The sequence below is a fragment of the Mirounga angustirostris genome, unplaced genomic scaffold (genome assembly GCF_029215605.1).
Source record: "Mirounga angustirostris isolate CCGP_5_RB_7025 unplaced genomic scaffold, mMirAng1.0.hap1 SCAF_6, whole genome shotgun sequence".
NCBI classification, from domain to species: Eukaryota; Metazoa; Chordata; class Mammalia; order Carnivora; family Phocidae; genus Mirounga; species Mirounga angustirostris.
The window spans coordinates 149,194,067-150,195,723 of record NW_026991714.1 but is presented as its reverse complement, the minus strand read 5'-3'; the positions used below and the strand labels follow the sequence as shown (position 1 = coordinate 150,195,723).

The 1,001,657-nt window shown below is 45.4% G+C and overlaps 4 protein-coding genes, 1 non-coding gene and 1 pseudogene across 10 annotated transcripts; 3 read left to right on the top strand and 3 right to left on the bottom strand.

Annotated features, from left to right (window-relative positions):
* The first annotated feature begins 11,555 nt into the window (after positions 1–11,555).
* CLRN3 (clarin 3) lies at positions 11,556–22,809 on the top strand. Its single transcript, XM_045876322.1, has 3 exons — positions 11,556–12,029; positions 18,345–18,524; positions 22,281–22,809. The coding sequence occupies exons 1-3, from the start codon at positions 11,801–11,803 to the stop codon at positions 22,559–22,561; spliced, it is 690 nt and encodes a 229-aa protein (XP_045732278.1). The 5' UTR covers positions 11,556–11,800; the 3' UTR covers positions 22,562–22,809.
* Positions 22,810–117,431: 94,622 nt separating this feature from the next.
* On the bottom strand, positions 117,432–119,133 carry FOXI2 (forkhead box I2). Its single transcript, XM_045876321.1, has 2 exons — positions 118,623–119,133; positions 117,432–117,874 (listed from the first exon to the last, which is right to left on the bottom strand). The coding sequence occupies exons 1-2, from the start codon at positions 119,131–119,133 to the stop codon at positions 117,432–117,434; spliced, it is 954 nt and encodes a 317-aa protein (XP_045732277.1).
* Positions 119,134–352,829: 233,696 nt separating this feature from the next.
* DOCK1 (dedicator of cytokinesis 1) lies at positions 352,830–842,409 on the bottom strand. 6 transcript variants are annotated; one of them, XM_054508462.2, is made up of 53 exons: positions 842,223–842,407; positions 787,289–787,372; positions 780,186–780,226; positions 779,913–779,972; positions 777,608–777,663; positions 773,505–773,601; positions 770,607–770,755; positions 767,108–767,243; positions 765,861–766,018; positions 763,947–764,028; positions 763,420–763,555; positions 759,407–759,479; positions 756,166–756,308; positions 749,881–750,006; positions 745,234–745,358; positions 744,000–744,098; positions 742,964–743,036; positions 737,840–737,943; positions 737,298–737,481; positions 732,770–732,867; positions 728,189–728,278; positions 727,779–727,879; positions 723,612–723,746; positions 714,572–714,680; positions 676,031–676,101; positions 675,160–675,266; positions 658,030–658,157; positions 655,945–656,040; positions 537,390–537,491; positions 531,287–531,381; positions 452,201–452,279; positions 447,270–447,370; positions 437,305–437,363; positions 426,742–426,890; positions 416,555–416,640; positions 416,218–416,374; positions 409,963–410,003; positions 408,442–408,532; positions 405,536–405,655; positions 390,854–390,943; positions 389,983–390,087; positions 385,747–385,888; positions 385,534–385,612; positions 383,905–383,989; positions 380,797–380,883; positions 377,541–377,717; positions 376,456–376,539; positions 371,158–371,295; positions 365,033–365,178; positions 362,217–362,415; positions 359,511–359,664; positions 357,017–357,177; positions 352,830–353,978 (listed from the first exon to the last, which is right to left on the bottom strand). In XM_054508462.2, exons 1-53 carry the CDS (start codon positions 842,266–842,268, stop codon positions 353,883–353,885), a joined length of 5,730 nt encoding a protein of 1,909 aa, XP_054364437.1. In that variant the 5' UTR covers positions 842,269–842,407; the 3' UTR covers positions 352,830–353,882. The 6 variants fall into 6 exon arrangements, with proteins under 6 accessions (XP_054364437.1, XP_054364438.1, XP_064451524.1 ...); XM_054508463.2 differs by having other exon boundaries at positions 756,166–756,245; XM_064595454.1 differs by lacking the exon at positions 842,223–842,407 and adding an exon at positions 793,465–793,597.
* On the top strand, positions 499,836–499,917 carry LOC123847165 (U4 spliceosomal RNA; annotated as a pseudogene).
* Positions 609,233–647,777, top strand: INSYN2A (inhibitory synaptic factor 2A). The gene is made up of 3 exons (XM_064595457.1): positions 609,233–610,470; positions 630,856–630,927; positions 646,459–647,777. Exons 1-3 carry the CDS (start codon positions 609,251–609,253, stop codon positions 646,640–646,642), a joined length of 1,476 nt encoding a protein of 491 aa, XP_064451527.1. The 5' UTR covers positions 609,233–609,250; the 3' UTR covers positions 646,643–647,777.
* A 20,136-nt stretch (positions 842,410–862,545) lies between the features above and the next one.
* On the bottom strand, positions 862,546–862,652 carry LOC123847204 (U6 spliceosomal RNA). The gene has a single exon (XR_006791456.1). It is a non-coding gene; the product is annotated as a U6 spliceosomal RNA (small nuclear RNA).
* Between the last annotated feature and the right edge of the window lie 139,005 nt (positions 862,653–1,001,657).

Genomic DNA, 1,001,657 nt, shown 5'->3' with positions numbered 1-1,001,657 from the left:
CGGTAGATGTCAGTTAAAATTAAAAACACGCAGGCCAGAAATGCTCTCTAGGAGGATAAACAAGAAAGGCAGAATTGGTATATAGAAACCACATCGGAGCTTGCTTGTAAATGTCTTACAGAGACATTAACATAAAATTACACAACTTTAGGTGATAAAATCAGAAGGTCTTTGTGATTGATTGGCTACAGGGCAGGGCAAGCAAGAAAAACTGATTTTAGGACCTATGCCCATAATAAGGAAATGCAGGATGGCTCTTCTGATCTCTAGAATGTGCCAGAATGAATAACTCCAATGGGTATAAAACTTTCTATTTTTACATTACCCAAATATCCTTCCTTGTCCCCTTTTTCCAAGGTATGCCCAAGTAATGACAGTTATTAAGCAATGAAATCAAGAGAAGGGGACTTTTGCAAGGAGATTTCTTTGCTATCCCAGAAAAACAGGTAGTTTTCCCCTCCTTCAGGTGCTCAGAGCATTTTAACTTCTTTCCCTTGCATTACTTTTCATGATTAATAATATACATATATTAAACAGATCCTATGTGTACAGTTTTATGAATAAAGACAAATAGATAAAAAGTGAAATGCATATCCCACTCAATGAACATTTCCATCCCCTAGAATATACCCCTCTATTCCTTCCCAGAAAATCCCCACTCCCACCAAACCAGCCCCTGCTCTGATGCTTATTACCTTAGGTAGTTTCCACTGATCTAGACCTTCATATAAATGGAATCAGACAGCAGGAAATTTTTTTACTTTTAGTTTCTTCACACAGCAAAATTCGGGGGGGCATTCATGCTTTATTACCTGTATCGGTATTTTAGGTAATGTATCTGGTTTCTCTAGTTGCTTTTAAGATATTCTTCTCATTGTTTTTTTAGAAATGTGATTTAAGGGGTGTCTGGGTGGCACAGTCGGTTAAGCGTCCAACTCTTGGTTTAGGCTTAAGTCGTGATCTCGGGGTCTTGAGATCAAGCCCCACGTTGAGCTCCACACTCAGCGGAGAGTCTGCTTGAAGATTCTCTCTCCCTCTGCCCGTCACCCCAAAATAAACAAATAAATCTTTTTAAAAAAAGAAATGTGATTAAAATATGTCTTTGTGTGGTTTTCTTTGTATCTGTCGTACCTGGGATTGTGCTTCTTTGTTTGTAAGTTTATAGTTTTCGTTAAATTTGGAAATTTTTCAGCCATTATTTTTTTTAATGTTTTCCACCTCCTCCCATTTCTGGGACTCCAATAATATGTACATGATATCTCCTGATACTATCCCGCAGGTCACTGAGGCTTTTAAAACATTTAAGTCCTTCCTCCTCTCTGGGTTTCAGTCAGGATAGTTTCTACTGGTGTATCTTTAAGTTTACTGATCTTTTCCTTTGCACTGCCTAATCCTCTCTCTGTTCATGTCCATTCAGTGAATTTCTCATTTCAGATATTGTATTTTTAGGTCATAGAATTTTTATTTGGTTGGTTTTATAGTAATTTTTATTTCTCTGCCAAGATTTCCCACATTCATTCATCTTTTCCTTTAAATCCTCGAATGTACTTCTTTTTTAAAAAAAGATTTATTTATTTGACAGAGAGAGAGAGTGAGCACAAGCAGGGGGAGCTGCAGGCAGAGCGAGAGAGAAGCAGGCTCCCCGCGGAGCAGGGCTGGATCCCAGGACCCCGGGATCGTGAACTGGGCCGAAGGCAGACACTTAACCAACTGAGCCACCCAGGCGCCCCAAGAATGTACTTCTAAGAGGACTTCTAAGTTCTTTGCTAATTTTCACATAGGTGTCATCTTTGCTTCTACTGATGCTTTTTGTCCTGATTATTTTCCTGTTCCTTTACATGTTTAATGTTTTAATTGTCTGCTGGATGCAACATTCTTGAGAGTCTGGATTGGTTTTGCCTTCTGTTAGGATATGCAGATAGAAACCCTTTTGCCAGAGCTTGAGTAGCCCCAGTCCTAAGGCATGGCCTTTTTGAGGTCTGAGCTGAATGCATGAAGCAACGGACAAGGTCGTTCCACTCTAGCTAATTGGAACTCCCAGAATCCCCTCCAATCTCACAGCCCCCTCTAGACGCTTGATGATGCACTGTTTCATCCTGATAATGCACAGCTTGCTATTAGATGGAAGGCGTTAGGGGCTCTTGTGAAGAAGGCTAGAGCTTTATTGAACAGCTTTGTTCTGCTTCGGTACCCTGACTCCAACATTCCAGTCTTTCTGGCTGCAAACTTGGATTTCTGTCCTCTGCTCAGAAACACAGCTGCTCCCTGGGTGAGTTTACTTGTCCATGCGGCCATTCAGAGAGCATCCCTGGCAGCACGCAGGCGTTGATGTGCCCACTTGCATGTTCTGTTCCTCTCAAGGATCATGGCTGTCCATTGACCCCAAAAAACCCTTTACCACATCCTTTTTTCTCCTGTCTTATACTTTTTGACGGCAGGAGGATACATTTGGTGCCCCTCACTTTGTCATGGTTGTAACTGTATTTGCCACCTTTATTTTATTTTTTTAAGATTTTATTTATTTATTTGGGAGAGAGAGAGTGAGAGAGACAGAGCATGAGAAAGGGTGAGGGGTAGAGGGAGAGGAAGAAGCAGACTCCTGCTGAGCAGGGAGCCTGATGTGGGGCTCAGTCCCAGGACTCCAAGGTCATGACCTGAGCTGAAGGCAGACGTTCAACAAACTGAGCCACCCAGGCACCCCATGCCACCTTTATTTTAAATACTTATGACATTTGTCTATAGTTATCAACATGGATCACTTCCCCAGAGGCTGAGTCCTCTTCAGTTTTGCATCTTTAGCACTTGGCAAGCACCTTAAATGGCGCTGAGTGAAAGATTTTTAAATTAATATTATATACGTTAAACATATGTAGCAATTCAAGTTCTGTTATGTGCTATTCCGATTTGCAATTAGTATGTATAGTGAAGTTATGTAGTTATGTTATTTAAATGGCAGTTAACATTATGCTTAAAAAAATAGAGAATACGTACACACAGCTCAAAATACAGAATGTTTTTAAAAATGAAACTGAAAAATGTAAGTCTTGCTTACTTCCTTGTTCCCCAGACAACCAGTTCACCACTCCTGATACACGGTCAGTAGCCAGTTTCTTCTGTATCCTTCCAGAAGAATCCTAGGCATTTACAAACATAGGAATTTTCTGCCACCTAAATTGTTGTTCTATAGATATTTTTCATACTAATGCTCATTTTAGTCACCGAAGTTGATATGCAGGTGCACCAACATTTATTCAAATATGCTTCTGTTGTAAGCCACTTAGGTGATTCCCAACTGTTTTCTAATACAAAGATGCCGTGAGGAATATCCTTGTTCATATGGCATGCCCCACATATGAGAGTACGTGTGAATAGAGAATAGAGGTTGTGTTTTTTTTTAACAGATGCACAATAATTTGTGTGTGTGTGTGTGTGAGAGAGAGAGAGAGATTCTTTTGGAAACAAGTTTTCACATATGTAAGTATGAGGGCAGGTTATTATTCCATTCACAGTAACAAATACCATTAATTACTTTACTTCTTATGTGATTAGGAACCTTCGATTCAATCCCTTAAGTAAACTGATGTCTAAGAATTATGGGTGATACCATTGGAAGACCAAATAATAAAACAGTCCAGCACAGAAGTTCTGTGATCTGTTTCAAGTGATTTTATAATGCATGGAATACCCTTCTATTCCTCACTTAAAGATCACGTCTCTCAGAAATGTTTACACTCTGGCAAAAGTATATTTTTTCCCTCAACCTCTTTGAAAAACCGTGAGACCTGCAACAGATTTTTAACAGAAGGAAATGACTCCATTTCTTTATTTTCACCATGAGATCAGCGTATATAATCCACAGAACATTATCACTTATGAAATAGTTTATGATCCATCTAATTTTTGCCTTGTATATATTTTCACTTTGCTCTAGGAATTGAGGGAAAAGTTGGTGATCAGCTATAAGGCAGCACTGAGGTCCTAGGGAGACACTTTTAGTAAAAAGGTTATAGGTAGCTATTTCTTATCAGTGGTTGAAACAGGATAAAAAATTTTAAATGTTTGATTCCTTAAAGCATTGCAATGTTAAGAAAGGCTTTTATGTATAAAAAAGATTCCCCTTTAATGGAAAATTCAGATCATATCAAGGCAGTGTTTCTACTGAAATATCCCCAAAGTACGTGTATGTATGAACTATATACATTTTATAAGAAAAGCATACATGGACATGAATTAATTAAAAACAGTAAAATAAATCCTATCCCATGTTCCAGAGCTTTGTGCGCCACAAGGTGCATATTTGTGATTTTAAAAAACAACAGCAACAACACTCACATTGAATGACCCCCATGATAAACAGAGAAAGGAATCAGCAGCTTCAAACTGCAGTAAAAAGGAAAAAAACGTAACAGCTTGTCCTGGTGCATTCTGGCCACAAAGAGGGCATTTCCTTCTTCGTATCATCCAGACTAGCCTTTCCTAGAGTAAGATCCTGTATGTGGAGGACATCAGAGATTTCACTTCATGCGCAAATTGCTTATTTATTTTCAGGTATTAGGAAACTCTTACTAGCATACCATTTGAGATTTTGTTACAACTAAGCTCGAGTAAATGGTGTCATAGTCGATTAATTGAGACACAATTCATTTAGATCGAAACGGTAAGGACATAGAGATGCTAGTGTGAAAAATCACAGGAGCAGAGCTGAAATGAGGGACTCAGAGCCACCTGCTGGCTGCTGCCGTGACCTTCCTCTTGGATTTTGGTCTGGCTCTGCCCCCGCCCATGAGGGCTTCAGGCCCGCACTCTGTGCTTTGTGTGCAGTGGTTTCTGTACCTCGGGCTCTGACGTGCCTTCCCCTTGTCCCCTGGCCCAGGCTTGGTCTGCCTTTATGCAGCACCGCCTTCCTGGAGGAGTGCCAGGCCTCCTTGTTCCCAGCAAAGACATGAGGCCTGTGTCCCTGTCACACCCCAGGAGATTCCCAAACCTCTTTGAAAAAGGTTCTGGATTGGCAGCAAGGTCCCAGGCTCGGCCTCATCAAACTCAAAATGAGTCAAAGGCAATTCCCCTAATAAGACCTCTTCCCCTGAACTCCAGGCTTGTGGGTGTCTGACAACATCCAAGCTAATAAAATGCCAATAGATTTCTGGGGTAGAGGTATGAGGGGATGTTGTTGCTGTGTTTGGGGTTTTTTCTGTTTGTTTGTTTTGGTTTTTTTGTTTTGTTTTGTTTGCAATAACTTGAAGCTGACAGGATAGAAGTTCTGGACAAGGATGAGAGCCTGGGAACTCAGGAACAGAGGCTCAAGAAACACAACCAGCAGATGGAAACTGAGCAAGATGAGGTGACCATGATTGGGGCCCTGCGGCAGGTGATGCATGAGGCTGCCGTTGATCCAGATTAACGTGAGCTGAAGCCAACTTGACGTAGGTCAGAGCTCTAGACGTTCTCTCCCTCCTGGATGCATTTGGAGAAAAACAAGATAGAAAGCCATCCAGCCCAAAACTGAAGCTTGGAGAAGATATGAGCAAGTAGGCCCAGACAAGGTGAGCAGGCCCAGATAAGATGTCAGGGAGAAGCACCCAAAATCTATGAGAACAAACCAATGATTGGACAGGACTGCCCACTTTCAGCATAAGCAATGGGAAAAAAAAAAAATGCCAAGGGGACTGTGCAAATACATAGCAAGAGGAAAGACAGAGTAAACCCTCTTTAGGTTGGAAAACACTAAATCCCATGAACAGAAGCAGTTTCTCCTGCATACACTGTGCTATGTAAAAACTTATAATAAGAAGAACTTAATGAAACAAGGGAGTAATAGATAATAAAACAACAGAGATGAGATGAAAAGGAGATTTCAGAGCAAAGAAAACAAATTAGAACTCCAAACCACACAATTTCAGATTTACATATTTCATATTTTTACATGAATTAGAAAAAGACTTGGCTGAAAGACAAGTTATCATTGTGGAGGGAAGTGACAGTGCATTCAGAGGAAAAAGACAAACCACTAAGGCAATCAGAGAGAATGGGTCAAAGATAACCCAACTCAAGAATAACCAGTGTGCCTGTGGTAAGATTTTAGCAAAGGGAGCTCACGACTCACTGAAATGACACAGAAAAATTTCTTTACAATGAACTGCATGGGTAGAGTGAAAATAGAAGCGATGAATACAAAGAAAAAGAAAAAAAAATTACACACAACAATCTATACAAAGCGTATCCAGGTTACCAAGTGACTAGATCTCACAAATGAAGACTTCTGGAGCTATGCTATTGGGACAAGTAAGTCCCAATCAGAAGCAAGAAATAAGGCTGACCTCAGGCTCTTCCACAACAGCATTCAATGTCAAAGGACAACAGACCAACATGTACAAAATTCTGAAGGGAAGACTGTGGGACAGCCATGTCGTCATTCAAAAATAAAGCCTCCTTTGACCACGATGGAGTAACAGGGACCAGACTGGCCCTCCAGGCTTAAGAAATCAATAGAACAAGGTGTCTGGGTGGCTCAGTCGGTTAAGAGTCTGCCTTCCGCTCAGGTCATGATCTCAGGGTCTTGGAATCAAGTCCCGTGTGGGGCTCCCTGCTCAGCGGGGAGTCTGCTTCTCCCTTTCCTTCTACCCCTATCCCCTGCTCACGCTCTCTCTCTCTTTCTCTCAAATAAATAAATAAAATATTTAAATAAAATAAAATAAAAAGAAATCAATAAAATAGAAAATGATATACAAAGGAATGGTCTCTAGACACCTGGCATCAGGTAGCATAGGTCTGTGATTCCTGAGAGAAAAACAAACAAGAGGAGACTGACCACTACCCCAGGTAGTTTCCAAGGAAGAAGGGGAAGCATAAAGAGCCCAAAGAGAGGGAAATGAGAAACTGGGGAGGCAAATGCAACTAAAACTGGTGGTACAGTCCTGGTGGAGAGAGGGAGCTGCATAGGGATCCCTTGAATCTTTGGTTGAGTGCAGATCCACACCTGTAGGAGGAAGCTATCTGGGGCCAGCAAAAGACCCACTGTAAAACAGTGTGACAAACACTTCCTGAAGCTTATACAGAGCTGGGAAGAAAGACCTTGTAACATAGAATCCAGAAAGAGACCCACACAAATGAGGTCATCTGATTTTCAACAAAAATGCCAAGGCAATTCATTAGGAAATAAGCTTTTCATGACATCACACTTGAACAGTTGCACATCCACATGTATAAGGAGGAGCTTTAAACCTTACTTCATACTATATACAAAAAATAACTAAAAATATGCAATAACCATAAATGTAAGAGCTCAAATGATAAAACTTCTAGAAGAAAACATAGAAGAAAAAAAAATCTTTGCAATCTTGGGCTAGAAAAATATTTTCTAAGTATCTCATTGGATCACAATTCATAAAATAGAAAGATTGGTAAATATAACTTCACCAAAATTTTAAAATTTTTCTCTCCAAAGAATAGTGTTAAGAAAATGGAAAGGTAAGCCAGAGACTGGGGGAAAACAGTTACAAAGCATGTATCTAATAAAGGACTTACATGCAGAAAACACAAAGGAAAGAACTCATAGAACTCAACAAGAAGATGAACCAAGTTAAGAAAATGGGCAAAAGATTTACATGGATACTACACCAAAGAAAGTATACAGGTGGCAAATAAGCACATAAAAAATGCTCAATTATTAATATTAGTAAAATGCAAATCAAAACCAGAGTGAGACACTACTAAGCACTCATTATAATGCCCAATTATAAGGGACTGATAACAGCAGGTGTTGGAGAAGATATGGAGCAACTGGAACCACCATGCTCATCGCTCGTGGGAATGCACATTAGCACCACCCCTTTGGAAAACATTCCGTCAGCTTCTTCTAAAGTTAAATGCATTTACCATATGCCCCAGTAGTTTCTTTCCTTGTATATCCAAGAGAAAGGTAAGAAAATATCCACACAAAGACATGTACATAAATTTTCATAATATCATTATTCATAATAGGTGATAACTTGAATAAGTGTCCACCAATGGCTGAATGGATAACAAATTTGTGGGTATTCAGATGAATCTCAAAGCAAGCCAGATACAAAAAATTGCATACTGTAATTTATCATTTCTATGAAATTTTAGGAGAGGCAAAACTGTAGTGATCCAGAAAAGTAGATCACAGAATTATTGCATAGGTAAAATGTATAGGCAATGCAATATTTCCTAAAAGAATGACCAAAAATTAAAACCTTAATAGTCAGCCTTTTCTAGCACTATAGACAAGAGAGCTTTCTCATGCATTGCTGATAGGATTATGAATTGGAGACCAATCTGAAGGCCAATTTGCGTCTGGTATAAAAAAATCCAAAAATGTTTATCTGAACCAGCAGTTCTTCTCCAGGAATTTATCCTGAGGCTATAATTAACAATCTGTAATCAGACAAGTTTATAGGGGAAAAAAAAAAAAAACAATACTCCAAATGTCCAAAATAGAACATCGTTAAATGAATGAGGGTAAATCCATAAAATGGAATAACATCAAGTGACATCAAACGTTATAAACCTTTATAAAAGTGGCTTATAAATTGACTTGCACAGAAAATATCAATAAAATCCAAGAGTAGATATTGTGAGGCTACATTCTCTTATCCAAATTACAGAAAAGTAAAAATAAATAACAAAAAATAGAAACAATATCATAAAATTATTTTACAAACTTATTCTTCAGTAAGGAAGAAAAAAATTACAATATTAAGATGTTACATGTCCATTTACAAGAGACTCTACATAAAACCTGTGGGATGTGGCCAAAGTCCTATACTGAAAGGAAAATTCAGTTTTAAATATTTTCATTATTAATCCCACAACAAAATAATTAAGGAAATAAAATATTTATTTCAGAAAATTTAGAAAGAGAAAAGCAAAATAAATGTAACAACAGAAATTCAATACTGACAGAAACGACTTTTAATGTTAAAAAAATAAACCAAGAAGAATGGAATATATGTAGAAAGGAGCAGAGAAAATGGAAATGGTTAATTCAGGTGACGCCCGGAGTCCTCATTGTCACCCTCCCCTCAGGGACTGTGAAATAACCATGTACCCTTATGGGGTACGTCACTTTTCCATTTTAAAGCAAGCTGGAGCTGGCTTGAATGTGTAGACAGCCTTATGACTTTAGAGTTGAGATACCAAATCCAGGAAGCACAATGTATAAAACTGAAATATTTGACTGATTACATAGACCTTTTTAACTTTACGCAGCAAAACATCCACAAAGATGTAAAAAAACAAAACCCCTACCAATATGTGAAATACAAACCACAAAATGAATATATAGACTTACACATATATATTTGTTAAATTAATATATATATATATCTCACGTGGAGTTGACACAGGTTAATACTCTTATTGTACAATCATACATAAAAGAGCATCTCTATATAATAAATGAACCAACACTGTCAACAGAAACTTACGCAAACAAAAATACCAATGGACAATAAAAATATGAATATAAGTTAACCCTCAATGCTCCTTTTTTAGAAATCATACCAACAACCTATTTCTCCTCTCCCAGCTTGTGAAAGGTGAAAAGGATTTGTAGTAGTATGTGGTGATGGGGTTGTGGGAAAATAAGCTTTCTGCACAAAGTGCTGTTGGCCAGTGTTTAAAGTGGTCCAAACTTTCTGCTGGTCTGCACGCACTTGTTGACTCAACAGTTCTGTGTGTAAGCATTCATCACAAAGAGACACCTGGAAAGACTTACAAAATTGAACATAGAAGAGGCATCATCACACACCATGGGTGCAGCAGTGAAAAAGTAGAAACAATTAAAATGTCCCCCAAAAAGATATGTCGAAGTGAATTATGATTACTTGGCACAATGGCAAACCTGATCGATTGGTGAATTGTCCCATGACAAATTGTGGAGATTTGTGATAGCGCAATTTAGAGTTTAACATAAAGTAGAACTTGGTTTTAATATGAATGTAGGCATAGACATAAAGACGTGGGGATAAAAGTCTCTGCCCAAGTATGAACAGAATTACTTCTTCTAGGGTGATTTTTTAATTATATTTGCTTTTGTCTTTATTTTTGTTAGTTCTATTTGATATATTTTTTGTAATGAGCATATCTCATCTTCCTATCATGATACAAAATTATTTCACTCTGGAAAATGGGCTCAGCAACGCCTGGGTGGCTCAGTTAAGCATCTGCCTTCGACTCAGGTCATGATCCCAGGGTCCTGGGATCGAGTCCTGCATCAGGCTCCTTGCCCAGCGGGAGCCTGTTTCTCCATCTGCCCGCCGCTAGCCCCTGCTCTCTCTCTCTGACAAATAAATAAAATCTTAAAAAAAAAGAAAAAAAAAGAAAATGGGCTCAAAGGAAATAACTACTGAAATAACTATTTAAAAATGTAGTCAAAATACTTACTTGGAAAAAAATCTGTTTTCCCAATAATATACAATGTTGTGAAGATAGAGTAAAACACACCTATTCAACTGTGTAAAGTTGGGTGGTCAGATCCATAAGAATTTTTCTAAAGAGCAGCTGAGCAAGGCGTAGCAACAGCGTCAGCAAAAGTTCATATGCTTTGACTCACTTCCAGAAATCCAAGCCAGGAAATACCCAGAATATGGACAAGGGTTATGTAGAAGGATTTCATGCACGTTTTTTTTTTTAAATCATGAATTAAAAATCAAAAAAGCACACATGTCCTCAATAGTGGAGTATTTGTTCGTATGTCTCCAATAACTCATTTAACAAATATTTGCTGAGTTTCTGCTCTTTGACAGACCCTGGGGTCTAGTGGTCAGCAAAACAAACATGTCCCACCTCCTGAAGCCCATAGTCCAGTTCCTCTAATGGGAAAGACAGATGACCGACTCATTCCACCAAACATAAGTTAGGTGCTATTCAAGAAAAGTACGGGGCACAAATGTGCATATACGCTATTACTTTATAATCAAAGAATATGATAAAAAGAGGAATATAAACATGTTGTGAACATCTATTTACTATCTTGAGAAGTGATGTACTTGCCAGATGGAGGAGTGTCTCTGAGAGACAGACAGAAAGGATCATTTGTAAACCATTAGCCACTCAACAGGGAGGAAGGAAAGGCGGCATAAAGACCTAATGCAAGAATGTTCAGAACCATTTCCATCAGAACACTAAGGACAAATAAAGATGTATCCTCTCAAGTTATAATTTAAATAATGTGCAAATATGATCTAGTTTGGAGGAGGAAATTTGAAAGGTACACCTCTCTAGTAAGGTCTAAAAGTAAGGAGGTTGTCAACTTTGCTCTTTTCATTTCAAAGTGTTTTCAGCAAACGCTTGATCTTCTTAGCATTCCTTTTTGAACTGTTGTTAGGGTCGAGTCCTTAACAGGTAAAGCAAGTCCATGTTGTTGGTTGCTAGAACAACACTGTGGGAGGACAGGCCCTCATGTGTTAGGGATTCTAGTCCTGACATGGTAGGCTGAACTTGCTTCGAGGGCACGTGACAAAGAGTTATAAATTAATTGTGTGATGGAGGAAGTCCTTGGGAATACCGTGCCTGCTTGTTTCTGCTGGTTGGCGGTCACCATGGCAACCCCTAACTGCAGACCAAAGTTCAGCCACTGTAAATCTTTATGACCATACTCATAGTCCAATGTTCCTTGGGGCATTTTGTCCCTTGAAGAGCTAGCTTTTATATTTTACAAGAACTGTTCATTCGGACTCCTTTTCTAAATACTGGACTCCAAATGATAAGGTCCAAACATAGTACAAAAAATCATTGCTTTCTGTGTTAACCATAGGACCCCTACTTTCCTGAGAAGATGCCTACGACGAAGAAAACACTGATGTTCTTATTGAGCTTTTTCACAAGCTTTGGGGCGTTCATCGTAGTCTGCTCTATGCTTGGGACCCAAGAATGGGTCAGCAGCAGAATAGCCATCAGTGACTCTTCTTCAAACGGTAGTCTTGTTGTCGTCTATGGACTCTTTCGTGGTAACAGTCGTCAGGAATTCAGTCATGGACTTGAGGAATCAAAGAAGGACTTTGGAGGTAAATGAGAAATTAATTTGAATGGGTATAGCGAGATTGCATTAACTGGGTAAGACTCATGTCATCCTCTATTTGGGCCAAATAACTGTACAAAAATGATTTCCTTGTAAGCTCTGAGATGGCTTGTAGATATGAACATATATTTTTAATTTTGAAAATTCACCCACATTATTATTTTAGCTTCCTCGGTTCTGGTTGTGTCTGTTAGCACCACAGTCTAAATAATTCTGGCGGAGGCTCTGTTGAACCAGCATTACCAAGTTTACTGACAAGTAATTAATTAAGTAAGTATGTCTAGCAGGAATATGGTATCCAACATAGGAGGATAGTAGGAACAGTATTTTTAGTTGTATTGACTGCAGATTTTTATTCATTTTTTAAGATTTTATTTATGTATTTGAGAGAGAGAGTGAGAGAAAGACAGCATGAGTGGGGTGAGGGGCAAAGGGAGAAGCAGATTCCCTGCCAAGCAGGGAGCCCAACGCGGGGCTTAATCCCAGGACTCCAAGATCATGACCTGAGCAGAAGGCAGATGCTTAACTGACTGAGCCACCCAGGCGCCCCTAAAAGCAACATTTGTAAATCATTTAGCACCTGGGATGGACTCTGCATCGAGCAGTGTTGCATGCAGGTAGACAGGCATTATCAGCCGTGACTCGGCCATTCCCCGCTGACTTAGAAATGGGCATCATTTTCTACCTCATACAAATGTAGTATTTAGTTTGAGTTGAACCTTAAACCCTGAACAATGTAGTTCTATCTCCAAGTTACGAAATTTATCTCTTAGACATTAGCAAAAGCAACGTCTCTTCCAGTGGTCCAGTAACATTACACGCCTCCTCCAGTCCCGGCCTCAGCATCTCAGGAAAGCGAGGAATATTCCCTCTGCAGCAACCCGAAACTAAGACTTGCAAACATGCAGTCACACATTCAGTATGTGAATAGCATTTTCAAAACCAGAATGTGTACCAGTTCCTGAGCCTCCAGACACACTGAAAAAATTTTAAATATGAGATAACAGCCGGTGAATTTTTTGATTTTCATGCTGTCTGTTTGGAACCAGTTGGTTCCCATCTGAGAGACAGGGCTTCAGTGAGAGCCCTGATTACCTGTATCAGGAAAGCCGGGGAGGCCAGGGCAGGTCCGAGCCTGACTCTAAAGCCCTCGCAGGGAGAGGCTTAGTCTAGAACAACCCTGAGGGCACAGGGCCAAGTGCGCACCACGGCGCCATATGGCAGCGTGAAGGAGGCTCACTATTTGCATTTGTTTTGCCTGCGTCTCTGCTTTTACTCTTTGTAACCACAGAGCTATGGTCAACTTTCTCAAGTCACTGCCCAGCGTCCAGGTGCTGTAGATCAGCCGCCCCCCAGTCAGAGAGGGTACAGCACAATTGTTCTGCTGACGTCTGCTGAGGGCCCCCCAGAGCCTCGGGGGTGTTCACTGCTGAGGGTTTTAGCCATCACTGGACTTGGAACATTTGTAAACGGTTCTCCAAGGTAGGGGAAAGTCACATAACTGGAACGTATGTCATGGCGTTCAGCTGCTGCAGACCCATGGATGTTTTCCCTTGAGAGCAGAACTGGAGACCGAGCATAGCTGTTGCCCAGCTGGTTTCTCGGGACCACATGGGGCTCATCTCAATTCAGAAACCAATCGCTGGCAGCAAAATAAAATCTGTATAAATGCCACTTCCTTCCCCAGCAGTGATGCATCAACTTTTCCATTTAAGACGTTAACATTATCAGCTTCTTGCCCAGGATGAGGTCACACTGAAAATCTCCAAAGAGGGGTGAATATTGCAAAGCTCGCCTGTATTTCTGCCTAGGACTTACCACATTGTGCCAATTTGGGCTGTAGATTTTGAGATGACAACACAGTACGAAGTGACAATGGCTGATTTCAACACGCCAAAAGAATCCAGCCGCCAATAGGTCTACTGGTAGGGAAGATAATCCGTCAAGCCTGGCAAGGAGACTCTCCAATACGTGACTAGATTATGTGGCCGGCTCAGCCCAACAGGAGATCTACTAGCTTCATCTGGTGGCCTCTCGGTTTGTCCAATATCCAGATGAAAATTACGGTCCTTGTGTCCACCAGTCAGCACTTTGCTTTTGCTACTCCAAAAGTTCTGGATATTGAATTTCAGTCCAAAACACTTCCCTGAGCAGCTGCTCCGTGAGGGAGGGGCTGGGACACCGAGAGACACTGCACGTGGCTCCTGGGCTTGGTGAACTTGCCATTGCTTCTATCTAGAGAAAGGCCCCCGTCAGTTAACTCAGGCAGTGCAGGTCGCTATGACAGCAAGAGGAAGTTGCACCCAATCTGCCCGCCCGCACCCCTCCCCCAGGTCTCTTTTCTCCATCTACCCCGTTTGTTTTTAGGGGACTCAAAATTGCACTATCGGCCCAAGCTAAAAAATAATTAGAACAGTAAATCTGCTGCAAAAATCAATTAATTGCAAGGAGACAAACCAATGAGGCTTATTTCTTCCTTAGTACTCCTACTCACCAACCCCACCCCCCATATTCTTACACTTTTCCGAGGAGAAGCGACTTACTGTTTGTCCCCAGAGATATGGCCACGTTGGGTGATGGAGTTTAACAGGGCAGAAAAATGCACGCCCCCTCCTTCTCCGTGAGAGAACCCAGATAAATTTCCCAGAGGCTGGGCATGACAGCTGCGACTTCTTGGAAGACCTCAAAGGCTCAGCTTGTCAGGGGTATACTGTGGTCCATGGGTTGAGGAGTCTGCCGGGTAAGGCTCCCTGATGACCAGGTGTCCGAGGAGAGGGTGCGGGCAGTTCCTGACCACCCACAAAGCCACGGGCTCTCCCTCAAGGTCTGAGGACTGATGGGAAACCAGAGCTAGGAAGACCCTATGGCGAGGGGCTCCTGAAGGGTTAAATCTCCATGCACAGAAAGCCCGATGTCCACATGACGCATTTCTGTACACTGCCCACCGCCCCCAGCACATTTTCTGCCTCCCAGCTGTGGGAGCGATGGCCTCTTTCCTGAGGTTGCCAGAATCCGGGCAATTAGTTCCAATTGTGAGGTGGTTTTCCTGATTCCAACGCTTGGCCCTGAAAAAGAAGAGGAAAGAACGGAATGTATTTGCTAATTTTGTAGGCCGAGAGGAGCTGTCAGATGCTGGGGGTGCTTATTCTATTTCATTCTTGCCAACTTTCCCTGAATTTCCAGCTTTCATTGTCTGAGTTCTGAGCCAGGAGGGGGCTGAGGGATATGGCTGTCATACCTGTGAGGCAGGAAATTCAGATGCTGAAATAGAATTTTAAAAGATGGCAGTTAAAATTAAGATAAATTGTTCCATTAATACAAAGAAAAGTATGAGTCAGTAGCCTCCAAATTGATGCCCTTTTGAAAAATTGTGTCTGTTAGATCTTACCAACAGTCAAAAACAAAGCCTAACCTAATTGTCACTTTCTAGTTTACTCTGAAAAAGTGGAACATTCACCATTTGCAAATGAACATCCATTTACAGCTTTTAATAAGTGTATAAAGCAGAAATACTCTCCAGGGCAAGCCAGAGGTGACATTCTCCCCCACACTGAAATGTCTATTTTTTAGTTAAGTATCCAAATTATTTCTCACTGGCTAAACGCAAAGTTTATTTAGTCCCCAGCAAATTTCTGATTAGAGCTTCAGGCTTCCTCCTTGTGGCCTGGGAGGAGCAGGGTGACTGGGATGGGAAGCAATTCTTCCTCAGGGTGAGAGTTGGAAACTCCCCAGCATTCGACCCTGCACCTCCGAACAGGTGCATCCTACTTCCCGTTTTTCCCTAGTCCTACTCTTGCGTCATCATCCACTCGTTTCAAGACAGATGCGCGCTACATTAGAACCATGAGAATCCCCCGACCCCTGCATCTCCACGGGGAGAGTCTCAGCCTGAGCTCAGGGCCTTCAGAACGGCCCAGCCCATGCGGTTCCCCAGAGGGTAGGGGGCTCATGGGACCCCAGCCATCCCCCCACCGGGCCACAGGAGGTGGCAGGCAGGACCACATGTTTTATTTAACCTACACTCCTCACCGAGGAGCAAAATGTTCTCGGGCCAAGGGCAGTGACGTCATTGGGTCCGTCTTGCTGGGCTCACAGCTCCCCTCTTCTGGCCTCTGTGTTCTCCCAGGGGGTTCCCAGGGATGCGTGGCCACACCTGCCTGGGGTGGCTGCAGGTCTCCGACTCCGCTTCTCTTTCCACCAGTTTCGTTTCTGTAGCCTCTCGCTGTGCACTGTCGAGAGGCAGGAAACCTGCCTCCTTCCTAGAGTACTGCCGATTGAAAATAAAAATCAGAATTAACAATCTAGATGCTCAGAACCGGAGAGAGGAGAGATCCGGCACAGGTGGTGCCCGCTCTAAGCCGGGGGGGGGCGGGGGGCGGGGGGCTGTGCCTCTCTGTCCAGTGTGTTGTGGGGCTTTGGAGTCAGGATCAAGTGTGTGCAGAGCAGGGGCCAGGCGGGCAGGAGCTTTGGAATCACGCCTTACAAAGAACATTCTGGAGATGTGGGCTATTAATCACACTGGGGTTTATGTCTCTCTTCAATGACGAGAGAGGCTGCCAGACAGAGAGGAACGAGTAGATTCTGAGTTGCTCCAGAGGAAGCAGAAGGACTCTGGGCAAAAGTCATAGAGACGCATGTTTGGGCCCAACACAATGAAGAGCTTTTGTTTATTTATTTGTGCGTTGTCGTTTTTTTTAAGTCTAAAGTTTAGTTAGTTAACATACAGAGCAATGTCGGTTTCTGGAGTAGAACTCAGTGATTCATCACTTCCCTACGACACCAGTGAAGCGCTTTTAAATAATGAAGGCGACACGGCATGAAAAGGACCACCTTGCAAAGAGTGAGCCCCTTGCTGCCAGGACACTCGTCAGGAGCAGGCTTGGCTGCTCCTTCCCTGGCACGCACCACGTCCTGGGGCCCCTCCAGTTCTCGGGGATCTCGTTTTTTGGAGCTCTGGTTCAGAGAGCGAGATAAGGAGCCCCCAAGCCCTCAAACGATATCTTTCCTGGCTTTTCTGGTTTCTGTTCTTGAAAGCTGCTGTGTGACAAGGCTGGGAGGGGCTCCCCGCTCTCTCCCAGGGGCCTGGGAAACAGGAATGGAAAGAAGACGGTTTTTACTTTCTCTTACCAGACCTCCCCCACCCATCATGGTTCTTACATCTCACAATTCGCAATGACTTTGTTGGCATCTTACAATGAACTCTGAAATCTTTTTCCCAGATTACTTTTTCTGTATATCATTGTGGCTTTCACAGAACATCCTAGTAAACACTTTATTTAATGTGGTGGCAATCACCCAAGGCCCTAAAACACACCCGCAGCCTTTGGGGATGTTTTATAAATGCGTGGCTGGAGTTACAGGTAAGTGTGGGGACAGCATGCCTCTGGGGTCTGGTCATTTTGTGTTGTAAACAAAGGAGCAAGCAGGGGAAACAGATTCATAGGGACAGTGGCTGGTTGTGGTTGGAAACAGGAGGATGGCAAAAGCAGGAACTCATGGCTAATGGCCCAGGGCATCTGTGTTTCATTTGGCACGAATGCATATCCATGTCTGGAGCTCCTTTGCACTTAAGAAAAATGCACATTTTATAAAATGTTGTGTGAGCTCAGAGGAATTGAGCTTGGGAAGAATTCTGATGGCTTACCCAGGGGTCACCTTTTGCATTTAAGCCACATGGGCACTGGGTCCTCTCTAGCTCCAGGGAAGTGACGTCGAGAAGTGTGGCCGACACCTCGGTTGCACCCACACCAGTCTTCTGCCTGTCCCCAAGGCCATCTTTGCCTCCCAGCTACCTGGTCACCTCCATCAGCCCCTCCCCTCCTGGCCTTCTGTGTAATGGGCTCACCTCCGAAATCTCTGGGTGTGCCAGATCCTCTCGGTCACAGGTTTTCAGTAAGTGTCCCCAAGCGGAAGCATAGTAGTGCTGCGAGCAAGAGAACACCGTCCATGAGGAGGTGATGCCCGCTGTCAGGCATCTGAGGCCGGAATGCCCTGAGGAGGGGTATCCAGCCCTGCCGCAGCTTATCAAGGAGGGCACCCTCTTTTCTCGGGGAAATTAAAATTGGGCTGGCTAGCCAGTTATCCAAAGTCCTGTGGTTGCACACATGCAAGCAGGGAATGAGGATCCCGAGGAGCCACCCCTTCCTGCTGGTGCATACTTGGGAGGTGCCCCCTGCAATTCCTACCCCCAGTGCCCGAGAGGAGAGAGTGCGGGGGACTGCCAGGGTGTGGGTGGTGTAGCCCTCGGGTCTACGGCTGGTGTTTGCTTTTTGTGCGACGTGCTTACCACACGCTGCTTTAGTTTTAGAGAAATTGAACAATTCTTCCCAAAGAACGCTGCATTTGGTGGTTATCCTGTTCCTGGTCCTCAGCCTGTGCACTTCGCTGCTCAGCTCTGGGCTCACCTTCTACAACAGCATCAGCAGCCCCTATCAGACGTTCTTGGGGCCGGTGGGCGTGTACACCGGGAGTGGACTTGGTGGTGAGTATCCCCGGGGACACCGGGCGCTCTGCTGACAAGCACGACCTCTGTGTCTCGGTCTCTCTGGTGCTCCGTCCCACGCAAGAACACACGCGATCCCAGGGGACCCGTGGAAATTAGGCAGACCTAGTATGTGCCAAGTTGTGTGCTGGGGCCCGGGGTTTATATCTGTAAGCCTACAGAATTTATGAAGCATCTTGGAAATAAAATTGTTTTAAATGCCCTGGTAGAGAGACAAGGAGTGACACGTGGACAGGGTGTTAGCTGTTGAAATATGTAACATAACGGGCGCCTGGGTGGCTCAGATGGTTGGGCGTCTGCCTTCGGCTCAGGTCATGATCTCAGGGTCCTGGGATCGAGTCCCGCATCGGGCTCCCTGCTCCTTGGGAGCCTGCTTCTCCCTCTGCCTTTCTCTCTCGCTCTGTCTCTCATGAATTAAAAAAAAAAAAAAAAAAAAAAAGTAACATAAGCCAGTCTTTGCTATTGAGTATCAAACGTAAGGAGTTAAACACAATGCTCCTAAATGGACAAAACAGACTGTTGACAACAAAACTCCTGCTATGTGCTTAACTCCGAATTAGGTTCCATATAACGTACGGAAGTACACAAACACACACACGCACACACTTATTTACTCTCCTCACCTCCAAATAACAGCCAGTGTGGGCTAAAATCCAAACATGACACATCTGTATGACTGTCCCACAGAGGACCACAAAGAAGGTCATTTAGAGACTCTGGGGTCAACACCCTTCTCGTGGGTGACCTGGGAGCTCCCGGTGCTTCTGTAGGGTGTGGCTAGGTCACTTTGTTTGTGTATTGTCAACGTTGGGGTCGGGGTGCAGCTCAGATGGGAAGCAGGTCCCAGCTTCGGTCACAGTATGCGTGGCTCTCCCTGGGGCTTCTCGAGGCTCGGCAGCCACTGCGAATGCCCAGGACGGCTGCCAGCCGGCCCACGCCATCCGAACTCTGACTCCCTTCGGTGCTCGTCTCTTGATTTTCCCAATGCTCTCTCTGGTGTTAAGCAGCGAGCTGGTCCCCTTAGAGGCAGGATGGCTGCCAGCAACCCCGGGAGAAAGGACCTCTTTTCCCCTAAATCTGACTCTCCCTCAAATTTTCCTTCCCCACCCCTGGAGCGATCTCCATGGCCACCAGTGGAGCTGACCTCGCCGGCTGCCCCACCCAGTGTCTGGGACCCTGATCCCCTGGGGCTGGGGCTGGGAGCAGCTCCAGGAGGAAAATCAGGGGCCGGTTCCAAAGGGGGTTTGGATGTGGGGCCGCAGGGACAAGACGGGGACCACGTCGCCATGCTGCGGCCCATGGGGCTCAAAGCCCATCGCTTCATCAAGCCTGTTCCTGCAAGGTTGGAGTTTCCAGCTCTTTGTCTCCACAGTTGAGGATAAGCTGACTTTGCACCTGGCAGAGGCCGTTGCGTGTTTGTGGAGGAAAACATGAAAAACACAGGGCCTGCGGCCTTCCCCTCAATCCCCGCCTACTTCTAACAACAAAGAATCCTCTGACAGGGACAGAGCTCCTGCGGCATTCCTTTCCGGCTTGGGGCAAGTTCTAACACACAGAAGGGGCTGTCAGGTGGGCAGAGAAACAACCCGAGACATGGATGTGTAAGGAGGAGCTCTGCTTTCTGGCAGGGGTCACGGGGAGATCTTTGTGGCTTTGGGCTTCACGTCCGGCCTCCTCTGAATGCCCCTCCTGGCCTCTTGATCCCAGTGCTCTGGGAAGCCAGACTTTGGCCCTGAGTTTGCCTCTGGGGACTCCCAATCTTCACGTGAGCTTTGAGTGTGCAGAACGTAGTGGAAACTCTAGGTGAGGCTCGGCCTGCAGAAGGCTTTTATGCACAAGCATGCCATTGACATATCCTTGCTTTGGGTCATCTTGGCAGGAGACTTGGTCCCCTTGGTCTCTTGAGCCAGAGGGAAGTGCCGCAAATCCCCATTGAGGCTGGATTTGAACAAACTCCCCTTGGCTGCAAGGAAGAGGACCTGGGCTTCCTAGCATGGTTTGTGGCTCGGAAGGAACAGGAGCAGATTCTGCTTGGAGGAAAACACAGCAGCATCACAACCTCCCAGGCTCCTGTGCCCTCTGACCCCAGCCTGCCCTTCGCCCCCACAGCGGCCTGGCATGGCCCGACCCTGACCACAGGGGACATAACTGTGGACTGAGAGAATGTCGGGGCCTGACAGAACTTTGCAGATTGTTTGATCCTTAGCCCCGGAGCCCAGAGAGCAGAAAGTGATGGGGCAAGTCATATGGCCTGGTGGGGACAGGCCAGGCCTGGAGCTCCCCCTGCTACCACAGGGCCCCCTTCACCCCTCTGCAAATCCCCTGCCTCAGAGCCGGGGACGCAGACAGGGAGCGGCAGCTCCTTCCTGCCGGGGCTCAGGTCTGCACATGTCAGCAGCGGCCCCTTCCCGATTCAAATCAAAGCCAAGCCCGTCCCACTGCAGAGAAAAGTGTGTGACCCTGTGTTCACCCTGCCTCTTTGTGACTAAGCTTTTATAAGAAACTTCACAAGGGCATAATGAAGGATAATTAGGGAGTGTGAGACGCGTAGAGCTTCAGAGGAGGGGGCTCTTGTATGTCCAAATTACTGAGAAGTAAAACCATCACGCTGAGCATGAAAGTCCATCATCAAGGACAGTCCAAGCGTTCTCCTCACACAAAAGCCCTCGAGTCAGGGCCTTTGGAGGACTGGGAAAAGTTTCTGGGTGTGGGCTACGGCCAGGACACGTTGACCCCGGAACGTCTGTCTAGTTGTGGGTAAATATTCTCAGAGATGGGCAACCGTTCCCTCCGTCAGTCTTGGAACATTCCATCAGCTCAGAGAGCATCCCACACCCTCTGGCCTCTGCCACCTCCCCACTCCCAGCCCAGCCCCATTCCAACCAACCACGAATCTACTCTTGGCCTTGGTCAGGCTGATTCCCTTTGGAAGGTGAATGAGGTCCAGAGAAGCACACAAATCACCCGGGGCTGCGTGGCTGGAGCCTTGGAACCTGGCTCTCTCTGACTCCAGAACTCTGTTCTTCAACTGGGCCAAGGTGACTGTCCAAAGTCACTACCAAGACACACTCTCCAGGGGAGGACATTTGTGAAGAATAAAAAAGGGAAGAGAAGACCATTAACAAGTTCTCTTCTCACATGAGTTTAGCCAGGAGACCCTTCCTGGTTAAACACCATACTCCACTGCAAGCAGAATGAAAGCCCAGCCTCTGAGCCAGTGTCTGAGGCTCTCCGGGGTGGTCTTCCTCTGTAATCGGTGCTCAGGACCCTCAGAGCAGCTCCCCATGGGCCAGGTCCTGTCTCGAGGTCCCAGGGCCCCCGTGTGTCTTCGTGTAGACTGCCTCTTCTGTTTGCAATGCTCTGTCCTTCGCGTCCTTGTCATCCATCCAGTCCTCTCTAGAAAGCTTGACTCTCCTGCCTGCTCATTCTCTGGTTCATTCCACATATCTCTGCCTGCACCGGCCAAGGGAGGGGTCCTCAACAGGCCCTTCGGAAAGGACTTGAACCGAATTTTCGCCCTTGGCCGGACGCTGCCCTCAGTCTTTAGCGGTTCGTGCCTAGAATCTAGCTCAGGTCTTACACTTCTTTTACATTCCAGTACCTAGAAGACTGTAAGCTCCCCCTCCCCGTGTACATGTTCCATACATACCCACAGAGCACAGGTTCCATTAAGAAAGAAAGTGACATTTAAAAAGGTATCACCGTATCATTTATGAGACTGAATCTTCTTTCCAGCCTTCTTCATTTTCGTGACCATGATACTGTTTGTGGGGAACACACAACCCAACCATCTCTCGGAAGCCCTGGCCCAGACGCTGTACCAGCAATATCCAGCAGCTGCCTATGGAAGAACGACCCACAGCTACGGTTACTCGTTTTGGCTAGCACTGCTTGTCATTCTTCTAAGTATTGTCTCTGTGGTCATCATTGTTTTCTACCAGAAGGCCAGATACCAGCGAAAGCAGGAGCAGAGAAAGCCCATGGAATACGCTCCAAGAGATGGAATTTTATTCTGAATTTGATGTTATATTATTTTGTTATTAGGTCTATTCTATTGTACATCAGCTCCCAAGCAGTGACTGACTCACTTGTCTGGGCAATCAGCAAGGTTAAGTGCGGCTCTGGCTGACTGTCATTTTGTGATAGTTGTGTATCTCATGACACTCCATGAATGATGTCACATTGCAAAGGGTTCTTCCCACTAAGGTGGGGACGACGAAGGGGACATCTCTCCAGTCCACGCAGTGTTCAAAGTGGTAGAATGATTACGAGACTATGGACCCTCACTCTCTAAGACAATAAAGGTTTGTGGTATGCACTTTTCCTTTAAGTAGCTCAAAGCACGTTAGCACCTGGGATCTCCTTCTCCTTAGGAGGGACCAGGTATTTTTATTCCACTGTATGACTGAAGACTTCCAGGTACAGAGAGATTCAGAACTCGTCTTTCCAGGACCAGGTATTGGAGGCAAAAGGTGGGCAAAAGTTTGGAATAAATGCCCTGGTCCTGTGGACCCCTGGTTGCTGACATAATTCAAACCCAGTAGTGGGTAGAAGTGCTGATATATGACCTTCAGATCCATTTTTGAGGTTCCAAGGGGCAGTTTTTGTATGGAAGAGACTAGGAAGTGAGAAGATTTAAGAAAGATAAAAATTATAGTCCTATAGCCTCCACACTAGGGAGGCCAAATGTATTTTTGGTTTAAAAGGATTGTGGTGAATTAGTCAAAAGGGAAATGTAACTTTGCAAGAAGTTCTAGGAACCAACCCTTTGCTGTTGACATAGTATAGTTGGTCGGATGTGAGTGGATCAGCCATCAGCAGATTCCGGCCCAGCCAGAGGGTAAGAAATGGCCTAGAGCACTGGGCTTGCAGGCATTTCCAGAGTGAAGTCTGGGCAGATGGAGAACACAGATGTTGGGTTGCCCTCTAAGACCGGGTGGGTAAAATTGGTTCACAGACTCAAAAGAACACAATGGGCCACCAGGAGATTTTTGAAAAGATTCAGAATGGATTAGACCCACTTTGCCAGTAGGATATTCTTCCAGAAAATCCCTTTGAAGATCTTTTGGGCTTGAATATCCCACAAGTCAGCCAGGTTTCACATTGACAGGATTCTGAAATAATGACCCGACATGTCTTGATTGAACCAAAGTCAAATGGAGCAGAAATTTAGTGTAATTTACACTCTTAGTGTAATTTACAAAGCAGCAACTCTTTGGACAGAAAGATCTGCTTTACGAAGCTATTAGGGATTCACGACCTTCTTATCTACTATTTTTTAACAATCTTAGAGTTAATATTTTTCATTCAAGAAACGCCCATTGAATACCTATGATGCGATTAGCAGTGTGCTAACGCGGGTTCCTTCCACGGCAGATTTTACTGTGGAGAAGTCAAGACAGGCATTCCAAGAGCAGCTGTTAAATTCCACATAAAACAGGGACTTAGTCACCAGACTGTGCTCATCCTCGGAAGGTCAGTCCTCTATAACCACCCACCCCAAAGTCAAGGTTACTCTAACAAATTAACTTACTGTGAAACTTTGAACATATTAAAATTATGATTCTCGTGAAAAAAGTTCTAAATTCTTAGACACTAAAAACATTGTTGTTCTTCGAAGTTTGCATTTTATATCAGATTTTGATAATGTGGACAAGTAATGGAAAAAGAAATGGGTATGGGTGACAAATCCATGCAAATGATCGCTGAGTAGGCAGGTGCTCACAACCCGTGTTAGTGCAAAGGACACTACAGGATATAAAGACTGTGCGTACTCACCTCAGAGTTTGAGCAGCACCTGGTTTCTTTAAGGGACAAACTACTCTATCCTTATATCACAGATGACCTTTAAGGAACCATTCAGAACAGGAATCTGATATGGGGAAGTACGTTCAACAGTTCTGGAGATGAACAGCTTGACTCTCTCTTACCGTGTCTGAAGGTAGATGCTAATGACACACTGTGTGTGTGTGTGTATTCCCTAGAAATCCTGTTAGGGAAGAACAAAGTTTGCAGACCACTCACAGACATAGATGTGATTTGCTGTTCTAAAATTACTTCATAGACACGCATTACATTTGTTGTGGTGGAACCACACGAAACACCATTTTCGAAGTCTGAGCTATTCTGTGGAATTAGAAGTTTGAGCGGTCATAATACGACCCCTTAATTAACCCATGTGGTCCTATTTACGATGAGCTGGGTGACAAAGTTCATCCACATCTGCAAAATAAACAAATCATATAGAATATCGTACTCTTCGATTTTACAAGAACACAGGGTCTATGATGATAATTTTAGGGAAATTCATTCTTTACACTAATGTCCAAGTGATTAGTGCCCCCCTCCCTCCCCAGTGAGCTGATGTTTGCAAAGCACAATGGGAGCCAGGGATACCCTCCAGGTAAGCTTTGCTATCACTATTATAATTTTATTTGATCATCTCAACAAACCCTGTGGATTAAGCAGGGCAGGAAGAATTGTCTCCTTGGATATGACACTTTTCAGGGTCTCCATAGCGCTCCAGCAGCCAGCCCCGCACAGCCATACAGTAGTAGTACTCCTGTGAATGCCACATGGCCATATATATAGGCAGATCTACCAGCGGCCTTGCGTCCTCTGGGGCAGCTCGGGCTCTTGGAAGCCCCGGGAGCGTGCAGATGCTGCAGAGGGCAGGCAGGCGCCAAGCAAGCTCCGGAGCGGGCTCTCCTGCCTGTACCTCGCCCGCCCAGTGACCCTCTCCCTCCTTCACTGAAACCCGCCACCGAGTGCAGACGGGGAGCCGGGTTCTTAGTTGCCTGATCCGATGTCTTTCTGCAGCCTGAGTAAGGATGTGGGCATGGCGTGTGTGGAACAGATGGTTCAGAGGCAGGAGCCTTTCTGATTCTGAAATTGCACCTCAGAGAGACTGGTCTTTCATCCCTGAGCCACACTGTGCTCTCCTGACCTCGGCACCCCGCACCCCCCCACCCCTGTGGGGGGGCGGTGGGCACATCAATCCTTCAGCCCGGGGTGTGGAAGGCAGATTCCCTCCAGAGCAGCCCTGTTCCCCGTCCTCACCCCCAAACACCCCACCACCCGGGACACGGAGATGCAGCTAGAGGCTCCATTTGCAAACTGCTCTGGGATCTCAGAGCCGGCCATGTCACGGCCCCTTCTGAGCCTCTGTTTGCTTTCCCATGACTAAAAAATAAAACGTAGATAATAGAAATGCCAATTAGTGTAGGATAGAGAGGGAATTCTGGAGTCAGGCTGCCCGGGGTGGAGAAGCTACTTAACCTCCGAGAGCCTCATTGTAATCACCCGTGAGGTGGGTTGACAAAAGCAGGATTGGCTCTCAGGTTATGGGAAGGGACCCTGCCGAGGCGAGCAAAGGGCTCCTGGCCCTGGAGACCCGGCGGCCACCCTCCTCTGTCACAGACCCTTCGTACGTAAACACTGTAATCAGATCTCAAGGCGAGACATGCCACCACCCTTAGCTGCTGCAGGCCACATAATTCATTTGCTTTGTAAATGAGCAAGCAACAAACCCCTTAGACCCAGGGAAGTTAATAAACTTGACCAAGCATCTGAAGCCGGCAAGTGGCAAAGCAGAAGTCGAAGCAGGCCTCGGACGCTTATTTGTTTTGCCTACATTTGACTCAGTTCCACAAGCGTTGTTTGCGTCAGGCTGGCGGCCCAGGCCTGTGGGGTGGGGGTGGGGCGCACGGGGACGACAGCGGGCAAGGAGCGTGGTCCCCACAGAAAGTGTGGCCTCCTGGGTGTGCCTGGCACATTTCGCCGCATGTGAGTCTCACGGTGGCTCTCGTTCCCTCAGAACCAAAAGGAGCGCCAGGCTCAAGCAGAGGGTGCTAACCTTCAGCCGGGCTGGGTGCTAACCTGAGCTGGAGAGGGTGGGGTCTTAGTGAAAGGACACGCCAGAGAAGCCGGCACATCCTGTGGCCAAGGGACTTTGTGCTCCTAAAAATAGAAAGAGGGCCCGATTACTCATGATGCCCAGGGTCACTGGCTGACTAAGGCTGTGCTCAGGGAGGAACTGAGATACGTGGGAAGCCTGACACATTACATGCCCCGAGTGGGAGGCCCCGAAGAGTGCCCAGATTCTGTTCCTGTTCCGCATGCTCTTCCCACTGTGTGTTCTCACCCCGCCCAGACACTGAAGATGAATTACGCCGGCAGAGATTCCGACAACATCCTAGCTCCTGCTACAAGGAATTCGTGTTTGTGAAGGGCTTCAGATCGCAGCGAAAGCTTTCTTTTCAAAATGTTTCATTGTCTCGTAGGAAAGAAAAATGTAGATAGAAGTGCATTGCATTTTATGCCTCTGAGTTTTAAAGACACTGCTTTGTAAACGAACTCTCCTCCCACCGCCCACCTCACTCCTTACCGAGAGGGTTAGACGTTTAATGTTTAACCATGACCCTTTGTGAAATGCTCCGCTCGTCCGGTTATCTGGAAGCACGAAACTCCAACAAAATGTCCAATGGGCAAATCGCTCTTGCAGAAGGTGGAGTTGCTGCTTTTCTAGTTCCGAGCACAGCGACGGCAGAGCTCGCGGACGGCTGGGTTGTGGGTCTCGGGGCTCTGCCGGGAGGAGAGGCCACAGCAAACATGACCGTCTCTTAGTGTGTCCTCCCCTAAACGCTCTACAGGAGGTTTCATTGGCTCCTCACAGCAGAAGCATGGGCTGGTTTATAATTAATCCCATTTTTTAGGCAATTGGGAGAGACTGAGCAGAGATTCCATCCTAGACCCTCAGCCCAGGCCTCCTGAGAGGTACGTGGCTGGGACCAATAATCTTACAGGGGCACCCTGCATGCATATGAAAGGGTCGTAAAACGTCTCAAGTGCACCTGCAAGCATTAGACCTTGGCCTCCACTGGGCGTCCCCCAGGCATGTGACATTTGGGGTGAACTGAGTTTGCTGGATTTGCCAACATTTTAAATGGGTCATCATTCACCTTTTGGTTAAAACTTTCACCATTTCACCAGACAGTACACATTGCGTGTAATCTTCATGTATTTAAGATAAGACTAACCTCTTGTTGTTGGCCCCGTCACGGTTGTGAGTAGGGATTAAGTATCTATTAAAGCAGGCAGTATAGGACGGAAGGCACATGCTTCTGTGTTAACAGCCTGGGGCTTTAGTGAAGACGCAGCACACGAATATTTACTGAGTGCTTCGTCTACTTAAGACACGAAGCAGGAGCTCAGGACCCTGCAATGCACGATAGGCATGGAGCATCCAGTGTAGCTGGACAGACAGACAAGTCCACCATCCCGAGGTGGCTTTCGAAGCAGAACCTCTGAGTGCTGTGGGAGCATCCGGATGGAGAACCTGAAGGCTTCCCTGAGAAAGACATGGTCTTAGCTCCTCTCCAAACTCTGTGACCTTGAGCAAGGACCACAACAGACTTTGGAGGGGATCTAATCCAACCCACTGGTCACACGGAGGAGTCAGGGAAGTGGAAACACGGTGAGCTAAGGCACGGCTTTCTTGTCTCTGCTTCCTCATTTGAAAAATAAAAATAAAATGGGTAGAAGAAGATTTAGGAACCTCTAAATTCTTTTTTTTTCCTTTTTATTTCATGGAGTTGATTTTTTAAAGAAACACTTACATAAACACCAAATGTGATCGGGTCAAGTTTTCAAGTATGGAGGACACCTGTAACGGGTGTGTTCCAGAGAATGTTCCAATAAAATTTTATTTTCGTGAATGCTTTTATTCTACAAGGGATATAATGAGCCTACTCTGTGGGGATCTTACTTTCCTGCACAGTGTTGTTGAAACATTATCTTCAGCTTTTGCCTAACAAAAGCAATGAATGAATGATGACAATCAATAGCTCATTTCATGCTCTAGACTAGTGGATCTTTTAACAAAAAAAAAAACAAAAAAAAAAACCAAAAAACTATTTTCCAGACTCTTCCGTCATTTTTCACTTATGCCTAGGTGCCAAAGAGCCAGGGGTACATGTGCTGTTGAGAAACTCCAGGGTCATTCCTCTGGGAGCTCCATGGTTTTTACTGAGCATCCCAACCCACGGACATCTCATGTCCCGCTCGAAATGCAGCTCCTCGGCAAGACTTTCATAGCTACTCTCTGACCCGAGTCAATTAATGCCACACCAACTGAGAAACGGCCAACTCCAGTGTCACCCAATGTAAATTGTCTAGTTTAATGCCTCCATGAAAATGTGTCCATCACGGACTTGTCCAATCAAATAAAAACTTGTAAAGAATTTTGATAGCAAAGTAGGTGATACATCACGTTTGGAGAGGGTCGTAGAGGTTGGTGGCATTGAAGACCCTGAAAAGCTTTTGTTTACTTGGGTTGATTCTGCCAATATTTACCACATTAGAAATTAAAATGATTATAAGGGCACCTGGGTGGCTCAGTCAGTTAAGCATCTGCCTTCAGCTCGGGTCATGATCCTGGGGTCCTGGGATCAAGTCCAATGTCAGGCTCCCTGCTCAGCGGGGAGTCTGCTTCTCCCTCTCCCTCTCCCCACTTGTGCTTTCTCTCTCTCTCTCTCATTTACTCTCTCTTTCAAATAAATAAATAAAATCTTTAAAAAAAATAAAAATAAAAATCAATAAACACATTACATGCTAATATAACATTTTAATGAAAAATGTGAAAAATTTTGAAACAAAAAGTATGAATCTCATCAGTACCTGGCATAATAGAAGACAGCTGGATTCTCACGTCTGCTCTGTCTTCCATCTGTCATGGTAAGTTATTTTAAATCCGACCACACACAGAGATATAGTCGGAAAAGGGAGGAGTATTTTAATGGTCTTTTTAGAAAACCATAGATATTCTCCTTTGATACTACACCAAAACTCAACAAGGGCCATTGCTTAAAGGTCAGTTGCGATGTGAAATCTGAAACTATATGAGCAAATTTTTCCTTCTCTGTTACATTAAAACATTGCATTGATCTCTTGTGCTGTGAATGGACCTTTCAGCCATGCATGACTTTGTAATATCAAATATTGGTCACTTAAAAAATACCAGTTCACTGAATTATGTGGCTCTTACAAAAGTTGATAAATTCATTATAAACATTAAAAATTCACTTTTGTAAATACTGCCACCAATTTCATCAGAAAAGTATGTAAGCATTGGGGAGCTAGTGAGCTCAGCTTGGCAGATACTGCAAGTTTTCCAAAATTCCAATCTTCACTTGAAAGCTCAAATTTTATCATTGGCAACCAAGACTGTCAGTTGTTTTCCTTGAAGTGACAGACTCACTTTATTCATTTTGGAGAAAACGTTGCCAACTACCCAATGCTGGATAACCATAGTTGGGTAGTCATTCTTCCAAATAAAGATGGAGTTCCATGAAAAAGGCAGCAGAGCTCATAACTCAATGAATCACACACGTGTTTTTCCTGGAGACGATCATGTACTTCAGTGCGCAGCAAACAAGTTGTATGCGTACCTTTGTTTTGATCAAAAGTGTTCCTAATTAAAACTGGTCATCTTTTTTTCCACCGCAAGCACGTGGTGGTGAAGAACACAATGATGTCTAGTGCAGTTGGATGCAAACACCTTGATTTGTGCTGAGGTGTAAGCAATTTCACCCACCATTGTTTTTTCACCATCAGTTCAAGTATCAACCCAGTAAAAAAAGGAAAATAACGTCTTAGTATTATAATGAAAATAGTTCTGACCTCATAGACCCCACGCAGGAGTCTCAAGAACCCCCAGGCGTCTGGGACCACTCTTTGAGAACTGCCTCTATAGATATTTCCCATCAAAACTCCGCCATTTGAGAACAAGTGAGCTGGCTAAAACTTATTAAAAAGAGGTCACACACCTGATTTTGGTGTTTCCATTGATTAGGTTTCAGTGTAGGATTGATTTCAGAGTTGAAATGTTCTGATCTTTAAGACAATCTTCTATTTAGTTTGTTACTATTCACTTCCCAGTGGGTAAGTGTGTCTGGGCCTTTGAGAAAAGGCCCCTTCCATAAAAGGTGATCCACGAAGACCAGTCAAGAACCCAAGTTAGTTTGATGACCTGGAGTTTATATCTCCATTAAAAAGGATTTGGATGGTTGCTCATTGACTTAGGGAAAATCAACTCATCATTTCACGGGGCCACAACAAGGAAGTTTGAAGTCAACATTTCCGATGGGTCTGGGGTGCATCCAGTCTATGGGTCCCAGACTGTCATCGTGTGGGTCCACCTCCACGACATTGTCAATCTCTGTGTGTTTACCACCCCAAGGCCCCACTCCATAAATTAGAATTAACTTTCTTTTTGAGGGCTTCGTGATGTTTTTACAAAAATTCATATTTTTGCAAAATATTTACAATCATAATCCCTTTGTCTTAAAGAACTTGCCTGGAATTAATGGGAAGTATATCTAGTGATGTAGAAATAAGCTGTGCTCCACATATGGAACCTGATTTTAGGCTCTAAAATCACAAGCCAGGGGCGCCTGGGTGGCTCAGTTGTTGAGCATCTGCCTTCGGCTCAGGTCATGATCCCAGAGTTCTGGGATCGAGCCCCACATCGGGCTCCCCGCTCCACGGGAAGCCTGCTTCTCCCTCTCCCACTCCCTCTGCTTGTGTTCCCTCTCTCGCTGTGTCTCTCTGTCAAAAAATAAATTAAAAATCTTAAATAAATAAATAAATAAATAAAATAAAATAAAATAAAATAAAATCACAAGCCAGTTTCTGTTGGAGTGGATGCTCCCTTTGGGAGGTTCACCCAAAGACCTTCTAGCATGAGATTTTCATTAGATCTTGAGGGAAATCTGCTTCTAGAATGTTCTCTGAAGGCTCTGGCTTCTGTAAGTTTCGTTTTAGGCCAAGATCATCCATAATTTTCTTTATTCTATCTTTAAATGCAGGAAATGAAGAAAACAAAGAAAGGATCATTTTATTGACCCCTCAAAGTGCAGAAAATGTTTTTAACAAATCTGGGCTGGGTTTTGAATCTTTGGCACCTCGATCTTGGATATCTCAGCCTCCAGCTGTGAGAAACAGTGCCTGCTCTTTCAGCCCCCGAGTCTGCAGCTTTTTGTGGCCACAGCCCTAGCTGACTGTGACAGGCTCTTTGGACCCACTCACCTAAGGAGCCATGGGGAACTTGAGCAGAAGGCCAGCCCAGAGGTAACTGTCTTCCATCAGCACCAGGGGTAAGTAGCAGCAGGTGTAGGAAAGCAGTGAACTGGCCAGTGACGCTTGAGTGGGGTGGAGGGAAGAGGCAAGGAGCTAACCCCAAGCGTGTATCCTCCAGGTGAGGACAGATTGTAGCAAAGAAGGAAGAAGAACACTCTGTGCAGGTGGATGGTCAGCAGCATATGCCCTGGATCTGGCACGTACACCCCTGTGTCACTTAGGAGACACCTGGCTGTTGTTATCTGTCCCCAATGACTCACCCGGGTTCAGGGAGGGCAGCTGGTGCCCAGGTCAGGAGGAGAGATAAGGGCTTTCAAAGACCACTGTCTGAGCTGTGAGCATGTGAGTAGAGCAAAGCACAGGGCTTGTGCCTGCCTGGGACCCCACCTGTGAAGAAAGGAAATCCAACAAGAGCTTCCAAAGGAGACTAGGTATCTTGATCACCACCAGCTAGACGTGAGAAGAGATAGCCACAAGTTTTGAGGGACCACGATCCCAAGGGTGGTGGCAGAGGGAAGCATTTTCCACAGGGAAGAGCTTGTTGGTCCCAGATAGGAATGAATGAGAGCATTATTCTGGCTCCTGCAAGTCACCTTAGGAATGTGCGGACCAGAGGTGTGGAAAAGGCCAATTAATCAATGTGCTCCTTATCACTGGGAACACCTGCTCTGAGGAACAGTCTTGCTTCCTTGCCTAAGACTTCACCGTCAGAGAGAGTGGCCAGTTACACTTCGGGGGCTCCCAATCGGCCCAACTTCACCCAGACACATCATGTTCTGATGTCCTTCAAGCCAAGGCAGTAGGAGGCCGAGCTCGAGGGGCAGTTTTAGCATGGCTGTCCGCGGCGGTGACAGATGGTGCCCAGCTCCCCTGCAGGAGGGGCACACAGCTCCCACATGGCCCTGCTGTGCGGGGACTCGGGAGAAGGTGGCAGTGCTGGCCAGCGCCCTCCTTGTAGGACCGGCCTGGCGTGCATTCACTGCATCTCCCCGAGATGACATATCAGCTTCACGTGATTGGAAAAGTGCCAAGGGACAACCTTCACTCTGCTTCCCACACATCCACAGGTGGAGCCCCAGGGCCCACCGAAGTCCCACTCCCAGCGAGATGGAGCAGGAGGGCCCTGCAGTGGGCAGGCTCTTGGGGGGTCTGTGTGCGGCAGGGGGTCTCTGTCCTCTGTCCCCGCCGAGGCGCCTCAGGTGGGAGGTGATGGGCATTGTCAAGCTTCTCCAGCTGAAGGTGGACAGTGGGGCCAAGAGTGTTCTTTGGAACAAATAAATAAAGAGAATGAAGAGAAGCAAGAAATATTTTTTAAAAAGTGTTTTGCCAGCTTTGGCCCTCACATACAGGAATCAGTAAAGTGGGATGTTGACCGCCGGAATTTGGGGTTCCGCAGCCCTGAGTGTGAGCCTGGCTCTGCCTCTGAGAGCCTGGTCCTGACCACATCCCTGCGGCGAGGGGGGCCTGAGGGGTGCCCTGGTGTTCCCTCATTTCTTCATCTGGGAAAAGGTGTTAACAACAGGCCCCCCGCAGGCCATCGTATGTTGTACAAGGTTCCATGGGACGGTCTACGGGCAAGCCTGGCCCATGGCCAGCACCTGATGTGGGCAGGACTACTGTTAACAGCGTCCATGATCATGAGAAACCACAGCAGCTCCTCCTGTGAATCAGCGAGCTCCCCGCCCCCCACCCCGCAGTTGACTCATTTCCAGATGGGTCTCTGTCAGAAGGAAGGAGGGGAGGAGAGGGCTGGACACAGGGCCAGGTAGGGCCAGGGCTCTGAGGGGCTGGGGGTGGGGGTGTTGCTGGGAGCCCAAGGAGGGGCTGATTGAGGAGGGTGGAAAACCATAGTGCTGACTCCTTATTGCTGAAGACACAACCACCGAAGGATTTTCCCTCCCTCCATGCCTATGGTTTGGGCAGGCCGTGGGGAGCGGGGGGGGGGGGGGGGGGGGCCAGGGCAGAGACGCAGCTGGTGGGCACTCTTGGGCCCTGCAAAGCCCTCACTAAACGTCGTTATGTCTGATGATGTCCTCGTGGACTTGTGGGGAAGTCTTGCAACGGGAAAGGAGTGAATGACCTTCCGTCTTGGGAAGACAGTGGCTCAGGGGGCTCTCAGGGCTGGGGACATTGGGAGGAACGGTGCTGGATTTCCTGAGTGAGGAGCAGGCAGAGCTGCTGGGGGCAAGTGTGGGGAGCCTGCTCCCACCCCAACTCCTCCATGGGTAATGCATCATTCCCATTTTCCAGGGTGGGCTGTGCAAAAACGCTCTGTTAAGCAAGATGTAAGCAACCCATTTTTAGACAACATATAAACACACAGAAAATAAAGAGAATAATGTGCCCAAAACCCCTGCTCCCACCACTCCGAATTTGAAATGTTGGAAGTCTTTGCTCGACATCATTAATCATCAGGAAAACCACAATGAAATACCACTTCATACCCCCTAGTCTGGCTGGAATCAAAGGGCCAGATAGTAGGCAGTGCTGGGGAGGATGTGGGAGAATCAGAATCCTTGTGCACTGCTGGTGGGAATGCAAAATGGTGCAGCCACTTTGAGAAACAGTCTGGCTTCTGCTCAAACAATGGAATGGAGTCACGTACAACCCAGCAATTCCAGCACTGTAGAGACACCGGAGAGAATTGAAAACCCACGCCCACATAAAAACTTGTATGTGAATGTCCATGGCAGCATTCTTCGTCATCGCCAAAAAGTGGAAACCATCTAAACCTCCACCAGACGAGGAATATATAAACAAAATGTTGCGTATCCACACAATGGACTGTGACTAGGGCCATAAAAAAGAATGAAGTTCCGACACCTACTACAACATGGATGGATCTTAAAAACGTGATGCTCAGCAAAAGAAGCCAGACACCAAAGCCCACAGATGGTATAATTCCATTCCTATGAGATGTCCAGAATCGGAAAATCAGGGAAAACAGAAAGGGTTTGCTTAGAGCGGGGAAGGGGAGCGGGAGAACCGGGGAGTGATTGCTGAAGGTGCAGGGCTCTTCCTGAGGTGATGAAAATGTTCTAAAATTGACCGTGGTGATGGTTGCACATCTGGGAACATACTAAAAACCGCGGAATTGGGGCACCTGGGGGGCTCAGTCAGTTAAGCATCTGCCTTCGACTCAGGTCATGATCCCAGGGTCCTGGGATGGAGCCTCGCACCGGGCTCCCTGCTCAGGGGGAAGTCTGCTTGTCCCTCTGCCCTTCACCCCGCTTGTGCTCTCTCTCTCTTTCAAATAAATAAATAAAATCTAATAAATAAAAAAATAAAATTAAAACCACTGAATTGAATGCACCTGTGGGTTATATGGTATGTGAATTTTATCTCCAATAAAGCTACTTAAAAGTCTGTGGTATTCTTCTCCAACATTTTTCACATAGAAGAAACAAAATATTATTAACTGTGAGGAAGTCCCCTTCCTGTCCCTCCCTGGCTACACTCCCCTCCCTTGTCCCTGATGCCACCGTGAGCATGGATTCCCTTACAGTCTGCTTTGGATCACTGTTCCATGTGCCTCATGCCCCTTGCTCCCCTTTCTCATTTAACCACCACGAGAGCTCTATGAAACTGTGCCATGACTACCTCCCTTTAACGGATGAGCAAACTGAGGTCATAAAGGTCACAACTGAGCTACCCATGGTCAAAAAGCCAGGTTGACTAGGGTTGATGCTATTGGTCCATCTCTGTGTTACAAACCCAAGCTCCATTCCTTATTTTTCCAGCAAGCTCCTTTGGCCAAACCTCACAAATGATCCCATCGATCTGTGTCCCTGAAAAGAATGTTGCAAATAACATTAACAGTGAATATGTTGCGTGCAGAAATCCCAAAAGCATCTCTGGTATTTTCCAGGAAACATTTTTATCGTCCCAAGGTGACTTTTATAAGTCCTTGTCTAAAAGGTGAAATTGCTACTCTGAACAGCTCAAGCAGACGGTCTAGATTTCTTGAGCAGAACTCAACTAATTCTCATGTCCCAGACCCGCAAATGTCACAAATCTCCCTACAAGCCTCGAAAATGTTACTACTTTTTTCGGCAAAGGATGAAAAACCGAGAGGAGCTGAGATGCTTTGCATTTCAGACACTCCATCATGACAGAAATGGACCTTCTTGGATCCATGAAATAGTTGCCAAAAAAGGGAGAAGTCGACAGATGAATTCTTCTGGGAGGCCAACCACAGGGCCTCAGACCCCTCCCACCCCAGACACCCCACTTCTGCTGCTCGCTTTAAGAAACCAGCCACTGAACGCCTGGGATGAGCAGCTGAGCCCACTGGCTTTTCTGGGGCCCCAGTATCTGCAAAGTATCACGGGAGACACAATGATGAACAAGATCTGGCCCTTGCCTTCAGCGTAATATTACTTATTAACTGATACCAAGTTGTTTCTTACTGAAAGTTGGCCCGTAATAGTGAAACATGGCAGGGTTTTTTAGACACACTTTACACCCAGGAACAGAGACACACAAATTAATTGGTGCATCTCAGGCCATGGTGTTTGGTGGATGAGCTACTGGCCACAGAACCCAGCTTCGCCCAGGGCAATCTAGATGAGAACCTCACTGTTATGGGTTGAATTGTGTCCCCCAGAAAGATATGTTGAATTCCTAACCCCAGTACCTGTGAATGTGGTCTTACTTGGAAATAGGGTCATTACAGGCATAGTTAGTTAAGAGGAGGTCAGACTGGAGGAGGGTGGGCCCTTAGTCCAGTATGACTGGTGTCCTTAGAAGAGAGAGATCTGGACACAGGGACGCATGCAGACCATAATGCCTGAAGGCAAAGACACAGGGAGAAGAGAGCAGGTGGAAACAAGGCAGGGACTGGAGTGACAAGGCCACAGCCGAGGGACACTCGGGCCACCAGGAGCTGGAAGGGCCAAGGAAGGATCCTCCCCTTCTCTTTGTTGAGCATGGAGTCCTGGACCTGGGTCTTGCCCGCCCTTGCTGTTCTAGGTTGCCTCTGCTCCTGAGCCCTGGACTACTCCCTGTCTGCGAGAACCTAGCCTGGCTTCACCCCAGGGTCCCTCGAGAGCCCCCAAGATGGGCTCTTGGGCTTCTGCTACCACAGTCCTCTGTGTTCTCTCTCCGAGAGGCTCTGTCAGTGACAGGACACAGAGTTGAGTCCCCTCTACCTCTTGACTAATCCCAGGGTCTAAGTCGAGGGTCCAGAAAAGTACCCCCAGGCCTGTGGACACTGGTCAGCTCTTTCTAGGACCCCAAGAGACTCGTGGAAGGTGCCCATGCCCTGGCCCCAAAGAGCCCCCTGGCCTCAGCCAGCCCCAGCCCCTACAGGACCATCTCGATGTTTCCTGGTCCCCCGCAGCCTTCTCTTTCCAGAAATCTGGTTCCAGGATGTGCCCAGGCCCCTGAGACGACGAGGGTGTGAGGAGCCAGGCAGCTGGGGGAGATCTGGGCCTCCTGGCCCCTCTGATGATGAGGTCCCTGCCCTTGACGAGCCTGCACCTGGCAGGAAGGTTCCCCACCCTGAACCTGGGTCCTTGCTCAACTTAGTGGTGCCTCTACAGCATGTCCTGAGAGCTCCAGGCACGGGTCTTGCATCCGCGCCCATGGGCAAGCAGCTGCCAGAGGTCCAGGGGTCCCCTGGGGTGTGACTGGAGGGTCCTGGCCCCATGGGGCTCTGTCCTCTGGCCCTGGCGCCGAATGCCCACCACAGGACATAAAGAAGAAAGCAGATGCCCTGGGGAGCCATAGAGACAAATAGGAGAGACCCAGAGCTGCCGGGATGGCTCACTGGCCATGCCCTGGGGAGGCTCCCCATGGCCATGACTGGCTGGCGGGAAGGCTGTGGGGTGGGGCAGACAAGGGGTCAACAATGGTTTGAATGAATGCATGGAGGATGAATGAGTGAGTGAGTGAGTGTTCAGGCAGGAGGGAGGGGAACTGGAGGTGTCAGAGCCGAACACGGATCTTCTCTGTGCACCCCACCACCCCTCACCCATCCCCCTACCCTATCCTCACCCCCCCCCCCCCACACACACATACAGCTGAGGAGTGACAGCCTGGGGACTCGGGAAGGAGCCAGGCAGGGTGGGTGGGTCAGGGAACCTGGCTTTGCTCTCACTTGGTCAGGGTCTCCTGTCCTAGCCTGGGCCCCTCTCTGCCACCGCCTGCACTCCCCAACCCCACTTCGCTTACCTGTGAACTGAAGGGGCTGCCCTAGACCAGGGGTCCACAAACTGCGTTCTGTGCCCAAATCCAACCAGACGCCTGCTTTTGTAAACAGTTTTACTGGAACACAGCCATGCCCGTGCTTCATGCAGGCTGTGGAGATGCTGTGGGCCCCGCAGGGCTGAATAGCTGGTCAGACCGCCTACAGCCAGAAAATCCCGAAGTATTTACTCTGCCCCCTGCTCTAGATGAGCCCTTCTCAACCGGAGCAGCACCGCCTCCTTGCGGGCGATTTGGAAATTGCACGTCTGATGCGTCAAATAAATAGTCATTATAATATCTTCTATAAATACAACTGCGGAATCATTATGTTGTACGCCTGAAATTAATAAAACATTGCATGCCAACTATACGTCAATAATAAAAAATTTTAAATGAAATCTTGCCAAAAAATAAAAATAAACATGAAATCTTGCCATTTGCAACACTATGGATGGGACTAGACAGTATAACGCTAAGTGAATTAAGTCAGATGGAGACAAATGCCATATGATTTCATTCATATGTGGAGTTCAAGAAACAGCAAAAAAGACGAGCAAAGGGAAAAAGAGAGGCAGAGAGAGGCAAACCAAGTAACAGACTCTTAACTCTACAGAACACACTGGTGGTCACAGGAGTTGGGGGGGGGGTCATGGTGGAAATAGGTGATGGGGATGAAGGAGTGCACTCGCCATGATGAGTACGAGTAATATATAAAATTGTTGAATCACTATATCGTGTACCTGAGATTAATACAACGCTGTATGTTAACTGGAATCTAAATAAAAACTTAAAAAAAATTACTTTTCTGGTTCCTGCAGTTCTGCTTTACATAGAGTTAAGCCATCATAACTATCTTTGAGATCTGGAGCACAAGCAGGTGACAGTCTCTATGGACGTCATCGGAGGCACTGAAGAGTGTTTCTTGCCACAGCAGGGCATCTCTTCGCGGCGGGGACAGACTCCACATCAGCAACTGCGCGGCCGTTTCAACGCGACACCACTAGAGGGCAGCATAAGCCCGCGTGCGGCTGGAGCCCTGGCCACGCACCGTGGACCTCGCCGCGCCCAGGAGAACCTGGTGGCCTGGTCCTGAGCTCTCAGCAGGAGTCACGGGCCTCGGAGCGGGGTCCAACCGTGCAGGGGTGATTCTAGTCTATGAGACATATGGGGGAGCAGAGGGTCACCTGCCTGTACTCGGATGTCGCCTCCCCCGCCCCCCCGCTGTGTTTCTGGAGATGCCCTTGTCCTCAGAGATGCTCCTTCCAACGGAGCTCTGCCTTCCCCATTCCCTCCCGCCAAAGAAACCTGCCCATTCAGCTAAACTGACCCTTTCTCCAATTTATTTGACCTTCGGGTTCTTTGTGGAAGCTTGTGTGTGTATAACAATTACTTAACACTATGAAGCGGGCATTGGGGAATGCTGACTTAGCATTTTAGGGGATGCTCCCTTTTTTTTTTAAGTGGGATTTTGTTCATTTTCAAGTCATCTTTCCCCGTGACAGGGTTTGGTTTTCCCCACGCACAGTGCCCCTCCCCTACAGGGCTGAGCAGACTCAGGGCGAAGGGGTGTGTGCCAAGAGGGAGAGTGGGGCTCAGGGATTCTAAGTGCACTGGGACCTCATCTGTCACACCTATGGGCGAGTTCGCTCCTCCTGATCCCTGGGTCTCCCGTGGGCCCCTTGTCTGGGGAAACTGTGAGTTACTGACAAAAGCAGCCGAATGTCGATACCATAACCCAAGCATTATTTAAGAAATGCAGGGGCCCCAAACCTCGGGCTCTTCCTCTCCATCTGAGTGGGTGCGTCTCCCTGCTGGACCATCTGGGCTGGAGGCTGGGAGCCCAATGGGGCGGGGGGGGGGGGTCCTCCTCTCCATCCCCTCCAGCCTGAGAACACAGCCCCCTGCAGTAGGACTAGATTGCTGGTGGATGCAGCTGGGGAAACGCAAGCTGCTGAGCAGCTAGATTAACCTCACAGCTCCATGACACAGAAGGTCACCCAGCCAATGAGAGTCCCCATCATCATTAACGAGTGTCACCACACTGATTTTTGCTGAAATCCTTTTAAGTTCCACGCCTATTACGTCCTTGTGGATTCTGAGTGTTGGAAACCCCCCTCCACCCAACCTCACCCACTGACCCATGACAACCTAAACTACGTAATTCTCCCACTTTGGGATCAGGCCACCTCCTTCATGCAGCCCTCCAGAGCACCCTCTGCTGCACACCCTCAGCATTTTATTTGCATCTCTTGGGCCCTGTCATCCCACCCATCCCACTCCCAGGACAGGCTGGGGGGTTCCGGCACTGGATCCTTCTTGCACAGACTAAGTGGATTAAATTAATCATGCATCAATGAAATTATTTGCTTCCCCTGAAACTAGGTGACCACTGAGCAGAGACATATTCCTCGCAGCTGCCCAAAAGCAGCCAGAGAGTTGATAACTAGCAAGAGGATGGTATTCAGACCCACTTTGGGCAAGCGGTTCTAATGTCCTGTCAAGACTTAGCATCAAGGCACTGGGCTCTCTCCGCCAGGCCCCCTCCCCTTCCCACTTGCCGACCTCCCCTTGGATGGATCCCACCTCATGCAGGGGGGACACAGCTCCTCCTGGCCCTCCTCCCCTCCCTTGGGCAGCTCTCCCCCCTCGGCCTGGCATGTCTCCTGCACTTTCCCATTTGGGGATCCATGCATCCTGGTCCTGCCTGGCCCTCCCTGTGCCTTCCTTGTGGCCTCTCCTGCTGGCCACAGCTTTGTCCCTCCTTCCAGCACCTTCTTGGACATCCCCACCAAAGCAGAGCCTGGTCACCCTTCATTCCTCTGGAAAATCTCCCAGCTTAAAGGGGAAATTATGAAAGGCTCTTCAGAAGGTCTGGTCAGAGTAGTCTTGGAACAGACCCCAGCCTGTCCCACCTGCCTCCTCTCTCCGAAAACAGTCACCTCGGTCTCCTCAAGCCAGCTTTCTGTGTCCTCCAGGCTCCGTTTTCAAGGCAAGTGTCTCAGGCCCTCCCCTCTTCCTCACACCCCCTTGTGTGGCACCTACCTCCCTCCTGCGTTCCCCCTGCCCTGCATGCGCACTGCCCTGCTCTCCCCACAGCCTCCTCATCCCTGCCACTCGCCAGCCACTCTCCTCCCCACCTCCCGCGGGCCCACCCCTGCTTCTGGTTGTCTGGACTCCAGCCACCCAGGAGTCCCCAACACTATACACTGTCCAGGACCAGTTCCCCGTCCTGCCGGCCCGTCCCTCCATCTTCCTGAGCTTTGTTGCTAGAGGCAGCCCCCGGGGTGCCCCCGGGGTCACTCTGGAGCCTGTGGCTGTCCCCCTTGTCTTTCGGTAGGCCGTTCGTCATGGGCAGGCCTGCTCACCCCACAGCTTCCCAAAGTTCTGGCCTTTGGGGTTTACCACCCTCACCCCCCACCAACCAGCCCAGCCCAGGTGCGTCCCCCTGCCTGGCCAAGTCCCACTGTGCCCTGTGGACAGAAAGGCGCAGGGGGTGCCCCCAAATCAGCAGTCAAGGTTCACAGACCACACTTCTGAGTGTGCATGCTCTGAACGCTTGGCTCGATGCTCACACTCAGGTTTGAAGGTTCACTCTGTCCGTCTCAGAGAGGGACATTTATAGCAAACCCCTTTCCTCTATGCCTTGAAGAGGGGCAGCCCCAGCTGGAACCCGGCTTCCTGAGCAGCACATTCACCAGCAACAAAGCCCAAGAGCCCCTGCACACGTACACCCCTGCCTCTGGCCGTCTCTGCCTCATGGGTCTCAGCCCCCCACCCCCCTGCAGAACTCCCCACCACCCCACGCGTTGCCTCAAGAAACAAGCTCTCTGGTGGTGGAAATTGAGATGTAAAAGTTCATTATTTTATTGGGCTTAAAAGAAGAAGAAGAACAACCAGCCAATAGGATTTGTTTTCTGCTTTATTTTCAGAACAGGTTTTCACTTGATTGATTGTCGCCTGCTCTGGGGGGAATCTGTGTCCTGGACCCTCTTGAGGGCTGACCCAGTGAAGGCCACACAGCTTCTTGTTGGATGATTAATTCATTGTTTTTAAAAGAAAGTAATCAGGAAGAATCTCATGAAGCTGGGGGTTTCCCTGAACGAAATACTCTCAAAGGCACTGCCCGTCTTCCCGGAACAGATCACAGCCGCTTTGGGCAGGTGAGTGAGAGCTTTAGGTTAATATGAGGCTTGCTTAATCCTTCCTAGAGTGGAACCTGTTTGCATTTTGAGCAAACTTCCTTCCTGGGCCTGGCGGGGTGGAGGGCAGTCACACCAGCTCCTTCCACCCTCTCCCCTTTGATGGGATTATTGGGGCTGGTGGAGGATCCATTTCACCTAATAGGCTCTGACCGATGGCCTTTGGCAGGGTCAGTTCATAAACATCCCACGGCCTGAGGGAGAAACATTTCTTTCTTCTTCTTGAAAAATTATTTCTCACAGTCCATTTACATTCTTTCTCAATAGGGATTTTCCATAAATTTGCTGCTCTTGGAGATGATCAGTCTCTAAATAAGATTACCCTTCTCTCAAAGAGAACTCTAGAAAGGAAAGTAGATTCTTTTTTTTTTTTTTTTTTTTTTTTTGGTGTGTTGAGTGTTCAATGTCTGTATTTGATTTATTTGAATTAACACGGGTGGGTTAATTCTATTAACAATGACCCCTAAAGAGCCAGCATTGTGGTAACGTAGCAGACCCTTATTGGAACATCGGGCATGGAAATGACGTAGGTTTACCTGTTTCTCACAGTATTCAGAGTACAATGTCTTGTTCGAATCCACGTGTAGTGACTATCAGAGGTTGCTGAGCTGGCCCTGGGACAGACGTGAGGACAGACCCCTACAGAGGCTGTGCATTCATGCTCCCATGGGCTCCGTCCTTCCCCTGGTCAGGCCTCTGAGCAGGGGCCACCTCCTTCCAGACCCCGCTCCTTGCCTCCTCGCCCAAGAGAACCTCCCCTACTTGCTCTGTGTCCCTTACCCCTCTTCTCTGAATCCCTGGTGCTTTATTTGCTGATTTGTCTCATTCCCCATCTCTACCTTCCTTCTCTAAAATCTAAGCTCCGTGAGGGCAGACCCAGGGCTGAATGCACCTGCTACAGGCTCATAGTCGATGCCCACTATGACTGCTGGGGGGGGCAGGTGGGGGTAGAGAGGATGTGGGGTCCGGTTCAGGTTGGCCCTGTATCCTCTGAACCTCGGGTGAACGGTTTGGTATCTCAGCCCTGCCCTGCCGCCCGGGGGTGACTGGTAAGCTGCTCCAGAACCGACTGTGAGCCCTGCCGTATGCTCGGGGGTGACGGATTCCTCCTCCCCGGGTCCTTGTTAAGGCAGCAGGGCAGGGAGGGCAAGGTGAGAGGGGCGCCCGCGCAGCTGCCCTGCTGGAAGGCTTCCGAAGGAGGGAGCATCTGCGCTGGGATCAGATGAGCGAGTCGTTTCTCAGACGCGTGAGCGAAGGCCAGGGCCGGGGAGACCTCTTGAGGAGCCTTCGGCAGGGGTGAGGACTCCTCTCCAGGGACAGCTCTCCATGGATTCCAGCACCTGGCTCACCGCTGGGCATGCTTGTCACACAACAATGTCATCTGTGTTGTCGGTCGGCGCCTGTAACCCCCCACCCTCCGCGAGCACAGGTGTGGGGTCTCATTCATCTCTGTGTCCCTGGTGCCCAGCAGGGTGGGGGGCATGCGGGAGGCCCCTTCAGCCTCTGTTGATTCAGTACGTGTTTGAGTGTGGGGGGTCCTGCGGCAGCCGTGTCTATGCAGAGTGGGGGGAGCAGCGGGGAGACGGGCTGGGCGTCATTTCGAGCACAGCCAGGGACTCCGAGCAGAGCTGAGTCCTCTCACCTCCAATACAGCCCGCAGATCTGCCCGCCGGGCATCTGCCGCTCCAGCCCTCCGGTGGCTCCCAGATGGCGCGCAGCCCGGCGCCGCCCTGCCGTGGGACGGTACCTCCCAGCTTCCCGTACAGCTAAAGCCTAAGTAAAAATCAGTAGAGAGGGAAACAGGCCAAGCATCACTTGCTGAGTGAAGTGTAATTCAGCAAGTGCTGGGAGAAAGTTGTCCGTGCACCTGAGACTGGGGTTTGAGAAGAATATGTGGGATTTCAGGAAGATATGGTGCCACAGACCCTCCCCCACCAATTCCACCCATGAGGAGGGGCTCTACAAAAGAATGCAGATTTTAAAAACACAAAATACAGAACTGTGTTTTTCTTTTTTTTTTTTTTTAAGATTTTATTTATTTATTTGACAGAGAGAGAGAGCGAGAGCAGGAACACAAGCAGGGGGAGTGGGAGAGGGAGAAGCAGGCTCCCCGCAGAGCAGGGAGCCCAATGCGGGACTTGATCTCGGGACTTCAGGATCATGACCCGAGCCGAAGGCAGTCGCTTAACCAACTGAGCCACCCAGGCGCCCCCAGAACTGTGTTTTTCAAAGCCAGAGCTCCTGGCAGCCCATCTTTATCACATACATGTTTTACATTTATATTTGCATATATATAAAATTTACATTATATGTAAGCATATAGGTAATATATATGTGATAAAGATGGGCTATAATAAACCGTTTTTGCATATGTAAATAGATGAGAAAATAACATAGCACACACATATCTACACACACTATACCGTAATCACAGCTATGCTCTTAAATTTGTTTAAATTTGTTTAAAATGTGTAATTAAACATTGATTTGTTTAAAATGTTTAATTTAAAAACACCATTATGCTGTAAGCTGCAGTGATATTAACCCTGGTGATGGGCTCCCTTATGCCCAATCTAAGAACCAGCAGATCTGTGGCCTAGTGTGTAAGCCTCCACTTAGATTAACTTAGTGTTGGGTGGAATCTGTCTGCTACCCTTCAGGGAACAGAAGGCAAAAGTGCAGCATCACTGGGGGACAAGGAGGGCGGGGTGGGATGGAGGGGCCTATCAGAGAAGGCTTCCTGGAGGAGGTGATGTGAAGGCCAATGGGAGCTAGTCAGGCAGTCAAGGGAGGGAAGGACACTCAGGTAGCAGGAGCTGCAGGTGCAGAACCACTGAGGTAAGGGGCTGTGCAGAATTCTGGGGGCTGCACATGGTGGGGACCGGCGGTGGCTGGGCTCAGTGGAGGCTAGATCCTGGAGGCGGGAGATGCTGTGGCGTCTGAGCTGGGAGGGGTGGCTATGAGGGTGGCTTATGACAATGGGCCATCTGGGGTTCTGCACAGATGCTCTGGCCACCATTCAGGGGGGTTCGGGGTGGGCAGAGTGAGCACAGCAAGCTGCCAGGAGGCCGTGGTGGCCATGGGCTCGGGACAGCGGGGGCAGTTGAGCCACAGAGCGACATGGAGGGGGAGGGTAGACCATAAGTCAGCAAAGATAGGAAGATGGAACTGACGGGCTCTGGAGTGGATCAGTGGGGAGAGGCAGGACAGGATCCCCTCCTGGTTTCTGGGGGTGGTGGAGAGGGGTGGGTGGTGGGCCCTTCACTTAGAAGGGGTTGCCCAAGGAGGAGCAGGTCTGGGCCGGGGGGAAGAGCTCACTTTAGGATAGGCAGCATTTAGGTGCATTTGGGGCATGGGAGGACTCTATCCAGGAGCCAGTTGGCTATGCCAGCCAAGAGCCCTGAGTAGCGTCTGGCTGAAGCTTTGGGGGTCATGCATCTGGGGATAGGGAGCAGGGGAAGACATGGGAGGGACCAGATATGCCAGGAAAAGCACGCAGCATGAGAAGGGGTCAGGCTGAGGGCTGAGCCCAGAAATCACGAGACCTCCTCCCCCAGAAGGGCCTTACACTTGGTTCTGGAGTGAAGCTACCAGGAAGCAGTCCCGGGACCCTGTAGCCCTGAGTGGAACAGACAGTGGAAGGCATGCTGTACCCACTCCCCCTGCCCAGGAACTTCCCAGTGCTGGGAGCCTCCTCTCTCCCCTCACCCTCCGACTGCCCTGGAAAGATAAAGCCCGAAAATCTCCCCAGATCAGTTTCAATACCTGGTGAACCGAGTGCCCAGTGGATGAATGACAGGCCTTGATAGAGATCTCTCCTTGTTTACCTGTCAACAGAAACCCGCAGGGACCAGAATACCCCACTAATTTCTTCCTCTGCTGTCCCTTCATTTAAGCAAAAGATAACAGGGATCAAAAGGCCCCAAGAGAGGTGAGAGGCACATGGGCTTTGTTGTTTTCCAAGGGAGACTTGGGTGCCTGGAAACCACCCCCCATGGGGACTTGATTCCAGGCTCTGACCTGCACCTCAGAGCCCCAGCCAGGGTTAGTGCTGAGGCTTCGTTGTGGACAAACAAAGAGGACAAACGCGCACAGACTGTCATGTTTTCCAGAGAATGATGAAGACGTGGCTTAGTTCCCGAGCAATTATAGGACTATGTGTGCATGAGAAACAGTCTACCGGTCAACAAGTAATGAACCTGGAGGTGATACCACTGGAGAAGGTGGGGAAGGAGAAAGCTGGTGGCCTCTTAAGTTGGCAGAATGCCCTGTAGGATGTGGTCAGGGTGGGGACTCCCTCTTGTAGGTCTCCAGGCTCCAGGTGGCCTCCCCAGGTAAACTTCTCTCACCTCCACCAGGTGGGACACCCTCTCTTTCTTCATCAGGGAACAGAGAACACATGCAGAGAGTTTGCAGTATCTCAGGGATGTCTCTGCTGGGCTCCCCACAACATGGTCACACCCCCTTTCACATCCATCCCCTGAAGGGGTCACCCCACTGAGCTGACTGGGGACCACCTCACACAGGGCACTTTGTCTTAATTGGAGATGTATTTCCACAAATGAGCCTGCCGGACACAAGGCCAAGTGTGCTCAGCCAAGGCTTCCCGTGGATGAGTCAGGTCACCCACGACTGGTTACAAACTCTGATAGCTCCTGGTTGGACAGCTCCTTGTCAGGGACCCTGGGGACTTTGTCTGAGGAGCCCTTGTTGGGGGCAGTGGTCGCTGGACACTGGGCACCGCCTGCCATTTTGTGTGTTATGTATGTGTGTTATCTGTGGGTCTGTGGGTGTGATCACCCACACCATCTGTGCTTGGAGGTGGGAAATCTGCTGATGACTGGTTTTATCCCGAGGTTGCCCAGTGTGGGAGAGCTAGAACGTCTGCACTTCTGGGGCAGTGTATTTCTGAAAGGTCAACCAGGGATGATGACCCAACTGCTTATGGGCTTCCAGCCATCATCGGCATCCTGGACCTGAGAAGACATTTCACGTATTCAAAGGAGACGCCCATCACCTCTCCAGAGCTTCATACTCAGGATTCTCACCCTGACTCTACTGCAGAGACCTAAGGAGCCACATCTCCAAGCCCCAAGGGCAAACCCCTACATCCTGCTCACAGCCCTGGTAGCCCATCAGCACCACCAACCCTGCTTTCCTGAAGACATTTTCCAGCTGAGCCCTGGACTCCTGGTCTCTGCAGGGGAGATACCATCCGGGCCCAAAGTGGCTCCCGCAGGAGGGCATTTCATGGGGAGGTGTAGCTGGGGGCCCAGCAGAGCTGGCACTCTCTGGTTGCCAGCTTCCTTCCTACTCCCTAATTCCCTGGCCCCATTGATAAGGCCCACCAAGATCTAGCTTCCCCATGCTTCCCCTCTCATTTCTTATGACTGGACATAGAGCATGTGGGTTGGTAGAATGCATCCACACACTTAGTTTATTATTTCTGTATCATGCACACTGCTGACAACCAGACACCATCCCTAGTCCTCGCTTCAGCCATCTACATTGCCAGACCCATCCAGTGAGCAAGCCAAGATCAGCATTATTTCACCTTACAAGGAAGGCACCGGGCCCAGAGGAGGGAACTGACTTTCTCACACCCACTGGACGGGGGGAGAAGAGCCAGCAGCAGGCTCTGATCTGGGTGCTGAGAGGTCCCGGGCTTTTCCCATCACAGGGTCTAGGAGGGAGCAAAGGAGGGGTGTGGAATTTCCCGAGGACACATTGGGTGGCCCTCAGCCCTGAGCACAGATGAACGGACCCTCCTCTTCTTGTGTCATCTGGACTGGACATACTTCAGAGGAAGGTTGTGCTCACACCCATCATTCATTCCATGAATCTCCCACATACTCATTCATTTATTCACCCTTCGCTGAAGGCCATCTCTCACGTACACAGTGCTAGGGAGGACATCTAAGCACAAAGACACGACTTCTGCTCCAAGGACTCTGCTGGCATCACACAAGTTAGTCTTAATGCCCTACACACTCACTGTCTTTCCAGGATCATGGAGGTAAGCAGAGCTGTGGGAAGAGCACTCTCAAGAGCCAGGACTTGCAAAATTAAACAGAGACACGTACATACGCACTTTGTTTTACAAGTCACTTTGGGGGTCCCCAGAAAACTTAATCGTAAATTCTGTACCTACGTGAAAGAAGATTTCCAAATGCCACATTTATTTCAATCTTGGGACTCTCATCTGTGGTTTTCTTCCTTCTTCCAAAACGCATCTTCATAAAACAGAAAGAGAAAACTTATATTTCAGAGAGAGAAGCACTGCTCAACAGCTAAGACTCGGATTGAGTCAGCACACATCCGAAATCAGGTTCCCGCAGCCAAACCTCAGTTAGGAAAACTCCACGTGCTTCCCGATGGCATCCATGTGCTGCGAAAATACGAAGCCATGGGAGGGTGGTGGGTCACATCGTACTAGATGCTTTCCGTATGTGAGATCCTCAACAGGACCTGCATCCTCGAGTTTCCAAAGTGGCTTCCCCAGATCAGGTTACTCGGCGGCAAGTTATTGCCCTGGAAGGACACTCAAAGATGATGCTTCACCATCTCCCAAAAGCAGGCTTTTTTTTTTTTTTTTCATTTTCATGGGAGATATCACCTTGATGATGAGATGTTATTACCAATCAGGCCCCAACTCCCAAGTTAGCTGTAATAAAATCAGCAGACAGAAACATGTGTTTACAGAATTCCAGGAAGCTATGGGTCATCTACCTGGAAAAGAGTAGTTTATGAATTGAGACTTGGCCTGTGGAGAAGGCATAGTTCTAAAATCACTGTGCTATTTGCCCAGAGATGCTGTCAGCTCCCCACAGAGCCTTCCTATAGACAGAACAACCAGGATAGGGTTTGCGGCACAGAGAAGGAGCCATGCTGGGAAGGTCCAGGACTGTGATTTAGCCTTCCGTCTGGCCTTGCATCTGCCAATGGCCAACCCTGGAACCTTGGACGTGTTAATTCTGTGGCTCCCATATGTTTTCCCTTGGATATAATTAAGGGTCAGTTCCAGCAATGCCATTTTCTCATCTGGTTGACACCAATAAATTAAAATAATGATGATTGACAACAATTCCCCAACACTTCCTAGGTGTCAGCACTGCCCTAAGCATTTTACATATGATGTCATAGATGATACATATGATGCCATAGATGATACATATGATGCCATAGATGATACATATGATGTCATAGATGATATATGATGTCATAGATGATACATATGTCATAGATGATACATATGATGCCATAGATGATATATGATGTCATAGATGATATATGATGTCATAGAAGATACATATGATGTCATAGATGGTGTATATGATGCCATAGATTATACATATGATGTCACAGATGATATATGATGTCATAGATGATACATATGATGTCGTCGATGATACATATGTCATAGGTGATACATATGATGTCAGAGATGGTGCATATGATGTCATAGATGATATATATGATGTCATAGATGATGCATATGATGTCATAGATGATATATATGGTGTCATAGATGATACATATGGTGTCATAGATGATACACATGATGCACATGACACCCAAATGGGTAAATTAAGGCCTGCAGAGGTTAGGTAGCATGCACAAGGTGACAGAGCTCGCTAGGTAGTAGGGGAGTGGAGAAGGACCCAGGCCTTCTGCAGAGATCTCTCTGTAGAAGCCACAATAATGACAGGCAAGGGAGGAATGGCATGGGTGAATCCAAAGGGCACCTGAATCCAGTTTTGAACTTGTGTCTTGTGTGTCCCTCTCCACCCCTGCTCACTGCTCACTCGGGTGCCTGCATTCAGTGTGTAGCCACCGCCCAGGCTCCTGCAGCCCGTGGCCCTTCCCCCATGACTTCCCATTTGCTTTGAAAGCTATTGATCTAAACTGGCTTCATCATCCCAGGGTCTGGTCCAAACTGTGCCTTTGGCAAAACACAACCGAATAAACTCATTCCTTTTTTTCTCCTGTCTTCTAAGGGCAGTGCCCTGAGGCCAGCCACGGGGGTTGGTAGACCTTCAAAGCCAGCTATGTGGTCCCCGTGACAGGGCACACAACTCACACGACACCTTCCAAGGACAATTTCCGCTTGCGGTGAATGCCCTGAGTCAAGCGTTTTCCCAAAATGTCCTCCAGAGCAGGAGATGCCCTTGAGAGAGAGCCGCTCATCCCGAAGGGCTCCCGGGCTCCAGAGCATTCGAACTGCCAGCACAGAGTCAGACCACCACCCAGATGCAGAGCCCTAGTGGGGGGCTGCTCTGCTCTCGAAGGTGTGAGCCCCAGTGCTGGGTGTACACTCTGAACAGACTTCCTTTTCGACGGATCTCAGGTGCCCCTGTGGGGCCGCTTCCCCCTCTGCTCCTCGGGACAGAGCCCTCACCGGCCGAGCCAGGCGGCACGTACTGGCCGGAGGAGGTTGCCAGGGCTCCAGCATTCTTTCCTGGCTTTATGTTCTGGAACAACTCACCTGCCTTCCCCTCGGTCACTTTGCTAAGTTGAGTAAGCCTCGTGCTACAGACCTGGGTGTTGGCTTCCTAATTGTTTAGACACCGACTTGGCAACAGGTGAGTGACCAGCCTAAGAAAACCGTCCATAACCCATCTGCCCACAGGTGCCATTCTAGACTCTTAAAAGGCTTATGGGACTATGCTCCAGCTGAGTCCCCCAGGGAATGAAGTTTTATTTATATAATAAGGTTTAGAAAGCAAACCCAACTTCAGCTGTGTGAACACCTCCCCTAGCACTGACAGACAGTTGCAGTTAGCAGACAAATGGCTTCGGGACCAAGAGCCAGGGAGTCCCTCCAATGTCCTTATCGACCTGTGCTGTTTGATTTACCTGGCCGCCTGGTGAAAGGCCACATCGGGGCACCTTAAATCAGCCCGACAGAGGAAACTGCCAACCCTCCCTCATCAATCTTCATTTGTCTTTCACAAATGCAGGAGAACCACTCAGCTAGCAGGGTCTCTAGCTAATCCTGCCCAACCTGGGTAAGTGATTTTTAGAAGCCCCCCCCCCACCCCGCCCTGCCAAACAAAACAAAACTTTTGATGGTAACTCCTCACGTAATTTCCTGGCTGGTACTCTCCTGCTGACAAGAAACACATTTATCTGAATGTCAGGATTGCTGACACGGTGAAATGAAAATAATCCCTCTTGTTCCAATAATTTCATGCCATTCCTTGTTTTAATCTTCAGGAAATAAACTGCTGTTCCTATTACAAATTGAGAGACTAGGGATCATTTTTTAAACATTTCAATTTATATTTAAGAAATCATAGCTAATATATCCTAAGAGAAAGGTATATGAAGCAAACATACAGAATTCCATGCTCTCCTGAGTAAAGATCATTTGGCTGAGATGTTATGCTAATAAGACTATTTAGTAGGACACAGTAACATCTTTTCTTCAGAACAAGACCAGGTTGTTAGCATTATGAAATTAGTACGACTACTTTAGGGGCTGAGAGCCTGTGGCATGAGGGACGTTTTAAAACAAGAGCAAAAGCTAACATGCCGCGCAGAGCTCAGGATTCCAAGATGCGCGGCCGCACTGGGTGGGCAGGGAGAAGTACCGCGTCCGCCGAAGGCGATGAGCTGATGCACACCCTGCCCACTATGTAACAGGGTTGACTCGTTTTATTCCTCTAAGTGTCAACTTCTGACAACCCAGGCGGGTTCCTTGAGTCCTCTATTTTCCTAAACGGGGATCCAGACAACTCCCTCACAGGAGGCTCAGCTCTGGGGACTGGAGTGCACTCTTCCCATTGAACGGAAGCCATTCCACCCTCCGTCTGGGTCCCAGCCCTCCTGCTCGCCCCACCCCGATGGCTGCACCCCTCATCACCACAGAGGGCACAGAAACTCCCCCCTCAGATGCCCCCTTTGTGGGGCCTGCGCTCCAAGAAAAAGATCCAGCGAAGGAGCCATCTCCTTGCTTAAAAGGGCTTTCGCAGGCAGGTGTCCAAGGACCTCCGTGCTGTGTGATTTCAGGAGGACGACTTCATCAGCATTGCCCGACTGCTGTCTTGAGGATTTGAAAAGCTTGTTAGCAAAGGAAAAGTAGACAAATGATAAAGTTTGGAGGCTCCTTTCTGGTATATCTCCTTCAACAGAAACCAATCATCACTAACCTACATCAGGTCAACTGTGCTTCCGTCCCCAGTCATAACCCACACCGCCAGCCTGCAGAAATGAGGAGGAATCGACTTTCTCTTCCAAACTTCTCCAAGTTAAATGCACTTTTATGATTTGTAAAATATGTCTCCCACTTCAGTGAAGGAAATTGTACGCTGCCTCATCTCGGCTCTTCTCTGGGCTCTCAGACGGATGCGCAGAGGGGAGGTCCTCTAGCGAAGAAGGCAGAATATTTCCCTTTGTGCAGAATTGCTTGGTGTCCTTCCCTAGTACTAAAAGCTAGGGGACCCCTGGGAGAGTCCCCAGGAGAGCAGAGTACGATGGCAGTATAAAATTAGCTTAAGTTACTGAAAAGACACATTTTGCCATCTGTCAAGTGACATTTCAAATGTCTTTACATTATCGTCTGTCTCTTAAAGTTTGGGTGCATCAAACCGAAGCATTGGCGTTGAACACCAAAGAGAAAATGGACTCCAGGATCCTGTCTCCATTCTGCACGAGGGCTGATGGCCGGTATGTCCTCACATAGGGTGCCCCTTATGCGTGTTTCTAGTCTCCTCGGGGAGTGGCAGCTTTTAAGCGTTCCGAAGGTGCCTCTGCTGTCACTCTCCGCCTAGCCCAAACGGCTGTGTGTGTGTGTGTGTGTCCCTACAGGATCTTTACTGACTAAGGAGCTGAGACATGGAGAGCGGCTTCATCAAAAGCAGGCAGCTTTCGTGGGCATCTCCACCACCTGGCCCCAACGGCAGATGGACGGTGCACAGAGCCTTGGAGCTGTCTAGCCAGCAAAGCCAACAGGAAATTCCAAGGTGTTTTCCAGCAGAAGTTTGTGGGCAGCTTCATCATTTTAGAGCATGATTCTCTGCACAACTGACATTTTGGGTCTGAGGATTCTTTGCAGGGGCAATTGCCCTGTGTTACAGGTTGTTTACCAGCATCCCTGAGTTAATACTCACTGGATGCTGGGAGCACTCCCCTGCCACCTAAGTTGTGATGACCAAAGATGTGTCCAGACATTGCCACACGTCCCAGAGGGGCAAACTCACCCCAAGTGAGGTTCACAGTGGAGACCTGTGTGCACGTGTGCACGCGTGTTACTGGTGATGGGAAGTTCCACGGCCACGTGCATATCCCAGAGAGCCCTCCATGGGCTCAATTCCAAGCCATCTGCTACTTGTCTAAGGGACAGTGGTTCTCAGGACAGGGGTTTCTCTTTCCCTGTTTACCTTACAAAACAGGTGGACAGCTGGAGTCTTGAGAAAGATTAATCAGATTCATCTTGAAGAAGCTCTGCTCACTTTGCCTTCAGGGTTCTGCCATCTGCCCTCTCAGTCCCTCTCCTGGACCTCCACCTGGCCCAGGAATCTCTGGGACAATGGTGACAGGAGTGCTGACTTCGGAAGATACATGAGTTCAGGGCCCTCCACGGGCCATTCCCAGGGCTCTGCATCTGGGTCCCCAGCCTCGGCTCTAACCCGCCTGGCCAGTTTCCTGTAGCCCCTGACACCACTTGCCTGATCAATGAGGGAGAGTTTGCCTCAGGGCACGGCTCCTGCCTTCACATCCTACATTCCTCAGGGATGTGGCCGGCTGGCCCCCTCTGCAGACCCAACAAGAAAAGCTCTGGGCCACCATTCTTCAGGCTCCTGGCCCCGAGAGCCACGTGTGCTCTGGCTCCCGAGGGCTGTTACTACAGATTATAAAGCTGTAAAAGGTTAGCACTAAACAGGGAAACTGAGCCTGGGATTCAGTCAGGATCACGCAGCGAATGTGGGCAGGCTTTCCAAGGTAAGCGGCCTGTTGGGTCTCCCGTTGGCCTCCGCAAAGCCAGAAACTCGCCATCTACAGGTGAAGAAACACTGAGTGTTTAGCCTTCCCTCCCTGCTGCATCATCTTTGAGGAGCAGACCCCAGAACGCACAGGGGAGTGAGCCATCCATCCAGGCCTTGAAGACGGAACTTCACAGTGTGCAAATGGGGGTGTGGTGAGGGAAGGAGGTGAGAAGGCCCAGATGTAGCTCCAGAGGCTTTTCTCATTGATCCATCCAGCGCTGAGCTGCAAACCATAGGCTACTTGTCTACCAAGGATTGTGCCAGGCACCGGGATGTGGCGGCTCAGGGACCAGGGGCTCAGGGTGTGGGTGGACCATCACCTCTGCCGCCGCCAGGGGCTGGGCCCCTTGTGGAGGTGGGGAGACAGATAGCACTAGCCTCTCTCTTAGGAGCCCTCCCACAGGGAGACCAGGTCTCCCACCCACTGCCTGGAAGGTAACTCAGAGCCACAACCCCTTGGTGAGGTCAGCCACCTGTCCCTGTCAGGATGAGCTCAGTGGGGCTCTGAGCCTGGTGGGTAGAGACACAGGTCTCTCTCTCTGCTCCCTGGGGGAGGGTTCTGCCGAGAACCTTTGGTGTTGCTGAGGAATGCAAGTGGCTGTTTAAAGAAAGAATTACTAATCTGACTACCAGAGGGCGTGCACATGAGTACAGATGCTATAAATCTTAAATACTTTCATGAAGGTTTTCTCCTTATCCCTGCTCCCTGGGGGCTGCTGTCTGGGTCTCATGTGAGGCATAGTGCCTTGGTCAGGGAACAAAGGACAGTGGAAATGTGACATCCTAAGTGGCTCAAATGGAAAGTCTTTTGCCTCTGGAGGCCTTGGCCAGCCCCTGGCTTGGGCACCAGAATTGCCCAATTGAGCAAATAAAAGTATAGGAGACCAAATTAAATTTGCATTTTAGATAAAAAACAAATAAGACATATTTATACTAAAAATTATTTGTTATTTATCAAAAATTCAAATTTAACCAGGCATCCTGCATTTCATGTAGCACCCCCACCAGGTACCTGGGCTCAGCTGACTCATAGGGAAGCCCCTAATGACACCCTAGGGGACAGCTGAGGGTCCTGGGCTGCAGACTGAGAGGTGGGTGTCCATTTCAACCTCATTCTAACCTGCTGCCGAGGAGCCTGGAATGGGCCACTTCACCTCATGCCTTCTGCTTTTGGACAAGGAAAACCTGCTTGGGCCATCTCCAAAATTATCCAACCACAGTTTAATTTCCCTTTGCTTTTTAAATGTACCTTCCATTTTATTAAAGCCTATATAATTTGATATAAAACAAAATCTTCAGTGAAGCTGCCAAGTGTTTGGATCCAACATCATTTTTCCCCACACTGTGTTCTTTAGGACAACAGCAAGTTAAACAAAACGAAATATATTTTCTTCCCCAAAACTGCACTAAGAACTTGCCAAGAGGAAACTGAAAATGTTCTACAACACTCTTTCCAAAGAAAAACTGCCTATCAACAGTAAGTAATGCTTGCAAACCCCAAATGCATATTCAACCCAAAGTAAACATGCAGTGAATTGTTATTATTAACGGTATTATGTTGTAACACATCAATGTTCTCTGGAATACAGTTTGGTAATGCTGCCCTGTCATATTGCCTCTAATAAAGTTCATTTTTTTTTAACTGAATTAGCCAGTTGTTTGACCAAGATGGGCTTAGTCAACAAGTTCTGATGTGAATATTTTTAATAGTTGAAATTTTAGTCTGTAGAATGTGGAAACCGTGATCATCTTCATTTACGGGATGGAGCAACCAGTCTCCTGCAGCCCCAAATAAGAAGAGAGTGCCAACGGACACAGAGCGGGATTTCCCATGAGCCAGATTCGTCCAATCCCTCCTCGGGTCTGTTAGGTTAGCTTTGTAGTTGTCATGCCTAAAACCCAAGGCATTTGTAAAAACAACGACGACGACGACAATAACAACAACAAAAACCTAAGGCATCTGTGTAAGTTTCTTAGATTATCTCATTTATGCTAATATCAGCATTAACATTCATTTATAGCTTACCTATCCATTGCAAAACCAAAAAAGACCTCATTCCCTAGTCTAATGGGTTCAAACAAGCAAATAAATCACAAATGGGCCTTTTGTACAGGAAGTTGCCTTGGAGAAAGCACTAGGCATGGCACTTCCCTCATTCCGCGGGGGGGAACCAAACCTGTTTTCTCACCCCTCCCCATCATCCTCACCCCCCACCTGGGCCTCACCTGCTCCCTGACCCCCCTCCCACTTTTGCCCTCTCTTGCCTCTTCTCCATCCAGCAGCCACAGGGAGACAGACCTCTAACATGCAAGCCGATCCAGTCAGTCTTCTTCCCTCAAAACACCGGACACACTTCTTAGGAGACACTTCTTTACTAATGCCCCTGGGCCCTGGAGTCAGACCCACCATTTCTCCCTGCCAACTTGTGCTGTAGCCTCCCTTCCTCTCTGTGCCCCAGTTACAGTGCTCTTTGAATCCCTGTATCTTCCCCCTGTCCTCTACCCCAGGGCCTTAGCACATGCTGTTTAATGACCAAGAAGCTCTTCTCTTCCTGCTTCCTTGTGTGTATCAGTTTCCTTGGGCAGCCATAACAAAGTATCAGCGACTGCGTAGCTTAAACAACAGAAATTTATCTCTCCACAGTTCTGAAGGTTAGAAGTCCAAAGTAAGGTGTCAGTAGGGTTAGCTTCTTCTGAAGCTTCTCTTGGCTTATAGATGGCTGCCTTCTCCCTGTGTCCTTACATGATCATCCCTCTGTGTGTGTCTGCATCCTAATCTCCTCTTCTTTAAAGACACCAGCCATGATGTGCTCAAGTCCATCCCTATGACCTAATTCTAACTTAATTACCTCATTAAAGACCCGAGATCCAAATACAGTCACATTCTCAGGAAGAGAGGGTTAAGACTTGAACATACAGATTTGGATTTGATGGGTAAGGACACAATCCAGTCCATCATACACCATAGCACCATGCTAACTGCACTCAGCCTCAGACCTCTGCACACCCCAAGGAGGGCAGATGCCTATTTGGAGGCACCTAGAACACTAAGGTTCTCTCCTTCAAAGCACTTAGCAGGTGCAATTTTTGTGGAGTGGGATTATGTGATCAGGGGTGTCCCCCTTAGACTATATCTCTATGTGGGAAGACATCACATTAGTTTTCCTGTTTGTTTGATTCTTTTGGTGACAGTTGTCAACACATAATAGACACCGAATAAACTGTTGAATGATTTCTTGAAGTTCTCTCCGCCAGGAAGGGCAGACCAGGACTGACTTCTCATCTCCTCCCAGGACACACGCTGCTCCCTGGCTTTATCTTGCAAAAGGAAATTAGTGTACCCATCCTGCTTGCCATGAGCCGAGACCTGGAGCAGCCCAAAGACTTATTCAGAGCATGTGGACTATGATGGAGCTGGGATGTCCATCCACACATTTATTCAACCATTGTTTACTTGGGGTCCATCCTTCTCCCAGGGATTTTCCCATTGGATCAGTGGTTGTCAAACTTGAAGGAAGCAGAAGCAACAAAACTTTCTCACTAAAAAAAAAAAAAAAAAAAAAAAAAGAAAGAAAACAACAACAACAAAAAAGAAAAAAAAAGGAAAGAAAGAAAAAAAGAAAGTATCATGGGTTGAGCTATGTCCCCTGCAGAAAAGGTGTTGAAGTCCCCACCCCCAGGACCTCAGAATGTTACCTTATTTGGAAGCGGTTATTACAGGTGTGATTAGTGAAAATGAGATCCTACTGGAGTAGGGTAGACCCCCTACCACAATATGACTGGTGTCCTTCTAAGAAGGCCATGTGAAGGCAGGACACACACAGGGAGAGTGCCTTGTGGCCGTGCAAGCAGAATCTGGCATTACACAGCTGGAAGCCCCAGAACGCTGGCCTTTCCTAGCAAGCCACGAGAAGCTAGGAACAGGCAAGGAAGGAATTCCCCTACAGACTTCAGAGAGAGCATAGTCCTGCCAACACTTTGATTGCAGACTTCTAGCAACCAGAGCTGTGAGGCAACAAATTTCTGTTGTTTTAAGCCATCCAGTTTGATGACTTTTTTATGGCAGCCCTAGGAAATTAATATAGTCTTTAATTAGAATGCATTTTATAAGCCCTTATTTATTTATGTATGTATTTATTTATTTATTTATTCATTTATTTATTTATTCTTAAATATTTTATTTTTGTTTTTTAGAGAGAGAGATAGAAAGCATGATCAGGGCAGGGGGGAGGGGAGAGAGGCAGAGGCAGAGGGAGAGAGAGAGTCCCAGGCAACTCCATGCCAAACGTTGAGCCCGACACGGGGCTCAATCCCATGACCCTGAGATCACGATCTGTGCCAAAATCAAGAGTTGGACACTCAAGCGACTGAGCCACCCAAGCACCCTGACATTTATTTATTACAAAGTCAAATAATTAGAAAAAAAATGATATTTTGGTTAACACCAATGGGTTAAAATTTGGTGTTGATAAAGGAGTATGCACTTTGTAAACATTACAGCATTTAAAGAGTTAAAATACATTTTAAAATGACATTTGAATACAATTAAGTAGTCTCTAGCAGGCACTTAATTTATGTAAGTTATATGGACTATATGGGCTCAAAAAAAAAAAACATTTTAGCAGAGAAGGATAGTGTGAGTAATGCCTCTTCCAAGGCTCTTCCCAAGTGTGTTCTCCAGAGTGTGGGCAGTGAGACAGCCCAAGGACCTGCAGGACCCTCATTGGGGGAGATCTGTAGGATTCTGGTCTCTGAACGTGAGGATGCATTGTTTTTGATGTGGCACTATGAAACATAAGACAATTACTTCAACCAGTGCTCAGACATCAATCCAGCCCTCTGCCCCGCCTCTAGGGGAATATGGAAATGCAAATTACTTCAGAGAGATGGCATATTAGTATCCAGTATGGTACCTCCCTAGGGAATGTTGAGAGGAATGTTCTAGTCTAATTTTGGCCAGACTTTTCTTAACTTGGTACATATCAATTATTGACCTCAAATTTAGCACCTTAAACCTCAATAAATATCTTTATCTCACATTGTGTCTGTGGGTCAGGAATTTGTTCATTGCTAGCTGGATGGTCCTAACCTGGGGTTTCTCCTGAGGCTACAGTCAAGATTTCTAGAAATTTACAGAGATTGACAGAGATTTCACAGATTGACAGGGGCCTGTAGTCACCTATCTGGGGCTGGAGGAACTGCTTCCAAGAAGGCGCCCTCACATGGCTTTTGGCACGAAGCCTTAGCTCCTCACCTCCTGAAATTCTCCATCAGGCTGCTTGAGTATCCTCACAATATGGCAGTTGCCTTTCCCAGTGTGAGTGCTTCAACAGAGAGTAAAAAGAAAGTCCTTTGGACCCACATCTATATGGTCAACTAATCTTTGACAAGAATATCCAATGGAAAAAAGACAATCTCTTCAACAAATGGTACTGGGAAAACTGGACAACAACATGCAGGAAAATGAAACTGGACCACTTTTTACACCATACACAAAAATAAATTCAAAATGGATGAAGACCTAAATGTGAGACAGGAAACCATCAAAATCCTAGAGGAGAACACAGGCAGCAACCTCTGTGACCTTGGCTGCAGCAACATCTTACTAGACACATCTCCAGAGGCAAGGGAAACAAAAGCAAAAATGAACTATAGGAACTTCATCAAGATAAAAAGCTTCTGCATAGCAAAGGAAATGATCAACAAAACTAAAAGGCAGCCTGTGGAATAAGAGAAGATATTTGCAAATGACATATATGATAAAGGGTTAGTATCCAAAATCTATAAAGAACTTATCAAAGTCAACACCCAAAAACCAAATAATCCAGTTAAGAAATGAGCAGAAGACACAAGTAGACATTTTTCCAAAGAAGACAAACAGATGGCTAATAGACATGTGAAAAGATGCTCAACATCACTCATCTGCAGGGAAATGCAAATCAAAACCATGATGAGATACCACCTCACACCTGTCAGAATGGCTGAAATTAACAACACAGGAAACAGCTGACATTGGCGAGGATGTGGAGAAAGGGGAACCCTCTTGCACTGTTGGTGGGAATGCAAACTGGTGCAGCCACTCTGGAAAACAGTATGGAGGTTCCTCAAAATTAAAAATAGAACTACCCTATGATCTAGCAATTGTACTACTAGGTATATACCCAAAGGATACAAAAATACAGATTCAAAGGGGTATGTGCACCCTAATGTTTTTAGCAGCATTATCAACTATACTCAAACTACTGAAGGAGCCTAAATGTCCATCAACTGATGAATGGATAAAGAAGACGTGCTAGGGGCGCCTGGGTGGCTCAGTTGGTTAAGCGACTGCCTTCGGCTCAGGTCATGATCCTGGAGTCCCTGGATCGAATCCCGCATCGGGCTCCCTGCTCGGCAGGGAGCCTGCTTCTGCCTCTAACCCTCCCCCCTCTCATGTGCTCTCTCTCTCTCTCATTCTCTCTGTCTCAAATAAATAAATAAAATCTTAAAAAAAAAAAAAGACGTGCTTTATATATATATATATACACACACACACACACACACACACATATATATATATAATGGAATATTACTCAGCCATCAAAAAGAATGAAATCTTGCCATTTGCAGTGACGTGGAAGGAGCTAGAGAGTATTATGCTAAGTGAAATAAGTCAGTCAGAGAAAGACAAACATCATATGATTTCACTCATGTGGAATGTAAGAAACAAAACAGATGAATATATGGGAAGGAAAAAAAAAAGAAGAGAGAGAGGGAAGCAAACCATAGGAGACTCTTAACTATAGAGAACAAAATGAGGGTTTGATGGAGGGAGGTCGGTGGGGGATGGGCTGGGTGGGGGCTGGGCATTAAGGAGGGCACTGGTGATGAGCCCTGGGTGTTGTACGTAAGTGATGAATGACTGAATTCTACTCCTGAAACCAATATTGCACTGTATGTTAGTTAATTAGAATTTAAATAAAATTTTTTCATATCTTCTGCCCACTTAGACACTTCTCTGAAGAAGACATACAAATGGCTAACAGACACATGAAAAAATGTTCATCATCATTAGCCATCAGGGAAATCCAAATCAAAACCACACTGAGATACCACCTTACACCAGTTAGAATGGCAAAAATGGACAGGGAAAGAAACAACAAATGTTGGAGAGATTGTGGAGAAAGGGGAACCCTCTTACACTGTTGGTGGAAATGCAAGTTGGTACAGCCACTTTGGAAAACAGTGTGGAGGTGCCTCAAAAATTTAGAGCTACCCTATGACCCAGCAATTGCACTACTGGGTATTTACCCCAAAGACACAGATGTAGTGAAAAGAAGGGCCATATGCACCCCAATGTTCATAGCAGCAATGTCCGCAATAGCCAAACTGTGGAAAGAGCCAAGATGCCCTTCAACAGATGAATGGATAAAGAAGATGTGGTCCATATATACAATAGAATATTACTCAGCCATCAGAAAAGATGAATACCCAACTTTTACATCAACATGGATGGGACTGGAGGAGATTATGCTAAGTGAAATAAGTCAAGCAGAGAAAGTCAATTATCATATGGTTTCACTTATTTGTGGAACATAAAGAATAACATGGAGGACATTAGGAGAAGGAAGGGAAAAATGGGGGGGGGGGAATTGGAGGGAGAGATGAACCATGAAAGACTATGGACTCTGAGAAACAAACAGGGTTTTAGAGGGGAGGGGGGAGGGGGATTGGTTAGCCCGGTGATGGGTATTAAGGAGGGCATGTACTGCATGGAGCACTGGGTGTTATACGAAAACAATGGATTGTGGGTCACTACCTCAAAAACTAATGATGTATTGTATGGTGACTAACATAACATAATAAAATTTCAAAAAAAAAAGAATTTAAATAAAAATTTGAAACAAAAAGAAAAACAACAAAAAAAGAAGTTCTTGATGTCTTTTATAACCTAGTCACATCCACTAGGTCCATTCATTAGAAGCCTATCACTAGGTCCAGCCCACATTCAAGGGAAGAGGAATTAGTCTCCACCTCTTGAAGAAAGGAATGTTAACAAACTTGTGGGCATAGTTTAAAATGATCACAAGGATAACAAATTCTTAAGCTAAAGAAATAAAGCTCAAACCGATGCAGTTTCGGTCTTCAGCCAGACGGAGGGTGCATGTGGGATCAGGATGCCTGAAGCTATGGCTCCCAGGTGGCCGTCCCCCCCTCTCTGAGAGAGAAGGTGCTTTGGGGGTCCTGCAGGGGTGACTCTGGAAACCCTGGACTGGCAGGAGTCTTCCACATTTTGGCTTGGGTGCCTGGGATGTAAGCGGACCTCCCTGCCGAGGGCACTCACCCAGCGGCTACAGGGCTTAAGGCAGTGGTACTGACAGGAAGGACCAGGCTCTTCCACACCTGGGGTCCCCTCCCTTCAGGCTCTGAAGAGCCCACAACAGGGTAGGGGTCCTCAGAGTCCTTGATGTATGTGGGAAAGGACATTTTGAGGGCAGCTAGGGCTTGAGAGAGAGAAAAAGGGAGCAGGAAATTACAGAGCCTGGGCCTGGGGTCAAGTCACAAAGAGGCTTAAGGGAGGATGGAGGAGATGAAGCTGGGGTTCAGGCTCCTCACAGAGACTCCTGGGGAGAACCCAGTCTCTGAAGCCAGTGTGCTCGGGGTGTGCGGAAGGGGGAAGGTGGGAGAAGGTGTTTCAAAGGGCCTTGAAGAAGATAGTATGAGGTTCTGATCCTGCATTCTTTTCCAAGCCTAAGGTTGTCTGCAAAGGCCCTTACATCTGCCTCCCAGGAGAAGTTCTGGGGAGCCCTTCCAGGTTTCACTGCGGGGATTATTATGTTCCCATTTCAGAGACAAGGAAACAAAGGCACCAGAAGCCATGTAACTCCGCTCAAAGATCAATTTCTCAGGGAAGCCTCATCTGACCACCTTCGATTAGGAGAGGTCCCCCATAGGGGCACTGAGGTGGCTCAGTCCATTAAGTGTCCGACTCTTGGTTGCAGCTCAGGTCATGATCTCAGGGTCATGAGATCAAGCCCTGCAACAGGCTCTATGCTCAGTGCGGAGTCTGCTTCATATTCTTTCTCCCTCTCCCTTTCCTTCCCACTCATGCTCTCTCTCTCTCTAAAATAAATAAATATATTTAAAAAATAAAAAAATAAAAATAAAATAAATAGATAAACTCCTAAAAAGAAGGAGAGCCCCCCGCCCATGACAGACAGAGGGAAATAACTAGATGGGGCTGTGTGATGTCAGTGCTAGCATATGGGCCTCGTGGTTCTATGCACCACTGTTGTCCCAGCACCTGGCTCAGGGGGGTGATGGAAAGAATTAAGTAAATGGATGAATGAATGAACAGATGAATGAACAAATGATGCTTTGAGCCAGGGTTGGATGTTGCATTTCTGTACAGCAGAGTAGAAACCTGAGCTGGGAAGCCAGGCCAGCTTGGGTTTGAGTCCTGACTCTTCCACGTTTTAACTGCTTGGCCTGGACCCGGTTGCCTCTCTGAGCTCTGGTTTCCTCGTCTATAAAGCAGGGTCTAAAAACCAACCTGTCGGGTGTTGTGAGGATGAGCAAGAGCGTAGTGACACACTTGACCACCCTGCTTCTTGTTCTGGGTCGGAGGAAGCCCCGCCCTGAGCCCCTCCTCTCTGGGGGTCTGGGTGCTGCTCTTTCCAGACCTCCACCCAGACACCTGGGCACACAGGAGCAGAAGGGCGCCAGGCAAGCAGGTGTGTTTAAGCAGAGCAGAGCCTCCACTGAGGCCTGGCCCACGCAGGAAGGGACCGTGTGTCTCAGAGCACGCGTGTCCCCAGGCTGAGCCCGGCTGATCTGCAGCTGGGGGCGCCAGTCCGGGGCTCTTCTGGACCACGGGGCCCTGGCCTCTCCGACTGGCACCCAGGATGTCTGCGTATTGCCGGAAGCCGGGAACGTCTCAGCGTATGTGACTGATTCTCCAGTGGTCAGCAACTGCTAACTACAGGCCTGTCAGTGTCCTGGTTGGAGAATACAGACTCAAGACCCCTGACCATTAAAAAGCGAGGGAGTCAAATGCCTGGCCTCACCGCGTGGCACTCACCGCGCGCAGCCCGCCAGGAGGTCCGAGCCTCCTTTTGGGGCCTGCAGCACATTGGCAAATCTTTCTTCCCAGCTGACTGCCTCAGACACACCGAAGACCCTGAAGGAAGGGCAGCCTTCTTTCGAGCGATCACCCCTCTCCACGACCTAAAAGCCTTTGAAAGCCACACTACACAGTGAGTCCAGGGGGCTTTTCTCTTTCCCACCAAAGCACACAAATGGTGCTCACTGATTGCACGATGGGTCAAAATCTACAAGCAGGAGGTTTAGGCAGCAGAGCCGAACTGTTTTCCTCAAGCAGTCTGAAAAGCCCAGAGTTGCATGTCAAGTGTGACTATTTTTAAAGGAAAGAGGGATCAGGGGGAGGAAAACACCAATTTCGGCTAAATTAGCAAAATGCGTCTGATTTACAAAACTATGTAAAAATAAAAGCCTTCAATTTCCCTTCCATCAAGGCATATTCTGTACGAAAAAAAAAATCAGATCGCCCCCCACCTCCGCATTTGTGCTATGAGGTGCTGAGGGGTAATTTGGGGTTTTTTGTAGCACTCCGAGCAGCTTCCTCCCAGGATATCCATGAAAACACTCAGGGGTCATCCCTGATGCTGCAAAAGTCATGAACTTCTCTTGGTGATGATTCTCCTTCTTCCGCTCATAGGCTATTCACCTGGCAACCCTCTGCCACCCGGCCCCTCCCCAGGTGACCCCAAAACCAGAGCCCTTTCTCTGGCGCTGACCAGCTTGATGATGGGGCCCCAGCCTAGGAGGATGGAGGGGAAAGGATCTTGCCCCCACTAGCACTCCCACAAGCATCTGCTCCGACGACTAAGCCCCCCTCCACATCCCTTCCCCCAGTGGAAGGCAGCCCTGGCCTCCGCCATCTGGATTTGCAGGCTGGGCCACCACCAAGGCAGAGATGGATGTTGCTTCAGAGAACCAGGGGGACTTGGGTGGCAGAAGCTCTCAGACCGAGAAAAAACTGATTAATTCCTGTCAAATCCTTCCTGTCAAGTGCAACAATGTGGACATTCCGGCATAAAAGAACATCCGTCATCAGCAGTGCCCCCACCCCTACTCTCACCTCTCCTCTTGTCCCATCCCCAGCTCTGCCGGGCCTCACACAGCGGGCACCCACATGTCTACTACTAGGACACATGGCCTCAGCTTTGCTAAAACCACGCTGTTTATGGGGTGCCATTCGAAGGTCATAAATGGTGTTTCGTGCATCTGTCCACAATGGAATATTTTGATAAAGACATATCTAGATATTGATTATGAGACAGAGAAATTGCTTCATTTAATTGCTTAATTACTTAATGATATATATGGTAAATGTAACATATTTTGAGTTTTTTTTTCTGTAACAATCATTTATCGTATGAGACCCCATTATAATTGTTGAGTGTATTGTGTAAAATTTACAGTTCACTTGTGAATTTAAGTATTGCTTAAATTTTTACTGCCATTTCCAATTGTTACTGCCTCAGCAGGGCAGGCTTCCTTGAAATTGAACTTAAGACATAACTAGGAATGACAGTAACTCCAAAAATATTGTCTATTTCGGCATTACTGTCAATAGAATACAAGTGATGGAAAAGTCTTGAAGTAAAATGTAATCTGTGGTTTTCCCGAAGCAAAGGTATTTCCAAAGAAGTGTAATACACTTTTGGATTACATATACATAAAAAAAAATCTATGGATTAAACAGTCATTTTGCCACTCATCCAAATATTGCTAACCTATTAACAGAATACCTAGAGACAGATAACTAAATTCAGGTTATCACCAGTAGTTTGTTGGCTTTCAGATATATATACAACTATAACTTTCCTTTTTTATTATTATTATGTTATGTTAATCACCATACATTACATCATTAGTTTTAGATGTAGTGTTCCATGATTCATTGTTTGCGTATAACACCCAGTGCTCCATGCAGTACGTGCCGTCTTTAATACCTATCACCAGGCCAACCCATCCTCCCACCCCCCTCCCCTCTAGAACCCTCAGTTTGTTTTTCAGAGTCCATAGTCTCTCATGGTTCGTCTCCCCCTCCGATTTCCCCCCCTTCATTCTTCCCCTCCTGCTATCTTCTTTTTTTTTTTTTTCTTTTAACATATAATGTATTATTTGTTCCAGAGGTACAGGTCTGTGATTCAATAGTCTTACACAATTCACAGCACTCACCATAGCACATATCCTCCCCAATGTCTATCACTCAGGCACCCCATCCCTCCCACCCCCACCACTCCAGCAACCCTCAGTTTGTTTCCTGAGATTAAGAATTCCTCATATCAGTGAGATCATATGATACATAACTTTCTCTGATTGACTTATTTCGCTCAGCATAACACCCTCCAGTTCTATCCACGTCGTTGCAAATGGCAAGATTTCATTCCTTTTGATGGCTGCATAATATTCCATTGTATATATATACCACCTCTTCTTTATCCATTCATCTGTCGATGGACATCTTGGCTCTTTCCACAGTTTTGCTATTGTGGACATTGCTGCTATAAATATCGGGGTCCATGTACCCCTTCGGATCCCTATATTTGTATCTTTGGGGTAAATACCCAGTAGTGCAATTGCTGAATCATATGGTAGCTCTATTTTCAACTCTTTGAGGAACCTCCATAGTGTTTTCCAGAGTGGCTGCACCAGCTTGCATTCCCACCAACAGTGTAGGAGGGTTCCCCTTTCTCCACATCCTAGCCAACATCTGTCGTTTCCTGACTTGTTAATTTTAGCCTTAATGACTGGTATGAGGTGGTATCTCACTGAGGTTTTTTTTTTTTTTTTTTTTTTAAAGATTTTATTTATTTATTTGACAGAGAGAGAATGAGAGAGAGAACACATGAGAGGGGATAGGGTCAGAGGACAAAGCAGACTCCCCGCCGAGCAGGGAGTCCAATGCGGGACTCGATCTGGGGACTCCGGGATCATGACCTGAGCCGAAGGCAGTCGCTTAACCAACTGAGCCACCCAGGCGCCCCTCTCACTGAGGTTTTGATTTGGATTTCCCTGATGCCGAGCGATATTGAGCACTTTTTCATGTGTCTTTTGGCCATTTGGATGTCTTCTTTGGAAAAATGTTTGTTCATGTCTTCTACCCATTTCTTGATTGGATCATTTGCTCTTTGGGTGTTGAGTTTGATAAGTTCTTTATAGATTTTGGATACTAGCCCTTTATCTGATATGTCATTTGCAAATATCTTCTCCCATTCTGTCGGTTGTCTTTTGGTTTTGTTGACTGTTTCCTTTGCTGTGCAAAAGCTTTTTATCTTGATGAAGTCCCAATAGTTCATTTTTGCCCTTGCTTCCCATGCCTTTGGCAATGTTTCTAGGAAGAAGTTGCTGCGGCTGAGGTCGAAGAGGTTGCTGCCTGTGTTCTCCTTTAGGATTTTGACGGACTCCTGTCTCATATTGAGGTCTTTCAACCATTTTGAGTCTATTTTTGTGTGTGGTGTAAGGAAATGGTCCAGTTTCATTCTTTGCATGTGGCTGTCCAATTTTCCCAACACCATTTGTTGAAGAGACTGTCTTTTTTCCATTGGACATTCTTCCTGCTTTGTCAAAGATTAGTTGACCATAAAGTTGAGGGTCCATCTCTGGGCTCTCTATTCTGTTCCATTGATCTATGTGTCTGTTTCTGTGCCAGTATCATACTGTCTTGATGACGACAGCTTTGTAATAGAGCTTGAAGTCCGGAATTGTGATGCCACCATCTTTGCTTTTCTTTTTCAACATTCCTCTGGCTATTCGGGGTCTTTTCTCATTCAAATTTTAGGATTATTTGCTCCATTTCTTTGAAAAAAGTTGATGGTATTTTGATAGGGATTGCATTTAATGTGTAGATTGCTCTAGGTAGCATTGACATATTCACAATATTTGTTCTTCCAATCCATGAGCATGGAAAGTTTTTCCATTTCTTTGTGTCTTCCTCAATTTCTTTCATGAGTATTTTATACTTTTTATATAGTTTATGGTTTTCTGAGTACAGATCCTTTGCCTCTTTGGTTAGATTTATTCCTAGGTATCTTATGGTTTTGGGTGCAATTGTAAATGGGATCGACTCCTTAATTTCTCTTTCTTCTGTCTCGTTGTTGGTGTATAGAAATGAAACTGATTTCTGTGCATTGATTTTATATCCTGCCACTTTACTGAATTCCTGTATGAGTTCTAGCAGTTTTGGGGTGGAGTCTGTTATCTTTCCCACATAAAGTATCGTATCATCTGCAAAGAGTGAGAGTTTGACTTCTTCTTTGCCAATTCGGATGCCTTTTATTTCTTTTTGTTGTCTGATTGCTGTGGCTAGGACTTCTAGTACTATGTTGAATAGCAGTGGTGATAGTGGACATCCCTGCCGCGTTCCTGACCTTAGGGGGAAAGCTCTCAGTTTTTCCCCATTGAGAATGATATTCACTGTGGGTTTTTCATAGATGGCTTTTATGATATTGAGGCATGTACCCTCTATCCCTATACTCTGAGTTTTGATCAAGAAAGGATGCTGTACTTTGTCAAATGCTTTTTCTGCATCTATTGAGAGGATCATATGGTTCTTGTTCTTTCTTTTATTAATGTATTGTATCACATTGATTGATCTGTGGATGTTGAGCCACCCTAGCAGCCCAGGGATAAATCCCACTTGGTCGTGGTGAATAATCCTTTTAATGTACTGTTGGATCCTATTGGCTAGTATTTTGGTGAGAATTTTTGCATCCATGTTCATCAAGGATATTGGTCTGTAATTCTCCTTTTTGATGGGGTCTTTGTCTGGTTTGGGGATCAAGGTAATGGTGGCCTCATAAAACGAGTTTGGAAGTTTTCCTTCCATTTCTATTTTTTGGAACAGTTTCAGAAGAATAGGTATTAATTCTTCTTGAAATGTTTGGTAGAATTCCCCTGGGAAGCCATCAGACCCTGGGCTTTTGTTTGTTGGGAGATTTTCAATGACTGCTTCAATTTCCTTAGTGGTTATAGGTCTGCTCAGATTTTCCACTTCTTCCTGGTTCAGTTTTGGTAGTTGATACATCTCTAGGAATGCATCCATTTCTCCTACATTATCTAATTGGCTGGCATATAGTTGCTCATAATATGTTCTTATAATTGTTTGTATTTCTTTGGTGTTGGTTGTGATCTCTCCTTTTTCATTCATGATTTTATTTATTTGGGTCATTTCTCTTTTCTTTTTGGTAAGTCTGGCCAGGGGTTTATCAATCTTGTTAATTCTTTCAAAGAACCAGCTCCTTGTTTCGTTGATCTGTTCTACTGTTCTTTTGGTTTCTATTTCATTGATTTCTGCTCTGATCTTTATTATTTCTCTTCTCCTGTTGGGTTTAGGCTTTATTTGCTGCTCTTTCTCCAGCAACTTTAGGTGTAGGGTTAGGTAGTGTATTTGAGACCTTTCTTGTTTTTTGAGAAAGGCTTGTATTGCTATATACTTTCCTCTTAGGACTGCCTTTGCTGTATCCCAAAGATTTTGAACAGTTGTGTTTTCATTTTCATTTGTTTCCATGAATTTTTTTAATTCTTCTTTAATTTCCTGGTTGACCCATTCATTCTTTAGTAGGATGCTCTTTAGCCTCCATGTATTTGAGTTCTTTCTGACTTTCCTCTTGTGATTGAGTTCTAGTTTCAAAGCATTGTGATCTGAAAATAGGCAGGGAATGATCCCGATCTTCTGGTACCGGTTGAGACCTGATTTGTGACCTAGGATGTGATCTATTCTGGAGAATGTTCCATGGGCACTAGAGAAGAATGTGTGTTCTGTTGCTTTCAGATGGAATGTTCTGAATATATCTGTGAAGTCCATTTGGTCCAGTGTGTCATTTAAAGTCTTTATTTCCTTGTTGATCTTTTGCTTAGATGATCTGTCCATTTCAATGAGGGGGGTGTTAAAGTCCCCCACTATTATTGTATTTTTGTCAATGTGTTTCTTTGCTTTTGTTATTAATTGGGTTATATAAGTGGCTGCTCCCATGTTAGGGGCATAGATATTTACAATTGTTAGATCTTCTTGTTGGATAGACCCTTTAAGTAGGCTATAGTGTCCTTCCTCATCTCTTATTACAGTCTTTGGTTTAAAATCTAATTTGTCTGATATAAGGATTGCCACCCCAGCTTTCTTTTGGTGTCCATTAGCATGGTAAATAGTTTTCCACCCCCTCACTTTCAATCTGGGGGTGTCTTTGGGTCTAAAATGAGTCTCTTACAGACAGCATATCGATGGGTCTTGTTTTTTTTATCCAATCTGATAGCCTGTGTCTTTTGATTGGGGCATTTAGCCCATTTACATTCAGGGTAACTATTGAAAGATAGGAATTTAGTGCCATTGTATTGCATGCAAGGTGACTGTTACTGTATATTGTCTCTGTTCCTTTCTGGTCTATGTTACTTTTAGGCTTTCTCTTTGCTTAGAGGACCCCTTTCAAGATTTCTTGTAGGGCTGGTTTTGTGTTTGCAAATTCCTTTAGTTTTTGTTTGTCCTGGAAGCTTTTTATCTCTCCTTCAATTTTCAATGACAGCCTAGCTGGATATAGTATTCTTGGCCTCATATTTTTCTCATTTAGTGCTCTGAATATATCATGCCAGTCCTTTCTGGCCTGCCAGGTCTCCGTGGATAGGTTTGTTGCCAATCTAATGTTTCTACCATTGTAATTTACATATCTCTTCTCCCGAGCTGCTTTCTGGATTTTCTCTTTGTCTCTGAGACTCATAAGTTTTACTATTAGATGTTGGGTTATTGACCTATTTTTATTGATTTTGAGAGGGGGTTCTCTGTGCCTCCTGGATTTTGAGGCCTGTTTCCTTCCCCAAATTAGGGAAGTTCTCTGCTATCATTTGCTCCAATATACCTTCTGCCCCTCTCTCTCTTTCTTCTTCTTCTGGGATCCCAATTATTCTAATGTTGTTTCGTCTTATGGTATCGCTTATCTCTCGAATTCTGCCCTCGTGATCCAGTAGTTGTTTATCTCTCTTTTTCTCAGCTTCTTTATTCTCCATCATTGGTCTTCTATATCACTAATTCTCTCTTCTGCCTCATTTATCCTAGCAGTTAGAGCCTCCATTTTTTATTGCACCTCATTAATAGCCTTTTTGATTTCGACTTGGTTAGATTTTAGTTCTTTTATTTCTCCAGAAAGGGTTTCTCTAATAACTTCCATGCTTTTTTCAAACCCAACTAGTATCTTTAAAATCATCATTCTGAACTCTAGTTCTGACATCTTACTAATGTCCATATTGATTAGGTCCCTGGCAGTTGGTACTGTCTCTTGTTCTTTTTGTTTAGGTGATTTTTTCCATCTTGCTTTTTGTCCAGAGGAGAATAGGTGAATGAGAGAACAAAATGCTAACAGGGTAACAATGTCCCCAGAAAATATACACTAAACAAATCAGAAAAGACTTGAAACTGGGGGAAAAGAAAGGGAAAGAAAGAAAAAAGAAAAAAGAAAAAGATAAAAACAAAACAAAACAAAACAAAATATGATCAAATATGATCAGGCTGGTGCATAGATCCATGCCACACACTAGATTTTGGGTGTATTTGGGTCTGTTAGAAGAAAGTGCCTCCCAAAATTTTAGAGAAAGAAAAACTTATACATGTACAAAAATAAGGGTTAATACGATGAAGGGATGGAATATGACTGTAAAGATGAAAATTATAAAAGATTTTATAAAAGGAATTGGTAAGATAAGAAGTTGGTTGAAAAAAGAAAGAAGAGGATTTAAAAAAAAAAAAAAGGAGAGAATGTGATCAGGCAGGAGACTAGAACAAAGTCATACACTAGAGACTTAGGGTATATTTTGATCTGTTAGAAGAAACTGTATCCCAAAATTTTAAAGAGAGAACTACTTATATATATACCCAAAATAAGGGTAACTACTATGAAGGGATAGAATATGACTTTAAAAATGAAAATTACAACTATAACTTTCCATATATTTTTCTATTTCATCATCATGAAGGTAAATTTATCATAGCAGGAAGATGGAACATGTTTTATCTAACAATTTGTTAGCTTGACATATCACTTTAAAGGTGAGCGGGGCTTCACCTGGGTGTTTTCCCTGGGCCTCAGGGCTCTCTCTTTCACCAGCAGCCTCACCTCTGGCCCCATGGATCCCATTACCCTCCCCACCCCTACAGGCCCTGGAAGGTTCTGGCTTCCCACCGCTGCTAGTTGCTGGGGCCTCAGCCTCCTTGGTGGTCCCTTCACCCCACCCACACCTCCATACCCCTTCCTTCCTTAGAGGGCTTTCAAATCAATCTTTTTGAGTGCTTTCCAGAACCTTGACAGATACTCCTGATGTGTACACTCCCTTCTCTTTCCAACACGCTTCATTTTCTTTGTAACACTTACTCCCTCTTGACAGCATAGGAACTGCACAGTTTTGCTTGTTTCCTGCTCTAGGCTGGGAGGTCTCTAAGGGTAGAGACTTTGACTTGTCCTCTGCTGGAGCCCCAGGGCTGAAAAGAGCACACCTACTATGTGCTCAATAAATATGTGTTATGTCTGAATGACTTTCAATGGAAGTAACATCTACAAGAACAGCTTGACTCCAGGCCCTGGCCCAGAGCACGCTTCTGTACAATAGTCAGTGAAGGGCAAGTGGAGGAGGGACATATTTCCAAAGGACGTAGACCGGTCACAGTTGACGAGGCTGAGATGACACATCCAAGGTGCCACCCAATGCCGGCTCATGGCGGGCACTCAATCTACATGAGCTCCCTGTGAATCCCTTAGGAAACAGGTGAGACTTCTAAAGACCCCTTCCTGCCCTGAATTACTCTTTGTTAGATCCACTACTTGAAGATGAGGGGCAGGATGTCAAAATCGGCAAGGTTATAAATTAGCTAAGAGGAAGATTATAACCTTCAATGGAGAGAAATAGTTTGTGGATCATGAGTGCTCAATGTGTCAATTAAAATGTGAGTTGCCTGATGTTTGACTCACCCAGATCCTGAGGCTTCTTTTCTTTTTTTTTTTTTTTCCTCCTTCCCATAATGAGCTGCCAAGGACTGTGATATACAATCACACAGCAATTATATGGAACCTGCAGCCCAATGAGCACAGGGTTCATTAGCTGAAGGGATTCTGCAAAAAACCAGATTGGGTTGTGTGAGGGTCAGGCTGGCCGTGTGAGGAACCCCCTGATCTCTTGTCATTCAAAGCAGAGCGAGGTTGGCATCCCCAACGGGGGAAATTGCTACTTGGCCACGTCGGGTGACAGGGACACACTTCACGGCTGTCAGGGCCGGCGTGGAGAATGAATGAGTGTTGTCAAAAGGTGTCAGGAGGTAATTAGTAGCCCCTCGGCTGTCTGTAAACAAACATTTTTGATGCGTGCTACGAAGAGATGAAGCTATTTTGGTGATCAATTTTGCACTCTCAGGAAGCAGAATGTAATTACGGGGTCTGATCTACAGCCCTCATTGTGCCAGCCCCGAGGGGGTGGAATGGGCCCCCCTCCAGAGCTGGCAAGCTCTCTGCTGGCAGGGGCTTGCTGCTGGCTTTCCCTTGCTCTTCCACTGCCAGTCGTCCGTCTCCCCTTGCGCTGTTTTAAGGGCCATTTTAATTTTGTTTCTAAAGTTTGAAAAGCGGCTGCCAAGAGATTTATCTGAGTTGATAAACCTTTATTGAGCACCTGCTATAGCCCATCATCCTGGCCCCATGCAGGGGCTGCAAAGACAGAGCAGGACTGAGGCTCAGCATCCACCCTCGCGGAGCTTCCCGGGGAACGAGGAAGGCAGCTTAGACTTTGCAAGAGACGCAAAGTTTAATGAAAACAAAACAAAAAAGGTTTACATTTATTTAGTGCCAGGCACTAGATCAGCAAATGATAAATATAGAATTGAAGTAATGACTAGGATCTCATTAGCACCCACAAAACCCTACGAAGTAGATACTGAGATTGTCACCATTTGAAAGAAGGGGAAACTGAGCAGGCAACTTGCCCCACGTTCCTCTCACCCTGGTCTGCCTGTTTCCTAGGCCCTGAGGACAAATGGCCTTCTAAATTAGACGCGATCCATCTTATGGTGCTCCCACTCCCCTGCCATGGGAATGCAGAGGGTATGCACATGGGGGTGTAACCCGTCCACAGGAGGGGAGAGTGCCAGGGTGGCCAGGGTGTGACCATCCTTGGCCCATGGGCTCCAGGTTATGGGATGGGGACCCCTCTCCTGGTTGCTCGTGTCTGCTCTGCTCACCTCGGGAGCCGGAGTCCCTCAATGGGAAGACACTCCCGAGCCACATGGGGATCTGAGAAATTGTTTCATCAATAAGGCTTCAACCTTCCCAGGTTATACTCACCTGAATGTTTAGGGGGCACTTAACCTTCCAGCTGGTGCCCCTTTTCCTCCCCTCATCTTAGCAATCCAATATCTCCCAGTGGCATCTAGCTTCCAGAACAGAGGTATTCTGCTTGTAAAAGTTGCCACAATCCCATGCCAGTCCACATTCAAACTGGGGTCTCTCAATGGTCCACAGCAACAGCTCTCCTGTTTCCTGTGTCCACTTTGCCTGTCAAACTAGAGCTCTAAAACTAGCCCACAGTGATATGCGTGGAATTGCAAACAAAGGGGACAGCTGTCTAGTCATGCAGGACCCAGAAGGTCTGTGAGGTCTGTGTGGGGAACAAAGGGTTTTCTTTTTCAAAGATACTTGTGGGCACCTTCCTGGGGCTATTGTCTCTGCACCAGAAGGTGGAACTGAATCCAAGACTCCACGGCCTCCTGGCTGATGGACATCTGAGAAATCCTGCCATCTCAGTGATCAAGGAAGTGAGGTGTATCTGAGAGCCTAGGGTCTCTGTCATGCTCATGGCATGTATATTAACCGGCCACTTTATCATGTGGGATCACGTGGGAAGGGCTGTTTATGAAGATTGAATTTCTCAAAGGAAAGCGACAGCTTCACACGCCCCTGCCCAAGGAGGTTTGGTGACAAGAAACTTCAAAAAGTTAGCATAATTTTCAGCACATAAAGGCTATGTTTCCTGACTGCATGTCACACCCCCCAAATGCAGTAATAAAATGGTTTTCCCCAAAATCTTTCTTGGAAAAAAAAAAAGTTTTTAAATGGTCAGTAGGGAATGGTTAGGATTAGCTTACAGAAACTCTGCTTCCTGGGGGTGACTGAAGGCTGGTTTCACCCCTGGGAGGCATGCCAGGGGCCCCGAGAAAGCAGACACACAGGCCATGGGGTCGGAGGTCAGCCAGATAGGCTTATCAGCCTGGGGTTTCACGTGAAAGGATTCTAGGTTGGAGTCAAGGGCCTTCCTCTCTCCCTCTCCCTCCTTCCCTCCTTCTTCCCTTCTTTCCTTCCTTCCTTCCTAATAATGGTCAGTCTCAAGAATCTTCCAGCAGAGGTCACACTTGCCTTTGTGATGATGGAAGTCATTTGTTATTTTAGAGAATAGAACTGATTGTTCTGGGCTGTAAATTTCCGCATGTTTGGAGAGATGCCACGATGGCACGAGGCCATGGAGAGGTGCGGGACACACCCTCAGAGCCACCGTGCCACCAGTCAGCTGAGCATCACATATCATGACAAAGAGGATGGCAGCCATACTGCCACTGTCCACGTGCCCAGCACCGGTCCCTCACGTGGCCCTTTGTATCTATGATTCGTGATGCAGGCCCCTGAACAATTAGCCTTTCCCTTAGGGGCCTGAGGATCATGAGGGCTTTCTTATCAAAACCTGTCCACAGATTGCAGGGGTTTTGTGAACCCCTCAGGATGATTGCTGCATGGTCGTGCCAGGATTCTGCAGAAGGGTCTAGACTCACCAACAGCTATCCAGGTGCTTCCAGTTGGTGGGTTGTGAAAGCACCATGTGTATGGTTAGAGGGGCTTCATGGACAAAGGGTAAGGCCCAGGCAAGGCTTGAGGAGATGTGTAGAAATGGGACTGGTGGAGGGGAAGAGGAAAGATACCATCACTCAGGAAGAATCTGAGCGATTTGCTTGAGATGTCTTTTCTGGGAGATAGTTCACTGGCTTCCAACACTAAATACAGCCTAGAGAGCTAAGATTCCCTGAGTGCTTCCTAAATCCACTTCTCTGAGCTAAGTGCTTTTCCCGCGTGTCTCATGTTGGTTCTATGGGGGAAATCAAGGTTAAATAGTCCGGCCAAGATTGTGCAGCTTCTAAGAAATAGAGCCTACCCTCAGACCCAGATGTCTAATTGACCAGACTGAACTTGTAACTGTTACCCTAAGTAACCTCCCTCATGATACAACCCGGCTCACAACCCAGTCTCTAACTTCACGGTGGCTGGTATGGCCGACTGGGGTCTCATGTGCAACATTTGTTCATGGTCAGCTCCTTTAAGACCTAGTTCCTTTCAATCCCAAAACAAAACTTGCCTCCTGTGAATTTGTCCTAACAGGGCCCAGGTGTGTCTGAGAAACCACAGATCTTGTGGACAAGATCGAACAGATATTTCTAATCTGTGTGTTTTATGTCTTGTACATATTTTATGGCCCAAATCGCCATCTGGCCTAGGGAAAGAACAAAGATGGGAAAAGTTATTGAAAAGAAGGTGTGAACATTTTTTCATGTGTCTGTTAGCCATTTGTATGTCTTCTTTGGAGAAGTGTCTGTTCATGTCTTCTGCCCATTTTTTGACTAGATTATTTGGTTTTTGGGTGTTGAGTTTAAGAAGTTCTTTATAGATCTTGGATACCAACCCTTTATCTGTAATGTCATTTGTAAATATCTTCTCCCATTCTGTGGGTTGCCTCTTAGTTTTATTGACTATTTCCTTTGCTGTGCAGAAACTTTTTATCTTGATGAAGTCCCAAAAGTTCATTTTGCTTTTGTTTCTCTTGCCTTTGTAGACGTGTCTTGAAAGATGTTGCTGTGGCCAATGTCAAAGAGGTTACTGCCTATGTTCTCCTCTAGGATTTTGATGGATTCCTGTCTCACATTGAGGTCTTTCATCCATTTTAAGTTTACATCTGTGTATGGTGTAAGATAATGGTCCAGTTTCATTCTTCTGCATGAGGCTGTCCAATTTTCCTAGCACCATTACTGAAGAGACTGTCTTTTTCCCATTGGATATTCTTCCCTGATTTGTCGAAGATTAGTTGACCATAGAGTTGAGGGTCCATTTCTGGGCTCTCTATTCTGTTCCATTGATGTTGATGGGAATGCAAGGTGGTATAGCCACTCTGGACAATAGTATGGAGGTTCCTCAAGACATTAAAAATAGAAGTACCCTATGACTCAGCAATTGCACTACTAGGTATTTACCCCAAAGATACAGATGTAGTGAAAAGAAGGGACACATAAACCCCAATGTTCATAGCAGCAATATCTACAATAGCCCAACTGTGGAAGGATCTGGGATGTCCTTCAACAGATGAATGGATAAAGAAGATGTGGTTCATATATACAATGGAATATTACTCAGCCATCAGAAAAGTTGAATACCTACCTACCATTTGCATCGACATGGTTGGAACTGGAGGGGATTATGCTAAGTGAAATAAGCCAAGCAGGGAAAGACAATTATCATATGGTTTCACTCATATGTGGAACATAAGGAATAGCTCAGAGGACCATAGGGGAAGGGAGGGAAAACTGAAGGGGGAGAAATCAGAGAAGGAGACAAATTATAAGAGACTCTTAACCATAGGAACCAAACTGAGGGTTACAAAAGGGAAGGGGGTGGGAGGTTGGGGTAGCCGGGTGATGGGTATTAAGGAGGGCATGTGTGGTGATGAGCACTGGGTATTATACACAACTAATGAATCATTGAACACTACATCAAAAACTAATGATGTCCTTTATGTTGGTTAACTGACATAATAAAAAAAAGGAAAGAAAAGGAATAAAAAAAGTATTCAGTGATTAATAGAGTAAGATAAAGATTTTTTGCATATTGGAAAAAAAAAGAAAGGAGGGTGTGAGTAGATGTGTCTGGAAAATTAGTATCTTGGCCAGTCATGATCAGAGGGAGGTTACATTCATGCAAGGATGTCAACTCTTTACAAAGCTCTAGCCTGTGGTGGACACTTAGTTAACGTTTGCTGAATGAATGACTGAATGAATGAATGAACAAAAATTAGACTTTAATCCTACCTTTAAGGATCCTGTGGTTAATACCTATCCTCCATTATAGATCCTTTGTAAACAGATCCTATACATACAGTTGCCTAATTAATACAGCAATCCCGAGCAAAGTCTGAAATACTGACTAGGAGAGACGGAATGGCCCAATACCCTGAACATGGAGACTCCCACACACCCCCTTTGTGTGGAGAGCGTCCAGTGAACCAAGCCTCAGACTCAAAGGGCCCAGACCCTTTGGAATCATTCATTTAAGTCGCCACGAAGTGGGCAAGGCTGTTCTTCTGGAATAGTCGAGAACCCTGTTCACCTGGAGTGGCTTGAGGAGGCTGTCTTCCATGTTAATCTCCATGGGATGCCAGGTCACTTTCCAGGGACGTGGTTTGCGCTGGAGTCCTTGACCAAATGCGTAATCCTCCCTAAAGCCCCACAGAGACCCCAAACCTCACTCTTTAAATCCTGGGGACCGCATTCTGCGGTGCCAGCTTGTCATTTCTCCTGTGGGCGTTCCATTTTATTATGATGAACACATCCAACACCTTTTTATTAAATGAGAATTTGTTGACTTCCTATGCTCCTGTTCAGTTTGCCACAGAGTGAAGTCTAGGGGATGTTGAAATTCAGTTATTTTCCACAGAAACCCTGCTCCTGGTAAATCACCCTTGCTCTCAGGGCTCAGATCCCATGGCCCTGAGATCCTGCTAAGACATTTGAGAGCTGAGGGCCTGGGGCAGGGGAGGCGAGACAGGAGAAGCCTGGGGTTTAAACTTACATTTTATGTCATGCTGTTGGCGGGAGGTCATGGATGCATCTTTCAGAGATTTTTCGGTCCCCACAGCGGGGTGCATATCAGGCAGAAAATGTTAAAGGAATTATGCTATGTGCTTACAAAGTCATTACATGGATCTTGGGAGAACCAAGAAATTGACTTTTTTCTTCTTTCTTATCCTTCTATCATCAGTGCAAACCTGAGATGACAGTGCAGACAGGTAGAACTATCCCCAGGAAGAGCAAAGCCACAGGACACAGAGATCTGGGTGTGCTCATAAGGGTCTGAAATAGCTTTATCCATCGACTCTTCCAGAAAATGACCAAAGCAGAAAAGGACTCATTTTTCAGTTATTTGTAAGAGTCCAATCACACACTAACTTACTCTATACCTTTTCCCTCCTTTGTATAGATGACTCCAGACTTTTCCAGACTGTTGTTTAGGGAGTAATGGCCATACCACACTGTTCGCTCCACAATCTAATCCCTGAAGGTTGGGCACCTGGGGGCTCAGTTGTTGGGCATCTGCCTTCTGCCCAGGTCATGGTCCCAGGGTCCTGGGATCGAGTCCCATGTTGGGCTCCCTGCTCGGCGGGAAGCCTGCTTCTCCCTCTTCCACTCCCCCTGCTTATGTTCCCTCTCTCGCTGTGTCTTTCTGTCAAATAAATCTTAAAAAAAAAAAAAAAAAAAAAAAACCCCGAAGGTTTTGCTCAGTAACTGATACCATTGAGGTAAAAAATATTTTTTCCTCATCATTTGCTCCTGAGATAAATCAGGTTTTTCAAAGCAGAGGGACATTTCTTCACTCAACAAATGTTTATTGATAACCTACTATGTGCTGGGAACGAGGGTAGGTATAGACAGCTAGTCCTAGCCACCATTAGTCCTTTACCAGGAGGAAAAGACAGTGTATCAGGTGGTGGTAAGTGCTGTGGAGAAAACTAAGCAGAGAAGAGGGTCAGGAGCCTCCTTGAGAAGGTGACATGTGAGTTTCAGTGGCTGATGTCCCCATCAGCATGTCAAAGCTCTTGTGTTGGTGGAGCCTGGGCATTCAGATTTCAGACTGGAGTAGTTGCAGGTCTGGGGTGTAAAACCAATAAAAGGCTAGGGCTAGAAGTGACCTTGCAAACCCTATTGTCCAGCCCCATTCACTCCACTTGTGGGGACACTGACCCCTGAAATGTGAACCGAGCAGCTGTGTCTCCGCTCAGCCTTGGGATCTGAACACCGTGACTCCAACATAGATGCTTCTGTGTAATTACCTCTCCCTGAGCTCCAGAGTCAACCTGCCCCACCTTCATAGTTATGTAGGCTGCTTATAGAGCAATCTCTAACCATCATCACAAAACAAAAGGCAAGCAGGCTCACCCTGAAATGGTGCATTGTCTCAGACCCAGAAGTGGCTGGAATTCTGCACTGGAACATGGGGCCATCTTCCCTGTGACAGTGAACTCCAGGGGTTGTTGGGCAAATTGATTCACCTTTCACAGAAGGTCTAGTGTACCCTCCCCCATGCACTTGTCACATAAACTCCTACTTGTCACATTCAGCATGGACCTTCGAGAGGGAGGAGAATTACAAATAGAAAACCTTGCATACTTCCACTACACCTGCCTACCAGCCCAAGGGTCTGTGGCCAACACAGGTCACGATGCCAAAAGGGCTGGCTCTTCTTTTCTCTTTAGTTGTATCATGCACTTCAAGTATGAATCTGATGCCTTCTTTCCATCTGCTTTGAAAAGAGCAGATGCGGGCGCCTAGGTGGCTCTGTTGGTTAAGCCACTGCCTTCGGCTCAGGTCATGATCCTGGAGTCCCTGGATCGAGTCCCACATGGGGCTCCCTGCTCTGCAGGGAGTCTGCTTCTCCCTTTGACCCTCTCCCTTCTCATGCTCTCTTTCTCTCTCATCCTCTCTCTCAAATAAATAAATAAAATCTTTTAAAAAAAGAAAAAGAAAAGAAAAGAGCAGATGCAGAATTTGATGTGAATACGTAATTGAGATTCTTCTCCTGGAAACGTTAGGTTCTAGACTGGGGAGTCATCAACGTTGTATCAGGCAAGTTCACGGAGCCTGGGGATGGGGAGCTGTCATGATATCTTTGAGCAAAGTAAGAACATGTGATCCCATCCATCCAACCAGACAACTCAGGTGTCAAAAGAAGGCACCCTTCCCTCATATAGTGAGCTCATACGATGATAGTATTAACTGGAATAATAAAGGTAACCTAGCATACTGGTCCAATCATCTTAAAATTCCATATACATCTTCGACACCACCACAGATTGTACAAGGAAGAACAAGATAAAACAAGACCCTCGCCCTCTATGGGGCTTGCCGTCAGTGCGGTGGGGAGGGGGGTCAGGTCTGGGAATAAATAGCTATAGGGCAGCTTGGAAGTGTTAGATCTGTGATAAGACACAAACTCTTCTAGGGATATAGAGGACAGCGGACCAGCCCTGCTGGGCTCAGGGTCAGGGAAGGCTTTTCAGAGGAGGTGAAATTGAAGCTGGTCTTGAGGGATGGGTGGGCACTCATCAGTGGAGAATGAGAGAGAAGGCCCTACAGGCAGCGGGAAGACCAAGCGGGAATGCATCGGGTTGCACAAGAGCAGGGGGTCTGACCCACAAGTCATTGCACGGGGCCGGAGTGTCAAGTTCGGATGGGAAGGTGTGGCAGACGAAGCCACAAGCTGATGGGGCCCCATGGGAAGGGGGAGCTGAGCTCAAGGACCTGGAGTTGGCTCCTGCACACATCCCTCTCTCCAGAAGTGAAGATTGTCTCCGGCTGCTTGTCGGTCAGAGCCAGAACCTGGAAGTCTGTGCTGCGTGCGTACAGATGGCCGGACGTGCCCCTTCTTTCCTAGGATCCTGGTCTTGTTTCCCCACATCAGAGAAGCAGATTCACAGCTGCTCTGGAACTGGGTGCGTTTTCACTCTCTTTCCGAAGACTAGCACTGCACCAGCTCTTCGAGGCATTAACCAGCCAGCCCGGCTCATGGCTAATTGCTGTGATATTTATCATTACAGGAGGGGGATGGCTTCCATCTGAGGATCAGACCGGGCTCTGCAGCTGGGGAAGTCTGCCCAGCCTTGTGCCCGGGTCTCCACATCATCGTCTGCCGTGTCACTGGCAGACGGAGCTAATTGGGAGCCGGCAGTCGTGTCAGCTTTGCTTGGCGCCGAGACACCCCCGGGTCGCTGCAGTAATTTCACATGAGTGAGAAAGGGCAGCGTGGGGTGGTTTTCATCTTCTCTGCAAAACAACGGAGCCGTTTGAATTTGTCTTGGGCAGAAGCAGAGGGTGGGCGAAGCTGCCATAAATGTGACAGGCAGACGTCACTGTGGAGTCCTCCATGTGCTCCTGGCTGCTGTCTGGGTGGGGGACAGTTAGGTATGGGGACACATTCTCCCTTTCCCTCTGCACCTGTCTCCCTTCGTGATTGCACCTTCCATGTGGCAAGGCAGTCAATTAGACCACAGCAGAGAAGCACCCCTGTGCTTATTCCTTCGTAGGAAAACCAAACGTACCTTTAGAGTCCCTTAACGTAAACCTAACTGCAAGTAACTAACCTTGTTGGAGGAAAAAAAAAAAAAATGCTTGTTTACACTATTCAGAGAGCATGGTCACATTAAAATCACAGTCATGGCTGTGATTTTTTTAAAAAAGGAATCTTATTAAAAACTTGAAGTGTAGGGGGCGCCTGGGTATAGCTCAGTTCATTAAGTGTCTGACTTTTGGTTTCGGCTCAGATCATGATCTCAGGGTTGTGAGATCGAGCCCCAAGTCGGGCTCCATGTTCAATGTGGAGTCTGCTTAAGATTCTCTCTCAATCTCTCCCTCTGTACCGCCCCACCTCTAAAATAAATTAAATATATCTTAACACAGAGGATGAACAACCCCACAAACACTGGCTCAAAAAGACAGGGCTGCTTAGCAGGAAGCATGTGTGAAAGAGGGAGGTGCATTTTTAACATGCGCGTGGAGAAAAGCAAATGCGAGTAGTTGTACAGATGTCCCAAATCAGCCAATCAGCTCTGGACCCTTTACTGAGAGCAGAATATGGCATTATTGCTCAGATTAAAATAAAAAGAAAGTATCTCTACCCAGTAAAAGAATAAGCTTTTCTACAGCTGCATGTTCAAGCCCGAACAATAAATCCTATGCAAATAATGGAGTGCAGGGTGGGTCATGCAGTGGGCAGTGTCCAGAAGGGGGCTCTGACTGGGTCCTGGCCACTGGAGACCCGGCATTCTGTGCTTACTGGGAGACAAGTAGACACTGCAGGTAAGAAATGCTCAGAGGCTGGGGAATGAGGCTCCAGGGCTCTGCTAAGGAGTTTGCAGAGGGAAAGAGGAGTCTGGCCAAGCAGGGGCCACGTGGCCGATGAGGAGCAGAACTCATCACAGAGAGATGGCAGGTTTTCGCTGGCCTTACACAGAACCCGGGCTCTGCCGGGCTGTCCATTTCTGCATGTTCTTCCCATCTGTTGGAATCTAGAATAATGGATTCCCAGCTCCCTCCTCTCTCAGAAAAACCACAAGACAGCAATAGTTAACTGTGGTTCCCCTGGCTTCTCCTTGCCTCAGTCCACTTCTGGATTTGGCCCCCCAGATATCTGGGAAGGAAGGCCATCGGACTTTCTAGAACAAAAATCTGTCTTTTTGACTTTTTGACTAAACTGGTGGTCTGAGCACAACCTCTGAAAGCTGAGGTCCTACCTATGCCCACCTGAAGTGACCTTGGGAAGCACCCTTTTGTTTTTGTCCTACTGTATTGACAGTCAATAGTGAGGAGAGTTGTCCCAGCTGTTTAGAATGTCAGTGAAGTTGGTGTTATTTTGGCCAGTGTAAAAATAATATTTACTGTAAATTATTCGGGTTGCTTCATATCTCTTAAACCCACTTGAAAAGGAAATCGGGTTCTCTGCTGGATTACAAGAATTATGTCCCAGATAAGCAACTGTGTGGGTCAAACTCTTCTTTGTCCCAAGAGCTCTTGGCATATGGTTGGAAGAATGGAAGTCAATGGAAATCCCGACTCCAATGTCGTTACAGGAAATCTCAGGGGCTGCCTAGACCAACAGTTCAGTTTCCAGAGAAACACTTTGATGAAGAAGGGAAACCATGTTGACCTGCCTCTTTGTCATATCAGAGTTCACACCGAGGGAGCAGGATGGATTTAGGGAGGGTTGTTTTGTTTCTTCACTGGAAATGTGACAACATATTGGTGTTTACCGGGCTGCAGGCTGTGTCAGAAGCTCAACTGCTGTTACCATGGCAACCAGATGCACTGGCATCTCTCTGCAACACCACCTTGGCTTTGCCTGAACCATTTCCCAAAGTGTCTGGAGAGTTATTTCCCAGTGGACATTTCAACCTGACATTGCACTTGGAGCATCAGCCAGAGCACTCACCCAGAGGATGCATCTTAGATTCAAGAATGCTCAGACTGGGGAATTTTGCCCAAACTAACTCCCCCCCCAAAAAACACACAAAAAAAAACCCCAAAAAGTAATGGTTAGTCAAAAGCCCATGGAAGTCTAACTTAGCAGCCAGGCAGGAAAAAAGGTCAGAACATTCTCCACTGAAAAGGCATGAGTTTGGCCCAAGGAAACAGGGAGCCGTTTGTCATACATCCTAGATGAAGTCAAATATTTTTTAAAGATTTTATTTTTTTCATTAGAGAGAGAGAGAATGAGAGAAAGAGCACAAGCAGGGAAGGGGCAGAGGGAGAGGGAGAAGCAGACTCCCTGCTGAGCAGGGAGCCTGATGCGGGGCTCCACCCCAGGACCCTGTGATCATGACCTGAGCCAAAGGAAGAAGCTTAACCACTGAACCACCCACGCACCTCTAGATGAAGTCAATCTTAAGAGAAATCCAGGAACGAGCACAAATCCTAAAGCCTCTGCCGCAGGATGCAGAAACCCCCAGGGAAAATCAGGAGCAGCTAGAAGACAAAAGAGAAAGCTTTTAGGCAAATAGTGCACAGATGTAGTCTAAGAGGTGGTTTATTTCTTTGTAGAAACTCTAGTTTTGGAAAGACATGGCATAGGCCAGATACAGATTGTGTAAAGTATTAATTCTGTGACTTTGAAGAGGTTACCTGACCTCTCCGAACCTCGGGTATTTTATTGGAAAAGTGTGGTTTATAATGTTAACTCCTGCAGACGCTTGGGCAGATTGAGTACCGCAGCGTGTGTGAGCACTGGATTCTTGTGTCTGACACATGGTAAGTGCTCCGTGACCTCCCTGGCTTTCTCATTCACTGTTTATTGGGCATTGCCGGGTGATGTGGACACTCAGCTGAATGTGTTTCAATTTGTACCTCAAGGAGGTGAGAGCCCAGTGGGGAAGGGTGGTAAATAGGTATTCATCTAGTGGTGACCTGGTGTAACCAGTCTGAGAGCAGAGAATAGACAAGTTGGCCAACCCTGCCGGAAGAGCTGGGTGACTCCAAAACGATGCTCTGCAAAAAGCACTGGAGTTTACCAGAAGGAAACATAGCTGGAAGGACATTCCTGGCTGGAATTGCACCGGAGCAGGGGGTGAGCTGCAGGTGGCTGGATGAGGCCACTGCCCTGAGCAGTCACCCAAAGCCTCCTGGACAGCTCCCTGATCACTGTGGGGGTTTCTGGTGGGGAGGGTTGGAGGGCGCTCAGGGACCACGGACTGTCTTGAGACTATGAGTAGTTTGTCCAAAAAAGTCAACATATACTAACCACTTGCATCTTTTTAAAATAATAGTTTGGTTAAGATAAAATTCACATACCATACAATTCACTCATTTAACATATGCAATTCAATGGCTTATAGTACACTCGCAGACTTATGCAACTATCACCATAGCCAATTTTAGGACATTGTAATCTCCTCAAAAGGAACCTCCCGTACTCATTAGCAGTGACTCTCTATTACCTTCCAACCGCCAGCCCCAGGCAGCCACTAATCTACTTTCCTTCTTTATGAATCTGCCTAGTCTAGATATTTCACATACATGGAATCATATAATATGTGGTCTTTTGTGCCTGGCTTTTGTTACTTACATCATGTAATTGTTTGAGCATGTATCACTATGTTATTCCTGTTTATGGTTGAATTATATTCTATCTTATGGATATACCACATTTATGTATCCATTAATTAGCTGGTGGATACTGGGTTGTTTTGACCTTTTGGCTATGACGAATAATGCAGCAGTAAGTATTCATGTATACGTTTTTATGTGAACATATGTTTTCATGTCTCTTGGATGTGGACTTAAGATAGAATTTCTGGGTCATATAGTAACTCTGTGTTTCACCATTTTAGGAACTGTCAGGCTGTTTTCCAAATTGGATGTTACATTTTACGTTCCCACTCCCAGTATGCAAGGTTCTGTTTTTTACCCCGTCCTTGCCAATGCTTACTAGGCTTCTTTTTTTTTATTTTAGCTAGCCTAGTGGGTGATAAATGGTATCCGATTGTGGTTCTGATTTACATTTCCCTGATAGCTAATGATTCTAAGCATCTTTTCATGTTTTTACGGGACATTTGTACATCTTCCGTGGAGACATGTGTATTCAGATCATTTGCCCATTTTTTTCACAGGGCTGTCTTTTTATTGTTGAGCCACAAGTGCTCTTTATATAATCCAGACACAAGTCCCTTATCAGATATATGGTTTGCAAAACTCTTCTCCCATTCTGTGGGTTCTTTTCATCCTTTAATGGTGTCCTTTGAAGCACAAAAGTCTTTTGTTTTGATGACATCTAATTTATTTGTTCTTTTGTTGCTTGCTTATGTTTTTGAAACCTAATTATAAATGGCTTTGAAATTTCAGGTAATTCAGCCCTCTGCATACTTCTAATGTACATGGTTAACTGACCATATGGTCTGGGGGAGAAAAAAGGGCTCAGAGAATGTTAGCTATAATAATGGACACGATAATAATATAATAATGGAGACAACAGTATTCATTAATAACAATTATAATTACTGTACAATATTAGGCAAATTACTCAGCTTTCAGGACTGTGGTTTTTCTATCTAGAAACGAATAAGTAAAGAGAAAGGAAATTTCAGTTTGAGTGTGTACTATATGTTAGACACTGTGCTAGGTACTTAAAAAGGTAGATGAGAATCATGAGGCTCAGAGACATTAAGCAACCTGCCCAAGGTCACACAGTAAATTGCGGAACTGGGATAAATTTGAATCTGAAGGGATTGGCTCCAATATCTGTGCTTTTCCTGCCATCAATATACTACATCATCATACAGCATAAAAATGTCTTGAGGACAATTTCATTATAATAATATAAATTATTCTACCAACAACACAGAGGGTCAAGTGATTTGGTAGAAACTGAGAACAAAACAATCAAATATAGAGCCTGAAAATGTGAGGTTTGGAGTTTTCTTCTTGTTCTTTGCAAGCTGAGACTTGACGGGATGCCATTTGATTAATGATATAAAATTCACCTATCAATTTAAATTCCAGAAAAGAGCAGTCTAGAGGGGTGGTCAGCCAAGGTGGGAGGGAGGACCCACGGAGGTCCAGATGAAAATGGCATGACATCAGGGGTGGAAATCCCCCCAAAGTGTACAAGTCTTCTGGTACCCCATTTTGCAGAAGGCTGGGTTGGGGGGCAGCCTGGGTGGACTCTCCCGTGCTCCTTTGTCTCTGGTATCAACTTGGTAATTTCTCCACAAGGAATCCATTCTGAGAAGCCATCGCAGTAGTCCCCAGAATAAAAAATAAATTATCTGAAGCACTGGTTGAAATTGCATATTGGCAGGAACCGAGTGCCCGAGGACCGGAGGACCGTGAGTTCGATCGATTCCTAGGGATAGTCTACTTTTGAGATGACGCAATCACCATGCACATCAATTTTGCTGCTGATGCATGTCTGGCGGCGGGATTTGAAAGTGTGAAGAATTTGCACGGCTTGAACCATAAGAACATTCATATAAAGTGATCGATTCCCTCTCCGTCTTGGGGCACTTTCTGTTCTGAGTGATAAGGAAATAGTGAAAGCCCCACAGCCTCCTTAAAAGGTTTTTTGCCAGGATGACACAGGCAATCCCTCCATGGCCTTGAGTTCTGGCCATGCTGCTCTGTCCCTGTCCAGGCTGCCTGCCCATCCTTCCCCCAAGCCAGAGGTGGGAACCAGGGGAGTGGGCTCCTGGGGCTGCCGCCACGGCCTGGTGTTCTGGTACCTAGAGGGTGGAGGTGGGTCGGGCTGGGCTGGCGCTCTCTTCCCAGATGGGCCCCAGTGGAGTGATGCGTTGAGTTCCCTGTGCCTCCAGTACCATCTCCCTGGCTCACTGAGGAGTGAGCCAGCAGCAAAGTTTTGTTTTTCACCTTTCGTTTCCTGTTGAGTTCAAAACCTTGCTTGTGTTTCTGGGGAAGCTGCCAGCTTCTCTAGTGGAACAACCTGCCTCAGCAATTTTGAGTGTGATTTTGGCCTTTGGACAGAATCTCCAAGAAGAAAATCTCCCAGGGCTGCCTTTTTCTTTTGAGAAACAGTAGCAGTTTCTCCACAAAATCAACTTCAGGTAAAACAAAACAAAACAGAAATAGCAACAAAAGTCCAAAAACTGTCATTTTAGACCAATGAATGCCTGTCCCAGGTCCCCAGCTTTCCAAAGGCCACATCCAAGGCATTGCTGAAGGGCTTTGGGGGGGGGGTTCCCTGGTGCTCAAACAGCCTTGGGCCTAGAGGTCCAAGGTGGGATGGGTGGAAGACATGGCCTCCTGCCCATTTGCAGGCAAGGAGGTCCTACTAACCCAAGCCTTCCTTCCACTGGGCAGAGGGAACAGCAGGTGTGTGGCATCCTTGGGCACTTTCCAGTGGGAAGGCTCTGCACTGTCCCTGGAAGATGAGGCTCCCCCAGTCCCTTTTGGGGGCCCACTATCTCCCCACTCCTTCCATTTCTTCACAGCACTGTTTAAAGCAAACATACCTGGTGCCATAATTCAAGACACTTCTTAATCATTGATTATTTTATCAACCAGGTGACATCCTTCAGAGACGAAGGAAACTTACAAATAATATTGTCTAGTTCTCTCGGTTTTAGAAGTAAGACTCAGAGAAGTCGACTTTGGTTCCAGCTACACAGCTAGTGGATGGCAGAGCCAGAAGTAGGCTCCATCTCCTGAGCCTCATCTAAGCCTTGCTAAACCAAGACAGACTGTCTCCATGGTATATTTTAAACAGTGGCTGGTGGAGGTGTGGTTGGGGAGTCGAGAGACACATCGTTTGGACCAAGTGGAGTAACTATCAAAGAGGTCGGAAGTTCAGTGCCAGAAAAGAGAAGGAGCTTTTATACCAACTAGTCTTCTAGAAATTTCTTTGCTCCCAGACCTAGAGGTTGAGCATCTACAGCTTCAGTTATGATTAAAGGAAAATGTAAGCAAGGAAGACTTAGTGTACATTCAAAAGATGCATGGCTTAGCTGACCTTATTCACACGTGTGTTCCCCCTTCCTCACAACCTTGATTCACAGGATCACTAAAATGATCAAAGCCTCTTCCTGGGTGGTATTTGTGAATCTTAAATCATAAAATGAGCATGTGGCTTTAAGGCCTGAGTGGAAATGGTTGCACTGCCATTGCTTGGGCCATTTTTATGGGCACACGAGTTATGGTTTGTGTCTAATTCCCTCATGTTCTGACATTTTCTAGAGCAAGGATGTAGAGTAGGAGTGTTCCTTCATCTTCTGTCACTTTTTCACACTGTTGATTTGGTATGAAAGTTTAAGAAAGAGCAGATACCCACCACTAAGTATGGAAATGTTCTCAGGAGGAAGGATGTCCAATATCTTTGACTTATAGACAACATTATCCATGACAGCAAGAGACTTCTGTTTGTCCTCTAGAAGCCCTAAAACAGGCTAAGCCAAAAGAGAAAGCCAACAGATGGCACTGAAAAATGAAAACTCCAAGTCCTTCAAAGACAAAAGTACTCCTCATTCTTGGCATAAGTGTCTATGGGCATCAAGTTTCAGTTGAAAAGCATCAGTAAATAACATTTGCTTTGTAGGTAAATACTGGGTTAGGAGGCTGACCAACAACAGCTAGTTTGCTCTGGTTATATGCAAATTGCTAATGGAAGTGCAAGCCAAGGGCTGGTCAAACAGGGCTAGCATCCCCGGGCAGAGCTAGCCCAGACGGGCTCTGTGTGTGTGTGTGTGTGTGTGTGTGTGTGTGTGTGTGTGTGTGTGTGGTTGGGAAGAGAGAAGTAGAATTCAAAAGTTATTGTTTCCCTGGAAGATGTAGAGGGCCTTCCTCCCCTGCCCCCTTCTATTTCTCTCCTTTCTTCCTTCCCACATCCCTTCATTAAGCACTATGCAGTATCTCTCCAGGCCTGGCATAAAATAATGACTGCACCATCTTCTCTTTGCCAGTACAAGTTGGATCCAAGCCTGAGTGGTATGGCAGCAGGATTTGCTTGTCACCAAGCAGAGCATTTCATAGGTTAGATACTCACTAAACATTTGTGGAAGGAATGAGTGAATTGTTGAGCCTGTCACTTTCTTGATGATACAATGGAGGTTAAAATGGACAATTTTGCTGTGACCCAGCATCACAGAGTAAGTCAGGCAGAGTTTGGGTGTAAATGGACAGTGTCTTCATCACTTGTCCCCCCTTCTTCCCAGGCAGAAAAAAGAGGACGAAGACAAGGAACAAAAGCAAAAAGGCAGCACACAATCTGAATAGACCCCTTCTTACCCCAATTTTAAGATTTTCCAGATCTTCACCAAACTACTTCTGATCATATTCCATTGGTGGGAACTTAGTTATACCACATTTCCACAGGATGATGGGAAATGTAGGTTTCTTTCTTTTTTTTTTTTTTTAGCCAGGTATATCTCCAGCACCCTCCCACAGAATAATATTGAGATCTTGTAGATAAAGAAGTGAGACTAGATATTATGAAGGCAATTAACTATCTCCACTTTAAAATAAATCATTTAATTGATGAACATTGGAGAATGAAGTTCTATCCAGTATACTCAAGTATATAATCCATGAAATTTAAAAATATATGAAAATAAAACTTTGGGGATTTTTGTCATGATTCAAGTATATATGCAAAGAAAGTTTCCGACCAGTTGAGTAATATTGCTGGGCATTTTTAAAAGGACATATTGACTTAAAAAACAAAGAAGTTAAAAGTTTAGAAGTTCTTCAAATGCATGATGCACGTGCTTTATGTCTAAGATTTATTACATTCCATGTGAGCTCTTGTTAGAAAATTATTAATGAGGGGCGCCTGGATGGCTCAGTCGTTAAGCGTCTGCCTTCCGCTCAGGTCATGGTCCCAGGGTCCTGGGATCGAGCCCCGCATCGGGCTCCCTGCTCCGCGGAAACCCGCTTCTCCCTCTCCCACTCCCGCTGCTTGTGTTCCCTCTCTCGCTGTATCTCTCTCTGTCAAATAAATAAAATCTTTAAAAAAAATTATTAATGAAAAGAAATCTGTACCAGAATGTTGTTGGTTAAAATGGTCACTAAAACTTTAAATCCAAAACCTCAGCCCAAATGTAGAGTGATGTGGCAATGAGTATATGTAACTATTTGAAGAGGGGGTCTCTTAATGTTTGTGTGCTCGCAGCATCATTTATTTTAAAAGTTGTGCTTATTGAAGTTTGTATGTATCATATAGAAAGCCCTGACATAAATTCTCCATCCAGCCATCAGCTATTATTTAGACATAGAATTTACAAAACAGCATAAAAGACTATAATACAATGTTTTAAACAACTCATATTTGCTTTTCTTTCTTGCTAATCTGAGTAAGTGAAGTTTTCTTGTATAGAAAACACATTCTGATGACACACTGTGTTTAAAACTCAACAAGCATGCACTGAGTGCCTACTCTGGGATGGATGTGGCCTGGGTTCTGGGAATATGAACATGACCAAAGAAGGACCCTGCCCTGGAAGAGCTGGTCATGATGTAGGTGGTAATGCAATGAATGGAAGGGCTCTGATAATGGGTAGTATGGCACTGCACAGGAAGGCTCCGTATGGTATTCCAGGAGCCACCAGATGGATGCTAGTAACCTTGCCTTCTGCCCAGGAAGATGGTCCCTAGTGATTCTTCATGGCCTATCTTGTTGTGCTTAATCACCATGTGTGGGTTCTTTCCTGGTACTTTGGCCAAAGCTAATCAAACCAGAAATTGGTGCATGAGCAAGAGGAAACCATCCATGGAGGTTTCCTACCAGAACTCTGCTGAGTTCAAAGCTTCCCTTTGAGAAGTGGAATGAGAGGGAGGAGGGCAGATGGTGGTTAAGAGAGAGGTAGGTGGAGGAGTAAGATAGTCTGAAGTTAAAAGTCTTATCCATCTGGCTGTGACCCTTATGAGTGCATGCATGGCCTAACTGGCAAATAACCTTGAAAATATCTGTACCCTTGGACAAATCAATCTCTAAATCTCAGTATCCTCATCTGTACAACTGATGAGGATAATACTTTTCTCACAGAGTTGTTGCAAGAATTCAGTAATGTTGTAGCATTACAGTGTGTATCATGGCTTCTGGCTTGTAAAAAGGGCTGAGTAAAGGATAACCTGCCTCAAAGTAGGAATGCTGATGGAGAAAGAGAAGATGGGTAATATGAACTCATGTGATGTGCAGTGATGTCAAGTGACTCACTGCTTGGGATATGTGCTGAGACTGATGTACAGTTCAGTCCTGGATACAAGAGAATTTGGAAGGGATGAATAGCTGAAGAGGATATAAAATATTTTCCATCTTGCCAATGTTCCTATAAAATATTGCAGCAAAATTCTACTTAGTGATATTTTTGAATCAGAAAAGGAATGCACAGATTAGTTTTAAACAACTAAAATTATGTCAAATAGGAAGAATATGTAACACAATAAAAAATTTATGATTGAAAAGAATTACTGAGAAGTCTCTTACAACAATAAAGGTACATTGTATAATGAGGGTATAACTACCGTAAGTCTTTATATACCAAATAATATACAATATTATTAGCATTGGCATGCATATAATATACAATAATAATAGCACCACTATGCATAAAATGTAAATTCCAAGAAATAAAAGAAAAAAGTGGACAGAAACTTAATAGCAGTGGGAGGATTCTGTAATTTCTAACAGCCTAACACAGACCTAGAAGACAAAAAACAATAGGTGATACGGACAACATTAAAAACATAATGGATAACATTACCTAATACATATATCAAACTTTACTCCATTCTACCCATGAATACACATATTTCATCCAGTGCTTATGGGGCACCATGAACAAATACTGACTATATTTTACGTTACAAATAACATCTCAATAAATTCCTTCCAAAATGTAGAATGGATTCAGACCCTCTGACATAATGAAATATACCTGTAATCTTTTAACAGAAATCTTAAAAACTCTAGGAAGCAATAATAAATAATAATAAAATAATTAAAACTTCAGAAAAAAATTCTCGATTTCCATTACTGGCAGAGAAATAAAGTGGTCATGTGAATCTCTGCAGATAACAATATAAAAAATGGGTGAAATAAAATAACCAACTATTTAAAGATACTGGAAAGCATCCAAAAGCAAACAGAAGCTAGAGAAGTTTAATTTCAAAAGACTGCAAATGGAAGAGATAAGAATTGTTTGTGGCTCACTGGAACAAGGATGCTGATCCACCCAAGGCTATGGCTGTAAGAAATGGTGGTTGGACAGAATATGATCTTACTTCCAGGGAACAGAGTTCAGAGCTGGCTGGGAAAGCAGCTGAAAATTGTAAGTGGAAATTTTGGCAATATGAGAACTCAGATAGAATAGACCCAAAGTCAGAGAATAAACTCCAAAACTCTGGCTGATAGTTGAACACACAGATGTAGGGGAAAGCCCCTTGAAAGGCAATAAGAGGCCAAAGGAAAATAGATTCTTGAGAGATGTGCTATTCAAAACAGATAAGTGAGTTTGATGCTTTTTCAAAAACAGCATGCATTCTCCAACCATGAAAATACTGAGTGGCAGAAAACTGGAGCTGAATGAACTTAAAGTGTCAGAGTACAGAACTCAAATCCAGCAGAGCAGCTGAAAATTAGAGAATTTCTAAAAGCAAAGAAAACACAGAGAGGTTGGCCCTCTCAGATTCTTGGCTGAGCACCACATTTCACAAGCATGGGGGAGAACTGTAAGGGACCAATCTGTGAAAGGAACAGAGAGCACCATAAGAACAAATACCAGCAGGTGCCTGCTAGTAGGAGACAAGGTTTGCAGCTTGAATCCAGACAAAAGGCCAATAATCCTCAGAAGAATATGGCAGAGTCCAGAGTCATTACCACACATCATTTACATGGTCCAGTTTTTAAACAAAAATGACTAGATGTACAAAGAAACAGGAACGTGTGACCCATACCCTAGAAGAAAAGCAGTCAATAAAAATAAACTTCAAGCAGTATCATTTGTTAGATTTAGCATAAAAAACTTAAAAGTAGTCATTTTAAGTATGTTCAAAGAATTAAAAGAAAAATGTTCAAATACTTGGAGAAAATATACTACCAACAAATGGATTGAGAACCTCAATACAGAAATGAAAACAACAGAAAATATTAGAGGGGCGCCTGGGTACCTCAGTCAGTTAAGTGTCTGCCTTTGGCTCAGGTCATGATCCCAGGGTCCTGGCATTGAGCTTCTCCCTCTCCCTCTTCCCTTCCTCTCTGCTCTTGCTCTCTCTCTCAAATAAATAAAATCTTAAAAAAAAAGAAAATATTGGAGCTAAAAAGTTAAATACTGAAATAAAAATCTCCTAGCTGGCTGCAACATCCATTTGGAGATAGCAGAAGAATTAGTAAACTGGACAGTGGATCAATAAAAATTATTTAATCTGACCAGAAGAGAGAATAATATAAGTAGAAAAATTAACAGAACATCAGAGACATATGGAAAATATGAATTGGCCCAACATAAGTGTAATTAGAATCACAGGAAAGAAGAGAGATAAAAGGGGCAGGAAAAAAATCTTTTTGAAGAAAAAATGGTCTAATTTTCATGTAAAATAATATTTTACAAGTTCGAGGATCTCAATAAACCCCAAGAAGGATAAACACAAAGATATTGATCCTAACCGTGCCATAGACAAATTGCTGAAAGCCAAAGATAAAGGGACAATCTTGAAAACATCTAGAAATGAAGAAACACATCACGTACAGAAGGACAATGGCAAGATTAATGGCTGATTTCTCATTCAAAACCATGGAAACTGGGCGCCTGGGTGGCTCAGTTGGTTAAGCGACTGCCTTCAGCTCAGGTCATGATCCTGGAGTCCCTGGATCGAGCCCCGCATCGGGCTCCCTGCTCGGCGGGGTGCCTGCTTCTCCCTCTGACCCTCCCCCCTCTCATGTGCTCTCTCTCTCTCATTCTCTCTGTCTCAAATAAATAAATAAAATCTTTAAAAAAAAAAAAAAACCATGGAAACTAAAAGATCAGAATAGCCTATTCAAAGGCTGGATAATAATAATAATAAACCCTATCAATTAAGAATTTGATATCCATTGAAGTTATCCTCCAAAAATGAAGGCAAGATAAAAACATTTTCAGATAAAAAACAATAGAGAATCCAACAGAAACAGACATGTTAACAAAAAAATGCTAAGGAAAGTTTTTCAGAGTGAAGGGAAAGAGTGCAAATAACTCAGTTTTATTAGACAAATGGAGAGTACCCGAAATGTTAAATATGTGGGCACATATAAATATTATTCATGTACTTTTTCTCTTAACTTTCTTAAAAGATATGCGACTTCTTAAAGTAAATATGATAATACTGCATTGATGGGTTTATCACATCTATAGAGGTAATCTGTAACAATATCACTGAGAATGTATGTGAGGATAAACAGAAATATACTGTTTTAGGTTTCCTATATTTTACCTGAACTAAATCAATATTAACTCTAAGTAGTGTGATATAAGTTTAAGATGTATGTGGTAATCCTTAGAGTAACCAATAAAACATAATGCAAAGAGATAGCTAGAAAGCCACAAGATGAATAAAAACAGAATATTAAAATATCTGATTAATGGAACACTACATCAAAAACTAATGATGTAATGTATGGTGATTAATATAACATAACAAAAAATAATAAAAAATAAAAAAATAGAATATCTGATTAACATACACATAAACTGACGCACACACCCACACACATTGGCAGGAATGAAGAAGAGAAGGAAAATAAACGGATGAGACAAAAAACAAATAGTAAAATGGAGATCTTAAAACATTATCAATAATTAAGGTAAAAGCAAATGGATTGAACACTCTTATCAAAATGCAGGTTAAAAATTCAAGAACCAGGGGTGCCTGGGTGGCTCAGTTGTTGGGCGTCTGCCTTCCGCTCGGGTCTTGATCCCAGGATCCTGGGATCGAGCCCCGCATTGAGCTCCCTGCTCCGCGGGAAGCCTGCCTCTCCCTCTCCCGCTCCCCCTGCTTGTGTTTCCTCTCACTCTGTGTCTCTCTCTGTCAAATAAATAAATAAAATCTTTTAAAAAAAATTCAAGAGCCAACTATATAACATATGTATTACAAGAGATATGCTTTGAGAAAAACAATGAGAGACTCTTAACTCTAGGAAACAACTGAGGGGTGCTGCAGGGGAGGTGGGTGGGAAGAAGGGGTAATTGGGTATGGGCATTAAATAGGGCATATGATGTGATGAGCACTGGGTGTTATATGCAACTGATAAATTATTGAACACTATATCTGAAACTAATGATGTACTATATGTTGGTTAATTGAATTTAAATAAAAAAATTTTTTAAAAGATATATACTTTGAAAGCATTCAGAACAGACTGAGAGTTAAATACTAAGTAGAGATGTTCTATGAAAACCTTCAGCAGAAGTGGCTACATTAATATCACACAAAATAGATTTAAAGACAAGGAGTATTACTATGAAGGAGAATATTTTGTACATCAAGACAATATAAGGTTACTTTTTTGGCCATGCAAAAACTTTTTTGTGTGTGACATTAAATTTATCAATCTTTTTCCATACTGATTCTGGATTTTGAGTTTTCCCCACTCAACCTGTATCAAACTGCATAGACAAAATCACTCATGTTTTTTGTCTCGTACTTATAAGGTTTCATTTTTTACATTTACATCTCTTATTCATTTTCACAAATATTTAAACACATCCAGTACTCGTGAGACATTTTTGCCTCAAAATGTACAAAAGGTCTTGATTCAGTGTAACTGAATCAAACTGACACTTGATAGTTAAGAATGACTGTATTTTCAGTTGATTTTCTTGTGCATTTAATTGGTAAATAATCAGCATGAAATTCTGAGGGCATAAAAGGAAAATTCTGTGAATACGTTGTCTTTTCAAAAAGCCATCAAAAGGGTGGGAAATTTCACAAGCATGAAATACCTCAGGCTCCTCACAGCTTTCTGCTTGGGTTACTTTAAAGTCGGCAGGAAGCTGCAGGGTTTGGACATAGATCACTTCTGGAAAAGACAGAGCTGTGGTTTTGGTTTCCCGGCATGATCATGGTCATCATGTCCGTCTTTGTTATTAGGAGCTCTCAGAGTGTCTCTCGTAACTGTCCAGCCAGGGTGATGTGTGGCTCTGTGCTAAGCCCAGCCCGAAAGCATGAAGACGGGTCAGGTTATACAGTGGTAATGAGCCAGGCAGACACACCAGCAGGGGGTGAGGAATCTCTGCAGAGGCTCACTTGATTCCAGGGATTTTCCATGCCTGCCTTTGCACCACTATAATTTATTAATGGTATTAGCGGGATCCTGGTTAAGTTTCTCATTTTCTAGAGTTAATATTTTTGTCTTTTCAGAGAACACATTTTCTAAGGTTAGAATACACACATATATGTTGTACATACCTATTCTATCTGTCTTCTGTCTTTGCTCACAAGTCAAGATTTACTGCTGTGTTGTGTCTTTAGAAAACTAGGTTGATTTAGATATTTGCAGTTATTATTAAGCACTATGTATAAGTGGTATGTATAAGTCTATTTGTAATATATGTGTAAATAATAATACATGTATAAATCATATGTATGAACCACAGCTCCTGTGTCTTGCAAGCGTTGGAGCATGTGAGGATCTTGAGGTGTGGCAAGCACCAAGCTTAGAGAGAGATGGTGTTCTTGGAATTTCCTCCAGTTAATATAATGCTTTAGCAGACCAGCACACAGGCGTCTACTCTAGTGATTAAACTGGAAGCTGCTTATGGTTCATCTTTGGGAAGTGGACCTCCCAGGGAGTGAGAAGGGCCCAGGAGTTGTCCTCTGGCTTAGATCAAAGTCCTGGCGTGGCCTCATCACTGCTAAATGGTCAGGTATGGACCAGCCACTGAGACTGTCAGCCTCGACCTCCCCGTATGAAAAGTCGTGATGAAAATAATCTATCTCCCTTAGAGGTTGTTTGTGGGGCTCAGACGGATCATTGATGAACCATAGGCAAACTGGTTTAGCGCTCGTGGGAAGACTCAAGCCAGACTATTTGGGTTCAGATCCCAGCTCTACACTTAGGAGTTGTGTTATTTTGGGCAAGTTACTCAACCCTCCTTGTGACTCAGTATCATCATCTATAAGGAATCAGTAAGTCCTGCTTCATAGGGTGTGAGGGTTTCACAAATTAGTAAAAAAAAAAAAAAAAATAGAATGAAGTCTGGCACCTAGTATGTTAGTTACAATTATTACAAATGGAGGAAGTTTCAGAGATGGTCTGGAACTACAGGATAAATAATGTCCTTACGCCATGCCTCTGCCAGGTGCCAAGCATTTTCCAGGGCCTTTGTGTATAGTTCCCCATTCAGTACCCACAGAAAGCCTGCCAGGGAGCAGGTCCTTTACCTTGGGGGAGCAAGAAGCCAGGGAGCTCATAAACTCAACAATTGCCCCAAAGTCATCCTGATGGTAAACATAGAGCCAATGTCTGAAGTCAACACTCAACACTCTTTCCACTCTACCATAATTGTTTCCAAAAACAAGTAAGCACACTGCTTCCGCATAATCGCCTCCTCACTAGGTCAGTCCCTCTTATTAAATAAGCAACCACTCCTTTGCTAGTTTGCCCTCCAGTCAAGCCCTAACTGTGGGGAGGACTTGGCCCCTGCTTACCCTTCCAGCCTCTTCATGCTACCTCCAAGCTGGGCGCCATGCCCAACGGGCTTTTCACTTCCCTGAAACATGCCAACTTCTCTCCTGCCTCCAAGCCTTTGTGTGCCTCCACTGCCTGAACTATTCTTATATTCTTGTTCAGCTTTTGTTTTTTTGTTTGTTTGTTTGTTTGTTTTAAGTAGGCTCCACACCCAACGTGGAGCCCAACACAGGGCTTGAACTCACAACCCCGAGATCAAGACCTGAGCTGGGATGACAAGTTGGACATTTAACCAACTGAGCCACCCAGGCGCCTCTCCACTTTTTATTTAAACAAAATGATAAGTCACAATGAAACACAGTCAAAAGGCTTGGAAAACTATCTCAAGTACCAAAATTTATTTTGTTTGTTAGTGGGCTGTGCTGAAAAGTATCCCTCTCTCTGCAAAAGAAAAATAGACAAGGAGACAGAATATTCATCACTCAGTAGGCTGAACTCAGTGCTGTTTATCTGACTAATCAGGCTGGAGCAATGGACATAAGAATAAACTTGGCTGTTCTTTGTTCTTTATCATTAATTAGAGATTCTCTTTTGTGTTTCTTGACATTCAGTGTACGGCCAAAATGGTTCCCTGAAATGTCAAATTATTTTACTGCAGAGCCTGTTTTAATTTCTCAGGACTATAACCTTTCAAGCAAAGGCTTATGTTAACTCTAAAGTTGGAAAAACATGTTTTAGAAAAACCATATGTAGTCGTGAAAGTGTTGATTACAGGATCTCAGGATGTATAGATGTAGTTCACAAAGATGCCTGTGATGATGGGTTCAGATTAAAATAAATGCACCAGACCCTTCTCCCTTTCCTCTTTTCCTCTGAAAATGTGACTCTATCCTGGGCAACCCCTACAGACAGGAAAATGCAACCCCCCCAGCAAATTGCCTCAAATGTCTCTGGTGGTTTTGGATGCAAACTTACAAGATAGATGTCTCCCTTCCATCCCCTAAATACTCTCATCCTGTGTCAGGGACAACTTCCTGAAGCTCCCAGCTGTGACTTCTAGAATCGGAAGCTTAATCAGTGCCTATCTGCTAATGAGGACTGCTAATGAGGGTGCCTCCCAACAGCACCCCACATGCATTCAACCCTAGTCACTCGTTGAGCACATACTGGATGAGCAGGCAGTGTCCTTGGCCAAGATTGGCACACTTTTCCTTAAAAGGACCAGGTAGTCAATATTTGAGGCTTTTCAAGCCAGAGTCTCTGCCACACATTCTTCTTTGTTTGTGTTTGCTTGCTTGTTTATTTGTGCTCAGCCCTCTAGAAACTTAAAAGTCATTCTTAGCTCAGGGCTGTACAGAAGCAGGCCATAGACTGGATTGGGCTCATGTGGTATTTCCAGGTGATAATGTGATGCAAGATCCAAGCATGTCCCCACCTTCAAAGAGCAGTGCTCAGGAGTGTGCTGAGTCATCTGCAAGAGGAAGTCAGGGCTGTGAAGATAAAGAACAGGTTAAACCCAGGGGGGCTTCCTGGAGGATGTAAACGTTTATGGAGTGGGGTCATGAGGATGACCACAGCAGGTGCACCAGTGAAAGGCTTTGGGCAGAAAAGACTGTGTGTACAAAGTCGGTGAGGCAGGAGAGAAATGGACTGAGTAGGCCCAGCATGGTCATGTGGATGTGTGGCTGTACCCAGTATGCTGAGGCATGTGAGTGTGACCCGAGGAAAGATAGGGTTTTGTAGGAGGTGTCAGCAAATTGGGTTTAAAAGGAAGAAGAAGCTACTGAAAAGTGTTCAGCCAGGGGCCAGGAGTCCTGAGCCTGGAGCTGCACAGGTAGGTGGGCTGGAGGGAGGTGGGGGAGAGATACAGGAGACAGAAGGTGAAGCTTGCACTTTTCCACTGACCTGGAAGTTTGCCAGCCCCTCTTAGGCAAATTAGAGGCCAGACAGAATGTCTGGGAGGCAGTCCCATCCCAAGCCCTCTCCTTGTAAGAGAATTGTTTGGGGAGGGGGGAGCTTCCAAAGAGGAATCAAGCACCTTCTCTTCCCTATCAGCTTAGAGATGGAAAGCAAGTTTCTGCTGAAACAAAGGGAGTGTCCAGGGCTTCCTCTGGAGTCCAGTTGCTCTTAGCATGAACACTACACAGTGATGCTCCCTTGTCCTGTGTTTACTAAGAATCCACCAACATGCACCATACCTGGGTCTTGGGAATAAGAAGATGAATCGGCCAACTTTGTCTCCAGGGGGGTTGACAATCCAGTTAGGGAGACAGGTAGGCAATGCAGTAAACACATAAAGAATAAAATAAGGGTAATAGTTGGGATGAGGCAGAAAGCCCTGTGGGAAGAGATAGAAAGATGGCTTCATGGGAAAACAACTTCCCAAAGGCCTTGGCACTTGAAGCCGAAAAGGCTTTATTGCTTCTTCTCTTGGAACTTGAGTTCTAGGCAGTTTCTGTTTTCGGGTGCCCCTGGATATTTCCAGAGGTAAATGAGGTGACCTCTGTTTTGGGAAACCAACCTTAGCCATGGCATGCATCATGGGTTGGGAAGAAAAGTGGCTGGTGGGCAGAGAATCCACCTAACCTGAGTTGGTATCTTAGTTGCCTTGATTCATTCAGTTACCTGGCCATCAGTTTGTACCTGAAATGTAAGGTGGCTGAGTGACTGAATCTTCCCTTTTTTGCTCTATTTCTTGCCACGCAGCCTCTGTCCTGAGTGTTGCAGTCATTGGCCAGGCCCAGGCTGGAGAGATGAGAACAATTCAATGATAATGACTCACATTCACTACTGAGAGATAGTAATGATTCAAGGGAAAATAATGACAAATTTCTCTTTCCCTTGAACCAGGAACTTTGTGCCAAACTGGTGTTTGATGGTGCTTGAAAGAAAGCAAGAAGTCATGAAAAATCTTCTCCCAATTTTGTGTTCTTAGTATAAAACTTTTAAAGAATCAGATTTATAATGAATAAAACTACAGATTTCTGGATCTTACATGACATGTGCGGGAATGAGCATGATTCAGCTGAACCTTCCTCTGATTATGCTCTTCAGAAATGTATTCTCTCCAAAATTATAGGGCTGACAGTAGGATGCCAAACTGGGTACAGGAGAAGGACAAAGTCAATACTGTTTCATATTCTATACTCATTAGGCGGCCATTTGCACCCTTCCTGGGAGAACAAAGACCCTGGAGAGAGGCAAATTTTACGGATGACTATATGACCGACTGGAGGAAGTAGGACCTTCTTGTCATTTCACCCTGTGATCCCTATTGGTGGTGGGCCCAGGCTCTTATAGGAAACACTGTTGTCAATCCCATTGTTAGAATGAAATAGTCCTATTTATAAACCACAATGAATTGAAACAGTGCACCCCTGACCCACAGAGCCTTCAGCTGGGGAGGGAAAAGAAATAAAACAGTCCGACACCAGACACCAGCTCTCTGGGGCCTCGCCTGATGGAGGAAATTGGGTTGGAGGGAAGAGAGAAGCAACTTTCAACCTGAGCACAACACCAGTCATGCCCTATCACCAGCACACGGCATTCCCATCAGACTGATCCTCTGGGTACGTGTCATTGCTGTTTAGATAAGCAAGGAGATGGGGAAGACTGCTTTTCAGCCAGTACAGGGGAAGAGTGCTACCCTAAATTCAGCTTAAAAGAGGTTTTTGTAGTTATTTCCACTGTTTATCAACCAATCTCTAAGTAAAAGCTAAGGCTTTTAGAGAAATGACATCGGGAGAAATAGTTTCTCAAAACATTTACATTTTTACTACATTTTATCCCTTCCAATTTCAAGAGAACAATAAAGCTTAGGTAATCTGATCAGGTTTTTCACTGTAAACCTATAGAAGCTTTAAGTTCAACATTATGATTATTTTCAGTTAAATATCTGGAACCAGTAGGGTGCATTTAAGGAAGGAACTTTGCCTATGAAATATCCCTTCAGAAGCTGTGTTGCTCTGTCATCTCCGAATTACTTCTGCTGATATTCAGTGCTTATCATGGTGATGCCACCCATGGCCCGAGTGGAGAGATGTAACAAAAAACAAACAAACAAACAAACAACAACAAAACAGAGCAATATTTATCTGGCATCTAACTATCGGCTCATTATCCATACAAAATCTGGGTATCAGACCATGAACAGAATAAACATACCTGTGAAAATTGCCTAGACCCAGTTGAAACTGAAATCAAATTTAAAAATATGAATGACAGTGGAATTAAAATATTAATTCTCCAGAAAGGTTGTCATGTTGTAAGTAACAGGCTTCTTTGGTGAGGAAAGAATTCTAGCTCTAGGCCTGGAATGAATAGACCCAAGGTGTTTGGCAGGGGCAGAGAAAATACAGCGACGAGTCAGAATCATCTCAGCTTAAGAATAAAAAGGGGGGAGAGGATGGTAGGTAAGGTAAGTACAAAATAAACCCTTCTAGCATCTTCTGGATGCCAGGGACAAAACCACATGCTGGGTGGCAGAGAAGCGTAAGTTCTAGGCTTCTCTTGCAAGAAGGAGATGGCCAACTGGGGAAACAGATTCGTAAACAACTAAGTCTCAGTATGGGGAGACAGGCACATGGGGGCAAAGGGAGTCACTGGGAAGTGAGTGATTGTGTCCCATTGATGGCGGAAGGGGGCCCAGAAAAGGTGACCTGACGTGACATGTGATGTGAACGCATTGTGACCATATGACTTCGGGGGACATTCATTACCTTTTGTGCATGTCACATATCATAGAGATGCTCTTCACCTGGACTCACGTGCCTCAAGCTTCTGGTTGTCTTCCCAGAGACCATAGTGTAGACATTAGAGAGCTTTCCATTAGATAGATGTTTTCATGGAAGGGTTTTTGTTTTGTTTTGTTTTGTTTTGTTTTTGTTTTTGGAAGCCAAAGAAAGTGCCTGTGTTAGAATGCAGAAGAACGGAACCACTGATTGAAACCTGAACTGAGTGACCACTTGACCTGTGGATCTAGGAAGAATAAGTAGGATTCTTGTCACCTCAGCTAAAAAGACAGGGCATTGCATATTTCCAGAGACTGTGACCAGAGTTTGGACCCCAAAGTGGTCTTTTTGAGGTCACAGCAAAAACATGGGAGACACGTTTCACATAGAATAAAATTCTAGCTGCATAAGCCCTTTCCCTGAGAATTTCTCCAGAGCGGTTAACCTGGTTCCTTCTCCCATTGGTCAATATTGGTGCCATCTTTGACTTGATTTCTGGTTCTTTTCAAAATCAAGACTATGACTAAAGCCACCTCCTATTTCAGTCCTCTGCTACACTCTTCTGTGCACCTATTGGAAAATCGCAGTGATGGAGGTCATACCTTTACCCCCACACTCCCTACATCTGTTTGCTGTTTCCAGAATCCCAGGTCTTTGCTCACCTAGTTTCTGCTACCAGAAGTGCCTCCCACTCAGCTCACGTGGAGACTCTCTATTCAACCTTCCAGCATCCATGAGTAGGGGCTCCTCATAATGAAGCGTTCTTGGGCCACGCACTGTCATGAAGATGGATATAACCCCGTGTCCCAAGTCATGGCCCTCCTTGATTTCCTTACTCCCTTTCCTAACTCACCTACAAGCTGTTTTTATACAGTGCCAAGCATATGCTGAGCACCCAGTCATTATTTGCTGAGAGAAGAAATATACAGACCTGTTCATAATTTTGATAAACTTTATTCAAGCCCCTACAATATAATGACATCAATTCAGTCAAAAAGTAATGAATTTGCCTGTTTTTTTCCCTCTCAACTATTTAAAAAATAACGTGACTCCAGCTTAATTAACCAGAAGCTGCTGTCTATTGTTTTATGAGGCGTGTCTGACTCAATTTGAAAACACATTAATGAGAGTTTGTTTATCCCACTATTTTCTTCCTCAGAGTTCCTTCAAGTTGAGTCTTAAACATTTAAGTCAAATAATTTACTCAAGGAATGAAAACATGCAAAATGAGACAAGGAAACATTTAAAGATGCATGGGATTCTGTTTACTTCTCCTAAGCTATATTATAGGTTAACACAACATTTGACTGTTTACCTACTGTGTGTCTGATGAGGCCATGATGAGAACGGCGAGTGAGCAGGGATAGACCTGGAAATCAACCCCAGGTCACCTTTAGGCCTGGATGAAGAAAAAGTCAGTGAGAAGGGCAGATTCTTCCATTCTATAATAGCATCTGTGCAATAAAAATTTTAAATCAAACATTTCAATTTTCAGAGAGGTGCTTTGTGCAGAAACTAATATTTATTCCTTGTTGCGTACTGCCAGCAAGAGGAGGATGAGGGACACATGCTCTCAAAAAATAAATAAATAAATAAATAAATAAATAAATAAAAAACACATCTTTCTCAGTGGAAGAGGGAAACATATTTGAAAATATGAATAACCACTCCTTAGGGTGGGTAGGCTAGCTTTTCCACAGTACGTTAGCATAACAAGATGGCAGACCAAGTTGAGAAACCTAGAATCTAGGCATCGCTCTGCCATTAACGGCAAGTTCCACTTTGAACAAACCACTTGACTTTTTTCAGTTTTCATTCATGTTATCATGGCTGGAAACATATTGAACTCCATGTGTGAATGCTGGAAGACAGATAATGGCTTCTTGAAGGACAATGATGAGAAAGATTCTGAAGATGAGTCAAGATGGAGAAGATAAAAGCCCCGTGATTACTGATGTCTGCCGTGGAAGTAAGGAATAGAGTAACAAGTGCAATGCATTAGCTGTCCTTGGAAGAATGATCTCAAGGGTCTTTCAGGCTCTAAAATGCTTGAATCTTTAAACTAATCCAATGCAACTTTAAGTTTTTCGTTGGAAAAAATTAGTGGAAGATCTTTGACATAGGTTTTTAGGTTGTAGGTGGGGCCTCAATGCTTCTGCCCCCCTGCTTGATGCCAGGATTCAGACCTGAGTAAGGAACCTGTCCCTGCCTTCATCTGGAGTCTTGTTGATAGTCCTCAAAATTTTTTTTTTTTTTTTTTTTTTAGATTTTATTTTTTTGACAGAGAGAGATATAGCGAGAGCAGGAACACAAGCAGGGGGAGTGGGACAGGGAGAAGCAGGCTTCCCGCAGAGCAGGGAGCCTGATGTGGGACTCGATCCCAGGACCCTGGGATCATGACCTGAGCCGAAGGCAGACGCTTAACGACTGAGCCACCCAGGCGCCCATAGTCCTCAAAATTTGAGGGACACTTACTCATCTCCTTTTGTTATTTGCCCCTATAGTCTTCAGCACCTTCCCTTTTAAGACCACTTCCTCCTTAACTCCTTCACTCCTTCACTCCTTCTTTACTTCTACCTCTCGACAGGTTGACTTCACCTTTTGCTTCTCAGAAAAAACAGAGACTCCCATGGGAACTCCCCCCTCCCGCCCCCTCACCCCCCAGCTCCTTCCCTGGAGTCTCAAAGGAGAACGTGGACTTTGTCCCCTCTGGGTCAACCCTTCCCCACTTCTGAGCAGCCTTCTTCTTCCTCTCTCTGCTCTCCCCTCTCTGGCCTCTATTTTTCCCTTTGCCCTTCCTATTGGCCCTTCATCTTCTGCATTTGAACATGCTCCCACTAAACACCAATCAAAATTAAAACCAATTTGACCTCCTCCTCCCCTCTCCTCTTTGGGATCAGTATTTGAAATAGTTGTCCACACCCTCTGACCCCACACTGCTGCCCTGCCTCCCAGTCCTCCCTAACTGTCTGATTCCTGTCTCAGTGCTGAAACTCTTGTCTCTAAGATGAACTCTGCTTGGAACACACTGGACTTGAGGTGCGTGGAGGTCATCCACATGCAGATGTCCACGAAGCAGTTGGATATACATGTTTGGAGTTCCGGAGTGATGTCAAGTGTGAAGACGCAGACTCAGGCACCACGTGACATGTCAGGAGGCAGTGATACAACAGTCACATGCCAGGGAGGTCCCAGGGAGCAGCTGGAGTGAAGGCCTGCAGGATTGGTCCTCAAAGTGCAATCAGCATTGCTGGGTAAGGTGGTGGAAGGGACTGAGGCACCCATCCTTCCTAGGACTGCTTAGGGAGCCACCTCTTCTTTCTTTTCTTCTTGATCTGCTTTGCTAACATTTTGCCCAATTTATTTTTTTTTTTAAAGAGCCCACACTTGTGGGGCACCTGGGTGGCTTGGTTGGTTAAGTGTCTGCCTTCGGCTTAGGTCATGATCCCAGGGTCCTGGGATCGAGCTCTGCATCGGGCTCTCTGCTCAGTGGGGAGCCTGCTTCTCCCTCTGCCTGCCACTATCCTTGCTTGTGCTCTCTCTCTCTCTGTTAAATAAATAAATAAAATCTTTAAAAATAAATAAATTAATTAATTAAATAACAAAAATAAAGAACCCACATTTGGGTTTGTTGATTGTCTCTATTGTTTTGTTATCCTTTTCATTAGTCCATGCTTACTGTTATGAGTTCCTTCCTTCTTGTTTCTTTAACATACTTTCTCTTTGCTAGTTACTTTTATTGAAGATGTAACTCAATTATTTTTTTAAAGACTTTATTTATTTATTTGACAGAGAGAGAGAGAGCACAAGCAGGGAGAGTGGAAGAGGGAGAGGGAGAAGCAGGCTCCCCTCTGAGCAGGGAACCTGACACAGGGCTTGATCCCAGGACCCTGGGATCATGACCTGAGCTGAAGGCAGATGCTTAACTGACTGAGCCACCCAGGTACCCCGTAACTCAATCATTTTTATATCCTTTGTTTTTCTAAATAAATTCATCAAAAATATATAATGCTAAATATTTACCTGAACAACTGTCTCTCAAGCATTTTCATAATTGTTCATTTCAATTTCCTTTTTAAGCCATGAACATTTTTAAGAATTTTAAGAATTTATTTTGATACCCAGATATCTTCTTAATGATCTTTTATTGTTGGTTTCCAATTTAATTGCCTTGAGGTCAGAAAACATGGTCTATGTCACAAAGTTCTTCCATCATTGTTCAAATTCCCCACTGAGATTTAGCCTGTGGTTAATTTATAAAGTAACACTTGCATAAAAAGTGTACCATCATTTTTAGCATATGGTTCTAATTGTATCTGTTATATCAGGTTGGGTAATTTCAATGTTCAAGTCCACAATGTTACTAATCTGTGTGTATGTGTCTGCTTGAGCTAGGTAGAAGTGGGCTCAGATCACTTACTCTGTGAATTTGTCAAATGTGTCTTTTTCTGTCAGTTTTTTTTTTACTGAATTATGAGAAAATATTGTAGGTTGTTTATGTTCCTTATATATTCTTGATGTGAATTTATTACTATGTAGATTTATTTTTTACCCATATCAATATGTTTTCACCTCAATTCTATTTTGTATTAATATTACTATTCCAGTTTTCTCTTGGTTAGAATGTGACTGCTGTGTCTTCTTCTTTCTTCACTTTTAATTTTCCTTGAGGTTTATTCTAGGTATATTTCTAATCAGCAGCAGTAAAAATAAATCAAATCATCTGTCCTTATTAGAGCAGTTTAGCCGTTTACATTTATTATAATTGATCACATATTTGGGCATATTTCTACATCTTATTTTGTGTTCACGCTTAATGATTCTTTTCTAGTCTCCTTTCCTATTATCTGATAAATCAGATGTCAACAACTTTTTTTCTGGAAAGGATTTTTTTTTTGATACTTCTATAACGAGAGAGGAAACAAATTTCCACAAAATTTTTGATGACATTCAAATTATAAAGCATAATTATAATAGAACAAAATTGAGGGCAGAAGCCAATAGTCTTAAGTGAGTTTTTTTTTTTTTCTGGACATTTCCTGGGCACGTTTTTCAACTGCCGCACCAGATCCAGTTTAATTATTTTATCGTGAATTAAAGGCTTTCCTTGCCTACCTGACCAATGAGACACTCGGAAACTTCCCAGGACGGCAGCCTCGTGTTCATCGTCTTATTTTTGTGAAGAAGTTTTGCAGTGCTGATATAGCCTGTTGTAAATGTTCTAATTCTTCTGAGCATCGCTGTCCTGAATGAAGAAGTGCTTAGTCTAGTAATTCTGATGTAGCGCGGCGCCTTTAGCGCTTGCATGGTGTTCCTGCGTGATCCACGCGATGCCTCACCATGGAGCTCAACAGCCAAATAACGCACACTACCATGCCTTAAAATTACAACATTTGAGGTCCACTCTTTTCTTCTTTTGAGATAATGGGTATGCCACTGCTGATGGAAAAAAAAATCTTGGAATGTCGACATCCGTGGTCTTCAAGAGGCTGCCCGGGGGCCACCACTGGGATTGGCGGTGTGGGGCTATGACTGCGGGGATCATAGCCAATGCAGCTGCGCTCTGTGATGGGTCTGCGATGCGCGCCGCGGCCGCGCCAAGGTCGCATGGGCAGCACTTAAACAAATGGGCGTTCTGTGTCCAGTAAATCTGTATTTATGGGCGCTGAGATTTTAATTTCATGTATTTTCACATGTCGCGAAATATCCTTCCTTTGTGTTCTTCTTTAACCAATGGAAAAAACACTCTTAGTCTGTGGGCCACACAAAAACAGCTGGTGGGCGGGATACGATAAATAATTTGGAATTCCCTACTGTAATATTTTTTGTCCCTTCTATCCTATCTGGAAGCTATAGATTATATCTCTATTCATTAAGTGATTTCCCTTAATTTTAAAAATCGTATCTAATAAATTATATAATGCAGAGGAGTTAGTCATATTTAATTTTTTAAAAGAGCTTGCCTACTGAGTTGTGTTCTTACAAGAAAGTCAAAAGTTGGTCATGTTTCTGTTTTTTAAAATAATTTTTACTAAATTATATATATATTTTTATAATGAAGTCCAAAGTTAGTCGTGTTTCTGTCCTGTGCCTGATCTTTCACGGGAATGGGACACAGTGGATTCAGTTCTCAAGAGCCGAGCTTGAGGACCAGAGACACTGAGTTTCTCTGCCATGTCCATCTGCTACAGGAAAAGCCATTCAGGTGATGGGAAGACTATGGACTAGGGTGTCAGATGCCGGTGGCTTTGAACTTTGGTCTCCCACCCCACCCACTTTGGGCAAATCACTGAATCTCTCCAAGCCTTAGTGCTCTCATTTGTAAAGCTTAGTTAACAATACCTCCCCTGCGTATGAACTTTTAGTAGACATAGTGTCTATGAAGCCCCTGTTCACAGAGGCCTCGACAGAAGGTCACCACCACGACCTTCACTCGTGCCCCGGCCGGTGCATCTCAGCTGGCTTCATTTCAACTGCAGGACTCTGCACCTCTAAATTCAAAAGCCCGGCTCTACGCTTTTACTCTCTTATGGAGACTTCACTCAGTCTGTGAGTGTGGTAGCATTTATAAAGCATTAGATTTGGTCACCTCTAAACTCAGTGTGTCCATTTCACAATGGCCACAGCACCGTGTCTCATTTGGTGAAAGCCGGGTCCAGCAGGTGGGGAGCTGGACGATCTGTCTCAGCAAAGGCCCGTCTTTCTACACTCGCTTATGCTGACAGTCCTTTTGACTGAGGATGCCCCATTAGGCTATCAAGGGAGGTTTGAGTTTGCTGTGTGAATGATCCCATGTGAAATCTGAGCTGAAGAGTGGGGTCTCTCCTGAGAGGTCAGAAGAATGTGGTAACATCCATCTTTCTAGTTGCTTGAAAATGTATGACCTTTTCCTGTTATAAATCTCATTTTAATTTTGTGCCTGCAATAAATGCATAATTATGGTTATGTGTACTAACAGACTCACATGCTCAAACCCTGGAAATGAAGAAATATTCCTGGCAATGATGGAAAAGAAATCTTGTTAATAAAAACGTGTTATTGATGTGGATTCTTATATTTCGTATGTCTCTTATATATCTTTCATTCATTATAGATACCAACCAGGGCACAGCAGAAAAAATTAAAGCAATAGTAAATGACCCCCCAAAAAAACAGTTTGGGGGCAATAAATCTCTGAAGAATTGCATAAAGGTGTTTAAAAGTACAAACTCCCAGCTAATAAAATAAGCTATGGGAATGTAACGTACATCATGGTGACTATAGTTAATGATACTGTATTGTATATTTGAAAGTTGCTAAGAGAGTAGATCTTAAAAGTTCTCATCACAGGAGGAAAATGTTAACCATATGAGGTGATGGATGGGAACCAGACTTACTGCATTGATCATTTCACAATATACACAAATATTGAATCATCATGTTATACACCTGAAACTAATATAGTTACATGTCAATTATATCTCAAAAAAAGAATTTTATAACAAATTACTGTTTAAAAGTTTTTCCTTCCTTCCTTTTTGTATAATTTCTTTCTTATGATGTTCTGTTGAATGTGACCAATTGTTTTGAATAGTCCCAATTAAAATATATGATGTGATTTATTCTTTTTAGCAGGAATAAAGGAGGGGATGTAAATAAAGCAATGAAGCAGTCCTGTTCCACTCAGGACCACAAAAAAAAAAAAAAAAAAAAAGACAGCATAGAGAATTAAGCACCATACTTTTCAAGAATCCTGAAACAGAAACCTTTCATTAAAGTATTAATTCTACTCACTCCTGAAGTCCATCTCCCCCTACACTGACCTGCCCTCAGGCTTCCTGGAGTAAAGTGGACCCAGTAAAGTGAGGTCCAATCAAAGGAGCAGGTGGTTTGGTTCAGGTGCAGAAGTTAATGTACGCCTTAGGCAGAGCCAAACCACTGGTGCGTGCACATGTGTGGGCCAGCCACAGTGATGGATTGCTGCAATGGATTAGGGGCCGGGAGACAGACAGACCTCTGAACACTTCCAGAAGTAGACAGTGAAAATTATCTATTGCACACACATTCTTTACCTCTCCCCATCTTTCAGTCTTGTTAAGCCCAGACCCTGTGGAAGGAACCCAGAAGCATGATACAATTCCTGTCTCAGATTCTTCCTGCCACTTCGGGCGCCAAGCCTTGTTTTGGACAAGGGGACTTCACTCGGGGGAGAGCAGAGGTGGAAGGGAAGAGTGGCCTGGAAAATGCCTGGGCGTCACTGGCATATATGGAATCATCCCTCCAATAAAGGACTATGTGTTTAACCTCTCATCAAGGGGTGGCCACCGAGCGTCTGCTTCATTCTCTGGAACATCATTGGTGTTGTTCTGATGGCTTTCATGATCCAAGTGTGAAGCTCATGTGGACTAACCAAACCTTACTGGAGTCTGAACTTTCTTACCCACATGCCCCCAGCTCCACACCTCCTCTGCACTTAGCCCTCCAGCATGGGTCACTCCGCATAATGGCAGTTGTCCCCAGGGTTCTGTCTCAGTTATTTTTGCATCTGGAGGATCCAGAAAAAGACCTGACCCTATGTATGGAGGAATCTGGCCCGTCATAGGGGACAGTGTGTGTGTGTGGGGGGGGGTCCTATGATGAGATGGAGAGTGTATGGAAAACTTAGGGTACAACTATACCCACTCACATACTCATTCACTCACTCATTCATTCATTTATTCACTCAACTGCTACCACCTGGATGTCTACACTGGCAGGCAGGCTGCTCCCCACAAAGATTATAATCCGGGGTGGGAGGGGTGATGGTGATACAGACCATCCAGGAGCTGCAAGAGCAGAACAGAAGGACACCTAACTCTGACTTTGGATGCCAGGGAAAGATTCTTGAAAAGTGAGATCCTTCTGGAACCTGAAGGATGAAGTGATAGGCAGATAAGTCAGGGGCAGAGGGTAGGCAGCTTCCTGATGACTCTGCCCGGTGTTATCTGCAGCCTCTGGGAAATAAGTCACTTAATGGGTCAGTTTCCATATCAGTAAAATGGACATAATAATACTTGTCTCATTGGGTGGTTGTGGGGGCCTCATGAGATAATGTCCGTCAAGCAGTTAACAAAGTCCTTGTCACCTCGATGATCAATCCATGTCTGATGGATGGTTGGGTGATTCTTAGGGGTAGAGAAAGCCTTAATGATTCATCAGTTCAATCTGCCCTATGTTAAAACAGGGGCACAATTCTGATTTTTTAAATGAAAATCCAATTTGATATACTTTTCATTTACCCTCTGTGAGCTGAGTGATACTAAAAATATTGCACGTTCTTTGTGTTCCATCACCAATGATAGCTTATCAAAGAAAGAAGTCAATTTATTGCAGGTGCCAGGCAATTTACCTTGAATAATGTTATATAGCATATTTTATATTAGGTTAGAAGAGGCAGAGTTTCCCAAATTTCAACTAATGGAAGCAGGGATGCACAAAAGAAATTCATCTCCAGGAGCCCTGAGGAAGGACCAGCTCTGGTCACAACAGTTGCTGTCTCTTGTCACTATCAGATGGTAGATCTTCCAGTAAGAGGACAGGTTTTATGTTAAGGCTCCTGAATGATGCTGCGGAGAAAGGAGTGGACTGGACTGGTTCCAGCCTGGGGCAGGGCTCAACTCCTGACCTCAATCACAGTGAAGTTATAAAACCGAGAAATCAAACAAACACATCCTGAGTTAGCAGAGTGTGGCAAACACAGTGAGGTGTATTTAAAGACAAAATGCACTAATTGTGTGTTTGCAAATGAAATGGCTTTTTGACTTGATCACAAAGTCATCATTTTGGAGCCAAATAACCAAGATGCAGGCTGTAATTGCTCCTTCATCTCTGTCTCCCCCACTGGAAGGAGGTCCTGGGAAAGCAGCAACGGGCCGGGGCGATTCCCTGCAAGGATGAACACAAAGCACGGTACATATCTGGCACCTGTAAAGGTTTATTCAAAGCACTGCATTTTATTAGGATGTATGCGACTTGACCCCTACCGCAGTCTGTGATATTCGTACGTGTTCCTCCACATCTGAAGTCAAATCCTGAATGCAAATGTGATATTCTCACAGTATTAGTTGAAAATATTATGCCTTTGCATAAGTGCTGTGATCCATGGCTTTTCTCTTGCGAATCCTAGCCACAGCGTGGCACTATGATGGTGTTTGTGTGTGCGGATATGTGCATATGAAGATGCGTTTCTGAGTATGGGCCAGAGGAAGATTGCATGTCTATCAAGAGTCCTTTCTAGCTCCCATTAGATGAGCTTCAGGAGAAGCTTCAGGAGAAGCTTCAGGATTAGCCCACTGGCTCAGCTTTTCTATCGGCACAATGACAATGAACTTCAGTTTCCCGCTTCACTGAAGAGTTATAATAATTACTGTAATGTTATTTCCTTTTGCCACTTGATTGCAGCGGATACACTTAGGAAATTAAAGACTGGAAGTTGAACATTTATTTGCCAGGGCAGCATTGTTAAAATGCAAGACTGCTGTCCGTCATAAATAAACGTACTCAATGTTTAATCAATATGTGAAATGTAAGCTCGTATCTTGAAATCCAGTGCTCACCTTTTAAAACACTAGTTACATACACTTTTAAAAATACTTTTAACATATTTTTGAGTTTTCATCATGGATCGTTCTTTGCCTGGGGATTCCTCTCCACCCAGGACTAACATGTTCCTGGGGGAGATTATAATTTATTACATTATTACACTCTTTGGTTTTCAATGACCTGAAAATTTCCACTGCTGTCCAGCATCGGAAAGAATTCTAATAACCTGATATCCTGGTAATTTTAGTTGTCTTTCCCTTCTGAATTGGAGACACATTGTTTCTATATTTGCAACTATTTAGCACCAAAATGTTTATTCAGACAAAGAGCAGCGTATTCCAATGACATTCCATCATGTTCCCACCACATCATGCAGAGGTACTTCTTTGGCAAAGTACAGTTATTTTTAAAATATTTTGGAATTTTCCATAGGCTTCTTTACTTTAAAGACCGAAGGGGCAGAGAGGTGGAGAAGATGGGACCTGAGCACTGTGATAGGACCCCAAGTCCCCAGGTGAGGGGGTTCTCCTGGCCTCCGGGCAGCAGCTCCCCATCTGAGGAAGAGGAGTTGGCCCTTCAGTGGCCCAGGGGCAGCTTGCTTTTAGAACCATGGTCAAGTTCGATGAGTCCTGACAGAAGAAAGGATTTAATTATAAACTGACTACAACCTGCTCTGCTCTGTTTATTTATTGTGATTTCAGTACAAGTTTCCTTTCTCTGGGAAAACACCTCTTTGGGGTAACAAGGGGCTCCCAAGCTGATTGTGCCAAGGCCCGGAAACTGCATTTGGGCTGACCCTCCCCCCACCCCCACCTCCCACCCCTTGTGAAAAGACCTCCAGATACTTGGACTGTCACCAAGGAGAGGTGGATTCTGATTTCTGAATGCACCACGGGGCTAGAATTATTTGTAATTGTGCATTTCTCACAAAGATTCCATCTATTTGATTATACAATGACCTATTAATTGTATAAAGCTTGAATACAGATGAACAATTTTCAAAGACCAAAAACTGATTTTGAGTCAAACGAACCAAAAACTGAAAAATATTTCTGAAGGTTTTTTTCCCCTCATTTTAAACAGAAAACCGTTTGTTGGAAGGAAAAAGACCAGCTTTGCACCAATTTCTAGCAGTCACGCAGCTAGGTAGGATACCCAGTGCTTACATATGTATTTCTCAGCCAATTTTCTGAAAGCTCCATTGATTGTCAAATTGTACACTGCATTTTCCCAATGTTGTCAAACTTTTTTTTAAAAAAAAAAAATCTCTTTCTAAGTTTCCTGCAAACTCAGAGTCTCTGGTGGGGATTCTGGGAATAGTGCATATATAAAACAGCGTGTACACTCAAGTTCCATATATTGCTATTTCTTTTTAGCATCGTAGCTTATTAAAACAGGCTTGAGATAAAGTTCTTTTGTTTGTAAGGTAAGGATTTTCTTTCTCTTTTCTGGCCTTCTTTAATCATATTACATTTGGGGAGTGTTTCTCCAAAAGAGATTTTGCCTTGGCTGTAAGTCTGGCTGGGCAACATTGTATCACAAACAGAACTAGCCCGCTGCTTCGCTGCTTACCTTCTTCCTGCGGGTCAGTAGCAGTGAGATGTCTTGCGATGTTGAGAAGCGAGCAAGTTTGTGGCTGCCACCTGGAAGCCTCAGTGACACATGCCCCAGGGTCCAAATTCACCCCAACTCTTGGTTTGCCCTATCCATGCCCCCAGCCGCTCACCTCTTCTCTCCTCTCCTCTTCTCTCTCTCTCTCTCTCTCTCTCTCTCTCACACACACACACACCCCACTGTTCATCAGGACTGCTGCTGGTCAGAACAGACACAAGGTCAACCATTCCTTTCCAGCACCAGCACTGGGATTCTAAATTAGGCATGGAAAACCTGCCCTCACGGTGGCCCTGGCTAGTGGAGGCTGGGGCTCTGGCTGGCTCGCTAATCTGCCCACTGCTTCCCCCCAGGTTAACTCTTCTCTCCCTGTGCTCTTCCAGAGAAGGAGCCTCTCTCGAGTCCCTGGGTACAGGGAAAGAGGGTGAGCCCACCAATCACCCTGAAATGGCTGGTGCCCCTAAGCCACCAGAAACTTGGAGAGGGCCTAAGTTTGGTACCAGGGCTGAACTTTCTCCTCCCGATGGCTGTGGACTCCAAAGGGAATCTTCTGGGTAAATACAAACTAAGAGGGAGGGCTTACATGGACACAGGAACCTGCTGCTTCCCTCTGCATGCAAGGGGCAGCTTGGGCCCGAACTGGGGGTTAAGGAGCAAGAGTGCACAGGGTGTGAGTGTGAATGGGGTGGGGAGCAAACCGGAGCCCATCCTGTGACTCGGGGGTGCCAGGCCCTGCTCCTGTGGTTCCCTGAGGCACCTGGTCCTAGGACAAGGTCAATAGGGCCAGGCACCAACAGGGAAAGGAGCTGCTATCCCCTGGCCTCTGGCAGCCCTCCTTCCTTCTATCACCAGCATCTGCAGCCACAAGTAAGTCCCTCCTACACCCGTTCCAGTCCCAGTCCCTGGAGTCCCAGATCCCCCTCGGTGCCACACTCCCGGTGAGGGTGAAGACAAGCTACCTGGCCCCATGGGGCTGCCGCTGACCCCCCCTGGGACTTCCCTAGAGCACCGAGGGAAGACCCTGAGCCTCCAGGTGTACCAGGCTGGGCTGGAGGAGGAAATGGGCAGCGGGTAGCACGCGGGCTGCCCTCCCACAAGCCCCTAGAAGTCTTTTTGGAATAGGCCAGGCTCCCCTCGAAAAAGCTGGGTCTGGGTGCCAGCCTGTCGCCCCTTGAAGGCGGATGCGGGCAGAGCATAGGTCCAAGGTCCAGAGGAACTGGAAGAACCGGTGGTGCAGGGAGCGGCCCATTGGCTCCATATGAATGGTCACCTGGGTGAGGCAGGACACCGCAGTACGAGGCCATGTCCAGTGGGCCACGGGGGGCGGGGGGCTGAGACACGCTCAACTCAGTCAGTTCTGTGCAGCGACTCCGGAGGGCTCTGCGCTCCCTCCACTCCACCGACTCTGTGGCGCCGAGCAGGCGGGAATCCGGGCTGGAGCTCAGTACCTCTGGACAGCACTTGGGACAATCCCCGCCTCCCCTCAAACTTCGGTCCCTTCCCGACTGTAGAGGAAGTGGCCCACGCGGAAGTCGGTGGCCGCCCTCTGATGGCTAGCGCCGAAGCCGGGTGCGGGGCCTGGGGCCTGGGGCCCTTGGGCGGCGACCGTCGTCGGTCTCCCGAAAGAAAAGTCCCCCGCCAGGCCCGCGGGGAAGGTCCCGAGGCCGCCAGCCAGGGCCCCCATGGCCGAGGTGAAACTGGAGAAGCAGGCGGCGGCGTCGGGCGCCGGCGGGGACGGCGGGGCCTGCAGGTCCGGGGAGGCCGCGCCAAGGGGCTCCAGCTCGGGTGCCTTGGCTCCTCCCGGGCTCCTGGCTCCCGAGGGAGCAGCGGCGCCCACCTCTCCTCTCCTCTTCCTCTTCCGTCGGAAGTTCCCGTTGTCGAACATCTTCTCGCAGTTTGGGTCCAGGGTCCAGTAATTGCCTTTGCCTGCGCAAGAAGAGAGGGCTCAGCTCAAAGGATATGGGGTTTGACCGACCATGGTGTGAACATGACGAATGGAGGTCAACTTCAAGAAGATTCCCCCACCGGTCCCGCCATTAGTCCTCACTCCCACCCTAAACCTTGAAGGTTGTACCTGGGAGGGCCTCCACAGCCAGACCGGGAAGAATGTGGACATCCCAGAAAGGCCGGGGAAGGGCAACAACCAAGAATACCGAGCCCCTCTAAGTTCAAGGCCAGGGAGAAAGCCTACGGGATGCACAGCCACCTGGACTGTGGCAGTCACGCTGCCAGGGGAGCCCAGCGGACCGTGCTTGGCCTCTGGGTTGTCGCCTGCGCTTCTCGAAGCGGCATCTCACTGGCTTTACCAGTTCTTGGGGTAGCCGCTGTCCTCCCCGTTTTACAGCAAAGGACACTGAAGCCCAGAGAAGTAACCCCAAAGGTCGCCCAGCTGAGCCGCTCTCCCGGTTCTTCCTCCGCGGGAGCGCACAGAGATTTCGAGACTCACAGAGTCCTAGACCTGAAATCAGGGTCTGCGGGTCCCTGGGTCGCCTCGGGGCCTGGCCGCTGCCCAGCACGTCTCTCCTCCTCCCTCTCCTCCCGCCTCAGTACCCCGAGCTGTGCAGTGCGGGAGGGACTGGGCTGCCCCAGGCCGCCCCGAGTCCTAGAGTGCCAGCAGCCGGGCTGCGGGAGTCCGCGGAGTCCTGGACGGGGCAGCCGGGCGCGCCCTTTTCACCTGGGTCGTCCTCCTCGCGGGGCACCTTCTTGAAGCAGGCGTTGAGCGACAGGTTGTGGCGGATGGAGTTCTGCCAGCCCGCCTTGCTGCGCTTGTAGAAGGGGAAGTTGCCGGCCACGTACTGGTAGATCTGGCTGAGGGTCAGCTTCCGCAGCGGCGCGCTCTGGATGGCCATGGCGATGAGCGCCGAGTACGAGTAGGGCGGCCGCACCAGCCGCAGCAGCTCCTGCTGGCCCGAGAGGCTCAGCCACGCGAGGTCGGCGCCCGCCAGGCCGCCCGGGGCGCCGAGGAGGGGGCCCGGGGCAGCGTAGCCCGGGGCGGCGTAGGGCGCCGCAGCCCCGGGGCAGGGCGCATAGGGCGCGGGGCTGAGAGCGGGCGGGCTCAGCCACAGGCGCTGGCCGGCGCCCGCCGCGCCCAGATCCCCGAGCGCGTAGCCCGCCGGGGGCGCGGCTGCCCGGGCCTGGCTGTGCGGGGCCGGGCACACACCCGAGCCGTCGCAGTACGAGGCCATGTCCAGTCGCTCCCGGGCCTGGCCGGGAGGCTCGGCGCCGAAGCTCATGGGCGCCCCATCCAGCGTGGCCGCCAGCAGCTCCGGGGTGCGGCCCGCCGGGCCCCGCCCTCCGCCCTTTAAATGCCGTCGGGGCGCCAGCCCGGGGTGAGTGTGGGTGACGAGCCCCCTCCCCCGACAGCGTTGTGAGAGCGTTGTCTCGTCCCCGCCCCGAGGTCAGCTTTCCGCCCCGCCCTGGGCCGGCCGAGAGCCAGACACGCCGCCCCAGTGACTCCCCCACTCGCTGCCGCCTGCGCCCGAGACCAGAGTCCCCAGGAATCTCACCGATCCCGGCCTCATCTGGCCTCTAGGGCCCAGGAGTATCGGCTGTCCTGGACCCTCGCGCAGGTATCACGTCTCCCGCAGGCCCCCAGTGGAACGCACGTCACCTTTGCTCGCCCATGGGGGACCCTGCCTTGCGGAATCTCTCACCACCCAGGGCCACTGTGTGGTTGGGGCCACCGGGAAGGGAGCAGAGGGCCGCTGCGCTGGGTAAGGAGTCTCGATGAAGCCCACGGACGTCGATGGGCTGGGGCCACGAGGAGAGGCAGCACGGTGAAGGACGCGAGTGCCCAAGGCCAGGCCTGGCTGGGCCAAGACAGTGGCACTGGAGTCATACGGAGTCCCCGCGCAATTAATGCGCGAAGGCGGACCAGACCCCTGAGAGAGTACAGACGCTGGAAGCTCGGGCCGCCCCAGCTGTCCAGCGAAGCCTCTTTTTTCCGAAACCCTGCCTGGCGTGTTCCCGCAGTGGCCTCCGCCACGGGGTGCAGGGATTAGCAAAACCCTCCATTGGCTTTCCTGGGACTCCGGAAAGACCGGGACGTCTGTGTGCGCCCCACCCCATGAGCCAGCGCGGTTACCCCGGCTCCCCCAAGCTCGCGGTTCTCCCGGGCTGCGTCTCCCCCTACCTCCGGCTCCCCCTGGTTCCCCAAAGCCCCTGGCTCCTGGCCTCCCTATTCCCCACCGGCTCTACGGGCTCTCTCCCCTCCGCCCCCCCACCCATCCCGTGCGCCTGGTGCCCCAAGGCTGGGTGCCTGGAAAGAGCGCCAGCCTCCAGGACTCCCAAGTTCTTGCCACCTGCCAGCGCGGAGAAAGGAAAATTCTCTGGTGATCAAGGTTCGGAGATGGGTCCCATCCCTACGAAATTCAGCGCCTGCTGTAATAGAACCAGTCTCATTGAAATTGGTTTCCGCCTTGGCTTTGTGGATCCTCAAAGCAAATACATTTAAATTAATTTAACAAACCAAAGTTTCAATCCTATTGCCTGCCTCCCCTCCACTTTTGGTGGTAGAGAGAAGGAGGAGGGCGGTGGATTGGGGCTAAGGATTGGACGGAGGGAAAGATTTGGACTTTGGAATTAAGGGTCCCATCTTGTGTCAGCCATTTATTCTTGGTGTGGCTTAGATCTGTCAAATTGTAATTTCAAATTTTATGTAAAACAACCAATTTGCGGAACAATTTAACAAAGGGCAAGAGGAAGAGTCCCTCCATTGCAATATAGTCCTCTTCCCTTAAAAGTAACTGCCCTTAAGAAGTGCTGGGCGACCTCATGGCGGTTCAGGGGGTGATTCAGGGCTTCTAGAGGGTAGAGGCCAGCTCCTCAGCCAGCCTGTACGCCCCCTGCCCCTCTCCCCCTTCCCCAGAGATTTCTGATTGTGGTTGGAGGAGTACAGGTAGTGGGGATCCCAGGTACCTTTCAGAAGCTCCCCCACCCCATGGCTGCAGGGACAGCTGGGGGGGCGGGGGATGGGAATCCTCAGGATGGAAAACACTAACCTGCTTGTTCTTGCTTCCATCAGCCAGAACCATCTGCCTCTCAGCTAAGCGATTTTCACAATTTTTCCTCACAATTTTAAACACGTGCCGCTCTCTGTAGATGTGACAAACTTTTTGGTAACAGCACCTTAAAGAAAAAGTCTTTCCGTCAGCGAATATGGTTGCAAGCATGACTCAGATGTGTCCATGATGAAGAAGCAAACTGTCTCAGCGCATGCACACCCCTTCTGCCCTCCCTAACTATACTTAGTTTCCTGAGAGTCTAGGCCGATTTCCACACTGACATTTTGCAAAGACTGCTGGTTAGGAGGCAGCTGTCCAGAAACCAGGCTTCATGAGGCTGGGACAGCACAGAGGCCACCCAGCTCAATCTTGACCCAAACCACGGGAGTCATGGAGAAAGAGCATCAGGCTCAGAAACACAGCCATGTGGGCGGGCTTCCCAGCACAGCCCGCATCCGCAGGACCTACAGCCCTTCTTCCTGTGTTCCTGCAGCAGATGTGGGTGGGTAGCTTCTGCAGAGTCAGGGAGCTTTTGCTTCTCCCTTGGGAGGGGTGCGGGGAGGGGGGTTGGATTGCCCAAGGCTCTGAATGTAGAAGACACTTGTCTTGGAGGAGTAACACTGTGATTTGGGAGGAAGCATTAATGTTATCACAGTGAACTGCATTACTGTGATAATAAAAGCAGAGATGCTGAATTTTATAAAAACATCTTGGCTCATCTCTTACAATGAAAAGGAATAAAAAAAAGATGATAGTTCTTTCCAAATCCCCTTTAATTTTAATAGCCTTTCTTTCTGTTAATATTGTAATTCTTTAGCACTTGTGAGTTTCAGGACTTCTAAGAAAATCAGATGAAGCTTCATGTAATTTCTCTCAATTTTGCTTTTATAAAAAGCATTACAATTTGTGCAGGAAGGCCCATATTTTAATCACTGTTCTTTTCTTTCTGAGCCCAATGTCTTGTCTCCCATCTCTGCTGTAATAGTCTCCTTATCTTTCAACAGATTGGACCCTTAAAATGAGTATCAGTAGATGGAGTATAGTCATTTGGGGGAAGAAATGTTTTAACACTTGAGTCAGAGTTGGACGGAACTCTGATGAGCATTTTTTCCAAAAGGGAAAACAAAAACAAAAACAAAAACTCAGGGGGATGAAATAACAAGGAAAAAGACTCCATCTTCAGAGTACCCCAGCTCCCCCTGCACCCTCAGCCCTGCCCAGGCTGAGTTCCTAACAGAACTCCACCCTTTCCTCAAACCTTGTCCCCCTTCCCCTTTATTCTCAAAAGTGACCCCACTGCCTACTTTGAGGATAGTTCTCCCCAACCTTCCTCCACCAAAATTCCAAGCCCCCCTGCAGCCTCACCCACACCTTGTTTTCCTCCCTTCTGGCCATCATGGGAGAGGTGTCCCTCTTTGTCACACCGGTCTATCTCCGAGGCAGGATTGGGACCAGGTAGGGCACAAGGGCCACCCGAGGTGCACCATTTAAGGAGGCACCCCCTGGCAGGGCCCCGAGTGAGAGGTGCAGTGTTCCCAGTTCTTATGCCCACGGTTCTCCCAGGGGCTCCCTCTGTGATCGTCCCCCCACCCCCACCCACCAACTACCACATTACGGATCTCGGATCTCAGTGTCTCCAGCCTGAGTCCCTCTACAGATGCTGCTCCCTCTCTTTGCTTCTCTCCTGCCTCTGCTGGTGTTTGTTCTGTCCTCCCCTCTGGAAAACACACTCAGCCCAAACAGACAGCTGCTCAGGCACAGTCTCTGGTGGCCTCTGTCTCCAGGAATCCAGTGATTACTTCCACTCCTCATTGCTTGACCCTCAGCAGCTCTTGATGCCTTCCAGAATCCACACCCCTTCCTCTCCCTGTCTTTCAGCTCTGTTCTCTGATTTACCTCCCCTTTCCTGGCTTCTTCTCAAGCTCTGGGTTGGCCAGCCCTCCGGTTAGGGCTCTGTTTTCGTACCCCCTTCTCCTCCCTCTGTGGGTTTAGGTACCAACCAGTAACTCACAGTTTCTCAGACTCAGCACTATTGACACTGGGATGGATTAGTCTTCGTTGCCCTGTGTATTGTAGGATGATTAGCGGTGTCCCTGATGTCTGGCTCCTAGATGCTGGCCATACCCCTCCAGTGTGACAACTAAATATATCTTAGAACATTGCCAACCATTCCCTGTGGGGCCAAATCACTTCCAGTTGAGAACTCTGGAATTCACTAAAGATTCTGTCATTTTTTGTCAGCCGTTTGGATGTCCTCTTCTCTAACTTAACATGTGCCAAATTGAATTCATCACCTTTCACACAAGAGCAACAACAGCAGCCTCTAGCAGCTGAGAGTGGGCCCAGGCTGATAGCCACCAGGAAGCAGGAACTCCAGTCCTATAACCACCAGGAACTGAGTCCTGTCAGTAACAGCAATGACCTTGGAAGAGGACAGGTAGCCAACCTTGATTTAAGCCTCAAAAGAAAACCCAGCCCTGCCTTCCAGACGCCTGACCTGCAGAATCATGAGCTAATGAATGGGTATGTTTTAAGTTGCTAAGTTGTGGTAATTTGTCACACAGTAATAGAAAACTTAAACGCAAACAGAGCCATGTCATTCCAGTTCAGTGATCCCCCCTTTGCAGTTAGAACGAGGCTCCCACTTCTCGCTGAGCCTGGGCCTCCCCAGGGCAAGGCCCTCCCCCTGTGCCCTTACTTCTCACTATCTCTTGGGTGGGACTCCAAGAAAGGCACATCCACTGATATTCAAGGCTGATTGGCAGGACCCAACTTGGTTGGAACAGTCTACTTAACTTTTTAAAACATTTGAAATTGGAGAGAACTCAAGCTTTTTGGTCTTTGAATAGACCATTTACAGCATCCACAAAACCTGTCCTTGACTTTTGCAGTTGTTGTCTTCCAAAGAAGGCCCCAAGTTCTGGAATGATATATGGATTTCCAGTTTCTCACTCTAGAAGAGGTCAGGTCAGGGGCCACTGTGGCCAAGAGCTCTGGCGGGAGTCAACCCAACCTTGGCCTCAAGCCACGGATCTTAGGTCAGTGACTCCATCTCTGCCTTCCATGTTTTCCCCATCTGTGAAGTGCTTTGACCTGTTAGGTTTCTTGATTAACACACATAACTGAAATTTGCTTCAAACTCTTATCATTGAGAAAAAAGACTAAAGCAATGTTAGGGTTCTACGGATTGCCAAAACTTTTCTTCAGCTGGAGAGAGTAAAAGGTGAGAGCTTTACCTACAGATAAACTTGGATCCAAGTGTTGGCTCTAGTCCCAAGCACCTGCTAGCCCCCTCCAAGCCTCAGTTTCTCCATCTGCCGAGTAGAGCTAATAGTGCCCATCTCATGGTTATTATGGAGTCTACCTGAGTTGATATATGTAAAATATACATGTGAGTAGTTGCCATCTAGCATCTGTTGGCATTCTCTCTTTTTAATCAATCATCCATTGGCCTAGAAAATGAATCTTGTGTTTAGCATTGGTCTCTCCCTATGAGTTAAATATACTCAAATATGTTCTCTCTATTCTTGATAGATAACTGAGGAAAGGCTTTATTTATGAGATTTTTTTCTCCCAAAGTACTCCAGTTTCCTTTTATTAAGTAAAAACCTAACTATACTTAACTATAATAGTTAAATAGATGACATCTCACTGATTTTTCAACTTTTAAATTTTGTATATTTTAACTTTTATTCTCACCAAGATCAGAAGTTGAATTAAATTTTGTAAGTTCCTGCTGCATTTGCCTCATCTCTGTGCACATGGGTATTTTGTTGTTGAAGCTTTTAAGTGTAAATTATACACCTTTTGATTCTTTGTTCTTAAACATGTCAGCATACATCTTCAAAAAAAAAAAAGACATTGTCTTATACACCATCTCATAATGATAACGAACAAATTGGCAGTAATTCTATAATATTATCTAATACACACTTCATATTGAAATTTCTCCAATTTTTCCTAAATAACTTTTTAACCTTTTTCTTTTCAAATCAGAATCCAATGTACCTATGAGAGCAATCGTGTATTGGTCATGTCCTTTCAGTTTCTTTTATCTTAGAACAGCCCCTACCTTCTGCCCCTACCCCAAAGTTTTTATTTAAGGGTACTGACTCTTTAAAAAAGCAGTCCAGTTGACTTGTGGGAGGTCCCACAATCTGGATTTGTCCAATTGTTCCCTCCGGTGATGTTAACTTTGTTAACGTATCCCCCTGCAATTCTTTTATGCTGGAAGTTAGGTTTCAAGATTGGTATAGATTCTTGTTAAGTGGTTTTACCCCATCACATCAGCAGGCACACAACGCCGGGTTGGTCCCCTCTCACTGACTGAGTGTGGTCATTGGGTTAAGGGAGTGACAGCTAGATCTTTCATTTGTAAAGGCAATTAGGAACTAATCTGTGGCATGATGCTTGAATAGAATAAAAAAAAAAATCTACTCAGCAATTGCACTAGTAGGTATTTATCCAAAGGATACAAACATAGTCATGTGAATGGGCACATGAACCCCAACAGTTATCACAGCAATGTCCACAATAGCCAAAATATGGAAAGAGTCCAGATGTCCATTGACAGATGAATGGATAAAGAAGATGTGGTGTATATATAAAAGGGAATAATACTCAGCCATCAAAAAGAATGAAATCTTGCCATTTGCAATGATGTGGATGGAACTAGGGGGTATTATGCTAAGCGAAATAAGTCAGAGAATGATAAATACCATTTGATTTCACTCATACATGGAATTTAAAAAACAAAACAGAGGAACATAGGAGAAGGGAAGGAAAAGTAAAATAAGATAAAAACAGAGAGGGAGACAAACCATAAGAGACTCTTAACTATGGGAAACAAACTGAGGGTTGTTGGAGGGGAGGTGGCGGGGGGAGGAATAATTGGGTGATGGGCATTAAGGAGGACACTTGATATAATGATCACTAAATTCTTCCCCTGAAACTAATAATGCAGTATATGTTAACCAAATTGAGTTTAAATAAAAGAATTAAAAAAAAAAAATCCAGTTCCCCAGGTAAAAGGATCCCTAGGTAGGAATTGCTACTGATCTTATTTTCAATTGGTGGTTGCTGCCTGAATCAGTCTATTGAGAGTTGCAACCTGGATATTTCCCAATTCCACCACTCCATTAACATTTGTTAATAACTGCCTTTTCTTTCTGTAAAATAGGGCTTTCTGTCATCAGGTGTCATGACTTACCTGGTTTTCCCAAACTGCAATTCCTATTAAAAAGACAAACACAAAAACATGATTCTTTCCCTTTATTGATCAATTATGAGAGTAAGGTGTTGGTAAAACAGTCATCCTAATTGGAAACAATAAGTTTTGTTGGGTCTCTCTTTTTTTTGAGTATCACTGTGGAGTCAGGATTTTTTTATGTATTTAATGTTTTAATAAATTCTCATTATTTTTGTGATGCTTATCTTGTCCCCAAATTGGGGCATTGGGAGTCCCTTTGAGCTGGCCACTGTGTCGCTTTGACATGACCCTGCTAGTATTTGAATGTTTCCTTGCTTTCTGACACAAGATGTCACAGTCATTTTGTACTTTCCCTGACCCGGATCTTGAATCAGCTATTTCTCCCATGGGCCATGGTTCCCTTTTAGAGGGAATAGTATCAGAAACCTAAATATAGGGAGTAGAATGGTTTCCTGGGGAAAGGATAACATTGTTTCTAGACCTTTCAGTGGACAGAGCTAAGAAATATATATATATATAATATAAGATTTATTTATTTGAGAGAGAGAAAACATGAGTGGGGGGAAGGGCAAAGGGGGAGGGAGAGAGAGTCTCAAGCAGCTTCCCCACAGGGCATGGAGCCTGATGAGGGGCTCGACCTCACAACCCTGAGATCATGACTTGAGCCCAGACCAAGAGTCCTACACTTAACCAACTGAGCCACCCAGGCTCTCCTAAGAAATATACTTTTAAAAAATCACAGGTTGGGCGCCTGGGTGGCTCAGTCGGTTAAGCGACTGCCTTCGGCTCAGGTCATGATCCTGGAGTCCCTGGATCGAGTCCCGCATCCGGCTCCCTGCTCAGCAGGGAGTCTGCTTCTCCCTTTGACCCTCCCCCCTCTCACGTGCTCTCTCTCATTCTCTTTCTCTCAAAAAATAAAAAATAAAAAAATAAAAAATCACAGGTTAATATACTTTGTATTTAAATTTAACCTATAGGGTTGTTGGTTTTTTTTCAACTTTTACTCTATACCCATGTGTCATTTCTCTTACGCTGGAAATCTGATTCCTAATAATATCAACATAATTACTTCTTGCTTTATGTTACAGTATATTTCTATGCTTTCAAACAGCCATACTAGTATCATTAGTAACAGAACAACTACTGAATGAGATTTAAGATTTCTTTGCACTTCTTTTTTGTCCTTAAAATAAATCCCAGTAATGAAGTACAGTCAAAGGAGTATGTTATAAAGTCACTTGAAAGGTCTCTTTTCTTTGTGTGGTCCGTTGCTGTTCTGGCAGTTAGTTATATTCCTCTCATTTCATTCCATGCATGTTCAAAGGCTTGAATTCGCTGAGGAGTAAGAAGCTGGAAAACACAGTTGGTAAGGGAATGGTGTAATGTTCCCTTTCTTTCATGCATATATTCAATAAATGGGTGTGGTGGAATTTATATAGTGTTACTTGAATGTTAAAACTTATGGAAACCATTGGGATCATATGAGGGTGTTCCAAGTTTTGTGGTAACCCTTACTGTCTTGCGTCTCTGCAGACAGGCAGACATTTGTAGACACGGAGTAGGACAACATTAACAGTGGCTGGCTTTGGCAATGAGGTTCAGTTTGACAGGCCAGCCTATGTCACATTGAGTCAGGTTTGAGTCTTGGACCTGCCAGTTACTAACTATGTGACCTTGAATGAGTTAACTTGGACCCTCAGTTTACTTATCTCTAATGTAATAGTAACCATGTCCCAGGCCCTCCGCACCCCCTGGGGTAAAATGAAGTCATGCGTATAAAGCCCTTTGCACATTTCCTGGCACAAAACATGTCAAATCGTGGATTTAGAGTGGCAAATAATGGTCATTTTTTTCTCTTCACTAGTCTGGATGTTTTTCCTTTTTTTTTTTTTTTTTTTTTTTAAATAATGAGTGTGGCTTGTCTTCACTGTAGCCGCTCAACAGACCACAAACTCCATTAAGCTGAGTTAAGACACTGAAGTCACCCTCTTCGTAACCACATGGTGGCTTTGCTTGTTGATCATTCCTCTTGGGAGTGTTCCCTTCCTTAATTATGTGACTGTAATGCCATCTAGTGGGAAGTTAGAGTCTATTTCCTCAAGTAGACCCGTTTGATAAGAAAAACCCCACATTTATGTCACATAATAGCTTAAGTTCCATCACTTCCAAGGAACTTAAGCTTAAGTACTGAAACTTAAGTAGTGAAACAGATAAGAGGAAAGAAATATTCAGAAGCCATAGCCATCATAAGGATCTTTTTGAATGAAATTTTTTGAGGATATAATCGTTCCTCAAGAAAGATATCCTACAAAGTAGATAAGTTTGTTTTATCATAAAGTTTTCTTTTATATTTAAATTTTTTTAGAAATCAATTCATTTGACCTTTTTTATTAATTTCAGAGGTAGAATTTAGTGATTCATCAGTTGCCTATAACACCCAGTGCTCAGTCCATCGTGTGCCCTCCTTAATGCCCATCACCCAGTTACCCAGTTACCCCATCCCCCCCACCTCCCCTCCAGCAACCCTCAGTTTGTTTCCTAGAGTTCAGCATTTCTTAGGGTTTGTCTCCCTTTCAATTTTTGTCTTATTTTTCCTTCCCTATATTTTTAAAATTTGAATTAAAAATTGTAATGCCAATTTTCATGATAATTCTGTTGAATTTTTTTTTAACAAAGTGCTATTAAATACACAGGACTTTGTAATAGGCGTGGAAATTTTATTTCAGAGAAGGATCCGTTGAAGTTAAACACCATGAATATCTCCTTGATTTAAAAAAGAAGAAGAAGAAGAATGTATTTGGAATGAATTTAAAGTTTCACTGATTATTAAGCTGAATGCATCCAGTTCGGAGTTGGAGGCAGGAAGTGCCTGGGGGCCAGTGGACTTGAGTTCCCATCTGAGCTGTCCCTTTCCCACCACGGGTGACCTCAGCTGGGCAGAGCCCTCACCCAAGCTTCATGTGTGAATGATCAGGTTTGTAAAAGCGAGACCTGCTTTCTTTTACAACTCTTAACTTGCCAACTGTATGAGCATCTAAATCTTATTTTTACTAGGAAATGTATACGGTAACATGCATGTAATAGACCAGGGTAGAGACTGAGATGCTCTTGACTACTAGAGCTTTTTGATTCTTTGCTTGCAATTCTGGCTACATCCTATAATGACAAAATGTCCGAAAATCGTTTTATTTTCAATTTCTTATCAGTTTTTTTCTTAAGTTTGATCGACATCCCCTGATTCCTGACCATTTTGGTTCAGTCTTGAATTGGGCCAGCACAGGCAGGCGAACAGAAGGGGCTGGGCTCCTGGCTCCTCCCTGCCAGGGATGCAGGCTGATGTGATGTGGAACACGCAGGTGAAGGGCGCAGTTTCTCTGGCCATGTCTGCTCTGTGTAGGTGCCACACAGAGAAACTTGCTGCCCCTCCGGAAATGAGGAAGTCCTGAGTGGTTTTCCAGATCTTGCTGTGGCCCAGACTGCCTCTCACTGTTCTGTCCTGACGCAGAGCATGAGCCAAGAATGCTCATGCCAGGAACCAAAAGGCCACGGGAGCCCACACTTTGCCTAAGTGGCAAGGAAATTAACATTTAGAAGCATGGTTTGTGGAGGTAGGCAATCCTGGCTTGGAATCTACTTCCTGGCTCTATCCCTTTGCCTAAGTTAGCAAACCTCTCTGAGTCTCATTATTCCCATGGGTAACCTAAGTAATAATAGCATCTGCTTCACTGGGTCATGGAGGGTAAGTGAGGTGATGCATGTGAAGCACCTGTTTATGGCTCTATATGTTTTATTTTAAAGAGTAACTATTATAAATATTAAATAATTGTATATTAATAATGTAGCAATCACATTTTATATTTTATCATTATGTTGTTAACGTTACATAACATAATTGTTATAACATAAAATATACATTACTTATATATTTAATAATATATTAAATTAGATTAAAATATTGAATTAAAGATTTACTATATAGTATAATACTAATCTGTTAAATTTTAATTATTTGTTTACTTATTTACTTAATTGGTTTTCTGGGACACCTGGCTGAAGGAAATGATGTTCCTATTTCCACATGATGATTGCCTGTAATTTGGTTCTTAGCTTTTGCCACCTCCACATGTCAGTTAAACAAGTCTGGGTCTTCTTCCTCTTGCTGCATTTTCCAGGGATTTTTCAGGGGTTAACCCCTCGGAGTTTGCTTGTTTATAGTATTTTTTTAAACTTTTGGATTTCTGCAATTTTGTACATTTTGGGGATGATTTCTGGAGCCGACTGGTACCCCTAGATCACACCATCTGATCTCCATGGACTTCACCTAAAAGTTCCCTGTGCCCACATCGGCTCAAGCATTGTCTATGATGATCTGGAATTGATGGAAAGTGCACTGCGTTCAAAGGACTTCCATGCTGAACTCCCTGCCATGCCAGGCACTGCCTTCTTCCCAACCAATGGCTAAGCATTTGCTCAGTTGCCATTAGATTCTCCCGGGGCCTGGTGGAAAAGAAGTAATTTTCTCAGCATTTGATAACTATCCCCTGTGTCTTCAGTTACCTTTAGAAAGCTACTCACAGAACAGCCACTCTGCAGACATGGAGGCAAACACCCAACATCTGTTTAGTTTTGTTACACATCTGTAGAGAATTGCATTAAGGAAAAATGAAACCAATCTAATTACAAGATGATAATTAGCTGTGGGTATCCCCAGGCCCAGTGGACGAGGACATCAGTTCAAGGTTGGCCCATGAACCTTGAGGCATCACCGGGGTGGTGGATTCCACGCACCTACTTAGTTTGAAAAGGGTGGGTCTAGGAGTTGGGCTTCTTTGCCCACCCAGTCTAGCTGCTTCTGTCTACCAGCACCTTGACTACTTCAGAGGTGTTCCTGAGGGAAGAAGACCTCTGGCCAGGGAAGCAGATGAGTCACCATCAACGCTCAGGCCGCCGACCATCCCTGTGCCCTGGACATGCCCCTTAAATTTCCTCAAACCTCAGATTGCTCTATCTATAAAACATGCCATATCTCAGAAAGGTTTTGTGAGGGATTAAAAAAAAGTATTGTAGAAGTATTTACAATGTGCTCTGCAAGATTATGGTAGGTTTTTTTTTTCTCTACAGAAAACACTTTGCTGAGAACCAAATATGTACTCTTTTTAAGAAAAAGTTATGTTCAATGAAGCCTTTACAAAACCAGAAATATCTTCTAACCACTTATTTTTGAAAAAAATATTTTTAAAACGAATTCTAGCCCATTGATCTATTTCTCCTTACATATCGGTGTGGTTACAATGATCTGGGTGGGTTCAGACTTCTGTCCTTCTGCTCTTTTGTTCTGCTAGGGTAAAAGCCTTCGGAAGCAGCGTTCCCACCAGAAGCAGTCTTCCCTCGACTTCTGGCCATGCGAGGTTGCATCCGGCAGGTGCACGTATGAGCCGCTCTCTTTCAGGCGGTGCCTTCAGCTGAGGCACGGCCATAGGCCAAGGGCAGGAATGGGGAACTTTGGGAAGCTGCCGGCTTTGGCAGGAGCACTTGCAGTGCTGGCAGGTGAGCTGAGTTCGTCCCACGGAGGTGGCCACCCACAGGCGATGGCTCCTGGAATCCCGCTCAGGAGAGCAGAGACCGTGGACTGCGGGCTAAGAAGCGTTGGCTCCGGCAGGATGTGGCAGCTTTCTGTGTCATCGTCATACCACCTCTATCCAATAATTTCATCATCAGATTCCCTGTGTGAAATCTTATCTGCTTGTAATGCCTAAAGTAATGTCTGTTTTCTTAATTGGGCAGTGATACTCTGCCTGTTAATTCGGTGCTAATTATTGGATTATTTTGCTGTTGCTGGGTCCCTTTTAATGGTATGATTCAGAATCTGTGCTATCAGCAAAAAAAAACCACTTATAACTCATCCTATCTACCTGTGCTTGGGAGCACACAAAACACCCTTACAGACGTGGTCTCCTTTGCGATTTTCCAGTGGTCCACGAGGTAGGAAAACTGGATCACCGTTATGCAGGTGAGAGCACAGAAAGCAGGAGTGGTTCAGTCCAATGTGAACTATTAAATCTGATTGAAGGTTGACTCCACCTGTTAGAGGTGGACCGATACAGAAAGCACTCCTCCAGAAAGTATTCCCAGAAGGAGAAAGTGACTTCCCCAATTTCCCAATTTCAACTTTACCTCTCTCCTCCACCTTTGATTGTGCAATACCCTTCTGGGTCATTTCTTTTTCTTCAAGGCTTGTTCATGATCATCATTTTAACAAGGTGTCATCTGCATGAAAGTGTGTGGAGCAAGGTTATGCCAATTCCTGTGATTTTTTTCCTTGGCCACACTTCATAGTTCTCATAAGTTACCAGAAGGACGTGTATTAAATGCTTAGTCAACAAGAATTTAATCAACACCTCAACGGTATGCCAGGATCTGTGTTAAGTCATGCAAGCATGAAACTGTCTAGAAGGAAAACACCAGTGAGGAAGGACTGAGGCAAGCGTCTAAGTGCAGCACAGGACATAGAAGGACAGGATGATGCAAAGGCGCCATATTAGTTCACTGTGGAGACATGATGTTGGCAAGGTTGGGAGGGCAAGAAAGTGCATGCTAGGAAGGAGGCAAGCAAAGAGCAAAGGCTAAAAGAGCAAGCTGGAACAAAAATTTAGAGCAGGTAAGGATAACTAAGCTTGTTATAATGATATGTGTATGTAGTATTTTCTCCTCTAAGCCAGGAATTTTATAATGTGCCCAAGTTAAACTGAGGGTACACATACCTCAGAATGTATCAAATGTATCAAGACTTCTTCCCTGGTTCAATTTATTTTTTGTGTGAATGTTATTGATATTTCTACAGAAAAGTCCACAAGTCGGGTATACAAATTGACGAATTTTCATAGTGAATTCATCCATCCATCAGTACCCAGAAGGTTACAGCTCATTAGAGAACTCCAGACGACCCTCCTGTCTTCCCAGCCATGGGCACCCCCTATGCTGATTTCTAACATGGAAGAGTTGTGCTTGGCTTTGAACTTCATATGAATACAGTCATTACTATGTGCTGGTTTTGGTCTAGATCTTTCATTAAACATTTCTTTTGGAACAATTCAGCTATATTGTTGCAAGTACTTATAGTTCCTTTTTTATTTTTTTGCTATAATACATTCTGTTGTATGACCATTTCATCCATCCTTCCTATAGGTGGATATTTGTACCGTTTCCAGTATTTTGGCTATTAGATATAGTGCTGCTATGAATATCCTACACAAATCTTTTGGTGAAGATACAAATGACTTTCTAGGAGTAGAATTACCCACTCATAGGGTATGTATATGTTTAAATTTATTACACACTGATAATTTTATAAAGAGGTTACACCAATCTCCATACTTGACCTGCATAAGAGTTCTGCTCTGGTCCTCACCAACCATTTAGATGTCCAACTTATTCATCTTACTGACTCAGTACACTTTGGGTGGGTGGTAAGTGTAAGGTTTTGTCTTCAGGATTTGTAATAGGTCCATAAACAAAGTATCTCACTCTGAGCCCTAATGGTATTGGCAATGGGCTTTGTTTTGCGAGATGCCACTGAATTTTCAAATCTTGACATTTTCTTCCCTGAGAGCTCATATTTCTGAAACTAGAGCTTCTTTTTATAGCCTAAAACAGCTCTATACTCTAACACAGACCCAAAATCCAGGTTGTAGGGGAAAAAATGTTTCAACATAAATGAGAGATGTGAACAAGAACCTTAGCAAAAGTGAAATGTAAGACTTGAAAATCTAGCCGTAAATGTCTTCCAAACATTACTCACTGCTGCTACCATTTTGACATGAAGAAAAGAAAGGTCGTGAGCACATTTTGGAGACTTCAAATTGCACAGGGGTAATGCAAGTTGGTGGCGAAAAACCATAGTGTTTGAGTTTGGGATTGCTTAGTCTTAAATCTTCTTCCACTATGGTTTGTAAGTAATCAAGTTACCTAACCCTGCTAAACGTTAACTTCTTTATGCGTTAAATCGGGGTTAAGTTGGCTGTGACTACCTCATAGCACTTTAAACACCAAACGTGTTAACTCATATAAAAGAATTTAGCTCAAGTAAACTGGCACTCAGTAGGCTTTCAGTGTTTGTTAGCTAGGACATTTTCCTTTTGGTGGATTACTAGATATTTTGATATCTATTTTTTAAATTACTATAATGAACTTAAATATGTTAATTTTTAATCCTGTAGTTATTTTGTTTTTGTTATTAAAGCAATGTTCATGATGCTAAATGGGTGAAAGCAAAATGTAAAGATCTCCTTCCCCCCATCCTCCTTCCCCACCTCCTTACCTATTCCACAGAGGTGACCACTTTTGATTTCTTCTGTTGGGCATTCTGAAGTTTCCTCCATAATTCTAAAGTACATTTTCTTTTTTTAATTAATATTTTAATCAAAGTAATACAAAGGACTTACAGCAAGAACTTATTTGTTTTCCTATCCCCCTACCTATTTTGCTCCATAGAAGTAATAATTTTTAAACTTTATTGCCTGGTTTTTAAAATTTTTACATGCACATTTAAATAATATGCAGATATTGTTATTGCCCAACTCATCAATTTGAAGCTTTACCTATTGGTTTTATTTTAAAAGATGGATTTTGGTTCACTTATACCTAATCCTCCAACCCATTCTCCCAGTTTAGCATCTTAATTTTTATTTAAATTCATTCTTAGTGTTTTATCTATTTTACTTCTGTAACTATCTTTCACTGCTGACCAAGCAGAATGGTATGATTACATTTTCTTTTATGTAACATGTCATTTTTCCAAGAGCTAATGAATGCCTCAGTTTTTAAAATTTACATTGTTTTCCTTGAACATCTAAGTCTTTCCATACCTTCAATATGTTCTACAAGGCATATAAGTACAATTCTTTACAAAGTCTAACTAGTCTGATGAAAACTACCTAGTTTTGTATATATGTCTGAGAAATCATCTTTCTGAAGTCCTTCTTTTAATTAATTTCTCTAAACCAGTCTTCCGGCTCTCTGTTTTCATAAGGACTTTCCTTTGCAATTATCCAGTGACTTTCTTTTTCCTCTTTCTTTCCTTCTTGAACCTCCTGCTTTCTGGGTCTCATATATTTCTTTTTCTTGGATTATATACTTCTTTTTAAGGTAGAGCACTTCTTGTTGCTTCACAAGAAAGGGTGATTGGGAAGTACATGTTTTTGAGAATTTTATACATTGTACTTTCTACCTTCACTTTGATTAGTAGTCTATCAGGGTATGGATACATAGGTTGGAAATTATTTTTACATAGAATTTTGAAGATATTTTTCCATTATACCCCAGCCTCAAAAGCTGCTGAGAAGTACAAAGTTATTTAAAATTCTCGATTCCTGGATTATGGTCTACTTTTTTCCTCCTTGGAAGTGTTTCAGGTCTTCCCTTGCACGTCCTAGATTGACCCACAATTTTCTTGTCTTCTCTGTCCTATTAATCCTCTCTTCTTACTGTTCTACTTTCTGGGAGAAGTCCTTGACTTTATGTTCCAATTGTTCTATTTTTGTTTTGCTTTAGTTTTCATGGATATTTTCAACATTTTTTTTAACCAGAGTACTTTCTTATTTTTTTGCCTCTTCCTTGTTATAACTTCTTGTTCTTGTTTCATGGTTGCAAAATTCTCTCTTACATCTTTTAGGATATTAGCTATAATTCTTTTGAAATTATCTTCTGCATCCTGTGTTGTCTCTCTTTCCTTTGGGCTCCTTTATACTTTTTTATGTTTTAATCATTTCAATCTTTATCGTTCATGTTGGAGCCTATCATTAAAGATCTAGTGATTCTTGGCTGACCATTCATATTTAGGAGTGAAGCAATAAAAAAGTTGGTTGGTAGCTCATGTGTGTGTGCACGTGCATGGAAAACCAAGGCAACTTTGGAGTTGATCCCTGAATGTCAAGTCAGAAAATAATATGGAGGCAAATTTCTTAGAGGGATGCCCCAGCGCTCTGCCTGGGTACAGAGCCTGCTTATGATATTGTGGGCCTGGGAGATGGAAGGACTACTGCATCACTGTTCATCTTGCAAAATTTCACTCAATCTCCCTGTTTGAGTAATACATTTTATTCCCATCTCCCTCTGTGCCTGATGCTCTTGAGTCTGAAACCCTCTTGTTTAGTAGCTTAAGAAATTAAGTGTTCTTTCTTTTATGGGTATAGAGTCTCAGAAACACTGGATGGGACCAGGAGGTGTAATTACTCTCTAATATGGATTTTCAAGACATTCCTCTATCTTTAGTCCCCTGTGTCATCCCTGCCTTTCTCAGTAATTGGTACTTTCAATTCTCAGGAGGTATTGGCTTGCTCCTAATAACATGATAAATCTAATATTTTGTAAGGATCAGCAAAGTTCACTAATTACCATAAAACCAAAAGTCCTTTATGCATTTGGGGACTCCATTCTCAGCGGTTACTGTACCCTATCCCTGCCTTAATTACCTGCCCCTCCATCCCTGCCTATCTAAGCTTTAAAACCTGTGAGAAGTTACAGTATTTATAAAGCAATTGCTGAAACCAGGTCTTCTGACCCGTTCTTGTAAAATAGCTGATCTTAAGCATTAGATCAAGACCCACCTGAGTTATGACCCAAAGATCATCTTACCATATAATAATTTTGTGTGGGAACCATAAAGTGTATAGACCTGAGTGTCTCTAACCTTCTGTTAGAGGCGGTATAATTCCCAGACACTTGATGTCACAGAAGAGGAAATAGGTGGAAAAAGAATCCCTCTTGTGCTTTAAGGAAAGATTCTTTGTCTAGTTCTATGGCAGGGCACAGCAGGGTGTAGATACCAGAACACCTCCTTGTTTCAAGGAAACAGATGACACCGCCTTCCAAGCACTTAATAGTCCAGTTGGATACTTTGGGGGAGTTATTACAGCATTTGTTCCTAATGGGGAAACCCCTCCCCCTCAGCACAGGCAAGTCAGCCTCAGGTAACTTAATCTGCAAGACACCTTAATTGATGATACAGAAGATGGGAGAATGGAAGGCTTGAACATGGACACAGTTTAATTGCTCACACTAAGAATCACTCTTTGTTGGTGAGCTGACATCCCAGATGGCAGGACTCTTCTTTTCAACAATTAATCACTCAAGGGGGAAAAATAATTAGGACTCTTAACAAGTCAAAGCAAGATGGATACAAAAATTCTTTCAAGAAGTTACCTGGGGTCCAGAATCTGCCTTGAAGGAATCATGGTTTTATTTTCCAAGTACCTTCCTCTAAAAGCAGAGGTGCTCAAGTTACTAAATACAAAAGACAGCCCCAGCTTGGAATGAACAACCCAAACCACCTTTGAACTTTTGCAGTATTAACTTCCTACCATGTGCATGACTGTAATTCTGCCAATAGCTTCAGCAGGCAGAACTTCCCAAACAGACCCTGATCCTCTGAAGAAGACAGCAGCGACAATGGTTTAGTTGACAACAGTGTCATTTCCGAAAGAAAGGTCACAGGCTTCGTCTTTGCTGAAGCAAGGTGGATGTACCTTATTTGGCTCTTTACAAAATTGTGGCTTCCTGGAAAAAATGAACAGCCATATCATGTATCCTATCCAGTAACTGATTGAAGAGCTGTCAAAAACCAGACTGGATCCTTCTGGTTCTGATTTTATCTGAAGCAGGATTGAAAAGCACATATGTTGCCAGACAGAGGGTAGCAGCCCTAAAGTCCTGGGGCAGTATCCCATTCTTTGAAGAGCAGGACAGATCCTACATGTCCCCCACTGCCTTGTGGATGTGGAAAACCAAGTGATTTTTTTTTTTTCTCAAAAAGCTCTTTATTTATTTATGGAGTGTTGTTTTTGCACACCATGTTTCAAAGAAGGGTCCATAAATATTATATAATTCCTTTAAATAACAAGTTACTCTTTTTAAGCAGAAAAAAAGATTTAAAAAGTTGTCCCTCATAGTAATTTTCCTGGTGACTAAATGTATGGAGAATTACGGTGAATGATGATGTAATCAGAATGCATTTTGTGGGTTTAAAGACAAGTGTTAAAATATGTGTTTTCATGGATTAGTCACATTGGATAAAATGATTTTTAAAAACACCTATGATAATTCTTAGTGTAAGTGGTTGTTGCTATTTTTTCTTGGATTGAAGTCACTGGAGAGCAATTTAAATCGAGTTGGTAGATATTTACTCTTTCCCAAAACTGTGGCTTTAAAAAAGACTTGTACATGTTTCTAAAGTGGAGTGGCTTTTCATCGTTGATTGATTTACATGCTGTTAGTGGCTCCTTCGGAAAAGAAATAAAATGTCTCAAACTGTTGGCACACACTTCATCCTCCTCCACTGAAGGTTCAGAGAAAAACAGGAAGTAGAAATATCTACATTAATGTGTACATTCAAAATGAACAGAGAAATCTAATTTTAGGCCTATCAACCTTGATAGCTCCTTCTTAATCATTTGGATTTGAACAAATACGGGGATCAGAAGTAAAGAACTCACAATTTAGAAGTCACATCAGTGCTAAAATTGCTTGAGAGGTGGATAGATTTGTAATTCATTCATTACGCTCTGATCCCAGAAATCTGTGGTTCTATTAAGAACGGAAGCCAGAAATCATCTATAATGTGCAAATCCATATGAATGGCATGCTTATTGGTAAATGTCAAATCTGAGAAGCCACAGATGTCCCCTACACAGCTTCCTAGACTCGCCTGTGAATAGAGCATCACCCACTTTTTGGCACTAGGAAAATGAAGGCTGATAAATACATGAAGCCATGTAGCAACCTCCTACACAAGTATTTGGTGCATGAGATGGGTCTTTTAAAAACTCAGTAACAGAGTTCTTAAAATTTGAACTTCTATCATTTCTCTCATTTCCAGGTCAGAATTGGTCCTGTGCCTTATACCAGTCGGGGAATAATCGAGTTCAACAGTGATGCCAACAGAGGCAGGATGAGTCCAAAATGTATATTCTCTAGGAACCAAATGAAACTTGGGATCCTACAGGCATGTATAATAGTAACGTAAAGATAACAAAGCATGTAGTCAGGTGAGCCCTGCTTTATTTTCTGGATGAAGCAGGACACTGTGTGGCTGGCTATAGTCCAGAGGTGTTTTCATTAAATCACGGCCTCTCTTGGAGCTCTTGATGCCCAGGATATGGCGCCCCACAACTCATCTGTCTTCCTGGCCAGTGAGCCACTGTACGATCAATTTCTCTGCAAAGGATGCTCATAAAATTTTTCAGAGGTAACTGCAGAACTCTCATTCCATGAAACATCATGGGGTGACGCATTATGATCAATGTTTAATCGAAGGCAGGAGTTAAAATACACAGCCAAGGCCTGTCAGGGTGGGAGAGGCGCTTCTGGAATGTCGGTGCAAGGCAGACACAAAGCAGGTCCAGCTGGGTTGCTAATGGTCTTGGCCATTTTCAGCATGTGGCTTCTATGAAATGACTTCAGGCTTCATTTGACACCTCTTCCCCTCGCTCCTCCCACCCTCCCTCCACCCAGCTGGCCCTCATCCTGTGAAGACTTCCCCTTAGTGCTAACTTCTAGCTCAGCTGGAATTCTCTAGCAATCGGGCCTGAACTCACCGGGCAGGAAGGCTCAGCCACCCACAGGAGCAGAGCAGAACAGTTGCTAGATGGCTCAGGAACAGCTGCCCACGAGGATGCTCTGCATCGGCCCCAAGTTCCAGGACAAAGAAGTGGCATTTTTTCCCCCTCTAGGACCTTTAAAATTAGGAGAGGTGTAGGAGTGGCTCACGGGCACTTGGAACATGACTTCAGATTCTGGGACGGTTGATGTCTCTGCTTAGTCATGGAGAACCGCGGGCAGAATTCGAATGCTTCAGTTCTTACCCGGACCCATAGCAGGGGCATAGGTATCATACTCTGTTTGGGGCCAGTTTTTCTTCATGTTTTATGAATAATGCTGCAATATGGGGCAAGTTGGAAACAGTAGCCCAGCAAAGCACTCTGACTTCGAAGGGAATTTAGGGGGACGGAGATCTCGCTTTAAAGGCCAGAACCTGAAAGTACCCAGGGGACAGATCAATACTGTCTATTTTAGAATTTCTCGGTGTCCCCTGCGTGATTCTCCACTAAGCCCTGGATTCGGGTTCTTGCTGCCCATTTCAGGTGGCCATGGTTGGAGTGTTCCTATGGTATGGACTGGCATTCTCTGCCCCTGGTTTCTAATGTTAGCCCATGGAAGTTATAATGGGGTCATTTCTGGCAAGTCAGGGGGCTGGCAAGTCCTCTCATTCACTGCTAGCTGACACTTGCTTTCTCTTTTTCTTTTCCTCACTTTCCTTTTCACTCCCAGGGGCGCACACACACAGAGCTGTACTTTTGATGGGGGCCGTCTGATGCCCCATGTTCGTTTCAACATACAATCCAACAGCTTAATCTCATAGGTACTCAACAGGTGACTCTCAGAATTTTTGGCATCTTATTTTAGCTGGGTGGGTAGGCTGCCGCTCGTACCCAATAGACACCCTTCAGAGTGTTGAATACTTTTTGTGAAGTGCAGGTAAAAACTTGTACAGTGCCTAAATCATTATTTATGAGACCCTTGTGGTCTATCATTTTAGAAAATAACGAAAAGTATTCTATGTGTTAATATTTCAAAGTTGATGAGCCAATAATTTGAATTCCATTTTTGAGGTAAGCTTTTATTTAAAAGGTAAAGAGATCTATATGTAAGCAGTATCTACCACCATCAGTTGTCTTCGAGCCTTTACTTTGTATTTCAGTAATATGGGCATGTTGATAAGTTATGGTAAGTTGTAGTTTTAAAAAGCTAGGTAACATACTTCTTAGTGAAAAACCAAATGAAGTATGAAGTGCCATTTTTAAAAGCAGTAATAAGATAAAACTAAAAATATATGCACATCTATTTATAAATACACATATATGTGTATAAACACATACATATGCATAGACATACATTTGAATAGACATAAATATATTTGTGCACATATAGTTTTTTAAAAAAATTTCTATTGTTTGACATTTCAGTTTCCCGATTTCATAGGGTTTCTGTCATCAATCACCTTGATTGGTGGGTGGATTGGTTTCTTAATATACTCCTATGGGTTTATTACATTTTGTTTGCTGCTACTGAAACCCTGACTTATTTTTCTCTTGGGGCCAGGTTTGAATATAAACTTAAAATATTAACTATCGACAGGAAAAATGGCTCCCACCCCTCTCAGATTTCATATGTACTTTTATTTATTTTGTTTGATCTCTAATTCCTTTTTTTAAATTTTTTATTGTTACGTTAATCACCATACATTACATCATTAATTTTTGATGTAGTGTTCCATGATTCATTGTTTGTGCATAACACCCAGTGCTCCATGCAGAACGTGCCCTCTTTAATACCCATCACCAGGCTAACCCATCCTCCCACCCCCTTCCCCCCCAGAACCCTCCGTTTGTTTTTCAGAGTCCATCGTCTCTCATGGTTCTCGAATTCCTTTTAACTCTCATGTTTTCACTCATCCTATCAAGAAGTAGATTTCATTTAAAAATAAAATTTCTCTGAATGTTTATAGCTAATTTAGCTGTGTCTTTCCCAGCCTCTAGGTTATGCTGCCTAGCGGGAATGCTTCTGCATCTAACTAAATGTCAGCAAACAAACAAACATCTTTTGTTGGAATGAAATAAAGCCTCCTAAAAGCATACAAAACTCAATATTATCTTTAAGTCTGTAATCTGTTAGAAATGCTTTTACTCTATGTTTCTAATTTCTAGCACATTGTAGTTAGATTTACAGGTTTGTAGAGCATTTGTCATATTCATTTACTTAGTGAATGAATTTATTATGGTTACATTAAATTATTTTCAATTGAACTTTGATAATGACCATTTATTATGACTGAAATATACTCAGATCTTGTACTTTTATAATATTAGAATTATTTTTGTTACACTTAAAAAATAGGCTTGGGGAATGTAATCAATGTTTTTTATAAGGGAAGGCAATTGGCTGGGGACTCCAAAATAGTGCTCTTCTCTCCAAAAGTGTCATCATCATCTTTCACTAGCAGAAAGCTCTGAGAGGAGTACCTGTAGCCCATGGCGTGAGGGAGGATGGGGATGTGAGTTGCCCCACGAACATTGTCAGCAGAAAGCAGTGACATCATGCAGCCAGACAACCTTAATGGCCATAATTAAAGTGAAGAAATGGAGAAAAATGTTCACAGAAGTACACTATAAAAGTATAATACATTTAAAGTAATTACTCCTCAAGAGTAGCCCTAATAAATGTTAACGTGTTAAGTGAGGTCCTGATAATGAGTATAGTTTGGTGATGAAAAGGAGAAGGCAGAATGGAGCAGTAGACTAACAAAAGGATCTCACTCAAAAGGTAACTCATGAACCAACAGTCCCCTCTCATCATGGCTCCACTTTCCCACATTTCAGATATCTGGGGTCAACTGAGGTCTGGAACCAGATGACCCTCCTTCTGACATATCCGCAGAAGATCCGTAGTAGCCTCATGCTGTCCCACAGGGCCAGTGTCATTCACTTCCTTCATCTCATCCTGTAGACATTTTATCATCTCATATCATCACAAGAAAAAGAGTAAGGACAGTAAAATAAGATACTCTGGAAGAGAGAGAGACCACATTCACATAACTTTTACTATAGTATATTGTTATAAATTGTTCTATTTTATTATTGTTGTTATAAGTATCTTACTGTGCTTAAATAATAAGTTAAATTTTATCATAGCTATGTATGTATAAGAAAGAACGTAGCATATATAAGGCTTAGTACCATACAGCTTCAAGTATCCACTAGGAATCTTGGAACACATCCCCAGTGGATAAGGGAGGACTACTGTATAATATAGGTAAGCACTTCAAATAAACAGGGAAAAGGAAGATTATTTATTAAAAAGTATTTCTAAATTATAGACTGGCATTTAGAAATAAAGCAAAAGAGAGAGAAAGAGAGAGGGGGAGAGAGAGATTTCTATTTACTTCTTACATCATAATCACTTCTACACAGATTGAAGAGTAAGCTAAATAAAATAAAATAAAATAAAATAAAGCCATAAAAGACAAAAAAACTTACACATGAATTTATTTATACTCTCACAATGCAGAAATCCTTTTTAAGCATGGCACAGAACTCAAAAGCCGTAAAAGAAAATTGAGAGATTTTATTACTTATAAAATTAAAATTTCAGTATGGGTAAAATATCTTAAGTAAAGTCAAAAGACAAATGACAAACTAGGAAGAAATATTTGTGACCCATATGGCAAATTATAGGATAATTTCCTTAATTTACAAAAAGGTCATAAAATAAATGAAAGAAAGACAGACAACCCAATAGAAAATCAAGCAAAGGGAATAAGCATGGAGTCCATGGCAAAGAAAGTCTACTGACTAATTAACTTAAGAATATCTTATGCATAACTAAAGAAATGCAAGTAAAAATAATGATATAACATTTTAAAATCTGAGTGTTAAAAATTTGACAGTATCCAGTGCTAGTCTAAGTGTGAAACCTGAAATTCCAGTTACTAATGGTCAGAATATAAAATATAAAAACATCAACAATCTTCAAAGAAAACTTAGGATAATTTTTAGAGGGCTATGCTCTAATATTTTAAAATTTAAAAAATATGAACCAAAATTTCTGTTTTCAATAATGGTGGGGTAGCTTGTTTTAGACCTAATCCACATATAAAAATTATAAAATATTTGTAAATAACTATTTAAGTATATTAGAAAGTGTTCAAAAAGAAGTCAGAAAATGGGAGAGGGTTGAATGTTAAAATGAAAGAAATGCATTGAGTGAGATTTTCTTTTATGCAGCCTTTTGCTTGAGGGTACTCAACTTCATCATGTGAGGTAGCTAGAAGTGAAACAAAAATCCACAGATTCACTGCCTGAATATTCAAAACATAGAATTTAGGCTTGCAAGGGTAGCTGAAAAGGTAAGAGAGGATATCCTGAAATAGAGAGGGGTACAGAGGGAGGAGACTCAAAATCTGAACATAAACTCTACTCAAATGCTTGACTGACTCCTGGAACTACATATACTTGGGGGAAGACACCAAGATACATGACAGACAGCAACATATGAAAGACTGAAAGAAATGAGTAGGAATTTTAGCTTCTGCCCACCCCAGGACAGAGTTTGGAGTTTAATCTATCCAAGTTTATTGCATGCTGGGAAAAAAACATCAACAATCTTCAAAGAAACATAACAAAATCCAGGGTTTCCACATTGTTTAACATACAATAAAAAATTACTACAGAGAGGAAAGAACAGGAAAACGTGACCCACAATCAAGAGGAAAGAAAGGCAATAGAAATTGACCCTGCCATGTGAGTTAAATGTTGGAATTAGTTTGTAAGGATCTAAAAGCAGTTATTATAGATACATTCAAGGACTTAAAGGAAGATGTGGCATTATGAATGTACTGATAAGGAATCTTGGGAGAGAGATGGAAACTTAAAAAAGGACAAAATTGTAATTTTAGAACTGAAAGTACTACTACCTGAAATAAAAAATTCACAGAAAGGGCTTCACAGCAAATTGGAGACAGCAGAAAAAGAACCACTAAACCTGAAGATAAATGAAGAGAAATTATCAAAGCTGAAGAATTAAAAGACAAAAGGATTAGAAAAAAAATTAACCTGGGGAGCACAGTTGGTTGAACATCTGACTCTTGGTTTCAGCTGAGGTTATGATCTCAGGGTCGTGAGATTGAGCCCAGAGTCAGGCTTCATACCCAGCGTGGAGTCTGCTTGAGATTCTCTCTCCTTCTCCCTCTGCCCTTCCCACTCATGCTCGCTCTCTCTAAAATAAATAAATAAATCTTTAAAAAGAAAAAGAGAGAAATTAAAAAAATTAACGACCTTCAATGACCTTTGGGACAATATCAAGTAATCTAACTGATCTGTAATTGAAGTCCCAAAGAGGAGAGAGAATGGAGCAAAAAGTATTTGAAGAAATAAGGGCTAGCATTTCCTAAATTGGTAAAATTTTAAGCCTATAGATCCGAGGAGATGAACAAATGCCCAGAAGGATACATACAAAAAAAAAAAAAATCATCTAAGTACATCATAGTTAAATTGCAGAAAACCAATATAAAGGGAAAATCTTGAAAGCAGTTAAAGGGGAAAAAAAACCCACATTGCAAGCAAGAGAATAATAATATAAAAACCAACTAACTTTTCATCAGTATCAATGGAAGCAGAGATAATCGGATATTTTTTAAGTACCAAAAAATAAGTCAGTACAGAATTCTGTGAAAATATTCTTCAAAAGGAAAACAAAATAAAGATGTATTTAGATCCATGAAAATTAAGAGAATTTTTCACCATCAAAACTGCAATATAAGAAATGTTAAACGTAATTCTTCAGTTTGAAGGAAATTATCACATGGAAAACTGGGTCTGTGAAAAGGAATAAAGAGCACCGGAAATGGTGAATATGGGGGTAAATTTTGTTTTTAAGATTTTATCTATTTATTCAAGAGAGAAAGAAAGAGAGAGCAAGAGAGAGCACAAGTGGGGAGGAGATGGAGAAACAGGCTCTCTGCTGAGCACAGAGCCCCATGTGGGACTTGACCCCAGGACCCCAAGATCACGACCAGAGCCAAAGGCAGATGCTCAACCATCTGAGCCATCCAGGTGCACCTCTTCTTAACTTCTTTAAAACACATGATGGATTAAAATAATAATTGCAACACTGTGTTTTGTGGTTTATGATATAGTTGGATGTAATACATATATGACAACAGTAGCACAAGGGCTGACAGACCCTGGGCAGGCACAGTCTCCGGATGCAGGTCATTATGAATAATAGGGCTTAAAGCAAAGAAGAAGGCCCCTTCTCCTGCCAGGCCTTCAGAGCTTGGTAAGCAGAGTTTGGGAAGGAACTTAGCCTCCACTGGGCCCCTTGGTTGGGCAAAATTGTCCCCCGTACAAACTGCCCAACTGTACACAGAGATCCTGGAGGAAGTTATAGATTCCTAGAAGATGGGTAGGACTCTGATCAAGAAATTTTTTATTTTTTGGAGTTTTTTTTTTAATTTATTTTTTTAGCTCTCATTCTTTACTCCCCCCTCAGACACTTGGTAGTTATGGGATTTGGAGGAAAATAATTAAAAAGCTCCTTCTTAACTAAAAGAAGAGAAAGTCTAAATATGACTTTTGTGGAGTTATGATCACTGGGTTTCCTGTTGCTTTTCTCTTCTGGTGAAAATGCCTGGAAGCATTTAGGCCTTCATATCTTTTTTTTTTTTTTTTTAAGTAGCAGCTTTATTGAGATATTCTTCACGTATAATTCACCCATTTAAAGTGTACAATTCAATGGTTTTTAGAAAATGCAGGATTGTGCAACCATTGTCACAATTTTAGAACATCGTCATCACCCCCAGAAGAAATCCTATACCCTTTAGCAATCACCTCTCAAGCTCCCAGCTCTACCCCTAGCCCTAGATAACCACTAGTTTACTCTATATCTCTATTTGCTTATTCTGGATGCCTAATATAAATAGAATCGTAAAATATGTGGCCTTTTGTGACTGGCTTCTTACACTTAGCATACCGTTTTCAAGGTTGATCCATGTTGTGACATGAATCAGTACTTCATTCTTTTTTATTGCCAGATAATATTCCACTGAATGGATATACCACATTTATTTATCCATTCGTAAGTTGATGAGCATTTGGTTTGTTTCCACTTTTTGCCTCTTTTGAATAATGTGGCTATAAACATTCATGTACAAGTTTTGTGTGGGCATGCTCTATTTCTCTTGTTTAACTATTTGGGGGATCTCCAGACTGTTCTTCAAAGTGGCTGCACCATTTTACATTCCCACGACCAGTGTACAAGGGTTCCGATTTCTCCACATCCTTGCCAACACTTGTCATATCTGCCTTTTTCATTCTAGCTATCCTAGTGGGGAAATGGTTTTGGTCTGTATTTCCCTAATGACTAATGATGTTGATCATATTTTTACATGCTTGTTGGCCATCTGTCTATCTTCTTTGGAGAAATATCTATTCTGATCCTTTGGCCATTTTTTAAATGGATTCTCTTTTTATTGAGTTGTGAGAGTTCTTTATATACTCTACATACTTAAAGATCTCCTGGAGGCAGGCATATTTACTAGGTAATAAGGAAAAGTAACATTTTATGAATACTATCATCTATCTATCTATCAATCAATCATCTATTCAATCTATATACCTACCTGAAAATGTAGGTATGAATGCACATGCATCTATCTCTACAAAACAATGAACAATATTTAAAAATTTGAACTTAGGGGCTACATTTTGCCAAATGATCATTTGGGACACGGCCAGCAATTGAGCTCTTGTTTCCCAGCCACACACACCCTTTTTTCTCTGGTTTGTGATCTAGGGCTGGGACTCTGCAGATTTGTTTAGCCCACTGCTCCCTGTTGGGAACTGCTCCTAGGTGGTACTAGAGGGAGGCAGCAAGCCTAGGGGATAGAGAAGATACTGTTTCCTGTGCCCACCTGCATAGGAGTAGTTGATTCTGTTGAGTCTGCAGTTTTTCCAGCATCTAGACAATTAGCCTCATCATGCTCCTCTCAGGGACACCTGCCCCACCAACCAGTGATTCCCTTCCTCAAGGGTCGGGGTCCCAGCCCCAAAAGGACCCTCCTCCAAACTTCTAAGACTTGACAATTCCAACAGCTTCCATTTGTTCCCCAAGCTCTATCTTTTAGTGTTTATTTTTTCCCTTTTCAGTTCTACAATGCCTGGCTAACAATGCTTGTGTTAAATTCTCCTGCTAATACAACTGGAATGGTTCCTGCCTCTTGACGAGACACTAGCTGATAGGTAGGCCATCTGAATAGTGGGTTGAATTCTCTGTTTTCATCACAATCCTCAGTCTACTTGCCCTGTTTTCATGGACACCAAGGAGATAAACTGTCTTCTTATTTCTCTTGATTTTGTCAACAATTGTGGAGGGGCGAATCAATGTGAGATTGGGAGTTAGGAACAGAACAGCCATCCCTGAAGAACTCTGTGGATGGTCTCTGACTTGCAAGGGGTTTGGATGTGAGAAACCTCTCAATCCATAAGGGGTTTCAAGGGACTATTTGGGACCTGGTTAGAACGAGATTTGTGGCTCTCTGGAACAGAGGGCCATCTTGATGCTCCTCCCATGTAGTCTGGATGGGGGTTGGACTAAAAATCAAAAATAATAACTAATAATCTGATTCTGTTGCACATTCCCCACCACCTGGATTCCTCTCCCATCTGACCCCCCACCCTTGCTTACCAGCTGCCCCCTTTCACTTACCTTTCAATTAGCTTTCATATAGCCACCAGGGGTCTTCTAAACTGCAGTTCTGATCATGTTATTCTCCTCCTTGAGACTTGTAAGTTGCTTTTCTTGATACTTAAGACAAAACCACCCATGCATGCTGTATCCTCAAGGTTCCTAACCACCACTGTGACTATGAAGGAGCTTGTCTCCAGCTCTTCTTGCTCCCTTTCCAAGCCCCAAACATATTGGCAATCTCCCACCTCCTTAAAGAAAGCCAACAGGTTTTCCACCTGTGAAGGCCATCTGCCCAGCATGTTCTTGCTCCAAGATTTACCTACCCAGTCCTACTCTTTCTTCAGGTCTGTTTAAAAGCCACTCCTCAGGGAGCCTGCGTGGCTCTTGATTTCGGCTCAGGTCATGCTCTCAGGGTCCTGGGATTGAGCCCCACGTCAGGTTCTGCACTCCACGGGGAATTTGCTTGACGATTGAGTCTCTGCTTGAGCTTCTCCCTCTCCCTATGCCCCTCCCCCCTCGAATAAATAAATAAATCTTAAAAAAAAGTCACTCCTTAGAGCAAGCTTCACTGATCTCCTTCAGAAAACAGGCCCCCTACTATCTTCATAACACCTGTCCTTCTTCTTGATAATCTTATTATAATTTATAACCAGATATTTATTTGTGTGATTATTATTTTTGTAATATCAGTCTCCTGAAGGAAGAATCTATCCTCCTGTGGCTGGAGGCCTGGTAGATATGGAGTGAGTGAATGAACAAATGAACGTACACATGAATGTATGAATGCATGAGGAAAACATAGACCCTTAGAAAAATCTAGAAGTGGCCCATCTGCCCGACACTGTCAGGTGTTAAGAACTGACCAAGTCTCGATGGTTTGAGTGTGGACAGAAACGGGTCTGTTGGCTTCAGTCCCTCTGTGGCTCTAAACATTCAGCCCCATTCTCAATCTGGTGGCTTCTGGTGCTTGATTCCTCGAGCAAGGTGATGCAATTCATGTCATGGCCTTGATGTGTCCTTTCTGAGAGAACTAGCAATCAGTTTGTTTCCTGATTACCTTTATCCCCCATGAATAATTATTAATGTTATTATTAGATCTAAAATGTGACTAATAAACATCTCTCTTGAAAGGCCTCTTATGTTACATATAAAGATCCTCAAGGTGCTATTGACATAAGGTTGACAAGGCTAGGAGCACTTCATAGACTTTCTTTCAGGATTGGAGAAGGAACTAGACTCTTTAAAGGGGGTTTCTAAGACATTGGTCCTACAAGGGTGGTTAGTGATAAATTCTGATATCTGAAATAGGGGGTGTTGGACACATGCTGGACAATGGGCCCAACACTTTATAGGTGATTCTTTTTTTTTTTTTTAAGATTTTATTTATTTATTCATGAGAGATAGAGAGAGAGAGGCAGAGGCAGAGGGAGAAGCAGGCTCCCCGCGGAGCAGGGAGCCCAATGCGGGACTCGATCCCAGGACCCTGGGATCATGACCTGAGCTGAAGGCAGACGCTTAACCGACTGAGCCACCCAGGCGTCCCTTATAGGTGATTCTTCATTTAATCTGTACAATAACCTAACAGGATATCAGTGATACCATCATTGCCTCTTTGTAGGTGAGGACATAAGCTGAGTGGAGCTAGATAGTTTGCTGCAGAAAATAAATGGTTGAGCTGGCCAGGTCAAGCATAATCCAGACCACCCTCTCAAAAGCAATCTTACTTGTTGGACTTGAGATAGAATTCCATCCCCTGACACTATGGAAACCCATAAAAAATCTAGACATGATCTTAAGACTCAATAAGGCGATATCCATAAAGTCTCTTCAATCACAGTTCAAAATGTGGGGTGTTGAAGAAGAGTCCAGGCCACACCTGCATCTCCTGCAGTAAAGACCCGTGCATGTTCCCATGAGATGTGCACACAAGACCCTCACTTTTGGCTCAATAGGGTAAACAGTTATTTTCATCAGCATTACTCCTTACAAAGTGCTTAAATGACATAAAATTAAAAACACAATTCTTTTCTTAGATTTTTGTGTTTTATAATCTATTGCTACAGGAAACCATGAAACCTTAATCAAAATAGGTCACTGCTTAAAAGGGGGGAAATGCGAAAACCAAGTATATTAAAGGTAAGATTTCTGTATTTAGAGAAGCACGAATTTCAGTCATGATATAATGAATGAAATGCTCAGGAAACTAATTTTAGTATCAGGGAAGGCAGATTAATTCTTTTCAGAACTGTGAGGACATTAGGGAGTCAAGAGACCTCAGAGCTTAAAGTGACATTAGAGATAATCTCACCCAATATGCTCATTTTACTGATGAAGAACCAAGCGGGATGATTTCCCACTTGGACACCTGATTGTCTCTTTAACACATAGCTCTTCTGCAGATGGCCAATTCTAATTTTTCTCAAGTAACAATAGAATAAAAATGGCAGACAGGAGAAAATTGTCTTGGATTCAATTTCACTGAGCTCATGGCCTGTGTTCAATTCAGCTTTCCCTTACAGGGAAAGGATTCTGGGTTAGTTCTTTTATTATGACTAAAGCGTCGGGCAAGATTTTTATACTGTTTTTGGAAGCATTTTTTTTCAGAAGCAACCATGCACCCTTATCCCGACTCTCCAGTGATTTGTTGAAGGAGAATATATATCTGAGAAGCCAAAGAAAGCAGATCTGAAAAGGCACAAGAGAAATAAATCATTTTTTGCCCAACTGCTACTGATAACTTCAGTAGATAAAATTTATACTACAAGCATTTTTATTTGCAAGGGAGCCACAAAGTCATTTATATATTTTTTCAAGAAAAAATATCTTCCCAGAAAAAGTTGATCAAATATATTACATGCACTGAAGTTAATATTTAGAAACTTTCTATTTTCTGTATTTAAAAACAATTGCCTCACCTACCATCATTTAGAATGATTCATGGGTACAGATAAACATATTAAGTTGTGTGGTTTTTTTTTTTTTTACTGTATATCATAGTGATCGGCACTCTAAGTGCAAAACTGAGTATATAGAAATTCCAAAGCTAGAGTCCACTCTTCTCATTTTTAGTGCTGAAAAAAAAAAATGTTCTCATTTGATGCCATATTTAATTTGAAACATTTTTTGGCTTCATTTTCAATTCCTTGTCAGAACTATGCATTACAGAGTCATTTAAAACAGACCTGAGCTGGGCAATGACCAAATAAATTCATTGCAAGGAAAGAAGATCTATTGTGCTGTGCATTTTGGAATTATACCTTTTAGTTCATATTTTACCACACGCTGCATAACTAGTAACAAGCCGCAAGATGTATTATACTCTTGGGCATTTTTTTGAAGGGAAAAAAAGTCCAAGGACATTACTTTCCAGAAAAATGTTTTTACATGAGCAGAATACATTGGTGAGGTTCCATGGAACCTTCCTTTTCATTAACAGCTTCTCCTAAAAGCACTTTGCAAGAGTGGTGCCTTCTACCTTCCTGCTGGAATGAGTGCCAGGGCTGTGGGTCGTGAGTAATAGCTCTGGGTGCACGGGCCACCTTCGTGAAGACTGAAATGCTGGATATAGGAACTCAAACAGAAGGGCTTTCAGGCTCCATTTCTCCCATATCAAGCTGCCTCAAACCTGCATACCGCAAATGAATTCCAAGGAGAGAAAAAAGCCTGTTGACTCTCTGGTCTCTTTATAAGACCCACCAGTCCTGCAGGAGAGCTTCTTGACAGGCTGGGGGAGTTTTTGGGCATATGGCAGCCCCCTGTCCAATGGATGATGATTAGGTTCAGGAAGGGTTCCTGGTTGTCTACATGAGCAGTGTTCTGTCACTGACAACTTGGGGACCTTTCCAGTAATTAAGAAATTTCAACAAATGCCAGAGAAAGGAAAAATCCAATTTTAATACATTTAAATTTTAGCAGGCTGATGGATAGGAACAAGGGGAACTGGGAAGTGGTTTAGCCCAGAGAATGTTAGATCAGGAGGGGCTTCAGAAAGTACCTAGGGCTTCATGAATTTGTTCATGAATGAACAAATGGATTCCTGCATAGGGAAATGATGAAGGTTACATAGCAAGCTTACCTTTTTGATTATATACTAACTTTGTTCAACACTGAGTATAAAGGCTTGGACCTTTTCCAACTGGTAGGGACTGGATGTATCACATCCAGTCCTGGAGGCACAGGGATAGGGGTCACAAACTTTAATGCCTAACAGAATCTAGCACATAAAGTGAAGGAATGAGTTGGACTGATACAAGCATACCTCAGAGATCTTATGGGTTAAGTTCCAGAATACCGCAATACCATGAAAAAGTGAGTTGAGTGAATTTTTTGTTTCCCAGTACATATAAAAGTTATATTTACACTCTACTATAGTCTACTAAGTGTGTGCCATAGGGTTATGTCTAAAAAAACAATGTACATACCTGAATATGAAAATACCTTATTGTTAAAACATGCTAACCATTGGGGCACCTGGATGGCTCAGTTGGTTGAGCGTCCGGCTCTTGGTTTTGGCTTAGGTCATGATCTCGGGGTCCTGGGATTCAGCCCCAGGTCAGGCTCCACGTTCTGTGGGGAATCTGCTTGAGGAATCTCTTGCTCTTCCTCTCCCTCCGCCCCTCCCCCACCACTCACATGCTTTCTCTCTCTCTAAAATAAATAAATCTTTAAAAAATGCTAACCCTTAAATAAAATCTTTAAAAAAAAAAAAAAAAAAAAAGGAGGGGCGCTTGGGTGGCTCAGTCGTTAAGCGTCTGCCTTCGGCTCGGGTCATGATCCCAGGGTCCTGGGATCGGGTCCCACATGGGGCTCTCTGCTCACCGGGGAGCCTGCTTCTCCCTCTCCCACTCCCCCTGCTTGTGTTCCCTCTCTCGCTATGTCTCTCTCTGTCAAATAAATAAATAAAATCTTTAAAAAAAAATGCTAACCTTCATCTGAGCTTTCAGTCGTAATCACTGATCACAGGTCACCATAACAAATAAAATAGTCATGAAAAAGTTTCAAAATTGCAAAAATTACTGAAATGCAACACAGGCATGAAGTGAGCAAATGCTGTGGGACAAATGGTGCGGACAGACTTGCCCAACGCAGGGTTTCCATAAACCTTCAATTTCTAAAAAATGGAGCATTTAAGAAGTGCTATAAGGCAAAGCACCATAAAGTGAGGTCTGCCGGTATAAGGCAGCTCTTGATATCACATCACCAAGGAATAGGGGCTGGTGAGGATTTGAGCAAAAGGAAATGCTCACACCCTCTCCGAAAAGGACAGCTACCACTGGCCCCAGTCAATCACCGCCCCATAGGAGAGCAGGGCCAGCGTGTGGGTTCTTTCTCCTTTACAAAAGAAGCCAGAAAACCAGATGCATGTGTGAGAGTCTACATTTTAAAATGTCAGTAACTAATTTGATTTTGGAATTTGGTGAAAGTCAATCAAAATGCATCTGCAGGCTAAGTTCCGCTCATGAGCTATAGCTTTAGACTTGTGGTTGAGAGGCTGATCTGAACTTGTATTCCAGAAGCAGCCGGCCTGTGGACTGAGGAACTTTTCAGGCACGGAGATCTTCATCTTCTTGGTTTACCCCCTGCTGCGAGTCGAGTCTCGAGACATGAGTCACAGCTTCTTGGCACTGAGAAGAGCTTTGCTCTGCTGTTCTTCTTCAAGCCGAAAGAGTTGAGCTATGGCCCAGGCCTCTAAGAAAATGTACCTATCACTTGGGCATTGCTTAGCCCAGAGCGGTCTCCATTCACCCATGCTGTGATATGGGCAGACTTCCATCCTCAGTGCTGGATGCAGAGCAGGGGTCTAGTAGGGACCAGCGCTCCGGGCTAGTGCTCAGTCGCCTCCACGTTTCCGGTATCCCTGGGGATCCTTATGCTTTCACATTAAAATGTTTCTGTATTCTATCGAGGAAAAATATAGTGCATTATCCTGCTTCCAAGGAGAAAAGGAACATTCTGTCCTTTTTCTTTGACTCCCAAATAAGGAGATGCCACAGGGTTTTAAATTATAAAAGATACTTTCACATTGTACAGATTCGCAATTATTTTCCTACCCTCCAGACAAAAATAAACAAAGCAATAAATGCTAAATTAGTTACATCCAGTTACTAATGCACGAGAATCCATTGTTTTTCATCTTTCACTGCTTCTCCTGTGCTTTTCCTTTTCTCTCCCCTACATGTGTCTTCCCTTGTAAGCCGTCTCATTTTCCAGCAATTCTGCCCTGGATGACTTGAAATGATGTTCAATAGCCCTTGCCATCGGGAACGGTCCTCGGATCCTAACCCAAGAGTGCCCTTTAAGGTTTAAGCCCTTGCTCACTTTTGCAGAGGGGTGGAGAATGTGTTGAGAGCCGTGGGATTTAATTCCTTGCGTGCTGCCAACCAACTGCACGCCTTTAGGAAATTCCTCAACCTCTCTGGGACCCGTCTGCTCTGTGTAAAAGGGGTGGGTAGGAATGTGTTGGAGGGTGAGCCGATCCCAGAGAGTAGGCAGTTAGTCCAACTATAAGAGCAAACAGTACGAGGTCCTCAGTTAGATCAGTGCATGGAACAGATACTTTCTCATGAATAAACGCTGGAAAAGCAAGTCAGGAGGTACATATGTTGAGAGCCAAGAAGCACAATTTTATATATGAAAGGCAGAATATGATATTAAATGTTTTACAAATATAACTTTTAAACTCAATTACAGCCTGACTCCTCTGGTTAATTTTCCGGTTCACTTGATCATCTTTATGACTTTCGGGTGCAGCCTACCACACATTCTATCTCTTCTCTTATTTTTACCAAAGCAATTTACGTCATCTTTAAATGAAACTTCAAATGGATAAAAAATTTCCACAATTCAAATAATATACCACAACTCAAAAGCAATTATTTTATTTCTCTGTTTACTAATAATATTTATCCATGTATAAAAGCTAATACAGAGAGATGAAATCATGATAAAAATTTTATGTTTGACTTATTGGATCATCATTTAGCAAATAAAACACCTTTTATGCTTTCTCTTCCTTTTTATAAATTTTAATGTCCGCGAAATATCTCCTCAGGTATTTCCTTAGAGTTAATAAGCCATGACTCCCGAAATACACCCCCACTGGTGTGTGCTTAGGTATTCCCCGTATTTTAACCTCATGCAGACTCTGAGAGGGTGACACCAAGTCTAATTTACCACTTGTGACTCAGGGCTTAGTGCAGGAGACAAAAACACTGCAGGTAGTTTAAACAGAGAGAGATTTAGTACAGGGAAGAAGGTGCTTCCACACCTGGGTGTAAAGGCTCACAGAGGAGGAATCCGAGACTGTCACAGGAACTCCTGTTTTCCAGACACTGAGATCGGACAGCTATTGCCGCCCCCACCTCTTAAGCTCTGCGTCTCCACAACCTGGCCTAACTCAGGGAATAACCCAAGAGCAGAACCCCTAGGTGACTTAGGATGATCAAAGCATTGCCTAGGCTTTGCTGTTGTGACACCCATGGGACACAGGACTACTAGACAATTTTGGGTAGAAAACTTTCCTTCTGTTCCTTTGTTATGGGGGGACTGCCAAGGCGAAGGAGGGGAGAGTACTGGATGTGGGGAAAGCTGAGAGAAATGTTTTAACATCCCAGCTTACGGAATCCTCGTGAACGCACACCTCTCTAACATTGGCCCTGGATGGGACATTGCTGGGGAGACACCAACATAAGTGATCAATTCTAAGAGTCTTCCAGTGAAATGCCGGGGTGGGTTACTCCAGTCAGTCATCAATGGAGGAAGCAATATTTGTTCAGGACTTGACATACCTCGAAGGAGTGAACAGCTGGAGCAGCTTGAGCAAACATCCCCTGGCAAGGAAGTCCAGTCTATCTGTGGAGGTACTTGGTTCAATAGGGTTTTGTTTTTTTAAATTGTGGTAACAAGAACACTGCATAAAACTTACCATTTTAACAATTTTTAAGTGTACCTTACAGTAGTATTAACCATGTGTACATTGGTATGCAACAAATCTCTAGAACTTTTTCATCTTGTAAAACAAACTCTACACCCATTGAACAGCAACTCCTTACTTCTCTGTCAACCCAGCCCCTGGTCACTGTATTCTGCTTTCCGCTTCCGTGAGTTTGACCTTTCCTAACATGGGTGGCTAAACTGCTTTCCAAAAGGACTGTACCAATTTATGATGCCACAGACTAGCAGTGCACGAGTCTATCTCTTCCTGTTAGGTTTTTACAATCTCTTTGTGTCCCAGGCTTTGAACCATCCTTGATTTCCTGGGATAAATCTTGCTTCATCAAGACAAATTATTCTTTGAATATATGCCTTAATGTCCTTGATCAGAACTGCACTGTGGCTCACTTCCTTTGTCATTATTTTTGCCATGATCACCATCAGCATCAGCATCAACACTACTGTGTTAGCGGAAGAGTGGGGGTTCACCGAGTCTTCTGCGTCAGGTTGCCAGGGAAGGTCTGCATCCATGGATGCCAAGGACCTTTGTGTATCTGTTCCCTGCTTTTCTCAATCTCTGCTTTATTCAGGGACTAGATGTGACAAGCAGCCTGGAGCAGGACCGGCCACAGGAAAAACTGGAGTGAGTTCAGTTGGGAGCTGAGAAGAGAAGGATGGGAAGCTGAGGCTGCTGGGGGTGGGGGGAAGGAGGCTGGCAGGGAAGCAGTAGGTTATACCAATGATTCCTGAGCACTATCTCACAGTTCTGTAGAACTAGAGTGCCTCTCAGATAAACTGAAGCACCGAAGGGTAGTCCATGGTTATCCTGAGTAAACTCACTTAGAGCATTCTCTGTGATCACTAACCTAAAGCACCGTCCAAGAGGTCAGCCATTCTGGCCTGTTTTCCTTAGAACCCAGTGCAGCTTAGGGATCCTCTGGACTCAAGTGCAGTAAGGGGGCCTGTTTCGTGTGCGCTTGGAGGCAGAGATGGACGCCTGGAGAGAGACAGCACAGACCAGCTCCAGCCACAGAAGCACTCAGAACTTTTAGACCATATGCTTCCTTCTTTACTACTGGATCTTATGTGCAGTGCTTCCTTCACGGCATTATATGCCTAATTCAAGGCCAAAGGGAGATGAATGCCTCTACCCTTATAGATGCCGCCTAAAGTACTCACCTCCACCACAAGAGAAATTACGTCCATAAAGAACAATTTGTATGGTGGACTACTATTCTTCCACTAACTGCACTTCTTATGATGTAAATGCTATGTTTTAATTAATTCTTATATATACGTTAATCCAATTAGCAGCATTTTCACATGAGTGTGATGAGTGGAGTTCAGCTAATGAGGTGCACATGCACACACAAAGCAAGTAGAGATGATCGATGGCCCCACACATGTGGCAAATAAAACATTTGACAAGCAATCTTCTGTTTTTAATAACATGAAACATTTTGAGGGAAGGGAAACAGGGAGGAGGATAAATCTATTTTTACAGAGCAGGAGAAGCAATGAGGTACCCTGTGAGAAGGCCAAGTATGTGTTCAATAAGATTATCATTATAGGTGATTTCAATTATTGCAGAGTAATTGGAAAATCTCTAAGGTATTCTGCTCCACAGCTTTCCTAAGAGAGAGACAGGCAGAAAAGAGCTGGGCCATCTTCTGATTCAGAAACTCCCCGGAGGAAAATTCCACATTCCTCATCACCAATCAAGATGGTGCCTGCAAATTAGAATTAGCCAAGACACCAAGGTCAAATAGGGCTGCAGATTTATTACAAAGATGACAGGAGGTTTAATTTAAAACCGGTATTTCTCTCTGCTCCTGGGAAAGTGCCTTGCTGGGGCTGATTTTAGAATTGGTGGAAGCCTTCCAATCGCCGTCCAGGTTATCCAGGCTCTTCCTGGAGCCTTGCTTTCAAAAGTGGGGCCATCTTGAGTAATACATCATTGGTGTGTCCTGTGCAGGTTATTACACTAATATATCATTAAAGCAACAATTTGCTTTGGTGATGGATGGCATAATAGACCCTGGGAGGCACAATTCACTCAATGATGAACTGCCCCTCATTCTGATATATACTCACAGTACTGCTCAGTGGGTCCTTTGTGAAGGCGAAAGGACAGACTTCAGAGCGGGTTTTGTTTAAGGAAGGACAATTGAAGCTCTTTACAGTGGAGTGTTCCTGGTAGATCAACCCAGAATATGACTTATTCTCTAATTGTCAGGTGGATAAAAGGACAAAAGCATATAAATCTAGCATGTAGTTAGATCCTAAAAAGCCAGGGTCGTGGGTAAGCTGTACTAAAGTTTTAAAGGGAGTGGCCTCTTTAGGACCTATATGTCTCAACCATTTGGGGCAATAATGGATTATCTTTGATTTTCAATGAATGTATTACTCTTGGTGTCCTGTATGTTGTTTTGAGAGCTATAATAGCCCTGTTTTCTAATAGATTAGGTCCACTCTTGAGTTAGTAGGATATTCCTAAAAGTCGGACTCTCCCAATCTTAAGTAGGGTTTGATTTCTGCCTTGCAATCTATGGATTACAGGCAGATCCAGTCGAGTCAAGAAGAGAGGCCCCATATCCATACATGGGCATCATCTCCACCCAGTAAATCTTTGCTACTCATTACCAAATGAACTAGTGGGATTTAATGTATAAACTAATGAGATTTCCTCAAATCTATGCATGAATTTTTTTTTTTTTAAAGCTGGTAGTGCAAAACCAAACCAGGGGGCTTCTTTTTAACTGTCTTTGAATATTGCCCTAGTTTAAGAGTGTTTCAGGGAGTAGCTATAATGAAATATATTAATACATTAACCTGTACCTTTTGAATATATTAATATCTTGAATATATTAATATATTGACCTGCAGTCATTTTGAATCATGATTAAGAACAATGGTGCCTCATATTATTCGAGTGTTTTAAATTCTGAAAAATATTCCCATTACTATCCAGTCCTTCAGGCTCTCCTCACATCAAGTTGTCACATAGGTGGGCAAGTGTTAGAATTCTCCCTTTACAAAGAAGGAAAAAGATATGCGAGGGGTTAAGGGCTTTATACCTAGGGTCAGAGCCACGGTTGGACACATGCCTAGGAGGCGGCACATCCCACCTCTATCATGTACCCTCTGTCTTCACCCCATGAATCACTTCCACATCCCTGCAACCCAGAACATTCCTTCAAAGGGCAGTTCCTGGGAAACCAGCAGCAGCACTGTCTAATAGCCATGTGTAGAGGTATTTGGCTGGAGCTACTTGAGTTACTTCACCTGAAACTGACATTTCTGACGTCTAGTAACCGGGAACCTCAATGGACCTAAAGAACCTCAAAGTCGCCAAAAGCACCATCAGGGCGAAGCACCTGTCGATCTAGAATCCACGTTGAATCCAACTGCAAAAATACTCTTTTTTCACTTAGGAATAGTCTTGAAACTCAACTGGCGAACACAGCCTCATTCTCTGCCCCTCATGAAGAAATAATGCCCGACTCTCACACTGCGGCCGGGCTTCTGTTTAATTAAGGGTGTGTTCCAGGTGCACGGTCCTCCCGTTGTTCTGCGTCTCTACCTGGGGCTGCCGGCCCCTGCTAGGCATCGCTGCCGGGGTAAGCTGCTCCCGCTGGCCCACCACTCCAGCATCTCAGCATGTCTCACTGGAGGTGAGACTTTCCCCTCACAATGTGACAGTTTCATGTCACCCCAGCTACTCCCTGGTTCCCACGTTGACAAGAGTGAGCAGACTGGCCGGCCCCACATCTGCTCATGCCTCCTGGTCTCCTGTCGCGGGCACACTGGCTGCTTGGAATAGGAGGCTCAGAGTCAAGGCCAGCAAAGGCAGCCCACAGCCTGGAACATGGCACTTTCTCGGGAATGACTGTGGAAACCAAAGTTTGGTTCAGGTGGTCGTTTAACTGACGGTCCAACTCCAGTCCCTTAACATGAGATGTCAATGTATCACATGTCCGTAGCCCAAAGTTACAGAATATGCATGAACTGGAAGGGGAAAGGCCCCATCTCTTCATCTCCTCCAGCCCAGTCTCATTTCCCAGGGATGAGCTTGTAATGGTTTCTCTTCTGGTTCTTTCCAAAGTCACCCTCATCACCCTGGATGACACACGCATACCTCTGCTTCCTGACCACATCGCCTTTAAATATTTCGTCTGTTAGATTTTACCTATAAATGCTTTTGTTATTCTATAATGGTTACACCAGAGATCATAATATGCATCATTCATTTGTTACAATCCACCCACACTTGGTGCTTTTAACATGTTGCGGACAACACAATAGCCCTGCAGCTTTTGAGCTCATGCCCCCATGTCCCACCCTTTGTGTTTGTTGTCATCTGCTTTCCTCCTACCTATGCTCTAAATGCCATGTGACGTCCGACGCTGCTTTACACAGGCAATAGCATTTATATTTACCCCATGCTTGCCTTTCTGAAGCTCACCCTTCCTTCCCCAGGTCTTTGCTTCCAACCAACGTCATTTTCCCTGAGCCTGGAGAATTCTCTAGTGTTCTTGGTAGTGTAGATCTGCGAGCCATAGAGTCTTTAATTTTTATTTGTCTGAAAATGTCTTATTTTGCCCGCATTTTCCCCTTTAAGCCAGAAAGCTTTTTCTTTTGTCTTTTAAAAAATTGATTATTTACATACAGTTATGTGCATACATCTTAAATGTATAGCTTGACATTTTTTATATGTGACCCTAATCCAGAATAAAATATAGAATATTTATAGTACCCCAAAAATGTTTCCTCAAGGGCCCTCTTGGTTGCTAGTTCCCCAAAGGACACTGAGACAAGTTTTGTCTGGTTTTGAGCCTCCTAGAAAGAAATCCTATGTCCTTTTATGTCTGGCTTCTTTCTCTCCTATATATCAACATGGATTCTTTCCCTGTTGTTGCCTGGATCTGTAGGTCCTTCTTTTTCATGGCTGTATGGAGTTCCATTGTGTGGGTATTTCTTTATTTATCTGTTTACTCTTGATGAGTAAACTTCTATGATGGTTTCCACTTTTTAGCTATTATGAATACTGTGGCTATACATGTTTCTTTAAGTCTTCTTCCCAATTTTTTTATTGGGATATCTTTTTCTTTTTAGTTTGTAGGAGCTCTTTGTATATTCAGAATGAAAATTCTGTGTCAAAGAGAAGAACTGAAAATATCTTCTCCCAGGTTGTGGGTCTCTTCTACTCTTCTAATATCATCCTTTGATGGGTAACAGTTCTTAATTTTAATGTTAATGCTTTTGTATTATGTTTAAGAAATCTTTACAATATTCCTCTATGTGTTCTTCTAGAAGCTTAATTGCTTTACCTCTCATATCAAGTTTATGATACATCTTGCATTAATTTTATATATAGTATGAGATACAGCTCATTCCTTACTACATGGCTATCCAACTGACATTTTTACCCGCTGAATTACAGCAGAGCCTTTGCCATAACAGATGCATATGGATGTGGATATGGACACACATCTGTTTCTGGACTCTCTGTTCTGTCCCACTGTACTCTTTGTCTGCCTTGCACTGATACTACACTTGTAATGCTTTGTTAGGTTTTGTATCTATGCTATACTGAAAAAGTTTTTGTAAAGTTAATATTTTCCCTCCTATAAATGTTTGAATTGTTCACCAGTAAAACAATCTAGACCTGGAGTCTTCCTTTTGGAAAGGTTTTACATTATGAATCCAGTGTATTTATTATATGAAAGGTTGTTTGAATTTTCTGTTTTATTTTGTGAGTTATGGTAAAGCTTGTTTCGTGAAATTCGTGTACATCATCAAAGTTTTCAAATTTATTGGCATAAATTTATAATATTTTAAACATCCAGAGCATCCCTTATGACATCTTTTTTTGCCTCTGATACTGAAAACTTATGTTCTTTTCTCTTTTTTCCCAGATCAAACTCACTAGAGACTTAAAAACTTATTAAAAGAAGCAGTTTTTTACTTTGTTTATGTTCTCTGTTGTGCATTTGATTTCTATTTTTATTGATTTTCATGCTGATTTTTATTATTTTTCTCCCTCTATTTTCTTTAGGCTTAATTTACTGTACTTCTAGCTTCTTGAGAAGACAATTTATATTATTTATTGTCAGCCTTCTTTCTTTTCTATCATGAGCCTTTGTAGCTAAAACTTTTTCTTTGAACAGTTTTAACTATATTCTACACATTTTGATACATGGTATTTTCATTACAATTTAGTTCAAAATATTTTTCAATTTCCATTGCAACTTCTCTTTGGCCAACGGACAACCCAGAAACAGGGTGCTTAATTTCCAACTCTTTGGAGATTTTTGTAGTTATCTTTCAGTTATGAATTTGGTAAAATCAGCATAGGAGAGTTCTAGATCTTCCACATTCTCACCAACCTTTAGTATTCTTAGTCATTTTTAATTTTAGCCATTCTAGTGGATGTGCAGAAATATCTTATTTCTCTGCTGACTACTAATGTTGAGCATCTTTTTATGTGCTTATTGGCCATTCATATATCTTCCTCGAGACATGTCTATTTAAATGTTTTGCCCATGTTTTAATTGAGTTGTTTTTTAATTATTAAATTGTAAGAGTTCTTTTTAGATTGTGGATATAGCCACTTTACCAGATGTGCGTTGCAAATATTTTCTTTTATTCTGTGACCTGTCTTTTCATTTTCCTAATATCATGTTTTGAAGAGCAGAATCTTTCCATTTTGATGACATCAGATTTACGTAAATTTTTTTAATGATTGTCGCATTTTGATGTATTTACCCCCCGGTCACAAATTTTATAGCTGTAGCTGCTATGATTAGGTCTGTGATGCAATTCAAGTTAATATTTGTGAATATGTGAGATAAGAATGGAGGTTCATATTTTTGCACGTGCATATCCAACTGTTCCAGTACCATTTAAAAAAAATTATCCTTTTCACATTGAATTTCTTTGGAACTTACATCAAAAATCAATTGGATATATACCTGTGGGTCTATCTCTCGACTTTACGCTCTTCCACGCTGGCCACACCCCATCACAATTTCAGTTTGTCTTGATTACTATAGCTTTATAGTAAATCTTAAGATAAGATTCTTCAATTTTGTCCTTTTACAAAATTATTTTAGCTATTCTAGGTCCCTACATTTGGATATAAATTTTAAAATCAGTTTGTCATGTGGCATTATATTTCACAGATTGTTGAATTCAAATTATGAACATTTTATTTAGCAGTTACCAATCTGCATAGATGAGTTACATTGATCTATTTTTTTGTAAAGTCAGGGTTTAGTATTAAAGTTATGCTCGCTTCATAATAAATGAATAAAGATGTGATGTTTCCTCCTGTATTTCTGATAGAATTTGTGTAATATCAGCATAACATTTTTATTAAATGTTTAATGTAAGTCACTTCAGCTTAATTCACTTCAGCTTAATTTTCTTTGTAGAAAAGTTTCCTGTTATAATTCAATTTATTTCATAAAAACAGTTCTGTTTGTGTTTTTAAATTTTCTTCTATGTCAATTTTGGCAAGTCATTTTTTTAAAGAAATTTCATCTAATTGACAAATTTATTGTTACAAAGTTGCTCATAGTATTCCCTTGGTATAATTACTTTCAACTTAGTAATGGATTCTCTTATATTTCTGATATTGTACTTTGTACCATTGTACTACTCTCTTTAAAGGTATTTTAGGTTTGGTAATATTCCCCTAGGAAACCATATGATCCTGGTGCTACTTTGTGAGTTAGTTCTTTGTTGATTTTTTTCTATTACTTCCACAAATATTGGTCAGATTAAGCATTTTTTTCTTAATGGGGTCAATTTTGGCAAACAGTACTTTCCTAGTAGATTACTTATTTCAAACAGGTTTTTAATTCATTTGTATAGAAGTCAGTAAAACAGTATGCTAAACTTCTGTTTCTATGGTTATTTCCATTTGATACTTCTTGTTTTGTAAAGTTCTTTTTTTTCTCTTGATTATATTAGCTAATGGTTTGTCAGTTTTTCTAAAAACAGGATTTTGGTTTATTAATTAGGTATATTGTTTGTTCTCTATTTCAACAATTTCTATTTTTAATCATTATTATGTCCTTCATATTCTTTCTATGGATTGCTTTGTTTTTCTTGGTTTTCAACTTTTTGAGTTAGAAATTTGGGGTAATTTATTTTTATCCTTTAATTTAAAAGTTATAAGTATTTCAGGCTGTATATTTTCTTTTTATCACTGTGGCAAGGTTGCAGAGCTCTTGTCTCATGGAGTCGAAGAATGAACGTAGCGGACAATAGGGTGAACTGAAAGTTTATTAAGGGAAGATGAAAAAGAAAAGAAAGAAAAGGAACTCTCTAGAGTGGGAGAGGTCCCGATTGGGTTTTTATGGTTGGTCCTTTATAGAAAACTGACCAGGGAACTTGGTAAATATCTTATCTATAACATTTAAGACAAACAAGGTGGATTTGTAAATATTATGAAAATATCTCATCTATATTTAGAACAAACAAGGAGGATTTATGTTCCCTTCTCTCTGGTTAATATCTTGTCTGTAACATTTCTCCACATCTGGGATTTCTGTGAGCCTGGTTACATAGCCCCCTACCTGTCTCTCCCTACCTAGCCTCGCCTGTCCCTTACTCATTACCACTTTAAATGTGTTCCATATAAACTGATATGCAGTGTTTTCACAAACATTATTTTTCAGATTCTGGACTTTCTGAGTGTATTTGCATTTCCACTCAATTGTTCTATAGATGACTTCTTAATTTCCAGGTAGAAGGATCTTTTTAAGCTTTGGTATTATTTTTAGTCTTGTTGAACTATGATGACAGTATTGTTTGTAGTATTTCTACTTTTTGGAAATTTTACCGAATCTGTCTTTGTTAACTAATATATGATTAATGTTTGTGGATTATATTAGTCTGATCAGACTGCCATAATAAAATATCACAGACTGGGTAGCATAAATAACAAGTGTATTTTCTCACAGTTCTGGAGCTGAAAGTCTGAGATCAGGGTGCCAACATGGCTGGTTTCTTTTCCTTGCTTGTGGACTGTTGCTTTCTCACTGGGTGCTCACAAGGCCTTTCCTCTGTGGGCAAGGAGAGACCGAGAGCTCTCTGGTGTCTCCTCTTAATAAAGGTACTAATTGTATCAGATTAGGGCCCCACCCTGTGACCTCAGACAATTTGTTTTTAAGATTTTATTTATTTATTTATTTTGGGGAGAGAGGGTGTGCGAGCTGGGGGAGAAGCAAAGGGAGAGGGAGAGAGAATCTGAAGCAGACTCCATGCTGAGTGAAGAGCCTGATGTGGGGCTCAATCTAATGACCGTGAGATCATCATGACCTGAGCTGAAACCAAGAGTCAGACGCTTAAGCAACTGAGCCATCCAGGTGCCCCGACCTCATACAATTGTAATTCCTTCCATAAAGAGTGTATCTCCAAATGCAGCCACATTGGTGGTTAGGGATTCAACACAGGAATTTGGTGGTAACACATTCCACCTCTAAAACAAATATTCTCTGTGCACTTGAGAAGGCATATTTTCTATTTTAATGGATCAAGTTTGATATATGTGCAGAGGATGCACCATTTTATATCCTTACTTATTTTGTCCCCTTGATGTTATTTGTACTGAGAAAGTTTTTGCTATGACTGTGTTTCTATGTCTCCCTACATCTCTTACAGTTTGTGTACTATACCTATGGTTTGTGTTATAGTGCTCTTTTTTACAGCTCTATCATTAATTGGAACTTTTAATACCCGAAAGTATCCTTTGTCACATTTTATGTTTTTAGCTTGAATTCTACATTTTTCAAACATTAGGAGTGCAAACCAATTTCTTATTTCTTCCATTTGCTGGTATTCTTTTGCCCACCCCTCCGTGTTAGCCCTTCCTAAATCCCAGGGCTCTATGTGAGCTGTGTTCTTTATACACATCATTAGGCTGGCTCTTGCTTTGTGAGCAAAATTAAAAAGTTTTATTTAATAGGTGATTTACATCCGTTCACATTTACTGATATGCTTGGTCTCAACTTTATCATATTATGTAATTTCTACATGCATTATGTAATATTTGCTGTGTTTTCTTCTCTATAAATGTGTTTTAATTGCTCTTTTCTTCTGGTATTTAGGAGAGTCTGTATTTTTCTTTGAGTGCTTTCTTTAATGCTCTTAGTTCCCTGCTTTTTCTTAACTTAGGTGTTTGTTCTCTCATTGTTTTTTCTCATAGTATCCTTTGCCTCCCACATAGCATGTACACAATTCTAAATGAGCTTATTCTATTTTTTCTTTCCCTCTTCCCTGTGTCTTCATTTTCCATTGCATTATTTTTACTTCATCCAAACATATAGCGTGTGCATTTTATCTTCCCACCTTTGTTTTGGTCTTAAATCTATGGTTAAATGTTCACAATTAGTGCTCCTGCTGTTTCTCCCCAGTATTCTCTTGGTAGGAAAAAATTCATTCTCTAGTACATTCCTCAGGAAAGACCAATGGGTACAGAATTCTCTGCATTCTTACATGTTTAAAATTGTTTTTCTGTGTTTTTCTTTGATCTGTGAAGGATAGACTCAAATTCTTGGCTCATAATTTCTTTCCTCGAGTTTCTTGAAAATGCTGCTCGATTTTGCTTGGCTTTGCACATTTTTTAGAGCCCTGTCTTACTTGAATTCTTTTGCCCTCTTAAATAGCTTGATCTTTTTGTTTGAAGGCCCTTTGAATGTTTTTCTTTCCCTTTAAAATCTAATCATTTTCCTTAGCTATGTCTCAGAGCCCATCATTCTGGGTGAGTTCTCCTAGGTGCCCATGGAGCTCTTCCATTATGTAGATTCAGGTTTTCTTCTCCTTTCAGAGAGTTGAATTGAATTATAGTTTTAACTATTAGTTCTGGTTCCTTATCAGCTGTCCAACTTTAGGGGCACCAATTATATGTATATTAGATCTTTTTTGCCTGGCTTCCACTTGAACCACTTTCCCTCTGAACATTCCTCCTCCTCCTTCCCTTCCTCTTTTATTCTCATTTTTTCCCCTCTGTATTTTATACTTTAATTTTCCTCTATGCTTACCATCACATTTTTATTCAAATATTTTCTCTCTTGGGTACCATGGTTGTCTTTTCTATCTGATTTGTCTGTGTCTTGCATTTCTTTTCTAAGTTTACTCCATTCTTGTTGTACACCCTTTTTTCTTAAATTTTTTAAAAATTCTGTTTCATGGTGGGTTCCCATATACCCCAAATGCTTGTTTAACGATATTTAATTCAGTTTAGGGCTTTTTCTTACATTTTTTTCCTTCTGTTTTATGGTTGTTTGGGACAGAGAGGAGAACTGTTACCAGCTGAAATGTTGTGCTTTTTATTTTTTTTTTTTTGTTTTCTTCTTAGGGGAGTTTCCAGAGGAAGCTTTCTTATGTTTCCATCCTTTGTGCACACAGTTAGAGGTTTGGGATGATTACAAGAGCAGGTTTTTCTTACATGTACTACAGTGTCTTCAATGGGTGACTTCTTTTTGGAGAGAAGGTGTGCACACTTCGATTTTATTTTTATTTTATTCAGTCATGCAGAACTGCAAACTTCCTCCCTTGCTCCCTTTCTTCCTTCATCAGCCAGTCTCCAGAGTCTCTTCCTTGTCATCTTTTTCCTTCAGAAACACTACTTTTCAAACTGACCATACAAGTCTAGGCAGTGTTCTTATCTACAAGGATTCTTTTTCAGGATTTTCACACTTACTGTGAACTTCCTATTTCTGAGGATAATTTATATCAGCCCCTTTGTTCTTTCCTGTGCAGCTTTTTTTTTTTTTTTCCCCCAGAGCCTTTGCCAGTTCTCTGGCAAAGTTTTGTGGTTGAAAGATTGGTCTGCTGGGGGCGCCTGGGTGGCTCAGTTGGTTAAGTGACTGCCTTCGGCTCAGGTCATGATCCTGGAGTCCCAGGATCGAGTCCCGCATCGGGCTCCCTATTTGGCAGGGAGTCTGCTTCTCCCTCTGACCCTCCTCCCTTTCATGCTCTCTGTCTCTCATTCTCTCTCTCTCACATAAATAAATAAAATCTTTAAAAAAAAAAAAAGAAAGATTGGTCTGCTGGATCTTGATGTTTATTTCTCACATTAATTAGAAGTATTCAGTGTTCTGGGTTTGTGTGTGTGTGTGTGTGTGTTTTCAGAAAGCATGGGATTTATATGGTTTAATTTGGTTTTCTTGTTGACTGGTAAAGTTTGTGGTGAATGTGTGGAGATCCTCGTATTTAAGTAGTCTCCTCGGCTACCTTGGTACCTTGGGTACCAGGAAATCCCCTTGATGCAGTTTTAATTCACCTTTATCCCTTCTTTAGCTTTGTCTCTTAATGCAAGGTCATTATATAAGGGAAAAATTATATTTATAGAATAAGTGAAAATACTTTGCTTCAAAATGTGATTTATGTATTTGTTTAGTAAGACTTAATTAACATATAATATACATTCAAGTGCTAATAAAATTGGAATAGCAGTCAATATTGTGTATCCCTCCATTGAAAACTCAAAATCACACATTTAGTTAAAATTTCTCTATTTCCTGACCTTTGAAATTCTGGATGATGTATGAATCCTCTCTGAAGTAGTTGAACCACATCTCAACACAGGATTCTTAAATATAGTATTCATCATGCTTCCTAGTGATAGGGAGCAGCAACGGAACCAAAGAGGATTAAAGAGAGAGATTTAAACTATACAATCTGCAGGGTTTAACCTTGTTGAGATTTCTTTAGTGTTACATGTTCATAAATAATTTCATAACAGTGATTAGAAGTTTGTTTATACAAAATAATTATGTTGCATAATGAGTCTTCCTGTTATGCAGATAATAAAGACAACGGGATGTGCTTAGGAGAAAATGCTGAAGTTTATTAACGATATAAATTATAGATTCAACAATTGCAAAATAATAAGTTTGAACCATATTGTTTATGTACTCAAGTAATTATTCTATTTTCTTCTAATATCTTGTTGTTATTAGAAATTTTACGCCCTATTAATCTTCCTTGACTTTTTCCCAGAGTGTAACATTACTATTAAATGCACACATATTTTTACATCCACACAGCATCCACACACAAATAGGCACCTTATGAGAATAATTACAAGCACAGGTCGTAATGGTAGTAAAATTGAAACACGATAGAGATAACAGGCATATCTTCCTAACAATATAATAGCCTATGTTCTACTTTTACCATTAAAACATTGCAAATAAGGAAAATTTAAAGTTGAAGGAAGTCCTTGTCCATGTAAAATGTATGACTAGAAGTTAGAGAGATACTTTTCTGTGTGAGTCTTTGAGCTCATGAATTCATGGTAAAGTGATTTTGAGCAACATCTGGCAACTGGAAGGTTTCTGTGGTATTTAATTCATAACCACAGAGAAATCTTGATTAAATGGATCTTCCTTATGGACCTTCGTAATTCCTTGTGATGGGTCTGATTCAAATTAGTTTAATGTCACCTGAGGAAGAAGGTTAAGCTTATTGACAAAAAATCACTATGGATGTGTGACATTTATTCTCTAACTATGAATAATCAAGTGTTGACTACAGATCAGTTCCTCTTCTATTAAATCACACCTTTTTCTGATATTGAGAATATGTGTGACAAAGGTGGGTAGAAAGAAAATATTTAATTGCAAAAATTTTCTGTGATGCTTTAATGTCATAAAGATGCATTTATGTGCAGTCTAAATGAGCCCCCAAAACCTGTTAATTATGCAAAACAGGTATTATCATCTCCCCTTTAATATATAGGGAGCCTAAACTAGGGTGACTTGCTAAAATCAGCTGGCCCGCAAAGATAACTGGGACTAGAACAGAAGTCTTCTGTCTCTCCTCATTCAGTGTCCTCTGAACTACAGATGGTCCCCAACTTACCATGGTTAGACTTAGGAGTTTTCCACCTTATGATGGTGTGAAAGCGATGCACATTCAATAGAAACTATACTTCAAATTTAGAATTCGGACCGTTTCCCAGACTAGCACAATGCAGACAATCCTCCTCATGGTGCTGGCCCGAGCAGCTGCAGCCCCCGGTCAGCCAGTTATCAAGAGAGTCAACAACATTTGAAAAGTGTTGTTTTCACTGTCAATACACCATTCAATAATTAACAGGAAGTATTCAACACTTTATTATACATAGGCTTTGTATAGTGATTTTGCCCAACCGTAGGCTAATGTACATGTTACATGAGTACCTTCACAGTAGGTTAAGCTAAGCTATGAATTTGGGAGGTTAGGTGTATTCAATGCATTTTCAGCTTACCATGGGTTTATTGGTTTGTGACCTTGTCGTATAATGAGGAAGATCTGTATACTCTTGCATTTAATTGCTTGCAAATTGATCCAACATTCTCTATTAGATTGTATTTAGGAAGCTAGGATTAAAGCTTTACTCTCAACCGAGCCATCTTTATTGACTTAGACTTTAAATTGTTTCTATTTCATAGAAAGTTTTGGGAAATGGATGAAGACAAGGGAAAAGGGAACGAAGGAATAGAATCAATTATTGATCACTCAGTTATGGATGAGACATTTAATACTCACACAAACCCAGCAGGGCTCTCTGGGCCGCCCTCCCTTTTCTGACAAAGCCGCGTTTCCATGCTTCATCAATAGAGCACAAGTCCATGTCACACTGGGCCTCCAGAACCATACATGCTTAATCATTTTTCAGTCCACAGAGGGATGGCAATTTCCTATGAAACCTTCAATGTCCGAAGTCATTGGGTGCTTTCTTTCCAATGGAAAGGTCAATTCCACCTCTGCTCATAAGTCTTGATCAGATCAATATGAACCCAATGCTCACACTTTCTGACACATTCATCTAAATCATTTTTTCCTTTTTTCCACTATGGAAAATCCATCTTTAAGACAGGGGTAAAGTATATTTTTCCAAGTCAAAATAGTGCACACAGAAAGTCATATTATTTTTCTGTCATGTGTAATAGACACTTATTATTTTCACCCAGGGAAGAGTCAGATTTGATTCCTATAAAGGAAGGGTCAGTAATAAGAACTTTATGAGTTTCAAATCCCTAGTCAGACTTCTTTAAGCAAGGTCAATGCCTAAAGGTCTGGTCCTAAGGTCTGAAACCCAGCATGTGGGAGAACACGTGCATGCACACACACACCCAGTACATGAGTTAATGAGGATATAAAGATTCTCATGGCATTAGACAGACTCAGTGTTACTCAGCACTTTTATACTGACTTACACAATAATTTGGGCTGTAAAGTCACCATTTCAGAGAAAGTATTCAGAGACGTAAAGTTATATGATGCTTTTCCTTTTACACCATACTAGGAACTGTGTAGTGGAAGTTAAGACCCAATTTTTGATTCATAGCTTACCCATAGGAATATATTTCAGACAGATATTTGACACATGGTATAATCTCTGATTTATTAGAATCTACTTTATGCATTTTTCAAAGACAGTAATTTGGTATCTGAAAATTCTGGGCCAAATACTCTAGGTCACGTTATTGCTTGCTGTGTTATAATGACAGCTATAATTAATATTTTTTAAAATCGGTCTCTCCAGGATGTTTTTAAATAATATTTTGATCTAAGTTTATAAATATAAAAATTCTGTTTTTTCCACTGGTCTGGCAATGAGAATAAATCAGGTGCAGAGATACATTTCTTTCTGCATGCAGCATGCTCATCAGGCAAAAGATATATATGCTTCTTGATAAGCATTAAGTTTACTTTTCTGGAATGGTAGAGCTTTCAATTTATACTTAGATCATAAAATAGCTTTGCTGGCATTCTAAGTAGTTACCCAGGCTAAAATCGAATCACTGAAATTCCAGAATTCTGGCTGAAATTCTTCTAATCAAGGAAATTCATTTCCTGGGGGTTGGACGTAGGCATTATGATATATGTGAGAAGCTAAAACTGGTTAGAAAAAAGTAAGTGGATAGCAGTAGAACTTTGTGCTCCAGCAGGTTGGAAGATTTGGACATTTCATGAGACCCTTTTCTGATTTTAATTTTAATCATTTTAATTTTCATAATCCTTTATTATCTTAATTCACTTTCTTAAATGTAAGGTCTAGCTATGCTTTTTTCATTCAGCCTCTTTTAAAGACTATTATACATTCGGTTGGAATATTTCCAACCTTAACATCTTCCATTTGCTATCACTAGACTTACATCATGCTCTTGAAGTTAGGGACTTCAAATCTTGGTTTTTCTGAGGTCAGTTTTCATCTTTACTGAGTTCAGAGACATGGCCTCTAGCATAAGGTCATCTCTCAAGCTATGAAAACCTACTTTCAGATTTTCTGAGGAATCCTTACATCTCCCACTGCTGCCCCTGGCCCCCTCCCCTGGTACTCATTGTGGCCCCAGCAGCCAGAGGGCAATCTGGGAGCTCTGGACACTGCATCCCTGGCTTCTGATGGTTTTGGCTCATTTGCTCCAAAATAAGAACTTTGAAAACTAGCCAACCCCCTAAAATCCTTTTAATTCAACATCCATTTGTTTTCATCATATGTGTTCAAGATGCAAACAGGTGTAATTTCCAGAATTTTGTATTTACATTGCAGAATCAAAAATAGTCTATCATTCTATGTAATGGATCTAATGGTATCTGATGCTACAGTGATTCAGTATCCATTAACATCTATTTACAAAATACACAACCTAACTTTTAACAGTCAGAAATTTTACATTTTCATTTTTTTTTTCTATTTGAACTTGCATTTCTATAACACTTCTGGCACAGAATTTTCTCTAGGCCTGATATATTCTGTGATTGAAAGTCTTTTATTCATCAATTTAATGCTTCTTTGTGAAAAACAAAAATATACATATACTTACATCTAAATTTTTAAAACACTTTTTGTGATCCTAAAACTGTGTTTAAAAATTTATCATGGTTGAAGCTACTATTAAAAGTGTTATTAATATGCAATTGATCAACACAGCATAACATGTAGTCTGCATTCTCGTAAGTCATAATTAATCACATATAAAATGTTATTGGAAACACATCTTTTGGTAAAATGGGTAGGGATTTTTACAGCTGGTTTAAGTATAAATGAATATGGCTGAAGATGACATTGTTAGAAGTGAGGCAGAGCTCAGCATCTATTTAAAAATAGATATAAATGCTGAGAGAGCTTGTCGACATAAATAAACAGGTAAAGGAGTTTCATGATAGTAATGCATTGAAATGCTTCTGAATTATATGCCAAACATCTTAGTGACCTGAAGTTTAAAAAAATCTCTTAGCAGTCAGCTCTATTAATTTCTCCTTCAGTGTTTTTATAAACAAAGGGTTGGGAAACACCTGAAATGAACAAGGAATTAGTACCCATTCCCTAGACTCATTCATTTCCCCACAGCCACCTGGATATTTTCAGTTGCCCCTTTGTGTAAAGCTGGGTTTCAAAACCAAAGCAAATACTATAGTAAGGGACATGAGGGAAGGGAAGAGAGAAGGTGGTTGAGATAGAAAAGCAAAGAAAAGAGAACCTTCATTCACAGGGCCATCTTGAGGAAAGAGTACGTATGACGTGGAGATCCCCTTCAAACCACTGTTGGTTGTTCATCCCTTGAGGAACCATGAGCCCTAAGTCCCTGTTGAAGATGGGGGAGCTAAGGCAGTATGGTGGGTGTCAAGAGAAACCAGGGTGTCAGCAGAAGTCCTGGGTTTGGGTGAGGAGAGGCAGGTGACACAAGCCTGTGGTCCAGTCCCTTCTTCTTGTCCTCCCCTGTCCCTTATTAGTATTCAGCATACCTGGAAGGTCACCTAGGAGTCTGCAGTTTAGATGAAGCCCCTGAGATTTTGTTGCAGGATGTCACAGGTAAGTCACTCTTTGAGAGACACTGGATCATAGGAAGGAGGATGGACTTTGGCCTTAGCTGTTCTAATCTGTCCCTTCCTTTACCTGAGGCTGGCAACATGTATTTATATTTATACTCTAGTTCTTAGAGTTAGGGACTCAATAGAAATTTCTGAATAAAAGCTGATAAAAATGGATGAAAAAAAAGAAATGATAAATAAAACTGAGGTAAAATCATGAGAAACTTCCTTCTACACAGATCGAGGTCTTTCCTTCAATATTGAAGAGGACAGTATTAAATAAGTCTGATTATTCAAACATCTTACTTAATAAAACTGGTATCCACACCATATTTTTCTACCTTGTCTCCAAGGATATAAGGGTTTGAGACACTGTATCTCTCAGGTTCTCAAATTAGACAGTCTTAAAACAGCCAATGTGTTTTGACAGTCTCCAACAAACTTTCGGTGAGGCCCCAGCATATCATAGGCCACGTTCCAGGCACATGAGATACTGAAGGGGCAAGATACTCTCCCTTTCATGGGGACCTTGTGACTTACCAGTCTCGGAGATTGCATTCTGACTCATATGCGTGAAATCAAGTTGACCTCTTAGTAACACTCTCCAGCATCTCATCAGAGAATAATGTTGAAGTCACCTTTTTTCCACTGTCTGAAAACCTAAGAGAAATTTTTGCCATACTTACTCAAACATGAGGGAGTAACTTCATGGTGGTGAAGCACACAGGCTACAAAGTTGAGCTACACATGGTCAAATCAAATGCTCCCTCTTTCCAGCAGAGTTCTAACTTGGCCTAGATTTTCCAAAAAACAGAGCCTGAGACAAAGGCTTACATGCAGGTGGCTTATTTTGGAAAGTGATCCCATGAAGCAAGAGTAAAGGACCAAGATGGGGCCAGGGAATAAGGATGATTTACTGAGTTGACCACTGTAATGAATGCCAATGCTCCATTCTACTGGGGCTTTCTTCAGAGCCCTAGGAAAGGTGTTTCATAACCACCCAGCTGGGGTCAAATGTGGGAGCCTTCTGTCCCCCATGAGTGTTAACTCCCCATATTTGCAGGGTGAGAGCACCTGGCAGGTTCCCATGAGGATCCCCATCATGGGGATGGATGGAGGGGCCCCAAAGGCAAGAGATGAGGAGTTATGCATGCTCAGTAACTGTCCCTCCACCCAAGATCTTAGTACACAGATGGTCTGGGTAGGAGACTTGGCATTTTTTAAAGCACCTTAGTGTTCTCTTTTTAAGAATAGTAAGTGCTGTCATCTTGACTTTCAGTTCCCTCTGATAAATTTTCATTCTACTCCCTTCAATGAGAAGGTCTCCCTAGAAGGCAGAGAGGAGCTACATGGGACGTAGATCCCCATCATACCACCAGTGGTGAATGGCTGACCATTTTTCTTCTTGCTCATTTTTTTGTTTTCTTTGTAATTCTAAAAGCTCTTACTTGACCTTAACATTGAGTAGGACCCAGGGTTTCCTTCAATTCTTTGCTATTCCTTCTATCTTAGCCCAAGTGTCACCTTCTCATTGAAACAACTCTGACCACCCCATTTAAAATTGCAACCCACACCCTCCCTCTGCTCCTTGTTCCTCTTTAAAAAAAAAAAATAGCATTTAGCACCTTCTAACACACTAAAACTTATTTATTATGTCTATGGTTTATTTCAAGTTCCACAGGACAAGGGACTTTAACTCTTGGTTCACTAATATATCTCCAGCAGCTAGAACAGTGTCTGACATTTAGTAAGTGCTCAATAAACATTGATTGAATGAATAAATTGTGAATGGTGCAGGCATATTCTTTGGTAAATAAAAGCAGGGTTTAACTTTCAACAAGCATGTTGGAATTTTCTATGGATTGAAACTCAATCAATGCACTCACTCCAATCAAGGCAAAAGGCCTTAGTTGAATTAATAAGTTGCCTCGAGAATTAAAAACTTGAAGAGATGCACAGTTAATATTATTTTATAACTGCTCACTATTAGGAAGTGTGGGTTGTTGGCCCCCTTCCCAGTCCAAACTTACAGGTGCCAAAAAAGGAAGAGGATACTATATGACTTCAGAGAAGGAAAATAAAGCCCATGAGGCCCCCTGGGGACTCAGAAGGAGTTGTGACCTGGTTTGGGAGAAAATAATGGTGAAGCAGGGAGGAAGCCGATGGTGGGTTGGGCTGGGGGAGGAACAATGCTGTTCATTGCCTTGCATCCCTTTGCTGCATCACCCTCCCCTTCACCAACGTGGGACTGAAAAACAGCAATAACAGCCCAGCACCATGGAGCTAGGGGTAGGAGCCTAATCTGAGAGCAGCAGAGAGCCCTCCTGTAACAGGTGTGGGCATTTCCACATGTTCACCAGCCTGGGAGCTCTTCAAACCATCCCCGTTGGGGTTTTGATGTAGGCCAATTTGATTAAATCATTGGCCACTGATGATTGAATTCAACTTCCTGGACCTCTTCCCTCCCAGGAGGTCAGGGATAAAAGACTCGACCCTCTAAATCACAGGTTGGGTCCCCTGGCAATCAGCCCCCATCCTTAGGTTTGGTCCCAAATCAACCTCATTAGCATAGCAAAACACGTCTTTACCACTTTTCACAGGGTTTTAGGAGATCTGTGCCAGAAAAAGGGTGAGGACCACATATCTACTTCTTATTTTAATCACAATATCACAGGTGGTCAAGTCTAGATGGTCTCTCTGTGAGCTCTATTCCTTGGGTACCTCCCCCCTTCTTAAACCCACCCAGATCAAGACAAGCGATGACCTTCGTCCCATACTCCAGGGTGAAAGTTACCTTTTTAAGATGCTGGTATTCCCAAGGAAAATGATTCGAAATGGTAAAATTAACCAGATGCCTGAGCAGACCCTCAAATTAAAAGGAAAGGAAAGAAAAACTGAACAACAGGTACTGGACAAACCAGAACTAATGGAGCAGGATAATGAAGACTTAAAATAAATACACTGAGAAGAGAAAAGTGATGTTGGTAACACAAAGCAGGAGCAAGCAATTCTGAACAAGAACCAAGGCACATATTGTGTGTGAAAAATAAAATAATTCAAATAGGGGCACCTGGGTGGCTCAGTCGTTAAGCGTCTGCCTTCAGCTCAGGTCATGATGCCGGGGTCCTGGGATCGAGCCCCGCATTGGGTTCCCTGCTCCGCGGGAAGCCTGCTTCTCCCTCTCCCACTCCCCCTGCTTATGTTCCCTCTCTCACTGTGTCTCTCTCTGTCAAATAAATAAATAAAATCTTAAAAAAATAAATAAATAAAATAAAATAAAATAATTCAAATAAAACAGAAATAAATGGAAGAGTAGGTCTAGACAAACAATGTATTGGTGATCTAGAAAATCAGACTGAGGAAACCCTCCAAAGGCATCAGGAAGGAATACAAAGATGCAAAATTCAACAGAAAAGTTGAGATGTAGAAGATCATTTATATATTAGCACAATCTATATAAAAGATGTCCCAGAGGGGCGCCTGGGTGGCTCAGTCGGTTAAGCGTCTGCCTTCGGCTCAGGTCATGATCCCAGGGTCCTGGGATCGAGCCCCGCATCGGGCTCCCTGCTCCGCGGGAAGCCTGCTTCTCCCTCTCCCACTCCCCCTACTTGTGTTCCCTCTCTCGCTGTGTCTCTCTCTGTCAAATAAATTAATAAAATCTTAAAAAAAAAAAAAAAAAGATGTCCAGGAAAAAAGAGAAAAATCAAAGAGAAAATGTATGCAAAAATAACAAGTAAAAATTTCCTAGAAATAAACAGGTAGTGATCTCAGATTATAAAGGCTCATAGGACGCAAACTGTAAATAAGGAAACCCCCCCCCCACGTGTAATTTAAGACCATCTGAGACAAATACAAAATTCCAAAGGTTTTTAGGTAAGAAGTGCTGATCTCCCACAGGATAATAATGATAAGATATGACTCTAGATTCTCCAACAGTGGTCCTGGAAGCAGGAACATACTTCATATTCAGCTAAATTATAATTTCAGTGTGAGGGCATAGCAAATATATTCTTAGGCACATAAGGGTCAGAAAGCTTATTTCTCCAAGATTTTCTTTGAAAACTCCCTTGAAGGATGTACTCTAGGAAGAAGACAAACCCAGAGCATGCCATGGGAAATAAGGGTGAATAAATAACCAGCTAAAAGAAAAATAAATAACTAGATAAAAACAACTGGGGTATAAAAATGAAGAGACAACAAGGAAGGAAGGAAGGAAGGACAGAAGGGAGGGAGGGAGGGAAAAGGAGAGTGAGAAATATTCATAACCCTTCATAAATAAAAATTTAGAAGACGTTAAATTTCAAAAATGCTTTCATTGTGTTGATTTCAGGTATTAGAGATGATGAACTTGATTAAAATTTCTGATTTCTTTAAAAGGGTCTACAAAAGGCAGTTTTTTTGTGCTCTTGACCCAGGTTTAATGTTTCAGCCTAAACACTCAGGCAGAGCCCCTGGGCATCAGTCAAGGATGTGGATACTTGCTGGTACCTGGTGAATTCTCACATATTGGTCCCTGTTGAGGTGCTGGGCAGAGTGATAAAGGGATTAGAGCAGGGGAAGGGTCTACCAAAATCTGAATGCATGTTCATGGTGATATGTCAGAACGGCTGGCCGCGGGCAGGCCAGACTGATGGTGCAGCTTCCCCTAAGCTCATTTCATTTCTCCCACGTAGTACCACCTGGGAAGTTGTGCATGGATTCAGTTCAAGCACCTCTATGCAGAAGGGGCTCCTGTGGGTGCTCGGCAGAGGATGGTTTATGGGAGTAATTAACGGGCTCTCTGTCAAAGCTAATGAGTCTCTTCAGTCATAGAAAATGTGACCGGCACATCAGTCTAACACTTGATGAAAATCAACATGCAGAGCCTGGCACACTAGGCTGTGAGTCAGCTATCTGGGGCTTAGTCTTGGCTGGCCGGGTGGATTTGGGGTAAACCATATGCCAGTCCAGGTCTAAGTTTACACACCTGCTAAATGAAGGCATTGAATAGTAGAGCTCTCTGATCTCTTCTAACCCAGATCTCCTGGGGCTCCTCAAATTGTGGATGAGATTTTGGGTTAGACTGTATTGAATACTAACAAAAGGACCACACTGAATTTGGCTGAGGTGACAGAAATAAGATTTCCCATCTCTGATGTGACCTATGAACTCAAGTAATAATAGCTATCGGTTATTAAGCACCTACTACAGACCCCATACTTGCCATTCACCATTCCATTTAATGTCAACCACAGCTTTGCAAAATAGATGGCTGTCTTCCCACTTCTCGAAGGGGAATTCTAAGGTTTTGAATAGGACTATAGGTGCTGAGAGTCAGAAAATGATATGAACCCAAGCCAATGAAAAAGGCCTTGCTTTTCTTCTTCCAAGTAACTTACCTTTCCCCTGCCCAGCAGAGGCTACCTACTGCTGTGTAGAAAATCACCTCAAAACTCAATGGCTTATTATCTTTCTGTATAATTCAAGAGTAGGTCAGTGGATTGTTTTGGCTTGGGGTCTCTCATGTGGCTCAGCTGGATGTTGGCCAGGTCTGCAGTCACCGAAAGTCACCTCCAGCTTCACTGGGCTGGAGGATCTGTTTCCAAGATGGTGCATCCCCATGGCCAGCAAGGTGGTGCTGGACTGGTGGAAGGTCTCAGCCCCTCTGTACATGGGCCCCTCCAAGGGCTGCTGAGGGCTTTCACTGCATGACCTTCATCTTCCCTCATAATAAAAGATCCAGGCAGATGGTGTACTGTTTTAATAACTTACCTTGGAAATGACATAGCACCACTCCCCACCACATTCTACTCCTTAGATGTGAGTTACTAGGTCTGGTCCACATTCAAGGGAAGAGAAATCAGACTCCAGCATTTGAAGGGAGGAGTATCAAAGCTTTTGTACCTTTTAAAAATTATTCAATATGTTTTTCTAATATTTTTTAAACTGTGGTTAAGAAAACCATAAAATTTACCACGTTAACCATCTTTAACTGTGCAATTCAGTAGATTGAAGATATTCATATTATTATGCAACAGATCTCCAGAACTGTTTTATCTTGCAAAACCGAAAATCTATACTGTATACATGTTTTGAAACCAGCACAGGTAGACTAGGCTAACGAAAACTAAGAGGCAGAAGGCAGCCTTCTGGCTCATTCACCTGTATAACTCCAGGGCCACAACAGCGCCTGGTCACGGGAAGAGCTCATTATTGCCAGAGGAATAATGAGAATCAGACAGAAGGGGTGAGAGGCACTGGAATTCACAAAGCAGCAGCTGTGTCATGTGTGAAATTCACATTGTGCTCCTGCTTGCCTGCCCCCGGGGTCCAGCCAAGTGCCTGCCCCCGCCCCCCCCCACCCCGGGTCCAGCAAAGGGCCTGCATACTACTTGGTAAACATTTGTAGCATTAAAATAGATCACTTTGACCAGGAGGGACTCCCGACCACTTGAATGGTTTGGTCTTGAATTTTTTTCAAAAAACACTTATAGGGATGCCTGGGTGGCTCAGTCAGTTAAGCGTCTGCGTTCGACCCAGGTCATGATCCCAGAGTCCTGGGAGCCAGCCTCACATCGGGCTCCTTGCTCAGCAGGGAGCCTGCTTCCCCCACCCCCTGCTTGTGCTCTCTCTCTCTCGTTCTCTCTCTCTCTCTCAGACAAATAAATAAATTAAATCTTCAAAAAAAAACAGTTATAAACAGTATTGAAAAATGACTGAGAGAAAAGGGCAGATCTTGCTTCAAACATAAGATGTTACAGTTTCCGACTTGACATCTAGGGCTAGGATACGTGATGTTTTATTTTTTGCCATGTTCTATATATTTGCCCCTAAACCAAATTTAGATTCAAAGCTGCAGTTTTAAACAATAGCTATATTTTTCAGATAATCAAAACAGGAACCAGAGATCAGTATATGTAACTGGCATAAAATGGATATTCTCTCGTATGTGAATATTTCACAGAAATATTTTGGATATATTCTATCTATGTGATTCAGATTTATTTCCGGGGTCTTATTTGATCACATTTTGAGAGTAATCTTTCTATCTACTGTAAGGTAGATTTATATCTGAAGAAGCAGAGCATTTTTTCACAAGGTCCACTTACTAGGTTGTAATTTCTCTCTATATATAGAGAGAAAACTTTTGAAATAATTTTTTAGAAGATTTTATTTATTTGACAGAGAGAGAGAGCACAAGCAGGGGGAGCGGCAGGTAGAGGGAGAGGGAGAAGCAGACTCCCTGCTGAGCAGGGAGCCCAATGTGGGGCTCAATCCCAGGACCCTGAGATCACGACCTGAGTCGAAGGCAGACACTTAACTGACTGAGCCACCCAGGTGCCCCTCGAAGAATTTTTTTAGTTGTTTTCAAATACATACCAAAAACCTCTCTGACTCTCTCTCATTCATTTATCCATTTATATCTATATTGAAAATATTTTGAGTTTATAGTTATAACTTCATAATCTAGGTTTTTTTTTAAATTCGGTTTATCAAACTTTAAATTTGCAGCTGACCATAAATTAAATTTTATTTAATGAAATTTCAAACTTGCTTGTTTCGTATACTTGTAACTGATAAGTCTTATTGGTGAAAATAACTATTTTTAACAAAAATAAGTGGACCAAACATTCTTTATAAGCACATTCTTAGCATCAGCTCCACAATATTCATAAATAGTCACATACACGAACATTCACATCATGAAAAATAAAGCACATCCTCCAGATCTTCTAATGAGCTGACTATTTTAGAGCGTCTCACACCAGTAATGCCTAGTATGTTAACAATCCCCAGGAAAATATCAGGTTCTGGATTTAGGAATACCGGTAGCCTGCTGAGGGCTGCTTCTGCCCTAAAATAAGTGGTCTTGTAATTATTTCTCATGCACAAAGTCCCCAACCTCGTATTTCAAAACACGTTCAAAAAGAGCACTTAACAAGAAAAGAAAATAAACAAGGAGATTATTTAAAACTCTGTAAGTGGTACTAAAATATAGTCCCTTAAGCATTAAACACAGTAAGCAGGTCAGTGTGTAATAAATAGAATATCCTGAACAAGAAGTGGGATCTTTTTTGATAGGGTGAACATTCTGATGCCCCAAAGAAAGGTTATATAAAAGAAAAGCTTCTAAAAATGTGAAGTGTTAGCAGTTCGCCAGGGCCACACTTTCTCTTGACATTATCCTTAAATTTCTAAAAAATCAGAGAAAATGATGGATTTGGGTTTGCTCTAGGTCAGCTCTCTTTTTTTCTCTCTCTTTCCCATTCTCCTTTTCTTTCCTAAATATATTATATATTATATAGTAATATATATATCTTTATTACAAGTATAATCACTTTTAATTAAAAGTTGAAAATAGAGAAAACCATCCAAGGTCCTATGACTCTAACCAAGTAACCTAATCCTGCTTTGCTATATTTTTCTCACTTGTCTTTGTTGCCTAGACTGAAACACACACACACACGCACACTTACACACATGCACACTCACACACACATACACATACAGAGTTAACTACAAATTTTCAAGAGTGCGTAAGTTTATCCAGCTCTTCTCACATTGTCCAACATTCAAGTTATTTTTAGTTCTCCTAAATTCTAAATAATGTTGTATTATATATCCTTATGAATATATCCTCCCATATTTAAAGTTGCTACCTTCAAAAGGCAGAATTATTGGATTAAAGATTTAGTATCTATAGCCAAACTGCTTCCAAAGGAGTTGTACCATTTTACACTGTCTCTACCAAAGTGTGAGTCTCCCTGTGTCACCTCGCCCTTGCCAGCTGAGTAATATTAAGATTTCCCCCTTATTTTTGTGGAGTGAAATGCAGCCCATTCATCTAGCAAACTTTTTGATTACCTGCTGGGGATAGGGATGCTAGAACCCCAGTCCCTGTCCTGGAGGGACTTCCTATCTAGTGGCAAGAAGGCTGCGGGGGAATTCAGATGCAAGGTTCTTTTCTTACCAAGGGCAGCCTTCCTGAGCCTTCGAGGCTAGGCATGATGCTCTGGCTTGTTGTCTCTCTCAAGCCTGCCTTTCTACTGAAAGGTGGATTAGCCTGTGGGATTTTTCCACTGTTCCCAAATCTTTGGGGGAAGAAGGGAGAAGGAGCACCAGTCCTTGTGGTTGAATGCGGATGTGGATTCTCCTGGTCTCCTTCCTTGGCAAAGTTCTCACCAGTGCCTCTGCCTAGGGATGCTGGGTCTTTAGGTGAGATCTGTCTATGAGCATGGGTGGCCCTCTCCAAACCACTCATTCACTTTTAAGAATACTAATTGATAAGGAGCCTGCTTCTTTTTCCTGGTGCCATTGTTCTACAGAGCAGTTCTTTTCTGCTTCTTCAGGATCCTTCCTGATCAAAGAAGGTGAAGGGCAGTGTTGCCAGCATTATGATCATGGGCTTCTCTGTGCCTTGGGTTTCTCATCTGTAGTGTAGGTGTTGTGATCCTGTCCACCTGACAGGTGTGTGATGAGGAATACGCATAAGACACATAAGACTTGTAGCCCAACATTGTCTCAACTACACCCACTCCCCTCACAGATTATTTTTATTTATTTTAGCTCAGTGACGTTGAGGAAGGCAGTCTTAGAGTGGCATGGTGGAAGTGGGTCTCTCCTGCAGTATTGGCAGAGGCCAGGTCCACAAGCTTGGACATCTAACTAGCAGTTCTGTAAGCCAGTTGTTTCCACTGAGAAACTTTGCATCATGCACAGGAGCAAGCAACCCTAAGAATTAGTGATGCATCAAACAAAGAAACCAGAAGGCTTGGCAGAGAATATGATTAAAAATAAACATAACTAAAGAAATATGTCCTCAATTAAGAAAAATCTAATAATATGCAGGTTCACAATAGCCACCATGTTCTAGACAAAATTAGAAAATTATCACATTTTTGACGAAGGTAATCAAAGGAAACATCCTAGAAGTACCTTGGATAGATAGATAAGGCATGTTGCTCCTAGGGACAGAAAACTCAGTTGGTCTGAGACTTCTCCGAAAAACCAGTCCAGAAAACAAAGGATCACTGTCCATAGGTTTTGGGGGAGAAGTATTATTAAGGTCCAATTTTATACCCGCCAAATTTTGTTCATGTGCAGAAATAATACAGGGATGTCCTCACCTGGCCAGGGTCTGAAATATGGTCTTTAAAAAACTCGTGTTGACATACACACTCCTGCTAATGAAGAGATGTGGCCTCATTAAATGCTCCAGGTTGGGTATGTCATTATAAAACAGCTGGCAAGAAGTAAGCCAATTAAATAGCTACATGTGAGTACCTGCCATCATGGTTCTGAAAAGACTGCAAATATAAATAAGCATCCTTGAAACCAGAGAGCTATACCATAAGAAATGCATACATTGATAATAATAATTATGGCCTCAAACCAAGAATATGCTTAATTCTTCCTTTTACCTGGGGCGAGGAGAAATGAAAATAAATCAATTAATTCTTGACGTTGTACCTAGAGAAATGCAGGTTTAAATATCTCTGGGAATGCATAAAGGTAGATTTTATTAGTTTAAAACAACAACAACCACAAATGGAGAAAAACTAACCAAATACAATTAGCCCAGGCTGAAAAACAAAATGAGGTAAAAAAAGCCTAAAATGAAACCATGTATAAAACAGGGTGAAAGAAGCAAAGTGGAAATGATCAGTTGTGGCAAGAGGCAAAATTCTTTAATTCGTGATTACTGAACAATGTTCTGTGGATTGGATGGTTCAGAAACTATTCGCTGCTAGAATGCAGACTCCAGGGCCCTACATGGGCTGTGCTGAATTAGGATCTGCAGCAGTGAGAACAAGATTTTGTAGTTGAATGAATTCCTCCGAATTTCCAAGAGTTGGGATTGGATTTAAGAAAACCCAGCAGCATTAAAAAAAAAAGAAAAAGAAAGAAAGAAAGAAAAAAAGAAAATTCAGCAGCATACTGGCTAAAGACACAGTTGAGATAACACTACAACGCAATGTTAGAAATGAACAGATGAGTAAAAAATTATTAGGAAAATATAATCATAGAAAGGAGCAGGCACCATCAATCTCAAACACAGCAGAAATTTTTTTTAATTGAAGTATAATTAACATACAACGTTGTATTGGTTTCAGGTGTAGAGCATATTGATTCGACGACCCCATATATTACTCAGTGCTCACCACAATAAATGTGTCACCATACAGCATTAAATCTGTCACCATACAGTGCTGTTACAGTATTATTGACTATACTCCTTGCCTACGCTACAAACACAGTAGAGTTTAACCAAAACCATTAAGTAGGAAAAGAGTAATTTGATGTTAATAAAAGGTGTCATTCCCAAGGAATATAATAATTAATGAACTATGTTGAATTACAAATGTGTGTATATAAAACAAAATATTAAGAAATTATGAGGGCCCTTATATTTTCCCTCTTTTTCTCTCCTTTCCAGCATTCTTTCTATCCTAAAATTAGTAAACATTCACAAAATTAGGAGCATATAATATATAATAAAAATGAATAAATGATCAATTCAATAATACCCAGAAAGCAAAAATTATTTTTTTTCACGACATCATAAATACTTATTTTTAAAATGGAACAATCAATAATAACAATAATAACCAACTTTTTAAAATGCTCATATGTGCTAAACCCAACATATTTCATTTCAAGCTCCTACTGGTAGACATTATTTTTAACCCAAAATAGGTTGTGATAAATTGATAATCAGAGTAGTTTAAATTAGTACTTCATTCAGGTCATAGAGTCCTCAGTAGTACAGTATGGATTTCAATAAAGGTCTATCTTAGTAAAAGTCTGCTCTTTTAATAATGTTTCTATATTGAAGCCTTTCTTGAATAATTACTTGAACTGAGCCACTACATCACATAATACCAATCATCCTAGATTTAAAGTAGTTATTTAAACCAGTATTTTTTTTACATTTTAAAAATTTTTTATTGTTATGTTAATCACCGTACATTACATCATTAGTTTTTGATGTAGTGTTCCATGATTCATTGTTTGTGCATAACACCCACTGCTCCATGCAGAACGTGCCCTCTTTAATACCCATCACCAGGCTAACCCATCCTCCCAAACCCCTCCCCTCTAGAACCCTCAGTTTGTTCTTCAGAGTCCATCATCTCTCATGGTTCGCCTCCCCCTCCGATTTCCCCCCCTTCATTCTTCCCCTCCTGCTATCTTTTTCTTTTTCTTTTTTTTTCTTAACATATATTGCATTATTTGTTTCAGAGGTACAGATCTGTGATTCAACAGTCTTGCACAATTCACAGCACTCACCATAGCACATACCCTCCCCAGTGTCTATCACCCAGCCACCCCATCCCTCCCACCCCACCCCCCACTCCAGCAACCCTCAGTTTGTTTCCTGAGATTAAGAATTCCTCATATCAGTGAGGTCATATGATACATGTCTTTCTCTGATTGACTTATTTCGCTCAGCATAACACCCTCCAGTTCCATCCACATCATTGCAAATGGCAAGATCTCATTCCTTTGGATGGCTGCATAATATTCCATTGTATATATATACCACATCTTCTTTATCCATTCATCTGTCAATGGACATCTTGGCTCTTTCCATAGTTTGACTATTGTGGACAAAAATTATTATTATTATTAAAGATTTATTTATTTACTTTAGAGAGAGAGAGAGAGACCACGTGTGCATGTGAATGGGGGTGGGGACTCAGCGGGAGAGGGAGAGAGAGAATCTCAAGCCGACTCCCCTCTGAGCATGAAACCCCAAGCAGGGCTCGATCCCATGACCCTGAAATCATGACCAGAGCTGAAATCAAGAATCAGATGCTTAACCTACTGAGCCACCCAGGTGCCTCAAAGCAAAATTTATTGTCCACGGCATCCAACCATGTTATAATTAAAAGAAAAAACACTAGAAAGATATTTTTAGCTAGCATCTATACTTTTTTAATTTTAATTTTTTTAGTCTAGTTGACACACAGTGTTATCTTAATTTCAGGTATACAACATAGTGATGCAACGTCGCTACACATTAGTCTATGCTCATCACGAGTGTCATTACCTTCTGTCACCATACAACACTATTACAATATCATTGACTATATTCTCTGTGCTGTACCTTTTATTCCTGTGACTTACGCACTCCATAACTGGAAGCTTGGATCTCCCACTGCCCCCCCACCCATTTTTCCATCTCCCCACCCCATCCCTTCTGACAACCACCAGTTTGTTCTCTGTGTTTCTAGGTTTGATTCTTTAACTAGAATCTATTAAATTTCTACAATATAGCCAGGTAGTAGGCTACCTGTATTATACTTCTCATTTCCATCCTTTCCCTAAGTTTTCCAAGAAAAAATATATTTACTTAATAGATTAAGAAACTGTGAATCAGAAACCTTACAAAACGTGTCCAAGATCACTAAGAATAAGAATGAGAACTTAAAACCGGGTTTGGCCTGAGTTCTTTCTCTTATCACTACAGCTCATCCATCCATTAATTCAACACGTATTTCTTGAGCAACTACAATGTACCAGCCATGCTTCTATGTGCTGGAGTCTAGGTAAATAAAACTCACATGGCCTTGCCTAATGGTTTTTACAAGATAGTAAGGAAGACAAACATAAAAATATATATAATTAAAATTTATGATACAGGCTAAGAGCAAAAGTAACTGGAGGAATGCATTTTTAGACCCAGTGAACAAGGAAGACCTCTCTGTTGAGGTGACTTCAAAAGGGAAACTGGAAGGATGAGAAGTCAGCCATGCAGACAGCTGGGGAAAGAGCATCACTACAAGGGGTGCAGTGTGTGGAAGGGCTCTGGGGTTGAGAGGGGGTTTGCTGAAGCAGCTGAAAGACCAGTGCTGAGTTGTGAGCAAGAGGGAGAGAGATGGCCACTGACTTTGAGAGTGGACAAGACCTCAGTCTGCAGAGACCTCAACTGCTCTATTAAGTTGTTGGATTTCATTGCATGAAATTGGGAAGCCTTGGGAGGATCTTAAGTGGGGGTGTAACATCATTCAGTTGTGGCTCTAGCTGCTGCCTAGAGAATTGTTAGGAGGAGAAGTGGGGATAATAATTAGAAATCTATTAATGTAGCTCAGCTGAGAGACGATGGTTATGTGGATGGGGTAATAGGAGTAGAAATGGAGGAAAAATCAATGCATTCAAGATATATGTTGGAGGGTGGAATTCAAAAGAATTGCTGATACATTGAATGTGAAGAAGGATGAAGAAGGTGCTAGAATAGCTCTCAGTTTTCCTGCCTGAGCAATGGATGAATGGTGGTAATATATTTTGAAATAAGAAGATATTATTGTTTTCCAGATACATGTGTATGTGTCTGTCCCAGTCCAGAGAAACTTGGGTCTTTAAAAATAGTAGAGAGCCGTAAGAAGAAATGAGTTAATAAGCCACAAAAAGTATGAATGAATCCTAAATGCATTTTGCTTAGTGAAGTAAGTTAATCTGAAAAGGCTACACACTGTATCATGTCAATTATATGACATTCTGGAAGAGGCAAATCTGGAACAGTAATACCAAGATCAGGGATTGCTAGGAGTTTAGGGGAGAACGGGAGAAGGTTGAGTGGGTGAAGCACAGGGATTTTTTAGGGTGGTGAAATTGTTCTGTATGATACTATAAGGCATTTGTCATAATATTATGTATTTGACAAAACCCTTAGAACTTTACAGAATATGAATGCCAAATTAAAACAAACAAACAAACAAACACTTAGGATATTAGAGGATCCCAGGATGGAATGCAGAATGTGATCAATGAATCTAATTGTTTACAAATATATGAAACAATCTCACTGAAGGGGAACAAGGTTGGAAATGTTACTATAAGAGTAACAGCAAAAGAAATTGTACACAAATGTTACATGCTAGCTGTTCAGGTTGCTACCCGTGGAGGTACATGTTAGCGATCCTGATTGCAGATGGTGGGAGCAGGTTTCTCACTGTGGCTTTCAAGTTGACTGATCTTTTCTCCTCTTGTCTAAACTATTGACAATCTCTTCCAGTGTATTTTTCATTTCGGGTAATGTTTTCTATCTCTGAGGTTTGATCTGGGTCTTTTGATATTTTCCACCCTCCTTGTTGTGTTCATGTTTCCTCTACCTTCTGGAACCAATAGAGAATGTTTATAATAGCTGTTTTAATATCAGTGTTTGCTAATTCTATCATCTTTGTCATTTTGTGTGTGTTACTACTCACTGATTTTTGTTGGGTTATGGACTTCATTTCTTGCTTCTTTGCATGCATGGTGATTTTTGACTGGATGGCAGTCATGAATTTTACATTGTTAAGTGCTTATTTTTGTTTTATTTCTATATGTCTATTTTGACTTTGTTTGGGGATGAGTTAAGTGACATGAAATCAATCTGACACTTTTGAGACTTGCTTTAAAGGGAAACATATCATAATGATAAAGGGTTAACTCATCAAGAAGACATAATGGGAGCAATATACCATGTTCATGGGCCGAGAGATTCAATATTAAGATGTAAATTTTCTTCAAATTTACCTATAGATGCAAGACAATACCAATTTTTTTAAAGAAAAGGACAAGCTAATTCCAAAATTAACCAAAAAATGTTATGAAGAAAAACCAAGTTGAAGAACATACTATCCCTGATATCAGAACTTGCTATAAAGCTACAGTAAATAAGACAGAGTAGCATTGGCAGAAGACAGATATTTAGATCAGTGGAACAGAATAGAGAGTTCAGAAAATAAACACATATAAAATTTGCCAAGGCAATTCAATAATGGAAAAGATAATCCATTCGATATGTAATACCAGAACAATTAGATTGCCATAAGCAAAGAGAAAAAGTTCTTCCACACCACATAATAAAAAGTAACAAAAATAGACATAACTGTACCTTAAATAATAAAACCTCTGGAATAAAATATTTTAAAGAATTCTTAGTGATTTTGGCTTAGGCAAAAATTTCTTCAATAGGACACAAAAACCACCAACTATTTAAAAGATGTATAATTTAGATTTTACTGGAATTTAAAATGTTTGGTCTTGAAAAGACACTTAAGAAAATGAAAATGCAAGCTATAGATTGGGAGAAACTATTTGCAAAACATATATCAGAATGTATAAAGAATTGTTATGATACAGTGATAATGAACAATTCAAATAAAAATGAAAAAAAAAAAAGATTAAGACACTTCACCAAAGAAGATATTTGAGTGGCAAATTAGTACATAAAAAGATGCTCAATCACATTAGTATTAGGTAACTGCAAACTAAAACTATAATGAAATATGACTATATACCTACAGGAACAGCTAAAATGTAAAAAGCCTGAAATTACATTGTTTGTTAGCACGTGGAGAAATGTAACTCTTGTATGTTGCTGGTAGACATGCAAAATGGTACAAACACTTTTGGAAGGGGTTTGACAGTTTCTTATATGGTAAACATACACCTAGCATATGACCCTGCCATTCTTACACTCTTAGATATTTATTTACCTAAGAGAAATGAAAACATATGTCCACACAAATACTTACACTTGGGTATTTCTAGCAGTTTTATGCATAACAGCCAAGAACTATGAAAAATCCAAATGTCCATCAACTGTTGAATAAAACTGACCTAAAAACAAGAACAAAAGCATGTCTATGCAAAATGGCTAAAAAAAAAATACATTAAAAAATTAAAGAGGAAATATTAGAGGTGATTTGAATTTCTATCCTAAATACTAAACTTCACAAATTTACAAAGTTTCTTATATCTTAAATTTACTTGAAATTTACTTGAAAACAAGTAAATTTATGTTATCAGGCTAATGTACAGTAGGTGACTTCATTAATTAGAAGATATTTTAATTAGGGGCACCTGGGTGGCTCAGTTGGTTAAGCATCTGCCTTCGGCTCAGGTCATGATCCCAGAGTCCTGGGATCGAGCCCCGCATCAGGCTCCCTGCTCAGCAGAGAGCCTGCTTCTCCCTCTCCCACTCCCTCTGCTTGTGTTCTCTCTCTCACTGTGTCTCTCCCTGTCAAATAAATAAATAAAATCTTTATTAAAAAAAAGAAGATATTTTAATTAACCTATCAAGTTGGTATGTAAATGAATTCATGAAAACACTGTTCTCTTGAGTGGTTTAAATAATGCCTCTAATCTTATTTATATTCTTAGTTTGCATTGCAAACTCTTCATTACAAAGGTAAAATTCAAGTAGTCACACACTGAGAATAGAAACATCTGAGTTAATGAGGTTTTCTTAGATCTCACTTTTAGATTGTGTTCTTCATGGCTTCTTAAAAGAGGAATTTAGTTGCAAAGTTGCCCCAGGAGCTTGGCAGATTCCACTGGGCCCCATTCTCAGTTCTGGGTGCACATGTCTTTTTTTGTTTCAATTTACATCATTTTTTAAACTTAAAATCAATTAATTAACATTCATGTATTATTAGTTTCAGGGGTAGAGTTTAGTGAATCATCAGTTGCATATAACATCCAGTGCTCATTGCATCACATGCCCCCTTTAGTGCCCGTCACCCAGTTACCCCATCCCCCCACCCGCCTCCCCTCCAGCAACCGTTTGTGTCCTATGTTTAAGACTCTCCAGTGGTTTGTCTCCCCTTCTGATTTCATCTTATTTTATTCTTCTTTCCCTACCCCTATGTTCCTTTTTTGTTTCTTAAATTCCACATATGAGTGAAATCATATGATATTTGTCTTTATATGACTGACTTATTTCCCTTAGCATAATACCCTCTAGTTCCATCCACGTCGTTGCAAATGGCAAGATTTTATGGTTTTTGATGGCTGAGTAATATTCCATTGTATATATGTACCACATCTTCTTTATCCATTCATCAGTCAATGGACACCTGGACTCTTTAAATAGTTTGGCTATTGTGGACATTGCTGCTGTAAACATTAGGGTGCATGTGCCCCTTCGAATCACTATGTTTGTTTCCTGTGGATAAATACCTAGTAGTGCAATTGCTGAATCATAGTGTAGCTCGACTTTTAACTTTTTGAGGAGTCTCCATACTGTTTTCCAGAGTGGCTGCACCAGTTTGCGTTCCCACCAACAGTGTGAGAGGGTTCCCCATTCTCATGTGCCTTTTCCAGGTATATGATCATGGCTTCACCTGCAGACACATCAATTTGACTGTTTTCTCCTTAGAGCTAAAATTGTATGGTATAAAGAATAAAGTAAAACATAAAACTATATTTGGGTAACTTTTCACCCTTAAAATTTTCCAAATAAAGAGCTTTCAGATTAAACTGTGTATAAACATTTATTAATGTCACTAAAATGCTGACTTCCCTTCAAAAGTATCCTTTTGCTTCATAATCTTGGATTCTTTCCCAGCATCTCCACGTCCCCTGCATCCGCTTGCACATAGTAAGGGTGCAGTTGTCTCACTGATTTGAGACACCCGAGTCCCCTTCGCCCCCTCCCCCAGGTCCGAAGGGCCAGCCACCAAACCTGCCCTCCTGGAATCCCCTGTCCTCCACTTGGAAAATTTTAATGGTGAAAAGTTACCCAAATATAGTTTTATGCTTTGCTTTATTCTTTACATCATACAGTTTTAGCTCCAAGGAGAAAACAGTCAAATTGATGTTTTCTGCAGGCGAAGTCTGACGCTCCGGAGGTTTAGCGTCGTTTGGGGGGAGGGTCGCGTGTCTGGGCGTGAGGAGCGGGCGCTCATTCCGAGCGGAACCTTGAATGTGTCCCGATCAGGGGAGGGATGGGGGCTCCCGGGGCTTCCCCCCACCCCGACCCAGGGCTGTGTTCCCTGGCCCCATCGGGGGATGAATGCAAGGGCCCGTTGCAACAGGAAGGTGGCGGTTCCTTCGGGTCGTCTCCGCGATTGCTCAAAGCCCTTCCGACTCAGCCCTACTTGAGAGGGAACAGATTGTGTTGGTGTTGCACGCGCAAAAGCGCGGCCGCCCCGCTGCGCGGAACGGGGTCACGTCGGAGGGCCGCGCCCGGAGCGCCGGGGGCTGGCACGGCCTGAGCTGCTCCCGCCGCTCGCGCACCGAGCCGCCGCGTTCACACGCACGCCGACCCCAAATCCGAAATCCGCAGCGGCAGCTGCGCCGCAAACAGCTGGCCCGGGCCGCGCCTGGAGACGCCCTCGATGCGTTTACCGACAGCCCCTGCCAGGGCTTGGAGAGCAGATTAGACCCCTCGAGGGGGCCGACTCCAAAGCTGTAATTTGAGCCAGGATCTTGTTACACTTGCATGCAGCTGTTGCATTCAGAAATACAATGTGTTTTTTCCCCTTCTGAATAGGCTCTGTTCATCTCAACTGCTTCATTTACTGCCTTTTTCTGCAAAACTGTGGCAGTTGGGTATAATAATGTCACTGTTGAACTCTCTGCGGTTAACAAGCTCCTTTCTGTGGCATTCTTTTGATGCTTTACGCACTTTTGAAGAAAGCCATGTTTCCCCTTTCTGCAGTTCTGTCAATCACGGTTTCTTTCTTTTTTTTTTTTTTTAAGATTTTATTTATTTATTTATTTGACAGAGAAAGACACAGCGAGAGAGGGAACACAAACGGGGAGTGGGAGAGGGAGAAGCAGGCTCCCCGCCGAGCAGGGAGCCCGATGCGGGACTCGATCCAGGGACTCCAGGATCATGACCTGAGCTGAAGGCAGTCGCTTAACCAACTGAGCCACCCAGGCGCCCACGGTTTCTTTTTTTAATGGCATTTCATCTTTCCGCGACTGGTGTAAGATCCCCAGTGCAAGCAGGATAGAACTACCTGCTGCATAGTCTGGATGACTCCATAACAGGGCCAGCTCTGTTCATTAGGATGGTGTTGAGGAGAAATGAAAGCACTTCCATCCTCAAGTGCTACCGTCTGAGAGAGGGAGACCACTCTAGTTTTGCTCTGGGTTTTCTTGTGTTTGTTACTGTGAATTAATTCAAATAATTACCTCTTGTAATAAAAAAGGAACATCTCTAGTGTCTGAACTCTGAAGTGGTTGCAATGTGTTGTTTTTCTTCAGCAAGCTGATTCATCCTATTCAGTGAGTGTTGACCAAGCACCTACTATGTACAAGTCTCTATGTCCCATTGTTGCGGGGGTTCAAAGATGAATCGTTCACCTCCTGCCTGCAAGGAACTTGCTACCCAATAAGAAAGACAGGAAAACAGCTACCCCAAAGCAAAGCAGAACACTCTGAGGGTTATCGACTACAGACAGCCACTGCCCCCACAGACTGGGACACTAGGGGCCAGGCCATGGGGAGGGGTGGCATTATCTGGGCCTTAAAGAGGGAGCAGGATTTAGACGGGCAGAGAAAGGAATGCGTGGGCACAGGCTCAGCAGCACCAAGTTGCTAGTGTTTCCGGGCAACGGTGGGTGGTCAGCCCCATGCTGTGAACAGTGGCGGGGCAGAGATGTGATTACTCAGGTCAGGTTGGGAGAACCTGACACGCCAGCTCGGGAGACTGGACATTTTCTGAAGGCAGTGGGATTCCCCATGCTCGTTTTGGCTCCACTTTGCCTTTTGGAAAAATTGATCCAGTATATCCTTCACTTGATATCTTCATTCTTATGAGGTGGTATTGAGGAATTTTGGAGTGAAGTCTCATAATGTCTGCAATTTATTCCCAAATAGTTCAGCAAAAGCTGTCACACACACACACACACACACACACACACACACACACAAAGAGACAAAACATCAACAAATGACAAATCCAGAGGAAGGATATGTGGGTGTTCATTTTACTCTTTTCACTTTTCTGAAAGTTTGCAAGTTCTCCCAATAAAGATTGTGAATACAAAAGAATAGCCATTCTACCAAAGAGTAGAGACTACTTGGTAATACCTGCCCAGCTCTGTAAGTATCTGGGTCTTAGGATTTAGCTCTCCTAGCAAACGCTCTGCTCTAACTAACTATCCCCACTCTACTACCTACGAACCAGGGAGTCTCAGCAAGACACTGATGCCACTTGACCACTGGTTTCAGCATCTGTCCAACAGATGCAATGGGAGCACCTGCGGGCCCATAGGGCACTGGGAAGATTAAGAAGAGAACTGACATCTGAAGCACTTGACGTGGGGCCTGACCCACGTTATGGCTCAGAAAATGGTGTGGGTTATTATAACCACTGCTTCTATTGTTAACTTTTCTCCTTAAACCTTGCCTAGTCCTATTTCTTCCCAGCACCCATGATCTCTCCTGCAGGCTCAGGGTGGCATGCCAACAGCTCTGCTGATGCCCTATCCTCCCAAAGGGCTGATGGATCACACTCACGGCAACCTGCATTAGAAAATCACAGCATTATCAACAATAGCCAAACTATGGAGAGAGCCCAGATGTCCATCAACAGATAAATGGATATAGAAGATGTGGTGTATATATACAATGGAATATTATGCAGCCATCAAAAAGAATGAAATCTTGCCATTTACAACAACGTGGTTGGAGCTAGAGAGTACAATGCTAAGTGAAGTAAGTCGGAGCAAGACAAACACCATATGATCTGTCTCATATGTGGGATTTAAGAAAGAAAACAGCTGAACATATGGGAAGGTGGAAAAGGAGAAAAGGAGAGAGGGAAAGAAGCCATAGGAGACTCTTAACAATAGAGAACAAACTGAGGGTCCATGGAGGGAGGTGGGTGGGGGATGGGCTGGATGGATGATGGGCATTAAGGAGGGCACTTGCTGTGATGAGCACTGGGTGTTGTATCCCTGGATTCTATTCCAGAAACCAATATTGTACTGTATGTTAACTATCTAAAATGTAAATTAAAAAAAAAAAAAGAAAATTCACTCTGCGGGTCCAACCTTGTATATTGTAAGGACCTCTCAAATTACACTAGGAGCAGAGTTTGAATATTCGGATCAAATGTCAGTGTCTTCAGTGGGGTAATCATTTGGTTAAAAAAATTTTTTTAATTCAAGTAAGGGGTGAAACGGTACTGTTCGTTCAACTGTACCAACAGCACTCCTGTCCTTTTTAGAATTTATTGTCTAAACAAATGAAACATTTCAGTGTGACAATAAATTGTCATGAGTGGGACATGAGTGATTTGAAGATAGCCAGAAAAGCTTAAACATCACTTTTCCCTGTAGCATTCTGGTCTTCTCTCCACACTTGTCCCTGTAAAAATGGCTTTACCTGGAACCAAGAGGCATCCTGCTCTTCACAGAGAACATTCAATCGCTCAACCGATTACAAGCAAGCTTAAAAATTCTGTACATGTGCATAACTGAACTTGAATGTTGGCAACTGTGAACGCCCATAAATGAGCGCAGGTACCTGAAAATAAAACAAGAGCTGCTTAGTGCGTATGTCAGCATTTGCGCGGCTGCAATGCTCCACGGAAACGCACCTCACGCTCTGCAGGTACTAAGTGATGGGAGTAGCCTACCAATGCCTCTTTGGTGCACCTGCACGTGGGGTCTGGACCTCCACAGGGTCTTTCTCATTTTCTCTACTGTTCAATATATTTTATTTTTAGAGCAGCTTTAGACTTACAGAAAAACTGGGAAGACAGGACAAACAGTTACCATATACCTCGCATCCGCTTCCCTGATGAGTAACATCTCACAGGATTCTGGTACCTTTGGTATGGGTAACAAACCAATATTGATATATTATTATTAACCTACTTTCATACCGTATTAAAATTTCCTTCGGTTTCACCCAACGTCTTTTCTCTATTCCAGGATCCCATAGGACATTTAATTGTCTTGTCTCCTCAGACTTGTCTTGAGTGTGGCAGTTTCTCCGATGTCCCTTGTTTTGGGTGACCTTGACAGTTGTGAGGACTCCACATCTTGTTATGGCTTCACTTCTCAGCCTTCCTATTTTCAGCCACCGCTCCTTATAAAATGGTAGCCTCCAACATCGCTAAACATTGTTAAAAGTGCTTTAATAGCCTTTGCAAGAGACGTGTAATATCATGTCAGAGCAACTGTGATCGGCTGGTAGTTACACTTTGAAAATGTGCTTGTGGTTAATAATAGATTAGAACGTTTTATGCAAAACTGCTTCCTGGTAATTAGATATTTGAGATGTTTTGTAGAACACCAATTTTTATTTTACTTAAAATTACAATTTGCTCAATTATAAACATAATCCAGTTATATTGGATTGGTTGGATAGCTATTATATATTGTGGGCATAATTACAACTACCCTGTATTTATGCCCCCCTCACTCTATAAAAATATAACAATTGCCAGAAAGTCAGAGTTGGAAGGAAATTCTTAGAGGCAAGAGCTGATCTGTATCTTTGCTTCCAGGTCACAAAACCCCAAACCCCAAAAGCCTATGCCAAGGGCTTTTTGCCCTAAACCCAGCCCTTAGGTCTTTGACAATCCGTGGGTCTGCTTCTTCCAATTATTTAAAAATATATCCTGAGCAGCTTCTCTGTACCAAGCACTTGGCATGAATAGGACAAATACCTGTCTCTGCCCTCACAGGTCAGTCTGTCCAAGGAGGTGGGCTTACAGCAGATAAATAACTCAGGACTTGGCCCCCCACAAGTTGGGAGAATCTCCAGTCTTGCTGCGACCCTACTCTTTCTTTTTCCCTCTCTGGTATTTCTAATGCTAACCTGTCACCCATGTGTCAGTCTGTCTGTGTGTGTCCTGCACTGCTCAGCACCCTGCCTGTGGCTCCCCTCAGCCTGCCTGGTCATGGGTCAGTCCCATCCATGTCCATCTTGCTGCTCAGTTTTGACGTCCTTGAGATTTCTCAGCTCCGATTGCTGCCCAGCTTGTTGACCAATGCCTGCTGCCTGACCTGTGGCAAGCCACTGGATGGCATTAGTGACAGATCAGACATTGCAGAAGAAAAGAGTGGGGGAAGACATAGCGATCAAAACTACCCAAAATAAAACAGAGCAAAGAAGATGGCAAAATTTAATAATCAGTGAGCTACTAGAAATTTTCCAAGTACCCTACTATATGTGTAACTGGAGTCTGCAAAGAAGAATAGAAAGAGGGGGAAACAGAAAAAATATTTGAAGAAATGATGGCCACTTTTAAAAAAATTTCCAACGACGTAGATTTCAAAGAACATTATCAGAAATAAAGTTATTTCATAATGATATAGGGATTAATTCATCAAGAATACATAACAATCCTAAATATTTATGCACCTGGTAAGAGAGTTTCAAAATATATGAAGCAAAAACTGACAGAATTAGGAAGAGAAATAGACAAAACCGAACTTGTCAGAGATTTCAACCCAACTTTCCAATCACTACCAGAACAAACAGACAGAAAGTCAGTAAGGAAATCTGAAATTAATTTTGATATTTATATAGCTAATTCAGCTTTCTTTTGATCAGGGTAAATAAATATACCTTTTACTATCCTAGGCCTTTAACCTTTGTCTTTATATTTAAAGTAGATTTCTAACATACAACAGAGTTGAGGAGAGTATATTATCATAGAGTCTGTTATCAACCAAATTGACATAATAAAAAATTTTAGAATACTCCACCCAACATTAATACAGAATACACATTCTTTTAAAGGACACACAGAACATATACCAACATTAATCAAATTCTGAGCTATAAAATAATGCATTAATACATTTTAAGGGATTCAATTTATGCAAACTATATTATTTGACTACAGTGGGATTAAGTTGTATTCCAAATATTTGGAAACTAAATAACATATCCTTAAATAACCAATGGGTTCAAGAAGAAATAAAAAAATTAGAAAGTATTTTAAAACAGTATTTTTTCAATAAAAACACAGTATTTTGAAACTGTCTGGAAACACGGCATGCTAAGATTTGTGGGATGCAGCCAATGCCACACTTTGGGGGAAATTTGTAGCACTGAATGTCTACGTTAGAAGAGAAGAAAGAGCATAATATATGACCTCAGATTCTACCTTCAGAAAATTTTTAAAATAGAGCAACTCAAACCCAAAGAAAGCAGAAGAAAATAAATAAAACAAATCAGAGTAGAAACCAATGAAATATAAAATAGGAAATCAAAAGAGAAAACCAACGAACCCAAAAGCTGGTTATTTGAGAAAATCAATAAAATTGATAAATGTCTAGCCAGGCTGATCAAGAAAAAAAAGAGCAGACCAAAATTACCAATGTCAGGCCTGAAATAAATGGCACCACAACAGATTTTACTGATATTAAAAAAACAACACAGGAAATAGTGTAAACAACTTTATGCCAGTACATTTAACAACTGAGATGAAATGGGCAAATTTCTTGAAAGGCACATAAACTATCAAAGCCCACCAAGAGAGAAGTCATATTTATAGATAAAAACCTGACAGAGAAATACCATATTTTTTACTTATATATGGAATCTTAAAATACAAAACAAATAAACATATTTAAAAAGGAGAAATGGACCCATAAATGCAGAGAATAAACTGTTTGCCAGAGGGGAAAAGGGTGGGGGCTGGAAAAAAAAGCGTGAAGGAGGGTGGGGGATACAGGCTTTGAGTTATGGAGTGAGTACGTCATGGGGGTTACTGAATAGGGTCAGAGGCATTGCAGTAGTGTTGTATGGTGACAGCTGATAATGATACCTGTGGGGAGCCCAGCATAACTCATAGAGTGGTGAATCACTTTGTTGTACACCCAAAACTAATGTAACATTATGTGTCAACTAAACTTCAATTAAAAATTAAAAAAAAAATAAAGAAAACAGAAAAACCCTAGGCCCAAATGGCATCACTGATGATCAACCAATCATTTCAGGAAAATATAATACCAATTTTACAAAACCGTTCCAGGAAATTATATAGGAAGGATTAATTCCTAATTCGTTCTATGAATCTAGCTTTTCCATGGTACCGAAACTATACCAAGACATTACAAGAAAAGAAAATGGTATACCAATACCTCTAACGAACACGTATGCAAAAAATAAAGTATTCTGAGGAGGTGAAGTTTTTGTCCCAGAAATGCAATATTGATTTAACAATGGAAAATCAACCAATGTAATTCAATATATTATCATACTATAAAAAAACCACCGTATGATTATCTCAGTAGATGCAGAAATAGCATGTGATAAAATTTAACACCTATTCCTTTTTTAAAAAAAATTCTAAGTAGTCTAGGAAAAGAAGGAACTTCCTCAATCTGATAAACCATACTTAATAGTGGAAGAAAGAACTCACCACTTTCATTCAACATTATTCTGGAGGTTCTAGTCAGTGCAGTAAAGCAAGAATAAATGGAAGTGATCCAAATTGAAAACGAAGATGTAAAAACTGTCCTTAATCATGGACAACATGATCATCTATGTATATAATGCTATAGAATACTATAACAAGTGAGTTTCACAAGATCACAGGATACAATTAGTATACAAAATATACATTGTATAAAATGTGTGTAAATTATACAATTAATATACAGGGTACAGATTAATATACAAAAATTGATTGTAATGCTAATCAGTAACCATGAAAACTTGAGGGTGAAAATAATACCATTTACAATAGCATCAAAAGTGTGAAATACCAAGGAATAAATCTGACACAGGAGTTCAAGACGTTCACCCTGAAAACCGTAAAAGTGGAGGACATTAGAGACCCACACAGCAGAGAGATGTGCCTCAGCCATGGGTGGAGGACTCATGTCACTCAGTGTCATTAAGCTGTAATTCCTCCAAACCAATCTGTAGATTCAACACCATCCCAGTCAAAATTCCAGCAGGCATTTTTTTTTTTTTTGGTAGAAATTGAAAAGTTTACTCTAAAATTATATGGAAATTGCAAAGGCCCTCACAAGGACAAAACAACATTTGGATGAATAATAGCATTTGCAGTTGCTTTATTTGCAATATCCCCAAACCTGAACTAACTCAATATTCAAAAGATGAATGAAGAGACAAATGATGGCGTAACCATACAATGGAATACTACTCAGCAATAAAGAGGAATGTTCTACTGGCACATATAGCAAAATGGATGAATCTCGAAGTAATTATGCTGAGTGAGAGAAGCCACATAAAAAAGGGTGACTACTGTATGATGCCATTCCTGTAAACTTCTAGAAAATGAAGACATTTTATCATGACAGGAAATAGATCAGAGGTTGTCTGAGGACAGGAGAGAGGCGCTAAAGACAAAGGGGGTGGGTGGGATTACAAAAAAACACAAGGGAACTTTTGGGGGTCATGACATATTCTATTTTGATTGTATTGATGGTTGCGTGGATAGGTAGCAAGGTCAAGCCATATCAAGTTGTAGACTTTAAGTAGGTGTAATTTATTGTATGTAAATTATACTCCACCAAAGCCATAAAAAATACCACCTGCACTTAAGTGAGGCCCAGTGGTCCCTATGCTTTAAAAATTTCATCATCTCTAGGTACAAATCATGTAAAGTGATGTTTTTGCAATGTTTATCCTAGTGCTTATTAATAAAATAGGCAGTTAAATAAGTTCTGGTCCCCAGTTGCCTTGAAATTTTATGCAGCTTTTTTAAAAGATTGAACTGGATCTCCAGCAGCTGGGAGCCGATCTACTGCTAAGCAAGAAAACTGAGAAGTAGAGGAGTGCATGCTCTACTTTTGTAAAATAATGACCAAGCTATGTTACATGACTCTGTGTGTGTGTGTGTGTGTGTGTGTGGTATTGTTAATATTGGTTTCAAGTCAGAGAAAGAGGGAGAGGAGGGAAGAGTAGAAGTAAGCAAAAACAAAGTCTACGATTTGTTAAAAGAAGCTCAACTTAGTTTGGATACTAATCCACATAAACTTTAAAATATGAAGTAATCAGAAAAATTTGCATGACAATACTTGATGATATTAGGGCATTACCAGCAGGTTTTTTAGCTGTGCAAATGGTCTTGTAGATTTTTTTCAATGTTCCTTATAGCTTAGAGACCCATACTGACACGTGCATTTCTGAAATGATGCAATCCTGGAATATAATTCAAGGATTTGGAGAGGGGGTGGGAGAGACAAAGCAAGCTTGGGAACACATCGATAATTACTGAAGCTGGGTGATGGGGTTAGGGAGCTTCTCGAATATTATATTGGTTCATTTGATTCACAATAAAATGATTAAAAACTGAGATTTCTGGTCTGACATGTAAGGAGGTTGGAAGTTGTTACATCTGTTCTCACAAGAAGAAGAAAGCTGAACAAACTCTTCTTAGATCCATAAGAGAATTGTGGTCACAGGGCAAACTGCTGCCCCTGACACTGGAGGGAAAGACAGGTGGAAACTGCCAATCACAGCTTCCTGGAACAGACACAGGGCAGGAGCCAGTGCGGGCTAAGAAAACCTACACTGCAATGGCCAAATCACAGGCCATGGAGGTTCCAAGGGCACAGACTTCAAAGTAAAAAATTCCGGGGGCCCAGTTGTAGGAGATCCCCACCTTCACTTGTAGGAATTTTACCTCTAGGAGCCCTACCAGGTTCGCAGGGTGTAGATCAGAGAAAAATAAACCCACTGCTGGCAGGGTTAAGGGAAAAGCAATCAGCTTGAAAATGAATTTTCAGAGCATTCCACTCTCCTTCACGAAAGCCTGCCCTGAAGCAGAGCCTGAAGACCTTGGGGTTTACCGCCAGCTTCACCTACTTGGGGGAAGGGAAATACCCATTGCTGGCCCCATGTAGTCTTCCTGCTCCAGCTGAAGGGGGAAGAACAGAACAAAGCTGAGCGGCACTTGTGAAGGTCACACTCTGGGGACACGGGCTCACTAAAGACCAAAGACGGAGACCAAAGCATGGGGCTACAGGACTTCTTCCCACACCTCACCACTGCATCCCCGGGCTCCTCCTAACCTCAGGGCCCTCCAACCAGAAGAACCACACATCTCAGCCCTCACCAAAGAAGAGATCTCCGGAGAACCCCAAAGACCAAGGGGGACAAGAACGGACACCAAACAAGAGTAGCCTGTGACGCTTGAAGGAAAGGCCAGCTGTAAGCACAGCCAGGACCCACATGAGCCTTGCCTCCTCTTACCCAGGACAGTCTGTCTGCCTTTCAATGAAAGATTGGAAGCTAATTAAGAGCACACAGAAGCTAAAAGAAGTACACTCAAAACCATTCATGTGCATAGAATTGGAACCCCGTGTCTTCCCATTTCTGCAGCTCCCACTCTGGTCCCTGGCCAGTGTCGTCTCCCTGAGCTTGGCCTTCTTCCAGTCCTGACACCAGCCCTCTGTGACAAACTCAGCATCTCATCTTATCTCCCCTGGCTCCATAGGTCTGGAAATCCAAGCACAACTCTATCCCCTGAACACTCTCCCCTAAACCTGACTTATACTCACCCGCCACAAAGGTTTGGCTCACGCAACTCCATCTTTGTGGGGTACCCTCTTCATCTACCTCAGCCCATCCAACGTGCCCTGGAAGATTCGGCATCAGCCAACACCCTCACATCCTTTCCTGCCTCTCCCATCTTCCTCCCACCCTCCAGGTGTGATTCAGCACAAGCGCGCCTGAGGGAGGGCATCCAGGTTCCTCGTGGTGCCACACTCTCACTTGAGCTGACCTTGGACAAAGAAGCCACTTGTTTCCCTCGAGTCCCACTGACTTTAAAATGGAAAAAAAAAAAAAAAACTCTCCCCTTTATCATTACCTCAGGATTGCTGGGCCAGATCTTCTATGAAGAACTTATCAACTCGTATACAGATTTATTCACACAGGACATGGTCATTGAGAAATCTTCAATCCTTATTTCATTTTCCATGCATTTGTCTTTTTTCTCAGGCTCTTTTCAGGGAGGGCCCCTGCCATTGCTTTCTTTGTGCGTGCTGAGCAATTTGTCCTGTAACGTGGACATCACCAGTGCACAGTGAATGCTTTCCAGGACCAATCACCACGTCGGTGGCTCACAGGGGGGACCCCCTTCCCTGTCTGCGGCAGCGATGTTTCTCATCACATGTTATGGGTGGAAATCTCTGCAAACAAAATCCATCTCTGTCATCGACTTAACATTTCATTATTTCCTCAGTGTTTCGTGTTGCTTTACAAGCAAAGCAACATGAAGTGGCTTTTTAAATTTTTTAAAGCCAAATATGAAGTGAAAATCTTCTCTCATCCATAATTGCACCACATTTTGCTGATTTATCAGGTTCTTGCAGGCCTGTTGCTGGTAGTGAGCATGGGGCAAATCCTGAGAGTATGAACAGAGCAGATTTCAAGAAGCTTTAGCTCTCAAGGCATCAGAATTTCAAAAGGTACAGATATCCATGGATGCCTAATAGAATTTCCTAAAATTAACTGTATTTGAGGAAGGTAAGCGGTACGTTTCATATTCACCTGCTACAAAGTGTGAGAAACAGCTATGATTTTTCTTTTTAATCTCTACCTTTATGACCTGAGTGCCGTTGGCCTTATCAGCCCGAATTTTACTTCCAGCCCCTCAGCTTGCTGGCATCGAATTGCCCTTTAAGGCAAACTTTAAAAAGGATGGATTAACTGTGGTATATATCTCTAACAAACTGCTACTTGGCAATAAAAAGGAATGAGCTTTTGATGCATGGAACAGCATGAGCGAATCTCAAAACTGCCGTGTTGCAGAAAAGAAGCCACACACAGTGATGCCTATGATTCCATTTATGTGAATTTTTAAAACTGGCAAAACAGACTAGTGGCCAGCCAGGAGGTGATAGCTACTGACTGTAAAGAGCACAAGAGAACTTTCTGGAATGATGGATCGCGAATTCAATGTCTTGAGCAGAGGGGTGGTCACGATGGGGCATATACATATATGAAATATTAACCAGCTACATGCTTAAAATGTAAGAATTTGTCTGTAGGCAAACTACACCTTAATAAAGTCCGATTAAGCAAGAATTGAGGGAGGACCTCTTCTTCTGGAAGGATGAGGTAGACGTACTTTCCCTATTGCTCCCATTAAGTACAACTATCCGCCCTGGATGTTCCATATATAAAACAAACATAAGGAAACTCTAAAACATGGGACGAAGAGAGTGGACTAGCCAGGGACCTTGGGACCATGAAACAACAGAGCAGGAACTGCCTTGGGTCTAGGCCTGGGGCTGAAGAAAGGGACAACTTGGACCTCACATTCATCACTGGCAGGAACGCAACATGGTACCGTTACTCTGGAAAACAGCTTGGCAGTTTCTTAAAAAAATAAACATTCAAATGCCGCATGGCCCCGCGATGTGCTCCAGTGCGTTAAGCTCAGAGAGATGAGGAGATTGCTTACACAAATCCGAATGTTGATTGCAGTTCCATTTACAGTAACCGAAACGGGAAGCCATCTGTTGGCTGCATCAATGTCAATGTCCCGGTTGTGACATTGGATCTTGTGATATTGTTTTAAAAGATTCTACCATTGGGGGAAACTGTGTCGAAGGTCCACAGTATCTTTCCGTTATTTCTTACAACCACATGTGAATCCATAGTGATCTCAAAATAAAGATTTTAATTAAATATTCAAAACTCATGGCAGAGAAGGGTCTGATTGGGAAAGGGCCTGAGGGAGCCCTGAGGGGCCGTGGCCGTGGTAATGCATCATGTCCTGGTAGGGATTTGGGTTAGAAAGGTCTATGTATGTGTCAGGACACAGCAAATGGTCACTCAGGATCTGGGCGTGTCATTGTATGTCAATTTTACATTAAAAAAAGAATTAAGTGGAAGTGCCCAGCCTGCCCTCCCCCCATGCTGGGGATGGCAGGGAAAGCCACTGTCCTTCCCAGTCCTCTGGTGAAGCCTATGGAAGGCAGGAGCTCTGCTGCTCCTGGTTGCCAGCTTCTAAAACCAGCACTGTTAACCGCGTTCTCAGTGCTAACTCGGCTTCTCGCCTCTGCGTCTGGGTGGCTCCCTCCCCACCCTGCAGGGCTTGGCTGGAGCCCCTACCATTCCACTCAGCTCTGCGTGTGACTGACTTCCAACCTGTCGACCTCCAGTTGGCTGTTAGGCTTCCCTGTGCTTACAAGCCTCCCAGCCATGTCTGACCCCCCTGAACCTCCACCCGTGGCTCCTACTCGGGCTCCTGGGAGTTGCCAAAGCAGCACTGGGAGGGCCTCCTTCCCTCCCCTCTCGCCCCTGCGTCAAGCCCACCTAGAACTGGGATGTGCAGGTGCCCACTGAGGACCACCTTGATGATCTCTTTCCAGAGCCTTGGGCCTCGGGCCGCTTGAGATAGGAAGAGGTTGCAGCTCCTAAGTGTGGAGGTTATCTTCAAAACACACACACACACCAAATTCACTTTCTTCAAACTTGTGTGCTATGGTAGGTGGAATGACGGCCCCCACAGATGACTGCAGCTCAATCCCCCAGGAACCTGTGAATATGTAGGTCACTTAACATGACCATGAGGGATTAGGGTTGCAGGTAGAATTAAGGTTCCTAATCAGCTGATCTGGAGATGGAGAAATTCCCCTGAATTATCCAGGAAGGCCCAGGGTAAGCAGAAGGGTCCTTACACATGGCAGAGGGAGGCAGAAAATGGTAGTGGGGGGGATGTGGTAGGAAAACAGGAGCAGGGACACACACGGTGCCTGGCTTTGAAGATGGAAGAAGGAGCCCTAAGCCATGGAACGTGGATGCCTCTAGAAGCCAGGAAAGCAAGGGAACGGATTCTCCCCTAGAGCCTCCAGAAGGAACACAGCCTGGCACACCCCTTCCTGTTAGCCTAGTGAGATGCTATCACCGATCTATCCTACAGGAGGCAAGCGGGAAGTTGTGGTGACTGCCTACAGTGGCTGTGAAGGAGGCTTACACGGTCGACGACTGTTTGCATGAGGCCTGAGCGGGAGCACGGAGAAAAAGAAAGGACGTCCAGGCTTTGCAAAGAGTGGTTTACTTTAACACTCTTGTCATAACTTTTAACAGTCATCTCTGGACTATCTGAAGCAGATCAACCTCGACAGGGTTTTCATGACCTTTTTTTTCTTTTTTTTTATGAGAGTTACTACAGTCCATTGGGGTCCATTTTACTCTGACCAGGCATTTTTGAAAGAGAAAGAAAAAGAATGAGGAGCGGGGGGGGGAAAAACCCTGAAACTTTATAGCTCATATATTTCAGCTATATTGGGTTAAATGAAACATACAGTTAAAATTACCCTCATTTCCTCCATGTTTACCTTTTTTAAATGTGACCACTAGAAAATTGAAAATTATAAATGTGACTCCCATTTAGGTTTGCAGTGGACACCATTACTTTATAGAAATGATTGCCAAGTTGTTTTTGTATGAAAAGATCATCAGAGTACTCAGCCAAATATACAGGATAATATATTACCTGTTGTGGCTTTTGTAATGTTTGCATATTTTTCAGCTTCCTAAAATTCGTAATTTGTTGTAATATTTATCATTTTAAATAAACATTTACTTTCATACCTATTTTTGTGTTTATGAGTCTGCATTCTTCTCGAAGAAGTACCCCAAATTGTATACATTTCTTTTTTTTTTAATTTTATTATGTTATGTTAGTCACCATACAATACATCATTAGTTTTTGATGTAGTGATCCACGATCCATTGTTTTCATTGTTTTCGTATAACACCCAGTGCTCCATGCAGTGCGTGCCCTCCTTAATACCCATCACCAGGCTAACCCACCTCCCTCCCCCATCCCCTCTAAAACCCTGTTTGTTTCTTAGAGTCCATAGTCTCTCATGGTTCATCTCCCCCTCTGATTTCCCCCTTCATTTTTCCCTTCCCTCTCCTAAAGTCCTCCATGCTATTCCTTATGTTCCGCAAATAAGTGAAACCATATGATAATTGACTTTCTCTGCTTGACTTATTTCACTTAGCATAATCTCCTCCAGTCCCATCCCTGTTGATGTAAAAGTTGGGTATTCATCCTTTCTGATGGCTGAATAATATTCCATTGTATATATGGACCGCATCTTCTTTATCCATTCATCTGTTGAAGGGCATCTCAGCTCTTTCCACGGTTTGGCTATTGCAGACATTGCTGCTATGAACAGTGTGGAGGTTCCTCAAAAATTTAAAAATAGAGCTACCCTATGACCCAGCAATTGCACTCCTGGGTATTTACCCCAAAGACACAGATGTAGTGAAAAGAAGGGCCATATGCACCCCAAATTGTATACATTTCTTGTCCAATCTAACCTGGATCTGCCCTGGAAATCAGGTGCCATTCTTTAAAGAGGGCGTGGGGAACGTTAGCTAGCCCAGGGGTCAGTTCCTGGAAGTTAAAAGATCTTTCAGTGTATTGTTTTCAGTTTGCTCTCAGGAGGTTCAAAGTAGCTGGAGGGTGGGAGCCCTGAGAGAGGAGGGAGAGGTAGTGGGGAGGGGCAGCCGTGGAAGAGGAGGGGAGGGGAGGGGAGAGCCCAGTTCCTGAGGCAACCAGAGAGCTGTGCCTACTCTTCTTTCTGCAGGTCCTCCCCGCAGCCTCAAGTCCTTCCTTTTCATCAGTGGTGACGTTAAAGAATAGGAAAGAATGGGTTAAGAAAATTCAGTTAATGCAAATGGAGTGAGAGCAGAGCACCTCCGGAAAGAAAGGAAAATGTTATTATAGAAAGGGCTGAGCAAATCTGTGGGCAGGAGTAGTAATGAGGAAGTCAAACACAGCTCATTTGTGAATCTAAGTTTATTCCGCAGGACAAATTGGAAATTTTCCAGTAACTAAATTTAAGGACAATGCAGAGCAGGAATTAAGAGAGCCAGGTGACACCGAATCAGAGATGTCCTCAGACTTGAAGTTTGAACACCCTGGTGTTGGGGCTGTGCTTTGGCCCAAGCTGTATAGGAAGTGAGAAACCAGCAAAAATTGACGTGAAGAGTGAGCTCAGGCATTCCTGGCATATTAATTAATTAATCCAGTGACATTGTGTATAGTACACGACAGTGTGTAGTTAAGTGTATGTAGCATAGTGCATAATATATATATATAGCACAGTGTGTAGTAAGCGTATATAACACAGTGTGTAGTATGTGTAGCTAGCACAGTGTGAAGTATGTATATATAGCACAGTGTGCAGTATGTATATATAGCAGATGTGTAGTAAGTGTATATAGCACAGTGTGTAGTAAGTGTATATACCACAGTTTGTGATATGTATATATAGCAGATGTGTAGTAAGTGTATATAGCACAGTGTGTAGTACGTATATATAGCACAGTGTGTAGTAAGTGTATATAGCACAGTGCATAATATGTATATATAGCAGATGTGTAGTGTGTGTAGCTAGCACAGTGTGAAGTATGTATATATAGCACAGTGTGCAGTAAGTGTATATAGCACAGTGCGTAGTATGTTTATATAGCAGATGTGTAGTAAGTGTATATAGCACAGTGTGTAGTACGTATATATAGCACAGTGTGTAGTAAGTGTATATAGCACAGTGCGTAATATGTATATATAGCAGATGTGTAGTAAGTGTATATAGCACAGTGTGTAGTAAGTGTATATACCACAGTTTGTGATATGTATATATAGCAGATGTGTAGTAAGTGTATATAGCACAGTGCGTAGTACATATATATGTGTAGTAAGTGTATATAGCACAGTGTGAAGTATGTATATATAGCACAGTGTGCAGTAAGTGTATATAGCACAGTGTGTAATATGTATATATAGCAGATGTGTAGTAAGTGTATATAGCACAGTGTGTAGTATGTATATATAGCAGATGTGTAGTAAATGTATATAGCACAGTGCATAGTACATATATATAGCAGATGTGTAGTAAGTGTATATAGCACAGTGTGTAATATGTATATATAGCAGATGTGTAGTAAGTGTTTATAGCACAGTGTGTAGTAAGTGTATATAGCACAGTGCATAGTATGTTTATATAGCAGATGTGTAGTAAGTGTATATAGCACAGTGTGTAATATGTATATATAGCACAGTGTGTAATATGTATATATAGCAGATGTGTAGTAAGTGTTTATAGCACAGTGTGTAGTAAGTGTATATAGCACAGTGCGTAGTACGTATATATAGCAGATGTGTAGTAAGTACAGTGTATAGTACGTATATATAGCACAGTGTGTAGTAAGTGTATATACCACAGTGTGTAATATGCATATATAGCAGATGTGTAGTAGGTGTATATAGCACAGTGCGTAATATGTATATATAGCAGATGCGTAGTAAGTGTTTATAGCACAGTGTGTAGTAAGTGTATATAGCACAGTGCGTAATATGTATATATAGCAGATGCGTAGTAAGTGTATATAACACAGTGCATAGTATGCGTATATAGCACAGTGTGTCCTAAGTGTATCTAACATAGTCCTAGTAATGTATACACGATAACATTCGGTATTCCTTTCAAAGCCTGAAGGAAAGGAAGGAGAAGTGATGGACAACTTTATGGCAGATGAATAATCTCTCCAATCTGTGGGGAGAGGCCTCCGAACACTCTGATCACCAGCTTTGTTATACGACTCAGTCAAACAGAACGCGTAGTTAGTGGCCTAGCACGCAGTACCCCAACTGCAGCAATCATGCTTGACCCTGATAATGACTTCTCTCTCAGACACTGAACGTTACCTGGATCCAAACGTGGGCACGTTTTAAAAATTGTTAATGATGAGTGATAAACAGAAGCACAAATGAAGTTACCTGGCAGGTCACGTATAAACAGGGCTTTATTGCCTTTGAAGTGATGAGAGCATAACGAATGAATGCTGGACTCATTAGTCACCATTGACGAGATCTTACGTTTGAGGCAGTTTATTAACTTTAGTGTGCAGTGACACACAGCGGTGGGTAGTTTTACTGACCAGCAGTCCTGAGACATTGTATCTGGCATACTATACCACTGTTTCTGGTATAATAAAAGGAAAATTCAGGACCCAGAGGGGCTCATTACATTACCATTACAAAAAGAAGTAAGTTCACTCTACTTGAAGTGAGTAAGGAGATTGATAAGCAATACTCATTTTGGGGGTTAGGCTGAATGGTAGATTTTATCTTTCTGAAAGTCATGTTTTTAGAGAACATCTACATTGGAAATGTCCGTGGTTGTAGTGTATATAATATCTTCAATAAAGAAATGGCACATCTGAGCTTGAGTAAGCAGGCTGGGTGGGATGGGGCTATGAGGCATAGAGAGAGAAAGATGGAATCAAGGTGCAGGCCCACAGGGCTGCAGAAATCCCTCCACCTGGACGTCCCTCTGGGTTGTCGATTTCCCACTGATTCACCCTCATTGATCCCATTCTCCAGAATAGGTAGTCTTTTGAAATCCTGAGGGCTTGTAATCATTTGAGTTTTTTGGTAAGCATATTACTTTTAAAATGTATTTTACAATGTAGAACACTTCACTTTTGATCATATTATTAATGACTTTATCCAAATTAATTTTAATACAATTGAATGTTATTTATAACATGTCTGACTTTTTTCTACTTAGCAAGAAGTGCATACTCTTTAGTTTACTTTCAATTAATCTGGTAAAGATAAATTTTGAAATTACATATAGCATCATGTTTGGGTTTGGGACCAAAAATGTACACTGAAACAGGGGCTGATTGTTAACTATGTGTGATGAACGAGCTGTTCTGACCTTCCTGCCTGGATGTGGGGTGGAGGAATTGGGAGCGCCTCCCTCCATCTGCAGCAGGGGAAACTCTGGCCACCCAGCCCTGGCCTTCAACCCCACCAAAAACCTTTATACCAGGCTTTGTCAATCCTGCACTACTGATATTCTGGCCTGAATACTTCTTTATTGTGTGGGGCTGTCCCATGCATTACAGGATGTTTAGAAGTCTCTCTGGTCTCCACCCACAAGATGCCAATAGCGCTTCCACACTTAGGTTGTGACCACCAGAAATGTCTCCAGGCATTGCCAACACTCCATGGGGGGCATAATCTCCCTGGTTGAGGACCACTGTTTTATCCCATCACCTCATATGCTCTCCAGTTGTCCCCCAAATTGTGACCCACTGACATCCCTAATGTGGGAGAGACGTCATTTCCAGAAGTTATATAACACAAACATGCTAAAATTTTATTTTAAAAATCATCTGTTTGGGGACACCTGGGTGGCTCAGTTGGTTAAGCATCTGCCTTCAGCTCAGGTCATGATCCCAGGGTCCTGGGATCGAGTCCCACATTGGACTCCCTGCTCAGTGGGAGCCTGCTTCTCTCTCTCCTCCCTGCTCATGCTCTCTTTTCACTATCTCTGTCTCTCTCTCAAATAAATAAATAAAATCTTAAAAAAAAAATCATCTGTTTGAAAGTTTCCCCCACAATATTTTCAAATCTAATGAACAAGTGTTTACTTAACACTCACCTTTTGCAAAGCATTCACTGAGCTGGTCCATTTTTCTCTTTCGGCAGAGTTTTCGAGCTCTTCCCATGTTCCTTAATCAAACAAGCAATTTCTGAGGCCGCAGACAGCTTACGAGAAGGATATCTCATCTTATCTTTAATACCTCAAGTCCTCCTTTGTAAAATCATTCTCTCTGAGAGGAGGGAAGGAACCGAAGCTGCCAAGTTATTTTAACTGCAGTTTGTATTCACACTGACATTATAAACATTGGATTTTGCAAAGTTTGGAGAGACTTTGCTCCACAAATTTCCACTGAAGGTGCATGGCTATAAATCTCAGAGAAGTGTGACATATACACGCATACTTCATTTCGTGCCCTGTGAGTATCACCATAGACAGTGAGAAAAGGGCACGTAGCTAACGATGCAGTAAGCATTCTCAAATAGCCCTTAGACTGAATTTGTCACACACAGGACACTAGATGCATCATCTAACTAATGAGACAAAGAAAGAAATGTCATTTGCTTCAAAATAACCTACAAATTCAGCTTGCCTTCCTTTATGAAATCACAAGTATTAAAATAAAAGCTCTTGGTAGCATTTTTGCTGAAAACAAGTTGGGAATCTTGGAAGTTAAAACTTCTGGGACGCCTGGGTGGCTCAGTCCAGTAAGCTTCTGACTCTTGGTTTTGGCTCAGGTCATGATCTCATGGATTTTGTGAGATCAAGCCCCGCATCAAGCTCCATGCTCAGTGGGGAGCCTGCTTAAAAATGCTCTCCTTCTTCTCCCCCCCATTCGCATGCACATGCTCGATCTCTCTCTATCTCTCTCTCTCTCTAAAATAAATAAATAAATCTTAAAAAATAAAAAAAAAAAAAGAAAGCACATCTTCATAATTAAATCTGCAGAATCAGGAAAGGACCAGTTCATAGAAACATTGTTAATGCAAGAATACTTTCAAACTTGAGCTTTTCCCCACAAGCAAATCGTTCTGGAAATGTCTTCTTTTAACTGGTTGCTTAGCTGGGTCTTTTTTTCTGACCACATGTTTTCCAAGGCTGCTTCGGAGACAGGTTTTCCTCGGGCTATTTAGAACCAACTTAACCAGGGCCATGAAAGCTTAGTTTTGTTTCTTGTTGCTATCTGTCTACCCTTCCATCCACCCATCACCCACCTACCCATCTTATCCGTCCACTCATTGATCTATCCAGCGATTTATAAGAAATTAGTTGAGAGGCTTCTCCATGCCTTTGTGTGATTTCTCTATGCCAGCCACTAACATAGGTCCAGAGATTCAGGGATGAAATAGATCTAGTCCTGTGATGACAGACTTACAGTCTTAGTGAGGGACAGGGTGTGCATGCACTGGCTTCGTAAGACTACTAGAGCTGTGTCTCCCCTAGTGGAATTAGATAAATACATCTAGGGAATGTGGTTTCTGTAGAACTGGATAATTTAGAATCTCTTCTGATGTTGCATTTGGAAGGGGCTAGCTACGCTTAGCCATAATTAGACCTCCACCATCCTCTTGGCTTAAATTAGCAGCAGTAGTAAGTGATTTCTTCTAGACTTAACCCCTAAACCTCATTTGCTTCTGGGCCACTGGCCATGTCCTCCTGACCCATTGTGTGTGGTTCAAGAATCTGTCATTTCAAGATTGGAAAGAATAATATCCATCCCGTCACTTTCCTTGCCACTTAATTTCTCTGACATTCCAATGGCTTACTCAGGGGAATCAAATTTGGCAAAGGGAAGAAAGTATTAGTATTTATTTTCAAAATTCAATTTAACTTTCCAGTCTAGAAGTAGCCCAAACAAGACAACCAATTAAAAGAAAATCTTTATTCTCAAAAAGCTCATCAGAGTTTAGTAGAACTTGAAAACCTAAATCAATGTGAAGACAATTCATCTCATGCAATTTAGTGATTTAACTAGTTTCCAAAGCATTTTCTGAGTTTCTACCAATTAATATCTCCTTAAACAGTCAGTGAAGTTGCCCAGGTAACCACATCCTCACCGGGACTTGATGATATTATTATTATTACTATTACTATGATTATTATTATTTTGTAACTTGGCCAATCAGATGGAAAAGAAATACATGCTCATTAATGTTTTATATACTTTTTTTTATTATAAGAGTTCTTTTTTCCCATTGGTTTATTGTCTATTTATATTTCTCTATCAACTAGTTGCCTGTTAGAGTTCTCTTCCTATTTTTATTTTGGGTTTTTTGGGGGTTTTTTTAATGTGGAGTTTTGTTGTTGTTGTTATACATTTTTGAGGCTTTCCCCCACCTGAATTCCTATTCTCCTGGCTCTGGCCCCCATACTTCCTTTACCCACACTCTTCCCCACCCCGGGGATGACAGCCCATCTTTCCAATTGCTCAGTGAAAGTAATCTAGTGTTTTGTAATCTGTAATGTTACCAGTAGCTTTTCTAAATTTCTCTTAATGGAAACTTTTACTTATTATAAATAAAAAACACACATACTGCAGACGATCCTTCACCCACTCGAGAGGATGCTCTAGCCAGCATCCTCTCTCTCTCTCCTAATCATCAGATCTCTGAGCCATTCCAGAAATATAGACACCAAACACACTAGACTTTCTCTCATTAATAAAACAAAGAAACAGGGGCACCTGGGTGGCTCAGTCGGTTAAACGTCGGACTCTTGGTTTCGGTTCAGGCCATGATCTCAGGGTCCTGAGATGGAGCCCCACGTTGGGCTCTCCACTTGGCATGGAGCCTGCTTGGGATTCTCTCTCCCTCTGCCCCGCCCCCTGTGCTTCCCCCGCCCCCCAGCTCACATGTGCTCTCTCTCTCAATAAATAAATAAAATGTTTTAAAAATAGAAAAAAAAAGAAAACAAAACAACCCGAGCAACAACAAGAACAATAGTAAAACAAACAAAAGAAAACCTTTTTCTTCTCTAACACCATCTGACGCATTCCCTGGACTTTTGGGAACCCTGCCAGTCTTCAGGATGTTGAGATCCCTGGAGGATAAAAAGGACAAACCACAGGCTATCTTGAGACCAACCTCAGTAAGAGAGGCTAAGGCACAAGGAATGTTTTTGTTTTTGCATTTTTCATAGTTTTAGCAACAGGAATTTTAAGTCTCCTTCACATAAAAAGTCGGCACTAAAAAGGCATAGTTGTTTTTCAATCTGCATCTGCCCTGAGACACCCAAACTCCTCTCAGAGGCCCCCCAGGAACCAAAGGAACTGAGAGTTGAGTCTCAGTGGGTGGGAAATGCACTCACCACCCCACCCAGGGCTCTCAGTGAGCATCTCGGAGCATTCTGGCGTATCAGTGTAGGACCAATTCCAAATGTAAAAAATCAATCAAAGGGCTTCTAAAGGTATAATTAATTGTAAGTTCTTGGTTAATCATTATTCATGTCATGGGATGATTTAAGTTGCCTAAAAACAGATGGGCAGAGCACAATTTTCTGTTTTAAGACTCAGTTTTCTAAAGTAAGTTGAGCTTTCTGAACTCTTTGCTGATTGGCATGAACCAGTAACACTTGGCTGCATATAAATTTGGACAGAGAACTTCTTGGCGCATTGACAGTCGTTAAAAAGGTACCTGACAGATGGCCCGATTGGTTCACGTTAGAAATAGATGGTATTTGGAAAGGTTCTCACTGTGTGTCAGTGACTTACCAATCTGAACTCCAGAAGGGTAGAAGGTGGCTTCTAGGGGCTGAATCTGCTCTGCCTGCTCTGTGGGGAGCATAGGATGAAGGAGGAGCCAGCAGAATCAGCTTGTCCCACCTGCTGGGGCTTAGCACATGCCCAACACACAGTAGGTAACGAAAACATGTTTAAAACTGAGCTTCTCCCCAGCTGGTGATTGCTTTGTTAAGGTGGGGAGTCTTAGTCTTGTACTTTGGGGAATACGCTACACAAAACTCACAGGGGAAGCGGGATTAACCTCATGCGCAGACGGTCCTAAACTACCCTTGCCTCCAGATCCTTCCACTGCTGACCTAGATGCTGTCCACTGGGAAAATGCGCTGCTCCTTGATTCCAGTTCCCTCAGTGCATATTCTATGGTGGCTTGGGTCGTCCAGAAGTTCATTGAAGTCTTTGATCCAATGACTATTTCTTATGAGCGTGTCCCTGCTTGTACTCCCTTCCCATGGGCTCAGTATTTTTCCTACCAGCAAAGGTAAATGTGTGGCTCAGGGACCATCTTGAACTGAGAGCTGAGGTTTGGGGAGCAATGAGATCCCTGGTGAGCTGGAGATGAGCTGCTGTTGAATTCAGAGCTTTTGGCTCTGCCTGTCAGTTCACCTCCTTGTAAACACTGCTTACAAACAAAACAAAACAAAACAAAAAAACCAACAACAGTAAAAAACATGACTTATCTAAGGGTCAGCCACAGAGAGTTTCCCTGATGACATAAATGTACTAAAAATTGGTGGATTTTATGAGCTCCTGTCATACCTCATTTGACATTTTAAACTAATATATTTTTTTTTTTACAAATTTCTTCCCTTTTATAGTTTTTGTTTGTTTGTTTGTTTTTCACCGTCGTTGGAGGTTTATTCTGGGGAAGTAAAGACATGTCCTTGGTGCAAAATCTTGAACTGAAAGCCGTTTTTCAAGTGAATGTGTCACTTCCTGAGCCAGTGTTTGATTACAGAAGATAAAATTGGCCCACACAAGCCAGTTTAACTTCCTGCCATTGTTGTGTTGGCTCAAACATTTTGTTTATCAAAATGCAACTTTGCCTGGTTCCAGCTGCAATGAATTCTCATGAAAAGGACTGCAAACTGGCTTTTGCTGCAGTGGCGCCATTCTTCATTTGCTTGGCTAAAGCATGGTAATTTAAGAATTATATTTTCAATCGGGAACTTGAAATGTGTTGCTTTCAAAATGGGAAGTTAGAATCCTAAGCTCGAAATGAGTGAAGGCATGCCAGATAATGAAGACATTAAGAGCCCTCTGGAGTCACTGAAGATTGAATCACACATTGCTTTGTCTCTGAAGATTCTGACCTTGACCTTGACGTGGCGGAGGTTGCTTCCAGCATAGACAGCATACCATAAGTCAGCAGCACCAGCTGAACGTAGAAGGCATCCGTGTTCTTAGAAAGTTATTTCAGAGATGAATTTTATGATTGTGGCAAACAGGTATGCTTAAATCTGATTGTCTCCTGTTCAGGAAAACCGAACATTTAACTACTTGAAGTCAAGACCATGACGGGATATGTGAGGACAAACCTGCAAGCTTTGAGGAAAATCTAAGATCATTTTGCATCTAGAAAGAGTTTGACCAGAAACAATGAATGAAAAGTACAAGTACATAAAACTTGCAGTAAGAAGTTGCTTGGCTCTTCTGTCAAGTGTGGTTTCAGAAATCCCTTGAATGGTGACATTCCCATGCCAGGAGAAAAGTTGGTGAAGTCTTACAAGGTTAGTCTGATTAATCCTAGCCTGGAACCAATACAAGCAGCCTTGCTGGAAAACCTACCCTTTCAAGTAGCATGAGAAGAATGCATTTTATTTCCATTAAAAGTCACCCTTTGCTCAAATAAATGGTTAAGAGACTGAGCTTCACTCAATTCTCTACCTTGCAGCTGGTTAGTCACCTGATATCTACCTGTATTCACCATGCTTGTGGTGGCGATACCTATAAACACAAACTGAGCCACAAAGCACCTGATGGTTGGATCTCGTACAGAAATTTTCAACGTGTGAATATCTTTTTAGTAATTACTGGATAGACTAAGGAAAAAAATGTACATTTGGATGCACCAATGGGACTAAAACGATGACAGTTGATGTTATAGTTTGGGTTCCTGAAGCCGCCACCGAGATGCAGATGTCTGTGAAAGTGGTTTATTAAGAAGGATTCCCAGAAAATCTGACAAAGTATCTCAATGTAGTTTTTATTTGAATTTCCCTGATGGCTAATGATGATGAACATTTTTTCATGTGCCTGTTAGCCATTTGTATATCTTCTTCAGGGAAGTGTCTTTTCATATCTTCTACCCACTTTTTGACCTGATTCAAATCAAAACCACATTGAGATACCACCTTACACCAGTTAGAATGGCAAAAATGGACAGGGAAAGAAATGACAAATGTTGGAGAGGTTGTGGAGAAAGGGGAACCCTCTTACACTGTTGGTGGGAATGCAAATTCATACAGCCACTTTGGAAAACAGTGTGGAGGTTCCTCAAAAATTTAAAAATAGAGCTACCCTATGACCCAGCAATTGCACTTCTGGGTATTTACCCCAAAGACACAGATGTAGTGAAAAGAAGGGCCATATGCACCCCAATGTTCATAGCTGCAATGTCCGCAAGAGCCGAACTGTGGAAAGAGCTGAGATGCCCTTCAACAGATGAATGGATAAAGAAGATGTGGTCCATATATACAATGGAATATTACTCAGCCATCAGAAAGGATGAATACCCAACTTTTACATCAACATGGATGGGACTGGAGGAGATTATGCTAAGTGAAATAAGTCAAGCAGAGAAAGTCAATTATCATATGGTTTCACTTATTTGTGGAACATAAGGAATAGCATGGAGGACATTAGCAGAAGGAAGGGGGGGGATTTGGAGGGAGAGATGAACCATGAGAGACTATGGACTCTGAGAGACAAACAGCGTTTTAGAGAGGAGAGGGGAGGGGGGATTGGTTAGCCTGGTGATGGGTATTAAGGAGGGCATGTACTGCATGGAGCACTGGGTGTTATACGAAAACAGTGCATCGTGGATCACCACATCAAAAACTAATGATGTATTGTATGGTGACTAACATAACATAAGAAAAGAAGAAAAGAAAATCTGACAAAGGATGAGGAGGAGGTGGGACCAGGAAGGCAAGGAGGTGGGCAGCAGGTGGAGCCTCCGGAAGTGTACCTTTGCCCCACCCCCCACCGGGAACTGGGCAAATGAGTAGTTCAAACTATTAATGTAAAGATAGCTGAACTCTAATGTGGGAGGATGCAAATCCCCATGCACTGCTCTTATCTCCCTGTACGTAAGCAAAGTACAGCTCCGGCAGCCAGAGGCAGCCCTCCAGCGAAAAGATGTAGGTGCTGCCAGTGAGGAGTAGGAATAAGTGTGCACGAAAGTGGTAGAGGATCAGGAGGTGCACACATTGCTGGTGCATCTGTTGCAGTCCACTGCACACTCGAAGTATATCAAGCACGAGTCCCCTCAAAGAGCCCGTCCCTTCATTTCTGCATGTTTATGGCGGTCTCCAAGTTGCCAAGCCAGTATCTACACCCTTTTTCCTCTCTGATGGAACTCTTGAGTTCCAGCACAAGGTGTCAGGCTAAATACACACGTTTCTAGACTCCTCGCAGCTAGAAGTGGCTGATGTGATGTTCCTTCAATGCTTCCCCTTGCGTTATTCTTTCTGCTTGATGCTAAGCTGCAGGGATCTTCTTGGGACTGGAGATGGCAAGGCATGATGAGGAGGATGCCGTAAGTGCAGTGGAGTGCAAACATGGAGATGTGGAATGGCCTTCATCTCAGGGGCACGTGTACCAGCCCTACGTGGTCACCTCCTAAATTCTTGTGCTGTGGCTGAAATATATCCCAAGCTAAGTATTGCTAGTCAGAGTGTTATTTGCAGCTGAAACTGTTCCTAACGAATGAAGTATTAAATGTAGGGGTAAAGATGCACCGAATGAAATAGACAGTGGTTTGGTTTTTGTTTCTAGTCAAATTTTAATAAAAATGGGAAGTGCCTCTGAATGTTTGTCCTGTTGCTCCACAGACATAGCTGAGTCCGATGGAAATAGGCCCTGGTCAGGGTTTCCAACTCAAGGTCAAACTGGTGTTTTTCTTCACGGAGGAAAAACAGTAGATATCACTTGCGTAAGGGGAATGAATTCATTGTTCATCCAAATGATAAAGAGTGGCTCACAGATCTGGTTTATTTCAGCAGATGTTTAACATTCTTAATCAACGATTGCAAGACAAAATGGAATATGTTTATTGCACATGACAAGATTGTTGAAATGAAGATAAGCTCGGGAACTGGATGAAGACAATTGATCATGAAGATGATTAATCATTTGGAACTGTTGGCTCATTTACATGTGAGGAGATTTACTGCATTTGCAGCAAAACAAAGTACATCATTAACCATCTTTCCTCACTGAGAAATAGTCGAGGTGACCATGTGAAGGATCGACCAGGGTGCATTCCATGTGTTCAGTCCCCAGAGCCCCCCACCACGTGATAGCAGCAGGTACGATTGCCAGCCTTCTCCATCAAGCCCTGAGCTCCAGGAGGTGAGGAGGCATCTCTGTTCCTTGTCTTATCCCTTTCCCTGGCCACATGATGGACTTGCAAGTATCATGGATGAATAATCACAGAGAGGGCCAGAGACTCCTTCAGTCTGCCACCTGCACAAATAATTAGCCTCCCAATCGGTGTTCACTGAGTGTCCCACCAACGAGAGCCTCGGGGCTGCACGTGACAACTTCCTGCATGGCATTGAGAGCATCTCTCATGAGAATTACTCTCCCAGTGGTGGTAGAAAAGTGATAAACACTGACTCCATTGGTATTTACACATTAGGCTAGCCAGGATTCTTGAAATACTGCACTAATGAGTCAGGAGGTAAAAGGTACTGGATATAGAACCTGATATGCAGAGACAGCTTTTTGTAATTCAGTCCAGTTTTGGGAAATTGGCAGACTCACTGCACCAGCATTTCATCCGCTAAACAACAAAGCAGGAAGGAAATCTTCTGTTCATTCATGGTATATTTAAACTATTATTTTTCATGTTAAACAAACACTGAATCAGAATATATAGTTTACTTGTGGGGCGCCTGGGTGGCTCAGATGGTTAAGCATCTGCCTTCGGCTCAGGTCATGATCCCAGGGTCCTGGGATCGAGTCCCACATCAGGCTCCCTGCTCCTTGGGAGCCTGCTTCTCCCTCTGCCTCTCTCTCTCTCTCTCTGTCTCTCATGAATAAATAAATAAAATCTTTAAAAAAAAAAAAGAATATATAGTTTACTTGTGATTGAATGGCAATGAGAAATTCCTAGGGGGGAAAACAACTGGAAAAGAAAAAATCAAAAGAAGTTTACATTTTTTCCCATCTAATTACCCGTATGGTAGAGAGAATGAACTGGTATCCCCAGGGGTGTGTGGTGAAGTGCAGAGAGGCACTACAGACATAAAATTGTCCTTAAAGTCTAATAATTCTGGAAAACTTACATTTTCAAAAAAAAAATTAACATTTTCTATATATTGTTTCTTTTAGTCTATAAAAACCAGAATATTAGCATAAATATTTTGAAGAAACAGGAGTTAAAGGCTCATTAAAATTTGTTATATAGCATTAAATTCTAGTACTGAGGAGTGGCAATTAAATGCCCTATTTATCCAAACTCTCCTCAAGCAAATGAACACCTAGAAGAATGGACCCTTGGCTCTTAGTCTTATATCCATAACCTTCATCAGTTAGAATTCTAAGTAGTCATTTCCCATGTGTGGACCATGGAGTCTAAGAGTTCTGAGTAGAATCCACTCTTCACATAATCTTTACTCTTGTGTCCTTTGGTTTATAAAGCAGAGCAACCCAGTGGAGAAAGAATACTCTTCAAAAGACAGTGCTGAGTAACTGGACATTTACCTCCAGAACAATAAACACTGATTCATACCTCATACTATATACAAAAATTAACTGTGTGAGTAGTTCTAAATGTAATCTAAAATTTAAAAACTATTAGAAGAGAGACGCCTGGGTGGCCCAGGTTAAGTATCAGTCAGTCAAGTGTCTGCCTTCGGTTCAGGTCATGATCTTGGGGTCCTGGGATCGAGCCCCACGTTGGGTTCCCTGCTCTGCAGGGAGTCTGCTTCTTCATCTCCATCTACCCTCCCGCTGCGTGTGCTCTCTCCCTCAAATAAATAAATAAAAATTAAAAAAAAAACAAAAAATAAAAACTCTTAGAAGAAAACACAGCAGAGAACCTTTGTGACCTTGATCACAATTTATTTCATCATATCACGTCATCACAAGAGGAAGAATGAGTGTAGGACAACGAGGGATTTTGAAAGAGAGAGAGAGACTGCATTCACATCACTTTTGTTACAGTATAGTTAGTCATTCTATTAGTTATTGTTGCCTAATTTATAAATTAAATTTTATCATAGGTGTGTATGTATAGGAAAACACATAGTATATTTCAGGGTCGGTCCTATCTGCAATTTTAGGCATCCCATGAGGGTCCTTATCCTCAATTCCTTGAGGATAAGAGGAGCTACAGTATTAAGAAAATAAGAAGACAAGACACAGACTAGGAAGACATATTTGCAAAACCCATAACTGATAAAGTACTTGTACCAGACTATATAAAGTACACTCAAAACTCAATATTAAGAAAACAAATAACTCCACGGACAAAAATTTTGAAGAGACACTCAGGCACTTAACCAAAGAAGATGGATAATAGAAAGTAAGAATCTGAAAAGATGGCCAACACCATCAGCCATTAGGATTAAAATTAAAATTATAGGATCCATGACATATCTGTTAGAACAGCTTTAAAAAAGGGACAAAATCAAACGTTGACTAGAATACAGAGCAACTGGAACTCTCACACAACAATAGTGCAGACACTTGGAAAAGCAGTTTGGTAACTTTTCATAAAATTAAACACAAACTTAATATTTGACCCAGCAATCCCACTCTGTATATCTACCTAAAAGAAATTAAGTGCACAAAAACCTACACACAGCTCTGTATAGCAGCTTCAATCATCATTGCCCCAAACTGGAAACAGTTCAAACATCCATCAGCTGGTAAATGGATGAAAAAACTGTGCTCATCCGCATTGATGGAATGCTGCTCAGTGACCGACAGGAGCCCGTCACTGACCTGTGCAAGGAGAAGGATAACTCCCAGAAGCGTGATGTTAATTGAGAAAAGTCAAACTCAACAGGCGATGTACCATATGATTCCATTTATAAGACATTCTGGAAAAGGCAAAACCTTGGGAACAGAAATTGGATCAGTGGTTTCCAGGGAGAAGGGGGCCAAGATCATGATGGAAATCCTCTATATCTTGAAACTATCACCAAAGTAGTTTCATTGTTATATAAGTTTGACACAATTTATAAAACTATACACGTAGAAAGAGTGAATTTTACTCAGTGTAAATTCTGCCACAGTAAATCTTCGGGGTGAGGGAGGAATGAGACATGATAACCAAGTATGATGTGTGATCTCAACTGGATGTTGAGCCAAAATATAAACAAACAAACAAATCCACTACATTTTCAAGACCTATGAGGACATTACTGGAACAGTTGGGGGAAAAAGTCAGTATATTGATTAATGTTATTGTATAAGTGGTAAATTTCTTGGACATGGCAAAGCAGCATGATTGTGTAAGAGGAAGTCCTCTCTATGGAGATGCAGGCTGAAGTGTTTATGAGTGAGTGAAATATCATGACTTCTGCAAGTCACTTTCCAAAGCTTCAGATTGTTCAGAGGAAAGCATCTGTTGGGGGGTGGGGGGTGGTGAGAGAGAGAGAATGAACAAAATGTTCACAACTGGTTGCTGAATCTAAGAGAAATGGTGGTTATATCATTCTATTTTTCGGTAGGTTTGCAATTTTTCAAACAAAGAGTTGGCCCCAAAATTGTCAATCCTTTTTTATCCAATGGTGAGTTTGAAGTTTATTCTAATAGAATAATTGAAGCTGTACACAAAGTTGTAAGGAAAATATACTCCACACTATAAAGTTCATAAAACTAAAATGTTACAAAGTGTGGAGATGTCCAACACCTCAGGACCCCTGACTCAGACTGGAACTCAATACATTCTTATTTTTAAAAATGAGCACTTGCATCAAAGGATAATGGGTAAATAAATTACAGGACAATAACATAATGCAATATTATGCAAACATTAAATGTGTTTTGCTAAATATTTAATGAAATGGAAAATGCTTATGCTATGTTAAATAAAAAATCAAGATACAAAACCTATATATATGAGGCTATTTCCTAAAAACATATTTAAAAAAAACATGGAGAGAAAAACCTGGAAGGAAATAAACTAAAAAGTTAAAGGAGGTTGTCTTTGGTAATGGGACTTATTTTTGTTTATATTTTGTCCTATTTTCCAATTTTCTACACCAAATGTATTCTTTTTTTTTCTGCAACATTTGAAAATGTGTTTGAGTTTAGCAATGCAGTGCATTGGAAAGGAAACAAAGTGTATCCAGAAAAATCTCTTAAAACAAGTATCCGTAGGTTATTTGACAATAGGGATGAGACAATAGTAATGCTGAGTTCAGTAAATGCTTGATGGACTGATTGATTTACAATCATTCACCTAATCATGGTAAAGCCTCTGGATTTAAAGTGAGTTATTCACTAAGAAATCATTTTCAAATATGCTTTAATGACATGATAGTAATTTCTAGTTGTGCGTTACTCTTACAACATTAAATAAAATAATACCTTACATCAGATGAAGTAGGAAAAATACAGTTCTTCTGTCTTCTAGAGTTTTCATGTCGACTCCCTTGACCCCTCCATCAGGTTCTGCTCTAAGTTGGGACATGGGGCATCCAAGAAGAGCCCCTTTCCAATTTACTTCCACCTTTAGATTGTTCTTTGCCAGTGGAGTGATGTTCAAATAGTGATGGAGAAGTTTCTTCTTGAAATCATATGGCTTGAGGGAGAGAGCACAAAACAGGAGAAAAACTGTGAAAAGGCCAGGTGGAAAAATGTGTGAAAATGTAGAGCTGTTTGTCAAAATCTTCCAGCCAGAGGCGGCCCTGGCACCAGGATCCTGTCCCTCCAGATCAAGTCTGAGTCATCAAATGGAAGCCCGTGGGCCTTGGATTTCTGGGAGAAGTCCCATTTGTGCAGCTGAGGTTAGCATACCTCCTGGAGGGGGAGCTTGACAGAAGAACCCAGAGCAGTGTGGGGTGAGCAAAGCTGGTAAGATGCTGCTTCTGATTTCCTCAACCTCTGGGGCTGTGTGAAGAGGGTGGTGAAGTAGAGGCTGAGAGCACCCATTTGGGGGAAATTGCTCTTTGGGGAAGTACTGGGGGTATGTTTACTCTGGGGGTTCCTCTTAATGAAGGATTTGATTCCTGGACTGGAGGAAGAGCCCCTGCAGCCCAGATCCAGCAGTCAGGAAAGTCAAGGGCATCCTTCTGCATGTGGGAGAACATGAGAGGAGAGTCAGAGGCTTGTGGCAGAAAGGACCCGGGATGCACGTGGAAGAGCTGGGACATTTAATAATTGATCGCCATTTCTTGCTAAAATCAGTACCATGAATTCCTTTAGGTCTTGGTATCATTAAAGCATCAGGTTGATTGGGTGTTAAGAGTTAAGGTGGGCTGTAGTCCAGCAAGAATTTTTCAAACAAAAAGATTTTTTAAAATTTTCTTTTAAAATTCCCCAAGCCCCATTTTCTGAATAAAAATTTTCAAATAGACATTTTTGAATAAAAAATATTTTTCTCTGCTTTATTTCTGGGGACCACTGTGAAGGCCAGAGGAAAACTAAAAGTATTTGCCTTGCACCTTATTTTAATGTTAACTCTACCGTGGAATGCACGTGCCATCAGGTATTTATAATATCTTGAAATGGGCACTTGTCCTTACATTACATAATAGTGTTGCATAAATACTTTCATGCCTGTGAACTCAATTGAGTTAAGTATTAAGTATAAAGAGTTCTACAAAACCACGCGATTAATAAATGATGTTGCAGCTTAATGTCAGTGCTTAGGAACATTTGAGAGCTTTTATCTTCATATTTTAAATTCTTAATGATCCCTCCCCCTTTCTTATTAAAGCCTGTTGGAGAAATGAATCTTTTTGTCCTGGAAATTCTTAACATTTTCCTCATTAGCTGGAAGGAAAGGGACCCCAGTGAAAGCCACCTCCTCTCTCTCTCTCTCTCTCTCTGGCTTCTATCTGACTGTTCAATTGAAACAACTGGAATTAAATGTCAATGTGAAAATTCAGTTAATATGACCATGGGGTAAAGTTGGGACATCTACATGCTCTCCCCTACTTAGCTCTTACTATAGTGAGCACACACACACACACACACACACACAATCGTGGTTGTGGGTAACCTCAGAAAGTAAGGAAGGCTAAAGTCCCCTAGAGATCATTCTATCTAACTCCTTCATTCTACATGTCAGAAAACTGAAGTCCAGAGAGGGTAAGTAAAGCATTCAAGGTCACCATCAGGTTTTAGGTAGCCCTGAGGTCACTGCCCAGTCTTCTTGTCCTCTGTCCTGCCATGATGTGTGCAAGAAGCAGGAACTCATGAGTTTGAATATCAGCCTGCTGCTTTCCCACTGTGTGAACTTCATCAGATCACTTTCCTTCTTCTTTAAGCCCATTTCCTGTCCCCAAAGCAGGGCTGGCATCACCCACCCCACTGGCGGGGAGGTGTTAGAAGGGATGATGTGTCTTTCAAGCCTCTTATGGTGCCCCATTGGAAGCAGTTTCCTGGAAACATTAGAGTTATTCTCCAGCCCTTGTCCTTTGGGTCCCATGATGGCGATGCCACCCTGAATGTGGAGGCCATGCAGTCAACACTGTCAGGTGTCCAGTGTGTCTTCCTCGGGCACATTTCCTGCCCCACACTTGGTAAAAAAGGACTTTGTAATGCAACAAGTTTGGGTAACACTACATATGGTGCAACTCCAGTTAATTCAGCAGATCTTGAAATGATTGGACCCGTTCACCACCATCTTGCTGAACGAGGGCAGTTATAATATCCCAGACATTGTTAGAATAGTTAAAATCGGGCGCCTGGGTGGCTCAGTTGGTTAAGCGACTGCCTTCGGCTCAGGTCATGATCCTGGAGTCCCTGGATCGAGTCCCGCATCAGGCTCCCTGCTCGGCAGGGAGTCTGCTTCTCCCTCTGACCCTCCCCCCTCTCATGTGCTCTCTCTCATTCTCTCTCAAATAAATAAATAAAATCTTTAAAAAAAAAAAAAAAGAATAGTTAAAATGAAACCAAACCCCAGAAATAAAGCAAAAACCACGTCCATGGCTGACATTCTCCAACATGGGCAACCTTAGATCACCCCCACCCCATTCTATAGTCACTGTGGCTGAGGAACTCCTACATCTTGTTCACACACTTCCTCTGCTTCCAGCCCCCATAGGTGAGTCCCTCCACCCTTCAGTGATCCTGGCTAAAATGGGGGTACTACATCAGAGGGGGCTCCCAATGTGATGTTCCTCACTCCCTTTCCTGGAGCACTTCCTGACCTTGAAAGTCTAACTCTGCCCTCTATGAAGAAGAGCCTGAAATGGACCTGGCACATGGAACATGCTCATTATGTGCTCTATGAACTGTGAGCTTCCCGCAAAGGCTCCCAGCCCTCCTTGGTAAAGGATGTTTCCAAAGTAACAGGCACAACCCCTGATCCTGGTGCCTCATTTGACCTTGACAAATGCATGTAAGTATTGAGATGATGTCTCCGATTTTAGAAAATTTGATCAGGTCTTGAGTTCTATTTCACGCTTGCCAGATGTAACTGTTCTGGATTTTCCCCTTCTCTTCGAGCTGTTGTTTTGTGTCCTAACATTTGAGGAAATCGTAGGTCGCTAAAAGATGTTCTAAAGCCCAAATAAGTTCTTCAGAGCATGTCATGTACAAATGCAGAGATAAAGTTGGACTCCTATTCCTGGAGAATGAAGGACCACCCATCCAGCGTTGAGGTGTTTTGAGGCTACTGGAGGACATTTGCTGTGATGGTCAGGTCCCTAACCCAGGCTCCCTACTTCTATGGAAGTGAGGACAACTGTCCCGTGAACTGGATGAAGTGCACTGTGTGATTCACCATCCAGAAATGAGATTCAACAATCCTCTCTGCAAACCATCAGTGCCCTATAAAACGATTCCTGTTGCTGGAGGAACAGGCCTTTTTCAGAGCATTTTACCCTGGAAATGATTGAAGAATGACAGGCATTATGAGATGCTATTAAATTTCATGAAAAAAAGAAAAATTACTTTTACTAGAAATTGTGATTGTGTTTTAAATGAAGGGAACATGACTTGCTTATTTCACTCAATAAAAAGAGTAGTCAAAACCATTTATTAACCAGATGGTGGCAGTGTTTTCATTAAGAAAAGATAAAGTGTTATTATGCACTCTTCTGATCCATTTTATCAAATGTTTAAGAGGGTGGATTTTTAGGTCCTTCTCACTAAAATGCTTAAAATTCCAACTAAACAATGGGAAGCAGAGTCTCGGATGGTTCCTGATAATTTTTTATAGTTTCTACTACTAAAAAATTACATAGATTTTATGAGGCAAAGTTAAAATGTTTGACCCCTTTGTTAAGGTTTATAGAAATGGACTATGGTACTGATTGGCTAAGGTTATAGTTTCACTGACTGGTTTATCAGTAGATTTGACTTATACGGCTAAGATGCATTTTTGACAACTTAAACAATTCTTTTTCATGTTCTATCAAAGAGGAGGAGAGAGTTGTGTTCTGCTTTCTTCTCTAAAATTACCCAGTGGATCCTTTGCTCATCCACTCCCTGCAGACAGCACAACTGAGTCATACGTCACAGACAAGCAGAGCACCCGAGTTTTATTTCTGTAACACAATCAGGTGATAAACAAGCCAGCATCCTTGCCAACATTTAAATTCCATTATGCCAAAAAGGATTGCCAATCAGGTCTGGGAATAACGTTGTCCTCCTACTGAAAGGTACCAAAAATATCCACAGCCTTGACCTCTCCATCTGGGAATATGATGTTACTCCTCCAAGGGACTAAATCCTCCCACCCATATGTGCTGCTGGCACCATCTGCACCGTCTCCATCTGAGAATCAGATCCTAAACCCACACAGATGTACTCAAAACCAGTGCCTATACCCGGCAGACTCCCTGACCCCTGGGCCTGGTAGGAATTATTGAGCAGCACAGAGCAATTTGTCAGTCTGTACTGAGGCTCCTAATCTAGGATCTGTGCTTTCTTACTCTCCCTGGGACCAGAATTGAGTTATTTTGTGTTCAGAGTTTTATTTCGAAGGGTACATTGTTCTAATTGGCACGGCACTTAGGATGATCTTTGCTGATTGGTATTATAAAGTTCTCTTGCCCTCCCCTGCTGCCATAAGATGCAAAGGCCACCATATGGATGGAGGATCAGGGTCACCTGCCCAGGGTTGCACAGCAGATTATAGAAAGATGAACTTGGCAGATGTAGATTTACAGTTTTCAGTCCGTGAAAAAGATTGTCTGTGAGCGAAATGCACTTTGCTGATTTAAATGAAAAGGAGTATGAAGCCTACTCCAAGAACAAGGATGCCATGGCCAAGAGCAAATGGGCCTTGAACAACTTTCCATTAGGTGGTTACTCCAATCTTCACAGTGTTCAATCTGGCATAAGTTGCAAAGATGACTAAATAAGTCTAATGTTTATAACAAAAGCTGTCACAAAGAGCTTTGTGGTAAGACCATCTGAGAATCTGAGAACCCAGTATCTTGCAGGATTCACAAAATGGTCACCAGGGAGGAGAAACTTTCCAAATGCCCTTGGAAGCCCTGGGTTTTTCCCCATTGAGAATGATATTCGTTGTGGGCTTTTTGTAGATGGCTTTTATGATATTGAGGTAAGTTCCCTCTATCCCTACACTGTGGAGAGTTTTAATCAAGAAAGGATGCTGTAGGGGCGCCTGGGTGGCTCAGTCATTACGCATCTGACTTCAGCTCAGATCATGATCCCAGGGTCCTGGGATCAAGCCCCGCGTCGGGCGCCCTGCTCAGCGGGAAGCCTGCTTCTCCCTCTTCCACTCCCCCTGCTTGTGTTCCCTCTCTCGCTGTCTCTCTCTCTGTCAAATAAATAAATAAAATCTTTAAATGAAAAAAAGGATGCTGTATTTTGTCAAATGCTTTTTCTGCACCAATTGAGAGGATCATATGGTTCTTGTCCTTTCTTTTATTAACGTGATGCATCACGTTGATTGACTTGTGAATGTTGAACCACCCTTGTGGCCCAGGAATAAATCTTACTTGGTAGTGGTGAATAATCCTTTTAATGTACTGTTGGATCCTATTGGTTAGCATCTTGGTGAGAATTTTAGCATCCATGTTCATCAAAGATATTGGTCTGTAATTCTCCTTTTTGATGGAGTCTTTGAGCTTTTCCTCTAAGGTCAGGAACATGACAGGGATGCACACTCTCACCACTGTTGTTCAACATAGTACTAGAAGTCCTAGCCTCAGCAATCAGACAACAAAAAGAAATAAAAGGCATTCAAATTGGCAAAGAAGATGTCAAACTCTCACTCTTCACAGATGACATGATACTTTATGTGGAAAACCCAAAAGACTCCACCCCAAAATTGCTAGAACTCATACAGCAATTCAGCAACATGGCAGGATATAAAATCAATGCACAGAAATCAATTGCATCTCTATACACTAACAATGAAACAGAAGAAAGAGAAATTAAGGAATCGATCCCATCTACAATTGCACCCAAAACCGTAAGATACCTAGGAATAAACCTAACTAAAGAGATAAAGGATCTATATTCTAAAAATTACAGAACACTTATGAAAGAAATTGAGGAAGACACAAAAAAATGGAAAAATATTCCATGCTCAGGGATTGGAAGAATAAATATTGTTAAAATATCTGTGCTACCCAGAGCAATCTACACATTCAGTGCAATCCCTATCAAAATAACACTGACATTTTTCACAGAGCTGGAACAAATAATCTTAAAATTTGTGTGGAACCAGAAAAGACCCTAAACAGCCAGAGGAATGTTGAAAAAGAAAACCAAAGCTGGTGGCCTCACAATGCCAGACTTCAAGCCCTATTACAAAGCTGTAATCATCAAGATAGTATGGTACTGACACAAAAACAGACACAAAGATCAGTGGAACAGAATAGAAAACCCAGAAATGAACCCTCAACTGTATTGTCAACTAATCTTTGACAAAGCAAGAAAGAATATCCAATGGAAAAAGGACAGTCTCTTCAATAAAAGGTGCTGGGAAGATTGGACAGCCACATGTAGAAAATGAAAATGGACCATTTTCTTACACCATACAGAAAGATAAACTAAAAATGGATGAAAGGCCTAACTGTGAGACAGGAATCCATCATAATCCTAGAGGAGAACATAGGCAGTAATCTCTTCAACATCGGCCTCAGCAAATTCTTGCTAGACACGTCTCCATAGGCAATGGAAACAAAAGCAAAAATGAACTATTGGGACTTCATCAAGATAAAAAGCTTCTGCATGGCAAAGGAAACAGTCAACAAAAATAAAAGGCAACCTAGGAAATGGGAGAAGATATTTACAAATGACATATCAGATAAAGGGCTGGTATCCAAGATCTATAAAGAACTTCTCAAACTCAACATCCCCCCAAAATAATCCAGTCAAGAAATGGGCAGAAGACATGAACATACTTTTCTCCAAAGAAGACATACAAATGGCCAACAGACACATGGAAAAATGCTCCACATCACTTGGCATCAGGGAAATACAAATCAAAACCACAATGAGATACCACCTCACACCAGTCAGAATGGCTAAAATTAATAAGACAGGAAACAACAAATGTTGGTGAGGATGCGGAGAAAGGGGAACCCTCTTACACTGTTGGTAGGAATGCAAGCTGGTACAGCCACTCTGGAAAATGATATGGAAGTTCCTTAAGAAGTTAAAAATAGAGCTACCCTACAACCCAGCAGTTGCACTACTAGGTATTTACCCCAAAGATACAAATGTAGTGATCCAAAGGGGCACCTGCACCCCAAAGTTCATAGCAGCAATGTCCACAATAGCCAAACTGTGGAAAGAGCTGAGATGTCCATCAACAGATGAATGGATAAAGAAGATGTGGTATATGTATTATATATTATATTATATATTATAATCTGTATTATATATATATTAGAATATTACTCAGCCATCAGAAAGAATGAATACTTAACCATTTACATCGATGTGGATGGAACTGGAGGGTATTATGCTGAGTGAAATAAGTCAGTCAGAGAAAGACAATTATCATATGGTTTCACTCATATGTGGAATATAAGAAACAGTGCAGAGGATCATAGGGGAACGGAGGTAAAACTGAATGGGAAGTCATCAGAGAGGGAGGAAAAACAATTTATAGGAGACAAACTGAGGGAGGGTTGTTGGAGGGGAAGTGGGGGGGATGGGGTAAGTGGGTGATGGGCATTAAGGAGGGCATGTGATGTGATGAGCACTGGGTGTTAAATGCAACTGATAAATTATCGAACACTACATCTGAAACTATTGATATACTATATGTTGGCTAACTGAACTTAAATAACAAAAAAGGGGGGAAAAAAAGAAAGTGATCTTAGCCAATGATCCAAGATGCTCATGTCTTCATGGGTGCTGGTGCCCGGAGGATACTTAGCATCTGACCTGGAAATGGTGGTAATTGAGTTTTAGCTTCTAACCACTGACTGGGAGGTCGGGAAGCCTGAAAGGGCAGAGTAGCTGTTTTAAAATGTTCTAAGGGTCATCAGATCAAAAAAAGGAGTTGACTTCAAAAGGTAGTTGATTCTAGCTCAGTGCAAGGAAGAGCTCTCTAATAATTCACACCACTCCCCAGAAATTACACTAGTGAGAACATGCCTACATGTGGCATTCAAATGATTCAGAGTCTTGGATTCAACTCTGCTTACCTACTTACCAGTTGGATGGCCAGTTAGAGGTTATTTAACTCCTCTGATCCTTTACTTATCTGCTCATCCTACTTCTTTTTCCTTTTTTAAGATTTTATTTATTTATTTGACAGAGAGAGAGAGCACAAGCAGGGGGAGCAGAAGAGGGAGAAGCGGGCTGCCCACTGAGCAGGGAGCCCGATGCAGGGCTCAATCCCAGGACCCCGAGTTCATGACTTGAGCCAAAGGCAGACGCTTAACTAACTGAGCCATCCAGGCGCCCCTGCTCATCCTACTTCTTAGAGTTGTTATTCTGGCCAAATAAAAGAATGTGTGTGATGGGTCCTAAGTGAAACTATAAATGATACTGCTTGCAGGGGTCATCTTTTTAAAGATGAAGTAGAGCCGGTGGTTACCACGATTAAAGATGAGGCAATTCCTAGGGTAATAAAAATTTCATTCATTGAATACCAAGTACACTAGCCCTGCACTGCTTGTTTACATGACCTCAGATAATCCTCTTAGGAACCTTTGAAAGAATGTTGTAATCCTTATCTCATAAGTAAGAAAATTGGGGCTTGGAGATGGGATGTAAATTGCCCAAATGAATGACAGTGCTGAAATTTGAACCCAAGTCCAAGGGGTCTTTTAGCTGCCCTCCCACTTAGCTGCCCCGTCTCTCAATTGGCCCTTTTAGTCAAGCAAGTGGGTTGATATCCAGTGATTCTGACAGCATCACTTGCAATGCAAAATGGGAGGATGGTACAAAAGTGTGCCTTGTTACAAGTCTCCTCCCACTAAAGTCAAATGACAGCCAGATCAGCATCAGTTTCAAGGTTCTTTGCCTCTTGTTATTCCACAGAGGTTCCTTGCTCCTCTGTCCCACACAGTGGCCAAACCTGCAAATGCATAAAGCTGGAGAAGATCAAAGGGTTATCTTCACAAATCTGTTCTAAAGAGCTGTAAAATTCTCCTTCAATCTGAATTGTAAATTCAACAAACATAGCTGTGATCTCTCGAGTGTACCATGAATGTGTGAACAGCTGGGCAAAGGCAACATTGCTGTTAATTGACTCACCTCAGACATGCCCGTCTTAGCCCAGCCTAAATTGGGAGAATTTTCCTGTGATATCCATTTGATTTGTAAATGAATGATCATGGTCAGTTCAAGAGTGACCTAAAGCCTACAATTAATGTTGTGAAGAAAGGAGGGGAAGTGGGCCAACACACACGGTAGACCAAGTTTTGCATTCTGAAAATTCTGCCGCCCGAGGTCCAGAGCCCTGTACACCAACAAGTTCGTATATTAACCAAAGTGTTGTCTGCCCAGAAAGAAGTCTACATATCCTCTTTCCCTTTCTTTCCTTGACTTTTTTTCATTCTTTCTTTCCTTCCTCCCTTCCTTCCTCCCTTCCTTCCTCCCTTCCTTCCTCCCTTCCTTCCTCCCTCCCTTCCTTCCTTCCTTCCTTCTCTTCCCTCCTCCCTCTTTCTCTCTTCCTTTTTTCCTTTCCATTAGTTTTTAGTTTTGCCAAACTCAAACATGTGTATACATAAAAGAGTCAATTAGTCATACACATTTCCTTATAAAAACAATAATCCCCCACTTCACTGCTATTTCCCCCTTTCCAGAGGCAACCTCTTTCAACACCTTCAGCTAATTATTTTGGTGTTCACCTCCATATCTCCAAATATAAGCTTGTACTCTTCATTTGTCAGTTTTAGGCATTACATAGTTAAATCACAATTTGGGTGAGATCAATCTTTGTTGTTTTCGTCTTGCCACTTGGTGGCACTGTTCACAGGTAAGTCATATAGTAAGCCACGGTTGCACTTGCTTTCTTGCACAATTTTTGTTTTCCCTGAGTTCATATTTTATCTCTCTCATTTGCCTAATTTTCTACACACATTTCATTAATCTCACCAAGGAAGCTTCCTTAGTGGTATAGTCTCTCAAGACATTCAGACACATCAGGATTGTTATCAATTTAAACTTCCTGATGAAGCCTCTCCCAGCGCCTTCTGACTTGCTCCAATCCAGAGCAGCTGCCCCTTATGCCTGCGCATAACTGTCCCCTGGATATCCCTTCCCTGTCCCTGTCAGGGCTCCCTTCATTTATCTTCTCTCTGTATCGCCTGGTCTTTTACCCTGTGTTCCACTTCCTTGGTCTATACTCCCTTCCAGTGAGAAGCACATTTCTGAGACTTACTTCTCTCAAAGTATCTTTATTTTCCTCTCATAATTTTTTGATGTATTAGTTAGGTATGAAATTCTCTGTAGGAAGCCATTTTCTTTAGAATTTTAAAAATCGTACTCCTTTGGCTTTTAGCTATTTGCAGTGTCATCAAGCAGTCTGAAGCCTTTCTGATTCTGGATCTTTCACATGTGACCTTTCTTTCTTTCTCTCTTTCATTGGATTGTAGAATCTTTTTTGTCCTAAATGTTCTGAAATTTCATAATGTGTGTTTTGGCAAGGTCTATTTACAACTCGTGCACTGTATGCTTGCTGTGTTTTTTCAAACTAGAAACTTAGGTCCTTCAGTTATGGGAAATTTTCTTGAATTATTTCATTGATCATTTCTTTCTCTTTGTTCTTTCTTTTGGGGACTATCATTATTTAAATATTGAACCTACTGGAGTGCTCCTCTAATTCTTTTCTCTTATGTTACATTTCCTCATCATTTGGTTCTGCTTTCTCAACTTCTCTTCAAACTTTTCCATTGACTTGTAATCTCTACTGCTGTGGTTTTTGTTCCTGATAATTTTTTGTACTACTTTTGTTCCTTGAATGTTCCTTTCTATAGCATCCAGTTCTTGTTTTGTGGTTTCATTATACCCTCTTACCTATGTAATAATATCACTGATAGTTTGGTTGTTGTTTTGTTTTGTTTTGTTTTTTGATATTGTTGTTTTCTCTTCCTGTATAGTTCTACTTCCTTTCTCCAATCTAGAAACCCTCTTTTTCATCCTTGTCAAAGAATAAATTTCCAGTCTTGGACCATGCAGGATGCAGGTGAGAAGTGGTCACCTAAAATGGGAGAGGAAATCTTGAATGGAGGTCTGTTTCTTTCTTAAACAGACTTCTAAAAATCTTCCTTATTTTAGTCACCTCACTTTAACCTACTTCCAGAGATATCCAGTGCCATCAATTATTAGGCTTTTTGAGGATTATGTGGTATAAGTCAACTTAATTCTAAATTTTTCCCACTGCTATATTAAAATTTAGTTTTCTAGGGCCTACTAGGTTATTTTTCCTTTTCTGTATTCTTTCCAACTTCCCAAATTTGGTTGCTGTTGTTTCCTCTCTCATTCTCCTTAGCCTTGTGGGTTTATGCTTATTTTTAAAATCCCTTTGTTGTGGGGCGCCTGGGTGGCTCAGATGGTTAAGCGTCTGCCTTCGGCTCAGGTCATGATCTCAGGGTCCTGGGATCAAGTCCCGCATCGGGCTCCCTGCTCCTTGGGAGCCTGCTTCTCGCTCTGCCTCTCTCTCTCTCTCATGAATAAATAAATAAAATCTTTAAAAAAAAAAAAAAAACCCTTTGTTGTGATTTCAGTGCAGTTGCTGGAGGATGTAAGCATAGACATATGTGTTCCATCTTCCATGTTTTTTTTTTGTTTTTTTTTTGTTTTTTTTTTTAAAGATTTTATTTATTTATTTGACAGAGAGAGCACAAGTAGGCAGAGTGGTAGAGGAGGGAGAAGGAGAAGCAGGCTCCCCGCTGAGCAGGGAGCCCGATGCGGGGCTCGATCCCAGGACCCTGGGATCATGACCTGAGCCGAAGGCAGACGCTTAATGACTGAGCCACACAGGTGCCCCCATCTTCCATGTTTAACTGGAAGGCCAACCAACATTTCTCTGCTAAAGGTTTTAAAAATCAATGTCATCAGAAATCCCTTTCTTATGTCTACCTCAAATATCACATACTAATGTCTAACTCATTTTCTTTTGTCCCATTTTCCATGAAGATGAAAGACAGCTAATCAATGTCTTCCTTGCTTACATTGTCAAGTACTCTGTTAAGCCACTATCAAACATAAATGGAAGTGACTCCTCCTTTTCATAAAGAATCATCTTAGTTTCTGGGGCACCTGGGTGGCTCAGTTGGTTGGGCATCTGACTCTTGATTTCGGCTCAGGTGATGATCTTAGGGTATGAGATGGAGCCCTGTGTCGAGCTCCATGCTGGGCATGGAGCCTGCTTAGGATTCTCTCTCTCCCTCTCCCTCTGCCCCTCCCCTGTACCCCCCTCTCTCTCAAAAAAAGAATCATCTTAATTTTTAATTTGCATTTAAGTGACCTTTATGATTCATTGTGATTCCTTGGGTCTTTTTCTTTTTTTTAGCTCTATTTATTCTAGCTAGTCATTTCTTAAAATAAAACAAGGTATAGGTAAATAAATAACTTATTCATTTAGTCAACAAGTGGAGTGGTTGTGATTTTCCAGTCACTGTGTTAAGTACAAGGATTGTAACAGGAAATAAGAAAAATATACCTTGTCCCCAAGGACATCACATCCCATTGCATAAGTTCTGGTGGTCATTTTCTAAACTGATCATTGAAATTTGACATCCTAGTGTTCTCCTGACTGGCTATTTCTCAAATGTGTTTGTGGTAACTTTGAATTCTCTTCTGAGATTTTCTTCTTCAGTGTGACAATCCCAGAAACATCTCGAAAAATTCACAAAAAAACTAAATAATCATTTTGGATGACATTTTGCCCGGGAGATAGGATTAGATTTTAGTTCCCTTCAACTCACAATGGGAACATCGCTGGTCTTCTTGGCAAGTTAGTTATCTGTTATATGTGACATGGAAATGCCATTTCACAAATCTTATCTTTTTTCCCAGACCCTAATGGGGACGTCATGGAAAAGTAACAACTCCATTTCCTTCTATTTTCTTATGATATGTAATTTTTTAACTTGAACATTTTACATTTCAATATATTTAGATTTGCCTGCCTTTAAACATGCTAAAATATTTATGTATTTATAAGAACCATGTTTGGGACATGGTTATTAATAAGGACATAAAATAAAAATTGAGAATATGGTGTATGAAACAAATCACTTGCAACTGGTATATTTTTGTATCAGGCTGGAAAACTGGCATAAAACTTACACCTCACCAGAAATAAGAGAACCATATTGAAGCTTAGAAATAAAGTGCACCTATGGAGGCTTTGTGGGCAGATTTAGTTTTAAAAAAATTACCTGAGTGTTTCCTAATCACCCCATGGAAGTGGCTACCCATGCCAAATGGGCTCACTGTTGTACATGGCCAGGAATCCAGGAAAAGTCATATTCTCTGAGGCAAGCAACACTGAGTGCTTCTTCTTCTGCTTGAAACACTCTGAGTTCTCCAGAGAAACAGAACCAATAGGAGATATATATATATATATATATATATATATATATATATATATATATATATATATATATAGGAATTGGCTCACACAGTTATGGAAGCTGAAAAGTCCCACAATCTGCCGTCTGCAAACTGGAGACCCAGGAAAGCAGTGGTATAATTCAATCCAATTCAAAAGGCCTGAGAACCAAGAGCTCTGATGTCTGAAGCCAGGAAACATGGACATCCTAGTTCAAGAAGAGAGAGAGGATTCACTTTTCCACCATTTTTTTTTCTATTTAGACCCTCAACAGATTGGATGATGCCTGCCCATATTGGTGAGGGCAGATTGCTTTACTGGGTCTACTGTTTCAAATGCTAATTTCTTCCAGAAATAATCTTTTACCAGCTATATGTGCATCGCTGAGTTTGTCAAGATGACATAAAATTAACTATCACACAGCCTTTTTCCAGGGAAAGATAGAATGTCTGTGTCTAAGGAAGAGCTAAGAAAGACAGATGGACCAGGGGGATTGTGGAGGTGACATTGTCATGTCTTATCACTCAGGTCACCTGTCCTATTCCAAAAAGCTGAGGGGGGGTGCTTACACATCAAGAATGACCAATTCTGATGACCAAGTTTAGTCTACATAATATCAAAGCAACTGGTTGACTTAATTTTTTTTTCCTACTGATTTGTCCTGATATTTTGATGTTTTGTAGACCCTGTGGAAGACTCAGAGAAATGCTGGCTTGGAATGAAAGACCAATGGACAGTCTACCTTCTGGTGCAGTCCCATGGGATTGTCTTCCCTGAATGACTCCCTTGTAAGAAGGACCCTCCACATCATTGTTTCATGGTTGTTACTCATAAATGAGGTTCATACATACATACATACATGTGGTTCACACATGAGGTTCAACATGATATCACATACTACAGTCATACAAAGGGGTTTTAACTCTTGGTTGCAGCCAGTTGATCCAGGGGAGGGCACCTCTCACTGAAGGGCTGAAGATGTTAGATGAGCTCAAGGTAGCCTCGCATCCAACTCTGTGAGGGAAGCATTTCCACAGAATGAGAGAAGATTGAAGCCAACATGGAGAATGAGGAAAACTGCCAGGACAGAGACCCTCACTGAGGCTCCAGCCACATTCTTTATTCAGTATCCTCCTGACACCCTCCTTCCTTTCTTTCTTTCTTTCTTTCTTTCTTTCTTTCTTTCTTTCTTTCTTTCTTTCTTTCTTTCTTTCTTTCTTTCTTTTCTTTCTTTCTTTCTTTCTTTCTTCTTTCTTTCTTTCTTTTTATTCTTATGTTAATCCCTCCTTTATTTCTGAAGCTCATTTGGGTTGAGTTCTTGCTCAAAAAGGGCTCTCAATCTACACTCCACTGCACCCCAGCAAATGCCATTTGGTGCTCCTGAGAAGCAGGTGTTACTGATTTCCTGTGGTTCTTCCTGCCTCCAGCACATGAAGCCGAAAGTCTCAAGAGGCTCATGTGCCTCTTCCATTGGTGTTGCTCTTTCCCAGCACTCACTTAAAGCAGTGTTTCAAATTAGAGTGAAAAGGGGGAAAAAGAAGGAAAAGAGAGTGTGCTGGGATCAAAGTTGCTTTGAAATACACAGAACACGTTTCTCTGAGCCAGCAACAATGAAGAAATCCAACTGCCGTGAGGGGTCACTCCACCCTCAGAGGGGAAACTTCTTCCTCTGTTTGCAAGAAAATTTCTTCTTGAAGCATGGAGCCAATTGAGGGTGATTTGTCACATTTTTTTCTCCACTGGTTTACTTGCTTACTTACTTGGCTACTGCAATATTTCAGTAAGCCTCCTACTTAATGGCAGGGGCTTGGAGACAGGAAATGCCTCTTCTCCTCCTTCTCCTGCCCTCCCTCCTTCTTCTTTAGCTCCTATGTAGTAGATGAGGTGCACAATAGACCCTTGTACATTAAGAGATTATCAAGAGTCTTCCTTCACCAAGGATCTGATTGCCATGCAGTAAGTCAAATGTTTTTCCTGATGCCCGGTAATATGAAAAATTTCTTATATGATCATGTCTATATCCCAAGAAACCAGAATTATTATGTTTCAGTGTTTTGCATTAGTGGCTTCTCCTGCATCAAACTCTAAAACCAATTACATTACAACCAAAAACAAACAAACAAACCCACAAAAATACCTAACACACAGCTCAGAGGGCTGTGCCTACAGTTTCACAGGGTTAGAATTTTGGATATGATACTCACAAAGAAATGCTGTAAGTGTCAACAGGATTGGGGTTAATAATAGTACAATATATGCTTAGTTTTCTTTGTGTAAATATTTTCTCAAACTTGAGTGTCATCCTAAAATTAAATGTGGAAAACGAAACTTATGCACATAACTTAAGCAAAGAAAATTTAGCTGAAAGTAAATAGACATCCCACACAGCCACTCTACCATAAGTATTCAAAACCCTTGGATTTTTTACAATATGCAGTCTAAATCTTATAATTACTTTTCTTCTTTCCAGAAACTGAACACCTTACTATGGAGGAGAGGAGAGAGGGGGGAGCAAAATTAACTTTTCAAACCTATTTTTCTTAAGTTTTGGTGTATTCTATTCTATCTGTCCCAGATTATTTCACCAAACAGGAAGATTTTCTTTTCTTTCATTACCTCAAATTATATTTTGGAGACTCAAGAGCTTTTAGCAACATTTTTCAGCATAGTAAACATACCCAGATGAAGGGGTTTCTTAATAGCAAATGATTTTCCAAGCCATAGATTTAAAAAATATATATATGTAATATATATATAGTCATTTTATATATATATATATATATATATATATATATATATATATATATATATATAGTTATTGCAAGGTGGCATTAATCAGCAAGACCATGGCAATGAAGTCTTATGATTTAGACCTAGAAGGAGCCCCAAGTAGAATGTATCCCTTACTGTGCAGGTGCCTGATGTGGAGTCCTGAGTTTCCTCTTGGGCTGTGCTTCTGTAAGAAGCAGAGGGAGGGAAAAGTGGAGTGCTGACTACAGACAGGAAGGGATGGTGGTTGCAAGATACTTAGCATCACAGCTGTACAACAGACCCACATGACCCTCTAATCTGTTAGTGCAGGGTTTGTAGAGTAACTGAGCCATTTGGTTTGAATAACATAAAACACAATGTTCGTATAAAAAATTACATGCCTTGTCATATTTTATCCTGACCCTTCTGTGTGATGCTTGAGGTGTGCTATGCAGAGCACATCTCTCCATCATGGGCAGACAGGCAAGGTCATGGACCCTGGTGTCAGGACGATAAACTGCCATCTATCACAAGAAGATGGATAGCTGGTCCCCTGAGAGACCTAACTGAGTTTTGATGTCCCTGATGACAACAATGGTAGTGTTGATGGCAGTGATGCCATGTTGAGTACGATGCTGAGAGTAAAGGTGTTTTCTGAGCACTAATGGAGCATCAGGCCTGGTTCTGGACTTTTATAGGTTTCACCTCATTTAATCCTTACAAAACCCTGTAAAATAGTTACTGTTATCAAGGATGTTTTGCAAATTGGGGAACTAAATCCTAGAGAAATAGGCAATGTGGCAGACTGCAAGTTAAGTCAATGCCACGGTGGGATTGCCAACTGGGGTCTTGATGCAGAGCCCACGACCCTGACGGGTATTGGGTGGAATCCAGTACGTTCTAATCCCACCCGATGATGCTCATTGATCTGAGGCCAGGAGCCCAAGGAGAGCTGCCTGCCCACACTCAATCTGCAATGACATGGTGGTTTCTATTCCATAATTGAGGGACAGTGTACTTTAACTGCCATCTTGCAAACGTCTGTCCCTCCTATCAGATACCACGTGCTGCTCCTGAAATGGTCACCTTCGAGACATTACAAATTAAATAATGATTTAACCTTCGAAAGTTCTTCTAAAATATTGAATGTATCTTTAAAATAAATTAGTTTCACAAGTTACTCATGAAAGTATAACATCAACTGCAATACTGGCCCATCACAAAGTCCTTCTGTGAACCAGAAACTTCCAGGACACATGGCCAACACATTCCATGTGCTCAGTGGTAAGCTTATGTGTCCTCCCCTCAAAATCTAACATGCTAATATCCTCTGTATATTGGAAAACGAGACAGTGCTTATCATGAGAACTCCCAGAGTTAGACTACTCAAAAAGGCTAGATTGATAATTAGCTGTTTTTCCTTGGTTTATTCCTATGGGTATCAGTGTCATCAACTGTAAAATGGAAATTACAGTATCTTTTCTATTATGTCAGTTCAGATATTGATATGAACTCTCTCTGAGGGCAAAAAGAAAAAAAGAAAAAAAGGCTTATCCAAAAGGAAGTCATTGCTTTTTATGGTTCTCTCCACAAAATAACACCAAAGAAATTTTAAAATCTCTTCCTCCTCTTCCTGCTCCTCCGATATATCACCCTTTTTCATGCTCATTGGCAGGAGTTTATAACAGAAGATGCCACCGTCTTTATTGTTCCTCACCCCTCCCAATTTGCACACGGCAGACATTTAGTGCACATTTGAGATGGAGCGTAATTCAAAGCTTTCTCATACCCAGTCTGGCCCTGGGAGTGTTTTAGCATTCACTCTGAAACTGAGGGAAGGAAGTCTCTCACCTAAGAAGAAGATAACTTTATATTAATTTTGCTTGTTGAAAGCTTTATGTAATACTTCTAGTGAAACAACACCCTAAGGCAGGTTCCTCGGGCAAATGAAATGCTATGACCAAGTTATTAGAGAACATCAAAGTTATTTAGTAGAAACCAAGACCTGGGAGGAAGAGCTGACATCTGGCATCAGCAGAAATGAAGAACAACTGCCCTCCTGGTCAGGTGTCCAAGCCACAGAGGTGTACGCAGTGGGATAGAAGTGCTTGTTGGCAAGCTGCAGGAAACTGAGCTCAAAGCTGTTTAAATAAAAGGGGATTTTATTGGTTCACATCGAGGGAAGGGCTAGGGTGGATATGTCTTCAGGCTGACAGACTCCAGGGCCCCAGCCCTAGCCTTCAGAGCCTGACCTCTCCCCACGTCCCCATATCACTCAGCATCATGTAAAGTCTTCCCTCATCATGGAAAGATGGCTGCCAAATGGCACAGCTCTAAGGCATGGAAGAAAGAGAACTGTCCCTCCAGGCAGGTTCAACAAAGTTTTATGCTTCATGTGCTGATTCCTGCAACCATTCCTGGAGGGGAACTAAGTAGCCTAACTGGTCACTTCTGGAACTGGAACCTAGCCCCACTGGGACCACAGGACCCAGCGTAAGCGAGCATGAGTCCACAAAGCACAATCTTCCATTACTGTTATCAGAAGGGGCAATGGATACTGAGGGGTGACAAACAACCAGTGTCCACTACTTGTACCTGGAGAAAGCTTAAGGACCTCATGACCACGTCACTGCACGACAGCCCCTTGATTTCTGGAGGTGAAGTCCAAATTCTGCACTTTGTGGCTAAAAATCAGGTATCCTTCTGTCCCTATGGAAAAGCCCATTTTATCAATTCTGTTGCTACCCATATTTCCGACATTCTCAAATGTCATCTCTTGAAAACTGAAGGAAACTGCCAATAAAAAGAACTTAAAAAAATTTATTTTTATCTGCAGAGATGTATGTTCCCTCCACAGGAGAGCATTTATGTTATCATGACCCTGGTCTGAAGAGTTTGGATGGGGATTTGCATTAAGCCAGGGCCCGGAGCTATGCTGAGTAACTATTTAACCTGCATGTGGTGGTCAAGCAGGCATCCTGAAGTGACCTTTCTGAGAACAAAAAGGTCTACCCCAAAGACTTGTTCTAACTTTTGAGCTATGAGAAGCAAAATTCCAGTTCTTTTCCTGTTTCCAGTAATCAATGATCCATTGCACTCTGCTACCCAATCAAAAAAAAATGTTGCAGGGAGAATGCCTGGCTTTTGTGTCTGGCTTTTATAACTTCTTTTTAGCAGACGAGGAGCTAAGATTGAAGCCTCACTGCTTCAATCTTGGACAAATAGCAGCCCAAATTGAAAGTTGTGTCAGGTCTCCAAAAACCAGTGCAGTGCAGAGTACAGAGAAAATAGAGCCAAGACGCTCAGAGCTAGAAAGAACACAATTTAAACTGTGTCACAGATGAGGAAACTGAGCATAAGTGGTGCAATTGCATGGTCAAGGATCTGCAGCTAATTTGATGAATAAACAAGGTTAAAAAGGGAATCCACAGCTTATCCGGGAAGGCATTGTAAGCACTCACATGTAGAAGGCACTCAGTCAGTGGAAACAGGGCTTGGAGTCAAGCACAGCTGGCTGAAGCCTTGGCTCCTCGTGTTCTCGCTGGTGACCTTGGGGAATTTAATTAGTCACTCTATGCCTCATTGAGATAATACAACTGAGGTCATCGTTCTGTTGTGAGGATTAAGAGATAACTTAGGCTAAATGCCTAAAAAAATATTTGCCATCGTAAGCCCTCAAAATGCATGATTATTCTGAAATTTTATTTTTTTAAAAAAGGAAAAAGAAAAAGAGAGAGGGAATACATATCCCAAAGCAGTCATTTTTGGAAATCAAATAAATCAGGGAATTTTCTTCACATTCTTAGAGGGTAGCAAGGGCAAAAGATAAAAAGTGGAGAAAGATAGCAGAATGAGATTAAAATAGATCTCGCCAGCCCAAATAAAAATAAAGAAACAGTATTATTGCAGAAATTGAAAATGTTTTAGGAGCTTCCATGATCAGAATCGATCCTCTAGAAACCAGCTTAACATTCAGGACAGGAATGCAAAGTCACAGATAGCATCGAAGCCAAAGACAAAGAAACAAAAGAGTGACAGAAAAAATGATTGTACTGGATCCAACATATGAGCCTCCCAGACTCAGGGCTGCATACATCAGGGCCACTTGGGAAGCCTCAGCTAGAGATGCTGCCTTCACCCAGAGCAGACAGACTGGACCAGCAGCCAACACATACACCTGATCCCAGGCCCACCCTCAGCCATTGCTCCCAATGCCGCCAGGTGTGCATCGGCATGCCACCCACCAGGATGAGAAGCTCCCACTCCTCCCACCACTTCCAGGCTCAGAGGAAGCTTCACATGATGGGACAGGGCATACAGTTTCCCAGGCAGCTCCCTGGAGCACCAGCGCAATACAGCCTAGGAGGATGGAGGAGTGAACGCCCTGCCAGGCAAACTTCAATGAATGGAAGCAAGTAAACAAATTTGACCAAAGGCTTGGTAGACACATGATTTGCACTTCCATCTCCTCTCCAATGACCTGTTCCAAGACCCAGTGGCTCCTGTCGCCACAGATACCAGCTGTGTTTTCTGATGCCGCCATGATCAGCTTGTGGCGCACAACCTTGCATTTGTTTTTCCTCCTTCTTTGCCTCACCTCCTTTTAGCTTTACATCCTTGCTGTCCCGGGATTGCTCTCCAAACAAGGGGTTGGAATGAAGTTTTGCCCATTTTCTGTGTCCTGGGGAATTCAGACTAAGACAGTGATCAAAATGTGATTGGCATTGGAGACGATGTGGATACTGGGTTCTACAAGCTGGAGAATAAGCAAGTAGAATTAAACAATTTAAAAATGTAAGAAAAGAGAACTTTTGAAGAAGCACCATAACCTGGAAAATTAATAGAGAATGATAAATACTGAGATTTATCCTGGTAACACTACTGAACTTTAAAGAAACTGGAAGACTCTTACAAATATTCAATAAGAAATAGGTAACTTGCCAGCAAGAAAATTAAAGACTGGCTAGGACTTACCAACAACATAGGATTCCAGGAGAAAATGGAGCAATCAAATGTCTACAAAATTTTGACAGAAAAAAAAAAAAAGCTAACCTCAAAACGCTATACCCAACAAAATGTTATTTGTACAAGAAGTCAGCAGAAGGACATTCTCGATATGCAAAGAGGATTGAAATACCTTTATGAAAATACACTTGAGTATATAATCTAACTCAGCAAGACATGAGGTCCTGGATCAAAGATTTAAATAAAACCTTAAAACTTTTTATTATCTTGGAATGGGAACATTTTCTTTCCTATAACCCAATAGGCAGAAACTGTGAAGGAGAAAAATGAAAGATACTTGGAAGCTAAAAAAAACAAATAAAACAAAAGTGTAATTATGAAATATGACAAAAATGCTTAATATCTTATTACATAAGGAAGCTTTAACATCAGTAAGAAAAGAAATCCAACTGAAAAATGGGCCAAGTACATGATAAGGCAATTCATAAAAGAATTCCAAGTGCACGCATGTGTGTAGAGAAGCAGACAGACAGACCAGATACATAAATGTTTACCCTTACCAGTAATGGAAAAATGAACAATACAATTTTAAACTATGTAACATTGACTTTTACCTATCATATCAGCAAAATTGAAGAACACAGACAATGTCCAGTGTTCCTACAATGATATAAGTGTTCTGGAGGGCAATTTATCAATATATGTGGAAATTTCAAATGTGTATATCTCTTGACCAGCTTTCCCGCTTCTAGCAATTTATCATTATAAAGCAATTGGCCAAATGTATAGAAGCATAAATTGTAGCATTTTTCCCCATTAACACAATATTGAATGATCTAAACGTCCACTAATAGGAAAGGAGATGGTTTAGCTAATTGTGATATATGCACACAATTGAATACTATAGAGACATTAAACCCAATGGTATATTTTAACATTCACAGACATGGAAAGCCCTCCATGCATACTCTGGAATTGCAAAAACAGATTTCGGAACAGGAATTGTGTGATCACATTTATATAAAAATGTGTGTGCACATCCACATCACTTAGGCATCTGAAAATGCTGAGGGGTTACTTATGGTAGTGAGATTAGGATTATATTTTTAGCTTCTTTGTCCTTTTTTTCTAAATTTTCTAGATGTCTAATTTTTTAGTTTATAGTAAGATAAATTAAAATGCCTTTACTTAAAAGAAACACTTAAGGGGCATCTGAGTGGCTCAGTCAGTTAAACGTCCAAGTCTTGGTTTTGACTCAGGTCATGATCTCAGGGTCCTGAGATTGAGCCCTGCATCAGGCTCCATGCTCAGCATGGAGTCTGCTTGTCCCTCTCCCTCTGCTCCTCCCTGCCCTCCCCAAAATAAATCAGAAATCTTAAAAAAAAAGGAAACAAAAAAGTATATGCCAACAGATTTTTACTTTTAATCAATAATGTAGAATTCCTGTGAAGTTTTTCTTGATATATGCCACCTTGGTTGAATCAGTATTATAGAAATGAATAGACAACCCAAATAAGAACAAGCAGGCTATTCGTTCAGAGCTTGCTATAGCAAGGGAGCCAGCCACCATCATTTGCATTTGGCAGAGACTCACAAGGAGGCAGAGGAGCAGGAAAGCTTTAGAGTGGGGAAAGGGAAGGCTTGGGTGTGCCCTAACTGGAGGCTGGGGAAGCTGGAGGCGGACTAACCGGAAATGGGGCATCTTACGTTATTGGTTTGGGAGCATATCTGGCCTTCTCTGCTGGACTTGAGTTGGAAGTTGGGGGCGGGGATAGAGAAACTGGAGGTTGTTGATCAAGTCCTGGATATTCTGGGCCAATTACTGCAAGATTGGCTTCCTGGGCTGGTTGCTGCAAAGGTTGCATTGTTATATGTGGTCTGGCCATTGCTGTCTGTATATTCATTCTCTCAATGTACTTCAATAAATATACATTATTTGGCCACACTATTTCTAAAGAACATAGTAAATTTCCCCTGGACTCAGTCATATCAACTTCTATATTAGCTTAGCAATATACTTGGAATAATATCTGATCTATATTTCCATCATCGACAAAGAATAGCTGCTTCCAATTCTCTATTGACTTAATTTGTAAGGTGAGTTATACACCCAATTTTTTAAAGATTTATTTATTTATTTGAAGGGGAGTGGGCAGAGGGAGAGAGAGAGTCTTAAACAAACTCTGTGTGCTGAGTGTGGAACTGGATGTGAGGCTTGATCTCACAACGCTGAGATCATGACCTGAGCTGAAACCAAGAGTCGGACACTCAACAGACTGAGCCACCCAAGCGCCCCTACACCCAATTTTCTATGCACTGTTAAACTGGAGTCTTCGTCCTTCTGCTGTAGCTGGCTGCCATTTATGGACCATTCACAAGGTTGAGCCTATGTTAGGTGCATCTCATGTACTATTCCACTTTCTCTTACTACAACTCTATTGTAATGTCACTATTGGTTCCATTTTACAGATAAGGAAACTGAGGTTTGGAGGAGTCCAGGATCCTGTCCCAGTCACAGCTTGTTAAGTGGAGTGCTTTTGGGCTCACATATGTCTAAATCCAAAGCCTGTGCTTATAAATCTCAAGCAACATGAGACCCCTTGGAACTGACTTGGCCACATGCCTGGGTTACCAAAGCCCAGAGGAGACTGGAGAGAGGATGCAATGCACCAATATTGAGTTGCAGCTCTAGTTTCTTAAAGGCTATATAAAAAAACTTAACCCATAATTCTTTTATGTACCTGGAGGGTTTCCATCATGGTGGCAGGAAGCAGGATTCTAGCTAATGCCATCCATTGGCAGTGACTATAATTCAGTTTGATAATTACTAACCTCCTTGCCCAAGGATGCAAGAAGTACCGTCACAGATAGGAGGACAAGGGTTACAAACCTCCTGTAAGCTGTCTTCTCCAGTAAAACTTTTAACACTTTTACCATTGGAGATGGAAATACACAGTCTGTCCATCATTTACAGCTAGGTGCCTTTACAATGTTACGTCCGTGTTTACCAAGTACGTAGGCAGCTCCTGCGTAATCTTAAAATTTTCTATTTGAACTGGATCCAGTCATTTCCTAATTGCTTCTTGGTTCTCTCCTTTGGGAACACATTTCCCCATGGGAAACATATCTTGGAAATTTCAAATGTATCTTCATTTTCATTCACTGGGTCCTTTTTCCTTTTTTATGTACTTACTCACTGTAATGTCCATCCCATACTCCAGCTGCAGCCAGTTTTTCTTGACCAGGCTGTGTCATACAAAATGCCTGAAATCTCCCAGGAAATGGCATCTTTTTAAGTCTAATTGGTCAGATGCTGAAGTGGGGAAGTGCTCCCTCTCTGGAGTAAGGCCACCCAGGTTTGCATCTTGGCTCTACTGCTCACAAATTGTATGACCTTGGGCAGGTTACTTAGCCTCTCTGCACCTAATACCTTATCTGTAAAATGGGGTTAAGAAGAGCTCCTACATCAGAGGTATTTGACTGTATTTTTAAAGTTTTTATGGGTATCGAATGAGCTCATACACGCAAACTCTTCAGTCAAGGCCTGGCATATAGTAGGACTCCAATAATGTAATCTTTACTATGTGTTCAAGCCTTAAAATGATTCTAAGTCTTTATTCCAAGGTTGTTTCATAGGACACAAGTGTGCAGGTCAGCCACATGGTGGGGAAAAGAAGCTTGGCTGAGATGCAAAAACTTGTGGTTGAAGCCATCACAGACTCTTCCTACCAGACATTGCCCACGGCCAGTCAGTCACATTTCATATGGTTCCTCCTCTTTCTTAGGGCTCCAGTCTAGAGATAGATGGTTATTTCCCACAGCCAGGATAGTCACCCATAAGTTCTTTGATGAACATACTCTAAAGTAGCCCCATGATCCCCACTTTCTAGTGTTCACATTCTTGTGTAAACCCATCCCCATGAGTGTAGACAGGACACATGACTTTCTTTTAGCCAGTAGAATACAACAAAGGTGTTGGGATGTCAATTTCATGATTACATTGCATAAAATTGCAATGTGAATTTTCTGGAAGACTCTCTCCCTAGCTGGCTTTGATGAAGCTAGAAGCCATGGTGGGGAGACCACCTGGCAAAGAATTGATAGCAGTCTCTATGAACTGAGGGTGGTTTCCCTCCAATAGCCAGCAAGAATTTGAGGTACATAGGTCTTCAGCCACAAAGAACTGAATTCTACCAACGATCGCATGCACATGGAAATGGATCCCTCCCTGTTGAGCCTTGAGACATGGCCTCAGCCCCGGGTGACACTTGGATTGCAGTCTTGTAAAGCCCAGACACTGTTAAGGTATATCTGCATTCCTGTCCCTCAGAACATAACAAATGTATGTTGTTTTCAGTCACTAACTTCCTGGTAATTTGTTATATAACGACAGAAAACAAGTACACTGTATTAGTCAGTGTTCTCCAGAGAAACAGAGCCAATAGAATGTATATGGAGGAGGAGGGAAAAAGAGACAGACAGACAGAGAGAGAGAGACAGACAGAGAGAGTGATAATAAGAGATTAATATAAGCAACTGACTCATGCAAATATGAAGGCTGAAAAGTCCAGATTCAGAAAAGCCAATAATATAGTACCACTCTACGTCTGAATGCCTGAGAAGCAGGAGAGCTCATGGTTTAAGTTCCAGTCTGATCTGAGTCTGAGAGCAGAAGACCTGACGTCCCAGCTCAAAGACAGTGAGGCAGAGAGAGAGAGAGAGAATTCTTTTCTTATTCAGACTTATATTCTATTCAGGGCTTCAACAGATTAAATGAAGCCCATCTACCATGGGGAGGGCAACCTGCTTTACTTAGTCTGAGGATTCAAACGCTAATCTCATCCAGAAACAGATACTCCCAGAAATAATGTTTAGCCAAGTATCTAGGCACCACATGGCCCAGTCAAGTTGGCACATAAAATTAACAATTGCATATGCCTTCTCTGGTTTCTTTTTTCCTTTTCTTCCCTTCATTGCCTGACATTATCTTCTGGGCAATGCAAACCTGCCATTTACCAGGTATTTGACCTTGATCTGCCGTAAGAAAGATCACGATCAGTTTCCTTGTCTATATATGGGAATAACAACGTCCCCGTGTCTTATCACAGGGCTATGGAGGGTGTAAATGGGACAGTATATGGAAAGCACTTGCAAAACCCCAAACCTGGTAAGTGGGAGTTTGTTTATTACTGTGGAGGAGTCTGTAACCACACATTGAGTCCCACTTAGTAAAGATCTCTTTAGATTTGATTTTTTTTGCAAGTTTGCTTCAACTAGAGCTTTAACAGTTGATGGGCAGAGGTCAGCCAGGAAGGGGTCAGCCAAAAGGCCCAGGCTCAGTGTCAACAGCACACCATGGAAGGCAGAGCTCAGGAACAGAAGGCTCAGCAGCTGGACAATGCCTGCAGGACCTGGTGTGGGTCTTCGTTATCCCATGGAGAGGCAGCCTGCACCTGCAAGGCTGGATCCACCACGGTTTGTGCTCCAGAAGAGAGATCCTAGCAGCTGTCTCACATTTTGTAGGGCAAGCAGGAGAATGGATTTGTTAGCCAGGGAGAAACAGACTGAACTGGAGTGTCAGCTGCTCAGGAAAGCTTCATACCCCAGAAAGGGGGTAGTTGAAAGTGGGCACAGCACTCATGAAAAGGAGGAGGCATGGGCTACACAGTCAATCACAGGCAGCTCAGAGGAGCTGTCAGGTCACCCAGAAAGCAATCTTTCGTCACAGAGAGGAAGTAAAGCAACAATTTTCCATTGACAGTGAAACCCACCTCTACCTTAACACATGAGTCCACATGAATATTAGCAGAGAGAAATGAGTCCAGAGGGGAGGGACAGAGAGCAGCCACCTGGATATTTGTTTTTTGCTGTTATTGTCTGACAGTTAAAAAAAGAGTTGAGAATATTGAGTGTAGAAATGGAACTTTGAGTCAAATTGCTATATTCTAAGTCTTACTGTATGTGGGAAATGGAATCCAATTGTTTTCAGATTTTCCTTCCCTAAAATATTGCTCCTCCTTGGGAATGCTCAAAAATGAATGAGGCTAAGTGTTTGGAGTGGAAATTTTGTAGCAGACATCATTTTTTGGTTTTTAATGTTTCTGCATTAGAAATAAATTGCCAGGAGAAAGAAAATGAGATGAGCATCCCAAAATTCATGTATGTGAGTTGAAACCTTAATTCTTGTATTTCTTTGCTTGGGTTTTCTACCCACAAATTCACACACCCATGCATCCCTCCCTCAAAATTTGGGAGGCTTCTATGGAATTCTCAGTAAATGTCTGTAAGAACAAAATGCTCCTCACTCAAACATAAAAGTAGAATTTCACCTTCAAGATAAGTTTTGGTTGAAGGCATGAGAATCGGATCTCTCATCAAGATTCCTTGGAGAGTGTCAGCTCTTCCTTCCCAGGGTCCTTGCCCAACCACAGGCTCCAGCTCACAGTGGAATTATTTCCCAGGGTAGAATTGTGAAACAGGCAGGGAAGGAAGGGAACCTGAGTTCCTTGGTGTCAATCCCAGAAAGAATTACTGCTGCTATTACTGAGACTTCTTAGGTATGCATTTTATTTCTCATGCTTACAAATTAATGATGGCTAAAAGATATATTTGATAATGTCATTTCTCTGCTAAAAACTCGAGTGGCTTTCCCTGCCATTCAGAGGAAAAACAAAAGTTCTGTCAAGACTGCACAAATCCCCTACCCGTCTGGTTCCATCTTTTCCATGCTCTCCGTGATCACTCCACTGTAGAAATTTTAGGATTCTTACTACTCATCCTCAGCAACACCTTCCCTGACAACACTATCTGAAATTATACTGACACTCCTACCCTTCCACCCTCCTTCTCCCCGTTCCTGCTGTTTCCCCTTATCATTTATCACTATCTAACAAAACTATCATTTTTTCTAACTCCCCTCCCACTTCAATAAAAGATCAATGAGAGCAGGAATTTGGTTTGTTTTCTTAAGGATTGCATTCCAATTGCCTAGAACACTCTCCCTGGAATATACTAGGTGCTCAATAAATATCGGTCAAGTGAATGAATCAACAAATGACTAAGCAAATAAATAATCCTATAAGGTCAGTGCTCCTAGCCCTATTTCATAGGTGATGAAACTTGGGCTCAGAAAGATTCTAGAAGCTCAGGCAAGTTTGTGCAACTGAGTAAACCCTGCACTGGATGCAAGCAGGTCCATGTGGCCCAGGGGTCTGTGGCATCCTGCCTACCCAGTCCTGCTCTGTGCGCACCTTCTCCACACCAGCATCCTCCCTCCAGCTGACCATGGACCTCACGAGTCCTTTTCCTTCTCTTTCAAAAAAATCTCTCCAGGTAAGAAATGAAACCTAAGCAGGTTAAGGTACAGCTGACCAGAACTGGCTCACAGTATTACTCGTCCCTTGAGATATGTACATTCTGAGGGCTTTCAAAGCCTTGTCTGAGGCAGCTGGGCCCAAAGGTGAAATTCAGGCCTCCATCAACACTCCCAGATGACAAGGAAAGGGCAAAGGGTCATTAACATCTGGCGACTGACTCATCTCCACCTCCAGTCACTCAAGACCATTTCCATGCAGCCTTGGGAGCAGGCAGCCTCAGGGCCCTGCAGAAATTGTGTCAAGGACTGAATACAGTCCCCTGGCCATGTGGTTTCTACACTGGCTTATGGTTCGCTTTCCCCAAGGTGGACATGGTTAGCCTTTGGTCACCTCTCTAATGACACTATCCAAACACGACTTGGAAGTACTTTTCATCTTAAACACTTTATTCCTAAAATCTTAGCAAGAGGTGCAATTTCTCATCAGAAAGTAAATTTCCCTACTGCCAGCTTTTTATCTAATACAGTTTTTAGAGTGCTGCTTCTTTTCCATAGGCCTTTTTCCCCCTGAGGGTAGAATGATATTTTAGAATCCAGCAGTGGGAAAAAAAAATTTCCAATTATGTTTTTAGTGTTTTATTACTCCAACTAATCCATATAAATGCAGATAGAAAATCCGGACGATTCCTTTGTGATAATAATCTCTTCCCTACACAAGATGCCCAATGGACACCACACTTACCGGGAGCATATTAAGGCAACAACTATTTTTCAACTTCACAGGAGTAAATAACACCTATTGGGCTAGGAAGTTGGCCTCCTTGCCAATAATGCCAGGCAGATAAAAAAAAGATACTAGATTCCTTGACAGTCTGCTGTCGGAATTTCCAGTTTATTGGAAGTACTTCGCATCTCACCCATTAGACCTCGTGGTGCTACAGAGCCTGTGAGCAGACAGGACCTAACTAACAGATGAATTCCTTTGCCACATTTCCAGGTGCTCCGAAAGAAGTTTGGTCATAGCGGGTAGGAAGGGTGGAGCTGTGGCTGGCAGCTGGTTACATTTCTAAAGCTGTCCCCATAGGAACAAAGGCCAGGACCATAGGGATAGAAAGCAAAAGGACATGAGGGTCCCTAGTCCTTTTTTTTTTAAGTGCATGAGGACTTTTTCACCTCACCTGTCTATACACATAGAATGAAGTGGAAAACATAATGACTTCCTTGGTCAGAATGCCCTAATCCGTGTTGCAGAATCCGTTCTGCATGTTGCAGAATCAGACATAAACATACACATTTATTAAAGTTAGACCTTTGAAGAAATAACCCATCAACCAATGTTGCATTATGCTTTTAAAAGAAGTAATGTCAGGGGGCACCTGGGTGACTCAGTTGGTTAAGCATCAGACTCTTGATCTCAACTCAGGTCTTGATCTTGGGGTTGTGGGTTCAAGCCCCATGTCGGGCTCCATGCTGGGCATGGAGTCTACTTAAAAAAAAAAAAGTAATGTCAGGAGTTTCAGTGGTAGGAAAGTCCAGGTCTTCCCTGGAGAGGGAAGGAGTGGGGCATTAATCAGCACAATTTGGGAGAACCAGCTAACAAAGTGCTCCCCCACACCACAGGGCAACCAGCAGTCTCTCTGTTGTCATTATTGTTACTGGCAGTGTTTCTGTGTTTTAAGATAAAAGGAAACAACAAACTTCCAAGACAAAACAAAAATCCATGTCCAAGTATATTTGTGGGAAAGAACAGCAAGAGTTACCCCAGAGAGTACTGGTGATGTTTGTTTCTGGTATCAATCGATTGAGGAAAATACAGTGGTAGCATAAATCTTAACTTTGGCTAATCTCACAAGACTCTCTTAGAAGCTGAAATAGCACATCTCAAAATAATTGGCTGTGCTGAGTCATTTCAGAATGCCATATTTAAAAGAAAAAGAAATCAGAGGAGGGGCAGTGCAAGATGGTGGAGGAGTAGGAGACCTGGATTTCATCTGGTCTCAGGAATTCAGCTGGATGGGGATCAAACCATTCTGAACACCTACAAACTCAACAGGAGATTGAAGAAAAGAATAGCAACAACTCTCTGAACAGAAAAGTGACCACATTCTGGAAGGTAGGACGTGTGGAGAAGTGAATCCGAGGTGATATTCGGGAGAATAGACAGCGGGGGAGGGGGCCTCCGTCCGCCGCTTCTGGCAAGTGATAGAGCCACAGAGCACAAAATCGGAACTTTTAGAAGTCGGCTCCACTGAGGCATGTTGCTCCGGTGGCTAAATTGGGGGTGGAACCCTCGCGGGACAGTGTGTTCTCAGGACCCTCGGGGTCACAGAAAGACCGGGGGTGCCTGAGGGCGGCAGAGCTCCCAGGTAACGGAGCAGGGAAGCCGGCTGCAGAGGCGGAGCCGAGGCGCGGGCTCTCAGCTCGGGGTTGCCATAAACCGTGATCCGCGGCCCAGTCGGGCCCCTGCTCCTCCAGCAGGGACCCCACAAGCGGCAGATCCGGGGAGACTCACCTTCCTCCCCCGGGAGGAGCCGCGCGGGAGGGCACCGCAGGGATCTGCCGGGTTTGGAGACTCCGCCCGGGGTCGGGTGCCGGAGATAGAAACGCGCGGTCACAGGCTGGGCGAGCACGGAGTGCGGCCGGAGACCGGGGAGACGGGAGTGGCTGATGGCTTTTCCCTGGGGGCTCACTGAGGAGCGGGGCCCCGAGTTCTCGGCTCCCCCGGGGCGGAGATTGGGAGGCCGCCATTTTCACTCTCGGCCTCCAAAGCTGTAGGGAAAGCTCACAGGGAACAAAAGCTCCGGAGAACAAACCCGAGCAGATTACTAAGCCCGGACCTGGCAAGGGCGGGGCAATTCCGCCTCCGGCAAAGACATTTGGAAACCACGGCAACAGGCCCCTCCCCCAGAAGATCAGCAAGAACAGCCAGCCAAGACCAAGTTTACCGATCAATGAGAGCGGCAGAACTCCAGCGCTAGGGGAATACTGCACATAGAATTCATGGCTTTTTCCCCATGATTCTTTAGTCTTTCAAAGTTAATTTTTTTAATTGTCTTTTTTTTTTGAATTTTTCTTTTTCCCTTTTGAACCAACATCTTATCAATCCCTTTTCTAAAAAAACATTTTTATTTTTCATTTTTAGAGTCATATTCTATCCCTTCATAGTAGTTACCCTTATTTTTGGCATATGCATATAAGTTGTTCTCTCTTTAAAATTTTGAGATATGGTTTCCTCAACAGATCAAAATATACCCTAAATCTCTAGTGTATGGCTTTGTTCTAGTCTCCTGCCTGATCACATTCTCTCCCTTTTTTTTCCTTTTTTTTTAAAATCCTCTTCTTTCTTTTTTCAAACAACTTCTTATCAATTCCTTTTATAAAATTTTTTATAATTTTCATCTTTACAGTCATATTCCATCCCTTCATCATATCAACCCTTATTTTTGTATATATATAAGTTTTTCTTTCTTTAAAATTTTGAGAGGCACTTTCTTCTAATAAACCAAAATATGCCCAAAATCTAGTGTGTGGCACTGATCTATGCACCAGCCTGATCATATTTGATCATATTCTGGGGGTTTTTTTGTTTTCTTCTTTTTTTGTTTGTTTTTATCTTTTTCTTTTTCTTTTTTTTTTTTTTCTTTCTTTTTTCTTTCTTTCCCTTTCTTTTCCCTGGCTTCATGTCTTTTCTGATTTGTTTAGAGTATATTTTCTGAGGATGTTGTTACCCTGTTAGCATTTTGTTCTCTCATTCACCTATTCTCCTCTGGACAAAATGACAAGATGGAAAAAATCACCTCAACAAAAAGAACAAGAGGTAGTACCGACTGACAGGGACCTACTCAATACGAACATTAGTATGATGTGGGATCTAGAATTCAGAATCATGACTTTAAAGATACTAGCTGGGCTTGAAAAAAGCATGGAAGTTATTAGAGAAACCCTTTCTGGAGAAATAAAAGAACTAAAATCTAACCAAGTCGAAATCAAAAAGGCTATTAATGAGGTGTAATCAAAAATGGGGGCACTAACTGCTAGTATAAATGAGGAAGAAGAGTGAATTAGTGATATAGAAGACCAAATGATGGACAATAAAGAAGCTGAGAGGGCGCCTGGGTGGCTCAGATGGTTAAGCGTCTGCCTTCGGCTCAGGTCATGATCCCAGGGTCCTGGGATTGAGTCCCGCATCGGGCTCTCCGCTCCTTGGGAGCCTGCTTCTCCCTCTGCCTCTCTCTCTGTCTCTCATGAATAAATAAATAAAATCTTTAAAAAAAAAAAAGAAGAAGCTGAGAAAAAGAGAGATAAACAACTACTGGATCACAAGGGCAGAATTCGAGAGATAAGCGATACCATAAGATGAAACAACATTAGAATAATTGGGATCCCAGAAGAAGAAGAAAGAGAGAGAGGGGCAGAAGGTATATTGGAGCAAATGATAGCAGAGAACGTCCCTAATTTGGGGAAGGAAACAGGCATCAAAATCCAGGAGGCACAGAGAACCCCTCTCAAAATCAATAAAAATAGGTCAACACCCTGACACCTAATAGTAAAACTTATGAGTCTCAGAGACAAAGAGAAAATCCGGAAAGCAGCTCGGGAGAAGAGATATGTAACCTACAATGGTAGAAACATTAGATTGGCAACAGACCTATCCACGGAGACCTGGCAGGCCAGAAAGGACTGGCATCATATATTCAGAGCACTAAATGAGAAAAATATGCAGCCAAGAATACTATATCCAGCTAGGCTGTCATTGAAAATTGAAGGAGAGATAAAAAGCTCCCAGGACAAACAAAAACTAAAGGAATTTGCAAACACAAAACCAGCCCTACAAGAAATCTTGAAAGGGGTCCTCTAAGCAAAGAGAGAGCCTAAAAGCAACATAGACCAGAAAGGAACACAGACAATATACAGTAACAGTCACCTTACAGGCAATACAATGGCACTAAATTCATATCTTTCAATAGTTACCCTGAATGTAAATGGGCTAAATGCCCCAATCAAAAGACACAGGCTATCAGATTGGATAAAAAAACAAGACCCATTGATATGCTGTCTGCAAGAGACTCATTTTAGACCCAAAGACACCCGCAGATTGAAAGTGAGGGGGTGAAAAACCATTTACCATGCTAATGGACATAAAAAGAAAGCTGGGTGGCAATCCTTATATCAGACAAATTAGATTTTAAACCAAAGACTGTAATAAGAGATGAGGAAGGACACTATAGCCTACTTAAAGGGTCTATCCAAGAAGAAGATCTAACAATTGTAAATATCTATGCCCCTAACATGGTTCAACATCTGCAAATCAATCAACGTGATACAATACATTAACAAAAGAAAGAACAAGAATTATATGATCCTCTCAATAGATGCAGAAAAAGCATTTGACAAAGAGTATAGGGATAAAGAGTACATACCTCAATATCATAAAAGCCATCTATGAAAAACCTACAGCTTTCCCCCTAAGGTCAGGAACATGGCAGGGATGTCCACTATCACCACTGCTATTCAACGTAGTATTAGAAGTCCTAACCACAGCAGTCAGACAACAAAAAGAAATCAAAGGCATCCAAATCAGCAAAGAAGAAGTCAAAAACTCTCACTCTTTGCAGATGATATGATACTTTATGTGGAAAACCCCAAAGACTCCACCCCAAAACTGCTAGAACTCATACAGGAATTCAGTAAAGTGGCAGGATATAAAATCAATGCACAGAAATCAGTGGCATTCCTATACACCAACAACAAGACAGAAGAAAGAGAAATGAAGGAGTCGATCCCATTTACAATTGCACCCCAAACCATAAGATACCTAGGAATAAATCTAACCAAAGACGCAAAGGATCTGTACTCAGAAAACTATAAAATACTCATGAAACAAATTGAGGAAGACACAAAGAAATGGAAAAACGTTCCATGCTCATGGATTGGAAGAACAAATATTGTCAAGATGTCAATGCTACCTAGAGCAATCTACACATTCAATGCAATCCCCATCAAAATACCATCCACTTTTTTCAAAGAAATGGAACAAATAATCCTAAAATTTGTTTGGAACCAGAAAAGACCCCGAATAGCCAGAGGAATGTTGAAAAAGAAAAGCAAAGCTGGCGGCATCACAATTCCAGACTTCCAGCTCTATTACAAAGCTGTCATCATCAAGACAATACGGTACTGGCACAAAAACAGACATATAGATCAATGGAACAGAATAGAGAGCCCAGAAATGGACCCTCAACTCTATGGTCAACTCATCTTTGACAAAGCAGGAAAGAATGTCCAATGGAAAAAAGACAGTCTCTTCAACAAATGGTGTTGGGAAAATTGGACAGCCACATGCCGAAGAATGAAACTGGACCATTTCCTTACAACCACACACAAAAATAGACTCCAAATGGTTGAAAGACCTAAATGTGAGACAGGAGTCCATCAAAATCCAAGAGGAGAACACAGGCAGCAACCTCTTCAACCTCAGCCGCAGCAGTTTCTTCCTAGAAACATTGCCAAAGGCAAGGGAAGCAAGGGCAAAAACGAACTATTGGAATTTCATCAAGATAAAAAGCTTTTGCACAGCAAAAGAAACAGTCAACAAAACCAAAAGACAACCAACAGAATGAGAGAAGATACTTGCAAATGACATATCAGATAAAGGGCTAGTATCCAAAATCTATAAAGAACTCATCAAACTCAACACACAAAGAACAAATGATCCAATCAAGAAACGGGCAGAAGACATGAACAGACATTTTTCCAAAGAAGACATCCAAATGGCCAACAGACACATGAAAAAGTGCTCAATATCGCTCGGCATCAGGGAAATCCAAATCAAAACCTCAATGAGATACCACCTCACACCAGTCAGAATGGCTAAAATTAACAAGTGAGGAAATGACAGATGTTGGCGGGGATGCGGAGAAAGGGGAACCCTCCTACACTGTTGGTGGGAATGCAAGCTGAGCCAAGATGTCCATTGACAGATGAATGGATAAAGAAGTTGTGAGATATATATATATATATATATATATATATACACACACATACAATGGAATATTATGCAGCCATCAAAAGGAATGAAATCTTGCCATTTGCAACAACGTGGATGGAGCTGGCGGGTGTTATGCTGAGCAAAATAATTCAATCAGAGAAAGACATGTATCATATGACCTCACTGATATGAGGAATTCTTAATCTCAGGAAACAAACTGAGGGTTGCTGGAGTGAGGGGTGGGGTGGGAGGGATGGGGTGACTGGGTGATAGACACTGGAGAGGGTATGTGCTATGGTGAGCGCTGTGAATTGTGCAAGACTATTGAATCACAGATCTGTACCTCTGAAACAAATAATGCAATATATGTTAAGAAAAAAAAAAGAAGAAGATAGCAGGAGGGGAAGAATGAAGGGGGGGAAATCGGAGGGGGAGACGACCCATGAGAGACGATGGACTCTGAAAAACAAACTGAGGGTTCTAGAGGGGAGGTGGGTGGGAGGATGGGTTAGCCTGGTGATGGGTATTAAAGAGGGCACATTCTGCATGGAGCACTGGGTGTTATGCACAAACAATGAATCATGGAACACTACATCAAAAACTAATGATGTAATGTATGGTGATTAACATAACAATAAAAATTTTTTTAAAAAGAAAAAGAAATCAGTATTATGATATTACAGTATTACAGGCAGGAAAGAAATCATACCATTGTCATTAGAGTAAAAAAATGCTCACACTTTCTGGACAATTCAAGATCAAAGCAAATGTGTCCATCCTTAGCCAGGGAAGTTGCTAACTGATCACATAAATAGTTTATTCTCTTGCAGGGGAAGTTTGAGGCAGGTTTACTTTTTTTTTTTTTTTTTTTATGTTATGTTAGTCACCATACAATACATCATTAGTTTTTGATGTAGTGATCCATGACTCATTGTTTTCATATAACACCAGTGCTCCATGCAGAAAGTGCACTCCTTAATACCCATCACCGGGCTAACCCATCCCCCTACCCCCCTCCCTGTTTGTTTCTCAGAGTCCATAGTCTCTCATGGTTCATCTCTCCCTCCAATTTCCCTCCCTTCATTTTTCCCTTCCTTCTCCTAATGTCATCCATGCTATTCCTTATGTTCCACAAATAAGTGAAACCATATGATAATTGACTTTCTCTGCTTGACTTATCTTACATTTTTTTTAAATTCAATTTACTCTCTACCAGCTCAGAGAGAAATGATATTTAAGAACTGAGAGCACACCAATGCTTAATGATAAAGACATAACTGGCTTTTAGCACATTAGTCACACTCTACAAAGTTTGAGATTAATTCCCAGAGTCCTTTGCACACTTATTCATGATTTTGCTCTTTGAAAGGAAGTTTTTGTCATCCCTGTGCCAACTCCATTGCGAAAGGACCTTTTCATAAACGTCTTCTCGAAAATGGGCTTTAGAAAATCTAGTCCCTTGCTCCTATCCATCTTGGTTGGGCAGCTGTTCAACAGGATGAGAAAGTAATCAGATTTTCCAGACACCTGGCAATTCAGAGGGGGGAGGAGGGAGAGAACACAGCTTTAGGATGGAAAGTTTATTTCAATAGTAACAATTTTCAAAATCTTAAGGCTGTAAACCCAATGTCTCCAACCTTTCTGAGGGAGAAATTTTGCTAGCACACAACATATACTTTATCTAAATACAAAATATTATTTAGAGCTATCTACTCTCTAGTCTAATTTTTATACTACTTACGTAATTGCTGTCATTCGGGATTTGCATCATACACCATACATAATCATGTTGTTGCTATTACTTCATAAAGAATCTTTCAAGTGGCACTAATTAGTCCTAGGAAGTTTTTAAAAATTCACTAAGAAAAACAATCCATGATAACCAAACTTCAGATTTCAGCTGGACACACTTTCCCTCTGAGATTTGTCCTGGGTCATTTACCAAGGTTTTCCATAAGGCTATCTTGCTACTTGAACAATAGCATCTTCATCTTTTGACTTTGGTTCAGTTTCTCATTAGTGGTTTGAAGACCCAGAGAGTGTGGGGGTACTTAGTCTTGAAGGAAGTACATGTCTGGAACCAAGAGTTCAAATTGGCCATCGAGTATATGCAGTTCAACCCCATACTTTCCAGATAAAGGAACCAAGTAAAGAGCAAAGGGCCATGTCCCAAGGACCAGGGCTGGCAGTTCCAAAAAGTGGGCCTGACCCAGAGATCGAGTAAGAATTTTCAACATTTGTCCTGTGTCCCCTCCTTTGTGGTTTCAGAGGATGTACACACTGATGACGTATAACTGCAAGTTCTATCAATAAATGGAGCAAAGATTTATCAATGATCTGCTTTGTGGTAAATCCTTTATGTGCATCACCTCATTTTATCCCCTCAGAAAGCTCTATGTATAAAGTGGTATTATCATTTCCTCAGTTTTATTTTTTTCATTAATAAGAAATACATTTATTTATTTTTTATTATGTTCAGTTAGCCACTCTGTAGTACATCATTAGTTTTTGATGTAGTGTTCAATGATTCATGAGTTGCGTATAAATGAGGAAATTAAATGGTCTGTAGGTAGGGCACCTGGGTGGCTCAGTTGGTTGAGCATCCACCTTCAGTTCAGGTCATGATCTCGGGGTCCTGGGATCAAGCCCCGCATCGGGCTCCCTGCTCAGTAGGGCGTCTGCTTCTCCCTCTCCCTCTGCCCCTCCCCCTGCTTGTGCTCTGTCTCTCGCTTTCTCTCTCTCTCTCTCTCTCAAATGAATAAATAAAATCTTTTTTGAAAAATGGCTTGTAGGTGAAGCAGGGATTGGAGTGGAAACACCTGACTCCAAGCCCATTTCTCAACCACATGAGAGCAATAAAAAGAAAAGGGGGCTGAACGGTTTTATTATAAGGAAAGAAACATACTACAGACCTGGGAACAGTCAGACAGAGTTTCAGAAATATTGGTCATGGGAAACCAATCAAAAACTCTTATTTGAACACCCACTATGTGTTTTTCCCTGTGTAAATGGAGGAAATCTAAGCATGGTATAATGCCATCTATTTTAAATCCCCAGCAAGGAGGGGCCTATGAGTCATTTCAGGAAGGGAAGTATTCCAGTTCTTTCCAGAAATACTCATGATACCACCTTTGTATTGCAAAAGAAATGCATCATTTCTGGTTATAAGATGCTGAAAGCATCCCTAAAAAGATACTGATGTACTTTGCTGATCATTGAAGGGAGTCCTTGCCAGAGCTAACTTGTTAACAGAATAATATGGTATACTTGCCTAGTTGATGTACTTTATGAAGTTCACATCAAATATTACAAGAGCCTATACATTGTTTTGTCTGTAATTACTCACCTTAAACAGTCAAATTGGTACCATTGCTACATGATTGAGTTATAATGAGAATGAAATTGTCACATGCAAAAATAGAAATATGGAAAATGCACGGAAAGAAGAAAATTTCATATATGGACAAGCAGATTTGTAAGTACATTCTTAATTTAAAAAAAAAAAAACCGCACACAAATGCCTTTTGTTCAACAGAAATGTCATGAACAAACCTTCAGGAAAAGAATAGAAAGTAATTAGGAAGACACTTGAGAAAATATACCAATTTATGGGTTGTGACTCATCAACTTGATCAATATGGTTGGTGTCTTATAGAATCAATGACTCAATTAGTGTTGAATGCTCATAGGACTAAATCAGGAAAAAAGAAGCTAACTTAAGTAAACAAGTAATGGAAAAATGACAGATGCAAAGAAGACCAATAATATAAACAGCTAGATCATTATGTTTGGACTTTTATCTATTATTTACGATTTATGTAGCATCTCATTATCCTAAAAGTAGTTTCATGAATTACATTGATTCAGTAATTACAGTATGCCAGGTTAAGTTTCAGTGAACACAAAACAGTATCAGTGACAAAAAATATTTTAAAATTTTAAACAAAGCATTGACATTAAAGCAACTGAAATATCAAGTAGAAATAGTATTAAAAATTCCAAAAAAAGACGTTCATTTTCTGAATGTTTTGAACAGTTCAATGATTAACATTAGACAATCAATATTCTTGAATAAACACATGAATTAATATTTTATGTGATATTTCATTGAGATATGGCATTTTATCTATATTCTGTTTCTGAAAAAGTTACCATTTTTATAAAATTGGTAAATTCACTATTTTAAAAAACTGATCCATTGTATTTGTAATATAGTTTCAATGGTTAAATGTTCACTTTGATCATGAGTCCACATGTGAAATAAATAAATTGTCATGGGCAAAACTATGCACATTTTACATTGAAATGCATGTTTTTCTATGCAGGAGCCAACTCTTAAATAATTTAAAACAAATTTTAATAAGTCTAGCATTATTTTTGTCACATAAGCACTTCTTTTTACTAATTTCTTGACTCTACTTATTTTTTTTCATTGAAAGCTCTAATAATAAGAGAAATTACTTTTCTGTCACATATTCCCTGAGATTACTTTGAACTTAAACACTTAAAAGCCATCTAGTCAAGCATCAAAAATAGAGGCAAAACTCTTACCTTAGAAGGTGGAACTGGAAAACACCAGAACACATGCATTGTAGAAATCAATAGAAGTAGAATAAGGCTGAATTTTAATGAGCTGTAGGGTAGGGGGAAAAAAACCCTAAGATTAGTTTCAGTTAGGGTAGTGTAAGTTAAAAAAAAAAGCATATATGAACTCAACAGTTTTCTTTGTGGAAAAAGACAGTGTTTTATCTAATCATTTTGGATTTTCCAAAATTTCTGCAGACCGGTGGTTTTATTGTCAAATTCCTCACACTTACTGTCAGATCCTCCTTGGGTGACCCTTTTATACCAGAAAAGTTCAGGAGTAACAATGTCATCACATCTCATCATATGTGACTAATTGGTTCTTTTTTTGTTCTTGTTAAGTTGGAAAAGGCCAATAACGCACAGGCATTGTCACTGAGCTACCAAGGATTGACTTCATTTAAATTTTGCCATTAAAAATGTCCTTCAAAAGCATTGTCTTCTAAACTGTGTCATTGTGACATAGATAGCTAGAGGTCTCAAAAGAAACCACAAGTTTGTTTTGCTTAGAGTTTAACACTTAAACAGGGATGGCATTATTTCTTTGAATGTCCAGCATCATGTTCCAGAGACGAACACAAAATACTTACAAGAATGAAGAACATCTACCCTCACAATGCACACAGATTATTTAAGTTTTCCACAATGGATTTCCCTCCTTGAGGACTTCTGAGGTGAAAGCAGGGAAACAAGTATCATGTCCCTTTGTCACTGGTCACTCAAATAAAGGAAAGGCACTGCACCTATCCCTTTCCATGTGCATACCCAGAGTCCAAGGCCCAGAGTTCTGAAAAGGCTGCCTGCCATGGCCTCCTTTTTCTCTCCAGGGCATAGAATTTCTCCAGGAAGCCTTTGCTGCCCTTGCAAACCAATGGGCATCCACATTAATAAATTGATTCAGGAGCGCTAAGTGTGAACAGATGTTGCTGGAACTTACAGTGGAGAAAAACATCAAGGGAGGGGCTTTCTGCTTGGATAACTAGTGTTTCTGAGATGGAGCCAACATTTTTTGAATACAAAGCAACCGAGGGAAATCCTTGCTTCCTCAAGATCAGCACCTTTTGGAGGACAAAGCTGCCCCGTGTCTGGGACATTTGTTACCTGTTTGTCAGTGCTACATCCCTTTCTTTAGGGAACTGCTGATGGGTATGATTCTCATATAGTTGTCGATCATATAGTCACCCTTTGTCTACCACGAGGAAGAGCAGGTGACCCAGATTCTCAAGAGAACAAAGGTCACAGGGATTAGTGCCAAGTTGGGAGCTGGGGCATGTTATCCAACATATTTATCATAGTCTTTGGGGATATCACTTGGAGGTTGGGAGATAAACAGCTCTAAGAACACCAAAAACTGAACACACGCATTTACTTTTGGTGTTTCTTTAAACTGGCCATCGTAGATCCTCTCTTTAATCTGACCAAGTAGATCCTGAGAAATGTTCTTATTAAAATAGTTTAGTAACAGACCATTAACAGTCTTAAGTTTTCATGGGACCAGTTGCTTTTGGATGTGGTGGAGGTGGCACTAAAAAGAAGAGGATCAGCTGGAAGTTTAAGACATGACTCAATTCAATCCCACATCCCCTCTCCACTTCCCATGTCCGAACAACTTCTGCCCCAGCAGAGGACTATAGGTCTATTCTATGGAAATGGTAAAGCAGAGTGTCTCCTGACCAAGGGAATCAGGTGTAGTGGTGTTAAGGGGTTACTTTTCTGAAAACAAAGGTTGAACAAGTGTTACACTCAGGACTGAGACCCATGGGTCTCTTTCTTGGCACATTTCCTGAACACTGTTAGACCAGTCTTTATCCTCAAGACAAGAGAATGGAACACCTTCTCTGGGGAATCTGCCCAGCTCAAGATGAAAAACCTAGAGATACAGACAATAGGGTTCCCACATAAAAGCAGCTCAGGCAAGTGAAATCCACTAAAGTCCAGGGCTAACAGTACCCACTAACACACACACACAAAATTATGGATGTTTTAGCACCTATTTTTAATATAAACAGACAATTCAGAGATGCAACTGAAATGAATACAAGATATTTATAAAGGCAGAACTGGTAAGAACAAAGAAAATGGGAGAGAAGTCCATAGCAGCAGTGTTTTATCCTGAAAGATAGAAACCAACAAACAGGAAGTAAGAGTGACTTGAAGGAAACAGGAGAGAATGCAAGAAAAGAAAACTTAAAAAAAAAAAAAAAACACTAATATTCTCCCAGAGAGAAGAGAAAATATTCTATCTATAAAATAAGAAAAGAAAGCTATATAAAGCAAATCTTTTAGAGGACAAAAAGGAGCTCATGAAAATTAAAACTATTAAAAAAAAAAAACTCAGAAGGATTGAAAGATAGGGTTGCATAAATCTCCCAGACATTACAGAAGAAAAGCTAAGGAGAAAAACTAAAATAATTAAAGAATAGTACCCATCCAGTAGTTCCAACATATAAATAATAGGGATTCTAGAAAAGAAAATGGAAAAAAAAAAAAGAGAAGAGAGGGAATCATCAATAAGGAAATTCAAGAACATTTTCCATAACAGACGATACTGACTTTTGGGAAGGAAGAGACTCATCAAGTGTCTGGCACTACAGGTCAATCTGACCCATATTAAGATACATCATCATAAAATTTTCGCAAATTGCAACCTACAACCTCCAAATTAACTACAAAGATTCAGACACCAGAGATATTTTAGAATTCTCGAAAATAATGTAAGAGCTTGGAAGAGAATAGAGCAATGCCTTCAAAATTCTGCAGAAAAATGATATCCAACCTAGAATTTATTCCCAAACTATCCCTTAAGTGGAAGACTACAATAAACATTTTCAGATATGTAAGATCTCCAAATTATATTTCCCCTACACCCTTTGTCAGGAAGCATTTCAGGATATGCCCCACCAAAAATAAGAATATGCACCTATAAAGAAGAAAATGTGAGATACATGTAACAGGAGATCAATACAGGAGACAAAGCAAGAAAATTCCCAGGATGACGGTAAGAAGAGATCCCCAGTGAGACGTGCACACCAGGCCTGAAGGGCAAAAAGTCCAGATTGGTGTAGCTAGATGATTCTGGGAGAGATTTCTGTAAGAAAATGAAAGCCTTAGTATATCTGCATATCTTGAGAGGAGAATTAGACAATGGGAGAATTTGGGATTGACTTAGTGACAAATCTACAGACAAGTAAAGAAAAAGAAAAAGAAAAGCAAAAGTACAGAAAAAGACATTTGTTCCAATTAAACAAAGTTATGTAAGAAACAAAAGTAATCACATTTAACTACTTGACTCAGCAGAGAGTATCATTTGCATAGTTACAGTAATGTAATTATTGAACAATGATCTAACCAAAGGGTAATTTAACTAAATTGGGAGCTAGATTTTGGAAATAGTGCATTTCTGTAGTTGGGTGAATTGTCTAATTTGTACAGAAAAATTCATGCTATAATGCTGAAAAATAAAAAATCAAAACCAATCATGTTATTGAGAGATAAATAGACAATCAGCCAAAAAGCTTGCAAGTGATGACTCTGAGATAGGGAATGGAAGAGAAGGTAGAAAGTGTAGTTTTCATAGAAGTGCCCCCCTTAGAGCTAGTCGATCCTTTAAATCAGGTGCATGTGATAAAACTGTGATAAAAGCAAAACTTTTAAAAAGTATGTACTATGGACCAGATATATCTGGAGATGCCAGAGAACATACTCACTACTATGTATAAAAAGTTTGGCTGATAAGGAGGCCCATGCCAGAAGTCAGAGAAGATGAAGAGGGAGAAAGAGGGAAATAGGAAAGAGGGAGAGAGATTGAGAGAGAGACAAAGGTAGAGAGAGGGGGGAGAGAGAGAGAGAGAGGGAGAGAGAGAGATAGAGACCTGCAGGTATTGTTAAACTTCTGGATCCATACTTGAAAGCAATTTCTCTCCTCTGACACCCCATTTACATAAGCCAAACCTCCCTTTTTGCACAGACTAGTTACTTCACAAGAAAGTCTAACCACTACACCTGAGGATGTGTTCATTTACTAAGCACTTTCTATACGCTGCAGATTGCACAACCTCTTTCTCTGGGTCAGGGCAGTAAGTCTTCATCACCATTCTAAGAAGGCACTATTACCAGCTCCACCCTCGTTGAAGAGACTGAGTCTCATGGAGGTTAAACAGCCTGCCCAACATCACCCTGTTTGTGAAGGGCACAGCCAGGCTTTGATCCCAGTTCTGTGTGACTTTAGAGACCACAGTTCAAACAGTGTGCCGCAGTCCCCACTCATGGACCTACAACATCGTTCATCTACTCAAGTCTGGAGGAGACAGCACTTATGACATTCAAATCCCCTGCCCCTGACCAACCAACACACACACACACATGCGCACACACGTGACCCCTTGAAGTTTAATCTTCTGTGTCTTTGAAGCAAGATGTTAATGGGACTCTCTTGGTACCACTTCCCCATCCCATCACTTGACAATTCTTATATCCTTCATTTCCATCCCCAACCCAGCTCATGACCTGATCCTTCCTCTAGAAATGACAGTGAGTTAGCTGGTTGTCTCTTGTTATCCTACTTTTCCAGGGCAGAGCAGCCCTCCATAATTTTAAGGCCCACATTCCCCTTTGCATCCTCAGAGATTTTGCAAGACAACTGTCTGAGACATATTTTGCACTCACTGCAACGGCGTCATTTGGATGCTTAACCATATAGTGCCTTAAATGGCTTAATGTTTCTCTTCTTTTCCAGTGTTTGCTTTGTCTCCTGGGAACTTCTTGGGAGCTTCACATTTCTGAAGATATTGCTGAGTATATTGCTGGTGCTTTTTTTGTTTGTTGAAATAAATCCATATCACTTGGAAACAGTTCAGTATAGGAGATCCAGGGACAGTATCAAATCTGAAAATCCTGGAGTCCCTCAAGGTCTAATTCTCAGTTAGAACAGACTCCGCATGGAGTCTGATGTCAACACGCTTTCCAGAAGTCCTTCTTGATAACTCAGGCCTGTCCCAACTTCTCTGGGTCTTCCAGTTAGAAGATTTTAAATCAGATGCTCTTGGCTAGACATCCATGAAATCCCAAGGAGATCCATAGATGGGCTTTGAAGCCCTTAACTCCTCTAAAATTATATGTTGCTAACTGTGCTTCTGTGTATGTGGACATTCGTCTGGGAAAATAAAGCAAAGCTTTCATCACATTCTCAGATTTCCTGAGATCCCCCTCCCCTACAGATTAGAATTACTGGCTTAAACATAAATCTATAATAAGTCCAAATTATCTCACCACAGATGAGGTCAAATAGATGGGGGTTCTTCCTTCCTCTGCCATCTACCCTCATGGCACTCATCTACTCATGTGTTTGGACAGCTGGACCTGTAAGAGTACAAAGACTTACTAGTGAGTGAAGCTGATGGGATATTCCTGGTACATGCTTGATACGGTAGATTAGATCTTTGTTCAGATATATCCACTCCCTCTTTTCTCTCTTTTCCATGGACAGAGTGTAAGTCCTGACTCCTTGAATTTGTCATTGGTTCAGAAGACATAGTACAACAAAAACATGAAGAGCACTTCATGGTTGGGCTTGTCCTCCTGCACTTCTGTCCTTGCCCTAAGAAGAGCACACCTGTGTTGGCCTGTGATCCTGGGAGGAAGATGAGAGACCCATGTGGTAGAGCTAGCTCATAGCCTCTGGCCAGCAGTCAGCTGCAGACAAGTGAAAAGCCTAGCTAAGGTTAGTAGAGGTGTCTAGAACCATGAGCTGAGATCAGCCACCCCAGCCTGCAGAAATGTGAGCAATACTAAATAATTATTGTTTTAAGTCAGTGCATTTTGGGGTGTTTTTGATACAGGAAACTAGCACAGTAGCTGTTCAGTAAACATTCATTAAAGGGAATAAATCACAAAAAAAAACCCTTGAATGCTGTGTAAAGGAATCAGGAGTCCTTCTCAAATATAGCCCTGTAATTGTTCCTGGCATACTGGCCTTCCCTCCCTAACTCAAAAGATCACCTGACCCCATGACTGGGGGTGGGGAACTCTCATCCCACACTGACAGCTGGCCAAAGGGCAATCACCTCTCATATGTGCTAACCAAAATTATAGAGTAGGAAGCCTTTTAAATCAATTGTTCAACCCCGGCATATATCCACAGGAAAGACTTCTGCCTTCAAAAGCAACTAGCATGGCATGAATCAATCCCATCAAACAATGTTTCACTTAAGAGGTGTTCCATCTACTCTTCACTGGATATCTATATTTTGGTCACCTGCTCTGTTCTAGGCCCAGGAGACACAAGAGTGAACAAGACAACTTCATCTCTTGTCTTCATTGAATTCTCAGCTAAAGTTCCATTAGCAGGATTTGTGTTTGCATTTCAAGCTTATTAAAAATAGAACCCAAGTATCAGATAGGTAGATCTGGGAGAGGGCAGGGCTGGGGCTCAGGTCATATAAACAGCTCTGACTTCTTTTTTTTAAGATTTTATTTATTTATTTTAGAGAGAGAGGATGAGTTGGGTGGGGAGTGCTGCAGAGGGAGAGGGAGAGAGAAAATCTCAAGCAGACTCTGCGCTGAGCATGGAGCCTGATGCGGGGCTCGAGTTCACGACCCTGAGATCATGACCTGAGCCAAAATCCAAAAGTCAGATGCTTAACAGACTGAGCCACCCAGGCGCCCCAGAACAGCTCTGACTTCTGAGGCAGGGCCAAAGCTCCACCATCTCAGCTTCCTTTCTAAACTATCGATCAAGGCCTGACTTCCTATGAACCAGAGCAGAGCCTTTGGCTGCTTAATTAGAGTCTAGGATCAAAATGTTTGAATCCACAGCATTATCACCAAACTAAATCCATCCTAATCTGTAAATGTCTAGTGCAAGACTCTTCTTTCAGCTGGGTTCTGATTATAGGGAGGAGATAGAATGCCAAGCACTGGCTACCTGAATATGGATGGTGGCTTCTGGGCACGTAATGGAGTGAGAAATGGGACTGGAGTCGGGAGCTCTGCCTGGCACTGGCTCACGAGGGTTTTGCCTGCGACTGGACTGTCTCTTTTGGTGACCAGGCCTGTAGTCAGATGTCTATGACAAGTGCTTATGGTGCAGTTAGAACATGTGAAGACCTATTGTCAACACCTAAAGGGCGGATTAGCACTCGACTCAGCCTTGGAATTTAATGGACTTCTCAGTGAAAGTTTACCTCGTATTTGTCACAAGGTAACTATCTTAGAGACACCCATGCCCTTCTCACAAATGTCCTCTTGACATCAGCGTGAAAGCCAGAGAGAGAAGGAACAAATTCTTTTTGACTTTTGCTTCTCCTTGGTCACCCCTAAAGTTGGGTGACACTTTCTGACTCATGCTTCAGAATTTCAAGCACATCAAGTCAGACAGATCTTGGACTGAAAAGATCAAAGAAGTCTTCTTTTTTATAAGTTCCAGAGCTTCCTGTTATAACACCCGGAAACTTCCCACAAGCACCAACTTTTTTACTACTGGGTTTAGCTCCTTGCTAAGCCTACGATGTGGAACTGTGTTCAAATGATGTTAAGGAGACATGTCACCAGTTGGAAAAAGCTGTCAGCTCAGTGTAATTTAGGGTTTGGGTATCTTTAAAAAAATTCTACAATTGATTCCGTTGTTCACGCATTATAACACACATTAAGGCCTGCATCTTTTGGCATATATGAAAAAATTAATTTAAGTACACTGCTTCTTAATTCATATAACTGTCATACCCTCTGGAAGTATAATTAAAATGCAGAATGTGGCTGAGTGTATTTTCTGGTTTTATATTAGAGTAGGAGAAATAAAGCCTTGTGCAGGGCTTAGGTTAACTTACTGAAATAAATCATTGCTCCAATTCACGGTTGCTCCTAAAATGCTTCTATAGTTTTCATATATGCATGCGGGATAGGCCCAGTGCTTAAGATCCATGTTCTATGGAAATAAAAGGCGAAGGAAATCCAGAAGGTGATAGTGGAATGTAGAAAGCATAAGCAAATCTCCTTGTTTCCTCCTCCTCCTGGTTTTGCCTCATTGGCACTGTTGACATTTTGGGCTGATGATCCTTGGTTGTTGGAAGCTGCCCTGAGCCTGGCAGGATATTTAGCAGGATCCTTGGCCCCTACTCAGTAGATACCAATGGTACCACCACCTTACCTGTGACCACCGAAAATGTCTCTAGGTAGGACCAAATGTCCTGGCGGAGGGAAACTAGATCGCCCCCTGTTGAGAACCACCATTAAGAAATAAGCTCTAAGCTCTTTCTTTCTTCTGCTGGAGGCAGACATTTGGGGCAGGTATACATTTTACAATAAAGGTATCATAGTTAATTGGCAGCCTATTTTTCTTTCTTGGTGATGCATGAAATAGTGGTATATCCTCTAATTGACAGGGTCTTCGATTCAATGAAATACAGTTATTTTTAGAAACCATCAGAAACAGTATTTGAGATAAATGACATATTTTACATGTTGATTTAGATAAGTAGCAATAAAATATGCTACTAGTTTTTTTTCACTAACATATGTTCTTAGTCACAAACTTCTGCACGTAGTTCTATTTTTCTTACACTTTGATTTTATTTTAATGATACTCTGAATTTTTTTAAGAAGGCAGATGTTATATTAGACATAGTTTCCCCATATCATGAATGGCATTTTATTTAATAAACGCATTAATCATTGATGTGCTCTTCACAGTATACTACATGGGTACCCGATGAAAAGTGACTGGAAATGGCCTTTCTAAGGAAAGACCATGAGAGGGAAAAATCCTGTTATAAAACACCGAGCTCTGGGCAGTCTCCTGAAAGCATTTTAGGGAATGTTCTTTGCAGCCGGTCAACATTTCATTTATGGATTCGTCAAAGAATTCAGTAGGGTGCACTATATGCCGGGGACCATGTGAGGCTCTGGGGTGCAGTGATAAGAAAATGCCACAAAGGAGTCAAGGAAGAGAGAAATGGGAACTCCACAGTCAGGATGGGGGTGGTAAAAGCACCTGACAGAGCTCAGTCTTGACGGTGAGGAAGGGACAGGACAGCAGGTGTCCCGATAGGACAGGGAAGGAGTCACAGTCACCTGAGGACCCACCAGTGAATGAGGCTGGCTGATGCAGAGACGCATGTCAGAACATAGAGCAGGATCCCTGCTGCGTAGGCCATGCATGCCCTGGAGTTGATCCACAGATGCCATTAAAGGCCTTTAAGCAGGAGTGATGGCCCAATCAGATCTGTGTTTTAGAAAAATGTCTAGCTGCCGGAAGCAGGCAGAAAGGGAGGGTCAGTGGCTGGGGTGGAGAGGCCCCTCCGTGGGCTGTGGTTAGAGTCCAGAAGAGAAGACGAACCTATGCACTGGGGGGGTGGCCATGGAGGTAGAGAGGTTTGGGAGACAGAAATGAACTGACCCGGTTCCTAGATGGAGGGGTGGGGTGGTGAGATATCAGGGATGATCTTTCTCACCAGCTCAAGTAGCCACGCAGAAATACAGCAGCTCTAGAATGCCGCTCCCCCCAACCATGGCCACTGCCTCCCACCTTCCCGCCCCAGAGACCCCTCAACCACGTGAGGCTTCCAGTCTGTGTTCTTGCCACATCCTCACTAGCCACCACCTACTTGGGGTCCTCCTCCCCACTGACCAGCTCAGAGCCCACAGTCCATCGTCAAAATCATGCCCCTAAAAGTGCTTCTCTCTCCCTCTAACAAACATGACTGGCAAAACTCCAACTTTGAGCAAACCCAAGTGACTCCATCTGTGAGCCTCACTCAGGTTATGACCAAAGGAAAACCCAACAATAATGAGTGCTAGTCTCATGCAAAAACTCATGACCACAAATCCCCAGTGACCTCCGCTTTATCCGAAAAGCATGAACTACCTGGTAAGTAGACCCATCCTCTCAGTAGATGAAAGGGGGGTTTCATACCCTCTCTTCTAACCCTCCTACGGCCCCACTGTACTCTAACCCCCACTCCCTGCCAACCCTGACACGCAAATCTGAGCTCATGGCTTTGCCTCTTACATTGTTGAGAAAGCTGAAGCAATAAGTCAGGTGCTTTGCCATTTTCTCACCATGAAACCTATCAACCCACTCATGTCTGTTCCCATGTACAGCCCCTGCCTGGTTGCTATGGATGAAAGTCCCTGCTCCCATGAGGGGCCAAGCCCCCCAGTTCCCCAAGGACTTTGTGCCCACAGTTATCTCCCTCTCTCCCTTGCGTTCTCTCTCTCCCTCTCTCTCTTTCTCTCAGAGATACTACCATCAGCTTACAAACATGTTGTTATCATTTTATAATTAAAAAAATCTGGATTTTTTAAAAAAAATAGCCCACAGGCTGGTACCTCCACCACTACTTTTTCTGTTAAGGTCACCAAAGATCTTTTCAAACACGTGGTCACCTCTCTGTCCCTATGTCCCCTGATCTTTCAGCAGCACTGGACACAGATTATCAACCTCTTCCCTCCTTGAAGCACTTTCTCCTCTCACCATCCCTGACGCACACCCTCCTGGTTTTTTCCTCCCTTGCTGATTATTCCGTTACCACCTCTTTTCAGCTCTTCTTCCTCTCACCAAACTTTGAATGTTCCAAGTGCCCAGGCTCCATCCTGGACCCTCTTCTCATCTCTCTACACAATCTCCCTCAACAACCTTATAGAGTCCTGACGTTTGCCCCTGACTCCCCGGTTTGAGTCTCTTTCTCTTACACTCCCCAGGGTGCCGTATGGACATAGCCAACATGTGTGATGCAGCCCGCAATGAGCCTGCTGCCTGGCTTCACCATTGCCATTATTTACTCCCTAAAATCTTTGACATACAGTAGCCAGAGTGATTGGTAACAATATCTAACGATGTAAATTGGACACTGAAATGTCTTCCATTGCACTGAGAATAAAGTCCAAGCTCTTGTCCCTAGCCTAAAAGCCCTACTAAAAGCCAGCAGGTGCTGGCCTCCCAGGGGGGCTGGAGGTGAAGAGGTGTGGACTTCCTGTTGTCAATGACTTGCAAGTGCTATTTGCATTTACTGCTCAAAACCCGGATGCAGTCAGGCACAGTGAGGATCCGACCTAGCCAAAGTGCCAACTGTGTCTCACCATGAGAAACGATGCACATGATCTGGACTCAGCCCACCTCCCAGACTCATTTACCCTCCCAGACTCATTTACCCTCTCCTCTCAACCATACCGGCCTTCTCTCTCTCCCTTGAACCTGGAACGCCGTTGTCTACCTGGGATGTAATCCCCTCTGAGTCTGCATGCTTGGCTCCACCTGTATTAGACTTGGTCTAAATATCACTTCTGCAGTGAGGACTTCCCTGAACCCCCACCAAAGCACCAGGGAAGCCTCTACCACATCCCCACAACCATCTGATGCCTTTGTTTCTTTTGTTTGCTTTTGCTACCCTGCCCTAATCCCACCATCAATGGGGAGTTTACTATCCTGTTCACTGCTTCATTATCCCCACAAAGAACAGTAAGGACTCAATAATCATTTGATGAATGAATGAACAAGTGAATGAATGAAGAAATAAAGAAAATGAGCCACTAAACTGCAAATGGACAATGGCAAAAGAGATGCCTGGCTGGCTCAGTCAGTAGAGCATCTGAGTCTTGATCCCAAGGTCTTGCGTTCAAGCCTCATGTTGGGTGTGGAGACTACTTTAAAAAAAAAAAAAAGTGAGGACTATGGCAAAGTCTTGTTTTACAAGGAAAATAACCTGTTCAGTTTTATTCTGGAAAAAGAATGTGTTTATTCAACAAATACTTTATGAGCTCCTCCTCAGGCCACATACTGTTCTCATCAATCACAGGGTGGCCTGTGATTGATGGCCCCATCAGTGGGGAAAGCTTGGGTGATAACAGTGTGCATCAATGTGCAACAGACCCAGTCCCCCCATCACCTTTGCAGGAGAAAGGAAGGACACTGGAGTTGCACCAAGGACACCAAGAGTGCCTGGGTTCCTACCTTGGGAATTAGCAACGGCTGCCCAAGAGTCTTGAGAGGTGATCGAGGGTACCTATGAGGATGGTCCTGGCACAGCTGACCAGACGTCACAGTGCAAGGTGTCATGGCCAAGTGGAGCCAAGAGAGGTTGATTGATTAAGTGTAACCCTGGGCGTGATGAAGAGGAAGACAGTCCGAACTTGAAGAGCAGAAGTGAGGAGGAGGCAGAGGAGGAAGGACAGGAGAAAGGTCAGAGGAGGAAACTTAGGGCCCCTTGTCCGGTGGCTGTGGCAACCCCGGAGAAGCCAAGTGGAGATGAAAGTCTAGAAGCTGAGGAGGGACAGCCAGGATAATCTTTGGCCATCTCTTCCTTCCAACTCTCTCTCTTTCCCACCCCTCCTCCCAGAGGAGACCAGACTAAGGTAATCTCCAGGAAAGAGAACAATGTGTCTCAGGTGCATTCACATGCACCACCTCATTGCCACCCTCTGCACCATCCCTATTAACAGATGGGGACACAGAGACACTGTACGGGCTCTGGTGTGGACATCTTGGGTCCCTCTTGTGATGCTCTAGCCGGGGCGTGATGGCCGCACAGTGGTGCCCAAGGGAGACTAGAGTCTGCAAAGAGATGACCGCCAGCTCTGGGACCCAGCCCTGCCTCTTTTTCCCGCTCCCCTCCTTCACCTGGCAGAGGTTACTTCCCAGACAATCTCTCTGAGTATCATCAAGAAGAAAGCAGATGCAAGGAAGAAGAACAGCCTTTGCCCAGCCATCGAGGTCCCACCATCCCCCATCGTGGAACTGGGGCAGGGACTCACATCCCCTATAGAACTTTGCCTGGGCTCCCCAGTGAAGGCTTAAAGGGGGAAAAAAGTCCTCAGACCCTCCAGGTTCTGAGGGGAGAACCTGCTAGATTTGCCGAGTGTAGGCTTTTCCCTATAGGCAGCCCTCCAGGACCTAGGCATTCCCATAAACCTTATCTCTCGGATGAACCCACTGAATATGTTCTTAATCTTGACCTCTCTCTGCATCTTTTGCCCTGTAAGGTTCAGACCTCTCATCCATGGATTCTACCATCTAGTTTTTATGAGCACCATCGTTGTTTTCCAACTATGTACCCATTTAAACTTTACAGTCTTTTATTAGGGTTGTATTCATGGCCAAATAAATACAAGGCACTTGGAAGTTTATCTACTGGAAGCTTCCACCTTGGCCTACAAAATGATCCTGATCTCCCAGCTAAACTAATTTCGTATCATTATCTCTAAAAGAGGGAGCCTTTTGAACGGCAGATGCCTAAACAGGGTAAAGAAAAATTTCTGCCTAACCAAAATGCTTGTTGTTTCATGGATTTTTTTACCATTAAAAAAATATTTTATTTAGAAATCTGAAGCTATCAATGAATATTAAGTATGCTTCGATTTTCTGCAAAAAGGAGTATTAACCTGATTATAAATATGAAATCCACACTACACATAGTTTGAGTTTGGGGGGGGCACTTACACCCCTGCTGTGGTGTCACTATCTTGACTGTTTAGGCTAATTATTTAAATATGGTTGCCTGTGAACATTTCAAAGGCATCCAACTAATATTCTCACCATACAATTAGTCACAGATAGTACAATTCTCTCCTGAACTAATGAAAGTTTCTGAGCCCACTGAAAGCATCTCACCTGCTCTGTGTGTCATTTCCCCTTATCTTGTCAGATGTTTAGTGGAGAAATGTTTGTAATCGGGGTCAGATGCGGGCCAGAAGGAAAAATTTAATACCTGCGAAGTGTGGGTGTGTGGGAGGAAGGAAGGGAGACCAGGAAGGTTCAGGCAAGGAGCTACTTCATCAGAAAAATCTAATCAAGCTGGACAGCAAAGCCCGAGCACATGACCTCCCAAATGAGGCCAGGAGAAGCACCCCAGCTCTGGGTGCGCCAGGAGACTTACGTGGCTGGCATGGGGGGCTGTTTGTCTTTATCCCCTGCCCCTTCCTTCTGCGGGCTGAGGATCTGTCACTGTGATGATGTGCACATTCACTTTTCCAAAAGTACTGTGAAGAATGCCATCCTTAGGACAACTTTTTAGATACAGGAAAACTCAGTTTTATGTTACAGATGGGGCAGCTGAGCCACAGAGAGGTGGGTGAGCAATAACCCCTGCCTCCTATTTTCTCTATCTGGTGCTTTCTGTGCCTTCAGGATCCATACCCGGATTCGTAGGGCAGGGGAGGGTCTGGAAATGTGTTAAACTTGCCATTTAAACATAACTCGGGGGGCGCCTGGGTGGCTCAGTTGGTTAAGCGACTGCCTTCGGCTCAGGTCATGATCCTGGAGTCCCGCATCGGGCTCCCTGCTCGGCAGGGAGTCTGCTTCTCCCTCTGACCCTCCTCCCTCTCATGCTCTCTGTCTCTCATTCTCTCTCTCAAATAAATAAATAAAATCTTAAAAAAAAAAAAAGATAAACATAACTCGGCTGCTCCGTAAGGATCTCCTTCTATTTAAAGGGGCCCGCTTCAAGTCAGCTGGGAGTATTAAGGTGAGGACTTCGTGTCTGGGATTTCTCCTGCTGCCTCCTGCCCCATCCCAGAGGCATCTGGGTAAGGTGGGAACCGCCTTGTGGCAGCTGGTAGGGAAGGGACTCCTGTAGACACCTGAGCCTACGATGGCTCTCTGCTCTCCGGGTTTTCCCCTGGAGCGCAGAAACTTCTAAATCTCTCCCTCCCCACCCGATGGTTCATGGAGCCCTGAAGGAACTCTCTCTCTTTCTGGCTTGGAAAACACAGCAGCACTCACCTTCTGCGCCCCCATGGTCATCCACAATAAAGTCCTTCCAGAGACTAAGCAGAGAGGTCGGACCTCTCTGCCTCTGTTTTTCACTATTTACCAGAGCTCTTGTGAATGACCCGTCTACACCCAGTTCTCACTGTGGACAGAGTGAGGGGAGGGCTGACATCTTACTCTTGCCTACTTCCTTTCTTGAGGGAACAAGAAAGGTTTTCTTTTACCTCCACTTTCTGAATTGCAAGGAACCTCCTAAACGCTACCATGCTCCTACTTCAGTTGGCACACGTGCTCCCCTTTCCCAGCAGAACGGCACAAAGGAAGCAGGATCGATAGGTTGTACAGGTGATTCTTCGGTTTCCCTTATTTAACATTCTCAAAATAAATACCAGTTGTGCTAGGTTAGAAAGACTAGGGAATGCCCTCTAACTGGGGAGCTTGTGACATTTTCTGTGCATGGGAAGAATCGATGAGTGAGACAAGGGGCCCTGAAATGGGGTCACACTGCCAAAGTTCTTTAAAGCTTGCTTCCATGGCCAGGACATGTAATTTAGGTGCAAAGAACACATGAGGAAGTATTAAGACTCCTTGCTGTGGGTAATGATTCATTCTGAATCATTGATCTTCATCTTGATCAAGTTGGCCTCAAAGATGGGAAGATTAAAAGAAACCTCCTGATGGTCACAGAGGATTTGATTTAGAATTGCTGAGCCTTGCAGGACTTTTTGGGAGTTTCTCTTAGCTTCTTGGAGCTGCTTGCCATTCCTGACTGCTAGGCTGCCCAGAAGAGTCATCGGACCTAAAGTCCTTTTCGTATTTGCCTATTGTCTTCTTTTAAATTTCTGGGTAAATCCTCGAGAACAGGCAGGGTGGAGAAAGGGCGGACTACATTTTGGGGATTTCTAACTAGGACACTGAGTGCTAGAGGTGAGCCAGGTGGGCCCTGCTGCAGTCCCTGGCCCCCGGGCCAGCCCCCACTGGGCAGCGGGAGCTGGGAGGACCTTCCTGCAGTCGACTTCAACCCCAGATATGAATAGCACAAATAATCTGGTTTTGAAAGGTTTATGAGGACTTACGAATTCTACTTCTTTGGAAATTATTGTCCTTATTTTCAATGAAAGCCTATTAAAGACTTGCCCGATTCAGCCTAGAGCATCAATGCATCTCCATGGCAGACCGTTCATTTCCTTTACATTCATATATGCTACTGGTGGAAGGAGAGTGGGGGGGCTTGCAGGCAGAAAATAGGACAATCGTGCAATGTTTTGAATATGACATACCAGACCTCTTCTTGGCAGCCGCTAGAGAAGCTGAAGGGCTGTCTCTGTCTGCCAACATGGATCACCATTCACAAGCTGCTCGCAGAGATTCTAAAGGAAGTTCCTACTTGAGAAAGATGTCAGCATTATGAAAAAGACACCTGTCAAAGATGAAACCTCATTTCACTTTAGAATAAAGAGCTCCTTTGGATTCTCAGCTGAGCGTATGATAAACATGTAATCTCTCCTAGCAGCCACAAGAACAAATTCCCAGGAATACTGTGAGTTTCACGAAGTTGCAGGAACGGGAAGAACGTCTTTCTTAGCTTTCAGCTCGAATGGCTACTACCACCCTTCTCTGAATACCTACTGTGTGTCAGGTCTGTGCCAGGCAGGAAGCAAGCGTCGTTGTTCCCACAACCCAGGGAAGCAGACGTGGTCACGGTGCCGCACCAGTGGTCCTGCCCCCTTAGGGTTCTATGGTTGTAAGACACCGACGAGGGGTGGCTCAGGCTAATCCAGAGCCAGAGGGAGGCACATGGAATTCAAGGAGGAGCTGAACAGGGTGCCTGGGGTGGGGACCAGGCAGACCCAGTGTCCAGCTAGCAGGAACTCATGGTCTGCAACGGGATGTGGGAGACCGCTTGATGACACTGCCCTGGGGGAAGTCTCCTATGGGAGAAAGTTGGATTGACCTGGCTGGGTCAGAAGACCTCCCTCCACTGGGTTCAGGGTATGGGAGAACTGGTGCACCAGAACCATCTGGAAAGGGAGCAGGGCCCTTCCCCGGAGGTGGAGCCCTGGAATGTCTGGCCCCCAGAGGCACAGAGACAGACTCAGGGGAGAGCAAGTTCCTGGCTGGGCAGCAATAGGACATAGGGCCACGAGAACAGAGTCTGGATGGATCCCTGTCCTCCCACATTCTAGCTCTGTGACCTTAGACAAGTGGCCTAACCTCTCTGTGCCTCCATTTCCTCCTGTGTACTATGGAGCTAACAATAAATCCCTCATAGACTTGGTAACTGCCTCATAGACTTGGGGTGAGATGTGTTCACACACCCCGAGGTTAGGACAGGGCCTGGCACTGCTGCATGGAGTTTGCTGTTGTTCCCACGATCTTGCCCGAGATCCAAGCCCCAGTACGTATTTGCAGAGCCCAGAGCAAAGTGAAAATACGGGGCTCCTTGTTCAAAAAGTGGTAGGAGTTTTAGGCCGCAGCAGGAGAGCAGTGCGGACAGCATGGGCCCTCCTGAGCCCCGGGCCCCGGGGGCGGCACAGATGGGCCTGCGTGGAGCAGCCCTGCCAGACCTCACAGCAAGCCCACTCTGGCACTCCGACAGTGCGCCATTGGCCCAGCCCGCCTCTCTAGAAGCTTCATCTTCTCATTCTTAAGATCTGCCTCGAGGAAATAGCTGGGTTCTCTTAGAAGCTCAGGATTAGGCGAAATCAGAGAGGCAGAGCATGAAGCTGACATCTTCCCACTCTTTGGAAGTGAGCAGGCCAATCTGAACAACGAGAACAGACGGTGGCGAGGCTCTAGGAGTCAGAATCAGCCGCCTTGAAATCTCCTAGGACTGTGGTTCTGGGGAGAAAGCTATTGTGGCAGAGTCAGACCTCAATGATGGAAAGAAGGCCAGGTGCAAAGAAGAAAGGGCAGAAGGAGCTCAGCACCATGCCATCTCCGGGTGACATGCTTTACTAAGAAGTGACTGGCCGGGGAGAGCTGCCAGTGAGACTGTAAATGTCAGCGGGAGCCCGGGGGCCCATGCCCATCATCCCTACCATCATCTGCAAGAGCTCCCTCCCAGAGAAAGCAGCTGGCCTGCGTGAGGAGCCTTGTCTGGGTCTGAGCCCCTGCCCCGATTTCCACGCGTGTGCGGACTCTTGAAGGATATTAGACACTCAGGGGAGAGAGTGCTTCACACCTCAGGCCCCTTTGCCCCTGCTTTGCCGGCATCTTCCTCCTGACCCCAGATGGCCTGGCCACATTTCGTCTGCCTTAGTGAGTTGGAACAACACATTGGAAGGCCGGGGAGAACCCATGCATTTCTTTCCCTCTCCCACATCCCTAAATCCACCGTTTTTCAAGAAAGAAAAATCAAAGCGGCTCCCTTCTGAAGTTAAGCCCTGGTTCTCTTTGGTTAAGCTCCCTGGTGTCCACAGCACCCCCTTTTTCCTGCTGTCTTCCCTGATCCCCACCTGACATCTGGGGGCTTCTCTGTCTTTCAACTGCAAACAAGGAGTCAGTTCTCTGCTCAGCAGCTCTCCTGTTCCACTTTGCTGAGTCTGCACTCCAAAGCCTCCAACGAGCTTTTGATGGCCAGCACCCCAGGAGCAAAGGGTTAAGTGCCAGGAACTGTCCCTGCACAAGGGTGCAAATCTGACTGTCCTGTCCCATTTGGGCAACACCGGGACATCTCTTAAGAGAATCAGTCTGAAGCAGGACTACATTACGCCTTTCTGGGGCCCAAGGCACTTTTGCCTTCATAGACCCCTTCCTCCAAAAGGAAGTATAATGATTCCTTTTAAATAAATAGTAAAAGTTATATTTTATGACTGCATTTGTATATAGACAAATAGAATCCAGACTGGCTTACATCCTTCTGATTTTAAAAGAAAACATTTTTGTGAGTCCTGAACATATGGTGGGCCCCAGCCCTGGCCCTTGCTGGGCCTCTTGGATAAACTGCCCAGTCGTCGTTGACTCCATGGCGGGGAGGGGCTTGGCCAGCAAGGGCGGCCCCTTTCCCCTGGCACTGCTTCCTACAGCCGACTGGTCTCTGTGGGAGCCATCCCAGCCCACACTCCCTGCCCCTGCCCGCGATGTCCCAAGCGCATGTCCCACATTGCTTATCCACATGTGGGTCTATCTTCCCATCAGTCTGAGAACTCTGTAAGACCAAAAGCCACTGCTTATCCAACAACGCATCCCAATACCTACCTGGACCCGTAATAAAGGACACATAACAAACACTGAATGCTTGTCAATTTCATCCATTCATTCATTCCCAAATAACCCTTTGTGATAAATCAAAGTCTGCAGGCATGTTTTTAACCCAAGAGCAATTATTTGGAAAAAACCTAAATCTTAATTCCAAGTTTCGGAGGGTAAGAAAAATTATTCCTTTGCACTTCCTTGCTGTTCTCAACCATTTCGCCTTGGATGGTGATGACTTTCAAAAAGAGGAAAAAGTCATTCAGAGCCAGGGCTGTGAATTCGGTAGGGGATCAAACCAAGCACTACTATTAGGGTTAAAAAAAAAAAAAATGAAGCATGGCTGGGAAGCCACAAGAATGATTTTCTGGAGTTTCAAGTAATGTGGCTCTGAACACCAGATCAAACAATTGTTTGAGCAATCACAGAAGCACTGGAAAACATGAGTAGACTCGCAAAGTGATGATTTTGAGAAGGGACGGCACGCTCTTGAACGCATCCATTTAGGGTTATATTAAAAATCACACTCTCATCCCATTGTAATCATGCCTCATTACAGCTCCAAAATGTGGCATGTGCTGATGATCTGCTAGTTCTTTAAAAATGTGACGTACTTTTCAGAGTAAACTAAATCAACAAAATTGCAGTTTATTCAAACACAGCGGCAATCACCAATAAGGACCTGAGACCTCTCCGACTTCTTATTTCTGTGGTAAAGTGGAAATCTGATCACACACACACACACACAAACACGCACACACACTTCACAAGCACCAGTGCCTGGCAGGCAGGGGGTTTTTCCGTTGATATGGCACGCAGGCCATTTTTGATCCAGCAATGACTAAGTCTCCATTCCAGTTTGGCAAATGATTACAACTAAGAATTTCTGCTCTTTCCTCCATTATAGCTATTTGACATTCTAAAGCCTTATTTCCATGTCGGAGTGCTGATTTGTGATGTCGCATAACTGCTGTATTACCTTCTTCTTTGGGTAACACTTCTCTGCTCGCAGGACCACATTTTCCAAGGATCGTCCTGAGGTGTAACGTGCATGCAGTTGGGCTCCTGAAATGTGGCCAATCTGGGGGTTCTGCCCCCCCATTGGCTCCCCTCTCCAGAAAGCCTGGCTGCCTGGGAATACCATGGCTCCTATACCAACTCCCTCTCCCCCAAACATCAGCAGCTTGCACGAGGAAGCAGCCTCCACAGAAAGATGCAAAGCACCTTCTCAGGCACCCTATTTGGCTTTTTCCTGCCCATGCTGATTCTCCTGCAGCCATTTCATCTGCCACAGGTGAACAAAGAGAAAATACTGAGACGGGTTGGCTTCTCAGGAGGCCGTGTGCCTGGTGGGGAAGCCAGCTGTTGGCTGGGCCTCCTCTGTTCTACCCAGAGGGCGTGTGAGCATTGGCGCTCTGTGGCTCACTTGGTGGGACAGCGTCTCTCACTCCTCAATTCCGGTTTGTGCGTTCAGTGTCTTTCCTCTCCCTGAGGAATGTTCTGCACCACCAACCAGTGTTTTTAGGCGTTTGCATTGTGCTGCAGAGTAGGAAAGAGGTGGGACAGGCACAGGGAGAGATGCCAGGGGCCTCGAGCACATGAGGCAACCAGATCGACGGAAGGAGGCACTGGAGAAATGTCCCCACGCACCGTACAGCGCCATCCACAGGAGTGAAGAGTACAAGCAAGGAATCTGGGTGAGTTCAAAATTACTTTCCAGTGGCTGAGCTGATGCTCGATCCTCTGAAATCAGGCTCTGGGGATTGCAGCCTCAAGAGCGCACCCCATGTCCATGCTCAGTTGTCTTTGCCTCCTTGGGTCCTAACCCCAAGACCTGCTGAACCTAGATCCTCCCGCATCTCTGCACCTGTCTTGGCCTCATTGTCTTCCTTTGACACCACCGCACTTCACATGCCCATCACCTTCCCTCTGGATGGAGAGAGCTGCTGCTACACTTGACCTTCCTTGATGTACCTGCTCCATACCTGCCAAGGTGATCTTCCAAAGTCACTGGTGTGAGCCACTCCCTTCCATGTTTTAAGACTGCTGGCTCCTCCTATTTGGCCAGAGGGTCATGTGAAAAATCCTCACCATGGCCAATAGGTTCCTTCACCCTGGGCTCGCCAGGCTTTCCAGCCTCATCCTGTGGCCCTCTTGCACACCCTCATCCCCTTCCCAGCTGCCCCTTTTCCTGGGTGGCCTGGTGCCATCCTGTCCAACAGGCTGTCCTTTACTGGAAATTGCAGCTTTGTCTTGGTTTCAAAGACTCCATGTTGTCCAAATTGCCCTCTCTCTATTTCTCTGTCACCTCTGCTGACTCCACATGCCCGCACATCCTCAGGAGTGAGTGTTCCCCTGGCTGCATCCCGGTCTTTCTTTATTCCACCTGTAGTTTCTCCCTAGGGGATCATGCACTTTCCCATAGGTGGACCTGTGACCCACGTACTGACGGCCTCAAAAGTGCATCAAAAGCCCAAGCCCCCTTCTGAGTTAAAGGCTCATATTTCAAACTACCTCTTTGGCATGTCTACAAGAATATCTCTGAGACATCTTAATTTAATGTGTTTAAAACTGAACTTTGGCTTTCTTCCCACTCTCTCTCTCATTCTCTTTCTCGTAAATAAACCACCTAGCTGTTCATGCTTAAAATCTGAAAGTCATTCTCGTCCCCCCAATTCAATTCATCAACAAGTACTGGCCATTGAACTCCAAGATATAGCTGACTTTTGTCTCTGCTGACAGCGCTGGAGTCTGAGCCCCACCACTGCTCAGCTGGCTCCCTGTAATGTGCTCTGACCTGGAACGTCTATAGTGTTCAGTGGGATACTATCCCAGCCTCTGTGTACTCCTCACAAACCCTCCGTCCTTTCTACCCCTGAGCTTTTACACATACAGTTCTTCCTCCTAGAAACAGTTTTGCTTCTCTCTCCAGAGGTCTGGTTTCTCCCATCATTTAGAGAAGCATAAATACTATTTCTTTGAAAATGCCTTCCCTGAATTCCCCATCTGAGTGCTCTCAGTCTCCATCTGATTCCTTTTATAGCTCTTACAGCAGTTTGTAATGGTTTTTCATTGACATGAGTTTCATCGGACTGCCCCCACATAACTCCCAAGTCCACAGTGACAGAAATTATATCCTCTTTATACGCCAGGTATCCCCAGAACAAATCAAAATAACACTCAACAAACATCTGTTAAGCAAATGCATTTGGATACCACTCACATTTATAAAATGATGTGTATATTCATCAGCTTAGTTTAGGCTACAGTAACAAATAGACCCAAATATGTACCTTGGATCAGATACGACAGATCTTGCTCATGCAATCACCCATAGGGTGATTGGTCAGCAGGTAGCTCTCCTCCATGTGGTGATGAAGGGGCCAATCCCTTTCTGTCCCAGAACTGGTAGTCAGCAATTTGGAGGCACTGGTAGTTAGCAATTTGGGGAACTCCAAAATCCTCTAGAACCTTGTCATTGTATTCAGCTGACAGAAGAGGAAAAGGGCACAGAGGAGCTATTCACCACTTAGAAGTCAGGGTCCTGAACTGGCACTCATCAGGCACTCCCTAGAACCCATCAGGAGGCTGCAAGTGGGCTGGGAGAGGAGCCTAGGAGAGGAAGTGCGTTTGCATAAAGAATAGCCATCTCTGCCCCAAGATGAATTGTAGGTTCGGAGAATTTTACCTTGAGAGATGATGTCTGTGCTTGAAGAAACCATGGTCAATGTTTGGTACACCTCAGAACCAGCCAGAAGGGCTTGGGGCAGTGCTTCTTTAAAGCTGGCCCTTTGACTATCTATTGTCAGGAAATTCCTCTCTCTGGTTATCCCTTTAAAAAAAAAAAAAGAATCTGTGGTTGAAACGGTTAATGAGTAGCATGAATTTTAAAGTTCTTCATTGCTCCTAAATACTCAAGCTCTGCTTGCTATTGCTTCCCCTTATTTTTATACTCATATAACCATTCCCAGTTGGAATTTTAAATATAGGTAATTGAAACTGTATCTTGTAGCTAGGAAATAAGTGGAAGGCTGTCCATTGTTGGAAAAGAAGGTAGGTAATGTTTACCTCTCCACTGAATCTGCCTCCTTTAATTTGGGTTGCAGATGGCACCATCTGGTTCCAAAGTCCACTTACCTATAGTTGACCAAGAGGGTAATAACCTTCCTGGGCTGGATTCAATCCACCCCACACTCTGCGAGAAAGGTGGAGGAGAGATGGCTGGGATCACAGGCCAGCTCAGCCAGGACAGCCCTGAGTTCCCCTCCCCCCCCCACCCCGGAAAGAGGATGTTTCCTGCCCCTGATAAAATCCACAAGTCCGGGGAGGGAAGAGGCTGAGAGAGCACCCTGAACCTGGTGGTAAGCTTGAAAATATTTCTGTTGCCTGGGAAACAGCTCCCTTTGAGTCCTGGGATCGGCAAAGACAAATTCTATACATTTTCCTCTCAATGATATTCTCATCTAGCTGATGTGCAGCATATTGAGAAAACCCTGACATTTGATAAAACTTGGATGGCAATCTACTAAATCTGATTAACCCTTTTTAGAGTTAACTGTCACTTCCTGACACCCACGGCAATGCTAAAAGCTTTAGGCATGAGTACAACTCATTTCGAGAGCTAATACAACATCTTGGTTATAGACCTGACTCCCTCACTTTCCAACTTGTATTGGGTAGGGGGTGGGTGGCTGGGAATAGGGTTTTAAACCATCTGGTATATTCTCAGTAAACCAGAAAGAACTCTATGAGATAAGACAGCTGGTTAGTAGTCACTCCAAAGAAAGGTTGGGGGGAATTAAACTCCATCAATTCATTTAGCTGAGTCATCCGTGAATGATGGTTAAATATGGAAGGATCATTAAGAAGAGAATTTCCTCATTGAAATTTGTATGATAGTCGATTCATTCTTAATCACAACATGGTTAAGAAGTTGGGATCATTATTTCAGCTAAATCCAGAATCACAATTGCCATTTTATCAGCATCCCATTCCACATACTCAATTTGAAAGTATGTAATAAAAAACTCTATTAGTATGTACATAAATTTTCAGCGGTTGTTTCCCCAAATTGCTAACTACCAGTGCCTCTGCCCGATTTAGAGACGTTATCCTAGAAAATTAACCTGTTCACAGCTACTTCCGTGCCAGAATTAGATAACGGCTATTTGTGCATGTCTTAAACCCTAAGAGGAGAGGCTTCTAACTTGTGGAGGGCAGAGTAAAAGGAGCCCAAGTAGGACTGGGAACAATCAGCAGGGAGACATAAGCAACAGTGATCAAGGTGGGTTCACTTACGTGCCTGGGGCTCTCTGCAGGGAAGGGAGGAGAGACATCAGATGAGGCTGCTCTCGTCGGGGCTTAATAACATAGAGTAAGAAATTTTGGCTCTATTTAAGTGAGTATTTCAATATTCTGAGAGCGATAAAACAACATTTGTCTAGAAAAACCCCACTATATGCCAAGCACTATGCCTGGTGCTGGGGACTCAAAGAAGTCTGTGTCCTAATTTCTGTCCACAAAAGGTTTATAATATAGCTGGAGAGAGGCACGCAGTAAGAAAATGGGTGGTTCACACTGCATAGAAATGCCAGCAGGATGGCATAGGAATGGCAAATTCACAATGCCACTACTCCCACCTTTGGTGCTCCCAGCAGGCATCACTAATCGAACACAGTGCTCTTTTTGTCTGAACTGAGATGGAGCCTCAGAATTTTTCCCAGCATGGACCTCTAGGCAACCATTGATCAGTTGCAGTGGCCATGTACAAGGACATCCATATGCCGTCCCTGGTGCAGACGGTCTATGCTGGGGAGAAGGGGGTGCCTCCACGGATGGGTTCATATCTGCTGATATTGCAAAGGCCAGCTTGCCCACCTTTTCAGAGATGAGCCAGAAATTACAGAGAACAGTTGAAGTCCTTAGGAACAAAATACCTGAGTATGGAAGAGTTACCACGACTCCTCTGGATAAGCTCAGATTCCCTGACATTAGGCTTGGGAGGTCTGAGGTGTGGTTCCTGCTTGGTGAGAGATGAGGCCACCTGTTCTAAGCCATTAGTGGGGGATAGAATGTGGGGGTCTTACTTGAGTCCCCATAAATAATTCCAAAGATGGGCAGAGAGTATAGTCTTGCCTGGAAGGGGCATTTTCATTGCCATGTCAAGCATCCCAGTCCTACCACTTGGCTGAGATAAAGCATGATTGGGACAGAAACACGACCTGCAAGGTAAGGCTGACACAGGGGTGTTTGACCTTGAAAAACAGGTAACATAGCAGGAGTAATTTACTGTTACTCATATTGCAGAGACCAGAGGCCAAGAATTGCCAGAGTGAAAAGATAATGGGTCCTTGAGATGGGCAGATGGTTATCTTCAGAGCAGAGGCTTGAAGAAAGGAAAAATTTATTCATTCGTTCGTTCAACAAATACCTTCTGCGTGTCTGCCACAGACCACAATAGCAAGCAAAATAGATTGGGGTTCACTCGTGGGGTTTATGGCGCACTCAAGAGAGATGGCATTCTTCATCCAACCCCACCAATGGTGACAGACCACTGGGCAATATCTTGATATATTATTGTACTAGTTTCTTATTTCTGCTGTAACAAATCACCACAAAAGTAGTGGTTTAATACAATTCAAATTTATTAACTTAAAGTTCAGGAGGCCACAAGTCCAAATTTTAGCCACAAGTCTGGGCTAAAATTAAGGTGTCAGAAGAATGAGAAAGAAGGGAATCCTGCCATTTGCCACGATATGGACGGACCTTGATGGCCTTATGCTAAGTGCAATTAAGTCAGAGAAAGACAAATACTGCATGATATTGCTTCTGTGTGGAATCTACAAAAGCCAGACTCATAGAGACAGAGAGTAGAACAGTACCAAGGCGGGGGCAGGGGGGAGATATTGTTTAAGGGTACAAATTTGCCGCTAGTAGATAAAGAAATCTTGGACAGCAAATGCACAGCATAGTGATTATAGTGAACAATACCGTATTATAAACCTGAAAGTTCTTCATTGTTATCGCCACAAAAAAAGAATGTGATGCGAGAGAGGTGTTAGCGGACACTATAGTGGTAATTATGTTGCAGTAAATAAATGTATCAGGTCAACACATCGCGTATCTTAAACTTACACAATGTTAGATGTCAATTATGTCTCAATAAAAACAAATGCATAAAGAATAAACTAAAACATACTCAATTTTTTAAAGGGCTGTTCTCCTTCTGGAAAATGGAGAGGATCTATTTCCTTGCTTTTAACAGCTTCCAAAGGCGCCTGAATTCCTTAGATCCTGGCTCTTTCTTCCACCCGCAATGCTCATCACTCCCAACTACTGTTTCTCTTGTCACATCTTTTCCTGATTCTGACCCTCCTGTCTCTCCTTTACAAGGACCCTTTGTGATTACATTGGGCCCACCCAGATAGACGAAGATAATCTTCCCATCTCAAGATACCTAGCTTAATCACATCTGCCAAGTCCCTTTTGCCCTCTAGGGTGACATCCCTATTACAGCAAGAAGGATGTGCTCATCTTCAGGGTGCCACTATTCAGCTTACAATAATCATTACCTGTTTTTCCTTTGAATTCCTTTTACTCCTTCCTTAACATTCCAGCAGCAAGAAGGCCTTTCTTTATGAACCCCCTTCCCCGACCCAGAGCAGCCATGAGGTGATGATCTTAAAAGCTATGGTGTTCCGTTGCAAGGACCAGGCTCCTGGAAGAGAAAAGCTGATTTGAATTCTAAAAACCTCCATTTGGAAAATCAAAGCTGAAGTCTGAAGGATGAGGGCAAAAAGTTAATCCATATAAAATAGATTAGAAAGAGAATTCACTGGTTTCTATCCAAAAGGGGAGAAAGCTTTGCCCAGCTGGTTACAAGAGAGAGATCAGAGGCAACTGGTGTGAATTTAGGAATGATGGGTCCCTAAGATGTCTGCAGCCCTGACTCACTGCTAAGATCAAAACTCCAGAAGAAGGGTGAGCAATGTGACCCTTGGGTCTCCAGGGTACCGTGGAGCTGCCCTCAGGCTCCGGAAGGCTCAGGGCAACCAGCTGTGCCTGTGGGTTCTCCCAGCTCTCTTGTCCTCCCTGGGTTCTGCAGTTCCGTGCACCCCTCAGTGGGGCAGGAAGACACCTGAGACATTCTTGTTTCCCTCCAGATGGGAGCAGAAGGCCCTGAAAAGGAACTAATGGGCCCCAAGTTTAGGGACCAGAGGAGCGTGAGGCTTCAAGTGCAGCCACTGATGCACAAGGAATGGACCAGAGCAAGGATGAAGGCAGCCCAGGCCCCAGGTGCCACCTCTGGTTCCAAGTGACATGGAAGCTCCTCCACCCTGATGGCACCTGTGCTGCAAGCCAAGAGAGTGGGGCATAGAGAAGGAAGGAGAGGACCCTGAGTTGCTTAAGCATCAGCCCCGCTTTGACCATATTTTAAGCAAGAGGCAACCCGTTACCTTTACGGGGACTAAGGGGAAATGAGGGAGGCAGGTGGTTGGTTTACAGAAAACACCTAAACCACAGGTAGTAAAGCCACAATTCTTGCGAACTGTGCTGAGTGTTCAGGGGAGATCCTGGTCTACATAGGCCAACAGAGGGTCCCGTGAGAGAAGGGCTATGGGAACCGAGACCTAGGGTCTTCCCTGTGGTCGTGTGATCACAGTTCTTCACATAGTTCTGAAGAGAGCAGCTGGCCAGGACCACATGGGGGCGCCCGGAAGGAGGGCAATGGCCCCAGAGTTGGGGATTCAGGTTTAATTCCCCTCAGTCCTGGTGATGTGAAGCCCCATCTAGCCCTCAGCAATTAGCCGTCTACTCCCTGCTTCTGACATCACTAGGGGGTAGTTCTGAAAGTTTCTGAATAAACATCGCACAACTTCCTCAGCACCAATCTTCCTCCAAGATGTACTAGAGAACAATTAAGTATTTAGTTAGAAAATAATTTCAGTGTTTTCTTAAGAATAAAATCAAGCATACAAGGGCACCTGGGTGGCTCAGTTGGTTAAGCGACTGCCTTCGGCTCAGGTCATGATCCTGGAGTCCTGGGATCGAGTCCCATATCGGGCTCCTTGCTCAGCAGGGGGTCTGCTTCTCCCTCTGACCCTCCCCCCTCTCATGTGCTCTCTCTCTCTCATTCTCTCTCTCAAATAAATAAATAAAATCTTTAAAAAAAAATCAAGCATACAAAAGGTTGGAATAAAATCAACAAATGGAAAAGTGAAATGTCCAAATGAATAACCACCATCTAACTCAACAACCGTCTGTAGTTACCTTTCCAGATAGGAGTTACTGTTGTCGAACCATTAAAAACTATGTCTTGGGGCGCCTGGGTGGTTCAGTCAGTTAAGCATCTGACTCTTGATTTTGGCTCAGGTCATGATCTCAGGTCATGGGTCCTGGGGTCGAGCCCTACATCAAGCCCCATGTTGGGCTCCCTGCTCAGTGGGGAGCCTGCTTCTCTCTCTTCCTCTCCCTTTGCCCCTAACCCCCCTCTAGCTCACACTCTCTCTCTCAAATAAATAAATAAAATATTTAAAAATAAATAAATAAAAAGTATGTCACACACTTCCAGACACTTTATTATTAAATAGTTCAACTTGTATCTCTTAAAAATATAAACAATGAAAATATGAATCATTATCACAGCTGAGAGCATGACTGATAATGTCCTAATCTTGTCCAATGTCCAGTTCATGTTCATATTTAATCTATGGTCTCCAAATGCCTTCTATAGCCGGTCTGTTTTCTAACTGGATTCTACCAAGTTGCATGTACTGCATGTAGTTGTTATGTCTCTAAATTAAAAGTCTTGTCACTTGTTTCTAATGATGTTGACTCTTTGAAAAGACAAGCCCAATTGTCTTGAAGAATGCCCCATGTTCTGGATTTGTTTGTTTTCTTAAAGTGTGGCTTAATTTGTTCCTTATCAATGGATTACCAAGCTTTCATAATTCATATTTTTAAATGTGCATATTTTTCAAATCTACATAATTTATATAGGATTATGATAAGAAGGATAAGAAGTTACATTGAGCCAGATAACTGTGCAAAGTGCATTACATGCATTGTCTTATGGAACCCTCAAGGCAACTTAAAACAAAGACATCCTGACACTTTCATTATATCCATTTTGCAAATGAGGACACTAGCTTTTGAAGTGGTTAGTCATTTTCTCAAGCCTACAGATTGGTGGTTGCACCAGAATTTTTACTCTTTCTGTCTCCAAAGCCCAAAAGCTCTACATCTGATGCCAGTGTTCCCCGCCAGAACCCAGGCTCTTTGAGGATGAGGTCATGTTTTAGCCTCTCGAGACTCCCAGCACATGGCACGATACTTCAGCCCCAGTGCAGACTCAGAAACATGAATACTGAGTGAAGCTAGCCTTCTGCCATAGCCCGTAACGGTGACTGGCACATGGGACACATATATCTTGAATGAATGAATGAATGAATGACCACCATCTTTTGGGTCATTAACTCAGCCTTTGTGCTTCATGAAAACACTAGATTTAGGACCAGTTTTAACACCTGGTCAGCCCAGGTTGTCCTTCAGGAAGACTTGTCTATCCCATGAATGGCAGCACTGAGCTGGCTGTAATCTTGAAATCTTTTTGCAAACATCACAAGACTTTCAAACAATGTATCACAAAGGAGAGAGTAGCTTTGATGCTTAAAGCCTGTCACAGATTCCTACTTACTAAACATTTTCTCTAAAGTAAGATTTTCCTCCCACTGTCCCTTACAACCTTGGCACCTTAAAAGCTGACTTGGAAGAATGAGGACGAGTCAATCCTTCTGCAGCCGGAGCATTTGTAAAAGGAGTGTTGACAAGAAAATAATTCTCCCCTAAATCTCAGGAGGACAGAGGTAGAGGGCACCCACACAGTAATCATGAACCTCTGCCTTCCTGATTGGATGACAGGAAGTGGGTGCTTTGGAATTCAGCAGGGTGGACGTTCTAAGCCACGGTGGCTCAGAGCAATGCCTCCATGCTGCTTTCAATTAGAGACGTAGATAGGCATCAAACAGTGTGCATTTTCAGGACATATTAAAATATTTTACGTGTTTATTTTCTCCTGAGGAGACCAGAAAGCAAAGAAATGCACAAATACTCTCAAAGTTCCTTGATCACTATTTCTCCACCAGGATGCTATAAGGAAAAGTTTATGTCTGATTCATCGGTGTTTCCCAGTAAAGACCCACAAGTTGTCTGCTTGGCATAGGCATTCAGGTGCCTGATAAAGCCACATAATTATAAGTGAAGGTACTTGGGAGAAATCAAGATATAAAAGAATGAGTTAGCAAGGACTCAAATAGACCACTCGATTTCATCCACCTTTTTTGTTTTTTCAAAGGAGAAATCTAGATCCATGCTCATTTTTTTATCCTGATAGGCAATCCCTCCAAGGGTAATACAGCAAGTCCTATTAGCATTCAGATAATCATTTAGAGTTGTGGAACTTTTATTAAAAAGCTCTCATTTCTGGTCTTCTCTCCTAGACATTCTGATTCAGCAAATCTGGGACTTTGCTCAGAAATCTCCACTTTTATTTTTTTTAAGATTATTTATTTATTTGTTTGTTTATTTACTTATTTAAGAGAGAGAGCACACAAGCAGAGGGGAGGAGCAGAGAGAGAGGGAGAAACAGACTCTCCACCTAGCAGGAGCCCAACATGGGGCTCCATCTTATGACCCTGAGATCATGACCTGAGCCAAAGGCAGATGTTTAACCAACTGAGCCACCTAGGTGCTGCATAGAAATCTCCACTTTTAAATACCTTTTAGGTTGGTTCTGAGCAAGCCCATTTTGAGAACCACAAATTTATAATTATTCAAAGCCAGCAGCAGGGTCAGCATACTTTGAAGGAGGATTAATTCATTGCAAGATAAAAGTTAGATCATCTCAGAGGGGGAGTCAAGCAGTTAAAGCGTCTTGGTCCTGCCTGCACAGTCCAGTCACTTGGGAGAGCTTTTTTAAAAACATAATGTTTTGCCCTCTTTCCAGTCCACTTAAGTCAGAATCCCTGTGGTGGGACCTAGGCATCGTTATTTTTTTAGAGCTTCCCCAGAAGATTCTAGAGCAGCCAAGGTTGAGGATGATTGAGTTAAAACCCTGTTCAAATTCATGTCAGTTGGTCCCACTTGCTTGTCAGTTACCTTAATAACAGTCTATACTTTGCAAAGTACACGTTCACACTCTGAATTAGGTAGGGCTAATCTTACCAACTCCAGTTTTCAGATGAAGAGAGAGATGCTTAGAAAGACAGTGCACAAGTTAGCACAGCCTGCGGGCTTATAGCCCCGAGTCTGGGGTCTTGCCATTACACCACATGATCTGCACATGTTTAAAATTTTACTGCCGAGTTTAACCTCCCTCAGGTTATTTGATGATGGTCTTTTAAAGACCATGTAAATCTCTCAGCTTGACTTTGAGTGGCAAGTAAGTGTCCAGGACAGGGGAAGAGGATCAACATAAACACATACCCTCATAGAAGACAGCCAGCCGAGGATGGACTGATTTTCTGTGATGCTCAAAATTTACATCTTATTAAAATATGATATAAAAAGAAAAAATCTTCAAAGACAAGCAGTTAAGTGAATCAAAAGTTTGCAAGGAAAAGACTAAATGACTCAGGGAAAGAGAACGAAAACAAGATAATATATATATTTAGGATCAGGCTTTCTAATTTACTGCAATCTGTAGTACTCTGAATCTGACTACATTGGGTATAATTATTTCTGTCTAAATAATTTTGCAGACTTGCAGCATAATAAGTCAGGATCACAAATAAGAATCAACTCTGCTATGCTCACAACACAGCAATAATTATGTTCTTGAGTTGGTACAGCTCCTTACAGCTTGGTGCAAAGTAATTATGTTTTTTCTTGGTGCAAAGCGTATTAACCTGTGGAAATTACAAACCATGAAGTACAAGAAAGGTCTGTGTTTCTAATGGGAAAATACCAAATTTGGTCTACTAAAAATTCCAATCTAAGTGCATTAGCTGGCACCATAAGGCCTCCCTGAAGGAAACTACAGGTCAGGTCATCAGCTTCCCACATGGCTGGGGAGCACTGTCATTGGAGGAAAGATGTAAACAGCTGCTTCCATGCCCAACAAAGATAGAAACATGGATTTTATTGTGGAAATAGCACCAGAGTACTTGAGCTATATCCAGGTTGATACAATGGTTCAGCCATTCATTTTCATGGCTGTATATTCTATTCTATGAATGTAGAATAATTTATCAGTTAATGGCTGCCTCTGGGGAATGGTGAATCCTCGCATGGGTTGAGTGCCGGGTGCTTGAAGGGGCATACCCAGTGGGTTTCTACTGTATTTGTGATGCTTTACTTCTTGACTTATACCAATAATATTTGTTATATTTTTCTCCATATTTTTGTTCATATGAAATAATTTATAATATAATAATATAATAATTTATAATTAGTGATGGCTAATTTTATGTGTCAATTTGACTGGGCTAAGGGATGCCCAGATAACTGGTAAAACACTATTTCTGGGGCGCCTGGGTGGCTCAGTTGGTTAAGCGACTGCCTTCGGCTCAGGTCATGATCCTGGAGTCCCGGGATCGAGTCCCGCATCGGGCTCCCTGCTCGTTGGGGAGTCTGCTTCTCCCTCTGACCCTCCTCCCTCTCATGCTCTCTCTATCTCATTCTCTCTGTCTCAAATAAATAAATAAAATCTTTAAAAATAAATAAATAAATAAATAATAAAACACTATTTCTGGGGTGTTTGTAGAAGAGATTAGCATTTGAATTGGTGAACTGAGTAAAGCAGATGGCTCTCCCCAATGTGGGTGGACCCCGTCCAATCTGTTGAGGGCCTAAATAGAACAAAAAGGTGGAGGAAGGGTGAGTGCATGCTCTCTCTGCTTGAGCTGAGACATCCATCTTCTCCTGCCCTTGATGCTTCTGGTTCTCAGGCTGACATGGAGACACCAGCAGCCTCCTGCTCTCAGGCCTTTGGACTCAGATGGAATTCTACCACCAGCTTTCCTGGGGATCCAGCTTGCAGATGGCAGATGGTGGGACTTCTCAGCTTCCATAATCATGTGAGCCAATTTCTATAATAAATCTCTCCATATATGTGTGTGTATGTGTGTGTATGAATCTCCTAATGGTTCTGTTTCTCTGAAAACCCTAATACTATTTCTTTTATAAAAAGAAAGAACACAATTCAGGGAAGATGGCAGGAGGTATATTTCTTTGGATTTTCCAGAACCTGTGTATAGACACAGATAGAGCACCTACATTGCAAGTCAAAACGCAGGGACAAAATTCATAACAAAACTAGACAGTGAGATATTCCTGCAAACCCCAAAATGCAAGCAAGTAGAGGAAAATCTCCAAAAGCCAGGCTTTTGGTGTCAGTGTAAAAGAAGCAGAAGACCCGAGAACAAGAAGGCCTCAAAATAGTTAACAGATACTTACTGATAAGCAGTGAGTGCCCATCCTAGAACAACAGCTAGAGGGTGGAGGGGTTTTGACTGTTCTAGTAATGAGTGAGGGCCACATTGAAGTTAAGAAGTTTCGAAGGGCTGATGCTGTCAAGCCGTGTGAACTCTTAAAACTGACAACTAGGACAGAGCTCCAAGTTGAGAAGATGCTGTTAGAAGTGTCATCAAAACTGAGGAAAGGGGTCCCAGGATAGTAGAAATAGAAGGTAAGATAAAGTGTAGGTGCAGGAAATAGCGCCAGAAAAATATCAGAAAGCAAGCAGCCCTATTTTGAACATCATATCTAAACAACAGAAGCAGGAGCTCTGTGAAGCTAGAAAAGCTACATTTGAACCAATCCTCTTTCTAAAAGTTCAGGAAAAGTAATCTCATATATATATATATATATATATATAAACCACAGAAGACAATCATGATCAAACCCCATATGAAGTTACAACAAGGAAAAATATATTATGGAGTAAAATAACATCCCCACAGACAATGAAAGCACTCCCAAAATCCATACTAAGAACAAAGGAAAACAATTTGAAAAGGAGCTAAAACGTACTTTAAAAACAACACAAGACACAAAAGAACAACATAAATCAGAATTAGAAAAACTCAGAATGAGGTTAACAGAACTCAAAACAATTAAAAATAAGAATTTAAAAATATTGTTGGAAAGGAGGATTAAACTAGAAGGAATACAAGCATAAGCAAGCATAAATAATGTCTTAATAAAAATAGTAGGTATAAATAAACAAGATATGAAAAGAGATTTTTTTTTTTAAAGATTTTATTTATTTGACAGAGAGAGACACAGCAAGAGAGGGAACACAAGAATGGAGCGTGGGAGGGGGAGAAGCAGGCTTCCCGCGGAGCAGGGAGCCCGATGCAGGGCTCGATCCCAGGACCCGGATCATGACCCGGGACGAAGGCAACCGCTTAACCGACTGAGCCCCCAAGCGTCCCTGAAAAAAGAGATTTTAAAAAGATGCAAGATAGCATGACAAGTATTGAAGATAGGCAAAGAAGATCCAACATGTAGACCATAGCAGTATCTGAAGGAAAATACTACACAAAGGATGAAGAATAAATAAGACAAACTCAAATGCAAGGTAACCTTCCTGAAATAAAGAAAAAGATAGGAAACTATATATTGAAGCAGGACAACATTAACATAGAACAACCAATAAAAAGATACATTCTAGTAAAATTGCTATATTTATTAAAAGAAAAAGTGTGAAAAAAATCCTTTGGCAAAAAGAAAATGGATTTATAAGGAAAATAAAATTAGATTATTATCAGAGAATTCTTGCAGCACTGTTTTTATGCCAGAAAATGAAGTAGCATATTTAAGATATTTAAGGAAGTATTAATTTGAGCCAGGAGTTTATATCCAGCAAAATTTATCTTCAAGTATCAAAAGCACAGACAAATGGTTACCAAGATAAAAGAACTCAGAGAATAATGTTTGCATGAGATCTTCCTAAGGAATCTAGTAGAAAACAAACTTTAGATAGACAAAATGATCGGAGAATCATGAGCATGAGGACTGGCATGAGCACTACACATATAGTTACTTGTGGAAATAAGAATAAATAAGCAAAAAGGGAAGTATCATGGTATGTAATTCATATATGACCTGAATATATAGCTACGGTAAAAGCATAATGAAAGAATTAAGATGTTTGCAATAATCATAGTTGGTGCTGGTAACATTAGAACTGTCATCAAGAGATGCTAGTGGTCTACATGGGCTGAGCAAGTCGATAATTATGGAGTATTCTACTTTTATGATCCCTGTGTGCTTCAGAACCAAGATTTTTAGTATAAAAAAAAGAGAGATTCAGATATAATACAGTCGAGGTCAAATTAAACCTCTGTAGCTTTGAATATAATTTGGAAATATCAGTATGAACTCACATGTTGTTGCATCTTTATTTTGGGGGAGAAATACACATATCTCCTAACTCTGTCCACTATGACATCCAGTAGCAACGATCATTCCAAGAACACAGACCGTGGTCTTGAAATTTTTCTCAGTGAAAGAAACCATGGTTAGAGAAATGATTGGTTTCAGGTCTGGAATAGAATATGTATAAAATGATTCTGGGACTTGTTGTAATCCCAGGTAGCAAGGAAGCTCCTAAGTCTACTTCCTATTACTGACAACATATGAGACAATTAGAGTGAGCTTCAATAAGAATACAAATGGCAGGGCGCCTGGGTGGCTCAGTCGGTTGAGCGACTGCCTTCGGCTCAGGTCATGATCCTGGAGTCCCGGGATCGAGTCCCGCATCGGGCTCCCTGCTCGGCAGGGAGTCTGCTTCTCCCTCTGACCCTCCTCCCTCTCATTCTCTCTGTCTCAAATAAATAAATAAAATCTTTAAAAAAAAAAAAAGAGGGGCGCCTGGGTGGCTCAGTTGGTTAAGCGACTGCCTTCGGCTCAGGTCATGATCCTGGAGTCCCTGGATCGAGTCCCGCATCGGGCTCCCTGCTCGGCAGGGAGTCTGCTTTGCCCTCTGACCCTATCCCCTCTCATGTGTTCTCTCTCATTCTCTCTCTCTCAAATAAATAAATAAAATCTTAAAAAAAAAAAAAAGAATACAAATGGCAGTGGGTTGAGTAACAAACATGTTTAAATCCGGGAACCAATGACAGGATCTAATTCATTGTCTTGGAAGACAAGAAAAAAAGATAAAAGAATCAAGCATTTATTCTGCTTTTCCTGTAAGAACTATACCACTGAAGACCAAATAGTAGGTGAAAGAAGCATCTCCTTATAAAATTATTCCAGGAAATACATGCAATGAAATGGTAGAGTCAGGACAACCTCCAGTGAATGAATGGATCAATGCACTGAGTATCATGGCTGCTAAATCTGAAAAGAGCATAAACCAGACCCTCTGTTCCTCCTGATGAAAGAATACAACCTGTGGTCCTGCCAAAGGTGTCCAAACTGAGTCTGAACCACCTTTGGGATCCAGGTGCCAAATTCCAGGAGATACAGAGGCTCAGGAGCATGTTGAACCACATTGTGATCAGGAACCCAGCAAAGTCCAACCTATGGGAAAATATAGGGCAAATGGTCACATAAATTATAAGGAAAAAAAAGATGTTGATTACACAAAGCTTTAAAAATATATATTGTTTCAAAATATGGGCAAGATTAAACTGTAATGTCGAAACAACACTTGAATAATAAAAACACAGAGACCTCCAAGGAAGGAATGCAAGCATAAACAAGCATAAGTAATGTCTTAATAAAAATAGTAGGTGTAAATAAACAAGATATGAAAAAAAGATTTTAAAAAGATGCAAGATAGCACAACAAGTATTGAAGATAGGCAATTGAAGATAGGCTGCTATAGAAGTAAGAGGGTCTATGATTGGAATGGGGCATGTGGAGGGATTTCTAAGGTGGCTAGCCAAGTTTTATTTCCTGACTGAGGCAATGGTTGCAGATAATTTGCATTAAAATAATTCACTAAGCTACTCAATCAATCAATAAATGTTAAGAAGAAAGATTGCCAGGTTAGTGATTAGAACCCTCAGGATTGAAATCACACCCCCTGCCCTTGTTAGCTATTTCGCTTGGGCAAGTCACTTAGCTTTGCTGAGACTTACTTTTTCTCATCATCAAAATGGAGTTGAACTTGCAGTGTAGCAGTAAAAAAAAAAAAAAAAAAAAAAAAAAAATGCTCCTACCTCCATATTTTTGTCAAGATGGAATAAAATATGATAACATAAGTAAATTTCACTGAGCCTCGCTGACTAGCACTAAATAAGATCTTGGGAAATGATCTTGAAATATGAATATGGATCTCGAACATCTAGAGGCAGCTTTGCTTTGGAAATAGTTCTGGATTTGCCAGTCATCCCCTTGGTGACCCCAAGGAGAAAAATCACTTGTAAGCTGGGAATAGTACTACCTGTATCCAGGTGATTGTGGCTGGGCGAAAGGATGGGCGTGGACATCTGGTGAACTGGCATTTCCCCCACAGAGAACCAGCTGCTTGTCATCACCCTCCAGTGACCTCAAGGTGTGTACTGCCTAATGGCAGGTGGGAGGATCAGCTGTGTCCCAAGACCATCTAGTCTATGCAAACGTTTTAAGTTCATACTTTTGTTTAACCTAACAGGAGCCTTCTTGAGGGATTGCTATGATTGGGTAGCAACACTAGGCCATTTTCATGAATTACAGCATAAGCAACAGCACCGTTAGCCCCTCCTGTAAACACAGAAAGGTTGAGTCACAAGCTGGAGATGCGGGATGGGGTGAAAGCAGGATTCACCCCCAGGCTGGCTGGCCACAGGACTCAGCACCTCGCTACTCCGAGGCCTCACTGAAGAGTGCAGATGAAAGAGAAAAGCATCAAAATCCTCATCCTCCTGGGGCGCCTGGGTGGCTCAGTCGTTAAGCGTCTGCCTTCGGCTCAGGTCATGATCCCAGGGTCCTGGGATCGAGTCCCACATCGGGCTCCCTGCTCCATTGGAAGCCTGCTTCTCCCTCTCCCACTCCCCCTGCTTGTGTTCCCTCTCGCGCGGTCTCTCTCTCTGTCAAATAAATAAAGAAAATCTTTAAAAAAAAAAAAAAATCCTCATCCTCCTGCCTCCTCACCCCCTCGAGTCAGTGCGGCCCCCGGTCCCAAGCACACCTGTCTCAGGCACACCTTGCTCAGGGAACCCCCAGCCACAGCTGCTCCCCTCAGCCCCATGTCTCTCTGTCATCCTACCATGAGAGCGCTTTTGGACCACGGCCTTTTGTTGACTCTCCAGAGCCTCTGCTCCCTTTTGAATCTCCATGAGGCTCCTCAGCATCAGGGTCACCTTGTCATCTCTTGTGGGCGTCTTCCACCATGATGTTTCAACATCCTGTGCTGCCACATAAGCCCAGATGGACTCTGCACGTCATTTTTATTGGAAAATTGCCACTCACATCTACTATTTCTCTTTAAAAGTAGGAGGAAATAGCCCAGAGGGTAAAGGTTTACATTTGGGGGTTTAAATTAACTGGAGGTTAATATCCTGTCTCCATTGACGCTCCTGGGTGGCTCAGTCGGTTAAGTATCCAACTCAGGTCATGATCTCAGGGTCGTATGATTGAGGCCCTGCATCAGACTCCGTGCTGGGCAGAGCCTGCTTAAGATTCTCTCTCTCCCTCTCCTTTTGCCCTTCCCCCTGCTCTAGTGCTTGCTCACTCTCTCTCTCTCAAATAAAATAAATAGGATGTGAGCGCGATCTGGCTGCGACATCTGTCACCCCATTGATTGCCAGCATTGATCTGGCTGATCTGGTGGCTAGGAGGATGTCCCCTTCCTTACTCACTGCTCCATGTACATCCCTCCCGGAGCTGCGTACTCGGTCGAAGAGGATGACCTTCCCCAATAGGGGAGGACCGCTCTTCGGTCAGGGGTATAGGAGTAGCTGCTCTCCCTGCTAGAACCTCCAAACAAGGTCTCAAATAAAATAAGTAAAATCTTTAAAATCCTGTCTGCATCCAATGCTAGCTAGATGGCCTTGGGTATGTCCCCTAGCTTCTCCTTGTGCCTCAATTCCCTCACTGGCAAAAAGGGAATAGCATGGACCACTTACAAAGTCTCTGGGAGGATGAAAATAAGGTGCTTAGCACAGCAACAGGCTCATAGTCAGTGCTCAGTAATAAAAGGTAGCTATTATGTTATCATTTTGTTATTGGAATGAGGCCCAAGTTGGGAAGTATGACCTACCCTGCCTTTCAAACCCCCCTCCAAAGTGTTGCAAAGAAAGGTGTGTTCCTTAGCATATAAGTCTCATATTTTGTTTTATGTTCAAAACTCATCTGATTTTTATTTATTTATTTATTTTTCATATGATTTCTTAAAATCACCTTTATCCTGGCTTTATTGGAAAAGTTTCTAGTGTCCCCACTAGCTGGATACTAGCTCTTGGCCTTACGTTATAGAAAGAGATGCTATCATTTCCTAGTTCATTAAGATTTTTTGACCCTGGCAAGACTTAATGTGAATTTTCTTAACTTATATATTCTACCACCCATGAAGGTCATTTGATCATACTTCCTTGATCAATGAATATCTTGAATTATAGTAACAGATTTCCTAATGTCATATCATCCATGCATTCCTGGGGGGAACACATTTGATAGTAGTAGATTTAGGTTTTTGTAATACATGGCTGTATTCTTTTGCTAATATTTGATTTTAAATTTACCGCATCAGTTTTCATACCTGAGATTGCCTTAAGTCTTTGTTGTTATGCTCTATGTATCAAGTTCTATTTCCTGTTATTCTTGTTTCAATAAATAATTGAGATTATGTGTACTTTGAAGTTTTGACAGAATTTGTCTCTGAAACTTATTGACAATCGCGTTTCTTTTATGGCAATCTGTCTACTTTGATGTTCTATATGTTTGTATGTGTTCCTTACTGCTGCTGTAACCAATGAGCACAAATATAACAGCTTAAAACCACATCCATTCACCATCTCATAGTTCTGTTCACCAGAACTCTACTTGGTCTTCTGCTAAGGCTGCACAAAGCTGCAATCAAGGTCTCACCTGGCCTGGGCTCTTAACTGGAAACTATAGGGAAGAATCTGCTTCCAAGAATATTCAGGCTGTCAGAAGAATTCAGCCTCTCATGGTTGTAGGACTGCTGCCCACATTTCCTCACTGGCTGTCAGTGGAGGTCCACTCTGTTCCTGGAGGCCACCTGCATTCCTTGTCATGTGGCCCCTCCATCTCCAATCCAACAACAGTGCGCTGAGTCCTTCTCATGGTTCAAATCTTCCTGACTTTCTCTCCCACCACCAGCTGGAGAAACTTTTCTGTTTTAAGGGCTCAGATGACTAGATAAAGTCCACCCACATAATCCTAGTTTAGGGTTAGCTATGCCGTATAGTGATCCTGGCAGCGATACTTCAACATAGTCACAGATTCCAAGTATTAGGGTAGAATATCTTTGGGAGACCATTTTAAATACTCTACCACAATCTTCTAAGGATTAATTATCAAGGTTGGTAATTAATGTTTTCCCATAATAAGTCATCCATTATTCCATCGAGGCACTTAATTATATTTATTTGCCCTAATTTTTCCATCTCTTTTTTGATTTTTTTATATGTATGCTTGTGTCCTTTTCTCTTAATTATGCTAGCTACAATCTCTCCCACTGTAAAGAAGCATCACTTGAAGTAATTTATTAGTTCTACTGCTTTTCTATTTATAATACATTAATTTTTACATTTATCTTTATTAACATTTTAATTTCCTTTTGTCTTACTGTTTGTTTTTACACTTCATTATTTAAGTAATAATTTATTTTCAGTCTTTCTTGTTCATAACATGGGTATTTAAGCTATACATTTATTCATCCTTTAGCTACTTGTAAGTTTTGGTATACAATTCTTTACCTATTATAATTTCCCAAGCCATTTTGGTTATAATCTCCTCTTCCACTTGTGTTTAAGAGAGAGTTTTTAAATACCCAGGTGAGAAATATTTCTTTATTAATGCTTAGTTTTACTTACTTTTCATCAGCATTTGCATTTTGTATAATTTCCACTTTTTTGGAAATTTAATTAGTTATATCGCTTTTTTTAATTCTTTTAGGAGTTACCTATAACCTTAACATGTCTAAACCTTGACTTCCTTATCATCTTTGCTTGATTGATCATCTTTGCGAACATCTATTGAAGAATGAAGAATCCACACATTTACACCTCTCCCACGTCCTCTACACCCTCTACCTCCTGATATTTGTACTTAGATTTTTCTACATTTCAAGATTTGCAATATTTACTTTGTTCTGTACACATAATTATTACATTGACATAGATTCAATGCTCACCCCAATCCCTTCACCACAATTTTTTCATTTTGCTGGATTTTGTTATCGTGTCATATTTTAAAGAGAGGCTCAGATATTCCCTATGTCCTTGTGAACTTGATTTTTATTCCCTTTTGTCTGATACCCACACAATTTATCATTAAAGTTCTGGGCATCTCTCTCAAGATTTCATTCCAGACCAGTTCTTCTTCTTGCTCTTTCCAGGTTCATATGCAGGAATCCCATCATCACAGGGAAGTTTTCTTCTGTTATATCTTTGGATGTGTTTTCAGTTCCATTTCATTTTTTCCCTTCTCCAATGACACCATTTTTGTAGTGTGCATCTCCTCTCCTCTCTCTATCTTCCATTTGTAACATGTTCTCTATGATTTTTAAGCTCTGTTCTTTTCCACTTTATTGCCTCAAGTTTCTCCTTCAAGCCAGTCTCAATCTCCTCTATTTCATTCTAACTTGACATTGATTTCTGTAATTACTTGATTTTCCTTCTCCATTTCTTTCCTAAGCTTTTCCAGTTCAGTCTTTGCCACCTTCTTTTGTCTTATCATCTGCTTTTGAGTTTTTACAGCTCATTTAGGTGTACTTGTTTCAGAGTGACCGTACCATCTTTTATTTGTTTGTTATCATAGAGAAGTGTTTGTCCACAAATGTCTGCCATCCTATGGTCTAACTCCTCTTCAATTGTGTATTTTGGACCTACATTTGATTTAGTATATTTTTGTTTCACTTTATTTTGCACTTTTACTTCTGAGACCCACGTCTGTTCATTTTTGGTTGCTATTCATCTCTAAGTGAGTCTTTTCAAGTCCAGCCACTTGCTCACATACAACATGGAGGGTGGGCTAGGAGAGTGAGTTAGCACAGGAACTGAAGAAAACTGTCCTATCCACCGCGTAATCTGTCTTCAAGACCCATGCCTGCCCTGGGCAAGCAGGAGATTTGCCTGGCTCACAGAGAAGGCAGGATACAGCAGGTCCTTCTGGTGGTGACTTAATGGTTACATCTTTTCTGCTGACTGAAATCAACAGCTGCAGAGCTGATCACCACCAACTGTCTTTCTTAATACCTTATACTTAACACTCAAACAGTCTTCTTGCAGAGATGCTGTGTCTGCATGAGTCCTGCTTCAGTACTGCATCCCCTGGAACTGTACAATGTCACAACATTCTCAGGGATGCTCCACCAGAACCCATTATTCCACAGTTTGGCCACTTGGTCCTGCAGAACCTGGTTCACTGTGCAACATCTGCAGAGTCTATGCTCTTTCTTGGCACCCACATTGCATTCCCCTGCTGCTCAACTAGCAGGCACACAGGTGTGTGCCTCCATAAGCAATGCTTGCATCCTGGCAAAAAGAAAGCCCTATCACCGGAAATCCACTCACTTTACAAAGAACCAAAGGAACACTTCCAAAAACATTGCTTTGAAGCCCAGAATTAACAGGTGAGGCTCTAAGTACTGAAACACAAATGGCATCTGGACGTTTGCTGATGTTTCATTGATGATAAACTGAGTAAGAGTATTAGCACTTTATGTTCTTCCTGAGTTTCCACTTCTATTATTTCCTGTGAGCCAAGGAAATTGGGCCATATGATGTAATAAAAACTCTGCCGTCAGCATGTCTTCCCGCACAGTTACTTTGAAACAGGAGAGCCCTGATAAGACAACTCGGCTGTGATGACAATATGTCTGATTTCAACTTTCCCGGTGTTAATTGGGGAAATTTCCTGACACATGGCATAATGAAGGTGGACATGATGGATGCAGTCAATGATTACATGTCAGAGGCATTATCAAGAATGCTTAATGTCTGGATCTATTTCTAACTAATGACTAAGATGGGCTTAGGAAATTAGTGAGAGCTAAACACAGGGTCAGGCTACTGCACAGTGATGAAATTGATGTAGTGTGAAAATAAAAAAAAAAAAAACATCTATTGGCAAAAATTAAAAAGTGTGACTCCAGCAAACAGGAAGGATGCTGGCAGAACGCACGCGAGTCAGAAGAGTTCAGATCCTGTGAACCACTTTCATCGACAGAAATAGAACAAACAGAGAAGCAAGGGCTTCTCAGAAAGGCTGTGATTTGTTTACCCAAATAGCAATACAAACACAGTCATGAAAACAAGGGCTCATTATAGAGAGGATTTTGCAAGAAATCAAATAAGCAGGGAGCAACATTAAAAAATGGTCGTCTTCAGTCTGAAGTGGGCTTCAGTTCTGGAATTTGATTGAGGAAGATTGGAGCATTGACCCCACTCTTCCACTCTGTTATGGGATGATATGCAGACACAGACAGCGCCATTTCAGTCCCCTCTGGCTGTCAGAGCAATATTCTTCCCCTGCGCATTGTTTTGACCTTGGCCATGTGGGTTAGACTGATGGAGCCGATGGACTGTTGGTTGGTGTAACATGAGCAGAAGCCGCAACTGTGTGTCACCGTTGGCTCTGGGCCCTTGCACTTCTGCCATTTGCCATGCAAGCTCATGCCCCACGTAGCTGCCAGTCCAAGGAGAAACCCGCTAAGAAGACCTGAACCTGACCCATAGCCTGGAGCCATGGACCATCAATCCACCAGTGAGAGAGCTGGCCAGCCATGCCTCATGGAGATTCACCCCTCTGCTCATTTCAAACATTGTTTTTTCAAATGAACCTAAATAAAACTCAAATCTCTGACACCTAGTCTAACGTGCTTTGCCTTTCCCAATGGCGTTACATTTTGTAAAAATTCAAAATCCTAATTTTATGGAAATGTTTAGGACTTTTCATGAGTTACATCTGTATTCGTATCACTTTTCTTAAATTGTGGTAAAATACACATCACATAAGATTTACCATTTTAGTCATTTTTAAGTGTGCAGCTTGGGGACATGAAGTATATTCACACTGTCGTGCATCCACCACTAACCGTCTCCAGAACTCTTTTCAGGTGGCAAAACTGGAACTCTGTGCCCATGAAACCACTCCCCATTCTCCCCTCCCCCAGCTCCTGACAACCACCACTCTGCTTGCTTTCTCTATGAATCAACCAGTAGAAACCCCTCATATAAATATAAGTAGAATCATGCAGTATTTGATTTTGTGATGGGTTTATTTCCCTTAGCATCAGGTCCTCAAGGTTCATCCATATTGTAGCAGGTGTCAGAACCTCTTTCCTTTCCAAGGCTGAATAATATTCCAATGTGCAGTTCTGCCATGTTTCATCTACCCGTTCATCTGCAGATGGACACTTGGGCTGCTTCTGCCTTTTGGCACCTGTGACTAATGCTGCCGTGAACATGGCTGTACACATATCCCTCCAAAACCCTACTTTTAATCTCTTCGGGTATTTGCCAAGAAGTGGAATTAGGGGATCATATGGTAATTCTACTTGAATGTTTTAAGGAACTACCATACTGTTTTCCATATTTCCGAGACTTTTGGAATGCTTGTTGGAGGCAGAAATGCCCGTGTGGAGCATGGGGCAGGCCCTGCATATTTTAAGTGAGGAGACTCAGTCTTCAGAGGGGGGGACACTTGCACACGCTCACCCAGCAAACATCCCTATTACTGGCAGGTCGCCTCGTCAATTCCAGTTTTGCTAGAAATCAGAAACATTCAGCTCAACAGATGCTCCTCTGATTCCCCCAAAGGGAACTTTCTGCCTGAGTGCCATGGCCCCACAGTTCCCTGTGTGCTGGTCTCTCTGTTTTGATGTCTGTCTCTCTGGATATAAGCCCTTGGGAGGCAGGCCCACCATGCATTTATCATCTCCTTTGAATTTGCAGTGATTTGCATAATTCCTAAGTGCTTACTTGACACTCACTGGAGACTCGTGCAACATGTCACCTCTGAACCCCAGTCCCCCGTCCCCAGCCCTCAGTCCACCAGCATTCGGACCCTGACACAGGCTGCAACAGTGTTCTCCATAGCCCCCCATGAGCCTGACTTCCTGACCCACCAAAAACACAGAACACGGCTGAGCCCTCCCTCTTCGGAAGACTCCCTGCCTAGATTCTCCTCCTCTGACTCTGTCCCCCCTTCTCCAGTCATTGTTCCCCCTTCCTGAAGGCCTTCTGTACTTAGTGTCTTTGTCCATCAGCTTTGCTTGCTCACCTACAGTCACCGAAAGTCATATGCCCACCCTCCATTTTCAACCGTGAACTCCGTTCCTCCCTCTGGCACCCACAGGTCCTGCCCCTGACGTGTCTTCTGAGCTCCAGGACCACCTTTCTGGTGGCCTAACCCGGGTTCCCACAAGGAGAGCCTTCAGTCCTTCACTCTTACTACTGCTCTGTCCTATTCCTCCCCTCATCCTGAGCTACGGATTTTGGTCATGGCCTTGCCATCTCCCTCATCAAACTACATGTCCCCATAATATCTGCGAGTGCACTAGAACTGTCCACTGCTCCCCAGGCTGCACCTTCCTTCCCCCTGATGCTGCCCTGCATTTGCTCAGGCATTTAATGTCTGTCTTCCTGCCTCTGACTTATCGGGCATACTGCTACCCGGTGAAATCTCTGGAATGCGTGTAGATTATGCCAACCCCCTGCTCAAATATACCTGCTGGTGTTTGAGTCTTATGGCCCAGGCAGACACCTGAGGAAGGCCCCATACTCTCCCTCACCTGGTCAGCCCTCAGCCAGCTGATGGAAGGAATGTGAAGAATAGGAGTCCTGGTTTCAGCCCTCTCTTAGAATGCCCCTGAGGGGGCGCCTGGGTGGCTCAGTTGGTTAAGCAACTGCCTTCGGCTCAGGTCATGATCCTGGAGTCCCGGGATCGAGTCCCGCATCGGGCTGCCTGCTCTGCGGGGAGCCTGCTTCTCCCTCTGACCCTCCCCCTTCTCATGTACTCTCTCTCATTCTCACTCTCTCAAATGAATAAATAAATCTTTAAAAAATAAAAAAAAAGAATGCCCCTGAGGGAAGAGCTCACACACCCCTGAATCCTTTCCCTGTCATAAAAATGTGTTGGTATTTTCTGGTTTAAAAAAGAGAGATCTCATGGGGCGCCTGGGTGGCTCAGTCGTTAAGCGTCTGCCTTCGGCTCAGATCATAATCCCAGGGTCCTGGGATCGAGCATCGCATCGGGCTCCCTGCTTGGCGGGAAGCCTGCCTCTCCCTCTCCCACTCCCCCTGCTTGTGTTCCTGCTCTCGCTGTCTCTCTCTGTCAAATAAATAAAATCTTTTAAAAAAAAGAGAGAGAGAGATCTCAGCACGTCTTCCATATCAGCTCAGACACCTGCCCTCATTCCTTCACCTGCAGAGTCCTGCGGAGAATGCCTCTTGGCCTCCCACATCTCCCTGACAAGCTGCTTCTGTCCTGCTTTTGGCCCAAAATTTCACCCAAGGAGTGATGAGATGGCAAATCTCCCCACCCCTGAATTCCCCCTTTCCTTGCTGCGACACGTCTACTTGCTTCTGTGCTGCAGCCATCCCCCAGCTCAGGGTTTTTCACGTGGGTGTCTGTGCCCTTGACCGCTGCACCAGCTGCTCCGGCCCCGCGGGGCGTTCCAGAAGGGTCATGGGAAGAGGCTGCTGCTGGTGCCACGAGGATTAGCAAAGAGACCAATGGTGTCCTCTCTGGAAACTTCACATCAGGGCTCAGCAAGCGTGAAGAGGTGAAGTCTGGGCTCGGCCGCTTCCGCTCTCCACTGCGGCCCGGCTGCCTGGGGTCCCACCAGCCGAAGCTCGCAGAAGACATAAGGAAGTTTCCCTAAAGCTGCTGCGATCGTGCCCTGTGCACGGGGACACCGAGCCGCTCGCCGAACCTCCGCAAGCCGCAGATGCTGCAGGTCTGGGAAGCTAGCAAGACTCTCGAAGCAAACAAGATTAGTTTTCAGGAGGAAAAGCCCACTGGGGAAAGAAGGATGCATTCCAGAGCCTACGGCGCTCAGAAGAGCTGATCGATTACAGGGCACAAAGCTTTGTAGGTGCCGAGACCACTCCCAGGGGCCCAACTCCGGACCCCCAGGCCCAGGGCCGTGGCAGATCGGAGTCAGACTCGGACAGCTGGGACCCGGCTGGCTGTGAGGGGAGCCACATCCAGCCACGGCCCCAGTGTGCGCTTCCAGAACACATTCAGGCCCGCCACGGACTTCCCCGCATCATGAAAAAACAATTAAACCCCTCCGGTCTGCTGCAGAGAGCCGGAGAGGGCGTCCGTCTTTGGCCCGCCAGGAAGGGCCCAGCTATGCCCCGAGGCTCCGAAGTGGGCTCTGAGCACGGCAGTGACGACGCATACAGAAGCAGCTATTTTGATTCTTCAGATGAGACCCTGATAGACTGTTCCTCGTGGCAGGCTCCCGCAGTAGAAATGAGCCCGGAGACCCAAGCGGGGACATGAGAGTCGGGAAAGTACCGGTTCATTACAAGAAGCAGATGTTGCTCACTCATGGAGGAGCCCAGTGGAGCTTGGCCGCGGCCACTGCCGGGAGCACCGACGAGGCACGGACAAGAATCAGTGTCAGCAGGCTGTCAGGGCGGGCCAGAGAGAGCAAGCCACCCAGAGACCACGGGTCAGGGGGTGCAGAGCGGCCCGGCGGGGGCCGAAGTAATCAAGGCAGTGCCAGGGAAGGAGAGCGAGGCTCTGGATAATGTGGGGAGCACTAACCCCGAGTGTGACGTGCAAGGACCAAAGAAGGACGGGGACGGGAGAAGAAACAGTAGGGTCCTGAAGGAACAAAGGCCCTGGATGGATGAGCGCCACTAGACTAAGACAAAACAAATAAGGACACTTGCTACTGGGACCCTAAAAAGGGCAGCCCACACAGAGGATTTTTAGGGCAGTGAAGGAATCCAGAGTGATCCTAAAAGGGCAGATACGTGATGTATGCATTTGTCAAAACCCACAGAGCGCACAGCACACAGAAGGACCCTAATGCAAACCATGGACGTGAGTTGCTAAGAACGGGCCAGTGTTGGTTCATCAGCCATACAAACACACCACACCTGTGGAAGGTGGCAGTTAGAGGGGGTGACTTCGGAGAGGGGAGGGCATGTGGGAACTCTCTATACTTTCTGCTTAGATTTTCTGTAAACCCAAAACTGCTCCAAGGAATAAAGTCCAGGGACGCCCGTGTGGCTCATCTAAGGTTAAGCGTCTATCTTCGGCTCAGGTCACAATCTCGAGGTCCTGGGATCAGGCCTCACGTCAGGCTCCCTGCTCCACGGGGAGTCTGTTTCTCCCTCTGCTCCCCCCGCCCCGCTCGCGCACTCTCTCAAATAAATAAATAAAATCTTTTTTTAAAAAAAGAAATAAAGTCTATTAATTCTAAAAAAATGAAACAGGCAGCCTTAAGGGAAGGAAGAGGATCTAATTGATCTCCTGCATGCAGCTGTTAAACATGACAAGGTGATGTGGACATAGAAGCCATGTCCTCAACAAACTGAGGATTGCTGGAGTGGGGGGTGGGGTGGGAGGGATGGGGTGACTGGGTGATAGACACTGGGGAGGGTATGTGCTCTGGTAAGCGCTGTGAATTGTGCAAGACTGTTGAATCTCAGATCTGTACCTCTGAAACAAATAATGCAATATATGTTAAGAAAAAAAAAGAAGAAGAAGAAGAGGGTAGCGGGAGGGGAAGAGTGAAGCGGGGGAATTCAGAGGGGTAGACGAACCATGAGAGACGGTGGACTCTGAAAAACAAACGGGGTTCTAGAGGGGAGGGGGGTGGGAGGATGGGTTAGCTTGGTGGTGGGTATTGAGGAGGGCACATTCTGCATGGAGCACCGGGTGTTATGCACAAACAATGAATCATGGAACACTTCATCTAAAACTAATGATGTAATGTATGGGGATTAACATAGAATAAAAAAAAAAAAAAAGAAGCCATGTCCTCACCCAGCGACCCCCGAGTCATCCCACAGTTCCAGGGGAAACCTCACTCACCACCATCTTATTAGGAAACCTGCCCCATGTTTGAAGACACGAACTTACCTCGGCTTCCTCTCGCAGATTCTGTGAGGCTCACAGAGAGATTTCACATTTGTATTTCCCTGTTCGGTGAAGACCTTCGTTCCCCCGGTATTCACATTGTTGTGGGTTAGAAAACACACAAACAAGGGTGAGTTTCACAAAATAGCAGCATCAGTTTTTCCATCTGCTGGAAGGAGACGGAAGTCTTGCCCAAAAGCACGTGAAATTCCTCCCACCGAGTATCTTGTTGAAACTGTACCTTATTGTGGAACATTTCCTTTGGAATCGTGAACAAGACTAAATAGCAACTTATCAAAATTCTAGAACTTTCATGATGTTAGTTCTGTAGTCAACTCAGAAATGCACGTGGAGAAGACCTGGCATGCTCCAAATTTGCCGAAAACAACTGGAGAGAATGAAAAGCCTGTCTTCTGTCACCGACAACTTCTTTTCAGTGACTGTCTCAAAGGAACAGTTTTATTTCTGGTAACCCATGGTGTGGTTAAATTCACGGCTTTGGTTTTGTGCGTCTGAGCTTAGACTGCACTACCGTTTTCCTTTGTCCTTCACCTCGGACCCGATGGGGGTCGTGGTACCGATGAGAAACGTCTGTGGCAGAGGGAACGTGATTGGAGCCTGACAGCAAGATCTTCTACTTCTCTCAGAGCCCTGGTGAGGAGACAAAGCTCTTCAGGGATGTGCTAAAAATACATCTGGAGCTGCTCAGGACCCTAGCAGGTAGCCCGGTGAAGCAATCCCTCCCTGCCCCCCTCACCCCCCCGTGAAATCTGAGCGCCACAGCTCCTGCACATGGCCTCATTCATGGAAGGAACAAAACTATGGCATTAGCATCCACGCCGACGTGCCCGCCACCATCAGAGGGCATCAGTGGTCGTGCTTTGTCTTTGACCCCTCCTTCCATTGACTTCCTCTTGAGTCGGATGGGTTGGGGCTCCAGTTGGAGGGCTGTTATAACAGTTTTAACTTCCTAGTGTTGGATAAGCACAAAAGCAATCAAAACCTAAGCAAAAGCTGAGATTTGCAATGAGTATGGTTATGATGGAAATAATAGTAGAGATGGTTTTCCAAGTGAACAGTGGTGAGAACAGGGCGTGTTTGTGTATGCGTAGATGCACACGTATACATGACCTTTGTATGGCCGGACATGGCCCAGGGATCCTGGCGACAGTCGTTAGAATGGGCATCTGTGTATATGAATTTACATCTGTTGACTCTTGGGTTATGGCAAGAATTTTGATTCAAGTGTATGAAAACCACAAGAACCTCCTGAGGGGCTTTGTAGAAGAGGACATTGGAATTAGGGACGAGGACTGTGAAGCTGAGTGGAATAAAAAGAAGCAGAATCTGTCTCTTGAAAACTTGCTAAAGAAACAACAGGAACTGCCGCTCTCAGCTGCTCCGGATGCTATGGGGTGGGCACAGGGGCCAGGCCCTCTGCAAAAGAGGGCAGAGCTGACAGAAAACACTGGAGGCCAGAGTCCAGCTTTTCAGGGAATAATGTCAGAAAGGTGATGCATATTTGGATAAAGATGAGAAGCAAAAAACATATCTAGCAAAAGAAAAGAGCCACAAAGTACACGTAGCCCATCAAAACAGCAGAGCGTGAGGCCCCAAAACATTATAGTGAACAAAGGATGGTAAATATATGAGCTAAGTTTCATTCACTTAACACGTAATAATTAATCCTTACAAATCCTTTGCAAGTGCCAGATTCTGAAGTCCTAAGAGCTTTTCATGCGATTCTAGTGAGACAGGAGCTGTGATTGTCACCCCATTCTATAAATTGGGAAACTGAGGCACAAAGGGATTCGATAAATCATTCAAACTGGACAGCCGGTGACTGTGGGAGCTGGGATTCCAACCCCGTGTCTCTGCCCAGCCCTGCATCCTCACCCTCAGCCATCACACCGTGAATCATAGCCCTGTGCCAGGAGCTCAGCACAATGTAATTCTTACCATATTTATTATGCTTTTTTTATTATTTTGTTTTAGCAATTATAGAAATAGTTATATAGTATGGTAGATAGAAGAGCGCCCACCACCCAATATGTCCATGTCCTAATCTCTGGGACTTGTGACCATGTTAGTTTATATGGCTAAAGGAATTAAGGTTGTAGATGGAATTATGGTTGCTAATCAGCTGACCTGAAAATAGGGAAATTAGCTTGGATTATTTGGGAGTGCCAGATGTGATCTCAAGGGTCCTTAAAAGGGGAGGTAGCATCAGAAAAACCTTCACTCCTCCTCCTGTGGTTCTCCCTCAGTCCCACGCCTATCACACTCCACACTTTCGACATCAGATTGGGGGGGGGGTCTCCCCTCACCAAGCAATTCTCTGCAACACCAGCTGGGTAACCTAAATTCAATTCAATTCTGACGTCAACTGGAGTTAGCCCAGACCCCACAGGTGAAGGGCTCAGTCCTCCAAGACTGCCCCCACGTAAGACACCAATTGCAAGTTGCAGGTCCTCAGGTTACCCACAACTTGTAGCAGACTTGGTTACAAATCAGACATTCCCATGACCCTCCCTCAAGTTCAATTAACTTGCTAAATCGGCTCACAGAACTCAAAAGAACAGTTTACTAATTGCCACTTTATTATAAAAAGGATATGACGCAGGAACAACCAGATGGACGAGCTGCAGAGGGTGCGGTATAGGGAGGCCATGGAGCTCCCATGCCCCCTCTGGGCCTCTCCCACACCTCCGTGTGTGCACCAACCCAGAAAATCTCCGAATCCTGTGCTTGGGTGAGTTTTTTTTATGGAGGCTTCATCACGTAGGCATGATTGATCATTAACTCAATCTCCAGCCCTTCTTCCATCCCTGGAGGATGGGGATGGGGCTGAAAGTTCCAAACTTCTCATCAAGGCCTGGTCTTTCTGGTGACCAGCCCCAATCCTGAAGCTATCCACCAAGAGTCACTGCGTTAGAACAAAAGACACTTCCGTCATCCGGAAAATTCCAAGGAACTTAGGAGCTCTGTGTCAGGAACCGGGCCAAAGACCAAATATTAGAACAAAAGATGTTCCCTGTTCTTATCACTAGGAAGTTATGAAGGTGTTCGGAGATCTATGCCAGGAATGGGGGGCCAGAGACCAATATAGGTATCTCCTATTCTTTCATAGAAGAGGCAGAGGAGATCAGAGAAAGTCTTTGAGAAAAACTTGGCCTGTGTTTCTGGCTTTGAAGACGTAGGAAAGGGCCCACGGAATGCAGGCAGTCTCTAAAAAGCTGGAGAAAGCAAGGGTGTGGATTCTCCTCTGGATCGTCCAAAAGGGAATGCATCCCTGCGGACACCTTGGTTTTGGTCTGGTGGGGCTTCTAGCCTACAGGACTGAAAGATAATAAGTGTGTTTTATTTATTTGTTTGTTTTTATGCCACTATGTTGGTGGTACTTTGTTACTGCAACAATAAAAAATGAAGAGACGAGACATGACATTGACCCAACACACATTTATTGAGCACTCTCCAGGTACCAGGCACGAATGTGCCTTCTTATTCCAGCCTTACAACAACCCTAGAAGGAAAGCACCTTTCTTCACCCCATTTTAGAGGTAGAGAAACTGAGTCATAAGCAGGTTATTATTTAAAGTAAAGAGGTGCCAAGACCAGAATCTGAAGGTGGGTTCATGGAGTCTACCTGTTTCCCACCAAGGGTTTGTGGTTAGAGAAAAGGAAGAAGGTGGGAAGGCCTATAGCCATCCCAGGAGCTCTGACGCTTCGGGCAGTGAGACTCGTGGACAGGAGGAAAACAGAGTGTACAGAGCATGCCCGGCCTCCCAGCAGGTCGAGCCCTGGACCCTGGCTCCTGTTTCCCAAGGCCCCTCTCTTAGCTGGCATCTTCTCTTGCTGCCTGATATTTCCAGAGGCCCACAAGCTCACAGCATATCGTCCTTCCTCCAAATCAATTTTCGATCTACATCTCTTAGCTCAGCAGAAGTTCAAGATGCCCCGTCGAAATGGCATGCAGCTGGGGAATCAGGATGCTGCGGTTCCAGTCCCTGCTCTGCCCGTGTGACCATAATCAGTGTACACACACCTTCTTGGGCCTCAGCTGTTATTCCAGGTCAAGGGCTGGTTTGTGCAGCCAGCTGACCTGCATGAAGCCCAAGGCCTGCATCTTTCCAGAAAGCTTTGCCTAAGCTGTTACAGTGACTCACAATGATGAAATAATATTCTGTTCCTCTAATGAAGGAAGTTACAGCACTGATTCCACTGTGAGAGAGAGAGTTTGAAATTGTATTATTTTGCCCCAATTTTTTTCCTATGAAATTTTGAGAACAGTGAAATCATAAGGATACAATTAAAACCTGGGAACCGAAACTCCCATTAGAATCCACCTAGAGGCTCCTTCTTTGTGAATGTGGAACTGCTCGAGAGAATGACTTGTTACCCAAAACCAGTAGGGGAAAAGCATGCACCTACTGAGGAGAGAGAGCAGCCATTGTAAAGGTAAGTAATCTCCTTTTCTGTTTCTATAGATACCACTGTTATTGGATAATGATGAAGAAGAGGTGTAGTTCTGAGTTGGCAGGACAGTGGAGTACCACCGTGCAAAGGGGAACAGGAGCAGTGGGGTGGGAGAAGAAGGAAGAATTGCAGCAGCCCCTACAACACTCTTGAGATGCCCAGGAATACGCTGTGTGAACGCCAGGGAAGGAAATGCCCCCTCCAGCACCCTGTCTGATCTAACTCACAGAAAATGCCTTGAATTTTAAATGATCATCAGTAAAACTCACTTCAACAGACACCAATTGTGAGTCTACTGTGAGCCAGCACACAGATACAGAGATGTCTACACCCTCAAGGATCTCAATTCTCAATGGAGAGATAAAATAAACTGTATACAGACAAGAGCAGAACATCAGGAATCCCATCGCTGCCATTTTTTATATTAAGAGGTCAAATGGGAAAACCATATGGTCATCTATAGGGATGCCAAAAAGACATTTACTAAAATTGCACATCTGCTTCTGATAAAAATTCTAAGTAACTGGAGAGTAGACATAAATTTTCTAAAATTAAGAGTATCTATTAGAAACATTGAGCAGGATATCATACTAATAATAAATCATTAGACATTCCCACTAAAGTCAGAGTGGTAAATGGCTGTAATGGCCACACATTCACCCGACCCCTGTGCACACACTCCTTTATAGTGTTGCTTTCCTCTTGTCCCATAAGCGGTGGAGTCTCAGGCCCCACCTCTTGATATGGGCTGGCCTTGTGACATGTTTTGACAAAGGAACTTGCAGGAAGTGACATGATGGGAGTCCAAACCTAGAACCCTGGAGACCTTGCAGTTCCTGCTCATGCCCCCTGGGGGTGCTGCTCTGAGAACACCATGTGAAGAAGCCCTGTCTCACCTGTAAGAGGTTGTGAGGCCACATGGAACAGAATTGAGCTGTCTCAGCTGAGGGCTAGCACAACCATTCGACACGTGACTGGGCCATCTTGGGCCACTCTGTCTTGGTAGAGCTACAAATGACCACAGCCACATCAAGGATCCTGGGTGAGACTAGCAAGGGACAGTCCAGTTAAGCCAGCCCAACCTGTTGACCCACAACACAGTGAATGAATAAAACAGGGGCTCTTCTAAGCCACTAGGTAGTTGGGATAATTTGCTATACATATTACTTTGCTAGGGCTGCCATAACAAAGTAACCATATTTAGCTTAAACATAAACAACTGAAATGTATTGCCTCACAGTTCTGGAAACTAGAAGTCTGAAGTCAAGGTGTCAGTAGGGTTGATTCCTTCTGAGGACTGGGAGGGAAGGGTTTATCCCAGGCTTCTCCACTTGGCTTGTAGACAGCCATCTTCATGTTCACATCCCTTTCTCCCTGTATGTCTACATCTAAATTTCCCCTTTTTATAAGGACATTAGTCATATTGGATTATTTTTAATGACCTCATTTTAATTTGATGACCTCTGTAAAGACCCTATCTCTAAATAAGGCCACATTCTGAGGGACTGGGAGTTAGGACATCAACATATGACTTTGGGGTGCACACCGTTCAACCTGTAACATTACACAACAATACATGACTTCTACATTTGGGAGCAAGAACAAAGACTATCATTCAACTTTTGTTCTGAAGGTTCTAACTAATGTCATAAGGCAAGACAAAGAAGTAAAATCTTTAAAGATTGGAAAGGAAAAGACAAGATTATTCTCTGAAATAAAAAATAAAAAAGCAAGAGTATTGTCACTGGAACATTATCTCATTTTCTACATAGAAAATCAAAAAGCGTTAACTGAAACACCATCAAAACCAAGAAGAGCATTCCTTAAGATTCCTGCATACACATTAAAATATTTTCCAAAACAGCTTTCCTTGATATCAGTAATAACCAATTAGAATATATAATTTTAAAGACTACATACACAAAAAGACTCATATGTAAACATTCATATCAGCTTTATTAACAATAGCCCCCAAATAGAAACAACTCAAATGTCCATCTTCTGTTGAATGTCTAAAGAGTGGCACAGTCATACGATGGTGGACATGTGTGGCATACATATTCATATATAAAAATATATTCATTAAGAGCATAAAACTCATAAACCTATACTTAATGTGGATGCATTCATTTTACTGTATGTAAATTATACTTAAATAAAAGCACTTAAAAATCCTAATTTTATTCAAGGGAATAAAACTAAAATAAAAGAGGACATTAAAATGCCAAAAGAAAATTTAGGAGAATATTCTTATAACCTTATGGTAAAAAATAATTTAAGTTCATGACAGTTAAGCAAAGGTGTAATTAAAAGATTAAATGTTTATGTTCTATAAAACATTTCAAACAACTTATATATCAAAAGGTGTCATCAAAAAGAGTTTTCAAATAAGCAACAAACTTGGAAAGATTGCAACATAAGTGGCAAACAATGGAACCCCAGGAAAACCACTGCCCAAGGGTTGGGAAGCAAGCAGAGAAAGGGGTGGGAACCGTTGAACTTTAGGATGTCTAGAAACCGAGAAGGTAGGGGTGTGAGCACCATGTGGATGTCGAAATTGCAGGGAAGGAAGACCGGAGGTGGGCAGGCAGAAAGTTTCTGCACTAGCTGCCCACTGTTCAGCCACACGGAGTGGGAGCGGTAGGGAGCATCCTTCCTCTTCTAGTGCATTTAGCTCACCAGGTGGTGACCTGGCTTAGCAGTTAATGTGATGCGATCGGTGGTCTATTAGATTACTGTCTTCCCCTCCTCAGATAAGACTGGGGAATGAGGAGAAAGATGTGTATGCTATCAATTCTCAAGCCTTTCAGTCTCAGAAGCTCTTTACACTCTAAAAAACTATTGAGGGGGCGCCTCGGTGGCTCAGTCGTTAAGCGTCTGCCTTCGGCTCAGGTCATGATCCCAGGGTCCTGGGATCGAGTCCCACATCGGGCTCCCTGCTCCGCGGGAAGCCTGCTTCTCCCTCTCCCACTCCCCCTCTTGTGTTCCTGCTCTCGCTATCTCTCTCTCTCTGTCAAATAAATAAAAAAATTAAAAATTAAAAAAATTAAAAAAATAAAAAACTATTGAGGACCAAACAGCTTTTTTTTTAGAAATCAAAACTAAAAATGCTTCTAAGTGTTTATAATACATTTAAAAAGGAGAATAATAAAGCCATTATCTGTTAACATAAACAAATTATAAAAATTAGCTGTGTTTTTCAAAACAAGAGGGTAATGAGAAGAGTATGTTTCCGTGTATCTCTTTACTGCCTGAATTCCCAGAAGATAGCTGGATTGCTCCTACATGACATCTGTGGTCATATGTTGTTTGGTTGACCTCCCAAAGACATGTAATTAGAGAAAAGAGCAATATTGAACAGCCTTTTCACATAATTATGGATATTCTTGCATATGACACTAAAACGCAAAAAGTTATAGGTTCTTAAAGTTAGTTATAATGTGGAAACAGAAACCCCATCAATGCATCAATGACTTTTTTTACCCCACTAAACTAAACACTTTGGTCCATTTGGTACTTTCAATGGATGTTTTAATCCATACGTGATTTTGTATCATCGTGCATTGGTCATTTGGAAAAACGTGGGTTCACTGAGTCATGCAGATCTTCCAAATGTTGAAACATTTCATTAGACAATGTTAAAAAATTATATTTGTTAAAAATCACCCCCAACCTCATCGATGAAGCCCTTAAGTCCTGGGAAGCTGTCAGGCCCATGGTGGCTGATATAAGTGTTCCAAAATTCCAATTTTCACTTGAAAGCTTGAATTTTATCACTGGCAAAAACATAAAACAAAAAAAACACTGTCAGTCGCTTTCCTCAAAATGACAGGCTCCCTTTGTTCCTTTTTGAGAAGATGTCTAGCAAATACCCCAGTCTGAATAGCCACAGCATGTCTGTCAGTCATCCTTTGAAGTCAAAATGGTGTTCCAAGGAAGAAGTAGCTCACTGGGCTCAAAACAGAAACCATCGCAGACGTGCTGTTCTTCGAGTCAATGCATACACCAGGGTAGGTAGCAGAAGTGCTTGTGCTCGCTCCCCAGAATATGAAAGAGACATGCATCAGGTCGAGATGTAATCAAATTAGACAATATTGAAAAATTATATTTGGTAAAAATCACCCCCAACCTCATCGATGATGTTTTCATCAAGGGGATGATGCGACAGTTTTTGCTGTTTCATCAAGGGGATTCTTCAGTGAACCCGGCTTTTTTTCTTTTAATTGCGAGTACACAGAATGACCACGAGTGAGGGCAGCTTGCTGTCCCTGCTTCCATCCCTGCCAAGGCTCGAGCTGCTTACCTGCTACTACTTTCAGCACCATTTCGCAATGCCAACACAGTGAAGGAGAGAAGTGAAATCTTAGCATAACTCTGAAAACAGTTTTGACCTCACAGATCTCCAGTAGGAGCCTCAGGGACCCTAAGGGTCTACACTCGAAGACACCGCGCTGGCCACTCCAAGGAACTAATCAGAAGTTTGTTCAAAGATGGATGGTCAGGAATGTCAATCTCAGCATTTTTGAAATAGTGGAAAATTGAAACCATCTGAATGTTTCTAAGGAGGACACTGTTTACATGTTGGTGCATCCGTGAAATGAAACATAAAACAGGTTGGGTGTCAGGGGAACCAGACAAGAGAGAGATTTGCACCCTGGAGGTTTGCTGGGAAGTGCGCTCGAGAACAACATCTGTGAGAACATGGAGGAAGCAGGATTGAGTAGATGCTCTTGCAAAAGAGGCTTCAGCTCATCACACCTTTCAGAGGCACCGAAGGGCAAGGGCACCAGGTCTTCCCGCTCTCTCACCCCATGGATCAGTCAGCGGAGTGGGTGGGACAGGACAGCACAGTCCCTCACTCTAAGCCAGTGCTTGGTCGGGCTCCACAGTGTTGTTAGCCGTGGGCAGGCAGCTCTCTGGGCAGCTGGGGGAACAAGTGTCCTGTTTCTGAAGGAGGTTTTGGGGCACAGAGCATGGCTTCCGCTGTGAGCTCTCACAAGAGACAAGACCGTCCCATAAGATCTAACGTGAAAAGCTGGTTTTGACTGAAGGGAAAGGTTCTAGCCTAAGCCCATTTTTTTTGTGTGTTAAAAAATAAAAAGAGAGTTTCGAGGCACATGGGTGGCTCAGTCGGTTAAGCTACTTCAGCTCAGGTCATGATCCCGGAGTCCCAGGATTAAGCCCCTCATTGGGCTCCCTGCTCAGTGGGGAGTCTGCTCCTCCCTCTGCCTCTCACCCCATTCTTGTGCTCTCTCTGTGTCTCTCTCTCTCTTTCAATCTCAAATAAATAAATAAAATCTTTATTAAAAATTAAAAAAAAAATAAAAGGTGAGTTTATGTAGAAAGCCCTAGAAACTGTTCCCAGTAATGACCTGTGGTGGTGGCATTTAAGGGGAATTTCTTCTTTAGAAACTTCTGGATCTTTCTGAATGTTTAAATGAACATATGCTACTTTTATAACCACACAAAACAAGAAAACCTAATGAGAGAAGTGCTCCACTGGCCGCAGTCTCTCGAACACAGATGGAGCCTTGCACCTGATCAGCCCAGCCAGTCCTTCATATAGAAGAAAACCTCACCCTGTGAGGCTAAGGGACTCATCCATGTTGTCAGAAGGGCTCTGAGTGCCCCCCGGCTCTGGAACCCTGTCCTCCCGATTCCCTATTCCCGAAAGCGATATAAACCAAGAGCTGAAGCTTGCCCCTGGAGGGAGCCTGGGAACCAGAGGAGGTGCCCTGTGGAGGATCCGTGGTGTCAGTGACGGAGATGCAGACACAGCCTTTTAAGCAGGGAGACGAGCACAGGCTCAGAGGCTCAGACGAGCACAGGCTCAGAGGCCGGCCTGCAGAGAGAAGTCCCAGGGAATGAGGAGTGGATCTACTGGGCAACGGAGATGAGGAAGGAGCAGGTGGGCTAATGTTGGCGTGGTGGCCCGGGCAAGACCCTATGGCCTCAAGGACTTGTCCCCTGGATCAGGACAAGCAGCTAGGCAGAGAGGCCACTGGGTGCTTGAGTGAGCAATCCTATCATTCTGGGATGGGAGCTGCACTCCAGGAAAATGAATCTGGCAGCTCAATCACCCAAGGAGACAGATGAGAAGCAGAAATACCAAGACAGGAAATAAGTGAAAATATTTGTTACTGGATTTCAAGAACAATAACAGAGTCCTTAGAAATGAAGGATCTTAGAACTGTTTAGTGATATGAATGTGCCCCACGCAGCTGGGGACGCTCAATCCTGGGTGCCGTCATGGTGGTGGCGCTCTGGACACTCCTCAGAAACTATTTATTTCGTCATGAACGGATTTCCTCATTCCCTGCACTCCTGTTTCATGAGGCTTGACCAGGTACCAGGCAGGTGTTTGGTTGTGTACAAGATCTGATTAAACCTCGCACTTCAAGCACGTCTACACTGCCCACAGAGGCTATCTGAGAAGAATCAGGCAGCATGGGAGGACACAGAAAAGCGCTGTCATAAACTTTGAGAAGCATCTGGAATCGTATGATTCAATCCCGGGAACACAAAAAGTCACCTTCGTGAAATTAGTTCACCAAGAGATTCGTGCCAGGAAGTTTAGGACCTACATCTTATGTGCGATTCAGCGTTGGGGGTGTCAGAGATGGGTGGAGGCCACAGGCTCGGGTGATGTACCTGGCATGGCTCAGTGCCGAGGCCAGCCAGGGGGAGGCCGGACAGGCCAGGAGGCCCGAGCACGGAGGTCCCAGTGCTGGGGGAGGAGCACTGTCAAACTGTTCCGAGGAGGAGACACGGGGCCGACTCCCAGGCAGGCTTCGGCTAGTGACACTAACCATAAGCTGTCTGCCCCTTGATGCTTCTTATCCCTTTCTGGAGAGCCCTTTCGAGGCCATCGCTATGCACAGACCCTAACCCTGGGCCGGGCCGGGCACCAGGGACTCAAAAAAGCAGTCCCCATTCTCAAGGAGCTCAGACCAATAGATCCGAAAGCCCCACATCTAACAAGCTCCAGCCCAAGTCAGGAGCTGACAGGTGTGTGACAGGGGCTAAGACAGAGGAGGAGGATGAGTCTGATGGTGACCATGGGCCTCAAGAGACTTTGGGCATTCCAGCTGAGCCCTTGGCCGGTGAGGGTGATTTCAAGTGAAGGGAGGTGTTGCAGGGAGACTTTCTGAAATATGAGATGATTTTCCCTTTCCTCGAGCATGAAATTGTTTTAACACCACTCCCTAAGAACGTGTGATCTTGCATTTCGATAGCCCTTCTGCCTCTCTCTCTGCGGTGAACAATGCATCCTGAATTCCTGGGCTGGTGGAATGAGTTTTCCTAAAACAGTGTTTTCATCGTGCACTCCCAGATCAAAATCCTGCAGTGACTCTGCATTGAAATTTTTTTTGAAATCAATGGAACAGAGAGATATTCTCAAGAAAATGTGGGGGAGTCCTGCTTTCGAAGGACTGGGAATTGCAGAGACGGACTCCATTAGACTAGGAGGCGCCCCTGGGAGAGCTCAGGCAAGGAGCTCATCCAAGGAGAGAAGCAGGACTGCCTCCGGGGTTGGGTTGGTCTAGACCAAGGCATCCCCTGAATCTGGAGGGGTTGTTGAGACAGAGAGAGAGAGAGAGAGAGTGAGTCAGTTTCATTTAAGGGGGCCTTGCCAAATGGGGGACCCCGAGGGACAGGGAGGATGAAGGAGAGTCTGGCCACTGTGGAGATGGAGACCAATGGCAATAGGAGAAGGATCTCCCATCAGAGGTGGGGGGGACTTAGAGCTTCCTGAGAGCCGAGGGAGGACTGGTGAGCAAGAGTCACATGGACTCGCATGGACCTGGGCTCAGTAAAGGGGGGCTTTCTTGGGTGACAATGGCATGCTGAGCAGGGAAATCAGCTTGCCCAGCAATCAGAAACACCTGGTTCTTCCTCATTACTTGTCCCACCCCTAAGTGTCTTCTTGGAAATTATGGCAAAGTACCACGCTGGGGACATGGTGACCAGTGCAGATGCAGTCCCTGTCTTCACAAGTTGTACAGTCTGGAGCAAGGCTCAGCAAACAACAACCCACCCACCCGCTATCTTTGTAAACAGTTTTACTGGCGCAGGGCCATGGTCCTTTCTTTCTGTGTGGTCTGTGTCTACTTTGGGCTGCAGTTGGCGGGGCTGGGAACGTGCAGCAGACACCGTATGGCCCACAGAGTCTGGGGTGCTTACATTTAGGAAAAGCTTGCCAATCCAGGCCCTGTATGAGCAAATGTCTGTTAAAATAGGGCGTACAGGTACCCAGCACCTCTCAGGGAGTCTGTCCATGTTCAGGAGACAATTCACATTGAGTGCTTAGCACAGTTCTTGTCATGGAGTAAGTGTCTGATAAACCACAGCTATTGATGTTGATGATGAGGAGGAGGAGGAGGAGGAGAGAGGAAGGAAGGAAGATGTCCAGGATGCTAAGGGAGCACTGAAATAGCAGCTATAAGGGACATCAGGGAAGGCTTCCAGGAAGAAGTGATGTCTAAGACGTTATCTGACGAATCAGTTGGTACTACCAGGTGAAGTAGAGCTCCCACGCAGTGTAAAAGCCTCACACATGTGAAACCAGTTCAGCATGGCTGGAGTGGTGGACATGAGAAATGATGCTGGGAGGGTCCATCAGACCTGAGAGACACACGACTCATGTGGGGTTCATCCTGAGGCTCATAGGAATTCAATAAGGTTTTCCTGGAGGGGGTGCCATAATCAAGTTTGTATTTTAGCACTAATTGTTCTGGTTGTAACATAAAGAATGCATTAAAAGGATGAGTGTGGAGGGTGGGAGACCGGTCTCCAGCTGGGAGATGGGGAGGTCCAGACAAGGCCAGTGGTAGTGGGGATGGAGCGCTGAAGGGTGTGGAGTCCAGAGGAGCTTGGATAGAATGGATATGGGTGTGAGGGAGAGGGAGACATCAAGGAAGAGCCACAGGGTCCTGGCTGGGCTCCTGGGCGGTGATGCACCATCAGGGTTGGTGGGCAAGGGACAAGGCAGGCAAGGAAATGTAGAGCCAATGGGGAGGGCCATGTTGGCCAGCAGGGAAGAGAAGACACACCCCTCAGGGGAACCGAGGGGATGACAGCAAAGGACTAGTGATCAAAGTGTGGGCAGGATTTAAGGGGCAAGAAGAGATGGTGAAGGTGCCAGAAAATGGGGGTGGGGAGGCCAGCACCACCTCAATGACAGAAGGTAAAGGAGAACATTGGTTACCTGAATCAGAGAGAATGGCTATATGGACAGGGGGCACAAAGTCAATCCTTTGGCCCCACCTCAACCTCCTGAAACCTGACAGCCTCCTAAGGAAGCAGAGGATGAGGGAGCCAGCCGGCACAGTCCATGCCAGCCAGCCTCCTGGGCAGAGGGCGGGTGGAGGCGGGGAGAGAGGCAGCCTGGGATGAGCCAGCAGAGCACAGGATGCTGAAGTCCTTCAAGGCGCGCAGGTGGAGCCCTTCCCAAGTGGCTGAACATGAGCATCTGAAGCTCAGGAGCAGGTCTGAGCTGAAGACATAGAATGGGCGGAGCCATGAGCCTGGACCTGGGATGGGCAGAGGAAGACCCCACAAAGGACCTCAAGAGGAGCCATCAGGGAGACCAAGGAGAAGAGGATGCTCTTCAGAGGGAAAAGTCTACTGTGCAGAATGGTGGTAAGAAGAGAAGCCAGCAGAGACTAACTATAGCCCCCCAACATGACACAGCACCACTGGGGACCTTAGCCCTGGGAACTTTCCTGGCTGGGGAGGGAAAAATTCACCTGCACTCAGTGGCAGTGGGAGGTAACGAAGAACAGGTATCAGGGTGGTTTGGTCTCGAAGGGGGAAGATGGCAGAACTGAATGACAGTGGGTGCTTTCTGGTGCCGAAGCATGAGGCTCCAGTGGTGGGTGGGTGCAGAGTCAGGAATAAGGCTCCTGAATTCACTGGAGAGCTGAGCAAGGCAGAGAAGCCCAACAGACTCCCATTTCCCTGTGAACTGCGAACTCTGTGGGTTTGGGTCCAAATAAAGCACTGGAACCTCACATAAAGGACATTTGAACTTTTCCTTTCTGTCCAGTTCCTTTTATCTATGCTTTGGGGAGCTGGGGTAACAAGGAGCTTCCCTACATGGGCCACAGAGGAAGTGGAGGTGAAGGGGGGCGGTGAACACAGCCTCGCAGAGAACGGTAGGACACTACGTAACCCACAAGATTTTCCGGGGATGCTAGCCACTTATACCTAATATGACCTTGAGAAAACTCCTTGGCCCCTCCAGGTCCTGCCCTGACTTCATCCACTAACTGAAGATCATATTACCCCCTCCATAATGTCATTGTGACAATTCAATGGGATGGTGACTGTCAAATGCCAAGAAGCGACTGGCACATAGTAGGTGCACAATACATTTTAATTGTTTCTCCTCACTCCTGTATGTTTCTGGAAATGCTTACCTTGCCTCTTCCATCAACAAAGAAGACTTAAAACCTGTAAGTTCAAAGGGAACAACCTGAGTATCATGGTAGCGGACAGAGGTAGAGAATAGTTCACCCTCCTTCTAACGCCACAACACATCCAAGTGTCTCTTCTGGAGGGATGTTCTGACTGCAGCCATCCTGAGGGTGGAAATCTTTAATGAGGAACAAAACAAAAGTGCTTTATCAGATAGCATTTCAGCTGGTATTTAAAATAAAAACAGAATAAACCTTTTTGGCAGGTTATTCAATCCTTATTTAATGTTGGTTTTAATTAGTTCAGGCTCTAGCTACCTAAATTCAGAGGAAAAAATTAAACCATGCTTGCTTAAAAAAAATAATGTCTAGCTACTAGCAAGCAATTGAAGAGGGCAGGGAGAGGGCATTCTATTTTTTTTCAGCATCTCTTAACTGTTCTTGTTCGACAGGAATTATTTTATTGTCTACAGATTTGTTACAAATTTATGAACCATTTATCCTCTTTCTGTTGCATGGGGAACATTTTCTGGTGGAAGAATTTGAAGAAATTTTTCAAAGCAGACTCTCACGTGGCAGGCGCCCCCCCCCCGCCCCGCCACCTCCAACCGGAGGGCTCCTAGGAGGATGATGCACTCCACAGAACTTTGCAAGAACTCATCACTTGTGTCTGTAGATGTGAGCATAATATTTAGGACGTTTAGAAGTCATCTTCATAATACAATAAATAGGATGAAGCACCATGAGATTAGTCACGCCTATTGACCCATGAAAGTGAAAGAAATGATGTGACCACATAAAAAAAGGGAGAGTAAATAAAGTTCTCTTTATGGATACATTTTTTAAACACTTTACCTTCCATCATTGGTCAAAACACCCCAAAATTATTATTGGTTAATCTCCTTTTCTTAACCACAATTCACCTCTGGCATTCAATAGAGGGCATCGCTACAACCATTACAAACTTCTAGAAGACAAAATATGTGTCCAACAAGCTGATTACACTGTCCTCTTCGGACAGTAATCCCTGTCTGGGTGGTCTAAAACAGGAGAAGAGGATTATATACCCCACGATGGCTTTATTACACAATGAGGTAAAGTGAAACATTTCCTTTCGCTTGTAAATGTCATCTCTCATATGAGCATTGCGGATGGGAATTAGAATGTGATCATTTAGCCGAAGAGAGGATGAAAGCTCTCAAGTCAAGTTCTTAAGCGATGATTAGATACTTTCCGGGTACAGCACCTCTAATTATGCTTTTCAATTCCTGACAGAGTTGATCCAATGAGCATTCAGGGAGTCAACAGGATATCAGCAACATTTCAACGTTTTGGCCCATGGACGCTTTGCAAATTAAAGCAATCTCAAGGGGTGCCTGGGTGGCTCAGTGGGTTAAGTGTCCAACTCTTAATTTTGGCTCTGGTCCTCATCTCAGGGTTGTGAGATCGAGCCCCTCACTGAGCTCCATACTTAGAGGGCAGTCTGCTTAAGATTCTCTCTCTCCCTCTCCCTCTGCTCCCCCACCTGCTCTCTAAATTAATTAATTAAATCTTAAAAAAATAAAGCAATCTCAAAAAGAAATTCTGAATTTTAAAAATCCTCGATGATGAGTAGTGTAAAGAAGACAAGTTACAACCTAAGCTGTTCCTAATCAAATTAAAATATAATATAAAACGAATTATCCTCATATAACATTTAAGAAAATGGTAAATATTCTTTCTTAGAAAATGTCTTGCATATACCATATGGTATCTTGCATAGAACATATGGAATAACAGTTAGTGCCAGTGGGTAAGCACTGGGTAAATAGTTGCGAACTGAACGCCCTGAGGATGTTAAATCTACTGTGTACATTAGACCTTCTCAGGGAGCAGCTACTCACCCACATTGCCACCTGTAGGAGCCACGTAATTTCCACAAGGCAGTGGATGTCTTCTTAACCTCCAGCTGTCAGACCGGATTGAGAATAATGAAGCTTGACAAGACTGAAGTTGGAAAAGTGTTCATAACAACAGATCTGGGACAAGGGCTGAATCGTAATACAAAAGGTAATATTGTGCGTTGATCGAAAAGGTAACGGGGCACCTGGGTGGCTCAGTTGGTTAAGCGACTGCCTTCGGCTCAGGTCATGATCCTGGAGTCCCGGGATCGAGTCCCATATCAGGCTCCTTGCTCAGCAGGGGGTCTGCTTCTCCCTCTGACCCTCCTCCCTCTCCTGCTCTCTGTCTCTCATTCTCTCTCTCTCAAATAAATAAATAAAATCTTTAAAAACAAAAAAAAAAATAAAAAAAAAAAAAGAAAAGAAAAGGTAGCTAATCTGTGTTCTTCTAGAAAACACGACACTTTGCAGAGAAAATGTATATCCAACTGACACTGGAGTTGGTGGCTTTGGAAATATATTATTCAGTGAACACTGATGTATGTAGAGAATTATACATCGTTCGAAAGATGTTTGCTCCTCTGTACCGGGCACGGTGCTCATGCCCGGGACTGCAAAGAGAGACCTGGCTCTCTGACAGCGGCAGTCTCGGGGCCAACGGATGATCTGGGAGAGCCGTCTCCAGGCCATGGGACCAGGAAAAGCTTTGTAGAGAAGATTACCTCTGGTTCTGTCTCTGGAAACATTGAGACTATGACAGAGTGGGGAGGAGCAGTATTTGAGGTAGGAGGGACAGGGTGGTTATATATATATATGTATATATATATATATATATGTATGTATATATATATACACTATATATTAACTTTGTTAATGTTTTTATATACTTATATTTATATACATGTATGGATATCTAAATATATCAAATAATATATAAACATATAAAACTTGATACTTGCTAGATAATATACATTATTTCGAAATATCCATGGGCCAGCTCTGTGAAAAATGTGGTGGTATTTTGATAGGCATTGCATTGAATGTGTAGATTGCTTTAGGTAGCATAGACATTTTTTTTTTTAATTTTATTATGTTATGTTAGTCACCATACAATACATCATTAGTTTTTGAGGTAGTGATCCACGATCCATTGTTTTCGTATAACACCCAGTGCTCCGTGCAGTACGTGCCCTCCTTAATACCCATCACCGGGCTAACCAATCCCCCCTCCCCCCTCCCCTCTAAAACCCTGTTTGTTTCTCAGGTCCATAGTCTCTCATGGTTCATCTCTCCCTCCAATTCCCCCCCGCCCATTTTTTTCCTTCCTTCTCCTAATGTCCTCCATGTTATTCCTTATGTTCCACAAACAAGTGAAACCATATGATGATTGACTTTCTCTGCTTGACTTATTTCACTTAGCATAATCTCCTCCAGTCCCATCCATGTTGATGTAAAAGTTGGGTATTCATCCTTTCTGATGGCTGAGTAATATTCCATTGTATGTATGGACCACATCTTCTTTATCCATTCATCTGTTGAAGGGCATCTCGGCTCTTTCCACAGTTTGGCTATTGCGGACATGGCTGCTATGAACATTGGGGTGCATATGGCCCTTCTTTTCACTACATCTGTGTCTTTGGGGTAAATACCCAGGAGCGCAATGGTAGCGTAGACATTTTAACTTGTGGAATTTAAGAAACAAAACAGATGAACATAGGGGAAAGGAAGGAAAAATAAAATAAGATGAAAATTGAGAGGGAGGCAAACCGTAAGAGATGGTGAACCCCAGGAAACAAACTGAGGGTTGCTGGAGGGGAGAAGGGTGGGGGGATGGGGTAACTGGGTGATGGGCATTAAGGAGGGCACATGATGTGATTACTGTTATATGTTATATACATGCTCTATTATGTTATATACAACTGATGTTATATGCAACTGATGAATCACTGATCTCTACCTCTGAAACTAATAAAAAAAACCCATAGGCCATGTACAAAAATGAAAAATATTCTAAGAAATAAAGAATGCTTAGGTCACCTTCTCAGACCACAGTGTAATACAATTACAAATGTATAATTTAAAAAATCAACCATTTGGAAGCAAAACCTATCAGTCCTCTAGCTAATACTTGAGACAATAGGATATCAGAACTGCAAGTATAGGATGTTTATGTAATAATGACAATGGGAACTCTAAAGGTAAAAACCCTAGTCATATGTTCATATGCCTTTTATTATTAAGTCACAAAACTTTAAATACACTTAGTATTCAACTAAAGAACTGAAAGAGGCAGGGGAAAACCTGAGGAAAACATAGTAGAGAAATGGATCAAGATAAAAACCAAATAACGGAACTGGAATATATAAAAAAGATATTGATAGGTCCAAGCAATATTCCTATAAAAAACAGTAAAACAAACAAACCTCTAAAAAAATCTAACCAGGGAAAATGATTGACAACAGAAGCACATCATTATGAATGAGAAAGGGATATACATACAACTCTAATAAATTTTAAGGTATAATATAAGCAACTCTAAGATAAAACATTTTAAAACTTAAATGACACAAATAAACCCAAATCACTTTTAAAAGAAGCTGAAATAATTTTTAAATCTATCAAGGAGCCATCAAAAACTCAAAAACCCAAATAAGTCAAAGGGAAAATCTAAAATCTATCAAGGATCTACTTCCAAAATTTAAAAAACACAGCAATAAAGCCTCTTGCAACAAAAGGATTTGTGAGTGACTTCCATTGAATTCCCAAGAAACAGATAATTCTGATGTGCTTTTAACCATCCAGAGCATTGGAAAGTGTTCCAATTTAATTTTCCAGCATAACAGAGCTACATTAGTTATCTATTACTGCTTAATCAATTAGCCCAAGACTTAGGGGCTTTAAACACCAACACTTCTTATCTCACATCTCTGCGAGTCAGGAATTCAAAAGCAATTTGGGTGGGTCGTTCTGTGGCTCAGTCTCTCGTGAAGCCGCAGCCAAGATGTTGGCTGGGGCTCTAGTCCTGGGAAGCCTTCCCTGGCGCTCAGAGGCCCCCTGTTCAAGATGGTTTTCACTTTTCTGGTTCTTCGCTGGTAGCCTCAGCTCCATCAGGCTCTCCATAAGGGTGCTTGAGTGCGTTCATGACAGGGCCGATGGCTTCTAGAATGAGCGATCAGAGAGAGAACAAGGAGGCGGTCTCAGTGACTTGTCGGATGTAGGCTCAGAAGTCACACACTGCCATTTCTGCCTTACTCTATTCCTTCAACAGGAGTCACTGCCCACATTCGAGGGGAGGAGAATTAAGTCTCACATCAGGAAGGAAGGTGCATCAAAGGATTTATGGACGTATTTTAAAACCAACATGGTCTGTCTTCCAGCCCCAAGTTATTTACATTTCTCCCACATGCAAAATACCCTCACCCCTTCCCTAAATCCTTCCCCAAAGCCCATTTTCCTAGAGCATTAGCTCTAAATCCGGAATGTTGTCCTCTGAGTCAGGCTCAGATCCGATAAGGCTCTTCCCATGCAGTTCCTTAAGACAGCTCCTCAAGGACACTTCCTGTTCTTGGAGACTTGTGAACCTGGGACCTGGACAAAGAAGAGCTCTCCAGCCCTCACACGCCCAGCATATAGCAATGGGATGGAAACGTTGCTATTGACACTCTTGTACAAAAGGGGAAAATGGAAGGCACGGAGAAGTCAGCCTACCAATTCTGAAATCCAGCCAGGAAAATGCTGGGAGTTTTTAAAATTAGGACTCAGTTCTACTACTATCTGGGCTGCTGGCTCAATCCTCTGGGCTCTTGGCTCTGCTTTCTGAGTCATCCTTTATTCTTCTATAAAAGGCAACCATGTTTGCAGTCACAAAATTTTCTCAGCTTGCTTCCTGCCAGCGGAACTTTGGGGGTCCTGTTGCCTCTTTTCATTTTGTATTGTCTCTATCCCTTCCAGTCCAGTTGGTGTTATTCTTGCCAAAATACCTTTTTATTTAAGTTTGTAGTTCTCCTACAAATCTTATTGGAGATTTATTCTATTAGACAAAAGCCATAGTCATAAATATCTTTGAGATAAATCCTGCTCTCCTTGAGCTTCTGCTATGGGAAAACTCCCTTAAGATTCTTGTTTATTAAGATTCTCTTTATTAATTGACTACATAATTCTCTGAGGCACCAGATTCCATATTTCTGAGGTCTACCTAAGGATGCTCAGCAATACCCTTGACTTCATCTTGAGGCCATGCTTTCCTAGCAGTGCTCTGAATTTGATCTTTACTTGGCAACCATTTCTTAATTCCAGCATCCTTTGCCATCTGGAGAGACTAAGAAGTTTTGAAAACATGAAATCCTAGCTCCTTTTATGTTTATGATCTTTCTTTAGGTTATTTCTCCTCTCTCATATTTGAGTATAAACAGCAGTAAGAAACTAGACTGCACCTTTCACCACGTGGCCTGGAAATTTCCTTAGCTCGATCATCCAGTTCAGTATTCTACTTTCGACATGACCACGGGCGGCAGTGTTCCTATACAATGATCTACATTGTGTTCACAGTTATATAACTTTCTACCACACTGTAACAGTGATCTCCGTTCCTCCGGCGTTCATAAGATTGTCCTCACTCTCTGTTACGCACTCACCCATCGAAGGCGATCATGCCTCCAACAAGCAGCCCCTTTAAGGCTTTTGAAGCTCTCACCAACTCTCCTCAAAGTCTTTCAGCTTCTGCCCGCTGTCCAGTTCCAAAGCCACTCTGACCTTTTCAAAAGCTTTTGTTATGACAGTACTCTACCCTTGGTACCAAATTTTGTATCAACTATGGTTCAGTCAGAGAAGTGGACCACTAGAACATATATAAAGAGATTTGACCCCACCATTCGGGAAATCCGACTCAACAGTCTCTATATGGACAGACTACTGTTTCCATGGCTGCCGGGGGGAGCCTAAGGTCCACCTCGTGGGCACTTGGGAAGAGCAAATGGGTGTAAGTAAAGTGGAGAACAGCAAAGGTGAGCTTGAGTCCATGAGCACAAGACAGCTCAAATCCATGAGGACAAACTAGAACCCTTGTCAGACTTCCTGCCTTGTCTCTTCCTTTGGGGGAAGCTGGGACCCTGCATCACAAACTTAATCCATCACACTATGGCCCTGGAGTCACAGGGGCCAAGGAGGATTCAAGGGGGAAAGTAGGGAAGCTGCAGGTCCAGCTGCTGCCCTGTACCAATGAGGTGAGTCAGCAGATAATGACAATGAGTGTGAGCCGCAAAAGCACCTGCCTGACCTTCCAAGTACACACACACACACACACACACACACAAGGCTGCTGCTTCATTTCTACCTTCCAAATCTTATACAAAAATATCTTATGGCTTACGTTAGCTCAAAGCATACAAGGAAAAGACTTTTGGAAAACCTGGTTCAACTAGCCAAATTGGTACCAATTAGCCACCAAGTCCTAACACCAACAAAGTGTGAAACGAACAGGACACGGTTCCCCAACACAAGACTGTAAACAAATCTCACTGATAAAGGTAAAATTTAAAATACTCACTACAACATTGACACATGGAATCTGCAAGCGTATTAAATGAATATTAATGCTACTCCATGATCGAGGAAGGTGCATGCAGGAGTGAAATGGTGATTCAATATTAGAAAATTAATGAACATTTTTTTCCCCAACAAATTGACTCCATTATCTCAAAACTGATTTTGAAAAATAAATGAGTGAAAATACATTTGGAAGGCTAAGTTAGCAATAATAGCCAACAACAGAGGTTAAGAGAAGAGCAATGAGAGGGACCCACACTGTAAAATCTCTAAGAAGACAGATTTTTTTTTTTCCTTCAAACATTCAGCAGCCATCAGGCACGCCTTGGGCAATACTGAAAACTGTGCTATAACCATCATTCTGGAATCAACGTGGAGAAACCAGCGTGATGTTTGATGCTTTCTGGAACCCAAGGAACAGTCTTTGAACCCATGGAGCTCAGGTGCTGTCGAGCAAGGTTGTCCATCATGTTTAATTCCATCATTGTCCACCACGATTAATGGTTCCCCACAGATGCAGATGCTCCTCCTCTTGCCTCTCCCCTCCCCTCCCCTCTTCCCCTCCCCCTCCCCTCTTCCCCCCTTCCTCTTTCTTTCCCCTCCCCTCCCCCCTCCCTCCCTTCCCCTCCTCCCTCCCCCCCACCCCATGCTCCCCTCCCCCTCCCCCTTCTCCATCTCTCCTGTGTCCCTCTCCATTCCGGCATCACCACCATCCCTTACCAGAGCCTTTCTCTCAAGCAGTCTCCTTCACAGCCCTGTGGATCCAGCCCCACGTACTTCAACAAGGGAGTGACATTGTGTGTGTGCACCTTCATTTCTTATTTTATAGAAATTCATCTACATTCTTCTTTTTTAGAATTTCATTCTTGTTTTTTTTTTTTGCAGCGAATGAATCATTGTATTGAAATGAGCCAGGGAGATGTATGCAGCCGCGTCGGCGAGCCTGAGGGATGTCCCCACGGCGCTTCACTTACCATTATTTCCATGAACAGACCTGCTTTGATTTATCCAGACTTGCTTTACATGTGGATTTCCAGGAGCACATCTACAGCCAAAAGCTCTTCTCTTAAAACCAGTTGATGAGCACAGAGGAATGTATAGAAATGTCAAATCACCGTATTGTACCCCTAAAACTAATATAACACTGTATGTTAATTATACCTGAATTTAAAAAGGGAGGGGAAACCCCAGTTGTTCAATAAGTACTCATTATCCTCAAAGGAAGTTCTGTGCTTTGGTGCTCTGCCCCCCACACCCCGCATGTGTCAGGGCAGGAGGGGCGTGGCAAGGAGCAGCATTCTGCATCCAGCGCTGCCGCAGACCAGGGAATGGGGCCCCTGCAGCAAGGCATTCCCTGGGTCGTTTCCCTGTGGGCACCGAAGAGGCGAGTTTTGAGTCCAGGTTGTATTAATTCCCAGAACAAAGAATGAGAGCAGGAAGTTCTTCCCAAGTGGCCGTCCATGTGGTCCTTTGACTCGAGCCTGCATTTCTACTCTGCTCATGATTGCTATTTCCTGGGAAGGATTCCTCTTCTCCAACATCTTCCACCTTGAAGGATGCTATTTGACCCGTTGATGCATTCACCCACCCATCCATCATTCTGAAAGCACCCATTATGGGCAGAGAGCCAGGCGCTGGGGAGCTATAAAGACAGACCAGCCCCTGGCCCACCCAGATAGGTAGATCCCGCCCTTGGAGGCCAAAACCAGGCAACTTTGTGCTGTCTGTCCTCTAATAACAGAGTGATACACACTCTGGAGCAACCAAATCCTTTTCTCACTGATAAAGACTACCCAGGACTTAGTACCCAGCACAGCTTCCCTGGAGGTTAGGTCTGTTAATACCCTCTGAGGATACAGTTGCAGACTTCCTAGGAACCCTGCTTTCCTGTTGGGCAGACAGTGCCCTGAATGGTCGGGCAAGTCTCGGGGGGCTATGAGGGAAGGCCGGGTTTGAGATTAGAGACCGTGGGATGCCGGGAAAACTTTGCAGCTTGTGGGACTGAGCTGGTGCATCTGTGCTAGGATCTCCAGGCTGCGGGGGGAGCTCTCTGTGCTGAGCCCACTTGGGGGTGGCTTTCTCTGCAGGATTCTAAACCGCCCCTGAGGTGCTTCCTGACTCAGGGACCAGGCCTCCTGAAGGCCTGCTCTATGACCAGACTGAGATGGATCTGCCTGGGGCCCTGCAGGAGACCTTCAGAGGGAAACAGGAGTCAGTGCACGCAAGCTCAAACAATGGGGATGTGATGGATCCTGGCAGGCATTGGCCAGGACACCTGTCAACAGGCCAGTCGGAAAAGCCCTCCACCCATAGCTCTATCCAGCCTGCTCTGGGTATCCAGCTGTCATCTGCTCAGGCCTTGAAGCAAGACCCCCTCCAGCTAGCAGGTTCTAGGATGGGCAGAGAAAGACCCAGAGCTGGACCTTAACTCAGTTTTTGGATGAAAAGTCTTTAGACCATGAAGTCCAGAGTATTTCCCTGGACACGCGACCATGAATTTCTGCAAGACCCAAATCAGAAGAGCAGACTCTCTGGCCAGTGTATCCCCCCTGTTTGGTAAGACTCACATAAACTGTCATAGCAGGGCAGGGCTCCATACAGATATGTTTTAGGTTCTGAAATTCATTACTAAGGAGCTTAACAGTTTATTATAAGTTCAGCAAGATAGGTTTGCTGGAGGTTTCCAAAGTCGATATGCTTAGAAGAGAGCTATATACTAAAGATTATGTGTTTTAGAAGGTTTTTTTCCTTGTTATTACTCCTGACTCAGGGTTTTGCTGACTTCTTTTTTATACTAGAAACTTAGTGCAGTGGTTTAACTCCTTCAGCCATACTAGCTGTGTGCTTACTGTATAAAGAGCTAGGAACGAGGAACTAAGGGGAGCCCAAGAAAAAGTAATCCAAAGCCAAATCAGAGGAACGTCAAGCAGACTTTAAACAAGAGTGGAGCAGGGACGAGCCACTCATCCAGGGGCAGGCTGGACCGGGGGCTAGGCTCAGTTTGAATCACATTTGAAAGGAAGTCAGGGGTGTGGAGTGATGGACAGAAGATAGAAAGGCATGCCAGGGAAGGGAAGGACGGCATGAGCCAGGGTGTGGAGTAGGGCTGTGTAGGCATGCAGGAGATGGAGGGACATGCATGAGCCCAAGCCCTGAGCCAGGATCCCCATCTTCCACCCAGAACACAGCAACTGTACCTCTCAGGGCCCTGCTGTGTGCTGCAGGGTTATCAGGCTGTGTGACAACTTGCTGGTCTCAGAAGGCAGGCTGACTCGTTCCTCCGTGAAAACCGAAGGCCTTACGGCTATCTGGCCCAGCACGTGGGTGCAGGAGCTCCGAAGTCCCTTCGGCTTGCCAACTGGCACGCTGTTCCATGCTGGTTGCTGGTCCCACCTGCCCCTGATCTGGCTTGGCTGGCCTCAGTTCCCTATACTCTGCCCTCTCTTGGTCGGTCGGGGTCCCACCCTGTGACTCCCATCTACATTTACCCTCTAATTCATCAGACCCACACCCTCTATTTTAGTCCAAGTCTCCCCCCTCCCCCTGCCCCAGAAGCAGAACCTGAGACAGGGAGTTTATCTTGGGAAGTGATCTGTGCACACATAGGAGGTGATGGAGCCAGCCCTCACCTGCCCAGCCTCAGGCACTAGCCCGCGTAAGCCGGGCAGATCACAGACGCTGCATTGCACACTGCGAGCAGGCTGTGTTTTCCTACACTTTGAATTGCTGATGATAAGAGGTCTCCTTCTGTGATGCTGTGTGTAGGGGCCAAGCCCTGGGAGGAGCGGGGAGGGAGGCTGAAATCCCCATTGGGTCCCAGTTGGGTTTAGAACATCTGTATCACCTCCTGAAAACAATCCAGGATGGGGGGTGTATTGGCGGGGGGGTAGGAAGAGTGGAGGGTCCAACTTGAAGCTGGTTAGATCTGGATTGGAGTGCCAGGTCTACACTTAGCTTTTTCCCTGTCAAGTGCATATAATCTTGTCTACTAACATAGAGAAAGTGTCTAGTGTGCCGAGAAACATAAAGTGCGCACTCCACAAATGGCCTTTCTGTTTTAATAGCTATTTGTTATCAGCGATTTCTAAAACATCTTGCACACACACACACACACACACACAATCACACACACTCCCAAACGCTGCAGCGTTTCCCAGGAGCGAAGCCGGGAGAGCCGTGGGTCTACTGGGTCTTCAGCAATAGCTCAAAGCCCCTGCCTCTCTCCTGTCGTCTTGATTTACAACGGAAGTGGACTGGAGATGGTTGAACATTCCAGAAACATTCTGCCTCCTCTGTGCAGGGAGCACAAGCCCTTACTGGCCACACCCCTGGGGCGGAGGCGTACTAGGAATTGTTAGGACAGGTGTCTCTCTGGAGTCCAGAAACATTAACTCGAGCCAAACTTCTTGTGGTCTTTTGATGCATCATGGGGAACGTGTGTGCCCTGCACTGAACACCCAGCATGTTGGCACGTAAAAGGGAACCGTGGCCACATCCCAGTGAAAAATACGATTAAATGAGAGTTAGGGAAGCCCCCAGGGGTTTCCCATGATTTCATGAGTATGCAAATACCAACGATGCAGTGCTGGGAGTTATCATGATAATTTGGGAAAAAATCATTGATATGAGACTCAGTGTTTTCAGGACGAGGGGGGCTGGGCTGTCCCAGACCCAGAGACACCTCTGTCTACCAGCCTGGGTCAGGCGTAGGGCGGCGGCGGCCCTGTAAGAGCCTTGTCCCATCTCAGACAACAGAAGACCTGCAGCCAACCCCCCACATCCTGCTAAGGCAAGTGTGTTCCCTGCATCCCCACATCTGAGAAAGGACCCCCAGTTACACACGGCTGCACGGTGACTAGTCACTTTCAGTTATGGGGCCCCGTCACTTAATGCTCTTTGTCAGGCAGAAATGAGAGCAGTGGAGGCAAGGCAGTTCTAAGAGGAAAATTGTTTCTTTAGTGTGACTATGACCTGAAGAACAAGCAGGGAAGACACATGATGGGTTAGCGAGCGCTGGGGGAAGCTCAGCGGCACTAGGCTTCACCCACGAGGGGCGCTGCCCTCCCATCAGCCGCCCGTCAGCGCCCATCCGCAGGGGAAGCTGTCATCTGGTTCAGGGACACTCTGCCCCTGACAAAGGCAAGTCGGGCGTGGTGCTGCCAGGTCATGGGCCTGGAGAGTCTAACTGAGGAATTCGAACCAGCTGTGAATCCCAGATTTTCCCTAATGAGCTCTAGGATCTTGGCACATCACCTTCCCAGACACAGCTGCCTCCGCTGTAAAGTGGGGTTAATCGTAGCGCCTACTCCCTGGGTGTTGATCTCCAAAGGTAGATAATCACCATGACGGCTGCCATTCATTGTGCCCAGTGCGGACGGGGCACTCCATGTACCTGTCACTTAGACCTCTCAACCGCCACCATGAGGTAGGTGACCAGGGTCATCTCACCACCATAAGTAGCAAACGCCTGGGAGAAGAGCAAACTAAACCCAAAGCAAGCAGAAGGAAGGAGGGAAGGAGAGAAGGAAGGAAGATGAGAGCAGAAATAAATGAAACAGAAAGCAGAAAAACAATAGAGAAAATCACTGAAAACAACTTTGTTCTTTGGGAAGAACAACAAAATGGACAAGCCTTTGGCTAGAATGGACGAATAATGAAAGGGAGAAGGCTCAAACTATTGAAATCAGGAAGCAAAGAGAGGACATTACTAACCTTACAGAAACAAACCCTTGGCTCAAAGAATAAGCAAAAGTATTATTTTGTGGAACTGTTGGTCCAGAGGCAGGGCCAGACACAGGAAGAAGATGACGCTCAGCAAGGCCATCAGGGACCCAGCTTCTCTCTGCTTCTCCACGCCGTGTTTCCCAAGCACTTCTCTGCCCTCTGCCTTCCCAGCACATGGTAGGATTACCCCACCCCCTCCCTGTGACTTGCTTTGGTTGATAAAATGTAAGCAGAGTAGCCTGGGTCACTCCTGGGAGCTTGCGTTAAGAGTCAGAGCCTACTCTCCTCATGCTCTTGTCTTCTGCTCTGACAATTGTGGAAGCTGGTGTTGAAATGGAGCCTTCACCCGCCTGGGCTGCCGAGTGACTGCCATGAGCAGGTCCCCCTCCGGCTCCGGGTGGGTGGGTCATGCAGCACGAGTGAGAAGGATCTGTGTGTAACCTGTGTGTGTGACGGGCACACGTAACTCATACGCTGTCCCAGGGTTGCTTAACCTGCTCAAGGTCAAGAATCTGCACAAATTTGGCAAGTGGTGGAGCCAGAATTCAAAGGAGGCTGCCAGGTTCTAGAGCCTGCGTCCCTATGAAGATGGAAGCCCCAGGTGAAGGCAGGAGCTATCTACTGGGTTGTTACTTTGTCCCCAGCCCCTGCAAAAACAGACAGGTGAATGAGTGAATACACCAAGCTCACCCACTGGAGTGCTGAGAGCATCAGACAAGACACTGTGGGCCCCGGCTTCCCCAGACACCTGGCCGGGCGGGCCCCTCCACGGCGCCTGGGAAGACCCCGGCTGCTGCTGCCCCAGCCACATGCGCTCAGCTTCTTCGGGCCTCAGTTCTGCCTCCATAAAACGGGAGGGGAAGCATGTTACTCTTATTCTAGTACAAGGCAATTTTGAAGGTCTGATGTGATAGTCAATATGAAAGCATTGTGAAAAGTAAAAATCTTAAAGAGAAAAACAAATTACTATTATTATATTTTATTTATGACAATAATTCTCCAACATTATCATTTTCTTGGCCCACTACTAAGTATTTCTGAGAAGCGGGGATTGAAATTGGGTTCAGATTCTTCTCCTTCTCCCCAGACTCAAGATGGCGTTTCCCGTCCTACCAGAGAAATCTCTGAGAGAGGGAGCAGGGCTCGGGAGCCTGTGGGGCTTAGCCTGAGGGAAGGGCTTGGCTGCGCACGCTGGGGACACTGCCCGGGCTTGCTGTTTGCTTGTCCTCCCTGGCGGTTCCTTCTCAGCCTCTGGAAGTCGATGGAATTTCCCCAGGGTGTGCAAATTCGGGAGAGCTGCAGTCCTGCATTTGGGCAAGATGTTCCTTTTCTCTCCTGTTCTGTCCTTCCTCTCCTCCCCCACCCCCTTCTCCCTTCTCAGGTTTCCGCCAATGTCCCTCTGAGGGCCAGTTTGTGGGATTGGGACTTTTTAAAGGAACCCTGCACCCTGCAGACTGCCTGACGTGGACGCCCAGTGGGCCCGTATGCACACACGCTGCCCTCACGCGGCTCCTCGGAGCCCTCCTTCCACCTGTCCGCCTTCCTCACCCCGACCCTGGACTCATACTGGTTCCCCTGCAACCTTCTTGAACGGAACCCCCTTCCCCTCATCTCAGGGCAGAGGCTGGTGTCGGGGCGGACAGGCACTCGCCCTCTGTGCTCCTGGTTGCCACTTCTGGATCATTCCTCCACATCACCCTTCTGGAGTCCAGCCTAGCTGGCCCCCTCAGCTGCAACCCCTTAGCTCTCAGTCATCTGCTAACCTCCTGATCTCATTCCACATCCAGCAGCTCTGGCCATGGCTATGCTGAGTCTCTTGGCTCCTCAGAGCCTGGCCTTACTCTCAGGGGCTGCTGATGCCCTATTCCTCACTCTGCTTGCTCCTAGCCCATGATGGCGCCTCATCCCCCACTGCCAAGGCTGGTGGATGCCCTCAGCCCGCCTTGCTGCCCTATCATGGCCTCTGGGCCCAGCTGGCTAACAGCATCCACCTGCCCGCCCTGTGGTCCTTGGCGTTAATGCCTCAGGGGCATCTCCGAAGCTGCTCAGGCTTTCTCTAAGCCTGGAGGTGTGGGGCAGCAGTAAAAAACAATGGGAACTGCATTCTAAATGCCCCACAGACCCACTCTCAGTTCGGGTGTACCTAAAACTGGGGAGATGAGGAGAAGGCAAATTGCTGACCACCAAAGGGGCGAGACAGCTGGTGCTTGCTGGTCTTACCTGGGGCAGAACAAAGGCCAAGAGGGTTCACCGATTTGGCGAATGGCTACAGGTGACCCAAGCCAGCGCACGTGGATGGAATCTCCCTGCATCCAGTCTGTTCCTACCCCTGGGGAAGGAGCAGGTGGTTTTTGAGAATAGGGGAGGAGAGGCAAAGGCACACAAAGGAAATAGGGTAGGTGGCCACTTGCCATCTCCAGCAGGAGCCTGAGGATTTGTAGAAGGTCCCCTGCCCCAAGTGGAGGGGAGGGATGCCCAGGGGGAGAAGGGCGGTGTCTGGCGGAGGTGGGGGGAGGCGGTGGTCCTTGAAGCAGGTGGGGAAAGCACGATACCTAGCTCCTTCCCCAGAGGCATCATCCCTTCTTCCCTAGGGTTAGGGTTAGGGCACATACGTGCCGTAATCACGTAGCAGGAACCACCACAGTGAGGAATGTACTCTTCCATGCTTCCCCATCCCCAACTGGGAAGGCTCTCTGGTTGTCAGCCTGCCTCTGTGGGCTTCAGGGAGGCTGACAGGAGCCTGCGCACAAATTGCTGAGACCTGGAAGGAGGAGACCCTACCCCCCTCCGAAGTAAGCAGAGTGACAAGCTGAAATACATGGACAAGCAAATGGAACAGCAAGGCGTGGGATTTCCCAGGGGGGTGTGGAGAGAACTGGGAATGGGGAGAGAGTTGGGGGCCCAGCTGCTACTGGGTTGAGGATAAAGACTGACAGGGCTGGGGACAGGGTATTTTTCAAACTGTGCTGTGGGGCTTTCAAAAATATATACCTGTTGCTTCTCCTCTTCCCTTAAATTCAGTGGTTTTCTGCAAGACTGTTGGTTTCAATTCTGTTTTTCTATCCAAATCTTGTTTCTTTGAATCCACTTTTCCCAAAGACTGGCTCACCTAGGGCCTTGGCCAGAGCGTGAAGACCAGCGAAGGGAAGCCATGCCTAGCGTGGGGAAGACCCACACCCACACCTAAGTCTTCTCGGTTTCGACACGGTTCTCCACGAGAGGTGATGTGAAGTGACTGCTTTCCAAATTCTTAGCAGGATAATAACTTTGAGTAATTAATATGTACACGATTTGGGAAGGTACAGGAGCATGAACAGTCATCTCTGAGAGTTGCAACTCTGGCTCCTAATAGCACCGTTGTTCAAAAAGCAACTGAAGCCCCGCGGGCCGTTCTGTCCTACTCGTGCAGAGAGAAATACAGTGGCCAAGAGAGCAGCACGGTCGGCTGCTGAGTTGGGGCACTGAGTTGTGCTCAACCTCCACTTGGGAAGGCTTGGAGCCTTAAGAAAAATATAAGACATGCCTCCTAAACTGTCCATTTCTAATCCAAAGTGAGTTTTAATTTTAAACGTCCCCCGACAGCAAGCCAGCTGAGCGATGTTGGTCAATCGCATGACCATTCTGTGCCCAGCGCTCTGCGCCTGCCGGGCTCGCAGAAAGCGTGCCGACAAGTGAAGAATCTCAAAACTGAGATTTTGAGATTCATCTAATGGAGTACATTTAGGGAGACCCCACAGCCACACCTTCCGGCTCTAAGGGTCTTTCCTGAGACCAGACTCTAGAATTCATTTTCTACTTTTGCAAAACATGAGCCTGTGCAAGTCTTCTCCTGATGGCAATGCTCCCCAGGAGCAGGACCAGGAGCCGGGCATCTTCGAGACGGTCCTCCCGGGCACCGCAGGTTCGGAGGCTCCAGGCTGCCTTGCAGCTGGAGCAGGCTCTGGATGTCCTGTTCCAGCTCCGCTGGCCCATCCCTAACCCTGAGCTGCTGGGCGCTGGCCTGGGATGGTTCCCAGACCGTGCCACGTCCCCCATCGTTCCAGGAGGGACGTCTCTCGTCCCAGCAAGGAGGCCAGAACAGTCCTCGCCTCCAGCCTCCGCAGTTTCTCCCGGGAGTTCCTCCCCGGAGGTGGCGTTATCCCAGGAGTGTTCAGAGGAGGAAAAGCTGCAGCCACCAGCCTCTTCTACCCACTCGGCCTCCAGGCCGAGGCTGAAAGTATATGGTCTTCCTTTGTACAGAAGAACCTTCATTTCCCTAACGTTTCTGAAAAACTGAGGGATGATTCCGATGTTGCTTCTCCACTAGAATTGCTTCACTTTCCAAAATTTACTTTTCATGTGAAAGAGCTTTCACGAGGCCGTGAAAGCCCGTGGAGGTCGTCTGCGCCCCCTGCGGAGAAACCCCCCAATATGTAGGAGCTTAAAAATAACACTGCCATTGGCAGGTAGCTCCTTATCCGATATTAAGTGCGCTCCTCTCCAACGCAAGTGCTCCTAATGCTAAATTAACTGTTAAGAAGTATTTTTAAATAGTTTAATTTATGCTAATTCAGAAATATTCCTTTCTAGAACTGATTATTTTTACCTCCCCAGTTGCTTCCCTTGTGCACTAACAGCTGAGGACTCAGGGAGCTGAAGCGCAGCATCTTTCAGTGGCTTCTAGATTCCTGGCCATTTCCACGGTGGTTTCCGTATGTGCTCTGGCACAGCGGGTGCCGTATGCCACGGATACGACCCGTCGTGATCTGGGTGGGATGAAGGACGCCGCCAGCGCTGGCCGATGGAAGTGTCATCTCTCAGGGTCAGGGCAGCATGGGAGAAAGCCATCTGCTCCTGCCTGATCCGGCTTCATGGGCAGGGAGGGGCTCAGGCTTGCTTGGTGACCCCTCCTGGGAGCGTGTCTCTCTCTCTCCCTGTTCACCCCGGGTGAGAACATCACAGACTCTGCTGGAGCCTCAAGCCCAAAGCCCACCGCTGCGGTGAAGTGTGGCCCCACCTGCTTCATCTAATGGAGTACATTTAGGGAGACCCCACAGCCACACCTTCCGGCTCCCTTTAGTCCTTCCCAGGGACAGCCCTCCCCCTTGGCCCTCACCCAGGGGAAGGCGGGTCATGTCTCCCTCCTGCTGCCTTTGGCTCCACGAACCCCTCCCCCCACCAGCCCCTTCCCCAGCATGGACGCCTGCCTTAGGGCTAAACTGTTCAGGAAGGAAGGGAAGGGGAAAGAAGAGAAAGAGGAGTGGAGCTTTACTTTTTGAGCTGTGAAATTTATGGAAGATCGGAATAAGGAATCCGTGCCCCCAAATAGTCTGTGATGAGGAGGGAGCCTACTTGGTAAGACACCGGGATGGGGAGCGGCGCCAGGAAGCAAGATGGTCCTGCTGCTTCTTGAGGCTTGTGTGACGCCGCCTGAAGGCTCATCAAAGCCAATGAGGGAAAGCGGGGCCATGGCCCAAAGACCCTTTCCTGGAAGTACAGCTGAAGGTTATTTGGACACCACTGACACGGGCAAGACTGACCGGGGGCCCCCTTCACAGGCAGGTCCCCCAGGGCTATGGTATCCATGTGCCCTGGAGCACTCACAGTCCCTGACATGCCCAGGCCACCACGGTCCAGGATGTGCTCTGGAGTGGTTGGCAAGTCCACTTAAACACACAGCAGCCCTGGCTCACACCATCCACGTCAGCTTCCATCAGCCACGCTCCACCATGCTCCCCTTATGCTCTCCATGCTCCACCGTGCTCTTCATGCTCCACACACTCCATTAGGCTCCCCTTATGCCCTTCATGCTCACCATGCTCCATCATGCTCCCTATGCTCTTCATGCCCCGCCATACTCCCTACACTCCAACATGCTCTTCATGCCCCCCCATGCTCCCTACACTCCAACATGCTCTTCATGCCTCCCCATGCTCCCTACACTCCAACATGCTCTTCATGCCTCCCCATGCTCCCTACACTCCAACATGCTCTTCACGCTCCACCATGCTCCCTACGCTCCAACATGCTCTTCATGCCTCCCCATGCTCCCTACACTCCAACATGCTCTTCACGCTCCACCATGCTCCCTACACTCCAACATGCTCTTCATGCCCCCCCATGCTCCCTACACTCCAACATGCTCTTCATGCCTCCCCATGCTCCCTACACTCCAACATGCTCTTCATGCCTCCCCATGCTCCCTACACTCCAACATGCTCTTCATGCCTCCCCATGCTCCCTACGCTCCAACATGCTCTTCACGCTCCACCATGCTCCCTACGCTCCAACATGCTCTTCATGCCTCCCCATGCTCCCTACACTCCAACATGCTCTTCATGCCCCCCATGCTCCCTACACTCCAACATGCTCTTCATGCCTCCCCATGCTCCCTACACTCCAACATGCTCTTCACGCTCCACCATGCTCCCTACACTCCAACATGCTCTTCACGCTCCACCATGCTCCCTACACTCCAACATGCTCTTCACGCTCCACCATGCTCCCTACACTCCAACATGCTCTTCACGCTCCACCATGCTCCCTACACTCCAACATGCTCTTCACGCTCCACCATGCTCCCTACACTCCAACATGCTCTTCATGCCCCCCCATGCTCCCTACACTCCAACATGCTCTTCATGCCCCCCCATGCTCCCTACACTCCAACATGCTCTTCATGCCTCCCCATGCTCCCTACACTCCAACATGCTCTTCATGCTCCACCATGCTCCCTACGCTCCAACATGCTCTTCATGCCTCCCCATGCTCCCTACACTCCAACATGCTCTTCATGCCCCCCATGCTCCCTACACTCCAACATGCTCTTCATGCCTCCCCATGCTCCCTACACTCCAACATGCTCTTCACGCTCCACCATGCTCCCTACACTCCAACATGCTCTTCATGCTCCACCATGCTCCCTACACTCCAACATGCTCTTCATGCTCCACCATGCTCCCTACACTCCAACATGCTCTTCATGCTCCACCATGCTCCCTATGCTCCGTCATGGTCTCCGTGTTCTTCATGCTCCATCATTACCCACCACTGTGCCTGACAAAGTACGCGGCATGTCGCTATAGACACCATCCAAATGAATATAAAATGGCACACCCAGTTAAGAGAAGAGAGGGGATAAACAGCAGATGAAATCCAGCACTTCCCCATGCAGAAAATAAACAGTAGGAGCAACAGCTAGATGGGCGGCCACAGGTGATCAAAACTACAGGAAACCAGGGAGATGCAGAAACGCTGCCCTGGGGCTAGAAAGGGGGATGGGACCCTTCCCCAGGGCGGCAAGGGCAGCAAGATGGCTGGAGGATTACAGGACACGTCGTGGAGACTTCAGACGTCGCAAAGGTAGTGAAGAGAAGAACCTGCAATGGAAGCAGGGCTGCTGTGGGAGGCCATCTGTAGCCCCAGCCAGCTCCAAAGCCGACCTGCAGAGGGTCAGGCAGAATGGCGCCCGGGAGCCCGGGAGAAGCTGGGACTCAGAGGGAAAGCGCAGAACCCGACTGGGTGGGCTTAGCGGCCAGGCCCCCAGTGCCGCTGCTGGGCCACCGGGCAGGTCACGCAACAATCTCACAATGGCTTCGCGGAGAAGGTACAGTCCGTGCAGAGTTTAAACAGGGAGAAACTTGGCCATGCGAAGTCGCCTCCTACAGATAAAACGGCCCTGGAGGATGAGAGACAGCTGGCGTGGGGGTGGGGAGGGGAGACAGAGAGACAGACACAGAGAAAGAGTAGAGAGAGAGAGAGAGGGTGCCCAGGCAGCCCCAGTGCCAGGGCCATGGAGGAAGCCATTGGGACACTCCAGCCCAGGACACAAAAGGACAATGTGGGCAGTTGGGGTTATCATCGTTGGGCTGATGAACTGGAGAGGCTAAGCGGCTGTCTGCGACCTCCAAAGTCTGGGCGTCTCCCCAGGTATTTCTACTCTAAAGCCACTCTGGCTGTCAAAATACCACTTTTCTAGAGGAGTCTGCTGTGCTTCACCTCTTGTCTTTTGCACGAACATTTTTGCTTTGAATATGTCATGATACTCTTGTATCAAGGTTACAGAAACTGAACCAATAGGAGATACGCATACACAGAGACTGAGAGATTTATTTAAAGGAACTGGCACACGTGATTCTAGAGACTGGCAAATCCAACATTCGTAGCACAGGCTGGGAACCCAGGCAGGGTTTCCACACCGTAGACTTGAGGCCAAGTTTCTTCTCCAGGAAACCTCAATTCTTGCTCTTAAGGACTTCAACTGATTGGACGAGGCCCACCCACATTACTGAGGGTGATTTCCTTTACTTCAAGTCAACTGATTGTAGATGTGAAAACCACATCTACCAAATATCTTCAACGCAATAGCTAGATTAGCGTTTGATTCACCGGATGCTAGAGCTTGGCCAAGTTGACACGTACACAAGTCTTTTGCTCGGGGCTGAAACGAACCTACCAGTATTGGCAGAAAGAACTCTGCTGTGCATCACACCCCACACAGTCTCTGCTCCCCTCCTGTGCCTGGGCCGTTGTGTTTAGGTCATCACAGGACGTGGATGGAGCACGGGTTTCTCTGTGTTGGTGGGAGACAAACGAGGAGCCCCAGTTTGGCTTTATTTGGGTGCAAAGGGTTAATGGCTCATCAGGTTCCCTGTTAGGTTTTTTGGAGGCATCACCAACGAAACAGTAGATGTTTAAATAACTCAGAAAAGGCAGATTGAAAAAAAAAACGCATAAAGTCCTGAAAAAGCCCTTAAAAAGTAAGTAAAATGCTAAAAAGTAATCAGAGATAGAACGAAAACACGAGAGCTAAAATCCATGATGTCAGCCAAGACTTCGGGGAACGTGGACCATAATGCCCGACACCATAAAAGAATCAGAGCTGAAGAAATCTGTGAGGACGTGAAATGATCAAATCTTTGCAAGAAAGAATAATCTTAACAGTGATTGAACACAAATTTCTTTAAATACTAGCGAGCACTCTTCAAGCACCAAGGGTGGTTTTTTAAAAAGAAAAAGAGTTTTACACTTGTAAAATACAGCTCATGCACTATCTTCTTTTAATAAAGATTTGAGGAAAATACATATTAAACTGGGTAGTCTCAAATAAAGTTAAATAAGGTTAACTAAAGATGGATTTGTAATAGACTGGAGAACACTTTGCAAGGCAGGAGAATAAAACCAAAATGTAGCTGAATGTGTGAGCTAAATTTGGCTTTGAGCTTCCTGGCACCCAAAGCAAAAACAGAACATAAGATTTCCACCATTCCTGTTTTAGAGCATGCATTCTCAAGGAGGCAATATTACCTGTAAGGGGGTGAAAATCGGTGCTTAGGGAACAAAAAAATCTTACTTGGTTCATGTAAAAAGCATAGATATACATAACATACATAAATCCATACATAGTAAATCTGTACTGTTAAAATTTCTTGATGGGGAAAAGATTAGGAGAAAATGTCTAAAAAGGCTCCTTGGAAGTTAATGATGAAAGAGAGGTTGAGAAAATTTTTTTTTTCTAAGCAAAAAAATGTATCATTGCATCTAGTTGGCAAGCGGTGCCCCTTGTCCTCATCCCAGGAGTGTCCTGAGAAGACGCTCGACACAGGACTCAGCTCTTTCTTCAGTACAGTTTTGTAGTCCAGCCCTTGATTGAAAAGATGAAGACATTTTGTGTCTGCATATTCTCCAGCTCTGGACACCAGCGTGGGGTTCCCAGAAGTTGAGGGGCATCTAGTGGGGAGGGGGTACCCACTGAAGCGTGGAGTCTGGGAATTATCCAGGAAGACTTTTGGGAGGAGGCTGTGTGGGGACAGAACTGGAACCCAGATGCCATTCTCGAAGAAAAAGACCTATTTTTTTGTAGGGCCAGGAATTATTTTTACAATTTGGGGCGACAGCTTCTGCAGTGTGCAATGCTGGCTACCGGACAAGGACCTGCCACCAGGGGCCGGCCTCTCCCGTGCTCCCCTCTCCCAGGTCAGCATGCCCAATGCACTTATTTTAGGATCTCGGATGGTGTGCAGTTTCCAATATACTCAATGGAGGAGGCATATTTCTCTCAGTCAAAGAGTAAGAATTCACAAAGGAAAAAATTCTATATTCACAGGACTCTCACATTTCCTGGGGGTGGACTGGATATTTACAGCAAGGACGAATAAACTGGGAGCGGGGGAGGGGCAGGGGAGGGGCAGCGATCGAGTGAGAGAGTCTCCTGGGTTCTGCAGCAGGTTTCCCGGAGGTCTGGTTAACGGGGCCGTGGGGCACGTCCTAGTGGTTGCACAGAGACATGTGTGGAAGGAACAGGCAAGTGTGCTTTACGTGGAAAAGAGGATCCCACCGCCTTCTTTGTTTCTCGCCACCTAAGATGCAGAGAGCTCTGGAGTCTGATGCCGAATAACGCATCGCACTAAACAAAACCCTCTCTCAAGTCAGCAGCTGCAAGGGGCAGGAACAACGTGCAGCCGCAGAGCGGGGTTGGGCTGAGGGGAGTTAAGTGTCGGCAAGCTGGGCTCTGCTCTGCCCCTCCTGTAAAGGACATGCAGACACAGAGGGACACAGGTGCTGTCGATCTGGGCCCCAAGTGAGAGACAACAGGGGCGATTAAGGAAGATGCACACATACAGAAATTCAGGTCATAAAGCTCTTTAAGAAAGAAAAAGAGCAACAATGGCATTTACAGACACATTTTTTTTACGTCAAGGGATAAAAAACGGTAATATTCAGACACTGAGTCTTTTTAAATGGCTTTTTATTTTTTGTCGTCAATGAACAACTTTTGAGCCTACCAGAAGAGTATCATGATTACAGTGGATAAAAAAATATAGATGGCAGAATAAAAATATTAGGTTATACAAAGTTAGTTGTTTTGTTTTTTTAATCATCGCCCACCAACATTGTCAGGACTTTGGAGCTTAGAAAAAAAAAAATCGACAAAACTTAATTTGTGTTTTTTTTACACTTCTAGCAGTTAAAAATTAAGAACACGTATCGAGAATCATTTGCAGATGCCTATTACAATAAACGGAAGGACCAAAAACATTAAAACTTAAGTTCTAAGAACCATGATATATACAAACTTCTGTACAGAATGAGGACAGAAAGAAGTCACCCAATTAAAGCCATCTCTGTGCTATGGGCCTTCTCTTTTTAAAAAGAAAGAAAAGGGATCTTCCTATACTGGTATTTACTTTCCCACTTGGTCCAGTATTTCTAATGGTGTCTCCACTCCATAAATTAGTAACTGTTCAGTAGCTGAGAAATAATCCTATTTTAAATTATACCAAAGGAAATTAGGAACTGCCTTGAAAGGCTTGACCTTAACTGCCCCATACAGGCTGAAGATACACTTGACCACAAAGTCACACCTGCAGCCTTCGGGGGGAAGCTGGGGGTGGGCGTCGGGGGAAGATGAGCACTCGCTCCCTACACGGTCTCACGGGTGACGGCCCCAGCTCTCCTACTGTGCCAAACCCCGGTCAACCGCGTTCCTTGCTCAGTGTCATTTGGCACAAACGGAGGACTTCTGGGCAAGACTTAGGATCTCTCAAGACAGACATAGTCAGAAGCCCCCAATTTTGAGAAGCACAACAGTACCTTCCAGACCCACATCCACCTTGCTCCCCGGTGCGAAAGGCCACTCACGCCACGGCTGGAAAGAAACTCCTTTTCAGGACAAGCAATTGCATGGCGTGTCCAATAGCTCCACGCGGAGAGAGCAGACCCGGGAGAAGACACAGAGGGAGAGGGAGGGCTGCAGCGGGGCTCTCCACGCGGGCCTGCGGCCTTCACTGCACGATGCCCGAGTCCACCGACGTCTGCTTGCGCGCTGTCTTTGGGGGGGGTGGAGGTGGCGTTTTGCTGGGCAGCGGAGGTGGTACGTGCTGGAAAACACAGACAGAAGGCAGGTGCCGGGTTACTGATGTGCTCTGGCTGGGGGACCCGAGTGGCGGGCATGGGGCAGCCACGGAAAGATGCTCTGCACCCCCGGGGGGTGGGGGGCTGGGCCTCTCTGCGTGACCTGGGGCTGGGCAGCTGGTGGCGATGGGCCTTTCTGGCATCTCCGATCAGCGGCTTTCCACAAAGCGCATCAGACGTCTGCACAGCCCCCTGAGAAGGGAAGGCGCTGCTCTCTGCGTGGCGGTTTTAATTCCCGCTGCTTTGAATCCCCGGGGCCCCTGGAAATGGACTGGTTTCAGAACTGGACAGTTTAAATGGTGAAGAGCCAGGGTACAGGGGCAGAGCAGACCCAGGGCCACCCCGGCGGCCTGGCACTGTCCCAGCTGAGCGCTCCTTGATGAGGATCCACGGGCCTTGGCTCGTGCCCCCTGAAGATGTCCCTCAACTGTTCAGGGACAAACAGGCCCTTGGACAGGCTCTCTGGGGGTGGGCGAGAAGCCCTCCCTTTGCTCTTGGAACTGGAAAAGCCGCATGAGAGAGGGTCAGCTGGGTACCTGTGGCCACTATCCAAGGGACTCATTTAAAGGCAGTTTTTCGTTCAGTCTCTTCCAAAACTGCAATGAGGGGGGATGAGCAACAGTAGGGGATGTTTGAACTCTTCATGAGGGAGTCACAAGATATACAGAATGGGCGCAGCTGTGTCTCAATGAAACTATTTACAAAAAAAGGTAGCAGGTCAGGGCGCCTGGGTGGCTCAGTCAGTTAGGCGTCTGACTCTTGATTTCAGCTCAGGTCATGATCTCAGGGTCATGAGATGGAGCCCGAGTTGGGCTCTGTGCTCAGTGGGGAGTCTGCCCGGGATTCTCTCTCTACCTCTCCCTCTGTCCTCACCCCCACACATTCTCTGTCTCTCTGGACAAGAAAAAAAGAAAAGGCAGCAGGCTGTACTTGGTCCATGGGCCATCGTTTGCCCTTACAGTCCCACGAATGATTTGACAATTGCCAAGGTGCTAGGAACCCCTGTTTAAGGGCCCTGTCAGGGCGGGAGTGACTGAGGACAGCCGGCAGCACCCTCACGACCATCACAGACACCTGCCCCGAAGGAGACGCTCTGTAAATATGTGCGGGTCAAACAAGTAAGTGAATGAGCGAGTGAGTGAATGAATGAATGAATGAACGTGGTGAATAAATGAAGCACCAAATGAACAGATGGATGAATAAATGAGCAGACGGGCCACAGGTCGAATGAATCGGAGGGAGATGGCGGAACACTGTCACCGAAGCGAGGGGGGATCCTGCAGCAGCCTCTCGGGGAGGCTCACGCGTAACGCAACGTGAGGGGAGAAGTTTCAAGGACAGAACGGTGACACAGCAGTCTCTCCTCCGGTGACCAAATTTCCTCCCGATTCGCAGACAAGGAAATACTAAGACGCAGAAGAGAATAAAGAGGGAAACATTGAACTGAGGCACAGTGAGATGACATTGAGACATTATAAAAAATGAAGTAGAAAAATAGACTCTGAGTTTTCCCAAGGTTGGTAAGAACAGTTAAAAACAGGCAAAAGCGAACAGCTATTTCGAGATGTGATAAAATGGTGGCTTCCGTACGTGTGCAAGCCACAGCAGTGGGTCTGAGTGCGCCAGACTGACCCAGCCAGATGCGGGCACGACGCTGCAGACGTCCTTCGTGCCCGCTAGGAAGACGGTGGGTTTATCACGATGAAGCAGAATGACAGGTCGGATTACTGCTTCTAAGAGCCATTTGGAAAGAAATGACAGCTTAACGTGGTGACAACCAGAGACAGGGTTGACCACAAGGCCGAGGCCGATCAATGACAGTGGCAGAGGTATCGATCACCCCCCGAGGCAGACGAGCGATCATTACCCTACAACAGCCCCCCGGGCCTGCACAGAGGGGAGCACCCTGGAATCGCCACCGCCTCCAGTGGATTACGACACGCTAATCCACAGGCCTGTCACTGGAACTCGTGCTCGTGCTGCGGGAAATCAACGAGACTTGGGTAATTAATCCAACTGAATTCACAAAGGCTCGCCCATGTTCCTTCCTGACCCAACAGCACGTGGCATTAGTCGCTTGGAATGATGCAGCAAGAGCATCAGAGATGAGAAAATGCTGCCCCTGCATTGATCTGTAACAAAACAGATTCGGTCATATTTCCAAGTTCAGAACTTTCAGTTCACTGGCGGAGGGAGACCCGGGGGACATTCCTGCTTTTCCAATTATATAAAGGTATGAAAACAAAGGTGTGATCAGTTAACTAAGCTGTTAGGAAAACAACAGCCCAACCAATCAATGTTCTCACTCGACTCCCTGGGCCTCTTTCCTTCTGACTTGGAGTTAAAAGTTGGCGGGAAAGGTCAGACTCCCGTTTCTGTGGTTGCAGCGAACCATTCCAGCCTCCTGCAGAGCCATGACGGGGTAACGCGGCCCCGTCTCCGGGGCCAGTCCCCCATCGTGGCATCTCTGGGGACAGAGGGCCGATCTGAAAGGCTCTGTGGCCTCAGAAGGTCAATCATCCCTTCAGCATCCAAGATGAAGTCCCACTGCTGGTGTGTGTTTTTATAGAAAAGGAAGAATCGAATACGTGTACTGTAAATAAAACCCCTCTCTTCTGCCCTGCTCACAAGAGGAGATAATAACCTTGCAGAACACTCCATAAAAAAGTACCCACAGAAAGAAAGAAAGAGTGAGCACATAGATTTATATTGGTTTTTAGGGGCGAAAGTGTGCACCCTGACCTCAGCCCACGGCCACCCGAGAACAGAGAACCTTGAGAACCAGAAGAAGGACGGGTTGGATCTTTAAGGAATGTTTCCAGAGTGGGATGGATGCCACAGAACCAAGATCCCGTGGACAGAATTCTTATCGCTTTGACCTCTTTTGTCAAAATCAAACGTGGGCTGGCCCAAACCAAGCACGCTAACATCAGCAAGGAGGGATTTCCATTTTGTGGAGGGAACGATTTTAAAAACCCACCTTTCAGGTTCCCAGCTGACTTACCCTCTGGTGAGGAGGAGGGGGCGGGGGCGTGGGCGAGCTGATCAAATCCTGGTTTTCCACCAAGTTCCCATAATCTGCCATGCTGCCTTTGAGAGGCAGGGGGGGCGGGACCTCGGCTGTGTCCATCCCAGTCACGCTGGTCATGCCGTTCAGCTCCAAACCTGGAAAACCGGATCGACTGAGAGTCAAACGTCCCCACCGAGTGCCCAGGCGGCTGCTTCACCTTCTCTCTGGGAGAGGCAGGGGAGGGGGGCGGCAGAAACGCGCGTCGACTGAGAAGAGAGGCGAGCTGGGAGGGGCAGAGAAGGTGAAGGGTCGGATCCTCGCCTAAAGGCATGTTCTAGAACGAGAATACCAAGTGCCACAAAGACATCTAAAATGGGAGTTTAAAGGGGGCATCAATCCACTGTACAAATAGCCACGTCAAGCTTGGGCCCCCGCCAGCCCCTCCCAGGCCTCTGTGTGTTGGGGGCATCTACACAGCGGGGTGTCACAAGGACTGTCTACCCGCGTGTTTTCAGAGCCTTAGCCAGCATCCTGCGGCTGTTACTGGGAGGGCTGCACGAAGCGAAAGCTAACGATGCAGGAGCCGGCCAGTCACCCACCCTTCGAATCTCTCGACAGGGAAACTCACGATGGTACGAAATGAAGTTATTAGCAGTCACGGGCACTGTGGTTGTTACTTTTAAAGAAGCCAAGGGGGAAGTGCAATCGATTTTTAAAGCCAACTGAAAATACAGCCAGGAAATGGCTGGATAATCATTAAGACAGGATACTCTTTCAACCCTCGTGGAGGCTCGTAGGAAAAAAAATTGTTTTTCTTTTATATTAGAGGAAAATTGACATTTTTACTGATGGGTCCCACTGGATGAAAACTCCTTCATTAGGGGAAAGGCTTCCTGGGGGAGTTGTGGGTTTCTGAGGGAGGCTTGCCAGTGAATCCAAGGCATCGAGAGAAAACGAGTCCGATGAACGGGCGCCTGGGTGGCTCAGTCGGTTAAGCCACTGCCTTCGGCTCAGGTCATGATCCTGGAGTCCCGGGATCGAGTGCCGCATCGGGCTCCCTGCTCAGCGGGGAGTCTGCTTCTCCCTCTGACCCTCCCCCTTCTCATGCTTTCTCTCTCTCTCTCTCATTCTCTCTCTCAAATAAATAAATAAAATCTTTAAAAAAAAAACGAGTCCGATGGAATGAACACCCTTGTGACTTCTCACTCGCCTGCTTTCTGTGTTGTGGTAAACTACACAGAACATAGAGTTTGCCATTTTAACCATAATTCATTGTATAAATCAGTGGCACTGGTTACGTTCACAGTGTTGGGCAACCATCACCACTATCCGTTTCCAAACTCTATCATCCCGAACATATTTAGAGGAAATAATAAAATATTTTTAGAAAAAGATTCTGGGGTAATAGTATAAGGATGTGAGGATGTAACACCCAGAGACCGTCTCTTTCCCAGCGGCTGGGAAGCTGCCCCCTCAGTTAGGGTCCTCCACGGCTACAGTGCTGACCCCCCACCTGACAGGCCCCAGAATGGCCACTGCTCCCCTTTCAGCAAGAAGAAAACCAGGTGCAAATGACAATGGTCCGTGCCTTCCAGAGCCTCTGCACAGGGCAGAGGAAGGAAGGTGGGTCCTCCAGAGGAGGAAGGTGGGCCCGCACTCCCTGCCACCTTCCTCCTGCCAAGACCTCTCCTCTCTGGCAGGCCTGGATTTAGTGGGGAAAAGCTGATTGCCACTGGTAGTGGGTTCAATCATGTCCCTCCAAAATACATGTCCACCCAGAACCCCAGACTGTGACCTGATTTGAACATAGGCTCTTTGCAGATGAAATGAGTTAAGGATCTCAAGATGAAATCATCCTTGATTTACAGTGGGCCCTAAAGCCAATAGACACTGCAGTGTGTTTATAAGAAGAGGAGAGGACTCAGGAGGTAGACCACATGAAGAGAGAGGCAGAGATTGAAGGGGTACATCTATAAGCCAAGGAACACTGAGGATTGTCAGAAACTACCAGAAGCTAGGAGAAATGCATGGAACAGAGTCTCTCTCTGAGCCTCTGGCCTCCACAAGGGTGAGGGAATAAATCTCTATTGTTTTACAGGTTTATGGTAATAAGTCACGGCAACCCTAGAAATTGGGAAAAACTAGAAAAATTAGTTATGTGCTTAGCTCTTCAGAACAGTCTGGAAATGTTTCTTCACTTTACGTTCCTCCTGAACACAGGAAGGGCCAAGACCCTCGTGTGGTTCGTATCCTATGACACAAAGAGGGAGGCTGTCCATGCGCCTCCCACGCCTCACTCCCCCCCGCCACCAGGGAACATGGGAAGACCGATTTGCCAAAGCCCGAGGGGGACTCCCTGTACGCTGGGTGCTTGGGGAAACTCCATCTGGGGCAAGGTGAGGAGGCGAGCCTAACCTCACAGCCTCAGGGCAACGAGGAAGTCACAGAGCAATGTCACCAATTCCAACATGGAGAATGTTCCACTCACTCGACTGCAAACTGAAGCTGAGCTTGGCCCTTGGCGTGACCGGAGGGGGTGCTGGCTGGGAGGACGGTGACGACGGGGACACTGAGAAACGTCGTTCACTTCCAGTGACATTGAGCACCTGGCTCTTCGGTCTCTGGGGCCGCAGGGGGCTTATCTACGGTGGAGGAAAGAGCACAGTTAGATTCTGCCATGGCTGAGCTGTGTCCCCCATGACTCACAGGTCGAAGTCCTCACCCTCAGTACCTGTGACCGTGACCTCACCTGGAAATACACTCCTTTGCAGATGAGGCCATTAGGGTGGGCCCTAACCCAGTAGGACTGGTGTCCTTATAAAAAGGGGGGATCTGGACACAGACACATGCACACAGGGAGAACTCCAGGTGAACGTGCAGGCAGAGATCAGGGCGATGCCTCTGTGAGCCAAGGTATGCCGAATATTGCCATGGGGGAGGCCTGGACAGGGCTAATGTGCATGGGGACTGGCGACAGTCCTAGCCCATGAGGCACGTTCTGATGACTCAGGAAACCGAAGGATGCTTTCCTGGTGCGATGCAAAATCGCCCCTGGAGGACCCTCCATGCCGCCCCAGGCTCTGAGTCTCAGCTAAAGGTCATGAGACTGCTGATGATGCCAAATCAAGCAGGAAGCTGAGCCCAGCCCCCCGGAGGGACAGAGGTATAGCCTCTGTCCAGCAGAAGCTTCGGGGGCCAGGTGCAGGGCGAAAAGCTAAGGCCAGCCCGGCAGGCCCAGGGACCACCAGTTGGTGCTGGCCTTGCCCTGGGGCATGGCGCTGCTGCTTCTCGGGCAAACCTGCCCCGACCTGCCCACCTGCTCTGCCCCGCGGCCCCTGGCTCATCCTGGGCACACGGAGGATGGCCTAGGGAACACCTCGCAGACCTCGCTGACCGCTGTCCTCTGGAGGACAAGGCCCCTCTGGGGAGAGACAGGTAGCTGGGCTGGACCGAGAACAGCGAGTCTGCCCCCAGCCAGAGGTCTGTCCCCAGAGCTGCCGCGGCTGCAGTTATTCTGAGAGTCGTCAGAGGCTGACCGGGGGCCGGGTCCTCTGCTCCGAGCCGGATGGTCCCCAGCGTTCGTGTCTGTGCACTTGCCGAGGGCCCTTCAGGCCCACTTTGGCTGAACTCGGCCCACCTCTGCTAGTGTCCCTGGGAGCCAACAGGGCCACGGCGGGGAGGGACAGAACGTGCGTGGGACGGCCAAGTGCCTGGCCCGACCTTCGACCTCTCTTCACACAACCAACCGTGAGCTCTGCCACGTGGTTCAACTTCCCTCAGGCCCCTGGTTTTAACAGCTTAAAAGGGAGCTTAAAGGAAAATACACGAAAGGACATGTGGCGTGTCTGGCCCCTGGTAAATATCTTGTGCTTCTGTTAATTCCCCGACCCAGTTCTGATGTTCTGATGATCTCTCTGCTGGGCTTCAGAGACGGTGACCTTGGCTACGTCAGAAAGGTCACTGTCACCCCAGCTGTCCAGAGTAGTGGACAGAGAACGCTGGGTGGTTCATCAGAGACCTCTTCCTCCCAGCTGCGGGAGGCCCAGTGCCTGCCAGTCCCCTTCCCGCGCTCTGACGCCCCTGGCCACACTCAGGCTGCAGTCAGAGCTGTGTCTAAGGCCTCAGAAGGGCATTCGCCTTCTTGAAGGCCGTGTCGTGGCTCCCGAATCTGCCTTCTGCCTCTAGATAGCCAAGCAACACATGCCTGCCTGTCTGAATGGCACGCAGTGTGGGTGAGTCGTACCCTCTGGCTTTGAGATATAAACACGCCAAGAAACGTGTCTTATTAAAAGGGGGTCCCACGTGAGCTCTTTTGTCAAGCAACCCTTCAATCACAGCCAGGACAGGCCAGAGGCTCCTGCCCGGGGCGGGCACGTTCCTGGCCACCGTCCAGACAAGGGCCCCTCGTTTCTAGGGGGAGGCGGCTCTGGGCCTGACTTAACCTTTGAAGCTGACAGCCTGTGAGAGCCTTCCCTTGATTTCGTTTCCAGCCCACAGACAGCGCTTTCTGAATAAAGTTCACCCGAGAAGCTACCCATGCCTCCTTTGTGACCTCAGCCCCCACCACCGCTGTGTGCTCTGGGAAGCGGCCGTCCCGGGGTCAAGTGCGTGCGGCTCGGGTTCAGGTTAAATCCCAGAAAGTCCTTCTGAAACATGGCAGAGAAGAAAATGTGGGGCAGATGAGGCAGGGAGGCCAACGTGGAGCTGCGTGCTGCAGGCAGATCCCAGCAGGAGGGGCTTTGGGACTCCCGCCGAGCAGATTCTAACTCGGCGGTACCTGGGGCTCAGAGATTTTGGGTCAGGAAGGGGAGAGGCAAAGGCGACAGCCAACCTGGAGGACTGTTTTCAGACAACAGAAGCGTTCCTGTTCATCTTCTGAGATGTCAGGATGTGTCTTGGAAGCAAGTCCTACACTGCTGCCGAGAGCCTAGAACCAGCGGAGTCCCTTTGGGACGGGGGATGAATGCTAAGACAGGCACCTTCCAGAGAAGGGAAGCTCCACTCTGAGCCTCCAGATGCCCTACAGCATTGGGTGATACAAGGAGAGGGTCGAGGGAGACCTCAGATTTGCAAAGTGACTGTTGGATAGAAAACTCAGTGAAATCCAATTGACAGCTCCATTGGCTAAATGCAGAGCAAAGGTAGGTCCCAGAAGCTACCGCAGAGTGGGGAAGAAGGTTCCATGAGGAATTACCGTCTCTGAAAGAATCACAGCCTCAGACTGCTGCCCGGAAATGTCAGTGGGTTTAAATTCCTTATCAAATATCTCTTGATGTTTGCTGTTCCTTTTTTCCTTCTTCTTGTCCTTCTTCTCCTTCTCTGGGTCATCCTTGTCCAGCTTGTCCTGGGACCTGGAGTGCATTTTCTTTGGCAGGAGAGGCTCCAGAGCAAACCTAGAAGAAATGGTTCTTTAAATCACTCATGACTTAAGTGGAGAACAGTTGCTTCTCACCCGGCAGATAAATGGGAGCCCGTTCCCAAGGAATCTTAAGTGCTGCCTGGGAACTGCGCAGGCTTACAGGAAAGGAATGATTTATAAAGAGAGGCCAAGGGGGAATTAAGATACATATTAACCAGCTGTAACAGAGAGACTGTTTGCGACCGAACAAGATCAAACTGGAAAGAAACAGAGACAAAGTGGAAAGAAACAGAACACGCATAGGAGGACGGGGGGGTTGTGAAGTCTGAGCGGATAGGACACGATGACATAAAGAAGATTATCTCAGATTTCTGATGGGAGGATGGTATTTAGGGTATGTTTCAAAAGGGGCGCCCTCGCCTTGTAGAGATTCATACTAAAATATTCACAAATGCAATAAGAAGAAATAGGCAGATGCCAATGCAAAGAAATTTCTGTTATCTTGATTCTGCCCAAGTTCCTACAGCCAGCTCAAGATTACAGATACGTCAGCTCCTTCAATTTGAAAGCCTTTTGGACGACTCCATGAGAAGCAAGCCGATTCCAGCTCATAGGTACATGGAGAGGCCCTGAGTTTTTCAGCACTGAGCACTGAGCGGGAAGACCCGGGTTTTGACTCTGCCACCTACTGGGGAGTCTCCACATGCCCTAATCCCTGTGGGCTGGACATGCCCAGTCTCAAGACGAAAGGAGGACACCACCGCTCTTGTGTCTACTAATACCAACTGGCTGGTATAAAACCATGCTAATGGTTAGTCTGTGGAGTAAGTGGATCTTGGATTAGCTTCTAAGGCACGTGTCAAAGCTGACTATGCAAACACATCTACGTGCAATTGTGGTTTGCTGTTTTAACACAAGACTGGGGCGGTGGTGGTGGTGGGGGGTCCCATCCTGCTTCTGTCCTAGTAAGTCAAATCAGGAGAGAGAAGAAATGACTCAGTTCTAAGGTTGGAGTTACATCCTCTGCAGTAGGAAGGAGTTAGGAGGGAGGGCCAACATGGATAATGGTATGAAGATATCTTAAAAACTTTATAAACTTCCAGTTATAAAATAAATAAGGCACAGGAATGAGAAGTACAGCAGAGGGAATATAGTCAATAAAAATAAAATAATCCTCAAGATTTTATTCTGGGTTTTGTATAACTTGAGACAATTAACGTAGGGAGAAAAAATAAGATCGATGGACAACTTTCAGCTCAGGGGGAACACCTATAAATATCTCAATGAGTACACAAAGAGCCAAGAGAAAGACAGGTTACATTTAAAATTTTTCACATTATGAGAAGCACCTGCTGACAAGATGAACTTTTATTCTGCATGTAACCTGTGCCATTTGGGACCAAAGTCTCATTTTCTCCACATTAATTACACAGCTAAGGGTGGTAACCCTAGAATGAACAAAAATCTGGAGTCTAATAAAGATGCCTCCCAGTTCAAGGTTAAACAATGCCTCCTGGGAGAAGGAGGCGTGTGTTCACACGTGTGATACACCACACCTCTATCTAAGACCTCTAGATCAATTCCCACCCTCACCCCTACGTTCTTGGAAATGTAAAAACCTTTTCATAACTAGCTTGGGGATTTTCCTGGGGAAAAGTTGAATTATATTTCTTTAGCAATCTTGCTCTAAGTGACAAGCACACATGATTTAAATTCCTTTAAATTGAGAATTTCCATATGGATTTGGCTTTATAAGTAGCAGACTATGATAAATATGACTGTTAAGAAAAAAAAATGTGGGTTTAGTTTTCAATCCTCCACTGGGCACACCGGTCATCGGCAACAAAGGGCGCTTAGATTTGAGCTGTTCCTTGGGGTGCTCTGGAAGCATGTATCTGCGTGTGGCGGGGACCGGAAGCCTGTGGGTTTGGTAAAGCAATGGATGGGAAACCCAAGGGGGTTGCACAAACACACCACTGTGCAAACTCCACAGTAAAATAATTAGCAGTTGGTCTCTGGGGTTTTAACTGCATGACACATTTTTCCTTTCTATTTAATAAGAACAAACTTTACATATTTGCTACTCAAAGACACAGAAAAATTACTGATATTTTTTAACACTCAAAGTTAATGCAAGAGACACAGTGGGAACTCCACCAAAATTAACTAGTCTATTAGCTTCTTGTTTGGCTCTAAGGTCACTTTGTGCTATTGAGTGCTCAGCAGCAAAACCGGGGTCTCCAGAGAAGTCTTGTAGAAAGAAGGTGGCCTTGCCAGCCCTCAAGCCTGACAGTGTGAGACAGTTCTGTGCTCGTTGACACCAAGGAAGTGAGCAGGAGATGGAAAGTACAAGCACACAGCCAGCAAGCAACGTATTACACTCCTTCCAGAACTTCCAGAACAGAACTGAACCAACACTCACTGGAGGTTTTAAAATCTGATGGAAACCTTACCCAGAGAATTTTTTCTCAAAAACTCACAAGACCCTGAAAGTCATCCTGGGCACTAGAGTTGCAAAGTCTTGGAGGGTTTCAGTTTCAAAGATAGTTTCGATTTTAAGAAAAATCCTGTTGTGATCAAACAAACCCAGGGTCCTGGGGGCTCCTCACAGGACCCTCTAAACCCCTTCCTTGCTGCTGAGCCGGACTCACCCATCAGAGCCTGGCCTGGAAGGGGTGCTGTCCGATGATAGGGAAGACACAGAGGCCACCGACAGAGGCCGGGATGAAGACGGCATCGTGAAGGATCGGACCATGGACCGGGGACGGCTGCCTCTTCTGTCATCCAGACTTGAGGGCTGACAGTAAGAGAGAGAGAGAGAGAGAGAGAGAGGCTTGTTTGATGCTCTTCTGCCAAAAGATTTCTGGCCCGCCATGGTCAGACCCTTGGGACCAAGTGGTCTTAGCAGCCTAGATTCTAGACCAAAATTGTCCACATTTTTATGAGCAGTGCATATTCTTGTTCAGAGTTAGAGATGAAAATGATGATTATTTCGGGGTTTTTTGAAATCTTACCTGATCTTGTGAAAAATACGCTAACCCTCCTGTTTTTCTAACATTTTAAGCGCAGTTTTCTTTACCAACACCACAATGCATCAGCCTGTTCCAAAGCCAACACAGAATGTAGTGAGCAGAAAATTTATTGAGTAGCATCTAGATTGAAGAAACTGCAAGATCATGAGATGAACTTTGTACCTCTCTGCATGTCGATAAACCATGCAGATCACCAAAATACACGGACATGTCTGACCGAATTTCTCCAGAATGAACTAAGATGCTCCTGCTGCTTAGTTAAAGATGGATTTGCTCCCCTGCCAGTGACTGGTACGGGGGGGGGGGCAGATGAAGCCATGGCTGGAGCTGCTCAAGCTCCTCCTCCCAGCCAGGCCGTGAACCAGAGATGCATTCTGGAGAAAAACAGTCTCTGGATGGAGTCTTCCATCCTCTCTTTGAAACAGGATTTATATCACCCAAACACGAGTCACGGAAATATAGCTCATGTCAATATCCGATTACCTAGAAAATGCTAGTGTACCTGTGCCCGAAGACCAGCTGCCGCAGAGGCTCCTTCCTTGATCCTGAGGATGGAGGGCACTTCCTCTCCGGGTGGCTTTGACCTTCCCACCTCCCAGCCCCACACCAGCGAAGATGGCACCTCGGGCAGTCACCTGTAGAAGATGTGCTTGGGACCATGGCTGATTACACACCGAACACAACTTCCACATCCGAAAAGTGGGCCTGTGTCTTCAACAGGTGTTTTGCACATGAAATACGACTTGATCTGTCTGCTATCTCTTTAGGAGTAAACGGTTCACAACAACAAAAGCACAGTTTAAAGCAGGAGTCGGTAAACTCGTTCTGTGGACGGCCTGATAGTAAGTATCTTAGGCTTTCCGTCCCCCTGCTCAGCTTGGCCACCGTAGCATGAAAACAGCCAGAGATGATACAGAGACGTGTGAGCAGGGATGTATCCTAATAAAACCCGGTTTACAGTAAGGGCAGTGGGCCACAGTTTGCCCACCAACGGTGCAAAGCCACGTGGTGCTGGAATCTGCCCACACGGAGGGGAGGTCTTGGGTTTGGCACCAAGGATGGCGCCGTTGCCCACCCCCAAGGAGACGTCCATTGTCACTAACTGGCCTTTACCTATCAGGAAACTAAAAAGGAACTAAGTACAAACTAGTCCAAGTTGTGGACATGCTTCCTGTACAAAATCTAGCAACTCAAAGTCTACAGAAGGCTCTTCTCAGCCTTTCTGAGACACATGTCGACGCAGCCCAAGGCCTGGCTCTCTGACGCGTGGCTCCCCCGGTCCCCCGCGTCTCGGCTGCGCCCCGGGACTGTTCGGTGTCCCGCTATTCCTGACCCTGCGCCAGGCCCGCCTGACGGCCTCAGCCGCCGCCGCGCTCGGCCACCGCTCCTCTCTGGCGTCTCTGTGGGATTCGAGCCTCTTCGCGCTTCGAATGAGCCCAGCCACCATCCCCTGCCATTTCCTCCAGAGCAGTCGCCTCTGAGGGCGGCTCATGGGGGGCATCTGGGCACCCGCCTACCACCCCTGCAGGGCTGCCTTCCCGCCTCTCCCCTGCAACAGCCTCGGGCTTCACTCCCACCTATCCTTTCTGGACTGGGGTTGCGGGGGGAGAGCAGAAGGGCAGAAAACCAGCGACGTCAGGCTCAGGTGATTCCTGTGGCCGGGAGGATGCTGCCTCCATATCCCACCACTTCTAGGCACAGGGAGACTTGCATTCAAGGAAACGCAGCGGAGCATACAGAGGAGAAGAAATGTGACCCGTCCGACATCCGGGTGCTGTGAGCCCCACTCCTCGCCTGACGGTTTCCGTTTTTCTGGTGAAATGATCCTCACAGCTATGCGAGCAATGCAAGCGTTGAGTGCGCAGGGAAGAGGAGGGAGCCAGTCGTGGACCAGGAGGCGGAGATGGCCAGCGAGAACCACCTCACTCCAGCTCTTAGGAAGGCCCAGAAGACCCTTGAACATCCTACCTCCAACCACAAAGGGCTGGTGATGTCCCTCAAGAGGCAAACTGGAGTCTTGGGCGGATGTACCAGTATGGACTGGAAAGAACAAAGGGAAGGGGGGGATGGCAGGAGCAGGGCTCTGGCCAAGGAGGGACAGAAGCCACTCCTGGGTCCCACACTTGAAGGTCACCCACTGGGTGTGGCCATGGGCCCCACTGGGCCATTTGTCTCACAATTCCTTCTTGACTGAGCAGAGCCTCTAAAAATTAAAGAATTGGGGACTTTTTTTTTTTTTTCATCTGAAGCGACTTGAATTTCTTCCAGCCATGACAGATGTAGCTCCAGCGTCAGGAGAACATGAGTAAACCGATGTCCCCGTGTCCCAACACCAGGGCTGGCAGGGTGGAGGTGGGGCAGTTAGAACTGGGCTAGAATTTTGGCTCTGGTACCGACGATGGGACCTCGTATCACACGTGGAACCACTCTGAGCCTCAGCTTCCTCCAGAGCACGCCGGGAATAATCATCCCACCTCGAGAGGCTGGTGTGAGGATGACATGGGCAGCTGGAGCCCACTGGCCTTGGCACACTCTGAAGGTACCTCCCATCGTCCTTGCTGTTGTCATTATTATGGCTTGAAGCAAACACTCATTTTGGCTCTCTTACCAGAAGCGAGCCCGGCCCTGCTCAAAAGCTCTGACAGGTTTGGTGTCCTTGTCTTCCAGCTGAGCCCAAATGCCTCCCCTTGACCCCCATACGTGCCTACTGCCTGTGTATCAGGGGTGGGGTGAGCAGGGCTGAATTTAATTGCAGCGACCAGTGTTTTATGGGGTAGGGTGAGAAGCAGGTACATTTCTTTTCTGGAAGACACAGCAGGTGCTCGTGGCCCCCTCCTCAGGGACCCCGGCGTCTGCACTCCTCACTCCCTATGCATCTGGAGAAGTGGCGCTGTGAGCTTTTGTCCTGGGAGCAGAGGCCCCCTAGAGCCCCAGCATAGGCAAGGTGAGGGCCAGTGGGGAGGGAGCAGGGGTCTGGAGGAGCCGCCTGTGGATTAAGAAGTCAGAGGGTGTCCAAGTCTTCTATCTATGGCTTTGGCTGGATCAGAAAAATTGACAAAATGGTTTATGTCTCTTCTATGGGGTTTTTATTTTTAAATCCATTTTTTTTTTCAAACAGGATGATACTATATTGCCTTTCCAAGTATTCTGAGATGCTTGCAAGTTTTCAGAGTAGATAAGACAGGAAAGGCTCATACCAGACTGCTTTTTATTGCCGCTTTTCTCAGAGCATGACAGGGGCATCTGCCTGTCTCTCTATCTGCTCAAGGGAGGCAAGCTGCAGAGCCTGCCGCTCGGGTCCCAGGATGGAGGACTCAGGAAGGCAGCTCCAGCAAAGAAAGCATCCAAGGGGAGGAAATGCACCCTTGATTCTATTCCTCAATCCCAATAAGCCTGACCAGCCCCTAGCTGGGCTTGGGTGCGGTGCTGCCCAGGCTGCCCCTAGAGAGAGGTGGGCAGTTTGGTGGGCATGACGTGTCTCAGGATGTGGTGGACACCGCTCATCTCTGGCCAAAGATGGCTGCGTCGGAACAGGGGAAACCTGTCCTGGAGGAGGGGGACACCCCCGCCCCCTACGCAACAGGCCTGCCTCCTGCCCTGGCCTTCCTTCTCCCCTGGGCCCAGCAGCAAGCCCGCACAGACGTAATGAACCCCAGCAGAGAACGGAATAGGAAGGATGTGTGGTGAGCCAGACAGGTTTCTGTCATTTTGAAATACAAGTTATGTGAGTGGTAAAAGAGGAAGCCTTTCACTTTTCAGTATAAAAACTCTTAAGATCTCACACGTGTTTGTTTCTTAGAAAGACTTAAGAGTGGTGTAAGTCTTGGGAAGAGACTCATGACGACGCACCCTGAAATTCTTGCCACTCGACTCTTGACTGCAATGAGTTGCAAGCCCCGAAGTGATCAAGCACTCCTCAAGGGTTCTGCCCGGCACGAGGGGTCCTCCAGTGTAGCCGGCAGGAGGGCACCCCGGCCCCCAAGCCTGGTCCCTGCGAGCAGCTCCCGCTGGGTCGGCCGCCCTGGGTCCCCACGCGCTGAGTTTTCAGACCAGAGCCCCGAGGTTGCGTTCTCTTGGCTTTGCCAGGTTCACACCTGCTGGGGATGCACTGCTGCACCAGAGTCCGGCCACAGCGGGCAAGGGTGGGCAGGCTGGGTCAGCATGGAGTGGAATCAGAGCCAAAGGAGCCCCTTTCCGGGGGGACTCTCAGTCTCTCACAAGAGAAGGAGAAGCTCTGCCGTGTAAACTAAGGGTAGTGGCTAAAAGCACAGACTGGGAGGCAGACCGTTGGGCTTCAAACTCCATCAGTGGCCGGCGTGACCTTGCATCCCCTTTTCCCCATCTGTACAATGAGGATGACCACAGTGCCTCCTTCGCAGTGTTAAGGTGGAGAAGCCAGTTCCTATTTGCAAAACACTTGGAAAGGTCCCTGGCATATGGTAAGCACTAAATTAGTGTTTGCTAAGGGAGCTAAATGTGTGAAAAAAAAGAAGTGAGTTCAACAGCAAGAGCAACAGAGAACTGTAGAGAATGGCAGACAGATGGAATTGGGCCGAAAAAGGACCCAAAATGGTGCCCTACACTGGACACCTGGTTCTTCAGGAAGGACAGAAAAGTGTCGTGCGATGTGAGAAGCAGAGTACCTTCTACAGCATGCCTTTGGTTTGCAGGAAGGTGGAAACCTTGTGTGCCCTCACCCCCTTCATGCCAAGGGCTGGGATTCTAAATCGGAAGCCTCACTGCCTCTTTTTGTCACACTGTTGCTTCCCTCCAAACAACAGGGAAAGGGGGCCTTGAATCATCTGCTGTGTCTGACATTTCCAGAGTCCAGGGACAGTCAAAGTTAGGAACCACCAAGGCTCCCAGAGACCACAGGGCTCACACTGCCAGATACTTTGCCTCATTACATATCACAAGCCACACTTTTATCACGATCTTGATCCCAGCCCCCACTCAGAAACTTCCACAAACTCTTGGCAAAAGCCCAGTTCTGCCCTTCATCCAGAGCAAAGCCTCCTGCCCCACACCGCGCCAATCCAGGCTCTTGGAGGCTGGGCACCTTTCCGGCTTTTCCTATGATTTCTCTTCTTTCCAAGACATGTCTACGTCTGCACGGCCTCCGGCCTGCCATTCGAATTCCGGCCTCCCAGCCTTTGCTGAGTGAACCCTTCCTCCCCACCTCCTCCCCAACTGTCTCCAGCTTACCTTTCTTGGCCCAGACCAATGACCACTCCTTTAAGACGTAAGTCTTTGCTAACAATTTCAGATCTCAGTAAACCATAGCGACTCTCTCCAATGACTTTGACTTTGGACTGGACTTAGGCTCCAGCTCTGCCTTAGGACATCATGAGTTCTGGTGCCCTGTGTGTTACCTAACCCTCTGTATGTGGTGTATGGCTGGAGGTGTGGCCTCTACGGCCAGCCGAAGTTGAGTCCCATGGGCCTCTGGGTGGTTTTTCTGTTGCCCCACCACATTAAGGATAGACTGTGTTCACAGCAGGTGAGCAGGGCGTTTGGTGATCAAGCAAACTCATGAACGCTTACTCACCCTGACACTTCCGATTATTGAAAGGAGCTTGCTGGCTTACTGACGATGGACTTCCGAGGGGGCCGAGGTCCTTCAAATCCCACTTCCCCAGTAGGCATCACACATACATCTTACTCACCCTGCCTGTGAGCCTGTCACAGTTGGACAATTGAACGCAAAGACACCCATCTCCCCTTCTGCAAGTCTACCCACTTACCATGGTTCGGACACCGTATTGCTTTTCCACTTTTTCCTTTAGCTGTTTGAAACAGGCTTCCATTCTCTCATGAAATGGCCTCAGTGCTTCTGTGACTTTGTCTCCGTGAATCCTGATCCCTTCAGCCAAAAACGGAATCTGAAAAACGTAGCAGTCAACACTCCTTATTTCCTGGTTAATGGTCTAGAGAGAGCCACGCACACCAGGCAGAAAGTGGCACTGTGTGCAAAATCCAACTGCTTTGTTTCCAAATCAAACCGTGAATCAAAGTCATCAGCAGGCACATGACCCCCAACAACCAAAATGTTCAAATTACAATCATTTGTGTTTTAAATTGGACACGTCTCGTGCAGTGCTCAGCGCACGACGGCCACTCAGTACCTTGCCTGACTCCCATTGGCCGACCAATCCTAGAATAGACTCATCTGTGCTTTCCTCGTGAATTGGGGAAGAACTGCAGTTTGAATCTGTTTAGCTGTAACTTGATCTATTAGCAAAGGGTCGTGTCACAGTGCAAAGATTTTTTTTTTCTTTTTTAGCCCAGATTATTGCCTCTCTAGGCAATTGAGAACCCTATTCTAAAACTTAAAAATCTAATTACGTGTGATCTATAGTCCTGAAGGATCTTCTTATTTGGAAAGGAAAACCAAATTTATTCTTCCTTAAAACTAAAAATAATCATTTCTCTGCCAACACTGCTGTCACGAAATATCCATGCCAACACTTCACTCCCAAGCGCGGAGATGGAGCTGACCTTTAAAAGCGTCGCAGGGAGACGTTTTCATTCCCCAGCCCCAGAGACCCTCTAGCATCACTGCTGTTGGGGGCTGGAGGGGGTTCCAAGGAGGGCTTTCTTTCCCCAGCTTCTGCTTTCCCCCAGCGCTTGGACCAAGAGTTTGACATTCTTCAGTGCAATCAAGCTAAGAGGCTTCCTCTTAATAATTTATAATTAAATCAAAATACTGATTAAAAACAGATTTCCCTAATATGACAGAACACCAACCTAAATGAGCAGATTTATTAGGAAGCAGGATAAAAGTACACAATTGAATTTCATGTGAACAAATCCGAGAAATCTTACCAAGATGAATCAATGCATAAAATGTATTTGGTTGCCATTTAGAGCACGCAGCTGTTGCCTCTTGTGGTCTCCAGGGAAAGACGAAAGAAGTGAGGGCTCCCATGTCACAGCCCACCCAGCCTGCCCTCGGGCTGCACGGGCACAAAGCTTGTTTCGCTGACAGTTGGGCCTACCCCCAAGGTTTGGGCCAGGCATCCCTTTGCGGCCAGTTACTGCCTAAAGGACAGGGTGCATGCAGGTGAGCCTTCACAATGGATGAGATGTTTTAATATTCCGTATGAATTACTCTTGCAGATGGCAGCTTCCCCAGAGCTAGCCGCAGTGTGGTCAGGTTCAACAGTAGAAAATGCTCACATTAATCCTTTTGCTTCCTGAGTTCTGCCCTGGGGCACGGCACAGGCAGGCTGGGGACAACTTTTGGTGGGATGGTAAACGTGTTGGATCTATTTGGGTACAGAGGCCAGTATGGGGGGGTTGTCTCAAGGTTGAGACACAGCCACTTGAGATCTTGCAAGCATTTAGAATGGACCTTTTTCCAAATATACAAAATGCAGTCTAAATGTCTCTCCTTTTTTTTGTTGGTTTGATTAAAAGCCTTCATTGGCCAGATTCTTTGACCTCAAAGAAGCTACTTGCTGGACTAAAGTTAAGACCATTTGGTTTAAGTCCCTGGGGCTGCGTGAACTGCAATTTGGCAGGTGAAATTTAGGGGGTATGAGAATTGACCACTTCAACAGGTCCCTGACATTGTCAGATACAACCTTCTTTTAGGATGGGATCTGGCCTCTGTTCTACGTCTGACTGGGGCTGAGCCACAGCTCTGCATGAAAAGATGCTCTGTGTAAACACTCCAACATATTGGGTGCTTAACATACAAACACGAGCCATGGAACGAGGCCTGAAGTGATCTCTGGGGACTCTGTGGTTCAGTGGGTTCCAACCTGGATGAGCATCAGAATCTCCCAGGCAGGTTCCTGAACCCCACCCTGGAGCCCTGATTTGCTCTGGGGTAGATCCCAGGAATCTGCATTTCTTAAAAGTTGCCCAGAGCAAGGAGAGGGGAGAGGACATCCCCAAAGTCACACCTTGGGTTGTTCAAAATGAGCATGCAGCCTGCTCTCCAAAGACACCCTCCTGAACAGCGGTGATGCATGTGAAATTCGCTCCTGTGGGTTCCCTGCACAAATGCATGAGCTACCAGCAGCACAGAACATTAGGAGGCACTGCTCAGCGCTCCAGGCACACCAACCCCGAGGACAACGGTCATGCCTGCATCAGCTGGGGATGACGAGTGAGTTTTGTCTTTTATCTCTGTGCGTTTCAAAAGAGAGATATGCACACAACACAGCAGTGTGGTAGGAGTCTGTACAGATTCATCTTTTGGGCATTGGTGGGGATGCTCAATAAAATAGCTGCATTTGGGGAAGGATGGAGCCGTGCCTTTGAGGAAGGGGCTGGAGCTCAGTCGGAGCTGGTGTCCGCTGTAAAACTAGAGGGGGCCCCATGCGACTGCAGCCACGGGCTCCCAGCTGGAGCAGGTCAGCACCGTCCTGGTTTGGGGATGGCAAGAGCAGAGCCAAGAGCTGCCTGGGACTTAACAACCCGCCTTCACAAACGATTTCAGCATTGAAATGTGCTTATTGCATATCAGTGATGGAAACTCTGCCAACAAGTCCTTGGGATTCCCCAGAGGAAACCTCACTCTGCCCTGATGCAGTTTCCAGAAAAAACCAAACCAAACAAACTAACAAACGAAAACAGAAGACAGCATCCTGATAACCCCAAACTTATTTTTAATGACCATATGACTCAATCACTGATACTAAAATATGGGTTTGCAAACATTTGCAAATGAAAGGGAAATCACAGGTAATGTTTTGAATATGTATTTTCATCACTCTTTGATTTAATGAAGTTGCTAGAAAATGGATTCTTTCAGCTTTCCTGTGAGCTGCTTTAAAATTCATCCTTTAATATAGTTATTAGGGGTGATGGACATAGCGCTGACATAAAGTTCTCTCTGGGGAACAAATTATTTTCCTCTGTAGGACTTGAAACTCTTAAAATCCAATTTGCTGTAAAAGCTTACAAGAAAAAAAAAAATCAATACAACTTTTGCAGACCAAACTAGTTTTTGTGTGGCAATGATTTTATAGCCTTCAATGGAGTTGGAATTTTGTACCCTTTGGTTTCTACATCTAAAATGGAATCATTCAGACTTTTAAACTCTCTCTCTTTTTGGAAACAGAGGGAGACGGTCTACATGAGGCTTACATTCCATGCGAAGAACCGTCCTTGGCCACTGAGCCAGCCCCCAGGGTTTGTTATCACAGAATAATTCTAATGCAAACAGATGTCTAGAGATTTGTGGCCAAGTCACACCCAGGAGGATGGCGATTGTAAAAAAACCAAAGCAAAACAAAACCAGAAACTGACAAGTGTTGACAAGGAGGTGGAGGATGTGGCTCCTCAAAAGATTAAAAAATAGAATTACTGTTGGATCCAGAAATCCCACTTCTGGGAATACGCCCAAAATAACTGAAAGCAGGAAAATGAACAGACACGTGTGCGGCCATGTTCGCAGACAAGCAGTGGAAGGAACCTAAGTGTCCACAGATGGATGAATGGACAAACAAAGTGTGGTCCATCCACACAAAGGAATATTATTTAGCCCAAAAAGGAAGGAAATTCTGACTCAGGCTACAACACGGATGAACCCTGAAGACACTGTACTCAGTGAAATAAACCAGGCACAAAAGCCATATGACTCTACTTATGTGAAGTACCTGGAACGATCAAGTTCACAGAGACAGACGGTGGAATGGTGGTTTCCAAGGGTGGGGAGAATGGAGAGTTGGTGCAGAGATTTTTGGCAAGATGGGAAGGTTCTGGAGATGCATGGAGGGGATGGTCACACAACAATGTGAACGTGCTTAATGCCCCTGATCTGTACTCCAAATTGGTTAAGATGTTACATTTTATGTTATGTCTATCTTAGTACCACGGAATATACATAGATTGGAAGTGGGCTTGAAACCAAAGTTCAGCCCCCTCCACCCTACCAGGTCACACTGGTCAACGTGCTGTTGATAATGGAGAAGCCACTGGGGTGAGGCTCTGGGAAGGCCAGGGTCAAAGTGTCTCTTCAGAGGAACAGCCTCACCTACGTCAGGGCCCCAGTGGCAGCCTGGGACCCCCTGGTTCAGCGGAATGGCCTGGGGTACACTACCGCCAGGCACAGGGTGACCCCGGCCTCCACCTCCCTCAGCTCTCTGTGTGGGGATTAGATCAGACAGCACCCTCCTCCCCTCCCACACGAGAAAACAAAGCCTAAAACAGTGAGCTGTCCTCAGGACAGAGCAGGTTAGGCAGAGCTCCAGGAGAACCAGGTCTTGATGTCCCCTCCACCACCAGGCTCACAGAGGCTCTAAGACGCAGACCATGTGAACTAAACAAGTCACTTCCAACTGGACACGAGACGCCCTCCGGACCATGTCCTTCTAACAGCACGTCCCTCTAAGGGAAGACTCAGCGGCCTCAGGAGCACGACTATAGACACACCATAATACACAGAATTACAGCTGGGAAAACACAGATGTGGATGCCCCCAACCCTGGCCACCACCAGGGAGAACGTGGGGGGACGGGGCGCTCTGCCGTGGCCCACCAACGCCTCCCACACGGATGGCACTGACATGAGCGCCTTTCCCACGACAGGCTAGAGCCAGGCTCTCGAAGACATCACAGTTCTCACCTTGCCTCTGATCTTGTCAATACCAGACAGAGACCTGCCGGCAGAGACAGACCAGGCTCATTGGCAAGAGAGGACATCCTGTGTGTGCAACTTCATGACCACAGCCAAGGAGCTGAGTTAATCACGGCAGTGGGGGTGGTTCATCTGGGGACACACGTGGCTACATGCACTGTGGCGGACGTCCCAGGCCCCCGTGCCGGCCGGCATGCATGCTGAGATGGCCCAGGCGGACGTGGGTGTAGCCTCGGATGTGGGTCTAGCCTCGGACGCGGGTCTAGCCTCGGGCGCGGGTCTAGCCTCGGGCGCGGGTCTAGCCTCGGGCGCGGGTCTAGCCTCGGACGAGGGTCTAGCCTCGGATGCGGGTCTAGCCTCGGACGAGGGTCTAGCCTCGGACGCGGGTCTTGCCTCGGATGTGGGTCTAGCCTCCCCGCTCGAGGCCTGCAAGGCTGCCATCTCACACCTACCTGCCACGCAATGAGGTCCTTGAGCTTCTCAATCTTTTCATGGGCCTCTGGGTGCTCCTGCAGGTACCGCTCTGTAAAGAAGGCCTGGTGGAGACAGGAAGGGCCCCTCAGTACACTGCTTCCCCAGCACCATTTCTGCACACTGACTGTGCACCAGACCCGGGGATAGAGCCATGTGTAAAACAGACCCACCCCTAGGGGATGGACCCTCCCCAGCACTCAGGGCTAAAGGTCTGGTTAGCTCAAACACAACAGATGGAGTGAATGGGCAGCCAGGAGGGGCATTTAGGGCGGCACCTCTGTCCTTGGAATCCAGCAAAGCCACAGCTGACCTGGATGACTCAGTCCACTGGGTGGCAGCTCCCTGGTGGCTCACATGCCCTGACTCCCACCCCGCACCCCGCCCCGGGCCAGTCCTACACCTGAAGGCGGCTTACAACGGAGAGCGATCTCTCAGTCCAGGGCAATGACTCCTCCTGGCCTGCTCTCCACCTCAGCTCTTACCCTGTCTGGACAGGGGCTCAGCAAGCTTTTCTGTGAAGGGCTTCAATGTTGACTTTGTTCTATCAGGAAAACAGCCACAGACACTAAGTAATGAATGGTTGCGGCCGAGTTCCAAACTTGGTATCAAAACCAGAGAGCAGACCGGAGCGCAGACCCCTGGCCTAGACCACACCCACGTCCTTCCACTTCTGCCCCTTCCCACTAAGAGATTTTCCGGGGAGACCAGCTGGCCTGCTCCCCGTACCCAGCATGCCTACCTATCCCAAATGTTCTAATTCTTTTGTCTTTCACTACAACTGTATCTCTTGGCCTTTCATGATCCCAGGACTCTTCAGAGCCACCTGAGGGCAGCGCCACAGAGCTCCGTCAGCCCAACCTGCAGGGACGATGCCCAGGGGAGCCATGCCCGGGGTCGGGCCTTGACCTTCCGCAGCCGGCAGGAGCCACCTCTAGGCGGTCCCAGCCTTGGCTCAGTCCCGGCTGAGATCGGCCAGTGAGACCAGCGTAGTTTCTGGCTGGAAGATACATGTCTGGAGACAGTCTGTCCCAGGACAGGGCGGTACCACTGGCATGTCACGTGCCTTCTCATAATTCGCGAAGCCTCCCATGACGGCAGGGTCCACGATGCCATTCAGGAGCATAGAGAGGGGGTTGATGGGGAGGCTGGGGTCGTCCAGGTGCTGCCGTACCATGCTGTTCATCTTGTCGTTGGTCAGCTGCATGGTCTCGATGGCGTTCTCCAGGGGGCTGATCTCCACCTGTGGGCAAGGAAGGAGATGTGACTCCAGGCCATCTGCTGCGTCCATGCACCTGGGCCCCCTGTTCATTGTCTGGCCCGTGGGACCTTGCCAGAAGAGAAGCATTTCCAAGGGGGGCCAGGCTTCCTATTCCTCCAGTGCACCTTTCTTCCCAGGGGGGTTTTCGGGGGTGTTTCTTATCTCCCAAACAAGAGCAGCTGGGTATTTTAGTATCATTGTGCATTTCCAATAGGTGTGGCCCTCACATGCAAATTCCAAAGGGGTAACGCAAGGCTGTCTGTCTCTGAGGTGTGTGTGTGTGTGTGTGTGTGTGCATGCATACACATGTGGTCTGCTTCTTTTAAACTGGGTAAGAGGGGCACCTGGGTGGCTCAGTTGGTTGAGCGACTGCCTTCGGCTCAGGTCATGATCCTGGAGTCCCTGGATCGAGTCCCACATCGGGCTCCCTGCTCGGCAGGGAGCCTGCTTCTGCCTCTGACCCTCCCCCCTCTCATGTGCTCTCTCTCTCTCATTCTCTCTGTCTCAAATAAATAAATAAAATCTTTTAAAAAATAAATAAATAAATAAACTGGGTAAGATTTTGGACGCCTGCGCGGCTCAGTTGGTTAAGCGTTTGCCTTCGGCTCAGGTGAGGACCCCGAGATCCTGGGATCTAGTCCCGTATCGCGTTCCCTGCTTAGCGGGGAGCCTGCTTCTCCCTCTCCCTCTGCCATTCCCCCCACCCCCACCCCACTTGTGCTCTCTGGCTCTCTCCGATCAAATAAATAAATAAAATCTAAAAAAAAAAAAAAAAATGGGCAAGATTTTAAGGAGCAATCCATCCCTGTCCCTGAGGCTGGAGGCCCAGGCACTTTGTAAGACTGCTGTACCTGCTTGGTCAGGGAAAGGCCCTCCTCCCCACATGAGACCACACTCTCTCTCATGAAGGAAGAGCTCCACCACCCAGGGAGAGCACGTCACCGCTGCCAATGGACCTCCCAGGCCTCATCGGAAGGGCTGCCACTGGTCAGCCGGACCCCGTGCAGGAGGCAGGGCACCACCACCCATCCTGCAACTGCCCTCCTTTCTCTGGGGCCCCAAAGCTCCCTGCAAGGCCCAGCCGGGCACGCCTCTCTGGCTCAGCCCTAAGGTGCCACGAAAACATGGCCGGGTTTAAAACAACAGCAACCCCTTCCCACCAGGCCTCACTCTGATAGATGCTGGGCTGGGCCACAAAGCCACGTCCAGGGGTCATCTCAACACACGATCCTTTCCGTCCTCCCAAAGAAGGTGGCAGGGGTCCCTACCCGTGCCTGGGAACCCCAGGGTGTCTGTAGCGAGGGACAAAGCAGAGCAGCCTGCTTTTCTCCTGCTGCAGCCTCTGGGGGTTGTCTGCCGGGCAAAGGGGAGCAGGGGGAGCAGAGACTCGAGAATGGACAACTCTGCTCACGGCTGGCCCCAGGTTCTAGAGCGACGCTTGGAGTCACTGTGGGGGAAGCCACCTGCTCCGCCCGGCCCCTGGCTGGCCCCGCGCCCGATCAGCGTGTACTGCAGGATTGCTGCTCCCACGTGGTCCCATGAGGTCCCTGGCGGGCCCAGAGCCTGGAGCGCAGCATCCCAGGCACACACCTACACCAAATCCACACTCCAGGGCAGTATTCCGTTTTAACTGACTGCTAACTCCCTGCTGCTGATCCCATCTGCCTCAAGAAAGGAGAGTTTCCTCTTTTCATCCAACAAGAGGGCTGGCTGCCACCCCGGGGCATCCCACGGGGGCCTGTCCCGGGAGGCGCGCACAAGGGGAGGGGTGTCGAGAGCAGCCCTTGGTTCCGCGCTCTGGGATTATTCAGCTTCCAGCCCCTTAGTTTGTTACAAATGGCAAACAGTGCCGATGGCAGAACCACATCTTCACAGAAAGTCAGGGCTCACCCCTCTCCACCTCTGAGCTCTTAAGCTCCTTCCTCTAGAAATCTGGCTGGCTCACGAAATCCCAGATTACTGAGGGCTTCGGGCAGAGGCTCATTAGGAAGATTAGTGCCTGTTTACTCGAAGTCCCCCCACTCCACCCTCTCACACACGTACATCCATCACCAGCTCTAAATGGTGCCAGCAAAGGCTTGCATTTCTGCCACCTGCCACGTACTTTCTGAGCCCTCCATCTATCAGGGCTGCCTGGGTGCTAGGGGGGCATGGAGCGGGCGCTCCCAGAGCAGAGAACACAAGTGCCCAAGGCAGGGACAGGCACAGAGACCCAGGGCTTCAGAGAAGCAGGAGGGGGCACTGGGATGTGGGAAGCAGATGTGGCCCTGAGCTCAGATGGGCATGGATGACAGACAAGAGAGGAAACAGGGCTGGGAAGAGAGGTTCCAGGCAGGTTCGGGAACCAAATCAGGAGTTTCCAAGGGGACGCACTGTAAACTAAATGGGAGGCACCACCCCTCTGGATAAGATCCTGCTGGCTGAACACAAAAGGCATTGAGACACACGAATCAACATACATATTTCAATCAGATCTCTTTATACCACTCCCTGATACTTCTGTGTATTCAGTAAGAATCTGCCGCCCAACTCCGGTTCACATAGATGAAACTGTCCCATAGCTCACCATTGAGGCAAAGCAAAGTTTAGCTAATGAGATGCGAGTCATTATTTCTTTAAAAAAGTGCCAGTGAAGGGTATATTCTCAAGCTATTTTTACTTGAAATGAGCAAGTACTATTAATCAAGTTGTTTGTCATGTAAATGGCAATAAAAGCATCAGGAAGAAAGATCTTAAAAAGTGTATGTAAATTGGAACTTGTCTTAAACTTTTCATTTAGTTAACAGAAAGAGCTTTCAAAACAGCACAGCGATGACTAGATTTAAATATTTTGTGAGAAGAAAGGAAATCTTAATTCTGGTTTTCTTGTCAGCCAGCTCTGGTTGTGATTACACAGCATTTCTACGACAATATTCGTGGACCGGGAGAGTTGATGCCCCAGGGAACACGCAGGGTGATGATGGGTTAAGTCTTGTCTGACCTGGGGTCCCAGTGTGCGCGCCGCACCCTGTAACAGAGGGGAAAACACAATGCCTTCTGCGGGGGGTGGGGGGATCCTTACCATGAAAACAGATTTGACCTCAAACCACCTTAAAATTCCAGGTAATTTGTACGCCGTGGTGTATATGGTTCTCTCGATCCACATGTTCTGCAAAGGGAACACACACATGGTACTCGTCAGGAGAAGGATGTCAGCAGGTGGACAGCTTCTGCCCTAACGGGGACTGGCCACTCTCTGTGAGGCGGGTCCTCCAGGAGGACGGGTCTCCCTGGGAGGAGCTGCATGCGGCCCTTTTGTGTGCCGTGCCTTGCATGCCGTGCTCTGCCTGTGAGTCGGACGGTCACACGAGACACAGCAGTGTCCCCTGCTTTTGCTGGCCAGTGGTGCCAGCCTCCCTGGCATGTGGCAAAGAAAATACAACAGGAGAGTCAGGGAGAATTCCATACGTCAAAACCAGGGAAGTTCCCGCTGAGCAAAAAGATGTTTGAAGAGACTCCAAGGAGTTCTTTGCTGGCCTGACTTTGGGTTCAACAGAAGCCCAAAGGTGGAAAGGCATTAAGGAACACCGGGTTTCCTGTAAGTGACCGCTCACATTCTGATACGGATCAATCAGTATTTTAGGCTTCAATTTGTTTCTTGCACAACGGATCTCTATTCCCATTAGAAAATAAAGATGTGGAAAAATCACCCACCACCCAGAGATGGTAACTTAGACACTTCAGTATCTGTTGTTCAAGACTTCTTACTAAGCATTAAAAAGCATGTAGATGCATATTTTCAATAAAATACCACTTTATAATCCATATGCTTCATAGAACAGAACACCATGTGTGGCGGGAAACGGCTCCAAGCCAGTGAGCGTCCCCCTCTGCGCCCTCAGGCTGTGCGGAAGCCCGTGGCGCGCTAGCAAGCGGGGACTCTTTGCCCACCTGTTCCTGCCCAGTGTCAGCTTCTGGCCACCCTCTCCCTGTCCCGGGTCACACTGGGCCGTGCAGATGTGTTGGGAGTGGTCCGGGCACAGTGGACTGTCAGCAATTCCAGGGAGCCGCACTGGATCTTAGAGAAGCATCCATCCCCCACCCCTGAGGCTCCGGAGGGGAGAAGGAAGGGGACCCGGCCGAGGCCTCCTGTCTCCCCAGCTAGAGCTTTTTGCCCCAGGAGGAGGCTCCCCCAGGGGCTTGCCAGAGAAAACAGCAGTGTACCCTTTCAGAGCACTGGGACCGCACCTGCAGGGTCTCCCCAGAGGCCGACACGGCCCGAGCAGGGGCCCTGGGCTCCACCGAGGGCTTTCTGGACAACCAATGCCGGCTGACTCAAGCGCTATCTCTCTGTCTCCTTCCTCCTCAGCTGCTCCTGGGCCCCAGGGCTTCACCCCTTGCCGAGCGACCACGCTGAGTGCTCAGGCTGGCCGGGCAGCCCCCGCAGCGTCCCGTCTGCAGGGCCAGGCCACCTGCAACAGGGCCGAGCCCAGCTTCCCATTGCTGCAAAAAGCCCCACGCTTATCTGGAAGCTTTAGGCTTTGTCAGGCATGGGAAGGACTAAATCCCGTGGCTTCTGAAAGCCTCATCCAAGTGCGAGGGCCTAACGGGGCCATTAGGGGATTTCAGGGCCATTTAGAAGAAGCACAGCCTCCGAGGCTTAGTGCAGCCCCAAACGTCAGGGGTCTCGGTTATTCTTAGCTCTGCCCCAAATGGCTGCACCCCCGGTGGCAATTTGCTTGACCTCCTTGCGTCTCTTTCTTTATGATATGAGAATATACACAGCTGCCGGATGCGAGATGTGTGAGGGAAATTCAAGAACTGCCTATAAATCCCACAGTCCAGAGACGCTATATAAACGGTCATGTTGTTGCCACAAGAGACCGCTCAGAAAGCCGCCCCCTTCGCGCTGCTATCTTGTCCCCTCCCGCACTATTACAGACAACACCGCAGGGACCAGTTACCAAGTAGGGTATCCTGGGATGCTGGCATTAGCCAAGAAATAGGGTCTTCGTTTTGAGACAAGCAGTGTGGGAAGTGGGAACGACTACAGTTCCCAGAATACAAGCTCACAGCAGACACCTAGGAGGTGGCTGAGGCAGGAAGGGCCTTCAGCACTGTGACTGGAGACTCTCAGGCCCCGCCCCGAGGATCAGAAGATTACAGGACACGGAGAGCTTCAAGGGGAGGCTGGACAGAAGCACTGTGGCTGGAAGTGCCCCAAACTTCACTCTGGGTCAGGTCACCTTTGATCTTCTGCACCCCCAGACACCTCCCGACTATAGGCAAGGGGATGCAGTCCCCAGCAGAGCTGCTGGTCCTCCTTGGGGGTCCTTGCGGCTAGTAGGTCCTGGAAACACGGGCCTATCTAGGGATTCCCAGAGGACGTTTGCACGGCAGAAGGAGGGAGAAATTTTAACATTTTTAAAAACTGTGCTTTATTGCAAAGAATTGATTTATTCTTTGCAAATGGAAACCATCAAACCAGTTGTATGTATATTTTTTAAAAAGCTGCAAAAACTTTCGTTAATATTTCTACGACTAATGCAGGGGACAACGTATGATAACCTTTTTTGGTTGGCTGTCACAACTGGGGAGGTGCTACCGGCGTCTAATGGGGAGAGGGTCAGGGATGCTGCCCAATACCCTCTGAGGCATAGGGCGGCTCCATCACAGAGATTCACCCGGCCCGTGACCCCGTGGTGCCCAGGAGCACCTGCTCTGGTGCCCTGAGCCTCAGGGAAATTCAGGCGCTGGACAGTGAGTGTCTGGGTCTCTGCCCTGCTCACCTCTGGCTGCTTGTCATCAGCAGAAAGCCCCTGAAGTGCTCGGTCCCTCTGTGTGTCTATCTGTATTAGACACACCAGTAGGGTGCTCGGGGGCCCGGGACCCAGAGGGAGACAACTCAGAGAAGGTGAGGAAGGAGGCGAGTATGCCCGGAGGGTAAGAAGCAGGGTCTCAGCACTCTGGCCCCTTCTGCTAGCACCTTAAGGCCTCAGCGACATCCTCTATGAGATGTTCACCCTTCACTACAGTTGAAGGGGTTAGGATTTGGTATTTGGATTTCTGCACACAAGGCACAAACGCATCTAATATGCCCTGTGGTCGCCTCTGAGGCCGGTTTTCCACAGGTAGTGTTGTTGGTGGTAAAAGAGTTCTTTGGGGGTTTTTTGGTTGTTGTTTTTTTTACCGCAAATTCATTGTCTGGGTTTTTCTCTCCCTTGCGGATCGGCCGAGAATATTCAAATCGCTGGACCTCGTTCACCCTATAAAAACTGTAGAGAGACAGACAAATCATTAGACGTTTAACCCCAAAGCAGCCGATATGCTTTTAGACGTGGGGTCTGGCCTCCTGATAGGTCCCTGCGTCCCTTAAAATATCCCCAGCCTTGACCCCGAGCGACAGCTGTGGCTTTCTCTCCCCGCCAGCCTCGGGAGAGAGATGCTGGCAGATGGAAACATTACCTTGAGTTTTTGCCTCTTCCCTGTCCCTGCAAACCCTCAGGGGAGAAGAGACCCGGAGTAAGAGCGAAGCAGGCACACGCAGAGAGAAGGTGAAGCGAAGGAGAGCAACAGGCCTGCGTCCCCCACTCCTGTGTTTACTACTTCAAAATCTTCATTTATTTTATCAGTTTAATTCAGTGATTCAACAATTTATTAAAAGAACCCAATAACGTTTTTATTAAATTTTTTAAAAATTATGTGTTTGTTGTTTTTATAAAGACCTTATATACCTTAGCTTCAGCTCTACAGAAGGCAGAGTCTGTAACCACAAAGGGTGGCACACATGACAAGTGTGTCCTTTCTTTCCCTGGGGAAGGGGTGGGTGGCACACATAAGCCAGAGGCAGACTCATTCCTCCTCAGCCCTGAAATGTCGGCCGCCTCCCCACGTCACAGCGAGATCGCCGAGCATCAGCTACGATTCGCTATTGGCTTTAACACCTCTTCCTGAAACAAACTGTTGCAAAACTTGAAACAGGTGCCTTGTGAAAGCAATCGTTCATCAATAAACAGAGTCCTAGCTGACTTCCCATTAGGGCTGATAAAAGGTTAAAGAAAGGAGAGTGAACTTTGAGGAAGAACACAACCCACCAAACTTCAGGATATGAAATAAGCAGATTCTGAGCATTACTAGGCCATGGAACAGGTTAATTTCTTAACCAGAACATGGATCACATAGAAAAGAAAATTCTTGACATCAAAGAAACATCTAAAGCAGACGGTCTCTACAGCATTGCTAGGTCAGGGGCAACTCAATGTAGAGGCATAAACCCTCAAATTCGGAGAGCCGACCAGTGAGTCTAAAAATCTGCCTCATAATCCTATGTTATATAATCGTGGTGTTGCAGGGGTCTAAGGGTTCTCCACCCAAAAAAGCAAATGACCCGATTCCTTTTCCTGCCTTATGGCAGGAAACACATGCAAACACTCTGGTCCTCCTCCCCAGGTGTGGGGACTCAGAAATGCTGGGTTGGGGCTGGGCTGGAGCCCTGCTGAGAAGCTCTGCAGGGAACCCCCACCCTCCCCACCGCCAAGAAGGTCACAAGGAGACCAGAGTGCCCCCTCTGTCCTCCCGAGTTTTCCTCATCTCCCCGCATCAGGAAAGGAATAGCTCTCGTGCCATCCAGCAACACACACTAACTTCTTCCTTCACTGTTTTGATGCTGCAAAGAATTCGCTTCCCTCGCTCTTCTAAGTAAACAGAAAGAGCATCTGGAAAGCTAATCAAAGGCTAAAACCCACCCTTTCAAGAGTGAAATTCTTAGCTCACAGCCCTTCACCGTCCTCACGGTGTGTAGGAGAAATGGGGTGCTTACCTTACAATCTGCTCCGACACAGGCCTGTGAAATTTCGGGGGCAGATCGAGTTTGGGCTTTACGGTGAAGCACTGAATATCTGAGGGTGAAGGGGGTTAAGGATCACCAGGAGGGGTGGACATCAGCCGTGATGGGGCCCCCAGGTCCACCCACCCACCCGGGCGCACAGCATGGTGATGGTGTCACGTTCCATAGGGTTGTCGGAAAGGATACACTGGCCAGGAGAGTTTTTAATATCGTCGCCTGGTGGAGATGTTGTCTTCATTTTCTCAGCATTCGGGAACTGAGTTAACAGCCGAGCTTCAAAATCTTCCCTGCGTTCATACTCTTTCCCTCGGTAAATGAAAACTTTCCCCTGGAAACAATGACATTCATTAAATACCACCACAGCGGAAGGCCAGGACCTGTGCATATACAAATGCATTGGTCTTCAAAATATGCTTGAGAGGTTTTTTGTTTTGTTTTGTTTTGTTTGAAGTCATTGAATTGAAGAACAGCTTGTAATTGCACTGGCCATTATTAATCAAGAAGGCACAGCCACGAGCCACATAAGTTAATAGTATTTAAGAAGCACTGAACACAACATTACTGAGGTCCACTGATGTATTTCAGTCTTAACAGTAACAATCAATTAAAAAAACAGGAAGAACCAAGTGAGCGATCGGGGTCCACCTTCTAGGGGGCATGAGGTGCCCAGAGAGGGTAAAGGCATCAGGGCAAGTGGGTCCTGGTCTCCATGTTTTTCTTTTCGGGTAGGCCCTAATTAAATAGCTTTCATCCTCTGAGAGGAATTTAAGAGAGGACGACATTGAGGTGGGGCCTCAACGTTCAGAGCCTGAGCATGACGTTCTGAGCCGTCTCCGACAGGACACAACCAAGGTAAGAGCTGAACCACAGGGAATGGGGTCGAGACCAAAGGAGAGAGGCGTGAGGGCCGTGGCCTCCCCGGGGGTGAGAGACCGGAGAGGGATGACAGGACTTCCCTCACCGCACGTCAGCCTTGTGTGGAGAATTACCCACTGGTGAGTGACAGGTAGAACATCAGAGTTTTCCTTCTAAAGGCTGGATTTTGTCCATCTTCAATGACGCTTTGTCACCTCCATAAATCTCAAGTTGGAGAGTCCATTGGGGGGTGATTTTCGAGGGCGAGGTGACCTTGGGGTGGGTGTCAGGCTGGCGAGCATTCTTCCTTACACAGGCTGCCCTGTTGAGGCCATTTCTGTCTGGGTACGACACAGTCCCTCCCTAAATGTACCTCTAGGGAATTTTCTGATTCTAAGATATAACAGGTCTCTGTACCTTCACAGATTCAACAGTGTGTTCTGAGCTGTCTACTGAATCACAGAAAGGTGGCAATGGGTAGTATGATGCCACTGCGGGCTCCCGAGCCTTCACCCCCGGCCTCCCAACATCCTGCCCGCCCCACCCTAGGGCTGTCTGATCCTAAAGGAAAACTGCAACAAGGAAAAGACACCACAGTATCCGAGAAATGGGAGGCTGGAGGCTGATGCTTTTCCTCATGGGATCTGTTGTTTCAATCAGGGGACCCTGAGCCAGAGGCCCCAGACTGGCTGGCCATGAGTCAGATGCAGCCCTATTATCTGTCATGACCCCGGCCAGATGCCAGAGAGAAGGAGAGACAGACAGCCAGACAGGATAGTATTCCACTGGCTATTTTTACACTTATCTCCTAGAGACTAGTGTGAAGTCAAATTAAAATTTGTCTAATTAATGAATTTTCAAAAGATAAAGAGAGATCCTGTGGTACTCAATTTATTTCCTTCCCTAGCCCTGACTTATTCTGAGTCCCTATAAATCACTAAAGAAGGAACACTTTAAGAATTGAATATTTTTTTCACTTTGTGCTTAGGTATGTCTTAAAGTACCCATTATGGAAGAAAAATGTTCTCTTTCCCTAAAAAAATAATGTCAAGCAGAAACCAAAGTAATATGTAGTCTTAATTAGGAATATAAATACACAGTGTGGGCATCTTTTAAGGCTACATAAAGCCAAATATTTCAGAAATTCAGGAAGATTTAATGAATAACAGGTTACTATGAACTCGCATGCATTTATTATGCTTTACTCTAGAAGACATAATAATAAAATGTATATAAAGGCTTTAATAGAAAAACACTAGTGGGTTATAGATGAAAACACTACTGACATTTTCTAGAAATGTCTATCATTTTGCATTCTGAAGCAGTCCCTTCAAGCGTGAAAATAAGGGGGAAATGTATATACAGTCAAAGATATTTATTCCTTGTAAGCACCATAAATATTAACATGAAGGCAAAACAAAACAAAACGAAAAAACAACCCACTGAGACCAATTCTTAAAGAAAAACAAAGCAAAAGGGACAGTCAGTTCTCAGAGGCATTAAACAGACAAACACTTCACCCGCTTTTCTGTAACTGCTAATGTCATTGTCAGATTGGCCCCTGACAGGTGATCTGTGAAGCACAATAAATATATTGCTATAGTCCCACGAAATTATTCAGGTGTGGTGGGGACATCAGTTCAATATTAATCAAGCCCGTGAAACTCTTCATTTGCACTTTGCATTTTGTCCTTCTGACGGGGAGATGACCCGGTGCAGTCCCTGAAGCACATGGCATGTGTGCCCTCCCAGCAGACGCCAGGCATCAACTGGCTCGGGGACTGCAACGTGCCTGCCCTGCCCCCAGCACGTTAGGAAGCCAGGGCAGAGCCATGGTTAGTGTCCGTGAGTGACAGCACCATCCAGAGGGCCACATACAGGGTGTAATGCCTCAGCACAGCTCAGGTCCGCCACGATTTAGGGTCAGTCTCTCTGTTTCTTAGAGACACACATGGGGACACGCCTACAGATTCATATGTATTAATCGAAGCCTTCAACAACACCGACTCCAAGCTCCTAATATTCTTCAGCTGGGTTTTTTATTTAAAATAGAGTTAATTTCAAAAATCTTCCCTAATTTAAGGGAAGATTTATAACCTAATTTATAACCAAACGTCCCTATTCATTCTTTGGGAAGAAGATGTTCTCCAGAATCTGGGTTTCTGACTGACCGCTGTCTTAGGCATGTCCTGTCACAGCTGCACAAGGAGAGGACCGACCAGCAGTGACAGGGTGGGGCTGATGCCCCAGTCACCCAGGACCCCGAGGGAGTGCATAAACCAACAGGTCACCTTCTGGAGCAGAGCAGGCCTGCGAGGCTCGCTTGCAGATGTCATATAAACAATGTCGGGTCCTCAGCAAGTAAGTCCTTCCTGCTGGTGGCACCACGAAGGGTGTCTCATCCTGTCAGGGTCTTCTGTGTAATCAGAACCACCAGGCCCAAAGGAACACACTCTGGGACAAGAAAAACCTCCTGACTGGATCTAACTGCCCCAGACAGCTGTGTTCTAGGCAAGAGACCACCTTCCCGGAAACCAGAGGAATCCCGCATGGTCTCCCAGCATAAGAGAAAACCATGTGTCTTAAAAAAAAATGTCATAAGAAATGACAGGAAATCATGACCCACTGGTCAATGGCAACCAAGAGAAACTTTAAACAATTCTACTAGTAGGTCAAACAGCATTTATTTACACGATTTCTCCTCTGGCCTCATGAGTGCTAGGGAATGGGCATCCAGCTGACGATCACGGTATTTCTTCGATTGTGTGTCAAACAACACACACCTGTCTAAGGGATGGAACGTGATTCAGAATCCCCAGCAATGTGGCCATGGAAATCCACTTACAATTGCTCATAGAATTAAAAATATACACATTCATGGCAGTATTATTCACAATAACCAAAACAACCCAAACGTCCATCGAAGGAGAAATGGATAAACAAAATGTGGTATAGCTGTATAATAGAATATTATTCAGCCATAAAAAGGAAGGGAATTCAGATACATGCTCCAACACAGATAAACCTTGAAGACCCTATGCCGAGGGAAATGGGCCAGACACAAAAAGACAAACACCGTGTGATTTTACTTTATGAGATACCGAGAATAGGCAAATTCCTAGAGACATAAAGTAGCATGGTGCTGCCAGGGGCTGGGAGGTGGGGTAATACAGACCTAACTGTTTAACTGGGTATGGAATTACAGTTTGGAGAGATGAAAAAGTTCTGGAGATGGATGATTGCACAACAATATTAATACCACTGAACTGTACACTTAAAACTGGTTAAGATGGTAAATTTTATGTTATCTGTATTTTACCACAATTTAAAAAAACACACGTAAATCTCCAGTTCTGTTTAGGGAAAATCAGATGGGAAGTTTATATGCAATCAAAGAAAATATTATTAGGCCTTCTTTCACACCCTAAGCTAAGCACACAGAGCTATGAAGAGCACAGATTCAGACTCTGACCCACGGATGCAAAGTTCAAATCATCCATCAGAATGGGAAGGAGCTCTCTGGCCATGGAGCAATCCTGGCTCAGATTAAACAGAATCAAAATTTACCCGAAGGAACGTGGGGAATCCTTGTCCGTAGTAGCCAACAGCAAAATAGTCAGGCTTAGGTCTTATCACTTTGACGATGTTTTCATAAAACTGAGCCTGTTTTTTCTGAAAGGAAGAAAGAAAATTTCAGGTTTGAATAGATTATTTGAGCATCCATTCTTCCAGAATCTTCCAGTGGGCTCTTCAAGCTTTGGCAATTCCAGCTGGGTGGGAGGCGCAGTGTGGATACAGGCATACTGGTCATCTTGCCACATGGCTTTGATAGAATTTGTCACCCACTCCCAGTGTTTAGCAGGGAATCTGACCAAAAGAGCCAAATTCAGTAACCAGTAGGATTTACCCATGTTTTCGATAACCAAAGAGGTGCCATAGAAATGGTTTTTCTTATGATTAAATGGCTGGTCTTTATTATTTTAAAAACTGTTATCAATTAGATACTGGCATACATTAAAGAAGAACTTAAAAGGGCAGAATTCTGGTCTAAATTAATGGCGGGAGAAGGGTCTGGGCTACTCTCCCATCACGCACCCCCCTTGTAGACAGGGTCAGTTTTAATCCAGCAGCAATTCTCAGAGACTCTTAGGCCGTCAAGAGCACTGTACACATGGGGTCAGCGGTTGTTTACATACAGAGGCTCAGAGAAATCTTAGAGTCTGGTTTCCAGAGCTCAGGTGGGAATAAAAGTGAGTAGTTGTGGGCCAGAATCAGCCCGCAAATACATGAAGACCTTCCTCCTGGACAAAATGGAGGACCATGGCCAAGGCCGCAGAAGACCTGAAGAGACTCTCCAAGTTAAAACTGAAAGGGAAAGCCCAGAAAGACAAGTGTAGATCGCCTGTGTTCATTTAACTAGAAAGAAAAGGAGACCTACCAGCAATTCGCTGAGTTGTTCGTAATCAAACATCTCGTTTTCATACTGTTCGGCAAGTTCCTTACCAAGAGCAATGGCCTCCTCCCACATCTGTGAAGAAAAAGAAAGAAAAAGGAGAAACAGAAACCCAACGCTGAATGGTGCAGTCAAGGAATGAAATAATAATACAACTGCTCACCATAAAATAATTTGGAAATACACTTGCCGAATCTGAAAACACTACAGAATAATGTTAGAAAAATACAAGTATTTTCTAGAGGCTCATGTCCTTTAGCTCATGACCAGACGCCAGTTGACTAAACGGGTCCACTATTGGCTTGCCAGTCATGTTGGCCTCTGCCCAGGGTCAGAGCAGTCTGGCCGCCAGGTCTGGCCCGCTCCGTCCTCTCTCCTGCTGCCAGGATGGTTGCTGAAGCCCATCCATCGGAGCAGCAGGGGAGCTGGTGGAAGGAACCGCCGTGCACGAAGAGGCTACAAGGAGCCTGGTTTTGCTACCTTCCCAAATCATCCCAGTGAACAAACACTGGACTGTCAGAAAGAACAAGATATATTTCAACTCTAAATTAAAGCTCGCAAGGAGTTGGTTTCTGTGTGCAAATACTGTGAGGCTATAAAGCCTGCCATCATTTTGAAAGGGGGAACTTGTTGGGGTAGTAGTTTGAAAGGGGATTTCCAATCAGGTAACTGATTTATTAGAAAGCTGATAAACTTTGGACATTATGGAATACTTTGTTGATGCATACGGTAAGACCTGAATTTCCCTTATTTTTCTTGGGGAAAAATAAAGTGGTTTACTCGAGAAGAACAGGTCACATATGGAGGAACCATCTCCTCCAGGAAGCCTTTCTGGGTGCCAACTCTCCTTGGGCTCCCATGATGACCCAGGATCCCCTGAGTTCCAACCTTCTGGTTATGTACAGAAACTGGAGTGCTTCTTTGTTATTCCTTCTCAGAGACCACAAACCCCTTGAGGAACTGAGCGTTAATGAAAACAACTAGACCTCAGTCGAGGGCCCGTCAAGAATGTTTATCCAAAGAATTGAAGGTTGTTGACTTCAAATCAGGAAAGCACCACACCATCCCACATACTGTCCCCAGCCAGGAACCATCCATTTCCCGACCGCCACCATTCCCACAAGATGACAGCACTCAAGTCAGGACAAGTGATTCCAAGCTTGCTCTCTGTCCAGCAACTCCCTTGCCTTGTCAGGCGGGACTTCATTATGCCCATTTTGCAGATAAGGAAGCTGGGGATTAGACAGGTCAGTAAGTTGCCCAAGGGCACAGAGAGGTGTACCTGGCCCAGCTTGATCTTTTTCCAAAGTTCTTGCTTTTGATGACTGTCTTAGTTTGGGCTGCTATAATAAAGTACCATAGATGGGGTGGCTTAAAAAGTAGACATTTATTTCTCACAGTTCTGGAGGCTGGGAAGTCTAAGATCAAGGTGCAGGCAGATTCAGTTCTTGGTGAGGGCTCTCTTCCTGACTTGTGGACCAGCACCTTCTCACTGTGTGCTCACAGGGCCTTGGGCGAGCTCTCTTTCTCTTCTTAGAAGAGCAGGAATCCCATCATGGGGGGTCAACCCTATTCATGACCCAGTATGAACGTATTTACCTTGCAAAGGCCCCATCTCCAAATACTATCACGTGATGGATCAACATATGCATTTGGTGGTTAGGGGTGGGAGGTGGGATGCAGACATTCAGCCCATAACAATGATGATGTGCTAGCGCTTGCAGCTTCTCCCACCCCCTCCTACTGAGATGGGTCTGAAAGGATACTAGGCTAGTCAGGAATTCCAGGCTCCCACTGAGAATGCAAGCTGCCGGGCCCCTTCCTGGCACACCCTTATCACTGAGGACTCATCTGCTGGTTGGTCTTTGCTTCTTAGTAGAATGACCCATGGAGGGTCTTACATATTAGTGAACAGCCCAACAGACTTAAAATACTCTTTATAGCTACGACTTAAATAAACCATCTATTTTTTTATGAGGAAAAAAGTTCTGGAATAAGAGTTACACTTTAATAGTCTGCAAGACAAAATAAAAATAAGCCCAGAGTAGAGAAAGATTTCTGAGATGGGACTAGCGCCCAGGGAAGGAAGAGAGTGGCCACGATGCCCTTCCTGGGTCTGAACACCTGTTCTCCCTCCCAGAGCCGCCACAGTCTCCATCCTGCTGGAACTTTCAGAGCTGCCTTGCCTTCTCTGAATATTTTAATCTGCTGCTCGAGATCCTCCCCGGGGTCCTCTGCCGGGGCCCAAGCTCACGTTTCTGGGAAGGGCCTCTCTCACTTCCAATATTTCTTTTAAGCTCCAGTGACCAATTCCTCCTTTAGAGTATTTCCATTTCAAAGAAAACATTACTTTTACTTGTGATTCTCTGTCACAATTTTTCTTTAAGTTTTCTGTAAGCAAACACGCACTCTATTAGCTGCCTAGAGTGTCCGGGTGTCTAATTTATTACTGAGTAAAAGCTTAACCTGTTTTTATCCTAAATGACAGATGAGATGCTTTAGATGCATATCAAAAGTAATTGTTCTTTTTTTTCTTTTTTTTTAAAGTTAGTCTTGAATGGGCGCCTGGGTGGCTCAGTTGGTTAAGCGACTGCCTTGGGCTCAGGTCATGATCCTGGAGTCCCGGGATCGAGTCCCACATCAGGCTCCCTGCTCAGCGGGGGGTCTGCTTCTCCCTCTGACCCTCTTCCCTCTAGTGCTCTCTCTCTCTCATTCTCTCTCTCAAATAAATAAATAAAATCTTTAAAAAAATAAAAAATAAAAAGTTAGTCTTGAATAAATATCTTATCCGACTCACCCTGAGGTGACATGGTTGTGTTTTCCATCAGATTTTCTATAAATAACACCTTCTCCCGGCTTCCCCCACCTCCCCATGGTCTTAAAGGATTCTGCATTAGGGAGATTTTCATCTACTTTTAATTGGATAGGGCTCTAAGGAGTGTGGGCAATTCATATTTCTGATGTGAACACCCTGGAAGATATTTCAGTACCAGGGAGAAGACAGATCCAATGCGATCAAAATTTAGATTACCTCCGTGAATGAACTGCTGTAACCCGTGGGTTTGAACGTCCTGCTTTAGCTCATAGCTAGGCTATGAGGTTTACCACAGCCCTGAATGAAAAAGCACCAGATCCTCACACAACCTTGTTTTCTGATTAAAATCCTTAATCCATTTTATTGCATTCTTGACATTGCTAGTTACTTGAAGCATGATGTGCATCTGTCCCACCACCTCTTTCCATCAGATGATCTTAGCTCCTACATGCTCTTGAGAGAACCATCTTGTCTCCATCATTCTGAACTTCCCAGTTTCAGGAAGTCCCATTTCTTCAAGTTTCATGAATACAAACTTTTGTTTCTTCTTCTTCTTCTTTTTAACAAGATTTACTTATTTGAAAGAGAGAGAGTAAACAAGTGGGAGGGGTTGGGAGAGGGAGAGAGAATCTCAAACAGACCCCCGTGCTCAATGCGAGGCTTGACCTCACGACCCTGAGGTCATGACTCGAGACGAAACCAAGTCGGATGCTCAACTGACTGCACCACCCAGGCGCCCCAAACTTTTTTTTTCTTCTTCTGATGAAACTCTGTCCTTAGTTCCCAGACAGCAGTGGCTATAGAGAGCGGACCAGCTATTGATGATGGGCCAGTCAGATAGGACAACACTGACCTCACTGGACAAGGGAGCATGGCAGATGAGAGAGAAGACACCAGCCAGGACAACTGTCCCTTAGCAATAATTCAGGCTGGCGATGACTCACTGGGACAGGGTGGGCAACTCTGGTTTAATTCACTTACTAGCTGTAAGTGACTCACTGGTGAAGACCTTTTTTTGTTTTTTAAAGATTTTATTTATTTTAACTTATTTGAGAGAGAAAGAGAGCACACGAGCAGGAGCAGAGGAAGACGGAGAAGCAGACTCCTTACTGAGCAGGGAACCTGACGTGGGGCTTGATCCCAGGACCCCAAGACCATGACCTGAGCCGAAGGCAGATGCTTAACCGACTGAGCCACCCAGGCACCCCCAGTGAAGACGTTTTATGGGATGCCTCTACAATTCAGCTGCTTTTCCAGGCAGTTGTTGTGGGAAGACTCATATTCAACGACCTCTGAATTTCCTCTTCCACATAGGTCTTTGATGTTTGAATGGATGAGGATGCTATGGTATGGAAGAATCCAGAGCACCAGTTGAGGCCCCTCAGCACAGAGGGGAGCAAGGTGGACTAGAACTAGCTTTAGGTCTTGTCCAGTGAGCGAGTCCAGGAGCTTGTGAGTGACAGTCCCTTTCCAGTCCCTCTAGCATGAAGACGTATGTCATGAGAAGGGCCATGGTGACTCAAGGGCTGTGGCTCAGTTGAAAAAATAGAGACCCTGCAGTCATCGCCCTCTCTCTAGGCCTCTTGCTTTCCTGAGCCAAGCCCCATCCTTGGTACTCCTGGTGTTTTCAACTGGCGTCGGCTGATCAGATCAAAGGATCCACACTTTTCCAAAGACATTTTTCGGAGAGAGAGTCAGGCCCCACCTTCCCAGCCCAGCAGGTGCACTGTCTCTGTGGTCTGCAGCTCAGAGCCGCCCAATCGGGCAGTAAGAATGTCGTCCTCTCCTCGAGGGTGCACGAGACAGAGCTAGCACCCGAGAAAGCTGGTCAGACGGGGCAAGAAACCAGTGGGACCTGGGACTTGGGCAAGGCTCAGGGAGCCTTTATGACAAGGTTCTCAAACCAAATCAACAATAAACCCTGCCCCTCTGGTGCAGTCAAGTACTCAAGGAATCACTGCCCATCTAAGTCATGTTCATGAACGTGGCTTGTTTTTTCCCCCACAGAAACTCTTTACCTGTCAGAACAGGACCTTATTTGCTCAGCTTTTAACGCCCTGAAAGGAAAAGTGAGGAAGGAAACATATCTTCAAACATAGAGGTTTTGCCTGTTTTCCTCAGGCCAGGACATCTGTAGTTCTGCAAGACTTTGAAAAGCCTAAATCAGGCTGCAAAGAAGGGATATTGCTTCATTCTGCAGGTAGTCATTGGGCACTTATGATGGGAACGGGCTCTAGAGAACAGGGGGAGAGGGACAGAAGTGAATACAGATCGCTCTTTGAGGAACAGTGTAGAAAGGAGGAGACTGACAGTTGCTGGAGAGGAGTCAGAATGAGAGAGACTTCTTTTAAAGATGGGAGAGAAACAAGGTCACGGTTGTAGGTGAATGTGTATTAGTCTATAGAGAGCAAAACACGGACACTGGAGGGGTGGGGCAGGCAGGCAAGGGGCACAGGGTAGGTGCATGGAGAGCCCATCCCTCTGACAGGACAGAAGCAAAATATACAGGGACAGATATTGACCAGTGGATCCGAGGGTATGCCAGGGACGCGGGGAGGGCAAAGTGACATCACATAGCTTTGGTAATGCTAGCCGGAGAATCAACTACTTTGAAAAGAGAATTAACATGTGACAGGAACAGAGCCTCATCACTCGGAACAGCTTTAACTGCCTCGCAGGAAATCAAACCTCACCGGACTTAGCAGAAGCATCTCTTCCAACTTCGCAGCCACGTGAGGACACTGACCCTCGCTCTGCCTCAGGCCACTGGGTTGTGCAGGGCACCCTGGCTCCTCCTGGCATTTGCTCTTCTGACACTGACCCATTTAAGAGGCACCGTGTGATCAGCTGACTTCAAGTCTCTGGAGACATCACCTCCCTTTCCGGATCCCTGCTGCCGGCCACCCTGCCCAGGGCCTCCGCATCCCAGGCCTGGACAACTGCTCTGGCCTCCCCACGGGTCTCCAGCCCCTCCACCCCACCAGCAACACCACCTTCCTCTGCTGGGAAAGAGGAAAATGAAGTCATTGTTGCCTCTTCTCATGAAATCTCAATGGCTCCTTACTCAATGGAGTAAATCCAGTCTTCAGGAGACATACAAGGCCAAGTGCACACTGGCTCTCAAGTCCTCTACATCAGTGTGCCTCAGGATCGCTCACCCCACACCCCGGAGACACATTCCTTGTCACCCCCAGAAAAGCAAGATGGCCTCAGGAGCCCTCCCCCTTACCTGTGCTAATCCCACTCCTTACAATTCCTGCTTCTCCCAGCCATCACCAGGCAAACTTTATCTCATTCCTCAGGAGCCAATCTAAATGTCACCTCCTCCATGAAGCCTTTCCTTTCTCCCCAAAAGAAGTAATCACTCCCAAACTCGTTAGACAGGTAGACCCAGCACCCACCAGCATGACAGATCAGAGGAAGGTTTTGTTATTTATCTGCTTGCACACAAACCCTGGGGTGGACTGCCCGACCTGGAGGCAGGCCTCCATCATTCATGGGTGCCCTCGGCACTAGTACGCTTGGTCGTGGAAACACCTGTCAGGGACCCTGCAGAGAATGGGGAGTAGTGTCGTTACGGACTCTAAGCATTGATTTTGCTCATGATCTGATAAAAAAATGATTCTCTCTTTATAGGAGCAAATCAATATCAACATGTTGGCAGGTCAGATTCTTCCTAACTGAACAGATTCTGGCAAATATCTGGATGTTCAAACATCTGGAAATGCTGAGAATAATCCAGGAAGAGGGTGTCTTTCTGCCTGCCCTGCAGTTCCTCGGAATAACCACCGCACTTTAAAAGGGAAACTCATAGAACGAGAAAACTTCACCCCATATCCTTAAGAGAAGAAATTGAACCATTTCACCAAATGCAGAAACTGACTCTCCAAGTCCCTATTTTTAGTTCACAGGAAGATGCACGATGCCTCATTTTTGACTTGGGTGCAAGGCAAAGTGTGAACTTTGTCAAGGCGAGGTTATTTTAAGGGAAAAGGAAACCGAGCTCCAGTTGGGAACAGTCACGGAGCCTCACACAGCACGCGGGCCAGCAGTCATGCTGTCCCTCTCTAGGCGCCGCCAGGCTGCTTCCTGGTTTCAGAGGTGGCTTAACGCCACTTAATACCCACACCCCCACTCCTCCGACTCCATTTTCCCGATAGCAGGCCTTCTATTTTTGACTCATCCTCCATAGAGAAGCCTGGTAATTTTCAGTGAAGCACTTGGATTAAGGGCTTTATTGAAAATTACTAGGCCTCAACCAAACACAATGAGAAAGACAATGCAGAGCATGTTCGGGAAAGAACGCCCGCCTGCCAGGATGAAACCCGACAGAAGGCTTTCAGGGGGACGCTCAAACGGGTGGTAAAAACAGAACGGAAAAGGAGCTAGGAGTGGTTATTAGCCCAGGAAGGAAGAACTGTAAAAGAATGAAAGGGGAAACAGATGGAAATGACGTTTTATGGAGAGAAAGAAAAAGATGAAAAGCCCAAGAGCTTGGCTGAAAGACATTCAAAACTTTTTAAAATGATAGAAAGGCAAAAATAGAAAAATGACTTCGTGTGGAAGAAATACAGAAAGATAACAGGACATAATTCAAAAGCCGGAGTGTCGGGTATAAAGCAGAAAATCCATTCAGCGTTGCAGCATTCAGAGCACAAAGGCAGAGAAACTTTTAATACACTCTGACCCCGGTCCCTTGTCCTCCGCTGTCCCCGCGGCCTCTGGGACGCCTTCCACGGGCCCGCCAAGGTCTTTGGGGCAGTAATCCCCCTGCCTTGGATTCTCTAAGTCCCTGCATCCCCTAGGAAGATGAATAAATTTAAAACAGTGAAATGAGCTCTAGAATGTGAAAAGTTTCCACACATTAAGGACATAATGAAGATTTCCTTAATTACACAAGGATACAGCCACATGGTGACAGCCTGCATCGATGAAGCTTTAAGTGCGTCATACTTTTGCCAGACTGAGGCCCTGTTTAGTTTCCATTTTAGAATTTCGTGATCCCCAGCCTTCAAATTCAACTGAGCCGTTAGGTCCCCTTACCCGGATATATGTTTTTAAATCAGAACTGTAATGTTTTCCCCTTAAAATGAAATAAATGCAAGATCAAACCAAATTCTTGTGATTTAAATGATCCTGTGCTGGAGGATCATGCACAGATCATGGGGTTGGGGATGGAACCTGGGTCAGCTGTAAATCGGAGACCGTGGCCCATACCAGATGCCCCCCAGTGTGGCGGTCCTGCCCACTCACTGATGAGCTCCTGCAACCATCCTGACTGAGGACTGTCATCTCGAAAAGATGCACAGAATCAAGGAGGGAAAAGCCGGCCCAGGTGTTGCAAGACTGTCTTTGTCTGATCTATAGGCTCTGCAAGGAACGTGGTACTGAAGTAGAGTTTAGCGTCAGGCTCGGGGAAGGAGCCTGGGGAACCCCCACCTCCCCTCCCCAAACCCCACACACTGCAGAAGTGAGGGCAGAGACCTGCCCCTTTAGACCTCTTAGGGACTCAGAGTCTGGGCCAGGAAGCAAGACCACAGAGAGGAGACAAACATGCCTAACAGAAGGTACTTTGTGGCATGTCTGAGTGATGGTGCCCTTTCCAAGTGTTTTACTCAAGCGCTGGCCAGAAGGTGCTCCACTGAATAGAAGATGAACCCGAATGGCAGTCTGATGGCGGGGGAGGCTGTGGCTGCATCGGGGTGGGGCTGTGTGGGGACTCCCTGCACTTTCCATTCAATTTTGTTGTAAACCTGAAACTGCTCTCAAACATAAAGTTTACTAAAAACGTTTTCTGACCGAGTGTCCAGTTTCTATGCAGCACTAGTCCTCCTGAGAGGGACACAGAAGCTCAAGTAGCTTCAGCCCAAGCAGGGCCTGGTGACTGGGGTGGTCCCTGGACCAGCTCCCTTGTCATTACGGGGAGCTGCTTAGAAATACAGAGCCTCGGGCCCCACCCAAACCTGCTGAATCACAATCTGCATTTTACCAGGATCCCCCCCGGGGGTACTTAGGGGGGCCTGAAAAGGGTGAGATATTCAAAGTAGGGAGATATAGGATACACATAAATAGTTCTAAGGCCAGAGCAAAGAGTGCCTAGGACGACATCTTCCTGGATGGTGGGGCAGGGACGCTCCAAGGTAGAGAGAGCGTGGGAATGTGACAGCAGGTGACAAAGGGACCTTCCACACCCAGGGAAGACCCAGGTGGTTGGGAATCAGAGCGCATGTTCTCAAAAAAGGCAAGATGTTGTGGGTAGAGAGAGGGTTGATGGGCAGGGTGGAGCCCTACAACCCTAGGAAGGTGAGCTGAGGGTCCTCACCTGCCAGGTGAGAGGCCTGGATCTATCTATGGAGGAAGTGGGGGGACCCCAGAGGTCTGGGCATCTTTGAAGTGATTCAAGCCATGACAGATACTGTGGCCACTTTGTGAGAACAGAGAGTGGTCGGGAAGACGGAGCTCCCGAGGAAGAGGACACTGGATCAGCTGGCTCTAGCAGCAGCTTTTCTGTCCAAAGACCCGAATTGTTCAGCAGTGCCTCAGGTAGGATCCCGGCCAAGCCAGCGCGCAGATACGAGCTCAGCTGTCAGGAACTCTCATTCCTGAAGGCACTTAGATACACAAATCACAATGAGGGAACGTGACTCATCCTTAAGAGCTTGGGAAACCGATAATGAGATTATAATTGACTTTGGTCAAAGCACGAAAGAAAACAACATACCTGAGGAGCATAATGCTACATTTTAATAATAAAATAAGTACCAGAAAGCTGCATCTTGCTCCAACAAAGCTATGTTGCTTTTTCTTGGTTTCTTACACTGTATCTTCATTCATAACTCCCTCTGTTTCTGCCTCTTTCTTCCCTAACATTTGCCCTGTGTGTTTTCCCCTCCGAGAATCCTCTGCCATAAAAGAGCCCCTAACTCACCCATCCCTCCAAATTCCCTAATGTGAATAACTACCACACTCCCGACAGTTTTCTTCCAAATTTTAGGAATGACATTGGGTCACAAGAAAAAAAATACCTAACGTTGATGCTTGTTATCATGCTTTCCCTTGTCGTTCTGACATAAATTCTATTATTTCCTGGCTTTGGTCCCATGTTCTAATTCTTCCAGATATTACTTAGTTTTTCAAATATTCACTCAGCATGAGTGCCAACAGGCATGTAAGCAATCCTAGCCGCCTGAGATGGCCTTGGAGGCTGAATGGTAAAGCCTCTATTCACACCAGCATGTGGACAGATGTGCCAATAGGACCAGGGTCTGGATGCTCAAGAACAAAGTCTTTGGCTCAGATCAGCACCGTCCAGTAGAAACATAATGCAAGGCATGTATGTCATTTTAAATTACCAGTAGCCACATTTTTAAAAAGTGGAATTAGTTTCAGTAAAATTTAGTAGTATCTGCAGTATTATCATTTCGGCATGTAATCAGCAACACAAAAATTAGTGAGATACTTGACATTTGCATTAGTCACTCTGGTGGCTGTAACCAAGTACCACGGACTGGGTCCCCTCAATTCATGTGTTCCCTCATAGTTCTGGAGGCTGGAAGTCCAAGATCAAGTCACCGGCTGGATGGTTTCTTTAGAGCCTCTGTCCTTGGCTTGCAGATGGACCTCTTCTCACTCCACCCTCACGCAGTCCTTACTGTTGTGTCTGTGTCCTAATGTCTTCTTAGAAGTACACTAGTCTGATTGGATCAGGGCCCATCCCAGTGACTTCACTTTACCTTAATCACCTCTAAAGCACGAAACACAGTCACATCCTGAGGTCCTAGAGATTAGGACTTGAACATGTGAGTTTCTGGCAGAAACAACTCAGCCCTCAACAACATTCTTTACACTAAGTCTTAAAATTCCCGTGTGTATTGTATGCTGACAGCCCATCTCGGTTTGGACCGGCCACACTTCAGGTGCCAATGACCACATGTTCCTTGTGACTCCAGGATCAGAACGCTTAGGTTACAGTCCCACCCACTGCCTGAGCGCTGGCTTCCCCAGTGCACATGCTCAGGGGTCCCCCCGCATTAACTGAGGCCCTTCTCAGGTTCCCATGGCCTAGAACACTTGCTACCCATCACCCAGGAGCCACTGTGAGGTAGGTTCCCCCAAGGTGATTGCAATCTGGGAATGGAGTATGGAAATGTGTACGTTGAGGCCCTCTCAAAGTCAAATTTGGTAATCTGCAGCAATGAGCATAGCCATTTGTCTCATTCCATTGTATTCCAAAAAGGCACAGAGGACATTCTTTCTCAAATACTGCACAGACCCCCACCTGGCAGGGACACCCATGTCTCAGTCTTATTTCCTAAATGAAAATGATCACCTCTGGCACAAAGTGCCCAACTCTGATACCTTCTGCTGTGACCTCCCACCTCCCTCACTCCCTGGCTGGGTAGGTTTCCAGCGTCCTAGCCACAGGGAACAGGAGCCCATTTTCTCCTGCTACACACACCATGCCCAGCCCCCATGGGAGAAGGAAATGGGGATCAAGGCCCAACACCAAGTTCTGTGAGCTATCTCTATTTTCACATGTCCAGTTGTGGGAAGCTGTACTAGAGCTGGGGAATTTGTGTGAATATCATCTTTTCTAGAACATAGACCTACTTAGGTAATTTCCACGTGTCTTGAGAGCCCTCCGTTAGAAGCCCGACTCACATGTCTACTTAAATGCCCTCAGAGAGGGAGACGCTGCCCGTCTGCCTCCCCTTCTGGGCACTTCTACCCCCTGGGGCCCACTGTGGCCCCGTGACTTGCTTTAGCCAACGGCATGAGCAGAAATGCATGGGTCATTTCTGGACAGTGCGTGCAAGGGCCAGGCTGGTGACTCGCTGTCCCTTCGTGGCTGCATTCCTTTGTTGGCGGAACCCATGCCCATCTGGGCTCTGGGACAGCAGGACGGACTGGTGGCATGAGTGAAAAATACCTCCGGGTGGCCCAGAGCCACTGAGACTTCGGAAGGCTGAAACTCCAGCATATTCCTGCCCATCGGGACTGATGGAGGTGATGAGCAATACTTGCTTCTGTTCTCTTCTTCCCAGGAAATGTCATGCTTGTTGATGTCAGAATGAGTTTTTGTGCATCGAAGCTAATCACCCGGGTACTTCAGATCTCATCTGATGAATTTTCTCCCTCACCTGTGCTCATTCTCAAAATGAGCTTTCGACGGATGAGGGGACTTTGGTTCTTTGAACATTCTTGTGGAAAAGTGACAAATCCTCAGGAAAGGCTTTTCACTCTGTTTTGCCAAGACAAGTCTAACAGCTACTGTGGAGACAAGCCTCCTTAACTGTGATTAACAAGTACACTCTTCCGGACTCCAGGTTAGCCAGCTGGTCACTTTACCATAACCACCTCTGTGTCTCCTCCAGAAAATGGGAACACATGAGAATGGTCCCTCTGCTTCTCTGTCTCTAATACTTTGTCACTTGAGCTTTTTCAAAACCAGGATTTCTCAACTTTGGCAATATTGACATTCTGGGCTGGAGGATTCTTTGTTGTGTGTCCGTACGTCGTTCTAGGATGTTCAGCAGCATCCCTGATCTTCACCCACTAGATGCCAGGGCTGTCCATGCCCCCCAGTCATGCCAACCTCAAATGTCTCCTGAGGGTCCCGGTTGAGAACCCCTCTATTCTAAACTGAACACATTCCTTCCCCCCCGGCCCCATACGAGGCTACCTTTGCTAAGAATGAAAAGGACTCTCTTTGACTTATGATTTATTGAAGGCCACTGTCCTGTTATAGATGAACATTTCCAACTATCAGAAGTCACTCTCCAATGCTGAGTATTCATTCACTATTCTGCTGATTTCTCCGTTCCTCCAACAAATGCCCACCAGGTTACGTGCCAGGCATCATTTTGAGAATTAGACACTCAAGGGGAAGAAAATGTGTGGCTACTACGTTCATGGCGCTGAGAGACTATTGAGAGACCTGCTGAGGACCTACACATGCAAACCTATCGCTGCAAACTGTAGAGTGCTGTAGAGGAGGAGAGGACACTGCGGGCGTCAGAGAAGAGGTGACATTCAAGCTAAGATGGGAAGAAACCAGCCAAGGGCAGGAGCAGCAGAAGCCTGCTGGGCAGAGGCAGGAAGGGCTGATGCGTGTGAGGCCCCCCCGTTTGGGCGACGTGGCCGGAGTGCAGGGTGTGAGGGAGGGAACGAGGGTGACGTGGTGAGAGAAGTCTCAGGGACCGATGCTGTCGGAGGACACACTGCCACCGTGAGAGCCCAGAATGGCCACAGGAGCAAAGGCACACGTTCCTTCGGCCCCGATGACATCTGGCCCTCCCCAGCCCCCCTCCTGCTCTGCCCACCCCATAGCCCAGAACACAGCAAGCCAGGAAGTCATCAGGGCAAGGAATGGCTGAATCAGCCCCATTTCCTCTAGCACTTTGCTGAGAAATAGGGTTCCCCTGGCTAAACTAAGAAAATTCTAGGAATTGGCCTTAATTGTGAAAGTGTCTCATTGCTATGAAGAAATACGTTCTGTTCCCCTACAGGACCAGGTGTAATCTGTAGAACATTTCCAAGTGGTCTCTGGGCAATTTCCATGCTATTCTGAATCCTTTGATTCTTTGTCCCTGTGACAAGGACAGTAGGGGATGAATAAAACACACATTTATCTTTTCAATAGGGTTTGATCTGTACTGACAGCCACAAAAAGAGGTGGCCATCATCCTTTCCCACTGTAAGTGTTGTTTTGGGTAGAATTGTGTGTGTGTGCGTCCCACCCCCCCACCCCCCCAAAATCCCTGGTTTCTATGAATAGGACCTTATTTGGAAATAGGGTCTTTGGATGTGATCAGTGAAGAGGAGGTCATACCGGATTGGGTGGTAAATCCAATGACCGGTGGGCTTGGGAGAGGGAAATCTGGACACGGAGACACACACAGGGTGGGTGCCATGTGCTGTCAAAGGTGGAGCCATGGGACGCCGAGGGTGGCCAGCAACCCCAGGAACTAAGAGCAAGGCACGGAACAGATTCTCCCTTTCGTCATTCTGACACAGAGAGCACGGCCCTGCCGACATGTTCGCGTCCAGCTTAGAGCCTCTAGGATGGGGAGAGAACCCATTTCTGTCATTTAAGGCCAATCGGTTGGTAGTGTTTTATTACAGAAGCCCTAGGAGACTCACACGGTACCTCCACGGATTCTCTGGTCACCTTCCTCTGAGTGAGAAAGAAAAAGCAGGTAACCAAGATGAGTTATGAATCCTGATGAAGTCACAGAAGGAGGTCCGAAGTCCCTTTGGTGGCAGATTTTCAAAACTTCCAAAAAGCTCAAGTAGCTCCTTTTTTTCCCCCCCCGAATAGTTACAGCTTATGTGAATCACACAAACTATACTGATGAGATCTATTATTGGCTGATTAAAATGATGGCAGGTTTCCTTCCCTTGGAGTCAATGGAATAAATAATTTGTGGGAGCCAATTAATCTAGAATCCGCCAAAATGGAGCACAACTGGTCTTACCACAGGACTCATTTCTCAGGGGTCATAGAAAAATGCCAACTGTCAAAGGAATCCATTCGTTCTAAGTGCTCAGAAGTGCCTCCAAATCAGGGTCCCGGACATGGTTTTCTCCAGCAAGGACTAGTAAAATACTTGTGCTTTTTAGTCTTTACTTTCAGAGCACGTATAAAGGGAAGAACTGCAGGGGTTTTTTTGGTAGGATTTCTACTTAGAAGTGCCAATGGGTGGACCATGCATAAAACCTTCCAATACACAATCTGTTAACAAATGTCTGGTTCTACAAACATTGTGTGTTACAAAATGTGTGCTATAGGAAGGTACGCATAAAGAGGAAAACACAGGAAAAAAAAAAAAATGACTTTTTTTTTTTTTTACCTTGCCTTTGTCGAAGTAGTGGATGATTTCCTGGTAGAGCTGTTCCTTCAGCTGGCCCTGTGTTGTCGCCTGGTACCCATCCCGCTGGGTGAGGTGGGCCGCGCACACATCCTCCGACCACTGAGACAAAAGCCAAGCATGAGACATGTCAGGTGAGGGTGTGTCCAGTGTCACCAGTGGCCCACCCTTGGTCATAAGGCACCAGAGTGAGCCCCGCATGCTCTGCATGCATGCTTGCCAAGGTCCCAAGGACACTCGGGGCTGCTGGGGCCTGGAAATGAGAGTAGAACCTCTGTGTAGAACTCCCACGAGGAAAGAAAGACTAGAGGGAGGCAAAGCTGGGCCTGGATTCATACAGAGAGAAACCCAGCAGGTTCTGGAAAGCACAGAACCGTCAGCTTGCTGATAACGTCTTGTAACTCCCAAGGTGAATTATGAGCCAGGCGATTTGGGCTGTCTCAAGTGAGGCATCCCGGGGTGCTGGCCTCTGTCCTGAGATGCTCAACGTTTTAGTCAACAGCGAAGAAGATACACGGATCTCACATATCAATCACACCTTTAAGCTTTGCCTTAAAATTAGACTTGCGTATCCTGACTACAACCAGTTGTTATGAAATGATTAATTATGGAGTTCTCACGGCATAGCTAGATTTCTACCTTCACGGGGGATGAATGTAAACTTTTAGGTGATTCTGGCATGTAACTACAATAAAATAAATAAGAAAGTTCCGATCTCGAATAACTTCCTTGCAGTTTAAAATCACTTAGGAAAACATTGAATAAGGGAGTAAAAGTCCCTCTACACCTTCCAATTAAACACTCACATGATTTCACTTGATTACTAGGGCTCAAGGCTAACGGTTTTATCGCTCTTGTTTTTGACAAAATAACCAAAAAAGATTATATTTAAAAATTTTTAGTTAATGGACAAGAATATATTTGTCACGTTGAAGAACAATTTTCATAACAATACAAATAATGCCTTTTGTAAGTTGATTAACCAGCATGAGTTCACGCTGAATGCAATATCAAAACATATTTAGGGAAAATTGTGAAACGTCACGGTGTAAAATATATGGAGAGAAATTACAGAGCATTTGCCACTTAACTGGAAAATCCAGAGTCCCAGTGGAAAAGATAATGCATCCAGGCCTACGGTTTGGGATGTGAAACGCCCTCGTATGGTCCGTGACGAACCCATCTGTGCTCAATAAATGTTTGTGTACTATGAGGGAGGGTAAGTGAGCACTTTGTCAACCCCATTTCAATTTCCCTGGTGAAAATGAATACCTTCGTATTGGCGAGAACGCCTTATTACTGAAATTTGGGTTTCTAGCAAATGAAGACCGTTAGAATTCCTAGTGATACGGCTGGTGTCAGGTGTACCAACGGAAATCTCTATCATCCTAAATCACATTCCTTGGGAGAGCTTTACTGGTGTGAAGCCAAAGGGGGTCTATTGATGACTACTGATGAGGCTCCCAGATGGAGCCTCCTCCTGTTTTCTTTGTAATGGACCCTTTTGTGTTCAGGCAAAGATAAATGTCCATACTCCAGTGTCTCTATACCACACTCCTGTGTAGATTTGTAGCATAAAGAGATGCTGGAGATTTTAGGGTTGGGCCAAAGGCTGGAAGATTCTTGCTGGAGTTTCACTCCAAACACAGTGTCCTCCTTAATGCTTGTCATCACCCACAGACATTGCTTAACGCCCATTTTAATGTAATCTTTTCGGGTTTTTGGTGCTCAAGGGGCTGGCCTGATTTTGAAAACAGGACTCCTTGAATGAATGGTCTTTATGTTGGGTCACTCAACTAAATTCTAATTCTCCTAACTGTTGGTATTTATCCAGTTTATAATTTTTCAATTTTTTACAAGGATGTAATGGGAAAGATGATCTATGATTAGCTAAGGTTTTAAAACGTAAAACTAGAGGTTGTGTAGCATCTCCTTCATCCATCCACTCATTCATCCATCTGCCACTTAGCTACCTACCTATACATTTGGATCAATCTATTTACCCACCCACTCATCCATCCATTCATCCATCTACCCATCTATCCACCTACCTACCCATACTTCCATCCTTCCTTCCATGCATCTATCCATCCACACATCTATCCATCTAGCCATCCACACTTCCATCCATCCATTCATCCAACCATCCATCTACTTATCCATCCATCCACACACGCACCTCCATTCTTCAATCCATCCAACCATCCAACCACCCAAACATCCATCCATCCAACCGCCCAATTACTTACTGAGGGTCTACTCTGTATGATTAACTGGGCTAGAATTGGATATGAGGGAAGAACATTAATGTATTACTGCAAACAAACAAGCCAATGCCAAAAGATATATGCATAACAAAAGAATCACTGGAGCTGAAAGTTGTCATGCCAGACCTGTGCTCAGGAGCAACACTCCAGGAGAATCAGGTAGGAGATCTCACCTGAACTGATGGACTAATACAAGATCTCAATGTGAACTCTTTGCTAAGATAATCAGGGATATGTTTCATCCTATCTCTTAGCTATCTACCTCAGAAATTCCTTCTTATTGAGGACATTCTCCTCTACTACTGAGTCTTGCTGGCATGAATAAGGATCTGTAGAATCTCTAACTCATGGCTAGACAACAGCTCAATGATGGGTGTTTATGATGCTTAGTGATGATCTGCTAGGACATCTTGTTAAATCTGCATTCAGTAGGGCAAAGTCTGTCATCAAAGTACCTTCTAAATGTCTTCGTTTATGTCACTGCATTTAGTCAAAATCAGTAAGATCTTAAATTATAGGTTTATTAAAATTTATCATGGAAAAATAAAATTTTAAATCATCTTAGAATTTATAACAACAGAATCATGAAGGTATGTAGTAATTTCTATTAATTTCTATTACCTTCAGAAGCTTTGCGTGGAGAAGCAAGGTGTAGGCCGCCTCCGTGTAGTTGTCACACTCTCTGTGCAGGTCACACAGCTTGTACAGGTACCTGAGACAATGAAACACAGCGATATTCTTTTTTTTTTTTAAGATTTTATTTATTTATTTGACAGAGAGAGAGACCGCGAGAGCAGGAACACAAGCAGGGGGAGTGGGAGAGCGAGAAGCAGGCTTCCCGCCGAGCAGGGAGCCCGATGCGGGGCTCGATCCCAGGACCCTGAGACCATGACCTGAGCCAAAGGCAGACGCTTAACGACTGAGCCACCCAGGCACCCAACACAGCGATATTCTTAAGATGTCAACAAATCATTTGTGTTGAGGACTGCAAGATCTGAAATCTACCTTCAACAGGAAATTGTATCTATACTTTCTCTTCATAATGTTCACAATTCCCAATGCCTCGAATGCTTCCAGTGCAGAAAGCACTAAGGAAAACCAACAAGAGTAATATACAATAATATTTTGTAAAAAAATTTTAAGTCCTCCCTTTTCAGGTTGAAAATGAAGACAGCCCAAGAATGCAGAATTGTACTTCAAGGGTCTCTCACTCCTTTTCATCTTTTCCAGAGTTTTCTTCTTATATTTGAAATGAGATCATGAAGTTTGCTTGTGATTTCTCACATTTCTATTGAATCCAAATGCACACACCCTCAAAAATCCATAAAAATACAAATCCATAAAAATAAAGAGCTCCAATGATCACGGTGAATGTGAGCAAAAGAATTTCTCTGCCATAAAGATATAAAGGTTGCTTTTTAATATACAGTAAACTACATTTTGGATAAAAGAATCTGGTTGCTTTTGCAAAAGTTTATTAAGTTTATGTGATATATTTTTATAAAGGAGAAACAAAAAAAATTCTTAGAAATCAAGTTAGAAAATCATGCTTGATGTAAACACTAAGCCACATTAAACACTAAGCCACATGGACATACCCTTATTCTATTCTGCCAAGTTATAATCTTGCTAAATACTGACAGTGGCCCTTAGAAGTGACCAAGAGAGGGGTCCATCACACCCCACCCCTCTAGAAAAAAAGGCAAATGAAGGAGAAAAATCCAGCAAATAATATAAAACATCAGAATATAGTGTCAAAGGAAGAATAGACTGAAAAATTATACTGTTGTCTATTTCTGATAAAATTAAAACTGATTTCTCATTTGATTTTATGGTTTACTGCAAAACATGAAAATTATGCTGTTGTCTCTTTTCCAAAGCGCCACATGAGTCAGTCAAGAGATACAAAAACCCTGTGAAATAATAATTTATGGCTTTACTCTAAGCTGGCTAAATATGACCCCCGAAATGTCTGTGTTGGCATCTGCACAAGGAGTCAGAATACACCAAACTGAACTTCTAGGATTCACGATTCCTACAAGATAAACCCCTGTTGCCATAAAACAGTTGTTAGCATGCACTTGACAAACAGCAATTATCATAAAAGCGCAGAGGGCACGGACAAGCGGGATGCCTACATACCTTATATACATTTCTTCTCTTTCAATTTCTTTGTAGAAATTCTGAAAAATAAACCACAACACTGTTTTAAGAAACCTGTTTTACAAAAGGTGTCACATGAGCACTAAACACTCACAGTTCTTCCATTGGTGTCCAGCACAGCCAAAGGGACCCAGCTCTTTGGTTTAGAACCATAAATTCACATAAAGTACAAAGATGTCTTACACTGGTCTTCGCCTTTTTTGGGGGGCGGGGGGCACGACGCTAATGATTCCATTCCTACACCGTGAGGACTAAAACCTACTTTTGTCATTTGAAAGTCACCAGTCTTTAGCTAAATGAAGGTATTACCCCAAAGATATGACGCCTTAGCCATTCTTACCATTGTAAAGTCATTAGAAGATGAAAAAAACATGAAAGATCCCAAATTTGGGAATAAACATCATCAACATGATTTAAAACATGCTGGGCCCAGCCTTGGCTAGAGCTGCAAGAAGGCAATGTGGGATTCTAGACCTGAGGTGTCCAATACAGTAGCCATAGCCACATGTATGCAAATGTAAATGTAATTAAAATTAAATAAAGTTAGGGCCACCTGGTTGGCTCAGTCAGTTAAGCAACCAACTCTTGACTTGGGCTCAGGTCATGATCTCAGGGTCGTGGGATCCAGCCCTGTGTCGCGCTCCCCGCTCAGCAGGGAGTCTGTTTGAGATTCTCTGATTCTCTCTCTCTCCCTCTCCCTCTGCCCCTCCCCACTGCTCTCCTCTCTCTCTCTCTCTCTCAAATAAATAAATAAGTCTTTAAAAAAATTAAATAAAGTTAAACATTCGCTTCCCCTGGGAAGCCATCTGGCCCTGGACTCTTGTTTGTTGGGAGATTTTTTATTACTGCTTCAATTTCTTTGCTGGTTATGGGTCTGTTTAGATTTTCTATTTCTTCCTGTTTCAGTCTTGGGAGTTTATACATTTCTAGGAATTTATCCATTTTTTCCAGATTGCCTAATTTGTTGGCATACGATTGCTCATAGTATTCTCTTAAAATTGTTTGTATTTCTGCAGTATTGGTTATGATCTCTCCTCTTTCATTCATGATTTTATTTATTTGGGTCCTTTCTCTTTTCTTTTTGATAAGTTTGGCTAGGGGTTTATCAATCTTGTTAATTCTTTCAAAGAACCAGTTCCCAGTTTTGTTGATCTGTTCTACTGTTTTGTTTTGTTTTTTAATTTCTACGTCATTGATTTCTGCTCTAATTTTTATTATTTCCCTCCTTCTACTGGACTTAGGCTTTATTTGCTGTTCTTTTTCCAGCTCCTTTAGGTGTAGGGTTAGGTTGTGTATTTGAGACTTTTCTTGCTTCTTGAGGAAGGCCTGTATTGCTATATACTTCCCTCTTAGGGCCGTCTTTGCTGCATCCCAAAGGTTTTGGACTGTCGTGTAATTCATTTTACATTCATTCATCTTATGTGCTTCCATGCTTCCTCTGTTACGCTTGCCATACCCTGAGTGCTCAGTAGCCACGTGGGGCTAGTGTTACTGTACCAAACTGTGCAGACAGAGAACATTTCCATCATCACAGAAATTTTTATTGGACAGTGCTGTTCCAGACAGATTGACCTTGCGAACCACAGTAAACCATGGAACTGGTTGCCACTTGAAAGCACCTTCTGTACTTCAACGCTCTCTGACGAAGAAAGATTAATTAGCAGGTTATAAGCAATGGGCTCTTTCTACATACTGTAAAATATCTTCTGGGTGAACATGAAAATTCCTATAAAAATTGTATTTCTTGGGGTGCCCAGGTGGCTCAGTTAAGCGTCTGCCTTGGGCTCAGGTCATGATCTCAGGGTCCTGGGATCGAGCCCCACATTGGGCTCCCTGCTCAGCGGGGAGTCTGCTTCTCCCTCTCTCTCTGCTGTGCGCTCTCTCTCTCTCAAATAAATAAATAAAATCTTTTTTTAAAAAAAGAAAAAAATTGTATTTCTTAATGTAAACATCTCTATAAACACTTTAAAATCTTTACCATACGCAGGGCCCCAAAAAGGTGCAGAACACTCACCTAACCAGGCCAAAGGTATGGCAGGAACCACCACAGCCACTTTCAGTGTGAAATTTAGCACCTTTACAACGTGAGGACTCTAGGATTAGGGCCTAAGATCATTATAAAGGACTCCAATTATCCCCTAAGATGGAAAAAGTTGTTTAATTTCATGAGCAAAAAAAGATACTGCTTCTGAAATCGATCTCTCTGAAAAGAAGTGATAAACAAATATAGAAAGTAAGAGGGGGCACCTTTAGAAAAATGCTCCAAGATTTTCATATTTTGCTGCATCTGAGATTTTAATCTCCTCTGGTTCATATGCTATGGTTCAGTAATGAGGATATTTTCAGCCGACAACTCAGAGGGATGTAACAAAGAGAATCCGCATCAAAGGGAGAGGATGAGCCCTTCACTTCCAGCTCTCACCAGTATTTACAGGCTATGATTTTATACCATCCTATTTTGCACTGGTATTTTTAATCTTTCCCCAAGCTTTTGATCATTCTCCTTTATAATTTCGCAATGAGGATATCATGCGACCTTTATTCCTCTCTCATGGATATGGAAATGTCTTCTACGTCCTGCCTGTGCTTAGTTCTGTTCCCTTCCTAGGACTTCAAAACACCTCTACAACTGAAGGACGCTCATCTCAAACCCCAGTTTCTATATAAAACTGTGGGTTTCTTACGTAAAAGTTCACATTGCTCTTGGTGCTCCACTTGTGGGCTCTGCAGGCAGCACCCCTCCCCCTCCCCATCATCGCCCCTTCTGAAGTCCCTTCTGCACCAGTGTGGAGTCTGTGCCAGGCTCAAGCTCTGCAGATCTCTGCAACCCTTTCTGGACTAGACCCCCATGCTAATGCACCACAAAGCACCAATCTTCCAGAACTTACACATTTGCCTTATACTCCAGATCTGTATTCCTTCACGATGACAACAAGTACTGAGATTTTTAGAATTCTCGTGAGAACCACCTTAATTAGCCTTGTAAAGGGGCCATGAAAAAAGCAACTGATGTCTAAAAAATAACAAGGAGTCTATCACGCCTGAGAGAGGGCTATCTTGATGACCGCGTAGAAAAAAGGGGTGACACACAACAAAATTACCAACCAGTCATGACAGACTGCACGACTGTGAGGGGACAATGAAATTCTACTTCATTACAAATGTGCATTCTGTCCAGGGGGAACCATGATCCAATGTAATGCAGACGTGCTTCAGGGATGGGTATGTGTAGGGGACTTAGGTCACTGCACAGTGACTGCTCGTCAATTATTAAAAACAATTTTTTTTAAATGCAAGGAACAGTAACACGTTAGTGAACCCACACAACTTAGAATGTTCAGCGATTCCATTTAAAAAAAAAAAAAAAAAAACAAGAGCACTGGTTCTAAAGGAAATTTGGCAATGGGCTTAAAGGGCATCAATAAATCCTATGTTCTTGATTCTGTTTTTTAACTTTAGGATTTCAAGGTTAGTGATAAATAGAGTGCATTTTATACATCACTAATGTATGCTTACACGTCTATATTCATCTAGAGATGGATATACATATTCATCTCTATGAAACTCTATTTGTTTCATAAGAAAAGTACCAGGAGAAAAAGTGAAAATGGACTGGGAGATTAAAAATATATTTATGTTTTTTGGGCGCCTGGGTGGCTCAGTTGGTTAAGCGACTGCCTTCGGCTGAGGTCATGATCCTGGAGTCCCAGGATCGAGTCCCACATCGGGCTCCCTGCTCAGCAGGGAGTCTGCTTCTCCCTCTGACCCTCCTCCCTCTCGTGCTCTCTCTCATTCTCTCTCTCGCAAAAAAAAAATAAAAATTAAAAAATTTTAAAAATTTAAAAAAAATAAAAATATATTTATGTTTTTATTTATATGACTAAATATGAGTTGGGTAGTGAATATTAAGAGGCAGAACATCGGTCTGTACAAACCCAGTTTTCTTGTTTCCCTTTAATCCATAGATCTATCTTACTTTTTAAATGAAAGGCCTGTGAAAGGCTGGGATCCATCTTATGATCCCCAGGAAATGGTTAAGAATGGAACTCCTGACTCTTCGTGGACTGATCTGGGATGTTCCAAGTTCAAAGATGTTAATGATGTCAGGTAATTTCAGGAATCCTGGGCATGTTTCTTGGTCAGAGCCTGGCTAGTACCGACTGCAGTAACAGTAGGTAGGTACTGAGTGAGCCTCAGTATGACGGAGGAACACAGTTTAACATCAGAAACTGCGACTGCAGGTGGCCTTTCAAGAGCTGATTTTCCGACCCTGGGTTCTGATGATAAAAGGCCACATTCAGAGCACATCTCCACTAGGTTTCACGTCCTGGTGAGCATGAGAGATCTTGCTTAAAAAAAACAATATTCTCAAACATCAAAGTTGGAAAGTGAATAAACATATTAATAATTCTTCCCTCTGGACACAAATCAGCTTCTTAGATCCCCTTAAAAATCCGAGGGAGCACTAGAAAAGTATGTCCATAGTAGGAAAGTAAGCTGTGATTCACTGGATCCTTTTGTCTCTCCAATTTTGGGGGGAGCAGTTTTCCCTGTAGATCTGAGAAGATGGATCTAAGAAGAGTTGTTGATTTTTGGTTTTCCAGCTTTTTTCTTACGGCGAGGAGTCCAAGCTCCTTTTAAACTGGAAACCAGAAGTCCCCCATATTTAGATGTTTAGGGAAAAAGAAAACCTGCTATAGAAGTTTTTTATCATTCGTCAAAACAGGCTGCCAATCCACAGAAGGCAGGTGCTGAGGTGGCTCATGAGCTTTCAGCTGCCAACTCCTCATGCAAAGCACAAATGCAGTATCGACAATACACTGGATGGGAGGTGAAAATATCCCCTTTTGCTTTTAAACCTATTGCATCTCTAGTGGTTTTCTAAAGACTGAATGATGGGTCCTATTCCTCTTGGCACAAAAGTCCATTTCCACGAGTTCAAAGTGCCTACAGGTCCATTCCAGTTGGGGTTGGGGTATGGAAGTGAAGGCAGAGCATCTACGTGTCATCTAATGACCAGATGATGATATACAAACTCGAGAGAAGTGAAGTAGGTAGCACGAAGCAGGAATAGTGTTTTCTCGAATTCTTGCTTTGGGACAGGCAGGGGCAATTGAGGCAAACCCTCTAAGCACCAAGAGTCTGCTTTTCTGGCTCCTTCTGGGAGTGACCGAGGAGGATGACACAGAGAGAGGAAGAGAGCTCTGAAGGCAGATGTGGGAGTCACAATGCTCCTGACAGTGACGAGACTGGCCAGCCACTCCCTGCAGCTGAGGTAGTCAAGCTTCCTGAAAGCGCCGTGCCCCGATCTCTGCACCACAACTACACCAGGAAGGGGGTGTCCAGGGGACCTGGACATGTCACAGTGACAGGAGGTGTGCAAGAGGCCTGTGGATGGCAGCGGCCACATTTACCCAAGCCCCCTGCTCTCCATGAGGCCATGAGCCAGCTCCTCGTGGCTGCTGTAACAAATCACCGTAACCCTGGTGGCTTACAACGATATGGATTCTCTCAGAGCTCTGGAGGCCAGGACTTGAAATCTAGGCGTCAGCAGGGCCACAATCCCTCTCAAGGCTCCAGGCGAGAATCCTACCAGCCCCTCCTCACTTTTGATGGTTCCAAGTGCCCCTCGGCTGGTGGTCACATCACTCCAGTCTCTGCCTGCACCTTCACATGCTCTTCTGTGTGTCTCCTTTCCTGTCTCTTGTAAGGACACTTGTTGCTGTTACTGGCGTTAGGGCCCACCTGGAGAGTAATTCAGGACAATCGCCTCTCGACACCCTTAACTAAATCACATCGGCAAGGAACCTTTTTGTCCAAGTACAGTCACATTCACAGGTTCTGAGGATTGGGAGCTGGAGCTACCTCTTGGGGGCCACCACTCAACCCACTACAGGACATGTCTGCAACCTCCTAATGACGAAGCAGTAGAGATCTCTCATCAACGATGGTGCTACCCTGGCGAACAAATAGGATGGCTCATCATTCTCAGCCCCAGGAAGAAGAACCTGGAAACCCCCAGAGGGGAGATGATTTTGAAGACTTGTTTACGGCAGAACTGCAAAACTCTTCTTCATTTGTCCTTCCCCACAACACACAAGGAAACGAGCAAAGGAGGCTGCGTTCTGCCTTGGAAAGTTCCGAGATCAGCAGCCAGGAGGCTTTTGAACTTCCTGGTTCAGTTTCTGGCTCACCGTGAAGACTGGAAATTTAATTAACTTGCATTTCACTCACCAGCACGTTGACAGTGCAGCTCATGCGATTTTCTTTGTTCTCATCATGCATGATGGTTCTATAATCCAGAAGTCTTTCCATCAGGCGCACAACGAGTTTGACGAAAGTTTCTCCTGTTTTGGCGAGGTATTTGTGCTTCCTGCAGTGCTCCAGGAGGCTGAAAAGTAATTATGCACACCTTGTTAATCACGCTCAGAAAGTTGACTGAGGTGCAATTTAAAATATTTTCCATTATTAACACATTTTAATTATTTCTGGGCTACAAAGTTCATTGTAGTCTAATTACAGTCTCTCTGTCTCTATTCTGACATAATTCCTACTGTTAATCAACACTTACATTTTATCAAATAACACTTTGTACTGTTCATCTCCTCTGCCTCCTTCCACTTCATGATCCAGTTTGGTGATGATCTCATTTTCAAACTATAATTAAACACAGGAAGCGTAAATAATCAGCATGGCGGATATTTCATTTTAAAAATGAGCATCAGTAGTACGTAAATCGGTGAGAGAGCATCATCAGATAGTTAGTTACCCTAAGCCTTTGAAGCCTGATTTCATTTAAGAATTGCCATCCCTGGACCTCTGGAGATGTCTGGTGATCCCCTGCCACAGGGGAATCTTTCATTTCCTTCCCTGGTTAATGGAGCCTAAACGTGTATATTCTGATAGCAGGAGCAAGAACCAGAGAAAGAAAGACGACGGAACATGAAAAAGTGTCTCAAACTTCATCTCCACGAACAAGTAACATCTAAAATAGCTCGGTGGTTCCTGGAAAAGAACAGATGGCATTTCACTTGCCAGCAAAGAGTTCCCTGCAATCGCAAAACATCCAAGGGGCCACTTCACTGCCATTTCTTGATGGATCTAGTGAAATATCGCACTGCGGTTGAAAAAAATATTATAAAATGCAGGAGAGACAATATCCCTAAAACACCAGCAGACATCTCAAGAAGGTCCATCTCCAGGCCTTCTCCTTGAACACCCCAAAGCTTCTGATCAGATTTCCAGAGCACAGCGGTGGGAAAGGATCCCCAGAACTGTCTCTCGGACCCAAACCCTATCTCTTTGGAGTTTTGGGAAAAACTCTAAATTCTGGAGAGGTACAAATCTCCAGGCTGTTTTCACAAGGGTCATGAGCCTCATGGTTGATGAGGCTGGAAATAACCACCTCGCTAATGACGGATCCGAGTGCCCATCCTTGCTGCCCGGTCCCCCATCCCTGGCAGGATTCAGGGCCACCTCTGTATGGGATTCTCCATAGTTGACCACCATGTTGCAGGGGCCCCGAAATTACCCATCGACTTGGGGCAGGGAGGAAGGAGGCCGGTGAGAGAGTTACTCCCACAGAGCGGAAGACAACCACACCAAACTGAAAGAAGACAGGTATAGGAGGAATTGAGGGAAACAACAGCTAAATTTGGGGTTCAGAAAGCAAGAACACCCTGCATGTAGGCAGGGGTCTCTAGGATCCCCTTATTTTACTTTTTAAAGATTTTAAGTGTTTATTAAGAGAGAGCACGCATAAGCAGGGGCAGGGGGAGAGCTGAGGAAAAGGGAGAAGCAGACTCCCCGCTGAGCAGGGAGCCTGACATGGGGCTCAATCCTAGTACCCTGGGATCATGACCTGAGCTGAAGGTAGACACTTAACTGACTGAGCCACCCAGGTGCCCTAGGATCCCTTTAAAATACATGCTCAGACAATGCTTTCCCAGGGAAGAATCTCCAAGTCTTCCACTATTACTAGGATCCTACAATTATTTAAGCTGTGTGATAGAAAGAACTTTTGTGTCTCTGGGTCTCTCCTAGAACAATGCCTGGTGTTGATGTTCTAAGGGCATGAATGTGCTATGTGCACATGAATCACTGGGGTATTAGTGCTACATTGGAGCTGGGGAGAGCTTCATAGGTCAGCAGAGGCATGGTCCAGCAGGTTGCTAAGACACAGGCTGGGCTCTTGGCCACGCAAGCCAAGGGGTGGACACACTCATCTGACGGCTGGCAACAGGCGCTGCCGGCATCCGGTCCACACTGGGCACTCAGGGTTCTGCTGCGGCCGTGGTAGGCAGCTGACTGTGGCCCCCGTGAGGCAGAGGGCGAGGGGTCTGGGGAGACCCAGGGAGGAGCCTCACACCGGCACAGAGCTGCCTGACCTTGATCAGGACTTGCTGCCTGAAGTCACAATTTTATCACAGTACAGATGAAGTGGAGGCTTAAACAGGACGAGAGAGGAGTATTGATTCCCGCTTGACATCAAGGACTCAGCCACAGCACAGATCCCAGACCTCCGTGCATCCTGTAGTTCTCTCCTTGATCTTCCCCCATTGTCTCCTCCCCAAATAAACACCCTCTGTTTGGCCTGAAAAGTTCAGGGATTTTTAGGAACATAGAAAAAAAGGCAGCTCTAGTGAAGAAGAAAAAAGAACTCGTTTTATTGTTTTTACCTGAAGCCTCATGATAACGACTCTCCTGTACAGTAAGAACCTTTCGATACGAACACACTCGTACTTTGTTCTTTACAGTAAAGAACTCTGCAGAAGGTGGGCCTTTTGGGGATCAGATACGAGGCCGATCAGCTGCCAGTAGCCCAACCACGGATGCTTCAAGCCAGTCCCATTTCCTGGAGGGTACCGTGATAGGAGCACCACAGAGAGAGCCTGGTGAGTGCCCGTTCTTCAGAACAAAGGACTGAGGCACAAAGTAAGACTCAACTTAATCAAAACACACGACTGCACACCACACATGTTTAATGAACATACAATGAGGAAGGCACAGAGAATGCGGGAAAACATGCTTTATCCTAACGCGGGCAAACACACACAGGCATTTCAACTGCTCTTCACTAGTTAATCAGGCGTATTTGAACTTGGGAGTCTACTTTATGGAAATGGCATGTTTTCTCTGCTTCCACGTAAACCTAGCTGTCGCAAACAGGAGCAATAAGGAAACTCCAGCTCCCTAAGTATGCTGCTTATCAAATTTTGACTGATGAATTTAATGTTTCCTAAAATGAGCGGATGAATAAGTAAATCAGAAGAACACAGCTGATTCTAATTTTACTAACCTCTAAACTAAGTAATTTGCACAAACACCTGGCAACCCTATTCTGTTTATCAGCAAGGATTCAATACCCCAGATCTGCAGCCAGCCTCTCATTCCAGGGTCTGCATTATTTTTTGCAGAATATACTAGAATCAATTTGTTAGTGCGCTGTGAACCATCATCATCATCAGAACTAAACGATCCTGTCCAAATAAACTGGAGAAAGTCCATTTGCTGATAGAGCAGAGCTGGTTTTATAAAGAAGTATGTTGATTATCTGACTCGTAAATGCACGCTGTCTGGTAATGCGCAGCGGGGTTCTCTATGGTTAGGTTAAAATTAGCAAGGGTTGACTGTGTTGCTCAAAAGGTGGCAGAGGCTCACTCATGTGATGAGCAAAATCATTATACTTCTTCTCTTTTCGGAATCACCAGTGTCACTACAAAAATGTCCACAGGGTGTCCAACTTAAAATGCTGCACAGAGCATCTCTAAGCATACAATACCAGCGGCCCTCCAAGAGTATGAAAGAGCCCCCGTATAAATTCAGGGCTTTTTGGAAGGTTGCTATAAAGCCAAATGTGGTGAAGCAGGGGGCTACGCTCACAAGGGTACTGACAGCGTTGTTAATTCAATTAACTTTGAAAGGAATGACTGCTTTCGCCACTCGACGCCACAGTTAACCACGGGTTATTGGCTCCAATTTAAGGGATCATGGAGCGAAGGATCTCAGCAGTGGATAATCCAAAAGCCAATTCTGTTTCGCTTAGAATGCATCATTTTTGTTGGGAGCTAGACTGACCATTCCCGCTATGATGCATTTATACATGTCTAGAACCAGGCCTGCATTTCCCAGGCATCCAGGAACACATTTATACAAGAGATTGGAGCTTATGTCAGAGCAAGGAAGGGGGCTGGACCCAGATGGAAGGGTCTGCACAAATAATTCACCACATCGATAAAGCGTTCGGAGGTTATCAAGAACGGGGTGAAATCTGAAATCTAGGCCAATGGTCTTCTACGTACATTCGAAAAAGCGCTTCTTCGACTTTTCTACAAATAAGCCTTAGTGAATGTGCTCTTTGTCCAAAGGTGCTCTGCTTTCTCCTGTTGTTCAAGAAAATGTGCTCCCAGGTGCTGGAGGCAGGATCATGATTTGAGAGCACTCCCTGGTCTCAGAGACTCCAAGGAATCAGATTCTCAATGTCTGAACTTCCAGAAGGAACTGGGCCAATCCATCAGTCCATTAGGATTGCAGAACCATGTCCCTTCTCATTACGGTGGACAGGAGGGGCGGGCGGGAGAACATCACTGAACTGTACCTTCAGGGAAAACAGGACCGAGGGACGAAGGAGCCAGCATGGCTGGGCAGGGAGCCGCCTAGCACTCCCACACCCTCCGGGCTCTGGGCTCACACGGCAACATCCTAGAAGTCACTGAGTCCCCCCAGCCTGTCACAGCCTTTAATCCCTCTGCTCAGACACATGAATATTTTTATGTATATTGCGTTCCTCTTGCTTAACCGCTCTGTAAACTTAATTACACAGTTAATCTCCGGCACTCCATATCTCACATTCTAAAATCCCCACATCCTTCCAAGTCCAACAAGAAGGCTGTTCGCTGACCTTGAAGCTTCTGCCTAGAGCCCAAGGGCCCCACGGCTGGGGAACTGTGCACGGCCTGGCTGGCTGGCAGCACCTCAGACAAGTATGGCCGCTCCCCACGTCAACACCACACACACCGGGAAGTGGCTTTTGGGCCCTATTCAATGACCCTGGACTCCAGGAACATGCTCTCAGAGTGAGTCCTGTTTAATTTGGTTAAAAGAGGTATAGGAGTGTGGGCGTCTCTCTGCTGGAGGGCTTGTAAGAACAGAATTCAATGTCATCGGAACTCTTAGACTGAAGGGCATTCATTTCCATGATCTCTCAGGCGCTTGGGTCTGGGATTCAATGAAATAAAAGCCTAGTTCTTGTGCTGTATGTTCCCTTTCAGGGTCCAAAACAATAAAATCAAGTAATATTTTGAAATCGAAAGCAAAAGTAACCAACAAACAAAACCCCAAAGAATTAAAGAATAAACAGGATAAAATTGCCGCCAAACTCACATCCAAAGGACTGGGCAAAATGTCCTGGCTATCCCACCAAGTGGCAGAAGCAGCCAACCACTTGGGTTATTCAGTTATTTGCTTAGGATTACCAGCATGGGCTGGAGAAGGAGATTATTCAAACAGGACCTCAAAAACATCGAAGACGCCAAGATTACTCATGTTCTAGTACTGTTACAACTAAATGGGAATTTCCGGAAGTTGTGGAGCATTTTACTGACCCTCACAAAGATGACAGAAAATAACTCCATGATTGAAACTATGATTTTGCTGTGAAGACTTTAACACCCTGTTTTTATTAACAGTATACAGCCCATGCAGTCATTTGCCGCAATTCTCAGCTGTTAGTTCCGTTTCTCCCAAAGACCTAACAAATGGAATTCTTTAAAAAGGTGCCAGAAGGGAATTTAAAAGTATGCTTTTTTTTTCTGAAGCAAAATCCAGTGAGGCTGAGACTCAGAGCGTTCCCGATTTGGGGGCAGGGGTGTCCGGGACACAGGGAAGAGGTTCGTCTCAGGCCTGGTGCAGGCCCATCTCGTGGTAACGTAGCTCAGCCAGTGCACAAGCCGGTGGAAGGGGCACCAAGATGCCGATGCCTCCAAATCCCTGCCCCCTAGCCAAGCAGATCCTGAAGGCTTCACACGTAGGAGCACTCCTTTGAAAAAGGTCAAGATCTCCCGAAGTCCCCAGTTCAAGAGTAATAAACATGCTACTCCGGGACTGGGGTCAGGGTGAGGGCAGGTGCGCATGGGGGACAGTGAACACACTGTTGGGATGACTTGAGGAGCAGGCAAGTGGCAAGGAGAGAGACCAGAGAATACATCCTCCAGGACTAATGGGCAGGGGAGAAGCAGTAGAAGGGGACAACTGAGGAGAATAGATGTGGCATGCACATCATAAAAGATTCTTAGAAAGGGCTGGAAGAACCAGGAATTGCTGTGAGCCGGCCTTCGCAGAGCTTCTTCATCACCTGTGAAGATCTGCCCATAACATGTTGACAAAAGGCAATGCCTGAGGCGCTGGAAAGCGTGTCCCAGGCCAGCAAGAGGACAGAACACGTGAAAGGTAACTCCATGCCACCCCATCCCACAGCCGGGCAAACCCATTCAGTGCCTGGACCTGGAAGAGGCAGGGTCGGTAACACCAAGGATGAGGACAAGGACACACTTCTTTTGGATGAAAATTCACGCTCTTTCTTGCAAAAGTAGAGGAAAGAAGTAGACTTTTGGGGAAATGTATGTGTAAGAACATTCTAACGCAAGTCCCTCCACTACAGTGGAAGAATACAGGAGCTGCAACTCTGGGAAACCGGAGAAAAGTAAATCTGTAATACATGCTTTGGAAATTCCAATAATGGTTTGATGCAGTTTAATCTTGAGTAAAATGGCAGGTCCTTCTTCTGCATCCAGCGGGTTCGCTGTCCACTCCAGCTGGAAGAGCACACTACTCCCCAGACAGAATGCATATTTCACAAACGACAGCACGTTAACAGCCCCGCTCAGAAAGAAATAGCACACTTATAAAAAATAAGCTACAACATAGGTTCAAAACACGAATGTTTTGTAAAAATGAAAAACCCTAATGTCTTCCCCTCACTTCATTAGGTTTGCACATCTGTTATAAAAGTGAAGCCAATTTAAGCCCTTGTTGATGTGACTAATAAGGTTAGGTAATTGGATTGGTGGCGGATTAGTTAAACAGCAACCAGCCAGCCCCAACCTGGAGGCTCCCTGGGAGGGGGGAGGGAATGCCTGTGCCCTGCTGTTCTGTGCACATGCCCACTCGCTGCAATAGCCCAACACCCCCACCAAGGACAGAGGGCATGCCTCGTGCATCAGGAAGGGGAGCCCCTAGGAGACGAGAGTGGATCTGAGAATAGGAAAGAGTTAGAAAAGATAGAGCAAGTCAAGAGACAGATGCTGTGGTCCAGAAGAGCCCTGGGCGAGGGCCCAAGAGAAGTAGCTGGATGTTGGAGATGAGACAGAGGAAGGATGGACAAGTCACCACAACCCACCATGGAGGACAGAAGAGCAAACAAAGACAAGCCACTGTAACCTGCACCCATCAAACCAAATGACGAGGAGCCTGGCAAAACCGGGCATGATAGGGGAGCAGCAGGCCCAGGAAGGATGATACTCTGTGTGACAGTCCACCTGGGAGGCTGAGACAGACCAAGAGAAAAAATAAATGGAGGTACTGCAAGAGAAAAGGAGATTGATCTTTCTCCCAATTCACAAGAACAGATTAATAGAGCAGAGAGTTTTTTTTTTTCTCAAGTTTTAGTTTTTCTGCCTTTATTTTAAAAACCTCTGGTATGTCCTACCACTTGCCTTTGAAAGTACAAGTAGATGCCAACACAGATGAACAAATGGTCAACAATTATTGATCAACAAATCCAAGTAGCAGACCATGCTTAGCCTGACAGCAGGTTTTGGGGACTTACGTCTTCATGTTTATGCTTTTATTCATTTATATCCAAGCGAGACATGTTTTAGGGACATGAAACTGTGAAGTAGAATTAAATGTGCATAACTGCTTCTTGGTATTACTCAGTTTGGTTTTCTGGAAAGATGGCTCCTGATATTAGACAGTTTTTGAACCCACCACTGGGGGCAGCATTGAGAACAAAGGCAGAAACACCATGACTCTCCTTCATTAACTTTGTGCCCTTTATTGACAAACCAGGGACCCTGTGAATTGGAGGAAATGAAGCACTTCCACAGATGATTGTGTAAGATGTTTTAAAGATGCAGGAGGGCGCCTGGGTGGCTCAGTTGGTTAAGCGACTGCCTTCGGCTCAGGTCATGATCCTGGAGTCCCGGGATCGAGTCCCGCATCGGGCTCCCTGCTCGGCAGGGAGTCTGCTTCTCCCTCTGATCCTCCTCCCTCTCATGCTCTCTGTCTCTCATTCTCTCTGTCTCAAATAAATAAATAAAATCTTTAAAAATAAATAAATAAATAAAGATGCAGGAATAAGAACCACAAGGATGGAAGGAAGAAGAGGAACAATTCAGAAGCCAAATTCTTATTCACGCCCTTGTCCTTCCTCCAACTGCTGCTGACCTTATTTTGACCCGAAGTTGCCTTCAAAGAATGACAAATGACACTGTTTTAAAGGCCTTTGATCTCAGTTTCCTGGGCGCATAACACTTATTCATATAAATATATTTTCTCCTTTACCTGATTCTTTTTTTTTTTAATAAGAATTATTTATTTCAGAGAGAGAGAGGGCACATGCCAGGGGTTGGGGGGCAGAGACAGAGGGAGAAAGGGAAAGCGACTCTCCAGCAGTCTCCTCACTGAGCGTGGAGCCCAACGCGGGGCTCGATTTCACGACCCTGAGATCATGACCTGAGCTGAAATCAAGAGTTGGATGCTTAGCAGACTGAGCCGTCCAGGCGTGCCTACCTGACTCTTTAATAGCATTTTTTCATAAGGTCCTTCTTTGGGGCTTGATTCATATAAAACTCAAAAAGTCAGATGTATTTTCAGCCTAGGAAAAGGCATTTTTAAACTACAAATCCTAGTTGTGGTGAGTTGGCAATGAGCTGGGACCATGATTTATGCCAGTGGCAGTGGAGATGGGTCAAATCTTATGGTAACGACATAAAAAAAAATTGGCGATGTCAAAACTTAGAAAAATATTTTGAATCGGCAATTCCATTTTTGAGAATGCATACCAGGAAAACTTTCAAAAGAAAGTCAAGCTATATGCATGCATGTGTTCACTGCACATTTACTCACAGTAGTGAGAATGTGCAAACCACCTAAATGCTCAGCTAAAGGGATGGGTAAGAGAAGATTACCCATTTCATTTTATGAAATGTTATGCCATCATAAAAATCATGGTTACTACGTTGTAATCAAGAAAGATGTCTGTGATAGATTGCCAAACAAAAAGAACCAAAAAAATGTGGACAATGTTTACAACATTACATTACATGTGTACAAAGACTGATTGTAAACCAGAGGAATAAAAATAGCTGTTCTTTTAAAACGGTCTCTTTAATTTTATAAATAAATAAATAAGTGTAAGGAAGTCCTCTTCCCTATGGAAAGAAAGAAAGAGCAAAACAAAGAAAGGAAGTGAGAAGCAAAGGAAGGGAGGGAGGGAGGGAGGGAAGGAGGTGGGCAGGTGGGCAGGTGGGTGGGCAGGCAGGTGGTCTCCACAGGTTTATTTTATTCACTTCTTACAACATCCCTTCGGAGTAGATTCCTTTACATACCACATTACAGCTCTGAATCAAAGACTAAAGACGTTCAGTCATCTTCTGGAGATCCAGGTAGTACTGGGAGTCATGGTCTACCTGACTTCATTGTGCAAACTCAACTGGTACTCACAGAGGTTCTTTGGGCTTCGTATCTGTTTTTGGCTCTAGAAAATACCAAAATTATTCTTCATGGCTACTAGCTTTGTGCCATAATAATGAGGACTGGCCAGTGGAAATCTATAAACAATTCACAATCTATGAACTAAAAAGTATAAAGATGGGGAAGGAAAAATCTACACTTTAAATAATAGGCCCCACTACAATCATGCCACTCTGATGCAGTTTTAGTTTCCTTCCAATATAGGAATCTTTCTTAAAATTCCTCAAAACTCTATGTGGAAATAGATACTCACTTACTTGAATTATTATAATATTTAAGCAAAGGTTGCTTTCAATGTGGAGGACCCACTACCATTTGGGTTCTTCTCATGCCTCTTGCAAAGCATCATAGCCAACCCAGTAGCCCATTGGGGAGAAAGCCATTGTACGTTCGTGCATGTGAGTGTGTATCCAACCGTGAATATGTAAACACCATACTTATTTTCATGGAATCCAGGGAAGGAGATTTTGTTAATCCTCCAACATAAATATTCAGATTTTGTCTTTCCTATTGATACCGTATGTTCTGAGCACATTATGCAGACTTTCTTCGAGGAGTTCTTATCAGTTCTGCTGCACAAGTAAAAGACCGAGACAGATGTGAAAGAGGAAAAGCAAAGACTTTTGACTTGAAAATAACACACGTTGGCAAGAAGCAGCCAGTCTGAGAATGTGGTAACATCTGGTTAAACATTCTGAGGGGATGTACCAAGGAGAGGGGAAGAGACTTTTATCCAGGGTTGAATGTGTAAGTAAATCCAGATAAAAATAAGTAAGTAAAAGCTAATAATAATTGGGAATATTTCTCCTTAAAGATGAAGGCAAAGGATGATAGGCTTTTTCAAGAAGGGAAGTCCTGAGGCTTTTCTCTTTTAAACTGTAGGGAATTAGGTTTTTCATGTTCAATACCTTTACCTCCAGAGCCACTTATAAAGCCTTTTTCAAGGTTTTCAGGCTTGTGTGCCTTCTCTCCAAGCCACTTACCGCACACCCACTACACCCTTACCATCTGGAAGCTTCGCGTCGAATGGAATTCACACTGCATCATATCGAAGAAGATAGGGATGGTGGCTTTACGCAGTTCTGTCTCAGGAATTAGCGTCATTTCTAATATTGGGCCGACCATTTCTGGAATGAACTTTATCTTGTGTTGACCTTAAATACAGAAAGACATTATTCAGAATTTTTTTTTTTAAAGGTTTTTAAATGAGCTTCAATGTACCCAACCTGAACAACACAGATCAGTGTGACTTTGAATGCTAGGATATTGGGGACATGCATCCATTTCTCATCCACAGGCATTTTGAATGTGTCCAGCCTTTAGCATAAGAAGTGGACTGTAGGGGCGCCTAGTGGCTCAGTCTGTTAAGTATCTGATTCTTGATTTTAGCTCAGGTCGTGACCTCAGGGTCCTGGGATCGAGCCCCACGTCAGCCTCTGTGCTCAGCATGGAGTCTGCTTGTCCTTCTTCCTCTGCTCCTCCCCTGCTCTCTGTTTCTTTCTCTCTCTCAAATAAATACATAAACTCTTAAAAATAAAATAAAAAAAAAAGAAGTGGATATTCTAAATGTTGTAAGAGCAGCTATTAAAGTATCCACCCAATATAAGACCTGTAGTCATGTCCTATCTGTTATTATTTCACAAACAGACAATTATATCATATAAATCAAGGACATGAGTGGGGATCTACAGCAGAGCTGGGAGACAAAATACCTGGTATCTCATTTGTGACATTTTGTTATTAACACTAGCAATTTATCCAGAGTTAATCGATCTTACTCATATTTCTATACAATCAGAAAAGAGAATGGATCCTCTAAAGAATTTAGGGGTTTTTTTTTATTACTCAGCTAATAAGGATTTCTGTAAAGAGAGCCATAAAACAAATTTGGCTATTATAAATAACCACACTTAACAAAGTACATAACCCTCCTAATAAACCTAAATTAATAGATTTCTAAAATTTATATTAAGTGGACACATATGCAAAATGTAACCTTCAGTAAGGAATCTGAATATAATGAAAATCTTGTTTTCAACTTTTACTAAATATGTAATACTTTGACTAAGGCTATAAAAAACGTGATTCTCATCACTTCCCCAAATGCTTAATGTCTCTGATAGGCATGTAACTGTGGCAAAGCATTCTCTTAAAAATGCTATTATATTCAGTCTCTCAGATGACACTTTCCTTGTATTATGCCTAAAAAATGTCAGAGTCAATATTTCAGAAGACAGATGATAGTGACACCAAATGGTTCATCAACACAATCTGAGTGTCACAGAGTGCTCGGTCTGTCACTGACAGCTTTTACTGTTCCAAGCTGGGAGGAACATTTAAGGCAGGAGCAAGTGGTTGTAGGTGCAAGGATTGGATTATAAGGTATAAGCAGGTTATAAGAATGATGGTTTTCTAATCTTTGATTATTGACCTTCCTTCCCATTAGTACAGGAACCTGGCCAGGGGCCAGTGCTGAGCTCTACCTATAGTGATAACCCTGGGGATTTAACCTCTGCAAACAAATGGTCCTCAAGGTGAGCAAGGCCTGGGTGTTCTCCAGGAATCGTCTTTACTTTCTTGTTTTTCCTTTTTTCCCTTTTTTTTTTTTTTGGCATTTGCATTATGGATTTCCCCTGGAGCATATCTTGCTCAAATTTAATGATAAACTCAGGTTTGGAATCAATGAGGATCAAGGTGACTCTTGCAGAAGATACACTTTTCTTTCCCCTTTTGAGACAAAGGAAGAACGAGCTAATTATCAGATCACAATAAGAATCCTTTACCTCCGGTCACCTTGCCAATCTCCTAGTTACAACTCCCCAGTTTTTTAAAACCCACCAAGAGTCTTTCTTCTGAGTTACAAAACATGGAGCCAACCCATCCCCTCTGGACAGTGGGCTGTGTTCTCTCAGGGGAGGCAAGTTCTCACCCATCAGTAGCCTCTCCCTGGGTGTTTGGATGATCTCCGCAATCAAGAGGGTCCAAAAATCCAGGACATTAAACGCAGTCTTACCCAGGAAAATCTCCATGTACACACAGGGAGACCGAGCAAAAATGTCCATCATCCATGCACACTGAGGTCTTCTATGGGGCTTTTAATGAACGCACATAATTTGTCCAGTCCCCAAAATCATCCACGAAGGGACCCCCTGAATGAAAACTACCCTGGCCCAAACCAGGCCAATGAAGATCTTGCTGAGAGCACGCTGGCTCTGGCGGGACCGTCCCCGCCGTGCCCGGCCGGCTGGCATGCCTTGTGTAATAAACAAAACTGACGTGGAGGCGGCGCAGGCTGAGGTGAGAGCAGGTGCTCTGGGGCTGCGCTTTGATAAATAACTGAAGAGCTTGGGAAAGAAGCACATTCCCCCTCCCCCTCCTTTTTTGGGAGAGAGTGTGCTTTTGATTTCTCCTTTCGGACTCAAAACGTGACAGGTTTGGGAGGGGAAAACCTGCTGCTCTGTCCCACGGGGCAACGCCGTATTTGCACTTGCATTAGATCGAGCAGAACAGACCCTGAATCCTTGCTCTGAAGCTCTGCTTGGAGGGGAGATCTGAGACATTCATCTCAATCACACATATGATTGGAAAAACTCAGGGGAGAAATAGTCTCGTGAAGCATTCAGCTTGTTAAAATCAAAAACAAATGGAGACCAGCGTTGAAAATTCTCTGGGCAGACAAAACAGGTTAGTCCTACAAGCAAAGCTTCATTTAGCTTATTTTGCAAGGCTAACCTGACCGGAGGCACTTCTTGCTTCTGCCTCTGGAAATTGTAAGCAAAAAACAAAAAGAAAAACATTTTCCAAAGGTTGATATGAGGTAACCACTAACCAACTCCCCCTCATTTAATGAGAATTCTAAAATTATAACCAATCACTGATATTATAACCAATAAACAGTCACCGCTTTCTCACGACAAGCTGCTTTGTAAGGATACACCTCTGAGCCTCCTTCCATGCATTGGTTTGAGTGCTCTAGGCCTGCTAATTGTCTTCTTGGTGTGTGCACAATAAACCTTTACTACTTCAGTGATGTGTTGGTTTTGCTTGTTATTTGTGACCTTTGACAGGATAAAGTCCCGATCGAGTGATAGGTGACTAACTGTAAGATTTACCTGACTTCCATTTTTATTTTGTGGACAGAGCTGGCTAGATCAACCTGCCAGTATGTTCCCAAACCTGAGCCCATTAAAAAAAAAAAAAAAAAAGCTGTGTAGAAAATAGGTTGTGTACATTTTGGGGAACTGAGACGTGCTGTCAAGAGTGGGGGCCTTGACAGTGACACTTGGGGCAGGCTCCAACACCTGAGATTCGCAGCAGAAAAAAGAGCCAGGTGGCCCGAGGTGACCCCATGGAGCCATTCTTAGCTGTTTTGAGGGGCTGCTCGGGGCAGATCCTTTGGGCAGCCGATGCTTTTATTGTATGTTTTTAATTTGCAAAAACTAATGTAATTATTTTACAAGCAAGGAGCCCAATCATGCTGGTTGGTGGTTATTTCTTGCTGTTACCAGATTCCTACCCTTCACGGACCAAGGTCATGGTTTACGTTTGACCTCTTGGCCCTCTCTCAGGCCAGAGTCCACATTCTTGGCTGCAAAGCTGCAAAGCACAGATCTTACCCATTCAGCACCCTATTCAAAGCAGCAACTGCCAGGAAACAATGGGACATTTGCTCTCCTAACTGCATCCTTTACCTTGCAAATCAAAGATCTCCCGCTTGACTCAGCCTATTTGGAGCATAATGAGCGATAATGTAGAGGGAACCAACTACTCCAAAACAGCTTTAAAGATCTGATTTACACCTAAGGGTGCATCCTCAGAAGGTCTAGCCTTTCCCAGAGCCTGGAAGTGAGCATCACAACGCAGCTCACATTACCCTGGGCCCTTCGTACCTTCACGACAATCATGGAGACAGGGCCAGTTGCAAATGGTGGTCAGTCTCAGGCACTGCAGAGGTGACCACGAACATAATTTTTATAGAAAGAAAGAAAAGCCAGAAAGGCAGGCGTGTCCATCAGTCAGGCCAGTCGTGGCTTGAGCTCAGTTCTGCAGCCTTCGTCCATGCCAGGCAGTGACCCTTCAGGGACCCTCACAGAGGAGGGGAGGGTCCTGGCGGAGCACTAAGGGGCCCGGATGGGCTGAGTTGGGGCAACAACTATTTATCAAGCAAGAAAAAAGCATTTTATTTATTTTCCTTTTTTTAAAAGATTTTTTAATTTATTTTTGTGTGAGAGAGAGAGCGTGCAGGAGCAGGGGAGGGGCAAAAGGAGAAGCAGACTCCCCACTGAGCTGGGAACCAGATGTGGGACTGGATCGTGACCTGAGCAGAAGGCAGACGCTCAACCAACTGAGCCCCCCCAGGCACCCAAGAAAACAGCATTTTAGTATGTTAATCATCAGTCTGAATATCTGCCAGGGTGGATGCCTCTAGTTAGCCTAAATGATGCACAAAATATCAAGCCATTTCAGAATGAAGCACTGTCATTTTAAATTTAAATTTAATTCTCCTTTGGGGGGAAACACACAACTCACAGTGTGTACTTGAGAAATGACACGAAAAACTTACAAGAAGGTGTTGCCACTCTCTTGGGAAGGGCCAGCAGGTGAGAGATGGCCTGGGGACTCTCATGCGGGGGGTGGGGGGGGGGGCAGGTGGAGCCCACAGCACCTGCCTGGTGGATGCTGGCAGCTAGGAGAGCCCCAGACTCCCTCTCAGCCAGCAGAGAGCAATTCTCTCCATGCCACTCTCTGAATGTCCCTCTCTGCCTTGTTCTGTGCTCTCTAATGGGGATGGATTTGGTCCCTTCCTGGCATGAGTTCGTCAGTGTCTGGCCTACCAGGGCAAATGACAAATGCATTTGTCAGAGCATGATCAATTAAAATGAATCATGAATGGCCCTCCTCCCTGTTCTAGAAGACTTGGCATTTCATTACAGAGATCATCATACATATATAAAGAATTATGGAGTGTCAGGATTGGGAGGCTCTTGAAAACTTTAGTCCAACCTCTCCTGTAAGAGAGGACGGAAGCCCAGAAAGACTGGGTCATGGGGGAGGCCACACAGCCAGGCAGAGGCAAGGTAGGAAGAAAATTCCAGTAGGATTCAAGTCTCTTCACTGGAGCCAGGGCTCCTCCTTTCCCCTCCCCCCTGGGGGGGGGGATGCGGCAGGAAGACCAATGACCCAGGGTGGCACCAGGAAGGCTCAGTGTTGGAGATTCATGAAGCCCTTTGACAGCCTGGAGCCATAACTCAGATTCTGGGCAATTAAGCTGCTACAGGAAAGTCACTTCCAATGACCCAGCAAAGAGTTTCCTTAAGGGGTCCTCAAGTACCTGAGAACCGAACAGCATGCAGGGTTCAGGTTACTTGTCCGTGGAGAACGTGAGCAGACGGAGCCATTCCAACCAGCTCGTCATCACCACCTGGGAGCTTCTGCGCTGGATTCTGACTCCTGAGAACCCAGCTGGTGCCTCTCCTTAAATCATACTTCTTAATTTCTATGTTATTAGTATTATCCATAGAATATCTTATAGTATTTTCTCCCAAGGCCTTCTGCATTTATTTTTCATGTAACACCCATTTGAAAAAGACTCCATCCTTCATATAAACAGATGGACAAAGGACATTTAGAAATTCTAACTTTCCCTAGAGAAGTGATAGGGCCTGCCTTTACACGTTTGCTGACATCCGGGAACTCAAGGAGGATGAGCCAGCAACCCCCCTGTGAGGAAATCTGGCTCGGGCTGAAAACAGGCAGCCTTGAACTTGCTGACCACAAAGGCGGACTGTAGGCGAGGTCCCCAAACCCCCACCCCTGCCCGCTCGGAGGGTCCTTGGGAGGGCGATGGAGTCCAGTTCCCCACCTTCAGGAAAAACCATGTTCTGTTTTTATAACCGTTTCATTCCTCCCAAGGAATATAGATAGGCCAGGGCGTCTTTCTAGCCACGGTCTCTAGCCACAACACAGACAGCAAGAATCTATTCAAGAACCAAGCAGGGAGGGGTGCAACTAAGTTGCTCCAGTCATGGGGAAACAAATTTAACCCAGGTGCTGTGGGGTAACTAGAAGGAGAAGTGGAAAGATACCTGCCTCCTTGGAGAGGAGAACAGAGTCACTGGGGAGAGGGGAGAGGGGAGGCCCTCTGTAGCCACTCCAGGCTTCATGGGCCAACCTAAGCAAAACAAACAGGGCCCTGGAGGCTCAGGGAGGAAATGCCACAGAAGTCTTGCACAGGACCCTCCATGAGGCTGAAGAAAGGTGCCTGGACGTCTCGGTACAAAGCGAGCTGACAGTGGAGACCAGGTGCTAGGAGAGAGGCGGGTTCATCGAGGACCCATTCAAGATGGTAACAGGATGCCCAATTATCAGTTCTTTACTCCTTTAAGGAGCTTACCTAACAGAATTACATGGCATAGTGACTAACATTTTAATAGAGAATTCCATGTTATTTTAATTAATAAAATTTTATTGGGGCAGCTGGGTGGCTCAGTTGGTTGAGTACCTGCCTTCGGCTCAGGTCATGATCCTGGGGTCCTGGGATCGAGTCCTGCATCCCTACCCCCTGAGCAGGGAGCCTGTTTGTCCCTCTCTCTCTGACCTTCCCCCCTGCTCATGCTCTCGTTCACTCTCTCTCTCTCAAATAAGTAAATAAAAAAATCTTTAAAGAAAATTTTTTTTATTAATTATATTCTTTATCCTCTTTATTGTTTATTGTCGTAAGAACACTTAAGATGAGATCTACCCTCTTAACAAATTTTTAAATGTAGGACACAGTATTGTTAACTTTGGGTGTTCTGTTCTACAGCAGATCTCTAGACTTACCCACCTTGCATAACTGAAAGTTTGTACCCTTTGACCAATACCTCCCCATTCCCTCCTCCCCGCCCCATTCACCCCTACCCCTGGCAACCACCGTTCTACTCTCGGCTTCTAAGAGTATGACTCTTTAGAAACTTCATGTAAGTGGAATGTTTTTGCATTTGGCAAGATTTCCTTTTTCCTAAAAAAATAAAGCTGAATAATATTCCATTGAATATACATATACCACATTTTCTTTATCCATCCATCCATCAATGGGCATTTAGGTCGTTTCCATTTCTTGGCTATTATGAATAATGCTGCCATGAACTGGGTGTACAAATACCTCATCAAGATCCTGATTTCAATTCCTTTGGATGTACACCCAGAAGGGAGATGGCTGGATCATATGGGAGTTCTATTTTTAACTTTTTGAGAAACCTCCATGCCGTTTCCCACATTCCCATCGACCCCGTGCAGGTGTTCAAACTTCTGTACACCTGGCTGACACTTATCTTTTACTTTTTTTGTAATAGCCATCCTAACAGGTGTGAGGGGACATCTCACTGTGGTTTTGATTTGCACTTCCCTGATGGTCAGTGATGTTGCATGTTTTCATAAATCTATTGGCCATTTCTTCCTTGGAGAAATGTCAATGCAAGTCCTTTGCCCATCTTTTAATTGGTGGGGTTTTTTGCTATTGAGTTGTAGGATTTCCTTACACATTTTGTAAATTAACCTTTTAGCAGATATATGGTTTACAGGTGTCTTCTCCCATTCCACGGGGTGTCTTTTATTTTGTTGTTTCCTTTACTGTGCAGGCGCTTTTTAGTTTGATGGAGTCCTACTTGTCTATGTTTGCTTTTGTTGCCTGTGCTTTTGCTGGAATTTCCGAGAAATCATTGCCAAGACCAACATCAAGAAGCTTTTCAAATCCTATGGTTTCTTTTAGAGTTTTGCAGTTTGGGGGTCTTATGTTTAAGTCTTTAGTTGAGTTAGTTTTGGGGTATGATGTTAGACAAGGGTCCAGTTTCATTCTTTTGCATGTGGGTATCCAGTTTTCACAACATTTATTAAAGTGGTGATCCTTTCCCCATTGCGTGGTCTTGGCTCTCTTGTCTAAGATCAGTTGGCTATATATGTGCAGGTTTACTTCTGGGCTCTCCTGTTCCATTGATCTCTATGTCTGCCTTTATGTCAGTACTAGAGTGTTTTGACTCCTGTAGCTTTGTAATCTGTTTTGAAGTCAGGAAGTATGATGCCTCCACTTTTGTTCTTTGTCAGGACTGCTTTGGTGACTTAGGGTCTTTTGTGGTTCCATGCGAATTTTAGAATCATTTTTTCATTGTCTGTGAAAAATGCCATTGGAATTTTGATGGAGATAGCACTGAACCTACAGACTGCTTGGGGTAATACGGACATTTTAACACTATCAAGTCTTCTAATCTACAAAGATGAGATGCCTTTATATATATTTGTTTCTTCCTTCATTTCTGTCATAGACTCTGTACCTTTCACTATTCAGGTCTTTCACCTCCTTGTTTTAAGTTTACTTTTAAGTATTTTATTCATTTTGATGCTACTGTAAACGGGATTATTTTCTTAATTTCCTTTTCAGATAGTTGTTAGTGTATAGAAATGCAACTGGTTTTTCCACGTTCATTTTGTATCCTGCAAGTTTTCTTAATCTATTATTTCTAACAGCATTTTTGATGAAGTCTTTAGAGTTTTCTATATAAAAGATCATGCCTTCTGCAAACATAATTTCACTTCTTCCTTTGTGGTCTTGTTGGCTTTTATTGCTTTTTCTTGCCTAATTGCTATGGCTGAGACTTCCAGTACTATGCTGAATAGGAGTGAGAGAGTGGGGCCCCTTGTGTTCCAGATCTTACAGGAAAAGCTTTCAGTTCTTCACTCCTGAACATCTTAGCTGTGGGTTTGTCATATGTGGCCTTTATTACATTAAGGTACATTATTTCTATACCTAATTTGTTGAGTTTCTAACATGAAAGGGTATTAAATTTCATCAAATGCTTTTTCTGTATCTATTGAAATAATCATATGACTTTTATACTTCAATCTGTTAATGCAGTGTATCACCTTTGTTAACTTCTGTATGTGGAACCATCCTTGTATCCCAGGGATAAATCCCACTTGACCATGGGGTATGATCCAATTGATGCGCTGCTGAATTTAGTTTGCTAGTATTTTCTTGCAGATTTTTACATCTATGTTCATCAGAGACAGTGGCCTATAGTTTTCTTTTCTTGTAGTGCTTTATCTGGCTTTGGTATCATGGTAAAGCTTGCCTCATAAAATGAGTTTGGAAGTGTTCACTTCTCTTCAATGTTTTGGAAGAGTCTGAGAAGGACTGGCATTAATTCTTTAAATGTTGGGTAGAATTCATCATTGAAGCTATCTGGTCCTGGGCTATTCTTTGTTGGGAAGTTTTAGATTGCTAATTGCTTACCATCTGTCTGTTCAGATTTTCTATATCTTCATAATCCAGTCCTGGTAGGCTGCATGTTTCTAGGAATTTGCCCATTTCTTCAAGGTTGGTTGACATACGATTATTCATAATAGCCTCTTTTGATCCTTTTTATTTCTGTGCCATCGGTTGTAAAGGCTCTGCTTACATTTCTGATTTTATTTACCTATGTCTCCTCGGTTCCTAGTTAACCTAGCTAAAGGCTGGTCAATTTTGTTTATCTTTTCAAAAAACCAACTCTAGTTGTGTTGAATTTTTCTATTGTTTTTTCATTCTCGATTTCATTTATTTCTGTTCTAATCTTTATTATTTTCTTCCCTCGTCTGGCTTAAGGCTTTGTGCTTTTTCTAGTTCCTGTGGTGTAAAGTTAGGTTGTTTATATTTACTGATCAAGGCAATATTATAGACCAAATGGACCTAACAGATACATAGAACATTCCACTCAGCAGCAACAGAATAACGTTTTTCTCAAGGGCACATGGAGTGTCCCTCAGATATGTCACATCTTAGGTCATGAAACAATTCTTAACCAATTTAAGGAGACTGAAATCATACCAAGTATCTTTCCCAACGACAATGGAATGAAATCAGAAATCAAAAACAGAAGGAAAACTGGGAAATTCACAAATAGAGGAAATTATAAAGCCTGCTCCTCAACAGTCAATGGGTCAAAGACATCAAATGGGAAATCAGAAAATATATTGAGTCAAATGAAAATGAAAACAAAATAACTACCAAAATGTTTGAGATGCAGCAAAAGCAGCAGTAAGAGGGACGTTTGCAGTGGCAAACACCTATGTGAATTTCTCATCTTAACACATGAAGCCCCTAGTGTGATTTCAGCGTGTAAGCATGTTCTACTACCACCACCCAATTGGCAGTGTACCTAGATACAGGGCCCAGTTTTGAGTAGGCAAAAAAACCCCCTTTGAGGGTAGAATGGGTTAAGCTGAAGACAGTAAGCAGTGAGCCTTGTGACAGTGGGATGAACTACCTGGTCTGATGCCTGAGAAACTGGGGGAATGTTAGTGATGCCCGGAAGCAAAGAAATTTCAAGGCAGAGCTGTGTTCACCTGACATAAGGGGGCACTCTACTGATTTTTCTATTTGCCCCACCGATCGGATTTTCTTCCTACCTCTTACTTACGGAAAACAACTATTGCAAAGGTAGCAATCGCTCTCTGAGGAAGAGAAGCAATTCAGGTTTTCAAGACGCCCCGGCACCACTGACAGCCAGGGCCAGTGACAGTCACCACGATTCCCCGGAAATCCCAGCTACTCACCAAGGTTGTACCACATGTCTCTGATTTCGAAGCCAATCTGCCTCCTCATATCTCCATACCTGAGAACCGAGGACAGGGGAAATGCTGAGTCACTCTTTTGAGCAGTTGGAAATCAGACTTAGATTATTTTTAAGTGCAATGAAAGTCTCCCAGCACGGAGACAAACAAAGAGAGTATCAAAGCTTCTCTTGCCACCAAAGAGAACTGAAGGAGGAAGAATCCAGCAGAGGGAGCGTCACCTACCCATCACCCCATCACCCCAGATTATGTAACACTCTTCCCACCCCCCCCACCCCGTGGGAACATGAGCGAGGTGGTAGAAAGTAAGGGCAGTATTTTCCTTCTTCAGTCTCTAATGGCAAGAGAAGGAGGACCTGGATCCCTGGCCTGAGGGGGAGCTCATTTTCAGAGCATGCTCTTAGCATCCAGCTCTGCAGACACCAAATGACATCCTCCAACCCTGCTCACAAAAGCAGCTTTCACATGTTAAAATTAAGCCCTGGAGTGGACAATCAGAGCTGGGAAGGCCTCTTTCAAATATCTCCCATCCTTCTTTAGTATTTTCAATGTAAGGAAGAGCTCTGCACCAAAGGATGTCAACAAACATTCCCCTGTTTTTGTTTATCAGGGAAAATAATGTTAATTTTCCTCCCACAGGGTCAGCAGAGGAGGTGTGTGTTTCATGAGTAAACAATTTGATGCTTCAGAAGATAAACGTTTATTAGTTTGTGAGCAATTTAACTTTTTCCTCTATTGCCTAAGGAAAAAACTGATTATATTAAAAATAATAATTTGCACAATTATCGTACAGGATTACAGTTTAGCAGCTGGGTCATCAAGCTGCTCTGTTCGTCCTCACGTCAGCTGATGTGGAAAGGGAAGCTGCTTACAGATGACCTGGCTGTGGCTTTCAAGGCAAAGAGCCTCCTGGTAAACCAACAACCATAGCTGGCTGCCACCTTATAAAAGTCTCTAGGGCCCTAAGCACCCGTCTGTCACTTTCGGCAGGAGAGGGCTGCAGACCAACATGCTCTCCACCAGGGAAACCCGCCTGGCAACCCTGTCACAGAGGTCACCACGGGGCTGCTGCACCTGCATGGACCCACGGCCCCGTGTACAGACAGAGAAACTGACCTGGGAGCGTCAGCCCCTTCCTGTGAGGACAAGCTTGTCCTCGGGGGTAAACGAGTTACCTTCCAGCCCAGCCTGACAACCAGGTGAGTGCTGATGTGGGTCAACTGGGTGAGTGAGAGAGGGGGGATCTCGGCCAGGGAATGCACCCATCACCAGTGCCACAGTGAGGAGAGGCCTGTCCACTCAGCAAAGCTACTGGACCAAGCCCGTGGGTGAGAGGAGAGCACCCTCCAATGTCTAAGTGGCACCCCACATCGCCCACGGTCCGTATCATCAAAGCCCTCTTTAGTTGTGCACCCTTCCTGGGCTTGTTGATCCAGTTTCCCAATTCCCATTTTGCTCCCGCACAAATGACAGAGGGTCTCCAGCAGCCCAGACGGGGAGAGGATACGGCAGGCCTCCTCCCAGCATCCACCGGGGAAAAGCACCACGGAGCACACAGCCACGCTCACACCTAGTGCTGGTGCTCACTGCGCAGGTGGATGAGTCGTCTCTCAGGAGAGTGGGTGTCTGGTGAGCCAGGGAGCTCTGTATCACAGGCAGGACCCCCCAGGGCCTGCCAGTACGTGTTCAGATCTCGGCACACAGAGCCGGCCAGAGCCCCCCCAACGGAGCTGGGGCGAACTGGTCACAGCCGTTGGCCTGCCACTGACTGACTAACTCAAGTTTTAAATACTCTTTCAATAGCCAAGCCATTCCTTCTCATCCTGGAAGAATCTCTCACAAAAGAAAAATGGCTAAAATGCTAGGCGGTTTGGGTCATGCCGGAGTGACCCAATGTCTGCTGACCTGCAGTGATTTGCCATTTCTCCAGAGCTGGGGTTGACACCTGGATGCCAGGAGGCCCACGTGGACAGGGAACCTCCACCACTCCTGCCTCTCCCTGGACGTCCCCTTTCCTTACGGTGCTGACAGAGGGTGAGATGCTCATGGGTGTCGGATCGCGTTTTCTAGTTACGCTATCCTGTCCCAGATATGGAAAATGACATGCCTTCACAGTATTTTGAGGACAGGGGTATCAGCAAAGATCCGAGAGCACATCCCTCACTAGAGTCAGGCCTGTTGTAGCAAGGGGCTAAAAATGCCATTTTCATACCCAAATAAGACAAAGGTGCTTAGGGCCAGAACAAAGGTAACAACAAGGGGAGCAAGGAGCTAGAAGGTGAGGGGCAAGACTGACTCTCTGGCAGCGAGACTGATCTTTAGTTTTAATAAGACAGCAGCTCTACTCAATCTATACATGTCTCAGCGTAATCCCCCAGTAAGGTTACAGCTATCACCAGAACTCAAGAGGGATTCCCGAACTGTTCATACCTTCTTGCTGGGGAGGAGAGGGCAGCAGTGATGGAGAGTGTCGGGGCTCATGCTCGTTACCTGGTCACAGGCTCCCAGGGCTGGTGGCAGCCTTACAGAGCAGAGCTAAGTTCAACTCTCACAACTTACACTTGAGGGAACGGAACCAGTCCTAGAGGGAGAAGCCAAAGGACTCGGCCAAGTCACAGGCAAGGAGAGAAGAAAGAGAACCCAAGTCTTCAGACCCCAAGGCCCATGCCCTGCCCCAAGGCACATGCCTCAGGGCCTGGCAAGTCCGGATCTCCCCGACGGCACAGCGCCGTGTCCCATCTCTCAAAGGGCACTGGTCTCATCTGACTCTGGCAACAAGACCACCGGGTGAGCAGAGAGAAGCTGTCGTGGCCCTCTCTCCACTGAGGATGCAGAGTCCCGGTGGTGAACCGCCGTGCCTGACCCCACAAAGCTATAGCAGCAGGGAGCTGGAGTCACCTGGCGTTTCCCATCACACCCCGCCCACCGTGCCCACACACAAGTCAGAGAGCACCTGCAAAATGGGGGCCAAGGGGGCCTCAAGGAGGCAAGCTTCCCATAGCCCAAGTGAATATAGGATCCCACAACCAGGTCTGTAACTCTGAGCTAAAATAGCATGAATCTGGTCTCCAGGGCCTCTCTCAGCACCTGGTTTCGTGAATCTTCACCCAAGAAGCAGAAAACCCATGTCCACCAGAGATAACCCAGGCTTGGGGATAAGGCTTGACCTGAGCCCAAATCTAAGCACTCTGGGCAAGTCACCTGGCCACTCTGACCCTCAGTCTCCTCATATGTAGTACTGGGATAATGATGTATGATGTTCATCTCCCAGGAGTTTTTGAAAATGAGAGAGATGATGTCCTCGTATGTCCTAGTGAGCACTCGAGCCAGGCTAGGTGCTTCCTTTAAAGCTCACACTAGGCCTCATCACAGCAACCCATGGTTACGATGGTCATTTACATTGATTCATTCAGGGAACATTACTCACTGATTCGTTAATTACTGAATACTCACTAGAGGCCAGGCTCAGAGCTAATATGGAAATATTAATATAACATGGAGAACAAAGTCCACAGACCTTGGGGGGCTATTAGCATGGTAGCAGAGATGGACATTAAACAAATAATCACACTAGATCAACACACATATGTACATACAACAGTTCTATGAAGGCTGTGATCATGGTCCTTTAGGAAAAACAGAGGAGTGAGAGTTGAACAGTGGGCCTAGGCTGGCCATGGCAATTCTCTGGGACAATAATTTACCCTCAGATTTGAAGAAGGAAAGACGTAATCCAGGCAGAAGGGAAGGAAGAGCATTCCAGGCAGCTGGACCAGCAGGTGCAAAGGCCCCGAGGCAGGGAGTGGGTAAGTAAGGATATGGACCAAAAGAGGACGTGTGGTAGGAGGACAGAGAGCCTGCTCCTTCCTCTTAAGAGACCAAGGGGGATGCAGTGTGAACAAAGGCCACAGAGGCAGCTTTTAAAGTTTAAGTTTCAAAATGCTTTTGAAATAAGAAATACATTTTACTTTACTAACCAGCACACATATAAGTATCTGTGTACAACTGTTTTATGAAATAACACTTAACCTCACTACCTTCAGTAAATTCTGATGCTTTCTTATATTCTATTTCACTGAAAAAAAAAAAAAAAAAGTATGTTGGGCATGACTCTTGTGGGTTGAATTGTGTCCTCCACAATAACATGTTCAAGTCCTAAGCCCCAGGACCCGTGAAGGTGACCCTATCTGGAAATAGGGTCTTTGCAGGTGTCACCAGGTTAAGATGATGTCATACTGGATTGCAGAGGTTGGAGGGGAGTTGAGTCCAAGGACTGGTGTCCTTACAAGGGGAGGAAGATTTGGAGACATGGGAAAGAAGGCCCCATGAGGCCACAAGAAGAGCGTGGAGGGATGCAGCCAGAAACCAGGAGCGCCAAGGCCTGGGGACAACCACCAGCCGAGGGAGGCACAGAACAGTTCTCCCTTTGAGCCTGCAGAAGGAACCACCTCTGCCCACACTTTGATTTGGATTCCTGGCCCCCTGAACTGTAGTTTTTAGACACCCAGGGTGTGTTAACTGTGAGGGCAGATGATTGTAGGGAACAAATACAAACACCCATTAAACTGCCATCGTGACCCAAGGAAGGGCTGAGATGCAGAGCTGAAACACGCCATCTGAAGGAGGGAGGATGGAACGAGAAGACCCAAGACCAAGGCGTGAGGAGCGCCCCCACTGAAAGGTCTGATGGAGGATTATGGGCCTGACAAGGGAACAGAGAGGCCAAAAAGGAGGAGGAAAATCTCCACGGGGTTCTGGGAACAGAGGAAAGAGGGAGACCTTGTGGGGAGTGGGTGGAGGCTGAGGGATGCAGACAGATGCAGAGGTCACTGGAGGGACTTGATGGGTGAAGTGAGACACGTTTGGTTTAATGGCAAGTCCCTGGGGGAGGTGAGAGGAGGTGGGACCCCATCTGTGACCCCGGGAATAAAGTTTATTACACACAGGGCTTGGATGTGCCATGGTGTCCTGTGCTGCCTGAGGTTTACCACGTTGGACGGGGCACAGGGTCGCCCAGGCACACGGGACACTTACCTTTGCCAACAGCGACTTGCCGTGGGTCACCGTTGGCTAAACCTGTCTCCCTGGGAGCCCTGCTAATTCTGGGTTTAGACTGAACTTACTTTGAATAATTGGAGTCTCTTAAACAATGTGCATAAACATGAGCTCTACTTTTTCTAAACTACTTCTTGTTATAATCTGGGGTCCACAATCCCAGCTTCGGATCATCCCACACTGCAAAGCAGGGCTTGTGGCAGCTTTATTTCTTTCAGTTTCCCTAAAAGCAATGTCTTTAGTTCGACTTAATGCACAAACACCTCAGAACCCTGCACTCGGAAAGATGGAGATCTCTGTTTATGTGGAATTTCGACCTGGTTGTGAAACCTGTCCTCTCAGAAGGTGTGAATTCTACACGAAAAAATACATATAAATAAGTAAATAAAGATGAGAAATAGCATGGAGACCAACTGAGGAGAGGGTCTGCATGGAGGGTGGTCTCTGCACATAGGTTCAAATGCACTAACCTGGGGTTGGCACTTAAACTTGATTCTCGGGCTGAAAATTTTAAGTGAGCCTTTTATGCTTGGATATGCTGGACGCCCAGGGCCTGAAACCCCCTTTCTCTTCCAGGACTAAGTCTGGTCCTGAACACAGAAGCCTGTTTGCAGTCATGGGTCACATTGTCCCAACTAGGACACACATGTCCTGCATACTAACATGGTCAAGCTGCCTGCTAATGAAAAGCCAACTTTTTTATATCTGACTCACATTTCCTAAGTCCCCGTAATGTCAAAGGCTGGGGGTGGGGGTGGGGGGATGGGGCGGGGAGAAGTGATGGTCAGTTTTCAAACGCCAGCGACACCTCTGTCCTTTGCTGGGAGTCCTAGCACCAAGGATGTCTGAAGGCTGAGTCAGATATATTTTCTTATTATAGACTTTGATTCCTGGTGGTTATTTATTTTGTGGTTCATTGGAAAATCTTATACTCAATTTGGGTTTGACATAATCAGTTCTCTGCACGGTATGGCCCATTATTTTATGTTACTCCCATGCATGTTGGGCAAAGTCTCTGGGATGAATATCCTAATTACCTCCCCAACCCAGGCCATCAGGAGGACGGGGAGCGTCACAAGAAGGAATGAACAGGCAGATCTTCTGACACTGGGATTTTCTCATTGTCTGGGGCCACCGTGCTGTCAGCCAGGCAGACAGGTGTTGCTGCAGGCTTGGCAGAGAGGAAGAGAAGGGTAGGCAGGGGTGTGAAGGGTGTGGGGGGAGGGGGATTCCTCAGTGAAGCCCTCAAGCAGATGCATTTGGTTGGCTTCAGGAACCCTAGAGCAGTAGACTGGCCCAAAGGGAGGCAGCCAGAGGCTCCGCAATGGGTGTGGCATGGCTCTGCTTTCAGAGCCTGCAGGCTTTCTATCTAGAAAAAGACAACCGAGTGAATTATCCTCCACTGTGCTCTGCGTCAGCACCCAGCCCTTTGCTGAGACCATGGGGTCAATTCCCAGATCACTGGGCCTCCCGCTCTGCCCATGCCAAGCCCTCAGGGTCTAGCCACTCACTCACGCTTCAACAATCCAGAGCATCTCTCTGCTCAAGGAGCAGGCCATGTCCTCTGGGACTTGATGTCCCCTTTGGGGACTGGTGGTCTGTTGACTGTGGCTCAGTCAACCAACCTGGTAACCTCCCTGCTCCTTCCCCACCCACCCTGGAAGCCCCTCCCACCAGAGGCCTTGGGGCTCCCCGCGTTCACTCCCGAACGTCCATCTGCAGTCTGCCGAGGCGCCCGGTGAGCACTGATACCTCAGGCGATTGCTGTTACTGTTGCACACCTACCTGCCTGAGACCGTGAACTTCTCACCTCTGCATCCCGAGCACCAAGACCCTGAGCACAGAGCAGGCACCCAGGCCCTTTTCACTAGCACCATTTTAAGCAAATTAAAACCTTTCTAGGCACTGGGAAAATTTAAGCATTTGGGTAGGATGACCTCAAGTATGTCTTATGTAGATTTTGGTATTTAGAAATAAAGCAGCAAATAAAAAGTGTTTAAGGTAGAGACAGAGGCGCGACGAATACAAGCACGTCTTGTTGTATCGTATTGTTGAACCTGCCATGCATCTTAGCCACACGGCCTCCCGGGCCACAAGCACTGGTCTTAGACCCGGAGAACACTTCTCCCTGGTGGCCGGTCACGGCCACACACTGAGCCTAGGTCCCTGGGAGAGGGCCCCTCAGGCTGCACAGGAGCTGAGGCCGTCCTGCCAGAGTCCTGCAAAGACAACTTCTAAAACACTTAGGAGGTTTTTTTTTTTCCCCTTGGGGAATCCATGAGAAAATTTCAAAGGGAAAATCTGGAGCCTCTTATTGCGACGGTTATGAGGAAGAGAAGACCCAGAGCTCAATTTAGAAGCCCTGCGGCTCTGGAAGGGGAGACACCAGCTGGCCGTGTTACATTTTCCTTGGCTTTGAAGCCTCTGAAAGCACAGGGCTATGTGGGAAGCAAATGTTTTCTTTGGCGGTCAAGGGCCTCTGTGGTTAATGCGTGTATCGACGTGGCTTTAGCTTAGACTGTTAACATTCACGTGACAAAAGAAGGCCCAGTGCAGAGCCACCCGGCCCTGGCCTGGAAAAATGCTCAGAATCAATGGTTCTACTCTAAAAACCTCACAGGAGATGCCAGCTCTTTTAAGACAGATTTCTGGTTTAAATTCTCTTGTCCTGCAGGCATCTTGAAGGGTTGGCCGTGCTGTGTGCTTGGCAGAGAACGGGCTGTTCTGTCGGCTGGAGCCGGGTCTGGATTCCCCCGCAGTGACCCCCGCGCACACGTAGGTTATTGAATCCACCTGCTATGGCCCAGCTGTCCTTCCACGGGGCTGGATAACAAGGCGTCCCAGGCATCCGGGGCTGGCTGTGAGAAAGTTGCACGGTGCTCAGAGTGTGCCAGTTATTTCTGCTTCTACTATGGAAATTTCCACCATGGGCGCATTGAAACAAGAAGGACAGCAACCACCACCAGTCACCACCCCTCACTTCATGTGAGCCCTGAGAAGATGTAAATGTGGCAAAGCGGAAGCTTCCCTATGGAGCCAGTCCCCAGAAGGTGCCACCTGGCGTCTGTCTCTTGAGCCGGGGCTGGCAGTCAGACCCCAGTGGGCTGTGCGAAGGCCGGCTCTGCCTTCCCAGCAGTCACCGGCGGGCGCCTGCTTGGCCGGAGCCTTCTGGTGCATTCCCCTTTTCTGAACAATGGACAGTTGTCTGCATCCACGGCCAACCCACTGGAACCACCCCAATGGAGGAAGCATGAAGGAATATGACCGGGTGGAGGCTGACCTTGAGGTAGACAGGACCATGGAAGGACTTAAGGTTTTAAGAGCAGCGCGGGTGAACATCTAGGGTTCTGAACTGCCTGGGTTAGAATGACCGGGTGTGTGGCATTGGTCATGTGACTTGTTTAGAACATGTTTCACCTTCCTCTTCTGGAAAGTAAGGGTGAGAAGGAGACCCAATGAACAGTTTCTGTTTTGGTTTTAATGACCATGTATGAAAAATGCACTCGGAGTGCTTGGAAAGTCACTGGCATACCTGTTTGATAAATATTTGCTGACACAATTCTTACTCTGCGGGGATGATGTGCTTTGATGTGGCAAGTGAGAGACGCGCTCACAAAACACGAGGGGCGCTGAGCAGTGCTTCTGTCACCTTCTGAGACTCCCTCTGGAGTCGCTAACGTCAGGGAGGGGCAAAGCCTTGGAAAAGTCAACGTAAGGCAGAGGAATTATGAAATGACACACAGGGACCGGGGACACAGAGATGTGGGAGCAATAAGAGAACTCTTCTCTAAAGTCTTTATAGGGGTGCCTGGGTGGCTCAGTCGTTAAGCATCTGCCTTCAGCTCAGGTCGTGATCCCGGGGTCCTGGGATCGAGCCCCAAGTCGGGCGCCCTGCTCGGCAGGAAGCCTGCTTCTCCCTCTCTCACTCCCCCCACTTGTGTTCCCTCTCTCACTGTGTCTCTCTCTGTCAAATAAATAAATAAAATCTTTAAAGCCTTTATAAAAGGGGCGCTCAGAGAAGAGAGAAGTCAGGGAAACCGAGGCAGAAAGAGAGGCGGCAAAACCCTCCAGGGCACCTAAAGTGTGGAAAGAAAGCATGCAAGCGTTCTTTTCTTTCTTTCTTTCTTTTTTTTTAAAGATTTTATTTATTTATTTGAGAGAGAGAGAATGAGAGACAGAGAGCACGAGAGGGAAGAGGGCAGAGGGAGAAGCAGACCCCCTGCCGAGCAGGGAGCCCGATGCGGGACTCGATCCCGGGACTCCAGGATCATGACCCGAGCCGAAGGCAGGTGCCCCGCAAGCGTTCTTTTCTTTGTCCTGGGCCAGGAGCCATGCAGGACACAGAGCTGAAGGACCCAGGCAGGGACGCGGGGCTTCCGAGAGGTTTGTTAGGATCATCCAAGGACTAGTCCAGCCCTTCGGATCTCCCACATAGAGCATGACATGGGTGGCCTCTCACAAAGGAGGAAACCCCAGGCAGCTCTCACTCTGAAGGAGTTCTTCAACAATCCCAACTGTGCCAACAGCTTGCACGAGATGCTTCCTTTCTCGAAGGAGCACTGCACAAGCAGACGATAAAGAATAGCACATGTGGAAAGACATCAGAATGGTGCAGGGCAGAGGCAATTATCCTCCTGAAACTCCCATTCTGGGTGGTGCTAATGGTGAACTACACAGACTCGGAACTCACCAGAACGAACCCTGCAGTTTGAGGTCCTGATTCGTGGGTTAGAAAAGGCAACACCAGATTCGGGACTTGAAACCAACCGTTCTTGACACCATGATTATTACATCTCAATTTGCATACCAAGTTGGCTCAGAGACTACGCAGAAATGATGCTAACAGAATTGCAGGCTCCTGCCCGTGATTTCGGGACTGGACGCAGACTTACTTGTTAAGGATTTTGCCTCTCTTCGCGCTTGAGAAATTCTCCAGTTGCAAGGACTCCTGAGTGAGGAAAGCGACAGCCAGGTGAAAGTAGTTGTTCCAAAGCTGAAAACCAAAAAGGGGGAGATGCTGAGGTGCTGAACAGCTTAATAGTGGGTCTCAAAACGCTCTGAGGCATTCCTCATTTGCTCTGCACACACTTCTGAAATGTTTAGAAATCCACACTCACTCCATGCAGGTGGCTGGCCAGCCAGCCACGGTGTGGTTCAGGGCTGGGGTGGGCGCCAAGGTCACAGTGCACGTGCTCAAATTCTACCTCTGCCACTTCCTCGGGCAACTAATCTAACCTCCTGGTGCCTCGGTTTCCTGAGAGGTAAAGGGGGAGTCTTACAGTGCCTGTCTCCTGGGGCTGTCAGAGGATCACAGGAGTGAATGGGGGCAGAGGCTTCTGGGGGTTGCCGAGCGTGCGGAAAGGACACGAGAATGTTGGCTCCTGTTACTAGTGCATCATGGAGCCCCTTCTTTACTAGTACATAATTTCTGTAATTTATGACTTTTTCAGATACCAAAAATGTACATAAACACTAGGTAACTAAGGAAAAGAGTTGTAAAAACATCAAACATTTTATATTTCAAAGACTTATAGACGATATGTGCTTAACAGACAATTTACTATGAAATGACTTTGTTATAAAGCTCTGCACCGTGGAAGCTCTGTCTCCTTAAACACGGTAACCCAGACACGCTGCTATAAAAATGTCATTATGGAGGTGCCTGGGTAGCTCAGTGGGTTGAGCGTCCGACTCCTGGTCAGGGCTCAGGTTGTGATCTCAGTGTCCCGAGATCGAGCCCTGCGTCGGGCTCCATGCTCACGGGGAGTCTGCTTAAGATTCTCTCCCTCTCCCTCTGCCCCTCCCCCCAAAATCAATCAATCAATCAATTAATTAATTAAAAACATCATATGCATAGATTCCTAAAGTCACAGAACTAATACCCCTGGTTATGTCAGTGTTTATGACCAGGTCGAGAACATCAAGATGCAGGAAGAATTCTTGGATCACCAATGGGAATGATTTGGACATACTCCTGGCCTTTACGCATAACTCCTACACCCACCATGTTTGTGTGCCAGAGGACGGTCTGGGGGGCTTCCACCTGCTCCTGGAGGGAAAGAGCCTGGACAGAGTTCCCATCATACATCCAAGCTCAAAAGGCCTTCCACAGTCTTTAGAAGAAATCTGGGGGTGTTGGTTTTCTCCTTTACAGGAATACTATTTATTATATCAAATGAGATAGCTGCAAAAGACTATGTAAAAATAAGGTGTTAACAGTAGCGACTTTATTTTTAGTCACCCGTGAAGTAAGTGGGAATTTTAGAGCAGAGTTGTAAGAGTGTGTGCTCTTCCATTTACCTAACACTTTTCATGAACTGGGCACTTTCTTTAGTAACACAGCAGCTCATTTGATCGCTGCAGGATTACCCAGGTAAGCGCTGTGCCCCTGATGCTCAGATGCGGTGCAGAGACTCGCCCAAAGCCATGGGTTATGTGTGAAGCGGATGGACAGTCTCGAGTCAGGTGTCCTGGGATTGACCCCATGTTGGGCTTCCTGCTCAGCGGAGAGTCTGCTTCTCTCTCTTTCTCTCCCTCCCTCTGCCCTTCCCCTGCTCATGCTCACTCTCTCGTGCACTCTCTCTTCTTAAATAAAATGTTAAAAAAAAAAGTCTTTAAAAAAATCACATAAAAATATAAGCCAAAAAATAGTACTCAATGCATGATTTGAGGTATGCCCAGTGACCCCACCTGTCTGGTGCTGAGCCATGACAGCTGTATTGGGATGTCTGAACTTGAACGGGGTCTGAGGACTAGATGGTAGTACTACTGTTAAGCTTGGTTTGGGTAGCTTTACTGTAGTTATGCAGGGGAAAGTTCCTGTTTGTAGGAATACACACTACAACACTGGGGGTTGGGGGGGTGGGCTTAGGTAAAGACTCCTTTGTGCTGTATTGCCAGGCCTGGGAGGCAGCCTGGGCTGGAGCACAAGGACGCAGAAGGGGAAGTGGCAGGCAGCCCTCAGGGTTGATGAGTTCAGGGAGAAGGAGGCGTCAGTAGACAGAACTGTGCGGTGAAGAACAGGATGTAAGAACATAAAAATGTGACTGGTCGGAGCAGCCCTGGAGCTCACACTGAAGGCTGTCTTCGCCATGTGGCACCCAAGCCAGCCACCGAGGGTGGGAGGGTGGGGGCGTCTCAGGGTGGAACAGTAATCCCTATGCACTGCACACTTGCCAAGGGCCAAGGTGCTATGTTGGCCCAAAGAGCACATGGCTGCTGAGGTGTGTGGGCATGAGGGAAGCAGCCTCGGGACCTTCCTCATGAAACAGTGAACAAGAGCAGCGATACGGGACATGCTGGGAAAAAGGAGCCCCACACTCGCAGCAGCTACTCTTCACATCCATGACAACCTACCCAGCGGGTACCGGGTGAGGCTCAGATGGATAAAATGGAAAACTCTAATGAAGGACACAAAAAGAAGACCTAAATATTCCGGTATGGGATGGGAAAAAAAGAAATACTGCAAAGTATTCCCCCCAATTCTGTAACATATCCCCTACATTTATTTATAAACTCAATGGATTCCCAATTAAAATAAATGCAGCATTTTTAAAAAGTAAGGTTAACAAGCTGATCTTGCATTTCATATGGAAAAGGAAATACAAAGGGGCGCCTGGGTGGCTCAGTGTGGTTAAGCATCTGCCTTCAGCTCAGGTCATGATCTCAGAGTCCTGGGATGGAGCCCCGTGTCAGGCTCCCTGCTCAGTGGGGAGCCTGCTTCTCCCTCTCCCTCTGCCTGCCACTCCTCCTGCTTGTGCTCTCTCTCCGTCAAATAAGCAAATAAAATCTTTTTTTTTTTTAATTTTATTATGTTATGTTAGTCACCATACAATACATCATTAGTTTTTGATGTAGTGATCCATAAACAAATAAAATCTTAAAAAATTTTAAAAATTTAAAAAAGGAAAGGAAATACAAAAGAAGAGCCAAGATAATTTTGCAGTGGCACTCTATAAGGAAGTTCTGGCTCTGCTAGCAGGGTATAAAACCAGAAGGTCATGACACAGGAAGTAGAATGGATACACACACTGATACATTTGCAATTATGTTTTCTGTGGTGGCATTTTAAATCATGGGGAAAGACGAATCTATTCATGAAATGATATGGGAAAAAGTTAAGTTCAAACTCCTAGCCCTAACACTAAATAGAAAAATCCCAGATAGAGTAATCATCAGGAAGTTAAAAAAAAAAAAAAAAAAGGCAGAATTATAAAGGTATTAGCACATACTAACTACGTAAAAAAAAAAAAAGCTACATTTATAACACTGAGGCAAAGAAGGATTTGCCAAGCAAAACATAAAACCCAAGAGGCATAGAAGAAATGACAGATTCAACTGCAGAAAAATTAAAAATTTCTGTGTGATAAGCCTAAACCCATGAATAGGCTATATTATGAATTTCAACTTAGAGAAAAGTATGACAAATAGCCCAATAGAAAAATGAGTACAGGAAATGATCAGATGGTTCACAGTAGAAATCACACAGCCAGTAAGTATTCTCAGCCTAAGTAGCAATCAGAGAAATTCCAACAAAAATAAGAGACAACGTTTTTAAAGAAATTGGTCCTAGAGATGGTTTTAGACAGTGGCTGCTCTCAGAGAAGGTTGGTGGGATTGCAAAACGCTACAGGAGGATAATTTATCAATGCCCATTCACGTGCACTTTCTTACTACTTGGCCTGGCAGTTACGCTTCCAGGAGCCTGTCTACAGTAATGCAGCACCGAGATGCATTGCTTGTAACACGGACAGACTGGAACAGCCTGGAGGTCCTCCTCAGTGCAGGAGGGCCTCCCGAATGTCGGTACATGTCTATTGCTAAATGTGATGGAATAGAAAAAAAAAATACAGGATATAATCCAATTTGTGTTAAAAGCCAAAAGAAAGCATGCACAGGTCTGGATAAACTTGCCTAAGCAGGCATCAGGCAGAGAAAATGATAAAATCTTAAAAACTGTAAAAAATAGTAACACTTCGAGATCTACAGTTCCTGATATATTAATATATACTTATATTCCACAGTGCAGATAAAACAGACATTTACCATTTAAAAATTATAAAAGAAATACAGCATAGGTCCTGTCTCAGTGAACAGTCCTGCCCAGGAAACTTTAGTAAGCTAAGTAATAAAAAAAATCATTATTAGCAGAAATACACCCAGAGTGCAATTAAACTGAAAGCCACAAACACCAGATGTGTGGTAAATCATGCCAGGCAGCATCAATCGTTATCACACACACACACCCTTCCTCTCCCTCCCCTGCCTCTCTCTGCAAGGCCTGAAGAAACAGGGCGCAAACTGACAGATCAGCTGACCCAGCCCAGAGCCATGTGGGGTAGGGTCTGTGCCCTGACAGATCAGCTGACCCAGCCCAGAGCCATGTGGGGTAGGGTCTGTGCCCGGTAAAGGCCACCAGAGGTAGCACCAGCGGAGAACCAAGTTCTCAAAGCCAGCAGAGCTCAGGGATGCAAATCCGCCTGGCCGCCTCTGCCGGTCCCTCCCTCCGCACATTGGGTCTGAGACAGTCTCTTCCGCTATAGCAGATAGGGGTGGCCTCCCAGCTAACTCCCTATTTGTCACTCTGATTCCGCACATTTGCTCTGAAACTGCTCCATCGCTCTCCGTGCTAAATTGAGCAAATACTCCAAAGGCATGATTTTCAATCCTCGGGTTCCAGTAGTACATCTTGTAAATTCCATTTCCATACCTTGCATGGGAAACCAATTAAGTTCGAGAATTGGAAATCTAAGATATTGGCTCCGACCGGCGATTTGTTTTAGCATGATCTCCCAACAAAGGGCATGTCTACCTCTTCTCTTACCTGCAGCTCAAAGTTGGCTTGATCCAGAAATTTTTTGTTCAGCATGTCTGCATACTGATTAATCGCTCGCAGGAAGACTCTGAAAGATCAAGAGAAAATTACATAATTACACACTTAGGCTCTGGCACCTTTGTAGGTTTGGCATTTCAATTAGATACAGCCCGAGTCTGTCTGGAAAGTGAACTCTCGAAGTCCTGTGAAAAGCCATGAGGTTGTGCCAATAAAAAGCCCAGAGAATTATATGCAGATTTGCTCCAAATTAACCAAGAAAATTAGCACATGCAGAATAAAACAGACCAAAATACCAGCATCTGAAAGTAACATATGAAAAGTATCACTAAAAAGACCTAATTTTTTCTTTTTTTTTTTATTATGTTATGTTAGTCACCATATAGTCCATCATTAGTTTTTGATGTAGTGATCCACGATTCACTGTTTGCGTATGACACCCAGTGCTCCATGCAGAACGTGCCCTCCTTAATACCCATCACCGGGCTAACCCATTCCCCCACCCCCCTCCCCTCTAGAACCCTCAGTTTGTTTCTCAGAGTCTGTAGTCTCTCATGGTTCGTCTCCCCCTCTGATTCCCCTTCATTTTTCCCTTCCTCCTCCTAATGTCCTCCATGCTATTCCTTATGTTCGACAAGTAAGTGAAACCGTATGATAATTGACTTTCTCTGCTTGACTTAAATCACTTAGCACCATCTGCTCCAGTGCCATCCATGTTGATGTAAAAGTTGGGTATTCATCCTTTCTGATGGCTGAGTAATATTCCATTGTATATATGGACCACATCTTCTTTATCCTAATTTTTTTTTTTTTAAAAAAAGGAAAAGGTGCTAATTAAATCCTCTTCCCAAGTCACCATGTCTTCATGGAACATTATTAAACTGGCCTTTGCTTATAGCTGGCTTTTTACAGGTAAGCATTTAAACATGCTGTTATACACCATCTATCGGGCGTGGAGTGGTCTGGTGACATATTCTGGAGGTATGGCTTACTTGGTGTCATTCGTCCTCTGTTGGAAATGTTGATTTTGGTAACTAATGACTTGTTCAAATAAAAAAGCTATAGTAGATGCGTAAGTGATCTGACAAGAAGGTTAACAGGAATTGTAATTCATTGATCCATTGATGATGTACAATTGTTAAGCACCCACAGCAAAATATCACATCCTTTAATACCTGGACTTTCACTTTTCCATGTTGGGATATGTAATTTGAGAGGTTATAAATGACTCCAGAGGATTAACCCTTCCACCAGCTTCATCCTGCAAATGTTTTATTGCCCTTGAGAGTGTTCACAATAATAAAGCTCAGTCCAGATACTTCTCTTTAAGTGACCCTTCTCCCTCTGCATAAAGGCAGGATGCAAGGAGAATTAGCATTGGGTCACAGATAGTAAACTTAATTACACTTCCCCTGTTTAGACAGCAGGAAGCAGCCAGAGAGTGTAAGAAAAATCCAGGTTACTTTCCAGGAACCGGTGCTCTCCGAAAGCGTGGTCTCTTAGCAGTGCATGCCTGGAGAAGCTGCCCACCTCAGACTGTCCCAGAGCCCCTGAAGGCCAGGCAGCCTGGGAGGAGGAAGAAAGGGACTCTCTCCTTGGGGCTTTAAGGAGGTCTCGATCCCCACCTCCTGCCCAACATTGCAGCTTCTTGAACACTCAGACAGCTCTAAGAAAAGGGGTTTGCAGACAGCATCTCATTAAGGAACCTATGGTTGGATCCGGGGCCGAAACAGGTGTGACAAATGGCCTGTGATGGAGTGTGCCATCTCAGTTGCTGACAAAAACTGTGGCCAGACTTATCTAATTCTTCCCTGGTGACATTCAAAAGAACCAAAAAGGAGGCATCCGTGCTTTAAGTGACTATCAGTGGAGGGACGTGGGGATCCTGGCCTTGTCCATAAGCCAGGGGGCACAGAATGGGCAGCAGCATCCATCAGCCAGAGAGTTGCCAGATATTACGACTACAGGCGGCCCAGTTCAATTTGAAAAGTAGCTCTTATGGCTGAAATTTTGGGATTTATTGAGAAAAGCTGAACAAGGGCGTCTTGACAAATTAATACAGGACCAGGATGAAAATCACTCAATTTAGGACATGTCTTGTATCGTAGCACACCTTGCAAGCCTCATCAGCTCTCCAGGCCTGGGCTGGGGTCTCCTGTGCCAGGTTTAGCCCTCGAAGTGCAAGATGCAAGCCTAAAGAGAAAAGGTCTGCCTTGCCCCTCTGACCCTTGGCAACCGTGTTCAGAGAGCATCTGGGGACCTGTACTTGCATTAAGCCCAGCAGCCAGAGAAAGTCTCCTGATTGTCAGTGGAGCGAGACCACTCCGTCATTAGAGGGTGGGGCTCTCATGCAGCACAAAACCCTGGGCTACTGACCACCCCGTAATTTTTCCTTCAGTTTTAGAACTCAGCTTTTGACTAGGGTCCCCTCAGGGTCCTTCTGAGCTTGAAGGAAGACCCTCCCTCCAGCCCTCTATGACAATAAAGGCAAGTTTACTAGAACATGCATTATTATTACATGGTAATCATTCTGCCTCAAGATAGCATCCAAACAGTTGCAATATGCTACTTCTAATTAAGCTCTGGAACAATTTCAGCCAGTTAAATAAAGATATTTCTCAAAATGACTTTTTTTTTTAAATATGCCATGCTGAAATAATATGAAGGCCAAATAAAAACTTTTTAATGAACTGACAACTGAGAAAGCGAGGGGCTGAGAGAGATTTTATAATTTAGATTCACTATAAATTTTTTAAAAAGCAAGGACAGAAAGCAAATAACACAGAATGTGAGTTGCAGCAGGATAACTAAAGGGAAGATCAAATGAAGACTGTCACTAGGGCCATCAAGGGTGAGCTGCTCAAGCTCAGCGCACCCAGGCCCACACACCTTCTATAGAACCAGCCAGGACACACATAAATTATATATACCCAAGAGCCCACACTTGATGGGATTAAAAACTGAGCAATGCCAAGGCCATCTGAGGATGACTCAATGCTCTAACTAGGGAAGAAGAAGCAAACAGGGGTTAACTTTTACATGAGAACATCTACTATCTGCTATAATTCATGGGTTATTTTTAATAAATGTCAAACTAGAGAAAATAAATAAGAAAATCACATCAAAAGCTTTTGCATAAAAATCTGCTTTCAGTATGGAAAGATCGCGAGTTAAGCTGAGCGACTGGACAACAGGACACCTTCCCAGGCTGAAATGAAGAGTTCAGGCAGGTTCGACACAGTTCAAGATCAAGTCCTTTTTTTCAAGAGGCAACGAGAGGGAGGGCAGTGTGAATGGGCTGGCTCTGCGGCCCTGGTGACTGCTAGAGCTGGGCTCAGGGACAAGGAAGCCCTCCAGACTGTTCCCAAATAATCCTGTCTGCTTATTCACTCATGTGCCTGCAATGCTAAGTCAGGATCCAGCACAGTTTCATATGCCCCCTAGGTGTCAGTCACTGGAATGGATGGATGGACGGATGGATGGATGCATGATGGATGGATGGATGGATGATGGATGGATGGATGGATGGATGGATGATGGATGGATGGATGGATGGATGGATGGATGATGGATGGATGATGGATGGATGGATGGATGGATGACAGATGGATGATGGATGGATGGATGGATGGATGGATGGATGGATGGATGACAGATGGATGGATGATGGATGGATGGATGGATGTGTAGCCCAGAAGATCAGGCTCTGACCCGAATCAGAGGGCACAGAGAGGCTAGAATATTTGGTAGCCCCTGATCTCCATGGAGTCCTTACATTCTGACTAGGTTGTCCACAGTGGGGTTCAGCTATTTTGAGTTTCTTGTTAACCAAATTTCTCATTAGGCATTTGGCATTTATGGTTGGGCATTGTTCCCTCATTTTCCTCTCCGCATCCAGAGCTGGTCCCTCATTCTCCTCTCCACCTCCAGAGCTGGTCCCTCATTTTCCTTTCCACCTCCTGAGCTGGTCCCCTCATTCTCCTCTCCACCTCCAGAGCTGGTCCCTCATTCTCCTCTCCACCTCTGGAACTTGTTCCTGATGACAGGAACCTTGTCATTTACATATCAGGATCCCCCAAATCATTTAAAAGGACCCCTCGGCACCATGAATATTCTGAAGTGTTCTGATCTAAGGAATCTTTGGCCTCTCCCTGCACTAACAGATCTCTCACAGCCAGTGGTGTGTCCAGGCCTGGTACCAGGCAAACACAACAAAACAAAAACAAGTAAACAAACAAACAAACCCCGAGCCTAATGCAGAGAGAGAATCCACCCTCCCCCACTCAACATTACTGTACAGGAGCACAGGACACAATGAAGAGAGCTCACGCCCAATGTTCCCCACAGTCCCAGCTCCCAGAAGCACGAGAGTGAGATGCTGCAGGGGTAGAGCCTGTGGGCAGTGGAAGGTGGGCAACAGTACAGACTGGCACTACTTCTCCTCTGCCAGAAAAGTGACGGACTCGGGGGAAAAAGATTCATAACTCTGTGAGCCAAACAAGTTATGTCTATTCATAGCCGGGAGGATTAAGTAATTTCTAAAAACAAAGCTAATGGCGTAAGAATGAAATGCTTTCATGGATGCAAAAGTGGTCAAAACCATTAAGAAAAAGTGTGAGCCCATATTTAATAGAGTTATTTTCAATCATTTTTAACCTTTGAATGGCTTTATTTATAACCTAAAATCTTGGAAGATAAAACCAAATACACAAATAAATAATGTAGAGACCCACAGGCAAACTATGTCATCTCAAAAAGATTTAAAAAGCCATAAGGTCTAGATGCACTTTCTCAAATTATTCAAAGCAAATGACTGCAAATTTTATTTTTAATGGCCGCAAGGAGAGGACTTGATTTCATGCTTCTTGGTAACCGATTCCTGTCTCCCTGATGTCAGAGTCATCATCTTTACAAATCCTGTTACAATATTCCCCAATTTCGATCATTTAGGGGTCAGTGTCAGATAGAGTTCATTCCCAAACCTCATACAACCAAAACAAACAAACAAACAAACAGGAAGTTTTCCTGACTTCCTTCTCTTCTACCTGGATACTTAACCACAGTGAGCTCCCACTAGAAACAAAATGCCTACTATAATTCCTAATGGTGTCAGATATGTGATGGATTGTTGTCCACACACCCCCCACACATCCAATTACAGTCTGGATCCACTTCTTTCTATGCATTTTCTATCATCTCTCCATTATCTCTCTAGCTCTCTTTTTCCTTCCCTACCAATCAATCCAATCAATCAATCTACCTATCTTTTCACATCCGTGTAAACATTTAGCTACCAGACCTTCAGGAAGTCTTTCTAACCATCTCTCATCTACCTGTCAATCATCTATCTATCTATTGACGTATCTTCTTCACGTCCATGTAAACACTGAGCTACAGGACCTCCAGAAAGTGGCTCAAGTTTTTGAGATTCTCCTATTTTCAACCAGCAAAGCAAAATACTAACTGTGAGCCCTCTGAACTGTGAACTTAGGACGTAGGGGTCTTGTTTTTGTTAACACTGAGATTAAAGGTAACACAGAGATATCACCACGTAGTCCGGAGTCATTTTAACACGATGACCTCCACAGACACTTTACAGAATGTTAAGTAGCATTTGGTATAAAGGAGAAGACTTGCTGTAGAGTCCTACACTTGGGCACACGTCTTTAGGAGACAGGCTGGGGGCGCCTGGGTGGCTCAGTCAGTTAAGCATCTGCCTTCAGCTCAGGTCATGATCCCAGGGTCCTGGGATCAAGTCCTGCATCGGGCTCCTTACTCCGCGGGAAGCCTGCTTCTCCCTCTCCCTCTGCTCCTGCACTCTCTCTCTCCCTCAAATAAATAAAATCTTTAAAAAAAAAAAAAAAAGGCGACAGGCTGGGCATGAGGAGCGAGGCTCAGTGGCAGGAGGCACCTTCGGGATTCCAAGCCCCTCAACCACGAGCATTTCACCGAGAGAGTCCTTCAGGCCTTGCCTCTGGGACCACATCCCGGCTCTGTCCTTGCACGGAAAGGGACTTGGATGCTGCGTGGGCTCCAATCGGACACCTTCCCAGTAAGCTGCCTATTGGAAAGCAGTATGTGCAGAGCAAAAAAGTAGCAGAGTCCTAAATAATTATGTGTTAATTGAATGGAGGGGAACTTAGCAAGTGGAACATAATCAGGAACCAATTTAACTATTAGAAGTTCCTGGCACAATTACAGTCGCTAAAATGACTTTATCATGATGGAGCCTCGGGCTTTTCTAGCATCTCTGTTACCCAGTATTTGCTGCCAATAAAACTGGAAGATGAGGTGCCTCATTACGACACAGGGAAAAATAGCAAGAAAGCCACTGAACTTCCAGTGGAATACAAAACCCTATTTCTCAGACGGTGAAGCTGCGGGGTATTTCATTCCTTCCCTAAACTTACTTTAAGTTACATAATTAGATTGTACAGTTCACTATGAGGGCATTTAAATACCTCTGGCATTAAGACAAGAGATGATTTGGCGGGGGGGAACCACATCTTTTAACGAAATATTTTGCCCAAAATGAGTGGAAGAAAGGCAAATTAAAAGTGACAGATTCTATACCTGCAGAACAAGGACTAGGAGCTGGAAAACTACCTTAAATGATTTCCGCAGAATTCAGGAACACTGGGAAGGAGGGGAGACTTGGGGAGATGTGATAAGAAGGTGCAGAGAACATCACTTCATTTAGCCGGCACGGAGAGAGAAGAACTGTTACCACCGCTGACCGGTCTGTGAGCACAGCCCACACTCAGCAGAGGCTTTGATCAAGGCCACGACCAAACAGGATCAGCAGCTTCCTCTCATGGGACCCAGGGGTGGGGTGCGGGGGGGCAGTGAGGACCACACACGCACAAAGAAGTGACTTTCTAGCAAGACCCAGGATCTGATGTGTGGAGTGATCCACAGGAGGGGGGCCTCGCTGGGACCTCCTCCCACATTTGCGATTTGGGAGATAATGGGAAGACCACTGTGAGGAGAGCCTCCTGGGAATGAGGCCTGAAGGGTCGGCGGGGGTCAGACTGCAGGAGGCTGCAGATGCGGGGGTCCAGTCCACAGCAGTGACTTAAAGCAGGGAAGAAGCAGTAGAGTCAAAAGATGCAACTGCCACGGTTTCTTTTTGTCGAGATTGCCGGATTTCTTTTTCAAATCGGGCTTTAGCATCTGTCAAACTCGGAACTAAAATCCAAAGTGCTGTGAACAATCGCGCCGGCCAGCCCTGGTCAAAGCGGGCTCAGTCCGCGGTGCAGAGAGGATTCCAGGGAGTGGCCGTTCCGGCCTGAGGCCATGTGGTCCTTGCTGTGTGGGCTCCACGGGCCAGCAGCCGTCTGTGGCCTGGGCCCACCTTCCCACCACTCTGGGGGCTGTCTCCGGGTCCCACCAAAACAGGACTGTGGCTAAGGAGCCACCACGGTGGGCTGAAGGCAAGAACCCCTGATGGTGGCCGGGCCCCACCCAGCTCTGTGAGTCCAGCTGGGCTCAGCCACCCCTCACCTCTGTCGCTTAGCTAGTGAGCATTTACCGAGCACCCCGTATATTCCCAGTGACTTCTTCCATTACTTCCATAAAAACCATGCCATTTAACGCACACAAGTCCTGTGGGGTATGAATGACCTCGTGTTTTATACAAAAGACTCCAAGAGGCAGAAGCACATGCTCCCAGAAGGGCAGAGCAGGCTTAGACCAAGCCCATGACCAGTCCCCACACCACGCAGCCTTCCTTAGGAAGCTCAGCCGGCATGGTCAGCGTAGTACAAATAAATCCCTGAGATCATTTTGCTTTTACAATGTATTAAGGAAAATTTCCAGCCCATACAATAGTAGACCCCATAAGGGACTCATGTCCCCTTCCCTGGGCTTCAATGATTATCACCTTCTGCACGTTTCATCTCTACCCCATTCCAAAGCCCCTCACATTATTGTTATTATTATTGTTTCCTTAAGGGACTTGAATGTCAGAGCGGTTGTAGGTTCACAGCAAAAGGGAGCATAAAGTATACAGGTTCCCATATGCTCCCTGCCTCCCCCATTATCAGCATCCTGCCCCAGGGGGGACACAGCCTACACTGGATGAACCCACACTGACATGTCATCATCTCCCAAAGTCCGTGGTTTACAGGAGGGCACACTCCTGGGGGATGTTCTGTGGGTTGGGAGAAACCTGTAACAACGGGAACGCACCATTACAGCATCATACATCCTCTGAGCGCCACTACTCATCCCTCCCTCCCGCTGAGCCCCTGGCCACCGCTCATCCTTGTACCGTCTTCACAGTTCCGCTTTTTCCAGGATATTCCATAGTTGGTATCGTACAGTAAGTAGTCTTTTCAGACTGGCTTATATCGTTATTACAGTATTTCCTAAGTCCCTTTTTGCCAGGTTTCAGACCTTTAATGCTTAAGGCGCTTTACAGCAAGAGCGTGCAACACGACATTCTCTCATGAGGGTTTTTACCTACACATCTTGGCAGTGGAGAGCGCCTGCCTCCCAAAGGATTTATGGGTCATTCACAGCACCAGGGTACACAGTACCCCCTACCGCTATCTAATGCTCAGGACGCACCCCTGCCACTAACGAGCTGAATGGTTTTGAGTAGGTCACTCTGCCCTCCGAGCCTTGGTCTTCGCCTACGTAAAACGGGCCGTTAACACCAGCCACACTGGGCTTTCTCGCAGTCCTGCGTCTGCAGCGTAGCCGGTGTCCCGTGAATGGCACTGACAACTACCGTTAACTCACACAGGAGGCTCTCTCTCCGTATCGACCAGCTGGGAAACAAATCCCACTTCAGCTGTTGCTCACCAAGCTCGCTGCTGGAACCGTGTTTCCTACACTGGCTACAGGCCTCACCCGTCCCATCCTTCAAAGCAGCGGACCAAGCCTCACAGCCTGTTTTTGCAAATAAAGTACTTTTTAGTAAAAAAAACTTCTAGGGCGCCTGGGTGGCTCAGTTGGTTAAGCGACTGCCTTCAGCTCGGGTCATGATCCTGGAGTCCCTGGATCGAGTCCCACATCGGGCTCCCTGCTCAGCAAGGGGTCTGCTTCTCCCTCTGACCCTCCCCCCTCTCATGTGCTCTCTCTCTCAAATAAATAAATAAAATCTTAAAAAAAAAAATAAACTTCTAAAAAACTGTGGTAAAATGCATATAACATAAATTTAGCATCTTAACCATTTTAAAGTGGATGTTTCAGTACCACTGAGCACATTCACACTGTTGTGCAACCATCCACACCATCCACCTCCAGAACCCTTCCATCTTTCCCAACAGAAACTCTGAGCCCATTAAACAACAACTCCCCGTTCTCCCCACCCCCGAGCCCTGGACCGCCATCCTACTTCCTTTGTCCGGAGTCTGCCTACTCTAGGTACCTCACGTAAGCGGAATCATACAATAGTTGTCCTGTTATGACTGGCTTATTTCAGTGAGTGTCATGTCCTCCAGGTCCATCCAAGCTGCTGCAGCTGTCACATCGTCCTTCCTCTAAAGACTGACTAATAGTCCATTGTACAGATGGACCACATTTCATTTATCCGCTCATCTGCAGATGGACACTTGGGTGCCTTCCATCTTTGGCTACCGTGAATCCTGCTGCGGTGAACACGGGTGCACAAATATGTGTTCACGTCCCCGCTTTCAATTCTTTTGGGTATATTCCCACAGGGGGAGTTGCTGGATCATGCGGGAATTCTCTTTCTAATGTTCTGAGGAGCCATCACATTGTCTCTCCCAGCGGCTGCACTACTTTACATTCAACCAATGACGCGCAAGGATGCCAACGCGTCCACATCCACAGCAACGCTTGTTAGCTTTTGCTTTGGGTGACGGTAGCCATCCTCATGGGTGTTCAGTGCTATGAATAAAGTTTTATTAGAACACAGCCACACCCGCTCATTTAGGGATTTGCTGTGGCTGTTTTCCTACAAGAGCAGTGTTGAGTAGTTGTGCCTGCCACGTTATCTGGCCCTTGATAGAACATTCTGCCATCCCTGGGAAGCTGTGATTCTATTCTGATCATCCTCTAAAGAGTTTTAGAGTTTTTCACCTGTACACGGTTGGGAAATGGGGCTCATACCTATTTTTTTGGTCATCAGAAATGAAGATGTGTTGATCAAAAAGGCCTTAGACAACGCCCTCGAATGTTTAGAAGAGGTTACTTCACACTTTGAGCTCCGAAGTGGAGTTACAAAGTTTGGGGATACAAGGGATTTAGAAACCAAAGCAGGCAGGGGCCTGCCACTTACATATCTAGCGCACCGAGTGTGTCTCAACCAGCAGTCTTATTTCAGGGTCAAGTTTTAAAAATTCAGGAAAGCCATCCTTTCCCTCTACTCTCTTATTTCATCTTTCTTCTTACCATCCTCTTCCTCCCAACCCTGCCTGGCTTACCTACGTCCACATCACAAAGTAAGTGTTGACGGATTTAGGAGCACCATGGGCACAGGAAAAAACTCCCAAGACCATGGGAACCATGCATGGGTGGGTCTGCCACACAGGCGAGAGGGCAGAAGAAGCAGAGCAAGGGGTGACCACTACCCCGTCCTTTGGGCCTAGGCCCACACAGCCTATGTAAGAGTGTGTGAGAGATTATCCATCACTGGAGTATTTTTCGAGCTCCAAATATGGGAATGGGGAGGGAAGGGTAGGAATGAGGAATTAAGAGTTTCTGTTTGGTGATAAAGCATTTTGGAAATAAGTCGCGGTGATGGTTGTATAACATTGTGAATGTAATTAATGCCAATGAATGGTACCTGTATAAACGGTTAAAATGGCAAATTTAAGTTATATATATTTTACCACAGGAAAGAAGAAAAACATGAGAAGGAAAGGGAACCAGACATTTCCAGAAATTGCAGCAGTGGGAATCATGATTTCTCTGTCCATAACTCTACCATCAGTGGGATTCAGCTCCACAATTTCACACACATACATACACACACACACACACACACGTGCATGCACTCTTAGAAACTAGAAACTCTGGCCTCTGCATCCCAAAGAATAAGGTTGCTCAGATCTGTTCTGGGAGTAGATGGGTCATTAATAAATAAGCATAAACATAAATAAGCAGGAATAATAACGGCAACAACCATCCACCCAGAGTCCTTTATGACCTGGTATGTCACTTCTCACTTAACTCCACACATGACAGTGGTCACAGATATGGTGTGTCCCGGTTCTACTGTGAGTCCACTGATGGCCCATCTGTGCTGAGTTTTTATTCCCTACAGCACTAAGCAATGTATCTTGTATAAAATAAAATACAGTATAATTAAATCCACCTAGCGAGCCCAGGGAAAAATTGAGTGGTCAGAGGCCTTGAGCCAACTGTAGGGTTCAAGGCAGAAATTCTAAAGAGAATCTAGGATAATTACAAAGGGAAATGCTTCTTTCCAATTATTTCATGCTTGGAATATCCCAGCCATGTGAAGAATTTATTCGGTTCATTTTCAAGACTTGCTAAAGGGCACTGCTGTCATTTAGCAAACGAATGTAATTTGCTTTAGGCTCATTTGTAAAAATTGGGTCACATTTTTTGCCCTGTCGGGGGCCTAGGGACTCAAGAATGTTCTGAACATGGGAGTGCGTAACATTTTACACCTTTCCCCATCTTTGTTGGTGTTTGGCTACTTCTATTCACCACTGGTTTAGTTTCCCTCTCATGAGGCCAGGTGGGCCTCTCTCTGTGGTGTAGCTCCATGGAGAAACGCACAAGGAGGTGGGGAAGTGGAGAGAAACAGGATCCTCGGGATCTGTGTCTAAGTCATGTTCCTCATTTACAGGGTGTTTAACCTCGGGCAAGTAAACGAACAACTCTGAACTCCCTTTTTCTGGTGGGTAGGGGGGATTAGAGGAGTCCATGTTTGTAATGGGCCTGGGTTGTACCAGCTGTTCCGTGACTGGCAGCTACTATTGGGAGTATGATAATCATACTAAAGACAAAGGCCTCAACTTCTTCTTTCCTGTTTAGTTCAGAAGAGGTGTCCGAAGGAAGGTAAAGGAAAAATTCGGAGATCAATGTTCATGAAAGCTTAGCTGTTGTCAAGATCTTAGGAAAAGATCAAGTCTTACAACTGGGAGCTTCCAGCTCTTTGATTTTACTGTGGCTCAGAATTATCATCACTCAGGTATTGAGTGTATGGCGATTTCTTCAACCATCTTTGTTCATGGAGAGTAGCTCTGAGACTTTCATGGAAGAGGTTAACTTCCCCAGGTGGATGGAAATGGGTGGCCTGGTGAGGTTTGTGCTCAGATCCTGAGATCATTTTCTTAACGGTACCAGAGACAGGGTATTGGTGCAGGACTGCAGATCACCCCTGGCTCCTGGTTTGACAGGTATCAGGTGAAGGTTACCTACTCTGGGGAAGGCCACCATCTTAGTAGGTTTTCTGCTGGTGCATAATAAATGACCACAAACCTGGTGTTTAAAACAATGCCCATTGATTATCTCACTGTTCCATGGGTCAGAATTCCCTTGAGGGTCAGTGGGATTTTTCTGCTTAAGCTCAAAGAGGGCCCAGGTGAAGGTGTGGACCAGGCTGGGTTCTGACCCCAAGGTTCTTATCTTCCCAGCTTATCCAGGTTGTAGGCAGAAGCCAGTTCCTTGTGGTCTGAGGTCCCTGTGCATGTGAGGTCCTTGTTTCCTTGTTGACTCTCAGCTGGGATCCACTCTCTGCTCTTAGGGGCTGCCTGCATTCCTTCTCCCATGGTCCCTTCATCTTCAAATCAGCAAGGGCATGTGGTATGCTTCTCATGCTTCAAATCTCTTGCTTCCTTCTTTTGCTACAAGCCAGAGAAATCTCTTTCTTTTTGAAGAGCTCTCGTGATTACACGAGGCCCTCCTGGATAATCCCTATCTTAAGGCTAATTATTACTGTTAATGGTATCTGCAGGACCCCTTTGTCCATAACAAAATCATAGAGGGGATAACTCGTGCTATTCATGGTTCCACCTACCTTCCGGCAGAGGAGATCCTGTAAGGAGGAGGGTCCTGGAGACCCTCATGGATCCGTTAGAGCCACAGGCCTCAGAGTCAAGCTGGTTTTCCTGGGCCCTACTGCCATTCTCTTGCAGCCTGAGACTAAGCCCAGAGGGAAAGGCTGTACTCATGGAATCCTTGCCTTTGTGCTGTTGGCCCCTGTGCTGTTCTGAGTATCTGTGACAAGGTGAAAGACTCGGCGTAGGGAAGGGAGGGTAGAAGACAGAGCTAGAAATACGAACCCGAACCAGGTCTTGCGAGAATGAAGTGGTTGTTTCAGGAGGCCACTTGTCTGCAATCCATTGAGTGACACTTTCCATTAACAGGTATAACCTTATTCTAAGCCGTGATGTCATCTGATGCCAAGCTTATTTGTTCCCTGGATTCAGTGTAGCACCCCAGACTGTGAAGAGCTCAAGAACCGAATAATGATTTTCTTCTCCATACAGTCCATAATATGCACCTAAATAGTCCTTCACATTTACATAATTCCTCTGATCCACACTAAAGAGATGAGGCTGTCTTTTTACTGAGAGGAGCATGGTCCTGCACACTAAATAATGGAACCACATCTTCCACACCTGTGTTATCCAAACAGGGACATACAAAATTGAACAGTGTCCTAGCCAACGTTGGACAGTATCATATCTCAGAGGTGGGCAGACTATAGCCTCTGGGCCAAGTCTGGCCTGCTGCCTGTTTCTGCAAATAAAGTTTTATCGGCACACAGCCATGCCCATTCGTTTACATACTGCAACACAGAAGGCATGGTCCACCAAGATGAGAATACGATCTACACACAGCCATGCCCATTCGTTTACATACTGCAACACAGAAGGCATGGTCCACCAAGATGAGAATACGATCTACACACAGCCATGCCCATTCGTTTACATACTGCAACACAGAAGGCATGGTCCACCAAGATGAGAATACGATCTACACACAGCCATGCCCATTCGTTTACATACTGCAACACAGAAGGCATGGTCCACCAAGATGAGAATACGATCTACACACAGCCCTGCCCATTCGTTTACATACTGCAACACAGAAGGCATGGTCCACCAAGATGAGAATACGATCTACGACTCCCTCAAATAATATTCAAGGAGAATAGATATCACTACCTATTCCTACCTCTAACAACAGTTTCTCTAATTAACGCTTCCCTATTTTTTAATTAAAATCTATTCCTTTCACTATTAAGACCATTTGATCTTGTTTATTATTTCCTGGATATAAGAGTCAGCATTTCCATAACCTTGGTCACAGCTATCAAGCAACCCTGCGCTTTCCCCACAAAGGAAGCCCCGGAATGACATTTGGAAGGCTGGGATTCCAGCCTCGTTTGGTTTGGGAGGCAGCTGAGGGCGCCACTTAGAGCAGGAGCACCAGGGATAAACAGCCTGAGAAGAAAACTAGGCTCTACCATTGACCATCTCCGGAAACCTTGAGCAGGTTTCCTTAGTTCCCTCATCTGTGAAATGGGTATCAAGAGTACATTTACTGGCTTGGTGGTGAAGATTCAATGAGCTAAAATGTGCGTAGTGTCTAGAACAGTTCCTGCAAACAGTAAGCACCAAGTGTTAGGAGGTCTGCAAATCACTCTCGAGCACTTTAGTGGAGAGCATGAGTTAAAGGGATATGCTCTAGTAATCAGTCGGCCGCCAACCTTTAATTGGAAAACCACATTCCAGAGGAGCGTGCTTTGGCTCTCCTTATCTTGATCAAAAGTAGAAACATGAGAATAACAATGGTTAGAAATTACTTTCTTTTGTGAAATTTCTGCCTTCTTAATGAGGATAATGGGTAATAGATATGGGCTCTCCCAGTCAAAACCAATGCTAGGCAAGTTATGCAGATGAGCTGAAATATTTTAGGGACTTTCCCCTATGGATCTAAAGAGCCTGGTGTCAAGAGACGGGGCCTAAAGCTGGAGCTTTAGTTCATGTTCTGGTTCATGTCACTGCTTTGAGAACCCTGGTCGCCTGATGATGACTATAAGCTTCAGTAGATTCTGCCCCCAGAATAGTTGCTCAGCACCTAAAATTACAGAGAAGTGGGGCTTCATGATCATACCAGCTGGTGAAGAAGTGTTTTTTAACGGTGTGGCTCACTTTGATCTGAGACTTGCTTTCATTATAAGCTGGTAGCAAAGAGAACAGGTAACTTTCCCCCATTTTTAATGAGGAACGACTACTAATATCTAAAAGAAAAAAAGAAAAAAGAAAAAGAAAAAACCCCAAACAACCCTAAGACTTGCCTTGGGCCATTTCCCAACAGTGTGGCTGTGCCCCTTACAGACATGTGACTTGGGAGTGGACTGGACTTGAGCTGCCACATCTGCAAAATGGGCAGGTGCATGAGTCGCCCCAGTGGGGGCCAGACACGTGCTGTCTTCTCAAGCTGCCCCTTGGGAAATCAACTTTCCGGGCATTTCTGAATTGTAATATTGGCATGCTGTTTAATGAATGCCCAATTAATGGCAAGTATGAGATGACGGGCAGATGACAGGGCCGCCTCATGTTTCCCAGGAGATGTGGCTGGTGCTAGGTTGTCAACTGAATCTGAGATGGGTTATTTCTGCTCAGCCTGTCTCTTTGTCATTTCAGAGCCACGGGTTGAAGGCATCAGAAGCCGATCTCCCTTCCCACAAGGGTCTACTCTCAGTCAGCATCTACATTACACTTCTTCTCGATGGCCTTGAGTACCTTTGTTTTCCGGCTGCTTCCTGATCCCATGACAACAAGGACAAAGCTGGGGAGAGCTGAGGACCCCTCCCGCCTCCTCAAGAATCAAGAACCAGCTTTGTGTGAGCGGCTCCTTCCTCCAGCGGCTCCCTTCACCTCTGCTGCGATACCTCAACTTAGAGGGACTGCTCGGGAGTCAGACGCACAGTGACGGATTTCACAGTCGACCCTGACACCACCCAGCAGCGAGAGAAACAGTGGACACGGGCTGAGCGCTGAAGTGCACGGGAGGGGAAAAGCAGGCTCCCAAGCAAGGTCTGGGATCGGAGACAAGGTCAATGTGTCAGGAGAGCCGACATGTCAAACAACTCTGGCAGGGGCCCGGCAGGCAAGGGGCTCCCATGTGCTCTCATTCGCTCTCTGCAATGGACAGGTGGGACTCGAAGGATGCTTGCGGCTAGCTCTGGCTGCCCAGCAGGAAGGCACAGAGCAGCAGGAAGAAACCAAGCTGCTGCCCGTCCTTGTGCCCTGCCACGGCTCGCCGGCCACGTGGTGTGACGGTGGAGGCTGGTGGCAGACCCAGGCACCCTCGGCCGGAAGCCCCCCAGATGTGACTGAGCTGCTTGGGGTCACCACCAAAGCACCCTCTAGAGATCGCAGCGTTGGTGTGGGAAGATTCGTCAGGGAAACCAGTTAAACAGCTGCCTTCCTGTGAGCACATGGGCTGAAGGGAAATACTTGTACTTGCTCCGGCCCCAAGCATCCACGGACGAGACACTCCCACTGGCCCCAGGCATCCACGCACGAGACCCCCCCACCGGCCCCAGGCATCCACGGACGAGACCCCCCCACCGGCCCCAGGCATCCACAGACGAGACCCCCCCACCGGCCCCAGGCATCCACGGACGAGACCCCCCCACCGGCCCCAGGCATCCACGCACGAGACCCCCCCACCGGCCCCAGGCATCCACAGACGAGACCCCCCCACCGGCCCCAGGCATCCACAGACGAGACACCCCCACCGGCCCCAGGCATCCACGCGTGAGACACCCCCACCGGCCCCAGGCATCATGGACAGACACCCCACCAGCCCCAGGCATCCATGGACGAGACCCCCCCACCGGCCCCAGGCATCCATGCGGGAGACACCCCCGCCGCAGGGGAGCTTGCGGGGAGACCAGGAAGCGGGCGAGGAGCAAGGCTGCACATGAGAGCGGGCGCCCTACAGCACCGTCACTCTGGCTGTAGACCAAGGTCATGCCTCCTGCCTCCCGGAGACAAGAGCTGCCCCCCGGCTGCAGCAGCCCTTCCCTGGGTGCAGCTGCTGATCTCCAGGTGAGCTGTGCCTGGGGCGGGGCCGCCGAGCTCCAGAAGGTTAGCGGGAAAGCCTACGCGGACACTGTGTCCCCCCGTTTACGCCCGCGTGTGGCCGGGCTTGGAGAGAAGGGATGTGTGCGGAGAAGGCGGGACCTGCTACCTGTGGGAAGTGACTGCAGTTCACCCTGGGAGTTAAGTGCTCCACGGGATTATTCTTTGGGATTCCTGGGGCTGTGACATGGGGTGACCAGATGACATCTGGAGCACCCAGAATTTGAGAAATGGACTGTGAAGGGCACCAGGGAAGCTCTCATTGAGGACCGGAGCACGGGCTCTACCAGACCCTTCCCCGGGGCCATGAGCAGGACACTGCCAACAGGGATGGAGGGCGCAGGGGGCCAGGGGGCTCTGCAGAGAGGAGCAGGGCCTTTTCAAGAACTTGGGCGGCGGGGGGCAAGAGCAGAATAAACACCAAGCGGTCCCACCTGTCCAAGGTGTTAAGCAGCATTAGAACTGCAATGAGTCTAATGACTTTTTACACTGAAGTAAGAAAATCTTTATAAACTGCTACTTAGAACAAATGTCGTCACATCAAGGGGACTCTGCAGCCCTCCAGCTTTGTGCTGATTTTCTTCTCAGGGCCACAGCCAGTCAGCACCTGGAATCCCGGATCCCTACCTGACCCAGCTTGGAAAGACGGAAGGCCCAGGACAGGAAGAGCCAAGCTGACGTGTGATCGACAGAAGGGAGACCAGAAGGAGTCCCAGCACTTGGTTTTTAAGTAGGAAATTCAAATGGGATGTTCCTGAGCGTACGAGCTTCCTAAGGTTGCTGTAACATGTTATTATAACTCAGCGGCTTGAAACAACCCAAATGCATTATCTTACAGCTCTGGCGGTCAGACGTCCAGAACGGGTCTCCCTGGGCTAAAGCCCAAGCGTCAGAAGAGCTGCACGCTTTCGGGAAGCTCTAGAGAAGGTTCCAGAGAATTCCATGTTTTTGCCTTTTCTGGCTTCTCACATCCATCTGTAGCTGTAACAGGTAGCCCTTTGTCATGTAGCATGACACAGTCCCAGGATCTGGGGATTAGGCTATGGACACCCCTGGGGACTCTTACTCTGCCTCCCACACTGCGGCAGTCAGTCGGGCAACTGCAGCACCTGCGTGGACGCAGCCCGTCAGCATGGTGCATGCCTGCGGCTACAGCCCCCCGCAGAACTGCCCGAGGTTTGTGCTTTTCACTCCTCCTTCCATGGTAACGATCCAATCTCCTGGCAGGCAGAATCCACATGGAAGCCACCTTCTATGTCCTTCATCCCACCTGGTACATAACAGGTTCCCTGTTAACATCAGAATTACTGATTATTGATTACTGTTGACAGCATGTGAATAACTGTGTCCGTTATTGACATGGCACGTTACACACTAAATGGTTCAGTCCAGGGATCAGCAACCTTGTTCTGTAAAGAGCAGGGTAAGTAAGTTAGGCTTTGCAGACCATATGGTCTCGGCTGCAACTACTTGAGTATGCTGTTTTAGCAAAAACAGCCAAAGGCAAAAATCAAATGAGCAGGGAAATGGCTATGTGCCAATAAAACTTTATTTATGGACACTGAAATCTGACTTTCATATAATTTGTGTGTGTCATGAAATATTATTTTTCCTTTGACTTTTTGTTTTCAACCCCTTAAAAATGTAACAATTAAGCTTGTGGGTCGCAAACAACAACAACAAAAACCAGTGGCAGGACCACTTTGGTCTATTATGGTTTGCCAACCTATGGTTTAGAAAATTATGTTTGGGGGGCGCCTGGGTGGCTCAGTCGTTAGGCGTCTGCCTTCAGCTCGGGTCATGATCCCAGGGTCCTGGGATCGAGCCCCGCATCGGGCTCCCTGCTCCGCGGGAAGCCTGCTTCTCCCTCTCCCACTCCCGCTGCTTGTGTTCCCTCTCTCGCTGTCAAACAAATAAAATCTTTAAAAAAAAAAAAAGAAAGAAAGAAAATTATGTTTGGGCCCACCTCCCACTGCCCCACTCTCACCCACTCATTCTTTATCAAGATGGAGCGCCCACACTGTGCCAGGGCCTGAGCGGGTCAGGAAGAGGTGACAGGCTGGATTTGGGGTCATGGGAGAACAACTAGGCAAAGCAACAAGACAGAAGGCGGGCGCCACATCAGCGGTATTTATGGAGGTGGGCAATGCGCTCAGAGTGCTCCTGCAGGAGGGAGACCCTGGCTTCAGGCTTCGGTACCCCAAGTGTCAGCAAGGTCTGGGATCAGAGAAAAGGTCAATGGTGGGATGTATATTTGGAACAGGATCTGAGTCCACGTATAAACAAATCCTTGAGAATGGATGAGAGTCCAAGGAAGAGAGATGTTAGAACAAGAAAGAAAAAAAAAAAAAGGAAGGTCAAGCACAGAGACATGGGGAACTCCACCAGTTCTTCTGGGCAGAAGAGGATGAACCTGTGAGGGAGACTTGGGGAGAGAGGGGACAGAAGGGGTTGGGAGGGGAGGTAGGAGAGGGGAAGGGAGGAGAGAAGAGGGGAGAGGGTAGGGAAGGAAGGGGTGGGGTAGGTTAAAGAAAAGGGGAGGGAAGGGGAGGTATTGGGAGGGGAGGGGAGGGGAGGAAAGGGGAGAGGGGAGGGAAGGAACGGGTGGGGCAGGGAAAAGAGAGAGGGGAGAGAAGGGGAGGGATTGGGAGGGGAGGGTGGGGAGGGAAGGGGAAGAGAGGGGAGAGGAGCAGGGTTCCTATGGGCTGGGCCTGGGGCTGACTATTTCCACACAAGAAGGGGGCTGCTCCACGAATATTTCTAGAACAAATGCCCAAAGGCACACGGGAACCCAGAGTTTGAACCTGGGATCTGACATCCTTTTCTCTTCCCTTTGGCTGAGCTTCCCACGCATGTCCTGGTGTTGGGCTCCTTACACCTGCTGCTCACAACCTCTGCCTTTGGCCCATTTCTCACGTCGCCTCTGGTTTACAAGCCCTAGCCCCACTTGGTGGCTCTGACCTCATTTCCCGTCCTTCATCCCGCTCCGTGGTGCCCGATTTGATGCTATTAAACCCGATGTGATCCAGCCACGTGGCCGTGCAGGAGGGAGTCCTGGGCATCTCGTGCCACTTACACAATTGTGCTCTGGCTGCACCAGCCCCTGTGTGTCCACGGCCCCAGCCTTCCCAGCCAGCCTTCTGGAAAGGCTAGAAATAGATTATTAAAAAAAAAAAAAAAACAACCCACGAACTCCACATCTGCCTCTGCTCTTCCTGCCAGATTCCTTCTCTCTCTCTCTCTTTTTTAAATGACCTCTTTATTTCTTTCCTGCACTTCTCCTAATCCTATGTATCTGTGCTAAAGAGGGGAGGTGGTCCGTCAAAGTGCGAGTCTGCAGAGTCAGGCCCCAGAATCTTCTGCTCAGTAGATGGTAACAGGCAGAAGGAGACTGATGAGGAACCGTGAGCAAGGGGGAGGCGCAGAAGGATGCTGGCTGCCGGCTCATCTACTCTTATACTCTTGTACTATCTTCCCAGACTCCACCGCATATAAAATACGAATGACTGTGGCTTTACCTCACAGGTTTGACTTCAGATTAGATGAGATCCGAGACAAGTGGCCAGGGCCAGCAACCTCACTTCCCCTTTGCCTAGGAGGAGTCCATGAGGCTGAGAGGTGGGGAGCCACGCCAAGGACGGGGAGGGGAACCAAGCAAGCCATGGAGCCAAGACCAGTCTGTCTGCTTCCAAGCCCATGTTCCTTAGACACAATAAATAAAGCTGTGTAGACACAAGGCCATGCTCTGCTCTGTTCCGGAGAGGCTGGCAGTGATGATCCAAAGGCCGCCTTCCCACCTGACTGGGATTATAGGGACCCCGACATTGCTTGGGCTGAAGGGGGCGGGAGGAAGGATTCCTTTGTTCTGTGGAGCTCTGTCACATTCACCAACACAACAGTTTCATTTTCCATGCTACTCCACTTTTTACCACCCGAATGCGGCCTGGCGACGGTGCACATCGACTTTGCTATTAACGGAAGCAATTGGGTGATCATGGGCTAATGATCGTCTACCTTCTTAATGCTAAGCGACTTATTACCCATAAACACACACAGAAAGTGCTCTGGGAAGCACCCGCCAGCCGAACACACGCAAGTTGAGCTTCTTAATTGAAAATATAATCTGTATTGCAGAGATTAAAATATATTGGATTCATTTTGGCTCTATTCTTCCCTATTGTCCCACATACATTTTCTTTATGCTACACAATCAAATTAGTTCCCCTGCTACGGAAATTATTTCCACACAATAAATCAATTTTATGGTGAAGCTATGACTGAATGTCCTATTTAAAGGAAAAGCAAATCAGGGATGGAAACAATTTTCTTACTGATGTGATCAGTGTTCGTGCCACATGCTTTTGGCGATCTCTATTGGTTTTATCCCTTTTCATTTCTTAGTTCTCCTTCCCTCCCCTCCATTGTCCTTGGGGAAGCTTTGGTTTTGTGGGTGCAGAAGAGGCAGGTGGGAGCAAGCCGGCGAGGGGAACCCCTAGCAAGGCAGCGTCAGCATCCCAGTCCCTGGTGGAGGACAGCGCATCCCCCCGCCCCCCTCCCAGGAAGCTATCCCAACCTCCCTCCCAGGAGCAACCCGGCTACCGGGTGCTCCAGCCCTGGCCATGTCTGTCTCCTATCACTGACGCTGTGCGGTCTCACCGTCCGCTTGCTGGATGATCATCTGAGCCCTCGCCCAAGCAGAAGGCAACCTCCATAAAGGCAAGGGCCCCATCGGTCATTCAGCATTAGATGCCCATGTCTACAACAGGGCCTGGCACAAATGTATGTAAATAGTCAAAACACCTTATCAACTGAGATGATGCCACCATCTTGAGTTCAAAGCATGGTGAGTTTCATTCTAGCTGGAAGGTTCAGGGAGGGAAACTGTTTATCGAAGGTGGCCTTGGGGACTTGATCTGTGACTTCAACTCGTAGGATGAACACAGTGCTAGGCCCAGCTGACCTTTATTCGGTGCTTCCCACTTGCAGGGCCTTTGCAAATGCCGTTCCCTCTCCCTGGAGGGCTTCGTTTCCTGCCTTGACACTCCTGGCTAGCTTCTTTCACCGTTTCCTTTTCCAGCCTCCCCAGACCCACTCGTCCCTCACGAACCGCCCCTACAGACCCATGTGCCTCTCGGTCAGAGCGCTTGGGCCGCATTTGTCAGTATGGGTTCTCTCCTTTGGTAGTCTGAGCAACGTCCCTCATCTCCCCTGGGACTCTCGGCTCCCTGACAGCAGGCTCCGCATCTGCTTTTGCTCACGTTTATCCCCAGCAGCTAGCACTCGGAGTCGCCCCTAGTAGGCATGGAGTAAACACTTGATCGGAGCAAGAATAAGCATGTGTTGCCATGAAAATGATCCCTAAGCTCATTCACTTGAAATCTGAATGTCGCTGAATTGAGCACGTCGCTTTCCGGTTGTGTCCTTATATACGTTTCTACGTTAAGGTGGGAAAAGCGAAGGTGAGTAATAGCTGAGCAGGGTCTGTACCCCAGTCACGCGGCGCACGAGAGACCCTGCCTGCCTTCAATCTACCGCTCAAAGGCCGCTGTGCTCCGTGCCCCTGAGCACAGCCGAGGCAGAGTCGATGGGGCTAGAACAGCAAGTATTCCCCTCGTGGTGGCTACTGCTGTCCAAACACTTCGGGGTGTCCACGGGAGAACCTCAGGGGTCCTCCAGGAACGCACACAGCAGGAAAGGGGTCCCCGGCCGCGCGTGAGCACAGAATATGCAGGCATGTTCGGAAGTTTGCAAGGCTTAACGCAAGGTTTCCAAAGCCTGCCGAATTCATTCCCTCCACGGACCAAACCCCATGAGATGGCTCCAGGACACGTCACTGTGTTAACCGCCAACCTGGACGCTGCAGCATGAGGAGGCGTTAGTGAGTGACCTTCCTGAGGGCACCAGTGAGCGGATTTGATCTAGAACCCCCAGCGCCTACCCTGGACAACATGTGTTCTCGATACCGCACTGTCAATTCCTTAATTATTAGTCATGTTGGGTGACCAGAGGAGCAGGGCCCCGTGTGTGGAGAAGACACCTGGGTCTGGGGTTGGACGTCTGAGAATTACCCCTCTGTGAACCGCAAGCAACTGTAGAGTGAAAAGCCTGCATGACTTCAACAAATCAAAGGATTCCACGTTATATGAAATTCTAGGAGAAAAAAAAAAGAAACATCATTTCTATGCTTCTTTTTTTGTAAAAGGTTGTAGTGGACTAAGCATTTCTCTCCTGGCCGAAACGCAAATGCACAGGGTGCACGAAAAGAGCAGGGTTGTTTTTAACTTGGGATTCTTGAATAAGAACTCGGCGCGTGTCCCTGCATCCGTACCCACAGGCTTACAAAAATACACATTTAATGAGGTCACAGAGTTAAGACTGAAATGGCTGAAATACATAGTGTGGGCCCAGAAAAACTGTCAGCAAAGTCTCAAAATAGCTTCACTAAGGTCTGTCAAATGTTGGGAAATCATCCAGGAAAAGGATACAAGAATGTGCATAGAAGCATCCGCTCATTTTAGCTAATGACAGCAGTGAACAAGATTTAAGTGCAACGTGTCATTATTTAAGGGGACTTTCTATGTTCCATGCTGCTGTGTTTTTCATGGCCTAGCCGGGGGTGGGCAGGGGTCTTCATTCTTGGTCGGGGGCGGGGGGTGGTGGCTATTTCCAAGTCCGTCCACAGGTGTGCCATACAGGTGTATGGGAGGCGGGGCTGGGGGGAGGGGTGAGCTGCAGGGGGAGGGTGGCTCCCCATCGCCGCTTCGGCTTTTCTGGAGGAGGATGCTGTGTCCTAGGCCCACCTTCAGTTATCTTGTTACCACTGCCATTTGGAGCTAAAAGTCATCCTTCTTGGCTCAAAGCACCCATGGTCCAAAAAAAATAAGCCCAAGGTGTCACAAAAATAACAACGCAGACAGTACTTTGAAATATGAGGAAGAGAGAAGAAAGGAAGCAAAGCTTTTCATTTTTAATGCTCGATTCAAAATGAATAATAAAAAAACAAAGCCAAACAGAACACAGATGGCTTTTCTTTTCTCTCAACATAATTTTGAGTTCTAAACACAAGAATCCAATAGTACCTCCTACCTTCTCACCAATATTGTGGAGTTCTACCATTGGATCAGTAGAGTCTGTCATTTGCCTTTCCCCCAAATTCTAAGAGGGTTCACTCTAATGATCTCATTCTAACTTTACTTATCATTGTAAAGGCCTTATGTCCAAATACAGTCACATTCTGGAGGTACCGGGGATTAGGATTTCAATAAATGAATTTGGGAGGAGAGCACATAATTCAGTCTGTGACAGGTTCATTCCTATGGACTCTTTCACATTTGTTTTTAGGAGACTACGGACAGGTCTCCCGTGACGTACCTACGTGTATGTGCAGTGTTCTTTTTCCTTGCCAACAAGCCAGGCCACCGTACTCCAGTCCTCTCATGGAGGGGAGGACAGCTCTCCACTGGGCCAACCGGATAACCCCAAGGGGCGTAAGGGAAAAGGAGCTGGCCCAGGAGCAGCTGGGGGGGGGGGGGGGCAGGGGACTGTGTCTCGCTGGCACTGCTCACACCCTACATGGTCACTGTTTCACAACCACTACTGTCTACACTGTTTACCTATGTCGATCTGCCCACCTAAATAGCAAGTGTCTTCAAAGTAGAGCCCAGCTGGTTCATCTCCGAATCCCCAATGCACAAAGCAGAGACATAACACACGTTTTCCTAACACAACACACCCTACAGTGTATGTATTCATACATGCTGGTGCTGGGCCCCTCGGCTGAGCCAGGCCAGGGCTCACACATGAGACAGACTGACAGACAGACAAGGTTCCTGACCCCACAGCCCTTTCTAAGGGGAACCTGGGGAGACTTTGAAAACCAGCCTCTCTCATATGCTTCTGTGGCCCAGGGGACCCCTCTCAGTTGGAGAGCAAGAGGATTTAGTCACATCCTAGTTTCCTAATTTTCAACAGAAACCTAACGGAGACAGTACGTGTGGTTTGCCTACATACACACATGTATTCAAAACTTCATACAGAGGCAGCAGCTTTGGAGCTGGAGAGCATTCAAACTAACTCACAACTGAATGAAACCCATTTATAATGGAAGTTGCTAAAGCTGTTTTGGACCTTCCCCAATACCAATGTGATGCTCATCTCGAAAACTAGCAGGTAGGGATGCCTAGGTGGCTCAGATGGTTGAGCGACTACCTTTGGCTCAGGTCAGGATCCTGGAGTACTGGGATCAAGTCCATCATCCTGCTCCCTGCTCAGCGGGGCACCTGCTTCTCCCTCTCCCTCTGCCGCTCCCCCTGCTTGTGCCTAATCTCTCTCTCTCTGACAAATAAATAAATAAAATCTTAAAAAAAAAAAGTAATTAGCAGGTAAAGCTTATCCACAGCTTGCCCAGAACCCACCCCATGGAACCATCATTCATTTCCAAGTGGCTGTTGGCTTTGGCCCCTTGTTATTCTTTTTTCCTTTCTTTACCTCATCGTGACAAAAATGATCTATCAAAGCGAACATACACATGTCCCCACAATCTCACCAACTCTACACATTCCTACTCCAAAGGAAAGCATTTCTATGGTCTGCCCTTTCTTGTTTTTAGGATCCACTAAATATAGTCATCAGTACAATAACCCAGGTCTCTGAAGGAATTTCAAGTCATGAGCAGACTCATCAGCCAAAGTGTAAAAACAGGTGTGTGCAAGATGCCTCTAAGTCAAGAGAAATAGTCCCAGTTTCAGTATTTGTGGGCATGAAAAGTCATTTTCTTTAAAGGGTACAAGGTTTCAAAAACTACCATATAAAATCTGTTGCACACAAAGTCTTCACAAAACAAATCAATTGTGTACATCACAGGGAGCTGCTATACAAAAATAACACACACACACACACACACAGACCCAGATCGAATGCAAACATGTACAAACTCAGAACTGCACAGATGGGAGCACGTGGGAGCCAAGAGTCCCTGGAGTGGCAGGGTATTTAGTTCTAGATTAGGTCCCTCCACCCACAGGTGAATGGGTCTCAAGAAGGAGCACTGGGAGGCATCTCTGAAGGGAAGAGAGAAGAGCAGGGGTGAGAGAGCTAGGTGAGGATGGCGGGGAGGAAGGCCAGAGAGGGAGAGGTCAAGACTGGACAGGGTGGAGGACGGGGTATGATTGGGTCCTAAGCAAACCCACAACATCAGACAATGAGAAATGAGCTCATTGACTCAAGGAGGAATATTTCATTTGAGAAAGTCTCTGAAAACATACAGGGATTTTGGAAACATCGTTGGTCACTTTCTTGACTTCAAAAAAACTCAGACGTGAGCAGTCAATAGATGACCGCCCTTTTAGGCCCTTTGAGGTCTCCTTAGGTTCACTTCCTAGTGGACTTCCGGGGCCAGTGCCGCCACCATGCTCCATGGGGAGAAAGACAGAGACCGAGGTCCAGCTCCATCCCAGCCCATCCCTGCTTCTGGTTCCCTTGGACACATTTCTTAGCACCTCAGAGACTCTTTTTCTGTAAAACGAGTACAGACTGAGGAGTTGTGTGAGGATTATAATGGGAAGCCAATATATTTAAATAAAAAACAAAACACACCTCATGCCCATAAGGATGTCTACTATAAAAAACAAACCAAAGGGGAAAAAACAAGTGTTGGCAAGCACTTGTAGAGAAATTGGAATCTCTGTGCACCATTGGTGGGGGCGTAAGATGCAACAGGTGCTATGAAAAACATGTTGGCTGTTCCTCGAAAACTAAAAATAGAATGACCATGTGACCCAGCAGTCTCACTTCTGGGGATATAGTCCCCAAAATTAAAAAGTAGGGCCACAAACTGTATTAGCACACTCCTGTTCACAGCAGCATTATTGACGACAGCCAAAACATGCAAGCAACCCAAGTGTCCATCCACGATGGAATGGTTAAACAAAATAGGGTCCATCCGTACAAGGGACTATGATTCGGCCAACAAGAAGAAACCTGCTCCAATATGCTTGAACCTTGGGATAGTATACTCAGAGAAATGAGCCAGTCACAAAAGGACAAATACTGGGGCGCCTGGGTGGCTCAGTCCTTAAGCATCTGCTTTTGGCTCAGGTCATGATCCCAGGGTCCTGGGATCGAGTCCCACATCGGGCTCCCTGCTCGGCGGGAAGCCTGCTTCTCCCTCTCCCATTCCCCCTGCTTGTGTTCCTGCTCTTGCTCTCTCTCTCTCTGTCAAATAAATAAATAAAATCTTTAAAAAAAAAAAAAAAGGACAAATACTGTAGGATTCCACTTATATGAGATATCAAGAGTAGTTGAATTCATAGAAAAAGAAAGTAGGATGGTGGATGCCAGGGGCTAGGGGGAGAAGAAAATGGATAGTGTTTAGTGGGGAAAAAGTTTCAGTTTTATGAGATAAAAAAAGCTCTGGAACAGCAATGCTAATATTCTTAACACTAGTGAACCATGCACTTAAAAATGTTTCAGATTTAAGTCCTAGGTACTGTGTCACAATTAAAAAATTAAACACACACACACACACACACACACAGAGTTGGGGGTGCCTGGGTGGCTCAGTTGGTTAAGCGTCCGACTCTTGATTTCAGCTCAGGTCATGATCTCAGGGTTGTGAGATTTAGCCTTGCGTTGCTCTGTGCTAAGTGTGGAACTTGCTTGGGATTCCCTCTTTTCCTCTCCCTCTGCCCCCCCTCACCTCCTCTCTCTTAAAAAAACAAAATAGGGGCGCCTGGATGGCTCAGATGGTTAAGCGTCTGCCTTCGGCTCAGGTCATGATCCCAGGGTCCTGGGATCAAGCCCCACATCGGGCTCCTGGCTCAGCGGGGAGCCTGCTTCTCCCTCTCCCTCTGCCTCTCTCCCTGCTCATGCTCTCTCTCTGTGTATCTCTGTGTCTCAAATGAATAAATAAAATCTTTAAAAAAATAAAACAAAATAAAACAAAAACACACACAGTCAACGTGCTTATGATTACAGGAAAGGCTCAGCACATTGCTTTGTTCTTTTCAGCACATGGATTTTGGTGCAGTACCAAAAAGTCCATTACGGCTGATCTCCACTGGCTACTTTTCTAGGTGAGTGAACAGCAGGTGAATTGGCCTCTTTTTTGTGTTGTTAAACTGGGAAAGCCTTATCTGCTGTGGGTGCCAGAGGCACCGGGAAAGATTAAATAAGATAGGTGGCTCATCCAGGTTGTAAAATGGCAAGACCATTCCAAATATCCAGAGAAAACCCAAGACCACCTTGTCCAGAGTGATTCAAACAAGGCCCAGGACCCTCGAGGGAAGGAGCAAGGCTGACTCAGGCCTGAGGGAGCTTGGAAAGGAGACAATACTTTCAATCACTTAAGTAAATCCTGGGCCTGCTCTGTGATAGGCGGGGACCCTCTTTCCCTTCACTGAGGAGGATACAGGAAGGGAACAGACCTCACTGAAGAGAAGCAGGAAGTCCGGTCTCCGGGAGGAATGGCCAACCTGCAGGACAGTGTGCTGACCGCAGGAGGGGAGGGCTCCCTGCTCATCACAGGTGCACGGGGAGGGCGCTCTGAAGAGCATGACAGACAGCTGGCTTGGCATCAGCAAGGTGGATTAGGAGCATAACCCCTCCAACTGTGGCCTCTCCAAGAGCTGCCTTCGAAGCTCCTGGGAACTCGCTGGAAAGGCCGAGTGCAAGGCTCCTTCCCAGATCTTTCAGATTTGAATCTGCATTTTAATAAGATCTTCAGGAGAGTCCTGTGCACAAGAGAGTCTGGGAAGCACAGGGTAGAGGTCCTCCCAGCCCACTCTTAGGCCCATTGTACCGTATCTCCTGTGTGACTACAAGAAATAAAATGTACTCCAGGAGCGTTAGGTCCAAGCTTGATTCGAACTTAAGAACAATACCCTCGTGTTGTTCTGAATCACACTCGTTTCAGATTAATTTTCTGCCACTGGCTCTGGTTGTCCCTTTTTTTCTCTTCGTCCGATTGCCATCTAATAAGACGTAACGGGAGATAAATCAGCCTCCTAGTTTGGGGCATTAAGAGATCGTAGTGATGTGTTCTGGCAGCCTACTGGAGTTTATTTTCTTCTATTTCATGACAACTGAGGCATTAAATAGTTTTAAATCATCGCCTTGTCCCTTGCCTGCTCTGTGACCACTCCTGCAGCTTCAGAAATCCAATATGAGAAATCATTCTTTATAGCAGCGTCCATAGCTGCAAGCAAAGCAATTTAGAGAACACTTTTATGAGAACAGTTTCTACATACTCTGCTTCTGTTACAAATTACTCCCTCGCTTTGACAACACTTACAAAATATGCAGTTTAAGTAATACAAATGGGTTATCAAATTTCCATGACGTAAACAGTCGGAAAAGTTGTTCCCTATCAACAACCCCAGCATCAGGCGGCGATGAGGCTCAACTATTTCCTTGCCATCCGGTTGTTCCAGCGAATTTAGCACTCAGCTCCTGGAGGACAGCATTATACCCATTTCCTTCATTTCCCAGGGTGACTGCTTAATGCTGGATGGGCTGCTTCATCTCTTCTGGATATTAGCCAGGTGGGGTGGGGGCGTGTGGGATGCAACATGCAACGGGCTCCCATTCATAAGCACATCCCAAGTCCTAGTCCTCAATTTTAATTATCACCAGGAATTTAATAAGAAATACAAAACACGGAATTCCTCTGACCTAGGACATAGGAAATGAAAGGGATTTTTCTACATTGTGAGCGATCTCGTTGATTAAAAAGTGCTAACACAGAGAATTAAGAAAGTTCTCCATGAGGTTCGTACCAACAAGCCTTGGAAATGCTCAGAGAACCAGAGAAACATGGTTGCAGCTGCATCATTACTAAGATGACGCAGCTAAGCCCAAACTGAGATCAAAGAGAGAGTGGGCTCAGCATCCCCGCTCACCTCCACCGAGACTGAAGGAGCAGGAGACAGGATCCCACAGCACAGAGGCGATGGCTAGCTGCCTGGCAAAACAAGCTTGTCCCACTCAGGGACACAAATACTTGTGAGGATTAACAAAAGTAAACGTAAGCTCACAGCGCTGCCAGGCTGGGACAGAAAGTCAAGTGGGGTTTTAATTTCCACAAACCACAAAACCAGTAGGACGGGATCAAGAAACACAGTCTGAGACTCATCCCGTGGCGCAGCTCGAAACATAGCCACTTCATCCACCACGTCGATATGACAACTCCAGCCACTTCCCCACGGATTTCTTCCTGGTTCAAAAGGCAGCCTTAAATGGAACCAGCCCAGCAGGTGGGTGTCCTATCACCATACAGCGGTCATTACCCGGACAACCAGAGGGCTACCTGACCGACCCCCAGCCCCTCACCACAGAGCCTCACCTGGGCTGTGACAACTCCGGAGAGACAGGTGGCAGAAAAGGTAAGAGATCTCCTGCAAGGAGCAGCTCCCAAGCAAAGACAAAGAGACAGAGAGGTCTGGACAGCAGGATGCCCCAGGGACAGTGGCATTTTTATCGTCATGTGCTCAGATACTCAGAGGGTGGGGAGACCACGCATACATGTGGACGCCTGTAACACCCGCGATGGGGCCGGGAACTCTACTGTGGAAGCGATCCAAGCAGTACCAGGCTCAGAGCACGGCCTTACCCAGGAGAAGACATGACCCCCACCCCCACCCCCCGAGGGCAGGACTCTCCCACCAGGGGCCTCAGGGTTGTCTGGCTTCTGCTTCTGTCCCAGGCCAGGGCCGGGGAAGGGCCACCCCATGCCCACCACCCCCCGAGGATCTGGGAAGGGCGCAGCAGCCTGCAGATAGCAGAGCACATTTGTCCCCCAACTGGGCTCTCGTAGCCAAGACACGGTGCACTGAACACCGTAATATCTTCTGGGGATCTGGTGTCCAGTTTTAGAGACCCAGTGAAGATCTAAATCATCTCGGAGAGAGGAGGGTGGGAGGGGAGAGGGGCCAGTCCCACAGAGAAAAGTGCAGACCCTGAAAACGTACGATGGTGAACTGTGCCAAGGGCCTCGCTGCCCTAATGTGTGCGTCTGAGGAAGGCGTTTCATCTACCTTTCATCGAACGATGGAACGGTCAACACAGAGACTGAAATGTTCAAACAAAGCAAGGCAGGGCCAGAGGCGCCCTCTATCTAATGAGCACGCTCACCTTCCTCACCCACTTTCTTTTTTTTTTTTTTTAAAGATTTTATTTATTTATTTGACAGAGACAGAGATAGCGAGAGCAGGAACACAAGCAGTGGGAGGGGGAGAGGGAGAAACAGGCTTCCCCCCGAGGAGGGAGCCCGATGTGAGACTCGATCCCAGGACCCTGGGATCATGACCTGAGCCGAAGGCAGACGCTTAACGACTGAGCCACCCAGGCGCCCCCCTCACCCACTTTCAAAGCAATATATTGAACTTACCAAATTGACATTACAAAAACCAAATGAAAACATTTTCTTATAAATAGATCCTACTTTTAATACTAAAGCAGTTCCAAATTATTGTCAGCATTATTACGTCTTTTCAATTATGGCTAATTTAACTCTTATACTCTGCATATAATACATGTAAATATTTTTCTTAATTCTTATCCAGAGAGAGATTACGGCAAAATTCCTTTTAAGAAATCAAGACATTCAGATTTTCAAACTTCAATTTTAATGCTCCCCATTGCTTTACTTTTGGTTTAATTTTATGATAGCTAAAAACCTAGCACATAGAGATAAATTTAAAAGCCCCCCGAACAGTTATCCATGCTTCCCATAATATAGTCACTATAAACAAAACACATTTCCCTGATAAATTCCTAAGACCATAAAATGTCAGAGTCAGAGAAAGTAGGCCCTATACTGAATTTGGGAAAAATCTCTACACGAAAGAAAAAAGTTCTCATTATCATCAACACAAACATGTTTTCAAATGCCCTGAAGAGCCCCTATGATACCAAACATTTTGATTCTACAGGCAGTTATAAACCAGGGTTCTTTTTATTATTATTATTTATTGTGAAAGTACAGTCGACAACACTATGTTAAATTAGTCTCAGGTGTACAACATAGTGATTCGACCCTTCTATACATTACTCAGAGCACCCCCACCCCCACGGTGAGTGTAGTCACCATCTGTCCCCAGACGACGTTATTACAGTATCACTGACTATATTCCCTCTGCTGTGCTTTTCCTCTCTGTGACTAATTTACTTTATAAATGGAAGTCTGTACCTCTTACTGCCCTTCATCGGTTTCAACCATACCCCACCCTCCTCCCCTCTGGCGACCACCTGTTTGTCCTCTGTATTTAAGAGCCCATTTGTTTGGGCGCCTGGGTGGCTCAGTTGGTTGGGCGACTGCCTTCGGCTCAGGTCATGATCCTGGAGTCCCGGGATCGAGTCCCGCATCGGGCTCCCTGCTTGGCGGGGAGTCTGCTTCTCCCTCTGACCCTCCCCCCTCTCATGTGCTTGCTCTCTCTCATTCTCTCTCTCTCAAATAAATAAATAAAATCTTAAAAAAAAAAAAAGAGCCCATTTGTTTGTTTGTTGTGTGTTTGTTCACTTGTTTATGAACCAGGTTTTAGATGAACACCTCTAGATCCTTCGCTGCTCCTGAATGTGTGGACCAGGGATACAGCAACAGAACCAAACATCAAGAGTCTACTGTGATGAGTAAGTGAACATGGAGACGTGTCCCTAAGAAGTTCCCGTGTTTCTCACAAGTACTTTTGAGGTTTCCAAGTTCATATACCAACTCAAAATCAAATATATGTCTAAAATACACTTGAAAGAAACACAAAAAACATTCAACCACCCATTACCTTGATTTGAATACATAGATGACACAGACCAGGGTTTAGGCCATCTGGTCAACCAGGTCCTGTAAAGGTCAGGAGCCTGGTCTACAACATACATGAACAGATGAAATGAATGCAGGTCTGGAAAAACCACCTCTGAGATCGACTAGAAGAGACAAATCAGGAAATTTCTACCTTAGTAGAGAGATGCCAGAGCAAACCCACCTCTCAATTCCGGTCTTAAATGCACTCCCTCTGGAATCTTTTCCAATGGCAAACAGACTGTCTGTCTAATGTAAGATTTTGTTCCGGAGGATCAGTTGTTGATGCTTACACATGTTCACCGCTACTCCCTGTCTGTCCCCAGGAACATCTTGTCTTGTCTCCCTGAGGGCACATCTCATTCTCTGCACCGTGTTACCAGACTGCCATCCTGCCTCCTAAACTGTATGTCCCAAGGGCAGGACCCAGTCATATAGATTATGGGTGTTATTCTCAAAACCTTGCACAAGGCACCACAGGTGTTGGGCACTCAAATACTGTAGAAATCCTCTAAAATTATTTTTGGGGAAACAAATTCCCAAGCTCACAGACACTTTGCGGAGCCTCAGTACAATATGCTGGCCAGTCTCCATGGCACGCTAACCATTGAAGCCAGAGGCTCCTTTCTAGACATCTGGGCTCTTCTGCCTGCATGCATCCACCAGAGCTCACCGTCCCAAGGTCAGATGGGCAATTAAATACAATATGAAAGGATGCATTAGGAGTGCCCAAAAGGAAGAACCATTTTTGGAAAACTAAATTGAATCTTTTAGAAAGATTATAAATATAAACAGCTTTACAAATACCGCAAAATTAGGCAGGGTGGAGACAAGTGGAAAAACTAGAAAATGTGAAAATCTCCTAACTCCACGTGAAAGGAATCGTACGTGAAAGTTAATCAGTGGAACCACATTAAAAACAGGCATTGGCCCTACATGAAAAGATCAGCAAAAAGAAAAAAAAAGGAAAAGTGAAAAAAGTTTAAGGTGTACGATAATCATAAAAAACCTTCCACCTTTTTCTTTTCTTTTTTATTTTAAGATGTATTTATTTATTTAGCTGAGAGAGAGAGAGAATATGCGGGGAGAGGCAGAGGGAGAGGGAGAAGCAGGGTCCCTGCTGAGCAGGGAGCCCAATGCAGGGCTCCATCCCAGGACCCTGAGATCATGGCCTGAGCTAAAGTCAGATGCTTAACTGACTGAACCACCCAGATGCCCCCCAAATCCTTCCACTTTTTCAATTAATCACCTAACTTCTGGTTTAACTACACTGTGGAAGACTTCCTCCTAGTCTGGAAGGCTTTAAAATTTAACTGAATGTCATAAGTGGGCATAAGAGACTTTAGGGAAAGGCATGACAGTTTTCTCTTTGGTATAAATGCAAAAATACGCTAGAATGTTGCTCATCACTAAAGAGGAAATTTATTTTCTGAAGGCCCACTGAGATGGTCTCAAGTCACCGGGCTATGAGAAACAAGTTGCTGGGGTAGAACCTCATAGAATAGCATGGTTGGGACTCATTTATGAATGATGAAGAAATGTTCCCTCTGCCTAGTTTCCTGTCTCAGCTCCTGACTGTCCAGGACCCCTTGGGCCCATTTGGGCCTCTGCATCCGGAGAAGCAAGGAGACGCGTATGCTCCTCACTGCTTTGCAAATGATGTTCCTTTACCCTACGCCCTTCTCATTCTCAAATACTCCCAACCCTAGCAAACTGTTAAAAATCTTGTGAGGACAATCCCTAAAATAGCTTCTTTGTTGAACTCCAATAGCGTCAGGCTGGAGAGTGAACGCTTCCAGCAGAGGAATGCATGCTACACTTTTCAATGCCCTGTGATTGTATGACACTCACTTTCTCATCCTCCACTAAAAACTGTTTAAACCCCAATGCCTAGCCTAGAAAACGTCAGTTACTATTGAGTAACAAGACTTTAAATCAAGTGCCAACAGAGAGACTCTCTCATTGACCAAACTTAAGGCAGGCTCTCCTGGTCCCCCTTCTCAACGAGGCCTTGACTTTCACCTGCAACCTTGCTGGGCCTTCACAGGCTAGTTTCATCAAGAATCCTGCAGAGTCAGTGTAGAGAGAATCTCCCACACTCAAGATCTGATCCTCCTCCCCAAGGAGGATGTATGAGCCCCTGGCTTACCTTCAGCAGGAACGCGTTAAGCTGGTGTCCAAGAATGCCCAACTCTTAGTAATTATCCATCCACTGACCCCCACACCTGCTCCTTGACCACACCTCTCCAGTTGTTCTTGTATTCGGAGTTGAGCCTGATCTCCCTCCTGACGCCTATCACAATAGTCCCGAATAAAGTCAGTCATCCCCACCCTCTTAACAAGTGTCAGGATAATGTTGTTGTTGTTGTTTTTTAAACAACGTAGAGTGGTTTTGATTTTAATCCCAAACTTAAACACAGGACTTAATCATGCTACATTTTGGTTAAAAAAAAAAAAAAAATTACGCTGGAGTTTCAAGGAGCTAGAAATTTAAAGAACAATGCAGCTTTTCTAGTGACCTCGAACCTGCCTCTTCACTGCACACAAAGCTGGCACCTCATGTACAGTGTGATATTAAACCTCCCATCCTCAAATTAACTTAAACTATGGGGAGCAGGCAAGCTTTTATGCAGAGGCAGGCAGAGCCAACAGAGAATTGCAGAGCAGCCCCAGAGTTCCCCAGACAGGAGCTCTGGCCCTCCGGGAACCGAATCTTGGTGCCTGCCCTTCAGCTCAGCGCCCATCGGTCTCTTCAGTGATGCCTGAGCAGCTTCCTCACCCACTTGCGGTGCCTCCTCCCTCGCAGGTGGGTGCAGAGGGGGCAGGCACCCTGGGGCCTCAGGGGCATGGCGGGCTCAGGTGGGCCAAGCAGAGAGGTCAAGGCTCATCTGACATCCTCCAGGGCAGACTGAGAGGAGGAAACACAGACGGTGGGCGACAGCTGGGCCTGAAGGGGGCCCGATCGGCATTCGAGGCTCCGCTGTATGCCAAACGGGGCGTGGAATCTGAAGCCTTTCACTGAAAATCCCTGCCATGCTAACAACCCACAGGGCCACCAGAAGGAAAGAGGCCCAGGAGACCATCACAAAACTGAAACACAGAGTCAGGTGGCAGTGGGCTCCAGGTGTTCTTTCATGTCCAAGGATCCTCAAGTCCTCAGTATAAACCCCTGCTCGCAACACATTCAGGTCTTTTTTTTTATTTTTATTTTTTACCAATACTGAAACCTGGATGTGCATATTCATGGGTGACCTCAAAGCCTTGAGAAATGATCATCCCGCCCTGATGAAAATTATTATTCCATACCATGAAAGTGAGGCTGTTTTGCAAACGGCCATCTTCCTCCTAGCCCTACAAAAAAAAAAAAGTTGTTCGTACTCATTAAAGTTAGTTTTGCAAACTGATATTTGTTAAATCAACCAAACATTTGGGTCATTTTGCTAGAATCAATACATGTGTCGAGAAGCTCAAACAAAGAAAGCAAAATTTACTTATCAAAGCTTTTGTTGAATCATGCCACTGTGTGAAACCACCTAGGAGAAACGCAATCATTAACCCTCTGATCTAGAACGAAACCTGCACTCTGGCCCTGCATACAGCGGTGCAGAAACCAAGGCCCAGGCCATGCTCACAAGTGGACTTCAGCCTCTCACAGTAAATGGAAAAAGCATCAAGCCCCACCCCCCCCTTTCTCGATCTTGGCTTCTTTTTACAGAGATTCCATGGCACAGATGCGAGTTGTTGTGGCTAAGACAGAAACATCAGCTCCTCTTCCCAGGGGAGGTATGATTCTGACATCTCTCCAACAGTTCAAGGATCTGAATGAGATGAGGGAGCTGAGGGAAAACTGGTGTCTGTTGGGGAGACTGCAATGAGTGGGTGCCTCCAACCTGGCTTCGTTGGGGGGGGCGGGGGGGGGCGAAAGCGGCTGTCAGGGCCTTCGGCATGACCAAGAGGAAGAAATGGAACAAGTTTAAGCACAAACACAAAGGAAAGGAAGTTAGGTGGTACCCAGGGAGGACAGGCAGGCCAGCCTGGAGAAGGAAGGAAGGAGGAAGCCTGGAGCAGCCATCCCCATGACCAGCGTGCAGCCCGAAGGCCCCCCAAAGTGAACAATCACAAGAGAACTCAAAGTAGATAGATAAGGAATCGCAGGGCCTGTAAAGGAAAAGGGAAAACACACCAGAATATAATTCCTGGCACCAGCCGTGACGGGTAAAATTCACAACACTAAGGCAGGAGGCAACCCTTCTCTGTTTTGTGGCCGATCGACCCTCCTAGCGGGTAGTCCCTGATGCTCTACACATCTCCCTAGGTCCTGGCTGCCTTGTCTGGGGTCCTCCAATCTAGAACATACCGACCTTTACTACTTCGGCTCAGTGGCTCATTTCCTGTTTGATTTTCTCCAGGTAGTTCAGAAACGAGTCAGAATTACCAGGAAAGCACAGGCCGATGGGGACAGGCACGGGACCGAGATGCAGAGGAGCACCTGTGAGACAGGCCTTCTGGTTTCATCTCTCAACGTCTCCTCACACTGTGACCTCTAGCTTGCCATTCCCAAAGCTCAGGTGGAGCAGGTGCTCCCGGGCTGCTAAGGCCACCAGCGGCTGCCACCAGGGGAGGGTGCCCGCTCCCCTCTACAGGCTGGGCTGGCCTGTGGGGTGTTCCGGGGAGGAGAGCAGAGCTTGCTGAGCCCCTGGAGGCCGCCGGCCACCCTTCCCTTCCATGGTTCTCACGGTCTTCGTGCCTGGCTCACCTCCTCTCAGCACATGACTGACATGGGGGAAAGCGTCAGCTCCCGAAGGCCAGGATGCTCTGAGAAAGGATACAGAGTCTGGGATACCACACACCACAAAGACCCTTTTCTTTTTTCAAACCCTATCTCCAGACAGGCAGGAGAAAACAGCCAGGAGGTCAGGTTTGAGGTGAGGATGGGCTGTAAGACCTTAGTTGAACCGACTAAGTCCTCCCTTCCAGAGTGGCCACAAAGGATTGGTTAGGCCATACCAGGACTCATCCAGACGTGCTGACAGATGATGTTCTCGTGTCCCAGGACTGCAGTAGCAAATGACGACAAATGGGTGACGAGAGACAACAGGAATTTTGTCCTTCACACGGGCAAAAATCAAGGTGCCGGTGGGGCCATGCTCTCTATGTAGCCTGTGTGGGAGACTCTGTTCCTTGCCTTTCCCTTAGTTTCTCTCTGGTATAGTTGACATCCCTTGTGGATACGTCACTTGGACCTCTGTCCTCATCGTCACAATGTGTGACAATGTGTGTCTGTGTCTGGCCCGGTGTTCTCTTCTTATAAGGACACCAGTCATTGGATTTGGGTCCACCCTACTTCAGTATGACCTCATCTTAACATGATTATGTCTGCAAAGACCCTATTTCCAAATAATGTCATATCCATGGGTACCAGGGGTTAGGAACTCCACCTGTCTTTTGAGGGACATAATTCAGCACAAAACAGTTACCCTGGCCGGCTGTCTCACACCTCCCCTGAACACCTCCAGATCATCCGAGTTCGGTAGATTTTCCCTTGTCTCTCACAAGCGGGGCCTTCATGTCCCTTCCACAATCAAAATGTAGGAAAGTTCTGACAAATGTGACCAGTGGATTTTCAAAAGTGATGCTCTAACTGTAGCCTTGGGCCTCGTGATATAAACCCAGATAAGTTTGCTAGGTGTTTCTCTTGAAATCAACCAATAGCAGTTTTGATGCGTCTTCGTAAGGTGTAACAAGAACCAGCTCTGAGCAGATCGTCCGCCTCCACACTCTGTGGAAGCAGACAGCAATCTCAGCTGTGAGACAATTTATGGCCCAGTTGGGAAAGAGAGAATGCTGAAGGGAAATGCTTTCTGGTTGACAATGGTCAAAGCAATTGCTTGGTTCACTCAAGGAGAACTGAAGGATACTCTAGTAAATTTAAAAAGAAAGGAAAACTCTCTATTAACTCAACCACGAGAGGTAATTTAATGAAAAGATTTCATTTCAGTTAATGAATGATTTATTGAAAATGCAAACAAATTCACCTTCTGCTACAATTATCACTAGAATTTCAAAACAGGGGTATCTAATTAGTCACAGATTTAAATTAACCCTAAACAAAGGGATTCATCTGTGAAACATTTGATTGGCTTACCTGTGATTTTTAACACTAATTACCATATAGACATTATTTGTATGGGTATTAAGTTTTAGGGTCACAGAACATGGTGTCACAAAGTACGCATGAGCAAATACTAAAATTATGGTGCTCATAACTGGGAACCAATCCGATCTTAATAATAGTTTTTAAATTCACATTGATTCACACTTAATGGATTATTTTCCCTACAGATGGGTTATTACACGTGGTAGGAATAATACTGTTTTTCCAACAGTAGGTTTGGTGGGGTTAATTAAGTCGTGTTTGTTTCTCCTCAAGATAATATCAACAAAACTTTGAAAGGAGCACTGTCCAGACCAGGCAGTAGAGAAGAAGGTACCCGATAGGTTATGGGTGGTGAGCTCATGCCCTGACTCCAACATGATGCCCACGGCTGTCAACACTTTCCTATAAAAACACTCCCCTCATTTCCTCCCTCACTGAGCTGTCATTGCAAGGGCCTCCCAAGCCAATGCCATGAGAGTTTGCTTTATGTTTTCAATAGTCCAAGATTCTCAAACGTAACTGCAGAGTTACTAAAATTTGTACCTGTAAAATTGGGGAGGGACACAGAGTCAGAGACACTCTGAATTTCTGAGGAATATCACTCTGTTGCCTGATGACAAAACCTTGATCAGAACAATCCCACTGAATGCTTCCTTCTTTGGGGTAAGTTGCACACTGCCAGGATGGTCCTCCTTCCGTGCTCAATGCCCATCTGTCCTTGCCGTCCCCTTCTGTGAAGATGGCCCCCATGACAGTGCCCTACGTCTCCTATCCCTCTGCTCACTGCCAGCACGATTGTTCTCGTGACCCATCGCCTCTCTACCACCCACCGGGACTAGGTCCTCCGGACGCCTCTTGCTTCTGAGCCTCAGACCTGCGCTTCCGAGTTCTCCTGGCCAGCCCATCCTCCCAGAGGCTTCTCAAACGAAGCAAACCCCACATCAAATCTGCGATGGCCTTCTTCCCTTCGAACCAACTTAGCTCTGGTCGTAGCATCCAGCCTTGTCCTCTGTCAGCACCTTCCTTGCCTTCCAAAGCCGGGCAGCTGCCGAAACAACAGACTCCCTCCCTCGCGTGCGCTCCCCAGCCGCTGATGGCCTGCATGCTGTGATTGGCTGCCGCGTCCTGTCCACTGGCCTCCGTGTCCCACAGTCATCCTCACCTGATGCTACAGCAAGTGCACCCGACTCCCTGCCCCAGGACTTCTCCCGGTGAAAGACATGGACGTCTCTACCTCGAGCCACTGATGGGCCACAGCTCATTCTCATATCACAAGGTGGACAAGGCCCTCCAGGACACTTCCCCAGGCTGCCCTCTCCCTCGCCGTGCCCCCGAGAGCCAGGAGTTGAGGGCCAGCTCCTCTCCTCACATCAATCTCATCCCTGAGCGGCGTGCCTCCTCCTTTCCTTGTATGCACGCCACAGAAAGGCCACGTCTGCTGGCCTCACTCCTCATGCCCACAGCACCTTGTCCAGAATTGGCTGTGCACAGGCCTGCACCTTCCAAGGGACCTGGGGTTTGCAGGTGTTCGGTACTGAAGGGGATGAGTAGAGACTACTCGAGACAGCAACCACTTTGCAGATACGCTGAATGAGAGCGGGGTGGGGTGTGCACAGGACGAGGACAACCTCAGCTCCTGCGAACAGGGCCTCAGTGGCAAGGACAGAGAACAGCAGGTTTCTGACTTGCCTGCTGTAACAGCCTGGTAAAGAGACAAAAGCAAACTCAACTGCTAGATAATGCGTTTTGCAAATCAGAGCACAGTTAGCCTGGGTCAGTTCGCAGGGCACCGATGTGCCAAGAACAGGCCTGTGCACTCGGGTGCTGGGAGGAGTGTGGGGACCTTCCAGGAGCTGGCAGGTACGGCCGCCCTGCTCAGGGAAGGTTCGTGCTGCAGGCACCACATGTCCCTCTTCTTCCACCTTCCCTTGTAAGTAACTCATGTTTCAGTGGTTTGCAAAGGTCTATGTGAAAAATAATTGGCTAGTCTGTTTCTATAATGGAAACTGGTGCTCCATGGCATATAATCAGTCACGTATAGCGAGGTAATCCACTTTTTTGAAGTAGAGTCAGAATTTTTGAGTGAGCAGGGCCCTCAGAAATCATACAGCAAGTAAAACATCTGCTCATTTCAGAGATGAGGAAAAATCCTAGAGAGGTTAAGAAACTTGCCCCAAACCACAGGGCATGCTGTAAGGAAGACAGAACCTGTCCACACCCAAAGAGGACCCTTGTATTTAACTTAACTTAAAAGACCAATTATCAATATCCAATGGAGAAGGTTTAAGTATTGTTCACAAACCTGATTTAGGCTTGTCATATTGCCAAGACCTTAGTTACACCTATAAATGTTTTTTTTTTTTTTTAAGATTTTATTTATTTATTTGAGAGAGAGAGAGAATGAGAGAGAGCACATGAGAGGGGGGAGGGTCAGAGGGAGAAGCAGACTCCCTGCCGAGCAGGGAGCCCGATGCGGGACTCGATCCAGGGACTCCAGGATCATGACCTGAGCTGAAGGCAGTTGCTTAACCAACTGAGCCACCCAGGCGCCCACACCTATAAATGTTTTTAAGAAGAAAAAGAATATATTATAACCAACTGATTTCATAATCTGAAACTCTGAGCCTCCGTTAGCATACAACTATAAATAGGTTGTGTTTGTTAAAGGGGCTCCTTTCCCCAGCCCAAAATTCCCCCCATCACACTTCTATCATCCTATTCAAGAATAGGACAATTCACATAAGATACAACCCTTAGGAGGTGAAAGACCTGTACTCTTAAAACTACAGAACATTGAGGAAGGAAATTGAAGATGACACAAACAAGTAGAAAGATACTCCATGCTCATGGATTGCAAGAAGTATTGTTCAAATATCCAAACCACGTAAGACAAACAACAGATTTAATGCAGTCCCTATCAAAATACCAACATTTTTCAGAGAACTAGAACAAACCACCCTAAAATTTGCATGGAACCAAAGATCCCCAAATACCAAAACAGTCCTGAAAAAGACAAACAAACCTGGAGGCCTCACAATTCCAAATTTCAAGTTATATTACAAAGTTACAGTAATCAAATCAGTATGGTACTGGCACAAAAACAGACACATAGATCAATGGAACAGAACAGAAAGCCCAGAAATAACCCATGTTTATGTGGTCAATTCATCTTTGACAAAGGAGGCAAAAATATGCAATGGGAAAAAGTCTCTGGAACAAACGGTGTGGGAAAAACTGGACAGCTACCTGCAAAAGAATGAAACTGGACCACTGGCTTACACCACACACAAAGATATATTCAAAATGGATTAAGGACCTATATGTGAGATTTAGAACTATAAAAATCCTAGAAGAGAACACAGGCAGTAATTTCTCCGACATTGGCCATAGCCACGTTTTTTTCTAAATATATCTCCTGAGGCAGGGGAAACAAAAGCAAAAATATGGAGACTTCATCAAAATAAAAAGCTTCTGCACAGCAAAGGAAACAATCAACAAAACTAAAAGACAACCTACGGAATGGGAGAAGATATTTACAAATGACATCTCATAAAGGGTTAGAATCCAAAATATGTAAAGAACTTACACAACACCCAAAAAACAAATAATCCAATTAAAAAATGGGCAGAAGACATGAACAGACATTTCTCCAAAGAAGACATACAGATGGTTGGGACGCCTGGGTGGCTCAGTTGGTTAAGCGTCTGCCTTCAGCTCAGGTCATGATCCCAGGGTCCTGGGATCGAGTCCCGCATCGGGCTCCCTGCTCCACGGGGAGCCTGCTTCTCCCTCTGCCTCTGCCTCTCTCTCTCTATCTCTCATGAATAAATAAATAAAATCTTTAAAAAAAAAGAAGACATACAGATGGCCACCAGACACATGAAAAGATGCTCAACATCACTCATCCTCTGGGAAATGCAAATCAAAACTATAATGAGATATCACTTCACCCCTGTCAAAATGGCTAAAATCAGGAGAGAGGAAACAACAGGCGTTGGCGACGATGTAGAGAAAAAGGAACCCTCATGCACTGTTGGTGGGAATGCAAACTGGTGAAGCCACTGTAGCCTCCCTGAGAACTGAAGTGGCTCAGCACTTGCATGCTTGAGGTAGACCAGGTGACCAGGAAGGTTCTAAGGGCAAGTCGGAGGTAAGAAGTCTGGCAGGGGAGGGGCTCTGGGGGAGGAGGACTCCTAGATGTTCTCACTGGGTTTTTTAGTAAATGAAGAACCCTCCTGTTTCTGCTGGTTTCCTTTTCTTTGTGTAGTCATTCCACAACTATATCCTGGGTGCCACCTCCAATGCTAGGTCTTATGCAGTATCTAAGGGCAATCTGGTCACAGAATCTGTTGCCAGGTTCAGAGGCGCTGAGCACCTGGCTCATCTGGCAGGCGAGTACGCTTCCCCTCTCTCACCCTCTGGCCCTGCACTCAACCCTCCCAGAGCTGTCAGCAGGTTGAAGAGGATGACCTGCCCGTAATGGGGGTCGGGAGGGAGAAGTGTGCCTTGGTGAAGGACCTATATCCACCTCAGCAGCAAAGCACTGCTCCCCTCACTGAGACTGGCCCGTGCACCCGACCCAGGCTGGGCGCACCGAAGGAGGATGCCAGTGACACATGAAACTCGGTCCTGGCCCTTCAGTGTCCAGACCTGGGCGCCAAGCCATAGGTCAGGGAAAGCCACAGCAACCTCAGACCACCAGTGTCCTCTCTTCAGAGAGAGGCATTTTTTCTTTCTCACCTGTATTAATGTCTCCTTGCAAAGGCCGCTCCCACCGAGTCTGCGCTTCCCTGAAGTCTCCTGCCCTGGGCAGCCGTCCACCCTCCTCCCAGTGCTGTAGGGAAGCCCTCCCGGCATCCCACAGGAGGCACTCTTCCACTAGACCCCTTCTCATGGTCCTGCTGAGCTCCTGGTCAGCAGGTTCGGCGGGGCACTGCCGGGGACCTTGTTTGGTTTTTCCCCAGTCTTTCAGAGTACAAATTGAAACCTGTCAAACTGGGACTTCCCATCTGGGTTTTTGATATCCCCAATGACTACAAGGCAGCAAAGGAGCGGCCAGAGACAGGCCATGAGATTCGTCTGCCAATATCAACTCTCAGCTGGTCAGATGTCACTCCACGTCATCAGCAGGTTTTCCTCGGCAAGTGCAAAACATAACACCCATTGCTGTGGATGAGCGACATGAATAACCTCATTCCCTCTTAAGTCAACGTGGTCAACAGTGTACCTGACGAGCAGGAAGCGGAGACATGCGCACTTTTAATCAAGCGACAGGGATGCAAGAGCGTACAAAGCTGTATGCGACAAAGCACCCGAAAACAAGTGAGTCAGGCAGTAATGACACACCCAGGATCTGTCCATTACCAATTTTCTTTTCTTCCCAACATTATCCCACTGTTACCCTGAAGCCCTGTGACACACGCTGGTGGCCCCTCTCTCTTGTGAAGACACACAAGAGACCCACAGCACGGCTTCACGCTCCCAGGTCCTATGAAGCAACACGGGAGAGCTCTGCAGCAGAGGCGGCCAGTGACTCACCTGTAGCAGTGAGGGTCCCCCCCGGAAAAGCCCCCCGGGTCCCTGAGGTCCCGGAGCCTGGAGCACTCGCAGCTGCCTTCCTAGAGGCTGGAGTTAGGGGTTCACAGAGCCCACAGTGTCTGGAAATATCCCATCTTGGGTGACACAGGTTCCCCAGCAAACATTTTACAGAGGATTTAAAAGGAAAAAGAGAGAGAGAGAGAGAGCCCGACCTGGAGTGGTCACATTGGAAATGCACATAATGAAAACTGTCCAAATTCAGAGTGGTCAATTAGAAATGCTGTCAGAGGCCAACCGTGACAGCTCAGACAAATCGATGAAATGTATCTGGAGGCACTTGGGACACGCAGACTTTCCAAGGATCCGCTGGAGCTCACGCCTTGTGAGGCTGCAGATCCTTGCTCCAGAGCGGTACTGGGCGCCGAGCCTGACGGTGCAGGTCAGTGAGCACACCTTGGGGACGGAGGGAGCCCACGGAGTCCAGCTGCACCTGCCTCCTCACACACACAGTAGTGCTGCTAACGACCCCTTATTTAACCATTTATGGCCAGCACCTCACTCCACTTGGCTCATGAGCGGAAATGCCGTCTGTCCCTGAGTTCTATCTAGTTAGGCTTATAACAAACAGTCGAGCAGGGAGGTTGAGGTTCTGCGTCCTGAACAAGGAGAAGACAAATACCAGGCAACTGTAGGTTGGCTGCTGAGCCCTGTCTGACCTAGAGCAAGCCCCCACCCCCCTCACGTTCTCACAGGGGACTGACCCAACTGGGGGGGGGGAGGTGTCCTTCTCACTTACAATAATCCCCCATCTCCAGCACTTGGTTGATACCTGGACTGATATGAGGCATCTGAATCCCCTGGGGATTCCATCCAGGATTTCTAGAACTGAAACAAGGGTCAGGTATGATCTCTGAGCACAGGAGCTATGGGGGCTGGACTGAGCATGGTGAGTGGCCATATTCTCTGCCTGCCACGAGGATGAAGGGACAAGGCAAGAGGGAATGCAGCACTCAGGGGCAAAGAGGAAAGACAACATTCAAGCCACTAGTTCTGATCATCCCCAGATGCCCATCTAAATACTGCCTTACACATGCCTCAACAATCCTTTCAGTAAACCTATGTTGTACCTAAGCTACTCTGAGCCTGTGTCCTGATCCTTGTAACCAAGAGCCTTGAGTAACAACAGATTCAAAGGAGAAGACACCCGTTGGCTTCCCAATCTCTTCCCTAAACCAGGAGCAGTCAGATTCTAGATATGTGTCCATGGTTGAAGCAGAAGGAGAGGCAAAGTCTCAGTTATGACATCCATCCCCAAGGCCCAGCAACCTTGGAACACTGACTCCCAGGTTCTTATAAAACTAAACATGTGATTACCATATGACTCAGCTACTCTTTAGGCATAAACCCCTCTACACAAATGACCATAGCAGCTTTATTCATTACAGCCCCTAGGCTGGTCATGACCCAGATGTCCTGTAATGGTTAAAAGTGTGCTACATCCATACTATGCAAGAGTACTTAGCAATCAAAGGAAAATCTAACAATACATACAACAACTCAAGTGGATCTCAAGGGAATTAGGCTGAGTGAAAAACTCTCCACTCTCAAAGGTTATGCACCATATGATCCCCATCTACACAACACGCCTCAAGTGAAAAAGAAGTAGAGACAAGGAAGAGACTGGATTTGGCAGGAGTTAGGGAGGGCGAGGAGAAGGGGAGTGATTGTGGCTATCCCAGGGGGACAGGAAGGATCCTGGGGTGGAAGTATTCACATCTTGATCGTGGTGTTGGTCACATGAATCTATATGTGGGACAAACTGCACAGAACTAAATACACACACCATACACACAAACGAATGAGCTCATGTAAAACTAGTAAAATCTAAATAAAGTCCATGAATTGCATCAATGTCGAGTTTCTTGGTTGTGATACAACATCATTCTGTAAGATGTTACCAATGGGAGAAATTGGGTGAAGGGTACGTGGATCTCTTCACAGTATTTTTTAATGCTGCAGGGAAATCTGTAATTATCTGAAAGTAACAAGCTAAAGAAATGCAATAAAAAAATCTGTTTTCTACTACAAAGTACTCTTACCTTCATTGTGAATATCACAGAAAAGAGGTTTGATCACACTATCTAAATAAACATACTATAAAAACACATGAAATGAGGAAAAAAAGTAAATCCTATCTGAAGCAACATCATCCAGATCCAATTAACTCTAATATTTTTCACATGTGATCTCTGGCATTAATTTAAAAACTCCAGGCATACAAGAAATCAAGATACAACCACAGACCAAGACCCCTTTCCCCACAAAAAAAAAAAAAAAAAAGACAATAGAAACAGACCTGCCAATAGTGTTTCAGTGATTAAAAACATGGATAAATAATTTTATTTTGGGTTAGCAAAAATAACCAAATGGAAATTCCATAACAGAAATTTAGAACATAATACGTAAGTTTACCAGCATAATACAAGAGAGAGAAAAGAAATACGGAACTGGAAGATACTTCAGAAAAAGAAATCTAGACTAAAGCACAGATAGAAAATGGATGGAAAGCCTAACTAAAAAAAGAGCGTAAGAGATATATGTAATATGATGCAAAAGTCTTAAGAAGTATATAACTGAGTGTCAGAAAAAGGAAAGAAAGACAACGAGAGAAGCAATAACAATAGAGAGACTGAAGATTTTCCAAAACATTATGAATTCAAAGCACTGTAGAAAACAAGCAAATAATCCCCCCCACACACACACATACACCTAGACGTACAAAACGACACTGAGATGCCATCTCTTACTTGATTAATTGGCAAAAATATAAAAGTCTGGCAACCTAATATGTTGGAAAGACTGGGGAATTAAGCATGGCCATTTATTTCTGGTGGGAATGGACAACTGAATGATCCTATGACGTGGAATTGGGATTTATTGACCAAAATTACACATCTTTCATCTAACCAACCCACTGCAAAGAATCTTTCAGAAAGATACACTGGCAAAACTATGAGAAGATGTGGGCACAAGGACATTACTTGAAGCACGATCTCTAGAGCAAAGAATAAGAACAATCAAATGTCCATTAATAGGAGCTTTGCGCAGTGGCAGTATTGTAGCCAAGGAGGTTTATCCGAGGCGCGATTAGTGCTAATTGAAAATGTCCATTAACAGGGACTGAATGAACTACAGTACACTTATACAATGGAGTACAATGCAGTGGTAAACAGTGATGAGCAATATTTCTACGTACTGCTCCTGACTAATTTCCAAATGCAAAGTTAGATGGAAAGAGCAAGGTAGAAAACTTTATATAACATGCCACCATTTAATTAAGAATAGGAATGGAGAGGAATATATATATCTGTGTATTTACTTACATTAAAAATTAAGTAACAATGTATAGATAAGCAACAAATTAATGTTTTCCTGTAGAGAAAAAGAGGGGCAGAAATGAAAGTGACCTAAACACGTCTGTTTAGTATATTTGATACACATAATTATAAAACAAAATAAAAGGGCAACCAATAAAAGTCAAGAATAAAATGAAATTATCCTAAATATCAAACTGATGACTTTAGCCACACAGGGGAATCACTTCAAGTGTGCGCAAAACAAAATAATTCGACTGTTTACTTCTTGTGGGATACATCCAAAAAAAAAAAAAAGAAGAAGTAATCACATTGTTAGCAATAATATTGGTATTTCTATTCTGAAACTATTTTACACACTTATATGTGTGTGCGCGATAAATAAATGTTATACGTTATTATTCTCTATTATATACTATGTATTATAAATTACGTATTATTCACACACACACCTATACACATATAATTACACACAGATATGGATAAAGGAAAAAGTCATTATGCTAGCATAATTAGGAACCAAGATTTTTGTGGAAGAAAAAGAAATTGACAAATAAATACAACAACAAAAAAGGTAAGTAAAAACTCCATAATCGTAACGTGGAATTGGAAATATCAGTCAGATTTCATGCTGTTGCTTTTTCTATTGAAAATGTATTGCCCAGTCCTGCCTACTAAAAGGCGTGGAAGCAACGACAAACTCAAGTTGTAATGAGCACCCTTATTGCCCAGCTTATGATCTCTAAATACCAAATCCCATGAAAAGCAACTACAGTTCACTGGCTGATTCCAGGTACGGAGCAAAAAATGTACCAGATCAGCCAGGGAAATTTTGTCATATCAGAAAGCCAAGCCAGGATGCAGACGGATACATACAAGCTTAGCCATGGGTTATGATGTTACAGTTGAACGACGGCCGTAACAGTGTCACTACACTATTCTACTTTTGCATACATACAAAAGCTCCCATAATAAAAAGTTAAAAATGAATAAATAAGTAAATAAATAAACAAACACACTGGGATGAAAACCCCACCAGAGGAAAAGGCACATCCCCTTCCGAGCAGCAACAAGACTCAATAGAAAGAATGAAAGCCAAACCATAGCAAAATTATCAAGTTGCCGAAAAAAAGTAACAGCCAGTCTAAAATTCTTTACCTAAAACAGTCCTTAAAAATGAAGTCAAACCGAAGACATTTTAGACAAATAATTAAAGAATTCAAAATCAACAGGTTCAAGTGTTCTTGGAGCAGGGGGAAAAAGAAGTTCCGGAGGGAAAGTAAGGGGTACATGAAGGGATCATTTAATTACCATGGAAAGGGAGTCAGGTAGAGGCCTACCCTGGAAGTTACCTGAAGGGAAGGCAGGAAATGGAGACCTGGAGAGAGGCAGGCGGGCAGCTGAGTCTGGGGGCCAAGTGGCCTGGGAAGTCCACCAGAAAAGGCACATGCCAGGACACCACGCCTGCTCTGGCATCTGACAGATGATTTGAGAGGGAGTGGCGACCCTAGGTTCCCCGGAGCCCAAGTCTATCAAATCAGCTCACTGAATCGTCGGCTCAGATAGTTCCACTGAGGCTAGAGGGAGGGCTTCCAGGTAACCTCTGGCTACAAAGCCATTTTCACAGGCTGTAAAGCACCATGGTGAGGTTGCTGAAGCATGTTTTGAAACGCATCCTCAGATGGCCCACACTCCACCCTGCCCCAGCAGCAGTTTATAAAGACCACCAAGACCTCAAGGACAGCTTGACCTTCACCAAGTGAGTGTGCCTGCACTCCTCACTCCCAAAGCCCGGCCCCCTGCAGATGGGACAGATGGCATCTGGGTTGCTCCGCATGGACACCTTGTGTGACCTCCACACTGATGGGGAAGCAGGGTGGGGAACCCCCACCGCCAAAGCCAGTAAAGAGGAAACAGACGAATAAACCAGAAAGTTCTACGTAAAATGGTCAGCAAGGTCATTAGTGAGTGACAAGCCATTTTACTTTTTTTCTTTTTTTAAAGATTTTATTTCTTTATTTGACAGAGAGAGGGAACACAAGCAGGGGGAGGGGGAGAGGGAGAAGCAAGCCTCCCGTGGAGCAGGGAGCCCGATGCGGGGCTCGATCCTAGAACCCTGGGCTCATGACCTGAGCCGAAGGCAGATGCTTAACAACTGAGCCACCCAGGCACCCCAGTTTCACTTTCTATCTTCCAATGTTTTCCATAAATAAACATGGATCTCCTTGATGAAATAAACAAAATACACCAAGCACGAAATTCAGCACCATAAAATGTGCCTGTTTCACACTCAGATCTAATACAAATCCAATCAGAACTTGAAAATAGTTATTTTTGAGAGGAGATTAGACAATATCATTTTATTTTACTTTATTTTTTTTAGACAATGTGACTTTAAATCTCATTTGTTAGAACAATAGTTTAGAATAATGAAGAAGAAACAAAGAAGGGTAAGAGAGCTTCTAGAGCTGCCAGATATTAAAACATGCCTTTACAGTAATAATCAAAATAATGTGGTCCTGACCCAAGAATTAAAGATGATATCACTGAAGCAACAGATCACCCAGAAATGACCAATAACATTACCTAAAAAATTTAACTGAAAGATCATTTTTAAACTATAAGAAGATTATTTAATAAATGGTGTCATAGTAACTATTTGCAATTTCAAAATCAATTCAGATACATTTAGCACAGAGTCAAATTCCAAATTAAACTAAAAATGTAAATATAAAATAATAAAATAAATATAAACCCTAGAATTGAATGTCAAATTTGTGGACAGAGGGTGCTAAAATAGAGAAATGATAAAAAGACACATAGAAAGATGTGAGAAGTTAGTATTTGTATGTAAAGTAACATAAACATGTTAAGCATTAAATATATATATATATATATATACACATTCATATACATATAACCAAGTGAGATGGCAAACAACAACACAGAAAAAAGCATTCGTGAAAAATTAAATGGGTTCCTTTGAGCACGGTCTAAAAATGCTAATAAAATTCTTAAGAAAAAACATTGAAACCCAATACATAAATAGGCAAAACATGTGAACAGTTTATAGAACAGAAACTACAGTTAGAAAGAAAATGGATAGGGGAGCCTGGGTGGCTCAGTCGTTAAGCATCTGCCTTCGGCTCAGGTCATGATCCCAGAGTCGTGGGATCAAGCCCTGCACTAGGCTCCCTGCGCAGCAGGAAGCCTGCCTTTCCCTCTCCCACTCCCCCTGCTTGTGTCCCCTCTCTTGCTGTGTCTCTCTCTGTCATATAAATAAATAAATCTTTAAAAAAAAAAGAAAATGGATAGAAACTATATTAACCTGCAAAAAAAAAAAGAAAGAAAAAATATAGTTATAAACAAAATAAGGCAACTGTTTACCTGTTAAATTAACAAAACTTTCACTTTGAGGATAATACTGAATTCTGACAAGGGCGCAATAAAATTGGTAAAAATCCTCTTGGAAAGCAATTTGACAATATGTATCAGGCCCCAGTAATCCCATTTCTGGGAATGCATCCTAGGAAATAATCCAAAATACAGAAACCATATGCATGAAGACACTCACCACAATGTTATCAGTAACAGAAACAACTTGAGAGCAACCTAAAAGTATACAACATGAGAGACTGTGCTGGCAAATCACTGGACTGATTCGCATGCAGCCAGTAAGAAAGTTGCTGACGATGGGTCTGTAGTAAGATGGGAAATCCTTGTGATAGACTGGTGCGTAAAAAAATGCAGTGCACAGATGATATTTCTACTACGATCACGAGAAAGTAAAATAAACACGCATAACGATCTGCAGGAATCCAAACTAAGAAGAGCTGCGTGGTAGGGGAGTCTATGTACTTTTCTTACTCCTTTCCGGGTAGGTAGAGGATGGTTCTCTTCCTTCCATAATTAATGAATATAATGATGTGAAAGGAGCACTCTTTCATGCTCTTTGCCCTGGGAGGTTGCTATGGGAGACAGCGTGCCTTCTGGAGCCTTCTGTGAACACCGTGCTGAGAAATCAGGTCAAGGCTGCACAACTGGGCTCAGCGCATGCTAAGGGCTTTGCCCCCATCTCACCGGCTTGCTTGGCTATGAAGTCTACTTCCCTCCCTCCCCTGCCCTGCTACTTGGAACGATGATGGCCTGTGGCCAACCAGGAGCCCAGCAGTTCCATCCAAGGGTGCAGGCATGAGAGAACAGCTGGTGGAGACAAACTGATGAGTCATGACTTGATGCCCCGAGCAGCACCCCGAAGCCACGCTCCTTGAACTCCACAACTGGCCTTCAAGGCCTGCTTCTGCAGCCAAGCGAAGGGCACCGTGGGCCGACACGGACCCAGCGACACTCGGTCCCCCGCTTTCTTTGGTCCCCCAGGTCCCCCACAAGGCCCCGCTCGTCTACCGCACTTTGAGCTCACAGGACACATCGCCCTTGTTTGGAGAACTCTGCCCATGTACCTGTTCTCATGTGGCAGGAGGAAAGAAAACAGAGAAGTCGCTGACAATCCACGAGTTGCATTGGTTTGCCCCTCTGACAGGTCCACAGTATCACCCTGCAGAGACTGCCCTTTCTTCCTGTGTTTCTTTTATAAAAAGTCTGCCACTAAGAAATGACAACTGTATGTCACCAAAACAGAGCCTGCTCTCAAGACTCAGTGTAACTCTGGAAGATGCTGAAGTAAAGAGAATACAGAGCCAATCGCCCACTTATTGCTGCTGAATAAGCATGGGAAAAATGGCCAAGAGGAGAGAGAAAAAAACAATGGGTGGGAGAGTATGGTATGGAAATTGAAAGGTGGAGGGTGACTGCCTTGTGGGTTTACACTGGCTTCTTTAAATTAATCTCGGCAACTGAATTCTGACCACCGTTCGTTCTGGGCAGACCCCCATCTGGTGGCTAAGGCCTCAAGGAGTCTACGCACAACTCAGCCAGAGGGTGGCGGCTTGCGGTCACCTGCACAGGACCCAGGTGCTGGCTCTGCTCTCTCTCCCACTCTCTAGGATTCAACTACCTGCCAGAAGTCCCTGCCTGTTCCTCAGGCTCACAGACTCCATGGAGGAACCACGGAGCTCTGTGCAAGTCACATCAGTCTGTGCCTTTGACTTCTCTTCCATAAAGAGGGAACAATGAAGCAGAAGAGGAAAGAGGCCCTGGGATCTTCCATGCTTAAAACAAAGGCCCAGAAACCTGGAGCCTTCTGGAAGATTCTGTGACCCTGTATGCCCGAAGCCCTGAAGAATGGGACATCACCGAAAGACAAAGTAACAGCTGTATTTTCAAGCATATGTGATGTTGCTGATCCAAGGAATCAGAATCATGGCTAATAAAGGTGCTCCTCAGGACCGTAGTCATGAACTACCAACCTTTCCACAAAGCCATGCAGAAGGGTAGCAGCAGTTCAAACTCATTCTCCCAACAGGATCTCAGAATCAAGTAGGTTTTGAAAACAATCTAAACACTTAAAATGGGTGAACTGCCCTACACGTAGACTATACCTCCATAACCCTGATGAAAGAAGAAGTCACTTAAAGAAAACCAGCTCAAAGTCCTTTGCAATAATGATGCTGCCGTAAGCAATGATTGAGGATTTTCCCCTTTGGGAGTAGGGATACCTGCTTCTTCCCCTCAGGTTTTCCTCCAAGAAACTGGTAACCCCCCCCATAAAAAATAAAAGAAAGAAGATTAAAAACCACCAAAACATTACACTTACTTATATACATAAAATTTCACATACTGTAACCAATTCTGAAGATAATACTGTTTTTGCTTGGTAAAAGTCTTACAACAGACAAAGCAATTGAGTCTTTCCTGATATTCCTGGGTTTTTTTTTTTTTGCCAATGTGATGGTGTGATAAGATGTAATAGGTACGGAAAAGTCTACATTTGTTTAAATTTTAGTTGATTAGAAACTCTGACTCAGCTGAGCCAAAGGAGACAGCTCACTTTTCCCTGAGTGGGAGACCCGGAGGACCACCCCCACTTAGGATCCAATTGTCTATAATTTGTACAAAAGGACAAAATTCAGTCAGTGCCCCCATAAACCTTGTAGAGAACTTCCTACAGCAAAAAGCACACATATCTCCCTAAGTACATCTGGTGGTGGGAAGGAGAAAAGAGGAAAGGAAAATGTGTGGTAAACGAACTATGCATTCCAGGATAATTTTGAGCACCTAGTAGGTGTTAAGCCCTATTCTAGAATTCACGTATCAGGACAAAAAAGAAAATCCATGCCTGTTTCGGTAGGCAAAATAATAGCCCCCACCCCATGATGTCTGCCATACTCCGCAGAAGCTGTGAATGTGGGTTATGTTACATGCAAGGGGATTAGAAGGTTGCAGGTTGCTGACCTTGAGATGGGAGCTTAGCCTGGATTATCCGGGCGGGCCCAGTATAATCACAACAGTCTTTCTAAGTGGGAGAGGGAGGCAGAGGGGTCGATGTCAGACTTCTAGAGTATGAGCAGGATTCTTCTGGTCCCTGCTGTCTTTGAAGATGCAAGCGGACCATGCACCAAGAAAGGCGGGCACGCCCCCAGAACTGGAAAAGGCAAGAAAACGGATTCTCCAGAAAAGACTGCAGCCCTACGGACAACTGATTTTTGCGCAGGAGACCCTTTTGGACTCCTGACCCCCCGAACTGTGAGATCATGACTGTGCTGTGAGCCACTCTGCTTGTGGTCATTTGCTGTAGCAGCCGCGGGGCGCGACCACGCCTGCCCTCACGCATGAGAAACCCCTTGGCGGTTCCTATGGAAACAATACATCCTGAGGCTACCGTTCGGGAATCCTGTGATCTGGCCTGAGAGCCTCTCTCCACGGCCCTAGCCTGCTAAATCCCGTGGTCCTCTCCGCTCAGCCATCCTGGGTTACCAGGTGATCCCCCAACAAAGGCCCTGGGGCAGCCCTCCGTTTGTGCACACTCTTTGCCCCAAGGCACCGGGACTGCCCCCAACACACACACCTTGTGCCAATCAAATCCTACTCTCCCTTTAAAATAGGTACCCAACTCTTGCGATGAGAATGTGTGGGCGCTGGATGAGGTCGGGTGGCTTCTGCTGGCCTCTGACTGCCGCAGGCTCTCTGGGTCCCTGAGCCACGAGACAAGAAGGACAGAACATGTGCCTTCCAGGGGCATCACACGCTCAAGCAGCACCTGCTATACCAATTTCCAAGGACCAGAACCGAAGCCTGGCAAACAACGAAAGACTCCTCCTAACCCTTTCTGGAATGATATGTCCTTTTATGTTCCTCCAGGAGGGGCGAGAACCGTCCTATTACAAATTGTCCCAGCAAAGGCGGTCTCTATGTCAATACCTGGGTGCTTACACATACTAACCCATGTATCATTTCCCAACAAGCCACAAAACTACTCGAGACCATGACAATTTGCTCTGCCATGGCTCAACGAGCTAATCCCTCTCTCTTGCTAACTTTCTACCAATTATGACTTTGGCAAAGCATTTTAGGAATGCCACGGCTTTATGAATTTGCTTCTTGAAGAACATTAAACAAATCCACTTTTCAATTTAAAAATAAAACTGTATCAGTGTGGCAAAGCCCTTGGGCCTCCCTTTCCAGCCACGTTGGAAAGACAGAGACAAAGTCTCCAGCCCAAACCAAACAAGGAAGCCAAGGCGGTTATTGAAAACAAATACTCACTAAATGGAAATATATTAAATAAGGCTGTACTGTAAATTCCAACAGAATAACTTGCTAAACTAAACAGTGTCAGCAATTCGCTAACTCAAGGAATAAAATGAGGGCCATGACCCTGAACTGATCTTTTGTTTCCTCTGTACCATTTTGCAGCCGGAAAGTGGAAAACAAGTCTTTGATTTTCCCGAGCTTGGAGCATAAAACCCAGAAGGGCATCCTGGATTGGACGTGAGCCGGGTCATCTCTCAGCCAATGTTGGAGAAGCATGGTGTCCTGCATTCCTGCTCTAAGCCCCGAACTTGCCCGCACGTCCTGCCTCTCTGCAGTCACTGACCTACGCCTGGAGCGCGCCGATGTCAGAGCACTCCGGGGGAGGCCAAGTGCCTGCAAGAATGGCGAACAAATTGCCAGCCTTGTCCCCAGCAGCTGTCAGGGCTGAGGGGGTCCCCCTCATTTTGGCCTTCGATTTTCCAAGTGTCTGAAAGCTGAATGCAGGGTGAGGAGAAAGGTGAGGATATGCTCGGTGAAATGTGTGGCAGTTTTGTCTACGTTTAAAAAAAAAAAAAGAGCGAGAGAGATGTTCACTCTCAGGGCATTTTCCTCAAAGAACAAAGGTTTCTCCCTGTTTAAAAAATAAAACAAAAAAAATAAAACATAAAACATAATACACGAAATTCATTTTGAAAACCACAAAAATTTCTAAACAAATGAATGTGTTCTCCAAGTAGGACATCTGACCCAATTGTAAGGTCACTTTTCTACAGTTCAGTTAGAGGGAGGTATTCCGTGGGAAAAGCCCTGCTGTGATGAGTGACAAATGGTGGAGTCAAAGAGACCCTCCCTCAGCCCCGCAGCCTCTCCCATGCTTCCCAAGCTCACAAGCACATGCACGTGACCTGCGGGGGTCCCGCGGGGAAGCGGCCCAGGCCAGAGGGGCCTTCTGTCTGTGCTGTCCTTGCACAGCACATTGCAGAAGGATGAGAGCAGGCTCTGCAGGGAACACTAATACTTTTATTTGAATTCCTGCCCTGTCTCTGTCCCCTGACAAAGATCCTCTCCTCGACCAAACTCAGGCTCTCCTGAACTCTCCCCTCAACAGGCCCTGACTTTTAGGCTTCTGTGTTCATCTCCACATTGACCACTAGCAAGAACCCCACTCAGTTTAGCCAGAATCCCCCACCCTCGATATGGGATGGCGCGCCTCACCCCTACCATCCCCCTGGTGATGTCTGACCACGCTGGCCTGCCTTCAGCAGGAATCCTGTTAGGTCGGTTTAGCCAGGATATCCCCCTAGCCACGATGTTTCTTCAGTGATCTTCCATCCACAGACCCTCACCTGCTCTGTGCTATAAATCCCCACTTGCCCAGGCTGCGCTTGGAGTGGAGCCCCGTCTCTCTCTCCCACTGCAAAACCTGCTTTACTGATCTTTGACAAGTGTCATGAACAACTTTTTTTCTTTAGGGTCCCTAACATGTGCTTAGCTAGCAGAGGGTTAGCACTGGTGCAGTAAGTTCTACATCAAAACAATGGGGGGAAGGTTTGTCCAAGCAGTTACAATCCTGGATGATCGCATGCCTTTACACCCCGCTCACCCCTACAGGGGAAAAGAAGGTACAATGGAGGTGAAAAGTCACAAGATTAAAAATTTAGAACAGCTAATTAGAACAGCCATGTTTTGGGGCCAGGCAAACCTGGGTCTGAATTTGGTCTTCTCTGTTTAGTCGTACGACCTCATGTTAACCCCTAAGTCAGTATCAACTTGGCTTGCAAAATAAGGACCATATGACCGGCCTTCTTCGACTGAGAGGATTAAATAAAATGATGCGAGTACAGCTCAGACTAACGGCTTAATGAAGATTAAAGATGATGATTTTTGTCATCCTTGATAATAATTCCTGCAAAACACACCTGGAATTCTAAGAAACGATCTGAGCCTTTGCAAGCTGTCTCAAAGCATCATGAACACTACTTTATTGCGAAAAAGCCATGCCTACGGATTTACACCCCTCTGCAGGAGACACTACATGGAAAAATTATTAATTAAATATGTCACAGGAACAACAGGTTCATCAATTCATCAAATACTTCCTGGGAACCCAGATGTCCCTAGTGCAGGTGGTGGGTCCCATGCTGGAGTTTCTAGGGGTTCATATCTCAAGAGTCCATTTAAGAACTCATTTCTTATTTAGGTGCTCATTTCTGCCCCCATCATCTTAGAAGCAGCAAACATTCTGTCTTATAAAAGGAAACGTGCTATTTTGGTAAAAAATGCTACGAGCGTCTCATGAGCCTGATAAGATGGGTGATTACCTTTTGCTAAGAAAGAGCACACCTTTTTGAAGGAAAACAAAATAAATTTCCCTCCTCTCCTCTCTCCACATCCCTGTGCCCAGCGCCCCCCCACCCCGCCCCCGCCATCTCACATCCTGGATGGTGCTTTTCCATGTGACCTCAGTCACCCTGTCATCAGGCACCACGTGTCACATCAATTACCACGTGATCAGCTGGTGCTTCACATCATGATGAAGTTCAGTACTCAGGGTCAGAGAAGAACATAAACCTTTAAAGTTAAATCAACCTTCCTTTATAACTTTCCAAATTCAGTTTGCTGGAACTCCCTCACCCTCACCCAATTCTCCCCAGGATGGGATGAGGGATATTTAGGAGAAAAGTGAGAACAAAACCCTCTGGTCCACTGACTTCCAGTTCTACCTCCTTTATGACTTTTCCCTCAGATCTTCATAAAACTTGGTCTCGGGGGCGCCTGGGTGGCTCAGTTGGTTAAGCGACTGCCTTCGGCTCAGGTCATGATTCTGGAGTCCCGGGATCGAGTCCCGCATCGGACTCCCTGCTCGGCAGGGAGTCTGCTTCTCCCTCTGACCCTCCTCCCTCTCATGCTCTCTGTCTCTCATTCTCTCTCTCTCAAATTAAAAAATAATAATAATAATAAATAAATAAATAAAAAATAAATAAATAAAACTTGGTCTCACTTTCGGAGGATCTAACCCGCCACCCCAGAGGTCAGTGCACAGCTAGTTAGTGAGAGCAGACACCCCGGCTGTGTCACCAACAGGACTGACTTAATGCTAGTTTAAGTGTGTTGTGTCTCTCCATGGGAAGGTCCAACACAATCTAGTGCAGGCCTCTGTTCTAACGTCCATGGACTGGAGAGACATCCGTAAGCAGAAATGCCTTACCCCCAACACTCACCAAGGAAGATCTAACTTCTACTTTAACAGAGTTGTTGGATTTTTTTTTTTTGAATCTGTACAACAATGACTACAGGTTCCATTCAGGAGCTCCCCTGTGGTTGGGAGCTAAGAACAAAGCACACACACATATGTCCACACGGTTGTACGTGCTCTCCACCTGGTTTCTGCCCGTTAAACCTGTGAGCATAACCACCTGGTGGATATTATATAAAATGATAAAGTAGGACTATGAAAGGAAAGTTGACTTTTATGTGAAAATGAAGTTGAAGCTTTGAAAAGAGTAAAAAGATGAGTCACTTTAAAAATCGCTGTCAAATCAGGTGGCCATGAGACACCTGGGAGAGCCCTAGCAATCCAAAAATAGTCCGCGCTGCTGTACAAGCTGGCTTCCATCCCTCAGTTGGAAGGGATGAAGGGTTGTTACCAGAGGTGCTCTCTGCCAGAAAGCCGATGTGAGAGGCTCAGCAGGAGACCCACCTGCATTCCACCGAAGTAAAACAGCATGATGAGCATAGCTTGTGACTTGAATGTAGGTTGACCACTCATAAGTTAAGTGTGGGTGGTCTACGTATATTATGTTTTCAATGATTCACTACCTGACCACATTTTTCAATTAACAACCAATTATGTTATGATTGAATTGGATGAGATGCTTCTGCAGGATTGAAAACAGAACAAATGTTCAAGTTAAAAGGCCATCAGGATCATTGGTGCTCAACAGGTATTTCTACAGTTCCATCTTTTCTAACAGGGAAACTGATCCAGTGGTGCTCGCTCCCAACCCTCAACACTGCGGCAGCTATGACAGGAATCCCTTCGTCACGGCTGCCCACGTGGCATTAAGTTTCCACTGGACCAAGAGAGGAGACACTTCTGTAGGAACGTGCTTGGTAAAATACATCTAGGCCATTAGCTTTCTGAGCTCGGCACGTGCTGACCAGCTGCTCGCGGGCACCGGGGACATCGGTCTTCTGTCCTGGAGGAACTAGGGAGGTGAAGTCAGCACCAGGAAATGGCCCAGAACGCTTACCATGTGATTTCTAAAGTCCCTTCATGCCTTCTGCTGTGGAGAAGCAGGGACAGTAGTGGCCTCGTGGAGACCAAAGAGCAGCTGGGGTGACTGAGGAAGAATTTGATTCTCAGAATGTTTGCGGCATCCAAGATTCCCGGGGCCTGATAAGGAAGCTCTGCACAGAGCTGTATATTCTGTACTTGTCAACAAACAGACAAAGAACTGAAGCACACACCACAGCTGGGACCTGAAATGTCCATCAGGCCAGAGTATGTCCTGTTTTGTTGTCCTTAAGGAGTGGAGGTGAGGAAGATACGAGGCATGGGACGGAAGCAGCAGAGGAAAGTGGTCATGGAAGGCACCCGAGCATCACAGAACTCACCGCCAAGGGAAGGGAAGGCAGTGGGCAGGGCCAAGGCACCTGCCAACACAGGTTTAAGGCTGCCCATTCCCAAAGACAAAAGTCCTCAGCTGAGTCCAACAGAGGAGACACACACAGCCTCAGAGAGTCCACACTCCAGACACCAGGAGGCCCCTGAGTACGGGACAGCTGCAGAATGGTGGTGGCCCAACGCCACGCATCGCCTCCCCCATGGGCCCCAGTCCCTACCTGCACAGCCAGCATCCCGCCCCAGCTTCTCCAGTGGCCATGCAGCCATGGTGCAGGTGTGTGGGACGAAGCTGGAGGAGGGCTATTTTGAGAGTCTGGACGGTTTGGAGGGCTAATAGGGTTCGCTGAAGCTTAAAAGGCAAGATCCATCTAGAAATGTTCGCGGAAGGATGATTTCATGTGAGTTATTTAAAGCAGTGCATCCTTTTAGACTCGTCTACTTAGGAGGCCTCTCCCAGGCTTACGTAAGAGGGTGGCAGGAGCTATGGGACCTCACTCTTGCTCAGTACCCATGAATGTGCTCCAGGAGGACCCAGATACGGATGGAAGACTCACGTGGTCACCATATAGATATGGGTGCACTTTAACCTTTGTTCCCTAAACCCTTTCCCGCTTCATACTTCAGGGAGAAAATAGGAAGAAACCACAGAGTTCTCATCATCCAACCCCCACATCAAACCCTGTGCTGACATCTGTACCCACTCTGCCTTGTCTCCTGTCCCAGTGGATCAGCTGTCCTCGTTTCCATCAGTGCCAACCCTTCCTCTTCCAGATCTTCCACTCTGGACCTCACGGCTCCCACTGGCTCCTCGATGACCCCTGACTGTGTCTCTCCCAACATGCCCCAAATCAACAGCAACAAGAGAAATATCACATCTCCCTCCAGACACCATCTCTCTGAGCCCAGGCATCTCCAAATCCTGAAAGAGGTGCCCACTTCTTCACATTCCACTCTCTGTGTGACCCCTGCAGGCTGCTGTCCTTGCCAGGCCAAGGGCGCTGCTCTCGTCCACAATGCCAGGGACCCGTGTGGCAGAAACCACGGGCGGCTTCCCTGTAACACCATCTTCTTGTCCCTGACTTTTCTCCCGATACCGGCAACTGCTTTGCTGACTTATCTGTAACTGGTAAGCCCCTAAAAATGAGGGTGACCCGGGGCTTCACCTGGTCTGCTTCTCTTCTCCAGCTACCGTCACTCGCCAGGTGGCCTCCAAGTCATCGTCTCAATGCCAGTGACACCCCACACTGGACCTTCTAACATTAGCGTTCTTCTGAACTTCGGGCTGAAATTTCCACATGTTCCCCAACTTCTGCCTCCCACTACCCCCCAGGCACCTCATAATTCACAGGGCCATGCATTTTCCGTGGGGGCAACACCTCCCCCGGGGGGGTGAAAATGGGTTCGAGGGGAAGGCGAAGAACCCTTTAGACATTATATTGGCCTGCGGCCCTCCAAAGCAAACCCTCCCCTACTAAAGCTTACGTCTTAGTATTTAATGTCCCTTAATTAAATGTAAATCGAATCGAATCCTTCTCCTTAGGACAGTGATAATGAAAAACAGGCTGCGAAACACGGAGCTAGTCCGGGACAGAGCGAGTGAGCCCCACCCCCAAACCCGAGGCTCTCACTGAAAGCGCCACCAATCCCGTGGCTCCAGCCAAACACCCAGGACTTCTCCCTGATTGTTCCTTTTCCTTCCTTCCCTCCCTGCATATAGCCTGTAACAGTCTGCTTGACCTGCCCCCGAAACATGCCCCAAATCTTCCATCTCTTTCTCTCCCCAAAGCCCACCTGAGCGCTGGCCACAGCCTCCCCTGGATTATTCCATGGGCTCCTAACTGGCTCTCCAGTTCAGTTTCTGCCTGTGCTCTGTGCTCTGAACTGCAGACCAAACAGTTATGTGAAAACACAGGTCAGGGATGCCACTTCTCTGTTTGAAACTGTCCATGTTTGAAACTGTCCATCGTTGGGGCGCCTACTGGCGCCGTCGGTTAAACGTCTGACTCTTGATTTCAGCTCAGGTCATGATCTCGGGCTCCTGGGATGGAGCCCCATGTCGGGCTCCGCACTCAGCAGGGAGTCTGCTGGAGATTCTCTCTCCCTCCCCCTCTCCCCCAAGCCCCACCCCCTCCCTCAAATAAGTAAATAAAATCTTTACAAAAATAAAAATAAAGAGTCCATCAACTTTCCACCTCAAAATAAACCCCGCTATGACAGTCAGTCGGGCTTCTTTCCGCTCCTTCTACCTGAGAGCTTTGTGGTACCTCCTCTGCCTGGAACATTCTGCCGTCTACTTATCATTTAGATTCCAGCTTAACTGCCACTCCCCTGGGAGCCCTTCTCAGGCATGTCCCCCAGTCTTTTACAGCCACGGACTCAAATCCTCTGAGTGATCCTCATCACCACCCGATACTTGCCAACTTGCTCCCTTGCTTTTTCTTTAATTTGAAATAAACATAAATCTTAGAATAGTTGTAGATTTATAGAAAAGTTGCACAGAGCTCCAGGATACGCTCCTCATTCAGTTTCCCTGGTCGCTGTGGTACGTTTGTCCCCATCAAGAAACCAGCATTGCCTCACTGCTATTTTTTTTTTAAGATTTATTTATTTATTTGATAGAGAGAGCATGCATGGGGGGGAGGGGCAGAGGGAGAGGGAGAGAATCGCAAGCAGACTCTCTGCTGAGCACGACCCTGAGATCATGACCTGAGCCACCCAGGTGTCCCTGCCTCATTGCTATTAACTAAAACCTCACAACTTACTCAGATTTCACTGGTTTCCCCTTAATGTCCTTCTCCTGTTCCAGGATCTCACCTAGGACACCACGTCATCTGTAGTCTTCATGTCTCCTCAGGCCCCTTTGGTTGTGACAGTTTCTTAGACAGTTTCTCCGTCTTTGATGACCTTGATAGTTTTTAAGAAGCCAGTCAGGTACTTTGTAGAAGGTCCCTCTATCTGGGTTTGTCAGAAGTTTTTCTCGTGGTTAGACTCAGGTTTATTAATTTGCTTGTCAGTTTGTTTCTTGTCTGTCCTTCCCAAATACCCCGAACTCTAAAACACCTGGAGCTGCTGGAGGCTGGGTCTGCTCTGCCTTGTTCTTTTTGTGTCCCCAGAGCCAGAACCATACCTTACCCACAGTAAACTATCAGTCGATACACACTGACACATGAGCAAGAATATATGCACATATCACCATTTTTGCCGTGCACGTGAAATAGCAAAGTGAAATTTTCTCACGTTACATAGTATCACACAAAATGGCATATACATCTGTGCCTGAGGATGTCACGCTGGGTTAAAGATGTTCGAATGTAGTTAAGACAAAAGCTCCATCTTTTGTTTATTTGCACCATCTTTCTGTCTTCTCTTGCAGCGAGGACCAGTGTGCCTTTAGAAAAGTCTTTATTCTTACAGACATCAAATTCTTGGCTATTTCCCTTAAGATACTGTGTGTCTGCTGCAGGTCAGTTTTCAGCTTTACAACATCTTCTGAAATGCTCATTGCAAAACATTATTTTCTCGACTTCAGGAATGATGAAGCTGAATCTCCCGAATTAATGGGAGTCACCTGAGACGATGTGCCTTCTATGTGAGCCTAGACCCGGGGCCTGGGGCTGATCCCTCCACCTGTTTTGAGCCCACCCACTGCCTCTTGGTTTCCCCCCATGAGCAGCTGCGCAGCTGAGGAGTTACAATGTTCACTTAAACATGATATGTGTCAAATATCTCAGATGGAGGAAAGGTGCACAAAGTGCAAAGGGAAAACACTAGGTGAGAGTCCAGTGAAGGTATGAAAACAATGAAGTCTGGGACGGAAAGATTTCAGCAACTGGAAGAGCACGAGCGACATGAGGACAACAGGGAGGAGATGGAGTAAGGCTGGTAAGCCCTGGCTGGACAGAGGGAACGCAGGGGGAGGGACACAGCCATCCAATGGCCAATGTTTATGGAATGAAAACAAGGTCACCCCAAGCAGTTTATGGAAAGTGTAATTTCTACAAATAGATTGCCAATGATAAAGGGTGGGAATTGGCAAACTTGAAAGTTTCATGCTATTTTCATCCCTTATTTGTTCTCTTTGCAGAGGATTTCAAGAAGACTGGAGAAACTTCTAGATCCCCTTTTATCCCTACATCCGTTCAATAACAAGTATGTGTGCAGCCCTGCATTAGGGAGAAGACCTGTCCTTGAATAGCTCAATGAGAAGCAGAAATTGCTTTCCAAGAAGATGAATCTAGAAATCCAAAGGGAATTACTTGAAAGAAACAAAGACCCAAGAAAAATGAAATTCAGCAGAGGCAGACCAGGGTATGTTTGTGTAAAAGAGATGCCGTCGTGTACTCAACACCCTCATGATAGGACTTAAAGACGTTCTCTTGCTACCTACGGGGCTGAATGCACCAACCACCACGAGCTTCCCACGGCACCCTAACACAATCAGAAGTTAAATAACTAAATTGGCAAATATTCTCTTTTTATGAGCAGCAGAATATTAAAACAATTGACAGAAAAGGAAGCACATCCCTGAAATGGCCAGGATACAGGACAGTGTGACACCTTGCTCCTCCGTCTCCCCCCTCATCACAACGATGCCACGTGACCAAGGGTGCAAAGTTCTGTCCTTGCCTCCCAAACCACCACCCCCGCCCCGCCTCGGACACGCCCTCACTCTGGGAGTCCGTGATCCTGACTCCCCCTTCACAGAACAAATCAGAAACCCCATCAAATAAAAAGAGTTCCCCTTAAGTCTCAACTCAAGACTTTGACTAGTCTTAAGGCAACCACTGCAAAACCTGCCTTGAACTGCATCACTGGGGGTCACAGCCAGGTGATTTTATGCAGCTGGTCCCGCAAGTAGCTGAGGGGAGGCCGATCTGAAGCAACCAGATCCTTCTTCCTCTTTGTCGCGCCCAGAACCCCGAAACGCTCCCAGCCCTGGCGGCCTCCCTGGGCCCAACCCCGGGCACACTTGCGGCCGCTTGTTCCAAGGGCGTGCTGAGCAGCGGACCTCAGCATACCCATGTGGAAGACCACAACTCCTGCGCTAGAGGAGCGTTTCCACAGCCACCGGGGACCCGGTCACTCGCGTTTTGGCTCGGACTCCCCGCAGCTCTGTAAATGAGGCTCGAGCAGCCAGGAGGGGCATTCTTTCGTCAAAGCTGCACGGGCTGGGCAGGGAGACAGGTGCTGCCCCGTGAGGGCCCCACAGTCTGCAGCACAGGAAGCAAGCTCTCCTGTGGGGACCCCTGTCAGCATGGGTCTGATTTGGCTGGGGCGACAGAGAACTCAGGTTCAAGGCCCCCAACACTGCAGGCAAGAAGAGGTTGGGGCAATCATAAAACACAGGCTTCATTAACCCTGGGAAATGCGCCACAAGGACTGCAGAGAACTGTCTCCTGGAGTCTCAGAGGCGCGCACAGCCGTGGCCGGAGGCCACCCGCCCGCCTCTGCGTCCTCACTCGCCCGCCGCCAGGACCAGACTCAGGGCGAAAGCGAAGGCTGATACCCTCTGAGGTCAGTGGCACTGGATGTGCACAGCGCTTAAAACACAAAGCGGTTCCAGTGCATCCAGACACGGTGGGGTTGGGCTCTGCCAGGGTAGGAACACACTGAACCACAGAAGTTTACCACTTGCGGTTCACAGCTTGGGCTGATCTCCATCCACTAACTGGGATCACTGGTGCTGTAGAGCTCGAGGCAGACAGCTCTGTGTGCAGCCCCTCCTGCAAGGGCAGCTCAACTGACAATGGAAAGGAAGAGCCCAGAGCCTCAGGAGCCACCTGCTCTCCAGGCTCCCAAAGCTTGGCCCCTGCATCCCCCTAATGCGAGAACAATACAGTAGTGATGATCATGGGCATGGGGACGTCACTCCCTCCAGCACTTGGGGAGTATCACTCTTTGATGGGCACTTGGCATGCACCACCATGAATCTTCCCAGGCTGTTCTTCGCCCATAGGCGTCCCAGGGAGCTCAAACCACTTTCCCACGGCCATGCAACTCACAGGGTGTGTTGGAAACAAAATGCGACCCGCGGTAGAGTGGGCATGCTTCCCCATGGACAAAGTGAGCTCCTTTATGCCTCAGCCTTAGCAGCCGTGGAAAGATCATCACAGGAGAGCCTTCACTTTTCCGTCCGGACTCTGACCAGGTGACCACCACAAACAGCGCACAGAGAAGGTCTGTACCACTTCTTCAAATCGGCCACTGAGGACATCTTCTACTATGTATAATAAAACCAAACAACTCCTGTCCGGCCTCCAAGGACAACATTAAGAAATTTCCCTAGAAATTAGTGTCCGGGAGGCGCCTGGGTGGCTCAGTCGTTAAGCGTCTGCCTTCAGCTCAGGTCATGATCCCAGGGTCCTGGGATCGAGCGCCCTGCTCAGCAGGAAGCCTGCTTCTCCCTCTCCCACTCCCCCTGCTTGTGTTCCCTCTCTCACTGTGTCTCTCTCTGTCAAATAAATAAATAAAATCTTTAAATAAAAAAAAATTTTTAAAAAGAAATTAAGTGTCCGGGATTTGGCTCAGGTCATGAGCTCACGGTAATGGAATCCAGCCCTGAGTCTAGGCTCCCTGCTCAGTGGGGAGTCCGCTTGTCCCTCTCCCTCTGCCCCTCCCCCTGCTTGTGTGTGCTCTCTCGCTCTCTCTCTCTCTCAAATAAATAAATAAAATCTTAAAAAAAAAAAAAAAAGAGGGGCACCTGGTGGCTCAGATGGTTAAGCGTCTGCCTTGGGCTCAGGTCACGATCCCAGGGTCCTGGGGTGGAGTCCGCATTGGGCTCCCTACTCAGTGGGGAGCCTGCTTCTCCCTCTGCCTCTGCCCCTCCCCTGCTACTTGTGCACTTGCTCGTTTTCTCTCACAAAAAAAATAAATAAAATCTTAAAAACAAAAAAAGAAATTAGTGTCAGGGAAAAGTGGGAGGAAGTCAACCATTCTGGTCAGACCCCATGAATGATGGAATTCACAGTGTCTCATGGGGCTGGGCTTGGCAAGGCTTGGGGGCAAAATGGGGTGCTTCACAACGTGCTGGGTTCCCATATGGTTCCCTCGGGTCCATTCTTCCCCCAATGATCCCCATCTCACTACATGGTTACTTTTAGGTGCCGTGTTGTATGTATGGTTTCTTTAAATTGGAAAATAACCCCAATTCATCGTGTAGGCAGAATATAAAGAACAAGTGGGACATTTCCCTTCTCTTGCATTTTTTTCAGTATTAGAAACTTACTTCATAATGCACTGCATATTGGAGACCTCAGGGTCCAAGAGAGAATACCCAACTGCCTGACAGATACCACTCAGAAAAGCCGGGCCCCCATAAATGACATGCAGAACGTGTTTACCTCCAGGTGTCTCACAAAAAAGAAGCACTCGATTCTCCTTAAATCAAGCTTAATTCTTAGGTTTAATATAAAAAATAATCTGTCCAATATTCAGCTTGACTCCTATTTTCCATTTCCAAATCACGTGCAGGTTAATGGCTAATTAAAAATGCCGTCCCCACAGTAAGCTGCAGCATCAGATGGGAATTGAGATGGCCATTTACTTTAGTCAAGCAATAACATTCCGTTTGAAGAATCAAATCAGATTTCTGACCCCTTAATCCCCTGGAGGCTGGGGGAAGCAGCGAGGGAACTAGTTCCCACATGGCAGGGACCGGAGTGCTGGGGCCTCCCACCTGTCAAACACTTCCACTTTCCAGACCACTGAAGGTACAGGAAGTGCCCCGAAGCTAACCCAAACTGGGGGGTATTAATAGTTCAGCCATGGTCAAAGCAGCGCAGCCGAACAAAACATTCACCCACCTTTACAAAATATATCCCATCCCGCTCCATCACAGGAGAGGAACTCCCTCTGACCACTGAGGATTTTCTAGTTCTCGCAGGAAACCTCAGTGATCTTCCCCTGAATGCAATGCATCAGGAGAGAAGACAGGCTGTCAAGAAGAATCACAGAAAAGGAGAAATGGGAGGGGCTTCCTCTAACGGACTCTCCCCAACCTCTGCATCCCAAGCAGCCCCGTGTTCCTGCTACAAGGGCAACGCATCCCACAGAATGGGGGAAAGATCGTTCCTGCTTGAAAAAGAGATTGCATGCTAAGAAAAGTGTCAAGTGCTAAAAAGCTGCCCAGACTGCCAGACAGCTAACGCGGTCCTTCCCCTGCTGGGCATGGTTAATATTTATATTCACAAATAGTCACGCTTAGCACTGCCTGTCCCTTCCCCGGGTCCTCTGTGTCCGTGACATGGAGTTGCGGGGCATTGGGTCTTGAGCACGGAGAGAGAATCGGAGCGTCTCTGATACAGCAATGTGGGAAGAGGCTTTCGGTCCAGGGCTTTTGTTTTTGAACCATTAGAATCCAGTGAACTGAAAAGACCAGGCTGTCAGTGTTCATTTTCTTCCTAAATCAACCAAACTAGAATAACACGAGATATTTCACTTTACAATATAATTTGTATCTTCGATTTACTTGCAGCTCTGGGAATTTGACAGGTACAGTATTAAGTAAAAACCCTCTTGTGAAGTCTCAATGGAAAGGGCAACAGGAAACGGCGGACAGCAACCTCCCTGCGGTTTCCAGATGCTGGCACGTCGGGACGGCCGCGCGTCACCCTCACACGTCTGTGGCCAGTGTGGGACAACTTTCCATTAAGGAAGTTCATTAAGAGATCTTCAAGATAGTAAGAAGTAGTCTGTTGTTCACCGGATACCTATACCTTTGTGGACCCAAATGTAAAATGGGTAACTGCATTTTATTCCCGGAAAAGCACTGCTACAAAAATATGCCATGTACTTTATTGGTTGACTTTGTACTTAAAAAACAAACACACACACACACACACACACACAAACCCAAAACAAACAAACAAAAAAACATTTCCCGCTGACATTCTTTCAGTCGGGTAGTTACTGTCTGTTGAGCACCTGCTCTGCACCAGGCAGGGTCACTGGGCACCACAGGGATGCCACCACAATGACAAGGAGGGATTTTCCCCCACAAGGCATCAAAGATCCACGCACAAAGGCACAGAATGCCATGAAAACGGAGCAAGGGACGTGGAAAAGCATCTACTATGAGCAGACATGTATAGAAGATGCCACAATCCTGCTGACATTTTGATTCTACGGAGAAATTATATTAAATATTATAATCTTCCTTATAAATCTGAAAAATGTGTTACATATGTGATTTTAGAAAAAAAGTTTAAATAGTCCACTCTGAGAGAAATTACTCAATTTCATTTCTGATTTCCTGTCTAGAAAATAGGAAGAGTTTGGAGATGAATGGTGTAACTCCATGTTCAGTCTTCAAGATAATTTTATTTCAGAAACTGTATTTCATGGGGCTTCTATACCACAATACCAGACAGCAGCCTCCCTTACTACTGGGACAGTCACCACGCTGGTTACGGATAACTCGCCAGCAGGAAGTCCACTCCGTTTCTTTCTTCAAGAGTCTTTGAAGACCTTTTTTTTTTTTTAATGAAAATGATTAACGTCAACCAACAAAAACCACCATTAAGACAAAGAAAAAAAAGCAGTCACTGAACAGGAAAACCTGTCTGTAAGACATATATCTCAACAAGGTTCTTATCCTGCAGACACGGAAGAAACGTGGGATAAGGCGTTAATATCCAAAAATAAGGAGATAATATCCGAAATATATATAAAGAACCCATATAACCCAATCGCAAAAACAATCCAGTTAAAAAACGGGTGTTTTCCCAAAGAAGAGACATTCCTCCAAAGAAGATATACAAATGGCCAACAGGTATATGAAAAGATGTTCAACATCACTCATCATCAGGGAAACACAAATCAAACAACAGTGAAATATCACCTTGCACCTGTTAGGATGGATATTATCAAAAATATAAGAGATAAATACTGGTGAGTTTGTGGAGAAAAGGAAACTCTCGAGTACTATTGCTGGGATTGTAACCTGGAGCAGCCACTGTGGAAAAGAGTACAGAGGCTCCTCAAAAAAATTAAAAATAGAATTAGCATCCGATCCAGCAAGTCTCCCACCGGGTGTATTTCCAAAGGAAACAAAAACACTATCTTGAAAAGATATCTACGCCCCCACATTCGTTGCAACATTGTTTACAAAGACCAAGGCACAGAAACAACCTAAGTACTTGTCCATCAATGGGTAAATAGATAAAGAATATGTGATACAGAAAGAGAAAATGGAATACTATTGAGCCAGAATGAAATCTTGCCATTTGTGACAACACAGATGGACCTTGAGGGCGTTAGGCTGAGTGAGACAAGTCAGACAGAGAAAGACAAACAGTTACGGGATCTCATGGATTTATGGGCTCTTTCTTATTTATCTATAATTTATATACGAATATATTTTATATATCACATATTATCAATTAATATAATTATATATATTATATACAATAATGTTTTCTAAAATGCACACACACAAACTCCCTCAGAAGAGATACGTGCTAATATTTTGTCACACATGCTACGGGCCAGGTACTGGCAAGGGCAGGCTGGGATCTAACTTCGAGTCAGTGCGACTCTAAGCCCCGCACCCTCCTCGCTCCCATGGCCAGGAGATCCTGGGCCACACCCACAGGGATTCGCTGTGAAGCTGGAGCACCTGACCGGGCATCTCGGAGAAAACCACCTCCAGTTCAGAGGCACTTCCTTGACAGGTGAAAGGTCAGTCCCGGCATCTTCAGGGATGGCCGCTAGTGTTCATTACAAGGGCCACTGTCTTTGCTGCAACAGGGAAGGGGGCTGAGAAATGTGCAAGTAAAGAGATCACACATATTTCTATTAATTACTTCACATCACTGAAACTCAGCTTTTTTCCATCCATAAAATGGGGTTATTATTGACATTTTTGAGTGGAATGTTCTTTGAGGGGGGCCGTCCTGTACATGGAAGGATGTGTGGCAGCATCCCTGTGTGCCCTAGATGCCAACAGCCTTCATTCCCCCAGCCGGGACAACAAACGTGTGCCTGGACACGGCCACGTTCCATGGCGGGGGGACAATGACAAAATCCCCCCAGGTTAAGAGCCACGAGAAGGGTGCCAAGACCATGCTGGCAACTCAGCAGGCATTCACTTCACCTTGGCCATCTCCTCCTCCTCCCATCCTAGCCTTAAAATAAAAGCGCTCCAGCCCAGGGTCTCACAGGGCACACAATTTCTTCAAAGTCCCAGGAGCGCTGGAGGTAAACATTTAGGACAGAGGGATCTGGAGAATGACCTTAATAAGATGTTTTCCTCCATTTTGATTTGCGCATCGAGAAAAGTTTCATGCATCAAACAGAGAGCTCACTTGGCTTCGTTGCCCATAAAGGGAAGTACGTCCTCCAGGATTAAGTGCCACCAGACGGCCTCATCAACACCAGCCATGAGCTCCCAGTAAGGTGTGCACCGGCTCTGGGAAGTCTTAAACAGACTTTGCCCTTTCAAAACTTTCCTCTGAAGCAAGCTTCCCTAAATAAGAGTCCTGGCTAAGGGCTCTTCATCACTGCCACTCCTTTGAGAGTAGCTTGAGTTTTCATCTCCGAATTAAGTAAAGAGGCAATCTGAACAAAACCCAACTGGATAAAAGATCTAAGTTACGTGCAATAAATTGGTTATACCTAACTAGGGAAGATCTGGAATTATTTGTTTTAATATCAGGCCAAGCTTAATTACGAAGCACAGAGCAAAAGCACGTATGCCATAGAATAACTATATGGAGAATTCAAAAATAATTTATGAAAATGCCATAAAGGATAAATGGAACTCCCACTGGTAGCCAAGTACCATGCGGGTGGGGACACTTCCCTGCTGGGAGATCCAGGGTGCTATTACTAGATGCGAGTCAATATCCATCCTGAAATCCCAGCACTTAAGGTGGCCAACTCGGCCCCAGAGAAACACCTCACGTGTTTCTCCAGGAGACTTGCCAGCAATGTGCTCAGGTCTAGCCTGGCTTGGTCCAACCAAGGATGCAGGTGTGTGCCTCAGTGTCTGCAGACTGGGGTCTGAGCAGCAAAACATCTCAGGTTAGGCCAATTTCTTTGGAGAGCAGAAAGGTTCAAAGATGGATATTATTAAGTGTGTGGGCTGGGTAAAACGTGGGCACACTGGGCTCTGGGGAAATTTTCATCCCGGAATGTTTTCATTATACTGACTTTGAATTCCTATTTCTTCCCTGAAAAACAATATTTTTTTTTCCTGTGGTCCTCAGCAAGTCGTGTTGTGACAGTGTTTATGTCAACAGCCGCCGTATACAGTTTCAAAGGGAAAAATGATTCTTAGGTATGCTTAAAATCTTCAAGCCATTGGATATGCAAAACCTCTATAGGAAACCAGTAAGTTGAAAAAGTAAATTAAAAGGAACAACATCAACTAAAACCCCAGGCTTCAAAGGAAAGAAAAAAGTCAAGAAGAAATAATCCAAGAGTCCCTTGAGCCCAAAATGCTTTCTATTTGTGCTTTCAACTTGCACAGAGATTTTAGCCGCGTGCCCTTCCACGGGAGAGGTTTTTCTTGAGGAGGAAGTTGAGCAGGAAAACACAGTCCTCCCAGACGCCACCATTTTCAGCTACCTGGTATCACAGACCCTGAGGCAGGTTGCCAGTGAGGCGGGGGGTTCCGCCATAAGACAAATGGCACATTTTTTCTGCTCTGAGCCCAATGCATAGTGCTAGCAAGGACAAAAATTCTTCCACAACACTGGAACCAAATGGCGCTGTCCCTGCAAACAGCCTACCCTGCAAATTTGCTTTCTGAGTATTATCATGATTTACCCTTAAGAAGCCTGGCATCTCCAAGTTAGAGTACCTTTTTAAGGCTTAAGGCCCTTTCTTGTCCTGATTACATGCCAAATTAATCTTGGCAGAAACATCCATGAGCTTGCCATCTTGGACATCTGATGGATACTGCTTCTGAGTGGGGGAAATGTGCTCTATTGAAAAGGAGAGAAATGGCTACGTTATAAAACTATGCATGGGAAATTTACCACATGCAAGGAACTACATGTGATTATCAGTATGTGAATATGCACCGTGCACGTTAGGTTAGTGGAAACATAATGCGCTGTATTAATGGACTGAGGCAAACACATCCTGGTCACAAGATGCCTGAATCACAGGGGAGAAAAGGAGGAACGGAAGAGGCCACATTCAAATGCACCAACACTGTAGCCAAAAGAAAGGTGATCAAAAATGCAGATGGTACAAACATCGGCCTGGATGGTCCTGGGACAGTCCCCACATGGCCATGATCAAAACCATGACCTAGACCCATGAAATAAGTAGCAATGATGATCTCACAAATTTTGAATAGAGACACATCTTCAGGGTTTCTAAAGACAAATATAAGATTAACTTGATTCCAGATAAAATAAAACCAGGCCATCATTTCTGACTGATGGTCTTCAACTTTTAAATGGTCAACAACGAGACAAGACTTTATTTGGCAAGTCAACAAAATCTGCTGTATTTGATAAGCTAGTCTTTCAGACAGGTCCAATTATGACCGGGCTCTGTTATGGCCAATATATGCCAACTGGCAAGATCCTAAGCATTTCAAAATTGAAATGAGAATCTCTTCCATTTTCTGTGGGCAGAATTTTGAGTTCTCGTCTGATTCCTTAACTGTGATATCCTCTTGCCCCATGTGTCATTTAAGAATCTACATCATAAATTGTCAGTCTCCGCTGACAAATGGCAAGGAACTTTTTTATCATCCAGTGAAAATTTTGCAACCCATTATATTTTCCTTTTTGCTTTGTCTTCTAGGCAGTTTTGAGTCTCTCGGCTTCTAGAGAGTTTCGTGTTTTCTCTATGGTTTTCCATCTTCTATTTTATATTCAGGGTCTACGAATCCTTACTTGTAAAACAGATCAAGTCCTATAAGAAAGTGTGTAGGATATAAATCACAAATCATAAATAGGCCCCAGCTTAACATGTAAGAAAGCAAAAAGCACCAGATACCAAATCTGCGCTAATACGGAGGAACACTTAAAAATGATGGATAATCACTGTTCCAAGCTTTGAGTGATCTGAGGAAGTAAAAATGTTGGTTTCATTTATTTTTTTATCCGGAGAGAGGGACACAAGCAACAAAGCCTAGTGAGAATCCAAATCGGGGTAGCTGAATTTTTTTAAAATTCTGTTGCAAGATGAAATGATTGACAAATGTAGGACGGGTTTTGGTCCATGTTATACACAGTATGAGTTAGAAAGTCTAATCTTAAAAATCTGAAAATTAAACTCCGTACTGCCCTTTTTCTTCACCCAACGTACATTGTAGAAGTGCCTTTCTCGAGTGAAATTATGGCAGTTAACAAAAGCTTTCTTCAAGGTGAAAAAGGAATTCAGTCAAACCAATGAGTAGACTCATGGCCTCCCAGATCACGCCTATGCCTTAAAATTCTAGTCTGGGATTTTTAGTGTACAAACACACTACTGGGATGAATTCAAGTGCTAAGACTAGAAGAAAGACACAGAAACGCAACCAAGTGGTCACACTTCTGCCAACAAGCAAAGAGAACTCTGTAACAGCCACCGTATAAGTCTTCAGTGTTAGACTCTGCTGCGCACACCACGAAGCATAAATCTGAGAAAGTTGGCTCCTAGGAGTTCAAGGATGGGTACTAGCACTTAAAGGCTAACAGAGAAGGTCTCTGCTTCCAATGCAGATCAGATCTTACATGAAGACTTAGCCTTTGCTTCCCTCGGGGAAGATTATAAAGCACTTCTGGAAGATAACACGCAAGCACACTTCTACACGATGTGAACTGTGCTCATCTTAAATGTCATCTTACCATCTGGCACCATCATATCCAAGAGCAGAGCTATGTCAGGCCATCACCGTTCAGTTACTACCCTGAACACAGCATCCAAGTAACTCCTGTCCTGGTGACATTCACTGGATCCTCTAACTTTGACTCCTGATTTACAAGTGGTTGCTCCAGAACTGACAGGCGCCATCTTTAATTACACTGGACAAGCCCCACGTACTGAAGGACGGTACACTGGACAAGCCCCACGTACTGAAGGATGGTACACTTGCAGACACAAAGAAGAACAAGCACACAAATATTTAAGAGACCATAGGGGCTGAGTCTGTCGATTTCGAAGCTGTGGATGGTAAAACTGCATGTCCAGCTGTGCCATTAAAACTAAAATACAGGCTCCTGGAAGCTTCTGGGAATCACTGCTTATCCTATGGAAGCAAGGAGGTCTCCGACACATGCCAGGAAGAGGAAGAGCATGGAAGTCTGGCGACACGTAAAGTATTGAGCAATGAAGTTAATAGATTTAAAAAAAAAAAACGGATAACAGCACAGAGACAATGCTATATGGTATCTATGTAATTTCTATAGGAAATTATTTTATTACACTGATAGTGAGCTTTTGTTCTTCTAGAAGTTTACAGCAGGACTCTATTATAATTTCAGCAATAAATGATATCCTCTTTAACAGCATATACTTTTCACGGCAAAGAAAGCCGAGTAAGATTTTGACTTCCACGCTTAACATTCAGTAGGGAAGCAGGAAATCTCCCAGGAAAGGTGCACTCGAAGGACACCAGGGTTAAAAACAACAACACTCTCTATGAAGAACAGGAGACATATTCAAGGCAGCAGGATGGTTTAGAGGGTTTAAAGACTGGCTCATCTTAATGATTTAAAGACTGGCCCTATCACTGGCCTTATCACTGCCCAGCTGTGTGTCTTTTGGCAAGTTACCAAATCTTGAGGCTTCAATCTCCCCATCTGTAAAATGGGCATAAAAACCCAGCTGTCTCAGAGTACAGCTGCAGGGATTATGGGCATGATTCCAGAGCTATCCCCACGGCAGCGCCGGGCACACAGCAAGTGTGTCAAATGCTCATCTGTAGTCCTCGGATGCAAACACAGAACACATTGCAAAGAATGACTGCATTCACTAAAAAATGAAATAAACTCTTCATTCTGAAGGTGGCACTTAAGCAAGAACTTTAAAGAAAACTGAAGGGTCACGACCCCAGATGTCTTGGGATGGCTTTAAGTTTTAGCTGGTTGCTGGCACAGAGGTAAAAGCTTTTCTTCCAAGACCCAACTGATTCAGCTTCTAAAAACCAATATTGTTCACTCAGCAGAGGGGGCAGCATTTTGGGGCAGTGGGATTCCAGAATGAAGCTCACAGTCACTGCTGCGCGAATGTTGACCTACACGCGCCCTTCGCGGCTCACTCGTCTGCTACACACGTTGGCTTGGGACCCTGTTCCTACGGAATGTGTCACCTGTGACAGGAACCTGGGTGGCTCTGAACCTCGCACAGCCAGAATCTCCGCAAATCCAAGTGCCTTCACTTGGTGCCAACACTCCCCCACGCGCATGGACGCGTACACACGGGCACCACGCGTGTATTTACACACACAAACACACACACCACGCAGCCTCGAAAAGCTCTTGCAGAGGAAAGCAGTGTCGGCTGGATGGCTCGGCCCCAGAGCACTAGGACTTTAGCTGAGACACGTCTGTACCACATTTTATGTACGACATAGACCACAGGGAGTTTATATTCACAGTGTGTCCCTCAGCAAGCTGGCGCTTGGAGCTGCAGCCTCCAGACAAGAGAACAGGATGGACTCCCTGCTTCAGACCTGAATTCTATTATCACCGACACCAGACTTCATCCTCAGAAGTGGCCATCCTAGTGCTTGCAATGAGGACACAGCGGATGTGTCTTCTCCCTCGTAGAGGTTCCCTGCCCCCCAAACAAGAATTCTCCTCCCTGTGGCGAGATGCAAAGGCTTGGGTCCCAGATGCCACCACACACCTGTGTCTCGGTAACACGGCGAGGCCCTGCAGACGTGCACTAGTGAGCCGGGACACAGGGACAAGGCTGGCTTGACGTGCAGGGAACACGCAATTCTGGAGACCACAGGTCAAGCCACCTTCTCACTGAAGGAACAATAGAACACTTTGGGAGAAGCTGGACAGAATGTCCAGAGAAGGGGACCCTGAGCACAGTACTCCACACTTTGAACCAAAGGCCACGTGGCTTTCACCCACATGCGGGTCTGGGGTGATGCTCAGACACATCAGGGTTGGTAGCAGGAGGCCGATGATGGAATAGAAGGAAGAAGGAATAAGGCGATCATCATGTCAAAACTGAAAACAGACTCTCACTCATCATAATATAGCATAAATCAACAGGTTGTAGCTGTATGTTCCTTGGGACCCCTGGGATCAGAGGCACAGAGTCAAACCACTTGGAGGTGTGAATCACATCTGACCTTTGAAGGTCCCCCCCCAGGGTGTGGAATGGACAGGCTGGGTGCCAGGCCGCAGCGGCCACTCTGTCAGAAAGATGCAGGTCAAGTTCACATGTGGTGTCACAAGGTAGAGAACAGAGTCCGCACCCTGCACCAGGGCCTGCCTTTCGTTCTGGTCAGCACTGTGACCAGGACTATGATTTCTTTAATGACATGGCAAGTCATCGTTTGCTGCATCAGGGAAAATGCAAACCAAGACCACAGTGAGACACACAACACCTCTACCACCAGGGCTAAAATGAAAAATAGTGACCATGGCAAATGCTGGCATGGATGCGGAAGAACAGGATCACTCTCAAACTGCTGGTGAGAATGTAAAATGATACAGCCGTAGTCAGGCAGTTTCTATAAACCTAAACGTGGAGCGAGCATACAACCCTAGAATTCTACCCCAGGGCATTTATGCCAGAGAAATGAACTTATGTTCACACAAAACTCTGTATGCAAATGTTCGTGGCAGCTTTATTCATAATAGCCCCAAAGTGGAAAGAGCCCAGATGTCCTTCGGCAGGTGAATGGTTAAACCATCCGTAGCACATCCATACCATGGAACGCCTCTCAGCAATCAAAAGGAACAAACTAGCGATGCACCCAGCAACCTGAATGAATCTCCAGGGAATGCAGCAGAGTGAAAAAAGCCAACGCTGAAATGTTACATTCGGTATAATTCCACTTATACATCACATTTGAGATGACAAAATTTTAGAAGTGGAGGAAAAATTAATGGCTGCCCGGGTTTCTCGAGGGTAGAGGTGTAGGGGCGAGGAGGAGGTATTATACATGGACAACAAGAGGGACCCTTGTGTTGGTGGATTCAAGAAGAGGAGCCATGGCCAAGCACAAATACAGCAGGAAGATCTGTGTAATCCCCATGAATCCTACTGACACCGAGCCCCTGGCTGCAACATGGAGCTCTACTTTTGCAAAATGTTATCACTAAGGGAACCTGGGTAAAGTGTATACAGATCTCTCTGTATTTCTTTCTATAACCGCAATGCCTATGAATCTACAATTATCTCCATAAAAAATGCAATAAGGAAGGAGAGGGGAAAAAAAGGAGGTCAACGGGAATTTTTCCAGGAATCACATGTGATTGAGAACCCAATGATCGTTGTTGGTGCTTACCGAAATTATAGAACACAAGTGCTGGAAAGTTAACCAATAGCCTTCACAGGGAAATGATAAACAAGGCACAAGATTAATAAGTACGAAGAAAATGCTCACCTTTTAAAGCTGAAATAGGAGAAATGCAAATACCTTTCAAAAACTGAGAGAGAGTGAGAATCACTTGGGCTAATAAAAACATGTGGTTAAAATGAGACAGCAAATTGATGGCAAACTGTGCCCTTGACAGAGGCTGTCCCAGACCAAGGCTAAGGGGAGCTAGGGCTCAGCTCGGTGTTTCTCCAGGAGGCAGAGCCCCACGGTGGCATAAGGAAATCACCCAATCTCCAGGTCTGTTTCTCCAAACAACTGTTTGCATCACAGAATGGCAGGATGTGTTCTTTGTAGGAGAGCCCCCATGGTATCCAGGCAACACCACTGTTCCCAGCAGACATGAATTAGACACCTTGTAAAAGGTGGGAGCTTTTCTCCCTATACTCACTTATTCTGCATCATGTTCATTATCACCCAGTCGAAAGGGTAGACGTTCTTCCCAATGAGGTTCTTAAACATGATGAATGTTTCCATCAGGAAATCCTGAAATAAAAAACAAAAACAAAACAGAACATTGCAACAGCCCACCAAGAAAAAGGAGAAAACCAATCCCCTCTTGAATAATTACAGTATAAATGACCTCATTTTTTTTAGCGGAATGAAAACATTCTAAAAAGTAATGAAGATGTATTTTACAGGAGCTTTTTTCTTTCTGTCTGCCGGAGCCCCTTCTGCCTGTGATAACTTTTTCAGGGATATATTCGGGAACAGGACCTGGGCGGGTCTCTGTCATAGTCATAAAGAGGAGATCTCCAGATTATAAACAGGCATTCTTTCTGCTTATAGGAAAACATACATTTTGCAAACAGAACACGTAGGCTATACTCTAAACTTATTTTTCATTAGGAACAGGGCATAGCAGGTTGAATATGGGGTAGTAACATCCATTCCATTTTCTTACGTAATTTACAAATAAAAGGCTCAAGCGGGAACTCCTGAGCATCTGCACCAGCTCTGTCCATCATAACCATCGGAGCACACGGTCATGTGACCGCTTTTAGACGGCAGCGACGACCCCACCCCATATGCAGTTATGCTTATGCCAACCTTGGGCGTGATCCTCTGCACGTCATGGGTCATTCCCTGCCGTCCTGTGCTCCTTCCATGCTGCTAAGACTGCTCGTGGCATCAGGAAGGGGTACCCATTTCCTAGGGGCTCCACCCTGTGCCTGTCAGAATTTGGAGAATTTCTTGAACCTGCCGGCTTGGCCCTTGCTCTGAGCTGAGCAGAACAAAACTCGCGGTTACCCTGAAAAGCACACCTCCCCGGGAGTCTGCATGCGCCCTCCCGTTGTGGGGTGGGCAGGGGAAAAGCCACAGAGGATTCACTTAGAAAAATGAGGCCATGGTCAGAGATTGCCAAATGAGTGGTTATTTCTCATTTATTTAATCTACGGAATCATAATTAGGTGCGACGGCTCTGAAGCCCAAGGTGGGGTGCAGAACTTAAGCAGCCAAGAAAGCAACTCTCAGCAAAGTCGTGAACAAGTGCTTCTCGCAAAAAGGCAGCAGCTAAATTTGATGGCATCAGTAAGCCGATGGGCCAACTTAAATACTTTCTTTGCAACCTGACCAGCCATGCCGGGTTCTGGCAAGTCATGCCTACTGTGTGCCCCCTACCATGAATAAAAACTCAGGGAGCAACCGTGATCCCCGTTTTACAGCAGAGGCCCCCAGTCAAAGAGAAGATCAGGACCTGGGGCCTCTTCAAGAGAGAAAAGTCAGCCCCATGTCCTCCAGACTCTGCTCATACCAGCTCTGACCGCCAAGCCCGAGTTCACGGAGGGCAGGAGCACTCCGGGAGCCCCCAGACATGATGAACGGGGGGGGGGGGGTGTCCCTCCCCAAGGCTAATAACTGCAATTCATATTTCTCCACTTAAGTTTTCCCACTTTGTCAAGAGTTTCACATTTTAATGACCAGGTTGCATATTTGGCCGGCTGAGTGCCATAATTTAGCCACATCTCTATTTGCATGAAATTGCTGCCTTTCTTGCTGATCACTCCTCAAAGCCTAATAATTGAGATACAGGGTCTGGGTTTTATTATTCTGGAAGAGAAGCATATTTTCCCAACTCCCTTATTTTTTTTTTTTTCTAGGAAACACAGTCCCATACTTCATTAGTATGGCTCAGCTGTTAAATTTTGGTACTTTGCTGATCAGACAAAACGCTGCATATTGTGCAGGATGAGGTTTTGTAAGGCGTCCTTGTCCGTCTGCATAATTTACTAGCCATGGAGATGGTCCTCACCACGGTCGATGAGACTCAGCAGACTATTACACTGGTATCTCCAAGTCAACAAGGGGACACAGAGGACTAATAAAAGATCTTCTGTGAAAATTTCCTCTTTCAGCGCCATTCCATTCCTGCTGTATTTTTCAGTTTGATTATTCACAAGATGCCCCATATAATAAGTGGGCAGCTCTAACAATAGCCATCAATCCATAGGCACAATCTTCTTGTCGTGAATCCATCTGCTTCTGTCCATCCCCATCCACCTAAATAAATGGTCATCCTCTCTCACCTGGACTGTTGAGGGGAATCCTGGCCTGTCTGCCCATGTCCACTCTTGTCCCTTTTGACCCCCACCCTTGACCCAGAATGCCTTTTCAAACTGCAAATCTGGCCAAGGCACCAACACTTCACAACCTCCCATTTAACCCACAACCCCAGGGGCTTCCCAATGTTCGTAGATTAAAGACAAAGTGTCCCGATGATCTGAAGGAAATCCTGCTATGCCAAAGGAGAAAGTGTTTCAGACAAGGACCCTCAATAGATACTAAAGCCATCAGATGAAGAATGGTCAGGGGATTGGACACTGGCCAACGTTTTGTGGATACCAAAGCATGAGCCAAAGATCACATGACAATTGTGAAGGGGTACGTATCTTCACAATGGGGAGATCAGGCTGGTAGCCACTCTCAAACAAGCTACCAAACTGTCAGCTCAGCATTCCCACCCTCCCAGTGGGCAAAACAGGGAGCACTTAACACCAGCTCTGAAGCTCTCCTGACAAAAGGATGAGCTTGAACATTAGGCCAAGCTTCCAGTTTGTAGGACATATGGAGGAATAGAGGAACACGCCGAAAGCCATTACAAAGCAGCACGAAGAAAGACAAGACAGGGTGAGGGACTTGTCCTAGAAAAAACAGATTTGGTTGTGGAGACACAACCAAACGCAATGAGGGAATCTGGACTGGATCCTGATTTGAGGAAGACCCTCATGAAAGACAAGAAAGACTGGGAAGAATGGAGAAAAATCTGAGTGTGGATGATTATGTGTGTTATGTTCTGGAAAGGCAATGAGGCCATTGGGGAAGGTCTTAATTCTTGAGAGAGGTTTGCTGAACCACTAAGGGAGAGGCATGTTTCTCACACATTTAGGGGATTTGGCTGCACAGTGAGTGAAAAAGAGAGATACAGAGGAGGCAGGTATGCCGAAGTGCTCGCAATTGGTGGATTTGGGTGGCAGGAATCGTAGTTTCCAGCGTACTGTTCTTTCAGGTTCTCTGTACAGTTGAAGTTTTTCATGACAAATAGGGGAAGGAGTACAAGTAAAATTGGGGGAATGCACATGAGATCCATGGACCATAGCGATGTCAGCATTCGGTTTGGATCCAGCGCTAGAGTTCCGCAAGACGTTTCCCCTGGGGAAACTGGATATGATATTACTTTGTACAGCCACATGTGACCACAGTTATCTCAAAAAGTTCATTCAAAAAAACAAATGCTTGAAAAAATCATTTTAAAACAAGGAGGAGCAAACAAATGGTGTAAAAAGCTGAAAACGAACAAGCGAAGAACACAGTTTCTCAGCATGGCGTACGGGGTCCTGTGTGGTGTGACGGCCCCGTCCAGGCTCATCCCATCCTTGGTCCTCTCACTGCCCCTCCAACCCCCCACCCCCTGCACAGCCACCTGTCCATGACACCCCACCTCCTACCTGCATGGCTCTTCCTTCTATTCCTCGATATCCCACAACCCTTTCCTCCGCAAAGGCTTTCTCACCAGCTGACTCAGTCCAGTCTGGCTACTTTATGAGGACCATTCCTTTGCAACACGGGCAGTGGGGGTTGGTTGGAAGGACTCCCTGATTAACTGTGATGTTCTCCACCAGACTACAGGGTCACAAGAGCAGGCCTGTCTGCTTTGCCCACTGCGTCCTCCATTGTGCGACGATAAAGCTGATGCTCAGTAAGTAATTACTGAGTGACTTCACTGAGAAAGGATTCTGCGCTCCCCAGACTCATCATCCAGGGACAGTACCTTCGCTGTGGCTTCATTTACAAGGAAATGGTCACAAGAAATAGACGTGTTCAGCACAAGGCTCCTCCTCCCACTGAGGATGCAGCAGGTCACCCTGAGGCGCGCTCTGTCCTGAGAGTCTGGAACCATACATGTCCATTCTTTTTCTTTTTTGGATCATTCTGCCTTACGCTGTGCTCCCTCCTCTCCCTGGCCCGGGGTCCAAGGGGCCATTTGAGAGACTGTAAAAGTAACAGCACTGAGGCGTATGACTTTGGCATTGACAGTAACTGCAGTTTTCTATGGGAATCGCTCATCCAACCAAACAAGCGCTGAATTTGAAAACCTGAAACAGCGCTTGTTACAAGGACGTAGTCCCGAGAAAATGGGCTGGGCCATTTTCATATCGCAGTACTAACTAACTTTCAATTATTTAACACAAAATGATCTCTCATTTTTGCGAGTGCTTGTCAGAGTAGAAAAATAGTCAAATACTTTCTATGTACAGTTAATGGATAGGAACACATTTTACAAAGGTTCTGACAGATTAACAACAATGAAAAAGGTCTACAATCCTTGCAATGTGAACTCATGATATCCAAACCACAAATGCCATTTTATAATGGAGATCAAATCGTCTACAAATAACTGATCTTCTGAACTGCTGTGTCTAAAGAAAAAATCCCTCGGGAAATCAGGACCACAACATGGAGTAAGTATCTGATCATCTGTGCCAAGCAAGGAGAGAGGGCACACACTTGGAATTCAGCAAATTATAGTCATTTTTAAAAATCATGCTGTAGAACCACGTTTCATAAGGCACTAAAGCTTCCCTACCAACGGGACCTCTTAATAGTTCAGATGAAATATTTTTCACGGTGTGCACGTGTGGATTTGGATCATAGGACTATTCTGATAAAGAGTAAATGATTAATTGGAGCCCTAAGTATTCAGGATGGGTAATGCTTCTCATTCTGAAAACTGTATTATTCAGCCTGGAATGCCATCTAGGAAATTGTTCATAAAAGTTCAGCTACAACTCCCCTTCCACTGACCCAAACAGGGCTGAGGGATAGAGTTAAGATTTCATTGGTTGCATGCAACGTTCCACGTATCAAATGTGATTTCACTGCGCTGTAACAGCTGAGGAATGATAGGATACAGTGTAATGCAGATCATATACCTGAGCAACCCCTCCTTTAAGCTGCAAGTCCAGATTTTTGAAAAGAACTGAACACCCAGAGACACAAACACATATACATTCTTGTTCCTTCACTTTCATTTAAGAAAAACTGCTATGATATTAAGGTGTAGACCCATTTTTGTCTCCTTAGAAATTTAAGGAAAACTGCTATGATATTAAGGGTAGACCCATTTTTGTCTCCTTAGAAATTTAAATACACATACACACACACACACACACACACGCTCAGAGTGGCAACAATTAATAAGGATACCTTTTATTAGAAATAATCCTTTGGAAAATAATCATTAAATGCATTCTTCTTCCCCTCCCTTAGTAAGGTAGATATAATGATGTAAAGTGTCACCAATGTTGTTCTGGAAACACTAGTAGCATTTGCTGGATCCTATAGGAATCTAAGGGTCTCAGAAATGAAATCTGTGTTACTAGACCCCAGACTTTAGGTCAACAGCTTTACGGACGACATCTGCCGTCTGGCCATGGGATTTCAGGTCGTTAGGCAGGTGGTTCCTAAGCACTAACTTCCCCTCTATTATGCTTCTCCTAATTAAGCTGTATCATAGTTGTACTGAGGATGACTGGAGAATTATTTGGAGAAATGCTGATGAGCTCCCATGATTAGAGCTAATTAATACTAGAGTATAATTTAAAGCTGAAAAGACTCTCTGGCTTCTGCTATTGAGAAGCCAATCAATAAGTGAACAGGAGTTACTAGAAGACACTCCATGGGTAGGGTCTCCACACCTCCAGCGATCCCAGAGCGTAAGGAAGCTCTTTCTTGGCTGACACGCTGAGTCACTGCCCAGTTCAGCGTTGGGAATAAGTCCATGTGTCGGGACCCTCATCTTCTTAGAAACATGGCTTCCCTTGCCATGTGGTTTCTCAAACCAATTGGAGCCAAATCCCCATTCAAAATCATACTTAAAATGGAAATACCAACACCAGTGTTTTGCCTAAAATGCTGGCCCCTAAACACGGTTATATGAAAAGGGTCATATGAAAAGGGCTACACTATGAAAAAGTGTAACGTCTTACACTCACCACAACATCAGTCCTCATTTTTCCGAAAGTCTTGATCAAATGGGCGTAATGATAATCTTCCATTTGTCGTAAAATAGCTGTCATACAAGCCACAAAGTTTCCCTGTAGAGGAATCAAAAGAAACAATTAGATGGGGAGAGAACACCACTCAGGCAACATTGGTATCAACTAACAGTCTGTCGTGGAAAGGGCCAAGGATTCTGGGCCCCGGGCTGGTTGGCCAGCATAAGAGGACCGGTCCTCCCGACCTCACGATCTTAGGCTTTGCTATACCTCCTTCTCTCTAACTGTGTTAAATGCTTCCTGACACATGGTTGTCTAGGCTGAAAAAAACAAGCTCTAAGTATTTTTGCATTAAATACGCAAAAATTAAAGACAGGATTGAAACCACTGACACTCTTGCTTTGTGCTCCATGGAAAGTTGCTGTTCTTATTACCAGGCGAAATGTGTCTGCAACCCTTCTTCTTGGGCCGTGGCAAAGAGAGGCCTTTTATTTCTCAAAATCTGCCCGTGTCCCCCTTGGCCAATTTGGAGGCAATCACCACCGATTCCACAATGAGTTATGGTCCAATTCTTTTCCACAAGAAGAATGTGAGGAGGCATGCAGGCTCATCAGAATGTAAAGTGGGCGAGAGAAGGGTTTCTCTAGCAGACAGAGCAGGGAGAAAAAGAAGAGGAGGAGGGAAAACAGAAACCAACCAACAGAATCAAGACATGGAAAAAACAACAGGCCAAAGCAGCTAATGAAGAGGCAGCCAGGATGTGTGCAGCTGGGGGTATGCACGGGCAGGTGTCCACGCAGGTGTGTGTGCGCTCCCGCGCACTGAAGGGGGAGTGAGCTTGCTGGGTGGGCGGAGAGTCAAGTGGTCCTGTTGCCACTGTCCTCAATTTATCCCTTCTGTGAAGGACATCTTAAAAGCCATCCTTGCTTTTCTGTATTTTCCCCTAAATTGATGACATTTTAAGAAACACGGGACATATATTTTCTCCCATTAAATCAGTACAAGTCCAGTCCAATTACAGGATGAGACATACATTCAGACACATCCCCAATTTTACCCTCTTCAGTGTGTGCCCAAATCGCATACGGTTATGGACCCCACTCTTTCAAGCAGTGTATTTGATACCTCCACGGCCTCTGCATTAATCTGGAACACACACTCGACAGCAAAATGTCACAGTCCAATATTTCTCCCAATCCATTTGATTTCTCTAGTATAGCTGTGTGCTTCCAAGTGAGTCCTCAAAGGGCGCATTATGCAGATTGAGCAAATACAAGAATGACAATATGGTACGTTCCGCCTGCACAGAAATGTAGATTATTTGTGAATGATGATAATTGCCCAGATTTGGATTCCAAGTTGGTATTCGGAGGAAGAGTTAAAGAATGCTGTTTTTCCGCTGGAGGAATGATTTGTAAAATGGTACAATGTCTATGAATATGAACTTCTGAAACATGTAAATATCTGGCATCCCCAGGAGCTCAGAAGAAGCTGCCTTTGTATCTCTACTCTTGATGAGATGCAAGCTTTCGGATGAGGGTCTTCGTAATACTACATGTTGATCGACCACCATGCGTGGAGTGCAGTGCTGAGGCCCCATTCAACCCCACCACTGATTCTCTTCTTGTCCCATTTTACAGGCCATGAGGCAGAGGCTGAGTGCTTCCCCTCAATGAGTAAGCCACAAAAACTGGGAGTGAACGCAGGGCTGCAAGGTGGGCGCCTAGTAGCTGAGCTAATGTCTTTCCCCTTGTCCAGATGTGCATTTTAATTCTTTTTTCTGAGAAATCTGAGGCCCCTGCTGATGGCCAACGGGAGGTGGAGACTCATTGCCTGCAGGCTTCAGAGAAAGTTGCAGGAAGTTGAGAAAAGGGCACCACAGATGGCGCCCCAGTCCCCTCCCTGAGGTAGCCTTCTGTGGCCGGGGCTCCTCAGGAGAGCAGGAGTTTTCTGGAGCAAGAAGAGGCCTGTATCGGCCAAGACACACCTGGCAGTGGCTCAAGTTAATTTTCAGCAGGTCAGAACAGTTTAAAAATGGGGGCTTCCACATTAGAATCGCCAAAAATCCCAAAGCTGGCTATGTGTAACTAGATGCAGTATATTTAGGTGCTTAAATATCACGTCGAAAGAAAGAAAAGCAAGACCCCAGAGCAGGTTTGAGAATGCCAAGAGCGGGAGCGCTGAGTGGCACGGATGAGAAAATGCAGCCCAACAGGAATCGGGGCAGATACTCAAACAAGGTGATATGGAGATACTCAATTTAGGGAGCAGATTGCCACATAATGCTGCAAACTTCATGCAACAAGGCTGGGCTAGCTGGCATGATGCAGAAAATGAAGAATTCAGGAGAACGTAGCTATCTCCACAAAGCCAGTCCCGGGACCATGCAAATGGCCAATCGGGAAGACATCGCGTGGGATGAGAAGGTCACAGAGAAGGCAAGCCAGCGGCCTCTTATTTTACAATGATGAGGACTAATCAGGAGGACTCCCAGGGAAGGAGACAGAGGCAGGGCACCACCTTGAGTTAGAGGTCAAAAGGCCAGGGAGTGCAAATGCGCTATTCACTTCACCTACAGAAATGTTCAAGAACATGTGTGCTGTTGAGACTTTCTTTCTTAGAGGAAGCAAATCTTGCTATTTTACTACTCTTTACTACACTGAAGCTTTGAACCCCAATAGGAATGGGGTAACATGCCTGTTGAAATCCATAGCAATGCTCCCCCTTCCCTTTGGAATGGAGCCCCATGCATGGGGTGCCCGTATTTCCAGAGGGAAGCGATGCGGTGACCATGAAGCTTTATTGCTCCCACGAACCGAGCAGAACTCCTCTGTACAGCACACTGGGGGGGGTGGTTCTGGTTCTGGGGGCGGACACAGTGGGTCATTACAGAAGCTGTATTTGAACCCAGTCCATACACAAGAAGCAGCAATGGGGGAGAACTGTGAAAACTTTCATTCTGCAGGCTCTAAAGAAAATTACTCTGCTATGCTTTTTAACGGATTTATTTGAAATGCTTCTAGAAGTCCTAGGAAGCTTTTGCTTTTGAACAATGGGTGGGTTGGCAGGTAGGCTGGTGGTAACTGTGCAGAACTTGTCCTGAATCCTGAGCATGGGGACCAGGCTGAGCATAGTGCCAGAGGAAAAACAAGGAAATAAATAAACATCATATTCCTCAGAGTTCAAAGCAATGCAAAGCAGGGGCAGAGAAGTCAGGATACAGTTGCAGGAAACTTAAAAATCAGGACACAAAATGCCTAATAAACAAAAAAATGCGAACTTCATTAGTAATCACAGACGAAAATGGTGTGTCACTATTTGCCTGCCAAAATAGCAAAGGAGTATTTAAGTGAGGATAATGTTAGCAAGGGGACAGGGGATGAGCACTCTTACACGCTGCTGGTGGGAGCATAAATTGCTATAACCTTTTTAAAAAGCAATTTGGCAATAGCTTTGAAAAGTCTTGGAAAAAATACTCATCTCCTTGGTAATTCTGTGGGTAACAATCCACCTAAGGAAGTTAATTCAAAATATGAAATTTTATGCCTAAAGATGTCCGTCGCATTGCTGAAAACATCTGCATTGTGTTGAACAATAAGCGACTGTGTTAAAGAATACGACGTTTTATAGGATTGCGGGATAAAATACAGGATGCCCAGTTCAATCAGAATCTCAGATGAACAACAACAAAAATATGTCCCAAATATTGCAATGGAAAATATTACATGGGACATCCATACACGAACGCATCCATTTATCGTTTAGCTGAAGCTCAGGTTGAACCAGGTCCCCTGTATTGCTGTTTGCTACATCAGGCAACCCTCCCAGAGTGTGATCATGAAATATTATGCAACCACTAAAACATTAAACATTAACTACGCAAATCTGAACTATTTTAATAACATGAGAAAATGCTTGAGGAACAAACATGGAGATAATTACATATCCATAGTTCAGCAATATAAAGGATATAGCAGAAAAAAGAAAATAAACATAAAGAAGGAACAAGGAAAAGAAAGAAGAAAAAACACAGTCATCAGGGGTTCGAGGACAAAACTAGATTATTTTTATAAACTAAAAATATATTAATATTTTAGAAGATGGGCCTGAGAGAAAAAGGATGTCATCTGGCAGCAGGGACCAACTCTCCCTGTCCCTGAGTTCTGTGTTTCCGGCTCCCCTCTCGTCAAAAATCGCATCCATGGACCACCCTGTCCAGGCAGATGTGGTTACTGCTCTGCATTGCTCCTCAAGCCCTGGGCTGCTTTTGCCTCTGAAACTCCTAGAACCACCCTCAGTGTTCAAGTGTTAAAGCTGCTTGGGCTCCCAGGGTACTAGGCAGGTGGACAGGTAGGAGAGGGAGTAGGCAGAATGAGAGACGGGTAGAACCAACAACAGGCAGAATGAAACACAGCTGGTGGAAGAGGGGACATCTTGCAGGAGGCAAATGAATCTAAGATGTCACTGCAGGATATAGACGCAAAAGATTTTTAAAAAGAAAAGATATGGGAGAATGGGAATTGAGGACGAGACCTACCTACTCTTTAAACAGTATCTTTGTCCGCTTTGCCTAGTGTAAGGGCTAAAGGTGAGTGCATGAATTAGAAAGAGCAATCCCAAGGGTTCTAATGCCTGGTGTCGAGGAGTTGTGAGGGTGTGCACCTCCTCTATGTAATAAAGACAGACTTAGCCATGTGACTTGAAGGTGGGGTATGAACTTGCTCGTGGTGGTTCCATCAGTGAGATGAAGATAGGACCCTGGAGCTCACACTTTGCATGCAGCACAGCTCTTCTCTCCGGGACTCATGGCACAGGCAGAAATTTTAACTCCCTTCGAAGTGTTCTAAATGGCAAGGGACTTGGGAGCAGCTCCAAATTACAGAAGCCGGGGGAGCTGTGAACAGTGACCCAGGAGCAGCAAGCGTGGAGGGCAGGCTCCAGGTCTGAATGATGGGAGAATTCCACTTAAATCTGGGATTACACTTCATGACTTCCAGGGATGACTTGTTGAAGATTTTGAACACGTTCTCACCGAGGTAAGTACTTTGAAGAGAAACTCATTTAGATGTTGAAGTTCCAAATATGGTGATGAAGACAAACCTCATAATCATCACTGAAGAGGAAAGAAAAGGGAACCCTCCAGCGACAGGCATGATATACTGCTCAGGGGCACTGGGCAAGAATCGTGGTAAAGGTGGGAAGATGGATGGCATGGCAAATTCCGAACTGATTTTCATTTGGGGGGTCATTCAAGCCAAAGAACCAATACTGTAAAGCAACATTATGAGCACAGAATGTATGGAAAGGGAAGTAACTGAGAGCGGCGTTCACCATTTCAAAGGTAGGCAAGACTTGGATGGATGAGTTCTTGGTACAGGGAAGGTGAAAGCTCTAGGGCTCTTGAAGGCTTTCTGTTTTCAAAAAGAGAAAGCCACAAGTGAGAAGTGTAAGGGTTCTATTTGCTATGAGGAAATTTAAAAAAGGAAAATAGAGAGTCCAAAACGTTAACACCAGGAATACCTCAAAATGTTCCCTGGCCCAAAGATTCCTCCGAAGACTCTATAGACATGATGTTTGTGAAAATATTACTTCAGGGCTTCTGCATGAAGAATTAAGAATAATCCAAAACATGCTTTCACCTCTGTTTCCTCACATTAAGCTGACAATAAAGAACACCGTTTAATTCACAAACGCTTAAGGACAAAGGGAATGAGGAGAGACACAACTAAAGACAAGAGAATTCTGGAAGCCGACAAAGGAGTCACGAATGGTTATGGAGCGCCCCGGACGCAGGAAGGCAGGGATCATCTAACTGGAACCTGCTGATTCCAGGCACAGAACCCTAGGAAGACTCAGAAAGCAAGGCTACATTGTGAGGTGGAAATCAAGAGCACTGATGTGTTTAACATGTGGCCTATCTGCCCACTCCCAGCATGTCCACGGAGGGGATGCTCCCACTCACTCCCAGGCAGGGGACCACATGTTTATTGTTGGCGAGGCGGGGGGGGTGCCTGACAAAGCAGAAGAGAAAGAGGGGAAGGAGCCACCTGGCTCAAAGTATCTAGTGATAAGCAACCAAAAACTCCACTCTCTGTTCTGCCCAGGTCCCAGCATATCAGCAAGGATGTTTAACCCCTTCCACCAGTCTTAGCCCCACATCAAACTGGAACAAGCCTATGCACTGTCTGCCCACAGAGGTTCAGCCCATCCAGGCTTGCTGCACCTCTAAGCTCTGTACACACATGGGAAACAGATAGTCTGATCGAGACTGCACAGCCTCCTGAGTAAAGTCAATCAAGCATGAGTAAGAGAAACCAAAACGAACAAGCAAAAACAGACCAAGAGGAAGGAAAAAAACTGGGGATGTATTAGAGAATTCAAAGATCTATAATAATTATTATAGATAGATTAGATAGATTATATTCATAAAACAAGAACATAATGTTATAAAAAAGGAACAAAGACCAAGAAAGGATTCTGGAATATTCAAACTATGATAGAAATAAACATTTTAATAGAAGTGTGGGGAGGTGGGCACCTGGGTGGCTCAGTCATTAAGCGTCTGCCTTCAGCTCGGGTCATGATCCCGGGGTCCTGGGATCAAGCCCTGCATCGGGCTCCCTGCTCAGCAGGAAGCCTGCTTCTCCCTCTCCCTCTCCCTCTGCCCCTGCTTGTGTTCCCTCTCTCACTGTATCTCTCTCTGCCAAATAAATAAATAAAATCATAAAAAAAAAAAAAGAAGTGTGGGGAGGTAAAACTCACAAAATCCTCCAGAGCGTGGAACAAAAAGACACACACACATGCGCGCGCACGTAAGCACAGAGTAAGAACATCAGAGAATCCATTCAAGAAACTCAATATCTGGGGCACACAGGTGGCTTGATCAGTTGAGTGTCCAACTCTTGATGTGGGCTTAGGTCATGTGATCTTGGGGTCATGGGGTTGAGCCCTGCCTGGGGCTGCGCACTCAGCACACAGAGTCTGATGCCCCTCTCCCTCTGCTCCTCCCCCCGCTTTCTCTCTCTTTTTCTCTTTCTCTCAAATAAATAAATAAAATCTAAAAACAAAAACAACAACAAAAAACATTCAATATCTGATAGGCAGGGATTCCAGAAAGAAAGAACACAGAAAATGGAGAGACAAAAGCTGTGTTTATAAAATGATAAGGATATCCACATAAAAACTATTAGAATAAATGAGTTCAGCTCATTGCAGGATACAAGATCAAAATACAAAAATCAATTGCTTTTCTATACCCTAGCAATGAACAATCCAAAAATTAAATTCAGAAAATAACTCTACTTACAAAATCTTAAAAAAAAAAAAAAAAAATTTAATGGAAATATACCCCGTGTTCATGGATTGGAAGACTTAATATTGCTATGATGGCGGTATCCCCCAAACTAGTGTACAGATTCCATGCAATCCCTATCAAAATCCTAGCCAGCAACTTTGTACAAATTGACAAGCCAATCACCGATAACCCCAAACTGCATGATTCCATTGCTAGAAAATATCCAGAATAGGCAAACCTATAAAGGCAGAAAGTAATTAGTGATTGGCAAGAGCTGAAGGTTGGGGGTAAATGGGGAGTGACTGCTCATGGGTACAGATTTCTTGTGGGTATGATGACAATATTCTAAAATTGATTATGGTAGTAAACAACTCTGTGATTATACTAAACACTTCAATTGTTCACTTTAAATAGATGAATTTTAGAGTATGTGAATTATATCTCCATAAAGCTGTCAAAAACTTTTTAAAAATAGAAAATAATTAAATGATATAATTTTTCTCAAATGGCATGCACTGAGTGTCCAGCATGACCAAGACTCATCGTCATGAGATTTCACAATACTAGGGATAAAACAACGATTCTAAAACATTAAAGAGGAAAGGAAAGTGAAAAGCTGCATAGTGCATTGGGAATTGCTAACAGAGAGGATGGGGTGGGGAACAGCTAATTCTCAGGACAAGTAAACTATTTGCCCTGATCAATCCAGGAAGTATACTACTTAGATGTAAAATAATAGTAACATACTTGGAAAAACATTTTCAAATTCTATAATCCTTGTAAAGTTGTTCTTTCTCCTTAGATTTTTTTTTAAATAGACGGATGACAGTTCTTCCCCTTTGCTTTGATTTCCTCACTTATGTGTTTCCATGTCATATGAAACATCTTAAGCCTTTTAGAACTGGAGGGGAACTACAGAGAAGAAATGAACATTGAAAATGCAGGTGGAACAATGCTGTAAAATGAAAGAAAGGAAAAGTGCACCATGCAAAATACATCAGAAGGCACATGTCATTGCTGTACTTGTGTAAAGGTATTTCATGTGTTGTTAACTGAGTATTTGATGAAGCATAAGATATAACTGAAAGACTGAATCAGGTACTATTTTAAAATGAAGGTTCTCAGAAAAATGAGTATTCACTCACATCATTTGAACTTAGTCCATTTTCCCAGGAATACAATCCATGGTAAAACTGAGGACTGTGTTATGTTCCTTTTCTCATTTCAAGATCAATTCAGTCCCACGAAGCCTTTATCCAATGTATGGGGGTCTTTTTATTCATTTAGCTTCCAAAATATTGCAATTCCTTATTTATCAAGGACCATAAAGTGAGGAAAGTTTGTAAAAAGGAACTACACAAAATTAAAAATAATACGGTTGAGAGACTACGCTAATGTTACCTATTAGCTTTTTACAACTCCTAGCAACAAAATTACACCTGTATCTTAAATTTAAATTGAGTGTCTGGCTGAGTTCATAGAGTACTGGTATTTCATATTATCACAGACACTATAAGGAAAGAAATCTAATTTTAAAAACAAAATCAATTTCAATTTTACAGCAGCAGTAATTATAGGAAAACATTTATAGTCCAAATATACCGAAAGGGACTATCTGGATCTTAAGCTACCCGTAACAATTATCTGCTACTTATTCAATGCAATAAATTAAACACATAAATATTCATATTTGTTACACAGGATAAAAATAAATTACAATAAAATTTTACATATACAATTATACTTTAGGATACAACGAGGAATACATACTTTGTATACAACTTCTTAACATAATCCATTTGTTGCTAACACAAGTCAGAGAGTAAAGCAGAAAATTTGTATTTATTTTCACGAACTCGGCAAATCAGGTAATATTAAAGCCTTAGAGAGCTTAGGATTTTCCAAATCTTCTCCCATTATATATAGCATCTTTATACACACGTAGTAGAAACAATAATTCAGTCATAATAAAATTTTACCATTGAAGGGAGGATCAATATTCCTACATATTTTTTTTAATTGACTTCTGTCCATAAAGGACACTATCACCATCCTAGTTACAGATTACAGTTGAAACTTTCTTGGATAAAATGAAATTCCTCTTCATGAATCATAAGGATATTATCTTCAATATTATTTATATTGGTTGGATGTGTGGGTAAAGAGGAAACTATGTCACATACCAAGTGTTAAAAAAATTAAGTTCATGAATCATAAGGAGACAAAATGTATTTGGAAATATGAGATTATTATATAATAGAAACAGACAATCTTAATTATAACAATATCATTTCTAAGGAAATACCTATTTATACATAAGCAGATATATACTCAAATACTATACATCATGATACAGCACTCATAGCTTATCCACTTATGAATCTGTATGCCCCCCAAGGGATATTGAAGCTAAAGGCCCTTGATGTTTATTTTCAAAGTCTCCTGCTGTGGGGACGTGTGACAGAATCCTGGGGTACCCAAGAGGAATTTTGCAGAGCAATGTACCTGTCTAGCAGGTATGTAAAGGAGAACACATCCCATTGGGGCTCCATGCTGACCCGTCTCCACCTCACCACAGCCCTGAGGAAATCAAAGGTTCCCGAGAGTCTCAGGAAATGAGGATACTTAGAATATACCAGAAGAAATTGAAGGAATAAGGCCAAAATGATGGGAAGATTCAAAGTGGTGCAGGGTATTAACAAGTGCAACAGTTAATGAACATTAAAGAGTGAGCATGTGTTGGCAGCATGGGGCTCCTGGGGGGAGGTCAGAGGGGACTAAAAAGAGCCCTGCCCAGATCAGCACACATGGGGCCAGAGAAACAACCCTCTTCCACACCAGTGGAACCAAGTCAAAAGGACACAGAAGGATGCTTGAGGAGGCTCCCTTGGCCACAAGTGAGACAATCAGGGACTGAGTTTCAAAAAGAATAGTAAGAGAGAAGGATTATAAACATTAAATTTTAAAAACATGAATCTACACTGATAGACCAATACACAAGTGAGGGGAGTCAGGGGATGAGAAGCAAAGGCAAAGCGCTTCCTTATAGAAGACTAAAAAACATAGATGGATAGAAGATTTTAGATAGAAGAATGGAAGAATTCAAAGATCGCCACTTTCGACCCCAAAAGGACTGGTTGATTCCAGCCAGGGTCTCCCATGGGTACTGAAACCAGCAGGTCAAGGTCATTGGAAAGGAAGATATTTGCTCAATTTGAAAGTACTGTATCCTGCCCACAGATTCTTCTGTGCCTCCTAGTATGATGGCATGCTAAGGACACATTATCACCTAGGTAGTGTTTTGTGCCAAAAACCTTTGCTCATGACGAAATGCACAGATCCAGAAATGGGACATTTGGCAAGACAACTGGCTTAGGCCTTCAAAAGAATCAATGAGGAAATTTCATTTGGGTCATGTATGATATATTAGGGGATCATGGTTAATTTTTATAGATGTCATAATCTTATTGACTATGTAGCAGAGTTACTCTTAGAAGATACACGAAACAATTAAGGATGATGAGTCCTGTCATCTGTGGTGAACTTTTGGTCTAGTAAAAAACAGGTTTACATTACACAATATACAACACAATGGAGGAAGGGCAGAGATAATGCATTTGGGCAAAATGTCCATAAAGGGTGGGTCTAGTTAATGAGACTACTATTTTTACTATAATATTTTTTTTCAAATTTCTTTATCTAAGAAAAAATTTCAAAATAAAAAGCTGAGGGAATACAGAGTCTACCCAGTCTAGTGGAGAAGACACACATGACAACAATTAAGACACAATGTCACAAATATTAGAAAAGAGGGTTATTACAGACTGACAAGGGAATTCTAAGAAGGAAGCATTTCTTTTCCAATCACAGGAACTATTACTCAATATAATAACAGGAACACAAGCAATGATTTAGCTATTTTAAGATATGCTTGGGGAGGGGAGATAGGAGAAGTGAAGAGCTTTAAGCAACCCAAATTCAGGAATATTCACTCAGGAAAATGAGGAGCTGAAGTATAACTAAATGGGGGTGTACTGCTTTTGCATATATAAAGCTCCACCATATGCATTCTTCTCAAATGTAGGGATGGCTGATTGGAGCATGCACTGAACATATGTATTCTCCCCTTAACAAAACAGTCCACAGTGAAAGCAAAAGGGAAGAGCAGAAATATCCTGTTTCCCTACCAAATAGGGATCTTCATATCACTCAGACTCCTTCCGATATTTTACAATATTGTTCTCTTTGTGATAAAAGTTATACAGCTGTGTCATCAAAAAGTAGTTTAGGGGGCACCTGGGTGGCTCAGTCATTAAGCGTCTGCCCTCAGCTCAGGTCATGATCCCACGGTCCTGGGATCGAGCCCCACATTGGACTCCCTGCTCCGCGGGAAGCCTGCTTCTCCCTCTCCCGCTCCCCCTGCTTGTGTTCCCTCTCTCGCTGTGTCTCTCTCTGCCAAATAAATAAATAAATAAAATCTTAAAAAAAAAAAAAGTAGTTTAGGAGTCAATGTTTCAGAGGCAGACATTTTGGAATAACCACCTGAGATCAAGAATGCCGTGCAAAGCAGAACAGGCTATTTCACCTTTCTGAGCTTCAGTTTACACATCTGTACAATGGCAACAATGATTTAAAAATCCGGGCTTCTTGAAAGGTTTAAATTGGTCATATACGTAAAATTATTAGCACAGCTGGTTGGCTATGTAACGAGTAATGGCTCTCATGGGGGCGGTGACGGGTGCTGGTGATGAGGAATAAAATACAGAAACATACACAGAAGATTATTTTAAAGCCACTGAGTTTATATACTAAAACTCACAAAACATTCGAGACAGCATCAAAGACCCAGAAAAAACTGAAGAGATATATTCATGGTTTAGAAGAATCAACATAGTTTAGCTGCCGCCAATTATCTAGTTACAAACGGGTGTTTACTGTAGAAATCAACGACCTAATTCTAAACTTCATACAGAAAAACAAATGACATGAAACAGCCAAAGAAACACTGAACCAAGTAGGACACTACCAGAGTTAAGACTTATTATAAAACTACAGATACCAAAGGGGCAGCTTTACTGGTGAAAGAGCACATCAGTGAAACGAACTGACCACATATCGGGCTCACCGAGTCTCAAAACAAGTGCCAAGGAAACTCAATGAGAAAGCAAAGTATTTTCAAAAAGCGGTATTTCCAAAAGGTACATTGAGACAGGAAGGAAAGGGAGGGAAGGACGGCCGATCCATATCCTACACCATATACAAAAATCAACTCAAAACAGATCATACACCTAAATGCAAAAGTTAAAATAACAAAACTTCTACAGGAACACACAGGAGAAAACCTTCATGAGCTTGGGTTAGGCAAATCTTTCTTAGGATACAAAAAGCATAAGACAAAAGAAAAAAAAGAATCGGACTTTGTCAAATTAAAGACGTTTGCTCTTTGAAAGATTTTGCAAAGAGAGTAAAAAGGCAGGCTGTGGAATTGGAGAAGATATTTGCAAAATGCATACCCGACAGAAAGCTTGTACCCAGAATATATAAAAACTCTGAAAAACTCAATAATAAAAACAACCCATCAAAAAACTGTCAAAAAAACATTTACATGGATACTTCACCTAAAAAGAGATACAAATGGCCAAGACACACAAGAAAACGCATTCAGTGTCACTAGTCAATAGGAAAATGCAAATTAAAACCACAAGGAGATACCACGACACACCTATTAGAATGGCTGAAAAAAAAAAAAGCAGGAAGATGCAGAGGAACTGAAATTCTCCTGTATTGTGGTCTGAAGGCAAAATGATACAGCCATTCTAGAAAACACTTCGGCAGTTTCTTATCATTAATCACATACTTACCTGATGAAATGACACAACCATCCTGCTTTTAGGTATTTACCCAAGAGAAATGAAAACACAGGTCCATACAAAGACCTCTACACAAATATTTATAGACAGTTCTACTCATAATTCCACACAGGGAGATATCCAACACATCTCCTATCAGTAGGTGAGTAAACAAATTGTGGTACATTCATAGGATAGAATAGTACTGAGCATGATAGTGACAGTGGGAGAAGAAGGGCCCCAGAGGGGCAGCAGGGACTTTTGGAGGAGAATGGAAATGCTCTTAAGTCTTGCACTTGGTCTTTTTTTTTTTTAATATTTTATTTATTTATTTGACAGAGAGAGACACAGCGAGAGAGGGAACACAAGCAGGGGAAGCGGAAGAGGGAGAAGCAGGCTCTCCGCTGAGCAGGGAGCCCGATGCGGGGCTCGATCCCAGGACTCTGGGATCATGACCCGAGCCGAAGGCAGATGCTTAACGACTGAGCCACCCAGGCGCCCCTTGCACTTGGTCTTGATGATGCAACTGTACATATCTGTCAAAATGCAGAACTAGACAGTATGGATGTTACTGTATTACCTTGAAAATATATGCAAAGAGGAAAATTGGATCATCATAAAATTCCCTGTAAATGATATGTAACAAATCCTGATATTATAGCGGATTCTTTCTTGCTCTTACACATAGAGAAACAGACTACTTTTAATAAAAGCGGGATCACACTTTAATTATTGTCACTTGCAAATGGCTTTGTTATTCGGTGGTGCAAGCCCCACATCATTACTCATGTTTTTCACATCATTCTGGAGTAGCCATGCCAATTTATTCTTGCACATGAATGTTACAACCACATGATTGAGTTTGAAACAGGTCCCAATGGAATTTAAATTGAGATTCCACAGAATTTTTTAATTAATTGAGGAGGCTTAGGGTGTCAGCCTTCTCATTTCCGCAAATATAATGTGTGTCCATTTGTTCGAGTCTATTTTTATGCCATTCAAGAGTATTTTGCAGTTTTCATCATACTGATCATAAACAGCTCTTATTACTGTCGCTCCTACTGGGAGGGGCGCTTTTTCAAAAACCTTTTAAATTTTCTCTTTATTTGTATATTTGGGAAGTGACCGAATTTAATGTGTATATTTTGTGACTGAATTTACAGAATTCGGTTATTATTCCCAACAGTTTTTGTTATGGGGGAGGGGGGCTCTAAAGAAATCAAGTATCTGTCAATAATTTTGTGCTGTCCTTTGTCATTGCTGTGCTTCTGTTTTCTTATTCAAATTTCTAGACTTATGACACAGCCCATCATCACCAAGACAATGTCAAGTTGTACTAATAACCGCTGGTGTCTCTGTTTTCTTAGAGATTTTAGTCGGCATGCTTTTAGGGTCTGATTCTTTATTTCTATTTTTCTTTTGAGGTGTAACAGACATATAACATGGTATAAGTTTAAGGTGCACGATGAGTTGATTTGATATATTACACACTTTTTTTTATTTTTTAAAGATTTTATTCATTTGACAGAGACAGACACAGCGAGAGAGGGAACACAAGCAGGGGTCGTGGGAGAGGGAGAAGCAGGCTTCCCGGCAAGCATGGAGTCTGATGCGGGGCTCGATCCCAGGACCCTGGGATCATGACCTGAGCCGAAGGCAGACTCTTAACAACTGAGCCACCCAGGCACCCCTATATTATACACTTTTTGCAATACAATTACCACCATACCATTAGGGACTCCTCAATCAGGTCCATAATTACCACTTCTTTTATATGGTGGGAATATTTAAGATCTCGTCTCTTGGATATTAGCTGAAGACAGACCCTGTGTATCATGTTAAGAAGTATTCCTAACTTAAGAGATCACCTGTAACAAAACATGTGAGGCTACAGGCGCCTGGGTGGCTCAGTCGTTAAGCGTCTGCCTTCGGCTCAGGTCATGATCCTGGGGTCCTGGGATCGAGTCCCACATCGGGCTCCCTGCTCGGCAGGAAGCCTGCCTCTCCCTCTCCCACTCCCCCTGCTTGTGTTCCTGCTCTAGCTATCTCTCTCTCTGTCAAATAAATAAATAAAATCTTTAAAAAAAAAACAAAAAAAACCATGTGAGGCTAAACAAATACGGTTATGGTATTACTACAGTGGAAAAGTTTGACCATTGAAGAGTGAATGGATCAGCAATAAAATTAAGCATAGGGGAAGGGAGGGGAAAATAAAACAAGGAGTAATCAGAGACGGAGACAAACCATAAGAGACTCTTAATCATAGGAAACAAACTGAGAGCTGCTGGAGGGGAGGGCGGGTAGAGGGATGGGGTACGTGGGTGATGGGGCATTAAGGAGGGCACATGATGTAATGAGCACTGGATGTTATATGCAACTGATGAATCACTGAACTCTATCTCTGAAACTAATAATGCACGAAATGTTAATTGAATTTAAATAAAAACAATTAAAAAAAAATAAAGCATCCAAAAAAGCACATAGGTAAGCTTGTAAATTCTTACTAATGGGTAAAAATGGGACTTCCTAGGAAATATAAATATGTAAGGACAAGCTATAATAAAACAAAACTTAGAACAGCAACACTTTTCACAAATCTCATTTCCCAGGAGGGTAATGGAGCCACTTTATTAATTAATTCATTTAACAGGCATTCCCAGAGGCCTGCTGTATGTGCAGTCCATTCTGGGGCTGCACGAAGCTCACATTCTGCTGGACAGAGTGCGTTCACAGGGAGCCTACTGGCAGTGAAATTGAAACATTAGCTTCACTTGCCAGAGTGGAGGTAAACAAGCATGTTAATAACGGAGACTCTCTGGTACCTGGAGTAAGGTGACGTCACGCACTTGATAAGCACACACTGCAGGCGTCTTCATAACAAATTTTGCAAAAACAAAACAAAAGAACCCTCTTGGATGTCCTCTTGGTGAAAACAGTCAAGGAAATATCAATTAAAATATATAGCAATTACCCAGAGTTAAGTAAATATTTTTCATATTTCCTATTTATTTCCACATACACATAATGAGAATACTAGAAGAAGCCATTCCATCAATCTGATTAAAATTTAGAGCCGCATTTTATAATTACCAAATTACTTAGCTTTGATCGTGACCATCATGATTTTAAATTAGGGAGTACAAAATAATGGTTTATCGAGATTAATCTTGAACAAAAGTCATGTATTTTTAAGATTAATGTTTTTACCTTATGACAATCATGGGCATTGCAGTTATTTGCCAAGCACATAAAATTTAAAAAGAAAGCGTCACAAATCAAATTGGCTTTCCATTACCTGAACCCAACACTCTAATCACAAGTCACATAGAGAAGATGCAAATTGGAAGTCACTTTCCAACAGATGCTCCGTCAAGATTTCTTTATTTTTTACTAATCTTGCTTAGGCAAGATCTTAACAGCAGCATGTAGTGGAAGGTAAATCCATAAAGTGGTACTGTAATGACTAATTTTAATTATTTTCCAGAATCACTACTTGTTTTCAAAATTGAGTATGTTTTTCACAAACTATCTGGCTACACAGTTAAAAGTTTGCAAAATAGAATGCTCCTAGTTCCTGTCTGAACAAAAAGCAGGGCGCCTGGGTGGCTCAGTCCTTAAGCGTCTGCCTTCGGCTCAGGTCACGATCCCAGGATCCTGGGATCAGGCTCCCTGCTCGACGGGAAGCCTGCTTCTCCCTCCCCCACTCCCCCTGCTTGTGTTCCTTCTCTCACTGTGTCTCTCTCTGTCAAATAAATAAATAAAATCTTTAAAAAAAATAAACAAAAAGCATACAGGATAATGAGGCCCACTTGTTTTGAATTTAAATCAACTGTTTAGGTGTCAGGAAGAGGCAAAAAGCAGAAATCTAGGTTGATCAATTAAAAAGCACAGTCAATAGGAGGCATTTGTTGGAGAGAATCACAAACCTCAAATGCAACTACAGGCAAATTCTGGTAAGGCAGTCACCATTATTTGGGATAAAACCGTTACCACACATAAAAAGCAAAACTGCAGTATTAATGTGGACGAAGGTATGGGCCTCCGAGACTGTCCCTGAGTCACTCCACCCCTGCCCAACTCCAGCTGTTTTGCAGGCTGAATTGGGGCCCCTCCCAAATTCATATGTTGAAGTCCTAACCCTCAGCACCTCAGAACATGACTGTATTTGGAGAGAGGGCCTTAAAAGAGGTACTTAAGGTTAAATGAAGTCATAGGGCCGGCGGCTAATCCAATATATCATTATAAGGAGAGAAGATGCACAAAGCCATGCAGAGGAGGAGACATATAAAGAAGAAAAGGAGGGAGCCATTGGAAGAAAGCACCCCTGCCCAAAGCCTTGATCCAGGAGTTCTGGATTTCCTCCAGAAAGGTGGGGAAATGAATTTCTAGAGGGTAGGCCACCCACTCTGCCTTATTTTGATATGGCAGCACCAGCAAGCTCCCTCACTGCTCAAAACACACTTCCACGGGGTCCTAGAACCTTCCCTAGCGCCCTCCCCCTGTACACACTGCCTGCCCCTGCCCTCTGAAGAATGCTCCTGATGCCCTCCCTCCCCTTCCTCAGAGCTTGGCTTCAGGGCCTCCTTTTCTAGGAGCTAAGCCTTAGAACAACTTAGAAGTTGTAGCCCAGCTCCGCGTCAGCACACCTGATCCCCATACCCTGTCTATTTCAGGAACCTTATATGATCCACTTACTATCATCATTGTCTATCAACTCTCCTCGTTAGAATATAAACTCCAGGGGCGCCGGGGTGGCTCAGTCGTTGAGCATCTGCCTTCGGTCGTGGTCCCAGAGTCCTGGGATCGAGCCCCGCATCGGGCTCCCTGCTCAGCGGGAAGCCTGCTTCTCCCTCCCCAACTCCCTCTGCTTGTGTTCCCTCTCTCGCTGTATCTCTCTCTGTCAAATAAATAAAATCTTTAAAAAAACAAAAACAAAAAACTCCACAAGGGTAGGGATCTTTGGCTACCAACAGACCCCTCTTGTCTCTAGAAAAGAACAAAGAATCCGTGTATGCATTCGGTTGTCATTTTCAAAAAATAATGTTTAAAGTCAGAGAAAAGGACAAGGCCTAATACAAACAAGTACAAGGTAAAATTGTTCCATCCCGCAAAGGTCATGACTTGAAATAAGGAGAGACCAATTCTACCAGTGGATAGGAAAATGACTTCTGACGAAGTTACCCACAGCTTTTCCAATCCGTTTAAAGATTTAAACCAGGGCGCCTGGGGTGGCTCAGTTGCTTAAGCGTCTGCCTTCAGCTTAGGTCATGATCCCAGAGTCCTGGGATCAAGCCCCACGTAGTCGGGCTCCGTGCTCAGCGTGGAGTCTGCTTCTCCCTCTGCCTGCCGCTCCCCCTGCTTGTGCTCTCTCTCTCTGTCAAATAAATAAAATCTTAAAGAAAAAAAAAAAGATCCCTAAACAGATAGCTAATGGGTACCATTCTAAAGAAATTCATGTACCAAAGCAATTTTTACAATGAACTCAAAATGCATGTTCTGAGATAACGGTGCTTCTAGAGTTGCACTGAATTCATGTTTTCAACACATCTGCATGCTGGGGTTTGCCAGGAGGGCACCTGAATGCTAGAATCTACCTTGGAGCTACAGGTATTCCCAGGTGTTCTCCTTCCTCTCAAGTGCATGCTCTTACCCATTTTATCGTTTTCAAAGCAAATTAAAGCCTGCCCAGGAAAAAAGAATCACCCGATGAGTTTTAGAGAAAACTGCCTGCTCACTGAATGGAAATCGCATTAATAACGACAATCCGATATGCTGGAGAATTTGTGCAATTCTGTACGTAGAGCAAAAGCATGAGGCTCTGTTGTAAGACAAAAGTACAGTCTGCGAGTCTATTCACTAGGCAGTAACGAGGTTCTGCTCCAGCGTCCAAGGGCGGCCTGTGGTTTCTCTCCGAGGCAAAGCTTCCCCTCGGGGCTCAGCCACATCGGATCACGATAAGCCTCCATCAAAACATCCCGCAAAGGCTAAGACCAAAAGGCGGGTGCTGATGCCCACCCAGCCATCACAATTCAGGCATGTAATCCAGGAAAAACGAGGAAGCGGAAAGCCTCATTCTGCCAAAGGGCTTTGCTTGCATTTGAGAGAACCTCACGCCCAGTGCACTGTGCTGGTCACTGCCCAGCAGATGAGAAACAAAGTGAGCCTTTCCGCCCCCGTGGGGCCCAGGCAGCGAGGATGGGACCCAGACACAACTTTCTGGAGGGTTTCCTGGGCAAGCTGCCTCTGTATGGATCAGCACGCAGTGAGGTCGTGCAGCCAAATGACTCAACTCCCCTCACTCTACCACCTGAGAGCCTCATCTTTTCATAAGGAAAGCAGGCAAGGGCAAATGTGGCTTGTTTTGAAATATTAAAATTATCTTCAAATTGCTAACATTTTTGTGATTTTGCCAGATGGACAATCTACTTGATTACTAACATCAGTTATGAGTCAGGCCATAAAATTTCAAGTGAAGGGTTATGAAGGTAATGGGGAAGAAACAGCCAGAGCTCAGAAAAATTCAATATGCCAGGTTTTAGAAAGGCTCGAAAAGTCCTCCCTTATCACATGGCTGTGAGTGGGATCGCTGAGAATCCATTCTCAGGCCAGCCTGAAAGTCGCTCTGAGACATGGCTTCCAGAGTTGACTGTGTCTGAGCCACAATGAAAACCTCAATGTCAATGCCCCAACATTAGGGTCACGAGTCAAAGATGGCCTCATTCTAACTCCCGCCAGGCTTGGCGTGACCGTGAAGTTCTTCCTGCCTTGGAGGAGGAGGCCGGGAGGCCACGGGGCCGAGCTGAACATCACTGTGGCTTCACTCCTTTCTACGCACTACGTTCCGCTTAGAACTAGCATGATCTAAGCCTTTTACAATCAGAGGGCAACATTTCAGGTCCAGGAAGAATAGGGTCCTTTCTATGAGAACCAGAATCTGTGCAGTGTTCAGACCACCCACTGTAGCCAGACATTTTGGTAAACGGCTGCTGACAGGTGGCTCAGAATGAAGACAGCAGGGGACTAGAGAGGCCAGCTCACACCCATTTGGTGTCTCCTTCCTGACAGTCAGATGGGTGCTCAGGACATATTGAGGATACGAGAGCAGAGGCATTAGGAACACGGCTTATAAAACGTATTGCTCAGAAACAGTTGCCAACTAGGCCCAGAGCTACGGGAGCTGACGTTGACAGAGCCTGACAAGTCTAGCCTCACCTCCCTCTGCCCCAGGGCTCTCAGCGATGGCCAGGTGGCTCCACCTGTCTCGTGGACGCATGCTGCCCTGGCCCTGAACACAGGGTGTCCAGGACAGAAGCTCTGGAGCAACAGCACCAAGGACTAGGACAAGCAGGGTCAAAGAAGACGACAGAAGAGACCGCTGGGATATCCGAGGTCCTTGGGGTGGTCCACTCACTGCTACCCACAAATGTGAGTGTCATCCCTTGCTACAGGCCAGGCCCTGTGCTGGGGCTTGGAACGTGAATGGAAATGAACCAACATGGTGTCTGCCCGTGTCCAGTGAGAAACGACCATTAAGGGAACAATCTCTGCATTGGGACAGGGCCAGGATGGGTGACATGGTGCTATAGGGGAATGAAACGGGTAACCTAGCCAGGTAGAGGCAGGGATTGGGGGGGGGGGGGGGGGGGGGGCGGGGCAGTGGATAAATTCAGTCCAGGCAAAGGGGCTGCTTAATCACAGTAGTGAACGCATCAGGAGCCCAAGATCTGGGAGCCCAACAGGCCTCGTTATGGTAGGCGGTCAGAGAGGTAGAAAGAGGACAGCAAAGGAAAGGCCATGAGCACCAGGCACGGGATACAAGAGGCTGTGCAGAGCCAGAAGGCCAAGGCACCTGGCTGGCAGCATCCACTAACCCTGTTCTTATATGCGAGACTTCATCAGAAGCCAAGAAATAATGGGGAGAGGGGCTCAATCGTATTTGCCTTCAAATTGCTGTCTAACAGCTAATCATTCCCAGAGCAGACTGGACACTACTCCAGTCCAGAAGTACAGCAACATGATAGGGAAAGAAGGTTGCCTATTATGGAAACTTGAAAACACCAACAACTTGGATGTTCACTTTGAAATGAGCATACTCCATTAACTACTTCGTATTTGGCTTGCTGTTTACACACTCTTATGCACAAATGCCATTCCTTTCCTGACAAGTACAGAGTGAAAAGGGGGAAAAGATTCCTTTGGAACAGCTCCTAATTTTCTGGACTATGTATCCAACAGTTAGAAGGCTAACTCCACGGAAAGACACAAGTGATGAAGCCCTGCCTTTGGTGGTTGGCCGTGTGGAAGGACACGAGGCAGAGAAGATTATCAACAGGAGAAGGTTTGGGGGCACTCTGTGGTCATTTCTCTGGAATCTAAAACGAAAAAACAATAATCAGAGAAAATGTCAAAATGAGAAACCAGAGGGCACACCAGATGTTCCCTGCTTCTCCTTGGGACGCACCTGTAGACGCCCTTCTTTGCCTACAGCGTGGAAAGAGCGGGGGGGGCGACTGTGCTTGACTGAGTAAAATTCTTCCTTTCCTGTCGTTGCCAATAAAACACTCAATTATTAAGAAAAAAAAATGTCAGCTTAGTACTTAGAAAATTCAGTTACAAGGGGCCTGCTTGTTAGCACAATTCTTATTCTCCTCCCCAGTAATTATTTTTTTATATTTTTGACATATAATAACATGACTTCCAAATCTCTCTAATTCAGATTTACTGGCAAAGGGAGAATACTTATTGGTGGGAAATGTGAATTTCAGCATATAGTTTGTAAAAACAGATTTTATGTATATATAGTAACTTACTCAAAAATCGACTGCCGAAGTATAGACAGTGATTTTTCAGATACCTACTTCCGGTCTGATGGTTATGTATAGCTTTTTCTTTCTATTCCAACAGCCCTGTTAACATATTTAGGTTCATTAAAACATATGTGAACTATCTACTATTTTGAGTTTAGGAATTTTTATTATATAATCACTCCTCTCTGCCCTTCTTGAAACTCCTGCTTCAAATCTTTGTTTATTTTTATTCGAAATTATTTATTTCAAATAATATAAGCCATGGTAAAAAAAAAACAAAAAACCATATATATATACACACAGATGCATTTTAAAACATTAGTATTTCTTAATAGTCTTTCTCCATTCTGAAAAGCATGGTCCAAAGTTGTCTTTGTATGTAATAAAAAAGGGTATCTTTTCTTAATAAATAATTAATGGCTCGTAAAAAAAAAAAAAAAAAAGAAAAGAAAACTGATTTTCCAGGGACAGAAAGTAAATACATGAATTTTTAAGAAGGAGCATGTAAGCCCAAAGCATGGTTATAAACATATACCCAAGAAGACATCAGTATCTTCCTGTTGTTTCGAGTCTCCAACTCATTTTGATATGCAGAGTAGCAGAAAACGACCCACAGCGATGGCCCTCTTTTTTTTTTTTTTAAAGATTTTATTTATTTATTTGATAGAGAGAGAGACAGCGAGAGGGGGAACACAAGCAGGGGGAGTGGAGAGGGAGAAGCAGGCCTCCTGCCGAGCAGGGAGCCCGATGTGGGGCTCGATCCCAGGACTCTGGGATCATGACCCGAGCCGAAGGCAGACGCTCAACGACTGAGCCACCCAGGTGCCCCAGCAATGGCTCTCTTGCAGGGTTACATTAACCCATTCCTCCCTCCACAGCCACTCAGCACTGTCTCACTTTCCCCTTGCACCACGGGGGGACCAAGAAGCAGAGCTCCTCCGGAACTTCACCATCCAGGAAGATTTCCAGGGCTCCATTGCAACAAGGAGAGGGAGAGTGAAGGAGGATGGACCAATGCCATTACAAATGCCACTGCTTTAGAGAGACAGACATCACTCCCAGAGGAGCGAAGCACTCATTAGCAGCTCGATTCTGATGCTCTGTCTTCTCCATTGGTTCCTTGGTGGAGAATATTATTAGTATTCTATCAAAGAAGTAGGAATTGAAGGTATATTAGCAAAATGAAATAATCAGGCTCAAAAAATTGTGAGTTAAGTAACATGTTATTAAATTAAAGGGCATTAAAAGATCATTTTGCTAGGACTAATTGATTTTTAGCTTTCTAAACAATAAGCCACACAAAATTTAATAGTTCATTTGTTTCTGTATAGATTCTTAAACTATTTTTATTCAAAAATATCCTCAAAAGATACTGATTGGCATTGTTCATAAGATGAAATGATCAAACATCTTCATGAACTCAGAGTGGTTGGGAGGGTTGACTGCTGAGCTGGGACACGGGTCCCACAGTGATGGAAGATGCTAACACTGGGTAAGGGGTACCTTTGAACACACTGTAGGATCTTTGCAACTTGTCCATAAGTCTAACTATTCCAAATTATAAAGCTCCTTAAAAAAAAATAGGAGAAATGCAACACCCCCAAAAAGGGGATCTCTCTTTCTAGAAAAACTATAAAACTCATCTAGTGAGAAAACTTGTTTATGATGTAAAGTTGCTGGGTTTTTTTTTTTTTACTTATGTAAAGATGTCTAATCAAAAAGCTTGAACAAAAAGAACCCTGCATGAGTCTGCTACTGCCACCCAGGGAGGTCCATCCTGCTCGTCAACGTGACACACTCTGATTTAAGCCATTTTTTTATATTGGACACAACAAAGGGACTGAGACTTGAAGAGAGATATTTGAATCTCACAAACGCAGTATTTGTGGGCATGCTAAATACTTCTTCCTAGAAGCTGATCGTAAAAGAAGGTAAAACTACATTGATGGATGGGGTGCCTCGAGGATGGGGTTTATTTTTCAGAGATAGGGAGATGCTAATGACAAAAAAGGTGATTTAGGAAGCTAATTATGCAATTACTTTCCAGCCGGCCATTTGTAAGCACAAATCCTGATTAAAAATGAATGCAGGTAATATCAGCATGTAGAAAGTTGGAGGTCTGAACCCCTGTGCGGCTCCTGGAAGCTCAGATACAGCAATGCACAACTCCCCCCCCCACGCCCACGTCCAAGACTACAAAGACAAAACCACCAGACTATGCTATTAGAACTGCATCCTGATGGAATGTCATCGAATTAACAGCCTCGGTCAGACACTCACCGTGTTAGTACTCAGCTACGCAGCAGGCCCGTCTACACACAGCACCGTGCTTTACTCTCCTCTGAGGGAGGACGATACCTCTGCTGCTTGTCAGAACGGAAGAAGCTGAATGAACATCCAAAGATGCAGAATGTCCTCCCGAATGTTTAACTTCCATACTTTTTTTTTTTAAAGATTTTATTTATTTATTTATTTGACAGAGAGAGAGAGCACAAGTAGGCAGAGTGGCAGGCAGAGGGAGAGGGAGAAGCAGGCTCCCTGCTGAGCAAGGAGCCAGACGTGGGGCTCGATCCCAGGACCCCAGGATCATGACCTGAGCCGAAGGCAGCCGCTTAACTGACTGAGCCACCCAGGCGCCCCTAACTCCCATACTTTTTAATTAAAATAGCACTAAGCTCTCTATTAAATTAAGGAAATGACTAAAGAAGACCCAGTATAGGAAAGATAAGCCATTAATGCGCAGGTTCCACACTCGAGATCATCATTTCGAGACACATTCTGACTCTAAGCACTGCCCAGGATACTACTTCCCTAAGACGGATTGGTGAACGGTGCCAGGAAGCCCTGTGGAAGCTGTTATTTACAGCAGAGGCCAAATTCACTCAGTCCTCCCATTTCACACTGACACCTCAAAGAAAGGGACATTGGTCCTTGAGAGCGGACAGCCTTGCTGGGCATCCCCACTTTCAACCATGTATCGTGAGCACTGAAGCAGCGAGTCCAAGGATGGGAATAGTTGCTGCCGAAGGGAAGCTGAAAGGGCTCTGGATGGTCACTCAAGGCACACAGGAGAACTCTCTTAGCTGCTCCCATCCAACAACCAAACCACAGCTCAAAGCAGGGAGGCACTGCACACAATGGACACGTGCCTTTCACTGTAACTCACCTACGTGTTACCAGGATGTTCAGGTGGACCTGTCCACCAAGGGCTGCTGTTACAAAATACCAGAGTGGGAGCTCAGAGAGCAGAAGTTTATTTTCTCAGTTTGGAAGCCTGGATGTCCAAGATCAAGGGATCAGCAGAGTTCTTCTCTCCTGAGGCCTCCGTCCTGGGCTGGCCAAGGCCACCCCTGCCGCCTCTTCACGTGGCCCCTCGAGCCCCTGCTCCCCTTCTTCTGTGTCCTCATCTCTTCTTACCAGGACACCAGTCAGATTGGATTAGCCTTGGTTTAACTTAATTACCTCTTTAAAGACCTGATCTCCAAATAAGGTTGCATCCTGAGGAGCTGGGGGTTTGACACTTCACGTCTGCATTTCAGGGAAGACACATTTCGGGGAAGACACAGACAGACCTCCTTTTTCCTGCGTGTGGGTCCAGGGAGTGAAACACCGGCTCATCTCTGTCTCATACATCCTAACCCCAGTACATTTTCTACAATTTTCAGTTTCAGTTCCTTTAAAAAACTTGATGACATAAGAAAAATGACCTGAATATAAAAGTTTCCTTGGTTCTTCTGATTTTCCCCAACCTCTGTCAGTGGTCTCACTGCACCCAATTCAACAATTGTTCAGTGACTGACTTTTCTTGGCCTTTTTGTGGCTTGTGGAAAAGAAAGTATCTTCCGATGACAGGTAACAAAACTAAATAATTTTAACAGGGACAGGTATTATCAACAAGTTTAGAAATAAACACCAGGGACGCTTGGCAAACACGCGTCTTGAAGGACTGAGCACAGCTCTCCTTAAAACCCCCGCCCGCCAGCTGCTGTCCTGGGGACACTGAGGGCATCAACCCAGAGGACATAAGGCACCAAGGAGAGGGCAGGTAAGAGGAGTTGCTTGGGTTTACGAATATTCAAAAGAAAATAGCTCAAAACAGACCATGACAAAAGGGGGGGGAGGCAAATCCCTAAAAGGTGGGAAGAGAGTTTCACATCCCCCCCCCTTGTGCCTCCCTGGAATCCCCACCCCGCCTCACCTCCCGCAGCTGAGCTGGGGGCTCTTCTGCTCATGCATTGCCCCAGAGCCTCTCCCTCTGCAGCTAGGGCTGCCACAGGAAATGCAGGACACGCTGCTGGATGTTAATTTCAGACAAAAAGCATGTCACTTTTAATGTACATATTTCATGCAATATGTGGGACATATTTATACTTAAAAAATCATTGCTTATCTGAAATTTCAATTTAATGGGATGTCCCGTATTTTTACTTGCTAAATGCGGCAGCCCCACCTGCGGCTCGCTCCTGCCCAATCAAGTCAAAGCTGCTTTGATGGTACACTTCCCTGAGCCTCCCCCATTCTCAGACTGGGCTCCTCCTCTTCCCCATCCCATCTGCTCAGTCTGGGTGCTCCCCAAGGCCCCTTTCTGAGCTTCTGTTCATTCTCTCTGGGCAAACTTTAAAATTTTGTACATTTAAATACTGTTTCTACAGAGAAAGACAATTGTTCATTTACCCAGGAAGATACAAGGAAGTCCACTCCAGGACCCAAGAGAGGAAAGATCTTTAACCAAATGAAATCTTTGAACTGTTTGTCCTGTAATTTATCCCTAATGCTCTCGGTATCTGTTCTGTGCCAAAGGCTAAGCGAGCGGCTAAGGACACTGAAAGATGAAGGCACAGTCTCAAGATGTGAGAATCTCAATCTGTAAGGTAGAGGACAGCGTGACCACGGGACAGTGCTGCGTGAGTGGAAGTCAGAATGGTAAGGGCCAGCCTACACCTCCCATGGGTGTGGGCTGGGGCGTGGGGACTATGACGGAGGGCAGGAGCTGGGGACGGAGGTGACGCAGCCTGTAAGGGGCTCCACAGATGGATCCCGCTCGGCACTGAATGGGATTCCACACCCAGAAATGCTGTCAAAATCAGCTCCATATCCAGAGTAGTCAATCCATAGAGACAGGGGAAGAATGGCACCAGAAGGGGAGAAGGGAGACTTATTAATTAATGGGTAGTTAAGAGTTTCCCTTTCGGATGATAAAATGAATTCTGCAGATGGATGGAGGTGAAGGTTGCACAAAAATGTGAATGTACTCACCGCCATTCAACAGTGCACTTAAAAAAGGTTAAGGTGGCGGGGCTCCTGGGGTGGTTCAGTCAGTTAAGTGTCTGACTCTGGATGTCAGCTCAAGTCATGATCTCGGCGTCCTGAAGTCAAGCCCCACGCCACACTCTGCACTGGGTGTGGAACTTGTTTAAGATTCTCTCAATCCCTGTCCTTCTGCCCTTACCCACCCCTCCCCGCACCTCTCTCTCTCTCTCAAAAAAAAAAAAAAAAAAAAAGTTAAGGTGGTAAATTTTGTATTATGTATATTTTACCACAATTAATTTTTTTTAATTTTTAAAAAATCATCCTTGACATGATCTAGCACCCCTATACGCACCAAATGGCCAAGAGGGGAGCAAGTAAAATGACAAGAGGTAGAAGAACCTAGCAAAAAGCTAAGTAAGTAACCATGAAACACCAGGCAGCTTTAACCAAAATCTTTACATCTTTAGGTCTGCTCTGAACAGATAATGCATCTACATGTTCACACTTGTTAGGACCTGCGGAGTATTCCAGCAAGTCTAGTTCAACCACAGTGAATTAATGGTTTCTGCTTTACGCCTTGATGTGTTTTCACCTAAAAGGAAAACTCCAGAACAAATCCATAAGCCCAATTCTGAATTTGCAGAATTAAGCAAACACTATCCTATAAGTTGAACCTCAATAACACGGTTGTCCTTCGCTTGGAAAATAACAGCAGAACGTCAGAAGAAAAAGGGGAAAGGACCCTGAATTTTAATAGGGCACAGACTATGGGTATCAGTGGTGCAGAGGACAGAAACGTGAACTTTGGAAAAACACAGCTTTATCTCAGTACAAACCGCAGGAGGTCACTGCCAAGAGAGCATTGTTGGCTGGTGAACCGGGAGAAGTATGAGAAGCCCAACTCTGGGCAGGGGATTGGACCAGACAGAAGTCAGATGCTGTCTGTCCTAGGCACTGGCCGGCAAGCTACACCAGGCACCTATTTTTCTCATTTAAAGAAGACTCTCGTACCTCCTACCTCCAACCGAAAAACAGATTCATAAATACTGAAAACAAACTGGTGGTTGTGTGTGTATGTGGAGGGGCGGGGGTTGAAATAGCTGAAGGGGATTAAGAGCTACAAACTTCCGGTTATAAAATAAGTAAGCCATGAGGATGGAAAGCACAGCCTAGGGAATAAAGTGAGGAATATTGTAATGACGTTGTACGGTGACAGATGGCAGCCAGACTTACTGTGGTGAGCACTGCGTAACGTACAGAACCATCGTGTCACTGTGCGTGTGCCTAAAATTAATGTAACGTCATATGTCAACAGTACGTCGATTAAAATAAAACAAATAAAAAAGAGTCTTCCAGCTCAAAATGCTATGACTTGACGAGTCCATTTTGAACCGATGTTATTTACCGGGCTCTACCATTAGCGATACCTGCAGAACATTAGCAGATTCTCCTTGGACACGACGAGATTTTCAGTTCTGCAGTCTTACCTACGCAACAACATACTACGTCAGACGATGCTTCTTAAATTTCCAAAAGGGAAAACCCCAAATATCTTGATGGAGATTCTCTCAGATTAATGAAAGCATTCCTATTCCATGGTTTTTGAATCTCATAAAAATCTTCTCCATATGGCATTTTCTCCTCAGATCAAGGCTACCAGCGCGCAGGAAAACGTCACTCCTCCAGATGCAGAAGCCTATCTGAGCTGGCCCGGATTACCTGTACGTTGGCATTACGTGTCCGAAGCATGACTTTACAATTATGTCCTTGAAGATCTCCAAACAGACAAGAAACTGTTATGTGGACTTAAAATGTATTAACTAGAAATATTTTTAAAAATATGTCTTTTTTTTTTTTTAAGACGACGACGAGAAATCCGTAGGAGCTCAGAATCTCCTGGAGAAGGACAGTACCCGCCACAGACGGCCAATACACACAGTAGGCTTCTCATCATTTTGGCTTCTGGCAAATCAGTGTATTAACATTTTATGAGAATTATAATCCATACATAGTGTAACTAATGAAATAAAACCCAGCATGAAACTGCCTAAACGGCTTACACTATGCAGTTTCATCAAGTAATGTACAGAATCCAATTAAAAAACCAGTTTTCCTCTCTTAAAGCTGGAATCAAGGACACAGCTGAGGCACCGCGAAAGAAGGTGTTCGCAGGGATCCCATTTGCAGACACTCACTCTAGGTGCACTGTCCCGAGATGCATGTCTCTGGAAGTTCTCTTGCGTTTCCTGCCCACGCCCCCTCCCTCCCCCACCCCCTTCCTCTTTGTTATACCACAGCGTCCACAAGGGTAGGGACAGGGCTACAGGGTGCAGGACTGAAGGCTCAGAACTGAGAATGTGGGCACGTGATAATACCTATCTATCTATAAAGATATGGTGGACCAGTGGATGAACTAACCATGCCCCTCTCTACAGTCCTGGCCAGCTGACAGATGGAGTAAAGAGGAGAAACAATGGCCAGTGTCCACCCCTCTTTGGACTTGACCAGACCAGAGCTACAAGACCAACCACGCCAACACAGCAAACCCTGCCCCTTGCCCAGACACCATGATGGAAAGGCTACAATGCCGCCAGCCGCTGGGAGCCCACTGCCTGGGGGGAGTACGGTTTTCCCTCCCAACGAGTCCAAGGCAATCCTCCCTTCAAGAGCAGCTCAAATCCCCACCTGCCTCACCATTCCCCGGAGAGCTCTTCCCTCTGACAACTGCAGGCCTCTAGCCTCTGTCAGACTGCAGCTATGAAAGCATTGTTCTGAAGGCCAAAATCCTTGTAGTGGCAGGCAAGAATTCATTGATGAAATGAACGAACCAGAATCCCATTACCAGTAAAACCTTGCTTTTGTATAAGGCCCAATCTGGGTGTCCACGGTGGGATTTGGGACCTCAACAGCTGACAGAATGGAATGTGGATGATTACCAGGAGGACAAGTGATGGATTCAAACATGTTTGTAGAAACGCAAGCCCCTGACCATTTACAGAGATCCATAAACAGCTTAAAGCCAGAGCAACACGCGGCTCATGAACATGATCAACGATACTATTTGATATATAAATAAGCATTTAAATGCTTTCTGATTTACAGATACCATTTCATTGTAAGCTTTTAAGCTTTGCAGTCTCCATTTGTTTTTCTGTTTTGCTCATGCAATCTCTCACGTTGACATCTTTAAGTACTCCTTTCAAATGCTTTTGACTCAGCAAGCCTGTTTGTGGGAACAGATCCTAAGGAAACAATCCTAAACAGAGAAATGTTTGAGGTAGAAAGATGGTAGAGGCAGCATTCCTTATCCCTGGAAATAACCTAAATATTTCAGTTACAAAATAGTGAAGAAAAACAAGGAACGCTCTTTTTGGCTGATAAAATTCACAAAGTGATGTTAGGAAGGCAAAGTAATCACATAGAGCCAAGAGCCAGTCATAGGATATTCAGTATGAACCCAGTGAGGACCTCCAGCAGATGGTGGGGAACAAAGATGCAGAACGTGGAAGTTTGCATGGAAGGCCAAGGTTCATGCAGGGAGAGAGGGAAATTGAAAGAGAAAATTATTACAGGAGTGACCAGGATGGAGGCAGGCAGACCAAGCGATGCCATAAAAAGACAGGGAGGAAAAAGTGCTCAGAGAGGTGAAAGAAATAAGGACTCAAGGTCATAAATAAGGGATTGCAGTGTATTTCAAACACACATACACACATTTTAGTAGCACAATTCCAGTAATTGCATATATCACATAACATAAGGAAATTACTTAATCTCTCTGAGTTACCAACATATTCATATATAAATTTAGGATAACTGTTCTACCCTCAAGTGTTGTCTTGAAAATGTCTTGAAAAACCTAATGAATCTTCAAACGTGTCCATAGCAAGAAGGAAAAACCAAATGCCCATGAGAGACCCAGAGGAGGACAGCTGGGCTCAGGGCATCGGATGCGGCTGTCAGGAAGCTGTCAGGGTCCCCAAGGCGGAATCGTTTCACCAGTGAGAGGGGAGAAGGCCGGAGGTGCGGCTAGAAATGGAGGCGGCAGCACCTAGATGTTCTCTAGGGGCCACTGAGTGGTGACGGAACAGGAAAGAACAACCAGTCTGGCCTGGGATGAAGGAAGCGTTTGAGGGTAGGAGAGTTCGCAGCTCGAGCAAGACTAGATAGAGGATGCGAGAGGACGTGCGGATGGTGAATGCAGCAAGTCCCAAAAAGGTGAGGGAGTGAAAACAAGGATTAAGTGCAACTAGCTTTGGATGGGAGAGGACCCATTTGTCTCCAATTCAGGAGAGACCTGTAGACAGGACTGCAATAACAGGCACGTCATTCTCAACCGACAGTGAAGGGAAAAGAGCCCGAGGCCACTCCCATCTTGATGGCTCGTACAAAACGCGCAGAGGAAGCACAACCTCCGGGCAAGGGCTCGAGGTGGCCATTGCGCCATCGACAAGGCAGCCTGTCGGGGACACAGCCGGATGCTAGAACAGCAAACAGAAAAAACAGAAGTCCTATCTTGCGAACCTCTGTATCCTGCAGTGCCACCTCGGAAAGCAGAGCTAAGGGACTGACGGGCATGGGCCAACCTCTCAAATGCAAGGGTCGCGGGCCCTGGTCCCAAGGCAGGATCCCAAGGCTGTGCTCTTCACCGAAGAGAAAGGATGCCAGTCCCAAGAGTCACCTCCACCGCAGGGGACGTGCACCCATTCCAAGAGGGAGCACAAAGCCACAGCTGTCAACCAAGCCCTTTCTAGTCAGGGCTGAATCTTTTGTCACATTAGCAAGTTGGCTTTTTTTTTTTTTTTTTTCTAAATAAAGTTTCAAAACTTCACCGACATTGAAAAGGAAGGAGAAAAGACAAGACTTCTGCAACTGGAGGAGGAGGGTACGGGGACATACGGCCCCGTTTCCCCAGCTGCAGAGCTCAGCGGCAGATGAGGGTGGGGCACGTATTTATTAATAAGCTGCTGAAATTCTGAATTACCAACAGCAGCCTTTTGCTCATGCATGAGTGTGATTTTTAGCCTCTTCATTCTTCAACAGATGGAACAGTGAGGTCGCCCAGCCCGGAGACTGCCACACACAGGGTCATACAGAACACTTCCAGGGTGGTGGCTCCTGGGACATGCCGACTTGGAAAGAATAACAGGTTTCCACTAAGTCGCAAGTGGTTTTCCCTTTAAAAGTTGGCAGTGCTTCTGAAGACACACGCTGACCGCTCTTGCGTTTGCCTCTGCCCAGTGACTGTCTATACTATGCAGCGAAGACTGCTTCCAATGCCTTGTTTCTTTCTTTCTGGACCAAGTATGCACTTCCACGTGAAGTTTAATAGAAAAGCTCAAAGAAAGTACTTCCAAACTTGGGAACTGAGGAGTCCATATAATGAATGATACCTTCAAACCCAGGTTCCAATAAGTGACTCACCAGTGACTCCAAAGGGGAGCTTTTGTTCTTAGTTTTCCCTGATGCAGCCCAAGGACCTGGCAGATGATACACCTTCTAGAAAATCTTTCATTCATGAACAGCACAACCAGTCCCTTCCCTGACTCCCAGGTACCAAGGATCCTGTGATGCCAACCCCTGGGAGTAAATCCTCCTATGACAGCTAAGATACACTGACTGAGGAGCTAACGTCTCCATGAGCTTCCAAGTGAGACGTAAAGGTGCAATCAGACAATTCAACGCAGAAACACAGCCGAATATGCAGAGCCACGTTGGAACAGACAGAGCAGTTCCTTTAGGCCGGAGGTATAGGGCAGTAAAAGGGAAGTCTGGCTCTCACTGCCCATGCTATTTAGATGTTTTTGGGGATTGGTTTGTTTGTTTGCATCTACAACAACAACCACAAAAAGTTGGCTTTGACTATTTTGAAAATGTCCGTAAGTTATCTCGTGTGTACGTAGGGTTTTTCTGCCTTTTCTTCTTTAGCTCTGCATAATTTATCCCGAAACCAACCTTGTGGAAGCATATTTTAAGCCTCTGAATGAGCTGTAGTTACAAAAAGTGCTCATCAGTCAAAGAGCATTACCGAAGCCATCCTGTCTGTTTCAGAGTCTAAAAAAACAAGGCAGACCCATTTGTCCACAATCCATCACTGTTCATCCCTGCGAGCAGGAACTCAAGATAAACAGGGCACAGACGTGAACGGAGGCTTCTGTTCACACTGTCTTCACCGTGGCCCTGGGCTTCCAGGGGGGCTGGGAGCAAGAAATGGCAGGACAGTGCTCGGGTTCAGGCCACCAATATGTCCCCCTCACACAGAACGGTGCACGCATACACTTAAATATAATACCACAAATATAACTCCGGATTGGAAAAAGAGAATGAGGAGTAGCCTAAGGGAGGATCACAGAGGCAGAGAGCAAGTGCCCCACTTACAGAAGAGGTTAGATCTGGGGGGGCCAAGAAGCACTGGGGACTCCTTGCCTAGGTATGCATTTGCCTTAAGAAGATACTGATCCCCCTCCCCATTCCACTGTAGGGTCTGTAACCTAGAGGAACCTTGGCTCAGGGGTGCCAGGGCATGGTCAGATGGCTGATCTTAACAGCACTGTTCCAATGACACACGCTGACACCACCCACATGTCCGTGCAGGAAGAAGGGATAACCCGGCCGTGACATCATCCTCCACTTGCAATTGTATTTTGTAAAAAAAAGGAAGGAGCCACAGCGGTACTCGTCAACCTGGATAGATTACAAAACCATAACGTCACAGGAAAATGTGTATTATATGATTCCATTTCGGTGAAAGGCTAAAGCAGGCAAAAGAGAAGAAAATACTGTTAAGGAATACGTAAACATGTGATGCAACTATGCAGAAAAACAAGGAGACAAGTAACCCAAAAGCCTGACTAAAGACTACACCAGAAAAAGGAAGAGGCATATAGTTGAGGGACGAGAGAACATCTGAGGACCTTGAACTGGAGGCGGCACACGGCCCATTTTATTATTTTTTAAATTGTACACACTCGTATGGAAGTGTTGAATCACTGCGTAGTACACCGAAATGAACAGAACACTGTACGTTAACTAACTGGAATTAAAATAAAAACTTAAATAAATAAACAAACTGTACATACTTGTATTTATTCTCTTGTGTGAACAACAAATATTGATTTAAAAGGAAGGGAGGATGCTGATGAGCACTGACGATGGGGTGGAAAAAAGCAGAACGCTCTGCAGTAGGAAGACTCTAGGCTCTACATGCAAACCACGGAGCGTCATTTCCCAAAGCATATTCCCTGGAACACGGCCCTGGCATGCTTCACCAAAATACATAAATAAAGAGTTCCCGGGGAAGGAAAGTCAGGAAAACGTTGTAATGCTGAGCTCTGTATCAGCCTTTACAAATTCACAATGTACATTAACATATTACAGTCTCTGCAAACATTGCTGTCGGGAAACATTTTCATTTGGTTCAGCCTGGTATTACACAATCTTATGTGACCAATCCATTAAGTAGAACTGATCACAATCGCCCAGGAAATGTTTGACAACACCCCCAAATAGGACTCCAAATCATATACATTCTACCCTAGCCCAGAAGTTGACAAGAATACCTCATGAAGCATAAATCAGATCGTTCATAGGAATGTTCTAGATAGATCACCTTTTGAAGCATTAGAAAATATCATTGATTTCGTTGAATAAAAAGAAAATTATGTCGTGTTCTTTATCTAGGATCCTACCTACTGCTTAGGACGCTACCCCAAAACGCTCATCTTGTAAGAAGTATGTTAAAATCAGGAATTCCACCAGGAAGAACAAATATGAATGTATTTGCAGCAAAGATAATTAGTACTAATACATTTGTCCTGAAAAATTAGGGGAGAAATGATAGCCTTCAGTTCATTACAGATGAAAAACGTTTAAAGAATATTCTGGTGGAATAAAACAGAACACTCAGACCCCTATCTACGGACTGCAGGAATGTGCGTGCTTATTGTCAAATGAAAAAAAGCAACTTGACAAATCTTAACACACTCTTACAATTAGATCCAGCAATTGTGGTCCTTGGTATTTACCAAAGTGAATGAAAACTTATATCCAAACAAAAGCCTGTACATAGATGTTCATAGGAGTTTTACTCATTGTGGCCAAAACTTAGAAGTAAGCAAGATGTCCTTCAGTCGAAGGATGTCTAAGCTATGTTACACCCGGGCAATGGAATATTATTCAGCACTAAACAGAAATGAGCTATCAAGCCACGAAAAGAGAAGTAGGAACCCTAAATGCATATTAGTAAGTGAAAGAAGCCAATCTGAAAAGGCCACATACTCTATGATTCCAAGTATATGACATTTTGGAAAAGGAAAACTCTGGAGACAGTAAAAAGCTCAGTAGTCACCAAGGATTGGAATCCTGGGGACAGATGAGCAGGAGAGGACACACAGTATTTTTAGGGCAATGATACTATTCTGTATAATATTATAGTGGTGGATGTGTGCCATTATATATTTTTTCAAACCCACAGAATATCCAACACCAAGAGTAAACCCTAAACTTTGGTAAACTTTGGTAGACTTTGGGTAATGATGCCAAGTCAGTGTGAGTTCAGCAACCGTAACAAATGTACCTCTCTGGTGGGGAAATGTTGACAGTCAGGGAGGCTGGGCATATGTGGGGACAGGGTGTACATAGAAATCTCCGTGCTTGCCCCGTGCACACAATTTTGCTGTGAGTCTAAAACTGCTCTAAAAGAATCTCAAAAAATGCAGAGTAATGTGAATAGGTTGATTCTACTTTGTAAAAACAAAACTAAACAAAGAAAACACCTCCCTCCCACTCTCAATAATAACCTGAGCTCAAATATGTAAATAAAAATATTGCCTAAGTACTCATGAACAAGAAGACAGGTGTGTGAAGATAAAAAGCCAAGCTGTCCGCATTGCTAACTACCTGAGTGGGCGGGAAGGGGGACTGGGCAGAGAAGTGAGGAAATTTGATTTCATGCACCCTTTCATCGTGTGATTATCACATATTACAAAAAGCACATGCTATAGCTAAAAGTAAATATATATATAATAAAGTGAAAACACTTCTCCAAAGTTAAATTTAAGAAGCAGACATCATCTGTTTTGTTTCTTAAATTCCACGTGTGAGTGAAATCATATGGTATTTGTCTTTCTCTAACTGACTTATTTCACATAGCATAATACATAAGAGACTCTTAACTATCAGAACAAACCGAGGGTTGCTGGAAGGGAGGTGGGTGGAGGGATGGCGTAACTGGGCGACGGGCATTAAGGAGGGCCCTTGATATAAGGAGAACTGGGTGTTAAATGCAACTGAGGAATCACTAAGTTCTACCCCTGAACTAATACTACACCATATGCGAACTAACTTGAATTTAAATAAAATCTTGAAAAGAAAAAAGAAAAAAAAAAAGCAGCAGCAGCAGAAGAACATCATCATGGAACTGAGATGGCAGGAACTCAGCCTGGAAGTAAACGTGATCTTCTCCATCCTTTGGGGGGCAGCATGGGGGGTGGGGAATGAAGAAGCACTGACAAGACAAGACAACTGATGAGGCCATTCAGAGTCCTTCTGCCATTTCGGTCAGGCACATTATAGACCCGGTAAACTTCAGAGTAAAAAGTCTGCACAAATACTCAAACCATTCATACAGGACATGAGAGGCTCTGAGTGACTGGGCTTCAGGGAAGCCCCACAGGGAAAGGCTTAACTCCACCAGATGATCCGGAAGCACAAAGGGGTGAACAGAACGTGAAGTGAGGTTCTTTTTTTTTTTTTTAAGATTTTATTTATTTATTTGAGACAGAGAGAATGAGAGAGAGAGAGAGCACATGAGAAGGGGGAGGGCCAGAGGGAGAAGCAAGCTCCCCGCCGAGCAGGGAGCCCGATGCGGGACTCGATCCAGGGATTCCAGGATCATGACCTGAGCCGAAGGCAGTCGCTTAACCAACTGAGCCACCCAGGCGCCCTGAAGTGACGTTCTTGGAAGCAAGGGGCCGGGTTCTCCACAGTCAGCATGGGCCTGAATCGAAAGTTTGTAAGAGTAAAGTCTTTTTACCTCTTAACGGAAACTCATTTCCAAATTCCATCTGGATTCTATCACATGCTTCTGTATCCCCTCAAGCATACAAACATAGAAAATAACTAATAAAAATAAAGTCTCACTTTTCTTGAAATGCAACCAGCGTCATCACAGAGTGGCCTGGCGTACGTCTGCTTGTAAAGACATTTTTTACGTGAGTACAGAGACCAGAGAGTTGAAATAATTTCATGCTTGATCCAAGCAGACACACAGGTAGAGGCAGCAGGTAGAAAACTGAGGAATCAGCGGAGGGATTACATGATGCTTCTTCCTTCAGGACATTAACCTCCAAGTCATTGAAAAACTGCCCATAATCAAAATCATACACCCACTTGTGATGGGTATTTCTTAAAAGCTAAATGAGATAAAACTGATTTTCAAACAGGGCCAAAACAAAAACTAGTTCTGAATAATTTTGTAATAAATGCTGCTTTTCCAAAGCATCGACTTCTTCAAGGAGGAAAACACACTGTATTCTCAAAAGTAAATGTACTTTTGTTTGCAGGTTTCAGTCTTTTTAAATGGCAGTGTTTTCAAACCTGGGAACGACCACGCTTGGCAGTGCTCTGGCGCGTGCCAGGCGGTTCGCGATGACTGGAAATGACCTGCAAGGTTCGAGGCTACGTGGAAAGGGTGAGGGACCCAAGTCAGGAAAAGGGTGAGTGCTCCCGGCCACAGTGTGCATCTCAGGGCACGTCCCTGGGAGGACTCAGGGCCCCACCCAGGGGTGGCTGGTACGAAGAGAACCCCCCGCAACCCCTAGCAACACCACCTTCATGTGTCACCAACTAACTGCATTACTTTTGAATATGTTCTTACAGAAATTACGGTGTTGGAACTTTTCTTATTTGACCAATTATGTAATTTCCACTAGGAAACAATTTTTACTAGGAAAAAAAAAATCAGTGTATTAAAAATTCAATAATAAAAGCTGTTAAATGTCAGAAACAAATAAGACGATAATAAAACTGTCCTCTAAGGAGGACCAGATGCTGGTCAGAGTGTATCTCGAGACCCCAAATTCACAAAGAGGGGGAGGCAGTCACTCCGTATACCTCTGTAAAGACAGAAAAATGGGAGACACGGATGTTGGTTTTGCTAAGGTCCGCGAGTGAGGCTTCAGAACACCCTGACTGGAGCGTTTCTCCTCTTAAAGCATCCGATACCATCTGCCTATAACCATAGACTATTAACCCACCGAGTAAATTAAGAGAAAAGCCCTGCCCAACAGAGGAGACACACAACCCCTTCTGTCCAGGGAAGGTGCACTTGGCCTTCCCCAGCTGCCGTCCCTGCAATGGGTGTGCAGGGCTCAGCAGCTCAGCTGGGGCTCTGAGGAGAGATACCAAGAGGGGCTGGCTGGCATGCATTAACTCATGAAGCCCTTGTCACATTCAGAAATCAGCCACAAGAATCATCCGAGCTTTTAGTTCACTCTTTAAAAAAAAAAAAGGCAAAAAAAAATTAGCAATGCCCAGGATGATGCAGCAGAGGGAGAGGATTTGCATTAGGCTTTCAATTTCATGTACCAAGGAATCCTTGGGGAAGAAAACAAAGAGAGAGACCAGCAGAGGTCATCCTGCTCCCAACCTCAACCAGCCTCAGCTCCTGCGGGGAGGGGCAGAGCAAAGAGCTCTCTGGGCCCTGTGGATTCCCTGGCCTGCGCCATCAGCTTCTAGAGGTGCCCGATGACAGACAGCAGAAAGAAGGGCCAAGGAAGCAGAGGAGGATGGAAAAGCAGCAGCCTAACTTGGCTCCCGGTAGGTTTGCACGTCTGGACTCCTGAGCTCAAGCTGCTGTAAAGGGGCTGTGCACTAAGGCCTCCGTCACCTCCTTGGTGCTCCACGGCGTCCATGGGAGCCGTTTGCAGAGCCAAGCAGGGGCCGTTCTTCCCAGGGTGATGCTGGGGCCCCGTTATGGGCACTGATGGTGCCCACAGCACGTGTTGATGGCAGCAGAATGGAGTCTTTACAGGAGTTTCTATAGGTAATGGGACAATAACCACCGAATTTAAGACTTCATAAAAAATTTCATTCTCACTGTGAGGGAACCAAGAAACTGATACAGAACTCTTCTCTTTTTTTTTTTTTTCCTGATTGAAAACATAACAATAAGACTGGCACAGCAGGGTGATGTGTCCGAGGGATGCCAGGGAGGGACTGAGGACTTCCACCAGCCATGCAGCAGCCAAGTCTTGCATTTCCTGAGCCAAGTCCCCTTGTCCTTGGAAAAGAGCAGAGCAGATGTGGAAACCCTGCAGCCTGACTACGGCGAACTACAACTAAAATGACATGTCCCAGGAAGTGGGCCCTAGGTGAAGTCAGGTGCTCAGGGGTTGTGCTATCTGGGAGCACAGGGGAACCGAAGTGCACACCCACTCACGAGTGTTGTTGCGACCCTGGGGTCTCGGCAAAGTTCTTTCAAGAAATTCTATGTGTAAGACTTAATTGCCCAATTGTGGGACATATTTATTTTTACAGCTTATCTGATGGAGCACTTGGGGTAGGAATCACTCTTTTTCCATTTTCCAGATCCATCATTTAAAAATGCAAGGCAGCTCTGACCAAGGGAAAAAGGAAGGATGGATTTGGTGAGCCCTGTGAAGCCCTCCCCCTCCACTGGGGCGCTGCAGGACGCACCGTATCATACTGTCAGTCCTGACAAGGGGATGACACCCACCCTCACCCTCGCGTCCAGCAAATCATGAAGCCACCAGGGAGACAAAGACAATGCAGAATCCACCCAATCCCCAGTTCTGCTCTCCTCCAGGCTTCAACCTGCCCTTGCTCCTTTCTCCAACCTACAGAAAATCTTATGCAAAATGACGAGTTTTTCTTTTATGAAATCCAAATGAAGCCCTAAAACACACGCATCCACATCCACACACACGCCTGTTTGTTCTTAACTCCAAAGGCAACTTCACCCTTCTCCTACCTTCTGTGAGTTCAACATTCTGACTCATCTGTTCTCAAAGCCAATACTCGTTGTCAGCTCAAGCAAAGTATAAAACCAAAGAATTGCCTCTGGATATTCAAGGGAATTTCAGCGCTTCCAAGAGTTATGCAGTGAAAAGATAAATTTTAAAATACTTCCTTCAGTTAAACACACTTGAGAGAAATTAAGGTAGGCTAGGCTTCTTGTTGCTAGGTAAACACGTGGCCATCGCCGAAGAGAGATTATACTAACCACCACGAGGCAAATTACAGCACCATGCACAAGGAACTAATTTTATTTTTTTTTTTTTCAAGATTTTATTACTCATCTGAGATACAGAGATACAGAGAGAGCATGAGCAGGGGGAGAAGCAGAGGGAGAGGGAGAAGCAGACTCCCCGCTGAGCCAGGAGCCCGACGAGGGGCTCGATCCCAAGACCCTGGGATCATGACCTGAGCTGAAGGCAGACGCGTAACCATCTGAGCCACCCAGGCGCCCCAAGGAACTAATTTTAATCAATAAAGGAGCTCCACAGTCCTCATGACAGGCAACACAAAAATGCTGCTATGTGAAAGTCAGAAGTTTTATCTTATGTCTTTAGAGAATTTGCAAAGTACTAACCAATGATATAGTACTGACAAAAATTAAAGTGGGTGGCAACACACAACAAAGTTTATGGAATTAAACGATCACTAGGTCACATCTTTGGCATGCTGAAAAAAGTAGTATAGGCCATTGAATCATTGCTCTCTAATGATACTCAAATTCAATATAACATTAATAATGTTTATCTCAATTGCTTAGAAGCTATCAAAACAACAACAACAAAAAAAACCATCAGTCCCTATAAAAGCTCTAGTATGAAAAGCCTACAGCAAAGATATCCCATTTGGTTTCACGAAGCACTTAAATAAATCAGCCAGAGATGAAAATCCAATACTAACTGTCCGGTATTGTCTCATCGTGACTGATACAGTGTTCTCTCAGGGGGAGTGTGGAAGGACAAAGGCCCCCAACATACATGGCTTTCCCATTGAAGAGATGACTGCATTTTACTTCCAATAACTGGAGTATTCTCATAACGAGCAGAGCAAAATTATTCTAGCGCACGATGACAAAGATGTTGCCATTCCCTGTTTTAGTTTTCTTCTATTTTTCCAAAAATGTGAATCTCAAATACACACAAATAGCTCCATCACCGTACTCTTCACCAGAAGTAATCCTTCATAGAATATACTGATCTAATTCTGCTCAAATCTCAAATGAGGCAGGTTTCCTAGAATCCAGCATAGATGAGAAGCAAAAGGGAAAAAAGTTTCCTGTAATGAATCAAATGCTTTATTAATTCATCCTTAAAACTGGGGGTCTATATATGGCATCAAAATTCTTACAAAAGGACTTATGCTATAAACCAGGGATCAGCAAACTACAGCATGGGGCAAATCTGGCCCACCTCCTGGTTTTACGAATAAAGTTTTATTGGCACTCAGCCATATTCACTGTTTACCTATTTTCTACAGCTGTTTCCTGCTTCAACAGTAGAGATGAGTTTCACGACAGGGAATAGTATGACCCACAAAATTGAAAATATTTATTATGGAACTCTCTAAGAAAAAGTTTATAACCACTGCTATAAACTATTCCTCCCATCAATAATCAGGTAGTAAAGTCAGTTGTCTATGAAGGCAATCCCAAAATGTGACACTCATCCACGTCCTCAACATGTGTAAGAATGAATGCTATTCTGTTTTCCTGGAAAGAAGAGACAGTAATTCCAGGTCTCCCAAAAGTGGCACTGGTCCATTCAGGTACAAGTTAAAAACAAACCAGGCCAAAATATGTCTACATTTTGCCTCATTGGAAGTTGAATTGTTATCTGATACTTCCAGAGACTATTTCTAATCCTCCACAACTTCTAGTGGTTTCTAAGGAAGATTCCTGGCTTACTTCGTCACATGTATTGACCTCCCTGTGCTTCTTTCTTCATCTGACAAATGGTGCTGATAACAGTACTCAGATTTACAGAGATTTTAGGATGATTAAAGTGCTGACCCACGACCAGCATAGAAGAACGAACTGGCATAAACGGAGTTAGCTCAATGAAGACCAGAGAATGAGGGTAGTAGTGTTTTTCTATTTCCCCATGAAGGTCCAGAGTATAATAACAGTTATGGAGGAAAGATTGTACCCAAAACCAGCATGCACTTCATGGAGAATAGGACCTGAAATGCCAAGACTTGTCCTTTATTCAGAAGAAATTAGCACACATTTTAAAGAAAATACTTAATAAGCCACTAAGTCTGCAGGTGAACCTTGAACAATGTGGGGATGAGGGAGAGTGATGCCCATGCAGAGGAAAGTCTGCATGTAACTTTTGGCCTCCAGAAAACTCACCTACCAAGGACCTACTGTTGACTTACCAATAACAGAAACATCCAGTTAACACATATTTTATATGTTATATGTATTAGCTAATGTAGTCTTACACTAAAGTAAGCTAAAGGAAAGAAAATGTTAAAAAAAATCCGAAGAGAAAATATATTTACAGTACTGTATTTATATAATAGAAATCCACATATAAGGGGACCCATGCAGTTCACACCCATGTTGTCTAAGGATCTACTATAGTTAGATTAGGGAGAGCAGAGTGTTGGCTATCGTAAAAACAGGAATAAACTGAGTCAAACTGGACAAGATCTATAGAAGAACTAAGAAAAGCACATCAGTAAGTTCCAATTTACTGCAACTTTGACAAGAGGTATTGGCAAGGAATCTTCCACGATTCCTTCACACAACCTATACAACCAGCCCTCCAGTTTACATATCACACGAACATGTCATGTGTTAGTGCTTCCTAACATTGCTGAGGGGTTGAACACAAGAGAAAACTGTCTAAAGCACCAAGCACGGTGCCTGGCCCCATGGGAGACACGTTGGCTTCTTTATTGTTTGAGTTCTGGTTTCTCCTGAGGAAATGCCACCCAGAAGTTAGAGGGGGACTTTAGGGAACTTAGTGAGTCCACATCCTGCTCTGCCCTAGTCATGCCCAAACCATCTTCCTCATGGAACATGTGCAGGAACCCAGCACAAACAATTTCGGAAACTGCCCAGCGTACACATGCATTCATACGTGCGTGTATGCGAGAACATATGGAAGATCACACTTGACGAAAGACATGCAATGCTACACAGGCATGAAGTAAATAATTTTTGGCAAACCGAAACCCTGTAAGTGCATGGGAGGCAGTGGTTCTTTGACAGGAGCCTTACTGAAAAAGAGCATTTGTTACAGGGAAACCTCACAGCGGACCTGTTGCCACGCCTTACTTTCATTCAAGGGGTCTGTTTAAGGTGAGTTAACACCCATGAATGAATAACTTCAAAAATACTGAATCTATTCTGTATGCAAATGTAGAGATTATGCATGCTTGTCAAGAAATAAAGAATAGGCAAGTCTACAGGAGATCTTTGCATTTTACATGGTACAGAGATATTATTTCTGCTTTAGCAGAGCTTGTTTAAATTTCATGCCGAATATCAGCCACGTTTCAACACTTGTCATATGCCTCACACCTTAAGCTGATTTCACTTCGGCAATGTTTTAAAATTTCCTTCAAGTACTAACAAAGTATGTACTTCCATCAAGAAAGCAAGAATTCAACAAAGAACTCTGTATGTGCCTAAGGTACAAAAGGAAACCATTTCTTTGGAAAGCCACATGCTCTAGGGTGTGGGCATCAGCCTCAGTCCGCTTACAGAACCAGGAGGGGGTACCCTATTTTCTTATGAAAAGCTGGCCAAAATTTCAAATGGAATTCCTCCCCTTTGCCCACAACAGTGGAGCATGAACCTGGAATTCCCGGGGCTGAGCCCCAGATCCTGCACCAGATAGCCAGAACTTTAATTCCTCGTCCTTGCTGGAGTCGGAAGCAGAGAAAGCTCCAGAAGTGAAAATGTTCATTAACACCCAGGGACCAAAAAGGAAAGAGCCAGTAACTTATGAACCCGAAGGTGAAGCTGTTGGCTCTTTACTATTTTCATGGTGTGAATGAATCATAAGTCTTATTTTAAGGGACTCGGAAGTATCATCAGCAATTTCATGTGACAATATTTACTCTGCTGGGAAGTGGGGGAAAAGGTACCATTAAAATGAATTTCTTCATTTTCAGACTTGGATTCAGTGAATAAAATAAATCATCAATAAATTTCATCTTCTACTAGAACTTGAGGGCACAATGCTCACAGCCCAAGACATCCTAATAAAAGGGTAATTTTACATTTGCTCATGCTGATCAAACGGAGCAGAGCGATCCACATCTGAACAGGCAGAGAGATCTCACTCACAAGATGGGCCGAGGGGGGACAAATCACGGGGAATGACGGCATGCTGAGCTGTGGCCAAAAGCGGCCTCTTCGGTCCTCACCTGTCACAGCTTCTGGAACCCTCACTGAGGGCTTAACTGCCTAACCCCAGGTGAACCTTTGCAATATCCACCAAATTCTGTTTGGGGCTCAGGTTGAGAACACACATAAAGTGAATTAAGATAACCTTTAAATTTCATACTGATTTTTCTGCTAATGCTATTTCATCTCACTGGTGACAATCTCCAAATTCACATCTCAAATTTATTTTTTAAGAAACACACTAATTTTCAAGTGTCTTCTTTTAATCCACCAAAACAGCCAACCAATGAGCACAAGTGGGAAAAAGCTTTGCATGATTTGCCTCCCTCTCTTGAAAGCAATGCATGCTCTGGGATATCGAGATGCTTCCGTCTTCCGACTTCGGGAGGACTGGGGACCACTTGGGGTTCTCCTTCCAGGGAAGGGAGAGGACCTGCCATAGAGCCATGATCGCTGGGATACCGGGATCGGAGAAAACTGTGACATCTACACATCTAACCATGTGAACACTGACCAGTGAGCACTGGATTTGTGTTTAAGAAAGACTACTGAGGGCGCCTGGGTGGCTCAGTCGTTAAGCGTCTGCCTTGGGCTCGGGTTATGATCCCAGGGTCCTGGGATCGAGCCCCACGTCAGGCTCCCTGCTCCGCGGGAAGCCTGCTTCTCCCTCTCCCACTCCCCCTGCTTGTGTTCCCTCTCTTGCTGTGTCTCTCTGTCAAATAAATAAATACAATCTTTAAAAAAAAAAAAAAGAAAGACTACTGAGGGTGCCTGGGTGGGTCAGTCGTTAAGCGTCTGCCTTCGGCGCAGGTCATGATCCCAGGGTCCTGGGATCGAGCCCCACATCGGGCTCCCTGCTCAGCGGGAAGCCTGCTTCTCCCTCTGCCACTCCCCCTGCTTGTGTTCCCTCTCTCGCTATGTCTCTGTCAAATAAATAAATAAAATCTTAAAAAAAAAAATAAAAGGGGCGCTTGGGTGGCTCAGTCGTTAAGCGTCTGCCTTCGGCTCAGGTCATGATCCCAGGATCCTGGGATCGAGCCCCGCATCGGGCTCCCTGCTCAGCGGGAAGCCTGCTTCTCCCTCTCCCACTCCCCCTGCTATCTCTGTCTCTGTCAAATAAATAAATAAAATCTTTAAAAAAAAAAAAAAGAAAGAAAGACTACTGAGCAACATTTACAATCAAAATGTCTCACTTTTCTTGAAAACCCAGAGACAATTAAAACTGTGCAAGAAATGGGTTAAAATACGTTTTTGATGCTTGCTTGAACATCAGTTAAAGGTACACTAGTATTCATGAATGGCAACCCAGAAGTGAGTGCGTAAGGCAGTGAATGCATTTAGAGCTCAACAAAGTTCCAGAATGTGCCAAACCACAAATCAGGCAAATAGGAACCGGGAGACCTGCAACCCTACAGTGCAGTGGAATTAAAGTAATGACCTATTTAATTCTCCAAGGATTCAATGATATGGAAAAAAAAAAAAAAAAGAATTGTTTATAAAAAAAACATGAAACTGAAAATCCGTGTGTGACCTCAGAGGTCATCAAACGTAACTGGAGATTTTTAGACAATTCTGTACTCTTCCCATTTGGAACCTGGCATTTAAAAGCAAAATGCCTGTTTTCCAAAACACAGTAGCTTGCTACCGTGTCGCCCACGATCCACAATCCTGAGCAATACATCTGAAGTCAGGTGACAAGACCACCAATGGGTTGTTTAGGACGAATCCAAGATCACAGTAAGACCACGTCACCACAACGGGCACCCAAAGAATCTGAAACGGTCTTTTGTGGTATATATGGAATAGACATATAGAGTGATGGACAACTGTTGTCATTCAAGGAAGAAAAAGCGTCCTGATACCGAGATTCTATTGGACAACGGTAAGGTGCTATCCAAATGTGCCAGGATTATGGTACACAGCTGTTCCAGGGACAGTTTTGACTTCAAAGTGTAACTGATACAATGATAAGATGAGGTAGAGCTAGTAAAGGTAAAAAAATACCCGCTCAAAGACACTCCGCAGTCAGCCTCGACGTGTCATCTGCTTAATGAGACAGTGGTCTTAGCAGTTAAACATCCCGAGTCAGAATCTGTCCCATGAGAGAGCCCAGCTAATACCACAAGAGCCTGGACACAGGCACCCGGTGTTGCTCAGGGCCAGGTGGGTACCAAGAGAGCATGCCACTGGTGAACGACCTCCTCAGTCAGGGCCATAACGTCCGAGGGGCACACAGTCATTTAGAGTAACACTAAATTATAATGTGTGCTCTTGAACGCTGCTCAAGTTCATATCGCAATAATGAACCTGAGCAGGCAGTTGCATTGTGGCATCCGGCAGAACTGGATTTGCATCTAGGCTTCCTCATTCCCGAGCTGTGTGACCTTGGAGAAATTACTTAATGTCTCTGTTCTTTATCTGTGAAAAGAATTTAACAGTATCCAGTTCAGGGTTGTCCTGTGAGGAGAAAAAGAGACACTGCGCAGGGTACCTGACACTGCGTGGACAACCAAAGTGCCCGTCACCGTCAGACAGGTTCTGTGGAAGGAAAGGAGTAGAACAGGAGGGTTCCGCTTTCTTCTCCCTCCTCCCCCCCCATCCCGCCTTCAGGTCTATGAAAGCTCAGGAGCGAACAGAGGGCAGACAGAAAGACCCACAGCAGACGGCCCACAGGAAGCACTGCGCTAAACCTCAGGCCTCCCCGCGGAGCCCGCCTAAACCGGCAGAGGCCTTGCGAGCGCGGGGCAGACGGCTGCTGAAGGGCCGTCCACGGTCTTGACACCAGCGAAGTACAATAGCAGAGCAGGCACTGAAATCGGAAAGCAATTTTTACCCCTTCTTGACCTAATTCTGGCCCAAGGTATCGTTCTCTGACCTGGCACATGACCTGCTGTATGAGAAGCTGCCTTCCGGAGGCTCACAGAGACACTGGTGTTACCAGAAGGGATTCGGAAAAGCCCCTTAGCCTTCTCCTCCTGCAGAGGGGGTCTGCTCCCCAACAGGTCAGACTTGGACAATTAAAAAGCCCCCACTGACAAAACAAAGGTCGGCAAAACACAGTCTATGTGCTTCCCTCGCACCATGTCCACCTGAAGGCAAGGAGGGGCAGTTACTGACTTAGTGGGGGGCCAAAGCATTTGAAAGCCTTTGGGTTTGATCAGAGCCCTACTCAACAGGGGCTTAATGGTAGAAGGGGGCAAGCCAGAAGCACATGGCCCCCCTTCATTTTCTCTAAATACTGCTGCCCCTGTTGTATGATGTGTTAAAGGAAACCTAGAGCCACCTTTGTTCTCCTGAAAAATAAAACCATTCCATTTCCCATAGATACATTAGATTCACAATGATGCATGACAGAAAACAGGGGATTTCAACTAATCTGTACGATGTTCAGTTTTTCCAAACCAAACTGTATTCCAGGCCAATAAACCATCTCTAGTTGCTCATCATGGAAGGAAAAGAAATTCAGGGTGGGGAGAGTCCCTGGAACATGGGCCAGCACTTTAGAAACACAGCTCTGCTTCCCAACAGGAGGAAACACAGCTTTGTTGCCAGGACAATGAAGAGCCACAGGCATGGGGCTTCACACAGAGGGAAGAAAGTCAGTCCAGAAAGCGAGCGTAAATGTTTGAGCAGAAGAGGACAAAGGAAATGATTCAGAAGGGCTTCTCTCAAGTCTTCCAGGCAAAAGATGAGGTCTGCCTGGAGCCCCTTTGAGCAGGATGGCTTGTTCTTGAAAGAGAAAAGAGAAGCCCCCAAGTGTTACTGATCTCTCCCCTCCAGGTTCAGGCCAACCTGAGTTCCCTCTCCTTTGTAGGGGTGCAAAGCAGCTGATCTATGACCACAGCTTCTGAGCTAGAGGATGGAACCTGCCATCACAGACACCGGCTCACCTGACAGTCACTCAGAAGAGTAAAGGACAAGGTAGGAGCCTCCTTTCCAGAGTGAACTCCATCACAGTTGTGTGCAAGAGTCGGGCAGGTGCTCGGCGGCCTCCCAAAGAAGGAAGTTCCAGTACACAGCTAGACAAGAAGTCTCATCGATAGCAGCAGGGCATGTGCAGACAACCTCTCTTCTCTTATCTTGGGTTTTGGAGAGAAAGTGGCTTTAGCGATTCTATGAATTAGCAATAAAGCAAGCCAACTTCATTGACCGATAAGCCGGTTCCTTTAAAGGGGTACATTACTGGGGAGCACGTGTGTCGATGCTGCAAAGACAGTGAGTGGGTCTGCCCAGACAGAAAGGAGGCGTCCTAAAAAGACGAGAACATCTCAATGAATTGCCCCATATGAATAAGGTGTGCAACCACCTAGTTCAATATACAGACAACCCAGCACCACATGAGATAGTGTGGCCCGGGGCAATGGTGACCACCATTCTTACATTTTACTTTTTTGCATTCTTGCACTTCACTGAAATGGAATCCTAGGACACGTACTCTCATGTCTGGCTGCTTCTGCGTAACGTTTGTGAACATGATTCGTGTTGCTGAGCGCATCAGCCACTGGTCCTTGTCCTTGCTGTTTGTGACTCCACCAAAGGAGTAAACCCAGAAATCTGTATCCCTTCTATGGTTGATACATACTGGAGTTATTTCCAGTTTGGAACTCAGGTGGGCAAGACTGTTATGAACATCCTTACCCATCTCTGATTTGTATATTCTTGTCTTTTTTAAGGTGGAAATTGAGACCTCATAACTTAACTCAATAGTAGGGGTGGCATCCGGCAAATGTCTGCAAGACACCTGCACACAGCCAAGAAGGAGGCAACAGAAGAGAGGCTCGGCTATTTTCCTAGTCATCTCTCTCATACTTTCTTGTCTCTTTAATTTTTAGGGCCTTCTGCTTTTAGGAAATCCCACTTTAAAAGTAGTGACTTCTCCCTTTCCAAGCAGTCCATCTTTTTTTTTTTTTTAATTTTTTTTTATTCTTATGTTAATCCCCATACATTACATCATTCGTTTTAGATGAAGTGTTCCCTGATTCGTTGTTTGTGCATAACACCCAGTGCTCCATGCAGAATGTGCCCTCCTCAATACCCATCACCAGCCTAACCCATCCTCCCACCCCCCTCCCCTCTAGAACCCTCAGTTTGTTTCTCAGAGTCCATAGTCTGTCATGGTTCGTCTACCCCTCCGATTTCCCCCCCTTCATTCTTCCCCTCCTGCTACCTTCTTCTTCTTCTTTTTTTTCTTAACATATATTGCATTATTTGTTTCAGAGGTACAGATCTGAGATTCAACAGTCTTGCACAATTCACAGCGCTTACCAGAGCACATACCCTCCCCAGCGTCTATCACCCAGTCACCCCATCCCTCCCACCCCACCCCCCACTCCATCCAAGCAGTCCATCTTTTCCAGCAAAAATCTGAAGCAAAACTCAAGAAACCAATTTTTACCTGACTCCTATAATGAATCTACTCTCTACCAACTTTAACTCTTTTTCTGTGGAAACGGAACATAACAATTCATCCTAGACCCTAAAAACATGCACATGTCTCGTCTGTAAAAAATAATAATAATGCAGCGGGGAGTCTGCAGGCAGGAAGATGGCATTCATGACTCCCGTCTCCCTAGCCAGCCCCTCGCAGTGTTGGCTTTCAAGATGAGAACAGGACAGACATGACAGCTCATCAGCCTCGCCCATGTGGAATACCCCTCCACAGGCAAAGTTATGGTGAAACAAGTTTTCACCAGTATTTACCCTTATGATGTGAAGATTTGCGAGGAAACACAGGAGACAAAAGATTTCTTATTTCAGAAAAGAAGGAGGATACCAATGACCTGGATAACTGAAAAACAACTATGAGTCCAGGAGACAACTGAACACCTAAAGATAGTCTTGATAATGCTAAGAAGTTCACTAAAATCTTCTCTTCCTATAAGTGGGTTTTCTAACCTGCCACTTAGTTTTTCTTCCTACAATTACACATCATGTGGATCTCAAATAACACCATCCCTGGAGCCATTTTCCTGACAGCTCACACTGCCCCCCAAGGCTCTGCTCTGTCCTGCTGTGCATGCATTTATGTTTATCTGCTTTTACTTCGGGCCCCTAAAAACGTAGCTGTCCATTACCACCAGCACAATTTCAGTATTTCCTGGCAGTTTTATTTATAGTGACATGTTTAAGGGATGGAAGGCAGATTTCGATTTTATGGATTAGCAATAAAGCAAGATTTGCAGAAAGCTGGGAGAAACACTGGGCCCGCAGTACCAACAGCACATCCCCAGGGGAATTATCTTGGAGCGATCCGTGGCCATGATCCCTCCCACCTGGCATCAAATGTCCCCAAGTCCAACACATCCCCAACACGAGGTCCCTTCCAAGCAGAACAAGGGATTACAGGTCTTCAGACTCATCTGCTAGCATACGTCTCCAGCCAGCTCTCACCAGCACCGTGGGCCAGCCAGAGAAGAAAACAGGCTAAAAATTAGACTCCGGGATCTGGAGTAACAAAAGGAGTGAGTAGACAAGAGTTTAGAGGCCCGGGTTCAGGACTCCCTTCCTGGGCACGTCTTGATGCCAGAGGACGGCAGCCTTGTGTCCCAAAGGAGACTGAGAGGTAAGAGGGGAAAGGAGGAGGTTTTAGGATGCTTTTCTTCTGGAACGTCTGGACACGACGCCCCAAGTACCACATAAAGACAAATAAAGCATTACATATAAAGTTAATTTATAAAGAATAGATATTGTATTGTGCACCATGCTGGGCTCAGTTGAGCTCAGTGAACAAGGAACTAGCAATGGCTGGGTCCCGGGCACAGGGCTGCAGCAGGGACCCCAGGGGAGGCAGGCACAGGTGTGTGCACCTGCCGTTCTGTCTGAAGACGTGGTGATGGTACTTTCCCTCTTGTCCTCCCATTTCATCCCCCAAAGTATGCCACTGACCTTGGATCCACCATTCCTCTGTCCTTTCTTGGGAAATATTCAAACTAATGAGTGTGGCCACTTTCAAGTGTGTTCAAGAAGAATGAACTCCAAGCCTGAGAAAATTTAGGGAGACAGGAGACCTGTAGCCAGCTGCCTGCTTAGTCCCAGGCCCAGACACCAGGGTCTGCCGGGAATCAGGGAGGCCAGTGGCCCAACTGCTTTGAGCTCAGAGGACCCACTACCCATTGGTGGATTGGGTGGATTTGTTGAGGGGGTGGGGTATAGCTCCTTGTGCATCCCAGATCTGCTCCTCCCCAAGTGAGCTCAACTCTGCCCTGCAACAAAAAGGACACATACCCTGTGGCGTCTGCAGGTGGATGGTGTGTGTGTGACGGTGGGGGGGTGGGGGGGTCTTGATTAGGAGCAGCGGTGACGCCTGCTCTAGAGTGTTCCTAATGTCAGCGGGCAACAGACCCAGGGGGCACTCCCACTTCTGTCCTCACCACTCACAGCCGGCCTGCCTGTCAGCCTCCACTTAGAGAGGCTGACCCTGGGCTGGACTCCGCACAGAAACACGCCCCTGACCCTGGCCTCCACTAGGCAGCAATCCGCAGGTGAGGGGGCAGATGCCTAAGTCCAGGATTTCAAAGCCACGCCGGGCTGGGCCGGCGGGCAAGCAGGCAGCCATCGTTCGGCGACCCCAGCGACCCCTCCCGAGAGAAAAACGCCGGGTCCTCCGCCCTCCAGCTGCTCCAGAGGCGGCTTGAGGGCAGACTCAACAAGTTCCCGGGCCGCGCAGCGCCGCCTGCAGCCCAGACACCCCGAGGACGCGCGGCGGTGGAGCCCCGCGCGCAGGCGGCAGCAGCCGGCGGCTCCTTCCACCTCCTCCTCCAGCTCGGGCTCCGGCGTCGGCGGGCGGGGGCCCCCCCGCTGCCTCCCGCTCCGCTCCCTCCAGCTCGCCCACCCCGCGCACGCGGCCCGCCGGGCCCCGCACCGCCCCCACCCCCGCCCCGCGGGGCCCGGGGCTCCGCCCGCCTCGCTGCCGGCCGGGCGCACAGGCGGCGGGCGCGCGGCTCCGGCGCCCTCTCCTCCGGCCGCCCGGCTCCGCGGAGTGGCGGGGACCCGGGGGCGGCTGCAAGGACTTCCCCCCCGCTCCCTCCCCCACTCCGCCCCCGCCTCCCGGCCCGGGCTCCGAAACCTCGCCGAAGACAACTGCAGTAAATGAGGACATCGGAGGAGCACGGAGCCGGGTGGCTGTGGCTGGCTCCGCCGCGCCGCCGGCGAGCGAACGCGCGGGCGTCCCCGGAGCCGGCCGAACCGCTGCCTCCCCGAGCGCGTCGCTGAGCCGGGCCGGCCGCGAGCTGCGGCGCGGGGGCCGGCCGGCGGGCCGGCGGAGGTGGAGGGGGCGGGCGGCGGGCGCGCAGCCGGCCAAGTCCCCGGAACCGAGACTTCCTCCGCGCGAGCCCGGCGAGCCTCGCCGCGGATGCCCTGCCCGGGGTGCTCCGCGCCGCGCCAGGCTTGCCCGGGTGCGCGGCGAGACATGCCCGAGCCGGGCGCCGCACCGACCTCGACTTATCTGTAAGCAGCCGAAGGTAAGCGTAGCCCCGCGCGCCCTCCTCCCGCGCGCCGGCGCCCGCTGCACTTGGCCGCGGGCGGAGCCCCGCTCGGACGGGCGCCGACCCCGGTCGGGCGCGCCCACTCGCCCGCAGACAGGCTTCGCAGGGGACTCGGCGGCTCCCGGGGCCAGGACGCGCCGGTGGAGCCAGGAGCGGACCGGGCGGCGGGCGAGGTTATGCAACTGCATCTGGCGCGGCCGGGTCGCCGAGGGGCGTCTGGCAACTTTGGCGACGGCCTGGGAGGAGTGGGGCTGCATGCCTACGCTTCTGGTTCTGGACAAACGCCACAGCCTCGTGAGCGCTCCAGAGCCCTAGGTCGGCAGAACTGGGGAATCGCGGGCGGCCGAGTCTCCGGAACGTTTCGAGGTGTTTAAGTATTTTCCAAACTAGAGCGAACTGGCAAGTACGGCAGATTAACTTCGGGGGGGATAAGTCCGAGCAGAGGGGCCCTGACGCCGGCCGCGAAGGAGAGGCGCGAGCAGGAGCAAAGGCAGATGCCCACGTGAAATGAAAAGCCCATTTCCTCCCGTGGCACCAGGGCTCGCTCGGGTTGGCACTCTCCCTGGGCTGCGGGCCGGGGTCGGCGCCCGCGGGGCTTCGGAGTGCGTGGCATCCCCTGTCAGCCCGGGACAGGCGTGGGAAACCAACCAACGCTGCAGAGGGAGCGAGTGAGCTTGCTGGAGGGCGAGGGCAGGAGGGAGGAGGGTGCCCCCGGGCCGGCGCAGCGCCTGGAGCCCAAAGTCAAGAGCGAGAGTCTGCGTCTTGCTGGTTCATGCTCAGGGTTCCCAGCATCGCTGGAATAAAGAACCTGTCCCTGTGACCTCAGCATTGTACTACCCAGAAATATGCCACAGGGAGATGGAGCTAGCGATAAGGGGATGCCAGGAGTGGGGGAGGAGAGATGCCTCTGGAGTCAATAGGGGAGAAAATCGGTGCTTTTGGCTCATCTACAGAGCAGAGCTTCTACCCTGACCCTTTTCCCTCTGCAGGTCTGTGCCTGGGGGCTGGAAGCCGGGTTGGGCCCCTGAGCCAGAGGCGGCAATGAAGCAGTTTAATTTGACCTTGTCTGCTTAGGCGCTTAACGTTCTGCAGAAGCATCCCGAGGTGAACTGGCCAGAGTGGGAAGGAACTTTGGGCTAGCCCTGCCTTGGCTAGGAAGCCACGCTATCATTTCCCAGGACTACAGCTCAGACTAGCAGAGGGTCGAGGTCAGTGCACTTGGAGGTTTTCCCTTGGACCAGGGCTTGCTAGGGGTTACCTTTCCATTTGCCAGTGGGGGCCTGTCAAGGTTACAGCGATGGGGACTTGATTGAAAAATACCACCCAAATCACCTGACCTGGGCCATTCCCAACCAGTCGGACACGTATGAAAATGCTCTGACATTATTAAGCTTATGCTACAGATGGAGCAGAAAGTAACCACCATTTCACTTTGCGGAGGCGGAAAGCGCTGGTTTTTACTATTCACATTGTGCTATTTATTGCATTCATATCCTGTTGAATGTTACTTTCCAAAGAAAAGTTCATATTTATCTTTGCCATTTTTTTTTTTGCAAGAAGGATTAGCAAATGGGCACAGGCAGCTCAAAGGAAAATGGAAGCCCTGCCATCTGCATGCCTCACCAGATATTAATAATTTACTACCCATGTTTACTACTTACATTAGATGGCACTGCTCCTCATGATGGTTTTATTAGAGGCGCATTTGGATAAAAAATGTCTAGCACAGCTATCACTAATTGCATGATTTTGCATAAATTATGTTAGCTACAGAGAGTCTGTGCTTTTCTTCACTAAATTCATCATTTCCTTAAAGATAGAAGGATTCTGTTTAATTTCTTTAGCTAAATGAAAGACCTCTACTTAAAGACAGGATGCCCTTGAAACTCAAAGTATATGCCTTTGAACTTACTACAGTTGTCAAGACTTCATCTTTTATTATTGTGATTAAGACCTGGAGCTTTTACTTAAATCAGGCCCATTATCCTACTGAGAAGCACAACTACTGGTTAAGAAACTGGCTAATAAGGCAAAAGCTGGAAAGCTCCATGTTTGCACAAAGAGCTATCAAAAAACCCTATGAAAAGTTGGCTACTCTCATCTGCCTGTTTACTTGGGGCTTCTCTGTTCTGCCACAGTTGTTTTCCCCTGGCAGCATAGAGAATGTCTGTCGTGTTTCTCCCTCTATAGAGGAAAAAAAAATTTAAATAAGCACATAAGTGAAAGGCTTGTGCACGAAAGGCATCAGTCGACCAGGAACACTCCTACACACTGAAATAAGCATTCAGAAAATAAAAATGATTCTCAGAGCTAACAGCTGATCACAGCCGAGGAGCTGGACAGATGCGTTCACTTAGCTAGGCATTTGTATTCTCCCGGCTGTTCTAACCCATGGCTGTCTCATTTAGAGCAACAACTACTGAACTCTCTTGTGTGAGGAGCAGATTAGTTACTGTTGAGGACAGGCTGCTTCTCAGGGAATAATGATAAAGAAATCACAGCTACATCGCAAAGCGACAGTCTATGGACCAGCATCCAGGTAGGAAGGCAAAGGCAGGGCTGGTGGGAATGTTGGATTCTAAAGCTCTGGACCAGCCCACCAGACACCTGAGCAGGTGCGGGTCAAGGCTGCTGCTTAACCAGTCAGTGCTTAACCAAAAACAGCAGGCCTCTTTGAGGCAAACCACAGCCATCTGGGGAAAGTGAGGTTATTAGGGTTCCCAAGACAAAACCGGCAGCTTTATTTTAAACAATTCCTTCATAAATGTGAAGAACCCTTCCCCACCGTAATTCCACTGAGACCTTCATTTCCAGCCCAAAATTAGCTGACATAATTTATGAGGCAGATCCTTTTCAGTCTCCTCACATATTTGATTTTAATATTTCATAACATTATGGGGTGACTTCAATATTTTAAAGGAAAATTTAATATGATTGATATTACATGACAACACTTTTATTTGTCATTTCATTATCCATTTGTCATTATCCAAATTCGCATACAAACATTTGGATAAGTCTTTCTCCAGTATGTGAGCTAACCTACAGCATAAATGTAGTAAAACATCATAATTTTTAATCCATTTATTTTAAAAGTTAATTTATCTTATAGATTAAGGACAGACTAGAGGATTGGTATCGAGTTGTAGGGACCTCACCGGGATTCCTACAAACAAGTTGTTGAGGGGTCGTCTCATGTTAAACAGCCATACAAAGTACAGGTTTGAACCTCTGGACCATGTATGATACTGTATCTGCTTCAGATCCAGAGGTACTGAGGTGTCTCCAAGCAACAAGAATCCTACCTCTCCAAGTAAGAGAAACCATAACTTCAGAGACATCTCTTGGTTCCAGATTCAATTCCTGATATGAACTCAGTCAGAGGTTCCTCTACCATAAGTTACCAGTGTAGGTGTGAGTCATATGCACTTTAGGCATCATTCATACCATAATGAATGAGTTGAGGGACTTGGAGGTATACAAAGATATTATCAAGAGACAAACCTCTGATCTAAATAAAAACAGAACACTCTAACCTGATAGCTCGGTGTCTTTCTGCTCAGTGCATAGTCCCAGTGCTAATTGGGGAGTAACTTGAATACAGAAAAGCAGACATTAGGGGCAAGAAGGAATCACGTTTCCAAAGTATAAACCTTTTAGCTGATACCATATTTCAAAGGAATTTGGAAAGAAATATCTCCAAAGTCATTATTCGTGAATACTGCTCTTATACACTATTGCTCGGATTATCCAAAGTACTGTACATCCACAGACTCTCTTTACCACATCCTCTTGCTGTCAGGGAAGTCTGAGCAAGATCAGAGAGGGGATCACATGGGCACGTTGCATGTTCCCGAGCTACGCTATCAGAGCCATGACAGGGGCAAAGAATTTTTTAAAAACCGTCACAGCATGGCAAAATGCTAAGCAAAGTTTATGTTGCAGTTACTATGGAAAATTCCAATTCAATCCTTAATAATCTAGCCTTGGGCATAAATGAAATGCAGTAAACTACAGCATACGAGAGACATGAGGAGGAGGCTGTGCGCTGCCACAAGTAAAGCAGCTCTCTGCTCAGAACTCCAGAGGAAACGACGAGGGAGCGGAGGCTCGTGGTCTGGGGCCTCCTTTCAGCTGCCCCGCTGCGGAACGACCATGGAGATACACCACATTCACAGTCAACCTTCACGGAACTGACCAGTCTCTGTTCGTGTTTCTGGGTCATTCCAGTGGTGATGTGGGTTGCTCCACACTGGTTCTCATTTCTCTGTCTTTTGCCTGTGTCCTTCGTGGTTAGACGAAAGCCCTCAAATCATCTGTAATGTACTTCCGTGGTAAGCGATGTTCATGTCCTGCAACTATAAAGTCCAGGTTCTGAACGTGGGCAAACACAGGGAAGGCAGACTGACGTGAAGATGGTTTTGTCAACAAAGGACTGGTGGTTCATGGAAATGTACTGAGAAGTAGCAGCAGTGGCCAAGGCAATGTGTGAGTGTCCAAAACCAAGTGACAGGTCCTCAAGAAGCTCCAGGCCAGGAGGACAGAAGGAGGTGGGAGGTCGAATCAGGAGAGGACAAACAGCACTCTTGGAGGTCCCCAAGAGAAAGGGACACCCTGCCTGGGGCCGAAGATTGAGCCTGGACTCCTGAACCCAGCACACGCAATCCTGGAGCTGACGCCCAGTCGCCGGGTGTTGAGTGCAAGAGATTGGTATGGGAAGAGTGAGAAGTGACACTGGGCAAAGGTGCAGGAGTGGGGGTCAGAGAGTGAAGGAGCAGTGTGAAGCCAGTTTGAGGAAGAACCAGCAGGACAGGAGGGGCCTCCGTTCACTGCCTGTGGGTGACCACTGAGTACTTGGAACAATAACGTGCATGTCCAGAAGACTGAGTCTTGCTAGCTAGAGATAAACCAGAGATGAGGAACTGGAGACCAGTTGAGAGGATGTAACAGGTGACAATTAATTGGTACCAAGGGTGACTGGTGGCACTAGGAACAGGGGGCAGCTGTGAGAGAAACATCCCGCGTGGCAAATCTTTGTAACATGGCAATATGAGTAAGGGATTAAAGATGGCGACACGATGGTGGGTGATCTAAATGGAAACAGAGAAGTCAGGGAAGCAGCAGGTTTTGGGGAAAAGATAGGATTACCATTAGAAAGTTGCGTTTGAGTTTCCAACCACAAATACTATTTTAAAAAATAGTCTAATAGTAAAAAAATAAAAATTTTTTCATCTTTTTCTTCTTAGAACATGAGATATAATTTCAAAGAAGAGAATAATGGACCAAAGGATTCAACACACCAAGACATTCTTAAAGGACTAAGAGTAGTACTATCTAATAACAGATGCTTAATAAATATTTAATGAGGTCATTAGCAATAAACCTAGTCAATGATTTTGCTAGAAATTCGGAGAATCCAGATTGGTCAATAATTTGTCTCTTCCACTTCAAGTTGTACCTTTTTTGTAGCAGAAATTAAGAGGAAACACCTAAGAAGGTGGTAAAAAGGAAGCCTGCTTCTAGAAATGAACAGTCCTTACGTGTGGCCAGACGGTGGTGATGAAAGAAAAAGGTATCAAAGATTTGGGTTTTTTTACCATCAAACTTCGCCTTAGATTTTTCTTTGGTAAAAATTCACTTGGGTAGAAGTTGAGTCTATAAAGTAAGAATGTCTTTGAGCTTAATGGCCTAGTATTAGAGTAAAAGAAACAAACAAGGAGAAATGAGAGATTGTAACTTGCCTCAATCAGACAGATTCAACCCTCTTATACCCCAAATGCTGACATTTTTGGTTGGAAGGAATTTTCACCAGAGCTTTACCAAAATACTGGAGGGTTCACTGGGTCAACTCCAGATGACCAGAAGACATCTGTCTGCCTCTCGGCCTTGACCTCACAACTCAATTTGACATCATGACATCAACTCCATTGATCTTTGGGGTAGGCTCATCAATTTATCACTTATTGTTTATCAGTACCACCGTGGTGCATAAAGACTTGGTCTTTGTCTTTTTTCTTTGTTGAAATCACATGGCACAAATGACCAGTTCCTGTTAATCATGCTCATGAGACTCACACAGCTCCGAGAAGCGTGGACAGGAATCAGTCTCCAGAAAAGTGCATGCCACATTGCAACTGTAGAGAATTTGAAATTTAAAAAATGCTGAAAAGGATAAGTTCCTCAACTTTCCAATCATATTTTTCATTTGACTTTTCCGGTCACTGAAGAGCCCAATGGTAACTGCTTTTTTTCTCGATCACGTGCTGTGTTTGTTTTAATGGTAGTTGTCAGCACAGTGGCTTTAACAGAAGTGGTTTCCAGCCTTGCTTAAGTTGCTTTGTTCTTGCTATTTATATTTGCCTCCACATATGAAGTTAACTCTCCTTTAAGTGTATCTCCACTTTATTTATTATGTCTATCAGATTTGCTAATGTTCCAAAAATACCCAGGGTGGAGGCTGAATGATGGAATTTATCACGTGGTTGCAACACTGGGTCTATGAAAACACCACCTGGTCTTACTGGGCAGGGGGAGTGCGAGGGGCCAGCACGCAGCAAGGTCAGCTGCGGAGTGAGTGGTGGAGAATGGACTGTCGTCCAGGGCTCTGGGCTCTCAAGTCACACCTAACGATCATTAACTGCTACATCGAAGCACCAGTTCTAAGTCTAGACCTGAAGACTCAGTGAGGATGACCAAGGGCATGCCCAGCTTTAAGTAAAAACCTAGGACAACTGTATACTCTTAACTGGCCATTCAAGGCTGAAACCTGCCAGCCGGTTTTCAAGCATGTTTCTGTCCGGGAACATATGGTATCCAGTGTCATCCACACACAGAACGTGTTCTAAGCATGCCTGTCCTTGTGAGCATCCCCTTTGTCTCCAGCAGGACCACAGACTGAGGGTTTTCAAGGCACCGACCTCCCGTGCCCTCGTCACAGATCAGAGCGGTGAGAACAGCGTCCAAGCGACGCCGCCTACATGTGCATGCCCAGTTCGGCCAGGCGCTGTCTGTGTGGCCACGGGCGCGGACTCGCCTATCCGTGCCTCGATTTCCCCCCCTTCATAAAAAATGGCACCCTTTCCTTCACAGGGTGTTTGGAGACTGTAATGCGAGAACACACATGGAGTGCGAGATGGTACCCAAGCTGTACCAAGCACCACAGAAGGATCAGCTCTTTACCTTCATCCCCCCTCCAGAGTGTATAACGAGCTCCAGATTCTGGGCTGAGTCAAGGAAGGGCCAGAACCCAAAATCAGGCAGTCCGTCTCTGCACTGTAGTTCTTAAGGATCGTATGAGACTGTGCCACCAGGAATTGATACGTCCAGAAAAGCCTACAGAGTGTGACAATGCCAAACAGGTCATCTTGAGTACCCAACCCCCCCCACTCACCAATTGATAAAATCCTACATGGAAAACCCAAAAGTAATCATCCTCTGAAAAGACTGGCAATGTGCTAGTAACTGATCTCAAACCCCAGATCCGTGGTTCAGAAGAGCTGCCCCCAGCCACGGAAATCCTAGGAAGGGGCAGAATTCTAGATATTTTGCATCCCGCAGCAGAAACATCCAAAGAACAGAGGTGTGAAGATGCCTTACTATTTCTGGTCTTACTGCTATTAACCTGCCAGGTGACAATTTATTTGGACTCTGCCATCCAATAATCAGTCCACGTGGCAAAAAAACCAAAAACAAAACAAAGCCAAAAACCTGTATTTTAAACACTGACAATGACTGGTCACTAACTGTCCCTCTGTAGAATGTGAACCTACCCCCACTGCTGCCCCACAAGCAAGGCCATGGAAAAGGCACCCTGCTGGTCATGGCCTGGGCAGTGGTGGTGATCAGCCCAACACCTGGCTGAGCCCCAGGTTCATTCTGGACAAAATGGAAGGGGCTGGCGCTCCTTGCCCCCCTGGGAGATCACTCATTCTTCCCTTCATTCAATAAATATTTATGGGTACCTTTCTGTACCACGTATTACTCTGTGCTTTAGCAATACAGCAGAAAAGAGAAGAGAATCAGGGGTGCCTAGTGGTTCTTCAGCACGGATGAATTATTACACTGATCTCTGCTGTCCTGTCTCCCTGTTTGCATCCCCAGAAATTCTGACTGACCTGGACTGGGGTGGGGACTAATCTATGTTTTCTAGAAAGCCGGGCTCAAGGGTAGAGTCCCTCAGGAAGATCGCATCTCCCTGCTTCCAGGGACTTGCCTCCAGAGTCTCTTCTCCTACGTAACTGGAAATGCTTTGAGAGAAAAAAACAAAACAAAACTTATAAAATGTTCCACTTCTTTAACACCTATATGCTCCTGCCCACAGCTTCAAGAAGGCCAAGGCCTAGAGGGGTCACTTCAGGTTTTGGAAAGATTTAAGTTTTCCTTTAGAAAAGTACTTTTAGGGTTCTGATGTACGCAGAGACTCGCTTCCTGATCATCAGTACTGCTTACTCACTATGCTGCTAACTCCTCTTCATGAACCTACACAATCCGTTCCCATTGGCCTTTCACTCCCTTTCCCACACTCCTGGTGAAGGAAGGGGCCATCTGATCCAAGGAGGTACTGGAGAGATTAAAATGTAGAAGGAGAACACAGAAATATAAACTTAAAATGGGATTACTCATTAAATGTAATACATGCCCTTACTGAGTTGGGGGCTTCCTAGAGCATGAAGCCAAATGATGTCCTGCCTCGGAGGCCTGTCCTAGCCCTGATGAGCTGTCAGGCTCCATCCTGGATTGGGCCAGAAGGGGCTGCTCCGACAGCCCTTAGAGAATCCAAAAGCTGACAGCAGAGGCTCTAAGTCAGTAACAGCAAGCAGGATGTGATGCGATTTACTGCAGCTAACTCTCTTGAGGACCACCCTTCCTCTCCTGTGTCTGTCTGTCTGTCTGTGTGGTTCTCACCCTCCCGTTCCCCTCTTGCTCCCTCGTTCTTCCCATTTCTCCATTCTCCTTTTCCTTCTTGTCTACGTTCATTACGAACAAGACGTAATGTAGAATTCTAAGTATTGATCTTATTTATTGAATATAATTTTAGATAGCATGTACTCAATTCAAAGTAAAGAGAAACGGAAGTTATTGATTATTCAAAAGCTGTGCGCCGAACACTTCCCCCTGAAGTAACCGGACTCACCAGCGTGCTACAGACCCTCCGTGCCCTCCCCCCCACTCCCCCCCGCCCCGGCTCCACCCCATCCCGCAGGTCAATGGCTCCTTCTCGGTAGCAAAAACCAGAGTCCAATTAGAAGGCGAGATTAGCAAAGACTCCACACTTTAAAATGTTTTTGTCATTCCAAGCTCTTGAAGTTTTTGAATTGAATTCTTTGTGAATTTTGCCCCTACCACGTCCCACTCTCGAGCACAGAGCTGGATAATATAAGACCTGATGGACTGGTACTCCCCAGCAAGTCCTTTCTGCTACAGTACAGATGTCATAAGGGCCCCACCGTCCTGCATGATTAAATATACAGTTGGCCCTTGAACAACGTGGATTTGAACTGTGCGAGTCCATTTATAGGCGAGTGCTTGGGTTTTGTTTTTCACTCCAGTACTGTAAATGTATTTTTTTCTTTCTTATAATTTCCTTTCTCCAGCTTGCTTTATTGTAATAATATAGTATATAATATATATAACATACAAAATGTGTTTATCGACGTTATCGGTAAGGCTTCTGGTCAGCAGAAGGCTATGAGTAGTTAAGTTTTGAGGAAGTTAAAAGTTATAAGCACATTTTTGACTACGCAGGGTTTAGCATTCCTAAGCCTCATGTTGTTCATAGGTCAGCTGTATACATCATTTCTGAACCATATACTCATTTTTGTGAGTGTATGGGTCATCTCTTTCTCTTCCATAAGCACAGAAAAAAAAGTTTAAGGTAATACTGTATAACACTCCAACTCAAGATGGTTTTGCCAAGATTCACAAGATCAGAATCTCTGGACATGGTTTTACTTATTAACCTCAGAAAACCATACCCCTCTCCCTTCCACTCATCTGATTCCTACCCAGATTTCAGAAAACAGCCACATTCCCCCTAATCTGAAGATCCAGGTAACACAGAAAGAATCCTTGGACACCGCGAATATGGTACACCCATCGTAAGCCTTCTAAAAATACCATGGGTCCATGGGTAAGGCCCCAGCTGTGAGGATACTGTGATATATATATCATTATATTCTTATACCAATTAGCAAGTATCAAAGCTGACCAAGCTCAGGGGAAAGGAGGTGCTTCGAGGGACCTCTTCTATAATCACATATATTTGTGTAGAGAGAACTGATGCACATCAAAGAAGACTGACTCATGCATTAGGCCTGCTCTTCCAAGTCCCCCGGGGAGGTGCAGTGGGCTGGTGTGATCCAGAGATGCATGTTTTTCCCCCAGCACCTGGTATGGTGCCAGGTCAGCCCAGACACGCAGGTGCTCTTGTTCATGTCAGTGAAGGCAGTAGGAGGACTGGAGTAGACCTGGACTATCACAGAGGCCACCCAGGGAGAAGAGGCTAGGGCCACCGTCCTAGAACATGGACCGCGGGAACTGAAGATCCAAAGCAGGGATAGACCATGGCATGTTCTAGAGACAGAGCAGGAACTTGAAGCCTGGACGAGCAGGACCTGCAGGATGGGGGATGGAGAGCTGAGGGCAGGGGATGTGAGAATGCCAAGGTCAGGGTGGGAGCAGTGGGAACACAAAGGAAGAAGCCAAGAGGTAAAGCAATAGGAAGGAAAAACAAAAACCAGTGAGACCTAGAGAAGACTGGCTTTGAAGAATTAAACTAGAGAATTAATTAGACAAAGCATTCCCAGCACCCGCTAGGGTGCCCTCCCAACAGAGCGCAAGGGACTCTCCACCATCCTAAGCTGGGGCATGGGTCTTTGTACCCCACTGCAAGCCAAGTTCAGTCCTGCATGTAATCGTGGGTGCCCCTGCTCCACGCGTGGCCAAAGGGAGCACAGCAGCTCTATGTTTCTAGGTTGAGTACGGTCCACCTCAGGGTTTCAGGTCACGGCCCATGGCCTCATGTTAGGATTCTGTACCTAGGCTCCTGGGGCAGTAATTTTTCTACATTTTGCTGTCCACTTATAAATAGAAGCTGATTATAGGAAATGCTCATTTCTCCCTGTCTTGCTTGGCTTAGCTACCTCTGCAGTAAACTCAAGACCTTGCAAAGTCTATGGTTTGGTTAGACCAAGGAAACACAGGAGATGCACTATAGTGAAAAATACAAGGGGGATCCATTTTGATGGTAATCGATGGGCACTCACATAGTCTTGCCAGAAAGACAGATTGCATCTTCAACTCTAAATCATTGCAATTGCAGTGACTGGTTACCTCCACGGCAGAAATCCTGCCCTGGGTGTTCCCAAATGGTATCCTGAGATTCGACTTCGAGAAACAGCAGGGAAAACATAGACTCTTTTGACAGTTATTTTTTGGAAAAATCCATGTTCTAGTTTTAGCTCAAGGATATATCATGAGTGAAAACATGCCGTTTAGTAAAAAAAACATACAGATTCGTCATAATCAGTAAAGCAAAACATTCCGCAACGTACATGTTTTCATTCGAGAATCCCATAAAGCCTAAGTAAGGGAGACCACCTCTTCCACAGCCTATCAACTCCAACTTCCTAGCGCTAGGCTCCAAACTACCAGCTGGTTGTTGCTTAATTACCTCCAGGAAGCAGAGTAGGTGGGACATTTGCTACAATAATCTCTACGTACCTATCAAAGCAAGAGCGCTCACATTTAACATCTTTTCTAGCTGTCCTGCCTCCTGGGGAGGAGAGGAGCAGGGAAATTAGGCCTTTTTACTAATCTTACATATGATTTTGGTGGGTTGCTGGAACCAGTTTCTCTGGACTCTCCATGGACATTATTAGTTCGCAAAGCTAACTGCCACAAATAAAAGTCGTTTCCTTCGCTGATGCAACATCTCACTTGGAGGAGGCATTTATCCCAGTTGATTTTCACCAACATCAGAAAATTTTGCTAATTCATTTCTACTCATTTAGATTCCATTTGGACAGAGGATGAGCAGAGGTTAACATCCGTATAAGCTGAAGATCAAAGAACTAAGTAAATAGTGAAACAAATGAAGAAGGAAGTCTGATTTGTTGAAGAGGGCCATTTTCTCGTTTCTCTAAACCTCAATGCCAAACCCCAAGCATCTGTGTAATAACATGGCTGGTTCACTTCCCCTCATTAGATGGTTCCCCACTCATTAGAAACAGGCCAGTGTGAATCTGTGCGGCAACAGTGATTTACACTATGCGGCTGAAGTAACCGACAGGTTTTCTGTTGGTGGCAATGTGTTTTCTGAAATCACGGATATGCATGAATTGGGGGGGAGGGCACCTAGGGTGGTTTTCCTTCTGCCTCAAGCCTGCATCGAAACTCCACGAATGCCCCTTCTCCCTACTTCTGACTGGACGCTCGTCCGTTCCTAATGATGGAGGTCTGACTGCAGTCTTCCACAAATCAAGGGAACGGGGCATGACTTGGCTGTGCTTCCTCCCACACCGCAGGAGGATGGAAGCACCTCCTCCCTCGGTGCGCAGTCTCAGAGGGGTGTTTGTTTTCATTTCGTTACCCCATTCCAGTCCTCTTGAATCAGTGACCTTTGAAGAAGTGAACAAATGTCTGGAAAAATATCATTTCAGTGTATTAAAGGAAATTAAACGGGATAATGAATCTAACTAAGGCACCGTCCAAAATCTATAGCAGTTAGCTTTGCCCTGAGGAAGCAAGGACTTCCATTTTGGAAGAATCAATCAGCGCCTATAAAACAGGCCTTAAAGTTAACTGTTTCACAGCACAAATGAGTTCATTTGATGGGTGAGATGCCGTCTTCCTTTCCTTTCCCTCCGGGAAGCTGAGTGTTAAAAAGAAGGGTAGGTTCACTGTCCGCCCCCCACCCCCGTCCTGACTAGCCTAATGCTCAGGCATTCCCTCAGCATATGGAATAAAATGCTGACCCAATTAATTTTGAATTCCAGCCAGCATCTGTGACTCCAAGGTGTCTCAACAGCGGGAAAGCCGCTAGAAAAACCAATAATATCATTCAGTCCCCTTCCAGACTCATCGGATTGCCTGCCTAGCTCTTCTGTTCTCTCCCCTGACTGATGGGGCATTAGGGGGTGTCTTGGCAAGGCCAGTGCCCTCACCAGCCTCCACGGTCAGTCAGCTGCACCACGCCACGGCATGGGGGCCAAACCGGAAACCCCTCAGTTGTGCAGACACGTGAAGAATGGAGCTCATCCAGTGAGTCTCCTGTCAGCTGTGGAGATCCCAGATCACTTCAGAAAATAAACGCAGAGGATACGTCACATCCATTTTATTTCTAATTAAGACAGATGGCAGATCTCCTCCCAGCAGTGAGTCTGCTCATGTACTGACATCTCTTCGACTCAACACCCCTTCTCCTAAGCTCCTGGTGCACATGTATGTACACGTATGTACACACAGACACGTACGCATCTGCATATATACCACTCAGTGGTGGTCTGCAAACACCATCAATCCTCTGAAATTCATTTTCTTTCTTTATTCAAAGCGTCCTCAAAACAATAAAAGATGACCTTTGGGAGACGGCGTGTACCCAAATCTAATCATTTCTGGGTTTTTCTTCTTCTGATCCAAGTGTTTATACTTTCTAGCGGCCTGATCCTGTCATCCTGCCTAAGGTATGACCTGACTTTGCCCTGTGGTTTTTTTAATTGGCAAACAATAATATCGCAGCTCCCCCAACAAAAACTGGAAAACAGAAGGGAAGATAAATCTCCCAAAAAGCACTATCTTAACACCACAATGATGACCATGTGGGTTCATTTTCTTCCAGTACAATTTGGGAGACTGCTTGCTTTCACTTAACATGATTTCATAAGTGTTCTTCTATGATACTAAATAATCTTTATAATTATCATTTTAATGGCCACACTGGATGTACACCATCATTTACTTAACCGTTTAACTATTGTTGGGTATTTAGTTGCTTCCATTTTTCACTCCTTTAAGCTGGAAAAAACATTTTTATATAAGCTATTAATTTAAAGCTGCACGCAGACAGGACTCTCCATCACTAATCTAAAAGTACAGGGTTTAGGGGCGCCTGGGTGGCTCAGATGGTTAAGCGTCTGCCTTCGGCTCAGGTCATGATCCCAGGGTCCTGGGATCGAGCCCCGCGTCGGGCTCCCTGCTCGGCGGGGGGCCTGCTTCTCCCCCTCCCTCTGCTTCTCCCCCTACTCATGTTCTCTTTCTCTCTCTGTATCTCTGTGTCTGGAATGAATAAATAAAAAAATCTTAAAAAAAAAAAATAAAAGTACAGGGTTTATATATTTACAACTCACATTTGATTATACACTTTAATTGGAGGGTAATTAAGACATTTGCATTCCGAACAGCTCCCCAACACCAGCTCTCCCCAAGCCAGACGCGCTCCACCATGACTCGCCAGATTCACCTCAAGACGGCACAGTCCGATGAATTCCAGAACACCATTTTCGTATAAAAAATAAACTTTATGAACTCCTGCTGCTTTGGAGCCAAGAGATTAACTCCAAGAACCAGAGCCCACGGTCCTCGGAGGTGACAAGGCCAAGGCGAGCTGTCCCCGAAAATGCCACTGTGGCTTCCGGAGGGGTCCAGCACTCCCGACAGCCCTCACTCACTCTGTGCCCAGGTGCTCTGCATAACCTGCACCCGGATACCTCATGACAAACAGGTCAAGGAAATTGCTCGACGAGTTCCAGCCACTGGATGCCTTCTGACGTTCATTACAGGACACAGCCTGCAGGCTACAGGTTTCCCTGGGCAGGGGAGGGGTTCAGTGCCTGGGATTTAGAGGGATGCAGGGAGCAGCCTTCGAGCTGGGTGACTCCCAGCGAATTACAAAAAAAAAAAAAAAAAATCTGGAGCCTCAATTTCTCGATCTGCAGCTTGAGGCTGGCAAGAGTGCCTCCCCTGTGAGGCTGTCCTGAGGGTCAAGGAGGAAATCCAAGTGCAGCGCCGAGGATATGCTGCATTTGGTGAGGAACAGAAGTACGTATGGACTGCACGTTGACATCACACTGGGACATATGCACACTCATTTGCTGAATGGATGCATGAAGGGATGATGGATGAATGAAGGGAGCCGGAAGGTTCGACTTGTGGGACGTCTTCTGTTAGAATACCCATCTCCTTTCATGACAAAACCATTTTCTTAATAATCACTACCAGCCCCCCCACCCCAATAAACAGTAAGTGAACACCCTGGAAAGGTATAACCATTTAATAGGAAAGTAATTCCTAATGTCCAGGAAAATTCCATTCTACGGTTTTAGAAAACGCCACCCAGCCACCAAAAGGAGCGCAGATCTCCATCTGAAGTCCAAATAAGTCAACTACAAGAATCCCTTGACGTCTTTCTTATCAGTGGGATGAGGACAATTCACTTTCTACTACTTGAAAAATGAATTCACCAGCAGACTACCCCGAGAAAAAAAAGTCCTCTGGGCGCCTGGGTGGCTCAGTTGGTTAAGCGACTGCCTTCAGCTCAGGTCATGATCCTGGAGTCCTGGGATCGAGTCCCACATCGGGCTCCCTGCTCAGTGGGGGTCTGCTTCTCCCTCTGACCCTCTTCCCTCTCTTGCTATCTGTCTCTCATTCTCTCTCTCTCAAATAAATAAATAAAATCTTTAAAAAAAAAAAGAAAAAAAAGTCCTCTAAGTATCACCATCATTTTTTACTAATAAGAAAATGATTTTTATATACTTATTAAGTCCCTGTAAAACAGATAAGAGCTTAGAATTGCTTTATTTTTATTATTTTGCCACTGGCAATTAATTTTTCTGATTTGTTTTATTAGTTTGATGGTTGAGTCCAAGATTCAGAGTATCCTTCCAAACCAGCAGACTGATGTAAGAAAATTATTTCAGTGCAGTTCCTGGCAAATCGCAATGATGAATAGCACGGTAGGACAAACTTATTCAGACGCACATTTTTCAGGAGTGGCAGGGAAAAGGCTGAAAAATTACTAGTAAATTGCTTTTTGTAAAAATGCTCTCCCTTTCAAATTTTCCTTGGTAGGAAGGTCTTCTGCAGAATGATGGCACAGTATCATCTGGCATAGCTGGACAGCAAAGGCAGTTCGAGAATGATTGTGAGAGAGGAGAGTTAAGATTTAACTTTCTCATTATGCCCCCACCGCCCCCATACCCTCCCCACACCACGTCCTTTTGTGTACATCATTTTAACCTATTGGGATGAGTGTCTGTAAAAGATATATATTATCCATCCTTAGCAGGCATGTTCTATCCCACCCACTCTCCAAAATCTAGTCCTCCCAACACAAAGCCAAGAGATGATACGGCTCCGGTCTGTTCCTTTCCTTTCCTGGTCTCTCCAAAACTGCCCAGTGTTTCCAGTTCCAAATTACAAAGCCGTCCAGCTATCCTCAGCACCCAGGAAAGCTCTAAAAGCCAAAGAAGGCTGCTTCTCTGTCTTCTCCAGACTACCTACGAGAGCGACCGTTGGGACTAATTCTTTTGTCAGAGGACAGACACACAGTGGTACACAGTGGCTTGAGGATGGGGCTCCCTCCTGGCTCAGCACGGAGCTAGGGCATTTCCAGATCAGCCCTTCAGAACAAGCACCTTCCCGACCACCCATGCCCCCAGGTGCCCGGACATACCATCTGTTCCTGGCCATTCGCTCTGCTCTCCCAGGCCTTCCCTTTCAGGGACACACTCCAGCCACCCAAGATGAAAGGTCTAGTGTGGTAGATCTTCCCCATGGATGGCTGTGCCCCTCCCCCACACCCACGGCCATTTGGCAATGTCTGGAGACATTTCTAGCTGGCACACTGGGAGGATGCTCCTTACATCTAGCGGGTAGAAGCTGGGATGCTGCTAAACATTTCTCCATGCACAGGAGAGCAAACGGTCAGCCAGCCCAAAATGCCAGGAGCACCAAGGCTGAGAAACCCTGGCCCTCTGACCTAAACCAAATTCTGCAGAGCTGACTGCTGGCCTCCAACAAGATTGCCCGTTCATGGTCATGGCATAAGTGATGAAATAATTCAGTTTTCTCTAAGTCTTTTGTTCAGGAACTCCAGTGGAGACCTGCAAAGTGCCAGCACCATGCTGGCCTGTGATGAAAGGCCAGGCTAATGGGGTCCCCGGACTGCAGGGAGAGGAAGTTCTAGAACACACTCTCACATGAGGACTCTGGGCTTCTCCCCACTTTTTTCCTTCACCGGACCACCATGCCCACTGGCCTGCAATCTTAACCCAGTAAGAACTAAGGATATGGGGAGGTGTCTTGCCTGTTTGTTGGACATCTGACATTATGAGAAACAGCATGAACTCAGGATCCTGCTCCTGCCTGTATGTCCTACTTGCTGTGTGATATTAACGAGTGACATCATCTCTCTGAACCCCACTTTGCTCCTTCAAATGGGACTGAATGGCACTGAAGGTGTTAGGTGTAGCCTTCACACATCAGCGGAGCTCCCGGTGGCCCACACACTCAATGACATCTGGAGTGGCCGCCACCAGTCACCCGGTTCCTTGTCCGGAGAAGTGCTCCTGGAGGTTTCAGTCCTGGGTCCACGGGCCCCGTAGGTCTGTCGACGGGGGGACTGGGCAGTGCAGCCTGGGCCTGTTCCTGTTCAGCTAGCTCATGCCTGTGACCTTGCCTCTCTCGACAGGGAGCTCCAACGCCAGGCCCCTGCACACCCCAGTCCCTCCCATCTGACTATCTTCTTCTCAAACACTAACTCACAAGCAACATAACTATATTTTCTTCCTTTAAGTTCAGCCTGCAAGAAAATTCTTCCACGTGCAATGAGCAGCTGTGAATCTGCCTGATAAAGTGAAGGCATTTACCCCACTGGTATTCCCCAGAGGGATCATCGGCCACCTGCACCTTTTTAGATGCATTTAATAATTCAGCCCAAGATGAATTTGCATGATTAACATAAAGCCTTGTGATTTTATTTTCTTTCAGGATTTAAATACTGAAACAACCACCATTGTTTTCATTTTCAGAGGTTGTGATCAAAACACAAAATTTGATTCTAGAATGAATAATTTCTTTAAAAAAAAAAGTATTTTCAAATACCACTCTCCATAAAATGCAAAGAAAAGAGTGATAGATGCAGGGAAACCCATGTTCTCTCTAGGGCTAGTGTTAACCCATTAGAAGCAAGGCACACCACAAAGATTAATCCTTTCCAGTCCTCCCATCGAGCAGTATGCCCCACTGTCCCATGACATCTGTAATGGCTAAGACAAATACATTTATGTCAGTCCCTCATGCAGGGCTCTCCATATTTATCTGATCAGGACCTAGAATCACCAATAAGAAAACAGCAGTTCTCTTGGATTCCAATAATAGATTAATCACGTCATCCTCAAAAACTTAGTAAAAACCCAAACCGAGTAAGATGCATTTGGAAAACCATCTGCCTATGAAGTGGGGACGTGTATGTGAAATGATAATTTGCAAAGCGGAAGAGGCAGCGTCGTTGGGCTTCTTGATGAATATAGTAAAACAGGTTTGTCTAATGGGGAAACATGCATTACTATCAAAAGAAACGAGTGTATCCCACATGGAAAAGCAAGCAGGCTTTAATATCTGAGAAGCATTTCAAGCTGTGCCTGCCAGCAATTCTCCGCCTGTCTGATTTTCCTTAACATAAAGGCCAACCTCACCTGTTTAAAAATAATTAGGAAGCAGGCAGTAGTAACGTTCGCTCAAAGTTTGTGCTGCCTGTGGGTTCGCGTGTGGGTTTCTATTTCACTGATGCCTGTGTTGATGTTTCTGAACGCAGGAATCATGGTCAGTAAGGAAAGCGGCAAATGTGTCCTCACGGCATCAGAGAGTGAGGTGGAGCCTGCCGCCGGCCTGGCCCTGGAGATGAAGTATGCCCTGGATCCCAACCGGCAGATTAAAAAACGGAATAAAGCCCTCCAGGTGCGGTTTAAGGATATCTGCGAGGCGCAGAATGAGCAGAGGGACACGCAGCTCTCGGCGGGACAGCCAGGCGAGAAGCGGGAGGCCAAGCCCGTATCCTACAGGGCAGCCTACCGCAAGTACATGACCGTGCCCGCTCGGAGGTCCATCCCCAATGTCACCAAGAGCACAGGCGTGCAGACCTCGCCAGACCTGAAAAAGTGTTACCAGACCTTCCCTCTGGACCGCAAGAAAGGGACTCTCAAAAGCATCCCCGCTGCGGATGCCTTTAAAAGTCACAACAATGGGTTTGCGGTGGATGCGAAGGAGAAGCCCGAGGAAGGACCCGGGGAGGAGGCCCGGCCGTGCGGTGCCGGCCGGGTGCACAGGACGGCAGCCTTGGTTTTCCACTCCGATGAACACATGAACGCGCTGGACCAGCCTGCTGGGCTCAACTGTGCAGAGCCATGCAGAAACCCTGACGTGCACAGCTGCCGAGATGAGCCTCTCCAAAACTCCGCCCGGCCTCCCTCCCAGGAGCCTGATTACCAGCTGCACGGGAAAGCAAAGCACGACAGGGCGACACCGGACACCGAGGAAGCCGCTCTGTCGGCCCACGGGACCGTGTTTAAAACCGAGGTGGCCACCGTTTATGCACCTGCCTCCAGCGCAAAGGCCCCCGAGGCTGCCTTGTCAAACTCTGCCGCCACGAGCGAGTGGCCCCTCTGCCCGGCGGCCGACCAGGAGCGGAGGAGAGCCTCGCGTCTCAATGCGCTCCAGGGTCCCCAGGGCCCCGAGGCGGCCTGCTTGCCCCCGATGCAGTGCCTGTCCCCCGAATGTAGCGAGCAGCCCCCGCAGACTCGAGCCCCGCCGGGGGAGGAGAGCCAGCCTTGTCCCACGGCCGCCGCTGTGGGTGAAGAATGCCGACAAATCGTGCCTCACACGGAAGTCGTCGATCTGAAAGCACAGCTACAGGTGATGGAGGACCTGATCAGCTCCAGCCAAGAAACCATCAAAGTGCTCTTGGGGGTCATTCAGGAGTTGGAGAAAGGAGAGGCCCATCGGGAAGGGTATGTATGCCCACGTTTCTCATGAAGCTGGGCGGGCTCACCACCCCCAGGGTCCCTCCGTAGCCTCCAATGCCCAGATGCGTAGCAAGACTAATGCCAGCATTTCTGTGAACAGTTGATAGTCTGAGGGCAGCGCAAGCTCAGAGGCTCCCAGTTTACTTTATAAGGCTAGGCTTCACTGCAAACTCGCCGTAAAGATTCACTTGGTGGTTGGCATTCATCTGCCTGGCCTGGAATTCAAGTCCTATACCTCTCTTTTGAATGCATGAATTGATGGGTCTTAACTTTGTATGCCCTAGGACGAAAGGTTTAGGATATGAAGTATAATAGGTACGCCAGCCCAAAATATCTAAGTAAGAAACCACTCGCCTCTTAGGATTCATATTTCGGAAGAGAAAAGAAAGAACTGAAATGGCATTCTGCAAAGCAGATGCTGACTTGGTTATATTAAATCATTAGAATAACATTGATATTCAGGACTGTACAAGGTTTCGCACAATAGAGGGTATGTTTCTCTGTCCCGCCGTGGAGCTCCTAGAAGCAATGTGTACCCTCAGGCAAGCCCTCTGTGTGTGTGATTAGGAGACAGTACTTTCCTCCCGAGGGTCTCATGCGTGGAGCTGGGCTACAGACAGAATCATATCCAGTCGGCAGCCAACACCGTCCAGCCTTGGTAACAGATTGCTAAACTGTGTTTCCCATCTTTTGAACTTAAAATTGTGCAGCGGCAAATTTAAAAGCAAATGGCCTAATGGTAGGATGCTAGCCTTGAGCCCCTCAGCCAGGAAGGCTCGTGGGGGCCTGGCAGTGTTCTTCGCTGAAACCAGGGTGCCAGGAGTACTCTAGTTCCAAGCTTCTCAAAACAGTACACACGGCTTACTGGCCTTCATCTTGACTGCCAGGTTTTCTGTCTCCCATTTCCCCTTGACACTGTCTGGATTCCCTGCAGCCCATGATCTGGAGGTGGGATCTGAGGGAGGGCCCTACTGCCTCATGGGGTTAGTTCCCCACCCTGGGGGTCCTACCCCTGGTGAAGTGAGCTAGCAGCCAGTATGAAGGGAAGCCAAGAAATGCATCGTCAGGGAAGCAGACCATCGGTAAACAGAAGTTTCCTCAAGAGGACTTCCGTGGTTCAGTTATACGGTGTTTGCGTATTGCAAACAAGGGGGAGGAAACAGTCTCCACGGTCGAAGGTAGCAGGTGAGGCTTAGGCCCTGGCTCCAGAGGCAAGGTGCCCGGTGCGGGCTCTGGACCTGGTTTCCGGCTTCTCCAGCATAGTGCAGGTGGCCCATCTACAAGAGGAGCTGATCCCCAATAACTCAACCCCCCCATACAGAGTATCGTTTCCAGTCGATGGTGTTCAGCTGCTGGCCATCAGTGGTAACCTAACATTACAGAATGTTTTCAAAAGGCCTCTTTCAGTCTTGGGTGTACATTTCCATTTTCATCCCATTTCGGTCATTTGGACTTGAATACGTACACATCCCGAAACCACACACTCAGGTGGGTCTACAAGGGATTGGTCAATCAGGAGACCACAATCCCACAGGAGAATTAAAAGCCCAAACAGGGACCAGATCATCACTGACTTCGATATGGCTTGTAGCGACTGAAATCAGACAGCAAAACAGAAGATATCAACATTACTCGCTGGGGGGGGGGGGGGGGAAGTCATCGAATGGTATAAAGCCAAACACATATGCTAAATAAATGTGTATGCTCACCAGGGTAGGTGCCGAACTAAAACCCTGCCAAGGCTGAACACCCACGAACACCCCAGGAAAGGAGAACCATGTTGAGCTGCAGGCTCCTTACACTGTAACAACTGTAGAGATTTGTTTTAAATGGGATCCTCCGAGTTCTCTGCAACCCTGCCAGGCGACACAGTGCTCCTGCACTTAGTGAGACATCTTTAGGTGGGAATTCTGACTCCGAGGATGTGGGGCAAGGGCTACACCCCTCTGTGCCCCATTGCTTCACCTGTAAGTGGGAGATCATCATTCATCCTACAGATGGAGGGAGAGGATGACTTGGGGTGACCCTCTAATGCAGTCAGCCCAGTGCCAGGTGCATCTGAATGGGCTGAGATCTGCAGTGGCATGAGTATTGATTGGTCTGGCTGGTCAAAGATGCTGGGGTTTGGGGAACACTTAGCAGCCCCACATCTGAGTCCAGTGTGACGAATGTACCTCCACACTCCCAGCACACAGGCTGCCATCACTATTCTTCCTACAAGCCCTGAGCTGCTCGGTCCAGTGCAGTACCCACCAGCCACGAGTGGCTACTGAAATTCAAATTCAGATTAATTATAATTGCAAATTCAGTTCTTCGGTCATACTGCCAACATCTCAGGTGCCCGAGAGCCAATGTGATGACTGGTCACTGCATAGCACACAGAGCATTGCCGTAGTCACAAGAAGTCCTTCAGCCTGGTCTCCCCAAAACGGGGCACAGTGCCTGGCTCCTAACCGTGTTAGGACTGAGCACCAGAGATCAAGGCAAACGGTGAGCTGACTTTAAATAAAATCAATCCCTAGTTCAGCTGCTGCCTGCTCAGGATGAGCTCGCTGCAGAAAGGCAGTCCCGTATCCCACATCTGTCCCAGAGCCTTCCTTCTCACCTCTGTCTCTGAGCCCTCTGGACTCAGATCACAGTGAGTCAAGTAGTTTCAAACCCCAAGGCCACCCTGAAGGTGGCCCCTCTTGCCAATGCCCAAGGCCATTAATTTGGTCAAAACTCCCATTTCCACCATTTTTCAATGTCAGGATGTGAGGGGATGTGAGCCTCGCAGGTGCGCAGAGAAGGGGCAACCTCCTTTCCCGGGTGTCTGAGGCCAGCACAGAGCGGAGGGTGGAAGACAGGTGTGCTGGTACATCTTTATCAACTGGTTTGGTAGGGGGTGGATAGCATTTGCTGATTTCCATGGTGTAAATATTGCTACCATGGCCAATTTCAACCAGCTCACAAAATCCTGAAACTTGACCATTCTGCCCCTACAAGGGCATGATGGGCATGCCCCAGGATGGTCACTCTAAAGGAGGACTTACTTTATGTACCCCATCTGAGCCAGGGAATAAGGTGTTCTCCTTGCATCTCATGGTAAAAAAAGAAAAAGAAAAAAAAAAAACAACAGGAAAACTTACTCTACTTTCCACAATTATATAGTCATTATGTAACATGACAAAGAATTTCATGACCAAGTTAAAAAGATCTGTACAGTTTTCCTTGGAAAATATTCTAGAGTTTAAAAAGTCATCAACAGTAGAGAATGCTCAGAAGCTGGGTAAAATTTCTCTGCTCACCTTCTACCCTCAATTAAGCAAGGAGAACCTACTCTGTCAAGAATTTACCTGCATCGGAAGGGGACCCAGTGAGGACAGGCATCTTACGTGCACTGTGGAGCCCAGGACTTTGAATCCCACTGACAGATTCTGCCTCTACACCCACGTTGCATGGGGAGGCCACGGGCTTGCTCTGGTGTAGGATGTTAGGACAAAGCCAGGGAAGGCAATACTCTTTGCACTTGGCTAGGTTCCATGGGCCAACTTATGTTTCTTGAATTACACTGAATGTATAACCTTTTTTTGTAGGACTTCCTTTCACTAGTGAGTCTGGACAAACTGCATATTGAGTCTGTCAGACAAGCCTATTGAAAGAGTTGTTTAGTGCATGGGAATTCCGGGGTCACCAACCCCAACCACATTCAGGAGCTTCCAAATTATTTTTCATGCGATTCATTCATCTCATTTGCTTATGTCAGTTTCCAAAAGGCCTTGGCAGAGTGTTTTCAGCTTAGGGAAGCTCCAGGTTCATCTTATACAAAACAAGGCTACTAGAAGCTTAAAGACGATGTCTGCAAAGCTAGTCACAGAGAGCAACAAACAGCAGGCATCGAGGAAAGGCCATGTCCTAATGTGAGCACTGCATTCCAGAAGGAGGTAGCTGTGCAAAAAGTATCCAAAATCATGCCTTTCGGGCCCTTGTAAAACGTTGGGCCGCTCACTAACATCGCTCGCTTCATGCAGTGAGGGCAGCATTTGGTCACTGTGCTGGTATGAATGTCAGGCATGATCCTGCTTATTTCAGAGCTCTCAGTATTATTCTTGTCTCTTCCCAGGAAGATCAGGGTCACACAGGCTGCCTCAGTAGGCCACTAATGTAGTCGCTGAAGGCTGCAAACCAGGCAAACGGGGCACTGAATTTAAAACCCAAGTACTTCTTATAACAGCCATAATTCCCCAGAACAGCCAGCAGCTGCTGGGCAGGAGACCCTCTGACCCACGGGCTGCAGGTCCAAAGTGCTCCCCGTGTGCACTCACCAGCAACTGCATGGGCACTCCATGGGAAGATGGTTATTTACTTCTAAGACTGCACCCCAACACTCTGAGTGTCTTCATGGGTTCCGTGGTCGGTGACAGCCTAATGAGACTCAGCTATTCGGAGAAGACCCAAAAACTACATGAGAAGCTTTAGTCGAACTGTCATGCATGAGGGCAGGATCTGCTGTTGCCCAGAGTCAACTAGGCTCGCTCACTGGTCACATCTCTCCCGGCGTCAGCTAGGTGTTACCTGCAGGCTTGGGTATTGGGAGAGGCAGGGAGAGAGCAGAACCCACGCCATTCTGGGCCATCAAGTGTGATGGATTGGCAGAGATGAAATCTGAAAGCCCGGAGGCTTTGCAGCTGTACTGAATCAGAGCAAATGTGAGACCATCACTATAAAGAAGCAAAACCTCAACAACAAACCGGCCCAAGGACTCCAGCAGCTTGCAAGGAGGGCTGTAAACCCAGCGATCCAGTCTCCCATTCATCCCTGCTATGGCTCCCGGAGTCCTGTCCAGCCGCTTCAGCCTCACTGAGGAGGAGTATTTATTTCTCTGTGACATGAGGTCCAGGGCACACACGGATAGCAAAGAAAAATAAGCCAACGGAATCCCCCCAGAGATCAGGGGCCCTTTGAGGGCAGTGCTCACAGCAGCTTTGAAGACAAAGGAGGTAGGAGTAAAGACCTGAGGGCAGCAACAAGTTAATGTAAACCCAGTGTGGAATCCTGTGTTGTGGGCCCAGCTTTGCTTTTCTTTTAATCACTAAAGCAAGGGGGCCGGCCACGCGGCGGGTGAAGGTATGTGCAGATACTCACATCCAGAGGGGGGAAAAAAAATCAGGCTTGCAGGATCTATGGTTATTTGAAGACCTCAGCATCACCTTTTGGCCTGGCAGATGTTGGCACGCCTCTGGGCCAGAGAGCAAATGTTTTTGGATTTGAAGGCCATACCGCCTATGTTCAAACGATTCAGCTCTGCCACCGTATTGTGAATGCAGCCAGAGACAGTATGTGCACAAATGAGGATATGCAGCCAGGAGCCAGGTCCAGGCCACAGGCAGAGTGCGCCGACTTGTGCCACACGGTCGTATAGAAAACCAGGTCAGGGCGCCTGGGTGGCTCAGTCGTTAAGCGTCTGCCTTCGGCTCAGGTCATGATCCCAGGGTCCTGGGATCGAGTCCCGCACCGGGCTCCCTGCTCTGCGGGAAGCCTGCTTCTCCCTCTCCCACTCCCCCTGCTTGTGTTCCTGCTCTCGCTATGTCTCTGTCAAAAAAATAAATAAAATCTTTAAAAAAAAAAAAGGAAACCAGGTCAGAAGATGGGGAGGGACGATCCCAGGTGCGTGACTGCCAGACTGACAGGCGTACCATTCACTCACCTGTTCAGAGGGCCTCTACCAAGAGTCTCCTTGTGTTGAGCCCTGTGCCAGGCAAGGAGGGTTGATACAAGTCAGATGAGCTCAGGGCCCCACTCTGACGCCAGGTCACTGATGATCAGTCCCCAGGTCACTGATGATCACTTTGTTCAAGCCTCCACCTGACTGTTCATCCTCAGCCCACACAGCCTTCAGCATTCTGCCTGCGGACTCCGTGCGTGTTAGTCACATCTGTGTAATTTGTATGTATGATACATACATGACGGCATGTCTTTAAAACATGAGAAAGGTCTCACTCTCCCACCAGCAGGAAGAAGAGGTCATCACAGCACATAATTGTGCACCGTGACTTGCTGTCACCCCGATAAGCTACGTGGACAGAAATGATACACTTGCTTTATCTTATGTCCCTGTACTGACAAATCACTCGGAAATCAGGCACGCTTCAGAAGGACCTGTCAGGGAAGGAGAAATCTCTCCGATTTTTCCTTAATTATCTATGCCCAAACAGAATAAATACTGCATCACAATTACAGAGGAAGCATAAGGGGACAACTGAAGTCGCAGAGCAGAAAGACCCAACACGGAAACCCCCGCGCACCACTGTGGCGGCAGCCAGGGCACGAACACGGGAATCACGAAGGTCTCCACGTGAGATTCGGACTAGGAACTTCCCAGCACCGCCCTCCAAGAGCCAAAGGAAAGGCTGGGCACAGTAAGGCAGGTCCAACTCAGTGTGATCGGGCCCCCTCGGGAGGGATGCTTAGCTTGTTCTGGCCAAAACCCACCCACTGACTGAGATGGACGTCTTCCACCTGGTTAGCTGGCGGGCCCCGATGTGAAGAGGGCAGGTGGGTGGAATTTGTGGCTCTGCAAACACCCCTTGTGGGTCTCCTCTGGAAGGAATGCCGTGTGCTGCCTTCCCGGGCGGCTGGCACGATGCATCACAAAAACGCAGGGCACTGTGAGCAGCAAAGGGAAAGCAGCACCCAGCATGGAGACCAGGAGCAAAAAGGTCCTATTCCCTGCCAAAGGCACTCCTGCCCCTCGGCGCTCCCTATCTGAACAGGAGGAAAATGTCAGCACTTCGTTTTCTAATCTTGATAAATCCGTTTCGGTGTCTCTGCACATTTGTCGTCACCCAAACATTCCAGCCAGCCGACTGAGGTCTGCCTCCCGCTCAGTCCGTTTTCCCGTTTTCCGGGAGTGAGATCCAGGAGGGGAGCCGAGTGGAACGACCCGGGCTCTGCAGTCAGCCAGTCCTGAGTTGGCAACTTTGCTCTGCCCCTCTCTGCCCCAGCTGTGCTTAGGTACGGTCATTAACCTCTCTGAACTTCAGCTTCTTCCTCTATAAAAGGGAGCTAAGAATACCTGCCCGTGGGCTTCTTCAAATACAGAGGACAAGGCTCTCAATCCAGGGTTGTGTCTGCACTCAGTAGAAGTTACCTCCTTCCAAGTTACTTTGTTACTGAGAAGCAGCCTTCCAAGAGCTCAAGTGGGGGAGGTTGAGCAAGGGGCAAGCCTAAACGCTTTCAAGCGAGATCTTCCTGCTTCATGATACAGGCTGGTTTCTTTCTGAGGTTAGGAGGGAGGGAGAATTACTAAGGGAGACATCAGCTCTGTGTTCGTTTTCAGGGACACGCACAGGCCACGCGGATCTGGTGTCATGGTCAAGGCAGGGTGCGGAGTTGGGAAACACAGTTGGTCCTAGCTCATCTCCCAGCTACCTGTTCCCCTATGAAAGGACAGTCCGGATGAGTCAAGGGACCTCAGAGCTCCTTTCTGCTCTAAGAACAAATCCTCCAGAGAGGCCTAACAACATCATCATTTCAGCCACTGCCTTATATAAAAGTTGACAGAGAGAGAGAAAGAATAAAGCAACAGAACCCTCTCTACGGACGTCCTTCAATAAATGCATCCAGGGATCCCACTGTCGTTATTTTCTTGTCTACTGACACTTTACTTCTTATCTCTTCAGCTACTACACATGCTCGAATTGGCTTCTGTCCTTTTTGGGTGCCATCCTTTGAACAGATTTCAGAAACACCTTTCCGTTTTCCTTTTCTGTTGCAACTAATGGCTTTTATATACCTGTGATCAAATATTCAAGTTTAAAGTCTCCAGTATAAGTTATGTTTTATGATTTTGCAGTGGAAGCACAGATCATGTACTCTCCAGCATTCTCTTCGCTTAATGCACAGGGCCGTGGTCTTTTCTACTTTTTTTTAACTTCTTGAAAAATAATAAGCCTTTCCATCCTTAATATGAAAAATGAAGCAAATATATTTGTAAGAATATAAAACACATTCCAAATTCTTGCTTTGGGCTTCATGTAGGTATCACACATACTTGAAAATGTAATTTAAATAATCTTCCTGTGCAGAATGCCAAAATAGATTTCAAATACCTCCCGGCCTTTTAAGTTGGTAGGTGAATAAATGCCTCACCACAGAGTTACTAGGCAATCCAGACACTCCATTTGCAGATAAAATGAGCAATTCAAGGCATAACATGAACATTTATGGATTTGTATCCCAGAATTCGGGTTTTTTGGGTTTTTTTAAGAGATGAAATGCAAGTTCTAGTTTTCAAAACTTTTTAAAATCTGATACAAATTCTGCTAGGCTATGCAAAAATGGCTTGAGCTCTGTAGCCCATTGGATCTGTGGAAGAGTTCAGGGAAGTGGGCACAACACCCATAAAGTCCATCCATTTTGAGCACCTCCAACATGCAAGCATTCTGCGAGGATTTCACTGAATCCTCAAAATAACACTGAAGGTAGGAATTATCTGCACCAGAAAACTAAAGCCTGGCTATGCTCAGTGACATCCCCAAGGTCAGAAGGCGGTGAGAGATGGCAAAGGCAGACATTACATCTAGATCTCTGTCAGGCCCGAGCACTCGCCATCTCATCCTCTGAAAATGGCAAACCTGCTATATCCACACAGAATTAAAAAGCAGGCATTTTTGTTGCTACTGCAAACCCGGATTCTTCCTCTAACTTGAAGGGACTAAGAGGCTCTCGTGCCCAGAGCTGGTGAGATTTTTGCAAGCTTACATTCTGGAGAAAGCAGAAAACACCTTTTAAAGGGATCCCAGTACTAAGGCATGTATTTAAGGATTCATAATCAGTAAGAGGAATGTCCTCTGTGAGGTAATTAAAAAAAAAAAAAAAATCAAAGCCACTGATATTGAAGTCCAGGGACCTGAGTGCCAAGCACAAAATCTATCCATAGGCAACCTTCCTGGGGAGAACTCTTCAAAGCCTTCAGGTACCATCTGTCACGTCAGAGGCTCAGCACATGCCCTCCTGGCTCTACCTTCCTCAAATGTATGTCTAAATTCATGTGAACCACAAGCTGGAGGAAAGTTTTCAATGCAACAAAAAGAAGCATGAGTGGATTCTAAAGGCCAGATCTGAAAGGACATTTGTGAGAATCGAGCTCCTAGGCACCAAAAATGGACTAAATTTTTTCTCTCGACATCTCATTGGTTACAGCACTAGACTATCCCCCCAGATAAAAGTCTCATAATTGGACATCAAGAATCTTACAAATGATGACACCAAAAGTTAAAGATTTTAATCTTCAACTGCAAGATCTCTGAAGCGATTGTTTAAAGAAAACCAGCACAAGGTCAGACTTTTGAAACAAAGCACAGATGCTTCACAAAGAGTAAGTTCTGATTCAAAATTAACTGCTCTAATATATATATATTATATATATATATATTATATATATATCTCAAAAGAAACTGTAAATCAAACATGAAGGGCTCTGTGGATATTTATGACCAGAACTACTAGCAAATGCACATTAATGCTTTCAAATTAAAACCTTTGGAAGTCAGACTCTATGGAAGAGAACTAGTACACCAGAAACATGGCAAGCCACAGAAAGCTCTGCTTTAGTACAACGTACCCAGATCCCTATTCTCATTCTAGCTCAGTAGCCACTGCCACCATAATTCATTTTCATTAATTTTCAATAAATTATAGCTTAAGCTTTATCTGTCTTCCAGGAAAACAAGTTAATCAACTCAGCCTCAGCTCAGCCCTAAAAAGTTGTTTTCCTTATTAATAGCTATTCCTGGTGCCCTTTGGGGTGAGGGACTTGTTTGTCATCACGGTTACCGTTTTGCAATTTAGGACTGTAGAAAGAAAATGCAAGCTTTGCCCTGTTTGTAACATAACCAGGCAGTCCTCGCACGAAATAATAATTACTATCTTCCCCAATTTTTACCTATGATGATTTTACATTATGGAAATATGATGATAAAACTCTAAAGAGAGAAGGCCTGCCCTAATAATAGTGTTTATCTCTGTGTCTGTCTCTGTCCAAGTCTGCATGTATTTCTGACAGTAATAATAATGGATATGCAATAATAATAATAGTATATCCTGTTTCTTCATCAAGCATGGCTCTGTGTGGAGGCAAGTGAGCAGGGAGATGAGGCAGAGCCTTAGGGAGATGCAGAGAGGCACTGCTGGCGGTGAGGCAGAGGGCTGAGGCAGAAGCAAGAGACACCAGCTGGCTCCCAGAGACCCCTGCATGCTCAAAGCATCACACCAGCTGCCATGCACCTCCAATGGCCACCACTTTGTTTCACTTCAGAATGAAAACAAGCATTGCAAGCTTCCTTAAAAGCCAGAGCCTCCTGAGAATTATAGGATCACCACATTTGGGGAGCTACTAGGCTAATAAAATTTAATTTGTCAATACCACATAAAGCACCTGCATTCATTATTAATCAGGTGTTTGTTTCTCACTGAAACTCGTTCACCAGGACTGCTTCTGAGATAAAGAAATGACATTTCCCAGGGATGAGGAGGGGGCTGGTTGAGGTGTAGGCTGGGCCATTTATTTTAATATCTGGGTGTGGGAAGCAGAAGATGACTGACCTTTTCCACTTGTTGGGGAAATTTAAGATGGGATAATGTTAATACTTTGAGACAGATGTTCTCACCTGATCCAGCTGGAAACATCACAAAGCTGACCGTCCTATTTTCATTTCAGAAGCACAGGGTATGATGTCAGTTAACCCAGCAGGATACTCAGACACATTCTTTATTCATTCATTCATTCATTTATTCACTTATTCCCTCATTTTCTCATTCATTATTCAAAAAAATATTTCTTGAGCATCCACCATACTTCACGCCCCAGTGCAAGCACTGAACGTTCATCAGGGAACAGACAGAAAAAAAATCTCTGCCCTCATGGTGCTGACATTGTCAGGGGGGAGACAGACTGAAAGCAAAATAAGAACTAAAATGTATGGCACGTTCCATCTGATAAGTGTTGTGGAAAGGTTGAAAGCAGAGAAGGAGGTACAGCACTTTCTGAGTCACAAAAGAAACAGGTATTTATGATGGACACCTCAAGCCCTGCTCTACGGAAAGTGCTTGTGAGCTCAGTGCCAGGACTGGGAAGATAAATCTGTGGCCACCAAGATGCTCTCAGCCACGTGGGACAAAAACACCTCATCACATCATTAGCATACACCGAAAAATGGCTGCAAGAAAGCCACAGGCAGGGTGCTGGGAACCTGTCAGCAGATATGCTGAATTGCCTATGAGGGAACAGAGCATCTGGGCCAGAACAAGGATGTGCGTTTGAATGAGCGCAGAAACTGTCCCCAGCAACAGTTCTACATCTCTACTCGGTCAGCACAGAAGCAGCTCCTTCATATTGGAAACATATGTGCTCTAGATGTTCAGTGTCTTGAGGGTAAGGGCTATGTTTTATTCACCCAAGCAACTGCCCCCCCAGGAAAAGGCCAAGCACCACGCTGGTGCTGAGGAAGCACTTGATGAGCTGTGACCATGCAAACAGGCTGAAGGCCAGCTAGTGGTCTGGTCTCATCTACGGCCAAACCCTTTAAGGTCTCTTAACTAGAAGATGAAACGGAAATAACCAGGATTAGGTTACTAGGATGTGTTTACTAAGATGACATGGGGCTTGCATGGGGAGATAGTTCTTCAAGGATTAACATCTCCATTCCTGGCTCTGAGAGAACAGGCTATGAAAAACTTTGAGAACTTTACCCTGTGGAATTTAAGAAACAAAACAGACGATCATAGGGGAAGAGAGGAAGAAATAAAACAAGACAAAATCAGAGAAGAAGACAAACCATAAGAGACTCTTAATCATAGGAAACAAACTGAGGGTTGCTGGAGGGGAGGTGGATGAAGGGATGGGGTAATTGGGTGACGGAATTAAGGAGGGCAGGTGATGGAATGAGCACTGGGTGTTACACAATACTGATGAATCACTGACCTCTACCTCTGAAACTAATAATACATTATATGTTAATTAATTTAAAAAATAAAGAGATCAACTTATACATACTTATTACCTTAAAAGTGTTTATAAATACTTATTCACTGTAATTTTGATTAACGGAGAAAACATTTAATCAGTTGAAAGTACAGAAAGGCAGTATTTGTATATAAATAAATACCCCTATTTAAAAAATAAAAGGTATTTCAGAGCAGCAAGAAGGAAGGGAGGGAGGGAAAGAGAAAGAGAAAGGAAAGGAAAGGAAGAAAGAAATTAAGGTTAAGACAAACAGGAAGAACAAAGAACTACCTCAACCTATGAATGGGTTACGCTATAAAACATCATTTCTAAGTAATCTGACCACAACACACTTTCCAACAAGCCGAAATTATACATGGTGTTGGGATTCCCAGGCTCCAGTTTTTTTTCAGCTGTACTGCAACTCAACTAGAGAGTGCTACAAAATCTAACCATGAGCTTGGTAATAGGATATCCCTTCTCCGTTCCAACGTCAAACTACAAAAATAGATCTCCCTTAGGGGAGTCAGCCAGGACAACTCTATTTTTTACACAAGGGATATTTGGAACATACATATTCATATTCAGGAAGATCACATGAGTGTGTGTGGAAAAGAAGAGTTTGATGTACTTCAATGTCAACGAGACCTCTTTTCTCCAAAAAGAAGCCCTAGATGAACAGAGGAAACCAGCAGTATAATAGGATTGGCCTTATTTAATATCTACAGGCAAGAGAGCAGGAGAAGAGAGAAACCAGGGTTATATAATAACTAATAACTGATGGTTAAAATTCTCAAAACACAAATAATTTGGTGATCATGCCATATTTAAGATACTGAACAGAGAGCATGGACATGAGTCTTTCTGAGTTTTATTTAAATCAGGTTAAGAGCTGGTAAGTTTCACTGGAACTGAGATCAATCCAACCCTCATAGATCTGCTGAATCAAAGTCACCTTCCCAATCAATTTTGTTATTTGTCTTCCATTCATCATTCCATGTAGCCACAAACGTTTATTGCCACCTCTCCTGTGACTGGCATGCAGGCTGTTGGCTGAGCAAACAGGAAACTATGAAGGGTACCAAGACAATACCGAATGGCAGACGCTGTGGTAGAGGAAAGGTACTGGGAGCTGCCCAAAGGCACCTGGGGCTCAGCTGAATGTGCCATTCCTACAGAACCTAAGAAGGCTTCCAACTAGTCAGCCCTCTTAGCCTGGAGGCAGGAGGGAAACAGGAGTGCCACAAAGAGTGGGGATCACTTATTTTACATTCTTGAAAACACCACCTCACTTTCTAAAAGACATAAAATGCTTAGCCACCTGGGCATCCCAGGCCACTGATGAACACAGGACTGCACAGCCTAACACAGCAAGCCAGCCACTGGCTAACAGACAGCTCCTCTCGGCTTCTGGGGAAATGGGAACAGGTCATACCATTGCTAGTGGAAGCCAGCACTGCCTTCTATTGATCAACGGATGACCTTGGGAGTTTGTTAGGAAAATGGACTTTGCGTTCTTTTAACACACTTAAATAGGATGCTCCTCCAATTCTGGCATTCAATAGCTTAGATGCAAATCACAGATACAGTTGAGTTTACACGGATATATAGGGAAAGTCTAAATTCACTTTTACTATGGAACAGCTAATAGATGAAGTAACTGTGCTTCCAGGGTATAATCTGGCAAATTCCTAGTGAGAACTCAGCCTTAGGAATAAGCCAAACCCACTGCCAGGGGTGGTCTTAAAACACAGTAGGGGGTTACTGAAAACAGCTGCCTTTGACTACTTTTTGAAGTTTAGTTTCTCCCAACAATAGTTGTGGTATCACTTTATGCCTCTAATTAAAGTCACTTGGAGGCTATTAAGTGAAAAAGCCCTTTAAGATGCTGACGTAAGTGATGGCTCAGTTATCATGAAGGGACAGCTGGAGCACAAACCTGGTCTAGAATGTGGTAGAAAAAACACTTCTTGGCACCCAGTGAGAAAGCCAAAAGAACAAGAAGGATCAAAATAAGAATAAATTAAACAAGTGCATAAAATTATCACCGAGAGTAGAGATCGTGCCATTTTCTTTTCTACAGCAACCACCCTCTCTAGCTAAGGGCCTAATACATACCTTTGAGTTAACTCAAAGTGACCAATCCAATATCCTATGTGATGTACGTGTCTTGAAGACCACAATTAAAGGATCATACCCTGGGTTTAGCATCACCTAAGACACCATCTGCTTGCATGCCAGAAATTCTGAACTTGCTGTAAATCACCATGCCATTTAAAAGACCAGCAATTCAGCAACAGGGTCTCGTGCACTGTGTGCCAACTCGGAGCTCTGGGGGACAGGCCCACAGCACGCTGCATGCTAACGCACTTGTGACATTAGTTGAGAGGAGAATGTTTTTCTGAAGTCAAGAACCATCCGCAGTCACCCAGGAATGAAAGAAGAAAATTTTTGATTGGAAAATTAAGATCATAGGGAGAAAACTGTGTTGTGGTATGTGGCAGGAGGAACGGCAGAGTTAGAGTCAATACAATAATCCAGTGCTAGTAATTACTACTAAATATCACAGGATTATTTTCTACTTGCCAACCATTCTTCTCTGAGATGCTTAGGACTTTGTTGGACTTTGCTTCTGATAACAGACACAGTGAGAGGCATTTTTTTTTTTTCCATTTCTGACCTTTTAACCAAACAATTAATTTTGGGGGCGGGGGCGCTGGGAGGGGGTCAGAGTTGTTTGTCCTACTTCTCAGGCTTCATCTTTAAGGTCTCAGAGACACTGAGCAGCTTGTGTATGTGGCCAAGAAGAAAGGTTTCAGTAACCTTTCTATGACATTTCTCAGCACCCTTTCCTACCACCTAGGGCTCTGCTATCTTAGATCTCTCTGTGATGCAGTCTCGAGAAAGCAGATGCTGTCTGTCACTGCCACCCCTGCTCTTGGCCCCTGCCTCCCAGGGCACAGCTCAGGCTGACACCGGCAGCCATCCTTCCTCCAGCATCCCCATGGCTTTGTTATAAAAGCGGCCACACAGGCTCTGCCATGGGCCTTACTTTGTTTGTTGCTGTTGCTGTTGATTCTATTTTCCATTACCTCTTGTTGTTGATCTGCAACAGGAATGACCAAAGACTTGCTAACCCCAAATTCATGACCATTCTTCTCCTTTTTATATAAGCATACAAAAGTATATATTTGAAAATGATAACTAAAAATTGGAGCAGATTACTGCAGAAGCCTGAGGTAGCTAGAGAAACTGGTGAACTGCATCCAGAGTTAAACTTTGAATTCTAGGCCACTCCAGAAAGGAAGTCCCAGTGTGGTGTTTGAATGGGGGTGCCCCAACTAGAGTTCCACACTGTCTTCTATAAAGGACACTCATCTTGCTTTCTGTAAAGCAGAGCAAGTTCTTATAAAGAAATCCACAAAGCAGAAGTGGAAATGGCTCTACACCTGGACTCCACCAGAACTACATTGTAAAATTCACTTGTCCACATCCCTCTGCTTTAACAAATCTGGAGCAACCCTTACCTCCTCCATGTGTTTTCACGACGTCCATGCTCTTTACATCCCTAATCATCTCATGACTCATGCCTAGTCTCCTTTAGCTTTCAGCGAAGCCCTCCATGACCGTAAGTGTCAAAAGGGCATCAAGCGAGGAGAGGCTCCAGATTCTGGAATCGTTCCTCAGTTAGAACTGTGCTCTGGAGGGATGGGGGCAAGAGAATCAAGGGAACAGAAGAGAAAAAGTTCTGGACAACTCAGCAGCTTGGTGCTGTCCTTGGTGCTGAATGTTAGGTTCTCTCCAAGTTTCATACATTGCTACGACCAGAAAATACTGGCAAATGGCAAATAACTGCAGTGGACAATAGTGAATGCAAAAAAGATCAGTGTATTAAAAAATCCTTATTTACAGTGAGCATGCTTATCACAAGGGTACAAAGGGGTTCCTATTGGGAAAAAAGGTGGGACCAGAGCTTTTCACAATGTATACTTTTCGTTAGCATTTTGTACTTGGTTGGAATTTTCTCAGTAGATTTGTCTATTACTGAACTTCAATATGAGAACCAAAAGAGTAACTGTATTATTTGGTCACATTACTATTAACCAAATACTCAATGTACTGGGCACTGTGACAGGCATAGGATTATAAACCCATATAAGGTATAACTCCTCAAAACAAAAGGAAAGAGAGCTTTACAAAGATAGCAATTAACTTTCAAGACGGAAAACTTAATATTTTTTTTTTACATTCTTCCTCTGCAGCTTTTACATCAATAATCTAAGCTCTTTCTTCTCCAAACTTAAAATTGCACAAGACCTCTAGCCCTCCTGTCACTGGAGAAGCATCTGCTCCAGCAGTCCAGAGTCTGGATTGCTCCTCTTCACAGCAATGGTGATCTAGAAAGATAATCATTTCAAGTATTGGTTTTATGACTTGCTTCCAAGTGAGAAGGAAAAATTAGGGAAATTCCATAACAGCACTTTGTGTTCCCTGTCCTATAGAAAGAATTTATCTGTTTCATCTATATTTAGAGAACACATTCATTTAGATGCTGTAACACAATTATTAATGTGACCATAAAATTATCAGTGAAGCCAAACCCTACAGCTTGAAAGCTCCAAGGACAATTAGATGGATTATCAAAGCAATAAGCACAATGGATTACATAGTTTAAGCCCTCTACTGAAAACACCCTCAGCCTTAATAAAATTTTTGCAGGCATACCTTGATTGACATTAGCTGCTGGAGGCAGCCTATGACTTAACTGCATGATACAAGGGCAACACTTTAAATTTTATCCACAAATTAATTTCTCATTGACCTCTACTTCTATAAACTGCCTTTATGGACTCCAAACACTTGAATCCTTTCAACAAAATAAAGGTCCTTAAAAAAACAGAATCTTAGAAACATACTGAGGGGTCTCTCTAAGAAAAGTTCATGGCAATGAGATCCTGAAAATACTTCTCAGACACGGTGGAAACAGGACTGACCACCTGTTTTTCTTCTAAATTAGCTAAAAACCAATGACCACAAATACATCTCCATATAAAGCAGGCATGATGACTCATTTGCTTCTTATCAGTAGACATCAGCCAAACCATACTGTATCTCAGTGAATGAGGTTGTGTTGTAAATAAAAGAAGCAAGAGAAAAGAAACTGGATGAAAGTGATGTTGGAGGCGTGGGTGAGAGTAAGTCAAAAAGTGTTTTCCACGTCACTCTTTCATCCAAAAATAAGAAAAAGTCTAGAGTGGTTTTCCATTTAATTTAAAATAATGTCCAAAGTGTTTCCTATTTTACATGATCTGATCTCATCTCCTCCCCAACTCCTGTATGCAACATCTGTTCTAGCCACACTGGCCATTTTTTTCCTGACATGCAAACATGCCAACGTCATTCCCCCACTGTAGGATATTCACATGTGATGGTCCCCCTGCTTGCACCACTCAACCCTGGATCTTCAGATGACTCATTTCTTTTTTTTTTATTTATCATCAAGGTCCCACTTCAGAATCTGTGTCCTCAGTGTGCTAGCTAAAGCCACCTCTTCACAACCTTTCCTTAACACGTGTCATCAAAACTTATCCATGCATCTGTCCATCCATCCATCCATGTGTTTATGTATTCCTTGCCTGCCTCTGCCACTCTACTGCAAGCTCTGTGAGGACAAAGACTCTGTCTTATCCAAAAATGTCTCCTCGGTAGCCAAATAATGCCCAACATTTAATAGGCACTTAATAACTATTTGCTACTGACCGTAACAGTTAAAAAAAAAAAAGTGTGTGATTTTTAGAAGGGGATAAGAATAGAGTCTTTTCAGAAAATGCTTTTAAAAAGCAATTTCTAACTGAAAAATGCCAAGGTCCTGGAAGAGAGCCCTCTAGTACATTTCTGGTACCTGAAGCCCTTGTCCTATCATTGCTGGATTCATTGACTATCCCAAGCTGCCAATTACACATACTGCAGAATACCAGTCCCAAGGTAGAAGGAAGGCATCACAGAGAATCAGAAGCCTGGGGTCTAATAATGAGATCCTGGATGCGAAATGTTACTGTATGCTCCTCTTTAAAATGAGGATACCATAATTAATTTGAGGGCTCAAGGATCTAATGTGAGACGCTTGGAACTCTACGATATTGGGCAAGTAAAGGGTGTTGGTGTTGATGAGGCTTGATCGAGATTTTACCTAGGGTCTAAGACTGGAAGGTTCTACAAGCTTGGAATTAATATTTCCTCAGAACCCAGAAAGAGTGCCCCTCAGATAAGGGCTAAGAAATGTCCCTGATTTTGCCTGCTTTCTTTTAAAAGCCTCACCTTTGGAATGTGACTAACTCCTATAAACAGCCGCCCTGGTTGGTGGTTAGCACATGCTCGTGCAACAAAAAAGCAGAACTACCTCATCTGCAACCCAACCTAAGAGTGTGACAACACGTTCCACACCAGCCATGTCACTGCTAGGACATGGGCTCAAGTGTTGTGCATAATACTGTACAAAATGACCTCAATCAGAAATGAGCTTAGGGCAAGCTCTAGTAGAATATGCCGAATAGAGAAAGTCCCTTTATATATACATCAGGCATGGAAGAATGGAGAAGGTCGATGTCTTGACACAGGGGTACCCTGGAATGGGTCTGACCGATCTGGAGCCAGGTGGGAGGTTCATGAGGAATTTACTCTTGGGGTCGGTCTGTCAACAAGAGGAAAAGTCTAAGTAAGAAAGTGGCCATGTCCGGTGAATAAAAAGGGGAGGTTGTGATACACAGGCTCTTGACTATTCCTCTCTACTGACTAAGCTGAGGGGAGAGTAAAACAGCAAATGTGCATATCCAAAGGAGCCCAATACAGAAAGTGATGGTGGACAAAGGTCAACACACATGCCGCCACACAACGATTCCAGGCCTAGCCCAAATACATTGAGGTCACAGGCAATGATCAGCAGCACTTTAGGGCAGAATATGGTCACTTGATTAATAGGTAAAATACACAGAATTCAAAGGGCAAGTCCCGAGTTTACCAAAGCTCACTGAGACAACGTGACATTGAGTAGGAAATCTTTTTGTCAAATGTTCATGTAACACAAAATATAATGAGGAAAACAATAGTTATTTTCAATTCGAAATCCACAATGCATACAAGAGTTTACACAGCGAAGGTGATAAAAATATTGACTATCGATGTTGACAGAAAACCTTCTGTGCACACTATTACTATATTGTGTGATTATATAAATGTAAGTTTAGCCCCTAAGTGTACATAAAGCAATTCAGATGGAAGCTTTTCTTCTGCCACAAATTTAACAGACTGTGGTTATCATGTTTGCCCCTGGGTATAAAGGAATATTTGGAAAAACTACACCTGGCTGTTAAAAATATCAGAGAAGAAAGGTCAGCTGAATTCGTTAGAAGAAACAGCATGAAAGCACCCTTAATGCTAATTTCCTGAGGCGACCGGGCCAAGAAATAGTCAAGGCCTGGTCAAGAAAACCCTGCTTATCGACCTTTTATTCAACCTTCCACAGTAGGCTCCAAAAAATACTCTAAGGTTATTTTTTTTAAAGAGGAAGAGAGTTACCAACCTTGCCACCACCACCCCCCCCCGCCCACCATAAAAACAAAACTGTGTGGCCTCATAGGGCTGACAGAATAGGCAGAAAAGGTCAGCGGATGGCATGACAGCAACATTAGGAGACTCTTCCACAAGGCTGAGCAAATTGTTTTCTCTCTAGAGCCAGAGAATAAATATTCTGGAGCCTGGAAACCAATAAGCAAAATGGAAGATACTTAAGAAAAAATGTTCACTATTTTTTTACTCTCAAAATCTTTATGGACACTGTAATTTAAATGTCATTAATTTGCACAGTTTCCAAATATTATTATTCTTTCTCCCCTTTTTCCTCAACCATTTAAAATATAAAACCCAATCTTAGATTGCTGGACAAAATCAGACCAGGGATGGGTGTCAGCCCGGGAACTGTAGTTTGCAGACTTGTACTCCAGCAAGCCAAGAGGTTGTGGGGCAGAGTTAAGCCACAGAGTCAGCATATCCGGCATTGCATTTCCCTCCACGTTTCTTTAAAACACCATAAACCTAAAGCTGCACTGAAACATCCCCAATTCCCTTTTAGCAAAATTAGATTATCTACTTCATCCAGTAGCTTATATTCACATTCTGGACTTATTTTAACTATCATCTTAGCTGTGGACGTTGCATTGGTTTTGTATGATAAATACAGACAGGAGCCAAATGGGAAACACACAAGAATCAGTTTGCATTACCATGACGAGCAATGGCATTGGGAAAGCATCTGATGTGAGGTGTCTGCTCTGTAATAGCCAGCAACCACCAGCCACCACTTGTAATGCTCTCCTGTTCTTATCTTGTAGGCTTTCATATCGGACTGGGCAAGACACAGCTAATTGTGACACATGCAGGAACAGTGCATGTATTATCTATAGGTATGTTAACCTCCTCCTCCCACTTTTCTATTATGAGTGACAAATGATGTTTACCCACGAATGCAAGAATCATCGGGGGCCATGCTGGGATGATTATATCAGACACAAAGTAAAGGGCCTTATTTGACCATAATTCTAAGCTCCTTCTAAATACTCAACCCCAGGTGTATGATCCCAGGATGAGGGAGAGCTTGAGCTCATTTATCTTGCAAATGCATCTTAGTGTTTTCAAAAACTGGTATAAGTTTGATGGCTTGTTCCCTCAGAATCGCTAGTGATGAGCACTGTACTATGTGTTCAGGAAAAGCTCTGAAAGCTAAGCCCTTCAGATGGTATAGAATCAAAGACGGCAAACCACACTCAAGGTGCTAGGAATACCACAGAAGAACCCAGGCTGCTTGCACCAAATATGAAATTTATACAAAGATTGTGGCACTGGCATCCCTTGGGACATAATCCCCTGTCTAGAATCCGTACCGCTGTTCATCATGTTTTTTAATTTAAAGTTTGTTTAGATTATTCACATCAACAAGAATACAGCAGAAATTTTCAATAGGGAAAAACCATATTAGGCTTCTCTCGGAAAGGTAGAATTTTCAGACATGGTCACAACCTGCAGGGAGGTTACTGTCTGTTTTCTTTTCGGAAATGTAATTTTCACAAACAAGATATGAGAGCAGTAAGAGATGTTATGATTTAGTTCATTGTTGAAAGTTAAGCCTGAAGGACAATTTTAGCGGACTTGCCAAATAATCAAAAACTATTCTCGCTGAATAGTTATGTATCTAGACGTGTGTACAAGAACTTCCATCTCTTCCTGTCCCCCACGAATACACCTTCTAAAAAGATCTTCAAAGTCACCACCCTCTCATCAAAAAGATGGAGACAGGGAGATCGTGTAAATGTCTTCAATGTAGCAAAAAGCTTAAAGCCACACCTTGGGCCCATCACACATCTCCATCCGAGGCGGAACATCCCACATGGGACTCAGACTCTTTAAAAGCAGAGTTGGGTCACTTGGTGACCTTCTCTGGGGCCAGGCAGAAGAACCCAAAGGCAGACATGAGCACCAGGTGTCACCCTAGCACATTCCTTACTGCAGAAGTCCACAAAGAGCAATTTTGCCTCCAACGGGACATCTGGCAAGGTCTGGAGGGAGACGTTTTCAGCTGTCACAATGAAGGAGGTGCCATGGGCATTGAGTAGGTAGAGGCCAGGGATGCTGCTAACGTCCTATAAAGCAGAGGACAGCCCCGCAACAAGAATTCATCAAGGCTGACAAAGCCTGCCCGGCTGGAACCATCCCCAAGTTAAGGACTATAAAAGGCACACACCAGCTGCTAAGGCCTCCTGGCAGTACACAGGGGGCCTGGACCCCACAGCAGCCCTGGGCCAGCATGCCAAGCCGCCTGACTGTCCTCCCACTTCTAATAAAGAAGAGGTGAAAAGCAAGCATCCAGGCAAATTTTGTTTGTCAGAACTCCCACAAATTGCAAATTACCTCCTCAGAGACAGCTCCCTATCAGAGAAGCTTGGTTAGAGGGAATATTCTCACTACATTCATGTTGTGGAAGAGAATTTAGAGTCAACAGTGAAGGGATATAACTCTGACATAAAGTAACCTTCGCTAATATTAGTCATTAGGAAAAGAAGTGGGGAATGTAAAGCGCCTGGCATCTACCCTCACCGTTTAGCTTTTGTTACTTTGGGAGCTGTGGCTCACCCAGTCTTTTAAGGCGACAGAGCAGAAGTGAGCAAAGATCTTCAGAGAAGGCTCAGAGTGAGCTTGATGAGCACAAATCCATTTAACATTTTGTGGGTGATTGGAAAAAGAATTTATTAGGGCACTCTCCAGTGTAACTGAAGTAATTTAAGTAAATTTAGCTCTAAATCCAGAAGTAACTTACACTAAAAGTGATATTAAAAGTGATTTAACAAGCCCGGGAAGGACAGAAATTTGTCTTTTTCAGGAATTAGCATTGAGTGGTTGCTATTTAGAATTGGCTCAACCAACATTCTGCATGAATCCCAATACACCAGCTACTGGCCCACTTTCTCAAAGAATTTTGTCTCGGAACCACAGGAAATTGCCCAAACTGAGCAAAGATTGACCAGTGAGAAGGACCTCTGGTCGCCTCCTACAAAATGGAGGGAAATGCACATCCACTCAGAGACCTTGTCATCAGAGAGGCGACCCCAGGGACTGCTGCGTGCATCCTCAAGAGCTGCACATCAGGACCCTCCAGAGCCAGGCACTTCCCCCACCAGTCCTCCCTCTAATTGAGCCAAGCATCCCTGGAGAGGTGGTGCTAGAAAAACTGGAATGTTCGATCTGTTTTTCGGGAAAGTATTTTAAACTCTCTCCCTTCGGAGGGACGACAACACCAATTCCCCAACCCCCAAACCTGTGCAGCAAACAGAAGTTATCTTAGAAGGGCTTACGAGCAACATTTCAGCTGGACTCCCACTCTCTCTAGACTTCGAGTTGTTAAGAAGGATCTCGGTATCACTACCTAGTTGAACACACACAGTGCATCAGGCTCCGTTCCCAATTCTCCTATCACTTTACGTTAGAAATCATGAAAATTTAACTGTTACTAACTTACAGAAGGTTACAGGTCAACAATAAAATGCAACACTCTGTACCCTGGTTATTGACGCTGGACCGGGGTTTTCTGAGCTCCTCCGTGGATGCTAAGACAGGTGAAAGCTCACATCTAGTCAGCTAACTAAAAAACCAGTCAAAAGGGAACTCAGACAATTAACCTGTTAACTGAATCTGAATCATAGAAATTGAGATCTTCCATGTAGCTGACTTAAAGTTATGCCAGGCTTTTGAGGGGCAGCCCTGATGTTTTCTGTGACTGTGGGCACCATGCTCAAGTTCCAAGTGATTTCCCATGAACTGCCTTGTGAGGGAATCTGAGTTCAGAACACGGTTCTAGATCCTGATTTGCCTCTACCTTTTTCACACTTGATATCTGGCCACACCCTACTCTGTCCAAGGCCTGTAACTCACAGAAGGAATTCTCTCTTGCCTGAGTTCTATTACGTTGGTTTACGCAGCATTCAAAAAAATCACATCATTTCAATGATGGGTACAAATGGCATGAACAGATCCCAACACAATATCCTCTTGGGGAGCATACAGCTGCAGAATAAGGACAGAGGGTTGTGGGTCAGCCACAGAGAAACTTGTTCACCAGGAGCAATGGCCTGTGTGGGCATCGGTTACGTCATGGGGGAAGCACATGGTGGCTAACTCAGGACAGCCAGTAAGGGGGTTCCCGTCATACTGTCTGAAAACCAAAGACTAACAGAACAAGACAAAAGGATACTGGTCTGACTCTTGGAAGACTTGCATCTCTCTGAGTCTGCCCCCATGGCTGGCCGTTGTTGACACACCTAGATCCATAACTTACCGCATGTCAGGGTTCCCTTTCGTCAAAAGAGAAAGGACAGCAAGGGGGAATTCAGCCAGGTGATTTCTCAGTTTCCGGTCAGCCCTAGGATTTAATCCTCAAATGCCAAATGCTTCACGAAGAATAGAGGTTTCTTTGGTAGAAAAGCATTCAGAACTCATTAGTCCTTTTGCAGAAGAAATCACCTGTTTGGGGGACCTGCAGCAGTGTACTGGGCAGCCCCAGCATCTCAGAAGCAAGCCAAAGGAAGTGTCCAGATTTCAGAGGCTTTATGACTTAGGTCCATTTCTTCTCACCGAGGAAACACGCAAGCAAGTCCTCCTTTAATTCCCGCACACAGCTCTACAGAGGGAGGGTCCCGTCACCAAGGGCAAGTTAGCTCAAGGTCATGATCCTTGCAGTTGGTTCCAAGGGTGTCTCTGGCACCCACGCTCTCAGATAGCAGAGGCTGCATCCTAGACTTCAGGACTATTCCTAGCAGTCCCCATACCACCCTCTCAGCCACTGTTCTTGGTCTTTCCCATGGGATGCCTCGAGTACCTCGAGACTGAACAGGTTAAAGGAGTCCCCAAATCAAGAAATTTTTAAATCCCAAAATACTGTGGGCATCGCAGAAACTGGGAGAACACAAGGGGCCATCACAGCTGCCGTATTGACACGTTGCAATTCGTCATACCTATTTGCTGGCAGGCAGAGAGCCCCTGGAGGTCAATGAATCTGACCCCGCCTGTCTTGCGTGTACACACTGCTTTTCACTCCAAACCCAAATACCCTCTCTGAGCAGCATAAGAATCCACTGTATTTCCAGTAACCCTTAGCCCAGGGAGATGCCAAGGTGCCGTGTTCAAGACCCGGCTGCCGGCAGTTTTATCAGCACGGTCCTGTGATAAATAGGTCATTGCTACAGGGAGCAGTACCTGTTTCTCCATAAAATGTAAGTCTGTTGTGGAAATACGCAGGACTTGGAAGAAACCTCAAAAGGACAAAAGGTCTTGAAGCAATTTCAGGGAAAAAGGCTGCCAGTACCACAAGCCAGAGGTCGGCAATATCAGCCTGCCAGAGCCAGGCGCCCCAGAGGTTGGGGCCGTACCCCACTCTCCCCACTCTCTCTCTTTGGCGGGGTGTCCACTACACCTCCAACGTCACGTGGGGCAGCAGGAAGGGATCAGATAGGGCCCTTCCAGCTCTGAAAGCTCACTGACTCTCATTTACAAGTGATTCACTGCAGAAGCGAGGCTGAGCGTCCACAGAAAGTAGACACGGAGGGAAGAGTGAGGACAGGCACAAGGCATTTCTCAACCAAGTACCATCCGTTCCTGCATCAGCAAATCGATTTATCCAGAGCCAAACGACTATTCCTGGGCAGCGAATCGATTGCCCTGCTCCCTCGTCCACTGAAACCGCAAACATCAAAAGTAGTATTTCCCGTAACTGGGAATTCTGAGGTGGTTGACATCATTACATGTTTTCCTAAGATAACATCCCTTACATTGTGATCTGGACCAATCGTGAAATTCTAATTAAAGACCATCTCAGCATGAAAAAAGATTAAAAGAGATACAAGTTTCAGTTTTCGTTAGTAAAACTTTTCTGGCTAATCATCCATATTTCCTGTCACAATATGCTGTAATTATTTCAGACAATGTTTTAAGGATAAATTACTAATATAATCTTTGCTCATAAGCAGTTCAAATCCTTTGTACCCAACCTATCTTGGTTAATTCTCTTGTCAGACGAATCTGATGAGTCACACTACTGATGATTCACCTTTTGTTCAGATTGTGTTTCAGAAAGGAACAATGAAATACACCATTTCCCTCCTTTACTGAAGTGGTTAATTTGTAAAATACCACCAACAAAATGGCATGAATTCAAATTTGTACATTTTTATGAAAATAGCATGTGCCAGCCTTCATTCAAAGGCTTGTGGGAATGAAAGCAAGATTTGAAAGGCAATAGTGATGCTGATTCACATTCATTAAATAGAATCTTTACCAGAATTTAGAACTCTCCTCTAAGTGTTCTAATTTCCACCGTTAGAAGACCTGAGGCTGCTGTGCCCCCCAGAAGGACACTGCCCACACCTGCCCCATTTCCACACATCAAGGCCACCACACAGCTGGCCTCCAGGGACACTCATTATGTGGTGGACCAGGAAGAGGGCAGGAATCTGGATGGACAGGAATGCTGAGGGTCTGCTTTGTTTTCAGCACCACTGAGGGAGGGGTCTTGCAGAAGGCCATGTTGACTACGTCCTGTTTTTGTCATCTGATATGATTCACTGATGGTCAAGCATGGGCAGGACTTCAAACAACCATTTTGATGAAATACCCAAGCCGTTTCCATGTGGTGCTTACATGCATTTCTGCAGCAAGCATTTTCAGTGGGACTCCTGGGAAATAACAGGCTCCCTCCTCCCCCCACTCACTGGGAGACAGGCAGGAGTCTGTAATCTAGCTGAAGATAACCCTACGTGCACCCCCTACCCTTACACTCTGCAACAACAGAGCTCTGACAAAGGGGAACCTTCTGTTGGATAGGTGTGTGCCACAGACACAAGGACCAAAGACAGATAAGGAGAAGCTGAAGGAAGCAGAGATGCTTGGCCTGCGAGGGGGCTGACTCACAGGAGGCGGGATCATCTTGGAAAGACAGCATGCTGGGGAGGGTTCAGATGTGTGCTCTAGAGCCTACCCCCCAGGCTAGAGAGTCAGGAACCACGGGCAGGAACTAGGGACAGAAACAGCCAGAGCTTCTCCAAAGGTGGAAGGGAATGCCTCCCTGCACGTGTACACTCATCTTTACAGCAGGTGGGAACTTTCTAGTACCTCGCAATCTCTGACTGCTCATCCAGTAGGAAGTTCCTAAATTCGCACGTTCATTTCCAAAATGACTGGAGGATTTCGGGGAAGATAAGCCAATGACCCTTCTATGAGATGGAAGGAGGAATTCACAGAATCAATGGGTGGCATTTTCTCAAATCATCCTTGGTAATTCATTGCATTGCCAGTAAGAGCACAAAATATAAGGACGCAAAGAGTCCAGATAAAACGGTGCGTGGAAATTTTAGCGATTCTGGTATACTGCACTAACTGCAAAGAGCTGGAGAGGGTGACGCAGGATCAGGAGAGCCACCAGCATTGAAAGACTCACGACTAATGAAGTCTTATTGTTAAGAGAGGTAATTGCATCTGTATGCAGAAATGGTGCCAAGTCTAGCCTGTCCAGAGCCCGCTTGGAGTGGGATCTCTGCAGCCTTTGTCATATAGTGATTATCTCTTAGTGGAAGTGCTCTTTCCAGTCCTGCTCTAATTACCGCCACTTGTGCATATTAAGTTCTTCAACAACATGAACTGATGTGGAAGAAATTAGCCTTTTGTCTAATATTTAGCGCTCTGTTCTTACTATTTACAGTGAATGATGGGTTGGGAGGGGGAGGAAGATGACAGAAAGGAGTCCCAGGATGATACCTTACGTAGTGACTCTGGCATAAGGAAGCATTTTTTTAATAAAGTAAATTAAAAGTCAGAACAAAAGATTTAACAGACCTCAGAATTCTCCTTGAAAATTCCCAAAGCCAACAATCCAAGTTTTTTCTATTCTATAAGAATTTTAAATATATATTATTTATTTTTCCCCAATATATAAGGATTTAGGCTTTTATACTACCTTAGTTCTAACATGTAACTCTGATACGTGTTAGATGCTGGAAAACTAAAAACTGATTATTCATCTCAACATATTGTTTGTAAAGCAATTAGTTAAAACATACTTAGCAGAGAAAGGTTGATTACACTGATGACCCTCCTCTTAACAACCCTCCCTTTTGCTTATGCCCAGAGGTAATAGTTAAGCAGGCATTCACCGATGTCCAGAACCATTGAGACGAGGCTGTTCTGTCAATATCAAGAGAGAATGGATGTGATTCATTTTTACATGAATACAGATTTTCTTTTCAGGGGCCAGATGCAGGACTCGGTCCCTATCACAATGCCCTGAGTTAGATCATTTGAAATTCCACAGGGAACGTGGTGACTAGAGAAGGGGGTGGTTGCTAGGGCCACATGAAGGACTCTCCTGTCTGCCATTTTAAAAGAGCTCCTCCTTTTTTTTTTTTTTTAAGATTCTATTTATTTGAGAGAAAGCGAGAGAGAGAGCGTGTGCAAGCGCACGAGTAGGGGGGAGGGGCAAAGGCAGAGGGAGAAGGGAGCCCGATGTGGGACACGATTCCAGGACCCTGGGATCGTGACTGAGCCGAAGGCAGACGCTTAACCGACTGAACCACCCAGGTGCCCTGAAAAAGCTCCTCTCTTACACATAGTATCCCTGGGAGTAGAATGGGGAGCCTGGGATTTAGATGATCACTGGTGACACCAGAGGACATGTACAAAAAGCTAATGGTTTTCTGGTCTGTGTGATGAGACTTTCACTGTTTTCTATCAGGGCAGATGGTATTCCTCAGCTCAGATCAGATTCGAGGGAGAGCTCCTTGGAGCATCTAGGACTCGAGTCCTGGGTTGGTGGCTCAGGGGGTCAGCTACTTTGCATACTACCCCAGCACCGTAACCCAAGGAAATCATTTGCCTCTCTGGGCAGACAAGTGCCCATCCTCAAAATGATAAGAGCGAATGAAGTGACGGCCAAGTTGTTGTCCACCCCTCAGTAACCTAACATGGTATTCTATCGCAGCACCTGCCAGACTCACTACAACCAATTTTGGAGAATTGTGTGTTTTCTCCTTTTAACTGCAGTTACAATGTACTTCCTGCCCAAAAATTTAAAAACAAAACAAAAAACTCATGCTCTTCAGTGAGTCCAGGGACAGCAGCATAGTGGCAAGCTACATTTAATAATTATCATTCCCGGGCGCCTGGGTGGCTCAGTTGGTTAAGCGACTGCCTTCGGCTCAGGTCATGATCCTGGAGTCCCTGGATCGAGTCCCGCATCGGGCTCCCTGCTCGGCGGGGAGTCTGCTTCTCCCTCTGACCCTCCCCCCTCTCATGTGCTCTCTCTCTCTCATTCTGTCTCAAATAAATAAATAAAATCTTTAAAAATAAATAAATAAATAAAAAATAAAATAATAATAATTATCATTCCCTTGTAATTACAATGTATGATCTCTGTGGCTTGCTAGGAGTATGGCATAAATTTGCCTAATGCACATGTGACACTCTTGTTAGTGATCTGGTCCCTTTCCTACTTGATAAATTATTATGGGTAGAGGTTATAAATAGAGCTAGAGTCTTTGCACTTTGACCTCTCTGTGGCACCATTTATGGGAAGCTAACACGTGGTTCCTTGATCCTGGTGCATCTGGCCAGCCCATAACTCAGGCACTTGGATGAGGACTAGGTGCCAGATCAGTATTTGTACTCCAGAGGAACTCAACGATAAGATGTAGATCAAGGACGGAGCTTAGCCAAGCACCAAGGGAAGAGGACTGTTCTCCAGTACGGCCAGGATAAATAACCATTTAGAAAAGTCAGTAACAATAGCTTTGGCGATCCTAGTATAATTATGGCTAGGATAATAGGCTAGTGTTTTGGTTTTTATAACTGTAATCATAATTTCCGTGCCATAGCATACCAGGAAAGGGGGACAGATCTTAAGTTTGGGTATAATATTATTGAATACTCATCTATTTCTGGTATTTTACATCTTACAGTGATTCTATAAACTTGAATTATGTACCTACTATGTGAAATAACGGTGAGAGAAGGATCCAAAGTTATGATAAATCATTTCTATGTTCAAAGTGTTAAAAGCTGATAGTACAAATTATTAATATTTGAAACTACTGGAATGGGATCCACAGATAATATATAATATAGGTATATAACACATAGGCATATTTTACATACATATATTCATTTTGAGGATAAATTATAAATTTAAAATAAAAAATAGAACAGCAGCATTCTGCAGAGATTAGAAGTGAGGGGATTTGGGTTCAGTTCATCCGTTTACTCCAATTCAGTAACAAAGCATGTTCTGAGCCTGACACTGGACTAAATGCACCTTGGACATAAAATGAATTAAATAGGGTCCATCCCTCAATGAGTTCAGAGTCATGAGAAAAAAGAGCTACAATCCAGTGTGAGACAGACTTGCTTTAGTAAAGATGTGGAGACAACCATGCCTGAGGGGCAACCTGTGCTGGGGGATTTTGGACAGGACAGAGGGTGGGACAGATGTGGTTATTCTGGAAATTCCACAGAAAGAAGAGGTGACATGTAGCTAGGCTGAAGGATGAACAGAGACTTTGCCAAGGGGTTTCAGGATTTCTGAAGGTGACTCTGGAAGGTAACTGGGAAATGGATTAGGGAGGAGAGAGGGAGGGGAGAGATGGAGGTGTGGAATGAGGGGGGAGGGGAGAGAGTGGGGGAGAGAGGGAGGGGGAGAAGAAGTGGGAGAGAATGAAGGAGAGCTGAGGGGGGAGATAGAGGAGGGAGAGAGGGAGAAAGCAAGCCTGCTGCTTGGCTATTTCAGTGGTCAGAGGGAAAACTTCTGAAAGTTTCAACAAGGGTAGTGGAAAGTGGCCCAAGAGGAAGGACGGTGGAGCCTGCTGAGGGCAAATCCACTGACCCAGCTGGTGGGACCAAGCAGAAAGGACTAGTGGAGCTTAAGGCCAAGGTGCACGGCTTGGCCACCTGGATGAATGCCGGCCGTAGGCTGTATTTGGAAAGACAGAGCAGAAGGCTGGAGAAAAGATATGATTTAGAACAAGCTGGATGTATGGTGCCCCTCAGATATTCAAGTGGAGATGCATTTGGGAGAATATGTGGATATTTTGGGTCCTGGTTCTTTAACTACCTGGAGTCAGGGCTAGCGACATGTACAGAAACCAAGGCCCAGGAGGAAGAGACTTGCCTAAATTCACCCAGCTCGCAAGGGAGACAGCCAGCCTGAAACTCAGAGCCTAACCTCAGGTTCCCTCTGAACAATGCTGGAGTTGTCCATGGTGCTGACATGGAGCCGGCCAGATTCTAGCCCTAGACATAGAGCACTGCACTTTGGGAAACACAGCCTGTCCCATCCAGATCTACACAGCAAGAGCCATCACATCCCCCAACGTGCTGCATTTCCCTGCACTCGAGGGAGTGCAGGGAAATGTGGGGTGAGAGCGCATCTCCACCATTGTTTCACGACCCAGCAAGCTCAGGTCCCCATAAGTGAGATGATTTATCCACAGTGGCAGAGCGTGAGTCAGTCAGAGCCACAGAGAGCACCAGGGGAACTCGGTGATCTAATTCAGGGAGAATTAAAAACAGATGCTTCTGCTCTGCAGTCTGCGGAGCCCCCCGACACTGCCGAGGACGGAGACATCCGAGATTTCAGGTTTTCCTCCGCTCCAGGAAACACAAGTGCTTGGGAGCCAAACTCACTTGCTTTTAACTCCTAACGGCTACACACAGAGGACTGAAGAAAGGGATGTTTTAACTACATTCCCCTTAAATTAACTTGATGAGTTGGCGACAGCGTGCTAAAGAAACTGTGGCAAGGTCCAAGTATTTATAGGAGCATCAGCCGAGCTGAGCTCCGACTGGAGAAGCTACAACCACGCTCCTCTGCAAAAGCACAGGGAGTGGGGGGGAGAGGTGTTACTACAAAGCCTAGCAGAGTCTCCGGGAAGAGAACAAAGCTTGTGTGCCAACTGACGAAGCAGCTTGAGATTTAGGACAGACTTTTATTTCTTTGGAAATGTACAGAACAATAATTTTGCAAGAAAAGTCCCCATACTTAAAACTCCCATTTTTAAGAGAAAAAGACTAACCAAAGGAATTGAATCTACAGCTTTAATCGTTTACCACAGTTGAGTCACGTGGAGCACGGAAAAGGGTTTTGCACCAGCACCATGGCACACCGTCAGGTCACGTGATGGTCTCAACGCAAAGCATTTGGTCACATGGCTCAGCTCTCTGACGGAGAAGGGGATGCAGGCAGGGAAAGGAGAGATGTCGAGGTAAATGTAACAGGAGCTCCTGGGGACTCAGGTCTCATACACAGCCCTGGTACTTCTGGGCACTGAGTCTCACCCAGCACAAGCTATAGCCTATGTTTTGTTCAGAGAACACCTAGCGTGGGTCAGCCTGGCCTGGCTCCAGCCCTCTCACGTTCATGCTTTGAAACTCAAGAGTCAGGACTTTTTCCAGACTGCTTTCCTCCTGACAAATAGCATTCAGCATGGTGTGCATCTCCCCAGGACAGCGCTTCACAAACACCAGACCCAGCCTGCAGGAGATGGGTGGCGCCACCAGCAGCCTCCTGTCTCGTGTGTTTTGCCGGGCACACAAGCCCCAGGGGGTCCAGGGAGCTGTTTAAACCCCCACCAGAGTCCTAAATGACCATGATGAGGTCTACAACCCAGACTTGGAATACAAACATTCTCATGTGCTCGTTCCACCAGGGGTAAGTCTCTGAGCTGGGACTGCTCTGGGGAAGCAGGACTGAACTGCACGGTGGAGGAGGGTCACCTCTGACAGAGTGGAAGACACCATCAGGGTCTCCAACTCAGGCCCAGGCCCTCCTCCAGCCCACAGGAATAAAATGCTACTCCTGAGTTCCCTGGAGCAGAGCACGGGAACTCCTGGCCACTCATGAGCACCCTACTGACCCCATCCATTCTTTCCAAGATCTTACTGCAGACTCTTCCAGAAAAAGGGAAGTAGAAGTGCAGGGACCAAGCTCCAAGAAGATCTTGTGTGCTTTGCAGAAAATGTTTCACCATCTTCTTAAGTTCTAATAGAATGGAGGTGGAGATTCCACCTGGAGTGGACCCACCAGCTTCTTCCAAGAGAAGCCCTGTTTGACTGGGCAAGGAGTGGGCTCAGTGTGGGAGGAGATGGGGGCACGGGCCACGGCGCTGACCCAGATAGAGCAGCCCAGGGCAACTGGGACTAAAGCCAAGGTGAATTTGTCTTTTAAGGCTCTGTGCTCATTTGTTTAATTCAGTAAATACTACACAGTCAACTACCAGGATCCAGCTCCTGCTGTAGGTCCTGGGAATGGAGATGGGACAGCATCCCCCCTAGTCCTGGCACCTACATCTGGGGGTTAAAGGCAACATAATACAGAAACAAATAAGCAATTATTCATGGTGAGGACAGAGAAGGAGAAAAGAAAGGAGCGGTGGTAGGTGACCTGTCAGAATGGCTAGAGAATGAGGAGGTAATGTGTACCTGGGGGACAGAGGGACGAGGAGTGGCCAGCCATGCCAGGAGCAAGGACATGTGTTTCGGGCAGGGAGAAAGTAAAAGCCATGAAGACCAGAGCAATGGTGACCACTCCCACAGCACACCGTCTGCCGGGCAGCCTGCAGGGCCCCATCACCACACCTGGTGTCACTCAGGTATCAGTGCCGGCGCTGATGAGGGCAGTACCTCTCCCCCAGGCAGCCCCCCCACCCCAGGCACGATCTGGATAATCACAGGCACAGGGGTCTGTGCGCAGAGTCCCAGTGCCCTGTGTCCATCGGTGGCTTCTGTCCAGGTCCTCTGCTCTAGCCAGGACAGCAGGTGCTGCTTTCTTCTGGCCACTTGGCTAAGACTAAGGAGTCCTTTGCTCTGTGTCAGCCAGAGTTGGCCAGACGACTAACCTTCAGACACTGCCCTCTCCGGCGAGTTGTCTGCTTCAGATCAACCCGGTGACTTGGTGTGTTCCTTCCACAACAAGGCACCCCAGAGGAAAACCGTGTACGCAGGGATACACACCATGTGTCTGCCAGCCAGGGCACACCATTCCACAGGCAGATGCCCCAGCACTCGGGGGCCACACACACTCCCTCCATACGAAGCCTGCTCATACTCCAGCTCCTGAGGGCAGCTTCTCAGTAGTGGCAGAGGGCAAACAGGAATCAACTTGACAGAGTCGAGTCATTTTGTTAACAAGAACTCAGATTAGATTAATCTGTGATTACATGGTTCCGCAGTGTGATAAATTGGTTAATAACAGGATTCCCAATGTAGCGGCTTAACGGGAATTCAATAATTACAGGTACCCAGAATTGTACTGTTAGCCTAGGAAACGCGAGCACCCGCCTGCCAATCTAATAACTCAAAACCTATCTGGGACCGTTGAAGTGGTTATGATCTGGAGAGCATGCTTTCAGTATTAACCAAGCACCTGATAAAATTACCCCTTTGAACCTAACACACCATGTTGGATACCACAGTATCTCACAAACTCAGCTGCAAGGTCCTCGTTTTCCTTGTGAAAGGTCCAAGCTGAAGAATTCTTCCATAGGTATCTTTGTCACTGGTAGCTCTGTTTCCCACGATAAAATGAGTGATCAACAGTTAATAAGGATTACATGATATCTGAATTGCCTCTTAGGAAACTTTTTCACTGATTTGTCTTTGTGGGGGAGAGGGGGGTTGGAAATCCTCACCATAATTCAGGGAGACTGTCAGGCAGGGACTCGCCCAAGCCCACACGGCCCCCGCAACAACAAGAGGAAAAGGCAGGATGTTGGTCCCTATTCTTCCTACCACAGCACATAGCTGTGCTCATGGTTCATAAAAGCAGATTGCCACTTTCCACAACTGCCCTTAAGGGGAAGCATGCCTTCATCATCACGCGCTCTAGATTAGCAAGGTACGAGCTCACGAGGTTTCATTCTGCCTCCTATAAACTGCAGCGTAACTCAAAAAGGCCCTGTGAAATGAAGGGAAAAAAGAATTCTTGTTTTGGGAGCAGGGGTTAACTAGCCATAAACTTCCCTGACAATATTTTTAATTTTTCCAGTACTATTATAGTCTTCGATGGTAAGAAAAATGGAACAGTGCATTTAAAACATAAAAGGGTCCATTAGATGGGTCTTGAACTTGTTTTTAAAACTCCGGATAGTACAGCCTTGCTGTTTTGTCTTTCCAAAATGTCAAAATTTGGCTAGGATTAATGGTTCTCTAAATCAATAGGATTTCACGTTTATAAATGGTTTACGGCTCTACTGGATATAAAATGTTATGAGCTCATGTATTATCATCATCGCTGAGCCTTTACTGAAATCTACTGACATTTAGTTGGCCTCCAGACCAGACATGGAAGGAGCACAGGATGGAATTCTCCAGAAGCCTGGCGTGACGCAGCGCCCACGTTCAAATAATCGGGGTACAGGGACAGTGAGAAGGGGGGCAAGGCTCATCACTGCCATGACAGAAAAGTGTCACTGGACCAGGGCATCCCTTCCCCAAGGCCAAGGGAACCCCCTAGAAGTTAGTTAGTTAGGAGATCTACAATGGGCTTCCCAAAGCCATGAAGGGAAGGAAGGACCCCAGGCAGGCCGCAGTATTCTGTGGATAAATTTCTTAAGAAAAAACTGCCCTGAATCCTATCAGTCTAACACAAACATCGTCACTACTGTCAAAGGTCCTTCCTCATGGCTACACGTCTGCACACTTTGGCTTCAGCAATATAATCACAATTTTGGGTTATTTTCACCAAACACCTGCTCTTGCCTGAAAAACGGTCTTTGATCACCACTGAGTGACGTTCAATGGCATTGACTCCATAAACACACTGTTTTCTCCGAGGCTGGATATCGTGGCTCTGACCATGTTGGTAGGCAATGAGATTTCGTAAGGAGAACAGAAGCCAAGGTCATGTTATGCCACGACCATCTGAGGTGAGATCCATGGATTTCTCTGATCTTGTGAAAAGGTGCATGGGCACAGGGCTTTCACACCCCTGCTCTATATGTGCTGGGATGGCCCCTGAACACCCACACTTCTGGTTCCCTGTTTATTCTGTGAAGCACGTGTGCAGTCTATGGACAAGCAAAAGGGTTATGTGGATGTCACCTTTCTCATTACAACAAACACATGACATACCCTGACACCAGCTGAGTACGTTAATAAAACTTCAAAGGCTCCCCACAAAAACAAGTAAGTGATTTTCGAAGAAAATGAACCTATCTGAGACAGTTCCCAGGGACACAGAGCTAAAATAGATCAGAGCCGACTGCTTACTACCAAGCCATAAAATTACACAATACATATAACGCAAACCGATCACCACCCTGGTAGGATGTCACCACATTTTGCTGTCACTAAGGGGGATCTTTATATATGAAAGATCAAGCACTAAATTCTCCCCTCTCTCTTCTTCCCAGTGTGGAGCTGGACTTTAAGCAGCAAGAAGACAAGCTCCAGCCAGTTCTGAAGAAACTCCATCCTTTTGAGGAGACTCAGGTTGCACCTTCGCCTTACTCTCAGGAGCCCTACTCCGCTACTCCCAAACAAAAATCCAAACCCGAATCTAAAAAGCACGGAAGATGGAAACTCTGGTTTCTTTAAAACTCATGGTGTGTGGAGCCTAAAGGCCGTCTTTAAAACCCACTGGAGTTAAGTAAATCCTTTTCCAAAACGAATAGGATCGAGTGAGCCGTGGCTGGCTCGGGCGCCTCCCACTTCCCACCCTGCTTACCAAAAAGGCCTTTGTACCAACAGATAATGACCAGAAGCAAGGTAGTAAACGTCATACCTTGCCTGCTGTTCTTTGCCGTTCACGGATGTGGGATGTAAATTCTGAAATGAAGCTTAGGTAGTCAAAGATGATAAGTAAAAAATTCTATGACCCCAGCCCCACCCCAGATCGGCAAGTGTGTTATGTTATCAGCCTGCGACACGGTGGGCTGTCACTCTGTACACAGCTAAAACTCATAATTATTTTCAAGCCTTTACTTTTTCTTTTCTTTTTTTTAAATAATGAGAAGAAAAAGCAAGCCTTACGTTTGCAAAGGACTTCATTTTTATGTTTAATTTTGCAAATAAGCAGGGGGCGAGTGCCATTTTCAGCACATCAAATTCTGGAGAAAGCACAATTTTTTCAAGTGGTCGGAGACCATACTCTCTAAAATGTGACTATATGTGTATTTGCCTTCACGTGCTATAGCGCTAAGCCAAGTGACCACATCTCAGTGTCACACTGACACCTCAAACTTAGCATTCTCTTCATCTCCAGACCTGCGACATGTTTACTGCTCACTTTCCATATGGCCAGCAGCCAGGAGTCGCCCAAAGTCAGGACATGCCTTTAATCACTGAAGTTGACAGGGTCAGAGCTATTGGACACTAAGCTTTCTTAGATCTCATTTTTAATCTTTTGGTACCCAAAGGCCAAATGATAAATTCTGGGAAGAATTTGAAAACACACACAGAGATACACAATGGATAATACAGTCACCAATAAATCACAGGTGTTCTCTGCCACTGGAAAGTGTTTCCGTGGATCAGTCCTTGAGACACTGTTCATCGCCAAAAGCGCAGCCAGACGTTTCATACAATTCATTCTGCTCTGTAACCACCGTGGAAGACCGACCATCTCAAAGAGAAACCGCGTGTTTAGTTTAGCTGCTACCAACAAACAAACTTAATGTCACCTACATCTAACCTATTAGTCAGTTGTACTCAGTAACATACCTAGGGGAAAGCTGTGAGTCAAATGTTTTTAGGTATTTTTTAAATAAACAGTGACACTGAGAGTTCTCTTTTGATTACACATTGCAATATAAATCTTAGTTCCTTTATTTTTCCACTCATTCTTTTGCACCTTTCCAAGTATCTTTTTATAGAAACCAAAAGCCCCTCGTCTACAAATGACTCAGTCTGTCAATTTTCTGCTTTTCACGATAGGAAGTAGAGAATCTTATTCTGCCTGTTTTTGTACAACTTAAATTTTGAATAGTTTGTCAACATACAAGAAAACCTAGTCTTCAAGTTTCTGTCCAAAAGTTTCACATCTAATCTCATGCTGACATGGACACCTCACTGATTCGATGCCAATAGCGAAGTGGCTACCCTTGGTAAAAGGATCTCTACCCGCATTTTTCACATCAGAGCTATTTTTTGCCGTGCGTTTTCCTCCTCACTCAACAGCAAATCTATTTTAGTTCTAAGTGTTTCAATTCTACAAGGACTTAGTGATCAGACATCAGACCTGGAATTGATAAAAATGAAGAGTGTATACTGTAAGCATTCTTTGGGGACTACTCATGCTATAGTGCAGATGTAGGCTTTAATTAAAAGAAAAACACACATCTTTTGTGGAAGCACTACGTGAAGATAGAAATCCTTATCAGTAAGCAGAACTGAGAAATATTTTTGTGCAAGGAAAAGGACAGACATGTTAATCCTGTACCATGAAGGAAGTGCAATTGTTTCATGTAGACAAAAATTCAAAAAAAAAAAAAAAATGTGTTTCATGTATTTTATACTGTTTTTAACTAAAGTTATAAAAATGTTTGCAACAAGTTATATCCCCTTGTGTTTTAAGAATCCCGACTATCCTGGTGAATTGAAATAAGGGTGTTAGCAGCTTTCTAATTAGTGCTATACATCTGTCTCAACAAGAGGGCATCCTAGTAAACAGAATGACATCATTGTTTGAAAGCAGTCTAGACCCCCCCCCCAAAAAAAACCGAATTTTTTTTTCAGAGTCAAAAAGGAAACTGAAGATAAACTAATTCCTATTTAAAACTAAAAGTATCTTCAGAATAGAAAAAAAATATTTTCCAAAATCATTTCATAATTTAATTGCAATGTGTCACGAACAGATGCCGATTCTTCTCTTAGAAAGATTTAAGTAAAAACTTTGATACAAAACCAAGGTAAAAAGTACAGTGTTCCCTCATATGTATATGTACACATGGCATTACGTATAGAGATTAAATTATTATACTTGTCACTAAGTTCTTTATTAATTTTTAAATAAAAAATCAAAGGTAATATTTTGTGTGGCTCTTAAACTTATTTCATGGTCTCGATAATTTGGGGAAATACAAGTAATCTAAGAAAGTAATAATAAAGGAAGGATACTGGGGCTAAAAAGAACTTCCTCCAGTCTTCAGGAGAGGAAATGATGGTCAGGCGGCCGCCGGCTCATCTGGCCTGGCTGGAGGGGGCAGCGCTGAAATGCAGCTCAGACGGTACTTACGAGACCCCGGAGGCTGGCAGGGGCTTCAGCCACCAGAACAGGGCACTAAGCACAATACAAGCTCACAGCAGGATCTAGCTAACTCGTGTAATTTTTAAAGAACCTCAAGGAGACAAGTGAACTCATCAGTGTTTCCAAGCCAAATCCTGTAATGGCCCCATGGAGACAGCTTTTCTCTAAATCATCCACCAAGCAGCTCCCAGCCCCAGGGAATTGGCCACCGCCTTCTTTTCTTCTTCTTTGGGGGAGGAAGGGAGGGTGAGTGAAAGATCGACACCCCAGCTGGGCTGAGCACCCTGTCCCTCCAGCAGAGACCAACCCAATACTCGTGCCCTCTCTCAAGGGAGAGGTCCGCCTGGAAGGAAGCCTGGGAGCAGAGAGGTCCCCACCCCCTTCCCTGCTGTCTGCACTAACAGAGTCCACCTGCCAGGATGGTGGGACCACTGAAGCTGAGACAGAGGCTTTGCTGACCTCACACGCTCACCAGGGAAAAGAAGAGATGGGTGTAACCTGTGTGCAGGGTGTGGAGGAAGACCCAGTGTGCCAGCCTGGGGCATCTGGGGAAAAATCCTCCAGGTCCCAGTCCCTGCTCACTGAGCCACCTACAGGTGCTGCATCGACAAAGCAGATACAGCAAAGGGCATTCCCTCGTGGGTACTTTCCTAGTGACTGGTTTGTGACTGGCCTCCAAGGAGGGGTCCCAGGGCCTCTGCATCTGCTCCTTGGATCTCAGGCCCTCCCCCAACCCCAGCAGAGTATAAATGGGGAGGAAATCGAGGTGTGGGAAAACCTTCCTAATTCGCAAAGGGCATAGGACGTGGGCAGGGTGAGGAACACAATCATGGATTACAACTCAGATGACGCACCATCAAATCAGAGTGCCTGCTTTGTGCCTTTCGGAGAAGAGCCAACCAGGTCATGAGCGTGTCCATTCCAAGCCGCCTGGAAGAGCACGGCTCCTTTACGAAGCCCACCACCAGAGGACTGACCCTTCCGGAGCACTTTTATCAGCGAGTAAAATCTGACTTGATTACTAAGCGAGGCAGTTTTGTTGGTGCAGGGTCACCTAAAGATTTCAGCAGCCGCTTTCCATACTGACACATCTCCTTTCATCTAGAAAAGCTCTATCACTGGCACATTTGGTCTGAGATAAGTGTGTGACCAATTTATTTACTGGAAGAGCTATAGGACTCAGAAGAGAGCGTTCCATGTTGTGGCTTGGTGTTAACTAATCATGCGATCATGTGCAGCATACATTTTGGCAGATGAGAAGGTCACGTGAGAGCAGCATACTGCCTTTTAAGTAGCTTGATAATTAGCTGAAGATACCTTTGTGGTTCAGTATGAATATGCAAGGACTGCATAGAATATTTTACCCAGGCAGTGACATGGTGTTCCTTCCTCTGCGGTAAATCCACAGTCAGGGACCAACCTCGAGAAAACACTAGAAATGTGAGAAAGCCAGGAAGAATTGCTGTACCAATACCAAATAAAAATGAATATACATAAAGCCATCACAGCTCCCACGCGCACGCACGTCAGGCTACGCTTTTCTGAAAGCCACAAGTCTTCAAGGTAGATTTATTGGCAAACATACCATGAGAGACACTTTTTATGACACTCGTATAGAAGAGAGAGGTACCATCCACTTGGAACTTTTATAACGTATTACTTTCTTTTGCAAATGAAGATGAAGAACAGAATTTTTTAAGAACGACATTCATACCTTAACTCCTTTAGAACAAACATCGCAAAAATGAATGTTCATGCATAGGGACGAAACACATCTTGGTGAAAATACTGGGTCAGGAGTCTTGGTAAAAGGGCTCTCTTCACTGGGAGGCCAGTTCTAGGACACTCTTTTCCAAGTGCAGAAACAGGCCAGATCCTTATAAGTTACCGAGGCTCAAAGAAAGCACTGGGTTCTCACTAACAGCATCTCCCTGACCAGCGATGCTGATCTCACGATGAAACACAACCGGGGCCCGTCCGTGTCACCCCCAGTTGGTGCTCAGAGCAGGAGACAGAATAACTTCCACCAGGGAGTGTAGTGACTCAGGAGGTGTGCTGGTCACAAGAGCACAGAGACGATCCAGGCACCATTTTCCCCATTCCGAAGGCCTCCGGGTGCATTTTGCAAGGGACTCTTTCCTTAGAAAAGGCCCACAGTTTCATTTAAGTGAATTAGCAATTGCCAGGCTTCTGGTGGGTATCCAGGCCATAGAAAAGTCTTTAAAGGTCCTTCTTCTCACTCGATTACATTTTTAAAGGACCCATGAACAGTGTGTAAATCTGATCACCGGCAAGAAGCAAAAGCACCTAATATCACAGGGGGAGGCAACAGCCCTGTGGATGACTCCTCTGGTCCTCTCTCAACCCAGCGGTGTGTACAGTGCTGTATTCCAGCAAAGACACACGTGAATGGGGGGAGGTGCAAGGTGGGGGGTGGGTACCAGTCACCCAGCAAAAGGCTGGTCAGGGCGCCGGTCCACAAACAAGAGCACTTAACCCAGCACGGCTTAGACCCATATACCACGACGAGGAACACTGCCTGACACTGAGGGCCTCAGAAACTCCCAAAAAGGAAGAGAAAAATAAAATCTGAAATTGGACAATATAAAACTAAGCATGGGATGCCTGGGTGGCTCAGTCGGTTAAGCATCTGCCTTCGGCTCAGGTCATGATTCCAGGGTCCTGGGATCGAGTCCCGCATCGGGCTCCCTGCTCCACGGGGAGCCTGCTTCTCCCTCTGCCTCTGCCTCTCTCTCTCTGTCTCTCATGAATAAACAAATAAAATCTTTAAAAAAAATAAAACTAAGCATGTCACTCAATTATCCTACAGTATCAGACCCCAATGGAATAAAGATAAAATGGCATCTCAATTCTGCAGCAAGGTGACCCCAAGGCTTCTGGGTCAGGGCCTCTTTCAGGCATCTACAAGATCTACGATTCTGTACTTGCCAAATGCAATTTTATTTGTTAAAAAAGTACGATACTTAGGATTATGGCACATTTTTATCCTATGCATGAGATGAATTCCAATAGCTCATTTCACACAGAATGCTGAAAGGTATAAAATGAACTACAACAAACAATACACAATCAACTGTACAGTGTTTAGGAAACACCACAGACACAGATAAAAGAAAAGGCTCAGGGCACCTGGGTGGCTCAGTTGGTTAAGTGTCTGCCTTCGGCTCAGGTCATGATCCCAGGGTCTTGGGATCGAGTCCCACACTGGGCTCCCTGCTCAGCAGGGAGTCTGCTTAACCCTCTGCCCCTCCCCCTCCCCCTACACTCTCTCTCCAATAATTTTTTTTTAAAAAAGGCTCACACTGTATGTCACAGATTCTCCAGTGACATGGGAAGTCCCTCATTTCTCAGTTCCATACATAAATAGATGGGAAAACTGTCAGCCCACGACAGCATTCCCAACTAATAACATTCCAATGGAAACAAGGCCACATTCCAGGTATTATTGTTGACAGTATCGTGGAATAAATCATTACACGAAGCATAATTATTCAACACTTCTTTAATCACTTTAATTTTTAAATCCATTTCCAGTGATTACTTAGAAACCTTAAGCTGATTTACAGTTACACCACTGACATTCCACTTATGCAAAAACGAGTAGCAAACACACAAGGACTGAAATCTCTGTGATACACTGGAATATTACAGCGTACCCATGACAGGTCTGGAAACCATTCTCTGCTCTTCCTCTACTCTAAAAGGTCCACTGACTGAGTTTTTTGTCCACCCTGTCAGGGATATTTTTCTCCCCAGATCTTCCTCTAATCTAAATTCACAGATGACATTAAGAAGCTAATGCATCTGAGCAATCAAAAAAGCAAGGTCAAGTACACAGAGCAGGACAGCATTTCCGTCTTCCCACTCTGTGGACATCACAAGGGCTCACGGTTCCTTGATGACTTAAAGAGTCTTCCAAAGAACTCATTTTAAAAGGTAATCGTCCTTCATGAAAATATCTTGATGCTGTTGTTGCTCATTGAGTAATTACAGCTTATTCAGAATCTATTTTGTCTTTTGAGATTCTTTCCATGACGGCCTCGTTGGTTTCACAAAAGGAATCTCCGGACTCTTTTTATAGATATTAAAGATGTTGGAATTGGGAAGGGTCAGCTTAGGGCCTAAATCCCCTTCCTGCTTCTAAAGACTCCTGTCGGAGAAAGACAGGATGGTGGGGAATGGGCCTGGACGTGAGTGGTTTGCTCTGCACCCCTGTTCCCAGACAAGGCCTTGAACCCTTGCTGACTGCTCAATAGGAACAGATCCCCAGCTGGCTAAGACTGAGCGAGGGTTCTCACTGTCATCCCCCATTCTTAGAACATGCATGGGCTCTTCCTCAGGAACTCCTGAGGGGTCCTTCAAGCCCTTCAGGAAAGGGGCAACCGACCCTCCCTTCTACCTCCAGGGGATTCTAGCGTGTGGCCCATGGAAATGACTGAAAGGGGCTAAAAGGAAAGGTGCTTGCTTACTTCGCTGGTCAGCTGTCTCCCTACCGAGGATGAAGACCTAGGAGCAATTCACAGTCCCCTTCGATACCTCCTGGACACTACGGAGATGAGCAAAACCAGTATCAGTCTTACAGAAAAGACTAGAGAAACCAGCTCTGGCACCAAACCAGGGTGCCAAATCACAGTTTCCATGCCATCTGTGAGATCTAGAACTATTTCTTATGTCTCTGTAGGACATTTTCTGCAGTCACATAAGCACGGTAAAGTTGAGAATCAACTGAGAACCTTCCCACTCGTTACACAGTGGCCGGCACAGAAATTAAGTGTCAGTAACGTGCTGCTATCATGATCACCATTATGGGCATCATGCCCGAGATGAGAACTTTCCCAAAGGCATCCGGAACCACATGGTCTGAGAGAAGACATCACACTCCACCTGCTCTGTTCAACCTTCGCTAGATCCATTGATTGAAAGCACCTTACAATCTCTCCACATTCCAAGCACCATCCAAACTTCTATGAGCTCCTTCTTGTCCTCCTCATCCCAGCTTAACTGCTTGCCAGCAGGGGATGGCCCAAGTGAACACCCTGCTAGGGTCAGGCCCCTAACCCTAGAACTATCTCTTCAGTTCACTGGCCCCGACCCTGGCCACCACCCCCATCTGCCCATCACTCACTCCCTGCAACCCCACAGTACCATCATGTCACCCCCACCTCTGTAATCCAGCCCATTCCAACAGTTCAACCAGTTGAACTTGGTTTAACTTCAAGCCACACATCACCCATCCCATCTCAGGGCCCCTCAGAGGTCCACAACATGAGAGTGTTCCAAGGTCACCCATGGCACAGCCCCAGGAAGGCAGGAGCACCAGCCCACAGGGGTGATCCTGGAGTCACCTCAATCTTAATCCATGGGGCCCCGTCTCCACCCACCTATACAAAGGTGTTAAGATTAGAGAAAAGAACAGGATAAGGTAGACAAATCTACTACTGCAGAATAATGGAAAAGTCCACTGCAAATAAAGCCAACACACAGGGAAATGTTTTATTTCCTAATTTATACATGTGATCGTCCAAACCTAAATGAGACATACCTTAAAAAGGGAAATCTGAACCTAACACATGTTGAAACTCTGAAGCATAAAGTAGGCTGTTTTACTGGATGGAAACATACTAAGACAGCAATTGTCCCACTTCTCTGCTACCCAACTGTGACTTCACCCAAAACCGCATCCTTTACTCATGCCAGCCACAGAGAAACCAAACAGATCCAATGCTACCTATGTTCTTGGCTTGCTGCCTGGACAGTCATGTATGTCACCTTACTTGTCCCCTCCCAGGATAAGCAGAAAGAACTATGGTCACACAAGAAAGACCAATGTATCTAGTCTGGTTGCCAATGAAAACTCTTTAACTGGATGTTTTGCTCCTGGATTTGAAAAATTATTTTTTTTGAAATGCCATCAACCAAACTTAGTGAAATGATAACGTGTACTAGAAATGAGGGGAAATAAAAGGGATCTATGTGTGCATCTTTTGCCTAAGAAACCAAACTTAAGAATAATGGTTGGGAAGGAGAATGCTAAAATCTGGCGGGGGGCTGGGGGAGGGGGGGGTCCCATAATACAAAACTTGAAAAACTGTCTAAATTATTATTAAAACTTTCTTGAGAAAAAAAATCACAGATGCAATTGCATACCTCAGTCATCTGTAGAAGAGAAACATCTACAATATATCAGAGTAGACAATAAAATAGCTGGGTTGGAGCACCTCAATTACTCTTTAAGGTCCTTCATAAAATTTTATTAATGGCATCTTAAATGTAAATACGTAGCAAGAAATCACCAGGAGAATAAAGACTTAGAAGAAAATACATATCCTTTGCTAGAAGTAAATTATAAGTAAACTAGAATCAAATGTTTCTGTCTCCAAAATGTTGTTTTGCTGACCCTTCAACTTGGACACTTGCTTCTAGAATCATAGAAAAATCAGCCTGTTCTATAAACCAGACTGTATATAAATGCATGTCAGTGGCTTGTTACAATGCAGTGAAAGTAGCTTACCGTCAAAAGGCAGCTGGAAAAGGACCAGGTGGATTTTCGGGCCTGAGAGTAAGTGACATGCCTGAGAAGGATGGTCTTGGCCACCATTACACACCCAAGCACACGTCACTGAGCACTTACAATGAGTTCGGAATCCCGTCCCATGGAAATGACGGTTCGGTTGACTGTCCGGAGAAGTTTCTCCATGATTATCTGGACATGCCTCTGAGTTGGCCCCTGGAGGAAGACACACCAGTGAAAACCAACACCTAAGACAATCGTTAGCATGCAAGCCTTGGCGGTTGTCACTGAATCCATTTACCCTGTAAAAAGTAAATCAATTATAACCCTTAACGAGATGAAGAATGGCCCTTGTCAAAGGCAAAAGCCTTCACAAAGAAAACACAAGGCATCTTATTAATTATAGTCCATTAATGGTAATTTGTTATATAATCATAGTAATTTAATTTAAGCAAACCTTAAAAATAAAACAAATCTGTTTAAACAATATAATGTTTATAATCCGTAATTAGCCCACCAATTAGTTTTCTAGAGACACTTGTCCATCTGTAAATGGGAAGCAGGCAGATAGCACACCACAGATTATTTGCACCAACAATCACGTAGAATACACTGTATTTATTTTAGCACGCTATCTAAAATTATCATAGTGTGCCACAGATTTTTTTCCATCAGTAGAAATTTGCTCTGTTATTTTGTGTGTGATGGGATTCTTGATTCTTCGTCATGAACTTGGAAGTTGTTTAGATATGTCCCCTAGGTGCTCACATACAAGGCTCAGGCAGGCACCACCTCCACGACGAGGCTGGGCCATACAAGCTTCTTCACTCCCAACCTTCTCCCCTTTAAGAAAGGGGAAGGCCCTGGAATGGGGTCGCTGGCTGTTGGATCAAGGCTTCTAAAACCTTTCAAAGGCAACTCCCCCGGAAGTTATAGACACCCTTGCTATGAAGTGATTTCATCTGATCTCTTTCTTCAATGGCACTAACAAGGCTCTGAGAGCATGAGCCCGTGCAGGAAGGAAGTGGGCAGGACAGGTAAGTGCATGTGTTGACTGGGAAGGTGTCCAGAGGTCATGTGGGGGAGAGCACAGATTAAGCCCTGCTGACCTTAAAAAGCTGGCCCATCTGTCTCCTGCTAGAGGCACAGATGGATGGACAAGGACCTATATGCCTTTCCAGACACACCCCGAGAATCAGGAGGATGTGTGCACGGGTACACAAATGTGTATTGGGCGGGGGAGGGTAGTGTTGGGGATAGGAAGCCGTAGGGTCAGATTTTCCATATGCACTTGCACCAACTTCTGATTAAGAAAAAAGGTCAGTGGACTAGGCATACAATTTACAAATACAAAAGGAAATACCATTTAAAAAGAGAGAAAAAGCTAAAAAAGCACAGAAGGAAATTACTTGTGGGGAGAGGAAGGTGGGAAAGGAGGCAGAGAGCCATTCTTCTCAAAACTCTCAGAAGCACCAACAACTTAAAAACAAAAACAAAAAAACCCCCAAAAACTCTGTGCATGCATTACTTTAAAGTAAGAATTGACAAAAAGAATATAGATAAATTAGCCTCCATTTGTTTATTTCTACTTTTTAATATCAAAGCCGTTTTCTGACCTTAAGGATCAAAATCTGTCTTGGGGAGGCATTCACTTGATTCAGTCAGGGGAAAAACTTAAAGATTTTTAACTTAGAAGAATACACATTTTAATATTAGTATCTCACTTTATACATAAATAAGAACCATTGAAGGGTACCACTCAACAGAGAGAGAGAGGCTAACCCTTAAAATTAAGGTCATTTCTTTTTAAACGAGTCCTTTGTGCCTTTGTTAACTTTAAACAAAGTTAAAAATTAACTTTAAACAAGTTAAAAATTAACTTTAGGGCGCCTGGGTGGCTCAGTCGTTAAGCGTCTGCCTTCGACTCAGGTCATGATCCCAGGGTCCTGGGATCGAGTCCCACATCGGGCTCCCTGCTCCGTGGGAAGCCTGCTTCTCCCTCTCCCACTCCCCCTGCTTGTGTTCCTGCTCTCGCTATCTCTCTCTCTGTCAAATAAATAAATAAAAATCTTAAAAAAAAAAAAATTAACTTTAAACGAGTTAAATGTGCTTTTGTGCAGTGAGGCAGGGGCTCTTGGGGATTATAGGGGGACCCCTGCTGCCGGGTGCGTGAAGACAGCCTGAGTAAGCACAGCCATTACTCACCACGTCCTTCCTGTACAGAACCTCCAGGATGTTGCTGAGCAGGTGGCAACAGGCCTCCAGGTCTTCCTGTCTCTCCAGATGGTACTTGAGCTGATCCGTCATCATGGGAAGCAGGATCTCTCTGCAGTCTGCAGGGGACATGGGGCTGCCAGTCAGCAGGAGACCCACCAAGATACAACTCTATTTGCTAGAAGCTTGTTTTCCTAGCATGTTACATTGTTTTCAAGCATGTTATATTTACTTTCTTCCAAATGTGAAACTGACATCTGGAGGGGGTCAGATGGCCTGATATGAGGAAATCACTTATCCTCCTCTGTAAATACTTTACACAGAAGCAGGCATGCACACATCTATGTGTGTGTCTCCTTGTAAATATACAGTAACAATCCACAAACATATATAAACACATTGACATATACATCCCCTAGTGTGCAGATAGATATAAACACAAACACACCAGCTGGGGCTTTGACTAGTTTCCTGTGCTGAACTATAAATTCACTGACTTACAACTTTTAAAGAAATATTAGTTACAACAAAAATTATCTGAATTACAGCTACTCTTATTTTTTCCCAGGAGGACCAAAGCATGGTTTCGTTCTGCTCCCATATGCCTCATAAATAAAGGTTTCTGAGCTCAGCCGAGTCATAACCCACTAAATTCCCCACTTGATCTTTGCTCACTCCGGGACAACTTTCTGGTAGGCTCACACCTGCAGAGACAGTTTGCAGAAAGCTCAGGACTCAGATTCTGGAAAGAGGTTATCGGAGTTGCAGGTCTCCTCCCTTCCTAGCAGGGACATCTTGAGCAGCTCACGTTAGCTCTGAGTCTCAGATTCCTCATCTCTAACATGGACACACGGCACTAGCTACTCACAGATTTGGGGTACAATACTCCTACATGGTTAAGTTCGAAGGCCTGGGCCTCATTAGATGCTCAGGACAAGGTACTTGTTCTTATGACATAACACAGATACAAGAGAGGAGCGACAGCCTCTCTCTGGCGTACCAGACCCCTGCGCTAATGCACGGGCATGTGAAGGGGGGGAGCCATGGGGAACGAGCCCTGAGCCTGGAGATGAGAGTCAGGGTGGCCTCCTCCAGGGGAGCACTGCCTTCATGTGCTGGCAAGAGGAACAGTAATTTCTCACATGGGGCAGGAAACCAAAGAATGGGAAACCTGTACACAAAGTCAGGCAGGAAGGCGCATAGGGCACATTTAGGAGGCACATGAACAGACACTTCCCCAAAGAAGACATACAAATGGCTACAGACACATGAAAAGATGTTTCATCATCATTAGCCATCAGGGAAATTCAAATCAAAACCACATTGAGATACCACCTTACACCAGTTAGAATGGCAAAAACTGACAAGGCAAGAAACAACAAATGTTGGAGAGGTTGTGGGGAAAGGAGAACCCTCTTACACTGTTGGTGGGAATGCAAGTTCATACAGCCACTTTGGAAAACAGTGTGGAGGTTTCTCAAAAAATTAAAAATAGAACTACCCTATGACCCAGCAATTGCACTACTGGGTATGTACCCCAAAGATACAGATGTGGTAAAAAGAAGGGCCCTATGCACCCCAATTTTCATAGCAGCAATGTCCACAATAGCCAAACTGTGGAAAGAGCCGAGATGCCCTTCAACAGACGAATGGATAAAAAAGATGCGGTCCATATATACAATGGAATATTACTCAGCCATCAGAAGGATGAACACCCAACTTTTACATCAACATGGATGGGACTGGAGGAAATTATGCTAAGTGAAATAGGTCAAGCAAACAAAGTCAATGATCATATGGTTTCACTTATTTGTGGAACATAAGGAATAACATGGAGGACATTAGGAGAAGGAAGGGAGAAATGAAGGGGGGTAAATTGGAGGGAGAGATGAACCATGGGAGACTATGTATTCTGAGAAACAAACTGAGGGTTTTAGAGGAGAGGGGGGTGGGGGGATGGGTTAGTCCGATGATGGGCATTAAGGAGGGCACGTACTGCAGGGAGCACTGGGTGATATACGCAAACAATGAATCATGGAACACTACATCAAAAACTAATGATGTACTGTATGGTAACTAACATAACATAATAAAATAAAAATTAAAAAAAAAAAAAGAGGCACATGCACAGAAGAGGGGGTGGGGGAGAAGAGGGGGGACATAAGGACCAAAGAACGTCCAGGTTTTCATTTGTCTTTTAGATAGGATCAGAGAAAAGGATGTTCAGAAAATTAAAGAACAATAAGGCAACAAACACAAAGGAGAGTAAAAAAAAATGTAATTATTAATTGTCTCTTCCAGTTGGGAAATCCCATTTAACTCCAGTATCTTCTTACCACCCTCGCTCTGCTTGTGACACCAGCCCAGCCACCACTGTTCCCTTTAAAGTGTGGAGCACGAGAGAGAAGACAGCAGAGCTCTGGAACATGAGAGAGCCTTAGCTTGTTTTTAGGATTGTACATTTTAGGGCTTACGTTAATGACACATAAAAACATGTTTTGCGCTGTTTTCTGAATTTAAAAAAAAAAAAAAAATGGAGCAGGCAACATTGAAATGGTTCTTGCAAGTATGCTGAGACCCACTTAGAAGACTTCCCCAAGGACCACACGGTAATAGATGCCCAAGAGTGCAGGCGGGAGCCACAAGGACGAAGAAATAGCACAAACCCTTCTGTTCCACCTACTTCCAGGGAACTGCATGTAGGAAGCTCATGCTAAGACTTTTTCAAATCCCATTTTGATTGATCCCCTGAAAAGGACTAACAGCAGCTCCGTTTTTCCAGAAAGAGTTTGGTCCAGTGATTATATGATTTCACTTGTTGACAATGAGTCGTCAGTACTTAATGCGTGAGGTGCTGACATGCTATGCATCTTCAAGACAGAGGCCAGGCCCACCCTCCCGGCTGTAATGTTGGGAATCACCGGAGGCCAGGGAGCAAGACACATAGCACGTGGAGAGATGCTATCCTGTGGGGACCATGAAGGACCCTCCATGTTTGTGTTCACGGATGTCAGGGGCCCTCACGTGATTCCCTTACCTTCTCAGCCAACAGCCCCGTAAACGCACAAGGGAAGCGCTCCAAAGAGTCAAGGCCTGCGGTCCAGGTAGGAACATGCAGAGGTGTCAGAGAGCAGCCCGAGACCAAACCAGTCCAAGGGAAATGCCCCAAGAAAATTACCCATGTCAGCAAAGGCAGCCTGGAAATGATTCAGTTCCAAATGCTGACCCACTGGACACATGAATCCCAGAAGCACCCCAAGCCTAGTGTCTTTCCTACAGAATCTCAACACTCACAAATGACATCTGCCCCCAGTAGGTCTTGACGTGCTGACCTGAACCACACGGCCACATCCAGTGTAAAGACTACATACCAACCTCCTCGAACCCGATAGGCTGGGAAGGTCTTCTGGCAAACCTGTCCGGGTCCAACTCTACTTGCGTCCATCCCCACGGACCCTGGCGGGACATCTCCAGGATGATGGTCTTCCTTCCCTTCTGTCTAAAACACACCACCCAGCTTGACCACCCTCACCAGGGGGCCGAGACGCTGGTCGCCCCGTCCACTGGTTCATCCTTCCCACGGCCACCATCGTGGAGGGAAGTCATATGTCCAGGACAGCTCAGAGGGAGAAGTTGGAGCCATAAAGCCCTGGACCCCACAACACGATAAAGGAAAACAAATGATGTCAGCTGGACAAAACAAGCGTAGGAGGAACCCAACAGAAGTAGAAGGCCAGCCCAGGGTGGGAGGAGGAGTGTGTCCGTGAACAGTCTCAGAAAATCAGAGGAACACAGTCCTGGACTCAGAGACGGCAGAAATGTCCCTCCAGGCACGGGGACCCAGGTGCCCTAGCCGAAATCCATCTCTTCCCACCCCATTTATCTGTCATGCTGGGCAAGCAGTTGCTGACTGCCCCGTTCTCAGAGGTAATTGAGTGTGTTAGTGTCATTTGTCAGAATTACTCCAGGGTGAGGAAGTCACGGCTGCCCTGTTCATCTTCGGCAGGACACGCTGTCAGCCACCTCCCGCTACCCGGGCGGATCGCCCACCTTCTCCCCAAGCCAGGGGTCTGCGTGTTAGCTGCACCTGTTTGTTATCCAGCTTCTCTTGATGAGAAATGACAACACTTTTCGGAAACGTCACTGCCATTCTGTCACCGAGAAAGACATTTCATTCTCTTAGCCACCCGAGAACATAAAAATCATCCTCCTGATGGACCCATAACCACAAGCTGGATGTTTCTAGTAGCCACAGGAGAATATAGCTCATCTTTCCTTCGTCATTCTCCCCACCCGAAGCTGGTCACAGTAAAATGGGGAAGGGGAGCAGCACCGTTCACTGGAAGGAGGAGAGGAGCCCATGCTGCCAGAAGGATGGTCCAAGGACAGACCGGGGTACAGGATGGCCCCAGACACCCGGTGCATGGACCACCGCAAATGACCACTGGTTCTACAATCCCTGCAGGGATCCAATCTCCATGAGAGAAGAGGGCTTGTTCTCACCCAAGGGGAGTAGCGCCCCACGTACACTAAGACCTGATTGTGTGTGTGTGTGTGCTCCTCTTAGCAGGAAGCTGTCACACGTGTCCCTTGTTCTTGGTCTGTAAACCACCTCGCTCGCCTCCTGTTTGGTGAGAAGGAGGGACCTGTGGTCAGAGCCGCCCTGCCCTGTCCTTGGAAGACATCAGAGGGAAGAGGCATCATAACAAGATCTCTCCCATTTCTGGTGACCCAGTTTCACGGGACGGCCTCCGAGCCAGCCCAGACGGGAGTGTGCAGGTACACGTGTGCATGTGCGGACACATGTGGGAGAGCTGGTATGGGTCATCTGCCGTTCCAGGTGCACCGGATCGAGTGACAGGTGTGTGGCAAGAAGCCGGTGTGCCTGCCAGTGCTGTCTCAGCTCCTCAGCTGCCCCCGCCAGGCCCAAGGGACCCAGGGTCCCCAACCTCATCTCTCAAAGGGTGTCTCTTACTCCACATTTCAGTGATTTCCAGCTTCTTCAAGAAGTGGTGGGCACAAGTTCCAAGTGACATACAAGTCTCTCAAATTTTACCAACGGGTCAAAACAAAAACTGTAGAGCACAGAGCAAAGTACCCCCTACACACTCACACACACAGCACATACACACCACACATAAGCCTCACTCACACCACACCCATACACACCACACTCCCAGCACTCACTACACACACACACCACACATACACACTACATGCACACTGAGCAAACACCCATTCATGCCTGCAATGAAGAATTTTAAAGCATCAGAGGCAGTCTCTGACAGCTGAGAAAGAAGAATCTCCTTTCATATTCTGAATGTCCCAACTCGGTGTCCTGCATACCCTTCCCCATGAACAGAGTGCCATTTCTCTACCATGATTGATGCCAATAGTCCAATTTAGGTTCAAGGCAGATGCCCTGGGAAACTGACAACCCCCCCCCCCCAAAATAAACAAACCTTTACATTTTAACAGGAAACATATTTTAACCAACTACCCACACATAACCATTTGGAAAACAGCTACAATAAATATTTGACTGGAAGCCTCGGAACCTGGATCACTCTTCAATTTTGGGAAAGGCTTTACTCTGATTAAGGTTCAGCTTACCCACACACATTAGGAAATTATAAAATCCACCCTGCTTACTCTTTGCTTTGGATCTTGGGCAAGTTACCTCTACTCTCTAAGCCTTAATTTTTTTATATGCAAAATGGGGCTGTGTTTATCTCTGAGGTTCGCTGTGAGAATCACATGATATAATGTGTGCATTTGGCAAATAGGAGCGTTCGATAAATGGGAGCTGCCAATAACAATAACAGAAAAAATATCATTATACAAAGTCAGCCTTTTCAACAAAAAGTACACAAAGACAAATGCCTCAGAGCTGCACTATCTAACAGGGTAGCCAGTGCGCACTTGAAATACAGCTGGTGCCACAGAGGAATAGAACTCAAATTTAGTTAATTTTTAAGTAATTAAAACGTAAACCTAAAAAAATGATACTTGCTTATTGGCAACATCAGCATGGAAGATTGGAACAACTTGAGTATGGGAATTTACTTTTCAGGGGAAAATTTTATGAAATGTTCAAAACACAGATTAAGTATCTGTGATGAAAATTTAGCATCCAAATTGAGATGCACTATTGATGTCAAAAACACACCGGATTTCAGAGACTCAGTTTGGAAATAAACGAATGGAAACCAGGTCATTAGTAATATTTAGATTGAAGTCATGTTGAGATGGTATTTTAGATAAATCATTAAAATTAATTTCAGCAATTACATTGTACTTTGTTTTTAATGCAGCCTCTAGAAAATTATAAATTGCATTTGTGCCTCACACTGTATTTTGTTGGACAGCCTGGTCTCAGAGTATGCCAGGAAGCAGATGTTAAAGACCTCCTGTGTGATTTCTCATTTTAATGAACTGGTGTGCAACACTGAAAGGAGAATGAAGGCCACCGCAGATCTCTCCTATCAGATCTCTTTTCACATGGATGGGACCACAGGGCTTGGGAGCGCCGGATAGCTGGAGTCGAAGCAGAGACAGAACCCACAGGGAAGCAGAACTAGCTAGCACAGTTCTGATTTTCCCTGCCGGACGAGGGAAATGCAGGCAGCCCAGCGGACAATGACTCCACACAAATCAGCTGTGGGGATCGGAGGTCCCAGCCACCCTCCACAACCCCCTCTCCCAGTGAGATCCACTATGATTACAGACAGCAATAATTCGACATCTGTTCATCCTCAGCTGTGCGGGCTGAAGCCATGATGATTAATGCTCTGGTAATGGGCACAAAGTAAAAAATATTAATCTTTATAAAAGGTATTCAACAGGCATCATCAGCTTATAAATGTCCAAGTAGAATATCCGTCTATAACCCCATTATGGCTCTACATTAAAGCAAGATGCAAATACGAGAATGAATTTGTCCATTTAAAACATTCGTATTATGAACACTGAGTAATGTGCTGCTTAATTTTTAGTTTGGTCACATTAAACAAATGATCCATAAAGTGCATTTAATAACCTTGAGCCTGTTACACAGAACTGAGATCCAGATTAACACTTTTAATGAGAATTAAACAGTAGGAGCTATATAAATGGGGGATGCTTGTTACTCATTTGTTATAGACACTCATCTTATTTTTCAACTATCTAAGAACTCTGTACCCACATGATTCAATTTGTTCAAATGATTTTCTCCCTCAAGTCTTCAAACAACAGAAAAATGGGAGTCAGCAATGGAAGGGATCACAGGAGCCATCTACTTATGTCCAGACTGACAGATGGGGGTACCAGGAGCCACAGAGAAAGGACGTGCAGGGATTGCACCACTAAGCAGCCAAGCCAGAATTAGGTGCCTGATCCCAAAGCCAGAGCTCCTTCGGATAAATGATACATGCATGTACCCACATGTAGTTCAGGAATCTTCACATGTCAAATGCAGATTACATTTCTCCAAGTATTATTTTAATGTAACATGTCATAATCATTGGTAGTACCAGGAGAATCAATTCAAATTGAGCAACCCTACGTATGTCATTTTTCCTTTTTTGATTTCCTTTCTCATTTCCTTTTCCATTTTTCCTCCTTGTCTGTGAAATTAAGTAAATCCAACTGCCCTGCACCATATTTCTATTCCTATCATCTGGTAACACCTTCATAAATATTTTGGTCAAAGGCTCCTCAGTGCCACTTGGCTGAGTGCTGAAATGATCAGAAATAAGATAATCTGCATGTCGGCTTTGAGGTACCCAATGTCATGGAATTTTAATTGACAGGATGACATTAAAAGAATCCGTGGGGTGCCTGGGTGGCACAGTCGGTTGAGCGTCTGACTCTTGGTTTCTGCTCAGGTCATGATCTCAGGGTCATGAGATCGAGCCCCATGGCAGGCTCCACGCTCATGGAGTCTGCTTGAGATTCTCTACCACTCCCTCTGCCCCTCCTGCTCATGTTGTCTCTCTCTCTTTCTCTGTCTCACTCAAGTAAATAAAATCTTTTAAAAAAAAAAGAATCTTGGAAATTGGAAGGAGAACGTGGTAGCACATAGATTGTATAGCAATGGGAAAAGAAGCTGATCAAAGATATCTTCTGGATGAAGCCACTGGACCTAGTGTGTCATCTTTTTGGAGGAAGGAATGGGACAGCAGATTATTTTGTATCCCTCGGTTTTGAGAAGTTTAATAATAGGAGTTAAACATTCATTTGTATTGTAGTAATAAATAATTTTTCAGAAGAAAGAAATGAACGAACAACCAGCGGAGAAAAATCACAGATGAGTCCCATTTACAAGTAGATGAAAAAACTAGATGAAAAAATTAGAGTCAAGTAAAATCCTGGGGAAGATTATGTGGAAGTGCCAGTCAGGCCAGGAATCTAGTCTGTAGGTAGATGGAAGTGCATTAAGGAGGTGGCTTGGTAAGTTCAGAAGGAATTCTACAGGTCTGCCAGTCCTTAGGCAGAATCTTACCACGTAGAGGATGAGAAAACAAAGAGACAATATACAGAGCTGGGGTGTGGTGTGCATTATTTTAACCAGGAGAGTGAAGGTAGCCAAGAACATAGGTCTTGGTCAATGTACTCCAGCACACACACAGTGTTCTGTTACTACGCACATTTGTTCAGATCACTTTCTGCCACCTGTCACTCTATATATTCCTAAAAACTCTCTAGATCATTCTAGCCTTCCTTACATAAAAATGTACTTCATTTCAAGGACCACTATCCTCTGTCAAACTTGTATCTTATTCACTTTATGGAAAAGACGAGAGTTGCTTAGCATCAGAGCCACATTTGTTGCACCTAAGTGGAGCTTCTGAACTTTGTACTGATTAAAATTTTCATAAATGTTTTCTCTTGGTGGTAGATTCTTTGTAAATAAATTGGATTCCAAGACTGAGTTGACCAGCTAAGATCAAAAAAAAAAAACAAACCCACAAACAGCAACAACAACAAAAAGCCCACAAACTCCTGTTTGCCCTGACAATGAAATGTATATGTTAAAAACAGTGTCAAAACCCTATAGTCCAATCCACTCCATCTTGAGGGACGGTCTGTGCACTCAGGGATGGGTTTATGCAACAGAAAAAGAATGGGGTCTTCAAGGAGAACCTGGGAGATGACAGACTGACCTGGGGCTCCCCCCAACTGTCCCAAGCAAGTTACTGTAGGTAACCTATCATGCGGGTACAGAACTAATCTCATATAGCTTGGAAGGAATCATGAACTGGGGAGACTCAAAGACTTGCCGTCCTGATGCCCTGTGTGAGCATGAACAGATACAGGACAATAGAGGCAGCCTCTTCTAAGGTTGCTCTTCTTGCTCCCAACATCAAGCAACAGGGATAGGAGCCCACCCAGAGGTGGGTACAGAACCAGGGATCAACAGACTATGATAAAGGTCAGACCAAATACAAGCTGAGGAACTACCCGTTTGATCACAGATATGAGTCCCAACACACACACACAAAAAAGAAAAGTATGACAACTCCATGAGCACAACACTGCAATTTTGCTTATTTATTTTTGCATAGTTTTACATTTATTTATATGTTTGTTTATTCATATATTTGTATCTTATCTTGTTCCATATGGCATTTGAAGTGAGTTCTGTATTCAGAATGTATTATTCATACAGTGGATGTGAAATAGTTTCAGAACAGAGTGGGCGATGGATTTCTAACAAGGCAACTCCTTAATCAGCACCACAGTGGTGGACAGCTCCCTGCCTGGGATTTTGCTTACAAATTAGTAGGACTTGTTGCTTAACTCCTGGGCCCTTACCTGTAAATTAAGAGAATTACTTTTTCCAATTATACGTTTTTAAGCTGATGGCTCTGAAGCCTCTCAGAGGAATCAAACTTGCTAACCAACAGTCCTGAGCACATGGTAGGTGCTCAACAAATTATAATGGAATGGAAATGGATATAATTAAGAAAATGAAATTGAGTTCACCCTCCTAGATTCAATAAGCCCTTTCTAAAAAGGCTGCACTGTTTTAACAGATAGTCTTTTCAAACACTCATAATGAATGATATAGAGTGATATACAGAATGAGGTATGAAAAAGGTACAGTACTTTACAGATAAAGATTAAAATTGTCTCAAAAATAGAAGAGGAGAAAATGATTTCACATTCCACCATTATTTCAAGAACTGGTCTTTGGGGTTCAAAGCTAGTAACATTCCATAGAAGTCATCAGCACGACTAACTAATTAAAGTATCCCAGAATGCTATACATGTGGAACGTTACATGACTGTGTCACATGACGGCCCCAACCCCAATTTTCCTTTCTGTACAATATCCCTCAAGTTAACAAAACTACTGCAGAGTAGCTCTAGGTTTAAGATCCCCTCAATCAAGAGAAATAGCTCTCCATTTTTCACAGTGGAGAAGCTCAAGAGATTTTATTTTGATTTGTTTATGGATCGAAGCATTAAGAAGGTATATTTTATTATAAATCTGTATTAAACATGTAGCTGTTCTTTCTACAATTTAAAGCAGAAGAAGTTGATTGATAGAGTGATTTTAAGAAATAAAAATTTTATATCTGGGATTAATCACAACAAAAATAGTCAGGAAATCTGACTTCAATATTTCCTAATAGCTAGCCCCATTGGTCTCTGAGCCTTTGCCCTCAGATTTCAAAGGGCTGCTGTAATTAATGTTTCTAACATTAAAAAGGAGAGTATCACTCTGCTTGATAACTGGAAGAATCATTCACCTTGAAAATAAGCATGAGGAAAATAATTTAAGCTCTCTAGGCCTACATTTTGAAGAAGCTCTGTATTGTTCAAAAATGGAACACAAGTAAGTTTTCTGAGGCTGACGAACACGGTCTAAAAGGAGCCTGTTTGCTACACTGAAAGAAAAAGCCATGGGAATGGCCAGAAAACGAGGGGATGGCACACTTCCCATTCCTACTCACTGCTAGATTCCAACCATCAGGGGAAAAAAACAAACCCAAAAATGAAAAACAAACAAAGGGGTGCCAATGAATAGCGAGCTTAAAACAACGTAATCCACCAAGAGTATTAAACTCCTGCCAAGACTATAAAGGGATTATCATGCCACTAAGTCTTCACATCTTTACTCTTTAAATCTTATCCTACCTTGCAAAACCCAAAAAATTTAAGACACAATGGTAAGTATATAATAAGCTCTAAAGAAAGTCTTCGGGTTGGTTTGGTCACTTTCAGTATGGGAATATGGAAAGGTCAGTTCCTGAAAGACAAAGATGATACAGCGTTAACTGGCATGAGTTCTCTCAAAGGTCTCCGGTTCAGAGCCACGGTGGAAAGGAGCCCATGTGGGTGAGAGCGTGTGTTCCAGAAGCTCTCTCGGCTTAACTCAGAGGCATCTTGCAAGTATGTCCAATGCTCTTGACTAATTTGAAAGTTAATGCTATCTCAGGTTGATTCCTTTTTTCCCCAATTGCTATAACATTAACGTAAAACGTTTTTGTGGGCATAAATCCTAAACCTTGGTGTCCCAGTGTTTATTTTAATTTAATTACTCTGAAACTTTTCATTTCTATAATAGGATTTAAGCTTTAATTTTCACAGCTTTTGTCAGATATGTGGGCAACACTATAATCACAGGGGAACAAAGCTACAAATGCACAAATCATGAAGCTCTGACCTTTCTATCTCTTTGTATCTTGCTTTGAAAATCTGCTCACTCCACACCACAGATTATATGCAAGAGTCATCTTTTTGTGAAGCACATAATCTATTTAACCAGCTTTCAAGTAGTCAAGTCACATCGCGGGACAACGCTTGGAAGCCATTACCGCCCATTCATTGGCTCTTGTGCACAGCATGCTAAGGAGTCGGACGCCCTTCGCCTCCGCTCAGGAGCAGGAACATCCAAGGTGGAGTGCAGATGCCAGCCTGGGGACGAGCCCCTTTGCACATCCTCCCTTTCCCAAAACAAAGTCATTCGTTCTTTAAATACCACCGTACTTGTGAAAAGCCATCCTAAATGACATGCTGTGGTGGCTAGGATTTGCTTCAAAATATCTGGGGGAGGAGCACAGAGATAAAAACAAGACCAACCAGGACTTGATACGTCTGGAAGCCCAGTGAGGAGGCCGCAGGCATGTTACATTCTTCTTTCCATTTTTCTCTATGATTAAAACTTTCCATAATTTTAACAAAATCTATCTTGAATCCAGAAGTAGAGCTGAACTGTCCCCCTCCCCCACCTCACATTTCCACAAAACTGAGAAAGAACTAAATCAGGAGCAAAAAGATGATCTTGATTTTACAAAACTTCTCACGGATGACCCTCCACAGCTTAAGTCCCTCAGGAGTCTTCGTTTTCCATCTCTCCTTATGTTATTCCTCCTCAAAGACAACTCCTTCCTCCTCCATGATCAATCCATTCAGAGCCAAGAGTACGAGAGACAGCCAGCTTCCCTGTGCAAACACACAACCTCTCCTCCCCTAAATCAAATGCACTACATATGTATGCAACAGATCACCCTTCCTTCTCTGTGCTGCTCCCTGAGAAGAAGTGCTGGATGTGGACATCCAAGTCCATTTTTGTTCATGCAAAAATACGCCCTGAGGACATCCCTGACGCCAGGCACTATCCTAGGAGCCAGCGATCAAGCAGCTACAATGTGAACAAGAAGGCCATGCTCAGGGATCTCTCATGCGAGGGCGAGACCACGGATAAAAAGCAAGCCAAAAAGAAAAACTATGCCATGATTTCAGTTGGTGGGGAGTGGCAGGAGCAGGCTTGGGGTGGAGTGGCTGGGGGTGTTCTGTGCAGAGTGATCAGAGCACCTCTCGGAGGAAGCTCCCTATAACCCTTTTCTTTATTTGATCCAGGTCTATTGACTTTTAGCTCGTATTTGACATGATAATACCCTCCCCGATGAGGGCAAGATCTTAATTGCCATCTTTTACTGAATCCCCCACAAAAATGAGAGACATAGCTAAAGCTGATCGACTGTGCCTAAATGAGAGATGCAAATCACAGCACTATACATACATTCATCTTCAAAATGTAGGATATAGGCAACAAGAACAGGGCAGGTGAGGAAGCTGAAGCCAGGAGGGTAACTTGTCGAAGGTCAGTGAGTTAGCAGGTACTAGAGGCAGGATTCGAAGCCAGGCAGTGTGACCATGAAGCCCACGCACTCAGTCCTGTTGTGTACCCCCCGCCCTCATCACAGAGAGGCCTTCAGAAATACACAGTTCTTGATTAATGAGGAAGTAAAATCATTGGTAGGAGAAATGATGCAAACAAGTCATTCATTCATTTATTTATTTATTTTTACAAATCGAAGTTAAAGGAGAGGGCCACGGGCTCAGGTCAAGGCTGATGGCGCTGACAGGCAACCGCGCGCTGTGAGTAGTCGAGTCTCCGGGCCCTGGCGCTGGCTTTATCAGCACGCTATGGGGCAGACATCTGCCGGGGCCACCGGGCACACCCCAGCTCCTGAAGAGCCTTCTCACACCCGGGAGAGGTCTCTCTATTACGAGCCGTGCCTCCCCCGTACAGAAGTCGGGACAAGGCCACGGCCACTCTTGCAACAACTGTAAGGCAGACTATGTTCCAGGTTCTGCCGGGAGCCCTGATGCAACTGGAAACAAGCCGTGGGCGGGACAGCTCTGTGCAGAGCTCCCATTTCCTTTGACCAGGGTGGCGGCTGCAGAAGAAGCAGGAGTCGCAAGGCCCTGATCCAGAAGGAGCACGGCGGCTGGGACACCTGTTCGTGGACAGTGACAGTGAGAGCAGCTAAGGTGTCCACACCCACTGGGGTCAAACGACCCTCTCTGTCAAAACACACATCTCCTGCCATAGCCTAGCAAACTCAGCTGGATCATCCATCCTCCGTTTCTGTGTCCTTCAGAGGACAGAGAAGCAGCAGTTGGGAAAACAAGGCTGAAACAAGAGGGCACTGCAAGCCGCAGCTTACTGGGACCCGCACCTGGCAAAGGAAGGCCTCTCCGCAGAACAGCAATCCCAGTGTCAGTGTTCCCAGCCAGTCCTGCTGCACACACATCAGCCTGGCTCTCCCACTGAAGGGACACACCTCCAACTACAGAATGTATTCGATATTGGGGGGAGGAGGAAAGCAACGTTTTAGAGCAAAGCAACTAAGTGAGCCCCTTCTATGAGTAAGGCAACGCACATGCCGGTGAGCAAAGACAGGGCCTGGAGCCCCCGCTGGGGAACCTGGAGGAGCCACAGGGTCATGCACCCGGACCACATCCTCAAGAGAACATTTACTACGGGCCAGCAGCTTCGGTGGCTTAGGCAGCTAACTCTGGTTATATCCGGTTCTAGAACTCTGGACACGTGGGGTGATAGGCTGACTGGCTCCACTGGGATCAGGAAGAGCACACGGACCAGGACCATTGTTACAAATTAACAAGAACTGGAACAAAGCAGGAAAATCAGGGCCATCACATCTCATCAGAAAATACTGTAGCTTCAATGATTTATACCAAATGTGGCAGAGGATATTTTACAAAGTAATGACATCTTTGTGAGAACAGACCAACCGGACGACTTCCACTGATTCATCTTTCCTGACAAGGAGGGAAGACGGCTGTAGGCCGCCTTGAAGAAGCAGGGAGCCTGCAGATGAGAAAAATCAGGGTTGTCTTCGGGATCCCTTCCCAGAAAGATTCTTTTTTTTTTTTTTTTTAAAGATTTTATTTATTTATTTTGACAGAGAGAGAGAGACAGCGAGAGAGGGAACACAAGCAGGGGGGAATGGAAGAGGGAGAAGCAGGCTTCCTGCAGAGCAGAGAGCCCGATGCGGGGCTCGATCCCAGGACCCTGGGATCATGACCTGAGCCGAAGGCAGACGCTTAACAACTGAGCCACCCAGGCGCCCCCCCAGAAAGATTCTTAACACTTAAAGCCTGCAGGCAGGCAGGGGGGCGGGCGTGGGGCTTTTTCACATTGAACATAGGACAACGTGTTCTAAAACACTTCCGGATCACCCGTGAGCATCTGGAAGTGAGTCTGGGCTGTGAGTGGTGGCTTAAGACAAGGCTACTGACTGGGCAGCTGGGAGGCTGCTTCTAAGACATGAGGCTTCAGGTGAACGGTGGCTCTCAGAGCTCCTGCTCAGTCTCGATTCACATATTTCACACAACCTGACAATCACCAAATACCACAGCTGAAAAAATTACCAAAAATAAATAGAAGGGTCCCTTCCAGCTTTCTACTAGCTAAGGAAATAAAGATAAGTTTCACTAGAAAAAAACATTCCCTTGAAATGTTTTCTTAAAAGAATTTCTATTTTAAGTATTCTTTTTTTTTTTTTTAAGATTTTATTTATTTATTTTTTTGACAGAGAGAGACAGCAAGGGAGGGAACACAAGCAGGGGGAGTGGGAGAAAGAGAAGCAGGCTTCCCGCTGAGCAGGGAGCCCGATGTGGGACTCGATCCCAGGACCCTGGGATCATGACCTGAGCCGAAGGCAGACGCTTAACAACTGAGCCACCCAGGCGCCCCTATTTTAAATATTCTTAATTGAACCATTTATGTTTTAGGTCCTTATTCGAAGACAGCGAAGTGATACGTGGCACAAAGTTTTGCAACAGAAATTATGCAATACGGGGAAGAAGGACTTCCCTATATCAACAGTCAGTAAAAGTATAATCAATCCATTGATAATTGTTCGTTCAGTGAAGTGGTTTGTGGTGGTGGTGGTGGTGGTGGTGTGTGTCTTGGGGTTGGATGGTTAGAAGAAGGGACATCAATAACCTACCTAATATAATCCAAATAGAAAACTTCCACGGGATTTTACTTGTCCTGGTATAAAATGTCATCAATATGGAAAGAAACAACGAAGCAGAAGTCCCCATGCATCACCCCCATCATCATGCCCTCTTGAACCCCATAGTTTCACCAAACTTTAGAAGACACCTGGAGAATGAATAATTCAAGACCCGGCCCTCCAATGAGACCCTAAAGTATGGACAGTCGGGAATGGTAGCTTAAAGAGATTTTTGTGCTTTTGAATCCCAACCTATGGCAATCGAGCTGACTTTCATTTATGCAAGTGAGCAATGGGCTTGTGGCCCAGACACAGAGGTTTGGAGGGGATGCAGAAACCCACTCACTTCTTGGTTTGCTGGTTTCTCTCAAAAAGAAACACTCCCACTCAAATGAAGTCTTAACATTTTTGCTTCACAGAAGCCTTAGCAGTAAGCGTAAACTCCAGTGCAGTGATAAAGTTCAATCAAGAAATCAGGTTAAAACCAGCAGGAAAGCACAGGGTACAGGAGCCCAGAAGATACAAAAGACTAATCTAGACATACACTGAGTTCTCGGCGCAGCCAAGAGCTCAACAGGAAATCCCCGGCCAGGCTGCTCCATCCCTGAAACACCACACACGGGGACAAAAGAAAACTAATGCAATAGCCAAATATCTGGAAACAAACAGAAGAGTAGAAATCTGTGCCTCTCAGTCAGAATGTCACTCAACGGTCCCCACATCTGCCTCTACTAAATGAGAAAGGTTGTGGAATTATGCATAGGTTTTAAGCTTTCAAAAAAAAACTGCTTGACAAGTGTAAAATATTAATTCAATCTGTCCAAATAGAAAGAAAATGATTAATAAAAAGGGTAGGGAGATAACGTGGGGAAATAGAAGGTGTTCCTCAGGATAAATGAGTTGAGGAATCATTAAAATTCTTATTACTTTGAGCAGGGTTTGAGGAAACCCTGTCAAAGAATGCAAAATTGAGGAAAGACAACCATTATTTCTAAATTTAAAGAAAACTTGACATTTTTCTTTGCAATCATCTGAATGGAAGCAGGTGATTGCCTCCCCAGGATAGACAATCACACATCTTAAAGGCTACAATGTAAGCTGATTATTTTAGGGCTTTGGTGTACACCTAAATTACAGACTACGAGGTTTTCCCCTTCATCTTTCAATGATCTATTACTCCACTGTGTGTCAATTACCATTCTTCTTGTAGGGGCTAAATCTTCCTGTCTTGTAATGGAGCTGTTTTAATTGGTTGCAGCCTCCACTCCTGTTGGCATGGAGGAGAGAATTCAGAAGGGACAAGGCCTTTAGACAATGAATGATGTGACAATTTCATGATTCTCAGGGTTCGACTCACCATGGTGTGTGAAGAGGTCACTGTGAATGATTTCAATCAAGCAATACAGCTTCTGAATGGTCAGCAAACCCATGGGAACATTTAGGATGAAATCAGTAAACATTTTGCTATAATGAAAAACACAAGTGAAAAGAGTTTAGGGATATACAGCAAAATGATCCACTGTGTTCAAGACGGTACCAAGATGCAAGGTTAGTAAATGGTGATTAAGCTCTACCAGAATGTTGGAGATTGCCCATTATCCAATATGGGCCAACATCTCATCCAACAAAATGATGCTTTAAAATGTTATTTTTCACTTCGTACCCACTCAAAGGGCTATAATCCAAAAGAGAGACAACAACAAGTGTTGGCTAGGATATGAAGAAATTGAGGTTTGCTGTGGTTTTGTTAATATTATTAATATTATCTTAAGTGACAACTCCTGACCATTCTGCCTGAGGCTTGCAGTCCGTCAGTTAGGAGCTCATGAAGAGCGGTTGTGCATGCTGAGGGGCAGGGGAGGGGAGTGCATAGTAAATCTCCAGTGTCAGATATTTTAGGTGCTGAAGACAAAACAAAAACCCAACCACCACATTGTGAAATTCAACCTCAAAAGAACACAAAATGCCAAATTTGTATGATCTACCCATTGGCCTACAAGCAATCCTCTAAAGAAAATATTGTGTTGACAGATGATGTCTTTTCCATATAAAGTCACAATTAGGGAAGTGTCATAGACACCACAACCAGCATGTGTTTGTTCTAGAATGATCCAGGGCACTGATGTCTGCCAGCATGAGACTGAGCCTCGAGCCTCTCATAAGCTCCCTGCAGGGAAAGGAGGCAGAGTGAAAGATGTGGGAAGCCTGCCCCTCAGGTGCTTCCTTACCTGAGCTCTTTGGGATCGAACACCAACTTCACATCGTTGACAATAGTTGGCAAGTACTTCAACGCCGCCCCCTGCAAACCAAGAGCAAAGAATGCTGAGCCTAGTGCAGTCTGGCAAATGTTAATACAAATCTGTAATTACAAGGAAGAACCACAGACATAGCAAGAAGGGAAAGATCAGTTTCTAGATGAGACGATGAGATTACCAAACACAACAAAAATAGAGCAAAGAAAAAAACCTGTGATCCACAAACAATGGTGATTTGTTACCTGGTTATCTTGACACATAATAATTCCACAGAGGCCAACAGTTATTGCCTGTTGACTGAATGTCTATACTGCGCTAAGCTTTTGTGTGATTTTCTCCTTAACCCTAATGAAGCTATGGCGGATGAAGATCTGTGTCTTCACAGATTCCCTACCATTCAAATCACTGCAGCTCCTTCACATTCAACATCTAAAATGATTGTCTTTGTTCCACTCCAAAACTGTTTTCTATATGTCCGTGCATCCCTTAATTAGGAATCTGTGCTTTTTCTCTAGTAACTTTATCTCTTATGTTCATATCTTGTATCATCCAGAAAATCTACAGTCTCAAAAAATAAGAGTGATGGTAATCATGATGGATCCTACTACATGCTATGTGCTGCGCTAGGACCCTTGTATATTTTATCTTTCATTCCAACAGACATCTGACAGGGAGCTGGCTGTTGGACAGCAAGGAACCTGCCAATGGAGAAGATAATTCCTCTGCCCCTGATCACACCGTGAGAACTGAACAGAGACAGAATCCAAACTCAGTTTAGTGGGCAGCCTGAGCCCCAGCTACACCCTGATGGGAAAAGTTCGTGGATTTTCAAGTGTTCTGACCATGGTGGGCCCCCCTCTAGAATCTATGACTCTGTGTAACTCCTTGTACCAGGCTGGGCTCCACCTCCCAGAATGAAATGGGGGAAATAATGCTCATGCCAAGGATATCCAGAGGTTGTATTAAAGTTCAAAATCAAGCTGAAAAGAAAACAGGATAACACTTTGAACACTGGAAAATACTACACTTACTGCATAAACAACTGTTAGCATTATTTTCTGAAAGCAAAAAAGTAGTGTTTAAAAAAATAAATCAGACGAACCATGAGAGACGATGGACTCTGAAAAACAAACTGAGGGTTCTAGAGAGGAGGGAGGTGGGAGGATGGGTTAGCCTGGTGATGGGTATTAAAGAGGGCACGTTCTGCATGGAGCACTGGGTGTTATGTACAAACAATGAATCATGGAACACTACATCTAAAACTAATGATGTAATGTATGGTGATTAACATAACAATTAAAAAATAAATAAATCAGTCAAAATGGAGTCACTTGTGCTAACCTCCATGTCAGCAAACCAAGGCTTCATACCTAAACAAACTGCAGTTTCAGCCTCTCCCAGGAACATAAGATTAAACTACTCAATCTGGAGGGGCGCCTGGGTGGCCCAGTCGGTTAAGCATCTGCCTTCAGCTCAGGTCACGTGATCCCAGGGTCCTGGGATCGAGCCCCAACCATGTCAGGCTCCTTGCTCAGCAGGAAGCCTGCTTCTCCCTCTCCCTGTGCCCCTCCCCCTGCTTGTGTGCTCTCTCTCAAATAAATAAATACCTTAAAAAAAAAAAAAAACTAGTCAATCTGGAACTTTCTGGTCAGTACTACTGAGGTAATCCACCTGACAACCCCTTCCATCCCTCGAAGAAGGAAGAGGTAGCCTGCTCTTTCCTTGTCCCTGTCTCCTTCTGCCTATAAAAGTCTCATTTTGTCTAGCTCTTCAGAGCTCCTTTCTACTTGCTAGATGGGATGCTGTCCAATTCGTAAATCATTGAATAAGGCCAATTATATCTTCAAATTTACTCAGCTGAATTTTGTTTTTTGACAGCAAAAGCCCACTTTAACATAATACCCTGAATATATATGGTCAACTGTTTGCAACAAAGGAACACAGGCCCCTCCCCTACCCCACCAAGTGAAACTGGTTCCATACCTCACACCCTATACAAAAATTAACTTTAAGTGGATCATACATCTTAAACATAAAACTTAAAAACTACACAACTTCTAGAAGATACTTGTGATGGGCTAAACAGCGATTTCTTAGGTAGGATACCAAAAGCACAATTTGTAAAAGAAAAAAATAAACTGTAGTTCATCAAAATAAAAACTTCTGCTCTTTAAAACACACTGCAAAGATAATAAAAGATGAGTCACCACACACTAAGAGAAAGTAACTGCAAACACGTATCTGATCAAGATTTGTATACAGCATATCCAAAGAACACTTAAAACTCAATAATGAGAAAACAGTCTTCCCCCCAAATAGGCCAAAGATTTGAAAAGACACTTTGCCGAAGAAGATATATGGATGGCAAATAAGCCCTTGAAAAGATGCTCAGCATCGTTAGTCACCAGGGAAATGCAAATTAAAACCACAGTGAAATATCACTAACACCTATTAGAATTGCAAAAAAAAAAAAAAGACCTGACAATCTCAAGTGCTGTTGCGTAGGCTGCTGGGCTGAATGCAAAACAAGGTCAGCAACTGCAGAAAAGCACAAGACAGTTTCTCATGAAGTCAGAAATGCACTCCCCATACAGCCGAGCGACTGTACTCCTGAGTCTTGACCCAATGAACTGCAAACCTAACGCTCCCACGAAACCCTGCATGTGCATGTTTTTTTTTTTTTTTTTTTTTTTTTTTGACAGAGAGAGACAGCGAGAGAGGGAACACAAGCAGGGGGAGGGGGAGAGGGAGAAGCAGGCTTCCCGCGGAGCAGGGAGCCCGATGCGGGGCTCAATCCCAGGACCCTGGGATCATGACCTGAGCCGAAGGCAGACGCTTAACGGCTGAGCCACCCAGGCGCCCCTGCATGTGCATGTTTACAGTAGTTTTATTTGTAATCATCAAAAAGTAGAAACTACTCAAGTCCCTCAAGAGGTGAATCCATACAATGCAACACTACTCGGTAATAAAAAAAAAAAAAAATCAAGCTCCTGTTACACACTACATGGATGAATCTCAAATGCGCTCTGAGAAGTAAAACAAGACAAACTCAAAAGGCTACATACCGTGTGATTCCATCTTCAAAACACTCTGGAAAAGGCACACCTATAGGTTGGAGGTGGAGGAGGGCTTGTCTACACTGGGGGAAGCAGGAATGCAGGCGGTGATGGCACTCTACTATATGACTCTACGCAAACAGAACCTTAATTTTCAAAATGAATAAAACTATATTTATTGCCTGGGTAGCCAGGCATGGAAAAGGCCTGAGAGAATGTTCTTGAATCTCAACACTGGTGCCTAAGAGGTAAGTGGTCGATTCCCATTGCTTCAAATGAGTTCACGTTTCCTAATTTGTAGCTTGGGAATATTCTGTCCGTGCCTCAGGCTCTTCTAGATGCTCCACTCTATGGACACAATACATCCTCAGAAGAACATGGGAAAGGTCTGCTATCCCCTTTCACAGATGACAGAGCAGAGGCACGCAGAGAAGTCATGTGTCCAGATTCACACTGCTGGGATCTGGAGCAAGGCTGAGCACGTCCACGGTGAGCGCGAAGCCAGCACACGACTCATCACCGCCTACCTCTGTGCCGCACTGGCTCGATGAGATGGGGCAGGAAAGCAGTGTTCTGCACTGCACATTCACCAAGGCTTGCTTTCTAGGTGTTGACCCTGTCCTTCAAAGCCAGCCAGATCAAGGGATCCCAACTCCCTCCTATGAGATTCAACTTGGCAATGTATCGAGTTACTGCAGGTTACCCCCATTTCACGAGGGCGAAGCAGACGGAGACAAACAGGACGGGCCTTTATGGGACGGCCGGGCGCCGCATTACCCAGGCAGACTGAGCTCCAGGGCAGGGCCAGGGCTCCCTAGGGCTTCCGCCCAACCAGAGGTCACAGTGACGCCCACCAAAAGGGACATGTGCCCACTGTGACCCCAAAATACTGTCTAACACAGAAGTTTGCCTAACAGAACAAGATCCTACAGCCAGTACTACAGGTACTTGGGTTTAGAGAGAACAGAGATGACCACGCACCTGCCATCAAGCCCGGCTTAAGTAACCAAGGACGGAACAGAGGGAATGAAGAGAATGGGACGAGCAGGCTCCAACCAGGAGCGCCCACACATCTGTGCACCACCCAGGCTGAGAGAGGGGGCGTCCACCTCCAACGGACTGAATCCTGCCCCTGGGCTCAGCGCAGACCCTCTGCCCTCTGTCACCCCTCCTCCTTCCAGGTGACTCAGTCCTCACATCAGCTGGCTCCTTCCCTCTGCATGTGAGCTCACGCCGGTCCCTCCGGAGGATAGCCCCAGGCGCCTCCCTCCCATCCTGCACCAGCAGTGTCCGCTGCCCAGCATACTCCCACCTCTGCCCTCCATAGCCCCTCTGCAGCCCCACCTCGTCTCCATTCCCGCCAAGGAGGCCAGTGGCCTCGGCCTAGGTGAGCCTTCCCTCACCTGCCTGGCCTTCCTCCGTGCTCACTCCTCCCCTGCTTTCTTGCAGGGCCCTGTCCCCACCATCCCTTTGAAGGTGGGTGTCCTTGGAGTCCCATTCTAGACTTCTGTCCTTCCTCCACACAGCCCTGAGGGACCCCACCTTCCTCCTGCGCGTCACACCCACACACAACGGCCACTGCGCTTCTGCGCGTGGCTGTCCCACAGAAGCTGCAGGCTCCACCTGCCACAGGCCAGTCCGCCACCTGGCCTTCCCGGGACGCCGCAGCTCAGGGCACCGCACGGCGGAGTCCCCAGGTCACAGCCTCACCAGGATGCTCCCTCTGCTTCATAGCCGCTCCAGACCAATCACAAAGCGCGGTGGAGCCTTACCATTACGTGCCGTGGTTCTACCACCTTCTCCACTCCTACGGTTTCTACGACCTGGTCCAGGTCCATCTGTCTCTGTCACTGCTGCTGCAGCCTCCCGTCTGACCTCCCACCTCTACGTGGACCCCCTCAAGCTCACGCCTCAGGCTGCAGCCAGAGCAGCTTTCCTGAGATCAGATGCACTTCTCACGTAGAGACTTTGATGCATCCCCCAAGTCTTGGGATACCAGCCTGACTAGCGAGCACCGTCCGAGGCTCTGCCTCCACCTCCCTGGGGTCTCTGCTCAGAGGCCTCCACCTGCCTCTGACCCTCTCCAACCGGTGGAGCCCCTTCCAGACAGCAGGCGGTGCACGAGAGTTCCCTCTCCCTGGACCACTGCTTCCCTGAACGCTACTCCCTCTGTCGCCCCAAAACACTCAGCGTTAACCCCTGATTACTCCTCCATCTGTCGCTTAGACATCGTTTTCTTCAAGACACATGGATTCCGGCTGGGCGTCCAGAGAGACTCCTACTCCGGGCTGGAAAAGAAGGCTGGTGTGTCTGTGTCCCCAGAACAGAGCTGCTGAGGTAACGGCAGGGCTAGTTCTCCTCTCTCGGCTCGCTCAAGCCCTGCCGAGGCTCTTACACACAGCAGACACCCCATGACATCCAGACTGACAGAGCTCTATATAAAATCACCTCTTAATTCTCAAGAGACACTCCACCTGTTTGCTTTGGGCCCACAGAAATCCCCATCCTCAGCCAAGAGAAACAACTCTATGCCCTCCAGTCTGATGAGCCGGACAGAAGAGGCAGGGACGCTGATGTCCGCGCCACCGTGGGCTCTGACTTTCCCAACCGAAAAACTAGCTCTGCCTGTTTCTAATATTGGTTATTTGTCAAGAACCTCAAGTGTTTGGGTTTCTGCTCATGCTTGCAGCAAAAGGCTTCGTTTTCTCTGTGGAGTTAGGCTGCTTCACTAAATTCAGGTCTCCTTCAAGGAGAAGGAGCAGCTGCTCTGAGAGCTTTCCAAGGTGTAGAGCACAGGACAAACAAGAGTGAGGGCTCCTGCACGGACGAGAGACAGTGCTGGGTGGCATCTCATCGGCAGAAAGACCCCCCCCCGCCCCCGGACAGAAAGTCCCGGATGCAGGCAAGAGAACCCACACCGGCGTGACACACAGGAGGCAGCGCCGTACCTGGGACACGGACACAGGTCCCAGAGCCAAGCCGTGTGCACACAAAGCCTGCCTCCGCCACTCGCTGCGGGAACCTAGGAAGACGGCACGTCCTGTGAGTGGTTCTCACTGGTAAAACGTGCTGGTTACTAGCGCCGGCGTCCAGAGACTGTTGGCAGGATGGAATGACGCTGCGTGCATGATACGCTCAGCATGCTCTCCCAAACACATCGCGGGCGTTCAACAGATGGTGGCCACTGCTGCCGACCCATGGTGGGGTGGGAGAACACGGGATGTGTGCGATGCTGGCATGAAAACCCTCTTGAGCGTGTACAACTCTCAATGTGACTTCACATTCGGTGGAAACTTTCATTTATAAAGTCCTATACAAAGTGGTAAATACGGAGGAGAATAATTTGCCGTATCACAGAACTCAGGATGATAGGAATAGGAGGCATTTGAGGACTTTTTTTCTTCTCTTATCCTATTTCTATTATTTTTTAAAAATTGGTTTGTTATTTAAACAAAATCTTGCTCAGAATATGCGGGGCCAGCACGCCAACAAGGCCCCCGGCCCACAGCGCCTTAGCGGGGCTCCATGCACCAGGGTGACAATCACTAATCAGTTCACTGGGGTGTGGTCTGGGGGACAGGAGTGGAGGGGCACAAGGTCTACAGGATGCATCGGGAGACAGAGTTGAGGGGCGCCTGGGGGGCTCAGTCCATTGAGCATCTGACTCTTGATTTTGGCTCAGGTCATGATCTCAGATCATGAGATCGAGCCCCACCCCAGTCGGATTCTATGCCCAGCGCTGTGTCCGCTTGAGATTCTCTCTTCCTCTCCCTCTGGCCCTCTCCCCATTCGAGGATGCACTCTCTCTAAATAAATTGCCACATAACCCGTCAGAGTACCCCCATTCTGACACGGCCTAGCCAGGAAGAGAACAGCACAATATAGGAATTTAGATGACTTCACTGTGTTTAGCTTTGTTTACTCATCTCCTGTCTTTTAAGACATAACTGTACTTATCAAATCAATGTTTGCTTTCTAAGAAAGTTATTTCTTCAGGTTTGACTTTAAACCTAAGCAAATTAATGTAATGGCATTTTAAGTCCTAGCTTGCTTTTCTCTTTGAACTTGGCAAAGCTTTCATCTGCCCACCTGAGGATGGACCAGTCCAATTCTAAATGTACTTGGACCTCTGGGGAACAGACACGTTTATATTGGCATGCTGGGGACACACGCCTGAGTCCCCTGCACACCCTGGCCCACGAAGCTTTAGGTAAAACTGAAATCACCTCCAAATACAACAGGGCTCCCCACCACTGAGCACTGATTGAAAGCCAGTGAGCGGCGCAAAGATACCAGAAACAAAATTAGAAAGAACCACGGCCAGCAGTAAAGCTATTTCTATTTCTCTTAAAAGACAGGCAAGTTGCTAAGGGCCCCTCCTAAAAGTGAGTCCATCACCTAATATCCTGGCAATCAAGAACTCATGATATCCAGCAATGGCAGCTCGGGTGCGGGGAGTAAGGTCAGACCTAAATCAAACAGACAAGAAGCATCTTGAAACTACAGTTTCAGAGGGAAAGAAAGATTAAATATATAGAAAGGATTATGAAGTGGCAGAAAATGCTAGAAGTTTTCTAACCGCTGAAATAGTTCAGGTTGAAGAAATTAAATAAATTGCATACTCTCCTCTAAGCAAATTTAATCATCATGCAGCTCGTGAGAATGCCAACTTAATCCAAGCCATAAAACAAAATAGAAAATGCACCTTCTACCCAGTATCAGTTCAATGTTGTAAGTGTCTCTCTGGCTAAAACTGTTACTACTGATGATGATTAATAGACACTATTTTAGGGTAAAGTTCAGGCTACATTATTCAGTATAATTATTTTAATTAAATCCATTAGCATATCTTTATATAAGATTACAAGAGCTATCAGTGATACAAAATAAGTTTTCCTTGAATAATGTATGAAGCAATTATTAATTTACATATTTCTCAAGAAAACGCATATTAAAATGATTCCATTTGGAGGTTCTGAGCTCAAATATATAAGACCCACAAGTTCTCCCTTCAGACTTAAGAGCTGCATCTTTGGAAGATTTGGGGCATAGCCGAACAACCTCCAAAGAACCAGGGCATTTCTGATACAGGAACGCGGAGCCAGACCAGTTCGGCCAACAGGAGCCCCTAGACCTGAGCTTGTGCCTTTCGGGAGGAATGGAAGAAACAGGGCAGATGGCTGGACAGAAACACAGAGCACTTTGGAGTCACCCTGCTGCCCGTGTTGCTGTAATCCAGAACAACAACCAAAAAGAGGATGACAGTGATTGCTTCTACTTCTTATACCCTATTATTAAAAAAGACTACCTACATATAATGTAGCTCAAATCTAAAAGTAACTCTTCTTTTTTATAATCAAGATTCCTTTAAGAAGACAAGACACTGGTCTTTAAAATAGCATTCCCCATCTCTACCGCCAACGTTGGTTCATTCAATCCCAACTGACAACTTAGCAGTTGAAAGAAATCATTCCTAGGAGTAGTTTCATGTTTAAATATCACCAAGTCCAAACCAAAAATAAATTAAATAATGAAAGACGTACACATTTACTAAGATTCTTCAATAAATCCAATATAAGCTCCTACACTTAAAAATCCATGTTACGGCCAACAAATATATGGGAAGATGCACTAACCATTAATGCAAATCAAAACCGCAATGAGCTATCATCTTATATCCATTAAGATAGCTGCTAGGAAAGAAGGAAGGGAGGGGTGTTGGGCAAAGAAACAGGAACCCTTGCACGCTGTTGGTGGGAATGCAAACCGGTACAGCCACCAAGGAAAACAGGATGGAGTTTCCTCAAAAATTAAAAATAGAATTATCATATGATCCAGCAATTTCACATCCGGGAATATAACCAAAAGCCATGGAAGCAGGATCCTGAAGAGTGATGCGCACACCCATGTTCATTGTAGCACTATTCACGACAGCCAAGAGGTAAAAGCAACCCAATGTCCATCAGTGGATGAATAAAGAAAGAAGAAGCGGTATATATATCCGATGGAGTGTAATTCAGGCTTAAGAAAGAAAGGGATTCTGACATGTGCAGCACCATCAATGAACCTTGAGGACATGACCCTCAGTGAAATAAGCCAGGCACAAAAAGACACATTCTGCACGATCCCACTTATCCAAGATATCTCAAGTTGTCACGGTCACAGAGACAGAAAGCAGAATGGTGGCTGCCTGGGCTGGGGGCTTCGGGGATGGGATGCTGTTGTCTAATGGGGACAGAGTTTAAGTTGTGCAAGACGAAAAAGTTCCAGAGATGTCCACAGCAATATGAACACAGTTAATACTACTGAACTGTGAAAACTGTTTAGGGAATGTTTTATTATGAGGCTTTTACCTCAATTAAAAACACACAGGGAAACAAAACAACAATCTGTCATGCCTTCCTGGGAGAATAACAACAACTTCGGGTCAAGGGTCTCACCTGGGCGGGAGTGTCTTTAGCAAAGTTGCACCACTGGCTCCTGCCCATTAAACGTCAGATACACACACACACACCAAACACAACACAACACACACACACACACACAGAGTCACTGTCCCAAGCAAACGATGCCCAGATATTCTCAAACAGCTCCTGGCTGAGAACCACTAGGTCAGACGAAAACATTCCCAGCCATGCAGCTGTGTCACAAACAGGTCCCCAGCAGGCAGAAGCTCTCAGCCCTTGGGTCAGCCTGGCGTGACCTGGACCACCGGGTCTACTCTGGCCACAAGAAGCCGCACCAACCTACAATGACCCGTCTATGAAAACACGGGGGAGCCCCCTGCTCCAGCTACCTTCTCTCTGTTGTAAGGCACACTACCGCAACAAGGGCCTGGGGCCTGCACCTGTTTCACCCCTCGTCCCCCGGCACTGGACACACGGGACACCAGAGGGCATATGGTCAAGAACGGAATGAATCATGAGACAATAAAGGGCCAGGGTGGGGCCGCCATGACTCAGGGAGTGAGGCCGAGCACCCGTGCCTGCAGATGTGGGGCGAAGTGGCAGGATCCTGTAGCAAAAAGCGCAAGGCAAGAGACTGAGAAAGGGACAAATTAACTAACCACGACACACGCGAGGATAAACCCTCTTCTTTGGAGACACTGTGCTCTCCTTAACCTCCGAAAACGCACTTGCCAGGAATTAAGACATGCTAAAGAGGGGTATTAGCCGTAATCTAGGCAAGAACAAATCTGAATTAAATTACTGAGCTTGTATTGTGTCACATTTTACCAGCACAGCCGTGTAGCCAAGGAGGCTCAGGGAGACGGGGAGAAGGGGAGCGAACCTTTGAACTGGCCTCCACAGCTCCAAATTGGTGAAAATTGGTTACCAGTCTAGACAGCTTCCAAGAGCAAAGCGTAACTTACAAATAATGGCGATTTTCTAAAAAATTACTTGAAATTCAGAAGTCGACAGGCAGGAAAATGGTCCAGTTCAGAAGCATCTTAAGGGCCTGAAAAAGCGAAGCGCTTTTGAAAACAGCAACTAGAGAAGGCAACACCTCACACTTGTGTTTTCCTTCCTCATGGTCTGAACAATCTCATCAAACAGAGCCTTCCAGGAACAGCAATGGGTGAGAGAAGGGCCCCTGCAGGGGACAGAAGGTCGGAGATGCAGGAGGAGGGTGGGGGGAGCATTTACCCCTGCCCCTCCCCCCTCAGCCCACACCAACCCTGAGGCAAAGCACTGGAGATGAATATCGAGGGGGGAGACACTCACCAGGCAGAAGCAGCTGAACAGGGTGAAGAAGGGCCCCCTGCAGACAGAAGCAGTGAAAGCAAGGGGGGGCCCTGCCCTCCCACTCCAACCCCAACCCCAAGCCACGCGCACAATGGCTGCCCAGCATCCCATACACAAATCCACCCACAGTGGGTGGAACTGTGTCTTCCCCCAAAATGTGTTCAAGTCCTAACCCCAGGTAGCCGTGAATACGAACTTAATCGGAAAGAGGGTCTTTGCAGATGAAACCAAATTCAGCAGAGGTCACACTAGATGAGGGCAGGCCTTGAATCCAATGCTGGTGCCTTTATAAAAGAAGGGGAGGGGGGAGACAGGGCACAGAGGCACACACGTGTGAGGCGAAGGCAGGGTGTAAGCCAGGAACAAATACTGATTTTGCTGTTATTAGGAATGCCGTATTTTGACATAAAATACTCCTGGAAAAGGTGCCTATCTATCATGGTTTCTAAAATCTCAAGATGGATTTGCCATCCCAGGACTCTGACCCTAAGTGTTCTTCTCTTCCCGCTACACAGCCCTCTCTCCTGCTCAGGGAACAACACAGCATGAGCTTGGATTCCTTGAATCTTGACTCAGGGAAGATCCTAGATACCTGAAAATATAATGCACAGCTCCGCAAGTGTCCTACAGAGTAATATTTAATATAAAAGGGGGGAAGGGATCTTTACAGATCAACTTGCATGTGCAACTCAGGAGTCCAGCCAAAGAAAGCAAGAAAAAGAATGTCTATTCCTCAATAAATTAAAGAGAATAGACACACAACACCCTGGTTCCACTCCTAGGTCTGTCCCCAAACAACTGAAAGCAGGTTTTCAGAGAAAAACTTGGTACACAAACATTCATGGCAACACTATGGACAATACTAAAAAAATGGGAACACTCAAATGTCCATCAACTGATGAACGGACACACAAACTGTACATATGGAATAGAATGCCCATATAATGGTATAGGATTCCCCATAAAACAGCCCATACAATGGAATAGGATTCCCTATAAAACAGTCCACGCAATGGAATAGGATTCCCCATCAAACAGTCCACACAATGGAATAGGATTCCCCATAAAACAGAAAGATGTACTGAGACATGCCACAACACGGATGAACCTTGAAAACGTGCTGAGAAGCCAGACACAAAGGCCACGTATCTTACGCCGTCGCGTATATGACATATCCAAAACAGGCAAACTCACAGAAACAGAAAACAGATGAATGATACCAGAAGACACAGGAGGGAATTCTGGGCAGTGACGGTAACGGGAACAGGGCCTCCTTTCGGGATGACAAAAATGTTTTCAAACCAGAGAGTGGTGACGGTTGCACAATGTTGTGAATGTACTAAATGGTTGCTTTAAAACGGTTGAGATGGTGAATTTTATGTATGTATATGTCACCACAAAAGTTTAATTAATGGGCGCCTGGGTGGCTCAGTTCATTAAGCGACTGCCTTCGGCTCAGGTCATGATCCTGGAGTCCCGGGATCGAGTCCCGCATCGGGCTCCCTGCTCGGCGGGGAGCCTGCTTCTCCCTCTGACCCTCCCCATTCTCATGTGCACATCTGTCTCTTTCATTCTCTCTGTCTCAAATAAATAAATAAATCTTTTTTTTTTAAAGTTTAATTAATTTAAAAAATAATGTCCTGGGGGGCCTGGGTGGCTCAGTTGGTTAAGCGACTGCCTTCGGCTCAGGTCATGATCCTGGAGTCCCGGGATCAAGTCCTGCATCGGGCTCCCTGCTCAGCGGGGAGTCTGCTCCTCCCTCTGACCCTCCCCCATCTCATGCTCTCTCTCTCTGTCTCATTCTCTCTCTCAAATAAATAAATAAAATCTTTTAAAAATAAATAAATAAATAAATAAATAATGTCCTGCCCTCAACTATAAAAGGGCACTTTTCATTAAAATAATCACAGGACTGCTCTTAGCAACTCAGAATCACTGTCATGCGCGCTGTAACACATGTGACTGACCCACACGGTGGCTTCTAGCAGCGACAGACCAACACCTTGGAAACAGCGTGGTGCCTCCAGCTATTTCTAAAATGAGGCATGAAATTAGTCATCATCATAATGATCCCAGTGTCACTGGGTCACTGGGACAGCTTCGCCTCGCTTGAGGCGGCCACTAGCAATGCCAATGTTTTAATTAAGCAAGATGTAATACAACCCACCAGGCAGAAACCTAAGGAAACCAGAAAAGAGAGCCAGCCCAGTGTCCCCAATACCCATCACTGTCCCAGAGGTCACCCCCCTAAACACCCTTTCATAGGGTTCTATCGCTGTATCTCTCATTTGTGCCCCAGCAAGCAGTTACTACACAGGTCAGAGGATTTAAAACATGAACATCCAAATTCATGACTTTTGAAAAATGTACTAAAGACACAGAATGGGTAATTTTTATAAATGCTGCCAAAAGAAAGACAAGGCTTCGGTTAAGGTGATTAAAAATACTTCCGTGGTCAGACTCTTCTCCTCCAAAGGAAAAGCTGGTCAGGACGACTAATTATCACGGAGCCCAGACACCAGCACCTGGCAACTCGGGTGTGCGGGCCAAATGTTATGGCTCTTGTTCTGGTTCCGTGGCGACGTACAGAGCCAGCCCACCACGGATAAGGAAATGCGTGAGCAGGGAAGCTGGTCTCGTGCACACCCACGCTCAGCCCACCGTGTTCCCCTCCACCCTCCACGCCAGCTCACGGAGCTCAGGAGCTGAGATTCGCTTCCTTCAAAGCCCACCCCCCCTTGTGCCCAGGCCACCTCCGCACATGTGGGCACACTGCTTCCAGGCAAAAGGTTCTTCCTCTCCATACTCCTCTGCCACCCACACCCCACGCTCCTCCTGGCGGAACAGGGAGCAGTGCTATACTTCCCACGTGGCACTGAGAGCCTCAAAGTGCTCCCTGTGGGGACGGCTGCCATAACCCCACAGAGAAATCCACCTGGCAAGCCAGACCAGCCCAGTCACCTCCCTGCTGAGGGCCTCGGGGGGATTGCCACCCCAAGAAGCCCAAATCCCGGCTTCTTTCCCTGACACGTGAGACCATCCACAGCCAAATACAGGGATTTTCTTCTTCTTTTTAGCAAAAGTTCTGAGGTGCAGTTCATGGACCACTCGGCAGGGAGTGGATTCTCAGCCCCCTTCAGGCCTGCGTGCCTCGAGAGTAGGCCAGAGGCAAACGTGAGATTCACAGAAGAGGCAACCTAAATCTCATCAAATTCACTTAAATTGACTCCCAAAGCCTGGCTTCAAGTATGTTCTTCCAGTAACACTAGAAGGAATCAACTGCACCTCTCGCATTTCCTTTCCTAGATACAACTCAAATAAATAGCGGAGAATTATCTGGAAAGCACCATCATCACTGTCGCGTTCAGATGCAAGAACAGAAACGACAGAAACAAGAGTTACCATGAATACATAAAACCAGAGCAAATAAAAACACAATGTGAGGTGTCTCCTGGGCACATAAACAGCAGTCAACTTAATAGCTTTTAATAATTTCTGATGAGTATGTTCAACACAGACATGAGAGTGAGGACCCTGTCTGCAATCTGGGGGGAAAGCGGTATTTTGCTCCAGAAGAGGACAATGCTGCTCCCACAACTGACTGAAGGATAGAGCAAATGCCAGAGGAAATGACAGCAAACAGCACAATAATAAGTGAAAAGGACAAAAGCACCAACTTCCAATTTATAAAAGGTTTGTTATTCGAAGACTCCGGAAACATGCCCGAACATATGACAAAGAAAAATATGAGGCACTTGTTGGCAGCTAACTGGTCATCGAGTGAAATAAAATTCAGAATAAATTTTACAATTACACTTCTAATTACCACCATCCAACTAGAAAGCCAGCTAGCTTTCACTCTGCATTTGTAAAGGATGATTCAGAGTAAATCCGAGAAAACTCTGAAATTACGAAAGCAACGGCAAGAAAATAATTCTATTTGTTGGAAAATGAAGTGATGTGACCATCCAAGAATATTCAATAATTCAGCTCAGGATCTGGAAAAGTCTAGAATTTGACAAACACAACAGTGTGTTAAAAAACAAAGCTAAGGAGAAAAAGCTCAGGTGAAATGCTATTACACTGTATGTTAACCAACTGAAATTTAAGTAAAAACAAACAAACAAAAAACAAAACAAGAAAAAGCTCAGGATGAGATTCCTCATTTATTTCCAACATTTATATTTGTCATTAAAGCATCACTTATCTCTTTAAAGACGAGCATCAAAATTATTTCGATTCTACTTTATATAGACGGCCCTAAAGGATGCAACCTCCTAGCATTCCATCAGAGTAAGCTCCAAAAGGCTTACTGCAATCCAAAACCCCACAGAACACTTGAGAAAGAGGAGGGGACCTGCAATGTTTCTTGAGAACGAAGTCTGTGAACTAACATTCTTCCAATGCCCTCACACTTGAGAAGGCCCCATTCCCATCCAAGGCTAATCCTTGACTGGTTTCTGGAAGAGTGACCAGATTTCTCAGGGAGCCCCTGGACCACAACCCATCCTAATAGCCCCAGGGATCAACCCCCCACTCAACAGTCTCCCCAAGGTCCATGGAGCAGCCACCACTCCCCCACCACATGACCACCACGGACTGAGCCGAGCATGAACTACTGGACTTGGTCAACGTCAGGTTAAATCTTATAAAAGCAATGACCCATCTTTCTTACTCGTTGCTCTGAACACTACAGAAATTCTCAGCATCCACTTGAGAAGTCAATGTGTCATATGCTCTGCTTGGGAAATTACAAAGCCCATATTCTGAAAACTCTTACTACTTTGACAAGCGTGGTATGAATCTAAGCACACGCACAGTGTGAATAAAAGCCCCTGTGTAACGGATACTGTTCTAAGTACAAGCTGCAGAGGGCCTTTCCTTCCACACAAACCCCATCATGTACCTTCACCTTCTGGAACCTTCTGGAGCCCATCACAAATGTCTCTTGCCACATCTGCTCCCATCTACCAGCTGCCTTTTGTCCCTACAAATCAGGTGACCCTGGACATAAAATAGTCTCTCATTTTCTCAGTGAGAGAATTTTTTATCTGTCCACTTAAAATATATCTACTTCTACGGATATAAATAAAAGCCAAGAGTCCACCCAAAACACTTCATTAATGTTAACTATGCATTCCTATTTAACATCACAGTATATAAATATTAATTTAGAAATATTTTTGCCCATGCTCACATTTCACGCAACTGTTTTATAAACTTTTTACTTGTGTCTTTGATATCATTACCTTAATTACCACCAACACCCATTTTTTTGGTCATCATTTTACAACAATCTAAAATGTTTACAAGATGGCATTTTTTATGAACGACAGTAAATTGTTTCCCAAGCCAAGGTCCCCATGTATATAGTATCAGCAGGGTTTTACTTGATGTTAGGTTCATATTCATGATCTGTCATGATCTCTGCAATGTGACCAATTATTCTATTTTAAATGATCTTAGAAAGGTTTATTATAATGATATCCAACACTTGTGTTCATGTAAGCAGGAAAATGCCAAAGATACATTAAATTTCTTTGGTCCTTTTTCATCAGTTCTGCTAGGTAACCTCCAAAATCACGGCAAACTAACATCGTGTTTTTAAGCTAATGCGTTTTAGTGGGGTTTTAACAAAAAATACTGAGAAAGAAGGTGTCATAGGGTCTCAAAAAGAAGGCTGCTTAGCCTTAGAGGCCTACCATGGGAGGCAGCCCGGGGGCGTGCAGGAACTGGGCCATTGCCTCGTGGAGATCAGGTCCAGTCTCCCTCCCTGCACATGGGGATTTCTCCACACCCGGTTGGTAAGACTTGACAGCAATTTCCACCAATTTCCACAGGCCCCAGGACTGGTGGGCCCACGTCCTTCTCACTGAGGGTCCTCTTGCATCCCCTCGCTCACTCGGGACCTCCCCATGAGCTGAGATGAACATCTTTCCACATCCACAGCACCTTCCATAGTATCTGGCCTAGAGCTGGTGCTGGCAAACATTTGTGGAATGAATCATGAATGAATAAAATGACTAAAATGCTTTCCAAAAGAAAAAAATGGCGGGGGGGACATAGCACCCAGAGGCGAAATTTGGGGAAGACAAAGTCATGAGTCCTAATTACCTGTGTGCAACATGGCATGATCGATCAGTTTCCCCACCTGACTGTGATAAAATAAGAAAAATGGAAGAAAAGAAGTAATTTTATAACAGCCAGAAGTTTTAAAAATTTAGACCCGTTTCCTATTATGAGATTGGCTTCCTCTCACTCTAAGAAGGTGAGGGGGGTTCTTAAATAAAATGATAGTGAGGATAAATGGCAGTTAATTTTTATTGTCATTTATCACCGATGGATGGATGACACCATTGTCTCCATGACAAGAACATAACCTCAGCTTACACATCCCCTCCGCACGCTCTGACCACTGACAGACCTCCATGCCTAGAACAGTGCCTGGCAAACACAGAGGGGCTCAAACATAACTCATGAATACAATTTTTTTGTGGGTGGCCATATGTTCTCACTGGCCCATGAGCATCTGTTGAAGGCTGTATAAGTAGATCCAGGAAGTCCACAAAGTACAGATGGCCAAGGGTAAGAAGGGCTCTTAACCTCCCTTTCTTCCCGCATCCTACCCCAGACTCCAGGCCCAAGGCTTTTCTCCATGCTGCAGAGGCCAGGCATTGAGGGAGTAAGAATTAGGTTTGGGCTAAAATCCAGAGATTGGACTAGGGAATGATGAACAAACCAGAAATCAAAGAGCAGTGGATTCTAGTCTTGCATGCCAGCTTGGGCTAAGGAGGTCTCTGCCTCCCTAATGGGCCGCCCCAGGTCCACACGTCCCCAGGTGTTCGGCAGGATGCCCCTAACCAACCCCCTTTCTCAGAAGCAATCCCCCATCAAGCACTGCTCTACCCTCTGCCTCACCTTTGCAAGATTCTGCATCCCCACGCTGAGTGTGCCAGGGAGGAACAGGGGGCATCCCTGGGGGCACATGTACTTGGCATAGAATCTACTGCAATGTTTGAGCTCTACCCCTTGACTATGGAATTCCTTGTGGAAACTCATTGAACAATAGAGCAAACTACTGTTTTGTTGAGACAGTAACTTGTGTTTTGTTCTCACTGACACGACACAGGAAACGGTGGTACGCTGCCCACCCCACCGTGTCAGGAAGGCAGTCCTGCAACACTGTACCCGTGGGGGCCTCAGCAACATTTGTTTCCTTTTGGGCTCCCAGGAAGTAGGTGCTGGACAACGAGAGGATGGCCCCAACTCCATTACTGTGCGGAGGCCGATCTGGGAAGAGGGTCTTCTGCACCACGACTCAATTTAACGTCTTGCCATGCTGGTGAGAGAGATACTGTGAAACAGATGTCTATGCTTCACAAAAATAAAACAGGAGATAATTATAATGAGGCAACCAGACGCCTCTGGAACCCAAGTGTGACAGAGAACATACACATACTTAGCTTACGATGGCTTCATAGATTATCTTCCTAATCGCAATGTGCAACAATCACTGGCCAACAAACAACTAATTAATTGCAACCCATGAAACACCCACGATATGGCCAGGAGATTATGGGAGGAAGGATTTAAGGATAAAGAAGTTTAAAAAAAATAGCATCCTTTAGTCATCCAATGAGGAGACAATATTAAGTAATAAGGTTTAGAAAAGATTTAGTCTCATGAAGAATACTAATATTTTAGAGGCAATACAATAAAAGAGAGAAAGTATAAGTATCTGCTAAAGCTACAATCTCATCATTCCTCTGATGACAAGAGCCAGCAGCCCAATATTGTGATCAGAAGAACATCTAGCGGGTGCCTGGGTGGCTCAGTCGTTAAGCGTCTGCCTTCAGCTCAGGTCATGATCCCAGGGTCCTGGGATCGAGCCCCACATCAGGCTTCCTGTGCAGTGGGAAGCCTGCTTCTCCCTCTCCCACTCCCCCTGCTTGTGTTCCTCTCTCGCTGTCTCTGTCTCTGTCAAATAAATAAGTAAAATCTCTCTAAAAAAAAAAGAAGAACATCTAGCAATTTTGACCATAGGTTAACGAAGTGCAGCAAAATGGTTGCCGAGAATATATTTTTCCCTCCTGTGTCACAACATAGTAAGGGACAGAAAAATAACTCCACGGTCTAAAACTTTAAAAAAGCTTCTTAAGATTTTAAGTAAAGTTTAATGGGTTTTTCTTTTTCTTCTATGTACCACAGGTATTTGTTTGGAAGATTAAGAAATCACCTTAGGAAAAACAGAAAACAGAACTCACTAATCATCTTCCATTTAGTCTTTTACATGAATAAATAGGGAAATCATTTATAATCACATCCATTATAAAGACTTCAAATTATTCCACTCTGTTTTATTATCTATCAACAGGAAGCATCCTTCCTCACCAGGACGTTCAGTTAGTGAGTTTCTTGTATGATTAACTCCTATTTTAATAGCCAAAGCGTCTCTCCAATCTGTGCAGCGAAGTCAGGAGTGCAAACCCACAGCGGCACAAGGAGGTGAGAAGGTCCTGGCACCGGGCCACACGGGAGGACGCCCCACGGAGGACTGGCGCTGTCCAGGCAGCCGGGAGGTGGCCCGGACGGTGAGGCTCCAGGTGCTTTACGTCTCCCTGAATGCCGATGGCAGGTGCATCTTCAGAGTACCTTTCCCATCTCCAATTCATGTACTCATCTGTTCCTAAGGTGCTGGCGCCCATGGCATGCCAGGCCAAGTGCTCAACTGCCAAGACACTGGATCTGAGGGAGAAGCCAAGACACCTGCTCGCCGAGGTTCGATAACATCAGAGAGCCCTTTGCAGAGGACTCTGGAGACAACAGCATGATGCACAGGATGCCAGCGCAAACCGGAACAAGCAGCTTGCACACTGAGTTTCGGAGGAGACTGGAGGGTCCCCCGGAGAGAGGAGGGGGGCACATGTTCCAGGCAGAGAGGCTTTGCAGGCAAAGATGGGAAGACAGGCCAAAGTGCAGCAGGCAAGAAACGAGCAGAACCTTCTGGGGCCACAAAAGGAAACAAGAGGGAGCAAAGGGAAAGCAAGGGAGGAGGGGAGCTGATGGGTGTTTGGGTCCAGTCGGGAGGGGACACGCATGGGGTGGAGGGGACAGGAGCCCAGGGCACATTCCAGCTCCTTCTGCTCCAGCCAGCCAGACGCTGTCACTTCTTCTCCCACTTAAGCCTCTATTTGTCCCCTCCCCTGCAAGCAGACCCAGGCAGACACCAACTCCCCAGGCCTAGAAGGGCTCTTCTGCCTGGGGTGAGAACTGATATGATACCTGGTGGGAAAGCTCCTCCTCCTCCTCGTTCCTACAACTGCTCTCCACTGGCCTGAGGTGTCAGTAGCCGCTCTGGGTCATGGAGAGGAGAGAAACTAAACAGCAAAACCCCGTGGCTTAGCCGAGGCTTGCAGTAGAAGCCAAAGGGAAGAGAGATCGGGGCACTCGTCACCCTAGCTGGGTTCAGCTGCATTCCTGGGAACAAGTGTCATGTGCACGAGAGTCGGGGGCTGGCCAAAGGGCTCATGGGGGTCGTGAGATGCTTGGACTCTGGGCTGTGGTGTGATGAGAGGATCACGCACTCACAGGCTGTTCTTGTAAACCTCAATAAACTTGATTTTAAAAAGAACCCACAGAGCCTGGGTGGCTCAGTCGGATTAAGCGTCTGCCTTCGGCTCATGTCCTGATCCCAGGGTCCTGGGATTCAGCCCCGAGTGGGGTTCCCTGCTCGGTAGGGAGTCTGCTTCTCCCTCTCCTCCCTGCTTTTGCTCTCTCCCTATCTCTGTCTCTTGCTCTCGAATAAATAAACAAAATCTTAAAAAAAAAAACTACAGGGACCCTGATTCTGCTTGTCCACAGCAGGGCAGAGCCGAAGAGACTGCTGAAAATTCTGAACTGGGACCCAGGCATTCCTCCCCAGGCTTGGATTGTGGCCGCGGGGCAGCTGTCCCTGGCAGGTAGCAACGAAAGCTAGCTCCATGTCACAGCACAGAGACCTACCACTAAAGAGACGAAAGCAGAAGACAAGGAGTGAAGTCAGGCAGGAGACAAAAACCATGCTGGTCCCTTGGGTTTGGCCCAATGTACAGAGAGCACCCGGGGCACCCCGCTCAGATCTGGGGACCACGGAGCACCAAGCAGTATGAAAAGTCATTATCTACTCCTCAAAGTAGAAGTCTCAAATGAACAAAAATGTCCCACCCTTAGGGTCCACACAAGTGCAAATCAGTGAGCAAGAACGGTCACACACACCAATCGAAAAACCACCCAGAAGGTTAATGTCAGCTGATAGTTACATAGCTATGAAACCATGATATCTCCTAATAAAAGGAAATATAAATGGATAGGTTTTTAATTCTCTGAAAATAGTATTTTTTTGCCAAAAATATAGCACCATGGGTTCAGGAACATTTCAAAAAGAGATGACATATTTAATTCATAGAGATAGCAAAAACTCACTTAACTACCTCGGGGGGTCACAAAGGGTTGAGAGTGAGCTCACAGGAGACTCGGAGGAGGTTATGAAAACAATTAGGAGCTAATGAGTAGACACTGGTAAGGCGAGAGGCAAAATTGCAGGCTGGCTGACTCTATCCTCACTCATGACAAGTAAAAAACCAAAGGTGTCATTTAAAAAATATTAAATTATTGGGTAGGAAACTTCAAATTCAAACACAGAATAAATAAAACCGATTTTTAATAGCCTGGCATTAATGACAGGCTGGTAGAGACAGACTCAGTGTCAACTGTGATACATAATTTTAAGTACCCACTTAGGGTTCCTTCCAGGAGGAATGTGCATGCTCAGCTCTGAGACCCAGCAGCCAGAGATGCCAGCAAAAAGTAAGAGGACAAGCAGAGTAACCCCAGCACCTTCAGGGGACGTGGCATCCCCCAGATCCAATGGAAAGAGGCTGCAGAGAAGAGAACCTCAGGATGGCTGGATATTAGGTAGTAATTATAATACAAAAGCAATCGTCAATCAAACCCTGGAATGGGGGGGGGCAGGGATTAGTAGAAAGTCTGTGAAGTGAGAGTGATAAATTTTCAAAAGATGAAATGCTGTCACTTTCAAGTTTTCAAAGGAAATTAACAACCCAGCTTAGCATGGTTTCTGAGCTGGGGGGAAAAGGGGAGACTGGGAATTCATCACTTCTAAACTCCTTGGAAGCGACCTGGTGGAAACAAGACTTGAGAATGCCTCCTGTATTCTAGGATACCTGAAGAGGTTATTCTCTTCTGAAGTTTAAGTGCACTGGCAATGACTTAACCCCGCTTATGCTATGTATTTGCCTGGCGAAGCCTCATTTTCCTAACCAGAGAGGTGAATGGCAGCCCAGACACTACAATAATTATCCGAAACTATAAATAAGTGGGGGGTGTGAATGAGACTATGCTCCACTGAACTTAACACAGTGCCAAAAAAAAAAAAAAAAAAAGATGAACTAGGGAAAAGATCTGAAATATCACACAGCTAGCGTGCTAATTTTGGGAGCTACAATTAGTTTAAAACACAAAGACACATCACTCTTACAGGATTGACAACTGCATTACACACTCAACGGATTTCTTTTAAAAATCCGTCTCTGTGCACACTTTGAAAAAATTACTTCTGGGAAGCAATGCAAGCAAATGATGGCATTTTGTCCTTTTCAGCCTATGCAAAGTTTCCTTTGCTGTTCACTCTCTGTTTTCAAGAGGTGACCGTTTCATTTCCAGAGAGCGGATCACAGAGCGTCAATGCAGAGAGAGGCTCAGAATCCAGTCAAACCCTTTTCTTTCTTTTACAGATGGGAACAAGCAGACTCAGTGGAGTAAAAAAGTTTCTGTCTAGAGGAACTGGGGTTCAGAGACTCAGATTCCAGACAGAAGAACAGAACAGGTACCCCGGACAAGCCAAAGCCCAGGGACCGGCAGCGGGCACGTTTTACACTTTGACGGAGGGACACGCACATGACGTAAGCATCTGACAATACGGAGGAAGCCGTATGCATCACATTTGGGCATTTCAATGTCTATGAATTACCCCTCGATTTAAAATTCCACTTTTTGATAAGGAGATCTTAAACAAAAATAAAGTAAGTACATTACATTCTCCAAATAAAAGATGAAGGTTGTCAGCTCGGGAAAAACAGCCCCAATATGCTGCTTACAATGTGCTGTCCTCGAACAAAGGAATGATGCAATGTTGAAAATAAAGGAGGAAGGAGATGCTCCATGCGAACAAACACGAGCCCACAGACGCGGGAGACTGTGGCCAATCAGAAGTCACCAAACTTTCACGCCCCAATAATACCACCTGCACACGTTTTCCAGGTGAGACCGTGAGGAAGGGACTTGCTCAGTGTCTCCTATGCCCTGATCCAGTGCTTTCCACCCTGCGGAGAAGGAGGCTTGGCAGCGAGGCAGGAGTGGGTGCAGAAGGAGTGGAAAGCCCACAGGGCAGAGTAAGGAGCAACAAGAATCCCACAAGTGAAGGGAAGCCAATGCAGGGGACAGAGTCATCTTCTCGTCAGACAGTGACTCAGGACATATCATATCCTCCACAGAAGAGGACGGACACACTTGGAAAATGATCACTCTTTTCTACAAGTATTTCACAAGCACAGCACAGCACTTGTATGCTATAACACCTCTCCAGCCGATCGGGGCAGCCTGCGTGAAAGCAGGTGCAGCCCACACATTCTCCCAAAGTGGCTGCACGGGGACAGATCATCAGGAGTCCCTGGCAGGGCACTCACTGGCCAGGCACCCCAGGAAGGGGCTCCTAATCACAGCCACAAAACTCTGAAAGAGGACGTGCCAGATTCCAGGAAAACTTTTTTCAATTAAAAACATATTTTACTTAAAAATGTAAATGAAAATAGTTATCCCATGATAAAAATAAAAGAACTAATAAAGAATATCATAAGATAAAATTTCTAAGAACTCATGTAATTTTCATATTGAGAGATCCCTGGGGGAAAAGTCCATTTCCCGCCTCCCCCCCCCCCCCATTTCTTCCCTGGGAGATCCTGTCCTTTTCTAAAAATGTAATTTTAGATTAAAAAAATAAACCCATATGTCAGTTCTCAGTGAGTCAGTCCAGGATCTCAGATATTACATCTGATGATCAGAACATATCGTGCTCCCCTTCTCAGCTCTGAGGACACAGGGTAGGACCAAGAATGACCCCAGCCCCATGCTTCCTCCTGCTGATGCAATTCTCCACTCCGGCCCCTGGATTCCTGTCTTCCAAAAAAACCAATTGACTCCTGCTACCCCCACTCTTTTCTTTTCCTTCTTCCTGTCTTGCCCATCCCCCTCCTGTCCATTCCCTGGAACATGCCTCCTCTGGACTCCCTCCCACCCCTCAGAGCTCAGAGCCAGTCTCTCTGCTTGCACCAACACTGACCTAAGGATTTCGGTCCACTTGCCACTTTCTGTAGGTCCTTGTCTTACCTGCAGTCTCTCATTTGGATGCCCCAAGATATCATGATGCACCACCTCATCTGTTACCTATTTTGGGAACCAAATACCTGGTTTCTCCTCCTGCAGAGAGAAGGCTACACCTTTATATATTCCTGATGGCCTCGGGCCAGTACGACTCCATGGCTGGCACAAGATGAGTACATAATAGACTACGAAGTCATAGAATCCAATCCATGTTATCTTTGCATACATGTTAAGAGTACAGATATATAAAAATGCAAAACCTGACAATAACATCCACAAAGATTTCACCATTTAAAGCAGATCTGGACAATGGGACGCCCAGGGGGCTCAGGAGGTTAAGCGTCTGCCTTCGGCTCAGGTCATGCTCAGGTCATGATCCCAGGGTCCTGGGATTGAGCCCCACATCAGGCTCCCTGCTGAGCATGGGAGGTGACAGTGGGCTGACGGTGAATGATCTTCTCCCTCTGCCCCTCCCCACAGCTCATGCTCTTTCTCCTCTCTAATAAATAAATCTTTAAAAATAAATAATATAAAGCAGACCTAGGCAAGCACTTAAGGCTCCTTTCTTGGTAAGAACTTAATAAAACATCAGCCAAACTGACTGCACAAATGTCTAAGTGACTACTTTCTTTTTCAAGAAGAGTCCTTCTGGCCACTCCCACAGAAGCATCAGGTCCCTACCCACTGTGAACACATCAGCTTCAGGCACCTGCCTGCCTCCAGAAGGCCAGGAGCAAAGTGCCAGAGTCATTGCCGAAGTTCTACGCACCAAGAGAAACAAGCAGGAGAAATACCAATGTGGAAATGCCACCAGGAAGAGCAAACAAAGGAGCAGGCCTTTTAAGAAGGTAAGGCAGGTGGCTAGTGGGCAAAGGGGAAGCAGAGACCAGCCTAGAGATGAGCCCCGGCGATATGTGGAGCAGACCCAAGAAGCAGGTGCATCCCCAGGGCAGGAAGAGGACGAGGAAGAATGGAAAGGCCCCTGGAGGACTAGAGCGGTAAGGAGAACCAAGGAGGTTTCAGAATGACAGTCTGCACCCCCGGCAGACCCCCCAAGAACTGCAGAGTTCCATCAGAAGGGACTCCGCCTTTGGTTTTGAAATCCAAGGTTTCCGCTGAGGTTGACACCATGACCCCTGTTCTCTGGTTCCTTGTTTTTCCTTAATGCATCTTTACAGATCATTCTGGTTGAGCTTTTTGATGTCACTGGATGTCAGGTAGCTCTCAATTTAATCCATTTCACTGGATGTTGATGTGACCCAATCACCACGCTTCCCTGTGTCAGTAAGAAGGTATTACCTAGAGGGATGGGTTAGCCTGGTGATGGGTATTAAGGAGGGCATGTACTGCATGGAGCACTGGGTGTTATACGCAAACAATGAATCATGGAACACTACACCAAAACCAAAGATGTAATGTATGGTGATTGACATAATAAAAAAAAATTTTTTAAAGGTATTACCTATTCACATGGGAAGATATTCATACACAAGGTGTGGGGACACAAAGTAGAGAACAACACTTGCCCTGTATTTATCATTGGCTATGTTAAAACACATCTATAATCCACAGAGGAATAGACAGAATTCAGAAATGATCATGACCAAAGGGCTGACGGTGAATGATCTGAGTGGTAGATTCATGTGTGTTATTTTACTGTACTTGATTCTTTTTTGTTCCCTGTCTCCAAGAAGCAATCAAAATAAAGAAATGAAAATTTCATTTAAAAAACAGTGGCAAAGTTTTGATAGTGAACCACAAAGAACATGCAGCACCCACCTCAGCTTGCTGTCACACAGGGCTGCCCACCGCTCTGGCTGCAGCAGGAAGGTGGGACCATCCCTGACACTCGCACACTAGAGACCCCCAGAGGGGGGAATGTATCGTATCACCTGGAGCAAACCTAGGTACTGCTGAACCAGCGGTTTGTCGTCATGCCCACTATATGCACCTGGAAAAATATGGCAGCAGAAGGGAGAAGGGACCAACTGGTAGACCTTGTAAATCAACAAGGTCACTTCCAGGGATAACAGATCCACAAAGCTACTCCTCTGAAGGATGCACTGATGGGAACATGTGAACAGAGCTGTGACCTACCAAGGAACTATCAGAAGAAGACTGGCCTGACAAATGGCAGTTGCAGTAGTATTTTCTTCTATTTTAATATAAAATGAATCATTTAAAAGAAAAACAACAAAAGGACTTAGCAGACACCTAATTTCTCAGACATAACAACTTTGCATTTAACCTTGAGTGGTGACCACACAAAATGTGTAATGTCACAATAATACGAAATGGTATGAAAATATCATTTTCAAAATTTAATTACACATTTGTTATGTTTCACCTAATCAGACAATGAGGACTGTTGTTCTTCCTTAATCATTAAACTAGAGAAGAGAATTTATGCTAAAAAATAAAAAATACTGTCTCTAAGAATCAATCACTGTATCTAAAGGTTACACAGGCAAGAATAAAACCTGCTTTGTTTTAATAAGATACACCTTTTATAGCTTTTTTTCCCCTTTACCTCTTTCCTAATTCAATGTACCATATTGAATGCATAGGATTTCCCGAGGGAAAAATAATTCTGCTTGAATTATAAAAGTGTCACATTCACAGTTCACAGAGAATAATGCTCAGCTTCTTATCAAAATTATACTGCCTAGCACAGGATTCTAAATAAAGCCAGTGTAATGTACAAACTTATTATCTGACTCAGGATGTCACGGGAAAGCAGTGGGCTGAGGGATGGAAAACCCTCCCTCCCAGGACCATTCCGCTCCTGTGTAAATTACTAAAACAGCTCTGGATGTGACTTTCCCACCACCCCCCCAGCTCACCGATTCCCCAGTGTTAACTACTTGAATGCTTTTAAAATTTGACTTCACATAAAGTCCATGATTTCATCGATACATATACAAAAATAATTTATTCCACCATAAAGTTCTCCACAATAGTTTGAATGGGATTTTTAATTATTTACTATAATGGAGCTGGTGATTTTCTAAGCACACGTAGCACACTCCTTTTTCACACTTACTTATGCGACAGCACCATCCAACATGTTTCTCGATAAATTTCTTCCTGGGCATATTTAAGGTCTGGTCTCTTCTTGGGCCTCAGTTTGGGCTACTTGGCATGGCGGCGGGAACACCAATCCTACATGAAGGCATTAAATGCTCTTTCCATCAGCCAGTGGACAGGTCCAGAGAAGAGCTGCAGGGCCCATTTCACAATGTCACAAATTTGCACTGGCTTCAGCTACATTTACAAACATCTCACGGGCCCTCCTCCTTCCCGCTGGCCCTTCCAGCTCTCTCCCCACGCTCTGTGCATCACGAAGCTATTTTTCTTGTCACCTTCCTTGAGTCTGTTCCTGCCAGAAATGGTTACTCCTTTACATCAAGAAGGTTGACGAAGGTTTGTCCTGAGGGTTGTTAGGGACCTAAAGAGAGAGACGGGCCCTCCGTGTCCTCTCGCATTATAAACAATAAGAAAATACAAGTCTCTGACCACTGGTGGCCATTTTCCCCTCGAACAGACAACTGAGCAAAGGGAGGAGATCTTCTAACCCCTGGTCACAGTTGTGCCTGTCTAATGCCTTGGACGCCCCAGCTCCATGAATCAATTATTCTCCTTCCTTCTGTACCTAATTTGAGTGGGGTGTCGGCGATCAGATTACTGCAGCTTTCCAGTAAGACCTGAAATCAAGTAGTCCGGGGCTCTGCCACTGTTCTCATTCCACATCGGGCTGATTATTCCGTGTCCTCAGACTCTCCACACAAACTTCAGAATCAATGTGTCAACATCCACAAAGATATTTGTTCAGATTCTGACTTAGATGACAATGAATGTATAGATCAGGTTGGGAAGAACTGACATCTTAACAACGTTGAGTCCTTTTATCCATACACTGGAGTATCTCCCCATCTATCTCTTGTTTGAGGTTTATAAAATTTGCAATCAAAAGAGGCCTCACTCCACAGAAACTCAAAATATAAAAATGAATCTACAAGACTTACAGCAAATGCATTTATAAATACCATTCTGCAAGTGAGTTGCACATGAGCCTTTGGAGATCCTGCATCTTCAGTTCACTTGAGAAGGTCTTGTTTTAGATTGGTCAGGAGGTTTTTTAGACCATTTTAAACCCCCTCGTCCTTCTTAGAAATAAAGCTCTGTGAAGAGGCTTCATGGGGCGGCTGCAATTTGAAAATTCCCAGAGAAGAGCCGGTGGACATGGGATGTAAGTGTTTCCATCAACAACTCAGCTACTAAAATGCAGACTTGTTACATGATTATGCTTTCTGCCCATCCCTTGAGAAAGCTCTTCCATTATTACTTCTAATGGACAGCATGGCGGCACTGGGAGGATCAGAGAGATGGTGTGCATCCAAAGGCTTTGACAAGTAACAGTGCCACACAAATACAAGAGATTAGGATTATTTCACGCTCCACAATCCGGCTGGACAAAAGCAGCAGATAAATTCCCTCCAAACCATATGGGAGTCTGAGCTTAGTGTCTCCATCCACTGTGTTATGTAAACAAGCATCCAGTAGCGAGAAGCTCTGTATCTGCACAAACACCAATAGCCAATCGGCTAGCAGCACCACGAAGCAGACACCGGATGATGGATGGGAACAGGACGCTGTCCAGAGAGAAAAGAAAATGAGCACCTAGTCCTAAACACAGCAGTGCACTCAAGAAATGGCAGGTGGACACACGTGAAGAAGATACCCAGAATGTGCCACAGGAAGTAAATGAAGACATATCAGCACACAACGGTCTCATGGAGCCAGGTTTCCCATGACAGAGTGAGCAGAGTAACTAACACAGCAACTCCCAGAAAGAGGTTTCCAGCGGGGTCTCGGAGTAAGCCCAAGCTCCAGGTCTATACGCTCTACAACCTTCCCTTGCTCCTACAGATGTCTCCAACACACACATGCTTACGCCAAAGATTTAGCAGGCGATTATGACACCTCCCTTGGTCTTCCTCACCTCCCACATCAGATCTACCACCAACGGCCTGCAAATTATACCGCAGGTCTCCATCTCCTTCTCGAACCTCATCACCAGTACGGCAGACCACCGGTTCTCGTCCAGGGGCAATGTTGCCCTGCAAAGACATTGGCAGGACACAGGTAGGAACATGGGGGTGATCAGCACGAAGGAAACCTGCCACAGAATTTTTTAAAAAGATAAATGCCAACAACTACTTATCAATGAAATCGTTCATCATAGAGTTAAAATGCTAAAAGCAATCTCCTAGTATTCAATAATGGAAAAATTAACATGATGAAAAATCACTTGATTAAGTAAATGAATGCACATCAATTCAGGTGCATGTTCTGAACTGGCATTGAGCCACCACAATCATTATTATGACTGCTCATTAATATGGAAAGATGCTTGCCAGATAGTGGCAAAGAAGCAGGAAACCAAATGGCCATCTATGTCGGAACTGGAAAAATACCCATGCCCATGTGCCACAACTGGTGGAAAACCAACACAAATGGCTGGCTGGCTGAAGGAGAGTGGGGCAGAAACCACTTTCATTCCTGCTACTATTACAATGAGCCCTGTGCTCCCAAAGGGGGTGGGGAGGGTCTCAAGGAGGCAAGTGTATCCAGACGGGCAGCTTCAGATAATGTCTTGCCCTGCGGGTGGCATCTCAAGCATCCTATGGGAGCAGCTGAGAAGATTATGCACTGGGGCCAGAAGAGATCCCAGGAATCCAAAGCGAGGAAAATGCTCTCCCGACTATCAGTCTGGCAGAGGCCGGAAGCGTGGTGTCTGATGTGTTCAAATCCCTCGGCCAGACTGTGGATCTCTCTGCAGAGTCTGGAAGCCACAGGCCAGAAAGCAGGATGAGGAAATTGGAAGCATTTTGAGCTGAAGGTTTACTAAGAGCCACTCATAAAATATTTTCTTCACCTTTCCGTGGTTTTGCTTTAGCTGCTGCTTCTTTTTTGACATGAGTCATGACTTGACCTGCAAGTGTCTCTTCATCTGTTATAGTTAGAGAGAACTTGCACAGTCAGAACAATCCAGAACATCACACAGATGAGAGCTGGAAGCCCAGGTGAAGCCAGCCCTGCAGGGAAATCTGCCCAAGCCTGGGCTCCCATGCCCCGCCCCTCCTGCTGGTGTTCACACAGCTGCCAGAATGTTCTCTACACTAGGTCAGCCCTGGCCACTTCCAATTCCAGGTGTCGCCAAGGGAGCAACACCCGCAGAATTAACTGGGCTGATTTCCTGATTAGATAGGAAAAATCTTGGGCCCCCTCTCTAGAACTACTGAGTGAGAATCTGCATTTTAACAAGACCTCCAGGTGATTTGTGTGCAGACACTGAGGTCTGGGCTCCCGGCACTGGGCACTGCCCCTCCAGCCCTTCCTCAACCACTGCCTGGAAGGGCTCAACTCAACTTCTACCGTAGGTTGAATTGTGTCCCAGGAAAAGATCTGTTCAAATCCTAACCCCTAATACCTGTGAGAGTGACCTTATTTAGAAAGAGTCTCTGCAGACAGATTCAAGTTAACACAAGGTCATAGTAGAATAGGGTAGGCCTTAAATTCAGTATGACTAGCGTCCCAAGAAGAAGAGAGACCCAAAAACTCAGACACACAGGAGAACACGGTGTGAAGGGAGAGACAGAGATGGGGAGGAAGTGTCTACAAGTCAAGGACCGTCAGCATCCCCAAGGAGCTAGGAGAAAGGCACACAACAGACACTTAGAGCACTGTTATATCTGAATGCTTATGTCCCCCGCCACCCCACCCCAAGTTCATATGTCGAAACTGTACACCCCAATGTGATTTTATCAGGCGCTGGGACCTTCGGGAGGTGGTTAGGGTCAGAGGCGGTCATGAGGGTGGGGCCCATGACAGGATTAGTGCCCTAATAAGGGTCACAAAAGAGCCTGCTTCCTGACCCTGCTCTCCACCACTGGAGGGAAAACCAGTCTATGATATTGTGTGGTAGTAGCCCAAATTGACAAAGACAAGCACTCAGAAGGAATAGGAGAGAATAAATTTGTCTTAAGAGGCCACGTCTATGGTATTTCGGGACAGCAGTCCCAGGAGACGGACACCACCTCCAGGCCTGGCTTGTCCCCACAGCTCCTGAGTCCAGGCCCTCCCTCTCCTCTCTGTGCCAGTAGGAGAACTCTCCGGAAAGCCTGGCCTGCTGCTGATTCTCAATCAAGTGTAACCCTTACCTTCGTGCTGGCTTCTTCTGAGCTGCCAACCCTCAGCAGCCGGATGTTCTGGTTCAACAGGACTTCCCCCAAAGCAGACAGCATGACCTGGAAGGTCACCATCCAAACCACCCCCTTCCTCTGTCCTCGTGGGTGATGAGAGACGGGCAAGCAAAGCCCTGACTCACATCTCTGCTACTCTTGGGTTAATCAACACAATCAGTAGCCATCCCCAACCTCAGAAAAAGAATGAAGAAATGTTTCATTGTTTGCTGTTAGCGCACCTTCCTGGCTCAGATGCTACCCGTTTCTTTAAGCTGCATCTGGCCCCTCATCTCCTCGGCTGGTTCCCTCAGGACCCAGAATCATCTGAGCGGAAGGAGCTGGACGGCAAAGCTCTCACCTCCTTGCCTGACACGGCCACTAAGCCCGTACCAACAGACGCCACGGATGCAGGTGGCTCCTGAGGACAGACGGGCTCTGCAACCTCCGGACATGGCCCCTGAGAGGCTGGGTCCCCCGAGGCGGGCAGGGCAGCACCACCACGGGGAGAAGCAGGACTCGAGCGAAAGCCAGGAACAGGCAGCGCCATCGAACACAGCAGTGCAGACGAGGGGCGCACAGATTCATAATCCGGGGCGCGTCCTCACAGCTCTGGTGAGCACTTTCACGGGAGTCAGAGCATTTGGAACTCTGGCTGCCTCCCTGCAAACCGGGTGGAACCAGCCAGGGCTGTGCCCCCCCGACAGGGCCAGCCAGCGAGGCTCACTAAAGCTCTGTTTGTGGAGACAAAAACCAGAAACAATCCAAGCTCCCAAACACAGAAAACTGGCTCAAGCAGTGATGACATAACCAGGAGGTCATATGCAACCTCAAGAAATATGTTCTTGAAAGATACTACAGGACACAGGGAAATAGGTATGGGGAAAAAAAAAATCAGAGCTGTAAAAGCCCATGTATATACATGTACCTATAGGACAGTATGCATGTATGTACATGTCCTACATACCACATATCCCCATAGATATCTGATGACACTAAGGAGAAAAAGCACGCCATTTAAAAAGACAAACACGCTAACAGGGTAATTAATTCATAGGAGATGAATGATAAATGAGTCTTCTTTTTCTTAATCAACATTTGGCATTTTCCACTTTTCTAACAAGATCACAATTACATTTAAAACTGAGGACAAGGACACAGTAAACGTTGCTTTGTTTAAGAGAACCGGTAAGTTACATCCTTACGAAATCTCGCCGTCTCACAAACAGCACTAGAAGTGGACAACAGGAGGGCTCAGGGGCGGAGTAGGGAGCACCAATTTCTGTAAATGAGCCCTGGAAGGTCAGGAGTTCCCTGTGAACCTCATGTCCTCATCTGCAAGGAGATCCAATGACTTCTGATCCTTATTTGTCATCATCCCTAATACACCAAGACAGCTTTTCCTGAGGACACGAAATTTTAAACTCCCAATTTATGATAGGCAGTGTGGACCCCAGATGCTAGCTTAGAAATGGACAAAAAGCAACAAAATCTTCTGATAAGGAAGAATTTTAGACAAGCTGTATGGCAAGTGAGTGCTGTTCAAGTCAGGATACGGTTTTTAAGGAAATGAACAGTACTTCTCAGAGGACAAAACTCACCCAAAACGCCATTTACCATAATCGCCACACCACAATCACCGTACAATCTACTTCCAACACAGACCCTTCCAGAGAAGTCCAGACAGATCGGCACCACGAACGGTAAGAAGAAAGCCAGCACCCAGGGGCAGCCCCAGGAAGGAAGACAAAGCCTCCCACATCTGTGCACCAACCTCAGCTTGGGGACCTCAAATTCAATTACTCTTCACCCCCGTCCAATCCACTCACAGAGAGGGAAAGTCACCGAGCCACAGGGGCCCGCGACTTTGTAAGACAATGGGAGACACACAGAAAATGAGCCATGTTCTCATACTAAACTGAACGGGAGAAACAGCAGAAGAACCCTGAAGAATGATAAAGAGCAGTGTTTTTAAATGTGGGGTGAGATACACTAGCCGTTCAGGAAAAAAATTTAGTGCCTCTCAACCCCCAATTTGGTTTTTTGTTTTTGTTTTTGTGAAATACATTAGTTCAGAATAGACTAAAGGATACTAGAGTAGAAGATGCCAGAGGGTATCACATGGAATAAAGGTAAGAATGTTTTCATGAAACATCTTTCAGCTTTATACACACATACACATACACACACACACACACACACACACCACACCACACCCCAAGAATCTATTTCTTACTGTGGATCATGGTCAAAGTTTCCCTCTACCGAAAGTTCTTAAATTCTCCCTAGACACACCAACAGACTATGCCTAGGAGGCAGGGTGGTCACTTCTAGGATCACTCCATAGAGCTAATATTCCAATATTTTGTAATTCAGTGAAAACAGCAATGCCTATGTTAACTCTGATTGTAAAGCCCCAACCACCCCAAATCTAGCCCTGCAATCCACGAGTGGTCAAGAAAGAGAACCACCTGCTGCCAACACAGTGGGACCATGACCAAGATCTGGTCCTCCTAGAAGCCTTTGTGACCAGCCCCATTAAACTCCCTTTACTCCCCTTCAAACACACCCAATTGGGAGGCATCTGGTCAAAGTTGTTGTTTTTGTTTGTTTTTGTTTTGTTTTTGTAGAAGGGAAGAGGCAGAGGGAGAGGAAGGAGAATCTAAAGCAGGCTCCACACCCAGCATGAAACCTGACATGGGGCTCAATCTCACAACCCTGAGATCATGACCTAAGCCGAAATCAAAGGTCAGACACTCAACCGACTGAGCCACCCAGGCGCCCCTGGTCAAAGTATTTTTAATTGCTTTACGCATGAACATACCATATGTCCACTCCATGGAAAGGTCCACCAGAAATGGTGTTTATGCTTTTACAGCCCCAAAGCATCAAAGAGCTGTTGTCCACCAATGTGGACGACAGGTATGGGCCCTGTTTCTGAATACTGTCAGATGGCTGGTGCTTAGCAGCATTCTCCAAGGGAGTTGAATAGAAAATAACGTGGCTCTGGAACCAGGCAAACTGGGCTGAAATCATCATTGTGCCCCCATGCTAGCCATGTGGACTTAGTCAACTTAATTACTATCTCTGGTTGTCTGCATCTGAAAGCAAGGAGAGTACCTAACAGTTTTATCATAAGGATTAAATAAGCTGATACATGTAAAGCACCTAGGACGGTGATCAATGCATATCAGCTGTTGCTATTCTAGCACGTGGGGCTCACGATTCTATCAACCACTGGAATTAATTCAGGAAGGCTTCCCAACCCCCAGATGTTGTGTTCTCTAGAGGAGGCATTCTACTTAAGTCTCTAAAAATTGGGTTGGCTATGAAGATTTCTGAAATGCAGAAACCGGAATCTGACCCATCTCTCCAGGCAGCTGGAAAACATCACAGCTTTCTGAGAAAAAGAAGACCACCAGCAGATGTGAGTTTTAGGGAAACACGGAAATACAGTCAGGAAATAAGAAAGGGCAGGTACAGCACTGAGGGTGGAGAGAGTAGAGTTAAGAAACTTTCTGCACAATTTTATCAAGAAGAACTGAGGACATGAGCAAACACGGATGTGTGGTATCACAGCCAAGGAGAACAAAGGGAAGAGAATGGCCACATCTGACTTTGGAGAGGCCACGTCTGAGTGCCACTGGGTCATACGTGGGGGAGAGGTGGACCATGATCACATAGAGGAGAGCAGAGAAGAGAACCAGGGGGCGCTGACCGTGGTACAAGGACCCTCTCATAGGATGGGAAGGAGAGAGGAAAGCCTGATGGCAGAGAAGGATCCCACAAGCTGAGTGTTGAGAAAGTCTGGGCATGACTGTAGACCAAGTGAAAGAGCAATCTGATATGCAGACAGAAGATCCTAGACTGACAGGATGGGTAAAGGATTGATCAGAATCCTAGAGGCAGGGGTGGGTGGGAGAGACACTGCACAGGTGGAAGGTTACTCTCAGGTGGTAGGATGGGAAGTGAGAAAGGAAAGGTGATGGCAGACAGATCCTAAAGGATCTTTTCAGCACAGCAGACAGACTAGCATCATTTGCTAAAGGTGGTGGCAGGGGGGTTGGTGATAAGCCTCAAGCTTGAGAGGTTGCCAGAAATCGCTGGTAAGGTAAATTCACTAAGGAATTTAAAGATTAAAAAAATATATATTTTTGAGCAAAATTGTACAGTTGCTATGGAAAAGAATATGGTAATTCCTCAAAAAATTAAACATGGCATTACCATATGACCCAGAGCACTTCCACATCTGATACACACCCAAAACAAGTGAACGCAGAGACCTGAACAGTTTCACAGCATTATTCACAATGGCCAAAAGGTGTAAACAACCCTAGTGTGTCCGTCAGTGGATGCATAAATAAACAAAATGTGATCTACACATCAATGGAATACAATTCTGCCTCGGAGAGGAATGAGATTCTGGCATCTGCTACACTCTGGGAGAGTCCTGAAGATATTATACCAGTGAAATAAGCCGGTCACAAAGAGACAAATGCTGTATGATTCCACTTACATGAAGAACCTTGAATAGGAACATTTCCAGAGACAGAAAATAGGCTGGTGGGTGCCAGGGGCTGGGGGAGGGAAAGAACAGGGAGTCCCTCTTTAATGAGGACAGGGTTTCTGTTTGGGGAGATGAAGAAAGTTCTAGAGATGGATGGCGGTGATGGCCGCACAACAGTGTGAATGCCACAGAACCGGACCCTTGAAAACGGTGAAGATGGTACCTATTATGTGAATCACCATAATAAAATTGTTTAAAGGATCTGGCAGGAGTCCTGAGATGGGGGCATTCACTGAGGGACAGTAAAAAGCAGCACAAAGGGGAGGCTGTCTCCAGACAAACACGGATGCCGCAGAGAAGGGGCAGAAGTGCCCCAGGCAGAGAAGGGAGACATAGGATAGGCCACACAGCCCCACAGTTTCTTCTCCCACCTCACAAAAACATACCATGTAGTCTCCCCTTTGTGTGTGTGCTCACTTACATTCAACAACCCAGGAAGAATGTGTGGTACTGAGTCAAATGGAAAGCAGCACCGCTGACGACCTTGACGCCATGTTCTCCTGCAGCTAATTATTGCCCCCAACTCCTCTTGCCTCGGTCTCCCTTGAGCCTAAAATGCCGGGGCTGACCCTGCTGCCAGGCGGATGCAGGGAGCAGCTGCAGCTCTGGGCAGGGGACTGCAGGGTGCAGGCTCCGGGGACAGAACAGCCACGGCCCACCCCCACCCACCAATCCATCAGCTCACCCCACATAATCAAAACGGCCACCAAGGGCCACCCTTTGGGAAACGACATGTAACCCCTACGAAATGCCACAGTCTTTTTCCTATGTCATATTTTTCATCTTTTCTCTATAGAAGATAATTCACAACTGTTACTTCCACTTCCGCAGAGCAAAACCTGAAGCGTGAGAACAACATAAAAACCGGGGTCCTGGGGTGGGAGTCTTTGAACCCCACCTGTACAAAGAGCATCTATGGTGCAAAAACGAACTACAGAATTAGCAGCAAGGGAGGCAACGTTTGAAACAAAACTCCGTCGCCGGCCGGTCTTGCAGACGTAAAGTTGTCATCCACGCGTGAACATCCCTGAATGCACTCCCGTCTCACAAGAAAACAACCACTGAAGGGAGGTCTTGCAAGACTCCAGTCACTAAATAATTTGACACAGAGGGAGGTGGGCAGACAAAAGTCAAGCCCAATCAAATTTAATAATGTAAGAATATATTTAGAAATCTAAAATTACTTCTGGGCTCAAACTTCCTGTAATTTTTATCTATTCTTACATCCGCCGCGCCTGTTTTTCTGAAATGCCACAGGATGTCGTAGTAAATGTCCTGAACACGTTGCTAATTTTAACCCTGGAGCAATAAGGAAGCTTGAGGCGATATCAAGTCGTGAAAATAGTTAACCTAAAACTTCAATATACGTACCACCTCGCTTTCTCTACAGATCATCAGTTTTTTTACAAGAAACTCAAATAAAGATCAAGCAATTCCACGGAGGAATCCAGCAGCTCTGCAAGACAGCTACACCACCTCTGAAAGCAAAGGGTCAGTGTGGCTCCACCCATGCTGAGTTATGACGGTGGCCCTGGACACAGCAACCATGACACACCTGACGCACGTATGTCTTTGTTCCAGACGGAATGGGAACCTTTCAACCTGGGAAATCAGTTTCCAAAATGTTTTCAAGACAACAGCCATAACAATGTCTTCTGAAATTACACATTAAAAGAGCATTAAGGGAGGAGAGCGAAAGCAAAGGCAGCTACAATGAACAGTTGCGTGAAAGCCGCAAGTTAATCACTCAGAAGATTCTTGTTCTCTGAAGGACTCAGCTTGGCAGCCCCCTGCAAACCACACCTCCGTCTGCAGTCAGTCAGCCCCATGGAAACTGCCAGAATGGGGAAGCTGGAGAGCATGCAGGCCCTGGGCTGCTCCAGGGGCCCGCCCCGTGCTCCGCCTCCCGGCACCTCCACACTGCAGCCCCAAGGACCTCACGTGGGGTGAAGGCATCTTTCTTCCAAAGGGCAACAGGGCGAGAACAAGTAATCCAAGGTGGTGAAAACAGTGGGACGGTGGGAACGCTGGATCCCTCGCTCTTCTGGGCAAGCAAAAGACTCGCTGCAGGACCAAGACGCATCACCATTCCCACAACATAGCTTGAGGTCCGACCGATGCCTGGGACACCTACAGCCTCAGCACCCCCACCTCTGCTCAGCCCCCGAGACACCCCGACAAGTGACGTGCAAACACTACTCTCATCAACATCCTCACATTTACGTAAAGTAAATTTAGCACATCTCCTTGCGGAGGAGCAAAGAGAGCAGTGACCACTGAAGAGCACCACCAGGGGAAGGAAACCAAATTTCAGTACACAGAGAGCAAGACCGTGCTCACTACAAAGGCACCCCTGGGCTATCACGCAAGTTCAGCCTTTGTAGGAGGCAAAATCCCACCTGGGGAACCCCGCAGCTCACAGTGGGCCTTGGGGATGGCCGGTCCTGCTGCACCCAAGGGCCTACCTTCACCCTGACGGTCTGGTCCGACACGCTGCTCATCATGTCGCTGATGGATCGGAACAGCTGCAGCAGGGACTCCATGAAGTCCGCCTCTCCTTTGTCTTCATAGAGTCTACAAAGGAGCACACGACACTCGATGGGGCCTCGCAGACAGGGCCTCGCCTCTATTTGCTCCTGCATCAAGAGCCATGGAAGGTGCTGCTGCAGTGACAACTCAGAACGTGAGGGAAAATCCTCCACGTCCAGGGAACACGGGAGGCAGCTCAGAAATGGGGTTCATCTGGACCACGTGGCTAGGGAGCTATGTCCTCCCGCTGAAGAAGCTGGTTTTGAACCATACCATTTACTGCTTCTTTTCATTGTAACATAACAACGTTTTATAAATCTGCAAAACGGAAATGTATAGAAAGGGACGGAAGGAGAGAAAGAGGAAAGAAGGACCAGAGGAAGGAGGAACAGGGAAATTCAGCTTTAATGCTACCCCGCGGAGATCACACCATTTATTTTGGTGTACTTCCTGCCAGTGTTCTTTTAAACCCACAATGTCACATAATTAACATAAATTTAATTTCCTGAATTTAACACGATCTTGTAACCATTTGAAAATGATATTATAAGAGTAAATTCAAAACTACTTTATTTCAGAGTAATGACACTATACAGATTCATCCATCACAGAATTGCTGGGAAAATTGTCAAGAGGTAGAGCATAATCAATAAATGGATAATAAGGAAGCTGCACATTGGTTACATGTATACAAATATATGTTGCTAATTATAAGTAAGCTTCACATATAAATTATTTATCAGCAGTTACTTCAAGTCGCTGTTACTAAAAAGCAATGCATTTGCATTTTAAAATGTTGCAATGCAGATGTTTTCTTAATATAGACTAGTTTTCTGCCTAAAGTATACCATACCTGAAAACTTGTGTACCATGGAAAATTTTGCAAACTAAGTGATAATTAATTGCCCTAGAGGTAATCTTATATTTAAATGAGTTCCACTGTAGCAACAAATTCTGTCTAAAACGGGAAATTGCAACCTAGTGTATCTGTTTTATAAAGGATTTTATTCAATAGGAATTTGTTTAAAAGATGCATAGCAAACAATCAAAAGTATCGAGTCATGAACTCCTGCTTGCAGGGAAAAGGAAGCAATAGAGCAACATTTTACAGACTGGTCCAAACACTTAGGGAGGCTGCAAATGTGCAGTCATTCTCCTCAGGACATCTGCCAATTCCTAGAGCTGCGTGGGGTAGGAGACTGCTCTGTAGAGTGGGGTTTCTATCAGTCTCCAAAGATAATGAATGATAACGAATTAGAAAATGCCAAGGAGATGGGTCCCAGGTGACACAGCAGACTCTCCACTGAAAACCCTGAAGAACCAAGAGCAAACCAAATGTAGATGGAGGCTTACGAAGGCTATACACAGCCTTGACAGAGAGAAAGGTCAGTCCCACTGTCTCTGCCTAGAAGGTGAAAGGATGAATCATCTCTGAAAGAAGAGCACATCATCTGGAGCTACATTTAAATAAAAATTAACTAAACATAGAAAAGAACAGACCCCACATGGCCAAATCAAAAAAAAAAAAAAAAGGGACGACAACAGAAACAGAAGGACAGGTGGTCAAAATATTGCAGCTAGCTAGCAAGAATATCAACATAAATATAATTATTATATTTTAAAATGGGAAAAATGGAGAAAATAAAAAGATGGAAATATGAAAAATAAAGAGATGGAGAAAACAGATGGGAAAGTATAGTAGAGAAATAAATCTACAGAAAAGAATCAAATGAAAATTTTAAAACTAAAAACTATAACATCTAAAATTAAGAATTCATTATATGGGTTAAATTGAGATTAGACTGAGTAAAAGGCAGAATTAGTGAAGTGGAAGATGATCAACATGAAAATAAGCATGGAGAAAGAAAATAGAGAAAAGCGTGTTAGAGATATGTAGGGTATAATAAAGAGGTCTAATACACATGTAATTGAAGTTCCAGAAGACAATGAGAGACACAATGTGACAAATATGATACTAAAATAGATAATGACCATGAATTTGCCAAGACAAATAGAGAAATCAATCCAAAGTTCAAGAAGCCCTGAAAATCCAATGTAGGATAAATAAAAAGCAAAAGCATTCCTATACAATCAGAGTAAAACTGCTCATAACCACAAAAACAACAAATTGTAAAAGCAGCTAGAGGAAAAACAAGCAAACAAAAAAAACACACTGTCACCTTCAAAGATGTAACAAGAAGTCTAAAAGCTGACTTCTCACCAGAAATGATGGAAAACAAAAGAGAAGAGAATAGTATCTGAAAGGACTAACTGCCAAACTAGAATCCTACATTAACTAAAAATATCCTTTAAAAACAATGAGGAAATAAATGATCTTCATACAAACAAAAGCTGCAGCAGACTTTTATTAAAAGAAATTCTACAAGGAGTTTTTTGGGGGCAGAAGGAAACTTATCCCATAAAGAAACATGAAATTGAAAGAAAAATGAAAAAAAATAAATAAATATAAAACTTATTGAATTAATACTAACTGTACAAAATAACAAGTCATGTCTTACGAGGCATAAAATATAGGTATCTTGAAATGCATAACAATAATAATAAAAAAAGGAGATTTCATGTGGAGATGGAGTGTTCTATTTCAGCCACGTCTAGTGTTATCAGGGGAGTGACAATAGTAATCATTTTAATTATTCTGTAAGAATTCAAACACACATGTTGTCACATGTAGGATAATCAATAAAAAAACAGTAGAAGAACGTGTCACTAACATGTTGAAAGAGGAGAAAATGAGACAATAAAAAGAAAATCAGGCTTGGTACAAAAGAACACAGAGAAGGAGTAAAAGGAGAACATAATATAGATGGGTAAAAGAAAATGAACAGAAAGACAGTAGGTACGGGGCGCCTGGGTGGCTCAGTCGTTAAGCGTCTGCCTTCAGCTCAGGTCATGATCCCGGGGTCCTGGGATCGAGCCCCGCATCGGGCTCCCTGCTCGGCGGGAAGCCTGCTTCTCCCTCTCCCACTTCCCCTGCTTGTGTTCCCGCTCTTGCTGTCTCTCTCTCTCTCTCTCTGTTAAATAAATAAAATAAAATCTTAAAAAAAAAGCCACATGGACTAAAATAGATTTAAAAAAAAAAAAAAGAAAGAAAGACAGTAGGTACAAACCCATCACATATAAACAAACTATATCCTCAGTTAAAAGGATTTTCAGACTGGATGAAATAAAGATACAACTATGTGTTACGTGCAAGAGACAGACCTTAAATATAAGGATACAGAGAGGTTAAAAGCAAAAAAGAGAAGAGATATTCCATGCAAATATTAACCAAAAGATAAAGGGAAAGTTTTCATATCGATTAAAAGGATACAGGCATCCCTCTGAGACACCGTAGGTTCAGTTTCCAGACCACCACAATAAAATGAGTATAGCAATAGAGTCAAATTAATTTTCTGGTTTCCCAGTACATATGAAAAATATGTTTACACTATAGTGCAGTCTATTAAATGTGTGACAGCATTGTATCCTAAAAAAAAAAGTACATACCTTAATTTAAAAAAACTTCATTGCTAAAAAATGTTAACAGTCATCTGGGGTTTTAGCCATTGATAATCACTGATCACAGAGCACCATAATGAATACAATAATAAGGGAAAAGTTTGAAATATTGCAAGAATTACCTAAACACGACACAGAGATATGAAGTGAGCAAATGCTTTCAGAAAAATGGCACCAATAGGCTTGCTTGACATGGGGTTGCCACAAACTGATTTATAAAAACCACAGGATATGCAAAGTGGCAATAAAGCAAACAGCAATAAAGTGAGTTATGTCTGTAAATCCACAAGAGAGAGATCACAATTCTAAATGTGTATGCCCCCAGTAACAGTTTTAAAATCTGTAAGGTATAAGTAATGAGTCTATGATATCTAAATTTACCAAGAATCCCTCAAAGATGTAAATTTACTTATTAGTTTCTCTGCTGCCAATCAACATATTTAAAACACAGAAATGGTTAATAATTTACAGCATTCCTACTGATGCATCTGTCTGTAATGAAAGGGAGGCCTCTGGAGTCTCACCTCTTGGTTTTATCAAATAAGTTTGACCCACCTTCACGTGGAGGAAGGGGTGAGGAAAGAACTCAGAGGGCTATCAGTAAGTAAACAGATGAGTAAGACCTAGTTATCATTCCTTGCTCTATTTACACATTATAAGTACTCATTATCAGGGAATGGCAAGATTGTTGTCTATTAGCTACATTCTATTTTTGTGACCCAGGAAATGACAGCAGAATGACAGATCTGCAACAACTTATTCATGATCAATAACTAATTATGCACAAAGCTAATGCCAGATGACAGGCAAAGCTTCCACAAAGCACCGGGAAGACAGAAGAAGAACACAGCACTAACTAGCTTTAGTAATTTGCTTCAGAAGGTCTGAAGCAGGATGTGTCTGTTTTCTGGCTTTCCACTTAATGTGATCCACCCACACAGAAAACACAGACAAACAAAAACCAGCAGAGAAGTGCCCCTGGCTGTCAGGAATCTTTCTGTGGGTTCTGAACCAAATGTCTTTGCGCCAGAGTTTTAAAATCGCTGTTCTCACTTCAAAACAAAATGAGCCTTCTAAACAAAACAGAAAGTATGGATTTGCATAGTGAGAAAGACAGTGGGATAAGCTTCCGTATCTTCATCTCCAACGATTCACCTCTTTGTTCTTTGGAAGAAAAATGACTGTCAATTATCGGGAATTTTACAAAGCTACTACATTACCTGAAAACAGAGCAGACCATTTTGAAAGAAGAAGAAAAATAAAGAACCTCTAACGTTTATTCCAACTACAAAGAGAAAAACACTCTTGTCAACTCCAGCTGTGACCACAATTTCTTTCTCCCAAGCTAATAAGTGGGGTGCAGGTAAGAAAATGGGAACACTTGTTTGCTTTCTCCCCGAGCTCTGCAAACACCACACAAGAGAGCTGCTCGGAACTTGTTATGGAACAAACACTCACGACACCTGTGTAAGACACAGGACTGCTTTCTCTTTCAGCAGCTTATACGAAACGGGAATATTATTTCATCTAAAATTCATGCCTTTGATAATCACAGATGAAAAGCTACTGAAATGTAGCTGGTGGGACCATGGGGAGTAGGGGTGAGCAGAACAAGACCCTACTCAAGTCTTTAGCCCTGTGGTCCATGATTTGAAGGCCATGATTTTTTCCCTCCCACAGAATCTGAGTTCTCAGTAGTTTTAGAGTACAGATTTAAATTTAAGAAATATTATCTTATCTACATAATGTGTGATGCAACTGTGTTCTAAGTTTTGAAGGGAACATATGTTCCTCTCTGCTCTACAGGAATCATAGAAGGCAGCCAAGATACCCATTTAGGAAGCAATTAGGAAAAAAATAAGGTCAATAAACTACTAAAGTCTGGGATACAGTCAGGACTCCAAAGCTCATTAAGTACTTAGGGGAGGGAGAAGCAAGCGACAAGGGAGGAAGGGCGGGAGGGAAGGACCTCGTCATCAAAATCTCCATGTTTGCTACAGTATTCGGATGAGGTCAGGAATGCCCAGACAAGGGCCTTAGAAGCCTTAGGAAGCCTCACTGCCTTTTGGCAACTACTGTTACTCGTCTTATGACCTCTTTGCACTTTTGTCCTGGACTGTGTCAGCTCTTGACAAACAAGTTATCCAAGCAAAGAGACCCCTCTTGTGATCATGCCATGGCTCTCACTGGGGCCACTCCAGAACAAAGGCAGGCAGCAGGATCAAGGTCTGTGCCAACACCATGCTACCCAGCAGCAAAACAAAGACATTCTTAAGAACGCCAAACATAAAACATTTCCCTGGGTCACAGGCAAGGATCTGCTGAGCTTCTGCATAGCACAGAAGACCAAACCACATCTTTGGGTCACATAGGGCTCCAGTGATTTCAGAGACTGACCCCCAAACTAACAGCGAGAAAAGCTCTCCGGGGCCTAATTAAGTAGGACTTCGGAACCCAGAGTAATAAGCTAGGGGCGTTCTGAGCTGTCAGGCAAGAGAAATTCGGGTTAAAAGCACAAGGAAGAGAATGCTAATCACCTGTCCGATATATATTTTTCCCTGACTCCTTTACTATAAGAACTCTGATTTTGTTTAAAGCATCAATAAGCCCATCTAAAAGTCCTTACCAACCTCCCTTGCATCTCGGGTGGTCATGTGACATAGTTCTGAGATGACACTATAGGGACTGGTAAAGTTCTTCAAAAGGAGAGTAACTGGAAGGCTATTTACACCACACCTTCCCCCCTCTGCTGCTTGGAATGCAGTCCGATGCCAGGAAGGGGCCATAAGACACAGAGACGGACCATAAGCATGATGGAGCAGAAGGGCAATAGGAGCCAAGGACATAGGGAAACCAGGGACCAAGTGCATAAACTCCGGAATCTTCCTCTGGGCACCATGTTACATACACGGGTGGGGAGAGGTGAAGCTCATCTCATTAAGCCATGTTAAGCCACACTTTTCTATAACAGCAGTCAATCATGTTCCTAACCTCTATGAGACTGATCAAATTCAACATTTATGGGGCGCCTGGGTGGCTCAGTCGCTAAGCATCTGCCTTCACCTCAGATCATGATCCCAGGATGCTGAGATCAAGCCCCACATCGGGCTCCCTGCTCAGCCGGAAGCCTGCTTCTCGATCTTCCATTCCCCCTGCTTGTGTTCCCTCTCTCGCTGTGTCTCTTTCTGTCAAATAAATAAATAAAATATCTTAAAAAAAAAAAAATTCAACATTTATGGACCACGGTTCTAAGATATCATGTCATTTGTATTTAGAGATTGAAAGAGATTAAGAGAAAGAAGTAACTTCGCCACTGGTCCACTTGGATGACCCCAATCTTTTCTAGCTGCATTATTTTGTAAAAGATTATAGCATTTACTATAATAACAAAAACACAGATTATCAATGCATGTTTCTTTTGATTCCTAATCTCTGAATTAGAAGGAAAGTCAGCAGTGTGCTCAAGAAGGAAATGAGCATCATCCAACTCCTGACTCAATGTCATATTGATTATAAATTGTACAAGATTAAGATTCTTTCAAACAAAACATGACAAAATCTATACATATCACCCGACTATGCTGTTCTTTCGAGTTCATGCTCTCACCTTAGTGTAGATTTTGTTTTAGAGTAATTAATGATTTAAAATTCGTGGGGAAATACACAAAAAATAGATAGAGGGTGCCAAGAAGTTCATTTTATAGAAATTTTACTGGAAAAAAAATAAAATCCAGGAAAACAAAACCTACTTTACTTGGTCATCTTTCACAACTGACAGTGGGAAAATCATCAGTGGCTTTGACCCTTAAGAAAAGAGAAAGCTCAGGGGTGCCTGGGTGGCTCAGTCAGTTAAGTGTCTTCGGCTCAGGTCATGATTCCAGGGTCCTGGGATGGAGCTCTGGGTCAGGCTCCCTGCTCAGCGGGGAGTCTGCTTCTCCCTCTCCCTCTGCTCCTCCCTACTGCTCCTGCTTGTTCTCTCCCTCTCTCTCTGTGAAATAAATAAAATCTTAAAGAAAAAAAAAAAGAAAGCTCAGTCTACAGGAAGCTTCATGCCTACCCATAATTAGCAAAATAAAAGAGGATGCCTTCAATGCCTTACTCAAGGATGACCGCATGATGACCTCAAGCTGTTGTATCTTCATACAATCAAATGGCAGTGTAGACTTGTCTACATCATGTCAACTCCACAGAGAACACAAGTGCAATAATCCTTAACCAATAACATAGGGACTGTAGCCATTCATCACCACTGTAACCAAGGTGGGTCCTACCCTGTGTAGGACTTTTCCAGATCTACACAGTCAATAACTTGCTCCTCTGGCTTTATTTGCACCATGGTGTGCACAAGATTGGATTCTGAATACGCTCCCTTTCTCCTGGGCCCTACTGGAGAAAGCTACCTCAGGCCAACAAAGATAAAATGAAGAGGCACAGCGAGGGACTGATTCGGGTCTACACTGGTTCAATAACCAGTTTCCATGCATAAGTTTCAAGAGCACTGTGCTGTTAAAAGGTGGTGTGTGTCCTCTAAGTGAAAAGGAGGTCAGTTTGTGAAACTCCATCTCTGTGTGTAGAACTCATGACAAGAACATCAACCTTGAATGATCAACATGAACCAACATCACTCACAGTAGGTCACCCAAAGCAGCTGTCCTTCCGAAGAAACAAGCAGTGAGAGTCCACATCAACACTCAACACTCAACCTGTCCTGCTTCCACATCTCTTCGTGCAGTTACATGCTGTGGGCCACCTGAAAGCCCTGACTTTAGCCCAGCTCTTAATCACAGGTACCTGGACGAACATTAATGTTCTCTAGAAAATAAGGAAGTCATCAGCACCCCAATCCACTTTAAAGTTCAAAAACAATGCATAAGTTCCTCCAGAGGATGAAAAAGAAGGCACCGAGCTGAACAATGAAGTGTCCATTCACCTGGCAATTCCGCACGTGAGAGTATCTCTCTAGAAACAAAATATTATTCTGGTTGAAGGAAAGAAAGGGAGGAAGCCCCACAGTCTTCCCAAGGGAGGCAATTTAACTTGGCTTTGGCCTTTTGTTGTTGTTGCTTGTTTTAATTGTTTGCTCTTGAGAGGCTTTTTCTGTAGGAAGATATACTGAAATGAACTTCAGAACCCTTGTATACACCCTGCACTACCTCTGATGAATGTGGACTACTTTCAACAGTCAGTGTTTTACTCACATGCACAAATTCCAGACTTGAGAACAGGACCTGCTGCTCAAACTTGAGCTTGCATTTCATAGACCGGGAAGCAGTTACCCTAAGAGAGGGCAACCCCAACATGGGATGGCTATCTATTACTGTCCTGTCATACCAGAAAGCAAGGCAAGGAAGGAAAAGAAGAGAGGAAGGGAAGGATGGAGGGAAATAGACAAGGAAAAGGAAGGAAGTAAAAGATCTCCTAAAATCCCCTAGAAGGGCCGGCACAGGCGACACTTACTGATTGAAAAGGATCCTGGAGCGCACAATGAACTTGAAGATGTACTCCAAAGCCTTCATGGCTTTGTACAGCTGATCGTTTATTCCTGGCTTCTCGGCATTGTCCACGTAGTTCCTTAAAACTTTTGTCAGCTTCCTATTCACAATGGAATCACAAATTAATTAATAAGTTGAGAAGGTTACAGTATCTCAATTCTTAAATGGGACAGAAATACACAAGTGCCTTATTGTTACTTTGGTTCACACTTGTCAGTAGATGCGTATTTACAAAATATATTCAAAACAGATTAAAAGTGAGCCATAAATAACACTCAGGAGTGAGATCTGAACATTGAAAAAGTGCTTTTCTAAGTTTTACATGTTTTTCTAAGCATTTAAATGTATTACATAATTTAACCTTCACAATAACACAGTAAGTGGGGTATAATAATAATTGGGTATAAGAGCAGGTATATTATCCCTAATTTACAAGTGAAGAAGCCCAGGGTTAGACAGATAAACTAGCTTTCCCAACACTAAATAAAATTGAAGGGATTTTCTTCATAGCTGTATCCATATTTACAATGCTTTTCTTTTTTCTACATCGAGCTGCCTCTATCATTTTCCCATGATAGAGGCAGCAGTGACAAATATCAATTTTTAATTCTGCCCAAACTTCTACATTTTTCTACTGTTACTGGCCCATGAACTAATAATCATTGTTCACTGTTCATAAGGCTGACCCACAAGCAATGCTTCCAAATCATAAAAGAACAGCTAAATTAACTTCGGTATAGTTTCTGGCCTTAGTGTCTTGGGCTGCACTGTAATTCTCCAAAAACTAGCCACATATGTGCAGCCTGTATGACAACCACCAACAAGATTACCCCATCGACCAAACTTCTCTGATCCCCAACGCTTCGTGTCATCAACAAGAACTCTCTGTGGCTTTTTAAATATTCATTATACTCATAAAAATAACCTGTTAGGGCACTGCCAACATTTCCAGCTAAGTTGTGAGCCCGTCCACAACAGACTGTTAGTGGAGACTATTATAAGACACCCATAAGAGCACCTGTAACGGGCATTAAGGATGACCTCAGAACAGTCCTGAGTGCAACCCCGGTCCTGATAAATCACAACAAAGAGCTTCCTCGGTGAACAAGTGGATGTGAAGTCATTTCTAACACTCATCGGGTTGCAGAACCCTAGCAAAGAAGGCTGACACTCTCAGAGGAGCATCCCTGCAAGGTGTTGGGAAGAAGGGGGCCAGAGAGGTCCTCTCCCCACAGGTTCCCTGGGCTCCCACACGTCTTCTGGTAGTTCTCAAGGCACAGGAGAACATCTAAAGTCCTGCCATACAACCTGTTTCACCTGATTTAACTTATTTTCTCAAGCTTACTGACCAGACACCTTTTCTTATTAAACCCATGGATATCCCAAGAAATATATATTCCATTGAGCACATCTTAGGAATTTTCCCAACATATTCATCAAAAATAAATAAATAGATAGATAGATGATAGATAGATAGATAGATAGATAGATAGATAGATAGATAGATAGATGATAGAAAGAAAGGAATGATCTGCGAAGAGAATGACCCAGAACCAGAAAATAAATGAGGAAGTCCAAAGACCCATATCCACATGAGCCAGACCACCTGTCCCAGCAGAAAGATCAAGCCCCTGGCACTGGCTGAGAGGGAGACCGAATGGAGCATCAGTTAAGTAGAGGCAAGACCTGAGTCAGCTCCAGGAAAAGTAGCTCTGTGGACAGAAAGGAGCCTGCCCCTGCTGGTTTTCTGGAAGAACAGTCCCCGAAGCTGATGCCTTCCTCCCTTCTCGCCTGGACCAATGCCAGTCGCTCTGCTGGGGCTCCAGCATCCGGACCACCTGTGTGGGGTGCCGGAACACTGGCAGGTAACAGCTACAGCCCAGGCACCTTCCAGTTCTTCTCTTAAGAGTTCTTTGTGGAGAGGGGCGCCTGGGTGGCTCAGTCGTTAAGCGCCTGCCTTCGGCTCAGGTCATGATCCCAGCGTTCTAGGATCGAGCCCCGCATCGGGCTCCCCGCTCGGCGGGAAGCCTGCCTCTCCCCCCTCCACTCCCCCTGCCTGTGCTCCTCTCTCACTGTGTCTCTCTCTGTCAAAGAAATAAATAAAATCTTTAAAAAAAAAAAAAAAAAAGAGTTCTTTGTGGAGAAAGGCTGAAGATCTCAACATTATCCAAGTAAAGAGGTAAAGAAGCTATCTGGGAGAGAGTCTAACCTACATCTGTGCCTGCCGAGGCTTCTAAGGGGCAGCGGCCGGGAGACCCTCCGTGATGATCCTTACTACCAGAGCGTCCTCCAGCCCAGAGACCGCCGTGAGCACTCCATTAACACAGAGACAACCTTCCACGATTTGGTTAGAGCTGTGTGAATCAGAATCATCTCTTTTGGTATTTCAAGGCTTAAATACTCAGATTCACACTGCCAAGGAAGCACCTAGGGTTGCTACTTTATCAAAACATAATAAGGTTATTTTCCAAAACGGATCTCCTTTCCTGTAGATTACAGGGGCTGAATGGGAGGATATGGATTCTCAGCTCAGTCCCACCCTATCTGAAAGATGAAGCAGTACTGTTTCTTCCATTCAGTAACTTACCAGAGACTCCCCAACTTTCACTGCACCACCTAAGACAAAGGCACAGGGAGAGTGGTGCCAACAGAAGGTCTGGAAGACAGCATGGCAAGCTTACTCACTTGCGGATTCTCTGGAATTCCAATACAAAAGCTCATCTGAGAAGAGCAGTGTGGCCGCATTTCAATAAAGATACAGACATGTGGCATGTGACTCGGAGGGAGATCATGCCACATGAGGAGCCGCTTACAGGCCACTCCAGGAAACCCTGCCTGGTCGCCATAGCAAGATGGCGCCCATGATCTGAAGGGAACTGTCCAAAGTGCAGTCACACTGGATGTTTCCATGAAGAGAACAAATCGCTTTAAACACTTACTAGCAAGCACAAAAAGGACTTGTCACAGCTTGTTCTGTGTGCGTGAGGACGTGGCAGCTCTCTGCCCACTCAGCCACGTGAGGCAGACGCGAGAGAGCCTGGGACAGGATGACCAATGTCACACAGAAAGCTAGCGTCAGACCTCTGACCTTGAGTTCGTGGCCGCGTACAGGCAAGGAAACAGATTCTGAATACAGTCAAGGCGCATCTGAGCTCTGACTCAAGCTACTGGCGCTAAAGAGAACCATTTCTAGTGACTCTAAGGGGAGGGATGTTCTTAAAGAAATTATTTACATGTTTTTTCACTGCAACTCACCCACAATTCAAAGTTGGAATAAATGCCAATAAACCCCACTGTGACAGAGGCAGAGTAACTCATCCTAATCATTCTAATAATAATGAAACCTAACAACTGCTTCGTGCTTTCTAAGTGCCAAGGATTCCTTCAAACACTTAACATGTAATAGCTCATTAAAATTTTCAAGAAACCCTAAGACCGTGCCTGTTTATTGAGGAGAAGGCTGAGGCCCAGAGAGATTAAGAGACTTGAACTTGTAAGCGACAGAGCTGTAGGTGAAGTCGGGTTTCTGGACGCTGCTGGTCAACACCAGGCGAGCCGCCTCGCAGGCCTGGAAATCCCACATTTGCTCTGGCTGCTGACAGATGCCCAGGGGACAGGTACGGGGTTGCGGGGGCAGGTCAAGAGCAACTGGGTGGGCAGTTAGAATCCAAGTTAGTTATGGCTGAAGCGTCTAGAACAAAAAGGAAGGCCCTCTTTAAAGAGCAAAAAGAGACACTAAGAGGTACAAAACTGAATTTTATTCACACCAAACAACCAATAATCTCAAACCAGGAACACATCCATTTATTCATTCACCAAAAGCTGGTTGGGAAGCTGCAGTGAGGCGTATATCAGTTCCACTGAACAAAAACTGAAAATTTCAAAGACAAATGGAAGGTATGGAGGAGAACAAGAATTTATCCAAGAATGTTATGATAATTTATCACGTATCTTCTTTCAACAAGATTTCTAGGTCTGTTAAGAGGGAAACAACAATAAAAATTATCCCAGTGAATTCAGAGCTGGGGGCGGGAGGCACACACACAACCACAGACGAAAGTGTATGGAAAAGGCGCTTAGTGACAAATCTACAAAAGAAGTACTGGTTTTAAAACAACAAAAATGAACTTACGTGTAGGCTAAAGTTGCACTAAAGTGTTTCTTAATGTAAGTTTCCAGAACAGGATTAAAATGCTGAAATTTTCTGTCAGCAATCAGTCCAATGATAAATACCTGTTCAATTAATCAATATTTTCATTAGTAAAATAATGCAAGCCTCGTCTGAATCACCCGCACTGCGGTGGGAGTCCGTGAACTAGAACATCTTCTGACGTTCCCTCCTCTTACCCCAGAAATGACATTGGCCTAACTACAGTGTCCCAGTGAAAACCACTCTCTGCCTCGCAACCCATCCGCTTTGATCGGATTTACAATGGAAAACACTTCCAAGGTGACGGGGAGGGACCCCCTCCCCCAGCTTCAAAGGCTGCAGCATGAAAAGCTCCTCAACACCTGAGCAGATGTAAAGTAGGGGCCTCTTACCAGAGCATCGAACACTAACGTATCAAACGTCTCGCTCTCGGAATTCTCCATCATGATGTTGAAGAGGGCATCCAAGGTGTCCTGGAGGAACTAGAGTCACACAAAATGTCAGCAGACAAAGTAAACTCACCTCACTTTCCCCCAACCTAGAGTAACTACCATTTTTGGCCATACCCCAAAGACCCACCTTTCCCAAATGTCACCAATGAAGCCAAACACTATAGGGACTTTTCCCAGCCATTAGATGCACAAGACAAAAACTGAGATGAGTGAACTCAGAACAAAGACATGGCCCCCTAAGCCAAGCAGAGGAGGACTGGTAACAGGGAAATGCTCTTTGGTCCCCCCTCCGTAAGATTTCTCCAACCCTTTTCCTGGTCTTTACCAGTCTGGTGACAAAGAACTCAACAGCAACTCTCGGAAGCCTGGCTCTGCCTAATCCCAAACCCTGAGTGTAGGACCTGAGCTAGGGAGTGGGCAGAAGCCGCACAGGGATGAACGTCCAGCTGAGTATAATGAAGGAACTATCACAGACCCAGATGCCCACAGATGGAAGAGCTGTGTGACTCTGAAACTGAGGCACCCAGCAGAACGCCAGGAAGCACGTTTTATTCAAGAGGAATTTAGAAATAGTCTACTGTAATTCACCAAACAAGTATGAGAGCACAGAATGACAAACCATCATGAATTAATTAAGGAAAGAAAAAATCAGGAGACTCCAAAGTTATGTCACACTAGAAATTGACTTCCGATCCTATCTCCATCTTCCCCCAGAAGAAGTGTAAGACAGACCAAGAAAGACTATCTTGGAGGTAATGAGTTCCCAGTCTGTGGAGGAGTTCAAGAATAGGCAGAAGGCAACATGAAAGAATACTGGACATAAAAGAGAATAAAGTATAGATATGTCATCATGAGTCATCAGGGACATGCAAATCGAAACCACAGTGAGATATGACCTACAGCCATTGAGAAAGCTCTCATCAAGACACAAGCGGTACGGTGAGTGTGGGCAAGGATGCAGGGGAACTGAGCCCTTCCACATCACTGGTGGAGAAGTAAAATAGTATGATGGTTTTGAAAACAGTGTGACAAATCCTCAAAGGGTTAAACGTTATGTTTGCCCCATGGGCAACCATTCGTAGGTATGTATCCAAATGAACGGAAAACATATGTCCACACAGAAACTTGTACACAATTATTCATGACAGCTTTACTCATAAATGTCAAAACGTGGCGAACACCCAAATGTCCACCAGCTGACAAATGGGAGAACAAATCCATACACTGGAATATTTATTATTTAGCCATAGAAAGGAATGAAGTTCTGATACATGGCACACTATGCTCTGGAGGCATTATAATACTAACCTAAAGAAGCCAGGCACGAAAGGCTACAGACTGTCTAATTTAATTTATATAAAATAATCCAGAATAGTCAAATCCATAGAGACAGAAAGTAGATTATGGTTGCAGGGACAGTAGGGAGTAACTGCGGACAGATTACAGGGTTATTTTTTCTCGTGATGGAAATGTTCTGGAATCAGACAGTGGAGATGGCTGCTTCGACTCTTGAATATACTGCCACCATGGAACAGTGCAAATGAAGAGTGCATTTTATGGTGTGTGAATTATATCTCAATGAAGCTGTTATATAAAACCAAAGAACAGGTGAGAAGGTCCCATGGCCAGGGTGTCAAAGAGACATTCTTTCTGGAAGGTTTAGCCCATGCACACAACACACAGAACCAGAGGGGCCCTCAGGTTCCCACAGACGGTCTCAAGTGGTTAGCGCACTCAGCCTGAGGAACCAAACCACTGGGACCTGCTCCCAAAACCAGCGCTCGCCCCACTGCTCCCCCTTGTGCTATGAAAGTTTTCAACAGCCCCAAACCCAAAGCCACAGATCTCCCTCAGGAAGGGGAACGTACTCCCAAACCTAGTTAGGGATCTGAGACCCAGCGGTGCATAAAATCCGCATTATGTTCTTTTTTTTCCTCCAGTTTTATTTATTTAAGCAATCTCTACACCCAACGTAGGGCTTGAACTCATGACCCCAAGACTGAGAGTCTCATGCTCTTCTGACCAAGCCAGCCAGGTGCCCCCAACCCTCATTCTACTCTGCCACCCACCCACCACCTATTTTATGCCAGAGAAGTGTCACATGCAAGCGGCAGGGGAATGAAACCCCCCTCCCCCCATTCTGGTCTGGACATCAAGGGCTTCCTCAAGCCCACAATTATTGGGGGCCCACACCATCTTCTTACTTTTGTATTATTTCCCATCATTTTCAGTTTGTAAACATCTTTGCAGAGGTCAAACCCTTACGCCATCTGCTAACTGTCCGATGTTACTGCCAATGGGCTCACCAGCTGCCAAGCCCTGGCTCATCTCGGTTCACACACAGAGTCCCTACAGTAGGACTACCCATCCCAGCCAGACCGATGACATAATCAGTAGCCCAGAAATAGGGCAGAGAGAGTGGGAGCCGCCCGCATCTGGCTGTCAAGCCTCGGAGGCACAGGGATACCAGCATCCTCAAGGAGGTCCCACACACAGAGCCACAAACATGCTCCTTTTGACACCTGCCCTCTCTCGAAGACTATCCACTGGAAGCCCAAAATAATCACTATTTTCATTTTCCACCAAAATGGGCAACTGTATCTTTTACTAAATAAGCCAATACTGTTCTTAATCCATCAAGTCATGTCATTGCTCTCCTACCAGTTATAAATATACATAAGGGTGGGAGGGGGCCTTGAATGAATGGAGTAAGCTCAGTCTAGGGTGTCCTCAGAGTAAAAGGAGCCCCATGCAGGTCGGGAATTCCTCCAGCCCTGGCTCCCATTAACAGCTGTGTGGCCTCAGACAAGTCCATTCACCTCTCTAGGCCTACAGGGTACACAAGATGACCCAGCGATGGACGGACAGGTCATTCAGACCTGCTGGTACCAACACACAGGGGAAGGAGGGGGTGGTGAAAACCATCTCCAGGGCTGAACAACAGGGCTTGGTAATAGATTAGGTAAGGGGAGTGAAGGACAGCAGTAAGACAAGGTGGTTCTAGATCTCCTTAACGTGTAACAATAGGCCAACAGAAATACAGCTAATTCCTGATGTGATATAGGGATTTAAAAATGAAAAAGGACAAAAATCTCATTAACTGTGTGTCTTCTAAAATTACGTTAACTTATTCACCCAGTTTCCATCTGAATCAGGAAGTTACAGAACCCAGGGAAGTTTGAAATGCAATTAACATTGTCCAAGCCAGAGGTAGCAGACAAGAACCTAAAAAGATGATTAAAATTAGAAGATTAGCAAGGATATGTTTGAATGGTTATACAATGAATTTCAGAAAGTGGTGCAACCAAATTAATTTATACTGAAGTTAACCACATTGCTCCTTAATTAAGGCCATTTTAAGTAATTAATTTTTACAGAGATAAGGCAGTCTCCTTCTGCAATCATCCCTCGTGGAGGGCGAAGGACTGAGCCAGGGACAGACAGACCTGGACACCGCGCTCACAGAACACCACGAGTGTGGACCAGCTTATTGTCTGCAGGCCAAATGGGGCCTCCTGAAAACGGAAACGAGTTTCCTTATATAAAAGGAAAAGTCAGGACGTCTAGGTGGCACAGCTGGATGAGTGTCTGACTCTTGGTTTCAGCTCAGGTCATGATCTCAGGGTCATGGGATCGAGCCCCACATCAGGCTCCACGCTCAGCACAGAGTCGGCTTGAGATTCTCTGTCCCTGTCCTTCTGCCCCTCCCACTCGTGCTCACTCTCTCTCTCTCTCTCTCTAAAATAAATAAATAAATCTTAAAAAAAAAAAAAAAAAAGGAAACGTCACTGGAGCCAATGAGAGGCAAGAATGGCCTAATAGCAGAAGCAACGATTCCCTAATGAAGAATTACAGAAATGGGGCGTTCCAAGGGATCTCGCATCACCTCGGCCTCACTGTCCTACCCTACAGGTAACAATTCAAGAGGGTACCTGACACTTCTCCAGAGCCTGCTCTATGTAAGGCTAAGAAATAAGTCCAAGATCACATGGGGGAAAAAAATGGCCAAACAGGACTCCCAGGGCTGTGAGCCTCGTGCCACACCACCCATCTCTCCAGGTCAATCGCAGAAGTTCTAGGTGAATCATGAGCCAGGACTAATAAGAATGCGTATGGTAATAATGCTGATAAGATGATAACAGGACCGAACGCTGGCAACCCCATGTGCCAGATCCAGGCTCATGAGCCTCCAAAAAACCCTACAAGAAGGCATTACTGCTATCTCCTTTTTACAGCAAGAGAAAGTAGGCCTGGAAGAGGTTATTTCACCTTTGTCCATCCCACAGTGAGGACCCACTAGAAGAGGAGCCAGAAGCCAAGACTGGGTTGATCCCAGAGCCCAACCCCGGGAAGCCAGAGCGCCCTCCCAACCGGAATCCAAGCCGAGTCTGTCCACTTCCAGGTGCAGGTACACATCCATTCAAGGGATTATAATCAGAGGCCCACGCTACCGTGGAGGCAGTGCCTAGATCCGTTCACACGTGGAAGAAAAGCAGAGCAAGCACCCCGGGTGTGTGTTACCTTCACCACCTCGCCGCCATCCACCTTCATCAGCTGTCTCAAGTTCTGCTGCAGCAGGTTGGTGTTGGAACGCCACTTCAAGAGCCCCAGCAGGTCCACTGAAAACACAGAACCAGCTTCAGCTCTTCCCAGCAACAGCTTTGTCTCCCTTCCTCACGGAGCAGCTGAGGGTCTCGACGTAATTTTGAAACAGAAAAATCAACCCTATTTGGAAACATTTGCCTGCTCCATACTTCATTTCTTTCTAGAACATATTTGATACCTAGTATGGCTGAATTCATTATTTCCAACTACATTTCCCATGAAATGATTTCCACATTGAAGTTTCTTAAAAATGTGTTCGGGGGGCACCTGAGTGGCTTGGGCAGTTGGGTGTCCAACTCTTGATTTCAGCTCAGGCCATGAACCCAGGCTCCATGCTCAGTGGGGAGCCTGCTTGAGATTCTTTCTCTCCCTCCCTCTGCCCCTCCCCCCACTCATGTGTCTCCTCTTTCTCTCTCTCAAATAAATAAATAAATCTTTTTAACAAATGCATTCAGGAGCTTAAGGAAAAAGGGCTGGCCTCTCCAATCTGCAAGAAGGTAGACTCAGCCCAGCAGAGGGTCTGGAAGAAGGCTGCTCACCCACAAAGTGCTTCCCTGAAATCTACCAAGTGGATTTTTCCTTCTTGAGAACATGGCTTTTTTTTTTTTTTTTTAAATTAAATAACATAAAATAAGAAATGTACCTTCAGGTACAGAAACTGCAAGGTCACAGGGAGCCTGAACCACAGGGCGACTGCTGACCTCACCCTGGCCTGGCCTTCCAGGGCTATTCATTTCTATGGCTGAATTTTTGTTTTGTTTGTTTTCTAACATAAAAAACACAAGCTGAATGGATGGATTTTTACAGACTAAATGCGGAAGACGAGGTCCAGAAATGATTTTGTTTAAGGCAGCAAGATGTTCTTGAAGACATGAAGACAGAATCCAAAGCATCTCTAGGAAAAAACATGTGCCTACACAATCTTCACTTGAAGTTATATTAATATCCCATTACGTGAAAAAAAAACACAATTAGCAAGGGCGCCTGGGTGGCTCAGATGGTTAAGCGTCTGCCTTCGGCTCAGGTCATGATCCCAGGGTCCTGGGATCGAGTCCCGCATCAGGCTCTCTGCTCCTTGGGAGCCTGCTTCTCCCTCTGCCTCTCTCTCTCTCTGTCTCTCATGAATAAATAAATAAAATCTTTAAAAAAAAAAAAAAAAACACAATTAGCAAAGTGCATCCAATTTACCGTTTATGCTCATTGGGAACAAACTTCAGCTACACAAAGTACCTCCATTAAAAAAACAAAAACAACAACAACAACAACAACAAAATCCTAGTTAATATTGAAAAGAAAAATACAATTTTGGCAACAGGTAGCATTTCAGGGAACATGAAACACCTACTAAGGACGAAACCACACAAAAGGCATTATTCATGCGATGAGCACCAAAACACTTGTTCTCACTTATTTGTCCTTAGCCCCCAAGTGCAGCTGACAAGGGAACCCGTGGAAACAGAGAGGACAGGAGCTGAAACACCCTGTAAGAGGCTCAAACACTCGCCAGGCCACGCCGCCACCACATGACCTTGGGCAAGGAACCTCAACTCAGTTTACCTATCTGAACGATGAGTACGATGTTGCCAAATTATAGGGCTGGTGCCAGAGTTAAAGGGTGTGACATGGAGAAAGTGCTCGGCAAGATACCCAGGCAAGAGCAGCTGTCCATCAAGAAGATGATCAAGAAGTGAAAATTTTGACCATTCATGGGGAAAGTTAAAATCTTTTCAGTTCTCAATGAAAATTAACATATTTTCTTCCTTTCTAAAGAAGGTGAAGTCATGACAAAGGCCACATCCTGCCTGGACCTGCTCTTGGCCCCAGGGTTAAGGGAGATTTCCATCTCACTAGAGTTGTCTTTTTGTTTTGTTTTCTTTTATTAATGGCAACTTGTTAATAATCTGGAATCCACGCAAAGTTAGTGGCACTTTAGGTATGAGGGAGGCTGAGGCTGACCTCTGTAAGGTAAATCGGAGAAAACGTGCAACTGGCAAATGAACAGTGGAAGAAGACCTCTGAGGAGGGGGTGTGTTTTAAGAAAACAGAGTTTGACCAGCGCCCCGGCTACCCGGGTCAGACCAGCGCTCCCAGACACAGTCCTCATTCCGGGGAGCCCATGGTCATTCTGTGTTTTGTGACTTCTCTCTAATTACCCAGGAAGCTAACTGAGGAGAGGAATCACATCCTATACTTATCATTTTATCCCCCATAGCATCCAGTAATGCTGAGAACAGAGATGTTTAATACAAACCTCAATGAATAATTCAGCCACTGCTTTTCCCTAAGTAATGGAACTTCGCAGGAACAAATCACAGACGCAGAAAAATGGCTCCCGGAATGAGGATCTGGGACTCAATGCTCAGATGCCAAGTGGGGCAGCTCCATCTCGCAATACCACCTGCCACACCGCCGTCCCAAGAAGAGGAATCATTGGCTGGTGTGCAATGCAAGCCAAAAGATGTCCCCCTGATTCTCGGTGAGCAGCATCACCCCGGAATTTCCTTGTTGCGGGGCAACAGCTGCTGCAGAGTAGGGCGCTCATTCCCTCAGTTCCAGGGAGGGAATCACCCTGTGACTGATGACAGCCAAGGAGCTGGGAGGCGCGAGGGGTCGACATCACACTCCTGGGAAATTGCTGCTACTTAACACCTTGGGAGATTTCTGGTTCACAGTCCCCTTCTACAACAATCCGTGGCTTAAGAAAGATTCTGTGGGTGGGCCTCCCAACCTAACTGCTCTTCCGAACATTGTTTTGATGGGGAAAATATATTCAAGTTCCAAATAACAACTTCCAAACATACTTCTGGAGCATGACCCATGCATAAGACGGGTGGCTTCCTACGTAGAGGAAACGGCAATACACAGCACCTCTCATTTGTCCGGCACATAATGAAAAGCTAAGCGCCACACGTATGGGGTAGCGACTTACCGGTGAGGCTGCCGTTGCCCTGAGTTCACTGAGGCCCTGGACGGTGTAGCCGTCAGATTAGGGAACTAGCAGGACCATATCCAGAGAGTAACGTTTGACCTGTGGGGCACCCTTTCCATAACGCAGTCCCAAACCAGCACCTGATTTGCTGACCACATGCTCCCTGGGCACGAAAGTTGCACACTCCCGATGCATTCTGCAGCCCTCCGTCACGCTTGCACAGAACCCGATGCCCAGGTAAGGGTTTGCATTTGCTTATGGAGATGACTGCACACCACCAGCTAGGAGAATTCAAAATGCTTCGGGCAAACCGTGATGATGAAGATGCCATTAGAAGAGACATGTCCAAATGGCCTTCCCGCATTTGAGGGACACGCTCCCCCACAAGCCGACTCAAGAGAAGTGGTGAGGAAGCACACTTCATCCAGGCCGGCAGAACAGAGGGGAGACGGCAGGCACGGAGATCGGGAACACCCAGCCCGCTCTCCACTCCAATGCCATGGCTTCCTGATGATGGGGTCCCTTTGTCCCGCATTTACCCTGTTGGGAGTCCAAACAATGACTCTCCCTCGGGCAAATTCGAGACTACTGCCAAGATTTATGACAACCCCCAGAGACACAATTCAAGATACCAACAAACATTAATAATCAAAATCCATACTGGGTGGTGAAGAGGAAAAACTGGATTTTCAAGTTGAGTTTCAAGAGAAGATCAAGTCTCTCTGCATGGCTGTGCCATGGCCACATTTGGGGGATGCAATCTGTAAATGTAGGAAGTGCGCAGAGGGGCCTCTGCTGCTCCAGACAGCACACGGCGAGTAAGATGGGCCCCGGGCCACACGGCCACGTGGCTGGTCTGTAAGCAGTGGTAATGAGGCAGCCCAGCGGGCCCAGCACAGGACGCCAGGCACCCCCTGACACCACGCTTCTGTGTGATTCCATAGGCCGGGGAACTAGAAATGTCATCCAAACCAACGTTTAAAAGTAAAGATAACTGGTAATTATCTCCGTGAGTAGCTGCGAGATGGGAAGGCACACACACAGAGTGGATATCTCAGATCCTCCAGTGTGTGTAACCCCCAGACCCTCACGAAGCCCTCTGAGGCAGACATCACATCTGCATGTGTGCAGAGATGAGGAAGGTCAGGTTCGGTTTCACAGGCCCTCGCTCAAGGTCACTTCCAGGGTGAGCACAGGGCAAGGGCTCCATACCCAGTCTTCGGTCTGACTCCAAATCCCGTGCTTTCCCTTAAGCCATGCTACCTTCCTTTGGCCAAAAACCTTTGAAAGCAAACCCAATGGTTTATCTCTCTTTAAGGTTAATGCTTAGACCAAAATTGTAGTGAATTTTCAAGTGCAGTGGATGCCACGCCCCCTTCTGGTCCAAGGACATCCATGCCGGCCAGCACCAGCACACAGGGGACGCATGGAGTGGAGAGCGGGCTGGGAGCACGAAAAGGACGGGCCAGAGGGAGGAAAACTGCGGGGTGAACACAGGGCCATCACCAAACTCACCGTTCTGGGTAAGTTTGGTGGAGCACACGAGAGTTGAGATCTGGAAGGAGTCTTTGCTGATGGTGCAGCTCCCAAGACTCTGCATGCTCCTGCCGGTGGCCGAGTGGGCCTTTTCTTCTAACTCTGCTTTCGTGGAGGGCAGGCTCAAGTACGTGGCAGCATCCTCCAGCTTCTTCGCCTCCGCCTGTGGGTTAAATTACGAGCACGTCGGAAGCGAGTCACAATCAACGACATCTAATTCTTTTCTATCCCTCGCTATTCTTAATCCTTTTAACCATCATGATATTTGCTCTTTATCATTTGTGAAACTGTTTAACAATTTCCCTTATTCGTGTAGATTCATTCATGTTAACATTTATTACACATCATCTTCTCTCATTAGGAACAGCAAAAGGGCTGGTCATCTGAAACGTGCATTCGGGTAACTAAGTGTACCTAGAGAGCAGCCGTGTTACAAAGACGGGAAACGTCAGCTCGGGCGAGGAGTCAGAGAGGAGTAAAGCGGTCCCTGCCAGCAATAGGACACTAAGCAAGCAGTATACCTTATAGACGATGAGATCGTGCTCCCCGTCCCTCAGCGTGGTCCCATCATATCTCATCAGCTTTACAAAGGCTAGTGCAAATATTTTCTCAGACTTGTCCTTGGCTGCAAGAGAAATCAATCACCCTCAACTGCCGTCATGGCAATATCACGTAAAAAACTACAAGCACTACCTTTACGAAAACATAACAAAACTGCATTGAATTAAATAGAAAAGAAATGGAAAAAATGGGAGTGTTCACTAGGAGGAAGACTCCTCTTAACGGGACCAGTGGTGTTCAAATTAACCTGTAAATTCCAAGTAATTCCAATCCGAATCTCAGAAAGAGTTTCCTCATGGAACATGAAAACAGATTCCCAAGGTCCAGAGCAGAAGAAGGATGCTGGAGAGCATGGGGGTGGGAGGGGGTCTGCAAACCTAGAAACCAGCAGTGACTGGGCAGTGACCACAAAGACCACAGTGCGGCTTAACATCGGGGACACAGAGTGTGTGCACATACAGGATCTGGAAACACAAGGCGAAGGGCAGTGCAGTAGGGACAGGCCATTCCCTGAGAAAACTGGCTAACAATATGGAAAGGCAGAACAGATTCCTACCTCATGGCAACCACTAGTATAAATTCAGGTGGAGTGAACACACGAATGTGAAATTTTGTTCCCTGGCAAGAAAGCGCCTCCCCCAGATGTGGGGGGGACTCAGTACCTCCGTTCATTCAAGTTTCAGCTGACAGATCACCTGCTCCGAGGTGACGAGACCATCTAACACAGCAAATTATAACCTGGTCACACTCTCTCCCCTCCCCTGATGCGTTTTTCTTCATAACTGCTGTGGACTGAATTGTGTTCCCCCACCTAGTCTGGTGCTGGAACCCTAACCCTCCCCATGTGACTACAGTGAAGATGCAGCCTGTAGGAAGGGGCTTGAAGGTAGTGAGGTCCTAAGGGGGGAGTGCTGATCCCACAGAACTAGTGCCTTTCGGAAAAGGAGAGAGACAGCAAAGCTCTCCTCCGCTGTGAGTTCACAACCTGGACGACCATCCCCACCAGACACCGGGGTGCCGGCGCCCTGCTCTCAGACTCCAGCCTCCAGAACCGTGAGAAGATACATTTCTGTTGTTCAAGCCCCCCCCCCCCCCCCCCCCAGTCTACTGTGTTACAGCTGCCCGAGCAAACCGAGAGGACAGTCCTGATCCCCGCCAGGTCACCAGGCGAGCGAGCAAGTCTGCGTGCAACGTGAACCGCACACTTGTCACTGCTCTTTCCCCAGTGCCTGCAACAGTGCCTGCCATCTATTAGGTACTCGGTAAACGTTTGTTCTAGCTGGGAAGACGCCAACTAACCGGTTCTCTCGCTTGGTGACAGGGACGTGTGAGGTAGGGAATGGTGGGAACAGGGACGGGTGGCTGGATGTTTGGACAAGGTCTCTGAGAAGATGGGAGAACATGGGAGCCCGTGCGTGAACCTTCCCAAAATAGACATGGCCAAAGGCAGAGTCCCTGAGTGGGCCCAGGTTTGGCCCCTTGGGGACAGAGAGCCAGAGAGCTGGTGAGCAGTGGGTGGTGAGCGGGCCAGAGGCCAGCACAGGAGGGAGATAAGGAGTCTCCACCGAAGAAGTGGATTCTGCATGGATTCCGCAAGATGCAACTGAGTACAGCATGGAAACACTGAGTTTCAGAGCTATAATCTTTAAAATTATATATCCCACATTCTCTTTTTAGAGATGAAAAGAGAGGAGCGCCTGGGTGGCTCAGTTGGTTGAGCCTCTGCCTTCGGCTCAGGTCATGATCCCTAGGTCCTGGGATCGAGTCCCACGTTGGGCTCCCTGCACAGCGGGAAGTCTGCTTCTCCCTCTTACTCTCCCTCCGTGCTATCCCTCTCCCTCTCTCTCTCTCAAATAATAAAATCTTAAAAAAGAGAGATAGAGATGAAAAGCTAGAGGTCAAGGAAGGAAGGAGCACATCCACCCACCTTGAGTCAGGGGCTCAAAAATATTTACCCCGCGTCACCACCACTGCACAAGATAATGCGTCTCGTTAATCTTTGCAGTCCTGGTGTCCATCAGTACCTAGCACACAGTAGGTACTCAATAAATGCCAGCTAATTGGAAAGATGAAGGAATGATCGACCAACCACAATAAAGGGAGGGACGAAGGCAAAAAAATATGTATCCTAGGAATCAAAATAATAGTAACAACTTTGTAAAAGGGCATAGAAAATACAAACTACCATAATGTTCAGGTGAGAAAGAATAAATCCTTCTAAGTTTGAGCGGTGTGATGTGAAAAAAATACAGACCTGGCTCCACGAAAGCAGCCGTGGCTCAAAAGGACACATGAGCATCCCCAGCCGTCAGCACACGGCTTCCCCTGATCCTACTATTAAGTAGCACAAAAGAACATCGCGTACCTTTTATCAACGTCCTATACCTTTACCTCGAGGCCACGGGCTGCAGTTATTATGGCTCATTAGCAGCCACTGGGAGTAGACAACAATTTTACAGGACGCCGAGGGCACATGAGGCAGGGCGGCCCCACCCAGCCAGGCCCCCTACGAGCCTGGGAAACTGGCCCCTGGCCGGCTGGACCCGGAGCCCCAAGGCCGCTCAAGTTCAGGGTAAAACAGGAGCGGATGCATCCGGAATGGCTAACGAGTTGCTGGAGTGTCTATCATCACATCAGCACCAAACTTTTGGAAGTTTGCCCCCGGGATGGATCCCAGCCTGCGAAATCCCATCACTTGTTCCCTATGCTCACCTCCCTTTATAGGAAAAGCAGCTCATTGCAGGGGGCCGGGGGCACGGGCAATGTGGCCTCACTTCCTCCTGTTTCTGACCCTGCGTGTCCGTGTTCAGGGAGGCTGAGGAGGCCCCAGTGGATGCAGTCACTCCCACAGCAGACGGCTCAGGACTGCGTAGCCCCACACTCCTGTGCTCCACACGGCAGCAAAACCGCACAAGCCATGGCCAGGGAGCCTCATTAATTATGCAAATGTGTGGTGGTGTGTCGGGTGACAGCATCTTGTCTGCAATGAGTACTTAAAACTGACTAGAAAAACAAGGATTTTGAAAATTAAAATGCTACAGAAGATATCCCTCTGCCCTAATGCAATTTATTAACCAGAGAGAACAAGCTCGCTGTAAAGGGCAAGCGTGCCTTTGAGACAAGTCTTCTGTGGATTCCAGAACTCTGTCCTTGCCCTCCAGGGCTCCCACCTTCCTCCCTGCGGCCCACTCCCACCCCGGGCCATTCCACTCGTGCAGGCTGCCTGGCCCACCACTCCCTGTATGCTTTGGCCGAGGAAAGACATGCCCGAGTGTCCCCCATCCATGCACCCTGTTCCGTTCACCCCACACCTCTGCCTACTATTCCACGATCCTCCCAGGTTGACTCCACACCTCCACTCAAACTGAAGTTTGGAAAGAGAACCTTCTCTGTGAGGTGTAGACAGCAGGTACTAAATTAAGACCAGAGAATGGAAGTGGCCTCACCACGCCCCCAAGGTGTGGGGGTGGGACACTCAAGCACACAGACTAGGTTTGAACCCGAGACCCCCAATGACTAGCTGGGTGACCTTAGGGGACTGAGGTGGGGTCTGGGAGCCTCAGGTTCCTCCACCATAATGTGCGGAGCAATGACCACAGCGACAGTACATGGGGTCGTTGTGGGTGAGGGCGGATCCAAATGGCACAGTAAGAACACATGAATGTTAGCTAACATTTATGAGCCGCTGTTCTTACCCCAAAGTTCTGGCCATCGAGGAGTGCCATGCACAATCAGCAGACCCCGGCCCACCGCCTGGTGGTCTGGCTCTGGCCATCAGGCAAGTCTGCAGTGGTTGGGGACTGCTTCCCACACTGCCCGGCCCTCATGACCCCGCTTCTCCCACTCTCCCTGAACCCCGACCCCTCGTTAGCTAGGGCCCTGCTCTGCTGAGACAACAGGATGGGACGGGTGGTGGAATGATGCTGCAGATCCACCTGCCCCTCCACACACACCCGCTTACCACGAAGGACCCCATGCTATCTCGATCCCTTGGTTCTTTCGCCCCTATGGCCTCACCCCCACCCCGCCAAGCTGTGCTGATATGCGTGCTCTCCATACACCAGCACTGTGGACCACAAGAACACGCCTCCCCAGTGCTTCTCGACAACAGTGGGGTCCTGGCTCCTCGCTGGCCCCACAGTGGGGTCTACCTTCCCCAGCTTCAAGCCTTTGCACATGTACTCGCTCTCCTGCACCCCCTACCTCTGCAGGTCCCACACCTTGGCAAGGGCCCAGGTCAGGCAGGCCCCCTTCCAGAAATAGCACGAAGGATGGCTTCTGAGGAGCCCCTCCCCTATGCCGGGCATCGTGCCATGGGTTCGGCAGCCTCCATCTCGCCTGGTCAAGACCCCCAGGCATTTATCCTCCAGATGAAGTATCTGTGAGGACACAGAGAGCCAGAGCAGAGGACCTCCACCCAAGTGGCCCCCACGGGGTTGTCTGTGACAAACACAGCCTTCCAGACCACCCTTTCCCTCAAAGTGACAGCACACACAATATAGCCATTATTTTTCCAAATCTTAGCTCTGTGCCCTGTAGGTACAGACCATGAAGGGCAGGGAGACATACAGCTGCCCGCCGTGATGTCTTAGTGTTTAGCATAGGGCTACGTCCTTAGCAGACGTTAATGAACATGACAAGACGAACTCCAGTCATCAATAAAGAACTCCTCTGGAAGGACAGGGACCCAAACCCCAGTTCTTCCCTCCCAGCTTCTCAACATCAGTCAGCACTACACCAACATCTCCTCTCAGCCTAAAGCCAGACACCGGGGGCCGCCCACAAACACAAAACGGGTCTCGAGGGTTTCCATTCCAATGCAAATGGCAGTAAGAGCCAATCTCTGAAATCTACTTGTATCTTAGTGACTTTTCGGATGGACAGAACAGCGTTACAAGTCACACGGAAGAGAGGAAACAGGTCAACATGGAAATGAGCTAAAGGATTAAGACCACATCGTATTAGGATCACCTAGTCCTAGAACAATCCAGAACAATCCAGAACAAGTGACAAGTGCAGCCTACGGAGCTTTCCCCTAGTTTACCCTTACAAGCAACACGGGCTAAAATCAAGGGATTACTCACAGTCCTGTGACGACCTGTGGCGGAAGGTAAACCGAAGGTGACTGCGATTGACGTCCTCAATGGGAATGGCCACCTGCGCAATTGAAAGAGGAAGTTTCAGCACCAATACTGTATCTTCTCACATGAATGGTTTTGTTCAACTGGAGATACTGTGCAGCTGTACACATTTCCTCCCTGCAGGGATGAAAATACTGTACGCCTAATCCCCTACAGGGCTTTCCCAAAGGCAAAAGGCTTTTGGAAAATTTAAACAGGACAATGTTGCAAGGGATGCCAAACCGATTCTGCAAGACAGCAGAAGTCTTCGTAAACGTTCACGTCCTCACTGTTAAAAGTCTGTTTTTCACAAGTTGCCAGTTTCCTAGTAGCCCTTATTGGAGGTGTCCACAGTCCCTCCATAGCTACAGGGACCTGCCCTCAGGCAGCAGGAAGAAAGCTTTCCTGTTGTGACGAGCAGTCAAAGAAGAAAGACCCCATGCATACTGCCTTTAAGCGAAGACTGTCCCAAATCCTCCTATGTGCCATCTGTCTTCTAAGGCCAACCCCAGGCTGGGTTTCCCAATATTCAAGCCCTCGGCACAGGGGCTGGGGTGTGCCATGGTGGGCTGCCGTACTGACATCAGCGAGTCACGTCAGGAGAGCAGAGTGCCACACCACGGACGGGGACCCGTCTCCCGGCGACGTCCTCCATATACTGTCACCTCTGTTTTTTCCCATTTGGTGTAAAGACAGCATGCCACACATATAACAGACCCAGGAAGAGAAAGATAATAGCTATCTTTAGAGGACTCTGTCATTTGTCTCCATGAAAGTCCTATTTTTATGTCCAAAAGGAGATGAGAGTAAATGTATTCCAAGAAATGCCGGCACGGCTCCTTAGCAACCTTGAACGACTTTGTTGGGAGAGCGCCTCTGCCTGCTCAGGGTGCCCGCTGACGAGCAGCCCCGGGTTGGGTGGGAGCTGGGGACTTCCTTGGGATACAAATGAGCATTTCATAATCAACTCCGTGGGGTAAAACGACCATGTAAATGATACCTTAACGGTCTCAAACCAACGTGGCTGTTTTACTTGGTAGTAAATCACAGACTTGTACTCCGAAATCGCTTCATCACCAGCGCCCGGGAAAATCACATGCTTTAAAAGAAGGCATAAAGAGTTCACATCAGACCTCATAGAGCTTAACACTGCATCCATCTCCCCACCTCCCGCTCCCAGTAGATGAGCTCAGCAGAGCACTACAGGAATGCCAATAAACCCCATCACAAATGGACTATGCTCCCAGCAATGGAAGGACAGATCCATCTGGAGCCAGCGCAGCCAGCATACAATCTTGCTCGCCGACAGTTAAGCATCTTGATGGTTATCAGTATAGGGATGCTATTGTCCTCCAACCTTCGTACCCTCACCCCTAACAGCCTTAACATTAAGGTCTGCAGGAAGTCGCCTGATTCACTCAGTAGGTCCAGAATGAAGAGCTACAGGATACGAAGGAGGTGGCAACACTCCTTCCCGATCCACTGTAAACACTGACCACTTGGCTCCCGAGGAAGCAATGCCAATAAAGCCCAAGTGGCAAGGGTAACACCTCCCGGCAGTTACACTGGACACGGGCCACCCACACAGAAAGGATGCCGCCCCCACCTCCTGGCACAGCTGAGCCTCAGGTGCATACACAGGGCATTGCTCTCAAACACATGGGCTAGGACAGCCCAGCCCGCCACCCAGGGTCCACGCTGGTAGCTGGCAGGGGCGCCTGCTCTGGCGTGGCCTCTGCTCATCAGAGGCCACCATCCCCGAGCACTGCCCAGCACGCCGAGCCCTGCAGGCCACCGTGGTAACCACCACCACCCAGGAGAGCACGAGGTCAGAAGCCCAGATTCAAACCCCAGGTTCCACCCCCCACTAGCTCGATGACCCTTACAAGACTTCCCTGGGCCTCAGTTTCCCCAGCTCTCAGATGGTGATAATAATGGTGTCTGAACTTCTAGTGGGACCATTAGACCTCTGAGCCCTGGGTCTATGCTGGCAAGGGCCAGGAAAACAGAGTGGGGAGGGACCGCAGAGGTCTCCCAAGGCAGGGGCAGCTAGGACGCCGTGCACACCAGCCCTTTACGGCGAGCTGGAGAAAGGGATGAAGAACAAACTCTCATCCCCAGAAATGGGATCACGCGGCCCCAGCTACGTCTTTTCCTACTCTGCAGCAAAGCCAAGAAAACACTTGGAATATAAAGTTTCCACGCCACACATTAAGCTTTGCAACAATAAATACCTCCAGCCGTTTTCCGTCTTCATCGTAAACAGACACTGTAACCTCCACATTCTTTGCTGTGGTTTTGCTTCCTTTATCAAAATCTCCTTGAACTAATGTTACGTAGATATCATTTCGAACATCACCTGGGGGAAAAATTTTATCTTTAAAACCAATCCATTATTCATACTGTTAACCGGGAATTCCGCAACACTGTCGAAATTGCTACCAATCCTAGCAGAGGATTATAAATACTGTATAGATGATTACAAAATATTTTCTACAAAACAGTCTCAGCATTTAAAGGCATGACAAAAGCAGTTTTCAGCAGCAGCATCATTAAGATCACAAGAAGGAGGAAAAAACGTCAAGGCCCTTAATTATCTGCAAGGTCCTTCGCCTCGGTGGGCAGCTCATGCCCACGGTGACTCGAATGCTGCCGATGGGTCCACCACTATCTCACGGTGGACCACTGGCTGTGTTCTCGGCGTCTGGGTAGCCAGAGTATCACACCATCAAAGGCACGCCTCGGATGACAACTGGCATTACTGGCTTCCTCTACATTTTTCTAAGGAGTGGAACAAAAAGCTGATCGAGAATGAGAACCACCACAAGCCAAGGTTCTGAGTTGATGTCTGGGATCAGGGACTAGGAGTGGGTCAAGAGAGAAGCTTTCTGCATGGACATGGATCTTTTCTCCTCCTGGTGGGCAGCTGTCAGGATCAGAAGGGACCTGTTCTGTTCCGTTCAGAGCAGAACAAAACAGTCCTGTGCATTTTAAAGTGAGATGGGCCATAAACTGTGTGACAACAAAAACAAAAACAAAACCCATACACAACAAATAAACTCAAGACGCTTCTTCCTACTGAGAGCCTATGAGGCCCCTGGTAATGGTCCAACTGGGGAAACGTAGCAAGCTTCATTAGCAGCGTGATTTAGAGCAAGCGCCACCACCCAGTGACTATTCCTCTGCTGTCTGTCTGGTCACCTCCACCCTGACCCACCTGCTCTCCCACAGGGGACGTGAGCAACGGGTCCGTCAAGAGCAGCAAATGGCCCACTAAGGGCCAAGAACAAGTGCCCTTGCTTTTTTGTTTTCTCCCGTTCTTTCTTTCTTTCTGCTCTATTCTGGCTTTTAATGTATCCAACTATTAAATTAAGCTTTTCATTTAAAAGTCACTATTATAATAATCCCAGTGGGTTGTTCCCACAGCCACACTCAGTCCTGGCAGGGGAAGCGTGACTGCAGTCAGTGCTACTGCCCGTGCGAGAAGCGAAGAGTGATGGAGCCCAGGGCCAGGCACAGGAGGCAAAGCTGCCAGGCCAACACCTGCCACCAATCCCTGTGTGACCGCAGACAAGTCACCTAACCTCCCACGCCACCTACCGCGGAACAGCCTCACAGACAAGGCAGGTGGTGTACGATCTGTAGGCTGTACAAGCCCTGCCTGCACATTCTACCAAAGCACAAAAGCCATAACCAAAAAGGGCCGCAAGAGCTTCATAAAGGCCTCATCAGCCAGACAGCATCACACGCTGGGGGCAGGGGAGTGGTGAACCCCATGGTCTCACTCTCCTACTGGCCTAGTCATCCATACTCAGAGCCATCCCAGAAGTGAGACCCTATTTACAGCAGATGAACCCCACAGATGCACACTCACGAGAGTGCCCTCGGTGGAGGCCCGCAGGGCTCCAGGGTTCTCATTCTGGGGAGGAAGAAACTGGAAGCAGGCGTGGGTGAACTCAAAGAGAAGACTCCCTCTGCCTCATGCAAGCCTCCAGCCACCTTCCCAGCTCAGAGGAAAACCCTGGTTCCCACCAACCTGCAGGATGTCCAGGGGCTCGCAGAAAGGCAGAAAAGCCGGCGACATGGGTGACACAGCAGGCTCTCCGGCCGTGCAAAGGAGATGTACATCTCTGTAAAAAGCATCCCCGTAAGATGGGACAATGCACAGGTCCTGCCAAGCTAAAGGCCAGGGACCTGAGTGAAAACACCCCAGGCTGTCTCTCTCTCTCTCTCTCGTAAGGGTACCATGAGGCACCCATGGCCTGTGGATGCTTCCCCGGCCCTAACGGAGAACATGATGACTCACTCTAGCTAGAAGCCCACACTACAGGAACCCCGACTCCCAACTCAGCACACAGAACCAGCCGAAACAACGGGTCAGCTGTATGGCTTCCCCGGAAATGTTAGGAGATTATTTTAGAGCTCAAGACTTACCTTTTTTTTTTTTTTGAAGGGTTTATTTATTTATTTATTTGACAGAGAGATATAGCAAGAGAGGGAACACAAGCAGGGGGAGTGGAAGAGGGAGAAGCAGGCTTCCCGCGGAGCAGGGAGCCCAATGCGGGGCTCGATCCCAGGACCCTGGGATCGTGACCTGGGCCGAAGGCAGACGCTTAATGACTGAGCCCCCCAGGCACCCCAGTCTTACCTTTTAAGTTGGTCAGTTATAAAGGGAAATACGACCAGTATGAGCTAGAAGTTTTCTGGGTCTCCCTTTAGAACACGAGGCCATCCTAGACCACCCAAGACGAATGCCCAATGTCATCCTAATCTATAAATTTCATCTCGAGTCCACATGCAAGCAATACATCCACCAAGAGTTCCAAATCAATTTGCTGCACACAGACTTGATTCCTGCCCTGGAAAGTATCCCTCGGTTTCACAGCATGCTGGACATCACGCCTCCTTCCCATACAGGTGAGCCACTAAGATCCAGCCTAACCAATTTGAGATGTTCTTCTCATTAATTCACTAGTCAGAGGATACAATGACCCACAACAGCCCTGAAAGATAGAGGTAGCAGAAAGAACATGTCCCCACCTGCCCTAAAATAAACAAAGCAGTAACTCCGACAGCATGCGCAATGAGCAGATACCTCTCCCTGCGAGCCTACAGCAGGGCCCTATAAAGGGACCCCACGGGGAGCCTCTGAATGTGGGGTGGTTTGGCCCCATTTCTACTGCTCATTAGCTGTGTGACTTTAGGCTGCGGCTTAATTTCGATTGCAATTAGTTCAACACCAATGTGTAGGCTTCCGAGGTCCTTAGACAGATCAAGCCAAATTATTAATGTGAGCATTATGTGCAAACCAAAAAGTATCCCACAGATGTAAAGGATAAATATTCACGGGCTTGCCCAAGATCTCGTGAGGATCAAATCAGATTATTAATATGTTATTTGGAAAGTGAGAAGTATTATGTAAATATGAGATTAATCTTAACATGGAATTCCATTATTGGTTTAAGAAGCTTATAATCCATTACCGGGCCTGAGCGATACTACGTAATATGAACTGAGCAGGCACCAGGTGTGAACATTCACTTGCTGCCCCTCCTTCCTTGTTTTGATCAGATGTCTACCCAAACACGCGTCGGGCGTCCACATCTCCCTCACACAACCCTTGCCATCGGGAGGAGCTGACGTCTAGGTGGCTAATGTGCACCCTCCACCCCCAAGCCATCACTGTCCGGGGACCGCAGGGCAGGGGCCTGAGCAGGCCAGTCTGGATGATGCTCAGGCTCCTTGCTAAGCAACACTGGGTCAAAAGCACACTACCTTCCTCAGGACACTGGGCTGGGAAGAAAATGGGAGCCATCAGGGCCCTTACCCAGAGGACAAAGTCAATATGCACAGGAGGCAAGCCAGCAGGGGTTACTATGGAGAAACGGAGCCAGTGCCCGGGCTGACTCTGTGGCTCAGGTGCGTGAGCCGATGAATATCCTCAGGGTTCGGCCGTCTGCGCTGGCCTGGTGTTTTCTGTGACATTACCCCCTACAGCATCCCAACTCCAACCTGCCCTACGGGTAGGAATTACCATTACTCTCCTTCTTCAGAGTAGCAGAGCACAGCTAAGCGAGGCTGGGGAGGAGCCGTGGTGCAACTCCAAACAGAGGCCGGACTCCAGGTCCTGAGCTCTCACTTCCGGGGCAGAAGGCTGGCGTTACCTAATTGTGCCCCCTTAACTTTGAACATATTCTGGATGATTCCAAAGCTGTTAGAGGACCTTCATTGTGAACCTACGTTAACATCATAAAAGAGCTGCCTTCATCCTACAGGGAACCAACCACCATGATTGATCCATTGATCAGAACCTAAAGTGAAGCCCCCAGGGCCCTGGAAAGGGCCCCAAGCTCCACCGCCCTTGATTACATTTTATGTGTTACCCAACTCCGCACACGCAGTCCGGCAGCCGTGGTCAGTGGAATGTCTAACTCCCATTCTTCCTTTTCACCAGATGAGGTGGGGCAGAGACAAACTGCAAGGCTTCTGGATTAAGGGGAACAATGGATTATGGGACAATAAAGGGTGTTGCTTACAGTAACGATGACGTTCACTCCAGCTGGTGGCGGAAACCCACCTCAAGTTCTCAGGGCTGCATTTCTGGAAACGCTGATTCCCTTGCTTGTCCTTATCACAGTACTGCCAGAAATCACTCCCACCCGCAGGTTATTACAACCCAGAGAAGCCACCTCCCTGCAGCCCAAACCTAGGTGGTCAGCGCTCACTCTGGCCACAGCTCCTGACTGCAGGAGTGATCCACAGCCACCCCACGAGCTCGTCCGAGTCACTGTCCCCACACTGCACTCTGGCCTCTCTACAAGCTCCCCGGACACTGGCCACATCCACGCCACACTCAGAGCACAGAAGGAATCGGTCCTTACCAGGCATGATTATCTCCGGAAACCCCGTTTTCCGAGCCACCGCTGTGGTCCTGTCCACTAAGTGAGGAAATTCTTTTCTAATCTGATGGATATCTCCAGGAAGTAATTTCAAGGTTACCCACAAACCTAGAAAGACAATGGACACATGAGTCATGTTTTATCTTATACATTTTTGAAGGATTATTTCAGGAAACCCATCTCAACGAACGCACAACTGTTAATTCACAAGTTAACATCTTAGGAGAAAACGTGGGTGTATGAGAAAGAGAAAGAAGGGCCACGGAAAGGTGGCTGGCACAGGGTAACCACCTGCATCTGACTAGCGGGGTACACACCCTACCCTGGAGGGGCCTCTCGCCCTGGCCAATGCACGGCACCTGCCCAGAACCAAGGACCCCTCTCATAAGCACTGAAGATCAATCAGGAAGAAGCCTTTTTCTAGGAGTGACTGAGATAGCTCTCCCTTTCCATTCTCCCCAAAAGGAGGACAGCACAGGAGGGCTCAGGAGGTAAATTCACAGCTTCTCTAACCCAGGAAGTCTCCTGTGCTTTCCAGAAGGTGCACAGCACAGCACTGGGCTACAAGCCACCAGCAAGCCAGTCCTGCAGAGCCAAGGCTGCCTGGGCCCTCTGTTTCACGACGTCACAGCGAAGGGGGAGCAAATGCTCTGCCCACCACTTGGCACTTCCCTGCAAGGAGGGGAGGTGAAGACTCTGAAACCCTTTGAGCAAGAAGGAAGGGCTGATGTGGACAGAACACGGTGAACCTGCGAGCTAAGGGTGTGTGCCATCCTCTTCCTCCACAAAGCAGACGGACAACTGCATTTTGTGTAAAATACGCCTGTGCAGCAACCAAACAGGAAGTAAAAATAAGAGGGAATACAGCAAAATCAAAGGTGGAGACAAATCAGTTGCATGGCTCTCTCTACCATTTTCAAAGACAGGGCCTTGCTCCCAGGTGGGAAGGGAGGTTGTCACTGTCAGCTGACACATCCAGGTCTCCGTCCCTGGGACCTTGGGGGCCTGGCCTGCTTGCTCCCTGGTCACCCAGCCCAGCAGGACCCCAAGTGCCCGTCAGAATATAAAGGCATTTGCTCTCACTAACACTACTGGCGTGTGCGTGTTTAGTCTGTCCAGCCATTCCTGCCCTAGGATGCATGTTTCCAGGGAGCAGAGACCATTCATCGCTGCTTAGCTCAGCACACTGCCTTCAGTAGAAGGCCAACGGGAAAACTGTAGACGCTGTCCACCAATATGCATTCCAAGCAGAACTGGGAGACACCTGATGGTCCCACACAGGGAGCATCACCTAAGACTGCTCTTGTCCAGAGCCGCTCTGGCTGATGAACGCCCGAACCTCACACCCTTCTCCTCAAGCTTCCTTCCTGTCTGCTATCAGCTGGCCTGAAAACATCGGTCCTCTGCAAAGACCTACATTACTTGTGGTTGAGAAAGCCCCCAGCCACTGATGACATTTTTTCTCTGCCAGGTGGTGAACCCCTCTCCTCCTGCCACCTAGACAGTCCCTCTGATCTACTCTAAAGTGTTCAATAAGTACCTACTGTGTGCCCGACACACACTGGGCACTGTGGACACAGAGCAAACAGTCATTATAGCCCCACCAGGGACTTAGCTTCTGTCCCACGAGGCAAACACTAAATCCATGGTCTCAGTGAAATATGCAACTCTTAAGAGCTTTCTAAGGAAAAGTCCAGGGCACTGTATATCCCCAGGACTGCGATCCTGGGGGTCACAGAGGCTCTCCCAAGAAGGGACATCCAAAGAGATCGGAAGATGAGTCGACACTAAGCAAGGGGCGTGCAGACCTGTGCCCACCCGGGTGCTGGATGACCAGAGCCACAGCGGAGAGGCATGACAGGAGGCTGGGAGGGCGGCAGGGCCCCAAGGCGGGAACTGCTCCATCTGAAGGAGTGGGGAGGCTGGAAAGACGAGCAAGTACCAGGGTCCCACTTGATAGTACTCTGGGGGCTGTGTGGGACTGAGCAGGTGCGGGGAGGGGAGTTCAGAGCCAAGTGAGGACCCCAGGCAACAGCACGGAGGTGCGGGTGGAAGGACCTGTGTGGAGGTCAAACCAGAAGCTGCAGGGGTGGGGGGAGGCTCACAGAGACGGGGATGGTTGTGGGCACGACCAAAAGCAGGTGCCGGGATACCACTCCGAGCCAGAAAACCCTGCACCCTGGCCACGTCCTGAATGGTGAGAGCACAAGCAAGGAGAGAAAGAAGAGGACCCTGAACTATGCACTGAATTCCCAACATTAAAGCTCACACAGGACGCCAGAGGCCAGAGATCACAGGAAGCCCAGAGGGGTGGCACAGTGTGGTCAGTGATACAAAACGCAGCCCAGGGAACAGGGCACCAGGGCAGTGTCTGCGGCACAGAGCAGACAGGGTGACACCGCAGACCTCAGCGGGTGCACCCGGTAAAGCCGGGGGTGGGAGCGGGGGCAACGCTGATGGGAGAAGGACAAAGAAGGAACAGAATACGAAGGTCAGAGGGAGGAGGCATAAGCTACTCTGAGAAACTGGGAGTAGAGAAAGTCAGTAACAAAAACAGATGTGTCATCTAAGGTAGACTGTTTCAAGCATGGTATTTTCCTTTTCTTTCCTTTTCTATTTTTTCCTTTCTGTTTCCTCTCAAGATTTAAAACTCCAAATCGTAAGGGGGAGAGTTTGAAGGAGAGGAGAGAAGCATAACCAATAAGAAGAGGTCCCTAAAGAGATGTCAGGAGGTGACACCAAAACAGGGGCCCATGTATCATTGCTCAGAATGTGCACTGCAGGGGTGCCTGGATGGCTCAGTCAGTTGAGCGTCTGCCTCCGGCTCAGGGTCCTGGGATCAAGCCCTGCATCAGGCTCCCTGTTCAGTGGGAAGCCTGCTTCTCCCTCTCCTCCCTACTCGTGCTCTCTCTCTCATGCTATCTCTGTATGTCTCTCTCTGAAATAAATAAAATTAAAAAAAAAAAAAAAAAAAAAAAAAGAACATGCCCTGCAACAAGGCCCTGGCAAAGAAAGGCAAGTGGGAGCTAAACCCACCCCACACTCTGCTCACCAAGCCGTGTGCCCAGGCACTGCCTGCGTCTCACTCACCCACAGGACGGGCACCCTCTTTCTAATTCACACAAAAGCACCACAAGTTGGTGTTGCTCTGGACCTGTGGGAGAGGTCCCTTGATGGGCCAGGCACCTAACCCACGGCTGCGTCCTCCAGGAGAGCAGATCACATGAAAGGGACACCCACAGAAATGCAAGGGGAGATTATCACGGCAGGTGACATGGACGCACGAGATCCCTACTGGGGACACCAGGGTGCCGCGGACAGGCTCTCAAATCTCACTCAGGTCCCAAAACCTGCCAAAGGAATGAAGGTCCCCAGAACGAATGTGACTCAGAAGACATTTTTCAATGACCTGCAGGATGTTGGGAGGTGATCATTTACAGAGGTCAGAGGCAGAGAAATGTTTTTTTTGTTTTTTTGTTTTTTTAAGATTTTATTTATTTATTTGAGACAGAGAGAATGAGAGAGAGAGAGCACGTGAGAGGGGGAAGGGTCAGAGGGAGAAGCAGACTCCCTGCCGAGCAGGGAGCCCAATGCAGGACTCGATCCCGGGACTCCAGGATCATGACCTGAGCCGAAGGCAGTCGCTTAACCAACTGAGCCACCCAGGCGCCCCAAGGAATGTTTAATAACACCATTCGAAACTCCTGCCGCCTTTCAAACACCTTTTCTTTCTCACAAACACCAGCTTGCTCAACGATCTTAGTTCATAAACGAGTAACTTAATGACACAATTCAATTTGTTATAACACGATTTAAACACAGAGATTAAGCTCTCCTGATTACATTGGGTTTAAAACACTTTCCTCAAAGGAGAAAATGAGGCCAATTTTCAAAGAAAAAGTGCATTTTAGGTTGACTTTTGTTTAACCAGAGGAGCTAAAAACAAAAGAGATTAGCATACATTCTATGTCAAACAATAGGAACAGATGTCCGGGGGTGTCTGAGGCCTCACTGTCCACATTAAACATCCAGAACCTCTGGGTCCAGGGTTCGGGATAATTTGGGCTAAACATAAAAAATGTCAATTGTGACAAATAAACATGTGGATGTCAACCTAAAATGGGCCAAAGCCCAGAGAGGAGCTCAGAACAGATGAGCGTGGGAAGCTTCCTGGTTCTCTGTGAAGACTGCCGGCCTCCCTGTCCCTCCCACCACCCACCCCATCCCTCCCGCCACCCCGCACCCTTCACCACGGCCTAACAGGCACACAGGCATCAGGGCAGCCCGGGTCACCACCGATGAAAACACGGAGCTCCACGGGGCAAACCCACGCGCCTCGCAGCTCTCTCTCGGGTCTCCCTGGAATGCACAGAAGCAGGCTTGCCAGTGAGCCCCAGAGAAACGATCACTTTAGCTTCAAGGACAAAAAAACCAGCCAGCGACATTGCCCAGGGGCACTTCAGTTCAGGAAGGCACCTGTAGTCCCCTTGAAAAAAAAATGTTCTTGTCTCTTAGTTCTCACTGTGACCTGGAAACACCTGTCCTCCTGGACTTCCAGGAATTGGGCCCCCGGTATCAGCTCTGGTGACAGATCTGCACCCCGACACCAGTGAGCCTGGCAGAGGCAGGCTGTGGGTCCTCCTGCGGCCTGACACCGATCTCCACTTCCCCTGTGTGACTCTGTGATAGAAGTTTCTCAAAATCTGACGGCTCTGCAAGAGAAACTCAATCCAACAGGAGCCTGGGGTCTGGGGACTGGCACTCCCAGTCTGAGAGTGGCTCCCATCAAAACAGCTTCAAATTGGATCTCCCTGTGGTTTTCAATTAAGGTGCAAATCAGAGAGCTGGTAATTGATGAGAAGGTGGGTCCTGGGTCAGCTTAAACTGCTCTGTCTACAGAGGCCACGGTTCATTAACGCTTTAGCTGGGGTTCTTGTTTTGTTGTTTGCCAGGGACGGGGCTGGCTGGTTCACACCAAAGAAAGCCAAAGGTTTCTCACTCCTCCAGAACATTCTTCTAACTCAGTTCATACTCTCCTTTATAACAATGGGAAACGAGTCAAGAGAATCGTTTTCTTAAAAGGCTAAGGACATAAGGTAACTAGACAATGAAAGAGGCCTATCCACTTAAGCTCTACTGAGTTTGTGACAAGTCTGCATCTAACCAAGGACTGAAGAGTGGGTTCTCCCACCGGTGCTAAGAGCAGCCTTAGGTGGGAGAAGTTCTGAAGGTGACTTGCCCTCGAGCCGGAGGCGAGGCCTCCGTAAACAGCTGTTTTCTGGCAAAGGTCCTGGCCAGCCCGAGTGCCAACTGTCCCCAGTCCGGGGTGACTGATTCATTGCCTCTGCCAACAGAAGGTCAGCTGCTGGGAAACCTGTCAGCGTGGGATTAAAAACGATGAGTGCGAGACATGGAGTCAGGAGGAAAAATCCCTTCCATTACAAAACTGAAGAGAGATCCGTCTCCAAAACGAAGCCACAGCCTCGGGCGAGGGGGGGGGCGGGTAGGACGAAGGGGAGCCCCAGGAAGCCACGTGCCAAGACTGAATGTGCAACACAGGCACGGAAGGGAGAGTCAAGGGCGCACATGGAGCTGGGCTGTGTCGGGTGTCTCCACGTTTCTCTGAGCAGCAAAGATGAAGTAACAGACGGTTGACAGTAACTGTATTCTCTTATAAAATCCTTCAAGTGCTTTCAAAAATGGCTAGGAGGAGAGGGGAGGGCTGGAGAAGACTCAGGAAGGCAAACAAACAACTTGCTTCCAAGTCTCATAAACTCTGGGCTCTTTGCAAACATTTCATTGTGTCCCACTCAGCCTTCCTCCACTCACCCAGGGGGTTGGCTCTCAGCAATGCTTATGAGGGAGACCAGCAAGAAAACCTCCATACACAGTACACGTAGATCATGACCCAACACTGCCCACATCACCATCCCCATCAGCAGCATCACCACCACCGCCATCATCCTCATTCTCGTCATGCCCATCCCCATCAGCATCACCACCACCACCACCATCACCCTCATTCTCCTCATGCCCATCCCCATCCCCATCAGCATCATCACCACCACCACCATCCTCATTCTCATCATCACTGTCATCATCATCATCACCATCCTCATCACCAACATCATCATCACCACGAGCCCCATTACCAACATCACCACCACCACCATCACCATCATCAAACTAAAATGCAAACCATACAGCACTGTCCCAAGTTCATGTAATAGGTGAACATCTGTAGCAATAAAACAATAGAATACATACCCTGGCCCTTGTGGTTGACTTCTTTGGCAGCAATGACTTTGTTTATAACAGTCTGAAGGAAGTCATTCTCCCCCGCCACCCTGGGTGAAAAACGGGATGACATGTTCAGCGGCTTGTGTCGAATGGCGTCGTCCAACGCGAGCCTGGAGGGCACGGGACGACCAAGACCACAGGAGACAAAGGGGCACAGAGACCCAGAGGTCACGGTAACAAGGGAACACAAGAGATCATCGTCACCGAATGCGAGAGAGTCATCATGAGTCAACGCACGACAAAGGACAGGATAGGTGACAAGAGAGACAGGGAAGAGCATTGATCAGGAAAATGCTGAACCACACAAGAGAAGTAAAGCAAACGAGGTCGACCCTATCCCCAGGAAATAAACATGCACCAAGCCTCCACTCCATCTCTACCAGATAATAAAAAAGGGCACTTATCTAAAAATAATTGTGGTTGGACAGCATTTAATCGCAAGGAATGTTTACCTCTGTTTCTTCAATTTCAATAATTCCTGACCATGGCATAGGTCAAGGGGCAGGTGGTGCGAAGGGAAAAGTAAAATCAAGACCAAAAAAAGATCCCTACAACCTAACTGCCTGGGGAACTTGGGTGGTGACCGCTCTACTCCATCAGACTGTGTACCCAATATGGCCTCAGATAATTAAGTGTGAGAAGAATGGCACAGTCTTTGGAGAAGATAACTACCATGTCTGAAAGGTGAAACTATGATGCAATTATGAATGTAAACCGTCAACATTTGGGGGTCCCGTGGACCATGAGTTTTTCATAGAAGCTACACTAAGACCAAGAGATAAGTACAAACAGGCAACATGTGCAAAGAGAAATACCATGTAGCACAGCAAAGCACAGTATGCAATGAGCAAGAAAATGTACGTCAAGTACATAATGTTTAAAATCATTTCCAGAACCAAGAACAAGTGTTATTCATCATGTGAGCCCACATTACTCAAGAGAGCTGAGGACTCTTTTAATTTACTTCACCCAAGTTAAAAAAGACAGAAAGAAAAAGATGTACTCTGTATTTCCTTCCCTAAAACTTATCCTGTGATATAATAAATCAGTTTTAATGGAGCAAAAAACGGTTTCATTAGCATGGCATTTCCCAAAGAACTGGTTTCATTGCTTATTTTGCTATTAAAATCATGCTGCTCTTTTGTTTCAAACCCTGGAAATATTAATCTGTATATTAGTCTTCTTTTAATGGAGCAAGGAATCACAAATTACAGTAAGAGCTGAACATGTAATATTTTTTAAAATGGGTGTTTTTCTGTAAGACAGAAAAAGAGGGTGGCAATATGCTATCTCAGGCAGCTCCTAACATGTCCCAGTGAAACTTAGACTAGTGAATCTAAAACTAATAACCCCCCTAACTTTTCAAACAATAACCCATAGGTTTTTTTTTTCCCTTGACTTTTCCCAGAAGATACTAGCAGGCAACAGGTAATTTCAACTCAGTGGTACATTAGGGCATCAAGAAACTCTGAGGTCTAATATATAAAACAGCATTCAAAACAGCACTGGGCTGCACTATTTCTCATGGGCAAAAGAAGCAACTTAATATTGTCATTTTATAAGGGTGTATTTTATTTATTACCTCAATATCTGCCCATGTTCAAAGACATGTTTCCTTTGTTTACTGAGGAAACTTCCAGATTCTGCAGAACTGAACTCCCTTTTTAACTATCTTCACGGGGTGTGATTCCAAGACAGCACCATCCGACAGGACGTTCGTTCTGTGATGACGGGAATGTTCTAGATCCGCACCGACAAATATGGTAGCCATCAGCTACCTGTGGGACTGAACACTTTAAGTGGAACTAGTGTAACTGAGGAACTATTTAATTTTATTTAACTGTCAATAATTTACATAGCCACATGTAGCTCGTGGTTATCATATTAGAAGGCAGAAGAGCAACTCTAACAGAAGGAAGCTAGAAAAGACCTGTGCCTCCAGTTGTCTGTGGTGAGATACCCACTTCACGCTGGTTAATGCAGGGTTTTCTGTTATTCTCATGTTGGGAAGACTACAAAAATGTCCACTGAGCCATGTTTTAGGATGCTATCTGACTAGATCACCTGCCTGCAAAGAAAACCACTCTAATCCCATCCTGAACAAGTGGTTCTCAAGCCTGGAGCTGAGTATGGGGATCCCTCATGCAAGATTGGGTGGTACAAAGGGAAGCCAAGCTCATAGCTCTTGCCCACCTTACCCCCAGAGAGACTCCTTCAGCTACCCGCTGAGTATCACCAGTCTCCAAGCCTCCTCAGCCAACACCTGAACCCAAGGTACAATTTCTAAAATTTGTTTCAAGCCTGGAACCACTTAAGTAAAAACAGAAATGAGAAGAGGCAGAAGGCAGAGCACTCTGACAGGTCATTCTAACATGCCTTATGGTCTCCTCTTCTAAGATTTCACACCCCCAGGAGGAAACTGTCACTTCTGATTAACCTAAACCACTCTAATCCCTCTTTCTTTCTCTCCACGGCTGTCTGAGATGGAGAAGTGCCCGGTGAAGTGGCCACAGACCATTATGTAGGTACTCTCTTGCTTTAATCTCCAAGGAAATAACCGATTCTTTCGACCTTTTCCACGGGATCTACCTTCCAATCAGAGAATCAATTTAACAAATCTCCTCCAAATGTTTTCCAAGCTTCCCACACCTCTCCACACACTTAGCTTCAGAAGCTAGATAAGCCCTAAGAATGGTGAGCACAGACCCAGTCCACTCTAGGCAACCAGAGACAGAAAATCAGCAGCATGATTATTTGCTTCAAGCATTATTTCTCGCCTTACAAAAGAATTCATCATTATTTTGTTTGGTTTTCTACTTTAAAAGGAGCAACCTCCTCCCGTGATGAATTTGAAAGCACTGTATTTTGAGTATGTGAATAGCTACTAGAAAGCATCAATGATGCAAGGAAACACACATGCTCAAAGTAGAAGGGCATTTCTGCATGTCCTGTGTGATAAGGTGACTCCCCTGAATCACACGGAAAATCTTCTACATGCAAGACCATAAAGCAACTTTAACCCAAGATTCTTGGGGCTACAAAAATGCCATGCACTATAGCAGTGACTACCCAGATTCTTCATTATTATAAAAGAATCAATCTCTACTTGTGCTGAATTTATAAACTTATTTTCGAAGAGAATTATTACAAACACACGTTTTCCATATTCTATCTGGTTAAGTGCTCTCTCTGATGGCTCCATACTTACGGCTGAAAGGGGATGAAATGCTGCTTGTCTTCATCATCTACTTTCCCATTTATTATATCTGTTACGTCCATCACTGGAGACAAGAAAAGAACATTGTTTTGTTTAAATGCTATAACCAGAGAAAACAAACAAACAGAGGAACATCACATTGTCTTCTGACAAACAATGGCATAAACCACACAGTGGCATTTTTTTTTTTAATCTGTTTAAAGCATTTCCACGTTCAAAAGAAAAATGGAGTTATCTGAAAACACTGGCCCAAATGGGGGTGGGGTTCAAACGGCAGAGTTCCACTTCGTAAATTCCTTTGCCTCAGGGCGCCTGGGTGGCTCATCCGGTTAAGCGTCTGCCTTTGACTCAGGTCACGATCCCGGGGTCCTGGGATCGAGTCCTACATCGGGCTCCCTGCTCAGCGGGGAGCCTGCTTCTCCCTCCCCCTCTGCCTCTCCCCCACTTGTACTCTCTCAAATAAATAAAAATTTTTTTTAATTTAAAATAATTTTTTAAATAAATTAAATAAATAAGTAAACCGATAAATTCATTCATTCATTCATTCATTCATTCATTCCTTTGCCTAGGAAGCAACATACACTCTGGAGCTGCACTGCCCAACAGCACATCCTGTGATGACGAGATGTTCTAGAACCACAAGCACCAGAAACGTGGTGGTGGAACCGCATTTTTCCTTTGATTTCATTCATTTACATAATAGCCACCTGTGGCCAAGGCCGACCACATTGGTTGGCCCTGCTCTGAAGCATCGGAAAGTTCTCGCATTCCCCCAAGTGACATCACAATGGGAAAGTCGCTGCCAGCATCTGCGGCTGCTCTTTCAAGGGGCACTGGACAGCGAATCCTCACAATCACCTCCCGCACAACTGAGGAAATTCAGGCTCAAGGACACTATCGAATGACCTTGCCCAAAGTCTGATAGCCAGAAAATCTCCAATGCTCAAGCTCTGACCACACAGCCAGAGACCCCCGAGAAGAAGAGCCTCGGACACTCAGCTCTCTCTCTCTGCTCCATCGACACCCTTGACCGAAGAGAGGTGAGCAACATGCCTGCCTCTCTCTTCATGGTGCCTTCCTTGGTGACCACAGTCATATACTGAAAATGTAGACAATTTCCATTTCTACCACCTGCCCCCCCTCAGAAAGGGGGACGACTTTGTAGGAACAGAAGAGACGCAATGCCACCTCCTGGTTGGTTCGGTGGAGTCCACGGAGCCTCTTGAACCTCCTGAGTGTGTCCCGAGGGAGAACATGCTCCCACACACTCTGCTAAACCAGTGCTCCTCACAGAGCAAAGAGCTTTATGCGTATGTTTAGAGACGCAGGTCAAAGAAGCACAAATGAATTGGAACATCAGGTTGTGGGTGTTCTGAAATGTATGGCCTGGGCTGCAGTCTCCACCTCTTGAAGATGCTCCCAGCTTTAAGCCTTCTTAGAGGCCACTAATCGGCACTAGATAAACCTATCATCATTAAGATGCTCCCACGTCCAAGACCACACTTCTACCACCAGTTTGGAAAGATGTGGCTCTGGGCCATGGCAAGAGGAGGCTGAGCCTCGGCAGCACCTGCTGCCCGCAATCCACAATGGACCGCCTGCCTGTGTGTCTGCACACCTCTCCCCTTGGTCGTGGGGCTGATCCCGCCAGGTCAGGGCGTCTCCCTGGTCGTACAACCCCGGTATCTGGCCTTGGGAACATACCGGGAGCCCAGCCAAGTCTCGCAGGAAGGCAGTGAGGGAGCAACGATTGCAACTCGCATACAAGCACCAGTCAGGAGAAGGCAGCCTTCGTCCTCTACGTCCTGGAAGTGACAGCCCTCCCAGGGCCCCCTCTCAAGCCTGGGAGGTGAAGGCCGCGACAATGTGACCAGCGTTCACAGAGCGTCTCCCTCATGGCTGCTCGTCAGCACGCTGACCTGTGCCAAGGAAGTTCTTGCTGTGGTTGGGACCCTGGCACAAGCCCGGCTACATGGAATCATGAATGACGTATGTTTTAATCACGCTTTTTGCTTTTTTCATAATTTTTATATCCCCGTTGTTACACTATATTAGAAGAGAAATGTGACATAATATTTTCCACAGAAGGCTGAGAACCGTAGGCTTAAAGGTCCACGAACACACTGTTCATCTGCGCTCTGTCGACACAAACAGGTAGAAGTTATTCTGGATAAAACCTCCAAATTAAGTTCCTATTCCACAATGGGCAGAAGCTGATTACCAAAAAGGTGATCAACCTTCTGAGGCCGAGAAGTGTCCTTTCCGAACCAGAAAGAGAACAGCAGATGGGAGGCCGTCCTGAGTAGAGCAGAGGCTCGCACTACTTCAGGATCCCCACTGGGCACGCCCAACGCCACGTGAAACACAAGGAGGAAAGGCAGTCTGACGGCAGCGTCCCGCCAGGTGCCGCGTGGCCCACGGTGGCTCACAGGTGATGTTGGTGAAAGTAGCAATTCTAATTTAACTGGTAGGCTGTGGGACCTGGGCAAGAATGTATTTTTTAATAGTTCCCTAAACCCTTCTCGTGTACAGTTAGGGTCAGAAATCACTGTATTAAAATATTTACCTTCTGCACCAAAAACATATAGCTTCCTTCTCCTTCCCCCAGCAGACTGGGGACACCTCACCTTCCCTCAGCAGACCTGGGGGACACTCTCACCTTCCCCCAGCAGACTGGGGGGACATCTTCATCTTCCCCCAGGAGACTGGGGAACACTCTCACCTTCCCTCAGCAGACCTGGGGGACACCTCACCTTCCCCCAGCAGACCTGGGGGACTCTCACCTTCCCCCAGCAGAGTGGGGGGATACCTTCACCTTCCCCCAGAAGACTGGGGAACACTCTCACCTTCCCTCAGCAGACCTGGGGGACACCTCACCTTCCCCCAGCAGACTGGGGGGGAACACCTTCACCTTCCCCCAGCAGACTGGGGACACCTTCACCTTCCCCCAGAAGACGGGGGGACACTCTCACCTTCCCTCAGCAGACCTGGGGGACACTCTCACCTTCCCCCAGCAGACTGGGGGGACACCTTCACCTTCCCCCAACAGACTGGGGGACACTCTCACCTTCCCCCAGCAGACTGGTGGGGGGACACCTTCACCTTCCCCCAGCAGACTGGGGGGACACCTTCACCTTCCCCCAGAAGACTGGGGAACACTCTCACCTTCCCTCAGCAGACCTGGGGGACACTCTCACCTTCCCCCAGCAGACTGGGGGGACACCTTCACCTTCCCCCAGCAAACTGGGGGGGAACACCTTCACCTTCCCCCAGCAGACTGGGGACACCTTCACCTTTCTCCAGCAGACTGCGGACACCTTCACCTTTCTCCAGCAGACTGGGGGGGAACACCTTCACCTTCCCCCAGCAGACTGGGGACACCTTCACCTTTCTCCAGCAGACTGCGGACACCTTCACCTTTCTCCAGCAGACTGGGGACACCTTCACTTTCCCCCAGCAGACTGGGGACACCTTCACCTTTCTCCAGCAGACTGGGGACACCTTCACTTTCCCTGAGCAGATGTGACTAATCTCTCCCTTTTCTTGAGCTGTTACCAAAATAACAGAACACAAATATGGAGGACAGATGGCACCTATTTCATGATAACCGTGTCCTCCTCACAATCCGTTCTCCTTCTACCTCTTCATCACTTTGACTATTCAGTGCAAATTTACTCCTAAATCAATCAATCACCAAGTCCAGAAACCCTAAAAACTTCCAGTGACTGGCTTTCCTCCAGGCTGAGAATGTGGGTCAGGGTCTCCCTCAGGAGATGTGATCTGCTTGAAAACCAAATATATGATTTATATCTGAAACTTGCAGACTGAAGCATCCTGGGCTGCGCGTCCACAGAAACCCCACAGAAAAGAATGAAGAGATTTTTTTTTCTAACAGAAGAGCTTATAAATCAAAGCAGCCCACTGTCCAATATTCAGCAGCAGCTCCTATACAGAGTGAATGTGATGATCTTGAAACTCTCAGGAAAAGGAGAGAAATGCATTACCGGCCACTCCGAAAGGCCTCCGCAAGCCCGAGGTCAGTTTTCTGGTGTTGTTGTCCCTCAGCTCCATGCGACCCACTCGAACGATTTGACAAACAAAACTGATTTTGTCCCGTTTCAGGTCTTTGCTTCCGAGGTCCTAGAAATATTAATTTCCATAAATTATCTTGGAGAACCATTACTCAGTGCAGGTTCAATTGAAAAAGACAGTAAAAAGAAGGATTGAGACTCTCTGACCAGTTTTTAGCATTTTAATAAGTTATTCACATAACAAAAAGGAACTGAATAACAACAGTCAATTAATGTTAAGCTATAAGAGAGTGCTGGGGTAAATCTCTGTCATGGGGATTCGAAGGGAAGCTAGAGACCCAGAACAGTTCTGGGAAGGCGTTTTGTTACTACTGAATTCCCATGGATTACAGGCATCCCAGGGATCCATATTCTAGCAGGTAGGAAAGTCAGAGGGAGGTCATTAAAAATAATCATTAGGATGGTGAATGATGCAAAGGAACATCTTTGGGTGTACTTACAGTAAAGACAGCTCGCAAATTATGTAATCTGTCTATATCTTTAGGCAATCCTGAACTTGACCAGCGAACCAGGTAGTTTTCACTTGAAAACAAAAGAAATAAGAACAAATTCATTTTCCAAATACAGCACGGCACTAAACAGACACCCACATTGATTTATTACTACCACCACAGAAGTCCACGATACAGGCAACTACACGAGCTCAGAAATGTCAGCCATGCCACACAGAGCTGCTCTTCCATTAACATGTAAGTCATCTCCCACGCAAGGTTAACAGTTGAGAACAGTCAGTACAAAACCATTGAGAGGCTGTCATTTGGGATGTCTAGGGTTACAACTGTAGTGGAACTATTTGCAAATGTCATTTCAAAGTTTATTACTTTAAAAGCATTACTTGTGGGGGCGCCCGGGTGGCTCAGTCGTTAAGCGTCTGCCTTCAGCTCAGGTCATGATCCCAGGATCCTGGCATCAAGCCCCGCATCGAGCCCCACATTGAGCCCCGCATCGAGCCCCGCATCGGGCTCCCTGCTCCGCAGGAAGTCTGCGTCTCCCTCTCCCACTCCCCCTGCTTGTGTTCCCTCTCTCGCTGTGTCTCTCTTGGTCAAATAAATAAATAAAATATTAAAAAAAAATAAAAAAAGCATTACTTGTGTATTTAGACTGCCTATAATCTAAAATTCACCATTCATTCATTTATAGTATAAAAGAAATACCGCACGTCTATTTCATAGCCAGAACAACCAAATATGCCAAATACACAAATTGAATCCTAAGAGGAAGAAATGAAGTCCATATGAGAAATGATGACGGGGCGCCTGGGTGGCTCAGTCATTAAGCATCTGCCTTCGGCTCAGGTCATGATCCCAGGGTCCTGGGATCGAGCCCCGCACTGGGCTCCCTGCTCTGAAGGAAGCCTGCTTCTCCTCCTCCCGCTCCCCGCTTGTGTTCCCTCTCTCACTGTGTCTCTCCCTGTCAAATAAATAAATAAAATCTTTAAAAAAAAAAAAAATAGAAATGAGGATGAAATTCATCCATTTGTTCTGTTTTCGTCACATACTAACTTTTAAATTTTTGAATAATACAGGGGCACCTGGGTGGCTCAGTTGGTTAAGCATCTGACTCTTGATTTTGGCTTAGGTCAAGACCTCAAGGTCATGAGATCGAGCCTCGCATCAGGCTACGCGCTGAGAGTGGAGTCTGCTAAGATTCTCTCTCTCTCTGCCCTACCACCTCCCCCCCGAATGCACATGTGCTCTCTCTCTTAAAAAAAAAAAACTTGAATACAAACGAAGATCTTTCAGTTTTAAACACATACACACACCCATACACACTTCACACATAATTTAAAGCATAATTTTTCCATCTGGACAAAGAGAAACTTATACTGAGACAAAAGCAAGAACTAGGAAAGAGACCACATTACAAATGACAGGAATGGCAGAGACGAGATCTATAACATTTTGTTCAACAAATATTAAGTGAGAGTCTTTACGTAGCACTGGTCTGGACACTACCTTCCAGCCAGTCATGCTGCAGAAACAACAACAGGCCAAAGGACCGAAAACGACATTGACAAAAAACAAAAGTTCGACAAAGCAAGATTAAGACAAGAGTGATACTATCTGGGGGGGTCTGGAAACATAAAAACCTATGAAGACAACACAGGAAACAATCAGTTCAATCTTTAGTCGCCAGGTCCCTGAAACATTACAAGACCAAAACTCTACAGTCAAATGCCCACATGCGTGCAAGGAAGAAGAAAGCAGACGCTGGCCCAGATCCCGAAACAGCCCTGGGTTCAGCCCATCACCCCAGTGCTCTGTGTGAGAGCAAGAACTGAGGCAGTGCCAGTGCCGTTCTCCTAACACTAACTGGAGAGGAAAGGGAGGAGGCAGCAGGGCAGCGCCACTGACCTGATGAATTTGGACTCCACGGGGTCATAAAGAGACATGAGCACTTCGGCATCTTCTCCGATTTTACAAACCACATTTTTGAGGTTGACAAACAAGGCCAGAGAAGGGGTGGCAGCAAACTTCGCTTGTCTGTTAATATCTATGTTCTGCTTTTGGGACTATGTAAGGAGAAAAAAAAAAAGTGGACATTAGCGATACTTACCACTAACCCTCGCTTTCTTTCTTCTCGACAGAAGAGGAAACTATGTGCAACCAGTTGGCGTAACACAGCAAAGCCTCAAGTCACTTCCTTGTCCCACATCAAGTTCTGAACACATGCACGCACCCAACTGAAAGTAATTACGCCCTTTGCAGAGGTCACAATCCCTTAAGAGTTTGCCCTGAGTCCTGTCTTCAGATACTCGAGTGTCTACGCAGTCAATCACAATGGTGTTTACATGCATACTTGCTTAATTTTTGTTTCTGCATTAGGCTAAATCCTCCGAGGACATTTCTGTCTTACTCATCCTTATGTCTTCAGTAGGTGGCACACAGCAGGTGCCCAATAAAGACTTGCTGAATGAATGGCTGACTCAATCAATTGATTTCTGAATATCTGCTATACAGAAGTTCCCATTAAAGACCAGGGAAAATGGGGCGCCTGGGTGGCTCAGTCGTTAAGCGTCTGCCTTCGGCTCAGGTCATGATCGCGGGGTCCTGGGATCGAGCCCCGCATCGGGCTCCCTGCTCTGCGGGAAGCCTGCTTCTCCCTCTCCCACTCCCCCTGCTTGTATTTCTGCTCTCGCTGTGTCTCTCTCTGTCAAATAAAATAAAATAAAATAAAATAATAAAATAAAATAAGACCAGGGAAGATGAAAGACGAATAAGACATGTGTTCTCTACCCTCATCGAGCTTAGAATATATCCCTCCCTGGGCTCCTATCAAAGAGGAAATGCAGAATCAAGTACTGTTTCCCATGACATGAGAACACAAAGTCAATGTCATTAAGACCCTGCATCCTACGATGAAGCAAGTGCTGGGTGACCCTCCCCCCACACAGGATGAGCTCCTCTCCAAAAGTCCTCAACACCATGACACCGGGCTCCTTTCCATTCTTCAACTGTATGAAATACACAGTTTGGCTGTGCTTTTTGGGGGTTTTCGAGTGCAAATTCTGGGTTCCACTGGTGTTTTACTAGTGTTGAAAGCAGTTATTGAGAAAAGACACTCCAAAGGTAAATGGCACATTACAGAGAGCAGACCTTACCTTCTCTTCTTGCAATCTCTCCTCCACTTGTTTAGAAGCTATTTCATGAGCTCTAAAGAGACTAATCGTGCTAGTTAGTTCTGGATCCAAAATGTTCCCGTCTTCATCTCTCACCACCAAGTCCAAATCAAGAATTCTACAACAACAAAAATTCAGAACTTCATGGACACACACCACGGCCTTTGAGGTGTGTGTTACTAACTACGATGTGAACAGCATGGAGAGCTGAAAGCACACACCTACTATATATGTATGGGGGAGGGGTGTGTGTATATATACACACACACACACACATACATATATATAGCATGTACAGAGAGAGTATATACACATCTATACACACACACACACACACACATATATATGCAATGACATACAAACCCACGTGCCCAAATACTTAAAGCTGGTAGCTGTGACATCATCACTGAGCTGGGCAGCAGAGGGTGGAAGAGCCGGAGCGGAGGCATACCCACCATTCTATTCCAGTAAGTTTTATATCACACAGCTTTCCTTCTACCTACAGTCAGTTCTAATCCCCAATCAGCCCATCAGAAGATCTTCGATAAAGACATTCTATTGTGTTTCGACAACAAACATGTGGAAGTTATTCACAGTAACATTGAGCAACTTTCTGGCCAGATGGCTAGATGAAGTAACCACCTTGAAACACAAGCAGCAGCTGTCTAATACATCTGTCCATCTATACCTGGAAATGTCTTTTTGGCAACATTCTGTTTCCCCCAAATCCAACAAAATTGTAAGGTGATTTTTAGCACAACCTTTATTTAAAGAATAAACAAAGACCATTATGTAAAGAAAGAAACCAGGAGCTGTGCTATGTGATGTGTTATGGTTTTCTTTTTAATAAGATACGAGGATCTTAACCACAGATGCCTTATACTTTGCCTTTGGGATTTTCTTCGTGCGATTAACAAGTCTACAGAAGCAGGAAATTTTCGGGGTTTTTTTAACCATACGGCAGTGTAAAGAGTCTGCTGAAAGAAAGATAAATTTCAATTAAATAATGCCCTTAACAGTTACAGTTTTAAGAAAGTTGATTTGGTAATAAAGACTCCAACCAGACAAACTCATCTCTGATTTCTCTTCTCTGAAGGTCACACACCTTAACACTGGATAGGAGTCTGATACCGTGTCAAGCAGGACCATTCTGACAGATATGCTGGACCACTGCACCATTCGGAAGGCGGTCACAAAGACCTTGCTTTTCCCTCTGAGTATCTATTGAGCAAATCCACTGATGGTGAAGCAGAACCGACTGGACCTGTCAGCAACATGAGGCTTTCAAACAAATACAGGCTTTTCAAATACAGGCTTTTCGCTCTGCATGAAAACAGCCTCAGTAGTTGCAATGATTGTGGGGTACCTCAAGAGGACAGAAAGATATTTAAAAAAAAAAAAAGGCTTTCGGGCTCTCATCAATTGTCTCTGTAACACGTTTCACTAATGAGGTAAAGACCCTCTCCCAAATATTACTGCTCATCCAAACCCTGAACCTGTCCCTGGAAGGAGTCAGTGCTGGTATAGGCGGGGTCAATGCTGGTGTGGGTGGAGTCAATGCTAATGAGGTAGGGAGAGACTCCTTTCTTGCATGGGCAGAGCCAGTGCTGGTGTAAGTTGATCTACAAAGTAGCTGGCTTTAGGAGGAGGGGCCAGAGGTCCTGGATGCCACACCACATCAGGCTCCCTGAGGAGCAGAGGCCCAGGCTATATGTACCAGCCTACTGCATACATCCTGCCAGGTGCACCTCCCCTCACTCCTTCCAGGACAGGTGGTCAGACCCATTTCGCAAAAGAAGAAACCTAAGCTCAGAGAAACATCTAAAAGAACCCAGAGCCTGGATTCTGAGCCAGAACCCTCTCATGGCAGAGTCGAGGCTCTTTCCAGAATGTCACATGGAAAATGGTACACGAAGTGACCTGCCAGGGGTCTTCTTCATGCCAACTATTCTGCATTTTCTCAACAACAGTGCTCATAAGGCTCTGAAACCACAGTGAGCTTCCACTATGAAGGTGGATCTTAGCACAGCAAGAGGGCCAAAGACTGTCTTATTAAGGACTGTATTTCCGATGAAAGTAGTAAATAATGTTTTGAAACGCTTCCTTTCTTAACTAGATTGTTCCATGACGTAATGTACCTTGGTTGCTTCCCACAGCCAAATTAAGCAGGTGGTTTCTGAATGAAAGTTTAAAATACAATACTCCAATAGAAAACAGAATCAAAGCTCCAAAGGTTTGGTTTTTTTTAAGCAGGTCCTCATGAAATGGGTTTCCCTGCAACAATATCTAATATCCTACACACAGAAGTCTCTGACTTTTTGGTGGGGGGGAGAGACACCTTCTCCTGTAGCCTTTTTAATCCAAATACTACATGTAACTAATAATGTTGTTTTTAGAAACTTTTCACACTTGAAAGGAGGAAGTACTACAAAACAAAATTATAATTCTGATATTACAGAAAGATTCTTTAGTTTACCCAGGGCACCTTTCAGCTGAACAGCTGGGGACAAACCTCTCCCATTCTCTGAGCATACTGTCCAGAGGTTCCGATTCTCCCAGAAGTTCCCCAATCTGCTATCCAGCATGGTCCAACCCTATTTTTAAAAACTGCGATTTCCAGCCAGCATTGCACATCTTAGAAATCAGAATCTTCAGGAGTGGGCCCCATAATTCTATATTTTGAAAGCTCTCTAAGTGATTCTGATACAGACCAGCATCTGGGAATCATGTGACCAGGTAATTTTTAAAGGCTTCTTGCAGCTCTGACTTTACAGGAACAACCAAACAGTTAGCCCATGGGAAAGGACGTGGCCTCACTCCGGTCACAGACTTGGCAGAATCAGGATGAAGCAGCTCACTCCTGCTCAGCATCCGGATGCCCTGCGAACGGTGGAACGCACAGCGCCGTGGGGAAGGGGGCGCACCACTGCTGAAGACATGCAAGCAGAGCTGAGTGGAGGCCTGCTGTAGATGGGAACTTTTGCAAAAGACATCCTTACACAAAGCAAAATTATTTGTTGTTTATCTGAGATTCAGATTTCTGGTGATAAGTTTCAAGGTGACCTTTGATGTCCCTTCCAACTCTTAGAACTTAGGATTCCACCAAGGCAACCTGGTGCTTGTTATTGCACAAAGTACGCCCATGTCTGGACTCGAAGTCAAGTACTGTGAGCAGAAAATAACTAAAAGTCCCTTGTCAGGGGAAATCACGGCAGTGTCATCTATGGAAGAGTGAAAATGACAGGTCACCCTGGCCCCAGTTTCTCAGACACAAGAACAGGTTTCGACAATGACTGTGAAAACTCCTGATTTTTAGAATCCAATAGAAAATAACCTATCCTTTTAAAAATGAAAACTATACCCTTATTTTGATGTTAGAAATTGTTTTATGATAAAATATGATTTTAACCTCCTCAAGGCTTATGGTAATGTTATTATATTGGATAATTTAAGCATGAAATCATCTTTCAAATAAACAAACCTGTTGCCATAATCAATTTTGGCAGTGACCTTCTTCTTCAGTTCTTTGAGCTCATCCTGTGGCAGAGTTCCAGAAAGAATCTGTGACCGCCATTCAATAAGGTCGTAGATCATGTGCCGCACACTTCGAAACATCTCCCTATTGTCTTGCTATATAGAGGGGAGAAAAGCCATGTATAAAGCTTTTGGTAGGAAAAAACACTGTGGGTTGTTTTTCAAATACACATGTAGTATATGCTTTATGATGGGATTCAATCAATGTTAAAAGCATGAAACAGGAACACGATATGGAGCCTGTTTCCTATCAGGCACTAAAAGATCAAAAGGATAAGAAGTAATGCAAAATCCTCAATATTCCATCCAACGTTCCAGAACATGTGTCCCTAAATGGAGAGGTTAATCAGAGAGAAATGGATGTGGAGCCATATGAACTTCTAGTACGTGGCCCATAAATGGGCTACTCTGAAACTCCCACAGAATAAGTGTGAGTCTAAAGATCTTGCCATGGAGGGACACCTGGGTGGCTCAGTGGGTTAAGCGTCTGCCTTCGGCTCAGGTCATGATCCCAGGGTCCTGGGATCGAGCCCCACGTCCGGCTCTCTCTGCTCAGTGGGGAGTCTGCTTCTCCTTCTCCTTCTGCCTGCCTCTCTGCCTACTTGTGCTCTCTCTGTCAAATAAATAAATAAAAATCTTAAAAAAAAAAAAAAAGACCTTGCCATGGAGTCTTCAATATTTTGAACACTGTGCCCTGTGCCATTCCCAGCACACCAGGCAAATGACCGCCAGGGCGTGTTGGCAGCCAAGCTGCAGGGAACCCCACGCACTGTGCTTCACTCAGCGCATACAGAGTGGTTCTGCCAGGAGTGAAATCTGAATCTGCAAGCTCTCGGTGCATTTACATCAAAAGGAAAACACAAATTCACACTTTTATCACTTTCTACGTATTTTGAAGGGGTTGATGGTACAAAAAAAAAAGGCAACAGTTTTGCAACAGCCAAGAGTACAATTCATCAAGGAAATTAGGGATTGCCCCCTAACTCCTAAAAGAAGCCACTGGTTCCTTCCATGAAAAGACATCTAGGAGGGGCGCCTGGGTGGCTCAGTCGTTAAGCGTCTGCCTTCGGCTCAGGTCATGATCCCAGGGTCCTGGGATCGAGCCCCGCATCGGGCTCCCTGCTGAGCAGGGAGCCTGCTTCTCCTTCTCCCTCTGTCTACCACTCTGCCTACTTGTGCTCTCTCTCTGTCAAATAAATAAATAAAATCTTTTTAAAAAAAAAAAAAAAAAAAAAGAAAAGACATCTAGGAGACACTTATTATTTGATAAAATTCTAAACATGGTCCCTATATATATATTAAAACATGGTCATTGTTACTTTTTAAAATAACTTCCGCTCTACATATCTGACCCTCTCATCCCACTATTTCTAGTACGTGACCTTCTTTCTAGCAATTTCTAAGGTCCCCACCACCAACCTGTCAGAGAATACCCCAGCAGACTATCCTGTACCCAAGCTCCTCTTTATAGCATCATCCTAATGTTAATTTCTTAAAAAACAACTAAATGGTCAAAAGTAATGGTTTATTCCACAACTAGGTTTGTTTCCTCTTACTAATTCATTTTTTTCTAAAGCCTTATCAAATATCTAAACTTCGTAATATTCTATTAGCTTGTCTACAACCAGAGAGCACAGCAAAAAAACCAATTCATAGAAGAATACTGTAAGGAATTTTTTTCTAGCTTTGTACAAATACCAATGTAAGTCCACAAGAGGCAAACCTGCATTTCTAAAAAGGAAACCAAGGTGATGGCTGGGCATGCCTATCCCGGGCCGGAAGGCTAGAGCCACGCCCACTAACGGATCAGTCAGCATCAGCCCTGTTTGTTTTGCTGCCATATTTTTGTTTAAAAATTGCTAAGTTGAACATGAAAGACGGACTACAAAATTGCTCAGATTTACACAAAACATTCATGGCTAACTTTACGCTTTTCGGTTTTTGAGAACATTTGATGACCAATTACTGCAACTGCTTATTACTGTGCATTTACAAGAAACCACTGTATAATCAAAAACAACAAGCCTGCCCAGGGAGCAGCTGTGGGACTTTTGCAAGTTTTCTGTGTTCCCAAGAAATCGATGCACTGACTTCTCTCCAGAGCCCTTGCTTTGTGCTGACAACATTAGCATATGAGAAATCAACACTCTGAATAGAAATACAGGCTTAACAAAAGGTAATCTTCTGCAAATATGAATTCATGTGCAAAGAAATGCCCCGAGGGAATAGGAAATGGAAGATGTCAGAGTCTCAACCTCCCTGCATTAATAAGGCTTCTTCCGTGATTGGGAGAACTGGACAGTTGTACATGGAGCTGGAATGTAAATGACTTCCCCACCTCTATAACAGGCACACTTAGGTCTAGAAGACTATGTAAGTCTTAACAATAAGAGACAGACGATGGCAAAAAAAATAAACAGCAATTGTTCTCTACTGCATCCATAAATAAGCATCCATTATAGCTTAAAAGCAAATCTGAGTTTTCATGATCAAAATATAAACATTGGGGTTACATCAGTGCAGCCTGCTTAATCCTGTCTTCCAAAGCACTCAAGCAGCCCATCTCCCGTACTGCACAAGGAGGGGGAACCCCTTTATCAGTGTTTTGTCACAGTGAGCATGGCCACACCCCAACACAAAGCAGGTCCAAGAGGACAAATGGCCCCCCAGGGTGGCCAGAATAACGGGACATGTGGCTTTCTTTGCCCTGAGCATGACTCAGTCCAGAAGTTCTGCTTTTGAGGTTCCCAGGGAAAGGAGAAAAAAAAAAAAACCATTGGTACAGCAAGGTCCAAAAAGACCATTCTCTGTGTTTAAGCTTAGATTCAATATCCCATTTTCTCACCACGTAGAGCTGCCTCCAGATGGTGGACCACTCCCGGAGTGTCGTGGTGACTTCCTGTATGAGCGGGAGGTCACCCGGGATGACCGTTTCATGTTGCCTAAGGGAGAAGAGGAAAGGATGGCTATGTTCATGGGTTTGTTAAAGTCTGCAAGTTGTACCTTGTAAATTCCAATTCTAGTCCACAGAATTAAATATTTAAGCAAACGGAGAGAAAATACACAAATAAGGCTGTGTCCACAGATAGGAACACACACACCTCTAAGAACGACAGGTAATATTTGTACAGAGCACGAACGCGTTCACACATTGCCCTACGTGTAAGGGCGTCTACCTCGTACGTCACGGCAAGAGGAAGGAGGCAAACGATATCCCATTAGAAGGCTTCAGGGGGCACCTGGGTGGCTCAGTCGGTTAAGCGACTGCCTTCAGCTCAGGTCATGATCCCAGGGTCCTGGGATCGAGCCCCGCATCTGGCTCCCTGCTCAGCGGGAAGCCTGCTTCTCCCTCTGCCCCTCACCCTGCTTGTGTTCCCTCTCTCGCTGTGTCTGTCAAATAAATAAATAAAATCTTAAAAAAAAAAAAAAAAATTTAAGAAGGCTTCAGAACGCCAAGGTCTGAGAGTACATTCATAATATGTGTACCCACCTATTTTATAGATGCCATCAATCATAACCAATATGTATGGCATTAAAATGCAGGTTTGGGTTAAGATGATTTTTACGTTTCCATCATGCATAAAACTCATTATATGATAATGCATAAAGCAGTTCTCCTTGGAGAAATATGAATGAGGCAACAGCTCTCTCAAATGTCCGGAGGTACTCTGATATCCCAACACTCAGATTATCCTTTCCCTTTTCCCTGCACCCCAAAAGAGGTTAACCCCTGACTTACTCTAAATTTTTTTTTATTTTTTAAAGATTTCATTTATTTATTTGACAGAGGGAACACAAGCAGGGGGAGTGGGAGAGGGAGAAGCAGGCTCCCCGCAGAGGAGGGAGCCCGATGCGGGGCTCGATCCTAGGACCCCGGGATCAGGACCTGAGCCGAAGGCAGACGCTTAACGACTGAGCCACCCAGGCGCCCCAACCCCTGACTTATTCTTAACTTGCTATTTGTGCTTTTTTTTTTTTTTTTTTAAATCATATCAGCCATTGTTTTCCAGTCACATGCTCTGCATCAGGTCCTGTGAGTAAGGACTCAGAATACTTGGGACTGAGAAGAGACTGAAGGGAGGCTCGTGAAATTGGGCCACCTGGCCCCAGAACTGCCGAACAGACGGACTCCAACCAGCATGGAATGTGCAGGGATTCTGAGATAGGTCCCACCCACATATCTTGATCTGGCTGGAGCCTAGATCAGTGGACGGGACTCTTACTTGGGCTCACATTGGGGTTTAGGCCTGCAGTGACCCGCTGATGGTCGGGACTCCCAAAGGAAGGAACAGTGGAGTCCCTGAGAAGACCAGTCTCTGTGGACAGGTCTGGCCACATGCACCACCTGGAGCAGCAGGGACCAGATGTCTGAGGCAGGGGTGCGTATGGGACCACACCCCACAAAACTGTTTTTAGGAATTCCCCTCTGATGGGACATCATCAGTGTCTATTACAGAATATGGTTGTTACAGCAGTCCTGCCAAGTCTGTCACCAAGGTTCCCAGTAAGGGTGCTGATGAAAATGGGGTTCCTTACACTCTGCAATGCCATCCTTAGAAAGCCTCTGGGGGGGTGGGGGGTGGATTACTCCTCACTCAACAACTGGGATGTTTCCGTCCTCCAAATCCTGAGTTTCATGCTGAATCCACTGGGCTCTTCCACTGGTTATCAGAAACTCGGAGCTCAACCTGACAACCCTGCTTCCACCACTTATACAGGGCCTCACTGCTCATGCTGGGTCCTGGTCTTGGTTCTGCATCCTTCTCACTTTCTCCCTCTTCGTAAGCCTGATCTGTCCCTGGAACAAACGCGCCAACTGGCTCTAATGTACCTGATCTGGCTTTGTTGTATCATCATCTATGTAATCACCTCATTACCTGCAAGGGTCAGCAATGTACAAAGCCAACAGCAGCTGTCTCACAGGGCTGTCGGTAAGACCTATGGAAAGAACATCACGCAGGGCATGGAAGAATGGGCAGGACACAGCAGACGCTCAGCCAGTGGCGGTGGCTCCTTAGTTACTTGGCTCTAAATGATCCAGCTAGACATCAAGGACAGTCAGGGCTGGAGGCCCCCATCCGAGCATCACCCACAGAGAGGAAACACAACAACACGGGCCGTGTCAAACGGAGGGGCAACACAGGGCTAGGAGAAGGGCAAGGAGAGCCCCCTGGGAGTAGTGGGCAGGGGGAAATAGGCTAGGAAGCAACAGAAATGGGACGAAAGCATCAGAATAGACAAGGGGCTCCAGTGAAGGGGACAGCCACCAGCGTCCAATACTGCAGGAAAGCACCAGAAGAGCAGCCCTGAGAAGACACTGGAAGCCCAGAAATAGGAGGCACTGGTAGCCACAGGAGCACGGGAGAGCGGACAAATGGGAACTGCCTTGGGTATGGGGAAAAAGGTAGAGAATCGGCGACAGCCGGCACACAGCAATGATGCAGGATGTCTAAGAGTGAAGGGGGTACAGAAACAGGAAACCCTGCAAGAGAGACGGGGTAAGGACCTTGGAGAGCAAGGAGGCAGGTGGGGGTCGGATGACAGAGCGACCTGCCCTGGAAAGGAGGAAGGACCGTGGGGTGGGGAGGTCAAGGTCCGCAGATCTCCGGAGGAAAGGAGGAGCGCTGAGACCACCTGTCAAGCCTGAAGGCAGGAGGGTCTTTTCAAGAAGGGAGACAGAAGGCAGCTGGGCGTGGGTGGGAGAGCAGGAGGGAGGCAGGACCAGAGGAGCAGCATGGGGAGCAAACACAGGGAGCCCCACAGCACAGCAGAGAAACCGTTTCTTAACTGCTTCTGTCCCCGGTGCGCCAATCACTCGCTAACCCTGGGGCATCTCCCACGAGCCGCAGGAACGGAAGCCAATGTGTCTGTCTGTGTGGGTGTGATTCCACTCACTGGGAATCAAAATAATCTCTCGTTCACTTTACTATTATGCTTCATAATTACATTCTCCATATATTCTTTTGTATACTCACAGTGCTTCTTTATAAAAATTAATCAGTCTGACTTCTATATTGATTCCAATACAGACAGATGTCAAATACATCCAATGCATACTTCATTCCATTATATCTACAACAAGAGTCAAAGCTTTCCTTTTTTCCTTCCCTTTAAAACTCTGCACACAACACATTTTATCTGTATTAAAAAATTCTGTATTACAGGTCATCCCCATCTATGCCTCTAAATTATTTTCTTCATTTTAGTTATGCATCATGCAACTACAGAACCCAAGCTAGTCCTTTTCATATGTTAAAAGTACAGTGCTTGGAAAGGCAATTTTGTAATCAGCCAGAGATGTCATTATGCAGTAATCATATGATTAGTAATTTTATAATTTACATATTTAACTGAGGGTGAAGATGTAGAAGAGACTAAAAAGCAAAACATTTTAATGCTCCTTCTTCCAAGTTCACACCTGGCTATCATTTGCCATTCCTGCCTAATGGGTTCTCGTTCTATAAAAGTCCTTTTAATGATCTTATACATCAGTTTTATGACCTCTAAGAAACATACATCACAATTAGACAAAATGTAAATTCATACACATCCCAATTTACCAACTGTTGCTTCACCCTAAACTCCATTTGTGTCATAGCCTTCAAAGTTTTCCAGAAAAATGGGCTCAGAGCTGGGGGGCTGGAGCCTCTACCCAGCGGGATCACTCGCAAACAAGCACAGAGCACTGGACCAGTGCTACCCAAAATCAGCAACGGGTCGAAGGAGCATGGCTGCAGGCCCAGTGCTGACTTCAGACTTTTCAAAGGTCCAAAGCCATGTTGTCCACACGTCTCCATCCCAAGCCCCCTTTCTCTGCCCAGAACTCCTGTCCCATCACAGTCACTCACACCCACATCCAACCTCCTAACAGGCCCTGCCATATGGATGAGCAGCAAAGCCAAATACAATCACCGTGTTTCTTCATTTAAACATTAAGACCAGACTCACCCTTTTCCTTCAACTATGGCTTCTTTAAGATGAATATATGAAGCAGGAAATATACCCTATGGGGGTAAAAAAAAAAAAAAAAAAGTAATTTCATTATCAACTTGAAAACCAACCGAAAATCAAAAACCACCGTGACAAGGTGAGGGGAGGGATGGCTGGATCCCTATTAATTCTGCAAACCTTATGGTAAGCCTCACATACAACACAGCGGGGCGAACAGGAAGTATAAACTCAGCCTGCTTGTGTTTCACGGACACTACAGATGTCTCTGAAGAAAACAGAAGCGATCCGTGTACAAGGAAAAAAGTGCACAGGGCTGTCCTCGGTCTTCCCCACAGGACTCACCTCGGGTCCGCTGATGCCCTTGACTCGGGCAGCTCTAAAGCCTGCAGATGCCTAAGAACAATTTCTGATGACGGTCTCTGACAGTTCCCTCTTCCAAGCAAAGCTAAAATGGCCATGGAAAATTGATTTCCACCATTTATCATCACATAAGCATGTAGGACTACTTACTTACCTGACCCACAGATTCTCATCAATCTCCCAACAGAGGGGCCATCTGAGAAAATACAGAAAGTGGGCGAATTTCGCCCAATCCGCACGACTACCACGACGCTCTGCATCCCCCAAGCGCAGCACGCACAGGGGCTCAAACCTTATGGTTTGAGTGCCCGAGGGAGCGTTTCTCAAGTGCAAGTTCAGTGTCAGGTGCAGTCCGCGAAGTGCTAAGAGCTTTACCAAGGCTTGCTGTCCTGCTTCCTGAGCAAACAAAATAGCCACCTCTCTGGTGTGAGGCAGAAACGAGCACCTGAAATGGGGCAAGAGGTGCTGGGACCCGGGGCTGCATAGCACGGCTGGATAGGGTTTCCCGTGTGAGACGTAGCGCGTGCAGCAGGAATTTACTCAGCAGCCCTGGTGGTTTCCAGGCACCTGTTGTGTGAAGAGGAGCTTCTGATTGCGTTTCCCTGGCATCTGGCCCCAAAGGATTTACACAGGAAGACCAGAAACCACAGCTACTAATCGTGTTTGGGAGGGGCACGGGCATCACGGACTCAGGCTCCTTCTGCCTACGAGGAAAGCCGGAATTTCACATAAAGAATTATCACAGAGACGGCAGCAGTCGGGCAGAAAGACAGTGGCCGAGCACGAAAGCAGACCAAAGGGCCCCAAGGCTGGGAGTTCCACCAGGTCCCAGTTGTTCAGGACACCCCCAAGCCCCAGGATGCCTCCAGGAGCAGAGGTGATGTCAACGTGTGCACACGGATGGAGGCAGGAAGAGGACAAACAAGCCAGCCTCACCTGTGTCCACAAACAAAGACACCCCACGATCTCAGTACACCTGCTCCCAGACACCATGAAGCCACAGAGGGAGGAGTGGAAAGCAGGGAGGGGACACACGTGGAGGCTTGAAACGAGCAATCGCTCCAGCCGGGGTCACTCAAAACCAGTCCAGACAAACTACGTCTGTGTGCATAGCTAGACAAAGGATGGTTCCAGAACACTTGGGAGTCTGGATGACTAGAGGCCAAGTCCCTTCTCTGCACTGCCTGGAGGGGCCCACTACAAAATCATACTATCTTTAAAGGCTTCACAACTGCCTCGTTTTCCAATGAGGATTTCAGAAGAAAAAATGCAGTTCAAGCGGGGCCCTTCGTAAATGACGGCTACAAAGGACAAATAGCTCCCACCTGGCCAGCAGGGCCTGGCTGCGGGGTATCCGGGGGAAGTAGGGCAGGCAGGTCCTGTGCTTGAGCCGCTGGACTTTGGAAGCCTTAAGTTACAGGCTCAGGACCACATGAGGAGTCCAGCCCAATAAAGAGATCATGAGAGGCAGAGTTAAGAAGCAGGAGTAAAACGAACCATCTGTCAAGCATACGTAGATACTAAAGTGTGTGAGTTAACGTGGACAGAGCCTAATCACAGCTTAGAATGCGTATTATTTCAAAATTGTAGAATAAAACCAGAGGGCCGTAATTAGGTTTTATGAAGCTAAGAACGGAAAAGCCACAACAGAACTGTGTCAGGGAGTGTCCACCACAAGGATTGAGGTGTAATTGCAGGTCTTGGCTTCAGAAGTTCAAAGAACCACGCATGCAAACGGCCCTGGAAAAGCAGAACCTTTCTTTTGCTGAGCAACTCAGGCAGTTTAAAATAGTTCTACGCAAGAGGAAAACAAGCATACATGTTGCAAATCTGTTGCCATCGAGGATAATGTAAGACTCAAAATCATTTTTTTTCTCTAAAGTCATTACACCCGGGTCCTTCTCCCCCACCTCCCATGCTTAAAGAGGATGTGACATTCTACCAGGAAAAGAGGAGTGCGCCTTTCGTGACGACAGGTCAGCACTGCGCCCCAGCCCAGCAGCTGCAAAACAGAAGCAGAGCGGTTCTTTCTGTGCACGCGTATTGTTCAGAAGAAAACAATGCAGGGCGGCCCACACGCCAGCCCACATATTTGTTAAGTTCAGAGAAAGAGATATACATGGAAAATTGCAGACACATATGGGATGGGAATGATTTCCTCTCACAGTGTGATGAATGAATGGAAATGCACTGCGGTTCAGAAAAGAGGACTTACCTTCTTGGACTTTTTTCTCAAGGTGTAACCTCTGTACCACCCTAAATAAACACAAAGTTGCAACAGTTAGAAGGGGGAGACATCACAGGGCCCCTCACAATACCTCCCTGTCCTGGAGAATTCATTGCTTTGCAGAACCAGGGAAATCAGTTTGTCACCAGAATTCAATAATCCTAAGAGTGTGGAAATACACTAGAAGGTTCCAGAGAGTGCATCTCAAATCGGCCTGGCTGGTGACCTTCCCAAACACTTCTCCGTCTGCCACTGGAGGCCCTGAAGCCATCAATTTGAAGTTAGGCAGCACCGTCCCATGAGAAAACATCGTCCTTTTGACCACTCATCCCGGAGAGTGCTCCCTGGGTATCCATTTCCCTATCTCTCCCTCCAACTGACTTGAATAGGGGTCACTGCCAAGTGCACATACCAGATCTCCAGATCATCAAGAACTGCCCCACAACAGAGGACCTATTGAGCGCTAACTTCCTCCCTCCTCAATCCAGACACGCTGTGCCCTGGAGCAGCTGTGATCTCACACAGTGTGTCTGTGGCAGAGACTGAGCCCCCCACAGGAAGCGCCAGGCCCAGGAACATGGGCCCACCTAGCCCTGGGGGTTGGCCTAGACTCAAGTTCCCGTTGCCTCCAAGAGGGGAGGAAGCTGAAGACGGGCACGCTACAATGTTAGCATGATGTAAGTGGTGACTGGAAGGGGCCAGCTGATGGCAGAGCAGCTCTGACCACACCCCTGCCCCACCCCCCCAGAGCGGAGGGCAGAAACGATCCCTGCAGATGCCCTGTGGGTACATGGGCCCAGTCACCGGCCTCCAGACAGCCCCATCCCCCACGACGGCCAGCCATGGACGCTTCTTTACCCCAAAGGCTCTCAAGTCACCCTGGCCACCCTACTCAGGGTAAGTGAATCCAAAGCTCAGAAAAATTCTAACTCTGCCCACAGGAGCAAAAGGACCGGGTCAGAGAATTACAGGAGTGCTCAGAGAGTGCAGGTTGGGTAAATTCCCAGGGAATAACCAATTATGCTCTTACACAGTATCAGAAAGTCAAAGCTCAGAAGCAAGCGATGTCTGAGTGAGCTCAGATTATTGTCCCAAGGACAGTACCCTCTTAAACAGCAATCATGTTACCAACCAGAGGCGAGGACGATGATCACAGACCAGAAAGGGATGGGGTAGAAATGAGCAAGTCCTCAAGGGGTTATTAACAGATGCTCTCCAAGCATTCAGAACAGGAGACGGACATTCCCAGGATCCTTGCAAAGGATTTGCTAAGACCGAGTGGTGACTGCTTGGCTCTCTTGACAAAGGGACTCAGCAGATCGACTGGGGACACTGCAGACACAGAGTGTCTCGAGTTCAATCGAACGTGTGAAGGATCATCTCCGGAGAGCCATACTGTCTACTTCACTGGTTTCTGCACCCGGCCCAGAATCTGTGCCCATCTAGGGCAGCATTCCCAGTCAGTGAAATGGAGAAAGAGGGGAGGTCTGTGCAGTCCCAGCCTACACCTAGAGCCAAATAAAGGCTGTATTTATTCAAGTTTAAGGACAGTCTTCTATGCCGTCATTATAACCCTTCCACTTGTTCATTATTAACATGCCCTTTCGTTTCTGAAACTGACAAGGGATGAAATGTCCTAGAACATATAAGGAAAGACTGCCCAGTGACAAGTAAAAGACAGAAACCAAGTAAAAAAGAGCCACACTTATCAAGGAACCCAAGGATTTACCCACACATGAAGAGAGTGCTCGAACTTAAAGAAAATCAGACACAATTTTACTGCACAAACTTCAGTGGTAAAAACTAACGCTGCAGGCTATGGCCCCGGGTGGTGGGGAAGAGCGGAGCCTGCAGCAACCGAATAGGAGCGGCCATCCCTACTTATCCGAAGTATCTGGCCCCATAGCCTGCAACCAGCAACACCCATCCTGGAAATGCATCCCTGGGAAAGAAGTGCATGCGCCCATCCGTGCACGGCGGGACAGCCACAGAATGCCCATGGTAGCATGATGTAGGGGGGTGCACTTGGAGGAGATCTGAGTGCCCAGAACCGGGAAGGCTATCAGTAAAACATGGGGCGTGTGTGCACACAGCAGTGGGAGCCGTGAACTAAACATACACTAAAAATAAATAGCAGTGCATCTTAGAATACAGCACTGAATAAAAAAGAAACAGAACGAGAGCTACACCCACATTTATATACATGAAAAATACATGCACGCCAAACAGTACAAGAACACAGGCGAACAAAAAAAATCCACTTCAAACACAGTAAAAGGGTTTTCAATGGGAAGAGGGAGAAGAAAGGGGTGAGCCATGGGGATAAAAGGTAGGGAGTCTTGGGCGCCTGGGTGGCTCAGTCGTTAAGCATCTGCCTTTGGCTCAGGTCATGATCCCAGGGTCCTGGGATCAAGTCCCACATCGGGTTCCCTCCTCGGCGGGAAGCCTGCTTCTCCCTCTCCCACTCCCGCTGCTTGTGTTCCTGCTCTCGCTGTCTCTCTGTCAAATAAATAAATAAAATCTTTAAAAAAAAAAAAAAGGTAGGGAGTCTTTTTTTTTTTAATGTTATAATAATAGATAGAGTTTCTTTTTTAATTGCCTTACTAGGCAAAATGAAAACCTATTGTTTTCCTACCCAAGATTATTTGCATACATTACTCCTTCAACCGATGGAGCCCACACACTATGTGTCAGAGACTGCACTAGACAGAGCAAAATACAGAAAGAGATGAGACCCAACGTTCTGCCCTCCCTGAGCTCACAAATGGGAAGACCCCCTAAGACAAGCAGGGGCCAAACCATGTTGCAGGACAGAGCCTTTAGCGTGAAGGAGAGAGGACATCCCTGCATGGGTTTCTTGCAGGGGAGGGAGGGGATAGAAGAGAATGCAGGCCTGGCTGCTCTGAGGGGAACGAGCAAGAGGAGGGGAGGCTAGAAGCAGGAGGGTCCACAGTTGGTAGCACCATCTCCCAGGCACGGCTCACGAGTGGTCTCCGTGGAGTCCACCAAGCTAAGACACAGGCAAGTACGGGCAAGACACAGCCCGGAAACTCAGGGAGCGCACAGGCCAGCACAGGAAAATGGCAACCAAGTCAGCGAGTCCCACACAGTGTCCCTAGCAGAACAAAAGGAGGAACACACACACTGGAGTCCAGGGACAATGCCACAAGGGGACAGGACCAGGCAGAGCAAAGGAGCTGGGAGGCAGGCAGGAAGGAGCTTCTGCCCAGACAGGTGTGCTTAGGTTGAGTCTTCAAGGAGGGCTCACTGTTAGTCAGATGGAGGAGGGAGGAGTCACGCTGGAGGAGGGAGGAGGCAGGGCAGCGGGTGGAGAGGTGCGCTCACTATGCCCGGGGAAACCACTAGCCGTGAGGCCAGTACATGCATGAGGAAGAAGCTGGAGTTTCTTCCAGGATGGACAGGTGAGGACATCACCAAGGTCCTGGGGTCGGCCCCGTTTACAAGGAGCTGCCTAAAGAAAGATGGATAGGACATTCCCTTATGTCAGGAGGACGGTGGCCTGCGCTCTGAGTACTGAATGGCTAGAGAGCCAAAATCCAGATGCGACCAATCATGTCCTGATGGACAGCATCCACATGCATAATGGGCCTTCTGGAGAACAGAGCCAGCAGGTGTCCTGTGTGTTACACAATGCAGGCACACGGGGCAGACTCAGCCCTGAAGCCGGAGGCTCCGGGAGCGACATGACCGTCACTCTCAGGAAGACGGTACCCACGGCCACAGGTCACTGTCAGGAAGACGGTACCCAGAGCCACAAGGCCCTTCCACTGGGCCAGGGCCAGGAGGCCGGTCATCGGCGACACGTTACAAAGAATGCTTGCTGAGTGGAGGCTGGGCTGGAGGGCTCGCTGGCCTCAGAAATGAGAACCTTATCAACGTGACCGCCTTTTCCAATCTGTCACGGGTTAAACTGTGTCCCTCAAAATAGACGTTGAAGTCCTCGCTCTACCTGTGAATGGGACCTTATCTGGAAATAAGGTCTCTGCAGACGATCAGGTTAAAATGAGTTCAGTACAGTGGGCCATGAACTAAAATGACTGGTGTCCTTAGATAAAGGGGAAGCAGACAGAGACACACACAGGGAGGCTGTCACGTGAAGATGAACACAGAAATCAGGGTGTTGCATCTACAACCTAAACACCACCAAAAATTGTCGGCAAACACCAGAAGCCGGGGAGACACGAGGAACAGCTTCTCCCTCATAGCCCTGCCAACACCTTGACCTCGGACTACCAGCCTCCAGAACTGGGAGACAGTACGTCTCTGCCGGTTAGGCTGCCCAGTGTGGTCCATTGTTATAAAGGCCCCAGGAAACTCACACTCTCACAAGACCTTCAGATGACAGATGCTGATGGCACAAAAAGGAAGTAAGGTGCATTTAAAAATTTGAATATACTCAGTTCCAGTGTAGTGGTTTAATCAAAAGCATAATTTCCTAATCTCTGTGCACTGCCTGCCAGCTCCCTGACATCCAGCATCCAGCGTCCAGAGAGCCGCGTGGAAATGAGCAGGCGGCAGGCCCGGCACATCCTCGGCCACTTGAGAGTCACTTCATAAACTGGGATCTCGGCTCACCTCTCCTGTCTGGTTGAATCTGGACACTGCTTAAAAGCAGGGGTGTGCCCTCAATGACCTCTCCAAGCTCCTTCCACCCCCACAGTGACCTATACACTGCTTATCCTTTGTTCTCTGCTCTAGGCCTTCATGAGCCTGAGAGAGAGAGAAATTAACCATAACGTAAAGGTAAATTTGTTCTTTGAACTTTACTATAAAGAGCGATCTTCCAGAATTTATATTCTCTGCAGAAAGCCAAGTAATATCCTGAAAAGGATCACACAGAAAAAGAAAATTAAATTTGACAAACAGAAATACATTTTCTTAGAGGAAACGTAGGGGGGGAGAGGAGGAAAGAGGGAAAAAAAAAAAAATGCCAAACTCAAATATGATCCATGAAACCAAAATAGAACAAAAGGAAAGAGCAGAAAAACAATTATTCCATTTTTATTTGATGAATAAAGACACCAAGTTTTACAAAGTCAAAACTACTTCCCCAAATGCATTTCTCTGATCGGATTCTGATTAAAACCAAAATGATAGTTGTCAAAGAAAAGGAATTTGTTTTGTGTTAAAGGGTCTTTACAGAAACTGGAATATTTTAATCAGAATTTTGAAGACTGACTAGCCCCGAAACGAAATGCTCACTGAAGAAGACTTTACCAGGATGCTCACCATCCAATTTTTTTAAGTCAAATGTACAGCAAGGATCACTGGCTCATGATAGGATCCCACTGTTTAAGGAGTACATTCTTCTTAGGAAGCAAAGAACAAGAGGTGGCAGTCCCCACATACCCAGGCCGACCGGAAATTGCTATCTATTCAGGAATGACATCACTGCCCCAGGATTTCAACTTCAACTGAGCGGGGGGGAAACAAAGAAGATGTAAGAGCATTTTTCCCTTCAGATCAGTAAAGTGTCTGAGATGAGAGGTTTGATCCTTAACCTCTACTTAATTTCTCCCTGTTTCCTCTCAAACATTGGCAATATATACTGAGAGCAGATAAGGCAATCCAACAGTCAGCTATAAAAGCTGAAAACAAGCAGAAGGCACCCATCACAACTACTCATTCACTTAAGGACAGGGTCTGTTTTTGCAGAGTTACATCTGCTTCCAGGCATACGCCACTAAAGCTGATTTTTTTTTTCCAGTAGGAAGATTTTAGGGTCAAAGATGCAAATGGACTGGAATTCTAAGTCCGCATGCATCCCAAGGGGAACTAAGGGACACGGCCATGGGTGTTGTAATAGGTTCGCGCTTCCCGGAGGTGTCTGGGAGGGGCACTGGAGCAAGCTGCAGCCTGCCTAGTGCAGGGAGGTTCACATCTGCTTCACTCTTGTGCAAATCTCATATACGGAGTCTGAGGTCCAGGCTGCCGATCACTGTAGGACAGCTTCAATCTCCTCTCCCACCCTCACCTCCTACTGGAAGGGTTTAGCTAAACCGACTCTAGAAGCAATTCTTCTTTTGAAATGATCCATTTTCATCAGTTCTTTTCATTCATCTGCTATATGGGAGTCACCCCTTCAAGCAGGAAATAAAGCCACCAACGCTAATTACACAGTTTTACAAAATTTCCAGATCTGAGGAGTCTCAGAAATCAAGCCCATCATGGCTTCCCTTCTATGCCACAATAACCACAGAGTAAAAGGAAGGGTGGGCCGTTCTGGCGATATCCAAGACACTAAATATAAAAACCAATTGTGTGGGGCGCCTCGGTGGCTCAGTCCATTAAGCAGCTGCCTTCAGCTCAGGTCATGATCTTGAGGTCCTGGGATCAAGTCCCGCATCGGGCTCCCTGCTCAGCGAGGAGTCTGTTTCTCCCTCTCCCTCTGCTCCCCCCACTTCGTGTGCTTTCTCTCTCTCTCTCTCAAATAAATAAATAAAATCTTCAAAAAAAAAAAAAAAACCCTAATTGTGTGAAAATCCAAGGACACTGAGAAACTACTATTATGGTAGTATTTACTGGATTTCTAACCTATTGGGTTTGCTTCGCTGGCTCACGTCCCACATAGCTGTAAGAATGTCTGTTCACCCTTAAGAAAATGGGGTCAAAGAAAAAAAGAAATAGTTTTGGTTCCTTTCTTAACAGACCTAAGTGAGAACATAACAAGTCTCGCCATTCACATCAAACACATCAAAACAATGACTTACACACGAAAATATCTTAAATGTATTTTTTTCCTAGTTTTTCAAGTGGTCAGTTATTCACAGTCAAGATTCACATACATTTGCAACAAAGGAACCAATGTGTTCTGTTGTTTTTAATGAAAACAGCTATTTCCACAGAAAACTTCAGAGGTGAAAAATTAGAATTTTTAGTTTTAATTTCATCTTAATCAAGTATTATTTAAACAATGAAGAGCCTCACGACTGCCCTCACTGGAAAGGGCATCCATCCTGTAGGAAGATGGATCATATGCACAAGACTCATGATGACACATACTTCTGAAACACTGAGAACATGTGCTAACTGCCCAAAACAGAAGAGAAAGACACCAAAGGTGTACATACCTTCATAGGTTTCCAAGATGTGCACAGTGTCTCCTATTTGTAAAGAAAGTTCATCCGCTCCCCTGGCATCGTAGTTATAAAACGCTGCGAAGGAGAAAGAGAGGTAAGGAAACATTAGTAGAGGTAGAAGTGACTGCTGGCTTGTTTCTGCTTGTTTTTAATGGTGAAATACATTCAGTCTCTGCCTGAATCAGCCTCTCTGACATCCACAAAGGTAGCCTTTTCTTTCAAGAGACAAATGTAAAGGGTCATCGACTAGAAGAAATTCGGAACACCATGCAATTGTGATTTTTTTTTTAGTGTGGTCCTGAAGAGCACCAGTGACCAACGCCATGTGGGGCTGGCACAGAAGCAGACACACAGACCAAGAAAATGAATCGGAAATAAACCCACGCTCACGTGGTCAACACAGACGCTGTGAAATCTGCCATTTTAACCATCTTTAAGTGTCCAATGTGGGGGCAACCTTCGCCACGATAGCCTTCCACAATGTTTTCATCCCTCCACACAGTTAACCCCATACCCACGGACCAGTAACCCCCATTCCCTCCCCACAGCCCCTGAGGACCTCTAGTCCACTTCCTGTCCCTATGAACAGGACTGCTCTGCCTGCCTCATAGAAACACATCGAACAGTGCCGCCCTTTTCCTATGTGGTTTCTTCAACATGATGGTTTAAGGTTCATGCGTGCTGTTCCATGTATCAGAACCTTATTCCCTTTTATGGCTGAATAAGGTTTGTAATAGGAAGAAAACTGATACACCATTTTAATTATCACTTCATATATGGTCTTATATTTCCATTAATAGATTTTTTAATTAAATAATTACTTCCTAACTATGAATCAATTACATGTGGGATGAATTTTTTTTTTTAATTTGAAAAGATATATGCACCCCATGTTTATTGCAGCATTATTTGTAATAGGCAAGTTATGGGACCAGCCCAAGTGTCTATCAACAGATGAGTGGACAAAAATCTGGTATATATACACAATGGAACACCACCAAACCATAAAAAAGAATGAGATATTGGTGGGCTGAATATTTTTTTGGAAACCAACCTGATTTTTAAAATTATCATATAATCAAAAAAAAATCAAATCAAATCAAAATAATCGTATAACCAATGCTGATATTAAGCCAAAAAGCTACAGTACAATCAAATGGCAAAAATATGTCCAACATTAAGAAATTCTTAAAACTGGCAATACTCAACAAATCTCTAAAATCCCTAATGGTATCCTCACAAAAAGCAGTTCCTATTCCTTTCAGATAAGCACCCAAAAAGTCATACCATTAAATGCCAACCACACTTCTGCTCAAACATGATGAGATAAAGGTAACCATCACAATGGAAAAAGGGCATTAGAAAGCATTTAAGATGCAAAAATGACTCAAGTAGCCCACTCTCTTAAAAAAAAAAGAAAAGAAAATACTTGAGAAAGAAGAGCAGGGCTGGAGGCATCACAATCCCAGATTTCAAACTATACTATGAAGCTATAGTCATCAAAAGAGTATGATGCTGGCACGAAAACAGAGACATAGGTCCATAGAACAGGATAGAGAGCCCAGAAATAAATCCATGCTTATATGGTCAATTAACCAACAACAAAGGAGGCAAGAATATGCAATGGGAAAAGGACAGTCTCTTCAACAAATGGCACTGGGTGGGAAAACTGGACAGCTTCATGTAAAAGAATGAAACTGGACCACTTTCTGGCACCACAGGCAAAAATAAACTCAAAATGGATTAAGGACTGGGGCGCCTGGGTGGCTCAGTCGGTTAAGCGTCTGCCTTCGGCTCAGGTCGTGATCCCAGGGTCCTGGGGTCGAGTCTTGCATCGGGCATCCCACTCAGCGGGGAGCCTGCTTCTCCCTCTCCCTGACGCTCCCCCCGCTTGTGCTCTCTCTCTGTCAAATAAATAAATAAAATCTTTAAAAAAAAAAATGGACTAAGGACCTACATGTGACACTTGAAACCATAAAACTCCTAGAAGAGAGCACAGGTAGTAATTTCTCTAACATCGGCCATAGAAACACATTTCTAGATATGTCTTCTTAGGGCTGAGAAACAAAAGCAAAAATCAACTACTGGGACTGTAGCAAAAAACAAAAACAAACGAACAAAAAAAACCCACGTTTTGTACAATGAAGGAAATCATCAACAAAACAAAAAGACAAACTACTGAACAGGAGGAGATATTTGCAAATGATACATCTGGTAAGAGGATAATATCCAAAATATACAATAAACTTACACAACTCAACACCAAAAAAAATCCAATTAAAAAATGGGCAGAGGACCTGAACAGACATTTTTTTTCCAAAGAGGACATACAGATGGCCAACAAACACATGAAAAGATGCTGAACATCACTCATCATCAGGGAAATGCAAATCAGAACCACAATAAAATATCACCTTACACCAGTCAGAATAGCTAGAATCAAAAAGACAAGACATAACACGTGCTGGCGAGGATGTAGAGAAAAGGGAACCTTGGTATACTCTTGGTGGTGATGTACATTCCATCCACTGTGGAAAACAGTATGGAGGGTCCTCAAAAACTTGAAAGTATAAACATCATATGATCCAGCAATTCCACTACTGGGCATTTACCCAAAGAAAATGAAAACACTAATTCAAAAGAATATATGCACCCCTGTGTTTACAGCATTACAGCGTTATCTACAATAGCCATGCTAGGGAAGCAGCCCAAGTGTCCATCAACAGATGAGTGGATAAAGAAGTGCTCTACATACACAATGGAGTATTGCTCACCCATAAAAAAAAGAGTAAGATCCTGCCATCTGCAACAACATGGATGGACCCAGAGGGTATTATGCTAAGTGAAATAAGTCAAAGACAAATACCATAGGATTCCACTTACATGCTGAACCTAAAAAAAAACAAACGAATAAAGAAACTAAAAAACAGACACATAAAGACAGAGAACAAACCTGTGGTTGCCAGAGAGGAACTGAATGTGGGATGGTTGAAAGAGGTATAAGTAAGAGGTACAAACTTCCAGTTGGGAATGGGAACGGGAACGGGAAAGGGAAAGGGGAAGGGAAGGAAAATACAGTAATACAGTGATATTCCTCCTTTCCAATGGATCCTACTTAAAAAGATAGCAGACCAAATGCAAAACTCATCTTCAAAATCCTGATCAATTTCTCATCCATCCATCCTGAACACCCTGCCAGACCAGGCTAGTCTCAAGCGGTGCTTCACTGTGTCCATCTCTAAAATTCTCCTTGATCGTCAGCATGTGCGAACTCCTCTGGCAAGCACAGCAGGCCCTCCACCATCTGACCACCTCACCTCGCCTTCCTCCAACCACACACAATATGGGTCCCGGAGGAACCCTGTCCCTGCTTCTCCCTGAACAGCAGAAGCCAGCCTGTCCCACACCTGTGTGGACCAACTTACCCTCCCCACCATCAACAGGGTCTTCCCACCAGCTGCACCTCTTCAGAAAGCTAGCCCCTTCTCCAAACGTCCGCTCCATACCTGAGCTACCATGGCTGGGAAGGCAGTGTAGGCCTAGGCAGCCTCCCTGGCTTTCACATCCATGGTCCCTGGGGCCAGATGAAATACGCAGGGTCACGCCTCTACCCCTGAGGATCCGAGGGACCTCCAGCAAATGACCTATCTTTTCCATATTCAGCTTTCCCCACAAAATAAGGCTCTTGATATCTACACCTTGTAGGACCGTGCGTGCATTCTGTGTCTTAAAGTCGATAATGCTACTGATGGATTTGGGGATTTGAACACTGGGTGTCCTGCAGTGAACACTTAGTAAATGATAAAGGCTCTTATTGTGGTTGGGAGTATTTTGTTTTTACTGTAATAAAGACTTCTGTCCCTACCAGAATCCTTTTTAAAAAGCCAAAGCGATCTCTGTCAAATAAATAAATAAAATCTTAAAAAAAAAAAAAAAAAAAAAGCCAAAGCGAGCAGATTAACATATGATCACAAAAATCCTAAAACATCAAAAACCACAGACATGCAGAAAATTCCATTTTTACAGGTATTTTCCTCTATTTCCATCAAAATTCATAAAATCTCAATGTCTTCAACTGACATAAATGGTTATTAGTAGTTATTAAGTTTATTTAGCATTTTATGGTGAAGTTTAACAAGAAATAACTGCATTAGGCAAAGGAAACCCAGAGCATATGTCAGCCTTCCCTGGTTCAGCATAAGCATATTCCTAAGCCTTTAGGAGCCATAAACGCATTTCTCACGGTTCTTAACAGCATTCCTGCCAGCATGCCTATCCTGTTAGAGACGTGCAAAAAATAAACACATCAAAAATAATAAAAATAAAATAAAATGAACACGTCCACTACAAACACATTCGGGGCCGTGTGAATTTGTAAGGCACACAACACAAAAATCTCTAAGTACCTGCCCCCTCCCTCTCTGAAGCGGGCAGACAAAAGTAGTTGTGGGAAAAGGAACTTCAAAGTTAGCCATGAAATGAGCCAAAACCCTGATTTTATAGACGAAGGGGAAAAGGGCCTCAGGGTTCATGCCTGTGGCCCCAAAAGACGCAGCAGAGGTAGGACCACCAAAGTGGCTGCCCAGCCCCTGGCCCTTTGTTCTTAGTATCACAGCCTACACAATCCCATATTTAAAAGCAAATTGAAAGACTCAACTGTGTAAGATTATTAGCCAAAGGAATGGGAGGGAGGGAGAAGTGTGATAGACAGAATGATGCCCTCCCCCAAAGACATCCACATCCGAGTCCCCGGAACCCTGTGAGGTGTTACCTTACGTGGCAAAGGGGGCCCTTGCAGGGGTGTCTAGGGTAAGGATCTCCAATGGGGATGCTATTTCTGGATTATCTAGGTGGGACCAGTATAATAAGAAGGGTCCAAAGGAGGGAGGCAGGAGGGCCCGAGTCAGAAGATGTGATGCAACAGAGGTTGCAGTGATAAAAGGAAGGAGCCACAGGTGGAACGCAGGTGGCCCCAGGCAGCCAGAAAAGGCGAGGAAGTGGAATCCTCCCCCCGCCCCCCCACCCCGGGCTCTCCAGAAGGAACACAGCCCACACCTTGATTTTAGGACTTCTGACCTCCAGAGCTGTAATATAAATACATGTTGTTTTAAGCTCCTGAGTTTGTGGTAATCGGTTACAGCCACCACGGGAAACACGCAGGGAGGTATGCGGAAGACAACGTGAAAGGGGTGTTTTGTGGTTAATTTATTCACTGCTGGAGCAGGGGTCCCAATGGCAGGCATTGGAACCCCTGACCAGTCCATTGCTGAGGTTCCCCCAATTCTTGGGTGGTAGAAAAATGAACACAATGCAATGAATTTTTCTTAAACCCAGAAGTATTCAAGATAAGAGACCATTCCTAATTCTGGTTATTTGACCTTTAAAGCTATCCCTCTTTGGAGAGTGAGACTAGAACGAGAAAGAGCAGAAATGTCTTCTTCTTTATTAAGATGACGATGACAGATGACATCTGGGTTTTAATATGTCTTTACTTGACAGAAGCACAAAGATGGCAGCTTCTTTGCGAGTTGCCCATTTGTCTTCATTTTTCTGATCTGTTAAGATCTGGGAATAAGTCCATAGAGAATATGGTCATCCTGTGGTCTCTCACATCTTTGGATTCACCTCCATCTGGCTGGTGGGCTGTATGCTTAATATAGTCCTCCTCCTCAAACCCATTTGCCTTTTTTAATAGCCGTGCTAAAGCCAGGTGTCACTGAGTATACACACACATTCAGCTGAATTTCTCAGTCCTGGACTGCAGAGCCCAGAGTAGCAGCTTGCCATGCTGCTCGTGGGAAATGAGAAAGATGCAGAGACGAACCCAGCATGAAGGTTCTTTCCCAGAATGGTGGGGTTTTTTGTTTTTTTTTTTCTTTTTCTGGAAGAGCTGGCAGCAGCCCAGAGTGAGTAAGCATGGATCTTTTTTCCCCCAAAATAAAAAATTAACACGCTGGTCTGTGCCTCACTTAGCTTATATGCATCAGAGACGTAAAAAGGCAAAGCCATCACCTCTGCTCAATCTCCTAATCAACTTAAAAATGACTGCCTGGGGATGTCAGGAAATCTATGTGGCTCGAAAATGAGAGAAGAGGGCTTCCACTTGTAACAGCAGTGATGCTGTGGATGAAGCTGCTGCTGCAGCTAATGATACAATACTGGGATACCTTGGATGATGACGATGATGATGATGATGATGATCATGATCATGGAAATGGTGGTGGTGGTGATGATGATGGTGATGGTGATGATGATGATGGTGGGATGGTGATGACGGTGCTGGTGGTGATGCTGGGGTGAGAGTGGTGATCACGATGGCGATGGTGGTGTTGGTCATGGTAGTGATGACGATGGTGGTGACAGTGGTGATGGTGATGGCTGACATCTACTGATTGTATTCTGGGCTAGACACTAGACAAAGAGCTTCACATGGTCAGGCTAATTTAACCCTCACAGCAGTCCTATAAGGTGGATATAGAATTTTTTCCATTTCCTTCATCGCAGTTCAGAGCAGCCTGGAGTATGCCATGGCAGCCCCTGGAGAAGCTGTGCAGGGCCACGACCAGCCTGAACGAAGGGCCTCAATGCCAACACCTTGCATAGACCCTTCCTCAATCCTTGGCTAGTGTCAACCACAGCCCTTCCTGGGCCTCAGACTGCCCTCCTGGTAGCCCTTCTGCAAATCACAACATCTAGCCTGGAGGTCCCTGACAGGCAAACATGCCTGCACATTTCTGAAGTCCACCAATGTCTAAAGCATCCCTCTAATGGGCTTCTTATTCCTTACAAAGAAGAACTCAAGTTGAGGTAATTCCAGGAATGCAAGGTTGGTGTAACATCCAAAAACCAATCAAGGTAATTCACCACATTAACAGAGTAAAGGATGCAAAGTCATAGGATCATCCCAATTGGTACAGAAAAAGCATCTGAGGAAATATTAATTCCTATTCAGGGAAAAACAAAAAACCAACCTGACTACTCTGCCATTAGGAAAAAAACTACCACATCCATCCATCAACCAATTTAACAGATGAAAACACAGAACCCTACAGAGGAATTCTGACTTGCTCAAGGTGACCCAGGGAGTTGACAGCCCTGGGACCCCACGGTGTCCCTTCCAGACTGTCTCCATTATCCCACACTGCCTGACCCACCTGGCCCATCTCTCCCTACAAGGAAAAATATATTTTAGCTTATCTCCTTGTATAAGCTCTCTTTTCTTATATCACCAGTTACCCTCCTGAAATCTTACTCCAAAACACTGTACCATTTCCCTTGGCTTGTGAATAATGGGTAAAGTCTCCAGCACAGCATCCAAAGCCCTCAGGGATAGGACTTGAACCCATCTTTCCAATCTCGTCTCCCCCCTCACACTCCTCTAGCCCCCCCACACACACCCTAGGCCTTCCGAAAGCTGCTCTGCCTCTGGAAATGCCTTCCTCCCTCCACTTCTGAAGGCCCCTTGCCTACAAGGCCCATTTTTCATTTCACATCCTTCTCCAGATCCTTCCTGAATTCTGACTTTCTCCCCTGACCAAAAAAAAGTATGTGCATATCTAAATTAACTGCTTGCTCCGCAACTTTTTCCTATAAACTCTCTGACATCCCATTGCCTTGCAAAGTGCTTATCTAAGTATCTGTCTCTCCCTCCAGACCAGATTTCCTTGAGGGAAGTAAACATTTATTAATCATTGGATTTCCCACAGTAGTTAATACCATGCCTTGCAGGCAACTCAATAAAAATTCACAGAATTAAACCAGATCACCAAGTACTCCTTCCTGTGTGGTCTGCCACAGAGTGAGGGCAAAAAGTGTATCATATATTCCTCTTCTTCAAAATGGCCCTGCCCTCTGCAGAAAGATCTAGGAGCCTGAAACTTATTCAAGCAATAAGAAAGAGAGACACAGCATTAGTTTTCCTGTCTCTGTTTTGGGTCTCTTCCATCTAATGAGGTAACTCACCGTCAGCACTCAGAGTCAAAGCCTCCTTAAAACATCGAAGGTATGGGCTTGACCACACATTACTTCTAAAATCTGCTCAGCCCTTTCTATCCCGCACAGTGTCCCCGTGAAATATGACTTCAGGACTTCAAGTAGCAATTTAAAAGTTAATTAATTCTTTTAAAAAGTCAATTTGTGAAAATCAATTGCTCTGTTTTTGATCTCATTCCCTTTGTCTTGCCTTCAGTTGGAGAAAAATGTTCAATAGCATGCATCTTCTCAGGGCTGGGGGAAATGTAGACCATATCCTTAATGGAACCAGGGCAAGGGCCCTGTCTGTGCCTGCTACAGGGCTTCATTCTGAGGGGCCATCATCTGCTGTCTAGTCCATGCCAAAAACATACACTTGGTATTTCCCAAGATGCTAGAGGGCTCCTGCTCTGGTCTAGCACTGACCTGGTGCTGGAGTATGAGAGATGTGCCAGGCCCAGTGCAGCCACTGGGAGCAGCCACCCCACAGCCTGGTCCTTTAAGGAGCAACCCTTTCACACACTGGACCCAATCAGAAAATCCAGTGCAGAAAGAACCAGAACATCTTATATATATCCTTCCCCCTCACCGATTAGGAGGCATACCACTCAGGCAAGGTGAGAGTTTCCCAGAGCCCTGAGCCATACTGAATCAGGGCACTGCTTTTGCCAATAGTCTCAATTTTCCCAAGCAGGTAAAAGTACCTGGTACACAGCAGGACCTTTAAAATGGGTGGACAGAAAGATGGGTGGAAGGGAGGGAGGGAGGGAGGGAGGGAAGAAGGAAAGATGAAAATAGATGAAAGATCTAAACACAAAAGCTACAACTTAAAAACTCTTAGAAGAAAACATAGGAGAGAAACTTCATGGCCTTGGAATTCACAATAATTTCTTGGATAGGATGCCAAAAGCAAAGGCAACGAAAGACAAAATAGATGCTGGACTTCAGGAAAATTTTAAATGTTGAGGCACCAAAGGAAACTATCAACAGAGTGAAAAGGCAGCCCACAGAATGGGAGAAAATATGTGCATATCATATATCTGATAAGGAACTGATCATCAAAATATTTAAGGAGTTCCCACAATTCAACAACGACAAAAAACAAACAACACAATTAAAAAGCGGGCAAAGGACCTGAATAGACCTTTCTCCAAAGAAAATACACCAATGGCCAATGGACACACGTAAAGATGCTCCACATCACCAGTCAAGTCAATGAGATAGCCCTTCACACTCGTTGGATGACCGGTATTAAAACACAAGAAAACAACAAGTGTTGGCAAAGCTGTAGAGAAACTGGAAATCTTGTACATTGCTGGTGGGGCTGTGAATGGGTACAGCCATTGTGAACACAGTCTAGTTGTTTCTCAAAAACTTAAATTTAGAATTACCGTATGGACCAGAAATTACACTTTTCGGGTGTAGCCAAAAGACCTGAAAGCAGAAACTCGAAGAGATAATGTGCACAGCCGTGTCCACGGCAGCACTATTCACCACAGCTAAAATGCGGAAGCAACCTAAGTGTCCACCCAGGGACGAATGGATAAGCAAAATGTGGTCTGTCCATATAATGGAATATTATTCAGTCTTAAAAAGGACAGAAGGTCTGACACCTGCTATCATGAGGATGAACCTTGAGGACATGATGCTAAGGGAAATAAGCCAGATGCAACAGGACAGATGTGGCATAATTCCACCTACATGAGGTTCCTACGGTCGTCAAATTAATAGGAAGTAGAATGGTGGTTTCCAGGGGTTGTGGGGAGAGGGGGATGGGACATTAGTGTTTAATGAGTAGAGTTTCAGTTGGGGAAGGCGGGAAAGTTCTGGGGGTGGATGGCGGTGGTGATGGTTGCTCAATAATGTGAACATACGTAATGCCACAGAACTGCGTACCTAAAAATGGTGAAAATGGTAAATTTATGTTATGTATATTTTACCATGATAATTTTAAAAGATGTAAAGAATAAAAGGAAAGGCTGCTAGAGAGAATGAGGAAGTTTCCTCGTGGATTTAGCATCTCCCATTACTGGGAGCTCTGAAATATTCAGGGGCTCCCTGTGGGTGTAGCGGCTTCCCTCCCTTACCTCGTTCGACACAGGAGGTTCGAACCAGAAGGAGAAGCAAGAAGAAATCAGGGGTGATGGGCTCAAGATCAAAGAACACCTCCAGGTATGTGTGACAGAGAGAAAGAGAAAGAGAGACAGAACACCCACATTTCTAAAAAGGAGACCATTTTCAAAGTTTCAAAGTCACAGAGTTACTCCTTTGGGTTTCTATCTTGCTTTCTTAGGATCAGAGATTATTTAGCAGCCAGTGAAGTCCCCCATGGCAGGATTTCCTGCCATGTTTGAATATCAGAATCAAGGAACTTATCTAAATAATTACAAGACGGAGCAGGGGCACAGCAAGATAAAGGAAGGGTTGTTTGCTGTTCAGGATTTCTTCTTGCCTTTTGGAGGGAAACAGGTGGGAGGGATGGTGAAGATAAGAGTGCGAGAAGAAACGCACAAGAGTCTTTTCTCAAATTCTAATGGAACTGGCAGACACAATTCAAAGACATTTTAATATCTTTCTTCAGAATGAAATGTCACTTGCGCCTTGCCCACACCGAGCCAGAGACCGACCGCCTGGCTTGCATCCAGCCCCGAAGGTCACAGTGCCCATAACACCCGGCTTTTTGAGGAAAGACACTGGCTTGTGGAGGGGTGTTGGCGTTCCTGCTTTTCCCTGACTGGAAAAATCAAGAGTCCACTTTTCAACACTTTCGTCTTTCCTAAACTCGGTGCTAGGAGAGAAAACCACCGACTTCATTTTTGACAATCTTTGCAGATCCACCCACAAATAAGAAAAGACAGCTGACCTGAAAATTATTTATTTTTGCATTTCATTTTGCCCAGCAGCAAAGAGAGGCAGAGAAAAGATAGGGGGAAAGATTTCATCTCTTGAATCATCTGTCTTTAAGGCAGAAACGTTACTGCCGCTTAGGAAAATATGTGCTAGAGAAATAGCACGGCTGTTACCCACCGGCCATGGGGACTTGACAAGGACCCCACCCCACAGGGCTGGGCAAACCCCACCGCGGGCCCCAGGAGGCCCCCTGCAGACGCGCACAACAGACCCACCGGTCACTGGGACGTGAGCCCAGTGGACTCCACAGCCAGGGGCTGGTCCCAGGGAGATTCCCGATGGGGACCACGTGCAGCCAGGACCTCTCCAGTGTCCGACTGGACGCAGGTCTTAGTTTCTGTGCTGTCGACCTGGCAGGCTTGCAATCCCCCCACCCCACACCAGTCCAACAGGTTCCACCTAAAGGGCACCCTGAAAATCCGCCAGGGGCCCCAGGACGTCAGGGGCAGAGGCGAGCAGTCTCCACCACTGCAGATGCAATGGAAAAAAAGGAGAAGAAATGATCTAAGACCTATTTCTCTGTGAAACTAAATGATAACGTCACTTTGTCACGTCCCCAAATTCCTCTTCCTGGGCTTCAGCTGAAAAGTCTCAGGTAATTTCATCCATAGAATAAGGCCACTTCTCCCATTTTCCACAACATTCAGTTTAATGTTAGTGGTGACAAATAAAGAAAGGGAAGGACATAGGGAACATTCCAGAATGCTAATTTGTTTTTCTTTAAAAAAATATATGTACATATGTGTGTAAATATATATTTCATGTAAGAAGATATGTTTATATATTATTTCATATTATATATGAAAGTCACAAATAAAACTAGTAATCGACTTGGGAGAAGCCTTTATCATTATGTAAATGTAAGCAGAGGCGTTCCCAAGGAACTGAACCACAGGCACCCGTGGCCCACCCCCCCCACACACACACACACCCACACCAGGTCTTCATCTAAAAGCTTACTTCTGTCTCAACAACCTCTCTTCCCCTCCTCGCGGGGCTAGGCCCTGCAGCTCAAAATACCTGGGGGAGCTTCCTGTCTCTTCCATCCACTCAGGGGGTTGAGGGAGCACACACTGAGCTCCACAGCGCCCCCTGCCCACCCTGACAAAGCGCCCATCTGCTACTCACGCTGGATGCACCCATCCCATCAAACAGGGCCGTGAAGAGAGCCTCCCTCCTGTAGCTTCCCATTCTGCAAACAGTCCTTCTAAACCACCGGAGGCCGGTTCACCCCTTCAACTCGCTGCTCCCCGCCTCCTCTCACGCCTGACCGGCCTCTTTTCCACCTTTGCCTCCAGGCTTAACAGTGCCTGGCCCCCAGCGCGTCACAAATGGTGACTGAGTAAATTGCTTAAGAAATCAACACAGGGATTCAAGGCGGCCAAACCAATACCTGAATCTTAAATCCACAGGAAAAAACTGCAGTTGTGTTTTCACTGATGTCACATTAGGAACTGAAGACTAGACCAGGGTCTCAGTTAGCAGAACCAAATTCCTATACCCACATTTCGACAGCCAAACCAGGGAGGCGTGTCCTGGGGGGGTCCAACCATCCGCCCAGAAATAAAGCACAGTTTCACTTGGACAAACGGTGCCGATGATCCCACCCGGGCACCTGCACACGCTCAGCCTCTCTGGCGAACCACACAACCATGATGGGCTCCGAGGGGCAGCAGAGACGGAGCGGGGTTCTGCCTGGGAGAGATGCTGCCCAGCACCCCCACCGATGGCCTCCCTTTCCCTGACCACTCCCTGGTGACACTCCACAAGAAGAGATCTGAGTGGAGAGGAACCGCAGGAGCTGAGCTGCACCAACCAGAGAATGAAAAACCACTAACATCAGGATGAAGTCGCTGGTGTCGTGTGGCATGTACTCCAGTGCACTAATACTCTGGTCCCCAAATTACTCCAGACTTCCAGAGAACAACTAACTACCTGCTCTTTCCAACAGGGCCCTGAACCTCCAACATCCTCTGCATACTCCCCATCTTTCCGTCTTGTAAATCAAGACATCCTCATCACCCACGATGGGCTTCTGCAGAGACATGGAAAAACATACTGTGCCAAATGTCAAAGACAAAGCCCCACCTGTGGTCCCCACAAGCTGTTCCTTCCCTTCAACCTGCTCTTCGGAAGCCACAGGGGTTTAAAGCCACGAGTAAAAGAAGCAATATCCCTGTGCGTTCCATGAACACAGAGGCATCCAGTATCTCTGAATACAGAAAAAAATGAATGTAGTGAGCCATATAACAAATGAGAATACACTCACCTATCTGCCCTCACAGGTGTCCACATTTTAACAAATGGGATAAAATGCACCATCTTAGGTAATCAGTTCAATGAGCGTTAAGATCGTTCTATACCCCACGTAAACCCAACATAAGAGTTCCAGAAAGTACTCTTGCGCCCCTCTCTAGGCAATTTCCCTCCCACAACACCACTTTTTGATTTGTCTAACCATAGCTCAATTCTGTCAACTCTTGGATTTAATGGAATCCAAAAGTACCAACGAGTTCGGTCAATTCTTGGACATAAGAGCAATTATATTATATGTACTTCTTTATGCCTGCCTTCTTTGGCTCAACATTTTCAGATGGACCCACAGCGCCCTCTCAGAGGTTTGTTCTTTTAGTGGTATATAGTCTTCCACTCTATCAACACATCCCAATGTATCGATCCGTTCCCCTGAGGATGGACACTGGGTTATTTATTTCCCATTTGAAGCTATTTATTAAAAAAAGGCCGCACCGAACTTCTCCCATGAATCTTTTAGTGGCCGTGTTTCTACCAATGGAAATTTCAGCCTTGATTAGAGGTGTCGCACTCTGAGAAGCTGCACGTGGCAGAAGCACCCAGCATGGGCAGAGCAGCCCGCCGGCCCAGCAGGCGCGGGCAGGCACGGAGCGCGGGCACCCCTCCACGCTGGGACTCCCGGGGAAGGCGCACTCTGCACCGAGGAAACATTTGGTTCCTCTGTAGTTTGTGGCAATTCCTCCTCCTGAGTGTTACATTACTTAGCTTTGATAAAACATAAAACTGAAGATTAAAAAACAATAAGCGCTCTTTAAGGAAAAACAATAAAGCCAAGCACACATGGGGTGTTCATGCAGGAACCTCGGCAGGCGCTGCGAGAGGAGAGCCCCCGGCAGCCCCGCATTTCCAGACATGTGTTCCAGGGAAGAGCCATCACCGCCCTCCCGTGGAGGGGCCTTTCAGGTGACAAGGCACTCTGCCTCCCCTGTGCTCTGACCCGATCCTCCCACACGATGGACCCCTCCCACAGCCAGTCCGCATACTACCCCATTTCACAGATGAGAGCAGGGAGACGGACCTGTGTGATGTACCTGAGAAGTAAAGGGGCCCCTCAGCACCTCCCGACCCAGGACCCCAGCCCCAGGGCACACCACCCCCACTGCCTAGTTGCATAGGCCCGTTTCCAAGGCCAGCGGGCCGCTCAGTGCCAACAGGTCACACTCTCTCGACCTCTTCAGCCCCGCCAGCGATCCCCTCTGAGCAGAGCACTCAGACTCCAGCGTCGAAACACGGGCTCAACTCCAAACCCCAGCTCAAACCCTTGGTGAGTAACAAGTTCTCTGAGACTCTGTTTCTCTCTCTGTGAAAGGGGCTGATGCACCCCATACGTGTGTCTGACATCATGCCTGGGAAAGCTACCCAGCCGAGGCTAGCCCCCAGCACGTGCACAATAAATGTCAGCTTCACTTTCGAAAGGGTTCGAGTGCAAAGTGAGAATCTGCTTTCCTCTGGCTGCAATGCATGTGGAAAGCGAAACAAGTGCTCTCTCGTCATGTTCCAGGAGGCCTCTTTGCCATCCCCTCCTCCCTGCTCCCCGCCCTCCTCTTCTGAGACCCGCTCCTCTCACTGGATGAGCTGGACCGGGACAGGGTCCGGTCATTTCTGCCAGAGCAAATAGAGGGGAGATGCTCGCAGCCCGCAGGGCCTCAGCACAAGCTGTGATCGCAGGGCACCAAGTTCAGGATCAGCACGTGCTTCCTCTTCCGGGGCAGTCCCAACCTTCCAGAAATCCCCATAAAGGGCTGCACTCCGGAAGGAAGGGGGAAGCCTGCTAAGCTGTGTTTGCACACTGCGGATGCTAACTGCTAATGAGCAATGCCCCAGCCAGGCCGCCCAGACACAGCCCTCTTGTTCCAGAAGAGAAGCAACACTGGACAGGCGCCGCTGGGCCCAGACGCGCTGCTGGGGAGAAAGGGACACTGTCACACTTGCAGGGGGGAAGCGGGGAAACGGGAAGGGAGCCCGTCCCACGGCGGCCTTCAAAGAAGGAGTCACAATCCTGACACGGCCAGACCTGGGTCACCCGCCTGGAATGTCTGTTTCACGAGGCGTATGGACACATTTGCTCCCAGGGCCTCCTCCAGCATCCTGTCTGAACCATCTAGTGGGCTGCGCAAGTTCCCAGAGGACACAAGACAAATCGTTCCTCCATTAAACACTTGATAAATCTGCCTTCCGTGGGCAGTGCCCAAAGATGGGAGAAGACAGCGTGGGTTAGCTGAGAGAGGTGTTTGCAGGTGGGCTGCCCTTCACAGAGCAGGCCACAGGCTCTGTGCACAAACATGGAGCATGGACACCCGAGCCTGAGTACAGATCTAAGATGAGGCATTAAACAATCCAGCAGATGCTGTGGCAGTTTCACTCGGCCTGCCTGTCCGCTCCTCAAAACGCTACTCTGCCCAGACCCAGGCCAGCCAGGAACGGCCTTTAGGGTTGAACAGCATGAGCCTCCGTCACTGGCCCCACTGTGCCCTGCTGATGGGAATGTGAAGGGTACAGCTGTTGTGGAAAACAGTTTGGCGGTCCCTTAAAAAAAAAGTAAATATAATTAATACACAGCCCAGCAATTCCTCGTCTGGGTAGATGCCCAGAAGAATTGATAGCAGGAACTCGATCAGATATTTGTGGTCATGTTCATAGCAGTAGGACTCACAACACCAGAAGGGGAAGCGAGCCTTCAACTGCCCGTGGACAGATGAAGGGATAAACAAAATATGAGCCATTCGTACAATGGAATATTATTCAGCCTTGAAAAGGAAGGAAATTCTGACGCATGCTACCACATGCCTTGAGGACCTTATGTTAAGTGAGATAAGCCAATCACAAAAAAAAACAAATACTGGATGATCCCACTTAGATGAGGTACCTAGAAGAGTCAACCTCATAGAGATTAACACAGAATGGTGGTTGGCAGGAGTAGGGGGAGGGCGACAGGGGAGTTCGTGTTTTGTCGGGACAGAGTGTCAGTTTTGCAAGATGAAACAGTTCTGGAGAAGGACAGTGGTAATGGCTGCACAGCCACGTGAATGTCCTTAATGCCATGAAATGGTACACCAAAAAATGACTAAAATGGCCAATTTTATGTTATGTACATTTTGCCATAATAGAAAGAAAGAGAGAAAGAGAGAGAGGAAGGAAGGAAGGAAGGAAGGAAGGAAGGAAGGAAGGAAGGAAGGAAGGAAGGAAGGAAGGAAGGAAGGAAGAGAAAAAAAGAAAAGAGGGACGCCTGGGTGGCTCAGTTGGTTAAGCATCTGCCTTCGGCTCAGGTCATGATCCCAGGGTCCTGGGATCGAGTCCCACATCGGGTTCCTTGCTCGGCAGGGAGCCTGCTTCTCCCTCTGCCTGCCTCTCCCCCTGCTCATGTTCTGTCTCTCTCTCTGACAAATAAATAAATAAAATCTTTAAAAAAAAAAAAGAAAAAAGAAAAGTGCAGGGTCCTGTGTGACCACACAAGTCTCAGGCCTGTGACTCCGGCTCTGGCTTCCAGAAGCCCCTCTTTCTAGGCAGCCGCTGCCCCATTTGCAAGGGCAGTGTTTCCCCAGCAGAGCTACTGTGAGCCTGACGAGCTATGTTATATTTTAATAGTCATTTCAGTTGACTATAAAAATACAGCATCACATAACAAAATTGCTTTTGCACCATGGTAGAAATACTTAGCAAGAGATGAGAAATACTTAGCAAGAGGCTATAAAAACCTATTTGCTTGCTTATAGAGTTGCTGCTGAACAGGACAAAAGCAGAAGAGGATAAAGGGAAGGCAGAAGAGAATCCATCCCAGAAAATGCATGCAACACTGTGTCCGCCATGATACTCAATAGACAGGATCCACTTAGTATTTTTTTTAATGCACTAAGCAAACAATTGAATATTTCTCAACTATTTGTTTGTTCCATTTTTAACTTTTAAAAGCCTGACAGTGGAAAACACTGATTTCCCTATAATTCCCTGTTGTTCCATCTGACTTGTACACAGCATGCTCCAGATAATACTGCAGCTGACCACTGAGAAGCCACAACAGCCTCCAACCCCAACACACGTAGGAAATATTTCCTCCGCCAAACCAGCTTCCTGGGAAAAATCCCAACCACAAACAAGGGATATTCTTCTCACACTGTTCCCAGGAGGCCTTTGCCACAAAGGCATTCAGTGAGAAAGATTGGGGGCTCACCATTACCATCATCACCGACAATACAGCCACCACCACTCCCATCACCACCAACACCACCACTAACAACACAATACCACCACCACCAGCATCATAACCACCACCACCACCAACACCATCACCATCACCATCACCACCAACATCATCAATAATAACACAATACCACCACCACCGGCATCATCACCACTGCCAACACCATCACCAACACCATCAATAACAACACAACACCATCACCACCACCAGCATCATCACCACTACCAACACCAACACCATCACCACCACCATCAATAACAACACAACACCATCACCACCGCCAGCATCATCACCACCGCCAACACCATCACCACCGCCAACACCAACACCAACACCATCACCAACACCATCACCACCAACACCAATAAGAACAACACAATACCACCAGCACGGGCATCACCACCAACAACACCACCAACACCGACACCATCACCACCAGCACCACCAACACCATCACCACCAACACCATCACCACCACCACCATCACCACCACCACCATCAATAACAACACAACACCATCACCACCACCGGCATCATCACCACTGCCAACACCAACACCATCACCAACACCATCAATAACAACACAATACCATCACCGCCAGCATCATCACCACCGCCAACACCATCACCACCAACACCATCACCACCGCCCACACCAACACCATCACCACTGCTACCTCTGCTACTAACACCAGTAACGACACCATCGCTGCTACCACTCTCCCCATCACCATGGTAACAGTCACAGCTAACTTTCAGTCTGCACTTACTAAAACCAGACACTCCACTAAAGACCTCATGCATCTCCTCATTTCACCCTCTACTAGCCCTATGACGTGGGTCGGAAGAGCATCCATTTCTGCATAGAAAGCTCTGGGCCAGGAACAGGGAAGGAGGCTGAGCTGCTGGAGCCCCGAGGGCACCACGTGACCTCTGGCGGGGAAGAGCCCTCCCCCGCTGCTCCATGCCTCCCAAACAAAGAGCAGCTATGCCACCGCTTCTCACAAACACAGGCTTCAGAGTGCTTCCTCCAGAACCAGCCCCCCTATGCTTCAAAGGGGCTGTGACAATGGTGAACAGTGTCAAGGCCCCCTATCCCTTACTCTGGGAAGCCCTTGAGACCTCATGAAATAACAGTTCGATTAATCCCATGAAGGGAACCCCAGGCTAGAGGAGAAACTGCCTCTCCACGTCACCTCTGGCCTGGCCGAGCTCACCAGAGCCTCTAAGACCACCGGCCAATCCAGCCCAGCCAATGAGCAACCTGGACCATCCAAGATCCCAGGTGAGCACCGAGAGCAGGTGGAGACTAACAAGACAAGATTCCTCCATCCAAGACAGCTGAGAGTCCCAACCAACCTCCCTCAGTCCAAAAAGCAGAGACACATCTGATACAGAGACCCTGCCACTGGAATCTACCTGGAAGCCACGTCTCCAAAGGACAAAGAGAACTACGATGCCCTTAGCATGGAACAGCCACGGCTGCGTGCTTCTCAAGGACGATCCAATGCAATCATCACAAAACCTTCCTGGGGAAGTGGGACTGCCACCATTCCCATCACACAGGTCAAGAAATGAGGCTTAGGGACTGAGGTTGCCTGCTCAGAGTCCCAGACCTGGAAGGCGGGGGAGTCCGGGCTTGGGAGCCAGGAGTCCTAAGCAAACTGCTACAAAAAACACCCAGCCTGAATTCAAAAGGAGCGCTGCCCCCCACTGGCAGCTGGACGGTGGCTCTTCCTCCCTGGCTCCTCTCCCCCTGGCGCTCCCTTAATAGCTCCCATAAAACCAGGCGGAAAGATGTCAAAACAAAAGTCACACAAAATATCATCTAATATCACACAAGGACTGTCACAAGCAAACCTTGTCACCAAGTCCTTTTAGGTGAAATATTCTCTACTAATACTTTTCCACTGCAGATCCTTCCTGCATCCTTCAAACTCCTACATTTTTCTGTCTAACATGAATTTATCGTTACTGCGCGAAAAGGACATTCAATACCCCATGCTCCCAGAGCACGATCACACAGAGAAATCCATCCATGTCCCAGCTCTGCCCTACTCCTCTGGAATAAAGCAGGGGATGTACCAATGCCCTGGGGAGAGAAGGGGTTTGCAAGGATGGATCCCATCATGGAAAGATCCCATCATGGAAACCACCCTCACCCTCCCACGCTCAGGACTGTCATCTGCACTTGGTAGGCTGCTGACTGCACAAAAAATGCTCAGGGCTGAAGGGCTGAAATTCAGCCCCCTCATTGCTTGCCAAGCAGTATGCCCACCCCAAGGGGGTGCCTTTCTGTAATTCACAAAAGTACTGCATGGCTTAGGGGTGTCCTAAAGCTCCCCCATCCCCGTCCAGGCCTACATGAGCATAGGAGCGAGGGGTTGTTAACTCCATGTCCCCGGGGCCTAGCACACCATGTACACGTGACCTACATCTTCAAGGCTCAAACAGGATTGGGCAGCAAACAGACGCAGAGAAGGACCCACTTAGGTGGAACCCCTGAGTTAGGAAAGCCCTCCCTCCCCATAAGGACCTGCACCACCTCCTGGTTAAGATGGGCAGGATCCAAATGGGTGTCCAGGGTCCCAGGGGCAAAGGCAAAAGGGTGGTTATAAAAGGGAAAAAGATCTAGAGCAGGCATGTGCAGGGAGGAAGGCCTAAGTAAGAAGACAATCTGAGCCCAGCTCGCCAGCTTCCTGGCAAACACGCTGCGCTGGCCTGCCTTCCCTCCTGCTCCAGCACTGCCCTGGGTGGCTGGGAGGGCAGGTGAGCTGACACAAGCCAAGCCAGCATACCTCCCCTGCCTCGAGAGGGCAGACAGGTGCAAGGGTCCCTTGTGAGGGACAGGATGGAAAATCAAACCCAAGGGACCAGAGTTACTCAGACACACTTGCAGTGTGTGGGAAGGTTGGAGTTAATCGTAGCTTAATAGCTGAGTATACAAATCATGGGTTTCTTAAGAGGCTAAGTCTCCGGGGAAACAGGGCTTCTGGTCCAGTGTGCTGGCCCCCTGACCCAGCACGTAATCTTCCTGCTCCACCTCTGGCCGTGGAAGGACTCCCCCAGTGCTCCATCCCTGACCCCGCTGCAAGAAGGAAAGGTTCAGTATACAGATCTCACCATAACTTCTAAGAATTCAGAATGTAATATACCAAAACCATTCCACTGCACACTGCATGGTATATGAATAATATCTCAATAAAGCTATTTAAAAACAACAGCGTGCGTGCGTGGTGGCCCTGTCCAGCAGGCGGTCCAGGCCACTAGGTAAAACTTCACCAGCAATCGTTGAGACATCGCAGTGACTGGCTGCTGACCCCTGCGTGCGCGGCCACACCAACACCAGGCTGCCTCCACCAGCAGACCACCAGAGCTTCCAAGAAACTGCCTCCCACAGCCAAAGAACACAAACCACCAGTGGCAGAGCCCCAGGCTGCACCCAGCAGGGTTTGACAAACACAGGCCTCTCAGGACCAGGAAGGAAGATCAAGAGCAGAGGACCCAGTGCACAGCTCAGCAAGGCCAGGTTCAAAGAGTCTTTCATACATGCATTTTCCTGGAGAACCCACACAAACACCATAATCCAAATGTGACCTGCACTTGGCTATTTAAGAATACAGCCAGGGGTACCTGGGTAGCTCAGTCGGATGAGCGTCCGACTCTTGATTTCAGCTCAGGTCATGATCTCAGGGTCTTGAGATGGAATCCCACAGCAGGATCTGAGCTGAGAGAGGAGTCTGCTTGAGATTCTCTCTCTCCCTCTGCCCCTCCCTCCCACCCCAGTGCTCACTCTCTCTCTCTAAAATAAATAAAATTTTAAAATCTTAAGAAAAGAAGAATACAACCCCCCCCCACACACAAGAAAAACTTGCTTTCAAAATTAAAGATTTCTTTTCATTTTGACCATCCCTTTGACCATCCTGGAAGGAACGTCCTTGGGGTTGGCCCAGCTCTCTGCACGGAGGGAAGAGGGACTTCCATGGTGCCCGAGCTCCTGCCTCTCCTCCTCACACCCCTGCCTCGCCTTCTCACAGGCCCCGGGCATGCCCTTACTTCCCCCAGGCACGCCCTTGCCGGGAAATACCTGGGGATTACACCTAGCATGACCCACAGCCAGTGACTCACGGATTCAAGATCACAGAATCCGTTCCTAGGGGGGGATCAAATCCCAGATGCTCTTCAGACCGCACAGCTCCTGGTGGGGTCAGACTGAGGCTTCTTCCCCACCCTGTCCCTCAGCTTTCTCCTGAGAGCCCCCTCGATCAATCACTCAGACCAGGATCCGGTCTCAGGCTCAGCTTCTTAAGCTACCCGTTTCAAAGTGGGAATACACGTGACAAAGAGGCAAGTGCAATAAACTTCACCGGGGAAAATCTAACTTGTTCAGATGCCCAAGGCAAGAGAAAGTTCAGCTGTGGACCAAGAGGAAGTGAGAGAGGGATGGGAAGGGGGGAGAGGGCAAGAGGAGAAGGAGCAGAGAGAGAGAGAGCTTGATTTTTTAAAACAAACACAGCCAGGTCATTTGTCTGAGGTCCCACAGCTTAGAAGCAGCCATGTCAGGAAAGCAAAGCCTTAACCACGGCTCCCCCAGTGCCTCTCAAAGGTCGCCATCCCCCCGCCATGAGCCCAGTGCGCACACTGCAACAGGGACAATAAAACACAACATAAAACTGTAAATGTGTATCAGTGATGGGCGGTGAAAAGCATTTGAGGCATTTTATTTGCTCATTCCATAGATCAAGAGTCCGCAACCACAGCCTGCAGACTCATCTGGCCTGATGCCTGTTTTTACAAATAAAGTTGTATTTATTTACAGTGTAACAGGACAGCTGAATCGTTGCCCCGAAGTCCTCAAAGCGTGATTCTGAGAATATGCTCCAGGACTCCTAGAACAGTACAGCTGACGGGCCCTGGGAAACACCCTCCACCTGCACCCTTGGGTGCCAAGGAGTCCAGGGGGCATCTCCATGGCTCCCCCACCAGAGCCGCCGGGTTCCTGCCCACAGCTCAGGACGGGCACTGGGCTCCGGAGCAAGGATGGCCTTCTCCTATGCTCAGGAAGGGTCACCAACTCCCACTCCCCGAATATCAACCCCACTCGATGTAAGATAGTTCATAAAAGAGAGACCGAATTCCATGAAATAGTATTTTCTTTTTCCAGAGGAGCATCTTTCAATCACAGCATCTTTGCAACTCAGGTCAGTGTTTGCCTGTTCCTTTTGGATAAGGGAGCCCAAGAGGGAACCAATACTTCCTATATGATCATCATGGTGTGTGGAGGGCACGTCTGGGCACCCATGACAGCCAGATGGAACGAGGTCGCCAGGACATCCCAAGGCTGAGGACCCCAAACTCAAGGAATGGATGGACAGACTTCCAAAACGGCTAATATGATCCCCGTCTCCCGGAGCTCATGCCCTGGGTGGTCCCCTCCCTTTGAGTGTGGGCTCGACCTACTGACACATTGTCAGCCAACAGAAGACAGCAGGTGATGGGCTGTCACTTCCATGATGAGGTTCCATGAAGGACTCTGGCTTGTCAGTGTGTCTGTGTCTCTCTCAGAGCTTACGCATTTTGATAAAACCAGCTGCCCTAAGAAGAGGCCCACATGGCAAGGAACTGCAGGTGAGGGCCACCGAGGAATCCTGCCAACAACCGCCCCGGCTGAACCCTGACATGATCTCTCCTGGAATGCAGCCTCCAGAGACAGCCCAAGCTGGAAGACCCAGCACAGCCATGCACACGGTCCTGACGCACAGGAACTGTGAGTTGACAAACACTGTTTTAAGTCACCAAGTTTGGTGTCATTTGTTATGCAGCAGCTGATTAACTCATACGGACAAACTGGCAAAGCTGGGACTTATCCTCTGCTTTCCTCAGTCCAACAGGCACCCACCTCAAGTCCCAAAGCACCCCCTGCGCACACGCCTCCCTCCAGCTACTGGCTCAGGGCTCTCTCCTGCCCACAGCCAGGCCTCTGCCACTGCTGTCCACCGGGCCACCACCATCTCTTAGGCTGGGTTAATGCCGGAGCTGCCTGACCTCCCACCCGCTCTCCTTCCTCCTTCTTGTTCTTCAAACTACCCATGGGATCTTTCTAGAGCAAAATCAGATGAGGTTACTCTCCAGCTTGAAACCCTTTAATAACTACTCACTGATCTAAAGATAAACTCAGACCCCTCAGTAAAGCTTATGGACAAGCTGCTCTCCTGCCCACCTTGCATTTGGCTCCCTCCTCCACCCACCCTCAGAATGATCCAGACTGAACTTCAACGTCCCAGGCACTCCCGTGCCTCTGGGCCTTCAGATAGGTTTACATGACTCCCACCTGCCTTCCTTCATCTCATTAATTCATACCTATTCTTCAGATCACCCACTCAGATGTCCCTTCTTCCAGGAAGCCTTCTATGATAGTCCTTTCTCCCTTCTACCGTCCACCACTCTGTGGTATGGTTGTCCAGTTACTTGCCGTCCCTCCGTATCTACCTCAGTCCACACTGTATCCCACGGCCCAGCCCAGTGACTGGCATTCTGGAGGCACGTGGTAATTATTTCCTGAAGGTAGGCCTTTAGCCAAAATCCACTCACTGATTGCAAGCTTAAAAAACATTTGGTAGATGCTTTCACATGCTAACTCATTTAACCACCACCTCAGCCCTATGCCAAGACCACTATTACCATCTCTGTTCTACAGAGATGGAATGGAAGCATGCACAGGCTGACCCTCCTGAGGTCACCGAGCTAGAAGTGGCAAGGGCTGGGATTTGATCCTAGGCATTCAGCTCCAAGAGTGTGTGCTCCTGACCACAAACAAATTAGCCCTTCCAAGAAAGTAGGGCAGTAAGGTTCAAAGAAGGTCTTAAACTTATGTTTGTTCGTTTTAATGATCATTTCTAGATGAAAAAGGAAGGGAAATCAGTATTTTTTAGGATAGTAATTAAAATCACAAGTGCTCGTGAAAAGTTAAAGAGGCTATATTGAGGTTGTGAAACAGTAATCTATTTAAGTATTTTCTGGAAAGAAACGCCTTGTAAATAAATAGCCAGCCAGAGGAATCATCAGCTATCCCCTCCTTTTCCATTACAAGCTTCCCAAAAGGACAGATCATGGTTATCTCTTAATGAATTTGTGTAATGCTGAGTGTATTTACAGTAAAAACAAGCAGGATGATATCTCTCTGCTTCAACATAGGTCCCAGGTTCCCAGAGACAGCTGATCCCTGGAGGCCAGCTTATTCCATTAAGGCAGCTTCCTGCAAATCAGAAATAAGGAGCAGATTCATCTACTACCCTTTGATTCTACTGTCCTTAGGTCTTTCAAGATCTACTTCTATTGTAACATCAGGCAATCCGCTCCCCCAATGAATCCAGTGCACAGTTTCAACTGGAAATAGAAAGTGATCTTCACTCCGCTGAAAAACTAAGGAGAGGGGCTGAGCCCACCTCTCCCTGCACCCATTACTTAGGATGCAGGAGGAACTGGGACAATGAGCAAACATCACAGAGCGCCAGCACAGACCCAGCACCTCCTGCCCTCGGCTCCTCACCATGTGAGCTTACCATCCACATCCTAAAATACCCAAAACAAAGCAGCTTAAAAGACATTCAGGTAAGAAAGAACAGGTATTGGTCAGGATGTGGAGAAAAAGGAACCCTTGTGCATGACTGGAAGGAATGTAAAATGGTGCAGCTACTACGGAAAAGAGTACGGAAGTTCCTCAAAAAATTTAAAATAGAACAACCATATTTCCACTTGGGGCATTTATCCAAAAATGAAAATACGAACTCAAAAAAAGAGAGATGCGGGGTGCCTGCGTGGCTCAGTCGTTAAGCATTTGCCTTCGGCTCAGGTCATGATCCCAAGGCCCTGGGATCGAGACCCACATCCAGCTCCCTGCCCAGCAGGAAGCCTACTTCTCCCTCTCCCACTCCCCCTGCTTGAGTTCCCTCTCTTGCTGTGTCTCTCTCTGTCAAATAAATAAACAAAATCTTTAAAAAAAAGAGAGAGAGATGCACCCTATGTTCACTGCAGCATTATTTACAATAGCTAAGATATGGAAGCAACCCAAGTGTCCATCGACCAATGAATAAATTAAATGTGTAGATTACACATATTATATATATAATATGCATATATATAATCATATACCCATAAACATACAGAATGGAATATTACTCAGTCATTAAAAAAGAATGAGATCTTGCCATTTGCAACAACATGGATGGACTGATGGTATTACGCTAAGGGAAATAAGTCAGACAGAGAAAGACAAATACCACGTGAGCTCACTTATATGAAGCATCTAAAAACAAAGCAAGGGGCGCCTGGGTGGTTCAGTCCTTTGAGCATCTGCTTTCGGCTCAGGTCATGATCCTGAGGTCCTAGGATTGAGCCCAGTGTCTCCTTCTCCTTCTGTGCTTCCCCCACCCTGATTGAGCTCTCTCTCTGTCTCTCTCTGTCCCTCTCTCTCTCAAATAAATAACACCTTAAAAAATATATAAAAATAAAAACAAATGAACAAACAAAACAAAACAGAACCAGATTCACAGATATACAGAACAATACGGTGGATGCCAGAGGGGAAAGGAAGTAGGAGATGGGCAAAATGGAAGAGGATTAAAAGATAAAAACTCCAGTTACAAAATAAATAAATCACAGAGACACAATGTACAGTATAAGGAATGTAGTTAATATAGTTAATAATAGGTAACAACTTTATAAGGTGACAGATGATTTATGGGGTGATCACTTCCTAATATACACAAAATGTTGAATCACTATGCTACACACCTGAAACTAATATAATAGTGTATGTCAACTATATTTCAATTAAAAAAAAAAAAAAAAAAAAGGACGTCCAGAGAACCACAGGCAACAATATCTTCACAAGGGATCTTGAACTCTTAGCACCCGACCTGCAAAGGCTGGGCAAGAGAGGAGAAAGTTCCCAGGAAAGGCAACTAAACATTACTCAGACAGGTAAAACCCACAAATATTATTTAGCTATGACTTTACCAGACTTTTGTTGTTGGCTGATTGATTTGCTTTGTGTTTATGTTTTAAAGGATCACTAGAGTCAAAACTGGCATCAATTTCATCAGGATTTAGGTAGGTACAATATATCCATAAAATGTAATCTCTTTTATCTGTTTCTTTTGGGAGGACTTCTTTATACAATATAGCACCTCCTTTCCTAACCACAGAATCCATACCATCAAACTTTCTCTTCCTCTCTGTCCACTAAACACCAAGACAAACCTGAAGCTCCAAACAGTATCTGGGAGGTTAAACTGCTAACACGCCCTCTCATCAGGGCAGATAAATCAATCAGTATTATGAAGACTATCCTTCCAGACAATGACCCAACAGATTACTCCGGACCAGCGGGTCCCTAAAATATTGTGATGGAAAAATATAAATGTACAACTGATAATTACTTTGGTTGTTTATCCATCTGTTTGCTTTCATATATATATATATATATATATATATCATATTTCATATATATATATATATATAGTTTCATGATTACATTTAATCACCCTCAAAAGGATTATCTTGGTGAGTTCACAAGCAACATAATAGAGCCACCATAACTCAAAAGACACTTTTGATTTCCCTGATAAGATACAGAGTCAGCAATTACTGTTTGTTATCACAACTCCAGTTCTTGTCAATAGGATTCAAATTTTACTTGCTACCCCAATTAAACAAACCCTGGCCAACTACAAAAGTTGGCACTCTGAATTATTTGGAGTGACGAGTTTGTTTACTGAAATAGGTACTTGGAAAAATTATATTGAGTATGAAATGCCCCAGATTCCCTCTGTTATCTAATTTGGAAAATCACTCTGGTTTGAAAGAATAAGCAGAACGGTTGCATGGATCTCCTCCTCCTAGGACGGGTTTATTCCAAATCATTCTCAAGCAACTCCCAACAAATTAACCAAAATTATAAAGCAAAGCAAGTCGCCGAGTCCTCAAATGCCCCCCGGTCTGCTACCATTCATATACACCATGCGTAATTCACAGCATCAATTTCTTGTTGGTGACAGAAACTACACAGAAATGTAGGCTGTTGTTGCCTCTAATTTAGGCAAGAGGACTTTTCAAAGGTTAGAAAGGCATTTGCGAGGAAACATAAATTGTGCCTACTTTCTTCTCTCTCTGGCCCCTCCTCCAAATCTGTCTTCACCTGGAAGACACAGCCACTCCAGCCCCGACCCTGTCCCTAGGGCCAGCCACCAGCTCCCTATCCCTAACCCTAACCCTAGCATCTGGGCATGACCCCGTGGGGAAACAGGGTCCAAATAAGGCCATCCCCTTCCCTCAGGAGCATGCACCTGTGGCCACCAGGAGAGGGATCCAAACACAGAAAAGCCTAAGACTATGAATTTTGGGTTTATCGCATACCAAACCAAAACATCCAGGAAGAATGACAGCAGCTTACACCAAATCCAGGTCCCTGAGCTAGGTTATCACAGAACACTAATCTGGTAGATTAAAGGCAAATTATTACTGACTCAAGCCACAACCAATGAGGAAAAATTAAAAGATAAATACAGTTAAAATACAACAAATAGAAACACTGACGTCCTTTAAACTATCAGCATAGGACACACAGCTAAAGTAGTCAGGTATGTGCAAAAATAGAAAAATTTATCCAAAAATTCACAAGGAATCTCAAGGGACCCAGAATAGCCAAAACAATCTTGAAAAAGAACAAAGCTACAGGACTCACATTTCCTGATTTCAAAACTTACTACAAAGCTACAATCATCAAAACAGTGTGGTTGAGGTGCCTGGCTGGCTTAGTAGAGCGTACAACTCTGGATCACAGGGTCATGAATTCGAGCCCCACACTGGGCACAGAGATTACTAAAATAATAATAATAAATTAATTATTTTAAAAAAAAAAGTGCGACTGATACCACCATAAAAACACTCACACAGACCAATGCAACAGAACAGAGCCCAGAAATAAACCCTCACGTCTATGGCCAAATGATGTTCAATAAGGGAGCCAAACCATTCAATGGGTAAAAGACAGTCTTTTCAACAAATGCTGCTGGAAAAAAAATGGATATACAGATGCAAAGCAATCAAGTTGGATCCTTCCTAAGACCATATACAAAAACTAACTCGAAATGAATCAAAGTTCCACTTATTGGGATAAAATCCACATAAGTAAAAGTAAGTAAACAGGTATGCCAAGGAAAGTTTGAGGAATCCACTTGACCTGATAGATTTACTCATTTCTCTTTGATTTTACACTAATGTTTTTTAACCTTTTTAAGTGGGAATTCTGCCTTTGTCAGGAGAGAAACTGAACGCAATCCTAATCTCTAGTAACCACATATACCAGAGGTCTGCAAACTGCATCCCCCAGCCAAATCTGGTCCACCACCAGTGTTTATATGGCTGTGACTCCAAAACAGGTTTTACATTTTTTTTTTATTTTTATTTATTTATTTGGGGGGAGGGGGGGAGAGAGAGAGAGAGAGATCACAAACGGGGGGAGGGGCAGAGGGAGAGGGAGAAGCAGCGCCCCCCCCCCCCCCCGAGCAGGGAGCCCGACGCGGGGCTCGATCCCAGGACCCTGGGACCATGACCTGAGCCGAAGGCAGACGCTTAACGACTGAGCCACCCAGGCGCCCCAAGTTTTTACATTTTAAATAGTTGGGAAAAAATCAAAATAAGACTATTTCATGACATGCAAAAATTATACAGAATTCAAATTTCAGTGTTCAGAAACACAGTTTCACTGGAATACAGCACACTCATACACTGATGCCGCATCTGTGGCTGCTTTGGGGCGGAAACAGGAGAAATGAGAAGTAGCATCAGAGGCTGTGTAGTTAGTCCCCAAAGCTTAAATATGTACTTTCTGGCCTTTAGCAAAAAAAAAAAAAGTTCACTAACTCTTTTCTCCTACAGCCTCATCTGCAAATGTTCTGCAACACTGCAACAAATTATCAAAAGGTTTCCAGAACTTTAAACATTTCAATTTCATTCATTCAACAAATACTGACCAAGCCCCGACCCTGTGCCAAGGACAGCAGCGACACCGGGGATATAAAGAAGGGTGGGCAGACGCAGTCCCAGACCTCACGGAGTTTCTGGTTTCGAGCAGACACGGCGTAGTAACCAGGTGGTCACAACACAGCCTGCCACCTGGGACCCTAATGCACTGGGTGTTGTGGGCAGCACGTGGGAGAGGCACCGTACACAGACTGAAGGCACGTGTCCAGGGGACCCCCCAGCCCTGAAAGAGGATCGGAGAGAAATCAGAATGGAGAGGGCAGAAGGAAGGAGGAAATGCTGGTGAGTAAGGCTGGGAGAAGAGGCCACCTTTGCTTAGTGACAGCTGCAAGGACACGGCTCAGCCTGACTGGAGAGCGATGGCAAGGCGCACCCAGGCAGCCACAGAAACAAGGGCAAGCCCAGAAAAGCCCTGCTGACCATTCAGAGCATCTCCCAGCAGGTCCTTCATCTGTAAGGCAGCCAGAATTCCTCTGGGGACCACTCCATCCCAATTGGCCATAGAACAATTCCGAGCTCCAGCTTCCTGCCCTCCTCCAGTGGGCTGCACGCGCTGACCCCACACTGATCACCGTCTAGATAAACCCAGGGGATCACTAATCAGAAACCAATGAAATGGATCACGTCTAGATAAACCCACAGGATCACTAATCAGAAACCAATGAAATGGATCAATATATCACAACTACTCTTCAAACTTCATGATGTTCTCGGTAGAAAATTCTAGATCAAAATCAGAAACATCCCAACGGAGGAGGCTTTTTCTGTGGCTACGATGTAACAGTCCACGTTCCACAGGAAAAGTTCCATACTGTTCATAATCCTTTTTGTCACCCTATGCCTGTAAGGGCTCCACCAAGTAAAGAAAAAATTAGAAATAAAAACCCATAAATCCCAAATAGGCCATGGCTAGCCATGGTATTGAGCCACATACAAGTCAACTCACAGCGGGTAAGAAAATAGATAAAGCTGACACCCATCTTTTAAGCAGAAATAAAAGCCTAAAAACCTGCAAAGTGGATTTAAAGTCGCTGCCCAGGCTTGCTCCAATCTACTGCAACAGATCAGGTAATAGGGATTTTTTTTTTAAAGATAAAACTCATCTTCAAATACTTGCAGAATTTATCAGGTTTGGATCCTAACACCAAGGGTATGATTAGGAGAAAGTGAATCAAGTGCATGGCTTCTCCTAGGAGGTAGGGATTGGCAACGGAGCCCCTGTGGTGTGGCAGGTTTGAGTGACAACGTGCCAGTGATGCTCAAGGTCACCACTAAGAATCTGCATTTGTCACACGAAGGCATTACTCTGACCTCCAACGTGGATGTCTAAAGTGCCAGTGACAAGGCAAGTACCAGGCTGTCTGTGTTGGGTTTTTTGGCAGTGAAAAACTAAATTTCACTAAGATAAAAAGACAGTGTAAATGCTACTTACCAAATAATTAATGCCCTAGTGTTAAGAGTAAATAAAATAACTTCAAATTCACGTAGCTGAAGATTGCAGGAGAACTCCTGTCCTAGACATTCAAGGTGCTCCCCAGTAAACATCTGGCACAAAACACCGTAAAGTCTCAGAAGGAAGCACGATGAATAAGCACACCATCATTTATAGCTGGATGAAGTCACTACATTTCTCTGCATCTCAGTCTTCCTGCTCCCCCACTCCAATGCAGAGCATCCCAGTGGCAAGGGGTGCCTCCTCCATCCCTTTCAAGCTCAACCCCAGGCCAGCACCAGGACACAGAGCCCTAACAAGTGCCATGTGTAAAACTCACCAAGTTCAACGATCTTCCCAGATCACTGTATATAATGCAATTCTTGAGACATTTAACTGAAAAGAGGCAGGAAGCAACCACAGGACATCGAGACCCTCTTCCTTGCCCCTCTGACAATGCAAAAGAGAACTCCTTACAGAAGGACAGCGTCGCTTCTGCAGCTCAGCCCTGCTGGTAGGAAGAGCTGCCCCCAACAGGGAAGGCCTCAGCCAGGAGACGCTGCTGCTGCTGGGCTCCACCATGTCACAGCACCAAGAAGAACCATCTTCATCAGCTAGATGTGCTTCCCCCAACCCAAAATAAAGTCATGCTTCCACTCCGACATCCCTGCAAGAGCCACCAATCTCAACACCATGCCCCGCCCCAGGATCCACCCCAACTGGGGGACCTGGATCCCAGGGGTCTAGGCTGCCACTGATCAAGTGCTATGTTGCCGAGGCCCTGGCCCCTGGGCATTCCACTCCTCCGTCTGTCCAAAGGCAAAGTCCTCAGTGTCCACCTCCACCAGCCACAAACAGGCCTACAGGCTCCCTCAGTATCCACCCCAGTCAACCCACGAAGAACAGACTACCGGACAGATGTTAAAGACACGAAAAGAGAAAGGAGGGGCCGCCCATGATGATACTGTGCAGTGACCTCACTCCTAGGCACTCACTGTTATAAAAAGCTCCCCAAGACCATCAGTAATTGAACTGTATCCCAGGAGAAATAAACTTAGAGATCTGATTCCATCCCCACCCCACCCCCGGACTTCTGGAGTCACACCCATCCCACGCATCAAGGTACGCACGAATTCATGGCGGGTTCATGGTACTACACTGGGCAGTTTCCATTCACGCTCTCACTGAGTCCCCCACTGGCTAGGGTAGGCAGGGTCCATGTCCACCATGAGCTGATAGAAGAAAACACTTTGGTTTCTGGAGATGAGTGGAGTGTCTTACTCCACAGCCTGAATGCATAAACTCTGTGCTCCCACTTTAGACTGGCTTCCACCAAAAACACAGAAAAACAGGGCCAGAGAGAACCACAGAGAAGCCAACCATCCTATTCAACAGATGAGAAACCAGAAGCAGGAGTGACCCATCCCAGGACAAAGGCTTCTCCCTTCGACTTCCATGCTAGCTCTCCATGTTGGAGCCTAATAGGGGCTTCCCATGGAGACACACTGTTGTCCTTCCCCCCATTTCTCCAGGGTCATCTGGGAATACAGTGTCTAGATCTTTTTTTTTTTAAGATTTTATTTATTTGTCAGAGAGAGAGAGAGCAAGCACAAGCAGGGGGAGTGGCAGGCAGAGGGAGAAGCAGGCTTCCCGCTGAGCAGGGAGCCCAAATGAGGGACTCGATCCCAGGACCCTGGGATCATGACCTGGGCCGAAGGCAGACGCTTAACCGACTGAGCCACCCAGGTGTCCCGGGTACAGTGTCTAGCTCTTATTTCTGAGGAGCTCCAATCCCTCTGGGGTCACTGGACCTTTCAGGGCTTTTATTACCAGTTCATACCTGTCTCATCTGTGAAGCTAAGCTGTTGATATCCCTTTCCCAGAATCCCTGGTTGGCTTCTTTAGCAGGTATGACCTCTGGGATGATCGCCCTGGGCCCAGTCACACCCACTTTCACTTTACTAGTACCCAAGTAGCTGTTCCCCTTCACTGGTCCCCCTAACATCTAGGAGCTGTAACTGTCAGCCCAGCAAGTCAAGAGTTAGGGAAGCTCAGCTCAGCAAAGGCTTTAGCAGGTGTCAGATAAAGGAACTCACTTGTCACTGCTCTTTGCTGCCCGGGCCTGTTCCCTAGTGTGCATTAGGAAAGCACTGTACGGGGGAGCACATTCCCTCCAAGGAATCAGGGCTCGCCCAGATTTGCAGCCTTCCACACATTCTACAGACCTTTGTTAGATCCATTTATTTTGAGATGTTCATTATTAGAAGCTGTTGTGGGTGAAATTTTATCCCCCAAAAGTTACATTCAACTATCTAACCCCTGGTACCTGTGAATGTGACCTTACTTGTAAAAAGGGTCTTTGCAGATGTCATCAAGTTAAGATGAGGGTGGTCCCATGGGGCGCCTGGGTGGCTCAGCCATTCAGCGTCTGCTTTCGACTCAGGTCATGATCCCAGGGTCCTGGGATCAAGCCCCACATTGGGCTCCCCGCTCAGCGGGAAGCCTGCTTCTCCCTCTCCCACTCCCTCTGCTTGTGTTCCCTCTCCCGCTGTGTCTCTCTCTGTCAAATAAATAAATAAAATCTTAAAAAAAAAAAAAATAAGATTAGGGTGGTCCCTAATCTAATGACTGGTGTCCTTATAAGAGGGAAATCTGGATACAGAGACTCAGAGACACAGAAAGCACACCAAGCAAAGGCACAGGCAGAGATGGAACGCTGCTGCCACGAGCCAAGGAACCCCAAGGATTCCCAAAGCCAGCAGAAGCTTGAGAGAGGCAAAGAACAGATACTCCCTCTGAGCCTCCAGAAGGAACCAATCCACAGCACCCTGATTTCAGACTTCCAGCTCCAGAACTGGGAGAATACACTTCGGTTCTTTGAAGCCTCCTGGTGTGTGACTATGGCGGGCAATACCCATGTACTTTACACCCATTAGCTCACATCATCCCTACCATGACCCTACAAGGCAGGTTGCTAATCACGCCGCTTGCATATGAGGACACGGAGCCTTGTAATTCACCCACGATTACTTAGCTGGAGTCTGGTGAGGGTGGGGCGGCAGACCCAAGTCCTCCTTCCCTTCATCTCCTCCTCCTCCTTGCAACCTGAGTCCTAGCACCCCAGGCTGTGTGAAACCTGGGGGACACCTGCCTCCTGCTGGAGGGTGCACAAACATTAGTTGACACTTCCACTTTAAGCAGTGGTATGAAACTGAGACCCAGTACTGCCCTCATCCTTCTCCCCGGGCATTTTTCCCCTTGAACTACTGGAAGCATTCATGCACAAGTATTTGTCTGAACACCTGTTTCGGTGTTCAAGCACGGGGAGTCACCCCCCCCCCCCCATGTCCCGGATGTCAGAGCCGCTGACTCCCAGGGCACCAGGCAGAGCAGGGCTCCGGGACCACCTGCACGTCTGGGACTCCGGGGAGACCCGGAGACCTCATTCAGCAAGGGGTGTGTGGTAACTGTCCCAAGAGAACCCTGAACTCCAAAACTGACCTCTGGACTCTATGACTCTGTGATGTCAGCAATGCATCCCAGCAGGGGAGATCCATCTTTATTGCTCAGCAAGTGTCCACTGTTATGTCCAAGAACCATGCAAGTAAGTGAAACGCAGAATTACCATACGGCCCCACAATTCCACTTCCAGGCCTGTACCCAAACAAGCCGAAACAGGTGTTCAAACAAATACGTGTCCATGAATGCTCAAAGCAGCACTATTTACAATACCCAAAATGTGGAAACAATCCAAACGTCCATCAACAGCTGAATGGATAAGTAAGTTGCGTATATGTCCATGCAATGGAATATTATTCAGCCATAAAAAGGACGTACTGCCACATGCTACATCATGGAAGGACCTCGAAAACATTATGCTAAGTCAAAGGAGCCAGACGACAAAGGCCGCATATTGTCTGACTCCATTTATATGAAGTATCAGGAGAAGATAAATCCACAGAGACCCAGCACAGGCTGGTGCTTGCCAGAGCCTCCCCAGACGGAGCGGGGACCAAGTGCTCAATGGGCTGGGAGTTTTACTTTGCAGTGATGTCAATGTTTTGGAACCAAATGGAGGTGGTGGTTGCACAAGGCTGGGAATGCACTAAACGCCACTGAATTGCCTACCGTATAATGCTTGACTGTACATTACGTGAATGTCACCTCAAGACTTTTTTAGTAAATCCTACAACTGGTTCCTAAACTTACAACTGTGCCAGAAAATGCTCCCCCGTCCCACCCTGCAGTGGTTCCTCCCTCCTGAGGCTTTCAGGACAAAGATCCCGCTCCCTAACCTGGCCGGTGAGCTCCCAGCCCTGGACGCTGTCCTATCTCCCCGTGTCCCACACCGCAGCCCAGGCAGGGCCTCCTGTGGGCTCCCTGCCATCGGGTGCTCCTTTCTCTGCTTCCCTTCCCATGCTTAGCATCCTCCCAGGCTCCCCAGGGATCCCTCGGTGAAGCCCCCCCAGACAACTAAGCCAGGACCCCTGCTCAGGCCACAAACATACTCTGCACCCCCAAGCCTGCAACTGTCACCCCGGGTGGTACGTCTCTTCACCAGACTCTTGACAGCGAGGCCGATAAGCAACACCACGCCCTGGGTGTCGACGTGTAATCCGTGACAACACCAAGTGGCAGCGGCTAGTATTATCCATGGTTTACAGATGAGCAAACCTGGAGGGTGAGGTTAATTCTAAATACTTCACAACCTTCGAGGGGTACCGCCAGGCCTCACCCCCAGTTCAGTGCAACTGCAAACCATCCCTGAACCCTCAGGGATCCAGGCCAGTAACCATCCAGCCCATAACAGGACCTGACAACGAGTTGCAGGATCAATTCTGACGCAAATCAACTTGCATGGATTTTCATCTGTACCTAATAGATCTATCCGTGGCTGTAAGCCCCGGCTCCTTCTGCCTCCCCAGACAATGGCAGCTTTCACGGTTAGTACATTTTCTTCCCTGAGGTCCTCCTGGACAGAGATGCCATCCTCAAACAAGACATATGAAAACGCCTCAAGAGATTAAATGCCCTTGGCCAAGCTTCTGAAAGTGACCTGATTAAATACTCAACCATAATTCCAGTCTAGACTCAATACATCAGCCCTTCGGGCTCAGGACAATGTGGCCTGTGTGGCAACTGCAAAATAACGCTTATAAATGGAAGCAAGAAAGCCCATTTCTCCTTAGTTTCTGCTAAATTGGAAGTGGGAGACTTAATAATGCCAGCCAAGTTTACAAGTCAGGCTACGGGCTCCGCTAAGGCCCCCAGGGGACAGGGCCCAGCCACCAGGCCAGGACACAGCTCTCCAGAATCAATCAGGGCTGAGAGCCAGGGCGAAGCCTGCCACAGAGCAGGATGTCCCAGAGAAATGGGTCTGATGCTCCCTCGCTCTTCCCACCTCCCCCCGCAGGAAACCCTGAGGGCTCTGAATCCTTCATCTCGCTCAGGTTTTATATTCTGAATCCAGGGAATCTTTACTCAGTTCATGTTTTATTCTTTCAGGTGCTCCAACAAGCCACTCATCTGAACTCCAAACCTCAGACACGCAGTTTCCTCTACCGAGAGCACCCCCTCATCCCCTGGGGTATTTTCTGGAGGCAGCTGGGAGCAGCGTTCCCAGACTGTCCAGCCCCTGGGTAGGTAGCCCTCACCTGCCTGTCACGTGTCCTCACCCTGAGAGAGCACTCACTCCGAGCATCATAACCAGCTGGTCCCAAGCCTGTCTTTCCCACTAGATTGTTGGCAACCCAAGGGCACACACCAAAGTCCACCTTGTTCTTCGCTGGGTCCCCAGCCAAGGGGGCGTCAGCCACGGAGGCCTCTGTGACTCGGTATCTGCTGCATGAAGGAGTGGAAGTAACTCCCGACAGAGATTCTCTTTGGAGGGAAAAAAGGAGACCATCCACTCATATACAAACCACCAAGTTAACTGCACCGGAAGAATCTCCAATGTACACTTCAGTGCCTGACCCCTTTGGAGGGATGGCAGTTAATTAAGCATCTCCTATTCACCTCAAGTTCTGGTCCATAAACTTCACATCCAATCCAAACTGAAAGAAAGCAGCAGACCAAAGAAAGCCTGACATCACTTAACATTATCACATACCTGGCACATAGTTAACCACCTCGGTCTCCAGACAGTTCTCTAAAAAGACAACACAAAAGATACTAGAGCACGATCTCTCTGCGGGTCAGGAGACCGCTCCTCACTGAATGGAGACAGAGCAGGGTCCCAAGGGGGCCGCTACAAGCTCACAATCTCTCTCCACTGACCCTCTTCATCAGCTCAAGTGCATTTCTGCCCTACTCCTCAATCTCCGGGCTGCCATAACCAATGACTGCAAACGTGGGGACTCAGGACAATAGAAACTTATTTCCTTCACAGTGTTGAAGGCCAGAATCCAAAACCAGGGTGTGGGCAAGGCTGTGCTCCCCGCAAAGCCTCTAGGAGAGGATCCATCCCTCGCCTCCCCCAGCTCCCAGTAGCCACAGGTGCCCCTGGGCCTCGGCACCTTGCGGCAGCCTAATTTCCACCTGTTGCCTCTGTCCTCACATGGCCTTCTTCTCATATGTCTCCTCCCTTCTTATAAGGACAGCAGTCATACTGAATTAAAGGCCTACCCTAATCCAGTATGACCTCATCTTATTAACTATATCTGCAATGTCCCTAATTTTCTAATAAGGTCCCATTCTGAGGCACAGGGGTTACAACCTATCTTTTGGGGGGGGAGGAAATAACCCAAAACATCTCCATTTTCCATCATAAAGTATTTATTAAGTGATCCAGTCGAGATATTGTTTACAATCATAAGGAACTGTTTTCCTTCAAGTTAATATGTAAATGTATGCAAATACGTGAAAATGGTGTTTTTCACAGTTTAATTTTTTTTCTTTTGTCTACTTTTCCTGGATATCTAAATTTAGATTAAAGCGTAATTTTGAACTTTGAGAAAACACATCAAGTAATTCATGTGGAAATCCAATGATTCTACTTAACAGCACTCTAATCTTTTTAAAATTTTTTACCAGAAGACAGAAGTACACTAAACTTAGGTTGTTTTGTCACCAGGGATGGATTTTCAGGCTGATGCTATGCCAGCGATGGTGTTCCAAGTATCAAGCGGTGACAAGGTGCCAAGCATCACACTAAACACTGTTACACAGATCGTGCTGTTTAGTCTGCTCAAACACCAGTCACAACCACACCAGCCTGACCCACTGCCGTCTCCACACCCCAAATATCCAGGCTAATTCCTCAGCTGCCCTTCACACTCCCACAGATATTACAGGTCACTGATGACTTTTTAGCCTTTGACTTCAAATAGCCACAGCATTTTATTCCAGTCACAGAGCTCCCCACTGATGCCATTGGTCGGCCTCCCTGCGGCAGTCAATACTGGAGAGCAGAGTCTACCACCTGCGTGGTCAGCCGAAGCTCTTCAGGCCCTCTGCCCACTGTGATGAAGACGAGGTTCATGTCACTAACCAATAGCAGCAGTTAGGGAAGGCTTATTTCATTGTTAAGAATCATCTCTCCTTGGGGCGCCTGGGTGGCTCAGTTGGTTGAGCAACTGCCTTCGGCTCAGGTCATGATCCTGGAGTCCCTGGATCGAGTCCCGCATCGGGCTCCCTGCTCAGCGGGGGGTCTGCTTCTCCCTCTGACCCTCTTCCCTCTCGTGCTCTCTGTCTCTCATTCTCTCTCTCAAATAAATAAATAAAATCTTAAAAAAAAAAAAAATCATCTCTCCTTGACATTCTATGTATTCCCCCAACTTACCTTCTCAGAAAAGGAAGAAACCAGAAGCTTCCATGCTCTAGATGTGTCACAGGAAAGGCTTTCTAATAACATGATTCCACTGGGGTCTCAGCTATCCCCTGAGGTTTGGAGTTTGTCCCTACAGATGCACCTACGCACACTCTGAAATGTGTGTATTTTCGAAACATACCCATGAATCCCCTGAGTGGTAAGAAAAGGCATGAGGAGACCCACTGGGTAAAGTGAAGAAACAGGACTAGGTAGTGCCAGGATTTCACGCAGCTCTAACTCCATGTGCACACACACACATAATTAAAAGTACTTTAGAACACAAGCAGAAGGCAAATTAGGCCGACTGCCCAGCAAGGCGGGCTGCATGAAACAAGAAATGTTCATAAAAACTGCAAACAAGACTCAACACTACCATCCCATTTCTTCAGTCTAGTGGTGCCTTCCCAACCACGAGATGAATCATTACACCAGGTCAGTGAAAAAGGTGCAAGCTCAGTGAAAACTGTGTAAGCTGTAAAAAAAAAAAGAAAAGAAAAAATGTTGTAGGCTGACACATTTAAAGAAAATCTGCAAAGCGGCTGCACATACCTGCGGGGTAAGCGGCAGACTTCGGCAGGTAAATAAAACATCGACTTTAAAAATAGAAGTATTAATGCAATACTGTTTATGCCACGATTTTTAAAACTTTGTCCTTAAGAAACTCTTTCATCCAATCCTTCACAGCCAGGGACTTAGATTCTTCACTGAGGGGCTCATTCCACGTTAATCCCACCTTTAAGTGCCTGCCTATAAATCACAGAGATCAAAGAGGGAAATCTTGCAGACAAATGTTTTAGAGCCCTTGACCACATCTGGTCCCCACTGGTAACTGTTGGTCAGATAAAGTGCAAAATGGAGATTTTATTTTCTGTTCAACTGGAAGCAACACAGTTGAAGAGGCAGGGACCCTAAAGAATTGGATTTCTGTTAAATCACCTTTTTTTATTTTATTTTTTTTACCTTTCACTCAACTTTCACTGCCCCTCCCCGACTCCGAGCATTTGAAGGGCCCCAATGTTTACCAAAGCTCTGGACTGGGTGCCAGAGAGTGTCCCAGCTCTGCTCCCACCACGCCCAACTCCTCAACCCAAAAAACCAGGTGACTGAATGTCCTTTCAGCCTTAAAAGTCTATGGACCTCCCGGGGTGCCTGGGTGGCTCAGTCCTTAAGCGTCTGCCTTCGGCTCAGGTCATGATCCCCGGGGTCCTGGGATCGAGCCCCTGCTTCTCCCGCTCCCACTCCTCCTGCTGGTGTTCCCCCTCTCGCTGTGTCTCTGTCAAATAAATAAAATCTTTAAAAAAAAAAAAAAAGTCTATGGACCTCCCATTTTTCTATCCACACTCAACACAGGAATACAGATACACTTAGAAGGGTGGATATTTCTGAATGGTACATTATTTAGAGAATGCCTACAAGATTCTGACATCTTTCTACCTTTCAGATAGCTTGCATCCTTTTCTAATTAGTACATAATACTATGACAAAATAGCCATTATTCTAAACTGAAAGGATCATGAAGACTCTAAGCCAGGGGCTGGCAATCCACAACCCGCAGACCAAATCTGGCCACAGGCTGACTTTGTACTGCCCATCCACAAAGAATGCTTTCCACCATTTTTTTTAATGAGGTAAAACTCATGTAACATAAAATTAGCCATTTTAAAGTGTATGATTTGGTTCAAGCAATTAGTTAAAAAAATGTGGTGCCGGGCACCTGGGTGGCTCAGTCGGTTAAGCATCTACCTTTGGCTCAGATCATGATCCCAGAGTTCCCAGGATCGAGTACCACATCGGGCTCCCTGCTCAGCGGGGAGTCAGTCTGCTTCTCTCTCTGCCCTTCACCCTGCTTGTGCTCTCTCTCGCTCTCCCTCAAATAAATAAAATCTTAAAAAAAAAAAAATTTGGTGCCTCAGTCTCCTCTATAAAATGGAGATCAAAAATAGCACTCACTTAACAGGAATGTTGTAGGAGTAAAGTAAATAAATATATAAATGAAGTAAGGAAGTATACAATGTGGTAGCATTTAGTACATTCACAATGTTGTGCAACCACCAACTCTATGTGGTTCTAGGTCTATTTTAAGATATTTTTGTCTCCCGCCAAGGAAACCTCATCCCCATTATAGTAGTCACTCCCCATTCCCTCTTTCCCCAGCCCCCGGCAGCCAGTAATCTGCTTTTGGGGTCTATGGATTTGCCTATTCTGGACGTTTCCTATACAGAGAGAAACCTAAGATGTATGTCCTTTTGTGACTGTCTTCTTTCACTCTGCATAATGTTTTCTAGGTTCATCCATGTTGTTACGTATATCAGTGCTTTGTTCATTTTTATGGTTCAATAATCCTCCGTTGTATGGATGCGCCATATTTTATTTATGCACTCATCTGCTGATGGACACGTGGACAGTTTCCACGTTGCAGGTATTGTAAATAATACCACTGTGCACATTTATGTACAAGTATTTGTTGGAACGTCTGTTTGCAGTTCTTCAGGGAACAGACATAGGAGTGGAATCTCTGAGTGATGTGGTAGTTGTGTGTTTAAAACTTTTTGAGGAATTGCCAAACTATCTTCTGATTGTTACACTTTCAAGTGGTTCCGTTGTTTGTTTAAGTAGGCTTCACGCCCAGTGAGGAGCCCAACTCAGGCTTCGACTTAAAACCCTGAGATGAAGACCTGAGCTAAGATCAAGAGTCAGACGCTTAACCAACTGAGCGATCCAAGCGCCCCGAGTGGGTCCATGTTTTTAATGATTATATACATACCCAGGTAGTGCCCTCTATTTTGCCTCCTGGCCAGCAAAACCTAAGGTATTTATTATCTGGACCTTGACAGAAAAAAGGCTACAGATCTCCGTTCTAAACAAAAACGACTGTTTCTTTGAGCTGTTCACTGCTCTGCAGGTACAAAGTACTTCAGTGTATATGATCTACTTTGACTTCACTGGCATCTCATCACCATGCTGCAGGGCAGGAGAGACGGGGGCAAGAATCTCACTTTACAGATGATCACAGGCCCCGAAAGCTGCTCGGAGCCCCCCTGGGGTTCCGCAGCCGCCAGGACCCAGAGCCAGGACTTGCCCTGCCATCTTCCTTCACAAACTGGCTTTTCCTTCTCCTCTCCTCCTGTTCATCCAGTCCCTGCACTTGACCCCAACAGCTAGACTGAGAAAGCATGTTACTGGAGCAACACATGAAGAAGGACTTGAGAAACAGCCTGAGAGGAGGGGAAGATGGGGGGGCGGAGGGCAAGTTGCAGGGTCAGCCAAGTCACAGACATGCTCCGATGCCCCCAGCTATCTGAGGAACACATGACCGGAGGTGTGGTTGAGCTGCCTGATCACCAAGTTTGTATGAGCATGGCACCAGTCATCCCCTTTCCTTCAGGGCAGGGCCTCTTCTTAGGGAGCCACCCGAAGTCTAGGGTGGGGGAGCTGTTCAGTCCATTTAAACCAATCACACACTGGATTCCTGAGCAATTCTGTCACACGTCCCAGAAGGGGCCACACACCCAGAGATGTGACTCTCCACCAACAGGAGATCTGAAGCTTTCAAGTTAGCTCCCGATGCTTGGCTGAGATAAAATCCCTCTGTCCCTCTGCCTTCATTCAACAGGTGTTCCAGGGACCATACCAGGTGCAGGGAACAGAGAAAGGAACACAACTCAGCCCTTGTCCTCAAGGGCCCTCTGTCCAGCAGGGGCCACGGGTAAGGTGCACCAACTGCCCCCACAAGTAGGAGTATATGTAGAACTGCAGAGAGCAGCAAGGGGGCGGGCCCGCATTCAGCCTGGGTGAGTGGAGAAAGGTTTACAAGTTGAGCTGAGCCTGGAGGTGGGAGGTAAATAAAGACTATTTACAGAGAGGAGAACATACGCAAAGGCCCGGTGGCACTACCAGACCACGCAGGGTGGACTATATCAGAGTTTGGGTAAAGAAATACCACCAGACATCACTGAGGTCAGCCGGACTGAGTGCCATCCATCCCTTTATTCTGTGGGGGTCCCCAGTATCGGTTCCCATCCTCACCTCTCCCTCCCCTTGGACTCTCCAGGCTGATCTTCAAAGCAACACTCCCAAAGAACCATCTGAAGAACTCGGCAGCCTGGCCACAGTGCCTGGAGGACCAAGATGCATTCCTGCCTTTGAAAAATAGGCGGTAGAACACACATGACGTTAGAAGGACTTGAAAATAAATCTTGTGAAGTTAATAGAAGCACAGCAATTTGGAAGAAAAATAATCACATTTCCCTCCTGCTAAATCATTATTTGCCCCTGGAAAAGTCAATTACGTTAAAGAAAATAAGTTATTATTGTCGGGGGGAAGAAAGGAGTCTGGATAAGTGCCTTTATTCCAGCAAATACAACTCCAATGGCGAATGCCTGAGCTCCTGTATTTCTGGAGGTCTCAGTGCAGCCAGAAAGGGATTGCTGAGGAAGAATGCGGGGAGGGTCCCTAATTCCCCTGGTAATCTGCACACCTGTCCCAGAACCTGACCTCTAAACTGCCATTTGTGTTTCTCAAAAAGGAGAAGAAACAACAGCTGGCTCCTGACCACCTTCCCACAGCCAGCAGGCCTGGCCGGAGGCCCCTACCCACTCCCCCTGCAACCTTCCCCCTTGCTTCCTCCCCTCCGGCCTCTCCCCAAAAGCACACCCTTCAGGAAGCAGTCCTGCAGGGTCCCAGCCTGCCCTTCCCAGATATCAGGAGAGCCTCTGCTTCCAGCAACACCATCATGATGCCACCGTAAACAGCCAGTGGGTGTTGCCCCAGAGTCCAGCTTCACCCCTGCACTTCATACCAGTCGTTCCTGCAGGGGAGCCGTCTTGCCCACAGGGGACATGTGGCAATGGCTGTGTAGGCCGTCACAACTGAGAGAAGGGGAGTGCTCCTAAGATCTAGCGTAGCGGCCAGGGATGCTGATAAGCACCCAAAAAGGCACAGGACAGCCCCCCACAACCAAAAATTATCCAACCCAGGATGTCAAGAGTGCGCAGGTCCAGAAAGCCAGTTTTACATGAATTAAGGCAGCAACTACTGTTATGCACGGTCGACAAGTGAACAAACTGGGGCACAGAGGGGGTGCAGAGTCCCCCATGCACGCATCCCAACCTGAACACTAGTCCTCGCTTTGAGGGGGCAGCCTCCACAGGCAGTGATGGCCCTGAAAACTCACAGGAAGAAGGCACTGAGCCTCAAACAGGTCACTGCCCACGTTTGTGTGTACCCCCGGGTCACACTTCCGGGTTCAGCACCGGTACCCCTGGGTAGAGCTAGGCCTCTGTCATCCAGATTCAGGGCCAGCTGCTCCAGGCCCCTCGTGGCGCCCCACTGCCTAGAGCTCAGCCTCCTGGCCACACAGCTACATCAGCCCAGAATCCACATCAGGAGATTCTGGCTAAGGATATCAGGAAGAGAAAACCACAACGCTGTGAGCTCTGGGGGGAAGGCAGGCCTCTCCTCAACGCTGACTCCCTGACCCTGGGGTGCACCTGCCCCCTCCCCATGCTCTCTCTACTACCCGCCCCCATCCCTCCTTCTGCCTCAAGACTCCCAGGCCCTGGGGACTCAGGGCCATTCCTGCTGGGCCCTCAGCCCTCGCACACACTTGTCCCCACAGCCTGGGCTGGGAATAGAGGGGCAGTCCCTTCCAGAAGGGGTCAGGAGGCAGAGAGGATGAGACCTGCAAGGCTGGGGCCCCGGGCACGAGTCCTAAGAAGCTAAGGCAGGAATGGGCAAATCACAGATGGGGACCTGGGACCAGCCCAGCACCAAGCTGGACAGGAGCATAGCAGGCAGTGAGGCCAGAAGGCTATAAAGGACATTTTTTAAAGCGTTTCCAAGCAGGCAGCAGCCACCACAGCCTGAAAACTCTGATCGGAGAACCTGAGAGCCCAGATTGACAAGCACTGAAGCTGTTGGCTTCGCCATGAAAAACATCAAACACGATCCATGTCCCTGCCATCTCCCAAAACTCAAAAAAACAGTTTCTGGTAATTCATTTAACGGCAAAAGCTGGGCCTGAGCGAAGAGCAGGCTGATCACAGGTCACCTCCCTCACATCGCAGGTGACCATACACCCCCCGCAGCCTCATCCACATGTCTGACTGTGGGGGTGCCCCCAGACCTGCTGGGGGTGTGCAGCACGCACGTGAGCCTTCTACACAGGTACTATCTTCCTCTCCACATCAAGACAAACCTGCATTTGAAAACACCACTAGCCCTAAGAATTTTACATAAGGGATTGCTGAGCTGGACCACGATCTACACCCCAAGAGGGCGGCTCTGGATCCCCCACGTCCAAGAACAATGCTGGCAAGCAAACTGGAAGGAAGGAAGAAAGGTTATTTGAAGGCAGTTTTCTTTGACCTGTAATTTCTCGGTGGCTTACAACAACTGCGTTGTTCACGGAAGCTGGGACACACTCAACTTCATCAATATCCACCTCGCGCATCGGTTCAACGGCTCAGCTTAGTGCCTAACTCCATAAGGCTCATGGCTCACACTGTTAATCAATGACTAGACAACTTGTTTAGTAATAAAACAAAAATTACAAAACCTTAGGAAAAGTAATGCTCACGCTGCCACACTGCCCTTTTCCAACAAGAAACTGATTAAAACCATCACCAGTAATCACATATTTTCTCTATAACAGGCTAACATCGTTAATACAAAGTAGTACTTTCTCCTTCTGAAAGAGGAAATAATAGACGCTTTCTCCTTCCGCAAGCTCTACCTCTACCGCGTGCATTATCTTGCTAGCTCCTCTAGCTAAATGGAGGCCACTATTGCCCCATCTCCAAGGGCCTGAGGCCTGGGAGGGTAGATAAGGCAGAAGAGGAGCGCCCTGGCCTGGATTCCAGGCATTCTGACTCCCAGTCCACTGCTCTTTACCCTACACCATAATGGCCCCCCAACCTAACTTTTAAGTTACTATAGCTGTGACTGATTAACTTTTTTTTTTTTTTAAGATTTTATTCAATTATTTGACAGAGAGAGAGAGACAGCGAGAGAGGGAACACAAGCAGGGGGAGTGGGAGAGGGAGAAGCAGGCTTCTGCCGAGCAGGGAGCCCAATGCGGGGCTCGATCCCAGGACCCTGGGATCATGACCTGAGCTGAAGGCAGACGCTTAAGGACTGAGCCACCCAGGCGCCCCGACTGATTAACCTTTATAGCCTTTTTTCAGAGCATGCTTAGTCATAAAGACAAGTGTTATTTCAGAATATTAAGATTCCATTCTAATAAAAAAAAACCCAACACTCAGAAACAAACACACTGTTCTAATGGGCAGGCTTAAAGTACACCACCTTTCTGAGGCCCAAAGAATTCCAAAGACGCAGGAATGGGATCTGGGGGTGCTGCATATGTTTCAGGATGGTGAGAATAGGAACTGCCAGACAAACATGAAGATGACTCATTTAGAAGGCAGCCTCCCTTATGCTCACAGGTCTACCCTACCCCCCAAGGAGTACTCTCTGGGCCAGGTCTACAGTGAAGGACATCCTGGAATCTACAGGAGAGAAGGAGCAGAAAACAGGCCAAGGAAAAAGGCAGCACCTGTTCTCATTTGCATCTCTTCATACTGTTGCCGAGGTCTGGACATCTGTTCTGCCAAGTGACTCTCAGGGACAAAATGGTGTGACACCTTACAATCTCTGTGTTCAGTGCCAATAATGCTGAAGGGTCTAATTCCTCCTGATTAATAGAAAGTAGGTGTCGACGGCAGGGACCTGTTAGAGGAGATCCCCAATATGCACATCCTCCTCTTCTTGCAGGGCTCACAGCTAGACTCTATTTCCAAGGCCCAGATGCTGTTAGGTTGGGCCAGGCACTGAGTTCTGGGATGGGCACCACCTCCAGCCCCAGCAGAGGGAAAAGCTCCTGTGAAACGTCCTCCATCTCCTTCTTTCCCCAGCCACAGGTTGAAAGGTAAGGAGCCCAAGAGCCTAGCGGAGGGCAGAGCCTCAGGACAGAAGGAGCCTGAGTCCCCGGATGACTAGAGGCTTAAGAGCCCCTGAGCCCCCTCCCCACCAGCCACTTGGCCTGTGACATAAACAAATAACAAACTTTCATTGTATGAAGCCCAGGAAATGTTGGGGCTCTGTTACAGCAGCCAGCCAACCCTAATTCAGAAAAGAAATCACAATAGTTACATTTTCATATAAAAGCGTACCTAACAAGTCCAAGTAAGTTAAACAAAATCACTCAAGATGGCACACAGAATTTGTATCGCACTCTTGAGGAAATGCAGCAGCAAACTGCAACCGTGAAAAGCAATGCCACCAGGACAAAGACTCTGAGTGACGTTTCCAGGAAGAGATTTATCCACGTAAGCTTTATTGGGCTCCCTTCACCTGGTCCCTTCAGGAGCTCTGGGGATCAGTAGGAACTCCAACCCGATAGGACTTCAGAGCGAACACTAAAATTCCAGGGAATTCTCCCTCCATCGGGGACCCTCCCTTACAACAAGCAGGGGCTGCAGAGTTGCAGAGATAATGGGGCCCACGTGGCCTGAGTTGCACAGACTGAGAGGCCGAGGGGAGCATAAAAGAAACAGCTACCGAGCACAGACCCAGGGCCAGATTTGTGCTAGCTTCTCTCTTTATCCCCAGAACCGCCCGAGGAAGATGTTATTATCACCAATTTGCAAAGGGGACGCTCGGGCATTCGGTAAATAACTCACCCAAGGTCACCTGGCTGGCAAGAGAGGAACCGGAGATTCAAAGATGCATCTCCATGCCCCCAATCTGTGATCTTCTGTGATACCCCACACTGAAGAGAACACCTTTTCCTCCTCAAGGCACCCAAGTGAAAAACTAACAAGCTGACAGACATCTGGCTGGGGTGAAACCACCTGGTTTTTAGAAGCAGAGAGTGCCCACGTATAGAAATTTCAGCATCTCAGGTGCCTGAGGGGAGGGGGATGGCTGCCGAGTTACAGAGTGAAGAGCAGGCCCTGGAGCTGTGCACTTGGCCCAACAGTGACTATGCAATCCAGTACCAAAGGCGCTCCTTGCCATCACTGGACACCTGGCATTCCGGAACCACACGGGGCCTGGCCACCCTACCCACACGCCAACACTACAAGCGATACGAAACTGGAAATACAGCCAAGCTGGAGGGCTCGGTCTCCTAATGCCACAGGCAGGCGGAGTGTGATGGGGCCGCCCCTAAGGAAGAGCTGTTCCCCAGGTGCACCCACCATGCCACTGACCACACTTACAACCTGTTTTAACTTCCTGTTCAGGTCTCAAACCCCCTCACTGTATCATCCCATCACTCATGTGATTACAAGAAATTTCCAGGGCTGAACACAGACACTAATTTGATTCTTTAAATTAGATTCTGTGAGCCTTGTGAGGGAGGGCTCATACTGCGAGCTCCCACCTCCCATCTCCCTCCTTCCTTCTTCCAGGCATCCCCAAGGAACTGGGGACCCATGACCTTGCAGAAAAATAATCACTCAGACGGTGGCCACCAAAAGCACACAAAAATTTAGAGGGCATGTCTTACTTGTGATAATGTTAGGGGTTATAGCCCCCAAAATTCAAACACTTAAGTTCTGCCCCCACCCCAATAACTGAGAATGTCTTTGGAGACAGGGTCTTGAAAGAGATGACTGAGGTAATGACGTCATGAGGATGGGCCCGAATCCAGGAAGAGGAGGTGAGGACACAAACACCACGAAGAAGACCTTGTGAGGACACAGTAATACAGCCATCCGCACACCAAGCAGAAGGCCTCAGAGGGAACCAACCCTGCCAACACCTTGATCTTGGACTTCCAGCCTCCAGAACTGAGAAAATAAATTCCTGCAGCTTAAGCTCCTCAGAGTGGTACTTTGTTAAGGCAGCAAACTAAAACACATACTTTACATGCGGACTTGAGGGAGGGTCCCAAAGGACTTCCCACCTTATTAATAAAAGCAAACTTAAGTAAGGTGCTACTGCTATTTACATAACAATGTTTCCCAAGTGCCTTAACTGCCCTTTAGTTCCTGTGAACCTCCCCATCAGCCTGACCTTGTACACAGGGCCAAGCATTAGCCTCCATTTTGAAAATGCGGAACCAGCCAGGAGAGGCTCAAAGACTTGCCCCAGGTCACATCAATGAAGAGTGGCCACACCTCAGCTAAAACTCAGATTCTGACCCTTCCCCGGGTCCCCTCCGCAGGGCTTACCTCTCAGAAGAGGGGTGTGAACATGGTGCCCGGCGGTGAGCCAGTGGCGTAGGGCCCTGAGTGTAGGGCCCTGCTGGCCCCACACTGCTGGACAGCCCCACCGGCCTCCCAGCCCATGATCTCTTCTTCCAACTGCACTCGGGACCCTAACACATTCGACAACTGCATGGCTCAGCGGCACCCCCACCCCCGCGGCAGCCCCGCAAGCACCACCTAACAGCAGCCTTCCCGCGCACCGCGGCTCACACAGCAGCCCACAGGCTCATCTCCCAAATTACGCCAAGATATCCTGCAAAGAGGGAAATGCAAATCCAAACCACAACAACGCACCGCCACACTCCACCAGACTGGCTAAAATAGACAAGCGGGACAAGAAAGGCTGGCAAGGAGAACCCCGATCACACATACGTGGCTGGTGGGAATGCAAAATGGTGCAGCTACTCTGGAATAGTTTGGCAGTTTCTTAAAAATCCAAACACACAACTACATACAACTTAGCAATCGCATTCCTGGGCACTTATCCCAGAAAATGAAGACTTGTGTTCATGTGAAAACCTGTGCATAAATGTTCATAGTAGCTTTACTCATAATAGCCAAAACCCAGATGTCCTTCAGCAGGTGAATGGTTGATCCATCAGATCCATGCCACGGAACACCACTCTGCAATGAAAAGGAACCACCCACTGATACACACAACCACCTGATGAATCTCCAGAGAATTATGCGGCCTGATAAAAATCAATCCAAAGAGGTTTCATGCTATATGATTCCATTCATGTAACATTCTTGAAATGATAAAACTAGGGGCGCCTGGGTGGCTCATCGTTAAGCGTCTGCTTTCAGCTCAGGTCATGATCCCAGAGTCCTGGGATTGAGCCCCACATCGGGTGAAGCCTGCTTCTCCCTCTCCCACTCCCCCTGCTCGTGTTCCCTCTCTCGCTGTGTCTCTATCAAATAAATAAATAAAAATCTTAAAAAAAAAAAAAGTTAAAACTATAGAAATGGAGAAGAGATTACTGGTTGCCAGGGACTGTGCCGGAAGGAGGAGCGAGGTGGGTGTGGCTAAAAAAGGACAAGAGGAGAGGACCTGGGAGTGATGGCAATGCTCTGTACCTGGACTGAATCCATGCCAATATCCTGGCTCTGTATGGTACTGTAGTTTGGCAAGATGTCACCTAGAGGTAAGTTGGTAATGGGTATATGGGGTCTCTCTGTATTATCTGTTACAAACATATGTGTTTATAATTATCTGAAAATACAAAGTTAAAGAAAAAATAAAAAAGAGGAGGAAGGAAGGATTGAACGATTGAAGGCAGGAAGCAAACAAGAGAAGGAACTATTCACAACCCCTAAGACAATCCTGGTAAGAAGTGATATTCTATGCAAACATTGGCACAACAATAAATTTAAAATTTTTATAATGTTTTCAAAGTAAAATAAGGTTTGTAGAAATATAATATGCCCTAATTTGGTTTTTCTGCAACTCCAGTGAATGAAAATGTCTGCATTTCTATTTACTTACAATCAAATCTAATTTTTCTTCCCCAAAGTAGCAGCTTGTTTTCTACTCTAGATAATAAAAGACATCTCTCTGCAACTCCCACACTCCCAAATTTATTTGGATATTACACTACTCCTAGCAGTTATCATCACTCAGAACTAATCTAAATACACACAAGTCATGCTCCCCAGCACCAAGCAAATGAGACTTTCCCCCAAGAGGGGGGCAAAACACACCATTAAGAAATCACCTTTTGAGGAAAAGTATTCTTGCAGCAAACTGTACCTGTCAAATCCAAACAGAAAATCACTTGTCACTACATTTCTGAACCGCACTTTATTAAATAAAAAATTAATAAAAGCAACACCCCATTGAGTGCTTGGCTGATCTCAAACACGATGCCCCCTCTTCTGCCAACATTATTTCAATGCATCGTCCTTGGTCTTTGTGGTAGCCAGGCTTAGTTCCACCGTCCAGATGGGGAAACCGAGGCTCAGGAAGATGAGTAATTTGCTTATGGGCCACATGAGGAGTAAGAGCCAGGAGTTAAAGGTGTCTGTAGCACCCACACCCGCATCCCCTTTGAGCTCTCCGTAGAAAAAGCCAGAACGAAGCACCCACACTTGGGTCCACTGGTGTTCAATCTCCTCCATTAACAAAGCTGAAGGCTAGCAAGAGAACCTTACTCTCCCAAACTGCTCTCAGCACCACCTCTGTTGGGTTTCTCTTGCTGCCTTAACAAACGGCCACACGCTGAGCAGCTTCAAAGGGTCCACAGGGATATTCTCCAGCTCCCCAGGTCAGACACTCAGTGGCTCTGGGTCTCAAAATCCAGCTGCTGGCCTGCTGGGCTCTTGTGGGAAGCTCAGGAAGGGATCTGTTTCCAGGCTCGTTGGGGTACTGGCAGAATCCAGTTGTGCCTATAGGACTAAGGTCCCCGTTTCCTTGCTGGTTGCCAGCTGGGGGCTGCCCTGAGCTCCCTGGGCTTTCTCTAGTCCCTGCAAGGGGGCTCCTACATCTCAGGGCCAGCGACCTCTGACTCCACTCTTCTGTGACCAGCCAGAGAAAGTTCTCTGCTTTGGGGGCCCACAAAGAAAATGCAAGATCATCTCTCCAACTCTAAGTCTCATTACGTTAACCACATCTGCAAAGCCCTTTCTGCCATGTCACGTAACGTATTTACAGGTTCTGGGGATTAGGGTATGGACATTTTGGGAAGGGAGCCATTATTCTGCCTCTCACACCAATGAGAGAAGTAAGCACACCATCCTCAGGTGTGACTCTAGAACACACTCCATCTTTTCACCTCATCTTAAGAACAGGATCCATAATAATTTTATTATCGTTGAGACCTCAGACTCTGCCTAGCTGGGGGACGATGGAAAAGTTCACCCAGTCCAAGCCCTCCGTGGGACAGATCAAAATTCATTCCTGTTAATTAACCAAATCCATAAACACTGACCCACCCAATTCAAGCCTAGGGGGAGACATTAACAGGCTAGTAAATTTACTGGGGGCAACCCCAACCCCCACTGGAATAAATGGGGTGGGGGAGGAGAACAGCATTTCCAGCCTTGCTGAGGAAGCAACAGATCAGCTGTTTACTCCTATCCCCAATTTACAAAATAAGTAACTGAAGTGTCTCATTTACAAACAATGCTTCTAACAGATTCCAAGTACTTGCAAACAATGAGCTGTGATTCATGTTTCCAAATGAGATGGAGTTTTATCATTTTCTTTCCCCTCGTGATTCATTCATCCCCCCGAGTCAGTGGTCGGAGTGGAAGCAAGACCCACCCACGACCTGCCACAGCCCTCCAAGGAAACACAGCCCTGTTGTTAGGCTCCCCAAAAAAACACTGTGGTTGATACGGGGGGGGGGGGGGTGCCCAGTAATTTTCCCTTGGGAGGAAACAGCCCATTAGCTAGTGGGAATGAATCCCTATCCCCTAGCACTTCTGTCTTCCCTTCCTGAGAACCAGTGGGACCCTCCAGTGCCAACTCCTAGAACAGTGGAGAGCTTGGGCTGACCCAGATGTGAGCATCCTCGCCTTCCCTTCTGCCCAGAATCAAGAGTTGCCTAACGGAACTCCAGTCATTTAAAGCTCCTACTGATGCTGAACAGGCTGTGCTGTCCCGTCCCTGCTACCCTGTTCTGGGGCCTCGGCTCCACTGGAGTGAAACCAAGCAGAGCAGTCATTCTCCCCTCCACCTGACAGCCATTCACACTGTTCCTGGAATTGCCTAGCAAAACCATCCAGGACACGGTCCTTTGGAAACTTTTCAACACAGACTTTTCTTAAAACCACAGCATTAGCCAAAGGTGTGATGTTGGAAGTCACCACAGTGAGTGCTAGCTAAGCTTCTGGAAGGTGTGTGATGTCATGGGGAGGGACACAGCCATGTTCTTGCCCACAGTCACCTCCCTCGCCACCAAGGAGACCGCGCTCACTCTGTCACTGAATGCTCCCTTTGGTCTTCTCTAGACAGGACAGTCAAGCAACTCAACAGGTGCCACACCTACAGTGTCCTCACTGTCATGCTGTGAGCCAACAAAAGGTGTCAATGTTAAAATGCAGAGCTCCAAAGAGAAGCCCCTGCCCACCTCCTGGCGCTCAGTGGGATGGTGTCAACTCCAGAGCCAGGGTTCCAATCCCAGATGGAGCACTTACTAGTGCTATGAACCATGTATTTTCTCTCTGCCTCTGTCAAGTGGGAGTGACAGGAGTCCCACCCCACCTGCCTGGGAGGGGGAGGCAAAAGCTCTCAGCCAGAGCTCGAGCAGCTCCCTGCCTCCTCCCCAGGGCTGTCTGAGGTCCTGCTCCTCTGCTTGCCTCCTGCCTCTTCCTCCTGCCTCTCCTGAGCGCTCCAGGCACTCTTCCATCTGTCTCTGCTGGGTTCCAGTCCTCAGCTCACTCCTCACACAAACACACACCCCCCAACAGCAGGCTCTCCACAGCAGGGACCCCCACTGTCACCACACCTGAAGCAGTCCCAAACAGAATGGGCACCCACACCTCCCCCATCAGCTGCAGATGGATGGCGACGTTCCTATCAGGGTGGCTGGGATGAAACCATGTGGAAGCACCCAGGGTGCTGCTTACACACTCAGGTCCCAGAGTCATAAAGCCCACCTCTGTCGCTGACCTCCGTGCCCAAGTCTGGGCCTCCACTTCCTCACCTCTAGAAATGGGGTGGGAAGAGAGCTCAGCCATAGCGGTCCTGCAGCAAGAAGCACACACACACACACCCCTCCCCGCGGGCATGTGGAACAAGACGAGTGTGGGCCCAGAAGACCTAGGGCTGTCTCAGGACTGACTGTTCCCACAGCCACTGTCCAAACAGCTCCACTGTCACACCACAGACACCTAATAGAGACAAGCACTGGAATCACAAAAAAGAAAGAACCCTGAGGGCCAGGGCCGCCCCAGAGGCTTGCCCAAGTCGGAGGGCCAGCTCTGCAGGAGACCAGCAGTGGGGGTAGGCACGGCACCGCAAAAGCTCAGGGACAGGGGGGCCTGCCCGCTGCGGGTGCAGAAGCCCCAGGAGGAGCCCCGAGAGGCGCAACCTGGCGGCCAAGGTCACAAAAGGCCTTACAAGTCAGGCAAAGTGCAGCCTGGGTGACGGAGATAATAAAGGAGCAGGAGGAAAGTTAGACGGAAAAGTATGAAGGTCCAGGGTCCGGGATCCCGGAGAGCAGCCAGGGCCCCGACTCCCGACACGGTGGGTGAGAAAGGACGGGCTGGACCCCAGACTTCTGGCAGCCAGGCTGCAAATCCCCGGTGAGGAGGACAGCAGGGCGCAGCGAGGGCTGGGGTCCGTCTGTTCTGCCATCAAGGAAAGCCTCGCTCTCTGGAACGTCCGTACACTCGCTCGGTCCGAAATGTAAACTGGCAACCCGACTCCCCCCACTCCCCGCAGGAAACGACAGAGAGCGGCGGAGCCAAAACAGTCCCGCCCCCCGCAACCCGCTCCCCGAGCGCGGGGGCGCCGCAGCGCTCGGCCCGCCGCTCCGCTCCGGGGGCCCCGCACGGCCCAGGCCGGGCCCACCGAGTGGCGGGCAGGGCGCCCGGCCCGCCCAGGTCGCGCGCGCCACTTCCCACCGGGAGAGAGCACAGCTCCTCGCTTGGATCCCTACAACTTGCAACTGCCCGCCCGGGGAGCTCCAGACCCTGCACGCAGCTCCCCCCAAAAGCAGAAAGCCGCGGCCGAGCAATGACCCCGGGACGGCCTGGCCCCGGCCAGCCCACCCGAAGGCTTCGGCCGCGGACAGAACGGGGTCTGAGCTCGGGCGGCCGGGGAGGCTGGAGGGCTCCGCCACGGGTGCCCGCCCGGCGGCTGGGGGGGGGACGCCCGGGAGGTGACACGGCCCGCCCCCGCCCCCGCCCCCGCGAGCCCCCGGCCCCGCGAGCCCGCGCTCCGGAGGGGCGCCGGGCACTCGGGCCGGGCCGGCGGCAACAGGCTCCGGCGCGCCCGCCGCGCCCCGCCCGGCCCCGCCGCCCCTCCGGAGCGCGCGCCGCGGGGAGGTCGGGCAGGCCGGGCGCGGAGTGGGCGCGCGGAGCTCACCCACGCCGTATTTCTCCTCTCTCTTGGTGGGCACCCAGCGCGTCATGGCGCCGCCGCGAGAGCCGCCGCCGCCGCCGCCGCCGCCGCCGCCGCTCGGGCAGGAAACTCCGCGCCTAGGCCGCCATTTTCCATTCCCTTCGAGCCGCGACAGGATGGGGAGGAAAAAGTTTGCGGCGGAGGCGGTGTCATGTGGGACGGGGCGGGCGGAGCGTCGCGGGCCGGATGGGAAAGGCCGGGAGCGCCGGCGAGAGGCGGGCCGGCCGGGGGCCCGGGAGCCCTGCCCCTGCGTCTGGCACCGCGCGCCGCAGCCTGGGTCTCCCGCGCGCGGCCCGCGGGACCCCCCCCCCCCCGGGGACCCTGCCGCGGGGCGGCGGCCGCTCCGTCCGCGCGGAGTCCCCGGACCCCCGGCTGTCCCGCGACGAGAGGGGGGCGCCCTGGGCGCAGGGGCGACGGGGGCTCCGTGAGACTCGTGAAGCTTGGGGCTTGCACAGCACGGGGCTCAGACGGCGGACTCGGGTTCCGCCGCGGTGCAGGGAGACCCGGAGCGGGGCAAACCCGGAGGTTCCCTGGGAGGAGCCTGCCCGGCACGTGGTCCTTGCGCTAAGCGGACGGACTTGAACTGAGCACCTAGCCGCCGCCTGGGGGGCGAGGCGGTGCCGAGTGGAGCAACTACAAGTAGATGGCTTAGCTCTTCGTGCTCGGGCGGGGACGCCCAGGGCGGGTGGGAAGGAAGGGGTGGTGCAGTGCTGGTCCGGGAGTGCTGCCCGGGGAAGTGACCTCTCGCTTGAGTGTTGAATGAGGGCAGTTACCCCGAAGAGCCGGGAGGGAGAGGCAAGAAAAGCCCCGCCGAGGCCCAGGGACTTCGTCCTCCTCGGGATCGCAGAAAGTTCTGCTGGTTCAGTAGGACTCAGCGTCTGTGAAGGAGGGGAAGAGAGGAAGTGGGGAGAGGAGCGAGCTGGGAAAGGAAGGCTCGGGTCAGGCGTGGAACAGACGCGCAGGGGCTCTCCGGGACCTGGTCATCGCCCTGTAGGTGAGTTCTCAGACCCTCGGGGTTTCCACACCAGTAAACACTGGCGCTTCAGAATTCTCCACGGGAAAACTTAACACACACATCTATGCATTCTTACCATAATGTCAGAAAGGAGTAAGAGTTTAAAACCAAGAGAAGGAGGAAGGAGAGATCCCAGAATGTTCAGTAAGTGGAGTTAATTTGGAATAATATTAAGTGGCTGTCCTCTCTCATGCCCCCAGTGACAATGGCAGTAGGGCTGGGAGCCTTCAAGAACTGGAGGAAGGCTGGTAAAAAGGATGAAAGGCTCCATGGGGTAGGAAGGGCACTGGGTGGCAGGGCTGGGAAGGGAGCTAGTAGGGCCTAGGGAAGGCCAGGTGGGCATAAAGAATGCCCTTGCCTGCCCTTGGGGCCACTCTGAGCCAGGGAAGTCTAGGCATCCCACCCAGAATGCAGATTAAGTACGCTTTGGAATGCCCTGGGAGCCTTTCAGTCTGCGTGGGTGTGAGAGAACCTGCTGCATACAAGAGGATAAGGTGTGACTCGAGAGTTCATGGGATATCAACCACAGGTTCATAGAAAGTTAGCCTTATTCTACTAATAAGGAACTTCAGTCCCACAGAGGAAAGGGGCCTGGGCTCCATTCACATGTGGCTTCATGCACGCTCTTAAAGCCTTCTGTGGAAATTAGAAACCTCAGGGGCTCAGACCCTGAACCCATGGCCTGGTGACTCTGACCACTTGAAAGAGAAGCAACTGTGAAAGGACTGGACAGGAGCAGGAGGGTGCCCCAAGACAAGTGACATGGTGGCCTGGCTCCTCCAGGTCAGGAAGGGCTTCCCTGAGAAAGCAACATAAACCCAATATTTAAGGACAAGCGGAAACTAGCTAGGTGAACTGCTGAGGAAACATCATGTACAAAGGCCCTGGGGTGGAAAGGAACACATATCCCTCAAGGACCTGAAAGACCGAAGCACAGGGGAAAATGAGAAAGGGACACCAAATGAGTCTGCAGAAGAGTCTTGCTAGTAATTCTGATTCTGCAAAGAAAACCTGGTAAACAAATTTTGGTGATACTTACCTTCTCTTTTATGCTTAATTTCAGTTCTGCTTATGTGGCTATACATTGGGGAAGACGGGTGTTGTAAGTGAAAGACCAGGGGCCTCCGAGTCACGCAGACTCAGGAGGCCTGAGCTAGCCATTTCCCTTCCATTTCTGGTCATTCTTCTGTTCTGAGCCTTAGGGTTCTGATCTTCCCACATATAAACTAGGCGTAATAGTACCAACCTCATGAGGCTCTCGAGGATCACAGGAGTGACTACGTACATAAGGTACCGTAACTATGGCTGGCTTCCTCCTCTGATGCTGCCTCCAGGTTCTCTGTCTGATAACCTCATGGTTCACATTTTCTAGAACAGTGGCCACTTGTGCTCTGATAAAGGTGACCCACTGAATATGTAAATAAATACATAATTGTATATTTTTGTAAGACTGTCATATAAATGAATTTCTAAATCAGAACTTTAGAACTCCAGATGGACCATGGACCATGTGTTTGAGACACAGAGGCTTTGGTCCCATTCTTGCAAAGTGTGCCCAAGCTTGGCTGAGATGTTGTACATGTGGCCACAGCTCTTGCAGCTCTGAGGTTTGTCAGCACTCCCTGGCTGATTTCAGCAGTGGTCTCATCTTGTGGTTCTAAATCAAGTCCATGGCCCTGGCTCCTTACCCTGTGGTTACATGAGCTTGGGACTGACTACATCTCCAGTTCCAGGCGCCCTGCATGTTGCGGCCAGTTGGCATTTTTAACTCCTGAGTCTGCGTGCCTGGGCCATGGATCTCAGCGACACCTGCCAGGCCTCATGCAGGACTTAGGTCTGTGCTGGGCTTGTAGGTGTGATCTGCCCAAGAGCACTGGAGTTCCTAGATGTCCCAGTCCTGAACATCAGTGGGAGTTCAGACTAGTGACCTCCTCAACATATGGCAGAATCTTGAGATGGAGCCATGAAATGTCATAATCTATATTACAGTTTCCAATTTTGAAAATTAAAATTGTCTTTACTTTGAAAAAAATTTCCATATTTACAGTACAAACTCAGGAGGTATATTTAGCAAAATCTTGCCCAGTGGAGATGCCAGAAAGCACAGTGATTAGGGGGAGATATTAATTTGAGGTGGGCGATAGAGGGAACAGGACCTGGATGTGGGGTTTGATACAATTCAACACGGGCTTGACCACAGAGTGCTTGTCACTTGAAAGGGGAGGGACGTGGACTTGCAGTGAGGCATCTAGTTGCTGCCCCTTTTGAGCCAGTGGCAGATATCCACATTGTATTAGATGACCAGGCATGTGGTCACAGTGCACAAGGTGACATAGCAGAGAAAAGGTATATTCAGGACTTTACAGCTAAACTTCAGTTTACAGAGATGATCAAGAAACAAGTTAAATGACATGACATGAAATATAGTCAGACAAAGATAGAAGGTGGGACCTTCTCTAGAATGCTGGTCTGGTGTCGTCAATAAGAAAATATTACAGAAAAAAAAAATGGGTAGATAGGAAAGAAGCATTCTAGATTTTGAAAGACTTAAGAAATATGACCATTGACGGCATACTGCCTTTTTTTTTTTTTTAAAGATTTTATTTATTTATTTGACAGAAGAGACATAGCAAGAGAGGGAACACAAGCAGGGGGAGAAGGAGGGAAGAAGCAGGCTTCCCCGCGGAGCAGGGAGCCCGATGTGGGACTCGATCCCAGGACCCTGGGATCAGGGCCCGAGCCAAAGGCAGATGCTTAACGACTGAGCCACCCGGGCGCCCCAGCATACTGCCTTTTAAAAAGCACTCTAGGGGCGCCCGGGTGGCTCAGTCGGTTAAGCGACTGCCTTCGGCTCAGGTCATGATCCTGGAGTCCACTGGATCGAGTCCCGCATCGGGCTCCCTGCTCGGCAGGGAGTCTGCTTCTCCCTCTGACCCTCCCCCCTCTCATGTTCTCTCTCTCTCTCTCATTCTGTCTCAAATAAATAAATAAAATCTTTAAAAAAAAAAAAAAGCACTCTAAAAGATGTTAAAGACGAGCGATTTTAACTATGAACCAGTCTTAGATAGTATTTTTAAATTATTATTTATTTTGCTAGATGTGATCATGGTATTGTGGTTATGTTGAAAAATGCCCTTGTATTTTTGAGATATATGCTGAAGTGTTTAGAAGTGAACTGTCATTGTGTTCATCACATACTTTCAAACACTGCAAAAAGGGATGTCTGGGTGGCTCAGTTGATTAAGCGTCTGCCTTCGGCTCAGGTCATGATCTCAGGATCCTGGGATCAGAGCTCCCTGCTCATCGGGGAGTCTGCTTCTGCCTCTGCCTTTCCCCCTCCCCCCCTCCCCGCTCATGCTTGCTCGCTCTCTCAAATAAATAAATAAAATCTTTTTTAAAAATAAGATAAAATACTGCAAAAAAAGATGAAATTGTTCAATCTAGGTGATAGGTCTATGAGTGTTTCACCTCTACTTTTTTTATATGTTTGAAATCTTTTATAAAATAAAGTCAAAATGGGGGAAAGGAAGGGCTTGAGATTTAAAACCCAACTTGAGAAACAGTAGCCTGGACTGTCCTCACTCAGACAGGTCAGCCTCTGCCTTGCCCCCCAGGTGCGCTGCTCAGCATTCTCCGTGAAGATTATGAAGGCAGACCCTCGGTGTTAAACTTCAACCAGCTCTGCAGAGCAAATATGTTGTTCAGTAGAGGATTCTGCCTGCTACAGCAATGTGCCTGGTGGGCAAATGTGACTACGAATATAAATGCACACCAAGCAGTCCTTCCCACACTGAGTACACAAAGAAATGAGCTCTGGAGCTGGGGTCCAGGACACCTGCAGGAGACGGAGTGTCCTGAAATCAAAGGAGCCCTGGATCTGGGTGGCAAGGCAGCCGAGGCCTTGCCCTTAGAGCCTTGATGCTCTCATGGTCCCCCAACCATGAACCTCAAGGTCCTCCAGTGGTGCAGGATAGTTATCATAGAATCAGCCAGACATGGTGACCAAGACCTTGGCAGCTATCTGACTCTGGGGAAGTTAACCTGGCTGCTGGTCTTTAAAAGAGTCTGATTTCTACGGTGTTGTGAAGATTTAATGAGATAACTTTAGCAGGGCTGAACGCTGGTAGGGGCTCCAGAGGAACGAATGGTTTGCAGGCACCAGATATTAGGCAGTGCCGGTCTGTGATCCCTGATAGAAGGAAAATGAATGGAGTGTGTCAGCACAGTTGCCCGGCTGGCTTCCTAGAGGCAGTTTTGGGGCTGCAGCATGGGAAAGGGGACTCACCCAAGCCTGGGGTCTCACTCATTGGAGACAGAAAGTGGAGTTCAGAGAAGCCACGGCTGCTAGGACTTGAGGGTCAGAGTATCCAGGAGCATGGGGCTGCCCACACACAGAGAGAATCCCAGAGATCTGCAAAAGGGCTGCCTTTGGTCTTTGAATACTATACCTGTGTGGATTAAAACTTCATGAAGCCAGCTGTGAAAATAAGACCAGAAAGTAAGAGGCCCCAAATAATTCCCAGAGCTCACACAGTACTTAGTACTCCCTCCAGGCAGTGTACAAAGAGCTCATAAGATAGACTGGGACAAGTACGGGTCTCCAAAGGATCACACCTTTGTGGTGGGGCTCCATTAGCCCTAAACTAAAGGCTGCTCTAGGCCATAATAAAGCTGAAAAACAAGCTCGAAAGAATGAAACTGAGCCCAAGTAACTTAATAGCGCCAGGACAAAGTCCATTGCGATCTAAAAGAATACAATAAAATCCAGCACCCAACAATGTAAAAGGTCATGATGTCTGGCATCCTACCAAAAGTGACCAGGCATGCAAAGATGCAGGAAAACATAACCCATAACCAGGGGGAAAATATCCATCAGTAGTAACAGATACAGATACAAAAACCTTAAAGCAGTATTATCAATATGTTCCATGTACCCAAAAATGTAGAGGAAAACACAAAAAATACTGAGAAAAACAAACAAAAAACAAAAAAACCCTGAGACTATACAGTCAGAATAAGTGCCCAGAAATGGAAGCTATTATGGTCATGGTGGGATTGGTGGTAGATATCTCTAAGGTACCCTATTCTATCTGGGAAATTCTGGGATTCTCTCAGCCTCTTCCTTTTGAACTTATTCCAATGAGACCCTTCCTGTTTCTGGTTCTGCACATGCTCACTGCTACTGTGGGCATGGGACAGGGGTGTCTTGGCCATGTGAAGAGGTGGTCAGGAGTTACAGTGGGCATCTGTTGGGTTTGTCTGCCCCCCCTTCCTTTGGACAACACCATCTTGGTTATCCTTTGGGGACCTACTGTTATGCACTGAACTGCATCCCCCAAAATTCATATGTTGAAGCCCTAACCCCCAGTACCTCAGAAGGTGACTGTATTTGGAGAGAGGGCCTTTAAAAAGGTGACTGAGTCTTCAACAAATGGCGCTGGGAAAAACTGAACAGCCATGCTAAAGAATGAAACTGGACCACTTTCGTATACCATACACAAAAAATAAACTCAAAATGGATTAGAGACCTAAATTAAGACCTGAAACCATGAAACTCCTAGAAGAAAACATAAGCAATAATTTCTCTGACATCGCCTTTAGCAACATTTTTCTAGATATGTCTCCTGAGGCAAGGGAAACAAAAGCAAAATTAACTATTGGGACTACACCAAAATAAAAAGCTTTTGCACAGTGAAGGAAACCATCAACAAAACAAAAAGGCAAGCTACTGAGTGGGAGAAGATATTGCAAATTATCTATCCAATAAGGGGTTAATATCCAAAATATATAAAGAACTTATGCAACTCAACAACAAAAAAACAACAACAAATAATTCCATTACAAATGGTCAGAGGACCAGAATAGACTTTTTTCCAGAAAAGACAGATGAACAGCAAACACATGAAAAGATGCTCAACATCATTCATCCTCAGGGAAATGCAAATCAATACCACGACAAGATACCACCTCACACCTGTCAGAATGGCTAAAATCAAAAAGACAAGAAATAGGGGCGCCTGGGTGGCTCAGTCATTAAGCGTCTGCCTTCGGCTCAGGTCATGATTCCAGGTCCTGGGATCGAGCCCCACATCGGGCTCCCTGCTCAGCAGGAAGCCTGCTTCTCCCTCTCCTACTCCCCTTGCTTGTATTCCCTCTCTCACTGTGTCTCTCTCTGTCAAATAAATAAATAAAATCTTTAAAAAAAAAAGACAAGAAATAACTAGTGTCGGTGAGGATGTGGAGAAATAGAGACCCTCGTGCACTGTTGGTGGGAATGCAAACTGGTGCAGCTGCTGTGGAAGACAGTGTGGAGGTTCCTCAAAAAATTAAAAATAGAATCACAATATGATCCAATAATTCCATTACTCGGTATTTATCCAAAGAAAATGAAAACACTCCTTCAAAAAGATAGATGTACCCCCTGGGTTTATTGCAGGATTATCTACAATAGCCAAGACATGGAAGCAGCCCAAGTGTCCATCGACCAATGAATGGAAAAAGAAGATGTGATATATATACATACATATATATGTATGTATATAATGAAATATTACTCAGCCATAAAAAAGGATGAAATCTTGCCATTTGCAATAACATGGGTGGATCTAGAGAGTATTGTGCTAAGGGAAATAAGTCAGGGAAAGACAAATACCATATGATTTCATTCATACACGGAATTTAAAAAGCAAAACAGGGGCACCTGGCTAACACAGTTAGTAGAACATGCAACTCTTAATCTCGGAGTTGTAAGTTAAAGCCCCACATTGGGTGTAGAGATTACTTAAAAATAAAAATCTTAAAAAAAAAAGAAAAGAAACAGACAAAAAAGAGACAAACAAAAGACAGACTCTTAAATACAGAGAACAAACTGGTGATAGCCAGAAGGCAGGTGGGTGGGGGATGGGTGAAATACATCAAGGGGATCAAGGGTACACTTACGAGATGAGAAATGTGTAGAATTACTGAATATTGAATCATACTGTACACCTGAAACTAATATAACACTCTGTTAACCATACTTACATCAATCAATCAACCGATGATTGAGTTAAATGAGGCCATTAGGGATGGTGGCCCCAACCTACCCTGACTGGAGTCCTTACCGGAGGAGACCTGGACACACAGACGGACATCGGGGACACATGTGCACCAAGGGAAGGCCATGAAAGTGGCCATGGAGAGAGGCCGCAGGGAAAACCCAACCTGCCGACAGTCTGACCTCAGATTTGCAGCTTCCAGGACCATGAGAATAAATGTCGCATCCCTGGCTTGTGGCAGTCCCCTGCACAGCAGCTGCCGAGGCTTCCCACCGACTTGCTGGTCACCCAGAGTCACCCAGAAAGCCACCTGAAGGCCGGCCCTGCTCCAGGGTCTTGATCGTGCCACCCAACATTGAAACAGCAGCTGCAGCACTGTCTCTTCTGAGCCCCACAGCCTGATCCCTTGGCCCAGACCGTCCTCCTTAGCCGCCACCGGGGAGTCTAGGTGAGTACCAGCCTACAGAAGGCTCGCTGTGGGGGCTCCAGGGATGTCCGTCTGGGACACACACACACAGACACATGCACACACACACACACACACTCCTGCCGCCAGAGACTTAGCGGTGTCCGGAAGAAAGAGAAATGTGTGCTCCCTGAATGAGTCAGAAAAAGCGGACGCAGAGGTGACCATCTGGGAAGAAGGTGAGTGAGATAGGACAGTGACATGTCCTTCTGGGCAAAAAGGAACAACGTGAGAAGTAACGCAGGTGGGGAAGGTGCTCCGTGCCTGGGACTGGAGGATGGGGTTGGGTGAACAGTGGGGGCAGGATATGGGGTCAGCGGGGAAGGGCTGTGCCTGCAAGCCAAGGGGCCAGCACGATCCAAATCTGTGCCTTAGGAAGCTCACTCTGGTGACAGAGGGCACATGGACTGCGGAGAGGAGGAACTAGATCTAGAGAACTAGTTAAGAGGAAAGGGGGGGGGGTGATGAGTTTGGGAAGTCTTTTAGGGTTTTGACATTCACAAATTAAACACATGCACAGTAACAGCCAATTTCCTGAGAATGTTCCCACTAATGGGCCAAGAGCATTTAATCCTCATGATAACCTATGAGTTATGTGCTATGGTTATCCCCATTTTATAGAAGAAACTGAGGCTCCTAAAGGTCCTTGGGAACGTGCTCAGAGTTCACAGCTAGAAAGCAGTAGACTCAAGACTAAACCCAATCATTCGAACATTAGATTCGAATTAACTTTGAATTAACATTTGAACTAACTAGGTCACATAGTTAAAGTCTTCTAACTAACTATGTGACCCACTATGGCAGCCAAGCTATGTGGACATGCCAGGCCTTGTTCTTATGCTTACCTTGCAGACCAGGAGGTTGACAGAGGCTGCAGCCAGGTCCTCAGACTTCTAGTCCTCAGGGACTGGTGCTCCTTGGATCTCCCTGCTTCCAGGTCCTAGCAGCCTGAAGGCACACAATGAAGCCTGTGGACCCCATTGCCCAGACCACATAAGGGCCACCTGGTCTGCTAGACCAAGTGGACAGCCCTGTCCTCTTGGAAGGGGTTAGACACAGTTGTATGTGTCTTTAGAGTGAAATTCAAACTGCCTGAGGAGTCAGTGGTCAGTGTCCCGGGGCCACAACTGGATGGAGATCCAGGCCCCGCGGGGGCAGCCTACTGGCTCTTCTCAGCCCGGTGTGGCCTGGGCCTAGGACAACCCTGCTGGGGCTGCCTCCGTACCCAGACTATCCCTCCCAGCTCACTAGCTACCCCACGGGCACACCCCAGCCCACCTGCACTGGCCCCCCATAAGCACAGTGCTACCCCAATGCTCTCAGGGTCCACACCACTCTCCACCTGGCCCCAACCACACCTTCTCTCTCCAGGTCCCTGGACACTTGCTTTGCCCTCAAGCACGGATAGAGTTGCCCGAAACTGAAGCCTTCCTCAGCCAGTATTGAATCCCCACACCTTGCTCTTTCTGGCCGGGGCTAATGCCCTCCCAGCCCGGGTCAGAGGTCAGCCAGGGGAGGTTTGTCACCTTCCAGGCAGTCGGTCCCTCCCTCAATAGTACTCACAGAAGCCCTTCCCTCTGAGACAGCGTTTACTCCGAATTACCCGATCCTGTAATTATCTGTGCCTGCCCCACGGGCTGGGAGGGAGCCTTATGCGTCCTCTGCAGAGCCTAGCACCTGGGGCTAATAATAGTGAGATGAGAGTAATAATAATACAAACAGACAGCACTTACTGAGCTCATGCATTATCTCCCTTAATTACAGCCTCTCATTGGCAGATAATGTACGGAAAGCATTTTGTTCACTGGCCGGAGCATAGTGCGTGTGCGAGAAATGTTAGCTACTGTTGGGGCTCCTGGGGGGCACAGTGGGTTAAGTGGCTGGCTCTCGGTTTCGGCTCAGGTCTGATCTCAGGGTCATGAGATCAGGCCCTGCGTTGGGCTCCATGCTCAGCACTGTTTCAGATTTCTCTCCCTCTGCCCCTCCTGCTCTTGGGCTGCGTGCTCTCTCTCTCCACCTTTAAAACAAAATGTTAGCTACTATTCTTTTTTTTTTTTTAAAGATTTTTATTTATTTGAGAGAGAACACATGAGAGGGGGGAGGGTCAGAGGGAGAAGCAGACTCCCTGCCGAACAGGGAGCCCGATGTGGGACTCGATCCAGGGACTCCAGGATCATGACCTGAGCCGAAGGCAGTCGCTTAACCAACTGAGCCACCCAGGTGCCCTGTTAGCTACTATTCTTAATAGATTTTGTTGAATGAATGAGTGAGTGAGTGGATACATGGGTGACTCAGCCTCCCTGCTGGGTGCTACAGAAGTCACTTACAGCATGCTCTGTCAGGGCTACATGCTCGCATCCCTGGCCTGTGGGCCCGCCGATCTGGCTTGTGCAGGGTGCAGTTGAGTGACAGTGGGGACAGGACCCATCCCAATGAACCTGTTCTTGAACCTGCACAAGCCACCTGAAGCTCAGCATCATGGAAAACCCAGACCCAGACCTTCTGGGGAGAGGACAAGCCTAGGACCCCTCAAGCACATTCAGCAACAAGCACTCTTCACTCCTGGGCCCTGGAGCGGGCTCTGTGGAGCCCCTGGGGGAGCAGAATTCAGCAGTAGAGTGGGTAAGAACCTCTGAGGCAGGACCACAGCCAGATGCAGGCAGGCCCACACACCCTGTCCCTTGGCTGTCATCCAAGGACCAGGACCACAGGCAATGAGGAAGTGGCCTCTGGGCCGAGCCAGCTGTATCCTAGCCCCAGTGGAGAGTCTGGGAGCACACGGGGCTCAGCTCAGGGCAGGAAGTGTGCATGGTGTACCCACTGCCTGCCAGGCCCAGTGCACCTCCTGGGGTCACAGCCACGGCCAAGGGATGTCCCGCTCCTGGGACCACAGTCTGGAGGACCACAGCCTAGGAAACAGCTCCAGAGAAAAGCGTAAGTGCCAAGAGAGGACAGAAACTGGGGCCACGGGTTCTAAAATCACAGCCGCTCCTGCCACCCTGAGGACTTTGCCACACCCAGCCCCACTTGTGCTGTTATTTGCTTAATATTTTTTTAAATGAGAGAGAGAGAGCACAAGCAGGGAAAGGGAGAGGAACAAGCAGACTCCCCACTGAGCACAGAGCCCGGCTTGGGGCTCAATCTCACAACCCTGAGATCATGACCTGAGCAGAAACCAAGAGTTGGATGCCCAACCGACTGAGCCACCCAAGTGCCCTGCTTAATATTTTTTTAATCAAAAAATGTAAGATGTTTTTGAAAAGGAGAAGCAGTATTACTTGGGGTAAGAGGAAAGTAACTAAAAATAAAGGCCTAACTACCTTAAGAAAGAAGTGTTCATTCATGTGCCCACTTCAAATCCCCTCCCCTTCCACACTCTGGGACACTCTGCTCCCCGCAGCCCCCCACCCCCTGCCGAGAGGAGGCAGGGCTGAGAGGCACAGGGGAACAGGGGAAGGGTTTCCAGGAGCAGGGGCTTCTGCAGGAGGGACGCAGCCTCGCAGTAGTAGTGGGCTGGCGGAGGTAACCCATGAGTTAGAGAGAGAGAGAAGCTGTAGTAGGAAGACAGGAATCTACTAGCAAGGGGAGCAGGGGGCCCGGGGCAGTGGGAAGCCGCCAGGGGCAAGCGTGTGCCTGTGTGCTCGCTACAAGACCCCACAATCTAGGCTCCCCCACAGGGAACTGTCTTAGTGTATTTGGCCTGCTCTAACAGAATCACCATACAGTGACTTTTAAACAGCAGACACTATTTCTCCAAGTTCTGGAGGCTGGAAGTCCAAGATCAAGGTGTTGACGGGCATATGGTGAAGGCCTGCTCCCTGGTTCTTAGCACAGCCTCGCTGTGTCCTCAGAGGGCAGGAGAGGGCCAGGAGTTCTCTGCTGTCTCTTTCTAAGGACACTCATCCCACTAATCACCTCCTAAAGGCCCCATCTCCTAAAACAATCCTGTTGGGCGCTAGGATTTCACACATGAATTGTGGGGGGGACACAAACATTCAGACCCTAGCAGGAATGTTCACAGGGTGGGGGGAGTGTGGAATCGAGCTCCCCGAAGGACGTTGGGGGCCAGGCTGAGGCATGGGGATTCTGTCTCAGGAGCAGGGGGACGCACAGAGAGTTTCAGCAGGTAAGATGGGAGTTAGAAAGCCCTTCTGCGGGGCACCTGGGTGGCTCAGTTGGTTAAGCGACTGCCTTCGGCTCAGGTCATGATCCTGGAGTCCCGGGATCAAGTCCCACATCGGGCTCCCTGCTCGGCAGGGAGTCTGCTTCTCCCTCTGACCCTCCTCCCTCTCACACTGTCTCTCATTCCCTCTCTCGCAAATAAACAAAATCTTTAAAAAAAAGAAAAAGAAAGAAAGCCCTTCTGCTGGATTGGAGGGCAAGGCCAGAAAGCAGGGCAGCCTGCGTCTGGAGAAGCAGGGCTTGCCCAAGGCCGAGGCTGCAGGCTGCCAGGCACTGGGCCTGCTGGGCCCGGCCCTTCTGTTCTTCTTGGTAAACAGAAGATGGCCAGGACCATGCTGCACCCCAGGGCAAGCTTGCGACTCTGGAAATGGGGAGATAAAATCCTGAAGAGACAGTTGGTCCCCCTGGCCCCTAGGTCCCCTGCCCCCTACCTGGCTGCAGGCTGTCCTGGAAAGGATCCAGCATCCCGGACAGGAGGGAGGCCAGGTAAGGTATGCTCAAGGCAGGCATTTGGGTTTGAGTTCTTTCTGGACCTACCATAATTCGCTTGAACTCCGAGTTGCAAAGACCCCCCATCTCCCGACCACTGGTGGACACATGAATATCTTCCAGGGTTGGCCTGCCTGGTTTTTATCATGTTATAGAAAATTAAAGCTTCAGGTGATTTTTATTGAATTTAAGAAGTGATATGCATGGAATTCTTATTCCTGGTGAACACAGTTTTCAAGGAGATCTTCATTTTCTGAAGTTCATTCCTCTTTATTTTCTTTTTTTAATCAGCAGAATGAAACAGTTTTAAGAAACAGGTGCTCTTGGTGTATTTTAGGCATACTTGATTTTCTTCTTTTCTTTCCTCAAGTACAGAGAGTAATGGAGAAATTCTGCCGAAACAGCACCACTTGAATGGGATCTCCTAGGACTATAAAATCTGTAGCTCGGGGCTCCCCCACTGCTTATGAAAGAAACTAATGAAGGAGGTGACTCGGGCACAGGATCTGTGGGGGGAGGGGTCTCCCCATCCCACTCTCTGTGCCACCCAGCAGGCACGGCCACGGAGTCCGTGTGGGGCCCCTTGGGAGGGCAGGATGACAGCTGGGAGCTCACATGTCCTGAGCACTTGCTTGCACGGCACGATGGTTGAGTTATGAATTTGGGATCTTCCGTGAGGGGTTTTCGCATTCTCTGTTGGGGGCAGTGTGCAGGCCCTCCCCACACACGCTCCCCCCGGGGGCTCTGAGGGCAGGAAGCAGAGGCTGCTGGAAGTCCAGAGCCAGGTGATCTTACCTGCAGTGGCTGTGAGTGTTGGCAGCCCCTTGGGTGCATTGCTGCCCTCCCCTCTGCCACCCAGCCTGGTGGGAGCCAGGAGCCCCACCCCCACCCAGACTGGGGCCAATGACCCACTGGCGTAGACACGGAGGCCTAAAATGCTGACTTCTGCCCTCTGTGTAGATCAGGGAGAGAAAGGAGGTCCTCCAGATTGAGAAGAGACCTAGGGGTGCAGGACCCCCAGCGTGAGGCACCTGCTCTGGGGCACGTGGTGGGTCCTGCCACGTGAGAGGTGCTGACATGGCGATGGTGACAGTGAAGGCCAGGTGCCACCCCTCCCCTTCTGGTCCCCGGAACACTCTTGGAGTCAGGTGGTGTTCTAGATGTTCAGGATATGCAAGTGACAAGGATTTCTGCTCTGATGGGGCTTATAGTTTAAGTGAGGGACAGCAAATAAACCAGCAAGCAAATAAATCAGGTGGATGATGGGCTTTCAGGAAAGCCTCTGGGAGAGGATGACCTTCGAGCTGAGACCTAAATTTTTTTTTTTCCCCAAAAAATCTGGGGGCAGAGGATATAGAATTGAGGGAATAGCAAGTACAAAGGTCCTGAGGCGGGAATGTGCCTGGTGGATGCTAGGATCCAAAAGACCAGGGAGAGTGAGTTTGAGGGGAGATGGTAGAAGGGGCAGTGGAAATGGTAGGGAGGGGGCAGATGGTAGAGTTCAGCTTTCAGTTGCTTCTTATTTTATATGCGTTGTCAACCCAACATACACCCCCTTCCCAGGGCAGAAACCATGCCCTAAAATTACCCAGTATTACGTACGATCATTTATTTCTATGAGTGTTTTAGTGTACATTATATACCTAATATAGTACAAATATTTACTATCGTATTATCATTCGTGCAGACCTCTGCCATGCTGGGCTTGCGCTGCAAGCTGTGGGCTGGGAGTGCAGGAAAACTTCTCTGCTCTCCACTCTCCTCTCCGGGAGCCCGGAGCTCCCAGAACCCGGCACCCCAGGCTTTGTGAGGGGCATCTTAAAGGTATAGTCCCACCTTCTAGAAACCTTTATAGATATTGTATTTAAAGTTCACAAACACACTCCTAGTAGATGGGGAATGACTGCACTGGCAGTTGAGGTTACCTGAATAGGTACCACCAGCGTCTACCTTGATGAGTTTAGGGGAGCACGACTGCAGAAAGGGCTATGGACAAGGACTATGGACATGCCTTCCTGCTGGTTTCCTCTCCATGAGCAATGCGCGGGGTAAGTTTTTGACTTCAGCAATTGGGTTATGGAGTCCAAGTTCAAGCCCAGTATCCCAAGAGCCCTGGTAGCTTTGTTTGCTAAGTGATTGACTCTACAAGCTTATAAACGAAGTGCAAATGGAAGTATCCACCCTAAGGGCATGAGAGGGAGGCTCAGAGAGAACCAAGACGTCCCCGGAATATAATCTATGCTCCTAGCTTCCTAGATCCATTCATTAGTTTGAGGCAGGGAGCCCTTGGCTAGCTGAAGTTCAAATGGGCACCAGGCATGGATGACCTTAAGTGCCCAAACTGGGCTATACTTTTCTAAGGAAATTACAGAATCTCAGTCTGTCCCTTGTTCACTCTCAAGCAGATAATAGAGAAGTACGTTTTTGTTCTATTGAAGAAATGTGACTTAATCCTGTACTGAAAGCGGGGGTTGTGTGGGTGAATTTCTCTATTCTGCAGACTAGAAAAGCCACTAAGCCTTGTGAAACTAAGCAAGAGGAAAATTCTGTGTTCATTCAGATGCTAGGTACAAGTTCCTGGAGAGGTTTTAAACACTTCTGGTTTTATTCATAATGTATAGAGAAGAACACAAGACAAATCAGGTTTTAGCTTTCAAAAAGGAAAGCGTCCTCATGGGACATGCTTTTGTTTTTGCTTTTTAAAAATTCTTTTACTGTATAATAAATCACAAAAATAGAAAACCTCATAAATCAAATCTTTGGCTTAGCCAATTATTTCAAGGCAAACACATCAGGTTAAGAAATAGAACTTCACCAGCCATCCCAGAAGCTCCATCCAATTACAAGCCCCTGTCCCAACCACAACCCCTCCTATAGCCCCATACGCAACCATTGTGTGGACTGTTAGTAGTAACTTTCCTGTGCTTTTATAAATGCATCTTCATCACCCAAACTTGTATCCCTATCCACGATTAAAGGAAAACTGTTTCTCTCACACACTTCTGACACCAAATGTGCAGATTTTCCACAGCAAGCAATTCTCCAATTCTCCGATTCCACCTGGGGGGCCTACAATTTAATTCAATTCTGACCCTAACTACCCAGGGTTAGTACCAACCACACAGGTTGAGGGCTCAGTCCCACTACAGTGACTCTTAACTTCAGAGGTCAATTGCAAGCAATGGGTCCCCAGGTCACCTACACTTCTGTCTGACTTGGCTAAAATTTGAGTAATTTGCTTTATTGACTCACAGAGCTCGGGGACACACTTTATTTACTGTTACCTGTTTATTAAAAAGGGTTTACTAAAAGAAATGAACAGCCAGATGAAGAGGTACAGAGAGCAAGGTCTGGGAGGGTCCCAAACACAGGAGCTTCTGACCCCTTGGAATTTGGGATGTGGATGTGTTCACCAACCCAGAAGCTCTCCAAACCCCATTATATAGGGGTATTGTGGAAGTTCTACTAAGTAGGAACAATGGATTAAATCACTGGCCTCAGTGATTGACTCCATCTCTAGCCCTCCTGTCCTCCCTGGAGATTTGGTGGGAGTGGGCAGGGGTGGGGATAGAAGGGTGGTGGTAGGGGGTTGAAATTCCAACCCTCTAATCACAGGGCTAGTTCCCCTGGCAACCAGGCCCCACACAGAATCTAACTAGAGACCCCCTAGCCTAGAGTCATCTCATTAGCATAACAAAGACACTCCTAGGACTCAGGAGATTCCAAGGGTCTTAGAAGCTCAGTGCCCAGAATGGGCAGAGACCAGATCCATATTTCTTGTTACGTCAAAACTATTGTCTTATATTAAAAGTGTTTATCTTTGGGGCACCTGGCTGGCTCAGCCAGTGGAACATGCAACTCTTGATCGTGAAGTCATAAATTGGAGTCCCACATCAGGCATAGAGTTTACTTAAAAAATAACTTTCAAGTCTCTTTTAATCTCTTGGTTCCTTTTCCATCTTTTTGTTTTCTTACAATTTAATCTGTTGAGGGACCTTTGACCTGTAAAATTTCCCACAGTCTGTCCTTTGCTGATTGTACACTTATGTATAGTTTAACATGTACCTTTGTCCTCGTGTTTCCTAAAAATTTGCAGTTGGATCCAGAGACTGGATCAGATTCAGATTAGGTCCCTTTGGCCAGATTATAGGAGGCACTTAATTAGCTGTCTCTTTTTCTTTGTCATGTTAGCAGGCTTTGATGCTTCATGCCTTTATCTGTTAAATTATTGGGGATTGCTAAATGATGATATTCTAATTCCACCATTTCATTTTTCATTTATGAGCTGGAATACAATTTTAAAGAGATGCTTCCCTTCATCTACTGTCTGGTTCCCCAGTGGGATGATTCATGGAAAAAAAGGTAGAATAATGTTTGACTCCTCTGTAGTCACCTGTTTTCAAGATAATGAATTCTCTCTGTCATCTTCCAATTGCAATCCTTTTTTGGTAATAACTTTTGAAGCTGTAGATTTAAACATCTTGGGGGTAAGGGTGTTTCACTCAATGGCAATTGTTAGCATCACTGAAGCTCATTGTCCCATCTTTGGTCTGAGGGAGGCATTTCACGTTGCCTCCTGGGTGCTTTTGACATGACCCTGGTCGTCTGTGATAGCCTCCATCCGGTGTTAAAAGGTATTTCAGGTCATCTATATGTTTTCTGCTCCAGGCCTGGAATCAGTCATTTCTCCAAGAAGCACTAGTTTCTTTCAGTAAGAAACTATTTTAGATGACAATTTGAGTTCTAGAGGTGCTCTCTTCTATCAGATTAGTTATTATTTTTCAAGCTTTTTAGCAATGTATATTTAATATATGAAGCAACAATTTTAATTTTTTTCTTTTTATTTAAAATATTTTTCCAGTTTTATTGAGATATAATTGACACATATTACTGTATGAGTTTAAGGTGTACAGAATAAAGGTGTGATTAACACATGTCATGATTGATTACCACAATACACATCATCTCATACAAACATAATAAAAATATATGAAAAAAAGTGTTTCTTGTGATGAGAACTCTGAGGATTGACTCCCTTAACACCTTTCCTACATATGGCAGTGGTAGCTATAGTTATCAAATTGTTCATCCCTGGTACTTATCTTATAACTGGAAGTTTATAGCTTTTAATCATATGGATGTGTGTTCATGTATAGATATGTATGTGTATATATGTATATATGAAAAAAATTTTCCCAAATTCATATTGATTTCCAACTCAAATTTAAGATTCCATAGCTTTGATATAACTTCTCCTATAGTTCTTTTCTATGATATCTGTACCTTCTTCAATACCAAGGTTCCTGGTTCTCAAGGACACAAGGGATGATAGAATTAATACGGCCCATAATCACATATTTGTTTTCTCCCATACTGAGCACACGGCAGCCTCAGAATAAAAGTTCTGATACTACCACAAATATATTTAAAATATTTTTTGAGCGGGCGCCTGGGTGGCTCAGATGGTTAAGCGTCTGCCTTCGGCTCGGGTCACGATCCCAGGGTCCTGGGATCGAGTCCCGCATCGGGCTCCCTGCTGGGCGGGGAGCCTGCTTCTCCCTCTGCCGCTGCCTCTCTCTATCTCTCTCTCTGATTCTCATGAATAAATAAATAAAACAAACAAAAAATTTTAAATATTTTTTGAGCAAATATTTGCCACCTTCTCTTTTCCCCCAATTAGAAAAACAGTTGTCTTTATCTGCATTGTCACAGAATACCCTCATGACTTACTCTGACCTATTGCTCTTCATCCTCGTTTAGTTCTACAGGTAACTGTATATTCCATGCTCACCACCTTTACTTATAGCTGATGACTGAGCCTTCCTGGATTTCTTGCTTGTCCATAATAATTTGTGTTTATATTTGAGAGTTAGTTTCGCTGGATATAAAATCCTTGACTTACAATCCCTTTCCTTGAGTTTCTTAAATATGAGCTCTGTTTTCTGCTGGCAGAAAGAATTCCAGTTAAAAAGTCTGAGGACAGGGGCGCCTGGGTGGCTCAGTCGGTTGAGCGACTGCCTTCGGCTCAGGTCATGATCCCGGAGTCCTGGGATCGAGTCCCGCATCGGGCTCCCGGCTCGGCGGGGAGCCTGTTTCTCCCTCTGACCCTACCCCCTCTCATGCTGTTTCTCTCTCGCTCCTTCTCTAATAAATACATAAATAAAATCTTAAAAAAAAAAAAAAGTCTGAGGATGATCTCATTTCCTTTTCCTTATGAGTCCCATGTCCTTTTTTCTAGAGGCCCAAAGTGGGTTTTTTGGTTTTTATTTTTTAAACTCAATAATTTTACTAAACAGTAAACAGTATCTTGGTGTTGGTTATTTTAAAGGTCAGTAGTCTCAGGTGTGCGTATGCTCTTTCAACTTGACTCTCATATCTTTTTTAATTTCTGGGAATTTTTCTTGAGTTATGTTTTTAATATTTTTCTGCCCTTGCTTCTGTTATCTTCTTAATAGACTCCTACTATCCACATGCTTAATCTTCTTTGCCTATTTTCAGTACTTGTTTTTTCTCAAACCTTTTTTTAATTTCTTTTAAAAAAATATTTATTTATTCATTATTCTACAGAGAGAGAGAGTGCAAGCTGGGGGAGGGACAGAGGGAGGGGGAGAATCTCCAGCAGACTTCACACTAAGTTAGGAGCCCAAGATGGGGTTCGATCTCATGACCCTGAGATCATGACCTGAGCCAAAATCAAGAGTCAAACACCCAACAAACTGAGCCGCCCGGGAGCCCCTTTTTAATTTCTTTCTGATTTAAAATTCTTCTTTTTTTTTAATCAGCTATTTCTTTTCAGGCGTGATTTTTGTCTATTCATTACTGTGTTCCTTCTAATTTACACTTCATTTTGATATAAATGTTTCTTTGACTTCAAATTGTTTTGAGTTCTGTTACCTCATTTCTGAGTTTTCCTAAATGTTGTTTACCCATATGTTATATCATTTTAGCTTATTTTGAGATAATAGGTTAATTCTGATCTGTTCTGTTGCCACATCTTTCTGGCATGCTTTGATTGTACAAATGTTTATTCTGTTTCTTACTCTCTTATAGTCATTTTGTATAGGGTTTGACTTCGATATTTTGTGTTACCCTTTTTTTTTTAATATGGAATGCTTCACAGATTTGCATGTCTTCCTTGCTCAGAGGCCATGCTAATCTTCCCTGTATCATTCCTATTTTAGTATATGTGCTGCTAAAATGAGCATGTCTGTCACTTGTTTTTAAGTGGAATTAGTTCTTCTTAACTTTCCAATTAAAGCAGCGTTCAGAAAAGCTTTTCTAACTCCACAGAGCTCCCCATTCTGTTGTTTTTGTGTATTGTTCAAACCTACAGCACCTTGCTTTCTGAGCAAAATTTCCTGGATCCAGTCCCCTTCCCCACTGTGGTCTGGGTCTTCTCTTACCTTTGTCTCTATTGCTCCTGCCCTGGACAATTCTGATTCGTTTCCTGAGGTTTCTCCTCTGTGTGTACCCTGTTCTAGAAGCCAACCCTGGCAGGGCCATTTGGAGCTTTCACAGGGCCTGAGTTGCTAAGCCCCTCCAAGCTTCTTCCCCCGGGACCCCTGCAGTCACTAGCTGTTGGAAGGAGCAAAACCCCTCTGGGTTTCAAATGCTGTTCTTGGAATTCCCCTATCCCTTTGCTTTTTGATGGCTTTGAATCATGATCCACTTCTTTCATCATAGTACTTCAGCTACAAGTGGCAGATATCTGAAATTGTGTCACTGCCATGTGCTATCACAGTCAGAGGAAAAACAAAGATTATACTCTAGATGCTCAGGCATAAGCCAAGAGTGTTTGGCAACTGAACTTTCTCTAAAAATTAATGGTTTGTAGTGTGGTTGAACAAATACTCTAGATAAATAGCAGGTTGACTGTCTTGTAGTTATATAACGAGCCGGAGGGAGTGTTAGGTGTTTGTTGAGTATTGCATCTTCATTTGGAAAATTTTGACTTGATTGTAATTTAGGCACAATTAATAATTGTTTTTTTAGTTTTCCTTAATATCAATAATAAATATTTAATTCTAAGATATATTGAGTAAAAAAACAAAATCTTAAACCTTGAGTTGGTCTGTTAATCTCTATATTAAAATAGAAATGAACTGAAAGATGATTTTAAATATCACTACCTTTTTAGGGGCTGGTTTAGGTTGAAGAAGTAATCTTTAAAATTACCTGAAAATTCATATTTTATGACAAGTGGGGAAAATCAAATTATGAATCATTTATAGTTCAAGGTAAATGAAAACACTGGGGAAAAAAGAACAACCTTTTCATGGAGTGTCATTTCTATTCTTGGGCTTGAATTCCTGGGCTGAATGCTCTGGGACCACGAGCCCAGGGCAGTGGCTTGAACAGAGGTCACTGGGAGATTACGCCTCAAGGGGAATACAAAAAGAATTGAGTATCAGACAATTAGTCATTTGTGGAGCAATTTATCTGATTGTGACCGTGTGGCTGGAGGGATCTGGGACTTCTCAGCTACAGCATAGTCCATGTGGACACCTGTGAATTCACGGGCACCTGCAGACAATTCCTAGAGCCCTGACAACTCCCCACCTTGGACTCCGGTTTTTCTCTCTTCCCCTCTGCTCGAAGGCTTTCTTTGGCACTTGAAGTACAGCTTGGAAGTGCGGTGGATCGTAAATAAACAATGGAGAACGGAATTGGTGGGAATATGCTCTACTGGGCTTGCTTCCCATGGTATCGCAGACAGCCCCTAGCGGGAAACAGGAGCATCCCGATTGTTAACGAACGGGCATTGACATTTCTCCCTTCCTTGGCTCATTTTCCTCATGTCCTCCCTTGTGCTTCCTGGGATCACCTTCCAAAAAACTGTCTTCACTCAACTCTTTGTCATGGTATCTGCTTTTGGAAGCTCCAAACTATGACATCAACTAATTTCGGTATTATTTCCAAAAGTCTTAAACCTGATCCCCTATGTCCGTTCTAAGGAAGGGATAGGGGCCAGAAGATGTGTAGGCAGAAAGCAAAAAAAAAAAAAAAAAAAAAGGTCCATTCAAATGCAAGTTTCTTTTCTCTTTTCTTTTTCTGTTTCTTTCTTTCTTTCTTTTTTTTTTTTTGTAGAGGGAGAGAGAGCACATGCAACCATGGAGGGGGAGGGGAAAAGGGAGAGAGAGAGAGAGAATCCCAAGCGGGCTCCACGAAGGGCTGGATCTCACGACCCTGAGATCATGACCTGAGCCAAAATCAAGAGTCGGACATTTAACATACTGAGCCACCCAGGTGCCCCCAAATGCAAGTTTCTGATGAGTAGGTGAGACCCCACCTTATAGTGAAGACAAGGGCATTGGCTGGCAGAGTCCCCTGGCGTTAGGCTTAGGCTCACCAAACCAGCAGCCTCTGCTGGACTCTGTGTTCCCCAGTACCCTTCACTTGACGGTGTGACTTCCCTTGCAGGTCTCCCTTCAGGGGGAACATACACAGATCTGTAGACAGGAGTATTATGGGCTACTTAGCATTTTACTTCTTAGCACTTTATTTCTTAGGTGGTTCTGATCTATACATTCACTTCTTGGCAATTTTGTTAACATGAATGTGTTCCTATGTCTGATCAACCCTAGAGTCAGTTTCTGGACCTGCGTCATTGATGTCCAATACCTGGCACATGGGGAGCTCCACCAGAACACACCTGGCTCGTGCCCCTGCCATGTGTAGTGGGCACGGTTAGTGGCTTTGTAGGTGATAGTTCTGGCTTGTCTTTGCTATTGCAGCAGGAACTTTGAGATGTCAGTGATTTGTTGATCCCCAGGAAGGCACTAAGGCAAACCAGATGGATGGAGATTCCTCCTGTCACTCTTCCAGAGGGAAGCCCACCCAGGCTCCCAGCAGTGGATGCTTGCTCAGGGGAGCTGCACTGTAGTTTGTACTTTATTTTTTTAGAGAGGAAGGGAGTAGAGGGCGGAGAGAGAATCTTAAGCAGGCTGCATGCCCAGTGTTGGTAGAACAGATAGGAGATAAGATAAGAGACACAAAAAAGCTAAGATCCTCTATACAGATCTCCGGCTGTTGGATGGGTCCTTAAGCAGCATTGACATGGAGGATAAGAAGGGGTGGCTCCATTCAACCCACATCTTTAAGTCACAGAATGGACATCTAGAACACAGTGATATTGACAAGTTGATTATTATAACTTAATACAACATGAATAATGCTATTTTCCTCAGGCTTTAAGACAACACATATTATAAAACGCATTAAGATTTTAAAATCAAGAGTGCCTGGGTGGCTCAGTCAGTTAAGTGTCCAACTCTTGATCTCGACTCAGGTCTTGATCTCACCATGGTGAGTTCGAGCCCCGCATTGGGTTTCATGATGGGCATGGAGCCTACTTAAAAAAAAAAAAAGATTTTTTTTTGAAGATTTTATTTATTTATTTGAGAGAGAGAGAGAGAGCACGAGCAGGGAGGAGGGGCAGAGGCAGAGGGAGAAGCTGACACCCCACAGAGCAGGGAGCCCAACCCCGTAGGGCTCCATCCCACGACCCTGAGATCATGACCTGAGCTGAAGCCAGACGCTTCACTGACTGAGCCACCCAGGTGCCACCCTCTCCCCCAAAAAAGATTTTAAAATCAGAATTTTAAGATGAATGTCTATAGCTATATGTCATATGGGGTCTAAGAGTACCACCTGTGCCAAAAGGCAAAACTTATCTCTGGTGGGGGAGGGGAAGTCCTGCATATTTTCACTTAATAAAGCCTAGTCCTTCTTATTATACTGCCTTCCTTTCGCATCTGTGTAACCCAGACTGGGGCCACCTTGGAGAAGTCCGCCATGATGACCACTCTATGACCTGGAGCCTTCTAGAGCACAGACCCCTCCCCCATTCTCTCCTTTTATCTAACCATACCCTGAAGGACACCCTGGGCCTAACGTCCTGATCTGCTCTGGAGATAGGACTATCGCCCCCCCAGGGCAATAAAAGCAAGTCTTACACAAGGTGGGGGGCACGGCGATTGACTGTCTTGAGGCAGCTCACAACACGCTTCTGCCGTCCGTGCGTCCCCTTCATAAACCATTTCTTGTCAGGCTGGACTTCTTGGCCTTTTCCTTCAATCATATGGCCCCTTCGGCCTCCGGAGGTCTTTTTGCACACACCTCCCTTTCACAAACAACATCCAAAGAATTTGCCCATTTGAACAGTAATAGCATTAAGTTTTGACTTTGCCCAGCTGTGGGCCACTCTGGCTTCTAGATTATTATCCAATAGAGGTTGACAAAACCTTTCTTGGGTTGGTGCATTTTTTTTTTAAACATCTAAACTTAAGATCTATACTTTTGGCTTCAAACAGGTTTTCTTCCTGAAATACAATCCTGACATATAATCATAGAAAAATGACAGATCAGAATCCAAATCCCAGTGAAAAAGAACACAGGCAGTTGATCCACGGCATGATTTTAAAGCTATTACTCATTGCACAGCACTGAGTGTCCAGCCCCAAGGGTCAAGGGTGAAAGGAGAAGTAACATTTCTTTGAAGTTTTGAGTCTGCCTTTGGTACAACGGGCCCATCTCTTCTCTGTTCCCAGTGTCATTGATTTATCATCAAGCTCAAGTTGACCGTAATGTAAAATGCGCTCATTGCAATGATGAGATTGATTTCGAGGAGGAATTAGAAGGCAGTGTCCTTGTCTGGAATCGTGGGCATGACTTTCATTTATCTTTGGTCTTAGGGATTAGAAGAATGGTGATCTCATTGGTCTTGCAGGTGGTGGTTTAATTCTCGGGAGACTCTTGGGGATGCCCATTTGTGAAAGAGACTTCACAGCCTGTTTCCCCTCTGTCTGGATCAATTCAAATATCCATTCGATCTTAACTACTCAAGTGCTTCTCATGACCACCATGCTCCATCACGGCCTCAAGCACGAGTGTGACTGTGGTGAGGAGGGAAACAGACAATAAACAAACACATATAAACAAGAAAACAAGCAGATGGGTTAAGGGCTCTGCAGAGAGTTACAACAGGGGGAGGTAAGAGCGACCGGGAGGACCTTTAAGATGGGACTCCCCGATGCCTAGCTGGGGGAGCACATTCCATGGGGAGAAACTGGGAAGAGCCAAGAGCTAGCAAGAAGGGTGGGCTTGGTGTGTTTAAGGAACAGGCACAGCCACGTGGCTGACGAAGCATGAACAGTGGAGGATGGAGCAGATCTGGCCTGAGAGGGAGACAGGGATGGGTTTTATTCTGAATGTGGTAGCTAGCCTTGCGTGTTTGGGCTGAGAGTAGTGACAGATCTAATGTTTTTTTTAAAAATCTGCCACCTGCTCTACTGCAAGTAGATTGAAGAGGGTCTAAGAGCCAAGGCAGGAAGACCCACTAGAAGATGCTGAAGATCTCCGGGGATCAGGGTGTCCTGGTCTGCACTGGTACTGGGGGTATGACAGGACCCAGTCATGGGCTGCAAGTGGGGAGTGAGTGAAGAACAGAGGGGACCCCCATGAGGATTCCTGGATGTTTGGCTTGAAAATCTGGGTGCGGTGGGGCAGATCAGGGTGTCCTGGTCCGCAATGGTAGCGGGGATACGACAGGACCCAGTCATGGACTGCAAGTAGGGAGTGAGTGAGGAACAGAGGGGACCCCCATGAGGATTCCTGGATGTTTGGCTTGAAAATCTGGGTGCAGTGGGGCAGCTTGTAGAGATGGAGGGGATGCAAGAAGGTACCCTCTGTGGGTAAGGGAAGGAAATCAGACATTCTGCTTGTCCTGTTAAGTCTGAGATAATTCCTAGGCTTCCAAGAGCCATGCCATTAGGCAGTCGGATCTAGGGATCTGGAATTCCTGGAGGAGATGAGAGCAGGAGATATGGACTGTGGGTGGGTGAGGGGAGGGGGGATATCAAACACTCAGCATTTAGAGCCTGGAGACAAGATGGCGTTACCTGGGAGAATGTGCAGAGAGAAAGGGGAAGGGGGCCCAGAACGGACCCTGGTTATGCTGTCAGTTAGGCTCAGAAGGAAGAGGAGCCGGTAAAGGGACCAGGGAAGGAGCACCTGAAAGATCAGGAGGGAGCCCCAGAAAGTGCTCCCAGGAGGCAGGGGAAGGTGGTGTTTCAGTAGGAAGGAGCGGCCCACCGAACGTTGCTGAGAAGCTGGTGTGCGAGCAAAGGAGAGCCCATTTGCGTGGCCATGTGGAGCGCCTGCGTGACCTTGATACCATTACCATTACTAGAGTCCTGGGAGGCCTGCTTGCAGGGAGGTCAGGAACGGGAGAGAGAGAATAGACATTTATTTCAAGTGCAGATTTGCAGGCTGACAGGGAAGAAAGTGTTGGAGCAGGAGAAGGGGTGTGGGAGCCCAGCCCTTACTGTAACCAGGGGGCTGGGGGCCAGAGCACTGAGGCTCTCACTGAATTGGGAGGAACCCCCCCCACCAAGGCTGTGGCTCCTAGAAGCCAGGAGCAGTGTGGGAGCAGGAGGGAGGGGTGCCCGTGGGCTCAGAGGCAGGATTGGATGGTTTAAGGGAGACATTTCAGGAATCCTGGGAAGGTCACCCGTAATCCAGTACAACATCGCCCAGCCTGGGCACACGCTGTCTTGCAGGGTTCTGTCTGCAGAGCCCCCGTGACTTGTTTCTATGTTACTTCAGGTGATCTAGCTCTTTCCAGAGCCCCCGTGCTCCCAGCTGATGAGGGAGTGGAAGTGGATCACTTGGGTGGTTTACCATGGATTACAAGGAGGAAACTGTGTTGGTCTGCATGCCTCCAGGGAGCCCTGACGTTCATCTGGAAGATGTTCTTCATAAGCAACATGGGGTGAAGCCTCTGACCACCACACGCATCCTGGCGCTGGCCCCACGGGAGGAATGAGCCCTGGGAGCTGGATCACAGAAACCCCTTGTAGTAGCGGGGCTCCGAGTTCTTCAGGAATGCCGGGGGTCCCTTAGTCTAAAACTCCTTCGTGTCTTCCAATGTCCATTTGCTCCTTGAAGCTGCTTCACTGTCTTCTAAAGAACTCTGCTGATTCTGCTCCGTCCCCTTCTCTAATTTCTTGCTTCTTTCTTTCTTTTTGCTATCACGACTTATGCTGCCCCTTGGCGGGGCCCGGTTTCTTGTTTATGTGCTCCATTTCTCTAGGCCATGAAGCTGGATGACTCCGTGGCATCCGGAGGGACTGAAAGAGTTAAGATGGGTTTTCTATAGGAGCCCTGTGCTGTTGTGAGGCGTTTATGACTGCCTTCCCCGGGCTGTGGAGGGGAAGAGGCAGGAACTAGGAGCTGGGGCTTTGGAGCAGACGTGTGAGGGTTCCACGCTGCCTATTCCTAGTAGTGGGATGCTTGGCAAGTAGCTTAACCTTTCTCAGACAGGGCTCCTGAATATGTTGCACAGGCTGCACACTGCACAACTCTACAAGGCTCCATTCATATAGAAGGCTGCATGAATAGCACCCCTGGGTGTGCTATGCACAACACCACAGCCCACAGGCAGCGGCCCTGACTCTGTTTCCTTCTCGGTAAAACAGCTGATGACCTCAAAGCAGAGTCCCTGGGGGAATTATGAAGTCTACCCTCCTGGTCTGATGCAGGGCACAGGGTGTTGGTCAAGCACATGGCACTATTGTGTGACTTGATGACGAAAGGCAGAGGAGCAGAGCAGCCTTTGTCTTTGGACAGGTTTATGTTTTAGTTTGAGAGGCAAGACGAACCCCTTAAAAATAACCACCAGGAGGGACGTGACCCTTGGATGGACACTATGTGTGTCCCAGTCATGTCCCCTCACCTTAATCGCTCCAGGGAAGACTTGCTGGAGTCCCAGCACCAGCACAAGCTCTTCCCCAACAGTCCCCGAGGGGCTCTGCTTGCCAATCGAGCTGTCTGTCACCTGTGCGGAAGGTCAGAAGTGCCAGAGAACTAAAGCCCTTGGGAGCAGGCTTAATAGATGAATGCTGGGAGTTGATGCATAAATGCCCCAGCTGTCTCGTCCTCCCTGGGATGGCTCAGAGGCAGGCATTTCACACTGGCTCCCGGTTTCCCCCCACAGGATGAAGCACCTTCCTCCCGCAAGGTAGCTGGCTCAAGAAGCCAGGATCCTTGGTGCTTTCCCTCCCTGTCTCATTCCCCACTCCCCTGCCAGCCGACGTCGCCCCTCCCCAGCAGCTCCTTGCATTCCAATTCTAGCCTCAAGGTTGCGTTGCAGGTGCATCCCAGCCAAGGGGCCGCCGTAGGCTGTGCTCCCACAGAGCTCCACGGGCATGCCCATCACCTCCCAACACAAGGCTTCTTGCAACCTTGCAGCTGACCAACCTGTTATTGCCCTTGCACTGGTGCGCACCTCGCGGGCTGAGCCCACGTCTTACTTGATGCTAGAGCCCCGGGACCCAGCACAGCGCCTGGCCCACGGAGGCTCCACAGAACATGTGCCGAGTGTGAAATGTGGTATGTGTTCCACTCACGCGGCACATCTCCGGGGCTAAAATCATCTGAGGGAACGTGGCTCCCCCCGTGGCTGCTGGGGAATGCGCTTGGTCTTTTTCACTGCACGTTCTACCGAGTGATCCTTAAAAGTCAAGTCTGTCGTTTCAGGCAGGTTTCATTACAGATTCTGAAGAAGGGGCAGGTGGAGGATTCTTGCCAAGGAACTGCCTTCTCCTTTTCTCTGAGGACGTGGATGCCTACGAATCGCCAGATCGGGACACCCCCTGTGTGCAGCCAGGGTCTTGCTGGAGCGTGTGAGAGTGCACCCCAGGGGTGGGAGCCCGCCTTCCCTGCTGGCCCAGGGGCTCTGTGTCACTCGGGCATTCTCTGGCAGCCAGGTGGCCTCACGGCCTGGAACTCACTGTCTCGGGGGAGGGGCTGTCTCTGTGGCCACTTTCTCTATAGCCCCGTTATTGAAATATCAACCTACCCTCTGATTAATACGAATGCTTGGCACCTGGATGGTATTTTAGTCCCAGCTTCTGACCATCTGCCTACAATCCCTGGCACGTCTTCAGCATGTGTTTTCACAGCAACCCAGCCCCAGGGTTGCAGCTCTTTATCCTGCTGTATGTTGGTGCCGTCCAGCTTCCCTGTGTTTGTCCCTATCCAGGCATCACACAGGTCCTAGAGCAGGTCCTCTGACCTCTCAGTGCCTCAATTTCCTTAACAGGAGAGTGGAGATAATGGAATTTAGGAATAGACTAAATGAGATCGTCTATTTAAATCTGCGTAGCACAGCACTTACCACTGAGCCAATGTAAGTTATTACTGTTATTGCTGTCAGCAAAGCCATTCAGTTGTGTGTAGGCATTGCTGTTTGCTTTCGGACCCCTTTTCTAGCATGGATCGTCCCAGACCATCTGGGTGACCTTGGCTCTGAGACACATTTCCAATCAGCTCCCACCGCTTCACCCAGTTCCCACTGATGACCCTTCTCCTCCCAAATCTCTGGGTTCACTCCTCACCCATCTGAGGGGCACCTGCCCCAACCAGCTGGTTCCTCTTCACATCCCTAGCCAAGGCCAGAGGTTGACCATGGGGATGGGGTGGAGGCAGCATAAGGACTGGGGAACTATGAAAACATGCGGGACCTGGGTTGAGACCTAACAACAGCTCAATATTGGGCCCAAAGCACGAGCACTGAGAGCAGCAAACCGCTCAGGAGGTGGAGGAACGACCCAGGGACAGCCCTTGGCCCAGCCCCCTCCTTCCTCCTGCCCTCCACGGCTGCCTTTGTGCCTGGATCCCCAACCCAGCCCCGTAATTAACATTCACCATGCCCTGTCTCCAGTCCATCCTTCACTGAAATGCACGCTCAAGTTTCTTCAATAGACACTTTTATCACCGCGGCTGACATCCCTGACACCCCTGGTCATATGCTACTGCAATATTTATAGGCTTGTGGATTGCAGGTCCCAATAAGGGGAGGAAGGCTATGGAGGTGCATTAGATGCCAACAATACAAAGTTGAGCTGGGCAGGGCTCAGCTCTCGTTAATATCTCTGTAAATCATCCAATTGCTTCAGGAGGCTCAATATTTTCTTATTCATCTCCATTTTTCAAGGGAAAAGTGTTCAATCTGTCAAGCCAATTCTTTATAAATGACTTGTCAGTTGTAGAGGTATCAGGTTGAGTCTCCACGGACCTATGATTGTATCAAAGAGCTGGGAAGTCTTGACATATCACGGTAACCTCCTACTTCGGGTCCTAATTGATCAGCAAACACTGGCTGAGCCCTGGCCATGGGCACGCAACTGCTTAGGGGCTGTGGCTACAGAGACCAAAGGAATCAGGCCATCCTTTTCTTAAAAGGTCCCTTATTTGCAGAAGGAAGGCACTTCAGTAAGTCATTACATGGTAGCTGTTCCACTCCATCAGTGGAAGTGTGTCAAGGGGACCTTGGACAGATCTGGGTGGGAGTGGATCACCCATGTGGGGACTCAAGAAAGACTTTGCAAGAGGATGGGCTTTTTTTTTTTCCTTTCAAATTGTGGTAAAATGAAACATGGTAACATGAAAATTACCATTTTAGCCATTTCTGAGTGTACAGTTCAGTACTGTTACATATATTCACATTGTTGTGCAATCAATCAATCCACAGAACTTTTTCATCTTCCTAAGCTGCACCCATGAAGCAATAACTCACCATTCTTCCTATCCCCCGGTCCCTGGCAACCATTCTGCCTTCTCTCTCTGTGGATTTGATGACTCTAGGGACCTCATATACATGGAATCACACGGTATTTGTCTTTAATGTCTGGCTTATTTCACTTAGCATAATGTCTTCAAAGTTGTTCCATATTGTAGCATTATGTCAGAATTTCCTTCCTTTTTAAGGCAGAATAATATCCCATTGTATGTATAAATCACATCCATTCATCCTTGGATAGGCATATGGATTGTTTCCTCCCCTTGGCTGTAGTGAATATTACTGCTATAAACATGAGTGCAAAAAAAATTTTTTTGAAAGATTTTATTTATCCATTTGAGAGAGAGAGAGCATACAACCAGGGGAAGCAGCAGAGGGAGAGGGAGAAGCAGGCTCCCCACTGGCTCGATCCCAGGACCCTGAGATCATGACCTGAACCAAAGGTAGACACTTAACCCACTGAGCCACCTAGGCGCATTGCAATTTTTTTTTTTTTTAATGAGTCTTAAGTAAGATTTCCCTGGAATAACAGAGGAAAGCAGAGACCAGGACATGCAGAGCAAGTGCAGAAGTGCCAGATCATGACAACATGTCGGGCTCTGGGATGGTGTGGGGCATCTATGTTGCTGGGGCCCAAGCAGGTTGAATAGAATAAGGTGACATAAGGCTGGACGGCTGAGTAAGCTGGGATCATGACAGATCCACATGCTACCGGAAGGGCCCCTAGCCACAAGACATCACACTGTGAAAGTAGTTCTTTGGTGTCATCTCACTTAGGAATGGAACACATTAAAAGTTTTCTGGATCTCAGTGGAGCACAGGGAAGTAATAATTTCTAGAGTTGCTGCTCACCAGTCAAAGGGACCTAGCCAAGTTCACTGTCTGTTGGGCTGCTTATAAAGCTGGTCTGAAGCCAAAGGAGGATTCAACACCAAATCTCACTATATTGTTGGCACAACTTTCCATAGCTGCTCAGTCCTAAGGATTCCCACAAACTGGGATCCAGTCTAATTCTAAGAGCTCTGTGGTCTTGGATGAGCTAGTTGACCCCCTTGCATCTCACTGTTCTTATTTGTTACATGATTGGTATGGATGAGTTTTAAGAACCCTTAAAGCTCCCAGAAGTCTATGCATTCATAAATTCTACTAATGTTAGTGTTAAGTATGCTGCCCTGCTCCCCCACGGCCCTGTAAGAATAGAATTCTACAAATCATTGACCTTAGACAAATTGCTTAATCTCTCTCTCTCTCTGTCTTTGTCTGAATCATCATCTGTAAAAAGAGGCGTTAGAAATAATACCTGCCATTTTTTCCTGCAGGTCATTGGGAACAGATAAAAGGAAGCATTCAGAATCAGATGTTACTGTTCCTTTAACAATTTATCTCATCAGGGAGCTTTCCCCACCTCTCAGGCATCCATGTTCAGTGCATATAATTTCTCTGAGCTCTTATCACAAGTTCCTGATCTTCCTCTGTTTTGGGCACGGGGGCGGTGAAGCAGACTCCCCGCTGAGCAGGGAGCCCAGTGTGGGACTCGATCCCAGGATCCTGGATCATGACCTAAGCAGAAGGCGGAAGCTTCACTGAATGAGCCACCCAGGTGCCCCTCTTCCTCTGGTTCTAACATCCTCCTTGACTTGTTTGCAGGATAACATCTTCATGACTCTTCAGGGAGGGGCCTGTGGGCCTGAACTGAGGTGAGGTCAGGAACAGGTCAGTGAAGCTCACACTGGTCTAGCCACAGCAGGCTCTCCCCCATCTTTGAGACATACCCTGCCTTCCCTGACTTCTCATCTTTGCTTAAGTGCATCCCTTCTGGTGCGATGCCTTCCCAGAAGTCCTTTCCATCCTTCACATTATAGATAAAATTTTCCTCCGCCTTGCCCCCCTGCCCGCAACAAGACCAACCTGACCATCCAGGATGACATTTTTCTCTCTCCTTTTAGCGAGGATCACTGGTGTTTTGTCTTCTCATTGTTTACGAACTTGTGTGGCCTCCCCTCTGTCTTAGGCGGGTTCTGAGAAACAGGTCCTATGAACGAGATTAGTGTGTGGGAAGTTTTGGGGCAGAATCCTTCAGATCAGCCTCTTAGAGGGTGGATGGGGGGGGCGGAGTGGAGGAAGCAGGATTTGGCAAAAGAAGCTGAGCGGTGATACGGTCTCGACACCGGCCTTCGCCCATCACATGGGGCGCTGGAGCTGGGTGACCCCCTCAGCTCGACCTTCATACCCCCATCACCCATCACAGACTAGCCATTGGATGCGGCTGTCCCCAGGTGGGATGCACCATCTTTGCCTCGTGACAGCCTTTGTGATACTTGGAGACTCAGCTGCCAACTCCCAGCAGTTGGGAGAAAGAGTGACTTGGTTCTGAAGGGGGCCTGGGCGGCCTACCTGGCATCCAGCCTCCAGCCTCTCAGCCACGGGCAGGGAGGGAGCGGGTCTGCGCGTGCGCATTTGCCTACCCTAGCTAGCGCGGCGTCTGGCAGGTGGTGGGCCCTTAGTAAATAGTTGTTAAATGAGTGAATAAATCAACAAATGAGCAGCGCAGAGCAGCTGAGCTTCAGTCGTCATTTGTGTTTTAATTTGCAAATAATTTTTTTAGTCCCATTGTTTTTGTTCTCTTTCTAAAAAATATTACATATTAATGTGGGCAGTTAACTCTAGGTCTTTGCTCGTCTCTCCGCCTGGTGTTTCCTGGGACAGTCCTGGGAGGAGTACTATTTTTTTATTATGATGGTAAAGTATACACAACATAAAATACTCCTTTAACTGTTTTACGTGTGTAGTTAAGTGGCTTTAATCACGTCCACGTTGTTGTTCAGCTGTCCCCACTACTCACGTTCAGAACTTTTTCATTCCCATTAACGCTCTGCACCCATTAAACAATTACTCTTCATTTTCTCTTTCTCCCAGCTCCTGGAAGCTCCTCTTTTCTACTTTTTGTCTCTATACATTTGCTTATTTCAGGCACGGCGTATAAGTAGAATCATATAATATTTATTCTTCTGTGTCTGGTTTATATTTTACTTAGCATAATGTCTTCAAGGTTCAACCATGTTGTAGTCTGTGTCAGAATTTCATTCCTGCTTAAGGCTGAATAATATTCCATTGTATGGATGGACCACGTTTTGTTGATCTGTTCATCCATCAACGGACATTTCATTTGGTTCCTTGTAAGCCTTTGGCTATTGTGAATCATGCTATGAAAACTGGTGTACAAGATTCTGAGTCCTTGCATTCAATTGTTTTGGGTATATGCCTAGATCCATTTTTTTTTTTTTAATTTATTTGAGACAGAGAGAATGAGAGACAGAGAGCATGAGAGGGAGGAGGGTCAGAGGGAGAAGCAGACTCCCTGCTGAGCAGGGAGCCCGATGCGGGACTCGATCCCGGGACTCCAGGATCATGACCTGAGACGACGGCAGTCGCTTAACCAACTGAGCCACTCAGGCGCCCGCCTAGATCCATTTTTAAAAAAGAGATTCTTCCCTTCTTTTCCAGAGGTGAAAACTTCAGCCTGAGGGAATAAAAGCCTTCCATTGTATATTTGAAGTTTTTATTTATAGGACATGTTAATAGGACAAGAAATCCTTTTTGAAATAAGGTCTCTGCTTCGTGCTATCCACCGGAAGAAATTGCAGCAGGCTTGACATTGTAGCAGGTTCGTAAATCATGGCAGATTTTTGCACATATGTGTTTATGTTCTTCGGAGGTAGGGCATTTCTACCTGTCATCAGATCTTCATCTTTGAAGCCAAATGACGAACTGAGTCTTTCCAACATCACATCTTTCTGATACTGATTCTTCTGCCTTCCTCTGTCACTTATAAGGATGCATATGACTACAATGGGACCACCTGGATAATCCAGAATAATCTCCCTATTTTAAAGTCAGCTGATTAGCAGCCTTAATTCCATCTGCAACCTTAATTCCCCCTTGCCATAAAACATAATGCATTTATAGGATCTGGGGATTCAGACATGGACATCATTGGGGGTCCTAGGGCTGCTATAAGAAAGTACCAAACATTGGGTGGCTTAAAACAACAGAAATTTATTCCCTCATGGTTCTAGAGATTAGAGGGTGTCCCTATGGCTATGCTCCCTCTGAAGGTTCTAGGGAAGAATCCTTTCCTGTTTCTTCCAGTTTTTGGTGGCTACAACAATCTTTGGTGCTCCTTACTTGTAGCTTTATCACTTCAATCTTGGCCAGCATCTTCACATGGCTACCCTCTCTCCTGTGTTCTTTCTTCTTATCTTAAAGACACCAGTCATTGGAGTTAAGGACCACCCTGACCCAGTATGGTCTTCTCTTAATTTCATCTGCAGAGACCCTATTTCCAAAGGTCTCATTCTGAGTTTCAGGGTAGACATGGATTTTGGGGGAGATACCATTTAATTCACTACAGGGGGCCATTGTTCTGCCTACCACAAACATGAGAGAGGTCCCCAAGTTCAGAGTGATCTTATTTAGATCATCTCACTCCTGGGCCTCAACACTACCCACAGAAGAATTTGAGGGAAACCCTAAGGGGCTCACATGCCCCTAATAAGATCACACTCCCAGCTACCACCACGAGCTGTCCATCTTATCTCAACAAAATGCCCAGGAGACTAGCTCAAGAAAGCATCTGTAATTAGAACTGGATTTCTTTGCTCTCTAGCTCCTTGCAGACTGCAGTATCCACATAAATAATTACCGGACAGCTTGGCCTTGTGGCTCTGTATCTCCTCCTTCTCACCTAATCCCCCCGCTCCCATGTTCATACCCTTGACCGGTGGTTCTCAGTCCTGATAGCAGAATCGTTTGGAGAGCTTTTAAAATGTACTGATGCTGGCACCTCATGCCCAGAGGTTCTGATCTGTAATCTGGGGAGGATCAGGCTTTGATATTGTCAAAACTCTCTTGAGCAGCTTCCGCTGCACGCCCAGATCTCAGAGCCACTGCCTGGCCCACTTGCTGGAGCTCTTCTAAATATATATATATATTTTAAAATATATTTAAAATATGTTTATTTTTAGGGGCGCCTGGGTGGCTCAGTCGTTAAGCGTCTGCCTTCGGCTCAGGTCATGATCCCAGCGTCCTGGGATCGAGCCCCGCATCGGGCTGCCTGCTTAGCAGGAAGCCTGCTTCTCCCTCTCCCACTCCCCCTGCTTGTGTTCCCTCTCTCGCTGTGTCTCTCTCTGTCAAATAAATAAATAAAATCTTTAAAAAAATATATATATATTTATTTATTTTTAAATGTCTCTTAATTTTGCCAGTGGGTAGGATTTTTTCGGAAATGTTAAATTTTGATGTGCAGCTCTTCTGGATTGTGATCTCAGTCTTTCCCCACCTGTTTCTTCCTGTAGCGCCTCCAATACCCATCAGGACTAATGATGCCTTGGTCTTCTGCTCCTTCAGTGGTCACTGACAAAGTCCTTACTCCCTTTGTTACACAGCTGAGATCCACGGGCCACTGTTACATCCCAGTCTTGTGCATACCTTCGTTGGAGGGTGTGAGCACAAGAATGACATGATTTGATGTAAAATTCTAAAGATAATTCCAGCTTCTGCATAGGAACAGACTGTAAGGCAGGACTAGCAGCAGGGAGACCAGTAATCCGGGTAACTTGGAGGTCCCTGCAGGAACCCAGGAAAGAGGGAGCAGTGTGAGGAGTGTTGCAGGGAGGGAAGGGTTCATCTAGGGATATGTGGGAAAGATAGACCTTCAGGACTGACTTTTGGACCAGATGCTGGTTTTGTGGGAAAGAATAGAATCAAGATGAAGATGTGCTTTTTGCCTGAGCCTCTGGGTGTACTGTGCCATTTGCTGGTATGAGAAGAGCATGTTGGACAGGAGGAAGCAGAGGGACCTTGAGTGTAGTCTTGGACATGTCAAGTTGAAGAAGCTTCTTAGAATCCAAAGGGAATTTTCTGAGTCTGCAAGCTCAGAGGAGAGGTAGGACTGGGAATATGGATTTGGGCATCCTCAGTAGATAGGTAATGTTCCACATCATAGTACCAAATGAGGTCACCCCAGGAGTCAGTGCAGATAAAGACTTGTGTCCTGAGGTACACAGTGGTCAAGGGGAAGGGCAGGATTGACCTAGAGACATTGAGAAGGAGCCAAATAAAGGGAAAGCCAAGAAATCCTGGCATCCTAAAAGCTAAAGAAGAAGTTCCATGAAGGGGAGAACTATCAGTTGATCAAATGTAACAGAGACATCAGGGCACAGCAGGACTGAGACTTGACCGCTGGATGTGACACCATGGAGATCACAGGTGACTTGGCAGGACATTGTGAGATGAAGGTCCAATTGGAGTGGGTTCTGGGAGAAAGATGGAAGATGTTGGCAGGATACTGATCTCCCAAAGATGTCCATATATGTGAGCATGTCACCTTACATGGCAACAGGTTCCATTGCAGATGTGATTAAATTAAGGATTTTGAGATGAAGAAATTATCCTGGATGATTTGGGTGGGCCCAGTGTAATCACAGACTCTTTATAAGGGAGAGGCAGAAGGCTCAGCCAGAGAGAGATTTGAGCATGATACATTGCTGGCTTTGAAGATGGAAGAAAGGACCAGGAGCCAAGGAATGTGAGCAGCCTGTTGAAGCTGAAAAGGGGAAGGAAATGGATTCTTCCCTGGAGCCTCCGAAGGAATGCAACCCCTGAGAGCTTGAGTTTCACCCAGTAAAACCCTTTTGGACTTCTGACCTCCAGAACTGTAAGATAATAAATTGGTGTTGCTTTAAGCCACTGAGTTTGTGGTATTTTGTGATAGCAGGCACAGAAGATGAGTATAGGAGGTCAACCAGCATGTTTGCATGGTGTTGGGGATGATCCGGATCCAGGAGAGACCTGGGGATGCAGGAGAGGAAGGGGGTTCTAGGAGCAGCATCCCTGAGGAGCAGGGAGGTCAAGCCCCCGTGGCCGAGGAAAATACATAAACATTTAAATAATAATTATATCTGGGTGAGGGAATTACAGATATTTTAATTTACTCTTTATATTTTCTTCATTTTTACTTTAAGTAAAAATTATGTGTGGAAAAGGGAAAGGAAAAAAGTCAGAAAGTAACGTTTATAGTTACCCACTAGGGACCCAGTATGTATATTATCCAATGATGGAAACAACCCAAGAAGAAGGCATTGCATTTCCATTATGACTAATGAGGAAGTGAAGGTTCAGAAAGTGCAGTAACTCAATATCACCTGTAGTAAGAAGCATGTTTTAGAATCAATCCCAGTTTCTCTAGTCTATTGCATCACATTTGCTCATGTGCCCAGAGTTCAGCCAACCAATTCAAGGGCCACTGACCTAGGAGAAGCCACGTCTATGCCTCAGAGGTCTGCCCTTTGGTTAACGAAGGGAAGTTTCTCCTGAACGTTAAGGGCAGACCCTGATCTGGCCCCACCCCCCTTTGCCCTGAACAGGACGCTCACATTATTGCAAAAACACTGTAGTGGAAAACACACACGCACACACATGCAAATGAAATTAAAGATAGTCAGAGGTGAAGCCATACCCGGTCTGGAATGTTCCACTCTGGGAAAGGGATTATGTCCCAATGATGGTTGGGATCTCTTATGGGTTCAGTTGTGTCCTCCCAAAAAACATACACTGAAGTCCTGTTACCTGGGAATATGACCTTTTTTGGAAAAAGGATCTTTGCAGATGTCAAGTTAAGATAAGGGCCCCAAACTAATTTCTAGTGTCCTTCTAAGAAAAGAGAAATTTGGACACAGAGATTGAGAGAGCTGCAGCTGGCAGCGTGCCATGTGAGGGGGGCAGGTGGAGGTGGAGGCTGGTGGAGATTCTCTCCTCTGACCCTCAAGAAGACGCCAACCTTGCCACCACCTTGATTTCAAACTGCTGGCCCCCCAAGAGAATCCATTTCTGTTGTTTTAAGCCACCGGTTCGCAGGACTTTGTCAGGGTGGCTCTCGGAAACAAATGCAAGGTCGTACGGGCAAGAGCCAGGGCTGGGCCTGTCGGGGTCGGCACGAGCCTTTGGGCTGGGATTGCTTCTGAGGAAGATGCGTGTTGTTGCCAGGGGCAGCTGCCCAGGCTCTTGCTGTGTGTGCAGGGCCCCAGGCCCGCTCTCTGCGTGCGGGACTCTGTGGATGGTGCAGAGGCAAGAGCTCAGCCCCAAGCCTGGAGATGAATTTGGGACAATGGCAGTAGATGTGTGACAAGATTGCTTGGCTTGACTCTTGGTAGCCAAGTAGGGGTTGGGCCCACTCAGGGGAGATGGAGGGAATGGGACAGGAGTCCTCATCCTGCGCTTAGCCTCTTGCCCTTGTCGGTGAGGCAGGAATGCCCTTTATTACAGCATTGGTTTGGGGAACCATTTCTCAACTAATGAGTCTGTTCGTCAGGTAAGCTCAGGTACGTCATGGCTGATGCACATACATGTAGGCCTTTTTTTTTTTTTCAAGATTTTACTTATTTGTTTACAGAGAGAGAGAGAGAGAGCACAAGCAGGGGGAGTGGGAGAAGCAGGCTCCCGCTGAGCAGGGAGCCCGACGCGGGGCTCGATCCCAGGACCCTGAGATCATGTCCTGAGCCAAAGGCAGTACATGTGGGCCTTTTTAAGTGACAGTCTAGAGCTGCACATCCGATTTGGTAGCTACTAACCACTGTAGCCAATTAAATCTTTAACATTTTTATTCTTAATTCATATACAATAAATTCACTAAATGCGATACAGTGTTTCTCATGTATGTTTCCTTTGCTTGAACAATTGCATAAAGTCAAGGAACCACACCACCACAATCAAGACCCAGAAGAGTTTGTTCACTTTAAAATATCCCCTCCGGTTGCTCCTTTGGGGTCAACCTTCTCCCAACCCCTAGTCCCTGGTAACCACTGATCTGTTTTGTATTTCTATAATTTTGCCTTTTAGAATTTAAGTTAATTAAAGTTAAACAAAATAAAGGATTCAGTTGGTCAGTTGCACCAGCCACATCTCATGCACTCAATAGCAACGTGTGGCTAATGGCTACCATTTTGGAGAGTGCAGATAGAAAATATTCTCATCATCCCAGAAGATTCTACTGGGCAGTACCAGTAAAGGTCCATTTATTCAGTGGTTCTTAAAGGTCTGGGGGTCATATTCCTTCTACCAACCCTCTTCCTAGAAAAGGCACACAATGCAGACATACAGAAAAAAATCTGGTGCCAATTTTCAGGGCATCCATTGATCCCTCTAAGCCACTTCCTATGGGTTGAGACTCCCAAATTTCATGTAAACTTGAAAGTCTGAAAGCATTTTCCTCAAGCCTAGTTTTCTGCTTTGTGTCTTCAAGTTAGAAATCAGACCAAAGCATTGTCTCACAAGCTTACTGTTTTCTCTTTAATATGCTGCACTGACAGGCAATTCTTCATGGAGATTACTCTGCACAGCATTGCCTGCTGTGCTGCCTTGGTTGCAGGAATGAGCTTTTGGAAATCATCATTATTAGTAAATACAAATCGGGGGTGTTTGAAATGACTTAATGGAAGTTTAGCTTCTCTCACATTAAATCTTCTTTGTTAAAATGTAATGGTAAAATAATTTTGGAATAAGCTTGGCATGTTGAAAAAGGTGGCTTGTTCTTTAAAACAGTGTTCTTGGTAATTCTCACCCAGATCAATTTCATTCTGAAAGTTACTTCCTTCCATTTCACAATTTAGGGGCAAAAATTGTGTTGGCTTTACTGATGCTGTCTTGTTCCAAAATTTCTGTTTGATGTTGGCTCCTTCTCGGCTCCCAGAAGACTTGGGGAAACCTTTCTTTATTGCTCTCCATCCATCCTTCGTTTATAAAATGCCCCATGCAAATGGGACAGGGTCTGGCTTGATGGGTGCTTATGTATAGACAGATCCTGGATCACTGCAATATGAGTACGAGAGGAAAACATTTTGTTTACTTCTGGGGCCTCTAGGTCCCATGACATCTGGATAACAGTGATTCAAATACCTATTCTGTGCCTTATGGAAATCAAAGCCTATCCTTAGATTTCTGCAAATGGTCCTTGGGTCGCCTTCTTAGGACGAAGTCAGACCAGAATTCTTGATTTCCTGCCTTAAAGAATTTTCCTTCCAGATTCTGCCTCTTGTGGTTGTTTTTTATTTCCACTTTATGGTGAGTCTAACTGTGACGCTACGTCCCTTCCTCTGGATTCACCACCCACCTTCCAACTACCATGAATATAGGCAGCTTCCATGTGGTAGAACTTTCTTTGAAAGTTTATGGGTCGCAGGGAGTATTTACTTTCCCAGCATGCAGCAAGCATTCGGAAATCCCGCGTCCTGTTCTGCTGTTTTTGAGAGCATACGACCCTCTGCATGTTCACTCAGGCTGGTGCCCTGCCTTCTGCCCTCTTCCTGACTCCTCTCTTCTCCCTCCTCTTCTGTCCTTTCCTCTCCTCTATTCCTCGGAGGTGTGAATAGATACTGTTAATGGCTATCTCTAATACAGAGCAGCTTGGCCGTCTTAGGTGTCCTCGGCTCTTTCTAGAACCCACATCCTGGGGACCTCATTCCTACTCCATACTCATCAGGACTTTTGGGTTGCAAACAACAGGAACCCAACTCAAATTAGCTTCAGAGAGGGGCGCCTGGGTGGCTCAGTCGTTTAGCGTCTGCCTTCGGCTCAGGTCATGATCCCCGGGTCCTGGGATCGAGCCCCGCATCGGGCTCCCTGCTCGGCAGGGAGTCTGCTTCTCCCTCTCCCACTCCCCCTGCTTGTGTTCCTTCTCTCGCTATGTCTCTCTCTGTCAAATAAATAATTTTTTTAAAAAATCTAAAAGAAAAAATTAGCTTCAGAGAAAAAAGGAGTATTCTCTAGACTCACAAAACCCAGGGGAAATAGCAGGGGAGGCTGGCCTGTGGGCTAACCTGGAGGCTTAGAGCAAAGTTTTCTTCATATTCATCCTCTCCACCTCCCAGCTCCTGGGATTCTTATGAAAACAGCTTTCTTCAGGTAGTGGAGACATGGCTTCAGCCACCATGGAGCCCCATCCTTGTCTCCACAAAGGAAACAGCATCCTCAGGTGGAATACTCTAGGCAAAACTCTGATGGGCCTGCCCCTGGTTATACCCCCAACTCTAGACTAGTCACAGTGGACAGGGGACAGGGGATGGCAACCTGGACTGGGTGCCCTCCCCTGCAGTTAGGGAAGCAGATTCCAGATCCAGGTGCAGGGGAGGGAATGCCAGGGGGACAAACATGGCAGCTGGTGCATATAGCAGGAGGCTCACTGGAGTGCTTACCCCTGCGAAGAACTCTGGACAGCAACTGGGGCTTAGAGACCCTGCTATGTGGCAGATCCCATGACTCACCCACAAGAGACGTGGGACCAGGGCCAGATAACTCCCCCTTTCTGCCCCTAGGAAGGGTCTCTGCAATCCAGACAGTAAGGATGTTTTGGAAGCCTAGGCATTATGTACGTTCCTGCAAGAGGCACTTTTAGTATAGCAAAGAGCTCTCTGGAAGGCATTTCAGAGGGATCACCTCACTCATCCTGCGTCCTCTGCTCAGACTGCTCCTAAAATGGCCTGGACCGACAGCCAGTTGTTGTCCCCTGAATCATTTCCAGAAGGTGATGCTATAACCTCTCAGCAGTCAGGATTTAATAACCTTAAGCATCTGGAAATCCTTCCTTATTTTCCAACCGAAATCCTTCCTGATGCAATTGCAAGTCATTTCCTCTCTGTGCTCAGGAAAGGGAAACCAGATGGTCAGTATCCCACATGAAATAACTTGTAATAAACTTGCCAGAATTAGTGACCCATCGTGTAGTCTGTTTCTTCCCTGGGTGAAATTGTCCCAATTCCATCAGCTGAATTCCTCTTTGGTCTTATTTTCTAACTCCTAAATTACCTGAGCTTCTTTTCTCCAGAAGAGACTCAATTTCTTGCAGTTATTCAATGTGTGTTGATGTGTGGGATAGTATTAAATACTAGTTAGGCAGGAAAGAATCATCAAAGAAATTTCCAGTGCTAAATGAACCCAATTCCAGAGCAGGGGGCAGGGGGTGGTCCTTGAGGAGATGTTCCAAGTATTCCAAATGTTGGTAGCTCCAGAGCTATCCATACCCAACTGGACATATTTTTAAAAGATTTTATTTATTTATTCATGAGAGAGAGAGACAGACTGGCAGAGGTAGAAGAAGGGTCCTTGCTGAGCAGGGAGCCCGGTGTGGGATTCGATCCCAGGACTCTGGGATCATGACCTGAGCCGAAGGCAGATGCTTAACCATGACTGAGACACCCAGATGCCCCTCAACTGGACATTTTTAAAAGCCATGACTGATGCCTACTCATTGCTTATTCATTTCTATGTTATTTATGAGAGGTTTTTTTGGTCAGCTCTAAATCATTTGTTGGAATGCGATTGGTTTTGCTGGGCCTAAAGTGGGAGCATGTTTCATGGAGTTGTTTTAGGTTTTTAGCATGAGCAGCTCTCGAGAAACCATTTCATGTTATGCTGGGCAGAGTTAGTAACCCATCACAGACGCAAACCCGAAACTGGCAAAAATAGCCTTCCTCGTTGTTGGAAGGCAACAGGCTCCAATTCACAAACCCTGGGGGCAATGAAAGATGCACGCAGGGGCAGGAACATGGGATGAAACCCCCCCAGCTTGCTGGTGAGATCCCAGATCCCAGAATGAGAGCAGACCGAGGAGTCGTGCTCTCTGGTAGATGCATCCCTGGTGTCTGTGTGTGTGTGTGTGTGTGTGTGTGTGTGTGTGATATTTAAGAGCTGAATGAATGAACAAGGGAATGAGTGAATGAATGCATTGAAGGTGGTTCTGATTGCTAAGGAGTCCTTTTCTTTTTTTTAATAATTGGAGGTTTGTGTCTTTTGACTTCCTTCATTCATTTCACTCCCCCTCCCCCCACCTCTGGTAATCATCAGTCTCTTCTCTGTATCTACGAGCTTGGAATTTTTTTTTGTAAGATTCTACACACAAGTGAGATCATATGGTATTTGTCTTTCCCTATCTGACCTATTTCACGCAGCGTAATGCCTCAAGTCTTGTTCATGTTGTTGCAAAGAGTAAGATTTTACTTGTTTTCATAACTGAGTAATATCCCATTGCGTGTGGGTATATATACGTGTTTATATATATACAATTTCTTTACCCATTCATCCATCAGTGGACCACTTAGGCTGTTTCCATGTCTTAGCATTATAAATAATGCTGCAGTGAGCATGGGGTGCATATATTTTTTACAGTCAGTGTTTTTGTTTTCCTCAGATATATACCCAGAAATAGGATGCTGGATCATATGATAGTCCTATTTTTAATTTTTTAAGGAACTTCAATACTGTTTTCTATCATGGCTGCATCAATTTACATTCCCACCAATGGTGCTCAAGAGTTTAGGGATTTTTTTTTTTTTTTAATGAGAGTTCAAGTTTGCTTTCCTTCTTGGTTGTGTTCTTCTAGGGGCATACGGGTGGATCCTGCTTCTCCCTCAAAGGGACTCATGAACTCTGCAGCTGTGTGGCTGTGCATTGTGCAGCTCCAGATGTGCCTTTTACATCATTCCTTATGTCAAAGAGGTCTCCAGCAGTTGTTCAGTACACAACCTGCTTGGCTGTCCATGGCAGCCCCATCAGTCTCAAGCCCCATAGACTTCATCAAATAATTTTACCCATCTGTGAATGTGCTCATTGCCACCAACTACATGAATGGTGGATATACGCAGGGGAGCGTTTTTCTGAGTGTAAGATACAAACCACAAATTTTGACACAGTTCTGTTAAATTTCTGTTGATATTTGTAGACATCGACTGCCTCATAAACTTTGTTTTCAATTATGTATGCTCACAAGTTGTTCCAGTTTTGATATATTTAGGAAAAGTTCAGTCACATTTTCAGAATTGTAATGATTTCCCATAAAACATCTGATTCCAAAAATTTGTATCTATACAGTACAAATAACATAATGGCAAGCAAATCAAGCTACATGGTACCTTCCTTTATGCTGTAGTTAAAGTTATTATAGCTTTCCCAACAGTTTGCTTTTCAAAATCATAAACAAAGATCCTTGGGTACAGACTATTTAAAAAAATATGCAAAACTTGGAGACTCAGGACCTACTTATCTTTCTAATACCCATTGTATTTCTTCTCAGTCCAGTTTCTTCAATAATATTTGTATGAAGGCGGAATTAAAAAAAAATGCTCTCAGGGGCCCCTGGGTGGCTCCGTCAGTCAGTTAAGTATCTGAATCTTGATCTCAGCTCAGGTCTCAAGGTGAGCTCAAACTCCACATTGGGCTCCACGCTGGGCATGGAACCTATGCTTTTTTTTTCCCTCCCCTCTCCCACGGGTCTAGTTCACTGGGATAAGGCAGGCAGATCTGGTATGGAGGCTTAGCTGGCAGAGATCTGTTCATCTCTGTGGACCCCGGTAAGATCAGCCAAAGCAATATGGGTTTCTATTTATTTGAAGGAGTGTGGTCAAGGAAGAGTGATTAAGGAAGGTTTGACATGACTAGGGCCTTATGCTCTAATGATCTTTGCAAAAGTTAGTATTAGAGAAGGCCTCTATCCTTAGGAATAAGATGAGGAGGATGAAGAGGGTTACCAAGGAGAACAGGACAGGGAGAAGGCTGGGAGTCTGGGTACATGAGGCTGGCCCACATGTGGGCAGAAGTCCCAGAGTCTCCCTCATACCATTTGCTTTGAAGGGCCAGCTGTGGTCCGAAAAGGCTGCGGGAGCAGCAGAGGTCTCTGGGACAGTGAAAACTGACAGTCCCTCAAGCGTTCATTTGTGCCTTCATTTGTCCATATATCCATACATTCATCTAACTGCTTTACCACCAACAATTTGTCCAGAATCTCTTTTGAAATAAGACAGGTTTGAAATCAGGCAGAGAGACAGGTAGCAGGGAGGGTACCCAGTACTGCCCCAGATGCTGTGGCGGAAGGTACATCCTGCATAAAACCTGCCTGCAAGAGGCTGACAGACAGCAGGAAGGTGAGACACGGGAGGACAGAGATGCTGAGCCACAAGGTTGAAAGGAGCCTTCTTAAACAGAGAATAGAAGACATGAGGAGGGGTCTCAAATGGGGCAATCTGACTTCTGGCTGGAGGGGTGGGGTGGTTTTTTTCCAGCTCTAATCTTTCTTGCAAGACCTTCAAAGACCACATCTCTAATCTCCTCACTCCTGTGTGTGGAAACCATCAATGGCTCCCTATTACCCAAAGAATGAAGTACAGGTACCTTGGCAATGCATTCAAGGATCCCCTTCTCCCTTTGTGGAATGACCTCCCACCCTATCCCGCCTACCGTTTACTCCCCTACCTCATGGTCTCACTATTTCCTGAACATTAGTGTTCCCTTTCTCTCCTCTTTCTAGAAACTGGCCTGGGGATGGCCATGCCTCACAACCCCGGTGGAGGAATGGTGATGTGTTGGGTGTGCACCGGGAATCTTGGGAGCCAGAGGGTCGAGAAGAAGACAGAACCAAGTCGTCCAGAGGACATGATCCCCAGCCTCATCTGGGGCACGAGAGGAGGCACCTCCGGAGCCCAGTGTACAGGATGGTGGGATTTCGGGAGAGAGAAGATTCAGCGACCTGGACCATGTGCGTGGCCACTGGTTAAAGCACGTTTGATCACTGGATTTCAGAAATACCAATGGATCAAAGGAAATGTGCCCCGGAAATTTGGGGGTTGATGGATTCCAGTGCCTTTAGAACTAAATGGTACTGTGATAAAAATTTTTGTCATATCTTTGTGAACTCAAGGGACTAATGTTTCAATAAGCGATTTAAAAAGGGATTTTGTCCCCATGACAGCAATGCTTTAGGTGCTGTTCCTTAACGATTTTTATATAAAAATGAAACATTATAGGAAGTATGTGAATATCCGCTGGTCTCCCTGGGCAGACAACACAGAGGATACGTCAAGGTGGAGGGCACATTCTCAGTAATAACCACGTGCCATTGGCACTTCTAACAGGACCCCTGAAAAATCCTTCCTACACACACTTGTAGGTTATCGCCGGTTACAAAAGCCCTAAAGTGAATTCACACGGTGGCACAGTGAGAACTTTCCTAGTGGGGGCTCAGACGGTCCCTCCCCTGTGACTGCAATGGCTTTGCTCTTGGGCCCAGCACTTAGGACTTCCTGCCCAACCGCCTTCCCCTCCCCCTGCACCAATAGTGTCTAGAGACCCTCCTCATCCTGAGCCCTGGCCATCTCCCCCCGGGGGGCCCCCCACCCAGAGCCGAATCCAGCGAGAGTTGTGGCTTAAGCGAGGTTGCATTCTAATGAGATGAAAAATAACACCTAACTATTTCTTAGAAGACCGTGTATAAATTAGTTATTGATTTTAAAGCACCTTGGAAATGTAATGTGGAAGGCAGCACGGCATACAAGCCTGAATAATTAACGAGAAAAGCAGAGGTAGGAGCTCGGGGCCCATTCCTTCACGGACCTCTGGAAACTCAGTCCTCAGTTACTGGAAAGGGTGGCCACGGCGGGGCTCGGGCCTCGGACTGCCCTGTGGCACTGACCCGGCAGCCCCCCAGAGATGGGAAAGCCTCCTGGCCCCACAGATGTCACCAGAACCCCCTTTTCAGGAAAACCAAAAACAGTAATCTAAGCCAGCTGTGCGCACAGAGGTGACTAGAGATCCCCTTTTCTTAGAATAAAAAAGCCTTATGATTTCTTTATACAATAAAAGTATTACATGCTCACTATAGAAAATCTGGTAAGCACAGAGAGGCAGAAAGGAGGAATAAGCATCTTAAACTCATCATCCAAAGATAACATTCTTGTTGCTTTCTTCTGGTATCATATTAGAATTCTCTGATTTTTTTAAAAAAATGCATTTGCCATAATAGTCTTCATATAACATTATATGGCACAGACTATTTTGTTTCCTGTTACTATTAGATCATAAACAATTTTTCATGTTATTATAAGTGCTGTATAAACATCATTTTAAATAGTAACTTTTTTTTTTTTAAGATTTTTTATTTATTTATTTGAGAGAGAGAGAATGAGAGACAGAGAGCATGAGAGGGAGGAGGGTCAGAGGGAGAAGCAGACTCCCCGCCGAGCAGGGAGCCCTATGCGGGACTCGATCCCGGGACTCCAGGATCATGACCTGAGCCGAAGGCAGTCGCTTAACCAACTGAGCCACCCAGGCGCCCCTTAAATAGTAACTTAATGCACTACAGTTCTATGCTTTCCTCCACCATCTCGGTTGTTGGACATTTAAGCTACAGGTCATTTGTTTTAGGCAATAATAAGACAGGCAATGAACAGAACCTCCAGATGATGTGCCTAAGAAATTAACGCATAGGGCGGTGCGCGGGGCTCAGCGCCCGAGCCCACAGATGGAAGCCGAGGCCAATGCACCAGGTGGACCACAGGCCGGCTGAGCTGGGGGAAGGGGGAGCCCCTCTGGGGCCCTCATACCAACCTGTCACCCAGGAGCGCCTTGATTCAGCTGGATGCATTGGAAGCTGCAAGCTCTGGAGTCAGACCTGGGTTCAAGTCCCACCCAGAGTGGATCTTGGGCAGGGCGTTTCACTGCCTTGAGCCTGTCCAGTCCCCCGCCCCCTTCCCACCACTGTGTGAGGAACAAACAAGCTGATGAGTGAATGTAAAAAAAAAAAAAAAAAAAAAAGAAATTAACGCATAACCTTAGGCAGGAAAGGTGCCTTCTCTTCTCGGCCTCCAGGGGGGCGCAGTCCGAGAGCCGGGATGGTTTCCAGGGGCCCGTTGACAACCTGGCTTCAGGGGTCGAGTATTAATCCATGTGCCATAGAGGAGGGCTCACAAGCATTTGTTAAAATGTCATTCATTCATTCATTCATTCATTCATTCATTCATTCATTCATTCCAATGACTGTGCATATCTATGCACCAAGTCACCTACAGCTCTGAGGGTGCACTGGCCGAGCCCACCGAGGGAGGCTGGTCACCCAGGGCCACGCTGGCTTCCAGCCGGTCACGGGAAGGCTGCATCTGGAGGTTCCTGGGGAGGGGGCCTGATGTCCCTCCAGTAACAAGTACCGCGGGGGGCAGGTGGCCAGATCTCCCCGCCCAGCCCTGTTTGGAGATTAGACGAAGGGGAACGGTGGCAAATGGGCCTGCGCACGTGGCTGATGCATAATGCTCTCACTCCAAGGTGTAATTAAAGAGATGTATGCTAATTTTTAACTTGGTTAAGGGATATTAACTCAGACAAATGAACCTCTCCTTTCCCAATAATTAGATATCCAAACAAACACACACTTTTTTCCCCAATTAAATGAATGGAAACTTTAAACTATGGAGCCCAATTTCAATATGCCCTATTTGTTACTGGTTTCCACTCCACTGCTTTCTTTAACTTCACAAAAGCAAACGACATTATAAAGAAGCATAATAAAATCATAACAGCAAAAATATCCTTTTGATTTTTGCAGGACATAAAACGCTCATTCACAATTGGAAAAAAAGACACTGTGTTCAGCTAAAATGTCATGTTGTTTCCAAGAGAATGTAGTTTAAAGGGCTTAAGGGATGGTGGCATCCAGGTGGCACATTTCAAAATGATACTTAATTTAAAGCAGTACTGCCTATCCCTTTGGTATATAGAGGAGGGATCATATCAAGCAAAGCTGATTGCTGTTTTTTTATTAAATTAAAAAATTAGTGGAAGAAGCAATACTTTTAGGTGGTATGAAGACAAATACCTTTTCTTTTCATGCTGGTGACAGATAGCTGGCTGGTCCCAGCGAGGCAGACTCCAAACTGGATGAGGGGCCCAGGCACTTTTCCCCTGGTCCCCCTGATCTGGGTTTGAGAGAAATTCCCAACACTAAAGTCACAGAGCTCGGCCCTGGTCACCCCTCTGCTGTCCAGGATACAGCATCAGACGGAAGGGACTGCCGTGTACCACGAAGCCCAGGACCAGTGAATCTACTTAAGTAAAAACAAAATGAGAAGTTAAAAAAAAAAAAAGTGTGTTTACCAGCAGTCCCTGTGGAATTATGGTAGTGAGCATCCACGTGTGTAACCTACCTGGAGCTGCAGTGGGAATCCTGCTCAGAGTTAGAACAAGGGCTGCAGAACCCGCGCTCTTGGCGGGAACCCTACCTGTAAGCAGAGACCCCGAAGAACAAGTCCATGGCCCTCATTCCTGGGGCACAGAATCCACCTGTAGCTAGTTTCTGAATTCACACAGCAGAGGCCCCACCTGGTAAACGCAATCGTGCCCTCTGGGGGGCTCGCTGCAGTGATGTGGGGGCTGCGCAGGGTCCCGCTGGTGCTCCAGCAGGGTGGGAAGGCCAGCACACTGGACAGGTGGGGCATGATGGGGAAGGTGTAGGTCCTTTTGGCCAGGAGAGCAGAGGCCCACCTAGAAGCAATGTGGGATGAGATGAGGGCTGCGACAGAAGCAGGAACACTGAGTGACCTGAACGCTGGATGCCTAGTCCTCCAAATGGTTCCAGTTCTCTTGGACCCTGAGAGCCCCCGCCCACCACAGTGGGTCACTCCAGCCCAGAAGACTTTTGGGTCAAGCTGAAAGGCCAACAATGAATCCCCCAGGGAGGGGACCTGGTGGTGTGATGACAAGTCTCACTGTTGATTCTGAGTTGGGCCACACGAGGTGGCTCACGACTGTGACCCACTCAGGGCACAGGGCACCCTTCCTGTGGCCAGGCACCCAGGAGGCTACAAGAGGTCACCCCAACACTGGTAATGAACCCCAACCCAAGCACAAAACATCCTTCGCAAAAGAGAGAGGAACGCTATTATTCCCGTTTCATAGATGAGGCTCCGACAGGTGAAGAGACGTGTCTACAGTCACGCAACAGTCCTGCCCGAGACAGCAAGCCTTCCGCAACAGTGACAGGGCACAGAGAAAAGGGCAGGTGTGGCTGGGAGATGCTCACGCAGGAGCTGTTGTGTGGCCTCTCTCTCCCCTTTGGTCACCTTTACATGGCTCTGGGCTTCGACAACGGCGCAACACGGCAAGAAACACATCACCCTCGAGGGAACCAGCAGGCAGACCCGGGTAGGATTCCAGAATACTCTGCGACTGTAGGCACACGGTCCACTTGCGTGCTCCTTGCTTTCCCTGTGGGAGTAAAGCCCCCGCCCCCAGAGTGCCCTGAGGACCAGATGTTCCGAGGCGCAAGTTCTGGGCATGTAGCAGCCCGGGAAAGCGCCTCCTTACGTATAAACCAGCTTATCGATCCACGAGGCCAGCAGGGTTAGTGTTGTCTGTTTCCCCAGGTAGACCCCTTGAAGACTGGGTCAGGCTTCACCTTCCTCTGTTTAACCCGGCTGCAGGCTGGCGCCACCCTGGCCTCGAGACTTATATGGACCCCGATCCCCTATTCCGCATCCAGGCTATTTTTGCCATGTCCAAGGGGCTTCTGGGTTCCTGCCCTTGCCGGGCACCCCGCCCCCTTCCTGCTTCTCGTGCCACAACACTCAGGCAAGGCAGATCTACCCAAGGTCTGCCCAGGGACGAGGGAGTTGATGGCACGACGGGACAGCGCAGTGTGGACACGAGACATCTTTGTCCTTCAGAGCCTGCTGGCCACGGTGCCCTGGATACGCCCCATTAGCCTCCCTTCTCTGTCCTCCTGGCTCGCATCCCCTCGGGCTCATCTCCGACCTGCTCTTCTGCGGCACGGCTTGGCAATTTCTCTGTTCTGCAGCCTCTTCCTAAATCAGAGATCACAAACTGGTGGCCTCCAGGCCAGATAGGTTCAGCTCACGGGTGTGCTTTGCTTGGACCACAGCATTTAAAAATTTTTGATATAGAGGCCAATATTTAACACTTGGTGCACTGCCAAAATTTTCATTTCTTTTGAAAATTTGGACAATCAGGCAAAATGGGGACCTCTTCCTGTGTGAATCCATCTGTCCCTTGAAGGGGGGGTCCATGCTTTTCAGTTGGCCTGAGTCCTGTCACCCCTACCACCTTACAGCAGCCCGCTGGAGAATCCCCCTGCAGGCTGACCCTGCAGCCTCTGGGCCTCACCTGGCACAACCCAACAGGCTAATCAAACTGTTCCCCTAAGCCAAGGCAGTTGCTTTAGTGTCTACCATCTATCCATCCATCCATCCATCCATTTAATATCTATCCATCCAACTATCATCTATCTATAGACCCATCATCTCTCTCTACTTTTTCTGTCTCCTACATTTGTTTCTGTAGTCCTAAGAGCAGTACTTGGCACAGAGTGGGTATTCAATAAATGTTTGTCAAACCAATTAGCAAATATAGGAGAGATGATGCAGCCAAGGTTCAGAGACGCTGAATTACCAGGTTGTCATAGGGCTCACAGGGGGAAGCGCCAGACCCATTTCTGGCTCTGCAGGGACCCCATGGCTCTCCCGCCTCTGGGTCAAGTTTGGGTTAGGGCTTGTCCTGGCCACTGTCGCCCGTGTCTTCACTTGCCCTACTTTCTGGCCTGTCCCACCCAGGTAGCTGCTGGGCACTTTAGTGTGGCTTCCTGGTGACCACTGTGTCGGCACGTCACTAGCCACAAAGCCCCTGCAGTTGGGGCACCATGGAGAGACCCCACTCTCCCCTGAAGAGTCCATATTCCCATCTGTGTTTAATAAATGGGGCCTCTTTCCTGACTGAAGCATTCTGGTCTTTCCTGAACTTGGCTTAATTAACTAATTAGGTAGGCTCCACGCCCAACGTGGAGCTTGAATTCATGACCCTGAGATCAAGAGTCGCATGCTCTGCCGACTGAGGCAGCCAGGCGCCCCTCCATTAGCTGTGACAACAGTAACCACCGCCATTTATTGGTCACTTACTAAGGCACAGACTTTGTGTCGTCTCATTTCCCCTTGGCAGCTGTCCTCTGAAGCAGGTGCTGGGAAGAGGTTAAGTGGGTGGGTTAACGCCACACAGTCAGACACCAGCCAGGACTTGACCTTAACCTTGTACTTGCCCTCTAGGTGAGGTCAGACTATGGTCCATGAGCCAAATCCAGCTTGCTGTCTGTTTCCTGTTTTTTGTACGGTCCACGCAATAAGAACTTTTACATTTTTAGATGGTTAGAAAAAAAAGAGGAATAATATTTTGTAATACATGAAAACTATATGAAATTCAAATTTCAGTAAATTCAAATTTCAGTGTCCATAAATAAAGTTTTGTTGGAATATGGCCATGCCTGTGGGCTTACATATTGTCTATGGCTGATTTTAAGCAACACGGGCTGAGTTAAGTTGCACAACTGAGACTGTGGCTCACAGTCTAAAATATTAACCATTTGGCCCTTTATGGAAAAGGTCTGTCCGTTTCTTCTGTACACGGTGACCCCAACATCCGGGTTCCAGGGGCTAAGCCATCAGGACCAAGTCATTTCCAGAGAGGAGCTGTGAGCCGGGAAAGTCTGGGGCGAATGGGCTGTGCTCAGCTTGGGCACTGGGGGTGAGGGAAGTTGGGTGTGAAGGTGGGGGGCAGCGCTGGGGAGAGCTGGGGGGTATCACAGCATAAGCAGATACTGTGTGTCTCACCACCTGTGCTTGGCAGGCAGCCCTTCCATCAACCCACCAGCATCCGTTGGCCTAGACCATGCTGTGGCAGGACCAAGGAGTCAGGACCATTGCCACCTCACTCTCAGGCACGGGGTCAGGGTGCATCTCAAGGAGGGGCAGCTGTTGTCACGGTGGGATGCTTGGTGCAGTCAGCTCAGGGCACTTGCATCAACTGGTTGTCCGGGAGGGTAGATGCAACACCTTACTTCATTCTGTGTGCTTTTGAGGGGAGAGGGAGCGGGAGAAAGTCAGCCCAGGGCTAAAAGCAAACCACACCCTCTCTTGCCTGCGGCAAACACCTGTGCCCCGCACGTGTGCACAGCGGAACCATCTGGACACAGAATTAGTTGAATCCCGGGGACCGAAAGTGCCTTAAATATCACGCAGTATGGTGCTTTTCAAACTTTAATGTGCGCACGGACCACCTGGAGAATCTTGTTAAACTGTGGATGCGAATCAATGGGCCTGGGGTGGGTCTGAGAGTCTGCAGTTCTAACAGGCCCCCAGGTGCTGCTGGGGCTGCCGACCGCCCCCCTGAGCGGCGGGGCTCTGGTGCTGTGTTCTCCACGTGTGGTTTCGGGACCAGCAGCAGCACCTGGGGACTCGTGAGGGCTGCAAATACTCAGACCCCCTTCCACACCCTCAGATCAGAATCTCTGGGGGGTGCAGCCCTCCATCTGTGATGAGTGTGCCCCGCTAGTGATTCGGATGCTCCCTCAAGTCGGAGAACTGCTGTTCAAGTCCCTTTCTCCGAGGCTTCTTCCCCTGCCCCGAATCTCCTCCCATCTCTGCCGAAGGAAGCTGGGCTTCCTGCCATTACTTGAGAGAATCATTAACTATCCTCTGATACCTGAATCCCTGAGGCCTCTCACCTGGATCAGGTGCCGTGGCGCCGCCCTTGGAAGATGCAGCCCTATTATAAGCCAATGCCTACCGTCTGGAGCCTCTGCCTGGGTAATTTTCCATTTGGGGGCTCATTTTTGAACTTACTGCTTCCTTTCTCTGTCTACATTGCCTCAGTATGTAGGGCTTTTTACTCCCCGGGGAGGGATCACGTGGGGCATGCTGCGAAGCCAGTCTCAGCCAGGCTGGGACACCAGGCAGGCTCTTCGAGGTACCCCCATCAGGGACCCCTAGAAGCATATCATAAGCCGGAACCTTAGATTTTTTTTTTTTTAAGATTTTATTTATTTATTTGACAGAGACAGACACAGTGAGAGAGGGAACACAAGCAGGGGGAGTGGGAGAGGGAGAAGCAGGCTTCCTGTGGAGCAGGGAGCCCGATGTGGGGCTCGATCCAAGGAACCTGGGACCATGACCTGAGCTGAAGGCAGACGCTTAACGACTGAGCCACCCAGGCGCCCCCGGAACCTTAGATTTTTAAGTTACGCCATCCTAAACCTATCCTCCCAATTTCATGACGATCTGTTCAAGCATTTTTGTGTGATGCAGCAATAAGAGAGAAACATAATTTTCTCTTTAATAAAAGTGCAGATTACATGTTTTGACCAGTAGAAAATTATTGCAGAGATAGTGTTAGTTTTTTTTTTTTTTAAAGATTTTATTTATTTGAGACAGAGAGAATGAGAGAGACAGAGAGCACATGAGAGGGGGGAGGGTCAGAGGGAGAAGCAGACCCCCCGCCGAGCAGGGAGCCCGATGCGGGACTCGATCCAGGGACTCCAGGATCGTGACCTGAGCCGAAGGCAGTCGCTTAACCAACTGAGCCACCCAGGCACCCGATAGTGTTAGTTTTCTAAGAACCTAGCTTAAAAGCTTCTTTCTGTAGAGTGAGAAAGTTAACCTGAACCCACTGAAGTTTATATGTGTACTGCTGATTCCTCTTAGGAGAATAGCAAATTTTTATTTTCACGATAGGTTTTAATTTGTAAAATTGCCCTTGCATTAGCAGGTGGAGCTCTGGGGTTCTGGAGCCTTTATTTTGACTTTTTAGCTCTTAAATAAATGAAGCTTTAAAAATGTTGAGAGTAATACTCAAATAGAATGTAGTTAGATCTCATAGTGACTCTAACTGTGCTTACAATTATGACTGAAATGATACAAAAGACACATTATCTTTATAATTTATGATCCTCCTGGACCAAATGCAACTTCTTAAAAATGCAACATTTCAGTACCATCTGGGAGATTTGCCCAACAAAATTATGTATAAACAAAGTTCTTTATTGACTCACTGAGATCCAAGTGGGATCAATTATATATATTCTTGTTGTCTTTTCGGCACCACAAAGTTTAAGACAGCTAAAGACCCACATTCCATAAATCACCCAAGTGTAATTTCCCAAGGGGCTACGTTTTGTGTGAAAACAAAGCATTGTTGGTGCTTTCTGTTCAGACTTTTTGATCATATTCAGAGGGTGAGTCTGTCCATTTTCCTGGAGATCCCCAGTGAGTTTTGTGAGGTTCACTAAACTTGGCATTGAAGCCTGCTCTGGAGGTTTCAGATCCCCGGAGCCTGTGGTGGGCGTGTGGAGAAGGGGAGGTCGATTCAGGTGATTGTAGGTAAAACTATGGCCTTTCAATTCCATTATTTCCCTTATAGTGTAGGCTCAACATCAAAATTGAGAAGTCCATATTTTGCAGTGCAAGTGAGAGATTGTACTTAACTATATGTCACTAAAGGGAAAATCACTTGATTTCTTCATAAATGTGGCAAAAAAAAAAAAAAAAGCAAACCTCAAACCCTGGGGGCCTAGAATATGTATTATATTATTCTGTGGGTGGTTGTTTCAGAGCTCATGAGGGAAGATGCTCTGAAATACACAGGGTACCTACATTTAAAATATGAGGGCGGTACTCATCTCAAAGGAAGGAGTGCTACCAGGGAGGAGGACTGATGCTCGTGTTGACTGATGTTTGTGTGGATTGGAGGAACATCATTGTAGTGGACACAAGAGGAACTCTGAACTCAGGCCTTTCATAGAAAGTGCCTGTGGTTGGTTTGACCCCACAGTCGAGGAGCTGGTTCATCTAAGATGGCCCTTCCACCTGTTCTGGTTTGGTTGAGACTGGGATAAGAGCTGGCTTCGTAGGTGTTCTTCTGCCCTCTTCTTCAATATGCTCATTCCATCAACATTCTTGAACATCCACCCTGAGCTTGCCACTGGGCTGTTACAGTCAACATCATTTGGGCAGGGTAATTGGGCAACGGTCGCCATTGTGGTGGCCTCACCATGGGAGGAACACAGGGAGGGGGAGATGTTTCACGAATGTTACCCGGAAGCATGAGAAGCCAGCCAGGCAGAGTGGGAGGAGGGAAGTGGACGAGGCTTGTGCCAGGCCAGCAGGTGAGGGTCCAGAAGGAAACCTCGGAGGACTGAGAGGGTCTGAGGTGACAGAAGAACTCTGGGAAGCAGAGCCTGGGGAGGTTGGTGGGAACAGGTCAAGAAGGGCCTTCAGAGCCCTTGTGAAGAGTCTGCCTTTTTGCTGAGGGTATGGGGGCCACTGCAGATTTATTTCAAGTGGGAGCAGTGACAAAGTCAGATCTGCAACCCAGAATGCTCACTCTGGGCACTGTACAGAGCATGGCAGGAAGAAGCAGTTAGGAAATGACCATGACTGTCCAGGAGGAGAGGACAATGGCTTGAACAGGGTGGGGGCAGGTCAGATAGAAGAGTCCAGACATGCAGGTACATGTTTGTGATGTTTGACTTCAGTGAAACACTCAACTGCAGACTTGCTCTTTGCAGGGATTGGGGTCAATACTGGAACCTCCATCTGCTCAGTACGAGCAATCCTTCACCCTTCCTTCTTGAACGTGTTTGCGTCTCATGCAGAGATTTTTCATCCTGCAGACTGAGTCTCTCCATTCTTTGCTATAAGATGTACTTTCACATCCTCAAGGTAACCTTCAGGCCTTCAGCACTCTCCCTGCTCCCTCCCCTGGGATGCAGACTAGGACCCCTGCTCTCTAGGTCCTGGGAGGGGAAGAGGAAACACCTGCCTTCTCTAAGATCATGAATGTGCACAAATATTCCTTGGCTCCTAGAAAGCACTCAATAAAGGGGCGCCTAGATGGCCCAGTCGTTAAGCGTCTGCCTTCAGCTCAGGTCATGATCTCAGGGTCCTGGAATCGAGGCCCACATCAGGCTCTCTGCTCAGCGGGAAGCCCGCTTCTCCCTCTCCCACTCCCCCCTGCTTGTGTTCCCTCTCTCACTGTGTCTCTCTCTGTCAAATAAATAAAATCTTAAAAAAAAAAAAAAAAAAGAAAGCACTCAATAAATGTTTGCTATTAGGTTTATTACATGCATTTATCAGTAATAATATTGTTAGGCCTATAAGAGGTGCCCAATACACATTTGCTGAATATTTGAGCATTATCTAAATGAGGGTAATTGTTATAAATTGTGGCTTAATGATTTACTTTGGGACCAGGAAGTGTTTTAGTTAGGGATTTTTCTCTTAGCAAACTACTATGTCCTAGTAAAAGATGTTCATCTCTCTCTAGCTTGTCAAATGAGACAATTATAGGCAATCATGGATCCTAGATTCTCTGCCCTTTGAGTAGGTGAAGCTGACACCTGATGAAGAATGTTCTCTTTCTTTCTCACTCTGTTTTGTGCCACGTGGAGGACCTATAGATAATGAAGGCATTCTCTGATATTGAGAAATTCTCCAGCCCAAGAAAGGCTTTGCAAGGAGCAGGACATTCGGCTGCCAGGAGCCCCTTCACTTAGTGACAAGCCGATACCATGTTCTCAACTTTTCTCAAGTGTCACTATGAGAAATGCTCCCAAGAAGAAGGTCTCTGTTCTTTCCAAGATGGCCCCCAACATATCATTCATTAGGAAATTGCTGGTCTCCTGTGTGTATCAGCATGGCATATTCCCCTGAGCATAGAGTTTTTTTCCTAAAGAAACATTAAGCTTCCTCTTCCTAAATATATAAGTTGTGGTTTTCCCTTGTGACCAGATATCCAGGAAGCTCAGAGCTATTTTTCTTGGCGACAACTGCAATAGTGTGGTGTTAATAAATTTTACTAACATTGTGTTTCTTCCCTCTCAGCAGGGGCTTTTGCGTATACTCTCTGACTGGATTCTCACAACGTCGCTGCAAGGTTGATACTGGTATTAACCCCACTTTACAGAGGAGAAATAGAGGCTGAGATAAATTCATTGAGCCATCTACAGTCCCTCAGCTGGTGAATGATAATGCTGACCAAGACTCCTGGAATCATTCTGTCCTTTCTCTGCTTGCTTCTTTTTTTTTTTTTTTTTTTAAAGATTTTATTTATTTATTTGAGACAGAGAGAATGACAGAGAGCATGAGAGGGAGGAGGGTCAGAGGGAGAAGCAGACTCCCCGCCGAGCAGGGAGCCCGATGCGGGACTCGATCCCGGGACTCCAGGATCATGACCTGAGCCGAAGGCAGTCGCTTAACCAACTGAGCCACCCAGGCGCCCCTCTCTGCTTGCTTCTTTATGCTGGTAGCTCCAGAGACACCAGGGCAGGGTGACGTGTCCTTAATAACTAAGAACAGAATATGAAAAATTAAATTCAGTCTATTCTGAGCAATAATAGGAACTATGCCTGGAAGTGTTGTTTACAATATACACTGAAATCCTTAAAACCAATGAATATTTATGTAAACACAGCTCCTACTAAAGATTTAGTTCTGTGCAAAGACTGTTACTAAAAGTTGGTAACTCTGAATAATTCTTATTGCATTGAAACTGTGTATTAGGAGATCCAGACTGAATAGACCGGGATGGCATAAGCATTTACTCCGGGGTAGATGTGCATTAAGTTCAATTTCACTGGGAGTCATAGAGGTCCTACTATGTATTGGGCTGAGCAGAAACACACGATGAATAATACAGAGTCCATTGTGTGTCTCCTACAACTTAACCAGGTAGCAAGAGAAATATCAGCTCGCCACCAGGGGAGGCAGCTAGGAGGGCTGCTGTCAGTGGGGAGGGAGAGGAAGTGGGGGCTTATCACAGGTCATCCCACCAGACCCTCGTGGGAACTCTTCCAAGTGGGAGTTGATGCCTCTATTTTACAGATGGGAGATCTAAGGAGCTTATCCAAGATTACCTAGTGAATGGAAGGCAGAGCCGGGATTCAAAATCTGGTGGGAAACACAAGCACTTTCCAGGACACCATGAACCTGCATATACCCTCTGGTTTCATTAAGAGAAGTACCAGATGTCATACGTGTGGAAGGGCAGGTAGGGGCAGAGCTGGGGAGCCTGGGAGGTAGGGGGATGGGGCAGGAATGCAACAGTCTCTCTGGGGAGGGATATGTGGCCTGTGAGGGTTATTTCGAAGGAGGAATGCCTTTCAACAGACCGGGTGGGGTGGCATTTTTGCAGAGAGAACAACAGAAGCAAAGACATAGGGGCAGGAAAGCATGGGATGCTGCTGGGGAGTGATTCATAATAACGGGAAGTGAGGCTCACCAGCGGCTCTGTACCCTGGGGGGGGGGGATGTGAGGGTGCCCATGTTGGGTCTGGATCCTGGTTCTGGCATTAGTAATCACTGGGACTGGGTGGTAAAAACCATTCAGAGAAGCACAGTACCTACCTAGCACCCAGGAAGCTTCTAGTGAACAGTAACCATGTGGTGCTAGACATGTGTCAAGAAATGGGAAGCATTTTGGAGTATTGGGGGACAGGGAAGGACATGACCTGTTGAGGTCCTCAGTTTCAGGAACATGTTTGCTTTGACCATTGAGAGAGCTTAACTATTAATCCATTTTCTTTTTTTTTTTTTTTTGAGATTTTATTTATTTATTTGACAGAGAGAGACACAGTGAGAGAGGGAACACAAGCAGGGGGGATTGGGAGAGGGAGAAGCAGGCTTCCTGCTGAGCAGGGAGCCCGATGTGGGACTCAATCCCAGGACCCTGGGACCATGACCTGAGCCGAAGGCAGACGCTTAACGACTGAGCCACCCAGGCGCCCCATTTTATTTTTTCTTACAAGGCTTCCTTCTTGTCCACTGTGAGTGAGAGCTGGTCACCCACATAAATACTCAGTAAAAAAATGGAAAATGACCTTTAATTCTTTATGATTGTTGCCTCCAAACTGGTGCATTTCTCAACCTTTCAAAAAAAAGAAAAAAGAGGTGGGCAGAAATTGTGGGGTTTTCTTTTTTTATTGTTTTGTGTGCTAACTTACCTAAAGATAGGTCACCTACTAGAATCATGATGGTCTTGGACTTGAACCAAATACCCAAGCGTCCTCTTAGCTTCCACTGGGGCATTGCTGTTCTATGACTGTCTCTAAGAAGGCTCATGCCTTCCAGAAGACCCTATCTCTACCTATAATGATTATAACCTGCAATTACAATGCCTTCCTTCCTCCCAGGTGTTTATTTAATTTTATAAAATTAAGGGAAAGGGGAAGGAAAGGGCCATAACTCACTATTCTAAAACAGTTTTTTTCCTCTGTGTTTGGGTCTTTGGGTATCTGCAGATTTGTTGAGGGACAGTGGTGAATCCCGGCGAGAGCAGACCTTGGTTTATAACCATACTCATTATGATTTATTGCATGTTTCTGGTGTTTCCTGAGCACGAGGCCTTGGACTGAGGGCTTTCTGTGCTGTGGAAAGTGTAACAAAGTTCCGAGCGCTGAGGCTGTGTGGCCATCCTTCTCCACTCCGCCCTGCACTAACCCTTATGCAGAGCCGTAAATGACACGGCATAACCTGACAGCCAGCTTCCACTGAGTGGTTCCCCTGTGCCAGCCGTGGGCGAGAGCCTCCCACACACTCTTCATTTTTTTTTAAACACCTCTATCAAGCACGTGACATTATTATCCCCATTTTGTAGAAGAAACCGGGGCTTATATGAGGTCACAGATCTCAGTATTTGTCTTGTGGCATTTTGGATCAAGATCTTGTGAACAGAGCACAGCTATTTGAGTTAATGAATGAGTCAAGTTTGCTTCAGAAAAATATATTTTTCTGAGTCTTAGAAGAGAAGCCATGTAGACACATTTGAAAGTCATGAGATCAGCTGGATTTCAGAAAGCTCAAAGCATCCTTCTACTCTTTGTACTCGTTACTGAAAAAGATCTTTTTAAAAAATGGTGTTACAATTCATAGAAAGATCCCCAGTTGATTGGTACTTAATGGGAAAGGTGTGTATGTGGGAGCAAATAACAATGCGGACAAATCCCCATGGAGGAGCAGATCCATCCATTATGTAACACTACTTGTCATGACTTGGATTTACATGTGTCACCAGGAAATGATGCCCCACAAACCTCAAACACATATTCTAAAGTCTGGCTTTGCCCTTGTCAAGAATTCAGGCTGCACCTAAGGACTTATCACTGAGGAGCCAAGGGAGGACTGTGCCTTGTCAGAAGCGGGGGCAGGGTGGGGGATCCAAAATGAAAGCTTGGAGCTAAAAAGAACCAGCTGGAAGAAACCCAGCAGTCAGCACAGGGCCTGGCACAGGAGGTTACTCAAAAATCCTGGAAAGGAGAAGAGAAAAGTGGTTGGATTTTAGAGATTGTAGAATGAGATTGCATTTCAGAAAAGGGAAGCCCATGCATCTGGAGGAGGAAGGTTCCAGAATGAATGTGGGGCTTCATGGTCTACCTAGAGCCTCCTGTGGCACAAGCCCAGGCAGCTGGAGGCTCCCACGGCTGGAGGCTGCATGTTCACCTTCTGACCTGGCCTCAGCCTTGTCCCTTGACTCCTGTAGCTGCATCAGTGGCCTGGACCTAGAGCCTTCAGGAGTCCAGGTTCCCAGCAGCTGGTGGGTCTCCTGGGGGCCCGTCCGCACTGGTCTTCTGCTCACTCCCTTTCCCATCCCCCAGGGTAGAAAGAAGGGCAAGTGGGGCTGCTCCCAAAAGTCTCGGGGCCTTGGTCTGAGCCCTTCTGGTAGAACCCCCAGGTGCAGCCCTTTCTCCTAGGCCCATGGGAAGACTTTTAGTCTCACAACTTTGCTGCAGTTTACTTCACATACCACCCAGTTCACCCATTCGAAGCCCTTGTCTGATTCGGCGGCTGTCAGGGCGATCCCGTTCCCATTGTGCTGCCATCACCAGAGTCGGTTTAGAACACTCCCGTCACCGGAAAGAAACCACCACACCATTTGCCGTCACCCTCCCCTGCAATCCCCCCTCCCCCCCAGCCCCTGGCAACCACAAATCTACCTTCTGTCTCTTTGGATTTGCCTGTTCTGGAACTTTCTTATGAATGGGATCATACGGAATATGATCTTTGGGTCTGGCTGCTTTTAGCATGCTGTTTTCAAGGTTCATCCGTGTTGTAGCACATTAGTGTTTTGTTCCATTCTATGGCCAAGTAATATTCCAATAGATGGATAGACCACATTTTGTTTGTCCATTTGTCATCTGATGGATATCTGCACTGTTTCTACTTTTCGACTATTATAAGGCTGTTAATTCATGTGCAAGTTTTTTTGTGGACATATGTTTTCATTTCTCTAGTGTAATCATAGGAGTGGAATTGCTGGATCATACTGTAGCTGCATTTTAAGCCTGCCTCTGTTTTCCAAAGTATAGCTATTACCATTTTGGGGCACCTGGCTGGCTCAGTTGGAAGAGCATGGGACTCTCTCTTTTTTTTAAAAGACACAGTGAGCATGTGCGCATGCTCTGAAGTGGGGTGGGGTGGGGTGGGGTGGGTGGGGTGGGGGAGGGGAGAGGAGGGAGACAATCTCAAGCAGGCTCCATGCCCAGCACAGAGCCTGACGGGAGGCTCCATCTCACAACCCTAAGATCATGACCTGAGCTGAAATCAAGAGCCAAACAGTTAAACAACTGAGCCACCCAGGCGCCCCAGAGCCTGCCACTCTTAATATTCGGGTCAAGAGTTCGAGCCCCACATTAGGTGTAGAGATTACTCAAATAAAAACTTAAAGTAGGGCGCCTGGGTGGGTCAGTTGGTTGAGCGACTGCCTTCGGCTCAGGTCATGATCCTGGAGTCCCGGGATCGAGTCCCGCATCGGGCTCCCTGCTCGGCGGGGAGTCTGCTTCTCCCTCTGCCCCTCCCCCCTCTCATGTGCTCTCTCTCATTCTCTCTGAAATAAATAAATAAAATCTTAAAAAAAAAAAAAAACTTAAAGTAGCTGTACCATTTTACATTCACACTAATATTTTGTTTGTTTAAAGAAATCCCCATGGGCACTGTTTACACTTAAAGAATGTTACTTTCCAAGTAGGACTCAGGAGGTCATTTAGGTATTTGAAGGTTGAACTGCAGTCGGGCAGAGCAAGATGTGTGTTCTCAGCCCAGCTCTGCTCTAACTGCCTCTGGGATTTGGGATGGATTAACTTGAATCCCCGAGTTCCAGTGGCCTTATTCATTATCTTAAATCAATGGGTCTGTTCTAGAATATTCTGTAAGGTCTTCCAGCTAAACTCTTTGTGACAAAATTCATTCCATTTTTAAAAATTATGAAAATAGAACATAAATCGAGTAAAAAAAAAAAGTTTGTGATGAGAAGTCTCTAGTCTACCCTGATTCTAGCCCCCTATCCCCAAAGTAACCATTTTGTTACAGATATACTTTCCTCTATGTCCTTCTGGAATATATTATATGTGTGTGTGTGTATATATACATGAAATCATTTTATATATTCCCTCAGAATATGCAAACATAATATATTTTATATAATCATATATACATCTTAGTTATTTACACGTATATCTTTTCTTTTTTACTGAAGGATGATTCTATTCTAAAAATGACCTCTACTTCACTTTTCTTCAGTCAATAATATGTTTCGGGGATCTTCGCACCACATTCCATTTTCTGTTTCATAATTTATTTAACCATTCTCCCATTGATAAAGTGATCTCTAGTTTTGTTTTAATTACTTCCGTGCTTCAGTGAATATTCCCCTGCATTCATCTCTGCAGCTGTGGGTGTATCCGTAGGCTAGCTTCAGGAGCTGATTCTGCATGTGTAGGGTGTCCTCATGTCCTCTCTGTGGAGGCTCAGCAGAGCTTTGGGACACACTGCTTATTGCTCTTGGTTCCACAAAAGCTGTGCATGGGCAGGGGGAGATGGTCATCTCAGAAAGCCCTCCTCACCTGCTCATGCCTCTTCTCCCCGCCTGGCCCACCGCAGGCTGGTGTCCTCAAGTCCCCCTGCCACCAAAGTGAGCCTATCATCTACTGCGTTCTACAGTGCCCATTGCTGGTCAGGCCCAGTGAATGATAATTTATAATCCTAAAGCTACCGAGGCTCCTTTCTTTAAATTGGGCTGGAATTAGATTATTCCCTGGAGGCTGGTTGGAGGCAGTGATACTCAATGATCACATATCCTCAAGGGTCTAATATGTGCCTGATGGTGCATTAAACTCCATGATGGGTAAAAAGATGAATGATTTTGGCGGGGGGGGGGGGGGGATAGGTCTTCAGCTTCAGGAATCTTGACTTGTGTACTAGTAGGGGAAATATGAGAGTCCATGTAAGTGAAAAGTTACATCATGATGGCCAATGCATAGTGTTCAGCCAATAAATATGTGAGCAAATGGACTGAATTGGGTGATATTATAAGGATTGGGAGAAGGGTTACTGCCCCATAAGCACCCTAACAAAGAGGAGGAGAAAATGAGCAGAAGGCCCTCTGCACAAAGAAAGCTTTCAGTACCATTCCCTGTTGCTTATTATAGGATGCAGTTAAAGTGATGGGCTGAGAAAGGAAAATTTAAGAGTGGCTTTGTCCTGTCTCCATTTAAATCTGTCCATTTTGCTTCAGATGGTTTAAGCTTCGCTTTTTAGTGCATACCTACTTTAGGTTGTTATGGCTTTTTGATGAATTGACTGCTTTGTTATTTTGGTTTTTTTTTTTTAAGATTTTATTTATTTATTTGACAGAGAGAAAGAGAATGTGCAAGCAGGCAGAGCAGCAGGCAGAGAGAGAGGGAGGAGCAGGCTCCCTGCTGAGCAGGGAACCAGACGTGGGGCTCTGTCCTAGGACACTGGGATCATGACCTGAGGCGAAGGCAAATGCTTATCCAACTGAGCCACCCAGGCACCCCTGGTTCCTTTGTTACTTTGCAGCGTCTCTCTTTGTCTCTAGTTATCCTTCTTGATTTGAAGTCCACCATTAATAGAGCTATATCATCTTTCTTATGCATAAGGTTATGCCTGGAGGTTTCCCCCACCATTTTACTTTTAATCTATGTGTTTTTATATTTAAAGTTGGTCTCTTGTAAAATATTGTGGCATCTTGCTTTGTGATCCAGTCTGACAATCTGCCTTTTAATTAGAGCACTTAATTAATTCATGTTTAATGTGCTAATTGATATGGTTGAGTTTAAATCTACAATATCTATTTTCTATTTATTGATTCTGTTCTTTATACTTTTGTTCCTCTTTTCCATCTATTTGTGTGTGTGTGTGTGTTTATAGAGTCTTCGTTAATATTCTACCTCTTTTTTAAAAAAAGATTTTATTATTTATTTATTTGAGAGAGAGAAGGAGAGAGAGAGTTGGGGGAGGAGCCAAGGAAGAGAGACAAGCAGATTCCGCACTGAGCACAGAGCCCACCCAACACAGGGCTCAATCTCAAGACCTGGAGATCATGATCTGAGCCAAAATCAAGAGTCAGATGCTTAACCAACTGAGCCACCCAGGTGCTCTATTCTACTTCCTTCTGTTGGCTTTTTAGCTCTTCTTCTATCTAGAAAAGTGTTTTTTGTTTTTGCGGTAGGGAATATCATATGCAATGTTAACTTACCACACTATTTCAGATATAATGGAAGAATCTCAAAACAGTATCATTATATAACAGTAATAATCTTTTGTTTACTGTGATAATATGGCCAGTTATTTTATTTCTACCTATGTTAAAAATCCCACAGTACATATTTTAACTTTGTTATAAATAGTAAATTAAGTCTTAAATAAATTTAAGAAAAATGCAGAAGGAATCTTTTATATTTACCCATGTAATTCCTACCTCCAGTAGTCTGTATTCCTACCTAAAGTTCTGAATTCCTATCTGGTTTCATTTCTCTTCAGTCTGAAAAAATTTTATTTAGTATTTCTTGTAGGCATGTTATTGACAAGTTTTCTCAAGTTTTCTTCATCTGAAAAGTCTTTAACCTATATTTAGAAGAATATTTCCACTGGACATAGAATTCTAATTTGAGAGATTTTTTTCCTCTCAGCTCTTTGTTTTTATTTTTTAAAAAGATTTTATTTATTTATTTATTTATTTATTTATTTGAGAGAGAAAGAGAGAGTGAACACAGTGGGAGGGAGAGGGGCAAGCAGACGCCATGATGATCCAGGAACCTGACCCAAGGAACTCTGAGATCATGATCTGAGCTGAGGCTCAACAGACTGAGCCACCCAGGTGCCACATTCCTCTCAGCTCTTTAAAGATGTTGTTCCCATGTATTCTGGCCTCCATTATTTCTGAATAGCTTCATCATTATCATTATTCCTCTGCATGTAATATGTCTTTTTTCTTTGTCTTCTCTTAAGATTTAAAGAAAATTCATTTATGGTTTTCAGTAGTTTGTGATTTTGCTTAAGTGTAGTTTTCTTTTTATTCACCCTGTTTAGGGTTCACTGAATTTCCTGGATTGGCAAATTGCTGTTTTTGATCAAATCTGGAAAAATTTCAGTGAATATTTCTCCAGCTATTTTTTCTGCCCCCTTCTTTGCTTCTTCATCTTCAGGGATTCCACTTACAGATACATCAGGCTGCATGGTACTAACCCACAGGCCACTGAAGTTCTGGTTGTTTTTTGTGCAACTTTGTTCTCTGTGTGTTTTAGGTTAGATGATTTTATGCACTATATTTAAATTTACTGATATATATATATATACACACACACATATATGTGTATATATATGTATGTACATATATATATAAACTGTTACATCTTGTTTATATATAAAAAGTTCTGTTCATATGTATATAAAATATAAATAATATATAAACATATTTATCACAGCTTTTTGGGGACCTTTTCTGCTAATTCCAAACTGAGTTTTGTGCTGTTTTTGTTCACTGATTTTGTTTTTCTTTTGACCGTGAACAACATTTCTTGTATCTTCTCATGTCTACTAAATTTTTTTAAAGACTTATTTATTTGAGAGAGAGAGTGTGTGGGTATGCACACACACACACACATGCATGCACACAAGCAGGGGGGGGGGGGCAGGGAGAGGGAGAGAGAGAACCTCAGGCAGGCTTCCCACTGAGCGCAGAGCACAATGGAGGACTTGATCTGAGATCGTGACCTGAGCTGAAATCACTAGTCGGCCGGACGCTTAACCGACTGAGCCACCCAGGGCCCCCACAGGTTGACTAAATTTTTATTACCCTCGGACACTGTGATTTACGTGTTACAGAGAGGCTGGATTCTCCTATCTTTCTCAGAAGGGTGCTGGCTTGGGGGGCGCCTGGGTGGCTCAGTCAGTTCAGTGTCTGCCTTACGCTCAGGTCATGATCCCAGGGTCCTGAGATCAAGTCCCTCGTTGGGCTCCTTGCTCCGCAGGGAGTCTGCTTCTCCCTCTGCCCCTCCTTCCACTTGTTCTCTCTCTCTCTCTCTCAAATAAATAAATAAAACATGTTAAAAAAAGAAAAGAAGGGCGCTGGCTTTTGTGACAGCAAGGGTTAGATTTCTGACAGATCACCTTGAACTTGTACAGGCTTGATTTTAGATTTTGTTAGAGCAAATTGTTGCAGTTTTGCTCTTAGTCTTAGGGCAAGTCTCTTAGTCCTGGGATAAGGACTTTACCCTCACGGGGTGGTCTTTCTGGGGCGACAGTGGAAAGCCAGGTGATTACAACGTCCTCCTAACTTGGTAACTCACATTCCAAACTGTCTCCCTGTGGGATGGCGGCGGCTGAAATCTCTGCTCTGCTCCTTGGCCTCCTATCATCCCTCTCAACTTGGTGTCTTATGGCCTATGCAGTTCAGGGCCATTCAGTGATTTGGGGGTGGGGGTGGGGGAGATTAGTCTCAGATGCCAGAGCTCCTTTTTTGTGCCTCCCTCCTTTATTGCATTTTCTTCTTAATTTCTAGTCACCCTGGCAGCCCCCAATTTTTCCTCTGATTCCTTCTGCCAACAAGACTGTGCCTTCCCTTGAGATCTACGTGACCTTCACCACGTAGAGCAGAGTGTTCTCGAAGGAAAAGCAATTAAGCAGGGATTACACCTAGTGATTTCTTTCTTTCAAGGGTTGAATTACCGCCAGTTTCTGCTTGAATTTGGTTGTGCTCCAGTGCCCTCATGCATTATTTTTTAAAGATTTTTGTCCAGAGTTCATAATTCCTCTAACATGAGGCTTGGTTTGACACGAGTAACCCTGTAAGGCAGAATTCTTACAAGTTCAGTGCTTTGCTTTGGGCATTTTGTCTTGCCCCTGCTATTGCTTCTGAACAGTAATTTTGGCTGTTTCCAATATGTTTGAATGATTCGTGTTTTTATTTTTCTTAGGTCTTCCAATTTGCTTATCTTCTGCTGCTGCCTTATATCTGTTTTGAATCTTTGTACCTCTTTTTGGATCTCTTTTATTAGAGAATCAGGTCACTTATTTTTCTAGTCCACCTGGGCTGTTATTACAAAAATACTACAAGCTGGGAGGCTTATAGACAACAAATGTGTATTTCTCACAGTTCTGGAGGCCAAGATCATGGTGGGGCAGATTCAGTGAGGGTGAGAGCCCACTTTCTGGTTCATAGAAGGCACGTTCTCCCTCGTCCTCACATGGTGGGAGGAACCTGGGAGCATTAATCCCCCTCGTGGGCTCCACCCTCATGACCCAGGCATGTCACAAGGGCCCTACCTGTTAATACCATTATTTTAGGGATTAGATTTCAACATGTGAATTTGGCGGGGGGGGGGGGGGCACATAAACATTTGGTTCTCTGCAGCTGTGATATGTTTGAGATGAAAGAGAAGAAATGTCTAAGTTGTCAGCAGCCAGAAAATCAGTGGAGATTTTATAAAGTCCTTAATGATAACCTCTGTTTTCTCACCTGGTCATGGCTCCCTCCCCTTCTTCTTTTTCTCTGGCAATTGTCCTCAGTTCGGATGCTATCTCCCCAATAATCAAAGGGGTGACTCATCATACTTTCTCCTTTACTGACCTCGTCTGACCATTGATCAGCTTGTTTCCCGCATGGGCCTGGCCTATTCACAGATCTAATTGAAGGCCGATGACTAGAGTAACCTCTCATGACCATGACACTATTATGGATATTTGTGAATAGCTTAAAATCTAAGGACCTGTCTTCTCTCTTGACAGTTTCTCTCTTAGACCACACGTCACATCACTGGCCAGGTGTGTGTCCTCTCAGCTCTTTTCCTGGCTCTTTGAGGATGATGTTTTCCTGCCATTTTCATGCGGTTTGGGGTGGCTTTGGAAGGCGTGAGAGAAGTAGGTTTATTCATGTATCTTTAGTCAGAAAGCGACCAGGGTTCCCAATTCTAAGGAGTGGTAAATTACTCAGCAAGAATACAGACATCCTGGATTTTGCATGGTCCCAATGGGCCTGCATTCAGTCCCATGGCACCAGGGAAAGTGAGGACCGCCCATTCTGATAATGTTCCAGGATGTTTTAAGAAATGAACATGGTCATGTATTTCATATTTTCCCTTAAATTTTATTATATCTTTTTTTAAGGCATGAAGGGATCACAATAAAAATGTTTCTGGGGTGCCTAGATGGCTTAGTCTGTTGGATGTGTGACTCTTGGTTTTGGCTCAGGTCACGATCTCATGGGTCGTGAGATTGAGCCCTGTGCTCAGAGGGGAGTCTGCTGGAGATTCTTTCTCTCTGCCCCTCCCCCCGCTCCTGTTCTCTCTCTCAAATAAATAAATCTTTAAAAAAACTTTCTTTCTTTCTCCTGGTACTATTTTTGTTGTGTCCAAAAGTTAAGTGTAGGCCGAAGACAATCCATGAGCTAAGGATGCTCTCCAAGTATGTTTGGATAGGCTTGACTCGTGAGTCTGTTTCAGAAGTTAGAGTGATCAATACTGTATGGTCCAATGTGGAGTGTTGTATATTATCAGAAGAGAAAGGAAGGCTTCAGACTGTTTTAACCCAAGCTTAGCTGTTACAGAAAGCAGAAGGGAGAAACTCTGAACTGGAAGGCAAGAAGGACCAGAACTCGGAGACGTGTCCTGATTGTCTCTTCCCTGTCCTTCCCACTCCCACAGCCGGCGAGGGTGCCCCCCAGCCCCCTACCGTGCTGTGTCCCTTGCTACTACAGTGTGGGGGCTACCCTAGGGGAGGCAGCAGCTTCCCGTTGCTAGTTCACCTCCTCTATTGTGACCACCCCTCTCCAGCCTGGGTGGGAGGGAGCTCTCCTTGCCTGAGGGTTTGCCTGCCCCAGTGTATTTGCCAAAGCAGAATGCCAGCTTTCTACCCGGCGTGTGGATATTCTGACCATTTTTAAAGTTTGTGTCCATTTTTTGAACTATTACATTTAACGAAAGGAAGTTAACTCTACTGCACAATCTGTGCTGTCAGGCGAGTGCCCTGGAAAGTTCAGGGCAACGCCTGCACAGGGTGAAGTAGGATGAGTGGATGGCGAAGATCCCAGGGGGCAGTACGACTGAGTTAGCGAGGGCAGGCTTTAAGCGTGTGGGGCAGGAGGAGCGGAAATTGGGGGGGAATGACAGGAACACTTCTATGGATGTTGCCAGGCCCTGGGTGTGCTAGAGAGCGTGAAGGTCTGCAGAGACCCACGGGGACAATAAGGTAGCAGGTGCGTGCCACTGTTCATGGACTTGCCATTGGTGTGGTACCACCCTTAGAGAGAGGGCTGTCTGCGTGTGTGTGTGTGTGTGTGTGTGTGAAGTTTAAAACCCATCCATGAAACACCATGTAGCCTGACCTAAACTTAAATTCTAGCTTTCACGGTGTAAAATTTCAAACAGAGTGAACAGAATTGTACAGTGAACCACCTGTGTCCCCATCACCCAGGTCCAACAATTATGAACATTTCTCCACAACTTTTTTCATGAGTGGCTCAACTCACTCTCCTTCACTCCACTCTCCTCTTAATTATTTTTACAGTTTTCTTCTGAGGTAAAATTTATAAACTTCGCAGCACACAAATCTTCACTGTGGGATTTGACCAAGGGATGTCCCAATAATGCCAGCATGCCTATCATGATGTAGAATATTTCTGTCTGCCCGGAAAATTCCCTCAGGTCCCTTCCTGGTCAGTTCCTCCCCTGCCCCCAGAGACAGCTGCGTACTGATTTATTTTCCACCTTAAATTACTTTTGCCTGTTTTACAACTTCTTAAAAATAGACTCAGGTGTGCACTCTCTTGTACCTAGCTTCTTTCTGTCAACATAACGTAGGACAGATTCAACCACGTTGTTGTATGTCAGTAGCACGTTCTTTTTTATTGACGAATAGTATTCCATTATATGAATAAACCACCATAATATAATATACAATTAATAATTATAATCAGTATTATATGTACAATAATTTTGTTATTTGTTAAATTATATTATATAATATAGTAATATTATATAATATATAAAATATATATTTATATATAATAATTAATAATAATATTACTATATTATATAAATATATATAACAATACAACATACAATATAATTATATTACACATGAATTACAACATATTATATAATAGCTATATATTCTATATTTATACTTGTAATTACAGATAATCATTATATTCCACACTATGTTGTATAGCCATATATAATGATATATATATGTTTATTTTTGATTTGCTAACATTTTGTTAAGAATTCTTGCCCCTACGTCTGTGAGGGAAGTTATGCTATAAATTTCTTTCCTTATAATGTCTTTGTTAGGGTTCAGAGTCAAAGTTATGCTTATCACCCTTATTGAGTTGGAAAGTGTACCTTATTTTTGTATTTTCTGTAAGAGCAGACATAAAATTAGTATTATTTCATCCTTAATGTTTGGCAGAATTCACCAGCGAGAACATCTGGGCTAGTATTTTCTTTTTGGTGCCTTTTTTTTTTTTTTTTTAGGAACAAATTTAATTTTCTGGATTAGATAAACATGAATCACATTTTATATTTTATGTAATTTCGGTTTTAATCAATTGTGTTTTTCAAGGAATTTTTCCATTTCTTCTAAGCTGTTAAATTTATTGACATAATTTGTTCACAACTCCTTGTCCTTTTGATGTTTGTAGGAGTCGTGGTGACATCACTGCTTTTATTCTTCTTGCTCGTGATTGTTTTTTTTTCTCTTTTTTACCTCATTAGTCTTACTAGGGATTTCTGAACCTGATTTATCTCTTCAAAGAATCACCTTTTGCCATTTAAATTTTTCTCCATTGTTTGTTTTCTCTTTTATTGGATTTTACTTTTCACTTCTTTGTTATGTCCTTCCTCTACGTACTTTGGGTTTAGTCATTTTTCTCTATTTTCTTCTATTAGTCTCATCTGTTTTTTGTTTCTCTGTTTCTCCTTTCTTGCCTTCTTGTGAGTTAGTACTATATTTCTTTTGGTTCTTTAGGCTTTTTCTGTTACCTCTATTTTAATTATTTTTTTTAGTGGTTCCTGTAAGGATGACATTATGTGTCTTTAACTTACCATAATCAACTTAGACTTAATATTTTACTACTTTATGTATAATATAGGAACATTACAACAGTATCTTAGTGCCATGAATCTGCTCTGCTATTGCTGGAAGCTGTAACTTACATTTCCCTTAAAAAAATCATACAGTGGGGTGCCTGGTGGCTCAGTCATTAAGCAGCTGCCTTCAGCTCAGGTCATGATCCCAGGGTCCTGGGATCGAGCCCCACATCGGGCTCCTTGCTCAGCAGGGAGCCTGCTTCTCCCTCTGCCTGCCGCTCCCCCTGCTTGTGCTCTTGCTCACTCTCTCTACCCTATGCTCTCTCTCTGGCAAATAAATAAATAAAATCTTAAAAAAAAATCATACAGTAAAATTTGTTTGTTTGTTTGTTTTGGTTTTTTTTTTTGTTGGTGTAGTTTTATGAGTTTTGACCCAAGTATGTCTTTCTATTACCACTATCAGAATCAGGATACAGAACAGTTCCATTACCCCCAAAATGCCCTAAATGCTATCCTTATCCAGTGACACCTTTCCCTCACCTGTCTTTCCTGGCAACCACTGATGTGTTTTCCATAGCTATAGTTTTGTCTTTTTGAGAATGTCAAAGAAATGGAATTGTACTTTAGCCTTTGGGGCTGGCTTCGCTCACTCAGCATGTCTCTGTGATCCGTCTAAGTTGTTCCATGTATCAATAATTTGTTCCTTTTCTTCTTTTTTATTGCTAAGTGATAGTCTATTGTATGGATATACCAAACTTTATCAGTTCACCTCCTGGACAATATTTGGACTGTTCCCAGCTTTTGGCTGTCACAAAGAAAGCTATTATGAATATTTGTGTACAGGTTTTTATGTAAACTTAAGTTTTCATTTTTTTCTAGGACAAATACCCAGGGATGGGATTGCTGGGTCATATGGTAAGTGCATATTTAATTTTATAACAAACTGCCTAACTGGTTTCCAAAGTGGCCATACCATTTTGTATTCCTATTTATTATCAATGCATGAGAATTTGAGTTGTTCCGCATCTTCACCAGCATTTGGTATTGTCAACATTTAAAAAAAAATTTCCATTATACTAACAGGCTTGTTGTGGTATTTTATCATGGTTTTAATTTGTATTTCCCCAATGGCTAATGATGTTAAATATCTGTTCATGTACCATCCTCATGTAATCTCTGGTGAAGTGTCTGTTCCAAAACGTTTCCCATTCGACTAATTGGATTGTTTGCTTTCTTATTGTTGAGTTTTGAGAACTCTTTATATATTCTGGATACAAGTCCTTTATCAAATATGTGATTTGTAAATATTTTCTTCCAGTTTATAGCTTGTCTCTTTATTCTCTTGATAGTATCTTTGGATGAGCACCAGTCTTAAATTTTTAATGAAATCCAATTTGCTAATTATTTTTTTATTTTTCTTTGTGGATTCCTGACAAATTATTGTTGCTCAGGTGGTAAGGGTGTGAGACCTCCAATTCCACTATCTGCTCATGTCCCATCAATTGGTTTTTAACAGATCATGATTTGGGTTATTTTTAGGAACTCTGTCTAATGCAGGCTTTGGTGGTTTTCCTCTAAAAAGTGTTACCATCTGTATTTTATATTTTCATCTCTGATCTATTTTGAATTAATCTTTATGGAGGTCAAGTTTTATTTTTTTGCATATGGATGACAATTGTTCTAACATCTTTTGTAGGAACATCCTTCTTTTTTTTAAAAAAAAAAAAAGTAAATCTCTCTCTTTAAATAAGATATTATAGCTCAGTAAAAATATAGGGAGTAGGGTGCCTGGGTGGCTCAGTTGGTTAAGCGACTGCCTTCGGCTCAGGTCATGATCCCGGAGTCCTGGGATCGAGTCCCACATCGGGCTCCCGGCTCGGCGGGGAGCCTGCTTCTCCCACTGACCCTATCCCCTCTCATGCTGTTTCTCTCTCTCTCTCAAATAAATAAATAAATAAAATCTTAAAAAAAATATATATAGGGAGTATACAGTAAAAAAAGTACATCTCTTTCATTATAGTACACTAGTTACTTCCCTAGAGAAAACATGTGTTCCATATTTCTAATGGATTCTTCCTGTGAAATAGTGTGCATCTACAAGGATAAGGACATATATCTCCTTTAAAAAAAGCCCCCACAAACTGCAGCACACTCTACCCACTCTTTATGGTCTTGCATCTTTTTTTTTTTTTTTTTAAGATTTAATTAATTTGGGGACGCCTGGGTGGCTCAGTCGTTAAGCGTCTGCCTTCGGCTCAGGTCATGATCCCAGGGTCCTGGGATCGAGCCCCGCATCGGGCTCCCTGCTCCACAGGAAGCCTGCCTCTCCCTCTCCCACTCCCCCTGCTTGTGTTCCCTCTCTCGCTGTGTCTCTCTCTGTCAAATAAATAAATAAAATCTTTAAAAAGAGAAGATTTAATTAATTTATTTGATAGGGAGAGAGCACAAGCAGGGGGAGTGGCAGAAGGATCATGACCTGAGCCGAAGGCAGACACTTAACCGACTGAGCCACCCAGGCACCCCAGGTCTTTCTTGCATCTTTCACTTAATAATAGTTGTATTGGAGAACATTCTGTATCAATACAAGAACTGCCTCCTTCTTTTATTTTTTTTTTTTAAAGATTTTATTTATTCATTTGAGACACAGAGATACAGAGAGAGAGAGAGCATGAGCAGTGGGAGAGGCAGAGGGAGAGGGAGAAGCAGGCTCCCCGCTGAGCCAGGAGCCCCATGTGGGGCTCGATCCCAGGACCCTGGGATCATGACCCGAGCTGAAGGCAGACGCTTAACCATCTGAGCCACCCAGGCGCCCCCTGCCTCCTTCTTTTAAATAGCTTTATAATATTCTGCTGTACAAATGTCATAATTTATTTAGCCAGTTCATGCTGATGCGTCCTTCCGATGTTTCGATTCATTTGCCATTCAGCTGTGTCCTTCTAATTATCTTATTCACCAGAGTGTCAGGTCCCTATGGAAGTCCAAAGCACTCGATGACAGCCCCCCCCCCCCCCCATTTAGAAAGAATGGTGCACCATGGCAGGGCTGCTCTTCTTTCAATGAAGAAAAAAGAAACTTTCTGCAAGGGCAAAAGAATTATCTTCAAATAAAATTTAGACAGAAATACATCAAGAACATCCCTCACAATGAAACATGCCCCCAAGAATAGGAAGGCAGTAACTCTTAACAGCTTGGCTTAACAATGGGATTAAATGGTCTCATTTCTTTTCACAAAGTGCCCTGCCACAGAAGCTATTTCTGACAAGGGCTTCTGTTTCTATCTTCCGGCTGTAAGTGCTGCTCACATGTCAAGCAGACCTATAAACGTGGACACGGAGACCTTCTTAAAGTCGCAGATTTACCTGTTCTGTCAAGGCTGATGCAGGGCAGATAACCACAGGACCGTGGGTCCGAGCTCCCGGAGGGGCCAAAGCCACTATTGCTCCGGATGAGGCTGGCTATTTCGGCAATTTGCCCAGATGTGGGAAATACGTAATCACGATAAGAAAATAGGATGCAGTTTGGGCACTTTGTCATTTTACCCCAGGCCACGAGAACCTGGGACTAATATTGAAAATTAGAGGAAAGACACTGATGTCAAGAGCGGAAAGCAAGCTCTTCATCACCTGTGAAATGTGGTTCTAGGGCAGGAAAGGTTAATTAATAATGCCTTGTAATTATTATCACCCTGTGACTGAACTCTGAGATCCCCCCCCCCATCCCCGAATTCAATGTACTGGGCTCAGTATATTTTCAATCTTCTGAACTAAGAGTTTCATAAAGGTGAACGAGTATTGTCTTCTGTTTAGGCTGTGCCATAATTTTTATTCATTTATTTATTTATATTTAATTTTTTATTTTTTTAGAGAGAGAGAGAGTGGGGGGAGGGGCAGAGGGAGAGAGAGAATCTTAAGCAGGCTCCACGCCCAGCACAGAGCCCAACACAGGGCTCGACCTCATGACCCTGAGATCATGACCTGAGCCGAAATCAGGAGTTGAATGCTTAACCACCTGACCCATCCAGGTGCCCCCCCTTGCTGGGATTTTTAAGTTTAGATTCTACAATGTGAGCGACAAAATCTTCTGCAAGGAAGGTTTCTTGCTTTGAGCAAGCTGGTTGGGTCATTGGGTCTCTGTTATGCTCATGGAAGTCAACTACGGTGGAATGCAAAGCCTTGTGTTTATGACCTGAGAACACTCTCTGCTAAATGGAAATAATGATATTAGTACAGCAACACAATTACCCTATTTGGTTCTGGGAGCAAATGCAGAATTGGTCCCTAACGGGTTTTAATTGCTCATGCAACTTTATGGAATTTTTAAGAGTCTGTAGTAGTTACACACATTTCTTCCTGCGCAGATAAGCTTTTCTACGATTTTCTGCCATCCTCATCCCCTGGTTATTTGACTATTGCTTGGGGTACAGCGTTGGTCTCTTCTAAATTCTTTGTTCTTCTGATACTGTGAAATGTTCTCTTCTGAAGCTTAGTTGGAGGCAGCGACAGAGGCTCCACACGCCGAGGGTGTGGATGGCAGTTACCATCTATTATGCACTTACTACATGCCAGGCTTTATTCTGAGCACAGTAATAAGAAATCAACATTTGCTAGCACCTCTTGAGCGCTCGCTATGTGCTAAACATTGTTCTAAATGCTTTACGTAACATTATCCCTTTAATCCTCATGAAAATGCTGTGAAGTATGGTTTATTTTTATCCTCATTTTCTAGACAAGGAGGGCAGAGAAGTTAAGTAAATGCCTAGATAATTGAGCTCGTTAGCGACGGAGAATGGAAGCGAACCCAGGTTCTGAAGCTTACGACCCCAGCCACTCTGGGGACTGACCTCCTAGAAGGCAGAAGTACGTTGGTACACAGGTGTTGCCTGGGCCCCTCCCTGGGCAGGTCCCTGAGCTTGCGTGTGGACGTGAGGAGCCAGGTGTGGGCTGTGGTTCCAGCCAACATGGAGCTCGGTGGATTCATTCATTCATTCGACAAGTAATTGTTGAGCTCTATGCCCATCTGGGAAGTTATACACACACCCAGCTGCTGAAAAAGCTAAGCATTAGAGTACTACAGACTGGGTTCTGCGGGAGTTAGAAGGAGATAAAATGGCTTCCAGTGGCTTTGAGGGTGCAGGAAAGACCATGTGAGTCGAGAAGAGCCCTGCAGGACATATCAGACCAGGACATTCAAGGAGGGGAGGGAGGGGATTTCTATGTAAAGGGAGTGATGATCATAAGCAAGCCACTTGAATACTCTGGGCCTTGGTTCCTTTTTATGAAAATCACAGGCAAAATGAGAAAGTTAAATTTGATGACCTCTAAGGTCACATGCATCTTTGAAATTCTGTGATTCTCTTGACCTAAGCCTTATGGGCATTGATTAATGAGCCTGACAGTATACTCAGGAATTCAACAAGAGATGTATTTAATTGTATCTTAGCTACATTCACCTCAGAAACTCATCTGCCAGCTCTTATTTGCTGGAAGAGGGCTCTCAAACTTTTTCTTTCCATGGATCCCTTCCCTAAGTCTCTTAACTCATTTGCTCTCTCGCACATCCACAAAACATTCCCTAAAGTAGCGTTCTTCTGCCTGGGCAGATCATTTAATGTCTTCAAACGTCCATTAAATGATCCACATATTAGACCATCATTGTGACTAATGAATTAATGGACAATTAAACATACTTAGTCCTCTTAATTAATCAATTAACAATAAACCTTTGTTGCATATCTATTAGGTGTGGAGAACTGTACTAATAACAGGGAATATACTGAGGGTTTTAGACGGGGGGAGGGTGGGGAGGTGGGTTAGCCCGGTGATGGGTATTAAGGAGGGCACATACTGCATGGAGCACTGGGTGTTATACGCAAACAATGGATCGTGGATCACTACATCAAAAACTAATGATGTTTTGTATGGTGACTAACATAACATCATAAAATTAAATTAAATTAAAAAAATAACAGGGAATATAGTAGTGAGCAAGCTGATCTCAGCTCCTGGTGCCTTGTGGTTTCTACCCTAGTGCATTACAGCATTACCACAGAATCAGAACTCAGATGTTCATACACTGATGAGCTGTGTGACTCTGAGCCAGTTACTTAGCCTCTCTGTGTATCCGTTTCCTCCCAGGTAAATGGAGGATAATAATAGTACTGACCTCATCGGATTAAGAGGATTCTATAGTTAATTTGTAAAGGCTTGGGACACACTTGACGGAAGAAGGTATGAAGTAAATAAATTACTTAATTCATAGCTACATGCTTTCTCCACATGTCAACACAGGATGTCTAAGTGTCTTTCCAAGTATCACTGAGATTTTATCTTTTGCTCAGTGCATAACTTTTGCAGCAGTGAGACTGCTCATTGAATCAACTCCTGAATTGCTTTTCCAGACAGACTGAAATCATGACAGGCATAGATACAAAGCTCTGCCATTTTTGACATTTCACTCTCTAATCCATCCCAAACTTCCACTTTCTGGCCAAGAACCATCATTTCTTAGATGTTTTACTTCCATCACCAGTGCTGATTTTCCTTCTGGTGTTATTTTTCTCGAAGAAACATTATTTAAAAAGGATGACTTTTGGGGTACCTGGGTGGCTCAGTCGGTTAAGCGACTGCCTTCGGCTCAGGTCATGATCCTGGAGTCCCAGGATTGAGTCCCGCATCGGGCTCCCTGCTCAGCAGGGAGTCTGCTTCTCCCTCTGACCCTCCCCCCTCTCATGTGCTCTCTCTTTCTCTCTCTCTCTCAAATAAATAAATAAAATCTTCAAAAAAAAAGGATGACTTTTGGAGAGCTGCTGCCTGAGAAATGGCCAGTAGGGAAGAAGAAAGCTATGTGGGTGTAAGAATCCCAGGTTTAGTGTGCAGAAGCTCAGTGTTCCCAGGCTCCAGGTGGGGTTAGCCAGGTGTTCTGGGCAGAGGAAATGGGGCAAGGGCCTGGAGCAAAAGACAACACGCATGCGCACTTGCCATGCTGGGAGGACGGAAGTAGGAAGGCAGCCAGATCTTAGAGAGGTCTGCAAAGGTATGCTGTACCATCACAGTGGTGAAGGACCACTGAGGAATTCCATAGGGTTGTATAGCATAGATTTTAACCCTGCCCCCAAAGAGGTCTGGCCTTTGTTCTCAGCTTCTGGGAGGTGATCTCTAAGCCTTGGGGATGTCCTGCCTGATAGGAGTGTCTTTGTTTTCCTGAGGGCCTTGGGCCAAGCAGGATCATAACAATTTGAGGTAGGGTGGGGACTTAGGGTCACATGGTATCAGTTGACCTCTGGAGGGGCTGGGGACCACTCAGCTCCAACAGCAATCAACCATGTCTACGTCATGGCGCCCCAGTACAAACTTGGACACCAAGACTCTGCTGGGCATCCCTGGTTGGCAACACTCCGTGCATATTGTCACACATCGAAGCTGTCCCTGACTCCACAGGGGGAGGACGATGGAAGCTCTGCATTTGGTATTTTCCTGGACTCTGACCATGAACCTCTTCCCTTGGCTGATTTTAATTTGCATCCTTTCCTTGTCATAAACCATAACCATGAGTATAAGTTTTCAGGGAGTCCCGTGAGTCATTCTAGCCAGTTATCAGAACTGAAGGTGGTTTTGGGAACTCCTTCCACTGAACTGGCAGTTGGTGTCAGAAGTGGGGGTGGACTGTGTGCCCTTCAATTGGCAGTTGGCTCATCTTTTCAGGAGTGGTTAAAATTTTCCATGGACGACGCTCTCAAAAATAACGTTTAATGATTATAAATGTAATAATATTCATTATTAAAATTACAGAAAATTTAAAATATGTAAAAGTGAAAATCATCCTCTCTCGCAAGCATGCATGTACGTGCATACACACAGAGATGAGTAGATATTTTTTTGCTTTTAGCTCAGGTACCTGGCTTATTTCCTAAGGCCTTCCTGGGACTTGCAATCCCAGGGCAGCAACAATGAGGGAGAGGGAAGGAGGCAGAAAAGGAGAAAACCCAAACATCAGGGAGTCCATTATTGAGCTATCAAGAGCTTCACGAGAGAACAGAGCGGCCTGTCTTCCAAGTCTCAGAACAGGCTGTTGGGTTTGAAAAGGAGAACTGCTTATCTGAGGGCTCCTTCTCTTGCCCCTCACTGGGCAAATTTTGCCCCATGGGACATCAACTTCCTGGCATTTCTGTGCTTTGTGCTACCAGCCTCTCCCTGTAGAGGAGAGAGCCAATTCCACCATGAAGCTCAGGTATGGCCCACGTGGGTTTTTGATGAGAAACAGGTTGCTAGAACAGTGGGGCCTGAAACCAAGCCCCCACCCAGCCTTGGCTGGGGAGACTGAGGCAGTCAGGGTCAGGAGAATTAGTGGTGGCAGCAGACAAGGCCCCAGGGGTGCAGGTGGGGGATCAGGGGAGCAAGTAAACTGGGTCCATTACAAGATAATGTATAATTTTCTCATTAAACAATATGCCATTAATTTGTTATTAAACAAATATCTGATTCAAGCACACACATAATTTTTAAGTGGCTGTATAGTTTCTTACTGGTTATAAATCATGTATTCATGCTCTATTGCTAGACATTTATATTGTGGCCAAGTTTTTGGTGTTCAATCAGTGCTCTGATGAATATCATTATACATACTTTTTTGGACCACATTTCCTTGGGATATGTTTCTGGAAATAGAAAAGTTAGGTCAGAGAGGAAAATTGTGCTTTAAAAGTTACATAAATGAGGTTTCTGAGTCTCAGACTCTTGAATGTGTCTCTTGAGCACCTGGAGGATTCTCTTGGCCTGGGAGGCAGACTTGGGGCCAAGACCTCCCTGAGAAATGGCTGCAGTCCCCAGTCGGCCATCACCACTGTGTCACAGGGAAGACCCTGGCTGAGGAGGCAGGAGGCCTGGTGGACGTCACAGTCCACGGCTGGGGGAACCGGGTGGGGATGAGTCACTAGGTAGTGATCGGAAAGTAGACAATGCATTGGTGAATGGCCAGCACAGCGAAACTGAAAACAAGACAAAAACAAGATTTGTGTGCTACCCAAGAAAACTATGTGAGAGGCAAATCTGTGACCCCGGTTCTTGGGCTCTGAATATGGTACACTCCCCCCTCCCCCATTCTCAGGGCCTCAGCCACAGGACATCTTCCAGAACTTTCCTCCCCCCGGATCTCATTCTGGGAAAGACTTTGCATACAAAGCACATTTATCAAATAGCAGGTCAGTGCTACCGCAATGATGTGCGATGAAGCCAACCGAAGCAATTTTAAAAGTGAGTCTTTTAATGAGCACCTGTAGCTTTAGCCAGAGAAGCGCACAGGAAACAGAGAGCAGACCCCCATTGCTACCTTGTCAGACTCCGTCCCAGTGGGAACCACTAGGTGGGAAGCACTGGGCACCCAAAGGTGTCTGCAGCTTTGTATTTGGTGGCATTACGGAGCCTGGCTTCTTGGAGCTGTGCTGGCTGGCTTCCTCTCGTTCGCAGTAACTAGGTCTCACAGGTGGTTCTGCCCTCTCCACTGCTCAGCAGGGCACGAGGGCCGGGCCCAGCCAGTGACCTTTACCTTGGGTGCTAGGGCAGCTTCACGGCACACCTGGGGCGTCTAGCTGGCCTTGGCTTCCAAGGACTGAGCGCTGCACGGGCACTGCGCCCCCGACCCTCCTTTTATCCCTCTTGGGAGGACAGCAGCTTTGGCAGCTTCTGTAGAGTTGAAAACTCAGCTCTGAGAGGTGAAGGAGCTTGCTTGAGGCTGCGTGGTTATTGCAGAAATGCAACGACCTGAAGCTACGTTGGCAGACCCATCTGCTTTCTAGTGGGCTGAAGTGTGGGCAGAGTCAGGGAGGGCTCCCTGGGGGAGGTGAGTGGAGGTCTGAGAGGCTGGTCAGACTTTCCCAGGTAATCAAGGAGAAAGCGGGAGACTGAGTGCGCATGAATGAAGCCGGACTTGGCAGTGTCGGATAAATATGAATCTGGACTTAGGTTTGGGGGAACTTTGCTTGAAAGGATCACTGCGATGGGGGGCGGGGACTCCTGCGATAAGAACACTCGACCCTGAGCTGCGCAAGCTCCCAAAGGTCCGCCGGAAAAGGTTTTCCTTTTGGAGGGAGGAGTAAATAGGCTGGAAAGAACAGGTGTGGGGGAGTCAGAGGGCAGGATGGCCAGGCGGTGGGTCAGGGAATGTGTGCCCTGGAGGTCAGCTGATTCTCAGGAGGGGCCACCGAGGAGCTGTTCATTGTTCCAACGCTCGGACAAACGCAAGAGCCTGGGGAAGGGGAGATCTGATGGGAGTTTGGTCAAGTTCCGTCATTGGTGTTTTGTCCAGATTGGTCAGTGTGGACAAATAGTTCAGCCAATCACTTAGGAGACAAAGAATGGGAATTTGTGGGGAGGAGGTCAGCATTGGCTTTATTGTAGGTACCAGGGGGTCATCTGGGAATTGCGAATATTAATAAGGGGAGCCCTCACTACAGTAGAGCCAGGGGCTTGCAGGGGGAATGCTCCCGCCCCACTGCTTGTCCCCAGTTGCCGATCCAACAGGAAGAGAGAGGCTTTGCACTCGGATCCGAGTTTACTATCCTCGCAGGAAATAAAGGTTTTCTCCCCCGGCCCCCCAACAGCCCAGCCAATGAGAGAGGCTCACAGCTCAGCCAATGAAAAGCCACCATAGTTGGAACGCCCAGTTTACTCCCGTGGACTTTTGGTTTAGGGACCCCCCTCCCAGCGTCTCTTTTCCCTCTTCTTTGTTCTAGGAACTCGCCTATAGTTTTGCTTGTTCCAGATTGCAGTTCCCTGCTATTCCTTAATAAACCCACTTTGGCTGGTAAAATAACCTGGAGTTTTATTCTGAAGGTTAACAGAATCTTATCACGCCCCATGGGGAAGGTGGTTCTCTGCAGGAAGCCACGCCCCTAACACAAAAGGGTGGGCGGGGGCCCGGTCATAACCATCCGGGTTGTGCAGAGCTGTGCAGAGCTGTGCAGAGCACAGGACTCGGGAACATTCCACAGTGAGCAGACACAGAAGGAGCAGGACAGGGCGGCAGCGGGAAGGGTAGGCTGTGAACCGGGGCTGGAGGACGCACCAGGCAAGCGGCAGAACATCGGTGGGTGCTGTGGCCTTGCTGTCCTTGTCACCCGTGCACGTGGCTTCGGTGGCTGGACCGCTACTGTCAGGAGCTCTTCTCTCCAGAACGCTGGGTCCCAGGCCCAGCATCCTCCAGGAACGAAGCGGGAGGCGCAGCTGAGGAACCAGGGGACGCCAACAGGTGCGTCAACCAACAGGTGCCAGACAACTTGCTGGGCCTTGGGGTTGGCCGCTTCCCCAGGCAAGAGGCTCAAAGCTTGGAAGACGCTTTGCTTGGAGGCACCAAGCAAAGTCAGGACTCGGACAAAAGCCCAAAATTTGGGGCGCCTGGGTGGCTCAGATGGTTAAGCGTCTGCCTTCAACTCAGGTCATGATCTCGGTGTCCTGGGATCGAGTCCCGCATCGGGCTCCCTGCTCCTTGGGAGCCTGCTTCTCCCTTGGCCTCTCTCTCTCTCTCTGTCTCTCATGAATAAATAAAAAATATTAAAAAAAAAAGCCCAAAATTTGGTAGGTGGGATCACCTTCTGGGTTCGCCTAACGTCCTTCAGCTATCTGGTTACTGCATTTGACCGTGAAGATCAAAGCGGCAGCGGCCCGCTTGGGCACAGATCAGGCGGAAGCTCTCGGTCGGCTTGGTAAGTTGCAGGTTTCAATTAGAAGCATGTGCTTAACTATAATTTAGTCTCACCGGTTGGTCTTTGCCTTGAAAGATCCATTTAATTATCTTTGCTTAAAACCTACAAGGTGTAAATAGAAGCATCTGTAGAGGAAGACTACTAACCCCCCCCCCCCCCCCCCCCCCCCGCCCACACACAAGTTTGGGGCAAAAAACTAATTTCCTTTCTTTTTGGTTGACCAAGAAATATTCCAGGGGTGCTTTTGGAGGCAAGCTGATGAGAATGTGGTTGTGAGTTTTCTGGAACGCCACGGGGTGCCTTTGGAGCAGAGCCTCCGGACACAGTGGCTGGTGGTGGTCGTGTCTCCTGCTGTGGGGCCAGAGGTTGCAGGTGATCCTGCTTCCAGCCTTGGAGAGGTTCTTGCCTGTTCAGCCCTGGGGGACATCCTGGGACACGGCAGGGAGGGTCCGGCCCCCTGCCCCCTTCTTGTTGAGTTCCAGCTCCAGAGATGCTGTGCCAGGTTTGGGGAATTTTTCTTACACCATTAAACAAGCCTTGTATGCAACACAGGACCTTATTCTGACTTCTAGTAACTCTGTAGGGGAGGCGTGGGTGTTGCCCACAATTTATAGATGCCATGGAATATAAACTGTGTGAGGGCAGGGGTTTTTGTCTCTTTTATTCACTTGTCTATCCTTAGCATCCCCAGATACCTGGCACTGGGTGGGTAACGTGCCTGAGAGCAGAGCCAGAGTTTAGACTCGGCACTGCCTTCTCTTTCTGGTGCTCACTTTATGTAACTGTCGCGAGCATCTCCCCCGTCCTGCAGGAGTAGCTATGTGGCTGGCTTAGATGCGTTTCAAGCCCCCCTCCAGGTGGATTCTGTAACTCTGTGAAGAATGACATGTAAAGCGTGGACCCCAGCTGGAATGATTCTGCTCAGATTTTTGGGTAGGCCGTCTTGCACAGTTGGCCCTGGAGGCTGGGGACGTTACCTCCTAGCTTTCCTGGTGGTGACCTGACACTTCTGGCCCATCCTGACTACCATGTACTGCTGAAAGGTTGCTCCAGAGCAGAGCCCAGCTGGGTACCTGGCCAGGGTCCTTGGTCAGCCTGGGGTGAGAGGGTGTGCACGCCAGACCTGGCCTCTCCCAGCTTTTCTGATGCTCCTTTGGCCTGGGTAGTGCCAGGCTGGTAGGTGGTGGAGGATGGAAGGCGCAAGGGAAGGGTGGGCCCTGTGTTTGGGGCAGAGCCCTGTCTTGTGTCAGGAACGTCTCCTGACTGGGGGAGTCCCCGAGGCCTTCTCACTGCCCCTCTCCCTGGTGCAGACAGCAGCTAAGCAGGAGGGGAGCTGCGGCGTTCCCTTGGCTGGAAGTGCCAAGCCCGTTATCTGACCGAATTCAGAAGAGAGGGAAGACCCTTCACTGGGAAAGGCAGGCAAATGGAAATCAAAACATCTTGTTTCCTGATGATAAAGACTCAATAAGAGGACAGGCTCAGGTTGTGGACATCATCCTGTCCTCTCCCCACCCCAGTGCTAGAGCTGCTGTCACTCTTCTTGAGAGAGCAGAGCGAGAGAGATCGGAAGGGTGCCCTTCCTCTCCTCTGTCCCGAGGACTTCGGGCTCCTGGAACACGCTGTCTGCCGCCCAACAACTCAGGGCTTTAGACCCGTCCACTTGGGGCTGTGCGTTTAGTGGGGCTCACTTTGAAACACTCAACAAGGGGCAACCTCTTCAGGTGGTTAGGAGCACAGACTTGGGAGCCATTCAGCTCTGGTTACAGTTCTGCCTTTGCCATCAACTGCCCCCGGAGTCTCCCCTTCCTCATCTGTAAAGTGGGGGTAATACCAATTCCTCTCTTAGGCGGCGTCGTGAGGATGAAACGAGACAATGCATGAAAGTTGCTTCGCTCCGTGCCTGGCACGTGGTAAGCACTCAAGAAATAATGGTGTTAAGCTATATCATCTACCAATGACCTCTAATGCTCCCATTACCATGAGTCATAAAATTTTCAGACATTGGGTTTCATAAGACCTTTCCAACTCTTGTATTCTGTGGTTTACTTGGAGTGTGCTCGGTTATGAAAACCACCTTCTCATTTGTCAAGCGTTTTAGGAGTGTGGAATTAACTTAGTTCCTTGTTCTTTGGGAAAAGCCAGCACCACACCCATGCGTCCCTAGCTTCCTGGAGGACCAGAGATTTTGACCTTACACGGGAAGAGATCCACTGGCTTCGTGGTCACACCAGTGTACCCAGAAGAGGTACATGTTCTGTTTAACACGCTGTATTCCTATTGTGTACAACTAATATTTAATCTTTCACTTGCTTGATTTCTTTTGGCATTTTTAAGCATCTCATCCCTGTGACTTTATCTGTGTTTGGGATTATTTTTCTCAGATGCTTTATCTGGCATTTATCCAGCTGGAATCTCATTTCCTTATTTTCTGGCTGTTTATAAGCCATTTTACTTATTTGTCTTTCTTCCCTGGTGTTCTTCAAACTGCCCAATTTAGTTATAAGGATGCCACAAATTAACAGCACAGTGTTTGAGATTCCATTTGCCCATCTCTGTGTGGATTTAGCCAGCCTGCAGGTCTGGATTTTCATGCTCTGATTTAGCATTTTAAAAAATAAGCCATTCATTCTATTAAGATATTATTCCCAGCCCATCTGACTCTTGAATAGTTTTGGTATGTATCTGAATCTTACCTATAATTGGATATAATTCAGTTAGTTTAGCCCAGAACCAAGTAATATTAATCAATGATATTGTTATGATGGACATATTGGTACACTTTGAATTTTTTTTTAAATTAATTTATTTATTTGTCGGAGAGAGAGAGATCACAAGCAGGGGGAGCGGCAGGCAGAGGGAGAAGAAGACTCCCCGCTGAGGAGGGAGCCTGATGCGGGACTTGATCCCAGGACCCAGGGATCATGACCTGAGCCGAAGGCAGACGCTTAACTGACTGAGCCACCCAGGTGTCCCTGAATTTTTTTTTTTTTTTTCAAATATGTGTCTGAACTTCAGAATTCTGTGAGTTCTTTCAGCTTTGACCTCTGCTTCCTATCCCTTTGATTTTTAAAAAAATCAACTTTTATAATAACAGTTTTAGATTTACAGAATTATTGGGGCACCTGGGTGGCTCAATTAAGCATCCGACTGTTGATCTCAGCTCTTGTCTTAATCTCAGCATCCTGAGTTCAAACCCTGTGTTGGGCTCCATGCTGGGTGTGGAGCCTACTAAAATTAAAAAAAGTAAATAGATTTACAGAAGTAGTGCTGGAATAGTACAGAGAGTTCCCAAATACCCATATCAGTACTCTCTGTTGTTGACACCTTAGATTAATACAGCATATTTGTCACAATTCATGCAGAAATGTTGCTATATTATTATTGGTTAAAGTTCATAGTTTATTAGATTTCCTTAGTTTTTACCTAATGTCCTTTTTTTGCTCCAGGATTCCATCTATGATCCCATATCACATTGAGTCGGTCTGTCTCCTCAGGCTCCTCTTGGCTGTGGAGGTTTCTCAGACTTTCCTTGTTTTTGATGTCCTTGACAGTTTTAAGGAGTACTGGTCCTTTTTTTTTCTGAGAATTAGATATTTCTAATATTTCTGAGAATGTCCTTTAATTGGGATTTGTCTGATTTTTTTTCATGATTATACTGGGGCTATGGGTTTTGGGGAGGAAGACAGCAGAGGTGAAGTGCTATTCCCATCACTTCCTATCAAGGGTACATACTATCAATAGGACATGTTGATGTTGACCTTAACCACCTGGCTGAGGTCATTCTGTGTGTCTCTGCACTGTAACGTTAGGCTCTGTTTCTCCCTTTCCCTACTGTACTCTTTGGAAGAAAGTCACCATATGCAGCCCACACTTGCGGGGGGAAGGGGCTGTGCTCCCCTTCCTTAAAGGTAGAATAGTTACATAAATTACTTGGAATTATTTTGCATGGAAGATTTGTCTACTCTTTCTTATTTCTTATTTGCTAATTTATTTTCACCACATGGACTCCCATCTTTATTTAATACTTCGGGTGATCACCTAAGAGTACTTTATTTTTTTAAAGATTTTATTTATTTATTTGAGAGAGAGAATCAGAGAGAGCACAGGAGAGAGGGGAGGGTCAGAGGGAGAAGCAGACTCCCTGCCGAGCAGGAAGCCCAATGCAGGATTCGATCCAGGGACTCCAGGATCATGACCTGAGCCGAAGGCAGTCGCTTAACCAACTGAGCCACCCAGGCGCCCCAAGAGTACTTCATTTTGTCAGTCACATTTTTCCGGTGTTGGCCATTGGGAGCGCTTTCAGTCGGCTCCTGTAATCTTGGCCATGCCACATCCTTTCTTTTTTAAGCACTTCCTTGCACTCCTGTATTCTCCAGGCTCATCCTACATATTTCCTGTCCCAGTGCAAGAATCAGCCATTCCTCTAAGGAGCCCTGTTTCCTTTCATTGGAGAATGGTATTAGAAACCAACGCCTGGGTGCTAGGTGTGCTTGTTGCTACTGAGCTGTCATTTCTTTTATGTCCTCTAACCTGATAGAGCAACAGATATACGTGTGCATATTCAGCCAAGTCTATACACACGGCTGTAAATATTTCTGTGTGCAACCATCTGTATCTGTATCAAGCTGAACATGAGTTTAGCATACTTAGGTCTCCAGTCCTAATCATTCCCACATGGATTGTCTGGCCTACTCCCCTTGCTTATCTGTATCCCACACTCCCAACTTGGGAAACCTGGCTCCTGCCGTTTGTTAACTGCTCATATAAATGTATAATGGAACTGTTACCACATATTCTCCACGGCAAACAATTTTATCAGCTAAGGTGCTTATGTATTGTTGCTTTTGCCTTGGGTCTTACAGCCTCTACTCACTTCCAGCATTTTCTAGGTATGTACCTTATTGCTCACCCCATTTAGTGAGCTTCATATATATTTTAATACATTTAGATGCTTCTGCCACATTCTGTCTTCCATCCTGGGATTCCCCCAATGATTTTTTGATAATTTTGCCCAATTACTTGCATTAAGATTTACTTTTTGTGCTGTCAGGTTTATGGGTTTTGATAAATGCCTATTGTCTTGTACTCACCATTACAATATCAAACAGAATAGTTTTGCTGCCCTAAAAATCCTGTGTTCTATCCACTCCACCTTCCCACCCCCACCTGGAACCCCTGGCAACCATACAGTGTATGGACACAGTAAACTGTGTCTACTGTCTCTATAGTTTGCCTTTTCCAGAATATCATAGACTTGGAATCACACAGAATGTAGCCTTTTCAGATTGGCTTCTCTCACTTAGCAATATGTATTTAGGATTAATTCATGTCTTTTCATGATTTGATGGCTCTGAATAATCTATTATATGGATATGCGATAATTTCTTTATACATTCACCAATTGGTGGGCATTTTGGTTATTTCCAGTTTTTGGCAATTCTGAATGAAGCTGTCATAAGCGCGTGTCCACAGGTTTTTGTGTGTGTGTGTGTGTGAACATAGGTTTTCAGATCATTTGGGTAAATACTTATGAGTGCAATCATTAGATCTTACGGCAAGAAAATGTTTAGTTTGTAAGAAACTGTGTTCCACAGGGGCTGTATCATTTTGCATTTCCAACAACAATGAATAAGAGTTACTGTTGTTCTGGATTCTTTCCAGCAGTTGGTATTGTCAGGTTTTTTTTTTTTTTTGGATTTTAGCCATTCAAATAGTTGTGCACTGTATCCCATTGTTGTTTTGCCTTGCAGTTCCCTAAGGACAGATGATATTGAGTATCTTTTTATATGCTTATTTGCCATCTGTATATCATTTTCATTGAGGTGCCGTTCAGATCTTTGGCTCATTTTTTAATTAGACTGTTTGTTTTCTTATTGCTCAGTTTCACCAGTTCTTTGCATATTTGGATACAAATCCTTTATCATGTATCTATTTTGAAAATATTTTCTCTCACTCCGTGGCTTGATCTTTTCACTCTCTTAACAGTGTCTTCTGCAGATCATGTTTTAGTTATAATAAAGGCCGACTTATCAATTTATTTTATGGATCATTCCACTGGTGGTATATTTAAAAACTCAGCACCAAATCCAAAGTCATGTAGATTTTCTCCTATCTGTTCTTCAAGAAGTTGTATTAGTTTTGCATTTTATGTTTAGGTCCATGATCCGTTTTTAGTTAAGGTTTGTGTAAAGTGTAAGGTCTGTGTCTGGGTTATTATTTTTGCATATAGTACTGTTGTTGAAGAGACTGTCTTTTTTTCACTGAATTGTCTTTGCTTCTTTGTCAAGGATCAGTTGACTATACTTGTGTGGGTCTCTCTTTGGGCTTTTTATTTTGTTCTACTGGTCATACGTGCCTATTCTTTCACCGATATCATGCTGTCTTGATTACTGTAGCCTTATAGTAACTCTTGAAATCAGATAGTGTGACTCTTTGAGCTTTGTGCTCCTTCAGTACTGTGCATGCTATTCTAGGTCTTTGCTTTTTTCTATAAACTTGAGAATTATTGATATCTACAAAATAGTTTGCTGATATTTTAATTGGGATTAAGTCATATCTACACATCATGTTGGGAAGAATTTATATTTTAACAATACTGAGTCTTTCATTCCATGAATGTGGAATCTCTTTCTCTTTATACAGATCTTTGATTTTCATCAGTGTTCTATAATTTTCCACATGTTGCTCCTACATATATTTTGTCAGATTTATGCCTAAGTATTTCATTTTTGGGATGCTATTGTGAATTATTTCCTTTTTCATCTCAAATTCTGATTATTCAAAGCTGTTATAAGGAGAGCAATTGACTTCGGTATATTAACCTTGTAATGTTGCTATACTCTCTTATTAGTTCAAAGAGTTATTTTTTTGTATTTTTTTTATTGTTTTGTATTTTCTACTAAGAGCAAAGAAGTTTTATTTCTTCCTTTCCAATCTGCATACCTTTTACTTTCTTTTCTTATTTCATTTTGCTAGTTTATACTTCTAGTATGATGTTGAATAGGAATGGTGAGAGAATATCCTTGTTCCTGGTTTAGAGAGAAATTGTTTAGTTTCACACCATTAAGTATGAAATTAACTGTAGGCTTTTTGTAGATGTTCTTTACCAGATTAAGGAACTTTCCTTCTAGTCCTAGTTTGCTGCGCTTTTTAAAAAATCATGAATGTGTGTTGGATTTTGTGAAAAGTTTTTCTGGTATCAATTGATAAGACAATATGATTTTTCTTCTTTAGTTTTTTAATGTGGTGGATTACATGGATTGAATTTCAAATGTTGAGCCATCTTACATTCCTAGGGTAAATCCCACTGGGTTGTGGAATTTATGCATTGTTGGATTTGATTTTCTGGTATTTTTTGAGGGTTTTTGAGTCTATGTTTAAGAAAGATGTTGGTCTGTAATTTTCCTTTCTTGTAATGTCTTTATTTGATTTTGTTATTAGGATAATGTTGGCCTCATAAAATGAATTAGGAAATGTCTCCACTGCTTTTATTTTCCAGGAGATATTGTGGAGAAGTGGCATTATTTCTTACTTAAATGTTTGGCAAAGTTCACCCATGAAGCTACGTGGATATGATGCTGCTTTCTTGGAAGGGTATTAATTATTAATTCAATTTTTTAAAAAGATATAAGGCTATTCAGGTTGTCTGTATCTCCTTGTGTGAATTTGTGTTTTACAAGGGATTGTCATATTTTATCTAAACTTGTCATATTTTATCTAAACTATCAAATTTGTGGGCATAGAGTTGTTTGTAGCTTGCTTTTTTATAATATCCATATGTATAATATATAAAAGCCATATAATATAATATCCATGGGATATTCATGATATTGATAATTTGTATTTTCTCTTTTTTCCTTGGTTAGCTTACCTAGAGCTTTATCAATTTTATTATCTTTTGGCTTATAGATTTTTCTCTATTATTTTTCTGTTTTCAATTTTATTGATTTCTGCTCTAATTTTTATTATTTCTTTTCCTTTCCTGCTCTAGGATTAACTTGCTCTTCCTTCTCTAGTTTTTTAAGATGAATGGTTAGATAGATAATTGCAATTATAGTTTTCTTCTTTTTTAAGAAGTGCAGTTCAATGCTGTGTATTTTCCTCTAAGCATTTATTTCACTATATCCCACAAATCTTGATAAGTTGTATTCTCAGTTTAGTTTAAAATATTTTTACATTTCTCTTGATACTTCCTCTGGGACCCGTGTATTATTTAGAAGTGTACTGCTTAAATTTCAAAGTTTTGAGAATTTCCAGCTATATTTGTTACTGACTTCTAGTTTAATTCCTTTGTGGTCTGTGATTTTTATTCTTTTAAATTTATTAAGATGTTTGGTGGCCCAGAAGGTGGTCCCTCTTGCTGAATATTCTATACAAGCTGCTGTCGTGGGATGGAGTATTCGATAAATGGCAATTAGATCAAGTTGACTGATGGTATTATTCAGGTCTATTATGTCCTTGTTGATTTTATGTCTACGTGGTCTATCAGTTACTGACAGGGAAGTGTTGAGCTCTAACTTTAACAGTGGATTTGTCTATTTCTCCATTCAGTTGTATCAAATTTTGCCTCATGTATTTTGATGCTCTGTTGTTAAGTGCATACATCTTTAGGACTGTTGTATCTTCTTAGAGAATTAACTCCTTTGTCATTATGTAGTTCCCTTGATAATTTTACTTGTTTTAAAATCTGCTTTGTTTGAAATTAATATAGCTACTCTGGCTTTCTTTATACTAGTATTAGCATGGTCTTTTTCCCCATTCTTTTACATTGAACTTTATAATCAGTTTCACATAGACAACATATATTTGGGTTTTTTTCTTCCTCTGACAATCTCTGTGTTTAATTACAGTATTTAAACAATTCATATTTAATATGATTATTGATGTGTTTGGATTAATATCAACTATGTTTGTAACTGTTTTCCATTCATTGTTGGAGCCTTCTTTTCTGCCTTCTCTGGTTTGAGCATTTCAAATGATTATATTTTATCTATTCTCTTAGTGTATCAATTATACTTCTCTTAAAAATTTTAGGGACAGGGGCGCCTGGGTGGCTCAGTTGGTTAAGCGACTGCCTTCGGCTCAGGTCATGATCCTGGAGTCCCGGGATCGAGTTCCGCATCGGTCTCCCTGCTCGGCAGGGAGTCTGCTTCTCCCTCTGACCCTCCTCCCTCTCATGCTCTCTGTCTCTCATTCTCTCTCTCTCAAATAAATAAATAAAATGAAAAAAAAAATTTAGGGACACCTGGGTGGCTCAGTTGGTTAAGCATCCAACTCTTGATTTCTACTCAGGTCATGATTTTGGGGTCATGAGAACAAGCCCTGCATCGGGCTCCGTGCTCAGTGAGGAATCTGCTTGAGATTCTCTCTTTCCCCCTCTGCTCCTCCCCTGCTTGCTTATGCACACACATGTGCTCTCCTCTAAAATAAATAAAACCTTCCAAAAAAATTTTAATGGTTGCCTTGAATTTACAGTATTCGTTTTTAAACAATTTCAGTCTACCAACAAATAACATTATTCTACTTTATGTGTAGTGACGTTATCTTATAAAGGAGAATTCCCAATTTCTCTCTCACATCCTATGGCATTGCTGTTATTCATTTCATTTATCCATTTGGGGTAATTACTGAATACATTGTTATTATTACTACTTCACACAAATAGCTGTCTCTTAGATCAAGGAAGAATAAGAAAAGATTTTGCTTTACCTTCATTTATTCCTTCTCCTGTGTGCCTCTTTTCTTTATGTAGATCCATGTTTGTTTGGGTTTTTTTTAAAGATTTTATTTCACAGAGAGAGACACAGAGAAAGAGGGAACACAAGCAGGGGGTATGGGAGAGGGAGAAGCAGGCTCCCCGCAGAGCAAGGAGCCTGATGCGGGGCTCCATCCCAGCACCCTGGGATCATGACGAGCTGAAGGCAGATGCTTAACAACTGAGCCATCCAGGCATCCCTAGATCCATGTTTTTGACCTACATCATTTTTCTTCTGCATGAGAAGATCTTTTAACATGTCTTGCAGGACAGGTAATGAATTTCCTCAGTTTATGTTTATCTAAGAAGATCTTTCTTTCACTTTCACTTTTGAGGAGTAATTTCTCTGAATATAGAATTCTAGATTTGTGTTTTTTATTCTTTCAATAGAAAATGTTTCCCTTCAGTCTCTCGTTCCTGCATGATTTCTGATAAAATGTCTGCTAAAATTCTTATCTTTGTCTATTTGTAGGTAAGGTGGTTTTTTTCCTTCCTTTGGTTTCTTTCAAGATTTTCTCTGTCATTGGTTTTCTGCAGTTTGAATATGATATGACAGGTGTTTAGATGTTTTGGTATTTATTCTACTTAGTGTTATCTGAGATTCTGGATCTGTGATTTGGTATCTGTTACTAATTTTGGAAAGTTCTTTGCCATTATTATTCAAATATTCTATTACATCCTCTCTCTCTTCCTCTAAATTTATTTATTTATTTATTTATTTATTTATTTATTTATTTATTTATGTTTGTTCATTTTTTGAGAGAGAAAAAGAGCGTGCATGTGGGGTGGGGGAGAGGGAGAGGGAGAATTTTTTATTTTTTATTTTATTATTATTTTTTTAAAGATTTTATTTATTTATTTGACAGAGAGAGAGCGAGAGCAGGAACACAAGCAGGGGGAGTGGGAGAGGGAGAAGCAGGCTTCCCGCTGAGCAGGGAGCCCGATGTGGGACTCGATCCCAGGACTCTGGGATCATGACCTGAGCCGAAGGCAGACGTTTAACGACTGAGCCACCCAGGTGCCCGAGGGAGAATTTTTTTAAAAAAATATTTATTTATTTGACAGAGTGAGACACAGTGAGAGAGGGAACTCAAGCAGGGGGAGTGGGAGAGGGAGAAGCAGGCTTCCCTCTGAGCAGGGAGCCCGATGTGGGGCTCAGTCTCAGAACCCAAGGATCATGACCTGAGCTGAAGGCAGATGCTTAATGACTGAGCCACCCAGGCGCCTTGAGAGAGAATCTTAAGCAGGCTCCATGCTGAGCTCAGAACTCTTAAGATGTTCTGCTTTTTTCATTCTGTGCATTTTAGTTTGGAAAGCTTCTGTTGACCTGTTTCTAAGCTCACCGTTTCTTTACTTGGCCACGTCCGTTCTGGGGATGAACCCATCAAAGACATTGTTCATTTCTGTTACAATTTTTGATTTCTCCCATTGCCTTTTAATTTTTCGTAGAATTTCTATTTCTCTGCTTACATTTCCCATCTGCTGTCTGTGTGTTGTCCATTTTTTCCATTAGAACCCTAAAACATTAATGATAATTATTTTACATTCTCTCTCTGGTAACTCCTACATCTGTGTTATACCTGAGTCTGGTTCTGATACTTACTTTTTCTCTTCAGAATGTATTTTGTTGTTGCTGTTGTTTTACCTTATAGTTTTTAAAATAAAAGTTAACCATTTTAAAGTGTACAATTCACTGACATTACACGCATTCACAGTGTTGTGTGGCCACCACTGGATATGAGCAGGGTGGGCATGTGCCTGATGCATGAAGAAGGTGACATAAGCAAGGTAGGGATCAGCAGGGTGGGCTCTACACCACATCTCCAGGCCCAGCAGAGTCCAACATGGAGTGGTAGCCAACTGAGTCTTGAGTGAATAAATGGAAAGAAGCAATATCTCTTTTGCTCTTTTGTTTGAGGAGGCTGATATTTGGCTTTAACCTTTTTCAGGACTAGAGCTGTGAACCTTGTTACTTAGCCTAGGGCATCTCAAACTTCAGCGAGCATCAGAGTCCTTGGAGTTGTTAAAACTGATTGCACATATCTGGACTGAATTCTGTGATTTTCTTTTTTTTTAAATTCTTTTTTAATTAACATAGAATGTATTATTTGTTTCAGGGGTACAGCTCTATGATTCATCAGTCTTACACAATTCATAGAGCTCACCATAGCACATACCCTCCCCAACGTCCATCACCCAGCCACCCCATCCTTCCCATCCCCCTCCACTCCAGCGACCCTTAGTTTGTTTCCTGAGATTAAGAGTCTCTTATGGTTTGTCTCCCTTTCTGGTTTCATCCCATTTCATTTTTCCCTCTCTTCCCATATGATGATCTGCCTTGTTTCTCAAATTCCACATATCAGCGAGATCATATGATAATTGTCTTTCTCTGACGTCCATCCACGTCGTTGCAAATGGCAAGATCTCATTCCTTTTGATGGCTGCATAATATTCCGTTGTATAATATATACCACGTCTTCTTTATCCATGCATCTGTCGATGGATATCTAGGCTCTGTCCACAGATTGGCTGTTTTGGACATGGCTGGTATAAACATCGGGGTGCTCTAACCACTGCCCAGGTGATACTAATGTTGTGCCCCCCTGGCCCGCACTTGGCGTGCCTCTCAGCCCATTCTCGGACTTCGTATCGAATGCCCTTAAGAGTTGAGTGGTTTCCTGGGTGCAGCAACAGCCCCGTGTCTGGTCGCCAGGCTGTCCCAGGTGTATGTGCCCCGCGGCTGGAGCGGCAGCAGAATAAACATGTACCCCCGTTGGCCCGCAGTGGCTTCCTCAGACCCTCTGAGGGGTTATTAAAACCACAGATACGGGTGGCTGGCACCCTTGAGGGGATGCACACTGTGAGTCAGAGATCTCCCCAAGATCAGGGCGGTGTGAAGCCAGATGATGACATGTGTGAGTCTGTTGCTCGCTCCACGCCCCGAGAGGACCACCAAAGGGAAGTTCACTCCATGAACTTGGGTAGCTACACGTTCATAAGAAGCAGCTGGAGTCAGTGCATCACATTTGTACACTTCTTCTTCCAAAAATCTCCTTCAGCAGAAATCTTCCAAAAGGAAGATGTGTATTTTAGATTATCAGTCTCAGTGGTTTGGTATCAGCCTCTTTTCCTGATACAGTCAGGGACCTGGAGACGGCATCTCATCTTGAAGAGTCTTCCGGGTGAAAAGTTGCACTTGGAGAAGTGATGATTTAAATCAGACACAGCTGTAATCAGACAGCTGCTACCTGTGGATCTTGTAGAGCAGGATGCTGGCTGGCCGCTGTGGCGTCAGCTCTCCGTGGCTCTTTGCCCCCGGCACATAAGCAGTCGGGGCTTGGAAGACTTAATACTCGAGAACAAAGCTGGTAGTTCCATCAGGTTTCTTTTCTGGGTAAGAGGCCAAAATATCACATGTGTTGGCGAGAGGAATGCAGACCAGGAGCACAAGTCCCTGGGACCGAAAATGTGTTCACATAATTAGACCAGCCTCCCTTTGTCCAGTATGGCCATTCCGTCAAATGTGGACCATGGGGTTTTGCTCCCATTGTCATTGTATGAATGTTCCAACAGCCACAATTCTTAGTGTGTTCACGGTGGTCTCGTAAATGGTGAAAATCTTCACGCCCTACGATCTTACGCTCCTAAGAAGCAATTACGACTCCTAACGTACATTTTATTAACCTCAAAAATGGAATGTGTGACCTGTAGACTCAGGGCATTTGTTTGACACGTCAGTGAGTTCTTATATACACTTACATACAGGAACCAAACTCACTACTCGCTCTGGCGGGCACCAGCTCCCCCCCTGCCCCCCGCCCCCAGCATGGCTGGCTAGACACCATTACCCAGGCTGTGCAGAGGAGTCCAGGGGTGGGGCTGACTGGGACCACTGGTTCTCTGTGATAAAGGAGTTTCCATGGAGCTCCCGGATGCCTTCCATGTCCCACACTCCCCTCCCCACCTGCAACCTGGAGTCCCCCTGAGTGTCTAGCAGTGGGTGACAGTCTCGTTTCTGTCTGGGGGGACCAGACCAAGCCCACCATCACGGAGGGTCTAAAAGTCACTTCATCTTTCCCAAGAGCCTGTGGGACTCTGGGTTCCAAATGCTTTTGCCCAGGAAGATGAAAATTCCCCTGAACCCCTCTTCCCTGGGGTCCATGGGCCCCAGGACCCCAGATTTTAATTTGCTCTAGACACTTGAAAATGCAACAGCTCTTCTCCTTCACAGGATTGTAAGTCTTTTTATGTTTGAGTCAGGTTCAGAAACTTGTTCTGTTTTAGAAAGTGGGTGGCTCTTCTCGTCCTCAGCCCTGAGCTGTTAAATTTACTGCTTCTCTTCCTGTAGGTGTCAGGGAATAAATTAACATACAGCTCTCTCCTAATTGCTTGATTCCAATTAATCGCCTTTGTGTGTCTGAGTGCTATCTTTTATGTTTGAAGGAATGACGGTGGAAACAAAGAGGGTGGCTATTTGTAATTAAAAAAAAACATTCCTCGATGCTGGGAGGATCCAGAAGTACTCATCAGTGCCCATCAGCACAGACATTCACTGACTTGCTTGGGTTTCTATGCTTAGAAAACTCACCGTGACTTGTTGTCTATTACACTGTCGGGCTGCCCTATCCAATATGGAACCCACCAGCCACGTGTGGTAGTGAGCGCTGGAAATGAGGCTACTCCTGGTTGAGCTGGGCTGTAAGTCTGAAATACACTCAGCATTTGAAAGACTTAGGGGAAAAGAATATAAAAATATGTCATTAAGATTGTTTATATTGATCACATGCCATAAGAATAATACTTTGGGTATGATGGGTGAAATACAGTATACCATTAAAATTAACTTCACCTGTTTCTTTTTATTTTTAAATGTGGCTACTCGAAAATTTATAATTATATGGCTGAGATTACTTCTGTTGGACAGGGAGAGTCTTGACCGTTCAGGTCATGCAAGAATATGCACTCTTCATGGGGCTTGCTCGCATTCTGGTTGTCTGCTTCATAGGAAAGCTTCTGTGACCTAACAATTGACTTGAAACTCTTTTTAACACCCAGCCTATTATGCTGCTAGAAGAGTTCTAGCATTGTACGAAAGACCTCTGGGAATTTTCTGGTGCATAAAGAATATAGCTGGTTATAGGGTTAGCTCGACCTTCTCCATGTCTAAGAGGAACTTCGACAGTCAGTCGTGAGTTTGACTGGATGAGCCACACATCTGTTTACTGATGGCAACAGTCAGTGTCTCTGCTTTCTGAAAATAAAAACCTGAATTCGATTCGTTGGTTGGAATAACATTTTTGAAATACATAATCAGTACCTGGGAAAAACTGGCCGAGTTTCAAAAATGTAGAAAACCTACCCTAGAAAAGACAATGAGGTTAAGATCAGGGAAGTATTAATGTGGAAATAAGAAAGTGTTAAGGGAGTTCTGATCGTAATTTATAAAATCAATGAGTTCTGTATGTAGGGTAATTGCAATAGCAAACCTCTCTGAGGGCTTCATCGCAGGACATTAGCTCCCTCGATGTACTCCCTTTCCAGATGCTGGGAAACTACTTATGTGAGTTCCTCGGTAGTTTTTAGATTTAGCAAATAGAAATACAGGACACCCAGTTAAATGTGAATATCAGATAAACAGGGAATAATATTTAGTGTCAGTATGTTCCATGTAGCATTTGGGTTTTGCTTTTACTCAAAGTGATTTGTTGTTTATCTGGAACCGAGAATGTTGGGGAGCTTCCCCTGATCTTTCAGCCTGGTCTCCTGCAGCTTGGGGCTCTGCAGCCCCTGCCCCTGGCAGTGCTGTCCCCCCCTCAAGCGGGCTCCCAAGCAGGGCGCAGCTGCGGATGCCCCCTGGGGCCCAGGGGAGGAAGGCTGTGGTAGCCTGAATCATGTCCCTAGGCTTGGAACTGCCTTAATCCCTGGACCCTGTGAATAGGTTTTCCTACATGGCAAAAGGGACTTTGCTGACATGATTAAGACTCTGGCCATGGGGAGCTTCCCCTAAAAACCGGGTGGGCTCAGTGTACTCACAAGGGACCTCATAAAGGAAAGCAAGAAGGTCAGAGTCAGAAAAGCAGATGTGAGGATGGAAGTGAGGTTGCAGTGATGCAGCCATGAGCCAGGGAATGCTGGAGCCCTCCAGAAGGTAGAAAAGGTGAGGAAACCGAGCCTCTGGAGGAAGCACCAGCCTTGATTTTAGTTCCCTGAGAGAGACCCCTCTGGACTTCTAACCCGCAGAAATGAAGGAATGGCTTTGCCTGGTCTCACGCCATGAAGCCTGCGATCATGTGTTACTGCAGCAATAGGAAGCCAGTATGAGGCGTCAGCTTGGCATTTTCCCTGGCTCCTCGGGGCCCTCCAGAACGGCAAAGACCAGGTTCCGACTTTTAGGAAAATATTAATGATGGGTCCGTGGTCATAGGAGGTGGAAAAATCCCATACAACTACTGCAGAGAGCCCTCTCCTGGCCCCCTTCCTGCGTGGGCCTGTCTCGTTTCTGTCTGGGGGGACCAGACCAAGCCCACCATCACGGAGGGTCTAAAAGTCACTTCATCTTTCCCAAGAGCCTGTGGGACTCTGGGTTCCAAATGCTTTTGCCCAGGAAGATGAAGATTCACCTGAACCCCTCTTCCCTGGGGTCCATGGGCCCCAGGACCCCTAGAGACTCACTGGCCCCGGACCCCGAGGCTAGGAGGACGTTTTCCCCTGTAAGGATAAGAAGTCCATCCAGGTTTGATTTCTTTAGGATCATCGGCTTGCCTTACCACCAGCCACGGGACATGAGTACATTTCTCCAAGCTGGGCTACCAGGTCTTAAATCCTACCTGCCATCCAGGCTGAGCTAGGCTGAGGTGAGCCCCATGTTCTTTTGAGCCTCTCTTGGAGGGAGGTGATGCATAGGCCTGCATGTCCTTCCTGCATGTCCTTGACACCCCATCCATGCCTCCCCAACCTGCTGTGGGCGTACACCCACCACTCTGTAAGAAAGCACAAATGTATGGACGAAGAGCGGGTAAAATCCTCACTTAGGAAAGAAGCACTTTTCCATCACTAACACCCTTCAGAGTCGGCAGCTCTGTCTGTCCACAAAAAAAGCACATCATCTTGGAGGACTGTGCAGAGGTTCATGGTAGCTAAAGCCACATTTTCTCAAACCCCTTTACCGGTAGAGTCTTTCTGTTTTGCAAATACTGAAGGCCCTTGGCTGGTTTCCCTGCAACTAAGGAACAGACTACATCACTATGCAAATTCAAGCAGCTCCTGCTTAGAAAGAAAGCTGCTCACAAATGTACATAAGTTTTCCTGATTTCTCTTCATCTGGGTTCAGAAAACTTCAGTGACTTATCTCACATCAGGCTGTCATGCTATGCAGTTCTGGAGTGAAATGAACTTGGTCATGGTCTTCTAGATCCTAGAGTGAGGAGTCCTCCAGAAACAAAGAGGAAATGGTTTTGGAATTGACAGTTGGGGGTAAATCCTGGGTTTACAGAGCAGGGACCTTAGCCTCAGTTGCAAGTGACAACTGTGTATTATTGGTGGTTAGTTATGTAGTATCGCTACTCCAGTGGGTGTGTTTTCCTAATATTTTCGCCTTACAGACATTTCTTGATTTCTTGCTAAAGAGGAAAATAATCGCTTTTATGCAAGGTTGCCTGTGGATTTGTACGTGACACAGAGTTGATGCTTAGAGAACACATTTGAAGTGGATGACGGTTGAGAGGGCAAGGTGGGAAGAGGAGTCAGTGAATATGTTCTAAGATTTCCAGTGTGTGGTTGGAGGAGAAGAGAGGGGAAGGCAGAGCCCTAAGGACTCGTAACTCCAGCAAAGATGCCACCAGTTGCCATTGCTCTAGTTCTTGCAGGGTATTCCAGAGGATTGGGAACACTGGCAATCTGACCATCTTGTAGTCCATACTGAGAAAGTGAGAGGAGAAAACACCCAACAGAAGAGGCGGGACTTCATTGTTCGTCCTTTATGTGCCTGGCCCCAAGTAAAGTCTTTCCGGGGGCAGGGTGGGGGTTGGGGGGGTAGTGAGAAGCTCTGTTGAGAGTCATGGTAGATCTTCCAAGTCAGGAAACAATTAGTACGGAAAAGAGATTCCAGGGCAAAACATTTTCTTTTGGAAAATTAATGGTAATGTCAAAAAAGAGACTTTTTTAAAAAAAAAGATTTTATTTATTTATTTATTTATTTGTGTGATAGAGAGAGGAGAGGGACTAGCAGACTCTGCACTGAGCACAGAGCTGGGTTGGGGCTCAGTCCCATGACCCTGAGATCGTGACCTGAGCTGAAATCAAGAGTCAGAGGCTCAACCAACTGAGCCACCCAGGCGCCCCCCAAAAAGAGACTATTTATTTTTAAATTCAACTTAATTAACATATAGCATATTATTAGTTTCAGGGGTAGAATTTAGTAATTCATCAGTTGCATATAACACCCAGTGCTCATTCCATCATGTGTCCACCTGAATGCCCATCACCCAGTTACCCCTTCCCTTCACCCCCCTCCCCTCCAGCAACCCTCAGTTTGTTTCCTATAGAGACTTTTAAATGCAGGGCATCCCCAAGTGCTACCCAGAGGTCCACTCATGTTCTCTCTTCCAGCCCACTCACGATTTGGGTAAATCCCTGAGTGCATTCAGCTTCTGTTTTTGTCAGACCCATGGTCTCTCTGCTCCATGCCTAACTGCCCCTTCCCTTGGTTTGAGTGGCTCACTCCCTTCCCCTTCATTTCTGCACATGAGATATTTGTGTGGCCAGTGAACTTGAAGGGAAGTTAGGGGGTTGGCACTGATTTGCAGTTCACAATTAAGTGTCATCTGCTGCGTTCTTTTTTTTTTTTTAAGATTTTATTTATTTATTTTGAGAGCGCGAGAGAGCAAGAGCATGTGAGTGGGGCAAGGGGCAGAGGGAGAGAGAGAGAAACCCCAGCAGAGTCCCCATTGAGTGCAGAGCCCTGTGTGGGTCTCCAAATTATGACCTATGAGATGATGATCGGAGCTGAAACCAAGAGTCAGACATTCAACCCACTGAGCCACCCAGGCACCCCAACCGCTCTGGTCTTAAAAGCTTTGGGAACCCTCTGTTTCAACCTCTCTGTCTCTTCTCCTTGACCCCCAAGTGCAGAGGGCAGCTTGACCACATCTTCTATTGACTTGTTTCCAGCCCAGTGGAAACTTGATCCCCCCCCATCAGTGGATTATCAGAGTATCTTCCTAAATAAACACAACAACCACTCTCCCTAAAAGAATGTTGGTCTTTCCCTTAAGATAATTTAAAAAACCTCACTATATAAATAAGTATGGATATCTGCACATTAAAGTCAGATATAGCAAACTACGTTTTTTGGTAACATATATGAAAACTCAACCTTGTTAGGTTAATAAAAAATTAATATTTTTTCTATAATTAAAATAATAGATTAAAAAGATCAATAAGAAAGTGCAGTAGTGCACAGAATTATCTTATTATCTTCATTAAATATTTCCTGAGAAAGCAATAATTACTGTAGTCAAACCATCAAAGCCAAAATGAGCCACAAGACAAATATTGTAGTTAAACTCTCCAGTTCCTCCAGCGTAGGCATTTGCCTACTAAATACAGGTTTCTGAGTTCTTCTAATTAACAGAGGAGTTCGTCCTTAGGTGTGATAGAAATACGATCCCTCACCAAGATACTCCATTTAAGAAAACTCTCAAGTTGTGGATATAAACTATTTATGGTCATGTAATACCATTTTCTAAAAGGGAATTAGAAACATACTTCAGAAAACCAGCAGCTACATAATTTGCAGTTAAAGACATGCCACCCTGGAGTATTTGTAAGCCTACTTATTAGCATATATGCCAGAGATATTTGCATATTATAATTTTTAATTGGTCTGGTGATTCCACAAGTAAACTTACGGTTGAAAATTTTCATGGGAAATTCTACTTCCCATTCTTCTGGATAGAAAAAAAATTTCCAAAAATGCCTTCAGAGGCTGGCTTACAAAAGAGAAAAGTATCTTGTATCATCTTTCCTAGCAAAGATGAGACTTTTTCCGGGAAAGCAAGCATTCCCCTCCCTGCCCACCAAGTGATATTAGACCTTCTTGGCTTTTGTCTTCTGCTCCTCTGACCTCAGAGGCTCCAGGCCAGGACCCAGCTACGTAATTTGTGGGGCATCTTATTCAAAAATTAGTAATTGCAAGATGGCTATAGCAGAGTCTCAGAGCAAACTCTGGGCTTTGGACACGGAGCTCCGTGTGGCTGCCTGGGTCACACCCCCTTGAAACCAGAACATTTAGACCTTGTTTGGCTCTCTCTACCCTGTCAACCTGTTCAGACTTGCCAAATCTACTTTACTTCCCCAAATCCTCTATTTCAACTCTGGAAACAAAATTGTCTGCTCTCCTGGCCATGGAAACAGTACCCCCAGGCTTTCTGGGAATTGAGAAATCAGGCATTCCTCTCCTTATATTTGCTTCAGTTTCTGTAGATCACTACTAATTAAATATTCAGGTGGCATTTCTTTCTTGTTTGGGCATTTTTTAGTTAACAAACATAAACCCTTATTTTAGCATTGTTCTATTATTCCGTATGAATTGGATTATCATTCTTTCACAAAGTTTCAAGATTAGTGTGATTGCCAACTAAGCAAATCTATCTAGATGATTCAAAATAGAAACCTCAAGTCTAGGGGCAGAGTTCTGAACATTTCAAGAGGATGAAAACATCAGGAGGCAACAAGGTTCATTTCAAAGGAGGTACTGAATCCACTCCCGGGGAATTTATTTTAAAACAAGTGGATTTATCCCAGCAAATAAGTATGGCATGCTACTATGGGATAGATGTTGTGTGGCATTCATCAAGGAGCAAGACGCAGCCTGCTCTCTAAAGGAATTTATGATCTAGTGGAGAGAATGGGCATGTATACCCATGGTTCTAATAAAGGCAGCAGAAAAGCAGGGCTCCTGGAAGGTTTCCTGGCAGATGGATTGCAGCTGGGGCTCAAATGATTTTGCCTAGTAGAGATGGGAAGTGGAGAAAGGTGCTCCAGGAGGAGGAACCTGTGTGAGCAAAGGCTCAGAGCAGAGAAAGCCCAGGCCCTGCTTGGCCAGTGGCAGATACTCTGGTTATAGGGGGAAAGTGCAGTGTGTATGGAGGTGGGAGAAGAAAAGCCAGGATGAGGCCAGAAAGGAACTTGAATGCCACATCGAGGGGATTCAACTCTACAGAGAGAAAGGTGAGAGGTGGCTGTGGGAGCTGGAGGCTTTTACATTGGGGGTTGCAACTGTAACTTAGGGAGACCTACTGGGCACCTGTGCTGGGAAGAAGAGATGTGGGGTGAGGGGCCGGGTGGCGGGAAGGCTAGTGTCCAGGGGAAACACAATAATGACCTGAGCAGAAGTGGTAGCAGAAAGAAGGAGGGTGGGGGGTTTATAGGGCTGGTAGGGAATAGGGAGCATTCAAGAGTGATGCCAAGGTTTTGAGTCTGATGACTGGAATAACGTTGGCCCAACCGTTGAATTACAGGAGTTTGAAGTAGGAGGTAGTCTGAAGAGGAAGATGAAGATTTAGTCGGGCCTGGAGTGAGCATGAGGGTCTGCTGGGACATTCAGGTGAGAATACCCTATAGACAGTGATGGTGGGCCGGGAACCTGGGAGAGGGAGGCTCTGGAGTCACAGGAAGGGGTTAGCTGTGCCCAGGTGGGTGGTCAAGGTTAAAGAAAGAGGATGTGGGGAGATGGGAAAGACTTGGGCCAAGAGATGGATCTTCACTTAGGAGGCATGGGGCAGGAGGTGGGGGAGATGGAGAGAAGAACACCCTTCTGCTTGGAAGACCACACGGTAGGAGGAAGTATTTCTGCTCGGGGAGGTCTAAGCGCTTCTGTGGCTTGGAGCTAGGAGGAAACAACCTGCATGAGCTGGAGAGCCATGGTGGAGCAAGGAGGAAGAACAGGTGGGAAAGGATGCTGGCGAGGAGGCCAGGTCTATGTGGGTGGCTGTTTGAGTGAACGCTCTTCTTTTTGCCATGCAAATGCCACAGATGTGCTCTCTGGGAGATGTGTATTAAATTAAAATGTGCTCCAGTGATAAGGCTTTGCAGCGTATGGCTCTGTCCTACCACCAGACCTACCTGGTGATGTCATCAGTCCCAGGTATGGTGGACGGCCAGCAGCATCTCGGGGGAAGTCAGGCATTGCTTTCCACCTGGAGATTGGTCAAGTTTCCTTAATCCATTTTACCTTCTTTTTGCTCTGTTGCTCGATGTCTCTATAACCACTGCCTTAGCATCTAAATATTGATGATTTTTTTTGTGTATTGAAAACTGTTTTATGTTCTAGTTCTTCCCCATATATTTTCTCCTCACTGTGACCTTGCGGTCAGGGCATTACTGGTTTCTACTGGTCTGACCAGCAGCCTGAGCCTTTGGGTCAGGCCTGCAGCAGCCAGGCTGAGTATGGTCTCTTACTGATTACTCCAAAGAGTGGGACTTCTGTTTTTGGAGGCATTCCTGTCCTGATGATGTTGGTCAGGTTTTATGACTGTATACACGATTGTACTCATACACTGGGTCATATGAATGCACCATCTGATGCAAGAAGCCCCAACAAATATGGGGAAGGCAAAGCAGAGGGAGGTTGGGAAGAAGGAGGTAAATTGTGCCAAATGTGTACTTAGCATTACAATAGGGGCAGTGCCACAAGCCGAGCAAATCCAATTTATTTTTCTGATAAATAATTGCTCCTTTGTCATTGTGCAGTGATACCAGGTTCCCTTCATGCCTCCATTCTTTTCATAAAGAATCCATTAGTCGTGCATGAATCTTCAATTATCCCGCTACACAGTCTGCAGGAAGCAAAGTTACTTCAGTTGATGGAAAATCTCCTTTTTACTCTCCTAACTATTTAGACAGGGATCAGATTCTAGATCACTAATAATCTTTTCTAACATCGCATAAAATAGTGAAGAAAATTTTCTATGGATTTTCTGTACAATCAACACTTGGATGCCTATGTGCAGGATCCATCCCTAACCATTCACTCATTCCAGAAACTTCTGCGAGGACCTACCATGTGCCAGGAATTGGGATAAATCCTGGATACTTTGACCCATTTGAAAAGGGGCCCATCTCACAGTTGGGCCACTGCTCCTCCAGCAGGGACCCAACAAGCGGCAGATCCGGGGAGACTCCCCTTCCTCCCCCGGGAGGAGCCGCGCGGGAGGGCACCGCAGGGATCTGCGGGGTTTGGAGACTCCACCCCGGGTCAGGTACCAGAGATAGAAATGCGCGGTCACAGGCTGGGCGAGCACGGAGTGAGGCTGGAGACCGGGGAGACGGGAGTGATTGACTGCTTTTCTCTGGGGGCTCACTGAGGAGCGGGGCCCCAAGTTCTCGGCTCCTCTGGGGCGGAGATTGGGAGGCCGCCATTTTCACTCTCCGCCTCCAAAGCTGTACGGAAAGCTCGCAGGGAACAAAAGCCCCGGAGAGCAAACCCGAGCAGATTACTTAGCCCAGACCAGCAAGGGCGGGGCAATTCCGCCTCCGGCAAAGACATTTGGGACCCACGGCAACAGGCCCCTCCCCCAGAAGATCAGCAAGAACAGCCAGCCGAGACCAAATTTTCCAATCAATGAGAATGGCAGAACTCCAGCGCTAGGGGAATACTGCACATAGAATTCATGGCTTTTTTACCATGATTCTTTAGTCTTTCAAAGTTAATTTTTTTTTAACTGTCTTTTTTTCTTTTTCTTTTTTTTTTTGAATTTTTCTTTTTCCCTTTTTCAACCAACATCTTATCAATCACTTTTTAAAAAAAACATTTTTATTTTTCATTTTTAGAGTCATATTCTATCCCTTCATAGTAGTTACCCATATTTTTGGCGTATATATAGAAGTTGTTCTCTCTTTAAAATTTTGAGATAGTTTCTTCTAACAGATCAAAATATACCCTAAATCTCTAGTATATGGTTTTTTCCTACTCCCCTGCCTGATCACATTCTCTCCCTTTTTTTTTCTTTTTTTCTTTTTTTAAATCCTCTTTTTTCTTTTTTCAAACAACTTCTTATCAATTCCTTTTATAAAATTTTTTATAATTTCCATCTTTATAGTCATATTCCATCCCTTCATCATATCAACCCTTATTTTTGTACATATATAAGTTTTTCTTTCTTTAAAATTTTGGGAGGCACTTTCTTCTAACAGACCAAAATACACCCAAAATCTAGTGTGTGGCACTGATCTATATACCAGCCTGATCATATTTGATCACATTCTGTTTTTTGTTGTTGTTGTTGTTTTGTTTTGCTCTGTTTTTGTTTGTTTTTATCTTTTTCTTTTTCTTTTTTCTCTCTTTCCCTTTCTTTTCCCACTGTTTCAGGTCTTTTCTGATTTGTTTAGAGTATCTTTTCTGGGGACGTTGTTACTCTGCTAGCATTTTGTTCTCTCATTAATCTATTCTTCTCTGCACAAAATGACAAGACGGAAAAAATCACCTCAACAAAAAGAACAAGAGGTAGTACTGACTGCCAGGGACCCACTCAATATGGACATTAGTACGATGTCAGATCTAGAGTTCAGAATCATCACTTTAAAGATACTAGCTGGGCTTGAGAAAAGCATGGAAGTTATTAGAGAAACCCTTTCTGGAGAAGTAAAAGAACTAAAATCTAACCAAGTTGAAATCAAAAAGGCTATTAATGAGGTGCAATCAAATATGGGGGCACTAACTGCTAGGATAAATGAGGCAGAAGAGAGAATCAGTGATATAGAAGACCAAATGATGGAAAATAAAGAAGCTGAGAAAAAGAGAGATAAACAACTACTGGATCACGAGGGCAGAATTCGAGAGATAAGTGATACCATAAGACGAAACAACATTAGAATAATTGGGATCCCAGAAGAAGAAGAAAGAGAGAGAGGGGCAGAAGGTATAATGGAGCAAATTAAGGCAGAGAACTTCCCTAATTTGGGGCAGGAAACAGGCATCAAAATCCAGGAAGCACAGAGAACCCCTCTCAAAATCAATAAAAATAGGTCAACTCCCCAACATCTAATAGTAAAACTTACGAGTCTCATAGACAAAGAGAAAATCCTGAAAGCAGCTCGGGAGAAGAGATATGTAACCTACAATGGTAGAAACATTAGATTGGCAACAGACCTAACCACAGAGACCTGGCAGGCCAGAAAGGACTGGCAGGATATATTCAGAGCACTAAATGAGAAAAATATGCAGCCAAGAATACTCTATCCAGCTAGGCTGTCATTGAAAATTGAAGGAGAGATAAAAAGCTTCCAGGACAAACAAAAACTAAAGGAATTTGCAAACACAAAACCAGCCCTACAAGAAATCTTGAAAGGGGTCCTCTAAGCAAAGAGAGAGCCTAAAAGCAACATAGACCAGAAAGGAACACAGACAATATACAGTAACAGTCACCTTACAGACAATACAATGGCACTAAATTCCTATCTTTCAATAATTACCCTGAATGTAAATGGGCTACATGCCCCAATCAAAAGACACAGGCTATCAGATTGGATTAAAAAATAAGACCCATCGATATGCTGTCTGCAAGAGACTCATTTTAGAACCAAAGACACCCCCAGATTGAAAGTGAGGGGGTGGAAAACCATTTACCATGCTAATGGACACCAAAAGAAAGCTGGGGTGGCAATCCTTATATCAGACAAATTAGATTTTAAACCAAAGACTGTAATAAGAGATGAGGAAGGACACTATATCCTACTTAAAGAGTCTCTACAACAAGAAGATCTAACAATTGTAAATATCTATGCCCCTAACATGGGAGCAGCCAATTATATAAGGCAATTAATAACAAAAGCAAAGAAACACATTGACAACAATACAATAGTAGTGGGGGACTTTAACACCCCCCTCACTGAAATGGACAGATCGTCTAAGCAAAAGATCAACAAGGAAATAAAGACTTTAAATGACACACTGGACCAAATGGACTTCACAGACATATTCAGAACATTCCATCCCAAAGCAACGGAATACACATTCTTCTCTAGTGCCCATGGAACATTCTCCAGAATAGATCACATCCTAGGTCATAAATCAGGTACCAAAAGATTGGAATCATTCCCTGCCTATTTTCAGACCACAATGCTTTGAAACTAGAACTCAATCACAAGAGGAAAGTCGGGAAGAACTCAAATACATGGAGGCTAAAGAGCATCCTACTGAAGAATGAATGGGTCAAACAGGAAATTAAAGAAGAATTAAAAAAATTCATGGAAACCAATGATAATGAAAACACAACTATTCAAAATCTTTGGGATGCAGCAAAGGCAGTCCTAGGAGGAAAGTATATAGCAATACTTATCAGATACAGTCACATTCTGATGTCTTGTACGGCTTCAACATATGAATCTTGGGGACCACAATTCAGCCCATAACAATACTTTATTCCCTTTATGAACACTTATCCCTATGGTAATATAGGAATTGATGGATGCTTTCACCACATGTAAAATATCCTCAGACCAAAGTTAGCTTCTTACTTAATGGGAAAACACTTGGGGATTTGCTGCCAAGGGCTGGAACAAGAAATAATGTCCACTCTCTTTGTTACTGTCTAATATTGTGTTATTAGCCAATGCAACCAGACAAAGGAAAGTACTTACAGAGCAGATATTAGAAAGGAATAGAAAAATATTTCTATTTATAGATAATATGGTTATGTGACAACCCAAAAAAATCAAGGAGAAGCTGCTATAATAGTAAGAAACTTTAGTAAATTAACAAGTGATAATAACACACAAATCAGTAGATGTCCTATATATAAACAGAACCCAGCTCAGCATAATGGAAGACAAGACTGCGTTTACAACAGCAAGAAAGACAATGAAATATGTAGGTATAAATCTAGAGAGATGTCTAAGACCTACAGTCTTAGACTGTACCATTACAGGGAAAATGTAAACACCTCTTGAGGATATAAAAGGGGCCATGAGCAAAGGGGAAAACATCCCATGTTGCGGATGGAAAAACTCATTTTCACAAATACGTCCATTCCTCACAGATCAATTTGTAAGGTAAAGGCAGTCTCAGAAAAATCAGTGATTATTTTTTAAACTGGATCTAGACAGGTCACTTATGAAGTTTATTTAGAAGAACAAACAAGGAACATTCACTAGGAGAACTGGTGGAAGGTGAGTTATAGGGGTGAGGAGCAGAAGTTAAACACGCTAGGAAGCTTCTAGAATTGAAATATTAAAACATTATATAAAGCTTCTATAACTAAAATAGAGTGGCATTGGCACATTCATAGACCAATGGAACAGAGTAGAAAAATCTGGAAATAGTCCCACCAGCATATGGAAATTTAGTGTTTGATAGAGATGAGATCTCAAGCTAGAGTCCTCAGTGAGGACTGATGCATGCTTTGATCAGAAGAGTTTGCAGTTATGGATTACCTTAGGTTGGATACTGTTTCCCCAAATTCATGTCCTTCCCCAAACCTCATAATGTGATGTTATTTGGAAATAGAGCCATTGCAGATGTAATTCATTGAGATGAGGTCATATGGAGTAGGGTGGGCCCTTAACTGAACACGACCGGTATATCCTGATACGAAGAAATGCAGACACACATGGGAGAGAAGGCCGTGTGACAAGGGAGGCCGAGACTGGGTGACGTGTCTGCAAACCAGGGATCCCAAGGTTGGTCAGCACCCACCAGAAGCTGGAAGAGGCAAGGAAGGATTCTTCCCTAGAGCCTTCGGAGAGAGTGTGGCCCTGCCAACACTTTGATCTCAGGTTTGTTGCTTCCAGTACTGTGGGGGGACCAGATGTCTGTGGTTATAAGCCACCCAGTGTGTGGTGCTTTGTTACGGCAGCCCCAGGACAGGAATGCACAGGGTATTGAGACAAACAGCCTGCTCCACAAGAGCTGGGACTTGCTAGCCAGTGGGGACCTTGGGAGGCAGGGAGTTAGGGGCATAAACAGTCTGATCAGGTGCCTGGGTGGCTCAGTTGGTTAAGCGTCTGCCTTCAGCTCAGGTCATGATCCCAGGGTCCTGGGATCAAGCCCCGCATCAGGCTCCCTGCTTCCCGTCCCCGTTCCCCTGCTCCCGTGTGTGTGCTCTCTCCCTCTCTCTCACTCACTCTTTTTCTCACATAAATAAATAAAATCTTAAAATAATTATAGAACAAACACACAAAAAACCACTCTGGGGGCGCCTGGGTGGCTCAGATGGTTAAGCATCTGCCTTTGGCTCAGATAGTGATCCCAGGGTCCTGGGATCGAGCCCCATGTCCCGTTCCTGGTTCAGCGGGAAGCCTTCTTCTCCCTCTCCCTCTGCCTCTCCCCCTGCTCATGCTCTCTCTCTGTATCTCTGTGTCTCAAGTGACTAAATAAAATCTTAAAAAACAAACACTCTGATCTTACTCCCTTCCCCCGCACGGATTGGAGCTATCCAGGATGGCGGCCAAGGCCACAAGCACTTGAAATGTGGTCAGTGGTGACTGAGAGGAGCTGTGTGACATACACACGGGGTCATGAAGACTTAGAAAAAAGATTGTGAAATATTTCATTAATAATCTTTTTATATTGATTGCAAGTTGATACGGTATTGTTTTAGGTATGTCGTGTTAATAAATAAGATGTATTTATTATTAAAATGAACTTCGGCCGTTTATTTTTACTTGCAAATATGTGGCTATCAGAAAAACTGAAATGACATGTGGCTCATGTCGGTGGCTTGGCTTTCATTTCTGTCAGACAGCACTGCTGAAAAAGGCAGAGAGCAGGCCGTTCTGCTGAGATGATCCACCAGCTCAGCTTCCTGGGCCCAGGACAGAGAGGCTGGCCCCAGAACGAGGGTGGATCCGAAGGGGCAAATACAAGACATTGAACACAAGCACCTACTACGTGCCAGAAATGGTTTTAGAGGCTGGGGAATGAAGCAGCAAAAAGTCCAGATGAGAAATGGTAGTGCCTTAGAGTGGGAACAGTGGGGATGGGGAGAAAAAGGACAGATTTAAGAAGTATCGAGAAGGCAGAACTGATGGTACTTGGAAATTGGACTGTGAAAGAGAGGGGAGCCAGGTTTGTAGATGGAGCGAATAAATAGTGATGCCATTTTCTGAGCCTGGAATAGCTACAAGGAGCGAGTTTGGTATGTGAGTGGTTTCTATTTTGGAAATGACGAGTTTGTTGTGAAACCTGGTTGAATGTATAGAACCAGAGCTTAGGAAAAAACATGGGCTAGAGATTCTGCTTTGGGAATTACCAGCAGATGCTACAAAGCATTGCATGTTTAATGCTTTTGACATTAGTTATTTGAGACACAGACACTGTGGCCTCAAACTGCCCCATTCCACCTTTCCAGTTGAAGAAACACTTTCTTATTCACAAAATTTCGGGGTGCCTGGGTGGCTCAGTCATTGGGCGTCTGCCTTTGGCTCAGGTCACGATCCCCGGGTCCTGGGATGGAGCCCCTCATCGGGCTCCCTGCTCCGGAGGAAGCCTGCTTCTCCCTCTCCCACTCCCCCTGCTTGTGTTCCCTCTCTCACTGTGTTTCTCTCTGTCAAATAAGTAAAAAAATCTTTAAAAAAAAATCACAAAATTTCACTGTCTAAAGATACTCTGAGATTATTTATATAACAACAAAATCACACACATATTTATGATTATATAATTATCTATAATAACATCTCACAAATCTTGGCAATAGGCATCTGAAGGTTCATATTTGTACCATTACACATTCACATTGTCCTAACTCTGGGTACTGGGAAATTATGGGCCAAAGATGCTGTGGATGCTAATAGGCATCTCATTATATAGCAAACCAAATAGCTTGCAAGAAAGTAAAGTGATAATGATGAAGTCAAACTAATAAAGATTTCTAATTAAAATGGAATAATAGCCGCAAGTACCAACCACAACTCATGGCAGTGTTGACAATGCATTGATGACAAAGCATTATCCCTGAAAATTCCAAGGGCTTATTTGCACAGGAAGTAGGAGAGAAGCAATACTGTCAGGCAAAATCCTCAGTAAATTCTAATACAGGGCTGATTTTAGTTTAAGAACTCCAAATTTAGAAGCACATTTTATGGGTAACTCTTAGTCCTATAAAAATAAAAGACTTTGGAACCATGTGCCATTTGCCTATTAGAAAAGAAAGTGGTTTGTACAAAACCATTTGCACTTCAGTATTTTCAACATTCCCCATCCCGTTCCGAGGGGGATCCTGAAATTTTGTTGTGCTCATCTGTGTAGTGAGTGGAGAAGGAAGGAGGAAAGCTAGATTGATTATATAAGAAAACAGGAGAGAGATTTGTGGAGGAAAGGTGGATCCCTAAAGCCAAGATGGGTGAGTGGTTTTCGGGAGGAAAGTGGGGGAAAAACAGAAAAAGGAGGAAGATTCTCGGGAGGGTGCAGCAGGGTAGGACCTTGAAGGAATTCAAGTCCTCTGATGCAGAGCCTGGCAATGTTGTTCTCTCTTTTGGCTCATGTTTGAGAGGCTTCACTAGCAACTGAAATGGCTTTTCATGTTTTGGCTGTTGTCTTGTTTCTATTGCATTTTTACTGGGAGTAACTGGAAGAGATTTCACAGCCTCTCAGAGATAGGATGAGAAATCCTGCTGTCGATGCTGGTTGGATATCTGTGACTTGAGATGGCTCAGGGTCAGGACATAGCATAGGGTTCTTCCGGTCAGCAAATCCTCCACCCATTGACCCTGGAGGACTGCTGTTGATGGCTCTTAAATGCTGCATCTTTGGCAAGATCATTGTTTTCTCCATGGCTTGATCAAAGTGCTTTGATACATAACTTCTAGTGTTCTGCACTGACTCAGAAAAGGGAAGCCCATTTGGCATGAAATCTGTATGGCTACCAACTTGTTTTCAGGGTCTCAAGGTCTTCAAGCACCCAGCTTCTTTCTGTTCTCTTTGGTTGTTGGGGAGTGAGAGCTAGAACCTTTGTCTTGAAACCTATGTGAGAACCAGCATCTGCATATCTGAAGTGGCGACAGGGCTGGCTGGAGCAAGAGTGTGGCATGGGTAGTGGGTCTCAGACACTCCTAGCAATTGTTGAGAACCCTCAAGAACTTTTGTTAATTTGGGTTTTATCTATTGAGATTATCCACATTAGAACTCAACGGAGACATTAGAAATAACATATTAACTAATTAAAAAATAAGAATAGACCCATTATATGTTAACGTAAACATTAAAAAGAACTGCATTTCCCAAGAAAAAGACGATGGGAAGAGTGGCATTGTTTTATATTTTCAGAGATCTCTTTAATGTCTGGTTTATTAGAAGTCAATTACATTCTCTTATCTGCTTCTTCAGGAAACATCTTTTGATAGGTTTGGTTGAAGCATATGAGGAAAACCTGGCCTCACACAGGTGCGTATTTGGAAAAAGAATGACTATTCTAATAGTCTTTCAAGTAATTGTGGCTGTTCTTCTGTACCATAACAAAACTTGAAGGTAGTTTCTCAAAAGCTAGTTGCAGTGTGGAATGTGAAATGATATCAATGAACTCTTCATTCTCTGTTATAATAAAATCCACTTTTCTATCTTGTACTTTAAATGGATCTTTTACCCATGCATGATTTTGTAACATTGTGCACTGGTCACTTTCGAAAATGTTGGCTCACCTAGTCAGACAGCTCTATTGAATGTTGATATATTTCATTAGACACTATCAAGAATTACATGTTAATATCAGCACCAATCACATGAGAAAAGTGTTTAAATATATTGGAAGGCTCTCCAGCTCATGGTGGCATATGCAAGTTTTCCAAAATGTAATTTTCACTTGAAAGCTTGAATGTTATTATTGGCAACAAATAGTATCAGCTGTTTTCCTTGAAGTGACACTCATTTCCTTCACTGTCGCCAGTTACTCAACTTTGAATGACCATAGTTTGTTAGAAGTTCTTTCAAGCAGAAACAGTGTTCCATGAAAAACTGGCTAGTTCAGTGTGCGACTCAAATAACTGCTCTAGAACTTTTATTCAAGACAACTATCGTCCTACAGGAAGCAGCAGAATTAGTTTATGCGCAGCTCCCAATTTGTCCCAATTGGGACACATTTAAAGATGTGTTCTTATAGGTAGAGGCAAAATAGAAATAATAATTTTTACTGCTTCAAGGACATTTTTGGGTGAAACTGGCTTGTTTTTTCTTTGAGTGCTGGTGGTGACAAACACGGTGATGAGTGGTGGCGTTTGGCACCACCCCATCACCAGTTGCTGACACATCAGTAGTTTTACCGCCATTTTTGGTACCATCAGTGCCAATGTCAATACAGAGGAAAAGGCAAATGGCATCTTCATAGTACTTTGAGAATTATTTTGATCCCATGGACTCTCTGAAAAAGCCTCGGCATGCTCTGGGTCCACAGACCCCACTGGGCAAGCTGCTGGTAGAGTTAGTCTTCATTATTCATGGATTCCATATTGTGAGTTCATCTACTTACTGAGACTTAGCTTCCAGCCAATACTCACTGCGTGTTTGGCGCTGTTTGTGGGCAAGGACATGCACACAGTAGCTTAAATTTGAGCAGCTCAAAGTGCACATTCCCAGTTGGGGTGGAACAAGCTGACACTCTGCCTTCTTGTTTTGGCGCTCATACTGTAAACAAGTGTCCTTTATGTAGTTAATTTAGTTCCACTCTTTTAGCTTTAGTTTTGTGCTTTTTTTTGTTGGTAATTTCACTATTCAAAATGGCCCCCAAGGGTAATGCTGAAGTGTGGTCTAGTGTTTCTGAGCACAAGAAGGCTGTGATGTGCTCTTTGGAGAAAATGTGTGTGTTAGATGATAAGTTTTGTTCGGGCATGAATCGTAGTGGTGTCGGCTAGGAGTTCAATGTTAGTGAGTTAACAAAGTAGATTAAATAAGGTGTCTTTAAACAGAAACACACATAAAACAAGGTTATATATTGATTGGTTAAGGAAAATGTTGTGAGTTCACAATGTCGGCTAGGAGTTCAATGTTAGTGAGTTAACAAAGTAGATTAAATAAGGTGTCTTTAAACAGAAACACACATAAAACAAGGTTATATATTGATTGGTTAAGGAAAATGTGGTGACCAGAGAGGCCAACTAAATATTTGCAATTTAAAATAAAATCAGTGGGCACATTGTTCATGATCTTTATTCCTTGAAGTACTTTGGATTGACTTGGGCAAGTTGGGTTGTTTAAAATAAGAATTCTCTGATGTGGAAGTAATTTGTAAGAGTTTTTAAAGACCTGTTGGGCTCTGTTAATTTTAGAATGAGGGATAAGAAGAGTAGAGAGACTAAGGAAGGAAAAGTAGAGAACATGCATGATTGTTCATATCAGATTCTTCATATTTTTTGACTCCATCTTTAGAGGAAAGAGCCCACAACTTTATTACAACATCTGTGATTTAGAAATGTCCCTTGTCTCATCAAGTTGCGTGAAGAACCTAAAACAATGCACAGAATTACACCATGCTTTTAGTGACACTTGCCATGGAGGGACCACACTGCGACGTAAGCCATGATGCATATTGTCTTGTTTGCTTGGACAATGACCTTGTGAAGTAGGATTTCTTCTCACCATTTCAGATAGCAAACTGATGAGCAAACTGTAGAAGGTAAATGACTTGCTCTAGGTCACTCAACCAGCAAGTGACCAAGGGAGGGTCCTACTCCAGCTCCTTTGATCCCCAAGTCTGTGTTCTTCCTGGGCAGTGCTGTTTCTCTTCATGGCTGGGCATTTTTCCAGCAGATCTGGAGAGGTCACCAATTGCCTTGCCTAAGGTGCCAATGCTCAGTATGATACCTGCACCTACTGGTCATTCCCATTTCTACATTCTGGTTGCTTTACTTTCAATTTCAGAAACTCTTCCTCTGGGCCTGCCATTCCCTAGCACCTTCCACTGAATGGAGTTGCCTTGGTCTTGGGTGGGGCCAATGAGAGAAGTCGGCCATTGTGCAGTGCAGGAAAAAGCAACCACCACCAGAGGGCACCATGACCCTTAGTGGTTGGTACCTGGAGGACAAATGGCCCCAGCCGCTCTCCCAACAGAGAAAGGTGATTTCTCTGAGATTTACATTCTCTTTTGGCTCAGACATTGTCTTATGAGGATAAATCCCAGTGGTTGCAGCATGTTATAGAATCCTTACGCGCTCTGCTGCTATATTGCACTTGAAAGAAAACGAGCCACTTTGACACATTTTCTCCTTCCACCTAACAATGATGGATGAGGAGGGCTGAGGCTGTTTTTTCCCAAAGCACAAATGTATGCAGTGGCTCTCTTTAGACCCCACCGTTCAATTGATTCCAACACTAAAATATAATAAGTACTGTCAGAGCAAGGTCAGCAGATTGCTTGGGATCAGAAGTGAAATCCTAGGCCGTCCTGGCCCTTGTTGATTTTAGTTCAATACCATTTTCAGATGTCAGTCAGAAGCTCAATCAGCTAGAAGGGGAGTTAGAGCTCAGGATGGGGAAAGAGAAGGTTCCTTTGTGTAATGGGAACTGGAGTTATTTCTCATTTCGAGCAGCCCATATGTAACTGGCTTAAATTCTTCTGACCAAGTAGAGACTCTGATGTGTAAAGATGTAATCTGATTTGAACATTATGGAAAGGAAGACGGGATGGGTAATGGGCCAGTCCATTTACAATTTGGTCCTTTGGTTTTCACAGCCTGTGCATGGGCAGCATCTTTGAGAAAGGAAATCCTTGGCAGAGACAGGACACAAGATGGCTGGCGCTGGTCAGTGGTGTATCACTATTCATCCAAGAAGGGAGGCGATGCTATTGGGCAACACTCCACAAATCCTGCTGTTTGACACATGTTCTGCTCTGGTCTGTAGGCAGGGAATTGCCCTGAACAGGGCATCCGCACCATATGGATTCTGCCTAGGCTCTGCCACCCCCTTCTCTGTGAAAATCCTTAGGCTAGTCCTCAGCAGATTGTATAATAACTGTTCCCTCCCATGGCTCACCCAGGTTTCAGTCAAGATGCGGGACCGGCAGCATGGAATAACTTTTTCCATAGAGATCTGCGTTTTTATAGGGGATTGAGGACTTTTAAAAGTAATAAAATTAGTCCATTCTAATAAAAAAAAGAAAATCGCCTTCTTTATCATTCCCTATCTATCAACTGTATTCTCCAGATATAATCACTATTCATAGTTTAGCGTGTATTCCTCTGGAACGTTTTCTGTGCACATAGAAACATCTATTATACACTGCTACATACTCTTTTACTTTTTCTTTGTAAACAAAGTTGTGTGTATATGCTCTAAAGTGGTCTTCCCCCAATAATCAGGCATGGGTACATCCAAGTGAGACAAACAGCTACCCTGTTCATTGCAACAGCTGCATAGAGTTCCATAGCATGGGGGTATCATAATCTATTGACCGATTTTTTTTTTTTTTTGTCGGTGGACTTTTAGAAGGTCTCCAATTTTTTGCCATTATGAGCAAGACTGTAGTGAATACCTTCTCACAAATAGCCTTGACTGCATCGCGTTGCTGTTACTAGGCCTTACTGAAACAGTCCCCGTTTATGTTCAGTGAAGGGATTTTGAAGAGGAAAAGTTTTAATGCTGAGAAAAATGACCATGAAATGTGGGATTGTGGTTGCCAAATGCCTAGACTGGGGGAGGCTGGTCCTGCTGGCAAGGGAGTCATATAGAGTGGCTGTTCAGTCTGTGCAGTTCTAGGGTAAGGGCAGCGTCTGTTCAACCACGATGATGGACTCTGCAGTTTGTTCCCTTTGTTTATCACGGAACACGTTGCACATCCACAGACCCATCATCCAGCCCCTTGATTGAAAAAGATTCATTAGGAACAAAAGCAGCATCTAAAATCCCCCATCCCCCTTCCTGGGGCTCCTGGGTAGCCCAGTCAGTTAAGCATCTGATTTCAGCTCAGGTCATGATCTCAGGGTCCTGGAATGGAGCCCCGCGTGAGGCTCTCTGTTCGGCAGGGAGTCTGCTTGCCCCTTTCCCTTTCCCCTTCCCCCTGCTGGAGCTCTCTTTCTCTCTCCCAAATAAATAAAAATAAATAAATAAAATAAAATCCCCCTTCCCATGTTTGTAGAACTCAGATTCTACCCAAGGAAGTGGTAGCAAGGTAGGGAGGCTTGTTCAACCCCACTGATGTGAAAAAGGTCAATTCATTTAGAGAAGGATACGATTTCTGTCCTTCCTTGATGTGGTCTCTTGTGTGCATGCGTGCGCGCACACACCCCCCCCAGACATATACACACCAGACGTACACTCTTGTTCTGTCATTTCAAATCAACCATGATACTTTTCAAACCACACTTTGCTCTTGTGAATTTCTACAGAACATGTACCGCGCTTCTTTAAGACAGCTGCCTGTTTTCTTTTTTCTTCCAGTAAACAATCAGCATCAACCATCCTATCTTACCCCTAATAAAAGGCCTACGTGATCTCACATTTCTGCATTTCTGTAACTGTAAGAACTGCCGATGCCACGTTTCCAGTGAACTAAAATAGCTTCCCAAGATGGCACCTTCCGGTGGCATGACACCAACAGGAGAAGTTGAATGGAGAGCAGTCAGTTTAAATCGTGTCTGGCAAAGATTATTATGCCAGTAAAACCATTTATAGGGCACCTGCTAAGGGCCACACAGGGTGAAGTGCCGGGTGGGCAGAGATGACACAGATAGTCTATGACCTCAGAGCAGAGAGATACACCGTGTGGTACAACACATTCTCTAGCTGTGTGGTGTTCACCCAGCTCTCCCCGTCCGTATGTGCATTCACCTGTACAGAGAGGTGTATCTGCTGAGAATGTCTCCCAGTGCAGGGCCAGGCAAGGCAGAACATTGGCTAGACCCCAACTGCCTGCTCCAAAGGAATCACTGCATCCCTGGGCTGAGCTAAAAGTTAACAGTGTGTGAGAACCACCCAATTAGGCTCATGTCAAGTGGACACTCAGTACGTCATTGCTGACTGGCCACAGACTAGCAGTGACTAACCAGGAAGCCAGGATGTGCATACAGGTGAGCAGTCGCTGGCCTCTGGTGGCCTCTGGGCTTGGCTCCTTTGCATAGTGTTCATCCATAAGTGACAAACACCAGGGTACTTGCATCCGAACCTCCCAGGACAACTTGTTAAGCATGAAGATTCCTGGGCCCCACCCACAGGGCTTCTGACTCACGGGGTCTGGAGTGGAGTCTAGGAATCTGTGTCTTTAACAACATCTCACGTCCTTCTTATTATAGGTGGGCTGGGGTGGGGGTGTCCCAGGTTAGCAACTGGCCAACTGGCTGCTTGTAACCTCCTGACACATTCTTCCTCCCTAACCTGCTGAAGAATATAATAAAATCTGAATTAGTTACCAATGTTAAAAAATCAGGATTTTGTTTTCCTGGAGTCTGAAAGTGGATGAGAGGTGGAAAGCTTTTCACTGAGAGAAATAGTCAAAGTGCTCCTAAGAACCCCTCGATGCTCAGGACCAGAAGGCCCCAAGCTCTGAGGGGGGCAGGATGGGGTATTAGGATTAACTGAAAGTCTGGACCAGAGCAGTTGGCTCCATGGATAGCTAGGAAATTCGTTCTCTCATGAAACTGGGATGGAGGACAACTAGACCACAGACAACAGGGCTGATGCACAGAGCTGGACATCGGGGATTATGTGAAAGTCTGTGTCCGGAGCTGGACAGCCAGCTCCCATCCTCTGCCTTTGTTCCAGAATGTTGCAGCCAGGCTGTGTCCCCAGAGGGGTCACTGGAGGATTCTACTCCAGGGACATAGAGCTCTAGAGAAAAGCCCTTGATCCCCTGGGCTGAAGCCCACCAGTCAACAATCCCAACCCCTAGGCATAGCTTTTTCAGGGTTTCCTCTTGGATATGAGCAAACATCCAAGGATGACCAGAGCTTGGGGAGGAAATCTTGCCCCATGAAAGTGAGAGAAATAAAGAAGTAGAAGAAAGAGATCCCAAGGAAATGTGATTGTAGGAATCCACAATTTCAAAGTTTACTGATTATTCTCAGAGAGATCAGAGGACACAGTGCATCTAGAAACCACAAGCGGGATGCTAATGGGAAAGAAACCATCAGGGAGATAGAATGAGTTCTTAGAAAATGAAAATATAATAGTCATCAATAAGCTTGGAGGAACTGAACAATAGAGGTCCAAGAAATATCGCAGAAAGTAGAATACTACTAATAAAAGAGTAATGGAAAACATGAGAGAGTAGGAGCAGGAGAGGGTGAGTCTTGGAGTCCACTATCTGACTAATAGGAATTCCAGGAAACAAGAAGAGAGAACGTGGAAGGAGGGGGTTCCTGAAAATCTAACTCAAGAAACAGGTCTGAAGGACACAAACCACTCTACTAAAAGCAGAAGCAGAACAAAGAATGAGGATGATAGATAGTATCAATAGTCATAAAACCCGACACTCATTGGTTGTGCACTCTGTGCCGAGTCCTGTTCTGAGGGATCTGATGTATTATCTCATTAATCTGCACACCCCCCTTACAAGAAGGGTGCTCATGCCTGTTTCGCAGAGGCACCCTCTTAAGTTACATGCCCCGGATGGCATGGTTCATAAATGGCATCATGGGGTTTTAGACCCAGGTGTTCTGACATCTGCTTTTGTCACCGTAACATGTCAGAACACCATGCATGAAGAGAAGACCCTAAAGGTTGCAAAAAGAGACAAAGATGTAGGACACAGCCAAAGGCGTGTGAATCGGAGAGTATGGGTTTATCTAAGACAACCCTGGACATGGGAAGACCATGGAGAGAGGCCTTCAAAATTCTGAAGGAAAATGGTTTTCAAGGCAGAAATCTACACCAGCCAAATTCCCAAGCAAGTGGGAGAGTAGAGGATAGACACTTCCAATAGGCGAGGCCTCAAAAATTTACCTCTCAAGCAGCCTTTTTAGGAAGCTACCAGAACTGTGTTCCAACAAAGTATCAGGAAAACATGGAATCCAGCAAACAAGGAACCCAGCTCAGGAGGGGACCTGGGATGCCCGGGGCGGGGGCGGGGGGAGACAAAGGCTGTGGCTATGGGCAGAGGGAGGGTTTAGCTGTGAGAGCTAAAAAAACCCCTCAACCGGGGCGCCTGGGTGGCTCAGATGGTTGAGCGTCTGCCTTCAGCTCAGGTCATGATCCTGGGGTCCTGGGATCGAGTCCCACATCGGGCTCCCTGCTAGGCGGGGAGCCTGCTTCTCCCTCTGCCTCCGCCTCTCTCTCTCTCTCTCTCATGAATAAAAACAAACAAAAAAACCCCTCAACCTCTGTGAATGCAGGAAATAAATAGGTAACTATAAACTAACAAAGAGCTGAAAAGGCATACTTTTCAGTAATATAGAAGAATTACCAGAAGTAAGTTAAAAGTGGTGCTTACTGAATGGAATTCGTGGTTGGAGGGGCCAGGATAGGGGGTGCTGTTGTTCTAAGCCTTCGATTTTTTTCAGTTTTTCTTTTCTTTTTTTTTTCTTTTTAGATTTCCTTTCCTTTTCCTTAGAGAGTATGTTGGCACACTAAGTTGGGGGGGGGGCGGAGAAAGAGGGAGAGAGAGAATCTTAAGCAAGCTCCACGCTCAGCATGGAGCCCAATGCCTGGCTCAGTCTCACAACCCCTGAGATCATAACCTGAGCTGAAATCAAGAGTCAGATGCTTAATCAACTGAGCCACCCAGGGGCCCCTTTTCTTTTGATTTTTTTAGAGCAGTTTTAGGTTCACAGCAAAATTAAGCAGAAGGTTCAGAGATCTCCTATATACCCTCTACCCTCACAAAGGCACAGCTTCCTCCATGATCTATGTCCCCCACCAGGGGTACATATGTTAGAATTGATGAATGTGCATGGACCCATCATCGTCACCCATGGTCCATGGTTGACATTAGGGTTCACTCTGGGTGTTGTGCATTCTGAGGTTTGGACAAATGTGTAACGATGTGTATCCACCGTAATGGTGTCATACTGAGTAGCTTCACTGCCCTGATCCTCTGTGCTCCTGCCTATTCGTCTCTGACCCCCGACACCCTGGCAACTAATCTTTTCACTGTCTCCATAGTTGTTAAGTCTTTGATTTTATAAATACATGCATGAAGTTAATTAAGAAAAATTCAGTGGCTTTCACCTAAAAAACAGTAAATCTTTTGAAAAACCAGTAAATCTGGCAGCTCAGGGCTGCCACCACGCTTGGGAGCATTGGATGGAGCTCCATAGCTGTGGATCCTTTTGGATAAGGAGTTGCCCTTCCAAGTTTGCTGTCATCCCAAACAGGTCAGTTTCCCTCATTTCTTTAGTTCCTTGTAGGAACTAAAGTGTGTTCCTTGTAGGCTTCAAGTGTGTGCCTTATAGTCGAGTGACTCTCCTCTGTACCCTGCTCAGCTGTCAACCTGCTAGGAGTTGGTATGTGGAAGATGCATTACCTGCAGGGACAGGTTCTTAGGTACCACTGCTGAGGCTGACGCTGACAGTTCGCTTGTACGGAGTCCCGTTCAGTACCCCAGAATAGCTTCTTGCTGAATCACACTGTTTTTAGAAAGCCCTGAATAGTAGATTACGTAAGTGGGATTAACACTGATTTAGTGAAATCCCACTTTGAGAGGCTCATCTTGCAGGCAAATGCACTCAAGCCCAATACCGTTAATGGGGGTTGTCCCACTGAGCAGATGGCAGATGGCCCATCCGTTCTGCTTCCAGGAGCTTCTCCTAGAGCAAATCCACCAGGATGACAAGGACGAAATCGTCTAGTCAGAATGTTGTCAGTAGGAATTATGAAAAGTGTATTTCATGCCCCCAGGAGTCGACACTCTGATTTTAGCAAAGTGCTACACAGATCTTTGATCTTTTGGTGTGTTGTTTAAAGGATGATTGTCATTCTCATAAGAGGAACAAGAACTCATGGAGCCCTAGATCAAGGTGGTCCCGGCATTCAAAAAGAGCAGTAGGGATTCCTTTTTGTTAAGACAGAGGGGAGAGAGAATGTTTGCACCAAAGAACAGCAGTAGCAGAAGCCAGTTCAGTGTGTGTGAGTCTCCATCTGGAGAGGTATCAGGTTAGGACTGGTAGGTTAATTTCTCCTTTTAGATCCTTTGTCGATTACACCAAGAAAGTTTCAGACTAGAAGCAACTTTGATGGGCCTTTCAAAGCTGCAAGCCCTTCTTTTAGTAACTATGTTGCAACTGACCATTCCACCTGGACTTTCATTTCACTTTAGAAAGTGTCAGGAACAGGAGCTACTATGGGAAAGACATTTAAAAGCTGGTGATGGGAACTCACAGCCTTGGGTGTCCCAATAGTGAGTCAGGGACAAGGCAAAGATTTGAGTACAAGTCTCTCTGGGCCCCCAACAGAAATGCATTCCATTAATATGATCAGGAAATACTAACAAATGACAAAGCACAACCAAAGAGTATGTGAACTCAATACATTTTAAATAAACTTTTCTGCAATTATATTATGTCCCTGGCTTAATATTTGAGATAGTGGTTGATCACATCTACTTGGGAAATTTTCCAGCCACTATTACACAGAAAATTTCCCCACTTTTGAGCCACGAATCCCCAGTTGTAGATATGATTGTTCCCCAAATTCAGCTTCACCTTGGATGTGTTTTGGAGCTGCTTATTGTTAACTCTTCTTCAGACTTTCTCAAACCTCCTGAGTCTCCTTAAAGAAGCCAGACTGGGAGGCAAAAGTTATGGTTTAGCCACACAGTGATTTACTAAAATTAGTTCACTTCTGAAGTGCTGACAAGGAATTTATACGGGGATGAAATAAATAGATGTGTATGATATTAATCTAATATATCAAGTCCTGTGTAATGAAGTATGGGGCGAGGAAGATCACAGCAATGCTCAAAACCTGGCAAGAGTTCATGCTACAGAGTTCTTTTTCTGTTGGGTTTGCTTTCTTTATAAATTGATCATAAGTATGAAATGTTTCTCAGGCACTGATGAGTCAGAGGTTGCAGGGTGGGTGAAGGGCATCCCTAACTGGAAAACATCCTCCCCCGCATTATTCAGTATTTTCCAAAGTGTCTTCTGTGGGTCATCCACATCAGCATTACATGCAGAACTTGTTAAATATTTAGATTCTGGTGCCCACCTCCTGTCCCCAGACCTAATGAAGGACTATTCTGGGACATAACCGAGGAGTATGCATCCATAGCAGATATCCCAGATGATTCTCAAGTATGTTAAAGCTTGGGAATCTGTGGATACTTCCAAAGGTTCTACATGGTGTGATGCTGTATGTTGTGGGAATGATACAAGACGTAATAACAAGTTCAAAGTATTCAGCGTCCAGTCTGATGGACAGAGCCACGGGGCCAGCGTGTCACCAAAAGCTAAATGAATCAAACCGTCAGGACATTTAAATGGTGAAAAACATGTATTTGCTTCTACTGAATGCCTCATGTTTCAGCCTCACCTCGACTGACATCAAACGAGTTATTTAATCTACTTCAAACCCAATTTTGTTTTTCTCATTAAAGAAAGCAGTGGCGGAAAGAGTTGAATTTTAATCCTCACCTTCATTTAGTATGAAGGCCAAGGACAAGAGGGTCACTTTAAAAGATGAACATTTTGCTAAAGTGTAGATAATTTAAACGCAAATGCATGGCAACCTTTTGAGAAGAGAAACTTAGGTATGAGCCAAGAGACCTCAGTGGGGAGATGGATAAAATCGGAAGATAAGCAAAGCAATGAAATAAAAATGTCAGAATGACGGGAAAAACTCAAAATGCTACAGCATTTTCCCTCTCTTCCCCTACCAACCCACAATTCTTCTCTGAACTGTTGGCATTTTGGAAGACATACCTTTTGGAAGGGGGAGAGAATGAGACGCAAAGAGGGAAGTATAGGAGAAGTGAAGGGGGAGAAAAAGAGGCAGGTGTCTGTGGGGCAAAAAGCTCATTCCTCCAGAAAAGTGAATGGGAGTTAGGTGGTCAAAAATCCCAACGTCTTACCATACTTGGGCCATTGTCCTTCTGGCCCCGAGTACTGATGACATGGTGTGGCCTGAAGTGTCTTCACTCTGCCTTATTACCCGCTTTGTCCACGTGGAGCTGCTCTGCTTTAAGAACAAATTGGATGAGTGGAAATCCTTTGCTCAGGGTGAAAGAGAACACACTTCCTTGGAATCCGAGTTCTTAGACCAGCTTCAGTTACTCTCCAGATAACCCATGGAGACTTTGTTCATGAGTAGACTGCTGTGCTTTTGCTTGATAGGTTTTTGCCTTTCCATTCTACTTATGTATTCTTTCCCCCCAAAGAATATCAAATACTTGAAAATTGATCGTGCATGTAGTAAATATGAGGGTCATATAAGGGATGTTCCCATAATGGATGGAGGCACTAACAAAATTTTGGGAGCAATGGTGATAATGATTGGCTAAGCCCATTTGGGAAAATAAATATGCTTTGCCTGTTTTTTTTGTTTGTTTTTTTAATAAGTAGGTTGTTTAGCAGGAGTTTCAGGAAAATGTATGTAATTAGTAGTTACAACAAGCTTAAGACAATTATTTTTAATAATACATCTATACAACGAAAACTCTTTTACTTAACAAATGAATACAAGTAGTAATTGCTCTTGCTGGAATATGTCATAATGGTTTTGTAAAGTACATTATTAACCTTCATGACAGCATGGGAAATTATTATTCTAACCATTTTTGCAGATGAGAATATGAGTAATAGAGGTCAAATGACTTGATTGGTGAAGAAGCAAGCTTGTTATACCAATCTTCAGACTTTTTCTATCATACCCATCACATTTTTTGAAAGAAAATCATTAAAAACCAGTATGGGGGTGGGGATGCCTGGCTAGATCAGTCAGAAGAGCATGTGACTCTTGATCTTGGGGTTGTGAGTTCAAACCCCATGTAGAGTGTAGAGATTACTTAAAAATAAAATCTTAAAAAATCCAGTACAGGGAAGTTCTTTATTTTTATCAAGTTATTATGGCTAGAACAATTGTCTTAGGGAAACTTTAAAATGTAGTAATGCATGTGTTTATTGCCTATCATTGATTTTATCTAGTTATCTGCTGTCTAATACTGAGAAAACCCAGTGAAAATCTAGGTCAGAAGAAGGATCTACATCTTTTTGAATATTAATCCACTGAGATCCCTACCTAATTGAGGGAAAACACATAATGAAGTGTGCGTGATCTTTTTTTTCTTTTCTATAATGAGTTATCATGATTCTTTAAAATAGAAGATAAATGTCTCATAGATTGAATGTGTAGATAATGGTGTGTGTAATAGGGTATCATCAGGGACCCAGGACAAGTTTGCTTTCCCAAGAAGAAAGACATCATTGTCTAGGTCTAATTCCATCCATTTCTCATGCTACATTACTAGGCTGAGAAGATAGGCATTTTCAAGTTAATGGTCTTGTACCCTAAATTGGGATACAGTATGGTGGTCACTTTGTCAATGCTAAGTATAAGCAGTGAGTCCTGGTGAGTAAGGGCCTAAGAGTGGGGAGGGCACATGAAGCCAACACATGGAGTCCAGCTGGGTGCTGCTACCAGGTACGTGGTTTGGAGCTTCTCTGCAAGTGGAATACTTCACAAGGGGACTTCTTGCTTTCCTTCCCAAGCTCTGGTCTCCTCCAGGGCTCTATGCTTCCTCATGACACTGACACCCTTAGGGTCCGGCTACACTATGCATTGTTCCAACTCCTTGTCCCCAGACACCAGTGTGGTGTCTGGCATGAAGCCAGCACTCAGACATGTCTGCTAATAAATGATCACATCCCTGCCACTTCCTGTTCCTTTGTCCCTAAAGCCTCCTGTGTGTACTCACCCTCGGTGCTGCCAGTATCTTTAGAGATCACATTGTCCTGCTCTCTCCATGCCTTCTGAGCTCAAGCTTGTGTTAGCTCTCACTTGAAATTAACCATTCCAAGAGTATCTTTGAGCACCTATTGTTTGCCAGGCAGTTTCTAGACACTAAAATGTCCAGGTACAGTACCGATAAGGTTCAAATCACAACAGCATTATGATGGATGGCGTTGTTTTCCTGAAACTGACTTACTGGTGTTAGGTTGCCCAGTAAAAAGGTGCATTTTCATATTTTTGTTTGTTGTCTAAATGATCTTTAAAAATTTTTTTCCTTTGACCCCAATGGGCCTCTTCCTACCCTACCCTGAGATTGGAGACATGGATAGCATGTTTGAAGGCTGCTGGGAATGGTCCTGCAGAGAGAGGAGCAACAGATAATGATTTATGTAACCAGCTCCATTCTAATCATGTAGCAGTGAGCATCCCTTGAGGCCCCACCTGGTCTCCCTACTTCTAGATTTTTGCTTTCTCACCTGTTCTTCACCCTGCTGCCAGATTACCCTTCCTGGAACCCAGCTCTGATTACGTCACTGCCCTGTTTGGCTCAAAAGTCATAGGCAGTCCCACTTCCAACTGAATCAAGGCCTCATGTCTTGGTCAGCATTTATGGTGCTATCCTCTCTGGTCCCAACTGATCTTTCCGTGGAATGGCACAGCGTTTGTGAAAGTGCCCCAAGTAGTGTCTGTTCATGTTTCAAAATCACGTATTCTCTTCCACAAATCCCTGTCCCTCACCTGAGGTTCCAGTTACTCTGAGCTTATTTCTGTCCCAGGAAGCCTTGGGGGACATATCCTCCATGGTCTCAGCTCCTGGTGTTACTTCTTTTCACATGGTGCGTCCTTGGATATTGGGGTCCCCAAATGCCACATCCTATTCTACATTCTGAAACTCCTCTGCAAGGTGTTATGGCCTTTTCACATTGCATCTTTTATCTGGGCCCCAAGCTATAGGTGTAGTTTCATCCTTTTTTATCTTGCCCCCCCGCCCATGCCTTGCCCAGACCTTGCACTCAGCTCAGAGTATTAACAGCAGTGCAGAGCATCTACAGGAACCTTCTGTGTACCTGGTGCTGTGCTCATTGCTTCGTGAATTATATACTTAGTCTTCAAAGAGTGTCCAAAGAAAAGTGCTTTTTAAAAACCCCTATTTTGCTTTAAATGGAGGAGATCCTTGCCCAAGGTGAAACATTTGGTGAGCAGCAGAGCTGGGATTGAACCTGAGTGGGGAGGTTTATCCACCATGCCCTACTCTCAGCTCTTTGTTGTAGACTCCCTGAACGAACGAACGAACGAACGAACGAATGAATGAATGAATTGTGCAAAGGGTACCTGACTGGGAAATGAGGAGTGTTTGATGAAGATCATTATTCATCCTAGGAAACAGCAAAAGATATGCCTACTAGTGGAAGGAGCAGCTCCTTGGTACGTTCTGGTGGCATGGCCGTAATGCTGTGGTGGGTGAGGGTTGCTGAAATGAGACAGATGTTGGGTTGGGCTGGGTTCTAAGATGCTGGGCTCTAAGGGCTGGGTTCTAAGATGCTAATAGCTCACGTTACAAATGTATATCCTTGCCCACTTGCATAGATCATTGAGTATTCTAACCCAAATATTCTATAGAATTAGACACTACTTAGAAATTATTTCTTTTCCTCTTGGATACAGCATCTTCGTTTTGAAAGAATCAATAGCCTGAAAATGAATTTTTTTTTTAAGATTTTATTTATTTATTTGAGAGAGAGAGAATGAGAAAGAGAGAGCACATGAGGGGGGGAGGGTCAGAGGGAGAAGCAGACTCCCCGCTGAGCAGGGAGCCCGATGTGGGACTCGATCCAGGGACTCCAAGATCATGACCCGAGCCGAAGGCAGTCGCTTAACCAACTGAGCCACCCAGGCGCCCCGAAAATGAATTTTTAAAAAGGCATTTTTAAAAGTCAGTGTTATTTCAAGAGGGGAAGGTGTCCTGTCTTTCACCTGCAGATAGATAAATACAATCTATGGTTCTCTGTGTTTCATCCTTCCAGACTACAAGTTATCAAACACTTAAATATTTAAAGCCTCAAATTAACTTCAAGATAACACTAAAATGCACCAATGTCCTTTACCCTGATAAGAAGAGCAATGAATGATTTTAAATTAATGCCAAGTGTACATGCTCTGAATATATTGAGGAAGCCCTGTGATTTGTATGCCTGGCTGAGCCTATGCTTGTTCTGTCTGCAAATTGAGGAGGATTGGTTGGTGCTCATTTAACAATACCGGTGACAAACAGCACGGTGACTTCCAAGCACAGGCAGGCAATGGGAGCAGGTGGGCTACAGCTCTGGCCACCCGGCCCAGCTGCCTTTGAAGTCCCTTGTTGCATTGTGCCCCATGCTGTGTGGGTAGCAGTGTGGACCCTTAGTCGAAGTTGGTCCTCACCCGCATCCTGGGAGGTGGGCAGGGGATGGATTACTAATTACCCTTTTGCAAGTCAGGAAACTGAGGCACAGGAAGTTCGAGTTGCTCACCAGAGTTGAGTGCTATTTGTTACGTCTGTCTTTTGGGATTTTTGGAGGTCAAGTTGATATTGTCTTTCAGAATTAAAATATGCACAGACTTTGACCATGAAGTTGCTTCTTAGATCTTATCCTATATATACTGACATGGGAAGGTCTTGCAGGCATACTGTGAAGAAGGGGGGAAAAAAGGGCAACAAATAATATAGTGTTTACATAAAAAAGAATTCTATGTATTTTCATGTGTAGAGATTTATGTTTGCAAGTGCTAAGGAGACAGATAGCCAGCAGTGGTTAGAGTGCTTATATCTGGGGAGGAGTATGGCCGGGAGTGTTTCAGGGGAATTTCTCTCTATAATGATATTGTTTCCACTGCTAGCAGATGTAGCTGGCCTAGACTTTAGTGCTGGTAGCCTCATGGTGGGAATTCGTGGTTTTTTGATAGAATGAATGTTGCAGCCTAAAATGCAAAAAGTTTAGAATATCTGAGCTTTTTGCTACTCTGCCATTCACTCATGCTTCAGAAATGGCCCTAAAGGAAGCAAGCACATGCGTTTGGATAACCTCAAAGGAGCATGAGAGCCACTTGATGCCTGATATTTAACACAAAAGTCAGCAGCTATCTCAGGTGTCCCTGTTCAGAGTTGTGTGAAACCGTGTACTTTTTTTCTTAGTGCTCATTATAGTTGAAATTAACTAGATTTCCTAGTGTGTAATTATTTCCTAAATGCCTGTTTTGTCCTTAGGACTGTGAGCTTCTTAGGTAAGGATTATGACCGACTAACTGAATGGTAGAATGAATGAATGAATGAATGAATGAGAGTTTGCCAATCATTCATTCAGTTTCCTGGGCTGCCATGACCAATTGCCACAATCAGGGTAGATTAATACAACAGAAATCTATTCTATCACAGTTCTGGGGTCAGAAATCTGAAATCAAGTTGATGGAAGGGCCATGCTCTCTCCAAAGGCTCAAAGGAAGAATCTTTCCTTGCTTCTCCCAGCTTCTGGTGGTTGCTGGTGATCCTTGGGGTTCCTTGGCTTGTAGGTGCATCATTCCAATCTCTACCTCCCTCTTCCCATGAATCTGGGGGGAGGGGATACTATTCAATCCAGTAGAGGAGCTATAAAGGAAAAAAAGAAAAAAGAAAATTAGATAATTCAGTGGATATTGGGGCCAAGTATTTCACTGCTGGAAAATTAAAATAGAAAAAGGAACTAAAGCAAAAGCAAGAAGGGAAGGACGTGGACAAGGAGAGGGCAGAAGATATTTCTTTAACTGAGAAGCATTTTGTGAATCATTTTTTTAAATGCCCTGCAGAATACTGCACGGTACTGAGGGAGCCCTGACCTCTGCCCCAAGCACCTTGGGCCCCCTGGCTCCCTTGGTTCTGTCGCTGCACGTAGGTGACCCACTTCCTGCTGCTGAGACATTGATTAAAAGGTGGCTGGGTGACATCCTTCTTAACTTCCTTCTTTCATTCAGCGAGCCTGGCATGTGCTTGGTGCAGACATCACAGGATTTGAAGTCCATGGCTCCTGCTTTCTAGGGGTCACATTTTTTCCCACGGGTTTGTAACCAGGGACCCATAGGCTTGGTGACCCGTTAACCCTCTAAAACTTCTGACATAGACAAGTTTTTGCGTGTCTATGAGGGTATGTGGACATAGTCACCAATACTTACTGAGGACCCATCATCTGCTGAGGATTCCGGTCTGGATGGCATTGATGATAGTTTGAGATCTTTCAACTTTTATGGTCCCTTTAGCACCTTTTTAGTTTAGCTAAATGTACTGGAATATTTACCTAAAAATTTAGCTGCTTTGCTTTTGTCCTCATCACTCAAACTGCCATTGCCAATGTTGAGTTGAACGAGCATGTCTACTTCAGGACTGTGCTAAAGCACGCTGTTCCCCTGGTGGGAATTCCGCCTTCCTTTCAGGGAATGTTTAGAACCTCGGCATCTCAAAGACAAAGCCACAGTGATGTCTGAATGCATCTCAACTCTGGCTGTTTGTTAGAACCACTTGGAAAGCTCATGAACTACAACACAGATGAGTAGGTCGCATTCCCCAGAGACTCAGATTTAAGTCATCCCCCAAAATGGCTCAGGCATCACTGTGTTCTTTTTTTTTTTTTTTTAAGATTTTTTTAATTTATTTGACAGAGCACAAGCAGAGGGAGAGAGATGGAGAAGCAGTTTCCCTGCTGAGCAAGGAGCCTGATGTGGGACTTGATCCCAGGACCCTGGGATCATGACCTGGGCCGAAGGCAGCCGCTTAACCGACTGAGCCACCCAGGTGTCCCACATCACTGTGTTCTAAAGGTTCCCTGGGTGACTCTAAAGTGGAGCCAGGAGGGAGAACTCTGAGCTGAGAGACTGAAACATCTCACTCAGGCACTCCTGGGATGCGGAGAAAGCTGAGGTGAAAGCAGAGACAGGCCCACCTGCACCAGGGGCCATGGACAGGGAGGGTCTGTGAGCTGGTTGCAGGGTTGCGGGATTCTTGTCTCACAGAGTCAAAGAAAATCTCTCAGATGAAAGGGTGAAGTGATGTGAAAGTTTATTTATTTATTTATTTATTTTTAAAGATTTTATTTATTTATTTGAGACAGAATGAGAGAGAGAGAGCACATGAGAGGGGGGAGGGTCAGAGGGAGAAGCAGGCTCCCTGCCGAGCAGGGAGCCCGTTGTGGGACTCAATCCAGGGACTCGATCCAGGGACTCGATCCAGGGACTCCAGGATCATGACCTGAGCCGAAGGCAGTCGCTTAACCAGCTGAGCCACCCAGGCGCCCGATGTGAAAGTTTATTAAGGGAAGGTAAGAACAGAAAGGAAAGGAGCTCTCTAAAATGAGGGGGGTCCAAAATGGGTTGCCACTGAGGACTTTTCTGGTCAGTCTTTTGTAGAAAACTGACCAGGGAACTTGGTAAATATCTTGACTATAACATTTAAGACAAACAAGGTGGATTTGTAAATATTATGAAAATATCTCATCTATATTTAGAACGAACAAGGTGGATTTGTTATGTTCCCTTCTCTTTGGTTAGTATCTCGTCTGTAACATTTCCCCACATCTGGGATTTCTGTGAGCCTATTACGTCGCCCCCCTGTGTGAGCCTAGTCACGTAGTCCCCTGTTTGTCTGTCTCTACCTAGCCTTGCCTGTCCCTTACTCAAGCTGACCCCACAGATGGCTGAAGCCTGGCAGGAGAAGGACGCTTGGGCTTTGGGCTGTGAGGCAAAGAAGTCTGCCCAGATAGCGAGGAGTGAGTGGGAAGATTTACCAGATACCGATAGGTGATGCTCTCCAGGTATGGCCAAAGGGCCTGTCTTTCTGTTCCCTGTGGATTCAAGTGAGAAAGAAGCCTTGCTGCAGAGAGCAAATGGGTTTGCCAAGGTGCTGGGGAGTGAGGTCAATGGCACCAACGGGCCAGGGCAGGGCTGGGGGTTGTGGGCACTGGATAGGGGTTCCAGACTCCAGCTCTGCCAGCCCAAGCACCTATAATAAGTTCCCTGTTTGGTTGTAATAAAAATAAATAATAATTACGATGAACAACAGTAAGAGCACATCAGTGCTTAGATGGCAGCCACTGTGCTAAGTGCTTTTTGTGCATTATTTTATTTAAATATCAGTAAATGGTGTGATTCGTATTCCTCTTGCTCAGATCAAATGCGTGATGGGGGTCATTCTTTTTTTTTAATGAGATACAATTGACATTTGACAGTAAGTTTAAGGTGTACAACCTGTTGATTTGATACATATTGCAATATGATTACCACCATATCATTTGCTAACATCTCCATCATGTCACATAACTGTCACTTATTTTATTTTATTTTTTTTTAAAGATTATTTGACAGAGGGAAACACAGTGAGAGAGGGAACACAAGCAGGGGGAGTGGGAGAGAGAGAAGCAGGCCTCCCGTGGAGCAGGGAGCCCGATGAGGGGCTCGATTCCAGGACCCTGGGATCCTGACCTGAGCCAAAGGCAGACGCTTAACTGTCACCCAGGTGCCCCATAACTGTCATTTCTTTTTTGTGATGGGAACATTTGAGATCTGGTCACTTAGCAACTTTAAAGTGTATAATATGGTACTATTGACATAATCACTATACTGCACATTAAATCTCTCAAACTTATTCATCTTCTAGTTGTGAGTTGTGTCCTTGGACAATATCTCCCCAACTCCCCCACGTCTCAGCCCCTGGTGATCACTCTGTTTCTATGAATTTGGCTCTTTTAGATTCCATACATAAGTGATAACATGTATTATTTGTCTTTCTTTGGCTTATTTTACTTGCATGATGCCCTCAAGGTTCACATGTTGTTGCAAATGGCAAGATTTTATTCTTTCTCATGGCTGAATAATATTTCTCTGTGCGTGTATATATTTCACATCTTCTTTATCCATTCCTCCATTGTCAGACACTTAGATTGTTTCTGTATCTTGACTGTCATGAATCAGGCTGCAGTGAACATGGGAGTGCAGATATCTTTTCAATATCTTGTTTTCATTCCCTTTAAGTATATACTGAGAAGTGGAATTGTTTAATCATATGGTAATTCTAATTTTAATTTTTTGAGATGCCTCTGTACAATTTTCTCAAGTGGTTGAACCAGTTGACGTTCCTGCTAACAGTGCACCAGGTTCCCTTTCTCCACATCCTCACCAACACTTGTTATCTCTTGTCTTTTTGAGGATAATTATTCTAACAGGTGCAATGCCTCATTGTGGTTTTGATTTGCATTTCCCTGATGATGAGTGATGTTGAACACTTTTTCATGTACCTCTTGGTCATTTGAACTCATGCTTGATTTTCCTTTTACCTCAGAATCCTGACTTGATCCTGGGGCACCTGGGTGGCTTCATCGGATGAGCATCTGACTCTTGGTTTTGGCTCAGGTCATGGTCTCCTGGGTCGTGGGACTGAGCCCTGAATCAGGCTCCATGCTCAGTGGGGAGTCTGCTTGAAAGAGTCTCTCCCTCAGTCCCTCACCCCCTCTTTCAAATAAATAAATCTTAAAAAAATAAAAGAATCCTGACCTGATCCTTTAGTATGTTTTGTCAGCTTCAACTTCAGAATGCATTTCCCTTTGGACTATTTCTTACTCTCTTCCCTGTTGTTACTTTTGTCTTTTGCCAAGACTTCTGCAATGATCTTCTAGCCGCTTTCCTCATTCCCAATCTCTTCCCCTTTCTCGTGTTCCATCCATTCATCGCACAGCCGCTAGAGCCATTTTTCAAAGCACATAAATTCATTGTGTCATTCCCTTATTTAACCCTGCCCTACATTCCAACCCCAACAACATATACCATAATGTTTTGTATATGTCAGGACACGTTGATTGTGTTGTTCACATCATATGTACAGGGTCCTCGGTACATTTTTCCCCCTATAAACTATTAAGAGCAATGTGTTGAAATCCCCCATTATAAGTTTAGATTTATCTACTTCTCTATTAGTTCTTTAAATTTTTTGCTTTATATATTTTGAAAATATGTTACTGAGTGCATATATTTAGAATTGTGATACTGTTTGTCATTATGAAATGTCCCTCTTAATCTGTAGGTTTCATGCCTTACAGTGTATTTTGATATAGTATAACTACATCATCTTTCTTCTGGTTATTGTTTGCATGACTTATCTTTTCCCAACTTTTCTCTTTCAACCTTCCTCATATTTTACTTGTGACTCTTGTAAACGGCAGAGTTATGTTTTAAAAATTCATCCTAACAAACTTGGTCTTTTAATTGAAAATTTTATTCATTTGCACTTAATTTAATTATTGGTATATTGGGTTTATACCTATCATTTTATATTTATAATAACGTAAACAAAACCCACCTGTTTTACGTTCCTTTCCCACCCTCTTTTGGATTAATAAAATATTTTCTATCATTTCATTTTTCCTCTTATTAATTATACATTTTTTTATTCTTTTAGTAGCTATTCTAAAGATCACAATATGAATCTTGTCTTATTCCAATCTCAAACAGATTTTACTTTTATTATTTCTCCAATAGTGGTAAAAACTTAGAACACCTTAACTCCAATTATCCCCTCCATCTTTTGCATTAGTGATTGTCATACAGCACTACACATATTTTATTTTTATTTTTTTAATTTAAAAAAGATTTTTCTTAATTTATTTGAGAGAGAGAGAGAGAATGAGTAGGGAGGGGCAGAGGGAGAGGGAGAAGCAGGCTCCCTGCTGAGTGCAGAGCCCAATGTGGGGCTCAATCCTGGGACTCCAGGATCATGAACTGAACGGAAGGCAGATGCTTAACCGACTGAGCCACCCAGGTACCCCTACACATATTTTTTTTAAGATTTATTTTAGAGACAGAGAGAGAGAGAGAGTGCATGCATAAGTGGGAGGGGCAGAGGGAGAGAGAATCTCAAGCAGAGCCCGTTCAGAGCAGAGCCTGACACAGGGCTCGATCTCACGATCCTGAAATCACGACCAGAGCTGAAATAAAGAGTCAGGCGCTTAACCAACTGTGCCACCCAGGCACCCCTACACATATTTTTATTCTTCATATATTTTAAAACCCACAAGAAATTACTATAATTATTTTGTACACTACATTTTCAATCAGCATTCTTTATATTTATCTGCATGCTTACATTTTCCATTTTTTTGCTGTTCCTTTGCAATTGTGTGTCTCTCTGGGAATCATTGTCCTTCTGCCTGAAGGAATCTCTTTAATACTGCTTTAAGTGAAGTTTGTCAGGTTTTATTTGTCTGAAAACTTCATTATTTCACCTTTGTCTTCAAGGGAATATTTTCCCTGATTTTTTTTTTTAAAGATTTTATTTATTCATGAGAGAGAGAGAGAGAGAGGCGGAGGGAGAAGCAGGCTCCCAAGGAGCAGGGAGCCTGATGCGGGATTCGATCCCAGGACGCTGGGATCATGACCTGCGCCGAAGGCAGACGCTTAACCATCTGAGCCACCCAGGCGCCCTTCCCTGAGTTTTAAATTCTAGGTTGACAGTATTTTCTTGCAGAATATTGACTATTTTTTCCATTGGCGCTAGAATCCACGGTTTCTTTTGATAACTCAGCTTTTGGCTTTTCTGTTGGTCTTTTGAAGAAAAATTGTTTACCCTTCTCAGTTGCTTGAATGATGTTCTCTATATCTTTGATTTTCATTAGTGTTACCATGATATACCTTGTTGTAAGTTTTTAGTATTTATGTAGGACATCTTGGATATTTGAGTTGATATCTTTCATCACTTTTAAAAAATTCTCTGCCGGGCACCTTTTTAATTATGGTTTTAATTATGGTTATTTAATTAGGCTTTTTAATTATGGTTATTTTACAGAGTTTGTCAGCTGATTTCAGTATCTAGATCCTTGTGGGTATGATTCTCTTGTTTAGGTTTTCTGAAGGGTTTTTTTTCCCCCTCTTGCTATATGATCATGTGATTCTGTCTTTTGACCTAGTAATATTTCAGTTTAGGGGCGCCAAATGGTTTTGTTTTCCTTCAGAAAGGACTTAGCCCTTTTCTCTGCTGGGAACATAGAGCAGAGACTGCTTACCCCAGTGCAGTCAGGGTCTGATGGAATTGATGATGGGTTGCAGCATTAATAAGGCTCAGGAAGGTTCTGAGTGCAAATCTATGTTTCATGCGACTGTGCTTTTCAGAAGTTTCCACCTAAATATCAGTTTACATTCTTCCTAGCTCCGAAATTCAGCTAATGTTCTGAGGAAACAGACACATACTCTTGAGGATGCCCAAATGCACGCCAGAACTCTGCCGGGGATTTTTTGTCTCCCCTGCATGGGCCCTCTACCTAGTTTTTCTCTGGTATTACACAAGATGTTTAGCCTCCTCTTTATACTCAGAACTGGGAAATATCCCTGGAGTAACAGTAGCCAGTGACAGACATCTTTTGTCTCTAAAATTCTTCCTTCTCTAGAATCTATTTTGCCTTCTCATCACCCTAGCAGCTTGCTCCCGCTTCCAAACAGGTGATGTGGTGGACATGGAGTGAACCTCACATACCTGTAGTTACCAGGAGCACATGTGACCAAGAGCTCAGCTGCTGAACTCTGAGACCCATCACTGTTTCTGCACCGAGGCTGCACCCCACCAGTGGCTGCTCTCAGCCAGTGATCCAGGGTACCAAGGGTACCAGGGCAGACCCATTCCTGGGAGGCACAAGACTGCTCTACCTCAAGACTTTGGCTTGAGGGCTCCCTGAGGGCTTGGCCCAGCCTTCTTCTGAGTGCTCCGCAGCCTGGGCCATCTCCTTTCCTCTCTTTTTCCTTCCCTTGCCTCGACTTACATCACATTCTGATGACTCTTCTGCCTTTTCCCAGCTCCCCTCGATTTTCTCTTAGAAGACATCTTTTCCTAATAAAGTCATTGCACAGTCTCATCTGGTACCTTCCTTTTGGAGGACCTGGATTCACACAGGTCATTTCTGAGCTTTATCAGCTTGTGGCTTTTCCAGGAGCAAGCACTGGTCAGTCACCAGTTACCCCAGCCCATTTGAAAGCAGGTGTATCAATAATATTTTGAGTTATTCATCTATGCTTTTTTTAATCAGCATTTTTCCCTACTCTCCCTAAATGTGTTGTCTTTAGGGTAGGGTTGGTAAGGTTAGTTTAACCAAAATGCAAGGAAATGAAGAGAGGCAATTTTATTTTATTTCAGAAGTAGAGGTATAGATAGAAGAGAAGATTTAGAGGAGGACCTGAAGAATCAGTGTTCTTGCTCTGGAGGAGAAAAGGTCTTTTCCTGGGTGGTACCAAGGACTTCTCTCCACTTAATTTGCTTGAAGTAAGATAAACTCCTCTCCCCAATTTAGAGGCTACCCTACAAAGAAGGTAGAAGGAGGAGCCTTAGTTGACTGGGTTTACCCTGAAGAATCTAAAGTCAAATTCCTGCCACTGGTGAATAGAATTTTAGAAATTAAGTTCAAGTTTGAACAAATAATATTAACTGACTGAACCACCCAGACACCCCTCTTGTGGAAATTCTTACATGTTTGTTTTCCTGCCTATTTTCCCGCTGAACGGAAGCTCCTTGAAGGCAGGAGCCCGCTTTGCCTCCTTAGCTCCTCAGTCTTCATCACCGATCCTGGCCATTCTGTGTAGGATCGTCAAGCCGGAGCTTTGAACCAGAATCACACATTTGGACTCAGTGTTTGGCTCTGTAACTGCTTCCTTACAAGCTGGAGGATCCGTGCTCTCTTCTTCAGAAGGCCTGGCTTTGTTCACCCCAACAGTCGTGGGTGGGGCATTTATCCAGGATGTGACCAGGGCACAGGAGAAGTGACGATGAGCAGGTCTCTATTTCAAAAGGGCTTACTTTCATGGAGAGCCTTCCCCTCTTTCCCACAGCCATTCATAAATGCCAGTAAGAAAGCTCAGCAAACATGGTAACAGGATGTGTTCATGGTCCCGAGGCAGCTCAGTGGAGGGAGCCACCCATTCAGCCAGGGGAAACCCAGGTAGGCTTCCGAGAGGAGAGGCCATTTGAGCTGGCCCTTGATAGCCAAGTGGAATTTTCCCAGCTGGATATGGGAGCAGGTGGAGATGGAGAATTGGAGGAGAGAACAGCGTGTGCAAGGGGACAGAAGTGCTTTGTTTCAGGAGTGCTGAGCAACTGGGGCACTGAGCTGCTCACATGAGCGTGGGGATCTGAACTGCCCGATGCTGGGGGTGGATTTCTGGCTCATGTTTTCAAGTGTCAGATAACAAATCTTAACTTTCCATTTGTCTAATTAAATAATTATGGCGTGATTGTAGCTTCCATGATTTTAACTCCATTCACACCTCTGCAGATTCCCAAAATCTCCTGGTTTATGAAGATAATGTATCCAGGCTGCGCGGAGCGCATCTGTCTGGGGAAGCCCAGAAGGTCAGGAGCTGCCTCAGGCAGGAGAGAGGGGCGTTGTCCGTGACCTTCAGAAACTCCGTTAACACTTTGAGGCCATCCAGTGTGAATGCCCAGGAACAGCTCTGCCCAATGCCCTGTCTCCAGGATCCCCATACAGCAGATGCTTCCAAAGCTGAGGAGTTTGGCTGCTTTGAGTTAACCAGCTTGGGCCCAGAGCAGCAGGAAATCGTGGGGGACCTGGGGATTCCTGCCTGATCTCAGAAGCAAGGTCCTTCACTCCAGCGCCCCAGGTCCCCAGAGGGAGAGGGCACTCCCTTGACAAGTGTGTGAGGAGACAGACTTGCCAGCAGTCATGGGGGGGGGGGCGTGGGAGCAGCCCGGTGGGGTGCTTGAGCGAGAGTAGGGGAGATGACAGCCCTGGGCCAGGTCCTGCCAGATGCTGAGTGTTGGCTGAGGGAGGCAGCCTGCAGGTGGCCCTGGGGAAGTTGGAACTTTAACTGGTACTAGACCTCCAAGCACCGTGGACACCCAGGGATGACTTCTGGTGGGGTGGGATCAAAGGGGAGGGTCTCGGCCATCTGCTCTGTGAGCCTGGGGTGGTGGCAGCAGGGATGGAGTGAGCACGGAGCAGAGGCTCTTAGGAAGAACGCACAGGAAGAATGCACAGGAAGCCCCAGGCGCCCTCTCCATCCTGGGCTCTGTCTGGACGCTGAGTCTCGTCTCCCCTCCCCTTTTCCCACTGGCCGTGGAGTTAGGCGCACAGGACTGAGGTCAGGCTGTTTGGGTTTGCCCCTGCACCATCTGTGAAAACTGTATAACGTCCCCTAGCCCCAGTTTCCTTCTCTGTAAGGTGTAGATGGTGTTCATGTGAGAGTCAACATGAACCACGGTTTGAGTGTCATTGTAATTTATTCCGAGAGGGCTCCACTGCTCCTGTTTCTATCCTCTGTCCCCTCAGACAAGGGTCCAGGCACAGAGACAGGGAGTGAGCAGGTGGCTATGGGGGCTGCAGAGGTGCTGGGAAGATTAGAATGTTCTCCTGGTTTCTGCACACCTTTCTCTGACAGTTTTGCCTTGGGCTGTTGCTGAAGAGGGAGCCAACAGATGTCCCCATCGTCCTCTGCCTTGAGGCCAATGGGGACAGGATGGCCAAGTGGGGACAGGTATAATCCCGTCCAGAGGGCATGTGCACCCTGACCTCTGCTTACCAGACTCATTCCTCACCATTCCCCGCCGTACACTCTGCCCTCCCAGATCCCCTCAAAGATGCCAAGATGCTTGTGCCCCTGGGCCTCTGCACCTGCTGGGATGTCCCCCACTCTCTGCTCATACCTCCGCCCTGCATCCCCAAGTCCCAGTCTGGCTAATGCCAACATGTCCTTTCCCAGTTGAGATATCATTGCCTCCAGGAAGTCTTCCTTGTTGACACCCTCCCCTCATCCAAGTTACAAAACCCCTTTTCTGTGGCCGTAGTATCTGGCCTTCCCCCTTCGATGCCTTTATCACATGGATTGCCATTGCCAGCTTTTCTTTTGTTTCTGTCTTTAAACCGTAAATGCTTGCTGGTAGGGCTCTTCTTTTTCTATATATTAAAATACACATAATAGCATTTAAACCATTTTAAGGAGTACGATTCATTGGCATTTAGGATATTCGTAGTGTTGAACAACCATCACCTCTAGCTGCAGGACATTTCCATCACCCCAAAAGGAAACTCTACACATGCAGCAGTCACTCCCCACTTCTCCCACCCACCTGCCCCAGCCCCTGGCCACCACTAATCTACTTTCTGTCTCTATGGATTTGCCTCTTCTGGACACTGCATAGAAATTGAGTCATACGCTATGTGGCCTTTTGGGTCTGGCTTCCTTCATTCAGCATATTACCAAGTTCCATCCGTGTTGTAGCCTGTATTGGGACTTCATTTCTTTTCATGGCCAAATAATGTTCCATTGCATGCATACATGTTATTTATCCACTCACCTGTTCATGGGCATCTGCTTGTTTCCACCTTTCAGCTCTGGTGACTAGTGCTTATTCCTATATAGGTTTGTGCTTGAACACCTATTTCCGTTCTTTTGGGTGTATTTGCAGGAGTGGAATTGCTGTGGCCAAGGGTCATCCTGTGCCTAACCTTGGGAGGAATCCTTGACTGTTTTCCCAGTGGCTGCGCCACTTTATGATCCTCTCAGCAATAGACGAGGGTTCCCGTTTCTGGACATCCCTGTCAATTCTTATTATCCACACGCTTTAACGAAAATTATAGCTACCCTAGTGGGCGTGACGGGCGGGCTCACCGTTGCACCCCCTGGCACCCAGGACGCTGTCAGGCAGGTGCCCAGGACCTCAGGAAGGATGTGCCCAAGGAACAAATCATTGTTCCCCTCACTTGGTCCAAGAAAGGCCACCTTGCGCTCCGTCGGACTCTGAGTTGTGGGGGTGACTCTGAGGACGGCCACCCTCCTCCCCTCTTTCCCACAGCGTTCTCGAAAGCCCACCCCTGGTTGGGCTCTTTCTGGGACCTCCAGCCCGGGTGTCTTCTTCATCCTGGGTCCCGTCCTGCAGCATCAACCTGCCGGATGCGAGATCTCAACCCTGTGACGGTCCTTTGGTCTCTAATGTGCCGACTGGTGTCCCGTGGTGCCACAGCCAACAAGCGCCTGCTCGTTGTTCTCTCCCATTGCTCTCACTGGCACTTGAGCTGTGCCCGTTGTCACTCAGCCTCTCTGGGTGCTTTTCATCCTCTTAAAATGCTGCTCACAAGCGGCATGTCTTTTCCTTCGAGGGCTGCTCTTTCATGTTAAATCATCCGGAAGCAGCATGAATATTGATAGCTGTTATTGTAGAAACCTAGAACATGACACAGGGTTCGGTCCCCCCCCATTTCTATTTTGGAGGCAGTCCTGACTGGGAGGCCCTCTTGGCACGCACCTGTCACACTCCTGTCCACCGTGCCGGAGCTTGGGACCAGGTCACAGAGCAGTGGTTCAGCGGATTGTTGGTGAGCAACAGAAACTAACATCAGCCGGCATAAAACCAAGAACGGAATTTGCTGGAAGGGGGGCGGGGCGGCTCACAGACAATTAGAAAGCTGAAGAACCTGCCTCAGAGGGGCTGCGGCGCCCAGCTGGGGAGCCGAAGTGAAAGGATGGTCTCTGCAGGGAGATTCAGTGCCAGTCCTGGCTGCTGGGCAGTGGGGCTGGGAGCCTTGACCGGCAATCCCACCGTCACTGCGCCCTGTGCCGGAGGGGACGCCTGAAGGCCAAGTGCAGCTTCTTCTGCAGCAGGAGGGGAAAGGGTGGGACGTGCCATCCTCTGCAGGTGTGAATGTGACTCAGAAATTCTTCAGCCTTTAGTCAGGAGCTCATGCAGCCCTCCTGGGTGACTTCTGTCAAGACATCCAGTGAGAAAGGACAGAGGGTTCATGATCCAGGTGTCTCCAAGGTGCTCCCTGGATGCAGGCATCAGGGGGGCACGGGGAGCTTGTCGATCCCGTGCAAGCAGGGGGTAGGTGAGCTCAGAGTACACGCCGGTGCATTCCCCCGGGCATTTTCTGCAAACTTCGTCTTGGACTCAGCAAGCCTTTCAAGCTCTTTGATCCTGAGAGCAGCGTGCCGGCTGCCCTCTGGCCGTAAGAGTCACATTCCAGGAATCTTCACGTGTGAAGCGAACCACATCCAAAGAGAAGCAAGCTGCATCCGAAGATGAGGAGCCACGGAGGCTGGGAGGTGTGATGGGGGAGAAGAGGACCCAAACCGGGCCCATGCACTCTGGTAAGCCGTCAGGTGGGCCCGGAGGATGCAAACACGTTTTTCTCCATTAGCAGCAAAAGCTGAGAGTCCTATGTCATTTTTGGACATCAGGAAAAGTCGGCTTCTTTTAATGGGTAATAAATAATACATAGCCTTTATGGAGTGCTTAATCTTTGCATTTTATCCTGGCAGCTCTGAAATATAGATGCTTTCTAAGCTGCTCCTGGATTTATAGGTCAGGAAAGGGAGGCACAGAGACATCCCCAAACGTGCCCCGGGCTAGGCAGCTGGTGGCGGCAGCGCTGGAGGGAGTCCAGGGAAGCCGGCGGCAGAGCCCGCCTCCCGACCCTGCGCTGCCCCCAATTTGTTGACACAGAACTTTTCCAGATGGTGAAAGATCTGCTAATGTGAGCAGTGCAGTCGTGTCTTTGTGTTTTTGTTCAACTCCATTCTTTCAGGACACCGTTTACTAAGACCTAGGCAGCGGGGAGGCAAAGGTGGCCAAGACACGGTCCTTGCCTTCAAAGTGTTGGTTCTGGGGCGGGCTGTCCAAAAACAAACCCACAATGTAACGCATGAGTGTTTTCAGTCAGGGGCCCTTTCTGTGTGGTGTGGAACAGTAGAGGACAGGAGTAGAATCAAGGAGGGCCTTAGGGAGGAGGTGACCATTGAGCTGGGCCTTGATGGATGAGTAGGAGAGCAGCAGGTAGACAGGTTGGAAGAGGAGTGGGGAGGTCCAGGGCATGGCAGGCTTAGGGCAGGCATGCTAGTGCCAGAAGCATGAGGACTCCAGGCCAAGTGGGCCAGTAGACATTGAATGAGGAGAGGAGGCGGGAAATGGGGTGGTGGAGAGTTGGAGATGGAAGGGGTTGGGTGCTGTCAATGAGATGGGGAAGGTAGGCCCGGGTATAGAGCCCTGGCTGCATTCCTGGGCAGTGTTCATTATTTTCTATGATTGCTGTAACAAATGATCACCACTTAAGCAATATCATTTTATTATCTTACAGTTCTGGATGTCAGAAACCAAAATGGGTTTCACTAGACTGAAGTGAGCAGGGCTATCCTCCTGGAGGTTCCAGGGAAGACTGTTATCTTGCCTTTCCTAGCTTCTAGAGACTGCCCTCGTTCCTTGCCTCCTGATACCCTCCTCCATGTTCAATGCCAGCAATGGTGGTGGAACCTCCTCATGCTCTTTCTATCCATCTCTCTTCTACTTTTAAGGACTCTTGTGATTACATTGGGCTCACCCAGTAATTCGGGACAACTTCCCTATTTTAAGATTAGCTGATTGGCAACACTGATTCTGTCTGCTGCGTTAATTTCCTCTGCCATGTAACTTAACATAGTCACGGGTGCTGGGGACCTGGATGTGACCATCCCCGGGGCCATCATTCTGTTCACGATGTCCTGTAATCACTGAAGCTTCTTTTTTTTTTTTTAAAGATTTTATTTATTTATTTGAGAGCGAGAATGAGAGAGAGAGAGCATGAGAGGGGGAGGGTCAGAGGGAGAAGCAGACTCCCAGCCGAGCAGGGAGCCTGATGCGGGACTTGATCCCAGGACTCCAGGATCATGACCTGCGCTGAAGGCAGTCGCTTAACCAACTGAGCCACCCAGGCGCCCCATCACTGAAGCTTCTTAAACTGAGCAGTAACATGTCGGAGTTTGAGAAAGGTGATCTTGGATGCAAGTTTACAAACAGGGTCACGGAATTCCTTTTTCTGCCCCTCATGTTGGACAAGACATCATTTTTTTTAATATTCTTATTTTAATGTCAGTTTATGACATTTACAGAAAAATGTGGAATGGCAAATCTAGAAGTTTACATTGTGATGTTTACTTATCTGTGCTATGTCCATATTTTATTCATATTTTGCTTCAATCCACAGAAGATTCCAAAAAATGTAAGTTCCAAAAATGTAAGTAATACAAGATGTTGGAATCAGTAGTGAGGGAAACAGGTAAGGGGAAATTTTCAGTAGGAAAGAAATGAAACTAGAGAGTTAGTTCATTGCTGACTGAGGTGGTTCATGAACTTGGCCCGAAGCATCCTAGCCCACAAAGCAAAGAGAGAAACAATCACCCTAGCAGTAAGATAAATGCAGGTGAGTTGTTTAGTAGATGTCCAGTCATTTCTGAGGCTGAGAAGAGTTTCTACCACAGGTCCTCCCAGGCAGGAGTGTTAGTTGCTACAAACTCTGTCCTTGGGAAAGCTCTAATGGACACTATAATGACCTTTGTATGAACACCTGTTTCTCACAATGTCCCTTAATGCAAGCAGATGGCCAATACCAAGGCAACTGTTGGTGAGAGAGAGCAGGAAGGGTGTGGGGACGGGGGTGGGAGTGTTTCAGTTATCTCTTGCTACACACCCCAAACTTAGTGACTTGACACAATCTCCACAATTTATTATCTGTCCCAATATGGTGGGTTGATCAGGTTCACCTGGGCGGTGGCCATGGAGTGTCTGCTGGGGCTGCGTCATCTGTGAACTTGGCTGGGGCCAGAACATCCCATGTGGCTTCCTCACATGGCTGCTGGTGGTGTTGGCTACTAGCTGGCCACTCAACCGGGCTGTTGACTAGGATGCCCCGGTTCTCATAACATGGCACATGGTTCCAAGAGAACCATTCTAAGATGGAAGGGGGAAGCAGTAGACATCCTGGAGTGTATAGACCTCTCAAGGTCCAGTCTTGGAAGTTATATAAACTCACTTCCACCACATTCTATTGGTCAAAACAGATCCTCGGGCTAGTCCAGCTTCCAGGGAATGGGAAGCTGACTTCTCCTCTTGATGGGAGAAATAGCAAAGAGTAAGTGGCCAATTCTAATCCACCGCAGAGGCCAAAACAATGGCCAGGTGTGCAGGTCCCTGATCACCTGACTTGATGTAGGAGTAAAACTTGGAAAAGCTTGAGTGGTTGGGCTGCCTCAACCTCTCTTTCCAGCATTCCCCCCAAATCTCAGTTATTGAAAATGGTGCTCTTGTTGAAAATCAGAGAACAGAGAGGTCAAAGTGTGTGTCCCAGGCAGAATGTGGAATACAGTATTCTATGTTGCAGATTAAAGGAAGAGCTTGTGTTTCAAGATACAAGCAGTAAGATACCTTTCTCCCTTTTTGTGTTATGCTACTCTTCAGCATGGATTTTAGTTTTGTGGATCACAGAAATGTTGCTAATCTAACAAAATTGGGTATAGTTAATCATAAGCATGCCAAGTGACATTGGTGGTGGTTCCACATGGTGTCAATGTGGCTAGAATGGGATTAGGTTTTCCACACTCTGCTGTGTGATCCTGAGTTAGGGTTGGTCGAGGAACGCTTGTGTGAGATTGGAATGTTGTGATGAGGAATCTGACTCTGTTTTTTGGTGTTTGCTGCGAGTTTCTAAGCCTCACCCCTGCCTCACTCCTCTGCTCCATGTCTGGGTGAGCTGGTGAGAAAGCCACGTGCTCCCTCCTTGTGGTACTGGTGGGAGATTCGAGCCACAGAAGCCCTTGCCTGTGCTCAGGAACCCACCTCAAGCCCTGAGTCAGCCTCCCTTCTGGGTTCTCTCAAACCATGGCAGCCACCTCCCCTAGAGACCTCAATGGTGGGAGTCATCAGCCTCTTCATGGTCCCTTGCTGTGAATGGGCATCAGCAGTCTTGACATCTGAACCCAGTCTGGGGGCGGGGGTCCATCTGCCTCTGCAGGGGACTGTAACAGGTGGAAATGAAGTCCCTGCTCTGTGAAGGCATCAGAATCATGGCTGGAAGGTGGGGCAGATTCTGGCTGCTCCTTGCTCTCCCTGCCCCGTTCCAGCTCTTTCCACTGACTGCTGGCCATGCTGACCAGTAAGCAACCCACGGCAGAGGTGGCACCTTCCACAGCTTCTCTGCTTGCTCTCTAGGCCTTCATGGCCCTCTCCTGGCAGCTGGCCGTACCCAGATTCAGGGGTGCTGGTGTGCACACACGTGACCTCTTCTTTGCATGCATGGACAGAGGAACCTCTGGTGTCCCTTCCTCTTCTTATAATGACACTAAACCCATCACGGAAGCTCCACTACCATGACCTCATCTAGATCTAATTACCTCCCAAAGGCCCTACCGCCAAACACCATCACTTTGGGGGGGGCTTCAACATTTGAATTTTGGGGGGACACAAACATCAGTCCATAACAGCTCTTCCCTTCCAAGAAGGGAAAGCTTAGACCAGTTGCTCTGTCATGGCCAGGCATGAAAGTCTCCATTTAGTTTTTATTTAACACTTCGAAACGCTGCATTCAAATGGGACTGTCATGTATTTCAACTCTTGGTCACATCCCCAGCCTAGCAATGTGTTGGTGGAAGAGATTCAAAACAGCATAATTTGGGACTTCAAGGCAAGAGGAAAATCAATTCTGTATTGTGAAAAACAGAATAAACTCATTTCTTTTAGCATCTTGTGGAGCCTTCAGGCATTCATACTTACTCATTTTATCAACTTGTGATCTCTCCCAGAGAAGAGCGTCATTAGCAATTCCGAATCATCAGTTGCCTGCTCATATGTTATTTGTTTTCTGCAGGTCTTGAAAACACTGATATTCCTGTATTTGTTTGTGTCTTTTCGTTTGTTTTGCCTTGACTTATAAAAGCCCGACATATCACTTTTTACCAAATTGGGGAAATGACATGAAAGTATGAAGAAGAAACCTAAATCACCGATAATGTCACTGACAGATAACTACGGATTTCCTTCAAATTTCCCAGTGTGTTTGAAATTGGCATGCCTCACTTTCTAAAAAACCTGATTATTCAAAGTCCCAACATACACGTGAATTGTTGAACACGAGAGGGAAAACGACCTTCAAGGACCTCTTGGCTCAGCCCGTAATTTTGTAGCGGGGTAAACTGAAGCACCTACTCAGGAGTGTGTGGCTCTCTGTACCTTGTCGTAAGCGTGGCACAAATTATACCACTTCCATACTGTTTTTCTCAGCATTATCAGAATCTTATATCAGTAATCACTTTTCCTAATAGTGCCTTGTATTAAAATTAAAACATTTGCTCAACTGTCCCCAGTTCTATGAGGCACCCCACCTTGTCCATGTCCCCAGCAACCAGTGGGAACTGAATTAGGGAAGGATGTCTCTATAACTCCCTCGATCTCTTTCAGGGATCTCTTCATAAATTCCAAATTATGAAATGTGTTGAGAAAATCGTAGAGTCCTAGGATTCTCATTTTTTAACTTTTTATTTTAAATAATTCTGAATGTACGGAAGGTTTGTGAAGATAGTGGAGGGTCCCCTTGACCCAGCTTTGCCTGGCGTTAACATCTTATAAAACCTTAGTATGTTTGTCAAAACTAAGATGTTCGCATTGGTACAATGCTGTGATCTGCAGGCTTCTCTGGGTCTCCTCAGATTTCCCACTGGGGTCCTCTTTCTGTCCCGGAATCTAATCGAGGATCCCACATGGCATGGAGTCCTAATATCTCCCTAGCCTCCTCCAATCTGTGACACTTCCTCAGTCTTCTGTTGACTTTCATAATCTCGATACTTTTGAGCAGTAATGATCTGTCGTATTGCGGAAGGTCCCTCAGTTAGAGCTTCTCTGATGTCTTCTTATTCTGTTGCAGTTATAGATTTGGGGGACAAACGCCACAAAGGTGATGTGCCCTCCTTGTCACATCACATGAGGGGGCACGTGACACCATATGACTCATCCCGGCTGATGCTAATCTTGACCTCCAGCCAGCATGTCCACTCTACTGCCACCATGTTCCCTTTCCATAGTTTATTTCTTAAAGGAGTCGCATTTTCAGGACCACATTGATCGGGTAAAGCAGAGGCACAAAGGACTCATCTAACGTTCTCCTCGCTGCCTCCCTTGGTGACGTCAGTCCATGAGCAGACGTGCAGCCGCGATTCTCAATGCCGGCTGCATGCCTGGGGATTCCTGGGTCCTTCCTGAGAGTAGTGGTTCTCACAGTGTGGTTCCCAGACCGGGGAACCTGTTAGAAATGCAAATTCTTAGGCTCTACCCCTGACCTACAGATTGGAAACCCTGGGCGTCGGGCGGGCGGGGCGGGGGGGCCCTGCCTTTTAATAAGCTCTCCAGGTGATGCTGATGCACAGTGTTGAGAACCGTCATAGAGTTTCTGGTGTAATTGGTCTGGGGCGTGGCCTGATCATCGGGAGTTTTTCAAAACTTCTCAGGTGATTCCAATGTGCCGCCAAGACGGAGAGTTACCACCGGAGCCACATGCAGATTTTAGGGCTTGCGTCTCAAGGGAACTGTCTCCTGCAGGCTGCTCTTCCTCTGAATAATGACTTTTTCTATTGTTCATGGCAGATTTTTCTTCATCTCTCCAATCTGTATTATAAAAGAGTAGAAATGTAATTTCCCAGTTAGCTTATATTTTACATGAGAAATGGCTATTTTGAATCAGACAAAAGGAAAGACATCTTTCAAAGGGTAATGACCCCTGTTTATTCAAATGGTAGCTTTCCAGTTTCATTGCAAGAGGAGGGAACAATTCATTTTCCCGCAATTGGTTTTCTTCAGGGTATCTTCCCCCCCCTGCAAAGGAACACTTCTGAGAAAACCGCCTGGTGGGTAGAACGGAGACAGCCATCCTCAGGATCCTCTGGACTTCCGATCACTTCGCTCATGGTGTGATTGAGGATCAGGACCTATGCAAGCTTTGCTAGCAGATCTGAGATTCAGAGTAGACATTTGAGGAAGGTGGACACCTCCAGTGATGTGCAAACCGCAGAGAAGTGCAGCACCACTTTGCACTTCAAACTTCACGTGTCCTCCTTGCTGGTTGTAGGGAGGCTTTCTGAGCCCCAGCACAGCCGGCTTGCGGGACAGGATAATCCTCAGGCTTGCGGGCTGTTCTGTGCATTGCAGGATGTTTGGTTGTATCCCTGGCCTCTACCCAGCAGATGCCATGACACGTGCTCCCAGCTGTGACAGCCACAAGTGTCTCCAGGCATTGCCAAATGTTCCCCAGGGGCGGGAAGGACAACATGGTCCCAGTCATGAACCACTGGTCTCAGGAGACAGAGGTCAGAGGGGCTTGAACCAGGTTCCAGACCAGCAGGTCCAGTGGCGCTGCCAGGAAGCTCATCTGCTTCTCTGGCCCCCTCCTGGCCTGGCCCTCCTGGTTCTGCCCTGGGAGCAGCCCCCAGCTCCTGCGTTCAAGCCCACCTGGCTCAGACTCTGTCTCTGCCCGTTTGACTCTGTGTGTGGTGCTCTGCCTTGCCGTGTACTCGACCAGGTCCCCTCTGTGAGGGACAGCCAGATGGCCTCAACAGTCTGGGGGTGGACTCTAATCCTTAGGCTTCTGGAACGTGGAGGACACCAGACACCCAGGCGTGGGGGCCTCCAGGAGTCCACCCGCTGCCCTGTGATGCTCTTGTTTTCCCCACACTGCTGAGCGTGGCGCAGGGTCGGTTACGTTCGCTGACTGCATTTCCATGTTTCCCGCCTGCTTCCCGAGGGACAGGTTTTTTTCCCCATTTGTAGAAATACTGCGTTGCCTCATTGTCAAGAGGGGTTCTTTTTATTAGACGCAGCAGATTATTGGAATAAAGTCTTCAGTGCTCCAGACTATTCCAAAAAACCATATCCCTCTTTTGTCCTGGTCCCTACTTTTCCAGGGGACCCTGGTGCTGTTGGACCAATGGCTACTGACCCCTGCCAGTTTATTCAGTCCAGAGAGCACACCTCTTTCAGTGGATTACGTGGAATATTTTATTCTTGCCCATAAGGGCAGGGACACGTTTTCTCTTTTGGATATTTCACATCCAGAAGGAAGAAGACTTCCCAGTAAGGAATTCCCAGTCCTTCATCCTTTCGGGAGATGGGTGGGCAGGAATATCAGGTACTGCTGAGGCTTGGCCTTGAACACGTCCAGTTTTACCCTCGAGGATAAGCTGGGGCCCTCCCTGTGCACATCTGAAGGCTTTAAGAGACCGTCAGATGTCTGCAAAGGGTGGGATTCTGGTGGGAGCCTCCCAGAGGTTGACTGCACTGACGGACTGACTGGAGTGGCTGGCGTGACTTCCATACCCTCTTGAGAGTAGATGCTCAGGTCATGCGGGGATGGAGTGGGAAAAGGGGGAGCAGCATGTGGGCCCTTCAAGATCGTCTACATTCTCTCTTCTCAGAAAGGTCAGGGCACACGAATTAGGGCATCGCTAAGCTCCATTAGCTTTGGGTGAGAGGGTCCAGCTTCTCATTTTATTTGAACGTGGGTGAGAACCAAAGCTGAAGGCAGGGAATGGAAGTGCTGAAACACTCACTCCAGCACACGAGGGAGAAACCAGGGTGAATAGGAGGCTCTTCTGCCCTTCTGTCTGGCCTCAGAATGGCAACAAGTAGACCTGACTTCCAGTACCATTTCTGTTCCACCCGCAGTGGCTGCCCGGGGGAGTAATCGAGGATCGTGAGGCTGTGTCCAGGGTCAGTAGAACCTCTGCCTTGATTGACTCAAAAGGTCTCAATAGGTCCTCAAAGGAAGTGGTAGAATATGGTGGGTAGGACAGAAATAACCGTGGAACAAAACAAATGCAGTGTGTTTAAAGAGAGCTTGTTGCAGAATCAGAGACTTGAGTGAGCGAGAGCAAGTGTTGAGTTTGGGAATCACGGAGGGCTTCATTTAAGGTGCGACCTTATTTTCTACCTCATGTGTTTGTAAGGGGAGTCTGCCGTGAGTGTCCGTGCCTCCAGAGTCTGTGATTCGGTCCCCAGTGACACACCAACAGGCGGCCCTGTTTCTACTAGGTGTACCTGCCGAAGGAAGCAGAAGATAGAAGACTTGGAGGGAAGGAAGCACGTGCTCATCGGGCAGAGGAAGAAGGGCCCGGGGCTCAGCTGGCTCACATCCGCGGGGTCTGTGTTGGGTCATGTTGGTGTTCTGCCTCCATCGACGGGCCCTCGGTCAGACTGCATTTGCTTCGCCGGGTCCTTGGTTCCGGTTCCCTAAGCTCATGTCCTGCTCTAGTCCTACGCACCCAGCACAGACAGCCTCCTGGCTGGACGCGAGAGCGTGAAAGCGCCGCGTTGCCGGAGAGACCAGCCATTCATTGGGCCAGGTGGTCTCTTTCCTCGGGGCGTTTTAAAATCTGTGAAGCAATTTGAAGTCCCCTCCCCAAATCCTGGCAGATAGTAAATCGCAGTCTTTAAAATGACTAGGAAGACTTGATATACGATGAGAAAGGTACTCTCTGAGTTATTGCTACTTCTGTTTTCTCCCAGGCTGGAAGTACAGGATTGATTAGCACAACCCTCCACGGGCTGAACTCTGAGCCACATCCCAGCTGTGCAGTGGGAACCATCCCAAGAGTCTCACAGGTGACTGGCAGGGCCCATCCCTCAGTTGCCTGGTAGGACCAGCCCCCCAGTGGTCCCCTGGCTACTTGGCCGTTAGCTATGATGATGGCGACAAGAGATTAGCTAGATGGTCATAACGTCACTGGCTTGGGTAAATTTTTTTTTATTTCTCAGAGTTTCCAGAGCCTAAAGCTTGTGTGCTTGGTTTGATTAGACTTGAAAGGTCAACTGGTTTTTTTTTGTTTGTTTGTTTTGTTTTTTTTACCTTCTATTAAACATAAGTTATTTCTAAATAATTCTCATGCAAATGACTATAAGGGCTAGAAACGTAAAGTGATGTGAATTGTTCTTTATGGTTCCCCAATGCCCAGGTTACAGAGTGTCTTGTTTGATTCATGTGGCTTGAAAAGACTCTCTCCTTGACTTACCTTCAGGTTCCTCTGATGCCTCTTTTCCTCCAGGTCTTGCCTTGGCCCCTGCCCTGTCTTTGGCCTGCCCAGTCCCTCTTAGTGAGTGAGTATCTCCCTCCCCTCGATATCTGACCCCTTTGGCCTGCCTTTGGCAAGAATCCCCCTGACTCTTGATGTCTTGTCTTAGGAATTTTCCACCCACTGAGCCCCTCTCTCTGTTCCTTTGCTCTAATTCTTCCCTTGTCCTTGTTGTGCTCAGAGGTGAGCTTGATCTCTCCCTATTGCAGTAATCTTGAACAAAGTTTTCCTTACTGTAGTGACAAGTGTCAGAACAATTTTTCTTTAACTGCTACTGTCTAAGGTGAGAGAGGTGAACAGGGCCCCTGTTTTACTGAAAGAGAAACTGAGGCCCCTAATGTTCAGCTCCCAGTGGATGACACATGACAGTACTGGGTCTAGAGCCAGAGAGCCCTGACTTTTTCTGGCTTTGCGGACTATACAACCTGCCCTTAGCCTTCGAGCCAGAAATCTGAATTTCCTTACTTGATTTTCTTCCATGTGTCCAGGAAACTCTATTAGGGGGCAAAGAACCCATCACAGAAAGAGGACAGGGAGGGGAGAGAAGGTGGAAACTAATCCTTTTTGACCTCTGTGTCTTGCCAGTGACCAGGCTTCCCTAAGTTGCTGATTTAACAGGTTTTAACCAGTTTCTGCTTCTGTTCCTGGAATTAATCCTCAGGGTGGAGCCTTTACCTTGTATTTAAGATGACCCCTAATAGCTTCCATTTATCATAAATAAAAAGGGCACCTCTAGTTGGCTGCATAACCTTGAGCAAGTTGCTTAACTTCTTTATGCTTTGGCTTTTTCTTGTGTTCCAAGAAAAAAGCCAGCACTAAGGCTAATTCCAGTTACAAAATTCAGTGAGACTAATATTCAAGACCACTGATGGTGGAAAAGAGGGTACAAGATATAGGGAGGGGGAGGGGACAGAAGCCAGTTACTGACAGAATTTGGAATTAAGGGCTCAGCTCCCTTTTGGACTGTTCTTTCTTCTCCGCCTGTCCATGTCAGCTCACTGCGGGCTGTCAGTAAATATGACTCAGTAGACTGAGTGATGGCTGCGGGTGGCCCTCTCAGGATGCCAGGTTCAGCAACGTCAGAGGGATTTGATCAGCAGCAGAGAGGTTGGCTCCCCAGCATGTGCCTTGGCTTAGCATGATACGTGATGTGCATCCTATATGCATTGACTGATGGAAGAACCTCAGATCAACAGGTGCTAACCAGATTTCAGGGAAGGACAGGAGGTGGAGCAAGGGAGGATGTGCTTCTGGATTCTACGTTAAGCTGAATCTCTCACCTGTGACTCAGTCTCAGATTTGAGGGTGACTGGCCTCAGTTCAACAAGGGAATTAATCTCCATTTGCAGGCCTGCGGTAGACACTAACTAGCTTCTTTCTTAATTGCTGGGGTCAGCTGGGCACCCTCCTGGGTCTTCTGTGGAAGATTCTGAATCTTATACCTTCCGTCATTATAGTCATTGTCACAAGCTGCGATTGTGTGCATGCTTACATCCCAGTGGAATGTGTGTTCCTGCAGGCGGGACGTTAATGGTCTTTGAGGCCCTGGTGATTAACTTAATGAGCACCTGTTGAATGTACTATATATATATATTTGGTATACTATTGAATTTCCTGGAAAAATCCAGACCAGAGGTGGGATGAGCAGAGTTGGGATCCCAGCCCTCCTGGCACTGAGGGGTATGACCATGGTGTCAGGGAAGGAGGGCTGCATCTGCCCTCTGCCTCTTACCAGCAGCGTGGCTGCGGTCTTGATGCCTGACTTCTTTTGAGATTTGGTTTCTGTACCTAGGGCAGGACCCTCATACTCCATGAGCAACTTTTGTTTTCGTTTTCATGGAGATTCTTCTCCGAAGAGGATGGACTTTGATGGGGTGACCTGCTCCCCTAGAGGTTTGGAGGCTCAGAGTCCAATAGACTCCTGTCCACCTCTGGGCTGGGCCTTTGCATGTCACTCCCTTTCTTGCCTCACTTTACCTTGCTGTAGAATGTGGAGAACCGTGGTGTCAGCCTCGGGTGGTTGTTGTCAGCCATTGCTCTGCATTACACACTCTGTGTGGTGCTGGGCACACCAACACGCCCAGTGAGTGTGAGCCATGTTGTTGGCGTGACACCATCCAACTTATACTCCAGCTACTTTTCTTCAAACTTCAGTGTGATCTTTGAGGTACCTCTCTTCAGCAGTGAGAGAAGTTATTTTGAAAAATTCTCCTAAAATTGGTTTTCATGAAGAAGAATGCATATTCATTACGGAGAAGAAAAGCATAAGAACAGGTTGCCTGTGATCCTACCGCACAAGCAGACCATGGTTCATATTTCATCATATTCCCTTCATAGGGCTTTCTGTTTGTGCATTGTTTTGGTATATGATTTATAATTTGATTCTTTTACTTAGATGTTCCCGTTGTTTCTTTTTTTCATATTATAATTAGTACCGTTTCCATTGAAATGGATTTTTTTCCTCATTTCAGATGATTTCCTTCAGATCTCTCCTCAGGAAGGTCTTGCTACAGCCTTAGCTAGGAGGGTGAGGGCAGTTCTGTCTGGGGTCCTTTTGTATCTTCTTTTGTCTCCTTGAGCTGTGGTACCACTAATCTAATCAGCATCAGTCAGTGCCAGTTGATTTGAAAATGCTCACTTATTTTTTAAATCAATACTTACATGCTAATTCCAGAGAGCTATCAGTCTTTCTGAGTGAGTCCAAATTTATTCTTGAATCTACAGAGATTTTTCTGAATCAGTTCCATGCATCCTATAAGTACATTTTTATTTTTCTAGCTCTAGATATTCCATTTTAATATTTTATGTATATGTGCATTTGCTGGAAATTCAGGAGGTATGGTTTCCTTTGTGATAACGCTTTCTTCAAGATAATTTCTGCAGCTGTCCTGGGAGAGGGAGAAATCTGTGGTTTTATGAGGAAAGAATATCTCTCTTAGACTCAAAGTTGCCTGAAAGAGTCTCTCCAGTAGCTCAAAAGTCCCTTTATCTTTGTTTCTGTCCCCCTCCCCCACCTTTCCTACAGTCTTGCATTTTCTATTACACCCCACCCAAAGCATGTCAGGTAACAAATTGTATGTTCTTGGGCTTTCCACCATTTTGGTCCCCACTGTTTCATAATTGTCCTGAGACACCTATAAGGGGAAATGGGGAAATTGATTGAAATTGAGCTCCTCATTTATATCAATTCTAGGCATTTCCCTGAGGTATTTAAAATTTAATCTTTGCCCCAGCCCTCTATGAGACACATTATCCTCCCACTTCATTGATAAGTAAGCTAAGCCTCCATGGTGTAGGCGACAGGAGAGTCCACATGGAGAACCTAGTTGTTCCTGATTCCTGGTAAATCCTTACCCTTCTGGCAGTTTGATTTTTTGATCTATCCTTGGATTCCTTGAGCCATTGGGTTCCTCTCTTTGTTGAGACTAGTGTAGAAGGGTTTGTGTCTTTTGTAGACCCAAAGAATCCTAACATGCTGTCCTTGTTTAACATTCCACTAGACTGTGACCTCCTTGAGATTAGCTACTGGGGCTCTGCTTATTCTCTGATCTGTAGCAGAAGAAGGAAGGAGAACATTTGCCGAAACAAAAATAAGAATAGATTGGCAGAACATTGAACAGAGTATTTGAAATCAGGATTATCTTGCAAATTTGGGCCATATGGTTCTTTAATATAAAGTTCCTTTCAACTTGAAAATTCTATTAGTTATTACCAAAGCATGAGTGCACTAAGCCTTGGAAGTTCCCATCATGAGGACTTGGGCTTCTTCTCGGAAGATAATTGGCAGAGTGTCCCTGAAACCCTCTCTAGAGGCCATTCATGAACAGCTGGTAAATTATAAAGAAAAAAGAAGTCAGAGTGTGTGAAGCTGACTGCCTGGGAGAAGTCTCTGGTGTTGAGAAAGAGGAGTTGATGAGAGGCCCCCAGATGCTCATGCTGCATCCTCCAAAGCATCCTAGCCAGTGTGATTGCCTGACTGTAAGGTACAGAAGTCTACTCATGAAAGAACAAGAAAGTGGGATTTATGGTTAGAACAAAAGTGTATTCCTTGAATCCTAAATACAATAAGGACAGGCAAGCCTGAGTAGAGTGTCCTGGTATCTCTTTCTCCCCTTTCATCTTTGTTGCTAGTCTGCTTTTTTCTGCTCTGTGCAGCCCAGCTTCTCTGGTCATCCCCATGCACGAGGTTCTGTCTGGGCCAAAATGGCGGCACTCAATCTCATCACCTTCCTAGTGGGTCTCGCCTAAGCAGTTAACTCTGTCTCCTTGTTCCTGATCACAAAGCTTCTCTGAGGAAATCTAACTGGCTAAGATTGAATAAAGCCCTCACCCCTTATGCAGTCATTATCTGCGGTCAGTGGGATTATGTGATTTAAGGAGCTCTCTTTGGAGAGAGAAGCTATCAGTCAGCTAGAACCTGCTGGAGAGAACATTGTAAGGACAAACTTGGAGTAACCATTG

Excerpts from the sequence above, each read along its gene's own strand:
- CLRN3 (XM_045876322.1), top strand. The coding sequence starts at position 11,801 with ATGCCTACGACGAAGAAAACACTGATGTTCTTATTGAGCTTTTTCACA. Across the intron at positions 12,030-18,344 it reads ATCAAAGAAGGACTTTGGAG|TTTTAGAGAAATTGAACAAT; the intron begins GTAAATGAGAAA and ends ACGCTGCTTTAG. Across the intron at positions 18,525-22,280 it reads CACCGGGAGTGGACTTGGTG|CCTTCTTCATTTTCGTGACC; the intron begins GTGAGTATCCCC and ends TCTTCTTTCCAG.
- FOXI2 (XM_045876321.1), bottom strand. The coding sequence starts at position 119,133 with ATGGCCTCGTACTGCGACGGCTCGGGTGTGTGCCCGGCCCCGCACAGC. Across the intron at positions 117,875-118,622 it reads CCGCGAGGAGGACGACCCAG|GCAAAGGCAATTACTGGACC; the intron begins GTGAAAAGGGCG and ends CTTCTTGCGCAG.
- INSYN2A (XM_064595457.1), top strand. The coding sequence starts at position 609,251 with ATGCCTGTGTTGATGTTTCTGAACGCAGGAATCATGGTCAGTAAGGAA. Across the intron at positions 610,471-630,855 it reads GGAGAGGCCCATCGGGAAGG|GCTTTCATATCGGACTGGGC; the intron begins GTATGTATGCCC and ends CTTATCTTGTAG. Across the intron at positions 630,928-646,458 it reads AGTGCATGTATTATCTATAG|TGTGGAGCTGGACTTTAAGC; the intron begins GTATGTTAACCT and ends TCTTCTTCCCAG.
- DOCK1 (XM_054508462.2), bottom strand. The coding sequence starts at position 842,268 with ATGACGCGCTGGGTGCCCACCAAGAGAGAGGAGAAATACGGCGTGG. Across the intron at positions 777,664-779,912 it reads GGCGCACTCCTCTTTTCCTG|GGTATATTTCCTGCTTCATA; the intron begins GTAGAATGTCAC and ends TTACCCCCATAG. Across the intron at positions 767,244-770,606 it reads AAAATTGATTATGGCAACAG|AATTCTTGATTTGGACTTGG; the intron begins GTTTGTTTATTT and ends TTGTTGTTGTAG.